Raw genomic sequence first — 1,153,433 nt, forward strand, 5'->3', positions numbered from 1 at the left:
CTGTTAGTTATAGAAGTAGCTTAGACGTAGAATTTGTGCATGAGTAGCAATTACTGTGTATAATAAATGTGCTTTGATTTGAATCTTACTAATCGGTGTATTGGGTTATTGATCATTACTCGGACTCGAACCTCGTGGCGGTATCATAAAGATACCTGGCGACTCGAGAGCAAAGGTAATAAAACAGAGCAATTGAACCAAAGGGAAAGTTAGCAACATTATTTGGTGACATCTGACGGGACCCGATCTAGAAGTGGCATAACCACTCCGGAAGAACCCAAGAATTTGAATTAGAGATCCAATTGGGAACAGAAAACCACAAGCGTTCAAGCAGTTCTGATCAGTACTCATAATTCGGAAGTGTGTGTATGCATGCGTAACCAACAGGGCGATAAGGTAAAACTGATAGATTTTTTGTTGCGAAAACTGTCGGGGGTTTGTATATCGGAAAGTAGCGAAAGCCGTACCCGTATTTACAGCACCGCCTTAATACCCCTGTCCCAAATTTGAAGAGCAGCATTCGGATAGGAAAGATGGCAATGCAGGCAATGCAACGCCTCATGAACCCAGAGGAATTTGCGGTCGCAGCGACCAGCAGCAGTAGAGTGGGCCAATGTCCCATTTGGGAGGAAGAGATCAGGAAATATCTCAAAGGGAAAGGTTGGCCCTTTTGGAATGAATTCTGTGACAACGAGGAATCAGGCCCCGTGAGTATAGGACATACTTGGTGGGAGAACCTGAGCGAGATCCACAAAAAGAGCTTAGGGAAAGCTCGCAAGCCGATGGCAATCGTGTCCTGCTTGGCACAATTGCGAGGCACAGAGGAGGTCGTTAGGATGCTCCGGAAAGAAGTAGAGGGCATACATCGAATGAGTAAGGTCGATGTAAGCGAGGTAGAAAGAGAGAACTTAGAATTGAGAAGGAAGTTGGCAGCAAAAGACGGAGAGGTGGAGGATGCCAAGAGAGCACACCAGTCTTGTCTGGCGCACTTAAGCAGCTTCCAGTCCCAATATGAAAAGGCCTATCAGGACACGCAACGTGCAGTCCTGATATGTGAAGAAACAGAGAAGCAGGTAGAAGCATTGCAGAGACAGTGTGGTGACCTGAAGGCAGCATTAAGAGCACTCCATGCTGCCACCACGGAACAAAGACAAAGCTCGTTAGACCACGCAAAGTGCCAGAAGCAGATTGCAGAGCTGCAATCGCTACTTTCAGTTCAGAAAGGCTTCCAGGAAACCTTTGGAGCAAAACTAGATCAGGAAGATGGCCCTGATTGGGAAGAGTTGAATGAGACAGCGCAGAGATATGTTCAGGGAACATGTGCGCAGGGAAAGCCACAGAAGAGAAAAGCGCCCCAACCCCCCACATAGCAGATAGTTCAGGCTCCAATGAACCCAGTAACCACCTGCTTAGTGGGAACAGAAAACCACAAGCGTTCAAGCAGTTCTGATCAATACTCATAATTCGGAAGTGTGTGTATGCATGCGTAACTAACAGGGCGATAAGGTAAAACTGATAGATTTTTTGTTGCGACAAAACTGTCGGGTGTTTGTATATCAGAAAGTAGCGCAGCCACATCGGATGATGCAGAATTTCTATACTCCACCCCTTTAACAGTGACCCAATTACGGGACGCGTGAGATAAGATCACACTGTTCGTCCCCACCTCAAACCCCCACCATTTCTTTGCCACAGTAAAGCATCAGGCGACCATGTACGGCCTGGATGAGCGAGACCATGTAAAGCTCACAGTTTTAAGTTTAGATCCTTCAGTCACAGCAGCCCTTCCCGACCCACAGAATGTAGGAGGAGGCATCCTTGCAGAAATGCATACCGCGATCCTGGATGTGATCGGGTATAACCGGGGTGACCCCGTAGATGGCCTCAACAAATGCAGGCAAAAGAAATCCGAGCACCCCACAGCGTTTGCTGGACGCCTGTGGATCCACTTTGCAGCAGTCTTTGGAGACTTAGACCGTGCCCATTTGTCCCCAGACAATATGGCCAAATGGACCCACACCCTTACCTCCCATGCCACAGAAACAGGACAGAAAGCTTGTGCGAGTTATGATCCCTCAGAAGAGGCCCATAACGAAAAATGGGTGGTAAAAAGATTGTCCCGCACCTGGGAGCAATCTGTACAAAGCAACCCCGCAGTTAAAATTCCCACAGAAAAGCAGGCCGACACAGATATACAGGCCGATACAGATATTACAGTTACAACACACCAGAACCCCGCATGGGTAAATGAAGGAAAGAACAGCCCACCACCCAAGTCACAGGATGTTACAATTGTGGACAGTTGGGACACTTTGCAAGACAGTGCAATGCCCCTAGAAAGCCACAGAGAGCCCAGCAGACGGGCACTCTGAGTAAGAAGAAGACAGAGCCGATTCATAGTGATAGCGCCCGTTCAGATCAGACGGACCTGACCGGAACTGACTGACGGTGTACGGGCTCCCCCAGTTGGGTCTGCGACACCCTTTGGGATAGGTCCGGAGACTGGTAGTTGCAGCGAAAATTCGGGGACAGCCCATCGAATTTCTCTGGGACACAGGAGGGTCCCGCACCAGAATAAATTCCTCCACCATATTCCAAAAGGACACGTGGCCCACTACAGCCACCATCACCCTCAGCGGCTTTACAGGCCACTCACAGCAGGGACACATCACAGCCCCTGTACCAATTCAAATCGGCAACATCACCAACAAGCACCCCGTTGTTTTAGTTGACCTGCCCCACACAGCAGAACACATTCTGGGAATCGATTTCATGAATTCCCACAATCTTTCATTTGATCCAGTCAACCAGTGTGTCTGGAAAATGGCAAAGTCCGCAAGAGCCCCCGCAACGCTCAACATAGGAGAATACGCCAACAAAATCAGCGCAGTCGGCGAATTTTGGTTCAACCCGACCACGCTTAGCATGGACAAGCAGGTTAGGGCAGTTCTGCAAAAGAACAGGGCAGCATTCGCGACCCACAAGCACGACTGTGGACAGATGACTGGCTCCGTACAGATCACAGGACCTGACCCTAGAACCCAAAAACAGTATGGATTTCCCCAAGAGGCAGAGGGAGAAATCTCCAAGGTAATAGAAAGCTTATTAGAGCAGGGCGTACTTAGATCAGTAGCCTCCACTAATAATGCCCCGATTTGGCCAGTGAGAAAGCCCGATGGATCATGGCGACTGACCATCGATTACCGAGAACTCAACAAAATCACCCCCGCAGCAGCCCCCACAGTAACAACAAGCCCCGAGACCATGCTCAAGCAGGGACTCAATTCCCGATTCTTTATGGTTTTGGATGTCAATAATGGATTCTGGTCCATTCCATTGGCAAAGGCGTGCCAGTACAAATTTGCTTTCACCTTTAAAAACCAACAGTCCACGTGGACATGCCTGCCACAAGGATTCCACAACTCCCCCTCCATTTTCCACCGACAGCTGGCAAATGGTTTCACCAAATTCTCTCGCCCCGAATGTCTGGTCAAGTACGTAGACGACCTACTACTGCAGACAGACACTAAGGAAGAGCACATTGAGCTTCTGTCCGAACTCCTGGAACTCTTACACTCAATTGGTTGTAAAGTTAACCCCAAAAAGGCCCAGATTTTGGTATATTTGGGAACAATTATCACGCACGGTAAACGCGAGATCGAGCATAAAAGGATTGACACAATTGCTAAATTGGCCCTTCCCCAGAACGTTGCAGCCCTCCGGTCGTTGTTAGGACTGGTTGGCTACTGCCGAAACCACATTGACGGTTTTGCCAGCAAGGCAGCACCCCTCTCAGACCTCCTAAAGAAAGGAGCCCCCTGGGAATGGCTTCCGCAGCATACGGATGCTGTGGACTCTTTAAAACAGGCACTCATAGCAGCCCCCGCACTACAAGTTCCAGACCCGCTTTCCCCTTACGCTATAGAGGTAGCGACCACAGATCGCACCCTTTCGGCCGTGCTCCTTCAGGAACGGCACAAACAGTTAAGGCCCGTAGCTTAGGCCTCCAGAATTTTAGAAGCTGTGGAGCAGGGATTTTCAGCCTGTGAGAGGCACCTGCTCGTATTTTGGGCAGTTCAGTATTTTTCGTATATTACCGGACTGAACCCCATCACAATTCTCACCGAACACACCCCCACCCAACTTTTACTGGACGGACGACTCAAGGACGGTACAGTAAGCCAGATTAGAGCAGCTAGATGGACCCTTCTCTTGCAGGGACGGGACATCACTGTGAAACGGATTTTTAGCCGACAACTTACAGTACCCCAGAACCCCCCATGAATGTGAAATTATCTCTCCACACCACAACACAGGCACCTTTATCGCGAAAACACCCTCCAGATAGATAGGTAGTTCAACCCAGAGCCCCCTGCACACAGTCACGTGTGAGCCATAAGGATATATGTGGATGGATCTTCCACAGTATTGGATGGGAAGTGCATAACAGGTTGCGGTATTTATGTTGAGGACACGCAGGGACACGCCCTAGAGGAAATATCATTAAAACTTCCAGGCCACTTAGGCGCGCAGGCAGCAGAGCTTGCGGCCATTGCATATATAGTGGAACACCCAGATTCCTTCCCCAGCCCAGCAGACATATACTCAGACAGCCTCTATCTCTGCAACAGCCTCATGGAATTCCTGCCCCTGTGGAAAGCAAGAGGATTTGTTTCTGCAGACGGAAAACCCCTCCCTTCAGCCCCATTGCTCCATCACATTTTAGAGAGAGCACGGAACAGGACTTTTGGGATAGTCAAAGTTCGAAGTCACCATTGTTCCTCCCCCCCTGGAAATGTAAAAGCCGACACACTGGCTAAAGCAGGTTCCAGGCATGGATACTTTTGGACACCCCCCGAAAGCGCACCAGTGAATGCAGTTCAGGTCTCACAGACTAAGATCGAGGATCTAGTGGAGGCCCAGAAGCAGGACAGCAATCTCAGGGAGATTTTAAAAGGAAAATATCCAGCACCCTACGAGAGATTTAAAAATGCTTTGACCACACATGACGGTGTGGTGTTAAAAGACACCCTTTATGTGGTTCCTGAACAGGACAGGAATCAACTGATTTGTTTGTTCCATGACGGTCATGGACATCAGGGAATCAATCCCACTACAGCCCACCTCAAGCAGCTTTGTTGGTGGCTGAATTTAAAGGACGATGTTAATCACTACATCGAGAATTGTCTTATCTGCGCCCAGAATAATCCGGACAGATATGCCAAAAAGGCTCAACTCAGCCACACCTGACCCGTTAATGGCCCCTGGACTAACCTCCAGATTGATTTTATAGGACCATTGCCCCCTTGCAGGAATGGTTATAAATATGTACTCGTGGTGATAGACACGTTTACAAAATGGGTGGAAGCATTCCCATCCAGGACAAACACGGCAAAGACCACAGCCAAGATTTTGACCCACCACATCTTTACAAGATGGGGACTCCCCCGCAGCATTGAATCCGACCAAGGTTCCCATTTTACGGCACGTGTCATGCAGAACGTCCTCACAATATTTGGCATCACCCAAAAATTCCACAAAGCATACCACCCACAGTCGAGTGGTATCGTGGAGCGCATGAATCGGACCCTAACATCCACCCTCAGAAAAATGGTCCAGCAAAACAACACCACTTGGGACTTAGTCCTCCCTTTTGCGCTGATGTTTTTGCGTAATACAGTTTCCACATCGACAGGTTACACCCCACACACTCTCATGACCGGACGCCCCATGAAAGGCACAGAATTTTTATTAGGTTTAGACCTGACCAGCCCCGAGGTGACGGCCCTCACACACGAGAAAGCAGTAGAGCAATTACTGAATAATGTTAAAACGGCTCAGCTAGCAGCCGCAGTGAAATTGGGCACAAGGAAGAAACAGAGCAAGGCTTGTTTCGACAAGACAGTGCATGCGGCTGAGTACAGTGTAGGACAGCAAGTCATGCTCTCCGTATACAACCCCAGCACATTCCTGTCACCAAAGTACTCGGGTCCGTACTCCATTGCGGACAAAGTAAGCCCTTCCGTATACAAGATAAAGTATCCCAACGGAAAGACTGCGTGGTCCCATATCAACCAGCTGAAGGCATATGGAACACAGTCTAACCACTCACACCACGTCATGCTCAACGCAGCACACCACACCCCGCCCACAGCCAACGTAACCCTACCATCCCCCACCATGTCCAGCCCAGCCACGGACTCAACCTCGACTCCACCCCCGAAATATACACTCCGCTCCGGAATGCCCACCGACTGCAGCAGCAGAGACCGCGACTGTGACTCGGACGATAGCCACAGCATGCCTCCCTACTATCCCCATGCAACAGGACCCACACCCAGCAAATCCGTCTACGATTCGAGTGATCCCTTCATGATCAGTTTCCTAAACAAACCCCACCGACCTACCAAACGACCACCGACCTACCATGACGATCCCGATTCCGTCCCCACACAACTAGACACCACCTATTGGCACAGAGACAACTCATACAGACTCGTCCGAAATTACGAGAGCGACCCCAAATCACACCATGCAGCCCTATCAACCTTAATACATTCAAGAGTTTGGCATCCGGGAGAAGATGACGACCTTGAGTCTGACTCCCAAAATGAGAACCCCTTTGCGACCCTGTTCGCAACCGATAACTGAGGTGTCCAGATGATGTTTTAAAAGGAACCGCTTGGGAGAAACGGTGACCTTTCTGATGCAACCTGCAGCATGTTTTATGTTGTTTGTAGTGTTTTGTTAAATGTTGTATGTCAGACCGGAATTTTTTTTTTCCACCGCCCGAAACCTCTGAGTACTTGCCCACAGAGACTTGTTAAGGTCCCAGACGCCAGTTCAACGGAACTCGTATGTCGACAGATACCACACGCCCGTTCACAACTGCCCTTCTGGTTCGAAGGTAGAAGCAATACGGCAGCCCCCCCCACGATGACTATATTTCTTGCCCGTTCTTGTCGGTTGCTCAGGCAGTGGAGAAATGGCTTGGGACCCGCCCTGCCTGGGAAACCCCCTCTGGTCAACTACGCTCGGGTCGGGGAGGCACGGCATTGGCCGTCGTCCTACCCGGGGACTCCATCCAACTCTTACCCGTCGCGGCCCGTACGCACCTCATTTTGGAAATCTTAGTTCAAAAAGTTTTGTTTTGTTTCAGGTAACCCTTAGGTTGCCAACCACATGCTATTTACATCCTGAAACATTTGGATGGTAAACTGCACAGTCTGCGAGACGGCTCGCACTGGTTCATTATTTGAAAGTGTGTCTTGTCCTAAAATTCGGTTTTTGAAAAAGAAAATGAGGGAGTCACACACAGTGACCAATTATAAAGGGAGTAATTGGCACTAAAGGACAGACAGACTATCGTACGAGATGTTAAACCAAGATAGTTACAGACACTATACTTGTTTCCCCAGAACTCCAGAAGCTCCAGGACCGGAGAAGAGAAGGGAAGAGAAGAGAAGTGAAAGAAGACGCACCATGAGGACATCCTCCGGATTGTGCATCGTGATAATGGACATTTGGTTGCGAGTGAACGCGAACCCATGACCTCAAGCCCCCCAGCCGTTAATGATTCACGTCCCCACCGTACCCAGAGACCAGTCACCAGCGACACTGCACCATCTTGGTGTGCCAGGTTTATAACCTGGTACTCCCTGTCCTATGTAATAGAATCCTTATTGGTATTGGCGATACTCTGCTGCATCGTGCAGACTGCGTCTAAGAAAATAGAGAAGGAGAGACTACCGCGCTCGCACCCCGGTATATAGGATCAGATCCCCTATTTTCTGATACGACCAGACCCCCGACCCCCGCGATCTATAATAAAGAGCATTCATTTGCATTTTTGTTGTAAATAAAGAAATGTTCATGAGCGTACGATCCTGAGCTTGACTGCCAATCCAGGAAACATGTGTATAAACTGCTATGATTTTGTTTGTATGGTTGAGGAAGTTAGAGCGATGAAATGTTTAAGTGAGAGTAGTGTATTAAGGATAGTTAGAGGTTCCCATGTTCTTGTTTTGTAATGCACGTCCCTGTTTGACATAGCGCCCCTTAGAATTGTCAGTTAAACAATTTGTGCATAGTTATGGTCAGTGTAGAGGCCATGAAAGAAGTGCTTCCCACGTCAGGGAATGGAAAGCAACGTAGTTATGTGATCCTTCACGCTTCGCGTTAGGATCACAAGGAGGGTGTGTAGCCACCTAAATTGGCCAACTCCCGATTTAAAATTGCGAACGGCAAAGGCTGATGGGAAAGTCAGCCAACAAGACAGAAACTGGCAGGTGCAGGTTTGCTGTGTATTAAAACCCTGCAAAAGGTCAGGCAACATCGATACCAGCGACCATCACCATAACAATGTAGCAGCCAACTGCATACTGATGAGCAATCCCCGGGAACAATAAGTAACATTTTGGACACACAAAGCAAAGCCAGACTCCCTGGCGCCAGCAGGAGCCAACACAAAGGAGGTGAACGAGCACCTCAAGACCGCCCATCGATCAGGGAACCACTCCAGTATTGGAGAAATCGAACCAAGCGATTGGGACAAAGTCCAATCACTTGGGACCAGGTACAGGGTCCGCCCTGAAAGGCAGGAAGCCCCTGGGGACGATAAGAGTTAAGCCCCAAGTTCAAATCGCTCTCTTCACCTCTTCAGCTCTTTGTCCTGCCCGGGTCACTCAGCAACACCAACCAACATTGACCGTGACCGGTGCAGTGACCACCTAACGAAGTAAGTCTTAATTCAACGCTCGCTACGAGATAGGCGCTCCTAGCTACCAATCCGTACCAACTTCGAATCCCGCAGACTCAGAACCCGAACGAAAGGCCATTTGTTCACCTGACCTGGTGGGCCAGTCCGAAGTTAAGTATAGGCCTGTTAGTTGTAGAAGTAGCTTAGACGTAGAATTTGTGCATGAGTAGCGATTACTGTGTATAATAAATGTGCTTTGATTTGAATCTTACTAATCGGTGTATTGGGTTATTGATCATTACTCGGACTCGAACCTCGTGGCGGTATCATAAAGATACCTGGCGACTCGAGAGTAAAGGTAATAAAACAGAGCAATTGACCAAGGAGAAAGTTAGCAACAATGGTAGATCTGCCACTGTGCATCAGTGGTGGAGGGAGTGAATGATTGTGGAAGGGGTGCCGATAAGTGGGCTGCTTTGTCCTGGATTGTGTGGAGCTTCTTGAGTGTTGTTGGAGCTGCGCTTGTCCAGGCAAATGGAGATATTCCATTACACTCCGAATTGAACCTTGTAGATAGTGGACAGATGTTGGGGAGTCAGGGGGTGAGTTACTCGCTGTAGGATTCCGAACCTCTGACCTGCTCTTGGAGCCACATTATTTATTTAGCTAGTCTAGTTCCTTCAGCTCCAGAAAGGGTAAATGTCCCTGAGAAATCAAAGACAGAATCATTTGATTTGATTTGAGAAACATTCGATGAGCCATTCCTCCAAGTCACACGGCATCTTGACATGGAAATATATTGCCGTTTCTTCACTGCCACTGAGACGAACTCCTGGAACCGCCTCCCTAATATACATAATAATAATCTTTATTAGTGTCACAAGTAGGCTTATATTAACACAGCAGCGAAGTTACTGTCAAAATCTCCTAGTCACCACACTCCGGGGCCTGTTCGGGTACACAGAGGGAGAATTCAGAATGTCCAATACACCTAACATAATAACAATAATAATCAAGCATGTCTTTCGAGGAAACACGGTAGCACAGTGCTTAGCACTGTTGCTTCATAGCGTCAGGGTCCCAGGTTCTATTCCCACTTGGGTCACTGTGCGGAGTCTGCATATTCTCCCCGTGTCTGCGTGGGTTTCCTCCAGGTGCTCCGGTTTCCTCCCACAAGTCCCGAAACACGTGCTGTTAGGTGAATTGGACATTCTGAATTCTCCCTCAGTGTATCAGAACAGGTGCCATAGTGTGGCGACTAGGGGCTTTTCACTGTAACTTCATTTTGATTTGATTTGATTTATTATTGTCACATGTATTGGTATACAGTGAAAAGTATTGTTTCTTGCATGCTGTACAAACAATGCATACTGTACATAGGGAAGAAAGGAGAGACTGCAGAATATAATGTTACAGTTACAGCAAGGTGTAGAGAAAAGATCAACTTAATACGAGGTAAGTCCATTCAAAAGTCTGATGGCTGCAGGGAAGAAGCTGTTCTTGAGTCGGTTGGTACGTGACCTCCAACTTTTGTATCTTTTTCCTGACGGAAGAAGTCCACGGATGTGTGGGGTCCTTAATTATGCGGGCTGCCTTTCCGAGGTAGCGGGAGTTATAGATAGAGTCAATGGATGGGAGGCTGGTTTGTGTGATGGACTGGGCTACATTCACAACCTTTTGTAGTTTCCTGCAGTCTTGGGCATAGCAGGCTCCATACCAAGCTATGATACAACCAGAAAGAATGCTTTCTATGGTACATTGCAGTGATAATGTAAGCCTAATTGTAACACTAATAAAGATTATTATTATACGTAGAAAATAGGAGCGGGGGAGGCCATTCGGCCCTTCGAGTCTGCTCCGCCACTCATTGTGATCATGGCTGATCATCAAGTTCAATACCCTGATCCCGCCTTCCCCCCATATTCCTTGATCCCTTTAGCCCCAAGAGCTATACCTAATTCCTTCTTGAAATTACACAATGTTCTGCCCTCCACTACTTTCTGTGGTAGTGAATTCCACAGATTCACCACTCTCTGGGTCAAGAAATTTCTCCTCACCTCAGTCCTAAAGGATTTACCGCTTATGCTCAAACTATGAACCCTAGTTCCACAATGGGCAACCTCATTGGCCGGCTGCTGGGGCGGAGGATCCCGCTGCCAGCGGGGGGGCGCCGCACCCGAAAACGGGTGCGGCGGGACGGAGAACCATCCCCCACGTCTGCCTTCAGATCTTTTAATAGGCCCATTCAGTCCCCTCACACCCCATGAGGCCATTCTGACCAGAGGGCTCCAAATCCCTCCACCTTCCCACACTGATCAGCCACGCCATAACCCTGATGGGCTACTCCGGGCCCCTACCTCGCTCAGCTGCCGGGCCCACCCAAGCTAGCCGCCGCCTTCCAATAATCTATAAAGAAACATTTGTCGTCTGCAACCCACCCTTCCCACCTAGCCCCTCCCATCCCAAAAAAAGCAAACCCGACCGCCCCAGGCTCATTAGTTCCACCCCCATGAAAACAAAGAAAACAACTCCCCCCTCCAAATATCTAGCCACAGCTCCCCCCCCCTCCCCCCAGCCTCCCCCCCCTCCCTTCCACCCCCCCTCCCCAACCATCACCTCACTTCACTTCCGTTAACCAGCATTTCTGCTGGCAGGGTGATCCCCAGCTGGGGCCAAACACAAACTTTATTTGCAAAAAGACCCACATACTGCCCAACCCACCTTTATTTGAGTACCCCAAGCTCCTTCATGCCCACATCTCCTCCCCCATCTACCCCAGCAATTCCCACCATACCACCTTTTAGGACTGAGGTGAAGAGAAATTTCTTCACCCAGTGAGTGGTGAATCTGTGGAATTCACAATGACAGAAAGTAGTTGAGGCCAAAACGCTGTGTAATTTCAAGAGGGAATTAGATATAGCTCTTGGGGCGAAAGGGATCAAGGGATATGGGGGGAAGGCGGGATCAGGGTATTGAACTTGATGATCAGCCATGATCACAATGAGTGGCGGAGCAGGTACGAAGGGCCGAATGGCCTCCTCTTGTTTCTATTTTCTATATTTCTATGTGACCCAGAGGCGAGCTGGGTACATCATGCCAAATCGCACCTTGCTCCTGAAAAGAGCAGCCTTGGCCCTGTTAAATCCAGCCCTTCTGTTTGCCAGCTCTGTCCCAAGTCCTGGTGGATTTGGACAGTATGGCCTTCCCAGCCACATCCACGGGTTTCTTTTGCCCACCTCCGGAGGACGATACGGTAGCACAGTGGTTAGCACTGTTGCTTCACAGCGCCAGGGACCCGGGTTCGATTCCCGGCTTGGGTCACTGTCTGTGCGGAGCCTGCACGTTCCCCCCCGTGTCTGCGTGGGTTTCTTCGGGGTGCTCTGGTTTCATCCCACAAGTCCCTAAAGACGTGCTTGTTGGGTGAATTGGACATTCTGAATTCTCCCTCCGTGTGCCCGAACAGGCACCGGAATGTGGCAACTGGAGGATTTTCACAGTAACTTCATTGCAGTGTTAATGTAGGCCTACTTGTGACACTGATAACGATTATAATTATTATCTTTTCCTTGTCCAAGTATCGATAGAGCCGTACTATAATCGCCCGTGGTAGCTCCTTAGATCTCGGCTGCTTCCTCACTGACCGATGGGTCCGTTCCACTTCAGGAGGGCAGTCAAAGACCCCCTCCGCTACCAACTGCTCAAGAATCTTGCCCATACACTCCGTGGTTCTCGTATCTTCAATGCCTTCAGGCATCCCTATGATCCTCAATGCTCTGTCTGCAGCAGATCTACATGTCATCGCTCTTGGCCTTCAACTTATTTTTCCCCTCATTGCAAGCACAAGGAACAAATTCAAACCTTGACCCTTTTTGAATTATCCTGGAGCGAAGGGAGCTTGCAATGAACGTCCCTGTGTATGAATCTATATTGCTTCCAGCAAGCGTTAAAGACCATGGGCGTCATTCTCCGACCCCCTGCCGGGTTGGAGAATCGCCGGGGGCTGCCGTGAATCTCGCCCCCGCCGGTTGCCGAAGTCTCTGGTACCGGATATTCAGTGGGGGCGGGAATCGGGCCGCGCCGGTTGGCGGGCCCCCCCGCTGGATTCTCCGGCCCGGATGGGCCGAAGTCCCGCCGATAAATTGCCTGTCCCGCCGGTGTGGATTAAACCACCTTTTGAACGGCGGGACAAGGTGGCGTGGGCGGTCTCCGGGGTCCTGGGGGGGGGCGCGGGGCGATCTGGCCCTGGGGGGTGCCCCCACGGTGGCCTGGCCCGCGATCGGGGCCCACCGATCCGCAGGCGGGCCTGTGCCGTGGGGGCACTCTTTCCCTTCCGCCTCCGCCAAGGTCTCCACCATGGCGGAGGCAGAAGAGACTCCCTCCACTGCGCATGCGTGGGAAACTGTCAGCGGCCGCTGACGCTCCCGCGCATGCGCCGCCCGGGATTGTCATTTCCGCACCAGCTGGCGGGGCAACAAAGGCCGTTTCCGCCAGCTGGCGGGGCGGAAATTCCTCCGCCGTCGGCCTAGCCCCTCAATGTTGGGGCTCGGCCCCAAAATATGCGGAGCTTTCCGCACCTTTGGGGCGGCGCGATGCCCGTCTGATTGGTGCCGTTTTGGGCGCCAGTCGGCGGACATCGCGCCGTTTCGGGAGAATTTCGCCCCATATTACCTGACTAATTCTCTTAACTTGAGTGTTAGTTTAGCTATTAGAGCACTCAGGATTGCTCAGCAAGTGCTGCCCGACCGCGGAATCACATCGAACAGTAGATGTGATGTTTTGGGTTTTCTCAGATATGGGCTGGTTCACTTCCAGTGACAACCATGGAATGAGTGGTCGCACATAAGGTGGAGAATCGAACTCTCCACCTCCAACTACGAGATCTTGTATCGTCCCGGGAAGCTAAACGAGCCTCCTGACGGCCTGTCCCGCGGCACATGTGCCACCGCACAAGTGGACCACCTCCGAGCCCTCCACGAGGACCTCTGCCACCCGGGGGTCACTCGCTTTTTCCATTTTGTCATGACCCACAACCTGCCCTACTCCATCGAGGAGGTCAGGACAGCCACCAGGGACTGCCAAATCTGCGCAGAGTGCAAACCGCACTTCTACCGACCAGAGAAAGTGCACCCTGATAAAGGCTTCCCGTCCCTTTGAACGCCTCAGTATGGACTTCAAAGGCCCCCTCCCCTCCACCGACCGCAACACGTACTTCCCGAACGTGATTGACGAGTACTCCCGGTTCCCATTCGCCATCCCCTGCCCCGACATGACCACAACCACCGTCATCAAGGCCCTCCATAGCATCTTTGCACTGTTCGGGTTCCCCGCTTACATACATAGTGATAGGGGGGTCCTCCTTTATGAGCGACGAACTGCGTCAATTCCTGCTCTGCAAGGGCATCGCCTCGAGCAGAATGACCAGTTACAACACCCGGGGTAATGGACAGGTAGAGAGGGAGAACGGAACAGTCTGGAAGACCGTCCTACTGGCCCTACGGTCCAGGAATCTCCCAGACTCCCGCTGGCAGGAAGTCCTCCCAGATGCCCTCCACTCCATCCGGTCACTGCTTTGTACGACCACCAATCAGACACCCCACAAACGTCTCCTTGTCTTCCCTAGGAAGTCCTCCTCTGGGACCTCGCTCTCGACCTGGCTGGCAGCACCCGGACCAATCCTGCTCCGAAAACACGTGCGGGCGCACAAGTCGGACCCGTTGGTCGAGAGGGTCCATCTGCTCCATGCTAACCCCCAGTATGCCTACGTGGCGTACCCCGACGGCCGACAAGATACGGTCTCCCTATGGGACCTGGTGCCCGCCGGAACCCCACGCACACCCTAGCCACCAGTCCCACCCTCCCTTCCACTGCAGCACCTTACAGGAGGACCGGTCCTTCCGCTGGCCCCGAGCCCGAGCCTCCACCAGAGTCACCACCGAAGCTCCGACGATCACAGAGGACGACCAGGACCCCCAATCGACTGATTGCTTCATTTTAATTGTAAACTGTAAATATAAACCATCAAATGTACATAGCTATCAGAATTGTAAATAGTTACTAAACACTGTACGGAGGTATTACGGTACCTCCATAACTAATTTTACCATGTTGCCATGTTTTGTAGTTTCAGGCCACCCCCCCACCCCGCAGGACTCTTTTTTAACAGGGAGTGAATGTGGTATTATGGTACCTGATAGGCTAAAGCACCATTGGTGGAAACTGGATGCTTTCTATTGGTTAGAATGTATGATAGCAGGGTATAAGAACCTGTGCCGCCCCAGCAGCCTTCATTCTGTACCTGAGCTGCTGGGGGAAACATCTAGCTTATTAAAGCCTTCAGTTGGACTACAACCTCGCTTTAGTGGTCATTGATCGTGCATCACAACTTTCCCACTGCTGGCAGCATGCTATGGTGGCAGGAAGGCATTGGTATTCCCTCTTGGCATCTCCCGCTGCCAGACTGCCAAGATTCCCGCTTCCCAAGCTGGGAAAATTCAACTAGTTAACTCTGTCTCTTCAGAGATGCCTGTTTCAGGCAAATACCAGATCTTCTTAAAGAGGACAGAGCTTGCATCCCTACAATACCTTTCATAGTTTCAGAACTTTCATTACAACAGGCAAAAAGATGATATGAATTTGCGATGCTGATTGAGGGTTAACTAATGGACAGGACACTGTGAATATCTTCTTCAATACAGGTCCGTTGGATATTTTGCACCCACCTGACAGAGAAAATAGGTGGCACGGTGGCTAGCCTTGGGCGGGGGCTGCCAGGCTAGCTCGGCGGGCTAGTTGACGGGAGCGCAGTGGGGGGTGATCAGGTGGTTAGTAGAGGGGGGTGGGCTTGTTGTTTTGTTTAAGGTGGATGTGAACTCACCATCCTGGGCCTGCTGACAAAGGTACTGTTGCTGTGGCGTAGCATTGGGAGGAAGTGGTGATGGTGGACATCTGAGGGTGGGCCTGGAGGGTTACGTAGCATGGGCCGAGAGCTTGACTAAGAAGGGGTATGGTTGATCGGCAGGGGAGTGGGGCGGGGTTCCCTCTGACCAGGTTGGTCACATGGAATGTGAGGGGGCTGAATGGGCCAGTTAAACGGTCGGGTGTTTTTGCACACCTGAGGAGCTTGAAGGCGGAAGTGGCCTTTTTACAAGAAACGCATTTGAAGAGTGGGGATCAGACAAGACTAAGGAAAGGGTGGATAGAGCATGTCTTCCATTCGGGATGAGACAGGGGTAGCACAGTGGCATAGTGGTTAGCAGTCTGGCTTCACAGCGCCAGGGTCCCAGGTTCAATTCCTGGCCGGGTCACTGTCTGTGCGGAGTCTGCACATTCTCCCTGTGTCTGCGTGGGTTTCCTCCGGGTGCTCCGATTCCCTCCCGAAAGACATGGTATTAGGTAATTTGGACATTCTGAATTCTCCCTCAGTGTACATGAACAGGCATCGGAATGTGGTGACTAGGGGCTTTTCACAGTAACTTCATTGCAGTGTTAACGTATACCTGCTTGTGACAATAAAGATTATTTTTAAAAAAATTTAAAACATGAAGATGCGGGGGTGACGCTGCTTTTAAATAAACGGATGGCGTTTGAGGTGCGGAATATAGTAGCAGGTTCGGGAGCAAGGGTCGTGATGGTGAGTGGGAAGCTGGAGGGGGTGCCAGAGGTCCAGGTAAATCTTTATGCCTCAAATGTGAATGACGATGTGGAGTTCATGAGATGAGTGTTGGGGAAGATCCCGGACCTGGACTCGCAATCCAGCGCCAGGGACCTCCCTCAACTGTGTTGCTGCCAACCACTTAAACACCCAAATAATGGCCATATCCAGCTGTGCCAGCATTTTGACCATTGCCCATGATTCATGAATCTATGGATTCATGGAACATTGTCCATGACTCCACAGATTCACCAGCCTCTGGTAATTGGAAGTACATGATAAAATAGGGCTGAATCAGCACTACTTCGTCAAGGGGAGGTCATATCTGACAAATCTGGAGAATTCTTTGACGAGGGAGCAAGACGCGGAACGCTCATCGATTCCAGGACCGGTGAGGGGCTAGCAGCGGCGCCAGGCGAAATTCCCGGCTCCCGCACTGAAAACGGCCGGAGAATGGCCGGGTCCCAGGCCGCTCATGCCCACAGAGCTGAACTGCAGCGGTCGCACCGTACAACATAGCCCGACCCGCCATCCGCGACCCCACAGGCCACCCCCTGGCTAACCCCCCCCCCCCCCCCAGCCACCCCCTGCCAGTCCCCCCAGCCTTCGCGACCAGTGACACGGATCCCTGCCGAGTGTGGCGGCGCTAGACACAGTCCGCAGCCGCCACGCTGGTTTCCCGACCGCTGAGACCATACGTCGACCGCACGGTCGGGAACTCAGCCCATCAGGGGTGGAGCGTCGCAGGAGGGCCAGACGATGAGGTGCCAACGCCGTTGCAACGCCGTGCGACACGAGCACACCACTTCTGAGGGGAAGGAGCATGGCTGACCGGTGTCAAACTGGCATCAATTTGGGCATCGGAATGGATTCTCCGACCGATCGCCGATTACGATATCGGCATCGGGCAACGGAGAATCCCACCCAAAAACTTCACATTTTCATCCATGATATTCCATCTGCCAAGTTTTTTAAAAATAAATTTAGAATACCCAATTATTTTTTTCCAATTAAGGGGCAATTTAGCGTGGCCAAGCCACCTACGCTGCATATATTTGGGTTGTGGGGTGAAAACCACACAGACATGGAGAGAATATGCAAACTCCACACGGACCCAAGGCCAGGATTTGAACCCGATTCCTCTGCATCGTAGGCAGCAATGCTAACCACTGTGCCACCGTGCTGCCCTCCATCTGCTACGTTTTACCCACCAGCATATATTATAGAAAAATCAGCTTCTGAGTATATTATAGAGAATAGCAGCCCCTGTGTATATTACGGAGAACAGCAGTCCCTGTGTATATTATAGAGAATAACAGTCCCTGTGTATATTATAGAAATAACAGTTCCCGTGTATATTATAGAGAATAACATTCCCTGTGTATATTATAGAGAATAAAAGCACCTGTGCATTTTACAGAGAATAACAGTCCCCGTGTATATTACAGAGAAAAACAGCCCCTGTGTCTATTATAGAGAATAGCAGCCCCTGTGTAGATTATAGAGAACAACAGTCCCTGTGTATCATAGAATCATAGAATCATAGAAGTTTACAGCATGGAAACAGGCCCTTTGGCCCAACCAGTCCATGCCGCCCAGTTTTTACCATTAAGCTAGTCCCAGTTGCCCGCACTTGGCCCATAACCCTCTATACCCATCTTACCCATGTAACTATCTAAATGCTTTTTGAAAGACACAATTGTACCCGCCTCTACTACTACCTCTGGCAGCCCATTCCAGACACTCACTACCCTCTGAGTGAAGAAATTGCCCCTCTGGGCCCTTCTGAATCTCTCCCCTCTCACCTTAAACCTATGTCCTCTAGTTTTAGACTCCCCTACCTTTGGGAAAAGATGTTGACTATCTACCTTATCTATGCCCCTCATTATTTTATAGACCTCTATAAGATCACCCCTAAGCCTCCTACGCTCCAGGGAAAAATGTCCCAGTCTATCCAGCCTCTCCTTATAACGCAAACCATCAAGTCCCGGCAACATCCTAGTAAATCTTTTCTGCACTCTTTCTAGTTTAATAATATCCTTTCTATAATAGGGTGACCAGAACTGCACACAGTATTCCAAGTGTGGCCGTACCAATGTCTTGTACAACTTCAACAAGACGTCCCAACTCCTGTATTCAATGTTCTGACCAATGAAACCAAGCATGCCGAATGCCTTCTTCACCACCCTGTCCACCTGCGACTCCACCTTCAAGGAGCTATGAACCTGTACTCCTAGATCTCTTTGTTCTATAACTCTCCCCAACGCCATACCATTAACTGAGTAGGTCCTGGCCTGATTCGATCTGCCAAAATGCATCACCTCACATTTATCTAAATTAAACTCCATCTGCCAATCGTCGGCCCACTGGCCTAATTGATCAAGATCCCGTTGCAATCCTAGATAACCTTCTTCACTATCCACTGTGCCACCAATCTTGGTGTCATCTGCAAACTTACTAACCATGCCTCCTAAATTCTCATCCAAATCATTAATATAAATCACAAATAACAGTGGACCCAGCACCGATCCCTGAGGCACACCACTGGTCACAGGCCTCCAGTTTGAAAAACAACCCTCTCCAACCACCCTCTGCCTTCTGTCGTCCAGCCAATTTTGAATCCAATTGGCAACCTCACCCTGGATCCCGTGAGCTTTAACCTTCTGCAACAACCTACCATGCGGTACCTTGTCAAAGGCTTTGCTAAAGTCCATGTAGACAACGTCTACTGCACTGCCCTCATCTACCTTCTTGGTCACTCCCTCAAAAAACTCAATCAAATTTGTGAGACATGATTTTCCCCGCTCAAAGCCATGCTGACTGCCCCGAATCAGTCCTTGCCTCTCTAAATGCTTGTAGATCCTGTCTCTCAGAATACCTTCTAGCAACTTACCTACTACAGACGTTAGGCTCACCGGTCTGTAGTTCCCAGGCTTTTCCCTGCTGCCCTTCTTAAACAAGGGCACAACATTCGCCACTCTCCAATCTTCAGGCACCTCACCTGTGGCTGCCGATGATTCAAATATCTCGGTTAGGGGACCCGCAATTTCCTCCCTAGCCTCCCACAACATCCTGGGATACATTTCATCAGGTCCCGGGGATTTATCTACCTTGATGCGCTTTAAGACTTCCAGCACCTCCTCCTCTGTAATATGCACACTTCTCAAGACATCACTATTTATTTCCCTTAGTTTCCTAACATCCATGCCTTTCTCCACCGTGAATACCGATGAGAAATATTCATTCAGGATCTCACCCAACTCTTGTGGCTCTGCACATAGATGTCCTTGTTGATCCTTAAGAGGCCCGACTCTGTCCCGAGTTACTCTTTTCCCCTTTATGTATCTGTAGAATCTCTTTGGATTCTCCCTTGCATTATTTGCCAAAGCAATTTCATGTCCCCTTTTTGCCCTCCTGATTTCCCTCTTAACTCTATTTCGACAATCTCTATACTCTTCAAGGGATCTACTTGATCCCAGTTGCTTATGTACGTCATATGCCTCCTTCTTCTTTTTGACCAGAGTCTCAATATCTCGAGTCATCCAGGGTTCCCTACTTCTACCAGCCTTGCCCTTCACTCTAAAGGGAATGTGCTTACCCTGCACCCTGGTTAACACATTTTTAAAAGCCTCCCATTTACCAGCCGTCCCTTTGCCTGCCAATAGTCTCCCCCAATCTACCTCTGCAAGTTCCTGTCTGATACCATCAAAATTGGCCTTGCCCCAATTAAGAATTTTAACTCTTGGGCCAGACCTATCATTCTCCATAGCTATCTTAAAACTAATGGAATTATGGTCACTTGTCCCAAAGCGATCCCTCACTAGCACTTCTGTCACTTGCCCTTCCTTATTTCCCAAGACGAGGTCAAGTTTTGCCCCCTCTCTAGTCGGTCCATCCACATACTGAATGAGAAATTCCTCCTGAATACACTCAACACATTTCCCTCCATCCAAGCCCCTAATGCTATGGCTGTCCCAGTCAATGTTGGGAAAGTTAAAGTCCCCTACTACTACCACCCTATTATTCTTGCAGCTATCTGTAATCTCCTGACATATTTGCTCCTCAATTTCCCGCTGACTATTTGGGGGCCTGTAGTACAGTCCTACCAAGGTGATCTCTCCCTTCTTATTTTTCAGTTCCACCCATATAGACTCAGTGGGCGAACCCTCGGATATATCCCCTCTAAGTACTGCCGTGATGTTCTCCCTAATCAAAAACGCCACTCCCCCTCCTCTCTTACCTCCTGTTCTATCCTTTCTATAGCATCTGTACCCCGGAACATTGAGCTGCCAGTCCTGCCCCTCCCTTAGCCATGTTTCAGTCATAGCTATAATATCCCAGTCCATGTGCCTGTCCATGCCCTGAGTTCATCCGCTTAGCCCGTCAGGCCCCTTGCATTGGAATAAATGCAGTTTAATGTAGACCTTCCTTGCTCTCTGCCCTGCTTTCTTTGGTCATGCTTTACACACTCTCCCTTCCTGCCTTTTGTTTCTGTCCCCACTGACTTCCTACATCGGTTCCCATCCCCCTGGCACATTAGTTTAAACCCTCCCCAACTGCACTAGCAAACACCCCCCCGAGAACATTGGTTCCGGTCCCACCCAGATGCAGACCATCCGATTTGTACAGGTCCCACCTCCCCCAGAATCGGTCCCAATGTCCCAGGAATTTGAAACCCTCCCTCTTGCACCATCTCTCAAGCCACGTATTCATCCTAGCTATCCTGTCATTCCTACTCTGACTATCACGTGGCACTGGTAGCAATCCTGAGATTACTACCTTTGAGGTCCTACTTTTTAGTTTAACTCCTAACTCCCTAAATTCAGCTTGTAGGACCTCATCCCGTTTTTTACCTATATCGTTGGTGCCTATATGCACCACGACAGCTGGCTGTTCACCCTCCCCCTCCAGAATGCCCTGCAGCCGCTCCGAGACATCCTTGACCCTTGCACCAGGGAGGCAACATACCAACCTGGATTCTCGTTTGCGTCCGCAGAAACGCCTGTCTATTGCCCTTTCAATTGAATCCCCTATCACTATAGCTCTGCCACTCTTTTTCCCGCCCTTCTGTGCAGCAGAGCCAGCCACGGTGCCATGAACCTGGCTGCTGCCACCTTCCCCTGGTGAGCCATCTCCCCCAACAGTTTCCAAAACGGTAAATCTGTTTTGGAGGGAGATGACCGCAGGGGATCCCTGCACTGCCTTCCTACTCTTCCTCTGTCTGTTGGTCACCCTTTCCCTATCTGCCTCAGTAATTTTAATCTGCGGTGTGACCAACTCACTGAATGTGCTATCCACAACTTCCTCAGCATCGCGGATGCTCCAAAGTGAGCATCTCAAAGTGAGTATATTATAGAGAATAACAGTCCCCGTGTATATTATAGAGAATAACAGTCCCCGTATATATTATAGCGAATAACAGCCCCTGTGTATATTATAGAGAATAACAGCCCCTGTGCATTTTATTAAGAATAACAGCCACTGTGTATATTATAGAGAATAACAGTCCCTGTGTATATTGGAGAGAATAACAGTCTCTGTGTATATTATAGAGAATAACAGCCCCTGTGTATATTATACAGAATAAAAACCCCTGTGAATATTACAGAGAATAGTAGTCCCTGGGTATATTATAGAGAATAACAGCCACTGTGTATATTATAGAGAATAACAGTCCCTGTGTAAATTATAGAGAAGAGCAGCCTCTGTGTATATTATAGAGAGTAGCAGCCCCTGTGCATTTTATAGAGAATAACAGTCCCCTTGTATATTATACAGAATAACAGCCCCTGTGCATTTTATAGAATAACAGTCCCCGTGTATACTAGATAATAACAGCCCCTGTGTTACCAGCCCCTGTGCATTTTATAGAATAACAGTCCCCGTGTATACTATAGATAATAACAGCCCCTGTATCAATTATACAGAATACCTGCCCCTGTGTATATTATAGAGAATAACAGTCCCTGTGTATATTATAGAGAATAACAGCCCCTGTGCATTTTATAGAGAATAACAGCTCCTGTGTATATTACAGAGCATACCAGTCCCTGTGTGTATTATAGAGAATAACTGCTGCTGTGTATATTATAGGGAATAACAGCTCCTGTGTATATTATGGAGAATAACAGTTCCTGTATATATTATAGAGAATAACAGCCCCTGTGTATATTATAGAGAATAACAGCCACTGTGTATAATATAGAGAATAACAGTCCCTGTTTATAGTATAGGGAATAACAGTCCCTGTGTATATTATAGAGAATAACTGCCCCTGTGTATATTGTAGAGAATAACAGTCCCAGAGTACATTATAGAGAATAGTAGCCCCTGTGTTATTACAGAGAATAACAGTCCCTGTGTATATTATAGAGAAGAACTGCCCCTGTGTATATTATAGAGAATAACAGCCACTGTGTATGTTATAGAGAATATCAGCCTCTGTGTATACTATAGAGAATAACAGTCCCTGTGTATATTATAGAGAATACCAGCTCCTGTGTATATTACAGAGAATAACAGCCTCTGTGTATATTATAGAATATAACAGTCCCTGTGTATATTATAGAGAATAACAGCCCCTGTGTATATTATAGAGACTAGCAGCCCCTGTGTATATTATGGAGAATAACAGTCCCTGTGTATATTATGGAGAATAACAGCCCCTGTGTACATTATAGAGAATAACAGTCCCTGTGTACATTATAGAGAATAACTGTCTCTGTCTATATTATAAAGAATAGTTCTCCCTGTGTATATTATAGAGAATAACAGTCCCTGTGTATATCATAGATAATAACAGTCCCTCTGTATATTATAGAGAATAACAGTCCCTGAGTATATTATTGAGAATAAAAGCCCCTGTGCATTTTACAGAGAATAACAGTCCCCGTGTATATTACAGAGAAAAACAGCCCCTGTGTCTATTATAGAGAATAGCAGCCCCTGTGTAGATTTTCGAGAACAGCAGTCCCTGTGTATATTATAGAGAATAACAGTCCCCGTGTATATTATAGAGAATAACAGTCCCCGTATATATTATAGCGAATAACAGCCCCTGTGTATATTATAGAGAATAACAGCCCCTGTGCATTTTATAGAGAATAACAGCCCCTGTGTATATTATAGAGAATAACAGTCCCTGTGTATATTAGAGAGAATAAAAGCCCCTGTGTAGATTATAGAGAAGAGCAGCCTCTGTGTATATTATGGAGAATAGCAGCCCCTCTGCATTTTATAGAGAATAACAGTCCCTGTGTATATTATACAGAATAACAGTCCCTGTGTATATTATAGAGAATAACAGCCCCTGTATATATTATACAGAATAACAGCCCCTGTGCATTTTATAGAATAACAGTCCCCATATATACTATACATAATAACAGCCCCTGTGTATATTATACAGAATAACAGCCCCTGTGCATTTTATAGAATAACAGGCCCCATGTATACTATTGATAATAACAGCCCCTGTGTCAATTATACAGAATAACTGCCCCTGTCTATATTATAGAGAATAACAGCCCCTGTATATATTATACAGAATAACAGCCCCTGTGCATTTTATAGAATAACAGTCCCCATGTATACTATACATAATAACAGCCCCTGTGTATATTATACAGAATAACAGCCCCTGTGCATTTTATAGAATAACAGGCCCCATGTATACTATTGATAATAACAGCCCCTGTGTCAATTATACAGAATAACTGCCCCTGTGTATATTATAGAGAATAACAGCCCCTGTATATATTATACAGAATAACAGCCCCTGTGCATTTTATAGAATAACAGTCCCCATGTATACTATACATAATAACAGCCCCTGTGTATATTATACAGAATAACAGCCCCTGTGCATTTTATAGAATAACAGTCCCCGTGTATACTATAGATAATAACAGCCCCTGTGTCAATTATACAGAATAACTGCCCCTGTGTATATTATAGAGAATAACAGTCCCTGTGTATGTTATCGAGAATAACAGCCTCTGTGTATATTATAGAGAATAACAGTCCCTGTATATATTATAGAGAATAACAGTCCCTGTGTATATTATAGAGAATAACAGTTCCTGTGTATATTATACAGAAGAACAGCCCCTGTGTAGATGATATAGAATAGCAGCCCCTGTGAATATTATGGAGAATAACAATCCCGGTGTATATTACAGAAAATAACAGTCCCTGTGGATATTATAGAGAACAGCAGCCCCTGTGTATATTATCGAGAATAACAGTCCCTGTGTATGTTATAGAAAATTCAAGCCCCTGTGTATATTATAGAGAATAACAGCCCCTGTGTATATTATAGAGAATAACAGTCCCTGTGTATATTATAGGGAGTAACAGCCCCTGTGTATATTATGGAGAATAACAGCCCCTGTGTCTATTATAGAGAATTCACGCCCCTGTGTATATTGTAGAGAATAATAGCCCCTGGGTGTATTATAGAGAATAACAGCCCCTGTGTATATTAGAGAGAATAACAGCCCCTGTGTATATTATCGAGAATAGCAGCCCTTGTGTATATTATAGAGAATAACAGCCCCTGTGTATATGATAGAGAATAACTGCCCCTGTGTATATTACAGAGAATAAAATCTCCTATGTATATTATAGAGAATAGCAGCCCCTGTGTATATTATAGAGAATTCATGCCCCTGTGTATATTATAGAGAATAGCAGCCCCTGTGTATATTATAGAGAATAGCAGCCCCTGTGCATTTTATAGAATAACTGTCCCCGTGTATACTATAGATAATACCAGCCCATGTGTCAATTATACAGAATAACTGCCCCTGTGTATATTATAGAGAATAACAGCCCCTGTGCATTTTATAGAGAATAGCAGTTCCTGTGTATATTATAGAGAATAACAGCCTCTGTGTATACTATAGAGAATAACAGCCCCTGTGTATATTATAGAGAATAACAGTCCCTGTGTATCTTATACAGAATAACAGCCCCTGGGTATTTTATAGAGAATAACAGCCCCTGTGTGTATTATAGAGAATTCACGCCCCTTTGTATATTGTAGAGAATAACAGCCCCTGGGTATCTTATCGAGAATAACAGCCCCTGTGTATATTATAGAGAATTCACGCCCGTTTGTATATTGTAGAGAATAACAGCCCCTGAGTATTTTATAGAGAATAACAGCCCCTGTGTATATTATAGAGAATAACAGTCCCTGTGAATATTACAGAGAATAACAGCCCCTGTGTATATTACAGAGAATAGCAGCCCCCTGTGTATATTATAGAGAATAACAGCCCCTGTGTATATTATAGAGAATAACAGCTCCTGTATTTATTATAGAGAATAGCAGCCCCTGTGTTTAATAAGGGGAATAACAGTCCCTGTGTATATTATAGAGAATAACAGTCCCTGTGTATATTATAGAGAATAACAGTCCCTGTGTATATTATAGAGAATAACAGCCCCTGTGTATATTATTGAGAATAGCAGTCCCTTTGTATATTATAGTGAATAACAGCCCGTGTGTATATTATAGAGAATAACAGCCTCTGTGCTTATTATAGAGAATAACAGCCCCGTGTATATCATAGAGAATAGCAGTCCCTGTATATATTATAGAGAATAGCAGCCCCTGCGTATATTATAGAGAATAACAGTCCCTGAATATTATAGAGAACAACTGCCCCTGTGTATATTATAGAGAATAACAGCCCCTGTGTATGTTACAGAGAATATCAGCCTCTGTGTATACTATAGAGAATAACAGACCCTGTGTAAATTATAGAGAATAGCAGCTCCTGTGTATATTATAGAGAATACCAGCTCCTGTGTATATCACAGAGAATAACAGCCCCTGTGTATATTATGGAGAATAACAGTCCCTGTGTATATTATAGAGAATAACAGTCCCTGTGTATATTATAGAGAGTAACAGTCTCTGTAAATATTATAGAGAATAGCAGCTCCTGTGTATATTATAGAGAATACCAGCTCCTGTGTATATCACAGTGATTAACAGCCCCTGTGTATATTATAGAGAATAGCAGTCCCTGTGTATATTATAGAGAATAGCAGCCCCTGTGTATATTATAGAGAATAACAGTCCCTGTATATATTATAGAGACTAACTGCCCCTGTGTATATTATAGAGAAAAACAGCCCCTGTGTATGTTACAGAGAATATCAGCCTCTGTGTATACTATAGAAAATAACAGTCCCTGTGTATATTATAGAGAATAGCAGCTCCTGTGTATATTATAGAGAATACCAGCTCCTGTGTATATCACAGAGAATAACAGCCCCTGTGTATATTATGGAGAATAACAGTCCCTGTGTATATTATAGAGAATAACAGTCCCTGTGTATATTATAGAGAATAACAGTCCCTGTAAATATTATAGAGAATAACAGTCCCTGTGTATATTATAGAGAATAGCAGCTCTGTGTATATTATAGAGAATAACTGTCCCTATGTATATTATAGAGAATAGCACTCCGTGTGTATTATAGAGAATAACAACCCCTGTGTATGTATTACAGAGAACAGCAGCCCGGTCTATACTAAAGAGAATATTGGACCCACTGTGTTCTAGAGAATAGCATCCCCTATAAAAATAGAAAACATCAGCTCTTGTGTATTGAATTGTGAGCAGCTGCCCCTGATTATATCAGAGAGATTAGCAGCTTCTGTGTACTGTACAGAGTAGCTGGTGTTGTATTTTTTGTAGGACATCCAGAACAAGAAGGCAAACCACATGTCCATTGGAAACAAAATACCCTGTGCACATGATAGAGAATTGAAGATGCACTTTGAAAGTTGCTTGCTGCAGTGCTGACACTGTGTTACACTCTCTCAGCATACTCTGATTGCCCCGTGTTGCGATACACATCACTCTCATTTTCTGACAATAATGCGATGAAGTCTCAGATTGAAGAATGATTTTTTTTCAATATGCTCAAGTCTAGGTGGAGCTTCAATTTTTAAACGTACAGAAGAGAAGAGTGAGAGAATTGAAGTTAAATTCAGTGCTAACTACTGTGCCACCATTGTTGCAGGAATGCATCGAATGATACAGGACCTAAGGAGGCCATTCAGTCAGTTATGCTACTTGAAAGAGCATTTCAATTGTTTACATTCTTTTAATGGATGTGGGAGTACTCCTAATTGCTCTTGAGAAGGTGTTGGTGAACGGCCTTCTTGAACCGCTGCAGTCCCTGCAGTTTAGGTACAGGGCTATTCGGGAGGGATTTCCAGAATCTTGACCCAGCGACAGTGACCTGGAGGAAACTTCCAGGTGGTGGTTTCATAGAATCGTAGAATTTACAGTGCAGAAGGAAGCCAATCGGCCCATCGTGTCTGCACCGACCCTTGTCCTTCTCGTGTGTTTGGAAAGTGCTGCTGAAAGAGCCTTGGTGAGGTGTTGCAGTGCATCTCTGCTACCTCTGTGCATCGGGTGTGGAGGGAGTGAATGTTTGAGGTAGTGGATGAGATGCTTTGTCCAATTATTTCCATTTGACCTGCCTTCTACTCGTAGTTCTGCAAATGCTGTCTTTTAAAATCTATATTTCATCTACTTGCTGCATTTCACACAAAACAATCTCCTTTGCTTCTGAAGGTGCGCAGTGGGTGTTGGTTTCAAATTCAAAAGAGCAATATAGCAATAGGGCAAAGATCATCCATTGGATAATTAGCTCTGAGAATAGGATCAACAGCAATAATCTGCATTTATATAGCAACTTTTAAATAGTTAAATAGAATCACTACAGGGCAGCAGGAGGCCATTCGACCCACCGAGTATCCACTGACCCTCTGACAGGGCACCCTACTTCGGCCCATGCCCTGACCCTGTCTCCATAACACAGGAACCCCACCTAATCTTCTGGACATGAAGGGGCAATTTATCATGGCCAATCCACCTAACCTGCACATCTTTGGACTGTGGGAGGAAACCGGAGCACCTGGAGGAAACCCACACAGATACAGGGAGAAAGTGCGAACTCCACACAGACTGTGAACGAGGTCAGGTTCGAAACTGGGTCCCTGGTGCTGTGTGGCAGCAGTGCTAACCAATGTACCACGGGGCCACCCCAATATTCCAAGGTGTTTCACATGAGGATGATTGGACAATGAAATGCCAAGTGAAAATTTGAAAAGCCACAGCATCCAGGGCTATAGAACATCTGAAGGAAATGAGATTGGAATAGAGAGGTGTCTGATGGGCATGTTTCCCGGTTGAAGGTGGTTACAAAGATGGAGCAAAGGCCTGACCTCGTGGGTTACGTGCCAGCTGTGGAAGTGCAGAAGGCACACAAGAATAATGCCAACCTCTTTGCCATGCCAGCTGGCAACAAGGCAGGGAGGAAGGGGAAAATGTTGCTGTGATGTGAGCAATTTTCAGCTCAGCTGGGTTAACACATCCTTTCAATTCGTTGTCTTAAGAGTTCTTTAACAAATCGATGGCTTTAAAAAAATATATGTCCAATCTCTCCGTGTGCCCCAGCAGTTTGAGGATTGCAAAGAGTTTGCAGATTTTGTAAGGGGCGGTGGAGAGTTGCAAAGTGGGAGAGTTTTGCACGTTGCTTCATGCAAACAAAAACAGAATTCTAATGCATGGAAAATGCGGCGGGGCATCAAGAGGAGTGTAATTGTAGGTGGATGGAGAGATTGTGTGGAAGATATACCCCAGCTAAAAGATTTCGCGGTGCTGGGGGAGGTAAAGCGTGCAAATTCCTGCTGTCGGTATTATCGCGCCCAGCGTAAACGGTGAAGGCTCTTAGATAACACATCCCGCTTAAAGGAGCGTCGAACGAGCCGAATAACAGAGCTGACTTTCCCCTGCTTCCGTTTTGTATTCAGTGAGCGAAGGGTTGAGTATTTGCTTTCAGAGCAGACGATCCATGGAGGAATGCAGCTGCTTCCAGCGGGAGTGGAAGGATGGGTGGGTTCTGATACACACCATCATAATTGTGTGCATCTTTACACTGATCCTCGCATAATCTAAATATATCTACGTGGAAATATGCAAAAAAAACTACCTGGTTTTATCTTTAAAATATTGTACATGTTGAACATAGTGTGCATTATTGACAGTGATTGCCTGACACAAAGAAGCTGACAGATTGTATATATTTATGGACATTAGTACATAAATACTGCATTGTGACAACCCCCCACCCCCCTCCCCTCACCCTCTCAGATGCCTCTCCCCCTCCCCCACCTCATTCTGGCCTCTTGAGCGTCCCCGTTTTTAACTTGCCGTACCTCTGGTGGTCTTGCCCACCGCTGGCCGGGGCACTGAACTCTGCAATCCCCTCCCTCCACCTCTCTGTCTAACTCGCTTTTCTGCTTCACCGTGCTCCCGACACGCTCCTTCTTTGACTTAAGCGTTTGGTCACTTGTCCCTCATCTCAAAGAGCTGCTGGTGCTGGGGTGGGGTGGTGGGAGGGCGGGGGGATTATTGTTGCTGATGTCCTTGGGAATGGCTTTGGGACCTCACATCGTGCGAAAGGTGCTATTATCACACCGGCTATGTTGTTGGGCACTAGAATTACACTTTGTTATGGATAATAAAAAATATATATGTACCAGTAAGATTCATCGGTTTATATGCTCGCATTGTGTGAATAAGTTTAAAAGCAAACCCTTTTAAAATTATAATTCTATATAATATACATGCACATATATATACACATACACACACATCTATACACATACATACGTACATATAAATACATACATATGCACACAAATGTATATACATACGTATATACCACATATATATACATAATACACACACATAAAATAAACATATACTTTTAATCTATACATACACACTGATGTATATGTTGCATTAAATAGTTTTCTATACAATTTTTTCTACATATGTAACACTGTATGTGTGTAGAGGCTGAGGCACTTTCTAAACACATACAGTGTACTGTCTGGAAATGCTGTGGGAAAATACTCTTTGTATTCTTGCACAGGGAAAGAATGCAGAGTTCCGTGTATGGAGGCTGTGTTTGCGGTAAAAACACGCTCGGGGTATTGGTGTGAATACCCTGGCTTGGGCAGGACATTATGTGAAGGGACATAGCGCCGAGAATGATTTCGTACCCGCTACCCAGGTAAGTGATGGAAAATCCCTTCGCATTTGCGTGTGGGCGAATTACCTGCACGGCTGAGTTTTATTCAGTTTTAACTCAAATACTTGCATCAGAGTGTGGAAACAAACTAAACTTCTCTGATCGATCCAAATACTTAAAACCGCAAACACAAACATACAGGGGGGAAATGCACAAATGTTCTTTTACCCTCCCTGTTGTCACAAACAAGGCAGACGCTGGAGTATATACAGAAAGCTCAGCATGTCTGGCAGCATCTGTGGAGAGAGGAGTTTAACCTTACAGGCCTGTGACTTTTCAGCAAAACACCAACTTAATTCCACCTCTGCTCAGACCGGGGCTCCCGAGTGGGGAAAGGACAGAGACTTTTCAAAGCTCTCCCTCTGTTTTCTAAATGCTCCCCCTGCTCTCTCTCTCTCTCTCTGCGTCGGCAACAAATAACAAGGGATAATCTATAAACACTTGTAAATACAAGTCTCGCCTGCCTGTACTTCCGAAAGTTGTCAGAGTGTAAATAAGCACAGCCCGGATTGTTTATCAGAACCAGGCGATGTGACTTCGATTGAAACACAGCACACATTATTAAATAGATTATTGGAGGGAATGATTCGCTGTTTGGGAGGCTGTTGTCTTACACTTAAAAAGATGAATGCACCGATTTTTGTTACAGCTCATAAAATAAATAGCTTTTCGTCATAATTCGTCCAATTTCACAGAAAATCGATCAAGATACACACTACAGAGTATGCACTATAAATTAGATTATATAAACTATGCATCCCCAATACATGTATCCATACAGATACGAGATAGATTATACAAAACGGTGTGTACAAATAGACCCATTTTATATCATCTAAATTGATCTGTGCAATTCTGCGTTGGAGCGTTTCTGGGACAGATACGAGGATATTTATCTTTGAGTGGATGGGATGTCATTTCTGTTTTGAGGGCCGCTTAGAAACTAAGGCAGGCGTTTTTACTCTCGAGATTTAAAAGGCGTCAAATTTGAGCATTCTGCTGTGCCCATTTGCAGCTCCCAGTCCCGCTCTGCAAGATCAGCTCCACACCTGGGAGCCCCCTGTGCCCTCACCCCAGCCCAGCTGCCTCTCTTGTACAGCAGCCAAGCCCCCCCTCCCCTGTGGTCTCGCCACTCTGCGGCGTGTCCTGACACGCAGCTTTGCGGTGCCAGCATCTTCCTCGGTCCATTAAAGCATGAACATTAAAAATAACGGGGGGGGGGGGGGTGGTAACAATCTGCATCCGTTGCCTTGTTTGCTATTTGATGTGATGCTCCCTCCTCTCTGTCTCTCGTTCACCCCCACACATACCCCATTCTCTCTCTGTGCTGTACCTGGAGCTAACTGCAAATCCCCACACTTTCTGCAATGTCCCTCCCTGGTTCTAGAGGTGTTGGAGACTCGCCTGCCACCTCCCTCTCTCCGATCTCTATGATCCTGAAACAGGCTTCACAGCCACTTCTCTGACCTGAGTAATGGGGAAATTAAACAATGCTTGCCCAACGTGTGTGTGGAATACGCTCGAGTTCCCGGGATAGGTCTTAAGGAATTTTAGCACTCCGCCAACACAGAGGCAATGCTTTAATCACTGGATGGGCATGAACATGATCCAGTTGTGAACCAACAGGTTAAGACGTGCTGGGAAAGCGGTGGGGAAGGCAGGAGGAGGGGTGTGCTCTGGACACTGCTCAGGATTGTGGACGAAGGGGGCTCACACGTTGACGGGTTCAAGGTTCCCCTTTTCTACTCTACAACTGGTTATATGATTTGAAAAGTTTGATATCGGAGTTTTCCCAACCATTTATCTGTATCTATCTCCCTGTAACTATATCTATATAAATTCATCTATATCTCTCCTGAGACTGAATATACTGATCGGATCTCAAATACACATAGAACATACAGTGCAGAAGGAGGCCATTCGACCCATCGAGTCTGCACCGACCCACTTAAGCCCTCACTTCCACCCTATCCCCGTAACTCAATAACCCCTCCTAGCCTTTTTTTGGACACTAAGGCAATTTATCATGGCCAACCCACCTAACCTGCAGGTCTTTGGACTGTGGGAGGAAACCGGAGCACCCGGAGGAAACCCACGCAGGCACGGGGAGAACGTGCAGACTCCGCACAGACAGTGACCCAGCGGGGAATTGAACCTGGGGCCCTGGCGCTGTGAAGCCACAGTGCTAACCACTTGTGCTACCGTGCTGCCCGGTTTAGATCAAACTATGTACCTCCATACCTACCTCTCTCTATAAATCTATGTCTCTATATAAAGCTGCTTCTGCCCATCAATCGATATGGTAAGATAGCTCATGACCACTATGCACTTATTCCCTTCTTTAGATGTTTACATATCCTCCATATATATGAAGAATCATCTCTCCACCTCCTTCCCTTTCTCTCTCTATTGGTTTATCAATTATTTATCCAGCTTCAATCTATTGATGATGATTTCAACTTTGAAATTTGTTTGAGTATAATATTCATAGGCTCCTAACTTTCAAACAAATGCACATCAAAGATACCCAGCGCATGTAGATACTGTGTAACCCTCTGCACTATCCTTTCCTAACACTCCCAGGACAGACTCAGCACAGATTAGATGCAGAGAGAAGCTCCCCCCATATTGCCCTGTCAAACATACCCAGGACGGGTAGTGCACAGGTTAGATACAGAGTGAAGCTCCCGCTCAACTGTTCCATCAAACACTCCCAGGATCAGTACCACACGGGTTAGATAAGAGTGAAATTCCTTCTACATTATCCAATCAGGCATTCCTAGAACAGATAATACATAGGTTAGATACACAACAAAGAGCTCAATACTCTCCAATCAAATATTCCTAGGTCAGATACTACACAGGTTAGATACACAGTAAAGAGCTCCATACTCTGCAATTAAATATTCCTAGGATAGATATTACACAGGTTAGATATATAGTGAGGCTCCCTCTATACTTCCCCATCAAACATTCCGAGAACAGGTACTACAAAAGCTAGAAAATAAATGAAATTCCGCCTACGCTGTAGATTAAATACAATCATGCCAGGGATTGCATGAGTTAAATTCAGTGTAAAGCTCTTCCTACACTGATTTGTCATGTACATTACCCCATCAAGTGTCCCAAGATAAGGTACAGCACAGGTTAGATGGAGAATAATGTTCTCTCCTATTCTGAATCAACATCGTAAATAGTAGACCAATTATATTTCCCATATTACGTATTGTATTTCCCACTCTTTACTGGGACCTCTCTAAATCTGAAAATAGTTCCTTGTCACTTGCATAAACCCACTTTGTGAGCTGTCGTCTCCTCAAGCTGCAAACTTTTCAAAATTCCACCCTTGGCACCTTGTCTTACTGTCCTGATTTCCTTGCTTGGTTCCTTCCTGTCTCTCACTGGAATAAAACTCCAACCATCTCTAAAAATCTCTCATGGACTTGAAAACATTTCCCAGTCAAATAGAGCACCCCCCCCCCCCCGCCCCATATCCTCCAGTATTCTGCTTCACCTTTGTGTGCACTGCTTTGAGCTGAGTTGACCATCTTCTTTGGTATTGGCTCCACAAACCCCTTTGCTTCCATAAGGAAGGAAAGTCAGAAAGACAATCCCAGAACATCCCAAAGGGTCTCACAGCCGATTACATTTTTTTGAAATGTAAGTAAAGTTGCCACAGTCCCAGATGACCATAGGCTGCTTTCCCCTCTGAGTGGCAGAGCTGACTCCTGGTGATTTAACCTGATGTACGGGCAGCACGGTAGCACAGTGGGTAGCACAGTTGCTTTACAGCTCCAGGGTCCCAGGTTTGATTCCTGGCTTGGATCATTGTCTGTGTGGAGTCTGCACATTCTTCCTGTGTCTGCGTGGGTTTCCTCTGGGTGCTCCGATTTCCTCCCACAGTCCAAAGATGTGCAGGTTAGGTGGATTGGCTGCGCTAAATTCCCCTTAGTGTCAAAAGGTTCGGTGGGGTTATTGGGTTACGGGGATAGTGTGGAGGTGTGGGCAGAGGTAGGGTGCTCTTTCCAAGGGCCAGTGCAGACTCGATGGGCTGAATGGCTTCCTTCTGCACTGTAAATTCTATGATCTGAGGATCACCACACCTCAGGCAAGGAGCAAGGTTGAGAAGGCGGGGTCTTCATGAATAACCTCAGCCGGCACTTGCACTGTATTCTGCAAATGATGTCCAATGTAGACCCAGTGTTGTTTAGCTCAGTTGGCTAGATGGCTGGTTCATGATGCGGAATGAAGTCGACAGTGCAGGTTCAATTCCCAGTGCCAGCCTAAGGTCTTTGGGGACCATGGTGCCTTTAATTTCAGACTCATTGTGCATTTGGTAGACAGGGGAGTAGATATTAGCTCTAGTCTCTAACCCTCCTTACAAAGGGCTGTTCCTATCATTCTCTGTGAGTCACCTTGGGGCATTTTACAACTTTCAAGGAGTTCTAATGGATTCGATTAGTTTTTGAATCCTGGGCATAATCCTGCTGTAGGCACTGACCACCAGGAACTGAAACAAAAGCAGAGGTTTCCAGAAAACCCCAGCAAGTCTGGCAGCAGCTGTGGAGAGAGGAACAGAGATAATGTTTCATAGATCATAGAATTTACAGTGCAGAAGGAGGCCATTTGGCCCATCGCATCTGCACCGGCTCTACCCAAGCCCACACCTCTGCCCTATCCCCATAACCCAGCAACCCCACCCAACACTAAGGGCAATTTTGGACACTAAGGGCAATTTAGCATGGCCAATTCACCTAACCTGCACATCTTTGGACTGTGGGAGGAAACCGGAGCACACGGAGGAAACCCACGCACACATGGGTAGAACGTGCAGACTCCGCACAGACAGTGATCCAAGCCGGGAATCAAACCTGGGACCCTGGAGCTGTGAAGCAATTGTGCTAACCACTATGCTACCATGCTGCCCTGTTTCGAGTCTGTAGTACAAGGGTGCACGGTTGCGCAGTGGTTAGCATTGCTGTCTTATGGCGCCGAGGTCCCGGGTTCGATCCCAGCCCTGGGTTACTGTCCATGTGAAGTTTGCGCAGTCTCCCCGTGTCTGCGTGGGTCTCTCCCCCACACCAAAGATGTGCAGGGTAGGTGAATTGGCCACACTAAATTGCTCCTTCATTGGAATTTTTTTAAAAAAGAGTCTGTCAGCAAGATTGTCCGTTCTCCAATGCTGATTTCGTAATTGGGGATCAGGCGGAGGATCCTTTTTGGCACCGAAATCAGGGGCGGTACCTGTTTGCTGTAGGCATCGTATGCTCCGCCCCCTCCAAAACAGCATCATCACGACGCATGCCGTCGGGACGGCCTCAGCGCATCACCTGAAGGCCCTCCCCCGATGCTCCGCCCCCAATGGGCCTGAGTTCACAATGGCGCGGTTCACTTCTGGTCTCAGCTGTGCGGGAACACGACCTGGCGGCTGCGAACTATGTCCAGCGCCGTCACAGTTGCGCGGGAGCCATGCCGCTGGCCGGGTGGGGGGACTTCTGTGAGGGCTGGGTGGACTGGTGGGGAGGGGGAGGGGGCAGGGGGGGGCAGCAGGGGGCCAGGTGGGCACTATCTGGCAGGTCGGGTCCACGCAAGGGCAGCGCCACATTTTACGGCATGACCGCTGCAGGTCGTCACCCTATGCATGCGCGGCCACGGACCCGGACATTCTTTGGCCGTTTATTTTGTGGAGGCCAGGAGTTTTACGTGGCGCGGCTGCTAGCCCCTCACTGGTCACAGCTTCAGTAAGGGGGCGCCGCCAATCTATTTCCATGCAAAACGCCATGGATCCTCCTCACGTAGCCTCAGAATCGGAGAATCTGGCACTGTGTTTTTCTTCAGAGCTGAAGAGAGGCAGGAATGTGGTGGTCTATGTAGCTGGGAAGTGGGGAAGAGGGGGTGCGTGGAGGAGAATAGAAGGTCAGGGATAGGCGGGAGCACAGGAGAGATAGACAAAGATGTCATGAGACATGACAAGGGGAGTGTTAATGGTGGTATTAAAGTTTAGGAACTCAATTGGAAATATGCTCAGACTTAGGATTGGAGCCTTTAATGAGGCAGTCCATTGATCTAATCAGATGGACTCTAACCCTCTACAGCACCCATGCATGTTGCAGTCACCACTCTCTCCATCTCTCAGCCACTGGCTATACTGTCTGATAGTCATTTGATCTGTAACCCATTGTTTTGCCGAACTCTTCCTATCTACCTAATTCCCACTCACACACTCATTATTCTGTACCATGCTCCCACACAGGCAGTCATTGTTATCTCTAAACCTCATTACTCATTCTGTAACCCTCTCTTGGAGTCATTATTCTTTATGTGATCTCACCTTCCCTGGGTGTCCATTGTTCCGACCGTGTTGCGAAAGCCACAATTACCATTGACTTAAGCCAGGCATTGCACAGGAGTGTGAATATGTTATATTGATGTAGGTCAATAAAACAAAGGGAGGTTTTGTGAGATACAGCGTTCTTTCAAATCGAGGACCTACAACCTTCGAGTGTAAGAAATCACTTAACCTCTTAGTGGGTAATGTTCAGATGACAATTTGGGCTTTCAGTGATCTCTTAAAAATATAACATTTGTCATTGTTACTGAGAGATGAATCGAAAGGGAGAGAGAGAGGGGGGATGCTGAGAGGTATCGTGTGGTACACAAGAGACTGGAAGATGCAGAGACATTGAAATGCAGAGTGATAGACAGACGCTGAAGGAGGTTGAAAATAGAGGTTGCACCAAAAGAGGGAGACACTGAGAGGCAAACTGAAGCAGCAGCAGAAAGACAATGAGACAGGCTGAGAGACCAACTGAGATTGAGAGACAGGGACAGAGAGAGAGAGAGTCACTGAGACAGACACTGAAAGAAAACTAGAGGCTGAAAGACAGAGAGAGAGAGATACATAAACTGACAGAAAGCCTCGCGAACAGAGTTTTTAACTGTACAAGTGAATGTTGTGTGAGTTTAAAAACTGGTCCTCCAGAAACAGACAGGGAAAGAGGGCAGAAATAATTGTGAGGCATAGAGTCTAATTGACACTGAGATATTGATGCACAGACAGGCAGTGGGAGATAAAGATTCTGAGACATTGCCCGATGTTGAAATGGAGACATTGACAAAGATACTGAGGCAAAGATACACTGTGATATTGAGAAATAGAGAAAGACAGTGAGAGACATAAAGTGGCGATTTTAATTAACCCTCTCAGTGGAAAACCAATAAGTTAGCCACAGGTTAGACACCACTCCCAATTTTACTTTCCACCATCCTCCGTGACAAATAATATCGGGCAGGGGGTGTAAAACGACAATGAGCGATTGAGAGACAGGAAGAAACTGAGACAAGGCGATCGAGAAGCTGATCGAGGAGGACTGGGGCAGTGAGAAACTGTGTCAAAACTGAGAGAGAGATTGTGACACCAAGGCTTAGGTTTGAAGTGTTTGTTCTGCGCCAAGCTTCTCCCTTATTTCCTCCTGGTCGAAACTGGAGACATCGCTCAAGGTAAAGTCTGACCACAGAACTGCACACTTTAAATGCAACTTCCTGTGACTTTTAACCGGCTGTTATGGTGATGGGCCCCAGTTCTAAATTGGGACACAGTTTGACGAACACCTCGATTTTAACAGATTCGTGTTTGGTTTCAAGTGCCTCAATATCCTCCTCGACCTCTGTAAGCCTGATAAGCGCTGGATTCTCCCGTCACCCAGCTGCGTGTTTCCCAGCAGCGTACCATTCACTGGCGGCGGGATTCTCTCCTCCCGTCACTTCTCAGTGGGATTTCCCATTGTAGTTACCCCACGCTGCCGGGATACCTTTGGGCAGGGGCGCGCTACTGGTGGGAAAATTGGGCGCGATTCACCGATCACGGGACTAAGTGTCCACGCCGTTGTGGATACCGTCAGGTTTCACAACGGCGCGAAATGGGCACGGGCAGTAGCGGGGCCAGCACGGCGCTGGAGCGATTCACGCCGCTCCAGCCTTACATCCTAGCGTGGTCTGGGGGCGGCGCCAACCCGCGCATGCAGTGGCGAAGCGCCAACTGACGCATGCGCGGTAGACTCATGGAACGCTCTGGCCCCGATGCAACATGGCGCGGATGTTCTGGGGCCAGAAATGCAACAAAGTATCCCCGGGGGGGAGAGGCCGGCCCGCCGATCGGTGAGCCCCGATCGCGGGCCAGAGCCCATCGGAGGCCCCTCCCCGGTGAAGGAGCACGTTTCCCCGCCCCACAGGCTGCAGCCCGACCCTGTGTGCAGAGTTCCCGCCGGCTGCGAGCAGGTGTGGACGGCGGCGGCGGGGCACTGCCGTTTCCACGCGGCCCATCAAGGCCGGAGAATTGGTGGCCCGGCCCCGGACAGCGGCCCGCGACCGGCGCCATGCCAAACGCGCCAGCTCATATGGCGCCGATTCTCTGCTCCTCGGAGAATCGCCTGCCGGCATCAGAAAAATACACGAACGGCGATTCTCCCATACCTCGCGGCGTGGGAAAATCGCGACCAGTGAATCACAACGGCTGGAGAATACTGGCCAAGGTTTCTAAATTGCTTGGCTCCTGGAAGTAACAAGGATTAGAACATCAACAACATGTTGTATTTATGTAGCACCCTTTAATGTAGTGGCTCATTCCAAGATGCTTCACAGGAGATTCATCAAACAGACATTGAAACCAAGCCACATGAATGGAGAGCATCCGCAGTCATGTGATTTTAGTTCGATTACCAAGATGGGTTTCACCAGGTAGAGAGGGGAGAGATTTAGGGAGGGGATTCCAGAGTTTAGGGCCCAGGCATTGCTGCTATGGTGGAGCAATTCAAATCGGGAATACAAAAAGGCCAAAATTAACATAACCCCCATCAAACACAGTGTGGAACAACTTCAATACCAGATCCTTTTTTTTATTTTTATAAATTTAGAGTATCCAATTCATTTTGTTTCTAATTAAGGGGCAATTTAGCGTGGCCAATTCACCTACCCTGCACATCTTTTTAGATTGTGGGGGTGAGACCCATGCTGACACGGGAAGAATGTGCAAACTCCACACGGACTGTGACTCGGGGCTGGGGTCGAACCTTGGTCCTCAGTGAGGCTGCACTGCTAACCACTGCGCCACCATGCCGCCTCACTTTAATACCAATTCCGATAGGTTATATATAAATCTATCTCTGTCTCTGTCTTCCTCCCGTACACTATTCTGTCTGAGCTCGTTCACACGTTACACCTTTTGTAATTCTCTCCGATATTGTTCTGTATGTAACTTTCTTCCATTCTGTCAGCATGTTCCTCTCAGACACTGTCCCACATTTAATGATCCCCTACATTATTTGATCAATAAGTCTCTGATATATTAATATTTCTGTCACTTTCTCATAAATTATTCTGCCTATTATTCTCAGAAGAAAGATTTTCACCCACAGGATGTCCCATAGCGCATTAGTGATAATTAAATACTTTTGATGTGTGATCATTGCTGCTGTGTAAGAAAAACAAGTCAATTGATGCACAGGACGGTCCTGCAAATAACAGTAAGATAAATTACCCAATAAACATTTTTTTTAGGCGGCATTATTGGCCAGGACACAAGTGGAACTTCCCTGGGATCTTTTGCATCCACTTGAGAGGGCAGGCGGACCCTCAGTTTAAGCTCTCAGCCATAATGTGACATAACCTGCCAGCTGTGCTCCCTCAGTACTGTACTGAAGTGTGGGCCTAGATTATATGATCAGCTTCCAGGAACAGGATTCAAACCATCCAACTCGGAGATAGGAGTGCTGCCATCGAGCCAAGGCTACCATAGGATCAGATGATAGCAAACAAACAGTGGTCAAGAAAGGTGCCTGATACAAGGAACCTATCATGATGTGTGAGATCCTTGAGCGTATCTGTTAAGAAATGCATACATGTAGTATTTGTCCAAAATGGGATGCGTACCATTTCCTTATAGGCCCATGTCCAACTTAACTAATGTGAAGGAGCCAAGGTTTAGAAACAATGAGGGTGCTGAGGGTATTTCAAGAAGTTAACCAATTAAAACAGTTCAACCCACCATGTTACAGCGCTGTTTAATTCCCTCCTCCTTGTCCAATCTGCACCAATCTGTGTATTATGCCATTGTTTCTCTTGGGAAAGAAGATGTAAAATGGAAGTATTGGAAAGAGCAACATCCAAAATATTTCACAGGTTATTCTGTGTGAAATTCCTCACTTCTCTCCTCCTTTAAGACACTCCATAAAAACTACCGCTATGAACAGAAGCTTTTGGTCTTCTCCTTATGGCGACTGGTGTCTCTTTTGGAGGATCCGTGCAGACTTGATGGGTCAAATGGCCTCCTTCTGCAGATGCTATGATTCGATGAGTTGCTGCAGGAGTGATATCACAGAGATGGTTAGCAATGGTTCTAACATAAGGGGGGGGAAGTTTATCTCAGGGACATTCTGCTTTTGAACAGACTGGCTTAATCTCAAACTGTTGCCTAGAAGAGGGCCAAAAACAAGAGCTTAGTTTTCCCATTACTTAATTGGATGAAATTGCTACTCATCCAGTACCAGAAGTCTGATAGGTTAGCAATAGTGGAGGTGTTGGAAGCAATGGCAAGGTAGAGCTAGGAGCCATCAGTGTACATTGAAAACTAGCACTGTGCCTTTGGAGGATGTCAGCAAGGGGCAGCATGTAGATGAGAAATAGGAGGGGGTCAACGATCGATCCTTGGAGGGACATCAGAAGAAGTAGTGCAGAAGCAGAATGTGGAGCCATTAAAAGTGATTCTCTGGCAACAATTAGTTAGATGAGAATGAAACCCGATGGGACCAGTCCCGCTCAGATGGACAATAGTAGGGAGGCATGTGAGGAAGACGATACGGCCAACCAAGTCAAAGAAGGCAGACAGGGTGAGAAGGACGAGACGTGAAGGTTTACTTCCCTCTTTAAGACACTCCTCAAAATCTACGTCTTTGACCAAGGTCTCGGTCATGCCCTTATGGGGGTTGGCATCAAATTTTGTTTGACAATGCTCCAGTGAACTTATATTCATGGAAGGCAGACTGTAATTATTTGCTTTAACCAGTCAGAAATCACTTGAAGTATTCTACTGGGAAAGTAAACAGTTGTGCATCTCAATTAAAATTTTACTTCATTAATAAGCAATATTTAAACACCTCCTCACAATCTAAATGGCAAACAATCGTGATCATGGAATTGTATAATCTCCTCGCATTTAATATTATTGTACCAATTAAGAACCTTCCTGGTATGTGTTAACACTTTACTTGTCCAAACCAGGTCAATAGATTAGTAAACTAACATGCATTGCTAAAAACATCATTACTCACAGAAGTGTTGCTGGTTGAGCAGTTTGCAGTGGTGAAAACTAGTTTCAGCTTGTGTAATTTCTGTTCTCTTTCACTCTTTCCAATACTAAAAACCCTTCTGATAATTAATATAATCAGCTCCACTCTCTGATATTGAAATGATGCCCTTGCCAATGATTAATAATTCACAAGTATTATTACATGTTGCTGTTAATGATCCACTTTTTTCATTAATTAACCACAACTGGTGCTGTCAGATTTGTAAGTAATATTAGCATATCAAAACTATACATTATTAATGATAAAAAAATCTTTATTAATACTAATTATAATCATGTGCCACGGATTTTCAGTTTCCGCAGGCAGAAAGGTTGGAATTGTGGAATGCAATCCTCCAAAGATCAGTAAAATTCCCCGGCACGTAAAATGGAGTTCAATTTATCTAGTCACAGTTAAACCAGCAGCCCTGACTACCAATGGCTGGAATTGCAGAATGCAATCCCCAAAACATCAATAAAAATCTCAAGCAAAAATGGAAAACATTAAAATGACTTATCTGATGCAAACTAAGATCTTAGAATGTGCTTTGTGGCTTGACCATGGCTGTAGCCGTCACGTTTAGCAAGAGTTGTTGAGAGATGTATCCCTGGGTATATCAGATAAACAAGGAAAGTGAAGAAATAAACGGGCACATACATGTATACAGACCGTACTGGAAACACATAGCAGGCCAGGCAGTATCCGTGGGGAGAGAAGCAGAGTTAACACTTCAGGACGGCGATCCCATGTTCGGAAATTGTTCTGACAGCAGGGCACTGTCTCAGTACTGCACCAAACTATCAGTCCACGCTTGGTGTTCAGGTCACTAAATGGGACAATTGAACCACACCCTCCTGCCTCAGAGGCAGGCATCGAGGCTGACATCTTTGACAAGAGGCCAATCAGCCTTTTTCAATTCACCTGTCTAGTAAATGTTGATATCGTGGCTTCACAACCTTAACAACCTTAGCTTGAATAGGTTGATTTAATATTTTTCCCCTGATACAACTGCATTTAGTCATGAAATTTGTAAAAAAAAAAGCACTTTCCAAAACATTTTCAATTGAATATTACAGGAAATGCAATAAAATTCAACTTTTCCTCCATGCAGCCTGTTTCGCTCTGAAATGTCTCAATGCAATTTCAGTACTCTTGATGTTTACAATCTACATTCCTTATCATACATGTATCCTGTGGGGTCCTATACAGTTTCCAACCCCTTGCTGTATCATGGCAGAGATGCGTTTAGACAGCAAATTCTCTCCACCGCCCTTCTGCAGTGGCTGCCTCAATCTTTCAGTGCGATATTCAGCACTTAGTCGAGGACCTTGGTGTGTGCCACTCTACAATACTCGACCGTGGACAACCTTTTACATTGGAGGATCAGCAGGTTTCAGATGGATCATCTGAATAGGTCAGTTATTTTTTTCTCTTCCCAAAGATATGTTTTAGTCGTAAAATATCGGAAAGAACATTACAAACAGTTCAAAATGGCTATCACACAAAGTGCAATAATATTTAATGTTTATCTCAGTATGTATCCTGGGAACAGCCCTTAGAGCATGCAGCTGCTCAGGATGAGCTTCAAAAAAACCACCTCACCTCTCTCCCGACCTTCCACAAGGAGGTGGACAGCAGACTCCTCCCCATCAGAGTCAACTAGAGGGTAAAGTGCAGATGGTGTGTGACTCTGGGCATGTGGGAAGGATTTGACAGGGGAAGGCCTTTCTTAGTTGAGTTTGATCAGAGAAAGCCAGGTTGGCACAGTGGGCAGTGTAATGCAGAACAAGGCCACCAGCTTGGGTTCAATTCCCGTACCAGCCTCCCTGGACAGGCGCCGGAATGTGGCGACTAGGGGCTTTTCACAGTAACTTAATTGAAGCCTACTTGTGACTATAAGAGATTATTATTAAACAACGAGACTTACATTTATGGAGCATTCATCACGATCTCAGGATATGCTCAAGCACTTTACAGTCAATGTGGTACTTTTGAAGTGTAGCCACTCTTTAAATCTCAGAGGTTCTGCAGCCAACTTGCTCATCACAAGGTCTTATACTGAAGTGTCAACCTAGGTTGACCTCAAAGCCACTCGAGTGGGACTTGAGCCCGCCATCTCTTGACACAGAGGTAAGAGTCAAGGCTGTCAACTTTGAAAAGAAGCTGCACAACATCAGAAAACTGCCCCATCACTATGTTAACTCTGCCATCATTTGGAGCGTTGTCGGTCTTTTCTGTGAGACAAAGTATGCATGCGTACAAATTGAACTTCTTCATTTCTGTTCTTCTCCCACTGCACTGCTGGCCACCCTGCATTTCTGCAGCTCTATCCTCATGCTAATGGAGATCTTTATGACTCCTGTCGTAGTTTGAGACCAAGCAAGGAGAGCCCCGAGGAAACTCCCCCCCCTCCCTCCCCCACGCCACACACAAACTCCACCAATCTTCCTCATATTCATTTCAAATTTGCTCGACACTCATTTCCACTGATGACCATGACTCCTATTAAATTGCTTGACTTTGGTGTATTTTTTAAAATTCATTTTATGGGATGTGGGCGTTGCTGGCTAGGTCAGCATTTATGTATAATATATAATGCAACTAATAATGCAAGGGCTTGCACGATGAAAAGTAGGATGCTAAGAAGTACAGAGGATCAGAGGAACCTTGGGGTGCATGTCCATAGATCCCTGAAGACAACAGGACAGGTAGATAATGTGGTTAAAAACACAGGCAGCAGGGTAGCATTGTGGATAGCACAATTGCTTCACAGCTCCAGGGTCCCAGGTTAGATTCCGGCTTGGGTCACTGTCTGTGCGGAGTCTGCACATCCTCCCCGTGTGTGCGTGGGTTTCCTCCGGGTGCTCCGGTTTCCTCCCACAGTCCAAAGATGTGCAGGTTAGGTGGATTGGCCATGATAAATTGCCCTTCGTGTCCAAAAATTGCCTTTAGTGTTGGGTGGGGTTATTGGGTTATGGGGATGGGGTGGAGGTGTTGACCTTGGGTAGGGTGCTCTTTCCAAGAGCCGGTGCAGACTCGATGGGCCAAAAGGCCTCCTTCTGCACTGTAAATTCTATGATATGAGATACTTGCCTTTATTAACCGAGGCATAGAATATATGCACAGTGAGGTTATGATGCAGCTGTACAAGACACACATTAGGACACAGCTAGAGCACTGTGTGCAGTTCTGGTCGCCACACTATGGAAAGGATGTGATTGCAACAGAGAGGGTGCAGAGGACATTCACCAGGAAGTTGCCTAGGTTGGAACGTTTAAGCTACGAAGAGAGGCTGGTTAGGCTGGGGTTGTTTTCCTTGGAGCAGAGAAGGCTGAGGGAGGGGGGGGGGGGCGGATTGAGGTGTACAAAATTATGAAGGACAAAGATAGGGTAGATGGGAAAAAACATTTCCCTTTAGTTGGGGGGGGGGTCAATAATGATGGACAGAAGGGCCTCTTTCTGTGCTGTAAAACCATGACTCTATGCCTAAGTTGGTATGGGTGCAGTGGTTATATTGACAAACTCATAAAGCAGAGGTAATAAAAACAGAAAATGCTGCAAGATCTCAGCAGGTCTGGCAGCATCTGTGGAGAGAGAGGCACAGAGTTAACGTTTTGAGTCCGCTATGCTTCTTCTTCAGAGGACTGGATTCATAATCCACAGAATGTGAAATTTAGAAATATCGGGCAATTTTCACTGACCGTTTCAGGCGCTATAGAAGTAAAGAGATGGCCAGGAATCTTAAGCTGAAATGTTGGTTTTGCCAGCATTTAGTACACAATGATCTTGATGAAGGGATTGCAGCCTGCACCAGACCAGCTTGTTAAAGAATTGATTTCCAGTTCAAATTCCTGCCAGCGCTCATTAAAGAGGCTGCATGGCAGCTCGGTGGTAAAACTTCAGCCAATGCCCTCTGCTAATAGTGACCAGCTGTTTAGGACTAAACAGGAGTTTGCATTCCTTAAAGGGGTACTCACCATTTCAAGGCCATTGCTGCTGAATCTGTGAAGAGGAGCAGAGAAACAGTTGGGAGGCTTTCTGGGACAATTTATCACAGCATCATTGATAGACTATCTACATTTATTGTAGAAATTCTCTGAGAATTTCACCTAAAATGAGCAAGTGCTTGTAGTCATCACCAGGAAAAATAGAGATTTCACTCATGGACATCTTGCTACAGGGTCCCTCTTGATCGAGATGAGGAATAGGAGGCCAGGAAATGCAGGGCAGTGCCAGATGCTGCAGGAGAGAGAGAGAGAGTTGAAGGAGGGTGAGGAGGAACGGATGGCATCCTTCCCTTCGATGGGGACTTGGCATCTCTCCTGCTCAGCACAATCTCCCACCAGGACCTCCAGGTCCCATCTGAGAAGTTGTGCACCTTTAACTCAGTCCCTGAGCTGTCCTGAAACATATCGTCATGTGCTAGTCAACGCACTCCACACCTTCATTGAAAGCAAGTGTAATAATCCACTTCAAATCTGGAAATAAAAGATTGGTGTCCGTTAAAGTGATCATGAAATTACCGATTGTCGCCAAAGATTCACAAAGGGCGGCATGGTATCACAGTACCAGGTAGCACTGTTGCTTCACAGTGCCAGGGACCCGGGCTCAATTCCTGGCGTGGGTCACTGTTTGTGTGGAGTCTACACGTACTCCCCGTGTCTGTGTGGGTTTCCTCCGGGTGCTCCGGTTTCCTCCCACAAGTCCCGTGAATTGGACATTCTGAATTCTCTCTCAGTGTACTTAAACAGGCGCCAGAGTGTGGCGAGTAGCGGATTTTCACAGGGACTTCATTGCAGTGTTAATGTAGGTCTACTTGTGACACTAATAAAGATTATCATTATTATTATTATTGTTGTGACGTCCTTTTTTGACAAGAGAATCTGCTGTCCGTACTCAGGCTGGGCCCATTTGTGTATCAAGATGCATCTTGAATTATAGCGTCTAATATTTCGCGTACTCTGTCTTAAAAAAACTTCATGGTCACTTGGCAGTAGAGAACATGAGTTGCTGAGACCTGTTGTTGAAGTTTTTTTTTCTTTTGCACTGATTGGGACAGGTGGAAGAATGCCAAATTTCAAAGGGGACAACAATTTGTATTGCATGAGACAAGGGGGCTGGCAAGTCAGCTCTGATTGGTCGAGACATTCGCAGGGTGAATGTGCCAGGAAGCTATTCATAGAATCATACAGTACAAAAGAGGCCCTTCAGCCCATCAAGCCTGCAACTACAAAGAACTACTCTAATCCACACTAATCCCACTTCCCAGCACTTGGCTCAAAGCCTTGAATGTTATGACATTTCCAGTGCTCATCCAAATACTTTTTAAAGATTGTGAGGGTTCCTGCCTCAACTACGCTCCCAGGCAATGTGCATTCCAGATTGCCCATTTCCCCACATTCCCTCTTGCCCCCAAACCTTTATTTATTTCAATAAAAAGGTGCAAATGATTAGGTAGCATTTGCTAAACAATCCTCAGTGTGCTACGAATTATACTACGACCAATTCAAGATTATAATAGACCATAAGATATAGGAGCAGAATTAGGCCCTCCGGCCCATCGAATCTTCTCTGCGATTCAATCATGACTGATATGTTTCTCACCCCATTCTCCTGCCTTCCCTCCATAACCCCTGATTAATCAAGAACCTATCTATCTCTATCTTAAAGATACTCAGTGACTTGGCCTCCACAGCCTTCTGCGGCAATGAGTTCAGTCGGGCTGGCAAATGTAGCTCACTTATGCTTGCCGTAAGCCACATATATTCTCATGGAGGAACCTGTCCTTGGCAGGCAAAAGGAATATGTCCAGAAATTGCACATCTTTGAATAAACAAAAGCTTGGGGGAACAATAGCCATGGCAATGTCTCGACTAATTAGAGCTGACTTACCAGCCAATCAGCAACCCTTCTCTCGTGCAGTATAAATTGTTTCTCCCTTTGAAATTTGGCATTCTTGCATCTGTCCTGATGAGTGTAAGATGAAAAGCTTCTACAGCATGTAACTTTTTTCAGCTACGCAAAAATACTTCACCACGATTACTCGGATGTTGATGTGGATCGGATATGCTGGTTTGAAGGGTTAGGTGAAGTAGGGTGGGAGGAGGCAGCTTGTTTCAATGCAGTAACTCTGTTGAAGTTTTTTTTATTCGTTCATGGGACATGGCTGTCCATGTTGGCTGTGTCAGCATTAATTGCCCATCCCTAATTGCCCTTGAGGGGGCAGTTAAGAGTCAACCACATTGCTCTGGGTCTGGAGTCACAGGTAGGTCACATGTAAGGATAGCATATTTCCTTCTCTAAAGGGCATCAGTGAACCAGATGGGTTTTTACGACAATCGACAATGGTTTCATAGTCATCATTAGACTTTTAATTCCAGGTTCTTTTTTTATTGAATTCAAATTTCACCATCGGGATTTGAACCTGGGTCCCCAGAGCATTACTCTGGGTCTCTGGTTTAGTCCAGTGACAATGCCACTATGCCACCACCTCCCCTTGAAGACAATGAAACATGGAAAATGCATTTCACCTGGCATTAGTGACAATATCTGCTGTAGCACAGCTGGCTAACCCTTTTGCCTCCATGTTAGAAGGTTGTTGGCTAAACTCCTGCTCCCTGACATGACCACCAAAATGTAGGTTGACACTCCTGTGCTGCATTGTTGGATGTGCTGTCCTCTGGATGAGATGTCCAAAGCACCACTTGCCACCTCAGGTGTCTTTGAACAATACTTAGAGCATTATCTTGAGAAATAGCAAGGGGAACTGTCCCCAGTATCCCAGCCAATATTTACCCTTCAATCAACATCATTAAGCAACAGATTATTTGCCATTATCACACTTTTGTTTGCGGGATCTTGCTGTGTACAAATTGACCTCTACGGGTTCCCCAACCACAGCATGAACAATATTTCAAAAGTATCTCATTGTGAAATCCCACAATCAGAGGGCACAGTTTCAGAATGAGGTATCTCCAATTTAAGACATAGACAAAGATCAGGAGGAATTTCTTCTCTCAGAGGGTCCCCAGGGAGCAGTGCTGGGGCACTGAATATCTTCAAGGTTGAGGTTGACAGATTTTTTTTTTATCCACGAGGGATTCAAGGCTTATGGAGAACCGGCAGGTCAGTAGAGCTGAGACCATCAGCAGATCAGCCATGATCTTATCAAATGGCAGACCAGGATCTAGGGGCTGTCCTGATGAGTCTGAGACTTCTGAGGCTGTACAAGGCTCTGGTCAGACCCCATTTGGAGTATTGTGAGCAGTTTTGGGCCCCGTATCTAAGGAAGGATGTGCTGGCCTTGGAAAGGGTCCAGAGGAGGTTCACAAGAATGATGCCTGGAACTTGTGTGAGAAACGGTTGAGGATTCTGGGTCTGTACTCGCTGGAATTTAGAAGGATGAGAGGGGATCTTATTGAAACTTACAAGATACTGCGAGGCCTGGATAGAGTGGACATGGAGAGGATGTTTCCACTGGAGGAAAAACTAGAGCCAGAGGACACCATCTCAGACTAAACAGAGATGAAGAGGAATTTCTTCAGCCAGAGGATGGTGAATCTGTGGAACTCTTTGCCGTAGAAGGCTGTGGAGGCCAAATCACTGAGTGTCTTTAAGACAGAAGTAAATAGGTTCTTGATTAATAAGGGATTGGGGTTATGGGGAGAAAGCAGAAGAATGGGGATGAGAAAATATCAGCCATGATTGAATGGCGGGGCAGACTCAATGGGCCGAGTGGCCTAATTCTGCTCCTCTGTCTTCTGGCTCAATGGCCTACTTCTAGAATTCCAGACTCATCACCCTCTAAGAACAATAATTTCTAATCTCAACCTTAAAAGGGAGACCTCTTATTTTTAAATGTGCTCTAGTTCTAGCCCCCCCCCCCCCCCTACACACAAGTGGAAACATCCGCCTATTATCCACCCTATCAAGTCCCCTCGTACATACCTCTCCTATTTCTTCTGCGAACCGGTACGTGGGAGCATCCGTGTGATTGTGGCAGACATGTTAGAAATACAGTCTTTCGTCCAGAAAGCTCCCCAAACAGCTTACGTTAAATAACTTTTCAGAAAGTACAGATTGCTCTTGCTGTCCGAGCTTGCAGTTAGGAGGGCGGCAAACCATTTTCTGGAGCTTCGGTACCAACTCGAGCAGATGTCCATTTTCTCCTCGCCAAGATATGCGCCTTATTGATAAAGGATTGTCAACTGCTGGAACTCGCTGCAGTGAGCTCATTGTGAAGGGGGCTGCTCCACGAAGGAGCATGTTTAGACACAGGTTTAGACACATTAGAAACACATTTCAAATTGTGATAACGGTGAAGTACAACGAAATTCACGTTTTCTGCAGATGTGATTCATGATGCACTCGAATGAACTTCAATTCAGGAATGGGAACATTTCACACATTCCAACATTTTCCTTCCAGGGAGTGCAATTCTGTTCAATCTGTGCACATGGATCATGTTGCACTTTGCCACGCACAGTGACACATACTTGGGGATTTAGCACAAGGTCCCAGGGGGTTTAACGCGGGTAGCAGCCCCTCGGAGAACAGTGGTTGTTAAAGACCTTCCACAGTGATTTAGCCGGTTGTCAAAGAGTTAAAGCGACATTATTACCTGGGATTTCACACTTTTAAAAAAATCTGGAACTGGCGGTGGTGGAGGAAAGGGGGGGGGGGGGGGGGGGGCGTGATGACGATTGTGGAAAGCGATGTCATCATCCCAAACCCGCCCCAACCTCTAAGCCAATCCTGGATGGAGTCAGCCAGAGAGATTTAAATGAAGATGTCCAAATTTGGAGTGCACAGGTCCCACCTCCCGGCTGTCAATCACAGGCAGCTAGTGTGTGTCTCTCTTTCTGCCTCTTCTCTCTCTCTCTCTCTCTCCCCCGGGGTGGGAGGGAGGGAGGGAGAGTTGGCAAGCCCGGGAGAAGGTAACATTCCTCTGGGATAGCAGAGACACAAAGACTCGGGGAGGAGGAGGAGGGAGGGAGGGAGGGGAGGGGAGGGGGCTGGGGTGGGGGGGTGGGGGTGGAGGGAGAGGGAGAAAGGGGATAGGAGGCAATTGCAGATCTCCAAAACCAGGCTCGTCTCCCCCTGGGGAGGGAGGAGGAGGGGGAGGAGGGGGGGGGGGGGGGTGGAGAGGCAAGCAAACAGAAAAAACCCTCCTCAGCTTCTGGGCTCGTATATGGATATCACTATTCGCAACGCTGCGACCACCAGGAGCTGTCGATTCCTTTTTCACATGCTACCCCTCTCCTCTCTCTCTCTCTCTTTAAATGCACAAATATCACATTCTGCTGCTCTCGCCGCTTTCAACTTTATTCAGCTGAATTGGAAGATCTATCTTCAAGAGGAGAAAGGCAACATGCGGATCTCTCAGTGAGAGCAATTCTCCCAAGTGCCAGCAACAAATCTCCGATCAAGGGGAGGGTGGGGGGAGTGAAGACAGATCAATTGACTGCTCCGGGGAGAATCTGTTATGCCCAGCGGAGAGACAGCGAAATCCTGCGAAGCTTTTCAGTGAAATTGATCCGCCAGACACACAACACACACACACACACACAACACATACAAACAAGGGGAAATCTCCCGGAATTAACTATTGTGTCTATCTTGGAAGCACAACGCATAACACAAGACAGCAAACAAACAAACAAACAAGGCAGACAGACAAACAACCAAGGCTGCTTTGATGTTTGCCATTCAAGAAACCATTCCGAGAGCCGGGATAACCATGAAAGAAGAGCCCTTGGTTGCTGGGATGAACTCTGTCCGTTCCTGGATGCAGTCGGGCGGGATATTGGACGCAAACACTGCGGCTCAGAGGTTAGTGTGCGGAGCCTCAATACCTTCTTGGGGAGGGGAGGGTGCGCTTTACAATTGCTTCGATTTTTCTTCTATGTCCCAGTTACCGAGTTGTCCCCCTCCAATTCACGTGCCCCAGCCCACTTACCAGCAGCTCCTAACTCTGGCACTTTGCACCGCGTTCGCCCCCTTTGCTCTGTCCTCTGAACAAGAATCTATTAGTCCGGTGAAAAATACACGTTCAGTCCGGGATTTCACCGTTATTTTTCCACGCGTTGTCTTTTTCTCTCTCTATCTACTCTCTCCTTCGCCCCTTTTCTCTTTCCCCCTTGCCCCAGTCCCCCCTCTTTTCTGCTGTTGTTTCTTCTTCGTTTGTTTCCGTCTTTTCCTGATTTTTTTTTCTCCCTTCTCTCTCTTTCCTTTCCATCCCTTTGCCTCCTCTAATTGTCCGCGTCTTATCTTTCTTCCCTCTGTTTCTCTCTCCCTCCCTCTCTCCCCTCCCGTTTCTCATTCCACCCCTTTCTCTCTTTGCTCTCCATCTTTTGGCCAGATTATTAAAAGCTGTCACTTTTGAATAGACCTGGGCCACTTCCCTCGGAACATGTTTTAGAAAACTTTCAGTCTCTCTCTCTCTCCCCGATTTCCCCCCCCCCCCCCCCATCTCTCTCACAACTGGGTGAAAACAAAAATCCCAACATTTAACAATAACATTGCGGCTGCTCTCGTTCTGATTTCTACAAATTTCATTGGGATTTTCTGGTTTAATTTTCCTTCCTCCCTTCCTCATCCTTCCCGTCTTCACTTCTCCTGACTCTGGATAATTTAAAATCCCGAACATAACGTTTCACATGGAGGGTTCTATTTTCCCCCCTTTTAGTTTATCTCTTCCTCAATTTCTCCTTTAACTCTCTCCCATCTTTTGCATTGCAACCAGCTTTTGCTACAGCAAAAATGTATCCGCACTTGCAAAACGACACGCGCAAAGTTTTTTTAAAAACACGTTTTGCGTTCTTCCCCTTTATCTTCTTCAAACTTCTTCCTTTTAATTTACAAGCAACCCCTCTGCGCCCCGGCCCAGTGTGCAGGAATGGGTGCCACAACCATAAGTGCCGGCTGCAGCTACCAACAAGCCCGTCCTTGTCCCCCGGCAAAGGTGCTGATAACCTCCCTGAACTTTTAATCCCATTTTCCAAACTCGTCTGCACCGAGGGTTGGGTTAAAGTTGTGCCTCCCACAAGTTGTCACTCATTCAGGTGTTCCCCTCTATTTCTCTCTCGCTGTTTCTTCCGATTGTTTTAAGATGCGGGTTTACACACCGAACAAAATGTTGTCCCATTTAACCGGAGCTTTGTGTGTTGTGGTTTCTCTCCCCACCTACCCTCCCCTTCTCCTCCTCCTGCCGCAGTGGGGTCGGTTTAGCCCGGTCACACTTTGAGAAACAGCCGCCCTCCAACCTCCGCAAATCCAACTTCTTCCACTTCGTGTTGGCTCTATATGACCGGCAGGGTCAACCTGTAGAGATCGAGAGGACGGCGTTCGTGGACTTTGTAGAGAAGGACAAAGTAAGTGTCACCCTCTCTTCACAATTTTATTGGAAAAAAACTCATTCATTCTACCTCCCCTTTGCTTTCCTTTACAAACCCCTTTAATCTTCCTCTTCCCCCACCCATGTCACCCCGACTCTTTTTTCTTTCGGCCAGGTGTTGTGGCCACTTCTTGCTGTTTTTTTTTGATGTTTCCTTCGCCCCCTCGAGTTGGTTTTATTTTCTATTCTGAAGATGAAATTCAGAAACCCTTCCCATTTGGCAATCCCTTCATCGTGTTCTCTCACCCCCACCTTTCCCATTTGCCTACTTTCAAACGTACTTATTTTAAATTTCCTCCCATGTTTTTTAAAATCTTTCCCCCACTGATTTTCACCCTGTCCCTCTATCTCTCTTTCTTCATCTCTGTCTATTTTTTAACCTCCCTACGTTGACTCCACGTCCAAACATACTTGGAGTCGAGCAGACAGGGAGAGACTGAGAGAGAGGGACTGCTGATTTCTCCTCGTCCTATGTATTTAGTACATATATATATAAAATATACAGAAAATGCTGTAAACACCCAGGGTGGCCTGGCATTCCCGCCACGTTCAGCAGTCATGTTCTGAACTTTCGTTTCACCTGTTCCTTCTTTTTTCGCGGGATAACATTTGGAGAAATGCAAAGTTGCATTTAATGTGGCATGCATTCGATCTGAATTGACGCTTGATACTGTCCTCGCTTCTCCTCAGGAGCACAACGGGGAAAAAACCAACAACGGCGTTCACTACAAGTTACAGCTCCTGTACAGCAACGGTAAGACCCACGGGCAGACTCACCAGATCGAACAGACACCAAAACAAACTTCCCAAATCACACCTATGCTTTGCCATCCCTTAGACCCAGGCTGCCTTGTTTAATTGCGTGGAGGGGGGGGGGGGGGATACTGGCTGCTCGTTCAGAGGCCAGAGCCTTGGCTGCATGGACTAGTCACCATTAAACGCAGGCAGAGGCAATTCCAAAATAAAAAAAATGACAATCGCGCGTTTTTGGAAATGACAAGGGTGGAAATGAACAAAAATTCACCCTTGTCAAAACTCCTAAAATAAATGCAAACGCCCAGCCAACCAGAGATAGCGAACTCCGAATTGGAACACGCGCTGTTGGTGTTGATAGTTTCTGAATACATTTGTTGGGTTAGATCTTGTAAACTGTTTACCAATTCTGCGGGAAACATACACATCACACACCAGGTCGAAAGGCGCGATGGATAGATGTGGGGATGAAGTGGATTCCCAGAACCTCTGCACAGGAACTTTTACATGAAGTCAATGATTTTTTTTAAATGCGTCTGTATAAATATAGCTTTTCTGACGCTTAGGGAAAAATAATTTAATAAATGTGTTGAAGCGGTTTCATTTTATTTGAAGTAAAATGCCTGGTAAATGGGCGTTGAAATCTCAGTTCCTCTTTGGCGAAGGAATCGTTTACTTAACAGACTGAACTCTCAAAATTAGCTCCACATTGATGTAAGATAACATTTTAATCGCGTTTAAAATTACCAGTGATATAAAAGTTGACGATATTTCTAACGAGCAGTTAACACGAGTTGTGAAGTGCTAAATATATTTATGCGACGCTTGCCTGTGTGTGTCTGTGTGTGTGTGGATGTGGGAGATTCGCTTTGCCTTTTTAACTGGCCCGTGTTAAATGAACTTTCACCGTTAATATGTCCCATTCACACACATACATATACACACACACAGGCACACACACATACATACACACACGTACATACATACATTACACATCCACACATACATCCACACATTCAATGATCAACCCGGATCTGTTGACGGGCTTTGTTGAATTAACAAGCGAGTTACAGTTCATTCTAAAATAAAACCCCGCACCGTCCCTCGCCTGAGTCCCACACCCGATGAGAAAGATACAAACAGCGGTAGGGTGGGGTGGGGGGGATAGATCAGATTTTCTTTACAAAATAAAACATGGAAACATGAAAACTCGCGGGTGAAATACAGCGTGGGCACTCTGAGGATAGGGATGGAGAGGGGTGAGGGGGGGGGGGGGGGGGGGGTGGTGGAGATCTGCAGGGGAGAACGACTTGAGAGGGAAGTTGGAGGAATTGGGCAAGGGGCGACACGAGATAGAAGGAGAGGGGGGAAAGGGCCAATCTGGGGAAAAAAAAGAGATGCTGGAAATGCCCAGCCCAGCTGGCAGCATCTGTAACCAGACAAGTTTTAATGTTGGACCTCCTGTGACGGTTCCATTTTCACCTCCTCTCAGTGAATGGTTGTTTTGGAATCTGTGGTCCTCTGCCTTCGCCGCTGAGGAACATGTTCCTACAAAATTCTTTCTCCCAAAACACTAAAATAACCCCCCCCCTTTAAAAAAGAGAGAACAATACTGTCACATTCTAGCAGGGGATGGACTGAATTTTTGTTTTAAATTGCAGAAGGAAAATTTCACTGAATTTATTCCATGCTTTTTCACCTTCCCATACAGGAATTCGAACAGAACAGGATTTATTTGTACGGCTCATAGACTCAATGACTAAACAGGTAGGGGTTTTCCATTGTCAGATGTACAGTAACAAATCTATCTGATTAATGAGTCAGAATTTACTGATGCCTTTCAAATTTGAGCACCTTTCCCAAATAAACTGTGCCTCTCAATTTGATATATTAATCTGGCTAAAACGAAACTGGTGAATCCTCAAAATCAAATGCTTGGACATTTTTTTTAAAAGAAAAGAATGTAGGTTTTTTGTTGTTGCAGCGATCTGTTTTTTGTCGCCCACTATTGCATGATTTTCAAATGAAATTATGTTTCAAAATGAGCTTGGGTAACGTAAACACCGTGGACCCATGTTAACGATGTGGTGGGTCTGTCTCTGTTTGTTATTAATAGCAACAGGGCGAGACTTTGAAGTATTGAATTGTTGTGTGTTGTGTTTTCCTCTGCTGGTAATCAATAGCTGCAAGATGTGTTCTTCAGCATCGCCGCTGTAATTCATTTTGACTTGGGCAGGATTCTCCTGCCTCTGCCCCCTTTGCCAAAAAAAATCACCACCTCTTCTTCCACATGCAACCCCCCTCCACCACCCCCCCCCCCCTCCCCCCGGGTGCAGCGTATGCTCAGGCACAGCTTTGCCGCAATGCTGCAGAGGTGCTAAACTGCTTGCTCCGCATTTTGCGCTCGCGTGATACGGAAATGAGAGTCGATCGATCGCACCGGCTAAACGGCGGCCACGGTTGCAGTTTGGAAAATGTTCAGGCAACATTTGGTCTGGTTGCCCGCTTTCCGGTCAAGTAATTTATTTGGCAGGCAGTCGAATGCAAGTGAATGGAGATTTATTTTGCCTTTGTTTCCTTGTACGTCAGAGATATGCAAAACAACAAGTGACATTAATATTGGCGCTTTCAATATTATTTCAATTATTTTCTTGAAGGGCAGGTTTAAAATAGTGCATTTCAAATTCAGCCAACTATGAAGGAGAAGCACGACACTACTTTACTCAACATACCATTGAAACAATTCCAGATTTTTGCTAATAATAGCAAATCCTCAATAAGGATTTATTGAGGATTAAATCACCCCTTTCCCCAATTTACCAGATGTTTCCCCTTTTGTTTTCATTTTTTGTTCTTCAAACTGATGGATGTTAATCATGAGGAAGGATACTGATAGTGTTCGCACCAAACATTCCCAGGGCATATACAGCATGGGTTAGATACAGAGTGAAACTCCCTCTACACTGTCTCCATTAAACACTCCCAGGATAGGTACAGCACGGGGTTAGATACAGAGTAAAGCTTCCTCTACCCAGTCCATCAGCAAACACTCCCAGGACAGGTACAGCACTGGTTAGATACACAGTAAACCTCTTTCTATATTGTCCCCGTCAAACTATCCCAGGTCAGATACAGCATAGGACGAGATACAGAGTATAGCGCTCTCTGCACTGTCCCATCAAACACTCCCAGGGCAGATACACCATGTGTTAGATAGAGAGTAACGGTCTCTCAACGCTGTCCCCATCAAACACTCCCAGGACAGGTACAGGATGGGGTTAGATACAGAATAAAGCTCCTTTTACGTGGTCCCATCGAACACTCCCAGGACAGGTACAGCATAGGGTTAGATTCAGATCAAAACTCTCTCTATGCTGCCACCATCAAACTCTCCCAGGGCACATAGACCACGGGTTTGATACCGCCCAGTACTCCCTCTACATTGCCCCATCCAATATTCCCAGGGAAGGTACAGCACAGTTTAGATACAGAGTAAATTTTCCACTATCCACTATCATTGAACATTCCTGGAGGGGGTACAGAGAAAGTTAAATTCATCTGTAATGCCCAAAGAATGTGACAGCACCCCAGCATCAGAACACCACTAGCCCCCCCCCACACACACACACACACACTCACCCCACTTCCTGTGTGCATTTCCAAGGCTAGCATTCTCTCTGAATCAGTTTAGAAAGTTAATGACAGTTGAGGCTAATTGTGCGCCGCTGGTTTGTGCCCACTGGGAACTCATTTTGCAACCAACAGACAGAGGGGCATATCTAATATCAGCCAGGCTGAATTTGTATTCGGCCATTGAGGTGGAAGTGCAACACTGAACAGAATTTCAGGATGGGACAGTTCGGCCTTTCCTTGAACACCCAAGAGCAGTTGGTCCATCGAACCTGCCTCTCATGCCATGGTGGGCCAGAGCACTTCCCTCATCCTCACATAATCTCCTGAGGAAACCCAGAGAAGGGCCAGCAAGGAGGAATTCTACTAATTCATTCATTGACTCTCTCAGATGACCCAATACAGTCCAGGAAGTCAAATGGACCAAGAGGATGACAGCACAAAAGGAGACCATTCGGCCCATTCTGCAAATGCTTTTGAAAGAGCTGTTTAATTGATTTCACTCCCCTGCACTTACCCCACAGCGGTACAAATCTCCGTCCTTGATGGTTTTATCCAAATCTCTTTTGAATATCACAATGGAATCTGCTTCCACCAGCCTATCAGGTCACAAACAATCTACATAAAATAAAAGTCACATCCGGTTCTTTTGCAATAACGTTAAATATGTTCCCAACACTCCTGTCACATGAATCATTTTCTCCTTACTTTATCTCAATCAAGAGTGTTGCCTCTAATGCTACTTAGCTCCTTAAAACCCAGAATTGGAATTTACACACCTCCTGCCACATGTACAAATGACTTTTATGAAGATAAAGGAATACAGTATAAATTTATGCACATCTGGAGTATTGTTTCCAGTTTTGGTCTCCTTATTTGAGGAAGGATGTGGTGGCATTGGAAGCAGTTCAGAGGAGATTCACCAGCTTGATTCCGGGGATGAAAGATTTGACGTATGAGGAGAGAGTAAACAGTTTGGGCTTAAGCGGCGACACGGTAGCACCGTGGTTAGCACTGATGCTTACCAGCACCAGGGACCGGGTTCAATTCACAGCTTGGGTCATTGTCTGTGTGGAGTCTGCATGTTCTCCCCATGTCTGCGTGGGTTTCCTCCAGGTGCTCCGGGTTCCTCCCACAAGTCCCGCAAGACAAGCTTGTTGGGTGAATTGGGCATTCTGAATTCTTCCTTAGCGTACCAGAACAAGCGCCATAGTGTGGCCACTAGGCGATTTTCACAGTAACTTCATTGCAGTGTTAAGTTAGCCTACTTGTGACACTAATAAAGATTATTATTATATTCGCTGGAGTTTAGAAGGATGAGAAAGGATCTGATCGAGGTATATAAAATACTAAAAGGGATTGATAAAATAAATGTAGACCAAATGTTCTCCCTTGTAGGGAAATCTAGAACGAGAGGTCACAGATATAGGTTGAGAGGCGGTAGATTTAGAACTGAGATGAGAAGGAACTACTTCTCGCAGAGGGTGGTAAATTTGTGGAACTCGCTGCCCCAAAGTGCGGTGAATCTGAGTCATTAAATGGTTTCAAGAAGGAGTTAGATAAATTTCTAATTAAAAAAAATGGATTAAAGGGATATGGGGAACAGGTGGGGATGTGGATTTGAGACCAGGAAGAGATCAGCCATGATCTGATTGAATGGTGGAGCAGGCTCAAAGGACTGAATTGCCCACTTCTGCTCCTAATTCCTATGTTCCTAATTAACTAATTAAGGTTTTTATAAGACAGTTCAAGGTGTTCATAGGGTAAACAGAGGGAAAGTATTTGCTCTGTCTGGTGGAGCAGTCCAGAACATAAAAGCATACCCTCGATAGTAGAGCCAGTCCATTTAGAGGTGATGTGAGGAAGCACTTCTTCATACAAGGGGCAGTGGAAATTTGTGTATTCTGAGGTAAATTAAAAATGACAAAGCTGAGGTTGATAGAATTTTGTTAGGCAAGTATAGTTTGGGTTTCAGAAATAAGACAAGTATATGGAATTTGAGATACCGATCATCCACAATCCAATTGCATCATGGAATAATGACTGTATTAAGCGGTGGATTACCGAGAGGAGAGATTTCTTCACTCCGAGGGTGGTAAACCTGTGGAATTCTCTATCACAGGAGACTGTGGAGGCCAATTCGCTTAATATAGTTAAGAAGGAAATGGATAGATTTCTAGACTCTAGAGGTGTCTAGGTGTATGAGGAGAGGGCTGGAGTATGGTGCTGAGATAGAGGATCAGCCATGATCATATTGAATGGTGGATGGAACAGGCTCATAGGGCCAAATGGCCTGCTCCTGCTCCTATTTTTAATGTTGTTCCTTCTTCTATTTTGTAGTCAAAGAAGGCAGATGTTCACAATGTCAAAATAAATGCAGAGGGTTTCCCCCTGATTCCCATTGACTCCAGTTTTGCTACGGTTCCTTGATGCCATACTCGATCAAATTGTCGGTCTCACCTCACCTCTGGCATTCAGCTCTTTTGTCCACTTTTGAACCAAGGCTGTAATGAACTCAGGAGTTGAGTGACCCTGGCGGAACCCAAGCTGAGCATCCGTGAGCAGGTTATTGCTGAGTAGGTGCCGCTTGATAGCACTGTTGATGACCCCTTCCACCATTTCCCTGATGATCAAGTGTAGACTGATGAGGCGGTCATTGGCTGGGGTGGATTTTTCCTGTTCCTTGTGTACAGGACATACCTGGGCAATTTTCCACATTGCCGGGTAGATGCCAACGTTTTAGACAGTAAAACGAAAGAAGAAGAAATGGGGCAGCACAATGGTTAGCCTTGCTGCCTCACGGCGCCGAGGACCCAGATTTGGTCCCGGCCCTGGGTCACTCTCTGTGTGGAGTTTGCACATTCTCCACCTGTCTGCCTGGGCCTCACCCCCACAACCCAAAGATGTGCAGGGTAGGTGGATTGGCCACGCTAAATTGCCCCTTAATTGGAAAAATTAAAAAATAATTGAAACAAAAACGAGTGAAGAAAAATGCGGTTCTTAAATGGTAACTTTTCCCCCCCTTTCCTGTTGGTAGGTTAAGCAAATTGCAGAATTAATTCTTAAATAGGCTGCAACGAAATGGTTACAGGTTTGCTTGTCTATTATTGGTAATTGCCATTAGAACCCTCATCCAGAGTGAAAACACTTGCTTTAGCTTGTAATGTGTTAATGAGGAGGAGATTGAAACATGTTCAGAGCGCAGACTGCTGAATAGGTCGAAGAATGCCCAGAATTTGCGTCTCACGTCTGCCTCAGGAGAACATAAGAAATTTTAGTAGTGCCATTACCGTAGGACCATATATTGATCCAGAAGAGAGTAGGCTATTCGGCTGATCGTGTCTGTGCTAGCTCTTTTGTAGAGCTATCCCTATTCTATTCTATTCTATTCTATTTATTCTGTTCTATTGTATTGTATTCCATTCTATTCTATTCTATTTTCTCCCAAGATTATGCTGCCTAAAGGAAAGTTCTTGGCTCATTGTCTGCTGGCATCTCATCCACAGACATATATATTTGTTAAGAGAGGCTGGTCAAGTCGTGATTGTTCTCCTTAGAGTAGAGAACGCTGAGAGGGGACCTGATTGAGGTATACAAAATTATGAGGGACATAGATACGGTAGACAGGAAGGAACTTTTTTCCCTTAGTAGAGCGGTCCAACATCCAGAGGGCATAGATTTAAGGTAAGCGGCAGGAGAGTTAGAGGAGATTGGAGTTAAAGCTTTTTCACCCAAAGGGTGGTGTGAATCTGGAACTCACTCCCTGAAACGGTGGTAGAGGCGGGAACCCTCACAACATTTAAGAAGGTTTTAGATGGGCACTAGAAATGCCATAGCATACAAGGTTATGGACCAAGTGCTGGAAAATGGGATTAGAATAGGTAAGTGCTTCATGGATGGCGCAGACTCGATGGGCTGAAGGGTCCCTTTTTGTGCTGTATGACTCTAATGGCCTGCCATTGATTCCCTAGCTCTGTCATTTTCTTCCTCTTCAGATATTTGTGAATGCACCTACACCACATGGACCGCAGTGCTTCGTAAAGGTTCCTCATGAAATGAATGAAAATCACTTATTATCACAAGTAGGCTTCAAATGAAGTTACTGTGAAAAGCCACCACCACCTTCTCAAGGGCAATTAGGGTTGGGCAACAAATGCTGATCTAGCCGGTGGCACTCACATCCCATGACAGAATTAAAAAATATAATAACTACAGAAATTGGTATTAAGATTACCAAGCGCTGTATTTGATTGAAAAACAATTAGCTTCAAATTTAAATACCATTCACTTTTTAAAAAAAATTTAGAGTACTCAATTCATTTTTTCCAATTGAGGGGCAATTTTAGTGTGGCCAATCCACTACCCGGCACATCTTTTGGGTTGTGGGGGTGAAACCCACGCAAACACGGGGAGAATGTGCAAAGTCCACATGGACAGTGACCCAGAGCCGGGATCGAACCTGGGACCTCGGCGCCGTGAGGCAGCTGCGCTAAGCACTGCGCCACCATTCTGCCCTTAAATACCATTCACAACCATGGAATCCCTGTAATCCCACCTAACCTTTGGACATTATGGGGCAATTTAGCATGGTCAATCCACCAAACCTGCACATTTTTGGACTGTGGGACGAAACCGGAGCACCTGGAGAAAACCCATGCAGACACAGGGAGAACGTGTAAACTCTACACAGTTACCCAAGCCTGGAATTGAACCCGGGTCCCTAGTGCTGTGAGTCAGCAGTACTTACCACTGTATCACTTTGCCGCCTCTTGTGTCTATAGAAGTAACCAAATTTCCAAAGTACTTAAATTGACTCGACCAATCAGAGAGTCAGCACCCTGCAGCATATATTGTTGCTCCCTTTGAAATTTGCCATTCTTGTGCCTAACCTGATGAGTGCTAAGACAACAAGGTTCAACGACATGTCTATGTTTTTGGAAATACTCTACTTAATTGGCTGCAGAACACTTTGGGATGTCCGGGGAGGTGAAAGGTGCTGTATTAATGCAAGTTCTTTGTTTTTCACCTTCTTGCACGATTCTTTTACCAGAGAGATATTTAGATCCTGCATTGTCGTGCATTTGTGAGTTACACCCCCAACAAAACACTTAAGCATTGTTGCAATTATCTCAACATATAAAATTGCAGGTCATCAAAAAACTTGGTCAAAGTGGTGGGTTTTAAGGAGTTTAAAGGAGCAGAGACAGACAAAGAATTTGAGGGAGGAAATTCCAGTTTTATATCCTGGGCAGCTGAAAACACACCTGCCACTGGTGTGGTGGAAAAAACCAAAGGTGTTCTAGAGGCCATAACAACAGAGTTGAAGGTTCAAGTAATAAGGGTAGACTGAGGTTATTAAGCAGTGTATGGGTGTTGTTGTTTCAGAAGCAAGATTTCAGGTTATGTTGCTTCTCTGTATTTTTTGCCATAGTAAACATGAATGATGGTAGGGGATGGGGTGGGTGGGTGGATGGGACTTGCCTTTTGCTAGAATTCAACCGTGCCAATGTACATTGATTTGTCAAATACTTAGGCCTTCTCTCAAAAATAATGGCTTGGGTGTGTTTAGTGTCCTCAATACTTCAAGGTGCTGTGGAGTATTTGGCCCCAAAGCACCTTTTGGTGATAGAAAATGGCGGCCACAAGCTTGGTCAAAAAGGTAGATTTTAAAAGCGTCTTAAATGACGAAAGGGGGGTAAAGAGTTTTGGGAAGGGATTCCAGCGCTTAGGGGCAGAATAGCTGATGGAAAAGCCACCAATGGTTGTGGTGGTGGGGCGGAGGGGAGCAGGGGGTGGGGGGGTAAAGGAAGTAGGTGATGTTGAAAGGGCCAGAATTGAGGAATGTGGAAATTGGGGAGGCCTGTAGGGCTGGGTGGTGTTACGGAGATAAGGAGGAGGAGGCCCTGAATTTTCAGAACGCAGAGTTGAGAATTTTACAATAAGGCCATTGCCTGACCAGGACTGGACCCTCTGCCTTTCTGTTAGTCTCCCCTTCTCAATGAAGCAAAGGCAATATGCATTGGCCACGCAGCGATAGTGGAATTCCAGATGTAAAGTCTTCGTGCAGACACATTAAAAACAAACCACCGTCCCTGCAAGTGGGAGTAGGTTTCCTCCCATCTTCATGCATATTTTTCATACTTCCTGTAAATTATTTTAGTACGCTAGCTAATCCCTTATGGCTTTAGACTGGGCAGCAGGTGCGTGCCTCACATATGATGGAGGAAAGTGTTAAGTTCACCGTTCGCAGATCTGTGGAGCGGTGCATTTACCCATCGTCCAACTAAGCGAGAGTGGGCGAGGATGCAGGGAGAAAAGGCACTTTGGTTTCTGGCTCCTGTTTGTAAACCAGAGACATTGAATAACTTGGTCTCTCACAATCTCTCTCTTAACACCAGCAACATTATAGGGCCACTTGAACATCGGAGATGTGTGGAACACATTGATATTGGGGATAAAGGTAGACAACTCTCCTGGCCCTGATTGAATGCACCCCAGGCACTAAAAGAGATGGCTAGGGAAATTGCAAATGCACTCGTGATAATTTACCAAAATTCACTAGACTCTGGGGTGGTCCCGGCGGATTGGAAAATAGCAAACGTGACACCACTGTTTAAAAAAAGAGGTAGGCAGAAAGTGGGTAATTATAGGCCAGTTAGCTTAACTTCGGTAGTAGGGAAGATTCTGGAAAGTATCATCAAGGAAGAAATAGCGAGGCATCTGGATGGAAATTGTCCCATTGGGCAGACGCAGCATGGGTTCATAAAGGGCAGCTAATTTAGTGGAATATTTTGAGGACATTACCAGTGCGGTAGATAACGGGGAGCCAATGGATGTGGTATATCTGGATTTCCAGGAAGGTTTTGACAAGGTGTCACACAAGAGGTTGCTGCATAAAATAAAGATGCATGGTGTTAAGGGTAAAGTAGTAGCATGGATAGAGGATTGGTTAATTAATAGAAAGCAAAGAGTGGGAATTAATGGGTGTTTCTCTGGTTGGCAATCAGTAGCTAGTGGTGTCCCTCAGGGATCAGTGTTGGGCTCACAATTGTTCACAATTTACAGAGATGATTTGGAGTTGGGGACCGAGGGCAATGTGTCCAAGTTTGCAGACGACACTAAGATGAGTGGTAAAGCAAAAGTGCAGAGGATACTGGAAGTCTGCAGAGGGATTTGGATAGGCTAAGTGAATGGGCTAGGGTCTGGCAGATGGAATACAATGTTCACAAATGTGAGGTTATCCATTTTGGTAGAAATACCAACAAAAGGGATTATTATGTAAATGATAAAATATTAAAACATGCTGCTGTGCAGAGGGACCTGGGTGTGCTAGTGCATGAGTCACAAAAAGTTGGTTTACAGGTGCAACAGGTGATTAAGAAGGCAAATGGAGTTTTGTCCTTCATTGTTAGAGGGATGGAGTTTAAGACTAGGGAGGTTATGCTGCAATTGTATAAGGTGTTAGTGAGGCCACACCTGAAGTATTGTGTTCAGTTTTGGTCTCCTTACTTGAGAAAGGATGTACTGGCGCTCGAGGGTGTGCAGAGGAGATTCACTAGGTTAATCCCAGAGTTGAGGGGGATGGATTACGAGGAGAGGTTGTGTAGACTGGGACTGTACTCATTGGAATTTAGAAGGATGAGGGGGGATCTTACACAAACATGTAAAAGTATGAAAGGACTAGATAGGATTGATGCGGGGAGGTTGTTTCCACTGGCGGGTGAAAGCAGAACCCGGGAGCATAGCCTCAAAATAAGGGGAAGTAGATTTAGGACTGAGCTCAGGAGGAACTTCTTCACACAAAGGGTTGTGAATCTATGAAATTTCCTACCCAGTGAAGCAGTTGAGGCTCCTTCATTGAATGTTTTCAAGATAAAGATAGATAGTTTTTTGAAGAATAAAGAAATAAAGGGTTATGGTGTTCGGGTAGGAAAGTGGAACTGAGTCCACGAAAGATCAGCCATGATCTTTATGAATGGCGGAGCAGGCTCGAGGGGCCAGATGGCCTACTCCTGCTCCTCGTTCTTCTGTTCTTATATTCTTCAGAATGCCCCAAAGTACTTTATAGGAATTCAAAAAAAAAGTGCTAATTTTTTATGAAATGTGGGCATTGCTGGCTTGGCCAGCATTTGTTGCCCATCCCTAGTTGGTGGTGGTGAGATGCCTTCTTGAACCACTGCAGTCCATTTGTTGTAGGTCCATCCACTGTGTTGTTAGGGAGAGAGTTCCAGGTTTTTGATCCAGAGACAGTAAAGGAACAGCAACATATTTCCACGTCAGGATGGTGAGTGACTTCCTAGAATCATAGAATTTACAATGCAGAAGGAGGCCATTTGGCCCATTGAGTCTGCACCGGCCCTTGGAAAGAGCACCCTACTCAAGCCCACACCTCCAACCTATCCCCGTAACCCAGTAACCCCACTTAACCTTTTTGGACACTAAGGGCAATTTAGCATGGCTAATCCACCTAACCGCACATCTTTGGACTGTAGAAGGAAACCGGAGCACCTGGAGGAATTCCACGTAGACACGGGGAGATCGTGCAGACTCCACACAGACAGTGACCCAAGCCGGGAATCGAACCTGGGACCCTGGAGCTGTGAAGCAACTGTGCTAATCACTGTGCTACCGTGGGGAACTTCCAGTTGGTGGGGTTCCCAGGTATCTGCTGCTCATGTCCTTCTAGATGGTAGTGGTCGTGGGTTTGGAAGGTGCTGCCCAAGGAATCTTGATGAGTTCCTGCAGTGCAGGATCTTGTAGATGGTATACATGGTTGCCACTGTGCTTCGGTGGTGGAGGGATTGAATGTTTAGTGGAAGGGGTGCTAATTAAGCGGGCTGCTTTGTCCTCGATGGTGTTGAGCTTCTTGAGTGTTGTTGGAGCTGCACTCATCCAGGTAAGTGGGGAGTATACCATCACACTCCTGACTTGTGCCTTGTTGGTCGTGGACAGGCTTTGGGGAGTCAAGAGGTGAGTTACTTGCTGCAGGATTCCTAGCCTGTGATGTGCTCTTGTAGCCACAGTATTTATATGGCTAGACCAGTTCAGTTTATGGTCAATGATAACCCCTAGGATGTTGATAATGGAGGATTCAGTGATGGTAATGTCATTGAATGTCAAGGGGTGATGGTTTGATTCTCTCTTGGAGATGGTCTTTGCCTGTCACTTCTGTGGCACGAATGTTACTTTAGTCAGATTATTCACTGTTATAATGCAGGAAACATGCAGCCAATTTGGATGCAGCAAGCTCCAACAAACAACGATGAGTTAATCATAGAATCATAGAATCCTTACAGTGCAGAAGGAGACCATTCGGCCAAAAGAGACTGCACCGGCCCTTGGAAAGAGCATCCTGCCTCCACCCTCGCCCCATAACCCAGTAATCCTGCCTAACCTTTTAGACACTAAGGGCAATTTTGCACGGCCAATCCACCTAACCTGCACATCTTTGGACTGTGGGAGGAAACCCATGCAGACACGGGGAGAACGTGCAAATTCCACACAGACAGTCACCCGAGGCCGGAATTGAACCCGGGTCCCTGGAGCTGTGAGGCTTCAGTGCTAACCACTGTGCCACCGTGCTGCCCCTTAAGCAGATAAATGGTCTTGGTGTTGTTAAGGACAAGTGCTGAACAGGTCACCAGGAGAACTCTGTCTCGCATTGTTGAAATAGTGCCATGGGATTTTTCGTATTCCCCTGTGCTGGCAGACAGGAACTCCGTTTATAATCTGAACTGAAAGATGAAGGCTCGGACAGTGCAGCACTCAGAGGCGGACTTACACATTTGGGGGCTCCGGACTTTTCTTCTTTTCCGGGCCCCTACGACACACCCCTGGTGGGTTGATTCTCCCCTGCATCTGCTCCCCTCGACGACCTAAGCTCGCAGGTGTTCTAGTGGTGGCTCGTGGGCTGCCTGGCTGCTGCTGGCCTGGCCTCTGCTCTCTCACCCCCACCGGGTGTCCGGTTGCCGCCCAACCCGCTCTCCCTCAGCCCTGGTCTCTGGCTGTGGTCACGTCATCCCGCTAGCTGCTCCTCCCCGTAAACCACAACGCCGACACTTCCCCTGCCATAGAATTTACAGTGCAGAAGGAGGCCATTCGGCCCATCGGGTCTGCACCAGCTCTTGGAAAGAGCACCCTACCCAAGCCCACACCACCTATCCCCATAACCCAGTAACCCCATTCAACCAACACTAAGGGCAATTTTGGACACTAAGGGCAATTTAGCTTGGCCAAACCACCTAACCTGCACATCTTTGGACTGTGGGAGGAAACCGGAGCACCCGGAGGAAACCCACGCACACACGGGGAGAACGTGCAGACTCCACACAGACAGTGACCCAGCTGGGAATCGAACCTGGGACCCTGGAGCTGTAAAGCATTTGTGCTGACCACTATGCTACCGTGCTGCTGAGGCTGGGCTACTGGACTCTTAAAATCAGGGACTGAAGGGTCGATGGTACTGGAAGATGAGCTTAAGGGCTGAGCGGCTTTTCTTGATGGACAGCGGAAGTACAGTACATGACAAGGCCATTTGGCCCATCATGCCTGTGCCGATGCTATCTCTTCAGCTGGAGCTTCCTACGCCAGTCATGTAGCAAATTTTATCACCGGTCAGTGCTGGATAAGACTATCAGCTGGGGTGAAATTCTGTGGTCCCTGAGTTCGTCCTCAGTTCCATGTGTCAGGCGATAGGAAGAAGAAAATTAAAAAGAAGAGCCCGGGCCTTCCACTTGCAGCTGTTACCTGAAAAACCCTTGCTGGAAAGTACACACTTTCAGCTGCCCAGGACAGGACATGATGCCTTCCTTGGTAAAATAGCTTGCACTGCATCAATTGAATGATGAAGGATGGTCACCGGGGAGGGGTGGGGGAATCCCAGGGTCCAGGAAGAGTTGACTGGAAGGCAGGGGTGCAGCTTGGGTGAAAAGATTCAGATGAAGGGTTGGGGTGGTCATGCCTTTCTCCCGGTCTGCACATCTGTCGATACGCGGCATCGGAATGGGATAGAGAGATGCACAGGGATCGGGTACCAACGACCTTTCACTGACAGTTTTATGTAGATAGATACTGTGTATTGCTACTGCACACAATGCTAGATTCCAGCAATGAAGAAACCATTTTTCTTCATAAACTGGGTGTCATTGCCTGCGTTCAGCCCTAATAGCTTCAATCCAGCGCGAAGGAATACATTATAAACTCGCGGATTTGTGTAGCTGCAGTGTTCTGTATTCGTTGCTCATTATGTGTCCCTTCACTGATTCTTACTCCCTCTTTACTGCTCCACCCCTTTCTTCGGCCTTTCTCCCCTCCTTCACTTCCCTTCCTTTCCTTTCCGCACATTTAGGACCGACACCCAAGTTCGATCTCGTGCTGGGGTTTGCATTGTTGCATTGCGTCACATGATGATTGCTTTCCTTCTTGATTTGCCAAAAATATATATTATGGGATGTAGGCATCGCTGGCAAGGTCATAATTTGTTGCCCGCCCTTAATTGCCCTTGAACTGAGTGGCTTTGCCAGGCCATTTCAGAGGGCAGTTGTGACTCAACCACATTGCTGTGGATCTGGAGTCACATGTAGGCCAGACCGGGTAAGGACGGCAGATTTCCTCCCCACAAGGCCATTAGTGAACTACTTGTGTTATCACAACAATCAATCTTAGTTTCGTGGTCACCATTCCCGAGAACACCTTTCAATTTCAGATTTGTTGATTTGGTTATCCGAAGGTGGGAGTTGGACCCTTGTGCCCAGGGCATTAACCTGGCCTCCTGGATTGCCAGTCGAGGGTCATTACACCTAATGCCTTGTCTGAGAAACAGCACTGTTGCTTCACAGCGGCAGGGACCCGGATTCGATTCCTGGCTTGGGTCACTGTCTGTGCGGAGTCTGCATGTTCTCCCCGTGTCTGCGTGGGTTTCCTCCGGGTGCTCCGGTTTCCTCCCACAAGTCGTGAAAGACGTGCTTGTTAAGTGAATTGGACATTCTGAATTCTCCCTCTGTGTACCCGAACAGGCGCCGGAATGTGGCGATGAGGGGATTTTCACAGTAACTTCATTGCAGTGTTAATGTAAGCCTACTTGTGACACTAATAAAGATTAATATTATTCCACCATGTATTTATACAGCATCTTTCAGAGAATCATAGAATGGAAGGGCATCAAGGAGGCAATTTGGCCCAATGTGCCCCTGCCAGCTCTTTGGAAAGCTGCTCAGTTATAATAATAATAATTGCTTATTGTCACAAGTAGGCTTCAATGAAGTTACTGTGAAAAGCCCCTAGTTGCCACATTCCGGCGCCTGTTCGGGGAGGCTGGTACGGGAATTGAACCGGCGCTGCTGGCATTGTTCTGCATTACAGGCCAGCTTTTTAGCCCACGGTGCTAAACCAGCCCATAGACCTGCCATTTCCTTCCTCCCTCAAGTGTTTATCTAATTCTCTACTGAGTAATGCGGCTGAATGTGCTTCTACTTGCCCTTTCAGGCTTCACGTCTCCATGCACCCCACAGCAATAACCGTCAATTAAATTTTGACAGTGAGCCCCACAAGGAGACATTGGGACAAGTGACCTAAAGTTTAGTCAAAGGTTTTCAGGAGTGTGTGAAAGGAGGAGGAAAAGGGAGAGTGGTCGTGGGATTTAGGGAGGGAATATTGGCAGAGTTCAGGGCATTGGCAGCTGAAGGCACGACTGTCAGTGGTGGAGTGATTAAAATAAGGAATGTGAAAGTGGCCAAAATTGGTGGTGTGGAGGTTTAGGAGTGTTCTCAGGCTGGAGGAGGTTACAGATAGGGGTGGGCAAGGCTGCGGAAGGGATTTGCTAACAGACATAGCGAGAGAGAGCACAAAAAAGCATGTGCACCGTCATAACATATCAAAAGTATTTCGATGTGCACTTGCGATGCTAACGCACACAAGGTTATGGGCCAAGTGCTGAAAATGGGATTAGAAGATTTAGGTGGTTGTTTTTGACCGGCTCAGATGTGATTGGCCTTTTTTGTGCTGTATCATGGAACCCTACAGTGCAGAACGAAGCCATTCAGCCCATCGAGTCTGTACCGATTCACCCCACTCTATACCCGCTATCTAATTTTCACAGGACACTAAGTGGCAATTTATCATGGCTAACCTAACCTGCACATCTTTGGACTGTGGGAGGAAACCGGAGCACCCGGAGGAAACACACGCAGACACGGGAAGAATGTACAAATTCCACACAGACAGTCACCCCAAGGCCGGAATTGAACTCGGGTCCCTGCCGTTGAGAGGCAGCAGTGTGGGCAGCACAGTAGCACAGTGATTAGCACTGTTGCTTCATAGCCCCAGGATCCCAGGTTTGATTCCCGGCTTGGGTCACTGTGCAGAATCTGCATGTTCTCCCCATGTCTGTGGGGGTTTCCTCCGGGTGCTCCGGTTTCCTCCAACAAGTCCCGAAAGACGTGCTGTTAGGTAATTTGGACATTCTGAATTCTCCCTTCGTGTACCCGAAAGTGTGGGGACTAGGGGATTTTCACAGTAACTTCATTACAGTGTTAATGTAAGCCTACTTGTGACAATAAAGATAATTATTTGCATTATGCTAACCACTATGCCACTGTAGACCTAACAGCACGTCTATGACTATTAACGTGAGAAAATATAACCTGAAATAATTTTTAAGGATGTAGGAGATCTCTGGGTCCTCCGACACAAACATTTGAAGGTTGCAGGTCAAGTTGACAAAGCTGATTAAACCGAATATGCGATCTTTGCTTTTATAAACAGAGGTCGAGAGAACACAAACAAGCAAGTTACCCGAAACCTTTATTAGGGCAAGGCCTGAACTGGAATATTGTGTCCAACTCCTGGCATCACAATTTATGAAGGATGTCAAGGATTGGAGAAGGTTCAGATTAAATTTACTCGAGAGGGATGAGGGACTTCAGTTAGGTAGAGAATCGAGGGAAGGTGAGATTGTGTTCCCCGGAGAAGGTTGAGAGACTTTTACAAAGGGAGATGTTCAAAATTATGACGAGCTTTGCTTAAAATAATTAAGGAAAAAGTGGTTCCACTTCCACCCGTGCTAGTATCCAGAAAATTGACAAAATATGGATGCGCAAATGAGGAAAGATTTTTGATTGCGTCGAGCTGGTCCGATCTGGAATACACATTCAGCAAATGTGGAGGAAGTTGATGCAATATTAACTTTGAAAAGGGATTTGTACCTGGAAAGGAAAATTATTTTTGCAGGGCTGTGGAAAAGCAACAGGGAAATGTACCTGAAACATTATTGTCAATGTTCTTTCAAAGGGCTGGCACAGACATGGTAGACCAAATGGCCTCCTACTGCGGTGGCCAATTCTATAAGCTACATGGAGACAGCTACACATAGACAGAAAGCCTATCTGCTGTATCTAGAAAGGGATAGCAGAGTGGGTAGCACTGTTGCTTCACAGTTCCAGGGTCCATGTCTGTGTGGAGTCTGCACGTTCTCCCCGTGTCTGCGTGGGTTTCCTCCGGGTGCCCCGGTTTCCTCCAAGTCCCGAAAGATGTGCTGTTAGAGTGACTTTGGACATTCTGAATTCTCCCTCCTTGTATCCGAACAGGCGCCGGAATGTGGCGACTAGGGGCTTTACACAGTAACTTCATTGCAGTGTTAATGTACGCCTACTTGTGACAATAAAGATTATTTTTATTATTATAGTTTCATGTCAGTATTTTTGAATGTTTTCCAGCCACAGAATGGAAATGACTTTCATAGAATTTACAGTGCAGAAGGAGGCCATTCGGCCCATCGAGTCTGCACCGGCTCTTGGAAAGAGCACCCTACCCAAGGTCAACACCTCCACCCTATCCCCATAACCCAGTAACCCCACCGAACACTAAGGGCAATTTTGGTCACTAAGGGCAATTTATCATGGCCAATCCACCTAACCTGCACATCTTTGGACTGTGGGAGGAAACCGGAGCACCCGGAGGAAACCCACGCACACACGGGGAGGACGTGCAGACTCCGCACAGACAGTGACCCAAGCCGGAATCGAACCTGGGACCCTGGAGCTGTGAAGCAATTGTGCTAACCACTGTGCTACCGTGCTGCCCATTGTGCAATTGCGATGCAATTGTCTAGTTCCTGTTATAATCCTCTGTTTCCATATTAAAGCAATCATCACCCATGTAAAACAACTTGGTCTCATGTCATTTAGGGAAGGATACTTGGTGTCCTTCTCCAAGCTGGGCTGTAGGTGACTCCACAGTGTACCATCCATTAGATGTAGTGTAGCAGCTCGCCAAGGCTCCTTCAGTAATGCTTGTCAAACCCATGACCGCAATCATCTAGAAGGACAAGAGCAGCAGATACCTGGGAACCCCGCCCTCTGGAGGTTCCTCTCCAAGTCACTCAACATCCCGACTTGGAAATATATTGCCGTTCCTTCACTGTTGTTGGATCAAAACCTTGGAACTCCCTCCCTATAACAGCACAATGGGTGTACCTACACCACACAATCTGAAGCGGTTCAAGCAGGCAGCTCACCACCACTTAGGGCACTTAGAGAGGGACAGTAAATGCTGGCCTTACCAGCAAAGCCTATATTCCATGAAAGAATTTTAAAAAAACACCAACGGTACTGTTAGGCTCCTGAACGGGCCGAGCAAGCCATTCCGTTTTATCAGACTGCCTACAAGCATTGTAGTTGTTCAAAGAGAAGGTCCAACACCACTTTCTTAGGGCAGCTAGCGATGGGCAATAAAGACCAGGCTTTTCTAGCGATGCCCACATCTCAAAAATGGGAGAAAGTTAATAACTGTGTTACTGCAGCAGACAGAGGAGCACCATGCAACTGTATTAAGCGTCTGTAGGCTTTCCAGAGTAAACAGTCCTTTCTGGACTTGCATGCACAGCTAGTTTGAACGAGTGAGTTTGGATAGTGTTAATTCAACTCAAAGTGGGCATGGACCCACATCGCAAAATTGTCCCACATTCAGTACGAATTTGTAAATCTCACGCAGAGGCCACTGTTGTGGGAAATGCTAAAGAACTACCACAATGCTACACTAGGGGGAGCTCTTTGAAAGTTGAGGCAGAGTAGAGCGAGCTGGACTGTTATTTGATTGGCATGCATTTCATTCCCCAGCCACTGACAGCTTTAAAAAGCACAAAAATAGCTCATCACTTCAGGATGAGAGATTCATTCCTCAACCAGCAATCCTTGACTATTCCCTTCCCATCTTCTCCGGCTTTTCTTTCCCACCTCAACCTCTCCCCTTTTTAGTTAACAAGGTGGCCAGGCGAGTGCAAACATTTGGCCCACTCTATCCCCTCTGTTGAGAAAGCCCCTCTATTACCAGAATTTTGGCATCCAACTGCCGCCTCTCCAAAGATCCCAGGTTTATTTTTACATTTCTTCTCTCGTACATAGAAATCTTATCCCTGCTGGTTTAGCACACTGGGCTAAAGAGCTGGCTTGTAATACAGAACAAGGCAGCAGCATGGGTTCAATTCCCGTACCAGTCGCTGGAATGTGGCGACTAGGGGTTTTTCACAGTAACCTCATTGAAGCCTACTTATGACAATAAGTGATTATTATTAATTTCATAGAATTCCTGCAGTGCAAAAGGAGGCTGTTCAGCCCGTCGAGGCTGCACCGACCCTCTGAAAGAGCACTCTACCCAAGCCACATCCCCTACCCTATCCCCGTAACCCCATCGAACCTGCACATCTTTAGAAACTAAAGGGCAATTTTAGCACCGCCAATCCACCTAACCTGCACTTCTTTGGACTGTGGGAGGAAACCGGAGCACCCAGAGGAGACCCACCCAGACACGGGGAGAACGTGCAGACGACTCCACACAAACCCAAGGTCGGAATTGAACCCGGGTCCCTGGTGCTCTGAGGCAGCAGTGCTAACCACTGTGCCACCGTGACGCCCCAGGTGTGATTGAGAAAAGGCTCTGGGCCTCTGTCCAAACGTCTCTTTTCGCCATTTCCAGCCTGTGCCCCCTTTGTCACACCATCATGATATAGAAATGCAAGTTGTTGCCAAGATGTGGAGTTGGGGCATCAGGTTACTCCTTTCTCTACTGCTTACAAGCTCATGTGCTCCTATGGGACATTAAAAGTCCTCGGTCCATTTAGTCAATCAACAGGGTTTCTGTTAAACCGCAGATTGACATGCTCTCCCCCCTCATCCACCAATTTACCTTGTTTATGTCTCTCTTGAACGTGGATATCAGTTCGCGCCCTTCTGATGTACCACATTGCGGAGGAAACGGAGCTATATATTTGATGTAGTCCCTGCACGCAATTCAAAACATGTCAGACATAAAGTATTCTCTTTCTCCTTTTAATTGTGAATCTCTTCATGGAACCGTAGAAGGAAGTGATTCGGCCTGCCATGACTGGGCTGGTTATTTGAGAGAGCTATACAATGATCCCTCCCCACCTCGCCCCACCACCGGCTCTTTCCCCATGCCCCTGTAATTCAAGTATCTCCAGTCATATCAAACCTGAAGGCAATCAGTACAGTTCACAACGTCACACCTAAAGTTTGCCTCTTTTAGCCAGAAATATAAGGTGGAGGAATACGTGTCGAGAACTCGATATACAGAGAATTAGGTATAATTAGGCAGGGACAGGGATAGATTTATCTCGATAGATAGGCTTTGATATATTTAGGTGGGGTGATAGATATGGAGAGATGAATGGAGGTATAAATAAACATTTATAAATCGACTGATAACTGCATGGATAGATACAGTTAGATAAATATCTAGTGATGCAACGGATAACAGAGGGATGGAGAGATAAGTAGAAACATAGATAGAGAAGGTAAATAGGTAGATAGATAGATAAATTGATAGATGGATAGATAGATAGGTAGATAGGTAGATGGACAGGCAGCTAACTAGTCAAACCAGAGAGATAGGTAAAATAAATGTGCTAAGATATAAATGGAGGGTTAGCTGAACAGATAGGAACACATTGATAAATGAATGAAAGACAGGAACATGCTTAGATTAATGAATGATGGGAATACAGATAGATGGATCAATAGCACATGCAGAGAGAAGTGGTGTATAAAGGATCGATAAGATGTAAAATCTCCATCCTGTGACAGATATCGTTTAGCCGCTGTGTGCTTTCAGTGATCCAGGTCCTGGAGGCAAGAAGCCATATTTCTTCATAAGCCAAGTGCCATTGCATGTGTATAATCCTAATAGTTTTCAATTTGCTCTTAACTCCACCAATTCATTCCTTCATTTCAATCCATCTGTTTTAATACAGCCGAGGGCACCTGACAGGCTCAGTCTTGTACCACAAAGCTCTGCAGTTTAGACATGACTCAGGGGCTAATGAGAAACGCAAGCGTCCGCACGAGTGTGCAAACATGCCAGATCCTCTGAGGTGCTGAGTCTTATCGGCCCTGCTCCAGGTTTCACAGAACCCGCTCATCTCAACGAGAGAACGGTGCTGTGGACACTGTGGTCCGACTCAGGACCCTGAGTGTCGGGGTGCGGAGTTCAGCCAGAGTTCCTCCTCTCAATCACTGGATTTAGGAATTCCAGCTGACCTCCCACGACCGCCCCCCCCCCCCCCCCCCCCCCCCCCCCCCCCCCCCCCCCGCCTCCCCCCAGCCCAGCAATGTTGAATGGAGTCCACACTGGTTAAGATTACTCCACTCGGCCCAAAAGGGAAATCTTCTGGATCGGCATGGCTCAGCACCACAATGCACTAACTAGCAAGAAAAAAGCTTGTATTTATATCGCGCCTTTCTCAATGTCAGGATACCCCAAAGCATAGTTAAGTACGTTTGAAGTGAAGTCACTGTTGTAATGTAGGAAATGCGGTTGCCAATTTGTGGTCAGCACGATCCAACCGACAGTAAAAGGGATAATGACCAGATTATCATAGATTATCATAGAATCTACAGTGCAGAAGGAGGCCATTCGGCCCATCGAGTCTGCATCGGCTCTTGGAAAGAGAACCCTACCCAAGGTCCACGCCTCCACCTAATCCCCATAACCCCACCCAACACTAAGGGCAATTTTGGACACTAAGAGCAATTTATCATGGCCAATCCACCTAACCTGCACATCTTTGGACTGTGGGAGGAAACCGGAGCACCCGGAGGAAACCCACACACGCAAGGGGAGGATGTGCAGACTCCGCACAGACAGTGATCCAAGCCGGAATCGAACCTGGGACCCTGGAGCTGTGAAGCAATTGTGCTATCCACAATGCTACCGTGCTGCTGTTCGCTTTTGTGATATACTTTGAAGGATACATTTTGGTTCAGACAATGGAGAGGGGGGGGGGTGGAGTTTGGGGAGGTAACCTCCTCCGCTCTCCTTCGGAATAGTGCCATGAGGTCTTATACGTCCGCTTGTAATGAAAAATGAAAATTGCTTATTGTCACAGGTAGGCTTCAAATTAAGTTACTGTGAAAAGTCCCTGGTTGCCACATTCCAGCACCTGTTCGGGGAGGCTGGAATGGGAATTGAACCATGCTGCTGGCCTACCTTGGTCTGCTTTAAAAGCCAGCTATTTAGCTCTATGCTAAACCAGTCCCTTAGAAAGTAGGTGAGGCCCCAGTTGATGTCTTATCTGCAGGGTGGCACATCAGAAAGTGCTGCGCTCCCCCAGTACTCCACTGGGAGCTTCAAAGAACAAATAACAAAGAGCAAAGAACAATACAGCACAGGAACAGGCCCTTCGGCCCTCCAAGCCTGTACTGGTCATGATACCAACCTTGGCCGAACCCTCAGCACTTCCTAGTGCCCTATCCCTCTATACCCATCCTGTCCATGTATTTGTCGAGATGCCTTTTGAATGCCGCTAATATATCTGCTTCCACAATCCCCCTGACAACGCGTTCCAGGCACTCACGACCCTCTGCTTAAAAAAATTGTCTCGCACATCTCCTCTGAACTTTGCCTCACGGACCTTAAACCCATGCCTCCTGGTGACTGACCCCTCCACCCTGGTAAAGAGTACCTGCCCATCTACTCTATCCGTGCCCCTCATAATCTTGTAAACCTCTATCAGGTAACCCCTCAATCTCCGTCTAATGAAAGCATTCCGAGTCCATTCAGCCTCTCCGCATAGCTAACACCCTCCAGACCAGGCAACATCCTGGTAAACCTCCTCTGCACCCTCTCCAAAGCTTCCACATCCTTCTGGTCGTGTGGCAACCAGAATTGTGTGCAATATTCCAAGTGCGGCCTTACCAAGGTTCTATACAACTGTAGCATGACTTGCCAGTTTTTATACTCGATGCCCCGTCCAATGAAGGCAAGCATTCCGTATGCTTTCTTGACTATTTTGTCCACTTGTGTTGCCACCTTCAAAGATCTCTCTGACTTTCTATATTCTAAAGAATTATGCCATTTACAGTATATTTTCCCTCTATATTAGACCGACCAAAATGCATTACCTCACATTTGTCACCCCTGGCAGATGGATCAAAAGTTGTTTTAACCAGTTATTTTTCTCTCGCATTTCAGGCAATCATTTACGAAGGGCAGGATAAGAACCCAGAAATGTGCCGGGTGCTCCTCACTCACGAAATCATGTGCAGGTGCGTGAACTAAGTACTGTTTTTGCCTTGGAACCAGTGAAGAGCCACAGAAGGAAGTCAGGTGCATGCCTATCACCTTGGAGGCTAAGAGACTCGCGGGTGGCTATTGCCGTGACAGGTGACTTTGGGGCACCTGGAGAGGGCGACGGTGAGGAAGTGGAGAGGCAGAGCTGAGGCCTGGGCACAGAGGGATGGGCCATTTTGGTGGAAATGGACAAACAGCAATGTGAGAGGGTTGTGAGAATTGTCTGATTTAAATGCATAGCTGTCAACAAACTCTTCCTCGTCGCCACTCTTTCGTAAAAGAAAGTCAAATAATGTCAAGGGTTACTGCCGGGATTTACATACCACAGATCAAAACAAATTTGATAGTTTGACCAATTTATTAGAGCTCTTTGCAGATGTAACAGGCAGGGCCTATAAAATGGAACCAGTATTTGTAGAATATGTAGATTTTCAAAAGACATTCAATGAGGGGAAACATAAAAGTTTACAGCACGAGATAAAATATCACGGTGTTGGTGTTAACACGGATAGAGGATTGGCTGGCAGGAAACAGTGAGTCAAGGTAAATAGATCATTCTCAGGTTGGTAAAGTGGAGAGACACAGGGATCGTTTTTTAAAAATTCATTCACGGGATGTGGGTATCGCTGGCTGGGCCAGCATTTGGTGCCCATCCTGAACTGGAGTGGCTCGCTGGGCTGTTTCAGAGGACCTTTAAGAGTCAACCACATTGCTTGTGGGTCTGGAGTCACCTGTAGGCCAGACCAGGTAAGGACGGCAGATTTCCTTCCCGAAAGGACATAAGTGAACCAGGTGGGCTTTGGTGACAATCGACAATGGTTTCATGGTCATCATTTAAAAAAACATTTTTTTTTAGAGTACCCAATTATTTTTTTCCAATTAATTTAACGTGGCCAATCCATCTACCCTGCACATCTTTGGGTTGTGGGGGTGAAACCCACGCAGACACGGGGAGAATGTGCAAACTCCACACAGACAGTGACCCGGGGCCGGGATCGAACCCGGGTCCTCGGCGCCGTGAGGCACTGTGCCGCCCTATCATTAGACTTTTAATTCTAGATTATTTTTTCATGAATTCAGACTGCAACATCTGCAGTACCTGGGTCTCTGCATCACTGGTGTTTGTTATGACACCCTGGGCAAGTAGACTGCCAATTGCAGCCCCACATGTCCCTGAGACACAACACAAATGAATTAACCATTCTTATAAAAATACTCGAAGTCTTTGACTGTTGGATGCCCAGTAATTACAGTCACCACGTTTGTAAGTTTAAACACAATTAGTGTTTATTTATAACAAGAACTATAATGGACTATGCAGCAAATACAACTGGTTAACTATTAACTAATTCCTAACTCCCCACTTTAACTTGCTCACCATCCTCTACACACACACAAGACAGACAAGCACAGAGGGGTGGAAAGGGGTAAAAATAATAAGCAAGAGGAAAAAGAGTCTTTGTTTGAGATGATGGTTTTTAGCACAGCTTCCTTCCAAGTAACCTTGCAAGTTAAAGTCTTTGGGTGCGATTTAACAAAAAAAAAGAGTTCCATTTTTGGCGTAAATAGCGGGATGTTTCTCGGAGACTGCAGCACCGAGACCCCACTATCAAACGGAACCTTGTTTTGTTTTGGGGACCCAGCGGAGAACGTCCCGCCAAGGCCGTTACATTAATTTCCTGCACTGATGGCCTGGACATTTCACCCCCCTCTCTTGACCCCTCACTGCAGCCTCTGGACCCTCAATGCCCCTACATACCAATTAGGGAATCCTCGAGCCCCCGTCTCACCCCACTTCATAAGGGCAGGCACCTCCGGGCTCAACCCCAGCATGGGCAACCTGGCACCCAGTATGCCAGGGTGGCACTGCCATGGTTCCTGGTTGGTAGTGCTAAGTTTCTTGGTGGCATCGGGGGTACCACCCTGCCCCAAACCTGACCACCTGGGGGCCTTTGATTGCCTGAGTGCCATTATGCATGGCCCACGTGTGCTATAAAACAGTGCTAAACGGTGCTACGGTGAGGTCGCCCAGGCACGGGCAGTCGAACCCGGGCTTTGGGATACTCCGGCGCAGACACCTTTAAGTGAAGCTAACTGCCCACTTAAATATGCAAATCTGGATCCCGCCCAGTTAGACCTTGCGAGGTGTCCCGACATCGTAAACCCCGTGAGAAGCCTGGCGAGAGATTAAACATCACCGAGTCAGGCACGACAATGCCGTACGATTGAGTCCCTTGTCCGCAGACTGTAAAGGGTCTTCTCTGTAGATTCATTCATTCAGGTTCTCGGCAACATCAGAGATAGTCACAGCCTTTCTGGAGAGAGAGTAACACGTTCTGGCCTTTGTTTGCAGCCTGTACTGGTTCTCCTGTGGACAGAATCATTCAAGCCCTCTGCAGGTTCAGAAATTCGGCACCCACAGGCTTTCTGGAGAGAAGCATGGAGAAAAGAGAGTAGGATCTTCTCTCTAATTTGCCGCAGGTTAAACTGAAACTCCTTGAGACTCCGTTGGGATAGGATCCAATCACCACCCATTACCAGGCAGAGTACGGCCTTTTGCACCCGTTCAATAAATCAAACCAAGTGCCCACCCACCTCTCTCTCTGGTGCTGACAAATCTGGAGCCTCCTGTTCAAACCACTAGGAACTCGTATTCTCTCTGGTAACTTCTGAATTCTGTTGCTTGACTTAAAAATACATATCCATTAATCATCCATGGATCAAAAACCATAACGGCAAAATAAAAGAAAGGGGAAACAAGGGCATAAGCAGGAAGGACCATACACTAGGCCACAGCGTCCCCCAATTTTTACTGGTGCCTTAACTATTTATGATCTATGTTAGCGACTTGGGTGAAGGGACAGAGTGTATCGTATCCAAATTTGCTGATGATTGTTGGCAAGATTCTAGAATCCATTGTTAAGGATGAGATTTCTAAATTCTTGGAAGTGCAGGGTCAGATTAGGACAAGTCAGCATGGATTTAGTAAGGGGAGGTTGTGCCTGACAAACCTGTTAGAGTTCTTTGAAGAGATAACAAATAGGTTAGACCAAGGAGAGCCAATGGATGTTATCTATCTTGACTTCCAAAAGGCCTTTGATAAGGTGCCTCACGGGAGACTGCTGAGTAAAATAAGGGCCCATGGTATTCGAGGCAAGGTACTAACATGGATTTACGATTGGCTGTCAGGCAGAAGGCAGAGAGTTGGGATAAAAGGTTCTTTTTCGGAATGGCAACCGGTGTCGAGTGGTGTCCCGCAGGGTTCAGTGTTGGGGCCACAGCTGTTCTCTTTATATATTAACGATCTAGATGACGGGACCGGGGGCATTCTGGCTAAGTTTGCCGATGATACAAAGATAGGTGGAGGGGCAGGTAGTATGGAGGAGGTGGGGAGGCTGCAGAAAGATTTAGACAGTTTAGGAGAGTGGTCCAAGAAATGGCTGATGAAATTCAATGTGGGCAAGTGCGAGGTCTTGCACTTTGGAAAAAAGAATAGAGGCATGGACTATTTTCTAAACGGTGACAAAATTCATAATGCTGAAGTGCAAAGGGACTTGGGAGTCCTAGTCCAGGATTCTCTAAAGGTAAACTTGCAGGTTGAGTCCGTAATTAAGAAAGCAAATGCAATGTTGTCATTCATCTCAAAAGGCTTGGAATATAAAAGCAGGGATGTACTTCTGAAGCTTTATAAAGCATTAGTTAGGCCCCATTTAGAATACTGTGAGCAATTTTGGGCCCCACACCTCAGGAAGGACATACTGGCACTGGAGCGGGTCCAGCGGAGATTCACACAGATGATCCCAGGAATGGTAGGCCTAACATACGATGAACGTCTGAGGATCCTGGGATTATATTCATTGAAGTTTAGGAGGTTGAGGGGAGATCTAATAGAAACTTACAAGATAATGAATGGCTTAGATAGGGTGGATGTAGGGAAGTTGTTTCCATTAGCAGGGGAGACTAGGACCCGGGGGCACAGCCTTAGAATAAAAGGGAGTCACTTTAGAACAGAGATGAGGAGAAATTCTGCGTTGTCGCGCGTCCTGAAGGCCGCCTTGGAGAACGCTCACCCGGAGATCAGAGGCTGAATGCCCTGGACTGCTGAAGTGTTCCCCATCTGGAAGGGAACATTCCTGCCTGGTGATTGTCGCGTGATGTCCATTCATTCATTGTCGCAGCATCTGCATGGTCTCGCCAATGTACCACCCAGACCAATGCCGGCATCTCCACATCAGGACTCAAAACGTTAGCTCTTTTCTCTCCCTACAGATGCTGCCAGACCTGCTGAGATTTTCCAGCATTTTCTCTTTCATTCCAGGACTAGGTACATTGGTAGAATTACGCTGTTTCTCACCATCTTCACTGTGAATAATTCTCTTCACACAGGGATGTTACATCTGTGGAGCATATACTGAATGTTTATTTTCAGCGCCGATTTAGGGTGGTTGAGGAAAAAGAGCTGAGGCGACACGAGGAGACGTTTCTTGACGCAGTGAATCGTTGTGACTTGAAAGTAGGGCCTAGGGAAGTTGTTTCCATTAGCAGGGGAGACTAGGACCCGGGGGCACAGCCTTAGAATAAAAGGGAGTCACTTTAGAACAGAGATGAGGAAAAATTTCTTCAGCCAGAGAGTGGTGTGTCTGTGGAATTCATTGCCACAGAGGGCGGTGGAGGCCGGGACGTTGAGTGTCTTTAAGACAGAAGTTGATAAATTCTTGACTTCTCGAGGAATTAAGGGCTATGGAGAGAGCGGGTAAATGGAGTTGAAATCAGCCATGATTGAATGGCGGAGTGGACTCGATGGGCCGAATGGCCTTACGTCCGCTCCTATGTCTTATGGTCTTATGGTCTTATGATACAAAAATAGGTAAAAAAGCAAGTTGTGGGGTGGGACGTAAAGAGTCTGCAAAGGAATATAGACAAACTAATTGATTGGGTAAACAATTTACAGATGGAGTATAAAATGGGAAAATGTGAGGTTGTCCAGTCTGAAAGGAAGAACAGAAAAGCAGAATGTTATTTAATTTTTAGAATATTAATAATAATCTTTATTGTCACAAGTAGGCTTACATTAACACTGCAATGAAGTGACTGTGAAAAGCCTCTAGTCGCCACATTCCGCCGCCTGTTCGGGTACACAGGGAGAATTCAGAATGTCCTGGAGAGAGACTTCAGAATGCTGCGGTACTGAGGGATCTGGGTGTCACTAAATGTTAATATGCAGGTTCAGAAAGTAATTAGGAAGACAAATGGACTGTTGGCCTTTATTGAAATGGGGGGAAATAGGAAAGTCTTTCCACTATTGTAGAAGCCATTGGTGAGGTCACACTTTGAGTACTGTGTACAGTGCCGGTCACCTTATTTAAGGTGGGACATTGGAGGCAGTTCAAAGAAGGTTCATTACATTGACTCCTCGGATGAAAGAGCTGTATGTTGGGCCTATTCTCATTTGGAGTTTCGAAGAGAGAGAGGTGATCTTCTTGAAAAATATAAGATTCTAAGGGGGCTTGACAGGGTAGATGCTGAGAGAATGCTTCCCCTGGTGGAGGAATCTAGAACCGGGGGCATAGTTTCAGAATAAGGGTTCTCCCATTGAAGATGGAACAGAGGAGGAATTGTTTCTCTCAGAGAGAGGGTTGTTAATCTTTCGAGTTTTCTCCTGCAGCGAGCAATGGAGGCTGGGTCATTGCATCTATTCAAGGCTGAGTTCGACAGGTTTTTGATTCACAAGGGAGTCAAAGGTTATGGGAAGTTAGCAGGAAAGTGGAGTAAAGGCCGCAATCAGATCGGCCACAATTGTATTCATTGGGTGGAAGAGGCTTGAGGAGTTACCCCTGCTGCTTACGTTGATTACAAAAGTAGGGATATTATGGTTTGGTTTGGTTGTACAGGGCATTGTTGGGACCACATATGGAGCATTGTGTACAGTTTTAGAATCTTTATTTAAGGAAGGATATAAATGTGTTAGAAGCAGTTCAGACAAGGTTTGCCAGACTACACCTGGAATGTGCAGGTTGTCCTATGGGGAAAGGTTGGAGAGATTAGGTTTGCAGTCACTAGAGTTCAGAGGAGTAAGAGATGACTTGATCGAAACCTTTCAGGTTCTGAAGGATCTTGACAGGGTGGGTGGACGGCAGACCTTTCTTCTTGTCAGAGAATCTACAACCAGGGGTCACTGGTTAAAAATCAGGGGTTGCTCATTTAAGGCAGAGACGAGGAGAAGTTTTCTTTCACTCAGAGTATCGTGAGGTCTCTGGAACTCTCTTCCTCAAAAGGCAGTGGAAGCAAAGTCTTTGAATATTTTTAAGGCAGAGCCAGATAGATTCTTGATTAACAAGGGGATGAAAGGTTATCGGGGGGAGGCAGGAATGTGGAGTTGAAGTTACAATCAGATTAGTCATTATCTTATTGAATAGTGGGGCAGGCTCGAGGGGCCGAGTGGCCTACTGCTGCTCCTAATTCGCCTGTTCTTATTAAACAGGACTGATTGAGATCTACAGGGTGGGAGGCTGTGATTTCCAGGATGAAAGGTCATTGTCTCAAGGGTGAGAGGTCATGTTCTCCAGGTTGAGAGGTCATGTCGTTTTCTTTTGGTGGGAGATCACCGCACCGCCTCTACATAATGCTGCTGTTGAAGGTTTGCCAGTTGGCAGGCCAGCTGAAAGTGCGGGTTTCTCACAATGTGACCTTCAGCAAAGCTTCCAGGAAGCTGAGAGTTTAGCCTAACTTGGAAAACATCCCAAACCTGTTAAAAGCCAGCATTAGTTTACAATGATTTTAGGCAGTGTTACAGTGTTTGTTGCAAGCCCACACCAAACCCAAGTAGGTTCAAGGTTAATCTTTTTTGTTCTTCAGTGGTGGGGGGGGGGGGGGGGGGCAGGGGGGGGGGGGGGCAGGGTGAGGGGGGCAGGGGAGGGGGGGTGGTGAAGAGTATTTCTTCCCAGCTGAGCAAGCGAAGTGCGTCATCGGTTAGTTCACTGTAATTTCACCTGTGAGTTTGCGCACAGATTATCGACAAGATGAGTCTCAACGTCACGACAATTAGCATTTACCGAGAATCAGAACATCCTGAAAATACCCAGCCGGTGAGGCAGCATCTGTGGAGAGAAACAGTTAGTTTGGCTTCGGATGACCCTTCATTTCTCCGCGGCTGCGGCCTGATTTGCTGAGCATTTTCAGCTCTTTCGGTTTTTATTTCAGATTTGCAGCCTCTGCAGTATTTTGCGTTTTCATTACTGTAGCGCCTTTTACAAAGGATTGGAATAGAGTAGAGAGGGCGAAACTGTCCCATTGGGGGAAGAATGGCAAAAGAACCAATGGTGACGCGCAGTTAAAATTGTTAGGCTTTGGAATAGACCCTGGAATAGGGTGGGGCAGCACGGTAGCACAGTGGTTAGCACAGTTGCTTCCCAGCTCCAGGATTCCAGGTTCAATTCCCGGCTTGGGTCACTGTCTGTGCGGAGTCTGCACATTCTCCCCGTGTCTGCGTGGGTTTCCTCCGGGTTCTCCGGTTTCCTCCCAAAGATGTACGGGTTAGGTGAATTGGCCAGGCTAAGTTGCCCTTAGTGTCCAAAAAGGTTAAGTGGGGTTGCTGGGTTGCAGTGTTAGGGTGGGGGTGTGGGCTTGAGTTGGGTTCTCTTTCCAAGGGTCGGTGCAGACTCGATAGCCTCCTTCTGCACTGTAAATTCTGTGAATACATTGGCTGAGAGTGTGACGGAGGCCGACTCAATCATGGATTCCAAAGGAGAATCAGATAATTATCCAGGAAGAACAAAACTAAATTGCAGGGTGACAGGAAATAGGCGTGGGAGTGAAGTCCACTTGAAGCAAACCGGAACAGATATGAAGGGCCGAATGGCCTCCTTCTGCGTTGTAACCGCTCGATGATTCAGACAACCAAAATTACACCAAGCCAAAAAAGAAGTTAGGAAAGGTGAACAAATGTTTGGCCAAAGAGATAAGCTCCAAAGGAGGGGGGGGGGTGCGAGGTTTGGGAAAGGTAATCCAGAACTGGGGCCCAGTCAGGTGTGGGCGTGGCCGCCACTGTTGGAGCAATGAGAATGGGGAATGTGCAAGAGTCCAGAGTTGGGAGGAGTGCAGAGATCTTGAAGGAGCCCACAGAGCTAGGGGAGGGGGCCAGGCAATGGAGGTATTTGAGAACAAGGATGGGGATTCAAAATTAAAGTCTTTCCATCTCCCGGTTGCAAAGAGCCAGACATGAGCGAAAATGAGTTCGGAATAGTCTGACACCAGTCCCTTTTGAGCACTAGTGCACAGCATGAAAGCTGCCCATGATTCACACTAATTGACAATCTGTTGCTTGCAGAGCAGTTGATCTGGGAAATCAGATGAACCGCATTGGTGCAATAATGGTTGCTAGTCTGAGGGCCCAGGGTTATGGCACACTGTTGGAATGGTGCACAGGGAGCTAACTATTCCTGCTGTATCTGACCTGTGCCTGGAACGGACGCTGGCCACCTGAACAGGGTTAAAGATCAGCTCATAGTCTGAAGTAAATTTGTTTGGTTACGCAAGGCTTGTTCAGCGCAGGGAGGCTGGTGAAGGAGCAGTTTGTCACACCAGTGCAACATCACATTGCGATTATACAGAGCATCACTGACGTCGTAAAACATCCCAAGATGCTTCACGGAAACGTGAAGAAACCAAAATTGCCACTCAGCCATTCAAGAAGATATTAGGGCGGGTGGTTTGATCCAAGAAGTAAGTTTGAAGGAGCCTCTTCAAGAGGGGAAGAGAGGGAGAAATTTAGGGATGGAATTCCCAAGCTTAGGATCTTGTCAGCTGAAAGCACAACCATCAATGATTGAGAGAAGAAAATTAGCAATGGACGAGAGACTGAAATTGGAGGGGCGCAGAGATCTCGGGGAGTTGTCAGGCTGGTGGTGGCTGGAGGTGGTTACAGAGATATAGAGGGGTGGTGGTGGGGGTGGGGGGGGGTGGTGCAGGGGGGATTTGAGAACAAGGATGAGCATTTTAAATTTAAATTTAAGATTTAAGATCAGAACCATTGCAGGGTCAGCGAATGCGGTGGGGTGATAGACGAAGAGGACTCTGCGAGTTAGGATAATGGGAGTGGGGCAGTGTTATTCTGAGCGTGCGCTCATTTCTTTCTAAAGTTAACCGGTCATCCATTTAATCGCGTTTCGGAGTGAGGGACGTAGGCACAGGAAAGAAAATGCATTTGCGCTTTTGTAACAACTCCAGCCTCAGGCAAGGTCGACAATGTTGTGAGGGATGTTCTTGCATGCCACAAGGGCAGACAAAGGAAAGACGAGCTGTCTTACAGATACGTCTTTAAACCGAGGCTCTGCCTGACTCTCAGAATAATGAAGCGATCCCGTGGCACTGTTTTGAAGAAGAGCAGAAGGATTATCTCCAGTTTCCTGATGCATATTTATCCCTCAACCAAGATCATTAACCGGATCGCTCTTACGTTGCTATTTCTGGGATTTTGCTATGCCCAGCTGGCCGCCCCATTTTGGCTGTGGCAGCAGTGAGTGCACTCCATTGCCTGTGAAGAACCTTGAATACCCTCTGATTGTTAAAGGCTCTCCATACCCGTGGGCGCGGTAGCACAGTGGTTAGCACAGTTGCTTCACAGCTCCAGGGTCCCAGGTTCGATTCCCGGCTTGGGTCACTGTCTGTGCGGAGTCTGCACGTTCTCCCCGTGTGTGCGTGGGTTTCCTCCGGGTGCTCCGGTTTCCTCCCACAGTCCAAAGACGTGCAGATTAGGTGGATTGGCCGTGCTAAATTGCCCTTAGTGCCCAAAAAGGTTGTGGGGTTACTGGGTTACGAGGATAGGGTGGAGGTGTGGGCTTGGGTAGGGTGCTGTTTCCAAGGGCCGGTGCAGACTCGATGAGCCGAATGGCCTCTTTCTGCACTGTAAATTCTGTGATACAAAGGAATTGCATGCAAATATACACTAGTGTTGCAATCGTGGTATTTAGGCTTTAGCTTCTAGTATTACCTATCTTTTGGTGAACTGTAGGCTCTCCGATCCACAGGTGTCAATCTGACAGGAACTACTGGGAACTGCAGTATAATATTCTTTTAAATCTGGGGGGAATTCAGTGGCCTCTTTCTCGTCTCAGGCACAGACCTATATTTAACAATCCGTACCGCAATGTGCAAAGGAGGACAGCGCGAGTTCGAAAATGAAGCCCCAATTCAGCAAAGGGCTTAGACAGAACAAAATTAATTTTTAAAAATCTGGCTCTCAACAGCAAGTGAAAACGGGCCGTCCAATGAAGCCGTCCGACCGTAAATCCCTTTGAGCAGGTCCCGTCACGCACGACACCAAGGCCAAGTGAACACACTCTCCCCTCCCCCCCCATCTTTATCATCCTCGCAACCCCCTAACCTCTTAACATACATCAGCATGCCCTGAATCGTGTTACATTTCCTGATTAAATATGCACCAGTCAGATCATAGTCAAGATGTTTAATCATTTGCTGAATATATTACTGGAGTATGGGTATAATTTGCATCATAATTGATAGATTGTTTTAACTGAACTGATTTGATATCGTCTGCACTTGCAGATGGGCTGTGTGTGTGTTTAGACTGCTGTGTGGTATATGTGTGTCTGCTTGCATAGCCTCACATATGCTTATGTGTGTGTGACCATGGATGCAACAACATGTAGGTGCCTGCGTAGTATATGTGTGTCTGTGCGCGTGAGACACTGTCAATGTATGTATATATGTGTCTGCACCTATGTACCCGTGTCTGTTAGCATTATGTGTATTTGGATGTGTATTGTGCTGTTTATTTGTCAGTATTGACACAGACGGGGAATATCCAGACCATGAACATGTTACCTGTGAAGCCTCGGTCATTCTCTTCCTTTTGTTCTTTGATCCCACACTGTGCTCTCTGAATTTAGCATTGGGTAGCACTATGCTTAGTGCTCTCATCTCATTGGTGGATCTATCCTCAATCAGAATCTGTTTGTGTCTGTAGTTTGGGATGACCAATAGATGACCACATTGATTAAGCTGTTAACCCCTGGGGATCCACAATAGATTGGCAAATGGGTCACAGCATCAAAGACCAAGAATATCCTGGAGTGGCTCTCAATTTGGTGCTCAGAAGTATTCGGGATACAAGGCCTGTCCCATTTTTCATGTGTGAGTCTACGTAGAACCAGAGAACCCCTAGAATTCCTACAGCACAGAAGGAGGCCATTCAGCCCATCGAGTCTGCCCCGCCCCTCTGAAAGTGGGCCCATTCCCCCACTCTACCTCCGTAACCCACTTCCTTGGGACACTAAGAGGCAATTTATCATGGCCAATCCACCTAAATTACACATCTTTGGACCATGGGAGGAAACCAGAGCACCCCGAGGAAACCCACACAGATATGGGCAGAAAGTGCAAACTCCACACAGACAGTGACCCGAGGCTGGATTTGAACTGGGGTCACTTGGTGCTGTGAGGCCGCAGTGCTAACCACTGTGCCACCTTCATTCATCCCCCACCCCCAGCTCAAAGGGCTGTTGCGCTTCTGTTATTCCACTAGTAACGTAGCATCATAGAATGAGTACAGCACAGACCATTCGGCCTGCTGCGTCCATGTTGACTCACCGCAAGAGTAACTCACCTATGGGATCCCACTACCCACCTGTTCTCCATAGCCAGGCTGACCACCTGCCCTGGATTTTACAGATCCCATAATTGAGGTGATTGTTCACTGCCACACGTTGGAGTTTGCTGGGATGCTGTTCTTCCCGTATTTCAGGTCTTTTGATTTCTGCGCATGTGCATGTTTTCACTGCTCCTGGCTGCACAGTTTCCCCCGGAGGATTCACCAGCAACCCCCTGTTCAACCCGGACCCCCGTGTCAAATTGGCCACTTTGTTTCCCGGGAGTTGGTCATTTTGCTCATGCACCGATTTCCTCACCAATCAGAGGCAGACTCCATGAACGTGTCCAACACCTTGGCACTGTGGTGAGCCAAAGACTTCTTCCCTCACACCGTTCATATTGGGACAGCGTAGAGAATGTCTCACTGTACTCAAACACAATCTGTACCTGCCCTGGAAATATTTGGTGTGATGATGCAAAGGGAGCTTTACATTGTACCCAACCCACCTGTACCAGACCTGAGAGTGTTTGATGGAATCACATAGAGCGCATTGAACTCTCTGCCTGAACCGAGAGCATTCATAAAACAGCCATTGCTTAGGACTGTGGTGTCCCGGGTTTCTGGAGGATCAGAGTAGGGTGAGCTCTGTCTATACCTAACCCAGCCGATTCTACTTATTGTTGATACCATGGGGGGGGCAGCATGGCAGCACAGTGATTAGCACAGTTGCCAAGTGCCAGGGATCAGTGCACTGTTGACAATGGCAAGGGGAGGGGAATGAGTGGTGGTGTCTGAAGGGGGGTGGCTGAAGGGAGTTACGAAAGGGTGAGCTGGGGGGGGGCTGGGGCGTCAGGTGGCCCTCATGCATGCGTGGTGTGGTGATGGGGGTTACTCATTATTCCCATGGTGGTGGGGAAGGATGTCCCTCCTTGATGAGAGGTTGGGGATGCTTCCCTTACCGGGCGGGTAGGGGGGTATTAACCTTAACGTTGCGGGGGAAGTCTGCACATTCTCCCTGTGTCTGCGTGGGTTTCCTCCGGGTGCTCCGGTTTCTTCCCACAAGAAAGACGTGCTGTTCGGTGAATTGGACATTCTGAATTCTCCCTCCGTGTACAGGTGCTGGAATGTGGCAACTAGCAGCTTTTCACAGTAACTTCATTGCAATGTTAATGTAAGCCTACTTGTGACAATAAAGATTATTATTATTGTTATTACCAGGTACCCAGATTGGTCCATTCCTCAGCACTGGGAATTCTGCTAATTTTCACCCCAAATCCTGGATTAGCCGATAGATTCTTTGTTGAAAGTAATTGGTCCGAGTGAATTGGGTGTGAAGATGGCTTGATCCTGGGAACCTCTTCCGGGATTGGGGGTCTTGTGTCTGGTCTGCCCCTTCCAGCTCTAGGCAACCTGAAGATCACCCTTGGCAAGGTGATCTCAGGGAGACCTCTGCTCAAATGCATCGTCATGATCCGACATTTCAAACTCTGAAGTGGATTCCTCACCCTGAACTGCTCTGCCTGACAGCTGATGAACAGTCCAGCCAGTTCAGTAAAGAATTAATGCAGGAACATTTTTCCCTTCTCTCAGCCTTATGCTTTTGAAACTGCAGCTTTGAAGTGCCGATTCTTCCTGTAAAGCCCTGAACATTTGAATTGGCTTCAAATCGCCTGAGAATCTTTGAAATTCTAAAAATCCATTCAATTTCACAGAGTTGTACTTTTCAATAGCCTGTGATTGACAGCTTAATGGTTCAGACACAGCTGTTAGGGCGTTTGTCTATTTATCTTTCCCTTCATGCTTGAATGCATCCCAGATATTCTTCATCCATCCTAGCCACTTTGCTAATACACATTCTTGTTATGATTGTTAGCTTCTGACCACTTCTAAGCAGCAAAGTGGCTTCACTTCCTCTTTTGTAACAGTAGAAAGCATTTAGCATTGATTCTTCACTGAACTACCATGACTGCTCATTAACTGTCAGGCCCAGCAGTTCAGGTTGAGGAAGCCACTTCAGAGTTTAAAACGTCAAATCACGAGGATGCTGTTGAGCAGAGGGCTGACTGAGATCACAATGGTTGATCTTCAGGTTGCCCAGGATTGGAAGCGGCAGTTCAGACACGGGACCCTTATCTTGTGGGAGGGTCCCGGAGTCAAGCCCTCATCCATAGCTCTCACCCACCCAACTCCCAGGACCCTTGGGAAATCACCCTCTGCAGCCCGGCGGCAGCAGGTGTGCACAATAGCAATGGGATGACCGGGCTGACCTTCCTGGGGTCCACTGCGTCAGGGTTGCGCTTGGCCATACTTACACCAAAGTCCACCCATGGATTTCCCGCTTGTGGGCGTCTGAGCAACACATGGGGGTGGTGGTAAGGGGGAGGGGGGGGGGGAGGAGGGGTGTGGAGGGGGCGGGAGGGGGAGGGGGGAGTGAAAATTTGTCTTCAAGCCAGTCAATTGAATGCTGATGCGTGCAAATCAGCACCAATGCGGGGGCGGATAATCCGGTACTGGCGGGGGTGTTGGACCGGAACCTGGGAACGGGTTTGTCACCTGGCGCCGATCCCGTTTTTTGGCCGATGCTCCATTCACCACCCAAACAGGATTCCCGATTGCAGTGGCTGGGAACAGATAATCCCAGTTTATGTTCGGCAATCATATGGTCCACCCCTGTTCCTACCTCTTCTGATCTTGGAACAGATACCGCCCTGGTGTTGGAGGAGAGTGCTTTCTGTGATTGAGGCACAATTGTAGGTGGGTGAGGGCTTTACTGTCCCTACCAATATCCATATGATACAGAGTGAGGTTTCAGCTGTGGTTCAGTGGGTAGCACTCTTTGTATCTGAGGGAAACAGTTGTGGGCTCACGGCCTACGCCATGAACTGGAGGTACAAAATCCAGGTCAACTTTCAACAAAACTGAGGGAGTGCTGCACTGTCAAAGATAACGTCTTCCAGTTGAGATGTTAAAGCAAGGCCCTGTCTAGTTGCCCTTGCAGGTTAATATAAAAATTTCCGTGGCACTAGTTCAAAAACTAGCAGCAATGCGGCCTGGCCAACAAGCATGCCTCAACCCAACATCAGTTTTTTAAAAAAAAACAGCTTTGCTGATCATTTTCCGTACTGATCGTGGGGACTGTGTGTGAATTGGCTGACAAGTCTATATTGCGACATAAACATCAACTTAAACTATGCTGACTCACACCAAATCCCCCTGTACCTGTTATCACTGTACTCACTCACCTACATTAACTTCCAGCTGAACAATGCTTTGATTTTAATATTCTCAGCCTTGCTTTCAAATCCCTCAAATATCTTGTCCTCCCCCTTCCCTGTTACTGGCATTTTAATGATATTGTTCGGATACGCAGGTGAAAGGCATCATTTAATTAAGTACCTTGAGCACGTATAAATAGGAGATAGTTTGGACACTGAAGGGAGCAGAGAGTCATGGGACTGAATAAAGTCAAGGAACTCTTTCAGTTAAGAAAATCTCTGTGTTTTGGTTTCTGCTTCACCAATCGGTTTGGATCCTGTTAATACGTCTATCTCTGTGATCTCCCCCAGTCTCACCATTCTGCAAGACATCTGGATTCCAGGGTGGGGGAGGAAAAAAAATTGATATCTGCACTCCTCTCATTCTGGTCTTGTTCACACCCTCAATTTTAAACTTTCCACCATCGGTCGCCGTTCATCCTCAAAACCTGCCTCACTGACCAAGATTTGGTGACCTTGTGTCAAATTTTGTTTGGTTACGTTTCTGTGAAGCGCTATGAGATATGTTACAGGATCTATATATAAATGCAAATTGCTGTTCTTACAACAGTAACTACAAAAAAATACTTAATTATCGATGAAGCTAGAGCATGTTGAGGTCAAGAAAGGGGCTGTGGAAGAACCCACCTGGAGTAGTCTGTGTGGTTTTGGTCTCCTTACCTTCGGAAGGATATTATTGCCATCGAGGGAGTGCAATGAAGGTTCACCAGACTTGTTCCGGGGATAACGAGACTATCCTATGAGAAGAGATTGGGACAACTGGGCCTATATTCTCTAGAATATCAAAGAATGACAGGTGATCTCATTAAAACCTAAAAAATGCTGAAATGATTGTCAAGGTAGGCGCAGGTACAATGTTTCAACTGGTTGGGGAGTCTAGAACCAAGTGACACAATTTCAAAGTAAGAGAGATGCCACTTAGGGCCGAGATTAGGAGATTTCGGTGTTACTCAATGGTAAATGGTTGGGGTCCTCCACCACAGAGGGTGTGGAAGCTCAGGACTGAATGTGCTTAAAGCAGTGATTGATAGATTTCTGAATACCAATGACATAAAGGGTTATAATAATCTCATAATAATCTTTATTATTGTCACAAGTGGGCTTACATTAACACTGCAATGAAGTTACTGTGAAAATCCCCTTGACGCCACACTCCGGCGCCTGTTCGGGTACACGGAGGGTGAATTCAGAATGTCCAAATCACCTGACAAGCACGTCATTCGGGACTTGTGGGAGGAAACCCACGCAGACACGGGGAGAACGTGCAGACTCCGGTTATGGGGAAAGCGAAGTGGAAAAAAGGCATAGAAGTGGATGATTAGCCATGATCATGGTGCAGCACGCACGATGGGCTGAATGGCCTGCTCATTTCTTGTCATATATTCCATATTTTAAGACGGGGCTTTTCTTGCTTGCTGACCTCAAGAAATCCAGTCTAACTTTTTTTTTAAGAAAATATTTTATTGAGGCATTTATAATTTTAACATTTTTAAAATTTTAAACAGAGATCCAACACATGCAAGAACCCCGCAATAACACACCCAACTCCCCATCCCTAAACCTTAATTACCCATACATTAATTCCATGCCTCCCCTTGCCTCCCGCCGCCTTCCCACCCCACCCCCACACCGTCCCCTGCTGACGGTCAATTTTCCTTGAAGAAGTCGATGAATGGCTGCCACCTCCGAGCGAACCCCTGTAACGAATCCCTGAAGGCGATGTTCTCTATCTTAAGAAACCCTGCCATGTCACTGATTCAAACCCCTGACTTTGGAGGCTCTGAGTCCCTCCACCCCAGCAAAATCCGTCTCCGGGCCACCAGGGTGGCAAAGGCCAAAACGTCGGCCTCTCTCCTCCCTGGCTCCCGGATCTTCCAACACTCCAAATATTGCCACCTCTGGACTCGGAGTCACCCTCCCTTCCAGGACCTCTGACGTGACATCTGAAAATCCCTGCCAGAATCACCTCAGCCTTGGACACACCCAGAACATATGCACATGGTTCGCAGGACACTCCCACACCGCCCACGCCTGTCCTCCACCTCCTGAAAAAAAAACCTATTCATCCGGGCCACAGTCTTATGAGCTCTATGGACCACCTTGAACTGGATCAGGCTACGCCTGGCACACGACGAGGATGCACTGATTTTCCTCAGGGCCTTCTCCCAGAACCCGACTTCCAACTCCCCTCCCAACTCTTCCTCCCAATTCCTCTTCACCTCCCCGATTGGGACCCCTTCCCACTCCATCAGTTCCTTGTATATTTCCGAGACCCTCCCCTCCCCAACCCCTGTTTTAGACAATACCTTATCCTCTAGCCCCCTTAGTGGGAGGCGAGGAAAGCTCGGGACTTGCCTCCTGCAGGTACCGATAACTCAAATTCCTCCTCGAGGCTCGGGAAACTCTTCTCAATGAAGAGGTCCCCAAATCTCTCAATCGCTGCCCGTTGCCACCTCCTGAAGTCCACCCCCCCCTCCCCCCCGGGAACGAACCAGTGGTTATCGCAGATTGGTGACCACACCGACGTCCCCTCCAGTCTCATGTGTTGCCTCCATTGCCCCCACACTCACAGGGCTGCCACTACCACTGGGCGTTTCGAGTACTGAGCTGGCGAGAATGGCAGAACCAAGCCTTCAGACTCCTGCCCTTGCAAGATGCCGCCTGCACTCACTCAGTCTTACTTTTAAGTGTCCATTTACACCAGCTAAATGGAATGTTAATATTACTCTCACTAATGCTACCCAAAAAACCTTTGAAGCTTTGTAATCAGTGCTGTGCTCTTTAAACTTTATTGTTCTCCTTTAGAAGATTAAATAATTCCCTTATTAAACTCTCATATAAATTACATGGTAGAATTATTGTGCAGTGATAAGATCGCAATTGCTTCAGTCATCAATCAGTATCATTGAAAGGATGCTCAACTTGTCACCACTATTGTCTTCATTAGAGTCACATAGCAGTCTCTGGGATTGAAATTAAAATTGCAGGTTCTCGTCAATCCAAGCTTCAAATGTCATAATGCATGGTTAAATGTGAAATTATCTGGGTTAGTCTGAATGGGATATCAGGAACTCTATGTGTTACTGATGGGACAGGGGGAACTCTCTGGGTCAGTACCTGTCAGTGATGGGACAGGGGGGACTCTCTGGGTCAGTACGTGTCAGTGATGGGACAGGGGGAACTCTCTGGGTCAGTATCTGTCAGTGAGGGGACAGGGGGAACTCTCTGGGTCAGTATCTGTCAGTGAGAGGACAGGGGGAACTCTCTGGGTCAGTACCTGTCAGTAATGGGACAGAAGGAACTCTCTGGGTCAGTACCTGTCAGTGATGGGACAGGGGGAACTCTCTGAGTCAGTTCCTGTCAGTGATGGGACAGGGGGAACTCTCTGGGTCAGTGATGGGGCAGGGGGAACTCTCTGAGTCAGTTCCTGTCAGTGATGGGACAGGGGGAACTCTCTGGGTCAGTACCTGTCAGTGATGGGACAGGGGGAACTCTCTGGGTCAGTACCTGTCAGTGATGGGACAGGGGGAACTCTCTGGGTCAGTACCTGTCAGTGATGGGACAGGGGGAACTCTCTGGGTCAGTACCTGTCAGTGATGGGACAGGGGGAACTCTCTGGGTCAGTGTCTGTCAGTGATGGGACAGGGGGAACTCTCTGGGTCAGTACCTGTCAGCGATGGGACAGGGGGAACTCTCTGGGTCAGTATCTGTCAGTGAGAGGACAGGGGGAACTCTCTGGGTCAGCATCTGTCAGTGAGGGGACAGGGGGAACTCTCTGGGTCAGTATGTGTCTGTGATGGGACAGGGGGAACACTCTGTATCAGCACCTGTCAGTGATGGGACAGGGGGAACTCTCTAGGTCAGTAACTGTCAGTGATGGGACAGGGGGAACTCTCTGGGTCCGGACGTGTCAGTGATGGGACAGAGGGAACTCTCTAGGTCACTCCCTGTCAATGATGGGAAGGGGTACTCTCTGGGTCAGTACCTGTCAGTGAGGGGACAGAGGGAACTCTCTGGGTCACTCCCTGTCAGTGATGGGACCGGGGGAACTCTCTGGGTCAGAGTCTGTCAGTAATGGAACAGGGGGAACCCTCTGGGTCAGTCTCTGGGTCAGTGTCTGCCAGTGATAGGACAGTGGGAACTCTCTGGGTCAGTACCTGTCAGTGATGGGACAGTGGGAACTCGCTGGGTCCGTACCTGTCAGTGATGGAAAAGGGGGAACTCACTGGGTCAGTACCTGTCAGTGATGGGAACGGGGGAACTCTCTCGGTCAGTACCTGTCAGTGATGGGACAGGGGGGAACTCTTTGGGTCAGTAACTGTCAGTGATGGAACAGGGGGAACTCTGTGGGTCCGTACCTGTCAGTGATGGAAAAGGGGGAACTCACTGGGTCAGTACCTGTCAGTGATGGGAACGGGGGAACTCTCTCGGTCAGTACCTGTCAGTGATGGGACAGGGAGGAACTCTTTGGGTCAGTAACTGTCAGTCATGGAACAGAGGGAACTCTGTGGGTCAGAACCTGTCAGTGATGGGACGGGGGGAACTCTCTGGGTCAGAACCTGTCTGTTAAGGAACAGGGGGAACTCTCTCGGTCAGTACCTGTCAGTGATGGGACAGGGGGAACTCTCTAGGTCAGTATCTGTCTGTGATGGGACAGGGGGAACTCTCTAGGTCAGTACCTGTCAGTGATGGGACAGAGTGAACTCTCAGTGTCAGTGTCTGTCAGTGATGGGAATGGGTGGACTCTCTGGGTCAGTACCTGGCAGTGATGGGAAAGAGTGAACTCTCAGGGTCAGGGTCTGTCAGTGATGGGAATGGGGGGACTCTATGGGTCAGTACCTGGCAGTGATGGGACAGAGTGAACTCTCTGGGTCAGTATCTGTCTGTGATGGGACAGGGGGAACACTCTGTGTCAGTACCTGTCAGTGATGGGAGAGGGGGAACTCTCTGGGTCAGTAACTGTCAGTGATGGGACAGGGGGAACTCTCTGGGTCAGTACCTGTCAGTGATGGGACAGGGGGAACTCTCTGGATCAGGACCTGTCAGTGATGGGACAGGGGGAACTCTCTGGGTCAGTACCTGTCAGTGATGGGACAGGGGGAACTTACTGGGTCAGTATCTGTCTGTGATGGGACAGGGGGAACTCTCTGGGTCAGTGTCTGTCAGTGATGGGACAGGGGGAACTCTCTGGGTCAGTCTCTGGGTCAGTGTCTGTCAGTGATGGGACAGGGGGAACTCTCTGGGTCAGTACATGTCAGTAATGGGACAGGGGGAACAGGGGGTACTCTCTGGATCATTATCTGTCAGTGATGGAACAGAGGGAACTCTCTGGGTCAGTGCCTGTCAGTGATGGGACAGGGGGGACTCTCTGGGTCAGTACCTGTCAGTGATGGGACAGGGGGAACTCGCTGGGTCCGTACCTGTAAGTGATGGGACAGGGGGAACACTCTGGGAGTGTACCTGTCAGTAATGGGACAGGGGGAACTCTCTGGGTCAGTTTCTGTCTGTGATGGGACAGGGGGAACTCTCTGGGTCAGTACCTGTCAGTGATGGGACAGTGGGAACTCTCTGGGTCAGTACCTGTCAGTGATGGGACGGGGGAACTCGCTGGGTCCGTACCTGTAAGTGATGGGAAAGGGGGAACACTCTGGGACTGTACCTGTCAGTAATGGGACAGGGGGAACTCTCTGGGTCTGTTTCTGTCTGTGATGGGACAGGGGGAACTCACTGGGTCAGTAACTGTCTGTGATGGGACAGGGGGAACTCTCTGGGTCAGTGTCTGTCAATGATGGGACAGGGGGATCTCGCTGCGTCCGTACCTGTCAGTGATGGGACAGGGGGAATTCTCGGGGTCAGTACCTGTCAGTGATGGGACAGGGGGAACTCTCTGGGTCAGTCCCTGTCAGTGATAGGACAGGGGGAAGTCTCTGGGTCAGTACCTGCCAGTGATGGGACACAGGGACCTCCCTGGGTCAGTACCTGTCAGTAATGGGACAGAGCGAACTCTGTGGGTCAGCCTCTGTCAGTGATGGGACAGGGGGAACTCTCTGGGTCAGTACCTGTCAGTGATGGGACAGAGGGAACTCTCTGGGTCAGTACCTGTCAGTGATGGGACAGGGGCAATCTTCTGGGTCAGTAGCTGTCAGTGATGGGACAGGGGGAACTCTCTGGGTCAGTACCTGTCAGTGATGGGACAGGGGGATCTCACTGTGCCAGTACCTGTAAGTGATGGGACAGGGGGAAATCTCTGTGTCAGTACCTGTCAGCGATGGGACAGAGGGAACTCTCTGGGTCACTCCCTGTCAGTGATGGGACAGGGGGTACTCTCTGGGTCAGTACCTGGCAGTGATGGGACAGGGGGAACTCACTGGGCCCGTACATGTCAGTGATGGGACAGGGGGAACTCTCTGGGTCAGTGTCTGTCAATGATGGGACAGGGGGATCTCTCTGGGTCAGTACCTGTCAGTGATGGGACGGGGGAACTCTCTGGGTCAGTAACTTCCAATGATGGGACAGAGGGAATTCTCTGGGTCAGTGTCTGTCAGTAATGGGACAGGGGGAACTCTCTGGGTCAGTGTCTGCCTGTGATGGGAATGGGGGAACTCTCTGGGTCAGTACCTGTCAGTAAGTGGACAGGGGGAACTCTCGGGGTCAGTAAGTGTCAGTGATGGGACAGGGAGAACTCTCTGGGTCATTGTCTGTCAGTAATGGGACAGGGGGATCTCGCTGGGTCCGTACCTGTCAGTGATGGGACAGGTAAAACTCACTGGGTCAGTATCTGTCTGTGATGGGACAGGGGGAACTCTCTGGGTCAGTGTCTGTCAATGATGGGACAGGGGGATCTCGCTGGGTCCGTACCTGTCAGTGATGGGACAGGGGGAATTCTCTGGGTCAGTACCTGTCAGTGATGGGACAGGTGGAACTCTCTGGGTCAGTACCTGCCAGTGATGGGATGGGGGGATCTCTCTGGGACAGTACCTGTCAGTGATGGGACAAGGGGAACTCTCTGGGTCAGTACCTGTCAGTGATGGGACAGAGGGAGCTCTCTGGGTCAGTGTCTGTCAGTGATGGGACAGATGGGTACTCTCTGGGTCAGTACCTGTCAGTGATGGGACAGGGGGAACTCACTGGGTCAGTATCTGTCTGTGATGGGGCAGGGGGAACTCTGTGGGTCAGTATCTGTCCATGATGGGACAGGGGGAACATTCTGTGTCAGTACCTGTCAGTGATGGGACAGGGGGAACTCTCTGGGTCAGTGCCTGTCAGTGATGGGACAGGGGGAACTCTCTGGGTCAGTGTCTGTCAGTGATGGGACAGGGGGATCTCTCTGGGTCAGCGTCTGTCAGTGATGGGACAGAGGGAACTCTCTGGGTCAGTACCTGTCAGTGATGGGACAGGGGGACCTCTCTGGGTCAGTACCTGTCAGTGATGGGACAGGGGAATCTCACTGTGTCAGTACCTGTAAGTGATGGGACAGGGGGAACTCACTGTGTCAGTACCTGTCAGTGATGGGACAGGGGGGAACTCTCTGGGTCAGTACCTGTCAGTGATGGGACAGGGGGAATTCTCTGGGACAGTACCTGTCAGTGATGGGACAGGGGGAACTCTCTGGGTCAGTACCTGTCAGTGATGGGACAGATGGAACTCTCTGGGTCAGTCCCTGTCAGTGATGGGACGGGGGGAACTCGCTGGGTCAGTACCTGTCAGTTAAGGGACAGGGAGAACTCTGTGGGTCAGTACCTGTCAGTGATGGGACAGGGGGAACTCTCTGGATCAGTGTCTGTCAAACTCTCTGGGTTAGTGTCTGTCAGTGATGGGACAGGAGGAACTCTCTAGGTCAGTATCTGTCTGTGATGGGACAGGGGGAATTCTATAGGTCAGTACCTGTCAGTGATGGGACAGGGGGAACTCTCTGGGTCAGTATCTGTCTATGATGGGACAGAGGGAACATTCTGTGTCAGTACCTGTCAGTGATGTGACAGGGGGAACTCACTGGGCCAGTACCTGTCAGTGATGGGACAGAGGAAACTCTCTGGGCCACTCTCTGTCAGTGATGGGGTGGCGGGTATTCTCTGGGTCAGTACCTGTCAGTGATGGGACAGGGGGAACTCTCTGGGTCAGTACGTGTCAGTGATGGGACAGGGGGAACTTTCTGGGTCAGTGTCTGTCAGTGATGGGACAGGGGGATCACGCTGTGTCCGTCTGTACCTGTCAGTGATGGGACAGGTAAAACTCACTTGGTCTGCGTCTGTCAGTGATGGGACAGGGGGAACTCTCTGGGTCAGTACCTGTCAGTGATGGGACAGAGGGAACTCTCTGGGTCAGTACCTGTCAGTGATGGGACAGGGGCAACCTTCTGGGTCAGTACCTGTCAGTGATGGGACAGGGGGAACTCTCTGGGTCCGTACCTGTCAGTGATGGGACAGGTAAAACTCACTGGGTCAGCGTCTGTCAGTGATGGGACAGGGGGAACTCTCTGGGTCAGTACTTGTCAATGATGGGACAGAGGGAACTCTCTGGGTCAGTACCTGTCAGTGATGGGACAGGGGGAACTCTCTGGGTCACTCCCTGTCAGTGATGGGACAGGGGGAACTCACTGTGTCAGTACCTGTAAGTGGTGGGACAGGGGGAAATCTCTGGGTCAGTACCTGCCAGGGATGGGACAGAGGGAACTCTCTGGGTCAGTCCCTGTCAGTGATGGGACGGGGGGAACTCGCTGGGTCAGTACCTGTCAGTTAAGGGACAGGGAGAACTCTGTGGGTCAGTACCTGTCAGTGATGGGACAGGGGGAACTCTCTGGATCAGTGTCTGTCAAACTCTCTGGGTTAGTGTCTGTCAGTGATGGGACAGGAGGAACTCTCTAGGTCAGTATCTGTCTGTGATGGAACAGGGGGAACTCTATTGGTCAGTACCTGTCAGTGATGGGACAGGGGGAACTCTCTGGGTCAGTATCTGTCTATGATGGGACAGTGGGAACATTCTGTGTCAGTACCTGTCAGTGATGTGACAGGGGGAACTCACTGGGCCAGTACCTGTCAGTGATGGGACAGAGGAAACTCTCTGGGCCACTCTCTGTCAGTGATGGGGTGGTGGGTATTCTCTGGGTCAGTACATGTCAGTGATGGGACAGGTAAAACTCACTGGGTCAGTGTCTGACAGTGATGGGACAGGGGGAACTCTCTGGGTCAGTACGTGTCAGTGATGGGACAGTGGGAACTCTCTGGGTCAGTGTCTGTCTGTGATGGGACAGGGGGATCACGCTGGGTCCGTACCTGTCAGTGATGGGACAGGTAAAACTCACTGGGTCAGCGTCTGTCAGTGATGGGACACGGGGAACTCTCTGGGTCAGTGTCTGTCAGTGATGGGACAGAGGGAACTCTCTGGGTCAGTACCTGTCAGTGATGGGACAGGGGCTATCTTCTGGGTCAGTACCTGTCAGTGATGGGACAGGGGGAACTCTCGGGGTCAGTACCTGTCAGTGATGGGACAGGGGGAACTCACTGTGTCAGTACCTGTAAGTGATGGGACAGGGGGAAATCTCTGGGTCAGTACCTGTCAGCGATGGGACCGAGGGAACTCTCTGGGTCACTCCCTGTCAGTGATGGGACAGATGGGTACTCTCTGGGTCAGTACCTGTCAGTGATGGGACAGGGGGAACTCACTGGGTCAGTATCTGTCTGTAATTGGGCAGGGGGAACTCTGTGGGTCAGTATCTGTCTATGATGGGACAGGGGGAACATCCTGTGTCAGTACCTGTCAATGATGGGACAGGGGGAACTCACTGGGTCCGTACATGTCAGTGATGGGACAGGGGGAACTCTCTGGGCCAGTACCTGTCAGCAATGGGACAGGGGGAACTCTCTGGGTCAGTTCCTGTCAGTGATGGGACAGGGGGAACACTCTGGGTCAGTGTCTGTCTGTGATGGGACAGGGGGAACACTCTGTGTCAGTACCTGTCAGTGATGGGACAGGGGAAACTCTCTGGGTCAGTACCTGTCAGTGATGGGACAGGGAGGAATCTCTGGGTCTGTACCTGTCAGTGATGGGCCAGAGGAAACTCTCTGGGTCACTCCCTGTCAGTGATGGGACAGGGAGAACTCACTGGGTCAGTATCTGACTGTGATGGGACAGGGGGAGCTCTCTGGGTCAGTGTCTGTCAATGATGGGACAGGGGGAACTCTCTGGGTTAGTCTCTGGATCAGTGTCTGTCAGTGATGGGACGGGGGAACTCTCTGGGTCAGTAACTTTCAATGATGGGACAGAGGGAACTCTCTGGGTCAGTGTCTGTCAGTAATGGGACAGGTGGAACTCTCTGGGTCAGTGTCTGCCTGTGATGGGACGGGGGAACACTCTGCGTCAGTAACTTTCAATGATGGTACAGAGGGAACTCTCTGGGTCAATGTCTGTCAGTAATGGGTCAGGGGGAACTCTCTGGGTCAGTGTCTGCCTGTGATAGGACGGGGGAACACTCTGGGTCAGTAACTTTCAATGATGGTACAGAGGGAACTCTCTGGGTCAATGTCTGTCAGTAATGGGTCAGGGGGAACTCTCTGGGTCAGTGTCTGCCTGTGATGGGATTGGGGGAACTCTCTGGGTCAGTACCTGTCAGTAATGGGACAGGGGGAACTCTCTGGGTCAGTGTCTGTCAGTGATGGGACAGGTGGAACTCTCTGGGACAGTATCTGTCAGTGAGGGGACAGGGGGAAATCTCTGGGTCAGTACCTGTCAGTGATGGGACAGGGGGAACTCTCTGGGTCAGTACCTGCCAGCGATGGGACGGGGGGGATCTCTCTGGGTCAGTACCTCTCAGTGATGAGACAAGGGGAACTCTCTGGGTCAGTATCTGTCAGTGATGGGACAGGGGGAACTCTCTGGGTCAGTGTCTGTCAGTGTTGGGACACGGGGAACTCTCTGGGTCATTAACTGTCAGTGATGGGACAGGGGGGAACTCTCTGGGTCAGTACCTGTCAGTGATGGGACAGTGGGAATTCTCTGGGACAGTACCTGTCAGTGATGGGTCAGGGGGAACTCTCTGGGTCAGTACCTGTCAGTGATGGGACAGAGGGAGCTCTCTGGGTCAGTCCCTGTCAGTGATGGGACGGGGGGAACTCGCTGGGTCAGTACCTGTCAGTTAAGGGACAGGGAGAACTCTGTGGGACAGTACCTGTCAGTGATGGGACAGGGGGAACTCTCTGGATCAGTGTCTGTCAAACTCTATAGGTTAGTGTCTGTCTGTGATGGGACAGGAGGAACTCTCTAGGTCAGTGTCTGTCTGTGATGGGACAGGGGGAACTCTCTAGGTCAGTACCTGTCAGTGATGGGACAGGGGGAACTCTCTGGGTCAATGTCTGTCAGTGATGGGAATGGGGGGACTCTCTGGGTCAGTATCTGTCTGTGATGGACAGGGGGAACACTCTGTGTCAGCACCTGTCAGTGATGGGACAGGGGGAACTCTCTGGGTCAGTAACTGTCAGTGATGGGACATGGGGAACTCTCTGGGTCCGTACCTGTCAGTGATGGGACAGTGGGAACTCTCTGGGTCAGTACCTGTCAGTGATGGGACAGGGGGAACTCTCTGGGTCAGTACCTGTCAGTGATGGGACAGAGGGAACTCTCTGGGTCACTCCCTGTCAGTGATGGGAAGGGGAGTACTCTCTGGGTCAGTACCTGTCAGTGATGGGACAGGGGGAACTCTCTGGGTCACTCCCTCTCAGTGATGGGACAGGGGGAACTCACTGGGTCAGTATCTGTCCGTGATGGGACAGGGGGAACTCTCTGGGTCAGTACCTGTCAGTGATGGGACAGGGGGGACTCTCTGGGTCAGTGCCTGTCAGTGATGGGACAGGAGGAACTCTCTGGGTCAGTGTCTGTCAGTGATGGGACAGGGGGTACTCTCTGGGTCAGTCTCTGGGTCAGTGTCTGTCAGTGATAGGACAGGGGGAACTCTCTGGGTCAGTGTCTGTCAGTGATGGGACAGGGGGAACTCTTTGGGTCAGTACCTGTCAGTGATGGGACAGTGGGAACTCTCTGGGTCAGTACCTGACAGTGATGGGACAGGGGGAACTCTCTGGGTCCGTCCCTGTCAGTGATGGGAAAGGGGGAACTCTCTGGGTCAGTGTCTGTCAGTGATGGGACAGGGGGAACTCTCTGGGTCAGTCTCTGGGTCAGTGTCTGTCAGTGATGGGACAGGGGGAACACTCTTGTTCAGTACATGTCAGTAATGGGACAGGGGGAACAGGGGGTACTCTCTGGGTAATTATCTGTCAGTGATGGAACAGAGGGAACTCTCTGGGTCAGTGTCTGTCAGTGATGGGACAGGGGGCACTCTCTGGGTAATTATCTGTCAGTGATGGAACAGAGGGAACTCTCTGGGTCAGTGTCTGTCAGTGATGGGACAGGGGGAACTCTCTGGGTCAGTACCTGTCAGTGATGGGACAGGGGGAATTCTGGGTCAGTACCTGTCAGTGATGGGACAGAGGGAACTCACTGGGTCAGTGCCTGTCACTGATGGGACAGGGGGAATTCTCTGGGTCTGTACCTGTCAGGGATGGGACAGGGGGAACACTCTGGGTCAGTACCTGTCAGTGATGGGACAGGGGGGAACTCTTTGGGTCAGTACCTGTCAGAGATGGGACAGAGGAAACTCTCTGGGTCAGGCTCTGTCAGTGATGGGACGGGGGGAACTCTCTGGGTCAGAACCTGTCAGTTAAGGGACAGGGGGAACTCTTTGGGTCAGTACCTGTCATTGATGGGACAGGGGGAACTCTCTAGGTCAGTATCTGTCTGTGATGGGACAGGGGGAACTCTCTGGGTCAGTGCCCGTCAGTGATGGGACAGGGGGAACTCTCTGGGTCAGTGTCTGTCAGTGATGGGAATGGGGGGACTCTCTGGGTCAGTACCTGGCAGTGATGGGACAGAGTGAACTCTCTGGGTCCGTACCTGTAAGTGATGGGACAGGGGAAAACTCTGGGACTGTACCTGTCAGTAATGGGACAGGTGGAACTCTCTGGGTCAGTGTCTGACTGTGATGGCAAAGGGGGAACTCTTTGGGTCAGTACCTGTCAGTGATTGGACAGAGGGAACTCTCTTGGTCGGTGTCTGTCAGTGATGGGACAGGGGGAACTCTATGGGTCAGTATCTGTCTATGATGGGACAGGTGGAACATTCTGTGTCAGTACCTGTCAGTGATGTGACAGGGGGAACTCACTGGGTCAGTACCTGTCAGTGATGGGACAGAGGAAACTCTCTGGGTCAGTACCTGTCAGTGATCGGACAGTGGGGACTCTCTGGGTCAGTCCCTGTCAGTGATGGGACAGGGCGAACTCTCTGGGTCAGTATCTGCCAGCGATGGGACAGAGTGAACTCCCTGGGTCAGCACCTGTCAGTTATGGGACAGAGCGACCTCTCTGGGTCAGTGCCTGTCAGTGATGGGACAGGGGCAACCTTCTGCGTCAGTACCTGTCAGTGATGGGACAGGGGGAACTCTCTGGGTCAGTACCTGTCAGTGATGAGACAGGGGGAACTCTCTGGGTCAGTGTCTGTCAGTGATGGGACAGGGGGATCACGCTGGGTCCGTCCGTACCTGTCAGTGATGGGACAGGTAAAACTCACTGGGTCAGCGTCTGTCAGTGATGGGACAGGGGGAACTCTCTGGGTCAGTACCTGTCAGTGATGGGACAGAGGGAACTCTCTGGGTCAGTACCTGTCAGTGATGGGACAGGGGCAACCTTCTGGGTCAGTACCTGTCAGTGATGGGACAGGGGGAACTCTCTGGATCAGTACCTGTCAGTGATGGGACAGATGGGTACTCTCTGGGTCAGTACCTGTCAGTAATGGGACAGGGGGAACTCACTGGGTCAGTATATGTCTGTGATGGGGCAGGGGGAACTCTGTGGGTCAGTATCTGTCTATGATAGGACAGGGGGAACATTCTGTGTCAGTACCTGTCAGTGATGGGACAGGGGGAACTCTCTGGGTCAGTACCTGTCAGTGATGGGACAGGGGGATCTCACTGTGTCAGTACCTGTAAGTGATGGGACAGGGGGAAATCGCATGTGTCAGTACCTGTCAGCGATGGGACAGAGGGAACTCTCTGGGTCACTCCCTGTCAGTGATGGGACAGGGGGAACTCACTGTGTCAGTACCTGTAAGTGATGGGACAGGGGGAAATCTCTGGGTCAGTACCTGTCAGCGATGGGTCAGAGGGAACTCTCTGGGTCAGTCCCTGTCAGTGATGGGACGGGGGGAACTCGCTGGGTCAGTACCTGTCTGTTAAGGGACAGGGAGAACTCTGTGGGTCAGTACCTGTCAGTGATGGGACAGGGGGAACTCTCTGGATCAGTGTCTGTCAAACTCTCTGGGTTAGTGTCTGTCAGTGATGGGACAGGAGGAACTCTCTAGGTCAGTATCTGTCTGTGATGGGACAGGGGGAACTCTATAGGTCAGTACCTGTCAGTGATGGGACAGGGGGAACTTTCTGGGTCAGTATCTGTCTATGATGGGACAGTGGGAACATTCTGTGTCAGTACCTGTCAGTGATGTGGCAGGGGGAACTCACTGGGCCAGTACCTGTCAGTGATGGGACAGAGGAAACTCTCTGGGCCACTCTCTGTCAGTGATGGGGTGGCGGGTATTCTCTGGGTCAGTACCTGTCAGTGATGGGACAGGTAAAACTCACAGGGTCAGTGTCTGACAGTGATGGGACAGGGGGAACTCTCTGGGTCAGTACGTGTCAGTGATGGGACAGGGGGAACTCTCTGGGTCAGTGTCTGTCAGTGATGGGACAGGGGGATCACGCTGGGTCCGTACCTGTCAGTGATGGGACAGGTAAAACTCACTGGGTCAGCGTCTGTCAGTGATGGGACACGGGGAACTCTCTGGGTCAGTGTCTGTCAGTGATGGGACAGAGGGAACTCTCTGGGTCAGTACCTGTCAGTGATGGGACAGGGGCTACCTTCTGGGTCAGTACCTGTCAGTGATGGGACAGGGGGAACTCTCTGGGTCAGTACGTGTCAGTGATGGGACAGGGGGAACTCACTGTGTCAGTACCTGTAAGTGATGGCACAGGGGGAAATCTCTGGGTCAGTACCTGTCAGCGATGGGACAGAGGGAACTCTCTGGGTCACTCCCTGTCAGTGATGGGACAGATGGGTACTCTCTGGGTCAGTACCTGTCAGTGATGGGGCAGGGGGAACTCTGTGGGTCAGTATCTGTCTATGATGGGACAGGGGGAACATTCTGTCTCAGTACCTGTCAATGATGGGACAGGGGGAAATCACTGGGTCCGTACATGTCAGTGATGGGACAGGGGGAACTCTCTGGGCCAGTACCTGTCAGCAATGGGACAGGGGGAACTCTCTGGGTCAGTTCCTGTCAGTGATGGGACAGGGGGAACACTCTGGGTCAGTGTCTGTCTGTGATGGGACAGGGGGAACACTCTGTGTCAGTACCTGTCAGTGATGGGACAGGGGAAACTCTCTGGGTCAGTACCTGTCAGTGATGGGACAGAGGAAACTCTCTGGGTCAGTACCTGTCAGTGATCGGACAGTGGGGACTCTCTGGGTCAGTCCCTGTCAGTGATGGGACAGGGCGAACTCTCTGGGTCAGTATCTGCCAGCGATGGGACAGAGTGAACTCCCTGGGTCAGCACCTGTCAGTTATGGGACAGAGCGAACTCTCTGGGTCAGTGCCTGTCAGTGATGGGACAGGGGGAACTCTCTGGGTCAGTACCTGTCTGTGATGGGACAGGGGGAACACTCTGTGTCAGTACCTGTCAGTGATGGGACAGGGGAAACTCTCTGGGTCAGTACCTGTCAGTGATGGGACAGGGAGGAATCTCTGGGTCTGTACCTGTCAGTGATGGGCCAGAGGAAACTCTCTGGGTCACTCCCTGTCAGTGATGGGACAGGGAGAACTCACTGGGTCAGTATCTGACTGTGATGGGACAGGGGGAACTCTCTGGGTCAGTAACTTTCAATGATGGTACAGAGGGAACTCTCTGGGTCAATGTCTGTCAGTAATGGGTCAGGGGGAACTCTCTGGGTCAGTGTCTGCCTGTGATGGGATTGGGGGAACTCTCTGGGTCAGTACCTGTCAGTAATGGGACAGGGGGAACTCTCTGGGTCAGTGTCTGTCAGTGATGGGACAGGTGGAACTCTCTGGGACAGTATCTGTCAGTGAGGGGACAGGGGGAACTCTCTGGGTCAGTACCTGTCAGTGATGGGACAGGGGGAACTCTCTGGGTCAGTACCTGCCAGCGATGGGACGGGGGGGATCTCTCTGGGTCAGTACCTCTCAGTGATGAGACAAGGGGAACTCTCTGGGTCAGTACCTGTCAGTGATGGGACAGGGGGAACTCTCTGGGTCAGTGTCTGTCAGTGTTGGGACACGGGGAACTCTCTGGGTCATTACCTGTCAGTGATGGGACAGGGGGGAACTCTCTGGGTCAGTACCTGTCAGTGATGGGACAGTGGGAATTCTCTGGGACAGTACCTGTCAGTGATGGGTCAGGGGGAACTCTCTGGGTCAATACCTGTCAGTGATGGGACAGAGGGAGCTCTCTGGGTCAGTCCCTGTCAGTGATGGGACGGGGGGAACTCTCTGGGTCAGTACCTGTCAGTTAAGGGACAGGGAGAACTCTGTGGGACAGTACCTGTCAGTGATGGGACAGGGGGAACTCTCTGGATCAGTGTCTGTCAAACTCTATAGGTTAGTGTCTGTCTGTGATGGGACAGGAGGAACTCTCTAGGTCAGTGTCTGTCTGTGATGGGACAGGGGGAACTCTCTAGGTCAGTACCTGTCAGTGATGGGACAGGGGGAACTCTCTGGGTCAATGTCTGTCAGTGATGGGAATGGGGGGACTCTCTGGGTCAGTATCTGTCTGTGATGGACAGGGGGAACACTCTGTGTCAGCACCTGTCAGTGATGGGACAGGGGGAACTCTCTGGGTCAGTAACTGTCAGTGATGGGACAGGGGGAACTCTCTGGGTCCGTACCTGTCAGTGATGGGACAGTGGGAACTCTCTGGGTCAGTACCTGTCAGTGATGGGACAGGGGGAACTCTCTGGGTCAGTACCTGTCAGTGATGGGACAGAGGGAACTCTCTGGGTCACTCCCTGTCAGTGATGGGAAGGGGAGTACTCTCTGGGTCAGTACCTGTCAGTGATGGGACAGGGGGAACTCTCTGGGTCACTCCCTCTCAGTGATGGGACAGGGGGAACTCACTGGGTCAGTATCTGTCCGTGATGGGACAGGGGGAACTCTCTGGGTCAGTACCTGTCAGTGATGGGACGGGGGGGACTCTCTGGGTCAGTGCCTGTCAGTGATGGGACAGGAGGAACTCTCTGGGTAAGTGTCTGTCAGTGATGGGACAGGGAGTACTCTCTGGGTCAGTCTCTGGGTCAGTGTCTGTCAGTGATAGGACAGGGGGAACTCTCTGGGTCAGTGTCTGTCAGTGATGGGACAGGGGGAACTCTTTGGGTCAGTACCTGTCAGTGATGGGACAGTGGGAACTCTCTGGGTCAGTACCTGACAGTGATGGGACAGGGGGAACTCTCTGGGTCCGTCCCTGTCAGTGATGGGAAAGGGGGAACTCTCTGGGTCAGTGTCTGTCAGTGATGGGACAGGGGGAACTCTCTGGGTCAGTCTCTGGGTCAGTGTCTGTCAGTGATGGGACAGGGGGAACACTCTGGGTCAGTACATGTCAGTAATGGGACAGGGGGAACAGGGGGTACTCTCTGGGTAATTATCTGTCAGTGATGGAACAGAGGGAACTCTCTGGGTCAGTGTCTGTCAGTGATGGGACAGGGGGCACTCTCTGGGTAATTATCTGTCAGTGATGGAACAGAGGGAACTCTCTGGGTCAGTGTCTGTCAGTGATGGGACAGGGGGAACTCTCTGGGTCAGTACCTGTCAGTGATGGGACAGGGGGAATTCTGGGTCAGTACCTGTCAGTGATGGGACAGAGGGAACTCACTGGGTCAGTGCCTGTCACTGATGGGACAGGGGGAATTCTCTGGGTCAGTACGTGTCAGGGATGGGACAGGGGGAACACTCTGGGTCAGTACCTGTCAGTGATGGGACAGGGGGGAACTCTTTGGGTCAGTACCTGTCAGAGATGGGACAGAGGAAACTCTCTGGGTCAGGCTCTGTCAGTGATGGGACGGGGGGAACTCTCTGGGTCAGAACCTGTCAGTTAAGGGACAGGGGGAACTCTTTGGGTCAGTACCTGTCAGTGATGGGACAGGGGGAACTCTCTAGGTCAGTATCTGTCTGTGATGGGACAGGGGGAACTCTCTGGGTCAGTGCCCGTCAGTGATGGGACAGGGGGAACTCTCTGGGTCAGTGTCTGTCAGTGATGGGAATGGGGGGACTCTCTGGGTCAGTACCTGGCAGTGATGGGACAGAGTGAACTCTCTGGGTCCGTACCTGTAAGTGATGGGACAGGGGAAAACTCTGGGACTGTACCTGTCAGTAATGGGACAGGTGGAACTCTCTGGGTCAGTGTCTGACTGTGATGGCAAAGGGGGAACTCTTTGGGTCAGTACCTGTCAGTGATTGGACAGAGGGAACTCTCTTGGTCGGTGTCTGTCAGTGATGGGACAGGGGGAACTCTATGGGTCAGTATCTGTCTATGATGGGACAGGTGGAACATTCTGTGTCAGTACCTGTCAGTGATGTGACAGGGGGAACTCACTGGGTCAGTACCTGTCAGTGATGGGACAGAGGAAACTCTCTGGGTCAGTACCTGTCAGTGATCGGACAGTGGGGACTCTCTGGGTCAGTCCCTGTCAGTGATGGGACAGGGCGAACTCTCTGGGTCAGTATCTGCCAGCGATGGGACAGAGTGAACTCCCTGGGTCAGCACCTGTCAGTTATGGGACAGAGCGAACTCTCTGGGTCAGTGCCTGTCAGTGATGGGACAGGGGGAACTCTCTGGGTCAGTACCTGTCTGTGATGGGACAGGGGGAACACTCTGTGTCAGTACCTGTCAGTGATGGGACAGGGGAAACTCTCTGGGTCAGTACCTGTCAGTGATGGGACAGGGAGGAATCTCTGGGTCTGTACCTGTCAGTGATGGGCCAGAGGAAACTCTCTGGGTCACTCCCTGTCAGTGATGGGACAGGGAGAACTCACTGGGTCAGTATCTGACTGTGATGGGACAGGGGGAACTCTCTGGGTCAGTAACTTTCAATGATGGTACAGAGGGAACTCTCTGGGTCAATGTCTGTCAGTAATGGGTCAGGGGGAACTCTCTGGGTCAGTGTCTGCCTGTGATGGGATTGGGGGAACTCTCTGGGTCAGTACCTGTCAGTAATGGGACAGGGGGAACTCTCTGGGTCAGTGTCTGTCAGTGATGGGACAGGTGGAACTCTCTGGGACAGTATCTGTCAGTGAGGGGACAGGGGGAACTCTCTGGGTCAGTACCTGTCAGTGATGGGACAGGGGGAACTCTCTGGGTCAGTACCTGCCAGCGATGGGACGGGGGGGATCTCTCTGGGTCAGTACCTCTCAGTGATGAGACAAGGGGAACTCTCTGGGTCAATACCTGTCAGTGATGGGACAGGGGGAACTCTCTGGGTCAGTGTCTGTCAGTGTTGGGACACGGGGAACTCTCTGGGTCATTACCTGTCAGTGATGGGACAGGGGGGAACTCTCTGGGTCAGTACCTGTCAGTGATGGGACAGTGGGAATTCTCTGGGACAGTACCTGTCAGTGATGGGTCAGGGGGAACTCTCTGGGTCAGTACCTGTCAGTGATGGGACAGAGGGAGCTCTCTGGGTCAGTCCCTGTCAGTGATGGGACGGGGGGAACTCGCTGGGTCAGTACCTGTCAGTTAAGGGACAGGGAGAACTCTGTGGGACAGTACCTGTCAGTGATGGGACAGGGGGAACTCTCTGGATCAGTGTCTGTCAAACTCTATAGGTTAGTGTCTGTCTGTGATGGGACAGGAGGAACTCTCTAGGTCAGTGTCTGTCTGTGATGGGACAGGGGGAACTCTCTAGGTCAGTACCTGTCAGTGATGGGACAGGGGGAACTCTCTGGGTCAATGTCTGTCAGTGATGGGAATGGGGGGACTCTCTGGGTCAGTATCTGTCTGTGATGGACAGGGGGAACACTCTGTGTCAGCACCTCAGTGATGGGACAGGGGGAACTCTCTGGGTCAGTAACTGTCAGTGATGGGACAGGGGGAACGCTTTGGGTCCGTACCTGTCAGTGATGGGACAGTGGGAACTCTCTGGGTCAGTACCTGTCAGTGATGGGACAGGGGGAACTCTCTGGGTCAGTACCTGTCAGTGATGGGACAGAGGGAACTCTCTGGGTCACTCCCTGTCAGTGATGGGAAGGGGAGTACTCTCTGGGTCAGTACCTGTCAGTGATGGGACAGGGGGAACTCTCTGGGTCACTCCCTCTCAGTGATGGGACAGGGGGAACTCACTGGGTCAGTATCTGTCCGTGATGGGACAGGGGGAACTCTCTGGGTCAGTACCTGTCAGTGATGGGACAGGGGGGACTCTCTGGGTCAGTGCCTGTCAGTGATGGGACAGGAGGAACTCTCTGGGTCAGTGTCTGTCAGTGATGGGACAGGGGGTACTCTCTGGGTCAGTCTCTGGGTCAGTGTCTGTCAGTGATAGGACAGGGGGAACTCTCTGGGTCAGTGTCTGTCAGTGATGGGACAGGGGGAACTCTTTGGGTCAGTACCTGTCAGTGATGGGACAGTGGGAACTCTCTGGGTCAGTACCTGACAGTGATGGGACAGGGGGAACTCTCTGGGTCCGTCCCTGTCAGTGATGGGAAAGGGGGAACTCTCTGGGTCAGTGTCTGTCAGTGATGGGACAGGGGGAACTCTCTGGGTCAGTCTCTGGGTCAGTGTCTGTCAGTGATGGGACAGGGGGAACACTCTGGGTCAGTACATGTCAGTAATGGGACAGGGGGAACAGGGGGTACTCTCTGGGTAATTATCTGTCAGTGATGGAACAGAGGGAACTCTCTGGGTCAGTGTCTGTCAGTGATGGGACAGGGGGCACTCTCTGGGTAATTATCTGTCAGTGATGGAACAGAGGGAACTCTCTGGGTCAGTGTCTGTCAGTGATGGGACAGGGTGAACTCTCTGGGTCAGTACCTGTCAGTGATGGGACAGGGGGAATTCTGGGTCAGTACCTGTCAGTGATGGGACAGAGGGAACTCACTGGGTCAGTGCCTGTCACTGATGGGACAGGGGGAATTCTCTGGGTCAGTACCTGTCAGGGATGGGACAGGGGGAACACTCTGGGTCAGTACCTGTCAGTGATGGGACAGGGGGGAACTCTTTGGGTCAGTACCTGTCAGAGATGGGACAGAGGAAACTCTCTGGGTCAGGCTCTGTCAGTGATGGGACGGGGGGAACTCTCTGGGTCAGAACCTGTCACTTAAGGGACAGGGGGAACTCTTTGGGTCAGTACCTGTCAGTGATGGGACAGGGGGAACTCTCTAGGTCAGTATCTGTCTGTGATGGGACAGGGGGAACTCTCTGGGTCAGTGCCCGTCAGTGATGGGACAGGGGGAACTCTCTGGGTCAGTGTCTGTCAGTGATGGGAATGGGGGGACTCTCTGGGTCAGTACCTGGCAGTGATGGGACAGAGTGAACTCTCTGGGTCCGTACCTGTAAGTGATGGGACAGGGGAAAACTCTGGGACTGTACCTGTCAGTAATGGGACAGGTGGAACTCTCTGGGTCAGTGTCTGACTGTGATGGCAAAGGGGGAACTCTTTGGGTCAGTACCTGTCAGTGATTGGACAGAGGGAACTCTCTTGGTCGGTGTCTGTCAGTGATGGGACAGGGGGAACTCTATGGGTCAGTATCTGTCTATGATGGGACAGGTGGAACATTCTGTGTCAGTACCTGTCAGTGATGTGACAGGGGGAACTCACTGGGTCAGTACCTGTCAGTGATGGGACAGAGGAAACTCTCTGGGTCAGTACCTGTCAGTGATCGGACAGTGGGGACTCTCTGGGTCAGTCCCTGTCAGTGATGGGACAGGGCGAACTCTCTGGGTCAGTATCTGCCAGCGATGGGACAGAGTGAACTCCCTGGGTCAGCACCTGTCAGTTATGGGACATGGGGAACTCTATAGGTCAGTACCTGTCAGTGATGGGACAGGGGGAACTCTCTGGGTCAGTATCTGTCTATGATGGGACAGTGGGAACATTCTGTGTCAGTACCTGTCAGTGATGTGACAGGGGGAACTCACTGGGCCAGTACCTGTCAGTGATGGGACAGAGGAAACTCTCTGGGCCACTCTCTGTCAGTGATGGGGTGGCGGGTATTCTCTGGGTCAGTACCTGTCAGCGATGGGACAGGTAAAACTCACTGGGTCAGTGTCTGACAGTGATGGGACAGATGGGTACTCTCTGGGTCAGTACCTGTCAGTAATGGGACAGGGGGAACTCACTGGGTCAGTATCTGTCAGTGATGGGACAGGGGGAACTCTCTGGGTCAGTGTCTGTCAGTGTTGGGACACGGGGAACTCTCTGGGTCATTACCTGTCAGTGATGGGACAGGGGGGATCTCTCTGGGTCAGTACCTGTCAGTGATGGGACAGTGGGAATTCTCTGGGACAGTACCTGTCAGTGATGGGTCAGGGGGAACTCTCGGGGTCAGTACCTGTCAGTGATGGGACAGAGGTAGCTCTCTGGGTCAGTCCCTGTCAGTGATGGGACGGGGGGAACTCGCTGGGTCAGTACCTGTCAGTTAAGGGACAGGGAGAACTCTGTGGGACAGTACCTGTCAGTGATGGGACAGGGGGAACTCTCTGGATCAGTGTCTGTCAAACTCTATAGGTTAGTGTCTGTCATGATGGGACAGGAGGGAACTCTCTAGGTCAGTATCTGTCTGTGATGGGACAGGGGGAACTCTCTAGGTCAGTACCTGTCAGTGATGGGACAGGGGGAACTCTCTGGGTCAATGTCTGTCAGTGATGGGAATGGGAGGACTCTCTGGGTCAGTATCTGTCTGTGATGGACAGGGGGAACACTCTGTGTCAGCACCTGTCAGTGATGGGACAGGGGGAACTCTCTGGGTCAGTAACTGTCAGTGATAGGACAGGGGGAACTCTCTGGGTCCGTACCTGTCAGTGAGGGGACAGGGGGAAATCTCTGGGTCAGTACCTGTCAGGGATGGGACAGAGGGAACTCTCTGCGTCAGTCCCTGTCAGTGATGGGACGGGGGGAACTCGCTGGGTCAGTACCTGTCAGTTAAGGGACAGGGAGAACTCTGTGGGTCAGTACCTGTCAGTGATGGGACAGGGGGAACTCTCTGGATCAGTGTCTGTCAAACTCTCTGGGTTAGTGTCTGTCAGTGATGGGACAGGAGGAACTCTCTAGGTCAGTATCTGTCTGTGATGGGACATGGGGAACTCTATAGGTCAGTACCTGTCAGTGATGGGACAGGGGGAACTCTCTGGGTCAGTATCTGTCTATGATGGGACAGTGGGAACATTCTGTGTCAGTACCTGTCAGTGATGTGACAGGGGGAACTCACTGGGCCAGTACCTGTCAGTGATGGGACAGAGGAAACTCTCTGGGCCACTCTCTGTCAGTGATGGGGTGGCGGGTATTCTCTGGGTCAGTACCTGTCAGCGATGGGACAGGTAAAACTCACTGGGTCAGTGTCTGACAGTGATGGGACAGGGGGAACTCTCTGGGTCAGTACGTGTCAGTGATGGGACAGGGAGAACTCTCTGGGTCAGTGTCTGTCAGTGATGGGACAGGGGGATCACGCTGGGTCCGTACCTTTCAGTGATGGGACAGGTAAAACTCACTGGGTCAGCGTCTGTCAGTGATGGGACACGGGGAACTCTCTGGGTCAGTGTCTGTTAGTGATGGGACAGAGGGAACTCTCTGGGTCAGTACCTGTCAGTGATGGGACAGGGGCTACCTTCTGGGTCAGTACCTGTCAGTGATGGGACAGGGGGAACTCTCTGGGTCAGTACCTGTCAGTGATGGGACAGGGGGAACTCACTGTGTCAGTACCTGTAAGTGATGGGACAGGGGGAACACTCTGGGTCAGTACCTGTCAGCGATGGGACAGAGGGAACTCTCTGGGTCACTCCCTGTCAGTGATGGGACAGATGGGTACTCTCTGGGTCAGTACCTGTCAGTGATGGGACAGGGGGAGCTCACTGGGTCAGTATCTGTCTGTGATCGGCTGGGGGAACTCTGTGGGTCAGTATCTGTCTATGATGGGACAGGGGGAACATTCTGTGTCAGTACCTGTCAATGATGGGACAGGGGGAACTCACTGGGTCCGTACATGTCAGTGATGGGACAGGGGGAACTCTCTGGGTCAGTACCTGCCAGCGATGGGACGGGGGGGATCTCTCTGGGTCAGTACCTGTCAGTGATGAGACAAGGGGAACTCTCTGGGTCATTACCTGTCAGTGATGGGACAGGGGGAACTCTCTGGGTCAGTGTCTGTCAGTGTTGGGACACGGGGAACTCTCTGGGTCATTACCTGTCAGTGATGGGACAGGGGGGATCTCTCTGGGTCAGTACCTGTCAGTGATGGGACAGTGGGAATTCTCTGGGACAGTACCTGTCAGTGATGGGTCAGGGGGAACTCTCGGGGTCAGTACCTGTCAGTGATGGGACAGAGGGAGCTCTCTGGGTCAGTCCCTGTCAGTGATGGGACGGGGGGAACTCGCTGGGTCAGTACCTGTCAGTTAAGGGACAGGGAGAACTCTGTGGGACAGTACCTGTCAGTGATGGGACAGGGGGAACTCTCTGGATCAGTGTCTGTCAAACTCTATAGGTTAGTGTCTGTCATGATGGGACAGGAGGGAACTCTCTAGGTCAGTATCTGTCTGTGATGGGACAGGGGGAACTCTCTAGGTCAGTACCTGTCAGTGATGGGACGGGGGAACTCTCTGGGTCAATGTCTGTCAGTGATGGGAATGGGAGGACTCTCTGGGTCAGTATCTGTCTGTGATGGACAGGGGGAACACTCTGTGTCAGCACCTGTCAGTGATGGGACAGGGGGAACTCTCTGGGTCAGTAACTGTCAGTGATAGGACAGGGGGAACTCTCTGGGTCCGTACCTGTCAGTGATGGGACAGGGGGAAATCTCTGGGTCAGTACCTGTCAGTGATGGGACAGTGGGAACTCTCTGGGTCAGTACCTGTCAGTGATGGGACAGAGGGAACTCTCTGGGTCACTCCCTGTCAGTGATGGGAAGGGGGGTACTCTCTGGGTCAGTACCTGTCAGTGATGGGACAGGGGAACTCTCTGGGTCACTCCCTCTCAGTGATGGGACAGGGGGAACTCACTGGCTCAGTATCTGTCTGTGATGGGACAGGGGGAACTCTCTGGGTCAGTACCAGTCAGTGATGGGACAGGGGGGACTCTCTGTGTCAGTGCCTGTCAGTGATGGGACAGGGGGAACTCTCTGGGTCAGTGTCTGTCAGTGATGGGACAGGGGGTACTCTCTGGGTCAGGCTCTGGGTCAGTGTCTGTCAGTGATAGGACAGGGGGAACTCTCTGGGTCAGTGTCTGTCAGTGATGGGACAGGGGGAACTCTTTGGGTCAGTACCTGTCAGTGATGGGACAGTGGGAACTCTCTGGGTCAGTACCTGACAGTGATGGGACAGGGGGAACTCTCTGGGTCAGTACCTGTCAGTGATGGGACAGGGGGAACTCTCTGGGTCATTGCCTGTCAGTGATGGGACAGGGGGATCTCTCTGGGTCAGTACCTGTCAGTGATGGGACGGGGGGAACTCGCTGGGTCCGTCCCTGTCAGTGAAGGGAAAGGGGGAACTCTCTGGGTCAGTGTCTGTCAGTGATGGGACAGGGGGAACTCTCTGGATCAGTGCCTGTCAGTGATGGGAATGGGGGGACTCTCTGGGTCAGTACCTGTCAGTGATGGGACAGAGGGAACTCACTGGGTCAGTGCCTGTCAGTGATGGGACAGGGGGAACTCTCTGAGTCAGTACCTGTCAGTGATGGGACAGCGGGAACTCACTGGGTCAGTGCCTGTCAGTGATGGGACAGGGGGAATTCTCTGGTTCAGTACCTGTCAGGGATGGGACAGGGGGAACACTCTGGGTCAGTACCTGTCAGTAATGGGACAGGGGGGAACTCTTTGGGTCAGTACCTGTCAGAGATGGGACAGCGGAAACTCTCTGGGTCAGGCTCTGTCACTGATGGGACGGGGGGAACTCTCTGGGTCAGAACCTGTCAGTTAAGGGACAGGGGGGACTCTTTGGGTCAGTACCTGTCAGTGATAGGACAGGGGGAACTCTCTAGGTCAGTATCTGTCTGTGATGGGACAGGGGGAACTCTCTGGGTCCGTGCCCGTCAGTGATGGGACAGGGGAACTCTCTGGGTCAGTGTCTGTCAGTGATGGGAATGGGGGGACTCTCTGTGTCACTCCCTGTCAGTGATGGGACGGGGGGTACTCACTGGGTCAGTACCTGTCAGTGATGGGATAGGGGGAACTCACTGGGTCTGTATCTGTCTGTGATGGGACAGGGGGAACTCTCAAGGTCAGTGTCTGTCATTGATGGGACAGGGGGAACTCTCTGGGTCATTCTCTGGGTCGGTGTCTGTCAGTGATGGGACAGGGGGAACACTCTGGGTCAGTACATGTCAGTAATGGGACAGGGGGAACAGGGGGTACCACCTGGGTAATTATCTGTCAGTGATGGAACAGAGGGGACTCTCTGGGTCAGTGTCTGTCAGTGATGGGACAGGGGGTACTCTCTGGGTAATTATCTGTCAGTGATGGAACAGAGGGAACTCTCTGGGTCAGTGTCTGTCAGTGATGGGATAGGGGGAACTCTCTGGGTCAGTACCTGTCAGTGATGGGACAGGGGGAATTCTCTGGGTTAGTCTCTGGGTCAGTGTCTGTCAGTGATGGGACAGGGGAATCTCGCTGGGTCCGTACCTGTCAGTGATTGGGCAGGGGGAATTCTCTGGGTCAGTCCCTTTCAGTGATGGGACAGGGGGAACTCTCTGGGTCAGTATCTGCCAGTGATGGGACAGAGGGAACTCCCTGGGTCAGTACCTGTCAGAAATGGGACAGATCGACCTTTCTGGTCAGCGTCTGTCAGTGATGGGACAGGGGGAACTCTCTGGGACAGTACCTGTCAGTGATGGGACAGAGGGAACTCTCTGGGTCACTCCCTGTCAGTGATGGGACAGGGGGAACTCACAGGGTCAGTATCTGTCTGTGATGGGACAGGGGGTACTCTCAGGGTCAGCGTCTGTCAGTGATGGGACAGGGGGAACTCTCTGGGTCAGTCTCTGGGTCAGTGTCTGTCCGTGATAGGACAGGGGGAACTCTCTGGGTCAGTACATGTCAGTGATGGAAAGGGGGAAGTTTCTGGGTCATTATCTGTCAGTCATGGGACAGAGGGAACTCTCTGGGTCAGTGTCTGTCAGTGATGGGACAAGGGAAACTGTTTGGGTCAGTACCTGTCAGTGATGGGACAGTGGGAACTCTCTGAGTCAGTACCTGTCAGGGATGGGACAGGGGGATCTCACTGGGTCAGTACCTGTCAGTGATGGGACAGGGGGAACTCTCTCGGTCAGTACCTGTCAGTGATGGGACAGGGGGGAACTCTTTGGGTCAGTACCTGTCAGTGATGGGACAGGGGGAACTCTCTAGGTCAGTACCTGTCAGTAATGGTACAGAGGTAACTCTCTGGGTCAGTACCTGTCAGTGATGGGACAGGGGGAACTCTCTGGGTCAGTACCTGTCAGTGATGGGACAGAGTGAACTCTCTGGGTCAGTGTCTGTCAGTGATGGGAATGGGGCGACTCCCTGGGTCAGTACCTGGCAGTGATGGGACAGAGTGAACTCTCTGGTTCGGTGTCTGTCAGTGATGGGACAGGGGGAACTCTCTGGGTCAGTATCTGTCTTTGATGGGAGAGGGGGAACTCTCTGGGTCAGTGACTGTCAGTGATGGGACAGGGGGAACTCTCTGGGTCCGTACCTGTCAGTGATGGGACAGGGGGAACTCTCTGGGTCAGTACCTGTCAGTGATGGGACAGATGGACCTCTCTGGGTCAGTACCTGTCAGTGATGGGACAGGGGGAACTCTCTGCATCACTCCCTGTCAGTGGTGGGACAGTGCCTGTCAGTGATAGGACAGGTGGAACTCTCTGGGTCAGTACCTGTCAGTGATGTGACAGGGGGAACTCTCTGGGTCAGTACCTGTCAGTGATGGGATAGGGGGAACTCACTGGGTCAGTATCTGTCTGTGATGGGATAGGGGGAACTCTCTGCGTTAGTGTCTGTCACTGATGGGACAGGGGGAACAGGGGGTACTCTCTGGGTAATTATCTGTCAGTGATGGAACAGAGGGAACTCTCTGGGTCAGTGTCTGTCAGTGATGGGACAGGGGGAATTCTGGGTCAGTACCTGTCAGTGATGGGACAGTGGGAACTCTCTGGGTCAGTACCTGTTAGTGATGGGACAGGCGGAACTCGCTGGGTCCGTACCTGTAAGTGATGGGACAGGGGGAACACTCTGGGACTGTACCTGTCAGTGATGGGACAGAGGGTACTCTCTGGGTCAGTACCTGTCAGTGATGGGAAAGGGGGAACTCTCTGGGTCAGTACCTGTCAGTGATTGGACAGATGGAACTCTCTTGGTCGGTGTCTGTCGGTGATGGGACAGGAGGAACTCTCTGGGTCAGTATCTGTCTGTGATGGGACAGGGGGAACTCTATGGGTCAGTATCTGTCTATGATGGGACAGGGTGAACATTCTGTGTCAGTACCTGTCAGTGATGTGACAGGGGGAACTCTCTGGGTCACTCCCTGTCAGTGATGGGGCGGCGGGTATTCTCTGGGTCAGTACCTGTCAGTGATGGCTCAGTTAAAACTCACCGGGTCAGTGTCTGTCAGTGATGGCACAGGGGGATCTCGCTGGGTACGTACCTGTCAGTGATGGGACAGGTAAAACTCACTGGGTCAGTATCTGTCTGTGATGGGACAGGGGGAACTCTCTGGGTCAGTGTCTGTCAATGATGGGACAGGGGGATCTAGCTGGGTCCGTACCTGTCAGTGATGGGACAGGGAGAATTCTCTGGGTCAGTACCTGTCAGTGATGGGACAGTGGGGACTCTCTGGGTCAGTCCTTGTCAGTGATGGGACAGGGCGAACTCTCTGGGTCAGTATCTGCCACTAATGGGGCAGAGTGAACTCCCTGGGTCAGTAGCTGTCAGTAATGGGACAGAGCGAACTCTCTGGGTCAGCGTCTGTCAGTGATGGGACAGGGGGAACTCTCTGGGTCAGTACCTGTCAGTGATGGGACAGAGGGAACTCTCTGGGTCAGTACCTGTCAGTGATGGGACAGTGGCAACCTTCTGGGTCAGTACCTGTCAGTGATGGGACAGGGGGAACTCTCTGGGTCAGTACCTGTCAGTGATGGGACAGGGGGAACTCACTGTGTCAGTACCTGTAAGTGATGGGACAGGGGGAATTGTCTGGGTCAGTACCTGTCAGCGATGGGACAGAGGGAACTCTCTGGGTCATTCCCTCTCAGTGATGGAACGGGGGGTACTCTCTGGGTCAGTACCTGTCAGTGATGGGACAGGGAGAACTCACTGGGTCAGGATCTGTCTGTGATGGGGCAGGGGGAAGTCTCTGGGTCAGTATCTGTCTATGATGGGACAGGGGGAACATTCTGTGTCAGTACCTGTCAGTGATTGGACAGTGGGAACTCACTGGGGCCGTACATGTCAGTGATGGGACAGGGGGAACTCTCTTGGTCAGTACCTGTCAGTAATGAGACAGGGGGAACTCTCTGGGTCAGTGTCTGTCAGTGATGGGACAGAGGGAACTCTCTGGGTCAGTACCTGTCAGTGATGGGACAGGGGGAACACTCTGGGTCAGTGTCTGTCTGTGTTGGGACTGAGGGAACACTCTGTGTCAGTACCTGTCAGTGATGGGACAGGGGGAACTCTCTGGGTCAGTACCTGTCAGTGGTGGGACAGGGAGGAATCTCTGGGTCAGTACCTGTCAGTGATGGGATAGAGGAAACTCTCTGGGTCACTCCCTGTCAGTGATGGGACAGGGAGAACTCACTGGGTCAGTATCTGTCTGTGATGGGACAGGGGGAACTCTCTGGGTCAGTGGCTGTCAATGATGGGACAGGGGGAACTCTCTGGGTTAGTCTCTGGATCAGTGTCTGTAAGTGATGGGACGGGGGAACTCTCTGGGTCAGTAACTTTCAATGATGGGACAGAGGGAACTCTCTGGGTCAGTGTCTGTCAGTAATGGGACAGGGGGAACTCTTTGGGTCAGTGTCTGCCTGTGATGGGACGGGGGAATACTCTGGTTCAGTAACTTTCAATGATGGGACAGAGGGACCTCTCTGGGTCAGTGTCTGTCTGTAATGGGACAGGGGGAACTCTCTGGGTCAGTGTCTGCCTGTAATCGGAATGGGGGAACTCTCTGGGTCAGTACCTGTCCGTAATGGGACAGGGGGAACTCTCTGGGTCAGTGTCTGTCAGTGATGGGACAGGTGGAACTCTCTGGGACAGGACCTGTCAGTGATGGGACAGAGGGAACTCTCTGGGTCAGTATCTGTCAGTGATGGGACTGGGCGAACTCACTGGGTCAGTATCTGTCTGTGATGGGACAGGGGGAACTCTCTGGGTCAGTGTCTGTCAGTGATGGGACAGGGGGAACTCTCTGGGTCAGTATCTGTCTGTGATGGGACAGGGGGAACTCTCTGGGTCAGTACCTGTCAGTGATGGGACAGGGGGAACTCTCTGGGTCAGTATCTGTCAGTGATGGGACAGGGCGAACTCACTGGGTCAGTGTCTGTCTGTGATGGGACATGGGGAACTCTCTGGGTTAGTACCTGTCAGTGATGGGACAGAGGGAACTCTCTTGGTCAGTACCTGCAGTGATGGGACAGGAGGAACTCTCTGGGTCAGTACCTGTCAGTTGTGAGACAGGAGGAACTCTCTGGGTCACTCCCTGTCAGTGATGGGATGGCGGGTGCTCTCTGAGTCCGTACCTGTCAGTGATGGGACAGGGGGAATTCTCTGGGTCAGTGTCTGTCAGTGATGGGACAGGGGGAACTCTCTGGGTCAGTATCTGCCAGTGATGGGACAGAGGGAACTCCCTGGGTCAGTACCTGTCAGAAATGGGACAGAGGGACCTCTCTGGTCAGCGTCTGTCAGTGATGGGACAGGGGGAACGCTCTGGGTCAGTACCTGTCAGTGATTGAACAGGGGGATCTCTCTGGGTCGATGTCTGTCAGTTTTGGTACAGGGGCAACCCTCTGGGTCAGTACCTGTCAGTGATGGGACAGGTGGAACGTACTGGGACAGTGTCTGTCTGTGATGGGACAGGGGGAACTTTCTGGGTCAGTGTCTGTCAGTGATTGGACAGGGGGAACTCTCTGGGTCAGTAACTGTCAGTGATGGGACGGGGGGAACTCTCTGGGTCAGTGTCTGTCAGTGATAGGACAGACGGAACTCTCTGGGTCAGTACCTGTCAGTGATGGGACAGGGGGAACTCTATGGGACAGTGTCTGTCAGTGATGGGACAGGTGGAACGTACTGGGACAGTGTCTGTCTGTGATGGGACAGGGGGAACTTTCTGGGTCAGTGTCTGTCAGTGATGGGACAGGGGGAACTCTCTGGGTCAGTACCTGTCAGTGATGGGACGGGGGGAACTCTCAGGGTCAGTACCTGTCAGTGATAGGACAGGGGGAACACTCTTGGTCAATACCTGTCAGTGATGGGACAGGGGGGATTCTCTGGGTCAGTACCTGTCAGTGATAGGACAGACGGAACTCTCTGGGTCAGTACCTGTCAGTGATGGGACAGGGTGAACTCTCTGGGTCAGTGTCTGTCAGTGATGGGACAGGTGGAACGTACTGGGACAGTGTCTGTCTGTGAGGGGACAGGGGGAACTTTCTGGGTCAGTGTCTGTCAGTGATGGGACAGGGGGAACTCTCTGGGTCAGTGTCTGTCAGTGATGGGACAGGTGGAACGTACTGGGACAGTGTCTGTCAGTGATGTGGCAGGGGGAACTCTCTGGGTCAGTTCCTGTCAGTGATGGGACAGGGAGAACGCTCTGGGTCAGTACCTGTCAGTGATGTGGCAGGGGGAACTCTCTGGGTCAGTACCTGTCAGTGATGGGACGGGGGGAACTCTCAGGGTCAGTACCTGTCAGTGATGGGACAGGGGAACTTTCTGGGTCAGTGTCTGTCAGTGATAGGACAGACGGAACTCTCTGGGTCAGTACCTGTCAGTGATGGGACAGGGGGGACTCTCTGGGTCAGTACCTGTCAGTGATGGGACAGGAGGAACTCTCTGCGTCAGTGTCTGTCAGTGATGGGACAGGGGGAACTCTATGGGTCAGTATCTGTCTATGATGGGACAGGGGGAATATTCTGTGTCAGTAGCTGTCAGTGATGTGACAGGGGGAACTCACTGGGTCAGTACCTGTCAGTGATGGGACAGAGGAAACTCTCTGGGTCACTCCCTGTCAGTGACGGGGAGGCGGGTATTCTCTGGGTCAGTACCTGTCAATGATGGGACAGGTAAAACTCACTGGGTCAGTGTCTGTCAGTGATGGGACTGGGGGAACTCTCTGGGTCAGTACGTGTCAGTGATGGGACTGGGGAACTCTCTCGGTCAGTGTCTGTCAGTGATGGTACAGGGGGATCTCGCTGGGTCAGTATCTGTCTGTGATGGGACAGGGGGAACTCTCTGGGTCAGTGTCTGTCAATGATGGGACAGGGGGATCTCGCTAGGTCCGTACCTGTCAGTGATGGGACAGGGGGAATTCTCTGGGTTAGTACCTGTCAGTAATGGGACAAGGGTGACTCTCTGGGTCAGTCCCTGTCAGTGATGGGACAAGGGGGACTCTCTGGGTCAGTCCCTGTCAGTGATGGGACAGGGCGAACTCTCTGGGTCAGTGTCTGCCAGTGATGGGACAGAGGGAACTCTCTGTGTCAGCATCTGTCAGTGATGGGACAGGGTGAACTCTCTGTGTCAGTACCTGTCAGTGATGGGACAGGGGGAACTCTCTGGGTCAGTACCTTTCAGTGATGGGACAGGGGGAACTCTCTGGGTCAGTATCTGCCAGTGATGGGACAGAGGGAACTCCCTGGGTCAGTACCTGTAAGAAATGGGACAGAGGGACCTCTCTGGTCAGCGTCTGTCAGTGATGGGACAGGGGGAACTCTCTGGGTCAGTACCTGTCAGTGATGGGACAGGGGGAACTCTCTGGGACAGTGTCTGTCAGTGATGGGACAGGTGGAACGTACTGGGACAGTGTCTGTCTGTGATGGGACAGGGGGAACCTTCTGGGTCAGTGTCTGTCAGTGATGGGACAGGGGGAACTCTCTGGGTCAGTACCTGTCAGTGATGGGACGGGGGGAACTCTCAGGGTCAGTACCTGTCAGTAATGGGACAGGGGAACTTTCTGGGTCAGTGTCTGTCAGTGATGGGACAGGGGGAACTCTCTGGGTCAGTACCTGTCAGTGATGGGACAGGGTGAACTCTCTGGGTCAGTGTCTGTCAGTGATGGGACAGGTGGAACGTACTGGGACAGTGTCTGTCTGTGATGGGACAGGGGGAACTTTCTGGGTCAGTGTCTGTCAGTGATGGGACAGGGGGAACTCTCTGGGTCAGTACCTGTCAGTGATGGGACAGGGGAACTTTCTGGGTCAGTACCTGTCAGTGATGGGACAGGGAGAACTTTCTGGGTCAGTGTCTGTCAGTGATGGGACAGACGGAACTCTCTGGGTCAGTACCTGTCAGTGATGGGACAGGGGGAACTCTCTGGGTCAGTACCTGTCAGTGATGGGACAGGGAGAACTCTCAGGGTCAGTGTCTGTCAGTGATGGGACAGGGGGACTCTGGGTCAGTACCTGTCAGTGATGGGACAGGGGAACTTTCTGGGTCAGTACCTGTCAGTGATGGGACAGGGGGAATTCTCTCGGTCAGTACCTGTCAGTGATGTGACAGGGGGAACTCACTGCGTCAGGACCTGTCAGTGATGGGACAGAGGAAACTCTCTGGGTCACTCCCTGTCAGTGACGGGGAGGCGGGTATTCTCTGGGTCAGTAATTGTCAGTGATGGGACAGGTAAAACTCACTGGGTCAGTGTCTGTCAGTGATGGGACTGGGGGAACTCTCTGGGTCAGTACGTGTCAGTGATGGGACTGGGGAACTCTCTGGGTCAGTGTCTGTCAGTGATGGGACAGGTAAAACTCACTGGGTCAGTATCTTTCTGTGATGGGACAGGGGGAACTCTCTGGGTCAGTGTCTGTCAATGATGGGACAGGGGGATCTCGCTAGGTCCGTACCTGTCAGTGATGGGACAGGGGGAATTCTCTGGGTTAGTACCTGTCAGTAATGGGACAAGGGGGACTCTCTGGGTCAGTCCCTGTCAGTGATGGGACAAGGGGGACTCTCTGGGTCCGTCCCTGTCAGTGATGGGACAGGGGGAACTCTCTGGGTCAGTATCTGCCAGTGATGGGACAGAGGGAACTCTCTGTGTCAGCATCTGTCAGTGATGGGACAGGGCGAACTCTCTGGGTCAGTACCTGTCAGTGATGGGACAGGGGGAACTCTCTGGGTCAGTACCTGTCAGTGATGGGACAGGGGGAACTCACTGTGTCAGTACCTGTAAGTGATGGGACAGGGGGAATTCTCTGGGTCAGTATCTGTCAGCGATGTGACAGAGGGAACTCTCTGGGTCACTCCCTGTCACTGATGGGACGGGGGGTACTCTCTGGGTCAGTACCTGTCAGTGATGGGACAGAAAGAACTCACTGGGTCAGTATCTGTCTGTGATGGGGCAGAGGGAACTCTATGGGTCAGTACCTGTCAGTGATGGGACAGGGGGAATACTCTGGGTCAGTGTCTGTCTGTGTTGGGACAGGGGGAACACTCTGTGTCAGTACCTGTCCGTGATGGGACAGGGGGAACTCTCTGGGTCAGTACCTGTCAGTGATGGGACAGGGAGGAATCTCTGGGTCCGTACCTGTCTATGATGGGACAGGGGGAACATTCTGTGTCAGTACCTGTCAGTGATGGGACAGGGGGAACTCACTGGGTCCGTACCTGTCAGTAATGGGACAGGGGGAACTCTCTGGGTCAGTGTCTGTCAGTGATGGGACAGAGGGAACTGTCTGGGTCAGTACCTGTCAGTGATGGGACAGGGGGAATACTCTGGGTCAGTGTCTGTCTGTGTTGGGACAGGGGGAACACACTGTGTCAGTACCTGTCAGTGATGGGACAGGGGGAACTCTCTGGGTCAGTACCTGTCAGTGATGGGACAGGGAGGAATCTCTGGGTCCGTACCTGTCAGTGATGGGACAGGGAGAACTCACTGGGTCAGTATCTGTCTGTGATGGGACAGGGGGAACTCTCTGAGTCAGTGTCTGTCAATGATTGGACAGGGGGAACTCTCTGGGTTAGTCTCTGGATCAGTGTCTGTCAGTGATGGGACGGGGGAATTCTCTGGGTCAGTAACTTTCAATGATGGGACCGAGGGAACTCTCTGGGTCAGTGTCTGTCAGTAATGGGACAGGGGGAACTCTCTGGGTCAGTGTCTGCCTGTGATGGGACGGGGGAACACTCTGGGTCAGTAACTTTCAATGATGGGACAGAGGGAACTCTCTGGGTCAGTGTCTGTCTGTAATGGGACAGTGGGAACTCTCTAGGTCAGTGTCTGCCTGTGATGGGAATGGGGGAACTCTCTGGGTCAGTACCTGTCCGTAATGGGACAGGGGGAACTCTCTGGGTCAGTGTCTGTCAGTGATGGGACAGGGGGATCTCTCTGGGTCAGTACCTGTCAGTGATGGGACAGGGCGAACTCACTGGGTCAGTATCTGTCTGTGATGGGACAGGGGGAACTCTCTGGGTCAGTGTCTGTCGGTGATGGGACAGGGGGAACTCTCTGGGTCAGTCCCTGGGTCAGTGTCTGTCAGTGATGGGACAGGGGGAACTCGCTGGGTCCGTACCTGTCAGTGATGGGACACGTGGAACGTACTGGGAGAGTGTCTGTCTGTGATGGGACAGGGGGAACTTTCTGGGTCAGTGTCTGTCAGTGATGGGACAGGGGAACGCTCTGGGTCAGTACCTGTCAGTGATGGGACAGGGAGAAATCTCTTGGTCAGTACCTGTCAGTGATGTGGCAGGGGGAACTCTCTGGGTCAGTACCTGTCAGTGATGGGACGGGGGGAACTCTCAGGGTCAGTACCTGTCAGTGATGGGACAGGGGAACTCTCTGGGTCAGTGTCTGTCAGTGATAGGACAGACGGAACTCTCTGGGTCAGTACCTGTCAGTGATGGGACAGGGGGGACTCTGTTGGTCAGTACCTTCTCAGTGGTGGGACAGGGGGTACTCTCTGGGTCAGTACCTGTCAGTGATGGGACAGGAGGAACTCTCTGGGTCAGTGTCTGTCAGTGATGGGACAGGGGGAACTCTATGGGTCTGTATCTGTCTATGATGGGACAGGGGGAATATTCTGTGTCAGTAGCTGTCAGTGATGTGACAGAGGGAACTCACTGGGTCAGTACCTGTCAGTGATGGGACAGAGGAATCTCTCTGGGTCAGTGTCTGTCGGTGATGGGGAGGCGGGAATTCTCTGGGTCTGTACCTGTCAGTGATGGGACAGGTAAAACTCACTAGGTCAATGTCTGTCAGTGATGGGACAGGGGGAATTCTCTGGGTCAGTACGTGTCAGTGGTGGGACAGGGGGAACTCTCTGGGTCAGTGTCTGTCAATGATGGGACAGGGGGATCTCGCTGGGCCCGTTCCTGTCAGTGATGGGACAGGGGGAATTCTCTGGGTCACTACCTGTCAGTGATGGGACAGTGGGGACTCTCTGGGTCAGTCCCTGTCAGTGATGGGACAGGGCGAACTCTCTGGGTCAGTATCTGCCAGTGATGAGACAGAGGGAACTCCCTGGGTCAGTACCTGTCAGTAATGGGACAGAGCAAACTCTCTGTGTCAGCGTCTGTCAGTGATGGGACAGGGCAAACTCTCTGGGTCAGTACCTGTCAGTGATGGGACAGGGGGAACTCACTGGGTCAGTATCTGTCTGTGATGGGACAGGGGGAACTCTCTGGGTCAGTGTCTGTCGGTGATGGGACAGGGGGAACTCTCTGGGTCAGTCCCTGGGTCAGTGTCTGTCAGTGATGGGACAGGGGGAACTCACTGGGTCCGTACCTGTCAGTGATGGGACAGGGGGAATTCTCTGGGTAAGTACCTGTCAGTGATGGAACAGGGGGAACTTTCTGGGTCAGTGTCTGTCAGTGATAGGACAGACGGAAATCTCTGGGTCAGTACCTGTCAGTGATGGGACAGGGTGAACTCTCTGGGACAGTGTCTGTCAGTGATGGGACAGGGTGAACTCTCTGGGACAGTGTCTGTCAGTGATGGGACAGGTGGAACGTACTGGGACAGTGTCTGTCTGTGATGGGACAGGGGGAACTTTCTGGGTCAGTGTCTGTCAGTGATGGGACAGGGGGGACTCTGTGGGTCAGTACCTTCTCAGTGATGGGACAGGGGGAACTCTCTGGGTCAGTGTCTGTCAGTGATGGGACAGGGGGAACTCTCTGGGTCAGTGTCTGTCAGTGATGTGACAGTGGGAACTCAATGGGTCAGTACCTGTCAGTGATGGGGAGGCGGGTATTCTCTTGGTCTGTACCTGTCAGTGATGGGACAGGGGGGACTCTCTGGGTCAGTGTCTGTCAGTGATGGGACAGGGGGAATTCTCTGGGTCAGTTCGTGTCAGTGATGGGACAGGGGGAACTCTCTGGGTCAGTGTCTGTCAATGATGGGACAGGGGGATCTCGCTGGGTCCGTACCTGTCAGTGATGGGACAGGGGGAATTCTCTGGGACAGTACCTGTCAGTGATGGGACAGTGGGGACTCTCTGGGTCAGTCCCTGTCAGTGATGGGACAGGGCGAACTCTCTGGGTCAGTATCTGCCAGTGATGGGACAGAGGGAACTCCCTGGGTCAGTACCTGTCAGTAATGGGACAGAGCTAACACTCTGTGTCAGCGTCTGTCAGTGATGGGACAGGGCAAACTCTCTGGGTCAGTACCTGTCAGTGATGGGGCAGGGGGAACTCTATGGGTCAGTATCTGTCTATGATGGGACAGGGGAACATTCTGTGTCAGGACCTGTCAGTGATGGGACAGGGGGAACTCACTGGGTCCGTACATGTCAGTGATGGGACAGGGGGAACTCTCTGGGTCAGTACCTGTCAGTAATGGGACAGGGGGAACTCTCTGGGTCAGTGTCTGTCAGTGATGGGACAGAGGGAACTGTCTGGGTCAGTACCTGTCAGTGATGGGACAGGGGGAACACCCTGGGTCAGAGTCTGTCTGTGTTGGGACAGGGGGAACACTCTGTGTCAGTACCTGTCAGTGATGGGACAGGGGGAATTCTCTGGGTCAGTACCTGTCAGTGATGAGACAGGGAGGAATCTCTGGGTCAGTACCTGTCAGTGATGGGACAGAGGAAACTCTCTGGGTGACTCCCTGTCAATGATGTGACAGGGAGAACTCACTGGGTCAGTATCTGTCTGTGATGGGACAGGGGGAACTCACTGGGTCAGTGTCTGTCAATGATGGGACAGTGGGAACTCTCTGGGTTAGTCTCTGGATCAGTGTCTGTCAGTGATGGGACGGGGGAACTCTCTGGGTCAGTAACTTTCAGTGATGGGACAGAGGGAACTCTCTGGGTCAGTGTCTGCCAGTAATGGGACAGGGGGAACTCTCTGTGTCAGTGTCTGCCTGTGATGGGACGGGGGAACACTCTGGATCAGTAACTTTCAATGATGGGACAGAGGGAACTCTCTGGGTCAGTGTCTGTCTGTAATGGGACAGGGGGAACTCTCTAGGTCAGTGTCTGCCAGTGATGGGAATGGGGGAACTCTCTGGGGCAGTACCTGTCCGTAATGGGACAGGGGGAACTCTCTGGGTCAGCGTCTGTCAGTGATGGGACATGGGGAACTCTCTGGGTCAGCACCTGTCAGTGATGGGACAGGGGGAACTCTCTGGGTCATAATCTGTCTGTGATGGGACAGGGGGAACTCTTTGTGTCAGTACCTGTCAGTGATGGGACAGGGGGGACTCTCTGGGTCAGTGTCTGTCAGTGATGGGACAGGGGGAACTCTCTGGGTCAGTATCTGTCAGTGATGGGACAGAGGGAACTCTCTCGGTCAGTACCTGCAGTGATGGGACATGGGGATCTCTCTGCGTCAGTACCTGTCAGTGATGGGACAGAGGGAACTCTCTGGGTCAGTACCTGCAGTGATGGGACAGGAGGAACTCTCTGGGTCAGTACCTGTCAGTGATGGGACAGAGGGAACTCTCTTGGTCAGTACCTGCAGTGATGGGACAGGAGGAACTCTCTGGGTCAGTACCTGCAGTGATGGGACAGGAGGAACTCTCTGGGTCAGTACCTGTCAGTTGTGAGACAGGAGGAACTCTCTGGGCCACTCCCTGTCAGTGATGGGATGGCGGGTGCTCTCTGGGTCAGTACCTGTCAGTGATGGGACAGGTAAAACTCACTGGGTCAGTATCTGTCAGTGATGGGACAAGGGGAACTCTCTGGGTCAGTGTCTGTCAATGATGGGACAGGGGGAACTCTCTGGGTTAGTCTCTGGGTCAGTGTCTGTCAGTGATGGGACAGGGGGATCTCGCTGAGTCCGTACCTGTCAGTGATGGGGCAGGGGGAATTCTCTGGGTCAGTCCCTTTCAGTGATGGGACAGGGGGAACTCTCTGGGTCAGTATCTGTCAGAAATGGGACAGAGGGAACTCTCTGGTCAGCGTCTGTCAGTGATGGGACAGGGGGAATTCTCTGTGTCAGTACCTGTCAGTGATTGGACAGGGGGAACTCTCTGGGTCGGTGTCTGTCAGTGATGGGACAGGGGCAACCCTCTGGGTCAGTACCTGTCAGTGATGGGACAGTGGGAACTCTCTGCGACAGTACCTGTCAGTGATTGGACAGGGGGAACTCTCTGGGTCAGTACCTGTCAGTGATTGGACAGGGGGAACTCTCTGGGTCAGTTCCTGTCAGTGATGGAACAGGGGGAACTCACTGTGTCAGTCCCTGTAAGTGATGGGACAGGGGGAACTCTCTGGGTCAGCGTCTGTCAGTGATGGGACAGGGGGAACTCTCTGGGTCAGTACCTGTCAGTGATTGTACAGGGGGAACTCTCTGGGTCTGTACCTGTCAGTGATGGGACAGGGGGAACTCACTGTGTCAGTACCTGTAAGTGATGGGACAGGGGGAATTCTCTGGGTCAGTACCTGTCAGTGATGGAACAGGGGGAACTCGCTGGGTCCGTACCTGTCAGTGATCGGACAGGGGGAACTCTCTGGGTCAGTACCTGTCAGTGATGGGACAGAGGGAACTCTCTGGGTCATTCCCTCTCAGTGATGGGTAGGCGGGTATTCTCTGGGTCTGTACCTGTCAGTGATGGGACAGGTAAAACTCACTGGGTCAGTGTCTGTCAGTGATGGGACAGGGGGAATTCTCTGGGTCAGTACTTGTCAGTGATGGGACAGGGGGAACTCTCTGGGTCAGTGTCTGTCAATGATGGGACAGGGGGATCTCGCTGGGTCCGTACCTGTCAGTGATGGGACAGGGGGAATTCTCTGGGACAGTACCTGTCAGTGATGGGACAGTGGGGACTCTCTGGGTCAGTCCCTGTCAGTGATGGGACAGGGCGAACTCTCTGGGTCAGTATCTGCCAGTGATGGGACAGAGGGAACTCCCTGGGTCAGTACCTGTCAGTAATGGGACAGAGCGAACACTCTGTGTCAGCGTCTGTCAGTGATGGGACAGGGCAAACTCTCTGGGTCAGTACCTGTCAGTGATGGGGCAGGGGGAACTCTATGGGTCAGTATCTGTCTATGATGGGACAGGGGAACATTCTGTGTCAGTACCTGTCAGTGATGGGACAGGGGGAACTCACTGGGTCCGTACATGTCAGTGATGGGACAGGGGGAACTCTCTGGGTCAGTACCTGTCAGTAATGGGACAGGGGGAACTCTCTGGGTCAGTGTCTGCCTGTGATGGGAATGGGGGAACTCTCTGGGGCAGTACCTGTCCGTAATGGGACAGGGGGAACTCTCTGGGTCAGTGTCTGTCAGTGATGGGACATGGGGAACTCTCTGGGTCAGCACCTGTCAGTGATGGGACAGGGGGAACTCTCTGTGTCAGAATCTGTCTGTGATGGGACAGGGGGAACTCTTTGTGTCAGTACCTGTCAGTGATGGGACAGGGGGGACTCTCTGGGTCAGTGTCTGTCAGTGATGGGACAGGGGGAACTCTCTGGGTCAGTATCTGTCAGTGATGGGACAGAGGGAACTCTCTCGGTCAGTACCTGCAGTGATGGGACATGGGGAACTCTCTGGGTCAGTATCTGTCAGTGATGGGACAGGGGGAACTCTCTGGGTCAGTACCTGCAGTGATGGGACAGGAGGAATTCTCTGGGTCAGTACCTGTCAGTTGTGAGACAGGAGGAACTCTCTGGGCCACTCCCTGTCAGTGATGGGATGGCTGGTGCTCTCTGGGTCAGTACCTGTCAGTGATGGGACAGGTAAAACTCACTGGGTCAGTATCTGTCAGTGATGGGACAAGGGGAACTCTCTGGGTCAGTGTCTGTCAATGATGGGACAGGGGGAACTCTCTGGGTTAGTCTCTGGGTCAGTGTCTGTCAGTGATGGGACAGGGGGATCTCGCTGAGTCCGTACCTGTCAGTGATGGGGCAGGGGGAATTCTCTGGGTCAGTCCCTTTCAGTGATGGGACAGGGGGAACTCTCTGGGTCAGTATCTGTCAGAAATGGGACAGAGGGAACTCTCTGGTCAGCGTCTGTCAGTGATGGGACAGGGGGAACTCTCTGTGTCAGTACCTGTCAGTGATTGGACAGGGGGAACTCTCTGGGTCGGTGTCTGTCAGTGATGGGACAGGGGCAACCCTCTGGGTCAGTACCTGTCAGTGATGGGACAGTGGGAACTCTCTGCGACAGTACCTGTCAGTGATTGGACAGGGGGAACTCTCTGGGTCAGTACCTGTCAGTGATTGGACAGGGGGAACTCTCTGGGTCAGTTCCTGTCAGTGATGGAACAGGGGGAACTCAATGTGTCAGTCCCTGTAAGTGATGGGACAGGGGGAACTCTCTGGGTCAGCGTCTGTCAGTGATGGGACAGGGGGAACTCTCTGGGTCAGTACCTGTCAGTGATTGGACAGGGGGAACTCTCTGGGTCTGTACCTGTCAGTGATGGGACAGGGGGAACTCACTGTGTCAGTACCTGTAAGTGATGGGACAGGGGGAATTCTCTGGGTCAGTACCTGACAGTGATGGAACAGGGGGAACTCGCTGGGTCCGTACCTGTCAGTGATCGGACAGGGGGAACTCTCTGGGTCAGTACCTGTCAGTGATGGGACAGAGGGAACTCTCTGGATCAGTGCCTGCAGTGATGGGACAGGAGGAACTCTCTGGGTCAGTACCTGTCAGTTGTGAGACAGGAGGAACTCTCTGGGTCACTGCCTGTCAGTGATGGGACAGGGGGGTTCTCTGGGTCAGTACGTGTCAGCGATGGGACAGGGGGAACTCTCTGCGTCATTACATGTCAGTGATGGGACAGGGGGGACTCTCTGTGTCAGTACCTGTCAGTGATAGGACAGGGGGGACTCTCTGTGTCAGTACCTGTCAGTGATAGGACAGGGGGAACTCTCTGGGTCTGTACCTGTCAGTGATAGGACAGGGGGAACTCTCTGGGTCAGTGTCTGTCAGTGATGGGACAGGGGGAACTCTTTTGGTCAGTACCTGTTAGCGATGGGACAGGGGGAACTCACTGGGTCAGCGCCTGTCAGTGATGGGATAGAGGGAACTCTCTGGGTCAGAACCTGTCAGTGATGGGACAGGGGGTACTCTCTGGGTCAGTACCTGTCAGTGATGGGTCAGAGGGAACTCTCAGGGTCATTACCTGTCAGTGATGGGACAGGGGGGACTCTGGGTCAGTAGCTGTCAGTGATGGGACAGGGGGAACTTTCTGGGTCAGTGTCTGTCAGTGATAGGACAGACGGAACTCTCTGGCTCAGTACCTGTCAGTGATGGGACAGGGGGAACTCTCTGCGACAGTGTCTGTCAGTGATGGGACAGGGGGAATGTTCTGGGACAGTGTCTGTCTGTGATGGGACAGGGGGAACTTTCTGGGTCAGTGTCTGTCAGTGATGGGACAGGGGGAACGCTTTGGGTCAGTACCTGTCAGTGATGGGACAGGGGGGTTCTCTGGGTCAGTACCTGTCAGCGATGGGACAGGGGGAACTCTCTGCGTCATTACATGTCAGTGATGGGACAGGGGGGACTCTCTGTGTCAGTACCTGTCAGTGATAGGACAGGGGGGACTCTCTGTGTCAGTACCTGTCAGTGATAGGACAGGGGGAACTCTCTGGGTCTGTACCTGTCAGTGATAGGACAGGGGGAACTCTCTGGGTCAGTGTCTGTCAGTGATGGGACAGGGGGAACTCTTTTGGTCAGTACCTGTTAGCGATGGGACAGGGGGAACTCACTGGGTCAGCGCCTGTCAGTGATGGGACAGAGGGAACTCTCTGGGTCAGAACCTGTCAGTGATGGGACAGGGGGTACTCTCTGGGTCAGTACCTGTCAGTGATGGGTCAGAGGGAACTCTCAGGGTCAGTACCTGTCAGTGATGGGACAGGGGGGACTCTGGGTCAGTACCTGTCAGTGATGGGACAGGGGGAACTTTCTGGGTCAGTGTCTGTCAGTGATAGGACAGACGGAACTCTCTGGGTCAGTACCTGTCAGTGATGGGACAGGGGGAACTCTCTGGGACAGTGTCTGTCAGTGATGGGACAGGGGGAACTTTCTGGGTCAGTGTCTGTCAGTGATGGGACAGAGAGAATGCCCTGGGTCAGTACCTGTCAGTGATGGGACAGGGAGAACTCTCTGGGTCAGTGTCTGTCAGTTGTGGGAAAGGGGTAACTCTCTGGCTCACTGCCTGTCAGTGATGGGACAGGGGGGTTCTCTGGGTGAGTACCTGTCAGCGATGGGACAGGGGGAACTCTCTGCGTCATTACATGTCAGTGATGGGACAGGGGTGACTCTCTGTGTCAGTACCTGTCAGTGATGGGATAGGGGGAACTCTCTGGTCAGTACCTGTCAGCGATGGGACAGGGGGAACTCTCTGCGTCATTACATGTCAGTGATGGGACAGGGGGGACTCTCTGGGTCAGTACCTGTCAGTGATGGGACAGGGGGAACTCTCTGGGTCAGTGCCTGTCAGTGATGGGACAGAGGGAACTCTCTGGGTCAGTGCCTGTCAGTGATGGGACAGGGTGAACACTCTGGGTCAGTGCCTGTCAGTGATGGGACAGAGGGAACTCCCTAGTCAATACCTGTCAGTGAAGGGACAGGGGAACTCTCTGGGTCAGTACCTGTCAGTGATGGGACAGGGGGAACTCTGGGTCAGTACCTGTCAGTGATGGGACTGGGGGAACTCACTGTGTCAGTACCTGTAAGTGATGGGGCAAGGGGAACTCTATGGGTCAGTATCTGTCTCTGATGGGACAGGGGGAACATTCTGTGTCAGTATCTGTCAGTGATGGGACAGGGGGAACTCACTGGGTCCGTACATGTCAGTGATGGGACAGGGGGAACTCTCTGGGTCAGTACCTGTCAGTAATGGGACAGGGGGTACTCTCTGGGTCAGTGTCTGTCAGTGATTGGACAGAGGGAACTTTCTGTGTCAGTACCTGTCAGTGATGGGACAGGGGGAACACTCTGGGTCAGTGTCTGTCTGTGTTGGGACAGGGGGAACACTCTGTGTCAGTACCTGTCAGTGATGGGACAGGGGGAACTCTCTGGGACAGTACCTGTCAGTGATGGGACAGGGAGGAATCTCTGGGTCAGTACCTGTCAGTGATGGGACAGAGGAAACTCTCTGGGTCACTCCCTGTCAGTGATGGGACAGGGAGAACTCACTGGGTCAGTATCTGTCTGTGATGGGACAGGGGGAACTCTCTGGGTCAGTGTCTGTCAATGTTGGGACATGGGGAACTCTCTGGGTTAGTCTCTGGATCAGTGTCTGTCAGTGATGGGATGGGGGAACTCTCTGGGTCAGTAACTTTCAATGATTAGACATAGGGAACTCTCTGGGTCAGTGTCTGTCAGTAATGGGACAGGGGGAACTCTCTGGGTCAGTGTCTGCCTGTGATGGGACGGGGGAACACTCTGGGTCGGTGTCTGTCAGTGATGGGACAGGGGGAACTCTCTGGGTCAGTACCTGTTAGCGATGGGACAGGGGGAACTCACTGGGTCAGCGCCTGTCAGTGATGGGATAGAGGGAACTCTCTGGGTCAGAACCTGTCAGTGATGGGACAGGGGGTACTCTCTGGGTCAGTACCTGTCAGTGATGGGTCAGAGGGAACTCTCAGGGTCATTACCTGTCAGTGATGGGACAGGGGGGACTCTGGGTCAGTAGCTGTCAGTGATGGGACAGGGGGAACTTTCTGGGTCAGTGTCTGTCAGTGATAGGACAGACGGAACTCTCTGGCTCAGTACCTGTCAGTGATGGGACAGGGGGAACTCTCTGCGACAGTGTCTGTCAGTGATGGGACAGGGGGAATGTTCTGGGACAGTGTCTGTCTGTGATGGGACAGGGGGAACTTTCTGGGTCAGTGTCTGTCAGTGATGGGACAGGGGGAACGCTCTGGGTCAGTACCTGTCAGTGATGGGACAGGGGGGTTCTCTGGGTCAGTACCTGTCAGCGATGGGACAGGGGGAACTCTCTGCGTCATTACATGTCAGTGATGGGACAGGGGGGACTCTCTGTGTCAGTACCTGTCAGTGATAGGACAGAGGGAACTCTCTGGGTCAGTACCTGTCAGTGATGGGACAGAGGGAACTCTCTGGGTCAGTACCTGCAGTGATGGGACAGGAGGAACTCTCTGGGTCAGTACCTGTCAGTTGTGAGACAGGAGGAACTCTCTGGGTCACTCCCTGTCAGTGATGGGATGGCGGGTGCTCTCTGGGTCAGTACCTGTCAGTGATGGGACAGGTAAAACTCACTGGGTCAGTATCTGTCTGTGATGGGACAAGGGGAACTCTCTGGGTCAGTGTCTGTCAATGATGGGACAGGGGGAACTCTCTGGGTTAGTCTCTGGGTCAGTGTCTGTCAGTGATGGGACAGGGTGATCTCGCTGGGTCCATACCTGTCAGTGATGGGGCAGGGGGAATTCTCTGGGTCAGTCCCTTTCAGTGATGGGACAGGGGGAACTCTCTGGGTCAGTATCTGCCAGTGATGGGACAGAAGGAACTCCCTGGGTCAGTACCTGTGAGAAATGGGTCAGAGGGAACTCTCTGGTCAGCGTCTGTCAGTGATGGGACAGGCGGAACTCTCTGGGTCAGTACCTGTCAGTGATTGGACAGGGGCAACCCTCTGGGTCAGTACCTGTCAGTGATGGAACAGGGGGAACTCTCTGGGACAGTACCTGTCAGTGATTGGACAGGGGGAACTCTCTGGGTCAGTACCTGTCAGTGATGGGACAGGGGGAACTCTCTGGGTCAGTACCTGTCAGTGATGGGACAGAGGGAACTCTCTGGAGCAGTGCCTGCAGTGATGAGACAGGACGAACTCTCTGGGTCAGTACCTTTCAGTTGTGAGACAGGAGGAACTCTCTGGGTCACTGCCTGTTAGTGATGGGACAGGGGGGTTCTCTGGGTCAGTACCTGTCAGCGATGGGAAGGGGGAACTCTCTGCATCATTACATGTCAGTGATGGGACAGGGGGGACTCTCTGTGTGAGTACCTGTCAGTGATAGGACAGGGGGAACTCTCTGGGTCAGGACCTTCCAGTGATGGGACAGGGGGAACTCTTTGGATCAGTACCTGTCAGTGATGGGACAGGGGGAACTCACTGGGTCAGCGCCTGTCAGTGATGGGACAGAGGGAACTCTCTGGGTCAGAACCTGTCAGTGATGGGACAGGGGGTACTCCCTGGATCAGTACCTGTCAGTGATGGGACAGGGGAGACTCTGGGTCAGCACCTGTCAGTGATGGGACAGGGGGAACTTTCTGGGTCAGTGTCTGTCAGTGATAGGACAGACGGAACTCTCTGGGTCAGTTCCTGTCAGTGATGGGACAGGGGGAACTCTCTGGGACAGTGTTTGTCAGTGATGGGACAGGGGGAACGTTCTGGGACAGTGTCTGTCTGTGATGGGACAGGGGGAACTTTCTGGGTCAGTGTCTGTCAGTGATGGGACAGTGGGAACGCTCTGGGTCAGTACCTGTCAGTGATGGGACAGGGAGAACTCTCCGGGTCAGTACCGGCCAGTGATGGGACAGGGGGAACTCTCTGGGTCAGTGTCTGTCAGTGGTGGGACAGGGGTAACTCTCTGGGTCAGTATCTGTCGGTGATGGGACAGGTGGAATTCTTTGGGGCACTGCCTGTCAGTGATGGGACAGGGGAACTTTCTGGGTCAGTGTCTGTCAGTGATAGGACAGACGGAACTCTCTGGGTCAGTACCTGTCAGTGATAGGACAGGGGGGACTCTCTGGGTCAGTACCTTCTCAGTCATGGGACAGGGGGATCTCTCTGCGTCAGTACCTGTCAGTGACGGGACAGGGGGAACTCTCTGGGCCATTACCTGTCAGTGATGGGATAGGGGGAACTCTCTGTGTCAGTCCCTGTCAGTGATGGGACAGGGGGAACTTTCTGGGCCAGTACCTGTCAGTGATGGGACAGGGGGGAATCTCTGGGTCGGTGTCTGTCAGTGATGGGACAGGGGGAACTCTCTGGGTCAGTACCTGTCAGTGATGGGACAGGGGGGACTCTCTGCGTCAGTACATGTCAGTAATGGGACAGGGGGAACTCTCTGGGTCAGTACCTGTCAGTTGTGAGACAGGAGGAACTCTCTGGGTCACTGCCTGTCAGCGATGGGACAGGGGTAACTCTCTACGTCATTTCATGTCAGTGATGGGACAGGGGTGACTCTCGGTGTCAGTACCTGTCAGTGATGGGATAGGGGGAACTCTCTGGGTCAGTACCTGTCAGCGATGGGACAGGGGGAACTCTCTGCGTCATTACATGTCAGTGATGGGACAGGGGGGACTCTCTGGGTCAGTACCTGTCAGTGATGGGACAGGGGGAACTTTCTGTGTCAGTGTCTGTCAGTGATAGGACAGGGGGTACTCTCTGGGTCAGTACCTGTCAGTGATGGGACAGGGGTTAGTCTCTGGGACAGTGTCTTTCAGTGATGGCACAGGGGGTACGTTCTGGGACAGTGTCTGTCAGTGATGGGACAGGGGGAACGCTCTGGGTCAGTACCTGTCAGTGATGGGACAGGGGGAACACTCTGGGTCAGTACCTGTCAGAGATGGGACAGGGGGAACTCTCTGGGTCAGTACCTGTCAGTGATGGGACAGGGGGAACTCCCTGGGTCAGTACCTGTCAGTGATGGGACAGGGGGAACTCTCTGGGTCAGTACCTGTCAGTGATGGGACAGGGGGAACTCTCTGGGTCAGTACCTGTCAGTGATGGGACAGAGGGAACTCTCTGGATCAGTGCCTGCAATGATGGGACAGGAGGAACTCTCTGGGTCAGTACCTTTCAGTTGTGAGACAGGAGGAACTCTCTGGGTCACTGCCTGTTAGTGATGGGACAGGGGGGTTCTCTGGGTCAGTACCTGTCAGCGATGGGACAGGGGGAACTCTCTGCATCATTACATGTCAGTGATGGGACAGGGGGGACTCTCTGTGTGAGTACCTGTCAGTGATAGGACAGGGGGAACTCTCTGCGTCAGTACCTTCCAGTGATGGGACAGGGGGAACTCTCTGGGTCAGTACCTGTCAGTGATGGGACAGGGGGAACTCTTTTGGTCAGTACCTGTTAGCGATGGGACAGGGGGAACTCACTGGGTCAGCGCCTGTCAGTGATGGTACAGAGGGAACTCTCTGGGTCAGAACCTGTCAGTGATGGGACAGGGGGTACTCTCTGGGTCAGTACCTGTCAGTGATGGGACAGGGGAGACTCTGGGTCAGTACCTGTCAGTGATGGGACAGGGGGAACTTTCTGGGTCAGTGTCTGTCAGTGATAGGACAGACGGAACTCTCTGGGTCAGTTCCTGTCAGTGATGGGACAGGGGGAACACTCTGGGACAGTGTTTGTCAGTGATGGGACAGAGGGGAACGTTCTGGGACAGTGTCTGTCTGTGATGGGACAGGGGGAACTTTCTGGGTCAGTGTCTGTCAGTGATGGGACAGGGGGAACGCTCTGGGTCAGTAGCTGTTAGTGATGGGACAGGGAGAACTCTCCGGGTCAGTACCGGCCAGTGATGGGACAGGGGTAACTCTCTGGGTCAGTGTCTGTCGGAGATGGGACAGGGGGAATTCTTTGGGGCACTGCCTGTCAGTGATGGGACAGCGGAACTTTCTGGGTCAGTGTCTGTCAGTGATAGGACAGACGGAACTCTCTGGGTCAGTACCTGTCAGTGATGGGACAGGGGGGACTCTCTGGGTCAGTACCTTCTCAGTCATGGGACAGGGGGATCTCTCTGCGTCAGTACCTGTCAGTGACGGGACAGGGGGAACTCTCTGGGCCATTACCTGTCAGTGATGGGATAGGGGGAACTCTCCGTGTCAGTCCCTGTCAGTGATGGGACAGGGGGAACTTTCTGGGCCAGTACCTGTCAGTGATGGGACAGGGGGGACTCTCTGGGTCGGTGTCTGTCAGTGCTGGGACAGGGGGAACTCTCTGGGTCAGTATCTGTCTGTGATGGGACAGGGGGAACTCTTTGGGTCAGTACCTGTCAGTGATGGGACAGGGGGGACTCTCTACGTCAGTACATGTCAGTAATGGGACAGGGGGAACTCTCTGGGTCAGTACCTGTCAGTTGAGAGACAGGAGGAACTCTCTGGGTCACTGCCTGTCAGTGATGGGACAGGGGGGTTCTCTGGGACAGTACCTGTCAGCGATGGGACAGGGGTAACTCTCTGCGTCATTTCATGTCAGTGATGGGACAGGGGTGACTCTCGGTGTCAGTACCTGTCAGTGATGGGATAGGGGGAACTCTCTGGGTCAGTACCTGTCAGCGATGGGACAGGGGGAACTCTCTGCGTCATTACATGTCAGTGATGGGACAGGGGGGACTCTCTGGGTCAGTACCTGTCAGTGATGGGACAGGGGGAACTTTCTGTGTCAGTGTCTGTCAGTGATAGGACAGGGGGTACTCTCTGGGTCAGTACCTGTCAGTGATGGGACAGGGGTTAGTCTCTGGGACAGTGTCTTTCAGTGATGGCACAGGGGGAACGTTCTGGGACAGTGTCTGTCTGTGATGGGACAGGGGGAACGCTCTGGGTCAGTACCTGTCAGTGATGGGACAGGGGGAACACTCTGGGTCAGTACCTGTCAGAGATGAGACAGGGGGAACTCTCTGGGTCAGTACCTGTCAGTGATGGGACAGGGGGAACTCCCTGGGTCAGTACCTGTCAGTGATGGGACAGGGGGAACTCTCTGGGTCAGTACCTGTCAGTGATGGGACAGGGGGAACTCCCTGGGTCAATACCTGTCAGTGAAGGGACAGGGGAACTCGCTGGGTCAGTACCTGTCAGTGATGGGACAGGGGGAACTCTGGGTCAGTGTCTGTCAATGATGGGACAGGGGGTACTCTCTGGGTCAGTACCTGTCAGTGATGGGACAGGGGGAACTCTCTGGGACAGTACCTGTCAGTGATTGGACAGGGGGAACTCTCTGGGTCAGTACCTGTCAGTGATGGGACAGGGGAAACTCTCTGGGTCAGTACCTGTCAGTGATGGGACAGGGGGAACTCTCTGGGTCAGTACCTGTCAGTGATGGGACAGAGGGAACTCTCTGGATCAGTGCCTGCAGTGATGGGATAGGAGGAACTCTCTGGGTCAGTACCTGTCAGTGATGGGACAGAGGGAACTCTCTGGATCAGTGCCTGTCAGTGATGGGACAGAGGGAACTCTCTGGATCAGTGCCTGCAGTGATGGGACAGGAGCAACTCTCTGGGTCAGTACCTTTCAGTTGTGAGACAGGAGGAACTCTCTGGGTCACTGCCTGTTAGTGATGGGACAGGGGGGTTCTCTGGGTCAGTACCTGTCAGCGATGGGACAGGGGGAACTCTCTGCATCATTACATGTCAGTGATGGGACAGGGGGGACTCTCTGTGTGAGGACCTGTCAGTGATGGGACAGGGGGAATACTCTGGGTCAGTACCTTCCAGTGATGGGACAGGGGGAACTCTCTGGGTCAGTACCTGTCAGTGATGGGACAGGGGGAACTCTTTTGGTCAGTACCTGTTAGCGTTGGGACAGGGGGAACTCACTGGGTCAGCGCCTGTCAGTGATGGAACAGAGGGAACTCTCTGGGTCAGAACCTGTCAATGATGGGACAGGGGGTACTCTCTGGGTCAGTACCTGTCAGTGATGGGACAGTGGAAACTCTGGGTCAGTACCTGTCAGTGATGGGACAGGGGGAACTTTCTGGGTCAGTGTCTATCAGTGATAGGACAGACGGAACTCTCTGGGTCAGTTCCTGTCAGTATGGGACAGGGGGAACTCTCTGGGACAGTGTTTGTCAGTGATGGGACAGGGGGAACGTTCTGGGACAGTGTCTGTCTGTGATGGGACAGGGGGAACTTTCTGGGTCAGTGTCTGTCAGTGATGGGGCAGGGGGAACGCTCTGGGTCAGTACCTGTCAGTGATGGGACAGGGAGAACTCTCCGGGTCAGTACCGGCCAGTGTTGGGGCAGGGGGAACTCTCTGGGTCAGTGTCTGTCAGTGGTGGGGCAGGGGTAACTCTCTGGGTCAGTATCTGTCGGTGATGGGACAGGTGGAATTCTTTAGGGCACTGCCTGTCAGTGATGGGACAGGGGGAACTTTCTGGGTCAGTGTCTGTCAGTGATAGGACAGACGGAACTCTCTGGGTCAGTACCTGTCAATGATGGGACAGGGGGGACTCTCTGGGTCAGTGTCTGTCTGTGAGGGGACAGGGGGAACTCTCTGGGTCATTTCCTGTCAGTGATGGGATAGGGGGAACTCTCTGGGCCATTACCTGTCAGTGATGGGATAGGGGGAACTCTCTGTGTCAGTCCCTGTCAGTGATGGGACAGGGGTAACTCTCTGGGTCAGTATCTGTCGGTGATGGGACAGGGGGAATTCTTTGGGGCACTGCCTGTCAGTGATGGGACAGGGGAACTTTCTGGGTCAGTGTCTGTCAGTGATAGGACAGACGGAACTCTCTGGGTCAGTACCTGTCAGTGATGGGACAGGGGGGACTCTCTGGGTCAGTACCTTCTCAGTCATGGGACAGGGGGATCTCTCTGCGTCAGTACCTGTCAGTGATGGGACAGGAGGAACTCTCTGGGTCAGTGTCTGTCAGTAACGGGACAGAAGGAACTCCCTGGGTCAGTACCTGTGAGAAATGGGTCAGAGGGAACTCTCTGGTCAGCGTCTGTCAGTGATGGGACAGGCGGAACTCTCTGGGTCAGTACCTGTCAGTGATTGGACAGGGGCAACCCTCTGGGTCAGTACCTGTCAGTGATGGAACAGGGGGAACTCTCTGGGACAGTACCTGTCAGTGATTGGACAGGGGGAACTCTCTGGGTCAGTACCTGTCAGTGATGGGACAGGGGGAACTCTCTGGGTCAGTACCTGTCAGTGATGGGACAGAGGGAACTCTCTGGATCAGTGCCTGCAGTGATGGGACAGGACGAACTCTCTGGGTCAGTACCTTTCAGTTGTGAGACAGGAGGAACTCTCTGGGTCACTGCCTGTTAGTGATGGGACAGGGGGGTTCTCTGGGTCAGTACCTGTCAGCGATGGGAAGGGGGAACTCTCTGCATCATTACATGTCAGTGATGGGACAGGGGGGACTCTCTGTGTGAGTACCTGTCAGTGATAGGACAGGGGGAACTCTCTGGGTCAGTACCTTCCAGTGATGGGACAGGGGGAACTCTTTGGATCAGTACCTGTCAGTGATGGGACAGGGGGAACTCACTGGGTCAGCGCCTGTCAGTGATGGGACAGAGGGAACTCTCTGGGTCTGAACCTGTCAGTGATGGGACAGGGGGTACTCCCTGGGTCAGTACCTGTCAGTGATGGGACAGGGGAGACTCTGGGTCAGCACCTGTCAGTGATGGGACAGGGGGAACTTTCTGGGTCAGTGTCTGTCAGTGATAGGACAGACGGAACTCTCTGGGTCAGTTCCTGTCAGTGATGGGACAGGGGGAACTCTCTGGGACAGTGTTTGTCAGTGATGGGACAGGGGGAACGTTCTGGGACAGTGTCTGTCTGTGATGGGACAGGGGGAACTTTCTGGGTCAGTGTCTGTCAGTAATGGGACAGTGGGAACGCTCTGGGTCAGTACCTGTCAGTGATGGGACAGGGAGAACTCTCCGGGTCAGTACCGGCCAGTGATGGGACAGGGGGAACTCTCTGGGTCAGTGTCTGTCAGTGGTGGGACAGGGGTAACTCTCTGGGTCAGTATCTGTCGGTGATGGGACAGGTGGAATTCTTTGGGGCACTGCCTGTCAGTGATGGGACAGGGGAACTTTCTGGGTCAGTGTCTGTCAGTGATAGGACAGACGGAACTCTCTGGGTCAGTACCTGTCAGTGATGGGACAGGGGGGACTCTCTGGGTCAGTACCTTCTCAGTCATGGGACAGGGGGATCTCTCTGCGTCAGTACCTGTCAGTGACGGGACAGGGGGAACTCTCTGGGCCATTACCTGTCAGTGATGGGATAGGGGGAACTCTCTGTGTCAGTCCCTGTCAGTGATGGGACAGGGGGAACTTTCTGGGCCAGTACCTGTCAGTGATGGGACAGGGGGGACTCTCTGGGTCGGTGTCTGTCAGTGATGGGACAGGGGGAACTCTCTGGGTCAGTACCTGTCAGTGATGGGACAGGGGGGACTCTCTGCGTCAGTACATGTCAGTAATGGGACAGGGGGAACTCTCTGGGTCAGTACCTGTCAGTTGTGAGACAGGAGGAACTCTCTGGGTCACTGCCTGTCAGCGATGGGACAGGGGTAACTCTCTACGTCATTTCATGTCAGTGATGGGACAGGGGTGACTCTCGGTGTCAGTACCTGTCAGTGATGGGATAGGGGGAACTCTCTGGGTCAGTACCTGTCAGCGATGGGACAGGGGGAACTCTCTGCGTCATTACATGTCAGTGATGGGACAGGGGGGACTCTCTGGGTCAGTACCTGTCAGTGATGGGACAGGGGGAACTTTCTGTGTCAGTGTCTGTCAGTGATAGGACAGAGGGTACTCTCTGGGTCAGTACCTGTCAGTGATGGGAAAGGGGTTAGTCTCTGGGACAGTGTCTTTCAGTGATGGCACAGGGGGTACGTTCTGGGACAGTGTCTGTCAGTGATGGGACAGGGGGAACGCTCTGGGTCAGTACCTGTCAGTGATGGGACAGGGGGAACACTCTGGGTCAGTACCTGTCAGAGATGGGACAGGGGGAACTCTCTGGGTCAGTACCTGTCAGTGATGGGACAGGGGGAACTCCCTGGGTCAGTACCTGTCAGTGATGGGACAGGGGGAACTCTCTGGGTCAGTACCTGTCAGTGATGGGACAGGGGGAACTCTCTGGGTCAGTACCTGTCAGTGATGGGACAGAGGGAACTCTCTGGATCAGTGCCTGCAGTGATGGGACAGGAGGAACTCTCTGGGTCAGTACCTTTCAGTTGTGAGACAGGAGGAACTCTCTGGGTCACTGCCTGTTAGTGATGGGACAGGGGGGTTCTCTGGGTCAGTACCTGTCAGCGATGGGACAGGGGGAACTCTCTGCATCATTACATGTCAGTGATGGGACAGGGGGGACTCTCTGTGTGAGTACCTGTCAGTGATAGGACAGGGGGAACTCTCTGCGTCAGTACCTTCCAGTGATGGGACAGGGGGAACTCTCTGGGTCAGTACCTGTCAGTGATGGGACAGGGGGAACTCTTTTGGTCAGTACCTGTTAGCGATGGGACAGGGGGAACTCACTGGGTCAGCGTCTGTCAGTGATGGGACAGAGGGAACTCTCTGGGTCAGAACCTGTCAGTGATGGGACAGGGGGTACTCTCTGGGTCAGTACCTGTCAGTGATGGGACAGGGGAGACTCTGGGTCAGTACCTGTCAGTGATGGGACAGGGGGAACTTTCTGGGTCAGTGTCTGTCAGTGATAGGACAGACGGAACTCTCTGGGTCAGTTCCTGTCAGTGATGGGACAGGGGGAACACTCTGGGACAGTGTTTGTCAGTGATGGGACAGGGGGAACGTACTGGGACAGTGTCTGTCTGTGATGGGACAGGGGGAACTTTCTGGGTCAGTGTCTGTCAGTGATGGGACAGGGGGAACGCTCTGGGTCAGTAGCTGTTAGTGATGGGACAGGGAGAACTCTCCGGGTCAGTACCGGCCAGTGATGGGACAGGGGTAACTCTCTGGGTCAGTATCTGTCGGAGATGGGACAGGGGGAATTCTTTGGGGCACTGCCTGTCAGTGATGGGACAGCGGAACTTTCTGGGTCAGTGTCTGTCAGTGATAGGACAGACGGAACTCTCTGGGTCAGTACCTGTCAGTGATGGGACAGGGGGGACTCTCTGGGTCAGTACCTTCTCAGTCATGGGACAGGGGGATCGCTCTGCGTCAGTACCTGTCAGTGACGGGACAGGGGGAACTTTCTGGGCCAGTACCTGTCAGTGATGGGACAGGGGGGACTCTCTGGGTCGGTGTCTGTCAGTGCTGGGACAGGGGGAACTCTCTGGGTCAGTATCTGTCTGTGATGGGACAGGGGGAACTCTTTGGGTCAGTACCTGTCAGTGATGGGACAGGGGGGACTCTCTACGTCAGTACATGTCAGTAATGGGACAGGGGGAACTCTCTGGGTCAGTACCTGTCAGTTGTGAGACAGGAGGAACTCTCTGGGTCACTGCCTGTCAGTGATGGGACAGGGGGGTTCTCTGGGACAGTACCTGTCAGCGATGGGACAGGGGTAACTCTCTGCGTCATTTCATGTCAGTGATGGGACAGGGGTGACTCTCGGTGTCAGTACCTGTCAGTGATGGGATAGGGGGAACTCTCTGGGTCAGTACCTGTCAGCGATGGGACAGGGGGAACTCTCTGCGTCATTACATGTCAGTGATGGGACAGGGGGGACCCTTTGGGTCAGTACCTGTCAGTGATGGGACAGGTGGAACTTTCTGTGTCAGTGTCTGTCAGTGATAGGACAGGGGGTACTCTCTGGGTCAGTACCTGTCAGTGATGGGACAGGGGTTAGTCTCTGGGACAGTGTCTTTCAGTGATGGCACAGGGGGAACGTTCTGGGACAGTGTCTGTCTGTGATGGGACAGGGGGAACGCTCTGGGTCAGTACCTGTCAGTGATGGGACAGGGGGAACACTCTGGGTCAGTACCTGTCAGAGATGAGACAGGGGGAACTCTCTGGGTCAGTACCTGTCAGTGATGGGACAGGGGGAACTCCCTGGGTCAGTACCTGTCAGTGATGGGACAGGGGGAACTCTCTGGGTCAGTACCTGTCAGTGATGGGACAGGGGGAACTCCCTGGGTCAATACCTGTCAGTGAAGGGACAGGGGAACTCGCTGGGTCAGTACCTGTCAGTGATGGGACAGGGGGAACTCTGGGTCAGTGTCTGTCAATGATGGGACAGGGGGTACTCTCTGGGTCAGTACCTGTCAGTGATGGGACAGGGGGAACTCTCTGGGACAGTACCTGTCAGTGATTGGACAGGGGGAACTCTCTGGGTCAGTACCTGTCAGTGATGGGACAGGGGAAACTCTCTGGGTCAGTACCTGTCAGTGATGGGACAGGGGGAACTCTCTGGGTCAGTACCTGTCAGTGATGGGACAGAGGGAACTCTCTGGATCAGTGCCTGCAGTGATGGGACAGGAGGAACTCTCTGGGTCAGTACCTGTCAGTGATGGGACAGAGGGAACTCTCTGGATCAGTGCCTGTCAGTGATGGGACAGAGGGAACTCTCTGGATCAGTGCCTGCAGTGATGGGACAGGAGGAACTCTCTGGGTCAGTACCTTTCAGTTGTGAGACAGGAGGAACTCTCTGGGTCACTGCCTGTTAGTGATGGGACAGGGGGGTTCTCTGGGTCAGTACCTGTCAGCGATGGGACAGGGGGAACTCTCTGCATCATTACATGTCAGTGATGGGACAGGGGGGACTCTCTGTGTGAGTACCTGTCAGTGATGGGACAGGGGGAATACTCTGGGTCAGTACCTCCCAGTGATGGGACAGGGGGAACTCTCTGGGTCAGTACCTGTCAGTGATGGGACAGCGGGAACTCTTTTGGTCAGTACCTGTTAGCGTTGGGACAGGGGGAACTCACTGGGTCAGCGCCTGTCAGTGATGGAACAGAGGGAACTCTCTGGGTCAGAACCTGTCAATGATGGGACAGGGGGTACTCTCTGGGTCAGTACCTGTCAGTGATGGGACAGTGGAAACTCTGGGTCAGTACCTGTCAGTGATGGGACAGGGGGAACTTTCTGGGTCAGTGTCTATCAGTGATAGGACAGACGGAACTCTCTGGGTCAGTTCCTGTCAGTATGGGACAGGGGGAACTCTCTGGGACAGTGTTTGTCAGTGATGGGATAGGGGGAACGTACTGGGACAGTGTCTGTCTGTGATGGGACAGGGGGAACTTTCTGGGTCAGTGTCTGTCAGTGATGGGACAGGGGGAGCGCTCTGGGTCAGTAGCTGTTAGTGATGGGACAGGGAGAACTCTCCGGGTCAGTACCGGCCAGTGATGGGACAGGGGTAACTCTCTGGGTCAGTATCTGTCGGAGATGGGACAGGGGGAATTCTTTGGGGCACTGCCTGTCAGTGATGGGACAGCGGAACTTTCTGGGTCAGTGTCTGTCAGTGATAGGACAGACGGAACTCTCTGGGTCAGTACCTGTCAGTGATGGGACAGGGGGGACTCTCTGGGTCAGTACCTTCTCAGTCATGGGACAGGGGGATCGCTCTGCGTCAGTACCTGTCAGTGACGGGACAGGGGGAACTCTCTGGGCCATTACCTGTCAGTGATGGGATAGGGGGAACTCTCCGTGTCAGTCCCTGTCAGTGATGGGACAGGGGGAACTTTCTGGGCCAGTACCTGTCAGTGATGGGACAGGGGGGACTCTCTGGGTCGGTGTCTGTCAGTGCTGGGACAGGGGGAACTCTCTGGGTCAGTATCTGTCTGTGATGGGACAGGGGGAACTCTTTGGGTCAGTACCTGTCAGTGATGGGACAGGGGGGACTCTCTACGTCAGTACATGTCAGTAATGGGACAGGGGGAACTCTCTGGGTCAGTACCTGTCAGTTGTGAGACAGGAGGAACTCTCTGGGTCACTGCCTGTCAGTGATGGGACAGGGGGGTTCTCTGGGACAGTACCTGTCAGCGATGGGACAGGGGTAACTCTCTGCGTCATTTCATGTCAGTGATGGGACAGGGGTGACTCTCGGTGTCAGTACCTGTCAGTGATGGGATAGGGGGAACTCTCTGGGTCAGTACCTGTCAGCGATGGGACAGGGGGAACTCTCTGCGTCATTACATGTCAGTGATGGGACAGGGGGGACCCTTTGGGTCAGTACCTGTCAGTGATGGGACAGGTGGAACTTTCTGTGTCAGTGTCTGTCAGTGATAGGACAGGGGGTACTCTCTGGGTCAGTACCTGTCAGTGATGGGACAGGGGTTAGTCTCTGGGACAGTGTCTTTCAGTGATGGCACAGGGGGAACGTTCTGGGACAGTGTCTGTCTGTGATGGGACAGGGGGAACGCTCTGGGTCAGTACCTGTCAGTGATGGGACAGGGGGAACACTCTGGGTCAGTACCTGTCAGAGATGAGACAGGGGGAACTCTCTGGGTCAGTACCTGTCAGTGATGGGACAGGGGGAACTCCCTGGGTCAGTACCTGTCAGTGATGGGACAGGGGGAACTCTCTGGGTCAGTACCTGTCAGTGATGGGACAGGGGGAACTCCCTGGGTCAATACCTGTCAGTGAAGGGACAGGGGAACTCGCTGGGTCAGTACCTGTCAGTGATGGGACAGGGGGAACTCTGGGTCAGTGTCTGTCAATGATGGGACAGGGGGTACTCTCTGGGTCAGTACCTGTCAGTGATGGGACAGGGGGAACTCTCTGGGACAGTACCTGTCAGTGATTGGACAGGGGGAACTCTCTGGGTCAGTACCTGTCAGTGATGGGACAGGGGAAACTCTCTGGGTCAGTACCTGTCAGTGATGGGACAGGGGGAACTCTCTGGGTCAGTACCTGTCAGTGATGGGACAGAGGGAACTCTCTGGATCAGTGCCTGCAGTGATGGGACAGGAGGAACTCTCTGGGTCAGTACCTGTCAGTGATGGGACAGAGGGAACTCTCTGGATCAGTGCCTGTCAGTGATGGGACAGAGGGAACTCTCTGGATCAGTGCCTGCAGTGATGGGACAGGAGGAACTCTCTGGGTCAGTACCTTTCAGTTGTGAGACAGGAGGAACTCTCTGGGTCACTGCCTGTTAGTGATGGGACAGGGGGGTTCTCTGGGTCAGTACCTGTCAGCGATGGGACAGGGGGAACTCTCTGCATCATTACATGTCAGTGATGGGACAGGGGGGACTCTCTGTGTGAGTACCTGTCAGTGATGGGACAGGGGGAATACTCTGGGTCAGTACCTCCCAGTGATGGGACAGGGGGAACTCTCTGGGTCAGTACCTGTCAGTGATGGGACAGCGGGAACTCTTTTGGTCAGTACCTGTTAGCGTTGGGACAGGGGGAACTCACTGGGTCAGCGCCTGTCAGTGATGGAACAGAGGGAACTCTCTGGGTCAGAACCTGTCAATGATGGGACAGGGGGTACTCTCTGGGTCAGTACCTGTCAGTGATGGGACAGTGGAAACTCTGGGTCAGTACCTGTCAGTGATGGGACAGGGGGAACTTTCTGGGTCAGTGTCTATCAGTGATAGGACAGACGGAACTCTCTGGGTCAGTTCCTGTCAGTATGGGACAGGGGGAACTCTCTGGGACAGTGTTTGTCAGTGATGGGATAGGGGGAACGTTCTGGGACAGTGTCTGTCTGTGATGGGACAGGGGGAACTTTCTGGGTCAGTGTCTGTCAGTGATGGGGCAGCGGGAACGCTCTGGGTCAGTACCTGTCAGTGATGGGACAGGGAGAACTCTCCGGGTCAGTACCGGCCAGTGATGGGGCAGGGGGAACTCTCTGGGTCAGTGTCTGTCAGTGGTGGGGCAGGGGTAACTCTCTGGGTCAGTATCTGTCGGTGATGGGACAGGTGGAATTCTTTGGGGCACTGCCTGTCAGTGATGGGACAGGGGGAACTTTCTGGGTCAGTGTCTGTCAGTGATAGGACAGACGGAACTCTCTGGGTCAGTACCTGTCAATGATGGGACAGGGGGGACTCTCTGGGTCAGTGTCTGTCTGTGAGGGGACAGGGGGAACTCTCTGGGTCATTTCCTGTCAGTGATGGGATAGGGGGAACTCTCTGGGCCATTACCTGTCAGTGATGGGATAGGGGGAACTCTCTGTGTCAGTCCCTGTCAGTGATGGGACAGGGGTAACTCTCTGGGTCAGTATCTGTCGGTGATGGGACAGGGGGAATTCTTTGGGGCACTGCCTGTCAGTGATGGGACAGGGGAACTTTCTGGGTCAGTGTCTGTCAGTGATAGGACAGACGGAACTCTCTGGGTCAGTACCTGTCAGTGATGGGACAGGGGGGACTCTCTGGGTCAGTACCTTCTCAGTCATGGGACAGGGGGATCTCTCTGCGTCAGTACCTGTCAGTGATGGGACAGGAGGAACTCTCTGGGTCAGTGTCTGTCAGTAACGGGACAGGGGGAACTCTCTGGGCCATTACCTGTCAGTGATGGGATAGGGGGAACTCTCTGTGTCAGTCCCTGTCAGTGATGGGACAGGGGGAACTTTCTGGGCCAGTACCTGTCAGTGATGGGACAGGGGGGACTCTCTGGGTCGGTGTCTGTCAGTGATGGGACAGGGGGAACTCTCTGGGTCAGGATCTGTCTGTGATGGGACAGGGGGAACTCTTTGGGTCAGTACCTGTCAGTGATGGGACAGGGGGGACTCTCTGCGTCAGTACATGTCAGTAATGGGTCAGGGGGAACTCTCTGGGTCAGTTCCTGTCAGTTGTGAGACAGGAGGAACTCTCTGGGTCACTGCCTGTCAGTGATGGGACACGGGGTTCTCTGGGTCAGTACCTGTCAGCGATGGGACAGGGGTAACTCTCTGCGTCATTTCATGTCAGTGATGGGACAGGGGTGACTCTCGGTGTCAGTACCTGTCAGTGATGGGATAGAGGGAACTCTCTGCGTCATTACATGTCAGTGATGGGACAGGGGGGACTCTCTGGGTCAGTACCTGTCAGTGATGGGACAGGGGGAACTTTCTGTGTCAGTGTCTGTCAGTGATAGGACAGGGGGTACTCTCTGGGTCTGTACCTGTCAGTGATGGGACAGGGGTTAGTCTCTGGGACAGTGTCTTTCAGTGATGGCACAGGGGGAACGCTCTGGGTCAGTACCTGTCAGTGATGGGACAGGGGGAACGCTCTGGGTCAGTACCTGTCAGTGATGGGACAGGGGGACTCTCTGGGTCAGTACCTGTCAGAGATGGGACAGGGGGAACTCTCTGGGTCAGTACCTGTCAGTGATGGGACACGGGGAACTCCCTGGGTCAGTACCTGTCAGTGATGGGACAGGGGGAACTCTCTGGGTCAGTGCCTGTCAGTGATGGGACAGAGGGAACTCTCTGGGTCAGTGCCTGTCAGTGATGTGACAGGGTGAACACTCTGGGTCAGTGCCTGTCAGTGATGGGACAGAGGGAACTCCCTGGTCAATACCTGTCAGTGAAGGGACAGGGGAACTCTCTGGGTCAATACCTGTCAGTGATGGGACAGGGGGAACATTGGTTCAGTGTCTGTCAATGATGGGACAGGGGGTACTCTCTGGGTCAGTACCTGTCAGTGATGGGACAGGGGGAACTCTCAGGGTCTGTGACTGTGAGTGATGGGACAGGGGGAACTCTCTGGGTCAGTGCCTGTCAGTGATGGGACAGGGGGAACTCTCTGGGTCAGTGTCTGTCAGTGATGGGACAGGGGGAACTCTCTCGGTCAGTACCTGTCAGTGATGGGACAGGGGGATCTCTCTGGGTCAGTACCTGTCAGTGATGGGACAGGGGGAACTCTCTGGGTCAGTGCCTGTCAGTGATGGGACAGGGGGAACTCTCTGGGTCAGTGTCTGTCAGTGATGGGACAGGGGGATCTCTCTGGGTCAGTGCCTGTCAGTGATGGGACAGGGGGAACTCTCTGGGTCCGTACCTGTCAGTGATGGGACAGGGGGAACTCTCTGGGTCAGTACCTGTCATTGATGGGACAGGGGGGACTCTCTGCGTCAGTACATGTCAGTAATGGGACAGGGGGAACTCTCTGCGTCAGCACCTGTCAGTGATGGGACAGGGAGGACCCTCTGGGTCAGTGTCTGTCAGTGATGGGACAGGTGTAACTCTCTGGGTCAGTACCTGCAGTGATGGGACATGGGGAACTCTCTGGGTCAGTACCTGTCAGTGATGGGACAGAGGGAACGCTCTGGGTCAGTACCTGCAGTGATTGGACAGGAGGAACTCTCTGGGTCAGTGCCTGTCAATGATGGGACAGAGGAACTCTCTGGGTCACTACCTGTCAGTTCTGAGACAGGAGGAACTCTCTGGGTCACTGCCTGTCAGTGATGGGACAGGGGGGTTCTCTGGGTCAGTACCTGTCAGCGATGGGACAGGGGGAACTCTCTGCGTCATTACATGTCAGTGATGGGACAGGTGTGACTCTCTGTGTCAGTACCTGTCAGTGATGGGATAGGGGGAACTCTCTGGGTCAGTACCAGTCAGCGATGGGACAGGGGGAACTCTCTGCGTCATTACATGTCAGTGATGGGACAGGTGGTACTCTCTGGGTCAGTACCTGTCAGTGATCGGACAGGGGGAACTCTCTGCGTCATTACATGTCAGTGATGGGACAGTTGTGACTCTCTGTGTCAGTACCTGTCAGTGATGGGATAGGGGGAACTCTCTGGGTCAGTACCTGTCAGCGATGGGACAGGGGGAACTCTCTGCGTCATTACATGTCAGTGATAATACAGCGGTTACTCTCTGGGACAGTGTCTGTCAGTGATGGGACAGGGGGAACTCTCTCGGTCAGTACCTGTCAGTTGTGAGACAGGAGGAACTCTCTGGGTCACTGCCTGTCAGTGATGGGACAGGGGGGTTCTCTGGGTCAGTACCTGTCAGCGATGGGACAGGGGTAACTCTCTGCGTCATTTCATGTCAGTGATGGGACAGGGGTGACTCTCGGTGTCAGTACCTGTCAGTGATGGGATAGGGGGAACTCTCTGGGTCAGTACCTGTCAGCGATGGGACAGGGGGAACTCTCTGCGTCATTACATGTCAGTGATGGAACAGGGGGGACTCTCTGGGTCAGTACCTGTCAGTGATGGGACAGGGGGAAATTTCTGTGTCAGTGTCTGTCAGTGATAGGACAGGGGGTACTCTCTGGGTCAGTACCTGTCAGTGATGGGACAGGGGTTAGTCTCTGGGACAGTGTCTTTCAGTGATGGCACAGGGGGAACGTTCTGGGACAGTGTCTGTCAGTGATGGGACAGGGGGAACGCTCTGGGTCAGTACCTGTCAGTGATGGGACAGGGGGAACACTCTGGGTCAGTACCTGTCAGTGATGGGACAGGGGAAACTCTCTGGGTCAGTACCTGTCAGTGATGGGACAGGGGGAACTCTCTGGGTCAGTACCTGTCAGTGATGGGACAGAGGGAACTCTCTGGATCAGTGCCTGCAGTGATGGGACAGGAGGAACTCTCTGGGTCAGTACCTGTCAGTGATGGGACAGAGGGAACTCTCTGGATCAGTGCCTGTCAGTGATGGGACAGAGGGAACTCTCTGGATCAGTGCCTGCAGTGATGGGACAGGAGGAACTCTCTGGGTCAGTACCTGTCAGTGATGGGACAGGGGTTAGTCTCTGGGACAGTGTCTTTCAGTGATGGCACAGGGGGAACGTTCTGGGACAGTGTCTGTCAGTGATGGGACAGGGGGAACTCTCTGGGTCAGTGTCTGTCAATGATGGGACAGGGGGAACACTCTGGGTCAGTACCTGTCAGTGATGGGACAGGGGAAACTCTCTGGGTCAGTACCTGTCAGTGATGGGACAGGGGGAACTCTCTGGGTCAGTACCTGTCAGTGATGGGACAGAGGGAACTCTCTGGATCAGTGCCTGCAGTGATGGGACAGGAGGAACTCTCTGGGTCAGTACCTGTCAGTGATGGGACAGAGGGAACTCTCTGGATCAGTGCCTGTCAGTGATGGGACAGAGGGAACTCTCTGGATCAGTGCCTGCAGTGATGGGACAGGAGGAACTCTCTGGGTCAGTACCTTTCAGTTGTGAGACAGGAGGAACTCTCTGGGTCACTGCCTGTTAGTGATGGGACAGGGGGGTTCTCTGGGTCAGTACCTGTCAGCGATGGGACAGGGGGAACTCTCTGCATCATTACATGTCAGTGATGGGACAGGGGGGACTCTCTCTGTGAGTACCTGTCAGTGATGGGACAGGGGGAATTCTCTGGGTCAGTACCTTCCAGTGATGGGACAGGGGGAACTCTCTGGGTCAGTACCTGTCAGTGATGGGACAGTGGGAACTCATTTGGTCAGTACCTGTTAGCGATGGGACAGGGGGAACTCACTGGGTCAGCGCCTGTCAGTGATGGAACAGAGGGAACTCTCTGGGTCAGAACCTGTCAGTGATGGGACAGGGGGTACTCTCTGGGTCAGTACCTGTCAGTGATGGGACAGTGGAAACTCTGGGGCAGTACCTGTCAGTGATGGGACAGGGGGAACTTTCTGGGTCAGTGTCTGTCAGTGATAGGACAGACGGAACTCTCTGGGTCAGTTCCTGTCAGTGATGGGACAGGGTGAACTCTCTGGGACAGTGTTTGTCAGTGATGGGACAGGGGGAACGTTCTGGGACAGTGTCTGTCTGTGATGGGACAGGGGGAACTTTCTGGGTCAGTGTCTGTCAGTGATGGGGCAGGGGGAACGCTCTGGGTCAGTACCTGTCAGTGATGGGACAGGGAGAACTCTCCGGGTCAGTACCGGCCAGTGATGGGGCAGGGGGAACTCTCTGGGTCAGAGTCTGTCAGTGGTGGTACAGGGGTAACTCTCTGGGTCAGTATCTGTCGGTGATGGGACAGGTGGAATTCTTTGGGGCACTGCCTGTTTGTGATCGGACAGGGGAACTTTCTGGGTCAGTGTCTGTCAGTGATAGGACAGACGGAACTCTCTGGGTCAGTACCTGTCAGTGATGGGACAGGGGGGACTCTTGGGTCAGTACCTTCTCAGTCATGGGACAGGGGGAACTCTCTGGGCCATTACCTGTCAGTGATGGGATAGGGGGAACTCTCTGTGTCAGTCCCTGTCAGTGATGGGACAGGGGGAACTTTCTGGGCCAGTACCTGTCAGTGATGGGACAGGGGGGACTCTCTGGGTCGGTGTCTGTCAGTGATGGGACAGGGGGAACTCTCTGGGTCAGTATCTGTCTGTGATGGGACAGGGGGAACTCTTTGGGTCAGTAACTGTCAGTGATGGGACAGGGGGGACTCTCTGCGTCAGTACATGTCAGTAATGGGTCAGGGGGAACTCTGTGGGTCAGTTCCTGTCAGTTGTGAGACAGGAGGAACTCTCTGGGTCACTGCCTGTCAGTGATGGGACAGGGGGGTTCTCTGGGTCAGTACCTGTCAGCGATGGGACAGGGGTAACTCTCTGCGTCATTTCATGTCAGTGATGGGACAGGGGTGACTCTCGGTGTCAGTACCTGTCAGTGATGGGATAGGGGGAACTCTCTGGGTCAGTACCTGTCAGCGATGGGACAGGGGGAACTCTCTGCGTCATTACATGTCAGTGATGGGACAGGGGGGACTCTCTGGGTCAGTACCTGTCAGTGATGGGACAGGGGGAACTTTCTGTGTCAGTGTCTGTCAGTGATAGGACAGGGGGTACTCTCTGGGTCAGTACCTGTCAGTGATGGGACAGGGGTTAGTCTCTGGGACAGTGTCTTTCAGTGATGGCACAGGGGGAACGCTCTGGGTCAGTACCTGTCAGTGATGGGACAGGGGGACTCTCTGGGTCAGTACCTGTCAGAGATGTGACAGGGGGAACTCTCTGGGTCAGTACCTGTCAGTGATGGGACAGGGGGAACTCTCTGGGTCAGTACCTGTCAGTGATGGGACACGGGGAACTCCCTGGGTCAGTACCTGTCAGTGATGGGACAGGGGGAACTCTCTGGGTCAGTGCCTGTCAGTGATGGGACAGAGGGAACTCTCTGGGTCAGTGCCTGTCAGTGATGTGACAGGGTGAACACTCTGGGTCAGTGCCTGTCAGTGATGGGACAGAGGGAACTCCCTGGTCAATACCTGTCAGTGAAGGGACAGGGGAACTCTCTGGGTCAATACCTGTCAGTGATGGGACAGGGGGAACTCTGGGTCAGTGTCTGTCAATGATGGGACAGGGGGTACTCTCTGGGTCAGTACCTGCCAGTGATGGGACAGGGGGAACTCTCAGGGTCTGTGTCTGTGAGTGATAGGACAGGGGGAACTCTCTGGGTCAGTGCCTGTCAGTGATGGGACAGGGGGAACTCTCTGGGTCAGTGTCTGTCAGTGATGGGACAGGGGGAACTCTCTCGGTCAGTACCTGTCAGTGATGGGACAGGGGGATCTCTCTGGGTCAGTACCTGTCAGTGATGGGACAGTGGGAACTCTCTGGGTCAGTGCCTGTCAGTGATGGGACAGGGGGAACTCTCTGGGTCAGTGTCTGTCAGTGATGGGACAGGGGGATCTCTCTGGGTCAGTGCCTGTCAGTGATGGGACAGGGGGAACTCTCTGGGTCCGTACGTGTCAGTGATGGGACAGGGGGAACTCTCTGGGTCAGTACCTGTCATTGATGGGACAGGGGGGACTCTCTGCGTCAGTACATGTCAGTAATGGGACAGGGGGAACTCTCTGCATCAGCACCTGTCAGTGATGGGACAGGGAGGACCCTCTGGGTCAGTTTCTGTCAGTGATGGGACAGGTGTAACTCTCTGGGTCAGTACCTGCAGTGATGGGACATGGGGAACTCTCTGGGTCAGTACCTGTCAGTGATGGGACAGAGGGAACGCTCTGTGTCAGTACCTGCAGTGATTGGACAGGAGGAACTCTCTGGGTCAGTGCCTGTCAATGATGGGACAGGGGAACTCTCTGGGTCACTACCTGTCAGTTCTGAGACAGGAGGAACTCTCTGGGTCACTGCCTGTCAGTGATGGGACAGGGGGGTTCTCTGGGTCAGTACCTGTCAGCGATGGGACAGGGGGAACTCTCTGCGTCATTACATGTCAGTGATGGGACAGGTGTGACTCTCTGTGTCAGTACCTGTCAGTGATGGGATAGGGGGAACTCTCTGGGTCAGTACCAGTCAGCGATGGGACAGGGGGAACTCTCTGCGTCATTACATGTCAGTGATGGGACAGGGGGTACTCTCTGGGTCAGTACCTGTCAGTGATCGGACAGGGGGAACTCTCTGCGTCATTACATGTCAGTGATGGGACAGTTGTGACTCTCTGTGTCAGTACCTGTCAGTGATGGGATAGGGGGAACTCTCTGGGTCAGTACCTGTCAGCGGTGGGACAGGGGGAACTCTCTGCGTCATTACATGTCAGTGATAATACAGCGGTTACTCTCTGGGACAGTGTCTGTCAGTGATGGGACAGGGGGAACTCTCTCGGTCAGTACCTGTCAGTTGTGAGACAGGAGGAACTCTCTGGGTCACTGCCTGTCAGTGATGGGACAGGGGGGTTCTCTGGGTCAGTACCTGTCAGCGATGGGACAGGGGTAACTCTCTGCGTCATTTCATGTCAGTGATGGGACAGGGGTGACTCTCGGTGTCAGTACCTGTCAGTGATGGGATAGGGGGAACTCTCTGGGTCAGTACCTGTCAGCGATGGGACAGGGGGAACTCTCTGCGTCATTACATGTCAGTGATGGAACAGGGGGGACTCTCTGGGTCAGTACCTGTCAGTGATGGGACAGGGGGAACTTTCTGTGTCAGTGTCTGTCAGTGATAGGACAGGGGGTACTCTCTGGGTCAGTACCTGTCAGTGATGGGACAGGGGTTAGTCTCTGGGACAGTGTCTTTCAGTGATGGCACAGGGGGAACGTTCTGGGACAGTGTCTGTCAGTGATGGGACAGGGGGAACGCTCTGGGTCAGTACCTGTCAGTGATGGGACAGGGGGAACACTCTGGGTCAGTACCTGTCAGAGATGAGACAGGGGGAACTCTCTGGGTCAGTACCTGTCAGTGATGGGACAGGGGGAACTCCCTGGGTCAGTACCTGTCAGTAATGGGACAGGGGGAACTCTCTGGGTCAGTACCTGTCAGTGATGGGACAGGGGGAAATCCCTGGGTCAATACATGTCAGTGAAGGGACAGGGGAACTCTTGGGTCAGTACCTGTCAGTGATGGGACAGGGGGATCTCTTGGTCAGTGTCTGTCAATGATGGGACAGGGGGTACTCTCTGGGTCAGTACCTGTCAGTGATGGGACAGGGGGAACTCTCTGGGACAGTACCTGTCAGTGATTGGACAGGGGGAACTCTCTGGGTCAGTACCTGTCAGTGATGGGACAGGGGAAACTCTCTGGGTCAGTACCTGTCAGTGATGGGACAGGGGGAACTCTCTGGGTCAGTACCTGTCAGTGATGGGACAGAGGGAACTCTCTGGATCAGTGCCTGCAGTGATGGGACAGGAGGAACTCTCTGGGTCAGTACCTGTCAGTGATGGGACAGAGGGAACTCTCTGGATCAGTGCCTGTCAGTGATGGGACAGAGGGAACTCTCTGGATCAGTGCCTGCAGTGATGGGACAGGAGGAACTCTCTGGGTCAGTACCTTTCAGTTGTGAGACTGGAGGAACTCTCTGGGTCACTGCCTGTTAGTGATGGGACAGGGGGGTTCTCTGGGTCAGTACCTGTCAGCGATGGGACAGGGGGAACTCTCTGCATCATTACATGTCAGTGATGGGACAGGGGGGACTCTCTCTGTGAGTACCTGTCAGTGATGGGACAGGGGGAATTCTCTGGGTCAGTACCTTCCAGTGATGGGACAGGGGGAACTCTCTGGGTCAGTACCTGTTAGCGATGCGACAGGGGGAACTCACTGGGTCAGCGCCTGTCAGTGATGGAACAGAGGGAACTCTCTGGGTCAGAACCTGTCAGTGATGGGACAGGGGGTACTCTCTGGGTCAGTACCTGTCAGTGATGGGACAGTGGAAACCCTGGGTCAGTACCTGTCAGTGATGGGACAGGGGGAACTTTCTGGGTCAGTGTCTGTCAGTGATAGGACAGACGGAACTCTCTGGGTCAGTTCCTGTCAGTGATGGGACAGGGGGAACTCTCTGGGACAGTGTTTGTCAGTGATGGGACAGGGGGAACGTTCTGGGACAGTGTCTGTCTGTGATGGGACAGGGGGAACTTTCTGGGTCAGTGTCTGTCAGTGATGGGGCAGGGGGAACTCTCCGGGTCAGTACTGGCCAGTGATGGCACAGGGGGAACGCTCTCGGTCAGTACCTGTCAGTGATGGGACAGGGGGAACGCTCTGGGTCAGTACCTGTCAGTGATGGGACAGGGGGACTCTCTGGGTCAGTACCTGTCAGAGATGGGACAGGGGGAACTCTCTGGGTCAGTACCTGTCAGTGATGGGACACGGGGAACTCCCTGGGTCAGTACCTGTCAGTGATGGGACAGGGGGAACTCTCTGGGTCAGTGCCTGTCAGTGATGAGACAGAGGGAACTCTCTGGGTCAGTGCCTGTCAGTGATGTGACAGGGTGAACACTCTGGGTCAGTGCCTGTCAGTGATGGGACAGAGGGAACTCCCTGGTCAATACCTGTCAGTGAAGGGACAGGGGAACTCTCTGGGTCAATACCTGTCAGTGATGGGACAGGGGGAACTCTGGGTCAGTGTCTGTCAATGATGGGACAGGGGGTACTCTCTGGGTCAGTACCTGTCAGTGATGGGACAGGGGGAACTCTCAGGGTCTGTGTCTGTGAGTGATGGGACAGGGGGAACTCTCTGGGTCAGTGCCTGTCAGTGATGGGACAGGGGGAACTCTCTGGGTCAGTGTCTGTCAGTGATGGGACAGGGGGAACTCTCTCGGTCAGTACCTGTCAGTGATGGGACAGCGGGATCTCTCTGGGTCAGTACCTGTCAGTGATGGGACAGGGGGAACTCTCTGGGTCAGTGCCTGTCAGTGATGGGACAGGGGGAACTCTCTGGGTCAGTGTCTGTCAGTGATGGGACAGGGGGATCTCTCTGGGTCAGTGCCTGTCAGTGATGGGACAGGGGGAACTCTCTGGGTCCGTACCTGTCAGTGATGGGACAGGGGGAACTCTCTGGGTCAGTACCTGTCATTGATGGGACAGAGGGAACGCTCTGGGTCAGTACCTGTCAATGATGGGACAGGGGAACTCTCTGGGTCACTACCTGTCAGTTCTGAGACAGGAGGAACTCTCTGGGTCACTGCCTGTCAGTGATGGGACAGGGGGGTTCTCTGGGTCAGTACCTGTCAGCGATGGGACAAGAGGAACTCTCTGCGTCATTACATGTCAGAGATGGGACAGGGGGTACTCTCTGGGTCAGTACCTGTCAGTGATCGGACAGGGGGAACTCTCTGCGTCATTACAGGTCAGTGATGGGACAGTTGTGACTCTCTGTGTCAGTACCTGTCAGTGATGGGATAGGGGGAACTCTCTGGGTCAGTGTCTGTCAGTGATGGGACAGGGGGAACTCTCTGCGTCATTACATGTCAGTGATAATACAGCGGTTACTCTCTGGGACAGTGTCTGTCAGTGATGCGACAGGGGGAACTCTCTCGGTCAGTACCTGTCAGTGATGGGACCAGGGGGAACTCTCTGGGTCAGTGCCTGTCAGTGATGGGACAGAGGGAACACTCTGGGTCAGTACCTGTCAGTGATGGGACAGGAGGAACTCTCTGGGTCAGTGCCTGTCAGTGATGGGACAGCGGGAACTCTCTGGGTCAGTGCCTGTCAGTGATGGGACAGAGGGAACTCCCTGGGTCAGTACCTGTCAGTGATGGGTCAGAGGGAACTCCCTGGTCAGTACCTGTCAGTGAAGGGACAGGGGGAACTCTCTGGGTCAGTACCTGTCAGTGATGGGACAGGAGGAACTCTCAGTGTCTGTGTCTGTCAGTGATTGGACAGGGGGAACTTTCTGGGTCAGTACCTGTCAGTGATGGGACAGAGGGAATTCTCTGGGTCAGTGTCTGTCAGTGATGGGACAGGGGGAACTCTCTGGGTCAGTGCCTGTCAGTGATGGGACAGGGGGAACTCTCTGGGTCCGTACCTGTCAGTGATGGGACAGCGGGAACACTCTGGGTCAGTGTCTATCAGTGATGGGACAGAGGGAACACTCTGGGTCAGTGCCTGTCAGTGATGGGACAGTGGGAACTCTCTGGGTCAGTGTCTATCAGTGATGGGACAGAGGGAACTCTCTGGGTCAGTGTCTGTCAGTGATGGGACAGGGGGAACTCTCTGGGTCACTGCCTGTCAGTGATGGGACAAGGGGGTTCTCTGGGTCAGTACCTGTCAGCGATGGGACAGGGGGAACTCTCTGCGTCATTACATGTCAGTGATGGGACAGGTGTGACTCTCTGTGTCAGTACCTGTCAGTGATGGGATAGGGGGAACTCTCTGGGTCAGTACCAGTCAGCGATGGGACAGGGGGAACTCTCTGCGTCATTACATGTCAGTGATGGGACAGGGGGTACTCTCTGGGTCAGTACCTGTCAGTGATCGGACAGGGGGAACTCTCTGCGTCATTACATGTCAGTGATGGGACAGTTGTGACTCTCTGGGTCAGTACCTGTCAGTGATGGGATAGGGGGAACTCTCTGGGTCAGTACCTGTCAGCGATGGGACAGGGGGAACTCTCTGCGTCATTACATGTCAGTGATAATACAGCGGTTACTCTCTGGGACAGTGTCTGTCAGTGATGGGACAGGGGGAACTCTCTCGGTCAGTACCTGTCAGTGATGGGACCAGGGGGAACTCTCTGGGTCAGTGCCTGTCACTGATGGGACAGAGGGAACACTCTGGGTAAGTACCTGTCAGTGATGGGACAGGAGGAACTCTCTGGGTCAGTGCCTGTCAATGATGGGACAGGGGGTACTCTCTGGGTCAGTGTCTGTCAGTGATGGGACAGAGGGAACTCCCTGGGGCAGTACCTGTCAGTGATGGGTCAGAGGGAACTCCCTGGTCAGTACCTGTCAGTGAAGTGACAGGGGAACTCTCTAGGTCAGTACCTGTCAGTGATGGGACAGCGGGATCTCTCTGGGTCAGTACCTGTCAGTGATGGGACAGGGGGAACTCTCTGGGTCAGTACCTGTCAGTGATCGGACAGGGGGAACTCTCTGCGTCATTACATGTCAGTGATGGGACAGTTGTGACTCTCTGGGTCAGTACCTGTCAATGATGGGATAGGGGGAACTCTCTGGGTCAGTACCTGTCAGCGATGGGACAGGGGGAACTCTCTGCGTCATTACATGTCAGTGATAATACAGCGGTTACTCTCTGGGACAGTGTCTGTCAGTGATGGGACAGGGGGAACTCTCTCGGTCAGTACCTGTCAGTGATGGGACCAGGGGGAACTCTCTGGGTCAGTGCCTGTCACTGATGGGACAGAGGGAACACTCTGGGTCAGTACCTGTCAGTGATGGGACAGGAGGAACTCTCTGGGTCAGTGCCTGTCAGTGATGGGACAGGGGGAACTCTCTGGGTCAGTGTCTGTCAGTGATTGGACAGAGGGAACTCCCTGGGTCAGTACCTGTCAGTGATGGGTCAGAGGGAACTCCCTGGTCAGTACCTGTCAGTGAAGGGACAGGGGAACTCTCTAGGTCAGTACCTGTCAGTGATGGGACAGGAGGAACTCTCAGGGTCTGTGTCTGTCAGTGATGGGACAGGGGGAACTCTCTGGGTCAGTACCTGTCAGTGATGGGACAGAGGGAACTCTCTGGGTCAGTGCCTCTCAGTGATGGGACAGGGGGAACTCTCTGGGTCAGTGCCTGTCAGTGATGGGACAGGGGGAACTCTCTGGGTCCGTACCTGTCAGTGATGGGACAGCGGGAACTCTCTGGGTCAGTATCTATCAGTGATGGGACAGAGGGAACACTCTGGGTCAGTGCCTGTCAGTGATGGGACAGCGGGAACTCTCTGGGTCAGTGTCTATCAGTGATGTGACAGAGGGAACTCTCTGGGTCAGTGTCTGTCAGTGATGGGACAGGGGGAACTCTCTGGGTCAGTGCCTGTCAGTGATGGGACAGGGGGAACTCTCTGGGTCCGTACCTGTCAGTGATGGGACAGGGGGAACTCGCTGGGTCAGTACCTGTCAATGATGGGACAGCAGGAACACTCTGGGTCAGTGCCTGTCAGTGATGGGACAGGGGGGACTCTCTGGGTCAGTACCTGTCAGTGATGGGACAGGGGGAACACTCTGGGTCAGTGCCTGTCAGTGATGGGACAGGGGGAACTCTCTGGGTCAGTGTCTGTCAGTGATGGGACAGGGGGAACTCTCTGGGGCAGTGCCTGTCAGTGATGGGACAGGGGGAACCCTTTGGGTCAGTACCTGTCAGTGATGGGTCAGGGGAAACTCTCTGGGTCAGTACCTGTCAGTGATGGGACAGGGGGAACTCTCTGGGTCAGTACCTGTCAGTGATGCGTCAGAGGGAACTCTCTGGGTGAGTTCCTGTCAGTAATGGGACAGGGGGATCTCTCTGGGTCAGTACCTGTCAGTGATGGGACAGGGGGAACTCTCTGGGTCAGTACCTGTCAGTGATGGGACAGGGGGAACGCTCTGGGTCAGTACCTGTCAGTAAAGGGACAGGGGGGATTCTCTGGGTCAGTACCTGTCAGTGATGGGACATGGGGGACTCTCTGGGTCAGTACCTGTCAGTGATGGGACAGGGGGAACTCTCTAGGTCAGTACCTGTCAGTGATGGGACAGAGGGAACTCTCTGGGTCAGTGCCTGTCAGTGATGGGACGGGTGGAACACTCTGGGTCAGTACCTGTCAGTAATGGGACAGGTGGAACTCTCTTGGTCAGTACCTGTCAGTGTTTGGACAGAGGGAACTCTCTGGGTCAGTGCCTGTCAGTGATGGGACAGGGGGACTCTCTGGGTCAGTGTCTGTCAGTGATGGGACAGAGGGAACTCTCTGGGTCAGTGTTTTTCAGTGATGGGACAGGGGAATCTCTGTGCGTCAGTACCTGTCAGTGATGGGACAGGGGGAACTTTCTGGGTCAGTACCTGTCAGTGATGGGACAGAGGGAACTCTCTGGGTCAGTGTCTGTCAGTGATGGGACAGGGGGAACTCTCTGGGTCAGTGCCTGTCAGTGATGGGACAGGGGGAACTCTCTGGGTCCGTACCTGTCAGTGATGGGACAGCGGGAACTCTCTGGGTCAGTGTCTATCAGTGATGGGACAGAGGGAACACTCTGGGTCAGTGCCTGTCAGTGATGGGACAGCGGGAACTCACTGGGTCAGAGTCTCTCAGTGATGGGACAGAGGGAACTCTCTGGGTCAGTGTCTGTCAGTGATGGGACACGGGGAACGCTCTGGGTCACTGCCTGTCAGTGATGGGACAAGGGGGTTCTCTGGGTCAGTACCTGTCAGCGATGGGACAGGGGGAACTCTCTGCGTCATTACATGTCAGTGATGGGACAGGTGTGACTCTCTGTGTCAGTACCTGTCAGTGATGGGATAGGGGGAACTCTCTGGGTCAGTACCAGTCAGCGATGGGACAGGGGGAACTCTCTGCGTCATTACATGTCAGTGATGGGACAGGGGGTACTCTCTGGGTCAGTACCTGTCAGTGATCGGACAGGGGGAACTCTCTGCGTCATTACATGTCAGTGATGGGACAGTTGTAACTCTCTGGGTCAGTACCTGTCAGTGATGGGATAGGGGGAACTCTCTGGGTCAGTACCTGTCAGCGATGGGACAGGGGGAACTCTCTGCGTCATTACATGTCAGTGATAATACAGCGGTTACTCTCTGGGACAGTGTCTGTCAGTGATGGGACAGGGGGAACTCTCTCGGTCAGTACCTGTCAGTGATGGGACCAGGGGGAACTCTCTGGGTCAGTGCCTGTCAGTGATGGGACAGAGGGAACACTCTGAGTCAGTACCTGTCAGTGATGGGACAGGAGGAACTCTCTGGGTCAGTGCCTGTCAGTGATGGGACAGGGGGAACTCTCTGGGTCAGTGTCTGTCAGTGATGGGACAGAGGGAACTCCCTGGGTCAGTACCTGTCAGTGATGGGTCAGAGGGAACTCCCTGGTCAGTACCTGTCAGTGAAGGGACAGGGGGAACTCTCTGGGTCAGTACCTGTCAGTGATGGGACAGGAGGAACTCTCAGGGTCTGTGTCTGTCAGTGATGGGACAGGGGGAACTCTCTGGGTCAGTACCTGTCAGTGATGGGACAGAGGGAACTCTCTGGGTCAGTGTCTGTCAGTGATGGGACAAGGGGAACTCTCTGGGTCAGTGCCTGTCAGTGATGGGACAGGGGAACTCTCTGGGTCCGTACCTGTCAGTGATGGGACAGCGGGAACTCTCTGGGTCAGTATCTATCAGTGATGGGACAGAGGGAACACTCTGGGTCAGTGCCTGTCAGTGATGGGACAGCGGGAACTCTCTGGGTCAGTGTCTATCAGTGATGGGACAGAGGGAACTCTCTGGGTCAGTGTCTGTCAGTGATGGGACAGGGGGAACTCTCTGGGTCAGTGCCTGTCAGTGATGGGACAGGGGGAACTCTCTGGGTCCGTACCTGTCAGTGATGGGACAGGGGGAACTCGCTGGGTCAGTACCTGTCAATGATGGGACAGCAGGAACACTCTGGGTCAGTGCCTGTCAGTGATGGGACAGGGGGGACTCTCTGGGTCAGTACCTGTCAGTGATGGGACAGGGGGAACACTCTGGGTCAGTGCCTGTCAGTGATGGGACAGGGGGAACTCTCTGGGTCAGTGTCTGTCAGTGATGGGACAGGGGGAACTCTCTGGGTCCGTACCTGTCAGTGATGGGTCAGGGGGAACTCTCTGGGTCAGTACCTGTCAGTGATGGGACTCGGGGGACTCTCTGGGTCAGTACCTGTCAGTGATGGGACAGGGGGAACTCTCTGGGTCAGTGTCTGTCTGTGATGGGACAGGGGGAATTCTCTGGGTCAGTACCTGTCAGTGAAGGGACAGGGGGGACTCTCTAGGTCAGTACCTATCAGTGATGGGACAGAGGGAACTCTCTGGGTCAGTGTCTGTCAGTGATGGGACTGGTGGAACACTCTGAGTCAGTACCTGTCAGTAATGGGACAGGTGGAACTCTCTGGGTCAGTACCTGTCAGTGATGGGACAGGGGGGACTCTCTGGGTCAGTACCTGTCAGTGATGGGACAGGGGGAACTTGGGTCAGTGTCTGTCTGTGATGGGACAGGAAATACTCTCTGGGACAGTACCTGTTAGTGATGGGACTGGGGGAACTCTCTGGGTCAGTACCTGTCAGTGATGGGACAGGGGGAACTCTCTGGGTCAGTGCCTGTCAGTGATGGGACAGGGGGAACTCTCTGGGTCCGTACCTGTCAGTGATGGGACGGGGAGAACTCTCTGGGTCCGTACCTGTCAGTGATGGGTCAGGGGGAACTCTCTGGGTCAGTACCTGTCAGTGATGGGACAAGGGGGACTCTCTGGGTCAGTACCTGTCAGTGATGGGACAGGGAGAACTCTCTCGGTCAGTACCTGTCAGTGATGGGACAGGGGGAGCTCTCTGGGTCAGTGTCTGTCTGTGATGGGACAGGGGGAATTCTCTGGGTCAGTACCTGTCAGTGAAGGGACAGGGGGGACTCTCTAGGTCAGTACCAGTCAGTGATGGGACAGAGGGAACTCTCTGGGTCAGTGTCTGTCAGTGATGGGACGGGTGGAACACTCTGGGTCAGTACCTGTCAGTAATGGGACAGGTGGAACTCTCTGGGTCAGTACCTGTCAGTGATGGGACAGGGGGGACTCTCTGGGTCAGTACCTGTCAGTGATGGGACAGGGGGAACTCTCTGTGTCAGTACCTGTCAGTGATGGGTCTGTGGGAACTCTCAGGGTCAGTACCTGTTAGTGATGGGACAAGGGGAACTCTCTGGGTCAAAACCTGTCAGTCATGGGACAGTGGGGATTCTCTGGGTCATTACCTGTCAGTGATGGGTCAGAGGGAACTCTCTGGTTCAGTACCTGTCAGTGATGGGACAGGGGGGGATTCACTGGGTCAGTACCTGTCAGTGATGGGACAAGGGGGACTCTCTTGGCCAGTATCTGTCAGTGATGGGACAGGGGGAACTCTCTGAGTCAGTACCTGTCAGTGATGGGACAGGGGGAACTCTCTGGGTCAGTATCTGTCAGTGATGGGACAGCGGGAACTCTCTGGGTCAGTGTCTGTCAGTGATGGGACAGGGGGAACTCTCTGGGTCAGTACCTGTCAGTGATGGGACAGGGGGAACTCTCTCGGTCAGTACCTGTCAGTGATGGGTCAGAGGGAACTCTCTGGGTCAGTACCTGTCAGTGATGGGTCTGAGGGAACTCTCTGGGTCGGTACCTGTCAGTGATGGGTCAGAGGGAACTCTCTGGGTCAGTACCTGTCAGTGAACGGACAGGGGGAACTCTCTGGGTCAGTACCAGTCAGTGATGGGACAGGGGGAACTCTCTGGGTCGGTACCTGTCAGTGATGGGACAAGTCGAACTCTCTGGGTCAGTACCTGTCAGTGATGGGACAGGGGGAACTCTCTGGGTCAGTACCTGTCAGATATGGGACAGGAGGAACTCTCTGGGTCAGTACCTGTCAGTGATGGGTCAGAGGGAACTCTCTGGGTCAGTACCTGTCAGTGATGGGACAGGGGGGATTCTCTGCGTCAGTTCCTGTCAGTGATGGGAAAAGGGGGACTCTCTGGGTCAGCACCTGTCAGTGAAGGAACAGGGGGGACTCTCTAGGTCAGTAGCTATCAGTGATGGGACAGAGGGAACTCTCTGGGTCAGTCTGTCAGTGATGGGACATGCGGGACTCTCTGGGTCAGTGCCTGTCAGTGATGGGACTGGTGGAACATTCTCGGTCAGTACCTGTCAGTACTGGGACAGGTGGAACTCTCTGGGTCAGTACCTGTCAGTGTTTGGACAGGGGGAACTCTCTGGGTCAGTACCTGTCAGTGATGGGACAGGTGGAACTCTCTGGGTCAGTAACTGTCAGTGATGGGACAGGGGGATCTCTCTGGGTCAGTACCTGTCAGTGATGGGACAGGGGGAACTCTCTGGGTCAGTACCTGTCAGTGATGGGACAGGTGGAACTCTCTGCGTCAGTACCTGTCAGTGATGGGACAGAGGGAACTCTCTGGGTCAGTAACTGTCAGTGATGGGACAGGGGGAACTCTCAGGGTCGGTACCTGTCAGTGATGGGACAGGGGGAACTCTCTGGGTAAGTGTCTGTCAGGAATGGGACAGGGGGAACACTCTGAGTCAGTACCTGTCAGTGATGGGACAGGGGAAACTCACTGGGTCAGTACCTGTCAGTGATGGGAGAGGGGGAACTCTCTGGGTCAGCGTCTGTCAGTGATGGGACAGGGGGAACTCTCTGGGTCAGTGCCTGTCAGTGATGGGACAGAGGGAACTCTCTGGGTCAGCGTCTGTCAGTGATGGGACAGGGGGAACTCTCTGGGTCAGTACCTGTCAGTGATGGGACAGAGGGAACTCTCTGGGTCAGTTCCTGTCAGTGATGGGACAGGGGGAAGTCTCTCGGTCAGTATCTTTCAGTGATGGGGCACGGGAAACTCTCTGGGTCGGTACCTGTCAGTGATGGGACAGGGGGAACTCTCTGGGTCAGTGCCTGTCAGTGATGGGACAGGGGGAACTCTCTGGGTCAGTACCTGTCAGTGATGGGACAGGGGGAACTCTCTGGGTCAGTGAGTGTCAGTGATGGGATTGGGGGAACCCTCTGGTTTAGTACCTGTCAGTGATTGGACAGGGGGAACTCTCTGGATCAGTGACTGTCAGTGATGGGACAGGTGGAACTCTCTGGGTCCGTACCTGTCAATGATGGGACAGGGTGTACACTGTTGGTTAGTACATGTCAGTGATGGGACGTGGGAACCCTCTGGGCCAGTGCCTGTCAGTGATGGGACAGGTGGAACACTCTGGGTCAGTGACTGTCAGTGATGGGACAGGGGGAACTCTCTGGGTGAGTGCCTGTCAGTGATGGGACAGGGGGAACTCTCTGGGTCGGTGTCTGTCAGTGATGGGACACGGGGAACTCTCTGGGTCACTGCCTATCAGTTATGGGACAGGGGGAACTCTCTGGGTCAGTACCTGTCAGTGATGGGACAAGGGGGACTCTCTGGGTCAGTACCTGTCAGTGATGGGACAGGGGGGATTCTCTGGGTCAGTACCTGTCAGTGATGGGACAAGGGGGACTCTCTGGGTCAGTAACTGTCAGTGATGGGACAGGGGGAACTCTCTGGGTCAGTACCTGTCAGTGATGGGACAAGGGGGGACTCTCTAGGTCAGTACCTATCAGTGATGGGACAGAGGGAACTCTCTGGGTCAGTGTCTGTCAGTGATGGGACGGGTGGAACCCTCTGGTTTAGTACCTGTCAGTGATTGGACAGGGGGAACTCTCTGGATCAGTGACTGTCAGTGATGGGACAGGTGGAACTCTCTGGGTCCGTACCTGTCAGTGATGGGACAGGGGGTACACTGTTGGTTAGTACATGTCAGTGATGGGACGTGGAAACCCTCTGGGCCAGTGCCTGTCAGTGATGGGACAGGTGGAACACTCTGGGTCAGTGACTGTCAGTGATGGGACAGGGGGAACTCTCTGGGTGAGTGCCTGTCAGTGATGGGACACGGGGAACTCTCTGGGTCAGTGCCTGTCAGTTATGGGACAGGGGGAACTCTCTGGGTCAGTACCTGTCAGTGATGGGACAAGGGGGACTCTCTGGGTCAGTACCTGTCAGTGATGGGACAGGGGGGATTCTCTGGGTCAGTACCTGTCAGTGATGGAACAAGGGAGACTCTCTGGGTCAGTAACTGTCAGTGATGGGACAGGGGGAACTCTCTGGGTCAGTACCTGTCAGTGATGGGACAGGCGGACTCTCTGGGTCAGTGTCTGTCAGTGATGGGACAGGGGGAACTCTCTGGGTCAGTGCCTGTCAGTGATGGGACAGGGGGGATTTTCTGCGTCAGTTCCTGTCAGTGATGGGACAAGTGGGACTCTCTGGGTCAGCACCTGTCAGTGAAGGAACAGGGGGGACTCTCTAGGTCAGTAGCTATCAGTGATGGGACAGAGGGAACTCTCTGGGTCAGTCTGTCAGTGATGGGACAGGCGGGACTCTCTGGGTCAGTACCTGTCAGTGATGGGACTGGTGGAACATTCTCGGTCAGTACCTGTCAGTACTGGGACAGGTGGAACTCTCTGGGTCAGTACCTGTCAGTGTTTGGACAGGGGGAACTCTCTGGGTCAGTACCTGTCAGTGATGGGACAGGTGGAACTCTCTGGGTCAGTAACTGTCAATGATGGGACAGGGGGAACTCTCTGGGTCAGTACCTGTCAGTGATGGGACAGGGGGAACTCTCTGGGTCAGTACCTGTCAGTGATGGGACAGGTGGAACTCTCTGCGTCAGTACCTGTCAGTGATGGGACAGAGGGAACTCTCTGGGTCAGTAACTGTCAGTGATGGGACAGGGGGAACTCTCAGGGTCGGTACCTGTCAGTGATGGGACAGGGGGAACTCTCTGGGTAAGTATCTGTCAGGGATGGGACAGGGGGAACACTCTGAGTCAGTACCTGTCAGTGATGGGACAGGGGAAACTCACTGGGTCAGTACCTGTCAGTGATGGGAGAGGGGGAACTCTCTGGGTCAGCGTCTGTCAGTGATGGGACAGGGGGAACTCTCTGGGTCAGTGCCTGTCAGTGATGGGACAGAGGGAACTCTCTGGGTCAGCGTCTGTCAGTGATGGGACAGGGGGAACTCTCTGGGTCAGTACCTGTCAGTGATGGGACAGAGGGAACTCTCTGGGTCAGTTCCTGTCAGTGATGGGACAGGGGGAAGTCTCTCGGTCAGTATCTTTCAGTGATGGGGCAGGGGAAACTCTCTGGGTCGGTACCTGTCAGTGATGGGACAGGGGGAACTCTATGGGTCAGTGCATGTCAGTGATGGGACAGGGGGAACTCTCTGGGTCAGTACCTGTCAGTGATGGGGCAGGGGGAACTCTCTGGTCAGTACCTGTCAGTGATGGGACAGGGGGAACTCTCTGGGTCAGTAACTGTCAGTGATGGGACAGGGGGAACTCTCTGGGTCTGTACCTGTCAGTGATGGGGCAGGGGGAACTCTCTGGCTCAGTACCTGTCAGTGATGGGACAGGGGGAACTCTCTGGGTCAGTGACTGTCAGTGATGGGACAGGGGGAACCCTCTGGTTTAGTACCTGTCAGTGATTGGACAGGGGGAACTCTCTGGGTCAGTGACTGTCAGTGATGGGACAGGTGGAACTCTCTGGGTCCGTACCTGTCAGTGATGGGACAGGGGGTACACTGTTGGTTAGTACATGTCAGTGATGGGACGTGGGAACCCTCTGGGCCAGTGCCTGTCAGTGATGGGACAGGTGGAACACTCTGGGTCAGTGACTGTCAGTGATGGGACAGGGGGAACTCTCTGGGTGAGTGCCTGTCAGTGATGGGACAGGGGGAACTCTCTGGGTCGGTGTCTGTCAGTGATGGGACACGGGGAACTCTCTGGGTCAGTGCCTGTCAGTGATGGGACAGGGGGAACTCTCTGGGTCAGTACCTGTCAGTGATGGGACAAGGGGGACTCTCTGGGTCAGTACCTGTCAGTGATGGGACAGGGGGGATTCTCTGGGTCAGTACCTGTCAGTGATGGGACAAGGGGGACTCTCTGGGTCAGTAACTGTCAGTGATGGGACAGGGGGAACTCTCTGGGTCAGTACCTGTCAGTGATGGGACAAGGGGGACTCTCTGGGTCAGTACCTGTCAGTGATGGGACAGGGGGGACTCTCTAGGTCAGTACCTATCAGTGATGGGACAGAGGGAGCTCTCTGGGTCAGTGTCTGTCAGTGATGGGACGGGTGGAACACTCTGGGTCAGTACCTGTCAGTAATGGGACAGGTGGAACTCTCTGGGTCAGTACCTGTCAGTGATGGGACAGGCGGACTCTCTGGGTCAGTGTCTGTCAGTGATGGGACAGGTGGAACACTCTGGGTCAGTACCTGTCAGTGATGGGACAGGGGGAACTCTCTGGGTCAGTGCCTGTCAGTGATGGGACAGGTGGAACTCTCTGGGTCAGTGTCTGCCAGTGATGGGACAGGTGGAACACTCTGGGTCAGTACCTGTCAGTGATGGGACAGGGGGAACTCTCTGGGTCAGTGCCTGTCAGTGATGGGACAGAGGGAACTCTCTGGGTCAGTTCCTGTCAGTGATGGGACAGGGGGAAGTCTCTCGGTCAGTACCTGTCAGTGAAGGGACAGGGGACACTCTCTGGGTCAGTTCCTGTCAGTGATGGGACAGGGGGAAGTCTCTCGGTCAGTACCTGTCAGTGATGGGACAGGGGAAACTCTCTGGGTCAGTACCTGTCAGTGATGGGACTTGGGAACACTCTGGGCCAGTGCCTGTTATTGATGGGACAGGGTGAACACTCTGGGTCAATGCCGGTCAGTGATGGGACAGGGGGAACTCTCTGGGTCAGTACCTGTCAGTGAAGGGACAGGTGGGACTCTCTGGGTCAGTACCTGTCAGTAATGGGACGGGTGGAACTCTCTGGGTCAGTACCTGTCAGTGTTTGGATAGGGGGAACTCTCTGGGTCAGTACCTGTCAGTGATGGGACAGGGGGAACTCTCTGGGTCAGCGTCTGTCAGTAATTGGACAGGTGGAAATCTCTGGGTCCGTTCCTGTCAGTGATGGGACAGGGGGAACTCTCTGGGTCAGTACCTGTCAGTGATGGAACAAAGGGAACTCCCTGGGTCAGTACCTGCCAGTGATGGGACAGGGGGACTCTCTGTGTCAGTGCCTGTCAGTGATGGGACAGTGGGAACTCTCTGGGTCAGTGTTTGTCAGTGATGGGACAGGGGAAAGTCTGTGGGTCAGTACCTGTCAGTGATGGGACAGGGGGAACTCTCTGGGTCAGTACCTGTCAGTGATGGGACAGGGGGAACTCTGGGTCAGTGTCTGTCAATGATGGGACAGGGGGTACTCTCTGGGTCAGTGTCTGTCAATGATGGGACAGGGGGAACTCTCTGTGTCAGTACCTGTCAGTGATGGGACAGGGGGAACTCTCTGGGTCAGTACCTGTCAGTGATGGGACAGGGGGAACTCTGGGTCAGTGTCTGTCGATGATGGGACAGGGGGTACTCTCTGGGTCAGTGTCTGTCAATGATGGGACAGGGGGAACTCTCTGGGTCAGTACCTGTCAGTGATGGGACAGGGGGAACTCTGGGTCAGTGTCTGTCAATGATGGGACAGGGAGTACTCTCTGGGTCAGTGTCTGTCAATGATGGGACAGGGGGAACTCTCTGGGTCAGTACCTGTCAGTGATGGGACAGGGGGAACTCTCTGGGTCAGTACCTGTCAGTGATGGGACAGGGGGAACTCTGGGTCAGTGTCTGACAGTGATGGGACAGGGGGAACTCTCTGGGTCCGTACCTGTCAGTGATGGGTCAGGGGGAACTCTCTGGGTCAGTACCTGTCAGTGATGGGACTAGGGGGACTCTCTGGGTCAGTACCTGTCAGTGATGGGACAGGGGGAACTCTCTGGGTCAGTGTCTGTCTGTGATGGGACAGGGGGAATTCTCTGGGTCAGTGTCTGTCAATGATGGGACAGGGGGAACTCTCTGGGTCAGTACCTGTCAGTGATGGGACAGGGGGAACTCTCTGGGTCAGTACCTGTCAGTGATGGGACAGGGGGAACTCTGGGTCAGTTTCTGTCAATGATGGGACAGGGGGTACTCTCTGGGTCAGTGTCTGTCAATGATGGGACAGGGGGAACTCTCTGGGTCAGTACCTGTCAGTGATGGGACAGGGGGAACTCTGGGTCAGTGTCTGTCAATGATGGGACAGGGAGTATTCTCTGGTTCAGTGTCTGTCAAATATGGGACAGTGGGAACTCTCTGGGTCAGTACCTGTCAGTGATGGGACAGGGGGAACTCTCTGGGTCAGTACCTGTCAGTGATGGGACAGGGGGAACTCTGGGTCAGTGTCTGTCAGTGATGGGACAGGGGGAACTCTCTGGGTCCGGACCTGTCAGTGATGGGTCAGGGGGAACTCTCTGGGTCAGTACCTGTCAGTGATGGGACTAGGGGGACTCTCTGGGTCAGTACCTGTCAGTGATGGGACAGGGGGAACTCTCTGGGTCAGTGTCTGTCTGTGATGGGACAGGGGGAATTCTCTGGGTCAGTACCTGTCAGTGATGGGACTAGGGGGACTCTCTGGGTCAGTATCTGTCAGTGATGGGACAGGTGGAACACTCTGGGTCAGTACCAGTCAGTGATGGGACAGGGGGAACTCTCTGGGTCAGTGCCTGTCAGTGATGGGACAGGTGGAACTCTCTGGGTCAGTGTCTGTCAGTGATGGGACAGGTGGAACACTCTGGGTCAGTACCTGTCAGTGATGGGACAGGGGGAACTCTCTGGGTCAGTGCCTGTCAGTGATGGGACAGAGGGAACTCTCTGGGTCAGTTCCTGTCAGTGATGGGACAGGGGGAAGTCTCTCGGTCAGTACCTGTCAGTGATGGGACAGGGGAAACTCTCTGGGTCAGTACCTGTCAGTGATGGGACGTGGGAACCCTCTGGGCCAGTGCCTGTCATTGATGGGACAGGGTGAACACTCTGGGTCAATGCCGGTCAGTGATGGGACAGGGGGAACTCTCTGGGTCAGTACCTGTCAATGAAGGGACAGGTGGGACTCTCTGGGTCAGTACCTGTCAGTAATGGGACGGATGGAACTCTCTGGGTCAGTACCTGTCAGTGTTTGGACAGGGGGAACTCTCTGGCGCAGTACCTGTCAGTGATGGAACAAAGGGAACTCCCTGGGTCAGTACCTGCCAGTGATGGGACATGGGGACTCTCTGTGTCAGTGCCTGTCAGTGATGGGACAGAGGGAACTCTCTGGGTCAGTGTTTGTCAGTGATGGGACAGGGGAAAGTCTGTGGGTCAGTACCTGTCAGTGATGGGACAGGGGGAACTCTCTGGGTCAGTACCTGTCAGTGATGGGACAGGGGGAACTCTGGGTCAGTGTCTGTCAATGATGGGACAGGGGGTACTCTCTGGGTCAGTGTCTGTCAATGATGGGACAGGGGGAACTCTCTGGGTCAGTACCTGTCAGTGATGGGACAGGGGGAACTCTCTGGGTCAGTACCTGTCAGTGATGGGACAGGGGGAACTCTGGGTCAGTGTCTGTCAATGATGGGACAGGGGGTACTCTCTGGGTCAGTGTCTGTCAATGACGGGACAGGGGGAACTCTCTGGGTCAGTACCTGTCAGTGATGGGACAGGGGGAACTCTGGGTCTGTGTCTGTCAATGATGGGACAGGGAGTACTCTCTTGGTCAGTGTCTGTCAATGATGGGACAGGGGGAACTCTCTGGGTCAGTACCTGTCAGTGATGGGACAGGGGGAACTCTCAAGGTCAGTACCTGTCAGTGATGGGACAGGGGGAACTCTGGGTCAGTGTCTGTCAGTGATGGGACAGGGGGAACTCTCTGGGTCCGTACCTGTCAGTGATGGGTCAGGGGGAACTCTCTGGGTCAGTACATGTCAGTGATGGGACTAGGGGGACTCTCTGGGTCAGTACCTGTCAGTGATGGGACATGGGGAACTCTCTGGGTCAGTGTGTGTCTGTGATGGGACAGGGGGAATTCTCTGGGTCAGTACCTGTCAGTGAAGGGACCGGGGGGGAATCTCTAGGTCAGTACCTATCAGTGATGGGACAGAGGGAACTCTCTGGGTCAGTACCTGCCAGTGATGGGACATGGGGACTCTCTGTGTCAGTGCCTGTCAGTGATGGGACAGAGGGAACTCTCTGGGTCAGTGTTTGTCAGTGATGGGACAGGGGAAAGTCTGTGGTCAGTACCTGTCAGTGATGGGACAGGGGGAACTCTCTGGGTCAGTACCTGTCAGTGATGGGACAGGGGGAACTCTGGGTCAGTGTCTGTCAATGATGGGACAGGGGGTACTCTCTGGGTCAGTGTCTGTCAATGATGGGACAGGGGGAACTCTCTGGGTCAGTACCTGTCAGTGATGGGACAGGGGGAACTCTCTGGGTCAGTACCTGTCAGTGATGGGACAGGGGGAACTCTGGGTCAGTGTCTGTCAATGATGGGACAGGGGGTACTCTCTGGGTCAGTGTCTGTCAATGATGGGACAGGGGGAACTCTCTGGGTCAGTACCTGTCAGTGATGGGACAGGGGGAACTCTGGGTCTGTGTCTGTCAATGATGGGACAGGGAGTACTCTCTGGGTCAGTGTCTGTCAATGATGGGACAGGGGGAACTCTCTGGGTCAGTGCCTGTCAGTGATGGGACAGGGGGAACTCTCAAGGTCAGTACCTGTCAGTGATGGGACAGGGGGAACTCTGGGTCAGTGTCTGTCAGTGATGGGACAGGGGGAACTCTCTGGGTCCGTACCTGTCAGTGATGGGTCAGGGGGAACTCTCTGGGTCAGTACCTGTCAGTGATGGGACTAGGGGGACTCTCTGGGTCAGTACCTGTCAGTGATGGGACAGGGGGAACTCTCTGGGTCAGTGTGTGTCTGTGATGGGACAGGGGGAATTCTCTGGGTCAGTACCTGTCAGTGAAGGGACCGGGGGGGAATCTCTAGGTCAGTACCTATCAGTGATGGGACAGAGGGAACTCTCTGGGTCAGTGTCTGTCAGTGATGGGACGGGTGGAACACTCTGGGTCAGTACCTGTCAGTAATGGGACATATGGAACTCTCTGGGTCAGTACCTGTCAGTGATGGGACAGGGCGGACTCTCTGGGTCAGTACCTGTCAGTGATGGGACAGGGGGAACTTGGGTCAGTGTCTGTCTGTGATGGGACAGGAGATACTCTCTGGGACAGTACCTGTTAGTAATGGGACTGGGGGAACTCTCTGGGTCAGTACCTGTCAGTGATGGGACAGGGGGTACTCTCTGGGTCAGTGTCTGTCAATGATGGGACAGGGGGAACTCTCTGGGTCAGTACCTGTCAGTGATGGGACAGGGGGAACTCTCTGGGTCAGTACCTGTCAGTGATGGGACAGGGGGAACTCTGGGTCAGTTTCTGTCAATGATGTGACAGGGGGTACTCTCTGGGTCAGTGTCTGTCAATGATGGGACAGGGGGAACTCTCTGGGTCAGTACCTGTCAGTGATGGGACAGGGGGAACTCTGGGTCAGTGTCTGTCAATGATGGGACAGGGAGTACTCTCTGGGTCAGTGTCTGGCAATGATGGGACAGTGGGAACTCTCTGGGTCAGTACCTGTCAGTGATGGGACAGGGGGAACTCTCTGGGTCAGTACCTGTCAGTGATGGGACAGGGGGAACTCTGGGTCAGTGTCTGTCAGTGATGGGACAGGGGGAACTCTCTGGGTCCGTACCTGTCAGTGATGGGTCAGGGGGAACTCTCTGGGTCAGTACCTGTCAGTGATGGGACTAGGGGGACTCTCTGGGTCAGTACCTGTCAGTGATGGGACAGGGGGAACTCTCTGGGTCAGTGTCTGTCTGTGATGGGACAGGGGGAATTCTCTGGGTCAGTACCTGTCAGTGAAGGGACAGGGGGGACTCTCTAGGTCAGTACCTATCAGTGATGGGACAGAGGGAACTCTCTGGGTCAGTGTCTGTCAGTGATGGGACGGGTGGAACACTCTGGGTCAGTACCTGTCAGTAATGGGACAGGTGGAACTCTCTGGGTCAGTACCTGTCAGTGATGGGACAGGGGGGACTCTCTGGGTCAGTACCTGTCAGTGATGGGACAGGGGGAACTTGGGTCAGTGTCTGTCTGTGATGGGACAGGAGATACTCTCTGGGACAGTACCTGTTAGTGATGGGACTGGGGGAACTCTCTGGGTCAGTACCTGTCAGTGATGGGACAGGGGGAACTCTCTGGGTCAGTGCCTGTCAGTGATGGGACAGGGGGAACTCTCTGGGTCCGTACCTGTCAGTGATGGGACAGGGAGAACTCTCTGGGTCCGTACCTGTCAGTGATGGGTCAGGTGGAACCCTCTGGGTCAGTACCTGTCAGTGATGGGACAAGGGGGACTCTCTGGGTCAGTACCTGTCAGTGATGGGACAGGGAGAACTCTCTAGGTCAGTACCTGTCAGTGATGGGACAGGGGGAACTCTCTGGGTCAGTGTCTGTCTGTGATGGGACAGGGGGAATTCTCCGGGTCAGTACCTGTCAGTGAAGGGACAGGGGGGACTCTCTAGGTCAGTACCAGTCAGTGATGGGACAGAGGGAACTCTCTGGGTCAGTGTCTGTCAGTGATGGGACGGGTGGAACACTCTGGGTCAGTACCTGTCAGTAATGGGACAGGTGGAACTCTCTGGGTCAGTACCTGTCAGTGATGGGACAGGGGGGACTCTCTGGGTCAGTACCTGTCAGTGATGGGACAGGGGGAACTCTCTGTGTCAGTAGCTGTCAGTGATGGGTCTGTGGGAACTCTCAGGGTCAGTACCTGTTAGTGATGGGACAAGGGGGACTCTCTGGGTCAGAACCTGTCAGTCATGGGACAGTTTGGATTCTCTGCGTCATTACCTGTCAGTGATGGGTCAGAGGGAACTCTCTGGTTCAGTACCTGTCAGTGATGGGACAGGGGGGGATTCACTGGGTCAGTACCTGTCAGTGATGGGACAAGGGGGACTCTCTGGGTCAGTATCTGTCAGTGATGGGACAGGGGGAAGTCTCTGGGTCAGTGTCTGTCAGTGATGGGACAAGGGGAACTCTCTGAGTCAGTACCTGTCAGTGATGGGACAGGGGGAACTCTCTGGGTCAGTATCTGTCAGTGATTGGACAGCGGGAACTCTCTGGGTCAGTGTCTGTCAGTGATGGGACAGGGGGAACACTGTGAGTCAGTACCTGTCAGTGATGGGACAGGGGGAACTCTCTGGGTCAGTACCTGTCAGTGATGGGACAGGGGGAACTCTCTGGGTCAGTACCTGTCAGTGATGCGTCAGAGGGAACTCTCTGGTGAGTTCCTGTCAGTGATGGGACAGGGGGAACTCTCTCGGTCAGTACCTGTCAGTGATGGGTCAGAGGGAACTCTCTGGGTCAGTACCTGTCAGTGATGGGTCTGAGGGAACTCTCTGGGTCGATACCTGTCAGTGATGGGTCAGAGGGAACTCTCTGGGTCAGTACCTGTCAGTGAACGGACAGGGGGAACTCTCTGGGTCAGTACCTGTCAGTGATGGGACAGGGGGAACTCTCTGGGTCGGTACCTGTCAGTGATGGGACAGGTCGAACTGTCTGGGTCAGTACCTGTCAGTGATGGGACAGGGGGAACTCTCTGGGTCAGTACCTGTCAGTGATGGGACAGGGGGAACTCTCTGGGTCAGTACCTGTCAATGATGGGTCAGAGGGAACTCTCTGGGTCAGTACCTGTCAGTGATGGGACAGGGGGGATTCTCTGCGTCAGTTCCTGTCAGTGATGGGACAAGGGGGACTCTCTGGGTCAGCACCTGTCAGTGAAGGAACAGGGGGGACTCTCTAAGTCAGTACCTATCAGTGATGGGACAGAGGGAACTCTCTGGGTCAGTCTGTCAGTGATGGGACAGGCGGGACTCTCTGGGTCAGTACCTGTCAGTGATGGGACTGGTGGAACACTCTCGGTCAGTACCTGTCTGTACTGGGACAGGTGGAACTCTCTGGGTCAGCACCTGTCAGTGTTTGGACAGGGGGAACTCTCTGGGCCAGTACCTGTCAGTGATGGGACAGGTGGAACTCTCTGGGTCAGTACCTGTCAGTGATGGGACAGGGGGAACTCTCTGGGTCAGTACCTGTCAGTGATGGGACAGGGGGAACTCTCTGTGTCAGTACCTGTCAGTGATGGGACAGGTGGAATTCTCTGCGTCCGTACCTGTCAGTGATGGGACAGAGGGAACTCTCTGGGTCGGTAACTGTCAGTGATGGGACAGGGGGAACTCTCAGGGTCGGTACCTGTCAGTGATGGGACAGGGGGAACTCTCTGGGTAAGTGCCTGTCAGGGATGGGACAGGGGGAACACTCTGAGTCAGTACCTGTCAGTGATGGGACAGGGGAAACTCACTGGGTCAGTACCTGTCAGTGATGGGAGAGGGGGAACACTGTGGGTCAGCGTCTGTCAGTGATGGGACAGGGGGGATTCTCTGGGTCAGTACCTGTCAGTGATGGGACAAGGGGGACTCTCTGGGTCAGTAACTGTCAGTAATGGGACAGGTGGAACTCTCTGGGTCAGTACCTGTCAGTGATGGGACAGGCGGACTCTCTGGGTCAGTGCCTGTCAGTGATGGGACAGGGGGAACTCTCTGGGTCAGTGCCTGTCAGTGATGGGACAGGGGGAACTCTCTGGGTCAGTACCTGTCAGTCATGGGACAGAGGGAACTCTCTGAGTCAGTATCTGTCAGTGATGGGTCAGAGGGAACTCTCTGGGTCAGTACCTGTCAGTGATGGGACAGGGGGAACTCTCTCGGTCAGTACCTGTCAGTGATGGGTCAGTGGGAACTCTCAGGGTCAGTACCTGTCAGTGATGGGACAGGGGGAACTCTCTGGGTCAGTACCTGTCAGTCATGGGTCAGAGGGAACTCTCTGGGTCAGTATCTGTCAGTGATGGGTCAGAGGGAACTCTCTGGGTCAGTATTTGTCTGTGATGGGACAGGGGAACTCTCTGGGTCAGTATCTGTCATTGATGGGTCAGAGGGAACTCTCTGGTTCAGTACCTGTCAGTGATGGGACAGGGGGGGATTCTCTGGGTCAGTACCTGTCAGTGATGGGACAGGGGGAACTCTCTGAGACAGTACCTGTCAGTGATGGGGCAGGGAATACTCCCTGGGTCAGTACCTGTCAGTGATGGGACAGGGGGATCTCTCTGGGTCAGTACCTGTCAGTGATGGGACAGGGGGTACTCTCTGGGTCAGAACCTGTCAGTGATGGGACAGGGGGAACTCTCTGGGTCAGTACCTGTCAGTGATGGGTCAGAGGGAACTCTCTGGGTCAGTACCTGTCAGTGATGGGTCAGAGGGAACTCTCTGGGTCAGTACCTGTCAGTGATGGGGCAGGGGATACTCTCTGGGTCAGTACATGTCAGTGATGGGACAGGGGGAACTCTCTGGGTCGTACCTGTCAGTGATGGGAATGGGGGAACTCTCTGGGTCAGTACCTGTCAGTGATGGGATAGGGGGGATTCTCTGGGTCAGTGCCTGTCAGTGATGGGACAGGGGGAACTCTCTGAGTCAGTACCTGTCAGTGACGGGACAGGAGGGATTCTCTGGGTCAATACCTGTCAGTGATGGGATAGAGGGAACTCTCTGGGTCAGTACCTGTCAGTACTGGGACAGGTGGAACTCTCTGGGTCAGTACCTGTCAGGGTTTGGACAGGGGGAACTCTGTGGGTCAGTACCTGTCAGTGATGGGACAGGTGGAACTCTCTGGGTCAGTACCTGTCAGTGTTTGGACAGGGGGAACTCTGAGGGTCAGTGTCTGTCAGTGATGGGACAGAGGGAACACTCTGGGTCAGTACCTGTCAGTGATGGGACAAGGGAGACTCTCTGGGTCAGTACCTGTCAGTGATGGGACAGAGGGAACTCTCTGGGTCAGTACCTGTCAGTGACGGGACAGGAGGGATTCTCTGGGTCAGTACCTGTCAGTGATGGGACAAGGGAGACTCTCTGGGTCAGTACCTGTCAGTGATGGGACAGAGGGAACTCTCTGGGTCAGTACCTGTCAGTGACGGGACAGGAGGGATTCTCTGGGTCAATATCTGTCAGTGATGGGACAGAGGGAACTCTCTGGGTCAGTATCTGTCAGTACTGGGACAGGTGGAACTCTCTGGGTCAGTACCTGTCAGTGTTTGGACAGGGGGAAATCTGTGGGTCAGTACCTGTCAGTGATGGGACAGGTGGAACTCACTGGGTCAGTACCTGTCAGTGTTTGGACAGGGTGGACTCTCTAGGTCAGTACCTATCAGTGATGGGACAGAGGGAACTCTCTGGGTCAGTCTGTCAGTGATGGGACTGGTGGAACACTCTGGGTCAGTACCTGTCCGTACTGGGACAGGTGGAACTCTCTGGGTAAGTACCTGTCAGTGTTTGGACAAGGGGAACTCTGTGGGTCAGTACCTGTCAGTGATGGGACAGGTGGAACTCTCTGGATCAGTACCTGTCATTGATGGGACAGGGGGAACTCTCTGGGTCAGTACCTGTCAGCGATGGGACAGGGGGAACTCTCTGGGTCCGTACCTGTCAGTGATGGGACAGGGGGAACTCTCTGGGTCAGTACCTGTCAGTGATGGGACAGGTGGAACTCTCTGGGTCAGTACCTGTCAGTGATGGAACAGGTGGAACTCTCTGGGAGAGTGTCTGTCAGTGATGGGACAGGGGGAACTCTCTGGGTCCGTACCTGTCAGTGATGGGACAGGTGGAACTCTCTGGGTCAGTACCTGTCAGTGATGGGACAGGTGGAACTCTCTGGGACAGTGTCTGTCAGTGATGGGAAAGGGGGAACTCTCTGGGTCCGTACCTGTCAGTGATGGGTCAGAGGGAACTCTCTGGGTCAGAACCTGTCAGTGATGGGACAGGGGGACTCTCTGGGTCAGTCTGTCAGTGATGGGACTGGTGGAACACTCTGGGTCAGTACCTGTCCGTACTGGGACAGGTGGAACTCTCTGGGTCAGTACCTGTCAGTGTTTGGACAAGGGGAACTCTGTGGGTCAGTACCTGTCAGTGATGGGACAGGTGGAACTCTCTGGATCAGTACCTGTCATTGATGGGACAGGGGGAACTCTCTGGGTCAGTACCTGTCAGCGATGGGACAGGGGGAACTCTCTGGGTCCGTACCTGTCAGTGATGGGACAGGGGGAACTCTCTGGGTCAGTACCTGTCAGTGATGGGACAGGTGGAACTCTCTGGGTCAGTACCTGTCAGTGATGGAACAGGTGGAACTCTCTGGGACAGTGTCTGTCAGTGATGGGACAGGGGGAACTCTCTGGGTCCGTACCTGTCAGTGATGGAACAGGTGGAACTCTCTGGGTCAGTACCTGTCAGTGATGGGACAGGTGGAACTCTCTGGGACAGTGTCTGTCAGTGATGGGACAGGGGGAACTCTCTGGGTCCGTACCTGTCAGTGATGGGTCAGAGGGAACTCTCTGGGTCAGAACCTGTCAGTGATGGGACAGGGGGACTCTCTGGGTCAGTGTCTGTCAGTGATGGGACAGGGGGAACTCTCTGGGTCAGTGCCTGTCAGTGATGGGTCAGAGGGAACTCCCTGGGTCAGAACCTGTCAGTGATGGGACAGGGGGACTCTCTGGGTCAGTGTCTGTCAGTGATGGGACAGGGGGAACTCTCTGGGTCAGTACCTGTCAGTGATGGGACAGGGGGGACTCTCTGGGTCAGTACCTGTCAGTGATGGGACAGGGGGAACTCTCTGTGTCAGTACCTGTCAGTGATGGGTCTGTGGGAACTCTCAGGGTCAGTACCTGTTAGTGATGGGACAAGGGGAACTCTCTGGGTCAGAACCTGTCAGTGATGGGACAGGGGGAACACTGGGTCAGTACCTGTCAGTGATGGGACAGGGGGGATTCTCTGGGTCAGTGCATGTCAGTGATGGGACAGGGGGAACTCTCTGGGTCAGAACCTGTCAGTGATGGGACAGGTGGAACTCTCTGGGTCAGTACCTGTCAGTGATGGGACAGGGGGAACTCTCTGGGTCAGTACCTGTCAGTGATGGTAAAGGGGGAACTCTCTGGGTCAGTACCTGTCAGTGATGGGACAGGTGGAACTCTCTGGGTCAGTACCTGTCAGTGATGGGACAGGGGGAACTCTCTGGGTCAGTATCTGTCAGTGATGGGACAGGGGGAACTCTCTGGGTCAGTGACTGTCAGTGATGGGACAGGTGGAACTCTCTGGGTCCGTACCTGTCAGTGATGGGACAGGGGGTACACTGTTGGTTAGTACCTGTCAGTGATGGGACGTGGGAACCCTCTGGGCCAGTGGCTGTCAGTGATGGGACAGGTGGAACACTCTGGGTCAGTGACTGTCAGTGATGGGACAGGGGGAACTCTCTGGGTGAGTGCCTGTCAGTGATGGGACAGGGGGAACTCTCTGGGTCAGTGTCTGTCAGTGATGGGACACGGGGAACTCTCTGGGTCAGTGCCTGTCAGTGATGGGACAGGGGGAACTCTCTGGGTCAGTACATGTCAGTGATGGGACAAGGGGGACTCTCTGGGTCAGTACCTGTCAGTGATGGGACAGGCGGGATTCTCTGGGTCAGTACCTGTCAGTGATGGGACAAGGGGGACTCTCTGGGTCAGTAACTGTCAGTGATGGGACAGGGGGAACTCTCTGGGTCAGTACCTGTCAGTGATGGGACAAGGGGGACTCTCTGGGTCAGTTCCTGTCAGTGATGGGACAGGGGGGACTCTCTAGGTCAGTACCTATCAGTGATGGGACAGAGGGAACTCTCTGGGTCAGTGTCTGTCAGTGATGGGAAGGGTGGAACACTCTGGGTCAGTACCTGTCAGTAATGGGACAGGTGGAACTCTTTGGGTCAGTACCTGTCAGTGATGGGACAGGCGGACTCTCTGGGTCAGTGCCTGTCAGTGATGGGACAGGGGGAACTCTCTGGGTCAGTGCCTGTCAGTGATGGGACAGGGGGAACTCTCTGAGTCAGTACCTGTCAGTGATGGGACAGGGGGAACTCTCTGGGTCAGTATCTGTCAGTGATGGGACAGCGGGAACTCTCTGGGTCAGTGTCTGTCAGTGATGGGACAGGGGGAACACTCTGAGTCAGTACCTGTCAGTGATGGGACAGGGGGAACTCTCTGGTTCAGTACCTGTCAGTGATGGGACAGGGGGGGATTCTCTGGGTCAGTACCTGTCATTGATGGGACAGGGGGAACTCTCTGAGACAGTACCTGTCAGTGATGGGACAGAGGGAACTCTCTGGGTCAGTGTCTGTCAATGATGGGACAGGGGGAACTCTCTGGGTCAGTACCTGTCAGTGATGGGAAGGGTGGAACACTCTGGGTCAGTACCTGTCAGTAATGGGACAGGTGGAACTCTTTGGGTCAGTGTCTGTCAGTGATGGGACAGGGGGGACTCTCTAGGTCAGTACCTATCAGTGATGGGACAGAGGGAACTCTCTGGGTCAGTGTCTGTCAGTGATGGGAAGGGTGGAACACTCTGGGTCAGTACCTGTCTGTAATGGGACAGGTGGAACTCTTTGGGTCAGTACCTGTCAGTGATGGGACAGGCGGACTCTCTGGGTCAGTGCCTGTCAGTGATGGGACAGGGGGAACTCTCTGGGTCAGTGCCTGTCAGTGATGGGACAGGGGGAACTCTCTGAGTCAGTACCTGTCAGTGATGGGACAGGGGGAACTCTCTGGGTCAGTATCTGTCAGTGATGGGACAGCGGGAACTCTCTGGGTCAGTGTCTGTCAGTGATGGGACAGGGGGAACACTCTGAGTCAGTACCTGTCAGTGATGGGACAGGGGGAACTCTCTGGTTCAGTACCTGTCAGTGATGGGACAGGGGGGGATTCTCTGGGTCAGTACCTGTCATTGATGGGACAGGGGGAACTCTCTGAGACAGTACCTGTCAGTGATGGGGCAGTGGATACTCCCTGAGTCAGTACCTGTCAGTGATGGGACAGGGGGATCTCTCTGGGTCAGTACCTCTCAGTGATGGGACAGGGGGTACTCGCTGGGTCAGAACCTGTCAGTGATGGGACAGGGGGAACTCTCTGGGTCAGTACCTGTCAGTGATGGGTCAGAGGGAACTCTCTGGGCCAGTACCTGTCAGTGATGGGTCAGAGGGAACTCTCTGGGTCAGTACCTGTCAATGATGGGGCAGGGGATACTCTCTGGGTCAGTACCTGTCAGTGAAGGGACAGGGGGAACTCTCTGGGTCGTTCCTGTCAGTGATGGGAATGGGGGAACTCTCTGGGTCAGTACCTGTCAGTGATGGGATAGGGGGGATTCTCTGGGTCAGTGCCTGTCAGTGATGGGACAGGGGGAACTCTCTGAGTCAGTACCTGTCAGTGACGGGACAGGAGGGATTCTCTGGGTCGATACCTGTCAGTGATGGGACAGAGGGAACTCTCTGGGTCAGTACCTGTCAGTACTGGGACAGGTGGAACTCTCTGGGTCAGTACCTGTCAGTGTTTGGACAGGGGGAACTCTGTGGGTCAGTACCTGTCAGTGATGGGACAGGTGGAACTCTCTGAGTCAGTACCTGTCAGTGACGGGACAGGAGGGATTCTCTGGGTCGAGACCTGTCAGTGATGGGTCAGAGGGAACACTCTGGGTCAGAACCTGTCAGTGATGGGACAGGGGGACTCTCTGGGTCAGTGAGTGTCAGTGATGGGACAGGGGGAACTCTCTGGGTCAGTGCCTGTCAGTGATGGGTCAGAGGGAACTCCCTGGGTCAGAACCTGTCAGTGATGGGACAGGGGGACTCTCTGGGTCAGTGTCTGTCAGTGATGGGACAGGGGGAACTCTCTGGGTCAGTACCTGTCAGTGATGCGTCAGAGGGAACTCTCTGGTGAGTTCCTGTCAGTGATGGGACAGGGGGAACTCTCTGGGTCAGTACCTGTCAGTGATGGGACAGGGGGGACTCTCTGGGTCAGTGTCTGTCAGTGATGGGACAGGGGGAACACTGGGTCAGTACCTGTCAGTGATGGGACGGGGGGGATTCTCTGGGTCAGTGCCTGTCAGTGATTGGACAGGGTGAACTCTCTGGGTCAGAACCTGTCAGTGATGGGACAGGTGGAACTCTCTGGGTCAGTACCTGTCAGTGATGGGACAGGGGGAACTCTCTGGGTCAGTACCTGTCAGTGATGGGAAAGGGGGAACTCTCTGGGTCAGTCCCTGTCAGTGATGGGACAGGTGGAACTCTCTGGGTCAGTACCTGTCAGTGATGGGACAGGGGGAACTCTCTGGGTCAGTATCTGTCAGTGATGGGACAGGGGGAACTCTCTGGGTCAGTGACTGTCAGTGATGGGACAGGTGGAACTCTCTGGGTCCGTACCTGTCAGTGATGGGACAGGGGGTACACTGTTGGTTAGTACCTGTCAGTGATGGGACGTGGGAACCCTCTGGGCCAGTGCCTGTCAGTGATGGGACAGGTGGAACTCTCTGGGTGAGTGCCTGTCAGTGATGGGACAGGGGGAACTCTCTGGGTCAGTGTCTGTCAGTGATGGGACACGGGGAACTCTCTGGGTCAGTGCCTGTCAGTGATGGGACAGGGGGAACTCTCTGGGTCAGTACATGTCAGTGATGGGACAAGGGGGACTCTCTGGGTCAGTACCTGTCAGTGATGGGACAGGGGGGATTCTCTGGGTCAGTACCTGTCAGTGATGGGACAAGGGGGACTCTCTGGGTCAGTAACTGTCAGTGATGGGACAGGGGGAACTCTCTGGGTCAGTACCTGTCAGTGATGGGACAAGGGGGACTCTCTGGGTCAGTACCTGTCAGTGATGGGACAGGGGGGACTCTCTAGGTCAGTACCTATCAGTGATGGGACAGAGGGAACTCTCTGGGTCAGTGTCTGTCAGTGATGGGACGGGTGGAAACTCTGGGTCAGTACCTGTCAGTAATGGGACAGGTGGAACTCTTTGGGTCAGTACCTGTCAGTGATGGGACAGGCGGACTCTCTGGGTCAGTGCCTGTCAGTGATGGGACAGGGGGAACTCTCTGGGTCAGTGCCTGTCAGTGATGGGACAGGGGGAACTCTCTGAGTCAGTACCTGTCAGTGATGGGACAGGGGGAACTCTCAGGGTCAGTATCTGTCAGTGATGGGACAGCGGGAACTCTCTGGGTCAGTGTCTGTCAGTGATGGTACAGGGGGAACACTCTGAGTCAGTCCCTGTCAGTGATGGGACAGGGGGAACTCTCTGGGTCAGTACCTGTCAGTGATGGGACAGTGGGAACTCTCTGGGTCAGTACCTGTCAGTGATGCGTCAGAGGGAACTCTCTGGTGAGTTCCTGTCAGTGATGGGACAGGGGGAACTCTCTCGGTCAGTACCTGTCAGTGATGGGTCAGAGGGAACTCTCTGGGTCAGTACCTGTCAGTGATGGGTCTGAGGGAACTCTCTGGGTCGGTACCTGTCAGTGATGGGTCAGAGGGAACTCTCTGGGTCAGTACCTGTCAGTGAACGGACAGGGGGAACTCACTGGGTCAGTACCTGTCAGTGATGGGACAGGGGGAACTCTCTGGGTCGGTACCTGTCAGTGATGGGACAGGTCGAACTCTCTGGGTCAGTACCTGTCAGTGATGGGACAGGGGGAACTCTCTGGGTCAGTACCTGTCAGTGATGGGACAGGGGGAACTCTCTGGGTCAGTACCTGTCAGTGATGGGTCAGAGGGAACTCTGTGGGTCAGTTCCTGTCAGTGATGGGACCGGGGGGATTCTCTGCGTCAGTTCCTGTCAGTGATGGGACAAGGGGGACTCTCTGGGTCAGCACCTGTCAGTGAAGGAACAGGGGTGACTCTCTAGGTCAGTACCTATCAGTGATGGGACAGAGGGAACTCTCTGGGTCAGTCTGTCAGTGATGGGACAGGCGGGACTCTCTGGGTCAGTACCTGTCAGTGATGGGACTGGTGGAACACTCTCGGTCAGTACCTGTCTGTACTGGGACAGGTGGAACTCTCTGGGTCAGTACCTGTCAGTGTTTGGACAGGGGGAACTCTCTGGGCCAGTACCTGTCAGTGATGGGACAGGTGGAACTCTCTGGGTCAGTACCTGTCAGTGATGGGACAGGGGGATCTCTCTGGGTCAGTACCTGTCAGTGATGGGACAGGGGGAACTCTCTGGGTCAGTACCTGTCAGTGATGGGACAGGTGGAACTCTCTGCGTCAGTACCTGTCAGTGATGGGACAGAGGGAACTCTCTGGGTCGGTAACTGTCAGTGATGGGACAGGGGGAACTCTCAGGGTCAGTACCTGTCAGTGATGGGACAGGGGGAACTCTCTGGGTAAGTGTCTGTCAGGGATGGGACAGGGGGAACACTCTGAGTCAGTACCTGTCAGTGATGGGACAGGGGAAACTCACTGGGTCAGTACCTGTCAGTGATGGGAGAGGGGGAACTCTGTGGGTCAGCGTCTGTCAGTGATGGGACAGGGGGAACTCTCTGGGTCAGTGCCTGTCAGTGATGGGACAGAGGGAACTCTCTGGGTCAGCGTCTGTCAGTGATGGGACAGGGGGAACTCTCTGGGTCAGTACCTGTCAGTGATGGGACAGAGGGAACTCTCTGGGTCAGTTCCTGTCAGTGATGGGACAGGGGGAAGTCTCTCGGTCAGTATCTTTCAGTGATGGGACAGGGGAAACTCTCTGGGTCGGTACCTGTCAGTGATGGGACAGGGGGAACTCTCTGGGTCAGTGCCTGTCAGTGATGGGACACGGGGAACTCTCTGGGTCTGTACCTGTCAGTGATGGGGCAGGGGGAACTCTCTGGCTCAGTACCTGTCAGTGATGGGACAGGGGGAACTCTCTGGGTCAGTGACTGTCAGTGATGGGACAGGGGGAACCCTCTGGTTTAGTACCTGTCAGTGATTGGACAGGGGGAACTCTCTGGGTCAGTGACTGTCAGTGATGGGACAGGTGGAACTCTCTGGGTCCATACCTGTCAGTGATGGGACAGGGGGTACACTGTTGGTTAGTACATGTCAGTGATGGGACGTGGGAACCCTCTGGGCCAGTGCCTGTCAGTGATGGGACAGGTGGAACACTCTGGGTCAGTGACTGTCAGTGATGGGACAGGGGGAACTCTCTGGGTGAGTGCCTGTCAGTGATGGGACAGGGGGAACTCTGTGGGTCGGTGTCTGTCAGTGATGGGACACGGGGAACTCTCTGGGTCAGTGCCTATCAGTGATGGGACAGGCGGAACTCTCTGGGTCAGTACCTGTCAGTGATGGGACAGGGGGGATTCTCTGGGTCAGTACCTGTCAGTGATGGGACAAGGGGGACTCTCTGGGTCAGTAACTGTCAGTGATGGGACAGGGGGAACTCTCTGGGTCAGTACCTGTCAGTGATGGGACAAGGGGGACTCTCTGGGTCAGTACCTGTCAGTGATGGGACAGGGGGGACTCTCTAGGTCAGTACCTATCAGTGATGGGACAGAGGGAACTCTCTGGGTCAGTGTCTGTCAGTGATGGGACGGGTGGAACACTCTGGGTCAGTACCTGTCAGTAATGGGACAGGTGGAACTCTCTGGGTCAGTACCTGTCAGTGATGGGACAGGCGGACTCTCTGGGTCAGTGCCTTTCAGTGATGGGACAGGGGGAACTCTCTGGGTCAGTGCCTGTCAGTGATGGGACAGGGGGAACTCTCTGGGTCAGTACCTGTCAGTCATGGGACAGAGGGAACAATCTGAGTCAGTATCTGTCAGTGATGGGTCAGAGGGAACTCTCTGGGTCAGTACCTTTCAGTGATGGGACAGGGGGAACTCTCTCGGTCAGTACCTGTCAGTGATGGGTCAGTGGGAACTCTCAGGGTCAGTACCTGTCAGTGATGGGACAGGGGGAACTCTCTGGGTCAGTATCTGTCAGTCATGGGTCAGAGGGAACTCTCTGGGTCAGTATCTGTCAGTGATGGGTCAGAGGGAACTCTCTGGGTCAGTATTTGTCTGTGATGGGACAGGGGAACTCTGTGGGTCAGTATCTGTCATTGATGGGTCAGAGGGAACTCTCTGGTTCAGTACCTGTCAGTGATGGGACAGGGGGGGATTCTCTGGGTCAGTACCTGTCAGTGATGGGACAGGGGGAACTCTCTGAGACAGTACCTGTCAGTGATGGGGCAGGGGATACTCCCTGGGTCAGTACCTGTCAGTGATGGGACAGGGGGATCTCTCTGGGTCAGTACCTCTCAGTGATGGGACAGGGGGTACTCTCTGGGTCAGAACCTGTCAGTGATGGGACAGGGGGAACTCTCTGGGTCAGTACCTGTCAGTGATGGGTCAGAGGGAACTCTCTGGGTCAGTACCTGTCAGTGATGGGTCAGAGGGAACTCTCTGGGTCAGAACCTGTCAGTGATGGGGCAGGGGATACTCTCTGGGTCAGTACCTGTCAGTGATGGGACAGAGGGAACTCTCTGGGTCAGTACCTGTCAGTGACGGGACAGGAGGGATTCTCTGGGTCAGTACCTGTCAGTGATGGGACAAGGGAGACTCTCTGGGTCAGTACCTGTCAGTGATGGGACAGAGGGAACTCTCTGGGTCAGTACCTGTCAGTGACGGGACAGGAGGGATTCTCTGGGTCAATATCTGTCAGTGATGGGACAGAGGGAACTCTCTGGGTCAGTACCTGTCAGTACTGGGACAGGTGGAACTCTCTGGGTCAGTACCTGTCAGTGTTTGGACAGGGGGAACTCTGTGGGTCAGTCCCTGTCAGTGATGGGACAGGTGGAACTCACTGGGTCAGTACCTGTCAGTGTTTGGACAGGGTGGACTCTCTAGGTCAGTACCTATCAGTGATGGGACAGAGGGAACTCTCTGGGTCAGTCTGTCAGTGATGGGACTGGTGGAACACTCTGGGTCAGTACCTGTCCGTACTGGGACAGGTGGAACTCTCTGGGTCAGTACCTGTCAGTGTTTGGACAGGGGGAACTCTGTGGGTCAGTACCTGTCAGTGATGGGACAGGTGGAACTCTCTGGGTCAGTACCTGTCATTGATGGGACAGGGGTTTTCTCTGGGTCAGTACCTGTCAGTGATGGGACAGAGGGAACTCTCTGGGTCAGCGTCTGTCAGTGATGGGACAGGGGGAACTCTCTGGGTCAGTACCTGTCAGTGATGGGACAGAGGGAACTCTCTGGGTCAGTTCCTGTCAGTGATGGGACAGGGGGAAGTCTCTCGGTCAGTATCTTTCAGTGATGGGAGGGGAAACTCTCTGGGTCGGTACCTGTCAGTGATGGGACAGGGAGAACTCTCTGGGTCAGTGCCTGTCAGTGATGGGACAGGGGGAACTCTCTGGGTCTGTACCTGTCAGTGATGGGGCAGGGGGAACTCTCTGGCTCAGTACCTGTCAGTGATGGGACAGGGGGAACTCTCTGGGTCAGTGACTGTCAGTGATGGGACAGGGGGAACCCTCTGGTTTAGTACCTGTCAGTGATTGGACAGGGGGAACTCTCTGGGTCAGTGACTGTCAGTGATGGGACAGGTGGAACTCTCTGGGTCCGTACCTGTCAGTGATGGGACAGGGGGTACACTGTTGGTTAGTACATGTCAGTGATGGGACGTGGGAACCCTCTGGGCCAGTGCCTGTCAGTGATGGGACAGGTGGAACACTCTGGGTCAGTGACTGTCAGTGATGGGACAGGGGGAACTCTCTGGGTGAGTGCCTGTCAGTGATGGGACAGGGGGAACTCTCTGGGTCGGTGTCTGTCAGTGATGGGACACGGGGAACTCTCTGGGTCAGTGCCTGTCAGTGATGGGACAGGGGGAACTCTCTGGGTCAGTACCTGTCAGTGATGGGACAGGGGGGATTCTCTGGGTCAGTACCTGTCAGTGATGGGACAAGGGGGACTCTCTGGGTCAGTAACTGTCAGTGATGGGACAGGGGGAACTCTCTGGGTCTGTACCTGTCAGTGATGGGGCAGGGGGAACTCTCTGGCTCAGTACCTGTCAGTGATGGGACAGGGGGAACTCTCTGGGTCAGTGACTGTCAGTGATGGGACAGGGGGAACCCTCTGGTTTAGTACCTGTCAGTGATTGGACAGGGGGAACTCTCTGGGTCAGTGACTGTCAGTGATGGGACAGGTGGAACTCTCTGGGTCCGTACCTGTCAGTGATGGGACAGGGGGTACACTGTTGGTTAGTACATGTCAGTGATGGGACGTGGGAACCCTCTGGGCCAGTGCCTGTCAGTGATGGGACAGGTGGAACACTCTGGGTCAGTGACTGTCAGTGATGGGACAGGGGGAACTCTCTGGGTGAGTGCCTGTCAGTGATGGGACAGGGGGAACTCTCTGGGTCGGTGTCTGTCAGTGATGGGACACGGGGAATTCTCTGGGTCAGTGCCTGTCAGTGATGGGACAGGGGGAACTCTCTGGGTCAGTACCTGTCAGTGATGGGACAGGGGGGATTCTCTGGGTCAGTACCTGTCAGTGATGGGACAAGGGGGACTCTCTGGGTCAGTAACTGTCAGTGATGGGACAGGGGGAACTCTCTGGGTCAGTACCTGTCAGTGATGGGACAAGGGGGACTCTCTGGGTCAGTACCTGTCAGTGATGGGACAGGGGGGACTCTCTAGGTCAGTACCTATCAGTGATGGGACAGAGGGAACTCTCTGGGTCAGTGTCTGTCAGTGATGGGACGGGTGGAACACTCTGGGTCAGTACCTGTCAGTAATGGGACAGGTGGAACTCTCTGGGTCAGTACCTGTCAGTGATGGGACAGGCGGACTCTCTGGGTCAGTGCCTGTCAGTGATGGGACAGGGGGAACTCTCTGGGTCAGTGCCTGTCAGTGATGGGACAGGGGGAACTCTCTGGGTCAGTACCTGTCAGTCATGGGACAGAGGGAACAATCTGAGTCAGTATCTGTCAGTGATGGGTCAGAGGGAACTCTCTGGGTCAGTACCTTTCAGTGATGGGACAGGGGGAACTCTCTCGGTCAGTACCTGTCAGTGATGGGTCAGTGGGAACTCTCAGGGTCAGTACCTGTCAGTGATGGGACAGGGGGAACTCTCTGGGTCAGTATCTGTCAGTCATGGGTCAGAGGGAACTCTCTGGGTCAGTATCTGTCAGTGATGGGTCAGAGGGAACTCTCTGGGTCAGTATTTGTCTGTGATGGGACAGGGGAACTCTGTGGGTCAGTATCTGTCATTGATGGGTCAGAGGGAACTCTCTGGTTCAGTACCTGTCAGTGATGGGACAGGGGGGGATTCTCTGGGTCAGTACCTGTCAGTGATGGGACAGGGGGAACTCTCTGAGACAGTACCTGTCAGTGATGGGGCAGGGGATACTCCCTGGGTCAGTACCTGTCAGTGATGGGACAGGGGGATCTCTCTGGGTCAGTACCTCTCAGTGATGGGACAGGGGGTACTCTCTGGGTCAGAACCTGTCAGTGATGGGACAGGGGGAACTCTCTGGGTCAGTACCTGTCAGTGATGGCTCAGAGGGAACTCTCTGGGTGAGTACCTGTCAGTGATGGGTCAGAGGGAACTCTCTGGGTCAGTACCTGTCAGTGATGGGGCAGGGGATACTCTCTGGGTCAGTACCTGTCAGTGATGGGACAGGGGGAATTCTCTGGGTCGTACCTGTCAGTGATGGGAATGGGGGAACTCTCTGGGTCAGTACCTGTCAGTGATGGGATAGGGGGGATTCTCTGGGTCAGTGCCTGTCAGTGATGGGACAGGGGGAACTCTCTGAGTCAGTACCTGTCAGTGACGGGACAGGAGGGATTCTCTGGGTCAATACCTGTCAGTGATGGGACAGAGGGAACTCTCTGGGTCAGTACCTGTCAGTACTGGGACAGGTGGAACTCTCTGGGTCAGTACCTGTCAGTGTTTGGACAGGGGGAACTCTGTGGGTCAGTACCTGTCAGTGATGGGACAGGTGGAACTCTCTGCGTCAGTACCTGTCAGTGGTGGACAGGGGGAACTCTGTGGGTCAGTGTCTGTCAGTGATGGGACAGAGGGAACACTCTGGGTCAGTACCTGTCAGTGATGGGACAAGGGAGACTCTCTGGGTCAGTACCTGTCAGTGATGGGACAGAGGGAACTCTCTGGGTCAGTACCTGTCAGTGACGGGACAGGAGGGATTCTCTGGGTCAGTACCTGTCAGTGATGGGACAAGGGAGACTCTCTGGGTCAGTACCTGTCAGTGATGGGACAGAGGGAACTCTCTGGGTCAGTACCTGTCAGTGACGGGACAGGAGGGATTCTCTGGGTCAATATCTGTCAGTGATGGGACAGAGGGAACTCTCTGGGTCAGTACCTGTCAGTACTGGGACAGGTGGAGCTCTCTGGGTCAGTACCTGTCAGTGTTTGGACAGGGGGAACTCTGTGGGTCAGTCCCTGTCAGTGATGGGACAGGTGGAACTCACTGGGTCAGTACCTGTCAGTGTTTGGACAGGGTGGACTCTCTAGGTCAGTACCTATCAGTGATGGGACAGAGGGAACTCTCTGGGTCAGTCTGTCAGTGATGGGACTGGTGGAACACTCTGGGTCAGTACCTGTCCGTACTGGGACAGGTGGAACTCTCTGGGTCAGTACCTGTCAGTGTTTGGACAGGGGGAACTCTGTGGGTCAGTACCTGTCAGTGATGGGACAGGTGGAACTCTCTGGGTCAGTACCTGTCATTGATGGGACAGGGTTTTTCTCTGGGTCAGTACCTGTCAGCGATGGGACAGGGGGAACTCTCTGGGTCCGTACCTGTCAGTGATGGGACAGAGGGAACTCTCTGGGTCAGCGTCTGTCAGTGATGGGACAGGGGGAACTCTCTGGGTCAGTACCTGTCAGTGATGGGACAGAGGGAACTCTCTGGGTCAGTTCCTGTCAGTGATGGGACAGGGGGAAGTCTCTCGGTCAGTATCTTTCAGTGATGGGACAGGGGAAAATCTCTGGGTCGGTACCTGTCAGTGATGGGACAGGGGGAACTCTCTGGGTCAGTGCCTGTCAGTGATGGGACAGGGGGAACTCTCTGGGTCTGTACCTGTCAGTGATGGGGCAGGGGGAACTCTCTGGCTCAGTACCTGTCAGTGATGGGACAGGGGGAACTCTCTGGGTCAGTGACTGTCAGTGATGGGACAGGGGGAACCCTCTGGTTTAGTACGTGTCAGTGAGTGGACAGGGGGAACTCTCTGGGTCAGTGACTGTCAGTGATGGGACAGGTGGAACTCTCTGGGTCCGTACCTGTCAGTGATGGGACAGGGGGTACACTGTTGGTTAGTACATGTCAGTGATGGGACGTGGGAACCCTCTGGGCCAGTGCCTGTCAGTGATGGGACAGGTGGAACACTCTGGGTCAGTGACTGTCAGTGATGGGACAGGGGGAACTCTCTGGGTGAGTGCCTGTCAGTGATGGGACAGGGGGAACTCTCTGGTTCGGTGTCTGTCCGTGATGGGACACGGGGAACTCTCTGGGTCAGTGCCTGTCAGTGATGGGACAGGGGGAACTCTCTGGGTCAGTACCTGTCAGTGATGGGACAGGGGGTATTCTCTGGGTCAGTACCTGTCAGTGATGGGACAGGGGGAACTCTCTGGGTCAGTACCTGTCAGTGATGGGACAAGGGGGACTCTCTGTGTCAGTACCTGTCAGTGATGGGACAGGGGGGACTCTCTAGGTCAGTACCTATCAGTGATGGGACAGAGGGAACTCTCTGGGTCAGTGTCTGTCAGTGATGGGACGGGTGGAACACTCTGGGTCAGTACCTGTCAGAAATGGGACAGGTGGAACTCTCTGGGTCAGTACCTGTCAGTGATGGGACTGGCGGACTCTCTGGGTCAGTGCCTGTCAGTGATGGGACAGGAGGAACTCTCTGGGTCAGTGCCTGTCAGTGATGGGACAGGGGGAACTCTCTGGGTCAGTACCTGTCAGTCATGGGACAGAGGGAACTCTCTGAGTCAGTATCTGTCAGTGATGGGTCAGAGGGAACTCTCTGGGTCAGTACCTGTCAGTGATGGGACAGGGGGAACTCTCTCGGTCAGTACCTGTCAGTGATGGGTCAGTGGGAACTCTCAGGGTCAGTACCTGTCAGTGATGGGACAGGGGGAACTCTCTGGGTCAGTATCTGTCAGTCATGGGTCAGAGGGAACTCTCTGGGTCAGTATCTGTCAGTGATGGGTTAGAGGGAACTCTTTGGGTCAGTATTTGTCTGTGATGGGACAGGGGAACTCTCTGGGTCAGTATCTGTCATTGATGGGTCAGAGGGAACTCTCTGGTTCAGTACCTGTCAGTGATGGGACAGCGGGGGATTCTCTGGGTCAGTACCTGTCAGTGATGGGACAGGGGGAACTCTCTGAGACAGTACCTGTCAGTGATGGGGCAGGGGATACTCCCTGGGTCAGTACCTGTCAGTGACGGGACAGGAGGGATTCTCTGGGTCAATATCTGTCAGTGATGGGACAGAGGGAACTCTCTGGGTCAGTACCTGTCAGTACTGGGACAGGTGGAACTCTCTGGGTCAGTACCTGTCAGTGTTTGGACAGGGGGAACTCTGTGGGTCAGTCCCTGTCAGTGATGGGACAGGTGGAACTCACTGGGTCAGTACCTGTCAGTGTTTGGACAGGGTGGACTCTCTAGGTCAGTACCTATCAGTGATGGGACAGAGGGAACTCTCTGGGTCAGTCTGTCAGTGATGGGACTGGTGGAACACTCTGGGTCAGTACCTGTCCGTACTGGGACAGGTGGAACTCTCTGGGTCAGTACCTGTCAGTGTTTGGACAGGGGAAACTCTGTGGGTCAGTACCTGTCAGTGATGGGACAGGTGGAACTCTCTGGGTCAGTACCTGTCATTGATGGGACAGGGGTTTTCTCTGGGTCAGTACCTGTCAGCGATGGGACAGGGGGAACTCTCTGCGTCCGTACCTGTCAGTGATGGGACAGAGGGAACTCTCTGGGTCAGCGTCTGTCAGTGATGGGACAGGGGGAACTCTCTGGGTCAGTACCTGTCAGTGATGGGACAGAGGGAACTCTCTGGGTCAGTTCCTGTCAGTGATGGGACAGGGGGAAGTCTCTCGGTCAGTATCTTTCAGTGATGGGAGGGGAAACTCTCTGGGTCGGTACCTGTCAGTGATGGGACAGGGAGAACTCTCTGGGTCAGTGCCTGTCAGTGATGGGACAGGGGGAACTCTCTGGGTCTGTACCTGTCAGTGATGGGGCAGGGGGAACTCTCTGGCTCAGTACCTGTCAGTGATGGGACAGGGGGAACTCTCTGGGTCAGTGACTGTCAGTGATGGGACAGGGGGAACCCTCTGGTTTAGTACCTGTCAGTGATTGGACAGGGGGAACTCTCTGGGTCAGTGACTGTCAGTGATGGGACAGGTGGAACTCTCTGGGTCCGTACCTGTCAGTGATGGGACAGGGGGTACACTGTTGGTTAGCACATGTCAGTGATGGGACGTGGGAACCCTCTGGGCCAGTGCCTGTCAGTGATGGGACAGGTGGAACACTCTGGGTCAGTGACTGTCAGTGATGGGACAGGGGGAACTCTCTGGGTGAGTGCCTGTCAGTGATGGGACAGGGGGAACTCTCTGGGTCGGTGTCTGTCAGTGATGGGACACGGGGAACTCTCTGGGTCAGTGCCTGTCAGTGATGGGACAGGGGGAACTCTCTGGGTCAGTACCTGTCAGTGATGGGACAGGGGGGATTCTCTGGGTCAGTACCTGTCAGTGATGGGACAAGGGGGACTCTCTGGGTCAGTAACTGTCAGTGATGGGACAGGGGGAACTCTCTGGGTCTGTACCTGTCAGTGATGGGGCAGGGGGAACTCTCTGGCTCAGTACCTGTCAGTGATGGGACAGGGGGAACTCTCTGGGTCAGTGACTGTCAGTGATGGGACAGGGGGAACCCTCTGGTTTAGTACCTGTCAGTGATTGGACAGGGGGAACTCTCTGGGTCAGTGACTGTCAGTGATGGGACAGGTGGAACTCTCTGGGTCCGTACCTGTCAGTGATGGGACAGGGGGTACACTGTTGGTTAGTACATGTCAGTGATGGGACGTGGGAACCCTCTGGGCCAGTGCCTGTCAGTGATGGGACAGGTGGAACACTCTGGGTCAGTGACTGTCAGTGATGGGACAGGGGGAACTCTCTGGGTGAGTGCCTGTCAGTGATGGGACAGGGAGAACTCTCTGGGTCGGTGTCTGTCAGTGATGGGACACGGGGAACTCTCTGGGTCAGTGCCTGTCAGTGATGGGACAGGGGGAACTCTCTGGGTCAGTACCTGTCAGTGATGGGACAGGGGGGATTCTCTGGGTCAGTACCTGTCAGTGATGGGACAAGGGGGACTCTCTGGGTCAGTAACTGTCAGTGATGGGACAGGGGGAACTCTCTGGGTCAGTACCTGTCAGTGATGGGACAAGGGGGACTCTCTGGGTCAGTACCTGTCAGTGATGGGACAGGGGGGACTCTCTAGGTCAGTACCTATCAGTGATGGGACAGACGGAACTCTCTGGGTCAGTGTCTGTCAGTGATGGGACGGGTGGAACACTCTGGGTCAGTACCTGTCAGTAATGGGACAGGTGGAACTCTCTGGGTCAGTACCTGTCAGTGATGGGACAGGCGGACTCTCTGGGTCAGTGCCTGTCAGTGATGGGACAGGGGGAACTCTCTGGGTCAGTGCCTGTCAGTGATGGGACAGGGGGAACTCTCTGGGTCAGTACCTGTCAGTCATGGGACAGAGGGAACAATCTGAGTCAGTATCTGTCAGTGATGGGTCAGAGGGAACTCTCTGGGTCAGTAACTTTCAGTGATGGGACAGGGGGAACTCTCTCGGTCAGTACCTGTCAGTGATGGGTCAGTGGGAACTCTCAGGGTCAGTACCTGTCAGTGATGGGACAGGGGGAACTCTCTGGGTCAGTATCTGTCAGTCATGGGTCAGAGGGAACTCTCTGGGTCAGTATCTGTCAGTGATGGGTCAGAGGGAACTCTCTGGGTCAGTATTTGTCTGTGATGGGACAGGGGAACTCTGTGGGTCAGTACCTGTCAGTGATGGGACAGGGGGGATTCTCTGGGTCAGTACCTGTCAGTGATGGGACAAGGGGGACTCTCTGGGTCAGTAACTGTCAGTGATGGGACAGGGGGAACTCTCTGGGTCTGTACCTGTCAGTGATGGGGCAGGGGGAACTCTCTGGCTCAGTACCTGTCAGTGATGGGACAGGGGGAACTCTCTGGGTCAGTGACTGTCAGTGATGGGACAGGGGGAACCCTCTGGTTTAGTACCTGTCAGTGATTGGACAGGGGGAACTCTCTGGGTCAGTGACTGTCAGTGATGGGACAGGTGGAACTCTCTGGGTCCGTACCTGTCAGTGATGGGACAGGGGGTACACTGTTGGTTAGTACATGTCAGTGATGGGACGTGGGAACCCTCTGGGCCAGTGCCTGTCAGTGATGGGACAGGTGGAACACTCTGGGTCAGTGACTGTCAGTGATGGGACAGGGGGAACTCTCTGGGTGAGTGCCTGTCAGTGATGGGACAGGGGGAACTCTCTGGGTCGGTGTCTGTCAGTGATGGGACACGGGGAACTCTCTGGGTCAGTGCCTGTCAGTGATGGGACAGGGGGAACTCTCTGGGTCAGTACCTGTCAGTGATGGGACAGGGGGGATTCTCTGGGTCAGTACCTGTCAGTGATGGGACAAGGGGGACTCTCTGGGTCAGTAACTGTCAGTGATGGGACAGGGGGAACTCTCTGGGTCAGTACCTGTCAGTGATGGGACAAGGGGGACTCTCTGGGTCAGTACCTGTCAGTGATGGGACAGGGGGGACTCTCTAGGTCAGTACCTATCAGTGATGGGACAGAGGGAACTCTCTGGGTCAGTGTCTGTCAGTGATGGGACGGGTGGAACACTCTGGGTCAGTACCTGTCAGTAATGGGACAGGTGGAACTCTCTGGGTCAGTACCTGTCAGTGATGGGACAGGCGGACTCTCTGGGTCAGTGCCTGTCAGTGATGGGACAGGGGGAACTCTCTGGGTCAGTGCCTGTCAGTGATGGGACAGGGGGAACTCTCTGGGTCAGTACCTGTCAGTCATGGGACAGAGGGAACAATCTGAGTCAGTATCTGTCAGTGATGGGTCAGAGGGAACTCTCTGGGTCAGTACCTTTCAGTGATGGGACAGGGGGAACTCTCTCGGTCAGTACCTGTCAGTGATGGGTCAGTGGGAACTCTCAGGGTCAGTACCTGTCAGTGATGGGACAGGGGGAACTCTCTGGGTCAGTATCTGTCAGTCATGGGTCAGAGGGAACTCTCTGGGTCAGTATCTGTCAGTGATGGGTCAGAGGGAACTCTCTGGGTCAGTATTTGTCTGTGATGGGACAGGGGAACACTGTGGGTCAGTATCTGTCATTGATGGGTCAGAGGGAACTCTCTGGTTCAGTACCTGTCAGTGATGGGACAGGGGGGGATTCTCTGGGTCAGTACCTGTCAGTGATGGGACAGGGGGAACTCTCTGAGACAGTACCTGTCAGTGATGGGGCAGGGGATACTCCCTGGGTCAGTACCTGTCAGTGATGGGACAGGGGGATCTCTCTGGGTCAGTACCTCTCAGTGATGGGACAGGGGGTACTCTCTGGGTCAGAACCTGTCAGTGATGGGACAGGGGGAACTCTCTGGGTCAGTACCTGTCAGTGATGGCTCAGAGGGAACTCTCTGGGTGAGTTCCTGTCAGTGATGGGTCAGAGGGAACTCTCTGGGTCAGTACCTGTCAGTGATGGGGCAGGGGATACTCTCTGGGTCAGTACCTGTCAGTGATGGGACAGGGGGAATTCTCTGGGTCGTACCTGTCAGTGATGGGAATGGGGGAACTCTCTGGGTCAGTACCTGTCAGTGATGGGATAGGGGGGATTCTCTGGGTCAGTGCCTGTCAGTGATGGGACAGGGGGAACTCTCTGAGTCAGTACCTGTCAGTGACGGGACAGGAGGGATTCTCTGGGTCAATACCTGTCAGTGATGGGACAGAGGGAACTCTCTGGGTCAGTACCTGTCAGTACTGGGACAGGTGGAACTCTCTGGGTCAGTACCTGTCAGTGTTTGGACAGGGGGAACTCTGTGGGTCAGTACCTGTCAGTGATGGGACAGGTGGAACTCTCTGCGTCAGTACCTGTCAGTGGTGGACAGGGGGAACTCTGTGGGTCAGTGTCTGTCAGTGATGGGACAGAGGGAACACTCTGGGTCAGTACCTGTCAGTGATGGGACAAGGGAGACTCTCTGGGTCAGTACCTGTCAGTGATGGGACAGAGGGAACTCTCTGGGTCAGTACCTGTCAGTGACGGGACAGGAGGGATTCTCTGGGTCAGTACCTGTCAGTGATGGGACAAGGGAGACTCTCTGGGTCAGTACCTGTCAGTGATGGGACAGAGGGAACTCTCTGGGTCAGTACCTGTCGGTGACGGGACAGGAGGGATTCTCTGGGTCAATATCTGTCAGTGATGGGACAGAGGGAACTCTCTGGGTCAGTACCTGTCAGTACTGGGACAGGTGGAGCTCTCTGGGTCAGTACCTGTCAGTGTTTGGACAGGGGGAACTCTGTGGGTCAGTCCCTGTCAGTGATGGGACAGGTGGAACTCACTGGGTCAGTACCTGTCAGTGTTTGGACAGGGTGGACTCTCTAGGTCAGTACCTATCAGTGATGGGACAGAGGGAACTCTCTGGGTCAGTCTGTCAGTGATGGGACTGGTGGAACACTCTGGGTCAGTACCTGTCCGTACTGGGACAGGTGGAACTCTCTGGGTCAGTACCTGTCTGTGTTTGGACAGGGGGAACTCTGTGGGTCAGTACCTGTCAGTGATGGGACAGGTGGAACTCTCTGGGTCAGTACCTGTCATTGATGGGACAGGGTTTTTCTCTGGGTCAGTACCTGTCAGCGATGGGACAGGGGGAACTCTCTGGGTCCGTACCTGTCAGTGATGGGACAGAGGGAACTCTCTGGGTCAGCGTCTGTCAGTGATGGGACAGGGGGAACTCTCTGGGTCAGTACCTGTCAGTGATGGGACAGAGGGAACTCTCTGGGTCAGTTCCTGTCAGTGATGGGACAGGGGGAAGTCTCTCGGTCAGTATCTTTCAGTGATGGGACAGGGGAAAATCTCTGGGTCGGTACCTGTCAGTGATGGGACAGGGGGAACTCTCTGGGTCAGTGCCTGTCAGTGATGGGACAGGGGGAACTCTCTGGGTCTGTACCTGTCAGTGATGGGGCAGGGGGAACTCTCTGGCTCAGTACCTGTCAGTGATGGGACAGGGGGAACTCTCTGGGTCAGTGACTGTCAGTGATGGGACAGGGGGAACCCTCTGGTTTAGTACCTGTCAGTGAGTGGACAGGGGGAACTCTCTGGGTCAGTGACTGTCAGTGATGGGACAGGTGGAACTCTCTGGGTCCGTACCTGTCAGTGATGGGACAGGGGGTACACTGTTGGTTAGTACATGTCAGTGATGGGACGTGGGAACCCTCTGGCCCAGTGCCTGTCAGTGATGGGACAGGTGGAACACTCTGGGTCAGTGACTGTCAGTGATGGGACAGGGGGAACTCTCTGGGTGAGTGCCTGTCAGTGATGGGACAGGGGGAACTCTCTGGGTCGGTGTCTGTCCGTGATGGGACACGGGGAACTCTCTGGGTCAGTGCCTGTCAGTGATGGGACAGGGGGAACTCTCTGGGTCAGTACCTGTCAGTGATGGGACAGGGGGGATTCTCTGGGTCAGTACCTGTCAGTGATGGGACAGGGGGAACTCTCTGGGTCAGTACCTGTCAGTGATGGGACAAGGGGGACTCTCTGTGTCAGTACCTGTCAGTGATGGGACAGGGGGGACTCTCTAGGTCAGTACCTATCAGTGATGGGACAGAGGGAACTCTCTGGGTCAGTGTCTGTCAGTGATGGGACGGGTGGAACACTCTGGGTCAGTACCTGTCAGAAATGGGACAGGTGGAACTCTCTGGGTCAGTACCTGTCAGTGATGGGACTGGCGGACTCTCTGGGTCAGTGCCTGTCAGTGATGGGACAGGAGGAACTCTCTGGGTCAGTGCCTGTCAGTGATGGGACAGGGGGAACTCTCTGGGTCAGTACCTGTCAGTCATGGGACAGAGGGAACTCTCTGAGTCAGTATCTGTCAGTGATGGGTCAGAGGGAACTCTCTGGGTCAGTACCTGTCAGTGATGGGACAGGGGGAACTCTCTCGGTCAGTACCTGTCAGTGATGGGTCAGTGGGAACTCTCAGGGTCAGTACCTGTCAGTGATGGGACAGGGGGAACTCTCTGGGTCAGTATCTGTCAGTCATGGGTCAGAGGGAACTCTCTGGGTCAGTATCTGTCAGTGATGGGTTAGAGGGAACTCTTTGGGTCAGTATTTGTCTGTGATGGGACAGGGGAACTCTCTGGGTCAGTATCTGTCATTGATGGGTCAGAGGGAACTCTCTGGTTCAGTACCTGTCAGTGATGGGACAGCGGGGGATTCTCTGGGTCAGTACCTGTCAGTGATGGGACAGGGGGAACTCTCTGAGACAGTACCTGTCAGTGATGGGGCAGGGGATACTCCCTGGGTCAGTACCTGTCAGTGATGGGACAGGGGGATCTCTCTGGGTCAGTACCTCTCAGTGATGGGACAGGGGGTACTCTCTGGGTCAGAACCTGTCAGTGATGGGACAGGGGGAACTCTCTGGGTCAGTACCTGTCAGTGATGGGTCAGAGGGAACTCTCTGGGTGAGTACCTGTCAGTGATGGGTCAGAGGGAACTCTCTGGGTCAGTACCTGTCAGTGATGGGGCAGGGGATACTCTCTGGGTCAGTACCTGTCAGTGATGGGACAGGGGGAACTCTCTGGGTCGTACCTGTCAGTGATGGGAATGGGGGAACTCTCTGGGTCAGTACCTGTCAGTGATGGGATAGGGGGGATTCTCTGGGTCAGTGCCTGTCAGTGATGGGACAGGGGGAACTCTCTGAGTCAGTACCTGTCAGTGACGGGACAGGAGGGATTCTCTGGGTCAATACCTGTCAGTGATGGGACAGAGGGAACTCTCTGGGTCAGTACCTGTCAGTACTGGGACAGGTGGAACTCTCTGGGTCAGTACCTGTCAGTGTTTGGACAGGGGGAACTCTGTGGGTCAGTACCTATCAGTGATGGGACAGGTGGAACTCTCTGCGTCAGTACCTGTCAGTGTTTGGACAGGGGGAACTCTGTGGGTCAGTGTCTGTCAGTGATGGGACAGAGGGAACACTCTGGGTCAGTACCTGTCAGTGATGGGACAAGGGAGACTCTCTGGGTCAGTACCTGTCAGTGATGGGACAGAGGGAACTCTCTGGGTCAGTACCTGTCAGTGACGGGACAGGAGGGATTCTCTGGGTCAGTACCTGTCAGTGATGGGACAAGGGAGACTCTCTGGGTCAGTACCTGTCAGTGATGGGACAGAGGGAACTCTCTGGGTCAGTACCTGTCAGTGACGGGACAGGAGGGATTCTCTGGGTCAATATCTGTCAGTGATGGGACAGAGGGAACTCTCTGGGTCAGTACCTGTCAGTACTGGGACAGGTGGAACTCTCTGGGTCAGTACCTGTCAGTGTTTGGACAGGGGGAACTCTGTGGGTCAGTCCCTTTCAGTGATGGGACAGGTGGAACTCACTGGGTCAGTACCTGTCAGTGTTTGGACAGGGTGGACTCTCTAGGTCAGTACCTATCAGTGATGGGACAGAGGGAACTCTCTGGGTCAGTCTGTCAGTGATGGGACTGGTGGAACACTCTGGGTCAGTACCTGTCCGTACTGGGACAGGTGGAACTCTCTGGGTCAGTACCTGTCAGTGTTTGGACAGGGGGAACTCTGTGGGTCAGTACCTGTCAGTGATGGGACAGGTGGAACTCTCTGGGTCAGTACCTGTCATTGATGGGACAGGGGTTTTCTCTGGGTCAGTACCTGTCAGCGATGGGACAGGGGGAACTCTCTGGGTCCGTACCTGTCAGTGATGGGACAGGGGGAACTCTCTGGGTCAGTACCTGTCAGTGATGGGACAGGTGGAACTCTCTGGGTCAGTACCTGTCAGTGATGGAACAGGGGGAACTCTCTGGGACAGTGTCTGTCAGTGATGGGACAGGGGGAACTCTCTGGGTCCGTACCTGTCAGTGATGGGACAGGTGGAACTCTCTGGGTCAGTACCTGTCAGTGATGGGACAGGTGGAACTCTCTGGGACAGTGTCTGTCAGTGATGGGACAGGGGGAACTCTCTGGGTCCGTACCTGTCAGTGATGGGTCAGAGGGAACACTCTGGGTCAGAACCTGTCAGTGATGGGACAGGGGGACTCTCTGGGTCAGTGTCTGTCAGTGATGGGACAGGGGGAACTCTCTGGGTCAGTGCCTGTCAGTGATGGGTCAGAGGGAACTCCCTGGGTCAGAACCTGTCAGTGATGGGACAGGGGGACTCTCTGGGTCAGTGTCTGTCAGTGATGGGACAGGGGGAACTCTCTGGGTCAGTACCTGTCAGTGATGCGTCAGAGGGAACTCTCTGGTGAGTTCCTGTCAGTGATGGGACCGGTGGGAACTCTCTGGGTCAGTACCTGTCAGTGATGGGCAGGGGGGACTCTCTGGGTCAGTGTCTGTCAGTGATGGGACAGGGGGAACACTGGGTCAGTACCTGTCAGTGATGGGACAGGGGGGATTCTCTGGGTCAGTGCCTGTCAGTGATGGGACAGGGGGAACTCTCTGGGTCAGAACCTGTCAGTGATGGGACAGGTGGAACTCTCTGGGTCAGTACTTGTCAGTGATGGGACAGGTGGAACTCTCTGGGTCAGTACCTGTCAGTGATGGGACAGGTGGAACTCTCTGGGTCAGTACCTGTCAGTGTTTGGACAGGGTGGACTCTCTAGGTCAGTACCTATCAGTGATGGGACAGAGGGAACTCTCTGGGTCAGTCTGTCAGTGATGGGACTGGTGGAACACTCTGGGTCAGTACCTGTCCGTACTGGGACAGGTGGAACTCTCTGGGTCAGTACCTGTCAGTGATGGGTCAGAGGGAACTCTCTGGGTGAGTACCTGTCAGTGATGGGTCAGAGGGAACTCTCTGGGTCAGTACCTGTCAGTGATGGGGCAGGGGATACTCTCTGGGTCAGTACCTGTCAGTGATGGGACAGGGGGAACTCTCTGGGTCGTACCTGTCAGTGATGGGAATGGGGGAACTCTCTGGGTCAGTACCTGTCAGTGATGGGATAGGGGGGATTCTCTGGGTCAGTGCCTGTCAGTGATGGGACAGGGGGAACTCTCTGAGTCAGTACCTGTCAGTGACGGGACAGGAGGGATTCTCTGGGTCAATACCTGTCAGTGATGGGACAGAGGGAACTCTCTGGGTCAGTACCTGTCAGTACTGGGACAGGTGGAACTCTCTGGGTCAGTACCTGTCAGTGTTTGGACAGGGGGAACTCTGTGGGTCAGTACCTGTCAGTGATGGGACAGGTGGAACTCTCTGCGTCAGTACCTGTCAGTGGTGGACAGGGGGAACTCTGTGGGTCAGTGTCTGTCAGTGATGGGACAGAGGGAACACTCTGGGTCAGTACCTGTCAGTGATGGGACAAGGGAGACTCTCTGGGTCAGTACCTGTCAGTGATGGGACAGAGGGAACTCTCTGGGTCAGTACCTGTCAGTGACGGGACAGGAGGGATTCTCTGGGTCAGTACCTGTCAGTGATGGGACAAGGGAGACTCTCTGGGTCAGTACCTGTCAGTGATGGGACAGAGGGAACTCTCTGGGTCAGTACCTGTCAGTGACGGGACAGGAGGGATTCTCTGGGTCAATATCTGTCAGTGATGGGACAGAGGGAACTCTCTGGGTCAGTACCTGTCAGTACTGGGACAGGTGGAGCTCTCTGGGTCAGTACCTGTCAGTGTTTGGACAGGGGGAACTCTGTGGGTCAGTCCCTGTCAGTGATGGGACAGGTGGAACTCACTGGGTCAGTACCTGTCAGTGTTTGGACAGGGTGGACTCTCTAGGTCAGTACCTATCAGTGATGGGACAGAGGGAACTCTCTGGGTCAGTCTGTCAGTGATGGGACTGGTGGAACACTCTGGGTCAGTACCTGTCCGTACTGGGACAGGTGGAACTCTCTGGGTCAGTACCTGTCAGTGTTTGGACAGGGGGAACTCTGTGGGTCAGTACCTGTCAGTGATGGGACAGGTGGAACTCTCTGGGTCAGTACCTGTCATTGATGGGACAGGGGTTTTCTCTGGGTCAGTACCTGTCAGCGATGGGACAGGGGGAACTCTCTGGGTCCGTACCTGTCAGTGATGGGACAGAGGGAACTCTCTGGGTCAGCGTCTGTCAGTGATGGGACAGGGGGAACTCTCTGGGTCAGTACCTGTCAGTGATGGGACAGAGGGAACTCTCTGGGTCAGTTCCTGTCAGTGATGGGACAGGGGGAAGTCTCTCGGTCAGTATCTTTCAGTGATGGGACAGGGGAAACTCTCTGGGTCGGTACCTGTCAGTGATGGGACAGGGGGAACTCTCTGGGTCAGTGCCTGTCAGTGATGGGACAGGGGGAACTCTCTGGGTCTGTACCTGTCAGTGATGGGGCAGGGGGAACTCTCTGGCTCAGTACCTGTCAGTGATGGGACAGGGGGAACTCTCTGGGTCAGTGACTGTCAGTGATGGGACAGGGGGAACCCTCTGGTTTAGTACCTGTCAGTGATTGGACAGGGGGAACTCTCTGGGTCAGTGACTGTCAGTGATGGGACAGGTGGAACTCTCTGGGTCCGTACCTGTCAGTGATGGGACAGGGGGTACACTGTTGGTTAGTACATGTCAGTGATGGGACGTGGGAACCCTCTGGGCCAGTGCCTGTCAGTGATGGGACAGGTGGAACACTCTGGGTCAGTGACTGTCAGTGATGGGACAGGGGGAACTCTCTGGGTGAGTGCCTGTCAGTGATGGGACAGGGGGAACTCTCTGGGTCGGTGTCTGTCAGTGATGGGACACGGGGAACTCTCTGGGTCAGTGCCTGTCAGTGATGGGACAGGGGGAACTCTCTGGGTCAGTACCTGTCAGTGATGGGACAGGGGGGATTCTCTGGGTCAGTTCCTGTCAGTGATGGGACAGGGGGAACTCTCTGGGTCAGTACCTGTCAGTGATGGGACAAGGGGGACTCTCTGTGTCAGTACCTGTCAGTGATGGGACAGGGGGGACTCTCTTGGTCAGTACCTATCAGTGATGGGACAGAGGGAACTCTCTGGGTCAGTGTCTGTCAGTGATGGGACGGGTGGAACACTCTGGGTCAGTACCTGTCAGAAATGGGACAGGTGGAACTCTCTGGGTCAGTACCTGTCAGTGATGGGACTGGCGGACTCTCTGGGTCAGTGCCTGTCAGTGATGGGACAGGGGGAACTCTCTGGGTCAGTGCCTGTCAGTGATGGGACAGGGGGAACTCTCTGGGTCAGTACCTGTCAGTCATGGGACAGAGGGAACTCTCTGAGTCAGTATCTGTCAGTGATGGGTCAGAGGGAACTCTCTGGGTCAGTACCTGTCAGTGATGGGACAGGGGGAACTCTCTCGGTCAGTACCTGTCAGTGATGGGTCAGTGGGAACTCTCAGGGTCAGTACCTGTCAGTGATGGGACAGGGGGAACTCTCTGGGTCAGTATCTGTCAGTCATGGGTCAGAGGGAACTCTCTGGGTCAGTATCTGTCAGTGATGGGTTAGAGGGAACTCTTTGGGTCAGTATTTGTCTGTGATGGGACAGGGGAACTCTCTGGGTCAGTATCTGTCATTGATGGGTCAGAGGGAACTCTCTGGTTCAGTACCTGTCAGTGATGGGACAGCGGGGGATTCTCTGGGTCAGTACCTGTCAGTGATGGGACAGGGGGAACTCTCTGAGACAGTACCTGTCAGTGATGGGGCAGGGGATACTCCCTGGGTCAGTACCTGTCAGTGATGGGACAGGGGGATCTCTCTGGGTCAGTACCTCTCAGTGATGGGACAGGGGGTACTCTCTGGGTCAGAACCTGTCAGTGATGGGACAGGGGGAACTCTCTGGGTCAGTACCTGTCAGTGATGGGTCAGAGGGAACTCTCTGGGTCAGTACCTGTCAGTGATGGGTCAGAGGGAACTCTCTGGGTCAGTACCTGTCAGTGATGGGGCAGGGGATACTCTCTGGGTCAGTACCTGTCAGTGATGGGACAGGCGGAACTCTCTGGGTCGTACCTGTCAGTGATGGGAATGGGGGAACTCTCTGGGTCAGTACCTGTCAGTGATGGGATAGGGGGGATTCTCTGGGTCAGTGCCTGTCAGTGATGGGACAGGGGGAACTCTCTGAGTCAGTACCTGTCAGTGACGGGACAGGAGGGATTCTCTGGGTCAATACCTGTCAGTGATGGGACAGAGGGAACTCTCTGGGTCAGTACCTGTCAGTACTGGGACAGGTGGAACTCTCTGGGTCAGTACCTGTCAGTGTTTGGACAGGGGGAACTCTGTGGGTCAGTACCTGTCAGTGATGGGACAGGTGGAACTCTCTGCGTCAGTACCTGTCAGTGTTTGGTCAGGGGGAACTCTGTGGGTCAGTGTCTGTCAGTGATGGGACAGAGGGAATACTCTGGGTCAGTACCTGTCAGTGATGGGACAAGGGAGACTCTCTGGGTCAGTACCTGTCAGTGATGGGACAGAGGGAACTCTCTGGGTCAGTACCTGTCAGTGACGGGACAGGAAGGATTCTCTGGGTCAGTACCTGTCAGTGATGGGACAAGGGAGACTCTCTGGGTCAGTACCTGTCAGTGATGGGACAGAGGGAACTCTCTGGGTCAGTACCTGTCAGTGACGGGACAGGAGGGATTCTCTGGGTCAATATCTGTCAGTGATGGGACAGAGGGAACTCTCTGGGTCAGTACCTGTCAGTACTGGGACAGGTGGAACTCTCTGGGTCAGTACCTGTCAGTGTTTGGACAGGGGGAACTCTGTGGGTCAGTCCCTGTCAGTGATGGGACAGGTGGAACTCACTGGGTCAGTACCTGTCAGTGTTTGGACAGGGTGGACTCTCTAGGTCAGTACCTATCAGTGATGGGACAGAGGGAACTCTCTGGGTCAGTCTGTCAGTGATGGGACTGGTGGAACACTCTGGGTCAGTACCTGTCCGTACTGGGACAGGTGGAACTCTCTGGGTCAGTACCTGTCAGTGTTTGGACAGGGGGAACTCTGTGGGTCAGTACCTGTCAGTGATGGGACAGGTGGAACTCTCTGGGTCAGTACCTGTCATTGATGGGACAGGGGTTTTCTCTGGGTCAGTACCTGTCAGCGATGGGACAGGGGGAACTCTCTGGGTCCGTACCTGTCAGTGATGGGACAGGGGGAACTCTCTGGGTCAGTACCTGTCAGTGATGGGACAGGTGGAACTCTCTGGGTCAGTACCTGTCAGTGATGGAACAGGTGGAACTCTCTGGGACAGTGTCTGTCAGTGATGGGACAGGGGGAACTCTCTGGGTCCGTACCTGTCAGTGATGGGACAGGTGGAACTCTCTGGGTCAGTACCTGTCAGTGATGGGACAGGTGGAACTCTCTGGGACAGTGTCTGTCAGTGATGGGACAGGGGGAACTCTCTGGGTCCGTACCTGTCAGTGATGGGTCAGAGGGAACACTCTGGGTCAGAACCTGTCAGTGATGGGACAGGGGGACTCTCTGGGTCAGTGTCTGTCAGTGATGGGACAGGGGGAACTCTCTGGGTCAGTGCCTGTCAGTGATGGGTCAGAGGGAACTCCCTGGGTCAGAACCTGTCAGTGATGGGACAGGGGGACTCTCTGGGTCAGTGTCTGTCAGTGATGGGACAGGGGGAACTCTCTGGGTCAGTACCTGTCAGTGATGCGTCAGAGGGAACTCTCTGGTGAGTTCCTGTCAGTGATGTGACCGGTGGGAACTCTCTGGGTCAGTACCTGTCAGTGATGGGACAGGGGGGACTCTCTGGGTCAGTGTCTGTCAGTGATGGGACAGGGGGAACACTGGGTCAGTACCTGTCAGTGATGGGACAGGGGGGATTCTCTGGGTCAGTGCCTGTCAGTGATGGGACAGGGGGAACTCTCTGGGTCAGAACCTGTCAGTGATGGGACAGGTGGAACTCTCTGGGTCAGTACCTGTCAGTGATCGGACAGGGGGAACTCTCTGTGTCAGTACCTGTCAGTGATGGGAAAGGGGGAACTCTCTGGGTCAGTACTTGTCAGTGATGGGACAGGTGGAACTCTCTGGGTCAGTACCTGTCAGTGATGGGACAGGTGGAACTCTCTGGGTCAGTACCTGTCAGTGTTTGGACAGGGTGGACTCTCTAGGTCAGTACCTATCAGTGATGGGACAGAGGGAACTCTCTGGGTCAGTCTGTCAGTGATGGGACTGGTGGAACACTCTGGGTCAGTACCTGTCCGAACTGGGACAGGTGGAACTCTCTGGGTCAGTACCTGTCAGTGTTTGGACAGGGGGAACTCTGTGGGTCAGTACCTGTCAGTGATGGGACAGGTGGAACTCTCTGGGTCAGTACCTGTCATTGATGGGACAGGGGTTTTCTCTGGGTCAGTACCTGTCAGCGATGGGACAGGGGGAACTCTCTGGGTCCGTACCTGTCAGTGATGGGACAGGGGGAACTCTCTGGGTCAGTACCTGTCAGTGATGGGACAGGTGGAACTCTCTGGGTCAGTACCTGCCAGTGATGGAACAGGTGGAACTCTCTGGGACAGTGTCTGTCAGTGATGGGACAGGGGGAACTCTCTGGGTCCGTACCTGTCAGTGATGGGACAGGTGGAACTCTCTGGGTCAGTACCTGTCAGTGATGGGACAGGTGGAACTCTCTGGGACAGTGTCTGTCAGTGATGGGACAGGGGGAACTCTCTGGGTCCGTACCTGTCAGTGATGGGTCAGAGGGAACACTCTGGGTCAGAACCTGTCAGTGATGGGACAGGGGGACTCTCTGGGTCAGTGTCTGTCAGTGATGGGACAGGGGGAACTCTCTGGGTCAGTGCCTGTCAGTGATGGGTCAGAGGGAACTCCCTGGGTCAGAACCTGTCAGTGATGGGACAGGGGGACTCTCTGGGTCAGTGTCTGTCAGTGATGGGACAGGGGGAACTCTCTGGGTCAGTACCTGTCAGTGATGCGTCAGTGGGAACTCTCTGGTGAGTTCCTGTCAGTGATGGGACAGGGGGAACTCTCTGGGTCAGTACCTGTCAGTGATGGGACAGGGGGGACTCTCTGGGTCAGTGTCTGTCAGTGATGGGACAGGGGGAACACTGGGTCAGTACCTGTCAGTGATGGGACAGGGGGGATTCTCTGGGTCAGTGCCTGTCAGTGATGGGACAGGGGGAACTCTCTGGGTCAGAACCTGTCAGTGATGGGACAGGTGGAACTCTCTGGGTCAGTACCTGTCAGTGATGGGACAGGGGGAACTCTCTGTGTCAGTACCTGTCAGTGATGGGAAAGGGGGAACTCTCTGGGTCAGTACTTGTCAGTGATGGGACAGGTGGAACTCTCTGGGTCAGTACCTGTCAGTGATGGGACAGGGGGAACTCTCTGGGTCAGTATCTGTCAGTGATGGGACAGGGGGATCTCTCTGGGTCAGTGACTGTCAGTGATGGGACAGGTGGAACTCTCTGGGTCCGTACCTGTCAGTGATGGGACAGGGGGTACACTGTTGGTTAGTACCTGTCAGTGATGGGACGTGGGAACCCTCTGGGCCAGTGCGTGTCAGTGATGGGACAGGTGGAACACTCTGGGTCAGTGACTGTCAGTGATGGGACAGGGAGAACTCTCTGGGTGAGTGCCTGTCAGTGATGGGACAGGGGGAACTCTCTGGGTCAGTGTCTGTCAGTGATGGGACACGGGGAACTCTCTGGGTCAGTGCCTGTCAGTGATGGGACAGGGGGAACTCTCTGGGTCAGTACATGTCAGTGATGGGACAAGGGGGACTCTCTGGGTCAGTACCTGTCAGTGATGGGACAGGGGGGATTCTCTGGGTCAGTACCTGTCAGTGATGGGACAAGGGGGACTCTCTGGGTCAGTAACTGTCAGTGATGGGACAGGGGGAACTCTCTGGGTCAGTACCTGTCAGTGATGGGACAAGGGGGACTCTCTGGGTCAGTACCTGTCAGTGATGGGACAGGGGGGACTCTCTAGGTCAGTACCTATCAGTGATGGGACAGAGGGAACTCTCTGGGTCAGTGTCTGTCAGTGATGGGACGGGTGGAACACTCTGGGTCAGTACCTGTCAGTAATGGGACAGGTGGAACTCTTTGGGTCAGTACCTGTCAGTGATGGGACAGGCGGACTCTCTGGGTCAGTGCCTGTCAGTGATGGGACAGCGGGAACTCTCTGGGTCGGTGCCAGTCAGTGATGGGAGTGGGGAACTCTCTGGGTCAGTACCTGTCTGTCATGGGACAGAGGGAACTCTCTGAGTCAGTATCTGTCAGTGATGGGACGGGTGGAACACTCTGGGTCAGTACCTGTCAGTGATGGGACAGGCGGACTCTCTGGGTCACTGCCTGTCAGTGATGGGACAGGGGGAACTCTCTGGGTCAGTGCCTGTCAGTGATGGGACAGGGGGAACTCTCTGGGTCAGTACCTGTCAGTCATGGGACAGAGGGAACTCTCTGAGTCAGTATCTGTCAGTGATGGGTCAGAGGGAACTCTCTGGGTCAGTACCTGTCAGTGATGGGACAGGGGGAACTCTCTCGGTCAGTACCTGTCAGTGATGGGTCAGTGGGAACTCTCAGGGTCAGTACCTGTCAGTGATGGGACAGGGGGAACTCTCTGGGTCAGTACCTGTCAGTCATGGGTCAGAGGGAACTCTCTGGGTCAGTATCTGTCAGTGATGGGTCAGAGGGAACTCTCTGGGTCAGTATTTGTCTGTGATGGGACAGGGGAACTCTCTGGGTCAGTATCTGTCATTGATGGGTCAGAGGGAACTCTCTGGTTCAGTACCTGTCAGTGATGGGACAGGGGGGGATTCTCTGGGTCAGTACCTGTCAGTGATGGGACAGGGGGAACTCTCTGAGACAGTACCTGTCAGTGATGGGACAGGGGATACTCCCTGGGTCAGTACCTGTCAGTGATGGGACAGGGGGATCTCCCTGGGTCAGTACCTCTCAGTGATGGGACAGGGGGTACTCTCTGGGTCAGAACCTGTCAGTGATGGGACAGGGGGAACTCTCTGGGTCAGTACCTGTCAGTGATGGGTCAGAAGGAACTCTCTGGGTCAGTACCTGTCAGTGATGGGTCAGAGGGAACTCTCTGGGTCAGTACCTGTCAGTGATGGGGCAGGGGATACTCTCTGGGTCAGTACCTGTCAGTGATGGGACAGGGGGAACTCTCTGGGTCGTACCTGTCAGTGATGGGAATGGGGGAACTCTCTGGGTCAGTACCTGTCAGTGATGGGATAGGGGGGATTCTCTGGGTCAGTGCCTGTCAGTGATGGGACAGGCGGAACTCTCTGAGTCAGTACCTGTCAGTGACGGGACAGGAGGGATTCTCTGGGTCAATACCTGTCAGTGATGGGACAGAGGGAACTCTCTGGGTCAGTACCTGTCAATACTGGGACAGGTGGAACTCTCTGGGTCAGTACCTGTCAGTGTTTGGACAGGGGGAACTCTGTGGGTCAGTACCTGTCAGTGATGGGACAGGTGGAACTCTCTGCGTCAGTACCTGTCAGTGTTTGGACAGGGGGAACTCTGTGGGTCAGTGTCTGTCAGTGATGGGACAGAGGGAACACTCTGGGTCAGTACCTGTCAGTGATGGGACAAGGGAGACTCTCTGGGTCAGTACCTGTCAGTGATGGGACAGAGGGAACTCTCTGGGTCAGTACCTGTCAGTGACGGGACAGGAGGGATTCTCTGGGTCAGTACCTGTCAGTGATGGGACAAGGGAGACTCTCTGGGTCAGTACCTGTCAGTGATGGGACAGAGGGAACTCTCTGGGTCAGTACCTGTCAGTGACGGGACAGGAGGGATTCTCTGGGTCAATATCTGTCAGTGATGGGACAGAGGGAACTCTCTGGGTCAGTACCTGTCAGTACTGGGACAGGTGGAACTCTCTGGGTCAGTACCTGTCAGTGTTTGGACAGGGGGAACTCTGTGTGTCAGTCCCTGTCAGTGATGGGACAGGTGGAACTCACTGGGTCAGTACCTGTCAGTGTTTGGACAGGGTGGACTCTCTAGGTCAGTACCTATCAGTGATGGGACAGAGGGAACTCTCTGGGTCAGTCTGTCAGTGATGGGACTGGTGGAATACTCTGGGTCAGTACCTGTCCGTACTGGGACAGGTGGAACTCTCTGGGTCAGTACCTGTCAGTGTTTGGACAGGGGGAACTCTGTGGGTCAGTACCTGTCAGTGATGGGACAGGTGGAACTCTCTGGGTCAGTACCTGTCATTGATGGGACAGGGGTTTTCTCTGGGTCAGTACCTGTCAGCGATGGGACAGGGGGAACTCTCTGGGTCCGTACCTGTCAGTGATGGGACAGGGGGAACTCTCTGGGTCAGTACCTGTCAGTGATGGGACAGGTGGAACTCTCTGGGTCAGTACCTGTCAGTGATGGAACAGGTGGAACTCTCTGGGACAGTGTCTGTCAGTGATGGGACAGGGGGAACTCTCTGGGTCCGTACCTGTCAGTGATGGGACAGGTGGAACTCTCTGGGTCAGTACCTGTCAGTGATGGGACAGGTGGGACTCTCTGGGACAGTGTCTGTCAGTGATGGGACAGGGGGAACTCTCTGGGTCCGTACCTGTCAGTGATGGGTCAGAGGGAACACTCTGGGTCAGAACCTGTCAGTGATGGGACAGGGGGACTCTCTGGGTCAGTGTCTGTCAGTGATGGGACAGGGGGAACTCTCTGGGTCAATGCCTGTCAGTGATGGGTCAGAGGGAACTCCCTGGGTCAGAACCTGTCAGTGATGGGACAGGGGGACTCTCTGGGTCAGTGTCTGTCAGTGATGGGACAGGGGGAACTCTCTGGGTCAGTACCTGTCAGTGATGCGTCAGAGGGAACTCTCTGGTGAGTTCCTGTCAGTGATGGGGCAGGGGGAACTCTCTGGGTCAGCACCTGTCAGTGATGGGACAGGGGGGACTCTCTGGGTCAGTGTCTGTCAGTGATGGGACAGGGGGAACACTGGGTCAGTACCTGTCAGTGATGGGACAGGGGGGATTCTCTGGGTCAGTGCCTGTCAGTGATGGGACAGGGGGAACTCTCTGGGTCAGAACCTGTCAGTGATGGGACAGGTGGAACTCTCTGGGTCAGTACCTGTCAGTGATGGGACAGGGGGAACTCTCTGGGTCAGTACCTGTCAGTGATGGGAAAGGGGGAACTCTCTGGGTCAGTACTTGTCAGTGATGGGACAGGTGGAACTCTCTGGGTCAGTACCTGTCAGTGATGGGACAGGGGGAACTCTCTGGGTCAGTATCTGTCAGTGATGGGACAGGGGGAACTCTCTGGGTCAGTGACTGTCAGTGATGGGACAGGTGGAACTCTCTGGGTCCGTACCTGTCAGTGATGGGACAGGGGGTACACTGTTGGTTAGTACCTGTCAGTGATGGGACGTGGGAACCCTCTGGGCCAGTGCGTGTCAGTGATGGGACAGGTGGAACACTCTGGGTCAGTGACTGTCAGTGATGGGACAGGGGGAACTCTCTGGGTGAGTGCCTGTCAGTGATGGGACAGGGGGAACTCTCTGTGTCAGTGTCTGTCAGTGATGGGACACGGGGAACTCTCTGGGTCAGTGCCTGTCAGTGATGGGACAGGGGGAACTCTCTGGGTCAGTACATGTCAGTGATGGGACAAGGGGGACTCTCTGGGTCAGTACCTGTCAGTGATGGGACAGGGGGGATTCTCTGGGTCAGTACCTGTCAGTGATGGGACAAGGGGGACTCTCTGGGTCAGTATCTGTCAGTGATGGATCAGAGGGAACTCTCTGGGTCAGAATTTGTCTGTGATGGGACAGGGGAACTCTCTGGGTCAGTATCTGTCAGTGATGGGTCAGAGGGAACTCTCTGGTTCAGTACCTGTCAGTGATGGGACAGGGGGAACTCTCTGAGACAGTACCTGTCAGTGATGGGGCAGGGGATACTCTCTGGGTCAGTACCTGTCAGTGATGGGACAGGGGGATCTCTCTGGGTCAGTGTCTGTCAGTGATGGGACAGGGGTTACTCTCTGGGTCAGAACCTGTCAGTGATGGGACAGGGGGAACTCTCTGGGTCAGTACCTGTCAGTGATGGGTCAGAGGGAACTCTCTGGGTCAGTACCTGTCAGTGATGGGACAGGGGGGATTCTCTGGGTCAGTGCCTGTCAGTGATGGCACAGAGGGAACTCTCTGGGTCAGTACCTGTCAGTACTGGGACAGGTGGAACTCTCTGGGTCAGTACCTGTCAGTGTTTGGACAGGGGGAACTCTGTGGGTCAGTACCTGTCAGTGATGGGACAGGTGGAACTCTCTGGGTCAGTACCTGTCAGTGTTTGGACAGGGGGAACTCTGTGGGTCAGTGTCTGTCAGTGATGGGACAGAGGGAACACTCTGGGTCAGTACCTGTCAGTGATGGGACAGAGGGAACTCTCTGGGTCAGTACCTGTCAGTGACGGGACAGGAGGGATTCTCTGGGTCAGTACCTGTCAGTGATGGGACAAGGGAGACTCTCTGGGTCAGTACCTGTCAGTGATGGGACAGAGGGAACTCTCTGGGTCAGTACCTGTCAGTGACAGGACAGGAGGGATTCTCTGGATCAATATCTGTCAGTGATGGGACAGAGGGAACTCTCTGGGTCAGTACCTGTCAGTACTGGGAGAGGTGGAACTCTCTGGGTCAGTACCTGTCAGTGTTTGGACAGGGGGAACTCTGTGGGTCAGTACCTGTCAGTGATGGGACAGGTGGAACTCATTGGTCAGTACCTGTCAGTGTTTGGACAGGGTGGACTCTCTAGGTCAGTCCCTATCAGTGATGGGACAGAGGGAACTCTCTGGGTTAGACTGTCAGTGATGGGACTGGTGGAACACTCTGGGTCAGTACCTGTCCGTACTGGGACAGGTGGAACTCTCTGGGTCAGTACCTGTCAGTGTTTGGACAGGGGGAACTCTGTGGGTCAGTACCTGTCATTGATGGGACAGGGGTTCTCTCTGGGTCAGTACCTGTCAGCGATGGGACAGGGGGAACTCTCTGGGTCCGTACCTGTCAGTGATGGGACAGGGGGATCTCTCTGGGTCAGTACCTGTCAGTGATGGGACAGGTGGAACTCTCTGGGTCAGTACCTGTCAGTGATGGAACAGGTGGAACTCTCTGGGACAGTGTCTGTCAGTGATGGGACAGGGGGAACTCTCTGGGTCCGTACCTGTCAGTGATGGGACAGGTGGAACTCTCTGGGTCAGTACCTGTCAGTGATGGGACAGGTGGAACTCTCTGGGACAGTGTCTGTCAGTGATGGGACAGGGGGCACTCTCTGGGTCCGTACCTGTCAGTGATGGGTCAGAGGGAACTCTCTGGGTCAGAACCTGTCAGTGATGGGACACGGGGACTCTCTGGGTCAGTGTCTGTCAGTGATGGGACAGGGGGAACTCTCTGGGTCAGTACCTGTCAGTGATGCGTCAGAGGGAACTCTCTGGTGAGTTCCTGTCAGTGATGGGACAGGGGGAACTCTCTGGGTCAGTACCTGTCAGTGATGGGACAGGGGGGACTCTCTGGGTCAGTGTCTGTCAGTGATGGGACAGGGGGAACACTGGGTCAGTACCTGTCAGTGATGGGACAGGGGGGATTCTCTGGGTCAGTGCCTGTCAGTGATGGGACAGGGGGAACTCTCTGGGTCAGAACCTGTCAGTGATGGGACAGGTGGAACTCTCTGGGTCGGTACCTGTCAGTGATGGGACAGGGGAACTCTCTGGGTCAGTACCTGTCAGTGATGGGACAGGGGGAACTCTCTGGGTCAGTACCTGTCAGTGATGGGACAGGTGGAACTCTCTGGGTCAGTACCTGTCAGTGATGGGACAGGGGGAACTCTCTGGGTCAGTGTCTGTCAGTGATGGGACAGGGGGAACTCTCTGGGTCAGTACCTGTCAGTGATGGGACAGGAGGAACTCTCTGGATCAGTACCTGTCAGTGATGGGACAGGGGTAACTCTCTGGGTCAGTATCTGTTAGTGATGGGACAGGGGGAACTCTTTGGGTCATTACCTGTCAGTGATGGGACAGGTGGAACTCTCTGGGTCAGTACCTGTCAGTGATGGGACAGGGGGAACTCTCTGGGTCAGTACCTGTCAGTGATGGGACAGGTGGAACTCTCTGCGTCAGTACCTGTCATTGATGGGGCAGGGGATACTCTCTGGGTCAGTGCCTGATAGTGATGGGACAGGGGGAACTCTCTGTGTCGGTACCAATCAGTGATGGGACAGGGGGAACTCTCTGGGTCAGTGTCTGTCAGTGATGGGACAGGGGGAACACTCTGGGTCAGTACCTGTCAGTGATGGGACAGGGGGAACTCTCTGGGTCAGTACCTGTCAGTGATGGGACAGAGGGAATTCTCTGGGTCAGTACCTGTCAGTGATGGGACAGGGGGAACACTCTGGGTCAGTGCCTGTCAGTGATGGGACAGAGGGAACTCTCTGGGTCAGTGTCTGTCAGTGATGGGACAGGTGGAACTCTCTGGGTCTGTACCTGTCAGTGATGGGACAGGGGAAACTCTCTGGGTCAGTACCTGTCAGTGATGGGACAGAGGGAACTCTCTGGGTCAGTACCTGTCAGTGATGGTACAGGGGGAAAACTCTGGGTAAGTGCCTGTCAGTGATGGGACAGAGGGAACTCTCTGGGTCAGTGTCTGTCAGTGATGGGACAGGTGGAACTCTCTGGGTCAGTACCTGTCAGTGATGGGACAGGGGGAACTCTCTGGGTCAGTACCTGTCAGTGATGGGACAGGAGGAACTCTCTGGGTCAGTACCTGTCAGTGATGGGACAGGGGGAACTCTCTGGGTCGGTACCTGTCAGTGATGGGACAGGGGGAACTCTCTGGCTCAGTGTCTGTCAGTGATGGGACAGGGGGAACTCTCTGGGTCAGTGTCTGTCAGTGAAGGGACAGGGGGAACTCTCTGGGTCAGTACCTGTCAGTGATGGGACAGGGGGAACTCTCTGTGTCAGTACCTGTCAGTGATGGGACAGAGGGAACTCTCTGGGTCAGTACCTGTCAGTGATGGGACAGGGGGAACTCTCTGGGTCAGTACCTGTCAGTGATGGGACAGTGGGAATTCTCTGGGTCAGTACATGTCAGTGATAGGACAGGGGGAACACTCTGGGTCAGTACCTGTATGTCATGGGACAGGGGGAACTCTCTGGGTCAGTACCTGTCAGTGATGGGACAGAGGGAACTATCTGGGTCAGTACCTGTCAGTGATGGGACAGGGGGAACTCACTGGGTCAGTGCCTGTCAGTGATGGGACAGGGGGAACTCTCTGGGTCAGTACATGTCAGTGATGGGACAGGGGGAACTCTCTCGGTCAGTACATGTCAGTGATGGGACAGGGGGAACTCTCTGGGTCAGTACCTGTCAGTGATGGGTCAGGGGGGACTCTCTCGGTCAGTACCTGTCAGTTATGGGACAGGTGGAACTCTCTGGGTCAGTGTCTGTCAGTGATGGGACAGGGGGAAATCTCTGGGTCAGTACCTGTCAGTGATGGGACAGGGGGTACTCTCTCGGTCAGTACATGTCAGTGATGGGACAGGGGGAACTCTCTGGGTCAGTACCTGTCAGTGATGGGACAGAGGGAACTCTCTCGGTCAGTACATGTCAGTGATGGGACAGGGGGAAGTCTCTGGGTCAGTACCTGTCAGTGATGGGACAGGGGGAACTCTCTCGGTCAGTACATGTCAGTGATGGGACAGGGGGAACTCTCTGGGTCAGCGTCTGTCAGTGATGGGGCAGAGGGAACTCTCTGGGTCAGTGCCTTTCAGTGATGGGACAGGGGGAACTCTCTGGGTCGGTACCTGTCAGTGATGGGACAGGGGGAACTCTCTGTGTCAGCGTCTGTCAGTGATGGGGCAGTGGGAACACTCTGGGTCAGTACCTGTCAGTGATGGGGCAGTGGGAACACTCTGGGTCAGTGCCTGTCAGTTATGGGACAGGGGGAACTCTCTGGGTCAGTGTCTGTCAGTGTGGGGACAGGGGGAACACTCTGGGTCAGTCCCTGTCAGTGATGGGACAGGGGGAACTCTCGGGGTCAGTGTCTGTCAGTGATGGGACAGGGGGAACTCTCTGGGTCAGTATCTGTCAGTGAGGGGACAGGGGGAACACTCTGGGTCAGTACCTGTCAGTGATGGGACAGAGGGAACTCTCTGGGTCAGTACCTGTCAGTGATGGGACAGGTGGAACTCTCTGGGTCGGTACCTGTCAGTGATGGGACAGGGGGAACTCTCTGTGTCAGCGTCTGTCAGTGATGGGGCAGGGGGAACACTCTGGGTCAGTACCTGTCAGTGATGGGACAGGGGGAACTCTCTGGGTCAGTGCCTGTCAGTGATGGGACAGACGGAACTCTCTGGGTCAGTGACTGTCAGTGATGGGACAGGGGGAACTCTCTGGGTCCGTACCTGTCAGTGATGGGACAGGGGGTACGCTGTGGGTCGGTACCTGTCAGTGATGGGACGTGGGAACCCTCTGGGCCAATGCCTGTCAGTGATGGGACAGGGTGAACACTCTGGGTCAGTGCCTGTCTGTGATGGGACTGGGTGAACTCTCTGGGTCAGTACCTGTCAGTGATGGGACAGGCGGAACTCTCTGGGTCAGTGCCTGTCAGTGATGGAACAGGGGGAACTCTCTGGGTCAGTGCCTGTCAGTGATGGGACAGGGGGAACTCTGGGTCAGTGTCTGTCAATGATGGGACAGGGGGAACTCCCTGGTCAGTACCTGTCCGTGATGGGACAGTGGGAACTCTCTGGGTCATTGTCTGTCAGTGATGGGACAGGGGGAACTCCCTGGGTCAGTGCCTGTCAGTGATGGGACAGGGGGTACTCTCTGGTTCAGTACCGGTCAGTGTTGGGACAGGGGGGATTCTCTGGGTCAGTACCTGTCAGTGATGGGACAAGGGGGACTCTCTGGGTCAGTACCTGTCAGTGATGGGACAAGGGGGACTCTCTGGGTCAGTATCTGTCAGTGATGGGACAGGGGGACTCTCTGGGTCAGTGTCTGTCAATGATGGGACAGGGGGAACTTTCTGGGTCATTACCTGTCAGTGATGGGACAGGGGGAACTCTCTGGGTCAGTACCTGTCAGTGATCGGACAGGGGGGACTCTCTGGGTCTGTACCTGTCAGTGATGGGACAGAGGGAACTCTCTGGGTCAGTACCTGTCAGTGAAGGGACAGGTGCAACTCTCTGGGTCAGTACCTGTCAGTGATGGGACGGGTGGAACACTCTGGGTCAGTACCTGTCAGTGATGGGACAGGGGGAACTCTCTGGGTCAGTACCTGTCAGTGAAGGGACAGGTGGAACTCTCTGGGTCAGCGTCTGTCTGTGATGGGACAGGGGGAATTCTCTGGGTCAGTGTATGTCAGTGATGGGACGGGTGGAACACTCTGGGTCAGTACCTGACAATAATGGGACAGGTGGAACTCTCTGGGTCAGTACCTGTCAGTGATGGGACAGGTCGAGCTCTCTGGGTCAGTACCTGTTAGTGATGGAACAAAGGGAACTCCCTGGGTCAGTCCCTGCCAGTGATGGGACAGGGGGACTCTCAGGGTCAGTACCTGTCAGTGATGGGACAGGGGGGACTCTCTGGGTCAGTGTCTGTCAGTGATGGGACAGGGGGAACTTTCTGGGTCAGTACCTGTCAGTGGTGCGTCAGAGGGAACTCTCTGGTGAGTTCCTGTCAGTGATGGGACAGGGGGGACTCTCTGGGTCAGTGTCTGTCAGTGATGGGATAGGGGGAACACTGGGTCAGTACCTGTCAGTGATGGGACAGGTGGGATTCTCTGGGTCAGTGTCTGTCAGTGATGGGACAGGGGGAACTCTCTGGGTCAGTACCTGTCAGGGATGGGACAGGGGGAACTCTCTGGGTCAGTACCTGTCAGTGATGGGACAGGTGGAACTCTCTGGGTCAGTACCTGTCAGTGATGGGACAGGTGGAACTCTCTGGGTCAGTACCTGTCAGTGATGGGACAGGGGGAACTCTCTGGGTCAGTATCTGTCAGTGATGGGACAGGGGGAACTCTCTGGGTCAGTGACTGTCAGTGATGGGACAGGTGGAACTCTCTGGGTCCATACCTGTCAGTGATGGGACAGGGGGTACACTGTTGGTTAGTACCTGTCAGTGATGGGACGTGGGAACCCTCTGGGCGAGTGCCTGTCAGTGATGGGACAGGTGGAACACTCTGGGTCAGTGACTGTCAGTGATGGGACAGGGGGAACTCTCTGGGTGAGTGCCTGTCAGTGATGGGACTGGGGGTACTCCCTCGGTCAGTACATGTCAGTGATGGGACAGGGGGAACTCTCTGGGTCAGTCCCTGTCAGTGATGGGACAGGGGGAAATCTCTCGGTCAGTACATGTCAGTGATGGGACAGGGGGAACTCTCTGGGTCAGTACCTGTCAGTGATGGGACAGGGGGAACTCTCTCGGTCAGTACATGTCAGTGATGGGACAGGGGGAACTCTCTGGGTCAGCGTCTGTCAGTGATGGGGCAGAGGGAACTCTCTGGGTCAGTGCCTTTCAGTGATGGGACAGGGGGAACTCTCTGGGTCGGTACCTGTCAGTGATGGGACAGGGGGAACTCTCTGTGTCAGCGTCTGTCAGTGATGGGGCATTGCGAACACTCTTGGTCAGTACCTGTCAGTAATGGGGCAGGGGGAACACTCTGGGTCAGTGCCTGTCAGTGATGGGACAGGGGGAACTCTCTGGGTCAGTGTCTGTCAGTGTGGGGACGGGGGAACACTCTGGGTCAGTGCCTGTCAGTGATGGGACAGGGGGAACTCTCGGGGTCTGTGTCTGTCAGTGATGGGACAGGGGGAACTCTCTGGGTCAGTATCTGTCAGTGAGGGGACAGGGGGAACACTCTGGGTCAGTACCTGTCAGTGATGGGACAGGGGGAACTTTCTGGTTCATTACCTGTCAGTGATGGGACAGGGGGAACTCTCTGGGTCAGTACCTGTCAGTGATGGGACAGGTGGAACTCTCTGGGTCAGTACCTGTCAGTGATGGGACAGGGGGAACTCTCTGGGTCAGTATCTGTCAGTGATGGGACAGGGGGAACTCTCTGGGTCAGTGACTGTCAGTGATGGGACAGGTGGAACTCTCTGGGTCCGTACCTGTCAGTGATGGGACAGGGGGTACACTGTTGGTTAGTACCTGTCAGTGATGGGACGTGGGAACCCTCTGGGCCAGTGCCTGTCAGCGATGGGACAGGTGGAACACTCTGGGTCAGTGACTGTCAGTGATGGGACAGGGGGAACTCTCTGGGTGAGTGCCTGTCAGTGATGGGACAGGGGGTACTCTCTCGGTCAGTACATGTCAGTGATGGGACAGGGGGAACTCTCTAGGTCAGTACCTGTCAGTGATGGGACAGGGGGAATTCTCTCGGTCAGTACATGTCAGTGATGGGACAGGGGAACTCTCTGGGTCAGTACCTGTCAGTGATGGGACAGGGGGAACTCTCTCGGTCAGTACATGTCTGTGATGGGACAGGAGGAACTCTCTGGGTCGGTACCTGTCAGTGATGGGACAGGGGGAACTCTCTGTGTCAGCGTCTGTCAGTGAAGGGGCAGTGGGAACACTCTGGGTCAGTACCTGTCAATGATGGGGCAGGGGGAACACTCTGGGTCAGTGCCTGTCAGTGATGGGACAGGGGGAACTCTCTGGGTCAGCGTCTGTCAGTGATGGGGCAGAGGGAACTCTCTGGGTCAGTGCCTTTCAGTGATGGGACAGGGGGAACTCTCTGGGTCGGTACCTGTCAGTGATGGGACAGGGGGAACTCTCTGTGTCAGCGTCTGTCAGTGATGGGGCATTGGGAACACTCTGGGTCAGTACCTGTCAGTGATGGGGCAGGGGGAACACTCTGGGTCAGTGCCTGTCAGTGATGGGACAGGGGGAACTCTCTGGGTCAGTGTCTGTCAGTGTGGGGACAGGGGGAACACTCTGGGTCAGTGCCTGTCAGTGATGGGACAGGGGGAACTCTCGGGGTCAGTGTCTGTCAGTGATGGGACAGGGGGAACTCTCTGGGTCAGTATCTGTCAGTGAGGGGACAGGGGGAACACTCTGGGTCAGTACCTGTCAGTGATGGGACAGGGGGAACTTTCTGGTTCATTACCTGTCAGTGATGGGACAGGGGGAACTCTCTGGGTCAGTACCTGTCAGTGATGGGACAGGGGGAACTCTGGGTCAGTGTCTGTCAATGATGGGACAGGGGGAACTCCCTGGTCAGTACCTGTCCGTGATGGGACAGTGGGAACTCTCTGGGTCAGTGTCTGTCAGTGATGGGACAGGGGGAACTCCCTGGGTCAGTGCCTGTCAGTGATGGGACAGGGGGTACTCTCTGGTTCAGTACCTGTCAGTGATGGGACAGGGGGAACTCTCTGGGTCAGTACCTGTCAGTGTTGGGACAGGGGGGATTCTGTGGGTCAGTACCTGTCAGTGATGGGACAAGGGGGACTCTCTGGGTCAGTACCTGTCAGTGATGGGACAAGGGGGACTCTCTGGGTCAGTACCTGTCAGTGATGGGACAGGGGGACTCTCTGGGTCAGTGTCTGTCAGTGATGGGACAGGGGGAACTCTCTGGGTCATTACCTGTCAGTGATGGGACAGGGGGAACTCTCTGGGTCAGTACCTGTCAGTGATGGGACAGGGGGGACTCTCTGGGTCAGTACCTGTCAGTGATGGGACAGAGGGAACTCTCTGGGTCAGTACCTGTCAGTGAAGGGACAGGTGGAACTCTCTGGGTCAGTACCTGTCAGTGATGGGACAGGGGGAACTCTCTGGGTCAGTACCTGTCAGTGATGGGACAGGGGGAACTTTCTGGGTCATTACCTATCAGTGATGGGACAGGGGGAACTCTCTGGGTCAGTACCTGTCAGTGATGGGACAGGGGGGACTCTCTGGGTCAGTACCTGTCAGTGATGGGACAGGGGGAACTCTCTGTGTCAGTACCTGTCAGTGAAGGGACAGGTGGAACTCTCTGGGTCAGTACCTGTCAGTGATGGGACGGGTGGAACACTCTGGGTCAGTACCTGTCAGTGATGGGACAGGGGGAACTCTCTGTGTCAGCGTCTGTCAGTGAAGGGGCAGTGGGAACACTCTGGGTCAGTACCTGTCAATGATGGGGCAGGGGGAACACTCTGGGTCAGTGCCTGTCAGTGATGGGACAGGGGGAACTCTCTGGGTCAGCGTCTGTCAGTGATGGGGCAGAGGGAACTCTCTGGGTCAGTGCCTTTCAGTGATGGGACAGGGGGAACTCTCTGGGTCGGTACCTGTCAGTGATGGGACAGGGGGAACTCTCTGTGTCAGCGTCTGTCAGTGATGGGGCATTGGGAACACTCTGGGTCAGTACCTGTCAGTGATGGGGCAGGGGGAACACTCTGGGTCAGTGCCTGTCAGTGATGGGACAGGGGGAACTCTCTGGGTCAGTGTCTGTCAGTGTGGGGACAGGGGGAACACTCTGGGTCAGTGCCTGTCAGTGATGGGACAGGGGGAACTCTCGGGGTCAGTGTCTGTCAGTGATGGGACAGGGGGAACTCTCTGGGTCAGTATCTGTCAGTGAGGGGACAGGGGGAACACTCTGGGTCAGTACCTGTCAGTGATGGGACAGGGGGAACTTTCTGGTTCATTACCTGTCAGTGATGGGACAGGGGGAACTCTCTGGGTCAGTACCTGTCAGTGATGGGACAGGGGGAACTCTGGGTCAGTGTCTGTCAATGATGGGACAGGGGGAACTCCCTGGTCAGTACCTGTCCGTGATGGGACAGTGGGAACTCTCTGGGTCAGTGTCTGTCAGTGATGGGACAGGGGGAACTCCCTGGGTCAGTGCCTGTCAGTGATGGGACAGGGGGTACTCTCTGGTTCAGTACCTGTCAGTGATGGGACAGGGGGAACTCTCTGGGTCAGTACCTGTCAGTGTTGGGACAGGGGGGATTCTCTGGGTCAGTACCTGTCAGTGATGGGACAAGGGGGACTCTCTGGGTCAGTACCTGTCAGTGATGGGACAAGGGGGACTCTCTGGGTCAGTACCTGTCAGTGATGGGACAGGGGGACTCTCTGGGTCAGTGTCTGTCAGTGATGGGACAGGGGGAACTCTCTGGGTCATTACCTGTCAGTGATGGGACAGGGGGAACTCTCTGGGTCAGTACCTGTCAGTGATGGGACAGGGGGGACTCTCTGGGTCAGTACCTGTCAGTGATGGGACAGAGGGAACTCTCTGGGTCAGTACCTGTCAGTGAAGGGACAGGTGGAACTCTCTGGGTCAGTACCTGTCAGTGATGGGACAGGGGGAACTCTCTGGGTCAGTACCTGTCAGTGATGGGACAGGGGGAACTTTCTGGGTCATTACCTATCAGTGATGGGACAGGGGGAACTCTCTGGGTCAGTACCTGTCAGTGATGGGACAGGGGGGACTCTCTGGGTCAGTACCTGTCAGTGATGGGACAGGGGGAACTCTCTGTGTCAGTACCTGTCAGTGAAGGGACAGGTGGAACTCTCTGGGTCAGTACCTGTCAGTGATGGGACGGGTGGAACACTCTGGGTCAGTACCTGTCAGTGATGGGACAGGGGGAACTCTCTGGGTCAGTACCTGTCAGTGAAGGGACAGGTGGAACTCTCTGGGTCAGTGTATGTCAGTGATGGGACGGGTGGAACACTCTGGGTCAGTACCTGTCAGTGATGGGACAGGGGGAACACTCTGGGTCAGTACCTGACAATAATGGGACAGGTGGAACTCTCTGGGGCAGTACCTGTCAGTGATGGGACAGGTCGAACTCTCTGGGTCAGTACCTGTTAGTGATGGAACAAAGGGAACTCCCTGGTTCAGTCCCTGCCAGTGATGGGACAGGGGGACTCTCAGGGTCAGTACCTGTCAGTGATGGGACAATGGTGACTCTCTGGGTCAGTGTCTGTCAGTGATGGGACAGGGGGAACTCTCTGGGTCAGTACCTGTCAGTGATGCGTCAGAGGGAACTCTCTGGTGAGTTCCTGTCAGTGATGGGACAGGGGGAACTCTCTGGGCCAGTACCTGTCAGTGATGGGACAGGGGGGACTCTCTGGGTCAGTGTCTGTCAGTGATGGGACAGGGGGAAAACTGGGTCAGTACCTGTCAGTGATGGGACAGGGGGGATTCTCTGGGTCAGTGCCTGTCAGTGATGGGACAGGGGGAACTCTCTGGGTCAGAACCTGTCAGTGATGGGACAGGTGGAACTCTCTGGGTCAGTACCTGTCATGGATGGGACAGGGGGAACTCTCTGGGTCAGTACCTGTCAGTGATGGGACAGGGGGAACTCTCTGGGTCAGTACCTGTCAGTGATGGGACAGGTGGAACTCTCTGGGTCAGTACCTGTCAGTGATGGGACAGGGGGAACTCTCTGGGTCAGTATCTGTCAGTGATGGGACAGGGGGAACTCTCTGGGTCAGTGACTGTCAGTGATGGGACAGGTGGAACTCTCTGGGTCCGTACCTGTCAGTGATGGGACAGGGGGTACACTGTTGGTTAGTACCTGTCAGTGATGGGACGTGGGAACCCTCTGGGCCAGTGCCTGTCAGTGATGGGACAGGTGGAACACTCTGGGTCAGTGACTGTCAGTGATGGGACAGGGGGAACTCTCTGGGTGAGTGCCTGTCAGTGATGGGACAGGGGGTACTCTCTCGGTCAGTACATGTCAGTGATGGGACAGGGGGAACTCTCTGGGTCAGTACCTGTCAGTGATGGGACAGGGGGAATTCTCTCGGTCAGTACATGTCAGTAATGGGACAGGGGGAACTCTCTGGGTCAGTACCTGTCAGTGATGGGACAGGGGGAACTCTCTCGGTCAGTACATGTCAGTGATGGGACAGGAGGAACTCTCTGGGTCAGCGTCTGTCAGTGATGGGGCAGAGGGAACTCTCTGGGTCAGTGCCTTTCAGTGATGGGACAGGGGGAACTCTCTGGGTCGGTACCTGTCAGTGATGGGACAGGGGGAACTCTCTGTGTCAGCGTCTGTCAGTGAAGGGGCAGTGGGAACACTCTGGGTCAGTACCTGTCAGTGATGGGGCAGGGGGAACACTGGGTCAGTGCCTGTCAGTGATGGGACAGGGGGAACTCTCTGGGTCAGTGTCTGTCAGTGTGGGGACAGGGGGAACACTCTGGGTCAGTGCCTGTCAGTGATGGGACAGGGGGAACTCTCGGGGTCAGTGTCTGTCAGTGATGGGACAGGGGGAACTCTCTGGGTCAGTATCTGTCAGTGAGGGGACAGGGCGAACACTCTGGGTCAGTACCTGTCAGTGATGGGACAGAAGGAACTCTCTGGGTCAGTACCTGTCAGTGATGGGACAGGTGGAACTATCTGGGTCGGTACCTGTCAGTGATGGGACAGGGGGAACTCTATGTGTCAGCGTCTGTCAGTGATGGGGCAGGTGGAACACTCTGAGTCAGTACCTGTCAGTGATGGGACAGGAGGAACACTCTGGGTCAGTGCCTGTCAGTGATGGGACAGAGGGAACTCTCTGGGTCAGTGACTGTCAGTGATGGGACAGGGGGAACTCTCTGGGTCCGTACCTGTCAGTGATGGGACAGGGGGTACTCTGTGGGTCAGTACCTGTCAGTGATGGGACGTGGGAACCCTCTGGGCCAATGCCTGTCAGTGATGGGACAGGGTGAACACTCTGGGTCAGTGCCTGTCAGTGATGGGACAGGGTGAACTCTCTGGGTCAGTACCTGTCAGTGATGGGACAGGGGGAACTCTCTGGGTCAGTGCCTGTCAGTGATGGGACAGGGGGAACTCTCTGGATCAGTGCCTGTCAGTGATGGGACTGGGGGAGCTCTGGGTCAGTGTCTGTCAATGATGGGACAGGGGGAACTCCATGGTCAGTACCTGTCCGTGATGGGACAGTGGGAACTCTCTGGGTCAGTGTCTGTCAGTGATGGGACAGGGGGATCTCCCTGGGTCAGTGCCTGTCAGTGATGGGACAGGGGGTACTCTCTGGTTCAGTACCTGTCAGTGATGGGACAGGGGGAACTCTCTGGGTCAGTACCTGTCAGTGTTGGGACAGGGGGGATTCTCTGGGTCAGTACCTGTCAGTGATGGGACAAGGGGGACTCTCTGGGTCGGTACCTGTCAGTGATGGGACAAGGGGGACTCTCTGGGTCAGTACCTGTCAGTGATGGGACAGGGGGACTCTCTGGGTCAGTGTCTGTCAGTGATGGGACAGGGGGAACTCTCTGGGTCATTACCTGTCAGTGATGGGACAGGGGGAACTCTCTGGGTCAGTACCTGTCAGTGATGGGACAGGTGGAACTCTCTGGGTCAGTACCTGTCAGTGATGGGACAGGGGGAACTCTCTGGGTCAGTACCTGTCAGTGATGGGACACGGGGAACTTTCTGGGTCATTACCTGTCAGTGAGGGGACAGGGGGAACTCTCTGGGTCAGTACCTGTCAGTGATGGGACAGGGGGGACTCTCTGGGTCAGTACCTGTCAGTGATGGGACAGGGGGAACTCTCTGTGTCAGTACCTGTCAGTGAAGGGACAGGTGGAACTCTCTGGGTCAGTACCTGTCAGTGATGGGACGGGTGGAACTCTCTGTGTCAGTACCTGTTAGTGATGGAACAAAGGGAACTCCCTGGGTCAGTCCCTGCCAGTGATGGGACAGGGGGACTCTCAGGGTCAGTACCGGTCAGTGATGGGGCAGGGGGGACTCTCTGGGTCAGTGTCTGTCAGGGATGGGACAGGGGGAACTCCCTGGGTCAGTACCTGTCTGTGATGCGTCAGAGGGAACTCTCTGGTGAGTTCCTGTCAGTGATGGGACAGGGGGAACTCTCTGGGTCAGTACCTGTCAGTGATGGGACAGGGGGGACTCTCTGGGTCAGTGTCTGTCAGTGATGGGACAGGGGGAACACTGGGTCAGTACCTGTCAGTGATGGGACAGGGGGGATTCTCTGCGTCAGTGCCTGTCAGTGATGGGACAGGGGGAACTCTCTGGGTCAGAACCTGTCAGTGATGGGACAGGTGGAACTCTCTGGGTCAGTACCTGTCAGTGATGGGACAGGGGGAACTCTCTGGGTCAGTACCTGTCAGTGATGGGACAGGGGGAACTTTCTGGGTCATTACCTATCAGTGATGGGACAGGGGGAACTCTCTGGGTCAGTACCTGTCAGTGATGGGACAGGGGGGACTCTCTGGGTCAGTACCTGTCAGTGATGGGACAGGGGGAACTCTCTGTGTCAGTACCTGTCAGTGAAGGGACAGGTGGAACTCTCTGGGTCAGTACCTGTCAGTGATGGGACGGGTGGAACACTCTGGGTCAGTACCTGTCAGTGATGGGACAGGGGGAACTCTCTGGGTCAGTACCTGTCAGTGAAGGGACAGGTGGAACTCTCTGGGTCAGCGTCTGTCTGTGATGGGACAGGGGGAATTCTCTGGGTCAGTGTATGTCAGTGATGGGACGGGTGGAACACTCTGGGTCAGTACCTGACAATGATGGGACAGGTGGAACTCTCTGGGTCAGTACCTGTCAGTGATGGGACAGGTCGAACTCTCTGGGTCAGTACCTGTTAGTGATGGAACAAAGGGAACTCCCTGGGTCAGTCCCTGCCAGTGATGGGACAGGGGGACTCTCAGGGTCAGTACCTGTCAGTGATGGGACAATGGTGACTCTCTGGGTCAGTGTCTGTCAGTGATGGGACAGGGGGAACTCTCTGGGTCAGTACCTGTCAGTGATGCGTCAGAGGGAACTCTCTGGTGAGTTCCTGTCAGTGATGGGACAGGGGGAACTCTCTGGGCCAGTACCTGTCAGTGATGGGACAGGGGGGACTCTCTGGGTCAGTGTCTGTCAGTGATGGGACAGGGGGAACACTGGGTCAGGACCTGTCAGTGATGGGACAGGGGGATTCTCTGGGTCAGTGCCTGTCAGTGATGGGACAGGGGGAACTCTCTGGGTCAGAACCTGTTAGTGATGGGACAGGTGGAACTCTCTGGGTCAGTACCTGTCATGGATGGGACAGGGGGAACTCTCTGGGTCAGTACCTGTCAGTGATGGGACAGGGGGAACTCTCTGGGTCAGTACCTGTCAGTGATGGGACAGGTGGAACTCTCTGGGTCAGTACCTGTCAGTGATGGGACAGGGGGAACTCTCTGGGTCAGTATCTGTCAGTGATGGGACAGGGGGAACTCTCTGGGTCAGTGACTGTCAGTGATGGGACAGGTGGAACTCTCTGGGTCCGTACCTGTCAGTGATGGGACAGGGGGTACACTGTTGGTTAGTACCTGTCAGTGATGGGACGTGGGAACCCTCTGGGCCAGTGCCTGTCAGTGATGGGACAGGTGGAACACTCTGGGTCAGTGACTGTCAGTGATGGGACAGGGGGAACTCTCTGGGTGAGTGCCTGTCAGTGATGGGACAGGGGGTACTCTCTCGGTCAGTACATGTCAGTGATGGGACAGGGGGAACTCTCTGGGTCAGTACCTGTCAGTGATGGGACAGGGGGAATTCTCTCGGTCAGTACATGTCAGTGATGGGACAGGGGGAACTCTCTGGGTCAGTACCTGTCAGTGATGGGACAGGGGGAACTCTCTCGGTCAGTACATGTCAGTGATGGGACAGGAGGAACTCTCTGGGTCAGCGTCTGTCAGTGATGGGGCAGAGGGAACTCTCTGGGTCAGTGCCTTTCAGTGATGGGACAGGGGGAACTCTCTGGGTCGGTACCTGTCAGTGATGGGACAGGGGGAACTCTCTGTGTCAGCGTCTGTCAGTGAAGGGGCAGTGGGAACACTCTGGGTTAGTACCTGTCAGTGATGGGGCAGGGGGAACACTGGGTCAGTGCCTGTCAGTGATGGGACAGGGGGAACTCTCTGGGTCAGTGTCTGTCAGTGTGGGGACAGGGGGAACAATCTGGGTAAGTGCCTGTCAGTGATGGGACAGGGGGAACTCTCGGGGTCAGTGTCTGTCAGTGATGGGACAGGGGGAACTCTCTGGGTCAGTATCTGTCAGTGAGGGGACAGGGCGAACACTCTGGGTCAGTACCTGTCAGTGATGGGACAGAGGGAACTCTCTGGGTCAGTACCTGTCAGTGATGGGACAGGTGGAACTATCTGGGTCGGTACCTGTCAGTGATGGGACAGGGGGAACTCTATGTGTCAGCGTCTGTCAGTGATGGGGCAGGTGGAACACTCTGGGTCAGTACCTGTCAGTGATGGGACAGGAGGAACACTCTGGGTCAGTGCCTGTCAGTGATGGGACAGAGGGAACTCTCTGGGTCAGTGACTGTCAGTGATGGGACAGGGGGAACTCTCTGGGTCCGTACCTGTCAGTGATGGGACAGGGGGTACTCTGTGGGTCAGTGCCTGTCAGTGATGGGACGTGGGAACCCTCTGGGCCAATGCCTGTCAGTGATGGGACAGGGTGAACACTCTGGGTCAGTGCCTGTCAGTGATGGGACAGGGTGAACTCTCTGGGTCAGTACCTGTCAGTGATGGGACAGGGGGAACTCTCTGGGTCAGTGCCTGTCAGTGATGGGACAGGGGGAACTCTCTGGGTCAGTGCCTGTCAGTGATGGGACAGGGGGAGCTCTGGGTCAGTGTCTGTCAATGATGGGACAGGGGGAACTCCCTGGTCAGTACCTGTCCGTGATGGGACAGTGGGAACTCTCTGGGTCAGTGTCTGTCAGTGATGGGACAGGGGGAACTCCCTGGGTCAGTGCCTGTCAGTGATGGGACAGGGGGTACTCTCTGGTTCAGTACCTGTCAGTGATGGGACAGGGGGAACTCTCTGGGTCAGTACCTGTCAGTGTTGGGACAGGGGGGATTCTCTGGGTCAGTACCTGTCAGTGATGGGACAAGGGGGACTCTCTGGGTCAGTACCTGTCAGTGATGGGACAAGGGGGACTCTCTGGGTCAGTACCTGTCAGTGATGGGACAGGGGGACTCTCTGGGTCAGTGTCTGTCAGTGATGGGACAGGGGGAACTCTCTGGGTCATTACCTGTCAGTGATGGGACAGGGGGAACTCTCTGGGTCAGTACCTGTCAGTGATGGGACAGGTGGAACTCTCTGGGTCAGTACCTGTCAGTGATGGGACAGCGGGAACTCTCTGGGTCAGTACCTGTCAGTGATGGGACAGGGGGAACTTTCTGGGTCATTACCTGTCAGTGATGGGACAGGGGGAACTCTCTGGGTCAGTACCTGTCAGTGATGGGACAGGGGGGACTCTCTGGGTCAGTACCTGTCAGTGATGGGACAGAGGGAACTCTCTGTGTCAGTACCTGTCAGTGAAGGGACAGGTGGAACTCTCTGGGTCAGTACCTGTCAGTGATGCGTCAGAGGGAACTCTCTGGTGAGTTCCTGTCAGTGATGGGACAGGGGGAACTCTCTGGGCCAGTACCTGTCAGTGATGGGACAGGGGGGACTCTCTGGGTCAGTGTCTGTCAGTGATTGGACAGGGGGAACACTGGGTCAGGACCTGTCAGTGATGGGACAGGGGGGATTCTCTGGGTCAGTGCCTGTCAGTGATGGGACAGGGGGAACTCTCTGGGTCAGAACCTGTTAGTGATGGGACAGGTGGAACTCTCTGGGTCAGTACCTGTCATGGATGGGACAGGGGGAACTCTCTGGGTCAGTACCTGTCAGTGATGGGACAGGGGGAACTCTCTGGGTCAGTACCTGTCAGTGATGGGACAGGTGGAACTCTCTGGGTCAGTACCTGTCAGTGATGGGACAGGGGGAACTCTCTGGGTCAGTATCTGTCAGTGATGGGACAGGGGGAACTCTCTGGGTCAGTGACTGTCAGTGATGGGACAGGTGGAACTCTCTGGGTCCGTACCTGTCAGTGATGGGACAGGGGGTACACTGTTGGTTAGTACCTGTCAGTGATGGGACGTGGGAACCCTCTGGGCCAGTGCCTGTCAGTGATGGGACAGGTGGAACACTCTGGGTCAGTGACTGTCAGTGATGGGACAGGGGGAACTCTCTGGGTGAGTGCCTGTCAGTGATGGGACAGGGGGTACTCTCTCGGTCAGTACATGTCAGTGATGGGACAGGTGGAACTCTCTGGGTCAGTACCTGTCAGTGATGGGACAGGGGGAATTCTCTCGGTCAGTACATGTCAGTGATGGGACAGGGGGAACTCTCTGGGTCAGTACCTGTCAGTGATGGGACAGGGGGAACTCTCTCGGTCAGTACATGTCAGTGATGGGACAGGAGGAACTCTCTGGGTCAGCGTCTGTCAGTGATGGGGCAGAGGGAACTCTCTGGGTCAGTGCCTTTCCGTGATGGGACAGGGGGAACTCTCTGGGTCGGTACCTGTCAGTGATGGGACAGGGGGAACTCTCTGTGTCAGCGTCTGTCAGTGAAGGGGCAGTGGGAACACTCTGGGTCAGTACCTGTCAGTGATGGGGCAGGGGGAACACTGGGTCAGTGCCTGTCAGTGATGGGACAGGGGGAACTCTCTGGGTCAGTGTCTGTCAGTGTGGGGACAGGGGGAACACTCTGGGTCAGTGCCTGTCAGTGATGGGACAGGGGGAACTCTCGGGGTCAGTGTCTGTCAGTGATGGGACAGGGGGAACTCTCTGGGTCAGTATCTGTCAGTGAGGGGACAGGGCGAACACTCTGGGTCAGTACCTGTCAGTGATGGGACAGAGGGAACTCTCTGGGTCAGTACCTGTCAGTGATGGGACAGGTGGAACTATCTGGGTCGGTACCTGTCAGTGATGGGACAGGGGGAACTCTATGTGTCAGCGTCTGTCAGTGATGGGGCAGGTGGAACACTCTGGGTCAGTACCTGTCAGTGATGGGACAGGAGGAACACTCTGGGTCAGTGCCTGTCAGTGATGGGACAGAGGGAAGTCTCTGGGTCAGTGACTGTCAGTGATGGGACAGGGGGAACTCTCTGGGTCCGTACCTGTCAGTGATGGGACAGGGGGTACTCTGTGGGTCAGTACCTGTCAGTGATGGGACGTGGGAACCCTCTGGGCCAATGCCTGTCAGTGATGGGACAGGGTGAACACTCTGGGTCAGTGCCTGTCAGTGATGGGACAGGGTGAACTCTCTGGGTCAGTACCTGTCAGTGATGGGACAGGGGGAACTCTCTGGGTCAGTGCCTGTCAGTGATGGGACAGGGGGAACTCTCTGGGTCAGTGCCTGTCAGTGATGGGACAGGGGGAGCTCTGGGTCAGTGTCTGTCAATGATGGGACAGGGGGAACTCCCTGGTCAGTACCTGTCCGTGATGGGACAGTGGGAACTCTCTGGGTCAGTGTCTGTCAGTGATGGGACAGGGGGAACTCCCTGGGTCAGTGCCTGTCAGTGATGGGACAGGGGGTACTCTCTGGTTCAGTACCTGTCAGTGATGGGACAGGGGGAACTCTCTGGGTCAGTACCTGTCAGTGTTGGGACAGGGGGGATTCTCTGGGTCAGTACCTGTCAGTGATGGGACAAGGGGGACTCTCTGGGTCAGTACCTGTCAGTGATGGGACAAGGGGGACTCTCTGGGTCAGTACCTGTCAGTGATGGGACAGGGGGACTCTCTGGGTCAGTGTCTGTCAGTGATGGGACAGGGGGAACTCTCTGGGTCATTACCTGTCAGTGATGGGACAGGGGGAACTCTCTGGGTCAGTACCTGTCAGTGATGGGACAGGTGGAACTCTCTGGGTCAGTACCTGTCAGTGATGGGACAGGGGGAACTCTCTGGGTCAGTACCTGTCAGTGATGGGACAGAGGGAACTTTCTGGGTCATTACCTGTCAGTGATGGGACAGGGGGAACTCTCTGGGTCAGTACCTGTCAGTGATGGGACAGGGGGGACTCTCTGGGTCAGTACCTGTCAGTGATGGGACAGAGGGAACTCTCTGTGTCAGTACCTGTCAGTGAAGGGACAGGTGGAACTCTCTGGGTCAGTACCTGTCAGTGATGGGACGGGTGGAACTCTCTGTGTCAGTACCTGTCAGTGAAGGGACAGGTGGAACTCTCTGGGTCAGTACCTGTCAGTGATGGGACGGGTGGAACACTCTGGGTCAGTACCTGTCAGTGATGGGACAGGGGGAACTCTCTGGGTCAGTACCTGTCAGTGAAGGGACAGGTGGAACTCTCTGGGTCAGCGTCTGTCTGTGATGGGACTGGGGGAATTCTCTGGGTCAGTGTATGTCAGTGATGGGACGGGTGGAACACTCTGGGTCAGTACCTGACAATAATGGGACAGGTGGAACTCTCTGGGTCAGTACCTGTCAGTGATGGGACAGGTCGAACTCTCTGGGTCAGTACCTGTTAGTGATGGAACAAAGGGAACTCCCTGGGTCATTCCCTGCCAGTGATGGGACAGGGGGACTCTCAGGGTCAGTACCTGTCAGTGATGGGACAGGGGGGACTCTCTGGGTCAGTGTCTGTCAGTGATGGGACAGGGGGAACTCCCTGGGTCAGTACCTGTCTGTGATGCGTCAGAGGGAACTCTCTGGTGAGTTCCTGTCAGTGATGGGACAGGGGGTACTCTCTGGGTCAGTACCTGTCAGTGATGGGACAGGGGGGACTCTCTGGGTCAGTGTCTGTCAGTGATGGGACAGGGGGAACACTGGGTCAGTACCTGTCAGTGATGGGACAGGGGGGATTCTCTGGGTCAGTGCCTGTCAGTGATGGGACAGGGGGAACTCTCTGGGTCAGAACCTGTCAGTGATGGGACAGGTGGAACTCTCTGGGTCAGTACCTGTCAGTGATGGGACAGGGGGAACTCTCTGGGTCAGTACCTGTCAGTGATGGGACAGGGGGAACTCTCTGGGTCAGTACCTGTCAGTGATGGGACAGGTGGAACTCTCTGGGTCAGTACCTGTCAGTGATGGGACAGGTGGAACTCTCTGGGTCGGTACCTGTCAGTGATGGGACAGGGGGAACTCTCTGTGTCAGCGTCTATCAGTGATGGGGCAGGGGGAACACTCTGGGTCAGTACCTGTCAGTAATGGGACAGGGGGAACACTCTGGGTCAGTGCCTATCAGTGATGGGACAGAGGGAACTCTCTGGGTCAGTGACTATCAGTGATGGGACAGGGGGAACTCTCTGGGTCCGTACCTGTCAGTGATGGGACAGGGGGTACTCTGTGGGTCAGTACCTGTCAGTGATGGGACGTGGGAACCCTCTGGGCCAATGCCTGTCAGTGATGGGACAGGGTGAACACTCTGGGTCAGTGCCTGTCAGTGATGGGACAGGGTGAACTCTCTGGGTCAGTACCTGTCAGTGATGGGACAGGGGGAACTCTCTGGGTCAGTGCCTGTCAGTGATGGGACAGGGGGAACTCTCTGGGTCAGTGCCTGTCAGTGATGGGACAGGGGGAACTCTGGGTCAGTGTCTGTCAATGATGGGACAGGGGGAACTCCCTGGTCAGTACCTGTCCGTGATGGGACAGTAGGAACTCTCTGGGTCAGTGTCTGTCAGTGATGGGACAGGTGGAACACTCTGGGTCAGTGACTGTCAGTGATGGGACAGGGGGAACTCTCTGGGTGAGTGCCTGTCAGTGATGGGACAGGGGGAACTCTCTGGGTCAGTGTCTGTCAGTGATGGGACACGGGGAACTCTCTGGGTCAGTGCCTGTCAGTGATGGGACAGGGGGAACTCTCTGGGTCAGTACATGTCAGTGATGGGACAAGGGGGACTCTCTGGGTCAGTACCTGTCAGTGATGGGACAGGGGGGATTCTCTGGGTCAGTACCTGTCAGTGATGGGACAAGGGGGACTCTCTGGGTCAGTAACTGTCAGTGATGGGACAGGGGGAACTCTCTGGGTCAGTACCTGTCAGTGATGGGACCAGGGGGACTCTCTGGGTCAGTACCTGTCAGTGATGGGACAGGGGGGACTCTCTAGGTCAGTACCTATCAGTGATGGGACAGAGGGAACTCTCTGGGTCAGTGTCTGTCAGTGATGGGACGGGTGGAACACTCTGGGTCAGTACCTGTCAGTCATGGGACAGGTGGAACTCTCTGGGTCAGTACCTGTCAGTGATGGGACAGGCTGACTCTCTGGGTCAGTGCCTGTCAGTGATGGGACAGGGGGAACTCTCTGGGTCAGTGCCTGTCAGTGATGGGAGAGGGGGAACTCTCTGGGTCAGTACCTGTCTGTCATGGGACAGAGGGAACTCTCTGAGTCAGTATCTGTCAGTGATGGGTCAGAGGGAACTCTCTGGGTCAGTACCTGTCAGTGATGGGACAGGGGGAACTCTCTCGGTCAGTACCTGTCAGTGATGAATCAGTGGGAACTCTCAGGGTTAGTACCTGTCAGTGATGGGACAGGGGGAACTCTCTGGGTCAGTACCTGTCAGTCATGGGACAGAGGGAACTCTCTGGGTCAGTATCTGTCAGTGATGGGTCAGAGGGAACTCTCTGGGTCAGTATTTGTCTGTGATGGGACAGGGGAACTCTCTGGGTCAGTATCTGTCAGTGATGGGTCAGAGGGAACTCTCTGGTTCAGTACCTGTCAGTGATGGGACAGGGGGAACACTCTGAGACAGTACCTGTCAGTGATGGGGCAGGGGATACTCTCTGGGTCAGTACCTGTCAGTGATGGGACAGGGGGATCTCTCTGGGTCAGTGTCTGTCAGTGATGGGACAGGGGGTACTCTCTGGGTCAGAACCTGTCAGTGATGGGACAGGGGGAACTCTCTGGGTCAGTACCTGTCAGTGATGGGTCAGAGGGAACTCTCTGGGTCAGTACCTGTCAGTGATGGGTCAGAGGGAACTCTCTGGGTCAGTACCTGTCAGTAATGGGGCAGGGGATACTCTCTGGGTCAGTACCTGTCAGTGATGGGACAGGGGGAACTCTTTGGGTCAGTACCTGTCAGTGATGGGAATGGGGGAACTCTCTGGGTCAGTACCTGTCAGTGATGGGACAGGGGGGATTCTCTGGGTCAGTGCCTGTCAGTGATGGGACAGGGGGAACTCTCTGTGTCAGTACCTGTCAGTGACGGGACAGGAGGGATTCTCTGGGTCAATACCTGTCAGTGATGGCACAGAGGGAACTCTCTGGGTCAGTACCTGTCAGTACTGGGACAGGTGGAACTCTCTGGGTCAGTACCTGTCAGTGTTTGGACAGGGGGAACTCTGTGGGTCAGTACCTGTCAGTGATGGGACAGGTGGAACTCTCTGGGTCAGTACCTGTCAGTGTTTGGACAGGGGGAACTCTGTGGGTCAGTGTCTGTCAATGATGGGACAGAGGGAACACTCTGGGTCAGTACTTGTCAGTGATGGGACAAGGGAGACTCTCTGGGTCAGTACCTGTCAGTGATGGGACAGAGGGAACTCTCTGGGTCAGTACCTGTCAGTGACGGGACAGGAGGGATTCTCTGGGTCAGTACCTGTCAGTGATGGGACAAGGGAGACTCTCTGGGTCAGTACCTGTCAGTGATGGGACAGAGGGAACTCTCTGGGTCAGTACCTGTCAGTGACGGGACAGGAGGGATTCTCTGGATCAATATCTGTCAGCGATGGGACAGAGGGAACTCTCTGGGTCAGTACCTGTCAGTACTGGGACAGGTGGAACTCTCTGGGTCGGTACCTGTCATTGATGGGACAGGGGGAACTCTCTGTGTCAGCGTCTGTCAGTGATGGGGCAGGGGGAACACTCTGGGTCAGTACCTGTCAGTGATGGGACAGGGGGAACTCTCTGGGTCAGTGCCTGTCAGTGATGGGACAGAGGGAACTCTCTGGGTCAGTGACAGTCAGTGATGGGACAGGGGGAACTCTCTGGGTCCGTACCTGTCAGTGATGGGACAGGGGGTACCCTGTGGGTCAGTACCTGTCAGTGATGGGACGTGGGAACCCTCTGGGCCAATGCCTGTCAGTGATGGGATAGGGTGAACACTCTGGGTCAGTGCCTGTCAGTGATGGGACAGGGTGAACTCTCTGGGTCAGTACCTGTCAGTGATGGGACAGGGGGAACTCTCTGGGTCAGTGCCTGTCAGTGATGGGACAGGGGGAACTCTCTGGGTCAGTGCCTGTCAGTGATGGGACAGGGGGAACTCTGGGTCAGTGTCTGTCAATGATGGGACAGGGGGAACTCCCTGGTCAGTACCTGTCCGTGATGGGACTGTGGGAACTCTCTGGGTCAGTGTCTGTCAGTGCTGGGACAGGGGGAACTCCCTGGGTCAGTGCCTGTCAGTGATGGGACAGGGGGTACTCTCTGGTTCAGTACCTGTCAGTGATGGGACAGGGGGAACTCTCTGGGTCAGTACCTGTCAGTGTTGGGACAGGGGGGATTCTCTGGGTCAGTACCTATCAGTGATGGGACAAGGGGGACTCTCTGGGTCAGTACCTGTCAGTGATGGGACAAGGGGGACTCTCTGGGTCAGTACCTGTCAGTGATGGGACTGGGGGACTCTCTGGGTCAGTGTCTGTCAGTGATGGGACAGGGGGAACTCTCTGGGTCATTACCTGTCAGTGATGGGACAGGGGGAACTCTCTGGGTCAGTACCTGTCAGTGATGGGACAGAGGGGACTCTCTGGGTCAGTACCTGTCAGTGATGGGACAGAGGGAACTCTCTGGGTCAGTACCTGTCAGTGAAGGGACACGTGGAACGCTCTGGGTCAGTACCTGTCAGTGATGGGACAGGGGGAACTCTCTGGGTCAGTACCTGTCAGTGATGGGACAGGGGGAACTTTCTGGGTCATTACCTGTCAGTGAAGGGACAGGTCGAACTCTCTGGGTCAGTACCTGTTAGTGATGGAACAAAGGGAACTCCCTGGGTCAGTCCCTGCCAGTGATGGGACAGGGGGACTCTCAGGGTCAGTACCTGTCAGTGATGGGACAGGGGGGAATCTCTGGGTCAGTGTCTGTCAGTGATGGGACAGGGGGAACTCCCTGGATCAGTACCTGTCTGTGATGCGTCAGAGGGAACTCTCTGGTGAGTTCCTGTCAGTGATGGGACAGGGGGAACTCTCTGGGTCAGTACCTGTCAGTGATGGGACAGGGGGGACTCTCTGGGTCAGTGTCTGTCAGTGATGGGACAGGGGGAACACTGGGTCAGTACCTGTCAGTGATGGGACAGGGGGGACTCTCTGGGTCAGTGCCTGTCAGTGATGGGACAGGGGGAACTCTCTGGGTCAGAACCTGTCAGTGATGGGACAGGTGGAACTCTCTGGGTCCGTACCTGTCAGTGATGGGACAGGGGGAACTCTCTGGGTCAGTACCTGTCAGTGATGGGACAGGGGGAACTCTCTGGGTCAGTACCTGTTAGTGATGGGACAGGTGGAACTCTCTGGGTCAGTACCTGTCAGTGATGGGACAGGGGGAACTCTCTGGGTCAGTATCTGTCAGTGATGGCACAGGGGGAACTCTCTGGGTCAGTGACTGTCAGTGATGGGACAGGTGGAACTCTCTGGGTCCGTTCCTGTCAGTGATGGGACAGGGGGTACACTGTTGGTTAGTACCTGTCAGTGATGGGACGTGGGAACCCTCTGGGCCAGTGCCTGTCAGTGATGGGACAGGTGGAACACTCTGGGTCAGTGACTGTCAGTGATGGGACAGGGGGAACTCTCTGGGTGAGTGCCTGTCAGTGATGGGACAGGGGGAACTCTCTGGGTCAGTGTCTGTCAGTGATGGGACACGGGGAACTCTCTGGGTCAGTGCCTGTCCGTGATGGGACAGGGGGAACTCTCTGGGTCAGTACATGTCAGTGATGGGACAAGGGGGACTCTCTGGGTCAGTACCTGACAGTGATGGGACAGGGGGGAATTCTCTGGGTCAGTACCTGTCAGTGATGGGACAAGGGGGACTCTCTGGGTCAGTAACTGTCAGTGATGGGACAGGGGGAACTCTCTGGGTCAGTACCTGTCAGTGATGGGACAAGGGGGACTCTCTGGGTCAGTACCTGTCAGTGATGGGACAGGGTGGACTCTCTAGGTCAGTACCTATCAGTGATGGGACAGAGGGAACTCTCTGGGTCAGTGTCTGTCAGTGATGGGACGGGTGGAACACTCTGGGTCAGTACCTGTCAGTAATGGGACAGGTGGAACTCTCTGGGTCAGTACCTGTCAGTGATGGGACAGGCGGACTCTCTGGGTCAGTGCCTGTCAGTGATGGGACAGGGGGAACTCTCTGGGTCAGTGGCTGTCAGTGATGGGACAGGGGGAACTCTCTGGGTCAGTACCTGTCTGTCATGGGACAGAGGGAACTCTCTGGGTCAGTGACAGTCAGTGATGGGACAGGGGGAACTCTCTGGGTCCGTACCTGTCAGTGATGGGACAGGGGGTACCCTGTGGGTCAGTACCTGTCAGTGATGGGACGTGGGAACCCTCTGGGCCAATGCCTGTCAGTGATGGGATAGGGTGAATACTCTGGGTCAGTGCCTGTCAGTGATGGGACAGGGTGAACTCTCTGGGTCAGTACCTGTCAGTGATGGGACAGGGGGAACTCTCTGGGTCAGTGCCTGTCAGTGATGGGACAGGGGGAACTCTCTGGGTCAGTGCCTGTCAGTGATGGGACAGGGGGAACTCTGGGTCAGTGTCTGTCAATGATGGGACAGGGGGAACTCCCTGGTCAGTACCTGTCCGTGATGGGACAGTGGGAACTCTCTGGGTCAGTGTCTGTCAGTGCTGGGACAGGGGGAACTCCCTGGGTCAGTGCCTGTCAGTGATGGGACAGGGGGTACTCTCTGGTTCAGTACCTGTCAGTGATGGGACAGGGGGAACTCTCTGGGTCAGTACCTGTCAGTGTTGGGACAGGGGGGATTCTCTGGGTCAGTACCTATCAGTGATGGGACAAGGGGGACTCTCTGGGTCAGTACCTGTCAGTGATGGGACAAGGGGGACTCTATGGGTCAGTACCTGTCAGTGATGGGACTGGGGGACTCTCTGGGTCAGTGTCTGTCAGTGATGGGACAGGGGGAACTCTCTGGGTCATTACCTGTCAGTGATGGGACAGGGGGAACTCTCTGGGTCAGTACCTGTCCGTGATGGGACAGGGGGGACTCTCTGGGTCAGTACCTGTCAGTGATGGGACAGAGGGAACTCTCTGGGTCAGTACCTGTCAGTGAAGGGACACGTGGAACTCTCTGGGTCAGTACCTGTCAGTGATGGGACAGGGGGAACTCTCTGGGTCAGTACCTGTCAGTGATGGGACAGGGGGAACTTTCTGGGTCATTACCTGTCAGTGATGGGACAGGGGGAACTCTCTGGGTCAGTACCTGTCAGTGATGGGACAGGGGGGACTCTCTGGGTCAGTACCTGTAAGTGATGGGACAGGGGGAACTCTCTGTGTCAGTACCTGTCAGTGAAGGGACAGGTGGAACTCTCTGGGTCAGTACCTGTCAGTGATGGGACGGGTGGAACACTCTGGGTCAGTACCTGTCAGTGATGGGACAGGGGGAACTCTCTGGGTCAGTACCTGTCAGTGAAGGGACAGGTCGAACTCTCTGGGTCAGTACCTGTTAGTGATGGAACAAAGGGAACTCCCTGGGTCAGTCCCTGCCAGTGATGGGACAGGGGGACTCTCAGGGTCAGTACCTGTCAGTGATGGGACAGGGGGGAATCTCTGGGTCAGTGTCTGTCAGTGATGGGACAGGGGGAACTCCCTGGGTCAGTACCTGTCTGTGATGCGACAGAGGGAACTCTCTGGTGAGTTCCTGTCAGTGATGGGACAGGGGGAACTCTCTGGGTCAGTACCTGTCAGTGATGGGACAGGGGGGACTCTCTGGGTCAGTGTCTGTCAGTGATGGGACAGGGGGAACACTGGGTCAGTACCTGTCAGTGATGGGACAGGGAGGATTCTCTGGGTCAGTGCCTGTCAGTGATGGGACAGGGGGAACTCTCTGGGTCAGAACCTGTCAGTGATGGGACAGGTGGAACTCTCTGGGTCAGTACCTGTCAGTGATGGGACAGGGGGAACTCTCTGGGTCAGTACCTGTCAGTGATGGGACAGGGGGAACTCTCTGGGTCAGTACCTGTTAGTGATGGGACAGGTGGAACTCTCTGGGTCAGTACCTGTCAGTGATGGGACAGGGGGAACTCTCTGGGTCAGTATCTGTCAGTGATGGGACAGGGGGAACTCTCTGGGTCAGTGACTGTCAGTGATGGGACAGGTGGAACTCTCTGGGTCCGTACCTGTCAGTGATGGGACAGGGGGTACACTGTTGGTTAGTACCTGTCAGTGATGGGACGTGGGAATCCTCTGGGCCAGTGCCTGTCAGTGATGGGACAGGTGGAACACTCTGGGTCAGTGACTGTCAGTGATGGGACAGGGGGAACTCTCTGGGTGAGTGCCTGTCAGTGATGGGACAGGGCGAACTCTCTGGGTCAGTGTCTGTCAGTGATGGGACACGGGGAACTCTCTGGGTCAGTGCCTGTCCGTGATGGGACAGGGGGAACTCTCTGGGTCAGTACATGTCAGTGATGGGACAAGGGGGACTCTCTGGGTCAGTACCTGACAGTGATGGGACAGGGGGGAATTCTCTGGGTCAGTACCTGTCAGTGATGGGACAAGGGGGACTCTCTGGGTCAGTAACTGTCAGTGATGGGACAGGGGGAACTCTCTGGGTCAGTACTTGTCAGTGATGGGACAAGGGGGACTCTCTGGGTCAGTACCTGTCAGTGATGGGACAGGGTGGACTCTCTAGGTCAGTACCTATCAGTGATGGGACAGAGGGAACTCTCTTGGTCAGTGTCTGTCAGTGATGGGACGGGTGGAACACTCTGGGTCAGTACCTGTCAGTAATGGGACAGGTGGAACTCTCTGGGTCAGTACCTGTCAGTGATGGGACAGGCGGACTCTCTGGGTCAGTGCCTGTCAGTGATGGGACAGGGGGAACTCTCTGGGTCAGTGGCTGTCAGTGATGGGACAGGGGGAACTCTCTGGGTCAGTACCTGTCTGTCATGGGACAGAGGGAACTCTCTGAGTCAGTATCTGTCAGTGATGGGTCAGAGGGAACTCTCTGGGTCAGTACCTGTCAGTGATGGGACAGGGGGAACTCTCTCGGTCAGTACCTGTCAGTGATGAATCAGTGGGAACTCTCAGGGTCAGTACCTGTCAGTGATGGGACAGGGGGAACTCTCTGGGTCAGTACCTGTCAGTCATGGGACAGAGGGAACTCTCTGGGTCAGTATCTGTCAGTGATGGGTCAGAGGGAACTCTCTGGGTCAGTATTTGTCTGTGATGGGACAGGGGAACTCTCTGGGTCAGTATCTGTCAGTGATGGGTCAGAGGGAACTCTCTGGTTCAGTACCTGTCAGTGATGGGACAGGGGGAACTCTCTGAGACAGTACCTGTCAGTGATGGGGCAGGGGATACTCTCTGGGTCAGTACCTGTCAGTGATGGGACAGGGGGATCTCTCTGGGTCAGTGTCTGTCAGTGATGGGACAGGGGGTACTCTCTGGGTCAGAACCTGTCAGTGATGGGACAGGGGGAACTCTCTGGGTCAGTACCTGTCAGTGATGGGTCAGAGGGAACTCTCTGGGTCAGTACCTGTCAGTGATGGGGCAGGGGATACTCTCTGGGTCAGTACCTGTCAGTGATGGGACAGGGGGAACGCTCTGGGTCAGTACCTGTCAGTGATGGGAATGGGGGAACTCTCTGGGTCAGTACCTGTCAGTGATGGGACAGGGGGGATTCTCTGGGTCAGTGCCTGTCAGTGATGGGACAGGGGGAACTCTCTGTGTCAGTACCTGTCAGTGACGGGACAGGAGGGATTCTCTGGGTCAATACCTGTCAGTGATGGCACAGAGGGAACTCTCTGTGTCAGTACCTGTCAGTACTGGGACAGGTGGAACTCTCTGGGTCAGTACCTGTCAGTGTTTGGACAGGGGGAACTCTGTGGGTCAGTACCTGTCAGTGATGGGACAGGTGGAACTCTCTGGGTCAGTACCTGTCAGTGTTTGGACAGGGGGAACTCTGTGGGTCAGTGTCTGTCAATGATGGGACAGAGGGAACACTCTGGGTCAGTACCTGTCAGTGATGGGACAAGGGAGACTCTCTGGGTCAGTACCTGTCAGTGATGGGACAGAGGGAACTCTCTGGGTCAGTACCTGTCAGTGACGGGACAGGAGGGATTCTCTGGGTCAGTACCTGTCAGTGATGGGACAAGGGAGACTCTCTGGGTCAGTACCTGTCAGTGATGGGACAGAGGGAACTCTCTGGGTCAGTACCTGTCAGTGACGGGACAGGAGGGATTCTCTGGATCAATATCTGTCAGTGATGGGACAGAGGGAACTCTCTGGGTCAGTACCTGTCAGTACTGGGACAGGTGGAACTCTCTGGGTCAGTACCTGTCAGTGTTTGGACAGGGGGAACTCTGTGGGTCAGTACCTGTCAGTGATGGGACAGGTGGAACTCACTGGGTCAGTACCTGTCAATGTTTGGACAGGGTGGACTCTCTAGGTCAGTACCTATCAGTGATGGGACAGAGGGAACTCTCTGGGTCAGTCTGTCAGTGATGGGACTGGTGGAACGCTCTGGGTCAGTACCTGTCCGTACTGGGACAGGTGGAACTCTCTGGGTCAGTACCTGTCAGTGTTTGGACAGGGGGAACTCTGTGGGTCAGTACCTGTCAGTGATGGGACAGGTGGAACTCTCTGGGTCAGTACCTGTCATTGATGGGACAGGGGTTCACTCTGGGTCAGTACCTGTCAGCGATGGGACAGGGGGAACTCTCTGGGTCCGTACCTGTCAGTGATGGGACAGGGGGAACTCTCTGGGTCAGTACCTGTCAGTGATGGGACAGGTGGAACTCTCTGGGTCAGTACCTGTCAGTGATGGAACAGGTGGAACTCTCTGGGACAGTGTCTGTCAGTGATGGGACAGGGGGAACTCTCTGGGTCCGTACCTGTCAGTGATGGGACAGGTGGAACTCTCTGGGTCAGTACCTGTCAGTGATGGGACAGGTGGAACTCTCTGGGACAGTGTCTGTCCGTGATGGGACAGGGGGCACTCTCTGGGTCCGTACCTGTCAGTGATGGGTCAGAGGGAACTCTCTGGGTCAGAACCTGTCAGTGATGGGACAGGGGGACTCTCTGGGTCAGTGTCTGTCAGTGATGGGACAGGGCGAACTCTCTGGGACCGTACCTGTCATTGATGGGACAGAGGGAACTCTCTTGGTCAGGACCTGTCAGTGATGGGTCAGAGGGAACTCTCTGGGTCAGTACCTGTCAGTGATGGGAATGGTGGAACTCTCTTGGTCAGTACTTGTCAGTGATGGGACAGGGGGAACTCTCTGGGTCCGTACCTGTCAGTAATGGGACAGGGGGAATTCTCTGGGTCAGTACCTGTCAGTGATGGGACAGGGAGAACTCTCTGGGTCAGTACTTGTCAGTGATGGGACAGGCGGAACTCTCTGGGTCAGCACCTGTCAGTGATGGGACAGGCGGAACTCTCTGGGTCATTACCTGTCTGTGATGGGACAGGGGGACTCTCTGGGTCAGTACCTGTCAGTGGTGGGACAGGGGGAACTCTCTGGGTCAGTGCCTGTCAGTGATGGGACAGGGGGAACCCTCTGGGCCAGTGTCAGTCAGTGATGGGAAAGGGGGACCTCTTTTGGTCAGTACCTGTCAATGATCGGACAGGGGGAACTCTCTCGGTCAGTACCAGTCAGTGATGGGACAGGGGAAACTCTCTGGGTCAGTACCTGTCAGTGATGGGACAGGGGGAACTCTCTGGGTCAGCGTCTGTCAGTGATGGGACAGGGGGAATTCTCTGGGTCAGTGTCTGTCAGTGATGGGACAGGGGGAACACTCTGGGTCAGTACCTGTCAGTGATGGGACAGGGGGAACACTCTGGGTCAGTGCCTGTCAGTGATGAGACAGAGGGAACTCCCTGGGTCAATACCTGTCAGTGATGGTACAGGGGGAACTCTCTGGGTCAGTACCTGTCAGTGATGGGTCAGGGGGAACTCTCTGGGTCCGTACCTGTCAGTGATGGGACAGGGGGAACTCTCTGGGTCAGTGTCTGTCAGTGATGGGACAGGGGATACTCTCTAGGTCAGTACCTGTCAGTGATGGGACAGGGGGAACGCTCTGGGTTAGTACCTGTCAGTGATGGGACAGGGGGAACTCTCTGGGTCAGTACCTGTCAGTGATGGGACAGGTGGAACTCTCTGGGTCAGTGACTGTCAGTGATGGGACAGGGGGAACACTGGGTCAGTGCCTGTCAGTGATGGGACAGAAGGAACTCCCTGGGTCAGTACCTGTCAGTGATGGGATAAGGGGGACTCTCTGGGTCAGTACCTGTCAGTGATGGGACTGGGGGAACTCTGTGGGTCAGTACCTGTCAGTGATGGGACAGGGGGAACTCTCTGCGTCAGTACCTGTCAGTGATGGGACAGGGGGGACTCTCTGGGTCAGTACCTGTCAGTGATGGGACAGGGGGAACTCTCTGGGTCAGTACCTGTCAGTGATGGGACAGAGGGAACTCTTTCGGTCAGTACCTGTCAGTGATGGGACAGGGGGAACTCTCTGCGTCAGTACCTGTCAGTGATGGGACAGGGGGAACTCTCTGGGTCAGTACCTGTCAGTGATGGGACAGGGAAAACTCACTTGGTCTGTACCTGTCAGTGATGGGAGAGGGGGAACTCTCTGGGTCAGCGTCTGTCAGTGTTGGGACAGCGGGAACTCTCTGCGTCATTGCCTGTCAGTGATGGGACAGAGGGAAATCTCTGGGTCAGTTCCTGTCAGCGATGGGACAGGAGAAACTCTCTCGGTCAGTACCTGTCAGTGGTGGGACAGGGGAAACTCTCTGGGTCGGTACCTGTCAGTGATGTGACAGGGGGAACTCTCGGGGTCAGCGTCTGTCAGTGATGGGACAGTTGGAACTCTCTGGGTCAGTGTCTGTCAGTGATGGGACAGGGGGAACACTCTGGGTCAGTACCTGTTAGTGATGGGACAGGGGGAACTCTCTGGGTCAGTGCCTGTCAGTGATGGGACAGAGGGAACTCTCTGGGTCAGTTCCTGTCAGTGATGGGACAGGGGGAACTCTCTGGGTTAGTACCTGTCAGTGATGGGACAGGGGGAACTCTCTGGGTCAGTGCCTGTCTGTGATGGGACAGAGGGAACTCCCTGGGTCAGTGTCTGTGAGGTACCCTCAATAATGATGCTTAGAGGTTAAACTGTAAAGAAGGCTTTATTGGGCTAATAACTATGCTACAGATTTGGACGAGAGCTGACTGCTATACAGACCATGAGGCAGGCCTTTATGTATGGCTCCCAGATGGGCGGAGCCAGAGGCGGTGTCCCCAGGGTTCCAAGCCTGGTCTGAAAGGGGACATCACCTTCCATGATGATAAGGCAGTAACCGTTCATCACAGTCTGTCAGTGATGGGACAGGGGGAACTCTCTGGGTCAGTGCCTGTCAGTGATGGGACAGGGCGAACTCTCTGGGACCGTACCTGTCATTGATGGGACAGAGGGAACTCTCTTGGTCAGTACCTGTCAGTGATGGGTCAGAGGGAACTCTCTGGGTCAGTACCTGTCAGTGATGGGAATGGTGGAACTCTCTGGGTCAGTCCCTGTCAGTGATGGGACAGGGGGGAACTCTCTGGGTCAGTACCTGTCAGTGATGGGACAGGGGGAATTCTCTGGGTCAGTACCTGTCAGTGATGGGACAGGGAGAACTCTCTGGGTCAGTACTTGTCAGTGATGGGACAGGGGGAACTCTCTGGGTCATTACCTGTCAGTGATGGGACAGGGGGACTCTCTGGGTCAGTACCTGTCAGTGGGGGGACAGGGGGAACTCTCTGGGTCAGTGCCTGTCAGTGATGGGACAGGGGGAACCCTCTGGGCCAGTGTCAGTCAGTGATGGGACAGGGGGACCTCTTTTGGTCAGTACATGTCAATGATGGGACAGGGGAAACTCTCTCGGTCAGTACCAGTCAGTGATGGGACAGGGGAAACTCTCTGGGTCAGTACCTGTCAGTGATGGGAGAGGGGGAACTCTCTGGGTCAGCGTCTGTCAGTGATGGGACAGGGGGAATTCTCTGGGTCAGTGTCTGTCAGTGATGGGACAGGGGGAACACTCTGGGTCAGTACCTGTCAGTGATGGGACAGGGGGGACACTCTGGTTCAGTGCCTGTCAGTGATGAGACAGAGGGAACTCCCTGGGTCAATACCTGTCAGTGATGGTACAGGGGGAACTCTCTGGGTCAGTACCTGTCAGTGATGGGTCAGGGGGAACTCTCTGGGTCCGTACCTGTCAGTGATGGGACATGGGGAACTCTCTGGGTCAGTGTCTGTCAGTGATGGGACAGGGGATACTCTCTGGGTCAGTACCTGTCAGTGATGGGTCAGGGGGAACTCTCTGGGTCCGTACCTGTCAGTGATGGGACAGGTGGAACTCTCTGGGTCAGTGTCTGTCAGTGATGGGACAGGGGGAACTCTCTGGGTCAGTGCCTGTCAGTGATGGGACAGGGGGAACACTCTGGGTCAGTACCTGTCAGTGATGGGACAGGGGGGATTCTCTGGGTCAGTACCTGTCAGTGATGGGACAGGGGGAACTCACTGGGTCAGTGCCTGTCAGTGATGGGACAAGGGGGACGCTCTGGGTCAGTACCCGTCAGTGATGGGACAGGGGGTACTCTCTTGGTCAGTACCTGTCAGTGATGGGACAGGGGGAACTCTCTGGGTCAGTACCTGTCAGTGATGGGACAGGGGGAACTCTCTGGGTCAGTACCTGTCAGTGATGGGACAGGGGGAACTCTCTAGGTCAGTACCTGTCAGTGATGGGACAGAGGGAACTCTCTGGGTCAGTTCCTGTCAGTGATGGGACAGGGGGAACTCTCAGGGTCAGTGCCTGTCAGTGATGGGACAGGGGGAACTCTCTGGGTCAGTACTTGTCGGTGATGGGACAGGGGGGAACTCTCTGGGTCAGTACCTGTCAGTGATGGGACAGGGGAAATCTCTGGGTCAGTACCTGTCAGTGATGGGACAGGGGAATTCTCTGGGTCAGTGTTTGTCAGTGATGGGACAGGGGGAACTCTCTGGGTCTGTACCTGTCTATGATGGGACAGGGGGAACTCTCTGGGTTAGTCCCTGTCAGTGATGGGACAGGGGGAACTCTCTGGGTCAGTACCTGTCAGTGATGGGACAGGGGGGACTCTGTGGGTCAGCGTCTGTCAGTGATGGGACAGGGGGAACTCTCTGGGTCAGTACCTGTCAGTGATGGGACAGGGGGAACGCTCTGGGTCAGTGCCTGTCAGTGATGGGACAGGGGGAACCCTCTGTGCTAGTGTCTGTCAGTGATGGGACAGGGGGACCTCTTTCGGTCAGTACCTGTCAGTGATGGGACAGGGGGAACTCTCTAGGTCAGCGTCTGTCAGTGATGGGACGGGGGAACTCTCTGGGTCAGTGCCTGTCAGTGATGGGACGGGGGGAACACTCTGGGTCAGTATCTGTCAGTGATGGGACAGGGGGAACTCTCTGGGTCAGTACCTGTCAGTGATGGGACAGGGTGAACTTTCTGGGTCAGTACCTGTCAGTGATGGGACAGGGGGAACTCTCTGGGTCAGTACCTGTCAGTGATGGGACAGGGGGAACACTCTGGGTCAGTACCTGTCAGTGATGGGACAGGGGGAACCCTCTGGGTCAGTGTCTGTCAGTGATGGGACAGGGGGAACTCTCTGGGTCAGTACCTGTCAGTGATGGGACAGGAGGAACTCTCTGGCACAGTGTCTGTCAGTGATGGGACAGGGGGAACTCTCTGGGTCAGTGTCTGTCACTGATGGGATACGGGGAACTCTCTGAGTCAGTACTTGTCAGTGATGGGACAGGGGGAACTCTCTGGGTCAGTGCCTGTCAGTGATGGGACACAGGGAACTCTCTGAGTCAGTATCTGTCAGTGATGGGACAGAGGGAACTCTCTGGGTCAGTATCTGTCAGTGATAGGACAGAGGGAACTCTCTGGGTCAGTGTCTCAGTGATGGGACACGGGGAAATCTCTGATTCAGTACTTGTCAGTGATGGGACAGGGGGAACTCTCTGGGTCAGTGCCTGTCAGTGATGGGACAGGGGGAACTCTCTTGGCCAGTACCTGTCAGTGATGGGACAGGGGGAACTCTCTGGATCAGTCCCTGTCAGTGATGGGACAGAGGGAACTCTCTGGGTCAGTTCCTGTCAGTGATGGGACAGGGGGAACTCTCAGGGTCAGTGCCTGTCAGTGAGGGGACAGGGGGAACTCTCTTGGTCAGTGCCTCTCAGTAATGGGACAGGGGGAACTCTCTGGGTCAGTACCTGTCAGTGATGGGACAGGGGGTAACTCTCTGGGTCAGTACCTGTCAGGGATGGGACAGAGGGAACTCTATTGGTCAGTACCTGTCAGTGATGGGACTGGTGGAACTCTCTCGGTCAGTACCTGTCAGTGATGGGACAGGTGGAACTCTTTTTGTCAGCATCTATAAGTGATGGGACAGGGGGAACTCCCTTGGTCAGTACCTGTCAGTGATGGGACAGGGGGGACTCTCTGGGTCATTGTCTGTCACTGATGGGACAGGGGGAACTCTCTGGGTCAGTACCTGTCAGTGATGGGACAGGGGGAACTCTCTGGGTCAGTGCCTGTCAGTGATGGGACAGGGGGAACCCTCTGTGCTAGTGTCTGTCAGTGATGGGACAGGGGGACCTCTTTCGGTCAGTACCTGTCAGTGATGGGACAGGGGGAACTCTCTGGGTCAGCGTCTGTCAGTGATGGGACGGGGGAACTCTCTGGGTCAGTGCCTGTCAGTGATGGGACGGGGGGAACACTCTGGGTCAGTATCTGTCAGTGATGGGACAGGGGGAACTCTCTGGGTCAGTACCTGTCAGTGATGGGACAGGGTGAACTTTCTGGGTCAGTACCTGTCAGTGATGGGACAGAGGGAACTCTCTGGGTCAGTACCTGTCAGTGATGGGACAGGGGGAACACTCTGGGTCAGTACCTGTCAGTGATGGGACAGGGGGAACCCTCTGGGTCAGTGTCTGTCAGTGATGGAACAGGGGGAACTCTCTGGGTCAGTACCTGTCAGTGATGGGACAGGAGGAACTCTCTGGGTCAGTGTCTGTCAGTGATGGGACAGGGGGAACTCTCTGGGTCAGTGTCTGTCACTGATGGGATACGGGGAACTCTCTGAGTCAGTACTTGTCAGTGATGGGACAGGGGGAACTCTCTGGGTCAGTGCCTGTCAGTGATGGGACACGGGGAACTCTCTGAGTCAGTATCTGTCAGTGATGGGACAGAGGGAACTCTCTGGGTCGGTATCTGTCAGTGATAGGACAGAGGGAACTCTCTGGGTCAGTGTCTCAGTGATGGGACACGGGGAAATCTCTGAGTCAGTACTTGTCAGTGATGGGACAGGGGGAACTCTCTGGGTCAGTGCCTGTCAGTGATGGGACAGGGGGAACTCTCTTGGTCAGTACCTGTCAGTGATGGGACAGGGGGAACTCTCTGGATCAGTCCCTGTCAGTGATGGGACAGAGGCAACTCTCTGGGTCAGTACCTGTCAGTGATGGGACAGGGGGTAACTCTCTGGGTCAGTACCTGTCAGGGATGGGACAGAGGGAACTCTCTTGGTCAGTACCTGTCAGTGATGGGACAGGGGGAACTCTCTGGGTCAGTACCTGTCAGGGATGGGACAGAGGGAACTCTCTTGGTCAGTACCTGTCAGTGATGGGACTGGTGGAACTCTCTCGGTCAGTACCTGTCAGTGATGGGACAGGTGGAACTCTTTTTGTCAGTATCTATAAGTGATGGGACAGGGGGAACTCCCTTGGTCAGTACCTGTCAGTGATGGGACAGGGGGAATTCTCTGGGTCAGTACTTGTCGGTGATGGGACAGGGGGGAACTCTCTGGGTCAGTACCTGTCAGTGATGGGACAGGGGGAAATCTCTGGGTCAGTACCTGTCAGTGATGGGACAGGGGGAGTTCTCTGGGTCAGTGTCTGTCAGTGATGGGACAGGGGGAACTCTCTGGGTCTCTACCTGTCTATGATGGGACAGGGGGAACTCTCTGTGTTAGTCCCTGTCAGTGATGGGACAGGGGGAACTCTCAGGGTCAGTACCTGTCAGTGATGGGACAGGGGGGACTCTCTGGGTCAGCGTCTGTCAGTGATGGGACAGGGGGAACACTCTGGGTCAGTACCTGTCAGTGATGGGACAGGGGGAACTCTCTGGGTCAGTGCCTGTCAGTGATGGGACAGGGGGAACCCTCTGCGCTAGTGTCTGTCAGTGATGGGACAGGGGGACCTCTTTCGGTCAGTACCTGTCAATGATGGGACAGGGGGAGCTCTCTCGGTCAGCACCAGTCAGTGGTGGGACAGGGGGAACTCTCTGGGTCAGCGTCTGTCAGTGATGGGACGGGGGAACTCGATGGGTCAGTGTCTGTCAGTGATGGGACGGGGGGAACACTCTGGGTCAGTATCTGTCAGTGATGGGACAGGGGGAACTCTCTGGGTCAGTACCTGTCAGTGATGGGACAGGGGGAACTTTCTGGGTCAGTACCTGTCAGTGATGGGACAGGGGGAACTCTCTGGGTCAGTACCTGTCAGTGATGGGACAGGGGGAACACTCTGGGTCAGTACCTGTCAGTGATGGGACAGGGGGAACCCTCTGGGTCAGTGTCTGTCAGTGATGGGACAGGGGGAACTCTCTGGGTCAGTACCTGTCAGTGATGGGACAGGAGGAACTCTCTGGGTCAGTGTCTGTCAGTGATGGGACAGGGGGAACTCTCTGGGTCAGTGTCTGTCACTGATGGGATACGGGGAACTCTCTGAGTCAGTACTTGTCAGTGATGGGACAGGGGGAACTCTCTGGGTCAGTGCCTGTCAGTGATGGGACACGGGGAACTCTCTGAGTCAGTATCTGTCAGTGATGGGACAGAGGGAACTCTCTGGGTCAGTATCTGTCAGTGATAGGACAGAGGGAACTCTCTGGGTCAGTGTCTCAGTGATGGGACACGGGGAAATCTCTGAGTCAGTACTTGTCAGTGATGGGACAGGGGGAACTCTCTGGGTCAGTGCCTGTCAGTGATGGGACAGGGGGAACTCTCTTGGTCAGTACCTGTCAGTGATGGGACAGGGGGAACTCTCTGGATCAGTCCCTGTCAGTGATGGGACAGGGGGGAACTCTCTGGGTCAGTACCTGTCAGTGATGGGACAGGGGGAACTCTGTAGGTCAGTACCTGTCAGTGATGGGACAGGGGGAACTCTCTGGGTCAGTACCTGTCGGTGATGGGACAGGTGGAACTCTCTGGGTCAGTACCTGTCAGTGATGGGACAGGGGAAATTCTCCAGGTCAGTACCTGTCAGTGATGGGACAGAGGGTACTCTCTGGGTCAGTACCTGTCAGTGATGGGACAGGGGGAACTCTCTGGGTCAGTACCTGCCAGTGATGGGACAGGGGAAATTCTCGAGGTCAGTACCTGTCAGTGATGGGACAGCGGGGATTCTCTGGGTCAGTACCTGTCAGTGATGGAACAGGGGGAACTCTCTGGGTCAGTACCTGTCAGTGATGGGACACGCGGAACTCTCTGGGTCAGTTCCTGTCAGTGATGGGACAGAGGGAACTCTCTGGGTCTGTGTCTGTCAGTGATGGGACAGGGGGAACTCTCTGGGTCAGTGCCTGTCAGTGATGGGACAGGGGGGATCTCTCTGAGTCAGTACATGTCAGTGATGGGACAGGGGGGACTCTCTGGGTCCGTACATGTCAGTGATGGGACAGAGGGAACTCTCTGCGACAGTGTCTGTCAGTGATGGGACAGGGAGAACTCTCTGGGTCAGTACCTGTCAGTGATGGTACAGGGGGAACTCTCTGGGTCAGTGCCTGTCAGTGATGGGACAGGGGGAACTCTCTGGGCTAGTGCCTGTCAGTGATGGGACAGGGGGAACCCTCTGGGCCAGTGCCTGTCAGTGATGGGACAGGGGGAACACTCTGTGTCAGTGCCTGTCAGTGATGGGACAGGGGGAACACTCTGGGTCAGTGCCTGTCAGTGATGGGACAGAGGGAACTCCCTGGGTCAGTACCTGTCAGTGATTGGACAGGGGGGACTCTCTGGGTCAATGCCTGTTCGTGATGGGTCAGAGGGAACTCTCTGGGTCAGTGTTTGGCAGTGATGGGATAGGGGGAACTCTCTGGGTCAGTGTCTGTCAGTGATGGGACAGGGGGAACTCTCTGAGTCAGTACTTGTCAGTGATGGGACAGGGGGAACTCTCTGGGTCAGTGCCTGTCAGTGATGGGACACGGGGAACTCTCTGAGTCAGTATCTGTCAGTGATGGGACAGAGGGAACTCTCTGGGTCAGTATCTGTCAGTGATAGGACAGAGGGAACTCTCTGGGTCAGTGTCTCAGTGATGGGACACGGGGAAATCTCTGAGTCAGTACTTGTCAGTGATGGGACAGGGGGAACTCTCTGGGTCAGTGCCTGTCAGTGATGGGACAGGGGGAACTCTCTTGGTCAGTACCTGTCAGTGATGGGACAGGGGGAACTCTCTGGATCAGTCCCTGTCAGTGATGGGACAGAGGGAACTCTCTGGGTCAGTTCCTGTCAGTGATGGGACAGGGGGAACTCTCAGGGTCAGTGCCTGTCAGTGAGGGGACAGGGGGAACTCTCTTGGTCAGTGCCTCTCAGTGATGGGACAGGGGGAACTCTCTGGGTCAGTACCTGTCAGTGATGGGACAGGTGGAACTCTTTTTGTCAGTATCTATATGTGATGGGACAGGGGGAACTCCCTTGGTCAGTACCTGTCAGTGATGGGACAGGGGGAACTCTCTGGGTCAGTACTTGTCGGTGATGGGACAGGGGGGAACTCTCTGGGTCAGTACCTGTCAGTGATGGGACAGGGGGAAATCTCTGGGTCAGTACCTGTCAGTGATGGGACAGGGGGAGTTCTCTGGGTCAGTGTCTGTCAGTGATGGGACAGGGGGAACACTCTGGGTCTCTACCTGTCTATGATGGGACAGGGGGAACTCTCTGTGTTAGTCCCTGTCAGTGATGGGACAGGGGGAACTCTCTGGGTCAGTACCTGTCAGTGATGGGACAGGGGGGACTCTCTGGGTCAGCGTCTGTCAGTGATGGGACAGGGGGAACTCTCTGGGTCAGTACCTGTCAGTGATGGGACAGGGGGAACTCTCTGGGTCAGTGCCTGTCAGTGATGGGACAGGGGGAACCCTCTGCGCTAGTGTCTGTCTGTGATGGGACAGGGGGACCTCTTTCGGTCATTACCTGTCAATGATGGGACAGGGGGAGCTCTCTCGGTCAGTACCAGTCAGTGGTGGGACAGGGGGAACTCTCTGGGTCAGCGTCTGTCAGTGATGGGACGGGGGAACTCTCTGGGTCAGTGTCTGTCAGTGATGGGACGGGGGGAACACTCTGGGTCAGTATCTGTCAGTGATGGGACAGGGGGAACTCTCTGGGTCAGTACCTGTCAGTGATGGGACAGGGGGATCTTTCTGGGTCAGTACCTGTCAGTGATGGGACAGGGGGAACTCTCTGGGTCAGTACCTGTCAGTGATGGGACAGGGGGAACAGTCTGGGTCAGTACCTGACAGTGATGGGACAGGGGGAACCCTCTGGGTCAGTGTCTGTCAGTGATGGGACAGGGGGAACTCTCTGGGTCAGTACCTGTCAGTGATGGGACAGGAGGAACTCTCTGGGTCAGTGTCTGTCAGTGATGGGACAGGGGGAACTCTCTGGGTCAGTGTCTGTCACTGATGGGATACGGGGAACTCTCTGAGTCAGTACTTGTCAGTGATGGGACAGGGGGAACTCTCTGGGTCAGTGCCTGTCAGTGATGGGACACGGGGAACTCTCTGAGTCAGTATCTGTCAGTGATGGGACAGAGGGAATTCTCTCGGTCAGTATCTGTCAGTGATAGGACAGAGGGAACTCTCTGGGTCAGTGTCTCAGTGATGGGACACGGGGAAATCTCTGAGTCAGTACTTGTCAGTGATGGGACAGGGGGAACTCTCAGGGTCAGTGCCTGTCAGTGATGGGACAGGGGGAACTCTCTTGGTCAGTACCTGTCAGTGATGGGACAGGGGGAACTCTCTGGATCAGTCCCTGTCAGTGATGGGACAGGGGGGAACTCTCTGGGTCAGTACCTGTCAGTGATGGGACAGGGGGAACTCTGTGGGTCAGTACCTGTCAGTGATGGGACAGGGGGAACTCTCGGGGTCAGCACCTGTCGGTGATGGGACAGGTGGAACTCTCTGGGTCAGTACCTGTCAGTGATGGGACAGGGAAAATTCTCTAGGTCAGTACCTGTCAGTGATGGGACAGAGGGTACTCTCTGGGTCAGTACCTGTCAGTGATGGGACAGGGGGAACTCTCTGGGTCAGTACCTGTCAGTGATGGGACAGGGGAAATTCTCGAGGTCAGTACCTGTCAGTGATGGGACAGGGGGGATTCTCTGGGTCAGTACCTGTCAGTGATGGAACAGGGGGAACTCTCTGGGTCAGTACCTGTCAGTGATGGGACACGCGGAACTCTCTGGGTCAGTTCCTCTCAGTGATGGGACAGAGGGAACTCTCTGGGTCTGTGTCTGTCAGTGATGGGACAGGGGGAACTCTCTGGGTCAGTGCCTGTCAGTGATGGGACAGGGGGGATCTCTCTGAGTCAGTACATGTCAGTGATGTGACAGGGGGGACTCTCTGGGTCCGTACATGTCAGTGATGGGACAGAGGGAACTCTCTGCGTCAGTGTCTGTCAGTGATGGGACAGGGAGAACTCTCTGGGTCAGTACCTGTCAGTGATGGGACAGGGGGAACTCTCTGGGTCAGTGCCTGTCAGTGATGGGACAGGGGGAACCCTCTGGGCCAGTGCCTGTCAGTGATGGGACAGGGGGAACCCTCTGGGCCAGTGCCTGTCAGTGATGGGACAGGGGGAACACTCTGTGTCAGTGCCTGTCAGTGATGGGACAGGGGGAACACTCTGGGTCAGTGCCTGTCAGTGAGGGGACAGGGGGAACTCTCTTGGTCAGTGCCTCTCAGTGATGGGACAGGGGGAACTCTCTGGGTCAGTACCTGTCAGTGATGGGACAGGTGGAACTCTTTTTGTCAGTATCTATAAGTGATGGGACAGGGGGAACTCCCTTGGTCAGTACCTGTCAGTGATGGGACAGGGGGAACTCTCTGGGTCAGTACTTGTCGGTGATGGGACAGGGGGGAACTCTCTGGGTCAGTACCTGTCAGTGATGGGACAGGGGGAAATCTCTGGGTCAGTACCTGTCAGTGATGGGACAGGGGGAGTTCTCTGGGTCAGTGTCTGTCAGTGATGGGACAGGGGGAACACTCTGGGTCTCTACCTGTCTATGATGGGACAGGGGGAACTCTCTGTGTTAGTCCCTGTCAGTGATGGGACAGGGGGAACTCTCTGGGTCAGTACCTGTCAGTGATGGGACAGGGGGGACTCTCTGGGTCAGCGTCTGTCAGTGATGGGACAGGGGGAACTCTCTGGGTCAGTACCTGTCAGTGATGGGACAGGGGGAACTCTCTGGGTCAGTGCCTGTCAGTGATGGGACAGGGGGAACCCTCTGCGCTAGTGTCTGTCAGTGATGGGACAGGGGGACCTCTTTCGGTCATTACCTGTCAATGATGGGACAGGGGGAGCTCTCTCGGTCAGTACCAGTCAGTGGTGGGACAGGGGGAACTCTCTGGGTCAGCGTCTGTCAGTGATGGGACGGGGGAACTCTCTGGGTCAGTGTCTGTCAGTGATGGGACGGGGGGAACACTCTGGGTCAGTATCTGTCAGTGATGGGACAGGGGGAACTCTCTGGGTCAGTACCTGTCAGTGATGGGACAGGGGGATCTTTCTGGGTCAGTACCTGTCAGTGATGGGACAGGGGGAACTCTCTGGGTCAGTACCTGTCAGTGATGGGACAGGGGGAACAGTCTGGGTCAGTACCTGACAGTGATGGGACAGGGGGAACCCTCTGGGTCAGTGTCTGTCAGTGATGGGACAGGGGGAACTCTCTGGGTCAGTACCTGTCAGTGATGGGACAGGAGGAACTCTCTGGGTCAGTGTCTGTCAGTGATGGGACAGGGGGAACTCTCTGGGTCAGTGTCTGTCACTGATGGGATACGGGGAACTCTCTGAGTCAGTACTTGTCAGTGATGGGACAGGGGGAACTCTCTGGGTCAGTGCCTGTCAGTGATGGGACACGGGGAACTCTCTGAGTCAGTATCTGTCAGTGATGGGACAGAGGGAACTCTCTCGGTCAGTATCTGTCAGTGATAGGACAGAGGGAACTCTCTGGGTCAGTGTCTCAGTGATGGGACACGGGGAAATCTCTGAGTCAGTACTTGTCAGTGATGGGACAGGGGGAACTCTCTGGGTCAGTGCCTGTCAGTGATGGGACAGGGGGAACTCTCTTGGTCAGTACCTGTCAGTGATGGGACAGGGGGAACTCTCTGGATCAGTCCCTGTCAGTGATGGGACAGGGGGGAACTCTCTGGGTCAGTACCTGTCAGTGATGGGACAGGGGGAACTCTGTGGGTCAGTACCTGTCAGTGATGGGACAGGGGGAACTCTCGGGGTCAGCACCTGTCGGTGATGGGACAGGTGGAACTCTCTGGGTCAGTACCTGTCAGTGATGGGACAGGGGAAATTCTCTAGGTCAGTACCTGTCAGTGATGGGACAGAGGGTACTCTCTGGGTCAGTACCTGTCAGTGATGGGACAGGGGGAACTCTCTGGGTCAGTACCTGTCAGTGATGGGACAGGGGAAATTCTCGAGGTCAGTACCTGTCAGTGATGGGACAGGGGGGATTCTCTGGGTCAGTACCTGTCAGTGATGGAACAGGGGGAACTCTCTGGGTCAGTACCTGTCAGTGATGGGACACGCGGAACTCTCTGGGTCAGTTCCTGTCAGTGATGGGACAGAGGGAACTCTCTGGGTCTGTGTCTGTCAGTGATGGGACAGGGGGAACTCTCTGGGTCAGTGCCTGTCAGTGATGGGACAGGGGGGATCTCTCTGAGTCAGTACATGTCAGTGATGTGACAGGGGGGACTCTCTGGGTCCGTACATGTCAGTGATGGGACAGAGGGAACTCTCTGCGTCAGTGTCTGTCAGTGATGGGACAGGGAGAACTCTCTGGGTCAGTACCTGTCAGTGATGGGACAGGGGGAACTCTCTGCGTCAGTGTCTGTCAGTGATGGGACAGGGAGAACTCTCTGGGTCAGTACTTGTCAGTGATGGGACAGGGGGAACTCTCTGGGTCATTACCTGTCAGTGATGGGACAGGGGGACTCTCTGGGTCAGTACCTGTCAGTGGGGGGACAGGGGGAACTCTCTGGGTCAGTGCCTGTCAGTGATGGGACAGGGGGAACCCTCTGGGCCAGTGTCAGTCAGTGATGGGACAGGGGGACCTCTTTTGGTCAGTACATGTCAATGATGGGACAGGGGAAACTCTCTCGGTCAGTACCAGTCAGTGATGGGACAGGGGAAACTCTCTGGGTCAGTACCTGTCAGTGATGGGAGAGGGGGAACTCTCTGGGTCAGCGTCTGTCAGTGATGGGACAGGGGGAATTCTCTGGGTCAGTGTCTGTCAGTGATGGGACAGGGGGAACACTCTGGGTCAGTACCTGTCAGTGATGGGACAGGGGGGACACTCTGGTTCAGTGCCTGTCAGTGATGAGACAGAGGGAACTCCCTGGGTCAATACCTGTCAGTGATGGTACAGGGGGAACTCTCTGGGTCAGTACCTGTCAGTGATGGGTCAGGGGGAACTCTCTGGGTCCGTACCTGTCAGTGATGGGACATGGGGAACTCTCTGGGTCAGTGTCTGTCAGTGATGGGACAGGGGATACTCTCTGGGTCAGTACCTGTCAGTGATGGGTCAGGGGGAACTCTCTGGGTCCGTACCTGTCAGTGATGGGACAGGTGGAACTCTCTGGGTCAGTGTCTGTCAGTGATGGGACAGGGGGAACTCTCTGGGTCAGTGCCTGTCAGTGATGGGACAGGGGGAACACTCTGGGTCAGTACCTGTCAGTGATGGGACAGGGGGGATTCTCTGGGTCAGTACCTGTCAGTGATGGGACAGGGGGAACTCACTGGGTCAGTGCCTGTCAGTGATGGGACAAGGGGGACGCTCTGGGTCAGTACCCGTCAGTGATGGGACAGGGGGTACTCTCTTGGTCAGTACCTGTCAGTGATGGGACAGGGGGAACTCTCTGGGTCAGTACCTGTCAGTGATGGGACAGGGGGAACTCTCTGGGTCAGTACCTGTCAGTGATGGGACAGGGGGAACTCTCTAGGTCAGTACCTGTCAGTGATGGGACAGAGGGAACTCTCTGGGTCAGTTCCTGTCAGTGATGGGACAGGGGGAACTCTCAGGGTCAGTGCCTGTCAGTGAGGGGACAGGGGGAACTCTCTTGGTCAGTGCCTCTCAGTGATGGGACAGGGGGAACTCTCTGGGTCAGTACCTGTCAGTGATGGGACAGGGGGTAACTCTCTGGGTCAGTACCTGTCAGGGATGGGACAGAGGGAACTCTCTTGGTCAGTACCTGTCAGTGATGGGACAGGGGGAACTCTCTGGGTCAGTACCTGTCAGGGATGGGACAGAGGGAACTCTCTTGGTCAGTACCTGTCAGTGATGGGACTGGTGGAACTCTCTCGGTCAGTACCTGTCAGTGATGGGACAGGTGGAACTCTTTTTGTCAATATCTATAAGTGATGGGACAGGGGGAACTCCCTTGGTCAGTACCTGTCAGTGATGGGACAGGGGGAACTCTCTGGGTCAGTACTTGTCGGTGATGGGACAGGGGGGAACTCTCTGGGTCAGTACCTGTCAGTGATGGGACAGGGGAAATCTCTGGGTCAGTACCTGTCAGTGATGGGACAGGGGAATTCTCTGGGTCAGTGTTTGTCAGTGATGGGACAGGGGGAACTCTCTGGGTCTGTACCTGTCTATGATGGGACAGGGGGAACTCTCTGGGTTAGTCCCTGTCAGTGATGGGACAGGGGGAACTCTCTGGGTCAGTACCTGTCAGTGATGGGACAGGGGGGACTCTGTGGGTCAGCGTCTGTCAGTGATGGGACAGGGGGAACTCTCTGGGTCAGTACCTGTCAGTGATGGGACAGGGGGAACGCTCTGGGTCAGTGCCTGTCAGTGATGGGACAGGGGGAACCCTCTGTGCTAGTGTCTGTCAGTGATGGGACAGGGGGACCTCTTTCGGTCAGTACCTGTCAGTGATGGGACAGGGGGAACTCTCTGGGTCAGCGTCTGTCAGTGATGGGACGGGGGAACTCTCTGGGTCAGTGCCTGTCAGTGATGGGACGGGGGGAACACTCTGGGTCAGTATCTGTCAGTGATGGGACAGGGGGAACTCTCTGGGTCAGTACCTGTCAGTGATGGGACAGGGTGAACTTTCTGGGTCAGTACCTGTCAGTGATGGGACAGGGGGAACTCTCTGGGTCAGTACCTGTCAGTGATGGGACAGGGGGAACACTCTGGGTCAGTACCTGTCAGTGATGGGACAGGGGGAACCCTCTGGGTCAGTGTCTGTCAGTGATGGGACAGGGGGAACTCTCTGGGTCAGTACCTGTCAGTGATGGGACAGGAGGAACTCTCTGGCACAGTGTCTGTCAGTGATGGGACAGGGGGAACTCTCTGGGTCAGTGTCTGTCACTGATGGGATACGGGGAACTCTCTGAGTCAGTACTTGTCAGTGATGGGACAGGGGGAACTCTCTGGGTCAGTGCCTGTCAGTGATGGGACAGAGGGAACTCTCTGGGTCAGTATCTGTCAGTGATAGGACAGAGGGAACTCTCTGGGTCAGTGTCTCAGTGATGGGACACGGGGAAGTCTCTGATTCAGTACTTGTCAGTGATGGGACAGGGGGAACTCTCTGGGTCAGTGCCTGTCAGTGATGGGACAGGGGGAACTCTCTTGGCCAGTACCTGTCAGTGATGGGACAGGGGGAACTCTCTGGATCAGTCCCTGTCAGTGATGGGACAGAGGGAACTCTCTGGGTCAGTTCCTGTCAGTGATGGGACAGGGGGAACTCTCAGGGTCAGTGCCTGTCAGTGAGGGGACAGGGGGAACTCTCTTGGTCAGTGCCTCTCAGTAATGGGACAGGGGGAACTCTCTGGGTCAGTACCTGTCAGTGATGGGACAGGGGGTAACTCTCTGGGTCAGTACCTGTCAGGGATGGGACAGAGGGAACTCTCTTGGTCAGTACCTGTCAGTGATGGGACTGGTGGAACTCTCTCGGTCAGTACCTGTCAGTGATGGGACAGGTGGAACTCTTTTTGTCAGCATCTATAAGTGATGGGACAGGGGGAACTCCCTTGGTCAGTACCTGTCAGTGATGGGACAGGGGGGACTCTCTGGGTCATTGTCTGTCACTGATGGGACAGGGGGAACTCTCTGGGTCAGTACCTGTCAGTGATGGGACAGGGGGAACTCTCTGGGTCAGTGCCTGTCAGTGATGGGACAGGGGGAACCCTCTGTGCTAGTGTCTGTCAGTGATGGGACAGGGGGACCTCTTTCGGTCAGTACCTGTCAGTGATGGGACAGGGGGAACTCTCTGGGTCAGCGTCTGTCAGTGATGGGACGGGGGAACTCTCTGGGTCAGTGCCTGTCAGTGATGGGACGGGGGGAACACTCTGGGTCAGTATCTGTCAGTGATGGGACAGGGGGAACTCTCTGGGTCAGTACCTGTCAGTGATGGGACAGGGTGAACTTTCTGGGTCAGTACCTGTCAGTGATGGGACAGAGGGAACTCTCTGGGTCAGTACCTGTCAGTGATGGGACAGGGGGAACACTCTGGGTCAGTACCTGTCAGTGATGGGACAGGGGGAACCCTCTGGGTCAGTGTCTGTCAGTGATGGAACAGGGGGAACTCTCTGGGTCAGTACCTGTCAGTGATGGGACAGGAGGAACTCTCTGGGTCAGTGTCTGTCAGTGATGGGACAGGGGGAACTCTCTGGGTCAGTGTCTGTCACTGATGGGATACGGGGAACTCTCTGAGTCAGTACTTGTCAGTGATGGGACAGGGGGAACTCTCTGGGTCAGTGCCTGTCAGTGATGGGACACGGGGAACTCTCTGAGTCAGTATCTGTCAGTGATGGGACAGAGGGAACTCTCTGGGTCGGTATCTGTCAGTGATAGGACAGAGGGAACTCTCTGGGTCAGTGTCTCAGTGATGGGACACGGGGAAATCTCTGAGTCAGTACTTGTCAGTGATGGGACAGGGGGAACTCTCTGGGTCAGTGCCTGTCAGTGATGGGACAGGGGGAACTCTCTTGGTCAGTACCTGTCAGTGATGGGACAGGGGGAACTCTCTGGATCAGTCCCTGTCAGTGATGGGACAGAGGCAACTCTCTGGGTCAGTACCTGTCAGTGATGGGACAGGGGGTAACTCTCTGGGTCAGTACCTGTCAGGGATGGGACAGAGGGAACTCTCTTGGTCAGTACCTGTCAGTGATGGGACAGGGGGAACTCTCTGGGTCAGTACCTGTCAGGGATGGGACAGAGGGAACTCTCTTGGTCAGTACCTGTCAGTGATGGGACTGGTGGAACTCTCTCGGTCAGTACCTGTCAGTGATGGGACAGGTGGAACTCTTTTTGTCAGTATCTATAAGTGATGGGACAGGGGGAACTCCCTTGGTCAGTACCTGTCAGTGATGGGACAGGGGGAATTCTCTGGGTCAGTACTTGTCGGTGATGGGACAGGGGGGAACTCTCTGGGTCAGTACCTGTCAGTGATGGGACAGGGGGAAATCTCTGGGTCAGTACCTGTCAGTGATGGGACAGGGGGAGTTCTCTGGGTCAGTGTCTGTCAGTGATGGGACAGGGGGAACTCTCTGGGTCTCTACCTGTCTATGATGGGACAGGGGGAACTCTCTGTGTTAGTCCCTGTCAGTGATGGGACAGGGGGAACTCTCAGGGTCAGTACCTGTCAGTGATGGGACAGGGGGGACTCTCTGGGTCAGCGTCTGTCAGTGATGGGACAGGGGGAACACTCTGGGTCAGTACCTGTCAGTGATGGGACAGGGGGAACTCTCTGGGTCAGTGCCTGTCAGTGATGGGACAGGGGGAACCCTCTGCGCTAGTGTCTGTCAGTGATGGGACAGGGGGACCTCTTTCGGTCAGTACCTGTCAATGATGGGACAGGGGGAGCTCTCTCGGTCAGCACCAGTCAGTGGTGGGACAGGGGGAACTCTCTGGGTCAGCGTCTGTCAGTGATGGGACGGGGGAACTCGATGGGTCAGTGTCTGTCAGTGATGGGACGGGGGGAACACTCTGGGTCAGTACCTGTCAGTGATGGGACAGGGGGAACCCTCTGGGTCAGTGTCTGTCAGTGATGGAACAGGGGGAACTCTCTGGGTCAGTACCTGTCAGTGATGGGACAGGAGGAACTCTCTGGGTCAGTGTCTGTCAGTGATGGGACAGGGGGAACTCTCTGGGTCAGTGTCTGTCACTGATGGGATACGGGGAACTCTCTGAGTCAGTACTTGTCAGTGATGGGACAGGGGGAACTCTCTGGGTCAGTGCCTGTCAGTGATGGGACACGGGGAACTCTCTGAGTCAGTATCTGTCAGTGATGGGACAGAGGGAACTCTCTGGGTCGGTATCTGTCAGTGATAGGACAGAGGGAACTCTCTGGGTCAGTGTCTCAGTGATGGGACACGGGGAAATCTCTGAGTCAGTACTTGTCAGTGATGGGACAGGGGGAACTCTCTGGGTCAGTGCCTGTCAGTGATGGGACAGGGGGAACTCTCTTGGTCAGTACCTGTCAGTGATGGGACAGGGGGAACTCTCTGGATCAGTCCCTGTCAGTGATGGGACAGAGGCAACTCTCTGGGTCAGTACCTGTCAGTGATGGGACAGGGGGTAACTCTCTGGGTCAGTACCTGTCAGGGATGGGACAGAGGGAACTCTCTTGGTCAGTACCTGTCAGTGATGGGACAGGGGGAACTCTCTGGGTCAGTACCTGTCAGGGATGGGACAGAGGGAACTCTCTTGGTCAGTACCTGTCAGTGATGGGACTGGTGGAACTCTCTCGGTCAGTACCTGTCAGTGATGGGACAGGTGGAACTCTTTTTGTCAGTATCTATAAGTGATGGGACAGGGGGAACTCCCTTGGTCAGTACCTGTCAGTGATGGGACAGGGGGAATTCTCTGGGTCAGTACTTGTCGGTGATGGGACAGGGGGGAACTCTCTGGGTCAGTACCTGTCAGTGATGGGACAGGGGGAAATCTCTGGGTCAGTACCTGTCAGTGATGGGACAGGGGGGACTCTCTGGGTCAATGCCTGTTCGTGATGGGTCAGAGGGAACTCTCTGGGTCAGTGTTTGGCAGTGATGGGATAGGGGGAACTCTCTGGGTCAGTGTCTGTCAGTGATGGGACAGGGGGAACTCTCTGAGTCAGTACTTGTCAGTGATGGGACAGGGGGAACTCTCTGGGTCAGTGCCTGTCAGTGATGGGACACGGGGAACTCTCTGAGTCAGTATCTGTCAGTGATGGGACAGAGGGAACTCTCTGGGTCAGTATCTGTCAGTGATAGGACAGAGGGAACTCTCTGGGTCAGTGTCTCAGTGATGGGACACGGGGAAATCTCTGAGTCAGTACTTGTCAGTGATGGGACAGGGGGAACTCTCTGGGTCAGTGCCTGTCAGTGATGGGACAGGGGGAACTCTCTTGGTCAGTACCTGTCAGTGATGGGACAGGGGGAACTCTCTGGATCAGTCCCTGTCAGTGATGGGACAGAGGGAACTCTCTGGGTCAGTTCCTGTCAGTGATGGGACAGGGGGAACTCTCAGGGTCAGTGCCTGTCAGTGAGGGGACAGGGGGAACTCTCTTGGTCAGTGCCTCTCAGTGATGGGACAGGGGGAACTCTCTGGGTCAGTACCTGTCAGTGATGGGACAGGTGGAACTCTTTTTGTCAGTATCTATATGTGATGGGACAGGGGGAACTCCCTTGGTCAGTACCTGTCAGTGATGGGACAGGGGGAACTCTCTGGGTCAGTACTTGTCGGTGATGGGACAGGGGGGAACTCTCTGGGTCAGTACCTGTCAGTGATGGGACAGGGGGAAATCTCTGGGTCAGTACCTGTCAGTGATGGGACAGGGGGAGTTCTCTGGGTCAGTGTCTGTCAGTGATGGGACAGGGGGAACACTCTGGGTCTCTACCTGTCTATGATGGGACAGGGGGAACTCTCTGTGTTAGTCCCTGTCAGTGATGGGACAGGGGGAACTCTCTGGGTCAGTACCTGTCAGTGATGGGACAGGGGGGACTCTCTGGGTCAGCGTCTGTCAGTGATGGGACAGGGGGAACTCTCTGGGTCAGTACCTGTCAGTGATGGGACAGGGGGAACTCTCTGGGTCAGTGCCTGTCAGTGATGGGACAGGGGGAACCCTCTGCGCTAGTGTCTGTCAGTGATGGGACAGGGGGACCTCTTTCGGTCATTACCTGTCAATGATGGGACAGGGGGAGCTCTCTCGGTCAGTACCAGTCAGTGGTGGGACAGGGGGAACTCTCTGGGTCAGCGTCTGTCAGTGATGGGACGGGGGAACTCTCTGGGTCAGTGTCTGTCAGTGATGGGACGGGGGGAACACTCTGGGTCAGTATCTGTCAGTGATGGGACAGGGGGAACTCTCTGGGTCAGTACCTGTCAGTGATGGGACAGGGGGATCTTTCTGGGTCAGTACCTGTCAGTGATGGGACAGGGGGAACTCTCTGGGTCAGTACCTGTCAGTGATGGGACAGGGGGAACAGTCTGGGTCAGTACCTGACAGTGATGGGACAGGGGGAACCCTCTGGGTCAGTGTCTGTCAGTGATGGGACAGGGGGAACTCTCTGGGTCAGTACCTGTCAGTGATGGGACAGGAGGAACTCTCTGGGTCAGTGTCTGTCAGTGATGGGACAGGGGGAACTCTCTGGGTCAGTGTCTGTCACTGATGGGATACGGGGAACTCTCTGAGTCAGTACTTGTCAGTGATGGGACAGGGGGAACTCTCTGGGTCAGTGCCTGTCAGTGATGGGACACGGGGAACTCTCTGAGTCAGTATCTGTCAGTGATGGGACAGAGGGAACTCTCTCGGTCAGTATCTGTCAGTGATAGGACAGAGGGAACTCTCTGGGTCAGTGTCTCAGTGATGGGACACGGGGAAATCTCTGAGTCAGTACTTGTCAGTGATGGGACAGGGGGAACTCTCTGGGTCAGTGCCTGTCAGTGATGGGACAGGGGGAACTCTCTTGGTCAGTACCTGTCAGTGATGGGACAGGGGGAACTCTCTGGATCAGTCCCTGTCAGTGATGGGACAGGGGGGAACTCTCTGGGTCAGTACCTGTCAGTGATGGGACAGGGGGAACTCTGTGGGTCAGTACCTGTCAGTGATGGGACAGGGGGAACTCTCGGGGTCAGCACCTGTCGGTGATGGGACAGGTGGAACTCTCTGGGTCAGTACCTGTCAGTGATGGGACAGGGGAAATTCTCTAGGTCAGTACCTGTCAGTGATGGGACAGAGGGTACTCTCTGGGTCAGTACCTGTCAGTGATGGGACAGGGGGAACTCTCTGGGTCAGTACCTGTCAGTGATGGGACAGGGGAAATTCTCGAGGTCAGTACCTGTCAGTGATGGGACAGGGGGGATTCTCTGGGTCAGTACCTGTCAGTGATGGAACAGGGGGAACTCTCTGGGTCAGTACCTGTCAGTGATGGGACACGCGGAACTCTCTGGGTCAGTTCCTCTCAGTGATGGGACAGAGGGAACTCTCTGGGTCTGTGTCTGTCAGTGATGGGACAGGGGGAACTCTCTGGGTCAGTGCCTGTCAGTGATGGGACAGGGGGGATCTCTCTGAGTCAGTACATGTCAGTGATGTGACAGGGGGGACTCTCTGGGTCCGTACATGTCAGTGATGGGACAGAGGGAACTCTCTGCGTCAGTGTCTGTCAGTGATGGGACAGGGAGAACTCTCTGGGTCAGTACCTGTCAGTGATGGGACAGGGGGAACTCTCTGGGTCAGTGCCTGTCAGTGATGGGACAGGGGGAACCCTCTGGGCCAGTGCCTGTCAGTGATGGGACAGGGGGAACCCTCTGGGCCAGTGCCTGTCAGTGATGGGACAGGGGGAACACTCTGTGTCAGTGCCTGTCAGTGATGGGACAGGGGGAACACACTGGGTCAGTGCCTGTCAGTGAGGGGACAGGTGGAACTCTTTTTGTCAGTATCTATAAGTGATGGGACAGGGGGAACTCCCTTGGTCAGTACCTGTCAGTGATGGGACAGGGGGAACTCTCTGGGTCAGTACTTGTCGGTGATGGGACAGGGGGGAACTCTCTGGGTCAGTACCTGTCAGTGATGGGACAGGGGGAAATCTCTGGGTCAGTACCTGTCAGTGATGGGACAGGGGGAGTTCTCTGGGTCAGTGTCTGTCAGTGATGGGACAGGGGGAACACTCTGGGTCTCTACCTGTCTATGATGGGACAGGGGGAACTCTCTGTGTTAGTCCCTGTCAGTGATGGGACAGGGGGAACTCTCTGGGTCAGTACCTGTCAGTGATGGGACAGGGGGGACTCTCTGGGTCAGCGTCTGTCAGTGATGGGACAGGGGGAACTCTCTGGGTCAGTACCTGTCAGTGATGGGACAGGGGGAACTCTCTGGGTCAGTGCCTGTCAGTGATGGGACAGGGGGAACCCTCTGCGCTAGTGTCTGTCAGTGATGGGACAGGGGGACCTCTTTCGGTCATTACCTGTCAATGATGGGACAGGGGGAGCTCTCTCGGTCAGTACCAGTCAGTGGTGGGACAGGGGGAACTCTCTGGGTCAGCGTCTGTCAGTGATGGGACGGGGGAACTCTCTGGGTCAGTGTCTGTCAGTGATGGGACGGGGGGAACACTCTGGGTCAGTATCTGTCAGTGATGGGACAGGGGGAACTCTCTGGGTCAGTACCTGTCAGTGATGGGACAGGGGGATCTTTCTGGGTCAGTACCTGTCAGTGATGGGACAGGGGGAACTCTCTGGGTCAGTACCTGTCAGTGATGGGACAGGGGGAACAGTCTGGGTCAGTACCTGACAGTGATGGGACAGGGGGAACCCTCTGGGTCAGTGTCTGTCAGTGATGGGACAGGGGGAACTCTCTGGGTCAGTACCTGTCAGTGATGGGACAGGAGGAACTCTCTGGGTCAGTGTCTGTCAGTGATGGGACAGGGGGAACTCTCTGGGTCAGTGTCTGTCACTGATGGGATACGGGGAACTCTCTGAGTCAGTACTTGTCAGTGATGGGACAGGGGGAACTCTCTGGGTCAGTGCCTGTCAGTGATGGGACACGGGGAACTCTCTGAGTCAGTATCTGTCAGTGATGGGACAGAGGGAACTCTCTCGGTCAGTATCTGTCAGTGATAGGACAGAGGGAACTCTCTGGGTCAGTGTCTCAGTGATGGGACACGGGGAAATCTCTGAGTCAGTACTTGTCAGTGATGGGACAGGGGGAACTCTCTGGGTCAGTGCCTGTCAGTGATGGGACAGGGGGAACTCTCTTGGTCAGTACCTGTCAGTGATGGGACAGGGGGAACTCTCTGGATCAGTCCCTGTCAGTGATGGGACAGGGGGGAACTCTCTGGGTCAGTACCTGTCAGTGATGGGACAGGGGGAACTCTGTGGGTCAGTACCTGTCAGTGATGGGACAGGGGGAACTCTCGGGGTCAGCACCTGTCGGTGATGGGACAGGTGGAACTCTCTGGGTCAGTACCTGTCAGTGATGGGACAGGGGAAATTCTCTAGGTCAGTACCTGTCAGTGATGGGACAGAGGGTACTCTCTGGGTCAGTACCTGTCAGTGATGGGACAGGGGGAACTCTCTGGGTCAGTACCTGTCAGTGATGGGACAGGGGAAATTCTCGAGGTCAGTACCTGTCAGTGATGGGACAGGGGGGATTCTCTGGGTCAGTACCTGTCAGTGATGGAACAGGGGGAACTCTCTGGGTCAGTACCTGTCAGTGATGGGACACGCGGAACTCTCTGGGTCAGTTCCTCTCAGTGATGGGACAGAGGGAACTCTCTGGGTCTGTGTCTGTCAGTGATGGGACAGGGGGAACTCTCTGGGTCAGTGCCTGTCAGTGATGGGACAGGGGGGATCTCTCTGAGTCAGTACATGTCAGTGATGTGACAGGGGGGACTCTCTGGGTCCGTACATGTCAGTGATGGGACAGAGGGAACTCTCTGCGTCAGTGTCTGTCAGTGATGGGACAGGGAGAACTCTCTGGGTCAGTACCTGTCAGTGATGGGACAGGGGGAACTCTCTGGGTCAGTGCCTGTCAGTGATGGGACAGGGGGAACCCTCTGGGCCAGTGCCTGTCAGTGATGGGACAGGGGGAACCCTCTGGGCCAGTGCCTGTCAGTGATGGGACAGGGGGAACACTCTGTGTCAGTGCCTGTCAGTGATGGGACAGGGGGAACACACTGGGTCAGTGCCTGTCAGTGATGGGACAGAGGGAACTCCCTGGGTCAGTACCTGTCAGTGATTGGACAGGGGGGACTCTCTGGGTCAATGCCTGTTCGTGATGGGTCAGAGGGAACTCTCTGGGTCAGTGTTTGGCAGTGATGGGATAGGGGGAACTCTCTGGGTCAGTGTCTGTCAGTGATGGGACAGGGGGAACTCTCTGGGTCAGTACCTGTCAGTGATGGGACAGGGGGAACTCTGGGTCAGTGTCTGTCAGTGATGAGACAGTGGATACTCTCTGGGTCAGTACCTGTCAGTGATGGGACAGCGGGTACCCTCTGGGCCAGTGCCTGTCAGTGATGGGGCAAGGGGAACACTCTGGGTCAGTGCCTGTCAGTGATGGGACAGAGGGAACTCCCTGGGTCAGTACCTGTCAGTGATGGTACAGGGGGAACTCTGGGTCAGTACCTGTTAGTGATGGGACAGGGGATACTCTCTGGGTCAGTACCTGTCAGTGATGGGACAATGGGGACGCTCTGGGTCATTACCTGTCAGTGATGGGACAGGGGAAACTCTCTAGGTCAGTACCTGTCAGTGATGGGACAGTGGGTACTCTCTGGGTCAGTACCTGTCAGTGACGGGACAGGGGGGTAACTCTGGGTCAGTACCTGTCAGTGATGGGACAGAGGGAACTCTCTGGGTCAGTGTCTGTCAGTGATGGGACACGGGGAACTCTCTGAGTCAGTACTTGTCAGTGATGGGTCAGAGGGAACTCTCTTGGTCAGTACCTGTCAGTGATGGGACAGGGGGAACTCTCTGGGTCAGTTCCTGTCAGTGATGGGACAGGGGGATCTCTCTGGGTCAGTGTCTGTCAGTGATGGGACAGGGGGAACTCTCTGGGTCAGTACATGTCAGTGATGGGACAGGGGGGACTCTCTGGGTCGGTACCTGTCAGTGACAGGTCGCCCCTCATCCTTCTCCGCTCTAATGAGAAAAGGCCTAGCACCCTCAACCTTTCCTCATAAGGCCTACTCTCCATTCCAGGCAACATCCTGGTAAATCTTCTTTGCCCCTTTTCCAGAGCTTCCACATCCTTCCTAAAATGAGGCGACCAGAACTGTACACAGTACTCCAAATGTGGCCTTACCAAAGTTTTGTACAGCTGCATCATCACCTCACGGCTCTTTAATTCAATCCCTCTGTTAATGAACGCGAGCACACCATAGGCCTTCTTCACAGCTCTATCCACTTGAGTGGCAACTCTCAAAGATGTATGAACATAGACCCCAAGATCTCTCTGCTCCTCCACATTGCCAAGAACTCTACCGTTAACCCTGTATTCCGCATTCATATTTGTCCTTCCAAAATGGACAACCTCACACTTTTCAGGGTTAAACTCCATCTGCCACTTCTCAGCCCAGCTCTGCATCCTATCTATGTCTCTTTGCAGCCGACAACAGCCCTCCTTACTATCCACAACTCCACCAATCTTTGTATCGTCTGCAAATTTACTGACCCACCCTTCAACTCCCTCATCCAAGTCATTAATGAAAATCACAAACAGCAGAGGACCCAGAACTGATCCCTGCGGTACGCCACTGGTAACTGGGATCCAGGCTGAATATTTGCCATCCACCACCACTCTCTGACTTCTATCGGTTAGCCAGTTTGTTATCCAACTGGCCAAATTTCCCACTATCCCATGCCTCCTTACTTTCTGCATAAGCCTACCATGGGGAACTTTATCAAATGCCTTACTAAAATCCATGTACACTACATCCACTGCTTTCCCTTCATCCACATGCTTGGTCACCTCCTCAAAGAATTCAATAAGATTTGTTAGGCAAGACCTACCCCTCACAAATCCGTGCTGACTATCCCTAATCAAGCAGTGTCTTTCCAGATGCTCAGAAATCCTATCCTTCAGTACCCTTTCCATTACTTTGCCTACCACCGAAGTAAGACTAACTGGCCTGTAATTCCCAGAGTTATCCCTAGTTCCTTTTTTGAACCGGGGCACGACATTCGCCACTCTCCAATCCCCTGATGTCCCCGAGGACTGGAGAATAACCAATGTTGTTCCTCTGTTTAAGAAGGGTAACAAGGATAATCCAGGGAACTACAGGCCGGTGAGCCTCACATCAGCGGCAGGGAAATTACTGGAGAGAATTCTCCGAGACAGGATCCACTCACATTTGGAAGCAAGTGGATGTATTAGCGAGAGGCAGCATGGTTTTGTGAAGGGGAGGTCATGTCCCATGAACTTGATAAATTTTTTGAGGAGGTCACAAAGATGATTGATGCAGTTAGGGCAGTGGATGTTGTCTATATGGACTTCAGTAAGGCCTTTGACAAGGTCCATCATGGCAGACTGGTACAAAAGATGAATTCACATGGGATCAGAGGTGAGCTGGCAAGATGGATACAGAACTGGCTAGGTCATAGAAGGCAGAGAGTAGCAATGGAAGGGTGCTTTTCTGATTGGAGGGCTGTGACTAGTGGTGTTCCGCAGGGATCAGTGCTGGGACCTTGGTTCATAGTATATATACATTAGTTGGAGGAAAATGTAACTGGTCTGATTAGTATGTTTGCGGACGACACAAAGATTGGTGGAATTGCGGATAGAGATGAGGGCTGTAAGAGGATACAGCAGGATTTAGATCATTTGGAGACTTGGGCGGAGAGATGGCAGATGGAGTTTAATCCGGACAAATGTGAGGTAATGCATTTTGGAAGGTCTAATACAGGTAGGGAATATACAGTGAATGGTAGAATCCTCAAGAGTATTGGAAGACAGAGAGATCTAGATGTACAGGTCCACAGGCCACTGAAAGGGGCAACACAGGTGGAGAAGGCAGTCAAGAAGGCATTCGGCATGCTTGCCTTCATTGGCCGGGGCATTGAGTATATAAATTGACAAGTCATATTGCAGCTGTATAGAACCTTAGTTAGGCCACACTTGGAGTATAGTGTTCAATTCTAGTCACCACACTACCAGAAGGATGTGGAGGCTTTGGAGAGGGTGCAGGAGAGATTTACCAGGATGTTGCCTGGTATGGAGGGCATTAGCTATGAGGAGCGGTTGAATACACTTGGTTTGTTCTCACTGGAACGACAGAGGTTGAGGGGAGACCTGTTAGAGGTCTACAAAATTATGAGGGGAATAGACAGAGTGTATAGTCAGAGACCTTTTCCCAGGGTAGAGGGGTCAATTACTAGGGGGCATAGGTTTAAGGTGCGAGGGGCAAGGTTTAGAGGTGATGTACGAAGCAAGTTTTTTACACAGAGGGTAGTGGGTGCCTGGAACCCGCTGCCGGAGGAGGTGGTGGAAGCAGGGACGATAGTGACATTTAAGGGGCATCTTGACAAATACATGAAAAGGATGGGAATAGAGGGATACGGATCCCGGAAGTGTAGAAGATTTTAGGTTCGACAGGCAGCACAGTCAGCGCAGCCTTGGAGGGCCGAAGGGCCTGTTCCTGTGCTGTACTTTTCTTTGTTCTTTGGTCACTTTAACTCTCTTTGACTGTGAGCAGCCTCCAGCTGCACAGTTGAAGGCTTTTGCTAATAAGGAATTTGCCATTGTTAGTTTAGTGAGCATTTCACAGTCAGAGCACTTCACAGCTGCAGGTTGCGTTGGCTGCTTGCTCCCAATCATATAATAATAATAATAATCGCTAATTGTCACAAGTAGGCTTCAATTAAGTTACTGTGAAAAAACCCTAGTCGCCACATTCCGGTGCCTGTTCGGGAAGGCTGGTACGGGAATTGAACCCGCGCTGCTGGCATTGTTCTGCATTACAAGTCAGCTTTTTAGCCCACTGTGCTAAACCAGCCTGCTGCTGGTGGCTGCCGATGCCTGGAGGCTGCTGTCGCTGTATCCTTCCTTTTCTGTAGCTGAAATGTTTTCTAAGATATCTGGGTCCAGGAACACTGGGCCCAGGGGACGTATGTCCCCAAAAGGCAATCCGGTATGAAGCAAGAAGGCGCTGCGGGACCTGGTGCATGACATTAATCCAAATGGACCAGCTGATGACCCCGTTGAAGAAATGCTTTCACAAGTTGCTGATGCTTTTGTTGCTGGTGTGGTAAGTGTTGCCTGGAACTGGCACGTCACCGTGGGTTAAATACGCTGGAAGTCGTGGATGTTCATCTGCACCTTGAGCACCAGTGGAATATGTGGATGCCAGGATTTGGTTCCGGTGAGATTGGACCATGTGGGAGGGGCCTGCACAGCTGCAGCTCCTGGAGGGAGAATGACACTGATACGTGGAACAAGTAACACATTGATGGAGAGATCATTTCTGTGACAAAGTTAAAATAATCTTTATTGTCACAAGTAGGCATACATTAACACTGCAATGAAGTTAATGTTAAAAGCCCCTAGACGCCACATTCCGGCACCTGTTCGGGTACACTGAGGGAGAATTCAGAATGTCCAAATTACCTAACAGCACATCTTTCTTGTGGGAGGAAACCGGAGCACCCGGAGGAAACCCACGCAGACACGGGGAGAATGTGCAAACTCCGCACAGACAGTGACCCAAGCCGGGAATCGAGCCTGGGACCCTGGAGCTGTGAAGCAATAGTGCTAACCATTGTGCTGCCGTGTTCTGGACATGATAACACATTCTCCAGCTTATCCTCCGTTTCTGTTGAGGATCCTGTGAGGGGTGATGCCGTGTGTTTTTTTTAAATAAAAATGAGTTGATGACAGCTTTGTATTGGTGCCAATGTGGAACAGTGAAGTTTCCTTGTTGATTAATGGTTTGTGTGATATGTGGAATGTGACGTATTGATTTTCAAATCTTTGATACTGTTGACCATTCAATAAACAAAATATTCTCAACTGCATTCCCATGGGTACTCGTGCCTTATCTCAGACGGGTCTAATTGCCTAGCATTCCAATCAAACCGTGAGGCCTGGACACTTGCCTGAACCCTGAGGGTGTCAGCACCACAGAGACAGCAGCCAACAATTAAACACTCTAGAGCTGGGCTTCAGCACTGGGGATAGCGCAGTGTGAATGTGTGGATCGGTCCCCGCAATGTTCCGGCTGCGGTCTGGGGTCTAGGGGCTCCTGCTGAGGCTGGGGGTGAGTGTGAAGAGCAGGGATCTCCAGCACAACCGTCTCGCTGGATGGCACTCTGAGAGAAGGCCATACATGTAAGGGCAAAGGGGCTTGGAGGATATGAGGGCCCGGGGTGATTGTCGGTCTCGCACCTTCTCCAGTTCCTTACAGATAGCACAGTGGATGGTGCTGTCAACCCTGCAGCGACAGCTCTTGCGGTGCTGGTGGCAAACCCTTCTGACTGAATGGAGCAATATTGCAACCTCACAACCAACATTAATAGAATCTAATTCAACCACAAGCTGTAGTAATCTCATGGCCGGGCAAAGGCCGATCCTTCGCTCTACTGTTACTATCTGGCCAAGGGACCGATGAGGTGTGCAGGAGAGCATGTCAGGAGCAATGCAAAAGGCAAGGTTGAAGCATTCGCAGAGTGGATGATCCATCTCAGCCTCCTCCTGAGTTCCCCAGCATCACAGATTCCTTAGTCCTCAGCCAGTTTGATTCAGCTCACATGATGTCACATCGCATCAGGAAACTGCTGATATAACAAGGGTAATGATGCCTGACAGCATCCTGACTGAAGACTTATGCTCCAAAATGCAGCACCCTTAACCAAGCTATTCCAGTGCAACCAGAACACTGCCATCTACTCAACAATGTGGAAAATTGCCCGGAAATGTCCTGTCGACAAAAAGGGAGGAGAACTATAACCCTGACCAATTACTGCCCCATCAGTCCACTCGCAACCACTAGTGAAATGATGGAAGGTGTTGTTGACTGTGCTATCAAGCAGCGCCTGCCCACTGTGGCTCAGTTTGGGTTCTGCCGGGGCATGCCACCTTCAATATCCACTCCCTCCACCACCAACGAACAGTGACAGCAATGTGTACCATCTCCAAGATGCACTGTGGCAACTCGCCAAGGCTCCTTCGACAGCACCTTCTAACCTGCGACCTGTGTCACCTAGAAGGACAAGGGTAACAGACACATGCAAACACCACCACTTGCAAATCCCCCCGCACCCCCCAAGCCACACGCCATCCTACCTCGGAAACATAGTGACGTTGTTCACTGTCGCTGGGTCAAAATCCTGGGACTCACTAACTGCATTGCGGGTGGGTACCTATACCATATGGACTGCAGCGGTTGAAGAAGCCAGCTTATCATCACCTTCTCAAGGGTAAATAGGGATTGACAATAAATCCAAATCTTGCCACATCCCCTGAACCAGAAAAAAAGACCCTCAATCATACACAATGAATGGGTTAGAGTGTCAGAGTCAACAATGTTGGATCAGATGTTGAGCAACTTGCAATTAGACAGCTATTTTCACGAGCTCCATGATTTCCCATTCTGCTTTGCAATTAGTGAGTTACTCACTGATGTAATGTAGGAAATACAGCAGCCCAGTTGTGCACAGCAAGCTCCCACAAACAGCATTGCACTGAGAAGCAGCTTCTCTGTCTCTTTGCTGGAAGGTTGTTGAGGGTGAAATAGTGGGAGGAACATCACGGACAACTCCCTTGCTCCTCTTCAAGATAGGATCGTTAACATCTCACTGAGCGGAAAGACAGGGCCTCATCTCACCTGAGAAACAGCAACTCCCAGCAGTGCAGCACTCCTTCAGTACTGCACGGCGAGCGTCAGCCGAGATCTCGGCCGGGATTGTCTGCTATCCGACGGGGTGGGACGTACCGGTGCCGAGGAGTGGAGTGAACCAGTCCGGCGTCGGCGCTGGCTGGGTTGGCGCAGCGCCAACTGGCGCTGAAGGGCCTCCGGTGGCCGGCGCGAGTTGGCACATGCGCGGGAGGGCCAGCGTGTTCTGGCGTGATCCCAACGCATGCGCAGGGGAGTTCTTCTCCGCGCCGGTCATGGCGGACCGTTACACTGGCCGGCACGGAGGGAAAGATTGCCCCACAGCACAGGACCTCCCGCAGATCGGTGGAGGCCACCTTGGGGGCACCCCCCGGGGCCAGATCCCCCCGCGCCCCTCCCAAGGACTCCGCAGGCCTCCCGCAGAGCCAGGTCCCGCCGGTAAGAACCTTGTTTGATTTACGCCGGCGGGACTGGCCGAAAACAGGCGGCCACTCGGCCCATCGCGGAGCGGAGAATCGCCGGGGTGGGGGGGGGGGGGGGTGCCCACTGCCAACGGCTCCCGACCAACGCAACGCGATTCCCGCCCCCGTCGATAAACTGCCTCCAGCGATTCTCCAGCCCGGCGGGGGGGTCGGAGAATCCCGCCCCTCATGTTCAAGGACCTGCTGGAGTATGACATGGAACCCGTGACTTTGTGACCAATCGTGCCATGACTGCAAAGTCGGCATATCGATAAGCGAATGAGAAAGTGGAAAGGGGTGTGGAAAAAGGGAAAGGGATGGAAGAAAAATTATCAGAGAAAGAGAACCTGATCCTCGTGTTTAAACTGAGGGAAAAACACCAGCAGAAGGTAGTTGAAGGACAGACATTTGACTCTTGTTTCTGTACTGCTGAATTTACATTGGAAGAGCGGGTCCGCAGTTTCTCAGCGTATCACACCTCTTATTCTGGGATGTGCGAGTCATCTGCAGCACATTTCCCAAAAGATTTAAACAGGTACACAGTAAAAATAGAACATTCCCACAGGAATTGCACCTTTTGGATCACACTTTCCTCAGTACTGGCACGAACTGAGTTTCTGAATCAAGGCACAATAAAAGCACATCCTAAACACCAGCAGCTTCATTAAATCACCACCATTGAAGGATAGCCTGGTAAGAGCTGGGTATATTTAGGAGTGGGGTTAACTGTGAGGGCAACTCAATGATTTCTATCTGGTATAATACCCAGGAGTGAATTACAGGCTGGAATTTAATTGAGGGGTTCAGATGGTGTCTGTAGAATAACTGATTCCCAGGAGTGAGTCATTGGGTTAAATTCACTGCCGCCCATCGTCGGTAGCAGGGTCCCTGATGTGGTGGAGAATTAGGCATCCAGGAAAACTCAGGATTAGCCTATCACGATGCTCCTCCTCCCCACCCGAACCTGCTGGTGGCAGAGAATGTAAATGGATGCAAAGGGTTCCCATTGACCCATTTGCATCCACTTAGCGAGCCGGGGGCCAGATTCTCTGGGCCTGCGTGATTCTCACCATGAACCTGGGTCAGGCATCACGTTGGCGCGGATTACAACAGGCCTCGCCAAACATGAGTCTGACGTGGTGGTTCCCACTGTGGGCCAAATGGGTTACTCCTTAAGGGAGCTGCCCCAAAGCCCATCCGAGGCCCTACCTCCCCCTCACAATGTACCCCTGTCCACCCATCCCCTACCAGAACCCCCCCCCCCCCCCCTTCCACTGCCCTTCACCCCAGAAAACCCCTAAAATGGGAGACTAACCAGGGACTCCCTAACTAGGGAAACCTTCTCCAGGGCCCCCTAACTAAAGGGACCGCCCAAAGGGCCCCCTAACTAAAGAAACCCCCACAGGAACCCCTTAGGTAGAAGGACCCCCCCAGGGACCCCCAGAAAAGAGACCACTGTCTGGAAGCTGGAGAGCAATCTAGACAGGAGCAGGGGAACAAATTACAGCTGTAACATTTACCTGAAAGCACCACATTCCCATTCCTGGAACGCAAACTTATATGAACTGTGTTTAAACCCCTCAGATCCATTATCCACAAGCCATTCATTCATTTCTGGTAGTGGGCTGTGATTCAGAGCTTCCAGAAACCAGCTGTTAGCTTTACTTCATTCATCTTCTTCATTGATGAGTAAGCCTAAGTGCTGAAACTACAATGTTTACAACCATCAACCACATCAAAGAGAGTTAAGTGCATTCCAATCATGCCCCTTCACACTTGAGTGATTTAGAAGTGCTGAGCTGGAAATTGACAGCACTTAACTCTCTTTGAGCATTGTTTGGCAGCAGGCAGGACTTCGGTCTGTGCTTGGAAGGAACACTCACCTTGGAGGCCTGTCGACCAATCAGATTGGCCAACAATTCTTCAGCCCATCCAGACTATGTAGCAGGAAGAGGTGCTGCAGCACAATACCTCAGGCTAAATGCAGGGGGCTGGTGTGAATGTAAGTGGCAGGGGTCCCAGGGAGGGTAAGGTAGGGAGGTTGCTGTGGGGGAAGGGGCATAATTAGGTTATCGGGGGATAGGCTGGCGCATGAGGAGAGAGGCTCTGAGGTATCCAGTCCATGAGGGGAGGGTGGCGTCAGTCAGAAGTGGGCTTCTGATTGAGGCACCCTGCTGCACTCCCCCCCACCCACCACCCCCCATCCCACCTTCCCGCCTGAGATCAAGAATGTTAAGTTTATCCATTTGCCACCTTCAATTATCTGGAGTCCGCCAACCTGAAAATTGAGGCTGGACAGATAAGTCCCTTAAATGGCCATTAAACAGCCACTTAAGGGCCTTAATCGAGGCAAGGGCGGGTTTCCTGCCTGAGACATATGAATGTACAAACTTGGAGCAGGAGTAGGCCACCCGGTCCCTCAGGCCTGCTCAGCCATTCAATAAGATCATGGTTGATCTGATTGTAACTTAAACCCCACATTCCTGCCAAAGCCCGATAACGTTTCACCCCCTTGCTAATCAAGAACCTACCCCGCTCTGTTTTAAAAATATTCAAAGACACTGCTTCCAATGCCTTTTTAGTAAGGGGGTAGTGGGATACTGCAGGCATCAATGCTGGGACTCCAGCTATTCACAATATATATTAATGATTGAGATGAGGGAACAATATGTAATATCTCCAAATTTGCAGATGACACTAAGTTGGGTGGGAGGGTGAGCTGTGAGGAGGATACCGAGATCCTTCAGTGTGATTTGGACACATTTAGTGAGTGGGCAAATGAATGGCAGATGCAGTATAATTTGGAGAAATGTGAGTTATCCACTTTGATAGCAAAAAATGGCAAGGCAGACTATTATCTGAATGACCATAAATTAGGAGAGGGGACCGTGCAACAAGACCTGTGTGTCCTCATACACCAGTCACTGAAGGTAAGCATGCAGGTACAGCAGGCGGTAAAGAAGGCAAAAGGTATGTTGGCCTTCATAGCGAGAGGATTCAAGCACAGGAGCAGGGATGTCTTGCTGCAATTATACAGGGCCAAGGTGAGGCTACACCTGGAATATTGTGCGCAGTTTTGGTCTCCTTACCTGCAGAAGGATGTTCTTGCTCTCGCGGGAGTGCAGCAAAGGTTTACCAGACTGATTCCTGGGATGGGGGGGATTGACGTATGAGGAGAGATTGAATCGGTTAGGATTATATTCACTGGAGTTCAGAAGAATGAGGAGGGATCTCATAGAAACCTATAAAATTCTAACAGGACTGGACAGGGTAGATGCAGGAAAGATATTCCCAATGGTGGGTGTGTCCAGAACCAGGGGGCACAGTCTGAGGATATGCACTGCGCCATTTAAGACAGAGATGAGGAGAAATTTCTTCACTCAGAGAGTGGTGAGCCTGTGGAATTTATTACCACAGGAAGTAGTTGAGGCCAAAACATTGTGGGTGGGATTCTCTGTTTGCCAACGCCAAAATCGCTAAATGCAATTGGGCGGAGAATCAGTTTCGGCGCCAAAATCGCAGCGGGTGCCGACACCTCGACAGCGGCATCAATACGTACCGGAATGCAGGTACAGTAAACACCATTTGCATATCATTAGCAGGCTCGACCTGGTATTCCCCGGGGCCTCCGCCATTCTCCTCGTCCGACGGGCCGAGTTCCCGATGGCGGGGTTCACGTGTGCTTTTAAAAATTATGAAACCAGCATCATAGCTGATGAGGGAGAGAGAGAGGAGGTAGAACACAGAGAGGAGCGACTGTGGTCTATCGGGCCGGACACTGGCCGGACTGGCTGGGGTGAGAGGGGCCGGGGGAAGGTGTTGGCGGGCCAACGGGCCTAGTGGCTTTCTCACCCTGGCCGACCTGAGGAGGTGGTGCAATTTCTTCCGGCACTGCCGGCCAGTCCGACCAGTGTTGCTCACGGCGCTGACCACCTCTGCCCCCTGCACCCAGGCCCGGTGAACGGCAGCGGCTGACAGTTTCCTTACCGGCCCGGGGTACAGGGTCGCTCGCCTCTCCTCCACGCCGTGTAGCAGGATCTGGAGCTCGTTGACCGTGAGGCGGGGTGCCGCTCTGCACGTTACCATCTTGTTGGCTGGGATGGTGTTTGTGGGGTGTTAAGTGTGTACATGCGGCCACAGTTTGTCAGCCTCCTGACTGTCAATCGCGAAACCGGCGAATGGTCGCACTAAATTGCCCCTTAATTTAAAAAAAATGAATTGGGTATAAATTAAAAAAGAGTATTTGATGATCAGCCATGATCATAATGAATGGTGGAGCAGGCTCGAAGGGCCGAATGGCCTCCTCCTGCACTTATTTTCTTTGTTTCTAAGAGAGTTGCAGAAACTCAGGAGCATCTGAGAGAAAAGGGTCTGGATTCTCTGAGACTCCACGCCAAAATCACGGTCGGCGCAGGGGCGGGGAATGGGCGTTCACACGGAAATCGTGACCGGTACTGCTGAAGCGATTCTCTGGTCCCGTAAGAATTGCTCGGGAACGCGCATGCGCGATTTACGCGGTGCGGGTAGGGGGCTATTGGGAGAGGCCACTCCCCCCGTGATTCTCTGCGCGCAACTGGCCGAGTTCCCGCCGGCATTGTTTTAACCACATATCGGCCATCGGAACCTGGGGTGGCGGCTGCGGACTCAGTCCGCGGCCGCCCTGGTGGGGGACGGTGGGATCCTTCACCGGGGTGGGGGCCTCATGGAAGCCGGGGGAGCGCGCATGATCTTGGGGGGGGGCAACATTTTCCATGACGGTCTCCGCGGTGCAAAAGTGCCATGTCACACGGAGCGGCCGCCGCAGGCCACCGCCATGCGCATGCGCAGTCTTCCGACCGGACGTGCGGGGCCCCGTATCCGCAGCCAGAGCTGCGGGAAGCATTCCGGGGTCCTGCCAGCCCTCTGCAGGTAGGAGAATTGCTCAGGACTTTCTCAAGGAAAGTCCAGAGTGAAACGCCAGCATTTTGACGCTGGCCTGGGGACAGGGCCCCATTTTTTGAGAATCCGGCCCCAGATTTCTGCTCATCATCAGTGACCGCTAGTTCTGGAGTCTTTGACAAGAGGAAACTGCCTCTCTACATCTGGGGCGGGATTCTTCCCTACCCGGCGGGGCGGGGGGATCCCGGCGGGATGGAGTGGTGGGAACCACTCCGGCGTCTGGCAGCCCCAAAGGTGAGGATTTCTCCGCACCTTTAGGGGCCTTGAGGGACTAGGCCCGTGGCGGAGTGGTTTCCGCTCCACCGGCTGGCATGGAAGGCCTTTGGCACCACGCCAGCCGAGGCCGAAAGGACTCTGCCGGCCGGCGGGAGTCCGCGCATGCTGATGTCATCCCCGCGCATGCACGGGGGGGGGTGTCTCTTCCACGTCGGCCATGGTGAAGGCTGTGGCCGAGGCGGAGGGAAAAGGGTGCCCCCACGGCACAGGCCCACCTGCCGATCGGTGGGCCCCGATCGCGGGCCAGGCCACCGTGGCGGCACCCCCCGGGGTGTCCCAGCGGGGAATCGAACCTGGGACCCTGACCCTGGTACAGTGCTAGCCACTTGTGCTACCGTGCTGCACACGATATGAGCAACTCTTAAAAGGATGGTCATGAGATTCTGGCATCATGACCTTAGAAAATTCCAAAGTGCTTCCGTTCCTTCATTGTTGTGATGCTGGAACTTCAGATTGGATGCTGAATGTAATTCTATAAACGGCCTATTATTGACTATCTAAATGGTTACCAACTGCATTATTTTCTGTGTGCCCCATCTTAGCTATTACCCTTCATATCTCCCAGACGACTTTAACTTTCCGTCCTCAACTGTCTTTGAGAATGAAGGTGAGGTCCCCAACTTTCCTCTATGGTGGCTGCCGGAGATGCATGAGTTCAAAGAAGAGCAAAGGACTTATCCCCAAAATTCTAGCCCTCAACATCGCAAAAGAAAATGATTATCAGTCCAAAGATCATGGGCGGGATTCTCTGATCCCTCGCCGGGTCGGAGAATCGCCGGGGGGGGCAGCGTGAATCCCGCCCCCGCCGGCTGCTGAATTCTCCGTCGCCGGGATTTTGGCGGGGGCGGGAATCGTGGCGCGCCGGTCGGTGGTTGCTGGCAGCAGTCCTCCCCGGCGATTCTCCAGCCCGTGATGGGCTGAGTGGCCGCCCGTTTTCGGTGGGTCCCGCCGTCGTAAATCACAGCAGGTCCTTACCGGAGGGACCTGGTTCCACGGGCGGCCTGCAGAGTCCTCGGGTGGGGCACCGGGGGTTGCCCCCACGGTGGCCTGGCCCGCGATCGGGGCCCACCGATCCGTGGGCGGGCCTGTTCCGTGGGGGCACTCTTTCCCTCCGCACTGGCCGCTGTCAACCGCCGCCATGGCCGGCGCGGAGAAGAACCCCTCTGCGCATGCGCTGGGGTGATGTCAGCACACGCTGGCGTTCCCTCGCATGCGCCAACTCTCGCCGGCCGGCGGAGGCCCTTTGGCACCGGTTGGCATGGCGCCAAGCCCTTCCGCTCCAGCTGGCATGGTGCCAAACACTCTGGCGCTGGCCTAGCCCCTGAAGGTGTGGATGATTCCGCACCTTCGGGGCGGCTCGACACTGGAGTGGTTCACGCCAGTCCTCGTCGCCGGAGTGGCCCTCCCCGCCGGTTTGCGGAGAATCCCGCCCCATAGAATTTACAATGCAGAAGGAGGCCATTTGCACCGGCCCTTGGAAAGAGCACCGCATTTAAGCCCACACTTCAAATCTATCCCGGTAACCCAATAACCCCTCCTAACCTTTTTGGACACTAAGGGCAATTTATCATGGCCAATCCTACTAACCTGCACATCATTGGACTGTGGGAGGAAACCGGAGCACCCGGAGGAAACCCACGCAGACACGGGGAGAAAGGAAACTCACGCAGACACGGGTAGAAAGGAAACCCACGCAGACACGGGGAGAAAGGAAACTTGAATTGTAAGGCTAATGATGACAATGAAACCATTGCCGATTGCCGTCAAAACCCATCTGGTTCAATGATGTCCTTTAGGGAAGGAAATCCACCTAACCTGTCTGTCTTTGGACTGTGGGAGGAAAGGAAATCTGCATACTGACCTGGTCTGGATAGGCAAGGGAATCTATGTGTGGAGACAGAGGAAATGGGCGAGGTACGAAATGAATACTTTGCATCAGTGTTCACCAAAGAGAAGGAATTGGTAGATGTTGAGTCTGGAGAAGGGTGTGTAGATAGCCTGGGTCACATTGAGATCCAAAAAGACGAGGTGTTGGGCATCTTAAAAAATATTAAGGTAGATAAGTCCCCAGGGCCAAATGGGATCTACCCCAGAATACTGAAGGAAGCTGGAGAGGAAATTGCTGAGGCCTTGACAGAAATCTTTGGATCCTTCAGGTGATGTCCTGGAGGACTAGAGAATAGCCAATGTTGTTCCTCTGTTTAATAAAGGTAGCAAAAGATAATCCAGGGAACTACAGGCCGGTGAGCCTTACTTCAGTGGTAGGGAAATTACTGGAGAGAATTCTTCGAGACAAGATCTACTCCCATTTGGAAGCAAATGGACGTATTAGTGAGAGGCAGCATGGTTTTGTGAAGGGGAGGTCGTGTCTCACTAACTTGATAGAGTTTTTCGGGGAGGTCACAAAGATGATTGATGCAGGTAGGGTAGTGGATGTTGCCTATATGGACTTCAGTAAGGCCTTTGACAAGCTCCCTCATGGTAGACTAGTACAAAAGGTGAAGTCACACGGGATCAGGGGTGAGCTGGCAAGGTGGATACAGAACTGGTAAGGTCAAAGAAGGCAGAGTAGCAATGGAAGGATGCTTTTCTAATTGGAGGGCTGTGACCAGTGGTGTTCCGCAGGGATCAGTGCTGGGACCTTTGCTGTTTGTAGTATATATAAATGATTTGGAGGAAAATGTAACTGGTCTGATTAGTAAGTTTGCAGACGACACAAAGGTTAGTGGAATTGCGGATATCGATGAGGACTGTCAGAGGGTATAGCAGGATTTAGATTGTTTGGAGACTTGGGCGGAGAGATGGCAGATGGAGTTCAATCCGGACAAATGTGAGGTAATGCATTTTGGAAGGTCTAATTCAGGTAGGGAATATACAGTGAATGGTAGAGCCCTCAAGAGTATTGAAAGTCAGAGAGATCTAGGTGTACAGGTCCACAGGTCACTAAAAGGGGCAACACAGGTGGAGAAGGTAGTCAAGAAGGCATACGGCATGCTTGCCTTCATTGGCCGTGGCATTGAGTGTAAGAATTGGCAAGTCATGTTGCAGCTGTATAGAACCTTAGTTAGGCCATACTTGGAGTATAGTATTCAATTCTGGTCGCCACACTTCCAGAAGGATGTGGAGGCTTTAGAGAGGGTGCAGAAGAGATTCACCAAAATGTTGCCTGGTATGGAGGACATTAGCTATGAGGAGCGGTTGAATAAACTCGGTTTGTTCTCACTGGAACGACGGAGGTTGAGGGGCGACCTGATAGAGGTCTACAAAATTACGAGGGGCATAGACAGAGTGGATAGTCAGAGGCTTTTCCCCAGGGTAGAGGGGTTAATTACTAGGGGGGATAGGTTTAAGGTGCGAGGGGCAATGTTTAGAGTAGATGTACGAGGCAAGTTTTTTACACAGAGGGTAGTGGGTGCCTGGAACTCGCTACCGGAGGAGGTGGTGGAAGCAGGGACGATAGTGACATTTAAGGGGCATCTTGACAAATACATGAATAGGATGGGAATAGAGGGATACGGACCCAGGAAGTGTAGAAGATTGTAGTTTAGTCGGGCAGCATGGTCGGCACGGGCTTTGAGGGTCAAAGGGCCTGTTCCTGTGCTGTACATTTCTTTGTTCTTTGTTCTTTGTACATGTGACTCTAGATCCACAGTAATGTGGTTGACTCTTAACTGACCTCTGGAACGGTTGGAGCCATTCAGTTCAAGGGGAATTAGGGATGGGCAATAAATGCTGGCACAGCCTGCAATGGCCACATCCCATGAAAGAAAAAAATAGTTACATACCACCCTGGCTTGGAACTGTCTCCTCATTCATTCACTGTCACTGGGTCAAAATCCTGGTGCTCCCTTCCTAAGAGTATTGGTGGGTGCAAAGGCACCAAAAATAAGTATTTATTGATGTGGTTGGTTGAGTGCCATTCATTACCCCATGTGTATCAACGTTCCCTTTTATAATCCGATGACGCTAACTTACGGCCCATTTCTGTTTCCGTTGTAGCCGATGTTGTGATAAGAAGAGCTGCGGGAACCGGAACGAAACACCTTCTGACCCAGTTATCATCGACAGGTAAGGGATGTGCTTTCCCGCTGGGCTCTTGGCTCCCAGCCTGGTGGATTTTGAAAGTGTGCGACAGGGGGTACGTCCCACCCTGGTAACAGGGTCTCAGAGTAACCTGTTCTCACTTTAGGACTGGTCACTGTTTCTCCGCTGAGTATTAGCGTTACCTGGGGAGGAGTGGCTCGTGTTTGAGGTGAATGGGGCTGGTGGGTTGAAGTGCAGAGCGGGTTTACCCCTCCAAGGCCGTCAACCCCCGATCCATGATCTCAGTCCTGTTATCAGTGGGGGAATGAAGGGATCATAAATGGGGCCTACCTGTCGATAGTTAGAAACATCTCGTTGCTTGGGTGCCTTTTGTTGAAGGACAGTTTATTGTGGGATGCCCATATTGCTTCACAAGGGCTTGTTTTGTTTTTATGTTGCAGGATGACCAGTATCTTTGCTGTAAACTTAATGTATCAATAACAGAACATAAAATCACAATTGCAAGGCCTCTGCAGCCTACACTTACATGTGTTATCTGACCTTCGACCTCCAGGCCAGGGGACCCCGCGATGTACAGAGTATTCTACCCCAGAATACTGAAGGAGGCTGGAGAGGAAATTGCTGAGGCCTTGACAGAAATCTTTGGATCCTCGCTGTCTTCAGGGGATGTCCCGGAGGACTGGAGAATAGCTAATGTTGTTCCTCTGTTTAAGAAGGGTAGCAAGGATAATCCCGGGAACTACAGGCCGGTGAGCCTTACGTCAGTGGTAGGGAAATTACTGGAGAGAATTCTTAGAGACAGGATCTACTCCCATTTGGAAGCAAATGGACGTATTAGTGAGAGGCAGCACGGTTTTGTGAAGGGGAGGTCGTGTCTCACTAACTTGATAGAGTTTTTCGAGGAGGTCACTAAGATGATTGATGCAGGTAGGGCAGTAGATGTTGTCTATATGGACTTCAGTAAGGCCTTTGACAAGGTCCCTCATGGTAGACTAGTACAAAAGGTGAAGTCACACGGGATCAGGGGTGAACTGGCAAGGTGGATACAGAACTGGCTAGGCCATAGAAGGCAGAGGGTAGCAATGGAGGGATGCTTTTCTAATTGGAGGGCTGTGACCAGTGGCATTCCACAGGGATCAGTGCTGGGACCTTTGCTCCTTGTAGTATATATAAATGATTTGGAGGAAAATGTAACTGGTCTGATTAGTAAGTTTGCAGACGACACAAAGGTTGGTGGAATTGCGGATAGCGATGAGGACTGTCAGAGGATACAGCAGGATTTAGATTGTCTGGAGACTTGGGCGGAGAGATGGCAGATGGAGTTTAATCCGGACAAATGTGAGGTAATGCATTTTGGAAGGTCTAATGCAGGTAGGGAATATACAGTGAATGGTAGAACCCTCAAGAGTATTGAAAGTCAAAGAGATCTAGGAGTACAGGTCCACAGGTCATTGAAAGGGGCAACACAGGTGGAGAAGGTAGTCAAGAAGGCATACGGCATGCTTGCCTTCATTGGCCGGGGCATTGAGTGTAAGAATTGGCAAGTCATGTTGCAGCTGTATAGAACCTTAGTTAGGCCACACTTGGAGTATAGTGTTCAATTCTGGTCGCCACACTACCAGAAGGATGTGGAGGCTTTAGAGAGGGTGCAGAAGAGATTTACCAGAATGTTGCCTGGTATGGAGGGCATAAGCTATGAGGAGCGGTTGAATAAACTCGGTTTGTTCTCACTGGAACGAAGGAGGTTGAGGGGCGACCTGATAGAGGTATACAAAATTATGAGGGGCATAGACAGAGCGTATAGTCAGAGGCTTTTCCCCAGGGTAGAGGGGTCAATTACTAGGGGGCATAGGTTTAAGGTGAGAGGGGCAAGGTTTAGAGTAGATGTACGAGGCAAGTTTTTTAGGCAGAGGGTAGTGGGTACCTGGAACTCGCTACTGGAGGAGGTAGTGGAAGCAGGGACGATAGGGACATTTAAGGGGTATCTTGACAAATATATGAATAGGATGGGAATAGAAGGATACGGACCCAGGAAGTGTAGAAGATTGTAGTTTAGTCGGGCAGTATGGTCGGCACGGGCTTGGAGGGCCGAAGGGCCTGTTCCTGTGCTGTACATTTCTTTGTTCTTTGTTCTTTGTACTATGTATCTACTGGAGCCTGCCCCAAAAATCACCCTATTACCATGGCAGCACCCACACGGAGCCCTGCAAATGAAGACTTTGAGACCTTTGATAACTCAGTTGTGTTTATACTTGCTGTCCAGAATGTCTTTTATGAATTTCTTGAAGCCTGTAAGAGGGTGTTTTTAATTGGTTAAGTCTTAAGTCGCTCCTTGGAACAGAGAATGTTAATGAGAGGTTTTGATGAGGTGTTTAAAATCAAGGAGGGTTTAGCCAGAAGGGAAAAAAAGCAATCAGTAAGTCAGTGAGCTGTATTTTGGAATTCACTGTGTGAAGGGAAGGTGGAAGCAGATTCGATAGCAACTTTCCAAAGGGAGTTGGGAAAGGAAGAAAAGTATTTGCAGGCTGTGGTGAAAGAGGAGGTGAGGGGGTGTTTGTGGGACTGATTGGGTCGCTCTTTCCTGGAGCCAGCACAGGACATGATGAGCCGAATGGTGCTGTCAGAATATCTTGGTTAACTAGTGCCAGTAGCTGGTGGTTGTACGCTTGGCAGCAAGAGTGTTGCTTTAAACTTTGAATCTGGCACCCCTGTTATAACCCCATGAGGCTCACGGGGACACCATTATCGATGTCCCCGTGAGGCTCGTGGGGCATGAACTTCCCAGGTAGGGGGCTCGTTAGAACCGAGCATAAAAGGTGGGCCTGAGCAGGGACCAGCATGTTGGTTGTCCCAACGGGGGCTGTGATTGCAGATAGTTACTGCCGTGGGCAGGTTGTTGTTAAAAGTAATAAATCTTTTCCTTCCTACCGCTAGCTTCCTTAGCCACCAAATCCTATTTCCTTGAAAGCACACACCTACATGGCCCTGTGAAGGTCAAAGTTCGAATCTCCCAGGTCTGAGGGTGAAGGGGAATATAAACGGATGGGTGAGCCAATGCAGAGGAGGACTGCGACAGGAAAATATCAATATACTTACAGAAAGAGAACGTAATTGGCAAATGAGATTCAGTATAGGTTAGTGCAAGGTTATATGTGAGAGAAATGAAAAATGAAAATGAAAATCGCTTATTGTCACGAGTAGGCTTCAATGACGTTACTGTGAAAAGCCCCTAGTCGCCACATTCCGGTGCCTGTTCGGGGAGGCTGGTACGGGAATCGAACCGTGCTGCCTGGCCTGCCTTGGTCTGCTTTAAAAGCCAGTGATTTAGCCCAGTGTGCTAAACCAGCCCCTTAAACCAGCCCCTAAACCAGCCACATAATCCTTGGACAATAAGTGCCCCACTGGGATGGGGCAGCATGGTGGCACAGTGGTTAGCACTGCTGCCTCACAGCGCCAGGGACCCAGGCTCAATTCCGGCCTTGGGTGGCAGTCTGTGTGGAGTTTGCACATTCTCCCTGTGTCTGCGTGGGCTTCCTCCAGATTCTCCGGTTTCTTCCCACCGTCCAAAGATGTGCAGGTTAGTTGCACTGGCCGTGCCAAATTGCCCCTGAGTGAGCGTGTTAGGTGGAGATGCAGGAATAGGGTGGGGCAATAGGCCTGGGTGGGGTGCTCTTTCAGAGGGTCGGTGCAAACTCGATGGCCTGAATGGCCTCCTTCTGCACTGTAGAGATTATAATAATAATAATAACAATAATCGCTTATTGTCACAAGTAGGCTTCTGTGAAGTTACTGCGAAAAGCCCCTAATCGCCACATTTCGACGCCTGTTCGGGGAGGCCGGTACGGGAATTCTAAACAAGATCCTAAACAAGGCAGAGGAACAAACTGTGTGTACAGACAGACAAATCCTGAAAAGCAACAATGCAAGTTACAAAGACCATCTGAAAAGCAATTCTTTCCTGGAAGAGTAGAAGTGAGAAGCAGAGATGTTAAACTTGTTTAGAACTTCAGTTAGATGGCACTTGGGGCACTTTGCACAGTTCCAGCCTCCACATTATAAGATGGATATAGAGGCACTGGAGAAGAAGCAAAAAAAAAAGTTACCAGAATGGCACCAGAACTGCAAGGGTATATCTACCTATCAGGAAAGATGGAATAGGCTGTGGCACTTTCTCTCAAAAAGAGGAGACTGAGAGGTGGCCTGCGAAAAGGACTTTAAGTTTATGGGAAGCACATATGGGCCATTAACATAAGATGGCCACTAATAAATCAAATAGGGACACACCTCCTCACCCAGAGAATGTGGAACTCATGGAATAGTTGAGATGAGTGGCATAGATGCATTTAAAGGCAAGTTAGCTAAGGATTTGAGAGAATGTTTTTGGGGGTTACCATGAAGGAAGTTGTGAGGAGAAGCGTATCGAGCATAAACACTGTCATGGAGCAGTTGGGTTGAATGGCTTGTGTCTGTATTATAAATACTTTCGAGCTTTGTATTTGAAGAAAAATGAAAATAATGGCCCACTATTTTGTGGGGAAGGGAATCTTGAGTGAACTTTCCCCCCCCAGCTTTCAAACGGAAACATTTTTTGTTGCAAATCCGAACTGACAACCGGGCATCTGGGACTTTGCTGAATGCTGGAACTAACAGGACATTTGCTTAACCAGTGAGATGTATAGATTGTAACAAACTGAGCTGCGACTGACACCGAGGATTGGGGAGCTGAGTCCAGGCAGCCAGAAAATTCCCAGCTTCAATTCCAGGGCATTTCCCAGGTGGCTCGACAATCAGCTTCAGTCTCCTCCCTTGCCCCGTTCCCTTTCCCTAATCCGAGCAAATTTTTCAAAAAATATTTTTATTCGATTTTGAACCTTTTAAATATACAACACAACAAAGTACAACAACAAAAAACACCAAACATCACCCCCCCTCCACCTCCATCCTTCAACACCCCAGTAACTCAAAACAAACGGCAGCCCCCATTCCCACCTACACCTGCTTCCCGATCCCCCCCCCCCCCCCCCCCCCACCATCTCCCCCCTTAGCAGCTGATGGTAGCCAACTCTTTAAAGTGTAACATAAACAGACTCCACCCCTGTGGAACCCCTCACATGCCCCCGTCAAAATGAACGTAATCTTCTCCAATCGGTAACTCCATCAAGTCCCCCAGCCACACTGAGGCATAGGGCAGAGAGACAGACCCCCATCGCAACAGGACCCACCTGCGAGCAGACAGTGAGGCGAAGGCTAAAACATCTGCCCCTGCTCCCGACTGCAGCTCCGGCAAGTCCGACATCCCAAATATGGCCCCCAGGGTCTGGGCTCCATATCCACAGGCAGGATTGCCGGCATCCTGTTGAAAAACGACCTCCAAAGTTTCTCCAACTCTGGGCAGAACCCGAACATATGTAATGATTGGCCAGACCCCTCCCACACCGTTCGCAAGTGTCCTCCACCCCCTCAAACAAGCGGCTGATCCTCGACTTTGTCAGGTGCACTCTGTGTACCGCCTTTAGCTCTATCAAACCCAGCCTTGCACATGAGGTTGAGGCATTCATCTTCCACGACACTTCACACCACAAGCCCTCCTTCAGCGCCATCCCCAGCTCTTCCTCCCATGTGACCTTAACACCCTTCAACGACACCATATCCTCCTCCACATTCCTCCCATTGATCGCCGAGATGACCCCCCCCCCAGCCCCATCACCGACAACACCCCTCAACAATGAGGAGGGCGGGGCTATGGCACTGAGGACCCGGGTTCGAATCCCAGCCCTGGGTCACTGCCCGTGTGGAGTTTGCACATTCTCCCCGTGTCTGCGTGGGTTTCACCCCCACAACCCAAAGATGTGCAGGATAGGTGGATTAGCCACGCTACATTGCCCCTTAATTGAAAAAAAAATTGGTTACTGTAAGAAATATTTTTTAAAATGAGGAGGGCGGTGCCACAGGAAAAGTTGTGGAAATCTACTGTGGTAAACCACTGTGTTCCTATATTAAGGGTTGTACGGTAGAACCAGCACTACAGGTTCACCTGGGCCCCTACATGCTAGCTCCGCCCAGGGGCCAGGTTATAAATATGCGTGGCCTCCAGCTCGCAGCCATTTTGTCAGCTGCTGTAGGAGGCCACACTTCAGATACTAATAAAGCCTCAGTTTGAATTCAACTTCGGCTCCAGCCAAATTGGTCGTGCCTCACCTACTTCGTGAAATCCCACACCTACATATTCCTAAAGACCTCCCTCCGTGGAATCCCAAACTTCTCCGTCAACTCTTCCAAACACGCAAACTACCCTCCTATAAATAAGTCCTTCATTTTCATCTCCCCTCACTCCTCCCATCCCCAAAATCTGGTATCCAGCCTCACCAGTTCAAATGCCTGATTCCCTCGGATCGGCATCAGCTTCGACCCTGTCCCTAACCTAAAGTGCTGCCGACATTGCCTCCACATCTTCAACATGGCCACCACCACTGGACTACCCGAGTATTTCCTTGTGGTAAATGCGAGCGGTGCCGTTTCCAGGGCCGACTACCCTGACCCCCTCCAACATACATCGCAGAATTTACAGTGCAGAAGGTGGCCATTTGGTCCATCGAGTCTGCACCGGCCCTTGGAAAGAGCACCCTACTTAAGCCCACACTTCCACCCTATCCCCGTAACCCAGTAACTCCACCTACCCTTTTTTGGACACTAAGGGGCAATTTAGCATGGCCAATCCACCTAATCGGCACATCTTTGGACTGTGGGAGGAAACCGGAGCACCCGGAGGAAACGCACGCAGACACGGGGAGAACGTGCAGACTCCGCACAGACAGTGACCCAAGCCGGCAATCGAACCTGGGTCCCTGGAGCTGTGAAGCGACAGTGCTAACCACTGTCCTACCGTGTCGCCTACCTCCATCCTCACCCACATAGCCTCCGGCTCCCTACACCAATCCCCCACCTTCTCAGCAACAGGGAACAAAGTTATTGGCCAAGACTCCCTCTCCTGACCACTAACCCGGTGATCACCTCCAGATAATACATAGGATTTTGGTATTCAGGAATAAAAAGGATCAGGCTGTGACGCACCCACAGTCAAATTGCCTGCCTGTCTGAAAAAGTGAAGCTTTAGATTAGAAATTGTCGCTGATGCTTGTTTATTCTGTACCCCGTGTTCTGAATGACGGGGCATTGAATCTCCTCCTGACTATTTCTGTGCTTTTGAGAGAGAGAGAGAGAGCAGCAGATAAAGAGTTAACTTAAAGGGGGGAAATGCTGCAAGATCATTTCAGTGAGGAAACAAAGACTGATTTAGTTCTGTAAAATAGGGAGGAACTCTTTAGTGTCAATGATTTCTGTTACAGAAGAGGAAACAGCCAGCTGGTTAATATTTTCCCGAAGTTTAGCTAATTGATATTAGGAGTGAGATTTACCGGCTGTAAATGCCGGCGAAAAATTCCGGTCCCATGCCGGCACATGGGGTTTTCCGGCGATGAGGGCTGCAGTCAGCGGGGAATCCTGGCGGGGTGGCTGGGAAAACCCGTCCTCGGTATCTAAAGGCATCCTCCAGCTTTGTGGGTCAGTCTGTTCATTTTTCTTTTGTAATTAAGGCCCAGCCTTTGAAAACTCTGGTTCAGCGTCAACTGGAGTATTGTGTTCATCTCTGGGCATCAAGGATGTCAAGGCCTTGGAGGGTGAGGGGAAGAGAATTACTGGAATGGTGCCCGGGATGACCGATTTCAGCAGCTATGTGGAATTAGCTGGAGTTATTCTCCTGAGAGCAGGGTTAGGTAAGGTTACCTCGGATTGAGGTGTCCGAGGTGTTTTGATAGCGTAAATAAGGACGGGAACCAAACAGTGCAGATTTAAAAGGACCAGACGAGAGATCAGGAAAATGTAGTTTAATGCAGTGAGTTGTTGTCCGTGATACATAAGAACATAAGAACTAGAAGCAGGAGTAGGCCATCTGGCCCCTCGAGCCTGCTCCACCATTCAATGAGATCATGGCTGATCTTTTGTGGACTCAGCTACACTTTCCGGCCCGAACACCATAACCCTTAATCCCTTTATTCTTCAAAAAACTATCTATCTTTATCTTAAAATAATTTAATGAAGGAGCCTCTACTGCTTCACTGGGCAAGGAATTCCATAGATTCACAACCCTTTAGGTGAAGAAGTTCCTCCTAAACTCAGTCCTAAATCTACTTCCTCTTATTTTGAGGCTATGCCCCCTAGTTCTGCTTTCACCCGACAGTGGAAACAACCTGCCCACATCTATCCTATCTAATCCCTTCAAAATTTTATATGTTTCTATAAGATCCCCCCTCATCCTTCTAAATTCCAACGAGTACAGTCCCAGTCTGGTCAACCTCTCCTCGTAATCCAACCCCTTCAGCTCTGGGATTAACCGAGTGAATCTCCTCTGCACACCCTCCAGTGTCAGTACGTCCTTTCTCAAGTAAGGAGACCAAAACTGAACACAATACTCCAGGTGTGGCCTCACTAACACTTTATACAGTTGCAGCATAACCTCCCTAGTCTTAAACTCCATCCCTCTAGCAATGAAGGACTGTAGCACCGTCAATATGACGCGAGGCAGGTTGAGTTAATGTCAATTGAAGGCTTTATGAAGCAGAACTTTATCCCCAGCAGCGTAGTTACAGAATGCAACTGCTGAGGGAAATGGAGGGAAAAACTGGGTTCTTATACCGGCATTTCTGGGTGGAGTCCAGTAGGTGGCAGATCCTATCAGGACCTGGCATCCCTCCACCAATAGCCTGTCGACACGTGGTGTACCGTATTACCCCTAATACATACCACCACAAGGACAAAATTCCATTTGCCTTCTTAATCATCTGTTGCACCTGTAAACCAACTTTTTGCGACTCATGCACTAGCACACCTAGGTCTCTCTGCACAGCAGCATGTTTTAATATTTTATCATTTAAATAATAATCCCTTTTGCTGTTATTCCTACCAAAATGGATAACCTCACATTTGTCAACATTGTATTCTATCTGCCAGACCATAGCCCATTCACTTAGCCAATCCAAATCCCTCTGCAGACTTCCAGTGCCCTCTGCACGTTTTGCTTTACCACTTATCTTAGTGTCGTCTGCAAACTTAGACACATTGCCCTTGGTCCCCAACTCCAAATCATCTATGTAAATTGTGAACAGTTGTGGTACACTGATCCATGAGAGACACCAGTAGCTACTGATTGCCAACCAGAGAAACACCCATTAATCCCCACTCTTTGCTTTCTATTAATTAACCAATCCTCTATCCATGCTACTACTTTCCCCTTAATGCCATGCATCTTTATCTTATGCAGCAACCTTTTGTGTGGCACCTTGTCAAAGGCTTTCTGGAAATCCAGATATACCGCATCCATTGACTCCCCGTTATCTACCGCACTGGTAATGTCCTCAAAAAATTCTACTAAATTAGTTCGGCACGACCTGCCCTTTATGAACCCATGCTGTGTCTGCCCAATGGGACAATTTCCATCCAGATGCCTCGCTATTTCTTCCTTGCTGATAGATTCCAGCATCTTCCCTACTACCGAAGTTAGGCTCACTGGCCTATAATTACCCACTTTCTGCCTACCTCCTTTTTCACACAGTGGTGGCACGTTTGCTAATTTCCAATCCGCCGGGACCACCCCAGAGTCTAGTGAATTTTGGTAAATTATCACTAGTGCATTTGCAATTTCCCTAGCCATCTCTTTTAGCACTCTGGGATGCATTCCATCAAGGCCAGGAGACTTGTCTACCTTTAGCCCCATTAGCTTGCCCATCACTCCCTCCTTGGTGATAACAATCCTCTCAAGGTCCTCACCTGTCATAGCCTCATTTCCATCAGTCACTGGCATGTTATTTGTGTCTTCCACTGTGAAGACCGACCCAAAAAACCTTTTCAGTTCCTCAGCCATTTCCTCATCTCCCATTATTAAATCTCCCTTCTCATCCTCTAAAGGACCAATATTTTCCTTAGCCACTCTTTTTTGTTTTATATTTTGCCTCAAAGGGTGATGGAGGCAGATGGAAAAATATATTTTCAAAAGGGAATTGGATAAATACTTGGAAGGTAAATATTTGCAGGACCATGGGGAGAGAGCAGGGGAATTGAATAGTTCTTTCAAAAAGCTGACAGAGACACAATGGGGTGAAAAGTCTCTTCTGTATTAAATCATTCTACAGCACTGAATTCTCACTGGAAGATATAATAGTTTTAGTTCTGGTCTTTATATGTTGCTGTTCTGACTATGTACATGGAATTTTAAGGCAAATTGTTGAGATGGAGAGCAAGGATGTCTTACTGCAGCTGTTAAGTCCCTAGTGAGACCACACCTGGAGTATTGTGTGCAGTTTTGAAAAATGAAATTGCTTATTGTCACAATTAGGCTTCAAATGAAGTTACTGTGAAAAGCCACATTCCGGCATCTGTTCAGGGAGGCTGGTACGGGAATTGAACTGGCCTGCTTTGGTCTGCTTTCAAAGCCAGCAGTTTAGCCCTGTGCTAAACCAGGTCTCCTTACCTAAGAAGCGATATACTTGCCATAGAGGGGGTTCAGCGAAGGTTCACCGGGCTGATTCCTGGGATGGCAGGATTTTTGTGTGAGGGGAGATTGGGTCGACTGGGCCTTTATTCACTGGAGTTTAGAAGGAGTGAGGATCTCATTGAAATTAATTGAAGGGCCTAGAACAAGGAATCACAGTCTTAGGATAAAAGGTAAGACATTTAGGATGGAGATAAGAAACATCTTCACTCAGAGGGAGGTGAACCTGTGGGATTCCCTACTGCAGGAGGCTGTGGAAGATAAGCCGCTGAATATATTTAAGAAGGAAATTGATGGATTGCTGGGGCGTCATTCTCCGACCCCCCGCCGGGTCGGAGAATGGCCGTTGGCCGCCGTGAATCCCGCCCCCGCCCCCGCCGAAGTCTCCCCTCCCGGAGATTGGGCGGGGGCGGGAATCCGGCCGCGCCGGTTGGCGGGACCCCCCGCTGGATTCTCCGGCCCGCATGGGCCGAAGTCCCGCCCAGGAATTGCCTGTCCCGCCGGCGTAAATCAAACCTGATATTTACCGGCGGGACCAGGCGGCGTGGGTGGGCTCCGGGGTCCTGGGGGGGGCGCGGGGCGATCTGACCCCGGGGGGTGCCCCCATGGTGGCCTGGCCCGCGATCGGGGCCCACCGATCCGCGGGCGGGCCTGTGCCGTGGGGGCACTCTTTCCCTTCCGCCTCCGCCACGGCCTCCAGCATGGCGGAGGCGGAAGAGACTCTCCCCACTGCGCATGCGCGAGAAACTGACAGCGGCCGCTGACGCTCCCGCGCATGCGCTGGGAAACTGACAGCGGCCGCTGACGCTCCCGCGCATGCGCCGCATTTCCGCGCCAGCTGGCGGGGCAACAAACGCCATTTCCGCCAGCTGGCGGGGCGGAAATCCCTCCGGCGTCGGCCTAGCCCCTCAATGTTGGGGCTAGGCCGCCAAAGATGCGGAGACTTCCGCACCTTTGGGCCGGCGCGATGCCCGTCTGATTGGCGCCGGCTTTGGCGCCAGTCGGCGGGCATCCCGCCGTTGGGGGAGAATTTCGCCCCAGGTCTCTAAAGATGTCAAGGTGTATGGGGAGAGCGTGGGAGAATGATGTTGTGATAGAGGATCAGCCATGATCTTGTTGAATGGTGTGAACAGGCTCGAAGGGCTGAATGCCCTACTCCTGCTCCGATTGTCTATGTTTATTTTCTATGAATTTGTCTGAATTTGAAATGGCTGCACGGTGATCAAAAATATATATTTTTAACAGCATTCAGGCCACTGGAAAGTGGAGGCTCCACATGTGACATTATCACCGACAAATGTGTCATTGTCCCATCAGAGTGTCATCCAGTCAGCCAGGAGGTGACCTTTGTGAGAGACACACAGTAACAGCAATGTGTAGGCACAGATAAGATGTTTCCACTTGTGGGGTTTAGTCCAAAGTTAGGGGCCATCAACAGATGTGGCGGGATTGTCTGGTCCGCCAGCCGCGTTTTCCTACGTGGCCCGCCCTGGCCGGCAGCGGGATTCTCTGTTCCTGCAGCCGGCCAATGGAGTTGCCCATTGTGACTACCCCAAGCCATCGGGAAAGTATTTTAGCCACTGCAGTGGGGAGATGAAGAGTTTTAAAGATTGTAGTGAACGAAATGGCCCTGATTAGTGATATATTTTACAACTCTAATTTCTGCATTGCAGCAGTGTAACATGAGCCATGTTCTATTTGTTAGCACTGCCAGTCCTCAGCCTGGCGATTCATTTTAACAGACAGAAAGTTGAGCAGACAATAAAATGACCACCATGCTCAGATTTCCATGCCATGTTCTCAGGAAATCGTTGCCCGAGGAATGCGAAATCACAATATTCACCTCCGGAAAACACTTAGTAACACACTCAGAGATCGGAAATAACCTGCAGTTGAGTCAGAGGAGCAGGAGGAGACCATTCGGCCCCTTGGCACCATTCATTTAAGTCATGGCTGAGCTGTATCTTGATTCCATCTGCCCACTTTGCTTCTATGACCCTCCACAGTTCGTGTGTCATAAAATGACATTCCGCTGTCTTTCACCCTTAAGTCCTTTGGACTGCAAATGGATTACTCAGCCAATCATAGAATTTGATAAAAATTACAGTGCAGAAGGAGGCCATTCGGCCCATCGAGTCTGCACCAGCCCTTGGAAAGAGCACCCTACCTAAGCCCACACCTCTACCCTATCCCCGTAACCCAGTAACCCCCACCCAATCTTTCTGCACATTAAGGGCAATTTATCATGGCCAATCCAACTAACCTGCACATCTTTGGACTGTGGGAGGAAACCGCAGCACCCGGAAGAAACCCACGCACACACGGGCAGAACTTGCAGACTCCACACAAACAGTGACCCAAGCCGGGAATCGAACCGTGCTACAGTGCTGCCCCACTTTTTGATCCACCTTTTCTTGTTCCCCTTCCCTGCAATCTTCCTCTCTCTTGTTTGTACCCTTTTGTGCTTTCCATCCCTCTCTCACCTCCTGTTCTCGTTCCATCTCATTCAATTTCACTTTCTATCTGTCACTCTTGTTTATTCTCTCTCTCTCTCTCTCCCCCCCCCCCCCCCTCCTCCCCCCCTCCTCCCTCTCTCCCTCTATGTACCCCTTTCCCTCTTCTTCACCCTACCCCTTTGCTCAGTCCTTTACGGTCCCTGTTGCATTCTCTCCTTCAATCATTCTCTCTCTCTCGCTGTCTCTCTCTCCTTCCCTCACTCTATCGCTCTGCTCTCTCTCTTTCTCCCCGCTCGTGGCGTTTCTTATTTAAACCAGGAAGAGCTGTCAGTTTACTGCTCTGGGTAGCACAAACGTATGAGTGTTTGTCTTAAGTGAAGGCAGCTGTTTGTTTAGCCAGGAATGTACGAAACAAATTAGGCAGGAATGCGAGGTATCTGGGTATGGGTGACAAGTGGAATCTGTTTGTAATCAAATATCAGCCGCCAGTTGCTGCTGTCGATCCTGGAAACAGGACAGGGGAGGCTAGACGGTAATTTCCATGGTTTTCGGTCGGAGTGGTGGAGTGGACCTTTTAACAGGCAGCTCCTCAAGCACATTTTCTTTACTTTATGAGGATTTTTCTGAGTAGTTGAGAACCAAAAGAAACATGAGTAATTGTAGATTGATTGGCTAATCCCAGTCAGGGTGGTTCTTATTTGGCTCAGGTGGCCATTTTGTTTCTACTCACCCAGAGCCCCAGCGATGCCACCCCCTTGCCGGGGCAGTGGATGCAGGGGCACACAGGAAGATTTGAGTTGTGCTCTTCAACTCCCGACTACCTCCACAGGCCAATGAATGGGGTGACAGGAGTCTAGTAAAGAAAAGAAAATCTCGGGTTCCACTCACTGCTTATCGTTGTCCAGACATGTCCGCCACAAAGAAACCCTGCAAGTGCAGCAGAGTATGAATCTTCTAGGGATAAGCCGGGATATTTCCACGTGTTTGGGGGAGAAATTTCTGCCACTCCTGCTGGCTAAGTGCTGGAGAGCATTGACGTGAGCTAAGGATGGTGCAACTCCAGTATTATATCCCCTGTGGGTCAAGTAATGAGTTCTCCCTTTTGGGCCAATGACACTAATATGTATCCATGAACCTGAGGCAGATGTAGGCCCAGTTACCATCCTGACTGCAAATAGCCAATCAGTCTAGAATTGTCAGCCATAATTCATGCATAGACTTTGAGTTAGAGAGCTGTCACTTCAGGATTAGAACACACAAATTAAGGGGGCCAGTCCAGTGTTGAACAAATACTGTTGGAGGTCTCACAATCCTCGTTAGCACAAGGGCAGCACGGTAGTACAGTGGTTAGCATAGTTGCTTCACAGCTCCAGAGTCCCAGGTTTGATTCCCGGCTTGGGTCACTGTCTGTGCGGAGTCTGCACGTTCTCCCCTTGTGTGCGTGGGTTCCCTCCGGGTGCTCCGGTTTCCTCCCACAGTCCAAAGACGTGCAGGTTAGGTGGATTGGCCATTCTAAATTGCCCTTAGTGTTCAAAAAGGTTAGGTGGGGTTACTGGGTTACGGGGATAAAGGGGATAGGGTGGAGGTGTGGGGCTTAAGTGGGGTGCTCTTTCCCAGGGCCGGTGCAGACTCGATGGGCCGAATGGCCTCCTTCGGCCCTGTGAATTCTATGATTTTATGAATGAACCGAGGCCCTGTCTATGCTTTCAGCTGTACAACAAAGTACTGTTGGATTAAGAGCATTGGTGTTCTCCACAATGTCCTGGCCAATATTCCTCCCTCAATCAATGTCACAAAAACTGATTATTTGGCAATTGTCACATTGCCACTTGTGGGAGCTCGCTCTGCACAAATTGGCCACCATGTTTCCTACATTGCAATAGCGGCTACACTTCAGAAGTACTTAATTGGCTGTAAAGCACTCGTTGGATATCCTGTATTCTTGACAAGTGTTTTTTTTTATGGATGACAGGTGTTTTATCACTGCAAGTAACTTTTTTCTTTTGAAAAATGGACACTTGGTAGAGATACAAGAAGTTACTTAGCAGCTGATTTAAAAGGAAAAGAAAGACGTTACTTATCATAACTTTGAAAGGACAAACCACTAAAACATGGAAATGCAGGATACTAGCAAAACCTGTCCAAACTGCTCTTCTGAACCTTAAAATAGAACTCCAGTATTACTGGTGCCAGTATTACTGATTTTTACTTGGATCATTCAAAATTCATTCATCTGACAGGAACTAGTGGAGGTGAAGTGCCAACAGTAATGTAATTGGCATTGATGCTATTATCAATAGAAGGTCTCACTCAGGATCTATAGTCTACTCATTGCATTTGTTACTCCAGGTGTCAATATGTCCCACCTAACGCAGACAATATCAGGATAGAAATCACTGATATTATTATGTTAAATCTGTACATCTTACATCCTGTCTCAAAGAGCTTGGGCGGAAGTCTCTGATAATGGGGCTATGTCCCCATGCCTGCAAGAAAACTTGCACAAATCACTCTGGACTTTCCTGGAGAAAGTCCAGAGTTATTCTCCATTTTGAAGGGGGCTGGCAGGGTCCCGGAGTAGTCCTCGCAGCTCTGGCTGCCTATACGGGGCCCTGCAATTTTGGCCGTGGATCCAACATGGCGGACCCACACCCCGAGCAGGCCCCGACAATAAATGCCCCGCCCTGAGATCGCGAGCGCCTGCCGATCGGTGGCCCCTGATCGCAAGCCTGGCCATCCTTGAGCCTCCCCCCCCGCCCCCGGTGACAGATCCCCCTCCCCCCCCCCCCCACCAAGGCGGCCGCGGACTGAGTCCGCAGCCGCCACTCCGAGCTCCCGCCGGCGTGGTTCACTCATGGTTCCACCCACTTTCAATGGCCCCCGACCGGCGCCGCGTCGACCGCTCGCGTGTGATTGCCGGTGATTCTCCGATGCCCAGAGAATCTCGGGAGCAGCGTCTGACACGATCGCGGGTCTGACAGCCATTCTCCGCCTCCCCACCGAGCGCGATTGCGGCGCGGAGGTCGGAGAATCCCAGCCCTTATTTCCTGTTGTCTCATTTCATCTTTCCCCTTCTCTCATGTAAACGTGTCACAGTGTATTTATACCCTTCCACCAGTGGTAGCGCTGTTGTACCTCAGTTTGACTGCTCCTGGCTTCTTGGGCCTGTATTCTGATCAACTCTACTTGTCTGCCTCTCAAATAAATTTAGCTATTTAACAGCTAATTAAAACAACGGAACGTATTATCTAAAACTAAAGAAAGAATAGTTTCAAAATTGGGACTGAATTACATCTGAACACCCTGGTCTGATTATTACTTGCCATTTAACCCTCCTTCAGCTGAAGGTTACATTTGGTCATGAAACCCTGGGCGAAATTCTCCGACCCCCCGCCGGGTCGGAGAATCGCCGGGGGCTGGCGTGAATCCCGCCCTTGCCGGTTGCCGAATTCTCCGGCACCGGAGATTCGGCGGGGGCGGGAATCGCGCCACGCCGGTTGGCAGCCCCCCCCCCCCCGCGATTTTCTGTTCTGGATGGGCCGAAGTCCCGCCACTAAAATGCCTGTCCCGCCGGCGTAGATTAAACCACCTCTCTTACCGGCGGGACAAGGCGGCACGGGTGGGCTCCGGGGTCCTGGGGCGATCTGGCCCCGGGGGGTGCTCCCACGGTGGCCTGGCCCGCGATCAGGGCCCACCGATCCGTGGGCGGGCCTGTGCCATGGGGGCACTCTTTCCCTTCCGCCTCCGGCACGGTCTCCACCATGGCGGAGGCGGAAGAGACTCCCTCCACAGCGCATGCGCGGGAATGCCGTCAGCGAGCGCTAACGTTCCCGCGCATGCGCCGCCCGGAGATGTCATTTCCACGCCAGCTGGCGGGGCACCAAAGGCCTTTTCCGCCAGCTGGCGGGGCAGAAATTCGTCCGGCGCCGACCTAGCCCCTTAAGGTTGGGGCTCGGCCCCCAAAGATGCGGAGCATTCCACACCTTTGGGGCGGCGCGATGCCCGACTGATTTGCGCCGTTTTGGGCGCCAGTAGGCGGACATCGCGCCGTTTCCGGAGAATTTCACCCCCTATGTGCAATGTCAAGTGCGGTTAATTGGTATTTTATAAATCAAATGGACTGAAACACGAGGGGGATTTGGGACAGGAGAGTTCAGTGTTCATTGGTAATGCTGTCCACGATCATTTTTACCCAAGAGATTCATTTCAAGATCCAAACTTACAATGGGGTGTGAAACCACCACATCAACATGACAACACTCTCAAAGTACGTTATTGGCTGTAGCGCATTTTGGGACACTGTGAAAGGTGCAAAGAAAATGCAAGGCCTTTCCTTCATTCTATCTGTCTCCTGGAGCAATCTTTTCCATCCATCAGAGTGAGCAGCTGATTTAATGCCTGCTTTGAAAGAAATAGTTATCTCTGATAATGTAGCACTCCCTCAACGCTACGTTTGATCACCCACTCCCAATCTGTGGACACATACACATCGGCCCCTCTGCACCAGCACCCCATTTAGACTTGCACCCCTCATTTTAAGATTGTATTCGCATCTTCTTCCTACCAAAACGATGTGGAGATGCCGGCGTTGGACTGGGGTGAGGACAGTAAGAAGTCTTACAACACCAGGTTAAAGTCCAACAGGTTTGTTTCGATGTCACCAAAACGAATCACCCCACACTTCACTGCATTAAACTTCACCTGCACATTCTACATACTCGTCCATGCCCTTTTGAAGTTCTAAACTATCCTCCTCACAGTTCTCAATGCTGCCAAATTTTGTATAATCTGCAACTTAGTGCACTGCAAGGCCTCGATCATTTATATATATCAGGAAAAGAGGTGCGTGGTGGCACATTGGTTAGTACTGCTGCCTCACAGTGCCAGGGACCCGGGTACAATTCTGGTAAGGGGTTTGCACATTCTCCCCATGTCTGCTTGGGTTCTTTCGGGTGTTCCTGTTTCTTCCCACAGTCCAAAGTTGTGCAGGATAGGTGGTTTGGCCATGCTAAATTGCCCCTTAGTGTCTAAAGGTTAGGTGGGGTTATGGGAATAAGGCAGGAGAGTGGGTTTAGGCCGGCTGCTCTTTCAGAAGGTTGGTGCAGACTCGATGGGCTGAATGGCCTTCTTCTGCACTGTAGAGATTCTATGACTTTATGAAAATCAAGGGGTGAAATTTCCCCCCCCCGACTCCGGGTGTGAGAATCGCCGGTGCGCTTCGCCAGTCCCGCCACGCCGCCCCGGCACCCGTAAGCGATTCTCCCAACCCCCCAAACCGGCGTGGCGAGAATCATGGCTGGTCGCTGGGAGAATCACCGCTTGCCGTTTGTAACGGGCGAGCGGCGATTCTCTGGCCCGGATGGGCCAAGTGGCCTGCCCAACACGACAGGTTCCCTCCGGTGCCGACCACACCTGGTTGCTGCCGGCGGGAACAGTGCGGGAACGCTGGGGGGGGGGCAGCCTGTGGGAGGAGAGGGGGGTTCCTGCACCGAGGGGGGGGGCGGCTCAAAAGGGGTCTGGCCCACGATCGGTGCCCACCGATCGGCGGGCCGGCCTCTCTGAAGGAGGACCTCCTTTCCTCCGCCGCCCCACAAGGTACATCCGCCATCTTCTTGCGGGGTGGCCGCGGGGAGGACGGCAACCGCGCATGCGCGGGTGATGTTATTTATGCGGCACCGGCCGCGTCACCTACGCCGCGCTGTTTTTACACGGCGCCAAGGCCCGGCGCGCGTAAATGATGCGCCGACGCTCCTAGCCCCCCCGGGGGCAGGAGAATAGGAGGCTGGGAGCAGCCTCCGATGCCGGACTGAAACATTCCGGTTTTCACTCCGGCGTCGGGACTCAGTCTCCCGATGGGAGAATTGCGCCCAAGGATCCCAACACTGACCCCACTACAAGCATTCCTCCAGCCTGAAAATCATCCATTTGCCACTACGCCCTAATTTCTGTCACTCAGTCAATTTTATACCCACATTGCAACTGGTCCTTTTATTTCATGAGCTACAACCTGTGGGATACTTTATTAAATTCCTTTTGGAAGTCCATGTACACCACATCAACAGTAATACCCTCATCAACCCTTTCTTTCGTCTTGTCAAAAAACTTCAGCAAGTTAGTCAACCATGATTCACCCTTAAGAAATCCATGCAACTATCCTGAAGTAAACCACATTTGATCATGTGACTATTAAATTTGTCCCAAATTATTGTTCCAGGCATTTCCCTACCATTGTTGTCAAACTGACTGGCCTGTTATTGCTGGGTTCCCCTTGACACTTGTTTTAAACATGGATGTAATGGCTTGCAATTCTCCAGACCTCTGAGACCACCCCAGAATCTAAGGAAGATAATGGCCAGTACGTCTGCAATTTCCATTCTCACTTCCCTCAGTGTCCTTGGGTCTAGTCCTGGTGACTTATTGGGCGGGATTCTCCGAACACCCGCCGGGACGGAGAATCACCGGGGGAGGGGGGGGTGGGGAGTGAATCCCACCCCGCCGACCCGACGGCGGCTGCTGAATTCTTCGGCGCCATTTTTTTGGCGGGGGGGGAATCGCGCCGCGCCAGTCGGGGCCCATTGGCAGCGGCCCCCCCCCCCGCGATTCTCCGCTTCGCGATGGGCTGAGCGGCCGCCCATTTTCGGCCAGTCCCGCCGGCTTAAATTACGCAAGGTTCTTATCGGCGGGCAGCCTGCGGAGTCCTCGGTGAGGGCGCGGGGGGATCTGGCCCTGGGGGGGGGCCCCCACGGTGGCCTGGCCCACGATCGGGGCCCACCGATCTGCGGGCGGGCCTGTGCCATGGGGGCACTCTTTCCCTCTGCGTCGGCGGCTGTAAAGCTCCGCCATGGCCAGGGCAGAGAAGGAACCCCCTGCGCATGCGCAGGAATCACACCAGCGGTTCTGGGAACACGCTGGCGATCCTGCGCATGTGCCAACTCGCACCGGCCGGCGGAGGCCCTTCGCGCCGGTTGGTGCGGCGCCAACCACTCCAGCGCCAGCCTAGCCCCCGAAGGTGCGGAGGATTCTGCACCTTCCGGGCGGCCCGACGCCGGAGTGGTTCACGCCACTCTTTGGCGCCGATACGGCCCGCCCCGCCGGATACCGAAGAATCCCGCCCATTAGTTTTAAGTATAGATAACCCTATCTAATACCTCCATTTCAATTTTAAACCCTTTCAGTGTCTGAATTATGATTGAGGCATAAGATAAGTGAGCAATTAGTTTATTTTTGCTGGGTGTTGGTGGAAGGCTAAATGTGGGTCAGGACATTGGGACAATTCCCTAGTTGTTTGAATAGTTGGCAAATTGGCTGTGCGTTTTCTTGCATTATGACAGTGACTACACCTCAGAAGTACTTCATTGATTGTGAAACGTTTTTGGACGTTGTGAAAGGCATTTATATAAACGTCGACACGTCCTTCCCTTCTTTCTTTTATTAGTCACATTGGTTGTACAGAACTTGAGTATTGCAGAAAAAAGAGACAAGCTGTCAATGTTTTGTGTCTTGCTTGCATCAGGACAGATGCCAGAATACCAAATTTCAAAGGGAACAATTTATAGTGTATGAGTAAAGTGCACTCATTAGTAGTGGAATTGCCACGGAAAATGCACCAGCGAACAGTTGTCTCCCTAGCTTTTGTTTAAATTTAAACCAAGCTTGTCGACTCTGATTGGAAGCGATGTTACAATGGGGAATTCACCAGGGAATAATTGTCCCCGAGCTTTTGTTTCGTTGAGAAAGGTGCTCCCAAATGCATTCCACATGGCAAGGATTTGACAAATCAGGGTCAACTTGCCAACTAATCAGAGACCTTAAGCTCTGGGATTCCAACTCTGAACCTCCGTTTCCTCTTTCACAATGTTCCTTAAAACCTACGCATTTGAAACTTGCTGTCGGTCACCATCTTTAATATTCCCTTGTGTCATTCGGTGTCACATTCTGTTTATCACTCCTACCCCTTGCACATTTCTGATACATTTATAATTTACATAGATGATGTGGAGTTGGGAACCAAGTGCAATGTATCAAACGTTCGCAGATGACACTAAAGTGAGTGGTAGAGTAAAGTGTGCAGAGGACACTGAGAGTCTGCATAGGGATATAGATAGTTTAAGTGAGTGGGCAAGGGTCCGGCAGATGGAGTACAATGTTGGTAAATGTGAGGTCATCCATTTTGGTCAGAATAATAGCAAAATGGACTATTATTTAAATGGTAAAAAATTGCAGCATGCTGCTGTGCAGAGGGACCTGGGTGTCCTTGTGCATGATCACAAAAAGTTGGCTTGCAGGTGCAACAGGTAATTAGGAAGGCAAATGGAATTTTGTCCTTGCTACAGGGATGGAGTTTACAAACAGGGAGGTTATGTTGCAGCTGTATAGGCGCTGGTGAGGCCACACCTGGCGTACTGTGTACAGTTTTGGTCTCCTCACTTGACAAAGGATGTACTGGCACTGGAGGGGATGCAGAGGTGATTCACTAGGTTGATTCCGGAGTTGAGAGGATTGGCTTATGAGGAAAGACTGAGTAGACTGGGGCTATACTAATTGCAATTTAGAAGGATGCGGGGGCATCTTATAGAAACATATAAAATTATGAAGGGAATAGGTAAGATTGAAACAGGGAGATTGTTTCCACTGGGGGGTGAAACTAGAACTAGGGGGCATAGCCTCAAAATAAGGGGGATCAGATTTAGGATTTAGTTGGGAAGGAACTTCTTCACCCAAGGGATTGTGAATCTGTGGAATTCCCTGCCCAGTGAAGCAGTTGAGGCTACCTCGTTGAATGTTTTTAAGACAAAGATAGATAGATTTTTGAACAGGAAAGGCTTATGGTGAGCGGGCGGGTTAGTGGAGCTGAGTCCACAAAAAGATCAGTATTGAATGGCAAAGCAGGGTTGAGGGGCCAAATGGCCTACTCCTGCTCCTAGCTCTTATGGTACATTTGCTAGATTTGAATCCGCATGTAAGAATTTCCTGACACAACTTTAAGGGCTTCTCAGTCAAACTGCCCTTTGAAATGGAGCTCTCTTTCCTTGATGTGCTGGTTGAGAAATCTGCCAGGGGGTTCCCTACTCCTGTTCACCGCAAGTCTATCTTTACAAACCTAGGTTTACAAGAATGTTTTCAGGGCGAGAAAAGTGTAGCTGCGAGGAGAGATTGGATAGGTTGGGGTTATTTTCCTTGAAACAAAAAAGGCTGAGGGGTGACTAAATTGAGGTGGACAAAATTACGAGGGGAAGAGATAGAATGGACAGGGTAAAATTGTTTCCCTTGGTGGAGAATTCAAGAACCAGAGGACATAGATTTAGTGGGAGTCTGGAATTCACTGCCCGAGTTGGTGGTGGAGGCAGGGACCAAACTCCTTTAAAAACTACCTGGATCTGCACCTTAAGTGCTGTAAGCTACAGGGCTATGGGCTGGGTGCAGGAAGGTGGGATTGGAAAGGGCACCTGGGTGTCCTCGGGCTGGCATGGACAAGATGGGCCAAATGGCCTCCTGTGCTGTAACATTTCTGTGATTCTATGATCTCCAGTGGCCAATAAATGCGGTTGGGATTCCTATAGTTCCACAGGCTACAAGATTGGCCATATCGGCAACTCGAAAAGAGACCCCTACATTTAATCTAAAGGTGCGATATAAATGCAAGATGTTGTGTTAATGGTGACTATGGGTGATTCCTGATTCCTTTTTGTCGTTTGTTTATGTTAACATGGGGGCTAACGTTTGGGGGATTGGTGGGAGGATGGGATTGTTGTTATTGATATGGGGATTGACATTGCACTCATTACTGATTATTGTTTATGGTTGGGTGTAAATTTGGGAGAAAATGTGAAAAAGGAGGAGAATAAAAATCTTTTTTTAAAAAGCAAGATGTTGTCATTGCAGTTGATCCCAACTGCAATAGCCGATGAAGAAAAGGCACTTTAATTAGCCTCAGGGTTAGGGCTGGGGGTGGGGTTGGGGAGGGCGGGGGGGGGAGTAAAATCAGCCAGGGGATTCCGTCTGGAGAAAAGTGGAAAGTACCCACGTGTGGAAGGTTGAACCTAACCGACCGCAATCATTATCCTGAACCGTATGATCGAGCAGCCTGCGGTTTGCACAGAATTCAAGCATGGGAATGCTGCAAAGTGCTGCCAGTGCCCAAGGAGTTGGACTCTGGCAGGATCCTGAGCCCGCAGGGAAGGAGGGGGGAATAGGACAGACTGGAAAGGAAAATAAACGCTCAGAGCTTTGGAGCCTGTTTCCTTGAACATGTGGTTTGAGAAATGCTTAAGCCTTGAAATGAGAAGCAGCTGGAACTGTGCTTGGAAACAGCAGGGGCAGAATTAGTTTATTTACAAACCCATTACTTTGAAGATGCTGTAAAATTTTCACCGAGACCGGGGACAGAAGCTTTGCCTCGGTTGCGCGTCAAAAACGCGGTAATGTGCAATAAAGAAATAAAAAAACACCCTCTGCCTTAGGAAGGATGTGCCTCTTCGCCTTCAGCCCAGCCAGGACAAGGGCCAAACAAAAATACCCCACAAAATGTAGTGCCTTTAATGCAGTAAATGTGGTTTAACGAGCATCTTAAAAGAGGTTAGCGAGCTCAAGAGGGCTAGGGAGGGAATTCTAAAGCTCAGGGCCTGGGCAGCTCAAGGGTTATTGCCAATTCTTATAAACTCTGGGAAGGAGAGACATACCAAAACAAACCAGCTAATCACATCGTAAATCTTACCTGCAGTTAGATTCCAATTAAAGGCACATTTCAGTAGTGATTTGGAGGAAACGGTAAAACTAGGCTTGGTTTAATTGTTAATGTCAATCTGATTTATAACATGTTTAGATGGGTCCTCGCCCTCTCCCTATTAATGATCCCTTGGGAGAATGGAGCGGGATAGATGGATACTTGCTACCTATTGAATCATAGACTTGTGAAGCGGAGAAGGGGGCCATTCAGTCCACCATGCCTCTGCCAGCCCTATCCAATTTGCCTCATTTCCCCAGCCCCTTTCCTCATAGACCTGTACATTTTTGAAGTAATTATCCAATTCTGCTTTGAAAGCTAGTACTGATTTTGCTTCTTTCAGGCAGCACATGACGTTCACAAAATAATTATTTTCATCTCACAGTATTGAGAATCCTTCGCTGCCGTGCGTGTGTGTGTGGTGCTGGGGTGGTGGTGGTGGTGGGGCGGGGGGCGGGGTGGGGGGTGTTCCAGCCCTTCCCATCAGCTGGGTCTTCCGGTCCCGCTGAAGGTGGCCCCCTGCGGCAGGTTCCCTGGCCCCGCGGCCGGCGACCAACGCAAATGGCCATTGACTTTGGCAGGAATGGAAGATCCTGCTGGTGGCCATTAGCAATTTCTACTGTGGTTCAGGGAGCTAATTGTCTCCATGAGATGAGTCACAGTGAGCAGGCAAGTGGACTTAATGTAGCGACTTAGATTTTTCAGCAACTTTACAAAGAAGAACAAAGAACAGTACAGCACGGGAACAGGCCCTTCGGCCCTCCAAGCCTGATCTGTTCCTGATGCCTACCTAAACTAAGGCCCGTATCCCTCTGTTCCCATCCTATTTATTTATTGGTCACAATGCCTCTTAAACGTTGCTATAGTATCTGCTTCCACCACCACCCCCGGAAACACGTTCCAAGCACTCACCATCCTCTGTGTAAAAGATTTGCCTCGCACATCTCTAAAATTTCCCCTCACACCTTAAACCTACGCCCCTAGTAATTGACTTCTCCACCCTGGGAAAAATCACCTGACTGTCCACTCTGCACTTGCCACTCATTATTTTGCAACCATCTATCAGGTCGCCCCTCAACCTCCTGTTGTTCCAGTGAAAACAATCCGAGTATATCCAACCTCTCCTCATAGCTAATGCCCTCCAGTCCAGGCAACATCCTGTTAAAACTCTTCTGTGTCCTCTCCGAAGCATCCACATCCTTCTGGTAGTGTGGCGACAAGAATTGTACACAATATTCCAAATGTGGCCAAACTAAGGTTCTATAGAACTGCAGCATGACTTACCAATTTTTATATTCATTGCCTCGACCGATGAAGGCCAGCATGCCGTATGCGTTCTTGACCACCTTATCCACATGCATTGCCACTTTCAGTGACCTGTAGCCCTGTACGCCCAGATCTCTCTGCCTGGTAAAACGTGGTAAAATAAAGGTGCTTCATCAGAGCAGAGACAAAGAAGCGGATGTTAGTTGGCTGGCACTTGATCAGAGAGGTAGATTTTAAGGAGGGTCTTGAAGGTGGAGATGTTTCGGAGAGAGAATTTGAGAGCTCATGGCTGAGGATTGAAGGAACTCAGGGATGGACCTGGAACCCGCTACATAGGTTTCATAGAATTTACAGTGCAGAAGGAGGCCATTCGGCCCATCGAGTCTGCACCGGTTCTTGGAAAGAGCACCCTACCCAAGGTCAACACCTCCACCCTATCCCTATAACCAGTAACCCCACCCAACACTAAGGGCAATTTTGGACACTAAGGGCAATTTATCATGGCCAATCCACCTAACCTGCACATCTTTGGATTGTGGGAGGAAACCGGAGCACCTGGAGGAAACCCACGCAGACACGGGGAGGATGTGCAGACTCCGCACAGACAGTGACCCAAGCCGGAATCGAACCTGGGACCCTGGAGCTGTGAAGCAATTGTGCTAACCACTGTGCTACTGTGCTGCCTATGGGTGTGGTGGAGCGGGAGATGATCAATGATTTCATTAGGAAATTGGATGGGCGCTTGAGGGAAATAATCTTGCCAGGTTTCCTGGGACAGAGCAGGGGAGTGGGACTGACGGGGATTGCTCTACAGAGAACCTGCTTGGACATGATGGGCCAAAAGTCCTCCTTCTGTGCTGTAATGATTCGATGGGACCAGAATTGGAGAAGCAGAGATACCTCAGAGTGTCGTCAAACTCATGGAGGCTACAAAGATTGGAAGGGACGAGATGATGGAGAGGATTAAAAACATGGGTGGGTATTTTAAAATCAAAGCTCTGGTGGGCCAGGAAATGAGGTTGATCCGTGAGCACATGGTCATGGGTGGATGGGACGTAGCGTTGTTGAGATAGGTGAGTGACAAAAGCTTGGCTGTTATAGAAATAAAGACACCATTCACAAACTGAGGACGTCACAGCCGATTAAGTACTTCTGAAGTGTTATAATGTAGAAATTACAGCAGGCAATTTGTGCACAGCAAGATCCAACAAACAGCAGTGTGATAATGAGCAGATAATGTGGTTTATTGGTGTTGGTGGAGGGATAGATATCGGCTGAATACCAGGGAGAAAACCCCTACACTTCTTCGAAGCCTGTCAATGTTCAGAACAGCGCGGTCACCCTCTCGTTCGTGGTATCAGAGTGGTTTTATCTGTCCTCTTATCCCCTTGTCTCTTATTCTCCATCATTTTTTTTTTGTATTTCTCTTTGTTCCTTGCTGCTTACCGATTGCCATGTTTGCTGGTGTGTGTTCTTTTCACCTGGCAGTGAAGAACAGAAGGAACCAGCAGACATCAATGGAGGAAAGGCAGTCCCAGAATCCATAGCAGTAGTGAAACTCCTCTATTAAAACAATTAACCCAGCAGATCAGGCACTCAGGGAAGAATGGCAATGAAATGGCACCTTTCTAAACCATGATGAATTTTCTAGTTTATTAATAGGGACACACAAATAATAGTATTTTGCAGATTATATAATGAACAGTTACTCCTCATGTAGAGAGGTACACAGGAGTGTAACACAGTGTTGAACTCAATACTACAATTCACATCCGATTTGGTAAGTAGGTAATCCTCAAGTGCAGTCCAGCTTGCCACACTGGAGTTGTGATGTATTGTGCTTGAGTGGTTCCTGTGCAAGATTGGAGCGTATGATGTGTCGTGAGCCATGTAAAAACCGGGGTCATCTACGTGCGAAGATAATACTGCGGATGCTGGAAATCAGAAATGAAACCAGAAAATGCTGGGAATTTTGTTCTGGGTCTGGAGTCACATGTAGGCCAGTCCAGGTAAGGGCGGCAGATTTGCTCCCTTAAAGGGCAGAGAACCAGATGGTTTTTTTCCGACAATCGACAATGGTTTCACGGTCATCATTAGACTTTTTCATTTCCAAATTTTTATTGAATTCAAATTTCACCATCTGCAGTGGCTGGGTTTGAACCTGGGACCCCAGAGCATTGCTCTGAGTCTCTAGTTTATTAGTCCTGAAACAATACCACATTGCCATCGCCTCCCCTTTAATTGCAGTGATAGTTTTCCTCCTGGTATCAGTTTACTTCAGTGGAGTTTGGGGATGGGAGGGGGAGGTGAGGGTGAACTTTACAAGAATGACATTTTAAAATAAAAATGTTCAGAAAATTTACAGGCAGCGCAACAGGAGCATGTGGTTTGTGAATCAGCTGCGTCTGGCATGGATAAGGGTTGTGAGAATTGCCTCCTTGCTGGCCACCACTAGTTGAAGTGTGTGCTGTGCAGGGAGTGTGTGTGCAATGTGTTGGGGAAGAGGATCTTCACTGAGTATCCTGTCATAGGCGGCACGGTGGCACAATGCTTACCACTGCTGCCGCACAGCGCCAGGGTCCCAGGTTCAATTCCGGCCTTAGGTGACTATCTGTGTGGAGTTTGCACTTCCTCCCCGTGTCTCCGTGGGTTTCCTCCGGGTGCTCCGCTTTCCTCCCACAGTCCAAAGATGTGTGGGTTAGGTGGATTGGCCACGCTAACTTGCCCCTTAATTAGGTCAGGTTACTGGGTTACGGGCTTAAGTGGGGTCCTCTTTCCAAGGGCCGGTGCAGACTCAATGGGCCAATTGGCCTCCTTCTGCACTGTAAATTCTATGATCGGGAATGTGGATAGCTTGGCTGAACCCAACATGAGTACGTAACATAATAACATTTTTACAAAGCACTTTAAAACCCAGATTTTCATTTTATGTGATGTATTATAGGCTAATCTATAAAACATGAACTTTATATACAGAATGTTGCGTTATTGCTGTTTTGCTTTTGTTGGCGTTTGGGGTCATATTAATTTCCAATTGTTAAAATGGGGTCACATTGGAAATAAGTTTGGGAAACACTGAGGTAGAAAATGGACACTTCATAGAAGGGGTAATTATCATATCTATTCATGAACTTTGTACCTTCTCAACCTTGTACCATTGCCTCAAGTGTGGTGATCCTCAGGTTAAATCACCACCAGTGAGCTCTCCATGTCAGAGAGACAAGCAGCCTATGGTCATCTGGGACTATGGTGACTTTTACCTAATTTTCATAGAATCCCTACAGTGCAGAAGGAGGCCATTCGACCCATCGAGTCAGCACCACTGTAAGAGCACCCTACCCAGGCCCACTCGCCGCCCTATCGCCACCTAACCTTTGGACACTAAGGAGCAATTTATCATGACCAATTCACCTAACCTGCACATTTGGACTGTGGGAGGAAACCGGAGCACCAGGAGGAAACCCACGCAGACACGGGGAGAAAGTGCAAACTCCATTCAGACAGTCACCCAAGGTCAGAATCGAACTCAGGTCCCTGGCACTGTGAGGTAGTAGTGCTAACCATTGTGCCATCATGCCGCCACTTAGTCACATTGGGAGAATAAAATGGAGACACTTTTATACAGCGAGTTTAGATTTAGATTTATGGTCACGTGTACCGAGGTATTGTTCTGCATACAGTCCAAGCAGATCGTTCCACACCTGAAAAACATAGGACATATGGTAAATACACAATGTAAATACATAGACTTAAACATCGGGTGAAGCATACGGAGTATAGTGCGAACAACAGTTGAGAAGATGTGTCGACAGATCGGTTCAGTCCATAAGAGGGTCATTCAGGAGTCTGGTAACAGCGGGGAAGAAGCTGTTTTTGAATCTGTTAGTGTGTGTTCTCAGACTTCTGTATCTCCTGCCCGATCGAAGAGGTTGGAAGAGCGAATAACCCGGATGGGAGGGGCCTTTGATTAAGCTGCCCGCTTTCCTAAGGCAAGGTGAAGTGTGGACAGATTCAATGGATGGGAGATGGTTTTGCATGATGGACTTGGCTGTGTTCACGACTCTGAAGTTTCTTATGGTCTTGGACAGAGCAGTTGCCATACTAGGCTGTGGTGCAGCCAGATAGGATGCTTTCTATGGTGCAGCTGTAATTGTGGGATTCACTATCAAGAGTTAGTGATGAAGCACAGATCATCATGTCAGTATTTAAGGATAGATTATGTAGGTGGCGGAGGAAAGGGGAATGAAAGGACCACGAATGAGTGTTGCCGCATGGGTCTCAATCTTGGGTCCACTGCCTGATTGCAACTTCAGACTTCAAGACCCTACTTCAGGATGCTGAAGACCCTTCATCTGAAATTTGAACTCAATGGTCAAGATCTAAACCATTGCACCACCCCAGTGCTACATTAATCAGTACACAAACTCGCTTTACTCTTTCTATCAATTATTGTATTTTTGTAATTTTACCTATAAAACAACTGATTATGAAACGTACCTCAATTCGGCCCTCGATCACGACAGAAGCTGTTTTTAAATATATGAACCAGTGATGATGATGATGCTGGTTGCCAACCCTCCAGGGCTACCCTGGAGTCCACAGCAATTCAATATCCCACGCCAGGACACTGTTATGAGCTAACCTTGGGGAGACGTTATGGAGGCAATGAGCACACAGATCCTGGGAAAAAAAGAATGATAGAGGTGGTATAAAAAAAAAAATCTTTGTTTCTAATTATAAAAATATTGGACATGGGAAACAAGTTTGTTTGACTAACAGTCCACAGCTGAATAAAAAAGACTCTTTTTCACTTTCCAATTGGTATAAGAAGATGGTAGATCACAAATGTGGACATGTTGAGCAGCCAATGGTGGGAGTGTAGGTGAGGGGCATTCGTAATGCAATGATATCTCCTGGAATATGCCCAGTCGGAGTTGAGAACCTTATCCTTGCTTCCAAAAGGCCTCTCTCAACGTTTGGTCACAAACCGGGAGCTCTCAGTCGCAATGCCTTGTCAATGCCGAGGCCGCCAATAGTTGAGGGAGCCGCGCTTCTACACATAGAACGTTTAATGCTGCTTTGAGGGGAGAAGCAAGTGAAATTTACAACTGTGCTTTCTCACAACCCGAGATCAGCATATAAATCTTCCAAATGGGTGAGGGCTCTCAGCCTCCCTACATATTACAAGCATCACAAGCCTTTTGAGAAGGACTAATGACTGGAATCCATCCTCTCTTTCTCCAGGTTTGTTTCAAATTAGACAAGGTTTGTAAATCAACAGGTTGGCATTTCATAGTCCCCTGATGTCTTTCTGCATCACACCATATATTTTCCCTTTTGTTTCTTTTCCTTGTTTATTTTTCTTGGCTCTCTTTGGTTGAGGCCTGTTGATCAGTGCATCTTGCGATGCGTGTTCATTGGGTACAATACATCAATATAAAAACAGCAGCAAAACAGCGAAAGGGACAGTTATATGGTCCTTTATCTCTAATGAGACAGCAGACTTAATGTCTAAGTAACATCTAAAGGCAGGCTACAAATGATTAAATGTCCTTCGGGTGGAAACAAATTTCCTCCTAGACTTATTTGTTTAATTGTGCATGTTTATCCTTCCAGTGTTGAAATTATCCTCGGTGATAAGCTTGCACGAAAAGGCCAAGGGTGTCAGTGGTGGGAAAGTGGGGATTTCTGTATTGGCTATGGATCAGTGGGTATCACTCAGGCTTCTGAGTTAGAAGTACGTGCTGAGTCCCTCTTCAGTGACTCGGACAGCATTGGCCCACCTTCAGGGTGGAGTATTGAAGGAGTGCTGCATGGCCGCAGCTGCATTTATTAGGTGTTAAACTGAGGTCCTCTATTTGCCCTGGTGGACATAAAAGATTGGAAGGCACTGTTGCATAGAAGGTCAGGAGAGTTTGCCCAGTGTCCCAGTCATGTTTACCCAACACCACTCAAAAAATAGATCATCTCACTGCTGCCTGTGGTATCTGGAAGTGTGCATGTTTGTTTTTGCATTTCTCGACAAAATACAACTGTACCTCTTTGGATCTGAAGTGTTTTGGGATGTCCATTGATCATAAAACATGCTGGATTAGACTGTCATCTGTGCCTCCCTTGGTAGCACTTTGTATCATTAGGCTCTCGGTTCAGGTCCCACTCTAGGGGTTCAAAAACAAAAATCTAACCTGACACTAAAGTAGAACGCTGCATTGTTGGAGGTGCTGTTATTATGAATGGGACTTCAGACCAAGGCCCCATCTGCCCACTCAGGTAGATATCAGAAGATCCCATTTCAGGGAATTATCCTCTGGTGTCCTCTCCACTATTTATGCCTCAAAGGGCATCACTAAAGAACAGATGATCTGGTCACTACCACATTGCTGATTGAGGGAGTTTCCCGCGTGCAAATTGGTTGCCTTAGTCGTACATTACAATAGTGACTGCTCTTCATTGGGATGCTCACTGTTAATCAAAGGTGCTAGCATCTCTTTTTGTCGTCAAGTGTCAGTCCTCAACATCACAAAAGTCATGTTCAACAGAGATGTTCACGCCTATCGGATTTTCACTCACCTTCCTGGCAATTCAATATAACCCTTCTCCATGTCAAATAGTGGGAAGCAGCGGAAGGATTTTCAGGTTGTTTACCAGACCTTGACATAAGAACATAAGAATTAGGAACAGGAGTAGTCCATCTGGCCCTTCGAGCTTGCTCCACCATTCAATGAAATCATGGCTGATCTTTTGTGGACTCTGCTCCACTTTCCCACTCGAACACCATAACCCTTTATTCGGCAAAAAACTATGTATCTTTACCTTGATAACATTTAATGAAGGAGCCTCAACTGCTTCACTAGGCAGGAAATTCCATAGATTCACAACCCTTGATCACTTCTTTGATTTAAGGTGGCACTGTTGATTAAGGAGTGGCCTAATTGAAGTGTTTAAGATGATTAGATGGTTTGATATGGTAGATTTCCTCCGATGGGAAAAAAGAAAATAGGAGCAGGAGTAGGCCATTCGGCCCTTCCATCTGATCATGGAATTGCAACACATTCTCAAGCTCTCCCCTTGCCCCTTCACACCTTTAGAGTCCAGAAATCTATCTATTTCCTTTTTTAATATATTCAGTTGCTTGGCCTCCACAACTTTCTGTGGTAAAGAATTCAACAGGTTGGCCTGAGTGAAGACATTTCTCATCATCTCTATCCTGAATGATCTGACCTGTATCCTGAGACTGTGATCTCTTTTTCTCGAACCCAACAGCCAAAGGAAACAACATCCCTGCATCAAGTCTCCCCAGCCCTGTCAGAATTTTACAGGTTTCAATAAGATCCTCTCTCATTCTTCTGAACTCCAGTGAATACAGGCCTAGTCGACCCAATCTCTCCTCATACGTCAATCCTGCCATCCCAAGAGTCAGTCTGGTGAGAGACCAGAACAGGGTGGTATAACTTCAACATTAGAGGTCGACGATTGAGGTTTGATGTCAGGAAGCACTTCTTCACAAAAAGAGGAGTGGAAAACTGGAACTCTCTGCCCCTAAAAGTTGTCGAAACTGGCGGTCAATTGAAAACTGAGGTTGATGGATTTCTGTTGGGCAAGGATGTGAAGGACTTTGGAACCAAAGCAGGTAAAAGATGTTAAGGTAAATAGAATCGTAGAATTTTACAGCACAGAAGGAGGTCATTCGGCCCAACGTGTCTGCATCGGCTCCCGAAAGAGCTACCAGCGAGAGATCAAGAGTGAGGGACAGTGAGGTTTGGTAAGAGAGAGAGAGATAGAGTGAGTGACGGTAAAAGAATGAGAGACAACGAGACAGAACGCAGATGGAGAGGGACAGTGAGCATTAAAGTGGGAGGTTAGTTAAGATGCTGTGCTAGAGGTAAAGAGAGGTAGAAAGCAAAAAGAAAATGACAGAAAGGGTACAAATGACTGTGCCACAAGTAGCTAACAGAGACACCGAGAAAATGAGAGAGTGTGACAGAGTGAGATGGAGAGATGAATGGGTTTCTCTAATTTCAAGACGGCAGCTTGTGTCGACTGCTTTTTGGATCAAAGGTCATGCAGTCAGCAGGGACGAGCAATGGATTTGTTATCTGGGCAACAGTGCACTCGGAGCGAGATGGGGGAAGGGAGGTTTGGAACAGACGAGACTCGGAATCAACGGCGGAAGCAGAAATTTCAGAGTATGTTATACGATGACTTCTTAAAAACTGTCATTTATCCCCACTTTCCTCGGAGATCCATTTGTCAGTTTCAGGGCTCTCGTAGATCAGGGACTAACAAGTCTATCCTCCTCCGTCAAATTGCACACATGGGCAAAGAGGCAATGGGCAGAGGCAATTTATTATTCACTCAGCCCCACACAGTAACTATGCTACTCAATCACCAATAACATCAAAAGACCAATGGACCAGACACTGCCTCATGTCTCTAAAATAGCAGGATAACATTCAAATCTTCTTTATTTAGTTAATCCGTGTACTCTCTCCTCTTCCATATTCCTGTCTGTTGTGTTGTCCTCTATCACTCTATCCTGGCAAAGCCTCTCCATATCTGTCTCTATCAACTCAGTATTAATCCCTCTCTATTTTCCTCTCTTGTACCTCCATGGGGAAGCAACCTGCATGCTTCCATTTTAATTCAGCCTTGGAATGTGGGCATCCCTGTTCGAGTGGCTTGTTCTGTCCACCTCAGTGTCTGCACCAGCCCACCGAATGGGAAATTCACCAGGCGACATTCTCCCGCCTTATCTCCATACGTTACCGGCTCATTAATGTGAGGACTACACCAACTTACCCTGTTCGATGTACGGGTCAACCTCTGCATGTCTGCAACATCCTTGCGTTTATCTGTACATTGGTCCCAATCCACCAATACCTCCGATTTATCATTGTCCTCCTTGTGTTCTAATCCCTCCTGGGCCTTCGTCCTCCCTATCTCTGTAAAAGTCTTCATTCCCACAACCCCTCACCAACTTGGTGTTGCTTCAGTTCTCATTTTCTAAGTGGTGTGTTCTATTTCCTTCACTCCACCATTGGTGGGCATGCCGTCAACTGCTGAGGATCTAAACTCTGGAATTCCCATCCTAAATCTTTCAGTCTTATGTACCTGCCCTCCCTTAAGACGTTCGTTAAAAACTACGTCTTTGGCCAAACATTTAACCACTTGCCCTAATGTTTCCTTCATTGACTCAGAGCCAGTTCCTGCCTGCGTCTGCTCCCGTGGGGTGCCCAGGAACATTTTACCATGTTTAAAATGACACATAAATGCAAATAATTGTTATTATAAGTGCTGAGCTAGCTCTGGCCTGGATTTTTAGGATGGCAGGTTTTGCATTCCTTCTCACCTGAGGAGTTGGCCAGTACTGCCTGCCCCTGCAACCATTGAACACTCCAACAAATGTTAATTGGCTGAAGATGGGACATGTGTCCATCACTTGGGAGGACGTTCCACCTCAGAGAGGCTGGCAGCTCTCTGGTCCCTGTGTGCCAGAAACTGCAGTGGACAAGACTGGGACTGCAGGCACGTTTTTGGGGTCTCATGGTGAGGGCAGGCGGGCGGGGGGGTGGTGGAATTGCAGTAGCGGGTAGGGGTGTTGGTGGAGAGGTTAGTGCGGATGAAGGGGCCCGATCTTTTGGCAGGGAGGAGGGGGGGGGGGGGGTGGGGGGGGTGGGGGGTGGGGGGGGGGCTCCTCCTATCCCACCCGAGGCCTGAGTAGGATTATTTTTCGGGTTTCCCCCCCGGCCCCTGAACTCCTCCGGTCAGCCTGAAAATTGAGGCTGGGTGGGACACAGCCATTAAGTGATCAATAATTGGCCACAAGGGCCTCAGTTGGGTGGGTCGGCCGAGGCCTCCACTGTCCCTATGTACAATTGCAGAGAGGCCGGGGCGGATGCGGGGGGGGGGGTGTTGGCAACTCTGTGGGAAGGGTATCCAAGAGATTTTGCAGCCCCCCCCCACACCCCGCCTACAAAACCACCAGAAGAGGGATGTAAAATTCTGCCCTCTGTTACCAAAACATCACTGCAAACTGCTAGATTTGTGGCTGAAGGTTTCTAACTATTCACCGCATGAAGCACTTGGCAATGTAGTGAGCGTTGGAAGAGCAATAGGCCATTCAGCCCTTCACTGTTCTGTCACAGAGTCACATCATGGCCGACCTGAGGGAGCGATTCTCCAATATGGAGCCCAAGTGTTCGTGCCGTCCTGCCTCCTTTCGCGGCGCCAAATGGGCACCGCGCCAACCCGCGCATGCGCAGGGGACTTCTTCAGCGTGCCGGCCTCTACGCAATATGGAATCGGTGTTCAGGGGCCGGCCACACCAGAAAGTAGGCCCGGGGGTGGGGAGAGGCCGGCCCGCCGATTGGTGGGCCCCGATCGTGGGCCAGACCCCATCGGAGGCCCCCCCCCGCCCTGGTGAAGGAGCCTCCCTACCCTCTGGCAGGCCGCCCCCCAACCGTTCCCACAGAGTTCCCACCGGCAGCGACCAGGTGTGAACGGCGCCGGCGGGTTCTGTCGTATCGGCGTGGCTGCTCGGCCCATCTGGGCTGGAGAATCGGCGGCCCCGCCGATTCCAGTGGCCTGCGGCCAGCACCGCGCCAAACGCGCCGGCGCAAATGGTGCCGATTCTCCGCGCCTCGGAGAATCGCGCGCCGGCGTCGGGGTGTCGTGGCGCGGCTGCGGCGATTCTCCGGCCCAGCGCCGGGCCCGGAAAATCGCCCCCCTTATCTTTATTCCACCTACATGTCTTAGTTCCATAACCTCTCATACCCTTAACTGCAAAAAAATCTCCTCGGTTTCAGATTCAACATTTCCAATTGACCCCAGCCTCAACAAGTTCTGGCTGAGGGAGAGCGAGTTCCCAATTTCTAATGCCCATTTTGTGAACAAGTGCACTCCCACATCACCTTGAATATCCTGGCTCCAATTGTAAGGTTAAATCCCCCTTGTCCTGGACCTCCCGCAGCAGGGAAAATTGTTTATCTCTATCTGCCTGGTCAACTCCTTTAATTAGCATAACCAGCTCAATTTGATCCCCCCCTCAATCTCCTATACTCAAGGGAATACAAGCCTAGTCTAAGCAGCCGCTCTTTATAAGTTAACCCTTTTAACCTCGAATATCATCCTGGTGGACACACACACACACACAGCACAGTGAAGAGCTTCTCTCACCTTCCAAAGGGTTAAGGTAAAAGTGTTTTCCTTTTTCAGTTACCATGAGCTTGGTGCTGCGTTTGTGATGTCCTCCAACAGAAGACTCATGAGCTTTAAATTACACTCACAAATATCGAAACAAGTGACGAGGGTAAAGAAAACCAGACAGCCTTCATCGCAAGCAATTTAACAAAATATATAAGTCTTTCCATCCAGTGCTGCTACTAATTATCTTTCTTTCTCTCTTTCCAAGAGTATGGTTTGCTTGGGGTGATGTATTGATCCATTGGAAGCATGTTCTAACTGTCATGATGTGGAGAGAAGACAATGTTCAGGGAATACTCATCCTTTTAAAAAAAGAGTTGTGCGAGTTCAGACCTGGCGAGCTTATTAGCCCAAGTCCCTGATGCTTAGTAAACTCATTAGATTTCATCTTGTGTTAATTCATCATTTGGACTGGCGAGATGGCGGGGGAAAGCCTGTGCTTTTCAGTCTACGGCAGCGAGGTGGATCTTTCTCTCAGGCATGAGAGAGAGAGAGAATGGAAAAGAGAGGGAGATTCCAGGACGATGAAGGGAGTTAACGATGGAAGCGAGCAAGAAACAGATGAGGAGAAAATGGAAAGTGAAAGCAGGAGTGAGAAAGAGAGAAAAAAATGAAAGGATCGGAAACAAGCTGATAAAACATGAGAAGAGAGAAAAAGTAGCACGAGACAAAGAAAATGGTGAAATGTAAAGAGGTGAAAGGATGGGCAGCACGGTAGCCTTGTGGATAGCACAATTGCTTCACAGCTCCAGGGTCCCAGGTTCGATTCCGGCTTGGGCCACTGTCTGTGCGGAGTCTGCACATCCTCGCCGTGTGTGTGTGGGTTTCCTCCGGGTGCTCCGGTTTCCTCCCACAGCCCAAAGATGTGCAGGTTAGGTGGATTGGCCGTGATAAATTGCCCTTAGTGTCAAAAATTGCCCTTAGTGTCGGGTGGGGTTACTTGGTTATGAAAGATAGGGTGGAGGCGTTGACCTTGGTTATGGTGCTCTTTCCAAGAGCCGGTGCAGACTCGATGGGCCAAATGGCCTCCTTCTGCACCGTAAATTCTATGATAAATTCTATGATTCTATGAAACAGATAAAGACCGGGACAGAGGTAGAGCCGTGTCTGAGGGGAAATAAAAGATTGAGAAAAACAGCCAATCGGCAGAGGGAGAAAGTTAGAGGGAGTGCTAGCGAATAATAAAATGCATGATAGAAAGAAGATAGAAGAAGGGGGAGAAAAGAACGAAGAGAGCTGAGAGAAATATAACAAAATGGGAAAAGGAATGGTGGAGAGTATAAGCAAGAAGGAATTGTTTTGGATTTGTAACAGACAGAGGGAGTCATCCAGGTTTTGAGTTACATCCTATGCAGCTGTTATGATTTGCAGATAGTGGTGATGAACAATACAGTAAGACTGGCCTCGTATTTGATTTGTGGCACTCAATGGGTTACATTGTGGAAGGCTGGTCACCATCTAGTAGTTTGCCTTCCCCTCCGAACTGCAATGGGAGCCTATTGATCTTGGTGAGTGGATCAGGGGCTGCAGGATTAAATATATAGATTAGCAATAAAAGCAGGACATTATTACACTTGGAGTGTAAAATTGAAAATTATGGGCTGCCTGGAGCCAATCGGCCTATCTGCAGATGACTGGGGTTAATATGGTTGAAGTACAGAGAGGTCATTCACGGTAGACGTTTCCATGGTAACCCACACAATTGTGTGGGGAGGAAAGATAGCTTTTCAAAAATTCATTCAGGGGATGTGGACGTTGCTGGCTGGACCAGCATTTATTACCATCCCTAATTGCCCTTAAACTGAGTGGTTTGCGATGGCATTTAAGAGTCGACCACATTGCTGTGGGTCTGGAGTCACATGTAGGCCAGACCAGGTAAGGATGGCAGATTTCCTTCCCTAAAAGACAGTAATGAACCACATGGTTCATATGATGATCAACAATCTTTAGACTTCTAATTCCATATTTTTTTTTAATTCAAATTTTTCCATCTGGGATTCAAACCTCTGTCTCTGGGTTCCTAGTCCAGTGATAATACCACTGCACCCTGACCCCAAACCTAGTATTGAGGTGTTTAAATAGGTCACAGTATCAAATCACACAATGCCAACCGTGGTGATATATGTAAGATTCCAAATGGACTTGTGACTTCAGGAATATTTGAGCCCTTATTTGAGGTTTGTTTCAAAGGTTTAATTGAGTTTTCCAGGATTCTTAGTTGCAAAGTTACAGACCGATCGAGGGTACTGTTTTATATTTGTGCTTGCTGTTTCTTATTGTCGTTGCTCCTGAGGGTACTGTGTCGCTGGGAGATGACAGTCCTCCAGTACCACTACTGGGCCAAGAGGCCACTTTCATGTGTGAGTCTGGTCAAAGAGTCGTAATGATCAACCAGGGAATAAAGAACTCGCTTGCAATTTATATAACATCTATCACAACCTCAGAATGTCGAGTAGCACCTTGCAGGCAATCAAATACTGAAGTATGGTCACCGTTATTTTGCCATGGGATCATTTACATCCACCCAAGCAGGCAATTAGCTGAACACCTCATGTGACATGGCACCTCTGATTAGTGCAATGCCCGTCAGCACTGCACTGGAGTGTCAGCCTTGATGTTTGCACTGGAGAGAGACCTGGGTGACACGGTGGCACAGTGGTTAGCACAGCACCAGGAACCTGGCCTTGGGTGATTGTGTGGAGTTTGCACGTTCTCCCCATGTCTGCGTGGGTTACCTCCGGGTGCTCCGGTTTCCTCCCACAGTCCAAAGGTGTGCAGGTTAGGTGATAGTGGGCATGCTAAATTGCCCCTTAGTGCCCCAAAGATGCGCAGGTTTGTTGGGGTTATGGGGACAGGATAGGGGATTCACTGGATTAGGCATGTGCACAGGATGGAAGATGGCTACTTACCCAAGGTATGCTTGGGGATGGTGGCCCATACCAAACAGGTCTCCAAAAGCTCTGATTGAAGTATGCTGTCAAAAGAGACACGAAAGCCCTCAACATCAATCAGAATAATTTTAACTGACAAAACTTTAACTGATGATCGACACCAGCTGTGGGCAGGAATTCAGAACCAAAAAGCTGTGTACCTTCAGAAGCTTCAAAGCAAATGCCAGCCCTGAAAACAAGGCATTAGCAGAGAAAGCATTAACAGAGGTCCTCCTGCACCACCGGCAAGGGGTGCTGTGGCAGACATTATTTTTTCAGAATTGGCTTGTTTAATTATCAAAAGTAAATGCAGCCAATGATCTCAACTGACCCCTCCAAAGGTGCAAGGCTGCATTTTCAGCATCTCTCACAGGTAGAAGTATACCCATCAACCAATCAGTAACTGTTATAGTGTAGCGAGACTTGGCAGCAATTTTCCACACAGCAAGATCTCACTAACATCAAAGACATAATAATAATCTTTATAATAATAATCTTTATTGTCACAAGTAGGCTTACATTAACACTGCAATGAAGTTACTGTGAAAAACAGGTGACCTGTTTTCCTGATTTTGGTTGATGGATCAATAGTGGAAAGGATGCTCAAATCTACTTTATAAAATGCCACGGGATGCTGTACATCCATCTGAAAGGAAAGATGGACCACAGTTTAATTTCTGATTAAAAAAAGAAAATGGGCGGGATTCTCAGACCCCCCCCCCCGACGGGTCGGAGAATCGCCGGGGGCTGGCGTGAATCCCGCCCCCTCTGTGTCCCGAAGTCTCCGCCACCAGAGATTCGGCGGGGGCGGGAATTGTGCCGCGCCAGTCGGCGGGCCTACCCCCGCCGATTCTCCGGCCCGCGATGGGCTGAAGTCCCGCTGCTGGCATGCCTGTCCCTCCAGCGTGGATTAAACCACCTTTTGAACGGTGGGACAAGGCGGCGCGGGCGGGCTCCGGGGTCCTGGGAGGGCGTGGGCGATCTGGCCCCGGGGGTTGCCCCCACGGTGGCCTGGCCCGCGATAGGGGCTCACCGATCCGCGGGCAGGCCTGTGCTGTGGGGGCACTCGTTTTCTTCCGCCTTCGCCATGGTCTTCACTATGGCGGAAGCGGAAGAGACCCCCTCCACTGCGCATGCGTGGAGATGACGTCAGCAGCCATTGACGCTCCTGCGCATGCGCGGACCCGCATCGCCTGCGAAGACCTTTCGGCCCTGGCTGCCGTGGCGCCAAAGGCCTTTCCTGTCAGCCGGTGTTGCGGAAACCACTTCGGCGCGGGGCTAGCCCCTCAAGGTGAGGGTTAGGCTCCTAAAGATGCGGGGACTTCCGCACCTTTGGGGTGGCCCGACGCCGGAGTGGTTCCCGCCACTCCATCATGCCGGGACCCCCTGCCCCGCCAGGTAGGGGAGAATCCCGCTCAATATCTTCATCAGAGAAACACTCTTAGGTACTGCACTGAAATTTGTGTTTGAATGACTGGCGCCTGTTTTGGGGGCTGATATTATAGTTACAGACAGGATTAAAGACTATATTCTCTCAATTGGGACTAGAACCCATACACTAAAAACAGAAAATCCTGGAAATACACGGTAAGTGTGGCGGCATCTGTGGAGGCAGAAACAAGCTCAGGTCAGTGAGCTTTTCATTAGAACTCTGATAGCCATCAACAGCAAAGCTTAAATCTTTTCTCGCCAAACTCCATTTCGACATACTCTAACTCCAAGCCATTATAGATTAACTCTAGATTATTGTAGTCAAACTCCAATCCATCATCGTCAAACACCAGACCTTCACAATCAAACTCCAATCCACCATAGTCAAACTCCAGTCCATTATAGTCAAACTCCAATCCATCATCGTCAAACACCAGACCTTCACAATCAAACTCCAATCCACCATTGTCAAACTCCAGTCCATCATAGTCAAACTCCAATCCATCATAGTCAAACTCCAATCAATCATAGTCAAACTTCAATCCATCATAGTCAAATTCCAATCCATCATAGTCAAACTCTAATCTATCATCGTCAAACTCCAATCTATCATAGTCAAACACCAATCCATCATAGTCAAACTCCAATCTATCATAGTCAAACTCCAATCTATCATAGTTAAACTCCAATCCATCATAGTCAAAGTCCAATCCATCATAGTCAAACTCCAATCTATCATAGTCAAACTCCAATCCATCATAGTCAAATTCCAATCATCATAGTCAAACTCCAATTCATCATAGTCAAACCCCAATCCATCATAGTCAAACTCCAATCATCATAGTCAAACTCCAATCATCATAGTCAAACTCCAGTCCATCATAGTCAAACTCCAATCATCATAGTCAAACTCCAATCCATCATAGTCAAACTCCAATCATCATAGTCAAACTCCAGTCCATCATAGTCAAACTCCAATCATCATAGTCAAACTCCAATCCATCATAGTCAAACTCCAATCATCATAGTCAAACTCCAGTCCATCATAGTCAAACTCCAATCATCATAGTCAACCTCCAATTCATCATAGTCAAACTCCAGTCCATCTTAGTTAAACTCTAGCTAATCATAATTAAACTCCAATCCATCATAGTCAGAATCCAGCCAAACCCCAGCCTTCATAGACAAAAGCCCATCCATTATAGCCAAACTCCAGTCCATCTTAGTCAAACCCCAGCCAATCATAGTCAAACTCCAATCCATTAAAGTCAATTCCCTATCCGTCATAGTCAAACTCCAGAACATCATAGTCAAACTCCAATCCATCATAGTCAAACTCCAGTCCATCATACACAAATTCCAGACCATCATAGTCAAACTCCAATCTGTCATAACATAAGAACTAGGAACAGGAGTAGGCCATCTGGCCCCTCGAGCCTGCTCCGCCATTCAATGAAATCATGGCTGATCTTTGTGGACTCAGCTCCACTCTCCGGCCCATACACCATATCCCCGAACCCCTTTATTCTTTAGAAAGGTATCTATCTTTTTCTTAAAAACGTTTAAAGAAGGAGCCTCAACTGCTTCACTGGGCAAGGAATTCCAGAGATTCACAACCCTTTGGGTGAAGAAGTTCCTCCTAAACTCGGTCCTAAATCTACTTCCCCTTATTTTGAGGGTATGCCCCCTCGTTCTGCTTTCCCCGACCAGTGGAAACAACCTGCCCGCATCTATCCTATCTATTCCCTTCATGATTTTATATGTTTCAATAAGATCCCCCCGCATCCTTCTAAACTCCAATGAGTACAGTCCCAGTCTACTCAACATCTCGTCATAATCTAATCCCCTCAACTCTGGAATCAACCTAGTGAATCTCCTCTGCACTCCCTCCAGTGCCAGTATGTCCTTTCTCAGGTAAGGAGACCAAAACTGAACACAATACTCCAGGTGTGGCCTCACCAACACCTTATACAATTGCAGCATAACCTCCCTAGTCTTGAACTCCATCCCTCTAGCAATGAAAGACAAAACTCGATTAGCCTTCTTAATCACCTGTTGCACCTGCACACCAACTTTTTGCGACTCGTGCACCAGCACACCCAGGTCTCTCTGCACACCAGCATGTTTTAACATCTTACCGTTTAAATAATAATCCATTCTGCTGTTATTCCTCCCAAAATGGATAGCCTCACACTTGGCAACATTGAATTCCATCTGCCAGACCCTAGCCCATTCACCTAACCTATCCAAATCCTTCTGCAGACTTCCGGTATCCTCTGCACTTTTTGCTTTACCACTCATCTTAGTGTCGTCTGCAAACTTTGCCAAATTGCACTTGGTCCCAACTCCAAATCATCTATGTAAATTGTGAACAACTGCAGGCCCAACACTGATCCTTGAGGGACACCACTAGTTACAGGTTTCCAACCAGAGAAACACCCATTTATCCCCACTCTCTGCTTTCTGTTAGTTAACCAATCCTCTACCAATGCTACCACTTTACCCTCAATGCCATGCATCTTTAGTTTATGCAGCAACCTTTTGTGTGGCACCATCATAGTCAAATCCCAATCCATCATAGTGAAATCCCTATCGATTCGTCAAACTCCAATCCATCACAGTCAAATCCCAATCCACCATAGTTCAAATCCAGACCAGCATGGTTGAACTCCAATTCATCATGCAAAATATACCATACACCATGGGCGGCATGGTAGCATACTGGTTAGCACCACTGATTCACAGCACCAGGAACCCGGGTTCAATTCTGGCCTTAGGTTACTGTGTGGAATTTGCACATTCACCCCGTGTCTGCGTGGGTTCCCTCTGGGTGCTCCAGTTTCCTCACACAGTCCATGCAGTTTAGGTGGATTTGCCATTCTAAATTGCCCCTTAGTGTTCAACGGTTAGGTGGTGTTACTGGGTTACGGGGAGAGGACGGGGGAGTGGGCCTAGTGTGCTGTAACCTTTCTCTGGTTCTAGAAACAGAAATTGCCTGAATTTCTCTTCAGTTGAGGCACTGCCTGTGGAGAATGGAAGCGGATTGATATTTGGTGTCAGTTACATTTCACCAGTGGTGGGTAAAGCTAGAAATGTAATTGGTTTGAACAAATTAAATGGGGAGGGTGGAAGAGGAGAGCAAAGAAGATGTGTGATAGGCTGTTGGTTAGGAGATACGAAATGAGGAAGGGTTTCACGGAGTGAGCCCAAAGGGAGCGTTAATTGGAGAAATAAGGAATGAGTCGACAAACCGCTGCAAATCTGAAATAAAAACCAAAGATTGTCGCAATACTCAGTAGTTGTGGCAGTATCTGTGAAGCGAGGGGATAAGTTACTGTTTCAGCTTCGTGATATTTTGTCAGAATGTTGATCTCCATTTCCTTCTCGAAAGAAACCAAAGACGTGCCTTGGTATGATGTGATTGGCAGAAACGTGAACAATTGCAGTCCACATGTAGAGTGGAAGGGACCAGTTTAGCTCAGTTGGCTGGAAAGCTGGCTCGTGATGCAGAGCGAGGCCAACAGCACGGGTTCAATTCCCGTACCAGCTGAGGTTATTCGTGCAGGCCCCGCCTTCTCAACCTTGACCCTCACCTGAGCTGTGTTGATCCTCAGGTTAAATCACTGCCAGTCAGCTCTCCCCAACAAAGGGGGAAAGCAGACAATGGTCATCTGGAATTATGGCAACTTTACTTTGAGGAGAGATTAATTGTAAAAAAAGTACAGTGAAGGTAAAGGGATCAGAACAAGCACAGAGTTTATGATCTAAAATTGGCACACGGTGTTGAATCCAGAAAACTGTCAAGTTCCCAGTCAACAGGTGAGGTGAGGTGCTAAATGGGCAATAATGAATCTTTTCAAAATGGCATCTTCTGTCTTCCTAGATGAATTTCATCCCTGTCAGTTTGGTTTTCTCTCCCTCTCTAATCATAGACCCAACTAGTCAGACATAGAGTCCTGGTCCAAGAATCCCTTAAGTGCAGAAGGAGGCCATTTGATCCATCGAGTCTGCCCGACCTTCTGAAAGAGCACTCTACCTAGGCCCTATACCTGTAACCTCACTTAATCATTGGACACTAAGGGGCAATTTAGCATGGTCAATCCACCTAACCTGCCCACTTTTGGACTGTTGGACGAAACTGGAGCACCTGGAGAAAACCCGCACGGACATGTGGAGAAAGTGCAAACTCCACACAGACTGTCACCCAAGGCCAGAATCAAATCCAGATCCCTGACACTGTGAAGCAGCAACTCTAACCACTGTGCCACCATGCCACCCTTACCATAGTCACAATCTGGTCATAGAATTTTACAGCCCAAAAGGAGGCTCTTCGGCCCATTGTGTCAGTGCCAGCCATCAAGCACAATCTATTCTAATCCCATTTCCCAGCACTTGGTCTGTAGCCTTGTACGCTGGCGTTTCAAGTCCTCATCTAAATGCTTCTTAACTGTTGTGAGGGTTTCCGCCTCTACCACCCTTTCAGGCAGTGAGTTCCAGATTCCTACCACCCTCTGTGTTTTTTCTTAAACTCTCTCTAAATCTCCAGCCCCTTACCTTAAATCTATTCCCACTGGTTATTGTCCCCTCTACTGAGGTAAAAAGTTTTTTCCTATTGACCTTATCTATGTTCTTCATAATTTTATCCATCTCAATCAGGTATCCCCTCAGCTTCCTCTGCTCGAAGGGAACCAACCCCAACCTAACCAGCCTCTCTTCATCGCTGACAGACACAAACACAGGCTGGGATTTTCTGGCCACGTTCGTTGCTGGGATATTTTGGTCCCACTGAAAGCCGATGAACGTTTGGCTGGCCCACTGTATGCCATGTGGGAGGGCCCACCACAGTGGCTGGAAGATCCCAGACACACACACAGACACACAGCTATTCACAGGCACACGCATACAGGCACACCAAGACAGGCACAGGTTCACACACAGCCATACACGTACACACACACACACACACAGATGCACATATGAACATACAAACCAGGAGCAGGAGTAGGCGGCTGGGCCCCTCGAGCCTGCATCACTATTCAAAATGATCATGGCTGATCTGATTGTAACTTCAAACCCACATTCCTGCCTCCCCCCGGTAACCTTTTACCCTCTTGTTAATTGAGAATCTATCTCGCTCTGACTTAAAACTACTCAAAGACTCTGCTTCCACTGCCTTTTGAGGAAGAGAGTTCCAAAGACTCACCACCCTTGGAGAGAAAATTGTTCTCCTCGTCTCTGTCTTTAAGGAGCGACTCCTTATTTTTAAACAGTGACCCCTAGTTCTGGATACACACACACACATGCACTGCTGTGAGCTCCCAGTTAAAGTCTGTGATAATGGGATCAATGTAACCCAATACCCAATTCTTCAGGGACATCCGATGGATGCTTTTAGGAATGGAATACTGCAAAGAATCTGAATGTGATACATCAGAGTGCGTGGCACTAAAGGAGGTAATTGTGTCGCTGACAGCATGCAGCCAAGCTGTGGAATAACGGAAAACATTTTCCATTCATAAATAATCTGTAGCTGTTCGCAGCATGTGTCTGTGTGCGTGTGATGTGTGTGTTTGTGTGTGTGTTCTTTGCATTTTGTGTCTGTGTGTGATTTGCGTGTGGTGTGTGTGTGTGTGTGTTGGGGGTTAGTGTGGGAGAGAGGTTAATGGGGATGGAGCTGAAAGGGTTTGTATTTTTCGCTGAAAACTATAATCAGACACTCATGTCGTTTTGATGTTAAGCTATTTCCACCAGTCAAGTTAGAAGAGAAATAAGCACCAGTGTAATTTGCGATTGAGTTTCCAAAGCGATGCAATGAGTTTTCTCTGTGGATTGCCATGGTTAATGGACACATGTCGTTATACCTTCTTCATATGACGTTTACGGTGAAATTGTTAAAACAAAAACTCATCATTCCACACAAAGAGTGTACGGCTGTGTTTATTGGAGGTACACTGCCAGAGGGGACCGGCTGTACAACTGGATGTTTCCAGATGTTGCTGGTCATTCTGGTGCCAGTGCACCTAATGCTATGGTGCTAGTGAGCTGGTCACCTCGCTCTACTGCCAGCGCGCTTGGGAACTATGGGGCAGATCTCTCAGCCTGGGGCCGGGCTGGAGAATCCCCGCGACCGGCGCGAATCGCACCACGCCGCCCCGACGCCGGGACGCGATTCTCCGCAGAGCGGAGAATCAGCGCCATTGGTGCCGGCATGGTTGGCGGGGCACCGGTCGGGGCTGCTCCACGCGCACCCCCCCCCACCGCCGATTCTCGGCCCGAGATGGGCCGAGTGGCCATCGTAAAAAACCCGAGTCCCGCCGGCGCCGTTCACACCTGCTCTCAGTCGGTGGGACCTCGGCGTGGAAGGGGGCGGCCTGTGTTGGGGGGAGAGGGGGGGGTCTGACCCGGGGGGGGCCTCCGATGTGGCCTGACCCCCGATTGTGGCCCACCGATCGACGGGTTGGCCTCTCTGGCTGGGGGCCTCCTTTCTTCCGGGCCAGCCCCTGTAGCCCTGCGCCATGTTGCGTCGGGGCTGGCGCAATGAAGGGAGCCACTGCGCATGCGCTCGTTGGCGCCGGTGCCACTGCACATGCGCGGACCCCGTGGCGCCCAGTTCACGCCAGGATCAGCAGCTGGAGAGGCGTGGATCGCTGAAGTGCCGTGCTGGCGCGTTGAAGGGAGCCACTGCGCATGCGCTCGTTGGCGCCGTTGCCACTGTGCATGCGCGGACCCCGTGGCGCCCAGTTCACGCCAGGATCAGCAGCTGGAGAGGCGTGGATCGCTGAAGTGCCGTGCTGGCCCCTTGTAGCGGCTAGAATTGCTGATCCTGAGGCCATGTTGACGCCGTCGAAAAACGCGACGACGACAGCCTCAGGATCAGAGAATCCCGCTCATGGTGTCAGTAGGTTGGTCGCTTTGGGGCCGGTGAACTGGTCACACTGATGCGAGTGGGATAGCTATTCTTGTGCCATTGCAGGAATGCCGCTAAGACCGCGAAACTGCCCTGTGGAGCGCTAAAGCTTCACCAATGGGTACAAACCAGACAGACACTGCGAATCTACACTGGCCCTGGAATTCGGTTCCGTAGCCCCCTCTCACTGGGGAGGGGGGGGGGGCAGCACGTTACTGCCCGAGTACCAGAGGGTAGCTGGAGAAAGACAGAACCTGCTTTTACACAGGCCTCTGTGCACCATCACAGGAAGGCCCAAAGTGCTTCAAAGCCAAATGAGGTACTTGTGATTTGGAAAACCCAGTTTATGCACAGCAAGATCCCACAGGCAGCCACGTGGCAATGACCAGGTAATTCCAGCACGGAGGGTGAATTCAGAATGTCCAAATTACCCCACAGCACGTCTTGTGGGAGGAGCACCCAGGGGAAACCCACGCAGACAGGGGAGAACGTGCAGACTCCGCACAGACAGTAACCCAAGCCAGGAATCGAACCTGGGACTCTGGCGCTGTGAAGCAACAGTGCGAACCACTGTGCATGGCAACTGGGGACTTTTCACAGTAACCTCATTGCAGTGTTAGTGTAAGCCTGCTTGTGACAATAAAGATTATTATTATTATAATCTGTGCTTTCAGTCTCTTTGATTTAGGGGCAGAAGTTGCCCAGTGCACCGGGAACAATGAACTCGTCTTTGAAATAGTGCCATGGGATCTTTTCCATTCGACTGAGAGGAGTTAAGTTTTAATCATTGGAAGTTGAGGGATCACCTCTGTTTCCTTGGTTCCTGGTTTGTCAATAAATCCACGCACAGAGACTCCATCTACACGCCGGCATCGCTCTATGAGACTATAAGAGACAGGGGCAGAAGTAGACCATTTGGCCCATCGTGTCACCATTCAATGAGGTTATGACTGATCTCATCCTCTTCACTCCTGCCGCGAACACAGTGTCGCTAACACAGTGCCGCTAAGCCAGTGTCAGGGTGGAACAGAAAGGCAGTGTGAGCTGAGCACCCTACTTAGGCCCAATCCCCCGTCCTATACCCGTAACCCTGCCAACAGTCTGTCCTGGTCCACTCACGTTGATGCAACAGTCAAGAAAGCCCAACAACGTCTTTATTTCCGACAGAAGCAAAAGAAATTTGGCATGTCTGCATCGACTCTCACAAACTTCTACAGATGTGCGATAGAGAGCATCCTATCCGGCTGCATCACAGCCTGGTATGGCAACTGCTCGGTCCAAGATCGCAAGAAACTGCAGACTGTGGTGAACTCAGCCCAACGCATCACACAAGCTTGCCACCCCCACATTGATTCTGTATACATCTCCCGCTGCCTCAGGAAGGCAGACACCATTATCAGAGACCCTTCCCACCCAGGCATTGCCTTCTTTCCAGGCCCTTCCATCAGGCAGAAGATACAGAAGTCTGAAGACTCGCACATCCAGACATAGGAACAGCTTCTTCCCCACAGCTACAAGACTCCTCAACGACTCTCCCTCAGACTGATCTGTTCCCTGTAAGAACACTATTCATGACGCCCTATGCTGCTCTTGCTCATGTATTTGATTTGTTTGGCCCCTTGGTAGGGGGCCCTACAGTTCCGTACTGTAACCAATCACTGTTTGCCGATGTACCATTTGTTAATGTTCTCTGTTGATTATTCTTTTGTCTACTATGTACGTACTGTGTATGTTTCCTCAGTAAGAAGTCTTACAACACCAGGTTAAAGTCCAACAGGTTTGTTTCAAACACTAGCTTTCGGAGCACTGCTCCTTCCTCAGGTGAATGAAGAGGTATGTTCAGCTTCATACCTCTTCATTCACCTGAGGAAGGAGCAGTGCTCCGTGTTTGAAACAAACCTGTTGGACTTTAACCTGGTGTTGTAAGACTTCTTACTGTTCTCTCCCCAGTCCAATGCCGGCATCTCCACATTATGTTTCCTCAGCCATAGAAAAATACTTTTCACTGTACTCTGGTACATGTGACAATAAATCAAATCAAATCATTGATCATGGCCAATTAACCTAACCTGCACATCTTTGGACTGTGGGAGGAAACCGGAGCACCCGGAGGAAACCCACACAAACACTGGGAAAATGTGCAAACTCCACACAGACAGTCACCCAAGGCCGGAATCGAACCTGGGACCCTGGTGCTGTGAGGAAGCAGTGCTAACCACTGTGCCACCATGCCATCCCTTTCCAGCCAATTAGGGATTTCTTCCTGAGTCCTACAGACACTACAAACACTCTTTGGAAAGAGAGCGAGAGTGGGAAAGCGAGAGAGGTAAAATGTGAAAAATGGAGGGATAGTGAGAAAAAGAGAGACTGAATGAGAGAGAGAGAGAGAGAGAATGTGAAAAATGGAGGGATAGTGAGAAAAAGAGAGACTGAATGAGAGAGAGAGAGAATGTGAAAAATGGAGGGATAGTGATAAAAAGAGAGACTGAATGAGAGACAGAGAAAGAGAGAGAGGTGAATGCGAAAGATTGAGCATTGTGAGAGAAAAAGAGAGAGAGAGACAGACAGAGGGTTTGAGAGAAAGCGAGACATCACAATTTAATGGTGGTTCAAGGATTACACTAGACTCTCACGGGACTCTAGTGCCTCCAGCAAGCTGCCCAACAAACTTGTTAGGTTTCAACTAGCCTACTGGAGGAGTCCCTCACTCACAGACACTCGGGGGAGCTGGCATCAGGAAGTAGGGGCCCACAGACCTCTCTCCCCCCCCCTCTTCCCGGCCCCCACATCTTCGACGATGCCCCTACCATCCCCACCCTGTCTTACTTAGCCTGTCTCCAGCTGCTCCATCGATAACTTTCCTTCAGTCATAAGGTCTGAAGTGGGGATGTTCAGGGATGAGCGGCCTAAAACTGTGCTGGTGCGCTGCTTGGAAATGCACAGCAGGTACAGGCTGGTCTAAGAAACGAAAGGACAAGAAACAATGAGAGAGAAGGTCTGCTTCTCACTGCCTGAAAAAGTGGAGGAAGCATATTGAGCAGTAACACTCAATACTGAATAGGGAAGAGAATTGTTTGGTTTTGGGGTTTGAGGGAGCTAATTTAATTGTCCTTCCAAAGAGCTGGCATGGGCTTATTGGGCTGAAGTAATGCCTTCTGGACTATACGATTCCAGTAATGCCCTTTACCTGGTAACGCGCAGCCCCCAGATCTCATTGCCAGTTCCCGTGCATGTACAGCACATATTGGGTTAAATTTTAATCAACTCCGCATAGGTCCTGGTGTAAACTCCTGCAGAATCCAACATTTCAGATCAATAATTCAAACGGTTGGCTCATGATTAGGGCAGCACGGTAGCACAAGTGGATAGCACTGTGGCTTCACAGGGCAGGGTCCCAGGTTCGATTCCCCACTGGGTCGCTGTCTGTGTGGAGTGTGCACGTTCTCCCCCCCGTCTGCGTGAGTTTCCTCCGGGAGCTCCGGTTTCCCCCCACAGTCCAAAGACGTGCAGGTTAGGTGGATTGGCCATGATAAATTGCCCTTAGTGACCAAAAAGGTTGGGAAGGGTTGCTGGGTTACGGGGACAGGGTGGAGGTGAGGGCTTAAGTGGGTCGGTGCAGACTCGATGGGCCGAATGGCCTCCTTCTGCACTGTATGTTCTATGTTATATGCTCTATGAGCAAGCGCAGAGCCACTGGCTCCAACGGCTTCCATCTGCTTTCAGTGGTCCTGGGTTGCATGGAAGTCATTGGACAATCACCAGCTTCCTATCGAATGAAAAGTAGTGACACAATCAGGTCTCGACTACGGGGTAAAGTGTGCCTCCCTTAGAGGCCCCTCTATGGAATCCCTCTGAACAGCCCATGGAGTAAATAATGATCTCTACCACCTGCTTACTACATTAAGAGGTGTGGAACACTCGGCATGAAAACGATTATTTTTTTCAACTGAGAAAAATTAAAAGGGCAGGTGCAAGGTGATTCATTAAATTTGCCACAACATCTGGAAACAAAAAGGATTGAGAGTAGGCTATTATCCTTTTATTAATTTGTTCACAGAATGTGGGCTTCGTTGGCTAGGCCAGTATTTATTGCCCATCCCTAATTGCCCCTGAGAAGATAGTACTGAGCTGTCTTTTTGAACGCTGCAACCCATGGGTTGTAGGTACGTCCACAGTGCTATTGGGAGAAGGCAAAGTGGCACATCGCTGGACTAGCAATGCAGAGATTAATCCAGAGAGCCGGGGTAATGCTCTGGGGATCCGGGTTCAAATCCCACCCCGGCAGATGGTGAAATTAGAATTCAATAAAAATTTAAAAATTCTGGTTCATTAATCCGTCATGGAAGGAAATCTATCATCCTTACCTGGTCTGGCCTGCATGTGACTCCAGACCCACAGCAATGTGGTTGACTCTTAAAAACCCTCAGGGATGGGCAATAAATGCTGGCCCAACCAGCGACCCCCACATTCCATGAACAAATAAATAAAGAAAATAAAGGGAGTTCCAGGATTTGGACCCAGCGACAGCGAAGAAACGGTGATATATTTCCAAGTCAGGGTGGTGGGTGGCTTGGAGGGGATGTTGAAGGTGGTAGTGCTCCCATGGGCGCAATTCTCTGCTCCCGCGCCATTTCAGAGAATCGCCTGGGTCGGCAAGTTTTCCCGCGACGCCGGTCCGACGCCCTCCCGCGATTCACGGAAGCGGCACTGATCGGCACAATCGCGTTTTGCGCGGCGCGGTCCAGTGAATCGCCCGAGACAGCCAAAATGGCGATTCACCAGTACCCCCGCGATTCTCAGTGGTGGATGGGCCAAGCGGCCTGCCCAAAACGGCGGGTTACCCCCGGCGCCGTCCACACCTGGTCGCTGCCGGCGGGAACAGCACGGGAACGCTGGGGGGACGGCCTGCAGGGGGGGAAGGGAGGGGGGATCCTGCACCGGTGGGGGGGCCTCAAATGGGGTCTGGCCCACGATCGGTGCCCACCGATCGTCGGGCCGGCCTCTCTGAAGGAGGACCTCCTTTCTTCCGCAGCCCCGCAAGATCTGTCGGACATCTTCTTGTGGGGCGGTCTCGGGGAGGACGGCAACCTCGCATGCGCGGGTGCCGCCAGTTATGCGGTGCCAGCCACGTCATGTATGCGGTGCCGCCTTTACGCGGCGCCAAGGCCTGGCACGCGTAAATGACACGGCGCCGCTCCTAGCCCATTTTCGGGCCCTGAACCGCTCGGGATAGGGGCCGTTTCACACTGTCGTGAACCTCGACGGCGTTCACAACGACGCAAACACTCTGTCTCCATTTCAGAGAATTGCGCCCCATGTGTCTGCTGTATTTCCTTTGTCCTTCTAAGCATAGACATGCTGGAATTTGGAAAGTGGTGTCCAAGGAGCCTTGGTGAGTTGCTGCAATGCATCTGTAGATGGCACGCACGACTGCCACTGTTTATCAGTGGTCGCGACAATTAATGTTTAAAGTAGTTGTTGGGATGTCAATCAAGCGGGCTGCTTTGTCGTGGATGGTGTCAATGTTCTTGAGGGTTGTTGGAGCTGCATTCATCCAGGCAAGTGGACAGTGTGCCTTCTAGAGGGCAGACAGACTTTGCAGAGCAAGGGGATGAATTACCCTGCACAGAACTCTCTGCCTCTGCTCTTGTAGTCACAGATTCAGGTTTAGATTTATTGTCACGTGTACTGAGGTACAGTGAAAAGTATTGTTCTAGGTACAATCCAGGCAGGTCGTTCCATACATGAATAATATAGGACATATGATAAATACACAACATAAATACATAGACAAAGACATCAGGTGAAGCGTACAGAGTGTAGTGCTACTCCAGAGCATTTATATGGCTGGGTGTAATTGAGTTTCTGGTTAATGGTAAGTCCCAGGATGTTTACAATGGTTGATGGTGATGGTAATGTCATTGATGGTCATGGGGAGATGGGGTACATTTGTTGGAGGTGGTCGTTGCCTGGCATTTCAGTCGCACGAATGTGACTTCTCAGCCCAAGCTTAAACGTTCTCCAGGTCGTGCTGCATTTGGACAGGGACTACTTCAGGCTTTGAGGAGTTGTGACTGGTGCTGAATGTTGTGCAGTCATCAGCGAACGTCCCCATTTCTGTATTTATGATGGAAGGTACATAGAGAAGAAGAAAAAAGGAATGGCAGAAATTGAAAAGCAACTGAGAGATACGTTTTCGGCTTGAGAGAGTGAGGGAAACGGGAAGAGATAAAAAAAAACCCAGAAAGACGTGGAAAGAGCAGTGAGGAAAAGGAGAAAGAGTGGGGCGGGAAAGTTATAGATTTGGGGATAAGAGGGGGAGGGAGTGAAAAGGAGAGAGAAAAGTAGAATGATGGAAAGAAGTGAAAGAAATGAGAAAGGAGAAAGAGGGGAGGAAAAAGAGCGTGAAGTGGAGGGGAAAGAGAGAGGTGGGGGGGGGGAAGAGTAAAAGAAAGATGAGGAACAAGAGGACTGAAACAAATGGTCTTAACTTATGCCTGACTGACAGGAAATGGTCGTCTCACACTGCTTGTGATTAAATGTGCGCTTAAACCACACACAAGCCCTTAGCCTGTAGGGTTGAATAAAAACAATTCTGAGAAATGTAAAGTGAGCAAAAGGGCACAGATGCTTTGCATTAGTTTAAGTGCCATATAAAATAATGGGCTTAAGGAGGTGGTTTTCTTTTCACAAGGATTTTGTTGGGTAAGAGATACAATATGGTAAATTGGACTGTTCCCCTTGCTGTGGATGTTATGGGCCTATTAAACTCCACACGACAATGAGAGTGATTACTGGGCCCTGATTCTAAGGCCTTTGATTGCTTCATCTTTGCTCGTATATGTGGAATGATAGGATGACTTTTTTTTATTCTCAATCCAAGAATTAAATTGCCTGTGTCATCAGCATACCTACCTGCACTGGAGAAGGTTCACGAGGATGACCCCCAGTGGGAAGGATTATCTTATGAGCAAAGGTTAAGCAGGTTGGCCTCTACTCATTGGAATTTAGAATAATGAGAGGTGATCTCATTGAAACAGGATTCTTAAGAGGCTTGACAGGGTAAACTGAGAGGATGTTTCCCCTCGTGGGAGAGTCTAAGATCAGAGGACATCATTTCAGAATAAAGGGATGCCAGTTTAAGACTGAGTTGAGGAGGAATTTCTTCCCTCACTGGGTTGTGAGTCTTTGAAACTTCTTACCACAGAGAGCTGTGGGGGCAGAGTCCTAGTTTATGTTTAAGGTTGAGATAGATTCTTGATCAGTAAGGGAATCAAGGGTTACGGGGAAAGGGCAGGCAAATGGACGTAGGAAATGTCGGATCAGCCACGATCCTATTGAATGGCGAAGTAGGCTTAAGGGGCCGATCGACCTGCTCCTATTTCTTATGGTCTGATGATCTGAGATTCACAGCCTAGTGTTATTGAAAGAGCTCAGTTGACATATCTCAAATGTGAAGAGGATATTCTGATATTTTGAAATTAGAGTCCACTTTTTGTGTATCCTGAGTTTGAATGATGCAGTGATGGTTATTGAGGTTTGCATGATCAGCATTAACTTAAATATCAGGCTGATAACCTGATTTAACGGTGCCTCACTCCCTGACTCAACCAATATGTCGTCTAATTTTGTTTTAGAGTGTGCCGTCTCTTTAATTTTTTTCGGGCAGCTCAGAGGGAACATTGGGAGCCAACACCGGACTCCCTCCCATCCCACCTTCAGCCTCCCTCCCATCCCACCTTCAGCCTCCCTCCCATCCCACATAATAAGAACTAGGAGCAGGAGTAGGCCATCTGGCCCCTCGAGCCTGCTCCGCCATTCAATGAGATCATGGCTGATCTTTTGTGGACTCAGCTCCACTTTCCGGCCCGCACTCCATAACCCTTAAACCCTTTATTCTTCACCTCAACTCTGCCTCATTCGCTGCCTGAATCTCTGCTTCACTCGCGGTTCCACCCCTGCCTCACTCGCGGTTCCAAAGGACAAAGAAAGGTACAGCACAGGAACGCCCTTCGGCCCTCCAAGCCTTTGCCGGCCATGCTGCTCGACTAAACTAAAATCTTCTACACTTCCTGGGTCCATCTCCACTATTCCCATCGTATTCATGTATTTGTCAAGATGCCCCTTAAATGTCACTATCGTCCCTACTTCCACCACCTCCTCTGGCAGCGAGTTCCAGGCACCCACTACCCTCCGTGTAAAGAAAAATTGCCTCGTACATCTCCTCTCCCCGCCTCACTCGCGGCTTCACCCCCCCCTCCCGCCTCACTCGCGGCTTCACCCCCCCCCCCCGCCTCACTCGCGGTTTCACCCCCCGCCTCACTCGCGGTTTCACCCCCCGCCTCACTCGCGGTTTCACACCCGCCTCACTCGCGGTTCCACCCCCGCCTCACTCGCGGTTCCACCCCCCGCCTCACTCGCGGTTTCACCCCCCCGCCTCACTCGCGGTTTCACCCCCCCGCCTCACTCGCGGTTTCACCCCCCGCCTCACTCGCGGTTTCACCCCCCGCCTCACTCGCGGTTTCACCCCCTGCCTCACTCGCGGTTTCACCCCCCGCCTCACTCGCGGTTCCACCCCCCGCCTCACTCGCGGTTCCACCCCCCGCCTCACTCGCGGTTCCACCCCCCGCCTCACTCGCGGTTTCACCCCCCGCCTCACTCACGGTTTCACCCCCCCCGCCTCACTCGCGGTTTCACCCCCCCCGCCTCACTCGCGGTTTCACCCCCCCCGCCTCACTCGCGGTTTCACCCCCCCCGCCTCACTCGCGGTTTCACCCCCCCCGCCTCACTCACAGTTTCACCCCCCCGCCTCACTCGCAGTTTCACCCCCCGCCTCACTCGCGGTTTCACCCCTGCCTCATTCACTCCCACAGTGGCACAGTGATTAGCACTGCTGCCTCACAGTTCCAGGGTCCCGGGTTCAATTCTGGCCTTGGGTAACTGTCTGTGTGGAGTTTGCACTTTCTCACCGTGTCTGCGTGGGTTTCCTCCGGGTGCTCCGGTTTCCTCCCACAGTCCAAAGATGTGCAGGTTAGGTGGATTGGACATGCTAAATTGCCCCTTAGTGTTCAAAAGGTTAGGTGGGGATAGGGTGGGGCGTGAGCTTAAGTGAGGTGCTCTTTCCAAGGACCAGTGCAGACCCGATGGGCCAAATGGCCTCCTTCTGCGCTGTAAATTCTATGATTCTCTGTCCTCTCCAGTGCCTCACTGCTTGACGAAGCCCCTCACACCTGTCTCACTCTTTGCGTTACTTGTTGTGTAAGGTTGTGTGTAAAATGTAGGCTCAAGCTCCCCATGCAGCACCGAGGAAGTGCTACACTGTCAAGACGACTTGTTAATTTAAGGGCCTATCAGGTGGATGCAAAAGATCCCTTGGCACGATTTCAAATGAAATCGAGGATTTGTGGTCACTCACCACCTAAAATAAATAAGCTGGTCAGTGTTGTTTGTGGAAGCATGCTGTGCGTAAATTGCTGCAATGATACCTACCTGACACTACTGACTAGACTATAAAGCATACTTCACTGATTTGGGGCATTGTGGATATACTGATGCACGTTTTTGCTAGCTTTGTTTCCTAATAGTTTAGCTTTTTGACCAAGAACCCAGAAAGTCGTAATAGTTTGTGATTTTATTCTGAACAGTGATTTGTGCTGTTAGACAGAAGAATAATTTGCAATATTTTGTACACCCTCAATCCATCTGGGAAATATCCCAGTCGGGAACCTGGCTCCCGGCAACAAGTAATGAATGCAGCTGTTGGGGACAGCAAAAGAGTTGAACAGATGCATTCAATTTGATTCCAGATACCCAAGATTTAAGTTACAATGAGGGGCTTAAAGAAGTAGGGATTGTTTGCTCTGTAACCCAGAAGATTTTTTGAGCTGACCTAATTTGAGATTGCGATGGGAATTGGCAAATTTGTCCAGGAAAATTTACTGCGGCAGAAGACCAGGCCAACATGTTGGGCAGGAGGAATTCAGCAGACACTAGGGAAGTCCATAGGCCCCCCACAGTGAGGGGTGGTTGTCTATGTATATGCCAGCAGAGAGAACCTTGCCCGAGGGCAGTTGGATGTATTCCTGGAGGTTCTGTCGTTCTGTGAGGTGAAACCGCCTTTCCTTTCCCAAACCCAATATTTTTAAATTTAATGTACAAAAGCATTCAAAGAAGGCACAATTCTTTTTAGTGATCAAATGATTTTTCTCCCTCATTGCTGTTCAGGGTATGAATCAGTGATTCCTGGAGTGTTCAGGACAGGTTTAATAAACCTACCTTTCCCACTTTCTGCACTCTTCTATTCATTTCAACAGATCATAGAGGAGAAGGAGGCCATTCGCCCCATCAGCCCTATAACAGCTACTAGGTAGAGCTATCCAATTAACCTCATTCCATTGCTCTTCATGCATGGCCCTGTACATTTTTACTCTTCAAACTATGTATTCAATTTACTGTTGACCAGATACTCATAGAATCATAGAATTTACAGTGCAGAAGGAGGCCATTCAGCCCACCGAGTCTGCACCGGCTCTTGGAAAGAGCACCCTACCCAAGCACACACCACCCTATCCCCATAACCCAGTAACCCCACTCAACCAATACCTGCACTGAACTGGACCAGCATAAATACTGTGATTACAAAAGAGCAGGTCAGAGGTTCGGAGTCTTGCGATGAGTAACTCACCTCCTGTCTCTCCAAAGCTTGCCCACCATCTACAAGGCACATGTCAGGAGTGTGATGGAATACTGCTCACTTGCCTGAATGAGTGCAGCTCCAATAATACTCAAGAAGCTCGACACCATCCAGGACAAAGCAGCCCACTTGATTGATACCCCGGTCACCCAAAATGGCAGAAGTATGCACGATCTACAAGATGCATAGCAGCAATTCAGGGCGGCACCGCTGCACAGTGGTTAGCACTGCTGCCTCACAGCTCCAGGATCCCGGGCTCAATTCTGGTCTTGGGTAACTGTCTTCAGAAAAGAATGGGATAAGTCCCTTGAAGGAAAGCTTTGCGGGGCTGTGGTGAATGGGAATAATGGAACAATTCTTTCAATGAGGCAGGACAGAGACGATGAGTTGAATAGCCTCTAAAATGACTCTTCCAGAAAAGGTTGTGGAAGCAAAGTCTTTGGGTGGGATTTAGATCTGATTTATTGTCACGTGTACCGAGGTATAGTGAAAAGTATTGTTCTGCGTACAGTCCAGACAGATCATTCCACACATGAAAAAAAAAGGACCTACATAAATACACAATGTAAATACATAATCAGGTATGGAGTGCAGTACTACACAGTAGAGAAGATGTGTGAAGAGATCAGATCAGTCATAAGAAGACCATTCGGGAGTCTGGAACAGAGGGGAAGCTGTTTTGAATCTGTTAGTGCGTGTTCTCAGACTTTTGTGTCTCCTGCCCGATAGAAGAAGTTGGAAGAGTGAGTAACCTGGGTGGGAGGGGTCTTTGATTATGCTGCCCCCTTTCCCAAGGCAGCTGGAGGTGTAGACAGAGCCAATGGATGGGAGGCGGGTTTGCGTGATGGACTGGGCTGTGTTCACGACTCTCTGTAGTTTCTTGGGAAGCAAAGGGGTGATATGTTATCGAGGGGGTAGGCGGGATGCAGATTTGAGGTCATTATCAGATCAACCACGATTTTATTAAATTAGACTTGAGGATTGCTCCTTGTTCACATGTTCGTAACTGTGAAGAAGTGAGCGGAGATTTCAGAGAGTCGAGAGGAAGTTGCACACATAGGGAGGGAGAGCTGAGTCCTCAACTGATTTGAAGATGGGAGTGAGAAATTTAAATTCGGAATTGGGATCACTAGTTTTGTTGTTTTTAAAAAAGACAGGTCAAATGGCGCTGAAGTACCGATCAGCCATAACCTAATTGAATAGCAGAGCAGGTGTAATACACCGAATGGCCTACTCCTGTCTCTCTGCCATGGCTGAATAGATAGACATCGGACTGCTGAAAAAACTAACTTCCTCTTCAAGACTACATCTTTTACATCAAATACAGCCTCTGTTCAAACTTCTAACAGCTCAACATTATCTCAGTAGACAAGAATCTAAATTAGATGATTGAGACCCTGGAGTGGGATTTGAATCCACTATCTTCAGATTCAGAGTGTAACCCACTGAGTTACAGCACGAGGCCAGCTAATTGATGGCACCGGTGAAGCTATGGCTTGTACCTAGCTTGTACTGACTGCACACAGATGGGAATGACAAAAGAAGCCCTCGGGTAGATCCTACCTCCTGACAATGAGATAGAACAAGGCTTGACGACAGTGCAAACAGCAGCCATTATGTCGGCGTTAAGTTTCTGAGGCAAACCAACAGTGCAGATCAAAGTCCCCGCGTCCGCACTTCAAAGTTGATCCAGCGAGACACAAGAAAGATGTTTGTTTGTGGAGAACGCAGTGTGGCAAACTGCTGAAGTTGACAGAAGAGGTGGGTGAGATGCACCTTGACTGACCGCTGACTTCAGTGTGGCTTCGCTCCCCTTCCATGTGGAACTCTGGAGAGGCCATTTCAAAGCATTCAATTGCTTTTCTTCTCCCTGCTTTGGTGAAGTGCCTGCCTTGAAACAAATGCAAAAGTCAGTCAGCAATAGATGAAAATACCTCAGTTTCTTTCAGGAGCCTGTATTCTCCAGCTCCTAAAACACAGGAGCAGAAAGTAGTGAGAAAACACAATTCTGATTTCTTTTTTTGTATCCCCGATTGATGAATACTGGAGCGAGGGGACTGGGGGCCCTGGGAGAATTTATGCTCAGACTGACATTGCCCTCACAATGTCTGAGACGGAGTTTGATAAATGTTGTCAATGCACAAAAGCCCAAGGCCTAGTTTGCACAAGTACCATTTACCCATCATCCCAATGCTCACTAGCTGACTTTGCCTCCTGATCCCGGGACTCATCCTTGTTTTTCAAATCTTCCCACAGCCTCATCCCTTCCCTATCTCTCCCACCTTTCGCAATCTCTGCGCTTCTCCATTGCTGACCTCTCAAGCATCCCTGATTTTGATCACTCTGGCATTGATGGCCGGGCCTTCAGCTAATAGGCCCAAAACTCTGGAATTCCGTCCCTAAACCTCACCACGTCCAGAATTTTTAATCCATTTAGTCAGGGCTGTGTCCGGGAGATCCTGTTGAAGATTTGCCAGCTGAAACCTTTCTTTCTGTGACTAAGCTACTGCTCTAATATCTTTTGTAGCTTGGTGTCGGATTTAAAAAAAATTTTAAATATAAATTTAGAGTACCCAATTCATTTTTTCCAATTAAGGGGCAATTTAGCGTATTCAATCCACCTACCCTGCACATATTTGGGTTCGGGGGCGAAACCCACGCAAATACTGGGTGGTGTCGGATTTTGACTGATCCTGTGAAATGACCTGGGACATTTTACAGTGCCAGCAGGCGGCATAGACGCACGTTGGCGATGTTGGTGCAGGGATGCTGTATTGTGGTGCTCTGCCAGTCCTCTTGTATTGTCCTGACCCCAGAACACGGTCCCAGCCAGGTTCCCCCTCGCCACTCGCTTTCTTACACTTTCACCCATCCTGGCTTCATTGATGCCTCAGAATTTCAGTTTGCTTGCTGAAGACGTCCAGAATTTTTAATCCATTTAGTCAGGGCTGTGTCTGGGAGATCCTGTTGAAGATTTGCCAGCTGAAATCAGTAAATCCAAAAGGGGCCCCCTTTAAACATATTATTGAGTAGAATTATATGGAATATACAGCACGAGACATTCTGCCCAATAATTCTTGCTGAACTCAAGCCTCCCCTTTATGTAACTCTCTACTACTCTCTCCCTCATCTGCTTCTTTTGCTTTCCTTGAAATTTTATTCACCTTAACCACTCCCTCTGGTAGTGAGTTCCAACACTCTCTATGTAAAGAAGTCTCTCTTGAATTCCCTATTGCCTTTCTTGTTGAGGGTGGCACAGTCTAAAGACGTGCACGTTAGGTGGATTGACCATGCTAAATTGTCCCTTAGTGTACAAAAGGTTGGGTGGGGTTACGGGGATGGGGAGTGAGCCTGGGGAGGCTGCTCTTTCAGAGGGTCGGTGCAGGTTAGATGGGCTGAATGCCCTCCTTCTGCAATGTAGTGACTCTATGATACATTTCATAGAATTTACAGTGCAGAAGGAGGTCATTCGGCCCATCGAGCCTGCACCAGCTCTTGGAAAGAGCACCCCACCCAAGGTCGACACCACCCTATCCCCATAACCTAGTAACCCCACCCAACACTAAGGGCAATTTTGGACACTAAGGGCAATTTATCATGGCCAATCCACCTAACCTGCACATCTTTGGACTGTGGGAGGAAACCGGAGCACCCGGAGGAAACCCACGCACACACGGGGAGGACATGCAGACTCCGCACAGACAGTGACCCAAGCCGGAATCGAACCTGGGACCCTGGAGCTGTGAAGCAATTGTGCTAACCACAAGGCTACCGTGCTGCCCGTAGCATCTAGTTTTGCATTTTTCCACAAATGGAAGTACTCACTCTGTGCCTACACTCTCAAAAAACATACATAATTTTAAAGACTTTGATTTGTTATCTCAAGAATCAGTCAGTCATTCGGCCTTTGGCCAACTCAATATGTTTACTGAACAACAATGTTGTGCACCTGCCTAAAACATAGTTACACAGAATGTTTCCTATTCAAAAACAGAAATCAGACAGTCAGCCGGCTGATCCGGAGGGAAGAGGCAAGGTTCTGGTGGGAGTCCTTCAACAAAACTGGGAGGTCAAACATTCATTTACACACTCACTCACACTCACACATGTTCTCACAATCTCTCTCTTGCACACCCACACACACTCACATACAACGTGCATTTATTTGGCACCTTTTAATTCGACCTCACAGCCTAAATGTGTGTCAGTAGTTAGACTTTTCTACCTTTCAGCTCAAAACGTTTTTGTGGCGTAAATTGCTGCAAGTGTGAGTTGCTAACCACTTCAAGGGGGCATCTTATTGACTGACTGAATCAACAGGATATCTCCTTAGCCAAAGAGATAAAAGGATTGAGGGAAAAACACAGAGGAACAATGGAACAGTGAATTAGTGAATTAAAGTCGTGTCAGGTAAAGAATGAGAAATTGAGAAATAAATAAAGAAATGTATTATTCTACCACTCAACAATCACTTTACCGATCTTAAAAGAAGTTTGCTTCACTGCTTATGAGCTGATAGTGCTCTCATAGTCCAAGAATAAATGTGTAGGTTCTTGTGTGAAAAGTAAATGCCACAAGAAATGAGGTGGGCTTCTGGAACCCACCTCTTCATTCACCTGAGGAAGGAGCTGCGCTCCGAAAGCTCATGATTCGAAACAAACCCGTTGGTCTTTAACCAAGTGTTGTAAGACTTCCTACTGTACAAGAAATGAGATAAAACACCCTTCTCGAGTATTAAGCCTGTAGTCCAGGCTGACCATTCACTGCAGAACTGAGAGTGCTGCACTGTTGTTTTTAAGATATATACTTTCACGTTATGTGAGTGTCACTGGCTAGATCAGCATTCATTGACCATCCCTAAATGCTTTTGAGAAGATCGTGGGAAGCTATGTTCTTGAACCGCCGTAGCCCATGCAGTGTGCTAGCACTGTGCATCGATGGTGGAAGGAGTGAATGTTTGGGGAAGAGGTGCCAATCAAGAGGGTTACTTTGTTTGAAAACATTCGTAGGGGTGGTATACAGACCACCAAACTGCAGTGGTTATGTTGGGAATAGCATTAGACTGGAAATCAGAGATGCATGTGGTAAAGGAACATCTGTGATTGTGGGTGACTTTAATCTGCATATAGATTGGGTGAGTCAAAATGGTCACAGTACAATAGAGGAGGAAATTCTGGAGTGCATGGAGGATGGTTTTCTGGACCAATATGTTGAGGAACCAACAAGGGAACAGGCCATCTGGAACTGGGTGTTGTGCAATGAGAAAGGATTAGTTGGCAATCTAGTTGTGACAGAATCTTTGGGAATGAGTGACCATAATATTGTAGAATTCTTTATCATGGTAAATAGTGAGGGGATTCTGAGACCAGGGACCTGAACCTCAATAAGGGTAACTATGATGGTATATGACAGGATCTGTCCATCACAGATTGGGAAACATTACTGAAAGGAAGGACAGTGGACAGGCAATGTCAGGCATTCAAAGAACGAATAGGTGAACTCCAAAAGTTGTTTATTCCCATTTGGAGCAAGAGTAGAAATTGAACTGTGGCCAAACCTGGCTTACCAGATAAATTAGAGATAGTATTAGATTCAAAGAAGAGGCATACAAATTGGCAAGAAAAGCAATAGACCTGTGTGGTAAACCACTGTGTTCCTATATTAAGGGTTGTACGGTAGAACCTGCACTACAGGTTCACCTGGGCCCCTGCATGCTAGCTCCGCCCAGGAGCCAGGTTATAAATATGCGTGGCCTTCAGCTAGCAGCCATTTCGTCAGCTGCTGTAGGTGGCCACACTTCAGATAGTAATAAAGCCTCAGTTTGAATTCAACTTCGTCTCCAGCAAAATTGATCGTGCCTCAACCTGAGGATTGGGAACAGTTTAAAACTCAGCAAAGGCGAACCAAGGGATTGATTAAGAAGGGGAAAATACATTAAGAAAGTTAGCTGGCGCATGGCTCCGAGGTCCCAGGTTTGATCCCGGCTCTGGGTCACTGTCCGTGTGGGTTTCACCCCCACAACCCAAAGATGTGCAGGGTAGATGGATTAGCCACACTACATTGCCCCTTAATTGGAAAAAATGAATTGGGTACTCTAAATTTATTTTATAAAAAGAAAGTTAGCTGGCGGGGAACATAAAAACTGACTGTAAAAGTTTCTATAGGTATGTAAAGAGAAAAAGATTGATTAAAAACTAATGTAGGCCCCTTACAGTCAGAAACGGGGGAGTTCATAACGGGGGAACAAAGAAATGGTGGAGGAACTAAATTTGTACTTTGCCTCTGTCTTCACAAAGGAAGACATGAATAATGTACTGGAAGTTCTGAGAAAGACAAGTTTCAGCGAGGAGCTGAATGATATTAATAAAGAAATTGTTTGGGGGAAATTAATGGGATTGAAGGAGGGCAAATCTCCAGGGCCTGATAATCTTCATCCCAGAGTACTTAAGGAAGTGGCTCTAGAAATAGTAGATCCATTGGTGGCCATTTTCCAAAATTCTTTGACTCTGGAATTGTTCCTGCAGATTGGAGGGTAGCTCATATAACCCCACTATTCAAAAAGTGAGGTAGAGAAAAAACAGGGAACTATAGACTCGTGAGCCTATTGTCGGTAGTAGGGAAATTGCTAGAGTCAATTATGTTTTAATTTTTTTAAAATTCCAATTGAGGGACCACGGACAGTGACCCAGAGGCAGGATCGAACCTGGGACTTCGGTGCCGTGAGTCTGACATAGGAGTCCTTGTTGTTGAGATGCTCCTAAGATAGGAACAGGGATGTTTATTTATGAAAGGGAAATCATGCTTGACAAATCTACTGGAATTCTTTCAAAATGTAACTAATAGAGTTGACCAGGGAGAACTGGTGGATGTGGTTTATTTAGACTTCCAGAAGGTTTTCGACAAGGGCTCACATAGCAGATTACTTTATAAAGATAAAGCACATGGGATTGCGGGTAGTGTCTTGAAATGGACAGAAAGCTGGTTAGCAGTCAGGAAGCAAAAGTTGGAACAAATGGGTCTTTTTCCGATTGGTAGTCAGTGACCAGTGGGGTACATCAGGGATCTGTGCTAGGACCCCAACTTCACATTATATATTGATGACTTAAACAAGCGTATTATCTACAAATTTGCAGATGATACAAAGTTGGATGGAAGTGTGAGCTGTGAGGAGGATGCAGTGATGGATTTGGACAGGATGAGTGAACGGGCAGATGCAGTATAACTTGGATAAATGTAAGGTTATCGACTTCAGTCACAAAAATAGATTATTATTTAGGCAGATTATTATTTGAATGGGTATAAATTAAAAGAGGTGGATACTCAGCAAGACCTTGGTGTCCTCATGCAGCCGTCGCTGAAAGTAAGCACGCAGGTACAGCAGGCAGTAAAGAAGGCCAATGGTATGTTGGCCTTCATAGCAAGAGGATTTGTATAGGAATAAGGGTGTTTTACTGCAATTATACAGGGCCTTGGTGAGGCCACACATGGAATATTGGCTGCAGTTTTGGTGTCCTTGGGCGAAATTCTTCCGAAACGGCGCGATGTCCGCCGACTGGCGCCCAAAACGGCGCCAATCAGACAGGCATCGCGCCGCCCCAAAGGTCCGGAATGCTCCGCATCTTTGGGGGCTGAGCCCCAACATTGAGGGGCTAGGCAGACGCCGGAGGAATTTCCGCCCCGCCAGCTGGCGGAAACGGCCTTTGTTGCCCCGCCAGCTGGCGCGGAAATGACATGTCGGGGCGGCGCATGCGCGGGAGCGTCAGCGGCCGCTGAAAGTTTCCCGCGCATGCGCAGTGGAGGGAGTCTCTTCCATGGTCTCCACCATGGCGGAGGCGGAAGGGAAAGAGTGCCCCCACGGCACATGCCCGCCCGCGGATGGGTGGGCCCCGATCGCAGGCCAGGCCACCGTGGGGGCACCCCCCGGGGCCAGATCGCCCCGCGCCCCCCCCCCCAGGACCCCGGAGCCCGCCCACGCCGCCTTGTCCTGCCGTTCAAAAGGTGGTTTAATCCACGCCGGCGGGACAGGCAATTTATCGGCGGGACTTCGGCCCATACAGGTCGGAGAATCCAGCGGGGTGGCCCACCAACCGGCGCGGCCCGATTCCCGCCCCCGCGGAATATCCGGTACCGGAGACTTCGGCAACCGGCGGGGGCGGGATTCACGGCAGCCCCCGGCAATTCTCCAACCCGGCGGGGGGTCGGAGAATGACGCCCCTTATCTGAGGAAGAATGGGTGGAATTCTCCCATCGAGTGGCTAAGTGCCGTCGCCGACGTAAAAACGAGACTGTTTTACTCTGGCGTCGGCGCCCGTTCCGGGACCCCCTTTTGTGGCCCACAGGAGGCTAGCACAGTGCTGGAGTGGCCCACGCTGCCCCAGCTGCCGATCTCAGCCTGAACCCGGTGCCACGGGGTCCGCGCATGCGCAGTGGCCTTCTTCCCCGTGCTGGCCTCGACACCGAATGGCGCAGGGCTACAGGAGCTAGTGCGGAGGAAAGGAGGCCGGGGAACAGAGAGGCCGGCCTGCCGATCGGTGCCAGGTCACTACGGAGCCCCCCGCCCCCCCCCCCCACCCCCCGGGGAAGGAACCCCCCCCCCCCACAGGCCGCCTCCGGACCCTTCAAGGCCGAGGTCTCGCCGGCTCAGAGGATGTTAGAACAGCGCCGGCGGGACTTGGCTTTTTGATGACGGCTGCTCGGCCCATCCGGGTCGGAGAATCGGCGCACAGCTTGTGCTGGCCCGAGCCGGAGAGTCGCCGCATACCCAGGCCGGCACCGCGCCGACCATGCCGGCCCTAATGGCGCCGATTCTCCGCTCTGCAGAGAATCGCGTCCTGGTATCGGGGTGGCGTGGATCCCGCCCGATGTTCTTGCCATGGAGGGAGTGCAGCAGAGATTTACCAGGCTGAATCCTGGGATGGCGGGACTGTGATATGAGGAGAAATTAAGTCGGTTAGGATTATATTGATTAGAGTTTAGAAGAGTGAGAGGGGATTTTGTATAAACTTGCAAAATTCTAACAGAATTGGAAAGGGTAGATCCAGAAAGAATATTCCTGATGGTGTTGGAGTCCAGAACTAGGGGTCATAGTTTGAGGATAAGGGGTAAATCTTTTGGGACCGAGTTGAGGAGAAATTTCTCCACCCAGAGAGTGGTGAATCTGTGGAATTCACTACCACAGAAGGTAGTTGAGGCCAAAATGTTGTGTAATTTCAAGAAGGAATTAGATATAGCTCTTGGGACTAAAGGGATCAAGGGATATGGGGGGAAGGCAGGATCAGGGTATTGAACTTGATGATCAGCCATGATCATAATGAGTGGCGGAGCAGACTCGAAGGGCCGAATGGCCTCCACCCGCTTCTATTTTGTATGTTTCTATGACTTGGCTGGTGTTGAACGCTTGAGTTTTGGAGCCGCACTGATCCGGGTAAGTGGTGAGTATTCAATACACTCCTGAATTGTGCCTTGCAGATGGTGGATAGACTTTCGAGAGTGAGGAGGTGAATTAATCGTCCTGGATTCATAGCGCCTGACCTCCTCTTGCAGCTACAACATTTATATTGTCAGTCCAGTTCAGCTTCTGGTCAATGGTAACCCTCAGCTGTTAAAGTGGTGTATTCAACGATGGCAATGCCATTGAACGTCATGGGGTGATGTTTAGATTATTGGAGATGGTCATTGGCTGAAGTTATGTGGCGCGAATGTTACTTGTCACTTATCAACCTGAATGTTGTGTGGGTCTTGTTGAATGTGACCACGTCACCTCAAGCCTGCTCCACTATTCAATAAGATCATGGTTGATCTCAACTATACTTTCCCGAGGTGGCTGTTTGTCTTGTGTCCAGGGATTTCCACCTGGATAGGTTCACCCACTTCCACCATGCCACTGGGATTCTATGACGTCACTTCCACTGACATGTCGTGGAATGTGCCCGGGTGACGTTGGCAACACTAGCACCTCCTCTTCATCTAACCCTATCAATGTCTCCTATTCATTTCTCCCTCACGTATTATCCAGTTTTCCATTGAATACATCTGTGCAAGTCACCTCCTTTACTCCTTCTGGTCATGAGTTCTTGGGCGGGATTTTCCCAGCCCGGGGCCAGGCCAGAGAATTCCCGCAACCGTGCCACGCCGCCCCGACGCCGGCACGCGATTCTCAGCGGAACGGAGAATTGGCGCCGGCGCGTTTGGCATGGCGCCAGTCGTGGGCCACTGTACGCGGCCGGGCCACCAATTCTCGGCCCGGGATGGGCCGAGCGGCCGCTCATAAAAAGGCAGAGTCCCACCGGCGCCGTCCACACCTGGTCGCAGCTGGGGTGTGGCCTGTGGGGGGTCTCCGCCCCCTGGAGGGGCCTCCGATGGGGCCTGGCCCGCGATCGGGGCCTACCTATCGGCGGGCCGGCCTCTCGCTCCCCGGGCCTATTTTCTTCCGCGCCGGCTCCTGAACTCCCACGCCATGTTGCGTCGGGGCGGCGTGTTGAGGGAGGCCACCGCGCATGCGTGAAATGCTCCAGTGCCGTGCTGGCCCCCTGCAGGGGCCAGACTCGGTACTCCCAGCGGCCCATTCACACCGTCGTGAAACGCAACGGCACTTTGCCGTCGAATGGGAGAATCCCGCCCCTTATACTTTAATTTATATACTGCCTTTCACAACCTCAGGAATGAAATACTTTTGAGGTGTGGCCACTGCTGTGATGAAATTTTAACCCAGCAGCCAATTTGTGCATTCCAAGGTCAGGATAAGGTTAGAACAGAATCATTGGAAATCATAGATTTGAAATCAATAGCAACACTGTAGGTTATTTATATAGACTGGACTTCCCAATGAGAACTTTATGAAAGTCAGAACAGGACGAGGCCATTCAGTCCCTCAAACATATTCTGTCATTTAATTAAATCTGTATCTTAACTCCATCAACCCGCCTGTGTTCCATACCTTCTGATACTTTTGCCTGACAAAAATCTTATCAACCTCGTTTTGAAACTTTCATTAGGAGCAGGAGTAGGCCACCTGGCCCTTCGAGCCTGCTCCGCCATTCAATGAGATCATGGCTGATCTCTTGTGGACTCAGCTACACTTTCCGGCCTGAACACCATAACCCTTAATCCCTTTATTCTTCAAAAAACTATCTATCTTTACCTTAAAAACATTTAATGAAGGAGCCTCAACTGCTTCACTGGGCAAGGAATTCCATAGATTCACAACCCTTTGGGTGAAGAAGTTCCTCCTAAATTCAGTCCTAAATCTACTTCCCCTTATTTTGAGGCTATGCCCCCTAGTTCTGCTTTCACCCGCCAGTGGAAACAACCTGCCCGCATCTATCCTATCTATTCAGTTCATAATTTTATAAGTTTCTATAAGATCCCCCCTCATCCTTCTAAATTCCAACAAGTACAGTTCCAGTCTACTCAACCTCTCCTCGTAATCCAACCCCTTCAGCTCTGGGATTAACCTCGTGAATCTCCTCTGCACACCTTCCAGCGCCAGTATGTCCTTTCTCAAGTAAGGAGACCAAAACTGAACACAATACTCCAGGTGTGGCCTCACTATCACCTTATAAAATTGCAGCATAACCTCCCTAGTCTTAAACTCCATCCCTCTAGCAATGAAGGACAAAATTCCATTTGCCTTCTTAATCACCTGTTGCACCTGAAAACCAACTCTTTGCGACTCATGCACTAGCACACCCAGGTCTCTCTGCACAGCAGCATGTTTTAATATTTCATCATTTAAATAATAATTCCTTTTGCTGTTATTCCTACCAAAATGGATAACCTCACATTTGTCAACATTGTATTCCATCTGCCAGACCCTAGCCCATTCACGTAAACTAGCCAAATCCCTCTGCAGACTTCAAGTATCCTTTGCTCCTTTTGATCTTTAGCTCCGAAAAACTTCTCGAGGGGCAGAGTTTCAGATTTCCACTACCCTTTGTGTAAATAAGTGCTTTCCGGCATCACTCCCGAATAACCCAGCTCCAATTTTAACAACAGGCCCCCTTGTTATGGACTCCCCTGAATGCACAGGAAATCTTTACTCACTGCTCTGACAAGACAATTAGCATTCTTAAATACCCCAATTGTATCACCCCTTAATCAATCCTCGAGAGAATGTAAAAACAGAATTCCATTCATAAGGCATTATTTTTCGAACAATCGGATGACTCAAAGTGCTTTACAGCTCATGAAATACTTTTGAATTGTAGTCATCGTTGTAATGTCGGAAACCTGGCAACCAATTGTCACACAGCAAGCTCTCACTGACAGCAGTGTGATAATTAGCCTCTAATCTGTTTTCCCGATGTTGATTGAGTTCTAAAGATTGGCCACCTCCCATTGTCTTCTTTGAGATAATACAGGGGATCTTTGAAATCCACCCAAGCAGGGCCTTGGTTGAACATTTCCTGTAAAAGGCAGCAGGCGGTATTTTCCCATAATCTGTCAGTGTGTCGGGCCCTGACTGAAAACCTTGCTGTATCTCTCCTGATGCACACCTGGGTTTTCGGACCAGATCTTGAGCCACTCTGACAGAAGAAAATCGGGGGATCTGGTTTACGCCGTCGGTCTAGAGGGGCTGGGCTTGATAGAGCCAAGCATGGCCGGCTCCACAGAGATCAGGGCCTCATCTTTAAAAGGAGCGGATCATCAGAACTGATGTTAAACTCTAACAACGCGCTCCACCCCCGCATCAGAGGCTCTCCCCTCATCATTGCACAATTATCAGGGGCACTCTTTCCCCCCCCCCCTTCTCCCCCTCCACCTCCCCCACCCACCCCCACAATCATGGCGGCAGTATTGCTGCTGGTCTCCCTCCCACCCAATGGCAAGGTTCCATCTCTCCCCCTCAATGCCAGGTTTCCCCCCCCCTCAATGCCCACTCCCGCCTTTAATGTAGGCTCCCCCCTCGCTCCCTGCTCCCCCTGCCACAGCTAAGTCCCCCCTCCCTTGAAAGAACTTGCCACTCTTCCCCCATCAAACATAGCAAGAACCCCCTAATTGGGTTCCTCAGAAGGACCGCCCCCTGGCTCAGCCTCTGGTTCAGGATGGCACTGCCAAGTTGGCACATGTTGGTGCTGGCAGGTTGGCAGTACCAATTTGTGCCAGGAACTAGTGCCCAAACATGTTCTACCCCCCCACCCCCACCCGGGGCAATACTTACATTGGCACCCCAGCCGGGTCCCCGTGACTGCCTCATATTGTTAAACACTGTTGCGAACCTCACTGACGTGATGCTATGTCTGAATATTTGGGAGGAGGGAAACATATGGCAATTAATCCCTTTAATTATATTTACATTTAGTGAAATGTGTTAAAATTAGGTCCCCACCCTTTCTGGGCAGGAACATTATTATGTCACCTGTGAGGGGCGGATAAAAATTGAGAAATAAGATCTCGCCGGCGAGAATCTTGTTTCCCAACTTTGGTGGTATTTTGCGCCCCAGTTGCTGCTCTTGCTGACAGCGAACGTGGGCGCAAAACCTCCCTCAGCACCTCCGACGGTACAGCACTCCCTCAGTCATGCCCTGGCGTGTCCGCCTTGATTTTTGTACTCGACTCCTGGACTGAGACTTGACCTCATCACTCGAGCAAAAGGTGCTCTCTGCTAAACCACAGCCTACACTACAGATTTGGACTATTCAACCTGTCCTCGTCACTTAACCCTTTTCGCTCTGGTTTCATTCAGCACTTCAGCCCTTTCAAAGCATGACGTCTCGAAAGGCCCAGGCCTCTGAACGAGACCCACCTTCAGGTAGCTGGGCACTACCGAGGCTGTGGTAGGAGCTCTCCAGTTAGTTGTCACATCCCCTCCTGTGAGCACGCACACCGCTGTTGCCCACCATCAGGCAAGCACGTGAAGAATGGCCATCAGCTGCGGCAAGGCCCATGGAATAGATATCCCGCGGGAAGGAGAAGTCATCTCCGGCAAGGAAGGAAGAACAATTCATATTCATATAACACCTTCAATACAGAGAAATGTCCCAAGATGCTATGCAGGGACATTGCAAAAAAAAAAAAAGTACGAGCTGAGCGACATAAGGAAACTTTAGGCCAGGTAACCAAAGGCTTGGTCGAGGAGGTAGGGATTAAGGAGTGTCTTTAATGAGGAAAGCAAAGTTAAGGATTGGAGAGGTGGGGGGAGGGAATTGCAGAGCATGGGGCCTGAGCAACGGAACAATGAATAAAAAAGGCATTAATAGATGTCAGACACAAGTGGGCATCTTTAACTCAATGAGATGTTAAATCGAGGGCCCGGCTGCCCCCCCAGGTGGGTGCAACGGATTCCACGATCATTACTTAGATTGAAAGGGCAACTGGATGTTCTCCCCGGTGTCCTGGCCAATATTCATTCCTCACCTCAATATCACTGAAAGCTGGTCAGGGTTGCTGTCTGTGGGATCTTCCTCTGCGCAAATTGGCTGCCACCTCCCAAATAACGGTGTCTACACTTCAAAACGTGTTTCAATGGCCGTAAGGTGCTTTGGGATGATCCGAGGTGGTGAAAAGCGCTATAAAAATGCAAGTTCTTCCTTCAATAATTCACCCGGCCTGAAAAATAAAAGAGTTTGTGAAGAAATTGTGCACAAAACGTTTTGACAAACAAACCAAAAGAAAAGCCGGGAATTTTCTTTCCCTTATTTTCTGAAGTTTTTTTTTGTTCCCTCTCTGCTCAATCACGATGTAAAATTAATGAGGCAGTCTCAATTCCTCACCAAAAATCTGATAGGTTGCTATCTTGAATTATAAATTGCTATTGATTTTTTTTTTGGAGAGCTGTAACAGAGACAGGTGATTGTTAACTGACACAAAATGCACTCTCCTTGCTGCTGTTTGGCTCAAATATCAAATATATATGAGATGGGGGCATCAGTCACAAATCAGGCTCCAAAACAACATGAAAAATTAAAAAAAAATGTTTTTTAAATCCCCAGAAAACAAAAACATCTGCTGCAAATATGCCCTTGGCTTTTTTAAGAAGCGCGAGAGAGAGACCGAGAGAGGCGAGGGATAGAGTTTTATTTCACCTCACCTTGTCTCCTCATCTTGTCTCCGATTAGTGGGATTTGTTTGAGGATCATGTTAGGTCAAAGGGGAAATTCCTTGGCGATGGGAGTTGAGGGGAATGATAGGCTCCTGAAGTCACTTTGGGTGTTTTTTTGTCATTTGAGTTTGTTCCTGGAATGTGAACCTTGCTGGTGGAGCAGGCATTTCTGCAGCACTTTTCATCAACAGCAGACACTCCAGAGCGCTGTACAGTAATGACGTTCTTTTGACATTTCGCCACTGTTGTGATGTAGGCATTTATTTATTCCTGAGATGGTGATGACAGCTTCCCTTCCAGTTTGGTACAGCACTCGCTGTTGTTGTTGGAAATGCAGAAACCAATTTGCGCACAGCTAACTCCCACAGAGAGCAATGTGATAATGACTGGACCTTCGCTCTTTTGCAGTGTTGGTTGTGGGATGAATGCTGTCCAGGACACTGAGGAGAGCCCAAACTGCTCTTCTTCAAAATAGTGTGAGAGGATTGACGGTGCCTTGGTTTAGTGGCTCAACAGAGAGTCGGAATCCAAGATAGGGTTGTGTCCTCGGCCCAGCCATCTTCAGCTGCTTCATCAATGACCTCCCTCCACCCCCCACCCCCCCCCCCCCCCCCACCCCCGTCCACCATCGTAAGATAAGGGTAAGATAAGGTAAGATCAGGATTCTCCGCAATCGGCACGATGTCCGCCGACCGGCGCCAAAATTGGTGCGAATCAGTCCGGCATCGCGCCGCCCCAAAGGTGCGGAATCCTCCGTATCTTGAGGGGCCGAGCCCTAACCTTGAGGGGCTAGGCCTGCGCCGGACTGATTTCCGCCCCGTCAGCTGGCAGGAAAGGCCTTTGGTGCCCCGCCAGCTGGCGCGAAACTGACTTTGCCGTGCGGCGCACGTGCAGGAGCGTCAGCGGCCGCTCACGGCATCCCCGTGCATGCGCAGTGGAGGGGGTCTCTTCCGCCTCTGCCATAGTGGAGACCATGGCGAAGGCGGAAGGAAAAGAGTGTCCCCACGGCACAGGCCCGCTCGCGGATCGGTGGGCCCCGATCGCGGGCCAGGCCACCGTGGGGGCACCCCCTGGGGCCAGATCGTCCTGCGCCCGCCCCAGGACCCCAGAGCCCGCCCGCGCCGCCTTGTCCCGCAGGTAAGAGAGGTGGTTTGATTCTCGCCGACGGGACAGGCATTCCAGCAGCGGGACTACGGCCCATCACGGGCCGGTGAATCGCCGGGGGGGGGGGGGGGGCCCGCCAACCGGTGCGGCACGATTCCCACCCCCGCCGAATATCCGGTGCCGGAGAATTCGGCAACTGGCGGGGGCGGGATTCAGCCAGCCCCCGTCGATTCTCCAACCCGGAGGGGGGTCGGAGAATCCTGCCCCAGAAGTGGGGATGTTTGTTGATGATTGCCCAATGTTCTGCACCATTCGTAACTCCTCACATACAGAAACAATCCATGTCTATATGAATCCATAGAATCAGTGCAGAAGGAGGCCATTTGGCCCATCGAGTCTGCACCAATGCTCAGCAACAGCACCCTACCTAGACTCACTCCCGTACCCTATTCCCGCAACCCCACACATTGACCATGGCAAATCCACCTACTTGCACATCATTGGACACTAAGGGCCAAATTAGCATGGTTAATCCACCTTACCTGTACATGTTTGGACTGTGGGAGGAAACTGGAGCATCCAGAGGAAACCCACGCAAACACGGGAAGAATGTGCAAACTCCACACGGTCACCCAGAATCGGAGTTGAACCCAGGTAGCAATGCTAACCACTGTGCCATTGTGCCAACCTATGTGCAGCTAGACATGAACAATATCCAAACTTAGGCTGACAAATAGCAAGTAATATTCACATCGCGCAAGTGCCAGCCAATGACAATCTCCAAGAAGAGAGAGTCTAACCAATGTCCTGTGACATTCAATGGCATTACCATCGCTGGATCAACATCCTGGGTGTTACCATTGACCAGAAATTGCACTGGACTAACTATATAAATACAAATGCAGGTCAGTAGCTAGGAATTCTGCAGAAAGTAAGTCACCCACTGACTCCTCAAAGCCTGTCAACCATGTACAAGACACAAATCAGAAGTGTGACAGAATATGCTCCACTTGCTTGGATAAATGCAGCTCCAACAAAACTGAAACTCAACATCATCCAGGACAAAGCAGCCCTCTTGATTGGCACCCCATCTACCACCTTCAGCATTCACTCCCTCCCCTACCGACGCACAGTGGCAGGAATGTGTGCCATTTACAAGATGCAGTTCAGCCACTCTCCCGGGCTTCTTCAACAGCATCTTCTAAACCCGCGACATTCCTTCCCAAGGGCAATTAGGGATGGGTAGTAAATGCGGACCGGGCCAGCAATGTCCACATCCTCAGGAAGTGCTTTGTACAGAATTGCCGTTTCCCCTGCGAGCTCACACCATAACTCAGCTCAGTGCCGGCAGGAGGAAATAGCCATGGCAGCGAGCAGCAACATTCATGCGCTATGTCATCACCTTAGCTATGTCTGCGGGGGAGCACTACCTAACCTGCCTTTGAAATGCTGTTGACTCTGTGGCTGTTGAGACAGGAGTTGATTGATTAATGGGGTATCCCATCATTAAAAAATTTCTCGGGCTGATTTAAACATTCACCGGGAGATTGGGGGTGATTTCACGAGTCTCCCAGCCACTCTGTAAGGGTGTGAAACTCTTGCAGGCATACGCTGAGCATAAACACCAGCACACAGCTGTTGGGCTGATGGGCCTGGGCAGTAAATATAGTGCATATCTTTCTTTCCACTCCTGAAGGCTGATCCACATATCCATTAGATTGTTCCCTGGACTGCTTCCTTAATGAAGTCCCTTTGCACAGGGATAGTTCATTAGCCTGACTCGTAATTCCCTACTCAGACAACCAACTGTATGCGACTGGACACGTGTATCCGACTTAATTTCAACATACAATTCAAAAGCCAAAGGACGTGGGGCGTCATTCTCCGCCGGCGGGAGTCTCTGTTTTGCCGGCGCCCGGGGGTTTCCCGACGGCGTGGGGCTGCCCCACAATGGGAAACCCCATTGACCGGCCGGTGTTACGGAGACTCCCGCCGGCCGGTCGACGCAGAAATGTGGCGGGGCGGGTAGGAGAATTTTGCCCGTGATCTTTTCAGTGACGAGGGATGGATTGCAACATTTGGAACGCAGGAACAGGGGGAGGCCATCTTGGGTTCGTTCCACCATTTGAATGAAATCATGGCTGATCTGTCACCTAACTCCATAAAACCCCACTTTCTCCACCTCCATTAATAACATTGCCTCACCAAAATTCTGTTGGTCTCAGATTTCAAATTTTCAGTAGATCTAGCATCAGCTCCAAACTTTTACAACCCGCGTATGTAAAAATATTGTCTAATTTCACAAGTGAAGGTCTATGCCCCCAGTCCCAGATTGTGTAACCAGCGGGAGTAGTTTCTCTCTATCTGTTCCCTTCCATATCATGAAAACTCCAATCAGATGACCTCTGGGGTTGGTTTAGCACAGTGGGCTAAACAGCTGGCTTGCAATGCAGAACAATGCCAGCAGTGCGGGTTCAATTCCCGTGCCAGCCTCCCCGAACAGGCGCCGGAATGTGGCGGCTAGGGGCTTTTCACAGTAACTTCATTGAAGCCTAATTGTGACAATAAGTTATTATTATTATTATTATTATTATTATTATTATTATTATTATTATTATCCTTTTAAATTCCAGGGACTAAAACCAAAGCTTGTGTAATCTCACCTCATAATTTAACCCTTGGCAGTCCAGAAATCATTCAGGTTACAAAATGCACTTCACTCCCTCTGGGGCCAGTCTATCTTTCCTAAGGAGCGGACCAACTTTGGTTTTGCTAGTGTTCACTCCCAGTAAACACAAAAAATCAAATCTCGCTCCACCCTGCTGCTGTAGAGAGGTAGTGATCAGATAGCAGATCCTCCCACACTTATGCGAGATAAGGTCATCAGTGGGACTTTCGTTGAATGTCTCCTAGTGGTCAACTCGGTAGCATGGATAGTCCAGTCAACCCTTTACGTCTGTTCCTCCATTCAGTTGAGATCAGAGCTGATCTCCATATCTTAACTTGACTAACCCACCTTGTCTGCTTCGGGCTCGAAAAAATCTAAATCGCCCTCAGATTATAAATGGTGAAATGATCTAGCACCTAGGCAGTATCTAAGGAGAGAGAAACGTTTCAGATTGGAGACCTCCATGCAAAGATGTGCGGGTTAGGTGGATTGGCCATGCTAAATTGCCCCTTAGTATCCACGGATGTACAGGTTAGGTTACGGAGTTACTGGGATAGGCAGGGTAGACGGGGGGAGTGCTCATTCAAAATGTTAGTGCAGATTCGATGGGCCGTAAGGCCTTCTTCTGCACTGTTAGGGATTCTATAATCTGCATCTATTTTGCTTGAGTCCCAAATGTCAAAAGCAGATAGTTAGATTCTCCCTTGTTGGAGACTCTCTTTGCCTAGTTGACACTTGTGTGGCGGGAATGTCTCTTGCCATTTTTCAGCCAAAGCCTGAAACCTGCCGTATCTTGCTGCATGCAGACGCAGACTGCTTCAGTACCTGAGCGGGTGAGGATGGTATCGAGCACTGTAAATCATCAGCAAACATCCCGGGAGCGATTCTCCGAGCCCCGCGCCGGGCCGGAGCATCGCCGCAACCGCGCCACGACGCCCCGACGCCGGCGCGCGATTCTCCGAGGTGCGGAGAATCGGCGCCATTTGCGCCGGCAAATTCGGATGGGCCGAGTGGCTGCGCCGATACGGCAGAGTCCCGCCGGCGCCGTTCGCCCCTGGTCGCGGCCGGCGGGAACTCTGCGGGAACGGTCGGCGGGCGGCCTGTGGGGGGGGTGGAGGGGGGCTCCTTCACCTTGGGGGGGCCTCTGATGGGGTCTGGCCCGCGATCGGAGCCCACCGATCGGCGGGCCGGCCTCTCCCACCCCCGGGCCTACTTTCTGGCGCGGCCAGCCCCTGAACACCGACTCCATGTTGAGTCGGGGCCGGCGCGCTAAAGAAACCCCCCGCGCATGCGCAGGTTGGTGCGGCGCCCATTTGGCGCCGGGAGAGGAGGCTGGAGCGGCGAGAACCACTCCAGCACCGTGCTGGCCCCTTATGTTCTCACTGGGGACTGCCATTAGCAATCTTTTCCCTTGGTTTCTGTGGCCATTAGCACCCGGTTTCCCTGGGTTTCTGTGGCTATGACTCATACTGCATTCTCACTCCACAGTATAAATATTTCCCACTTTCTCTGTCTGTTAGCTTTGACAAAGAGTCATCGGACTCGAAACAGTACGAATTCTTACAACACCAGGTTAAAGTCCAACAGGTTTGTTTCAAACACTAGCTTTCGGAGCACTGCTCCTTCCTCAGGTGAATGAAGAGGTATGTTCCAGAAACATATATAGACAAATTCAAAGATGCAAGACAATGCTTAGAATGCGAGCATTTGCAGTTAATTAAGTCTTTACAGATCCAGAGATAGGGCTAACCCCATGTTAAAGAGGTGTGAATTGTCTCAAGCCAGGACAGTTGGTAGGATTTTGCAAGCCCAGGCCAGGTAGTGGGGGGTGAATGGAATGCGACATGAATCCCAGGTCCCGGTTGAGGCCACACTCATGTGTGCGGAACTTGGCTGTAAGTTTCTGCTCGGCGATTCTGCGTTGTCGCGGGTCCTGAAGGCCGCCTTGGAGAACGCTCACCCGGAGATCAGAGGCTGAATGCCCTTGACTGCTGAAGTGTTCCCCGTCTGGAAGGGAACATTCCTGCCTGGTGATTGTCGCGTGATGTCCATTCATTCATTGTCGCAGCATCTGCATGGTCTCGCCAATGTACCACCCAGACCAATGCCGGCATCTCCACATCAGGACTCAAAACGTTAGCTCTTTTCTCTCCCTACAGATGCTGCCAGACCTGCTGAGATTTTCCAGCATTTTCTCTTTCGTTCCAGGACTAGGTACATTGGTAGAATTACGCTGTTTCTCACCATCTTCACTGTGAATAATTCTCTTCACACAGGGATGTTACATCTGTGGAGCATATACTGAATGTTTATTTTCAGCGCAGATTTAGGGTGGTTGAGGAAAAAGAGCTGAGGCGACACGAGGAGACGTTTCTTGACGCAGTGAATCGTTGTGACTTGAAAGTAGGGCATAGGGAAGTTGTTTCCATTAGCAGGGGAGACTAGGACCCGGGGGCACAGCCTTAGAATAAAAGGGAGTCACTTTAGAACAGAGATGAGGAGAAATTTCTTCAGCCAGAGAGTGGTGGGTCTGTGGAATTCATTGCCACAGAGGGCGGTGGAGGCCGGGACGTTGAGTGTCTTTAAGACAGAAGTTGATAAATTCTTGATTTCTCGAGGAATTAAGGGCTATGGAGAGAGAGCGGGTAAATGGAGTTGAAATCAGCCATGATTGAATGGTGGAGTGGACTCGATGGGCCGAATGGCCTTACTTCCGCTCTTATGGAAATGCACTGCCTGAGGAGGGTGGCGAAAACAGATTCAATGGTATCTTTCAGAAAGGGATTTTAACACCTGGGGGGGGAAAAAGACAGATGCAGGGCTGTGGGGAAAGTGCGATTAATTAGACAGTGCTAGCAGAACCAGCACAGGCACGGTTGTCCGAAGGGCTTCATCCCGTGCTGTATCATTCAATGACTTTGCAACTTTCATACAAAACCTGGGGAGGGGAAAATAAATCCCTGCTGGAACCGAGTGAGTACAGCTAATGGCCAGGCAGAATGCTGGTGTGATATATTTCCAGACTGACATTCTCGCTGTCTGCTTGTGTAAATCACCTGTGCTGTCAAAATGTCTGCAAGTCACGGAGGCAAGTGATGAAATATTTAAACTGTTTGCATAGTTTACATAGGTCCGTCGTGTCCAGGGGTGCGGACTGGCTACTGGTTGGCTCAAGAGGCTGCTTCTCCCACTTGTGACTGACGGTCTGCAAACGGCCTTCAATCTTTGTCACTCGTCGCCTCCCCCGCCCCCGCTTCATCTAGACCAAGGCCCCTCTTGCAGCATAAGTTGTGCTGCATGGTCAGAGGCGCCGTCTTTCAAATGAGACCTGGAGCTTAGACTTTGGGCCCGGTCTGCCCTTTCAGGTGGAGAGAAAAAGCATCCATGCCACTTTGAAGAAGAACGGTGAAGTTATCTCCAGTGTCCTGCCCATGAGTATTTACCTCACAATCAGCATGGTAAACATTGCAATTTATCTGAACAGTAACACGATTGGTGACTGTGGAAGCTTGCTGTGCGCAAGAAAGTTAGCGGCCCTTCCTCCATTGGTACATTACTTCCAAACGTACTTCATTGGCTGTGAGGTACTTTGGGATCGCCTCAGGGTGAAAAACGTCTGGAAGGTGTTGGGTGTTCCGATACACAAACAAATCAATACGGTTGTAGATGGTACAACTCTCTTTTATTATTCTGTACAATAATAACTATTAACTTCGGGCTGTGGTTCGTACTTCACCAGCCAACCTGTGGACCCAGCCCTAGCACTATCTTAGAGAGGCACTCAGCACATGGTGTATGTCTGAGTGGCACGCTGTGAGCTCTGTGCTCTGAGCTATCTCCTGGTAGAATGAGCGGGAAATGTGGTGTTCCCTGTTTTATAGTGCGTGTGCTCCCACTGGTGATTGGCTGTGATGTTGTGTGTGTGTTGATTGGTCCAACTACCTGTCCATCAGTGTGTGTGTGTGATTGCACCATGATATGTTAATGTGGATATCATGACAGAAGCTTTATCAATTCTCGCCTCAAGTTGTGATGCTAAGTTGTGGCGAAAGGTGATTTTGGCAACCATAGTGGGGTTAATTCTCACTTGAGGAGCTCTCAGGCTGAACTTCAACCTCGACGCATTTCTTTCTGCTTAGGCATTTCTAGATAGCAGCTGTGATTGCTTCTTTCCCCATTTTTGATCAAAATAACCAAATACATTCTTTACCACCCTCCCAGTGTGAAATCAGTTACCGCGCTGCGGAGTTGTAAATGAGAAGCCGGCACTTGCAGTGGGGAGTTGGCTCCATATGCAAGTATCTAGCACAGCTGTGAGATTGCAGGCAAGGACAGTTTGATTGGACTGAAAGCTGAATGAGATGGACACGAATTGGAGGCGATGATGGGAGTTAGTGAGGTGTAGAATGCATACACTCCACCGTGATGACACACTCGTGTCTCCAAACCTTCAGGAAGGGAGAAATTGCATCCAAAAGGAGTGAAAGGTGGATCTGAGTGACAAGCAGGCCCCTATCTCCTCCAGAACTCCAAGGCGGACGTCAATTATTGAGTAGGCTTTGCAGATGACAGCCCGAGCAAAGACAAAGAATGTTAACGTGTGAGATCATTACCTGCGGGATTCCCTTGTTTGTTTTAATGATGGCACCATGACAGGAAGTTAAAATATCTCAGTATGGTCAAAGGTCAGTGTTAGCGGCATCCTTAGCAGTCTACAGTTCATCCATGGCTGCCTAATTGTTTTAGCTCAATCACTCTCCACCATAATGCAGGCTGCAGAATGATATACTGTACTGACACAGGTAAGTCACTCTCCGCCCATTGCTGAGTAAAACCTGAAACCGGCTCCAAGTGTCAATGGAGGTTATGAGGCATGGCCCATTATATTCGTGACATGACTAGTTTCACTTTAACTTCGATAGCCCTGCTTCCCTCACTCCATGGACCCTGGTGCCACTTTCTGCTTCAATATCATGCAAGGTTTGCACTTGAATCTGTCCCACAACGCTGACTTGGTAACAACAAGATCATCTGTTTCTTTGGTCATACTGACCCAGGAACATGGAACATAGAACATACAGTGCAGAAGGAGGCCATTCGACCCATCGAGTCTGCACCGACCCACTTAAACCCGCACTTCCACCCTCTCCCCATAATCCAATAACCCCTCCCACCCTTTTTGGACACTAAGGGCAATTTAGCATGGCCAATCCACCTAACCTGGACATCTTTGGACTGTGGGAGGAAAACGGAGCACCCGGAGGAAATCCACACAGACACAGGGAGAAGGTGCAGACTCTGCACGGACTGTGACCCAGCGGGGAATCGAACCTGGGTTCCTGGTGCTGTGAAGCCACAGTGCAATCCACTTGTGCTACCGTGCTGCGCTTTTGTTTTTGTGACACGTGGGCATAACTCTCCTGCATTCCTTTGAAATATTGGGCAGGATTCTGTCAGCCCGGCGCCAGGCTGGAGAATCCCCGCGACCGGTGCGAATCGCAACACACCACCCCAAAGCCGGCACGTGATTTGCCACAGAGCAGAGAATCGGCGTGGTTGGCGCGCTGCCGGTCGGGGGACGCTCTACGCAGCTGGCCCGCTGATTCTCGGCCCAGGATGGTCGTAAAAATGCCGAGTTCCGCTGGCGCTGTCCACACCTGCTCTCAAGCCAGCGAGAACTCAGCGTGGAAGGGTCGGGGCCTATGTGGGGGGGTAGGGGGGATCCGATCCCGGGGGGGCCTCCGATCGGCTGGCTGGCCTATGTGGCTGGCGGCCTCCTTTCTTCCGTACCGGCCCCTGTAGTCCTGCGCCATGTTGCGTCGGGGCCGGTGCGTTGAAGGGAGCCACTGCGCATGCGCGTGTTGGCGCCGGTGCCACTGAGAATGTGCGCGTTGGCTCCAGTGCCACTGCGCATGTGCGGATCCCGCGGTGTTCATTTCACGCCGGGATCAGCAGCTGGAGCAGCGTGAACCGCTCCAGTGCCGCGCTGACCCCCTGTAGGGGCCAGAATTGCTGATCCTGAGGCCGTGTTGACGCCGTCAAGAAACGCGACGGCGTTTCCAATGGCGTCAACACTAAGCCTCGGGATCACAGAATCCCGCCCAGTGTCCCAGGATCATTTACATTCACTGAGACATCCCGGCAAACATCTATCCCTCAACCATCCCTAAAACAGATATGCGGAGGCATTGGCGTAGTGGTATTGTCACTGGACTTGTTAACCAGAGATCCAGAATAATACTCTGGGAACCCAGGTTCAAATCTCACCACTGCAGATGGTGAAATTTGAATTCAACAAAATATCATGACCATGAAACTATTGTCGATTGTTGGAAAACCCATCTGGTTCACTCATTTCCTTTAGGGAAGGAAAACTGCTGCCCTTCCCTGTTCTGGCCTACATGTGACTCCCGACCCACAGCAATGTGGTTGACTCTTAACTGCCCCTAAAGGGGAATTAGGCACACAAGGCCAGAATCGAACTCGGGACCTTGGCACTGACAGGCAGTAGTGCTAACCACTGTTCAGTCCTCCCTCTACCACCTCCCTCCCTCCTGTTCAATAAAATCACAGCTGATCTATCTAAACTGCACTTTGTGCCCAAACACCAACCCCCCGACGGGCCAGAGAATCGCCGGGGGTCGGCGTGAATCCCAACCCGCCGCCCCGACGCCGGCTGCCGGAATCTCCGGCGCCGGTTTTTCTGCGGAGTTGTGAATCGCGTCACATCGGTCGGGGGCCATTGGCAGTGCCCCCCCCCCCCCACCCCCTGGCGATCATCCGCTCCGCATGAGCCGAGTGGCATAAATCAAACAAGGTCCTTACCGGCGTGACCCGGCTCTGCGGGCGGCCTGCGGAGTCCTTGGGAGGGCCGTGGGGGGGGGGGGGGGGGGGGGGGGGGGGATCTGGCCCCGGGGAGTCACGAATATTATCAATAACCTGAGTGTTCCCAGCCCTCTGAGGCAGAGAATTCCCAAGAATCACAATCCTCCAAGTCAGTGATGGGTAACCTGCTGCCCGACGGCCCATGTGGCGTCTGAGGTGGTGGTGTGGTGCGGCCCACGAGGCATTTCCTTGACCGTTGCCCGCGCGCAGGGCTGCCATATTCTGCTGATTTCCCCCTGTGTAGTTTTTTTTTTCCTGCCGGTATGACTGAGGTGAGACACACGCAAAGCAAGGGCAGCCTCTCAGCATCTTCGCTGCCAAATCCTCGAAGAATGTCACGTCTCAACGAGGTGTCCCCTTGTTCTAAACTCCAGGTTCCCGAGCGCACTTTATTCGCGGAGCTGCGCCAAGAGGTGTGACACGGGGTTCTGACCGGGGCTCCAATCAGTGGCTGAGATGCCAGACCTCAGCATTAAGCTGCAACCCCTCACCCCACCCTTGAAACAAGCCTTGACGGTCGTTTAGTGATTCGACCAGTTCCTGCCTCGTGTGTGTGAACCCACAATGCCTCTAACATTGTCAGTTCCACTTTGCCAATCTACTGGGCTATGAGGAATGAAAGTGTCGCCACAGTTAAGGAAGAAAATAAGTTGCATTTATCTCGCAACTTTTCCAATCACAGGATGTCTAAAAGCACTTGCAAGTCATGGAGTGCTTCTGTAGCCTTTGTTGTAAGGTAGGAAACACAGCAGGCTATTATGTAAATCAAGTTCCTGAATTTCATATTGGATTTAATGGTGATTAGCACGGTAGCACAGTGGTTAGCACTGTTGCTTCACAGCTTCCCAGTGCCAGGGTCCCAGATTTGATTCCCGGCTTGGGTCAATGCCTGTGCGGAGGTCTGCACGTTCTCCCTGTGTCTGCGTGGGTTTCCTCCAGATGTTCCGGTTTCCTCCCACAAGTCACGGAAGACGTGCTTGTTAGGTGATTTGGACATTCTGAATTCTCCCTCAGTGTATCCGAACAGGTGCCGGAATGTGGCGACTAGGGGCTTTTCACAGTAACTTCATTGCAGTGTTAATGTAAGCCTACTTGTGACAAAAAAGATCATTATTATATATTTATGGGCCCTCAATCTCCCCCACAAGTGGAATCATCTCCTCCCCTTTCTACCCAATAAAAATGCTTCATAATTCTAAAGACCTTCATTGGTCGCACCTCAGCCACCTCCTTGAGGAATATTATCTTGTTACCCTGTTTTTTTTCTGAGTGAGGGGGTGTGTATATTCTATGTGGTGGCTTCCTCTGTCACTTGGAACTCACGTGGTGGTTCAATCCAGAATGTATCAAAATATTAATAACCATCATTGCGCGCAGTGCAGTGTGACACTGGAGAGTGCTCAGTGTAGAATGCTCAGGGATGTATGATGTCAGTAGCTATTATGCACTGGGCCATTTCCTGGGCCACATTCGAAACCAAAGAATGTACAACTTGTGGATCGCTGTAACTCGGCAGGTGGGGTTTTGATTTCTCTTTGGCTGTATACTCTCTCAGGATTAAATACAAAGACTGGGCCTAAAGCTTGTGCACCTGACTGATGATTTCACCAATGTTCTTGTGACTCATCTCTGAAAGGGACACTGCCCAGACAAATGTACAATACGTAACCGCAGCGACCTGTTCCGAAGGTTTATTTTCCCAACATTGGGCTGGCTCTGTTGCTGCTGAACTGCAATGATGCACTTTCACAGATTTCATTTGTGAATACAGAAAGGATTTATTAATGAGAAAACATGAGCTTCATGGCTGCACCTGGCTCCCTATGTTTCTCCTGCCCAAGAGAGGACTCCACCCCGTGGGTGATTCACTACTCTGCATCCTAATCACTCCTCCAAGCCTGATGACCATTTTCTGCTGTGTTGCCCTTACAGGGACAATCACCACAAATCACCACATCCCTTTCACTGCTTTATACAATCTTCCAATAACTAAGTTACTCAGTTCTAAATTCTAGCTTATTCTCCTGTACATGAGTTGGACAATTATAAATCGGGGTGCGGTTTAACGGGGAAAAACAAAGTTCAGTTCTGGGCTCATTTAGAGAGGTTTTTCTTGGCACCTGCAGCGCTGAGATCGACCCCATTACCAAACGGGATTCTGTTTTTTTGTTTGGCCTTGGCAAGCAACGTCCTACCAAGGCCGTTTACTGATTTACTGCGCTAACGAATGCTGCCCCGATCTCTTGATCTACCCACCGCAAACTCCGGAGCCCCCCAACGCCCCAACTTACCTGTTAGGGTCCCAGAGCCCTCACTCACTCTACCTCATAAGGACAGGGCACCCCAGGCCCCACCCTCGGCATGGGCAATCAGGCACATGGGCACTGCCAGTGCCCAGGTGACACTTCCAGGCTGACAGGGGCACTGCCAGGGCACCAGGCTGACAGGATACCTGGATGGCACTGCCAGGGTGTCCGTGTAGAAGTGCCAAGGAACCTGGGTGGCAGCTGGAGTGCTAGGGTACCACCCTGCCCAGAGCATGGCCACCCGGAGACCTCTACTGGCCTGGGAGAATCATCCAGCTGCTGTTACACCTAGTCCATGTTTGTATGGACCAGTGTTAAACGGTACCATGGCCAGGTCTCCCAAGTTCGTTCCCAGACCTTGGGAGAATCTGGTGCCAATATTGAGCCTAACTGCTCATTTAAATTTGGACATCTTGATCCCGTCCTCTCTGGGCAAGATCCAGATCGCGGCATCTTGCGCGATCTTGTTAGATCTTGCGATGCATTCCGAGCATCGCAAATCTCACATGAGGCCTCTCATGAGATTTAACGGCCTTGTTGCATGACCGAGTGGGGTGTTACAATGCTGTTCAATCGCCCCCCCCAGTTCTTTGAGGGATTCTTTCAGGAGAGCGGCGTAATTCTGTCGTCTGAGATGCTTTCACAGGATTGACATTGACAGGAGCTGCAATAACGGGTACCTCTTCTGACACAGTCAATCAAGGTGGATCATGTATTTCGGAGCTTACGGGTTCAGAAACATTTCTTGATGGCAACCCTGACTGCTGGAGCGACTCCCTACTCCTCAAGTGGTTCACGTGTTTCCGAATGATCTGTCCCTTAATGCCTTCTGGGTACGGCAGGGGTCTGGTGTCAGAGACAATAATTCGGGGATCCAACCTGGCCCACTACCAAAGTTTCATATTGTGACACCATGTCATATTATGTACTTATTATGTTTTTTTTTATATTGTTGTAGTGTGATGGCTCATTTATGATATCTTGAGGCTTGTGTGTTTAAATATAAACACTTTTGTTGGTAGACTTTAACTATGTACAGTTCTAAATATAGTCTTGCATGGAGCTGTTCCATGCAGGCCTTTGGCTTACCTAGACTTTTCTCTGACCATGTGACTACATACATCGCTCTGTGGGTGGTGCCACTCTCCAGTCCCACGTTAACCCTTGCTTTGTCAAGCATCTTACATGATAATGCATGCAGGCACATATCATCACAACACAACAAAGTCTTATGCCTTGACAGTTCGTTATAATCTTGCTCTGTCACGTGTGATGGAATGGTCATGGTCCTCTGTTTCTGGTACTTAGGTCATGAGATAAAATTTATTTTCTTCTCAGCATTCCATTGCCCTCCTTCTGGGCTCTTTCATTGCCCTCCTTTCTGAGGTCTTCCGTTGCCTCATTGCTTCATTGCTTATGGAGCTTTTTTGAGAGTTGGGGTCTTCGCGTATTTTCCTGTTTTTTTCCTTCTTGTGGTTGCTACTTTAAATTGCCACTTTAAATGTATTACCTCTTGAAGTGTATTAAGTGCGTTAAGACTATGTAGTAATCTTTTTTCCCCACACAGGCTGTAGTTTGCTTGGATATTTTACAACAAAATGTATCAATGCAGGTACAGGATGTCTCTGGCTGTTTCTTTTCTTTTACTCTTAAAGCTGCAGCACTGCTTTGCAGTGCTAGCTGTTGTTCTTTAAGTATTTGAACCTCTTTAACTGCAGCAATTCTTTACCTTTTATCCAAATCCCTTCTTTTTTAATTTAAAGCCACAGCTCTTCTAGCTGTCAGCTCCGAGATTTTCCACCTTATGTTGATTTTTAACTATGTACATTTTATTTTTTAAACCTTTGCCTCTGCTGGCCAATTTTACAGGTTTGTTTTTCTTTGACTGTCTTTCACTTTCTTTAATGCATCTTGTATCTGTCCATCTTTTCTGATTCTAGCATACTCATGATCTGGCAATATTTCAATATCTCAAGTGGGTTTATTCGCCTAAAGAGAGGCATTCTGATGAGTACTTTGCTCAGACTTCGATTAAAACAGGATACTCATAGGTGTCGGGCTAGAGGCAGTGTCAGGATAATTTCATCCTCGTCGCCAAATGTAACAATGCACTTTCACAGATTTCATTTGTGAACACAAAAATGATTTATTAATAAGAAAACTAAAGCCTCATGTCTGCAGTTAGCTCCCTACATGTTTCTGATTTAATCACCCTCTGGGGTGATTCACAACTATGCATCCCAATTGGTCCCCCAAGTCAGGTGACCCTTACTCTGCTGTGTTGCCCTTAAAGGGAGTCACCACAAATCACCACTTCAATACACTGCAGCATCCTTAAAATCCTCTATTCATTTAAAATGTGGTGGATTTCACATTCAGAGGAACAGTTTATGTTTAAAAAGGGCCTCAATCCAAGCCCTGAGGACATTATGGGCGAAATTCTCCAGAAACGGCGCGATGCCCGCCGACTGGCGCCCAAAACGGCGCAAATCAGACGGGCATCGCGCCGCCCCAAAGGTGTGGAATGCTCCGCATCTTTGGGGGCCGAGCCCCAACATTGAGGGGCTAGGCCGACGCCGGAGGAATTTCCGCCCCGCCAGCTGGCGGAAACGGCCTTTGTTGCCCCGCCAGCTGGAGCGGAAATGACATCTCCGGGCGGCGCATGTGCGGGAACGTCAGCGGCCGCTGACAGTTTCTCACGCATGCGCAGTGGAGGGAGTCTCTTCCACCTCCGCCACGGTGGAGACCGTGGCGGAGGCGGAAGGGAAAGAGTGCCCCCATGGCACCGGCTCGCCCGCGGATTGGTAGGCCCCGATCGCGGGCCAGGCCACCGTGGGGGCACCCCCCGGGGTCAGATTGCCCCGCTCCCCCCCCCCAGGACCCCGGAGCCCGCCCACGCTGCCTTGTCCCGCCGGTAAGGTAGGTGATTTAATTTACGCTGGCGGGACAGGCAATTTATCAGCGGGACTTCGGCCTATCCGGACCGGAGAATCGAGCGGGGGGGCCTGCCAACCGGCGCGGCGCGATTCCCGCCCCCGCCAAATATCCGGTGCCGGAGACTTCGGCAACCGGCGGGGGCGGGATTTCCGCCAGCCCCCGGCGATTCTCCGACCCGTCGGGGGGTCGGAGAATGTCGCCCTATATTTCCGTTCATGAAGTTTTACAGGTGCTGGGGCAACAGAGTAGATAACAAAACATAACAGCTTTGACGAAGAGTCATTGGACTCAAAACGTTAGCTCTTTTCTCTCCCTACAGATGCTGCCAGATCTGCTGAGATTTTCCAGCATTTTCTCCTTTGTTTCAGATTCCAGCATCCGCATTAATTTGCTTTTATCCCGAGTTGATAACATAGTGATTTTAAGTTGAGCACAGCAATGATGAGAGGGGCAGAAAGGTGTTTCAGTGGTTCAACATTGGCCAGCGTTCCAATCCAACACACTCTTCCGCACATAGTGCCAAGTGGGATCTTTAACGTCCAACTGAGCAGGCAGCAGGAACTCATCCGGAAGATGCCACCTTTAGTGCAGCACGCCTTCGGGAAATCCACGGGCGTGAGTGCCTTTCCGACGAAACAGAGGATCCCACCAATGGAGAATCCAACCCAAGGTCTCACATTCATACAGCTCCTTTTGCTGTCACAGGATGTCCCAAAGCACTTTACCGCCAATGATGTACCTTTGCAGCCACTGCTGTAATACAAGGATTGCTGCATCGAGGCAATGGCACAGTGGTATTATCACTGCACTGGTATTCCTGAGACCCAGGGTAATGTTCTGGGGATCTGTGTTTGAATCCTGCCATGGCAGACGGTGATATTTGAATTCAATATGCTTTTTTTTATAATTATAGGTCTAATGATGATCATTGTCAATTGTCGTAAAAACCCTCTGGTTCACTCATGTCCTTTCAGGAAGGAAATCTGCTGTCCTTACCTGGTCTGGCCTATATCTGGGACTCCAGACCCATAGCAATGTGGTTGATGCTAAAATGACTTCTGATCTGGCCGAGTGAGCTATTTAGTTAAAGGAAAATTAGGGAAGGGCAATAAATGCTGGCCCAGCCAGCGATACCACATCCCTTGAATAAATAAAAAAACAAGTTAAGCCAATGTGCAGGAACATAAGAATAGAAGGAACAAGAGCAGGAGTAGGCCTTGAGCCTGCTCCTCCAGGCAATAAAACCGTGGCTTAGCAGGTATGGCCTCAACACCACATTTCTGCCTGTCCGGCATAACCCTCGACCCCTTGTCAACCTAAAATCTAACTCAGCCTTGAATATATTAAATGGCCCAGCCTCCACTGCCTGCTAGGGAGAGACCTGCAAACACTAGCGGCTCTCTGAGGGAAGAAAGTCTTCCTCATCTCAATCTTAAATGGGAGACCCCTTATTTTTAAACCATGACCCCTGGTTCTAGACTGCCCCTGAAAGAAATTCCTTCAACGTCCACCCTGTCCAGGCCCCTCAGAATCTTACATTAGGACAATAAGAAAACCCTAAAAAGGAAATAATACTTCTTCTAAACTCCAACCGAGGACCAACCTGTTCAACCTTTTCCTGAAAGCCAAACCCTTCCTAGACGATATGCTTCTAAAAATTGAACAGATCCAAGCTTCAGATTTTGCCTTAGGGATATCGCCATCTTGAAGTGGGTGAACTCCACTTGAATGACCTCCTCCCAACCCCCCATCCTCAAAGGGAACGGGACTGCCTACTATATAGGTTTATAGGTTGCCCAGGGAGACTTTCCGCTGCACACAAATTGTACGGCCCCGTTGGCACGGAATGAGTTAACAGCATAATTACTGAATTCCGGCATCTTGGAATCTGGACCTTTCAAGGTGACTAACACATTAGAAGGCTGACAATTAATTTCCCCTCTGTCTGATTGCATTGCGGGGAGAGATAGGGACAAAGCTGTCAGCTTTGAGAAATGAGAGGGATTGAGGGTCCAGTTCGGTGTGCCAGATGCAAGGGGGCCCAGCACAGCACATCAACTCATTATCAATGCAAATACCTCTGCTGCAGATCGCTCTGAATAAATCTGGCCACATTATCAAGGGTCGTTTACTGGATCTGCTGGAACTCCAGGCACTTTCCCCGCTCAAAGAATTCGGATGTAATTAGGACGAGCGGCAAAAAACAAATCTTGAGCTTTTTTTGGTAGACACCAGGTTTACTTTGAAAAGAAAGGCTGGACTTTTCTCAACGATTCTGAGCCAGGTATTGAGCAAATCATTCTGACCTCTCACCCCCTTACCTAATCAGATCGTTGGTAGTTGGATGATTTCTTGTGCGTGGAATCGTATGAAATTGAGTTCCTCACTTTCTGGTTCAATCGGGACTTGTTAAAAGCCTTCTTTGGTGTTCTAAACAATGTTTGTCCCTCAACCAACACCCCACGACGAAGACAGATTATCTGGTCATTATCACATTGCAGTTAGTGTGAGCTTTCCATGTGCAAATTGGCCGCCAGATTTTCTACATTCCAACAGTGACTGCACTTCAAAACTATTTCATTTGCCGTAAAATGTTTTGGGATGTCCTGAGGTCATGAAAGGCGCCATATAAATGCAAGTATTTCTTTGCACCTTACCTGGGTAAATTCAGTGGGAAATTCTAGCTTTGTCAGATATTAGGGGTAGGATTTTGGCCGAGGAGGTGAGATTTTGGAGGGGAGGCGGTCGTTTTCAGGCCGCGAACCCACGCCTGACAGGAGCCAGACAAAGCTTCCGATTCCGATGGAGACGAGTGGTTAACTGGTGGCGGTCAGTTAGTGGCTGGGCAGTAGGGGTAGAAATGGAGGCGGCCCACATCTGGCTCAACTGAGCAGGCATTGCTGGCCGCCACACGCTAGGAAGGATGTGAACGTATTGGAGAGAACGCAGGAGGTTCACAAGAATGGTTCCAGGGTTGAGAAACTTCAGTTATGAGGATAGATTGGAAAGGTTGGGACTGTTCTCCTTGGAGAGAAGAAGGCCATGAGGAGGTTTGATAGAGATGTTCAAATTCGTGAGAGGGCTGGACAGAATAGTTAGGGAAATGCAGTTCCTGCTCGCCCAAGGATTAAAGTGATTTCCAAAAGAAGCAAATGTGATGTGAGAAAATACTTTTTCACACAGCGAGGGGTTTGGCTCCGGAATGCACTGCCTGGAAGCATGCTGGAGGCAGGTTCAATCGAGGCCTTTGAGAAGGCAGTAGATGATTATTTGAGCAGAAACAATGGGGAATGGGGGTCAGGCAGAGGAATGGCCCTAAGTTTGGGGAAAACATAATGAGACAAATGGCCTCCTTCGGTACCGTAACAATTCTGTGATTCCGCTGTGGCTGCCATCTCTGCATGGTCCTAAAAAAATAAAAAGCATTTGAGTTTTCAAATTGGCCAGGATATGATGGAGAGCTGGAACCTGTGGCAGGGTCGGGAAATGTTGATGTTATTAAAAATTCCATTGCTGGAAGAGAGTGTTTCCAAATCCTGCATTTTTTTTCAATCAAGAGAAACTGTTTTCTTTTTGCTTTTATTTTCAAACTCTTTCCATGCTGTTCCAAACATATTGGAGCTGTTCAGCTTTACACAGCTGCTAATGGCCGCCCATCCCTGCAAACATTTCGACAGCCTTGAAGGCAGGCTCGTAAGGAGGTGCGTCATTCCCTAAATTATAGAATCATACAGTACAGAATGATTTGGCCCTTCAAATTTGGCCTGACAAAAAAAACTACTCTCAATCTACACTGATCCCACTTCCCAGCACTTGCTCTATTATGTGCCGAATTAACAAGGCAGGCGACAAAGCGATCCCGCCTCTCCCTGCCTCCACCCTGCCCCCCCCACCCCCCCCACCCCCCCCACCCTCACCCACCCCTCCTCCGGCCCCACTCAACTCTCCTCAGGGTCAGGAACAGAGGCAGAAGGGTGCATGACCCACAAAGCCATTTTCGCTTTTTGGTTATCTGCCGTTCCAAATCGGCGCATGGAAATCCGGCCCTCCGAGCTATCGGAACTCTCAGAGGGATGAGAGTTAAGCTGAGGGATGGAGAAGCGTTCAGCATGAAAGAAATAATCCAAGTCTCTTGGAACCAGGACAACGATGGCGAATTAATACCAAGCACACACGCAATTGCGGATAAAGTGTGCCAACATTAATCCGAGGTCACCCTGACCTATTGGGTGTCTAGGTCCGGTTAAATGACAAACTCAATCCCAGTTTTAAAACTGAGTTTACTGCAAAACAAGTCTTTCCAATTCACATGGGAGAGGTTGGAGAAATACAAATAATTATATTTAGTTACACTTTTCTATGACATAATGGTCCAACTGCTGATCTTCAACTTGAAGCTGAATAAATTATGTGGTTGAAAGATATAAAGAAGCATTTAATATGAGATCCTCTCATTAGGCACAGGGAATATGCCAAGCTGGTTCTTAAGTTAATGCAAGGATGTTTTTTTTTGACAAAAGATGTTTACAATTAGGTCACATTTTGATGGATCCCAATCTGTCTTCTCTCTGTATCACTTAATCACTTCTCTGTACCGGACCACTACTGCTTGCTCTTGGTGGGAAGTGCCTGTGCAGACATGCCAAGTGAGGCCTGGAACATGTCCCAACCTTCTGCCAACCTGCCGATGGTCAAATAGATCGCCAACACTCATTGTCCCCCAAAGAGCTGCGGAGGCTCGGGAGCCAGATTTTATAGAGGTGTTCAAAATCATGAGGGGCTGGAAAGAGGAGATTGGGAGAAACTGTTCCCGTTCGTAAATGGATCAAGAATAATAGGGCACCGATTTAAAGTGACTTGAAAAAGAAGCAAATGTGATGTGAGAAAAAAACCTTATCACAGAGTGAGTGGTTTGAGGCTGGAATGCTCTGCCTGGAGGTGGGATGGAGGCAGGGGGAACGGTGAAAAGGCAGGAGAATGGCACTAAATCATAATGCTCATTTGGTGAGCTGGAGGATACCCGATAGGCCAAATAGCCTCCTTCTGCGCCATAACAATTCTGTGATTTTGTTGAAGTTTCCAGTACTGGGAATAAATAACCTTTGCTAAGCCACGATAGCAAACGCACATTTCTGACTGTCACAATGGTCGCATGAATCAAAGTTCCAAGCCGGAGTGAGGTTGCATTATTAACGTTAACTGTAAAAAGAACCAAGCGATAGCAATGACAGAGACTCCAAATATCATTGGTAGACAGCAGGGTTTGTGCCCATGGCTTAATATAAGGTTTCTGAAGAAACTGTTGAAGTTCAGCCACCAGAGGTTGCATAGCTAACTTTCCCCAAACCTCAGATCTTCTGGTTTGCAGATGCAGTTTAGAGCGCCTCTTTCTGTTATAGTAAATCCGCATTTTAAATTGGAGAAGAATAGAAGTCTAAGAGAATGGAAATCCATGAATCAGGGAGCACGGAGGGATTATAACCGGCAACCTGGAATTGACATGAACATCAGTGGTCATCACGTATTGGCTGATATGTTACGGCCTGTTGTATGTGAGGGTGATTTTTTAAGTGGGCTAGTGGGGGGGAGATGGAGATATTGAAGAATGGAGCTGTGGAGACGGAATCAAGGTGGAGAGAGTCCAGAGGAGATTAGCCTGGATGGGATCAGGTCTGAGGGACTTCAGTTACATGAACAGACTGGAGAAGTTGGGGTTGTCCTTGTGAAAGCTGAGGTTAAGAGGAGATTTGATAGACTTGTTCAAAAATCACAATGGGTGCGGACAGAGTACATAAAGAGAAACTGGGCTGGATTCTCTGTCCCACCGTGCCCATTTTCTGGTGTGGCGTGCCCCCCGCCGGCAGCGGGATTCTCTGTCCTGGCAGCCGGCCAATGGGGCTTCCCATTATGGACACCCCCAGCCTTCGGAAAATCCCGGGGGTGAGCGCGCTGTCGCGTAAACGGAGGATCCGCCGACGGAGATTCCAGCCCCCTGTTTTCGGTAGCTGAAGGATTGGCAACAGGAGTTCACAGATGTAATGTGACTGGCAACAAGTGGAAAGAATTTTTTTAAACTCATGGTTTCTGTCACCTGGAATGTGCGGCCTGAAAGGGCGCGGAAGCAGGTTCGGTATCAACTTTCAAAAAGGGAATCGGGCAAAAACCCGAAGGAGCAAAACGTTACGGGACTACTTACAAAATTCAGAAGACCAATTTGTAGCTCTACCAAAGAACTGGCAGAGGCACAGTGGGCCGAACGGCCTCCTTCTGCACTGTGCCATGCAATTATTGTAAGCTGCAAATCGCATGGCAGGGCAGGCTCAAGAGGCTAAATGTCCGACTCACGTTCCTGCGTCCAGGTTCAAGTTTGCGGCAGCATAGGGCGAGGTACCAGAGAGCGTCGAACCCCCATGGAACTGCACATCCCAGCTCGGGTCAGCACCTTGGAGGAGGGGTGGACAGGGATGAGGTTGTCAGAAATTGGAACTGATTACTGGCAGTCTAAAACACAATCATTCCTGCTTGCAGTCCGACCAGATTCTCCTGGGGGTTATGTAGATTTTTCAAGAAAGAAAAGGGTTAAGGTTCCAGAGGTTAAAAGAAAGTCTTTATTTTCATTGATTCCTAAATATAAAACAGAATAAAGAAAGAGCAGGAGAAAGGGAGAAGAAAGGAAGGCCCAATGCAGAAGAATAGAGATGATCATAGGAGACTGATAGTGGGAAAATATTCAAACGCTGACATTTCGAAGCATTTGTCTACCTCGATAGTCATCTGGCGCTCCTGACTACCATCCAGCAGGATATGAATGTCGGCTGTCACTCAGCCACAAAGGGAAAAAGACAATTGAAGACAGGCATTGAAGGGACAGAAGAATCTTAAGTTCAGAACATGAAAGTCACTTTTGGAGAGTCGGTGCAGACAATATTTCCTCAGCATTTATTGCAGCTCTGTTACTGGACTCAAAGCAAAAATACTGGAAAGTCACTGTGATAAATCATCGAGGGTCGAATTTGTCGAATCCCGGCCTGTTTGCCAAGTGGCTGGAGACTGCCTCCCAAGGCTCTGCCAAAACAGGCCAGCTGTAGGGTGTAGTCTCAACTTCTCTGGAACCTTTAAAAGAAAATGAATTACTTTTTTCCCCTTGTTTATTCATTCATGGGTTGCGGGGAGAGCAAGGCCCAGCATTTGTTGCCCACCTTTGAATTGAGAGACTTGCGAGGCCATTTCAGAGTGCAGTTAAGAGTCAACCCCATCACTCTGGGTCTGGGGTTACATGTAGGCTAGACCAGGTAAGGACGGCAGATTTCCTTCCCGAAAGGGGGCAAGGGAAGCAGATGGGTTTTTTCAACAACAATGCTCAACCCCTTATGACCCAGATTTATTAATTGAGTTTAAACTCCTCCAGTTTGGGCGGCATAGGCTGCACAGTGAATGGCGTTGCTGCCTCACAATGCCAGGGACCCGAGTTCAATTCCGGCCTCGGGTGACTGTCTGTGTGGAGTTTGCACTTTCTTCCCGTGTCTGGTGCTCTGGTTTCCTCCCTTCGTCCAAAACTGTGCAGGTTAGGTGGATTGGCCATGATAAAATTGCCCCTTAGTATTCACAGATGTTAGGTGGGATTACGGGAATAGGGCAGGGGAGTGGGCCTAGGTAGGGTGCTCTTTCAGAGGGTTGGTGCAGACAGGATGGGCCGAATGGCCTCTTTCTGCACTGTAGGAATTCTATGCTAGTTGCTGTGGTGGGATTTGAACTGCCGTCTAGTGAACTCAGACCACTAGCTTCTGGATTACTAGTCCAGTGACATTACCACTACACTACCTTCACAAACTCGGGATGAACCTACGCATTTTACAGCCAACTAATAAGCTTTTGGAGTGTATTCATTGTAGGAAATATGGCAGCCGTTTTGCTCACAACAAACAGCAATGGGATAAATGACCAGATAATCTTTTATGAGAGGGAACAAAGCTCACGTTTTGAGTCTGGATGACTCTTTGTCAGAGCTTTGACATGGAGTCATCCAGACTCGAAAAGTTAGCTCCACAGATGCTGTCAAATCTGCTGAGATTGTTTGCTGTTTTTGTTTCAGATTCCAGTATTGGCAGTGATTTGCTTTTAATCTCTTTATCATGTTGCTTGAGGAATAAATATTGGCCAGGACTCCGGGGTGGAGTATATAGGGGGAGAACTCCTTAACCTCCTGCAATACAGCATCCTGGGGCCTTTTACATTCAGGGCAGATGGAGGGCTTGATTTAACTACGTTTTTCCTGAAAGGCAGCACATCAGACAGTTCAGCACATCCTAAATACTGTACCAGATGTATTGGCTCTGATGAAGTGCTGAAATCTCTAACCCACAACCTAGAGTTGAGAATGCAACTGAACCAGAGCTGATTCCATTTAAATTTCCCCCTCTTCCACATGGCCGCAGGACCGAGTTCAGGAAATCAAGTGCGGAATTGCCACAGTCTTGATTATGGAATGGGAACGTTGCCAGTGGAACAGCTGAAAGACTTTTAAAGTTTACCTTCTCCCTCGTCTTGAGCCTTCACCCTGGATTCCCAATGACAAACAAATCCATGGGGGTGAATTTGTTTGGGGTTTTCTCTGGCTCCATTGCTGTAAGGTGGTCACCTTCAGCAGGAAGGAAAATCCCGTCAGCAGGAAGGGCCGGAAAATCCGTCCCTAGGTCCAAAAACCAAAGAACCCATCATGGGCTCAATCCGAGGTACTGCTTGGTGTCACCCAATCAGCATTTATATTACCCTCCGTTCCGCTATTATTCTTTGCTCAGATGTCTATGTGTATTTGTATCTCTGTGTTCTCTCGTGCTGTTCTACCTATTTAAATATTGCAGAAAGAAGAGAGATGTTGGTGAAGCTTTACATTTTGTCATCTGAAACACAAGGGCCTGGATCTGCGGGCAGGCTTGTTCCGTGGGGGACTTCTTTCCTCCACGCCGAACCCATGTAGGGTTCCGCCGTATTGCCCGGGGGCCGGCGCGGAGAAGCGAACCCCCGCCCATGCGTGGAAATACGCCGGCCGGTCCGCGCATGCGCGAGATCATGCTGGCCGTTCCCCGCATGCGTGACGACCTGGTAGAGGTCTACAAAGTTATGAGGGGCATAGACATGGAGTGGATACTCAGAGGCTTTTTCCCAGGGTAGAGGGGTCAATTACTAGGGGGCATAGGTTTCAGGTGCGAGGGGCAAGGTTTAGAGGAGATGTACGAGGCAGGTTTTGTACACAGACGGTAGTGGGTGCCTGGAACTCGCTACCGGAGGAGGTGGTGGAAGCAGGAACGATAGTGACATTTAAGGGGCATCTTGACAAATACAGGAATAGGATGGGAATAGAGGGATACGGACCCAGGAAGTGTAGAAGATTTTAGTTTAGACGGGCAGCATGGTCGGCGCAGGCTTGGAGGGCCGAAAGGCCTGTTCCTGTGCTGTACATTTCTTTGTTCTTTGTTCTCTGCTGCTCCCATGGTCTGGCCCATAGAGAAGCCTGTCCACGTTCTGGGTAGGGGGGGCGGGCTACATTCGGGGCTGAGCGATGTGTGTGGGCGGTCCGGGGGGGCGCGAGCGGCCGATGCGGGTACTATTTTGCCAGTCCTGGTCCGCGGGTTGAGTACACCATGAAGCACGGCGGGGCTGCTGGAGACCACCGCCCTGCGCCTGCGCGGCCTCTGACCCGGAAATGCAGGGGCCGTATCGGCAGCTGGAGCTGCGAGCTCTGCGATTGCTAGCCCCCAGCAAAACGGGTATATGTGGCCTCTTGGCGCCAGGGGCGGGATTCTCCTCTACCCGGCGGGGCGGGCCGTACCGGCGCCGAGGAGTGGATTGAACCACTCCAGTGTCGGGCCGCCCGGAAGGTGCGGAATCCTCCGGGGCTTGGCCGGCGCTGGCGGGGTTGCCTCCGGCCGGCGTGGAAGGGCTTGGCGCTGAAGGGCCTCCGCTGGCCGGCGCGATTTGGCGCATGCATGGGAGCGCCAGCGTGTGCTGGCGTCATCCCAGCGCATGCAGTGGGGGGTTCTCCGCGCCGGCCTTGGCGGAGGTTGACAGCAGCCGGCGCGGAGGGTAAGAGTGCCCCCATGGCACAGGCCCGCCAGCGGATTGGTGGGACCCGATTGCGGGCCAGGCCACCGGGGGGGAAACCCCCCGGGGCCAGATCCCCCCGCGCCCACCCGAGGATTCTGCATGCCGCCCATAGAGCCAGGTCCCGCCGGTACAGACCTGGTTTGATTTACACCGGCGGGACCGGCCTCAAACGGGCGGCCGCTCAGCCCATCGCGGGGTGGAGAATCGCGGAGGGGGGGGGGGCCGCTGCCCCCTGCCAAAACCCTGGCGCAGGAGAATTATTTGCATAAAATACCACGGGTGGGATTCTCTGACCCCCCCACCGGGCCGGAGAATCACCGGGGGGAGGTGGGGGGGGGCCAGGTTGGCTTGGCCTGCCATGTTGGCCTGGCCCGCCAAGTTGGCCTGGCCCGCGATGAGGGCCCACCGATCTGCGGCGGGCCTGTGCTGTGGGGGCATCTTTCCCTCCGCGCTGGCCTCTGTAGGGCTCCACCATGGCCGGCGCGGAGAAGAAACCACCTGCGTGTGCGCAGGAAACACGCCGGCGGTTCTGCGCATGCGCCAGAACATGGCGCCGGTTCTGCGCATGCGGCAATTCGCGCCGGCCCACGGTGGTCGTTCGCCAACCCTTCCGCCGCCTGCCTAGTCCCCGGACGTGCGGCGGATTCCCCAATTCCAGGCAGCCCGGCGCCACAGTGGTTCGCGCCTCTCTTGGCGCCGGCGTCCGGCCACCCGGCCAGTTGCGGGAGAATCCCGCCCCACATCTTTCCCAACGGCATGGGGACTTCGTCCCAAAAACGGAGAATCCAGTCCATGGTGTTAAATAAACAATAGAAAACATTAAAAGGGTAATTTATTGTATACATTCATTGAAGGGATAAAACCCCCACGAGAGAAGTGGCCAACCATGGCTAACAAGAGAAGTTAAAGTTGTTGGGCAGATACTTATACTGTTGCCAAGAAGAACAGAAAGACAGAGGATTAGGAGGGACCCCCGTGCAATGGTCATTAGCACTCTTGAGGCTTGGAACCATCCCTTGTTAGAATCCCCTACTCTGCTCATACAGTCTGGTATCTCATAGGACCACACACAGGGACCTTACAGTGCCCACCATGCTGACCCTGTGGATTCACCTACTCCAACCCACTTTCCAGCTGCCACTCTAGACGGGTAATCCCTCAGCGGAGACATTGCCACGAGGGCTGCCTGCAAATCAGCTGTCGGACCACTTGAAACCTACTTGAAACGTCATGAGGGGCAGCACGGTAGCATTGTGGATAGCACAATTGCTTCACAGCTCCAGGGTCCCAGGTTCGATTCCGGCTTGGGTCACTGTCTGTGCGGAGTCTGCACATTCTCCCCGTGTGTGTGTGGGTTTCCTCCGGGTGCTCCGGTTTCCTCCCACAGTCCAAAGATGTGCGGGTTAGGTGGATTGGCAATGCTAAATTGCCCATAGTGTCCAAAATTGCCCTTACTGTTGGGTGGGGTTGCTGGGTTATGGGGATTAGGTGGGGTTACTGGGTTATGGGGATAGGGTGGAGGTGTGGACCTTGGGTAGGGTGCTCTTTCCAAGAGCCGGTGCAGACTCGATGGGCCGAATGGCCTCCTTCTGCACTGTAAATTCTATGTCTATGAAGGGCCGCTAATGCTTGCAAACGACTCCCTGCCCCTGAGCCACCGCGATGAGGTGGAAGATCAGCCATGATTCAACTAAATGGTAAAGCAGATTCAATGGCCTACTCCTGCTCTTATCTAGTATGTTTTTTCTGAAAACCTTATACAAAGTGGAAGGAAGGATGGGCTGTGTTTCACTGGTGCTGGTCATGCCACCATAGTTGTGTGAGCCTTTACAGAGACAATGTCATTTGGTCAATATTAATGAGCCGTAACACCTAAGGTGGCTGATCAGCTTGCTAAGTTACTTTGGTCAGTTGCAATGACAAATCCTGTAAATTGAACATGAATATGTCACTGCTTCAACATTACATTGGCAGCATTTCCCAGCCCTTCCCACTGCTGGGATCTTCCTGACCAACCAAAGCCGACGCCTCTCTGGCAAATTCCCGGTGGTGGGACGGGAGAGCCAGGCAAAACACCATAGACATTGGTGGAACTGGAAGATCCTGCCACCAGCCAATAGCGAGCCGTCTCTGCCACCAGAAAAGACACTGTGGGGGTTGGGAAGTGGGAAATCCCATGCTGGATGTGCAGGTGGTAATATAGATTAAGCGTGCAGTGGTATGTTTGGATATAAAGAATAAGAAAGCCACATTTGCCTTTAAAAACTAATGTTTAATTGGGGTAGCGGAGTAGAACCATCTGGTGGGGCACAGGTACACAAACCATTACAAGTGGTGATGACAGGGTCCCTGGTTCGATTCCAGCCTTGAGTTACTGTCAGTGTGATGCCGGCATGTTCTCCCCGTGTGTGCGTGGGTTTCTCCCAGGTGCTCCGGTTTCCTTCCACAGTACAAAGATGTGCGTGTTAAGTGGATTGGCCATGACAAATTGCCCCTTAGTGTCCAGGGATGTGCAGGTTAGGTTACGGGGTTGCAGGGATAGGGGGGAGTGGGCATGGGTAGCGTGATCATTCAAATGGTCACTGCAGTTTCGATGGGCCAAATGGCCTCCTTCTGCACTGTAGGGATTCTATGAAGTGATGAAGCAGGTTAATAAGGCCATTCAAATCAATCTAGCGAAGGGTGGCATTCTTCCGCAGTGGTTAACACTGCTGCTTTACAGCGCCGAGGACCCGGGTTCGATCCCGGCCCAGGTCGCTGTCCGTGTGTGGAATTAGAACATTTTCCCCGTGTCTGCGTGGGTCTCCCTCCCACAACCCAAAGGTGTGTAGGATAGGTGGATTGGCCACGCTAAATTGCCCCGTAATTGGGAAATTAAAAAAAAAGAAATCTAACAAGACAAATTGAAAATCGGAGAAGTTGCATTGAACTTGTATCGAACTTTAGTTGGTTTATTGTGAACAGTTCTGGTTTCCATAGTTTCATAAGGATATAGAGCTGCTGGTGAAGGTGCAAAAGGTTTTACAAGAATGATACTCAGAACTATATACCCACCAGGAAAGATTGAACAGGCTGGGAATCTTTGCTCTAGAAAAGTGAAGACTGAGAGGTGACCTGTTTGTTAAGACTCTGACAGGGTTGAAAGGGGAGATGTGGGTAGAATGTCTCCACTTATGACTAGGGCCATAAGTCTATGATAGTCACTAATAAATCCAGGAGGGCATTCAGGAGAAACTGCTTAACACAGAGAGTGCTTAGAACATGGAACTCGCTACTACGATGAATGGTTAAGGCAGCTAGCATAGGTGTATTTAGAGGGTAAGCTTAACACATGAGGGAAAAACAAATAGAAAGAGCGTAAACAGTGGCATACATCTGTTGGACGAAGTGGCCTGTTTCCTTGCTGTAAATACCATGGCCAGAACTTTCAGGATGGCAGGAGCTTGTCCTTGAAGAGGTGGAAGGGTGAATGTATCTCTGCCTATTCTGGCAGACCCAAAGCCATTGCATGATCCAATGAGCATTGTTTGGCAGAAGATGGGACTTCCACCCATCATGGGTGGGCAGGGAAGGCCAAGGGGGTAGCCGGGGACTGATGGGGGTTTCGGAGGAAAAGTTGTTGGGATTGGGGTGTGGGTGGGAAGTGGGTCCAGAGGTCACCGGGCTCTGGGAACAGTTAATGACAGCAACACATCCTTTTGCGGACAGGCAATGTAGCAAATGAAAATGGCATGTCCTTCTGGACAAAGCGTGGTGCAATGGGTTAGAACTGTGTCTCTCACCCCTTGCAGTTGGCATCAAGGTCTCTCTCTCCCTCCCTCTCTCTCTCTCTCTAACAGATGTAAGAATCATCCATGATGTGAGTTTAGTGCATTCCCAACATCTTTCCAAGTGGGACTGAGACTGCAGTAGCAATCTGTTCTCAGATGAATGCAAATTGGCACTAACACTCACTTTCCAAGTTTCGTACTCCACTGGGCTGCTCATAGTTGCATTTTTCTAATATAAAAGCTCTCGCTTCAGGACATATTCTAATTAGAAAAGTAAGATTCATAAATTTCATAATCACTTTTAATTAGTGTGAGCCTGTATTTGTCCTAATTTTGCTAATTAGGAAAGGCAGTGTTCACGGGTCTGCCCCATGTGTATGGTTCTTCTGTATTAATGGTTGCTATTGCGGGCACAGATATTCTCTTTATCTTTCTAGGTCACTTTTAAGAAAAGAGTGGCAGACTTGCATAAATATAATGCCTTGCTGCACATCTCAGGAATGTTGAAAAGCACTTTGGATACTGTGAAGGGCAGAAACTATCATGACAACAAATCCAGCCAACAATGGGCAGCATGGTAGCATGGTGGATAGCACAATTGCTTCACAGCTCCAGGGTCCCAGGTTCGATTCCCGGCTTGGTTCACTGTCTGTGCGGAGTCGGCACGTTCGCCCCGCATGGTGCGTGGGTTTCCTCCGGGTGCTCTGGTTTCCTCCCACAGTCCAAAAGTGTGAAGGTTAGGTGGATTGGGCATGCTAAATTGCCCATAGTGTCCAAAATTGCCCTTAGTGTCGGGAAGGGTAACTGGGTTATGGGAATAGGGTGGAGGTGTGGGCTTGGGTGGGGTGCTCTTTCAAAGAGCTGGTGCGGACTCGATGGGCCGAATGGCCTCCTTCTGCACTGTAAATTCTATGACTATGACAATTGCAGCACGGTATGATCCAACAGCTATGACTGGAGTGACCAGTAGTTAGCGTTGCTGCCTCACAGCACCAGGGACCTGGGTCCCATTCCACCCTTGGGTGACTGGGTGGAGTTTGCACTTTCTCTCCATGTCTGCGTGGGTTTCCCCCCACAGTCCAAGGCTGTGCAGGTTATGTGGGTTTCTATATTTGATTGCCCCTTCGTGTCTAACGATATGTAGATTAGGTTGCAATGATGGGGTGGGGGAGCGGGCCCAGGAAGGGTGCTCTTTCAGAGGGTCAGTGCAGACGCGATGGGCCGAATGGCCTTGGCTGCACTGTAAGGATTCTATATGCAAGACTCAAAATAGCATTGTTCAGGACACGGCGGGCTTCTTGCTTTTCAAATTGTTTAATGGGATTGTTTATTCCCAAATGATTGGGAAGACAAGACTTTGGTTTACAGTCACATCTATAACCTTCTGAGTCTTCCCCAACCACTTCTGGGTCTTAGGCATCATTGTTATCACAGAATCAAAGTGAGAGTTGGAAATAGGATGAGTTAAATTTCAGAAGTTTCAACCGGTTTTGGGAACTAATGGCCCCTAGTTTTTTTAATTCTTTCATGTCTTAAGATGTCTTACAACCATCTGAGAAAGGGCATTGGTTTAATGTATAATATGAGGTACCTCTGGCAATGCCCCCCCCCCTCCCCCTGCCCGGCCCTGCCTCCCCCCTCAGTACTGCACTGCTTGGTTAAGCTGCCACACACTATTTTATTTTGGGCATTGGGCAGGGGTATCAGTGTATGCTTTCACAAAAGGACAACAAGGAAAAAACCTATCACAGAACAGGGGAAAAAAAGCTAAATTCTCTATCCCGTGTCCTCAAAAACACCGAGAACAGTGAGTGGAATATTTTCTTGTGCTTGTTTCTCTGGGTATGAAGCAGCCCCTGAGGTGCTCATTACTGTCCTGTTCTGTGAGTACCTGAGCACTGGTAATGACTTTAATTCCCTCCTGACTGCTGCCTGTTTCTATATTTGATTGCACTGCAGTGTGTGGATAATGTGTAGCCCAGTCACTAAACAAACAAGGGATCTTCCAAATGGTTAACACGGTGCAAGTCGCAGCATTCACTAGTCCTTCAGGGTTAAGCGATGTTCCCTCAGCGGGGTCACTTGAACCGGAAGTACGATAGTTTGTCTTCATCTCTCGCTGTCTCTCTTGTTTCCCCTCCCCTTCTGAAGGTGCTGGAGCCTTGGCACGATGGATACCAAGCCATTGGAAGAAGAGCGTTTGGAGTTCTCCCCGGTGTCCTGACCGATATTTACCCCTCAACCAAAACATCATCCAAAAATCAGATTATGTAGTCATTTATATCATAGCTCTTTGTGGGATCTTGCTGTGCACAGGTTGATTGTTGTGCTTCCCTGACATTTACAACAGTAACTACCCATCAAAATGAGGACACATAAGCCAGCACAGATATGATGGGCCGACTGGTCTCCCTCAGTGCCTGTAAAGTTGGCAGTAAAACCTTATCCTCCCCCTTTTGAACACAAGTCATGCTGAAGCTGATTGTAATGTAGCCCTCCCAGCTCCCTGGCCGCCTTCCATTGGCTCTCAACAAAGCGGAGCATGAACCCGGAACTTTCCATCCTGTGGGAGTTCTGTTGCAAGTTCACTTCTACTGACTGAGCTTTGGCTGGAGGATTGAACATTCTAGCCACTGCCTGAAAACACCCCAGTCCGTACCTGTTGAGAACACAAGAAAGTTCCGAAGGGTTCTGCTGTGTACGGCCCTTTTTCTAATTCGTTCATGGGATGTGGGCTTCGTTGGCTAGGCCAAGGTTTAATGCCCATCGCTAATTGCTCTTGAGAAAGTGGTGCTGCCTCCTTAAACCGCTGTAGTCCATATGTTGTGGGAGCATCCACAGTAGCGGATTGATACAACTGAATTTGCGAAAGCATTTAAAAATGAACAAATTTTAGTGGAGTCACGTGTAGGCCAGGCCAGGTAAGGACGGCAAATTCCCTTCCCGAAAGAACATCAGTGTACCAGATGGGTTTTTACGACAATTGACAATGGTTTCATGGCCGTCATTAGACTTTTGATTCCAGATTTATTAATTAAATTTAAATTCCACCAGTTGCCGGGATGGGATTTGAACCAGGGTCCCCAGAGCATTCAACTGGGCTTCTGGATTGCTGGTTGAGTGACAGCAAATCACTGCGCCACTCCCTCCCTCCTAGCCTAGCCAACAACCCCTAGTGGAGAATGTGTAGACCGGGACAGCAGGTGTGGACAGTGCGGGGCTCCACTGCGATGTGCCGATCCAGGCCAATCATCTGCTGAGATTTACCACCCAATCTTACAGCTGTAAAATGGCAATTCGTCAAAGGGCCAAGAGGTTGGAGGTTGCTGCCTGGGGAATCATGAGGTGACCTTCAGAACAGTGGTTTCTGGAGGTCATGTATGGGAGATTGAAAAGTGTTCAAAATCATGAAGGATTTTGATAAATAAAATAGGGAAAATCTACTGCAGGAAGGTCGATAACCAGAGGACACTGATTTAAGTACTAGAGGAGAGATAAAGGGCATTTTTACATTCCGCTGAGTTGCTAACGAATGCGCTGCATGAAAATGCGTTGAGAGCAAATTGAACAGAAACTGTCACAAGGGGAATTTGATAAGTTCTCAAAAAGGAGAAAAGACTTGAAGGACGATGGAGAAAGAACGGGACTTGGGGGGGGGCGGGGGGGGGGGGGGGTGGAGCGATTTAGTGGAACTAATTGGTAGCTCTTTCAAAGCATCAGCACAGGAAAGTTGGGTTGAATGTTTTCCTTCTGTGATTGTATTCGGCTAACAATAAATATGGCTGTTGTTAGCAGACTAACTTAATTAACCTCCTCCTTGGGACACAGTTCCTGAAATTGTTTGTTGATCCCTGGGAGGGGGCGATCTCACACATAGTTACACAGACCCGCAAGATATCCCATTATTCCATTGACAAATAAAAACTCAATTGGAAACTGATCCACCAGTGACTAACTAAAGCGGTTGAGGGTCGTGTTAAACTAAACAATAAGGCTGAACATGTTGTCACGAAGATGAGTGCACGTGAGGACTAGAAGAGCTTTAGAAATCAGTAAAGCCTGCCATGAAGTTGATATTGATGGAGAAAGTAGAGCATGAGCACATTATAGCAGAGATGTGATAACACTGGAATGGACGCAGAGGAGATTTACCAAGAGTTTTAGTTATGAAGAGAGATTGGATACACTGGGATTGTTTTCCTTGGGGCAGACGTGACTGGGGTGGGACATGATTGAGATGTATAAAATTATGATGGACATAAATAGAGTAGACAGGAAGAGACCTTTCCCCCTTGATGGAGGGATCAAAGATCAGGGGGCATAGATTTAAGGTAAGGATGTTTAGAGGGGATGTGAGAAAAAACTTTTTCACCGCGAGGGTGGTGGGACCCGCTGCCCGAAAGTGTGGTGGAGGCAGAGACCCTCATAACATTTAAGAAATATTTAGGTGTGCTATTGCGAAGCCAAGGCGTACAAGGTTATGGGCCATGTGCTGGAAAATGGGTGGTTGTTTTTGACCAGTGCTGACGCGATGTGTCAAAGGGCCTTTTCTGTGACATGTAAATATTTCTGAAAGATTGTGACACTTCTACAAGTATGTAATATGAAAAAGATTAGTGATAGTAATGTGGGTTCCTTGGACAATCTGTTACAGGCTCCCTTTGCGGCTGAGAGAGGAGAAATGATTAATGGCGAATAAGGAAGTGGCAGAGATGCTAAACAGGAATTTTTGAGTTTGCCTTCACAATAGAAAGCACAAATAAAAGTATACCGGACATATTGGGGCTAACCCAGCGTCGAATGAGAATGAGGAATTTGAAGTAATTAACTTTTGTAAAGAGACTAAACGTTGACTATTCCCAGGACCTGCTGGCCTATATCCTAGAGTTCGAACAGAGGTGGCTGCAGAGGTGGATGTCCGGTGTGTGACGTGTTAATCACCCTGGGGTAACACGGACTGCAACTGGATGCAATTGTACCTGAAAGTAGGCTCCAAACTTTGATGTTGGTTCAATACGCTTTATTGAACTTGTTAAGCAGTGCACACAGTTCGCTGTTGACACTCTACTAATCTAAGTGTGCTAACTGTAACTAACTAGACCAGACAAGCTCTGAGCCACGTGTAGAAGGTGCTGACTGATATATACACCCTGACTGTCACTACAGTTGTCACCAGTGGAAAAGAGGCAGAATGTTGATGCCTCGTGTGTTTTATAGTGCAAGACCACCTTCTAGTGTTCTGCCTGGTGATTGGTTGTGTTCTGTCCTGTGTGTTGATTGGCTGTACTGGGTGTCTGTCACTGCCTGTCTGTATCTCATTACGTGCATGAGTGAATATCATGACAGTGTGATCTTCCAAATGTCCCTAGATTTTGGAATGGCCCCAGTGGGACATAGTCGATAATAACACTGCTAAGAGCTAAGAGAAAAGAGAGAGAGAGAAAATGGGGTAAAAGTAAACTTGCAAGAAATGTAAAAATATATTGTTATAAAAGGCAGAGATCAGTGAATGTTAACATGGGTCTCTAAGATTATCTGTTACAGTTTACAGTCAGCTGGCCTGACATCCAATGTCAAACTGCTGAATCCATTCCAAAGGAAGTGGTAATCGGGCACTTAGAAAGTCATATGAGTACATGGAGTCAGTATGGTTTTATGAAAGGTAAAACACATCTGACAAATCAATTAGTGCTTTCTGCAGATGTAACTACCAGGGTGGATAAAGGGGAATCAGGGATGGAATATATTTGGATTTTCAAGCTATCTCTAAAAAGGCCAGACAAAAGCTTGCCTCATAAGATAAGAGCTCACGGTGTTATTGGTAATATACAGACACAGACAGAGGATTGATTAAAGGACAGCAAACAGAGAGTAGGAATAAATGGGCCACTTAGATTTGGATTTGTTTTACTGTCAAGTGTACCAAGGTACAGTGCAAAGTATTGCGTACAGTCCAGACAGTTCATTCCATACATGAAAAAAAAACAAAGGGCAAACATAAAATACACAATGTAAATACATAGACACAGGCATCGGGTGAAGCATACAGAAGTGTTGTACTACTCAGTAGAGAAGATGTGTGAAGAGATCAGATCAGTCCATAAGAGGGTCATTTAGGAGTCTGGGAACAGCGGGGACGAAGCTGTTTTTGAATCTGTTAGTGCGTGTTCTCAGACTTTTGTAGCTCCTGCCCGATGGAAGAAGTTGGAAGAGAGAATAACCTGGGTGGGAGGGGTCTTTGATAATGCTGCCCATTTTCCCCAGGCAGCGGGAGCTGTAGACAGAGTCAATGGATGGGAGGCAGGTTTGTGTGATGGACTGGGCTGTGTTCACGACTCTCTGAAGTTTCTTGCGGTCTTGGCGCGTCATCTGCAGGCCCAACCATGATGTTCCGCCCATGATGGACTGCGTTTGCGACTGTGCGGGACATGCGTGGTCTCAGCGGTCAGGAACCCGGCGTGGCAGCTGCGGACTGTGCCCAACGCCACCACGCTCAGCCGGGATCGGGTGCCAATGGCTGGGAGGATAATCGCGAGGGCTGGGGGGACTGGTGGATGGTGCCCAGGGGGTGGCCTGTGGGGTCGCGGATGGCGGGTCGGGTCCAGGCACGACCGACATCTTGTTGTACAGTGCGACCGCTGCAGGCCATCGCCGTGCGCACGCGTGGCCATGGAGCCGGCCATTCTCCGGCCGTTTCGGAGCCGGAGGTTTCACCTGGCGCCACTGCTAGCCCCTCACACGGAATCGGTGAGGGGTCGGCGCCGATTCTTTTTTGTGGAAAACGCCCGTGATTTCTCCGTTTGAGCCGGCACTTAGCCGCTGAAACGGAGAATCTAGCTCCTGGTGTTTGGGAGGGTTGGGAGCCATGGTGGCGAGGAACCTCTCCATTGGTTTTCTCTTTCCTTTCACAGTCTACTTGCCTCTGCTCAGATTAGGTGCCTGATGCAGCAGCGAAGGAGAGAAAAGGGTATTCCTGAAGACACCTGTCCTGGAGCCTCTTTAGGTTCTGTTTAACAATCACTTCCCTGATGCACCTTGGGGAATTTTGCTACATTAAAGGCAAGATATGAATGCAAATTATTGTTGTTGTTGTCAATGTACCATTTGTGGTGTACGGAGCTATTTTGGAAGAGGATAAGGCACCACTGGAAGGGATCAAAGCAAAGTGGGAGGAAGAGCTGGGAGAGGTTGTAGAGGAGGGGGTTTGGTATGAGGTGCTCCGGAGAGTGAATGCCTCCACTTCATGTGCGAGGTTGGGGCTGATACAGCTGAAGGTGGTATATAGAGCGCACCTCACGAGGGTGAGGATGAGCCGATTTTTTGAAGGAGTAGAGGATGTGTGTGAGCGTTGCTGGTGGGTGGGGTAGGGGGCGGGGGGGGGGGGGGGGGTGGTGGGGGCGCTAATCACGTTCATATTTTTTGGTCCTGTCCAAAGCTAGGGGAGTACTGGAAGGAGGTGTTTAGGGTAATTTCCAAGATGATGCGCGTGAAACTGGACCCGGGTCCCCGGGAGGCCATATTCGGGGTGTCGGACTAGCCAGGGTTGGAAACGGGTGCGGAGGCAGATATCATAGCCTTCGCCTCGTTGATCGCCCGAAGGCGGATCCTGCTGGGATGGAGAGCAGCCTCTCCACCCTGTGCCCTGGCATGGCGGGGGGACCTGTTGGAATTCTTGACCCTTGAGAAGGTTAAGTTCGAACTGAAGGGAAGCTCGGAGGGGTTCTACAAGTCATGGGCACTATTTATTATGCACTTTCAATAACTGGATAACATTGAATATTAGTTGAGGGGGGTGGGTGGGAGGGTCGGAGGGGGGCTGTGTATATTAAGGGTGACTATGGGTAATCCCTGATTCCTTTTTGTCATTTGTTTCTGTAAACATGCGGGCTGATGTTTGGTGGTTGGTGGGAGAATGGGAGCGTTGTTACTGTTATGGGGATTGACATATCTGTTGCTGGTTATTGTTTATTGTTGGTGGGTGTAGATTCGGGAGAAAATGTGAAAAAGGAAGAGAATAAAAATATTTTTTTTTAAATAAAAAAATGTGCGATTTGTGAATTTACTAAACCCAGTGCAATGTGACGGTGTCCAGCGGAACCCATTCTCTCACTGATAGCGTCAAGGGTACAAACTCTGGGACTTACAGAGCAGAGTCATCTCGGGAGTGAGTTGAAAGAATTATCATGGGCCTGGAAGGGAAGAAAGGGATTGCTGTGTCCGATTGCAATCCAGGGAGCCACTATCCTTTGCTAGAAAATATGTGCGCATATATGGGAGAGTGGGAGATCGATACAATATGCAGGGGTACGGGGAAAAGGCAGGGGAATGGCATTAAGTCATAACGCTCGCTTGGAGAACCGGTGCAGACACGATGGGCCAAATGGCCTCCTTCTGCCCCCTAACAATTCTGTGATTTTTGTGAGCTGGAAAGGGAGAAGCAGTCGGACCTTCCGCAAAGCAAAAAAAAGCAGGTTCAGACATCTTTCATGGGTAAGGGTAACGTACAGAACTGAACAACGGATGGTCTTGGAGTGAACGTCGCTGAGGGTGGGATAGGAGGAAGAGGTGGGGAGGGGAAAGCGGGGAGAGAAAAAAAAGAGAGGAGCGCAATTAGCGGAGGTTCCAAAGCGGAATTTCACACACAAGCCACCTCGTTGCGGCTGGTGAATATCAACAGAGAAATAAAATGAAGATTGGCACAGGACTTACAGCACTTGACAGGCCCCAGTCTTGTGTTTGTCAGAAAAATTAAACACGTTCAGACTTTTTCACCTACTTAAGCGGCAGCCGCACATATGGCCTGCAAGTTAAAAATAAAGAAAGTGTGCATACATTATCATACATAATACACTAGCATCCCCATTTAATATGCAAATTTGGTGAAATATTACTGAATACCTTCTGTTCTAAATGAATAAATTTGAATTTGCAATTAGAATAATCTTGTATAATTAATGAAAGCTGTCAATTTCTCTTCATAAGTAATTTGATTAACATGTTGATGGGGCACTTATTGCGATCTACCAAACTGCCAGGGTTGGCTGCATGGGAAAGAATTTAAAAAAAGGCGGAGGAAGAGGTGGATGGGGAGAGAGAGAGGCAGGGAGCGCAATCCCACACGGAACGCCACACCATTAGGAAGGAACTGGTAGAATCCTGAAGTATGCAGCTCCCGATTAGGGAGGGATACTGTTGACCTGCCCAGAACAATGCTGCGTGAATTAGCGACTCGCAGCACACTTGAAAAAGCACAAAGAGACATTGGTTATATGGCTCGCATTTATGATCTTTCCCTTTACCATTTCTGACCATAAGGTGGTTGTTTATTTTGTGGCCTCCTGGGGGCTAGGGGCTGCGGGGATAGCAGAGAGCTAGCGGTTCGCTTATCCAGGTAAATACATTTCTTGCTGCATTAGTTCACAGCCTACAAACGCCTTGGGTTTAAAATTGTCATTCTTAATTTCAAGCCCCTCCCCTCTCCCTATCTCTGTGAGGAGATATCTCCTTCCCTTCAGAAGGACAAGGGCAGCAGATACACGGGAACCCCACTACCTGGACATTCCCCTCCATGTCACTCACCATCCTGACTGGGAAATCTATCGCCGTTCCTTCATTGTCACTGGGTCAAAATCCTGGAACTACATCCCAACATCACTTTTTTAAAAATTCCATTTCACGGGATGTGGGCTTCGCTGGTTCGGCCAACATTTTATTGCCCATCCCTAGTTGCCCTTGACAAGATGGCGGTGAGTCGCCTTCTTGAATCGCTGCAGTCCCTGAGGTGCAGGTACACCCACAGTGTTAGGGAAGGAATTCCAGGATTTTGATCCAGCCACAATTAAGGAACGGCAGTGCATCTTGTAGATGGTACACACGGCTGCCACTGTCTGTCGATGGTGGCAGGATAGATCGTTTGTGGAATGAGGAGCAATCAAGTAGGCTGTTTTGCCCTGGATGATGTTGAGCTTCTTGGGTTTTGCTGGAGCTACACTCATCCGTACTCATCCCTTGTGGGGGGCTTAGCTCAGTGGGCTAGACAGCTGGTTTGTGATGCCGAGCGAGGTCAACAGCACGGGTTGAATTCCCATAAAGGTTGAGGTTATTCATGATAACCTTCTCAACCTTACCCCTCGCCTGAGGTGTGGTGATCCTCAGGTTATATCACCACCCTTCAGCTCATCCCCCCCCCTCCCCCCAAATGAGAATGCAGCCAATGGTCATCTGGGACTAAGGCGGCTTTACCTTATCCCCTAATCCAGGCAAGTGGAGAACATTCCATCACACTCCTGACCTGTGCCTTGTAGATGGTGGACAGGCTTTGGGGAGTCAGGAGATGAGTTACTCGCCGTACGATTCCGAGCCTTTGACCTGCTCTTGTAGCCACATTATTTATATGGCTAGTCCAATTCAGTTTCTGATCAATGGTAACCCCCCAGGATGTTGATATTGGGAGATTGAGCATTGGTAATGCCATTGAATGTCAAGGTGCAATGGTGAGATTCTCACTTTTGGGAGATGGTTATTGCCTGGCACTGTGGGTGTACCGACATCACATGGATTTCAGTGGTTCAAGAAGGTGGCTCAACACCTCCTTCTCAAGGGCATTTAAGGATGGGCAATAAAGGCTGGCCTAGCCAGTGACACACACAGCCCATGGATGAATAAGAAACTTCTCCTCCAGCCCCACAACCCTCTGATCTCTGTGCTCCTCCGGTACTGGCCTCTTGAGCTTCTCCAAATTTTAATCACTTCACCATTGGCTGCCGTGTGTAAGCTGCCTGAGCCCTAAGCTCTGGAATTCCCTTGCTAAGCCTCTCTGCCTCTCTACCTTTGTGTTGGTCCTTAAAGCTCAAGTGTTTGGGCGTGGGTTTTGGCCACTTGGCTCTTTATTTGAATTGGAGTCAAGTGCTGTCTGATAATGCTGCTGTGAAGTGACTACCATAGAATGTACAGTGCAGAAGGAGGCCATTCGGCCCATCGAGTCTGCACTGGCTCTTGGAAAGAGCACCCTACCCAAGCCCACAGCTCCACCCTTTCCCCGTAACCCCACCTAACCTAAGGGCAATTTAGCATGGTCAATTTAGCATGACTAGGGGCATTTTACATTGTTAAAGGAAGAAGCCGGGTAGGCAAGGTGAGGATGCACCAGAAAGAGGTGAACCCACTGGTCTAATGGCCTTTTCTGCAGCTGGGAATACAGGAATTGCTGCCTTAAAAAAAACTTCACTGATTTCCCTTCCCGTTGCTCTCAATTTCCCCAGCTGACCCACAGGCCTTAATGCTTCTCATTGCCATTTAGTGACTCCTCCGCACTGGTGAATATATTGATGTGTGCGGTCGGGTGAGACCAGGCTCAATCTTGGACCTCACAGAATCAGGATTTGCAATGCAGAAGGAGGCCATTCGGCCCATCAAGTCTGCACGGGCCCTTGGAAAGAGCACCCTACGTAAGCCCACACCTCCACCCTATCCCCGTAACCCAGTAACGCCACCTGAACCTTTTGGACACTAAGGGCAATTTAGCGTGGTCAATCCACCGAACCTGCACATCTTTGGACTGCGGGCGGAAACCGGAGCACCCGGAGGAAACCCACGCACACATGGGGAGAACGTGCAGACTCCGCACAGACAGTGACCCAACCCGAGAATCAAACCTGGGGCCCTAGAGCTATGAAGCAACAGTGCTAATCACTGTGCTACCATGCCACCCCATGTACCAGCTCACAGAACACTGTCTGCAGAAATCGCTAGTCCTAAAGCCTGACAGTCTTATGCCCTCAGGGGATCAGGGGTTATGGGGAAAAGGCAGGAGAATGGGGATGAGAAACATATCAACCATGATTGAATGGTGGAGCAGACTCGATGGGCTGAATGGCCTATTTATGCTCCTACGTCTCATGGTCTAATGGACATTGCACATCGTTCTGTCAGCTGAGGAAGATAGACAGTCTTCCAGCTTTCACCAGTGGAGTTTTACCCATTACATTGGAGCCAATCTCAATATTAGTTTGCAAGTTTTGTCCATCCCTCTCCCCCATCTCCCATTTATACTCTACTCCCTTTGCTCTCTCCCCCATTATATTTAGAATTCCCCTGCTCTCTTCCCTCCTATTTAGATTTCTCCCTATCTCCTCTCCCCTCACATTTCGAATTACCCCTCTCTCACTCCCCTCACATTTAGAAGTCTCCCTATCCCCCTCACCTCACATTTAGAATTCCCTCCACAATCTACATTTACAATTGCCCCCACTCTCCCCTCACATTTACAATTGCCCGCACTCCCTCTCTCCGCTCACATTTACAGTTGTGCGCACTCTCTCTCCCCTCATATTTAGAAATCCCCCCCACACTTTCTCCCTTCACATTTAATATTTCCCCGTGCTCTGTCTGGTTTCTCTTTTGCCTTCTCTCCCCTAATATTTTGCTGGCGTTCACCTCCATTCCCATTGCCCTCCTTTCTCTGTTTACTTTTTTGCTCTGCTGCATTCGCCTGCTTGCTTCAGTCAGGGTGATTGCATCTGAGCAAGGTGCGTGCGAACTGGGGTCAGTGTTTGGAAATGGAGGGATAAGGAGAGTTTGTAGCTTGACTTGGTGACGATCGGACTGAGCTGCTTCACATTGAAAGGAAAGGGACATGAATGTGGATTGACCCGTTCAGAACATCAGGACATCCAGAAGGTGCTTCACCAACCAATGAAATACTTCTGCAGTCCCGCTTTTATAATGTAGGGAAGGCACTGGAAATATTTCACAGTGTGTGACCCCACAAGCAACAGTGCAATAATAATCAGCCAACCTGTTTTTGTGATGTTGGCTGAGGCTAAGGTATTGGCCGGCACACTCGCCTGCACTTCTTTGAAGTCATGCCATGGGATCTTTTACATCCGCCTGACAGTTCAGATGGGACACAATTAGATGTCTCATCCAAAAGGCAAAATAACTCCCTCAGTACTGCATTGAAGTGTCAGCCTATATTCTAGACACATGTTTCCAGAGTGGAACTGGGCCCAATGACCCAAGGGCCCGAGTGGAGATTGCTCTATCATTAAGCTCACGGCTCATATTCGGCTATGTTATCTTTACAGTCGCTTGGTATGATAGAAGTTGAGCATTTTGCTGAGACAAAGAGACATGCTGTCAAAATGTTTTGTCTTGCACTCGTCAGGATAGATCCAAGAGCATCAAATTTCAAAGGGAACAACAATTTATACTGCTTCAGAAAAGGTTGCTAATTGTTTGGCAAGTCTACTTTGATGGGGCGAGGCGTTGCCGTGGAGATCGCACTATGCTTTGTTCAATTCAAACAAATCGTAATGCCAGGACATGTTCCCTTTGTGTGCCGAGGACAAGCCACTGGATATGAACATTTGTAGCTTCAGCAATGCTAATGCCATTGGACTTCAAAGGAAGATGGTTAGAATCGCTCATTTTGGTGATGCTGATTGTTCGGCACTTACGCTTGATAGCGGCACTCGTACAGTACTTCCACAGGATGGATGGTGGTGTAGCGCTAATGTCACTAGACTCATAATCCAGAGGCCCAGGCTGATGCTCTGGGGGCATGTGTTCAAATGCCACCATAGCAGTTGGTGGAGTTTAAATTCAATTCATAAATCTGGAATTGGAAATTAGTCTCATTGAGGTGGCCATAAAACCATCATTGATTGTCATAAAAACCCATCTGTTCACTAATGTCCTTCATGGAAAACAAACTTCTTTCTTTACGTGGTTGGATTGGATTGGATTGGATTTGTTTATTGTCACGTGCACTGAGGTACAGTGACAAGTATTGTTCTGCGTCCAGTTCAGACAGATCAGTCCATACATGAAAAGAAAATACATAATAGGGCAAATATAAAATACACAATGTAAATACATAGACACGGGCATCGGGTGAAACATACAGGAGTATAATACTACTCAGTGGAGAAGATGTGTGAGGGGATCAGTCCAGTTCATAAGTGGGCCGTTTAGGAGTGTGGTAACAGCAGGGAAGAAGCTGTTTTTGAATCTGTTCGTGCGTGTTCCCAGACTTTTTATCTCCAGCCCAATGGAAGAAGTTGGAAGAGTGAGTGAGCCAGGTGGGAGGGGTCTTTGATTATGCTGTCTGCTTTCCCAAGGCAGCCGTAGGTGTAGACAGAGTCAATGGATGGGAGGCGGGTTTGTGTGATGGACTGGGCTGTGTTCACGACTCTCTGTAGTTTCTTGCGGCCTTGGGCCAAGCAGTTGCCATACCAGACTGGGATGCAGTCAGATAGAATGCTGCATAGGTAAAAATTGGTAAAAGTCATTGTGTACATGCCGAATTTCTTTAGTTTCCTGAGGAAGTATAGGCGCTGTTGTGTTTTCTTGGTCGTAGCATCGACTTGGGTGGACCAAGACAGATTGTTGGTGATATGCGCACCTAGGAATTTGAAGCTGTTAACTATCTTCACCTCGGCTCCGTTGATGCAGACAGGGGTGTGTACGACACTTTGCTTCCTGAAGTCAATGACAAGTTCCTTAATTTTGCTGACGTTGAGGGACAGATTGTTGTCGTTGCACCACTCCTCTAGATTCTCTATCTCCCTCCTGTATTCTGACTCATCGTTGTTTGAGATTCGACCCACTATGGTCGTGTCGTCAGCAAACTTGTAGATGGAGTCCAGATCCACATCAATGTGGTTGATTCTCAACTTATGTCTGTAATGGCCTAACGGGGTAGTTTGGAATGGGCCACAAATGCTAGCCTTGTCAGTGATGTCCACAACCTGTGAACAAATGGAAAAAAAACTATCAAAACTCATTCCATTTCTTGCTGATGATTGAGAGGAGACTGATGGGGCGGCAATAGGCTGAGCTAAATTTGTCCTGCTTTTTATGGACAGGACATAGCTGCACAATTGTCCACGTCGCCGGGTAGATGTCAGTAGCAGTTCCAGAACAGCTGACTAAAGGCACAAGTCTGCTGCCAGGCTATCGTCAAGGCCCATGATTTTCACTGTACCCAGTGCCTTCAGCCATTCCCTGAGATCCCTGGCATGAATCAAACTTGTCTGCAAACTGGCATCTGTGAAATGCTTGTGACCACAAGAGGCAGCAGGGATGGATCATCCACTTGGCACTTCTGGCTGAAGCCTTTTCTTTTGCACTCGCAGGCTTGGCTCCGCATTCATTGAGGGTTTGGGATGCTTGTGGAGCCTCCTCCTCCCATTGTTAGTTCAATTGTCTTCCGTCATTCATATGTTCCTGCTCTTGTCTTTGTCGGTGGAAGTGCCATGGTCAGGGAGCACTGGATTACATTGCCCTGCCTGAGGTGTAAGTGAATCGCACAGATGATTTTAAAACTCCCATTTTTCTGTTCAAACCTACTTATGCTAAGATAACCTGAGTTGACCGTATGAAATCTATCCCTTAATCTCACTCTCCCACTCTTTCCCCATCGCCTACCCCTTCAGCTATGTATCAGATTCCATTTTGAAAGTTACAAGTGAATCAGCTTCCACTACCCTTTCAAGCAGTACATTTCATATTGTAGCAACTCACCACGCAATAAAAAAACCTCCACTTCCTCCCTCTGAATCATTTGCCAACTATGTTCTCCAGTTAACAATTTTCCTGCCCGAGGAAGCAGCTTCTCTTTATTTGTTCAATCAAAATGCTTCATCATATTGAACAACAAATCTTCACTTTGCCTTTTCTGCTCTCAGGATGACAAGTCTTGCGTTGCACCGAGTGAGGTTGACTGTTCAGCTCCAGGCAGCCTTTTTGAACGAACTATATTTGCCCCTCCCCAACAGGGAGGGCAGCAGAGATTCACACAGAATCATAGGATTGTTACACTGCAGAAGGAGGCCATTCGGCCCATCGTGTCTGCATCAGCTCACCAAATGAGTCCAAGGACATCGTGCCATTCCCCTGCCTCTTCCCCGTACCCCTGCACATGTTTCTGTTCAAATAACTATAGGGCGCACGGCAGCATGGTGGTTAGCATTGTTGCTTCACAGCTCCAGGGATCCGGGTTCGATTCCCGGCCTGGGTCACTGCCTGCACGTTCTCCCCGTGTCTGCGTGGGTTTCCTCCGGGTGCTCCGGTTTCTTTCCACAAAGTCCCTAAAGACGTGCTGTTAGGTGAATTGGTCATTCTGAATTCTCCCTCAGTGTGCCCAAACAGGCGCCAGAGTGTGGTGAATCGGGTATTTTCACAGTAACTTCATTGCAGTGTTAATATAAAGCCTACTTGTGACACTAATAAAGATTATTATATTATCGAATGTCTTGATTGAACCTGCCTCAGCCTCAGTTCCAGGCACTGCATTCCAGAGACAACTACTCCTATAGTTTCTCCTCACACCACATTTGCTTCTCTTGCAAATCACTTTAAATCTGTATCTTCTTGTTCTTGATCCTTCTACGAGCAGGAACAGTTTCTCCCTGTCTACTCTGCCCAGCCCCCTCATGACTTTGAATACCTTTATCAAATCTCCTCTTAGCTGCCTTACCTCCAAGGGGAACAGTCCCGACCTCTCCAATCTATCCTCATAACTGAAGTTTCTCATCCCTGGAACAATTCTTGTGAACCTCTTCTGCACTCTCTCAAATGCTTCCTATAGTGTGGCAGCCACACTGCACACAATATTCTAACTGAGGTCTAACTCTTGTCTTGTATAAATTCAGCATAATCTCCTTGCTCGAGTGCACTATGTCCCCATTAATAAAGCCCAGGGTATTATATGCTTTATTAACTGCTCTCCCTACCTGTCCTGCCACCTTCAATGATCTGTGCACATATACACATAGGTCTCTCTGCTCCTGCTCCCCTTTAGAATTTTACCCCTTATTTTATATTATCTCTCCATGATCTTCCCACCAAAACGCATACCTCACCCTTCTCCACATTGAACTTCATCTGCCACCTATCTGCCCACTCCACCAACTTGTCTATGTCCTTTTGAAGTTCTACACTGTCCTCTTCATAGTTCACAGTACTTACAATTTTGTATGATCCGCAACCTTTACAATTGTCCCCTGCACAGCAAAATCTAGATCATTAATCGTATATCAGGAAAAGCAAGGGTCCCAGTTGGCGTGGCTCCAAAGGCCTTTCCCACCGGCCGGCGGAGCGCAAACCACTCCGGCGCGGGCCTAGCCCCTCAAGGTGAGGGCTTGGCCCCTAAAGGTGCGGAAGTCCGCACCTTTAGGGCGGCCCGACGCCAGAGTGGTTCCCGCCACTCCATTACGCCGGAACCCCCCGCCCCGCCGGGTAGGGGAGAATCCCGCCCCAGATTGTTCCTGTCCCTTTTATTCCATGAACTATAACTTTTCTAACCAGTCTGTTGTGTACACCACACCCTTATTGACCCTTTCTGTTACCTCCTCAAAAACCTCCCGCAAGTTACTTAAACAGGACTTCCTCTTTAGAAATCCATGCTCGCTCTTCCCAATCAACACACATTTTCTATATGACTATTAATTTTTAAAAATACCTTTTTATAGGATGTGGACGTTGCTGGTTAGTCCAGCATTTATTGTCCGTCCTTCGTTGCCCTTCAGAAGGTGGTGGTGAGTTTCCTTCTTAAACCGCGGCAGTCCCTGAGGTGTAGGTACACCCACTGTGCTGTTAGGGAGGGGAGTTCCAGGATTTTTACCCAATGACAGTGAAGGAACGGTGACCTATTTCCAAGTCGGGATGGTGAGTGACTTAGGGGGGAACCTCCAGGTGGTGGGGTTCCCAAGTATCTGCTGTCCTTGTCCTCCTGGATGGTAGTGGTCGTGGGTTTGGAAGGTGCTGCCTAAGGAATTTTACCCTCAATGATTGTTTCTAGAATCTTGCCCACCACTGATGCTAGACTGACTGGCCTTGTAATTATCCTTACAACCTTTTCTGAACAAGGGCGTATCATTTGCCATTCGCCAGTCATCTGGCACCTCCCCTGAGTCTGAAGAAAGCTGGAAGATTATGGCCAGCACCCCTACAGGTTACATTCTCCTTTTCTTCAATATCCTTGGACGCATCTCATCTGGTCCTGGTGCCTTGTCAACTTGAAGGATTGGCAGTCTATTCAAAGCTTCTTCCTTATTAATTTTGGCACCTTCTAGGGTCAGAGTTGCCTCATCTGTTGCCATGATCTTGCTAAAGACCTGATGAAAAGTATTCATTGAATGCCCCAGTCATGTCCTTGACATCAAAGTGTAAATTCCCTTTTTCTTTTAAATTCAGAGTACCCAATAATTTGTTTTTTCTAAGTAAGGGGCAATTTAGCATGGCCAATTCACCTAACCTGCACATCTTTGGGTTGTGGGGGTGAAACCCACGCAGACAAGGGGAGAATGTGCAAACTCCACACGGACAGTGACCCGGGGCCGGGATTGGAACCCGGGTCCTCAGCGCCGTAGTCCCAGTGCTAACCATTGTGTCTCATGCTGCCTGTAAATTCACTCTTACTTCCCTGATCGGCCCTACTCCTTATTTTACCGCCCTTTTAATCTTAATACGCTCAGCTCTTGCAATATATCACACTCCCTCCCCAATTTACTAAAAGTTTATACATTAAAATATAAAATGGTACATGTACATGCTTTCCTAGAATACAGTATGACTAACCCAACATCAACAAGGGCTGAAATTTTACCAGGTTGGGTTGGATACTTGTTTTAGTAATTACAACCAAAACAAAATGACTGATATTTCCATGTAAAAAAAATGTTTTTCCCTAACACCAGTCTGTGTTTAACAAAAATATCATCATTTGACAAGAAAAAAGGAAAAGAACAACTTATTTTTTATTCCTTCCTACATGTTTCAATTAACCTTTCTGGCTTCTTTCTCTTTTTGTCTGGGTATTGCTTTCCATTTCTATTAGCTTGTCGCTGCTCTCTCAACATTACTGACTGTGTCAAATCTGAACCTTGACTATGACTACCAACTCCACTTAATGGTTGGGACTGTGGCATTGATTGATTTGCCTTAATGAAGGACCCTGACCCTGCTGTGCTGGTGGATTCTATAATATCTGCAAACTTTCTTTTTGACTTTCTCTTCTTTTCGAACTTTCACCTCGGGCAGTAGGAAGCTGTTGGACTATGGGAGGTTTATCATACTCTCCTTTTATCGGATTTCCTCTTGAAATGAAATGAAATGAAAATCGCTTATTGTCACAAGTCGGCTTCAATGAAGTTACTGTGAAAAGCCCCTAGTCACCACATTCCGGCGCCTGTTCGGGGAGGCTGGTACGGGAATTGAACCGTGCTGCTGGCCTGCCTTGGTCTGCTTTCAAAGTCAGCGATTTAGCCCAGTGTGCTAAACCAGCCCTTTTCAAGCCAATGATCTGCATAGCACTGACCGATCAATCTCTCCCTCTTCAATCTTCAGTAGATATGTGAATGCCACTTGTGGCTTTCCAACAACCCCAATCACATACTTCTCCTGATCAACTGGTGGTTTTTCGTCATGATTTTCTGACCAGTGCTGAACTCTCTCAGGTTTCATGCCTGGTGTATAATGACTCAACTTCCCTTTGTCTTGTTTTTCTCTTACTTTGCTTTTGATGTCAGGCTTAAACAAACCAAACCTTGTCCGAGGTGTGTGTTTAAACATAACCTCTTAGGGTGAGCGACTTTGGAGGCTATTCTGTCAGAGAATCCCCGTTTGCGACTGAATTGGGGTCAGTGCCGTTTTTCAGATGCCCCGCCCCCTCCAAATTGCCGTCTTCGCGGAGTGCGCCGCACGCCGTTGAGGCACTCCCCCGATGCGCCACCCCCGATGGGCAGAGTTCACGACCACGCAGGTCGCGTGTGGTCTGAGTTTTCGTAAATCCAGCATGGCGGCTGCAGACTGTGTCCAGGGGCGCCACAGTCGGGGGTGAAGCTGTGCTGCTAGCAGGGGAGCTGGTGGGGGGTGGTCCGGTGGGACACTATTTGGCCGGCTGTGTCCGAGCACAGCCGGCGCCATGTTGTTTGGCGCGACCACTGCAGGTCGGCGTCTTGCGCATGCGCGGCCACGGAATCAGCAATTCTCCGGCCATTTATATCGGGAACACCGGGAGTTTTAACCTGCCCCGCTGCTAGCCCCCCAGCGGGCGCCAACTTTTTCATTGTAATACTAGACATTTCCTCCAGACATAGCCTCAAAATCGGTGAATCCAGCTCTATGTTCCTCCGCCGTAGTTAAATTGCACCTGACTTGCGCTCCCGCAGTGCAATTCAGCCCACCACCCCATGATTTTCAGGGTCCCCCCTCGTCCCAGAATGGGGATGACCCACCCCCACCCCCAGTGCCCCCATAAATAAGAGCCCGTCCAAGACCCCCTAAATAAGACACCCTCAGAGGTTCCTTAAATAAGAGGCTGCCCCAGAGACCCCCTAAATAAAGAGACCCCCACCTAGACCCCCCCCCCCCCAGAAAAGTGACTCCTGTCAGGAAGCCCCCCTCGAAAAGAGATTCTGTGTGGAAGCTAGAGAGCAGACCAGACAGACGCAGTGACAAATATTACTGCTTTTTAACACTCGCTGTGAAGCAACAATGCTACCCACTGTGCTAGCCTGCTGTCCTGCAGAACCTCACCAAGCCTGGTACTGGGTCACATTCCCCCAGTGAGGCAGACATACTGCCGAGACCCTCAGCCATGGCTGCCACTGACTGAGCCACGCCTTGGACACCCTCACTAACAATGCCGACGTCATGCACCAGGCTCTCCACTGCCACCCGAGCAGTGTTGGCCTCGGTGCCAGATGGGCGGCACGGTAGCACAGTGGTTAGCACTGTTGCTTCACAGCGCCAGGGACCAGGTTCGATTCCTCGCTGGGTCACTGTCTGTAGGAGTCTGCACGTTCTCCCCGTGTCTGCGAGGGTTTCCTCCCACAAGACCCGAAATACGTGCAGTTAGGTGAATTGGACATTCTGCATTCTCCCTCAGTGTGCCCGAACAGGCGACTCGGGGCTTTTCACAGTAACTTCATTGCAGTGTTAATGTAAGTCTACTTGTGACAATAAAGATTATTATTATGCATTTCCGGCGACGTCCCCTGCGCCCGTAGCCTCTGGGACTCCTCAATCGACTATGGATCTGCTGGAGTGTCACTGACATCGCCCTCTGAATATCACGGCCGCACTCTATCGACTGCATCAGCTCTGGGATTACCTCTTCCACAGGCTCAGCGTCAAGCTGGGAGCCAGCTGGGCCCTGGGATCCAGCAGACCTCCGACTGCTGTCCCGCTTGGGGGTTCCTACCTCCTCCAGATGTGCATCAGCAGCTGTGTGGTGCTTGCCAGATTGTGCCCCAGAAGCCTCACCACTAATGTTTCCCACTGAGGTGTATGTATCTGCGCTGGTGGAGGGTGCAGATAAGACCATAAGACACAGGAGCACAATTAGGCTACTCGGACCATCGAGTCTGATCCACCATTCAATCATGGCTGATATTTTTCTCATCCCCATTCTCCGACTTCTCCCCATAACCCCGGTCCGCTTATTAATCAAGGGATGATAGATGTGATGTCTTGATCGTGTCTTCCTTGAGGAGTTCCCCTGGGAGTCTGGGAGCAATTCGCCCAAGATGGGCTGGCACCGTCGGCTGGAGGACCTGCAGGAGAATGGACATGTGGTCAGTGGGAGCGATGGGTCAGTCAGTAAGGCAATAACGACTCACGTCTGACAGGTCCTCCGGGTGGCCCACTGGTTCCTCACCTCTGCGGCTTCTGGCAACCTCCGCATGGGTAACCTAGACCACCCCAGTCACCTCCAGGGCCCGTTCCTTGGTCACACTCCCGGAGCTTATAGCTGCTGTCACCTCGTCCCAGGCAGCACTGGGGCCAGTCTTCTCCTTGCCATTGTTGAGAGTTGACTGGGTTTGGGTGAGCAACTGGTGTTCGCCCTTGTTAGCGGAGGTGTGGGAGGCGGGGGGGGTGAGTGAGCGCAGTCCCGGCGAGCCTTCATGTGTGGCGAGAAGCCCGTGGGGCCTTGTTAAGTGGATCAATCAGAGTTGAATAGTATTGCCGGTCGAGCTGGGCCATGTGCCGGGAAGCTCGTGGCAGCTCCCGCTCGCTACCACACTTACAATTCTTTCCAGAGAATCGCGCCCTTCGTCATTTTTTGGGTGAATTTGTATAGAAGGGGAGTAAAGATAACCCCGGTAACTATAGACCAGTGAGCCTTACTTCTGTTGTGGGAAAAATCTTGGAAAGGTTTATAAGAGATAGGATGTATAATCATCTGGAAAGGAATAATTTGATTAGAGATAGTCAACACGGTTTTGTGAAGGGGATGTCGTGCCTCACAAACTTTATTGAGTTCTTTGAGAAGGTGACCAAACAGGTGGATAAGGGTAAAGCAGTTGATGTGGTGTATATGGATTTCAGCAAAGCGTTTGATAAGGTTCCCCATGGTAGGCTGCTACAGAAAATACAGAGGCATGGGATTCAGGTTGATTTAGCAGTTTGGATCAGAAATTGGCTAGCTGGAAGAAGACAAAGGGTGGTGGTTGATGGGAAATGTTCAGACTGGAGTCCAGTTACTAGTGGTGTACCACAAGGATCTGTTTTGGGGCCACTACTGTTTGCATAGAAGGATGGGTGAGTAAATTTGCAGATGACACTAAAGTTGGTGGAGTTGTGGACAGTGCGGAAGGAGGTTACAAATTACAGAGGGACATAGATAAGCTGCAGCGCTGGGCTGAGAGGTGGCAAATGGAGTTTAATGCAGAAAAGTGTGAGGTGATTCATTTTGGAAGGAATAACAGGAAGACTGAGTACTGGGCTAATGGTAAGATTCTTGGCAGTGTGGATGAGCAGAGACATCTTGGTGTCCATGTACATAGATCCCTGAAAGTTGCCACCCAGGTTTAGAGGGTTGTTAAGAAGGCGTACAGTGTGTTAGCTTTTATTGGTAGAGGGATTGAGTTTAGGAGCCATGAGGTCATGTTGCAGCTATACAACACTCTAGTGCGGCCGCATTTGGAGTATTGCGTGCAATTCTGGTCGCCACATTATAGGAAGGATGTGGAAGCATTGGAAAGGGTGCAGAGGAGATTTACCAGAATGTTGCCTGGTATGGAGGGAAGATCTTATGAGGAAAGGCTGAGGGACTTGAGGCTGTTTTCGTTAGAGAGAAGAAGGTTAAGAGGTGACTTAATTGAGGCATACAAGATGATCAGAGGATTGGATAGAGTGGACAGTGAGAGCCTTTTTCCTCGGATGGTGATGTCTAGCACGAGGGGCCATAGCTTTAAATTGAGGGGAGATAGATATAAGACAGATGTCAGAGGCAGGTTCTTTACTCAGAGAGTAGTAAGGGCGTGGAATGCCCTGCCTGCAACAGTCGTGGACACGCCAACACTAAGGACATTCAAATGGTCATTGGATAGACATATGGACGATAAGGGAATAGTGTAAATGGGCTTTAGAGTGGTTTCACAGGTCGGCGCAACATCGAGGGCCGAAGGGCCTGTACTGCGCTGTTATGTTCTATGTTCTATGTATACGATTGAACATTTTTTCGAACTCAAGCCTCCTTAAGAACAAGCTCAGCCATTCCAACATTGTGTCACAATGTTCGTCAGTGCCTAATTCCGCAACGGCAAAGTAAAATATTCCAGCCTTGTCACCATCTTTCTGTTGTGCGCAATACTGACTAACACATGCTTAGCTGCAGGCAGCCATTTTTTATTTACACTTCTCCAACAAAGGGGGCAGCAGAGAGTGCGATATAACTAAATACTCAGATCTTGCAAGCTGCTACAATTCTTAACTGTTCCAATCTCTCCACATCACTGAAGTCTTTCATCCCTGGAACATTTTAGTGAGTCTCCTCTGCAACCTTCCTATAGGGAGGTGCCGCGAATTGGAATCAATACTCCATTTGAGGCTGAAGCAGAGATTTCCAAAGGTTTAACATCTGGCAACAGATCTCAGCAATTGTCAATAGTGATGTTAACGGATGAACGATGGACAGGAATGTGGGATGTTTCGCACGTGTGGACAATTCTGGTCTCCATAGTGTAAAAGAGATAATCTGGAGAAGGTGTGAAAACCATTGATTAGAATTAAACCAGAACTGAGAGATTATGCCCATTCGGAAAGTAGTGTAATTTATCTGCTGGGCTCAATGACCTGTTTCTGTGTTCTGAAAATATTTAATGACTCTTCCCTGCTCTTTTGATGGAGCTGCCCACTAGTGAGTGCGCGGGGTTGCAGGTATAGGGCGAGGAGTGGGCCAAGGTAGAGTCCTCTTTTGGAAGGTCAATGCAGATTCGATAGACTGAATGGCCTCCTTCTGCAGTATAGTGATTCTATGGAAGGGAAGTCTATAGATAGGGGAGTCAGTGGCATCGTGCTATTGTTGCTGGACTAATAATCCAGAGACCCAGAGTCATTCTCTGGAGACCTGGGTTCGAATCCCGCCACGGCAGATGGTGAAATTTGAATTCAATAAAAAATCTGGAATTAAAAGTCTGATACTGACCATGGAACCATTGTCGATTGCCGTTAAAACCCATCTGGTTCACTAATGCCCTTTAGGGAAGGAAATCTGCCGTTCTTACTTGGTCTGGCTTACGTGTGACTCCAGATCCATATTAAGAGTGGATCACTCTTAAAATACCCTCAGGGATGGGCAATAAATGCTGGCCCAGCCAACGAAGCCTGCATCCCTTGACTGGGTAAAGGAAAAAAGTAGGCTTGCCAACTCTAGTCAGGCATATCCCTGGGGTTTTCATTACATGTCCTCCCATTACCAAGATTTTCCCATCTCCAACTTTTCTTTCTGTAATAAAATGGAAAAAAGTACATCATTTTCTCAATCCTCCTTGATTTTTTTTCCTATGAATGTGTTGCTCAGAGCAGTGTGCAGCAGCATATTAATCTTTAATTACTGGAGAGTTTGGGACAATCCTGGAGGGCCTGTTGTGGTCAAGCCCCTTGGGGTACGTTACTGACTGGCTCACCTCATGCTGTGTCTTTGTTTGAGTTTTCAATGTAAGGTTGTAGGAAGCTGTAAACTATTGAGGCAAACAGCTGTAGGTTTCCAATTGTGACTGCCCACCCCATCCCCCCAAGCAAACGTCAAGGGCACAGTCGGAGCATATGAAAAGGAATTCAAACGTGCACAGCCACGGTGCGGAGAAAATACTGAGTTGCAGGCTTTGCTCGGCCGGGTGGGCCATTTCTCATCGTAATCTCTGGGCCACTGGATCCCAACAAGGGCTGGCATGTTTGACCCGAGTGCCCTGCAGTATGACAAGCTGTGCCAACCACAACTCGCCTGCAAAGAGAAGAAACTACTGGGCAGCTATCTGAGACATGGGACAGAGCAGACCCTGCCTTCACTGAGTGAGGGATGAGAACGGGGAACTTGCTACCGCCGCATGCATAAATAACATGCGCCTGCGTCCAGCGCAAGTACAAATGACGACGTGGAGGCAAAATCTCGCAAGACTCAGAAAACGAGAATCCCACCGCTGAGGTCTTGTTTTCCAACTCTCCCTGCCCGCTGCCGGTGCTTGGCGGAGGGTTTTGTTTGTTCCATATTGGAGATCTGGGCTCACGGATCTCAGGATTCCCGGCTGCTGGCTTTTTCCGGCCCCGCCCCAGCAGCGTGATGCCGTGGGCCACAGCTGCAGATTGTTTCTCTCTTCATCCCGCACTCTGTGCAGAGAATGGAAAATTCTGCCCAGTGTTTTTTTTCCCTTTATACTTTCATGGGATGTGGCCATCACTGGCAAGGCCAGCATTTGTTGTCCGTCCCTAATTACCATTGAACTGACTAGGTTGATAGGTAATTTCAGAGTCAGCCACATTGCTGTGGATCTGGAGTCACATGTAGGCCAGACCTGACGGACCAGGCACATTTCCTGAGTGAACAAGGTGGGGTTTTATGACAATCGATGATAGTCATGATCGCCATTGCTGAGACTATGGGGGCGATTCTCCGAACCCCGCGCCAGGCCGGAGAATCGCCGCAACCACGCCACGACGCTCCGAGGTGTGGAGAATCGGCGCCATTTGCGCCGGCCGCGGGCCACAGGAATCGGTGGGGCCGCCGAATCTCCGGCCCGGATGGGCCGAGCGGCCGCTCCGACACGATAGAGTCCCACAGGTGCCGTTCACCCCTGGTCGCTGCTTTCGGGAACTCTGTGGGAATGCTCAGGAGGCGGCCTGTGGGGGGGAAGGGGGGCTCACTGGGGGGGGGGGGGGCTCCGATGGGGTCTGGCCCGCGATCGGGGCCCACCAATCGGCGGGCCGGCCTCTCCTGTGGGGGCCAGAATTGGTCGTCCCCGTGCCCGTTTCGCGCCATCGTGAAACGCGACAGCGTTTACGACAGCGCGAACACTTCTTCTCCATTTTGGAGAATCGCCCCCGATATATCTCATATTTATTCATTGACTTTAATTTCCACTCGCTGTGAGTGATGAGATTTGAACCCGTGTCTGCAGTATTTGACTGGGCCTCTGGATTAGCAAGGTTACCACCATGCTACCGTCTCCCTGTAAGTTTAAAAGAAAAATCATTTGTGGATTATGGGTGTCGTTGGCTGGGCCAGGACTTATTGCCCATCATTAATTATCCATGGGAAGATAATGGCTTCTTGAACAGCTGCAGCCCCTGTTGTGTAGGTACACCCACAGTGCTGCTAGGGAGGGGGTTCCAGGTTTTAGACCCGGCAACAGTAAAGGAACGGCGATATCTTTACAAGTCAGGATGGTGAGTGACTTGGAGGGGAACCTCCAGCTGATGGTGCTCCCAATCGCTGCAGACTCGATGGGCCGAATGGCCTCCTTCTGCACTGTAAGGATTCTATGATTCTATGTGTCTGTCGAAGGAGCCTTGGGGAGTTGCTGCAGTGCATCTTGTAGATGGTACAGATTACTGCCACTGTGTGTCAATGATGGACAGAGTGAATGTTTATGGAAGGGATTGGAAGGGATGCTGGTAAGTACCTGTGGGAGAAAGGTATAGAAGGTTCCGCTGATAGGTGAGATGAAGAGGATGGCACAAGGTTCATGTTGAGCATGATCATCTGCATGAAACTGTTGGGTCCAATCTTCTGTTTCTGTGCTGCACATGCTCTGCATACCTGCGTGTGTTTGATCTGCAGAGAGAGTCTCCAGGGCAGTTGAAACCTTCTCTGTGAGAAAGGGGAAGGAAATAAAAATGAAATGAAATGAAAATCGCTTATTGCCACAAGTAGGCTTCAATGAAGTTACTGTGAAAAGCCCCTAGTCGCCACATTCCGGCGCCTGTTCGGGGAGGCTGGTACGGGAATTGAACCGTGCTGCTGGCCTGCTTTGGTCTACTTTAAAAGCCACCGATTAAGCCCAGTGTGCTTGGGAGATTGGAAATGAAAGGAATTTGAATAGTAGCAACTGGTAGATGGAAAGGAATGAGAGGGAAAAGGTCTAGGAAGAGTTGAGGGAGGGCAAAAGAGAAAGAGAATAATAGTGAAGGACGAGGGGGTGGTAAGTTAGAAGAAAGGACTGAGCCACAGGAAATGGAGAAATGAACAAAGTGTTAAATAAAGATAACGAGTAAAAACGTGAAGCAGAATTGGTCCTGGTCAGCAGGTTTGTAGGCAGGCAAAGGTTGGATAATTCACCATGTGGGCCTTTTTGCTCCACGCCTGCCCAATTTCACAGAGGGCGGGTGAGGTTCAGGGAGACATGTTTGCCCTCACCCCAATTAAGGCCCTTACATGGAGAATTATTGGCCACATCATAGCCCAACCCTGGCCACCTCTGCTGCTTGGGACTATTGGGACTCCAGAGGTGCCAGCCAATCAGGTTTCTGAGGCGGGACCTAGGTTGAAATCCAACCTGCAGCTAACTAATGCCCTGAGGAGTGTCAACTTGCTGCTGGGCTGCCAGTCGATGCGGAAGCGTTCCCCACCAACTCTTTGGGTAGCAGAGCACGAAACGCCACCATCCTAAATGTCCTGCCCAGGAGGAATGAAAATGAAAATCACTCATTGTCACAAGTAGGCTTCAAATGAAGTTACTGTGAAAAGATTGTCTAGTCGCCACATTCCGGTGCCTGTTCGGGGAGGCTGATACGGGAATTGAACCGTGCTGCTGGCCTGCCTTGGTCTGCTTTCAAAGCCAGCGATTTAGCCCTGTGCTAACAAAGAACAAAGAACAAACAAAGAAATGTACAGCACAGGAACAGGCCCTTCGGCCCTCCAAGCCCGTGCCGACCATACTGCCCGACTAAACTACAATCTTCTACACTTCCTGGGTCCGTATCCTTCTATTCCCATCCTATTCATATATTTGTCAAGATGCCCCTTAAATGTCCCTATCGTCCCTGCCTCCACTACCTCCTCCGGTAGTGAGTTCCAGGCACCCACTACCCTCTGCGTAAAAAACTTGCCTCGTACATCTACTCTAAACTTTGCCCCTCTCACCTTAAACCTATGCCCCCTAGTAATTGACCCCTCTACCCTGGGGAAAAGCCTCTGACTATCCACTCTGTCTATGCCCCTCATAATTTTGTATACCTCTATCAGGTCGCCCCTCAACCTCCTTCGTTCCAGTGAGAACAAACCGAGTTTATTCAATCGCTCCTCATAGCTTATGCCCTCCATACCAGGCAACATTCTGGTAAATCTCTTCTGCACCCTCTCTAAAGCCTCCACATCCTTCTGGTAGTGTGGCGACCAGAATTGAACACTATACTCCAAGTGTGGCCTAACTAAGGTTCTATACAGCTGCAACATGACTTGCCAATTCTTATACTCAATGCCCCGACCAATGAAGGCAAGCATGCCGTATGCCTTCTTGACTACCTTCTCCACCTGTGTAGCCCCTTTCAGTGATCTGTGGACCTGTACTCCTAGATCTCTTTGACTTTCAATACTCTTGAGGGTTCTACCATTCACTGTATATTCCCTACCTGCATTAGCCCTTCCAAAATGCATTACCTCACATTTGTCCAGGTTAAACTCCATCTGCCATCTCTCCGCCCAAGTCTCCAGACAATCTAAATCCTGCTGTATCCTCAGACAGTCCTCATCGCTATCCGCAATTCCACCAACCTTTGTGTCGTCTGCAAACTTACTAATCAGACCAGTTACATTTTCCTCCAAATCATTTATATATACTACAAAGAGCAAAGGTCCCAGCACTGATCCCTGTGGAACACCACTGGTCACAGCCCTCCAATTAGAAAAGCATCCCTCCATTGCTACCCTCTGCCTTCTATGGCCTAGCCAGTTCTGTATCCACCTTGCCAGCTCACCCCTGATCCCGTGTGACTTCACCTTTTGTACTAGTCTACCATGAGGGACCTTGTCAAAGGCCTTACTGAAGTCCATATAGACAACATCTACTGCCCTACCTGCATCAATCATCTTAGTGACCTCCTCGAAAAACTCTATCAAGTTAGTGAGACACGACCTCCCCTTCACAAAACCGTGCTGCCTCTCACTAATACGTCCATTTGCTTCCAAATGGGAGTAGATCCTGTCTCGAAGAATTCTCTCCAGTAATTTCCCTACCACTGAAGTAAGGCTCACCGGCCTGTAGTTCCCGGGATTATCCCTGCCACCCTTCTTAAACAGAGGAACAACATTGGCTATTCTCCAGTCCTCCGGGACATCCCCTGAAGACAGCGAGGATCCAAAGATTTCTGTCAAGGCCTCAGCAATTTCCTCTCCAGCCTCCTTCAGTATTCTGGGGTAGATCCCATCCGGCCCTGGGGACTTATCTACCTTAATATTTTTTAAGACACCCAACACCTAAACCAGCCCCTAGAAGTTGGGGAAATAATAAAAGAGCCAGAAAGGTTAAAGTGTGGAAGAAAAGGAAAGGGATAAATAAAGGCAGAGTATGAGACAAAGGGAAGATTGTCTGAAGTACCATTTGGCGGTATAATGCAGTATTACATTGTCCTGTGCAGTAGCTTATTCCACTGAATGGTGCAATGGATTATTACACTGTATCAAGTAGTAGTTTATTACACTGGATGGCACAGTGGATTAGTTGTGGATGGTGCAGTGGATTATTGCAGTGGATTACTACACTGGATCGAGTAGTATCTTATTTAAGTATATGGTGCAGTGGACTATTACAATGGATGGTGCAGTGAATTATTACACCTACGACTTGGCTCCCCAGTCTGCAACTGGATTCTCGATTTTCTGACCAACAGACTACAATCAGTAAGAATGAAAAACACCTCCTCCACAATAGTCCTCAACACCGGGGCCCCGCAAGGCTGCGTACTTAGCCCCCTACTCTACTCCCTGTACACACACGACTGCGTGGCAAAACTCGGTTCCAACTCCGTCTACAGGTTTGCTGACGACACGACCATAGTGGGCCAGATCTCGAATAACGACGAGTCAGAATACAGGAGGGAGATAGAGAACCTAGTGAGTGATGTAGCGACAACAATCTCGCCCTCAATGCCAGCAAAATTAAGAGCTGGTCATTGACTTCAGGAAGCAAAGTACTGTACACACCCCTGTCAGCATCAACGGGGCCGAGGTGGAGATGGTTAGCAATTTCAAATTCCTAGGGGTGCACATCTCCAAAAATCTGACCATCGGTCCACCCGCGTTGACGCTACCACCAAGAAAGCACAACGGCTCCTATACTTCCTCAGGAAACTAAGGAAATTCGGCATGTCCACATTAACCCTTACCAACTTTTCCAGATGCACCATAGAAAGCATCCTATCGGGCTGCATCACAGCCTGGTATGGCAACTGCTTGGCCCAGGACCACAAGAAACTTCAGAGAGTCGTGAACACAGCCCAGTCCATTGCACAAACCTGCCTCCCATCCATTGACTCCGTCTACACCTCCCGCTGCCTGGGGAAACCAGGCAGCATAATCAAAGACCCCTCTCACCCGGCTTCCTCACTCTTCCAACTTCTTCCATCGGGCAAGAGATACAGAAGTCTGAGAACACGCACAAACAGACTCAAAAACAGCCTCTTCCCCACTGTCACCAGACTCCTAAATGACCCTCTTATGGACTGACTTCATTAATACGACACCCTGTATGCTTCATCCGATGCCAGTGCTTATGTAGTTACATTGTATACCTTGTGTTGCTCTATTATGTATTTTCTTTTATTCCCTTTTCTTCCCATGTACTTAATGATCTGTTGAGCTGCTCGCAGAAAAATAGTTTTCACTGTACCTCGGTACACGTGCCAATAAACAAATCCAATCCAATCCAATCCAATTACAGTGGGTGATGCAGTGGATTATTACAGTGGATGATGCAGTGGATTATTACAATGGATGGTGTAGTGGATTATTACACTGGATGGTGGAGTGGGTTATTGCACTGGATCTTGTAAATTATTACAGTGGGTGGTGCAGTGCATTGTTACAGTGGATTATTACAGTGGATGATGCAGTGGATTATTACAGTGGATGGTGTAGTGGATTATTACACTGGATAGTGGAGTGGTTTATTGCACTGGATCTTGTAAATTATTACAGTGGGTGGTGCAGTGCATTGTTACAGTGGATTATTACAGTGGATGGTGCAGTGGATTGCTACACTAGATGGTACAGTGGATTAATATACTGAATAGTGCAGGGCATTATTACACTGGATGGTGCAGTGGATTATTACACTGGATGGCACAGTGAATTATTACAGTGGATGGTGTATTGGATTATTACACTCAATGGTGCAGTGGATTACTGCATTGGATCATGTAGTAGGTTATTACATTGGATGGTGTAGCGGATTATTGCACTGGATGGTGCAGTGGATTATGACAGTGGATGGTGCAGTGAATTTTTGCACTGGTGATGCAGTGTTTTATTGCAATGAATTGTGTAGTGATTATTACACTGGATGGTGCAGTTAATTATTATACTGGATTATGCAGTGGATTATTGCACTGGTTGGTGCAGTGTGTTATTGTGCTGCATTGTGCAGTATTTCATTACACTGGATGGTGCAGCAAATTATTCCACTGGATTGTGAAGTGGAATTTTGCACTGGTTGGTGCAGTGGATTATTACAGTGGATGGTGCAGTGCATTATTTGACTGGATGGTTCAGTGGATTATAAAAAAGACCACCAATTGCTTTAGAGCCAATTATATACCTTTCAAAGTGTAATCAACTTTTGAAATGTAATATATGATTGATTAGTTTGTCACCCTGGACAACGCCGCAGATTGCTACACTGCATGGTGCACCTAGTTGTTCTATCAAATGGTGCATAATTACACCTTATTCAATGATGCATAAGGTTATTACACTGGATAATGCAGTAGATTATAACACTGGATGGTGCAGTAGGTTATAACAATGGATGGGTCATTTGATGACAACAATGGATGGCACAGTATGTGATACTGGATGGCACAGTGGATTGTTACCCTGGATACTGAAGTAGGTCATCACACGGGATAATGCAGGCGGACATGGTACTGGATAATGCAGTAGGTTATAATACTGGGTAAAGCAGTTGGGTAAAACACTAGACAATGCAGCAGGGTATAATACTGGATGGTCCAGTAATTTATAACACTGGATGGAAACCTAGTAATGTACAAAATAGGAGTGGGATTGGCCATCCAACCATTCGAGCCTGCTCCGTCATTTATTATGACCATGGTTGATCATCCAACTCACTAACCTGTTCCCTCGTTCCCTCCATATCCTTTGATCGCTTTCGCCCCAAGAGGTATATCTAACTCCTTCTTAAAAACGTACAATTATTTGGTCCAAACTGCTTTCTGTGGTCACAAATTCCACAGGCTCACAACTCTCTCGCTGAAGAGAGTGAATAAGAGGAAGTGACACCACTTAAATCCTTTTGATGTAGCGAAAAATTGTCAAGAGTGCATCAAAGCAGGGTACTGGAGATGCATTCAAGCCTGAAGGTAAAGATAGATGAGTAATAGCCTGGATCAATAAAACCGTCAATCACTGGCTAGTGAAATGAATTGTGTGTGAATTTGAATGAAAGAGTTGCATTTCAAAGGCTGTCAGGAGACATGAAGCCTTTTCAAGTGTACATGGCTTTGAAGAAAGCCTCTGACACTTGTAACAGCTGCTGCTTTAAACACTTTGGTCTGAGGCAGCAGATGCTCAGGAAGGGTAAGTGAAAATGCAGTAATCTTTCACTCTACTGCCTGGACTGCTCTTCAGCTTTCACGCACAGGTTCCTGATGTGGATCTCAATTGGGGTCTCTGATGGGGGTCTCTGATGGGTGTCTCTAATAGGGGGTCTCTCATGGGGGCCTCTGATGGGGAGTCTTGGATGTAGGTCTCTGATGGGGGCTTCAAATGGGTGTCTATGTTAGGTATCTCAGATGAGGCGTCCGATGGGTACTCTGGGGGGCCAGTGGGGGAGCGGGTCAAGTTATCCTCATGAGTGCGGCTGTTGTGGGAGGAGGTGACCCGTTATTCCTGTGCATGGGGGTGGGTGCCTCTACTTGTCAGCGGGGGAGGGTGGGGAAGGATTTGCACTATGGAGAGGAGGGCGGGCCTTCTGATGGATTTTTGGGGCACCTCCGTTGTGCACTAAGCCCCATGAACACCTCGTGGTCCATCGTGTCAGGACCACGCTTGGTCAAACTTACATTAAAACCCACTCGGGGTTTTTCCAGCTGTGGGGGTCAGTGCATACTGAGGAGGAGGGGGAAGAGGGGTGGTGAATTGGGCTCTTCCAGCCTGTTAATTATACTGAAATGGATGCAAAACACCGATTTTCATCCTCCCACTCACACGGAGCAGGTCGTGCACTGAGGCCGCTGGCAGGGTGTCAGGGGGTCGCAAAGGGCGCCAAACTACAGTTACCTCAAGGGCAGCGTGTAGATGGGGTGAGACTCCGGGCATGTAGGAAGGATCTGTCATGGAGGTCCTTTCTCACCACTAGCCAATCTATGTCTTGGTGCTCGTTGAAGGTTCTGGCGATGAGATATTCTGCCAAATGACCTGAACAGTCTGCTCAGGGAACCATTTGACAGAATCCACCATCTCTTTTTCATGAAGGGACTCCAGGACATTACGATGGACTTGTGGTCGAATGTGTTTCTCTGAATAAATTTATTCCACGAGGGGCAGGTAGTTCGGCACAGTCATGGGATCATAGACTCCCTGCAATTCATAGGGAGGCCATTTGGCCCATCAAGTCTACAATGACCCTCTAAAAGAGCACCCTAGCTAGGTTCACTTCTCCGCCGTATCTCAGCAACCCCATAACCCCAGCTGGCAATTTATCATGGCCAATCCAGCTAACCTGCACATCTTTGGACTGTGTGAGGAAACCAGAGCACCCAAAGGAAACCCACGCAGACACGGGGAGAATGTGCAGACTCCACAAGATATTCACCCGAGGTCAGAATTAAACCCAGGTCCCTGGCACTGTGAGGTAGCAGTGGCCAGGCACTGTGCCACCGTGCCACCCGCAGTCCAGCTACATGGAGCATTCTGCGGCGGTGTGGCCTAACCCATTCTTTGCAACACTGGGCACTGGGGACAGGTAGAACCTCAGCACATAGTGACACTTGGTCCCTTCGCATTCCCCTCTATCAATGTGTAGCCGTTAAAATAATAATCTGCCTTCCTGTTCCTACTCCCAAAGCCTCACTTCCATCCACATGCTACTGCATCTACCATGCATTTGCCCACTTACTTGACTTGTCCAAATCACACTGAAGCATTCTGTATCCTCCTCACAGCTCACCCTCCTACCCAGCTGTATGTCATCTGTAAATTTGGATCTTTAGACTTATATTCCCTCAGCTAAATCATTAATATATGTTGTGAAATTAAGGGGTCCTAGCACTGACCCCTGTGGTACCCCACTAGTCACTGCCTGCCATTTGGAAAAAGACCCATTCATTCCTACTCTTTGTATCCTGTCTGCCAACCGGTTTTCTATCCATCTCAATGCACTAAACCCAATCGCAATCTCTTTAATTTTACACACAAATCTCTTATGTGGAACTCTGTCGAAAGCCTTCTGAAAGTCCAAATAAACCACATCCACTGGCTCTCCCTTAAGAATTCTACTAGTTACATCCTTCGAAGAATTCTAGTAAATTTGTCCAGCACGATTTCCCATTCATAAATCCATGCAGACTCTGTCCAAACAAAATGATCAGGGGGTTGGATAGGGTGGACAGTGAGAGCCTTCTCCCGCGGATGGAAATGGCTGGCACGAGGGGACATAACTTTAAACTGAGGGGTAATAGATATAGGACAGAGGTCAGAGGTAGGTTCTTTACGCAAAGAGTAGTGAGGCCGTGGAATGCCCTACCTGCTACAGTAGTGAACTCGCCAACATTGAGGGCATTTAAAAGTTTATTGGATAAACATATGGATGATAATGGCATAGTGTAGGTTAGATGGCTTTTGTTTCGGTGCAACATCGTGGGCCGAAGGGCCTGTACTGCGCTGTATTGTTCTATGTTCTATGTTCTATGTAATCCTGCCTCTGTTCTCCAAGTGCGCTGCTATTAAATCTTTTCTGATGAACTCTAGCAATATCCCCACCAACGGCGTCAGGCTTACAGGTCTCTAATTCCTTTTTTTCTCTCTACCTTCTTTTTAAAATAGTGACGTTGCATTAGGTACCCTCCAATCTGTAGAAATCTGTAGGGGTGTATAGAACCTTTGAAGATGAACATCTAATATTTCTGGGGCCACTTCCTTAAGTAATCTGTGATGTAGATCAGTGGTTTTCAAACTTTTTTTATCGGGGCCCACTTTTGCCAACTGGGCGACATTTGGGACCCACGCCAGCCGACCTTTGCGACCCACGTTAGCCGGCCTTCATGATCCACATCACGTTTGCTTCCCTTTATTGCGAGAGGTGAGCCTGCTTCATCCTCACGATCTCAGTCCACTCAGGTTTGCAGGAGGAGGGGGCGATGCACATATCAGGTGCAGGGTTCAGCCACTTCCTTCGTGCCATCTTCATCTTTGTGACCACCCTTGCATATGTAGGTCGTCATGAAGAGCGATAGCACCAAAATGCTTATTTTACTCAGCACTGGATACTCTTGGGAGATACTCCTCCAAAATGCTGACAGCCTCATGGGTTTTTGGCGTGTGTTTAATGTAGTATTAGAGGTCAGGTACAGCAGTGTAGTCTTTTCATTTAGAGTCAGCTGCAAGTTAATAACTGACTCTGAGGTCTCAATCTCAAAAGGAATTTTTCACCCGCCACTCCTCTTTCTAATTCTGAAACTTCTCCTCTCATTTGCCAGTCCTTTCCAGCATATAGTTCACATGGGGCTGGATTGTCCCAAAATGGGGCTATGTCCCCACGCCGGCGTAAAAAGCTGGCGTTGCACTCCCGAGTTTCCTCAAAAAAATAACAGTTGATTCACTCACCTTCAGGGGGCTGCCAGGGACCTGGAGTAATTCACGTAGCTTTAGCTGCAGATATGGGCCCCCGCACTTCCGGTTTTGAGTCCTTGGATGCGGAAGGCGGCGACCACCAGCGGCCGCGCCGAGCGCCATGGCGGACTCGGACCGCGGAGGCAGCTCCAAAAGCTAGGCACCCCCGATCGGCCGGGCGTCCTTGCATCAGACCGGCCTGATCTGTCCCCATAAGGCCCCACTGGTGCCCGATTCCCCCGCCCCCCACCGCGAGGTTCCCGAACGGCAGTAGGTGGTTAGAACCATGTCGTCGGGAACTCAGCCGGCTGGGAGCGGAGGATCGCTGGGCGGGCCTCTGGCAATGGCCCTCCAGTCGCGCGCAGTAATTCGCGGAAACGGCGATTCTTGGGTCCCGGAGAGTCGCCGGACCAGTGGCGGGCCCGATTTTGGCGCGAAAATGGATTCCCCGCCCCCGCGCAAAATGCGATTTTGGCTCGGGGCTGCGGAGAATACAACCCATGGGCTTTGCATTGGCACAATTGACAAAATCAAAACTCTAGAAATCTTCTTTATACTGTTTTGATCCTGTGATAAGTATCTATTCCATACGCTGTTATCCAGAGGCCCTGGAGCTCTGTACAGAGCTAATACTAGCTCTGCACTGTTCTGCCTTGGACTCATCTGAGCACCTCTCTCCAGCAGATTCCAGCTGTATAGAAGGTATAAGGGCAGCACGGTAGCATTGTGGATAGCACAATTGCTTCACAGCTCCAGGGTCCCAGGTTCGATTCCGGCTTGGGTCACTGTCTGTGCGGAGTCTGCACATCCTCCCCGTGTGTGCGTGGGTTTCCTCCGGGTGATCCGGTTTCCTCCCACAGTCCAAAGATGTGCAGGTTAGGTGGATTGGCCATGATAAATTGCCCTTAATGTCCAAAATTGCCCTTAGTGTTGGGTGGGGTTCAGGGTAATGAGGATAGGGTGGAGGTGTTGATCTTGGGTAGGATGCTCTTTCCAAGAGCTGGTGCAGACTCGATGGGCCGAATGGCCTCCTTCTGCACTGTAAATTCTATGAAAACTTAGTTACGCCACACTTGGAGTATAGTGTTCAATTCTGGTCGCCACACTACCAGAAGGATGTGCAGGCTTTAGAGAGGGTGCAGAAGAGATTTAACAGGATGTTGCCTGGTATGGAGGACAATAACTATGAGGAGAGGTTGAATAAACTCTGTTTGTTCTCACTGGAACGACAGAGGTTGAGGGGCGACCTGATAGAGGTCTACAAAATTATGAGGGGCATAGACAGAGTGGATAGTCAGAGATTTTTTCCCAGGGTAGAGGGGTCAATTACTAGGGGGCATAGGTTTAAGGTGCGAGGGGCAAGGTTTAGAGGAGATGTACGAGGCAAATTTTTTACACAGAGGGTAGTGGATGCCTGGAACTCGCTGCCAGAGGAGGTGGTGGAAGCAGGGACGATAGTGACGTTTAAGGGCATCTTGACAAATACATGAATAGGATGGGAATAGAGGGATACGGACTCCGGAAGTGTCGAAGATTTTAGTTTAGTCGGGCAGCATGGTCGGCGCAGGCTTGGAGGGCCGAAGGGCCTGTTCCTGTGCTGTACTTTTCTTTGTTCTTTGTTCTAAGATTCAGTTGTGAAATCCTGGCCAGTAGGTACACTGCCTATCTGTGTCTCAGAAACTCCTGTCTATTCCCCTTGCGATTAAATCCCCTCAAACTATTTCATTCCCATACTCTTTGCTACTCCCCTGTGCAGCAGGACCAACCAGGGTGCAACATATTTGGCTGTTGTTGCTTTCCGCTGAGAGGCCATTCCCACAACAGTATCCAAAGCGGTATACCTGTTTAGCAGAGGAATGACCACAGGGAATTCTTCCCCTGCCTGCCTAGTCCTTTTGCTCTGCCTGGTGGTCACCAATTCCTGTCCTGCCTGTGGAGTCCTAGCCTGCGGTTGTGGTGTTGGGTGTTCTGACACACAGATGAGCCAACACAGTTGCATATGGTACAACACTTCTTTATTTAAACTCACTATTTACAACTTGGTCTTTGCACTCTGCACGTGGGGGGCTCCCTGCTTGTGGTGTTTCATCAGCTCTTTCTGTTCCCTTCTCCCCAGACCTCCTGACCTCCAGGTGTCGTGCTCGTGCTTTTTATGTGGTTGGTGTTCTTGTCTGTGATTGGTTGTGGTGTTGTGTACTCTGATTTGCCTGTTAGTGTGTCCATCATGATGTGTGTGTTTGAATATCATGACATCCCCCCTTTTTACAAAGATATGTGCCTACGTGGTAATAAATATGATCGTGACGTGAGTGCATCTAAGAGTGTGTGTGTGTCGTGTGCAGCATGTGTCTATGACGGAACTATGTACATGGGGCGATGTCGAGTGCGTCACATGAATCCAGTTGTACCATAACATAACAGAAATGCGAACGAGAGAAGAAGAAAAAAAATTTGATCAGTTGTCCAGTCAGACGACATCTGGAACGATAAACAACAACAGGTTATCATGTAAAATTGTCCAACTTATTAAACATATGAACTGTATTATAAGTCCATTCTAATGGGTTTGCGACGAATTCGGGTTGACCGCCTTAAGGGTGGATCAAGAACCACCGGCTGCTGTGCAGGCATGGCCATGGGTGGCGATGGAAAGGGCGTGATGTGCGGCAGCTCCACAAAGTCATCCTCGGAAGCCTGTTGAGGATCTGGCGTGTTGTGTGGCTGTGAGCGTGGAAGTCGGCGAAGGGCGCGCCGATTGCGGCGACGCACGGAACCATCCGGCATGCGAACCAGGAACGAGCGGGGAGCCACTTGTCGGAGGACTTCGGCCGGTGCTGACCAGCCACCATACGGTTGATGGACGCGTACTTTGTCTCCGGAGGACAGGGGGGGCAGGTCCGTCGCTCGTGTGTCGTACCGACCTTTCTGGCGATCACGCTGCAGTTGCATGTTCCGAAGAACCGCCTCATGGTCTGTTGTCGGTGCCAGGACGGAAGGTACCGTCGTCCTGAGGGAGCGACCCATTAGTAGCTGCGCTGGCGAGAGGCCCGTGGATAACGGGGCCGATCGATAGGCCAGCAAGGCAAGGTTAAAGTCCGATCCGGCATCAGCCGCCTTGCACAGGAGCCGCTTTGCGATGTGGACACCCTTTTCAGCCTTCCCGTTCGATTGTGGATGCAGAGGGCTGGATGTCACATGAGTGAAACCATATGCTGCGGCAAAGGACGACCATTCACGGCTGGCAAAACAAGGTCCATTGTCTGACATGACAGTCCTTGGAATGCCATGGCGAGCAAACGTTTCCTTGCAGGCCCCAATGACTGCGGACGACGTCAGATCATGGAGAGGCATGACTTCCGGGTAGTTTGAGAAGTAGTCTATAATAACAATGTAATCTCTGCCGAGCGCGTGAAATAGGTCAACACCCACCTTCGCCCAGGGGGACGTCACCATCTCGTGTGGTAGAAGTGTTTCCGGAGGTTGCGCTGGCTGAAACCTCTGACAGGTTGTGCAGTTGAGCACCATGTTGGCTATGTCTTCATTAATACCCGGCCAATATACCGCCTCCCGGGCCCTTCGTCTGCATTTTTCGACGCCCAAGTGGCCTTCGTGTAGTTGACGAAGAATCATCTGGCGCACACTGTGTGGAATGACGATCCTATGCGATTTCATAAGGACCCCGTCTATATTGGTGAGATCATCTCGCACATTATAAAACTGGGGGCACTGCCCTTTTAGCCACCCTTCCGTCATGTGGCGCATCACTCGCTGCAGCAGAGGGTCAGTCGCCGTCTCTGCGCGTATGTGGGCCAGACTAGGATCATCAGCTGGCATATTTGCTGCTGTCAGAGTCACGTGTGCCTCAATTTGACGCACGAACCCCTCTGCATCTGGTGGTGTGCTCACTGCTCGGGAAAGAGTGTCCGCCACGATGAGTTCCTTCCCCGGAGTGTAGATCAGTTCAAAATTGTACCTCCTGAGTTTGAGTAAGATGCGCTGGAGGCGAGGAGTCATGTCGTTCAGGTCTTTGTTAATGATGTTGACCAGGGGGCGGTGGTCAGTTTCGACCGTGAATCGTGGCAGGCCATACACATAGTCGTGGAACTTGTCCAGTCCAGTTAACAAGCCCAGGCATTCTTTTTCGATTTGCGCGTAGCGCTGTTCGGTAGGGGTCATGGCTCGTGAGGCATACGCAACCGGGGCCCATGATGACGTGCTGTCTTTTTGGAGGAGTACCGCTCCAATACCAGATTGGCTGGCGTCTGTTGAGATCTTTGTAGGGCGAGTCGTGTCAAAGAAGGCCAGCACTGGTGCCGTGACCAGTTTGTGCTTGAGCTCCTCCCATTCCCGCTGATGCGACTGGTGCCAGTTGAATTCCGTCGATTTTTTTACGAGATGGCGCATGTTTGTTGTATGAGAAGCCAGGTTGGGAATGAACTTCCCAAGGAAGTTGACCATGCCGAGGAATCTTAAGACAGCCTTCTTGTCAGCCGGTCGTGGCATGGCTGTGATGGCGCTAACCTTGTCTGCATCGGGACGGACCCCGGACCTTGAGATGTGGTCCCCGAGGAATTTCAGCTCCGTCTGGCCGAAAGCACACTTCGCACGGTTGAGACGCAGGCCATTTTGCCGTATGCGGGTGAAGACACGTCGAAGACGATGCATGTGTTCCTGCGGAGTGGTGGACCAAATGATGATATCGTCCACATATACACGTACCCCTTCGATGCCTTCCATCATCTGTTCCATAATGCGGTGGAATACTTCAGATGCCGAAATGATGCCGAATGGCATCCGGTTGTAGCAGAATCTGCCAAAAGGGGTGTTGAATGTGCATAGTCTTCGGCTGGCCGGGTCCAGTTTGATCTGCCAGAATCCTTTGGACGCATCCAATTTAGTGAATATGTTGGCTCGCGCCATCTCGCTGGTGAGGTCTTCTCGTTTCGGGATGGGATAGTGTTCCCGCATGATGTTGTTGTTCAGATCTTTTGGATCTATACATATACGGAGCTCGCCAGAGGGCTTCTTTACACAGACCATGGAGCTGACCCATGGCGTGGGCTCCGTGACCTTGGATAGGACCCCTTGGTCCTGAAGAATCTGCAGTTGTGCCTTGAGGCGGTCTTTGAGAGGCGCAGGAACCCTGCGAGGTGCGTGAACGACAGGGATGGCGTCCGGTCTGAGTCGAATCTTGTACGTGTGTGGCAATGTCCCCATGCCTTCAAAAACCTCCTGGTTGTGAGCGAGGAGGGAATGGAGATTCGCGTGGAACTCAGCATCCGGGAAGTCGGATATCTCATCTGGAGAGAGAGACATGATGCGCTGTACCAGGTGAAGGACCTTACACGCTTGTGCGCCCAGTAACGAGTCCTTTGATGAGCCCACAACTTCGAAGGGGAGTGTGGCCGTGTACCTCTTGTGAGTCACCTGTAGCTGGCAAGATCCTATGGACGGGATAACGTTCCCGTTATAGTCAACCATCTTAAGCCGGGATGGTGTGATGGGTGGTTTGACCTTCATGGCCTGGACTGCAGAGTAAGCAATCAGGTTGGCGGATGCGCCGGTGTCCAGACGGAAGGCGACGCGCGATCGGTTGACCGTCAGGGTGGCACACCACTCATCGTCTGGATTGATGGCATTGACCTTGTTGACATCAATGACGGCAACTCGGAAGTCATCCTGGTCATCTGCATCACTTAATTGGAAGTCTTGATGCGTGGGCTGGACGGTCCTGACTCGTGTGCGAGGTTGTCGAGGATGCGCCGGATCCATGGGTTGAGCCGCACGACAGCGGGCTGCGTAGTGGCCTATCATGGCACATCTGTTGCACTGTCGGTATTTTGCAGGACATTGCCCTTTTAAGTGTAGACCTCCACAATTTCTGCACGTCATGACGTCACGGCGTTCGTTGCGCCACTGCGCATGCGCAGTGCGATCTTGCGGTGGGCGCGCCTGCGCAGTGCGTCCCTCGTTGTGGCCGTTATTTTTGGCGCGCACCTGCGCGGGAGACCGCGAAAAGCGCGGGAAGCGGCCGCTGTCGTCCGGGCCGTGGGGCGGGAAGAAATCGACGGCCTGGATGCGTTCAACGTCGTGGGCGGCCTGGCTTGCCGATTCGACGGCTGGGGACCCCCTCCGTGCCAACTCGGACGCCTGAAATCGGGCAAAACGGCAGGTAGCATTTTCATGGAGGACACAGGCTTCCACAGCAGACGCTAAGGTGAGGCTCTTTATTTTAAGAAGCTGCTGGCGTAGGCCACTAGAGGCAACGCCAAAAACAATCTGGTCCCTGATCATGGACTCTGTAGTGGTGCCGTAACCGCAGGACTGCGCTAGAATCCGGAGGTGCGTCAAAAAGGGTTGAAAAAGCTCCTCCTTACCTTGCAGGCGTTGCTGAAAGATGTATCTTTCAAAAGTTTCGTTTACTTCAGTTTGAAAGTGCTGGTCCAGTTTGAGGATGACCGTGTCATATTTGGCCTGGTTTTCGCCTTCTTCGAACACCAGTGAATTAAAGACATCGTTTGGGTGGGGGCCTGCGTAGAAGAGGAGCATTGCAATCTTCGAATCATCCGAGGCATTCTGTTTTTCGGTGGCACGGATGTACAGGTCAAATCGCTGCCTGTAGAGCTTCCAGTTGGTGCCTAGGTTCCCCGTGACTTGCATCGGCTGCGGTTTGCCGGTGTGGTCCATGTCCAGAATGGCAGGTTAGTAGGCAGGTATCGATCCACTCCTGTACCATGTGGTGTTGGGTGTTCTGACACACAGATGAGCCAACACAGTTGCATATGGTACAACACTTCTTTATTTAAACTCACTATTTACAACTTGGTCTTTGCACTCTGCACGTGGGGGGCTCCCTGCTTGTGGTGTTTCATCAGCTCTTTCTGTTCCCTTCTCCCCAGACCTCCTGACCTCCAGGTGTCGTGCTCGTGCTTTTTATGTGGTTGGTGTTCTTGTCTGTGATTGGTTGTGGTGTTGTGTACTCTGATTTGCCTGTTAGTGTGTCCATCATGATGTGTGTGTTTGAATATCATGACAGCGGTGTGACCACCTCTCCACATATGCTATCCGCCATACTCTCTGCCTCGCAGATACTCCACAGTGTCCCCAGTCACCTGTCCAGCTCAGAAACCCGGGATTCCAGCTGAAGACACTTCCTGCACAGTTGCTGGCAACGGGTATGGAAATATTCTGTGTTATACTGGATGGTGCAGTTCTTATACTCAACGGTACAGTGTGTTATAATACTGGACAGTGCAGTGTGTTATCATGCTGGATGGTGGAATGTGTTATTATACTGGATGGTGCAGTATATTATAGTGGATGGTGGAGTGTGTTATACTGGTTAGTGCAGTATATTACATTGGATGGTGGAGTGTGTTATACTGGATGGTGCAGTATGTTCTTATACTCAACGGTACAGTGTGTTATAATACTGGACAGTACAGTGTGTTATTATACTGGATCGTGCATTGTTTTATTATACTGGATGGTGGAGTGTGTTATACTGGATCGTGCAATGTGTTATGCTGGATGGTGCAGTGTGTTATACTGGACGGTGCAGTGTAGAATAATGATGGGTGCAGTATATTATACTGGATGTTGCAGTGTGTTATTTAATTGTGTGGTGCAGAGTGTTATTATGCTGGACAGTGCAGTAAGTTATTATACTGGATCGTGCAGTGTGTTATTATACTGGATGGGGCAGTGTGTTATTACACTGAATGGGACAGTGTAGTATAATGGAGGGTGCAGTGTGTTATCCTGGCTGCTGCAGTGTGTTATAATACTGGACGGTGCAGTGTAGTATGATGGAGTGTGCTGTGTGTTATACTGGCAGTTGCAGTGTGTTATAATACTGGACGGTGCAGTGTAGTATGATGGAGGGTGCAATGTGTTATACTGGCTGCTGCAGTGTGTTATAATACTGGATGGTGAGTGCAGTATACTGGATGGGGTAGTGTGTTATGAAATGAAAATGAAAATCGCTTATTGCCACAAGTAGGCTTCAAATGAAGTTACTGTGAAAAGCCCCTAGTCACCACATTCCGGCGCCTGTTCGTGGAGGCTGTTACGGGAATTGAACCGTGCTGCTGGCCTGCCTTGGCCTGCTTTCAAAGCCAGCGATTTAGTTGTTATACTGGATGGTGCAGTGTGTTATTATACTGAATGGTGCAGTGTGTTATTATACTGGATGGTGCAGTGTGTTATTATACTGGATGGTACAGTGTGTTATACTGGATGGTACAGTGTATTATACTGGATGGTGCAGTGTGTTATTATACTGGATGGTGCAGTGTGTTATTATACTGGATGGTGCAGTACGTTATTGTACTGGATGGTACAGTGTGTTATACTGGATGGTACAGTGTATTATACTGGATGGTGCAGTGTGTTATTATACTGGATGGTGCAGTGTGTTATTATACTGGATGGTGCAGTACGTTATTGTACTGGATGGTACAGTGTATTATTATGAAGGATTTTGCAGTGCATATAATGCAGTGTGTTATTATCCTGGATGTTGCAATGTGTTACTTAACTGGGTGATGCAGTGCGTTATTATACTGGACGGTGCAGTGTAGTATCATGGAGGGTGCAATGTATGATACTGATGTATTATTTTACTGGACAGTGCAGTATATTTTTATAGTGGATGGTGCAGCGTGTTATTATAGTGGATGGTGCAGCGTGTTATTATAGTGGATGGTGCACTGTGTTATTATACTGGATGGCAGAGTGTATTATTACACTGGATGGTGCAGTGTGTTATGCTGGGCGATGCAGTGTGTTATACTGGACGGTGCAATGTGTTATTCTGGATGGTGCAATGTGTTATTTACCTGTGCGGTGCAGTGTGTTATACTGGATGGCGCAGTGTAGAATAATGATGGGTGCAGTAAATTATACTGGATGTTGCAGTGTGTTATTTAATTGTGTTGTGCAGTGTGTTATTATACTGGACAGTGCAGTGTATTACACTGGATGATGCAGTGTGTTATTATACTGGATGGTGCAGTGTGTTATTATAATGGATGGTGTAGTGTGTTATTACACAGGATGGTGCTGTGTCGTATAATGAAGGGTATAGTGTGTATTTCTGAATGGTGCAGTGTGTTATAATACTGGATGGTGAGTGCAGTATACTGGATGGGGCAGTGTGTTATACTGGATGGTGCAGTATGTTGTTGTACTGGATGGTGCAGTGTACTATTATACTGGATATTGCAGTGTACATAATGCAGTGTATTATTATACTAGATATTGTAGTGTGTATAATGCAGTCTGTTATTATGCTGGATGGTGCAGTGTAGTATAATGGTGGGTGCAGTGTGTTATACTAGATGGTGCAGTGTGTTATTATACTGGATGGTGCAGTGTGTTATACTAGATGGTGCAGTGTGTTATTATACTGGATGGTGCAGTGTTTCAAACTGGATGGTGCAATGTGCTATTTAACTGTGTGGTGCAGTGTAGAATAATGATGGGTGCAGTATATAATACTGTATGTTGCAGTGTGTTATTTAATGTGTGGTGCAGTGTGTTATACTGGACAGTGCAGTGCATTACACTGGATGATGCAGTGTGTTATACTGGGTGGTGCAGTGTGTCATTAGACTGGACGGTGCAGTGTGTTATTACACAGGATGGTGCAGTTTAGTATAATGAGGGGTGCAGAGTGTATTACTGAATGGTGCAGTGTGTTATACTGGATGGTGCAGTGTGTTATACTGGATGGTGCAGTGTGTTATTACACTGAATGGGGCAGTGTAGTACGATGGAGGGTGCAGTGTGTTTTATTGGCTGCTGCAGTGTGTTATAATACTGGAGGTGCAGTGTGTTACACTGGATGGTGCAGTGTGTTTTTATACTGGACGTTGCAGTGCGTTATTGTACTGTGTGATGCAATGTGTTATTATACTGGACAGTGCAGTGTATTATACTGAATGGTGCAGTACGTTATTACACTGGACTGTGCAGTGTAGTATAATGAAGGATGCCGTGTGTATCACTGAATGGTGCAGTGTGTTATAATACTGGACGGTGCAGTGTAGTATGATTTAGGGTGCAGTGTGTTATACTGGCTGCTGCAGTGTGTTATAATACTGGACGGTGCAGTGTGTTATTATACTGATGGTACAGCGTGTTATTATACTGGATGGTGCAGTGTGTTATAATACTGGCTGCTGCAGTGTATTATTTACTGGATAATACAGTGTGTTATTATATTGGATGCTGCAATGTGTTATTTAACTGGATGCTGCAGTGTGTTATAATACTGGACGGTGCAGTGTAGTATGATTTAGGGTGCAGTGTGTTATACTGGCTGCTGCAGTGTGTTATAATACTGGATGGTGAGTGCAGTATACTGGATGGGGCAGTGTATTATACTGGATGGTGCAGTACGTTATTGTACTGGATGGTGCAGTGTGTTATACTGGACAGTGCAGTATAGTATAATGGAGGGTGCAATGTATGATACTGATGTATTATTTTACTGGACAGTGCACTATATTATTATACTGGATGGTGCAGCGTGTTATTATACTGGATGGTGCAGCGTGTTATTATACTGGATGGTGCAGTGTTCTATTATATTGGGTGGTGCAGTGTTCTATTATATTGGGTGGTGCAGTGTGTTATTATACTCAATGTTGCAGTGTGATATTATACTTGATTGTGCATGTGTTATTATAGTGGACGGTGCACTGTAGAATACTGAATGGTGCAGTGTAGCATTCTGGATTGTGCAGTATGTTATTAAACTGATTGGTGCAGTGTGTTATTACACTAAGTAGTGCAGTGTGTTATACTGAATGGTGCAGTGCTTTGTTGTACTGATTGATGCAGTGTATTATTTTACTGGACAGCACAGTGTTATTATACTGGTTGGTGCAGTATGGTATTATATTGGACGATGGAATGTTTTAGAATACTGAAGGTTGCAGTGTGTTATTATTCTGGAATGTGCAGTATATTGTTGTACCGGACGGTGTTATTATATTCGACGGTGCAGTGTGCTCTTACACTGGATGTTGCAGTGTGTTATTATACTGAATGGTGCAGTGTGTTATTATACTGGATGTTGCAGTGTGTTATTATACTGAATGGTGCAGTGTGTTATTGTACTGGATGGTGCAGTGTGTTATTATACTGAATGGTGCAGTGTGTTCTACTGGACGGTGTGTTCAGATCGTGGATGGTGCAGTGTGTTATTGTACTGGAAGGTGCAATGTGTTATTATTCTGGAAGGGGCAGTATATTATTATACCGAACGGTGTGTTATTATATTGGACAGTGCCATGTGTTATTATACTGGAAGGCACAGTGTGTTATTATACTGGAAGTTGCATTGGGATGGTTTAGCACAGTGGGCTATACAGCTGGCTTGTAATGCAGAGCAAGGCAGCAGTGTGGGTTCAATTCCCGTACCAGTCTCCCCGAACAGGCCCCGGAATGTGGTGACTAGGGGCTGTTCACAGTAACTTTGTTGAAGCCTACTTGTGACAGAAGCAATTATTATTATTAGTGTGTTATCATACTGGATGCAGTGTGATATTATACTGGAAGGTGCAATCTGTTATTATACGGGAGGATGCAGTCTGTTATTGTATATCTTGAAGGCCACCTTGAAGAATGATTACCCGGAGATCAGAGGCTGAATGCCCTTGACTGCTGAAATGTTCCCCGACTGGAAGGGAACATTCCTGCCTGGCAATTGTCGCGCGATGTCTGTTCATCCGTTGTCGCAGCTTCTGCATGGTCTCACCAATGTACCACGCTTCGGGACAAGTTGGCCTTCAGACGCGCGACAACGCAGAATCGCCGAGCAGAAACTTATAGCCAAGTTCCGCACACATGAGTGCGGCCTCAACCGGGACCTGGGATTCATGTCTCATTACATTCATCCCCCACCATCTGGCCTGGGCTTGCGAAATCCTTCCAACTGTTCTGGCTTAAGACAATTCACACCTCTTTAACCTGTGATTACCCCTCTCTCCAGTTGCTCCATTTGGACCTGTAAAGACTTAATTACCTGCAAAGACTCGCATTAAAGTATCATCTTGCATCTTTGGCTTTGTCTATATAAATGTTTCTGGAACCTGCCTCTTCATTCACCTGAGAAAGGAGCAATGCTCCGAAAGCTAGTGATTCGAAAGAAACCTGTTGGACTTTAACCTGGTGTTGAAAGACTTTTTATTATACTGGACCACGCAGTGTGTTATTATACTGGAGGGTGCAGTGTACTATTATACAGGAAGGCGCAATGTAATATTAAATTGGACGGTGGAGTGAGTTATTATACTGGATGGGGCAGTGTGTTATTATACAGGATGCTGCAGTGTGTTATTATGCTGGAAGATGCAGTTTGTTATTATACTGGAAGATGCAGTGTTGTATTATACTCGAAGGAGCAGCCTGTTATTATACTGGAAGGTGCAGTTTGTTATACTGGAAGGTGCAGTGTTGTATTATACTCGAAGGAGCAGTATGTTATTATACTGGAAAGTGCAGTGTGTTATTATACTTAAAGGTGCAGTGTGTTATTATACTGGATGGTGCAGTGTGTTATTATACTGGATGGTACAGTGTGTTATACCGAATGCACATTTTGTTATTATACTGGACAGTACAGAGTATTATTACACTGGACAGTGCAGTTTGATATTATTTTGAATGGTGCACTGTGTTCTTATACTGGATGATGCTGTATGTTATTATACTGGAGGGAGCAGTGCGTTCTTATACTGGACGGTGCAGTGTGTTATTATACTGGATGATGCAGTGTGTTATTGTACAGGATGGTACAGTGTGTTATTATAATGGACGATGCAGTGTGTTATACTGGACTATGCAGTATGTTATTATACTGGACAGTGCAGTGTGTTAATATACTGGAAGGTGCAGTGTATTATTGTACTGGAAGATGCAGTGTTCTATTATACTGGACAGTGCAGTGTGTTAATATACTGGAGGGTGCAGTGTGTTATTGTACTGGAAGATACAGTGTAGTATTGTACTGGAAGATGCAGTGTTCTATTATACTGGACAGTGCAGTGTGTTAATACACTGGAGGGTGCAGTGTGTTATTATACTGGGCGGAGCAGTGTGTTATAATGGATGCTGCAGTGTGTTATACAGGACGGTGCAGTATGTTATTATACTGGACGGTGCAGTTTGTTATTATACTGGAAGGTGCAGTGTTGTATTGTACTGGAAAGTGGAGTGTGTTAATTTACTGGATGGTGCAGTGTATTACTATACTGGATGGTGCAGTGTGTTATTATACTGGATGGTACAGTGTGTTATACCAATGGCACAATGTGGTATTATACTGGACAGTACAGTGTATTATTACATGGATGATGCAGTGTGTTATTATACTGGAAGGTGCAGTGTGTTCTTATACTGGATGATGCAGTGTGTTCGTATACTGGATGGTACAGTGTGTTATGATACTGGATCATGCAGTGTGTTATTATACTGGACAGTGCAATGTGTTATTATATTGGATAATGCAGTGTGTTATTATGCTGGATCATGCAGTGTGTTATTATATCAGTGATGCAGTGAGTTATTATACTGGATGGTGCAGTGTGTTATGATACTGGATCATGCAGTGTGTTATTATACTGGACAGTGCAATGTGTTATTATACTGGATAATGCAGTGTGTTATTATGCTGGACGGTACAGTGTGTTATTGTATCAGTGATGCAGTGAGTTATTATACTGGATGGTGCAGTGTGTTATTATACAGGACGGCACAGTGTTATTATACTGGATGGTACAGTATGTTATTATACTGGATGGTACAGTGCGTTATTATACTGATGGTACAGTGTGTTATTATACTGGACGGTACAGTGTGTTATACTGACAGTACAGTGTGTTATTATACTGGTTGGTACAGTGTGTTATACTGATGGTACAGTGTGTTATTATACTGGGATCAGGAGTGAGCTGGCAAGGTGGATACAGAACTGGCTAGGCCATAGAAGGCAGAGAGTAGCAATAGAGGGATGCTTTTCTAATTGGAGGGCTGTGACCAGTGGTGTTCCACAGGGATCAGTGCCGGGACCTTTGCTCTTTGTAGTATATATAAATGATTTGGAGGAAAATGTAACTGGTCTGATTAGTAAGTTTGCAGACGACACAAAGGTTGGTGGAATTGCGGATAGCGATGAGGACTGTCGGAGGATACAGCAGGATTTAGATTGTCTGGAGACTTGGGCGGAGAGATGGCAGATGGAGTTTAATCCGGACAAATGTGAGGTAATGCATTTTGGAAGGTCTAATGCAGGTAGGGAATATACAGTGAATGGTAGAACCCTCAAGAGTATTGAAAGTCAAAGAGATCTAGGAGTACAGGTCCACAGGTCATTGAAAGGGTCAACACAGGTGGAGAAGGTAGTCAAGAAGGCATACGGCATGCTTGCCTTCATTGGCCGGGGCATTGAGTATAAGAATTGGCAAGTCATGTTGCAGCTGTATAGAACCTTAGTTAGGCCACACTTGGAGTATAGTGTTCAATTCTGGTCGCCACACTACCAGAAGGATGTGGAGGCTTTAGAGAGGGTGCAGAAGAGATTTACCAGAATGTTGCCTGGTATGGAGGGCATTAGCTATGAGGAGCGGTTGAATAAACTCGGTTTGTTCTCACTGGAACGAAGGAGGTTGAGGGGAGACCTGATAGAGGTATACAAAATTATGAGGGGCATAGACAGAGTGGATAGTCAGAGGCTTTTCCCCAGGGTAGAGGGGTCAATTACTAGGGGGCACAGGTTTAAGGTGAGAGGGGCAAGGTTTAGAGTAGATGTACGAGGCAAGTTTTTTACGCAGAGGGTAGTGGGTGCCTGGAACTCGCTACCGGAGGAGGTAGTGGAAGCAGGGACGATAGGGACATTTAAGGGGCATCTTGACAAATATATGAATAGGATGGGAATAGAAGGATACGGACCCAGGAAGTGTAGAAGATTGTAGTTTAGTCGGGCAGCATGGTCGGCACGGGCTTGGAGGGCCGAAGGGCCTGTTCCTGTGCTGTACATTTCTTTGTTCTTTTGTTCTTTGGTTGGTACAGTGTGTTATACTGGAAGGTGCAGAGTGTTATACTGACGGTACAGTGTGTTATTATACTGGTTGGTACAGTGTGTTATACTGGAAGGTGCAGTGTGTTATTATACTGGATGGTACAGTGTGTTATACTGATGGTACAGTGTGTTATTATACTGGACGGTACAGTGTGTTATACTGACGGTACAGTGTGTTATACTGACGATACAGTGTGTTATACTGACGATACAGTGTGTTATACTGACGGTACAGTGTGTTACTATACTGGTTGGTACAGTGTGTTATATTGATGGTACAGTGTGTTATTATACTGGATGGTACAGTGTGTTATATTGATGGTACAGTGTGTTATTATACTGGATGGTACAGTGTGTTATACTGATGGTACAGTGTGTTATTATACTGGATGGTGCAGTGTGATTATACTGGATGGTACAGTGTGTTATACTGGACAGTGCAGTGTGTTATACTAGACAGTGCAGTGTGTTATTATGCTGGATGGTGCATTGTGTTATACTGGATGGTGCAGTGTGTTATTATACTGGATGGTACAGTGTGTTATACTGATGGTACAGTGTGTTATCATACTGGTTGGTGCTGTGTGTTATCATACTGGACGGTGCAGTTTGTTATTATGCTGGATGGTGCAGTGTGTTATTATGCTGGATGGTGCAGTGTGTTATTATACTGGATGGTACAGTGTGTTATCATACTGGTTGGTGCAGTGTGTTATCATACCGGACGGTACAGTGTGTTATTATACTGGATGGTACAGTGTGTTATACTGATGGTACAGTGTGTTATCATACTGGTTGGTGCTGTGTGTTATTATACTGGACGGTGCAGTGTGTGAGACAGGACGGTGCAGTATGTTATTATGCTGGACAGTGCAGTGTATGTTCGTACTGGATGGTGCAGTGTATTATACTGGATGGTGCAGTGTGTTATTATGCTGGATGCTGCAGTGTATTATACTGGATGGTGCAGTGTGTTATTATACTGATGGTACAGTGTGTTATACTGATGTACAGTGTGTTATCATACTGGACGGTACAGTTTGTTATTATACTAGACGGTGCAGTGTGTTATTATACTGGATGGTGCAGTGTGTTATTATGCTGGATGGTGCAGTGTGTTATACTGGATGGTACAGTGTGTTATTATGCTGGATGGTACAGTGTGTTATACTGGATGGTACAGTGTGTTATTATGCTGGATGGTACAGTGTGTTATACTGGATAGTGCAGTGTGTTATACTGGATGGTACAGTGTGTTATACTGATGGTACAGTGTGTTATCATACTGGACGGTACAGTTTGTTATTATACTAGACGGTGCAGTGTGTTATTTTACAGGACGGTGCAGCGTGTTCTTATGCTGGACAGTGCAGTGTGTTTTCGTACTTGACGTGCAATGTATTATACTGGATGGTGCAGTGTGTTCTTATACTGGACTGTGCAGTTTGGGCTTTTGCTGTTTTTTGCTTTAGTCTGTATCGCGATTCTACTCCAATATTGCCTGGTTTTGCTCAGTGGGCTAAACAGCTGCTTTGTGATTCAGAATAAGGCCAGCATGGGCAGCATGGGCATCATGGTAGCATTGTGGTTAGCACAATTGCTTCAGGCTCCAGGGTCCCAGGTTCGATTCCGACTTGGGTCACTGTCTTTGCAGAGTCTGCACATCCTCCTCGTGTGTGCGTGGGGTTCCTCCGGGTGCTCCGGTTTCCTCCCACAGTCCAAAGATGTGCAGGTTAGGTGGATTGGCCATGATAATTTGCCGTTAGTGTCCAAACTTGCCCTTAGTGTTGGGTGGGGTTACTGGGTTATGGGGATAGGGTGGAGGTGTTGATCTTGGGTAGGGTGCTCTTTCCAAGAGCCGGTGCAGACTCGATGGGCTGAATGGCCTCCTTCTGCACTGTAAATTCTATGATCTATGACGGGTTCAATTTCCGTACCAGCTTACCCAAACAGGTGCCGGAATGTGGCGACTAGGGGCTTTTCACAGTAACTTCATACTTGTGACAATAAAAGGTTATTAATATTATGTTGTGGCAAACCCGCAAATTTAATCTATCTATGAACAAAGATAGAGAATGATAGATTATATTACCCTATGAATGGCAGTATATATCCATGTAAAGATTTGGTGTGAACTGGGAGTTCATACTTGGAGCTGACGTTAAGGAGATTTTACTTTGGTTCGTGCGTACGTATTAGCCACCTCAGCGAGATAGCAGAGTGGTCCAGCTCACCACCATGTCATAAAGCAGAGCCAGCAGCAGGGGAATAAAATTTGCAACTCTCTCTCATCCTTTCAAACTTCTCCCTCCAAGTCCAGTTCTTCTTATCACGTAATCTTACAGCACATTCGGGCCACACACCCATCATGCATTTGCTACTCTTTGAAAGAGGATCCAGAGTCACATCCAGTAGCCCATTCCCCATAGTCCTTGAAATGTCTCCTTCTCAAGCATTTAACCAGTTGATTTTTGAAAGGTCACCATAACTCCCTGTTCAAAAGGTTTTCTTCTTGACTTCGCCCACGGTTCTTATGCTAATGATTTTACTGGTGGAAACAGTGTCTCAATATTTACCCTGTCGAAGGCTTCTTGATTGTGCATGGCTCTGTCAAATCTCCTCTTAACCTTCTCTGAATGAAGGGGAACATAGAACATAGAAAACATAGAAAATACAGCACAGAACAGGCCGTTCGGCCCATGATGTTGTGCCGAACCTTTGTCCTTGATTAATCATAGATTATCATTGAATTTACAGTGCAGAAGGAGGCCATTCGGCCCTTTGAGTCTGCACCGGCTCTTGGAAAGAGCACCCTACCCAAACTCAACACCTCCACCCAACACTAAGGGCAATTTTGGACACTAAGGGGCAATTTATCATGGCCAATCCACCGAACCTGCACATCTTTGGACTGTGGGAGGAAACCGGAGCACCCGGAGGAAACCCACGCAGACACGGGGAGGATGTGCAGACTCCGCACAGACAGTGAACAAGCCCAGCTCTTTCCCCTCGCTCCACACCTCTTACAGCCTTCATCCTGAAGAGTGATCTTTAATGAGTGGGATGCTCATCGGTCTCCGCACCTCACCATGGGAAAAAAACATTACACCTCAGACTCTTTTACGAGATCACCGTGCATTGGCAAGAGAAATTAAAATTACAGATCCATGCCAGAAAATTCAGCCTGTCCCCAATTAATGGAAAAGTATGCACATAGAATCATGAAAGTTTTATAGCATCTCGTAAAGGCAGATGTAATTCAGGTCATTAAAGTTATTGCTCCGCTTTCATGAAAAAGAACCCGCGCTAATGTCACATTTCTGTTGTAATTTTTATGGCATATCACAAAATGATTATAAAAATGAATACTATACAGGAGTGCTTTGCTTTGCTCGGGAAAAATGTCTGGCAATTTTGATTTCTTTGACTTAGCTTCATGACTGAAACATTGCCGGCTGGCTGCAGGAGAGGGTTTTCCTTCAGATCGGAGAGTGTTTAGGTCCTGTTGCTCGGCAAAAGGAAGGGGTGTCTATTCCTCCAGTACCTCTCACCTCCTCCATGTGAACACACAAGCACGGAACACCCACACATACAGACACATGCACAGCATGCGGACGCAGTGAATTCAATGAGAAATTGATCTGTTTTCTTGGTGGTTGCAGGATAAGTGTTGACTGGGACACTAGGATAACCTATTTCCCCTTCCAATAGTGTGTTGCGGCCCTTGTTGTCTAACTTCCTCAATCTGCCACTACAGTGCAGAGTCGTGCAACTGGGGGTGAACCTACTTGTTGTAGTGCAAGAGAATACGACAAGGCAGAGTTAATAACAACAGTGATTCGTCCAGAAAGAAGCAAAGTATATTTGTACATATAAGCAACACTAACACAGGCCTAGACCCACTGATACCTGGGCTTAGATTGATGGTTCCACCATATCTGGATCTGTGCCCTGGCACCCGATAGGCCCAGGTTCGTGCGCTCCATCCATAGGCCTGGGTGGGTCAAATGGCCCGGGAAGGATCGCCCCCTTAAAGGGGCCATGCTCTCACATTCCTACCCCCTTAAGTTCCCTTAAAATTACACAGAAAAGAAAACACTTATATACAACAATGTACAGTTAAATAGAATTCTCAGTAAGGGAGCCAATGAACAAAGTTCATAATGTCAGTGTATCAGGTGGCTTTTTAAAAATAAATTTAGAGTACCCAATTATTTTTTCCAATTAAGGGGAAATTTAGCGTGGCCAATCCACCTAACCTGCACATCTTTGGGTTGTGGGGGTGAAACCCACGCAGACACTGGGAGAATGTGCAAACTCCACACGGACAGTGACCCAGGCCGAGATTCGAACCCGGGTCCTCAGCGCCGTGAGGCAGCAATGCTAACCAGTGTACCACCGTGCTGCCCTATCAGGTGGCTTTTGGACCTTTTTGGAGTGCCACAACTCTGTTACTGGTTTCGCCATGCTTGAGGTATCAGAGTCCATATCTGCATCACACGTCACATATGGGTTTTTCTCGGTCTAAGTGGGCAAGTAGGGCCTGTTTCACTTGGTTAAAAGATTTTCTCTGGGAATCTTCCCTGTCCATTGTTGCTGCTTCTTCAACAGTCGGTGCAAAGGTGCCAAAATTGTCGATCGGATGGGTAAAAAAGCAGCCAGCATCGCTCAGAAGGACTTCAACTCAGTCATGTTCCTTGCTGTCGGCACCCATTTCATCGCTTTTCCCTTGTCCTCGGGTAGCTGTGAACCTTTTGCATCGACTTTGAAACCTAAAGCTCATGGTGTTGGGGGTAATGTATTGCCGTGGATAGAGAACTGGTTGGCAGACAGGAGGCAGAGAGTGGGAATGAACAGCTTCTTTTCAGAGTGGCAGGCAGTGACTAGCGGGGTACCGCTGGGATCCCAGTTGTTCACAACATACATGAATGAGTTAGACTCAGGAATTGTGCACAATCTCTCCAAATTTGCAAACAACGCTAAGCTAGGTGACAGTGTGTGTTGTGAGAAGGATGCAAAGAGGCCGTAGGGTGACTTGGACAGGCTGGCTGAGTGGGCAAATTCTTGGCAAATGCAATATAATGTGGGTAAATATGAAGAAGGACCGGATCAAATGGGCTTGTACTCACTGGAGTTTGGAAGAATGAGAGGGGATCTCATAGAAACATATACAATCCTGTTGGGACTGGACAGGCTAGATGCGGGAAAACTGTTCCCGATGTTGGGGACGTCGAGAACTAGGAGTCACAGCCTAAGAATAAGGGGTAAGCCATTCAGGACTGAGATGCGGAAGAACTTCTCAGAGAGTTGTGGAGTTGTGGAATTCTCTACCACAGAAAGCTGTTGTGGCCAGTTTGTTGGATATATTCAAGAGCAGGCAGGAGTGGGATACTGAATTTGCAGGATCAACCATGATCATATTGAATGATGGTGCAGGCTCGAAGGGCCGAATGGCCTACTGCTGCACCTATTTTCTATGTTTCTATGTTTAACTATGTGACCTCATCGCCTTGAAATGTGTACTTTTCACATTTTAGGCATATACCAGCTTCTTTGAATCTCCTGAGGACTTCTTCCAAATTGCCACTGTGCTCTTTGGGTGATACCCTCGTTATTAGGATATCGTCTGACACACAACAAATTTTGGGATCGCTTGTAAAAAGCTGTCGTTGTTAGCACTGCTGCTTCACCAAAGACCCGGGTTCAATCCAAGCCCCAGGTCGTGTCCGTGTGGAGTTTGCACATTCTCCAAGTGTACATGTGGCTCTCACCCCCACAACCCAAAGATGTGCAGGATAGGTGGATTGGCCACTTTAAATTGCCCCTCAATTGGAAAAAAAAGTAAAAGGCTCTTCACCATGCGCTGAAATATAGCGCAGGCAGGTGAAATACCGAAAGTATTGGAACAAGCCCCTGTGTATGTTTGCGATGATCAATTTTCTCGATTCTTCCTCCAACTCAAGCTGCTGGTATATTCGACTTAGACCCAATTTCGTGTACTTGAAGCCTCCTGCCAATTTTGCGCAGAGGTCCTCTACTGAGGAAAAGGATACCTATTTATTTTAGCATCCCGCTTCACGGTCCTCTTGTAATGGCCGCTGATCCTTATTGTGCAGTCTGGCTTTAACACTGGCACTGCTGGTGTTGCCCACTCCGAAGACGGTACCGGTGTAATTATCGCCAGGACTTCCAGATAATTCAGCTCCACTTCAACTTTATGATTTGGGCATAGGACACCAGCCAGACTCGAAAGAACTTTGGTGTTGAATCAGAATCTAGGTAAAGTTTAGCCTTCACTCCTTTTATGCACCCCGGCTCTCTCTGAATGACTTCCTGGGACTTACACAGAAGTCCCTAGAAAACTCCATCCACGAGGCTTAATATATCCAGCCAATTTAGCGTGATTTTGTTTCAGCCAATCTCACCCCATGAGGTTTGGTCCCTGTCCTTTTACCACAATCAAGGGAAACTGGGCAGACTGGTGCTGATATGACACTGGTGCTGACGTCATGCCCATTATCTTCAGGGCCTCCCCAGTATAGGTAGCTAAAGTGGCCGTTGTCCTGCTGAGCCTCAGTGTTGCAGTCCTCCCCTGCAACTTATAGGTCTGGGGCACAATTCTCCACTCCTGCGCCGGTTGGGAGAATCGCCTGGGCCGCCAAAATTTCCCACGACGCCGGTCCGATGCCCTCCCGCAATTCTCCCAAGCGGCGGGAACGGCCCCGTCGAGTTCCATGGGCCCCATGAGAATCGCCTGAGACACCCAAAATGGCGATTCTCCGGCACCCCTGCTATTCTCAGGCCCGGATGGGCCGAGTGGCCAGCCCAAAACGGCGGGTTCCCCTGGCGCCGTCCACACCTGGTCGCTTCCGTCGGGAACAGCGCGGGAATGCTGGGGGGCGGGGGGGGGGGGGCGGCCTGCGGGGGGGGGAGGGGGGATCCTGCACCGGGGGTACCTCAAATGTGGGGTGGACCACGATCGGTGCCCACCGATCGTCGGGCCGTCCTCTCTGAAGGAGGACCTCCTTTCTTCCGCAGCCCCGCAAGATCCGTCTGCCGTCTTCTTGCGGGGCGGACTCGGAGAGGACGGCATGCGCGGGTGATGCCAGTTATGCGGCGCCGGCCGCGTCATGTAGGCGGCGCCGCCTTTACACGGCGACAAAGCCTGGCGCGTGTAAATGACGCGGCCCCGCTCCTAGCCCATTATCGGGCCCTAAATCGGTCGGGATAGAGCAGTCTGGGATGTGCTGTGGTCATGAAAGACACAAGGCCTTTTTCTCTCTTGAGAATGTGATAATGGTGCTAGTTAAGTAAAACGTTCTTCTTTTTTACTCTTACCAGAATGCCGAAGAACAGTACATGTTGTCAGGTAATCGGGAGGGAAAACCAGAGGTTAGAAACTGGTTAGTTACAGGCACCGCCATCAATGGTCGAGTGAGGAACATTGGCATGCCCAAGAGCCCAGAATTGGAGCAGTGCAGATAACTCAGAGGTTTGTAGGGATGGAGAAGGTGATAGAGTTAGGGAAAGGAGAGACCATGGAGAAATTTGAACACAAGGATAAAATAAATCCTGGTGATTTATTTTATATTCATTCATGGGACAAAGACATTGCAAATTGCCCCTGAGAAGGTGGTGAGGCACTTTCTTGAGCTGCTGTAGTCTATGTGATGTCCAAAGAACAAAGAACAATTCAGCACAGGAACAGGCCCTTCGGCCCTCCGAGCCTGTACCGGTCATGATACCAACCTATGCCAAAACCCTCAGCACTTCCTTCTGCCGTACCCCTCTATACCCATCCTATCCTTGTGTTTTTCAAGATGCCTTTTGAACGCCATTAATGTATCTGCTTCCACAACCTCCCCTGGCAACGCGTTTCAGGCACTCACCACCCTCTGTGTAAAAAAACCTGCCTCGCATATCTCCTCTAAACTTTGCCCCACAGACCTTAAACCTATGCCCCCTCATTACTGGCCCACCCTGGGAAAGAGTGCCTGCCCATCCACTCTATCCATGCCCCTCATAATCTTGGAGACCTCTGTCAGGTCACCCCTCAACTTCCGTCTAATGAAAGCATTCCGAGTCCATTCAGCCTCTCCGCACAGCTAACACCCTCCAGACCAGGCAACATCCTGGTAAACCTCCTCTGACCCTCTCCAAAGCCTCCACATCCTTCTGGTCGTGTGGCAATCAGAATTGTGCGCAATATTCCAAGTGCGGCCTTACCAAGGTTCTATACAACTGTAGCATGACTTGCCAGTTTTTATACTCGATGCCCCATCCATTGAAAGGCAAGCATTCCGTATGCTTTCATGACTGCCTTGTCCACTTGTGTTGCCACCTTCAAAGATCTGTGAACATGCATGCCCAGATCTTCTGACAATCCTCAACACTATCTGCCACTCCACCAACCTTGGTGTCATCCGCAAACTTACTAATCAGACAGGCTCCATTTTGGTTCCTTCAGTGCTTTTCGGGAGGGAGTTCGAGGAATTTGATCCAGTGATCCTGCAGGAATGATTAGATATTTCAAAGCCAAGGTGGCATGTGAATTGGAGGGGATCTTTAGTGATTTTCCAATGTGCCTGCTGCCCTTTTCCTTCGAGGTGGTAGAGGTTGTGTAATTGGAAGATGCTGTTGAAGGAGGCTTGGTGAGTTGCTGCAGTGCATTTTGTTGAAGGTACACACGGCAGCTATTGTGCATCAGTAATGGAGGCAGTGAATGTTTAATTGGATTGGATTTGGATTAGATTTGATTTATTGTCACGTGTACCGAGGTACAATGAAAAGTATTGCTCTGTGTACAGTCCAGACAGAACGTTCCATACATGAAAAAAAAATAGGACATACATAAATACACAATGTAAATACAAAGACACAGGCATCGGGTGAAGCACAGGTAGTACTCCTCAGTAGAGAAGATGTGTGAAGCGATCAGTTCTGTCCATAACAGGGTCATTCAGGAGTCTGGTAACAACGGGGAAGAAGTTGTTTTTGAACCTGTTATTTCGTGTTCTCAGACTTTCATATCTCTTGCCCTATGGAAGAGAAAATAACCCGGGTGGGAATATGCTGCCTGCTTTCCCAAGGCAGCGGGATAATAAGATAATGAATGAGGTGCCAAGCAAGTAAATTGGCTTGTCCTGGATGGCGTTGAGCTTCTTAAGTGTAGGTGGAGTACAATCATACAGGGAATTGGGGAATGTTCCATAATGCTCCTGCTTCTGCCTTGTAGATGGTGGATGGGCTTAGAGGAGTCAGAACGTGAGATATCTGTTGCAGAATTGGAGGTCTCTGACCTTTTGTTCTAGGGATGTGAGTGTTGCTGGCAAGCCAGCATTTCTTGTCCATCCCTAATTGCCGTAAAGCAAGGGGGCAGGGTTTGATCTCGGGAGACCATGCCCTAAACTGTAAAGGGTTGCCCCCCCCCCCCCCACCCCCCCACCACCCCAACCCCTCCCCGCTGCCTTCCTTCTCGTCCTTTGAAGAAGGTAGGTGAAAAATCGGGTTGCCCTGTCCTGGGTGACTGACCTCGTTAAACACTGTTTGGTGTGGACAGCATATTATTTGTTTGATAACAAACTTAATTGACCCTGAATTACCTATTAAATATGGTGGGACGGTTGCCAGTTTCAGCACCTACTCACCCCCTGTTTTATGGGGGTGGGTGGAAAGGTGGTGGGGTGGGCACTGGCTCTATTTTAGGTGCCCCTCCACCCTTACCCTAAATCTAGAAATATGCCTGTAAAGTCCAGCCCCAAATCTTTTTGTAAACTCATTATGCCCTTTTTAGAACTTACTGTCCTTAATTTAGCAACCGTACATTCTGTCCCTTCATAAAGCTAAATATTTGAGACTCCAGCACTAAACCCTTTGGCACTTCACTAGTTATAACTTGCCCAACTGTAAATGACCCATTTAGCCCTATACCCTGCTTCTTGTTCGCTAACCAATGGGTCCAACGCCGGCATCTCCACATCAATGGGTTAGATGCTGAGAGGATACTTCCCCTTGTGGCAGTATCTAAAACTGGGGAACACGGATTCCAAGTAAGGGGTCTCCTATTTAAGATAGAGTTGAGGAGGAATTTCTTCTCTCGTAGGCTCAATAGCCCTTGGAATCCTCTTCCGCAGAGAGGTGTTGAGGCTGGAATACATTCAAGGCTGGACTAGACATATTTATTCAACAGAGGACTCAAGGGTTATGCGGGTAGGCTGGAAAATGGATTTAAACCCACAATCAGATCAACTTTGATTTTAATGAGTGGCAAAGTAGATTTGTGGGGTTAAATGGCCAATTTCCGTGTCGTATGTTTTGATGAATTGAGTCTAAATGTCTCCACTGGCCATGGTGAGATTTGACCACATTCCTGGAATAGTCGTCCATGCCCCAAGAGTTCTATTTCAGTAACATTGCCATTGTGCTTCTGTTTCTTTGCAGATGGTTACATTCTCTCCTCTTGGAGTAGGTCATTACCCTGGCGCTTGTGTGGTCCAAATGTTACTTGCTACTTATCAACCCAAGCCTGAATGTTCTCCAGGTCGTGCTACATCCAAACACAGACTGCTTGAGTATCTGAGGGGTTGTGAATGGTACTGAGCATTGTGTAATCTTCAGGAAACATCCCCACTTCTGGCCTTCTGAAGGAAGGAAGATCTTTGTTGCAACAGTTGAAGGTGGTTGTACCTAGGACAGTACCCTGAGGAACTGTTGCAGCGACATCCTGGAGCTAAGATGATTGGTGTCTGATAACCACAGCCATCTTTCTTTGTGCCAGGTATGACTCCAACCAGTGGAAATATTTCCTCCTGATTTCCATTGACTTCAATTTTGCTGAGGCTCATTGAAGCCACACTCTGTGAAATTCTGCCTTGATGCCAACAGCATTCATTCTTCCCTCACATCAGCAATTTAGTAATTTTGCCCATATTTCGACCAAGGCAGTAATGAGGGGCGTCATTCTCCGACCCCCCCCGCCGGAGAATCGCCGGGGGCTGCCGTAAATCCATCCCCCGCCGGTTGCTGAAGTCTCCGGCACCGGAGATTCGGCGGGGGCGGGAATCGCGCCGCGCCAGTTGGCGGGCCCCCCCGCTCGATTCTCTGACCCGGATGGGCCGAAGTCCCGCCGATAAATTGCCTGTCCCGCCGGCGTGGATTAAACCACCATTTGAACAGCGGGACAAGGCGGCGTGGGCGGGCTCCGGGGTCCTGGGGGGGGCGAGGGGCGATCTGGCCCCGAGGGGTGCCCCCACGGTGGCTTGGCCCGCGATCGGGGCCCACCGATCCGCGGGCGGGCCTGTGCCGTGGGGGCACTCTTTCCCTTCCGCCTCCGCCACGGTCTCCACCATGGTGGAGGCGGAAGAGACTCCCTCCACTGCGCATGCGTGGGAAACTGTCAGCGGCCGCTGACGCTCCCACGCATGCGCCGCCCGGGGATGTCATTTCCGTGCCAGCTGGCGGGGCAACAAAGGCCGTTTCCGCCAGCTGGCGGGGCGGAAATTCCTCCGGCGTCGGCCTAGCCCCTCAATGTTGGGGCTCGGCCCCCAAAGATGCGGAGGATTCCGCACCTTTGGGGTGGCGAGATGCCCGTCTGATTGGTGCCGTTTTGGGCGCCAGTCGGCGGACATCGTGCCGTTTCGGGAGAATTTCGCCCGAGGTTTGGAACAAAGTGGTCCTCACAGAACCCACACTGAATGTCAGTGAGTAGGTTATTGTGGTGTCAGTGCTGCTCGATATTACTGTCAATTACACCTTCGATCATTTCACTGATGTTTGAAAAGAAGCTGACAGGATGGTACTTGACTGGATTTGGTTTGTCCTGTTGTTTATGGACCGGACAAAGCTGGGCTACTTTCCCCAGGATTGGGTAGCTGCCAGTGTTGCAGCTACAGTGAAAAAGCTTGGCTGGGGTGTGGCATGTTCTGGCACTCAGTCTGAGCACAACATCCCGGATATTGTCAAGGTCCACAGCTTCGCTGCGACCAAAGGCAATTCTGAGCTGGATGTCCAAGTGCTTTGTCAAATAGTTAGGTTAAAGAAGCCTCTTAATGAAGGAAGGTGCTGAGGAGTGGAGTTGGTTTAGGGAGGACATTTTTGAGTCTTATCATAATTCGAAAAGGGCAATAAAGGTAAAAAAAACAAGCTGGAAGGCTCTGTGTCTCAAGGCGAGGAGCATTTGCAATAAGGTTGATGAATTAACTGCACTGACAATCATTACTGGATATGATGTAATTGGGATCACGGAGACCTGGCTCCAGGTTGACCAAGGATGGAAACTCAACATCCAGGGGTATGCAGTGTTCAGGAACGATAGAAGGAAAGGATTGGGAGATGGGGTAGTGTTGCTGGTTAAAGAGGAGATTAACGCAATAGTAAGAAAGGACATTAGCCTGGACGATGTGAAATCTGTATGTCTGGAGCTGAGGAACACCAAAGGCAAAAATTTTAGTGGGAGTTATGTACAGACCACCAAACAGTGGTTGTGAGGTTGGGGATGGCATCAAACAGGAAATTAGGGATGAGTGCAGTAAGGGTACAGCAGTTATTGGGTGGGATTCTCCCAATGGGAATCTAAGTGCTGATGCCGGAGTAAAAACCGGAGTGTTTTACTCCGGCGTCGGCACCCATTCCCAGACCCCTGTTCTCCCCCCTCCATGGGGCCAGCAGAGGCGTTGCGTGATTTATGGGGCCGGGCCTCGGCGTGGCGTCAGAGACCCGGCACCGCATAAAAGCCACGGCGCCTTGGGTCCCGCGCATGCGCAGTAGGGCCAGCGCCAACTAATGCATGCGCGGCGGCGTTCCTTCCCCAGGCCTCCCAGCACAAACATGGTGGATGGATCCAAGCTCATCGGCGGAAGAAAGAAGGCCCGCCGATCAGTTGGTCCCAATCGCGTACCAGGCCTCTCCGGAGCCCCCGGAACGGAGCCGCCCTCCCCCACCCCCCTACCCCACAGGCCGCCCCCCAAGCCTTCGTGACGAGTACCCGCCGGCAGCGACCAGGTGTGGATGGCGCCGGCATGACTAGGCCATTTGTGCGCGGCCGCTCGGCCCATCCGGGCCGGAGAATCGCCGCTCGCCGTTTGCGGCGATTCTCCGAGTGGCCCGGCGCGATTTGCGCGGCGCTGGTTTCGGGGGGGGGTGGGAGAATCGCGTGCCGGGGTCCGGGCGGCGTGGCGCGATTCGCACGCCGCCCTGGTCATTCTCCCACCTGGCGGGGGGGGGGGGGAGAATACCGCCCATCATGGGTGACGTCAATCTGCATATTGATTGGGCTAATCAAACTGGTCGCTGTGCGATGGAGGAGGATTTCCTGGAATGTATAAGGGATGTTTTTCTTGACCAAAGTTGCTGTCTGTCTTGCGACATCACTGAAGATTATAATACTAAATTAAAGTACAAAGAAAATGTAAGAACATTTATTGTACAACCTATTGGTCTGGTTTGGTCATAAGCATTTCTGCAATAATAGTCTTATTGCCTGAAAGGTCTTAAATGGTCTTAAAGGTGAGAGAATCTGTTTTATTATTTATGTAATAATAATCTTTATTAGTGTCACAATAGGCTCACATTAACAGTGCGATAGAGTTACTGTGAAAATCCCCTAGTAGCCACTGTTCGGCCTGTTCGGGTACACTGAGAGAGAATTCAGAAAGTCCAATTCACCTAACAGCACGTCTTTCAGGACTAGTGGGAGGAAACCGGAGCATCCGGAGGACATCCATGCAGACACAGGGAGAACATGCAGACTCTGCACAGAGAGTGACCCAAGTGGGAATTGAACTTGGGACCCTGGCCCTGTGAAGCAACAGTGCTAACTACTGTGCTACTGTGCATCATTACTCTTCAATTTATTTCTTTATTTTTTTTATGATCCAAGAGGGGCCTAATTCTGGTTCGAGCTCTTGTACGAACTCTAATCCCAATTCTAACCTGAGCACTCACCGGACCAATCTCTTACCTGAACTCTGAGGTAAACATTGGGCGCGTTTTGGCAGGTGTTTTTTGGCTGCAGTGCCGAGATTGACATGACTATTCACCGACACTTTGCCAGTTTTTTTGGGTTTCGGGGAGTTTATTCCCGCCGATTTTAGTCGATTTCCTGACCAGCTCCTCGCAGATTGAGGCAATATTTTGACCGATTGCCTCGATCTCTACACCCCCTCCTTCAGGCCCCCTCCCAATTTCTGGACCCCTCTTCCCCCCCTTCACACCCCATAATGTTCCGTGGCCCCTGGACCCACCTCTCATGGGCCGAAACAGCACACACACCCGGGCCCGAACCAACCGGCCACTACTGTGTCAGGCTGGCAGTGCCACTGTGCCTGGGGGAGTGCCAGGGCTCTACCTTGCACTGTGCCCGACCACCTGGGGGGGCTCTAATGGCCTACAAGACCCTCCGAGGTGCCCTCACTCCTCCACGTTTGTGGAAACCAGTGTTGAACGCCGCCCGGTTGAGGTCTCGCAGGGACGGCATTGACTCCTGGGCTTTGGGTTAATACACCATCCCGAGCATTTAAATGAACCCAATGGCTCATTTAAATACGCTTATCTGGATCACGCCCAGTGAGGGCACGATCTAGATCGGGCTGGGCGGAGTGAGTCAGCTGACTCGCTATCGGCCTGGGGCCCGGCGCAGTGCCTAATTTGGGGCTTTCCCTGGATTCACTCATTGTGTCCGGCTCCACGTTGGGCGCAACATGGTGGCTGAATCACCCCCCTAACCCTAAATCTAACTTTAGCCCAGACCCAAACCCTGTTGCTAACCCTAACCATAACTCTAATCACATTTCTATCCCTAAGCACAAGAACAACCCCAAGCAGAACCCAAACCGAGTTATATGAATGAATGTCAAAATTAGTGAAACAGTGTTGATCAAGAAGTGTTACGAGGGAAGGCGGGGTCTATTGCTACTGTTTCTACTGGAAAGGCATTAATTTTGGAACAGGGATTTTGCTATCATGGCTTTGTTCTGCAACAATATCATTCTGCATCATCGATGGACTACTTGAGTTATTCCATCGTGGACAAAATAGCACATGTCCATTTATTGCATGTTGAAGGCCCAAATTCTGCAGGCAGGGAAGTGGCCAATCAGATCACAGCATTGTGACCCCCAGATAGCCATGGTTTAGTGAGTAGCGCTCTGGTCTTTGAGTCAAAAGACTGTGAGCACAAGTCCCATTCGAAAGATTTGAGCGCAACACTTAGGCTGACAGTAAGTGTGGGTACAACACCTTGGGCGGGATTCTCCAACCCCGGACCCGGTCGGAGAATCACTAGGGGGAGGGGGGGGCGCGATTCACGTGATGCCACTCCGACACTGGTCCGCCGACTCTCCGATCACCGGAGAATTCGGCGGTGCGGCTCAGGTCAGGTGCCGCTCTACGCGGCCCCCCTGGCGGTTCTCCGTGGGCGTTGGGCCGAGTGGCCGCGGAGAAAGACAGTGTTCCACCGGCACCGTTCACGTGTGGTTCTACCCGGCGCGACCTCGCTGTTCATCCTGCGGGGGGCGGCTTGGTGGGAGGGAGGGGGGGGATCCGACCCCGGGGGGGGGGCCTCCCCCGTGGCCTGGCCCGCGATCGGGACCTACCAATCGGCAGGCCGGCTTCTCCTGGCGGGGGCCTATTTTACTCCACGGCGGGCCCCTGTAGCTCTCCGCCATGTTGCGTCGGGGTCTGCGCGGAGAAGGCAACAAACAAGCATGCGCGAATTCGCGCCAGTCGCAACGCGTATGCGTGAGTTCGCGCCGGCCGCAGCGGGCATGCACAAACCCACGGCGCCCGTTTGACGCCGGTATCGGCAGCTGGAGCTGCGTGAGTCGCTCCAGTGCCGTGCTGGCCTCCTGTGAGGCGCAGGAGCGCTGATCCTGGGGGCCTGTTGATGCCGTTGTAAAATGCGACGGCGTTTACGATGGTGCAAACACTTTGCCGCAGAATCAGAGAATTCCGCCCCTTGTATTTGTATAGCACCTTTAACTTCCCAAGTGTGAAATTTGGCACAATTTTGCCACAAAAGGAAATGTTTGAGAAGATGGCCATAGAGGAATGTTTTAAGGAGTGTCCTAATGGAGGAAAATCAGGCAGAGAAGTTCAAGGAGGGAATTTCTGAGTTTAGAATTTCATCACGGTTCAGTTCCCGTACCTACCTCCCCAAACAGGCGCAGGAGTGTGGCAACTAGGGGCTTTTCACAGTAACTTCATTGAAGCCTACTTGTGACAATAAGCGATTTTCATTGCATTTCATTTCATCAGCTGAAGGTACAATGAAGAATGAAGGAAATCACAATGCACAGGAGGCTGGAGCCTTTTTTCACATTCTTTTATGCTATGTGGGTGTCACTGGCAAGGCCAGTATTTATTGCCCAAACCGAATTTCCCTTCAGCTGAGCGGCTTGGTGGGCCATGTCAGACGGCAGCTAAAGAGTCAACCACATTGCAGTGGGCCTGGAGTCACATGTAGGCCAGACCAGGTAAGGATGGTAGATTTCCTTCCCTAAAGGGCATTACCGACCCAGATGTTTTTTTTTTGACAACAATCAGTGATTGATTCATGGCCACCATTACTGAGGCCAGCTTCATTGAATTTATAATTCGATCAGCTGTTTAGGAGGAATTTGAATCCATGGCCCCCAGAGCATTAGTCTGGATTTACGAGATCACTACTCCACCATCATTCCTCAATTGAAGGAGAGCAGAGGTCTTGGATGGTTGTCAGGCTGGAGAAAGTTACAGAAGGTGGGGGTGGCGGGATGGAGGTGGGGGGTGGGGGGGCGGGGGTGGGGGGATGGTCTGCGGTGCGGACAGAGCTGAGGGCTCAGAGAGATTTGAACACCTGGCTGAGGGTTTTTTAATTTCCGGACCGGAAACTGATGTAGGTCAAGTGTGCATGGCGGGTGAATGGGATTCGGGTTGAGTTAAAGCTGCTGCAGAAATGCAAGTTTTGCTTCAATTCGGCATGTGTTCCTCACTGCCGCTCCTGCTCCCTCACAGCCCATCGATCCCTGAACATATAATATTGACTTTCATTCAGAATTTTGCCTCTGCAGGAATAAACACAGCATAAATCTAAATTAGCATGCAGTGCAGAGTGCAAACAATAAATATCCCTTGGTGAGCGTGGGTGAGAAATGGATTCAGTGCCTCTCATTTGTAGCAGAACAAAACCCCTGGCCTTGTCGGTTAACAAATTGAATGTATAATCTTCTGACATTCATATCTGGGCCAAGGGCTAATGTGTGTTGGTGTCTAATAATAAACTTCACATTCCTTTGATAGATTGAGTGTTGATGCAGTTCTATTCAGGGTCTCGGTCGAGAGCACGTCATGCCTTTTGTAGCCTGACATCTTTATTCCACATAGACATTCAAATAGGCCTGTCATGTTATTAAAAGAGGAACTTGCTCTTAACCCTTTACTGGCTCGCTCTGACTGTACAGGATAAGGTAGCCTTCCACTCCCCCAGCTTCACCCCTTGACCACAGACTTCCACTTCAATACGGCGGCCCATGGATATACCTCGAATTGTCCCGGGAGCTCCAGGAATTAAAGGTTCATCCCCTAGCCTTGAGAAATCAGGAGAAAAATCACAGGGCTCGTTTAAAACAAAAAGGAATTTGTGTTGAGAAAAATAAATGCTATATTCCGTTAATTTGTTTCAAAAGATATTGGAGATGCTGGAGGCAGGAGAGAAAGGGGATATTTTGACAAAGCAGGGTAATGAATGGCCCTATGGAAACTCTAGTTGGCAACACTAGTTATATCACCCAGGTAACCATAGGCCCGGGCAAGGTAGCGAGGAGACTATTACTCCATGAGATGAGAGCATTAATGTGGGCACCGAAGCACTTTCCAGTGAGGGATTTTTTTTTGGGGGGGGGGGGGGGTTGAAGAGAATGGGGGGAGATTTGGAGAGAGAGAAAAATACCACAGATGCTGGAAATCTGAAAGAAAAGGACAAATAAGGGCTGGAGAAAAAACTCAGCAGGTCAGGCACAATCTGGGGTGAGAAACAGCGTTAATGTTTCAGGTCGATGACCTTTCGTCAGAACCAGAATCATCAGAATTTGAAGTGAATTCAGATCAACTGCCCGTCGAGATCAGTGAACTCCGAGGAGCACAGAAGAGGAGATTTTGTGGACATGTCCAAAATCACAATGGGTTTTGAGGAGATAAATGAGGTGAAACCGTTTCCAGCAGCGATAGAATTGGTAACCAGGGGGGAGATGAGGGAACGTTTCTATTTTCAACACAGTGAGTTATTGTGATCTGGTATGCGCTTCTGAAAGGGTGATGGAAGCAGATTCAATAGTAATTTTCAAAAGGGAATGGGATCACCATTTAAATATCTGGGCAGACTGAGCTAGTGGTAATGTCACTAATGTCACCCTATCTATCAGAGGATTAGATAGGGTGGACAGTGAGAGCCTTTTTCCTCGGATGGTGATGGCTAGCACGAGGGGACATAGCTTTAAATTGAGGGGAGATAGACATAGGACGGATGTCAGAGGTAGGATCTTTACTCGGAGAGTAGTAGTAGGGGCATGGAATGCCCTGCCTGCAACAGTAGTGGACTCGCCAACATTAAGGGCATTTAACTGGTCATTGGATAAACATACGGATGATAATGGAATAGTGCAGATGGGCTTTAGATTGGTTTCACAGGTCGGCGCAACATCGAGTGCCGAAGGGCCTGAACTGCGCTGTAATGTTCTATAATACAGAGGCTCAGGCTTAAGCCTCTGGGGATGTGAATTCAAATCCCACCAAGCCAGTTGGTGGAATTTTGAGTTCTATTAATAAATCAGGAATTATAAAGAAATCTCAGTAATGATGACCATAGTAATTGTCATCAATTGGTCAGAAAATAAACCCTCTGGTTCATGAAAGTCCTTTAGGGAAGGAAATCTGCCAACCTTACCTGGCCGACATTTGAACCCTGGCTCACAGTGTTGACTCTTGCCACTCAGTCAAGAGCAATTAGGGATGCTGACAGGGCAGCATTGCTGCCTCACGGCGCTGAAGTCCCAGGTTCGATCCCGGCTCTGGGTCACTGTCCGTGTGGAGTTTGCACATTCTCCCCGTGTTTGCGTGGGTTTCGCCCCCACAACCCAAAAATGTGAAGAGTAGGTGGATTGGCCACGCTAAATTGCCCCTTAATTGAAAAAAATAATTGAGTAATCTAAATTTATTTTTAAAAAGGGGATGCTGACACCCATGAAAGAATATTTAAAAATTGGAATGTAAACAATTTATAGGAGTGGGACAAATGGATTGGTCTACTAAAAGCCAGCACAGGCATGATGAGAAAAATAGCCAACTTCTTTGCTCTGAGTGTATGTTTTAAAAAAAATGTTTTTCTCAATGTTTTAACATTTCATACAACATTACAAAAAATACAAACAATAACCCTTAACTAAATGCAAAAAACCAGATGCTCTGACTGTGTGTTGAAGAAGGAATTCTTTTCAGCATTAGATAGGCCTGAGATAGGAGGCTGTACATACAGCACCCTAGTTGGAGGGTTGCAATAAGCCCTAAATTGAGGCCTTGCCGGCTTCATTTAGATGGAGAGGTGCCAACAGCTCACCAATTTTACCAAGGAGGGAGCCAATTATCCATCGCTGCTGACCCCTCCTCACACTGCAGCCACCACTGAGGAATCCTGGGCAACTCCTCAAGTCTTCTCCGCCATTCAATAAAATCATGGCGTAACCTGATTGTGGCCTTCACCTTTGATACAAACTGCCCAATTTCATTCTCATTGAAGCCAACCAGTCTCCTCTCCCAACCACCCTGCTCATCTCTACTGGAGTCAAATTGTGCCCTCAATGATCGAATTGAAAAAAAAAAAATCTTTCATGGGGGTTAGCCAGTGGCAGGGCCAACATTTGTTGCTCATCCCGAGTAACCCCTTGAACTGAATAGATTGCTAGCCCATTTAGCAAGTCAGTTAAGAGTTAACCACAGTACTATGGGTCTGGAAGCACACTTAGGCCAGACCAAGTTAACACAGCAGATTTCTTTCTCCAAAAGGAGCAGCTGTAAGCCGTGATTATTTACAATAATCAAGGATTGTTTCATGGTCACCATTTTGAATTCCAGCATTTATTAATTGAATTTAAATAATAATCTTTATTGTCAAAAGTAGGCTTACATTAACACTGCAATGAAGTTACTGTGAAAAGCCCCGAGTCGACACATTCCGGTGCCTGTTTGGGTATACTGAGGGACAATTCAGAAAGTCCAATTCACCTAACAAGCACGTCTTTCACGTCTCCGGAGGTCCCGGAGGGAACCCACCCAGACACGGGGAGAACGAGCAGATTCCGCACAGACAGTGACCCAAGCCGGGAATCGAACCTGGGACCCTGGCACTGTGAAGCAACATTGCTAACCACTGTGCTACCTTGCCGCCCACAAATTTCACCAGCCGCCATGATGGGATGAGTACCCATGTCCCCACAGTGTTAGCCTGGGCCTTTGAATTGATAACCAATTGCTGATACCATTACACCACTGTCTCATCCTAGAAAACTATAGGAATATTAAAATAAATTTGGAGGGCGGCGAGTAGAATCATGTGGTGCAATAGACAGGAACAAGGGCTGGCTGGCCTGATACTGTTCTGCGGACATTATTCTGTGTAAAACAAGCGAGAATGAGTTTGTAAGCGAACAAGAGAGAACATAAATTCAATTGTGGGAATGTCAATCAGCTGATTGATTAGTTGACTCATTGAATTATTGAGCCAAAATAGTGTTTCAATTCTCTCCATTCCAGGAGTTGACCGACCCCTGCGACCCATGTGTGCATTGGATTTGATTTTAACTTCATGTGTGCCGTGTATGTGCAGGCACTGAGATACCTGAAATTTGCAAGAACAGGTTGAGAGTAAATGACCAGAATCGTAGAATCATAAAACACGGCACAATGCCATTCAGCCCATCTTCCCTGTGCCCACTTTGGAAGAACTGTCCAATTAGCCCACTAAAATAACACAAAATGTTGCGAAAGCTGGAGACTTTTCTAGCCTTTTGGACTTAGCATTGAGTTCAACAACTTCAGACCATGAACTCTGTCCTCCATTTTGATTTTTTTCCCACTTCCCCTCCCTGCCACAGCCCCGCCTCTCCCCCTTCTCCCAGTCAAATGCCAGTCTAGTTCTTGCTTTCATGTTTTGCTTTTAGACAGTGTTGCTGTTTATGCCGCTGCTGTCGCCTGCTTTAGTCTTTCATCCGATCATTGCCTCTCCTTTTGTCTTGTGTCCATTACATCTTTGCTATTGTCCTGATCTCCAACCTATCCCGGACCTTTTATTCTGCTCAACTTTGTTTCCTCAACCGTACAAAACCCATCACATTCCTACCTCTCTTCAGCTCTGCAGAGAGCCATGAGGACTGGATACAATTGGCACGATCCAATGGCCACACTGTGCCTGAAAAGCAGCTCGCTGCGGTGCAGTGTGGCTGTTGGAAGCTGGGAGACTCCGCTCCCAGGATCGACCCACTTCGCAACAACTCGCGAGATTCAATGCAATCTCGTGAGACGTTGCGATGTGAGTCCCGCCCACAATGGGCACAATTACTTTTCAGCAAATCTGCATATTAGAACGAGGCAGTTAGCCTCACTCTAATGTGCAGATTCCCGAGGTACCTGTGGCTTTGGGATTCACCCCCTTCACCTTGGAGACCTCGATGAGAAATGTTCAGCACTGGTCCCCACAAACGGGCATGTAATGGCACTTGTGGGGTCTCCCATGGGATCGTCAGCCCCCACCTATATGCCCTTTGGGCAGGGTGATGCCCTGTCACTGCTGGTGCCACCTGGCATTGCCAATCAGGCACACTGGCAGTGCCACCTGGTGCCCGCTGGCTGGTGGGGACCCTCCTGTTTTGTGTTCGGGCTGAGGTGGAGATTGTGGGTTGTTTCATGGGTCTCAGAGATTGGGACGGCATTTTTAAATGGTGTCCTGATCTCTCGCTACAATGGGGATTTCTGGCGAGTGGAGTTCCCCACTGTAAAAAACGGGGCTATGTGCAGCCTCGGCCGCATGTTCCCCATTCAGGCTCCTTCTCTGTTGTAAAGGGAACAATTCCAGCTTCTCCAGTCTATCCACATAACTGGAGTCTCTCATCGATGTTACCATTCTAGTAAATCTCTTTTGCAGCCTCTCTTGATTCCTTACCGTCCTTCCCAAAGTGGGAATTGAGCAGACCCTGGCTGGGTGTAACCTAAGGTTGGGAGGAGGCTGAAATCACCTCTGCCCCCACATCCACGGCTCAAGTTTAAAATAACGAGACTGGACTCCGAAATAAGAGGTAGAAGGCTGATCTGCTTATTGAAAGAAGGTGCGGTCAGATTGCGATCAGGTAATGGAGGGTGTATGTGTCTATTACAGAGGATTTAAGGCTTGGAGATATGGCAAGCACAATTCAGCTTCTGTCAGCTCAAGGTGAATTACCAGCTTTTATCGCACAAAATTAGAAGAAATCGGATGCGCACTGTTCAGTATTTGATACTGAGGCAACACAAACTGAGCAGCAGCACACAGTAGCGAAAACGCAGCGTGTACGCAGTATGCACTATAAATTGTCTCACCCTAAACAAATAGCACATCACCTCATACTCTCGTTCTGGAAATAGTTTGCACTCAACTATGTCACACATTCCCACACTCACTCACATTTACTCACACTCATATAAACATGCACGCACACTCACGCATGCACCTGCATGCACTCACACTCATAAACACATACTGACATGCACACACACTCATACATACATTCATATACACACACACACTGACACACACACTCACACATACACACTCACACACACACAATCACATGCACTGACACACTCTCATATACACATGCACTGATACACACTCACACGTACACACTCACACAAACACATACACTGACACACACACTCTCACATGCACACACACTGGCATACTTCCTCACACAAGCACACGCACTGACACACACTCTCATATACACGCACACTGACACACACACAGACACACGCACTGACACGCACTCACACATACACACTCACACATACACAAACACGTACACTGACACACACACACGCTGTCCTGGCCGCAAGGTTTGCTAGTGTCACACGGGAGGGTTTAAACTAGTATGGCAGGGGGGTGGGCACGGGAGCAATAGGTCAGAAGGTGAGAGCATTGAGGGAGAACTAGGGAATAGGGACAGTGTGGCTCTGAGGCAGAGCAGACAGGGAGAAGTTGCTGAACACAGCGGGCCTGGTGGCCTGAAGTGCATATGTTTTAATGCAAGAAGTATTACGGGTAAGGCAGATGAACTTAGAGCTTGGATTAGTACTTGGAACTATGATGTTGTTGCCATTACAGAGACCTGGTTGAGGGAAGGGCAGGATTGGCAGCTAAACGTTCCAGGATTTAGATGTTTCAGGCGGGATAGAGGGGGATGTAAAAGGGGAGGCGGAGTTGCGCTACTGGTTCGGGAGAATATCGCAGCTGTACTGCGGGAGGACACCTCAGAGGGCAGTGAGGCTATATGGGTAGAGATCAGGAATAAGAAGGGTGCAGTCACAATGTTGGGGGTTTACTACAGGCCTCCCAACAGCCAGCGGGAGATAGAGGAGCAGATAGGTAGACAGATTTTGGAAAAGAGTAAAAACAACAGGGTTGTGGTGATGGGAGACTTCAACTTCCCAATATTGACTGGGACTCACTGAGTGCCAGGGGCTTAGACGGGGTGGAGTTTGTAAGGAGCATCCAGGAGGGCTTCTTAAAACAATATGTAGACAGTCCAATTAGGGAAGGGGCTGTACTGGACCTGGTATTGGGGAATGAGCCCGGCCAGGTGGTAGATGTTTCAGTAGGGGAGCATTTCGGTAACAGTGACCACAATTCAGTAAGTTTTAAAGTACTGGTGGACAAGGATAAGAGTGGTCCTAGGATGAATGTGCTAAATTGGGGGAAGGCTAATTATAACAATATTAGGCGGGAACTGAAGAACATAGATTGGGGGCGGATGTTTGAGGGCAAATCAACATCTGACATGTGGGAGGCTTTCAAGTGTCAGTTGAAAGGAATTCAGGACCGGCATGTTCCTGTGAGGAAGAAGGATAAATACGGCAATTTTCGGGAACCTTGGATAACGAGAGATATTGTAGGCCTCGTCAAAAAGAAAAAGGAGGCATTTGTCAGGGCTAAAAGGCTGGGAACAGACGAAGCCTGCGTGGAATACAAGGAAAGTGGGAAGGAACTTAAGCAAGGAGTCAGGAGGGCTAGAAGGGGGTCACGAAAAGTCATTGGCAAATAGGGTTAAGGAAAATCCCAAGGCTTTTTACACGTACATAAAAAGCAAGAGGGTAGCCAGGGAAAGGGTTGGCCCACTGAAGGATAGCCAAGGGAATCTATGTGTGGAGCCAGAGGAAATGGGCGAGATACTAAATGAATACTTTGCATCAGTATTCACCAAAGAGAAGGAATTGGTAGATGTTGAGTCTGGAGAAGGGTGTGTAGATAGCCTGGGTCACATTGAGATCCAAAAAGACGAGGTGTTGGGTGTCTTAAAAAATATTAAGGTAGATAAGTCCCCAGGGCCTGATGGGATCTACCCCAGAATACTGAAGGAGGCTAGAGAGGAAATTGCTGAGGCCTTGACAGAAATCTTTGGATCCTCACTGTCTTCAGGGGATGTCCCGGAGGACTGGAGAATAGCCAATGTTGTTCCTCTGTTTAAGAAGGGTAGCAAGGATAATCCAGGGAACTACAGGCCGGTGAGCCTTACTTCAGTGGTAGGGAAATTACTGTAGAGAATTCTTCGAGACAGGATCTACTCCCATTTGGAAGCAAATGGACATATTAGTGAGAGGCAGCATGGTTTTGTGAAGGGGAGGTCGTGTCTCACTAACTTGATAGAGTTTTTCGAGGAGGTCACTAAGATGATTGATGCAGGTAGGGCAGTGGATGTTGTCTATATGGACTTCAGTAAGGCCTTTGACAAGCTCCCTCATGGTAGACTAGTACAAAAGGTGAAGTCACACGGGATCAGGGGTGAGCTGGCAAGGTGGATACAGAACTGGCTAGGTCATAGAAGGCAGAGAGTAGCAATGGAAGGATGCTTTTCTAATTGGAGGGCTGTGACCAGTGGTGTTCCACAGGGATCAGTGCTGGGACCTTTGCTGTTTGTAGTATATATAAATGATTTGGAGGAAAATGTAACTGGTCTGATTAGTAAGTTTGCAGACGACACAAAGGTTGGTGGAATTGCGGATTGCGATGAGGACTGTCAGAGGATACAGCAGGATTTAGATTGTTTGGAGACTTGGGCGGAGAGATGGCAGATGGAGTTTAATCCGGACTAATGTGAGGTAATGCATTTTGGAAGGTCTAATGCAGGTAGGGAATATACAGTGAATGGTAGAACCCTCAAGAGTATTGAAAGTCAAAGAGATCTAGGAGTACAGGTCCACAGGTCATTGAAAGGGGCAACACAGGTGGAGAAGGTAGTCAAGAAGGCATACGGCATGCTTGCCTTCATTGGCCGGGGCATTGAGTATAAGAATTGGCAAGTCATGTTGCAGCTGTATAGAACCTTAGTTAGGCCACACTTGGAGTATAGTGTTCAATTCTGGTCGCCACACTACCAGAAGGATGTGGAGGCTCTAGAGAGGGTGCAGAAGAGATTTACCAGAATGTTGCCTGGTATGGAGGGCATTAGCTATGAGGAGCGGTTGAATAAACTTGGTTTGTTCTCACTGGAACGAAGGAGGTTGAGGGGCGACCTGATAGAGGTCTACAAAATTATGAGGGGCATAGACAGAGTGGATAGTCAGAGGCTTTTCCCCAGGGTAGAGGGGTCAATTACTAGGGGGCATAGGTTTAAGGTGAGAGGGGCAAGGTTTAGAGTAGATGTACGAGGCAAGTTTTTTACGCAGAGGGTAGTGGGTGCCTGGAACTCGCTACCGGAGGAGGTGGTGGAAGCAGGGACGATAGTGACATTTAAGGGGCATCTTGACAAATACATGAATAGGATGGGAATAGAGGGATACGGACCCAGGAAGTGTAGAAGATTGTAGTTTAGTCGGGCAGCATGGTCGGCACGGGCTTGGAGGGCCGAAGGGCCTGTTCCTGTGCTGTACATTTCTTTGTTCTTTGTTGTTCTTTGTGACATACATACTCACACAAGCATTCGCACAAACACACGTACAATCATATACACAGTACGAAGTCTTACAACACCAGGTTAAAGTCCAACAGGTTTGTTTCGATGTCACTAGCTTTCGGAGCGCTGCTCCTTCCTCAGGTGAATGAAGAGGTCTGTTCCCTCAATCATATACACATGCACTGACATGCACAATCTCACATACACACACAGTCAGAAAGTCAGAGAGATCGAGGTGTACAGGTCCACAGGTCACTGAAAGGGTCAACACAGGTGGAGAAGGTAGGCAAGAAGGCATACGGCATGCTTGCCTTCATTGGCCGGGGCATTGAGTATAAGAATTGGCAAGTCATGTTGCAGCTGTATAGAACCTTAGTTAGGCCACACTTGGAGTATAGTGTTCAATTCTGGTCGCCACAGCACCAGAAGGATGTGGAGGCTTTTGAGAGGGTGCAGAAGAGATTTACCAGGATGTTGCCTGGTATGGAGGGCATTAGCTATGAGGAGCGGTTGAATAAACTCGGTTTGTTCTCACTGGAACGACGGAGGTTGAGGGGTGACCTGAGGGAGGTCTACAAAATTATGAGGGGCATAGACAGAGTGGATACTCAGAGGCTTTTCCCCAGAGTAGAGGGGTCAATTACTAAGGGGCATAGGTTTAAGGTGCGAGGGGCAAGGTTTAGAGGAGATGTACGAGGCAAGTTTTTTACACAGAGGGTAGTGGGTGCCTGGAACTCGCTGCCGGAGGAAGTGGTGGAAGCAGGGATGATAGTGACATTTAAGGGGCATCTTGACAAATACATGAATAGGATGGGAATAGAGGGATACGGACCCCGGAAGTGCAGAAGATTTTAGTTTAGACAGGCAGCATGGTCGGCACGGGCTTGGAGGGCTGAAGGGCCTGTTCCTGTGCTGTACTTTTCTTTGTTGTTTGTTCTTTGTTTGTTCACACTGACATACTTCCTCACACAAGCATACGCATGGACACAAACACTCTCATATACACACACTGACACACACAATCACACTCACTGACACACACACTCATACATACACATGTACTGACATACTCACAGATAAATACACACTGACACACACTCATACATACACAGTCACTCATACACAAACACATGCACTGACACACATGTTCTCATATACGCACGTACTGATACACACACACACATGTACACACTCACACAAACACATACAACTCACACTCTCATATACACATGCACTGACACACACAATCACACATATACACGCACTGACATACTTCCTCACACAAACATATGCACTTACACACACTCACACATATATATGCACTGACATACCCACAGATAAACATGCACTACGCACACTTACTCACATATGTGCACTGATACACACACTCAGACACACACACTGTGACTGGACTGTGACAGACCGACACACATATTCACGCAGAGGTGCATTCACACACCCTCATAAACATGCACTGACACACATACAAACACATGCACCCACACGCACACTCATAAACACAGACTGAAACACAGGCACACACTTCCATATATACACACACCCAAACATAAAACACAGATTGAAACCACACATACCCACTGATAGGCACAGACATTCATATGCACTTATACACAAACGCACATGCACACATGTTTAGATACACTTCAACCCACACACTCACATATTCATACACACTCATTCACACATAGATATGCCCATAATCTCTCACACCTACTCTCATAAACTCGGATACACACAGGGTAGAATTTAAAGCCCCTCCAATGGTGTGTTTCATGACGATGGGCATTTAACCAGGTGGAAGGGTTGCAGGTGGGCAGCCCACCACTGTCCCCCCTCCACCCCAGTTAAGTCCATAGATGGCCTTCCCGCCCATAACCAAGCGAGGTCCTTTAAGTGACCATTAATTGCCTATTCGCACCAGGCTGCTATTGGTCCAGTGGTGAGCAGGAGGCCCACTATTCAAGGACCATGACAAGCAAACCCATGTGGGGGCTATCTGTCGGGAGGTCCCTTGTTGAAAGGCATTGGCTGATTGAGGGAGCTGGCATCAGGAAGTGTGGCATGGGCATGTTGAGAGCCATGCCATCTCCAGCTGCTGAGCCCCAAACTGACACACACTTGTGCACACTCACCAAATACGGACTCACACTCATAGGTTTCAGCAGTTTTCACTGGACATGACCTGGAGCTGGACTGTGACTGACCTTTTTACCCTACTAATTGGTGATTTGTTGGATTGCTGTAGATATAGAGCTGAGCTTTGGGCAGCACGGTAGCATAGTGGTTAGCACAGTTGTAGGGTGCTCTTTCCAAGGGCTGGTGCAGACTCGATAGGCCAAATGGCCTCCTTCTGCACTTTAAATTCTATGATTCTATATCTAACGAGTTCACGAATGTACTACAGGTAATGGTTCTTGTTGTCCTTACTCGGCCTTCAAAGAGGAAGCTTGTCATGTCCATGAAAAGCGATAGAAGTTTGCAGCTTTGAGGGGTTGTGTTAGACAAGGGCTGTAAAGGTGCGGAAGGAAGATGAGATCAGAAGGAGATGTTTGTTAGCTGGCCTTTGAAGGGCAGTCACTGTCCGCTCATCATAACATCATTCGCTCATTTATTGACAATGCAAAGCCATGTGGGAAATGGGGTCAGAGGTCAAGCCAGGGTAAGATAGGCCTCACCCTCCAGCAACTGATATTTACTGCAAGATGGTGGAGGAGGCCTCGATGGACAGTGCCAGGTGGGAGATGAGGAGGGGGGCTTGAGCTGCCTACCTTCAATGAAGAGAGGAAGTGAGAGAGGGAGCGCGTGCGAGAGAGAGAGACTCATCCCAGAAGCTGTTTTAGTGCCTCATAAAATATTTATTTTGATTGTGCATGGTTCTGTAATTGCCATCTCTCTCCTTGAATTATTAATGCTGTAGTAGTAAGCTTCAGATCAGGCAGATTCAGCACTGGGCTGGCGAAGCTGGATTCTTGCTCAAGATGGACAAGTAATTGGGAGGCTGCAGGGCCAATTAAGGCCCTTCTTTGAGAAAGAATTATTTGGATTATTTCAGAAAGCAATGCAATACACGCACTACCAGTTTTTGCTGTCAATCCCTTCCTGATGGTTTACAGATGATTCCCCTTTGATTAATTTTAATGGTCGTGCTGTGATTGCCGATGTTTTAAGGAAATTCTGTCTAAGATCTGATGAAAACTATCTTCCCTTTGCTCTTTCCACACATTTAAAAGGGGGTAAACAGGCATAATTAGAAAACCAAACCAAATTCACAATTCAGTGAATTGAGTGATGTGCATGAGTTTGCTTTGATGACTGCCGACAAGATGTTTGCTTATCTCGGCCTAGCTGTGGGACTTAAATTTGGCCATCCTTGACGATGAGGTACCATTAAAAGTTGCCCGGTGCGCCAGTAAACCTGCTGATTAATGATGAGACACCCTAATCTCCTCCAGCTCTCCGACCACTTCAAAATATTTGTGCTCCCCCAATTCCAGCCTCTTCTTCGGTTCTCTGCCCGAAGGCAGGTCCGACCCACAGCATCACAACCTCCACCATGGTTAGGGCAAGGAGGCAAGTCCTGAATCCACCCCAGCTGAAGCCGGGATCGGGCCTCGTGCTGCAGGCACTAGTCCAATCCACACCGGCCATCGAAAAGACTGGGCCAACCAGCGTGCCCTGGAGGAATGTGAGCTGCTGCACTTTCACAGGAACGTTGTCATCTGGAGCTACGGACAGTGATGGGAGAGACTTCAATTATCTTTCCATTACATGGCTGACCAGGAAATCTCTCCTGCTCTCACCAACCACCATTGTCAAGTGTTGGAAGGATCAATAAGTTGATACTCAAACCTGTTTGGCCACAATATGAACACACCGGGCTGGATTCTCCGCAGCCCCACGCCGAAATGGCGTTTGGCGCGGGGGCGGAGAAACAAGCGATCCTTCGCTCCCAACCTGCCGAGTTCCGACGGCGTGGTTCTAATCACCTATCGCCGTTCGGGAAGCTCGCGTGGCGGCTGCGGACTCAGTCCGCGGCTGCCCTGGCGAGGGGCGAGGGGATCGGGCTTCGGGAGGGGCCTTATGGGTGTCCGGGGGACAGATTGGGCTGGTCAGATCCTCGGGCGTGCATCCGAATTGGGGGGGGGGGGGGGGCCCTACATTTCGAAACTGCCTCCGTGGTTGAGTCTGCCATGGTGCTCGGCGCGGCCGCTGGAGGCCGCCTCTGTGCGCATGCGCGGACTCCAGACCGGAAGTGCGGGGGCCCGTGACCTCAGCAAAAGCTGCGCGAATCACTCCGGGTCCCTGCTCGCCCCCTGCAGGTGAGTGAATTAACTTATTTTTTTGTTGAGGAAACTCGGGAGTATAACGCCGGCGTGCGGACATAGGCCCATTTTGGGAGAATCCACACACCATCTTTGGCTATCACGTCCTGGAGTGGGACTTGAACCTGGAGCTTTAGGCTCAGAGGCAGTGACATTACCCACTGCGCCAAAGACTTCCTTCTAGCCTCTTACACATCTTCCATTTTACTTGTTCCACCATTGGTTGCCGTGCCTCCAGCTGCCAAGCCTCTAGGCTCTGGGAGCTCCTAATGACCTAAACATTTCTGCTCCACTATCATCTCTTCCTCCTTCAAGATGACCCTTAAAACCTACCTCCTTTTACGAAATTCTTGGACATGTTTTGAAATATCTCCTCACGCAGCTTGGTGTGTGACTTTGCTTGATGACACTCCTCCACACAACGCAAGGTGTTTTATTACCTTCAAGACACCATAAATACAAGTCACACAGAAACATGGAATGATTCATGGCAGAGGATTTAAGGAGGTGATTTGACCATTGTGTTCATATTGGTGAAAAAAGAGCTATCCAGTCCAATCACACCTCCCAGCTTTTAATCTGTAATCCTGCAGGTTACAGCACTTCAACCTCATCTCTGGGACATTGACATCTCAACTATTTCAGATGTGGGACCCGATCTAACCAAATGGGAACAGAGTCCTATACTGAGCACGTTTGGCCCCGTGTTTCCCGGCGTTCGCAGCACTGAGAACTGAGAAGCACAATGCTAGCAAACGTGACTCGGGTTTGATACGGAGCTGCTACGTAGGCAAGCCGTTTCCTGCACTGAGGAGCTCCGCTCGCCAGAATTCCTCAATGCAGGGAGAGAGCAGGATGAATGGCTTCCCGATCTCTTGACCCCCCCGACGTAACTCACAAAACCCCAACTCACCTATCAGGGGGGTCCATAGGCCCCCCCGTACCCCACCTCATATGCTCATGGCACCCCCAGGCCCGATCCCGATCAGTAACAAAATGGCAGCTTGACACCTTGGCAGTGCCCCTGTCAGTAGGTATTGCCCTCTGGGCATCTTAGCAGTTCCAGGCTGGCACCCAGGTGGCAGTGCCAGGCTGGCAGTGCCAGGGTGCAAGGCTAGCAATGTCAGGGTGCAAGCCTGGCACCAGCAGTTTCTAGGGCGCCACCCTGCCTTGAGGGAAAGCACAAAATGGCCACCAATTCCCTGTGAGAGCCCCACACGTGCCTATCCGCCAGGTCCCGATTTGTGGGGACCACTACTGAGCAGTGCTTGCCCAAGGTCCCCATGGCGAAGAGTATAGATACCAACGCCTCAGTTACCTCAGAAGCTGCATATTAGAGTGAGACTAGCTATTTCGCTCTAATATGCAGATTTGCCAAAAGGTTGTGGGCAGGATTCACATCGCAACATCTCAGATCGCAGGGGCTGTTTAGCACAGGGCTAAATCGCTGGCTTTGAAAGCAGACCAAGGAAGGCCAGCAGCACGGTTCGATTCCTGTAACAGCCTCCCCGAACAGGCGCCGGAATGTGGCGACTAGGGGCTTTTCACAGTAACTTCATTTGAAGCCTACTTGTGACAATAAGCAATTTTCATTTCATTAGATCTCGCGAGGTGTAGTGAGCCGTGTAGATCCCGGGTACAGGGTCTCCTGGCATCTATTAGCCAGGTTGTGCTGTGGCGCACTGACTTTCAGATGAAATGTGGCCGGGCGGAACGGTAGCAACAATCCACTGTTGCTTCACAGCGCCAGGGACGGGTTTGATTCCTAGCTTGGTTCACTGTCTGTGCAGAGTCTGCACATTATCCCCGTGTCTGCATGGATTTCCTTTGTGTGCTCCAGTTTCCTTCCACAAGTCCCAAAAGACGTGCTTGTTAGATGAATTGGACATTCTGAATTCTCCCTCTGTGTACCCGAACAAGCGCCGGAATGTGGCGACTCGGGGCTTTTTTCAGTAACTTCATTACAGTCTTAATGTAAGCCTACTTGTGCCACTAATAAAGATTATTATTATTAGATCGCCTCTGTAGCCTTCCTATCCATTCAATCCAGGCCTTTCATAATTTTATACATCCCAAATAAATCTCCCGTCAGCCTGCTTGAGTCCAAAGAAAACAACCCCAGCTTATCCAGTCTTGCCTCGTAGCTAAAATTATCCATTTCTGGCAACATCCTCAAAAATCTCTTCTGTACCCTCTCACATGTGATCACACCCTTTTTGTAATGTTGTGACCAGAACTGTATGCAGTACTCTAGTTGTGATGCAATTATTGGTCTGCATAGTTCGAGTTTAATCTCCCTGCTCTTCTGCTCGAGGGGTTTTCCACACCCCTGCAACGTGTTTTGTGATGGTGGAGGGAGCTGGGATCTTCCGGTTCCATCGCTGTCAGGGTGTCTTGTTGTTCATACCCACCGCTGCAGGGAATCCCACGGCGGTGGGGTCGCCATTGGCAGGAGCGGTAGATCCCGCCGGGGGGAACGGAAGGAAAATCGTACCCTGGGTCAATAAAATAAGGTATCCCATGTGTCTGCTTGACCATCTTCTCAAACTGTGTTGCTACCTTCAGTGACCTGCAGGCATATGCTCAAAGATGCCTTGGTTCCTCTCCGCTCCTCAGCACCATTGTGTATTCCCTTATATTGTTTGTTCTCCCTAAATGCATTCCTTCACACTTGTCTGGGTTGAATTCCATTTGCCATTTCTCTGCCGACCTGACCAGCCCATTTTATTTGGATTGGATTGGATTGGATTTGTTTATTGTCACGTGTACCGAGGTACAGTGAAAAGTAGTTTTCTGTGAGCAGCTCAACAGATCATTAAGTACATGAGAAGAAAAGGGAATAAAAGAAAATACATAATAGGGCAACACAACATATACAATGTAACTACATAAGCACTGGCATCGGATGAAGCATACAGGGTGTAGTGTTAATGAAGTCAGTCCATAAGAGGGTCATTTAGGAGTCTGGTGACAGTGGGGAAGAAGCTGTTTTTGAGTCTGTTCGTGAATGTTCTCAGACTTCTGTATCTCCTGCCCGATGGAAGAAGTTGGAAGAGTGAGTAAGCAGGGTGGGAGGGATCTTTGCTCTATGCTGCCCGCTTTCCCCAGGCAGCGGGAGGTGTAGATGGAGTCAATGGATGGGAGGCAGGTTTGCGTGATGGACTGGGCTGTGTTCACCGCTCTCTGTAGTTTCTTACGGTCTTGGGACGAGCAGTTGCCATACCAGGCTGTGATGCAGCCCGAAAGGATGCTTTCTATGGTGCATCTGTAAAAGTTGGTAAGAGTCAATGTGGACATGCTGAATTTCCTTAGTTTCCTGAGGAAGTATAGGCGCTGTTGTGCTTTCTTGGTGGTAGCGTCGACGTGGGTGGACCAGGACAGATTTTTGGAGATGTGCACCCCGAGGAATTTGAAACTGCTAACCATCTCCACCTCGGCCCCATTGATGCTGACAGGGGTGTGTACAGTACTTTGCTTCCTGAAGTCAATTACCAGCTCTTTAGTTTTGCTGGCATTGAGGGAGAGATTGTTGTCGCTACACCACTCCACTAGGTTCTCTATCTCCCTCCTGTGTTCGGACTCATCGTTATTCGAGATCCGGCCCACTATGGTCGTATCGTCAGCAAACCTGTAGATGGAATTGGAACCAAGTTTTGCCACGCAGTCGTGTGTGTACAGGGAGTAGAGTAGGGGGCTAAGTACGCAGCCTTGCGGGGCCCCGGTGTTGAGGACTATTGTGGAGGAGGTGTTGTTGTTCATTCTTACTGATTGTGGTCTGTTGGTCAGAAAATCGAGGATCCAGTTGCAGAGTGGGGAGCCAAGTCCTAGGTTTTGGAGCTTTGATATGAGCTTGGCTGGGATTATGGTGTTGAAGGCAGAGCTGTAGTCAATAAATAAGAGTCTAATGTAGGAGTCCTTGTTTTCGAGATGCTCTAGGGATGAGTGTAGGGCCAGGGAAATGGTGTCTGATGTGGAATGGTTGCAGCGGTCTGCGAATTGCTTTTCCTGCCTATTTTATTTTCTTTCTCCCTTTGTCACATGGACAATGTTTACATCGCCTGCAAACTTCCTATTTATTGCCCTTACATTTAAGTCTGAATCATTGATACCTGTAGCACAGACAGCAAAGGACCGCTGAGGAACACCATTGAAAACAACCTTCCAGTCACAAAACTACCTAGTGACCATAATTCCTGGCACAGACAATTTTGAATTCAACTTGCCACTTTCCATTGGATCCCAGGAGCTTTTAATTTACAGATCAGTCTGCCATATTCTGCCATTGGGACCTTGCCTTATTCACATCCATGTGGATGACATCAAACCCACTATCCTCATGGACCCTCCTTGTTACTTCCTTGGATATTTCAGCCCTGACCTTTCCTTGACAAGCCCATGCTTCTGAACGGGATTAATCCATGGCTTTCTATGTCATAGAATCCCTACAAGTACAGAGGGAGGCCATTTGGCCCATCGAGTCTATACCGACCCTCTGAAAGAGCACCCTACCTGGTCCCACTCCCCCACTGTATCGCTGTAACCCCACTGAACCTTTTGACACTAAGGGGCATGGCCCATTCACCTCAGCTCCACACCTTTGGACGGTTGGAGGAAACCGGAGCACCCGGAGGAAACCCATGGTCACAGGGAGAACATGCAAACTCCACACATACAGTCACCCAAGGCTGGAATCGTACTTGGGTCCCTGGTGCTGTAAGGCAGCAGTGCCACCCAAAAATGATAAAATATACCCATTGTTCCAAACTTTTTCCAATAGCTTTGCCCACCACCAAGGTACGGCTGACTGGCCTGCAGTTACTCAGGCTATCCCAACCACCGTTTTTAAACAAGGCCACAACTTTAGCGGTCTTCCAGTCCTCCACCACATTGTAACCAAAGATGATTGGAAAACGGTAGTCAGGGCCTCTGTTATTTCTGCCTTTGTTTCCCTTAGCAGCTGTGGGCAGATACATGGGAACACCATCACCTGGAAGTTCCCCTCCAAGTCACTCACCTTCCTGACTTGGAAATACGCCACCGTTCCCTCACTGTTGCTTGTTCAAAATCCTCGAACTCCCTCGCTACCAGCACTGTGGCTGTCCCTCCACCTCAGCGGCTGCAATGGTTCAAGAAGGCAGCTTATCACCACCTTTTCAAGGGCAATTAGGGATGGTCAATAAATGCAGGCCTAGCCAACAATGCCCCCATCCTGTTGTTATGATCCCCCGGGCTAGTGCACGGTCAATTCCAGCCCCACTTGATCTGGAGTCGCAACACAATTGAATTAACCAAAAATTCTCAGAAAAATACCCCAAATCTTTGGCCCTTGACCAGGTTTGTAAATTTAAACACAATTACTTTTTCTTTATAACAAGAAATATAATGAAATATGCAGCAAATACAACTATCTAATTCCGAATCCTCCCACTTAAATACGTCCCACTCTCTAAACACGCACACACACACAAGTCAGACAAACACAGAGGGGGGAGCGGGGTGGATAAAATTATAATGGAAGTTGTTTCCAGCACATCTTGCTTCAATCCAGGCTTTCAGTTCTAGGTTTTCAGTGTAGATTCATTCAGATTTCTGCAGTCTCAGAAGTACAGCATCTTACAGCCTTTCTGGAGCGACAGAGGGAGATATCAAGAGCAGGCACTCACAGCTCCATCTTCTTCAGCATCCAGGACCCAACACTCCTTGGGTCTCTGAAAATCATTCCACTGGGGTAGGATCCAATCACCACCTGTTACTAGGCAGAACACGGCCTTTTTCATTGGCTGCCAGCCAACCAATCGAACTGAGTCCCACCCCAACTCTAGGATGCCACATGGTCTGGGTTCTGTTGCTCGAAAGTGTGTTCACTTTTGTAACTTTTGAATTCCTTTTTACCTCTGCTCAACTTAAAGGTATAGGTCCTTTTAAGCATCCATCGATCAAAATGATAACGGGGAAAAAATATGTAGAAAGGAAAAATAAGGGAATTATTGGGAAGGATTCTTACACCATAAATGAATTTAAAAAAACACTTCATCTAAGTCTGGTGATTTATCCAATTTCAAAGATGCTAAACAGCTTGCTGTTTCCTCCCTTTTTTAAATCATCAATATTTCACACTGCTCCCTAATCACAATGTCTGTTTATTCCTACCCTTCTATTAAATAGATGCAAAGTATTCATTAAAAACCATGCCTAACTCTTCTGTCTGCACACAAAAGTTACCTTTTTGGTCACTAATTGATCCTACCTTTTCCTCAACCGAGTAATCAAGTTAGACTCACTGACCAGTTCTATCCCTGTAGCCCCACAAGTTCGTTTCCTTTCAGTTTCCATAAGACTATAAGACATAGGAGCAGAATTAGGCCACTCGGTCCATCGAGTAAACTCCGCCATTCAATCATGGCTGATATTTTCTCATCCACATTTTCCTGCCTTCTCCCCATAATCCCTGATCCCCTTATTAATCAAGTTTCCTTTTGGAATCATCTCACTTCCGCCAACCTTGTGTGCAGCGGGTTCCAGGTCATTATAACTCATTGCATGAAACATTTGCCCTCACATTCCACCCCGCTACCCCTTCTACCTCCTGCCCAGAATCTTAAGTCAGTGTCCCTTGGTCCTTGCACCATGAGCTGTTGGGAACAGCTTTTCTTTGTCGCGCTTATCCTGATCAGTCACAATCTTGTCCTCCCCTATCAAATCTCTGCTCAACCTTCTTTACTGCAAGGGAAACAACCCAGCTTCTCCAATCTAACTTTAGTGGCCACAGAGGAGTCCAAAACGAGAAGCGTAAAGAAACTTATCTAATTACAAAGTAAACTATATCCACAGTACACTTCAGGTCCCAGCCGGGACTTCTCATGCTCGGCCTTCATCTGGGCCGGCTTTTATACACAGAGTCCATCTACTCAGCTGATAGGCCTCCTCCCCTCAGCGGGGAAGCTCTCATTCTACGAGGCTCATGGGCAGGCTAATTGGTCCAACCCTTAGATCTCGTGCAAGTTATAGCATCCCATCCTCATCGCCAATTTAGTTGCCACAGAAGAGTCCAAAATGAGAGGCATAAAGGAACTTATCTTATTGCAAAATAAACTATATACATAGCACACTCCAGGTCCCAGCCGGGACGACTCATGCTCAGATCCCTCAAACCATTCTGGTAAGTCTCCTCTGCAGCCGCTCAAGGACCCTGACATCCTTCCTGAAGTGTGGGACCAGAACTGGACTCTTGGTATGCAAGGCTGCTTCCTCTCAGTTGTTCACACAGTTCCTTTCAGTTAAATTGTCGAAAACCAAATCCACAGCGCTCACCTCAGTTTGTATATGTTGAGACATAAGAGTGTACGTCCAAGGCCCCATAATTGTGGAGGGCAGCTGTGGCAGGTGCAGGTGTTGTGGGAGGGTCTTTGGCCCATGTACCAGTATCCCAAATGGCAGGGAAACGTGGGCCAACAAATGCATTGTTGGGATTAAAGTGGTAAGCAGGATCTTCATGCTGCAGAGTGACACCTTCAGAAAATGATTTAGTGGGTGGCACAGAACTTGGGCTTAAAATCCCATTCGCATTGGCTCTGCTGTCGACTCCCAAGAATCAAGCTCGAGTCTTAGTCACACTTGGAATTTGTGCTTAGAGAATGATCCTATTTCAGGTTGTGCTTCATTGAATCCAAAGCAAAAAAAAGATTGTAGATTCCGCTCACTGAGCAACCATAGAAAGGCATTGAGGCGGACATCAGATCGTACGATGGAGAAGGACTCTACTTGAATTCATATCATTATTGAGACCTTCGGTGCAAACCAAAGATTTAAAAAGCAGAAAACCCTTGAAACCCTCAGCAGCATCTGCGAAGAGAGGAGCAGAGTTAACGTTTCAGCTCAGTGGATTTTCATCCGAATTGGAAAAAGTTAGAGGTGTGAGAGGTTTTCAGCAATTATTGAGGCAAGGAAATGGAGATACGGTGAAAGAGCAAAAGAGAAGGTTTGTGATAGGGAGTTAGGCAGGAGACAAAAGAGATGATAGTGAAAGTGAAAGCGGGGGTGGCGGGGGGACAAGAAATGTAACCAAATATGGAACTAAAGATTTGTAAAGCTATATATTTGATGGCTCAGTAAGTTATAAGGATCAAAGTTCAAGGTTCAAACTTGCCTCCCCAATTTCTGTTAGCTTAACCATGGCTTTGACAAGCTCTGAGCAACATGAACCTCAGAACCCTAGGATTGTTCTCGTTGAACATTTTTCCTTGACTCTCCGCCAGGGTTGACTGTGAAGGCTTGTGCAGTTAACAGTATCAATCACAGGCGAATGAGAACTTTCAGTTGAACAGCTGGAGAATGATTGGCACTTGCATTCCAGCAAGGCGTAAGACACCTTCAGGAGAGGAGCTGGAGAATAATAAGTTCTGCATTTGTTTGCATGGGAGACGGTCTCTATTGAAATGAACGAACATAAGAAATAGGGGCAGTTGAAGACCACCTAACCCATCGAACCGGCTGTGAATACTGCCCTTGCGTGGCCTCTCTAGCTCTCTGTCTTTTTTAGTGTTCAGTCCCTATACTGTGGGTCTGAGGCACTTGTTGATAGCTGAACGTCAGCCAGAGGAATAGATTGGGGTGGGAACAGAGGGTGTTGAAAGTGAAGAAGTGACCAGTCCCAGTCGAGAAACACCTTGAATTTAAACTTCTCATCCTTGTGTTCAAATCCCTCTGTGGCTTTGCCTCGCTTCATCTTTGTAAGCTCTCCCATTCCTGCTTTCCGCGGAAACCTCAGTGTTCCTCCAATCTGGCTTCTTGCGATCTCCAAATTATAGTCATACAGCTTTACAGCACAGAAACAGGCCCTTCAGCCCGCCGTGTCTATGCCGACCATCAAACACCTGTTTGTTCTAATTACATTGTCCAACACTTGTTGCTATGGCGTTAAAGTGCTCATCTGCATGCTTCTTTAATGTTGTGAGGGTTGCCACCTTTCCCACCCTTTCAGGCAGTGAATTCCAGATTCCCACCACCCTCTGGGAGAAAAGGTTTCCCCTAAAGTTCTCGCTAAATCTCCTTCGCCTTATCTTAAATCCATGCCCCCTGGTTATTGACCCCTCTACTAAGGGAAAAGGTTTCTTCCAATCCATCCTACCGATGTCCCTCATAATTTTGTACATCTCAATCAGGTTCCCCCTCAGGCTTCTCTGCTCCCAGGAAAACAACCCCAGCCTAACCAGCCTCTCTCTTTCTGCTGCTTTACAATTGCCTTCAGCTGCTGACGTCCTATGTCCAGGAATTCTCTTCCTAAACCTCCCCACAACCCTCTCCCTCCTTTCGGTTCCTTCTTAAAATCTAACCTCTTCGACCAAACCTTGGGTGTCACCTGTCCTGTTGTAGCCTGGTGTCGCAATTTGCAGCATTAGAGGTGCTACATTGTTTTTGTCATTGATCCCATGTCAGGCAGGAGCAGTTAATGAAGATGCTTGTTAACAATGGGCTGAAGCGCGCGGAACATAAATGTCCGGGCACGGATTGATTTATGCCACATCAGTAAGGGCAGAGCAAACTGTGACCGTCTCCGCCAGGGTAATGGATCACAGGGCTGTCTTGTTACTCTCTCGCCCTCTCTCTCTGCTGTTCTTTTGACAAAACGACAATGAAGCAGGAGCATTTGTAGCGAAGGGAGAGAATTAGTGCCCTCCTCTCTCATTAGCCAGTCCCATTTGCTCTAAAACCAATAATTGCTGATAAGCTCTGTGCAGGCATTCATTATTTATTCTATTTTAATAAGTTTTTTTTAATGTGATGATGGGGGTGGGGAGAGAGGGGGGGTTGTTAAGGAAGGAAAGATCAGTGTACTTTTTATATATTTCTTTGAAAAAATGCTGCTCAGAATAAATAAAATAATTCTCTCGTTGCTGTCAGCCACTAAGTAACTGGCCTTCATGTACCTTGTCGAGTTTTGAAGCGATATGATGAGAAGGATTCGCCGCCGCAGCCATCGCCAGCGGTATTCCCAATGTGGCGGAGTATCTTGGGCTGGATTCTCCGCAGGCCTCGCTGAAATCGCGTTTGGTGCAGGGGGCAGAGAATCCATTTTTGCGCTGAAATCAGGCCCGGCACCACTCTGTCGATTCTCCGAGATCCGAGAATCGGCTATTCCGCGAATCACTCCGCGTAGCATTGCCAGAGGCCCGCCCAAGAATACTCCGCTCCCAGCCGGCCGAGTTCCCCACGGCGTGGTTCTAACCACCTATTGCCGTTCGGGAGTCCGCAGCCACCCTGGTGGGGGGGGGGGGGGCGGGGGGATTCGGACACTGGGAGGAGGAGGGGGTGGCCTTATGGGCGGCCAGGGGATAGATCGGGCCAGTCCGATTTTTGGGTGCGCGGTCTTCACCTACATCTGCCAGATGCCTCCACCATCTGAATCAGCCATGGCGTTGGGCTCAGCTGCTGGAGGCCGCCACCGGGCGCATGCACGGACTCGAAACCGGAATTGCGGGGCCCGTATCCGCAGCTAAAGCTGCGTGAATCACTCCGGGTCGCTGCTAGCCACCTGAAGGTAAATGAATTGGGGTGTATTTTTTTGAGGAAACTTGGAGCGCAACACCAACGTTTTTACGCCGGCGTGGGGCCATACCCCCATTTTGGGGGAATCCAGCCCCACGTGTCAGGCAAAAAATGGGATCTGTATCGGGTACCAATCCCGTTCCGATGCTCCGATCTCCTGTTAGCAGCAGCATCGAGGTTCGCGCCCCAAGCCAGCGGGAGGATGCAAATGGGTCATTTGAACGCATTTGCCTCCTATTAACGGGCTGGACACTGAATTCTCCTCCAAGCCTACGTGACGCTCGGGATTCACGCGAGTGTGAATCGGTGAAAGTATTTGCCAGCGTGACCATGGCGCAGTGGACCTCGTGTTGGCCAAGGGGGTAGGTATTTGGTGTAGGTGCCCCCAAAGTCCATCGGAGGGCCCCCTCTCCTTCACAACGTAAATCCTGTCCACTCCATCCGAGCCATCCCCAATCAGACACCTCCATCAGACCCCTTCATCACAGACCCCCATCAGACCCTTTCACCAGAAAACCCACCAGAGACCCCTATCAGACTCCACCCATTGGTTCACCCCACCAGGGATGCCACCATAGACCCTCGCGGACATGTAAACACAACGCCGAATGCAGAAGAGGTAAGCAGTGCACAAAGGATTCAATCTGATTGGTACTCACCCGTATTACTCTACACTTTCTGATACTAGTGGCTTATATTTCTATGTAGCTTGATCATCATTACTGAATTCTGAGAGCAATAAAAGGCATTAGCTGAACTCAAGACAGGGTCAGAGCAGCGAATGGTCAATAAGAGTCCGAGGTAGGAACTTGAATGATGGAAGATGGTAACTAACCCCTCCAAGAGATCCATCTTTAAAATCCTCATATGCAAGGAGAAAGTTTGTCTGTTTTTCATTTTTATCAATGACCTAGAGGAAGGCGCAGAAGGGTGGGTGAGTAAATTTGCAGACGATACTAAAGTCGGTGGTGTTGTCGATAGTGAGGAAGGAAGTAGCAGGTTACAGAGGGATATAGATAAGCTGCAGTGCTGGGCTGAGAGGTGGCAAATGGAGTTTAATGTAGAGAAGTGTGAGGTGATTCACTTTGGAAGGAAAAACAGGAATGTGGAATATGTGGCTAATGGAAAAGTTCTTGAAAGTGTGGATGAGCAGAGGGATCTAGGTGTCCATGTACATAGATCCCTGAAAGTTGCCACCCAGGTTGATAGGGTGGTGAAGAAGGCCTATGGAGTGTTGGCCTTTATTGGTAGAGGGATTGAGTTCCGGAGTCAGGAGGTCATGTTGCAGCTGTACAGAACTCTGGTACGGCCGCATTTGGAGTATTGCGTACAGTTCTGGTCACCGCATTATAGGAAGGACGTGGAGGCTTTGGAACGGGTGCAGAGGAGATTTACCAGGATGTTGCCTGGAATGGAGGGAAAATCTTATGAGGAAAGGCTGATGGACTTGAGGTTGTTTTCGTTAGAGAGAAGAAGGTTAAGAGGAGACTTGATAGAGGCATACAAAATGATCAGAGGGTTAGATAGGGTGGACAGTGAGAGCCTTCTCCCGCGGATGGAAATGGCTAGCACGAGGGGACATAGCCTTAAACTGAGGGGTAATAGATATAGGACAGAGGTCAGGGGTAGGTTCTTTACGCAAAGAGTAGTGAGGCCGTGGAATGCCCTACCTGCTACAGTAGTGAACTCGCCAACATTAAGGGCATTTAAAAGTTTATTGGATAAACATATGGATGATAATGGTATAGTGTAGGTTAGATGGCTTTTGTTTCGGTGCAACATCGTGGGCCGAAGGGCCTGTACTGCGCTGTATTGTTCTATGTTCTATGTTCTATGTTCTAAAGTGCAAGAAGCGGGAAGGGAGGGTGTGGAGGGGGAAAACATGAAGTAACAATGGGTGTGATTTAGTCTCGTTGCATCACTGGGTTGGGCGCGAGGAGGCCAGTGGATCACGCCCAATGTTGGTGTAGAGGGAATTGGCGAGAGCCAATCTCAGTCTGTTTATAATCAGATGCAATTGGAGGTGAGATTTTCTCTCGACGTACTCCCAACTCTTTCTTTTTTAAATATGTCCAGCCGTATATCTTCATACAGTTGCTAACAATGGGAAATGCCTGTTCATTTTACTGGCAGGTGAAATGGCCAACACTGCCAATCAGGGCCCGAGCACTGTTCAATCTAATTGACGCATGAGGATGTTTCAGCTGTGGCACAATTTGTGACGCTATAGCCAGTGGGTAGCGCAAACTTAAAATGCAGTGGCCAAGAGGGACATAAGACAGAAATTGGGGCATTGTGAGTTCAGAATTAAGAATTAAGGGCCGGGGTCGGGTGGTGATCCTGGGACTCCAGGAGTGTTATTCCAGCACCTAACCCTAACCCTAACCCTAACTCTAACCCTAACCCTAACCCTAACTCTCTTCTTGGTGCTGCCAAGTGCATGAGCTGCCAGCCTCTTATTGGCATCCAGTATACAGTGTGTTGTATCACATATATGGACAGGATACCCCCATATGGAACTACACCAGTATGTAATCCCCAGCATGTTTGCCCTCTTAAGTCAGCGGCCACTCCACTGGCTGGACCATGCAAATTGAAAGGATGGTGGCTACATCCCCAGAGACATGGGGCTGGATTCTCCGTCGGTGGGATCCTCCGTTTTGCCGGCAGCCCCCAAAGGGACAGAGAATCCCTCTGCCTGTGTGGGCGCGCTGCACCAGAAAACGGGTGGGGCGGGGCGGAGAATCCCGCCCACGTTTCACGGCGAGCTTGCAATCAACACGAGATCAACAGATCACCTCTGTCTCCGATGTCTGTAGGCAAGGCCTTAAGTTGACCAGGATCAAAGCCGGTGCTCAGAGAATTCCTCACTGCTGACCAGAATGCCTGCAGAAAAGCAGCCTGGAAACGGCAGAGGACAAAAGAGATGACCAGATCGCGGAAACAAGAGCCTGCTGGAAGAAAACACTGTCAGTTGACCTCAGGCCAGCGCCATTCGTCTGTGCCAGCTGCAGAAGGGCCTGTCAATCACAAACCAGCCTCGACAGTCACACCAGGCACTGTCCAATCCACAATAAACATCCACCCATGGCGCATTCCATCATCTGAGATGTGCAGATGCAAATAAAAAACGATTATACAATATGCAACATGATATACACAGGTTATACATAGTAACATTGCATATCATATTATATATACAGGAGTGATACAGACTCATAGAATCATTAAAGCACAGATGAAGGCCATTCAGCACATTGAGTCCATGCCATCGCTTTGTAGAGGAATCCAATGAGTTCACAGGAGTATAGAAAATAGGAGTATGAGGAGGCCATTCGGCCCTTCAAGCCTGCTCCATCATTCATTATGATTATGGCTGATCATCCAACCCAATAGCCTGATTCCACCTAGCCCCCACATCCTTTGATCCCTTTCGCCCCATAGAGTCATAGAATTTACAATGCAGAAGGAGGCCATTCGGCCCACTGAGTCTGCACCGGTCCTTGGAAAGAGCACCCTACTTAAGCCCACGCCTAAACCCTAGCCCCATAACCCAGTAACCCCACCGAATCTTTTGGACACTAAGGGCAATTTATCATGGCCAATTCACTTCACAGCGCCAGGGTCCCAGGTTCGATTCCCCGCTGGGTCACTGTCTGTGCGGAATCTGCACGTTCTCCCCATGTCTGTTTGGGTTTCCTCCGGGTGCTCCGGTTTCCTCCCAAAGTCCAAAGACGTGCAGTTTAGGTGGATTGGCCATGATAAATTGCCATTAGTGTCCTAAAAAAGGTTAGATGGGGTTATTGGGATAGGGTGGAAGTGAGGGCTTAAGTGGGTCACTGCAGACTCAATGGGCCGAATGGCCTCCTTCTGCACTGTATGTTCTATGTACCCTGCGCATCTTTGGACTGTGGGAGGAAACTGGAGTACCTGGATGAAACCCACACGCACGGGGAGAACATGCAGACTCCATACAGATAGTGACCACGTGGGGAATCGAACCTGGGACCCTGGAGCTGTGAAGCAATAGAGCTAGCCACTGTACTACCATGCTGCTCCAAGTGCTATATCTAACTGCTTCTTGAAAACATACAATGTTTTGACCTCAACTGCTTTCTGTGGAGTGAATTCGACAGGCCGACCACTCTCTGGGTGAAGAAATTCCTCCTCATCCCTGTCGTAAATTCTCTACCGCGTATCCTTAGACTGTGACCCCTGATTCTGGACACCCCCACTATCGGGAGCTTCCTTCTTGGATCTACCCTGCTTGGTCCTGTTAGAATTTTATAGGTTTCTATGAGATCCCCCCTCATTCTTCTGGGACGGGATTCTCCGGGAATCGACGGGGCGGGCAGAAACGGCGCAGTGGAGTGGCGGGAACCACTCCTGCGTTGGGCCGCCCCAATGGTGCGGACTCTTCCGCACCTTCAGGGGCTAGGCCGGCGCCGCAGTGGCCGGCGTGGAAGGCCTTTGGCGCCGCTCCAGCCGGGGCCGAAGGGACTCTGCCAGATGGCGCGGGTCCGCACATGCGCGGGAGCGTCAGCAGCTGCTGACATCATCCTCGCGCATATGCGGGGGGGTTCACCTTCGCACCGGCCATCGTGGAAGCTTACACGGCCGGCGGTAGGAATAAAGTGCCCCCACGGTGCAGGCCTGTCCACGGATCGGTGGGCCCCGATCGCGGGCCAGGCCACCGTGGGGGCACCCCCCCGGGGTCAGATTTTCCTGCGCCCCCCCCCCCTCCCCGAGGACCCCAGAACCCGCCCACACTGCCAGGTCCCGCTGGTAAGGGACCAACTCCAATTTACGCCGGTGGGACCTGCATAGAACGGGCGGGACTTCGGCCCATCGCGGGCCGGAGAATCGCCGGGGGGGGGGACCTGCCGACCGGCGCGGCGCGATTCCCGCCCCCGCCAAATCTCCGGCGCTGGAGAATTCGGCAGCTGGCGGAGGCGGGATTCACGCCGCCCCCCGGCGATTCTCTGACCCGGCCGGGAGGGGGGGGGTGTCGGAGAATCCCACCCCTGATCTCCAGCGAGAGCAATCCTAACCGACTCAATCTCTCCTCATACGTCCGTCCCGTCATCCCAGGAATCAGCCTAGTAAACCTTCTCTGCACTCCCTCTACGGCAAATTCCATTCCCTGTTCTAGCCCCGTAGTCATATTATTCTATATGCTTTGCTACTTACTCTCTCATTATAGGTGCCATGGTAGCACAGTGGTTCGCAATGATGCTTCACAGTGCCATGGTCCCAGGTTCGATTCCCGGCTTGAGTCACTGAGCGGAGTCTGTACCATTAAGTCTATATTGTCTCCAGCCTATCTGTGTCCTGTTGCAGTTGACTGGGGGCTTTTCACAGTAAATTTGTTGCAGTGTTAATATAAGCCTACTTATGACAATAAAGATTAAAAAATATGCCCTGCCTCCTTCAAACATGAACCCCCAGGCACCCCTGTTTCTGCTCCTTCGTTAGAACTGTACCATTAAGTCTATATTGTCTCCGTCTGTCACATGGCTGCCCATTCTGCCAGCCTATCTGTGTCCTGTTGCAGTTGAATAGCATCATCCTCACTGTTTGCTACACCTTCCAAGTTGGGAATCATTGGGCAATATTTACTCTGTATTCCAGATTATTTATGTACACTGTCCTGCACACTCCCTTTAAAAGGAGGAATTGCTGAATTTATTTTTATATCATTGGCTTAATACAAAGGCTCACATTCTAACCCTGATATTGGAAATGGATTTATTCTATTAAAGATTTATACAATGAGAGTGAATTGGAAAGGGTCCAATTGAAATTCTGTACAGTGGGAGTGAATGGCTTTGGTACATTGGAATTCTATACAATTGGAGGAAATGGGAATCAGTTGGGATTCTGTACAATGAGATCTATATAATAGGAGGGAATGCCTTTAATCTGGGGATTCTATGTGTAGGAGTGAATGGACTTGGTAAATTGGAAATCCATACATTGAGTGTGAAAGGGAGAAGTGGTTAATATGATCCAATGAGACTGAGTGGAGAAAGATCTGGTTCATTCTGAAAAATAGGACTAACTGAGAATGAATTTGGATCATAGACTAGCTACAGCACAGAGTGAGGTTATTCAGTCTGCATCTGTGCTGGCCTTCTGAAGGAGCAACTCACCTTGTGTTACTCCACTGCCTCCGCCCTGGAGCCCTGCACATTTTTCCTTTTCAGGTCACGGCCCGATTCCTTTAGAGTGGTTTCACAGGTCGGTGCAACATCGAGGGCCGAAGGGCCTGTACTGCGCTGTAATGTTCTATGATCTATGTTCTATGTCCTTTTTTTAACTGCCTCGGTTGACCCTGCCTCCAACACACTCCCAGACAGCACATTCCAGACCCTAACCATTCATTGTCTAGATTGAGCTTTCCTCATGTCTCCTTTGTTTCTTTTGCCAGTCACCTTAAATCTTTACCAGGATGTTGCCCAGGATGGAACATTTAAGTTATGAAGTAAGGTTGGATAAGCTTGGATTGTTTTCGTTGGAACAGAGAACACTGAGGGGTGACATGATCGAGGTGTATAAGATTATGCGGGACATGGACAGGATGGATAGGGAGCAGCTGTTCCCCTTTGTTGAAGGGTCAGTCACAGGGGCGGGGGGGAACAGTTCAAGGCGAGGGACAGGAGGTTTAGGGTGGATTTGAGGAAAAACATTTTTACCAAGAGAGTTGTGACTGGCTGGAACGCACTGCCTGGCAGGGTGGTAGCGGCAGGTTACCTCACGTCCTTTAAAAAGTACTTGGATGAGCACTTGGCGCATCATAACATTCAAGGCAATGGGCCAAGTGTTGGAAAATGGGATCAGGTAGGTAGGTCAGGTGTTTTTCATGTGTCGGTGCAGACTTGATGGGCTGAAGGGCCTCTTCTGCACTGTATTATTCTGTGATCTGGCTCTTGGTTCTCAAGCCTTCCACCACTGGCAAATGTTTCTCCCTATCTGCTCTCTCCAGACACCTTGTGGTTTCAGACAGCTCTAAACAATACCCTCTCAATCACCCCAACAGTCCCAATGTTTACAGTTTCCTGTGTAAACTGAAGTTCTTCATCCATGCAACCATTCTTGTGAATCCTTGCTAAACCCGCTCTCATGCTTTTCACATTACAATGCTACATCGAGTTACATTCGGTGAAATTTAATTCCCGCTTGGCAGCGGATAGGACTCGCCAGGGGTGGTGTGGCTGATAGGGTGGATTTTCCGTTGCCTTCCCAACTTCCCCCAATTCAGTCAGGTGTGGGGGATGGTCGTGGATGGTCTTCCTGCCAGGAGACAAACTGAGGCCGATAAGTGCCCAAGTAATGGCCAATTAAGACGCTCATTAAGACCATTCGTGTTGTATCAGAAGCAGGGGTGTTAATTCGCCACACTGCTCAGTAAGAGGTGGCAACCTCCCTGAGGCCTCATTGTAGGGTGGGGGGAGGGGGGGGAGAGTTGGGGGGGGGGAGAGAGAGAATGTTGGGGGGGGTGGTGGTGCCCTCTTGATAGGAGTGCTCACAGTGGCAAGGAATAACCCTGGTGACAGCACCCATGTGCCCACTCGCGTGACACCCATCCCCCACGTTCCTGCATTCCGCGGCCTCCTCCATGTTGGCGTGTCCTGGGTTGCTGTAGTACCAACAGTGACCACTGCTTTCCACTGGCACTACTGGGACTGAAGAGCCTCCGGATCTCTGATTGGCAAGACCTCCACACTCCAAGGGCCGGAGGCCTCGACAGCCGGCAGTTAATTGCTTGTTTGACACTTCAATTCCGTTGGGGCTTCCAAAAATGGCTGTGGCAGTGTCGCCATGGGACGGTGGACGGGGCCACAGCCCTGAGTCAGCCCATCAAGCATACTGCCCAGAAACAGGTCATCCAGTCCAATTGGTGGGGGTGAATGGAAGAGGCGTGAGATCGTGCAAATGGCAGGGGGTTTGGCTGACCTGTATACAGTTGTGCTTCACTCAGTGAAAGCTAAACTTGAACAAAGATTCGGTGAGGTGTTCTGACCAAGTTTTCCTTTTCTTCCTGCAGATTCTTCTTAAAATTCTTCCTCAAGTGCAATCAGAATTGTTTGAAAAATGCTGGGAATCCGAGAGACATGCGCCGATTCCAGGTAGAACCTGATTGTTAATTCATTTTTAAATTTCAGTTGCCTTTATTGAGGGTTAAGAGCTGAATGGAAAGACATGGAGAAGAAGAAAAAAACGGTGTCTTTCACAGCACTAGGGCATGACCCGAAGCACTTTGTGTTCAATGGAGTATTCTCTGCGTGTGGCATGCAATCACTGATGTAAGTTGGGAAACACAGCAATCCGTTTGCACACAGTAAGCTTACCCACAAACAGGAAGGTGATAATGGCCAAATAATCTGTTCCTTCTGTGATGTTGATTGAGGGACAAATGGTGGCCTGACACGAGGGAAAACTCCTCTGCTCCTCTTCAAAATGGTGACTTTGGATCTTTTATGTTCATCATAGAGGTTGGGCAGGGGGATGGTTCATCCCAAAGACAACAGCTTAAGCAGTTGGGATCCCCTGAGGACTGCACTGTGGTGTCGCCCTGGGTTTTGAGCTCAAGACTCTGGAGTTGGACTTGAACCCATGATTTTCCGACTTAGAGGCAAGAATACTACTGCTATGGGCCAGAGTTTAGAGAACCCCAAAGTGTATTATGGAGTTCACCTGACCCACAGCTTTTAATGGATTGTGGTATGGGGAGCACACGGCCCACTCTACAGGTGTGGTACAGCAGAAATGGAAAAGTATTTTTTAAAGCAAAACAATGTTTATTCTATGAACTCAAGTTAACCTTTTTAAAACATACAGTGAACATCTTAGCCACCATTAATTCAAAAACAACCCCCAAAGAATACAACACTAAGTAATCCTTTCAGCTTTCCTTTTAACATCCATAAGACTTAAAACACCTTTTACCAGAAGCACATCAGGTTAAAGTCACTACTGTTATTAATTTTAAATCACCAGGATCAATTTACAGTCTTTAGGTTACAGAGAGAGATTCTAATACCCCTTCTGGCTGTGACTGCAACTATCCAGCTCTGAAAATGAAACTAAAACACACCCTGCAGCAAACAGTCTAAAACGAAAGTAAAAAGCTGACAGACAGCCCAGCTCCACCCACTCTCTGAAATCACTGATAAACACCCATTTCTTAAAGGTACACTTCTTAAATACCCATTTCTTAAAGGTACTCTCACATGGCACTTAAAACTGAGGCCTGTCTACCACTTGGATTTGTGGATACTCCTGCAGAGGATGAAGGAGTTGACATGACTCAGGACCGCCATGATAGATCACATGTCAAGAGCTCAGCAGGTTCTTATGTGATGTCCCTGCCTTGACCCCTTTCCACAGACTAAGGTACATTCACCAGTCCAACAATGCTACCCAGAACCAACAGATATCGTACGTAGAAACATAGAAACTAGGAGCAGGAGCAGACCATTCGGCCCTTCAACCTTCCCCACCTTTCAGTATGATCATCTGTCTCAAAGCCATGTTCCTCTTGATATCCATTACAATCGAAAAAGTTAGCAAATTCTTTATTGAACACATTCAGAGACTTGACCTCCACAGCCTTCTACGGTAGAGAATACCACAGGTTCACTACCCTTTGAGTGAAGACATTATTCCTCATCTCAGTTCTAAATGGTCTATCCCATATCCTGAAACTGTGTCCCCTGGTTATAGATTCCCCAACCAGAGGAAAACATCCTCCCTGCACCTAGTCTGTCCAGCCCTGTTAGAATTTTATACGTTTCAATCAGATCTCCTCTCACCCTTCTGAACTCTGGTGATTATAGGCCCAGTCGAACCAATCCCTCCTCATAGGTCAGTCCCACCAACCCCTGTATCAGCCCAGTGAACCTTCGCTGCACTCATTCTATGACAAGTAGATCTTTTCTTAATAATTATTATTATAATAATCACTTATTGTCACAAGTAGGCTTCAATGAAGTTACTGTAAAAAGCCCTTAGTCGCCACATTCCCACGCCTGTTCGGGGAGACCGGTGCGAGCTACTTTCTTCGGTAGGGAGCCCAAAAGTGCACGCAATACTCCAGGTGTGGTCTCACCAAGGCCCTGTATAATTGCAGCAAGCTCTTTCTGAGCTCAAGTTCTCTTGCAGTGAAGGCCAACATACCATTTGCCTTCCTAATTTCTTGCTGCACCCACCTCTTCACTCTCAGCGCCTAGTGTACAAGGACACCCAAATCCCTTTGTACATACACATTTCCCAATATATCACCGTTTAAATAATACTCTTCCTTTCTGTTTCTCACAGCCAAGCCATATTCTCGTACCAGCCTCCCCGAACAGGCGCCGGAATGTGGCGACTAGGGGCTTTTCACAGTAACTTCATTTGAAGCCTACTTGTGACAATAAGCGATTTTCATTTTCATTTCAAAGCCGTATAACTTCACATTTAGCCGCATTGTACTGGGCGCTATGACATTGATCTTCCTGCCAGTGCTAATTTTCAATGTGGTTCTTCCTCAAAGCAATTGATTTCTGAATTTAGCCTGGAGTGGGGAACCTACTGAAGTGGGGAATTTGTTTATTTTGCACTAAAGTGGCGGATTTACACTTTATTATAAGACAGGCACAGGGGATTAACCCCTGAACTGTTTGAAGGACTGACCATTTTTCATGGACCTTTGAATTGGCACCACAAGAAACTAATTTGGTGAGAACATATTCCACGTATTCTGACAAGGTTTGTATCGAAGTCGCAATCGCTCGTTACCCCAAATGAAGCTTTCACCAATCACAGGGTCGAAACCCGAAAATCTGACAAATCATTGGAAGAAAAGAAAATACAGCTAAAGAAGAGCGGTCATTACTGTGGTCAACTTATTTATCTATGTTAGTAACGTAAATGTTAAAAAACCCAGGGGAAATATCTGCTGAGAATTAGCTTGCTTGACTGCACTATTGTGGACAATTCCTGTGAGGTTGAGGAAGGGAAGTTGAAGTTGGCGCACTCTCTGGAGAATCCAGTGATGATTTTGTCAGCGAATCTATAAGAGAGCTGTTTGATGGGAGCAGCATTTATCAAAGGCGGTAACAGGGCCTGAGGCAGTGGCTTAAACAGGGTACCAATGTCGCTGACTCTGCCCAGATTTTCTCAGCAGCTAAGGCTAGCTGGCAGTCATCACTAAATTCATTCTGATTGGCAACAAGGAATTAAACATCGCAACCCTTGAGCCAGGAGGCAACTCCTCTTGCACAAAGGTATGCCTTGCTAGGATGGCGCTGTGACAGGTGGGGAGCTTGAAGTGAGGAAGCCTGTGACGGATTCGGAACCTTTCACAATAGTGTTCGCAATACTCTTGGAGAGGAACTTGCAGCGAGTAACTCACCTCCCCAGAGCCTGTCCACCACCTACAAGACGCGTCAGGAATGTTGATGGGATACTGTCCATTTTCTTGCTGAGTGCAGCTAACACACTATGTACCTTCCTAATTGCTTGCTATACCTGATTGCAGACTTTCTCTGATTCATGCACGTGGATTCCCAAATCGCCCCTCATATCAACAGGATTCTCCGGTCCGCCAGCCGCGTTTTCCTGGGCAGCACACCCTCACCGGAAGCGGAATTCTCCGTTCCCACAACCTGCCAATGGGCCACGCCACCCCGCTGGGTAACCAACGGGTGTGGGTACGCTGCCCGCGCAACGGAGAATCCCGCCGGTGTAGAATCCAGCCTCTGGTCTCTCACTTTTAAAAATATATTCTACTTCTTAACACTTCCTACAAAGATGAATAAATGCACAATACCCACATTATATGCCATCTCTGCATATGTAAACTTACTTAACCTCGAGGTCCTTTTCCAGCCACTTGTCAGGTTTCTTACAGTTTACTTTCTCACCTAGTTTTGTATCATCAGTAGACATAGTTAATAATCTTTATTATTTTCTCAAGTTTGCTCAAACACTGCAATGAAGTTACTGTGGAAGGTTAGAACATAGAACAGTACAGCACAGAACAGGCCCTTCCGCCCTCGATGTTGTGCCGAGCTTTGTCCGAATCCAAGATATAGAACATAGAACAGTACAGCACAGAACAGGCCATTCGGCCCTCGATGTTGAAATTATACGTCACATTATGTTCCTTCCACTAAGTCAAATGTATATTAATTGTAAACAGCTGAGGCCCAAGCCCTGGTCCTTACAAAGAGTCCATTAGTAACAGACTACCAACCCGAACATGACTCTTTTATTCCTATTCTGTTTCTGTCTGATAGCCAACCCTCTGTCCATTCTAATTTTTATAACCCCAATCCCACTTAGCCATAATCCTACATTGCACCTTATTAAATGCTTTTATATTGTTACGACCTCGGTAGAGACCAGGAGCATTTTAAAAGAAATTCACACTCCCAGTAATTAACTGAAAATGATGCAAGATTTCAGGATTGAAACAAAACGTTTTACTGCGCAAAAGTTAGCCATTATGGTTTTGGAAAAGAAACCATTAAAATTGGGTCAACTGGAAACACCTGGGGATGATGGGCTGTATTTAGAACAGAAGATAACTGATTATTTACAAAAATGGATCACAGACTCTTTGTGACAGTAAATCACTCTCGCTTTTTAAAGTAGATCACTGACTCTTTACAAAACCAGATCACCGCCTATTTCTAAAAGTGAATTGAACTGTCTCTTTACAATGAATCACTCTCTAAAAATGGCTTTGCAAAAGTGGACCACCTTTGAAGCGAAGTGAAACCACTGACTTTTTCTAAAGTCTACATGACTCTCTACAAATGAGGGTCTCTGACTCTTTATTGACTATAGAAATGGATCGCTGATTCTTTATTGAGGCGGATCGCTATGCCTTTACAAATAAAACGGGATAATAATAATCGCTTCTTGTCACAAGTAGGCTTCAATTAAGTTATTGTGAAAAAACCCTCGTCGCCACATTCTGGTGCCTGTTCGGGGAGGCCGGTACAGGAATTGAACCCGCGCAGTTTAGCTGCGCAGCTGTTTAGCCCACTGTGCTAAACTAGCCCCGATAATAACCTTTTATTGTCACAAGTATGAAGTTACTGTGAAAAGCCCCTAGTTGCCACATTCTGGTGCCTGTTCGGGTGAGCTGGTGCGGGAATTGAACCCGTTCTGCTGGCCTTGTTCTGCATCACAAACCAGGGGCGAGATTCTCCGACCCCCCCGTGAGTCACTTTTCCCCGCTGGCCCCCAGGCAACATGGCGGAGCCCTACAGGGGAACATAGCCCCGCCCCCTCCCCCCCGGGATAAGCCCACCCGCCGATTGGTAGGACCCGATCGTGGGCCAGGCCATCGTAGAGGCCCCCCCACCGGAGTCGGATCCCCCCTCCCCCACACCAGGATGGCCCCCACAGCATGAACACTGAGGTCCCGCCGGGTAGGACCACACATGAACGGTGACGACGGAACTCGGCCGAACTCGGCGGGCATTCGACCCGTCGAGCATAGAGAAACACCGAGTTTGCGCGTTGAGCAGCCCCCGACCGGCACCGACCGATTGCCGGAGAATCGGCGGAGCGGCATCGGAGCAGCGTCGCATGATTCGCGCCCCCCCCTGGCGATTCTCTGACCCGGCACGGGGTCGGAGAATCCTGCCCCTCATCTTTGTAATCAATCCAGTGAACCTCCTCTGAACTGCCTCTCATGCAACTACATCCCTCATCAAATAAGGGGACCAAAACTGTGCACAATACTCCAGGTGCGATCTCACCAGTGCCTTGTATAGTTGTAGCAACACTTCCCTACTTTTAAACTCCATTCCTTTAGCTATAAAGGCCAAAATTCCATTTGCCTTCCTTATTACCTGCTGTACCCGCATACTAGCTTTCTGTGACTCATCATTAAAAGTTACAAGAAAGTTTATCTGTTCAATGCCCATCAGGCATAGTCAGAATTTGCTGGATTTTTGTCATTCCATAGAAGATTATATCATGGATTTTTCAAGAACAGATTATATGAAAGATTGACAAACCACAGAATTGTTACAGTGGAGGCTTTTCAGCCCATCATGTCGGAGTACTGTCTCTCTGAATCAGCAGCTCACCTCATTCTGCGGGAACGCAAAAAGTAGAAGGCTTACTGATTACCAGAGCTCAAGGTAGTCCAGATACCAGACACAGGAGTCACTGCAACAGAAATATTTAAGTTAGGCAAAATAAGAATGAGGGTGCCTTTAGTAGAGCTGGCTGTTACAGTAGAAGACACAATTGAAACAATAATGGGCGAATGAATCTCAGAGGTGACCTAGGAATAGATAATAGATGCTTCAGGTGTAACCTTATATATTTTAATGAAGTGAACTGCCCAAAACAAAGAGATATTCTCCGGTCCCCCACCAGCGTGTTTCTCCATTGCGCACCGTTCACTGACCGCAGGAATCTATCTTCCCGCCGATTGTCAGTGGAATTTCTCAATGCAACCACAGCATTCCAGTGTGAAACCCGTTGGAAGGGTTCCGCTACCGGTGGGAAAAGTGAATCACGACAATCGGAAAATTCCGGCCAAGATCTTCAAATCATGCATGGAGAAGAGCATTCTGAGGAAGACCATGGAAATGATAATGAATCTGAACATGCTTTTGTGCTCCCAAACAGTTTTAGCTCTTTGATGTATTTGCTGGCCATGGACTCCTTTAACTGTGCAGCACTAGATAGATCTTGTGCTTCAACAGCCTATGGGACAGATTGGTTAAATTGTTGATTTGATTCAATGGGAATTGATGTAAGGTTAAGGAAGATAAAAGTACTACTTGCATTAGATTTGATGATGCCAACACATTGAGATCACCTGAATTGTACTTTCACGTCGAATAGCTGGAGTAAACTTTATTTATTTAAATTTTTTTCCAAATCAGAGGAATTTAGCATAGCCAATCCACTTACCCTGCACATCTTTGGATTGTGGGGGTAAGACCCATGCAGACACGGGGAGCATGTGCAAACTCCACATGGGCAGTGATCCGGGGCCAGGATCAAACCTGGGTCCTTGGCGCCGGGAGGCAGCAGTGCTAGCCACTGTGCCGCCGTGCCGCCCCTGGAGTAAACTACTTAAAAGTGATGATGTGGTGATGCCGGCGTTGGACTGGGGTGAGCACAGTAAGAAGCCACACAACACCAGGTTAAAGTCCAACAGGTTTGTTTCGAATCACTAGCTTTCAGAGCGCTGCTCCTTCCATTCACCTGAGGAAGGAGCAGCGCTCTGAAAGCTAGTGATTCGAAACAAACCTGTTGGACTTTAACCTGGTGTTGTAAGACATGTTATTGTACATAAAAGAGATATAATCTCTCGTGAGATATTTATGCCATTGAGCAAAACTCTGAGCAAAAGGCAGGACTAAAATTTGCTATGGAGCACAATAAGGTAATTATTTTTGGAAAGTCAGTTGATCTCTATCCAATCAGAATATTTTTGTGTTTCCGTCAACACTCTCATCATAGTGTTAGACATGTGTCAACGGCATCAGGCAATCAGAATCAGAGAGAAGAAAAACAAATCGTCTTAAAGTTGCAAGCATAATTTTCTCACCCTGTTGTCAAAGGTTAGAAATCCAACTAAAAATGCAAGTGTAGTTTATGACGAGTATATGAGGCGGCTAGAAGAGATTAGTGAGAAGTGTGAAATCCGTAAAAAGAAAGTATTTAAGGGCACTGCAAGGGCTGCGCGGTAGCAAAGGGCGGCACGATAGCACAGTGGTTAGCACTGTTGCATCACAGCGCAAGGTCCCAGGTTCGATTCCCGGCTTGGGTCATTGTGCAGAGTCTGCACGTTCTCCCCGTGTCTGCGTGAGTTTCCTCCGGGTGCTCCGGTTTCCTCCCACAAGTCCCGGAAGACGTGCTGTTAGGTAATTTGGACATTCTGAATTCTCCCTCTGTGTACCCAAACAGGCGCCGGAATGTGGCGACTAGGGGCTTTTCACAGTAACTTCATTACAGTGTTAATGTAAGCCTACTTGTGACAATAAAGATTATTATTATATCCTCTTGTAAAGCTTCCATTGGCAGGTGACTTTAACAAGATGGCTAACATGTATCTAAATGTATGAAGATTATTCATGTAAGGGGCTTATTGTAAGGGGCTGGTTTAGCACAGTGGGCTAAACAGCTGTCTCGTAATGCAGAACGATGCCAGCAGCGCGGGTTCAATTCCCGTATCGGCCTCCCCGAACAGGTGCCGGAAAGTGGCGACTAGGGCTTTTCACAGTAACTTCATTGAAGCCAACTTGTGACAATAAGTGATTATTATTATTATGAAGGCCCGGCCTTCTCAACCTTGCCCCTCACCTGAGGTGTAGTGATCCTCTGGTTCAGTCGCCACCAGTCAGCTCTCCTGCTCAAAGGGGAAAGCAGCCTCCGGTCACTTGGGACTATGGTGATTTTACCAACCATTAAATGTGTGGGACAAAGCCAAAAACACAATCATCCTATATTTCATATTCCTGGAAACCAGATTAAGGCTTTTAAGAACCCCATCGGGGTCGGAGATCCCCCCTCCCGCCGCCGCCCCCCCCCCCACCCCCCCGACCCTTGCATGCAGAGTTCCCGCCGGCTGCAAGCAGGTGCGGATGGCGCTGGCGGGATTCAGCGTTTTAACTGTGGCCGCTCAGCCCATCCCGGGCTGAGAATCGGCGGCCGACCACGTAGAGCAGCCTGCGACCAGCGCTGTGCCACACATGACGGTGCCAATGGTGCCGATGCTCCACCCTGCGGAGAATCGCGTGCCGGCGTCAGGGCGGCGTGGCCCGGTCGCGGGGATTCTCCTGCCCGGCGTCGGGCTGAGAGAATCCCGCCCCAGATATCAGGACCATTGGGATCTCTTCCGGGATAGGTGGGACCGGAAAAGAAGGACGGGTTGCATCTAAATTGGAGTGGCACCAATAGCCTGGCTGGTAGGTTTACTAATGTCACACGGGAGGGTTTAAACTAGTGTGACAGGAGGGTGGGAACCGGAGCAATAGGTCCGAAGGTGAAATAACTGAGGGGGAACTAGAGAATAGGGCCATTAAGACTCAGAGGAAGAGCAGGCAGGTAAATATTGCTGAACACAGCGGGATTGCTGGTCTGAAGTGCATTTGTTTCAATGCGAGAAGTATAACAGGTAAGGCTGATGAATTGAGAGCTTGGATTAGTACTTGGAACTATCATGTTGTTGCCATTTCAGAGGCTTAGTTGAGGGAAGGACAGGATTGGCAGTGAAATGTGCCAGGATTTAGATGTTTCGGGCGGGATAGAGGGGATGTAAAAGGGGTGGGGAAGTTGCCCTACTGGTTAGGGAGAATATCACAGCTGTACTGTGGGAGGACACCTCAGAGGGCTCATACAGTGAGACAATATGGGTAGAGCTCAGGAATAGGAAAGGTGCAGTCACAATGTTGGAGGTTTACTACAGGCCTCCCAACAGGCAGTGGGAGATACGAGCAGATATGTAGGCAGATTCTGGAAAGGTGTAAAAGCAACAGGACTGATTTCAACTTCCCCTATACCAAATGGCACTGACTTAGTGCTAGGAGCTTGGATGGGCCAGAGTTTGTAAGGAGCATCCAGGAGGGCTTCTTGAAACAATATGTAGATGGTCCAACCAGGGAAGGGGCTGTACTGAACCTGGTATTGGGGGATGAGCCTGGCCAGGTGGTTGAAGTTACAGTCGGGGAGCATTTCTGGAACAGTGACCATAATTCAGTAAGTTTTAAGGTACTGTTGTACAAAGATAAGAATTGTCCTCGGGTGAAGGTGCTAAATTGGGGAAGGCTAATTATAACAATATTAGGTAGGAACTGAATAATTTAGATTGCGAGGGGCCTTTTGAGGGTAAAGCAACATCTGGCATGTGGAATGCTTTCATTCCATTAAAAGGAATTCAGGACTGGCATGTTCCTGTGAGGAAGAAGGATAAATATGGCAAATTTCGTGAACCTTGGATAACGAGGGATATTGTAGGCCGAATCCAAAAGAAAAAGGAAGCATTTGCAAGGGCTAGAAGGCCGGCAAGATGAAGCCCATGAGGAATATAAGGAAAGTAGGACGGAACTTAAGCAAGGAATCAGGAGGGCTAAAAGGGTCACGAAAAGTAATTGCCAAACAGGATGAAGGAAAATCCCAATTTTTATATGTATATAAAGAGCAAGAGGGTAGCCAGGAAAAGGGTTGGCCCAGTCAGGGACAGGGGAGGGGACCTATGTGGGGAGCCAGATAATGGGCAAGGTACTGAATGAGTACTTTGCGTCAGTATTCACCAAAGAGAAGGAATTGTGGATGATAAGTCTTGGGAAGGGTATGTAGATAGTCTGGGTCACATTGAGATCAAAAAGGTGGAGGTGTTTGTCGTCTAGAAAAACATTAACGTAGATAAGTCCCCAGGGCCTGATGGGATCCATCACAGAATACAGGGAGGAGAGAGAGGAAATTGCTGAGGCCTTGACAGATGTCTTTGTATCCTTACTGGCCACAGGTGAGGTCCCAGAGGACTGGAGAATAGACAATGTTATTCCTTTGTTTAAGAAGGGTAGCAAGGATGTTACAGGCCGGTGAGCCTGACATCAGTGATGGGGAAAGTATTGGAGAGGATTCTTCGAGAGAGGATTTCCTCCCCCCCCCCCCCACATTTGGAAGCAAGTGGACATTATAGCGAGAAACAGCATGGTTTTGTGAAGGGGCGGTTGTGCCTCACTAACTTGATCGAGTTTTTAGAGGAAGTAATGAAGATAATTGACGAAGGTAGGGCAGTGGATGTTGTCTACATGGATCTCAGTAAGACATTTGATAAGGTCCCTCATGGCAGACTGGTAGTGAAGGTGAAGTTGCACGAAATCAGAGGTGAGCTGGCAAGATGGATACAGAACTGACTCGGTCACAGAAGACAGAGGGTAGCAGTGGAAGGGTGCTTTTCTGAATGGAGGGCTGTGACTACTGGTGTTCCACAGGGATCAGTGCTGGGACCTTTGCTGTTTGTAATATATATAATTGATAGTAGGAAACTGTAACTGGTGTTTCATAGAATTTACAGTGCAGAAGGAGGCCATTCGGCCCATCGAGTCTGCACCGGCTCTTGGAAAGAGCACCCTACCCAAGGTCAACACCGCCACCCTATCCCCATAACCCAATACCCCCACCCAACACTAAGGGCAATTTTGGACACTAAGGGCTATTTACCATGGCCAATCCACCTAACCTGCACATCTTTGGACTGTGGGAGGAAACCGGAGCACCCGGAGGAAACCCACGCACACACAGGGAGGATGTGCAGACTCCGCACAGACAGTGACCCAAGCTGGAATCGAACCTGGAACCCTGGAGCTGTGAAGCAATTGTGCTATCCACAAGGCTACCGTGCTGATTAGTAAGTTTGCGGACGACACAAAGGTTAGTGGAATTGCGGATAGCAATGAGGCCCATCAGAGGATACAGCAGGATATAGATCGGTAGGCCATTAGGATCAGTGACACGGGTGAGGTTTCGGAGGGGGGAGTTTGGGAGGCATTGAAGGTGGTTATTAGGGGGGAATTCATCTCAAATTTGGCCCATAAGGAGAAGGCTGAGCGGACTGAGTTGGACAGATTGGTAGGTGAAATTTTACAGGTGGACAGGAGGAGGTGCGCAAGAAGGATGTTCCCGATGGCAGGGGACTCCAGAACCCGGGGTCACAGTCTAAGGATACGAGATAAACAGTTTAGGACTCAAACAAGGAGAAATTGCTTAATGCAGAGAGTGATGAGACAAGAATTCACTACCACACAAATCAGTTGAGGCCAAAACATGGTAGGCACGATTCTCGTTCGGCAGGATCATTCGGCAGTACACCCACACCCGCGGGTTTCCTGACGGCATGAGGCCACAATGGGAAACCCATTGCCCAACTGCGGGAATGGAGAATCCCGCTGCAGGCCAGGTCAAAAAACGTGGCTGGCGGACTGGAGAATCTCGCCCTGTATGTTTTCAAGAAGGAGTTAGATATAGCTTTTGGGGCTAAAGGGATCAAAGGATATGGGGTGGTAAGCAAAACAGGTAACTGAGTTGGATGATCAGCCATGATCATAACGAATGGTGGAGCAGATTCAAAGGGCCGAATGGCCTACTCCTGCTCCTATTTTTTCAAGTTTCTATATCACTACTCTTCCACTCGGGCAAAAAAGCGGGAAAGACAACTTATTATCTCAATGGAGAGAAACTTCAGAGTGCGTCAGTGCAGAGGAATCTGCGTGTCCTTGGACATGCATCGCAGAAAACTAGTATGCAGGTACAAGCACTGTTGCTTCACAGCGCCAGGCACCTGGGTCACTGTCTGTGCGGAGTCTGCATGTTCTCCCCGTGTCTGCGTGGTTTCCTCCAGGTGCTCTGGTTTCCTCCCTCAAGTCCCGAAAGACCTGCACGTTGGGTGAATTGGGCATTCTGAATTCTCCCTCAGTGTACCTGAACAGGCGCCGGAGTGTGTCGACTAGGGGATTTTCACAGTAACTTGATTGCAGTGTTGCCGACTTGTGACAATAATAAAGATTATCATTATTGAGGAAGGCAAATGGAATCTTGATATTTATACCTAAAGGAATAGATTAAAAAAGTAGGGCAGTGTTGTTGCAACTGTACAAGCACTGGTGAGTCCGCACATGGAGTACTGTGCACAGTTTTGGTCACCTTATTTGAGGGTGGATATAGTTGCATTAGAGACAGTTCAAAGGAGATTCAGTAGATTGATTCCAGAGATGATGGGTTTGTCTATGAAGAGCGATTGAGCAGTTTAGGCCTATACTCTCTCAATTTTACAAGAATGACAGGAGATCTATTTGAGGTATATGAGGTGATAAAAGGTATTGACAAAGTAGACGTGGAATGGATGTTTCCTCTTGCGGGGAATCTCGATTGAGCGGTCATAGTTTTAGGCTCAGGGGTAGCAGATTTAAAACAGAGAGTTGAGGAGAAATTACTTCTCTCAAAGGATCGTGAATCTGTGGAATTCACTACCCCAGAGTGTGGTGGATGATTGAGTAAATTTGAGGAGGAGATAGGCAAATATTTAATTGTGAATGAAGGAATACGGAGAATGGGCAGGAAAGTGGAGTTGAAGCCGAGATGAGATAAGCCACGATCGTGTTGAATGGCTGAGCCAGGCCCAAGGAGCTGAATTACCTACTCCTGCTCCTAGTTCCGATGTTCTTATTTCTTTCTTAATAGCACCGAGGGTACACCCACATCGCGGACTGCAGCAGTTCAAGGTGGCAGCCCACCACCACCACCTTCTCAAGGGAAATTTGGTATGGGCAACAAATGCTGGTCCCACCAGCAATGCCCAGGTCCCTTGAAAGACGTTTAAAAAATCAGCTCCCAGGGCCTTCTCAATCCTATATCTTGAGGCCCTCCTGCTCACCTGCAGATACAATGCACAACATCTCGCCTCTTTTCCACCAAGACTTCCCGTCCATCACTTTGGTTTGCTCAGTCTCCAGCGATCATCATTATTCTTTTGGCAATATTGAGCTACGCAACAATGATATTCACACCTCCAGCAGCCACAAGGGAGCTTCCCTTTCAGAGGTGCAGGCTAGCTTCAATACTTTCTTGGAATTAATCACATAGTTACCCTACTGATTCATGCAACAGATGTACAGCAGTTAGCACTGGGCACACACAGAAATAATTGGAATGAACAGGCAGCATAAATTTGGCACAGAGTAATTGTAAATCATAATCCACATTTTTACAATGATACATTTTGTCCAGTACAAAAAAGTTCAAGCACTCTTGGGCTTTCCAACTTAGCCAGCATTGACTGTTTATAAAGTATGATCACTGACTTGTGAATGTTATTAAATAAAATGTGTGTTGCAGACACTGGCCAGACAGCTCAATCAGTCCAAACCTTAATTGATGCTTCACTCAAGCCTCCTTGCATTCTTTTCAGCCAACATTATGAGCGCAACTCTCTATCCCCTTCTCCCTCACATGCTAGCCAGCCTCCCCTTAAATGTATTGATACTAATTGCCTCAAACACTTGTGTGGGAGCAAGCTCGACATTCTCACCACTTTCTGGGCACAGATGTTTGTCATGAGTTCCCGGTTTGACTTCTTGCTGTCGCTCTTATCTTCATGGCCTTTAGATTTGCTCTTCCCCACAAGTGGGAATATAACCTGTGTGCCCATGCATAAAATGCATAATTCTAAAGACCTCTATAATGTCACATTTGCAGGGAATATTTCACATCCTCTTGACAGGGCAGACAGGGCCTCGCTTTGGTGACTGATCTGAAAGACGGTGTAGCATTCCCTCAGTACCGCACAGGAGTGCTAACCTTGATTTCTTTTGCTTGATTATTTGAAAAAAAACAATGTCCAAGGTAATGGGGAGAAGGCTAGGAGAATGGCTCATTCAGAGAGCTGGTGCAGACACAATGGGCTGAATGGACTCCCTTCTGCTGCTGTAACAATTTAGTGATTCTGACTGCAGTCGGAACATGGCGTCATGGGACAAAGGACTCCACAGAGAGGCCTGACGTAGGAAGCCAATCGTTTTAGAAGACTGAAATCCCAAATGTTTCAACCCAGAGCGTGAGAGTATTGTCAACTAAGTTACAGCTGAGCTTGTTTTCTGGAGTTGCAAATTTGGTAATAATTGGGCGGGAGTCTCCATGCAGCCCACCGTGTGTTTTGCCTGCCATTGGCCGGTGGAGGGATATTCTAGTCCTGCCCAACATCAACGGGTTCCCGTTGAATGTACCTCTCGCTGCCACGAAATGGGAGGCGGGGGTGCGGCGTCAGCAGGGCCGGAAGATCCCGCCAGTGGGGACAGTCCGAAAATTCCAGCCTATGTGTTAAGACCATAAGACATAGGAGCAGAATTAGGCCTCTTGGCCCATCAAGACTGCTCCACCATCCAATCATGGCTGATATTTTTTTCATCCTCATTCTCCTGCCTTCTCCCCATAACTCCTGATCCCCTTATTAATCAAGAACCTATCTATCTCTGTCTTAAAGACACTCAGTGATTTGGCCTCCACAGCCTTCTGTGGCAAAGTGTTCCACAGATTCACCACCCTCTGCCTGAAGAAATTCTCTGTTTTAAAGGATCGTCCCTTCAACCTGAAGCTGTGTTCTCTGGTTCTAGTTTTTCCTACAAGTGGATATACCCTCTCCACACCCACTCTATCCAGGCCTCGCAGTATCCTGTGAGTTTCAATAAGATCCTCCCTCATCCTTCTAAACTCCAACGAGTACAGACCCAGAGTCCTCAACTGCTCTACATACGACAAGCTCTTCATTCCAGGGATCATTCTGGTGAACCTCCTCTGGACCCTTTCCAAGGCCAGCACATCCTTCCTTAGATACAGGGCCCAAAACTGCTCACAATACTCCAAATGGAATTTGACCAGAGCCTTATATAGCCTCAGAAGCACATCCCTACTCTTATATTCTAGCCCTCTCAACATGAATGCTAACATTGCATTTGCCCTCCTAACTGCCGACTGGACCTGCATGTTAACCTTAAGAGAATCTTGAACTAGGACTCCTAAGTCCTTTTGTGCTTCTGATTTCCTCAGCATTTCCCAATTTAGAAATTAGCCTATGTCTCCATTCTTCCTACCAAAGTGCATAATCTCACAGTTTTCCACCTTGTATTCCACCTGTCACTTCATTGCCCACTCTCCTAGCCTGTCCAACTCCTTCTCAAGCCCCCCCTGCTTCCTCAATACTACTTGTCCCTCTGCATATCTTTGTATCATCTGTAAACTTAGCAACAGTGCCCTCAGTTCCTTCCTCCAGATCATTAATGTATATTGTCATGGGAGTGTACCTTTAAGAAATGGGTGTTTATCAAATAGCTGCAGTGATGTCATTGCGTGGGTGGAGCTACAATGTGATTCTGTCTTTTACTTATGTTTTGAGCTGGGAGCTGCAGTGTGTCTTAGTTTTGTTTTCAGTTGGAGAGCTGCATTCAAACCAAGCAAATGTGTGTATTGATCTCTCTCTCTGCAATCTAAAGAATGTCTCCATATCACTTGATGATTTCCAAACAATACCTGTTTCTGTAGAGAATTCAAACCTACTGTCTTTGTTAAAAAGCGTTTTGGCTTATGGATGTTGTTAGGGAAGTTACTAAGGTTACCTATAGAGTACTGTATCTTTTTGGGGGGTTATCGGGGTTGGTAGTTGATAAGATGTTTACTGTGTGTTTATAAAATGTTAACTGGGTTCATTGAATAAACATTGTTTTGTTTTAAACATACTTTAGCTCTCTGTTGCATCACACCTGTAAAGTGGGTCCTTGTGTTCCCAATAACCAAAACCTATTTAAAGTTGTGGGTCAGATGAATTCCATGGTATGCTTTGGTATTCTCTAAACCCTGGCCCATAACAATATTGTGAAAAGTTGTGGTCCCAGCACGGACCCCTGAGGCACACCACTAGTCACTGGCTGCCATCTGGAAAAAGACCTCTTTAGCCCCACTCTCTGCCTTGTGACAGTCAGCCAATCCTCTATCCATGCCAGAATCTTACCCTTTGCACCATGGGCTCTTGATTTATTTAACAGTCTCTGATACGGCACCTTATCAAAGGCCTTCTGGAAATCTAAATAAATCATGTCCACTCGTTCTCATTTGCCTAACTTCCTTGTTACCTCCTCAAAGAGTTCTATCAGATTTGTCAGACATGATCTCCCTTTGACGAAACCATACTGACTCAGTCTTATTTTCCCATGCACTTCCAAGTACTTTGCGATCTTATCTTTAATAATGGACTCTAAAATGTTACCAATGACCAAAGTCAGGCTAACCGGCCTATAATTTCTTGTCTTCTCACTCCCTCCCTTCTTAAACAGGGATGATACATTAGCCATTTTCCAGTCCTCTGGGGCCCTTCGTGCCTCCAGTGATTCCTGAAAGATCACCCCCAATGGCTCAACAATCTCTTCAGCTATCTCCTTTAGAACTCTGGGGTGTAGTCCATCCGGTCCAGGTGATTTATCCAGATTCAGAAGTTGGAGTGGTGTTATTTCACCAGTATTTCACTGGAGTGGTATATATATTGGATTGTTGAAGTTAGCATGTATTGTGCTGGATCGGTGAATCTTGCATTCTATTGGTGTGAAATGTTGAATGCACATTTCCCTGTCGTGGTGAATCATCCCTGTATTGCACTGCAGAACATTTCAATGAGATCACCTGTCATTCTTTCAAGTTCCTGGGACTATAATCCCTCTCTCCTCAATCTCTCCTCATGGGACAGCCATCTCAGGAATCAATCCAGTGAATTTATGTTGAATGGTCTCCGAGGCTGGAGCATTCTTCCTTCAAGAAGGAGAACAGTACTGTTCACCATACTGCGGCTGTGAGCTCAGCCCCTTTATAACTGCGGCAGGATTCCCTTGCTTCCATGCTGTTATGTTCAAGCTCCCTTGAAATGATATATGGAAAAATACTTGGGAAAAATGTTAATTGGAAATATTTGGAAAAATACCATTTGCCTTCCCAATTACTTGCTGCACCTACAGTCCTGGAGTGATGAATTTATTTTCTATTGTACTGGAATGGTTATTATACTAATGCTGTTCTGTGGTAGTCAATTTGAATGGATTAAGAACAAGAACAAAGATCAAAGAACAAAGAACAAAGAAACGTACAGCACAGGAACAGGCCCTTCGGCCCTCCAAGCCTGTGCCAACCATGCTGCCCGTCTAAACTAAAATCTTCTACACTTCCTGGGTCCATATCCCTGTATTCCCATCCTATTCATGTATTTGTCAAGATGCCCCGTAAACGTCACTATCGTCCCTGCTTCCACCACCTTCTCGGGCAGCGAGTTCCAGGCACCCACTACCCTCTGTGTAAAAAACCTACCTCGTACATCTCCTCTAAATCTTATCCCTCGCACCTTAAACCTATGCCCCCTAGTAATTGACCCCTCTACCCTGGGAAAAAACCTCTGACTATCCATTCTGTATGCCCCTTATAATTTTGTAGACCTCTATCAGGTCGCCCCTCAACCTCCGTTGTCCCAGTGAGAACAAACCGAGTTTATTCAACCGCTCCTCATAGCTAATGCCCTCCATACCAGGCACCATCCTGGTAAATCTGTGCTGGAGGCCTTAATTTCATGATATTTTATTGTTCTTGGGTGTTGTATTTCTTCAATTATTTGAGTTTGCCGTGGATTGTGCTGGAGTAGGCAATTTGTTCTGTTAACTGGAATTGTTCACTTGCCTGTTCCACTGGGTGATGAATTTAGATTTATTGCACTGGATTACTGAATTTATTTGTACTGTTCTGGAGTGATAAATTTACCCCTTTGCACTGGAGACAGAGGAAGGCCCCAAGGAACATAAATGCAGTGCTGGTGCAAAGGTAGCGAAGGAGAGCATTGCAGGAGACCCCAGGAACATTAATACAGCCTTGGCACAGAGGGATCGAAGGAAAGTATTGCAAAATACACAGGCGGGATTTTCCCACCAACCCGCCCCATGTTTTTCGGCAGCGGAGGCGGCCCGCCAGCAGGATCTACCGGTCCCGCCGTTGTCAGCGGGATTTCCCGTTGACAGCACTACCTCGCCGTCGGGAAAACCCTGCGCCGGCGTGGGACCGGAATTTCCTGCCGGCGTAAACAGCCGGTAAATCCGCCCACAAAGGGAGAAAGGCTGAGGATATGATGTGACAACCGGCATAAAAGGTGTAGATTGGGGAATTACAGGTAAGTACTTAGGATTAATATTTAGGTTAAGTGTCTAAGGGGATAATTCAATTAGGCGGAGAACTCTAAGCCTAAAGGTACCCAAAATTGAATTAAGAGAACTTGAACTGCAAGAGCTCATGGGAAGAAATCGAAAGCGGGAATTCAAGAAGTACTAAAGTAAGATATATAATTATTACAAGTTATTATAAGCCCACACTAAATGGAACCATGAGCCAGCTCACGGGACTGTCAGCAATTCCTCTGGCATGTATGTGAATTCCAGGACACTACATCTGTCCGAGACCATCATGTGTGCAGGAAATGCTTGAACCTGAGCTCCAGGTTCCTTGAGGTCAAAGGTTGCTTCAGGGAAAACAGGAGTCTTGAGAGTTTCCTGGAGGCAGCCTTCCCTCAGCCACAGATAGCTCAGGCAGGAAGTGGTTGGGATCCGGCAGGGCAAGTGATAGGCCAGGCAGGAGCATATCTATCACTAACCAGTTCCCAGTACTGAATACCACTGAGGTGATGACACCTCGAAGGAGATTTAGGGTAATTGGTAAAAGAAGCAAATTCGATATGAGGAAAATAAATTATTTGCGCAGCAAGTGGTTAGGGTCTGGAATGCATTGCCTGAATGTGGGGGAAGCCGGTTCTATCGAGGCCTTCCAGCGGGGATCAGGTGATTATGTGAAGAGAAACAATGTGCAGGGTTATGGCGAGAAGGCAGGAAAATGGCACTAGATTGTCACTGGCTCATTCAGAGAGCCAGTGCAGACACCATGGGCTGAATGATGCTGTAACAATTCTGTGATTCTGACAGCAATGCGCGCCAGGGCGCTATGGGGCAAAGGACACAACAGAGAGGCATGACGTAGGAAGCCAATCATTATAGAGGGGTCGATATTCAAGAGGCCCGACAAATATTTTGCAAAGCATGAGTGGAATGTTGATATTCTCAAGGAAAACTAGGGATGGGCAATTAATGCTGGTCGAGCCAGCAACACCCACATACCATGAATGAATAAAAGAATATGGGGCTGGATTTCCCCTCGGCGGGATCCTAAGTTTCGCCGGCAGTGCACTCACGCCTCGGATTTCCGGACAGTGTGGGGCTGCCCGCAATGGGAAACCTCATTGGTTAGCTGCCAGGATGGAGAATCCCGCTGCCAGAGGGGGTGTGCCACACCAGAAAACTTTGCAGTGGGAAACATGACGGCCAGGCCCACCTAATTGGGTTTCCTGTCACACTTTGGTTACCACTACCCTATGCTTTGTCCTTTCTGTATAACGTTCAAAATCTCCCCTAATATGAATCATCCCCACCTCCACCCCCACCCCCCTTTTAATTCAAAGTGCTCTACAGCCTTGGTGATATGAATCAACAGGGCATGGGTCCCAATGTGGTTCAGGTGAAGAGTGTCCCAATGATGCACCTTCCTCTTCCCCCACTACTGCCCCATTCTCCCACAACAATCTTTGAGCCATGCATTCACCTCCCTGGTCTTATTTACCTGATGCCAGTTTGCTCGTAGCTCAGCTAGTGATCCAGAGGTTGTTATCTGTGTGGCGCTGCTTTGTAATATATTCCTTATTTTTGCAACATTATCCCTGGTGGTTAGCACTGCTTCCTCACAGCGCCAGGGACCCGGGTTCATTTCTGATGATTGTTTGTGTGGTGTTTGCCCATTCTCCCCGTGTCTGCGTGGGTTTCCTCGCATGCTCCGGTTTCCTTCCACAGTTCAAAGATGAGCAGATTAGGTGGATTGGCCATTCTAAATTGCCCCTGAGGGTGGGATTGCAGGAATAGGGAGTAAGATTGGGCCAAGGGAGGGTGGTCTTTCGACGGGTCAGTACAGATTCGATGGGCTAAATGGCCTGCTTCTCCACTGTAGGGATTCTATGATTCTTTAATTGGAATAATTGAATTCCTTTTTTTATTTCCCTGCCCATCTGACCAGTACAGCTTTCTCCCTCTCTATCAATCACATGACCAATTTTCGTACAATCTACAAACTTCTTTTGTTTTTAAATTTAGAGTAGTCAATTATTTTTTTTTCCAATTAAGGGACAATTTAGCGTGGCCTAACCTACACATCTTTGGGTTGTGCGAGTAAATCCCACGCAGACACGGGGAGAATGTGCAAACTCCACACGGACAGTAATCCAAGGCCGGGCTTCGAACCTGGGTCCTCAGTGCCGTAGGGTGCAGTGCTAACCACTGTGCCATGTGCCACCCTATCTACAAACTTCTCAATCAGGCCCTCTACATTTTTGATATATACTGTCATGATATGCAGGCGCACACGCACACATAATGATATACAGACATGCAGCTAATGGATACAGAGAACAGGACATGACCAACAAGCAGACAGGACACTCAGGGGTGGGATCTGACTATTAAAGACACGAGGCACTCACACTCCGCCTCTTTCCACTGTTGAACATCTAGAGAGTCAGTCAAGGGTGTTCTTACAATCTCACACCCCCACCACGTGGCTACGAGCTCATCTGGTTCAGTCAGACAGAGTAACCACACTTAAGTTAGCAGAGTTGAACTCACAGAGAACTGTGTTCACTGTGCTATTAGTTCAATAAACCTGATTGAACTAACTTCAAGGTCTGGAGTATCTTTCTGATCTAAGCTGCATCCTGTTGCAGCCAGTGTTAGACCAGTGTACCTAACATGACATATACCCCAAACAGCAAAGGATATGATTCTGAGCCCTCTAAAACCACACTGGAAACAGTCCTCCAGTTACAAAAACATACATAACTCTTTCCAGCCATTTAGCCAATTTTAGATTCAATTTGCCATTTGCCCTTGGGTCCCAGAAGCTTTTAATTTTCTGACTAGTCTGCCATGCGGAATCTTGTCAACCCTGAAAAGTGTGAGGTGATTCACTTTAGCGGGATTAATTTGACAAGGAAGAATTCAATGAATGGCCTGACACTAGGAAGTTCTGAGGAACAAAGTTTGTTTGAGGCCTGTTTGTCCATAGGTCTCTGAAGGCGGAAGGGCAGGTTAATAGGGTGGTGAAAAAGGCACATGGGATACTTGCCTTCATCAACCGGCGCATAGATTACAAAAGCAGGGAGGTCATGTTGGAGTTGTATAGAACTTGGTGAGGCCACCACTGGAGTGATGTGTGCAATTCTGGTTGCCACAGTACAGGAAGTATGTGATTGCACTGGAGAGTGTGCAGAGGGGATTCACCAGGATGTTGCCTGGGATGGAAGTTATGAAGAGAGGTTGGATAGGCTTGGATCGTTTTTGTTAGAGCGGGGAAGACTGAGGGGTAACCTGATTGAGGTGAACAAGATCATGAAGGCCATGGAGAGGGTGGTTAGGAAACAGCTGTTCCCGCGTTGAAGGATCAGTCATGAGGGGACACAAGTTCAAGATGGTTTACGAGGGATGTGAGGAAATTTTTTTTACCCAGAGGGTGGTGTCAGTCTGGAATGCACTGCCTGGTAGGGTGGTAGAGGCAGGTTGCCTCATATCCTTGAAAAAGTACCTGGCACGTCACAACAGCCCGGTAGCACAGTGGTCAGCACAGTTGCTTCACAGCTCCAGGGTCCCAGGTTCGATTCCCGGCTTGGGTCACTGTCTGTGTGGAGTCTGCACGTTCTTCCTGTGCCTGCGTGCGTTTCCTCCGGGTGCTCCGGTTTCCTCCCACAGTCCAAAGATGTGCAGGTTAGGTGGATTGGCCGTACTAAATTTCCCTCAGTGTTCAAAAAAGTTGGGTGTTCAAATCCATGTAGGCGACGACATCAAAGATGGTACCTCCTTGTTACTGCCTCAAAAACTTTCCACCTTGTTTATCCTAATACAGGTTGTGACAGGAGTGTAAAGGGTAAAAATGGCAAAGAATTCCTGAAATCATTCTTGATTTTCCAGCTTAACTTGAAAAGAATCGATGCAGAATCTAGTGCTGGAGAAAGAAATGCGACAAGTGGAGAATGATTCAGTGAGAGAGCATTTGGGGATCAGTGATCACAATATGATTAGGTTTTGAATAGAATCATAGAGTCAAAGAGTTTTGCAGCACAAAAGAAGGCCCTTCGGCCCATCGTGTCATCACCGGCCATCAAGAACCTGTCTCTTCTAATCACGGGCGTGATAGTCCCAGCCCCACGTCGGGCCAGAGATTCGCCGCAACCGCGCCACGCCGCCCTGACGCCGGCGCGCGATTCTCCGAGGTGCGGAGAATCGGCGCAATTTGCGCCGGCGAGTTTGGCGCGGCGCCGGACACGGGCCGCTGTATGAGGCCAGGCCGCCGATTCTCCGGCCCGGATGGGCTGCCTGGCCACGCAGAAAAAGCAGAGTCCCGCCGGCGCCGCCCACACCTGGTCGCTGCCGGTGGTATCTCTGCGCGAAGGGTCGGGGGGGCGGCCTGTGGGGGGGGGAGGGGGCTCCGTCCCCAGGGGGGCCTCCGATGGGGTCTGGACCACGATCGGGGCCCACCGATCAGCGGGCCAGCCTCTCCCCCTCTGGGCCTACATGTGCGGGTTGGCGCTGCCCCCAGTGCGTGCCAGGAAGTGAGGCTGGAGCGGCGTGAACCGCTCCAGCACCGTGCTGGCCCTCTGTGGGGGCAAGAATTGCTAGTGCCCATGCCCGTTTCGCGATGTCATAAAACGCAACGGCGTTCACGACGGCGCGGACAGTCTGTCCCGCGATCAGAGAATCGCGTCCCACATTTTCCAGCATTGGTCCGTAGCCTTATATGCTACGGCGTTTCAAGTGCTCATCTAAATGCTTCTTAATAGTTACAACCATTACTGGAGAGATAGTTACAAGAAACCAAGAAGAACTATCATGTGAAATGTCTCAGCTGAAGGAAGGCTGATTTCAGTGACTTGAACAAGAATCTGGCTCAGTTGGACTTGAATGAAAAATTGGTCAGTAAAACATTGTTCAGCATTGGGAGGCCTTCAAAGAAGAGATGTTGCAGGTACAGAGTAGATAGTTTCCCAAGAGGGGGAAAAGGGGGACCAAAGAAATGGGACGCTCTTGAGAAATGTTCAGTTCATAATAAAGCTGAATACAGAAAGGCAAAATCCAGAAAAGGAAACCAGAGGGGCAAAGAGAGAATCAGAATAAATTGGCGGCTAACATAAAAGAGAAGACAACAGTCTTTTATAAACATATAAATAGTAAAGTTGATTCTGTTCTTTGAAGTAATAGTGACGGATGATGTATATGTGGCCTTTCAAAAGGTGTTTGATAAAGTACCACATAATAAGCTTGTCAGCAAAATTAATGCCCGTGGGATTAAAGAGACGGCAGCAGAATGGATACAAAACTGGCTAACCACAGAAAGCAGAGTGAGAGAGTTAGTGAACAATAGTTTTTCAGAGGATATCGTGAGATTATCCAGGGCTTAGTATCGCAGCACGTTTTAATGATTTGGACTCGGGTAGAGAGAGCACAACTTCAGAGTTTGCAGGCTTGCACAGTGGCACAGTGGTTAGCACTGCTGCCTCACCGTGCCAGAGACCCAGGTTCGATTCTGGCCTTGGGTGACTGTGTGGAGTTTACACGTTCGCCCTGTGACTATGTGGATTTCCTCCGGGTGCTCCGGTTTCCTCCCACAGTCCAATGATGTGCAGGTTAGGTGGGTTGGCCATACTCAATTGCCCCTTAGTGTCCAAAGATATGCAGGTTAGGTGGGGTTACGGGGACAGGGTGGGGGAGTGGGTCTAGGTAGGGTGCTCTTTTGGAGGGTCGGTGCAGACTTGATGGGTTGAATGGCCTCCTTGTGCATCATAGGGATTCTATTGGATTCTGTGACACTAAAACTTGGGAATGTCCTGATCATAGGGCAGAGTAACAGATTTCAGGCGACATAAACAGGCTGCTGAAATGGGCAAGCACTTGGGGGATGAAATTTAATGCAGGAAGTTTTTGTCAGGAAAAAGCTGAAGGTAATATAAACAAACAGGGGAGGTGGTGGTGCAGTGGTATTATCGCTTGACAGTTGACTAGATGGCGCCAAAAGCGTGGGTTCAATTCCCATACTGGCTGGGGTTATTCATGAAGGCCCCGGATTCTCAACCTTGCCCCTGAGGCGTGGTGATGCTCAAGGTTAAATCACCACCAGTCAGCTCTCAAAGGGGAGAGCTTCCTCTGGGGCTGTGGTGATATTTACATTTGACCCAGAGACCCAGGGTAATGCTCTGGGGACCAGGGTTCGAATCCCACCACAGCAGATTGTGGAATTTACACTCAATGAAACATCTGAAAATAAAAGTCTAATGGTGACCATGAAACCATTGTTGCTTGTCGTAAAAACCCAACTGGTTCCTAATGCCCTTTATGGAAGGAAGCATGCCACCGTTGGACTGGCTTACAAGCGACTCCAGGCGCGGAGCAATGTGGTTGACTCTTAAATGGCCTAGCAAGCCTCTCAATTGTGTCAAACTGCTAAAAAGGAAATAACCTGGATGGACCACCCAGCAATTGAGACAACAACAACAAACCCAGCCTTGTCGACCCTGCAAAGTCCTCCTCATTATCACCTGGGGGCTTGTGTCAAAGTTGGGAGAGCTGTCTCACAGACTAGTTAAACAACAGCCTGACATAGTCAAACTCACAGAATTATACCTTACAGACAGTATCCCAGACACCACTATCACCATTCCTGGGTATTTCCTGTCCCACCGGCAGGACAGACCCAGCAGAGGTGGCGGCACAGTGGTATGAAGTCAGGAGCGAGTTGCCCTGGGAGTTCTCAACATCAACTCTGAACCCCATCAAGTCTCATGGCTTCAGGTCAAAGATGGGCAACCTTCTGCTGATTACCACATGCTGATTACCACAGAGCATTCCTTCTCAAATGATGAATCTGTACTCCTCCATGTTGAAAATGAAAATCGCTTATTGTCACAAGTAGGCTTCAAATGAAGTTACTGTGAAAAGCCCCTAGTCGCCACATTCCGGCGCCTGTTTGGGGAGGATGGTACGGGACTTGAACCGTGCTGCTGGCCTGCCTTGGTCTGCTTTCAAAGCCAGCGATTTAGCCCTGTGCTAAACAGCCCCTGCGATCTGAGATGTTGCGATGTGAATCCTGCCCATCACCTTTTGGCAAATCTGCATATTAGAGCGAAATAGCTAGTCTCACTCTAATATGCAGCTTCTGAGGTAACTGAGGCGTTGGTATCTATACTCTTCGCCATGGAGACCTTGGGCAAGCACTGCTCAGTAGTGGTCCCCACAAATCATGACCTGGCGGATAGGCACGTGTGGGGCTCTCACAGGGAATTGGTGGCCATTTTGTGCTTTCCCTCATGGCAGGGTGGCGCCCTAGAAACTGCTGGTGCCAGCCTTGCACCCTGACATTGCTAGCCTTGCACCCTGGCACTGCCAGCCTGGCACTGCCACCTGGGTGCCAGCCTGGAACTGCTAAGATGCCCAGAGGGCAATGCCTACTGACAGGGGCACTGCCAAGGTGCCAAGCTGCCATTTTGTTACTGATCGGGATCGGGCCTGGGGGTGCCATGAGCATATGAGGTGGGGTACGGGGCGGCCCATGGACCCCCCTGATAGGTGAGTTGGGGTTTTGTGGGTTACATCGGGGGGGGTCAAGAGATCGGGAAGCCATTCATCCTGCTCTCTCCCTGCATTGAGGAATTCTGGCGAGCGGAGCTCCTCAGTGCAGGAAACGGCTTGCCTACGTAGCAGCTCCATATCAAACCCGAGTCACGTTTGCTAGCATTGTGCTTCTCAGTTCTCAGTGCTGTAAACGCCAGGAAGCACGGGGCCAAACGTGCTCAGTATAGGACTCTGTTCCCATTTGGTTAGATCGGGTCCCACATCTGAAATAGTTGAAATGTCAATGTCCCAGAGATGAGGTTGAAGTGCTGTAACCTGCAGGATTACAGATTAAAAGCTGGGAGGTGTGATTGGACTGGATAGCTCTTTTTTCACCAATATGAACACAATGGTCAAATCACCTCCTTAAATCCTCTGCCATGAATCATTCCATGTTTCTGTGTGACTTGAACCGTGCTGCTGGCCTGCCTTGGTCTGCTTTCAAAGCCAGCGAATTAACCCTGTGCTAATCATGTTGAACACCACTTGAAGAAAGCACTGAGGCTTGCAAGGGCACAGGACATACTCTCGATAGAACCACCATAGAATGAGCTGGCTGTGCCCTAAAGGGCATACCTGCTGGACCAGGTCTCTGACAGGTGGTAAGGGAACCAACAAGAGGGAAAAAACTTACTAGACCTCATCCTTACCAATCTGCCTGCCGCAGATGCATCTGTCCATGACAGTATCGGTATGAATGACCAACCCACAGTTCTTGTGGAGACAAAGTCTCATCTTCACATTGAGGATATCCACTATTGTGTTATGTAGCCCTACCATCGTGTTAAAAGAGATAGATTTCGAACAGAATTGGCAACTCAAAAGTGGGCATCCATGACGTGCTGTGGGCCGTCAGCAGCAGCAGAATTATATTCAACCTCATGACCCGGCATATCCCCCTCTGTACCATTACCACCAAGCCAGGGGATCAACCCTGGTTCAATGAAGAGTGCAGGAGTGCATGTCAGAAGCAAGACCAGGCATACCGAGAAATGAGGTGTCAGCCTGCTGAAGCTACAACACAGGACTGCCTGTGTGCCAAACAGCATAAAATGTAAGTAATAGACAGAGATAAGCAATCCCACAACCAAAGGATCAGATCTAAGCTCTGCAATCCTGCCGCACACAGCTGTGAATGGGAATGGTGGTGGACAATTAAACAACTCACTGGAGAAGGAGGCTCCACAAATATCCCCACCTTGATGATGGAGGAGCCCAGCACATCAGCGTAAAAGGCAAGGCTGAAGCATTGGCAACAATCTTCAGCCAGAAATGCTGAGTGGATAATCCACCTCTGTCTCCTCCGGAGGTCCCCAGCATCACAGATGTCAGTCTTCAGCCAATTCGATTCACTCCACGTGATATCAAGAAACTGCTGAAGGCACTGGATACTGCAACAGCTATGGGCCCTGACAATATCATGGCAATAGTACTGAAGACTTGTGCTCCAGCACGTGCCGCATCCCTAGCTAAGCTGTTCCAGCACAGCTACAACACTGGCATCTACCCAGCAATGTGGATAATTGCCCAGCTATGTCCTGCGCACAAGAAGCAGGATAGATACAACTCAACTAATTACCACCCCATCAGTTTACTCTCGATCAGCATTAAAGTGATGCAAGGGGTCATCAACAGAATGCCTTGACATCAAGGCAGAATTTGACTGAGTGTGGCATCAAGGAGCCCTAGCAAAACTGGAACCAATAGGAATCGGGGGGGAAACTCTGCTGGTTGGAGTCATACTGGCACAAAGGAAGGTGGTGAGGTCGTTGGACGTCAATCATCTCAGCTCCAGGACATCACTGCAGGAGTTCCTTAAGGTAGTGTCCAGGGCCCAACCATCTTCAGCTGATTCATCAATGACCTTCCTTCCATCATAAGGTCAGAAGTGGGGGTGTTTGCGGATGACTACACAATGATCAGCCCCATTCATGACTCCTCAGATAATGAAGCAGCCCATGTCCAAATGCAGGAAAATATCCAGGTTTGGGCTGACGAACGGCAAGCAACATTCATGCTACACAAGTGCCAGGCAATGAACATCTCCAATAAGAGAGGATTAAACCATCGCCCCCTGACATTCAATGGCATTACCATCGCTGAATCCCCCATCCTGGGGGTTACCATTCACCATTGCAGCTTGAGGAGGGATGTTGTTATACTTTCCTGACGATTCCGATTCTGCTTTGTAGCTGCAGTAGTTCTGGGAGGACAATGCTCAGGGGTCATTGGCCGAGGACTCAGCAGAGTCCTGGGCTCCAACATCCCTCTGAGTGTTGTATCCCTGGGATTTTCCTTCCTCCGTCTTCTGTGAGTCATCAGGCTTGAGGTGCTCACCAGACTCCGGGGAGGGGCCTCCACGTTGGCCAGGCCTGCGATCGGGGGCAACCGATCGGCAGGCGGGCTCTTTCCGGGGGGGCGTCTATGTTCCTCCGTGCCGGGGGCCGGCGCGGTGACAACTGTGGCGCGCATGCGTGGACCCTCGCCGGCTGTGGCAGGCCGGCTTTCGGCACCAGAGTGCTGTGCGCTGTTCTAGCCCCCTAGGAAGTGGTGAATGCCTGAGCGTGGAGGCCCGTTGACTCCAGCTACGCTCACGCCGGTTTTGACGCCGGTGTCAACACTTGATCCTACGCTGGTAGGATCAAGGATAACCCTAAAGCTTTCTATAGATATGTCAGGAATAAAAGAATGACTAGGGTAAGAGTAGGGCCAGTCAAGGACAGTAGTGGGAAGTTGTGCGTGCAGTCCAAGGAGATAGGAGAGGTGCTAAATGAATATTTTTCGTCAGTATTCACACAGGAAAAAGACAATGTTGTCGAGGAGAATACTGAGATTCAGGCTACTAGACTAGAAGGGCTTGAGGTGCATAAGGAGGAGGTGTTAGCAATTCTGGAAAGTGTGAAAATAGATAAGTCCCCTGGGCCGGATGGGATTTATCCTAGGATTCTCTGGGAAGCTAGGGAGGAGATTGCTGAGCCTTTGGCCTTGATCTTTAAGTCATCTTTGTCTACAGGAGTAGTGCCAGAAGACTGGAGGATAGCAAATGTTGTCCCCTTGTTCAAGAAGGGGAGTAGAGACAACCCCGGTAACTATAGACCAGTGAGCCTTACTTCTGTTGTGGGCAAAATCTTGGAAAGGTTTATAAGAGATAGGATGTATAATCATCTGGAAAGGAATAATTTGATTAGAGATAGTAAACACGGTTTTGTGAAGGGGATGTCGTGCCTCACAAACCTTATTGAGTTCTTTGAGAAGGTGACCAAACAGGTGGATGAGGGTAAAGCAGTTGATGAGGTGGAAACGGATTTCAGTAAAGCGTTTGATAAGGTTCCCCACGGTAGGCTACTGCAGAAAATACAGAGGTATGGGATTCAGGGTGATTTAATGAAAATGAAATGAAATGAAATGAAAATCGCTTATTGTCACAAGTAGGCTTCAAATGAAGTTACTGTGAAAAGCCCCTAGTCGCCATATTCCGGCGACTGTTTGGGGAGGCTGGTACGGGAATCGAACTGTGCTGCTGGCCTGCCTTGGTCTGCTTTAAAAGCCAGCGATTTAGCCCAGTGAGCTAAACATCAGAAATTGGCGAGCTGGACGAATACAAAGGGTGGTGGTTGATGGGAAATGTTCAGACTGGAGTCCAGTTACTAGTGGTGTACCACAAGGATCTGTTTTGGGGCCACTGCTGTTTGTCATTTTTATAAATGACCTGGAGGAAGGCGTAGAAGGATGGGTGAGTAAATTTTCAGATGACACTAAAGTCGGTGGAGTTGTGGACAGTGCGGAAGTTACAAGTTACAGAGGGACATAGATAAGCTGCAGCGCTGAGCTGAGAGGTGGCAAATGGAGTTTAATGCAGAAAAGTGTGAGGTGATTCATTTTGGAAGGAATAACAGGAAGACAGAATACTGGGCTAATGGTAAGATTCTTGGCAGTGTGGATGAACAGAGATCTCGGTGTCCATGTACATAGATCCCTGAAAGTTGCCACCCAGGTTGTGAGGGTTGTTAAGAGGGCGTACGGTGAAATGAAATGAAATGAAATGAAATGAATGAATGAAAATGAAATGAAATGAAAATCGCTTATTGTCACAAGTAGGCTTCAAATGAAGTTACTGTGAAAAGCCCCTAGTCGTCACATTCCGGCGCCTGTTCAGGGAGGCTGTTACGGTGTGTTAGCTTTTATTAGTAGAGGGATTGAGTTTCGGAGCCATGAGGTCATGTTGCAGTTGTACAAAACTCTGATGCGGCCGCATTTGGAGTATTGCGTGCAATTTTGGTCGCCGCATTATAGGAAGGATGTGGAATCATTGGAAAGGGTGCAGAGGAGATTTACTAGAATGTTGCCTGGTATGGAGGGAAGATCTTATGAGGAAAGGCTGAGGGACTTGAGGTTGTTTTCATTAGAGAGAAGAAGGTTAAGAGGTGACTTAATTGAAGCACAGAAGATGATCAGAGGATTAGATAGGGTGGACAGTGAGAGCCTTTTTCCTCGGATGGTGATGTCTAGCACGAGGGGACATAACTTTAAATTGAGGGGAGATAGATATAGACAGATGTCAGAGGTAGGTTCTTTACTCAGAGAGTAGTAAGCGCGTGGAATGCCCTGCCTGCAACAGTAGTGGACTCGCCAACACTAAGTGCATTCAAATGGTTATTGGATAGACATATGGACGATAAGGGAATAGTGTAGATGGGCTTTAGAGTGGTTTCACAGGTCGGCGCAACATCGAGGGATGAAGGGCCTGTACTGCGTTGTAATGTTCTATGTTCTATCTCTGGCTGTATTTCTTCAGAAACTACTTCTCAGTTTGCCTTCCACCCACAGACTATAACTGAACCTCAACAACTGACTGCTTCAGCTCTTGGCTACCCCCATTCACTACCTCACCTCACTAAACTGAACACAATGTCTCTAATTAACTACGCTGCAGGGGACCCTCTTAATTGAACTGAAAGTCTATTGGCCCAAGCTTTTACGATGTTTCAATTGCACTTCTGGCTCCCTAAGGTCCAGCTGTCTTGCAGACCAGGATTTTTAAAAACGGAACTGCAGTCGTCACACACACACCCTTACTGCACCAAATACCTGTTATATAGTGGGCGGGTTTCTCTCAGCCCACGCCGGGTCGGAGAATCGCCGAGCCGGGTGCGAATCATGCGACACCGGTCTGCCGATTCTCCGGTGAGCAGAGAATCGGCGCCGGTGCAGTCGGCGCGGTGCCGGAGAGCGCCCCCCCGGCAATCTCCGCCCGAGATGGGCTGACCGGCTGTACAAAAAATCCGAGTCCCGTCGGCGCCGTTCACATCTGGTCTTGTCCGGCGGGACCTTGCCATGCATCCATCCGTGGGCGGCCAGGTGGGGGGAGGAGGGGGGTTCGACCCCGGGGGGGCCCTCCGCTGTGGCCTGGCCCACGATCGGGGCCTACCGATCGGCGGGCCGGCCTCTCGGGCTGGGGCCTCTTTTGCTCCGTGCAGGCCCCTGTAGCCGGATGCCATGTTGCGTCAGGGCTGGCGGGGAGAAGGAAGCCACCGCGCATGCGCGCCGGTCGCAGCGTTCATGCGCAGACCCGCGGCGCTCATTTGAGGCCGGTATCGGCAGCTGTAGCGGCGTGGGTCACCCCAGTGCGTGCCGGCCTCCTGTAGGGCTCAGAATCGCTGAGAATCGCTCCTGGGGGCCTGTTGACGCCGTCGTAAAACGCCACGCTGTTTACGAAGGCGCCAACACTTAGCCTCAGGATCAGAGAATCCAGCCCAGTATATCTGAGATTCCAACATTCTTTACAGGCTGGATGTGTGGAGGGTTCTCACTTCACCTTCCGGTCCCGCTGATGGGAAAAACCCCTCCTCGCGTTTCCAGGCAGCGGGGTTGCATTCAACCCTGTTCACAATGGCGGGACTAGAAGATTGCATCGACCGTCAATGGCAGGCTGCCTTCGACGCTGTGGAACTCTCCACTCGATGCACAGAAATCCCCGCCCGTCATCGATTCATTTTACACTTGCAACTGCGAGGTGGGCACCACTGGCAGGAAAGCACCTGTTGCCCCTGGTTACCTTGTGGGCTATGAAGCGTCAACCGCCTAGTGAAGGATTAACATAACTGAGTTGAGTGAAGAAGCTTCACTCTCTGGAATACATAAACAAAAAGGTTGGTGTTGTGTTATCCGACACCTGTCATGGCCATTTTCTGGTGTTCGTACACAAGTTCGGGTGGATGTCTTACCATGATGGGGGTGAACTCATGGAATGTTCATTGCCAGACCAGTGCCATGCCTTCCAGGAGGCCCTATGACTGAATCATTTGCTTTTGTTGCGAGGTGCATGGGGATGGTTCACTTCATTCAAGGTGAAGAAGTCGCAATCCTACTTTGGTGGCAATTGGGTAATTGGGGGCAGCACGGTGGCACAGTGGTTAGCACTATGGCTTCACCATGCCAGGGTCCGTGGTTCGAGTCCCCGCTGGGTCACTGTCTGTGCGGAGTCGGCACGTTCTCCCCGTGTCTGCGTGGGTTTCCTCCGGGTGCTCCGGTTTCCTCCCACAAGTCCCGAACGACGTGCTATTAGGTAATTTGGACATCCTGAATTCTCCCTCCGTGAACCCGAACAGGCGCCGGAATGTGGCGACTAGGGGCTTTTCACAGTAACTTCATTGCAGTGTTAATGTAAGCCTACTTGTGACAATAAAGATGATAATAGATTATTAATTGTGCCCGGAATGTGCTTGAATCTGTGCAGTCAGGCTAGAGTTAATTCTCGTCTCAATGAACTTGCTTGATCACATATCTTTGATCACCCATATTAGGGGTGGCATGGTAGCACAGTGGTTAGCACTGTTGCTTCACAGTGCCAGGGACCCGTTCGATTTCTGGCTTGGGTCACTGTCTGTGCGGAGTCTGCACATTCTCCCCGTGTCTGCGTGGGTTTCCTCCGGGTGCTCCCGTTTCCTCCCACAAGTCCCGAAAGACGTGCTGTGAGGTAATTTGGGTATTCTGAATTCTCCCTCTGTGTACCCGAATGTGCCGGAATGTGGCGACTAGGGGCTTTTCACAGTAACTTCATGTAGCATTAATGTAAGCCTACCTGTGACATTAATAAAGATTAAATTATTAGAACAAAATCCTTTTTTACTCCCCATTTTAAAGGTATTTCATGATATATTTAAGAACAGTAACCTTATGGTAGTTTCATTCTTACAACTGAAAATGGATTTGTCAGCAAAATAAATGTTTCCAATAAGGATGCCCAATCCTTCCTTAGTGTGTGGTGTCATGGGAGTGTACCTTTAAGAAATGTGTGGGTATCAAATAGCTGCAGTGATGTCATTGTGTGGGTGGAGCTGGGTTGAGTCTCTTGCTTTTACTTTTGTTTTGAGCAGAAAGCTGTTTGTGACTTTGTGTTTCACTTTCATTTTAGGCAGTTGAAAGCTGAATTCAGACAAGCAAGGTTCATTTTGTCTCTCTCTCTCTGTATGTTAAAAGGTGTCCAGATCACTTGATAATTTAAAAGTGATAACTGTCTTGTGTAAGAATTTATACCTACTGCTTTGTTAAAAAGGGGATTTGGCTGATGGATGTTGTTAGGAAAGTTATTAAGGATTATATATCGAGTACTGTATCTGTGGTGGGGTAGTTGTATTAGTAGTTAATAAAATGTTTACTGTGTATTTATAAAATGTTAACTGTATTCATAGAATAAACATTGTTTTTTTTTTAAATACTTAAGGTCTCTGTTGCATAACACCTGGAAAGTAGACCCTTGTGCTCCTCATAACCAAAATCTATTAAAAGTTGTAGATCAGGTAAACTCCATGATATACTTCGGAGTTTTCTTAACCCTGGCCCATAACAGTGATTTAATATGAATTCACTGACAACAATTATAAAATGCTCCAGTATGGATTGCTTTTTTTTTAGGTTTCATTGATGTACAGTAGTCAGTTTCAACATCTTTTGATATGGAAAGTTATTTAAAAGCGTGATCTTTGATAGTGCTCATAGATATTTTCCCTCTGGGTTGCTGGCAATAGGCAATGAGCACGATTTAAAGAGTGTGTTCACAACAACCATTGACGGAATCCTGCAATATTGACCTGATGTCATGATCATCGACCACAACCTGGAGGTCATGATTTGAAGTGGCTAGTTCCCCTGGCAGAGCCTGACCCGGTGACTTTAATCAATGGGGAGACGGTGAAAATCAGCACGGTGGAGTGGACCTGGGACTATTCCGGATCTTTTGTGGTGGTTCAGCCAATCCCGTCCAGATCACAATACCATAGCAAGCAGAAACCTGGAGAAACATGACCCCATTGTACGGAAAAGACGTTCCAGCAGAATAATTTTACTTTAATACAGTTAGAAAAATTTGAGGTGATCTATGGTTATTTTTTTATATTACAGGATGTGGCATTGCCGGCTCGGCCAGCATTTATTGCCCATCCCTAGTTGCTCTTCAGAAGGTGGTGGTGAGTTGCCTTCTTGAATTGCTGCAGTCCTTGAGATGTAGGTACATCCACAGTGCTGTTAGGGAGGGAGTTCCAGGATGTTGCCCCAGCGACAGTGAAGGAACGGCGATATTTCCAAGTCAGGGTGGTGAGTGACTTGGAGGGGAATCTCCAGGTGGTGGGGTTCCCAGGTATCTGTTGCTCTTGTCCTAAATGGAGTGGTCGTGGGTTTGGAAGGTGCTTGGTGAGTTACTGCAGAGCATCTTGTCGATGCTGCACACGGCTGACACTGTTCGTCGGTGATGGGGGGGGGGATTTGAATGTTTGTAAAAGGGGTAACAATCAAGCGGGCTGCTTTGTCCTGGATGGTTTCGAGCTTGTTGAATGATTGTTATTGAAAAAAGCAATCGCTTTATTAATGCTCCTTTAGGGAAGATAATCTGCCATCCTTTGGTGTGGTCATGTTGACTCCCAACTGCCCTCTGAAATGGCCAAGCTCGCCATTGGGTTCAAGGACAACATGGGAATGGACAACCAATGCCAGCCTTGCCAGTGATGTCCCGTGAAATAACATGCATCTATATCGAACTTTTCACCACCTCTAGATATCCCAAAGCATTTCACAACCAATGAAACACTTTTTGCAGTGCCGTGCATATAATATTGCAACCAAAGATGGGGCCTTGTATTAACATCTCAATAAGAAGTATTCAGAGTTTCGACATGGCAAGGGAGCTTCAGCATGGCAGAGGAAACGCTTCAAGGACACCCTCAAAGTCTCCTTGAAAAAGTACAGCATCCCCAGCGATACTAGTGAAACCCTGAACCAACATCGCTCGAAGTGAAGGAAAAGCATCTGGGAAGGAGCTGAACAGAGAGCTCCGCCCCAACTGTGATGGGGGGTGTAGGTCGCGCATTGGATTCCTCGGTCACCTGAGAACTAATTTTTAATGTGGAAGCAAGTCACCCTGGACTCCGAAGGACTATCTCAGAAGAAGTTGGTGTCTCAGCATTGGAGCATCAGTCTAAATTAACTTTGTAAGAAGTCTTCCAACACCAGGTTAAAGTCCAACAGGTTTGTTTCGAATCACTAGCTTTCGGAGCACTGCTCCTTCCTCATTCACCTGGGGAAGGAGCAGTGCTCCAAAAGCTAGTGATTTGAAACAAACCTGTTGGACTTTAACCTGGTGTTGTAAGACTTCTTACTGTGCTCACCCCAGTCCAACGCCGGCATCTCCACATCATAAATTAACTTCAGAGTGGTGTTTGAACCCATGACCTTTCAACTCTGGGGTAATAGTGCCACCCACTGAGTGCTACCCACTGAGCCACCACTGGATCTGTTCCACCCTGCGGCAAGCAGCTTTTGGAAGAGTTGATCCTGTGCAGACACTGAACAGGTTAATCCCTGCTTGCAAGTGATGGAGTCAGTGAATCGCATCAAACAGAAAAAAGTGGTAGCAATACAATATGTATTCCGATTCTGATCTGGTGTCTGATGGAGACTTTGCTCTCAGGAGAGCAAGAGAGTGAAGGATTAAAAGGCTTAATCTGCTATTAGCATAGAGAAATCCTATAACTGGTTTGCCTGCCATATCGATGATGTGTGAGATGTCTGTTATGTACCATCGGGAATGAGCAGTGAAACATCACGGGGGGGGGGGGGGGGGGGGGTTGGCAGAGTCAAAGATTCGCCACAGGTTCAATGCCACACGTCAGTAAGGGTTCTTCACGTTGAGAATCGTGAGCGAGTGAGCCGTTTTCTGCATCCGTGCATTGCTGGAAAGTGGCCGTCAGTGAACGAGAAGGATCGCTAACTAGACTTGCTACGGTGCTGCTTGTTCTGTGAAAAGCAATTGGTCACCTCGAAAATATGACCTTTGCCCTCTCCCCCGCCACTATTTTCCTTGTGGGCAAATGTTAGGTTGTCTGTGCCATAGTATTTGCAGGTAGTCCGACAGCACCCGTCGGAGACTGGGGGTGGGGTGGGGGGTTGAGGCTCTTCTTCCTGCTGCTGGGCATTTTCCTGTGTCTCTTCCCTCACGGTACACTGGTGGTCATCTCGAGGTTTGGTTGGCCTGACCAAAGAGGGCCTTCTGCTGCCTGAAACAAAATTGGATGAACCGGCACTGCAAAGAGTAAAGTCAATATGGAGCTGAAGACTCAGTCGAGTCTCTTTACTCGTGGGCCTCTTGGGATCATATTGTTCCATGCAGTTGATGAAAGAGGTTGTCTTGACATCTTCTACCATTTTAAAAATGCTCAGGGCAGCACATGCTGCTCAAGAGAGATAGATCGGTGTGGGATGACGTACATGACTTGAGTATCTGCTTGTCACCAAACCACGTTCATTCTAGAATCACGCCAATGACTAAAAATCGGATTCCTCCAAACAAAGTGGTGAGCCCTTTGCTCGTAGCCAGGGGTCTCTGAGCCGCAGTTCTCTGAGAGGACCGTAATATTGGGTGCCAATTTGAAGTTGGGGACCTGACCGTTTACTGAGACATCTGCATTCCAAAGAGAGAATCCAGGATCCTTGATCTCACTCAAGCATGGTTGTGGTACTCTTCCTGGTGTGGTATCTCAATCTCATGGACTGTCTTGGGATCCTTCACCCGCCTAGGCGTTTTAGCTTTGCATAGCTTTCCAAAGTGTCCCAGGTGGTTGCAGTTGTAACATTGCACATAGATTGCTCTTGCCCGTGAGGTCAATTGGCTCCACAAAGCTGACATGGTCCCCCACTCTCGCGTGGTCGGCTTGGGTATTGCTTTCCTTGACCTGGAGTCCCATCTGACCCTTTATTCCTTGACTCTCTGGAGAGTTGGGATTGCTCTGCACTGTGCTTTGCTTATGCCACATAAAACAAATTGGCGGATTTTGGCGGATTTCACACGGTCTATTTGGGTGGCCTTTTCGAGAGTCAGATCTTCCTTGGCCTGGAGTAAATCTGAAAGGGCACCATCAGCCACTAAGACAACAATTCTGTTCCTTATGAGCTCTGACTTAGATCACCATCACCACAGCCTTCAGCCAATCTACATACTCTGTTTATAAGAGAGTCAACTGGTTCTCCAGACTTGAATTTCACTGTCTCCCAAACTGAGTTGCTTTTTAAATTAAGCTCCGTATTGAATGATTTTAGAGCTGCATCAAATTTATCGGAGGATTTGTTTACTCTTTTCTTCACAATAATGTCATCAGCTATCAGCCCTGCTGAAAAAAGTAGTGTATTCACCTGTTCAGCATCCATCTTTTTATCAAATCCCAAAGCTATCATGTGCTTTGAGAATCTTTTATGCCATAGGCCCCAGTGTTGTATTTGGCCTGGCCTTTGGATCAGTTCACATTGGTCTGGTAATGTTGATTTGTTGTCCATGGTTGGTTTAAAGTTCAGGTGAGTACAGCTTTAAATTCTGTGTGGGCTTTAAAGATGGCATCGCAGTAACCGTTTTTCACGGTCTTCCTGCGCTTGTTTAATTTTGGCAGGCTCCCGGCGATAGCAGTTCCGACCTTTTTGTCTTTAGTTTTGTGCAGTAATTTACTCAATCAACTACACTGGCTGTTTGTAGTGGATTCCTGGCTTTGGTGGAGGAAATGGTTTCATTTTTCTTTACATCGAGCATGACCGCCACATGGTAGGGCGCCAATTCTGAATGCTGCCTTCACACAAACAGATAAATTAGGAGCAGGTGGAGGCCAATCGGCCCCTCAGGCCTGCACCGCCATTCAATAAGATCATGGCTGATCCGTTTGGAACCTCGGCCCAACATTCCTGCCTACCCCTCCGGATAAACTTTCACTTCCTTAAAATATTCAAAGACTCTACTTCCACTGCTGTGCTGTACCTGCCCTAGGTGTGTTTGATGGGACAGTGCAGATGGACTTTACTCTTTTCCTAACCCATGCTATACCTGTCCTGGGAGTGTTTGATGTGGACAGTGTAGAGGGAGCTTTACTCTGTATCTAACCCCGTGCTGTACCTGTCCTGGGAGTGTTTGATGGGGACAGTGCAGATGGACTCTGTATCTAACCCCGTGCTGTCCCTGTCCTGGGAGTGTTTGATGGGGACAGTGTAGAGGGAGTTTTACTCTATATCTAACCCGTGCTATACCTGTCCTGGGAGTGTTTGATGTGGACAGTGTAGAGGGAGCTTTACTCTGTATCTAACCCCATGCTGTACCTGTCCTGGGAGTGTTTGATGGGGACAGTGTAGAGGGAGTTTTACTCTATATCTAACCCGTGCTATACCTGTCCTGGGAGTGTTTGATGTGGACAGTGTGGAGGGAGCTTTACTGTGTATTTAACCCCGTGCTGTACCTGTCCTGGGAGTGTTTGATGGGGACAGTGTAGAGGGAGATTTACTCTGTATCTAACCCCGTGCTGTACCTGTCCTGAGAGTGTTTGATGGGGACAGTGTAGAGGGAGTTTTACTCTGTATCTAACCCCGCGCTGTACCTGTCCTGGGAGTGTTTGATGCGGACAGGTAGAGGGAGCTTTACTCTGTATCTAACCCCGTGCTGTACCTGTCCTAGGAGTGTTTGATGGGGACAGTGTAGAGGGAGCTTTACTCTGTATCTAACCCCGTGCTCTATCTGTCCTGGGAGTGTTTGATCTTTCTTTTGGATGCGATCTTAAAACTGAGGCCCCATTGTCCTTTCAGAAGAACATATAGCACTATTTCAAAGAGGTGTGGGAGAGTTTCCCCCTGATGTCCTGGCCAATATTTATTGCTTAAGTGGATTCTGCCCCCGCCAACGGGGTCAATGGAAAGTAAGGGCAGAGAATTCGGGAGGACCAAAATTCGGTTGCGTGAAGTTACAGCAGGATCCTCCAATTCTGCCTGTCGGAAATCCTCTTGGAGACCCGTGTGAGACCGATTTGCATCCTGCTAAGGGGATATAGTCGTCGGCCCAACCAGAATCTCACCTGGGAAAGACCAAAATCGAGATTAGCGGCAGGCGTGAACCAATTTGCAATTCACCCGGCACGCTCCCGATGGCGAGTTCCGGATTACGCCCCAAAATGGCGAGCATATCTTTAACCCACATTCAATCTCATTCATGAGGTCCTGGGATGGCTAATAGATTGTCGGTCTCTCGCCCTCTTCAGTTCCTTCCAGGTTAATAAATGTTTACTGGTGTGGATCCCGCAGAGACTGCCCTCGTGTTGCTGGTGGCAGATGCCGGAGAAGGCGGCATCAACGACAACACAGGCTGGAGGCGGCACCCCATGAGGGGCGCACCCTAAAATCCAGCCGCCCATCAGGCCGAGGAGGAACCCCGAGGGGGAGGCCAGCGGCGGCCCAAGGTGTACAGGTGTCACTGGTCTTTCTTAAGAGCATAGGAACTAGGAGCAGGAGTAGGCCATCTGGCCCCTCGAGCCTGCTCCGCCATTCAATGAGATCATGGCTGATCTTTTGTGGACTCAGCTCCACTTTCACGCCTGAACCTTCGTTCGATGAGATGACGGACAGCATGTGCCGCAGGAGACTCTGTCTCAGCAAAGAGACAGTGCAACCACTGTGCCACGTCTTCACGGACATGGCACCCTGTGGAGGAGGTGGGCACCCGCTCTTGGTGGCCTCACAGGTCGCCGCTGCCCTGAATCTTTATGCAACCGGCTCATTCCAGGACGTGGGAGGGTACTTGTGTGATATTTCACAAGCTACAGCCCACAGGTGTATCCTGCAGCCTGGGCATCCAACTAAATCACCTTCAACCTGGACCAAGCCCACCAAGATGCCCAGGCTGCAGAATTTTCTGCCATTACCGAGATGCCCGAGGTCCAGGGGTAATTGATGGCACTTACCCGCACCGGGGCATCAGGGATTGCCCTTCATTAACAGGAAGGGGTTCTACTCCCTGAATGTTCAGATTGTGTGTGCGACCACCACCTCCAGTTCATGCACGTTTCCCAGGGAGCTATGTCTTGGGACACTCTGAGATCCCTGGTGTCTTCCACCCCAGAATGACGGGTTGGCTATTGGGGGACAAGGGGGTACCCGCTGAGTTCATAGCAGATGACGCCAATGCGGAGGCCTGAGACTGAAGTGGCGACTCATAGGATCATAGAATCCCTACTGCAGAAGGAGACCATTCGGCCCATTGAGTCTGCACTGACCCTCTTAAAGAGCACCATAACCAGACTCCTGCAACCTCGTAAACACATCACCTAATCTAACCTTTTGGACACTAAGGAGCAATTTATCATGGCCAATCCACCTAACCTGCACATCTTTGGTCTGTGGGGCGAAACTGGAGCATTCGGAGGAAACCCACGCAGACACGGGGAGAAAGTGCAAACTCCACACAGACAGTGACCCAGGACCGAAATTGAACCCGGTTCCCTGGCCCTGTAAGGTAGCAGTGCTAATCACTGTGCCACCATGCCGACCTTGGCCTTTTCCAGCTTATTATGGGTTATCTTTTCCTGTGGAGACAAAGAGAGGGCTTTGTGAGCTGCACACTTGATGGGTCTGGGGGAGGAGGTTTCTGGGAGGTGGCATTTGTGAGCATCGCACCGAGGCATGAAGGGGTTGTGCTGATTGGTGCCAGGAGGGTTCTGAGGCAGCATGAAGATGTTGGGATGGTACGAGGCGTTAGCCAGTGATCTGTGGGGAGGATGGCAGACGGAAATGATGCCGGGCGAGAGGTGGTAACTTACCCTCGCAGCTCGGTGGAGGTCATTGGTCTTCGTCCAACATTGGACGGCGGACCTCCTGGTCACGCTGCCCGCACTGACACCCGCTGTCACAGTCTCCCAGGTGGCATTGCTGACCCTGCTGCTGGGCCTCCATTCCCCTCGGGGGAACAGGATGTCTCGCCTCGCATCGACAGCGTCGAGAAGCCTGGCCAGGTCCGTATCGCCAAAGCGAGGAGCAGCTCTGTGCACTGCCAATCTGGTGTGTTGACTGGGAGTGAGTGATGAGGGAGCATTTAAAAGCAGCTCCCCCTTGTTCGCGCCGCACGCTGAAGATCAGGCGACGAGACAGTCAGTAATGGAGAGACTCACATGGGGGCTAATCTTCGGTACTACATGCTGTTGAATACGATCCGCGGTCTCACCCAACACGGCTGTCGTGAAACACGCCTAAACGCCCAAAATGACACTTAGAAATGTTTCTGTTAAATTGCACCCACTATGTTCATTGGCACATTGTTGGTTGTGCGATCTTGTGTACAAATCGACTGTTGTGTTTCCTACATTACGACAGTGACTATATTTTACAAATACTTAATTGGCTGGAGAGCATTTTGGGACAACCTGAATCTTGAACAGTGCTATAAAAATGCAAGTATTTCTATTTTTCTTTATTAATTAGACAGTGTGGCTGTTCCTGCTGCATTGATGCAAAATCTCATACCTGTCCTTCGGGAGGAGGAATCTTGCACCCTAGCTTGGTCTGGCCAACGTGTGGCTCTCGCCACCTCAGGGCCTTCAATGGCGAGATAAGGATGGGTGGTAAAATGATACCTGGACTACGGGGGGTTAAATTACGAGGAGAGATTACACGGATTAGGCCTGTTTTTTGCTCGGGGTGATTTGATCAGATATCAACATGAAAAGACAGAGGGCTGGATTCGCTGTCCCGCCGCGCCATATTTCTGCCCCGACCTGCCGGCGGGATTCTCCGTTACACCGGCCGGTCAATGGGGTTTCCCACTGTGGAGCAGCCCCACGCCGTCGGGAAACCCCCAGGCTGCGACAAAATGGAGAATCACACGGCGGAGAATTCCACCCATTGTAGATAAAGATTAGGGGCGGGATTCTCCACGAACCGGCAGAGCGGGCCACTCCGGCACCGAGGAGTGGCGTGAACCACTTTGGCGTCGGGCCGCCCCGAAGGTGCGGAATCCTCCCAGGCTGGTGCCGGAGTGTTTGGCGCTGTGCCAGCCGGCGCTGAAGGGCTTGGCGCCACGCCAACCGGCACCGAAGGGCCTCCGCCGGCCGGCGTGAGTTGGCGCATGCGCCAGAGCACCAGTATGTGCTGGCGTCATCCCAGCGCATGCTCAGGGGGGTTCTCCTCCGCACCGGCCATCGCGGAGGTTGACAGCGGCCGGTGCAGTGGGAAAGAGTGCCCCCATGGCACAGGCCCGCCCACGGATCGGTGGGCTCCGATCGCGGGCCAGGCCACTGTGGGGGCACCCCCCGGGGTCAGATCCCCCCCCACCCCCCGAGGACTCTGCAGGCTGTCCGTAGAGCCAGGTCCCACTGGTTCTGAGATTTACGCCGACAGGACCCGCCGAAAATGGGCGGCCACTCGTCCCATCGCGGGCCAGAGAATCGGCGGGGGGGGTCACTGCCAGCGGCCGTCGACTGGCGCGGCACGATTCCCGCCCCTGCCAAAATCCCGGAGAATTCGGCAGCCTGCGGGGGTGGGATTCACGCCGCCCACCCCCAGCAATTCTCCGACCCGGCGGGGGGGGGTCAAAGAATCCCGCCCAAGCTATTTCCACTGGTTGGAGATTCTAAAACTAAGGGGCGCAGTCTACAAATTTGGGCTCGACCATTCCAGAGACGTCTTTCGGTAAAAGGTGGTAGAGGGTTGGAACTCTCTCCCACAAACAGCAATTGATCAGTTGTTAATTTTAAATCTGAGATAGATAGATCTTTATTGAGCAAAGATGTTCAGGAACATGGACCAAAGATAGGTGTATGGCGTTAAGTCACAGATTAACCATGATCTCATTGAAAGGCAGGACAGCTTAGAGGGGCTGAATGGCCTACTTCTGTTACTATGTTCCTAATAAATGCTGATTTGTGCACACCCCAAGAGCAAATTCTTAAAAAGCACTCGTGTGTTAAAGATTTCAGTGCGGGCCTAATCTGTCCAAGAAGAGAAAATGTCATTAATTAATTAGATGGATGACCGTGATGTATTGTGCAACTTATTCTAAATCGGTTTTAAGTGACAAACTGAGACCACCCAGAGGGCTAGATTGAGCTTCACTTAACAGTAATTGGCAGTAAATCAGAGACCACACCCCCTCCCCCCACCCCTCCCACCAGAGCCCCTGGAATGTAAACAGTGCAAGTGGCATGCCCAGTGACTGGGTGTAGTCCGTGCCAAACAAATTAGGATCACTTCTATTCTTGCACTTGCAGAATGCTCAGCGTTTATGAGTGGTCGGCTGGCAGCTCGAGGTCACCTATGGAGGAGTTCTTCAGAGAAAGTGAAGTAAATAGGCCTCATTTGCCCAATGTAAGCTTCAGCCAAGCTCTGTCGCATTGTTGTGTCAGGGATCAAGCCTCGGCGGCCTAAAGGTCAGGCTTCTACCTCAATGGGATTCTTATGCAGCATTGAAAGCCGAGACAATGCGTTGATTAACTGGAGAAGAACGTGGTTGATCAAGAGGAGGAGAGCTGGGGCAGTTCAGTCATTGCTTCACAGGGTGTTACAGCGCATTAAGAGGCCATTCACCCCATTCTATCTGTGGCAACTCTGAAAGCTGTCTGGACAGTCCTACCTCTTTACAGTCCAGCAAATCGTTATTTATTCAAGCATTTGTTTTGGAAATTATGAATGAGTCTGCTTCCACATCCCTTTCAGGCAGTGAATTCCAGTTCCTAACATTTTGCATTAAGTGTTCCATTACCACGGTAGCATAGTGGTTAGCACAGTTACTTCACAGCTCCAGGGTCCCAGGTTTGATTCCCGGCTTGGCTCACTGTTTGTGTGGAGTCTGCACGTTCTCCCCGTGTGTGCGTGGGTTTCCTCCGGGTGCTCCGGTTTCCTTCCACAGTCCATCTTTATGGACTGGGCATCTTTATGTGCAGGTTAGGTGGATTGGCCATTCTAAATTGCCCTTAGTGTCGAAAATGGTTCGGTGGGGTTTTGGGGATAGGTTGGAAGTGTGGGCTTAAATGGGGTGCTCTTTCCAAGGGCCGGTGCGGACTGAATGGGCCGAATGGCCTCCTCCTGCACTGTAAATTCTATGATTCTATGATTATACAGGAGTGATTATTTTTGCACCTGCCACAATCACAAGAACAATAGAAGAGTTTCCCTTGTGTCGCAGTTTTACAAATGGGACAGATCCAAATGTCATTAATTAATTAAAGGAGGTTTTTTAAAAAACATATTAATTTGAAGGATGTGGGCTTCGCTTATTCTGCCAGCATTTATTGTCCACTCCTAGTTGCCCACTTTCGTAGCAAAAATAGGAAGGCAGATTATCATTTGAATGGGTGTAAATTGAGAGAGCTGGATACTCAGCGAGACCTTGGTGTCCTCGTGCATCAGTCACTGAAAGTAAGCGCGCAGGTACAGCAGGCAGTAAAGAAGGCAAAATGGTACGTTGACCTCCATAGCAAGAGGATTTGAGTATAGGAATAGGGATGTTTTACTGCAATTTTATAGGGTATTGGTGAGGCCACACCTGGAGTATTTTGTGCCGTTTTGGTGTCCTTCTCTGAGGAAGGATGTCCTTGCCATGGAGGGAGTGCAGCAAAGGTTTAACTGGCTGATTCCTGGGATGGCTGGACTGTCATATGGGTTACTAAAAGTTGGTTTGGATTATATTCATTGGAGTTTAGAAGAGTGAGACGGGATCTCATAGAAACTTATAAAATTCTAACAGGATTAGACAGGGTAGATTCAGAAAGAATGTTCCCGATGGCGGGGGGGGGGGGGGGGGGGTGTCATAGTTTGAGGATAAGGGGTAAACCTTTTAGGACTGAGGTGAGGAGAAATTTCTTCACCCAGAGAGTGGCGACTCTGTAGAATTCACTATCACAGAAAGTAGCTGAGGCCAAAACATTGTGTAATTTCTTATTTTTAATATAAATTTAGAGTACCCAATTATTTTTTTTCCCAATTAAGGGGCAATTTAGCGTGACCAATCCACCTAACCTGCATATCTTTGGGTTCTGGGGGTGAAACCCACGCAGACACGGGGAGAATGTACAAACTCCTCACAGACAGTGACCCGGGGCCGGGATCGAACCCGGGTCATCAGCGCCATAGGCAGCAGTGCTAACCACTGTGCCACATGCCGCCCCACATTGTGTCATTTCAAGAAGGAATTAGATTTAGCTCTTGGGGCTAAAGGGATCAAGGGATATGGGGGCAGGCGAGATCAGTGTATTGAACTTGCTGATCAGCCATCATCATAATGAATGGTGGAGCAGGCCCGAAGGGCCGAATGGCCTCCTCCTGCTTCTATTTCAATGTATGTTTCTATGTAGCTGTTCTGCACTCTCCCTGATATCTTTCCTAAAATGCGGTGCCTAGAGTTGTGACATTCAACATTCGGATGGTAAAGGTTGTTCTTCTGGGAAAGAGCTTCCAACATAATAACAGATAACTTACTTTTAGCTTGTAGAAGCACAAGGCCTCGGTGGCGCAGTGGTAATGATGCTGGACTAGTAACCGATCGGTCTGGACGAATACTCCAGAGACACCCGGCAGGAGCTTCCGATTCCGCCCATGACTCGAATTGTTGTGGACGGGACAGAAAATATTACGGACCGGTCAAAGGTCTGTTGCCTTTGGGCCGAAAATCCCCATCCCACAGCAGGGCTGCGGGAACCAGAAATCTCCGGCCACCAAGTTCAAATCCCACCATGGCAGTTGATGGAATTTAACTTCAATTTATTGATTGATTGATATTTATTGTCACATGTACCGAACTACAGTGAAAAGTATTTTTCTGCGGCCAAGGGAACGTACACAGTACGTACATAGTAGACAAAATGAATAAATACATCTGGAACAGTAAGTTAGTGCCAGTTATGTTGATAGTGAAACTACCAGATAGTCGTTAAAAAACAAGGAATGTGCTTTCGGGAAGGAAATCTGCTGTCCTTATCCAGTGTTGCTTCTGACCACTGACCCACAGCAATGTAGTTGGCTCTTGACTGCCATCTGAAATAGCTGAGTAAGCCACTCAGTTGGGTCAAAAGCTTGGAACTCCCTTCCTCACTATGGTGTTCAGTCGATGTGTGTCTGTTGATGGCTCACTGTGCATTAGTCGTTAACCTTGGGCATGGCGACTGAGAGGGAGGAACTAAACTGCAGGTTTTTTTACACAGGGTGGTAAACATTTGGAACGCGTTGCCTGGGGAGGTGGCGGGAGCAGATACGATAGCAGCACTTAAGGGGCATCTAGACAAAACTCTGTAAGTGCAGACGGTTTTAGTTTAGGCAGGTACCATGGTCGGTACAGGCTTGGAGGGCCGAAGGGCTTGTTCCTGTGCTGTATTGTTCTTTGTAGGCGGGCAGTTTGAAGCAAGGGAGCAGACATTTTAAAGCATTGCATCAAACTCCTTTGTGCATATAACCCGAAGTGCATCGTCTCTGCATATTTACGAGGCATAAGCCATAGCACGAACACTAACAGCACCGTGGACCGCGATGGTTCAAGTAAGTGCTCACCGCCTCCCCCCCAAGGGCAACTAAGCAGCAAAATGCTGGTGGTATCAGTGAGGCTCACAACTGATGAAAGAACAAAAGAAAAGGACGGTGAGAAGACTGAGGGAGGGAAGGAATTCCACAATTCGGAGACCCTGGGTTAGAGTGAGCTGTGAACGGAGATGATGCAATGGACTGGTTTTAAATTTCTCATATATAAAAATCATAAAATTTCACAGTTGTCAACATCTGCCGTATATTATTCCAGTTAAATAAAAACTTGGAATGTGTGAGGGGAAGCAACAAAACTACCCTCAGCTCCACTAAGAGGGAAGCAAATTTAAGTGTTGCCCGATTAAGTGAGATTGACTGTACAAGGAGTAATTAAAAAGAAAACACAGGAGCCTCCAACTGGCCCCGGGCGCTGGAGAACAAATAAAACGGAAGAACATCCACAAGCATTTGACAAACTCCTTTATTATGAGAGCAATTCCATTAGGGGCTGAAGTTTCTTTTTGTACGTATTGCATTTCTCAAGTGAGGCAAACTTAATTAAATAATGCCACTGGTTAATCTGTCAAAAGATCAATCAAAACAAAGAAGGGACTAACCAGAGCCACTTGGTAAGGCACTGTTAGTGACTGATAATGAAATTACGGCAAGAAAAGCTCCATTACTTACACGGATTAACTGCCTGGTTACTGCTCGCACCGTGCAAGAGTTTGCCAAAAGCAGAGAGAAAAGATTTTCTGCGCCGTTTCATTAACTGCTTAAACGGCAGTGCCACTTTAGGCTACAAGGTGGACCTCAGTTTTGGGATCTTTTCATGGACGAGCTGTTTCTACTCATCCAGGAGATTAAAACCACAGGAGCAGGCCTGAATTTGAAGGAGGCCCAAACGCAAACCTTATCTGTGGGAATAACAGGCAGGGTTTTCCTTCGGGCCAAATCCCGCCCGAAGTCAATGGACCTTTTTCCGGCCCGTCAAATTTTCTGTCCTGCCGGCGATGATTCCCAGGGCAGGGGGGACTGGGATGTCCCGCTCAATATTTCAGTGAGTGAGTGGACAGTCACAGGCGACTACTTAGTGTTGATTTATTCAAATGCAATCTCCCTCCCCGTTGTGATCTCTGCACTCCTCCAGTTCTCACCTTTTACACATCCCTGACCTTCATCATTCACCCCCCCCCCCCCGCCGCCCCCCCCCCATACCGCAACACTGATGACTGTATCTTCAGTTGCCTGGTCCCTTAGTTCTGGAACTCCCTCTCTAAACCTCCTTGCCTCCCCACCTCCCTTTCCTCCATTAAAGATGCTCCTCAAAACCTACCTCTTTGACCAAACTCTTGGTCATCTGTCCTCCTGACTCCTTATGTGGCCTTGCTGACAGATTTTGTTGGTTTACAATCCCGTGAACAAACTTGGAGAGGGCAGCACGGTGGCGCAGTGGTTGGCACTGCTGCCTCACGGCGGCGAGGTCCCAGGTTCGATCCCGGCTCTGGGTCGCTGTCCGTGTGGAGTTTGCACATTCTCCCCGTGTTTGCGTGGGTTTCGCCCCACAGCACAAAGATGTGCGGGGTAGGTGGATTGGCCACGCTAAGTTGCCCCTTAATTGGAAAAAATGAATTGGGTACTCTAAATTTTTAAAAAAACTTTGAGAAATTTTCTATATTAAAAAGGAATAAGTGTGAGTTGTTGTTGTCATATAAATGTCTCCCAGAAAATAGGAATTTTGGATCTAGTGTCTGAGTTACTCGAATCCATGACATGTAGTAAGTGTTTGGAAGGAATGACTGACTTTGGATCTATGGTTCCAAGTCTCTCCACCTTTTGGGGGGGTTTTCCTCACCTCATATAATAATAATCTTTATTATTGTCACACGTAGGTTTTAATTAACACAGCAATGAAGTTACTGTGAAAAGCTCCTAGTCTCCACATTCCGGCGCCTGTTCGGTTACACAGAGGGAGAATTCGGTATGTCCAATGCACCTAACAAGCACGTCTTTCGGGACGTGTGGGAGGAAACCGGAGCACCCGGAGGAAACACACGCAGATGCGGGGAGAACGTGCAAACTCCGCATAGACGGGAATCGAACCTGGGTCCCTGGCGCTGTAAAGCCACAGTGCTAACCACTGTGCTACATTCTGTTGGCAATGGATTAGTGAGGGAATGATTGCTATGATTAGCCAAACAAGTCAATTATCATTGCAATAAATGCATAATACAATGGATATTTGAAAACGGAAATAAAAACAGATAATGCTGGATAAACTCAGCAGATCGGTCAGCGTTTGTGCAGAGAGAAACAATGTTAACATTTCAGATCTAAATAGCTCTGAAAGGGTGGCACAGTGTTTAGCGTTTGCCTCACAGCTCCAGGGATCCGGGTTCAATTCCGGCCTTGGTTGATTGTCTGTGTGAAGTTTGCACTTTCTCCCCGTGTCTCCGTGGGTTTCCTCCGGGTGCTCCGGTTTCTTCCCACAGTCCAAATATGTGCAGGTTAGGTTGATTGGCCATGCTAAATTGTCCCTTAGTGTCCAAAGATATGCCAGATCTGTTGAGATAGGTGGACCAACCAATGTGAGTGTCCTCTCCCAGACCAATATCCCCAGCATTTTCTGTTTTTATTTCAATTATCAATGTAGGGGGCAGGTTCCAGGGCAGGTGGAGGAGAGTTTCTTCCTTGTGTTCCAGGATAATAAGGGTTAGCTCGGTTCAATTGATACACCTTCATTTCTCAGTCAGAAGGTTGCTGTGCTGAGCTGCACTAAAGATTCTGGCATTGAATGTAACCTTCCTTTCCTGATGGAGTGCCATCTTGTTGGAGTTGCTTTTTTTCAAATGACATATTTCATCTGTTCCGTTTGTCTAGAATGTCCCGTGGGTACTGTTTGCAACACAGTGTATTGTCCCCATTATCCTACTCAACGTCTATTTCTCAGACAGTATCACAGAGGACAGATTAATTTATGGCTCGTGGCAACTCAGTGTGGCCAAGTTGGCTGGTGTGCTCATAAGCATCTCTGGCTGCAGAGTAATATCTCGGGAGGCTCCTCTCGGTGCGAGCTGGCATTGATGATGAAATCTAGCATCAACTCCAATGCACCAAAGCAGTCTTCGGATGCCGAAGGAACAGAGTGTTCAAAGACCGATGCGGTAAACCACTGTTGCACCTGTATTAGGTGATGTATGGTAGGACCTTTACTACAGGTCTGCCGGTAGCCCCTGCCTGCTGGCTCCGCCCAGTAGGCGGAGTATAAATATGCGTGTCCTCCATTCAGCAGCCATTTCGCCAGCTGCTGTGGGAGGCCACGCATCTTAGAGCAGTAAACCCTCAGTTGTATCCAACTCTAGTCTTTGTTCAATTGATCGTGCCTCAACCGAGACCTCAAATCTAGCACCAAGCTCATGGTCTACAGAGCAGCCGTAGTCCCCGCCCTCCTCTATGCATCAGAAACATGGACAATGTACAGCAGACACCTCAAATTCTTCGAGAGATATCATCAACGATACCTCTGCAAAATCCTGATATCCTCTGGCAGGATAGGTGTACCAACCAATGTGAGTGTCCTCTCCCAGGCCAATATCCCCAGTATCAAGGCACTGGTCACGCTCCACCAGCTGCGATCGGCGGCCCACATCGTCCGCATGCCCAACACAAGACTCCCGAAACAAGTGCTCTACTCCGAGTTCTGCAATGGCAAGCGATCACCAGAAGGTCCGGAGGAAATGCTACAAGGACACTCTGAAAGCCTCACTAAATTAATGCAACATCCCCATCAACACATGGGAATCGCTTGCTTTAGAATGCACAAAGTGGAGAAAACGCACCCGCGAGGGTGCCAATCACCTCGAGCTTCACAGGGTGGAGCACTCTGAGGCCAAGCGTGAACAGCGGAAAGAGAGCGAGGAATCCAGAGCGTCCCATCCACCCACCCACGACATCAAACACCACCTTCCACACCCGTGGCAGAGTCTGCGGATCCAGGATTGGACTATTCAGCCACCGTAGATCCACCACCCCAGAATGGAAGCAAGTCATCCCTGACCCGGATACTCTTGGATACTCTGAAGATCGGCTAAGGTGCTATTGGGTGAATTTGATAAACTCATGAGGGACAAATAGAAATAAGCATTGATAGGATGGGATGAAGTAAGTGAGGAAGAGGCTCATGTGGGGCATGAATGGCGGTTTGGACATTTCAAGCTAAAAAGCACGTTAATATGCGGTAAATTTGATTCAATTCTGTGTCAAAGAAAATTTTGCCCCAAACTCCTCACCCTCAATTTGTCTTCTCTTTTCAGGTGGTCATATGCACAACGATTAATGTGGACGGTCATGTCCTGGCTGTGTCGGACAACATGTTCATCCACAACAACTCAAAGCACGGGCGGAGGGCTCGGAGACTTGATCCCTGTGAAGGTATGGCAGACCTGGGGCGCAGGAGTACAATTCATTGCTCTCTGCTGCCCTTCAAAGATACTGTTGATGGTACAATAGTCAGGTTTTTGAAGCATATCCGTTGGTGGATGAGGTTGCACAGCGACTGGTCTGTCACTCTTCAGAACTGGGTCCCAATCCAGATTCAATTCTGGATCCTGATGAAAAATCATCGACCTGAAATGTTAATTTTGTTTCTCTCTCCACGGATGTTGCCAGACTTGTATTTCCAGCATGTCTGGTTTTTATTTGAGGGATTTTATTACTATTGGATCATGGGATTTATGCATCCTTGGCTAGGCCAGCCAATGTCCATCCATAATTGCTCATGAGAGTGTGGTGGTGAGCCACCTTCTAGAACCACTTTAGTCTGTAGGGTGTAGGTACACCCGCAGTGCTGTTAGGATGGAATCCCATGATATTGACCCAGTGACAGTGAAGGAACAGTGATATTTTTCGGGGAGGCAGTGTCGTCGTGGTATTGTCGCTGGACTAGTAATCCAGAGACCCAGAGTAATGCTCTGGGGACCCGGGTTCGAGTCCCACCACGGCAGATGGGTAAATTTGAATTCAATTTTTCAAAAATTCTGTAATTAAAAGCCTAATGATGACCGTGAAACCATTGCCGATTGTCGTAGAAACCCATTTGATTTATTAATGTCCTTCAGGGAAGAACCTCTGCCATTGTTTCCCAGTCTGGCCTACATGTGACTCCAGACCCACACAGCAATGTGGTTGACTCTTCCTCGCCCCTCACTAAAATGGCCTAGTAAGCCACTCAACAAATGTTGGCCAAGCCAGTGACGGCCACACCTCAAAGAACAAATAAAAAAGCTAATTACAAGTCAGGACGGTGCGTGGCTTGCGGGGGGGGGGGGGGGGGGGGGTCTTCCAGTTGGTGATGTTCCCATGCATCTGTTTTTCCAGATGTCAGAGGTCATGAGTTTGGAAGGTGCTGTCAAGGGAGCCTTGGTGAGTTGCTGCAGAGCACCTTGTAGACAGTGCACACTGCTGCCACTGTGTGGCGGTAGTGTGGGGGGTGGATGTTTAAGATGATGAATGGGCTGCCATTCAAGAGGGCTTGAGTGTTGTTGGAGCTGCACTCACCCAGGAGAATGTTCCACCAATGTTCCTGACTTGTACCTTGCCGATAGTGGACAGGGTTTGGGGAGTCAGGAGGTAAGTTGTGATGCTGTCAATCAGCTATTTCTCTCAATACTCATGCCAGCAAAAGATTGTTGATCTTGTTTCTAAATTTTCCATTGCCACTTCTATGCAAAAACTGAGGGGGTGCATTTCACTGCCGTTTGTGTGGGGAAATGCATCATCGCTGGCTCTAATTTTAATGCTGTTCTCGACTCTCCCCATTAGAGGAAATATGGGCGGGATTCTCCGTTCCTGAGACTAAGTGTTGACACCGACGCATAATTGGTGGACTTTCACGACAGCATAACTGCCGTTGAATCTGGACCGAGTCAGCAAATGTTGAGGGACTAACACCATGGCTGCCTTGCCGGTTGCGGCAATGGTGTTCAGTGCCCATCCACCCCGACCCCACAGCCCACCTCCTGTCCACCTCTCACTACGCCCCCCGGATCTGGTCGAAGCTCCCCAGCCAGCGGCACAATTGTGAGCAAACTATGGCGATGTTAGACACTTTCCTTACCCCCTCTCTCTCCCTCAGCAGCCATGACGCCTGTTTTATGATTTCTAAAAGCACAAATGAACCATGCCGTTGGGAACTAGCCCCATCGGAGGCGGATAATCGCGAAGGCGACAGAGAATACCGGGTCGGGCCCGCTAATGATATGCAAATGATGTTTACTGTATGTGAGTTCTGGGACACATTGACGTCGCTGTTGAGGTGACGGAGAATTGTGATTTGACATCAAATTGCCGCCCACCGCAATTTTAGCGTTAGAAACTTTTCTCCGCCCAATCGCGTTTCACGATTTCACATCAGCCAATGGAAAATCTCGCCATTTCTCTCTACCTACCAAGTCAAATCTTTTAATCATCTTAAACTCGTCCATTAGATCGTCCCATGATCGTCTACACTCACTGAAATACATGTCTAGGGACAGCACGGTGGTGCAGTGGTTAGCACTGCTGCCTCACGGCACCGAGGACCCAGGTTCGACCCCAGCTCTGGGTCACTGTCCGTGTGGAGTTCGCACATTCTCCCCGTGTTTGCGTGGGTTTCGCCCCCACAACCCAAAGATGCGCAGGCTAGGTGGATTGGCCATGCTAAATTGCCCCTTAATTAGAAAAAATGAATTGGGTACTCTAAATTTTAAGAAAAAGAAACACCAGTCTAATCTATTCCTCATAATGAGTCCTCGGACTTTAACCGTGTTTGCCCCTTTTGATTGAGACACGAGATGCTGAAAATGGAAAGCAGACCACTCTCAAGCATTGATCTCTTTATTCAACACATGGCAGAAGAAAATAATTTGGAGAGCATTCTCCATCAACGGGCGACAGTCATCAATTAAAGATTCAGGAGAAATGGCGGCCATACTTTCTTGGTCAAAGATTTAACTCCCGTGAAAGGTAGCAGACTGTTTACTTAGCAAGAGCTGATTGCTGTGTTTACTTTGGCCTTTGACTGAGGCAGTTTCTTTTCACAAGTTGTGAACACAAAATTCCTCTTTGTCAAAGAATCAGGATGGGCACTGCCTGCCAAAAGAGAAATATCATACTCATATTCAAGGGAATGGAAATAAACATTTCAGAGCAGTGCAGCAGGTTGGAGCGGCGCGACTATTCTGGTGTGCATGAAATCAGCACAAATTTTAAAATGTAGTTTCCTTCACCCACTAGCTCCCATTGCCTTGGATTAGACCATTCAGCCCAATGTTCCACTGCCAGAGGGGAGCTTAGAACACTTCGAATCACCAGGGAAAGGGTATTGAGAGAATTATTAGAATTAAAAGCTGACAAGTCCTGATGGACTTCATCCTAGTGTCTCAAAGAAAGTGCCTGCTGAGATACTGGATGTATTGCTTTTAATTTTAGATTTAGATTTATTGTCACGTGTACAGAGGTGGAGTGAAAAGTATTGTTTCTGTACAGTCCAGGCAGATCGGTCCATACATGAAAACATAGATATACGATAAATACATGAGAATACATAAAGAAAATACATAAACATAGACAGCGGGTGAACTAGAGTGCTGCAACTGCAGAGAAGATGCGTAGAAAGATCAATTTAGTCGATAAGATCAGTTCAGTCCATAAGAGGGCCATTCAGGAGTCTGGTAGCAGTGGGGAAGAAGCTGTTTTTGAATCTATTGGTTCATGTTCTCAGACTTTTGTATCTTCTGCCCGATGGAAGAGGTTGGAAGAGAGAATAGCGCGGATGGGAGGGGTCTTTGATTATGCTGCCCACTTTCCCAAGGCAGCTGGAGCTGTAGACAGAGTCAGTGGATGGGAGGCGGATTTGTGTGATGGACTGGCTGTGTTCACGACTTTATGAAGTTTCTTATGGTCTTGGGCCGAGCAGTTGCCGTACCAGGCTGTGATGCACCCAGATAGTGTGACTTCTATAGAATTTGGTAAGAGTTGTTGTGGACATGCCGGATTTCCTTGATTTCCTGAGGAAGTATAGGCCTGGTTGTGCTTTCTTGGTCGTTGCGTCGATGTAGGTGGACCAGGACAGATTGCTGGTAATGTTTACATCTAGGAATTTGAAGCTGTCAATCATCGCCACCTCGGCACCATTGACGCAGAAAGGGGTGTGTACGATACTTTGCTTCCTGAAGTTGATGTCCAGCTCCTTAGTTTTGTTCACATTGAGGGAAAGATTGTTGTCAATGCACATGCCATTAAATTATCTATCTCCCCAAATTTTCCAAATTCCGTAGATTCTCAAAAAGTCCCATCGGATTGGAAAATCGTCTAGTCAAGAAAGGAGAGAGACAGAAAACAGGAAACTACAGGCCAGTTAGCTTAATATCTGTTAGAGGGAAATTGCTAATACGTATCATTAACACTGCAATGAAGTTACTGTGAAAAGCCCCTAGTCGCCACATACCGGCATCTGTTCGGGTATACAGAGGGAGAATTCAAAATATCCAAATTACCTAACAGCATGTGTTTCGGGACTTGTGGTAGGAAACTGGAGCACCCGGAGGAAACCCACACAGACACAGGGAGAAGATGCAGACTCCACACGGACAGTAACCCAAGCCGGGAATCGAACCTGGGACTCTGGAGCTGTGAAGCAACAGTACTACCCACTGTGCTACCGTGCTGCCCATTTATTAAGGAGGTTGTAGTGGGACACTTAGAAAATCTCAATGCAATAAGACAGATTCAAACTGGTTTTGTGAAAGGGAAATCATGTTTGATTAATTTATTGGAGCTCTTTGAGGGAGTAACAAGCAACTTGGATAAAGGAGAACCTGTGGATGTGCTGTATTTAGATTTCCAGAAAGCATTTGACAAGATGCCACAGCAACGGTTACGATGCAAAATAAGAACTCATGGTGTAGGGGGTACTATATTTGCATCGATAGTGAATTGCACAATGAACAGGATGCAGAGTAGAGATAGATCATTTTCAGGTTGGCAAGGAGTGATGAGTGGTGTGTCAAGGAGATCAGTGTTGGAGCCTCAACTATTTACAATTTATATGAATGGCTTAGATGAAGGGACTGAAGCTATGGTTTCTAAATTTGCTGAGGACACAAAGATAAGTAGGGAAGAAAGGTGTGAAGCGGACATAAGGGGTTGGATTCTCTGTTTGGGAGACTTATGTTCTCCTGCCGGAGCTGAATTGTACCAGTTTTACGATCCCCTCAGGATGTAAATTTATGCATGGCCTGGAATACGAGGGGGATTCCCAGGGAATCTTGCTTTCGGGCCGCCATCTTGAGCGGGCGGCCCGATAGTGAGGTCCTGCAGCCGGTCACCCCCCGCACGCCCAACAGCACATGGGCCCTGACCCCCCCCAACCATAATCTTCCCCAAACCCCCACCCCCCTCCTCACTGTCCCCTACCTTCTGATTGCCTAGGTGTACCATCAGCCAAAGTACCCCCCCAACTCCCAGGGACCCTTATAACCCCCACAGAGACCCCTGCAGTAGGGAGCCCCCCACAAGGACCACCATAAGAGGGGGAATATCCCACATGGACACGCTTCCTAAAGGAACCGCCTCCGCTGACCACCCCACCCCACATATACACACAGACCACCCTCCCCCCCCCCCTGCACTCAGGGAATTTCCCTATCACAGGGGTGCCTATGAGGGGTCTCCCTATCACAAGTGTCCCTGTGGGGGGAGTCCCCTATGACGGGGGCCTGTGGGAGGGGTTCCCTATCACAGGGATGCCTGTGGGGGGGTTTCCCTGTTACAGGGGTGCCTGTGGGGGGGGGTCTCCCTATCACAGGGGTGCCTGTGGGGGGGTTTCCCTATCACAGGGGTGCCTGTGGGGAGGGGGGTTTCCCTATCACAAGGGTGCCTGTGGGGGGTGTCTCCCTACAACAGGGGTGCCTGTGGGGGGGTCTCCCTATCACATGTCCCTGTGGGGGGGGGGGGTTCCCCTATGACAGGGGTGCCTGTGGGGAGGTCTCCCTGTTACAGGGGTGCCAGTGGGGAGTCTCCCAATCACAGGGGTGCCTGTGGGGAGGTTTCCCTGTTACAGGGGTGCCAGTGGGGAGTCTCCCTATCACAGGGGTGCCTGTGGGGGGGTTTCCATGCTCTTGCTGGTGTGCGGTGTGGACCTCGTTCCCACCATCAGCAGAGGGGGTGGATTGGGGGTAGGGATTCGGAACATTGCATCCAGGCCGGCGCCTGGTGCCGAACCCGATTTTGCCTTAAAGCCCGATTCTCTATCCCATCGGGGAACGCAATCCAGGCGTCCCAGGATGAAGAGTCCCATCCAAGGAATCTGCACAGGGGTATGGACAGGTTATAATAATAATCTTTATTGTCACAAGTAGGCTTACATTACCACCGCAATGAAGTTACTGTGAAAAGCCCGAGTCGTCACACTCCGGCACCTGTTCAGGTACACAGAGGGAGAATTCAGAGGGCTGGATTCTCTGATTTGCAGACTAAGTGCTGATGCTGGCGAGGGGAACAGCTGCAACATTCACCCATCCGGTGGTGGGCTAGCTGCCACGCAGTGTAAAGCCCCCGGCTTTACCTGCAGATAAAGCTGGAGAATTGCCGGATCTGTGGCCACGCCTATGGCGGCCACGCCGTGCAACATGGTGCGGGCCACAGGTGGACACGGCATGCCAAATAATGTCCCCCTGAAAGCCCCCTCGCCACCTTCAACCCCCCCCCCCCCCCACCAGTCCCCACCGAAGCCCCCCCCCCCCACTGCCAGCAGATTGGCCCCTCCCCCCGACTGTGGCAGCAATGGACACAGTCCACAGCCGCCATGCGGGCTCCACGGAATAAAATGTAAGTGTTCCGTGCCGTCGGGAACTCGGCCCATCGGCGGCGGAGCTTTGAGGGAGGGCCTCAGGTGACGTCCTGAGGCCGTCCATACGGTGTACGACGTGCTCCCCGAGTATGCTGTTTTTGAGGAGGCGGAGCATCGCAAAAGCGGCGCCGCCCCCGATTTTGCCGTAAACGAGGATTCTTGTTTCGGTGACCAGAGCATCCTGCCCAGAATGTCCAATTCACCTAACAGCTCGTCTTTCAGGATTTGTGGGAGGAAACCGGAGCACCCGGAGGAAACCCGCACAGACACAGGGGGAACGTGCAGACTCGAGGTATTCAGCTGAGGGCAATTTCCCCTATTAGAACATAGAATGTATAGTGCAGAAGGAGGCCATTCGGCCCATCGAGTCTGCACCGACCCACTTAAGCCCTCACTTCCACCCAATCCCCGTAACCCAATAACCCCTCCTAACCTTTTTGGACACGAAAGGCAATTTAGCATGGCCAATCCACCTACCTGCACATCTTTGGACTGTGGGAGGAAACCGGAGCACCCGGAGGAAACCCACGCAGACACGGGGAGATCGTGCAGACTCTGCACAGACAGTGACCCAAGCCGGGAATCGAACCTGGGACCCTGGAGCTGTGAAGCCACAGTGCTAACCACTGTGCTACCGTGCCGCCCATAAGTAAGTGGACAAAAATTAGGCAGATGGAATATGTGGGAAAGTGTGAACGTGTCCACTTGGCAGGAAGGATAGGAAAGCAGCATTTTATCCAAAATGGAGAGAGATTGCAAACCCCGGGTACAGAGGGAGCTGGGTGTCCGGGTACATAAATCCGGAAAAGATAATAAGCAGCTACAGCAAGTGACGAGGAAGGAAAATGGAATGTTGGTGTATGTGGCAAAAGGTTGGGACGTTTTACTGTTCCCATACAGGGAGTTGGTGAGACCATATCCGGGGTACTGTGTGCAGTATTAGTCTCATTATTTAAGAAAGGTTTTTTTTTCTACTCATTCATGAGATGTGGGAAGCATCTGTTGCCCATCCCTAACTGCCTTTGAGAAGGCGGTGGTGAGCTGGATTCCTGAACCGCTGCAGTCCATGTGGTCGACTTGTGCTCCTAATTCATATTTTTGTATGTAGCCCCAATTCCCTGCTGCTCTCTGTGCTGCTGTCAATATTTTCTTTTCAAATGTATATCCAATTCTCTTTTGAAAGCCACCATTAAATCAGTTTTCACCAGCCTTTCAGGCAGTGCATTCTTGCTCATAAAAACCCGCTGTGTAAAAATTCTCCTCATCCCCTGGCTGCCAAATCTTTAAAATCTGTGTCCTTTGGTTACCGACCTTCATTCCAGTGTCAATGTTTGTCTGAATATCATCCTGTAAAGTGCCTCGAGACATTCAGCAATGTTAAATGTGTTATTTAAATGCAAATTTTAGTTGTTGCTTTGGGGTTAACTCCTTTGTGGACCATTTCTTCTGGGTACAAATTCTCTTCCAATCGCCACTTCCCAAGATTGCCACTTCCCAGGATTGCCACTGAAGCAGAAAAATCACAGGAACGCCATCATCTCCGAGCCCTACTTCAAAACGTCATGCACCATCACCCCTTCAACCAATGCGGACAGTCCTCATGGGTTGCTGGCTCAAGATTCCATAAGTCCCGAACACTGAGGAGGTGGAGAGGTGGAGGTGGGCGGTGGCGGAGGGGGGAGAGAACCGGATAATTTACCCCCATGTGTGGGAGATGAAATGAAATGAAATGAAAATCGCTTATTGTCACAAGTAGGCTTCAAATGAAGTTAATGTGAAAAGCCGCTAGTCGCCACATTCCGGCGCCTGTTCGGCGAGGCTGTTACGGGAATTGAACCGTGCTGCTGGCCTGCCTTGGTCTGCTTTCAAAGCCAGCGATTTAGCCCTGTGCAATAAATGTTGTTGGTTAGGAGGTTCCAGGATTTTGACCCAGCGACCATGAAGGAAGGACGGCCATATGCGTCCAAGTCAGGATGGTGTGGGGCTTGGAGGGGAATTTACACATGGTTGGTATTCCCATCCATCTGCTATCCCTGTCCTTCCGCGTGGTAGGGGTCACAAGTCTGGCAGGCACTATCGAAAGAGGCTATAATAATAATCTTTATTGTCACAAGTAGGCTTACATTAACACTGCAATGAAGTTACTGTGAAAAGCCCCTAGTCGCTACATTCCACCGCCTGTTCGGGTACACAGAGGGAGAATTCAGAATGTCCAATTCATCCAACAAGCACGTCTTTTGGGACTTGTGGGAGGAAACCGGAGCACCCGGAGGAAACCCACGCAGACACGAGGGAGAACGTGCAGACTCCGCACAGCCAGTGACCCAAACCAGGAATTGATCCGGGGACCCTGGCACTGTGAAACAACAGTGCTAACCACTGTGCTCCCGCACTGCCCAACCCGAGTTGCTGCGCAGTGCTTCTTGTAGGAAGTGCACATTCCACCCACGGAGATGAAGGGAGTGGATGTTCAGGATTGTGGGCAGAGAAGATTAATTATTGAGGAAACCTTGGAACCTTGGGAATGAATATCAGGTAATTACAAAGAAGAGACAGTGGAAGAATTTGTGTAGCCATGGAAGACAGACAGATTCCTCAAAACCAAGAAATAATACCGATATATATACATCACTGGGTGGGGGAATGTACGTTTTACTGGAGTTACACAGCAAATACGGTTCGTAAATGAAGGAACAGATGGCTGAGAAAGAGGGGAACTTTATATCCTATTAGTGGATTGAACAGCTGCCATCTGGGCAGCCTAATTGGAAACAGTTTGTATAGGGTCTAAAAGTCGTTACTGCGAAATCAAAGATAACTTTAGGCATGAAGATCAGTCTGTATTAAAGCACAAAATTAGCTCTCCTCACGCAGAGCTAGAATAAGGCATTTCCATTACCAAACTAAGCACATTCTGATTGTTGGGCAGTGAGACTGTGGTAAAGCAGACACTTGCAGGTTCTTCTCTTCCATGTACTGTGCTCAGTTCTGTTCTCCCTAACGCAAAACAAAAGCACTGGAGAAAGTGCCGAAAAGATTTGCAGGGGTGTCCAAGAAGATGTACCTGGCACTTTTCTCCAGGAAAGTGATGACTGTGAGGTGACACGATAGAGGTAGTTTTATTTAAAAATTTGTTCATGGGATATGAGCATCTCTGGAAAGGCCAGCGTTTATTACCTAACCCTAATTTCCCTTGAGAAGATGGCGGTGGGCCACATTTTTTAACCCCCGCTGGGTCACTTGTCTTAATATTGCCTTTTTTGACTTGTTACCAATTTTGGGATCTTTTACGACATTTAAAAAAAAAATTCTGAATGTAATTGTCGTGTTTGACCCTTTGGCGCACTACTGAGGGAGCTCTGCACTGTCAGAGGTGTCAGTTTAATGAGACATTAAAACTAAGCTCTGTTATCCCTCTTGGGTGAGCGTCAAATATCCTGTGACATTATTTCAAAGAAACTCAGGGGTGTTCTCTCTGATATTCTGCCAATCTTTCATCCTTCGATCAACACCAGTAAAAGTAAATTAACTGATGGTTTACCTCGTGACTGTTTGGGGGAGCTTGCTGAGTGCAAATTGACTGCCTTTTTTTCCCGCATCATACTCATGACTTCCCTTCAAAGTGCTTCATTGGTTATAAGGCTGTTGGACATGGTGAGGTTGTGGGAGTTAGCGTATAAATGCAAGCTCTTAGTTTTTAACCTGATGAATGATGTCCAGTTAGCTCGAAGACAGAGTTGGGAACAGAGCCAGAGACGGGCAAGGAAGGAAAGCACCAGAACCGGTGGGGGAGTGAGTAAATTGAGACCCAGGCTTGGGAGCCTTGACTTACCTGGAAGACAAAGTCGGAAACAGAGCCAGAGGCAGACAGTGTCTGCAACTGTCTGGGGAACGTAGGATTGTAAACAGATATCAAAATGTGACATCACAGGAAAGTTACAGGTTGACTGGCTGGTGTGATTGAGTCTAAATAACTGGGAGCATGAAATCATTTACAATATGAAGTATTAATAGCAAGTAACAAATAAGTAGCTGGTGAGAATGAGCTTATGCTTTAAGTAAAATTTATTGCAACTAGCCAAGGTTAACTGATAAATACAGGAATGGCAGGGCTGCTCCAACCTCCAGAATGCACATCCTGTGAGATGTGGGAACTCCAGGATGTTTCCTGTGTCCTGGACAGCCATCTGAGCATGAAGCACCATCAGCTGCAGCAGCACAACTGAAGATGGCATCACTATGTTGTATCCGCAAGTATGGGAGCTTTTCAGATAGCCTGTTTAGAGACGTGGTCACGCCACAGCATAGAGCCTGCAGGCAGAGAAGGAATGGGTGACCACAAGGCAGCCAAGAAGAAACAGGCAATTCATGCAGTCATCTCCTGAGTGCATTTAACTCTCCAGCAAACATTCAGTTCTGACCACTGATGTGAGCGTTGGTTCATTTGGGGAATACATCCAGGGCCACATCCGTGGCACACGACTGGCATGGATGTACAGGCGGTGTTGGTCCAAGGAAGACTGGAAGATAGGTAACTAGATAGTTTGAGGAATAGAAAGAGAAGTGAATCCAGGAAGGTGTGTTGCCTGTCTGGTGCCATGGTCAAGGATGTCACTGAACAGCAGTGAAAGGGAGAGAGAGCAGCCAGCATTCCTGGTCCACAATGGGACAAATAACATAGGCTGAAAGAGGGATGTGGTCCTGCAGTCAGACTTTAGGAAGCTTAGTCGGAAGTCTGCAAGCAGGAGGTCAAAAGTAATGCTCATTGAATTATTCCCTCCGCCATGTGCGACTGAGTATAGATATAATCTACAGATCACCAACTAGTGGGAAGGGTGTAGAAGAACAAGTTTGCAAGGAAAAACTTATAATGGGGGACTTCAATTATCTGAGTACAGACTGGGATAGTAGCAACGTGAAGAGCAGAGAGAGGCCTAAGTTCCTAAAGTGCGTTCAGGAGAATTTTCCACACCAAAATGCTTCCAGTCCAACAAGAAAGGAGACATTTCTGGACCCGGTTTTTGGGAATGAGGTGAGACAAGTAAATCAATTGTTAGTTGGAGAACATTTGGGGAACCATGATCGTTACATCATAAGGATGAGGACAAAGAATAATCTCGAGTAAAAATAATTAATTGTGGGAAAGCCAACTTCAATCGGGTAAGAACAAACCTGGACCGAATAAATTGGGGTCAAAGGTTGGCAGGAAAAATGGTAACTGAACAATGGGCTACCTTCAAAGGAGGGATGGTTCAGGTATACTCCCTTGAGATGGAAAGGCAAACCAATCAAGAGCATCCTGGATGTCAAAAGCGATAGTAATTATGCTAAGGAAGAAAAAAATGTGCTCATGACAGGTAAATAAAAATGCAATTGAGAACCAGGCTGAATATAGGAGCTTCAGAAGAAAGGTGAAGAATGAACGCAGAGAAGGGAAGAGGGAGTATGAAAAGAGACTGGCAGCTAACATAAAATATAAATCCCAAAGTCTTCTTTGGCATATACCTAGTAAAAGAGATATAAAAGGAGTAGGCCTCTTAGAGATCGAAAAGGGGATTTACACTCAAGGTATAGGGCACTACTGAGGTATTGAATGAATATTTTGCATCTGTTCTTACCAAGGAACAAGATGTCACCCAGGCCCTGGTGAAAGAGAAGGTCATTCAGGTCCAAAAAGGGTTTAAAATTGATAAGGACGAGTCACTGTATAGGCTGTCTTTCCTTAAGGTTGAGAAGGCACCAGGGCTGGATGAGATGCATCCAAAAATACCGACGGAAGTGAGAGTGGAAATTATGGAGGCATTGGCCATAAACTTTCAATTTTCCCTAGACTCAGGGGTGGTCCCAGAGGACTGGAGGATAACAAATGTTACACTCTTGTTCAAACAAAGGGTGTGAAGATAAGACCAGCAGCTTTAGACCAGTCAGTTTAATATTGCTGCCGGGGAAATTCTCGTTAAAGTAATCCGGGACAAAATTAATCGTCACATGGATAAATGCGGGTTAATTAAGGAAAGCCAGCTTAGATTTCTTAGAGGAAAAATTGTGTTTCGCTAACTTGCAGGAGTTTTTGAGAGTGTTGATGAGGACAATGCTGTTAATATGGCGAACATGGACTTCAGGGAGGCATTTGACACAGGGCCACACGAATGACTCGTGAGCAGTTATAGCTCAGGGGATGAAAGAGAACATAGCAGCACGGATACAGAATTGGCTGCGGAACAGAAATGAGAGAGTCGTGGTTCATGGATGTTTCTCGGGCTGGGGGAAGATTTGTAGTTGAGTTCCCCAGGGTTGGTGATCAGCCATGATCATAATGAATGGCGGAGCAGGCTCAAAGGGTTGAATGGTCTCCTTCTGAAAATGAAATGAAAATCGCTTATTGTCACAAGTAGGCTTCAAATGAAGTTACTGTGAAAAGCCCCTAGTCACCATATTCTGGCGCCTGTTCGGGGAGGCTGGTGCGGGAATTGAACCGTGCTGCTGGCCTGCCTTGGTCTGCTTTAAAAGCCAGCTCTTTAGCCCTGTGCTAAACCAGCCCCTGTCTGTTCCTATTTTCTATGTTTCTGTGGTTCCTGGAACTTGGTGTGCTGCGCACAATTTCAAATTTGCGGATAATGCAAAACTTGGTGGCATTGTGAACTGTGAGGACGGCAGTGTAGAATTTTGCCCAGCGTACCAAGTGAATTGCTCATTCAGAGAGCCAGCGCAGTTGGTCAAATGGCTCCTTTCTGCATTGTTATGAAATCGTAAGTGACAAAGTAGGCCTTAGCTTTACTGGCGCTTTCTCATATTCCTCAGAAAGCCCGCAAAGATCTTTGTGAGTAATAAATTGCACGTGACGAGCTGACAAAGACAGCAGCCAATTTGTAAATAGCAAGAGCCACAAACACAGAAGCGACCACTTAATCTGGGTTTATTTTCTGGAGTTGGTTGAGGGGAACATAATAGCTGAGCCAAACCTTTGATCTTCATCAGCATTGAGCTGGGATTATTAACTTTCACCTCACCTTTTGAAACTGGCAGATGTGGCCTCATTTTAACAGAGAGAATGCGATGGAGCTTTACCAGAATGGTATCAGGAATGTGCAAAGACAAGAGACAGTAGGAGATATTCAAAACTATGATTGGCTGCTTCCATTGGTCAAAGGATTGATAAGCAGACCACAGAGTCATCCAGACAAATACTCATCCCTTCTCTCTTCACAGATGCTGTCAGACCTGCTGAGATTGTCTGGTATTTTCTGTTTTTGTTTCAGATTCCAACATGCACAGTAATTTGCTTTTATCACAGAGGGCGGGATTCTCCACGGTGGCCCGACGCCGGTGTACAAAAATGGCGCGAACCATTCCGGTGTCGGGCTGACCAGAAGTTGCGGAATCTTCCGCACTTCCAGGGGCTAGGCCGGCGCCGGAGGGGTTGGTGCTGCGCCAGCCAGCAGCGAAGGGCTGGTGCGAGTTAGCGCATGCGCAGAACTGCCGGCGTGGTTCCGCGCATGCGCAGACTGGCCAGCGTATTCTAGCGCGTGCGCAGGGGCGTGTCCTCTCTGTGCCGGCCATGGCGGAGCCCTACAGAGGCCGGCGCAGCAGGAAGAAGTGCCCCTAGGCACAGGCCCGCCCACAGATCAGTGGGCCCCGATCGTGGGCCAGGCCACCGTGGGGCGCCCTTCCCTCCCGGGGTCGGATCTCCCTGCGACCCCCGAGGGCCGGACCAGCTGGCCTACCAGCCAGGTCCCGCCATGTGGGACCATGTCCAATTCACGCCGGCGGGACTGGCCAGAAACCGACGGCCGCTCGGCCCATCGGGGCGCGGAGAAATGCCGGGGGGGGGGGAGGGGGGGCGCTGCCAATGACCCCCGACCGGCGTGGCGTGAACCCTGCCCCCGGCCGAAAACCGGCGCCGGAGAATATGGCAGCAGCTGGCGTCAGAGCGGCGGGGCGGGATCCACGCCGTCTCCCGGGGATTCTCCGAACCGGCGGGGGACCGGAGAAACCCGCCCGAGATGATTGGTAAAAGAAGCAGATGTGCCATTCCTCACATAATGGTTATAACCAGGAAGCCTGGGAGGGCACTGGAAGGAGATTCAATCGCAACTTTTCAAAGGAAAGGGGTAAATACTTGAAAATAAAAATATTAAGGACTGAGGAAAAAGAGCAGTGGAGTGGGGCTAATTTTATATCTCTTTGAAAGAGAATTCTCTAATCCTGGGATTGCATCAGAGCCATGGCATGCCCAACAGTGCAGCTTTCCCTCAGGACTGTGCCATCTTACATCACACAGTGAAGTCTCTAGACTGGGACATGAACTCATGACCTTCTGATGGAGGCAATGAGCCACAGTCTGCAGGTCGACATATTTACAGTTTCACTGTACACACTCCCCCAAGCCATTCTTCTCTTTCTCCCATGCCAACTCACATTGGGAGACTGCTTAGAATCAAGTCTCAAGTGTATTCCACCTCCGCTGTGGCAGCGCCAAGAGGGAACTCAACATCTCCTTGAATGGCAAGAGATTGAATCATGGACAACATCCCATTTATCTTGGTGTTACCCTTGACTGAATACCGAAAGCCAAAAGCCATCTGAGCAAGACAGCAACAAAGAACAACCTCCTCAGCAAACCTTCTGGCGCCACATGCGGTATAGATACACAAACCTTAAGCTCAGCTCTTACCATCGCCTACTCAACTGCAGCGCACTGTGCATCCCACACCAGTCTTGTAGATACCCGGCTCAACACAATATCATCTCGGGTAACCTCCGGTCAACTTAACTACCCTGGCTCCCAGTCCTGACCAATAGCCCAGCCCCTCACATAAGTAGGGCGTTTGCAACAAGAAAACTCCTGGAGAAGGTTTACATCAACCCAAGTCCACCGCTACACAAGGATCTTACCAATCCACCGGTTGCTTGCCTCCCATCATGCTCGTCTATATGGCTAAGACTACCGTGCCAAGGAATAACAGCAGGGGCCCTGTGGCAGCAGGATTAGAACCAAACCGGCACAAGTAAAATTCGGCTTCAACATGTCACGCCAACATTGGGCGCTCCTCAACCATTTCCACACTGGCCAAGGCCTTTGTGCAGCAAATTAGCATGAATGGGGCCTTGCAGGGGACTGGGACTGCAGCTGCAGTGCACCCCAATCAATGACTTCCATCACTGAAGATTGCCCCCTGGACAATATTCAACGTTGGGCTCAGGCAGCTCCACTGGGGGGGCTATTGCCTGGCTTGGTTATTGCTGCGCATGCTAAACAAAGAAAAAGGACAATGTAGAATCTGGTGGCGCCTCCTACTTGGGCTGTGATGACAGAGCAAGGAAACGTGACAGTGCAGTTAACAAGCCTGAATTAAAACTTTTTGCTAATGCAGTTAATGTTGTGCTAATTAACACCTTTCAGAAAAAGCTAAATGAGCATCTAGTTAGGAAGAGGATTAAGAGATAGGAGGAATCAACTATGTTCTCCAGAGCTCCTGAGAGTATTGCGTATATCAGCTGCCAAAGGACACCAGTCAAGGATGTAATATGTTGGATTTGCCTTATCTATATTTTACCGATGTTAATCCAGATCACTTGCACTGCCACTCAGTAATTTATCTCCTAGCTCCCTGTGTTCCTGGCTATGTTAAACCAGCACCCTGACACTCTCAGCAATCCATTCCCTGCCCCAGCATCATGTATTACTGATTGTATCTCTGCTGAGAATCTGCTCTCAATTCACTTACAGCTGTCAACATTTTTCCAGGTTTTTACGCATTGGATTCATTTCTCTCGGTCTTACACAGGTTGACCAGACCTGGGTGAAGAAACAGAATCCGCAATGCATTGCATACAGTGACTGACTTACCAGGGAACAATGCAGGACGATCTTGTTTGCCTTATGTGACCATGTTCCCGAATCACTAAAGGAGTGGTGACCATGGTGGATGAAATGCCCAGAAACTTAATCGGACCAGTCACGTACATATTGTGTTCACTTGACCAGGTCAGAGGCGCGGGACCCACTTGCCCGGATGAATGCAGCTCGAACGGCACTCATGTCACTTCACATAATCCAGGGCAGATCAGCTCAGCTAATCAGCCCACCATTCACCACTTTAACCGTTCACTTGACTCAACACTGGTGCACAACGACAGCAGCGTGTGCCATCTTCAAGATGCAACAACCCGCCAAAACCCCTTCAACAGAGAATCCTGAAATGGTAACGGCACAGGAAAAGGCCATTCAGGTGGAGTCTGTGCTTGCTCTCTGAAGTGGTAATTCACCTCGAGGCAAGGCCTGGGAGAGAGGGCTGCACAAGGTGCAACACACCATGGACCATGACTTAGGGGGCCCTGGACTCCATTTGCAGCCTTTGCATTTGCCTTTAGTGGCAGCATCGTCGCTCGCCATATCTGGTGACCACCTTGTGGCTTAATGTGCTTTCACTCAAGTGTGCATTGTGTGTTCCACTCCAGGACAAAGTGCCAGGGCTTGAGATCTGATTATCCAGGGGCGAGAGGCTGAGACCCATGAGGGCATTTGTTTTGTCAGCCACAGTGCATTTTGGTTAATGTAGTCAGGCCTTGACCGTAGTTTACTCTCCTATTCAGACGCTGGCCCACTAGAACAATCATTTTCAAACTCAAACTGGCTTTTAAAAATGCCCGCTGCGACCGTCCTTCAAGAGTACCGGCTGTCCCGCGCATGCGTGCCTCCTCAGCCGGATCTAGCAGGGCACAGGCCCGGAGCCCAGTGGACCCCAGGAACAGATATGTTTAAAAAATCGATGGAGTCTTCCTGCCAGAAGTGGCGGCAGAGAGCAGGTCACCCACCCTGTTCACTGGGTCACGTGCTCAGCACGCAAATTCACAGAGGAGAGATTCCTCCATTTTGTAGCTGCCAGCAAGCAAGCAACGGGACTGTGAAGAACTGAAGATGGATCAGTTTGTAATAAGGACGAGAGGTCCAGAGACACAAACAGGCCAGGATCTCACAACTGAATCTGATGGAGAGAGCTTCTAAGGAGAGTCCATGGCAGGACAAAGCAGTGCTGGTGTGAGCGCCATGGCATCTGATGAACAACCCATTAAGAAGAAGCTGAAATCGGAACAAAGCAGTATTGAGGTGATCTCTTGAGGTTTGGATTTGTTAATTCTGCAAATCAGGATGCAAAGCCCATGTGTGTTACGTACAGGAAGTAATGACAAATGAAAGTTTGAAACCCTCAAAACTTCAACGGCATTTGAAGACTGAGCATGGCAAGTTCCAGGATAGACATCTTGATTTTTTTTGAAAGGATGCAGCAAGAACTTAGATCATCAGCTGAAGCCCTTAGCAGTTATGTAACATTGAATGACAAAGCAAGTGAGATCGTGAGGACCAAGCAGGCTCACCTGTTTCATTCAAGGGAAGAAACAATGGTGCGTCGTGAAGGTCGGCCAGCGTGGGTCCCGTAGATCAACCAGTTGGTAAAAGTAGGTCCCGGGAAAGAAAGTTTGAAAAACACTGCACTAGAAGACCACATCAAGATAACAGAGGGGGGGGGAAGGCCAGGAGCCAATCTTCCCCTCCTCCTCCTCGTGCTTCCTCCCCAAAAAACAATCCACACAACAGGCCAGAAGAGGAGGAAAACCCAGGCTGAAACGTAGCCCACTTCTGACCCCACTTTGATGTGAATTCTACGGAGGAGTATGAACCTCCAGTGGTGAATGCAAGGCTGCTATTAGTTAAACCCAGAAGATTTGAACCTCCCAAGTGCCACAAACAACAATCCAATGTACAAATGAAAACATCTTGAACCAACAGTGACATATTCAATTGGTGCAAGGCCACTGGTTTCACTCCTAATTTAAAAAATACCAAAGCCTTCCAATAAATTAGCGCGAGTCAACTCGCCTGCTTTAGAGAGGGTGCAGAGGAGATTCACGAGGGTGTTGTCAGGACTGGAATATTACAGCTTTGAGGAAAGGTTGGCTAGGCTGGGGTTGTTTTCCTTGGAGCAGAGAAGGCTGAGCGGAAACTTGTTGAGGTGTATTGTGATGACTTGGATAGAATCGGTCATAGATTTAAGGCGATTGGTAGAAATAATAGAAGGAAGATTAGGAAAAATGTTTTCACTCAGAGGATTGAGGGGTCTGGAACTCACTGCCTGAAAGGATAGTTAAGGCAGAAATGCTCAACTCATTTAAAAGGTGTCTGGATATGCAACTCAAGTGTCATAAGCTACAAGCCTCCTCTCTTGTTGGAATGGAAACACACTGCTGCAGAACATTTTCTTTATTAGACTCTAGGAACTCTTGTCCCTCGCTGCCCTTTACACTACTACTCATATCCCAGTCTCTCTCTATTCAGGTACATGCCCATGCCCTACTCCACCATAGGGCTGAACCACCCGTGCTGTCACAGACATGGGGCGCGATTCTCCGACCCCCCATCAGGTCGGAGAATCGCCAGGGGCCGGCGTGAATCCCACCCCCGCCGTGTCACGAATTCTCCGCCACCGGATATTCGGCAGGGGCGGGAATCGCGCCGCGCCGGTCGGCAGGAATCCCCCGGCGATTCTCCGGTCCGCGATGGGCCGAAGTCCCGCCGCTGTCAACCCACGCCAGCCGGAGAGTGAGATGCACTCGGGAACTCCTACACTTCCTGCATTGTTTTTTCTTGACTGCCTAGTGTTTATACTGTTGCTGACTTCTTTCTTTATTACTATTAACCACAACATGCGAGTGCGTTCCGTGTATTGGACAAATGACCACACAACCAGTTTTAGTACAATTATAGTTTATTATCAAACATAGGGTTGGTTCTATGCTTAACAACTTGCACACTACTACACATTAGACTATATCTAGCAGTTTAAATGACCTTTACTTAACTTCCAAGTGACCGGTTCTGTGCAGGTTAGATAAGGCCTTCATCTGGTTCCCCACGTTGGCGGCTGGAGGTCGTCTGGTACTCAAGCTCAGTGTCGTCTTTCAGGTGGAGATCGAGAGTCCTTGAGCTTGACTAGTTGGGTGACAGAGGCCGGTCCCCCAAAAGAGACAGTATGTTGGTCGCGCAGTTCTTCTTATCCTCCGATCTTTCGCGCTCTTTTAGGTGGTCCCAGGTAGAGATACAATGGATCGATAGGGTTTCAATCACCCTAATCGATTCTCGCCAATTAGGGGCGGGTACCTCGATAGCTGTGCGGGTCCTAGTTGTTATTGTCCAAGGCACGTATGCACTTCCAAATAAGGTGAATAGGTGCCCCTGAGTCTGCTACTAATGTTAAGTTTCAATCTGAAGCTCATTGTCCTGGGGAGACCTGTGAGTGGCCTCTAGCAGGTGCGAGCTTCTGTATAGGTCTGGGTTGTTGTTTGCAAATACACACAAGCTACGTCTTGTCTGTGTCCCAACTTGACCACAATTCCCAACATTTGCGGGCGGCCATTTTAGATGGCCACAACATATTCCCTCTCTCCCTTCATATACTTCAAGACCACGTCTTTAAACGTGCTATCTATCCATGAAACCTTCAACCTCGCAGATGCATCACAGAGACGCCACCTGCTGCTCCAGGTTTCAAAACTCGGAGCTCAGACTGCTGCAGCTTACGACACTTCCTGCAGATACGATTACCCAGTACACAGGAAGCATGCTGGAGTTCCCACATGAAACAGGATGTGCATTTAAGAGGGCAGAGCTGCCCTGCCAGCCCTCTATTTATTAAATGATAAAACCTCCTATAATAATAATCTTTATTATTGTCACAAAGTCGGCTTACATTAACACTGCAATGAAGGTACTGTGAAAATCCCCTAGTCGCCACATTCCGGCACCTGATCAGGTCCAATGAGGGAGAATTCTGAATGTCCAATTCACCTAATAGCATGTCTTTCGGGACTTTTGGGAGGAAACCGGAGCACCGGGAGGAAACCCACGCAGACATAGGGGGAACGTGCAGACTCCGCACAGACAATGAGCCAAGCCGAAAATCGAACCTGAGACCCAGGCGCTGTGAAGCTACAGTGCTAACCACTCCTTAAAGACTCCCCAGCTACTCACTTCCCTTCAGCTGCCAACAGTTAAATATAAAGAAGGTCACTTAAATGTTTCACTCAACCTTCATTATCAAAACAAAATTGAAATTTTTAATTTTGTTGCTCCTTCGACCACCATCTAGAAGGACAAGGGCAGATACATGGGACCATCACCATCTGAAAGCTCCCCTCCAAGACACAAACCATCTTGACTTGGAAATATGTCACCGTTCCTTCACTGTCTCTGGGTCAACATTCTGGAACCCTTTCCCAAACAGCACTGTGGGTGTGGCTACACATGGACTGCAGCTGTTCAAGAAGGTGACTCACCACCACATTTTCCAGGGCAATTAGGGCTGGATAATAACTGCTGGCCTAGCTCACGCCACCCATGTCCAATGAATTAATTAAAAATAAAGTTGCCCTTTGTCTCAAGAGGTACAAAGTATAAAATTAATGTCTCAGTTGAACAGATGCCATCAGAATACATCTGGATTACTGCATTCAGCACTGGGCACAACAGCCTGGGAAGGATATACCAGCAGAAAATGTCAGAAATTCCCAGTATGTTAGGGAGAAGCCTAGGAGAACTAAACTTCAGGTTGTGACACCTCATCAGAATTTAAAGGTGTTACAGGTGCCCACCTTTCCAAGCGGGCACAGTAGTGCAGTGTTCTTTGTTTTTTAGGATTTTGGCCAAGGGTGGTATCTTGACCGGTACAGGTTTAGAGGGCCGAAGGGCTTGTTCCTGTGCTGTATTGTTCTTTGTTGTCACTCGATTTGTAATCCTGAGGTCCAGATACTCTGGCCCCTAATACTCTGGGGCCATGGGCTCAAATCTTGGGTGAATTTTAAATTCAATTCAATTTTTTTAAAAGAAAACCCAGAATTGAAAGCTCTTCTCAGCAATGGTGACCATGGCCGGGATTCTCCGATCCCGCGGCGAAGTTCTGGCGCCGGGGTCAAAAGTGGCGCGAGCGAGTCTGGCACCAACGGGCCTCCAGGCCTAGGCATTCACCCCTTCCTAGGGGATTAATACGGCGCCGGAGTGCTGTCCGCTGCTCGAAAGCTGGCGCGCCATGGCCAGCGCGGGTCCGCGCATGTGCACCACGGCTGGCGCGAGTCCGCGCATGCAAGTGGGTTGCCGTCTCCACGTTGGCCCCCGGGCAATATGGCGGAGTCCTACAGGGGCCCGGCGCGGAGGAACATAAGACCCCCCCCCTGGAATTAGCCCGCCTGCCGATCGATAGGCCCCGATTGTGGGCCTGGCCACCGTGGAGGCCCCTCCCCCCCCCAGAGTCAGATCCCCCGCCCCCCCCCACCAGGACGGTCCCCGCAGCCAGAACTCCAAGGTCCCGCCGGGTAGGACCATACGTAACCCATGCCGGCGGGACTCGGCTGAACTCGGCGGGCACTCGTCTGTCGGGGTGCGGAGAATCGCCGGGGGGCCGCTTTCAAAGGGCGGCAACCCCGCGGGCGCGGTCTCCCGGTGCGGGGTCGGAGAATTCCGGCCCCTGAAACTTTCGTCAACTGTTGTAAAACAAAAACCTATCTGGTTCACGAATGTCCTTCAGGGAAGGAAATCTGCCATCCTTACCTGTTCTGGACTACATGTGACTCCAGACCCACAGCAATGTGATTGAATCTTAACTCCTCTGAAGGGCAATTAGTGAAGGACAACCCATGCTGACCTTGCGATGCCCGCCTCCCCTGAAAGATTAGGGAAAAGGGGGATGATGTGAAAGAGAAAGGACACAGTGTCACAACCGTGTGGGAAAGGCCGGATGGAGCAGTGCGGTTTTCCTTGCCTGGCGTTTGTCACCCCTGATGGTGGGGGTTGATAGTATTGGCCTCGATGGAGGCTTTTAAAATTATGAAGGGGATGGGGGGGATTGATAGTGTTGGACTTATGAAAATGTATTCAATTACAAGGAACACAAAGCCACTGGTTATAAATACAGGGTAGAGGAGTTGGGAGAGGAGATCGAAGAGGGGACGTGGGCAGATGCCCTGAGGAGGGTGAACTCTTCCTCTTCATGCGCGAGGCTCAGCTTCACACAGTTTAAGGTGCTGCACAGGGCACACATGACTGGGACAAGGATGAGCCGGTTCTTTGGGGGTGAGGACAGGTGTGTTAGGTGCTCAGGGAGCCCAGCAAATCACACCCATATGTTCTGGGCATGCCCAGCGCTGGAGGAATTTTGGAAGGGCGTAGCGAGGACGGTATCGAGGGTGGTAGGATCCAGGGTCAGACCGGGCTGGGGGCTCGCAATATTTGGGGTGGCAGAGGAGCCGGGAGTGCAGGAGGCGAAAGAGGCCGGAATTCTGGCCTTTGTGTCCCTGGTAGCCCGGCGAAGGATTCTCCTTCAGTGGAAAGATGCGAGGCCCCCAAGCGTGGAATCCTGGATCAGCGATACGGCGGGGTTCATTAAATTGGAGAGGGTGAAATTCGCCTTGAGAGGGTCGGTACAAGGGTTCTTTAGGCGGTGGCAACCGTTCTTAGACTTTCTGGCAGAACGATAGACATTGGTCAATGGCAGCAGCAGCTCGGGGCGGGGAGGGGGTTAACTTTTTTTTTGTTTATGTTATTTACACTGGAAGGGTCTGAGGGGGTGTATACACAGGGGGCGTCATTCTCTGACCCCCCGCCGGGTCGGAGAATAAACGTTGGCCGCCGTGAATCCCGCCCCCGCCCCCGGCGAAGTCTCCGGTACCGGAGATTGGGCGGGGGCGGGAATCGGGCCGCGCCGGTTGGCGGGACCCCCCGCTCAATTCTCCGGCCCGGATGGGCCGAAGTCCCGCCGAGAAATTGCCTGTCCCGCCGGCGTAAATCAAAGCTGGCATTTACCGGCGGGACCAGGTGGCGTGGGCGGGCTCCGGGGTCCTGGGGGGGGCGCCGGGCGATCTGGCCCCGGGGGGTGCCCCCACGGTGGCCTGGCCCACGATCGGGGCCCACTGATCCGCGGGCGGGCCTGTGCCGTGGGGGCACTCTTTCCCTTCCGCCTCCGCCACGGCCTCCACCATGGCAGAGGAGGAAGTGACTCTCCCCACTGCGCATGCGCGGGGAACTGTCGGTGGCCGCTGACACTCCCGCGCATGCGCCGCATTTCCGCGCCAGCTGGCGGGGCAACAAACGCCATTTCCGCCAGCTGGCGGGGCGGAAATCCCTCCGGCGCAGGCCTAGCCCCTCAATGTTGGGGCTCGGCCCCCAAAGATGCGGAGCATTCCGCACCTTTGGGCCGGCGCAATACCCGTCTGATTGGCGGCGTTTTTGGCGCCAGTCGGCGGACATCGCGCCGTTGGGGGAGAATTTTGCCCCTGTTGTCTGAAGTCGGGGTGTTAATGTTAATTTATTATTTATGTATAGGGGGGAGGGGTTTGGGGGTTTGCTTTTTTAGATTGTGTTTTGTACTTAATCCTGTTGGGTTTTTTTTTTCTTTCTCATTTTGTTATTTATATTTTATGAAAACCTTTAATAAAAATTATTTAATAAATAAATAAATAAAGACAGGGTAGTGGTTGTATTTTACTTTCCACTCAGGGAGCTGGAGCTGCTTTGGCAACGCCTACATGTATTGTAGGCCATAGCTACGGATAGTGATTGGAGAGTATCCAATTTCCTTTCCATTGCCTGGCTGACCAGGGATTTCTCCCCACTCTTACCACCTGCCACATGGTGGAAAGATTTGCAGGTTGATACTCAACCAGCTTGGCCGAACTATGAACGAGCGTTCATAGAATCATGGAATCATAGGACGGGATTCTAATCGGCGGGGCGGGCAACTCCGGCGGGACGGAGTGGCGTGAACCACTCCAGCGTCGGGCCGCCCCAAAGGTGTGGAATCCTCCGCACCTTCAGGGGCTCGGCCCACCCCGGAGTGGTTTGCGCCCCGCCGGCTGGCGGGAAAGGGGCTTGGCGCCTTGCCAACCGGTGCCGAAGGGCCTCCGCCGGCCGGCGCGAGTTGGCGCATGCACGGGAGCGCCAGCGAGTGCTGGCGTCATCCCTGCGCATGCACAGAGGGCTTCGTTTCCGCACTGGCAATGGCGGACTGCTACAGCCGCCGGTGCCGAACAATAGAATGCCCACACGGCACAGGACCGCCCGCGGATTGGTGGGCCAGATCCCCCCGCGCTCCCCCAAGGACCCTGGAGGCCACCCGCGCCGCCAGATCCCGCCGGTAAGGGACCTACTCCAATTTACGCTGGCGGGACTGGCAAAAAACGGACGGGACTTCGGCCCATCGCGGGCCGGAAAATTCCGGCAGCCCCGGGGCCCATTGAGTCGTGCCGGTCCCTGCCATTTTCCAAGGCAGGTGGCGCGATTCACGTCGGGCCGATTTTTGGGGGGGCCGGAGAATTTGGAGGACGTCGGGGTGGGATTCACACCGACCCCCGGCGATTCTCTGACCCGGCGGGGGGGGTTGGAGAATCCCGCCCAGAGAATCCCTACAGTGCACAAGGAGGCCATTTGGCCCATGAAGTCTGCACCACCCTCCGAAAGAGTCCCCTACCAAGATCCAATATCCCTGTAACCTCACCTAAGCTTTGGACACTAAGGAGAAAGTTAGCGTGACCAATTCACCTAACTCACACATCTTTGGACTGCGGGAGGAAACTGGAGCACCCGGAGGAAACCCACGCAGACACGGGAAGAATGTGCAAACTCCACACAAATAAGTTACCTGAGGTCGGAATCGAACCTGGGTCCTTGGTGCTGTGAGGCAGCCGTGCTAACCACTGTGCCACCATGCCTCCCCTTGTTGACCAACAAGTCCTGGGCTGGGTTTTGAATGCAAAGTTTCTGCCTCAGAGGCAGGAACACTCTCCAATGCGCCAGAAGACCTTTCTAATCGATTAATAATAATAATCGCTTATTGTCACAAGTAGGTTTCAAATGAAGTTACTGTGAAAAGCCCCTAGTCGCCACATTCCGGCACCTGTTTGGGGAGGCTGGAACGGGAACTGAACCGCGCTGCTGGTCTTGTTCTGCATTACAAGACAGCTGTCTTAGCCCACTGTGCTAAACCAGCCCCAGATTAGTAGTCAAGTCGCTAGTAACTCCACTCAAGAATCCAGAAAACCGGCTTTACCCACCGAGTGCTAAGAAAGCGAAACTTGGTACTTGGAGTAGTTGAGGCGAATGGCTTAGATGTATTCAGGAGGAAGTTTACTCAGTACGTGAGGGAGAATGGAATAATAGACTAGATGAAGAAGGGTAAGCGGAGGCTCGTGTGGAATATAAACACCAGCATCGACCTGTTGGGCTCAAATGGTCAGTTCCTGTGCTGTAGATTCATACTACCCAACAATCAGAATGTACAATGAAAGTTTATCTGCAGAACATTAAGAAGCAAGAATTTCTTTGCTGAACCCAGGGAGATTGGATCCTGTTAGTCGCATGTGGGGAAGTGCTTACGATCTAATTAACAAAAGCAAATGTCACAGTGAAATGCAAAATCTGCACCCGGTAAATTAACCAGATACCCACTGCCATGTGAGAGTACCTTAAAGAAATAGGTGTTAATAAATGGGTGTGTATATAAATATCTATAGTGAGATTACCTTTAAGACATGGGTGTTTACTACTGCAGTGATGTCAGAGAGTGGGTGGAGCTGGGCTGTCTGTCAGCTTTTTACTTTTGATTTCGGCTGTTTTCCGCAGGGTGTGTTTTAGTTTTGTTTTCAGAGCTGGATAGCTGCAGTCACAGCCAGAAGGTGTATGAATCTCTCTGTAATCTAAAGACTGTAAATCGATCCTGGTGATTTAAAACTAATAACAGTAGTGACTTTAACCTGATGTGCTTCTGGTAAAAGGTGTTTTAAGTCTTATGGATGTTAAAAGGAAAGCTTAAAGGATTACTTAATGTTGTAGTCTTTGGAGGTTGTATTTGAATTGATGGTTGCTAAGATGTTCACTGTATGTTTTAAAAAGGTTAACTTGAGTTCACAGAATAAACATTGTTTTGCTTTAGAAAATACCTTTCCATTTCTGCTGTACCACACCTGTAGAGTGGGCTGTGTGCTCCCCATACCACAATCTATTAAAAGTTGTGGGTTAGGTGAACTCCATGCTACACTTTGGGGTTCTCTAACCCTGGCCCATAACACCACCTACACAGTTAGAATTTAAGAAAAACAATTGAGCTGAGCGTGTAAACATGGGGGACTGTAAAGCAGTGGCATTTTACCGAATTTGTGATGGACTAGTAATGCAGATGATGTGACTCCCCAGGCGATTGAAAATTTGAATTTTGTCTTAAAGAGCTGGAAATACAAAAAGTTGGTGTCAGTAATAGTGACCCTGAAGCTGTCATGCTTGTTGTAGAAACCCAGTTGGTTCACTCATGTCCTTCAGGGTAGGAAATGCGCTGTCCTCTGCCAGCCTTCTTACAGGTGACTCCAGTCCAACACCAATGTGGCTGTTTGTTAGCTGTCCTCTGAATGGCCTAGTGACCCTCAGACTACAGGAGGGAGATAAATCACTTGGTTGCATGGTGTACCGAAAACAACCTCTCTCTAAATGTTGGAAAGACCAAGGAACTGATCATCGACTTCAGGAAGCGCAGCACGACACACACTCCCGTCTGCATCAACGGCTCCGAAGTGGAGATGGTCGATAGCTTTAAGTTCCTGGGGGTCACCATCAACAACAGTCTGTCCTGGTCCACTCATGTTGATGCAACAGTCAGGAAAGCCCAACAAAGTCTCTACTTCATACCGAAGCTAAAGAAATTTGGCATGTCTGCATCGACTCTCACAAACGTCTACAGATGTGCGATAGAGAGCATCCTATCCAACTGCATCACAGCCTGGTATGGTAACTGCTTGGTCCAAGATCGCAAGAAATTGCAGATTGTGGTAAACTCTGCCCCACGAATCACACAAGCTTGCCACCCCCACATTGATTCTGTCTACACCTCCCGCTGTCTCAGGAAGGCAGACAGCATTATCAGAGACCCTTCCCACCCAGGCATTGCCTTCTTCCAGACCCTTCCATCAGGCAGAAGGTACAGAAGTCTGAAGACTCGCACATCCAGACATAGGAACAGTTTCTTCCCCACAGCTACAAGACTCCTCAACGACTCCCCTTTGGACTGATCTGTTCCCTGTAAGAATACTATTCATGACGCCCTATGCTGCTCTTGCTCATGTATTTGCTTTGTTTGCTTTGCTTGGCCCCTTGTTCCGCACTGTAACCAATCACTGTTTGTCAATGTACCATTTGTCAATGTTCTCTGTTGATTATTCTTTTGTCTACTATGTACGTACTGTGTACGTTCCCTCAGCTGCAGAAAAATACATTTCACTGTACTTCAGTACATGTGTCAATAAATCAAATCAAATGCCACTCAAGCATGGGTATCACATTCGAGAATCAATGTTCATAAGGTTGAGAATTTGGCAGGTTAAACCAGTATTTAATATGGACAATATTCTCCATGCTCCTTAAAAACAACAACTTGTACCTTAAGGTAGCACCTTAAACACAGTAAAACATCCCAAGGGCCGTCACAGGAGCATAATGAAACAAAATTTGACACTGAGTCATATAAGGAGATGCTAGGATTGGCGAACAAAGCCATCCTAAAGGAGGGGAGAGAGGTGGACTGGTTAAGACGCGCAGTTTGAGACCTTGGCAAACGAGACATGGCTGCCAATGTTGGAGCAATTGAAAATCAGAGAGCGGCAAAGGAATTGGAGGGTGTGCTGAGATCTGAAAGGCTTGTAGGGCTGGAGGTTACAGAGACAGGTTGGGACAAGGTCACAGTGATTTGAAAACAAGGGTCAGAATTTTAAAATTAATGGCGCTGCTTATCCAGTAGCCAATTTAGGTCAGTGAATTAAAACCACTAAAACCTTTCAACCTTCCCTTGAAGGTGCTACTCCCCCATTTAGGGCACTGTTTCTGGATTACCCATGTATCCATCTATCATCGCCGAGTAGCTCGTCTATTTGCACACAGACTAACTGGATCCTCTCCCCATCTTTTACAAAAAAAACACACACAAGGATATGAGTGCCAGTCTTTATGGCCTGCCTCTCTTGAACGTATTGGTGGGTCATCTCTTTGAATACAAGTGATTAGCTTGCTTGTCAACCACCTTGCTGTGGGCCCAGAGTCACAAAGTCGGCCAGACAGCATAAGGACATCAGATTTCCTTTCTGATAGGACATTCATGAACCAGATGGATTTTTTTTTTCACAACAATCTGAGTTTCATCGTCACCATTACTGAGCCTAGCTTATCCTTCCATTAATTCACCTTTAATAATTAACTCCAGCATTTTCCCCACCACCGATGTCAGGCTAACTGGTCTATAATTCCCCATTTCCTCTCCCTCCTTTTTAAAAAAGTGGGGTTACATTAGCTAACCTCCAATCCAATGGAACTCTTCCAGAGTCTATAGAATGCTGGACAATGATCACCAATCCATCCATTATTTTGAGGGCCACTTCCTTAAGTACTCTGGGATGCAGAGCATCAGGCCTTGGGGACTTATTGGGTTTTATTCCCATCAATTTCCCCAACACAATTTCCTGACTAATAAGGATTTCCTTCAGTTCCCCCTTCATGCTAGACTCTCTGTCCCCTAGTATTTCCGGTAGGTTATTTGTGTCATCCTTAGTGAAGACAGATCCAATGTAATTCTTTAACTGCTCTGCCACCTCTTTGTTGCCCATTATGAATTTGCATGATTCTAACTATAAGGGACTTACATTTGTCTTCACCAGTCTTTTTCTCTTATCATAGAATTTACTGTGCAGAAGGAGGCCATTCGGCCCATCGAGTCTCCCTTGTAAAGAGCACCCTACTTAAGTCCACACCTCCTCCCTATCCCCTTAACCCAGTAACCCCAACCAACCTTCTTTTACCAAAGGGACAATTTAGCATGGCTAATCCACCTAACCTGCACATCTTTGGACTGTGGGAGGAAACCTGAGCACCCAGAGAAAACTCACGCAGACACGGGTAGAAAGTGCAAACTCCACACAGAAAGTCACCCGAGGCTGGAATTGAACCCAGGACCCTGGAGCTGTGAGGCAGCAGTGCTAACCATTGTGCCACCGTGCCACCCCTCACATATCTATAGAATCTTTTTCAATCAGTTTTTATGTTTTCTCCAAGCTTACTCTCGTATTCTATTTTCCCCTTCTGAATTAAACCCTTTGTCCTCCTCTGCTGAATTTTAAATTTCTCCCAGCCCTCAGTTTTCCTGCTTTTTCTGGCCAATTTATCTGCCTCTTCTTTGACTTTAACATCTGATTTCCCTTGTTAGCCATGGTTGAGCCACCTTCCCCGTCCTACTCTTGCGCCAGACAGGATTGTACAATTGTTGAAGTTCATCCATGTGTTCTTTAAATGTCTGCCATTGCCTATCCACAGTCAACCCCTTAAGTATCTTTGCCAGTTTATCCTAGCTAATGCACATCTCATACCTTAAATGTTAGCTTTCTTGAAGTTCTGGACGGACCCTAGTCTCAGACTTACATGTGTCACTCTCCACATTAATGAAGGATTCTACTATATTATGGTCACTCTTCCCTCAAGGATTTCGCACCACAACATTGCTAATTAATCCTCTCTCATTGCACAATACCCAGTCTAGGATGGCCTGCTCTCTAGTTAGTTCCTCGACACATTGGTCGAGAAAAACATCCCTTATACAAGCCAGGAAATCCTCCTCCATCGTATTGCTTCCAGTTTGATGAGCCCAATCAATATGCAGATTGAAGTCACCCATAATAACTGCTATGGTGGGATTTCAACTCACATCTCCAGATTAGTAGCAGAGACCTCTATATTATTAGTTTAGTAACATAACCAAAATAGGCAGTGGGGGCTGTCCCTAGCCCTTGGACAGAAGCTCTGAGTTCAAGTCCCAAGCGAGGATCTGATGGCCATGGAAGATGCGTGAATAACATGGCCAAGCAAGTTAACTATCAGCTTGTAAGTCATAAAATCATAGAATCCCGACAGCGGAGGCCATTCTGCCCATCGTGTCTGCTTGGAAAGAGCATCCTACTTAAGCCCTCGCTTGCCCGGAACCCAGTTACCCCACCTAACCTTTTAGACACTAAGGGGCAATTTAGGAAAATCAATCCAATAAAGCAGATGGCAATATGTTGCTTTCTGCAAGGCATTTAATTCGAAGTCTTTAACTCAAGGTTGTTTTTTTCTGGCCTTTGCCAGGGTTGGGTGAGGAGATCAGGTGGTGAGCTGGGGTTCAGTTGAGAAGAATGGTGTTTTGCAGACCCTTGTGGAGACACCTTTCTTTCCCCTCAATTCCAGCAGAAGGTTGTAAATCCCTCCAATATAACAGATGGCAGTTGACCTTCCTGAGAATGAATTGAAACTAAATCCGTGCCTAACCACAGACAGTTGATGCAGACATCGATAAGGAACAAAGTAGAAAACTCCTGATACTCCTGTTAGTGAAGGCAATAAGTTAGAAAACCATGGAGCTTCCCCAACCATGACATCGTCAGGTGACCAGTGGTACACCTGAGAGAAATAGTGAGAATGGCTGTTCCATTTTCACCATCATTCAGAGATTCCTGATGGAATTTGGGCAGGAAAGTGGGAGAATCGCTGTGGAGTTCCCATAGGTTGGTGACTTGCCATGCCCAATGGGAGAAGGCATGAGAGGTAACCCAAAGTTAGCAAGGATTATCTCACCAGTGAGCAGATCCGCATCATCCCATTTTAGCTCAATTGACTGCACTTCTCCATGTGGATCAGAGTTTGTATGCTCAGTCCTGTACGAGGACCTGACAATCCAGTTAAAGACTTTCACTTTTGTACCAGAGTTAATGGGGGGCATTTCACGACGGTGTGAACCGGGCCCGGGTACGACCGATTCTGGCCCCCACAGAGGGCCAGCACGGCACTGGAGCGATTCACGCCGCTCCAGCCTCCTTTCGCGGTGCCAAATGGGCACTGCGCCGACCCGTGCAAGCGCAGTTGGGCCGCGCCAACCTGCGCATGCACGGGGAGCTTCTTTAGCGCGCCGGCCCCGACCAACATGGTGTCGGTGTTCAGGGGCCAGCGCGTCATAAAGCAGGACTGCGGGGGGGGGAGACCGGCCTGCCGATCAGTGGGCCCCGATCGCGGGCCAGGCCCCATCGGAGCCCCCCCCCCCCTCACAGGCCACCCCCCCGACCATTTGCGCAGAGTTCCTGCCGGCAGCAACCAGGGCTGAACGGCGCCGGCGGGACTCTGTCGTATCGGTGCGGCCGCTCGGCCCATCCAGGCCAGAGAATCAGCTGCCCCTCCAATTCCAACGGACCGTGGCCAGCGGCACGCCAAACGCGCGCTGATTCTCTGCACCCCGGAGAATCGCGTCCCGGCGTCGGGGCATCGTGGCGCAGTTGCGGCGATTCTCTGGCCCGACACGCGGGGCTCTGAGAACCGCCCCCAATGTTTTGAATTCAATATGACTCATTTTCTTAGAAGAATCATTTTTGACTCAAAACTTTAGTTCTCTTTCCTCTCTCCTCAGGTGCTGCCAGACCTGCTGAGCTTTTCCAGCACTTCCTATTTTTACTTCAGTTTTCAAAAACCGCAATATTTTGCTGGTATTTCATTTGTGTAGCACCTTTCGGGTTCATAGAATCAGTGCAGCGCGGAAGGAGCCATTCAGTCCATCGAGTCTGCACCAACCCTCCGAAACAGCATCCCAACTAGGCCCGCGCCCCTGCCCTATCCCAATAACCCCACCCAACCTTTTATTCTTTCATGGGCTCTGGATGTCACTGACAAGGCCAGCATTTGTTATCCATGCCAAATGGTTCTTGAGCTGTTTGGCTTTCTTGGCCATTTTGGAGGACAATTAAGAGTCAACCATATTGCTGTGGGGCCTGGAGTCACATAGAAGGATGACAGATTTCCTTCCCGAAAGGATATTAACGAACCAGTTTAGTGTCACACCATTGAGACTGTAATAATATTTATTAGTGTCACAAGTCGGCTTACATAAACATTGCAATGAACTTACTGTGAAAATGCTTATATTCCATTTTTAAAATTGATTGAATTCAAATTTCACTCTCAGCCACGGTGGGATTTGAACCCAGTATGCCCAGAGCATTAGCCCTCGGGTTTCCTGATCTCGCGAGATTACCAGAGCACCACCATCTCCCCCTTTGCACCCAGTTGTTTGCTTTGTCCATCTTCCAGCTCTTTTCTCCCTTGCAGAATAAAATGGCGCATTGGAAGGACTTAGCAGGCAGGTGGCCCTCCATTGTGGCGCTCAACCATGCTCCCCCACACCCCCACTACCATCCACGCCCCTCCCCCCCCGAAGGCCAACAAGTCTGAGAATGGGCCTTGAATCCTGAGCCTTTTGGCTCCAACAAATGAGTGGTACGAACAGAACCACTCTGGCTCCTTCTGCAGCCTATGTTCTGCCATTTTGAAGTGCACACGTGGCAATCTGGAGCTCTCTCTCTCCTCCAATAATGCTGTTGAGGTCGGGGTGAGGGTTATGGTTCGCAGGAGGGAGTCAACTGAAAATCTCACAACTGAGGTTGATTAATTTTTGGTAGGCAAGGTGTACTTCCCAGTGCAATGGGGGGAGGGGTGGTTAAGGGAGGCGAGATACAATTGATCTTCTGGAATGTTAGAGCAGGTTGGAGAGGCAGAATGGCCCTTGGGTTTTACATCACTACCATTGGGTTAAGGTTTCGCCACGAATGCAACAACCTGCTCAGGGACGCTCAGCTCCTGACCTCATTACAGCATTGGTCCAAACATGGACAAAATAACTGAACCCCTGAGAGTGACTGCACTTGACATCAAAGCAGCATTTGACCAAGTATAACATGAAGAAGCCCTCGGGAAATTGGAGTGAATGGGAATTGGGGGGATGCTGTCTGCTGATTGGAGTCAGGCCTGGCATGAAGGAAGATGGTTGTGGTGGTTGGAGGTCAATGATCTCAGCTCCAGGATATCACTGCAGCAGTTGCTCAGGGTAGTGTCCCAGGACCAACCATCTTCAGCTGCTTCATCAATGACCTTCCCGCCATCGTAAGGTCAGGGGCGAAATTCTCCTACCCCCCCCCCCCCCCCCCGCCACATTTCTGCGTCGACCGGCCGGCGGGAGTCTCCGTAACACCGGCCGGTCAATGGGGTTTCCCATTGTGGGGCAGCCCCACGCCGTCGGGAAACCCCCAGGCGCCGGCAAAACGGAGACTCCCGCCGGCGGAGAATGACGCCCCAGAAGTGGGGATATTCATGGATCATTCTACAGTGTTTTGCACCATTTGTGACTCCTCAGATACACTCTTCCTAATGTCAATGTGGGAGTTCCCACCTCAGATGGACGGCAGTGGTTCAAGAAAGCGGCTTATCACCACCTTCCTAAAGGCAATTAGGGCTAGAGAACAAACGGCAACATTGCCAGCAAGACCCAGATTCTGTGAAAAAGTTTTTTTCAAGAGGAGGCAAGATTTTTTTTTTGAAGTCCTTTGCCACTGTCAAGATTTTCAATGTTAGTGGACTCTTAATTGACAAGAAATCCCAACCAATTTAGGCGAGCAAGCTCTTGATGCTGGGGGGGATGGGGGAGTGGGGGCGGGGGAGGTGGTGACTGACAAGAAGTGACTGTTCAAAAAACTTTAGAAAGAGGAAAGGCAGCCAGGTCACCACTGTGGTGGGGAAGTTGGGCGACAGAGTGGGGAGCCCCTCTACAGGACAGTCTTAGCCCATCCTCCACCCAGGCGATGAAGAGGGCCCGTGGGCCTGACAGGAATGCTGGCACCCCTTAGGCCGGGAAGCCTGCCCATCCCCATCATTTTGTGCCAGGGAGATAATTTGAGGATGCAGTGCGTGAATTGCGTTTGCAATTCGGAAACAGTGAAGGGACACAGGAGTTAAAGTGGAGGGGATTGTGCGCGGGCGGAAATCTCCAGAGGTGCTAAAGAGCTCTGTCTTTTCTCTTGCAAAGCAGCCACTCCATGCATCAAAGCAATTAGCCCGAGTGAAGGATGGACTACAGGTGGAGCCACCGTCATCATTATCGGAGACAACTTCTTTGATGGATTACAGGTTGTTTTTGGAACGATGCTGGTCTGGAGTGAGGTACGTCCTAAATCTTAAAAAACAACCCACTGAGCTGCCAATTAGGATGCAGTCAGGTGTTACCCCTGTGCAAACTGGAGTTCCATTAGCATTTTAAATCAGCATTACCAGCTTTTAAACAAAATAATAATAATGTATTTCTTTCCAGCCATCCCCATTATTTATTCTGCGTCCTCAGTCCCACCCCTTGGGGACTATTCCCTAAGCGGGAGGTGGGGGTTTGGGTGGGTCGATGATCCATTCTTGCTCCATTTCCAATGATTCCCTACAAATCTTAGCTGCCAGAATGTTTTGCTTGACTCCATCTTGTCATTACGTCCTCCCCTCCAGGGAACACACCATGCCTGCTCTTTTTAATTAATGGCCCCGTGAATTCGCTGCACAGTTTTGGCATTCTATTCTGGGGCACAGGAGACCCAGAAGGTCCTGGGTTTGAGCCTCACTCTCCGGTTTCCGCACCCTCCCCTTGCATTGGGCCTCAGCCAGGTCTTTGCGCACCTGGGCTAGGGAGGGAAAAAGATCAGTTATGGCGGGGGTCTCACTCTCTCCCCCTCTCCCTCCCCGGTATCCATTGAGCCTATGCTCCCCTTTCCACAAATCAAGTGTGAATAGGATTGGACTCAGAATAATCAGATAACTTGGCGCGACACACTAACTAATGTGGGAATGCCAATATCCCCTGGTGCAGGATGACACAGGGCAGCAAGGGTCTGTGGTCCATACTGTTTCTGGAGAGGGCAAATTTCAAGGATTAGACAAACCTAGCCTGTAGGTTAAGATAACAGCTCATGCCAAATGTTACTTCAGCATCGTGTATACGGGGGATTTTGGTAGGAAAATGAGAAACTATTTCTTCTTTAAGTTATTCACAAAATCATAGAATCATAGAATTTACAGTGCAGAAGGAGGCCATTCGGCCCATCGAGTCTGCACCGGCTCTTGGAAAGAGCACTGACCTACCCAAGGTCAACACCTCTACCCTATCCCCATAACCCAGTAACCTCACCCAATACTAAGGGCAATTTTGGACACTAAGGGCAATTTATCATGGCCAATCCATCTAACTTGCACATCTTTGGACTGTGGGGGGAAACCGGAGCACCCGGAGGAAACCCACGCACACACGGGGAGGATGTGCAGACTCCGCACAGACAGTGACCCAAGCCGGGAATCGAACCTGGGACCCTGGAGCTGTGAAGCAATTGTGCTAACCACAATGCTACTGTGCTGCCCATAAAATCAAAAGCAGACAAAAACCAACACGAATGTTGTATAAAAGTTTGAAAAACTGAAGTTTGAATCGGTGCAAATTGCTGCAGCTGCTCTCTAGGCAGATCAGGTAATTAAATTGTACGCAGCAAGGTCTACCAAACAGGAAATGAGTGAGTCATTTGGCCTCTTTTATTGGTACTGGAATGAATGTTGGCCAAGCAAAATAGACAAACACTTCTAAAGTTTTCAAAAATGCTGCTAGAAATATGTTCTGCTTATTTACTCTTAACAAAAGCCTTCTTGGTTGTGAACACCTCTGCTAAATCTACTGTTAACCTCTTAAACTGTGGGGAGAACAATCCCAATTTCTATTGTCTCTCCATTAAGCTCAAAGACTGATAGAGGCAGGACAATTGTGCCTCTGACTGTAGAGTCGCTGATTGGATAATCACCACTATCGGGATACAACCTGTTCTGTGTTTTCATGTCATTCAGGATGGCTGAGTTTGCTAAGAGTTGTTTGTAATTGATATTGGTGTTATTTTTATCCCTGTTCCTGGGCCAGTTGATCACGCCTCACGCGATCCGGGTGCAGACCCCACCACGGCACATCCCGGGAGTGGTCGAAGTCACACTGTCGTATAAGTCAAAGCAGTTTTGTAAAGGAGCACCAGGGAGATTTGTCTACACAGGTCAGTGCTATGTTCAATGACTTCACCACCCGGTACACTTGCACTCACAGGCTTCCTGCGCCAGACAGAAGAAGGGTCATTACTACAAAGCACCCACCTCAACACAGGGCCGTAGATCATACCATACAGCGGGAGGTCCACAGCAGTTTAAGAAGACCTCCTCTCATCACCTCCTCTCAAAGGCAATTAGGGGAGGGCAATAAATTCTGGCCTCGCCAGCGATGAACACATCCCGTAAATGAATTTTAAACAAAAAAGGCCATTTTGCCCATCCAGCCTGTGGCAGCTCTTTGATAGAGCTATAAATTAGCCCCATTATAGGAACCTCGGAGAAAAACAGAAAACAATGGACAATCTCAGCAGGTCTGACATCACCTGTGGAGAGAGAAGGGAGCTAACATTTCAAATCTGGATGACTCCTTGTCAAAGCTGCAGAGAACTGGAAATGGGGTCAGATTTATACTGTAGTGGGGGGGGGCGTGGAGCGGTGTGGCTGGATAGCGGGCCAGTGATAGGTGGAGATGGACAAAGATGTCGAGGACAGAAAGACAAAAGGAATGAAAATGGAGGTGATTAAGGCTAAGAAAGTTGCTGATATGACACATAAAGAGATTAAAATGTATGAATGGGAGAACAAAGGCGAGCAGTGTGTTAAAGGGCAACTAGGAATAGTTGGCCCAAGTGGGATGAGGAGAGGGGAACAATGGTGAGGGAAAAACAGAACAATGGAAGAAATGAAACTAAATTGATAGAAATAAAAATGGGGCGAAGGTGGAGGAGAGAGATCACGTCTGAAGTTGCTGAACTCATTGCTAAGTCCGGAAGGCTGTGATGTGGTAATCGGGAGGTGCTGTTCTTCCAGTTTGCGCTGGGCTTCACTGGAACATTGCAGCAGGCCAAGGACAGACATGTGGACATGAGAGAAGGACGTTGAGTTGAAATGGCAGCGACAGGAAGGTCTGGGTCCTGCCTACAGACAGACTGAAGATGTTCTGCAAAGGTGTCATCCAGTCTGCGTTTAGTCTCTCCAATGTAGAGTAGACTGCATCAGTAGCAGGAAATACAACAGACCAGATTGAAGGAGGTGCACCTGAAGCGCTGCCTCATTTGGAAAGAGCGTTTAGACCTTGGGATGGTGAGCAGGGAGGAGGTAGAAGGGCAGGTGTTCCACCTTCTGAGATTGCTGGATAAGTTCGCCGAAGCGGGTTTAAAACCGGTTTTGGTGCGCGCCGAGTGGTCCCGGCCCTTGTGGGCGGGATTTGGACACCACGCCTCGTGGGATTTGGGTGAATCCCACAAGGCGTGAAGACTGTCGGGAAGCCTGCGAGAGGGCCGCGCCGGCACTCACTGGCCGCACCGTGCTCACGGGAGAACTCAAGGCGGCCGGTGGATCGCGCCCCAGATCTCCAGTAATGTGGTTGATTCTTAAATGTCCTCAGGGATGGACAATAACTGTTGGCCCAGCCAGCGATGACCACATCCTGTGAATTAATTTTTAATAAAGTTTACTCTTAGGTTGTCGATTAAAGCTCATTTGTTATTTTGGACACCGCAAATAAATCTCCTTTTAATCTTCTCTGCTGTAAAGTGAACAATCCCAGATTTTCTAATCTCTCCAAGTAGTTGGAGGCTACCCCCTGGAAATGGCATCGCATGTCACTCAGTCGCATCAGTCAGTCGATTTACCTCTAACTTCTCATGGCAATTAGCGATGAGCAATAAAAACCGGCCTTGCCTGTGATGTCCACATGCTGAGAATTAATACAAAATCCACCTCTTTCAGTGACGTATTGGCCAGAATTCTCTGGCCATTTGCTGATGGCAGGATGCTCCGGTCGTGCCAGCAGTGCACCCCAGCCCACGGGTTTCCGAGTGGCACGGGGTGGTTTCAATGGGAAGTCTCATTGACAGTGGCGGGAACAGAAAATCTCGCTGCCAGAGAACGGGGCGCCGCCTCTCACGGCTGGGAGATCGGAGAATCCTGCCCTAGATTTAGGAACAGGGTTGAGGTGAGGAATAAAAGGAGCCTTATCACTGGATGTTTGATGAGAGAGGGATGGAAAATATTTACTCATATTGTGACAAGAATCGTCTCATGTTTGGACCCAAGAAGGATCCCAGAGCCAGAGATCGAGGCTGGCCAGTGGCTTCAGCGCTGACCATAATGGCCACTAATTCCACTCATTGGATCTCTATGTGTGCATGTACACAAGGGGTTAATGCGTCATCAGTAGCACCACATGATCACTAGAGGGCCGGACCAACAGGGGTATAAAAGGCAGCCACATTGGGGCTCTCTCTCTCTCCTGGCTGCACAGTGATCAAAGTAACAGCAGACTAGTTTAGATGGCCAGTGGAGTTACGTACAGTTACCATAGTTAGATCTTGTTAACCTTATCACTAGTATCATAGTTAAAGTAAAGAACTCATGTAAATATTGTTGTAATTACTCAATAAACCTGGACGAGTTCGAATCTTCCTCATAGAGATTCAGAATATCTCATCATTAACCAAGGATTGAGTAGCACATGTTACCTACCACACTGGTAACAAAACACTCATCAGCATTGAAGTGATGACTTTGTTGTAGATTGTCTTTCCCGCAAGGTTATTGTCAGTTTATCTTCTGTCATGTCAGACTGTTTTGATGGTGACCTTTAAGTTGTAATAATAAGCCCTGTGGATCGGGCGCATTGAAAACTCCAATTTCTAACTATTAGATTGATCAGAATGCTACGCTTTTGTCGAGCTGTCCACAGTCTCTCCAATATCACTGGATAACCTGTTCTTAAGGTGCCGAGGAGCCGATAGTTTGAAAAATAGATTTGATTATTAAACGTATTATTCGACAGACTTGGTATTGCAAAAACAAAATCAACCAACACCGCAAGTCGGGTACAAAAGGGGTACACTGAGAAGCTGAGAATTGATAAAAGCAAAGTCAGTAAACCAGGCCACGTTCCTAGGAGGGGAGAGGTATTAACCCCTTCAATCTCTTTGCCCGTCATAATAAAATGGATCGCCCCATTTATTCACCGGGTAAAAGATTTGCCTGCGAGACACTTTGGTTGATTATTTGAGAGGGTTTTTAGTCTATTCTCTGATTTCTAATTTCAGGCATCCACAAGGGACACAAAACAATTGCAGAAAACCTGCCTTTCTATAACATCTTTGATGTAGTAAAATGTCCACGATTACTTCACAGGGTTGTGGGGAGGGGGATCGGTGGGTAGGGGGTGGGGGGCTAGAATCATAGAATCTTAGAACCATAGGATTTACAGTGCAGAAGGAGGCCATTCGGCCCATCGAGTCTGCACCCGCTCCTGGAAAGAGCACCCCACTTAAGCCCACACCTCCACCCTATCCCCATAAACCATCCTAACCTACGAGCAATTTAGCATGGCCAATCCACCTAACCTGTACATCTTTGGACTGTGGGAGGAAACCGGAGCACCCGGAGGAAACCCACACAGACACGGGGAGAACGTGCAGACTCCGACCAGACAGTGACCCAAGCCGGGAATTGAACGGGAGCTGTGAAGCAACTGTGCTAACCACTGTGCTACCCTGTCGCTACCAGAAAAAATAGTTTTGGAACTGATCACATGAGGCGGTATGAGGAGAGGTGACCAACAGCTCGGTCAAGGAGTTAGGTTTTGACGCGTGACACAGAGAAGGAGATAGGTGGAGAGGTTGGGCAGGGAATTCCAGATCTTGGGGCTCAGGCGGCTGAAGGAAAAGCCCCCACTGGTGAGCGATGAAGTGATGCACAAGATAAACAGCAATAGGAGGTTGGGCTGCATTTGCACTGACTCGACATGTTTTAGCCTCCCTCCTCTGGCTGGGGTATTACCCAATGCACCGATTTAACGTTTTCACTGCCCGCGACAGCTTCCACTGTGTCTCCTGCAGGACAAAATTAACTCAGTTTGTTGCGGATCCAGGCCGACCAGAGGGCTGGCGTCAGGTGGGACCCTCAGCAACCAGCTGGGGGAAACCAGTGGGTCACTGTCTGTGCACTGATGTTGTAATCCAGAGGTGTAAGGGCAGCATGCAAACCCACATTGGTCCCCCAAACATTGGGATTTAAAATGTAGGTGGATACGTCAGGGTCAGTTATGGAGCTTGCCGGCTGGCCATTTGCCCGTGTCCAATGGGAAAAAATGGTGGGTGTGATTGTTCAAGGCCCTGTCCACAATTCGGAGATTCTGTGCAGTTTTCAGAACCCTGTTGACGGTTCTCCCCTCCGAAGGGCACATTGTTACTAATTGCTGGGTTTCGGCATCAGGCTGATGACTGGCAAGGGACATTGTTGGAGGATGGTAGGTAACTGCTCAGAAGCAGCAGGGGGCTGTGCACAACACTGAGGTGAGGGCAATGCTGTGCTGGCTGCTTTCCCTGTGGTTTTTGGAGCCAGGAGGATCTCTTGCACTGATTTCCATTTTGCCTCGCCTTAAACTCTCTGATTGGTGAGATGAATTGTTCTGGAAGCCAGTGAGAAGAGTGAGATGTATAGTATGTAGAGGGAGATCAACACAGCAACCAAAACTGTGTTGTATTTTTCAAGATAAATAGTAAATCCACAAAAACTATTTAACTTATTGGTATGGGCAAGGATTCTCCGAGCCCCCACGGCTCAATCGCGCCCGGCGCGGGGGCGGAGAACGGGGCGGCGACTGGAGAATCGGTGCCAGTCGTGCGCGCACGTTCGACATGGCGCCGCACGGGGCCCGTTGAAAGAGGCGATTCTGCACTGGCAACTGGCGGAGCTCCCGCCGGCATGGTTCTAACATGATTCCACCCAACGGGAGCTAGGAGTCGCGGCTGCGGTGGCCGTCCTGGTGGAGGGGGCGGGGGGGGATCCATCACTGGGGGGGCCCCATGGCGGCCAGGCCCACGATCGGGGACCATCGATCGGTGGGCGCGGGTGATCGGGGGGGGGTGCCTACGTCTTCGGCGCAGGCCCGCTGTGTGGGTCTGCCTTGTAGCGCAGGGCCGGTGCCGCAGGCGGCCGCCGTGCGCATGCGCGGACCCACGGCCAGAAGTACAGGGCTCCGCATCGGCAGCCAGAGCTGCGTGGAGCACTCCGGGGCCCTGCAAGCCCCCTTAAAAATGGAGAATCACCCCGGACTTTCTAGAAAAAAGTCCGGAGTGACAGAGTCCCATTATTGGAGTTTCCCGCCCATGGTCTTCAGTTTTGGTGCTTGAGTTAATAATAGTAATCTTTATTGTCACAAGTAGGCTTACATTTAGAGTACCCAATTAAATTTTTCCAATAAAGGAGCAATTTAACGTGGCCAATCCACCCAGCCAGCACATCTTTGGGTTGTGGGGGCGAAACCCCAGCAAACACGGGGAGAAAGTGCAAACTCCACTCGGACAGTGACCCAGAGCCAGGATCGAACCTGGGACCTCAGTACCGTGAGGCAGCAGTGCCAACCACTGCGCCACCCTGCTGCCCTCCAAATAGGCTTACATTAACACTGCAATGAAGTTACTGCGAAAAGCCCCTAGTCAGCACATTCCGGCAACTGTTCGGGTACACGGAGGGAGAATTCAGAATATCCAATTCACTAAACAGCACGTCTTTCGGAATTTGTGGGAGGAAACCGGAGCACCCGGAGAAACCCCGCACTGACACGGGGAGAACGTGCAGACTTCGCACAGAGAGTGATACAAGCCAGGAATCGAACCTGGCACACTGGCGCCGTGAAGCAACAGTGCTACCCACTGTGCTACTGTGCTGCCCCATCACCAACACGAGGTGCCATCACCACTTTGATTGGACTAACTCACATCCCAGTTAGACCCTGCTAATGGGTGCTCCGAATGGTTCACACCAAGCTGAAATGTGCACCAGGCTAAACAAGATTAGATTATGAACTGGAAGGAGGCAATTTGGGCCATCATACTTCTGGGGGCTCTTTGGGAGAGGTGTCCGGTTATTCGCAATCTCCAGCTCTCCTGCCAATTTTCCTTTTCAATTCCTTATCCCGTTGTCTTTTGAAAGTTCCTGCTGAAAATCCTTCCACCACCGTCACAACCAGATCATAACAATTTGTTGAACAAAAATCATTCTCTTCATCTCCCTGTTGATTGTTTTTCCAATTACCTTACATGTGTCCTCTGGACCTCCTGCTATTGGAAACAGTTTCTGTGAATTATCAAAACCCTTCATCATTTTGAATGCCCCTCTCGCCTTCCCAGCGCTAAAGGAGAACAAACCAAGCTCCTCCAATGTCTCAATGCTGCTGAAGCCCCTCTTCCCTGGTACCATTCCCATGAACCTCTTTCGCACGTTCTCCAAGGCATTGGCATCCTTCCTAAACTCTGGTGCCTCAGTTAGACACAATGGCCAATATTTTCTTGCCGTCCTGCCGACAGTGACTCCCCATCCCGCCTCCCCCGCCCCCACCCCGCACAACCCACCGTGGACACCCTGGTGGCACAGGATTCAAACAACGGAAAGCCCCATTGACAGCGATGGGACAGGAAGGTCCCAACTTTGTCAATGGCTGACTGCTACCACTGCTACGAGAGGGGCAGAAAATCCTGCCCAGTACCCCAGCTGAGGCCCAACCAGTGATTGGGCGGGATTCTCCGACCCCCCCCCCGCCGGGTCGGAGAATCTCTGGGAGGCGGCGTGAATCCCACCCCGTCGTCCCGACGCTGGCTGCTGAATTCTCAGGCGCTGGGGTTTTGGCGGGGGCGGGAATCGCGCCGTGCCGGTCGGCGGCTGCTGGCAGCGCCCCCCCCCCCCCCCCCCCTGGCGATTCTCCGGCCCGCGATGGTCTGAGCGGCCGCCCGTTTTCGGCCAGTCCCGCTCGTGTAAATCAAACCATGTCCGTACTGGCGGGACCTGGCTCTATGGGTGGCCTGCAGAGTCCTCAGGGGACACGGTGGTATCTGGCCTCAGGGGGGGCCCCCACGGTGCCTGGCCCACGATCGGGGCCCATTGATCCGCGGGCGGGCCTCTGCCGTGGGGGCACTCTTTTCCTCTGTGCCGCCTGCTGTCAACCTCCACCATGGCCGGCGCGGGGAAGAACCTCCCTGCGGATGCGCTGGGATGACGCCAGCACACGCTGGCGCCCCTGCGCATGCGCCAACACACGCCGGCCGGCGGATGCCCTTTTGTGCCAGTTGGGTGGCACCAAGCCCTTCCGCGCCAGCTGGCGAGGCGCCAACCCCACCAGCGCCGGAGTAGCCCTTGAAGGTGTGGACGATTCCACACCTTCCAGGCGGCCCGATGCCAGAGTTGTTCATGCCACTCCTTGGCGCTGGTACGGCCCGCCCCGCCGGGAAGGGAGAATCTCGCCCAGGTCTTTAGTGTGTATTTCATATTTTTTCATGTTTGAGATCTGTCGCATTTCAGTGGATTTCTTAGTGGTTACCATCATAACAAAGCGTTGTTCATTCTGTGACAATAAATCTGCTCTTGATCCACATGTGACTGGTTTTTACAATTATAAACTTTTTTACAGGGACTGAATTGGTCTTCCATTTATATTGGATGATATGCATTGAATACAACCTGGCTGCCAGGGTCTGCCTCCCCCTGAGAGCACTCTCTGATATCAGAGAATGCAAGAGCTGAACTGAGGAACACCGGGGCCTTTGTGCTCCTGAGAATACCAAGTTTAAATAGACTAGTCCTATTCTTATTCAGCCTTGGCCTGTTTGCACGTTTACCTGATGCCATCATTTATGATCCCTTTTTTCTTGGTGTTAAGAGTGAGGTCATGGATGCCCTGTTTGCCCAGGCAGCAAATTATATAAACTTTGACATAGACCAGGCCCAACAAGATGCCGGGGCAGCAGGATTCTCTGCCATCGCCGGGATACCCCAGGTCCAGGGGCTCATAAATGGCATGTGTGTCGCCTTGTGTGCACCAGGCCATGAGGGAGTGGCCTACATTGACAGGAAGCGGGTCCACTCCCTGAACATCCAGCAAGTATGCGACCACCACATGAAGATCATGCACGTGTGTTCACGCTCCCCGGGGCATGTGCACAACAGCTAGATCTTGCTGCAGTCGGACATCCCCTTCCTCTTCGAGGATGACCCCAGGATGGCCGGTTGGCTCTTGGGGATTAGGGGTACCCGTGGAGGACTTGGTTTATGACGCCAGTATGATGGCCGGTGACTGATGTGGAGTTCCGATACAACAAGGCCCATGCAACCGCCTGGTCTCCCATTGAGTGGTGCATCGGACTCCTCAAGATGCGGTTCCAATGCCTCGACTGCTCTGGTGGTGCCCTGCAGTTCTTTCCCCAGAGGTCTGCCACTTTGTCGTGGTCTGCAGTGCCCTCCACAACCTGATACGTGCTGGAGGAGCAGGGGAGGAATACGTGGCCGAGGAGGAGGAGGACGAGGAGGCGTCGGACCAGGAGGGGCAGGAGGACGAGCCCGGGGAGGACCCACAGGACCAGCCAGAGGATGGAGTACAGGCAGGAGCAGCGAGGGCCCAGCAAGCTTGGGAGGGCCAGGAAGGCCCCATCGTCGGCGTTTCACATAGGACGAGGCCTCATCCAGCATTCCCTCTCTCCCCAACCCCCACACCACTCTCCCGCCTCCCTGCCCCATCCCTCTGCCTTCCCCCTCCCCCATCATTCACTATCCTCCTCCCACATTTCCCACCCTCCCAGGGTGTGCGTGACATCGCTCCAGATGATGGGACTGCGTCGGCAGTGTCAGTGGGCCGTGGTCGAGGGCAGTGGGAGATGATGATACCCTGCTGAGAGTTGAGCACCTGTGCTCCACATTCGATGCCATAGTCTGATCTCTGCCTGTCTGCTGAGTGCTCGCTCACACCCATCACGTGCGCGTGGTGTTTTGGAGGGGAGAGCAAGAGGATTGTAGGACCAGCATGTCTGGGGAGATGGGGAATGGGATTGGTGCTCAGCCTGCAAAGCAGAAGAAAGTGCCAGAGGCATCACATTGGTCGAGGTCAACAGATTTTAATGGTTTACATAACTGTCCCCAACTGCTCCATTCTCCCAACGGTGTCGCCCCACTCTACTCACCCCACATAGACCCCCCCCTTCACACATCCCCAATACAGCTGTCCTCCCTTACCCGTACCCCCCTTATCCTCACCCGCAGTGCTCTCTCAGTGATCCTCGACGTGCTTACGTTCTCTACCATTATGTCGCGGTGTGTCCCAAGCATGCACATCTGAGGTGGAGGCCACAAGCTGCGTACCACGTCCCGTGGCCTTCAGTGCCTGGTGGGCGTCCTATGGGGGCTCTGGGGCGGGAGGGCCCCGGCGCACTTGCCGGCGGCACATGCCCCAGCATACTTCACAGCACTGAATGCTGACTTCGAGATGCACTGTCAGGGGGATGGAACTCGGGGGAGCTGGTGGCCGCTGTCGCCACTCTGCAGGATAGATCCAGGTTGCCACCCAGTGCCCAGCGTCACCTCCTCCTAGTCGATGCCCACAGGGCCCTGGGGTTCCCCTCAGGTTGGAGGGGCAGCTGGATCCAGCCCCGGCTGACCCCGCATCATCGGGCTCTGCTGGCCCTGGCGGCCCCCCAATGTCTGCAGCCCTCAGTGATGCTTCTCATGGACTGGGACATACTCTGGAGCACACCGGCAATGCCCACCCGAGACTGGGACACATCCCCCAGTAATCGAGACATGCTCTGCAGTGCCTCAGCTACACCCAACTGGGACTGGGACATGCTCCGCAGTGCCTCATCAAGGTCCACTTGGTACTGGGTCTCGTTCCCCAGCAACTGGGGCTTGCTGTTGAGGTGCTCAGCCATGCTGCCGATGTCGTGCACCAGGCTCTCCACTGCGGTCGCCATCCCAGCAGTTTTTGCCTCGGTGCCACTCATTACCGATGCCATCTTCTGCCTTCATAGCCTCTGATACTCCTCCAATCGGCTATGGACCTGCTGGAGTGTGACTGACGCGGGAAGCAGGGGAAGTGCTGGTCTGGGGTCCACTGCAAATTCACCCTCCTGGCCCAGTGGAGGCCGTTGACCTTCTTGCAGCACTGGGTACCGGCCCTCCTGCCCACCCTTCCCGAGCTGACTGCCACTGCCACTTCCTCCCAGGCAGCACTGGCTGCCCTGTGACTGACCCGCCTTGACCCCTCGGGGGAACAGGGCATCCCGTCTGGCCTCGAACGCCTTGAGTAGTCTGCCCAGATCGGCATTGCCGAATCGTGGTGTTGGTCCTCGCGACGGCAAGTGCTTCTCTCCCTTGTTGGCAGCGGGCTGGTGAGAGCGGTCCCAGTGAATCAGGCAGTGGGATCATCATTTGCGACAAGAATCCCGCGAGGCCTAGTTGAGTGGAGCAATTAACATTTTATCACGGTGACGGCCTCACTGGGCCAAACGTCAGGAAGCTCACAGCAATTCCCGCTCACTACCACACTTAAAAACCTCTCCGAGTGGGAATTTGGTGATTCGGAGGCATGTGCACGACTACACCATTGGACGAAGGCAGAGTCAGGTCTGGGCAGTGACAGTCTCTGCAGTTGAATAGCCAGCTCACTTGCCATGAGGTGCTGCACATTAAATGCAGTTTGGAATCAGGTGGAGCCAGTCATTGGAAGGAAAATCAGAGGCTGGGTCGGGGCAGGAGCAGGGCGGGGTGGGGGTGGGGGGGTGGGGGGGGCGTGGGGAGCAGGGTGGAATGGTGGGGTGGGGGCTGAAGAAGCAGGGGCGGGATTCTCCGTCCCACGCTGGCTGGACGATGCACAGGGGGGTTGCCGTGCGGTCTGGGGCATAAGCCTGTACATTGCGTGAGGCGACCGTGAGCGAGAGCGCTCAGGGGTGGGAATCACGCCGTGCCGGTCGATGGGCCCCCCCCCGGCGATTCTCCGGCCCGTGATGGGCTGAAGTCCCGCTGCTGTCATGCCAGTCCCGCGTGCGTGAATCAAACCACCCACCTTCCCAGCGGGACTGGCGGCGCAGGCGGGCTCCGGGGTCCTGGGGGGGGGGGGGCGCGGGGCGATCTGGCCCCGGGAGGTGCCCCCACGGTGGCCTTGCCCGCGATCGGGGCCCACCGATCCGCGGGCGGGCCTGTGATGTGGGGGCATTCTTTTCCCTCCGCCTCGGCCACAGCCTCCGCGATGGCCGACGCGTAAGAGACACCCCCCACCTTCGCATGCGCGGGGCTGACGTCAGCAGCCGCTGACGCTCCCGCGCATGCGCGGACGTCCGCCGCCCGGCGAAGTCCTTTCGGCCCCGGCTGGCGTGGTGCCAAAGGCCTTCCACACCAGCCGGTGGAGCGGAAACCACTCCGACGTGGGCCTAGCCCCTCAAGGTGAGGGCTTGGCCCCTAAAGGTGCGGATTCTCCGCATCTTTGGGGCGGCCTGACGCCAGAGCTGTTCCTGCCACTCCATCCCACTGGGACCCCCCCCCCCCCGCCCCACCGGGTAGGGGAGAATCCTGCCCCTGGTCTTTGTCATATCCTTTCCAGAACTGCGACTGAGATTATAAATCTGGAAGCTAATGTGGAATGAAATCCTTATTCCAGCTGTTAGTGAAGACACTCAATAAAGATCATCATTAGATTGACAAAGAACAGCAATAAAATTGATGGTACGAGCTCCGCATTTTGAACTGTGTGAGGAAATGTAATATGTTGAGTAGTGGAGTATTCGGCATCTACGGGTGTGCCCCAGCCTCTCTGGGACAGCACCAAAGCTATCTGATCATCGAGACGTTGTGTGGCCTATCCCAGAAAGTACCCACCCTCGCCCTCTGAGTTCGTCTTTCTGAGAGGCCTCCCTAGCATAAATGTATGGATGAGTTAATGAGAGGAGCTCTTGAGCTATCAACAGGCAGAGCAACACACACACACGAGACAATCTGCTGCATTAATTTAACTGCTATTGATTGCCCTTCCTTGTTGGGAATATTGATCCTGATTTATGCTATCAGATCACACCAACAATCTGTTCACATCCAGCCCTCTTCTCTTCACTGCCTCCGCCTCCCCCCCCCCCCGCCCCCCCCTCCCACCCTGCGATCTCTACCCCCCACCCCCACCCCCCGCGCTCCCGGCCCCTCCCCACACTGCCTCGACCCAGTTTATTTTGTTGTGAGGTAGTTTTGTACATCAAGAATAGGGTCAGGGTGGCAGAGGCAAGTTGAACGCCACCTCTTTGAGCTCCAATAGTCCCTTGAGATCTTGGTTGAGTGTTGAAGAAAGGAAGGGGACTTCCTCTCAGACCTTTGTGTGCAGTCAACGGCTTTGAGCGTGGAAACAGGAGGAGGCCTTTCAGCCCTTCAAAGCTGTTCCCCATTTCACTAGATTGTGGCTGATCGACATCTTAACTCCATCTACCCTACACCTTGCTTTCATAAACATTAACACCCTTAGCCTCACCAAAATCCATCATTCTTAGCTTTGAAATTTTCAATGGACCCCAACTCTCCCCACAAGCAGCTTTGAGGAGAGAATGTTCCAGATTTCCACTACCCTTTTGTGTGAAGAAATTGTCTCTTGGTGGCAACCATGAGTGGCTTAGCCTTAAATTTAATGTCATACCTGCTTGTTCTGAGAAGGAAGACGGGGGGGGGGCACAATGGCACCTCCGACAGTGCAGCACTTCACCCCTTCGTACTGCGCTGGAGTGTCAGCCTTGTATTTATACTCAGCTCCTGGAGATGGACAGGTTCTGCTTCCTGAAGAATCCTGAAGAACGAATTTCTCCATTTCAGCAGTCATCAGGCCACGAACTAACATATTGAAAGCAATGAAAACCTGCTTTAGACATCCGCTAGGGACTTCTTCAGGTCGACCCCTGCTCTTCAGTTGGCATTGAAGGTCATTAAAGTTTGAGATCTTATGTGGTTTTAAGCAAATGCGGAAAAAGAGAAAGGATGGGGGAAGGGGGAGGGGGGAGTGCCTTTGGGCGGTGGTGGGAGGGGAGGAAGGCCTGCGATAGGATGACAGGGAAGCGATTAAATGACAAACGGGATCTTGGTTCATCATTATCGGGAATTGTAATGGGACAAGTAAAGCAGTGTTTCCCAAACATTTTTCTGCTGTGGCCCCATTATAATAGTTCAACTTCATGCAATCCCAGAGGGACAATTGGGGGAAGAGAGTTGTTGGTGTTGGCTGTGCGTTGGGGGTTCAAACAGCAGGACACTGTGGTGATGTACATCACTGTAAATACACAAGGAGTTAATGTAGATACACTAGGACACTATAAATAAACAAGGGGTTAATGTAAAGGCACTTAGACTAAATAAACACTAGCGGGAGCACCAGAGACATCATGACACACAGACATTCAACCAATAGGTCAGTAAGATAGGACACAACCAATGGGCAGTCGAGGCAACACAGGTGACTACCACAAGGGGGCTACCCATATAAAAGGACAGGGCACACATGCTGTTCCTCTTTTCCAGAGGCGACACTCAGCGAGACAGGGGCAGATCAGAAAAGCATCACACCCACCGCATGGATTAGAGCAGACTGGTTAGTTAGATATAGTTACTATAGTTAGATTAGCAAGAGAGTCGAACTCAAGTAGGAGAACTTTTAACAGTTCAATAAATGTGTTAAAGCTATCTCCAAGTCTGAACCTTCCTTTGTAAAAGTGTACATCAAGGAAGCAGCTTATGCTACGTCAAGAAGCACAACACATCAGACACTAGCACAAAAAAACAACTAAAATTGCTTCCATTTTGCAGGCTTTGGTATCAGAGATCAAGCCTCAGAGCTCATTGGCTTAGGCCATGCCCACAGGCAAAATATAATGGTGCAGGTTTAGTGGGTCCTCTCAGCTGATGCCAGGACTATCACATCTCCTTACCACTCCACAGCCACCATTGCTTCCTCGGAGTTCGCAACCCCAATTGCCAAGTATCTTTCTCTCTCTCTGTCTCTCCCTCCACCGCCCACTGGGGCTCAATGCCCACAGTGAAGGAACAAAGGAGAGGTGTAAATGGCAATAGCAGAATACTTACTGGCACCTGCTGCTCAAAAAGAGCGGGGGTAGAGGTTATGATCTTGCATCATTGGGATGTGGCGTCGTGTCCAGAAGGTGCCTAATCAAAAGTTCCTCCTGTTTCCTTGGGGTTTAATTGGAATCCATAAAATCCCTACCGTGCAGAGGAGGCCACTTGGCCCATTGAATCTGCACCGACCTAGGCCCACTCCCCTGTTGTATACCTGTGACCCCACCTTCTCTGCACATCTTTGGTCTTTGGGGGGAAACCGGAGCAGCTGGGGGAAACCCACACAGACAGAGGGAGAACGAGCCACACAGACAGTCACCCAAGGCCAAAATTGAGCCTGGGTCCCTGGCACTATGAGGCAGCAGTCATCATCCAATCATAGAGTTTCTACAGTGCCAAAAGAAGCCATTCAGCCCATCACATTTACACCGACCCACCAAAAGAGCACCCAACCTAGGTTCACACGCCTCCCTCTCCCTGTAATCCCACCAAACCTTTTGGACAATAAGGGGCAATTTAGCATGGCCAATCCACCTAACCTGCACATCTTTGGACTTTGGGAGGAAAGCGGAGCACCCGGAGGAAACTCACGCAGGCCCAAGGAGAATGTGCAAACTCCACACAGTCACCCAAGGTCGGAATTGAACCCGGGTCCCTGCCGCTGTGAGGCAGCAGTGCTAAACACTTTGCTGCTGTGCCACCAGAACAGAGTAGGAGGTCAGGGACAGAGCAAACTGGGAGCCCAGGGTCATTGCTTGCAGACTGAAAATGCGTGGTGATGCAAAGTAATCGCCCAACCTGCAGTTGGTTGTACAAATGTAGAGGAGACCAAAAGAATTGGAGGCAAGCAGAGATCTCGGCAGGTCGGAGGGTTGAGAGTGGGATGGAGAGAAACGACCAAGGCTAGTTGAGGGATTTTAAAACAAGGAGGAGTATTTTTAAATCAAGATGTTTCTGCACCGTGATCTAGTCTGTATCAATGAACACAGGGCGGCCAGGACATGGTGCCAGTTAGTATATGAGGGGTAGAGTTTTGAATGAACTGCCGTTTACAGAGGGTGGAGGAAAACACCATTAAGGGATTCATGACCATCGCCCAGGTTGCTTTTTCAGTCAGGAGGAGCAGTGATGAGCAGATTAACTTCAGAAACCACTCGCCCTCCAGCCTATTGATCATACATCATCCGCAGGTTTAATGAGGCTCCTTTTCGTGGCGCGTTTGCTTTCTCAAAGGGCTAATTTTATGGACCTAATCAAGGTGGGGGTGGGGGGGAGGGGGGGGGATGGTTTAGGGATCCTAAGCCTTTCATTTCACTGATATTCGCCTCCCCACCCCATGGATTACGAACCTTGGCCCCTCGAGGGAAACCGTCTGATTTTAAAGTTCATGAAAATTCTATGAGAATTGATCGCATCCAATTGATTTTTTTTGTTGTTGTTGCTCCCTTTCCCCTTTGCCAATCTTTTAAAATTAAAATTTATTTTACAGAGTGCATCCCTTTATATTTCTTCTTGTCGAGCTGGAGCGAAGGAGAGGCAGGCAGGTCAATTAGTGAGGCGCTGTCAGCAAGTGGGTGGGCATTTGTGTCATGTGAGAGTACCTTTAAGAAATGGGTGTTTATAAATGGGTGTGTATACAAATATCTGTAGTGAGAGGAACTTTAAGAAATGGGTGTTTATTACTGCAGTGATGTCAGAGAGTGGGTGGAGCTGGGCTGTCTGTCAGCTTTTTACTTTCGTTTTTGAGCAGGCCGCAGGGTGTGTTTTAGTTTCGTTTTCAGTGTTGGAGCTGAAGCCAGACCAAGCAGGTGTACTGCTGTTCTCTCTGCCATCAAAAGACTATCTCTTGATCATTTGGTGAATTAAGAATTATAAATGTTTTCAGTAGTGACTTTAACCTGATGTACTTCTGTTAAAGGTTTTGTTTTTAAATCGTATGGATGGTAAAGGAAAGCTTAAATACTTAGTGTTGTATTCGTTGGGTGTTGTATTTGAATTGATGGTTGCTAAGATGTTCACTGTGTGTTTTAAAAAGGTTAACTTGAGTTCATAGAATAAACATTGTTTTGCTTTAAAAAATACTTTTCCATTTCTGCTGTACCACACCTGTAGAGTGGGCCGTGTGCTCCCCTTACCACAATCTATTAAAAGTTGTGGGTCAGTTGAACTCCATGATACACTTTGGGGTTCTCGAAACCCTGGCCCAGGGTTTGTGACGCACTCGCTGCGTGAAGACCCAAAGAAAAAGACATTTCCACGTTGAGGCAGTCTCATCTGTACTTGTGATTACACAATTATCGAGGAGATGAGTGACTCACTCCCCGATTGGTGATCGATTAGCGTGGGAGGGCCTGCTGCCCAGGCAATGAAAAGAATGCCCCACTCGTCTTCAAATGCACTGTAAAGTCTTTCACAACCAACCAAACTGTCGGGTTGAGGGAAAATAAGAGACTGGCATTCCTCACTGGGGGAGTGGGGCATTTATATCGCGTGCCCCCAGCACATTTCACCATTGCCGAAGTGAAGTTTTTGTGATGTCATCGCAGTTGTAATGTCGGAAGTGTGGCAGCCAGTTAGGGCACAGCGAACTTCCACACCGTGTCTCTGTGTGAAGTGACAACCAAACATCGGAACCTCCAGCAGAGTGGCACTCTCTCAGTATTGCACTGGGCAGCCCTCAGTTCGCCAGCGACTTCAGGGTGAGCGCAGCAACTTTCTACGTCGTGCTGTGTTGCGCCTGATACACTGATCACCAATCAGCCGGGGCAGGCCGGTTCCTGCCTCAATTTCTATGGTGAACTGGTCGTCATGGACAACCCCGTCCTGCTGGACCCATGGGTCACCGAGTCAGGTCAGTACTGTGCCTGGGGTCACCTCAAGCCCTTGTGCCACACACCAGTGTCTTTCTGGCCAGGGCTGTGCAGTGGGGCTCATACAGCCACCACTATAAAGGTTCAGGGCGGGATTCTCCATCCCGCAGCACCAATTTTCTGGTGAGCACCCGCCGGCAGCAGGATTCTCTGTCCCGCCAGCCAGCCAATGGGATTTCCAATTGTTGGCAGCTTCACGTCGTCGGGAAATCCCCGGGCGTGAGTGCGTTGCCGGCGTAACGGAGAATCCCGACAGCGGAGAATTCTGCCCTCAGAGTTCAAGCAGGGATGGAGTGCGAGGTGAGGTGCGGGGTGGGGAGTGGGGGGAGTGGGGGATATGGCCTCATGAAGACAAGGGGAGCAATATGGAAGGAGGGCTGTACAAGGGGTGAAGGAAGGCAAGGGCGCACAATGACACGCAGGGGGGCAAGGAGGTTGATGAAGGAGATGAACAATGGATGGCAGAGGGAAGATCGGAGGAAGGAAGTTGGACACCGACAATGCTGCATGGAAAGCTCACAAACGAGGTGGTTAAGGGGATACTTCATTGTTCACTGGGAGGGATCGAATGAAGGCTCCAGATGCAGTTTATAGGGGTCCAAGTTGAGCGTGGGTGCCGGGCCGATGATGCACAAACGCCATCGGATTCCGCCCCCCCCCCCACCCACCGCCAACATCAGCATCAGGGTTCTTATCCCCCCCACACACCACCATCAGCATCGGAGTTCTCATCCTGACCTCTCCCACCCTCCCCACCCCCCAGTATCAGCATCGGAGTTCTCACCTCGGACTCCCACCACACGCATCAGAATCAGGCATAGAAAGTCTGTCTCAGTAATGGTGACCTTTTTTCTTGTCATTAAAAATGTACCAGATTCACTAATCTCCTTTCGGGAAGGAAATCTGCCGTCCTTACCTGGTGTGGGGCCTACATGTGACTCCACAGTTTAGAGTGGTTGACACTTCACTGCCCCTCCTTAAGCAAGGACAGTTAGGGATGTTCAACAAAAAGCAGCCTTAGCTCACATCTCATGAATGGAAAAGAAAAGAAAAACATTCCTGAACCTGAAGGTATCTCGCAGGTCAGCCTCTCTACCTTCTCTTTCAAACCTTTGATCACCTGACCCTCCAATAATTCCTCATGTGACGCAGGGTCAGTTTGTGGCCATTGTTTGTTTCACGGAGCAACAGTGCAAGTCGTTGTTGTCCTGTCGGGAGACGCGGATAGCAGAGAGGAAAATTCACCTCACTGAGCATGGCTTGTGGGGCTGTTATTTAAGGGAGAGATGTTCTCTGCTGCCACAGCCTCATCCCTCATCTTAATGAGCACCAGAGCTAGAGTAAAAAGGGCTTGAACAGGATAATAATGACTTAGGTAACTGTATAAAACTGTTAAGGTAGCATTGTGTGTATTTTTAATACAGCCCTACTTTCTCTCCCACATAACCTGGCATTTCCCATAGATTGATGGTAATTGTCATTTGCTGGCACTTCATCGTTATTAGAGAATTTATTACTGTCACTCCAAAAACACAAACCCTTGCTGACTGTCTTCCTTCCTGAGTTTGGCTCATTAAGGAATGGGGCCGCTGCTAATAAAAGGTTGAGTCTCCTTATCCGCCTTCATGCTTCGCTGTGTGTCACAATGAGGGGCCAGCAGGAGGAATAGGCCTTCGGCCCAAGAAGTCCGTCCTCCTTTTCAGGACCCCAACCCTTGTAAACCCTTTCCACTTCTCCCTGCTTCTCTTTATATACCCCTCAATCTGCTTTTCTGTAGCAAGCGCAAGTCAGGAGTGTGATAGAATAGATTGTCTAGACGAATGCAGCTCCACGAACACTGAAGGAGCTCGCCTTCATCCAGGACAGAGCAGCCCGCACAACTGGCACATGATAGCAATGACTACACTGCAAAAGCATTTCCTTGGCTCTAGAGCTATTCGAGATGTTCAGTGGTTGCCTTTTAGTGAAGGCTTTCTTTTCACCCCACCCATCCCCTCAAACATTCACTCCCTTCACCACTGGCATACGGTAGCAGCCATGTGTGCCATCGACAAGATGCATTGCAGGGACTCACCAAGGCTCCTTCAGCAGCACCTACCAAACTGATGACTTCTGTCACCTCAAGGGAACCGGGGCAGCGGCTGCATGGCAACACCACCACTTGTAAGTTCTTCCCGAAGTTTCCATCCTGACTTGGAAATATGTCACTGTTTCTTCGCCGTCGGAGGAACAACTCTGCTCCGAATGGCATCTAGATCAGATAGACTGCAACAGTCCGAGAAGATGGCGCAACACCAACTTGTCAAATGCAATTGGAGATGGCTAACAAATGCTGAGCTCCCAGCGATGGCCCCATCCCACAAATGACAAAAAAGTCAGTGTTTCATTGAGCTTACATCTGCTGTCCTGTGTTTCTGATGAGATGTTTAACCCTGTTCACCCCCCCCCCCCCCCCCCCCGAGGTGAATATAAAATACCTCATTGCACTCTTTGAAGAAGAGTAGGGGAGTTCTCCCTGATATCCTTACCAATATTTATCCACCATTATTCAACGGAGGCATTCAAGAGGTCAGATGGTGATTATTTGAATAGAAACAATGTGCAGGGATTCGAGAAAAAGGCAGGGGAATGATGCTAAGTCATAAAGCTCGTTTGGAGAGCTGGGGCAGGCATGATGGGACAAATGGCCTTCCTCTGCACCATAATTAATCTATGATTCGACTTACCTAGCTCTATGGATGGCACGGTAGAACAGTGGTTAGCACTGTTACTTCACAGCGCCAGGGTCCCAGGTTCGATTCCCGGCTTGGGTCACTGTCTGTGCGTAGCCTGCATGTTCTCCCTGTGTCTGCGTGGGTTTCCTCCGGGTGCTCCGGTTTCCTCCCACAAGTCCCAAAAGACGTGCTTGTTAGATAATTTGGACGTTCTGCATTCTCCCTCCATGTACCCGAACAGGCGCCGGAATGTGGCGACGAGGGGGATTTTCACAGTAACTTTGCCGTGTTAACGTAAGCCTATTTGTGACAAGAAAGATTATTGATACATCTATCTGGTACTGATATCTGGTGAGTGCAAAATTGCAATGGAAGAAATTGTGTTGGAGCTGCACTCATCCAGGAAAGTGGGGAGTTTCCATCACACTCTTGGCTGGTGCCTTGTAGATTGTGGACAGGCTTTGAGGAATCAGGAGGAGGAGTTACTCACCCCAGAATTCCCAGTCTCTGACCTGCTCAGTAGCTGCACCATTTATGTGGTTGGTCTAGTACAGTTTATTGATCAATTCCTTCAATAATTCTTTCTGTTTATCCCTTATTTTGCCCATTGTGTTGCCTGGGAGACCATACATCAGATTAATGCAAGGAATAGGACTGGACCATTTGACCCTTCGAGGCGGCTCCATCATTCAGCAACATCTTCTACCTCACCTCAACTTTTCCGCACTACCCCTTAATTCCCAAAAATCTCTTGACCTCAGTCTCCAATATGCTGAACAACCGGGTTAAAGAATTCCAAGGATTCACAACCCTCTAGCTGAAGAAATTTCTCCTTTATCTCAGCCAAGCGAATAGGATGTTGCTAAACATTTTTCTTGCACTTTCTCAGCTATTTTGGAAGCTTTGGCTGTACAGTGCATTTCCATTCTGGAACGGCCTAGAGTAGGGTCTCACTGATTTGCATGCCATCGGCCCATGGAGCCCTTCATCTACCCATGATGCATTGCTGTGACGACAAAAAAATAAGAAGCCAACCTTCTGAACAACAAGACTTGCATTTATATAGCACCTTTCATATCTCATGACCTCAGGTCCAAAGCATTTTACAGCCAATGAGGTACTTTGGATATGCAATCAACATTTTAATGAGAGAAACGAGTCAGCCAATTTTCACACAGTAAACTCTCACGAAGAACAGTGAGATAATAGCCAAAGGTTCTGATTTAGCTATGTTGGCTGGCGGAATAACTGTTAGTAAGGACATTAGGGAGAGTTCATGTGTTTCTCGGGAATAGTGCCACAGGATCTTTCACATCCACCTAGGGCCGGATAGGGCCTTGTTTAATGCCTCATCCAAAAGACTGCACCTCGGACACTGCAGCATTCCCTCAGCATTGCACTGGGAGTGTCAGCTTGGAGCGTGCGCTCAGGTTTTGGACGGGGGTGGGATTCAAACCCGCATCTGAGCTACTCTCCTCCTCTAAGCCCTTCTCAAGCACATTTCCTCCCCATACTGCACCTCCTCAGCTCCCTGGGTGGCACATGTCACATCCCCGTCTCAGTAATGAATGGTATTTCTATTGTGCCCTTAACATAGTTAAAGTGGTGACATTATGCTGTATTTACAAAAGCAGGGAAGTTATGTTGAATCTTCCGAACGACCTGGTTGGACCATAATGAGAGCATTGTGCCCAGCTCCGGAATATAAAGCTGGTCTCAGGAATGGTGACCATGACAACTATCCTCAATTGGGGTAAAACTCAACTGGGTCACTAATGTCCTAAAGGGAAGGAAATCTGCCGTCCTTACCCGGTCTGGCCGACAAGTGACTCCAGAACCACATCAGTGTGATTGACTATTAATTGCCCTCTGAAATGGTGCAGCAAACCACTCAGTTCAAGGGTAATCAGGGATAAGAAAAGAATGCTGGCCCAGCCAATGCTAACCAGATCCCGCGAAAGAATAAAGAAAAAGGGATTGGATTCTCCGTTCTGCCGCGCCACATTTCTGTTTCACCCTGCCGGCGGGATGCTCCGTTACGCCGGCTGGCCAATGGGGTTTGCCATTGTGGGGCAACGTCACGCCATCGGTAAACCCCCCCCGGGCTGTCGGCAAAATGGAGGATCCTTGAGAGAATGAAGAGGAGATTTACTGTAATGGCTCCAGGGATGGGGAGCAGTAGGGGTTGTTCTCGTTGGAGCAAAGTAGACTGAGGAGGGACTTGATAGAGGTCTACAAGATTGTGATGTGGAGATGCCGGCGTTGGACTGGGGTCAGCACAGTAAGAAGTCTTATAACACCAGGTTAAAGTCCAACAGGTTTGTTTCGATGTCACTAGCTTTCGGAGCGCTGCTCCTTCCTCAGGTGAATGAAGAGGTATGTTTCAGAAACATATATAGAGGCAGATTCAAAGATGCCAGACAATGCTTGGAATGCGAGCATTAGCAGGTGATTAAATCTTTACAGATCCAGAGGTGGGGTAACCCCAGGTTAAAGAGGTGTGAATTGTGTCAAGCCAGGACAGTTGGTCGGATTTCTCAGGCCAGATGGTGGGGGATGAATGTAATGCGACATGAATCCCAGGTCCCGGTTGAGGCCGCACTCATGTGTGCGGAACTTGGCTATAAGCTTCTGCTCGGTGATTCTGTGTTGTCGCGCATCCTGAAGGCCGCCTTGGAGAACGCTTACCCGGAGATCAGAGGCTAAATGCCCTTGACTGCTGAAGTGTTCCCCGATTGGAAGGGAACATTCCTGCCTGGTGATTGTCGCGCGATGTCCGTTCATTCGTTGTCGCAGCGTCTGCATGGTCTCGCCAATGTACCACACTTCGGGACATCCTTTCCTGCAGCGTATGAGGTAGACGACATTGGCCGTGTCACACGAGTATGTACCGCGTACCTGGTGGGTGGTATTCTCACGTGTAATGGTGGTATCCATGTCGATGATCTGGCACGTCTTGCAGAGATTGCCATGGCAGGGTTGTGTGGTGTCGTGGTCACTGTTCTGAAGGCTGGGTAGTTTGCTGCAAACAATGGTTTGTTTGAGGTTGCGCAGTTGTTTGAAGGCAAGTAGTGGGGGTGTGGGGATGACCTTGGCAAAATGTTCATCTTCATCGATGACGTGTTGAAGGCTGTGAAGAAGATGTCGCAGTTTCTCCGCTCCGGGGAAGTACTGGACGACGAAGGGTATTCTGTCGGTTGTGTCCCATGTTTGTCTTCTGAGGAGGTCGGTGCGGTTTTTTGCTGTGGCGGGTTGGAACTGTCGATCGATGAGTAGAGCGCAATATCCCGTTCGTACAAGGGCATCTTTCAACGTCTGTAGATGTCTGTTACGCTCATCCTCGTCTGAGCCGATCCTGTGTATACGGAGAGCTTGTCCATAGGGGATGGCTTCTTTAATGTGTTTAGGGTGGAAGCTGGAGAAGTGGAGCATCGTGAGGTTATCCGTGGGTTTGCGGTAAAGCGAAGTGCTGAGGTGACCGTCCTTGATGGAGACGAGTGTGTCCAAGAATGCAACTGATTTTGGAGAGTAGTCCATGGTGAGTCTGATGGTTGGATGGAACTTATTAATATCATCGTGTAGTCGTTTCAGTGATTCTTCGTCGTGGGTCCAAAGGAAAAAAATGTCATCGATGTATCTGGTGTATAACGTCGGTTGAAGGTCCTGTGCGGTGAGTAAGTCCTGTTCAAACTTGTGCAAGAAGATGTTGGCATATTGAGGTGCGAATTTGGTCCCCATGGCTGTTCCGTGCATCTGGATGAAGAACTTGTTGTCGAAGGTGAAGAGGTTGTGATCCAGAATGAAGCGGATGAGTTGCAGAATTGCGTCTGGAGATTGGCAGTTGTCGGTGTTGAGTACTGAGGCTGTTGCAGCAATGCCGTCGTCATGGGGGATGCTGGTATAGAGTGCCGAGACGTCCATTGTGACGAGGAATGTTCCTAGTTCACTGGTCCATGGGTGCTGAGTTTCTGTAGGAAGTCCCTCGTGCCGCGACAGAAGCTGGGCGTACCTTGTACGATGGGTTTCAAGATGCCCTCGATGGAGCCAGAGAGGTTCTCACACAGGGTCCCATTGCCTGAAACGATAGGACGAAAGTAGATTGAGGAGGGACTTGATAGAGGTCTACAAGATTGTGACAGAGTTAGATGGGCGGCACGGTAACACAGCGGTTAGCACCGTTGCTTCATAACTCCAGGGTCCCAGGTTCGATTCCTGGCTTGGCTCACTGTCTGTGCGGAGTCTGCACGTTCTCCCCGTGTGTGCGTGGGTTTCCTTCGGGTGCTCCGGTTTCCTCCCACAGTCCAAAGATGTGCAAGTTAGGTGGATTGGCCATGCTAAATTGCCCTTAGTGTCCATAAAAAAAAGGTTAGGTGGCGTTACTGAGTTGCAGGGAAAGGGTGGGCTTGAGTAGGGTGCTCTTCCCAAGGGCTGGTACAGACTCAATAGGCCGAATGGCCTCTTTCTTTTCTGTAAATTCTACGATTCTATGATAAGGTGGGTGAGGAAAACCCTTTGGCTGGGGATATAAGCTCTGGGTGACCCAGATTAGAGGTTTTGGGCAAAATCGCGAGAAATAGGAGCAGGAATAGACCAAACAGCTCATCGAGCCCGCTCCGTCATGCAGTATACAATCATGGCTGATCTTGGACTTCAACACCACTCTCCTGCCCGCTCCTAATACCCTTTAATTTCTCGTGGAACCAAAACTCTGTACATCTCAGCCTTGAATGTATTTAACGGTGGAGCACCCATAACCCTCTGGAGTAGAGAATTCCAAAGATGCACAACCATTTTGAGTGAAATAATTTCTCCTCGTAGAATCATAAAATTCCTATAGTGCATTCAGAGGCCATTCAGCCCATCGGGAATGACCAGAAAACTTTGGCCAGTGTTCCAGATGTGGTCTCAGCAAAAACCCTGTAGATTGCAGTGTGAATTTTTTGTTCATATACTCCAATGTCCTTGCAATAAAGACCAGCATATTATTTGCAAGAAATATTGGGGCGGGTGTGAGGAAGAACATTTTTGCGCAGCGGGTGGCAATGGCTTGGAATTCGTTGTCTGTGAGGGCATTGGCAGCAGAGACGATCAATGATATTAAAAGGAGAGTGGATGGGCATATGAGGTAAAGGAACATGCTGGGCTGTGGGGAGGGGAGGAAGGGGAATAGGACTGACTGGATCTCTTCACGGAGCCGACATGGATCTGATGGACCATATGGCCTCCTTCTGTGCTGTAATGATCCTATCACTGAAGTAAAACCTCCAAAGTTTCTTCAAAGGAGGATTATCAAACATAATCTGACACTGAGGAGATATTGAGCGGAATCCTCCAATTCCCACAGGAGCAGCATCAAAAAGGCAGGGAGTAGGGCATCAGGCCGGAAGCCGCATGTATCCCCCTCCCTCCCAACAATTCTGCGGAAGATGTATGAATGTTAGAGCTGGGCAATCCGAGCCCCCATGTATTGGCTGCACAGATCAAAGCCTCAGAGGAGTTTCCTCTTCACTCCGGTGGTCCTATCTGCTTCGGTGCCTCCCCTTATGTTTGAAATCCATTCGTTCCTTCTGAGGGAGAATTCCTCATGCTCTCCTTTCTGCCTCATCAGTGCCCAGCCCTCCCAGCAGGGGTGTCAGATGCCCACAGTTATGGCATTTCTGATTGGTCTGAACCCTCAGGGAGCCACTCAATTGGATAGCAGAGGCCAATGGAAGATCGTTCCAGATGGTGCACTGTGTGGGGGGGAGCAGGGGGGGGGGGGGGGGGGGAGGGCAGAATGGGAATCAGGAATAGTCCTAACTCATTGGGGAAAAGAACTACTCACCACAAGATAAAGGCCTATCTCTGTCAGATGACCAACAGCTTGATCAAATGTGCAGGACTGAAGGTTAGTCTTAAGGCAGGAGAGAGTTTACTGAAGTGGTATGGCGCAGAAGTAGGCCATTTGGCCCATTGTGTCTTCCAGGGCCTGAGTAGCTGAAGACAGCCGGGAATGGTGGAGTGATTAAAATTATGGATGTACAAGAGGCCAGATTGGGAGAAATGCAGGTATCTCGGAAGTTTGCAAGACTGGAAAAGTTAAAGAGGTGGGAAAGGGTGAGGCCATGGAGAAATTCGAATGCAAGGATTATAATTTTAAAATGGAGGCATTGCTGGTCTGGGGGTGAAGCAAAATAGGGCAGATTGCACTGCCAGACATGGATTATCCTCTTTGAGTCGAGTGTCTACCTTTAAACTGCCAGCAGCATGATAAAGTGCAGTGTCGATTGCCTGGCATTAGCACCTCGCAATGACACAATTGCATCTTCTCTGACCCCTACCCCCATCCTATCCCAGCCCTGATTGGTCGATTCCAGTGCATTGAAACCAATCAATAAACACTTTCCTGTTTCATCGTGAGGTAATTATAAAGGAAGGGGGGGGGGGGGGGGGGGGGAGGTGGGGAAGGAGGGAAGCTTAGCTGACCTTTAACCCAAAGTGCATTACTTAGCTGATATGAAGATGGATTGCTTGATTCTACACAAACATATGCTGCAATTGGAGGAACCAGCGTCATAGCACTCTGAGGTAATTGGTATTGATTTTCTCTGGGCCCTTTCACGAGCCGCTGAGCAGACGATTACACAAAGGAGATAATGCAGTTGAGTTTTGCAATATTCAATTTCAAAGACTATACGGAGAAATAAATTAACAGCAAACCTCTGGGTCCCACCACTATTCCGGAAGGCCCCCGTAGATTTGTGTGTCACTGGATGGCGATGATGTCCATTTCTATCCCTTCCTTTTTGAAACCGTTTACTGAAATTTTTTTTTGTGTCTTTGTGAGAAAGAGAAAATGAACACATGCTTTATATCTTTCTCAGAGAGAGAGAGAGAGAGTTGTTGAGCCAAGCTTTTGACTTCCCACTTAAACGGAGATTGAAGATCCTGTCTCAACCAGCAGATTAAATGGTCAATCATCACATTGGTGTTTGTGGGTGAGGTGTTAGGAATGACCCGTTGCCTACACAATAACAAGTCACTGAACTCCAATCGTTATTAATTGTCTGAAGCAATTTTGCCGTGTTTTGAGTTGGTATGGTGCGATACCGATGTATCACAAAATTACACCATGGCATTTTTCATTCAGAGAGCAGGCGGGGGCATGACTTTAATGCTTCACCCTTCCAAACCCATGAATTCTACCACCTATAAAGATGAAGGCAATAGATATCTGGGGAACACCGGCCCACCAAGTTGCTTACCACCCTGCCTTGAAAATACATCGCCGTTACTTCTCTGTCGCTGGGTCTCCATCCAGCTTTATTAGAAATGAGCAATCAAAACGCTGGCTTAGCCAGCGATGCCCAAACCCTGTGAAAGATTGAAATAGCATCTCTGACAGTACAGCACTTCCTCAGTTCTGTGTACTTATTGATTTGTTTACTGTCACGTGTACCGAGGGACAGTGAAAAGTATTTTTCTACCAGCAGCTCAAACAGATCATTTAGTACAAGAAAAGAAAATATATAATAGAGAAACACAAGGTACACAATGTAACTACATAGACACTGGTATCAGGTGAAGCATACAGGAGTGTAGTATTAATCAGGTCAGCCCATAAGAGTGTCGTTTAGGAGTCTGGTAACAGCGGGGAAGAAGCTGTTTTTGAATCTGTTTGTACGTGTTCTCAGACTTTTATATCTCCTGCCCGATGGAAGAAGTTGGAAGAGTGAGTGAGCCGGGTGGGAGGGGTCTTTGGTTATGCTGTCCGCCTTCCCCAAGCAGCGGGAGTCAATGTATGGGAGGCGGGTTTGTGTGATGGACTGGGCTGTGTTCACGACTCTCTGAAGTTTCTTGCGGTCTTGGGCTGAGCAGTTGCCATACCAGGCTGTGATGCAGCCAGATAGGTTGCTTTCTATGGTGCATCTGTAAAATTTGGTAAGAGTTAATGTGGACATGCCGAATTTCCTTAGTTTCCTGAGGAAGTATAGGCACTGTTGTGCTTTCTTGGTGGTAGCATCGACGGGGGTGTACAAGGACCAATTCTTGGTGATGTGCACACCTAGGAATTTGAAACTGCTCACCATCTCCACCTCGGCCCCATTGATGCTGACAGGGGTGAGTACAGTACTTTGCTTCCTGAAGTCAATGACCAGCTCTTTAGTTTTGCTGGCATTGAGGGAGAGATTGTTGTCGTTACATCACTCTTCTAGGTTCTCTATCTCCCTCCTGTATTCTGACTCGTCGTTGTTTGAGATCCGACCCATTATGGTCGTGTCATCAGCAAACTTGTAGATGGAGTTGGAACCAAATTTTGCCACAAATGTTTGTGCTTATTATTCTGGAGTGGGACTTGAACCTGTAACAACTTCTAGCTCAAAGTGCAAGCCACTGAGCCACGATCAATGTAGATTAATGGGTTTAGCCAGTGTGAATATTGTAGGTTGGCATCATGTGTCCTGAAGGTGTTGGTTTTGATGAGATAGTATTAGTAGTGCTCCTGTCAAACAGCCATGGGTTCATGGCTGACTTCAGGACCCTAGTCCTGACTTCAGGACTTCAGCAAAGTATTAAGGAAGTGCTGTGCTGTGAGCAGCAGTGTTTTTAAAGGTAGAAATCTGATCAAGACTTTTCCTGCTTTTGACACATGTAAATCAGAGAATATTCAACCCTTGACCAACTTCACCAACACAGATTAACATTTTAACATATTTTACTGACAGGGTAAGAGTGACTACCCCTCTAATGTGAATCATTGCCTGTGCGATGTCGTGAGAACCCAGAGATTTGAAGGGTGACACGATTAAAGAGGGACGGTCACGGAAAGAGAAAGAGAAAAGCAAAGACAGATCGATGAGCTACTGTGAGCTCTGGCTGATTTTAAACTTGTGGCTTCAAGGCAGCGACTCGAGGTGGTTCCAGGTGGAAAGCAGCCATCGGGGTGGAAACCATCGGGGATGGATGGATATCAGCTGGCATGAGATTTAGACGCCAACTTCAGGAGAAGGCTAACCATAGTATAAGTCAGAGGGCAGGAGAGAGTGGGTTGGTGGGTGTTGAAAGTTTCACTCTGCTGTGCGGAGGTAGAGGGCGTTGGGCAGGGTGGAAAGGAGGGGGTGGGAGACGATACAGGGAGTGATACTGGGATTTAAAGTGTTAAATTATGATGGCAGGTTATGTAACTTGGGGGAAACGGTGACGTTGTGGTATTGGCGTTGGACTTTAAAATTCAGCATCCTCAGTTGCATCTATTTGTACAATGTTTAGGCCTGATTGTCCCCCGCCCTCCCCAATTGGCGGTTCCCTGCGACGTGCACCTAGTGAACAAAAGCTGCCGGAGGCAGGTGAGTGCTGTCCCCAGTGGGGGAGAGGCCTGGGCAGTACCCTGACACTGCCCAGGCACTGCCCCCCTTGCTGGAGGGGTATCCACTGGAGAGGCACTGGGGGGTCTTCGGTTCGGTGGGGGAGGAGGGGTCTGTGTCCCGGAAGCATGGGGTGGATTCAGTTTCTTGGGCCCTTAAAGTCATAGTGGTCTACAGCATCTGCGCCTCTCAAAAACAACCACTAAAGTATTCTAATCCTATTCACCTGGCCCATAGCCGCGTGTGCCGTGGCATTGCAAGTGCACATCTAAATAATTCTTAAACGTTCTGAGGGTCTCTGCCTTCACCACCTTTTCAGGCAGTGATTTCCAGACTCCCCCCATCCTATGGGGGAAAACGTGTTTCCTCACATTCCCTCTCAACATCTTCCCCTTACCTTAAATCTATGCCCCCTGGTCATTGATCCCGCCACCATGGGGAAAAGTTTCTTCCTGTCTATCTAATGCCCTCATAATTTTATACAACTCAGTCATGTCCCCCCTTAGCCTCCTCCACTCCAAGGAAAACAACCCCAGTCTATCGAATTTCCCTTCATAACTACATCTCTCCATTCCAGGCAACATCCTGGTAAATCTCCTCTGCACACTGTCCAGTGCTATCACATCCCTCCTATAATGTGCATTGCAGAATTGCACGCAACACTCTTGCTGTGCCCTAACCAACATTTTATACAGTTCCAACATAACCTCTCTGCTCTTAAACTCTATACCTCAGCTAATAAAGGCAAGTACACCATGTGGCTTCTTAACCACTGTAGCCACCTGCTCTGGTACCATAAGGGACCAGTGTAATGCACACCAAGGTCCCTCTGATCCTCGTGCTTCCCAGGGTCCTGCCATTTATCATGTGTTCCCCTGCCTTGTTTGTCCTGCCATAGTGCATCACCTCACACTTATCTTCGCACAAGGCTAAAGAGCTGGCTTTTAAAGCAGACCAAGGCAGGCCAGCAGCACGGTTCAATTCCCGTACCAGCCTCCCCGAACAGTTGCCGGAATGTGGCGACTAGGGGCTTTTCACAGTAACTTCATTTGAAGCTTACTTGTGACAATAAGCAATTTTCATTTCATTTCATTTCATTTCATCTGGATTTAATTCCATTTGCCACTGACCAGCTGATCAGACCAGCCCGAGTAAATCCCCCTGTAATCTAAGTTATCCGCCTCACTATTTACCATCCCACCAATTTTGACATCATCCGTGAACTTACTGATCAACCCGCCTACATTCATATCTAAATCATTTATATAAGCCACAAACTGCAAGGGCCCCACTGGCCGTAGGCTTCCAGTCAGAAAAACACCCCTCGATCATGCTTCCTGTCATTCAGCCCATTCTGGATCCAATTTGCCAACTTTTCTTGGATCCCATGGGCTCTTAAATCCGTTATCAGTCTCCCATGTGGTACCTTATCAAAAACCTTGCTGAATTCCAAGTAGACAACGTCAACTGCATTACTACCCTCATCTACACACCTGGTCAGACATGACCTCCCCTTAACAAAACCATGCTGATTTTTCTTGATTAATCCCTGCCTCTCCAAATGCGGATTGATTCTGTTCCTCAGAATTGCTTCCCCACCACTGAGGCTAGACTGACTGGCCTGTAGTTTCCTGGTTTATCCCTTCCTCCCTTCTTGAATAATGGTGCCATATTGGCTATCCTCTGGTCCTCCGACACCTCTCCTGTGGCCAGGGATGAATTGAAAATTATCCCAGCGCCCCTGCTATTTCCTACCTTGCCTAACTCAACAGCCTGGGATACATTTCATCTGCCCCTGGAGATTTGTCTACCTTTAAGCCTGCCAGACCACTCACAACCCCCTCTCTGTCTATGTTAATCTCTTTAACTTTATCACAGTTCTCCCTGATTTCTATGCACAAACCGTCCCTTTTCACGAGTGAACACCGGCACAATGTATTCATTTGGAACCCCACCTATTTTCTCCAGCTCCACACAGTGGTCCTTAATGGGCCCCACTCTTTCCCCAGTTATCCTTTTACCCTTAACGTATTTGTAAAACAGTTTAGGATTTTCCTTTATTTTACCTGCCGTTATCCTTTCATGTCCCCATTTTGTTCTCCTAATTTCCTTTTTAAGTTCCCTTTTACACATTCTTGAGCTTCTGCTGTTTTGAGCCCTTGCTATCTGCCATAAGCCGCCCATTTTCTCCTTTTCCAATGCAATATATCCTTCGATATCCAGGGTTCACTGGAGTTGGTGGTCCCACCCTTTTTCTTGATTGGAACATGTTGGCCCGCTACACTAGCAATGTATGTCTTGAAAGCGTCCCACTGTCCTGTCACAGATTTACCTAAAGCTGTCTTCCCTCAGTCTACTCTAGCCAGATTATATCTGATCTTATTAAAATTGCGTGTCCCCCAGTTTAAAACTTTGATTTCAGGCCCATTATTGTCCTTTTCCATAATAATTTTGAATCTAACGGAGTTATGACCACTGTCTGCAAAATTGATTCTTCAACCACTTGCCAAGTCTTGTTACCTAAAATTAAGTCCAGGATCACACCCTCCCCGAGAGGACCTTCTACATACTGGCTTAAAAATTTATCCGGGTATATTTTAAGAATTCCGCTCCCTCTAAACCTTTTACACCGTGAATACCCCAATTGATGTTGAAATCCCCCACTATCACTACCCTTATCTTTTACACTTCTGCAAAATTGATTCTTCAACCACTTGCCAAGTCTTGTTACCTAAAATTAAGTCCAGGATCACACTCTCCCCAATAGGACCTTCTACATACTGGCTTAAAAATTTCTCCGGGTATATTTTAAGAATTCCGCTCCCTCTAAACCTTTTACACCGTGAATACCCCAATTAATGTTGAAATCCCCCACGATCACTACCCTTAAGTTTTACACTTCTCTGAAGTTTGCCTACATACCTGCTCTTTTATTTCTCTCGGGCTCTTAGAGGCTGATAGAACACTCTCATCAATGTGATTATTACATTTTGGTTGTTAAGCTCTATCCATAAAGCTAAAGTTGAAGAGCCTTCTAATATGTCATCCGCCCTTACTGCTGTAATTGATTCCCTGATCAAAATTGTGACTCCATCTCCTTTTATACCTCTTTCCCTATCTCCCCTGAAGACCCTGTATCCTGGAATATTGGGCTGCCAATCTTGCCCCTCTCTCAACCATGTCGCAGTGACAGCAGTAGTATCATGCCCCCATGTTTTAATTTGTGCCCTCAATTCATCTGCCTTATTCATCAGACCCCTTGCATTTAAATAAATACCATCCAATCTTGCCAAACTCGCTTGTAACTTTACTGGTCTAGTCATTCTGAGCCTTCCTGACTCACTTGATAGTCTCTTCTAATTTTGATTGTGCATCTATCCCTGCTGAACTTTCTGTAAAGATCCCTCCCTGCTGCCATGTTAATTTAAACCCTCCCCAACAACACTAGCAAACCTCCCTTTTCTCTTTTTTACATTGAGGCACCCTTTTTAAACATATGAGAGCTGAAGTTACTGGCGGACGGGTTCATTTGTGGGACTCACTTCCTGTTTTTTTTGATGAAGTGTCAAACAACATGACGGTAAAAGTCGATAGTGCAGCCGATGGGCTACACTCCACTTTTCCTGACTTAGTTGACACAGTTAAAAAATTGGAACATGCCACCCACCATCTATATTCCCTTGTGTATATTCATTCAGGGGTATGGCAGCTCTAAAAGCAGATAGAAAATCATCCAACATGTATCCCAAGCTGCTAAGAGAAGTGGGGAGAAAATAGTGCGGGCTTTGTCTGACAATAAGTGGTGGAGGACACTTATAACATTTACTGTGTTTAAAAATGGAGAAAGGTAGAAACTGATTATTACCGTAAGACCATAAGACACAGGAGAAGAATTAGGCCACTCGGCCCATTGAGTCTGCTCCGCCTTTCAATATTTTTCTCATCCTCATTCTCCTGCCTTCTCCCCATAACCCCTGATCCCCTTATTAATCAAGAACCTATCTAATTCTGTCTTAAGGACACTCAGTGATTTGGCCTCCACAGCCTTCTGCGGTAAAGAGTTCCACAGATTAACCACTCTCTGGCTGAAGAAATTCCTCCTCATCTCTGTTTTAAAGGATCGTCCCTTTAGTCTGAGGCTGTGCCCTCGGGTTCTAGTTTTTCCTACTGGTGGAAACATCCTCTCCACGTCCACTCTATCCAGGCCTCGCAGTATCCTGTACATTTCAATAAGATCCCCCCATCCTTCTAAACTCCAACGAGTACAGACCCAGAGTCCTCAACCGCTCCTCATACGACAAGCTCTTCATTCCGGGGATCATTCTTGTGAACCTCCTCTGGACTCTTTACAAGGCCAGCAAATCCTTCCTTAGCTATGGGGTCTGACCAGAGCGTTATACAGCCTCAGAAGGACATCCCTGCTCTTGTATTCTAGCCCTCTCAGCGTGAATGCTAACATTGCATTTGCCTTACTAACCTCAGATTGAACCTGCATGTTAACCTTAAGAGAACCTTGAACTAGGACCCTCAAGTCCATTTGTGCTCTGATTTCACAAGCATTTCTCCATTTAGAAAACAGTATATGTCTCCGTTCTTCCTTCCAAAGTGCATAACCTCACACTTTTCCACATTGTATTCCATCTGCCACTTCTTTGCCCACTCTTCCCGTCTGTCCAAGTCTTTCTGCAGCCCGCCTGCTTCCTCAATACTACCTGCCCCACTACATATCTTTGTATCATCTGCAAACTTAGTACAGTGTCCTCAGTTCCTTCTTCCAGATCATTAATGTATATTGTGAAAAGTTGTGGTTGCAGCACCGACCTCTGAGGTACACCACTAGTCACCGGCTGCCATCCTGAAAGAGACCCCTTCATCCCCACTCTCTGCCTTCTGCCAGTCAGCCAATCCTCTATCCATGCCAGGATCTTTCTTAACTTATTTATTAACCTTCCATGCGGCACCTTTTAAATAAATAGATAAAAATAAATCAAAGGCCTTCTGGAAATCTAAATAGATCACGTCCACTGGTTCTCCTTTGTTCAACTTCCATGTTACCTCCTCAAAGAATACTAACAGATTTGTCAGACATGACCTCCCTTTGACAAAGTCATGCTGACTCAGTCCTATTTTACCATGCACTTCCAAGTACTCCGCAATCTCATCTTTAAGAATGGACTCTAAAATCTTACCAATGACCGAAGTCAGGCTAACCGGCCTATAATTTCCCATCTTCTGTCTCCCCCCCCCCTTCTTAAACAGGGGTGTTACTTTAGCCATTTTCCAATCCTCTGGGACCTTCCCTGCCCCCAATGATTCCTGAAAGATCACCACCAGTGCCTCCACAATGTCCTCAGCTGTCTCCTTTCGAACCCTGGGGTGGAGTCCATCCGGTCCAGGAGACTTATCCACTTTATGCCCTTTCAGTTTCCCCAGAACCTTCTCCTTAGTGATGGCCACTGCACTCACCTCTGCCCCCTGATTCTCCTGAAGCTCTGGCATCTCACTGGTGTCTTCCACCATGAAGACTGGTGTAAAGTAAGTATTCAGCTCCTCTGCCATTTCTTTGTTTCTTATTATTACTTCTCCAGCCTCATTTTCCAGTGGTCCAATATCTATTGTTGCCTCTCTCTTACCTTTTATGTATTGAGAAAAACTCTTCATATCTTCTTTTATATTACTGGCTCGCTTACACTCGTATTTCATCTTCTTCCACCTTGTTGCTTTTTTGGTTGTCCTTTGTTCACTTTTAAAGACTTCCCAATCCTCTGGCTTCCCACTAGTCCTCGCCACCTTGTATGCTTTTTCTTTTGCTTTCGGCTGTCCTTGACGTCCCTCATCAGCCATGTTTGCCTCGTCCTCCCCTTACCATGTTTCCTCCTCCTTGGGATGAATTTCTGTTGTGCCCCCCCAAAACTCCTGCCATTTCTGTTCTATTGTCTTCCCTGCTAGGCTCCTTTTCCAATCAACTCTGGCCAGGTCTTCCCTCACGTCTTTGTAGTTGCCCTTATTTAATTGTAATACCGTTACATCTGATTGCAGCTTCTCCCTCTCAAACTGCAGGGTAAATTCTATCATGTTGTGGTCACTGCCCGCTATCCTATTCATGTATTTGTCAAGATGCCCCTTAAATGTCACTATCGTCCCTGCTTCCACCACCTCCTCCGGTAGCGAGTTCCAGGCACCCACTACCCTCTGCGTAAAAAACTTGCCTCGTACATCTACTCTAAACCTTGCCCCTCTCACCTTAAACCTATGCCCCCTAGTAATTGACCCCTCTACCCTGGGGAAAAGCCTCTGACTATCCACTCTGTCTATGCCCCTCATAATTTTGTAGACCTCTATCAGGTCTCCCCTCAACCTCCTTCGTTCCAGAGAGAACAAACCGAGTTTATTCAACCGCTCCTCATAGCTAATGCCCTCCATACCAGGCAACATTCTGGTAAATCTCTTCTGCACCCTCTCTAAAGCCTCCACATCCTTCTGGTAGTGTGGCGACCAGAATTGAACACTATACTCCAAGTGTGGCCTAACTAAGGTTCTATACAGCTGCAACATGACTTGCCAATTCTTATACTCAATGCCCCGGCCAATGAAGGCAAGCATGCCGTATGCCGTCTTGACTACCTTCTCCACCTGTGTTGCCCCTTTCAATGACCTGTGGACCTGTACTCCTCGATCTCTTTGACTTTCAATACACTTGAGGGTTCTACCATTCACTGTATATTCCCTACCTGCATTAGACCTTCCAAAATGCATTACTCACATTTGTCCGGATTAAACTCCATCTGCCATCTCTCCGCCCAAGTCTCCAAACAATCTAACTCCTGCTGTATCCTCTGAAAGTCCTCATCGCTATCCGCAATTCCACCAACCTTTGTGTCGTCTGCAAACTTACTAATCAGACCAGTTACATTTTCCTCCAAATCATTTATATATACTACAAAGAGCAAAGGTCCCAGCACTGATCCCTGTGGAACACCACTGGTCACAGCCCTCCAATTAGAAAAGCATCCTTCCATTGCTACTCTCTGCCTTCTATGACCTAGCCAGTTCTGTATCCACCTTGCCAGCTCACCCCTGATCCCGTGTGACTTCACCTTTTGTACTAGTCTACCATGAGGGACCTTGTCAAAGGCCTTACTGAAGTCCATACAGACAACATCCACTGCCCTACCTGCATCAATCATCTTAGTGACCTCCTCGAAAAACTCTATCAAGTTAGTGAGACATGACCTCCCCTTCACAAAACCATGCTGCCTCTCACTAATATGTCCATTTGCTTCCAAATGGGAGTAGATCTTGTCTCGAAGAATTCTCTCCAGTAATTTCCCTACCACTGGAGTAAGGCTCACCGGCCTGTAGTTCCCTGGATTATCCTTGCTACCCTTCTTAAACAGAGGAATAACATTGGCTATTCTCCAGTCCTCCGGGACATCCCCTGAAGACAGTGAGGATCCAAAGATTTCTGTCAAGGCCTCAGCAATTTCCTCTCCAGCCTCCTTCAGTATTCTGGGGTAGATCCCCTCAGGCCCTGGGGACTTATCTACCTTAATATTTTTTAAGACACCCAACACCTCGTGTTTTTGGATCTCAATGTGACCCAGGCTATCTACACACCCTTCTCCAGACTCAACATCTACCAATTTCTTCTCTTTGGTGAATACTGATGCAAAGTATTCATTTAGTACCTCGCCCATTTCCTCTGGCTCCACACATAGATTCCCTGGCCTATCCTTCAGTGGGCCAACCCTTTCCCTGGCTACCCGCTTGCTTTTTATGTACGTGTAAAAAGCCTTGGGATTTTCCTTAACCCTATTTGCCAATGACTTTTCGTGACCCCTTCTAGCCCTCCTGACTCCTTGCTTAAATTCCTTCCTACTTTCCTTATATTCCACGCAGGCTTTGTCTGTTCCCAGCCTTTTAGCCCTGACAAATGCCTCCTTTTTCTTTTTCACGAGGCCTACAATATCTCTCGTTATCCAAGATTCTCGATAATTGCCGTATTTATCCTTCTTCCTCACAGGAACATGCCGGTCCTGAATTCCTTTCAACTGACACTTGAAAGCCTCCCACATGTCAGATGTTGATTTGCCCTCAAACATCCGCCCCCAATCTATGTTCTTCAGTTCCCGTCTAATATTGTTACAATTAGCCTTCCCCCAATTTAGCACATTCATCCTAGGACCACTCTTGTCCTTGTCCACCAGTACTTTAAAACTTACTGAATTGTGGTCACTGTTACCGAAATGCTCCCCTACTGAAACATCTACCACCTGGCCGGGCTCATTCCCCAATACCAGGTCCAGTACCGCCCCTTCCCTAGTTGGACTGTCTACATATTGTTTTAAGAAGCCCTCCTGGATGCTCCTTACAAACTCCACCCCATCTAAGCCCCTGGCACTAAGTGAGTCCCAGTCAATATTGGGGAAGTTGAAGTCTCCCATCACCACAACCCTGTTGTTTTTACTCTGTTCCAAAATCTGTCTACCTATCTGCTCCTCTATCTCCCGCTGGCTGTTGGGAGGCCTGTAGTAAACCCCCAACATTGTGACTGCATCCTTCTTATTCCTGATCTCTACCCATATAGCCTCACTGCCCTCGGAGGTGTCCTCCCGCAGTACAGCTGTGATATTCTCCCGAACCAGTAGCGCAACTCCGCCTCCCCTTTTACATCCCCCTCTATCCCGCCTATACAACTATACAAAATACTAGTTGAACCATTCCTTTTTTTTTCTCTTTATTCTTCTTTGGGATGTGGGTGCCACTGGTAAGGCCAGCATTTGTTACCCATTCCTAATTGCCCTTTAACTAAATGGATTCCCAGGCCATTTTAGAGGGCAGCTCAGAGTCAACCACTTTGCTTGTGCATCTGGAGTCACATGTAGCCAGATGATAGTTGTCATGGCCAAGCATTACTGAGACCAGCTTTAAAAGACAGATTTATTAATTGAATTTAAATTCCACCAGCTGCTATTTGAACCTCCTGCCCCTGGGGCATCAGCCTGGGCCTCTAGATTACTAGTCCAATGACGTTGGCACTATGTCACCATCTTCCCGAGGCTAGGGGTGGCCTACGATTAAGGTTGTGATTGGATTAAAGTAGGAAGTGTGAAGATTTACGTGAATCTTCCCAGGGTTGGAGAATTTTAGCAATGAGGAAAGATTGAATAGATTGGAGTTGTGTTCGTTGGAGCAGAGGAGGCTGAGGGCAAATGTAACTGAGGTGTGAAAAATTATGAGAGGCCAAGAAAGGGTGGAGAGGAGAGAACTATTTCTGTCCGCAGAGAGGATTTATACCATACATTTCTACGACGCGGTGGCACAGTGTTTAGCACTTCGGCCTCACAGCTCCAGGGATCCGAGTTAAATTCCAGCCTCGAGTGATTGTGTGGAGTTTGCACTTTCTCCTCGTGTCTGCGTGGGTTTCCTCCGGGTGCTCCGGTTTCCTCCCACAGTCCAAAGATGTGCAGGTTAGGTGGACTGGTTATGCTAAATTGCCTCTTGGTGTCCAAAACGTCAGAAGTTAGGATAGGTCGGTTTAGTGGGTTAAGGGGAGAGAGTGGGGGGTCTGACCCGAGGTAGTGTACCCTTTCAGAGGGTTGCTGCAGACGCGATGGGCCGAATGGCCCCCTTCTGCACTGTAGTGATTCTATGATTCTACAATTCTATGGTTAAAGGGGTGACCAATTGAGGTGTTTGAGATGATTAAGGGAGTTGATCAGGTAAATTGACAGAAACTATTTTGTGTACAGTTAGGGAATCTTTAAAGAAGGGGAACTCTAACCTTAATGTTAAGGTTAATGTTAATGTTAATGCTAAGGAATGGGCTGCACGGTAGCACAAGTGGTTAGCACTGTAGCTTCACAGTGCCAGGGTCCCCGGTTCGATTCTCCGCTGGGTCACTGTCTGTGCGGAGTCTGCACGTTCTCCCCGTGTCTATGTGGGTTTCCTCCGGGTGCTCCGGTTTTCTCCCACAGTCCAAAGACGTGCAGGTTAGGTGGATTGGCCATGCTAAATTGCCCTTAGTGTCCAAAAAGGTTAGGAGGGGTTATTGGGTTATGGGTATAGGGTGGAAGTGAGGGCTTAAGTGGGTCGGTGCAGACTCGATGGGCAGAATGGCCTCCTTCTGCACTGTATATTCTATGTTCTATGGTAGCATAAGGCCATTCATGGGTGATATAGGAAATACATGTTCACACAGAGCATATAAATCTGAAAGTCTGTCCCCCTAAAAAAATCTCGTGAGGTTGGGAGTCAATTGAAAATTTTTTGTTCTGCAAATATATAAACAGTTGCTAATCAAGGCGGGTAGGTGGAGTTAAGATGCGAGACTGGCCATGATCTCATTGGCAGAACAGGCCTGAGGGGCTGAATGGCCTCCTCTGTTCCTGTGATCGTTCCTCCCCCTACAATTCCTATGATAGCCAAACTTCACTCTTGGGGCCTGTCAGGAGCCGTCGTGCTCCTCTTGCCTCACTTTGGGAAGCTTTATATCTCTCACCTCAGCAGGCTGCTCTGCCCACCCAAGAGGCCCACCTAGCAGCTAGTACCTCTCTGAGGGTCAAGGTAAAATTCCATTGAGGTCTCACATAAGCCAACAGGCCCTGAGTGAGCCTGTTCTGCGGCCTGTTCTGCAGCCTCAACCCCAGCATGGCCTGTCGACCAGCAGGAGTTGGGCCTCTCCTTTCATTGCTGCCCTGTTCTGATCGAATGGGCCAGAGCTGCAAATGCCCCCACAGTGTACAAGCTGGGGAACAAAACAGTGCAGCAAAGACAGAATGGACAGGGGAAGAATGAGGCGTAACTTCTGGTCCCTTGGCCATCCATTCACCAGGAACACCTACTGCCACCATGAAAATATTATCTGGCTCCGCCCCATCTCTTCAGCTATTGAAATTCTCATCTCTGGGCACGATGTACCCGAATGGGGACAGAGACCCGTAGCGCGGGCTTAGAGGGCAAAGAAATACCCAGCTACATGATGCCTATCCGGTTAGAACGGGGTCCCCAGCGTGAAAATACCCAACGAGGCCACTTAACCCTGTTTTTAAATGGCATCCCAATCCCTCGACCCCCAGCGTGACATCTGAACCCCTGCCCAAGCCCCAACTCACTATAAGGGAGTTCCTGCCCCCTCTAACACTCATGGAGTGCACATCCCAGCCCAATCACCTCCATGTAGAAAATGCCTGGCACCCTGGCAGTGCCTTTGTCAGCTGGCAGTGCCACCTGGGCACCTTGGCAGTGCCAGGTTGGCACACAGGTGGCACTGTCAGGGTTCCAGGCTGACTGTGCCAGGGTGCCCAGGTGGCACCAGCAGTGCCAGGGTATCACTCTACCCAGAGGGCACACACCTGGGGCCTCCAATGCCTGGGAGAACCCCGTCTGGTCCCCGTTTGTGGAGACCAGCAGTGAACGGCGCTTGCCTTAAGTCTCCCAAGACGAGGAGGTTAGATTCCACCCTTTGCTTAGATCTCGGGAATGCAGATTTGAGTGAGACTAGCTGTCTCACTGTAATATGCAGATTTGCATCCTTTTTTAGCTGATCCTCCAACCCTAACTCTTTGATCAAGATTCTGGTCAAATGCCTGAAGATCTCCTTATGTGTGTCAGTATAAAATTCTGCCTGATAACGTTCCGGTGTCGCACCTCGGTTTGTTCCTTGGCTATATTGACGGCACTATATAAATGAAAGTTGATGTTGAGGCAGCCAGGAAGAGAATGAGACAGTTAAAGGATACCGAAAGACAGAGCTAGCCCGAGATAAACAGAGGGAAGCTGGACGGTGATGAAAAATGGTCCGAGTCACATAGAGAGTGTAAAGCAAAGAGACAGGGGAGAGAAAAGAATCTGCGTAAATATTTAAATAGGTGAGAGATAAATAAATCAGCCATTTGGATGTAATCAAGCGTATTGCAATAGAACAGCCCAAGTAACAATCCTGAGCTTTAACACCCCTTTGCTCGGTGCAAACAATCTGCCTTAAATCAATTTGATTTATCACAGAGCTCTTGCAAGTAAATCCACTGCAAAGGGTGCTTCAGTGGAAAGCAAATATTGTAATTTGAGTAATAAAGTCTATCTGCAGTTTGCTGACTGAGCTCCAATCTTTGTAAAGGTGTGTGTGCACACGGGGGGAGAACATCTGATTGTTATTCATGAAACGGTGAGTTATTCATATTAGTGCAAACAAGCTATTCGACTTGCTTATATTTGGAGTGTCAATCATTTTAGTGAATACAAGATTTGTACTTGACAAACTGGAGTGAGCAACTTGCTTGACAAATTGTACCCAAAGTCAAATCTGACAGCCGTTTTGTGATTAATGGCCTGATTATGGGAGCATTTTTTTTACACACATATTGAATTTGCATTACATAAAGATGGAAATTGTTTCCATCGTGCAGGCACAGAGGGGGAAATGGATGGCATTTAGTCGGGAGATGTTGTATATTCTTATTCCAGAAATAATAATAATAATCTTTATTGTCACAAGTAGGCTTACATTGCAATGAAGTTACTGTGAAAAGCCCCTAGTCGCCACATTCTGGCACCTGTTCAGGTACACAGAGGGAGAATTCAGAATGTCCAAATTACCTAACAGCACGTCTTTCGGGACTTGTGGGAGGAAATCAGAGCGCCCGGAGGAAACCCACACAGACACAGGGAGAACGTGCAGACTCCACACAAACAGTGTCCTAAGACGGTAATCGAACCTGGGACCCTGGCGCTGTGAAGCCACAATGCTAACCACTGTGCTACGGAGAGGCCTATTGGAGATCTGGGTAGCTTTGGACATGGTGCCTCGCATTTATTGTCGTCACCACACTCGGGCCATCGCTTAGCTCCGAACCTTTAATGGGGCTTTGAGATCAACAAGTCAGCAACATGTTAACATCGGAACACAATTGGGCCACTCAGCCCACCGAACCTATTCCGAGCTCCTTTAAGGTGTCAGCCACGGGTCCTTCAGTGACTCTCTTCACTTTTGAGAAAGGAAGATCGGAGGTTCGATTCCACTTTCTAGACGCGAGCATCAGATCTAGGCCGATGCGGTCAGTGCAGTGCCAGGGAACGGTTGGAGGTAGCGTCTTTCAGAGGAATCATTAATCTAGGTCTTATCTGGCCTCTAAAGCTGAGGTAAAAGATCCCGCAGCATTATTTGGAAGAAGGAGTTTAAGTCAAGATTTACTCCTCATCCAAAATCATTGAAATAGATTCTTTGATCTTTATCGCATTTCTTGTGCATGAATCGATATTTTTGTTTCAATATTACCACAGAAAATGTGAGAAGTTTGTCCTTTGATACAGTGTTGATTACAGAAACACCAAATTTCAGCTACTTCTCAGATTCTATTGCTGGCGTTTGTAAACAGCAAGTCCCGACATTCGTGGTGAATGTTCAGTTTTGTTATTCATCCCTCTTTCAATTGGTGGTGCAGAGCATGACTGTTGCTGAAAAGTGAGACATGTTGCCAAAGCTTTTCATTTCGCACTGATCAGGACAAACACAAGAAAGCCAAATTTCAAACAGTCACAACAGTTCATACTGCGGGAGAATAGGGTACTGATTGGTTGGGAAGTCAACTCTGATTGGTCAAGTTGTTGCCATGGAGAAAGCAACAGAAGAACAATCGGCTCCCCAAGCTCCCGGGTAATTCAAAAAAGGTGCGAGGTTTGAACATATTCCTTTTGTTTTCAGAGAACTGTGGCGAAATTCTCCCCAAACGGCGCGATGTCCGCCGACTGGTGCCCAAAACGGCGCCAATCAGATGGGCATCGCACCGCCCCAAAGGTGCGGAATGCTCCGCATCTTTGGGGGCCGAGCCCCAATATTGAGGGGCTAGGCCGGCGCCGGAGGGATTTCCGCCCCGCCAGCTGGCGGAAACGGCCTTTGTTGCCCCGCCAGCTGGCGCGGAAATGACATGTCGGGGCGGCGCATGCACGGGAGCGTCAGCGGCCGCTGACAGTTTCCCACGCATGCGCAGTGGGGAGAGTCTCTTCCGCCTCCGCCATGGTGGAGACCGTTGCGGAGGCGGAAGGGAAAGAGTGCCCCCACGGCACAGGCCCGCCCGCGGATTGGTGGGCCCCGATCGCGGGCCAGGCCACCGTGGGGGCACCCACCGGGGTCAGATCGCCCCGCGCCCCCCCCAGGACCCCGGACCCCGCCCATGCCGCCTTGTCCCGCCAGTAAATAGGTACTCTAATTTACGCCGGCGGGACAGGCAATTTATCGGTGGGACTTCGGCCCATCCGGGCCGGAGAATGGCGGCCCAATTCACGCCCCCGCCGAATATCCGGTACCGGAGACTTCTGCAACCGGCGGGGCGGGATTCATGGCGGCCAACGGCCATTCTCCGACCCGCAATGACGCCCCCGGTCCCTGCGAATGAAAGTGTGCCGCTTCCAGCAAGTGTAAATAAGACCTTGTATGAGCTCGATAGATCATTTTAAATTGATTGCTGGTGTATCTTTTCTCCTGTGGCACAAATGGTTGTGACCATTTGAAATTTGGTTTTCATGCATGTGTCCTGATGAGTGCAAAACGTAAAGCTTCACAAACGTGTCCCTCTTTCAGCAATAATCCCTCTTTGTTCCTTCCTGCTGAAGCGTGCTTCTTCATTGAGTTCTTTCCAATACTTTCAAGGATTTGAAATTGCTTGGCACACCACTCTTAATGAGTTTGGAAAATCTTTCTAATCACCATTACCAAAGACATTAATTCAGTGTCAATCTAACGGGTTAATGACTTAATTAAAAGAGCAATCAGAGGAATTTTGCCCGAGTCTGTTTGTCAATTTCAAAATAATAAGACATTCATTTCCATTCCATGATGTTTCTGCGAAAAGAGAGTTTCCATTCAGTGTCCCTTCGCTCTTCCAACCATTTGAGGCTGAGAGCAGTGCATGGTGTGAGAAAGAAGGACTTGGATGTCGCTTCTTTCATAACCTCAGGACATCCGAAAGCATTTCACAGGCAATTGAACATTTCTGAACGAATGTTCACTGTTGTGGAAAATGCAGCTGCCAATTCGAGCACACAGCCAGGACGCGCAAGCACCAAAGAGATTATGTTGTTGGTTGAGGGAGAAATCCCCTCTTGGTCTTTGAAGATAATGCCCCGGGATCTTTAAAGTTCGTCTGAGAAGGAGGTTCAGGTCACAGTAAACGTCTCGGATTGAGAAGCTGGCCATTTAGTACTGATTTGAGAAACTCGGGGCAGGGGAGGGGTTGTGAATCTCCTTCCCTTCCCGAGGGTGGTGGGTGCCCGATGATTGAGTATATTCAAGACAGAGAGCTGTTGGTATTTGGATATTAATAATAATCTTTATTAGTGTCACAATCACAAGTTAGGGGCTGGTTTAGCACAGTGGGTCAAATCGCTGGCTTGGAATGCAGAACACAGCCAGCACCGCGGGTTCAATTCCCGTACCAGCTTTTCACAGTAACTTCATTGAAGCCTACTTGTGACAATAAGTGATTATTATTATTATTAATAAGTAGGCTTACATTAACACTGCAATGAAGTTACTGTGAAAATCCCCTAGTTGTCACATTCCGGCCTGTTCACGTACACTGAGGGAGAATACAGAATGTCCAATTCACCTAACAACATGTCTTCTTGGACATGTGGGAGGAAACCAGAGCACCCGGAGAAATCCCACGCAGATACGGGGAGAACGTGCAGATTCCGCACAGACAGTGACCCAAGCCGCAAACCGAACCGGGTCCCTAGATCATAGATCATAGAATTTACAATGCAGAAGGAGGCAATGGAGTCTGCACCGGTCAAATGGAAAGATCACCCGATCTAAGCCCACATCTCCACCCTATCCCCGTAACCCAGTAAACCCATCTAACCTTTGTGGACACTTAAGGGCAATTTAGTATGGCCAATCCACCTCACCTGTACATCTTTGGACTGTCCCTGGTGCTGTGAAGTCACAGTGCTAACCACTGTGCTACCGTGTTGCCCAAGAGACGGTCAAGTGACACAGGGACGGTACAGGAAGATGGAATTGAGGTCAAAGGTCAGTCATGATCTTATTGACTGGGGAGATGGCAGAGTAGTGGAATTGGCACTGGATTTATAACCCAGAGACCTGGGGCGGGATTCTCCCCTACCCGGCGGGGCAGGGGGTCCCGGCGCCAAAGAGTGGCGTGAATCACTCCGGCGTCGGGCTGCCCCAAATGTGTGGAATCCTCCGCACCTTCAGGGGCTAGGCCCGACCCGGAGTGGTTTGCGCCCTGCCGGATGGCGGAAAAGGGGCTTGGCGCCGCACCAACCGGCGCAGAAGGGCCTCCGCCGGCCAGCGCGAGTTGGCGCATGCGCGGGTGTGCCAGCTTAGTTTCCGCACCGGCAATGGCAGACCGCTGCAGCCGCTGGTGCGGAAGAATAGAGTGCCCCCACGGCACAGGCCCGCCCGTGGATCGGTGGGCCACGATTATGGGCCAGGCCAACGTGGGGGCACCCCCATGGGCCAGGTCCCCCTGCACCCCCCAAGAACCCCGGAGGCCGCCCGCGCCGCCAGGTCCCGTCGGTAACGACCTACTCCAATTTACGCCGGGGGGACTGGCAAAAAACGGGCGGGACTTCAGCCCATCGCGGGCCGGAGGATCCGGGTGGCCCATTGAGTCGCGCTTGTCCCCGCCATTCTCTGAGGCGGGCAGCGCGATTCACGCCGGGGCGATTTTTGGGGGGCCGGAGAATTCGGAGGACGGCGGGGGCGGGATTCACGCCGACCCCCGGCAATTCTCCGACCCGGCGGGGGGGGGGGGGGTCGGAGAATCCCGCCCAAAGAGTAATGCTCTGGGGACCCCGGTTTGAATCTTACCACAGCTGATGGTGAAATTTGAATTAAATAAAAATCTAAAATTCAAAAGTCTCATGATGACCATGAAACCATTGATGTGAAAACCAATCTGTTTTTTCCCTGTCGGGAAGAAAATCCTTATCTGGTCTGGCAATGTGGGTCTTGAATGCTCTTTGGAATCCTAGAGAGCCAATCAGATCACGTGCAATTAGGGATAAATGCTGGCCCAATCGTGTTGCCCACATTCTATGAATAAATTAAAAGTAAGCACTCTTCTGGTCCACTCCAGCTACTATTTCTTATGTTCCGATCTGAAAGGCAGCTTCTTTGACAGTAAAGTACTCTCAGACTGTTGGCCGAGTTGCTAATGTCTCTGAAGGATTGAAATAATTAAAAATAAATTATTGTCCCATGGGATGTGCTGGTAAAGGCAGAGTTTGTTGACGTCCCTAATTGCCCTTGAACTGAGTGGTTTGCTGGGCCATTTCAGAGGGCAGTTGAGAGTCAACCACATTGCTGTGGGTCTGGAGTCACGTGCAGGCCAGACCGGGTAAGGACGGCAACTTTCCCCCCCCCAAGTCAGATGGCTTTTTATGACAAGCGATGATAGTCTGGTGGTCACTATTACTGAGAGAGAGAGAGAAAGAACTTGCATCTGTATCCCTTTTCACAATCGGCAGACATATCAAGCGCTAACAGGTGATGAAGTACTTTTGGAAGTGTAGTCGCTGTTGTGATGTGGAAACGCAGCAGTTAATGCAGAGTAAACTGCCTCAAGCCGCAAAGTGATAATGGCCACTTAATCTGTTTACCTTTCTGCTGTTGATTTTGGTATGAATATTGGCCAGCAGCGCCAAGGATAACTCCCCTGCTCCTCTTCAAAATATTGCCACGGGATCTTTTACACCCACCCGAGCAGGCAGGCGGGGCATCACTTAACATCTCACCCACAGTGCAGCACTCCCCTCAGTACCGCATTGGGAGAGTCGGTGCAGATTTTTATAATCAAGTCTTGGACGTGAACCTTGCGACTCAGAGACAGAGTGCTGCCCACCGAAGAACAGCTGGAAGCCACATCAGCTGGCTCTGACCTACTGGCAATAGATAATAATGGTGTCATCGCAGCTGGTTGGATCTCAAACTTCGACAACAGACTAAATGAAAATCTATTAACCGCGATGTTGTAACCTGCCCGGATCCTATTGGCCGTGGACAATTGGTTACCCGATGTAACTTGGGGAATATGAGCTCCCCAAATGAGAGAGGAGGTGGGGCAATCAATAGCATTGGAGTTGTATAAATAGGGCTGGCCAGTGTGGTACCAGCTAGGGAGGGAACCAGTAGTGGGCTACTGCCCCTGTGTACATATTCTTGTCAATAAAGTTACTTCCTGTTTGACTCTCCAAACTCGTGCTGGATTCTTCGTGGCCCTCACAAAATGCGAGACCTCAGTTCGTTACTAGCAGGCAGAGACAGGAGCAAAGCAAACGCAGCCTACAACAAAACTGCAGAACATGCCCAGATGGGAGTGCTCACACATAAATCCAATTATAACAATCCAGCTAGACTTGTATGAAAAAAATAATTAAGTTCTATTTGGCTTCTGAAAGTTCAATGTGTTATTATTGCTAAGAGCCATCGAGGAAATATTATTTCATAAGCGTACAGGAAGAACCATGAAAAATACCCACAAGTGTTCCTCTGCACCAATAAATATCGGCATCATCCAGTATTCTCAAGTGCAGTAAGTCTGTTATTCAGAGAGCTTTCACTGTTTTTTTAACTAAGGGGCAATATAGCATGGCCAATCCACCTATCCTGCACATCTTTGGGTTGTGTGCGTGAGACCCATGCATACACGGGGAGAATGTGCAAACTCCACACGGACAGCAACCCAGTGCTGGGATCGAACCCGTATCCTCAGCGCCATGAGGCAGCAGTGCTAACCACTGCGCCACCATGGCGCCCGAGCCTTCGCTTTGTGTCTGTCTTTTTCTTTCCTTTCTCATTTTCGCTCCTCCTTTCCTGACATTTTCAAATTGTCCTGAGGTACCATTCCAAGGATTTAATTGTCATGCTCCCCCAGCACTTCCTCATACTTCACCCAGATAGCCCATCTGCCAGAGGGAGCAGTGAATGTTGGCAATCTACCAGCCCATCAGAGCCCAGCCCTTTCTTTTCATTCATTCTTGAAATAGGAGCGTCGTAACAATTCCAGCATTTATTTCCCACTCCTCTTTGCCCCTGAGAACGGTGTGGTGAGCTGCCTTCTTGAACTGCTGCAGTCCATGTGGTGTACGTACACCCACAGTGCCGTTAGGGAGGGAGTTCCAGCCAATATATTTCCAAGTCAGGATGGTGAGTGGTTTGGAGGGTTGTGTCCACTGCTCTTGATCTTCTAGGTGATAGTGGTTGAAGGTTTGGAAGGTACTGTCGAAGGGGCCTTAGCGAGTTACTGCAATGCATCTTGTAGATGCCGCACACTGCTGTCACTATTTTTCGTTGGAGGAGGAAGTAAATGTTTAAGGTAATGGATGGGGTACCAATCAAGTAGGCTGCATTATCCTGGATGATATTGAGCATTTGACTTTTCCATCACATTCTTGGCTCCGATTTGAACGTGAATGTGGGGAGTATGATTTGGACGTGAACGTGGGGGGCTTTTCACAGTAACTTCATTGAAGCCTACTTGTGACAATAAACGATTATTATTATTATTATTATTATTATTATTGGGAAATTTGCAGACAACGCAAAGATTGACAAAGTGGTGGATAGTGGAGAGAACAGCTATAATCTTCAAAATGATATAGATGGATTGGTGGAGTGGGTGATAAAAGTGTCAGATGCGATTTAACACAGGTAAGTGTTAGGTCATGCATTTAGGGATGTCAAACAGTTGTAGGGAGTACACAATAATTGGGAATATACAAAGAGGGGTAGTTGAAGTGAGAGATCTTGGCGGACAGATGCACAGGTCCCTGAAGGCAACAGTTCAAGTAGACAAGGTTGTTAAGAAGCATATGGAATGCTCTCCTTCGTTGGCAGAGATATTGAATGTAAAAGTAAGGATATAATGTTAGAGTTGTATAAAACACCGGGGAGGCCACAACTGGAGTATTTTGTGCAGTTCTGGTCACCACATTACAGGAAGAATGTTATTGCTCTGGAGAGAGTGCAGAGGAGGTTTACAAGAATGTTGCCAGGGCTGGAAAAGTGTGGCTATGAGGAGAGATTGGACAGGTTGGGGTTTTCCTTGGAACAAAGGAGGCTGAGGGGTAACTTGATTGAGCTATCCAAAATTATGAGGGGACGAGATGGGGTGGACAGGATGAAATTGTTTCCCTTGGTGGAGAATTTTAGAACCAGGGGACATAGATTCAAGATACGTGGCAGAAGGTGTAGAGGGAACATGAGGGAAAACATTTTTGCGGAGAGGGTAGTGGGAGTCTGGAATTCACTGCCCGAGTCGGTGGAGGCAGAGACCCTAAACTCTTTTTAAAAAGTACCTGGATCTGCACCGTAAGTGCTCTAAACTACAGAGTTATGGACCAGGTGCGGGAAGGTGGGATTAGAAAGGACACCTGGATGTCCTCAGCCTGGCATGGACTAGATGGGCTGAATGGCCTCCTTCTGTGCTGTAACCTTTCAGTGATTCTATGACTTATACCTTATAGATGGGGGACAGGCTTTGGGGAGTCATTACTCTCTGCAGAATTCATAGAATCATCGAATTTACAGTGCAGAATTAGGCCATTTGGCTCATCGTGTCTGCACCAGCCCTTGGAAAGAGCACCCTACCCATGCTCACACATCCACCCTATCCCCGTAACCCAGTAACACCACCCAACCTGTTTTTTGGACATTAACCTTTTTTTTGGACATTAAGGGCAATTTATCATGGCCAATCCACCTAACCTGCTCATTTTGGACTGTGGGAGGAAACCGGAGCACCCGGAGGAAACCCAGGCAGGCACGGGGAAAACTGGCAGACTCCGCCCAGGCAGTGACCCAAGCTGGGAATCGAACCTGGGACCCTGGAACTGTGAAGCTACTGCTTAACCACTGTGCTACCGTGCTGCCAGCCTTTATCCTGCACTTGTGCCACAGTATTTATAAGACTGGCCCAATTCAGTATCTGGCACATCCTCCAACCCGCCCATCCATTTACCAGTTAAATAACATAAGAGATGTTACTTTCTTTTATTATTTTCCCCTCCAAGCTGTTCTGACCAGAACCTTCTGTCAGGCCTGAGGCTTCTTCACACTGGTGAACATGGCTGTCTGAGGTTAGGATGTCAGCTCTAGATGGACATAGTCCTAAAGGTTCCATCACATGACCTGCTGCCCACAACTGCCCCTCCCCCACTGTGCTGTAACCATTGCACATCTATATGTCCACCCTCACAGTGCACACCACCTTCCCACGGCCAATGGACAGTGAGTTGATTTCTGTTACCAAGTTTGGATGATTGATTCTTCTTTGTTTCTTTCTCACTGCCAATATTTTTGTCACTATTGAGCAAAAGCCTTTGAAGAAAATGAAAAAAGCACTTGGGGGGCGATTCTCCAAAATGGAGACAAAGGGCGACATTCTCCGACCCCCCGCTGGGTCGGAGAATCGCCGGGGGCTGGCGTGAATCCCGCCCCCGTCGGTTGCCGAAGTCTCCGGCACCGGATATTCGGCAGGGGCGGGAATCGCGGCGTGCCGGTTGGCGGGCCCCCCCGCTCGATTCTCCGGCCCGGATAGGCCTAAGTCCCGCCGCTAAAATGCCTGTCCCGCCGGCGTAAATTAAATCACCTACCTTACCGGCGGGACAAGGCGGTGCGGGCGGGCTCCGGGGTCCTGGAGGGGGGCGCGGGGTGATCTGGCCCCGGGGGGGTGCCCCCACGGTGGCCTGGCCCGCGATCGGGGCCCACCGATCCGCGGGCGGGCCTGTGCCGGGGGGGCACTCTTTCCCTTCCGCCTCCGCCACGGTCTCCACCATGGCGGAGGCAGAGGAGACTCCCTCCAATGCGCATGCGCGGAAATGCCGTCAGCGGCCGCTGACGCTCCCGCGCATGCGCCGCCCGGAGATGTCATTTCCGCGCCAGCTGGCGGGGCACCAAAGGCCTTTCCCGTCAGCTGGCGGGGTGAAAATTCGTCCGGCGCCGACCTAGCCCCTCAAGGTTGGGGATCGGCCCCCAAAGATGCGGAGGATTCCGCACCTTTGGGGCGGCGCGATGCCCGACTGATTTGCGCCGTTTTGGGCGCCAGTCGGCGGACATCGTGCCGTTTCCGGAGAATTTCGCCCAAAGTGTTTGCGCCGTCGTGAATGCTGTGGCGTTTCACAACGGTGCGAAACTGGCATGGGGATGACCGATTCTGGCCCCCACAGGTTCATGCCGCTCCAGCCTCCCTTCCCGGCGCCAACTGGGCACGGCGCCAACCCGCGCATGCGCAGTTGGGGTGCGCCAACCTCCGCATGCGCGGGGGATTTCTTCAGCGCGCCGGCCCCGACTCAACATGGGGTTCAGGGGCCGGCCGCGCAACAAAGTAGGCCCGGGGGTGGAGAGGCCGGCCCGCCGATCAGTGGGCCCCGATCGTGGGCCAGACCCCACCGGAGGCCCCCCCCGGTGAAGCAGCGCTTTTCCCCGCCCCACAGCACTTTTCCCCGACCCTTCGCGCAGAGTTCCCGCCGGCAGCGACCAGGGGTGAACGGCGCCTGCGGGACTCTGTCGTATCTGCGCGGCTATCCGTGCTGGAGAATCGGCGGCCTCGCCGATTCCAGCGGCCGGCGCCGGCTGCCGATTCTCCGCAACCCGGGGCGTTGTGGCGCGGTTGCGCCGATTCTCCTGCCCGGCGCGGGGCTCGGAGAATTGCCACCTTGGTTTTTCTCCGCCATTATTTTTCTACTGATATTCCTTGCAGCAGTGTCCCGAACATAAATTTTCAATTCTTGGACTTACCAGGGTTTCCTCACGGGATTACCTCCTGTTAAGATACCAGACCTGAATCCAATATTTGTTAGGTTACCGGGCGAGAAACTCAAACAAGTTTTTTAAATTTGTTAAAATGCTGCCTGGATGTTTTTTTAAAATGTCCCAACTTTGATTTTACTAAAGTAAACAATTTGGAATACAAAATATCACATGGCTGCCACCCTCAAGGACAGTAAATGTTAAATTGTTATAACTGCCGGTTCTCCTCTTAGCGATCATCTCCGTATTTTATTGCTTTCAGCCTCAGCTTCTCCTTTTAGTTGATTTTTTTTCGCAAACTGCTTGTTTCTCAGGAACTTGAGATCAATTGCTTTCCGTGGTTCAAATCGATAAAACTTGGGGATTTTGATCCCTGTCCTGTGCCACTCGCTGGACTGATTGTGGTTGGTGTGATTCTTGGACTTGGGGCCATGTCTCTTACCTGACCTTCTGAGACTTGCTCCCCCACCACCAGTGGCTAACTGGAAAAGTGCCTTCATTTACTTTAGACCAGGGTTTTTAGTAACATTACTGCAACAGAATATAACATGTAATATATAACAATTTCTATATTCATCACTTTGATTACTCCCCCTTGAGCATTTTCTGGCTGCTTTGATGGGCGAGTGTTCCTTTAAGACTTTCCATCCTTTCCATCCAGTGCAACCTTTCTTACTTCTCTAATTTCATCAGTACAACTCCGCTCAGTGCTGCACCTCAGGTCTGAAAGCTTTGTCCCCTTTTTAGTTCCCGTAACAGCCTCCCCGAACAGGCGCCGGAATGTGACGACTGGGGGCTTTTCACAGTAACTTCATTTGAAGCCTACTTGTGACAATAAGCGATTTTCATTTCATTTCAGTTCCTGCAAACCTCTCTTCTGTCCCACAAACACACCTCAACAACTTTAGTTTATGCAGCCGCTTCAATGTAAAGAAAATTGGATAAATGCTTGAAGTGCATGAATTATCAGGGCGATGAGGCAAAGAGCAGAAAGGAATGGGTCTAATTGGCTGTCTCTCTCAAAGGGCCAGCACAGGTAGGATGGGCTGAATTACCTTCTGGGCTGTATGATGCTATGGGCAGCATGGTAGCTGGCACAGTTGCTTCAAAGCTCCAGGGTCCCAGGTTTGATTCCCGGCTTGGGTCGCTAACTGTGTGGAGTCTGCACGTTCTCCCTGTGTCTGCGTGGGTTTCCTCCGGGTGGTCCGGTTTCCTCCCACAGTCCAAAGATGTGCAGGTTAGGTGGATTGGCTATGCTAAATTGCCCTTAGTGTCCAAAAAAGGTTAGGTGGGTTACTGAGTTACGGGGGTAGGTTGGAAGTGTGGTCTTAAGTGGGGTGCCCTTTCCAAGGGCTGGTGCAGACTCGATGGGCCAAGTGGCCTCCTTCTGCACTATAAATTCTCTGAGATTCTATGAGGTGATTCGATGATAATCTCTAACTCAGAGAGGAGAGTTCCACCAACTAAACCAAACTGACAATCAGAAGCCCAGGTCTGATGGCTCTCTCCCCAACTTCATTGGGTTATTAGCCTCAGAGTCTAATTGAGTTTTTAACTGTCGCTGAGTGATCCTTTTCTTATGGCCCCATTGGACTTTGCAATCTCCAATGTGGAACTGCTCAGTGCAAACTAGGAATGTCTCATTTACAATGTGTGCTATGCTGACATCTTTTGGGGAGCAGTGATAAGATTACTGCAGTTTGCTTCAGCACCCTGAACTAGGATTTAACTGTCTCTTCCACTCAGCGGAGGTTAGCTATTGCTGAGCCTTACTGTGCAATGTCCTGCCGACATGTCACTGACTGATTCCTCCTTCCTTTAACTCTGCAGCATTGAATGAACCCACCATTGACTATGGATTTCAGCGGCTACAAAAGGTGATCCCACGGCACCCAGGCGACCCTGAGCGATTACCCAAGGTTAGATTTTTATATATGTGATCTTTCATTCACTAAAGAAAGAGCATTTAAATTATTAAGGGGAACAGGGCATTATAATAGTTATAGAACCTTAGAAAGGTCATCAGTCATTGAGACAACACTGAGACTAGAGCAATCATTTGGGGATTGTTCATACATTAGGAGGAATTATGGTACTTTGGGGTGAAAGCTACTTTGGGGTGAAAAGGTATATTGTAGTATATGGTGGTACATTGGGGTGAAGGATTCATTGGGGTGTACAATGGTACATTGGGGCGAAGGATACATTGGGGTGAAGAGGTACATGGGGTGTATGATGATACATTGGGGTGAAAGAGTATATTGGGGTGCAAGATGGTACATTGGGCTGAAAGGGGTACATTGGGGTGTATGATGATATATTGAGGTATGTGATGGTACATTGGGATGGAGGATACATTGGGGTGTATTATGGTTCATTGGGGTGAATGGTACACTGGAGTGATGGGTACATTGGGGTGTAAGATGGTACATTGGGGTGAAGGTGACATTGGGGTGTATGATGGTACATTGAGGTGAAAGGGATACATTGAGGTGAAGTCGACATATTGAGGTGCATGATGATACATTGGGTTGAAAGGGGTTTATTGGGGTATATGATGGTACATTGGGGTGTAGGGTGGTACATTGGAGTGAAAGGGGTTCATTGGGATGTATGATGGTACATTGGGTTGAAAGGGGTCTATTGGGGTCTATGATGGCACATTGGGGTGTAAGATGGTACACTGGGGTGAAAGGGGTACATTGGGGTGTATGATGGTACATTGGGCTGAAAGGGGTACATTGGGGTGAAAGGGGTACATTGGGGTGAAAGGGGTACATTGGGGTGTATGATGGTACATTGGGGTGTATGATGGTACATTGGGGTGTATGATGGTACATTGGGGTGTATGATGGTACATTGGGGTGTATGATGGTACATTGGGGTGTATGATGGTACATTGGGGTGTATGATGGTACATTGGGGTGTATGATGGTACATTGGGGTGTATGATGGTACATTGGGGTGTATGATGGTACATTGGGGTGAAAGGGGTACGTTGGAATGAAAGGGGTACATTGGGGTGAATGGGGTACATTGGGGTGAATGGGGCACATTGGGGTGAATGGGGCACATTGGGGTGAATGGGGCACATTGGGGTGAATGGGGCACATTGGGGTGAATGGGGCACATTGGGATGAATGGGGCACATTGGGATGAATGGGGCACATTGGGGTGAATGGGGTACATTGGGGTGAAAGGGATATATTGGGATGAATGGGGTACATTGGGATGAAAGGGTAATAATTGGATTAAAAAGAGGCCCTGCAGCAATTCCCAGAATTGAAGTATCTGGGCATTGGCTGAATCCACTGCCAAACTGCCACATTCCCACCAGTCCTGCAGTGGGATTGTGCTGGGTTGGCTACACATGCAGATCCTCAATGTGCACACACATCATCTCGAAGTCCCAAAGTTGTGATTCCCGAGATCACGCAACACAAACAACCATGCGGAAGTCCGTGCAGGATGGGAGTACTCTTCAGCTCCACTTTGGAGCAGCCTCTGGATTTTATGGGCTGCTATGCTTGGACTCCTTGGAGAACCTTTGCTCTCCCGGAAAAGCATTTTGACTTCATGAAATCATACAGTTCAGGAGGCTTTTTGGCCCAGTATACCCGTGCCAGCTCTCAGGATGAGCGATCGGATTAACATCATCATTGCCACCCTCCTCCCTCCCAACAACCCCCACCCACCCACCAACCACCACCACCAACAGCACATTCCACTCTTGTCCCACTGCCCAGATCTCCTTTTCAAGTGTATAACCAATTTCCTTTTGAAAGTCACTATTGAATCTGCATCCAGCACCCTCTCAGCCACCGTTCTTCCAATCATCAGAACTCACTGAATAAAAATAAATTCTCTTCAGCTCCCTTTCTGATTCTTTTGATTTCATTCTCTACCGCCTGTTCTCCATTTTCCTACCAGTGAAAACCCCTTCTCTTTATTTTCACAAATCAAACATACTATTAAAATGCCCTTAACCTTTTCTGTTCCAAGGGAGAAAATCCTGGTTCCTCTCTTCACCTCACCACCCAACTGGAGTTTCTCCTCTATCCAGCATTCGGTCGCGGTGCAGGGTCCCCAATTCAGTTCCAGTCTCTGCTAAGCCATGTGCTGTGGAGCCTGTAACCCCTGAAGGAACTCTCCAGGTTCATCGAACCTGGGACCAGGACAGAGAGGTGACTTCCATCACATCAGCCCATCTGTCCACTCGGGCGGATGTTAAAGATCGCACAGCACTATATCGAAGGAGAATAGGGGAGTTCTGCCTGGTGTCCTGGCCAATATTTATCCCTCAACTAACATCACGAAAAGAAGATTATCGGGTCATTCTCGCATTGTCGCCGGTGGGATCTTGCTCTGCGCAAATTGGATGCTGCAATTCCCAACATTAATTTCTTTTTAAATTGGAAATTTAGCGTGGCCAGTCCACCTACCCTGCACATCTTTTTGGGTTGTGGGGGTGAGACGCACGCAGTCACGGGAAGAATGTGCAAACTCCACACAGACAGTGACCCGGGGCCAGAATCGAACCCTGGTCCTCGGCGCTGTGAGGCAGCGGTGCTAACTACTGTGCCAGGGTGCCCCCCTTAATTTCCTACATTAAATCGGGGAGAAAAATTAAGAGTGCGACAGAAAGCTAACTGAAAATGTAAAAACCAATAACAGAGTTTCCTCCAAATGTTTCAAAACGAAATGAGTTAACAAAGTGGGTCTGGAGAATTGATAACGGAAAACAAGGAAATGGCAGATGGATTGAACAGGTATTTTGCATCAGTCTTACAAAGAACAGTACAGCACAGGAACAGGCCCTTCAGCCCACCAAGACTGTGCCGACCATGGTACCTGCCTAAACTAAAACCGTCTACACTTATGGAGTCCGTATCCTCCCATTCCCACCCGATTCATGTATTTGTCTGGATGCCCCTTAAATGCCGCTATCGTACCTGCTTTCAGCACCTCCTCAGGCAGCGCGTTCCATATATTTACCACCCTCTGTGTAAAAAACTTGCCTCGCACATCTGTTCTAAACTTTTCCCCACGCACTTTTCCCCCCTAGTACTTGACTCTCCTACCCGAGGAAAGAGCATCTGACCATCCACTCTGTCCATGCCACTCATAATCTTGTACACCTCTATCAGGTCCCATCTGAACCTCCGTCGTTCCAGTGAGAACAGACCGTGTTTATCTAACCTCTCCTCATAGCTAATGCCCCCCATACCAGGCAACATCCTAGTAAACCGCTTCTGTACCCTCTCCAAAGCATCCACATCCTTCTGGTAGTGTGGCAACCAGAATTGTACATAATATTCCAAATGAGGCCTAACAGAGTAGGGCAGTATGATAGCACAGTGGTTAGCACTGTTGCTTCACTGCTCCAGGATCCCAGGTTCGATTCCCGGCTTGGGTCACTGTCTGTGCGGAGTCTGCACGTTCTCCCTGTATCTGCGTGGGTTTTCTCCGGGTGCTCCAGTTTCCTCCCACAAGTCCCGAAAGACGTGCTGTTAGGTAAATTGGACATTCTGAATTCTCCCTCTGTGTACCCGAACAGGCGCCGGAGTGTGGCGACTAGAGGCTTTTCACAGTAACTTCATTGCAGTGTTAATGTAAGCCGACTTGTGACAATAAAGATTATTATTATACTAAGGATCTGTACAGCTGCAACATGACTTGCCAATTTTTATATTCAGTGCCCCGACCGATGAAGGGCAGCATGCCATATGCCTTCTTGACCACCTTATCCACATGCGTTGCCACTTTCAGTGATCGGTGGACATGCCCGCCCAGATCTCTCTGCCTGTGAAGACTCGCAAGATTTCTACCATTTATTACCTCACACTTTTCGGATTAAACTCCATCTGCTATTTCTCCGCCCAAGAATCCAACCAGTTTATATTTTGCTGTATCCTCTGACAATCCTCTTCACTATACACAACTCCACCAATTTTTGAGTCGTCTGCAAACTTACTAATCAGACCAGCTACATCTTCTTCCAAATCATTTATATACACCATGAACAACAAAGGTCCCAGAACTGATCCCTGTGAAATGCCGCTAATCACAGCCTTCCGTTCAGAAAAGCACCCTTCTACTGCTACCCTCTGTCTTCTGTGCCCAAGCCAGTTCTGTATCCAACTTGCCAGCTCTCCTCTGATCCCATGTGACTTCACCTTTTGTACCAGTCTACCATGAGGTACCTTGTCAAAGACTTTACGGAAGTCCATGTATACAACATCTACTGCCTTCCCCTCATTTATCATCTGTCACTTCCTCGAAAAACTCAATCAAATTAGCGAGGCACGACCTCTCCTTCACAAAACCATGCTGTCCATCACTAATAAATCCATTTGTTTCCAAATATGAGTAAATCCTGGCTCCAAGAATCTTTTCCAATAATTTCCCTACCACTGACGTAAGGCTCACCAGCCTATAATTTCCTGGAATATCTTGGATTATTTCCTGGATAACTTCCTGGATTAAGTAGTAGAAGGGTGCTTCTTAAACAATGGAACAACATTGGCTACTCTCCAGTCCTCTGGACCTGCACCAGAGGATACAAAGATTACTGTCAAGGCCCCAACAATTTCCTCCCTTGCCTCCCTCAGTATTGTGGGGTAGATCCCATCAGGCCCTGGGGATTTTCATTTAGTATTCATTTGGTATCTCTTCCATTTCCTCTGATTCCATACATAGATTCCCTCCAATATCCTTGAATGGACCAACCCGTTCTCTGGTTACCCTCTTGCTCTTTACATATGTATAAAACGCCTTTGGATTTTCTTTTCTGTTTGCCAATGACATTTCATGACCCCTTTTAGCCTTCCTAACTCCTATCTTAAGATCCTTTCTACTTTCTTTATATTCTTCAGGTTTTATCTGTCCTGAGCCTTTTAGACCTTATGAATGATTTTTTCTTTTTGACAAGGTTCATAATACCACTCGTTCTCCAGTGTTCCCTATACTTGCCACCCTTACCTTTTGTCCTCACAGGTACCTGCCGGTCCTGAATTCTAATCAACTGGCATTTGACAGCCTCCCACATGCCAGATGTTGATTTTCCCTCAAACAGCCTCGCCCAGTCAACACTCTCCAGATCTTGGCTAATGCTGTTTTAATTAGCCTTCCCCCAGTCTAACACTTTCACCTGAGGACTCTTGTCCTGATCCATAAGCAGCTTAAAACTTACAGAATTATGATCACTGTTCCTGAAATGATCTCCCACTGAAACTTCGATCACCTGGCCGGGCTCATTCCCCAGCATCAGATCTAATATGGCCCCTTCCTGAGTTGGGTTATTTACATATTGTTTCAAGAAACCCTCCTGGATTCTCCTTACAAATTTTGCTCCATCCATATCTCCAGCAGTAAGTGTGTCCCAGTCAATATGGGGAAAGTTAAAATCACCCACCACAACAACCCTATTGTTTATGCAGCTTTCCAAGATCTGTCTGCATATCTGCTCCTCTATCTCCCGCTGGCTATTAGGAGGTCTGTAGTAAACCCCCAACATTGCGACAGCACCCTTCCTTCTCCTGAGCTCTACCCATATTGCCTCGCTGTCTGAACCCTCCAAGGTGTCCTCCCTCAGCACAGTTGTGATATTCTCCTTAACCAATAATGCAACTCCCCCACTCTTTTTGCATCTCCCTCTATCCTGCCTGAAGCATCGAAATCCTGGAATGTTCAGTTGCTAATCCTGTCTCTCTTTCAACCAAGTTTCTGTAATAGCAACAACATCATAATTCCATGCGCTAATCCAAGTTCTTAAGTTCATCTGTTTTACCTGAAATACTCCTCGCATTGAAACTAATGCACTTCAGCCCACCACTCCCTGCCTGCTCTTCCTCTTAATCTCACTGGCCTTAGTCTGTAGCTCTCCCTCAGTTATTTCTCCTGCTGACCTACTGCTCTGGCTCCCACCCCCCCTGCTCTACTAGGCAGTTCAATCTGTTTTTCTGCCTTCCACATTTCTCCTTATTAGCTTTTGTTTCTATCCCCCCTTTACTACCTTCTGACTTCCTGTAATGGTTCCCATCCCCCTAGCCACATTCGTTTAAACCCTCCCCAACAGCGCTAGCAAACAACCCCCCAGGACATTGGTTCCAGCCTTGCCCAGGTGGAGACTGTCTTCACTATAAAATCCCAGCAGCAACTATAAATCAGGAAATTGGAAGGGGGGGGGAGAAATTCAGGAGCATTACAATCACCAGAGAAGTGCTACTGAGTAAATTGCTGGAGCTACGGGCTGAGCCTGGGTCCTGATGAACTGCATTAGTAAGTTTGGGGGCGACACAAAGGGTGGTGGAATTGTGGATAGCGATGAGGACTGTCAGGGGGTACAGCAGGATTTAGATCGTGTGGAGACTTGGGCAGGAGATGGCAGATGGAGTTTAATCCGGACAAATGTGAGGTAATGCATTTTGGAAGGTCTAATACAGGTAGGGCATATACAGTGAATGGTAGAACCCTCAAGAGTATTGACAGAGAGATCTTGGTGTACAGGTCCACAGGTCACTGAAAGGGGCAACACAGGTGGAGAAGATAGTCAAGAAGGCATACGGCATGCTTGCCTTCATTGGCCGGGGCATTGAGTATAAAAGTTGGCAAGACATGTTGCAGCTGTATAGAACCTTAGTTAGGCCACACTTGGAGTATAGTGTTCAATTCTGGTTGCCACACTACCAGAACGATGTGGAGGCTTTAGAGAGGGTGCAGAAGAGATTTAAGAGGGCAGCACATTATTCAACATAGTGGTTAGCACAATTGCTTCACAGCTCCAGGGTCCCAGTTTCGATTCCTGGCTTGGGTCACTGTCTGTGCGGAGTCTGCACGGTCTCTTCGTGTCTGTGTGGGTTTCCTCCGGGTACTCCAGTTTCCTCCCACAGTCCAAAGGTGTGCAGGTTAGGTGGATTGGTCATGCTAAATTGCCCTTAGTGTCCAAAATTTCCCTTAGTGTTGGGTGAGGTTACTGGGTTGTGGGGATAGGATGGAGGTGTAGGCTTGAGTGGAGTGCTCTTCCCAAGGGCTGGGGCAGACTTGATGGGCCGAGTGGCCTCCTTCTGCACTGTAAATTCTATACCAGGATGTTGCCTGTATGGAGGGCATTCGCTATGAGGAGAGGTTGAATAAACTTGGTTTGTTCTCACCGGAACAAAGGAGGTTGAGGGGCGACCTGATAGAAGTCTAAAAAACTATGAAGGGCATAGACAGAGTGGATAGTCAGCGACTTTTTCCCAGGGTAGCGGGGTCAATTACTCGGGGGCATAGGTTTAAGGTGCGAGGGGCAAGGATTAGAGTAGATGTACGAGGCAAGTATTTTAGACAGAGAGTAGTGGGTGCCTGGAACACGCTGCCGGAGGAGGTGGTAGAAGCAGGGACGATAGTGACATCTAAGGGGCATCTTGACAAATACATGAATAGGATGGGAATAGAGGGATACGGACCCAGGAAGTGTTGAAGATTTTAGTTTAGACGGGCAGCATGGTCGGCGCAGGCTTGGAGGGCCGAAGGGCCTGTTCCTGTGCTGTACTTTTCTTTGTTCTTTGTCCTTTGTTCATCCTAGTGTCTTGAAAGAAGTGGCTAGTGAGATAGTTGATTTATTAGTTTTAATTTTCTGAAACTCCCGAAATTGGAAGGCAGCAAATGTAACTCCATTATTCAAAAAGGGAAGGAGACGGAAAGTGGGAAACTGCAGGCCTGTTAGCTTACCATTTGTTGTCGGGAAAACGATAGAAGTTATTATTAAAGAAGCTGCAGCAGGGCCCTCGGATAAGTTCAAGATAATCAGGCGGAGGCAAAATGGTTTTGCAAAAAGGAAAGCAGGTTTATCCAACTTATTGGAGTTATTTGAGGTGCATGGACAGGGTGGCTCGGGAGCACCCTCAGCTGAAGGGTCAGTTACGAGTGGACACAAGTTCAAAGTGAGGGGTGGGAGTTTAAGGGGGGATTTGAGGAAAAACCTTTTTTTACCCAGAGTGGTGAGGTTCTAGAATGCACTGCCTGGAAGGGTGGGAGAGATGGGATGCCTCACACCCTTTCAAAAGTACCTGGATGCAGATGGAACTGGACGTCCTACTGCTTGACTAAGGTACAGCAAGTAATTAGAAGTAATTATGCACGGCAAGTAATTATGGGTGGCACTGTGGTTAGCATTGCGCAGCACCAGGGATCCGGGTTTGATTCTGGCCTTGGGTGACTGTCTGTGTGGAGTTTGCATGTTGGCATCTTGACCGGTACAGGCTTGGAGGGCTGAAGGGCCTGTTCCTGTGCTGCATTGTTTCTTTGTTTTCCCTGTGTCTGCGTGGGTTTCCTCCAGGTGCTCCGGTTTCCCCCACAGTCCAAAAGATGTGCAAGTTAGGTGGATTGGCCATGCTATAAATTGCCCCTTAGTGATCACAGATGTGCCAATTAACTGAGAATAGGGCGGGGCAGTGGGCCTGGGTGGGGTGCTGTTTCATAAGAACATAAGAGCATAAGAACTAGGAGCAGGAGTAGGCCATCTGGCCCCTCGAGCCTGCTCCGCCATTCAATGAGATCATGGCTGATCTTTTGTGGACTCAGCTCCACTTTCCCGCCCGAACACCATAACCCTTTATTCTTTAAAAAAATATTTATCTTTATCTTGAAAACATTTAATGAAGGAGCCTCAACTGCTTCACCGGGCAAGGAATTCCATAGATTCACAACTCTTTGGGTGAAGACGTTCCTCCTAAACTCAGTCCTAAATCTACTTCCCCTTATTTTGAGGCTATGCCCCCTAGTTCTGCTTTCATCCGCCAGTGGAAACAACCTCCCTGCATCTATCCTATCTACTCCCTTCATAATTATATATGTTTCTATAAGATCCCCCGCATCCTTCTAAATTCCAATGAGTACAGTCCCAGTCTACTCAACCTCTCCTCATAATCCAACCCCCTCAACTCTGGGATTAATCTAGTGAATCTCCTCTGCACACCTTCCAGCGCCAGTACATCCTTTCATCTGTACAGACCAAAACTGAACACAACAGGTGTGGCCTCACTAACACCTTGTACAACTGCAGCATAACCTCCCTAGTCTTAAACTCCATCCCTCTAGCAATGAAGGACAAATCTCCATTCGCCTTCTTAATCACCTGTTGCACCTGTGAACCAACTTTTTGCGACTCATGCACTAGGACACCCAGGTCCCTCTGCACAGCAGCATGTTTTAATATGTTTCAGAGGGTCAGGGCAGACACGGTGGGCCGAATGGCCTCCCTCTGCACAGTAGGGATTCTATGGAAAAGCTAATAGAACATTATCATTTTTTGCAAGGGGAATTGATTACAAAAGTAGGGGTGTTATGCTTCAGCCTACACAGCATTGGTGAGATCACATCTGGAGTACTGCATACAGTATTGGTCACCTTATAGAAGGAAGAATGTAAATGTGTTGGAAGCTGGTCAGGGAAGGTTTACCAGACTAATACCTGGAATGGGCAAGTCTTTGGAATTCTCTTCGTGAAAAGGTAGTGGAAACAGAGCCTTTGAATATTTTTAAGGCAGAGGTGGTTAGATTATTGGTAAGTCAGGAGTGAAAGGTTATTCGGAGTAGGCGGGATGCAAATCTGAGGTTACTGTCAGATCAAGCACAATCTTGTTAAAGCAGGCTCTTGCAGTTGAATGACCTACTCCTGCTCCTTGTTGAACAGTGACCACATTTTAAAAGTACTTCGGGGGGTGCAAAGCACTTTAGGAAGGACAAGGTCCTAAATGGCACTAAAGAAATGCAATCTGTTTCCTTCCTTTTTCCTTATTTCCTGCACTTCCTTCTTTTCATCGCATTAGTCTCAGATGGATTCAGAATTAGACACCAGAGATTAAAATATGGGGCACTAATCTATTGTACTGCCCAGCCTCACAGCATATTATATATGTTATTAAATAATACATCATATTATTGCTATAAAAGATTGAGGATTGTTTAATTATCTGTTGTACACTGCTTTTTTTTTAATAATCTCGTGGTGTTCTGCTTAATATTGAAGTCCTAAAGGGGGTGACATGATTTTTTACAATTTTCCTCTTAATTGTTTTATCTTTGGATTCCCTTTTCCCTCAGGTGATACTTATTTTATTAATATAGAAGGGCGCTTGATATAACATTAGGAGGAATGGAGGTAATGTTAGCCTGTACATGGTAGTGTGTCAGGACTGCTGAACTGTAGATAGCACTTGAAAGCTGCACATATTCTCGGTACACAGGCTGGAGGGCTTTATACGGGCAGGGAAACTTGATGCTTGCCTCTGTGTTCGCAGATAGCAAAGAACGTAAGCATATTGGTGATGTTAGTTGACCAGTCCTGGATTAATAATCCTGAGACGAAAGAGAAAATGCTGGAAATCTCAGCAGGTCCGGCAGCATCTGGAGGGAGAGGAAAGAGCAAGGGCGAAATTCTCCGTAATCGGTGCGATGTCCGACGACCGGCGCCAAAAACGGTGCAAATCAGTCCGGCATCGCGCCGCCCCAAAGGTGCGGAATCCTCCGCATCCTGGGGGGCCAAGCCCTAACCTTGAGGGGCTAGGCCCGCGCCGGATTGATTTCCGCCCCGCCAGCTGGCGGAAAAGGCCTTTGGTGCCCTGCAAGCTGGCGCGGAAATGACATTGCCGGGCGGCGCATGCGTGGGAGCGTTAGTGGCCGCTCACGGCATCCCCGCGCATACGCTGTGGAGGGAGTCTCTTCCGCCTCCGCCATGGTGGAGACCGTGGCGAAGTCGGAAGGAAAAGAGTGCCCCCACGGCGCAGGCCTGTCCGCGGATCGGTGGGCCCCAATCGCGTGCCTGGCCACCGTGGGGGCACTCCCCGGGGCCAGATCGCCCCGCGCCCCCCACAGGACCCCGGAGCCCGCCCACGCCTCCTTGTCCCGCCGGTAAGAGAGGTGGTTTAATCCACGCCGGCGGGACAGGCATTCTAGCAGCGGGACTTCGGCCCATCCGGGCCGGAGAATCATGGGGGGGGGGGCCCGCCAACCGGCACGGCGCGATTCCCACCCCCACCGAATCTCCGATGCCGGAGAACTCGGCAACCGGCGGGGGCGGGATTCACGCCAGACCCCGGCGATTCTCCGATCCGGCGGGGGGTCGGAGAATCGCCGGGGGCTGCCGTGAATCCCGCCCCCGCCGGTTGCCGCGTCGCATCGCGTCATTTACGCGTGCCGGACCTTGGCACCGCATAAATGACGTCACCCGCACATGCGCGGGTTGGCCGGCGCCAACCCGCGCATGCGCGGTCGCCGTCCTCCCCGAGGCCGGCCCGCAAGAAGATGTCGGATGGATCTTGCGGGACAGTGGAGGAAAGGAGCTCCTCCTTCAGAGAGGCCCGCCCGCCAATCGGCCGCCCCCCTCCCGAGCGTTCCCGCGTTGTTCCCGCCGGCAGCAACCATGTGTGGACGGCGCCGGCGGGAACCCGTCGTATTGGGCAGGCCGCTCGGCCAATCCGGGCCGGAGAATCGCCGCTCGCCCGTTGCAAACGGCGAGCGCCGATTCTCCCAGCGGCCAGCCGTGATTCTCGCCGCGCCGGTTAGGGGGCGGGTGGGAGAATCACATGCGGCCGTCGGAGCAGCATGGCGGGACACGCGCGCCACCCGGCGATTCTCCCACCAAGCATGGGGGGGAAGAATTCCGCCCAGAGAGTGGGAAAATATACTGTGGAGTGAGAATGAAAGATGAGTCATAGCCACAGAAACCCAGGAAAACAGGGTGCTAAAGGCCACAGAAACGAAGGGAAAAGAGTGAGAATGGCAGTCCCCAGAGTGAGAGGCCAAACAGCAGAGAAACTAATATAAGTCTGGGGACGGCCATTAGCATTCTTTCCCCTTGGTTTCTGTGCCTATTAGAACCCGGTTTCCCTGAGTTTCTGTGGCTCTGACCCATTTTTCATTCTCACTCCACAGTATAAATATTTCCCACTTTCTCTGTCTGTTAGCTTTGACAAAGAGTCATCGGACTCGAAACGTGAGCTCTTTTCTCTCCCTACAGATGCTGCCAGACCTGCAGAGATTTTCCAGCATTTTCTCTTTCGTTTCCGATTCCAGCATCCGCAGTAATTTGCTTTAAATAATCCTGAGACCTGAGTTCCAACCCCATCAACGAATTTAAATTCGATCAATTAATTCAATCTGGAATGAAAAGCTAGTAACAGTGTTTTTATTTATTCAACCTCGGGACCTGGGTGTTGCTGGCGGGGCAAGCCTTTATTGCCCAACCCTAATTACCCTTGGACAGAATTGCTTGCTGGGCCATTTCAGGGAGCATTTAAAAGTCAACCACATTGCTGTGGTTCTGGAGTCACATGTAGGCCAGACCGGGTAAGGATGGCAGATTTCCTTCCCTGAGGGACATTCGGTACTCAGATGGTTTTTTAACAATGGTTTCATAGCTCTGACGTTGAAGCAACTGGATTTTTGTAAAGACCCACCCTCTTCGCGAATGCTCTTCAGGGAAGGAAATTTGCCAACCTTAACCTGACCGGCCGACATGTGAGTCCAGACCTACAGAATGTGATTTGCGTTTAATGGTTTAGCAAGTTATTCAGTTGTCAAAATCCTGGAAATCCCTAACAAATCTGTGGACGTACCTACACCACATGGACTGCAGCGCTTCAGGAATGCGGGTCACCATCACCTTTTCGGGGCAATTAAAGATGGGCAACAAATGCTGGCCTAGCCAGTAACGCCCACATTCCACGAATGGTTACTTGAAAGATGCACCGTGCTCAAGGACCACATCCGGGAGCACTAGACAGAGGAAGGGTAAGAATGTTGGAAGGATCACTGACAGATGTACTTTGCAGGCGTTTGGAGAGTAGATTCGTCTGGGGATTTTGTGGGAAAGGATGGTTGCACTTTCCATCTCTACGAAATGATCCCAAGAGACGTCATGGGTTGAAACACCTCCTGTGAAAAAACAACCCAAGGCCGTGCTGGAGGAAACCATTTGAACACGCCCAGTAAATTTAAAAGCAAGTGAACAGAGGCTTACCACGTTTATCAGAATTCCTTGGAAGAAATTAATAGAATTGGTGGGTGAGGGTAATGTGGTTGGAAAATGTATCAGGAAACATTTGAAAAGGTTCCTCACCGGAGATTTGTGACTAATTTAAAAGCTGCTAAAGGTGAAGGAAGAATCGTAACCTAGTGATGAATTTGAATCAAACTGAGGTGATCAATAAAAATATAGTTTTTTTTTCAGTCTGGGCAAAACCTATAACCCTTCTTACTTTAAATTAATCAACTGGATGTAATCACCATGTGACAAAAGTTCCTTCTCTCTCCAAAGGGCTATTGAAACTCAGAGGTATTGTCCACTATAACTTAAATCGAATACACTTCAGAAGCATACAGGTTATTCATGAAGGCCCCGCCTTCTCAACCTTGCCCTGCGCCTGAGGTGTGGTGACCCTCGGGTTAAATCACCACCTGTCAGCTCTCCCCCACAAATGGGAAAACAGCCTATGGTCATCTGGGACCATGGTGGCTTAACTTACTTTTATTTGCAGCAGAAAAGGAGGCCATTCAGCCCATCTTGCCTGTGCCAGCTGTTTGAAAAGAGCTAGCCAATTTGCCCTGCTCCTCTTCGCTTTCCTCATAGTTTTTCAAGTTTTTCATTTTTAAGTACTTATTGAGTTTCTTTTGAAAGTTGTTACTGAGTCTGCTTCCAACACTAGTTCTAGTGCAGTTTAGATCACAACCAATTGTTTGTTGGGACGGTAAGGAGGTCAGATGGGATATTTGCATGCAAACGTGAGGCCATCGTTGCCAGGTAACAATACCTGGGTGGTGCAGCACAAGCACCTCCATCACTACAGCACCTACAGATGCACAGCCCAGGGCCCCGAAGGTCAGAAGGCAACTGATTGATTGATATTTAGTGTCACATGTACCGAAGTACTATGAAAAGTATTTTTCTGCGGCCAAGGGAACGTACACAGTACGTACATAGTAGACAAAAGAATAATCGACAGACAACGTTGACAAATGGTACATCAACAAACAGTGATTGGTTAAAGTGCGGATCAAGGGCCAAACAAAGCAAATACATGAGAATGAGCAGCAGAAGGCGTCATGAATAGTGTTCTTACAGGGAACAGATAAGCCTGAGGGAGGGTCGTTGAGGAGTCTAGCAGCTGTAGGGAAGAAGCTGTTCCTATATCTGGATGTGCGGGTCCTCAGACCTTGAGTATCTTTCCTTGAGTATCTTCTGCCTGATGGAAGAGTCTGGAAGAGGGCAAAGCCTGGGTGGGAGGGGTCTCTGAGAATGCTGTAATTTCAGACCTGGGACTGAACATTTCTTTGTTCTTTGTTGTTCTTTGAACCAAGGCCCAATAATGATACCTGGCAGGGGAGGGGGAATTAGCGTGTGGGAGGGGAGGGATGGTTTTTGGGAAAGAATAATCTAGGGACCAGTAACTCCGAGATGGGCATAAGTTGGCATGGCCGACTGCAACTTCCCTCCTAAGTTGCTTGGCCTTGTTTCCCTCACACCATCAATTTGTAGCGGACAGCAAACAGACTGCTGGCAGACATCCCAGTGGGGATGAAGAGGAAAATCAAGGTCAGGGTTGAAAGGTGACAATAGTCTCGCTGTCCAATTTACTGCTGTTTTCATTTAAGTGTCAGAGTGGAAGCATATCCCATTTCCCCAATTTTACATCACTCCTCTCCTCCTTTCTTCCTTTCTATTGCACTCTCATATTCGCTCTTTCTCTCAAAGGCACTAATAGAATATTTCTATTGCCCCATGTTTCCCCTCTTCTTTCCTTGAGTGTTCTCATTACTCCTGTCTGTCACGGTGTTTTTGTGTTTCTCTATCTGGTTTTCTGTCCATCTGTCACGGTGTCTCTTCTCTCTATCTGGTTTTCTGTCTGTCTCGGTGTCTCTCTGTTTCTCTATCTGGTTTTCTGTCTGTCTTGGTGTCTCTCTTCTCTCTATCTGTTTTTCTGTCTGTCTGTCTCGGTGTGTCTGTTTCCCTATCTGTTTTTCTGATCTGTCTATCTAAGTGTTGCGGTGTTTATCTGTTTTTCTGTCTGTCTGTCTCGGTGTCTCTCTGTCTCTCTATCTGTTTTTCTGTCTGCCTGTCTCGGTGTCTCTGTTTCTCTATCTAGTTTTCTGTCTGTCGCGGTGTCTCTGTTTCTCTTTCTGGTTTTCTGTCTGTCTCGGTGTCTCTCTGTTTTTCTATCTGGTTTTCTGTCTGTCTCGGTGTCTCTCTCTGTCTCTCTATCTGTTTTTCTGTCTGTCTGTCTCGGTGTCTCTCTGTCTCTCTATCTAGTTTTCTGTCTGTCTGTCGCGGTGCCTCTCTGTTTCTCTATCTGGTTTTCTGTCTGTCTTGGTGTCTCTCTGTTTCTCTATCTGGTTTTCTGTCTGTCTTGGTGTCTCTCTGTTTCTCTATCTGGTTTTCTATCTGTCTCGGTCTCTCTGTTTCACTATCTGGGTTTCTGTCTGTCTGTCTCGGTGTCTCTCAGTTTCTCTATCTGGTGATCTGTCTGTCTCGCTGTCTCTGTTTCTCTATCTGGTTTTCTGTCTGCCTGTCTCGGTGTCTCTATTTCTCTATCTGGTTTTCTGCCTGTGAGATACCCTCAATTACGACTCAGGAGAGGAGTTCGATAACACAAAGTCTTTAATAACCAGAAAACCAGACAGCTGCCGAGAAGTGTGCTCACTGCACACTGCCTACTGAACGTAACCTTATATACAGCTTCCTGGGTGCGGAGCCGGAGGCGGAGTCCCCCAGGGTTCCAAACCCGGTCTTAAAGGGGCCTAAACATTAAGGGTACACATGGATACAGATATCATTCACCACATTCACCACCTGTTTAAAAAAAACACATAGTCCGTGGGGGGTGAAGTGGAATTACAAGTTCAGTCTTTTGAGTGGTCTGATTGCCGGTGTCGACCCTCTCAGCTCCGGTGGTGGTGCGACGGATACGGTCGTCCTCGGTGGTGCTATATCCGGGAGCACTGTTGTCTGAGCCTTTGCCCGCGTTGGAGCAAGGGGGGTATCCGGGGTGATTAGGGTGATTGGTGCCGGCGCTGGCTGGGGGGGAGGGGGGCGCTATGGAAGGGGTGCTGTCGGAGTCGACTGCCAGTGCGGGGAGGGGAGCGTCGGTGGAAGGGGGGACGTCGGTGGGCGGGCCAGCGGGTGCCAGGTCTCACAGGGAAAGGGTGTCCTGCCTGCCGTCGGGGTGCTCGACGTAGGCGTATTGGGGGTTTGAGTGTAATAGCTGGACCCTCTCGACCAGTGGATCTGTCTTATGGCTCCTCACGTGCCTCCGGAGTCGAACTGGTCCCGGAGTCGTCAGCCAATGTGGAAGCGAGACCCCAGAGGTGGACTTCCTGGGGAAGACAAACAAAGGGTTGTGAGGTGTCCCGTTCGTGGCCGTACAGAGGAGCGACCTAATGGAGTGTAGGGCATCTGGTAGGACCTCCTGCCAACGGGCGTTTGGGAAACTTCTTGACCATAGGGCTAGAAGAACAGCCTTCCAAACTGTTGCGTTCTCCCTCTCCACCTGCCCGTTTCTCCGCGGGTTATAGCTGGTCGTTCTGCTCGAGGCGATGCCCTTGTTGAGCAGATACTGACGCAGCTCATCGTTCATGAACGATGTATCCCGGTCGCTGTGGATATAAGCGGGGAAACCAAACAGGTTGAAGATGCTGTGCAGTGCTTTGATTACGGAGGCCGAGGTCATATCGGGGCTGGGGACAGCGAATGGGAAGCGGGAGAATTCGTCGATGACAGTGAGGAAGTAGGTGTTGCGGTTGGTGGATGGGAGGGGCCCTTTGAAGTCCATGCTTAGTCGCTCAAAGGGCCCAGAGGCCTTTACCAGGCGGGCCTTGTCTGGTCGATTGAAGTGCGTTTTGCACTCCGCACAGATCTGGCAAGCCTTGGTCATGGTCTTTACCTCCTCGGTGGAGTAAGGTAGGTTGCGGGACTTGATGAAATGGGCAAGCCGGGTGACCCCCGGGTGGCAGAGGTCATTGTGGATGGCCCGCAGACGGTCTTTCCGCGCGTTGGTGCACGTGCCGTGGGACAGGGCATCTGGGGTCTCGTTGAGCTTCCCCGGACGATATGTAATATCGTATGTGTAGGTGGAGAGTTCGATCCTCCACCTCAGAATTTTATCATTCTTTATTTTGCCCCTGTAGCGCACAAAGACTCCGTGAGACGAATAGAGTGAAGTCGATGAGGCTTTATTAAGCGTGTCTGTTCCCCCGCAGCTCGATAGTAAACTGGCCTGCGGGGGAAGACTCCGGCTTCTTATACTCCGCCTTCAGGGCGGAGCTAGAGGTCAATGGCCAACCAGGACCCGGGATCTGTCAGCCAATGACATTAGGGCTTCCAGTCCCACATGACCCCCAATACATACTACCACATTCACCCCTTGTCAAAAATGAACCCGGCGGGGTGATGCTTCGTATGGTGGTAAGGGTTTACAGGGCTGGTCCTGGGAGGAAAAAAACATTCACAAGGCAATACAGTATTGTACAATTTTGTCCTGTTGCAACTATTTACAGAGGGTATGGGAAGAAAAGCAAAATATTCTTGTGAAAGTCCATATTTAGTTTTAGATCGACGCCACGAGTCGGTCGGGTGGTCTGGTCGTCCGTGTCGATCGCCTCGGCCCCGGTGGTGGTGGTGCTTGTACCGTTGTCGTCGCCTCCAGGAGCCTTACGGTTTCAGCTTGGGCTCTATTCTTGGTCGGTGCTGAGGGGAGGGGAACCGATCCTCCTGGGAAGGGGGCGGTCGCGGGGTGCGGCGGTGGCAGGAAGGGGGGGGTTGGGTTGATGGTGTCGGGGGGGTGTGTGTGTTGCCGGCGGGCGCCAGATCCTGCAGGGAGACCGTGTCCTGTCGGCCGTCGGGGTACTCCACGTAGGCGTACTGGGGGTTCGCGTGGAGGAGGTGAACCCTTTCGACCAACGGGCCTTATGTGCCCGCACATGCTTTCGGAGCAGGATGGGTCCTCGGGCCGCCAGCCAGGTCGGCAGCGACGTTCCAGAGGAGGACCTCCTCGGGAAAACAAGGAGACGCTCATGAGGCGTTTGATTAGTGCTCGTACATAATAACGACCGGATGGAGTGGAGAGCGTCCGGGAGGACCTCCTGCCACCGTGAAACTGGGAGGTCCCTGGACCGTAGGGCCAGTAGGACGGCCTTCCAGACCGTGCCATTCTCCCTCTCTACTTGCCCGTTCCCCCGGGGGTTGTAGCTGGTCGTCCTGCTTGAGGCTATGCCCTTGCTGAGCAGGAATTGGCGCAGCTCGTCACTCATGAAAGAGGACCCCCTGTCGCTGTGGACGTAAGCGGGGTAACCGAACAGTGTGAAGATGCTGTTCAGGGCTTTAATGACTGTGGCCGCGGTCATGTCAGAACAGGGAATGGCAAAAGGGAAGCGGGAATATTCGTCCACCACATTAAGAAAATATGCGTTGCGGTCGGTGGAGGGGAGGGGCCCTTTGAAATCGCGACTGAGGCGTTCAAAGGGGCGGGAAGCCTTAATCAGGTGCGCTCCATCTGGCCTGAAAAAATGTGGCTTGCATTCCGCGCAGATGTGGCAGTCCCTTGTGACTGTACGGACCTCCTCTAAAGAGTATGGGAGATTGCGGGACTTGATGAAGTGGTAAAACCGAGTGACCCCCGGGTGGCAGAGGTCCTCGTGGAGGGTTTGGAGGCGGTTAATTTGTGCGTTGGCACATGTGCCGCGGGATAGGGCATCGGACGGCTCGTTCAGCTTTCCGGGACGATACAAAATCTCATAGTTGAAGGTGGAGAGCTCGATCCTCCACCTTAAGATCTTGTCGTTTTTGATTTTGCCCCGCTGTGCATTATCGAACATGAAGGCTACCGACCGTTGGTCCGTGAGGAGAGTGAATCTCCTGCCGGCCAGGTAATGCCTCCAATGTCGCACAGCTTCCACTATGGCTAGGGCTTCCTTTTCTACTGAAGAGTGGCGGATTTCTGAGGCGTGGAGGGTCCGGGAGAAAAAGGCCATGGGTCTGCCCGTTTGGTTAAGGGTGGCCGCTAGAGCTACGTCGGAGGCGTCGCTCTCGACCTGGAAGGGGAGGGACTCGTCGATGGCGCGCATCGTGGCCTTTGCGATATCCGCTTTGATGTGGCTGAAGGCCTGGCAAGCCTCTGTCGACAGAGGGAAGGTCGTGGTCTGTATTAGGGGGCGGGCCTTGTCTGCGTACTGGGGGACCCACTGGGCGTAGTATGAAAAGAACCCCAAGCAGCGTTTCAGGGCTTTTGGGCAGTGTGGGAGGGGAAATTCCATGAGTGCGCGCATACGTTCGGGGTCGGGGCCTATTATCCCATTGCGCACTACGTAGCCCAGAATGGCTAGCCGATCGGTGCTAAAAACGCACTTGTCCTCGTTGTACGTGAGGTTCAAGGCTTTGGCGGTCTGGAGGAATTTTTGGAGGTTGGCGTCGTGGTCCTGCTGATCGTGGCCGCAGATGGTTACATTGTCGAGATACGGGAACGTGGCCCGCAACCCATGTTGATCAACCATTCGGTCCATCTCCCGTTGGAAGACCGAGACCCCATTTGTGACGCCAAAAGGGACCCGTAGGAAATGGTATAATCGCCCGTCTGCCTCGAAGGCTGTGTACTTGCGGTCACTTGGGCGGATGGGGAGCTGATGGTAGGCGGACTTGAGGTCCACGGTGGAGAAGACTTTATATTGGGCAATCCGGTTGACCATGTCGGATATGCGGGACTTCGGACCGAATGAAGGTCCGGTCCTGGGCGCTGTACCGTCTGCTCCTAGTGGCGACGGGTTTGCAATCCGGGGTGAGGTTCGCAAACAAGGACGGGGGTTGCACCTTGAGGGTTGCGAGGCCGCAGATAGTGAGTGGGGGTATGGGGCCGCCGAATTTGAACGTAAGGCTCTGTAGATTGCATTGGAAATCTAATCCCAGCAAGGTGGGGGCACAGAGTTGGGGAAGGATGTTTAGTTTGTAGTTTTTGAACTCCCTCCCCTGCACCGTTAGGGTAACTATGCAGAATCCCTGGATCTGTACGGAGTGGGATCCTGCAGCTAGACAAATCTTTTGTGCGCTGGGATAGGTGGTCAAGGAACAGCGTCTTACCGTGTCGGGGTGTATAAAGCTCTCCGTGCTCCCGGAGTCGACTAGGCATGGCGTCTCGTGGCCGTTTATTAGCACCGTTGTCGTCGTCGTCTGGAGTGTCCGGGGCCGAGCTTGATCGAGCGTAATTGAAGCGAGCCGTGGTTGTAGTAGTGGAGTGGGGTCCGTTGTTGCCGTCCAAGATGGCGTCGGGGATGGACAAAATGGCCGCCCCCATACATCGCACCTGGCTGGGGGGTCACAAGATGGCGGCGGGGGTGGACAAAATGGCCGTCCCCACGCGTCGTACAGGTCTGGGGCGGTCCAAGATGGCGGCGCCCCTCCTCCCCTCGTGGTGGCCGGGACCCAAAATGGCGGTGTCTGCATGTCGCACATCGGCGCCCCTCCTCCCCTCGTGGTGGCCGGGACCCAAAATGGCGGCGTCTGCGGGTTGCACATGGTGTGCTGGGGGGGCTGGGGAGCGCTAGGACCGCGAGCGCTAGGACCGCGAGCGCTAGGACCGCGCGGAGCTCCCTCACCGGGGACAGCGGTGGTCGGGGCCCAAGTAGGTGGCGCCGGCGGGTCAGGCGTGGGGCGCGGGGTGGGGGTTAGGATGGTGTTAGGGATGCGCAAAACTCCCTCCTCTCCGTGGAGAGTGTTGGCCGGGACCCAAAGCGGTAGCGCCGACGGCGTGTCATACATGGGCTGCGGGGAGGGGGGTTGGGGAGCGTAAGCGGCGTGCAGAGCTCCCAGTTCTCCCGGGACTGCGGTGGTCGGGACCCAGAGCGGCTGCGCCTGCGGGTCGTACATGGCGTGCTGGGGGGGTTGGGGCGCGTAAACTGCTTGCAGGGCTCCCTGTGCTCCCGGGACAGCGGCGACCTCGCGGGACCGGCACACAACCGCATAATGGCCCTTTTTCCCGCAGCTTTTGCAGATAGCTGCGCGGGCCGGGCAGCGCTGTCGGGGGTGTTTCGCCTGGCCGCAGAAATAACAGCGGGCGCCCCCGGTGCGACTCGGCGTTTGGACCGCGCAAGCCTGTGGGGTGTCCGGGGGGGGGGGGGGTAGGGGGTTTGCCGCGACGGGTACGTACGGGGCCCAATGGGTTGCCGCGCGGTCAGGGCCGTAGGCGCGGGTATTACGTGCGGCCACGTCTAGGGAGGCTGCTAGGGCCCGTGCCTCTGAGAGTCCTAGCGACTCTTTTTCTAGAAGTCTTTGGCGGATTTGGGAGGATTGATACCTGCCACAAAAGCAGCGCGGCGTAGAATTCGTCCATCGATTCTCCGGGAGCTTGCCGTCTCGTCGCGAGCTGTTAGCGAGTGTAGATTTGGTTAACTGGACGGACATAGAGACTTTTCAGTGCTGCGAACGTCGTCTGGAAATCCTCCGAGTCTTCGATGAGGTAGAAAATCTCCGTGCTCACCCTCGAGTGCAGGACCTGCAGTTTTTGTTCGTCTGAGACTCGGCCGGTGGTCGTTCTGAGGTAGGCCTCGAAGCAAGTCTGCCAGTGCTTGAAGGCTGCTGCCGAGTTCACTGCGTGGGGGCTGATCCTCAGGCATTCCGGAATGATCCTGAGCTCCATAGTCCTTTTTAGGCACGCTTAATAAATTGTAGCGCACAAAGATTCCGTGAGACGAATAGAGTGAAGTCGATTAGGCTTTATTAAGCGTGTCTGTTCCCCCGCAGCTCGATAGTAAACTGGCCTGCGGGGGAAGACTCCGGCTTCTTATACTCCGCCTTCAGGGCGGAGCTAGAGGTCAACGGCCAACCAGGACCCGGGATCTGTCAGCCAATGACATTAGGGCTTCCAGTCCCACATGACCCCCAATACATACTACCACAGCCCCGATGTGCGTTATCGAACATAAAGGTGACCAACCGTTGGTCGGTGACGAGGGCGAACCTCCTACCGGCTAGGTAGTGCCTCCAGTGCCGCACAGCCTCCACAATGGCTTGTGCCTCCTTCTCGACTGCAGAGTGTCGAATTTCCGAGGCGGTGAGGGTTCGGGAGAATAACGCTACTGGTCTGCCCGCCTGGTTGAGGGTAGCAGCCAGGGCGACGTCTGATGCGTCGCTTTCTACCTGGGAGGGAATGGTTTCGTCCACCGCGTTCATGGCGGCCTTGATGATATTGGCCTTGATACGACTGAAGGCCAATTGAGCCTCAGCCGTCAGGGGAAAAACCGTGGTCTTAATGAGTGGACGGGCTTTGTCCGCATACCTTGGGACCCACTGGGCATAATAGGAAAAGAGCCGCATGCACCGTTTGTGTGCCTTGAGGCTACGGGGGAGGGGAAGTTCCTTAAGGGGGTGCATGCGGTCAGGGTGTGGCCCTAGGACCCCGTTTTCCATGACGTAGCCGAGGATGGCTAACCGGGTTGTGTGGAACACGCATTTCTCTTTATTGTATGTCAGATTGAGGGCGCGGGAGGTCTGGAGGAACTTCCTCAGGTTTTCGTCATGGTCCTGCTGGTCATGGCCGCAGATGGTGACGTTGTCCAAGTACGGGTGTGTAGCCCGTAAGCCGTACTGGTCCACCATTTGATCCATTGCCCTTTGGAAAACGGAGACTCCGTTTGTGACACCAAAAGGGACCCTGAGGAAGTGGAAGAGCCGACCGGCTGCTTCGAAGGCTGTAACGGGGCGGTCCTCTGGGTGGATTGGGAGTTGATGATAGGCCGATTTTTGGTCGACCATGGAGAATACTCGAAACTGGGCGATTTGGTTCACCATTTCTGCTATGCGGGGAAGTGGGTACGCATCTAGTTGCGTAAAGTGGTTTATGGTCTGGCGAGAGTCCACCATACGTTGTTTTTCCCCGGAGCGGACTACCAGTACTTGTGCCCTCCAAGGGCTGTTGCTAGCCTCTATGACCCCTTTTAGTAGCCTCTGAACCTCTGACTTGATGAAAGTCATGTCTTGGGCACTGTACCGCCGAGTCCTGGTGGCGATGGGCTTACAGTCGGGGGTGAGGTTCGCGAAGAGGGGGGTGGTGCAACTTTGAGTGTCGCCAGGCTACATACCGTGAGCGGGGGCAGGGGTCCGCCGAACTTCAGGGTCAGGCTTCGGTGGCTGCACTGAAAGTCCAGGCCGAACAGCAGGGGGGCGTAGAGGTGAGGGAGGACATAAAGTTTAAAACGGGTGTATTTGGTGCCTTGGATAGTGAGGTTTGCGACACAATGCCCCGCGATTTGGACCGAATGAGACCCAGATGCGAGGGCGATAGTTTGGGAGGCGGGATAGGTGCGCAGGGAGCAGCGTCTTACCGTGTCTGGATGGATAAAACTCTCCGTGCTCCCGGAGTCAAAAAGGCAGGGGGTGTCGCGGCCGTTGATTTGAACCTGCATCATTGAATATCGCAGGTGCTTCGGCCGCGATTGATTGAGCGTGATCGCTCCTAGTTGCGGGCAGTCAGAGTCCTCGGCTGAATTGGACTCGCAAAATGGCCGCCACCGTCGGTCGCACGTTTTGAGTTTTGAAGATGGTCGCTGCCAAGGTGGCCGCCTCCATGACTCGCACGAGGCCGATGACGCATCGGAAGTAGGCGTGTCCAGCCGCCGCACGGCCGCGTTGCGGGGCCTGTGGTCCTGGGAGTTCGATTTCTGGGTCTGATGAGACTTTTGTTTCTGGCCTTTGGGCCCAGCCAGGCAGACCTTCGCGAAGTGCCCCGTCTTTCCGCATTCGCTGAAGATAGCGCTGCGGGCCGGGCAACGCTGGCTTGTGTGCTGGCCTTGCCCACAGAAATAGCATTGGAGGCCCCCGGTGTGAGTGGGTCGCCGTGTGGCGCAGGCCTGAAGTGTGGCCGAGTCTGGAGGGGATCGAGAGGGGTTTGCAAGGTCCGCAGAGTACGCGCGGAGATTATGGTGGGCCGGCTCCAGGGAAGGGGCGAGCGTTACCGTGCCTTGGAGGTCCTTCGCTCCGTCTTCTAGGAGCCGCTGCCGAATGTACGTGGATCGGATACCGGACACGAAAGCATCACAAATATGTAAGATCATGTGGACTTCTGCCATCACCTCTTTATGGTCGCAGTTCCTGGCGACCGAGGTGAGTCTCTCCAAGTATTCATCCAGCGTTTCCCTGGAGCGCTGGCAGCAGGTCAAGAGCAAATGTTTGGTGTGTACCTCGTTTATCGGCTTTACGAAGCGCTTCTGTAGGATTTCGACCGCCGTTTCGTACATCGTAGCTTTCTCGATCACGGAGGATAGTCGGTGGCCCACTCGGGCATGTAGTAAGCTCAGCTTGCGAGGTCCGTCAACTTCAGTCTCTGAGGAATTCAGATAGGCCTCAAAGCACCGGAGTCAGTATTTAAAAATTTCAGTGGCTTCCGGCGCCCGAGTGTCCAAATTGAGCTTCTCCAGCTTTAGACCACTGTCCATCATGATGTAGTCTGGTTATTAAATTGAGATACCCTCAATTACGACTCAGGAGAGGAGTTTGATAATACAAAGGCTTTAATAACCAGAAAACAAGACAGCTGCCGAGAAGTGTGCTCACTGCACGCTGCCGACTGAATGTAAACTTATATACAGCGTCCTGGGGGTGGAGTCCCCCAGGGTTCCAAACCCGGTCTTAAAGGGGCCTACGCATTAAGGGTACATCTGTATACAGATATCATTCACCACAGTCTGTCTGTCTCAGTGTCTCTGTTTCTCTATCTGGTTTTCTGTCAGTCTCGGTGTCTCTGTTTCTCTGTCTGGTTTTCTGTCAGTCTCGGTGTCTCTGTTTCTCTATCTGATTTTCTGTCTGTCTCGGTGTCTCTCTGTTTCTATATCTGGTTTTCTGTCTGTCTGTCTCGGTGTCTCTGTTTCTCTATCTGATTTTCTGTCTGTCTCGGTGTCTCTCTGTTTCTCTATCTGATTTTCTTTCTGCCTGTCTCGGTGTCTCTCTGTTTCTCTATCTGATTTTCTGCCTGTCTCGGTGTCTCTCTGTTTCTCTATCTGGTTTTCTGTCTGTCTCGGTGTCTCTGTTTCTCTATCTGGTTTTCTGTCTGTCTCGGTGTCTCTGTTTCTATATCTGGTTTTCTGTCTGTCTGTCTCGCTGTCTCACTGTTTCTCTATCTGGTTTTCTGTCTGTCTCGATGTCTCTCTGTTTCTATATCTGGTTTTCTGTCTGTCTGTCTCGCTGTCTCTCTGTTTCTCTGTCTGGTTTTCTGTCTGTCTCGATGTCTCTCTGTTTCTCTATCTGGTTTTCTGTCTGTCTCGGTGTCTCTCTGTTTCTCCATGTGGTTTTCTGTCTGTCTGTCTCGGTGTCTCTCTGTTTCTCTATCTGGTTTTCTGTCTGTCTGTCTCGGTGTGTCTCTGTTTCTCTGTCTGGTTTTCTGTCTGTCTCGATGTCTCTCTGTTTCTCTATCTGGTTTTCTGTCTGTCTGTCTCGCTGTCTCTCTGTTTCTCTGTCTGGTTTTCTGTCTGTCTCGATGTCTCTCTGTTTCTCTATCTGGTTTTCTGTCTGTCTCGGTGTCTCTGTTTCTCTCTCTGATTTTCTGTCTGTCTCGGTCTCTCTGTTTCTATTTCTGGTTTTCTGTCTGTCTGTCTCGGTGTCTCTCTGTTACTCCATCTGGTTTTCTGTCTGTCTCGGTGTCTCTCTGTTTCTATATCTAGTTTTCTGTCTGTCTGTCTCGGTGTCTCTGTTTCTCTTTCTGGTTTTCTGTCTGTCTCGGTGTCTCTCTGTTTCTCTCTCTGATTTTCTGTCTGTCTCGGTGTCTCTCTGTTTCTATATCTGGTTTTCTGTCTGTCTGTCTCGGTGTCTCTGTTTCTCGATCTGATTTTCTGTCTGTCTCGGTGTCTCTGTTTCTCTATCTGGTTTTCTGTCAGTCTCGGTGTCTCTGTTTCTCTGTCTGGTTTTCTGTCAGTCTCGGTGTCTCTGTTTCTATATCTGGTTTTCTGTCTGTCTCGGTGTCTCTCTGTTTCTATATCTGGTTTTCTGTCTGTCTGTCTCGGTGTCTCTGTTTCTCTATCTGATTTTCTGTCTGTCTGTCTCGGTGTCTCTGTTTCTCTATCTGGTTTTCTGACGATCTTGCAGTCTCTCTGTTTCTCTATCTGATTTTCTGCCTGTCTCGGTGTCTCTCTGTTTCTCTATCTGGTTTTCTGTCTGTCTGTCTCGATGTCTCTCTGTTTCTCTATCTGGTTTTCTGTCTGTCTCGGTGTCGCTGTTTCTCTATCTGGTTTTCTGTCTGTCTCGGTGTCTCTCTGTTTCTATATCTGGTTTTCTGTCTGTCTGTCTCGGTGTCTCTGTTTCTCTATCTGATTTTCTGTCTGTCTCAGTGTCTCTGTTTCTCTATCTGGTTTTATGTCTGTCTCGGTGTCTCTGTTCCTCTATCTGGTTTTCTGTCTCTCCGTCTCGGTGTCTCTCTGTTTCTGTCTGGTTTTCAGTCCGTCTGTCTCGTTGTCTCTCTGTTCCTCTATCTGGTTTGCTGTCTGTCTGTCTCGGTGTCTCTCTTTCTCTTTCTGGTTTTCTGTCTGTCTGTCTTGGTGTATCTCTGCTTCTCTATCTGATTTTTTATCTGTCTGTCTCGATGTCTCTCTGTTTCTCTATCTGGTTTTCTGTCTGTCTCGGTGTCTCTCTGTTTCTCTATCTGGTTTTCTGTCTGTCTGTCTCAGTGTCTCTCTGCTTCTCTATCTGGTTTTCTGTTTGTCTCGGTGTCTCTCTGTTTCTCGACCTGGTTTTCTATCTGTCTCTCTGTTTCTCTATCTGGTTTTCTGTCTGTCTCAGTGTCTCTGTTTCTCTATCTGGTTTTCTATCTGTCTCGGTGTCTCTCTGTTTCTCTATCTGGTTTTCTGTCTGTCTCGGTGTCTCTCTGTTTCTCAACCTGGTTTTCTGTCTGTCTCGGTGTCTCTCTGTTTCTCTATCTGGTTTTCTGTCTGTCTCGGTGTCTCTCTGTTTCTCTATCTGGTTTTCTGTCTGTCTGTCTCGCTGTCTCTGTTTCTCTATCTGGTTTTCTCTCAGTCTTGGTGTCTCTGTTTCTCTATCTGGTTTTCTGTCTGTCTGTCTCGGTGTCTCTCTGTTTTTCTATCTGGTTTTCTGTCTGTCTCGGTGTCTCTGTTTCTCTATCTGGTTTTCTCTCTGTCTTGGTGTCTCTCTGTGTCTCTTTCTGGTTTTCTGTCTGTCTCGATGTCTCTGTTTCTCTATCTGTTTTTCTGTCTGTCTGTCTCGGTGTCTCTGTTTCTCAATCTAGTTTTCTGCCTCTCTGCCTCGGTGTCTCTCTGTTTCTCTATCTGGTTTTCTTTCTGTCTCTCTCGATGTCTCTCTGTTTCTCTATCTGGTTATATGTCTGTCTGTCTCGGTGTCTCTCTGTTTCTCTATCTGGTTCTCGGTCTGTCTGTCTCAGTGTCTCTGTTTCTCTATCTGATTTTCTATCTGTCTGTCTCGATGTCTCTCTGTTTCTCTATCTGGTTTTCTGTCTGTGTGTCGCGGTGTCTCTGTTGCACTCTCTGGTTTTCTGTCTGTCTGTCTCGGTGTCTCACTGTTTTTCTATCTGGTTTTCTGTCTGTCTGTCTCGGCGTCTCTGTTTCTCAATCTAGTTTTCTGCCTCTCTGCCTCGGTGTCTCTCTGTTTCTCTATCTGGTTTTCTTTCTGTCTCTCTCGATGTCTCTCTGTTTCTCTATCTGGTTATATGTCTGTCTGTCTCGGTGTCTCTCTGTTTCTCTATCTGGTTCTCGGTCTGTCTGTCTCAGTGTCTCTGTTTCTCTATCTGATTTTCTATCTGTCTGTCTCGATGTCTCTCTGTTTCTCTATCTGGTTTTCTGTCTGTGTGTCGCGGTGTCTCTGTTGCACTCTCTGGTTTTCTGTCTGTCTCGGTGTCTCTCTGTTTCTCTATCTGGTTTTCTGTCTGTCTGTCTCGATGTCTCCCTGTTTCTCTATCTGGTTTTCTGTCTGTGTGTCGCGGTGTCTCTGTTGCACTCTCTGGTTTTCTGTCTGTCTGTCTCGGTGTCTCACTGTTTTTCTATCTGGTTTTCTGTCTGTCTGTCTCGGCGTCTCTGTTTCTCAATCTAGTTTTCTGCCTCTCTGCCTCGGCGTCTCTCTGTTTCTCTATCTGGTTTTCTGTCTGTCTCGGTGTCTCTCTGTTTCTCTATCTGGTTTTCTTTCTGTCTCTCTCGATGTCTCTCTGTTTCTCTATCTGGCTATATGTCTGTCTGTCTCGGTGTCTCTCTGTTTCTCTATCTGGTTCTCGGTCTGTCTGTCTCAGTGTCTCTGTTTCTCTATCTGATTTTCTATCTGTCTGTCTCGATGTCTCTCTGTTTCTCTATCTGGTTTTCTGTCTGTGTGTCGCGGTGTCTCTGTTGCACTCTCTGGTTTTCTGTCTGTCTCGGTGTCTCTCTGTTTCTCTGTCTGGTTTTCTGTCTGTCTGTCTCGGTGTCTCTCTGTTTCTCTATCTGATTTTCTGTCTGTCTGTCTTTGTGTCTCTCTGTTTCTCTACCTGGTTTTCTGTCTCTCTGTCTCGGTGTGTCTCTGTTTCTGTATCTGGTTTTCTGTCCGTCTGTCTCGTTGTCTCTCTGTTCCTCTATCTGCTTTGCTGTCTGTCCGTCTCGGTGTCTCTCTTTCTCTTTCTAGTTTTCTGTCTGTCTGTCTTGGTGTCTCCCTGTTTCTCTATCTAGTTTTCTGTCTCTCTCGGTGTCTCTGTTTCTCTATCTGGTTTTCTGTCTGTCTGTCTCGCTGTCTCTGTTTCTCTATCTGGTTTTCTGTCTGTCTGTCTCAGTGTCTCTTTGCTTCTCTACCTGTTTTCTGTTCGTCTCGGTGTCTCTCTGTTTCTCTCTCTGGTTTTCTATCTGTCTCGGTGTCTCTCTATCTGGTTTTCTGTCTGTGTGTCGCGGTGTCTCTGTTGCACTCTCTGGTTTTCTGTCTGTCTTGGTGTCTCTCTGTTTCTTTCTCTGGTTTTCTGTCTGCCTCGGTATCTCTGTTTCCCTTTCTGATTTTCTGTCTGTCTCAGTATCTCTCTGTTTCCAAACCTGGTCTTCTGTCTGTCTGTCTCGGTGTTGCTGTTTTTGTATCTCGTTTTCTGTCTGTCTGTCTTGGTGTCTCTGTTTCTCTGTCTGGTTTTCTGTCTGTCTGTCTCGGTGTCTCTGTTTCTCTATCTGGTTTTCTGTCTGTCTGTCTCTGTGTCTCTCTGTTTCTCTGTCTGATTTTCTGTCTGTCTGTCTCGGTGTCTCTCTTTCACTTTCTGTCTTTCTGTCTGTCTGTCTCGTTGTCTCTCTGTTCCTCTATCTGGTTTTCTGTCTGTCTGTCTTGGTGTCTCTCTTTCTCTTTCTGGTTTTCTGTCTGTCTGTCTCAGTGTCTCTCTGTTTCTCTATCTGGTTTTCTGTCTGTCTGTCTCGGTGTCTCTCTGCTTCTCTATCTGGTTTTCTGTCTGTCTGTCTCGGTGTCTCTCTGCTTCTCTATCTGGTTTTCTGTCTGTCTGTCTCGGTGTCTCTGTTTCTCAATCTAGTTTTCTGTCTGTCTCGATGTCTCTGTTTCTCTATCTGTTTTTCTGTCTGTCTGTCTCGGTGTCTCTCTGTTTTTCTATCTGGTTTTCTGTCTGTCTCGGTGTCTCTCTGTTTCTCTATCTGGTTTTCTGTCTGTCTGTCTCGGTGTCTCTCTGTTTTTCTATCTGGTTTTCTGTCTGTCTGTCTCGGCGTCTCTGTTTCTCAATCTAGTTTTCTGCCTCTCTGCCTCGGCGTCTCTCTGTTTCTCTATCTGGTTTTCGGTCTGTCTCGGTGTCTCTCTGTTTCTCTATCTGGTTTTCTTTCTGTCTGTCTCGGTGTCTCTCTGTTTTTCTATTTGGTTTTCTGTCTGTCTCGATGTCTCTCGGTTTCAAAATCCGGATTCTGTCTGTCTCGGTGTCTCTGTTTCTATCTCTGGTTTTCTGACTGTCTCGGTGTCTCTCTGTTTCTCTATCTGATTTTTTGTCTGTCTTGGTGTTCTCTGTTTCTCTATCTGGTTTTCTGTCTGTCTGTCTCGGTGTCTCTCTGTTTCTCTATCTGATTTTCTGTCTGTCTGTCTTGGTGTCTCTCTGTTTTTCTACCTGGTTTTCTGTCTGTCTGTCTCGTTGTCTCTCTGTTCCTCTCTCTGGTTCTCTGTCTGTCTGTCTCAGTGTCTCTGTTTCTCTATCTGACTTTCTATCTGTCTGTCTCGATGTCTCTTTGTTTCTCTATGTGGTTTTCTGTTTGTCTCGGTGTCTCTCTGTTTCTCTCTGTGGTTTTCTATCTGTCTCGGTGTCTCTATCTGGTTTTCTGTCTGTGAGTCGCGGTGTCTCTGTTGCACTCTCTGGTTTTCTGTCTGTCTCGGTGTCTCTGTTTCTCTATCTGGTTTTCTGTCTGTCTGTGTCGGTGTCTCTGGTTCTCTCTCTGGTTTTCTGACTGTCTCGGTGTCTCTCTGTTTCTATATCTGTTTTCTGTCTGTCTGTCTCGATGTCTCTCTCTTTCCCTAACTGTTTTTCTGTCTGTCTCGTTGTCTCACTGTTTCACAATCCGGCTTTCTGTCTGTCTCGGTGCCTCTCTGTTTCCCGTTCTGAGTTTCGGTCTGTCTGGGTGTCTCTCTGTTTCTTTCTCTGGTTTTCTGTCTGCCTCGGTATCTCTGATTCCCTTTCTGATTTCTGTCTGTCTCAGTGTCTCTCTGTTTCCAAACCTGGTCTTCTGTCTGTCTGTCTCGGTGTTTCTGTTTTTGTATCGCGTTTTCTGTCTGTCTGTCTCGGTGTCTCTGTTTCTCTATCTGATTTTCTGTCTGTCTGTCTCGGTGTCTCTGTTTCTCTATCTGGTTTTCTGACGATCTTGCAGTCTCTCTGTTTCTCTATCTGATTTTCTGCCTGTCTCGGTGTCTCTCTGTTTCTCTATCTGGTTTTCTGTCTGTCTCGGTGTCTCTCTGTTTCTATATCTGGTTTTATGTCTGTCTCGGTGTCTCTGTTCCTCTATCTGGTTTTCTGTCTCTCCGTCTCGGTGTGTCTCTGTTTCTGTCTGGTTTTCTGTCCGTCTGTCTCGTTGTCTCTCTGTTCCTCTATCTGGTTTGCTGTTTGTCTGTCTCGGTGTCTCTCTTTCTCTTTCTGGTTTTCTGTCTGTCTGTCTTGGTGTCTCTCTGCTTCTCTATCTGATTTTTTATCTGTCTGTCTCGATGTCTCTCTGTTTCTCTATCTGGTTTTCTGTCTGTCTCGGTGTCTCTCTGTTTCTCTATCTGGTTTTCTGTCTGCCTGTCTCAGTGTCTCTCTGCTTCTCTATCTGGTTTTCTGTTTGTCTCGGTGTCTCTCTGTTTCTCGACCTGGTTTTCTATCTGTCTCTCTGTTTCTCTATCTGGTTTTCTGTCTGTCTCAGTGTCTCTGTTTCTCTATCTGGTTTTCTGTCTGTTTCGGTGTCTCTGTTTCTTTGTCTGGTGTTCTATCTGTCTCGCTGACTCTGTTTCTCTATCTGGTTTTCTGTCTGTCTCGGTGTCTCTGTTTCTCAACCTGGTTTTCTGTCTGTCTCGGTGTCTCTCTGTTTCTCTATCTGGTTTTCTGTCTGTCTGTCTTGGTGTCTCTCTGTTTCCCTATCTAGGTTTTCTGTCTGTCTGTCTCGCTGTCTCTGTTTCTCTATCTGGTTTTCTCTCAGTCTTGGTGTCTCTGTTTCTCTATCTGGTTTTCTGTCTGTCTGTCTCGGTGTCTCTCTGTTTTTCTATCTGGTTTTCTGTCTGTCTCGGTGTCTCTGTTTCTCTATCTGGTTTTCTCTCTGTCTTGGTGTCTCTCTGTGTCTCTTTCTGGTTTTCTGTCTGTCTCGATGTCTCTGTTTCTCTATCTGTTTTTCTGTCTGTCTCGGTGTCTCACTGTTTTTCTATCTGGTTTTCTGTCTGTCTGTCTCGGCGTCTCTGTTTCTCAATCTAGTTTTCTGCCTCTCTGCCTCGGCGTCTCTCTGTTTCTCTATCTGGTTTTCTGTCTGTCTCTCTCGATGTCTCTCTGTTTCTCTATCTGGTTATATGTCTGTCTGTCTCGGTGTCTCTCTGTTTCTCTATCTGGTTCTCGGTCTGTCTGTCTCAGTGTCTCTGTTTCTCTATCTGATTTTCTATCTGTCTGTCTCGATGTCTCTCTGTTTCACTATCTGGTTTTCTGTCTGTGTGTCGCGGTGTCTCTGTTGCACTCTCTGGTTTTCTGTCTGTCTCGGTGTCTCTCTGTTTCTCTATCTGGTTTTCTGTCTGTCTGTCTCGATGTCTCTCTGTTTCTCTATGTGGTATTCAATCTGTCTCAGTGTCTCTGTTTCTCTATCTGATTTTCTGTCTGTCTGTCTTTGTGTCTCTCTGTTTCTCTACCTGGTTTTCTGTCTCTCTGTCTCGGTGTGTCTCTGTTTCTGTCTGGTTTTCTGTCCGTCTGTCTCGTTGTCTCTCTGTTCCTCTATCTGCTTTGCTGTCTGTCCGTCTCGGTGTCTCTCTTTCTCTTTCTAGTTTTCTGTCTGTCTGTCTTGGTGTCTCTCTGTTTCTCTATCTGGTTTTCTGTCTCTCTGTCTCGGTGTCTCTGTTTCTCTATCTGGTTTTCTGTCTGTCTGTCTCGCTGTCTCTGTTTCTCTATCTGGTTTTCTGTCTGTCTGTCTCAGTGTCTCTTTGCTTCTCTACCTGTTTTCTGTTCGTCTCGGTGTCTCTCTGTTTCTCTCTCTGGTTTTCTATCTGTCTTGGTGTCTCTCTATCTGGTTTTCTGTCTGTGTGTCGCGGTGTCTCTGTTGCACTCTCTGGTTTTCTGTCTGTCTTGGTGTCTCTCTGTTTCTTTCTCTGGTTTTCTGTCTGCCTCGGTATCTCTGTTTCCCTTTCTGATTTTCTGTCTGTCTCAGTATCTCTCTGTTTCCAAACCTGGTCTTCTGTCTGTCTGTCTCGGTGTTGCTGTTTTTGTATCTCATTTTCTGTCTGTCTGTCTTGGTGTTCTCTGTTTCTCTATCTGGTTTTCTGTCTGTCTGTCTCTGTGTCTCTCTGTTTCTCTGTCTGATTTTCTGTCTGTCTGTCTTAGTGTCTCTCTGCTTCTCTATCTGATTTTTTATCTGTCTGCCTCGATGTCTCTCTGTTTCTCTATCTGGTATTCAGTCTGTCTCAGTGTCTCTGTTTCTCTATCTGATTTTCTGTCTGTCTGTCTTTGTGTCTCTCTGTTTCTCTACCTGGTTTTCTGTCTCTCTGTCTCGGTGTCTCTCTGTTCCTCTATCTGGTTTTCTGTCTGTCTGTCTCAGTGTCTCTCTTTCACTTTCTGGCTTTCTGTCTGTCTGTCTCGTTGTCTCTCTGTTCCTCTATCTGGTTTTCTGTCTGTCTGTCTTGGTGTCTCTCTTTCTCTTTCTGGTTTTCTGTCTGTCTGTCTCAGTGTCTCTCTGCTTCTCTATCTGGTTTTCTGTCTGTCTCGATGTCTCTGTTTCTCTATCTGTTTTTCTGTCTGTCTGTCTCGGTGTCTCTCTGTTTTTCTATCTGGTTTTCTGTCTGTCTGTCTCGGCGTCTCTCTGTTTCTCTATCTGGTTTTCTGTCTGTCTCGGTGTCTCTCTGTTTCTCTATCTGGTTTTCTTTCTGTCTGTCTCGGTGTCTCTCTGTTTTTCTATTTGGTTTTCTGTCTGTCTCGATGTCTCTCTGTTTCACAATCCGGCTTTCTGTCTGTCTCGGCGTCTCTGTTTCTCAATCTAGTTTTCTGCCTCTCTGCCTCGGCGTCTCTCTGTTTCTCTATCTGGTTTTCTTTCTGTCTGTCTCGGTGTCTCTCTGTTTCTCTATCTGGTTTTCTGTCTGTCTCGGTGTCTCTGTTTCTCTCTCTGGTTTTCTGACTGTCTCGGTGTCTCTCTGTTTCTCTATCTGATTTTTTGTCTGTCTTGGTGTTCTCTGTTTCTCTATCTGGTTTTCTGTCTGTCTGTCTCGGTGTCTCTCTGTTTCTCTATCTGATTTTCTGTCTGTCTGTCTTGGTGTCTCTCTGTTTCTCTACCTGGTTTTCTGTCTGTCTGTCTCGTTGTCTCTCTGTTCCTCTCTCTGGTTCTCTGTCTGTCTGTCTCAGTGTCTCTGTTTCTCTATCTGACTTTCTATCTGTCTGTCTCGATGTCTCTTTGTTTCTCTATGTGGTTTTCTGTTTGTCTCGGTGTCTCTCTGTTTCTCTCTGTGGTTTTCTATCTGTCTCGGTGTCTCTCTATCTGGTTTTCTGTCTGTGAGTCGCGGTGTCTCTGTTGCACTCTCTGGTTTTCTGTCTGTCTCGGTGTCTCTCTGTTTCTCTATCTGGTTTTCTGTCTGTCTGTCTCGGTGTCTCTGGTTCTCTCTCTGGTTTTCTGACTGTCTCGGTGTCTCTCTGTTTCTATATCTGTTTTCTGTCTGTCTGTCTCGGTGTCTCTGTTTCTCTATCTGGTTTTCTGACGATCTTGCAGTCTCTCTGTTTCTCTATCTGATTTTCTGCCTGTCTCGGTGTCTCTCTGTTTCTCTATCTGGTTTTCTGTCTGTCTGTCTCGATGTCTCTCTGTTTCTCTATCTGGTTTTCTGTCTGTCTCGGTGTCTCTGTTTCTCTATCTGGTTTTCTGTCTGTCTCGGTGTCTCTGTTTCTATATCTGGTTTTCTGTCTGTCTGTCTCGCTGTCTCTCTGTTTCTCTGTCTGGTTTTCTGTCTGTCTCGATGTCTCTCTGTTTCTATATCTGGTTTTCTGTCTGTCTCGGTGTCTCTCTGTTTCTCTCTCTGATTTTCTGTCTGTCTCGGTCTCTCTGTTTCTATTTCTGGTTTTCTGTCTGTCTGTCTCGGTGTCTCTCTGTTACTCCATCTGGTTTTCTGTCTGTCTTGGTGTCTCTCTGTTTCTATATCTAGTTTTCTGTCTGTCTGTCTCGGTGTCTCTGTTTCTCTATCTGATTTTCTGTCTGTCTCAGTGTCTCTGTTTCTCTATCTGGTTTTCTGTCTGTCTCGGTGTCTCTCTGTTTCTATATCTGGTTTTCTGTCTGTCTGTCTCGGTGTCTCTGTTTCTCTATCTGATTTTCTGTCTGTCTCAGTGTCTCTGTTTCTCTATCTGGTTTTCTGTCTGTCTCGGAGTCTCTCTGTTTCTATATCTGGTTTTCTGTCTGTCTGTCTCGGTGTCTCTCTTTCTCTTTCTGGTTTTCTGTCTGTCTGTCTTGGTGTCTCTCTGCTTCTCTATCTGATTTTTTATCTGTCTGTCTCGATGTCTCTCTGTTTCTCTATCTGGTTTTCTGTCTGTCTCGGTGTCTCTGTTTCTCTATGTGGTATTCAGTCTGTCTCAGTGTCTCTGTTTCTCTATCTGGTTTTCTCTCAGTCTTGGTGTCTCTGTTTCTCTATCTGGTTTTCTGTCTGTCTGTCTCGGTGTCTCTCTGTTTTCCTATCTGGTTTTCTGTCTGTCTCGGTGTCTCTGTTTCTCTATCTGGTTTTCTCTCTGCCTTGGTGTCTCTCTGTGTCTCTTTCTGGTTTTCTGTCTGTCTCGATGTCTCTGTTTCTCTATCTGTTTTTCTGTCTGTCTGTCTCGGTGTCTCACTGTTTTTCTATCTGGTTTTCTGTCTCTCTGTCTCGGCGTCTCTGTTTCTCAATCTAGTTTTCTGCCTCTCTGCCTCGGCGTCTCTCTGTTTCTCTATCTGGTTTTCTGTCTGTCTCGGTGTCTCTCTGTTTCTCTATCTGGTTTTCTTTCTGTCTCTCTCGATGTCTCTCTGTTTCTCTATTTGGTTATATGTCTGTCTGTCTCGGTGTCTCTCTGTTTCTCTATCTGGTTCTCGGTCTGTATGTCTCAGTGTCTCTGTTTCTCTATCTGATTTTCTATCTGTCTGTCTCGATGTCTCTCTGTTTCTCTATCTGGTTTTCTGTCTGTGTGTCGCGGTGTCTCTGTTGCACTCTCTGGTTTTCTGTCTGTCTCGGTGTCTCTCTGTTTCTCTATCTGGTTTTCTGTCTGTCTGTCTCGATGTCTCTCTGTTTCTCTATGTGGTATTCAGTCTGTCTCAGTGTCTCTGTTTCTCTCTCTGATTTTCTGTCTGTCTGTCTTTGTGTCTCTCTGTTTCTCTACCAGGTTTTCTGTCTCTCTGTCTCGGTGTGTCTCTGTTTCTGTCTGGTTTTCTGTCCGTCTGTCTCGTTGTCTCTCTGTTCCTCTATCTGCTTTGCTGTCTGTCCGTCTCGGTGTCTCTCTTTCTCTTTCTAGTTTTCTGTCTGTCTGTCTTGGTGTCTCTCTGTTTCTCTATCTGGTTTTCTGTCTGTCTGTCTCGGTGTCTCCCTGTTTCTCTATCTGGTTTTCTGTCTCTCTGTCTCGGTGTCTCTGTTTCTCTATCTGGTTTTCTGTCTGTCTGTCTCGCTGTCTCTGTTTCTCTATCTGGTTTTCTGTCTGTCTGTCTCAGTGTCTCTTTGCTTCTCTACCTGTTTTCTGTTCGTCTCGGTGTCTCTCTGTTTCTCTCTCTGGTTTTCTATCTGTCTCGGTGTCTCTCTATCTGGTTTTCTGTCTGTGTGTCGCGGTGTCTCTGTTGCACTCTCTGGTTTTCTGTCTGTCTTGGTGTCTCTCTGTTTCTTTCTCTGGTTTTCTGTCTGCCTCGGTATCTCTGTTTCCCTTTCTGATTTTCTGTCTGTCTCAGTATCTCTCTGTTTCCAAACCTGGTCTTCTGTCTGTCTGTCTCGGTGTTGCTGTTTTTGTATCTCGTTTTCTGTCTGTCTGTCTCTGTGTCTCTCTGTTTCTCTGTCTGATTTTCTGTCTGTCTGTCTTGGTGTCTCTCTGCTTCTCTATCTGATTTTTTCTCTGTCTGCCTCGATGTCTCTCTGTTTCTCTATCTGGTATTCAGTCTGTCTCAGTGTCTCCGTTTCTCTATCTGTTTTTCTGTCTGTCTGTCTCGGTGTCTCTGTTTCTCTATCTGGTGTTCGGTCTGTCTCGATGTGTCTCTGTTTCTCTATCTGGTTTTCTTTCTGTCTGTCTCGGTGTCTCTCTGTTTCTCTATCTGGTTTTCTTTCTGTCTGTCTCGGTGTCTCTCTGTTTCTCTCTCTGGTTTTCTGACTGTCTCGGTGTCTCTCTGTTTCTCTATCTGATTTTTTGTCTGTCTTGGTGTTCTCTGTTTCTCTATCTGGTTTTCTGTCTGTCTGTCTCGGTGTCTCTCTGTTTCTCTATCTGATTTTCTGTCTGTCTGTCTTGGTGTCTCTCTGTTTCTCTACCTGGTTTTCTGTCTGTCTGTCTCGTTGTCTCTCTGTTCCTCTCTCTGGTTCTCTGTCTGTCTGTCTCAGTGTCTCTGTTTCTCTATCTGACTTTCTATCTGTCTGTCTCGATGTCTCTTTGTTTCTCTATGTGGTTTTCTGTTTGTCTCGGTGTCTCTCTGTTTCTCTCTGTGGTTTTCTATCTGTCTCGGTGTCTCTCTATCTGGTTTTCTGTCTGTGAGTCGCGGTGTCTCTGTTGCACTCTCTGGTTTTCTGTCTGTCTCGGTGTCTCTCTGTTTCTCTATCTGGTTTTCTGTCTGTCTGTCTCGGTGTCTCTGGTTCTCTCTCTGGTTTTCTGACTGTCTCGGTGTCTCTCTGTTTCTATATCTGTTTTCTGTCTGTCTGTCTCGGTGTCTCTGTTTCTCTATCTGGTTTTCTGACGATCTTGCAGTCTCTCTGTTTCTCTATCTGATTTTCTGCCTGTCTCGGTGTCTCTCTGTTTCTCTATCTGGTTTTCTGTCTGTCTGTCTCGATGTCTCTCTGTTTCTCTATCTGGTTTTCTGTCTGTCTCGGTGTCTCTGTTTCTCTATCTGGTTTTCTGTCTGTCTCGGTGTCTCTGTTTCTATATCTGGTTTTCTGTCTGTCTGTCTCGCTGTCTCTCTGTTTCTCTGTCTGGTTTTCTGTCTGTCTCGATGTCTCTCTGTTTCTATATCTGGTTTTCTGTCTGTCTCGGTGTCTCTCTGTTTCTCTCTCTGATTTTCTGTCTGTCTCGGTCTCTCTGTTTCTATTTCTGGTTTTCTGTCTGTCTGTCTCGGTGTCTCTCTGTTACTCCATCTGGTTTTCTGTCTGTCTTGGTGTCTCTCTGTTTCTATATCTAGTTTTCTGTCTGTCTGTCTCGGTGTCTCTGTTTCTCTATCTGATTTTCTGTCTGTCTCAGTGTCTCTGTTTCTCTATCTGGTTTTCTGTCTGTCTCGGTGTCTCTCTGTTTCTATATCTGGTTTTCTGTCTGTCTGTCTCGGTGTCTCTGTTTCTCTATCTGATTTTCTGTCTGTCTCAGTGTCTCTGTTTCTCTATCTGGTTTTCTGTCTGTCTCGGAGTCTCTCTGTTTCTATATCTGGTTTTCTGTCTGTCTGTCTCGGTGTCTCTCTTTCTCTTTCTGGTTTTCTGTCTGTCTGTCTTGGTGTCTCTCTGCTTCTCTATCTGATTTTTTATCTGTCTGTCTCGATGTCTCTCTGTTTCTCTATCTGGTTTTCTGTCTGTCTCGGTGTCTCTGTTTCTCTATGTGGTATTCAGTCTGTCTCAGTGTCTCTGTTTCTCTATCTGGTTTTCTCTCAGTCTTGGTGTCTCTGTTTCTCTATCTGGTTTTCTGTCTGTCTGTCTCGGTGTCTCTCTGTTTTCCTATCTGGTTTTCTGTCTGTCTCGGTGTCTCTGTTTCTCTATCTGGTTTTCTCTCTGCCTTGGTGTCTCTCTGTGTCTCTTTCTGGTTTTCTGTCTGTCTCGATGTCTCTGTTTCTCTATCTGTTTTTCTGTCTGTCTGTCCCGGTGTCTCTCTGTTTCTCTATCTGGTTTTCTGTCTGTCTCGGTGTCTCTGTTTCTCTATCTGGTTTTCTCTCTGCCTTGGTGTCTCTCTGTGTCTCTTTCTGGTTTTCTGTCTGTCTCGATGTCTCTGTTTCTCTATCTGTTTTTCTGTCTGTCTGTCTCGGTGTCTCACTGTTTTTCTATCTGGTTTTCTGTCTCTCTGTCTCGGCGTCTCTGTTTCTCAATCTAGTTTTCTGCCTCTCTGCCTCGGCGTCTCTCTGTTTCTCTATCTGGTTTTCTGTCTGTCTCGGTGTCTCTCTGTTTCTCTATCTGGTTTTCTTTCTGTCTCTCTCGATGTCTCTCTGTTTCTCTATTTGGTTATATGTCTGTCTGTCTCGGTGTCTCTCTGTTTCTCTATCTGGTTCTCGGTCTGTATGTCTCAGTGTCTCTGTTTCTCTATCTGATTTTCTATCTGTCTGTCTCGATGTCTCTCTGTTTCTCTATCTGGTTTTCTGTCTGTGTGTCGCGGTGTCTCTGTTGCACTCTCTGGTTTTCTGTCTGTCTCGGTGTCTCTCTGTTTCTCTATCTGGTTTTCTGTCTGTCTGTCTCGATGTCTCTCTGTTTCTCTATGTGGTATTCAGTCTGTCTCAGTGTCTCTGTTTCTCTCTCTGATTTTCTGTCTGTCTGTCTTTGTGTCTCTCTGTTTCTCTACCAGGTTTTCTGTCTCTCTGTCTCGGTGTGTCTCTGTTTCTGTCTGGTTTTCTGTCCGTCTGTCTCGTTGTCTCTCTGTTCCTCTATCTGCTTTGCTGTCTGTCCGTCTCGGTGTCTCTCTTTCTCTTTCTAGTTTTCTGTCTGTCTGTCTTGGTGTCTCTCTGTTTCTCTATCTGGTTTTCTGTCTGTCTGTCTCGGTGTCTCCCTGTTTCTCTATCTGGTTTTCTGTCTCTCTGTCTCGGTGTCTCTGTTTCTCTATCTGGTTTTCTGTCTGTCTGTCTCGCTGTCTCTGTTTCTCTATCTGGTTTTCTGTCTGTCTGTCTCAGTGTCTCTTTGCTTCTCTACCTGTTTTCTGTTCGTCTCGGTGTCTCTCTGTTTCTCTCTCTGGTTTTCTATCTGTCTCGGTGTCTCTCTATCTGGTTTTCTGTCTGTGTGTCGCGGTGTCTCTGTTGCACTCTCTGGTTTTCTGTCTGTCTTGGTGTCTCTCTGTTTCTTTCTCTGGTTTTCTGTCTGCCTCGGTATCTCTGTTTCCCTTTCTGATTTTCTGTCTGTCTCAGTATCTCTCTGTTTCCAAACCTGGTCTTCTGTCTGTCTGTCTCGGTGTTGCTGTTTTTGTATCTCGTTTTCTGTCTGTCTGTCTCTGTGTCTCTCTGTTTCTCTGTCTGATTTTCTGTCTGTCTGTCTTGGTGTCTCTCTGCTTCTCTATCTGATTTTTTCTCTGTCTGCCTCGATGTCTCTCTGTTTCTCTATCTGGTATTCAGTCTGTCTCAGTGTCTCCGTTTCTCTATCTGTTTTTCTGTCTGTCTGTCTCGGTGTCTCTCTGTTTCTGTATCTGGTTTTCTGTCCGTCTGTCTCGTTGTCTCTCTGTTCCTCTATCTGGTTTTCTGTCTGTCTGTCTCGGTGTCTCTCTTTCACTTTCTGGCTTTCTGTCTGTCTGTCTCGTTGTCTCTCTGTTCCTCTATCTGGTTTTCTGTCTGTCTGTCTTGGTGTCTCTCTTTCGCTTTCTGGTTTTCTGTCTGTCTGTCTCAGTGTCTCTCTGCTTCTCTATCTGGTTTTCTGTCTGTCTGTCTCGACGTCTCTGTTTCTCAATCTAGTTTTCTGTCTGTCTGCCTCGGCGTCTCTCTGTTTCTCTATCTGGTTTTCTGTCTGTCTCGATGTCTCTGTTTCTCTATCTGTTTTTCTGTCTGTCTGTCTCGGTGTCTCTCTGTTTTTCTATCTGGTTTTCTGTCTGTCTGTCTCGGCGTCTCTGTTTCTCAATCTAGTTTTCTGCCTCTCTGCCTCGGCGTCTCTCTGTTTCTCTATCTGGTTTTCTGTCTGTCTCGGTGTCTCTCTGTTTTTCTATTTGGTTTTCTGTCTGTCTCGATGTCTCTCTGTTTCACAATCCGGCTTTCTGTCTGTCTCGGTGTCTCTGTTTCTCTCTCTGGTTTTCTGTCTGTCTCGGTGTCTCTGTTTCTCTATCTGATTTTTTGTCTGTCTTGGTGTTCTCTGTTTCTCTATCTGGTTTTCTGTCTGTCTGTCTCGGTGTCTCTCTGTTTCTCTATCTGATTTTCTGTCTGTCTGTCTTGGTGTCTCTCTGTTTCTCTACCTGGTTTTCTGTCTGTCTGTCTCGTTGTCTCTCTGTTCCTCTCTCTGGTTCTCTGTCTGTCTGTCTCAGTGTCTCTGTTTCTCTATCTGACTTTCTATCTGTCTGTCTCGATGTCTCTTTGTTTCTCTATGTGGTTTTCTGTTTGTCTCGGTGTCTCTCTGTTTCTCTCTGTGGTTTTCTATCTGTCTCGGTGTCTCTCTATCTGGTTTTCTGTCTGTGAGTCGCGGTGTCTCTGTTGCACTCTCTGGTTTTCTGTCTGTCTCGGTGTCTCTCTGTTTCTCTATCTGGTTTTCTGTCTGTCTGTCTCGGTGTCTCTGGTTCTCTCTCTGGTTTTCTGTCTGTCTGTCTCGATGTCTCTCTCTTTCCCTAACTGTTTTTCTGTCTGTCTCGTTGTCTCTCTGTTTCACAATCCGGCTTTCTGTCTGTCTCGGTGCCTCTCTGTTTCCCGTTCTGAGTTTCGGTCTGTCTGGGTGTCTCTCTGTTTCTTTCTCTGGTTTTCTGTCTGCCTCGGTATCTCTGATTCCCTTTCTGATTTCTGTCTGTCTCAGTGTCTCTCTGTTTCCAAACCTGGTCTTCTGTCTGTCTGTCTCGGTGTTTCTGTTTTTGTATCGCGTTTTCTGTCTGTCTGTCTTGGTGTTCTCTGTTTCTCTATCTGGTTTTCTGTCTGTGTGTCTCGGTGTCTCTCTGTTTCTCTGTCTGATTTTCTGTCTGTCTGTCTCGGTGTCTCTCTGTTTCTCTCTCTGATTTTCTGTCTGTCTGTCGCGGTGTCTCAGTTTCTCTATCTGGTTTTCTGTCTGTCTTGGTGTTCTCTGTTTCTCTATCTGGTTTTCTGTCTGTCTGTTTCGGTGTCTCTCTGTTTCTCTCTCTGATTTTCTGTCTGTCTGTCTTGGTGTCTCTCTGTTTCTCTACCTGGTTTTCTGTCTGTCTGTCTCGGTGTCTCTCTGCTTCTCTCTCTGATTTTCTGACTCTCTGTCTCGGTGTGTCTCTGTTTCTCTATCTGGTTTTCTGTCTGTCTGTCTCGGTGTCTCTCTGTTTCTCTATCTGGTTTTCTGTCTGTCTGTCTCAGTGTCTCTCTGTTTCTCTATCTGGATTTCTGTTTGTCTCGGTGTCTCTCTGTTTCTCTCTCTGGTTTTCTATCTGTCTCGGTGTCTCTCTGTTTCCCTATCTGGTTTTCTGTCTGTCTGTCTCGCTGTCTCTGTTTCTCTATCTGGTTTTCTGCCTGTCTCGGTGTCTCTCTGTTTCTCTATCTGGTTTTCTGTCTGTCTGTCTCGGTGTCTCTCTGTTTTTCTATCAGGTTTTCTGTCTGTCTCGGTGTCTCTGTTTCTCTATCTGGTTTTCTCTCTGTCTTGGTGTCTCTCTGTGTCTCTTACTGGTTTTCTGTCTGTCTCGATGTCTCTGTTTCTCTATCTGTTTTTCTGTCTGTCTGTCTCGGTGTCTCACTGTTTTTCTATCTGGTTTTCTGTCTGTCTGTCTCGGCGTCTCTGTTTCTCAATCTAGTTTTCTGCCTCTCTGCCTCGGCGTCTCTCTGTTTCTCTATCTGGTTTTCTGTCTGTCTGTCTTGGTGTCTCTCTGTTTCCCTATCTGGTTTTCTGTCTGTCTGTCTCGACGTCTCTGTTTCTCTATCTGGTTTTCTCTCAGTCTTGGTGTCTCTGTTTCTCTATCTGGTTTTCTTTCTGTCTCTCTCGATGTCTCTCTGTTTCTCTATCTGGTTATATGTCTGTCTGTCTCGGTGTCTCTCTGTTTCTCTATCTGGTTCTCGGTCTGTCTGTCTCAGTGTCTCTGTTTCTCTATCTGATTTTCTATCTGTCTGTCTCGATGTCTCTCTGTTTCTCTATCTGGTTTTCTGTCTGTGTGTCGCGGTGTCTCTGTTGCACTCTCTGGTTTTCTGTCTGTCTCGGTGTCTCTCTGTTTCTCTATCTGGTTTTCTGTCTGTCTGTCTCGATGTCTCTCTGTTTCTCTATGTGGTATTCAGTCTGTCTCAGTGTCTCTGTTTCTCTATCTGATTTTCTGTCTGTCTGTCTTTGTGTCTCTCTGTTTCTCTACCTGGTTTTCTGTCTCTCTGTCTCGGTGTGTCTCTGTTTCTGTCTGGTTTTCTGTCCGTCTGTCTCGTTGTCTCTCTGTTCCTCTATCTGCTTTGCTGTCTGTCCGTCTCGGTGTCTCTCTTTCTCTTTCTAGTTTTCTGTCTGTCTGTCTTGGTGTCTCTCTGTTTCTCTATCTGGTTTTCTGTCTGTCTGTCTCGGTGTCTCTCTGTTTCTCTATCTGGTTTTCTGTCTGTCTGTCTCAGTGTCTCTGTTTCTCTATCTGGTTTTCTGTCTGTCTGTCTCGCTGTCTCTGTTTCTCTATCTGGTTTTCTGTCTGTCTGTCTCAGTGTCTCTTTGCTTCTCTACCTGTTTTCTGTTCGTCTCGGTATCTCTCTGTTTCTCTCTCTGGTTTTCTACCTGTCTCGGTGTCTCTCTATCTGGTTTTCTGTCTGTGTGTCGCGGTGTCTCTGTTGCACTCTCTGGTTTTCTGTCTGTCTTGGTGTCTCTCTGTTTCTTTCTCTGGTTTTCTGTCTGCCTCGGTATCTCTGTTTCCCTTTCTGATTTTCTGTCTGTCTCAGTATCTCTCTGTTTCCAAACCTGGTCTTCTGTCTGTCTGTCTCGGTGTTGCTGTTTTTGTATCTCGTTTTCTGTCTGTCTGTCTTGGTGTTCTCTGTTTCTCTATCTGGTTTTCTGTCTGTCTGTATTGGTGTCTCTCTGCTTCTCTATCTGATTTTTTATCTGTCTGCCTCGATGTCTCTCTGTTTCTCTATCTGGTATTCAGTCTGTCTCAGTGTCTCTGTTTCTCTATCTGATTTTCTGTCTGTCTGTCTTTGTGTCTCTCTGTTTCTCTACCTGGTTTTCTGTCTCTCTGTCTCGGTGTGTCTCTGTTTCTCTATCTGGATTTCTGTTTGTCTCGGTGTCTCTCTGTCTCTCTATCTGGTTTTCTGTCTGTGTGTTGCGGTGTCTCTGTTGCTCTCTCAGGTTTTCTGTCTGTCTCGGTATCTCTCTGTTTCTCTATCTGGTTCTCTGTCTGTCTGTCTCGGTGTCTCTCAGTTTCTATATCTGTTTTCTGTCTGTCTGTCTCGATGTCTCTCTCTTTCCCCAACTGTTTTTCTGTCTGTCTCGTTGTCTCTCTGTTTCACAATCCGGCTTTCTGTCTGTCTCGGTGCCTTTGTTTCTCTATCTGGTTTTCTGTCTGTCTGTCTCGGTGTCTCTGTTTCTCTATCTGGTTTTCTGTCTGTCTGTCTCAGTGTCTCTCTGTTTCTCTATCTGGTTTTCTGTCTGTCTCGGTGTCTCTCTGTTTCGCTATCTGGTTTTCTGTCTGTCTGTCTCGCTGTCTCTGTTTCTCTATCTGGTTTTATCTCTGTCTGTCTCGGTGTCTCTCTGTTTCTCTATCTGGTTTTCTGTCTGTCTCGATGTCTCTCTGTTTCTCTATCTGGTTTTCTGTCTGTCTGTCTCGGTGTCTCTCTGTTTCTCTATCTGGTTTTCTGTCTGTCTCGATGTCTCTGTTTCTCTATCTGGTTTTCTGTCCGTCTGTCTCGGTGTCTCTGTTTCTCTATCTGGTTTTCTGTCTGTCTCGGTGTCTCTCTATCTGGTTTTCTCTCTGTCTGTCTTGGTGTCTCTCTGTTTCTCTATCTGGTTTTCTGTCTGTCTCTGTTTCTCTATCTGGTTTTCTGTCTGTCTGTCTCAGTGTCTCTTTGCTTCTCTATCTGGTTTTCTGATTGTCTCGGTGTCTCTCTGTTTCTCTCTCTGGTTTTCTATCTGTCTCGGTGTCTCTCTATCTGGTTTTCTGTCTGTGTGTCGCGGTGTCTCTGTTGCACTCTCTGGTTTTCTGTCTGTCTCGGTGTCTCTCTGTTTTTCTATTTGCTTTTCTGTCTGTCTCGATGTCTCTCTGTTTCCCTAACTGTTTTTCTGTCTGTCTCGTTGTCTCTCTGTTTCACAATCCGGCTTTCTGTCTGTCTCGGTGACCCTGTTTCTCTATCTGTTTTTCTGTCGGTCTGTCGCTGTGTCTCTGTTTCTCCAACTGGTGTTCTGACTGTCTCAGGGTCTCTCTGTTTCTATATCTGGTGTTCAGTCTGTCTCAGTGTCTCTCTGTTTCTCTATCTGGTGTTCTGTCTGTCTCGGTGTCTGTCTCTTTCTCGATCTGAATTTCGGTCTGTCTGGGTGTCTCTCTGTTTCTTTCTCTGGTTTTCTGTCTGCCTCGGTATCTCTGTTTCCCTGTCTGATTTTCTGTCTGTCTCAGTGTCTCTCTGTTTCCAAACCTGGTCTTCTGTCTGTCTGTCTCGGTGTTTCTGTTTTTGTATCTCGTTTTCTGTCTGTCTGCCTTGGTGTTATCTGTTTCTCTATCTGATTTTCTGTCTGTGTGTCTCGGTGTCTCTCTGTTTTTCTATTTGGTTTTCTGTCTGTCTCGGTGTCTCTCTGTTTCTCTATCTGGTTTTCTGTCTGTCTGTGTCGGTGTCTCTGTTTCTCTCTCTGGTTTTCTGACTGTCTCGGTGTCTCTCTGTTTTTCTATTTGGTTTTCTGTCTGTCTCGATGTCTCTCTGTTTCTATATCTGTTTTCTTTCTGTCTGTCTCGATGTCTCTCTCTTTCCCTAACTGTTTTTCTGTCTGTCTCGTTGTCTCTCTGTTTCACAATCCGGCTTTCTGTCTGTCTCGGTGCTTCTGTTTCTCTATCTGGTTTTCTGTCTGTCTCGGTGTCTCTCTGTTCCTATTTATGATTTTCTGTCTGTCTCGGTGTCTCTCTGTTTTTCTATTTGGTTTTCTGTCTGTCTCGGTGTCTCTCTGTTTCTCTATCTGGTTTTCTGTCTGTCTGTCTCGGTGTCTCTCTGTTTCTCTCTCTGCTTTTCTCTCTGTCTGTCTCGGTGTCTCTCTGTTTTTCTATTTGGTTTTCTGTCTGTCTCGGTGTCTCTCTGTTTCTCTATCTGGTTTTCTGTCTGTCTCGGTGTCTCTGTTTCTCTACCTGGTTTTCTGTCTGTCTGTCTCGGTGTCTCTGTTTCTCTATCTGGTTTTCTGTCTGTCTCGGTGTCTCTCTGTCTCTGTATCTGGTTTTCTGTCTGTCTCGATGTCTGTCTGTTTCTCTATCTGGTTTTCTGTCTGTCTCGGTGTCTCTCTGTTCCTATTTCTGGTTTTCTGTCTGTCTCGATGTCTCTTTGTTTCTCTATCTGGTTTTCTGTCTGTCTCGGTGTCTCTCTGGTTCTATATCTGGTTTTCTGTCTGTCTCGGTGTCTCTCTGTTCCTATATCTGGTTTTCTGTCTGTCCAGGCGTCGCTGTTTCTCAATCTAGTTTTCTTCCTCTCTTCCTCGGTGTCTGTTTTTCTGTCTGTCTCGATGTCTGTCTGTTTCTCTATCTGGTTTTCTGTCTGTCTCGGTGTCTCTCTGTTCCTATTTCTGGTTTTCTGTCTGTCTCAATGTCTCTTTGTTTCTCTATCTGGTTTTCTGTCTGTCTCGGTGTCTCTCTGTTTCTATATCTGGTTTTCTGTCTGGCTCGGTGTCTCTCTGTTCCTATATCTGGTTTTCTGTCTGTCTCGGTGTCCCTGTTTCTCTGTCTGATTTTCTGTCTGCCTCGGTATCTCTGTTTCTCTATCTGGTTATCTGTCTGTCTCGATGTCCCTGTTTCTCTATCTGGTTTTCTGACTGTCTGTCTCGGTGTCTGTTTCTCTGTCATTTTTGGTCTGTCTCGGTGTCTCTGTTTCTCGACCTGGTTCTCTGTCTGTCTCGGTGTCTCTCTGTTCCTATATCTGGTTTTCTGTCTGTCTCGGCGTCTCTGTTTCTCAATCTTGTTTTCTGTCTGTCTCGGTGTCTCTCTGTTTCTCTATCTAGTTTTCTGCCTGTCTCGGTGTCTCTGTTTCGCTATCTGGTTTTCATTCTGTCTGTCTCGATGTCCCTGTTTCTCTGTCTGATTTTCTGCCTGCCTCGGTGTCTCTGTTTCTCTATCTGGTTATCTGTCTGTCTCGATGTCCCTGTTTCTCTATCTGGTTTTCTGACTGTCTGTCTCGGTGTCTGTTTCTCTATCATTTTTTTGTCTGTCTCGGTGTCTCTGTTTTTCAACCTGGTTCTCTGTCTGTCTCGGTGTCTCTGTTTCGCTATCTGATTTTCTGTCTGTCTGTCTCGCTGTCTCTGTTTCTCTATCTGGGGTTCTCTCTGTCTGTCTCGGTGTCTCTGTTTCTCTATCTGGTTTTCTGTCTGTCTCGCTGTCTCTCTGTTTCTCTATCTGGTTTTCTGTCCGTCTGTCTCGTAGTCTCTCTGTTTCTCTATCTAGTTTTCTGTCTGTCTCGGTGTCTATGTTTCTCGTCCTGGTTTTCTGTCTGTCTCTCTCGGTGTCTCTGTCTCTGTATCCGATTTTCTGTCTGTCACGATGTCTGTCTGTTTCTCTATCTGGTTTTCTGTCTGTCTGTCTCGGTGTCTCTGTTTCTCTACCTGGTTTTCTGTCTGTCTGTCTCGGTGTCTCTGTTTCTCTACCTGGTTATCTGTCTGTCTGTCTCGGTGTCTCTGTCTCTGTATCTGATTTTCTGTCTGTCTTGATGTCTCTGTTTCTCTATCTGGTTTTCTGTCTGTCTGTCTCGGTGTCTCTCTGTTTCTCTATCTGGTTTTCTGTCTGTCTCGGTGTCTCTCTGTTTCTCTATCTGGTTGTCTGTCTGTCTGTGTCAGTGTCTGTTTCTCTATCTGGTTTTCTCTCTCTCTGTCTCGGTGTCTCTCTGTTTCTCTATCTGGTTTTCTGTCTGTCTCGGTGTCTCTGTTTCTCTAGCTGGTTTTCTCTCTGTCTGCCTCGGTGTCTCTGTTTCTCTATCTGGTTTTCTGTCTGTCTCGGTGTCTCTGTTTCTCTACCTGGCTTTCTCTCTGTCTGTCTCGGTGTCTCTGTTTCTCTATCTGGTTTTCTGTCTGTCTCGGTGTCTCTCTGTTTCTCTGTCTGGTTTTCTGTCTGTCTCGATGTCTCTCGATCTGGTTTTCTGTCTGTCTCGATGTCTCTCTGTTTCTCTATCTGGTTTTCTGTCTGTCTCGGTGTCTCTCTGTTTCTCTATCTGGTTTTCTGTCTGTCTGTCTGTCTCGGTGTCTCTCTGTTTCTCTGTCTGGTTTTCTGTCTGTCTGTCTCGGTGTCTCTCTGTTTCTCTATCTGGTTTTCTGTCTGTCTGTCTCGCTGTCTCTGTTCCTCTATCTGGTTTTCTGTCTGTCTTTGTGTCTCTCTGTTTCTCTATCTGGTTTTCTGTCTGTCTGTCTCGCTGTCTCTGTTTCTCTATCTGGTTTTCTGTCTGTCTGTCTCGGTGTCTCTCTGTTTCTGTATCTGGTTTTCTGTCCTTCTCGGTGTCTCTCTGTTTCTCTATCTGGTTTTCTTTCTGTCTGTCTCGGTGTCTCTGTTTCTCTATCTGGTTTTCTGTCTGTCTCGGTGTCTCTGTTTCTCTATCTGGTTTTCTGTCTGTCTCGGTGTCTCTGTTTCTCTATCTGGGCATCTGTCTGTCTGTCTCGGTGTCTCTCTGTTTTTCTATCTGTTTTTCTGTCTGTCTGTCTCGGTGTCTCTCTGTTTCGCTATCAGGTTTTCTGTCTCTCTGTCTCGGTGTCTCTGTTTCTCTATCTGGTTTTCTGTCTGTCTCGGTGTCCCTCTGTCTCTGTGTCTGGTTTTCTGTCTGTCTCGATGCCTGTCTGTTTCTCTAACTGGTTTTCTGTCCTTCTCGGTGTCTCTCTGTTTCTCTATCTGGTTTTCTTTCTGTCTGTCTCGGTGTCTCTGTTTCTCTATCTGGTTTTCTGTCTGTCTCGGTGTCTCTGTTTCTCTATCTGGTTTTCTGTCTGTCTCGGTGTCTCTGTTTCTCTATCTGGGCATCTGTCTGTCTGTCTCAGTGTCTCTCTGTTTCTGTATCTGGTTTTCTGTGTGTCTGTCTCGGTGTCTCTCTGTTTCTGTATCTGGTTTTCTGTCCTTCTCGGTGTCTCTCTGTTTCTCTATCTGGTTTCCTGTCTGTCTGTCTCGATGTTTCCCTGTTTCTCTATCTGGTTTTCTGACTGTCTCGTTGTCTCTCTGTTTTACTATCTTGTTTTCTGTCTGTCTGTCTCGGTGTCTGTCTGTTTAACGATCTGGATTTCTGTCTGTCTCTGTGTTTCTCTGTTTCTCTATCTGGTTTTCTGTCTGTCTGTCTCAGTGTCTCTCTGTTTCTCTTTCTGGTTTTCTGTCTGTCTGTCTGTCTGTCTCTGTTTCTCTATCTGGTTTTCTGTCTGTCTGTCTCGGTGTCTCTGTTTCTCTATCTGGTTTTCTGTCCGTCTCGGTGTCTCTCTGTTTCTCCATCTGGTTTTCTGTCTGTCTGTCTCGGTGTGTCTCTCTGTTTCTCTATCTGGTTTTCTGTCTGTCTCGATGTCTCTGTTTCTCTATCTGGTTTTCTGTCTGTCTGTCTCGATGTCTCTCTGTTTCTCTATCTGGTTTTCTGTCCGTCTCGGTGTCTCTCTGTTTCTCCATCTGGTTTTCTGTCTGTCTGTCTCGATGTCTCTCTGTTTCTCTATCTGGTTTTCTGTCCGTCTCAGTGTCTCTCTGTTTCTCCATCTGGTTTTCTGTCTGTCTGTCTCGATGTCTCTCTGTTTCTCTATCTGGTTTTCTGTCCGTCTCGGTGTCTCTCTGTTTCTCTATCTGGTTTTCTGTCTGTCTCGGTGTCTCTGTTTCTCTATCTGGTTTTCTGTCTGTCTGTCTCGATTTCTCTCTGTTTCTCTATCTGGTTTTCTGTCCGTCTCGGTGTCTCCCTGTTTCTCTATCTGGTTTTCTGTCTGTCTGTCTGTCTGTCTCTGTTTCTCTATCTGGTTTTCTGTCTGTCTGTCTCGGTGTCTCTGTTTCTCTATCTGGTTTTCTGTCCGTCTCGGTGTCTCTCTGTTTCTCCATCTGGTTTTCTGTCTGTCTGTCTCGGTGTGTCTCTCTGTTTCTCTATCTGGTTTTCTGTCTGTCTCGATGTCTCTGTTTCTCTATCTGGTTTTCTGTCCGTCTCGGTGTCTCTCTGTTTCTCCATCTGGTTTTCTGTCTGTCTGTCTCGGTGTGTCTCTCTGTTTCTCTATCTGGTTTTCTGTCTGTCTCGATGTCTCTGTTTCTCTATCTGGTTTTCTGTCTGTCTGTCTCGATGTCTCTCTGTTTCTCTATCTGGTTTTCTGTCCGTCTCGGTGTCTCTCTGTTTCTCCATCTGGTTTTCTGTCTGTCTGTCTCGATGTCTCTCTGTTTCTCTATCTGGTTTTCTGTCCGTCTCGGTGTCTCTCTGTTTCTCCATCTGGTTTTCTGTCTGTCCGTCTCGATGTCTCTCTGTTTCTCCATCTGGTTTTCTGTCCGTCTCGGTGTCTCTCTGTTTCTCTATCTGGGGTTCTCTCTGTCTCGATGTCTCTCTTTTTCTCTATCTGGTTTTCTGTCTGTCTTGGTGTCTCTCAGTTTCTCTATCTGGTTTTCTGTCTGTCTTGGTGTCTCTCTGTTTCTCTATCTGGTTTTCTGTCTGTCTCGGTGTCTCTCTGTTTCTCTATCTGGGTTTCTGTCTGTCTGTCTTGGTTTCTCTCTGTTTGTCTATCTGGTTTTCTGTCTGTCTGTCTCGGTGTCTCTCAGTTTCTCTATCTGGTTTTCTGTCTGTCTGTCTCGGTGTCTCTCTGTTTCTCTATCTGGTTTTCTGTCTGTGTGTCTCGGTGTCTCTTTGTTTCTCTGTCTGGTTTTCTGTCTGTCTGTCTCGATGTCTCTCTGTTACTCTGTCTGGTTTTCTATCTCTGTCTGTCTGTTTCGGTGTCTCTCTGTATCTCTATCTGGTTTTCTGTCTGTCTCGATGTCTCTCTGTTTCTCTGTCTGGTTTTCTGTCTGTCTCGATGTCTCTCTGTTTCTCTATCTGGTTTTCTGTCTGTCTGTCTCGGTGTCTCTGTTTCTCTATTTGGTTTTCTGTCTGTCTCGATGTCTCTCTGTTTCTATATCTGTTTTCTTTCTGTCTGTCTCGATGTCTCTCTCTTTCCCTAACTGTTTTTCTGTCTGTCTCGTTGTCTCTCTGTTTCACAATCCGGCTTTCTGTCTGTCTCGGTGCTTCTGTTTCTCTATCTGGTTTTCTGTCTGTCTCGGTGTCTCTCTGTTCCTATTTATGATTTTCTGTCTGTCTCGGTGTCTCTCTGTTTTTCTATTTGGTTTTCTGTCTGTCTCGGTGTCTCTCTGTTTCTCTATCTGGTTTTCTGTCTGTCTGTCTCGGTGTCTCTCTGTTTCTCTCTCTGCTTTTCTCTCTGTCTGTCTCGGTGTCTCTCTGTTTTTCTATTTGGTTTTCTGTCTGTCTCGGTGTCTCTCTGTTTCTCTATCTGGTTTTCTGTCTGTCTCGGTGTCTCTGTTTCTCTACCTGGTTTTCTGTCTGTCTGTCTCGGTGTCTCTGTTTCTCTATCTGGTTTTCTGTCTGTCTCGGTGTCTCTCTGTCTCTGTATCTGGTTTTCTGTCTGTCTCGATGTCTGTCTGTTTCTCTATCTGGTTTTCTGTCTGTCTCGGTGTCTCTCTGTTCCTATTTCTGGTTTTCTGTCTGTCTCGATGTCTCTTTGTTTCTCTATCTGGTTTTCTGTCTGTCTCGGTGTCTCTCTGGTTCTATATCTGGTTTTCTGTCTGTCTCGGTGTCTCTCTGTTCCTATATCTGGTTTTCTGTCTGTCCAGGCGTCGCTGTTTCTCAATCTAGTTTTCTTCCTCTCTTCCTCGGTGTCTGTTTTTCTGTCTGTCTCGATGTCTGTCTGTTTCTCTATCTGGTTTTCTGTCTGTCTCGGTGTCTCTCTGTTCCTATTTCTGGTTTTCTGTCTGTCTCAATGTCTCTTTGTTTCTCTATCTGGTTTTCTGTCTGTCTCGGTGTCTCTCTGTTTCTATATCTGGTTTTCTGTCTGGCTCGGTGTCTCTCTGTTCCTATATCTGGTTTTCTGTCTGTCTCGGTGTCCCTGTTTCTCTGTCTGATTTTCTGTCTGCCTCGGTATCTCTGTTTCTCTATCTGGTTATCTGTCTGTCTCGATGTCCCTGTTTCTCTATCTGGTTTTCTGACTGTCTGTCTCGGTGTCTGTTTCTCTGTCATTTTTGGTCTGTCTCGGTGTCTCTGTTTCTCGACCTGGTTCTCTGTCTGTCTCGGTGTCTCTCTGTTCCTATATCTGGTTTTCTGTCTGTCTCGGCGTCTCTGTTTCTCAATCTTGTTTTCTGTCTGTCTCGGTGTCTCTCTGTTTCTCTATCTAGTTTTCTGCCTGTCTCGGTGTCTCTGTTTCGCTATCTGGTTTTCATTCTGTCTGTCTCGATGTCCCTGTTTCTCTGTCTGATTTTCTGCCTGCCTCGGTGTCTCTGTTTCTCTATCTGGTTTTCTGACTGTCTGTCTCGGTGTCTGTTTCTCTATCATTTTTTTGTCTGTCTCGGTGTCTCTGTTTTTCAACCTGGTTCTCTGTCTGTCTCGGTGTCTCTGTTTCGCTATCTGATTTTCTGTCTGTCTGTCTCGCTGTCTCTGTTTCTCTATCTGGGGTTCTCTCTGTCTGTCTCGGTGTCTCTGTTTCTCTATCTGGTTTTCTGTCTGTCTCGCTGTCTCTCTGTTTCTCTATCTGGTTTTCTGTCCGTCTGTCTCGTAGTCTCTCTGTTTCTCTATCTAGTTTTCTGTCTGTCTCGGTGTCTATGTTTCTCGTCCTGGTTTTCTGTCTGTCTCTCTCGGTGTCTCTGTCTCTGTATCCGATTTTCTGTCTGTCACGATGTCTGTCTGTTTCTCTATCTGGTTTTCTGTCTGTCTGTCTCGGTGTCTCTGTTTCTCTACCTGGTTTTCTGTCTGTCTGTCTCGGTGTCTCTGTTTCTCTACCTGGTTATCTGTCTGTCTGTCTCGGTGTCTCTGTCTCTGTATCTGATTTTCTGTCTGTCTTGATGTCTCTGTTTCTCTATCTGGTTTTCTGTCTGTCTGTCTCGGTGTCTCTCTGTTTCTCTATCTGGTTTTCTGTCTGTCTCGGTGTCTCTCTGTTTCTCTATCTGGTTGTCTGTCTGTCTGTGTCAGTGTCTGTTTCTCTATCTGGTTTTCTCTCTCTCTGTCTCGGTGTCTCTCTGTTTCTCTATCTGGTTTTCTGTCTGTCTCGGTGTCTCTGTTTCTCTAGCTGGTTTTCTCTCTGTCTGCCTCGGTGTCTCTGTTTCTCTATCTGGTTTTCTGTCTGTCTCGGTGTCTCTGTTTCTCTACCTGGCTTTCTCTCTGTCTGTCTCGGTGTCTCTGTTTCTCTATCTGGTTTTCTGTCTGTCTCGGTGTCTCTCTGTTTCTCTGTCTGGTTTTCTGTCTGTCTCGATGTCTCTCGATCTGGTTTTCTGTCTGTCTCGATGTCTCTCTGTTTCTCTATCTGGTTTTCTGTCTGTCTCGGTGTCTCTCTGTTTCTCTATCTGGTTTTCTGTCTGTCTGTCTGTCTCGGTGTCTCTCTGTTTCTCTGTCTGGTTTTCTGTCTGTCTGTCTCGGTGTCTCTCTGTTTCTCTATCTGGTTTTCTGTCTGTCTGTCTCGCTGTCTCTGTTCCTCTATCTGGTTTTCTGTCTGTCTTTGTGTCTCTCTGTTTCTCTATCTGGTTTTCTGTCTGTCTGTCTCGCTGTCTCTGTTTCTCTATCTGGTTTTCTGTCTGTCTGTCTCGGTGTCTCTCTGTTTCTGTATCTGGTTTTCTGTCCTTCTCGGTGTCTCTCTGTTTCTCTATCTGGTTTTCTTTCTGTCTGTCTCGGTGTCTCTGTTTCTCTATCTGGTTTTCTGTCTGTCTCGGTGTCTCTGTTTCTCTATCTGGTTTTCTGTCTGTCTCGGTGTCTCTGTTTCTCTATCTGGGCATCTGTCTGTCTGTCTCGGTGTCTCTCTGTTTTTCTATCTGTTTTTCTGTCTGTCTGTCTCGGTGTCTCTCTGTTTCGCTATCAGGTTTTCTGTCTCTCTGTCTCGGTGTCTCTGTTTCTCTATCTGGTTTTCTGTCTGTCTCGGTGTCCCTCTGTCTCTGTGTCTGGTTTTCTGTCTGTCTCGATGCCTGTCTGTTTCTCTAACTGGTTTTCTGTCCTTCTCGGTGTCTCTCTGTTTCTCTATCTGGTTTTCTTTCTGTCTGTCTCGGTGTCTCTGTTTCTCTATCTGGTTTTCTGTCTGTCTCGGTGTCTCTGTTTCTCTATCTGGTTTTCTGTCTGTCTCGGTGTCTCTGTTTCTCTATCTGGGCATCTGTCTGTCTGTCTCAGTGTCTCTCTGTTTCTGTATCTGGTTTTCTGTGTGTCTGTCTCGGTGTCTCTCTGTTTCTGTATCTGGTTTTCTGTCCTTCTCGGTGTCTCTCTGTTTCTCTATCTGGTTTCCTGTCTGTCTGTCTCGATGTTTCCCTGTTTCTCTATCTGGTTTTCTGACTGTCTCGTTGTCTCTCTGTTTTACTATCTTGTTTTCTGTCTGTCTGTCTCGGTGTCTGTCTGTTTAACGATCTGGATTTCTGTCTGTCTCTGTGTTTCTCTGTTTCTCTATCTGGTTTTCTGTCTGTCTGTCTCAGTGTCTCTCTGTTTCTCTTTCTGGTTTTCTGTCTGTCTGTCTGTCTGTCTCTGTTTCTCTATCTGGTTTTCTGTCTGTCTGTCTCGGTGTCTCTGTTTCTCTATCTGGTTTTCTGTCCGTCTCGGTGTCTCTCTGTTTCTCCATCTGGTTTTCTGTCTGTCTGTCTCGGTGTGTCTCTCTGTTTCTCTATCTGGTTTTCTGTCTGTCTCGATGTCTCTGTTTCTCTATCTGGTTTTCTGTCTGTCTGTCTCGATGTCTCTCTGTTTCTCTATCTGGTTTTCTGTCCGTCTCGGTGTCTCTCTGTTTCTCCATCTGGTTTTCTGTCTGTCTGTCTCGATGTCTCTCTGTTTCTCTATCTGGTTTTCTGTCCGTCTCAGTGTCTCTCTGTTTCTCCATCTGGTTTTCTGTCTGTCTGTCTCGATGTCTCTCTGTTTCTCTATCTGGTTTTCTGTCCGTCTCGGTGTCTCTCTGTTTCTCTATCTGGTTTTCTGTCTGTCTCGGTGTCTCTGTTTCTCTATCTGGTTTTCTGTCTGTCTGTCTCGATTTCTCTCTGTTTCTCTATCTGGTTTTCTGTCCGTCTCGGTGTCTCCCTGTTTCTCTATCTGGTTTTCTGTCTGTCTGTCTGTCTGTCTCTGTTTCTCTATCTGGTTTTCTGTCTGTCTGTCTCGGTGTCTCTGTTTCTCTATCTGGTTTTCTGTCCGTCTCGGTGTCACTCTGTTTCTCCATCTGGTTTTCTGTCTGTCTGTCTCGGTGTGTCTCTCTGTTTCTCTATCTGGTTTTCTGTCTGTCTCGATGTCTCTGTTTCTCTATCTGGTTTTCTGTCCGTCTCGGTGTCTCTCTGTTTCTCCATCTGGTTTTCTGTCTGTCTGTCTCGGTGTGTCTCTCTGTTTCTCTATCTGGTTTTCTGTCTGTCTCGATGTCTCTGTTTCTCTATCTGGTTTTCTGTCTGTCTGTCTCGATGTCTCTCTGTTTCTCTATCTGGTTTTCTGTCCGTCTCGGTGTCTCTCTGTTTCTCCATCTGGTTTTCTGTCTGTCTGTCTCGATGTCTCTCTGTTTCTCTATCTGGTTTTCTGTCCGTCTCGGTGTCTCTCTGTTTCTCCATCTGGTTTTCTGTCTGTCCGTCTCGATGTCTCTCTGTTTCTCCATCTGGTTTTCTGTCCGTCTCGGTGTCTCTCTGTTTCTCTATCTGGGGTTCTCTCTGTCTCGATGTCTCTCTTTTTCTCTATCTGGTTTTCTGTCTGTCTTGGTGTCTCTCAGTTTCTCTATCTGGTTTTCTGTCTGTCTTGGTGTCTCTCTGTTTCTCTATCTGGTTTTCTGTCTGTCTCGGTGTCTCTCTGTTTCTCTATCTGGGTTTCTGTCTGTCTGTCTTGGTTTCTCTCTGTTTGTCTATCTGGTTTTCTGTCTGTCTGTCTCGGTGTCTCTCAGTTTCTCTATCTGGTTTTCTGTCTGTCTGTCTCGGTGTCTCTCTGTTTCTCTATCTGGTTTTCTGTCTGTGTGTCTCGGTGTCTCTTTGTTTCTCTGTCTGGTTTTCTGTCTGTCTGTCTCGATGTCTCTCTGTTACTCTGTCTGGTTTTCTATCTCTGTCTGTCTGTTTCGGTGTCTCTCTGTATCTCTATCTGGTTTTCTGTCTGTCTCGATGTCTCTCTGTTTCTCTGTCTGGTTTTCTGTCTGTCTCGATGTCTCTCTGTTTCTCTATCTGGTTTTCTGTCTGTCTGTCTCGGTGTCTCTGTTTCTCTATCTGGTTTTCTGTCTGTCTGTCTCGGTGTATCTGTTTCTCTATCTGGTTTTCTGTCTATCTGGCTCAATGTCTCTGTTTCTCTACCTGATTTTCTGCCTGTCTTGGTGTCTCTCTGGTTCTCTATCTGGTTTTATGTCTGTCTCGGTGTCTCTCTGGTTCTATATCTGGTTTTCTGTCTGTCTCGGTGTCTCTGTTTCTCTATCTGGTTTTCTGTCTGTCTGTCTGTCTTGGTGTCTCTCTCTTTTTCTCTATCTGGTTTTCTGTCTGTCTGTCTCGGTGTCTCTCTGTTTCTGTTTCTGGTTTTCTGTCTGTCTCGGTGTCTCTCTGTTTCTCTATCTGGTTTTCTGTCTGTCTGTCTCGGTGTCTCTCTGTTTCTATATCTGGTTTTCTGTCTGTCTCGGTGTCTCTCTGTTTCTCTGTCTGGTTTTCTGTCTGTCTGTCTCGGTGTCTCTCTGTTTCTCTATCTGGTTTTCTGTCTGTCTTGGTGTCTCTCTGTTTCTCTATCTGGTTTTCTGTCTGTCTCGGTGTTTCTCTGTTTCTCTATCTGGTTTTCTGTCTGTCTCGGTGTCTCTCTGTTTCTCTATCTGGTTTTCTGTCTGTCTGTCTCGGTGTCTCTCTGGTTCTCTATCTGGTTTTCTGTCTGTCTGTCTCGGTGTCTCTCTGTTTCTCTATCTGGTTTTCTGTCTGTCTGTCTCGGTGTCTCTCTGTTTCTCTATCTGGTTTTCTGTCTGTCTCGATGTCTCTCTGTTTCTCTATCTGGTTTTCTGTCTGTCTCGGTGTCTCTCTGTTTCTCTATCTGGTTTTCTGTCTGTCTGTCTGTCTCGGTGTCTCTCTGTTTCTCTGTCTGGTTTTCTGTCTGTCTGTCTCGGTGTCTCTCTGTTTCTCTATCTGGTTTTCTGTCTGTCTGTCTCGCTGTCTCTGTTCCTCTATCTGGTTTTCTGTCTGTCTTGGTGTCTCTCTGTTTCTCTCTCTGGTTTTCTGTCTGTCTGTCTCGCTGTCTCTGTTTCTCTATCTGGTTTTCTGTCTGTCTGTCTCGGTGTCTCTCTGTTTCTGTATCTGGTTTTCTGTCCTTCTCGGTGTCTCTCTGTTTCTCTATCTGGTTTTCTTTCTGTCTGTCTCGGTGTCTCTGTTTCTCTATCTGGTTTTCTGTCTGTCTCGGTGTCTCTGTTTCTCTATCTGGTTTTCTGTCTGTCTCGGTGTCTCTGTTTCTCGATCTGGTTTTCTGTCTGTCTCAGTGTCTCTCTGTTTCTCTCTCTGGTTTTCTGTCTGTCTGTCTCGCTGTCTCTGTTTCTCTATCTGGTTTTCTGTCTGTCTGTCTCGGTGTCTCTCTGTTTCTGTATCTGGTTTTCTGTCCTTCTCGGTGTCTCTCTGTTTCTCTATCTGGTTTTCTTTCTGTCTGTCTCGGTGTCTCTGTTTCTCTATCTGGTTTTCTGTCTGTCTCGGTGTCTCTGTTTCTCTATCTGGTTTTCTGTCTGTCTCGATGTCTCTCTGTTTCTCTATCTGGTTTTCTGTCTGTCTCAGTGTCTCTCTGTTTCTGTATCTGGTTTTCTGTGTGTCTGTCTCTGTGTTTCTCTGTTTCTCTATCTGGTTTTCTGTCTGTCTGTCTCAGTGTCTCTGTTTCTCTATCTGGTTTTCTGTCTCTCTCAGTGTCTCTCTGTTTCTCTATCTGGTTTTCTGTCTGTCTCGGTGTCTCTCTCTTTTTCTCTATCTGGTTTTCTGTCTGTCTGTCTCGGTGTCTCTCTGTTTCTCTTTCTGGTTTTCTGTCTGTCTGTCTCGGTGTCTCTGTTTCTCTATCTGGTTTTCTGTCCGTCTCGGTGTCTCTCTGTTTCTCCATCTGGTTTTCTGTCTGTCTGTCTCGGTGTCTCTCTGTTTCTCTATCTGGTTTTCTGTCTGTCTCGATGTCTCTGTTTCTCTATCTGGTTTTCTGTCTGTCTGTCTCGATGTCTCTCTGTTTCTCTATCTGGTTTTCTGTCTGTCTCGGTGTCTCTCTGTTTCTCCATCTGGTTTTCTGTCTGTCTGTCTCGATGTCTCTCTGTTTCTCTATCTGGTTTTCTGTCCGGCTCGGTGTCTCTCTGTTTCTCCATCTGGTTTTCTGTCTGTCTGTCTCGATGTCTCTCTGTTTCTCTATCTGGTTTTCTGTCCGTCTCGGTGTCTCTCTGTTTCTCTATCTGGTTTTATGTCTGTCTCGGTGTCTCTCTGGTTCTATATCTGGTTTTCTGTCTGTCTCGGTGTCTCTGTTTCTCTATCTGGTTTTCTGTCTGTCTGTCTGTCTTGGTGTCTCTCTCTTTTTCTCTATCTGGTTTTCTGTCTGTCTGTCTCGGTGTCTCTCTGTTTCTGTTTCTGGTTTTCTGTCTGTCTCGGTGTCTCTCTGTTTCTCTATCTGGTTTTCTGTCTGTCTGTCTCGGTGTCTCTCTGTTTCTATATCTGGTTTTCTGTCTGTCTCGGTGTCTCTCTGTTTCTCTGTCTGGTTTTCTGTCTGTCTGTCTCGGTGTCTCTCTGTTTCTCTATCTGGTTTTCTGTCTGTCTCGGTGTCTCTCTGTTTCTCTATCTGGTTTTCTGTCTGTCTCGGTGTTTCTCTGTTTCTCTATCTGGTTTTCTGTCTGTCTCGGTGTCTCTCTGTTTCTCTATCTGGTTTTCTGTCTGTCTGTCTCGGTGTCTCTCTGGTTCTCTATCTGGTTTTCTGTCTGTCTGTCTCGGTGTCTCTCTGTTTCTCTATCTGGTTTTCTGTCTGTCTGTCTCGGTGTCTCTCTGTTTCTCTATCTGGTTTTCTGTCTGTCTCGATGTCTCTCTGTTTCTCTATCTGGTTTTCTGTCTGTCTCGGTGTCTCTCTGTTTCTCTATCTGGTTTTCTGTCTGTCTGTCTGTCTCGGTGTCTCTCTGTTTCTCTGTCTGGTCTTCTGTCTGTCTGTCTCGGTGTCTCTCTGTTTCTCTATCTGGTTTTCTGTCTGTCTGTCTCGCTGTCTCTGTTCCTCTATCTGGTTTTCTGTCTGTCTTGGTGTCTCTCTCTGGTTTTCTGTCTGTCTGTCTCGCTGTCTCTGTTTCTCTCTCTGGTTTTCTGTCTGTCTGTCTCGGTGTCTCTCTGTTTCTGTATCTGGTTTTCTGTCCTTCTCGGTGTCTCTCTGTTTCTCTATCTGGTTTTCTTTCTGTCTGTCTCGGTGTCTCTGTTTCTCTATCTGGTTTTCTGTCTGTCTCGGTGTCTCTGTTTCTCTATCTGGTTTTCTGTCTGTCTCGGTGTCTCTGTTTCTCGATCTGGTTTTCTGTCTGTCTCAGTGTCTCTCTGTTTCTCTCTCTGGTTTTCTGTCTGTCTGTCTCGCTGTCTCTGTTTCTCTATCTGGTTTTCTGTCTGTCTGTCTCGGTGTCTCTCTGTTTCTGTATCTGGTTTTCTGTCCTTCTCGGTGTCTCTCTGTTTCTCTATCTGGTTTTCTTTCTGTCTGTCTAGGTGTCTCTGTTTCTCTATCTGGTTTTCTGTCTGTCTCGGTGTCTCTGTTTCTCTATCTGGTTTTCTGTCTGTCTCGATGTCTCTCTGTTTCTCTATCTGGTTTTCTGTCTGTCTCAGTGTCTCTCTGTTTCTGTATCTGGTTTTCTGTGTGTCTGTCTCTGTGTTTCTCTGTTTCTCTATCTGGTTTTCTGTCTGTCTGTCTCAGTGTCTCTGTTTCTCTATCTGGTTTTCTGTCTGTCTCAGTGTCTCTCTGTTTCTCTATCTGGTTTTCTGTCTGTCTCGGTGTCTCTCTCTTTTTCTCTATCTGGTTTTCTGTCTGTCTGTCTCGGTGTCTCTCTGTTTCTCTTTCTGGTTTTCTGTCTGTCTGTCTCGGTGTCTCTGTTTCTCTATCTGGTTTTCTGTCCGTCTCGGTGTCTCTCTGTTTCTCCATCTGGTTTTCTGTCTGTCTGTCTCGGTGTCTCTCTGTTTCTCTATCTGGTTTTCTGTCTGTCTCGATGTCTCTGTTTCTCTATCTGGTTTTCTGTCTGTCTGTCTCGATGTCTCTCTGTTTCTCTATCTGGTTTTCTGTCTGTCTCGGTGTCTCTCTGTTTCTCCATCTGGTTTTCTGTCTGTCTGTCTCGATGTCTCTCTGTTTCTCTATCTGGTTTTCTGTCCGTCTCGGTGTCTCTCTGTTTCTCCATCTGGTTTTCTGTCTGTCTGTCTCGATGTCTCTCTGTTTCTCTATCTGGTTTTCTGTCCGTCTCGGTGTCTCTCTGTTTCTCTATCTGGTTTTCTGTCTGTCTCGGTGTCTCTCTGTTTCTCCATCTGGTTTTCTGTCTGTCTGTCTCGATGTCTCTCTGTTTCTCTATCTGGTTTTCTGTCCGTCTCGGTGTCTCTCTGTTTCTCCATCTGGTTTTCTGTCTGTCTGTCTCGATGTCTCTCTGTTTCTCTATCTGGTTTTCTGTCCGTCTCGGTGTCTCCCTGTTTCTCTATCTGGTTTTCTGTCTGTCTGTCTCGATGTCTCTGTTTCTCTATCTGGTTTTCTGTCTGTCTGTCTCGATGTCTCTCTGTTTCTCTATCTGGTTTTCTGTCCGTCTCGGTGTCTCTCTGTTTCTCTGTCTGGTTTTCTGTCTGTCTCGGTGTCTCTGTTTTTCTATCTGGTTTTCTGTCTGTCTGTCTCGGTGTCTCTGTTTCTCTATCTGGATTTCTGTCTGTCTTGGTGTCTCTCTGTTTCTCTATCTGGGTTTCTGTCTGTCTGTCTTGGTGTCTCTCTGTTTCTCTATCTGGTTTTCTGTCTGTCTGTCTCGATGTCTCTCTGTTTCTCCATCTGGTTTTCTGTCCGTCTCGGTGTCTCTCTGTTTCTCTATCTGGGGTTCTCTCTGTCTCGATGTCTCTCTTTTTCTCTATCTGGTTTTCTGTCTGTCTCGGTGTCTCTCTGTTTCTCTATCTGGTTTTCTGTCTGTCTTGGTGTCTCTCTGTTTCTCTATCTGGTTTTCTGTCTGTCTCGGTGTCTCTCTGTTTCTCTATCTGGGTTTCTGTCTGTCTGTCTAGGTTTCTCTCTGTTTCTCTATCTGGTTTTCTGTCTGTCTGTCTCGGTGTCTCTCAGTTTCTCTATCTGGTTTTCTGTCTGTCTGTCTCGGTGTCTCTCTGTTTCTCTATCTGGTTTTCTGTCTGTCTGTCTCGGTGTCTCTTTGTTTCTCTGTCTGGTTTTCTGTCTGTCTGTCTCGATGTCTCTCTGTTACTCTGTCTGGTTTTCTATCTCTGTCTGTCTGTCTCGGTGTCTCTCTGTATCTCTATCTGGTTTTCTGTCTGTCTCGATGTCTCTCTGTTTCTCTGTCTGGTTTTCTGTCTGTCTCGATGTCTCTCTGTTTCTCTATCTGGTTTTCTGTCTGTCTGTCTCGGTGTCTCTGTTTCTCTATCTGGTTTTCTGTCTATCTGGCTCAATGTCTCTGTTTCTCTACCTGATTTTCTGCCTGTCTTGGTGTCTCTCTGGTTCTCTATCTGGTTTTATGTCTGTCTCGGTGTCTCTCTGGTTCTATATCTGGTTTTCTGTCTGTCTCGGTGTCTCTGTTTCTCTATCTGGTTTTCTGTCTGTCTGTCTCGGTGTCTCTCTGTTTCTATATCTGGTTTTCTGTCTGTCTGTCTCGGTGTCTCTCTGTTTCTCTGTCTGGTTTTCTGTCTGTCTGTCTCGGTGTCTCTCTGTTTCTCTATCTAGTTTTCTGTCTGTCTCGGTGTCTCTCTGTTTCTCTATCTGGTTTTCTGTCTGTCTCGGTGTTTCTCTGTTTCTCTATCTGGTTTTCTGTCTGTCTCGGTGTCTCTCTGTTTCTCTATCTGGTTTTCTGTCTGTCTGTCTCGGTTTCTCTCTGGTTCTCTATCTGGTTTTCTGTCTGTCTGTCTCGGTGTCTCTCTGTTTCTCGATCTGGTTTTCTGTCTGTCTCGATGTCTCTCTGTTTCTCTATCTGTTTTTCTGTCTGTCTCGGTGTCTCTCTGTTTCTCTATCTGGTTTTCTGTCTGTCTGTCTGTCTCGGTGTCTCTCTGTTTCTCTGTCTGGTTTTCTGTCTGTCTGTCTCGGTGTCTCTCTGTTTCTCTATCTGGTTTTCTGTCTGTCTGTCTCGCTGTCTCTGTTCCTCTATCTGGTTTTCTGTCTGTCTTGGTGTCTCTCTGTTTCTCTCTCTGGTTTTCTGTCTGTCTGTCTCGCTGTCTCTGTTTCTCTATCTGGTTTTCTGTCTGTCTCGGTGTCCCTCTGTCTCTGTGTCTGGTTTTCGGTCTGTCTCGATGCCTGTCTGTTTCTCTAACTGGTTTTCTGTCTGTCTCGGTGTCTCTCTGTTCCTCTGTCTGGTCTTCTGTCTGTCTGTCTCGGTGTCTCTCTGTTTCTCTATCTGGTTTTCTGTCTGTCTGTCTCGCTGTCTCTGTTCCTCTATCTGGTTTTCTGTCTGTCTTGGTGTCTCTCTCTGGTTTTCTGTCTGTCTGTCTCGCTGTCTCTGTTTCTCTATCTGGTTTTCTGTCTGTCTGTCTCGGTGTCTCTCTGTTTCTGTATCTGGTTTTCTGTCCTTCTCGGTGTCTCTCTGTTTCTCTATCTGGTTTTCTTTCTGTCTTTCTCGGTGTCTCTGTTTCTCTATCTGGTTTTCTGTCTGTCTCGGTGTCTCTGTTTCTCTATCTGGTTTTCTGTCTGTCTCGGTGTCTCTGTTTCTCGATCTGGTTTTCTGTCTGTCTCAGTGTCTCTCTGTTTCTCTCTCTGGTTTTCTGTCTGTCTGTCTCGCTGTCTCTGTTTCTCTATCTGGTTTTCTGTCTGTCTGTCTCGGTGTCTCTCTGTTTCTGTATCTGGTTTTCTGTCCTTCTCGGTGTCTCTCTGTTTCTCTATCTGGTTTTCTTTCTGTCTGTCTCGGTGTCTCTGTTTCTCTATCTGGTTTTCTGTCTGTCTCGGTGTCTCTGTTTCTCTATCTGGTTTTCTGTCTGTCTCGATGTCTCTCTGTTTCTCTATCTGGTTTTCTGTCTGTCTCAGTGTCTCTCTGTTTCTGTATCTGGTTTTCTGTGTGTCTGTCTCTGTGTTTCTCTGTTTCTCTATCTGGTTTTCTGTCTGTCTGTCTCAGTGTCTCTGTTTCTCTATCTGGTTTTCTGTCTGTCTCAGTGTCTCTCTGTTTCTCTATCTGGTTTTCTGTCTGTCTCGGTGTCTCTCTCTTTTTCTCTATCTGGTTTTCTGTCTGTCTGTCTCGGTGTCTCTCTGTTTCTCTTTCTGGTTTTCTGTCTGTCTGTCTCGGTGTCTCTGTTTCTCTATCTGGTTTTCTGTCCGTCTCGGTGTCTCTCTGTTTCTCCATCTGGTTTTCTGTCTGTCTGTCTCGGTGTCTCTCTGTTTCTCTATCTGGTTTTCTGTCTGTCTCGATGTCTCTGTTTCTCTATCTGGTTTTCTGTCTGTCTGTCTCGATGTCTCTCTGTTTCTCTATCTGGTTTTCTGTCTGTCTCGGTGTCTCTCTGTTTCTCCATCTGGTTTTCTGTCTGTCTGTCTCGATGTCTCTCTGTTTCTCTATCTGGTTTTCTGTCCGTCTCGGTGTCTCTCTGTTTCTCCATCTGGTTTTCTGTCTGTCTGTCTCGATGTCTCTCTGTTTCTCTATCTGGTTTTCTGTCCGTCTCGGTGTCTCTCTGTTTCTCTATCTGGTTTTCTGTCTGTCTCGGTGTCTCTCTGTTTCTCCATCTGGTTTTCTGTCTGTCTGTCTCGATGTCTCTCTGTTTCTCTATCTGGTTTTCTGTCCGTCTCGGTGTCTCTCTGTTTCTCCATCTGGTTTTCTGTCTGTCTGTCTCGATGTCTCTCTGTTTCTCTATCTGGTTTTCTGTCCGTCTCGGTGTCTCCCTGTTTCTCTATCTGGTTTTCTGTCTGTCTGTCTCGATGTCTCTGTTTCTCTATCTGGTTTTCTGTCTGTCTGTCTCGATGTCTCTCTGTTTCTCTATCTGGTTTTCTGTCCGTCTCGGTGTCTCTCTGTTTCTCTGTCTGGTTTTCTGTCTGTCTCGGTGTCTCTGTTTTTCTATCTGGTTTTCTGTCTGTCTGTCTCGGTGTCTCTGTTTCTCTATCTGGATTTCTGTCTGTCTTGGTGTCTCTCTGTTTCTCTATCTGGGTTTCTGTCTGTCTGTCTTGGTGTCTCTCTGTTTCTCTATCTGGTTTTCTGTCTGTCTGTCTCGATGTCTCTCTGTTTCTCCATCTGGTTTTCTGTCCGTCTCGGTGTCTCTCTGTTTCTCTATCTGGGGTTCTCTCTGTCTCGATGTCTCTCTTTTTCTCTATCTGGTTTTCTGTCTGTCTCGGTGTCTCTCTGTTTCTCTATCTGGTTTTCTGTCTGTCTTGGTGTCTCTCTGTTTCTCTATCTGGTTTTCTGTCTGTCTCGGTGTCTCTCTGTTTCTCTATCTGGGTTTCTGTCTGTCTGTCTAGGTTTCTCTCTGTTTCTCTATCTGGTTTTCTGTCTGTCTGTCTCGGTGTCTCTCAGTTTCTCTATCTGGTTTTCTGTCTGTCTGTCCCGGTGTCTCTCTGTTTCTCTATCTGGTTTTCTGTCTGTCTGTCTCGGTGTCTCTTTGTTTCTCTGTCTGGTTTTCTGTCTGTCTGTCTCGATGTCTCTCTGTTACTCTGTCTGGTTTTCTATCTCTGTCTGTCTGTCTCGGTGTCTCTCTGTATCTCTATCTGGTTTTCTGTCTGTCTCGATGTCTCTCTGTTTCTCTGTCTGGTTTTCTGTCTGTCTCGATGTCTCTCTGTTTCTCTATCTGGTTTTCTGTCTGTCTGTCTCGGTGTCTCTGTTTCTCTATCTGGTTTTCTGTCTATCTGGCTCAATGTCTCTGTTTCTCTACCTGATTTTCTGCCTGTCTTGGTGTCTCTCTGGTTCTCTATCTGGTTTTATGTCTGTCTCGGTGTCTCTCTGGTTCTATATCTGGTTTTCTGTCTGTCTCGGTGTCTCTGTTTCTCTATCTGGTTTTCTGTCTGTCTGTCTCGGTGTCTCTCTGTTTCTATATCTGGTTTTCTGTCTGTCTGTCTCGGTGTCTCTCTGTTTCTCTGTCTGGTTTTCTGTCTGTCTGTCTCGGTGTCTCTCTGTTTCTCTATCTAGTTTTCTGTCTGTCTCGGTGTCTCTCTGTTTCTCTATCTGGTTTTCTGTCTGTCTCGGTGTTTCTCTGTTTCTCTATCTGGTTTTCTGTCTGTCTCGGTGTCTCTCTGTTTCTCTATCTGGTTTTCTGTCTGTCTGTCTCGGTTTCTCTCTGGTTCTCTATCTGGTTTTCTGTCTGTCTGTCTCGGTGTCTCTCTGTTTCTCGATCTGGTTTTCTGTCTGTCTCGATGTCTCTCTGTTTCTCTATCTGTTTTTCTGTCTGTCTCGGTGTCTCTCTGTTTCTCTATCTGGTTTTCTGTCTGTCTGTCTGTCTCGGTGTCTCTCTGTTTCTCTGTCTGGTTTTCTGTCTGTCTGTCTCGGTGTCTCTCTGTTTCTCTATCTGGTTTTCTGTCTGTCTGTCTCGCTGTCTCTGTTCCTCTATCTGGTTTTCTGTCTGTCTTGGTGTCTCTCTGTTTCTCTCTCTGGTTTTCTGTCTGTCTGTCTCGCTGTCTCTGTTTCTCTATCTGGTTTTCTGTCTGTCTCGGTGTCCCTCTGTCTCTGTGTCTGGTTTTCGGTCTGTCTCGATGCCTGTCTGTTTCTCTAACTGGTTTTCTGTCTGTCTCGGTGTCTCTCTGTTCCTATATCTGGTTTTCTGTCTGTCTCGGTGTCTCTCTGTTCCTATATCTGGTTTTCTGTCTGTCTCGGTGTCTCTGTTTCTCTATCTGGTTTTCTGTCTGTCTCGGTGTCTCTGTTTCTCTATCAGGGTTTCTGTCTGTTTGTCTCGGTGTCTCTCTGTTTTTCTATCTGTTTTTCTGTCTGTCTGTCTCGGTGTCTCTCTGTTTCTCTATCTGGTTTTCTGTCTCTCTGTCTCGGTGTCTCTGTTTCTCTATCTGGTTTTCTGTCTGTCTCGGTGTCCCTCTGTCTCTGTGTCTGGTTTTCGGTCTGTCTCGATGCCTGTCTGTTTCTCTAACTGGTTTTCTGTCTGTCTCGGTGTCTCTCTGTTCCTATATCTGGTTTTCTGTCTGAGTCGATGTCTCTCTGTTTCTCTATCTGGTTTTTGTCTGTCTCGGTGTCTCTACATAGAACATAGAACATAGAAAGAGACAGCGCAGTACAGGCCCTTCGGCCCACGATGTTGCACCGACATGGGAAGTCAAAAAACGAAAGCCATCTCACCTACACTATGCCATTATCATCCACATGCTTATCCAATAAATTTTTAAGTGCCCTCAATGTTGGCGAGTTCACTACTGTTGCAGGTAGGGCATTCCACGGCCTCACCACTCTTTGCATAAAGAACCTACCTCTGACCTCTGCCCTATATCTATTACCCCTCAGTTTAAGGCTATGTCCCCTCATGCTAACCATTTCCATCCGCGGGAGAAGGCTCTCACTGTCCACCCTATCTAACCCCCTGATCATTTTGTAAGCCTCTATTAAGTCTCCTCTTAACCTTCTTCTCTCTAACGAAAACAACCTCAAGTCCATCAGCCTTTCCTCATAAGATTTTCCCTCCATACCAGGCAACATCCTGGTAAATCTCCTCTGCACCCGCTCCAAAGCTTCCACGTCCTTCCTATAATGCGGTGGCCAGAACCATACGCAATATTCCTAATGCGGCCATACCATGGTTTTGTACAGCTGCAACATGACCTCATGACTCCGGAACTCAATCCCTCTACCAATAAAAGCCAACACTCATAGGCCTTCTTCACAACCCTATCAACCTGGGTGGCAACTTTCAGGGATCTATGTACATGGACACCTAGATCCCTCTGCTCATCCACACTTCCAAGCACTTTACCATTAGCCAAATATTCCGCATTCCTGTTATTCCTTCCAAAGTGAATCACCTAACACTTCTCTACATTAAACTTCATTTGCCACCTCTCAGCCCAGCTCTGCAGCTTATCTATGTCCCTCTGTAACCTGCTACATCCTTCCGCACTGTCGACAACACCACAGACTTTAGTGTCGTCTGCAAATTTACTCACCCACCCTTCTGCGCCCTCCTCTAGGTCATTGATAAAAATGACAAACAGCAACGGCCCCAGAACAGATCCTTGTGGTACGCCACTTGTAACTGAACTCCATTCTGAACATTCCCCATCAACCACCACCCTCTGTCTTCTTTCAGCTAGCCAATTTCTGATCCACATCTCTAAATCACCCTCAATCCCCAGCCTCCGTATTTTCTGCAGTAACCTCCCGTGGGGAACCTTATCAAACGCTTTACTGAAATCCATATACACCACATCAACTGCTCTACACTCGTCTACCTGTTCAGTCACCTTCTCAAAGAACTCGATAAGGTTTGTGAGGCATGACCTGCCCATCACAAAGCCATGCTGACTATCCCTAATCATATTCTTCCTGTCTAGATGATTATAAATCTTGTCTCTTATAATCCCCTCCAAGACTTTACCCACAACAGGCATGAGGCTCACCGGTCTATAGTTGCCGGGTTTGTCTCTACTCCCCTTCTTGAACAAAGGGACCACATTTGCTATCCTCCAGTCCTCTGGCACTAGTCCTGTAGCCAATGATGACATAAAAATCAAAGCCAAAGGCCCAGCAATCTTTTCCCTGGCTTCCCAGAGAATCCTAGGATAAATCCCATCAGGCCCTGGGGACTTATCTATTTTCAGCCTGTCCAGAATTGCCAACACCTCTTCCCTACGTACCTCAATGCCATCTATTCTAATAGCCTGGGTCTCAGCATTCTCCTCCACAACATTATCTTTTTCCTGATTGAATACTGACGAAAAATATTCATTTAGTATCTCGCCTATCTCTTCAGACGCCACACACAATTTCCCATCCCTGTCCTTGACTGGCCCTACTCTTACCCTAGTCATTCTTTTATTCCTGACATACTTATAGAAAGCTTTTGGGTTTTCCTTGATCCTACCTGCCAAATACTTATCATGTCCCCTCCTTGCTCGTCTTAACTCTCTCTTTAGATCCTTCCTCGCTACCTTGTGACTATCAAGCGCCCCAACTGAAACTTCACTCCTCATCTTCACATAGGCCTCCTTCTTCCTCTTAACAAGAGATTCCACTTCTTTGGTAAACCACGGTTCCCTCGCTCGATGCCTTCCTCCCTGCCTGACCGTTACGTACTTATCAAGAACACGCAGTAGCTGCTTCTTAAACAAGCTCCACATATCCAGTGTGCCCAACACTTGCAGCCTACTTCTCCAACCTATCCCCCCCAAGTCATGTCTAATGGCATCATAATTGCCCTTCCCCCAGCTATAACTCTTGCCCTGCGGGGTATACTTATCCCTTTCCATCATTAACGTAAACGTCACCGAATTGTGGTCACTGTCTCCAAAGTGCTCACCTACCTCCAAATCTAACACCTGGCCAGGTTCGTTACCCAAAACGAAATCCAGTGTGGCCTCTCCTCTTGTTGGCCTGTCAACATAGTGTCAGGAAACCCTCCTGCACACATTGTACAAAAATCGACCCATCTAATGTACTCGAACTATATCTTTTCCAGTCAATATTTGGAAAGTTAAAGTCTCCCATAATAACTACCCTGTTACTTTTGCTCTTATCCAGAATCATCTTCGCCATCCTTTCCTCTACATCCCTAGAACTATTTGGTGGCCTAAAGAGGCCTCTCTGTGTTCCTATATCTGTTTTTCTGTCTGTCTCAGTGTCTCTCTGTTTCTGTATCTGGTTTTCTGTCCTTCTCGGTGTGTCTCTGTTTCTCTATCTGGTTTCCTGTCTGTATCGGTGTCTCTCTGTTTCTCCACCTGGTTTTCTGTCTGTCTCAGTGTCTCTCTGTTTCTCTATCTGGTTTTCAGTCTGTCTGTCTCGATGTTTCCCTGTTTCTCTATCTGGTTTTCTGACTGTCACGTTGTCTCTCTGTTTCACTATCTTGTTTTCTGTCTGTCTGTCTCGGTGTCTCCCTGTTTCTCTATCTGGTTTTCTGTCTGTCTGTCTCGGTGTCTCTCTGTTTCTCTATCTGGTTTTCTGTCTGTCTGTCTCGGTGTCTCTCTGTTTCTCTATCTGCTTTTCTGTCTGTCTCGGTGTCTCTCTCTTTCTCTTTCTGGTTTTCTGTCTGTCTCGATGTCTCTGTTTCTCTATCTGGTTTTCTGTCTGTCTGTCTCGATGTCTCTCTGTTTCTCTATCTGGTTTTCTGTTTGTCTCGGTATCTCTCTCTTTCTCTATCTGGTTTTCTGTCTGTCTGTCTCGGTGTCTCTCTGTTTCTCTACCTGGTTTTCTGACTGTCTCGGTGTCTCTCTGTTTCTCTATCTGGTTTTCTGTCTGTCTCGGTGTCTCTCTGTTTCTCTATCTGGTTTTCTGTCTGTCTGTCTCGGTGTCTCTCTGTTTCTCTGTCTGGTTTTCTGACTGTCTCGGTGTCTCCCTGTTTCTCTATCTGGTTTTCTGTCTGTCTCGGTGTCTCTCTGTTTCTCCATCTGGTTTTCTGTCTGTCTGTCTCGATGTTTCCCTGTTTCTCTATCTGGTTTTCAGTCTGTCTCGGTGTCTCTGTGTTCCTATATCTGGTTTTCTGTCCATAAGACCATAAGACATAGGAGCGGAAGTAAGGCCATTCGGCCCATCGAGTCCATTCCACCATTCAATCATGGCTGATTTCAACTCCATTTACCCGCTCTCTCTCCATAGCCCTTAATTCCTCGAGAAAGCAAGAATTTATCAACTTCTGTCTTAAAGACACTCAACGTCCCGGCCCCCGACGCCCTCTGTGGCAATGAATTCCACAGACCCACCCCTCTCTGGCTGAAGAAATTTCTCCTCATCTCTGTTCTAAAGTGACTCCCTTTTATTCTAAGGCTGTGCCCCCGGGTCCTAGTCTACCCTGCTAATTGAAACAACTTCCCTACATCCACCCTATCTAAGCCATTCATTATCTTGTAAGTTTCTATTAGATCTCCCCTCAACCTCCTAAACTCCAATGAATATAATCCCAGGATCCTCAGACGTTCATCGTATGTTAGGCCTACCATTCCTGGGATCATCCGTGTGAATCTCCGCTGGACCCGCTCCAGTGCCAGTATGTCTTTCCTGAGGTGTGGGGCCCAAAATTGCTCACAGTATTCTAAATGGGGGCTAACTAATGCTTTATAAAGCTTCAGAAGTACATTCCTGCTTTTATATTCCAAGCCTCTTGAGATGAATGACAACATTGCATTTGCTTTCTTAATTACGGACTCAACCTGCAAGTTTACCTTCAGAGAATCCTGGACTAGGACTCACAAGTCCCTTTGCACTTCAGCATTATGAATTTTGTCACCGTTTAGAAAATAGTCCATGCCTCTATTCTTTTTTCCAAAGTGCAAGACCTCGCACTTGCCCACCTTGAATTTCATCAGCCATTTCTTGGACCACTCTCCTAAACTGTCTAAATCTTTCTGCAGCCTCCCCACCTCCTCCATACTACCTGCCCCTCCACCTATCTTTGTATTATCGGCAAACTTAGCCAGAATACCCCCAGTCCCGTCATCTAGATCGTTAATATATAAAGAGAACAGTTGTGGCCCCAACACTGAACCCTGCGGGACACCACTCGTCACCGGTTCCCATTCCGAAAAATAATCTTTTATCCCAACTCTCTGCCTCCTGCCTGACAGCCAATCGTCAGTCCATGTTAGTACCTTGCCTCGAATACCATGGGCCCTTATTTTACTCAGCAGTCTCCCGTGAGGCACCTCATCAAAGGCCTATTGGAAGTCAAGATAGATAACATCCATTGGCTCTCCTTGGTCTAACCTATTTGTTATCTCTTCAAAGAACTCTAACAGGTTTGTCAGGCACGACCTCCCCTTACTACATCCATGCTGACTTGTCCTAATCTGACCCTGCACTTCCAAGAATTTAGAAATCTCATCCTTAACAATGGATTCTAGAATCTTGCCAACAACCGAGGTTAGGCTAATTGGCCTATAATTTTCCATCTTTTTCCTTGTTCCCTTCTTGAACAGGGGGGTTACAACAGCGATTTTCCAATCCTCTGGGACTTTCCCTGACTCCAGTGACTTTTGAAAGATCATAACTAACGCCTCCGCTATTTCTTCAGCTATCTCCTTTAGAACTCTAGGATGTAGCCCATCTGGGCCCGGAGATTTATCAATTTTTAGACCTCTTAGTTTCTCTAGCACTTTCTCCTTTGTGATGGCTACCATATTCAACTCTGCCCCCTGACTCTCCGGAATTGTTGGGATATTACTCATGTCTTCAACTGTGAAGATTGACGCAAAGTACTTATTTAGTTCCTCAGCTATTTCCTTGTCTCCCATCACAAAATTACCAGCGTCATTTTGGAGCGGCCCAATGTCAACCTTTGCCTCCCGTTTGTTTTTAATGTATTTAAAGAAACTTTTACTATCATTCCTAATGTTACTGGCTAGCCTACCTTCATATTTGATCCTCTCTTTCCTTATTTCTCTCTTTGTTATCCTCTGTTTGTTTTTGTAGCCTTCCCAATCTTCTGACTTCCCACTACTCTTTGCCACATTAGAGGCTTTCTCTTTTGCTTTGATGCATTCCCTAACTTCCTTTGTCAGCCATGGCTGCCTAATCCCCCCTCTGATAACCTTTCTTTTCTTTGGGATGAACCTCTGTACTGTGTCCTCAATTACTCCCAGAAACTCCTGCCATTGCTGTTCTACTGTCTTTCCCACTAGGCTCTGCTCCCAGTCGATTTTCGTCAGTTCCTCCCTCATGCCCCTGTAGTTACCTTTATTTAACTGTAACACCTTTACATCTGATTCAACCTTCTTTCTTTCAAATTGGAGATTGAATTCTACCATATTATGATCACTGCCTCCGAAGTGCTCCCTTACTTTAAGATCTTTAATCAAGTCTGGCTCATTACATAACACTAAGCCCAGAATGGCCTGTTCCCTCGTGGGCTCCATCACAAGCTGTTCCAAAAAGCCCTCCTGTAAACATTCAATGAATTCCCTTTCCTTGGGTCCACTGGCAGCATTATTTACCCAATCCACCTGCATATTGAAGTCCCCCATGATCACTGTGACCTTGCCTTTCTGACATGCACTTTCAATTTCATGGTGCATTTTGTGCCCCCGGTCCTGACCACTGTTAGGAGGCCTGTACATAACTCCCATAATGGTTTTTTTGCCTTTGTGGTTCCTCAACTCTACCCACACAGACTCCACATCATCTGACCCTATGTCATTTAGTGCTATTGATTTAATTTCATTCCTAATTAATTTAGTCTGTCGTCAGTGTCTCTCTGTTCCTATATCTACTTTTCTGTCTGTCTCGGTGTCTCTCTGTTTCTCTGTCTGGTTTTCTGTCTGACTCGATGTCTCTCTGTTTCTCTATCTGGTTTTCTGTCTGTCTCGGTGTCCCTCTTTCTCTGTATCTGTTTTTCTGTCTGTCTCGATGTCTCTCTGTTTCTCTATCTGGTTTTCTGTCTGTCTCGATGTCTCCATGTTTCTCTATCTGGGAGTCTCTCTGTCTGTCTCGGTGTCTCTCTGTTTCTCAATCTGGTTTTCTGTCTGTCTGTCTCGATGTCTCTCTGTTTCTGTATATGGTTTTCTGTCTGTCTGTCTCGATGCCTCTCTGTTTCTCTATCTGGTTTTCTGTCTGTCTCGATGTCTCTCTGTTTCTCTATCTGGTTTTCTGCCTGTCTCGATGTCTCCCTGTTTCTCTATCTGGTTTTCAGTCTGTCTCGGTGTCTCTCTGTCCCTATATCTGGTTTTCTGTCTGTCTCGATGTCTCTCTGTCTCTATATCTGGTTTTCTGTCTGTCTTGATGTCTGTCTGTCTCTCTATCTGGTTTTCTGTCTGTCTCGGTGTCTCTCTGTTCCTATACCTGGTTTTCTGTCTGTCTCGGTGTCTCTCTGTTCCTATACCTGGTTTTCTGTCTGTCTCGATCTCTCTCTGCTTCTCTATCTGGTTTTTTCTCTCTCGGTGTCTCTCTGTTCTTATATCTGGTTTTCTGTCTGTCTCGGTGTCTCTCTGTTTGTCAATCTGGTTTTCTGTCTGTCTCGGTGTCTGTTTCTCTACCTGGTTTTCTGTGTGTCTGTCTCGGTGTCTCTCTGTTTCTGTATCTGGTTTTCTGTCCTTCTCGGTGTTTCTCTGTTTCTCTATCTGGTATTCTGTCTGTCTGTCTCGGTGTCTCTGATTCTCGATCTGGTTTTCTGTCTGTCTGTCTCGATGTCTCTCTGTTTCTCTTTCTGGTTTTCTGTCTGTCTGTCTCGGTGTCTCTCTGTTTCTCTTTCTGGTTTTCTGTCTGTCTGTCTCGGTGTCTCTCTGTTTCTCTGTCTGGTTTTCTGTCTGTCTGTCTCGGTGTCTCTGTTTCTCAATCTGGTTTTCTGTCTGTCTCGATGTCTCTCTGTTTCTGTATATGGTTTTCTGTCTGTCTGTCTCGATGTCTCTCTGTTTCTCTATCTGGTTTTCTGTCTGTCTCGATGTCTCCCTGTTTCTCTATCTGGTTTTCAGTCTGTCTCGGTGTCTCTCTGTCCCTATATCTGGTTTTCTGTCTGTCTCGATGTCTCTCTGTTTCTATATCTGGTTTTCTGTCTGTCTTGATGTCTGTCTGTCTCTCTATCTGGTTTTCTGTCTGTCTCGGTGTCTCTCTGTTCCTATACCTGGTTTTCTGTCTGTCTCGGTGTCTCTCTGTTCCTATACCTGGTTTTCTGTCTGTCTCGATCTCTCTCTGCTTCTCTATCTGGTTTTTTCTCTCTCGGTGTCTCTCTGTTCTTATATCTGGTTTTCTGTCTGTCTCGGTGTCTCTCTGTTTGTCAATCTGGTTTTCTGTCTGTCTCGGTGTCTGTTTCTCTACCTGGTTTTCTGTGTGTCTGTCTCGGTGTCTCTCTGTTCCTATACCTGGTTTTCTGTCTGTCTCGGTGTCTCTCTGTTCCTATACCTGGTTTTCTGTCTGTCTGTCTCGGTGTCTCTGTTTCTCGATCTGGTTTTCTGTCTGTCTGTCTCGATGTCTCTCTGTTTCTCTTTCTGGTTTTCTGTCTGTCTGTCTCGGTGTCTCTCTGTTTCTCTTTCTGGTTTTCTGTCTGTCTGTCTCGGTGTCTCTCTGTTTCTCTGTCTGGTTTTCTGTCTGTCTGTCTCGGTGTGTCTGTTTCTCTATCTGGTTTTCTGTCTGTCTGTCTCGGTGTGCCTGTTTCGCTATCTGGTTTTCTGTCTGTCTCAATGTCTCTCTGTTTCTCTATCTGGTTTTCTGTCTGTCTCGGTGTCTCTCTGTTTCTCTATCTGGTTTTCTGTCTGTCTGTCTCGGTGTCTCTCTGTTTCACCATCTGGTTTTCTGTCTGTCTGTCTCGGTGTCTCTCTGTTTCTCTATCTGGTTTTCTGTCTGTCTGTCTCGGTGTCTCTCTGTTTCACCATCTGGTTTTCTGTCTGTCTGTCTCGGTGTCTCTCTGTTTCACCATCTGGTTTTCTGTCTGTCTGTCTCGGTGTCTCTCTGTTTCTCTATCTGGTTTTCTGTCTGTCTGTCTCGGTGTCTCTCTGTTTCACTATCTGGTTTTCTCTCTGTCTGTCTCGGTGTCTCTCTGTTTCTCTGTCTGGTTTTCTGTCTGTCTGTCTCAATGTCTCTCTGTTTCTCTATCTGGTTTTCTGTCTGTCTGTCTCGGTGTCTCTCTGTTTCTCGATCTAGATTTCTGTCTGTCTCGGTGTCTCTCTGTTTCTCTATCTGGTTTTCTGTCTGTCAGTCTCGGTGTCTCTCTGTTTCTCTATCTGGTTTTCTGTCTGTCTGTCTCGGTGTCTCTCTGTTTCACTATCTGGTTTTCTCTCTGTCTGTCTCGGTGTCTCTCTGTTTCTCTGTCTGGTTTTCTGTCTGTCTGTCTCAATGTCTCTCTGTTTCTCTATCTGGTTTTCTGTCTGTCTGTCTCGGTGTCTCTCTGTTTCTCGATCTAGATTTCTGTCTGTCTCGGTGTCTCTCTGTTTCTCTATCTGGTTTTCTGTCTGTCAGTCTCGGTGTCTCTCTGTTTCTCTATCTGGTTTTCTTTCTGTCTGGCTCGGTGTCTCTGTTTCCCTATCTGGTTATCTGTCTGTCTCGATGTCCCTGTTTCTCTATCTGGTTATCTGTCTGTCTGTCTCGGTGTCTCTGTTTCTCTATTAGGTTTTCTGTCTGTCTCGGTGTCTCTCTGTTTCTCGCTCTGATTTTCTTTCTGTCTGTCTTGGTGTCTCTCTGTTTCTCTATCTGGTTTTCTCTGTCTCGATGTCTGTCTGTTTCTCTATCTGGTTTTCTGTCTGTCTCGGTGTCTCTCTGTTTCTCTATCTGGTTATCTGTCTGTCTCGGTGTCTCTCTGTTTCTCTATCTGGTTTTCTGTCTGTCTTGGTGTCTCTCTGTTTCTCTACCTGGTTTTCTGTCTGTCTGTCTCGGTGTCTCTGTTTCTCTATCTGGTGTTCGGTCTGTCTCGATGTGTCTCTGTTTCTCTATCTGGTTTTCTGTCTGTCTGTCTCGGTGTCTCTCTGTTTCTCTATCTGGTTTTCTGTCTGTCTGTCTCGGTGTCTCTATGTCTCTATCTGGTTATCTGTCTGTCTGTCTCGGTGTCTCTGTGTCTCTATCTGGTTATCTGTCTGTCTGTCTCGGTGTCTCTGTTTCTCTATCTGGTTTTCTGTCTGTCTCGGTGTCTCTCTGTTTCTCGCTCTGATTTTCTTTCTGTCTGTCTCGGTGTCTCTCTGTTTCTCTATCTGGTTATCTGTCTGTCTGTCTCGGTGTCTCTGTTTCTCTATCTGGTTTTCTGTCTGACTCGGTGTCTCTGTTTCATCTATCTGGTTTTCTGTCTGTCTTGGTGTGTCTCTGTTTCTCTATCTGGTTTTCTGGCTGTCTCGGTGTCTCTCTGTTTCTCTATCTGGTTTTCTGTCTGTCTGTCTCGGTGTCTCTCTGTTTCTCTATCTGGTTTTCTGTCTGTCTCGGTGTCTCTGTTTCTCTATCTGCTTTTCTGTCTGTCTCGGTGTCTCTCTGTTTCTCTATCTGGTTTTCTGTCTGTCTCGGTGTCTCTGTTTCTCTATCTGGTTTTCTGTCTGTCTCGGTGTCTCTGTTTCTCTATCTGGTTTTCTGGCTGTCTCAGTGTCTCTCTGTTTCTCTATCTGGTTTTCTGTCTGTCTGTCTCGGTGTCTCTCTGTTTCTCTATCTGGTTTTCTGTCTGTCTGTCTCGGTGTCTCTCTGTTTCTCTGTCTCGTTTTCTGTCTGTCTGTCTCGATGTGTCTCTGTTTCTCTATCTGGTTTTCTGTCTGTCTGTCTCGGTGTCTCTCTGTTTCTCTATCTGGTTTTCTGTCTGTCTCGGTGTCTCTCTGTCTCTCTATCTAGTTTTCTGTCTGTCTGTCTCGGTGTCTCTCGGTTTCTCTATCTGGTTTTCTGTCTGTCTCGGTGTCTCTCTGTTTCTCCATCTGGTTTTCTGTCTGTCTCGGTGTCTCTCTGTTTCTCTATCTGGTTTTCTGTCTGTCTGTCGCGGTGTCTCTCTGTTTTTCTATCTGGTTTTCTGTCTGTCTGTCTCGATGTGTCTCTCTTTCTCTATCTGGTTTTCTGTCTGTCTGTCTCGGTGTCTCTCTGTTTCTCTATCTGGTTTTCTGTCTGTCTCGGTGTCTCTCTGTTTCTCTATCTGGTTTTCTGTCTGTCTGTCTCGGTGTCTCTGTTTCTCTATCTGGTTTTCTCTGTCTCGGTGTCTCTGTTTTTCTATCTGGTTTTCTGTCTGTCTGTCTCGATGTGTCTCTGTTTCTCTATCTGGTTTTCTGTCTGTCTGTCTCGGTGTCTCTCTGTTTCTCTGTCTGGTTTTCTGTCTGTCTCGGTGTCTCTGTTTCTCTATCTGGTTTTCTGTCTGTCTCGGTGTCTCTGTTTCTCTATCTGGTTTTCTGGCTGTCTCGGTGTCTCTCTGTTTCTCTATCTGGTTTTCTGTCTGTCTATCTCGGTGTCTCTCTGTTTCTCTATCTGGTTTTCTGTCTGTCTGTCTCGGTGTCTCTCTGTTTCTCTGTCTGGTTTTCTTTCTGTCTGTCTCGATGTGACTCTGTTTCTCTATCTGGTTTTCTGTCTGTCTGTCTCGGTGTCTCTCTGTTTCTCCATCTGGTTTTCTGTCTGTCTTGGTGTCTCTAGGTTTCTCTATCTGGTTTTCTTTCTATCTGTCTCGATGTGTCTCTGTTTCTCTATCTGGTTTTCTGTCTGTCTCGGTGTCTCTCTCTTTCTCTATCTGGTTTTCTGTCTGTCTGCCTCGGTGTCTCTCTGTTTCTCTATCTGGTTTTCTGTCTGTCTTGGTGTCTCTCGGTTTCTCTATCTGGTTTTCTGTCTGTCTGTCTCGATGTGTCTCTGTTTCTCTATCTGGTTTTCTGTCTGTCTCGGTGTCTCACTGTTTCTCTATCTGGTTTTCTGTCTGTCTCGGTGTCTCTCTGTCTCTCTATCTAGTTTTCTGTCTGTCTGTCTCGGTGTCTCTCGGTTTCTCTATCTGGTTTTCTGTCTGTCTGTCTCGGTGCGTCTGTTTCTCTATCTGGTTTTCTGTCTGTCTCAATGTCTCTCTGTTTCTCTATCTGGTTTTCTGTCTGTCTCGGTGTCTCTCTGTTTGTCAATCTGGTTTTCTGTCTGTCTCGGTGTCTGTTTCTCCACCTGGTTTTCTGTGTGTCTGTCTCGGTGTCTCTCTGTTTCTGTATCTGGTTTTCTGTCCTTCTCGGTGTCTCTCTGTTTCTCTACCTGGTATTCTGTCTGTCTGTCTCGGTGTCTCTGTTTCTCAATCTGGTTTTCTGTCTGCCTGTCTCGATGTCTCTCTGTTTCTCTTTCTGGTTTTCTGTCTGTCTGTCTCGGTGTCTCTCTGTTTCTCTTTCTGGTTTTCTGTCTGTCTGTCTCGGTGTCTCTCTGTTTCTCTGTCTGGTTTTCTGTCTGTCTGTCTCGGTGTGTCTGTTTCTCTATCTGGTTTTCTGTCTGTCTGTCTCGGTGTGTCTGTTTCTCTATCTGGTTTTCTGTCTGTCTCAATGTCTCTCTGTTTCTCTATCTGGTTTTCTGTCTGTCTCGGTGTCTCTCTGTTTCTCTATCTGGTTTTCTGTCTGTCTGTCTCGGTGTCTCTCTGTTTCACCATCTGGTTTTCTGTCTGTCTGTCTCGGTGTCTCTCTGTTTCTCTATCTGGTTTTCTGTCTGTCTGTCTCGGTGTCTCTCTGTTTCACCATCTGGTTTTCTGTCTGTCTGTCTCGGTGTCTCTCTGTTTCACCATCTGGTTTTCTGTCTGTCTGTCTCGGTGTCTCTCTGTTTCTCTATCTGGTTTTCTGTCTGTCTGTCTCGGTGTCTCTCTGTTTCACTATCTGGTTTTCTCTCTGTCTGTCTCGGTGTCGCTCTGTTTCACTATCTGGTTTTCTGCCTGTCTCGGTGTCTCTCTGTTTCTCTGTCTGGTTTTCTGTCTGTCTGTCTCAATGTCTCTCTGTTTCTCTATTTGGTTTTCTGTCTGTCTGTCTCGGTGTCTCTCTGTTTCTCGATCTAGTTTTCTGTCTGTCTCGGTGTCTCTCTGTTTCTCTATCTGGTTTTCTGTCTGTCTGTCTCAATGTCTCTCTGTTTCTCTATCTGGTTTTCTGTCTGTCTGTCTCGGTGTCTCTCTGTTTCTCGATCTAGTTTTCTGTCTGTCTCGGTGTCTCTCTGTTTCTCTATCTGATTTTCTTTCTGTCTGGCTCGGTGTCTCTGTTTCCCTATCTGGTTATCTGTCTGTCTCGATGTCCCTGTTTCTCTATCTGGTTATCTGTCTGTCTGTCTCGGTGTCTCTGTTTCTCTATCTGGTTTTCTGTCTGTCTCGGTTTCTCTCTGTTTCTCGCTCTGATTTTCTTTCTGTCTGTCTTGGTGTCTCTCTGTTTCTCTATCTGGTTTTCTCTGTCTCGATGTCTGTCTGTTTCTCTATCTGGTTTTCTGTCTGTCTGTCTCTGTGTCTCTGTTTCTCTACCTGGTTTTCTGTCTGTCTCGGTGTCTCTCTGTTTCTCTATCTGGTTATCTGGCTGTCTCGGTGTCTCTCTGTTTCTCTACCTGGTTTTCTGTCTGTCTCGGTGTCTCTCTGTTTCTCGCTCTGATTTTCTTTCTGTCTGTCTCGGTGTCTCTCTGTTTCTCTATCTGGTTATCTGTCTGTCTGTCTCGGTGTCTCTGTTTCTCTATCTGGTTTTCTGTCTGACTCGGTGTCTCTGTTTCTCTATCTGGTTTTCTGTCTGTCTGTCTCGGTGTCTCTCTGTTTCTCTATCTGGTTTTCTGTCTGTCTCGGTGTCTCTGTTTCTCTATCTGGTTTTCTGTCTGTCTCGGTGTCTCTCTGTTTCTCTATCTGGTTTTCTGTCTGTCTCTGTATCTGTTTCTCTATCTGGTTTTCTGTCTGTCTCGGTGTCTCTCTGTTTCTCTATCTGGTTTTCTGTCTGTCTCGGTGTCTCTCTGTTTCTCTATCTGGTTTTCTGGCTGTCTCGGTGTCTCTCTGTTTCTCTATCTGGTTTTCTGTCTGTCTGTCTCGGTGTCTCTCTGTTTCTCTATCTGGTTTTCTGTCTGTCTGTCTCGGTGTCTCACTGTTTCTCTGTCTGGTTTTCTGTCTGTCTGTCTCGATGTGTCTCTGTTTCTCTATCTGGTTTTCTGTCTGTCTCGGTGTCTCTATGTCTCTATCTGGTTATCTGTCTGTCTGTCTCGGTGTCTCTCTGTTTCTCGCTCTGATTTTCTGTCTGTCTGTCTCGGTGTCTCTCTGTTTCTCTATCTGGTTATCTGTCTGTCTGTCTCGGTGTCTCTGTTTCTCTATCTGGTTTTCTGTCTGACTCGGTGTCTCTGTTTCTCTATCTGGTTTTCTGTCTGTCTTGGTGTGTCTCTGTTTCTCTATCTGGTTTTCTGGCTGTCTCGGTGTCTCTCTGTTTCTCTATCTGGTTTTCTGTCTGTCTCGGTGTCTCTGTTTCTCTATCTGGTTTTCTGTCTGTCTGTCTCGGTGTCTCTCTGTTTCTCTATCTGGTTTTCTGTCTGTCTGTCTCGGTGTTTCTCTGTTTCTCTATCTGGTTTTCTGTCTGGCTCGGTGTCTCTGTTTCTCTATCTGGTTTTCTGTCTGTCTCGGTGTCTCTCTGTTTCTCTATCTGGTTTTCTGTCTGTCTCGGTGTCTCTGTTTCTCTATCTGGTTTTCTGTCTGTCTCGGTGTCTCTGTTTCTCTATCTGGTTTTCTGGCTGTCTCGGTGTCTCTCTGTTTCTCTATCTGGTTTTCTGTCTGTCTGTCTCGGTGTCTCTCTGTTTCTCTATCTGGTTTTCTGTTTTCTGTCTCGGTGTCTCACTGTTTCTCTGTCTGGTTTTCTGTCTGTCTGTCTCGATGTGTCTCTGTTTCTCTATCTGGTTTTCTGTCTGACTCGGTGTCTCTTTTTCTCTATCTGGTTTTCTGTCTGTCTTGGTGTGTCTCTGTTTCTCTATCTGGTTTTCTGGCTGTCTCGGTGTCTCTCTGTTTCTCTATCTGGTTTTCTGGCTGTCTCGGTGTCTCTCTGTTTCTCTATCTGGTTTTCTGTCTGTCTGTCTCGGTGTCTCTCTGTTTCTCTATCTGGTTTTCTGTCTGTCTGTCTCGGTGTCTCTCTGTTTCTCTGTCTGTTTTTCTGTCTGTCTGTCTCGATGTGTCTCTGTTTCTCTATCTGATTTTCTGTCTGTCTGTCTCGGTGTCTCTCTGTTTCTCTATCTGGTTTTCTGTCTGCCTCGGTGTCTCTCTGTCTCTCTATCTAGTTTTCTATCTGTCTGTCTCGGTGTCTCTCGGTTTCTCTATCTGGTTTTCTGTCTGTCTCGGTGTCTCTCTGTTTCTCTATCTGGTTTTCTGTCTGTCTCGGTGTCTCTCTGTTTCTCTATCTGGTTTTCTGTCTGTCTGTCGCGGTGTCTCTCTGTTTTTCTATCTGGTTTTCTGTCTGTCTGTCTCGATGTGTCTCTCTTCCTCTATCTGGTTTTCTGTCTGTCTGTCTCGGTGTCTCTCTGTTTCTCTATCTGGTTTTCTGTCTGTCTGTCTCGGTGTCTCTCTGTTTCTCTATCTGGTTTTCTGTCTGTCTGTCTCGGTCTCTCTTTTTCTCTATCTGGTTTTCTCTGTCTCGGTGTCTCTGTTTTTCTATCTGGTTTTCTGTCTGTCTGTCTCGATGTGTCTCTGTTTCTCTATCTGGTTTTCTGTCTGTCTGTCTCGGTGTCTCTCTGTTTCTCTATCTGGTTTTCTGTCTGTCTCGGTGTCTCTGTTTCTCTATCTGCTTTTCTGTCTGTATCGGTGTCTCTGTTTCTCTATCTGGCTTTCTGGCTGTCTCGGTGTCTCTCTGTTTCTCTATCTGGTTTTCTGTCTGTCTGTCTCGGTGTCTCTCTGTTTCTCTATCTGGTTTTCTGTCTGTCTGTCTCGGTGTCTCTCTGTTTCTCGCTCTGATTTTCTGTCTGTCTGTCTCGGTGTCTCTCTGTTTCTCTATCTGGTTATCTGTCTGTCTGTCTCGGTGTCTCTGTTTCTCTATCTGGTTTTCTGTCTGACTCGGTGTCTCTGTTTCTCTATCTGGTTTTCTGTCTGTCTTGGTGTGTCTCTGTTTCTCTATCTGGTTTTCTGGCTGTCTCGGTGTCTCTCTGTTTCTCTATCTGGTTTTCTGTCTGTCTCGGTGTCTCTGTTTCTCTATCTGGTTTTCTGTCTGTCTGTCTCGGTGTCTCTCTGTTTCTCTATCTGGTTTTCTGTCTGTCTGTCTCGGTGTTTCTCTGTTTCTCTATCTGGTTTTCTGTCTGGCTCGGTGTCTCTGTTTCTCTATCTGGTTTTCTGTCTGTCTCGGTGTCTCTCTGTTTCTCTATCTGGTTTTCTGTCTGTCTCGGTGTCTCTGTTTCTCTATCTGGTTTTCTGTCTGTCTCGGTGTCTCTGTTTCTCTATCTGGTTTTCTGGCTGTCTCGGTGTCTCTCTGTTTCTCTATCTGGTTTTCTGTCTGTCTGTCTCGGTGTCTCTCTGTTTCTCTATCTGGTTTTCTGTTTTCTGTCTCGGTGTCTCACTGTTTCTCTGTCTGGTTTTCTGTCTGTCTGTCTCGATGTGTCTCTGTTTCTCTATCTGGTTTTCTGTCTGACTCGGTGTCTCTTTTTCTCTATCTGGTTTTCTGTCTGTCTTGGTGTGTCTCTGTTTCTCTATCTGGTTTTCTGGCTGTCTCGGTGTCTCTCTGTTTCTCTATCTGGTTTTCTGGCTGTCTCGGTGTCTCTCTGTTTCTCTATCTGGTTTTCTGTCTGTCTGTCTCGGTGTCTCTCTGTTTCTCTATCTGGTTTTCTGTCTGTCTGTCTCGGTGTCTCTCTGTTTCTCTGTCTGTTTTTCTGTCTGTCTGTCTCGATGTGTCTCTGTTTCTCTATCTGATTTTCTGTCTGTCTGTCTCGGTGTCTCTCTGTTTCTCTATCTGGTTTTCTGTCTGCCTCGGTGTCTCTCTGTCTCTCTATCTAGTTTTCTATCTGTCTGTCTCGGTGTCTCTCGGTTTCTCTATCTGGTTTTCTGTCTGTCTCGGTGTCTCTCTGTTTCTCTATCTGGTTTTCTGTCTGTCTCGGTGTCTCTCTGTTTCTCTATCTGGTTTTCTGTCTGTCTGTCGCGGTGTCTCTCTGTTTTTCTATCTGGTTTTCTGTCTGTCTGTCTCGATGTGTCTCTCTTCCTCTATCTGGTTTTCTGTCTGTCTGTCTCGGTGTCTCTCTGTTTCTCTATCTGGTTTTCTGTCTGTCTGTCTCGGTGTCTCTCTGTTTCTCTATCTGGTTTTCTGTCTGTCTGTCTCGGTCTCTCTTTTTCTCTATCTGGTTTTCTCTGTCTCGGTGTCTCTGTTTTTCTATCTGGTTTTCTGTCTGTCTGTCTCGATGTGTCTCTGTTTCTCTATCTGGTTTTCTGTCTGTCTGTCTCGGTGTCTCTCTGTTTCTCTATCTGGTTTTCTGTCTGTCTCGGTGTCTCTGTTTCTCTATCTGCTTTTCTGTCTGTATCGGTGTCTCTGTTTCTCTATCTGGCTTTCTGGCTGTCTCGGTGTCTCTCTGTTTCTCTATCTGGTTTTCTGTCTGTCTGTCTCGGTGTCTCTCTGTTTCTCTATCTGGTTTTCTGTCTGTCTGTCTCGGTGTCTCTCTGTTTCTCTGTCTGGTTTTCTTTCTGTCTGTCTCGATGTGTCTCTGTTTCTCTATCTGGTTTTCTGTCTGTCTGTCTCGGTGTCTTTCTGTTTCTCTATCTGGTTTTCTGTCTGTCTTGGTGTCTCTCGGTTTCTCTATCTGGTTTTCTGTCTGTCTGTCTCGATGTGTCTCTGTTTCTCTATCTGGTTTTCTGTCTATCTCGGTGTCTCTCTGTTTCTCTATCTGGTTATCTGTCTGTCTGTCTCGGTGTCTCTGTTTCTCTATCTGGTTTTCTGTCTGACTCGGTGTCTCTGTTTCTCTATCTGGTTTTCTGTCTGTCTTGGTGTGTCTCTGTTTCTCTATCTGGTTTTCTGGCTGTCTCGGTGTCTCTCTGTTTCTCTATCTGGTTTTCTGTCTGTCTCGGTGTCTCTGTTTCTCTATCTGGTTTTCTGTCTGTCTGTCTCGGTGTCTCTCTGTTTCTCTATCTGGTTTTCTGTCTGTCTGTCTCGGTGTCTCTCTGTTTCTCTATCTGGTTTTCTGTCTGGCTCGGTGTCTCTGTTTCTCTATCTGGTTTTCTGTCTGTCTCGGTGTCTCTCTGTTTATCTATCTGGTTTTCTGTCTGTCTCGGTGTCTCTGTTTCTCTATCTGGTTTTCTGTCTGTCTCGGTGTCTCTGTTTCTCTATCTGGTTTTCTGGCTGTCTCGGTGTCTCTCTGTTTCTCTATCTGGTTTTCTGTCTGTCTGTCTCGGTGTCTCTCTGTTTCTCTATCTGGTTTTCTGTCTGTCTGTCTCGGTGTCTCACTGTTTCTCTGTCTGTTTTTCTGTCTGTCTGTCTCGATGTGTCTCTGTTTCTCTATCTGGTTTTCTGTCTGTCTGTCTCGGTGTCTCTCTGTTTCTCTATCTGGTTTTCTGTCTGCCTCGGTGTCTCTCTGTCTCTCTATCTAGTTTTCTGTCTGTCTGTCTCGGTGTCTCTCGGTTTCTCTATCTGGTTTTCTGTCTGTCTCGGTGTCTCTCTGTTTCTCTATCTGGTTTTCTGTCTGTCTCGGTGTCTCTCTGTTTCTCTATCTGGTTTTCTGTCTGTCTGTCGCGGTGTCTCTCTGTTTTTCTATCTGGTTTTCTGTCTGTCTGTCTCGATGTGTCTCTCTTTCTCTATCTGGTTTTCTGTCTGTCTGTCTCGGTGTCTCTCTGTTTCTCTATCTGGTTTTCTGTCTGTCTGTCTCGGTATCTCTCTGTTTCTCTATCTGGTTTTCTGTCTGTCTGTCTCGGTCTCTCTTTTTCTCTATCTGGTTTTCTCTGTCTCGGTGTCTCTGTTTTTCTATCTGGTTTTCTGTCTGTCTGTCTCGATGTGTCTCTGTTTCTCTATCTGGTTTTCTGTCTGTCTGTCTCGGTGTCTCTCTGTTTCTCTATCTGGTTTTCTGTCTGTCTCGGTGTCTCTGTTTCTCTATCTGGTTTTCTGTCTGTATCGGTGTCTCTGTTTCTCTATCTGGCTTTCTGGCTGTCTCGGTGTCTCTCTGTTTCTCTATCTGGTTTTCTGTCTGTCTGTCTCGGTGTCTCTCTGTTTCTCTATCTGGTTTTCTGTCTGTCTGTCTCGGTGTCTCTCTGTTTCTCTGTCTGGTTTTCTTTCTGTCTGTCTCGATGTGTCTCTGTTTCTCTATCTGGTTTTCTGTCTGTCTGTCTCGGTGTCTTTCTGTTTCTCTATCTGGTTTTCTGTCTGTCTTGGTGTCTCTCGGTTTCTCTATCTGGATTTCTGTCTGTCTGTCTCGATGTGTCTCTGTTTCTCTATCTGGTTTTCTGTCTATCTCGGTGTCTCTCTGTTTCTCTATCTGGTTTTCTTTCTGTCTGCCTCGGTGTCTCTCTGTTTCTCTATCTGGTTTTCTGTCTGTCTTGGTGTCTCTCGGTTTCTCTATCTGGTTTTCTGTCTGTCTGTCTCGATGTGTCTCTGTTTCTCTATCTGGTTTTCTGTCTGTCTCGGTGTCTCTCTGTTTCTCTATCTGGTTTTCTGTCTGTCTCGGTGTCTCTCTGTCTCTCTATCTAGTTTTCTGTCTGTCTGTCTCGGTGTCTCTCGGTTTCTCTATCTGGTTTTCTGTCTGTCTGTCTCGGTGTGTCTGTTTCTCTATCAGGTTTTCTGTCTGTCTGTCTCGGTGTGTCTGTTTCTCTATCTGGTTTTCTGTCTGTCTCAATGTCTCTCTGTTTCTCTATCTAGTTTTCTGTCTGTCTGTCTCGGTGTGTCTGTTTCTCTATCTGGTTTTCTGTCTGTCTCAATGTCTCTCTGTTTCTCTATCTGGTTTTCTGTCTGTCTCGGTGTCTCTCTGTTTCTCTATCTGGTTTTCTGTCTGTCTGTCTCGGTGTCTCTCTGTTTCACCATCTGGTTTTCTGTCTGTCTGTCTCGGTGTCTCTCTGTTTCTCTATCTGGTTTTCTGTCTGTCTGTCTCGGTGTCTCTCTGTTTCATCATCTGGTTTTCTGTCTGTCTGTCTCGGTGTCTCTCTGTTTCACCATCTGGTTTTCTGTCTGTCTGTCTCGGTGTCTCTCTGTTTCTCTATCTGGTTTTATGTCTGTCTGTCTCGGTGTCTCTCTGTTTCACTATCTGGTTTTCTCTCTGTCTGTCTCGGTGTCGCTCTGTTTCACTATCTGGTTTTCTGTCTGTCTCGGTGTCTCTCTCTTTCTCTGTCTGGTTTTCTGTCTGTCTGTCTCAATGTCTCTCTGTTTCTCTATCTGGTTTTCTGTCTGTCTGTCTCGGTGTCTCTCTGTTTCTCGATCTAGTTTTCTGTCTGTCTCGGTGTCTCTCTGTTTCTCTATCTGGTTTTCTGTCTGTCTGTCTCGGTGTCTCTCTGTTTCCCTATCTGGTTATCTGTCTGTCTCGATGTCCCTGTTTCTCTATCTGGTTATCTGTCTGTCTGTCTCGGTGTCTCTGTTTCTCGCTCTGATTTTCTTTCTGTCTGTCTTGGTGTCTCTCTGTTTCTCTATCTGGTTTTCTGTCTGTCTCGGTGTCTCTCTGTTTCTCTATCTGGTTATCTGGCTGTCTCGGTGTCTCTCTGTTTCTCTACCTGGTTTTCTGTCTGTCTGTCTCGGTGTCTCTGTTTCTCTATCTGGTTTTCTGTCTGTCTGTCTCGGTGTCTCTCTGTTTCTCTATCTGGTTTTCTGTCTGTCTGTCTCGGTGTCTCTGTTTCTCTATCTGGTTATCTGTCTGTCTGTCTCGGTGTCTCTGTTTCTCTATCTGGTTTTCTGTCTGTCTCGGTGTCTCTCTGTTTCTCGCTCTGATTTTCTGTCTGTCTGTCTCGGTGTCTCTCTGTTTCTCTATCTGGTTATCTGTCTGACTGTCTCGGTGTCTCTGTTTCTCTATCTGGTTTTCTGTCTGACTCGGTGTCTCTGTTTCTCTATCTGGTTTTCTGTCTGTCTTGGTGTGTCTCTGTTTCTCTATCTGGTTTTCTGGCTGTCTCGGTGTCTCTCTGTTTCTCTATCTGGTTTTCTGTCTGTCTCGGTGTCTCTGTTTCTCTATCTGGTTTTCTGTCTGTCTGTCTCGGTGTCTCTCTGTTTCTCTATCTGGTTTTCTGTCTGTCTGTCTCGGTGTCTCTCTGTTTCTCTATCTGGTTTTCTGTCTGTCTCGGTGTCTCTGTTTCTCTATCTGGTTATCTGTCTGTCTCGGTGTCTCTCTGTTTCTCTATCTGGTTTTCTGTCTGTCTCGGTGTCTCTGTTTCTCTATCTGGTTTTCTGTCTGTCTCGGTGTCTCTGTTTCTCTATATGGTTTTCTGGCTGTCTCGGTGTCTCTCTGTTTCTCTATCTGGTTTTCTGTCTGTCTGTCTCGGTGTCTCTCTGTTTCTCTATCTGGTTTTCTGTCTGTCTGTCTCGGTGTCTCACTGTTTCTCTGTCTGGTTTTCTGTCTGTCTGTCTCGATGTGTCTCTGTTTCTCTATCTGGTTTTCTGTCTGACTCGGTGTCTCTTTTTCTCTATCTGGTTTTCTGTCTGTCTTGGTGTGTCTCTGTTTCTCTATCTGGTTTTCTGGCTGTCTCGGTGTCTCTCTGTTTCTCTATCTGGTTTTCTGTCTGTCTGTCTCGGTGTCTCTCTGTTTCTCTATCTGGTTTTCTGTCTGTCTCGGTGTCTCTGTTTCTCTATCTTGTTTTCTGTCTGTCTCGGTGTGTCTCTGTTTCTCTATCTGGTTTTCTGGCTGTCTCGGTGTCTCTCTGTTTCTCTATCTGGTTTTCTGTCTGTCTGTCTCGGTGTCTCTCTGTTTCTCTATCTGGTTTTCTGTCTGCCTCGGTGTCTCTCTGTCTCTCTATCTAGTTTTCTGTCTGTCTGTCTCGGTGTCTCTCTGTTTCTCTATCTGGTTTTCTGTCTGTCTCGGTGTCTCTCTGTTTCTCTATCTGGTTTTCTGTCTGTCTCGGTGTCTCTCTGTTTCTCTATCTGGTTTTCTGTCTGTCTCGGTGTCTCTCTGTTTCTCTATCTGGTTTTCTGTCTGTCTGGCGCGGTGTCTCTCTGTTTTTCTATCTGGTTTTCTGTCTGTCTGTCTTGATGTGTCTCTCTTTCTCTATCTGGTTTTCTGTCTGTCTGTCTCGGTGTCTCTCTGTTTCTCTATCTGGTTTTCTGTCTGTCTGTCTCGGTGTCTCTCTGTTTCTCTATCTGGTTTTCTGTCTGTCTGTCTCGGTGTCTCTGTTTCTCTATCTGGTTTTCTCTGTCTCGGTGTGTCTGTTTTTCTATCTGGTTTTCTGTCTGTCTGTCTCGATGTGTCTCTGTTTCTCTATCTGGTTTTCTGTCTGTCTGTCTCGGTGTCTCTCTGTTTCTCTATCTGGTTTTCTGTCTGTCTCGGTGTCTCTGTTTCTCTATCTGGTTTTCTATCTGTCTCGGTGTCTCTGTTTCTCTATCTGGTTTTCTGGCTGTCTCGGTGTCTCTCTGTTTCTCTATCTGGTTTTCTGTCTGTCTGTCTCGGTGTCTCTCTGTTTCTCTATCTGGTTTTCTGTCTGTCTGTCTCGGTGTCTCTCTGTTTCTCTGTCTGGTTTTCTTTCTGTCTGTCTCGATGTGTCTCTGTTTCTCTATCTGGTTTTCTGTCTGTCTGTCTCGGTGTCTCTCTGTTTCTCTATCTGGTTTTCTGTCTGTCTCGGTGTCTCTGTTTCTCTATCTTGTTTTCTGTCTGTCTCGGTGTCTCTCTGTTTCTCTATCTGGTTTTCTGTCTGTCTTGGTGTGTCTCTGTTTCTCTATCTGGTTTTCTGGCTGTCTCGGTGTCTCTCTGTTTCTCTATCTGGTTTTCTGTCTGTCTGTCTCGGTGTCTCTCTGTTTCTCTATCTGGTTTTCTGTGTGTCTGTCTCGGTGTCTCTCTGTTTCTCTGTCTGGTTTTCTGTCTGTCTGTCTCGATGTGTCTCTGTTTCTCTATCTGGTTTTCTGTCTGTCTGTCTCGGTGTCTCTCTGTTTCTCTATCTGGTTTTCTGTCTGCCTCGGTGTCTCTCTGTCTCTCTATCTAGTTTTATGTCTGTCTGTCTCGGTGTCTCTCGGTTTCTCTATCTGGTTTTCTGTCTGTCTCGGTGTCTCTCTGTTTCTCTATCTGGTTTTCTGTCTGTCTCGGTGTCTCTGTGTTTCTCTATCTGGTTTTCTGTCTGTCTGGCGCGGTGTCTCTCTGTTTCTCTATCTGGTTTTCTGTCTGTCTGTCTCGGTGTCTCTCTGTTTCTCTATCTGGTTTTCTGTCTGTCTGTCACGGTGTCTCTGTTTCTCTATCTGGTTTTCTCTCTCTCGGTGTGTCTGTTTTTCTATCTGGTTTTCTGCCTGTCTGTCTCGATGTGTCTCTGTTTCTCTATCTGGTTTTCTGTCTGTCTGTCTCGGTGTCTCTCTGTTTCTCTATCTGGTTTTCTGTCTGTCTCGGTGTCTCTGTTTCTCTATCTGGTTTTCTGTCTGTCTCGGTGTCTCTGTTTCTCTATCTGGTTTTCTGGCTGTCTCGGTGTCTCTCTGTTTCTCTATCTGGTTTTCTGTCTGTCTGTCTCGGTGTCTCTCTGTTTCTCTATCTGGTTTTCTGTCTGTCTGTCTCGGTGTCTCTCTGTTTCTCTGTCTGGTTTTCTTTCTGTCTGTCTCGATGTGTCTCTGTTTCTCTATCTGGTTTTCTGTCTGTCTGTCTCGGTGTCTTTCTGTTTCTCTATCTGGTTTTCTGTCTGTCTTGGTGTCTCTCGGTTTCTCTATCTGGTTTTCTGTCTGTCTGTCTCGATGTGTCTCTGTTTCTCTATCTGGTATTCTGTCTGTCTCGGTGACTCTCTGTTTCTCTATCTGGTTTTCTGTCTGTCTGCCTCGGTGTCTCTCTGTTTCTCTATCTGGTTTTCTGTCTGTCTTGGTGTCTCTCGGTTTCTCTATCTGGTTTTCTGTCTGTCTGTCTCGATGTGTCTCTGTTTCTCTATCTGGTTTTCTGTCTGTCTCGGTGTCTCTCTGTTTCTCTATCTGGTTTTCTGTCTGTCTCGGTGTCTCTCTGTCTCTCTATCTAGTTTTCTGTCTGTCTGTCTCGGTGTCTCTCGGTTTCTCTATCTGGTTTTCTGTCTGTCTGTCTCGGTGTGTCTGTTTCTCTATCTGGTTTTCTGTCTGTCTGTCTCAGTGTGTCTGTTTCTCTATCTGGTTTTCTGTCTGTCTCAATGTCTCTCTGTTTCTCTATCTAGTTTTCTGTCTGTCTCGGTGTCTCTGTTTGTCAATCTGGTTTTCCGTCTGTCTCGGTGTCTGTTTCTCTACCTGGTTTTCTGTCTGTCTGTCTCGATGTGTCTGTTTCTCTATCTGGTTTTCTGTCTGTCTGTCTCGGTGTGTCTGTTTCTCTATCTGGTTTTCTGTCTGTCTCAATGTCTCTCTGTTTCTCTATCTAGTTTTCTGTCTGTCTCGGTGTCTCTCTGTTTGTCAATCTGGTTTTCCGTCTGTCTCGGTGTCTGTTTCTCTACCTGGTTTTCTGTGTGTCTTTCTCGGTGTCTCTCTGTTTCTGTATCTAGTTTTCTGTCCTTCTCGGTGTCTCTCTGTTTCTCTATCTGGTATTCTGTCTGTCTGTCTCGGTGTCTCTATTTCTCGATCTGGTTTTCTGTCTGCCTGTCTCGATGTCTCTCTGTTTCTCTTTCTGGTTTTCTGTCTGTCTGTCTCGGTGTCTCTCTGTTTCTCTTTCTGGTTTTCTGTCTGTCTCGGTGTCTCTGTGTTTCTCTATCTGGTTTTCTGTCTGTCTGGCGCGGTGTCTCTCTGTTTCTCTATCTGGTTTTCTGTCTGTCTGTCTCGGTGTCTCTCTGTTTCTCTATCTGGTTTTCTGTCTGTCTGTCACGGTGTCTCTGTTTCTCTATCTGGTTTTCTCTCTCTCGGTGTGTCTGTTTTTCTATCTGGTTTTCTGCCTGTCTGTCTCGATGTGTCTCTGTTTCTCTATCTGGTTTTCTGTCTGTCTGTCTCGGTGTCTCTCTGTTTCTCTACCTGGTTTTCTGTGTGTCTGTCTCGGTGTCTCTCTGTTTCTGTATCTAGTTTTCTGTCCTTCTCGGTGTCTCTCTGTTTCTCTATCTGGTATTCTGTCTGTCTGTCTCGGTGTCTCTATTTCTCGATCTGGTTTTCTGTCTGCCTGTCTCGATGTCTCTCGGTTTCTCTATCTGGTTTTCTGTCTGTCTCGGTGTCTCTCTGTTTCTCTATCTGGTTTTCTGTCTGTCTCGGTGTCTCTGTGTTTCTCTATCTGGTTTTCTGTCTGTCTGGCGCGGTGTCTCTCTGTTTCTCTATCTGGTTTTCTGTCTGTCTGTCTCGGTGTCTCTCTGTTTCTCTATCTGGTTTTCTGTCTGTCTGTCACGGTGTCTCTGTTTCTCTATCTGGTTTTCTCTCTCTCGGTGTGTCTGTTTTTCTATCTGGTTTTCTGCCTGTCTGTCTCGATGTGTCTCTGTTTCTCTATCTGGTTTTCTGTCTGTCTGTCTCGGTGTCTCTCTGTTTCTCTATCTGGTTTTCTGTCTGTCTCGGTGTCTCTGTTTCTCTATCTGGTTTTCTGTCTGTCTCGGTGTCTCTGTTTCTCTATCTGGTTTTCTGGCTGTCTCGGTGTCTCTCTGTTTCTCTATCTGGTTTTCTGTCTGTCTGTCTCGGTGTCTCTCTGTTTCTCTATCTGGTTTTCTGTCTGTCTGTCTCGGTGTCTCTCTGTTTCTCTGTCTGGTTTTCTTTCTGTCTGTCTCGATGTGTCTCTGTTTCTCTATCTGGTTTTCTGTCTGTCTGTCTCGGTGTCTTTCTGTTTCTCTATCTGGTTTTCTGTCTGTCTTGGTGTCTCTCGGTTTCTCTATCTGGTTTTCTGTCTGTCTGTCTCGATGTGTCTCTGTTTCTCTATCTGGTATTCTGTCTGTCTCGGTGTCTCTCTGTTTCTCTATCTGGTTTTCTGTCTGTCTGCCTCGGTGTCTCTCTGTTTCTCTATCTGGTTTTCTGTCTGTCTTGGTGTCTCTCGGTTTCTCTATCTGGTTTTCTGTCTGTCTGTCTCGATGTGTCTCTGTTTCTCTATCTGGTTTTCTGTCTGTCTCGGTGTCTCTCTGTTTCTCTATCTGGTTTTCTGTCTGTCTCGGTGTCTCTCTGTCTCTCTATCTAGTTTTCTGTCTGTCTGTCTCGGTGTCTCTCGGTTTCTCTATCTGGTTTTCTGTCTGTCTGTCTCGGTGTGTCTGTTTCTCTATCTGGTTTTCTGTCTGTCTGTCTCAGTGTGTCTGTTTCTCTATCTGGTTTTCTGTCTGTCTCAATGTCTCTCTGTTTCTCTATCTAGTTTTCTGTCTGTCTCGGTGTCTCTGTTTGTCAATCTGGTTTTCCGTCTGTCTCGGTGTCTGTTTCTCTACCTGGTTTTCTGTCTGTCTGTCTCGATGTGTCTGTTTCTCTATCTGGTTTTCTGTCTGTCTGTCTCGGTGTGTCTGTTTCTCTATCTGGTTTTCTGTCTGTCTCAATGTCTCTCTGTTTCTCTATCTAGTTTTCTGTCTGTCTCGGTGTCTCTCTGTTTGTCAATCTGGTTTTCCGTCTGTCTCGGTGTCTGTTTCTCTACCTGGTTTTCTGTGTGTCTGTCTCGGTGTCTCTCTGTTTCTGTATCTAGTTTTCTGTCCTTCTCGGTGTCTCTCTGTTTCTCTATCTGGTATTCTGTCTGTCTGTCTCGGTGTCTCTATTTCTCGATCTGGTTTTCTGTCTGCCTGTCTCGATGTCTCTCTGTTTCTCTTTCTGGTTTTCTGTCTGTCTGTCTCGGTGTCTCTCTGTTTCTCTTTCTGGTTTTCTGTCTGTCTGTCTCGGTGTCTCTCTGTTTCTCTGTCTGGTTTTCTGTCTGTCTGTCTCGGTGTGTCTGTTTCTCTATCTGGTTTTCTGTCTGTCTGTCTCGGTGTCTCTGTTTCTCAATCTGGTTTTCTGTCTGTCTGTCTCGGTGTCTCTCTGTTTCTCTATCTGGTTTTCTGTCTGTCTGTCTCGGTGTCTCTCTGTTTCTCTATCTGGTTTTCTGTCTGTCTCGGTGTCTCTCTGTTTCTCTATCTGGTTTTCTGTCTGTCTCTGTTTCTGTTTCTCTATCTGGTTTTCTGTCTGTCTCGGTGTCTCTGTTTCTCTATCTGGTTTTCTGGCTGTCTCGGTGTCTCTCTGTTTCTCTATCTGGTTTTCTGTCTGTCTGTCTCGGTGTCTCTCTGTTTCTCTATCTGGTTTTCTGTCTGTCTGTCTCGGTGTCTCACTGTTTCTCTGTCTGGTTTACTGTCTGTCTGTCTCGGTGTCTCTCTGTTTCTCTATCTGGTTTTCTGTCTGTCTGCCTCGGTGTCTCTCTGTTTCTCTATCTAGTTTTCTGTCTGTCTCGGTTTCTCTATCTGGTTTCTGTCTGTCTGTCTCGATGTGTCTCTGTTTCTCTATCTGGTTTTCTGTCTGTCTCGGTGTCTCTCTGTTTCTCTATCTGGTTTTCTGTCTGTCTCGGTGTCTCTCTGTCTCTCTATCTAGTTTTCTGTCTGTCTGTCTCGGTGTCTCTCGGTTTCTCTATCTGGTTTTCTGTCTGTCTGTCTCGGTGTGTCTGTTTCTCTATCTGGTTTTCTGTCTGTCTGTCTCAGTGTGTCTGTTTCTCTATCTGGTTTTCTGTCTGTCTCAATGTCTCTCTGTTTCTCTATCTAGGTTTCTGTCTGTCCACGTGTCTCTCTGTTTGTCAATCTGGTTTTCCGTCTGTCTCGGTGTCTGTTTCTCTCCCTGGTTTTCTGTCTGTCTGTCTCGATGTGTCTGTTTCTCTATCTGGTTTTCTGTCTGTCTGTCTCGGTGTGTCTGTTTCTCTATCTGGTTTTCTGTCTGTCTCAATGTCTCTCTGTTTCTCTATCTAGTTTTCTGTCTGTCTCGGTGTCTCTCTGTTTGTCAATCTGGTTTTCCGTCTGTCTCGGTGTCTGTTTCTCTACCTGGTTTTCTGTGTGTCTGTCTCGGTGTCTCTCTGTTTCTGTACCTGGTTTTCTGTCCTTCTCGGTGTCTCTCTGTTTCTCTATCTGGTATTCTGTCTGTCTGTCTCGGTGTCTCTATTTCTCGATCTGGTTTTCTGTCTGCCTGTCTCGATGTCTCTCTGTTTCTCTTTCTGGTTTTCTGTCTGTCTGTCTCGGTGTCTCTCTGTTTCTCTTTCTGGTTTTCTGTCTGTCTGTCTCGGTGTCTCTCTGTTTCTCTGTCTGGTTTTCTGTCTGTCTGTCTCGGTGTGTCTGTTTCTCTATCTGGTTTTCTGTCTGTCTGTCTCGGTGTCTCTGTTTCTCTATCTATTTTCTGTCTGTCTGTCTCGGTGTCTCTCTGTTTCTCTATCTGGTTTTCTGTCTGTCTGTCTCGGTGTCTCTCTGTTTCTCTATCTGGTTTTCTGTCTGTCTCGGTGTCTCTCTGTTTCTCTATCTGGTTTTCTGTCTGTCTCTGTTTCTGTTTCTCTATCTGGTTTTCTGTCTGTCTCGGTGTCTCTGTTTCTCTATCTGGTTTTCTGGCTGTCTCGGTGTCTCTCTGTTTCTCTATCTGGTTTTCTGTCTGTCTGTCTCGGTGTCTCTCTGTTTCTCTATCTGGTTTTCTGTCTGTCTGTCTCGGTGTCTCACTGTTTCTCTGTCTGGTTTTCTGTCTGTCTGTCTCGATGTGTCTCTGTTTCTCTATCTGGTTTTCTGTCTGTCTCGGTGTCTCTATGTCTCTATCTGGTTATCTGTCTGTCTGTCTCGGTGTCTCTCTGTTTCTCGCTCTGATTTTCTGTCTGTCTGTCTCGGTGTCTCTCTGTTTCTCTATCTGGTTATCTGTCTGTCTGTCTCGGTGTCTCTGTTTCTCTATCTGGTTTTCTGTCTGACTCGGTGTCTCTGTTTCTCTATCTGGTTTTCTGTCTGTCTTGGTGTGTCTCTGTTTCTCTATCTGGTTTTCTGGCTGTCTCGGTGTCTCTCTGTTTCTCTATCTGGTTTTCTGTCTGTCTCGGTGTCTCTGTTTCTCTGTCTGGTTTTCTGTCTGTCTGTCTCGGTGTCTCTCTGTTTCTCTATCTGGTTTTCTGTCTGTCTGTCTCGGTGTCTCTCTGTTTCTCTATCTGGTTTTCTGTCTGGCTCGGTGTCTCTGTTTCTCTATCTGGTTTTCTGTCTGTCTCGGTGTCTCTCTGTTTCTCTACCTGTTTTTCTGTCTGTCTCGGTGTCTCTGTTTCTCTATCTGGTTTTCTGTCTGTCTCGGTGTCTCTGTTTCTTTATCTGGTTTTCTGGCTGTCTCGGTGTCTCTCTGTTTCTCTATCTGGTTTTCTGTCTGTCTGTCTCGGTGTCTCTCTGTTTCTCTATCTGGTTTTCTGTCTGTCTGTCTCGGTGTCTCACTGTTTCTCTGTCTGGTTTTCTGTCTGTCTGTCTCGATGTGTCTCTGTTTCTCTATCTGGTTTTCTGTCTGACTCGGTGTCTCTTTTTCTCTATCTGGTTTTCTGTCTGTCTGTCTCGGTGTCTCTGTTTCTCTATCTGGTTTTCTGTCTGTCTGTCTCGGTGTCTCTCTGTTTCTCTATCTGGTTTTCTGTCTGTCTGTCTCGGTGTCTCTCTGTTTCTCTATCTGGTTTTCTGTCTGTCTCGGTGTCTCTCTGTTTCTCTATCTGGTTTTGTGTCTGTCTCTGTTTCTGTTTCTCTCTCTGGTTTTCTGTCTGTCTCGGTGTCTCTGTTTCTCTATCTGGTTTTCTGGCTGTCTCGGTGTCTCTCTGTTTCTCTATCTGGTTTTCTGTCTGTCTATCTCGGTGTCTCTCTGTTTCTCTATCTGGTTTTCTGTCTGTCTGTCTCGGTGTCTCACTGTTTCTCTGTCTGGTTTTCTGTCTGTCTGTCTCGATGTGTCTCTGTTTCTCTATCTGGTTTTCTGTCTGTCTCGGTGTCTCTATGTCTCTATCTGGTTATCTGTCTGTCTGTCTCGGTGTCTCTCTGTTTCTCGCTCTGATTTTCTGTCTGTCTGTCTCGGTGTCTCTCTGTTTCTCTATCTGGTTATCTGTCTGTCTGTCTCGGTGTCTCTGTTTCTCTATCTGGTTTTCTGTCTGACTCGGTGTCTCTGTTTTTCTATCTGGTTTTCGGTCTGTCTTGGTGTGTCTCTGTTTCTCTATCTGGTTTTCTGGCTGTCTCGGTGTCTCACTGTTCCTCTATCTGGTTTTCTGTCTGTCTCGGTGTCTCTGTTTCTCTATCTGGTTTTCTGTCTGTCTGTCTCGGTGTCTCTCTGTTTCTCTATCTGGTTTTCTGTCTGTCTGTCTCGGTGTCTCTCTGTTTCTCTATCTGGTTTTCTGTCTGGCTCGGTGTCTCTGTTTCTCTATCTGGTTTTCTGTCTGTCTCGGTGTCTCTCTGTTTCTCTATCTGGTTTTCTGTCTGTCTCGGTGTCTCTGTTTCTCTATCTGGTTTTCTGTCTGTCTCGGTGTCTCTGTTTCTCTATCTGGTTTTCTGGCTGTCTCGGTGTCTCTCTGTTTCTCTATCTGGTTTTCTGTCTGTCTGTCTCGGTGTCTCTCTGTTTCTCTATCTGGTTTTCTGTCTGTCTGTCTCGGTGTCTCACTGTTTCTCTGTCTGGTTTTCTGTCTGTCTGTCTCGATGTGTCTCTGTTTCTCTATCTGGTTTTCTGTCTGACTCGGTGTCTCTTTTTCTCTATCTGGTTTTCTGTCTGTCTTGGTGTGTCTCTGTTTCTCTATCTGATTTTCTGGCTGTCTCGGTGTCTCTCTGTTTCTCTATCTGGTTTTCTGGCTGTCTCGGTGTCTCTCTGTTTCTCTATCTGGTTTTCTGTCTGTCTGTCTCGGTGTCTCTCTGTTTCTCTATCTGGTTTTCTGTCTGTCTGTCTCGGTGTCTCTCTGTTTCTCTGTCTGTTTTTCTGTCTGTCTGTCTCGATGTGTCTCTGTTTCTCTATCTGGTTTTCTGTCTGTCTGTCTCGGTGTCTCTCTGTTTCTCTATCTGGTTTTCTGTCTGCCTCGGTGTCTCTCTGTCTCTCTATCTAGTTTTCTGTCTGTCTGTCTCGGTGTCTCTCGGTTTCTCTATCTGGTTTTCTGTCTGTCTCGGTGTCTCTCTGTTTCTCTATCTGGTTTTCTGTCTGTCTCGGTGTCTCTCTGTTTCTCTATCTGGTTTTCTGTCTGTCTGTCGCGGTGTCTCTCTGTTTTTCTATCTGGTTTTCTGTCTGTCTGTCTCGATGTGTCTCTCTTTCTCTATCTGGTTTTCTGTCTGTCTGTCTCGGTGTCTCTCTGTTTCTCTATCTGGTTTTCTGTCTGTCTGTCTCGGTGTCTCTCTGTTTCTCTATCTGGTTTTCTGTCTGTCTGTCTCGGTCTCTCTTTTTCTCTATCTGGTTTTCTCTGTCTCGGTGTCTCTGTTTTTCTATCTGGTTTTCTGTCTGTCTGTCTCGATGTGTCTCTGTTTCTCTATCTGGTTTTCTGTCTGTCTGACTCGGTGTCTCTCTGTTTCTCTATCTGGTTTTCTGTCTGTCTCGGTGTCTCTGTTTCTCTATCTGGTTTTTTGTCTGTACCGGTGTCTCTGTTTCTCTATCTGGCATTCTGGCTGTCTCGGTGTCTCTCTGTTTCTCTATCTGGTTTTCTGTCTGTCTGTCTCGGTGTCTCTCTGTTTCTCTATCTGGTTTTCTGTCTGTCTGTCTCGGTGTCTCTCTGTTTCTCTGTCTGGTTTTCTTTCTGTCTGTCTCGATGTGTCTCTGTTTCTCTATCTGGTTTTCTGTCTGTCTGTCTCGGTGTCTTTCTGTTTCTCCATCTGGTTTTCTGTCTGTCTTGGTGTCTCTCGGTTTCTCTATCTGGTTTTCTGTCTGTCTGTCTCGATGTGTCTCTGTTTCTCTATCTGGTTTTCTGTCTATCTCGGTGTCTCTCTGTTTCTCTATCTGGTTTTCTGTCTGTCTGCCTCGGTGTCTCTCTGTTTCTCTATCTGGTTTTCTGTCTGTCTTGGTGTCTCTCGGTTTCTCTATCTGGTTTTCTGTCTGTCTGTCTCGATGTGTCTCTGTTTCTCTATCTGGTTTTCTGTCTGTCTCGGTGTCTCTGTTTCTCTATCTGGTTTTCTGTCTGTCTCGGTGTCTCTCTGTCTCTCTATCTAGTTTTCTGTCTGTCTGTCTCGGTGTCTCTCGGTTTCTCTATCTGGTTTTCTGTCTGTCTGTCTCGGTGTGTCTGTTTCTCTATCTGGTTTTCTGTCTGTCTGTCTCGGTGTGTCTGTTTCTCTATCTGGTTTTCTGTCTGTCTCAATGTCTCTCTGTTTCTCTATCTAGTTTTCTGTCTGTCTCGGTGTCTCTCTGTTTGTCAATCTGGTTTTCCGTCTGTCTCGGTGTCTGTTTCTCTACCTGGTTTTCTGTCTGTCTGTCTCGGTGTGTCTGTTTCTCTATCTGGTTTTCTGTCTGTCTGTCTCGGTGTGTCTCTTTCTCTATCTGGTTTTCTGTCTGTCTCAATGTCTCTCTGTTTCTCTATCTAGTTTTCTGTCTGTCTCGGTGTCTCTCTGTTTGTCAATCTGGTTTTCCGTCTGTCTCGGTGTCTGTTTCTCTACCTGGTTTTCTGTGTGTCTGTCTCGGTGTCTCTCTGTTTCTGTATCTGGTTTTCTGTCCTTCTCGGTGTCTCTCTGTTTCTCTATCTGGTATTCTGTTTGTCTGTCTCGGTGTCTCTGTTTCTCAATCTGGTTTTCTGTCTGCCTGTCTCGATGTCTCTCTGTTTCTCTTTCTGGTTTTCTGTCTGTATGTCTCGGTGTCTCTCTGTTTCTCTTTCTGGTTTTCTGTCTGTCTGTCTCGGTGTCTCTCTGTTTCTCTGTCTGGTTTTCTGTCTGTCTGTCTCGGTGTGTCTGTTTCTCTATCTGGTTTTCTGTCTGTCTGTCTCGGTGTCTCTCTGTTTCTCTATCTGGTTTTCTGTCTGTCTGTCTCGGTGTCTCTCTGTTTCACCATCTGGTTTTCTGTCTGTCTGTCTCGGTGTCTCTGTTTCTCTATCTGGTTTTCTGTCTGTCTGTCTCGGTGTCTCTCTGTTTCTCTGTCTGGTTTTCTGTCTGTCTGTCTCGATGTGTCTCTGTTTCTCTATCTGGTTTTCTGTCTGTCTGTCTCGGTGTCTCTCTGTTTCTCTATCTGGTTTTCTGTCTGTCTGTCTCGGTGTCTCTGTTTCTCTATCTGGTTATCTGTCTGTCTGTCTCGGTGTCTCTGTTTCTCTATCTGGTTTTCTGTCTGTCTCGGTGTCTCTGTTTCTCTATATGGTTTTCTGGCTGTCTCGGTGTCTCTCTGTTTCTCTATCTGGTTTTCTGTCTGTCTGTCTCGGTGTCTCTCTGTTTCTCGATCTAGTTTTCTGTCTGTCTCGGTGTCTCTCTGTTTCTCTATCTGGTTTTCTTTCTGTCTGGCTCGGTGTCTCTGTTTCCCTATCTGGTTATCTGTCTGTCTCGATGTCCCTGATTCTCTATCTGGTTATCTGTCTGTCTGTCTCGGTGTCTCTGTTTCTATATCTGGTTTTCTGTCTGTCTGTCTCGGTGTCTCTGTTTCTCGCTCTGATTTTCTTTCTGTCTGTCTTGGTGTCTCTCTGTTTCTCTATCTGGTTTTCTCTGTCTCGATGTCTGTCTGTTTCTCTATCTGGTTTTCTGTCTGTCCGTCTCGGTGTCTCTGTTTCTCTACCTGGTTTTCTGTCTGTCTCGGTGTCTCTCTGTTTCTCTATCTGGTTATCTGGCTGTCTCGGTGTCTCTCTGTTTCTCTACCTGGTTTTCTGTCTGTCTGTCTCGGTGTCTCTGTTTCTCTATCTGGTTTTCTGTCTGTCTGACTCGGTGTCTCTCTGTTTCTCTGTCTGGTTTTCTGTCTGTCTGTCTCGATGTGTCTCTGTTTCTCTATCTGGTTTTCTGTCTGTCTGTCTCGGTGTCTCTCTGTTTCTCTATCTGGTTTTCTGTCTGTCTGTCTCGGTGTCTCTGTTTCTCTATCTGGTTATCTGTCTGTCTGTCTCGGTGTCTCTGTTTCTCTATCTGGTTTTCTGTCTGTCTCGGTGTCTCTCTGTTTCTCGCTCTGATTTTCTGTCTGTCTGTCTCGGTGTCTCTGTTTCTCTATCTGGTTTTCTGTCTGACTCGGTGTCTCTGTTTCTCTATCTGGTTTTCTGTCTGTCTTGGTGTGTCTCTGTTTCTCTATCTGGTTTTCTGGCTGTCTCGGTGTCTCTCTGTTTCTCTATCTGGTTTTCTGTCTGTCTCGGTGTCTCTGTTTCTCTATCTGGTTTTCTGTCTGTCTGTCTCGGTGTCTCTCTGTTTCTCTATCTGGTTTTCTGTCTGTCTGTCTCGGTGTCTCTCTGTTTCTCTATCTGGTTTTCTGTCTGTCTCGGTGTCTCTGTTTCTCTATCTGGTTTTCTGTCTGTCTCGGTGTCTCTCTGTTTCTCTATCTGGTTTTCTGTCTGTCTCGGTGTCTCTGTTTCTCTATATGGTTTTCTGGCTGTCTCGGTGTCTCTCTGTTTCTCTATCTGGTTTTCTGTCTGTCTGTCTCGGTGTCTCTCTGTTTCTCTATCTGGTTTTCTGTCTGTCTGTCTCGGTGTCTCACTGTTTCTCTGTCTGGTTTTCTGTCTGTCTGTCTCGATGTGTCTCTGTTTCTCTATCTGGTTTTCTGTCTGACTCGGTGTCTCTTTTTCTCTATCTGGTTTTCTGTCTGTCTTGGTGTGTCTCTGTTTCTCTATCTGGTTTTCTGGCTGTCTCGGTGTCTCTCTGTTTCTCTATCTGGTTTTCTGTCTGTCTGTCTCGGTGTCTCTCTGTTTCTCTATCTGGTTTTCTGTCTGTCTCGGTGTCTCTGTTTCTCTATCTTGTTTTCTGTCTGTCTCGGTGTCTCTCTGTTTCTCTATCTGGTTTTCTGTCTGTCTTGGTGTGTCTCTGTTTCTCTATCTGGTTTTCTGGCTGTCTCGGTGTCTCTCTGTTTCTCTATCTGGTTTTCTGTCTGTCTGTCTCGGTGTCTCTCTGTTTCTCTATCTGGTTTTCTGTCTGTCTGTCTCGGCGTCTCTCTGTTTCTCTGTCTGGTTTTCTGTCTGTCTGTCTCAATGTGTCTCTGTTTCTCTATCTGGTTTTCTGTCTGTCTGCCTCGGTGTCTCTCTGTCTCTCTATCTAGTTTTCTGTCTGTCTGTCTCGGTGTCTCTCGGTTTCTCTATCTGGTTTTCTGTCTGTCTCGGTGCCTCTCTGTTTCTCTATCTGGTTTTCTGTCTGTCTCGGTGTCTCTCTGTTTCTCTATCTGGTTTTCTGTCTGTCTGGCGCGGTGTCTCTCTGTTTTTCTATCTGGTTTTCTGTCTGTCTGTCTCGATGTGTCTCTCTTTCTCTATCTGGTTTTCTGTCTGTCTGTCTCGGTGTCTCTCTGTTTCTCTATCTGGTTTTCTGTCTGTCTGTCTCGGTGTCTCTCTGTTTCTCTATCTGGTTTTCTGTCTGTCTGTCTCGGTGTCTCTGTTTCTCTATCTGGTTTTCTCTGTCTCGGTGTGTCTGTTTTTCTATCTGGTTTTCTGTCTGTCTGTCTCGATGTGTCTCTGTTTCTCTATCTGGTTTTCTGTCTGTCTGTCTCGGTGTCTCTCTGTTTCTCTATCTGGTTTTCTGTCTGTCTCGGTGTCTCTGTTTCTCTATCTGGTTTTCTGTCTGTCTCGGTGTCTCTGTTTCTCTATCTGGTTTTCTGGCTGTCTCGGTGTCTCTCTGTTTCTCTATCTGGTTTTCTGTCTGTCTGTCTCGGTGTCTCTCTGTTTCTCTATCTGGTTTTCTGTCTGTCTGTCTCGGTGTCTCTCTGTTTCTCTGTCTGGTTTTCTTTCTGTCTGTCTCGATGTGTCTCTGTTTCTCTATCTGGTTTTCTGTCTGTCTGTCTCGGTGTCTCTCTGTTTCTCTATCTGGTTTTCTGTCTGTCTCGGTGTCTCTGTTTCTCTATCTTGTTTTCTGTCTGTCTCGGTGTCTCTCTGTTTCTCTATCTGGTTTTCTGTCTGTCTTGGTGTGTCTCTGTTTCTCTATCTGGTTTTCTGGCTGTCTCGGTGTCTCTCTGTTTCTCTATCTGGTTTTCTGTCTGTCTGTCTCGGTGTCTCTCTGTTTCTCTATCTGGTTTTCTGTCTGTCTGTCTCGGTGTCTCTCTGTTTCTCTGTCTGGTTTTCTGTCTGTCTGTCTCGATGTGTCTCTGTTTCTCTATCTGGTTTTCTGTCTGTCTGTCTCGGTGTCTCTCTGTTTCTCTATCTGGTTTTCTGTCTGCCTCGGTGTCTCTCTGTCTATTTATCTAGTTTTCTGTCTGTCTGTCTCGGTGTCTCTCGGTTTCTCTATCTGGTTTTCTGTCTGTCTCGGTGTCTCTCTGTTTCTCTATCTGGTTTTCTGTCTGTCTCGGTGTCTCTCTGTTTCTCTATCTGGTTTTCTGTCTGTCTGGCGCGGTGTCTCTCTGTGTTTCTATCTGGTTTTTTGTCTGTCTGTCTCGATGTGTCTCTCTTTCTCTATCTGGTTTTCTGTCTGTCTGTCTCGGTGTCTCTCTGTTTCTCTATCTGGTTTTCTGTCTGTCTGTCTCGGTGTCTCTCTGTTTCTCTATCTGGTTTTCTGTCTGTCTGTCTCGGTGTCTCTGTTTCTCTATCTGGTTTTCTCTGTCTCGGTGTGTCTGTTTTTCTATCTGGTTTTCTGTCTGTCTGTCTCGATGTGTCTCTGTTTCTCTATCTGGTTTTCTGTCTGTCTGTCTCGGTGTCTCTCTGTTTCTCTATCTGGTTTTCTGTCTGTCTCGGTGTCTCTGTTTCTCTATCTGGTTTTCTGTCTGTCTCGGTGTCTCTGTTTCTCTATCTGGTTTTCTGGCTGTCTCGGTGTCTCTCTGTTTCTCTATCTGGTTTTCTGTCTGTCTGTCTCGGTGTCTCTCTGTTTCTCTGTCTGGTTTTCTTTCTGTCTGTCTCGATGTGTCTCTGTTTCTCTATCTGGTTTTCTGTCTGTCTGTCTCGGTGTCTTTCTGTTTCTCTATCTGGTTTTCTGTCTGTCTTGGTGTCTCTTGGTTTCTCTATCTGGTTTTCTGTCTGTCTGTCTCGATGTGTCTGTGTTTCTCTATCTGGTTTTCTGTCTGTCTCGGTGTCTCTCTGTTTCTCTATCTGGTTTTCTGTCTGTCTGCCTCGGTGTCTCTCTGTTTCTCTATCTGGTTTTCTGTCTGTCTTGGTGTCTCTCGGTTTCTCTATCTGGTTTTCTGTCTGTCTGTCTCGATGTGTCTCTGTTTCTCTATCTGGTTTTCTGTCTGTCTCGGTGTCTCTCTGTCTCTCTATCTAGTTTTCTGTCTGTCTGTCTCGGTGTCTCTCGGTTTCTCTATCTGGTTTTCTGTCTGTCTGTCTCGGTGTGTCTGTTTCTCTATCTGGTTTTCTGTCTGTCTGTCTCGGTGTGTCTGTTTCTCTATCTGGTTTTCTGTCTGTCTCAATGTCTCTCTGTTTCTCTATCTGGTTTTCTGTCTGTCTCGGTGTCTCTCTGTCTCTCTATCTAGTTTTCTGTCTGTCTGTCTCGGTGTCTCTCGGTTTCTCTATCTGGTTTTCTGTCTGTCTGTCTCGATGTGTCTCTCTTTCTCTATCTGGTTTTCTGTCTGTCTGTCTCGGTGTCTCTCTGTTTCTCTATCTGGTTTTCTGTCTGTCTGTCTCGGTGTCTCTCTGTTTCTCTATCTGGTTTTCTGTCTGTCTGTCTCGGTGTCTCTGTTTCTCTATCTGGTTTTCTCTGTCTCGGTGTGTCTGTTTTTCTATCTGGTTTTCTGTCTGTCTGTCTCGATGTGTCTCTGTTTCTCTATCTGGTTTTCTGTCTGTCTGTCTCGGTGTCTCTCTGTTTCTCTATCTGGTTTTCTGTCTGTCTCGGTGTCTCTGTTTCTCTATCTGGTTTTCTGTCTGTCTCGGTGTCTCTGTTTCTCTATCTGGTTTTCTGGCTGTCTCGGTGTCTCTCTGTTTCTCTATCTGGTTTTCTGTCTGTCTGTCTCGGTGTCTCTCTGTTTCTCTATCTGGTTTTCTGTCTGTCTGTCTCGGTGTCTCTCTGTTTCTCTGTCTGGTTTTCTTTCTGTCTGTCTCGATGTGTCTCTGTTTCTCTATCTGGTTTTCTGTCTGTCTGTCTCGGTGTCTCTCTGTTTCTCTATCTGGTTTTCTGTCTGTCTCGGTGTCTCTGTTTCTCTATCTTGTTTTCTGTCTGTCTCGGTGTCTCTCTGTTTCTCTATCTGGTTTTCTGTCTGTCTTGGTGTGTCTCTGTTTCTCTATCTGGTTTTCTGGCTGTCTCGGTGTCTCTCTGTTTCTCTATCTGGTTTTCTGTCCGTCTGTCTCGGTGTCTCTCTGTTTCTCTATCTGGTTTTCTGTCTGTCTGTCTCGGTGTCTCTCTGTTTCTCTGTCTGGTTTTCTGTCTGTCTGTCTCGATGTGTCTCTGTTTCTCTATCTGGTTTTCTGTCTGTCTGTCTCGGTGTCTCTCTGTTTCTCTATCTGGTTTTCTGTCTGCCTCGGTGTCTCTCTGTCTATTTATCTAGTTTTCTGTCTGTCTGTCTCGGTGTCTCTCGGTTTCTCTATCTGGTTTTCTGTCTGTCTCGGTGTCTCTCTGTTTCTCTATCTGGTTTTCTGTCTGTCTCGGTGTCTCTCTGTTTCTCTATCTGGTTTTCTGTCTGTCTGGCGCGGTGTCTCTCTGTGTTTCTATCTGGTTTTCTGTCTGTCTGTCTCGATGTGTCTCTCTTTCTCTATCTGGTTTTCTGTCTGTCTGTCTCGGTGTCTCTCTGTTTCTCTATCTGGTTTTCTGTCTGTCTGTCTCGGTGTCTCTCTGTTTCTCTATCTGGTTTTCTGTCTGTCTGTCTCGGTGTCTCTGTTTCTCTATCTGGTTTTCTCTGTCTCGGTGTGTCTGTTTTTCTATCTGGTTTTCTGTCTGTCTGTCTCGATGTGTCTCTGTTTCTCTATCTGGTTTTCTGTCTGTCTGTCTCGGTGTCTCTCTGTTTCTCTATCTGGTTTTCTGTCTGTCTCGGTGTCTCTGTTTCTCTATCTGGTTTTCTGTCTGTCTCGGTGTCTCTGTTTCTCTATCTGGTTTTCTGGCTGTCTCGGTGTCTCTCTGTTTCTCTATCTGGTTTTCTGTCTGTCTGTCTCGGTGTCTCTCTGTTTCTCTGTCTGGTTTTCTTTCTGTCTGTCTCGATGTGTCTCTGTTTCTCTATCTGGTTTTCTGTCTGTCTGTCTCGGTGTCTTTCTGTTTCTCTATCTGGTTTTCTGTCTGTCTTGGTGTCTCTTGGTTTCTCTATCTGGTTTTCTGTCTGTCTGTCTCGATGTGTCTGTGTTTCTCTATCTGGTTTTCTGTCTGTCTCGGTGTCTCTCTGTTTCTCTATCTGGTTTTCTGTCTGTCTGCCTCGGTGTCTCTCTGTTTCTCTATCTGGTTTTCTGTCTGTCTTGGTGTCTCTCGGTTTCTCTATCTGGTTTTCTGTCTGTCTGTCTCGATGTGTCTCTGTTTCTCTATCTGGTTTTCTGTCTGTCTCGGTGTCTCTCTGTCTCTCTATCTAGTTTTCTGTCTGTCTGTCTCGGTGTCTCTCGGTTTCTCTATCTGGTTTTCTGTCTGTCTGTCTCGGTGTGTCTGTTTCTCTATCTGGTTTTCTGTCTGTCTGTCTCGGTGTGTCTGTTTCTCGATCTGGTTTTCTGTCTGTCTCAATGTCTCTCTGTTTCTCTATCTAGTTTTCTGTCTGTCTCGGTGTCTCTCTGTTTGTCAATCTGGTTTTCCGTCTGTCTCGGTGTCTGTTTCTCTACCTGGTTTTCTGTCTGTCTGTCTCGATGTGTCTGTTTCTCTATCTGGTTTTCTGTCTGTCTGTCTCGGTGTGTCTGTTTCTCTATCTGGTTTTCTGTCTGTCTCAATGTCTCTCTGTTTCTCTATCTAGTTTTCTGTCTGTCTCGGTGTCTCTCTGTTTGTCAATCTGGTTTTCCGTCTGTCTCGGTGTCTGTTTCTCTACCTGGTTTTCTGTGTGTCTGTCTCGGTGTCTCTCTGTTTCTGTATCTGGTTTTCTGTCCTTCTCGGTGTCTCTCTGTTTCTCTATCTGGTATTCTGTCTGTCTGTCTCGGTGTCTCTATTTCTCGATCTGGTTTTCTGTCTGCCTGTCTCGATGTCTCTCTGTTTCTCTTTCTGGTTTTCTGTCTGTCTGTCTCGGTGTCTCTCTGTTTCTCTTTCTGGTTTTCTGTCTGTCTGTCTCGGTGTCTCTCTGTTTCTCTGTCTGGTTTTCTGTCTGTCTGTCTCGGTGTGTCTGTTTCTCTATCTGGTTTTCTGTCTGTCTGTCTCGGTGTGTCTGTTTCTCTATCTGGTTTTCTGTCTGTCTAAATGTCTCTCTGTTTCTCTATCTGGTTTTCTGTCTGTCTCGGTGTCTCTCTGTTTCTCTATCTGGTTTTCTGTCTGTCTGTCTCGGTGTCTCTCTGTTTCACCATCTGGTTTTCTGTCTGTCTCGGTGTCTCTCTGTTGCTCTATCTGGTTTTCTGTCTGTCTGTCTCGGTGTCTCTCTGTTTCACCATCTGGTTTTCTGTCTGTCTGTCTCGGTGTCTCTCTGTTTCACCATCTGGTTTTCTGTCTGTCTGTCTCGGTGTCTCTCTGTTTCTCTATCTTGTTTTCTGTCTGTCTGTCTCGGTGTCTCTCTGTTTCACTATCTGGTTTTCTCTCTGTCTGTCTCGGTGTCTCTCTGTTTCACTATCTGGTTTTCTGTCTGTCTCGGTGTCTCTCTGTTTCTCTGTCTGGTTTTCTGTCTGTCTGTCTCAATGTCTCTCTGTTTCTCTATCTGGTTTTCTGTCTGTCTGTCTCGGTGTCTCTCTGTTTCTCGATCTAGTTTTCTGTCTGTCTCGGTGTCTCTCTGTTTCTCTATCTGGTTTTCTGTCTGTCTGTCTCGGTGTCTCTCTGTTTCTCTATCTGGTTTTCTTTCTGTCTGGCTCGGTGTCTCTGTTTCCCTATCTGGTTATCTGTCTGTCTCGATGTCCCTGTTTCTCTATCTGGTTATCTGTCTGTCTGTCTCAGTGTCTCTGTTTCTCTATCTGGTTTTCTGTCTGTCTGTCTTGGTGTCTCTCTGTTTCTCTATCTGCTTTTCTGTCTGTCTGTCTCGGTGTCTCTCTCATTCTCTATCTAGTTGTCTGTCTGTCTCGGTGTCTCTGTTTCTCTATCTGGTTTTCTGTCTGTCTGTCTCGGTGTCTCTGTTTCTCTATCTGGTTTTCTGTCTGTCTCGGTGTCTCTCTGTTTCTCGCTCTGATTTTCTGTCTGTCTGTCTCGGTGTCTCTCTGTTTCTCTATCTGGTTATCTGTCTGTCTGTCTCGGTGTCTCTGTTTCTCTATCTGGTTTTCTGTCTGACTCGGTGCCTCTGTTTCTCTATCTGGTTTTCTGTCTGTCTTGGTGTGTCTCTGTTTCTCTATCTGGTTTACTGGCTGTCTCGGTGCCTCTCTGTTTCTCTATCTGGTTTTCTGTCTGTCTGTCTCGGTGTCTCTCTGTTTCTCTATCTGGTTTTCTGTCTGTCTCGGTGTCTCTGTTTCTCGATCTGGTTTTCTGTCTGTCTCGGTGTCTCTCTGTTTCTCTATCTGGTTTTCTGTCTGTCTCGGTGTCTCTGTTTCTCTATCTGGTTTTCTGGCTGTCTCGGTGTCTCTCTGTTTCTCTATCTGGTTTTCTGTCTGTCTGTCTCGGTGTCTCTCTGTTTCTCTATCTGGTTTTCTGTCTGTCTGTCTCGGTGTCTCTCTGTTTCTCTGTCTGGTTTTCTGTCTGTCTGTCTCGATGTGTCTCTGTTTCTCTATCTGGTTTTCTGTCTGTCTGTCTTGGTGTCTCTCTGTTTCTCTATCTGGTTTTCTGTCTGTCTCGGTGTCTCTCTGTCTCTCTATCTAGTTTTCTGTCTGTCTGTCTCGGTGTCTCTCGGTTTCTCTATCTGGTTTTCTGTCTGTCTCGGTGTCTCTCTGTTTCTCTATCTGGTTTTCTGTCTGTCTCGGTGTCTCTCTGTTTCTCTATCTGGTTTTCTGTCTGTCTGTCGCGGTGTCTCTCTGTTTTTCTCTCTGGTTTTCTGTCTGTCTGTCTCGATGTGTCTCTCTTTCTCTATCTGGTTTTCTGTCTGTCTGTCTCGGTGTCTCTCTGTTTCTCTATCTGGTTTTCTGTCTGTCTGTCTCGGTGTCTCTCTGTTTCTCTATCTGGTTTTCTGTCTGTCTGTCTCGGTGTCTCTGTTTCTCTATCTGGTTTTCTCTGTCTCGGTGTCTCTGTTTTTCTATCTGGTTTTCTGTCTGTCTGTCTCGATGTCTCTCTGTTTCTCTATCTGCTTTTCTGTCTGTCTCGGTGTCTCTGTTTCTCTATCTGGTTTTCTGGCTGTCTCGGTGTCTCTCTGTTTCTCTATCTGGTTTTCTGTCTGTCTGTCTCGGTGTCTCTCTGTTTCTCTATCTGGTTTTCTGTCTGTCTGTCTCGGTGTCTCTCTGTTTCTCTGTCTGGTTTTCTTTCTGTCTGTCTCGATGTGTCTCTGTTTCTCTATCTGGTTTTCTGTCTGTCTTGGTGTCTCTCGGTTTCTCTATCTGGTTTTCTGTCTGTCTGTCTCGATGTGTCTCTGTCTCTCTATCTGGTTTTCTGTCTGTATCGGTGTCTCTCTGTTTCTCTATCTGGTTTTCTGTCTGTCTGCCTCGGTGTCTCTCTGTTTCTCTATCTGGTTTTCTGTCTGTCTTGGTGTCTCTCGGTTTCTCTATCTGGTTTTCTGTCTGTCTCTCTCGATGTGTCTCTCTTTCTCTATCTGGTTTTCTGTCTGTCTGTCTCGGTGTCTCTCTGTTTCTCTATCTGGTTTTCTGTCTGTCTGTCTCGGTGTCTCTCTGTTTCTCGATCTGGTTTTCTGTCTGTCTGTCTCGGTGTCTCTGTTTCTCTATCTGGTTTTCTCTGTCTCGGTGTCTCTGTTTTTCTATCTGGTTTTCTGTCTGTCTGTCTCGATGTGTCTCTGTTTCTCTATCTGGTTTTCTGTCTGTCTGTCTCGGTGTCTCTCTGTTTCTCTGCCTGGTTTTCTGTCTGTCTCGGTGTCTCTGTTTCTCTATCTGGTTTTCTGCCTGTCTCGGTGTCTCTCTGTTTCTCTATCTGGTTTTCTGTCTGTCTCGGTGTCTCTGTTTCTCTATCTGGTTTTCTGTCTGTCTGTCTCGGTGTCTCTGTTTCTCTATCTGGTTTTCTCTGTCTCGGTGTCTCTGTTTCTCTATCTGGTTTTCTGCCTGTCTCGGTGTCTCTCTGTTTCTCTATCTGGTTTTCTGTCTGTCTCGGTGTCTCTGTTTCTCTATCTCGTTTTCTGTCTGTCTGTCTCGGTGTCTCTCTGTTTCTCTATCTGGTTTTCTGTCTGTCTCAGTGTCTCTGTTTCTCTATCTGGTTTTCTGTCTGTCTCGGTGTGTCTCTGTCTCTCTATCTGGTTTTCTGTCTGTCTGTCTCGGTGTCTCTGTTTCTCTATCTGGTTATCTGTCTGTCTCGATGTCCCTGTTTCTCTATCTGATTTTCTGTCTGTCTGTCTCGGTGTCTCTGTTTCTATATCTGGTTATCTGTCTGTCTCTCTCGGTGTCTCTCTGTTTCTCGATCTGGTTATCTGTCTGTCTGTCTCGGTGTCTCTGTTTCTCTATCTGATTTTCTGTCTGTCTGTCTCGATGTCTCTCTGTTTCTCTATCTGGTTTTCTCTGTCTCGATGTCTCTCTGTTTCTCTATCTGGTTTTCTGTCTGTCTCGGTGTCTCTCTGTTTCTCTATCTGGTTTTCTGTCTGTCTGTCTCGGTGTCTCTCTGTTTCTCGATCTGGTTTTCTGTCTGTCTGTCTCGGTGTCTCTGTTTCTCTATCTGGTTTTCTCTGTCTCGGTGTCTCTGTTTTTCTATCTGGTTTTCTGTCTGTCTGTCTCGATGTGTCTCTGTTTCTCTATCTGGTTTTCTGTCTGTCTGTCTCGGTGTCTCTCTGTTGCTCTGTCTGGTTTTCTGTCTGTCTCGGTGTCTCTGTTTCTCTGTCTGGTTTTCTGCCTGTCTCGGTGTCTCTCTGTTTCTCTATCTGGTTTTCTGTCTGTCTCGGTGTCTCTGTTTCTCTATCTGGTTTTCTGTCTGTCTGTCTCGGTGTCTCTGTTTCTCTATCTAGTTTTCTCTGTCTCGGTGTCTCTGTTTCTCTATCTGGTTTTCTGCCTGTCTCGGTGTCTCTCTGTTTCTCTATCTGGTTTTCTGTCTGTCTCGGTGTCTCTGTTTCTCTATCTCGTTTTCTGTCTGTCTGTCTCGGTGTCTCTCTGTTTCTCTATCTGGTTTTCTGTCTGTCTCAGTGTCTCTGTTTCTCTATCTGGTTTTCTGTCTGTCTCGGTGTGTCTCTGTCTCTCTATCTGGTTTTCTGTTTGTCTGTCTCGGTGTCTCTGTTTCTCTATCTGGTTTTCTGTCTGCCTCGGTGTCTCTGTTTCTCTATCTGATTTTCTGTCTGTCTGTCTCGGTGTCTCTGTTTCTATATCTGGTTATCTGTCTGTCTCTCTCGGTGTCTCTCTGTTTCTCGATCTGGTTATCTGTCTGTCTGTCTCGGTGTCTCTGTTTCTCTATCTGATTTTCTGTCTGTCTGTCTCGATGTCTCTCTGTTTCTCTATCTGGTTTTCTCTGTCTCGATGTCTCTCTGTTTCTCTATCTGGTTTTCTGTCTGTCTCGGTGTCTCTGTTTCTCTATCTGGTTTTCTGTCTGTCTGTCTCGATGTCTCTCTGTTTCTCTCTCTGGTTTTCTGTCTGTCTGTCTCGGTGTCTCTCTGTTTCTCTATCTGGTTTTCTGTCTTTCTCGGTGTCTCTCTGTTTCTCTCTATCTGGTTTTTCTAACTGTCTGTCTCGGTGTCTCTCTGTTTCTCTATCTGGTTTTCTGTCTGTCTGTCTCGATGTCTCTCTGTTTCTCTATCTGGTTTTCTGTCTGTCTGTCTCGATGTCTCTCTGTTTCTCTATCTGGTTTTCTGTCTGTCTGTCTCGGTGTCTCTATCTGGTTTTCTGTCGGTCTCGGTGTCTCTCTGTTTCTCTATCTGCTTTTCTGTCTGTCTGTCTCGGTGTCTCTCTGTTTCTCTATCTTGTTTTCTGTCTGTCTGTTTCGGTGTCTCTCTGTTTCTCTATCTGGTTTTCTGTCTGTCTTTCTCGGTTTCTGTATCTGGTTTTCTGTCTCTCTGTCCCGTGTCTCTCTCTTTCTATAACTGGTTTTCTGTCTGTCTCTCTCGGTGTCTATGTGTGGTAGTCACCTCTGTTGTATTATATTGTATATATGTGTATTACGGTAAGGCCGCTGTACTACAGGTACGGGGGTAGGTCCCTGCCTACTGGCTCCGCCCAGTAGGCGGAGTATAAATGTGTGTGCTCTCCGAACTGCAGCCATTTCGCAGCAGTTGTAAGAGGCCACACATCTCTGTGAAACAAAGCCTCGATTACTCTCTACTCTCGTCTCGTCGTAATTGATAGTGCATCAATTTATTACACAGAGATTTTACAAACATGGATCTCCGCATCAAGCCTGATCATCTGCAGCTGCATCCTCAGGCAGATAACGCCAAAGAGGACTTCGCACATTGGCTAGCTTGCTCTGAAGCATACATCGGATCTGCGACAGACCCAACCCCAGAAGCACAGAAGCTCCAGATTATGTACACACGGCTGAGCTCCGATGTCTTTCCCCTCATCCAGGACCTGCCTACCTGGATGGCAGAGGCCATGGCGCTACTGATGGAGAACTACACTCAGCAGACTAACAAGATCTACGCCAGGCACCTCCTGTCCACGTGGCACCAACTTCCCGGTGAGTCTGTGGAAGATTTCTGGCGTGCCCTGATCGCACTGGTGAGAGACTGTGATTGCCAGGCCATTTCGGCCGCTGAAAATTCTAACCTGCTAATGAGAGACGCGTTCATTCCGAGCATAGGGTCGGCCTACATCCGCCAGCGCCTCTTAGAAGGGGCTACGCTTGACCTCGCGGCGACCAAGATACTAGCGCTATTGCTCACAGTCGCCTCACGCAACGTATAGGCGTATGCCCCCGACCACACTGCTCACCCCTCTTGGGCATCGTGGACCCCGCCAGCGGCCACCCCATCGTGGACCCCATTAGCGACCGTCCCCAGCCAACCCCACGACTGCGCCGCGCGGCAGCCAACCAAACCCGGGGGACCCAAGTGCTACTTCTGCGGACAGACAAAACACCCCAGGCAGCGCTGTCCGGCGCGGAGTGCGCTCTACAAGGCCTGCGGCAAGAAAGGACATTTCGCTGCAGTGTGCCAAGCCCGCTCAATCGCCGCTATTGTCACTGCACCCCCCCCCATGTGCGGCCAGTGAGCGCCGCCATCCTCCTTGCCTCAGACCACGTGCGGCTCGTGGGTGCCGCCATCTTGCTCCCCTCACAACACATGTGGCCCGTGGGCGCCGCCATCTTGCTTGCCTCACAACCAATGGGAGGAGCCATCTTGTCTGCCCCAGAACATGTGCGGCCCGAGGGTGCCGCCATCTTGCCTGCCTCAGGACACGTGCGGCCCGTGGGCGCCGCCATCTTCCCCGCCTCAGGACCCCTGCCCGTCGGACACCTCATCGGGCCTGCAACCGCCGACGACCAGCCGCGTCTCGCCTCCGTCACGATCGACCAATCCCGACCGCACAACCTCGCGACCGCGTCAACATAGGCGAAGGTCGACGGGCATGAGAAATCCTGCCTTCTGGACTCCAGGTGCACTGAGAGCTTCATCCACCCCGATACGGTCAGGTGCTGCTCCCTCGCGGTATACCCCATTAACCAAAGAATCTCCCTGGCCTCCGGATCCCACTCCGTGGCGATCCGGGGGTACTGCATCGCCACCCTCACCATCCAGGGCATAGAGTTTAGCGGCTTCCGGCTCTACGTCCTCCCCAACCTCTGCACTACCTTGCTACTCGGCCTGGACTTCCAGTGCAACCTCCAGAGCCTAACTCTGAAATTTGGCGGGCCCCTACCACCCCTTACTGTCTGCGGCCTCACGACCCTTAAGGTCGACCCGCCTTCACTGTTCGCAAACCTCATCCCGATTGCAAACCCGTCGCCACCAGGAGCAGACGGTACAGCACCCAGGACAGGGCCTTCATCAGGTCTGAGGTCCAGCGGCTTCTGCGGGAAGGTATCATTGGAGCCAGCAACAGCCCCTGGAGAGCCCAAGTGGTAGTGGTGAAAACGAGGGAGAAAAACAGGATGGTCGTTGACTACAGTCAGACCATCAATCGGTAAACGCAGCTCGACGCGCACCCACTCCCACGCATATCTGATATGGTCAATCAGATTGCACAGTACCGAGTCTTCTCGACAAGGGACCTGAAATCTGCCTACAACTAGCTACCCATTCGCAAGGCGGACCGCCCATACACCGCGTTTGAAGCGGACGGCCGCCTTTACCATTTCCTTAGGGTTCCCATCGGCGTCACTAACTGGGTTTCGGTCTCCCAACGGGAGATGGACCGAATGGTTGACCGGTACAGACTGCGGGCCACTTTCCCGTACCTGGATAACATCACCATCTGCGGCCACGACCAGCAGGACCACGACGCTAACCTTTCCAAATTTTGCCTCACGGCCAAACTCTTCAACCTAACCTACAACAAGGAGAAGTGTGTGTTCAGCACGAACCGATTAGCCATCCTCGGCTATGGTTCAGAACGGAGTTCTAGGGCCCGACCCCGATCTCATGGATCTCCCCCTTCCCCACAGCCCCAAGGCCCTCAAACGATGCCTGGGGTTCTTTTCGTACTACGCCCAGTGGGTCCCTATGATGCGACCATCAATTCACATCAAAGACACGAGGAGAAGTAAATCGTGGTTTTAATCCGCTTAGAACAGTGCCTGCCTGCGACTGGTACAATACTGGGAACTGCCTGCAGGTCAGCTGCTCTTTATACTTCTTCTTAAGGGGAGGAGCCATGGGCAGAGCCCGAACATGCCTCAACATATCCCTCTGTGGGTGAAGCCACACAATGGCCCATAGATGGAGCCCACAGGGTTAACAACATAACCCAACAGCAGAACATGATACAAATGCACTGCTGAATTATTAGCACTATACATTCACCACATTCACCCCCTGTTAAAAAATGAAGTCCGGCGGGGGTGACGGGGCGCATAGTTTCAGCCGGTCCGGCGCACGGATCGTGCACTGCGATCGCCGAAGCACTGGTGTTGCAGCCGGTCCGGGCGGCTGTGGATGTGGGTCCGGTGCGGGCACAGGCGTGGACTCTGGGAGCGGCTCTTCTGGAGCTTAATTCCTGTGGACCGGTGTGGCGGGTGGGAGGGAGCGCGGGAGCCATATAGGGGTGGGGGCGCTGGACATAGTAGGTTGGACGGGATATAGTGTGGGGGCTGCGGTGGTGGTGGTGGTGGAGCCTGCGGATGCCAGGTCCCGGAGGGAGACGGTATCTTGCCGGCCATCGGAGTGTTCGACATAAGCATATTGTGGGTTGGAGTGTAGGAGCTGGACCCTCTCTACCCGGGGTCAGTCTTCTGGCTCCGAACGTGTTTTCAGAGGAGTACTGGTCCCGGTGTCTGCAGCCAGGACGGAAGCGAGGCCCCTGAGGTAGCTCCCCTAGGGAAAACAAGTGGTCATGAGGAGTCTGGTTTGCGCCGTGCAGGGACCTGGTAGAGTGGAGCGCATCGGGGAGGACCTCCTGCCAGTGAGAAACTGGGAGATTCCTAGACCGTAGGGTCAGTATGACGGTCTTCCAGACCGTCGCATTCTCCCTCTCCACCTGCCCTTTTCCCCTGGGGTTATAACTGGTCATCCTGCTCGAGGCGATACCCTTATCGAGCAGGTACTGACGCAGTTCGTCGCTCATGAACGACGAGCCCCGGTCACTGTGGCCTAACTGGGGAAACCAAACAGGGTGAAGACACTATGCAGGGCTTTAATGACAGTGGGAGTGGTCATATCGGGGCAGGGGATGGCAAATGGGAAGCGGGAGAACTCATCTATGATGTTGAGAAAGTATGTATTGCGGTTATTGGAGGGGAGGGGCCCTTTGAAATCGATACTGAGGCGTTCAAAGGGCCGGGATGCCTTTACCAGGTGGGCCTTATCCGGTCGATAGAAGTGCGGTTTACACTCCGCATAGATTTGGCAGTCCCTGGTCATGGCCCTGACCTCCTCAGTGGAGTAGGGTAGGTTGCGGGCCTTGATATAATGGGCGAGCCGGGTGACCCCCGGGTGGCAGAGGTCATCGTGGATAGCCCGTAGTCGGTCATCTTGCGCGCTGGCGCATGTGCTGTGGGACAGGGCATATGGGGGCTCGTTGAGCTTCCCAGGACGATATACAATATTGTAGTTGTAGGTGGAGAGTTCGATCCTCCACCTCAAGATCTTATCGTTCTTGATTTTGCCCCGCTGCGTATTGTCGAACATGAAGGCTACCGATCGTTGGTCGGTGACGAGGTTAAACCTCCTACCAGCAAGGTAGTGCCTCCAATGCAGCACGGCTTCCACGATGGCTTGGGCTTCTTTTTCGACCTTGGAGTGTCGAATTTCAGAGATGGTGAGGGGGCGTGAAAAGAACACTACCGGTCTGCCTGCTTGGTTGAGGGAGGTGGCGAGAGCGACCTCCGATGCGTCGCTCTCCACCTGGAAGGAGACGGACTCGTCCACCGCGTGCATCGCGGCTTTGGTGATGTCCGCCTTGATGCAGCTGAAGGCCTGGCGGGCCTCGGCTGCCAGTGGAAAAATGGTGGCCTTAATTAGTGGGCATAATAAGAGAAGAATCAAGGCACCTCTTCAGGGCCTTGGGGCAGTGGGGGAGGGGGAGTTGCAGGAGGGGGCACATACAATCAGGGTCGGGCCCTAGGACCCCGTTCTCCATGATGTAGCCGAGAATGGCTAATCTGGTTGTGCGGAAAACGCATTTCTCCTTGTAGGTGAGGTTGAGTTTTGGGGTGGTTTGGAGAAATCGGTGGAGGTTGGCGTCGTGGTCCTGCTGATCATGGCCGCAGATGGTGACATTGTCCAAGTACGGAAATGTGGCCCGCAGCCCGTAATGGTTCACCATTTGGTCCATTGCTCGTTGGAACACCAAAACCCCATTCGTGGCGCCAAAGGGGACCCGGCGGAAATGGAAATGGCTGCCGTCTGCCTCAAAAGTCGTGTAGTGGCGGTCCTCCGGGTGGATTGGGAGCTAGTGGTACGCAGACTTCAGATCCACAATGGAGAACACGCGGTCGTGCGCAAATTGATTAACCATGTCTGCAATCCGGGGAAGTGGGCACGCATCGAGTCGCGTATACCGGTTAATGGTCTGGCTGTAATCAACTACCATCCGGATCTTTTCCCCGGTCTTGACGACCACCACCTGAGCTCTCCAGGGGCTATTGCTGGCCTCGATGACTCCCTCCCGCAAGAGACGCTGGACCTCGGACCTAATGAACGTCCTGTCCTGCATACTATACCGCCTGCTTCTGGTGGCTACTGGCTTGCAGTCGGCGGTGAGGTTTGCAAAGAGAGGGGGAGGGTCGACTTTTAGAGTCGCGAGGCTGCATATGGTGAGTGGGGGCAGCGGCCCCCCGAACTTCAGGGTCAGGCTCCTGAGGTTACATTGGAAGTCGAGTCCTAATAGGAGAGGAGCGCAGAGGTCTGGGAGCACATATAATTTAAAGTTAGCGTACTCGGCGTCCTGTATTGCTGGGGTTGCAGTAGTGCACCCTCGGATTTGCACCGAGTGCGACCCAGAGGCGAGGGAGATGGTTTGTTGCACCGGGAAAATTGGGAGCGAGCAGCGTCTTACCATGTCCGGGTGAATGAAGCTCTCTGTGCTCCCGGAGGCTAAAAGGCAAGGCGTCTCGTGCTTGGGTCGCGACTGGTCCAGGGTGACCGCGCTGAGTTGTGGGTAGCCGGCGGCGTCATCGGAGGTGCTGGGGCGACTCCGCGATGACTGTCCGTGTAGATTGTACACGTCGAGCGACGTTGCAGATGGCGGCCAAGATGGTCGAGCGTGAGGAAGGTGACGTCCAAAATGGCAGCCCCCATGGATCGCACGTGGCCGACCACGTGGGGGAGGATGGCCAGGATTGCGGCCCCCGTGAGTCGCACGTGTTGTGAGGAGGCGGAGTCGGCAGACACGCTGCCACATTGCGGGGTCTGCAGGCCTCTGAGTCTGAGGATCGGGTCTGTGAGTTAGAGATCTTAGACCTGGCCAGGCAGACCTTGGCTAAGTGTCCTTTTCGCCCGCAGCTGCTGCAGTTTGCGTTACGGGCCGGGCAGTGCTGCCGGGGGTATTGAGACTGCCCGAAAAAATAGCAGGGCAGCCCCCCATGTTGGGCGGGTGGCCGCGCGGCACAGGCCTGGGGTAGTCTCTGGTCGGGGGCCCACGAGGAGGTCGCGTGGTCAGCCGGGAACGCAGTAAGGCTCTGCAAAGCAACCTCCAGAGAGGTGGCTAACTTTACCGTGTCATCCAGTTCCTGGGCCCCTTTTTCGAGCAGGCGCTGTCTCACATAATTCGAGCGGACTCCCGCCACGTAGACGTCTCGGACGGTGAGCTCCATGTGATGAGTGGCCGTAACGGCCTGGTAATTACAGTTGCGTGCGAGGGCTTTGAGGTCGCGTAGGTAGTCATCTAGCGACTCCCCGGGGCACTGGCGACGAGTGGTGAAGACGTGTCGCGCGTAGACCTCGTTCGCAGGCCGTATGTAGATGTGTTCGAGCAGCACGAGGGCCCTGTATAGGAAGGGGCTTCGTCGAGCTGGACAGAAATGCGATGGCTCACCCATGCGTGGAGGAGGCTCAGCTTCTGTTCATCAGTGACAGATGGCGTGGACGACGTGGCGGGGTAGGCCTTGAAGCATCGAAGCTAGTGCGAAAAAATTTATTTCGCCTCTGCAGCCTGCGGATCGAGTTCCAATCTGTCAGGTTTGAGGGCTGATTCCATAGTTATATTTAAGCTGATTAAATTGATGCAACCATCAATTCACATCAAAGACACGAGGAGAAGCAAATCGTGGTTTTAATTCGCTTAGAACAGTGCCTGCCTGCGACTGGTACAATACTGGGAACTGCCTGCAGGTCAGCTGCTCTTTATACTTCCTTTTAAGGGGAGGAGCCATGGGCGGAGCCCGTACCTGCCCCAACATATCCCCCTGTGGGTGAAGCCACACAATGGCCCATAGGTGGAGCCCACAGGGTTAACAACATAACACAACAGCAGAACATGATACAAATGCACTGGGGAATTATTAGCACTATACATTCACCACACCCTAACTATGCGGACAAGGCCCGTCCACTCATCCACTCCACCGGTTTCCCACTGACGGCCGAGTCTCACCAGGCCTTCAGCCATATCAAGGCCGACATCGCCAAGGCCGCGATGCACGCGGTCGACGAGACGCTCCCTTTCCAAGTCGAGAGCGATGCATCAGACGTAGCTCTGGCCGCCACCCTCAACCAGGCAGGCTGGCCCGTGGCATTCTTTTCCTGCACCCTCCATGCCTCCGGAATTCGGCACTCCTCCGTCGAAAAGAAGGCCCAAGCTATCATTGAACCTGTGCGGCATTGGAGGCATTACCTGGCCGGCAGGAGAGTCACTCTCCTCACTGACCAACGGTCAGTTGCCTTCATGTTTAACAACACACAGCGGGGTAAGATCAAAAATGATAAGAACTTGCGGTGGAGGATCGAGCTTACGAGAAATTACGAGATTTTGTATCGCCTTGTCCCGAGGTACATGTGCCAGCGCACAAGTGGACCGACATCGGACCCTGCACGACGATCTCTGTCACCCAGGGGTCACCCGCTTTTATCACTTCATAAAGGCCCGCAGTCTGCCCTACTCCATCGAAGAAGTCAGGGCTATCACCAGAGACTGCCAGGTCTGCGCGGAGTGTAAACCACACTTCTACCGGCCAGACCGTGCACGCCTGGTGAAGGCCTCCCACCCCTTTGAACGCCTCAGCGTGGACTTCAAAGGGCCCCTCCCCTCCACCAACCACAACACGTATTTTCTCAATGTGGTCGACGAATATTCCAGATTCCACTTCGCCATCCCATGCCCCAATATGACGTCTGCCACCGTCATCAAAGTCCTCAACACCATCTTCTCTCTGTTCGGTTTCCCCGCCTACGTCCACAGCGACCGGGGATCCTCATTTATGAGCGATGATCTGTGCCAGTACCTGCTCAACAAGGGTATCGCCTCGAGCAGGACGACCAGCTATAACCCCGGGGAAACGGGCAGGTGGAGCGGGAGAATGGGGCGGTCTGGTAGGCCGTCCAGCTGGCCCTACGGTCCAGAAATATCCCGACCTCCCGCTGGCAGGAGGTCTTCCCCGAAGCACTTCACTCCATTCGGTCGCTCCTGTGCATGGCGACTAACGAAACCCCCCATGAGCGTCTCTTTGCCTTCCCCAGGAAGTCCACCTCTGGGGTTTCGCTCCCAACGTGGCTGGCAGCTCCACGACCCGTTCTTCTCCACAAGCACGTGCGGCTCCACAAGGCGGACCCGTTGGTTGAGAGGGCACAGCTACTCTACGCAAACCCGCAGTACACCTACGTAGCGTACCCCGATGGACGCCAAGACACAGACTCCCTCAGGGACCTGGCACCAGCTGGGTCCCCACACACCCCCCTTGCCCCGGCGCCACCCTCCCTTCTCCCAGTGCACCCCACCACAGCCCCCACCTCCAGGACAATCCGTCCTCCTCTTGGTCCCACCCGGGGATGAAGAGGATGTCGACACGCTCCCGGAGTCACCGATGACCGAGCCGACGCCTGACTCGCCACCAGCACTGCGGCGCTCTCAACGACGGATCAAGGTGCCCGACCGTCTAAATTTGTAACCTTCTCTGAAATTTTAATGACAACCTGTGTGTAAATAGTTTTCCACCACCCCCGCTGGACTCATTTTTAACAGGGGGTGAATGTGGTAGTCACCACTGTTATATTATTATAGTACCCTCAATAACGACACAAGAGTGTAGAATGGTAAATGAAGGCTTTAATAAGCAGAGAACAAGTGAGTGACCGAGACGTGTGCTTACTGAGTGCCACCTACAGAGCGTCACCTTATATACGGCTCCATGGTGGGCGGAGCCGGAGGCGGAGTCCACCAGGGTTCCAAACCCGGTCTTAAAGGGGCATCACCTACATGGTGTTAAGGGTACAGTAACCATTCATCACTTTCGCCTCCTGTTGAAAAAAAATGCAAAGTCCGTCGGGGGTGAAGTGGAATCACATGTCTAGTCTTTTCAGTGGCTGGGTTGTCCTCGTTGGCCTTCTCAGCTCAGGCGGTGGTGCGGCGGACACGGACGTCTTTGGTGAGGGTACATCCGGGAACACGGTGGTAGGAGCTATGGTCCAGGTCGGGGTAGGGGGTCGGGGGGCACGGGGAATAGCTGGGTGATTAGCTGGATCTGGGGGTAGCGGTGCCGGCGTCGGTGGGGATTGTGGGGAGGTGGCGCTGGGGAGGGGGGGTCCCGGGGGGGGGGCATCAGTGGGGGAACCAGCGGGTGCCACATCCCAGAGGGAAACCGTGCCTTGCCATCGGGGTGCTCGACGTAGGTGTATCAGGGGTTCACATGTAGCAGTCGGACCCTCTCGACCAGGGGGTCCGTTTTCTGGCTCCTCGCGTGACTCCGGAGAAGAACAGGTCCCGGAGCCGTCAGCCAAGGTGGAAGCGAAACCCTGGAGGTGGACTTCCTGGGGAAGAGAAACAACTGGTTGTGAGGGGTCTCACTCGTGGCCATGCAGAGGAGCGACCTAATGGAGTGGAGCGCGTCGGGGAGGACCTCCTGCCAGCGGGTGGTTGGGAGACTTCTCGACCGTAGGGCCAGAAGGACAGCCTTCCAAACTGTCGCGTTCTCCCTCTTCTCCTACCCGTTTCCCCGCGGGTTATAACTGGTCGTTCTGCTCGAGGCGATGCCCTTGCTGAGCAGATACTGACGCAGCTCATCGCTCATGAACGATGTACCCTGGTCGCTGTGGATGTAAGCGGGGAAAACAAACAGGGTGTGCATGCTGTGCAGTGGCCGAGGTCATGTCGGGGCAGGGAACGGCGAATGGGAAGCGGGAAGGTTTGATGATGGTTAGGAAGTAGATATTGCGGTTGGTGGACGGGAGGGGGCCTTTGAAGTCCACGCTTAGTCGCTCAAAGGGCCCCGAGGCCTTTACAAGGCGAGCCTTGTCCGGCCGGTAAAAGTGCGGTTTGCACTCCACACAGATCTGGCAAGCCCTGGTCATGGCCTTGACCTCCTTGGTGGAGTAAGATAGGTTGCGGGAGTTGATAAAGTGTGCGAGCCGGGTAACCCCCGGGTGACAGAGGTCATCGTGGATAGCCCGCAGGCGATCCTCCTGTGCGTTGGCGCACGTGCTGCGGGACAGGGCATCTGGGGGCTCGTTGAGCTCCCGAGGACGATACTTGATATCGTACATGTAGGTGGAGAGTTCGATCCTCCACCTCAAGATTTTATCATTTTTAATTTTGCCCCGTTGTGCGTTATCAAACATGAAGGCTACCGACCGTTGGTCAGTAACGAGGGTGAACCTACTGGCTGGGTAGTGCCTCCAGTACCGCACAGCCTCCACAATGGCTTGTGCCTCCTTTTCGACTGCAGAGTGCCGAATCCTGGAGGCAGTGAGTGTCCGGAAGAAGAATGCTACTGGCCTGCCTGCCTGGTTGAGGGTAGCAGCCAGGGCGATGTCTGACGCATCACTCTCTACCTGGAAAGGAATGGTTTCGTCCATCGCGTGCATAGCGGCCTTGATGATGTCAGCCTTGATGCGACTGAAGGCCGACCGGGCCTCAGCCGTTAGGGGAAATGTCGTGGTCTTTATGAGTGGGCGGGCTTTGTCCGCATATCTGGGGACCCACTGGGCATAATAGGAGAAAAGCCCCAAGCACCGTTTGAGGGCCTTGAGGCTATGGGGAAGGAGAAGTTGAGGCATGCGGTCGGGGTCGGGAACTAGGACCCCATTTCCCACGAAGTAGCCGAGGATGGCTAGCCGGGTTGTGTGGAAAACGCATTTTTCCTCGTTGTAGGTCAGTTTGAGGGCCCGTGCGGTCTGAAGGAACTTTGCAAGGTGTCTCTGTTTCTCTATCTGGTTTTCTGTCTGTCTCGGTGTCTCTCTGTTTCTCTATCTGGTTTTCTGTCTGTCTGTCTCGGTGTCTCTCTGTTTCTCTATCTGGTTTTCCGTCTGTCTGTCCCGGTGTCTCTCTGTTTCTCTATCTGGTTTTCTGTCTGTCTCGGTGTCTCTGTTTCTCTATCTGGTTTTCTGTCTGTCTGTCTCGGTGTCTCTCTGTTTCTCTATCTGGTTTTCTGTCTGTCCCGGTGTCTCTCTGTTTCTCTATCTGGTTTTCTGTCTGTCTCGGTGTCTCTCTGTTTCTCCATCTAGTTGTCTGTCTGTCTGTCTCAGTGTCTCTGTTTCTCTCTCTGGTTTTCTGTCTGTCTCGGTGTCTCTCTGTTTCTCTATCTGGTTTTCTGTCTGTCTCGGTGTCTCTCTGTTTCTCTATCTGGTTTTCTGTCTGTCTCGGTGTCTCTCTGTTTCTCTATCTGGTTTTCTGTCTGTCTCGGTGTCTCTCTGTTTCTCTGTCTGGTTTTCTGTCTGTCTCGGTGTCTCTGTTTCTCTATCTGGGTTTCTGTCTGTCTGTCTCGGTGTCTCTCTGTTTCTCTATCTGGTTGTCTGTCTGTCTCGGTGTCTCTGTTTCTCTATCTGGTTTTCTGACTGTCTGTCTCGGTGTCTCTCTGTTTCTCTCTCTGATTTTCTGTCTGTCTCGGTGTCTCTCTGTTTCTCTCTCTGATTTTCTGTCTGTCTCGGTGTCTCTCTGTTTCTCCATCTGGTTTTCTGACTGTCTGTCTCGGTGTCTCTCTGGTTCTCTCTCTGATTTTCTATCTGTCTCGGTGTCTCTCTGTTTCTCTCTCTGATTTTCTGTCTGTCTCGGTGTCTCTCTGTTTCTCTCTCTGATTTTCTGTCTGTCTCGGTGTCTCTCTGTTTCTCTATCTGGTTTTCTGTCTGTCTGTCTCGGTGTCTCTCTGTTTCTCTATCTGGTTTTCTGTCTGTCTGTCTCGGTGTCTCTGTTTCTGTATCTGGTTTTCTGCCTGTCTCGGTGTCTCTCTGTTTCTCCATCTAGTTGTCTGTCTGTCTGTCTCAGTGTCCCTGTTTCTCTCTCTGGTTTTCTGTCTGTCTCGGTGTCTCTCTGTTTCTCTATCTGGTTTTCTGTCTGTCTCGGTGTCTCTCTGTTTCTCTATCTGGTTTTCTGTCTGTTTGTCTCGGTGTCTCTCTGTTTCTCTATCTGGTTTTCCGTCTGTCTGTCCCGGTGTCTCTCTGTTTCTCTATCTGGTTTTCTGTCTGTCTCGGTGTCTCTGTTTCTCTATCTGGTTTTCTGTCTGTCTGTATCGGTGTCTCTCTGTTTCTCTATCTGGTTTTCTGTCTGTCTCGGTGTCTCTCTGTTTCTCTATCTGGTTTTCTGTCTGTCTCGGTGTCTCTCTGTTTCTCTATCTGGTTTCCTGTCTGTCTCGGTTTCTCTCTGTTTCTCTATCTGGTTTTCTGTCTGTCTCGGTGTCTCTGTTTCTCTATCTGGTTTTCTGTCTGTCTCGGTGTCTCTCTGTTTCTCCATCTACTTTTCTGTCTGTCTCGGTGTCTCTGTTTCTCCATCTAGTTTTCTGTCTGTCTCGGTGTCTCTGTTTCTCTATCTGGTTTTCTCTCTGTCTGTCTCGGTATCTCTCTCTTTCTCTATCTGCTTTTCTGTCTGTCTCGGTGTCTCTCTGTTTCTCCATCTACTTTTCTGTCTGTCTCGGTGTCTCTGTTTCTCCATCTAGTTTTCTGTCTGTCTCGGTGTCTCTGTTTCTCTATCTGGTTTTCTCTCTGTCTGTCTCGGTATCTCTCTCTTTCTCTATCTGCTTTTCTGTCTGTCTCGGTGTCTCTCTGTTTCTCAATCTAGTTTTCTGTCTGTCTGTCTCGGTGTCTCTGTTTCTCTATCTGATTTTCTGTCTGTCTCGGTGTCTCTCTGTTTCTCTATCTGGTTTTCTCTCTGTCTCAGTGTCTCTGTTTCTCTATCTGGTCTTCTGTCTGTCTGTCTCGGTGTCTCTCTGTTTCTCTATCTGGTTTTCTGTCTGTCTCGGTGTCTCTCTGTTTATCGATCTGGTTTTCTGTTTGTCTCGGTGTCTCTCTGTTTCTCTATCTGGTTTTCTATCTGTCTCGGCGTCTCTCTGTTTCTCTCTCTGGTTTTCTATCTGTCTCGGTGTCTCTGTTGCTCTATCTGGTTTTCTGTCTGTCTCGGTGTCTCTCTGTTTCTCTATCTAGTTGTCTGTCTGTCTGTCTCGGTGTCTCTGTTTCTCTATCTGGGTTTCTGTCTGTCTTGGTGTCTCTCTGTTTCTCTATCTGGTTTTCTGTCTGTCTCGGTGTCTCTCTGTTTCTCTATCTGGTTTTCTGACTGTCTGTCTCGGTGTCTCTCTGTTTCTCTCTCTGATTTTCTATCTGTCTCGGTGTCTCTCTGTTTCTCTCTCTGATTTTCTGTCTGTCTCGGTGTCTCTCTGTTTCTCTCTCTGATTTTCTGTCTGTCTCGGTGTCTCTCTGTTTCTCTATCTGGTTTTCTGTCTGTCTGTCTCGGTGTCTCTCTGTTTCTCTATCTGGTTTTCTGTCTGTCTGTCTCGGTGTCTCTCTGTTTCTCTATCTGGTTTTCCGTCTGTCTGTCCCGGTGTCTCTCTGTTTCTCTATCTGGTTTTCTGTCTGTCTCGGTGTCTCTGTTTCTCTATCTGCTTTTCTGTCTGTCTCGGTGTCTCTCTGTTTCTCTCTCTGATTTTCTGTCTGTCTCGGTGTCTCTCTGTTTCTCTATCTGGTTTTCTGTCTGTCTGTCTCGGTGTCTCTCTGTTTCTCTATCTGGTTTTCTGTCTGTCTGTCTCGGTGTCTCTGTTTCTGTATCTGGTTTTCTGCCTGTCTCGGTGTCTCTCTGTTTCTCCATCTAGTTGTCTGTCTGTCTGTCTCAGTGTCTCTGTTTCTCTCTCTGGTTTTCTGTCTGTCTCGGTGTCTCTCTGTTTCTCTATCTGGTATTCTGTCTGTCTCGGTGTCTCTCTGTTTCTCTATCTGGTTTTCTGTCTGTCTGCCTCGGTGTCTCTCTGTTTCTCTATCTGGTTTTCCGTCTGTCTGTCCCGGTGTCTCTCTGTTTCTCTATCTGGTTTTCTGTCTGTCTCGGTGTCTCTGTTTCTCTATCTGGTTTTCTGTCTGTCAGTCTCGGTGTCTCTCTGTTTCTCTATCTGGTTTTCTGTCTGTCTCGGTGTCTCTCTGTTTCTCTATCTGGTTTTCTGTCTGTCTCGGTGTCTCTCTGTTTCTCTATCGGGTTTTCTGTCTGTCTCGGTGTCTCTGTTTCTCTATCTGGTTTTCTGTCTGTCTCGGTGTCTCTCTGTTTCTCCATCTAGTTTTCTGTCTGTCTCGGTGTCTCTGTTTCTCTATCTGGTTTTCTGTCTGTCTCGGTGTCTCTCTGTTTCTCCATCTACTTTTCTGTCTGTCTCGGTGTCTCTCTGTTTCTCTATCTGGTTTTCTGTCTGTCTGTCTCGGTGTCTCTCTGTTTCTCTATCTGGTTTTCTGTCTGTCTCGGTGTCTCTCTGTTTCTCTATCTGGTTTTCTGTCTGTCTCGGTGTCTCTGTTTCTCTATCTGGTTTTCTGTCTGTCTCGGTGTCTCTCTGTTTCTCCATCTAGTTTTCTGTCTGTCTCGGTGTCTCTGTTTCTCTATCTGGTTTTCTGTCTGTCTCGGTGTCTCTCTGTTTCTCCATCTACTTTTCTGTCTGTCTCGGTGTCTCTCTGTTTCTCTATCTGGTTTTCTGTCTGTCTGTCTCGGTGTCTCTCTGTTTCTCTATCTGGTTTTCTGTCTGTCTGTCTCGGTGTCTCTCTGTTTCTCTATCTGGTTTTCCGTCTGTCTGTCCCGGTGTCTCTCTGTTTCTCTATCTGGTTTTCTGTCTGTCTCGGTGTCTCTGTTTCTCTATCTGGTTTTCTGTCTGTCTCGGTGTCTCTCTGTTTCTCTCTCTGATTTTCTGTCTGTCTCGGTGTCTCTCTGTTTCTCTATCTGGTTTTCTGTCTGTCTGTCTCGGTGTCTCTCTGTTTCTCTATCTGGTTTTCTGTCTGTCTGTCTCGGTGTCTCTGTTTCTGTATCTGGTTTTCTGCCTGTCTCGGTGTCTCTCTGTTTCTCCATCTAGTTGTCTGTCTGTCTGTCTCAGTGTCTCTGTTTCTCTCTCTGGTTTTCTGTCTGTCTCGGTGTCTCTCTGTTTCTCTATCTGGTTTTCTGTCTGTCTCGGTGTCTCTCTGTTTCTCTATCTGGTTTTCTGTCTGTTTGTCTCGGTGTCTCTCTGTTTCTCTATCTGGTTTTCCGTCTGTCTGTCCCGGTGTCTCTCTGTTTCTCTATCTGGTTTTCTGTCTGTCTCGGTGTCTCTGTTTCTCTATCTGGTTTTCTGTCTGTCTGTATCGGTGTCTCTCTGTTTCTCTATCTGGTTTTCTGTCTGTCTCGGTGTCTCTCTGTTTCTCTATCTGGTTTTCTGTCTGTCTCGGTGTCTCTCTGTTTCTCTATCTGGTTTTCTGTCTGTCTCGGTGTCTCTCTGTTTCTCTATCTGGTTTTCTGTCTGTCTCGGTGTCTCTGTTTCTCTATCTGGTTTTCTGTCTGTCTCGGTGTCTCTCTGTTTCTCCATCTACTTTTCTGTCTGTCTCGGTGTCTCTGTTTCTCCATCTAGTTTTCTGTCTGTCTCGGTGTCTCTGTTTCTCTATCTGGTTTTCTCTCTGTCTGTCTCGGTATCTCTCTCTTTCTCTATCTGCTTTTCTGTCTGTCTCGGTGTCTCTCTGTTTCTCAATCTAGTTTTCTGTCTGTCTGTCTCGGTGTCTCTGTTTCTCTATCTGATTTTCTGTCTGTCTCGGTGTCTCTCTGTTTCTCTATCTGGTTTTCTCTCTGTCTCAGTGTCTCTGTTTCTCTATCTGGTCTTCTGTCTGTCTGTCTCGGTGTCTCTCTGTTTCTCTATCTGGTTTTCTGTCTGTCTCGGTGTCTCTCTGTTTATCGATCTGGTTTTCTGTTTGTCTCGGTGTCTCTCTGTTTCTCTATCTGGTTTTCTATCTGTCTCGGTGTCTCTCTGTTTCTCTCTCTGGTTTTCTATCTGTCTCGGTGTCTCTGTTGCTCTATCTGGTTTTCTGTCTGTCTCGGTGTCTCTCTGTTTCTCTATCTAGTTGTCTGTCTGTCTGTCTCGGTGTCTCTGTTTCTCTATCTGGGTTTCTGTCTGTCTTGGTGTCTCTCTGTTTCTCTATCTGGTTTTCTGTCTGTCTCGGTGTCTCTCTGTTTGTCTATCTGGTTTTCTGACTGTCTGTCTCGGTGTCTCTCTGTTTCTCTCTCTGATTTTCTATCTGTCTCGGTGTCTCTCTGTTTCTCTCTCTGATTTTCTGTCTGTCTCGGTGTCTCTCTGTTTCTCTATCTGGTTTTCTGTCTGTCTGTCTCGGTGTCTCTCTGTTTCTCTATCTGGTTTTCTGTCTGTCTGTCTCGGTGTCTCTCTGTTTCTCTATCTGGTTTTCCGTCTGTCTGTCCCGGTGTCTCTCTGTTTCTCTATCTGGTTTTCTGTCTGTCTCGGTGTCTCTGTTTCTCTATCTGGTTTTCTGTCTGTCTCGGTGTCTCTCTGTTTCTCTCTCTGATTTTCTGTCTGTCTCGGTGTCTCTCTGTTTCTCTCTCTGATTTTCTGTCTGTCTCGGTGTCTCTCTGTTTCTCCATCTGGTTTTCTGACTGTCTGTCTCGGTGTCTCTCTGGTTCTCTCTCTGATTTTCTATCTGTCTCGGTGTCTCTCTGTTTCTCTCTCTGATTTTCTGTCTGTCTCGGTGTCTCTCTGTTTCTCTCTCTGATTTTCTGTCTGTCTCGGTGTCTCTCTGTTTCTCTATCTGGTTTTCTGTCTGTCTCTCTCGGTGTCTCTCTGTTTCTCTATCTGGTTTTCTGTCTGTCTGTCTCGGTGTCTCTGTTTCTGTATCTGGTTTTCTGCCTGTCTCGGTGTCTCTCTGTTTCTCCATCTAGTTGTCTGTCTGTCTGTCTCAGTGTCTCTGTTTCTCTCTCTGGTTTTCTGTCTGTCTCGGTGTCTCTCTGTTTCTCTATCTGGTTTTCTGTCTGTCTCGGTGTCTCTCTGTTTCTCTATCTGGTTTTCTGTCTGTCTGTCTCGGTGTCTCTCTGTTTCTCTATCTGGTTTTCTGTCTGTCTGTCTCAGTGTCTCTGTTTCTCTCTCTGGTTTTCTGTCTGTCTCGGTGTCTCTCTGTTTCTCTATCTGGTATTCTGTCTGTCTCGGTGTCTCTCTGTTTCTCTATCTGGTTTTCTGTCTGTCTGCCTCGGTGTCTCTCTGTTTCTCTATCTGGTTTTCCGTCTGTCTGTCCCGGTGTCTCTCTGTTTCTCTATCTGGTTTTCTGTCTGTCTCGGTGTCTCTGTTTCTCTATCTGGTTTTCTGTCTGTCAGTCTCGGTGTCTCTCTGTTTCTCTATCTGGTTTTCTGTCTGTCTCGGTGTCTCTCTGTTTCTCTATCTGGTTTTCTGTCTGTCTCGGTGTCTCTCTGTTTCTCTATCGGGTTTTCTGTCTGTCTCGGTGTCTCTGTTTCTCTATCTGGTTTTCTGTCTGTCTCGGTGTCTCTCTGTTTCTCCATCTAGTTTTCTGTCTGTCTCGGTGTCTCTGTTTCTCTATCTGGTTTTCTGTCTGTCTCGGTGTCTCTCTGTTTCTCCATCTACTTTTCTGTCTGTCTCGGTGTCTCTCTGTTTCTCTATCTGGTTTTCTGTCTGTCTGTCTCGGTGTCTCTCTGTTTCTCTATCTGGTTTTCTGTCTGTCTCGGTGTCTCTCTGTTTCTCTATCTGGTTTTCTGTCTGTCTCGGTGTCTCTGTTTCTCTATCTGGTTTTCTGTCTGTCTCGGTGTCTCTCTGTTTCTCCATCTAGTTTTCTGTCTGTCTCGGTGTCTCTGTTTCTCTATCTGGTTTTCTGTCTGTCTCGGTGTCTCTCTGTTTCTCCATCTACTTTTCTGTCTGTCTCGGTGTCTCTCTGTTTCTCTATCTGGTTTTCTGTCTGTCTGTCTCGGTGTCTCTCTGTTTCTCTATCTGGTTTTCTGTCTGTCTGTCTCGGTGTCTCTCTGTTTCTCTATCTGGTTTTCCGTCTGTCTGTCCCGGTGTCTCTCTGTTTCTCTATCTGGTTTTCTGTCTGTCTCGGTGTCTCTGTTTCTCTATCTGGTTTTCTGTCTGTCTCGGTGTCTCTCTGTTTCTCTCTCTGATTTTCTGTCTGTCTCGGTGTCTCTCTGTTTCTCTATCTGGTTTTCTGTCTGTCTGTCTCGGTGTCTCTCTGTTTCTCTATCTGGTTTTCTGTCTGTCTGTCTCGGTGTCTCTGTTTCTGTATCTGGTTTTCTGCCTGTCTCGGTGTCTCTCTGTTTCTCCATCTAGTTGTCTGTCTGTCTGTCTCAGTGTCTCTGTTTCTCTCTCTGGTTTTCTGTCTGTCTCGGTGTCTCTCTGTTTCTCTATCTGGTTTTCTGTCTGTCTCGGTGTCTCTCTGTTTCTCTATCTGGTTTTCTGTCTGTTTGTCTCGGTGTCTCTCTGTTTCTCTATCTGGTTTTCCGTCTGTCTGTCCCGGTGTCTCTCTGTTTCTCTATCTGGTTTTCTGTCTGTCTCGGTGTCTCTGTTTCTCTATCTGGTTTTCTGTCTGTCTGTATCGGTGTCTCTCTGTTTCTCTATCTGGTTTTCTGTCTGTCTCGGTGTCTCTCTGTTTCTCTATCTGGTTTTCTGTCTGTCTCGGTGTCTCTCTGTTTCTCTATCTGGTTTTCTGTCTGTCTCGGTGTCTCTCTGTTTCTCTATCTGGTTTTCTGTCTGTCTCGGTGTCTCTGTTTCTCTATCTGGTTTTCTGTCTGTCTCGGTGTCTCTCTGTTTCTCCATCTACTTTTCTGTCTGTCTCGGTGTCTCTGTTTCTCCATCTAGTTTTCTGTCTGTCTCGGTGTCTCTGTTTCTCTATCTGGTTTTCTCTCTGTCTGTCTCGGTATCTCTCTCTTTCTCTATCTGCTTTTCTGTCTGTCTCGGTGTCTCTCTGTTTCTCAATCTAGTTTTCTGTCTGTCTGTCTCGGTGTCTCTGTTTCTCTATCTGATTTTCTGTCTGTCTCGGTGTCTCTCTGTTTCTCTATCTGGTTTTCTCTCTGTCTCAGTGTCTCTGTTTCTCTATCTGGTCTTCTGTCTGTCTGTCTCGGTGTCTCTCTGTTTCTCTATCTGGTTTTCTGTCTGTCTCGGTGTCTCTCTGTTTATCGATCTGGTTTTCTGTTTGTCTCGGTGTCTCTCTGTTTCTCTATCTGGTTTTCTATCTGTCTCGGTGTCTCTCTGTTTCTCTCTCTGGTTTTCTATCTGTCTCGGTGTCTCTGTTGCTCTATCTGGTTTTCTGTCTGTCTCGGTGTCTCTCTGTTTCTCTATCTAGTTGTCTGTCTGTCTGTCTCGGTGTCTCTGTTTCTCTATCTGGGTTTCTGTCTGTCTTGGTGTCTCTCTGTTTCTCTATCTGGTTTTCTGTCTGTCTCGGTGTCTCTCTGTTTGTCTATCTGGTTTTCTGACTGTCTGTCTCGGTGTCTCTCTGTTTCTCTCTCTGATTTTCTATCTGTCTCGGTGTCTCTCTGTTTCTCTCTCTGATTTTCTGTCTGTCTCGGTGTCTCTCTGTTTCTCTATCTGGTTTTCTGTCTGTCTGTCTCGGTGTCTCTCTGTTTCTCTATCTGGTTTTCTGTCTGTCTGTCTCGGTGTCTCTCTGTTTCTCTATCTGGTTTTCCGTCTGTCTGTCCCGGTGTCTCTCTGTTTCTCTATCTGGTTTTCTGTCTGTCTCGGTGTCTCTGTTTCTCTATCTGGTTTTCTGTCTGTCTCGGTGTCTCTCTGTTTCTCTCTCTGATTTTCTGTCTGTCTCGGTGTCTCTCTGTTTCTCTCTCTGATTTTCTGTCTGTCTCGGTGTCTCTCTGTTTCTCCATCTGGTTTTCTGACTGTCTGTCTCGGTGTCTCTCTGGTTCTCTCTCTGATTTTCTATCTGTCTCGGTGTCTCTCTGTTTCTCTCTCTGATTTTCTGTCTGTCTCGGTGTCTCTCTGTTTCTCTCTCTGATTTTCTGTCTGTCTCGGTGTCTCTCTGTTTCTCTATCTGGTTTTCTGTCTGTCTCTCTCGGTGTCTCTCTGTTTCTCTATCTGGTTTTCTGTCTGTCTGTCTCGGTGTCTCTGTTTCTGTATCTGGTTTTCTGCCTGTCTCGGTGTCTCTCTGTTTCTCCATCTAGTTGTCTGTCTGTCTGTCTCAGTGTCTCTGTTTCTCTCTCTGGTTTTCTGTCTGTCTCGGTGTCTCTCTGTTTCTCTATCTGGTTTTCTGTCTGTCTCGGTGTCTCTCTGTTTCTCTATCTGGTTTTCTGTCTGTTTGTCTCGGTGTCTCTCTGTTTCTCTATCTGGTTTTCCGTCTGTCTGTCCCGGTGTCTCTCTGTTTCTCTATCTGGTTTTCTGTCTGTCTCGGTGTCTCTGTTTCTCTATCTGGTTTTCTGTCTGTCTGTATCGGTGTCTCTCTGTTTCTCTATCTGGTTTTCTGTCTGTCTCGGTGTCTCTCTGTTTCTCTATCTGGTTTTCTGTCTGTCTCGGTGTCTCTCTGTTTCTCTATCTGGTTTCCTGTCTGTCTCGGTGTCTCTCTGTTTCTCTATCTGGTTTTCTGTCTGTCTCGGTGTCTCTGTTTCTCTATCTGGTTTTCTGTCTGTCTCGGTGTCTCTCTGTTTCTCCATCTACTTTTCTGTCTGTCTCGGTGTCTCTGTTTCTCCATCTAGTTTTCTGTCTGTCTCGGTGTCTCTGTTTCTCTATCTGGTTTTCTCTCTGTCTGTCTCGGTATCTCTCTCTTTCTCTATCTGCTTTTCTGTCTGTCTCGGTGTCTCTCTGTTTCTCAATCTAGTTTTCTGTCTGTCTGTCTCGGTGTCTCTGTTTCTTTATCTGATTTTCTGTCTGTCTCGGTGTCTCTCTGTTTCTCTATCTGGTTTTCTCTCTGTCTCAGTGTCTCTGTTTCTCTATCTGGTCTTCTGTCTGTCTGTCTCGGTGTCTCTCTGTTTCCCTATCTGGTTTTCTGTCTGTCTCGGTGTCTCTCTGTTTATCGATCTGGTTTTCTGTTTGTCTCGGTGTCTCTCTGTTTCTCTATCTGGTTTTCTATCTGTCTCGGCGTCTCTCTGTTTCTCTCTCTGGTTTTCTATCTGTCTCGGTGTCTTTGTTGCTCTATCTGGTTTTCTGTCTGTCTCGGTGTCTCTCTGTTTCTCTATCTAGTTGTCTGTCTGTCTGTCTCGGTGTCTCTGTTTCTCTATCTGGGTTTCTGTCTGTCTTGGTGTCTCTCTGTTTCTCTATCTGGTTTTCTGTCTGTCTCGGTGTCTCTCTGTTTCTCTATCTGGTTTTCTGACTGTCTGTCTCGGTGTCTCTCTGTTTCTCTCTCTGATTTTCTATCTGTCTCGGTGTCACTCTGTTTCTCTCTCTGATTTTCTGTCTGTCTCGGTGTCTCTCTGTTTCTCTCTCTGATTTTCTGTCTGTCTCGGTGTCTCTCTGTTTCTCTATCTGGTTTTCTGTCTGTCTGTCTCGGTGTCTCTCTGTTTCTCTATCTGGTTTTCCGTCTGTCTGTCCCGGTGTCTCTCTGTTTCTCTATCTGGTTTTCTGTCTGTCTCGGTGTCTCTGTTTCTCTATCTGCTTTTCTGTCTGTCTCGGTGTCTCTCTGTTTCTCTCTCTGATTTTCTGTCTGTCTCGGTGTCTCTCTGTTTCTCTATCTGGTTTTCTGTCTGTCTGTCTCGGTGTCTCTCTGTTTCTCTATCTGGTTTTCTGTCTGTCTGTCTCGGTGTCTCTGTTTCTCTATCTGGTTTTCTGTCTGTCTCGGTGTCTCTGTTTCTCTATCTGGTTTTCTGTCTGTCTCGGTGTCTCTCTGTTTCTCCATCTACTTTTCTGTCTGTCTCGGTGTCTCTGTTTCTCCATCTAGTTTTCTGTCTGTCTCGGTGTCTCTGTTTCTCTATCTGGTTTTCTCTCTGTCTGTCTCGGTATCTCTCTCTTTCTCTATCTGCTTTTCTGTCTGTCTCGGTGTCTCTCTGTTTCTCAATCTAGTTTTCTGTCTGTCTGTCTCGGTGTCTCTGTTTCTCTATCTGATTTTCTGTCTGTCTCGGTGTCTCTCTGTTTCTCTATCTGGTTTTCTCTCTGTCTCAGTGTCTCTGTTTCTCTATCTGGTCTTCTGTCTGTCTGTCTCGGTGTCTCTCTGTTTCTCTATCTGGTTTTCTGTCTGTCTCGGTGTCTCTCTGTTTATCGATCTGGTTTTCTGTTTGTCTCGGTGTCTCTCTGTTTCTCTATCTGGTTTTCTATCTGTCTCGGCGTCTCTCTGTTTCTCTCTCTGGTTTTCTATCTGTCTCGGTGTCTTTGTTGCTCTATCTGGTTTTCTGTCTGTCTCGGTGTCTCTCTGTTTCTCTATCTAGTTGTCTGTCTGTCTGTCTCGGTGTCTCTGTTTCTCTATCTGGGTTTCTGTCTGTCTTGGTGTCTCTCTGTTTCTCTATCTGGTTTTCTGTCTGTCTCGGTGTCTCTCTGTTTCTCTATCTGGTTTTCTGACTGTCTGTCTCGGTGTCTCTCTGTTTCTCTCTCTGATTTTCTATCTGTCTCGGTGTCACTCTGTTTCTCTCTCTGATTTTCTGTCTGTCTCGGTGTCTCTCTGTTTCTCTCTCTGATTTTCTGTCTGTCTCGGTGTCTCTCTGTTTCTCTATCTGGTTTTCTGTCTGTCTGTCTCGGTGTCTCTCTGTTTCTCTATCTGGTTTTCTGTCTGTCTGTCTCGGTGTCTCTCTGTTTCTCTATCTGGTTTTCCGTCTGTCTGTCCCGGTGTCTCTCTGTTTCTCTATCTGGTTTTCTGTCTGTCTCGGTGTCTCTGTTTCTCTATCTGCTTTTCTGTCTGTCTCGGTGTCTCTCTGTTTCTCTCTCTGATTTTCTGTCTATCTCGGTGTCTCTCTGTTTCTCTATCTGGTTTTCTGTCTGTCTGTCTCGGTGTCTCTCTGTTTCTCTATCTGGTTTTCTGTCTGTCTGTCTCGGTGTCTCTGTTTCTGTATCTGGTTTTCTGCCTGTCTCGGTGTCTCTCTGTTTCTCCATCTAGTTGTCTGTCTGTCTGTCTCAGTGTCTCTGTTTCTCTCTCTGGTTTTCTGTCTGTCTCGGTGTCTCTCTGTTTCTCTATCTGGTATTCTGTCTGTCTCGGTGTCTCTCTGTTTCTCTATCTGGTTTTCTGTCTGTCTGTCTCGGTGTCTCTCTGTTTCTCTATCTGGTTTTCCGTCTGTCTGTCCCGGTGTCTCTCTGTTTCTCTATCTGGTTTTCTGTCTGTCTCGGTGTCTCTGTTTCTCTATCTGGTTTTCTGTCTGTCAGTCTCGGTGTCTCTCTGTTTCTCTATCTGGTTTTCTGTCTGTCTCGGTGTCTCTTTGTTTCTCTATCTGGTTTTCTGTCTGTCTCGCTGTCTCTCTGTTTCTCTATCTGGTTTTCTGTCTGTCTCGGTGTCTCTGTTTCTCTATCTGGTTTTCTGTCTGTCTCGGTGTCTCTCTGTTTCTCCATCTAGTTTTCTGTCTGTCTCGGTGTCTCTGTTTCTCTATCTGGTTTTCTGTCTGTCTCGGTGTCTCTCTGTTTCTCCATCTACTTTTCTGTCTGTCTCGGTGTCTCTCTGTTTCTCTATCTGGTTTTCTGTCTGTCTGTCTCGGTGTCTCTCTGTTTCTCTATCTGGTTTTCTGTCTGTCTCGGTGTCTCTCTGTTTCTCTATCTGGTTTTCTGTCTGTCTCGGTGTCTCTGTTTCTCTATCTGGTTTTCTGTCTGTCTCGGTGTCTCTCTGTTTCTCCATCTAGTTTTCTGTCTGTCTCGGTGTCTCTGTTTCTCTATCTGGTTTTCTGTCTGTCAGTCTCGGTGTCTCTCTGTTTCTCTATCTGGTTTTCTGTCTGTCTCGGTGTCTCTCTGTTTCTCTCTCTGATTTTCTGTCTGTCTCGGTGTCTCTCTGTTTCTCTATCTGGTTTTCTGTCTGTCTGTCTCGGTGTCTCTCTGTTTCTCTATCTGGTTTTCCGTCTGTCTGTCCCGGTGTCTCTCTGTTTCTCTATCTGGTTTTCTGTCTGTCTCGGTGTCTCTGTTTCTCTATCTGCTTTTCTGTCTGTCTCGGTGTCTCTCTGTTTCTCTCTCTGATTTTCTGTCTGTCTCGGTGTCTCTCTGTTTCTCTATCTGGTTTTCTGTCTGTCTGTCTCGGTGTCTCTCTGTTTCTCTATCTGGTTTTCTGTCTGTCTGTCTCGGTGTCTCTGTTTCTCTATCTGGTTTTCTGTCTGTCTCGGTGTCTCTGTTTCTCTATCTGGTTTTCTGTCTGTCTCGGTGTCTCTCTGTTTCTCCATCTACTTTTCTGTCTGTCTCGGTGTCTCTGTTTCTCCATCTAGTTTTCTGTCTGTCTCGGTGTCTCTCTGTTTCTCTCTCTGATTTTCTGTCTGTCTCGGTGTCTCTCTGTTTCTCTATCTGGTTTTCTGTCTGTCTGTCTCGGTGTCTCTCTGTTTCTCTATCTGGTTTTCTGTCTGTCTGTCTCGGTGTCTCTCTGTTTCTCTATCTGGTTTTCCGTCTGTCTGTCCCGGTGTCTCTCTGTTTCTCTATCTGGTTTTCTGTCTGTCTCGGTGTCTCTGTTTCTCTATCTGCTTTTCTGTCTGTCTCGGTGTCTCTCTGTTTCTCTCTCTGATTTTCTGTCTATCTCGGTGTCTCTCTGTTTCTCTATCTGGTTTTCTGTCTGTCTGTCTCGGTGTCTCTCTGTTTCTCTATCTGGTTTTCTGTCTGTCTGTCTCGGTGTCTCTGTTTCTGTATCTGGTTTTCTGCCTGTCTCGGTGTCTCTCTGTTTCTCCATCTAGTTGTCTGTCTGTCTGTCTCAGTGTCTCTGTTTCTCTCTCTGGTTTTCTGTCTGTCTCGGTGTCTCTCTGTTTCTCTATCTGGTATTCTGTCTGTCTCGGTGTCTCTCTGTTTCTCTATCTGGTTTTCTGTCTGTCTGTCTCGGTGTCTCTCTGTTTCTCTATCTGGTTTTCCGTCTGTCTGTCCCGGTGTCTCTCTGTTTCTCTATCTGGTTTTCTGTCTGTCTCGGTGTCTCTGTTTCTCTATCTGGTTTTCTGTCTGTCAGTCTCGGTGTCTCTCTGTTTCTCTATCTGGTTTTCTGTCTGTCTCGGTGTCTCTTTGTTTCTCTATCTGGTTTTCTGTCTGTCTCGCTGTCTCTCTGTTTCTCTATCTGGTTTTCTGTCTGTCTCGGTGTCTCTGTTTCTCTATCTGGTTTTCTGTCTGTCTCGGTGTCTCTCTGTTTCTCCATCTAGTTTTCTGTCTGTCTCGGTGTCTCTGTTTCTCTATCTGGTTTTCTGTCTGTCTCGGTGTCTCTCTGTTTCTCCATCTACTTTTCTGTCTGTCTCGGTGTCTCTCTGTTTCTCTATCTGGTTTTCTGTCTGTCTGTCTCGGTGTCTCTCTGTTTCTCTATCTGGTTTTCTGTCTGTCTCGGTGTCTCTCTGTTTCTCTATCTGGTTTTCTGTCTGTCTCGGTGTCTCTGTTTCTCTATCTGGTTTTCTGTCTGTCTCGGTGTCTCTCTGTTTCTCCATCTAGTTTTCTGTCTGTCTCGGTGTCTCTGTTTCTCTATCTGGTTTTCTGTCTGTCAGTCTCGGTGTCTCTCTGTTTCTCTATCTGGTTTTCTGTCTGTCTCGGTGTCTCTCTGTTTCTCTCTCTGATTTTCTGTCTGTCTCGGTGTCTCTCTGTTTCTCTATCTGGTTTTCTGTCTGTCTGTCTCGGTGTCTCTCTGTTTCTCTATCTGGTTTTCCGTCTGTCTGTCCCGGTGTCTCTCTGTTTCTCTATCTGGTTTTCTGTCTGTCTCGGTGTCTCTGTTTCTCTATCTGCTTTTCTGTCTGTCTCGGTGTCTCTCTGTTTCTCTCTCTGATTTTCTGTCTGTCTCGGTGTCTCTCTGTTTCTCTATCTGGTTTTCTGTCTGTCTGTCTCGGTGTCTCTCTGTTTCTCTATCTGGTTTTCTGTCTGTCTGTCTCGGTGTCTCTGTTTCTCTATCTGGTTTTCTGTCTGTCTCGGTGTCTCTGTTTCTCTATCTGGTTTTCTGTCTGTCTCGGTGTCTCTCTGTTTCTCCATCTACTTTTCTGTCTGTCTCGGTGTCTCTGTTTCTCCATCTAGTTTTCTGTCTGTCTCGGTGTCTCTGTTTCTCTATCTGGTTTTCTCTCTGTCTGTCTCGGTATCTCTCTCTTTCTCTATCTGCTTTTCTGTCTGTCTCGGTGTCTCTCTGTTTCTCAATCTAGTTTTCTGTCTGTCTGTCTCGGTGTCTCTGTTTCTCTATCTGATTTTCTGTCTGTCTCGGTGTCTCTCTGTTTCTCTATCTGGTTTTCTCTCTGTCTCAGTGTCTCTGTTTCTCTATCTGGTCTTCTGTCTGTCTGTCTCGGTGTCTCTCTGTTTCTCTATCTGGTTTTCTGTCTGTCTCGGTGTCTCTCTGTTTATCGATCTGGTTTTCTGTTTGTCTCGGTGTCTCTCTGTTTCTCTATCTGGTTTTCTATCTGTCTCGGCGTCTCTCTGTTTCTCTCTCTGGTTTTCTATCTGTCTCGGTGTCTTTGTTGCTCTATCTGGTTTTCTGTCTGTCTCGGTGTCTCTCTGTTTCTCTATCTAGTTGTCTGTCTGTCTGTCTCGGTGTCTCTGTTTCTCTATCTGGGTTTCTGTCTGTCTTGGTGTCTCTCTGTTTCTCTATCTGGTTTTCTGTCTGTCTCGGTGTCTCTCTGTTTCTCTATCTGGTTTTCTGACTGTCTGTCTCGGTGTCTCTCTGTTTCTCTCTCTGATTTTCTATCTGTCTCGGTGTCACTCTGTTTCTCTCTCTGATTTTCTGTCTGTCTCGGTGTCTCTCTGTTTCTCTCTCTGATTTTCTGTCTGTCTCGGTGTCTCTCTGTTTCTCTATCTGGTTTTCTGTCTGTCTGTCTCGGTGTCTCTCTGTTTCTCTATCTGGTTTTCTGTCTGTCTGTCTCGGTGTCTCTCTGTTTCTCTATCTGGTTTTCCGTCTGTCTGTCCCGGTGTCTCTCTGTTTCTCTATCTGGTTTTCTGTCTGTCTCGGTGTCTCTGTTTCTCTATCTGCTTTTCTGTCTGTCTCGGTGTCTCTCTGTTTCTCTCTCTGATTTTCTGTCTATCTCGGTGTCTCTCTGTTTCTCTATCTGGTTTTCTGTCTGTCTGTCTCGGTGTCTCTCTGTTTCTCTATCTGGTTTTCTGTCTGTCTGTCTCGGTGTCTCTGTTTCTGTATCTGGTTTTCTGCCTGTCTCGGTGTCTCTCTGTTTCTCCATCTAGTTGTCTGTCTGTCTGTCTCAGTGTCTCTGTTTCTCTCTCTGGTTTTCTGTCTGTCTCGGTGTCTCTCTGTTTCTCTATCTGGTATTCTGTCTGTCTCGGTGTCTCTCTGTTTCTCTATCTGGTTTTCTGTCTGTCTGTCTCGGTGTCTCTCTGTTTCTCTATCTGGTTTTCCGTCTGTCTGTCCCGGTGTCTCTCTGTTTCTCTATCTGGTTTTCTGTCTGTCTCGGTGTCTCTGTTTCTCTATCTGGTTTTCTGTCTGTCAGTCTCGGTGTCTCTCTGTTTCTCTATCTGGTTTTCTGTCTGTCTCGGTGTCTCTTTGTTTCTCTATCTGGTTTTCTGTCTGTCTCGCTGTCTCTCTGTTTCTCTATCTGGTTTTCTGTCTGTCTCGGTGTCTCTGTTTCTCTATCTGGTTTTCTGTCTGTCTCGGTGTCTCTCTGTTTCTCCATCTAGTTTTCTGTCTGTCTCGGTGTCTCTGTTTCTCTATCTGGTTTTCTGTCTGTCTCGGTGTCTCTCTGTTTCTCCATCTACTTTTCTGTCTGTCTCGGTGTCTCTCTGTTTCTCTATCTGGTTTTCTGTCTGTCTGTCTCGGTGTCTCTCTGTTTCTCTATCTGGTTTTCTGTCTGTCTCGGTGTCTCTCTGTTTCTCTATCTGGTTTTCTGTCTGTCTCGGTGTCTCTGTTTCTCTATCTGGTTTTCTGTCTGTCTCGGTGTCTCTCTGTTTCTCCATCTAGTTTTCTGTCTGTCTCGGTGTCTCTGTTTCTCTATCTGGTTTTCTGTCTGTCTCGGTGTCTCTCTGTTTCTCCATCTACTTTTCTGTCTGTCTCGGTGTCTCTCTGTTTCTCTATCTGGTTTTCTGTCTGTCTGTCTCGGTGTCTCTCTGTTTCTCTATCTGGTTTTCTGTCTGTCTGTCTCGGTGTCTCTCTGTTTCTCTATCTGGTTTTCCGTCTGTCTGTCCCGGTGTCTCTCTGTTTCTCTATCTGGTTTTCTGTCTGTCTCGGTGTCTCTGTTTCTCTATCTGGTTTTCTGTCTGTCTCGGTGTCTCTCTGTTTCTCTCTCTGATTTTCTGTCTGTCTCGGTGTCTCTCTGTTTCTCTATCTGGTTTTCTGTCTGTCTGTCTCGGTGTCTCTCTGTTTCTCTATCTGGTTTTCTGTCTGTCTGTCTCGGTGTCTCTGTTTCTGTATCTGGTTTTCTGCCTGTCTCGGTGTCTCTCTGTTTCTCCATCTAGTTGTCTGTCTGTCTGTCTCAGTGTCTCTGTTTCTCTCTCTGGTTTTCTGTCTGTCTCGGTGTCTCTCTGTTTCTCTATCTGGTTTTCTGTCTGTCTCGGTGTCTCTCTGTTTCTCTATCTGGTTTTCTGTCTGTTTGTCTCGGTGTCTCTCTGTTTCTCTAAATGGTTTTCCGTCTGTCTGTCCCGGTGTCTCTCTGTTTCTCTATCTGGTTTTCTGTCTGTCTCGGTGTCTCTGTTTCTCTATCTGGTTTTCTGTCTGTCTGTATCGGTGTCTCTCTGTTTCTCTATCTGGTTTTCTGTCTGTCTCGGTGTCTCTCTGTTTCTCTATCTGGTTTTCTGTCTGTCTCGGTGTCTCTCTGTTTCTCTATCTGGTTTTCTGTCTGTCTCGGTGTCTCTCTGTTTCTCTATCTGGTTTTCTGTCTGTCTCGGTGTCTCTGTTTCTCTATCTGGTTTTCTGTCTGTCTCGGTGTCTCTCTGTTTCTCCATCTACTTTTCTGTCTGTCTCGGTGTCTCTGTTTCTCCATCTAGTTTTCTGTCTGTCTCGGTGTCTCTGTTTCTCTATCTGGTTTTCTCTCTGTCTGTCTCGGTATCTCTCTCTTTCTCTATCTGCTTTTCTGTCTGTCTCGGTGTCTCTCTGTTTCTCAATCTAGTTTTCTGTCTGTCTGTCTCGGTGTCTCTGTTTCTCTATCTGATTTTCTGTCTGTCTCGGTGTCTCTCTGTTTCTCTATCTGGTTTTCTCTCTGTCTCAGTGTCTCTGTTTCTCTATCTGGTCTTCTGTCTGTCTGTCTCGGTGTCTCTCTGTTTCTCTATCTGGTTTTCTGTCTGTCTCGGTGTCTCTCTGTTTATCGATCTGGTTTTCTGTTTGTCTCGGTGTCTCTCTGTTTCTCTATCTGGTTTTCTATCTGTCTCGGTGTCTCTCTGTTTCTCTCTCTGGTTTTCTATCTGTCTCGGTGTCTCTGTTGCTCTATCTGGTTTTCTGTCTGTCTCGGTGTCTCTCTGTTTCTCTATCTAGTTGTCTGTCTGTCTGTCTCGGTGTCTCTGTTTCTCTATCTGGGTTTCTGTCTGTCTTGGTGTCTCTCTATTTCTCTATCTGGTTTTCTGTCGGTCTCGGTGTCTCTCTGTTTCTCTATCTGGTTTTCTGACTGTCTGTCTCGGTGTCTCTCTGTTTCTCTCTCTGATTTTCTATCTGTCTCGGTGTCTCTCTGTTTCTCTCTCTGATTTTCTGTCTGTCTCGGTGTCTCTCTGTTTCTCTCTCTGATTTTCTGTCTGTCTCGGTGTCTCTCTGTTTCTCTATCTGGTTTTCTGTCTGTCTGTCTCGGTGTCTCTCTGTTTCTCTATCTGGTTTTCTGTCTGTCTGTCTCGGTGTCTCTCTGTTTCTCTATCTGGTTTTCCGTCTGTCTGTCCCGGTGTCTCTCTGTTTCTCTATCTGGTTTTCTGTCTGTCTCGGTGTCTCTGTTTCTCTATCTGGTTTTCTGTCTGTCTCGGTGTCTCTCTGTTTCTCTCTCTGATTTTCTGTCTGTCTCGGTGTCTCTCTGTTTCTCTATCTGGTTTTCTGTCTGTCTGTCTCGGTGTCTCTCTGTTTCCCTATCTGGTTTTCTGTCTGTCTGTCTCGGTGTCTCTGTTTCTGTATCTGGTTTTCTGCCTGTCTCGGTGTCTCTCTGTTTCTCCATCTAGTTGTCTGTCTGTCTGTCTCAGTGTCTCTGTTTCTCTCTCTGGTTTTCTGTCTGTCTCGGTGTCTCTCTGTTTCTCTATCTGGTATTCTGTCTGTCTCGGTGTCTCTCTGTTTCTCTATCTGGTTTTCTGTCTGTCTGTCTCGGTGTCTCTCTGTTTCTCTATCTGGTTTTCTGTCTGTCTCGGTGTCTCTCTGTTTCTCTATCTGGTTTTCTGTCTGTCTCGGTGTCTCTCTGTTTCTCTATCTGGTTTTCTGTCTGTCTCGGTGTCTCTGTTTCTCTATCTGGTTTTCTGTCTGTCTCGGTGTCTCTCTGTTTCTCCATCTAGTTTTCTGTCTGTCTCGGTGTCTCTGTTTCTCTATCTGGTTTTCTGTCTGTCTCGGTGTCTCTCTGTTTCTCCATCTACTTTTCTGTCTGTCTCGGTGTCTCTGTTTCTCCATCTAGTTTTCTGTCTGTCTCGGTGTCTCTGTTTCTCTATCTGGTTTTCTCTCTGTCTGTCTCGGTATCTCTCTCTTTCTCTATCTGCTTTTCTGTCTGTCTCGGTGTCTCTCTGTTTCTCAATCTAGTTTTCTGTCTGTCTGTCTCGGTGTCTCTGTTTCTCTATCTGATTTTCTGTCTGTCTCAGTGTCTCTGTTTCTCTATCTGATTTTCTGTCTGTCTCGGTGTCTCTCTGTTTCTCTATCTGGTTTTCTCTCTGTCTCAGTGTCTCTGTTTCTCTATCTGGTCTTCTGTCTGTCTGTCTCGGTGTCTCTCTGTTTCTCTATCTGGTTTTCTGTCTGTCTCGGTGTCTCTCTGTTTATCGATCTGGTTTTCTGTTTGTCTCGGTGTCTCTCTGTTTCTCTCTCTGGTTTTCTATCTGTCTCGGTGTCTCTCTGTTTCTCTATCTGGTTTTCTGACTGTCTGTCTCGGTGTCTCTCTGTTTCTCTATCTGGTTTTCTGTCTGTCTCGGTGTCTCTCTGTTTCTCTATCTGGTTTTCTGTCTGTCTCGGTGTCTCTCTGTTTCTCTATCTGGTTTTCTGTCTGTCTCGGTGTCTCTGTTTCTCTATCTGGTTTTCTCTCTGTCTCGGTGTCTCTCTGTTTCTCCATCTAGTTTTCTGTCTGTCTCGGTGTCTCTGTTTCTCTATCTGGTTTTCTGTCTGTCTCGGTGTCTCTCTGTTTCTCCATCTAGTTTTCTGTCTGTCTCGTTGTCTCTGTTTCTCCATCTAGTTTTCTGTCTGTCTCGGTGTCTCTGTTTCTCTATCTGGTTTTCTCTCTGTCTGTCTCGGTATCTCTCTCTTTCTCTATCTGCTTTTCTGTCTGTCTCGGTGTCTCTCTGTTTCTCAATCTAGTTTTCTGTCTGTCTGTCTCGGTGTCTCTATTTCTCTATCTGATTTTCTGTCTGTCTCAGTGTCTCTGTTTCTCTATCTGATTTTCTGTCTGTCGGTGTCTCTCTGTTTCTCTATCTGGTTTTCTCTCTGTCTCAGTGTCTCTGTTTCTCTCTCTGGTCTTCTGTCTGTCTGTCTCGGTGTCTCTCTGTTTCTCTATCTGGTTTTCTGTCTGTCTCGGTGTCTCTCTGTTTATCAATCTGGTTTTCTGTTTGTCTCGGTGTCTCTCTGTTTCTCTCTCTGGTTTTCTATCTGTCTCGGTGTCTCTCTGTTTCTCTCTCTGGTTTTCTATCTGTCTCGGTGTCTCTGTTGCTCTATCTGGTTTTCTGTCTGTCTCGGTGTCTCTCTGTTTCTCTATCTAGTTGTCTGTCTGTCTGTCTCGGTGTCTTTGTTTCTCTATCTGGGTTTCTGTCTGTCTTGGTGTCTCTCTGTTTCTCTATCTGGTTTTCTGTCTGTCTCGGTGTCTCTCTGTTTCTCTATCTGGTTTTCTGCCTGTCTCGGTGTCTCTCTGTTTCTCTATCTGGTTTTCTGTCTGTCTCGGTGTCTCTCTGTATCTCTATCTGGTTTTCTGTCTCTCTCGGTGTCTCTCTGTTTCTCTATCTGCTTTTCTGTCTGTCTTGGTGTCTCTCTGTTTCTCTATCTGCTTTTCTGTCTGTCTCGGTGTCTCTCTGTATCTCTATCTGGTTTTCTGCCTGTCTCGGTGTCTCTCTGTTTCTCTATCTGCTTTTCTGTCTGTCTCGGTGTTTCTCTGTTTCTCTATCTGGTTTTCTGACTGTCTGTCTCGGTGTCTCTCTGGTTCTCTATCTGGTTTTCTGGCTGTCTGCCTCGGTGTCTCTGTTTCTCTATCTGCTTTTCTGTCTGTCTTGGTGTCTCTCTGTTTCTCTATCTGCTTTTCTGTCTGTCTCGGTGTCTCTCTGTTTCTCTATCTGTTTTTCTGTTTGTCTCGGTGTCTCTCTGTTTCTCCATCTGGTTTTCTGTCTGTCGCGGTGTCTCTCTGTTTTTCTGTCTGGTTTTCTGACTGTCTGTCTCAGTGTCTCTCTGTTTCTCTATCTGGTTTTCTCTCTGTCTCAGTGTCTCTGTTTCTCTATCTGGTTTTCTGTCTGTCTGTCTCAGTGTCTCTGTTTCTCTATCTGGTTTTCTGTCTGTCTCGGTGTCTCTCTGTTTCTCTATCTAGTTGTCTGCCTGTCTGTCTCAGTGTCTCTGTTTCTCTATCTGGTTTTCTGCCTGTCTCGGTGTCTCTCTGTTTATCGATCTGGTTTTCTGTTTGTCTCGGTGTCTCTCTGTTTCTCTCTCTGGTTTTCTATCTGTCTTGGTGTCTCTCTGTTTCTCTATCTGCTTTTCTGTCTGTCTCGGTGTCTCTCTGTATCTCTATCTGGTTTTCTGTTTGTCTCGGTGTCTCTCTGTTTCTCCATCTGGTTTTCTGTCTGTCGCGGTGTCTCTCTGTTTTTCTGTCTGGTTTTCTGACTGTCTGTCTCAGTGTCTCTCTGTTTCTCTATCTGGTTTTCTCTCTGTCTCAGTGTCTCTGTTTCTCTATCTGGTTTTCTGTCTGTCTGTCTCAGTGTCTCTGTTTCTCTATCTGGTTTTCTGTCTGTCTCGGTGTCTCTCTGTTTCTCTATCTAGTTGTCTGCCTGTCTGTCTCAGTGTCTCTGTTTCTCTATCTGGTTTTCTGCCTGTCTCGGTGTCCCTCTGTTTATCGATCTGGTTTTCTGTTTGTCTCGGTGTCTCTCTGTTTCTCTCTCTGGTTTTCTATCTGTCTCGGTGTCTCTCTGTTTCTCTCTGTGGTTTTCTATCTGTCTCGGTGTCTCTGTTGCTCTATCTGGTTTTCACTCTGTCTCGGTGTCTCTCTGTTTCTCTATCTAGTTGTCTGTCTGTCTGTCTCAGTGTCTCTGTTTCTCTATCTGGTTTTCTGCCTGTCTCGGTGTCTCTCTGTTTCTCCGTCTGGTTGTCTGTCTGTCTCGGTGTCTCTCTGTTTCTATCTCTGGTTGTCTGTCTGTCTGTCTCAGTGTCTCTGTTTCTCTATCTGGTTTTCTGTCTGTCTTGGTGTCTCTGTTTCTCTACCTGGTTTTCTGTCTGTCTGTCTCGGTGTCTCTGTTTCTCTACCTGGTTTTCTGTCTGTCTGTCTCAGTGTCTCTGTTTCTCTGTCTGGTTTTCTGTCTGTCTCGGTGTCTCTCTGTTTCTATCTCTGGTTGTCTGTCTGTCTGTCTCAGTGTCTCTGTTTCTCCATCTGGTTTTCTGTCTGTCTCGGTGTCTCTCTGTTTCTCTATCTGGTTGTCTGTCTGTCTGTCTCAGTGTCTCTGTTTCTCTATCTGGTTTTCTGCCTGTCTCGGTGTCTCTCTGTTTCTCTATCTGGTTTTCTGTCTGTCTCGGTGTCTCTCTGTTTCTCTATCTGGTTTTCGGCCTGTCTCGGTGTCTCTCTGTTTCTCTATCTAGTTGTCTGTCTGTCTGTCTCAGTGTCTCTGTTTCTCTATCTGGTTTTCTGCCTGTCTCGGTGTCTCTCTGTTTCTCTATCTGGTTTTCTGTCTGTCTCGGTGTCTCTCTGTTTCTCTATCTGGTTTTCGGCCTGTCTCGGTGTCTCTCTGTTTCTCTATCTGGTTTTCTGTCTGTCTCGGTGTCTCTGTTTCTATATTGGTTTTTCTGTCTGTCTATCTTGGTGTCCCTTCTTCTGGTGGGATTTTGCAATCCCGCTGAAGTCAATGGACCTCTGAATGGCTTGTCGTATTTTCCGAGCTTGCCCCCGCCATACCAGAGCTGTAAATTTCCACCGTACATTTCTCTATCTCTCAGCTCTTCCTTCTGGGCCTCAACCTGTCATTGTGTTTTCTCTGCCTCTCCATCTCTCTGCCTGTTCGCCTGTTTCTGTTTCTCTTTAACGTGTTTTCCTATCTGCCTCTTCTGCTGGTTTACGCTCTCTGTTTCCTTTCTGTCTCTTTTAACGGCTCTATCGCATTTTCGCTCCATTTCCCTAGAAATCCCTCACCGTTCCTCCATCTCTGTGATGTCTCCCTCATTCCTTCACTCTCTAATTATTTCTGCATCTCTAATCCTCAATCTCTGAGCCTGTCATCTCTCTCTCTCCACACATATCAAAATAGTTAACCCATGCTAACATGTATTCAAATGAACGAGCCTCTTTATATTTCCGCAAAAACGTTGCTTAAAACTTCTAGTAAGGAATGAATGGGAGGAGAACACAAAGCTATATAAACCCATAAGCACCATTCCTAATTCCTTCAGGGACCACACCAGCATATTTGGAGTGTGCCTTTGCATCAACGAGTCAGTAGCAGAAAATTCAATACAGGACAGGTAGAGCTATCAGATTTACTTCTGTCCGTTTTGGCCTGATAGGCGTGGAGAAGGGCTCCAGACCTTGAAGTGTTTGTTGAACGCTATCTGTACTACTAGAGGCTGGGGAATCCACATATTGTGTCATGGTTTCCAGCCCCCCACCCTGTCGCCCCCACTTCTCCCCCCAACCCCACCAGAGGACAAATCGCGTAGCGAGTTTAAATCTAACCTCTCTTGTCCGATCGACGCTCATTGGAAAAGACACGACCCAATTTGATACGTTGAAGTAAGGCTGCTGAGTTCCTAATACATTATCTGAAATATATTTTGATGCTTTTTTTGTTCCCCGCCAGAAGATTCTTCACGCTGGCAATTTAGTTGGAGTTGAGGGAGCGAGGGTAGAGTGGGGAGGGGGGGGGGGGGGGGTGGGGGGCGCGGGGGGGTGTATGTGCACGCAAAGAACTAGTGATTTATCATTGTTAAAGGAACTGTCCAAGGTTGGTTTGCCCAGAGAGGATTGAGTCAGACTCCAGGATTTTCCACCTCAGGGTCCCTTCTCACCAGCATTCTCGTTGAGTACACGGAAACAAGCACATACGGCAAAAGCAACCCTTTTTATTCAGCAAAACGGCAACTTCGAGAGACAGAATGATATTTCCTCTCTCTCTCTCTCGCTTATCTTTGAAACGTAGAATGGTTCCACATAGAAAATTCCTGTGCCAACTCTTCGAAAGGATAGCACGGTAGCATAGTGGTTAGCACAATTGCTTCACAGCTCCAGGATCCCAGATTCGATTCCCAGCTTGCGTCACTCTCTGTGTGGAGTCTGCACGTTCTCCCCGTGTGTGCGTGGGTTTCCTCCGGGTGCTCCGGTTTCCTCCCACAGTCCAAAGATGTGCAGCTTAGGTGGATTGGCCATGCTAAATTGCCCTTAGTGTCCAAAATTGCCCTTAGTGTTGGGTGGGGTTACTGGGTTATGGGGAAAGGGTGGGGTGTGGGCTTGGGTAGGGTGCTCTTTCCAAGAGCCGGTGCAGACTTGATGGGCTGAATGGCCTCCTTCTGCACTGTAAATTCTATGAAAGAGTTACCCAATTGAACCCACCCCTCCCAGCTCTTTTGTTTCTCGTTTCAATAAGAATTTGAATTTATGCAGCATTTTTTACATAGGAATAGATTCTGCGGTCCTTCATAGGAACGATTCCCAAACTGAATTTGATATCAAATCACATAAGTGAGGCAGAACCCCACCCCTCCCCCACATGACCAGCTGTACCTTGCTGACCAGTTGCTCCCATTAACACATTCTGCTATCTCACCTTTTGCCACTGTTCGCATTCTTCATTCCTTAATGGCATCATTAACACGCCCCCTTTGTCTTATGTCCGTGACAAATTTGCCAAACTCTTCTTTGCCCCGACCTATCCCTGTTCTACTATTCTGCTCCACCTCCTCCGCCCTCTTTATATTTCAGTAAGAAGTCTTACAACACTAGGTTAAAGTCCAACAGATTTGTTTCAAATCACTCGCCTTCGGAGCACAGCTCCTTCCTCAGGTGAATGAAGACGTGGGTTCCAGAAACATGCCTCTTCATTCACATGAGGAAGGAGCTGTGCTCTGAAAGCTAGTGATTCGAAACAAACCTGTTGGACTTTAACCTGGTGTTGTAAGACTTCTCAACTGTGTTCACCCCAGTCCAACACCGGCATCTCCACATCTTGGCTCTTTATAATTCTTCACATTTCTACCTCTCTTCAGCTCTGTAAAAAGATCATTTAGATCCAAAATATTGGGCACGATCTAACCGAAAGGGAGCAGAGTCCCGTTCGCATGGCACTCAGAAACACCACGCTATCTGCCGGACACTAATTCTATTCGGGGCGTCAGCAGGGAACGCGCTGCCGAGACCGCACTTAGTCCTGTTTCCTGCACAGGAGGAGATTGAGATGCCATTTTAAAATGGCGCACCGATCTCTCGATCCCCCCCCCCCAAAGCGATGGGGTTCGATCCCAGAGCATTGGGTATATCATGGGAGAGCACATTAGAGTGAGACCAGTTGCAAAGTTTTGCACTAATTTTGCAAAATATTGATCCCACCCACAAGGGGCAATTTTAACATGGCCAATCCACCTAACTTGCTCATTTTTGGACTGTGGGAGGAAACCGGAGCACCAGGAGGAAACACACCAGACACGGGGAGAACGTGCAGATTGCACAGACAGTCACCCAAGGCCGGAATTGAACCTGGGGCCCTGGAGCTGTGAGGCAGCAGTGCTAACCACTGTGCCACCTTTTGAATGAATTCAAGCTTACAGAGGTGGTAGATTGGCCAAGAAAGCATTGTAATAGGTCGGCACCACAGCACGGTGGTTAGCACTGATGCTTCGCAGCGCCAGGGTCCCAGGTTCGATTCCCGGCTTGGGTCACCGTCTGTGCAGAGCCCACACGTTCTCCCCGTGTCTGCGTGGGTTTCCTCCGGGTGCTCCAGTTTCCTCCCACAAGCCCTGAAAGACGTGCTGTTAGGTGAATTGGACATTCTGAATTCTCCCTCAGTGTGCCCGACCAGGTGCCAGAGTGCGGCGACTAGGGGACTTTCACAGTAACTTCTTTGCAGTGTTAATGTAAGCCTACTTGTGACACTAATAAAGATTATTATTATTAATAGTCAAATCTGGAGTTAATAGGTTAGATAGAGTTTCTGCAACAGGCAGTTTAAGTAGCTCATACGCACAGCTCACAGGTGTCTGCGACAGCAACCAGCCCCCCCACCTGAACAAGTGAATTTGTGGGGCTGTGTTAAAGTGAGTACATTAGCATAGTTCCAGCGAACAATAAAGTGGGAGGTAGGAGGGAGTTAACAATCTAGTTTAATCATTCTCAGTAGCCTTGTGTAATATCCTGTTAACCCTCTTAAGAGTTTCGAGTCAGAACATTTGGACGTGGCGAATTGTGCTGTCCATGGTTTATCGCGACAGGAGAACATGGCACAATGTGATGATAAATAACAACGTGCATGCAGCTTTTCCCTGGAGCTTTCAAAATTCAGCTGAGAGCAGTCTCTGTACTAATTCGCTAACGAACGTCGTTTTGTGTAATCATTTCAGACTTCTAAACCTTTTGCTCAGCACGTCCAGTTGATACTGAGTCAGCGAGCCATCAGCTGCGGCCTCCGTTATTTGCGCCGGCAAACCCGTGTCATTGTGCATGGGATTAAGAATCTTTTTATTAAAATCCGTTTTGTAGGACGATGCTGACAAATTGCCCCATGTCCTCAATCAGCTGTCGGGCCTCAGGGGGCAAGTGAAGAACAAGCAGTGAAATTACTTCAGTGCCCTGAAATGGAACTCGAATAACCTGTGCTGGAGGCTACATGGCTTCCCTGTTATTCTTGGTCATGTCTCACACTCAGTTCCTCCCCCCCTTCCCACCTCCCCCACCCCGACCACGCACACATCTGAGACAGGCCACTTACATAGTTACCTCAGTATTGAGAACATAGAATTTGGTCGTTCAGCCCAATAGCCACATGCCGGTGGCCCTGCGTCACATAGATCAGCTCCTACCTGTATTTAATGTCAAACAAATATTCCACGACTTTGAGCGCAAACGCCAATGTGGGCACAAAATCTGATGAGACTCGGGAGATGTGAATCTCACCGGCGAAATCTCCTGCCCCGGTAGGTCGGGAACCTCATTTCAATAAGTTCTAATATAATTAGATGGCTTTCCCTCCATGTCACCTGCCCTCCCTGCCAGCGGCCCTGATGTCACGTCGGCGGGATTTACAACCGCCGTTGCAAAACATGACCCAGCGAAGGGAACCCGCCGGGCGCACAGTTGAGTATATCCCCCAGAGGAGAGGGACAATCCTGGGCTGTACCCTGGAACTACCCCCTGGCTCAGTGCCGGGGGCAGTGCCAGGGAGTCCCTCTGGGGGGGGGGGTTCCACGGTGTTGGTGGGGGTTTCCCTTGTACATGGCCGGTGTGTTGCCCTTGTGCTTGCTGGGGGGGGGGGGGGGGGGCGTTCCCCTTATCCGTTGTGGGGGGGGGGGTGTTCCCTGCTGCATGTTGGCAGGTGAGGTTCCCCTTATCCGTGGGTGAGGTGGGTGATGGGGGGCATGTATTTAGTTAAATCGCAGATCGGAGCTGGCATTGCTTACTGTATTAGCCCCAGCCCCGCCAGCGTGACGGCGTACGCCATGCCAGGAGCTTCCTTCTGCACAGACTGCTGCAAAGCGTGCCAGCTCACAGCCGGCCAGCTGCACGTCGATTTTGCCGCCTCAGCCGGCACTCTGCGCAAGGAAGGGAAAATTCCGCCCAGAGAAGCGCAGCATGGTTACAGCACAGAAGGAGCGCATTCAGCCAGTCAGTTCTGTCCCAGGCAGAGCAACTCAGCTAGCCCCACTCCCCTGCCTTCTTCCCACAGCCCTGAGTTCTTATTTTCTCTTCAGGCACTTATCCCGTTTCCCTTTGAACGCCCTGATTGAATCTGTCTTCACCCAACCCACAGGCAGAGCATTCCAGATCCTAACCATTCGCTGTTTGAATAAAAGATATTCCTCATGTTGCCTTTGGTTCTTTTCCCATATCTTTCTGTTATTTTTGCCCTCATGCACTTATTTAGCTTCAGCGTAAAGGAAACTGTGTTGTTGGACTCAGCTATTCCGTGTGTAGGGCGTTCCACGTTCTCACCTCTCTGGGTACACAGGTTTCTCCAGAGTGGATTGATTTGGTGATTATGTTTTATTTTGGCCTCTAACTTTCCTCCACAAGTGGGACCATCTTCTCTAAGGTGGCAAAAGAAGCACAAGGAGTGTTTAAGGGATCTAGAATGTACTGCCTGAGGGCGAGCTGGGGGCAGGGTTCAATCGAGGCATTTTAGAAGGAATTATCTGTGAAAGGGAGAATGTGCAGGGCTATGGAGAAGTGACGGGGGGAGTGGCACTAGGTGAATTGCTCTTTCGGAGGGCCAGCACAGGCGTGACGGGCCGAACGGCCTCCTCCTGGGCTGTAACCATTCTGTGATTCTGTGGTGTCTTTTTCAACGAACCTCGAGGAAAATGCGGGTTGAGATTCTGGCCTCTGAAAGCTGCATCAGAATGAGCTCGGGGCACTATGAGTTTGAGCTGTGATATTTTACCCAGCAGCTCACCTCAGCAATGAAGCTCATGGTGTTTTGATTGCAGGCTTGGAGCTGGCCTGACCCGGGGTTAAGTAGATCACGTCAAGGATGTGAAACAGCTAACTCCTGCCTGCTCGCAGCTGAAAACTCGCAGTGATGGTTGTTCAGGATGTTATTCATGCGCCCAGTCAATTTAAACAAATAAAAAAATTAGGAATAATAACCCACTTTCAGCTGCAGTGATGCATAGAGTTTCTCACAAGCCTGTAATTTCTGAATTGATATAATGATGGCTTAGGGCTCCTCCAACTGCTCGGATACTGTTGGAGCTGTCATCGCACTGTGTATATATCAGAGAATCAATGAATAAGGCAGTACAGAAGCAGGCCATTTGGCACATTCTGACAGTGCTGGCCCTTTGAGTCCACCTGCATTTTTCTTTCACATAATCATCGACATTTTTTACTTCAATCCCTATTCTCCTTTGAAAGTTTCTGTTGGATCTGATTCCACCACCCTTTCAAGCCGTACATTCCAGGTCGTTAAAGCTCGCTACATTTATTTTCCCTCGTATCACCTCTGGTTCTTCGCCTTTAATCTGTGTTCTCTGTTTACTGGACCTTTTTAAAAAATATATTTATTGGGCGTGGGCTTTGCCGACTGGGCCAGCGTTTATTGACAACCCGAAATGCCCCTGAAAGGTTGTGGTGAGCCACCATCATGAACCGCTGCAGTCCCGGTGGTGTAGGTACATCCATGATGATGTTAAGCAGGGTGTTCCAGGATGTTGTCGTGGCAACAGTGAAGGGCCGACGATATAGTTCCAAGTCGGTGGATCAGCTGGTTCAGTTGACTGGACGGCTGGTTCGTGATGCAGAGTGGCACCAAAAGCACGGGTTCAACTCCCGTACCGGCTGAGGTTATCCTTCTCAACCTTGCCCCTCGCCTGAGATGTGGTGACCCTCAGATTCAATCACCACCGGTCAGCTGCCTTCCAAAAGGGGTGAGCAGCTCATGCCCGTGGAGTCCATAGTGACCTTCACTTTCAGTTCCAAGTCAGGATGCTGTGTGGCTGGCGGGAGAACAGGCAGGTGGCGGTAGAGGTTCGGGGGGGGGGGGGTTAGAAGGTGCTGTTGAAGGAGGCTTGACATGTTGCATCTTGTAGGTGGTGCACATTGCTGCCACCATGTGTCAGTAGACAGGGGGGGGCAGGGGGGGGGGGGGGGGGGGTGAATGTTTAAAGTTGCGGAGAGGGTGCCAATCAAGCGGGTCGCTTTGTCGTGGTTGGTATTGAGCTTCTTGAGTGTTGTTGGAGTTGCTCTCACCCAGGCAAGTAGAGTTATACAGGTCAACTGCACAGAGAAGGCCCTTCGGCCCATCGTGTTTCTGCTGGTCAAAAACAACCACCTAAGTATTCTTGTGTACAAGAGTAGAAGAGTGGGCCAGTGGTGCAATGGATAACGTGCCTGACTACGGATCAGGAGATTCCAGGTTCGACTCCTGGCTGGCTCGCAGTAAACAAAAGGAGAAGAGAGTATTTCATCACTCTCCTGACTTGTGCCTTGTAGATGGTGGACTGGCTTTGGGTAGTCAAGAGGTGAGTTACCGCAGCCTCTCACCTGCTTGTATAGCTACAGTATTTAAATGGCTAGTCCAATTACGGTTTTGGACAAGTTAACCCCTCCCATTGCTTCTCCACCCCCTGCACAGGCGCTGACAGTGCCATTGGAAGTATTTCCATCTTGGTTTCTCAGTCAAAACCCATGGAATCTCGATCAAAATTCTCACTGGCATTTAACACGCAGTTGAAAGTCAGTAATGAGAATTTGCAACCTTTAATGCTCATAACACGTGTATCTGCTAGAAATTCCTCTCCCCCATCTTTCAAAGAAATACACCTGCATTAATAAAGCAATCTTCATGGTCCTGGGTTTCCCAAAGTGCTTCACACCAAGTAGGGACTTTTGAAGTAGTCACTATTATAAGAAATGCAGTATTTACTTTGTGCACAGCAAGTTGCCACAATGAGCAAGGAGTGTGCTATAGGCTGGGTCGAGAAGTGGTTTGTGTGAGTGATGGAATGGGCTTCGTCTGTGCAAAATCCCAATTATGTTCTGCATACCACGCATGCAGGCAAACCTCCTGTCAAAACAAATCTTCGAGTGCAAACTTGCGGGCCTGCAGTTACACGGTTAAAAACCTTGATGATGTTAACGGATTGTTGCCATGGCGACAATCTTGGGGGAATTTGAATGAATGACACTTGTGGTGCATGGGACCTTTTTCTTTTGGTTCGAATGAGTATCGATATCAATAATATTTTGCCCCATGGTCATATAGACATCCTGATTGTAATCATTATAACCTTCCCAAGGCCCTGGTGAATTGGGAAAGTCAAGCTGGGGTTGGTTTATTATTAATATTTATTTTCAAAATATTGCAAAGGAAAAATAAAACATTAAAAATGAATGAACGTGGTCCTGTAATGTACAGTTTAATCCAGCACCATTAAACAGGCTGTCTTTATAAATCATTCAAAACTTCCGAGTTTAATCAACTCTTTTGCAGTAGAAGGTGGTACTATGCTGAATTCTGGCAGGGGGCCACACAAACCCCACGATAAATCCCAACCGGTCAGTTTTTCCCCAGTTTGCCACTGTTGAACTCAACCGTGAGTCAGTAGGTCATGCGTTCAAGTCCCTTTCCTGTTCTCCGCACATATGATCCCTTGATCTTCAGTGACTACAGAGAGGGGATTGTTGCACTATCAGCGGTACATCATCCTTGCTTATAGCAAAAATGTGCATTGGCTGTTTAGCTCCTTGAGCCTATTCTGCTTTCAGTTAGATCGTAGCTGACTGAATGAGGATTTCAGCTGAGGGCAATTTCCCCTGTTCATAGAATTTACAATGCAGAAGGAGGCCATTCAGCCCACTGAGTATGCACTGGCCCTTGGAAAGAGCACCCTAGTCAAGCCCACGCCTCAACCCTATCCCCGTAACCCAGTAACCCCACTTAACTTTTTTGGACACTAAGGGCAATTTATCATGGCCAATCCACCTAAACCTGCGCATCTTTGGACTGTGGGAGGAAATCGGAGCACCCGGAGGAAACCCACGCAGACACTGGGAGAACGCGCAGACTCCGCACAGACAGTGACCCAGCAGGGTGTTGAACCTGAGACCCTGGTGCTGTGAAGCCACAGTGCTAGCCACTTGTGCTACCGTGCTGCTCTTTCAAAAGCCCTATCGGAAGAAAGTCGGTGGATAATCAGTTGGGAGTTATGACTTCATAGAGTGTATTTGGGACAATTTCTTAGAGCAGTAAGTTCTGGCACCAACCAGGAAGCTGGCTATTCTGACTTAGTAATGAGGCAACATTAATTAATAGCAGTAATGTGGCTGTCTCTTAACTGCCCTCTGAAATGGCCGAGGAAGCCACTCAGTTCACGGGCAATCACTGGCGAGAACAAATGCTGGCCTTGCCAGTGACGGTGACATCCCTTGAAGGAATAAAGGAAAAAAGCTCAGAGTAAATGAGCCTCTAGGCAACAGTGATCATAACATGAGTGAATTTCAAGTTCAGTTTGAAGGCTGCCTTCAGTGCAGAAGGCTTAGGATACAGCCCAGAGGTACATGAAAATCAGGAGGTGAAAAGGAGGGAGGAATGTCAAACAATTGCTATCACCAGAGAAAAGTTGCCAGGAAATGATTAGACCCCCAATACAACCCCCAAGATCTGTTGGTCTGCATTGCAGAATCTTAAAAGAAGTGGCTACAGGGCTAATAGAGGCATCTTCCAAAATTCCTTAGATTCTGGAAGGGTCCCACTCCAATGGAAAATAGCAAAAATAACTACTTTGTACATGAAAGGAGGGAATAAAAAAGCAGGAAGCTATTGGCCAATTGGCCTAACATCTGCCATAGGTAAATTGCTGGAATCCATTATTAAGCAGAATATTTAAAAAATCATAACGGGGTCAGGCAGCGTCAACTTGTTTTTGTGGAAGGGAAATTGTGATGAACAGATTTATCAGTGTTCTTTGAGGAAATAACAAGTAACGTGGATAAAGGGGTGCCCGTGGATGTGCTGAACTTGCATTTCCAAAACGCATTTGATAAGGTGCCACATCCACGGTCACTGCACAAAATAATTGGTCATGGTGTAGTGGGTATCCATTAGAATGGATAGAGGATTGCTTAGTTAACAGGAAGCAGAGAGTAAGCATTAAATGGATCATTTTCGGGTTGGCAGGCACAAGTGGGGTGCCACAGTTATCAGTGCTGAGGCCTCAAGTATTTACAATCGATAGCGATGATTATATCAATGACTTGGATGAACAGACCAAATGTACGCTTGCTAACTCACTGTGCCGCCAAGGTAGGCAGCAGAGTAGGCTGTCAAGAGAAAGTAAAGACTCTACAAAGTGATAGTGATTGGTTAAGTGCAGGTTAAGTGAGTGGGCAAAAGAAAGTGGCAGATTTGGGAATATTGTGGGAAAATGTGGTCTGTCCGGAAGAATGGAGAAGCAGCAGCATACTGTTTCAATGGAGAGAGAACCTGGTGGTACAGACCGACCTGGCCGTCCTGGCACATCCATCGCTAAGCGTTAGTATGCAGGTACAGCAAGGGTGGGTGGGAGAGGGGGCTGAACCATTCCTCCCCCCGCCCTGCCCCACTCCCCATTCTTCACCCCTTGGGGTAGAGTGGTAAAAGAAAATGGCAGGTGGAGTATAAAGTGAGAAAATGTGAACTTGTGCACTTTGGCAGGAAGAAAAGAAAAACAGCATTTTATTTGAATGGAGGGAGGTGCCCGAAGTGGAGGCGCTGGTACGCCAATCATACAAGGTTAGTCTGCAGGCACAGCAAATGGTCAGGAAGGCAAAAGGTGTCTATTGCAAGAAGAGCGGAATATAAAAGTGGGGGAGGTTTACTGCAGCTATGCAGGGGTTTGGTGAGACCATGGGTGGGATTCTGCGCCCGTTCACGGCAGCGGGATTCTGCGTCCATTCACGGCTGCGGGATTCTCCAGTCCCACTGCAGTGAATGGGAGATTTGGCTGAGCGCCAAATTGTCAGTCCTCATTAGCAGCGGTAGAGGGGCGGACTCACAATGGAGATGTCGGGCCCACATCTGGAGCGCTTGTGATCTCTTCATTTGAAAAAGGATATAACGGCAACAGAAGCAGTTCAGCGAAGGTTAACTGTACTCATTCCTGGGAAGAAGGGCTTATCTGACGAAGAAAGGTTGAACAGATGGACCCTGTAGCCATTGGTGTTTAGCAGAATGAGAGGTGATCTTCTTGAAACAAAAGATCCTGAGATGATTTGAGAGGACGGACACCCGGAGGATGTTTCCTCGTGTCTGGGAGACTAAGGGTCAAGGTTTAAGAATAAGAGATCTTCCTTTTAAGACGGAGCGAAGGATAATTTTGTTTCTCTCAAGAAGGTCATTAGTTCATGAAATCATCTTACTTAGAAAGCAATGAAGGCTGAGCCATTGGATTTATTTAAGGCTGAGTTAGACAGATTTTTGATTGACAGGGGAGTCAAGGGTTAAGGGGGCAAAGAGTAAAATGGGCCGGGATTCTACGGTATCCAGCGGGGCGGGTCGTACCGGCGCCAAAGAGTGGCGTGAACCACTCCGGCGTCGGGCTGCCCGAAAGGTGCGGAATGCTCTGCACCTTTGGGGGCTAGGCCAGCGCTGGAGTGGTCGGCTCCGCACCAACTGGCGCCAAAGGGCCTCCGCCGGCTGCCGCGAGTTGCCACATGCGCAGGAGCACCAGCGTGTTCCCAGAAATGCTGGCGTGATTTCTGCGCATGCGCAGGGGGTTTCTCCTCCGCGCCTGCCATGGCGGAGCTTTACACAGGCCGGCACGGAGGGAAAGAGTGCCCCCACGGCACAGGCCCGCCCGCAGATTGGTGGGCCCCGATCGTGGGCCAGGCCACCGTGCCCCTGCCCCCCCCCCCCCCCCCACCGGGGCCGGATCCCCCGCGAGCCCCCCCGAGGGCTCCGCAGGCCGCCCTCAGAGTCAGGTCCCGCCGGTACGGACCTGGTCTAATCCTCGCCGGCGGGACTGGCCGAAAACGGGCAGCCGCTTGGCCCATTGGGGACTGGAGAATCTCCGGGGGGGGGGGCACTGCCAATGGCCCCCAACCGACGCGGCGTGATCCCCGCCCCCGGCAAAAATCCAGTGCCGGAGAATTTGGCAGGCGGCGGCGGAGCAAGGTTCACGCCACCCCCCGGCGATTCTCCGACCCGGCGGGGGGTCGGAGAATCCCGCCCACGGAGCTGAGGCCTCTTATTAATTGTGGAGCAGGCTCAAAGGGCCTACTCCTGGTGAGGACAATGTTTTTTGCCCTAACCGAATTGCACTTGAGAAGGTGGTGATGAGCCTTCTTGAATGTAACTGAGTTGGCTTGCTGGACCGGTCCAGGTGACAGGTGAGAGTAAACTATGCTGGTGTGGGTCTGGAGTCACATGTAGGCCAGACCAGAGTGGCAGTTTTATTTCCCCTCTAGGACGTTAGTGCACCAGTCTAGTTTTTATAATTGGTCGTTTTATGATCACCATTACTGATTTCTGTTCTAGATTTATTAATTAATTGAATTTAAATTCCCAAGCAGTGGGTTTTGAACGTCACACCGAATCATTAGTCAAAGCTTATCCAATACCAGTCCGGTAGCATAACCACCTGTGGATGTGATCGGACTGCGTGCAAATGGCTGCCCTCATGGTGGTTACTGTATTACATTGTAGGTGAAGTGCTTCAAGATGTCTCTCTTAACTGCGATGAGTAGGAAAAAATTATGAACATAATTCTTGACATGTTACACTCTTTTCGGCGCCTTAGGACTCCCGACAGTGAGGGGTCACTAGGTGCGGTTAAAGACTTGCAAAGAACTCATTTCAAACTGAGAACGGAACAATCTAGAAACATGCAGCTGACAGCTGAAGACAAAATGACAAATTGATATTTTTGTCACTTGGGATTAGCTAATCTTTGCTTTTCAGAAACTGCCTTTTTATCTTTGTCGTGTGATTGCCTTTGTTCAGTTAGATCAAACGTTAGTGAGTGTTGAACGCTATGAGGGGCTTTGATAGAGTAAATCAAGAGAAACTGCTTCTATTGGACAGGAGGGTTAGTGATCAGAGGTGACGGTGGTGTCGCGGTCATGTAATTGCATTAGTAATCCAGAGACCGCGGGCAATTCTCGAGGGACATGGGTTCAAATCCAGCTGGTGGAATTGAAATTAAATTAATAAAATCTGGAATTGAAAGCCAGACTCTGTAATTGTGACCAGGCAATCAACAGTCATCATTGCGAAAAAAGCATCTGGTTCACTAATGTCCTTTAAGAGGGCGGCACGGTGGGGCAGTGATTAGCATTGCTGCCTCACGGCGCTGAGGAGTCGGGTTCGATCCCGGCCCTTGGTCACTGTCCGTGTGGAATTTGCACATTCTCCCCGTGTTTGCGTGGGACTCACACCCACAACCCAAAGATGTGCAGGGTAGGCGGATTGGCCACGCTAAATTGCCCCTTAATTGGAAAAAAAAAAGAATTGGGTACTTTAAAATTATTTTAAAACACTAATGTCCTTTAGGGAAGGAAATCTGCCGTCCTTACCTGGCCTGGCCTACGTGTGACTCCAGATCCACAGCAATTTGAATCTTAAAATGGCGAGCGAGCCACTCAGTTCGACGTGCAATTAGGATGGGCAACAAATGCTGGCTTAGCCAGTGAACCCCATATTCCATGACTAAAATTGGCAAACGAACCAGAAGGGGAAATGAGAAAACTTTTTAAATTAAAAATAATATTAAGGGTGGTGGTAGCCGATTCATCAAATCGCCTCTAGTGAATTGCATACAGACTTGAAAAGGAGAGGAAAATTCAGGGCTTTGGGGAAAGAGCAGAAGGCTGAGATGAATTCAATAGCATTTACAAAAGGCCAACACAGGCATAATGGGTCGAATGGTCACCTTCTGTAAAATAAGTTGACACCTTTGCAACCACTTGACAAAAGGATTCCACATAACTTTTATTGATTTGCAAGATCGGGATAGTTATCATTGAATACTTTACTCATCCCCTTTCAAGGGCATTAGGACTGTCCCCACAGAAAAGCCCCAAGGCACGCACGGTGGCACAGTGATTAGCACTGCTGCCTCACAGCACCAGGGTCCCAGGTTCGATTCCGGGCTTGGGTCACTATCTGTGCGGAGTCTGCACGTTCTCCCCGTGTCTGCGTGGGCTTCCTCCGGGTGCTCCGGTTTCTTCCCACAGTCTAAAGATGTGCGGGTTAGGTGGATTGGCCGTGCTAAATTGCCCCAGGTTTAGTAAAGAAACAAAGGATGGGGATCGAGGATGTGTAAATGGACATGGCAATAGCATCCACCAGCAACTGCTGCTGAGACAGTAGGGGTAGAGGTTATGATCTGAGGTGGTTGAACTCAGTGTTGAGTTCAGGAATTGCAAAGAGCCTAATTGAAAGATGAGATGCCGTTTCTCCAGCTCGCACTGGCCTTCATTGGAACTGTGCAGGATGCAGAGTGATCAGACTCGGAGAGAACGAATATACGAATTAGGAGTAGGCCATTTGTGCCCTCGGGCCTGCTCTGCTTATTAAGGACAAGGGGAGTCCCCACCAAGTAAAATAAAGAACTTTGATTTATTTATAAATATAATATAAACACTTCCCACTGGATCCCTCTCTTTGGATGGTACCTTACTGGTCGATCCATTAGACAATGCTAAAAGGAGCTTCCCCGCCCCTCGCTGAGGGAGCTCGTACACCGCGAGAACCAGGCGAAGATCATCATTTCCACCCGCTAAATCCTGTGCAGGATATTACCCTCCGCCATTTAATAAGATCATGACTGATCTGATTGCGGCTTCAACTCCGCATTCCACCTCCCCCGATTACCTTTGACCCCCTTGTTAGTCAAGAACCTATGCACCTCTGCCTTAAAAATGTTCAATGGCCCCGGGCGTGATAGTCTGCTGAATGACGCATTTAGCAACGTGTACCTCGATACCTGCAGCGCCTGGAACACTCTGTTATTCAACGGCACTTTACTGTTTCTTTAGGCCTCGAGGAGATGCTCAGTCCACAACTACCCAGGGGCCTTCTGTCTCTACTACTTTTTGGTGAAGACAGTCCCACGGACTCTGATGAGAGAAAATAAATTCTCCTCATCTCCATCTTAAATGCGAGCCTGTTTATTTAATTTAACTGTGTACCCCAGCTCTACTCCCTCCCCCATGTGGAAACACCCTTTAAACATCTGCTCTGTCAAGCCCGCTCCTGATCTTAGGCCTATATCCACTTGGTGTTTCGAGGAATGAGTGGTGATCTTGATAGGGTGGATTAAGCGAGGACACTGTGGGAGAGAGTAGAACCACTGGACACAGTTTTAGAATAGGGGGCAAGATTCCTGATCATGAGGCTAAGTGTTGACGCCGTCGTAAACGACATTGCGTTTCACGATGGTGTCAACATGCCCTCAGGAACAGCGATTTTGACCCCTACAGGGGGCCAGCACGGCACTGGAGTGACCCACGCTGCTCCAGCTGCTGATACCGGCGTGATATGGGCGCCACGGGTCTGCGCATGCGCAGTGTGACCGGTACGATTGCCGTGCATGTACAGTGGCTCCTTTCTCCGCGCCGGCCCCGACGCAACATGGCGTAAGGCTACAAGGGCCGGCACAGAGCAAAAGAGGCCCCCAGTCCAAGAGGCCGGCCCGCCGATAGGTAGGCCCCAATCGCGGGCCAGGCTACAGCGGAGGGGCCCCCCCCCGGGATCAGACACCCCTCCTCCTCCCCCACCAGGCCGCCCCCAGATGGATGCACGCCGAGGTCCCGCCGGGTAAGACCACTCGTGGAAGGCGCCGGCGGAACTCAGATTTTTTATGCGGCCATCCCAGGCGGAGAATCGCCATTAGGGTGCCACGTAGAGCGTCCCCCGACCGGCGCCGTGCCAATGGCGCCAAGTCTCCGCTCTCCGGGGAATCGGCGGACCAGCGTCGGGGCGGCGGCACGCGAATCGCGCCCGGCCCGGCGATTCTCTGGCCCCACATGGGCTGAGAGCATCCCGCCCAAGAGGTCTCCCTCTTAAGACAGATATGAGGATAATATTTTCCCTCTCAGGAGGGTCGTTGGTGTGTGGAATTCTCTTCAGCAGAAAGCAGTGGAGGTTGGGTCATCACATTTATTCATGGCTGAGTTAGACTGGTTTCTGATTGACGAGGGAGCACAGGGTTCTGGGGAACAGGCAGGAAAGTAGAGTTGAGGCCACAATCAGAACAACCATGATCTTATCAAATGACAGAGCAGAATGGATGGGCTGAATGGCCTATTCCTGCTCCTATGTTTCTATGCTCTCTGCATACAGATATATATTCATGTGTGTATGGTCGCTGAACAAATATCTCTCACCATTTTACATCCTTGGTTAAAGCACTCAGTTATCAATAAATACTGGCATCCTTTCGTTGGTATATCTTCCGAATATATGAAGTACAGATACATCCTGGTACAGTAGCAGTTATACAGCTGGACCAGTAATCCAGAGCACTTCCCACTGGCAGGATCTTCCAGTTCCAGCAAAGGTAATGCCCTGTGGCAGCTTCCCTGGCAATGGGACAAGCGAGCCACGCAAAATGCCATCGGTGTCGGCAGCATCTTCCGTTCCCGCCGACGGCCAACGGCTGCTTCCAGTACCGGAGGTCAGGCCACGGGGCAGAAAACCCTGCCCTACATTGATGACGGTGGTTGGTGGGGACAGTCATTCAGTACTCCCTGTTTCACAACCACACCTTTTAAAGCCAATCTGCATTTATATAGTGCCTTTAACATGATAAGATGCCCCAAGATACGTCACAAGAGCGTTAACCTAAATTTGACAGCGAACCACAAATGAGATATGAGGACAGGTGATCAAAAGCTCGTTCACAGAACATACAGTGCAGAAGGAGACCATTTGGCCCATCGAGTCTGCACCGACCCACTTAAGCCCTCACTTCCACCCTATCCCCCTAATCCAGGAACCCCAACTAACCTTTTTGGACATTAAGGGCAATTTAGCAAGGCCAATCCACCTAACCTGCACGTCTTTGGACTGTGGGAGGAAACCGGAGCACCCAGAGGAAACCCACGTAGACACGGAGAGAACGTGCAATCTCTGCACAGACAGCCACCCAAGCAGGAATCGAACCTGGGACCTTAGAGCTGTGAAGCCACAGTGCTATCCACTATGCTAAGTTCAGAGAGCTGGAAATTTAGGAGCTCTCCCTGACATGTTTATAACTTCCAGTTTACTTTGCCACCACTAACTTAGTTAGCCACCATTACACCTCTCGTGAGGTTCAGATGAATAAATAAGTAAAGTAGCCTCACCACACACAAATGATCTGACTGACCTTAAACCCGTATTCAGGAAGGCAACCCTGGAGAAAGGTGTTGAGCTGAAGACTGTTCCTTTGAAGAGCGATGAGCTCCACATCCCCTTTTGTGCAAACTTTAATACGCGTTCAGTCAGCAGACCGCTGCATCAGCGGATCGCACTCGCCACTTCGCAATCCCTCAGCCCCCAATTAATTTCAAATCGCTTCGAAAGGAAATGAAAATGAAAATAAGTGAACAGCAGGACTAAGATGTCTGTGGTTCAGGCTGCAAATCAGCGGAAGAACAGAAGCATGTCTGTGTGTGTCCTTGTCTGTCTGCACTTAAACAGGGGCAGATGTACATGGAAGCTGTTTGTTTATGTACGTGCACCCTTTGTCTGAGGTCATTTGAGTTCATTCAAATCTCTGCTGCCTGTGTTTTCCAGAGTAAAGACATCAAAGGATATGGGGTTAATGCTGGGGGAATGACATTCAGGAAGAAGATCAGCCATGATAATATTAATATTATTAATTATTATTTAACATTGATATTATTATTAATATTAATTAGGGTCTCAGAACAAAATGGCCGCCTCCTGCTCCTATTTCCTATCTTCCTGTATTTCTGTTAACTCGCACAGTTCACCCCTGTCCCTGCTGACCTACGTTGACTCCTGCTCCAGCAACGCATTGGGCGCGATTCTCCCAGTCCCGACGCCAGCGCGCGATTCTCCGAGGTGCGGAGAATCAGCACCATTTGCGGCGGCGCATTTGGCGCGGCGCCGGTTGCAGGCCGCTGTACGAGGCAGGGCCGCCGATTCTCCGGCTGCCGAGCAGCTGTGCGGTAAAAGCAGAGTCCCGCTGGCGCCGTCCACACCTGGTCACTGCCGGCGGTAACTCTGTGCGAAGGGTCGGGGGCGGCCTGTTGAGGGGGGGAAGGGGGTGGCTGGGGTCTGGCCCGCGATCGGGGCCCACCGATCGGCGGGCCGGCCTCTTCCCCACCCCGGGCCTACTTTGTTGTGCGTCCGGCCCCAGAACCCCTGTGCCATGTTGCGTCGGGGCCGGCGCGTTCCGTAAATCCATCGCGCATGCGCGGGTTGGCGAGTCGCCACTGCGCATGCGCGGGTGGGCGCCACCCCCAGTGCGCACCAGGAAGTGAGGCTGGAGCGGCGTGAACCACTCCAGCGCCATGCTATGCCCCCTGTGGGGGCCAGAATTGCTAGTGCCCGCGCCCATTTCGCACCCCCGTGAAACACGACGGCGTTCACGACGGCGCGGGAACTCTGTCCCGCGATTGGAGAATCGCGCCCATTGTTTTTCAAATTTCCATCCGTATTCTCGAATCCCTATCTCTGTAACCTCCTCCAACCAGACAGCTCTCGGAGATGTCTGCACCCCTCCGATTCTGGCCTCTTGAGCATCCCAGATTTTAATGACCCCCACCTCACCTCTGCAGTGGGGTAGTGTGAATCGTGCCGGGGAACTCGGAAACCTCGAGCGTCATTCTCCGACCCCCCGCCGGGTCGGAGAATGGCCGTTGGCCGCCGTGAATCCCGCCCCCGCCCCGCCGTAGTCTCCGCTCCCGGAGATTGGGCGGGGGCGGGAATCCGGCCGCGCCGATTGGCGGGACCCCGCGCTAGATTCTCCGGCCCAGATGGGCCGAAGTCCCGCCCAGAAATTGCCTGTCCCGCCGGCGTAAATCAAACCTGGTATTTACCGGCGGGACCAGGCGGCGTGGGCGGGCTCCGGGGTCCTGGGGGGGGGGCGCGGGGCAATCTGACCCCGGGGGATGCCCCCACGGTGGCCTGGCCCGCGATCGGGGCCCACCGATCCGCGGGCGGGCCTGTGCCGTGGGGGCACTCTTTTCCTTCCGCCTCCGCCACGGCCTCCACCATGGCAGAGGCGGAAGAGACTCTCCCCACTGCGCATGCGCGGGAAACTGACAGCGGCCGCTGACGCTCCCGCACATGTGCCGGGAAACTGACAGCGGCCGCTGACGCTCCCGCGCATTTCCGCGCCAGCTGGCGGGGAAACAAACGCCACTTCCGCCAGCTGGCGGGGCGGAAATCCTTCCGGCGTCGGCCTAGCCCCGCAATGTTGGGGCTAGGCCGCCAAAGATGTGGAGCATTCCGCACCTTTGGGCCGGCGCGATGCCCGTCTGATTGGCGCCGGCTTTGGCGCCAGTCGGCGGACATCCCGCCGTTGGGGGAGAATTTTGCCCCCCATTTTAAAGCATTTGCATGTTGGCATGTCATTAGCGAGCACTCTCTCCAGACCTTACCCGCCTCACAGAAAATTTGGTGGCATCATTCACCAGGTGAAAGGCAGTCAGGGGATCCCTCTGGGAGTGCAGAGGTAGGTATAGACCCCCCACCGGGGGGAGGGGAGGTTAGAGGGACATGCCTAGGAGTGCCTTAACACTGTCCCCTGACAGTGCCCACCTGGAAGTGACGACCTGTGCCAGGGAGATGCATATATGTGTGTTGGATGAGGGGGGGGGAGAGCGGACATTGAGGGGTGTTGCTGGTGATGAACGTTGGCGGGGTGAGGGGAATGCCAGCAATGAATGTTGGGTGAGGGGGGGCCGGTGTTTGCTAACTCTGAATGTCTGGGGAGGGGGGGTGGTTGTTTGCCAACTCTGAATGTCTCAGGTTGTTGGGGGGGTGGGGTGCGGCGATGGTAGAGAATCCCTGAGACCTTTGTGATGTGGGCTGTGGACCGTAAAACTGCAGCGCTGGTCAGGGCACCCGTTAAAGACGGTGCCCCGATCTGTTTGAAGCTGGTTCCCAGCTCAAAGAGGCCGCGTCCTGCCTGAACGATGCTGTAAGCAGCATCCACTCACTTTATTTTGGCAAAGTGTCTCAAAATCCCATGAGAAATCCCGGCAACGTCAGCGGCGAGATTCGCTCTGTTTTGCTTACCAGAACTGACACTTTGCAATTGTTTAGTAAGATTCCGCCCCGTGCTTTACAGTGTATTCTGTGAAGTAGCTTGGGACATTTTGGCCGAAATTCTCCGGTTGTTCAAATTCACTTATCCTGCTGGCAGCACAGCCCAGCGGATTGCCTGGCGGTGTTACAATGGGAATAACCCATTGACAAGCGGCAGGAAGATAGATCCTGCAGAAACACAAAGCGGTGGGATCGGAGCATCCCACCCTTTGTTACCAAAAAGGCCCTGTCTAAAAATAAGCTGTTGTTGTTGCCTGTCTGTATATATATCTCTGTATCTTTGTCTGTCTCTCTACTTCTGTATATTTATCTCGTTCTATGACTACCCACCCCTCTTATCTTCATCTATCTCTCTATCTATCTCCTTATCCAGCTGCCCATCTACATACAGAGCCAAGAGCACTAATCGAGGGAACACATTTTTAAGCCTGATTGTTTCTTTTGCAGGAGGTTCTGCTGAAACGAGCTGCTGACTTGGTGGAAGCCTTGTACGGAATGCCTCACAACAACCAGGTGGGTGACAGGGGGAGGAGGCGTTTCCAATGGCGGCAACCCTCGGAACAATATTGGAGAGGCCACTGAGACCGAGCGAGTCTGCACCCCTCTCTTTCAAGGGACAACCCCGTTAACCCTACTCCACACATTCTTCCCTAATATTCCTGCAATTTTTTCATGCTCCTGCAGTTATTTGTCCAATTTGGCTGCTTTTAAATTAGCACCCAGCACCTTATCATTCCAAATCCTCACTAATCCTAAAACCAGGAGAAACACGTGTGTTATTTTAACAGCCTTTACAATGCTTTTTGCGATGTTTATGGATGAAGACTTCAGTGCGTTTGCATTCTCTGAAGGGGCTTGGTAGGGTAGGCGTTCCGAAGATGTTCCCACTTGTGGGTCTGGGTTGGTGGGCAGCACGGTAGCACAAGTGATTAGCACTGTGGCTTCACAGCGCCAGGGTCCCAGGTTCGATTCCCTGCTGGGTCACTCCGCACAGTCTGCACATTCTCCCCGTGTCTGCATGGGTTTCCTCCGGGTGCTCCGATTTCCTCTCACAGTCCAAAGATGTGCAGGTAGGTGGATTGGCCATGCTAAATTGCCCTTAGTGACCAAAAAGGTTAGGAGGAGTTATTGGGTTACGGGGATAGGGTGGAAGTGAGGGTTTAAGTTGGTCGGTGCAGACTCGATGGGCCGAATGGCCTCCTTCTGCACCGTATGTTCTATGATCTAAACCACAGGTCATAAATGCAAAGTCGGCACTAATATATCTAATAAGGAATTCAGGAGAAACCTGCATTTGCATTCTTTGTTTCCAATATATTCATCCATTTATGTTCAATAGTTTCTTTCGTCTCTAAATAGCAGACAGAGAAACATTATACCAGCCTGTGGTGTATACCAGCCCCCATAACCATGCCTGGATTTCCATCTTTTTGCATCCTTCTGTACTCACATGGTGAGCCCATCCTTGACAATACATCCAACCAACCCTGGATCTGAATTGACACAAGTTCAGACTGAAGAGAAACCAATGACAATCATGAACTCCTCCATCACTTACCCCATTAATATCTTGTATTCACTCCTGGCACTAAGTCAAGTATTGTCACTTGACCTAACTCCCAGGTGCTTTCTGTTTCGGTGAAACCAGTAAAATGGGCTCACTTTGCAAGTCCCAATATCGAGCTAGAATAGATCTTTCTCTTTCTGACACTCACTGGGTGATTGGGCATTTCTAGAAATGTTCCACCTTTGTTAATCCTGGTACCATTTGTTTGTTTCCCCCTCCCCCCACCCCCCCCCCCCCCCCCCCAAGGAGATTATCCTGAAGCGAGCGGCGGATATTGCGGAAGCTCTGTACAGTGTCCCACGGAGCCACAACCAGCTTCCGTCCCTCGGCAACACTTCGGGCCACTCGGGGATGATGGGGGTGAACTCCTTCAGCAGCCAGCTGGCGGTCAATGTCTCGGAGACATCGCAAGGCAACGATCAAGGTTTGTACCTCTGATTCGTTCTTTTCTTTTCAGGCGAGGAGGCGAAGGGCCAAAGTTCACAGCACAGTCAGAGTTGAAAACTGAGCAGAGGGAATGAGGAAAGTCAAAAACGAACACTGAGGCCGACCAATCTGGGCTTGTAAATGAAGGAACAGGGGCGGAGGACGCAACATCCCCACCATGTTGCCTCCACACAAAGGTGCCCTCAGTTGTAACCCACGCTTCAACCAATGAGAGAAAAGCTTACCATTCTGCTCCCAGAATGCCTGGATTTGTTGGATGGGAGCGCGGCGCAAATCTCTGACCCGAAGAAGTCTTACAACACCAGGTTACAGTCCAACAGGTTTGTTTGGAATCACCAGCTTTCAGAGCGTAGTTCCTTCAGCAGGCGACTCAACTGATGAAGGAGCTGCGCTCCGAAAGCTCGTGATTCCAAACAAACCTGTTGGACTGTAACCTGGTGTTGTAAGACTTCTTACTGTGCTCACCCCAACGCCGGCATCTCCACATTTCTGACCCTAAGACACAGCTGCCTCTGGGAGAATCTGGAACTGACAGCTACCACGATTGCTGTCTTGCTCAACTCAGTGAGCCACTTGATTGAAAGTAAGTACCATTTTCCAAACTCCAATTTGCAGCCCCCCCCCCCCCCCCCCCCCCCTCCCCTTGCAGGGGTTGATCATTGCCCAGGGCTTAGGACTCCACAAACACCGTCCCCATCTGTCCTGTCTTTCGAGATGAGGCTGGTCTCAGGGGGTGTCAGTGGCCTATTTCGGGTACAGGTGGAAGGTGATTCCTGGTGCTGTTTTCACCCATCGGCCAACCAGCTGGTACATTCTAGAATCTGTTAGTTTTGAAGCAGGAAATCCTGACTGGATGTGCATTTTGATATGAGGCTTTTTATCGCCTCATAATTTCCCGTCATGCTTTCCAGCCAGTAAGTGCACCTTTGAAGTGTGGTCGCTTTGGTAATGTAGGAAATGGACCAGTCAATATTTGCACAGCAAGTGTGATCATGGGCAAGTAAATCATTTTTTGGTTGTGGGGAATAAATATTGGCCAGGCCATCAGGGGAGGGGGGTGGGGGTGTGTTGTTTCCTCTGGTACTTCTCCAAAATGTCATGGAATCTTTTAGGGTGGGTATGACCAAGGCTGACTGCTGGTCCCTGGAATGAGAGGACTGTCTGATAAGGAGAGATTGAGTCAACACTTCCTGTACTCCCAGGAGTGTGGAAGAATGAGAGGTGATCTCATCGAAACTTCTAACGTTCTGAGAATGTTTTGACAGGAGCACTGAGACTGTTTGCCTTGGGGTGAGAGTCACAATATCAGAATAATGGCTCGATCATGTAGGACTGAGTGGAGGAAACATTTCTCCATTTAGAGGGATGTAGATCTTTGGCGTTTTCTCCCCCTGAGGGTACCTAGGTTGATGAGTATGTTCAAGGCTGAGATCAATAGATTTTTGGACATCGAGGGAATGAAGGAATATGAGAATTGAAAGTAAGAAAGTGGAATTAAAATTGAGCTTGGGCCAAGGCAGCACAGTGGTTAGCACTGCTGCCTCACAGAACCAGTGACCTTGGTTCGATTCCAGCCTTGGATGACTGTGCGGTGTTTGCACGTTCTCCCCGTGTCTGTATGGGTTTACTCCGGGTGCTCTGGTTTCCTCCCACAGCCCAAAGAAGTGCAGGTTTGCTTGGTTGGCCCTTAGATTGCCCCTTAGATAGGGGGGGTGCGGTGTGTGTGGGAGTGGACCTGGGTAGGATCCAAAGATGTGCAGGTTAGTTGGATTGGCCATGCTAAATTGTCCTCGGTGTCCAAAACGGTTAGGTAGGGTTACTGCTTTGCGGGGATAGGGTGGAGGTGTGGGCTTAAGTGGGGTGCTCTTTCCAAGGTCCGGTGCAGACCCGATGGGCCGAATGGCCTCCTTCTGCACTGTAAATGCTATGAATCTTGCAGAGGGCAGGTGCAGACTCGATGGGCCAAACGGCCTCCTTCTGCACTGCAAGAATTCTATGGATGATATTAAATAGCGGAGCAGGATCAAAGGGTCATGTGATATTCTCCTGCCGGGGCCTCTGTTTGACATCTCATCTGAGAGGCGACATCTCAGAGTGCAGCACTCCCTCAGTACTGCCCTGGAGTGTCAGATTAGATTTCCTGCCTGCATCTTTGATAGGGTTGCTAAACATATCCTCGGGTCTTCAGGAATTAAAGATGAACCGCCCAGACATTGCTGTGAGCAACTCCAGGAGGAATATCGGAGGGTTACTGGACAAAACTGCGGGTTGCGCTCCTTTCCTATGAGCACTTTCGCTCATCAGTGATTGGAAAACACCAGGCTGGGATTTTTCTGGCGCCCTCCGGAGATTCCCGCCCAAATGCGTCGGGCGCTTGGCTGACTCTTGAGTTTTCCCATCTCACCCGGGACGGGTCCTGGCCAGAATTTATGGCCAAGATAGCAGTCATCGTCTGATGAGACCTTGAGGAATAAATCCATAATTGATATCCCAGAACCTCTACAGTGGGGTGTGAACCGACAGCCCGTCTGCTCAGAGGTGAGGGGAATAGCCGCTGAGCCACTGCTGCAATGGGTCAGGGTAAATGATAGAGAGTGAAGTGTGGCCTGCGGTTTGATCCTGAGGGTTTTGTTTTAACAGATCACTTCAATAGCTAGAATGTGCTTCATATGATCAGCACATCTCTGACTAACACCAGCCTTCCATTCACATCTCTGTCACTGCCTGGACCGAAGGAAAATGTCATGGTAAAATAAACAGTGATTATTCTGGCCCGAGACCTCCAATCATTATTGCCCAGGCTTTGTGCCTGACCCCTCTCAAAGGGGAAAGAGATAAATCTGTCTTTCAGCTGAGGTAACAGAAATAAATTGGAAAAATTTGTGTCATCACCAATTGGGCAAAATGGCATTTTGATGTATAGTAGAGAAACGTGCCATTGCTATGGTCTCCTCTTATTGCTCGGTCACTTGAGCCTCTCTAGCCTTAATGTGCTGTGCCTCTGGTGCTGCTGGAGTTCAGGGGCTGCAGGCACAGAGCCCAGACAGTTTCAGACAGCAGAGTGCCTCTTGAAAGATCCCCTGCGCTTCTCAGCAGCCATCCTGATGATTGCAGGGTGCATGCTCTCGTAGCTGTGGCCAATTAAAGGACCCCAGGAGGTCTGAGCTGGATCAAACGAGGCCTAATCGAGAGGCTGTGTCCTCACAGACACCATGTGCAATCAGGGAGATTGGGGTGTGTGGGGGGGGAGGGAGAGGGGGGGGGGGGAGAGATTGAGAGAAAGCTCTCCTGTCTCAATTCGTGGGCTGAGGAAGATCTAAGACTGACGGTTAAGAATTCCTGACCCCCCAGGCACAGCTGTGGCTCAGAGTTTGCAATTGGCCCTCTCCCACTTTGGACCGTGGCTGCTTTGTTCTTTGTTTGGGAAAGAATTGCCATTTTCCATTTAACCGCCGTGTTGAGTTTGTCATCCGTCCCCGCAGCCTCCCCTTATCGCCCTCGTCCCTGAAGGACGTTTATGCTGGGGAAGTTTATGGCTGCACAAGTAGTGTCCCTAGATGGGTCTTGGGCCTAGACACAGTTCACATCAGTGACTGGTTAGTTTGACGGGGACATTTGACAACCAGGATGAGTTAAAGAATATTACAGCATAGAATCAGGCCATTCAGCCCAACAGCTCGATACTGGTGTTTATGCTCCACACGAGCCTCCTCTCCGACTTCATCTCACCCTATTAGCATAGCCTTCTTTCACCCTCCTATACTGATTCAGCTTCCAGCTAAATGCATCTATGATAATCTCAACTATTGCATGGAGTAGCGAATTCCACGTTCTCACCACAGTGTCAAAGTTTTCCCTGAATTGCCTATTTATGACCTGTAGGTTTTGCACTCCCCCTACCACCCCCAACACTCCCACAAGTGGTAACATCTCTAGTACGTCTACCCAGTCAAACCCTTCAGCATGTTTAAGGGGCTGGATTCTCCGTTTTGCAAAGCGGGATTTGCGATCAGGCGGAGAATCCAGCTTCGGAGGCACCAATCCCATTCCGATGATCCAGTCCCCCGCTGGCTGCGGCATCGTGGCTCATGCCCTGCATCCTATTAACGAGCCGGGCCCGCATGATTCTCCAGTCCTCTGGGCCAGGATTCACCTGGGCGAGAATTAGTGCAAGTATTTCCCAGGGTGGCCCCGATGTGGTGGACCTCGCGGGGTAACTCTTTAAGGGAGTTGCCCCCAAAGTCCATTGGAGGGAACTTTCTCTCCATAATGCAAATCCTGCCCACCCCCACCTGCAGCAGACCCCTCCACCGCCTTACCCCTATCAAATACCCCCTCAATTACAGAGGCCCCCAATTACAGAAACCTGTAAATACCTGGAAAGCAAAAACCAGTTGGTTGAATTCAAACCCCCTCAGATCTTTGATCTGCAAGCCTTTCATTAATATATATGTGAAATTGCATTAACTCGGCTGTGATTGACAGTTTCCACAAGCACATCCAGCTGTCTGCATTGTTTCATTCATCTCCCTTCAGGTTTGAATGGTTTTTCAGCTGTGAAACTAACCCGATAATTGCTTTAAGTGCTCTCATTTTGTCTTTTTCTCTGCAGAAAGCGCTTAAATGTCTTTGATGTGGTCCAGGAGCTGTCAATCATAGCTAGTTGTTTATAAACATTATGGTCAGTTTCAAGCTGGGTGGGGGTGAGGCAGAGAATCCCACCCATTTATTGTAAAGCAATCCAGGCGTTGTGAAAGACATGACATAAATACTATTTTTTCCTCTTACTTTTATATATAGATGTGTGCCCTCATCAATGTAACTCCCGTGCTGTGCATCTTCATGTATCTGTACATGCTGCACTTGCACTGTGTACAATGTGCATGGTATTGGAATGAGATCCACATCCTTAATTTCCTTTATTAGCTGAAGCCTTGAGGATAAGACCTGGGAGGTTATTCTAGGACTGTGTAAAACACGAGTTAGATCACAGCTAGAGCATTGTGTGATTCTGGCACCACATTATAAGAGGGAGTCGATTATGTGAGAGCGGTCACAGAGAAGCTTTACAAGAATGGTATCAAGAATGGGAGAATTCCGACGATGGTGAAAAATTGAATGGGCGGAGGTTATTTGCTTTGGAGCAGATGAAGCTGAGGAAAAGGTTAATTGAGGTGAAGAGAATAATGACAGGCCTAATGAATAGCCAGGACCTATTTCTGTGAGCATTCACCAGGGGACATAGATTTAAAGTTATTGGTCGAAGAATTGAGGAGGAGTTGAGGGAGAATATTTTCACCCAAAAGGTGATGCGGGTTTGGACCTCACTGTCTGAAAGGGGAGTAATAGCAGGAATCCTCATTGCGTGGACAACATAATTAGACAAGCATTGGAAATGTCGTTACCTACAGGGCTAAGCGTGCAATTAGGCTGGATGGATCATTTTCGACCTGCACAGACATTACGGGCAGAATGGCCTCCATCTTGCCTCTAGAATCTATGTTTCTATGTTTATTTTTCATGCAGGTTACTCCCGTAACACCAACAGTGTCTCCCCCAGGGGCTACGTGACCAGCTCAAACCCCCAGCAGTCCAGCTACAACACTGGCAGCATGAATGGATACGGGAATGCCGGGATGACTAATCTGGGAATACCGGGCTCTCCGAGCTTCCTGAATGGTTCGACTGCCAACTCTCCTTATGCCAGTAAGTTGTACAAAGCTCCGCCACTGACGTTCGAGGACCAAAGGCCGAATTAGCATTATTTTCTGACTTAAGAAGGGACTGGGAGATGAGGACAGGGAGGTTAATCTTTGACCAGGGAGTGGATGATGTGAGATGGGTGATACTGAGTGGGATGCCAATTAAACACGTCTCTCTCCCAATCAGTAGAACCAGGTGTGAAGCATCTGACACGCACTTGATCCAATTCGCACTCTCGTCCGATGTCAAAATCACCCTGATTCCCAATATCTTATTGACTATGTGACTATTCATGGTCTGTGCCAATGCATAGCAACCATTCTAATCCATGCTGAGCTGTTGCCATTATGGTTTCTATTATTCATGATTTCACCATTGCTCATGCCATCTCTTTCCTTACACTTTGCCCCTTCACTCCAATCCTCGCACTCCTTCTTTGAGATGTCAGAGGCATATGGATCTTTGAGTGTAGAACTGAACTGGATCTCACAAACCATGGGAGTTGGGCCTTGTGCATTTTTGACCATAGTTTGCTTGCGCTTCTTTCCTGAATTCACTGGCTCATTACCGGGGGGTTGGAAACCATTCGACCCGACGGACCTCAGGGACCTGGGGTCCAGTCGGTGGCCAGTTCACCCTCGTACTGGAGTTTTTCCCATCGTCGTTGCAGTGACCTATTTGAAAGAGCGCCAATCAGGAATAATGTGTGCTGGTCTGGGAGGAAGACACAGCCAAAGCTAAACCAGGGTGGAGCGTGGACACGCAATTGAACTGTGAGAGCATCTCAGCCCACCCCCCCCGTCCTATCCTCCTCACACCCGGACCTATACTTATACTAGCCAGTGCCAGTCACCCTATAACAGTCATGAGGTGAGAGGGATGTGACTTTCCACTCTTCAGTTAGCCCAGGGCCTGCAGGACATTGTAGCTACGTCATGACGATGCTGAACCTGGTTAAGGTCAGCTAACTCAGGAGAAAGTGAGGATCTAGCCTCGGGCTGTCCTGATCTGCGTGACTTGATACAACACAGGGCTGCACTAATACCAAACATTGTGGAAGTTTTACCTGACCCACTGGATCTGCTGTTTGAATGATCTGTCTCCCCTGGCCAGGGGAAACCATGCAAAAGTGATAAATCTTACTAAACTTAGTTAAGGGTGCATTTTGCCAAAATATCTGCAAGTTAGCGGTGCAGAGGTCATGACAGGACAAATCAATAAGACTCTCACCATACGTATACAGGAACTTTGGCTTCATCAGTCAAACAACTCAAAAGCAAGGGAGTTATATTAACCCCTGATTGATCATTGGTTGGCCCTCAGCTGGACTAGTGTGGTGAATTCTGAGCATGGCACTTTGCAATGATGTCAAGACCTTGGAGAGGGTGTGGGTGAGGCTGACTATTCTGGTTCTGGGGATGAGGAACTTGGGTTGTGCCAAGAAGCTGAGGTTGTTCTGCTTAGAGCGGAGATTTAGATAAGAATTTGAAGAAGAAAAGAAATGCTAAGCGAACGGTAAAGAGCAAGGAGAGTAAATAGTCTCTTTCTTTCAATGATAATGTCCACAAATGAGAGCATTGAGAAACTAAGTTTGCTTTAGAAAGTAAAGCTGATTCCCAACTAAATAAATCTGTGTTAGATCAATGGACTGCAATAAAAATGGAAAGTTCTGGAAAAGCTCAGCAGGCCTGGCAGCATCTGTGGAGAAGAGTTAACGTTTCGACTCCATGTGTCTCTTCTTCAGAACTCCAAAGTTAGGTCATATTGGACTCGACACGTTCCTCTCGACGCAGATGCTTCCAGACCTGCCGAGTTTATCCATAAGTTCTGTTTTTATTTCAGATCTCCAGCATCCTCCGAATTTCCGAATTGCGGTTGGAGGGGGTTGGATGGGAGCAAAAGCATTTTCTCATTCCACATTGCAATATGTCTCGAAACCTAAACTTTACAGCCAATGATATACGTAGAACAGTAAGTCACTGTTGAAATGAGAGAACCTCGCGTAAATATATGACCTTGTCAGCAAAATTAAGAGGCAGTAGGCGGGATTTTCTGGACCATCCCGCAGCGTTTTTTCCGGAGGGAGAGGCAGCTCGCCATTGGTCACCGGCGGAGTCTTCTGGTCCCACCGATGTCTGCGGTGTTTTGCGCGGCCCGCCCGTCCCTTCACCACAGGTCGGGGGGGGGGCGGCGGTTACCTTCGGCGGGAAGGATTGGAAAGTCCCGCCAGAGGAACGAAAGGGAAAGTGAAGAGACAGGTAAGAAATGGACTGAAGACCGCAAGGGAGGTTTTCCAGCCGTTCTTCCAAGTGGGATCTTCTAGTTCTGCCGACGGTGAACCACCGCCACGGGTTTCCCGGTGGCAAGGGGCAGGGCCTGGATTTAATGGGAAATCCCATTGACAGCAGTGGAACCAAAAGATCACGCCACCAGCCAATGGCGGTCTGCCTCTCACCACCGAGAAGCATGGCGTGGGGGAGGGGGCATGGAAAATCCCTCCCTCCCCTCATGAAACACAGGAACAGCAATAGGTCATTCAGCCCCTCACTCCAGTTCCATCATACTGTTAGATCATAACTGCCATACCTCATCTCCATTTATGACCCTTTGGTCCACATTGAACACTATTTGCCAGAATTTTATCCACTCAATTCCTCCGACTATGTCTGACAACCTCCCATTCCTTCCACACAAGTTACTGCATCTTTTGAACTTGATGTCAACTACACCTGGGGAAAATGTTGGAAGTCATTCAGAGATCGGTGGATGGCTGTTTGTGAAAGGCACCACAGGGTGTGGCACTGAATCATAGGGATAGAGAAGGACCAGAGGTCCCCGCTCTGTTTGCAAATGGACTATGGCTGGCGTGGCCTTTCAAAAGTCACCAGAGGTGCAACTGGTCTGCCTGGTACCACCTTCAGTGCACCCCACCACCCCTCACCACCCACCCTGCCAACTCTAAACCGTGAAAGATTGCACTTTGGATGAGTACGGAATTGGTTTCAGCATTGACGCCTGCCGCAGTTGAATTGCCGCTGACTCTAAGTTCACACGCAAGGCGGTGATGCACTGTGTGGAACATTAAGCATAGGGAGAGGACATACAGCCCCTCATGCCTGCGCCCTAACCAGAACCTTAACCTTAACCCTAACCGTTGGTTCCGCATTCCTGTATATCATTGCCTAACAAAAGTCTATCAATCTCAGTCTTCAAAGCTCCAATACACCCCCAGCATCCACAGTGTTTTGGGAGGAGGTTCAAACTTCCAGTGCCCTTCATGTATATAAATACTGCTTGATTTCTCTCCGAAGTGGCTGAACTCTCATTTAGAAATGATGTTCTTTCGTGGTTTCTCTCCATCTCCCCAAATGAGCACCTTGAACATTTTAAAACAACACGATTGGATCACCTTTCAATCTTACAAAGTCATGAGAATGTAAACCGAGTTTATGCAACCTGTCCGAATGATTAAACTCCAATGTCATTCTGGTGGATCTGCACTGCGGCTCCCTCTCCAAGATCAACTTACCCACTTCCTGATGAGAAAAGGCCCTAGACCTGATCGTAGTACTCCAGCTGGAGGTAATTGGAGGGTTGGATGAGAAGAGAAGGGAATGTGGGGCAGGGAGAAGAGTAACTTTACTCAGAGTCACCTGAGGCAATCTGCAGCTTAACTCCCTTAACAGCTATGAATGCTAACGTGTATTCCCTTCATATCTGTCTTCTGTTTCAGTCATGCCGTCCAGCCCTCCTTTGACGGCATCCTCCATCACCCTCTCTTCCAATGGTAACACTGCCCCAGGCATTTTCTCATTCTCTCCTGTCAATATGATCTCTGCAGTGAAACAGAAGAGCGCCTTTGCCCCTGTCGTTAGGCCTCAGGCCTCTCCGCCCCCTACCTGCACCGGCTCCAATGGGAACAACCTGCAAGGTGAGCTAAAGCTGCCACGTTCAAATGTATTTCTTCTTTATTTTAAGTTTACCCTTAAAGGGCCTTTTACCTTTTTTTGTCTGCAGTTATTTCAGGCAAATAAAACCACAAGGTTGGGGATGGTGGAGGAGTGTTGGCGGGGGGGGCGGGGGGGACACAATGCTAGGCGTGAAAGGTCAGAGGTAAGCTTATGGATTAGTAGGCCACACTTGAGTTCTGTGACGGAGACGTTCCCATTAGGATTGTGGGCAAGAAAGGCTCAACTTGCTCCATGTAGGTGAATCACTTGGAGAGTGACTGTACATTACACGGGAGGAGTTACGACCGTGTAGGATTTTTGCGAGATTGTAGTAAAGCAGTCTCAGGAAAGATGTGATCTAGGTCACATCCTTGAATCTGTTGGAAGTTGTTGAACAGCAAAGGACTTTTTTTAATTTCACGCTGGCACAATAGTTGGCACTGCTGCCTCACAGGGACCCGGGACCCGGGTTCAATTCTGGCCTTTCAGTGACTTTCCTTTTATTCGTTCTTGAGATGTGACTTTCCTTTTATTCGTTCTTGAGATGGTGGCGTCGCTGGGCTGGGCCAGCATTTGTTGCCCATCCCTAATTGCCCTTGAACTGAGTGGCTTGCTGGGCCATTTCAAATGTGTGGGCCCGGAGTCACATGTAAGCCAGACCGGGTGAGGACGGCAGATTTCCTTCCCTGAAGAGCATTAGTGAACCAGATGGCTTTTTACGGCAATTGGCAATGGTTTCATTAATCCTTCTAATTCCAGATTTTTATTGAATTCAAATTTCACCACCTGCCATGGTGGGATTTGAACCTGGGACACCAGAGCATTCCGGTGGATCTCTAGATTACGAGTTTAATGACAATACCACTGCCCCACTGTTTTTGTGGAATTTCCCCGTACACCCTGTGTCTGCGTGGGTTTCCTCCGTGTGCTCCAGTTTTCATCCACAGTCCAAAGATGTGTAGGTTAGGTGAAGTTACGGGGATAGGGCGGGTGAGTGGGCCCAGGTTGGGAGCTCTTTCGGAGGTCAGTACAGTCTCAATGGGCTGAATGGCCTCCTTCTGCACTGTAGGGATCCTACGATTCTACGATCCTGCCTAAAGGGAGTCTGCCTCCCTCAATCCCCACCCCACCATATTCCATGATTACTCTTGGTTTTGCTTTATTCCTCTCTGCCCCTGAATGTGCTGTGTTTTGCTCGATTCCTCAAGTGACATCAATTCTTCACTACCTCACCCAAGACCTCATGTATATATCTGAAGAGGGAGCGTCAACAGGCCATTGAGGTCCTTCCAAAGACAGAATTACATGGACAGTCGCTTCACAGAATCTGAAAATATTGCTGACAAGAGAGATATGCTGCTGAATCCTTTCATCCGAGACTCATCGGGACAAAGGCAAGAATGACAAGTTTCAAATAATCACAACAATTTATACATTGTCCATGGCAATCCCTCAGCCAATAGGAGTCAGCTTGCCTACCAATCAAACCCTTTTCTCTTGCAGTATAAATTATTGTGATCCTTTGAAATTTGGCATTCTTGCGTTTGTCCGGGGGAGTGTATGATGAAAAGTTTGGGAACATGCCTGTTGAGACTGTACACCACAGAAGCAGGCCTTTTGACCCAATTAATCCATGTGGCATTTTTCACAACCTTCTGCGCACAATGTTGGCAACATTGCCAAGGCCACAATTGCTGTCTATCGCTCCTTGCCCTGAGAAGATAGTGGGGATCTTCTATTAGTAATTACAACTGGATGGCTTTCCTGCAGAGTTCATTAAGATTCAGTCTAATAATACAGGACTGGAGTCACATGGAGGCTCCATCCAGCTTGGCAGATGTCCTTCCTTATTAAGCAATGGATTCAAGATAACAAATGGCTGTTTTAAAAAAAACAATTGTCCACATCTCCCCTCTTTTGGCAATTGTCTTAAATCTGTTTTCTCTGGTCACCGACCCTCCTGCCAATGAAAACAGTTTCTCCCCATCCAATTTACTGAACCCATTCATCATTTTGAACACCTCCATTCTTAACCCTCTTTGATCCAGCAAGAGCAATCACAACTTTGCCAGTGTCTCCACATAACTCGAGACCCTCATCCCCCGATACTATTCTGGTAAATCTCCCCTCCAATATCTTCCTAAAGTATGGTGCCCGGAATTGAACACAAAACACTCTGGCTGAGGCCTAACCAGTGATTGAGGAAGGCTTCTTAACATCCTTGCTTTTATACTTCCTCCCTCTGTTAATACAAACAAGGATAACATATGTTTTTATTTTCGCAGCCTTCTTCACTTGTTCCACCACCTTCGACAATTTGTGCACACACCGCCCCGGGTCTCTGTCTTCCTGCACCCTCTTTAAGATTTCATGTGTTAGTCGTTTTCTTTCCTCTCCTCATTCTTCATACCAAAATGTATCACTTCACATCTCTGGCTCTGAAAGGTTGTTCAATTTTAAGGCAGTCATTGTTTTGCATTAAGATAGTGGTGTATTGCGTGAACCAGCAAGAGCATAAAGTGGAGCTAATGAAGGGGCAAAGGGGTCGTGAGGAACCCTGGGTTTGGCACAACAATGTAATATACCAGTAGCATACCAGTAGTATACCAGTAGTATACCAGTAGTATACCAGTAGCATACCAGTAGTATACCAGTAGCATACCAGTAGTATATCAGTGGCATACCAGTAGTATACCATTCCGCAATGGGAGCTCCTTGTCAGTTCTTTGGGGGAAGTGTGTGATATGAAGAGAAAGCAGGGCGTTCCCAGGTTAATTCCTGGGATGTCGAAATTATTTATTTATTTATTATTATTATTTTTTTCTTCATAAATTTAGAATACCCAATTCATTTTTTTCCAATTAAGGGGCAATTTAGCATGGCCAATCCACCTACCCTACACATCTTTTGGGTTGTGGGGGCAAAACCCACGCAAACATGGGGAGAATGTGCAAACTCCACATGGACAGTGTCCCAGAGCCGGGATCGAATCTGGGACCTTGGTGCTGTGAGGCAGCAGTGCTAACCACTGCGCCGCCATGCTGCCCGGATGTCGAAATTATTAACGACAAATGGGTACTTGGTCTGCTTTGCCATTGTTGTGCTGCCAAAAAAATAAACCCACCAGGGTTTCTGCCCCAGATCGTGAGTCAGCGACACTGCCCATCGACCATTCTCTCCCCTCAGCCCCATACTCTGTCTGAAGGTGCAAATACGTGGAGAGTGTGGGAGTGCAGGATCGGACCCTCCTTACGATGCACCTCTCACGACTGTTGAGTTGCCTGCCAACTTTCCCCTCCGGACCGACCAATTGTGAAAAGTGGAGAGTTAGCAACTTTAGCTCAGGCTTTGGGTTCAAATCCACACACGGGGAGATCCAGTGCCAGGGACCAGGGTTCAATTCCAACCTCGGGCGACTGTCGCAGTGAGATCATCAGAAAGGTGATTATTGCCCTCAGCACAGTGCCATATAACCAGCACTCACAAGAGACAAAAACATTGGAGTGGAAACAAAAAAGAAGTGTAACAGTGAATGATCCCCAACCCCCACATATATTTAGTGCACATTTTCAACAAAAAGGCAGCTGATTACAGATTCTCGCCCATCACAGGTCAATTTGCCTCTTGTTCTTGTCTATCTTTCTTTCGTCTGATATCTATTAATACATTTTTTCAACTTTCTTGTGCCTCGTCCCAGTCCCCATGAAATTGATATTCAAGTACTCTCTTATCCCTAATCATTGTCTGTCACCTCACGAAGGCCTCCCATCCTTCAGATACATCTGGTTGTTCTTTATTAAGCCATGTCACCATGTCACTTTCGCCTAGGCTCTTCGTGCCAGAGGTGAAAATGAAATTGAAATTAAAATCGCTTCAAATGAAGTTACTGTGAAAAGCCCCTTTTCCTTTATTACAATTTTTACTCAACTTTTAACATGTTAGTTAATCAGGCTTTCCTGTTTTAAAGCTGCCTTTTTCAATATTATTTCATGGTTACGTGCATGTCGTTGGCAATCCACTATATTTGATGGGATCAGCCCTGCGATTCATTACCATAGTAATCAGGGCTCTGTGCAAAGGTTATCGCCAAATCAATCAGCTTTAAGTAATTTGATTGCTGTTTAATGCCATGAGAACACCTCCATCAGCTGTGGTTATGCGTGTCTACTATTACCAGGGCCAATTGGCCCGATTTAACGGGATCATCCTGTGATTGGGGTGGTTGCTCAGTGTGCCTGGCTGTTTGAGGCCTGGCTGGTATGGTTCCTGAATTTGCGATATTCGGGCTCTCTGCACTCTGCTCTCCTCCTTGCTTTGCTCTCTGGTCTGAAACCCCCCCCCCCCCCACCCCGCCAAACCACAACTTCTCATTTCAAGCTCAGGGCAAGCCAAAGTGTCCTACAAATTTTTCGGCGGGAGTTAGTGATCCTGACTATCGGAGGGGAAGGGAGATCGGGAGGAAATGAAATGCGGCACGGTGGCACTGTGGTTAGCACCACTGCCTCACAGCGGGTTCAATTCCGATCTCAGGCGACTGTATTGTGTGGAGTTTGTACATTCTCCCCGCGTCTGCGTGGGTTTTCTCCGGGTGTCCGGTTTCCTCCCACAGTCCAAAGATGTGCCAGTTAGGTGGATTGGATCTGCTAAACTGTCCCTCGGTGGGGTTACAGAGAATGGAAGGGGGATTGGGCCTTGATTGGGGTGCCTTTTCAGAGGGTCGGTGCAGACCCACTGGGCCGAATGGCTTCCTTCTGCACTGTAAGGATTCTATCATTTCAGTGCATTAACTATTGACCTTGCAACTTAGGTGATATTTGCCAACTCCTTCCACAAGGTGCTTCGCCACACATACCCATTCTCTCCAGGACTTGATGCTAAGGCTGGTGCCTGCATAACACGTCCAAACAGGCTGAGTATCAACCACTGCCAATGGCAGGCAGTTTAAGAGCAGGATAAATTCCTGGTCAGCCATGTGATTGGGTGATCCAGTATCCCACATGATCACATGCAGGTGTTTGAGTCTCCATCATCACTCTCCATTGCTCCAAACTACAACATGTATATAAAAGTAGATGTTGCCACAGCAACCCAGACTTCATTAGTGAACCCCAACACCACTTGGAGGAAAAATGATTATTTTTTTTCTTTCTTGGGATGTGGGTGTCGCTGGCCAGGCTAGCATTTGTTGCCCTTGAACTGATTGGCTTGCTAGGTCATTTCAGGGGGCGGTTAGGAGTCAACCACATTGCAGTCAGCCTGGTGTCACATATAGGCCAGACCTAGTAAGAATGGCAGATTTCCTTCCCTAAAGGACGTTGGTGAACCAGATGGGGTTTTATGAAAATCGTGTTGCAGACTAGCTTTTATTCCAGATTTTAATGAAATTCGACAGATTGCCATGTTGAGATATGATCTCATGCCCCCAAAGCAATAGCCTAGGCCTTTAGTCCGATTACATTACCACTGCATCACCATCTCTTCTTCACTTAGTAACAAACAAGGTGTACATGAAGGGGGAGAGGACCAAATAAGGTGACAGACCATGACTAAGGATGGTGGGTCCTTGAATATTGATCTCATGAGGATTGGAGGGGATACAAGAAAATTGAGAAAATATCAATAGATATCAGATGAAAGATAGATGGGCTAGATTAAGCAGTAAATAGACATGTGTCATTTTAGAGAGTAAGTGATCGAAAATGAGCTGACTTTTCGTGAAGGCGTCAAAGGATATCTATTTAATTCAAAGCCCCTTTGATTTTGTTTTTGCTTGTTGATGCACAATCAATACTCTCGAGACAAAGAGGAGTCATATCTAATCGGCTTTAATCAGCTGAAACTGTACCCAGCAGCGGTGATACAGAAAGTGAAGGCTGCTGGGATGGCATTGGTTCTTATACCCCGCCTCTCAGGGCGGAGCCATGTACATTATCCAATGGTAGACCCCTCGGTCTAGCCAATGGTCATTCACCTCTCAGGTACTGCAATACCTGGTATTACCACACTTGTATCAGTGTCCTGCTTGTATCTTGCCCATCTTTAATTCCTGGAACATCCAGGGCAATCATGAGGGATTGGGAACTTTAGCTCAGGCTTTGTGTTTAAGGCTAGGCCCAGACAAAACGGAACATCCAAGGTTAAAAGTTTTATTGGCTGAAACTGAGATAAAACTGGGGTGACCCTTGGACTGAATGCCAGCGAATGTCAGTGGTGGACAGGAAGGCCAATCTAAAATGTGTTTTGTTTTCTCCTTTTTTTCCTTTCTCAAGCCATGTCCGGCCTGATAGTTCCCCCGATGTAGAAGAGGAAACGCATGCATGACGAAGGCAACTGCTCCGAACGTCAACGGATGGGCCAAGCTGGAGACAAGGCCGACGTCATCCTTTTTTTTTTGTCTGCCCCCCCTCCCCCAAATTTGAGATGTTTCGTGTAGCGACGATATTTTATCCGTGGACTCTTGGGCTTTTTATTTTGAGGCGAGTGGAAATACTCTGCAGCGGCTGTCCACGAGTTCGACGACGCGAGGCATTGTGCAGGAGGCAGACAGTGTGTTTTTCCTCCCATATTCATCGCCCACCTTTTGCCCATCATCCCTCCCCCTCCCCTCCTCCCCCCTCCCTCCCCGCCCCGCAGACAACAACCTTCCACACACACCCTTCCCCCATCCCCCTGTCTGCCTTCACTCAAGTCGGGCCAATGACGGTGGGCTAATGACATTTTTAAAAACCCAAACGAAGGAGGGTATATCCTCTCCTCAAAGTTTTCTTTCTTCCTGGAGCGAAAGAGAGAAACGTCACGATGAAACTCTTGGAGGAGAAGGAAGACATTCTTAAAATAGACAGCAATGCCAACAGTGTAAAGAGAAAACTGAGAAATATTTTAGAATCAAATCGGTCCCAGTCAATGCCAAGACTGGTCATGACGCGAAGTCGAGAGACTGTGCTCAACGGGGAACAAAGAGAGGATCATGTTGATTCCATCATCAGTGAAAGACTGATCGCTTCAGGCCCCTTGACCCCACGTAGATGTGGTGATATTTGTTATCGACTAGAGTATACTAATCAGCGCACTGTTTCCGGGCATTCTGTTACCACAGAAGTTGTGGTGACTGATTATTCAAAGGTTATTAGAAGCGCCCTAATTATGTTATATGAACTCCCCCCCCAGCATCCCCCCCCCTCTCTCTATCTCTCTCTCTCTCTCCCTCCCTCCCTCTCTCTCTTTCCTCCTCTTCTTCCCTTGTCTCCTTGTCCAGAAATCATCTTCCACACCCAACCCTTCAGCGAAGTATGAAGGTCTGCAACCTTCTGAGGGCCTCGATCTGACTGGTCAGGTCTATATACCATGGCTTGTTGGAAAATTCTGGATGATGCGCCCAGCGCCACACGGGATTGTCCCAGGGCTTCAAAAGATTCCGTCCAGTGTGATTTATTCACAGTTGAGGTCCCAGCTTCCCTGAGTACTTAATGTTTAACAGGCGGCACCATTCAGCTCCATGACTCTCTGTCAAAAAATAGGGGGAGTTGAGTAACAAACAAAATTGGCCATCCATTTACAATTCACTATGGAACAATGTATGGCAGGACACAGTGGAGGTGAGTTGCCGTTCTGATAAATGACAACAGTGGCTCGGTGGGTATCACCTCAGAGTCAGAAAGTTATGGATTTAAGTTCCACTCCAGAGACATGAGTACATGCTCCAGGCTAACTCTAATATGCAGTACTGAGGGAGTGCTGCACTGTTAGAGGTGCTGTCTTTCAGATAAGACTCTAAATGGAGGCTCGGGCGACAAAGATTCCATTGTACAATTTTGAAAAAGAGGAAAGTTCCCTCTGATGTCTTGGAATAACATGTAGCCATCCACCCAACATCACCTCAACAAATGATCTAGTCATTTTCACATTGCTGTTGGTGGGAGCTTACTGTGCAAACTGACCGCCGCATGACCTATGTTACAATGTTGACTTTAGAAGTACTCCATTGGCTGTAAAACACTTTGGAACGTCCTGGGGTTGTGACAGGCGCTATATAAATGCAGGTTATTCACTAGCAGGCCAATTTGCAATCTGCCCCCATCGTTCTGTCCAGCTGGCCACATGCACATTGGCTGCTGTTGGTGTCAGATACAACTGTTCAGAGCTCTAATTGGAGAGGCAGGAGGAGTCATAAGAGTGTGAGAAATGGGAACAGGAGTCGGCCACTCGGCCCCTGGAGTCCATTCAGTTGACTTGTTCGCTCTGTGTGCAAGTGTGCAAACACTTCATCTCATCGCACTTTGTGCAACGTCCCATACTCGCGGCAAATTCTGATCTTATCAGGGATAAACAGGGACCAAATGTAATGAAACAAGATGTTGTACAAAATGGTGTTTGCCGTATTGTAAACTTAACACTGCAAAATCTGATCTTGTCGGACTATGGACAGGAACTTAACAGGCAATTTCCCTGATTCCTCAAGGGGCCATGTTCAGTATGGTTCAGTGATCTGGTACATGTTGCCGGAAGGAGGTTTGCTGATGCTGTGGTTTTAAGAGTTGAAGTAATCTGGTTAATAATAATAATCGCTTATTGGCATAGAATTTACAGTGCAGAAGGAGGACATTCGGCCCATCGAGTCTGCACCAGCTCTTGGAAAGAATACCCTACCCAAGGTCTACCAAGTAGACTTCAATGAAGTTACTGTGAAAAGCCCCGAGTCGGCACATTCCGGCAGCGTCTGTTCAGGGAGGCTGGTACGGGAATTGAACCCGCGCTGCTGGCATGTTCTGCATTGCAAGTCAGCTATTTAGCCCACTGTGCTAAACCAGCCCATTGTGGAATGATGTGGCAGGTGAAAATGTTTAAGCTGATAGACATTCTTCTTCCATTCTGCCTCATTTTACAAACTAACTCTTGTCCCATTTTGTTATTTGTTACTGATCTGTCACAGATGCCGCCTTTGGGGTGATATGGTAAACCACGGCTTTATCTGCCAGTTCAGTTTAGCATTAAAGATTCATTCCCACTATTTGCACACCAGAGAGAGAGGTCCCCTGCTGTCCAGACCAACATTCTTTCCTCAGCCAATGAAACAAAAAGCTGGAACTCCTAGCTGTTCATTCTATGCTAGATTTTGGAATCGAGCTGTGCGGAATATGGCCTCTGTATTTGCGACTTAGCCACAGTAACTGAACTTCAACCTACTTCACCTTCCATTACTTAATCATCCTAAGGAAATCAAGGTGTTTGAGAATGAGGCAGGAAAGTGGAATTTGTTTTGTTTGTTCTTGGGACGTTTGTTGCCCATCCCTAATTGCCTTTGAGAAGTTGGTGATCAGCGGTCTTCTTCAACTACTACAGTCCACGTGCTGTAGGTACACCCAAAGTTCTTCCTTTTCTGTTGTGGTTTGCCACAGCTGAATAGCTTGCTAGGTAGTTAAGAGTCAAATGCAGTCCCTTGGACGACAGGGTTACGCAGTGGTTAGCACTGCTGCCTCACAGCACCAGGGACCCGGGTTCAATTCTAGCCTTGGGTCACTGTCTGCACGTTCTACCCGTGACTGCGTGGATTTCCTCTGGGTGCTCTGGCTTCCTCCCACAGTCCAAAGATGTGCAGGGTTAGGTAGATTAGCCACGCTAAATTGTCCCTTAGTGTCCAGGGTTGTGCGGGTTAGTTGGGGTTAGGGGGATACAGGAATGGGGCTGGATTAGGGTGGTCTTTCAGACCGTCGGTGCAGACTTGATGCGCCGAATGACCTCCTTCTGCACTGTAGGGATTTTATGATTCTACGAACCTAATAGCGTGGGGTTGGAGGCATATGCAGACCAGACCAGGTAAGGACAGCAGATTTCCTTCCCTGGAGATCATTAGTGAACCAGATGGGCTTTTTATCGAAATCCACAATTAATGTTCATGATATTCTGAGTTTTTTTGTATAAATTTCTGATTTTTATTCATTAATCAAATTTAAACTCCCTTCAGCTGCTATGGTGGGATTTGAATTCATATCTTCAGAGCTTTAGTCCAGGCCACCCACCAAGTAACATCCCCACGTTCTACCAGCGCCCCCCTGGAATTGATGTCGGAGATTTTTTTTCAATCCCACCCTTAAAGTTACGAAGCCAGTGCGCAGAGTGGACAGGGAAAACCCTTAATCCATCTCATTGCTTGTTTCAAAAACAAATTCAAATTCAAATTGAACCCAATTCATGGTCTCAAGAGAGACTTTCGAGATCCAAGCTGACAAGAAACGGCATCGCACCTCATCTCAGGCTTGACCTGATGCTGGACTGGATCTTAGCCAGAAGGCCGAGAAGCGATAAAGTAGGAGATTCGCCAAGATCTTCTTGAATGGCGGAGCAGGCGAAGAGGCCCAGACCTGCAGCTGTTTCTTATGTTCTTGTGTCCAACTAGAGATACTCCTGAGAAATGAATAAGGTGCAAATCAAGGAAGGCTAATCCAGATTTTTTTCCCAACAAAAACCCATGAACTGATCCATATGAAGTTTGTGTCCTCTGTATTATTGAAAGGCATGACTTGAAGCAGATTACTTATGTTAGCTAATAATGGAATTTTTGATTGAGATTGCAGTGTGTTTCCAACACAAAATGTGCTAATTCACAGCTGCAGTGTTTACTGACAACAGGATGCACAGCAGCATCTTGCCAAGGCTCGAGAGCTCCTCCCAAACCCATGACCTCTCCCATTTGGAAGACCAGGGGCAACAGACGCATGGCACGTAGGGGCAGCACGGTAGCATAGTGGTTAGCACTGTTGCTTCCAGCACCCGGGTCCCAGGTTTGATTCCCGGCTTGGGTCACTGCGAGGAGTTTGCACGTTCTCCCTGTGTCTACGTGGGTTACCTCCAGGCGCTCCGGTTTCCTCCCACAAGTCCCGAAGGACGTGCTTGTTAGGAGAATGGACATTTTAAATCCTCCCTCTGTGTACCCGAACAGGTGCCGGAATGTGGCGACTAGGGGCTTTTCACAGTAACTTCATTGCAGTGTTAATGTAAGCCTACTTGTGACAATAAAGATTATTAGAATTATGCAAACACCCCACCCAAGCCACACAGCATCCTGATTTGGAACTATATCGACTGTTCCTTCATTCCCACTGGGTCAAAATACAGACACTCTTTCCCGATCAGCAAAACCACCTGGACTGCAGCAGTTCAGGAAGGTGGCTCCCCACTGCTTCTCAAGGGCAATTAGGGATGGGCAATAAATGATGGCCTTATTAACGCCGCTCATATTCCTACAATTCCTATTTGAAAAAGCTAATATAATCGAAGTAAACCTCATTGCAACAAGATCAGGTTTTGCAGTATTAAGTAGGGCCTAAGAGCATGTGTTAGATTCTCTGGCACAGTTCTTGGGGCGAGGTTTCCACTGTTTAAAAAGGAAAAAAAAATTAGTTTCATAAGCAACTTGTATCTCAGTGCAAATAATTTCTAAAGAATTCTATGCGTCTTGTCGAATGGGGCCCAGAGATGAAGTTCTTTTTTTCTGTAACATTAGTAGATCTAGATTCTTGTTGAAATGCGATATTTGCTTTCTCTTTTTTTGTAAGCCAAAAGTTTACTTGTTAAGTAATAAAACAGTAACAAAGGGACACACAGGACAAATCTGTTGAATATGGAGCAAAATATGTGTCGAAAGGTGATGTAAAAGTGGGGACTATGTGACAGCGAGAAGAACATCAAAGTGCATTGATATAGCACCTATATAGAGACGTAGAACGGTTGGCAGCACAGAAGGAGACCATTCGGCTCATGATATCCGAACTAGCTCTCTGAAGGAGCAATTCACCCATTCCCACTTCCTTGCCTCTTCCCCGTAGCTCTGCATTCTTTTCCTTTCAGGTAATGATCCAATTCCCTCTCAGAAGTCTGGATTGAACCTGCCTCTTCCACACATTCAGCCAGCACGGACCAGGTCCTAACCGCTCACAGTAAAAAGGTTTCCCCTCGTCTTGTTATTGCTTCATTTAACAATTACCTCAAACCTGTTGCCCTCTCATTCTCGATCCTTCAACCAATGGGAACAACTCCTTCCTGTCCGCTCTTTCCAGACCCTTCGTGATTTTGAACCCCTCTACCAAATCTCCTCTCAACTCTCCCTTCTCCAAGGAGAGCTTTGCCACTCTTCCGATGTAACTGAAGTTCCTCATTCCCTTAACCATTCTCATGAATGTTTTCTGCACTCTCCCTAATAAATTCACATCATTCCTAAATTGTGGTTCACCCAGAGCTGGATGCAATGTTGAGGCCAAATCAGTGTTTTTTTTACAGGTTTAACATAATTTCCTTGCCCTTGTGCTCTCTGCCCCTATTGATAAAGCCTCTGATGCTGGATGCAGTATTAATCACTTTCTCAATCTGTCCTGCCATATTTATGCACAGATACACCCAGATCTCTCTGCTTCCCACTTTGAAATTGGACCCTTTGTTTTATATTGGCCGGATTTCTCCGGCCTTTGCTGCTCACTTTTCCCGTTGGCAGCACACCCCTGCCTATGGACTTCCCAGCAACGTGGGGTGGCTTCAATGGTAAATCTCATTGACAAGCAGCAGGAGTAGACAATCCTGCCACCAGGAAACGGTGTGGCACTGAGAACACACGGCTGAGGGACAGGAGAATCTAGCCCATTGCCTCGCTGCATTTCCCCGACCAAAATGAATCACTTCACTCTTCTCGGCATAACATTTCATCTGTCATTTGTATGCCCTTTTCACCAACCTGCTATATCCTTCTGAAGTTCTACACTATCTACACTAGCCTCTTCACAGTCCTTCACAGTTCACAACATTTCCAAGTTGCGTGCCATCCGCAAAATCTGAAATTGTGCCCTGGACATCAAGATACAGGTCATTAATATAGATCAGGAAGAGCAAGGGTCCTAACACCAATTCCTGGGAAAACCACTATAATTCTTTTCCCAGTCTGGAAAACAGCCGTTTGCCAGTACTCCTTGTTTCATACCAATTTCACATCCATGTTCCTCCTCTCCCATTTATTCCATGAGTTCTAACTTTGCTCTCAAGCCTGTTGTCACAGATTCACAGAATTGGTGTGGCGCCGAAGGAGGCCATTTGGCCCATCGTCTCCGCACCGGTTCTCCAAACTTTCATTCTGACTTAGTGCCGTTCCCCTGCCTTTTCTCTCCTAACCCTGCACATTGTTTCTATTCAAGTAACCATCTCACGGCCTCTTGAGAGCCTCGATTGAACCAGCCTCCACCACACCTCAAGGCAGCGTTCTCCAGACTCGAACCACTCGGTGTGTTTTTTCTCACATCACATTTGCTTTTTTCACCTTAAATCTGTGCAGTCTCATCCTTGATCCTTGCATGAGGGGAACAGTTTCTCGCTATCTACTTTGTCCAGCCCCCTCATGGTTTTGAACATTCCTGTCAAATCTCCGCTTAGCCTTCTTCTCTCCAAAGAGAATAGTCCCAGCCTCTCCAATCTATCCCGAGATTTCTTATCCCTGGAATCATTCTTGTAAACCTATTCTGCACTCTCTCCAATGCGTTCACATCCTCCTGATAATGTGAATAACTATACGTTCAGCATAGCCTCCTTGCTCTTTTGTTTTAAATTCATTTACGGGATTTGATCCTTGATGGCTGGGCCAACACCAATTGCCCGTCCCTAACTGCGCTCCATTTGTGAGTCAGCCATATTGCCGTGGAGTCACATGTGGGTCAGGCCAGGTCAGGTTGGCAGATTTCCTTCCCTAAAGGGGCGGCACAGTGGTTAGCACTGCTGCCACACAACGCCAGAGACCCAGGTTCAATTCCGACCTTGGGTGGCTGTGGAGATTGCACTTCTCCTCATGGGTTTCCTCCGGGTCCTCCGGTTTCCTTCCACAGTCCACAAATGTACAGGTTGGTGAATTGGTCGTGCTAAATTGCCCCTCAGTGTCCAATGGTTAGGTGAGGTTAGGGAAATGAGTGGGGCATTGGGCTTAGGTAAGGTATTCTTTCAGAGGGTCAATACAAACTCGATCGACCGAGCGGCCTTGGGCGGGATCTCCCGAATCCCCGCGATGGCCCGACGCCGGCGTAAAAAGCGGCGCGAACCACTCCGGCGTCGGGCCAACCGGAAGTTGCGGAATCTTCTGCATTTCCGGGGGCTAGGCCGGCACCAGAGGGGTTGGCACCATGCCAACCGGCGGCGAAGGGCCGGCACGAGTTAGCGCATGCGCAGAAGCGCCGGCGTGGTTCCGCGCATGTGCAGACCAGCCGGCTTATTCTAGCGCATGCGCAGGGGGGTATCTTCTCCGCGCCGGCCATGGCGGAGCGATGCAGGGGCCGGCGCGGAAGGAATGTAGAGTCACCACGGCACAGGCCTGTCTGCAGATCGGTGGGCCTCGTGGGGGCTCCCCCTGGGGCCGGATTCCCCCCCCCCCCGAGGACCGCACCAGCCGGCCTACCAGCCAGGTCCCGCCATGTGGGACCATGTCTAACCCATGCTGGCGGGACTGGCCAGAAACCAATGGCCGCTTGACCCATCGGGGCTGGAGAATGGCTGGGGGGGGCTGCCAACGGCCCCCGACTGGTGTTGCGTGATCACCGCCGACCCAGCGGAGGGTCAGAAAATCCTGTTATTTTGCGATTCTCAAGGTCACTGCAGACTCGATGGCTTCCTTCTGCACTGCAGGGATTTTATGAATAAAGAACCAGATGGGCTTGTTTTGTCAATCGACAATGGTTTCATAGTCATCAGTAGACTTTTAATTCCAGATTTTAATTGAATTCAATTTTGATCACCTGCCGTGGTGGGATTCGAACACAGGTCCTCAGATCTTGCCCTGGGTCTTTAGATTACTAGTCCACTGACAAAACCACTAGCCACCACCTTTCTACTCCATGCCTTTGTTAATAAATCCCTACTGTACGCTTTATTAACTGCTCTCCCCATCTGTCCTGCCACCTTCAATGACCCATGCACATCTACACTCAGGTCTCTCTGCTCTTACACCCCTTTTTAGAATTTTACCCCTTATTTTATATTGTTTCTCCCATGTTCTTCCTACCAAAATGCACCACCTCACACACCGCATCATCTCCACATTGAACTTCATCTGCTACCTGTCTGCCCACTCCACCAACTTGTTATTGTCCTTTTTTTTATTCATTCAGAGGATGTAGGTGTTGCTGATTGGGCCAGCATTTTGTACCCATTCCTAATTGCCCTTGAACTGAGTGGCTTGCTTGGCCTTTTAAGAGTTAAACACATTGCTGTGGCTCTGGAGTCACATGTAGGCCAGACCAGGTAAGGACATTAGTGAACGAGAAAGGTATTTACAAAAATCAACAATGGTTTCATGAACCTCATTGGACTTTTATTGAATTCAAATTGCACCAACCTGCAGAGGTTGGATTCAAACCCAGGTCCCCAGATCATTGCCCTGTGGATTACTAATCCAGTGAAAATAGCACTACATCATCATCTCCCCTTTTGAAGTTCTACACTTCTCCTCTTCATAGTTTACAATATTTCCCAAGTTTTGTGTCATCCGCAAACTTTGAAATTGCCCCTGCACAACAAGATCTAGATCATTAATATATATCAGGAAAAGCAAGGGTCCCAATACCGACCTTTGGGGAAGGCCACTATAAAGCTTCCTCCATCCCAAAAGATATCCATTGACCATTACTCTCTGCTTCCTATTATTCAGCCTATTTTGTGTCCACATTGCTACTGTCCTTTTTATTCTACTTTATTAATTGTCTTTTGGAAGTCTATGTACACCACATCAACAGTTTTACCCTTGTCGACCCTCTCTTTGACCTCTTCAGAAAAACTGCTACAGGTTAGTTCAACACGATTTTCCCTGAACAAGCCAGTGCTGGTTTTCATTAAGTAGCCAGCATTTGCCCAACTGACTATTTAATTTTGCGCTGCATTATTGTTTCTGAAAGCTTCCCCACCACAGGCATTAAACTGATTGGCCTACAATTGCTGGGTTTATCTTTCCACCCTTTTTGAACATGGGTGAAACTTTAACTTCCAGGAATACATCCCTAAGGCATTTCATAGCAAAGATGTCAGGCAGGTGTCGACACATCAGGAGACAATAGGGTGGGTTATGGGCCAGGGTTTAGAGAATCCCAGAGTGTATCATGAAGTTCCCTGACCCACAACTTTTAATAGATTGTGGTATGGGGAGCACACAGCCCACTCTACAGGTATGGTATAGCAGAAAATGGACCAGTGTTTTTTTTAAACAAAACAATGTTTATTCTATGAACTCAAGTTAACCTTTTTAAAACAAACATTGAATGTCTTAGCAACCAGTAAATCAAATACACCCCCCAAAGAATACAACACTAAATAACCTGTCTGCTGTCCTTTTTACCATCCAAAAGACTCAACAAACCTTCAAACAGGAGTACATTAGATTTATATTCAATACTGAGACCTTTTTACAATTCTGAGTTCTCCAAATGATCCATTTATAATCTTTGGATGGCGTAGATCAACAGCAGTGCACCTCACAGACACACTCAAGCTCTTTCTCAAGCTGAAACTAAAAAAGCAGAAGTAGAGCTCAGCTCCGCCCACACTCTGACATCACTCCAGTAACATAAGCAGCTCCATTTCTTAAAGGTACATTTCTTAAACACCCATTTCTTAAAGGGTACTCTCACATGACAGGTGGGTGACCAAAAGTTAGTTCAAACAGTACAAGAACCTGCAGTATTTGCGGGTTTAGACAACATTTCTTCTCTTTCAGTGCTCTATTGGTCAATACAATTACGCAAAAATTTACTGCCTCAGTTTTATGCCACCTTTCAACATGATTGGTAGGATGGGGGTGGATGAGGATAGTTATGTTGTACATATTTATATATATTGGGCATGGGAGGGAAGGAGAGTGCATGGATGTCATTGCTCAGCAACTTCAGCACCAAATCCAAAGGCACACGATAGGAAGTTTGGATTGCGGAGGGTAGGGTGGTAACAGACCATTTTAGAAATTTTTGAACCGCTCCACCTAAAATGAAGGTTTTGCTTTAATGGGTGCAGTGATGGGCAAGCTGCCTTTTCATGCTGAGGGAATGTGTGATGGGGCAGCGCGGCGAATTGGAGGTGTTCGATGGGTACGGTGCAGAGGAAGATATATTTTTCATGTGACCTGTACTGTATACCTGCCCTTGGGAGTGTAGAGAGACCTTTACTTTGAGTCTATGATGTTCCTGCCCTGGGAGTGTTTGTGGCTGACACTGGGTAAAGACAGTAAAACATTCACCACTCCTACAAGCACTAAAAACAAAATCAGCTAAATAAATTAGAGGATGGTGTTGCAATCTTGAAATGCTACAGCGAGCTTTTACAATACAGAACACACACACAGGTTATTGCTTTGACTGTTTGCAGGCAAGTTTCAGAACAGTGAATAGTCCAGAAAACTCTGTGCTGGTAATGGTAACCATAGCGACAGTGTAATCAATCTGAGCATCCCATGGGCTGAGGAGCGGGAGGTACATCAGCCGAGGTTCCTGCTCCTAATCCCTGCTGTCCCACTACTGTCTGACTGATGGTATGAGTGTGTATGTATTTGGCCACATAGGCTTGATGCGAATACCCAGCTATTCAATGATGCCCCTGCAGCCGAGGTCAGAGGATGTCAGGGAAAACTGTCGACTGGAGTGACTGCCTCGCTCACTCCGATGTCAACTCATGGAGGACTGGCAAGTTTCTCAAACGGCTCGTTTTATTTTCCAATGTTCTCCTCTGACTGTAATGAAGCGCTGAGTTTTTGTTACCGATTTTCTTACCCAAGCGATTAGGAATTAAATCTCCACCCTCCAGCCCGACCTTGGCAAATATCCCTCCTCCACCCTCTGCACCCGCACCCTCAACCCACGTCACTTCTTGTCTTTCTCCCCCTGCATGAACTCCCCACTACCAAGCGAAGAAGGCACAGGCCAATTGCAACAACCTAACTGCTTGAGATCCACCAACTTGGTACAGACTGGGAAATCGACCTTGACAACTTCTGTTCTTTAAAGCTCAGTGTCTATAATGTGAACAGGGAAACTGGGCAATGTTACCCATAGCACAAGGGGTGGTACTTCCACAGGTGCTGCAAAAGTGTGTGTGCATTGTACAGGCTGTGTATATATTGATATCAAAGGGTTGAACATTCTCTGGGCTAGATGGGGTTTTTCCAAGTACTGTACAGTACATTATGTTTAAATGCTTGCTGTTCTTGTGATATGAAACTGGTACCAATCTGTTGCTTAATGATCCTTTCTCCGTTGTGTTTTTTTGTACGTAGTTTTAAAAAGAAAAACTGTTACTACTTTGTGATTTTTAAATTTTTTTTTAAACTCCCGCTGAAGTTGTACTTAAAAGCTGTGTATAATATCAGTGTGTTCATGATGACTTTTACAATTCCTAATAAATTAATTCAAACATCTTTAGTTTGCAATCTCTCCTTTTGTGCTCTGGATCTGTCGCCCAAGTCTCTTTTCCGGGTGTGAAAGATAATTAGGGTGCTTCTTTTCAGAGTCGGGAATCTGGGATTGTTCTCTTTAGAGTAGGGAAGGTTAAAGGGAGATTTAAAAAATATATATTTTTATTGAGAAAAGTTTTTCAGATAGAACGCCATCACAACCTTCTTTTAAATTAATTTACGGGATGTGGACATCACTGGTTAGGCCAGCATTTATTGCCCAGCCCCAATTGCCCTTCAGAAGGTTGCTTTCTTGAACCCCTGCAGTCCCTGAGATGTAGGTACACCCACAGTCCCAGTCCAATAGCTATGTCCTTTAGGCCAGCTCAGTCTGTGGTGGCACTACCGAGCCACTCTTGGTGATGGACATTGAAATTCCTCACCCAGTGTAAATTCTGCACCCTTGTCACCCTCAGTGCTTCCTCCAAGTGGTGTTCAACATGGAGGAGTACTGATTCATCAGCTGATGGTACATGGTAATCAGCAGGAGGTTTCCTTGCCCATGTTTAACCTGAAGCCGTGAGACTTCATGGGGTCCAGAGTCAATGTTGAGGACTCCCAACTGTATGCCACTGTGCCGCCACCTCTGCTGGGTCTGCCCTGCCGGTCAGACAGGACGTACCCAGGAATGGTGATAGTGATGGTAGTCTGGGACATTGTCTGTAAGGCATGATTCTGTGGGTATGACCATGCCAGGCTGTTGCTTGACTAGTCTGTGAGACAGCTCTCCCAAGTTTGGCACAAGCCACCAGATGTTAGTAAGGAGAACATTAAAGGGTCGACAGGGTCCATTTTCATTCCTTTTTTGTGTTTTTGTAGCAGTTAAGTAAACTGGTTGGCTTGCTAGGTCAGTTAAAAGTCTACCACATTGCTGTAGGTCTGGAGTCACATGTATGCCACACCAGGTAAGGATGTCCTAAAGGACATGAGTGATCCAGATGGGTTTTTAACAACAATCGACAATGGTTTCATGGTCATCATTGGACTTCTAATTCCAGATATTTTTTTGAGTTTGAACTCCACCACCTGCTATGGTGGGGATTCGAACCTGGGTCCCAGATCATTACCCTGGGTCTATGGATCACTAGTCCAGTGACAATACCAGTTAAGAATTCAACCCGGTCACTTAACCAGTCCGCGGCACTGAGTGGGACCGAAGACTTCCATCCAAACAACAGACGCCTTCGGGCTATTAGCGAGACGAAGACCAGAGCATCTGCCATCGTCCCGTCTACAGCTCTGGTAAATCTGAAACTCCCAATGACAGCCACCAAAGACCAAGGATCCAACTCAACCCCAATAATTCCTGACATGGTGCTGAAGAAGGAGATCCAAATAAGCTTAGAACAAGGCCAGAACAGGTGCATATGATGTGACGGACTCCTAGAACACCGCTCACGCCGATCATCTACTTCTGAGAAGAACACAGTCAGCCATGCCCTGGTCAAATGTGCCCTATGAACCACTTTAAACTGAATCAGCCTGAGCCTAGTAGACAAGGCCAACGAACAATACAGCACAGGAAGGCTTCGGCCCTCCAAGCCTGCGGCGATCATGATAACTGTCCAAACTAAAACATCTGCACTTCCGGGGTCCGTATGCCTCTATTCCCATCCTATTCATGTATTTGTCAAGATGCCTCTTAATGCCATTATCGTATCTGCTTCCATCACCTCCCCAGGCAGTGCATTCCAGGCACTCACCACCCTCTGTAGAAAAAACTTGCCTGGCACATCTCCTCTAAACTTTCCCCATTGCACGGTAAACTTATGCCCCCTAGTAATTAACTTTTCCATCCTGGGAAAAAGTGTCTGACTGTCCACTTGTCCATGCCACTCAGGGTTTTGTAAATCTCTATCAGGTCGCCCCTCAACCTCCGTTGTTCCAGTGAAAACAATCCGAGTATATCCAACCTCTCCTTATAGCTAATATCCTCCAGAGCTAATATCCTCCAGACCAGGCACATCCTATTAAAACTATTCTGTACCCCTTTCCAAAACCTCCACATTCTTCTGGTAGTGTGGTGACCAGAATTGTGCGCCCTATTCCAGATGTGGCCTAACCAGGGTTCTGTACAGCTGCAGCATGATTGCCCAATCCTTATACTCAATGTCCCGACCGAAGCATGCCGAATGCCTTCTTGATTACCTGCTCCACCTGCGTTGCCACTTTCAGTGATCTGCGATTTGCTCAGATCTCTCTGCCTGTCAATATTCCGAAGGGTTTGCCATTTCCTGTATAATTACCACCTGTTTTAGACCTTCCAAAATGCATTACCTCACATCTGTCAGGATTAAACTCCATCTGCCATTTCTCTGCCCAAGTCTCCAACCGATCTATATCCTGCAGTATCCTCTGACAGTCCTCTTCACTATCAGCAACTCCACCAATCATTTTGCTGTCCACAAACTTAATAATCAGACCAGCTACAGTTTCCTCCACAAAATACTCCAAACAGCAAAGGTCCCAGCACTGATCCCAGTGGAAGACCACTAGGTACAGCCACAGCCTTCCATACAGAAAAGCTCCCTTCCACTGCTACCCTCTCTGTCTTCTATGACCGAGCCAGTTCTGCACCTATCTCGCCAGGTCATCTCTGATCCCTTGTGACTTCACCTTTTGTACACGCCTACCATGAGGTACCTTGTCAAAGGCTTTACTGAAGTCCATGGAGACAACATCCACTGCTCTACCTTCATCAATTATCTTCGTCATTTCCTCAAAAAACCCGATCAAGTTAATGAGACATCTCCTCACCTTCACAAAACCATGCAGCCTCTCGCTAATACATCCACTTGCTTCCAAGTGGGAGTAAATCCTGTTCCTAAGAATCTTTTCCTCTGCGATCTTACCTGTAGTCAATGAGGATACAAAGATTTATGCCATGGCCTCAGCAATGTCCTCCCTTGCCTCCCTCAGCATACTGTGATAGATCCCACCAGGCTCTGGGGACATATCCACCTTTAATGCTTTACAAAACGCCCAACACCTCCTCCTTTTTGATATCTACATGACTCAAAATATCGACACACCCTTCCCTGACTCATCATCAGGTCCTACTCTTGGGTGAATATTGATGCAAATATTTTTAATACCTCACCCATTTCCTCTAGCACCCCGCATAAATTCCCTCTCCCGTCCTTGAGTGGACCAGCCCTTTCCCTGGCTACCCTCTTGCTCTTTATATAGTTATAAAATGCCGTGGGATCCTCCTTCATCCTGTTTGCCAAGGACTTTTCTTTTCTTTTGAAAAATATTTTATTGAGGGATTTATATATGAACACAATGGACCGAAACACAACCCCAAACCAGCCAACATGGCTGTACATAACCAGCACAACAGAAGTACCCCACCGACTTGCCCCCACCTTGCCCAACTCTCCCTGCCTCCCCCTTTCGAAGCCCCCACCCACCCCCACCCACTGCTGACAGCTTAATTTTTCCCAAAGAAGTCGATAAACGGCTCCCACCTCTGGGCAAACCCTTCCACAGAGCCCCTCAAGGCAAAACTTATTTTCCCTAGCCTGAGAAACCCTGCCAGGTCACTCACCCACACCCCTGATTTCAGGGGTACGAGTCCCTCCATTCGAACAAGATCTGTCTCCGGGCTGCCAGGGAGGTAAAAGCCAAGACATCGGTCTCTGTTGCCCCCTGGACTCCCGGGTCTTCTGAAACACCAAAAACCGCCACTTCTGGACTCGGGACCACCTCCACCTTCAAGACCTCCGACATAATGGCGGCCAACCTCTGCCAGAATCCCCCAAGCTTTGGACACGCTCATAACATGTGGACATGGTTCGCGGGACTACCCGCACAATATCCACACCTATCTTCCACCACTTCAAAGAACCTGCTCATCCTGGCCACCATCCTATGTGCCCTGTGGACCACCTTAAACTGGATAAGGCTAAGCCTAGCGCATGACGAGGATGCATTAACTCTCCTCAGGGCCTCCTCCCACAGCTCAGCCTCCAACTCCCTACCCAACTCGTCCTCCCATTTACGCTTCACTTCCCCTAACGGGGCTCCCTCCCAGTCCATCAGTTCCTAATAAATTTCTGACACATTCCCCTCCCCTGCCCCCGTTCTTGACACCACCTTATCTTGTAGCCCCTGAGGTGGCAGATGCAGAAAGGCCGATATAACGGAACCCATTTCCACCGGGCAGCTCAAAGTCCTCCTACATTTCTTTCAAGCACGGAAAGCCACCGTCGATGAACAAATCCCCAAACCGCTCGATCCCCGCCCGCTGCTACCCCCAAAACCACCTATCCAGCCCCCCAGGAACAAACCGGTGATTGTCACATATCGGTGCCCGAATCGACGTCCCCTCCAACCCTATATGCTTCAGCAACTGTCCCCACACCCTCAGGGCCCGCCATCACTGCTCCGGATCCTCGTTCCTTTTTAAAATCAAGGAGATCGAGGCCTGAAATAACGTTGGGGGAGCACCCCCTGCTCCCTCGCCTCGTTAAACACCCTCACCAGCAGAGGCCCCAGGACCCCCGAAAACGTTTTGTAAAATTCCACTGGGAACCATTCCGGATCCGGGACCTTGCCCGCCTGCATTGCCTCAAGTCCCTCCACCACCTCTCCCAGCCCAATGGGGTCCCCCAGGCCCTCCACCAGGTCCGGCTCCACCCTTGAAAACTCCAACCCCTCCAGAAATCGCCGCATTCCCTCCACCCCGCCCGGAGGTTCCGACTCAGACAGCTTCTCGTAGAAATCGCCAAACACACCATTCACCCCCACCAGGTCCAAGACCGTGTTCCACTCCCTGTCCTTCACTTTCCCGATCTCCCTCGCTGCCCCCTGTTTCCTCAATTGATGTGCCAGCAACCTGCTCGCCTTCTCCCCATATTCGTAGACCACGGGGTGGGGGCGACGGCGGGGGGGGGGGGGGAGGCGCTGTGCAGAGCCCGACCCTACCACCAGACCTACAAAATACGGAGCATGATCAAATACTGCCGAATACCCTGCCCCCGCCACTCCCGGCAGCAGGGACCTATACCTGCAAATAAAGCGACCTTATATATACTGATGCACCTGGGAGAAGAAGGAAAAATACTGGGTGTAAAAATCTCCACGGGTCTGCTCCCCCCATGAAGACCAGAAGTACCTTTGCCACCCCTGAAGGCCTCACAGCCTTAGGCCTCGACTTATCCAATGGGGGGGTTCAAGCAGTGTCCTCAGCTCGTCAATGCAGGAAGACTGCTTGCGGATCAGGGCACTATTTTTAAAGGCAGCCCTGATTCCCCCCCTTATCCCCACCGCGGCTTCCGGACCCCCGCACTGCACCCAACTTACTTTTTCCGGGGTTCTCGAGCCCCCTCCTCACTCCAGTTCTTGTGGGCAAGGCCCTATTGGGAATGGGCAATGTGACACCTGGGCAGCATGACACTTCCAGCCTGGCAGCCTGGCAGTGACCCTGCCAGTCTGGCAGTGCCAGAGTGGAACCTCCAGGGTGCCCATGTGGCAGTGCCAAGAAGTCAGGCTGGCAGTGTCAAAGTGCCCGCGTGCCGGGGAAAAGCCAGGGTACCACCCTGCCCTGTCCCTGACCTCAACTCTCCAGCAAGACCCCCTCCAGGTGCCATCACAACTGGTTCGCGACTTTGTGAACCAGAACCGGATAAGGCGTCAATGGCAAGGCCGGCGTATACCAGGTCCCAGGTGAATTTGCCGTGCTCATATTTAAATGAGCTGAATCGTGATCATAGAGTTCAAAATCAAGGGCCCTATGATGAAACTTTATAAAACACAGGTTCTGCCTCAATTGGAATATTATTTTCGATCCTGGACATACCTTTGGTATCTATGATCTCTATGATCTATGATCTAATCATAGATCATAGAGATCATAGAATTTACAGTGCAGAAGGAGGCCATTCGGCCCATCGAGTCTGCCCTGGCTCTTGGAAAGAGCACCCTACCCAAGGTCAACACCTCCACCCTATCCCCGTAACCCAGTAACCCCACTCAACCGAAGGGCAATTTAGCATGGCCAATCCACCTAACCCTGCACATCTTTGGACTGTGGGAGGAAACCGGAGCACCCGGAGGAAACCCACGCACACACGGGGAGAACATGCAGACAGTGACCCAAGCCGGGAATCGAACCTGGGACCCTGCAGCTGTGAGGCAACTGTGCTAACCACTATGTTACCGTGCCGTGCAGCCCAAATGTGAAGGCATTAGAGTCACGATAAAACTGTTGTAAACCAGCCTCAGGTGGGGTATCACATCCTGTTCTGGGCACCACTCTTCAGGAGGGATGAAGGTATTCGGGGGGGGGTGCAGAAAAGATTCAAGGGAATAGTTCAAGGGATGAGAAACTTCAGTTATGAAGATAGATTGGAGAAACGGAGGCAGTTCTCCTGAGAGACATGGGGCTGGATTCTCCGCCCCATTTCTGTCTCACCCCGCCGGCGGGATCTCCGTTACGCCGGCTGGTCAATGGGGCTTCCCATTGTGGGGCAGCCCCACGCCGTCGGTAAACCCCCGGCCTGCTGGCAAAACGGAGAATCCCGCCGGTAGAGAATCCAACCCATGAAGGTTGAGAGGCAATGTGACAGAGGAGTCTGAATGTAGTAAGTGAACAGAAACTGTTCCTATTGTTTGAAGGATCGTGACTCAGGGGGGTGGGGGGGATTGGTAAAAACAGCAATGGCAACACGAGGTAGGTGTTTGTTTCACACAGCGTGGTAAAATGCACAGCAGCCTGAATTTTGGGCCTGATATAATATTGGACACTCGAAATTAAGGATTGAACATCTTAAATTAAAACCGCCTTTGGCTCCAGACCGGCATGATGGGAATTCAAACTTGGCCAAGTTTGAATACACTGAGCACAGACAGACTGCCAGGACATGGCTGGACCTGGCCTGTCAATCGCCCACCAGGAGCTAATCGGTCTTATTCACATGGTTCAATTGTTTTGGGTTGCCCAGATAGAGCTAGACATTCTGGCACCGAGTTTCCCCACCGTTACCACACATGTAGAGAGGTCACATGCAAACAACACACCTGGGAATGGATACCTGGGATTGGGTTCCTGGTTTCCTGCAGAGTTGCAATCGACAACATCAATGGTTGTCACGACCCCCACACTGAGATCTCATTGGCTGAGTGCCAACGAATTGTAAGGCAAGGCACGGAGAGGGGTATAAAGATCGACAACCAAGTCCCTCCCCAGCAAAGGTTCGGCGCAGAGGTAATTGAGAAGATGGGATGACCAGAGATGGAAGCAAGCAGCATGCGAGACCCATGTTAGCGGATTAAGTCCCTGAGGAAATCGAGACTGAGAATTAGACCCGCAGCTTAACTGACTCCATCGGATCGGGTAGTATTAAGAACCGTGGGGTAATTTAAGAGGGGTAACTATTTTTACAATTTGATAAATAAATTTGGTTGGATCATACACTTGTGTTGTCCTTTATTCACCTGACCAACAAAGACACTTATAGTTGTAGAAGAATAGGATCCCTACAGTGCAGAAGGAGGCCTTTCGGCCCATCAAGTCTGCACTGACACTCTGAAAAAGCACTCTACTTAGGTCCATTACCCCACAAATCCACCTGCCTTTTGGACACTAAGGGGCAATTTGGCATGGCCAATCCACCTAACCTGCACATCTTTGGAACTGTGGGAGGAAAGCGGAGCACCTGGAAAACGGGGGGAGAACGTGCAGACTCCGCACAATCACCCGAGACCGAAATCGGACCCGGGACCCTGGCGCTGCGAGGCAGCAGTGCTGACCACTGTGCCACCGTGCTGCCTGGGTAAAATATTTGAGCAATAAACTGGTCAAAGTGTCTGAGGTTTTACAGACAACAACAGTGAATACTTAGGATCTGGAGTGCACTGCTTGAGAATGTGGTAGATGTAAATGATGATTTTTAAAAGGAAATTGGATAAGTACCTGAAAAGAAAGTCATTGAAAATCGTTTATTGTCACAAGTAGGCTTCAAATGAAGTTACTGTGGTGAATGTATAATTACTGATAATTCACCAGTGCACTGTGTTATGTTATTAACCCTGTGGGCTCTACCTATGGGCCATTATGTGGCTTCACCCACAGGGGATACGTTGGGGCAGGTACGGGCTCCGCCCATGGCTCCACCCCCTTTACAGGAAGTAAAAGAGCTGTTGACCTGCGGGGCCGCCTTCAGTGTTGTACCGGTCACAGGCAGGCTCAGTTCTAAGCTGATTAAAACCACGGTTTACTTCTCCACGTGTTTTCGAGTGAACTGATGGTCGCATCAGTTACTGCAAAAAGCCCCTAGTCGCCACAATCCGGTGCCTGTTCGGGGAGGCTGGTACGGGAGGCTGACTGGCCCAGTTGCAGGGCTGCACTGGGAAAGCATGAGGGAGTGGGACTAACTGAGATGCTCCTGCATGGACGGGATTCAGATCGAGTGGCCTCCTTCCTTCCTGTGACCATTTTATGATTCCATGGCTGCCTGCCTCAGATGCTAAAGGCATGTCACCATCATCCTTTCCAGAAATTTCCAGAGCACCCAATTCTACTCAATAATGATCTCATCAGTTGCCAAGTAACTTAACCCGAGAGGGGACAGACAGGAGTCTGAAGATGCAGGGCGGAATTTTTCGGCCATTCCTGCTGGGGAGAACGTCCAGTCCCACCGGTGCTAACCTCGCCCCCGTGGGTTCTTCAGCGGAGGAGAGTGAAAAACAATGGGAACCCCTGTTGACAGCAGGAGGACCAGAAGATCCCAAATACCGGTCAATGACGGGTAGCCTCTGCTGCTGCAAACTATGCCATGGGGCTCTTGGAATACAAGAATGGGGATGTAATTCTGAGGCTGTATAAGGCTCTCTTCAGATCCCATTTGGAGTATTGTGAACAGTTTTGGGCCCCATATCGAAGGAACGATGCGCTGGCCTTGGAAAGGGTCCAGAGGAGGTTCACAAGAATGATCCCTGGAATGAAGAGCTTGTCGAATGAGGAAAGGTTCTGGACTCTGGGTCTGTACTCGTTGGAGTTTAGAAGGATGAGGGAGGATCTTATTGAAACTTACAGGATACTATGAGGCCTGGATAGAGTGGACATGTAGAGGATGTTTCCACTTGTAGGAAAAACAAGAACCAGAGGGCACAATCTCAGACTAAAGGGACGATTCTTCAAAACAGAGATGAGGACGAGTTTCTTCAGCCAGAGGGTGGTGCACCTGTGGAACTTTTTACCGCAGAAGGCTGTGGAAGCCAAGTTACTGAGTGTCTTTAAGACAGAGATAGATAGGTTTTTGATCAATAAGGGGATCAGTGGTTATGGGGAGAAGGTAGGAGAATGGGGATGAGAAAAATATCAGCCATGGGCAGCACGGTAGCATTGTGGATAGCACAATTGCTTCACAGCTCCAGGGTCCCAGGTTCGATTCCGGCTTGGGTCACTGTCTGTGCGGAGTCTGCACATCCTCCCCGTGTGTGCGTGGGTTTCCTCCGGGTGCTCCGGTTTCCTCCCACAGTCCAAAGATGCGCAGGTTAGGTGGATTGGCCATGATAAATTGCCCTTAGTGTCCAAAATTGCCCTTAGTGTTGGGTGGGGTTACTGGGTTATGGGGCTAGGCTGGACGTGTTGACCTTGGGTAGGGTGCTCTTTCCAAGAGCCGGGACAGACTCGATGGGCCGAATGGCTTCCTTCTGCACTGTACATTCTATGATAAATTCTATGATAATCTATGTAAATTCTATGATAATGATTGAATGGTGGAGCAGACTCGATGGGCCGAGTGGCATTCTGCTCCCATGCCTTATGGTCTTATAGTTTATATCATTGTATTATACACATGCTGTCCCTCTCTCCACATTTCCCAGTACCTACTGAGTTGTGAATTTTGAAGAATGCACCTCTGTGCAATTTTGCTCTCCGCAAATATCTTTACCCTCTCCCCATTCCATCTCTCTCAAAAATGTGCTGACTGGATTGGGAGCGCTGGCTCCTGACTGGTGGTGCAGAGCTGCACAGGGCTGCATAGTGGTTTGGTTTCCCACAGTTTAAACAGCGTTTGCCTCTTGCAGGGCAGTTTTTTTTTAAAGGGCGGTGCCGCAGTTCGCACATGTCATGATGCTCAGTGCGTCGTTGCGCATGCGTGGTGCGATTCTCGGATGTCTGCACCTGTGCAGTCCGGTTTTCGGCCGCTTCGTGTTGCCGATCGCATTGCGCATGCCCCAGAAAGAGCGTGCAAAATGGCCGCTTTTATCAATGTGGAGGCGCTGCATCCGGGAGATGGCCTGAACACTCTCCACCTCGTGGCAGGCTTGTTTTTCACTTTCTGCCGTTTTGTATTGTGAATAGGGATTTTTAGAGTGCTCATGCACAGGACATGTTTCAATCACGACTGGCAGAGTCATGTGCTTGATTTTCAACAATTGCTCTCGCAGAGGATCAGAGTGGACTCCAAAAACGATTTGATCTCTGAGCTTGAAGTCAGTGATTTCACCGAAGTTGCAGGATTGCGCTAGCCGTCTAAGGTTAGTTGGATAGGAGTTGAAGGATTCGTCTTTACCTTGCATCCTCTGCTTGAAGATGCAGCGCTCGAAGATTTTGTTGGTGTCCACCTCGCAGTGGCTGTTGAATTTGTCCAGGATGGTTTGCTACTTCATTTTGTCCTGCCCTTCGGAAAAGTGAAAGGAGTTGAAGATCTCTATCGCATGGTCACCCGCAGTGATGAGTAGAAGACTCACCGTAACAGCCTCCCCGAACAGGCGCCAGAATGTGGCGACTAGGGGCTTTTCACAGTAACTTCTTTTGAAGCCTACTTGTGACAATAAGCGATTTTCATTTTTATTTTCATTTCATTTCATTTCATTTCAAGAGCTATCTTCCGAGCATCGGTCACGCCATTGAGGTCAGATGCTTCCACGTATAATTGCAATTTCTGCTTGAATGGTCGCCTGTTGGCACTAAGATTGCCAGTGGCCCTGAGCTGATGAGGAGCCTGAATCTTGTCCATTGTGCCTGTATTCAGTAGCTGGTTGTCACGGATTTTGCGGGTATCATGTTGTGTTATGTCAGGTATCACTCCTGGTATCATGTTGTGTTATGCTGCTTCGGATAACACAGGCTGCTACTTGGTGCAGTCTTAACTAAAGGATGCTCCAGACTCTGAAATGAGTTCAACGTGTTTATTGAACTATTAACACAGTTCTCAAATGAGTTCGACTCTCTGCTAATCTAACTGTAGTAACTCAGTCTAACTGTACCAGCTTGCTCTAAGCCATGTGCTGGGGTGTGATGCTGCTGATCAACCCTGTCTAACTCTCTAGATGTCTGTGGAAAGGGGCAGGGTGTGAGTGCCTCATCCCTTTTATAGTGTTTATGCCATGCCCCCTTGTGGTGCTGCCACCTCTGAGTGTCCTGACTGCCCATTGGTTGTGTCCTATTCTGAGTGTTCATTGGTTGCATGTTTGCATATCGTGACAATCAGGATTGGGAATCTTCATTTAAGTCCGCTGCCACGTCCATCCTACCTCCCCTTCATCCCACCTCCCAATCAGTTCCCAACCCGGATTACAAGGATGCCTCCAATTCCATATCCTTTAACTGTCCTTGAAGCAATCCCTTGTGTGGAACCACACCAAGAGGTCTTCTGGCAGTCCATGTGAACAACAGCAATACACATTCCCTTCCCTCATAGTTAGTAACTTGAGTAAAAACAATTCAACGAGAATAGCCTGAGAGGAATCCATGTTCAATGAATCCATGTTTGTGGTAACTTTGAAAGGGTAGGCTTGCACACCACAAAGGAACAAGCAAGCAAGAGCTTTATTGCAAAAATGTCTTCTCTACAGACTGCTCGACTACACTGACTGTGAGCCCGCCCAAACCGCTGATGTCATCAGTACATCACATGATCAAACTCTTAAAGTGACCACTTGAAACAAGCATGAATACACAACACGGCTGTGATTCTCCGTTGGTGAGTCCGCCCCGCTACCGTTGCCAGGGAGGATGGAGAACTTGGTGTGTTGCTCGCTTCATGGCAGGTTTCTCTACTCCCACCACTTGTCACTGTGATTTTCAATTGAAGCCTCCCCACTCTGCTGCGAAACCCATGGGTGGGGGTGTGCTGGAGCCGGAACCAGAGAATCGCACTGCCAGCGAGTGGTCGGAGAATTCCGGCCATTGCTGACTCTCTCTGACCGGGAATCCATGTTGTCCAAATGCTTGCTCTCCCTGTCCCTCAGGACTAATACTCCCAGTTAAACTAACTGGGTATCAGGGTCCAGGGCCCAGTGACGATTATCAGGTTATTTAAACAAGGGGTCATTGTTGGCAAGCAACCAAATCTAATCCTGCCCCCACAAGTGTAAGTATCAAAAACCAAAAATGCTGAAAAACGCTCAGCAGGTCAGGCAGCATCTGTGGAGGATGGTAAACAAAGTTAAGGCTGAGGAGCTTTTAGGCAAACGTAAGAAGCAAAGGAAACAGGGCTAGGCGATGAGAAAAAAAGCGTGTGACAGAGTGCAGTGCAGAGGTTTACTCTGAGGTGATAGCACCAAATGGGCTATACACAATCAACAGAGCAACACTGAGAGAGTGGAGCACTGTCGGAGGAGTCACCTATGGAATGAGATGTAAAATCGAGTCCCTGCCAGGCCTCTCTGCTGGAAGTAAAATTTCTAACGCGACTATTTAAAAGACGAGCAGGTGGGTTTGCTGCACTACTAACTCCCCCTCAACTCTCACCCCCACCCCACCCCACCCCCACTCTCCCCAACAATCCCTTGTCCTAATTTATTTCTTCAGCATCATTCAATATGATTATCTGGTCATTATCTTATTGTTGATTGCGGGATCCTTGCTTGCAAACTGGGTTCCGCATGTACAGATATTACCCCAGTGACCAGATTTCACAAAGCACTTGGGACATCCTGCAGGTGAGAAAGATGCGGTTGAAATGCAAGCTCTTCCTTTCTTTCGATTCCGACCCGAGGTGCAGAGCAGAGGGAAAACATTCAGGATGATGCTGTTGAAAATAAAGAAACTCAGAATCAGTGAGAACTTCAGAGGACCATTTGAACAGTCACAGACACTTTTCAACCTATTTAATCTCTTGATGGTGTGAGTAACAATAGGGAAAACAGCCCAACATCTCCCTGACTCCCAAAGGTAATCGAGTGAAAGTGCAGAATATCAATCTCACATTATCATCTAGATTATTCAACCGTGACTGGATGCATTAGACAGAGCGTATTCCCAGGGCCCTTGGAATGGTGCCTTCGAGCTCTGCAGAGTATTAATTCATCAGTATCTATACTTATCGCTGTTAACTTTCAATCCTGCACCTCACCTGTCATTCTTGCATCAAATTCAGTTCCTTTTACTCATTCCATTTTGATTGAGACTCCTGTACATGTATTGCAAGCAAACTGAACAAGTGTGCCCATTACCAATTCCGTTCTTACAAGTCTACACCATGGAACTTTTGTGGATGAGTCAGTGATAGTTGAGAAGATTCCTGTACTGTTATACAGTCACTTTCCTTGCTGTTGTAAGGCTCAAGGATATCAACTTGCATTTGCTGAGAGAACACTGCGGACTCCAACTTCAGAAGCACTATGTTGACTGCCATGTTGATTGGAATGTGTGGAAGATGTAAAAGATGCTATCCAAATGTAGCTTATCTCCAGGTGCATTTACCGCCAGCAGCTTATGCTATGTGATGATTACAGCTGCGGATCAGTGAATAGCTGCCTCTGAGTCAGGGCATTGTGGATTTAAGTAACAACCCAGGGACTGTGGGCGGGATTTCTGCCCCCCTCTTCCCCCCCCCCATCCCAACGTCGGGTTTTCTGGCGGCAGAGGTGGTTCGCCATTGACCGCCAGTGGGATCTCCCGGTCCCGCTGATGTCCACGCCGTTCTGTGTGGATTGCCCGTCCTGCCGCGAGGGAACCCGCCCCGGCAGGTGGAAAGAGGGTGACCATCGGCGGGACCGGAATATCCCGTCGTCAGGAAGGGCTGGGAAATCACCTCCTGTGCATTGCAAGCCGCCCTGTCAATAGAACACTCAGGCTGCACTGTCTGATGTGAGGGGGTGAGGTGTTAAGCTCCTTGCAAAAAGTTTTGAAGATGCCAGGGTCGATGTGGTATCCAATATTAATTCTTCACTCCACAAAAATCACTGTTGACATGCATGTGCAGTACAGAGAGACTGCTGCAATGTTGGAGGCGGTGTCTTTTGGATGCAATGTTAAGCAAGGCCCAGACTACCCTCTAACCTGGATGTAAAAGATCCGGGGACACTATTTTAAAGAAGAACACGGGAGCTCTCGCCGGTACCCCGGTTATTTCACTCAGTCAATATCACAAAAATAGATGCGCTGGTCAGTATGTCTGGCCTGTTTGTACACAAAGCGGCTGTCATATTTCCTACATTACAACAATCAATACACTTCAAAAAGTACTTCGCTGGCTATAAAGCACTTTGCGACATCCAGTGGTCATGAAGGATGCTATATAAAAGAAAATGGTTCTTTTTTTTCCCATTTTCACCCTGCATCAGTGAAACACATTAACTGGTCAGTATCACACTGCCCTTTGTGGGACCTTGCTATGACGTGCAGCATGGTAGCTCAAGTGCATAGCACTGTGGCTTCAAAGCTCCAGGGTCCCAGGTTCGATTCCCCGCTGGGTCACTGTCTGTGCGGAGTCTGCACGTTCTCCCTGTGTCTGCATGGGTTTCCTCCCACAATCAAAAGATGTGCAGGTTAGATGGATTGGCCATGCTAAATTGCCCTCAGTGTACAAAAAAAAGGTTAAGAGGGGCTACTGGGTTACGGGGATAGGGTGGAGGCATGAGCTTAAGTAGGGTGCTCTTTCCAAGGGCCGGTGCAAACTCGATGGGCTGAATGGCCTCCTTCTGCACTGTAAATTCTATGATTCTATGTACAAATGGGCTGCTGTGTTGCAACAGTGAGTATACTTTGGGACATCGTAAGGTTATGAAAATGCACATGATTTACTCAGCATCCTCCAGCTTTCACGTGATAAACCTAAACTGTCCATTCTCTTTCCTGAATTTGAGTCCATGGTCCTCTGAGGCTAAAAATGTCAGCTGTTATTGCGATACACTTTAACTAAGAAGAAAGCTTCAATGGGATCTCCCTGACAATCCCAAATTGCAGCCTATGGATTCCCAATTTTGATGAACTCATCCTATACCTTTTACTTCAGTCACTACCCATAAAACAGTCAGATGCACATTTGATTGAAAAGTCCAAGCTCCGGGTTCAAGTCCCACCCGAGGACTGGATAACCAAGGACGGTGCAGCCAAACAGGTTATGTATCAACTTGCAAATCCTTCCTACACATGCCAGTGGCAGGCAGCAAGAATGGGAGGGATTCCTGCTCATCCAGGTGATGGGAAAAGGTTGGAGCCTCTACCATCACTACTCATAGCTGGAGACTACAGCATGCATGTAAAAGTGCATGTTGTCACAGCGATTTGGACTCCACGCGTGAACTGTAACATACCATCCCTGCACGTTCTCTGAAAGGCTTCCTCCCATTAGTTCAAATGGCCTTGTCAGTTCGACCAACAGGCTGAGATTTAATGAAGCCTCCTGCAGCTTTCAGGAATGAGAGGGAAGCTGAAATAGTCCCTAGTAGCACAGAGAGTGTAAAGGGGAGGTTGAATAGAGGTGTTCAAAATCCTGTGGGGGTTTTGCTGGAGATATGGAAGTGGATTACCCCAGCCGCGTGTGTGGTAGTCACCATTTATTGCATAATAATTGTAACGATGATTATTAGAGGTAATACGGCGACGGCTCCTGTACTACTGCTGGCTCCGCCCAGTAGGCGGAGTATAACTGTGGTAGCGTAGCTGCAGGAGGCCTCACATATCTGCTTGCGCTGTAATGTTCTATGTTCTAATAAAGCCTCGATTACTCTCTACTCTCATCTCGCTGTAATTGATCGTGCATCAGTGTGTTTCTCGGCAGTGTGCCATCTGCTGGCGGCGGGATTCGCTGGCGGCAGTATTCTCTCTTCCCGCCGCTTGTCATTGGGATTTCCCATTGAAGACACTCCACACTGCCGGAAAACCTGCGGGTGGGGGTGCGCTGCCAGTGGGAACAGAGAATCCTAACATCCGGAGAATTCATAGAATCATAGAATCCATACAGTATAGAAAAAGTCCATTTAGCCCATCTAGTCTGCAGCGCCCCTTTGAAAGACCACCCTCCCCAGGCCCTATCCCCCCGCCCTGTAACCTCACACTAAGGGGCAATTTAGAATGTCCAATCCACCAAGCCTACACATCTTTGGACTGTGGGAGGAAACCGGAGCACCCGGGAGGAATCCCACGCGGACACGGGGAGAACGTGCAGACTCTGCACAGACAGTCACCCAAGATCAGAATCAAACCTTCGTCCCTGGCGCTGTGGGGCAGCAGTGTTAACCACGGTGCCATCGTGCCGCCATTCCGGTCATTCCAGTCATCGTTCCCATTGGCTGAAGGATCAAGAACAAAAGGACAGGGATTTAAAATAATAGAGATTGAGATGGGGATTTTTAAGCGGAGACTTGTTATGAACTGGGATATGTTGCTTGAAGGTGTTGCGGGTGGTGGGGGGTGAACAGATTAATTAGAAAACTCCAGAAAGGATTTGGAAACGGGCTTGAAAAAGCAAAGAATTGCAGTGCTTTAGGGAGAAGAAAAGGGGTAGGGATTGGAACAAACTGACCAGCTCTTTGAAAAGGCCAGCAGAGGCAGGATGGCCCGGACAGTATCTTGCTGTTCTGTAATATGAACTTATATTTTCAGAAGACACTCCCTCACTGAGTTCAACTTCCATTTTGTTTACATCGGTTTCCCTTCAGAGTGACATTCAATGTAACAAGTACCCACGATTCAGCCCGACACATCACTGTCGGTGCGCGTCCCGAGACGGTGTTGAAGTAAGCCTTGAGGCAGCTGCTCTCGTTCTGTTCCAACTTTACCTTGAGGCTCTATTTTCAATGATGCACTGGGGCTCCCTTTGGCAATTACAACAGTAGGCGACACTGAGATTAACAATTAAATGTCAATCAACACAAAACTATACCTCTCATAAAAACCTCAAAGCCAGCCCACGCTCAACAGCAACGCCCCACAGAAGCAGCTGACTGGCCTGTTTCAATGCCTTCATCCAGAGCTTCCATTAAGCATTGAAAAACAGAATCAGGCAATGAAGCCATGTTATAAAAAAGGTTAACTGAGAAACAATAGCAGGGCAGGGGATGGACTCACTTTTAACAGAACGGGAAGTGCCTCTGCGAAAACCAGGCACAGAAAAGGCTATGAACATTGTAATGGGCCAGGGTTTAGAGAACCCCAAAGTGTATCATGGAATTCACATAACCCACAACTTTTACTAGATTGTGGTATGGGGAGCACATGGCCCACTCTACAGGTGTGGTACAGCAGAAATGGAAAAGTATTTTTTAAAGCAAAACAATGTTTATTCTATGAACTCAAGTTAACCTTTTTAAAACATACAGTGAACATCTTAGCAACCATTAATTCAAATACAACCCCCAAAGTATACAACACTAAGTAATCCTTTAAGCTTTCCTTTTAACATCCATAAGACTTAAAAAAAGAACTTTTAACAGAAGCACATCAGGTTAAAGTCACTACTGAGAGCAGTTATTAGTTTTAAATCACCAAAGGATCGATTTACAGTTTTTAGATTACAGAGAGCGAGACTAATACCCCTTCTGGCTGTGGCTGTAGCTATCCAGCTCTGAAAACAAAACTAAATCATACCCTGCAGCAAACAGCCTAAAACGAAAGTAGAAAGCTGCCAGACAGCCCAGCTCCACCCACACTCTGACATCACTGATAAACACCCACTTCTTAAAGGTACATTTCTTAAACACTAATTTCTTAAAGGTACTCTCACATGACAACATAAGCTAAGGCTGAGAGACTTGCATATTGGAGTTGAACCCTCACTACCAACTTTCTTAATAGGGCCTTAAGTAATTACCAAGGAACCTACCCAACAAGTTGACAGCTCTCCTCCAAGAGCTGTGGACAAATATATGATAATGGACAGGGAAGAGCTCTCAGGTTCATCCAGTTTAAGAGATCACTCTGCCCCTGATTATTCTATGGACTATTAACCTTTGTACAAGGTGATGTTCTGACCAGCCAAGAAACAGATCCAGTTCTTGTCCATCGGAATTCAGGGAATCCTCACCCACCACACAAGACTACAGCCTGTTCCAGGTTTTCACTATTCTCTGGGAAGGGAACGACCTCCTGAAGCCTAATCTATTTCTGGTCTTCCACAACTTAAAATTGTGACCGGATTCTGAAGAAGGGTCATACGGACTCAAGAACAAAGAACAAAGAAAAGTACAGCACAGGAACAGGCCCTTCGGCCCTCCAAGCTTGTGCCGATCATGATGCCCTAACTAAAAACCAAACCTTCTGCCCGTACTCAGTGTGTATCCCTCTATTTCCCCCCTATTCATGTACCCGTCCAGATGCCTCTTAAATGTTGCTAATGTGCCTGCTTCCACCACATCCTCTGGCAGCTCTTTCCAGGCACCCACTACTGTCTGCATGCAAAACCTACCCCGCACATCTCCCTTAAACATTCCCCCTCTCACCTTGAACCTGTGCCCCCCTTGTAATTGACAATTCCACCCTTGGAAGGCCTCTGACTATCCACTCTGTCCATGCCTCTCATAATTTTGTAGACCTCTATCAGGTCTCCCCTCAATCTCTGGGCTGGATTCTTTACTATTGGGACTATGTCCTCACGCCAGCGTCAAAACCGTGGAGTTTTACTCCTGAAAATCCTGGATTAAAGGGACACGAATTCCCAGCCTTGCAGGGGGCTGGCAGAGACCCGGAGAAAGTCTCGCAGCTTTTGTTGCAGATACAGGCCAACGCACTTCCGGGTCAGAGGCCGCGCATGCGCCTGGTGCCGGCCTCCAGCGGCCGCGCCGTGCTCCATGGCAGACTCGGACCGCGGAGCTGGACCCGAAAAAGAGACTCTCACCAAAGCTTCCACATCCTTCTAATTTAAAAAAATTAATAAATTTAGAGTACCCAATTATGCTTTTTCCAATTAAGGGGCAATTTAGCATGGCCAATGCACCTACCCTGAGCATCTTTGGGTTGTGGGGGCGAATTGCAGGCAAACACGGGGTGAATGTGACCCAGAGCCAGGATCAAAACTGGGACCTCGGTGCCGTGAGGCTTCAGTGCTAACCACTGCACCACCATGCTGCCTTCACGTCCTTCTGATAATGTGGTGACCAGAACTGCACGCAATACTCCAAATGTGGCCTAACCAAGATTTTATACAGCTGCAACATGATTTCCCAACTCCTATACTCCATGCCCCGGCTGATGAAGGCAAGCATGCCATATGCCTTCTTAATTACCTTGGCCACCTGTGTTGCCACTTTTAGGGAGCTGCCGACCTGCATGCCCAGATTCCTCTGCATGATAATGTTCCTCAGGGTTCTGCCATTTACAGTATAATTCATACTTAGATTTGATCCTCCAAAATGCTTCACCTCACATTTGTCCGGATTAAACTCCATCTGCCATTTCTGTACCCAAGTCTCCAATCTGTATCCTGTTTTATCCTCTGACAATCCTCAGCTCTATCAGCAACTCCGCCAATCTTCGTGTCATCCGCAAACTTACTGATCAGACCACCCACATTTTCCTCCAGATCATTTATATATACTACAAACAACAAAGGTCGGAGCACTGATCCCTGCAGAACACCACTAGCTACAGGTCTCCATTCTATTATGGGCCAGGGTTTAGAGAACACCAAAGTATATCATGGAGTTCACCTGACCCACAACTTTTAATAGATTTTGGTTATGGGGAGCACAAGGGCCCACTTCACAGGTGTGATGCAACAGAGAACTAAAAATATTTTAAAACAAAAACAATGTTTATGCTATGAATCCAGTTAACATTTTATAAACACACAGTAAACAATTTATTAACTACCAACCCTGACTACCCCCAAAAGATACAGTACTTTATAGATAACCCTTAATAACTTCCCAAACAACATCCATAAGTTAAATCCTTTTTAAATAAAGACTGCAGGTTTAAATTCTCTACAGAAACAGGTATTACTTTGAAATCATCAAGTAATTTGGAGACATTCTTTAGATTGCAGAGAGAGATCATAACATCTTCTTGCTGTGAATGCAGCTCTCCAACTCTGAAAACGAAACTAAGACACACTGCAGCTGCCAGCTCAAAACGAAAGTAAAAGCCAGACAGACAGCCCACCTCCACTCACACACTGACATCACTGCAGCTATTTGATAAACACCCATTTCTTAAAGGTATATCCACCTGACAATTCTGAAAAACACCCTTCACTGCTGCTCTGTGTCTTCTATAACCAAGCCATGTCAACTCTTGACAGGGTTTTCCAGCCCTTCCCGGTGGGATCTTCCAGCCCTGCCAAAAGTGACCCCCCTCCGCAACAGGTTTCCCGGCAGCAGGACGGGTGAGCCACACAAACGGTCATGAGGGCAGCATGGTGGTGCAGTGGTTAGCACTACTGCCTCACATCGCCGGGGTCCCAGGCTGTAAACAGGCGGCCAATGGCAAGTCTCCTCCACCACTGGTGGGGAGTGGAGGGTGTGGAGGTGGGGGGTGGGGGGGGGGGGGGGGGTGGGGTGGGGGGAGAGATTGAGAGAAAGCTCTCCTGTCTCAATTCGCGGGCTGAGGAAGGCCTAAGACTAGCGGTTAAGAATTCCTGACCCCCCCAGGCACAGCTGTGGCTCAGAGTTTGCAATTGGCCCTCTCCCACTTTGGACCGTGGCTGCTTTGTTCTTTGTTTGGGAAAGAATGGTGGTGCAGTGGTTAGCACTACTGCCTCACATCGCCGGGGTCCCAGGCTGTAAACAGGCGGCCAATGGCAAGTCTCCTCCACCACTGGTGGAGAGTGGAGGGTGTGGAGGTGGGGGGGGGGGGGGGGCGGGGGGGGAGGAATGGGGGAGCGAAGGTTCAGCCCTCGGTTTCACTCTCCGCAGATGCTGCCAGGCCCTGCTGAGCTTTTCCAGCATTTTTTGTTTTATTTCATATATCCAGCGTGAGCAATATTTTGCTTTTAGTTCAATTGTGACCCCCCTTGTTGGCCCCATTCTCTTACCAAGAAGACTATGTAGCAAGACTACTGGAGCACTATCGTCTCCCATTTTTCTTCATGGTCAATGGATCATCCCAGCGAACATATCTCACCATCACTCCCTCATCATCCCTGGCTCAATTTTACCCACTCGCTTAAGCTATTGTTATCTTTGTAATAGAGCACGTCCGTCCACTCTCTTTACAATGTTGCCTACGGCAAAAGAACTTGGCTTGTGGGCCCTCTATCCCATTGTCTAAGTAATTCTATCTACTTTGCTTCTTCCTTGTATAATTATGGACACCTCTCAAACTCCAAAATCCTCTCTGTCCTGATGAAAACGGTTGTAACTTTTACATCAATTTTCTGCACTTCCATTTCCTCACATCAGACAACCTCCCGCAGAGCCTACGCCTGGCATTCCTTGATTTCGTCTTTCGGACTAAAACTGTGCACATTGCTCTATAGCAGTGGTCTTACTGAGCTTTGAGATAAATTCACTTACAGCTGAATGTAGATTCGAAACCTTTTACCGCTCTGCTGCATTGCAGGAGCATCATTAAAATCTTTGGGGAAAGATAATGCTCATGATCTATTCCTTCCCACATGTCCCACCGCTTCGCTCCACCTGCCAGCATCATTATGATCTCTGCATTGAACAGGCAACATGCCAAGATGAGTATGACTAACTTATAAGCACACTTAAAACTGCGGCTTATGGTTTTGTCATGTTTTTCTTGTTCCTTTTTTTAAAAGTTGCTGCTTTCTTTTTGCATTTATTTAGTTTTTTTTTACATTTGTCACCTGCCATTTAAGAGAATTTGCAGTGGTTTCGATTGGGATGATTATTGACCAGAATCTGAATTGCACCAGGTATATAAACACTGTGCCTACAAGAGCAGGTCAGAGGCTGGCAATTCTGCAGTAACTCATCTCCTGACTCCCTGAATCTGCCTACCATCAACAAGGCACAAGTCAGAGGAGTGTGATGGAATATTCTCCACTTGGCTGGAGGAGTGCAGCTCCAACAACACTCAAGAAGCTGGACATCATCCAGGACATAGCAGCCAGCTTGATCATCACTTTTAAACATTCATTCCCTCCACTACCAACGCACAGTGGTGCCAAACTGTAGCACTTACAAATGCATTGCAACAATCAGCAAGGTGAATTCAACAGCATCTGCAGAATCCGTGACGACTATTACCTAAAAGGACAAGGGCAGCAGGTACTTCTGGAAACACTCCCTGCACATTCCCCTCCGCCGCTCACCAGCCAGACTTAGAGCTATGTTGTTCTTCCTTCACAGTTGTTGGGTCAGTTCCGCGTTGGCATAGTGGTTAGAATCCCTGCCTGTCACGCGGGAGACCCGGGTTCAATTCCCCGGCGGGGAGCTTTGTAGCTGTCCAGAAGTTCCCCTGGCATCTTTTCGTGTGGCACGGTAGCACAGTCGGTCGGCACACTAGCACAGAGGTTAGCACTATTACTTCACAACGCCAGGGTCACAGGTTTGATTCCCGGCTTGGGTCACTGGCTATGCGGAGTCTGCACGTTCTCCCTGTGTCTGCGGGTGCTCCCATTTCCTCCCACAAGTCCTGAAAGTCATGCTTGTTGGGTAATTTGGACATTCCGAATCCTCCCTCTGTGTACCCAAACAGGCGCCAGAATGTGGTGACTAGCGGCTTGTCACAGTAACTTCATTGCAGTGTTAATGTAGCCTACTTGTGACAATAAAAATTATTATTAAAATACCGGAATACCCTTCCTAACAGCACAGTGGGTGTACCTACATCACATGGACTGCACCAGTTCAAGAAGGTGGTTGACCACCTCATTCCCTGGGGTATTCATGATGAGTAACAAATTTTGTTCTTGCCAGCAATACCCACATCCCATGGCATCCTAAAAAAAAAATCCTTTTGGAATTCCTCTTATTTTTGTAAAACCAGAGAACAAGAAGCAGAATGACTACCTCTACCTGAGAGAATTGCATTGAGCTGCAATTAGCAGAGAATTAGACAGCACAAAAGGATGCTGTAGTGTTCAATGGTTTGACTGATCTCTGTTTGATTATACAGCAACCCAGAAAAAACATAGCGGGCCATTTGGCTCTTTGGAAAAGCTATAAAATTAGTTTCAATCTGTGCAGATATTCCCCCATAGCCCTTTAAATTATTCATTTTCAACTAGATATCCAATATCCTTTTGAAAATACCATTGTCTTTTTTTAAATGCATTCTTTTGCATGATGTGGACGTCACTGACTAGCCCAGCATTTATTGGCCATCTCTATTTTCGCTTCATGAACTACTGCAATCCAAGTGGTGTAGGTACACCCACAATGTTGGTTATGGAGGGAGTTCTAGGATTTTCACCCAGTAACAGTGAAGGAATGATGATAAAGTTCTAAGTTAGGGTGGTGAGTGACATGGAGGGGATTTATGGCAGCTGGTGGAATTTTAATTCAACTAATAAATCTGGAGTTAGTCTCAGTGATGGTGACCATGAAACTATCATTAATTAGCATAAAATACCCCATCAGGTTCAATGTGCTCCAGGGAAGGAATCCTCACTTGGTGTGGCCTATATAGGGCGGCATTGTAGCACAGCGGTTAGCACTGTTTCTTCACAGCGCCAGGGTCCCGGGTTCGATTCCCGGCTTGGGTCACTGTTTGGAGTCTGCACGTTCTCCCCGTGTCTGCGTGGGTTTCCTCCGGGTGCTCCGGTTTCCTCCGACAAGTCCCGAAAGATGTGCAGGTTAGGCGAATTGAATATTCTGAATTCTCCCTGAGTGTACCCGAACAGGCTCCGTAGAATGGTGACAAGGGGCTTTTCACAGTAACTTCATTGTAGTGTTAACGTAAGCCTACTGTGACACTCATAAAGATTATTATTATCATTATTAAATGTGATTCTAGATTCAAAGCAATGTGATCGACTCTTAAATACCCCTGAATAGCTTTGCAAGCCATTCAGTTCAAGGGCAATTAGGAAAGGGCAAAAAATGCTGGCCTTGCCAGGAATGCACACATCCCATCAAAAAAGGGCAGGATTCCCCAATCATGCGGCAGAATATCCACACCGATGTAAAACGCCGTCGCGTTTTACAACGGCATGAGCGGGCCGCTCCCACGACTAATTCTGGCCCGTACAGGGGGCCAGCATGGCGCTGGAGCGGTTTGCGCCGCTCCAGCTGCAGATCCTGGCACGAACTGGGCGCCGCGGGATCCACGCATGCGCAGTTGTGCCGGTGCCAACGAGGACATGTGCACTGGCGCCGGCACCAACGCGCGCATGCGTAGTGGCCTCCTTCAATGTGCCGGCACCGACGCAACATGGCGCAGGACTACAGGGGCTGGCACGTAGGAATGGAGGCCCCCAGCCACAGAGGCTGACCCGCCGATCGGTGGGCCCCGATCGCGGGCCAGGCCACATCGGAGCCCCCGTCCCCCCCGGGGTCAGACTCACCCTCCCGCCCCAAAGGCTGCCACAAGACCCGTACACGCCAAGGTCGTGCCGGCCCAGAGCAGGTTAGAACGGCACCGGCGGGACTCGGCTCTTTTCTTATGGCCGCTCGGCCCATTTGGGCCGGAGAATCAGCGGGTCGGTCACGTAGAGCGGCCCGCGACCAGCGCCGCGCCAACCACGCCGGCGTCAATGGCGCTGATTCTCCGCTCCGCAGAGAATCGCGTGCTGGCGTCGGGGCAGCGTGGCCCGTTCGCTGGGATTCTCCGGCCCAGCCTAGGGTTGGGAGAATCCGGCCCTAAAAATCTCACCAGCTCTTCAGCTCTGATCAAATAGCCAAATTACTGACATCTTCTTTTCATAGAATTTACAGTGCAGAAGGAGGCCATTCGGCCCATCGAGTCTGCACCATCTCTTGGAAAGAGCTCCCTACCCAAGGTCAACATCTCTACCCTATCCCCATAACCCAGCAACCCCACCCAACACTAAGGGCAATTTTGGGTACTCAGGGCAATTTATCATGGCCAATCCACCTTTCTAGGATGTCACTTTGTAGAGTTATTTTCACTCTTCCTATTTCATTTACCTCTTCATTTTTCTTGTCGTCTTTAAATGGAATTTTAAACATACGTCTTTTAGCCTCTGCTTTGTTCCTCAAATCTTTATTGTCCAGTTTTCTGAGGGATAGGGAAAGTGGATTGAATGTGGCATCTTGTGAGTTTTTATCCTTCACAAAATATCTTCTGGCTATCTTTATCCTTCTTCAAAGTCCTGCATCACACCTGCCAGGCTCTCTTATCATTTATCCTAAGTTGACAAACCTGTCTACTTGTTCCACTGTGACACCATGCACTTCAATCTTCACTCTAAAATCCTCCAATACATTCCTTCTACCATTGTTTTTGTCTTTTTGCTGTTTAAGTTCAATCCACATTGTAAACTTCTACATTTTACTTGATGTCCAATATTTTGTCAGACCTCTTCTGGTCCGGCAAGAACCATGGAATTATAGAATTTACAGTGCAGAAGGAGCCCATCGAGTGTGCACCGACCCTTGGAAAGAGCACCCCACTGAAACCCACGCCTCCACCCTATCCCCGTAACCCGGTAACCCCAATTAACCTTTTTGGACACTAAGGGCAATTTAGCATGCCCAATCCACCTAACCTGCACATCTTTGGACTGTGGGAGGAAACCGGAGCACCCGGAGGAAACCCACACAGACACGGGGAGAACGTGCAGACTCCGCACAGACAGTGACCCAAGCTGGGAATCGAACTTGGGACCCTAGAGCTGTGAAGCAACTGTGCTAACCACCGTGTTACCGTTCTGCCCAAAAGAAGCTTTGTGCTGTCAGCATACCGCATGTTTTCTATATTCTTGATTCCAATTTGTACCCCCTGGAAGTTAGTTTATCCTTAGAATATTTATTCTGTGTACAGATTGAATAATTTTGGGGCCTTGTCGTAATCCTCTCTTCATTTGAAACCCATCTGATGGCTCCTCTTCTAGCCTGATATTCGCTATTTGGTTCCAAGATAGGTTCTGCCGAGATAAATCTCACAGCCTTACTATCAATGTCACATTTCAATAACACATCTATGAACATTTAAAGAACATAGGGAATAGTAGCATGAATCGGACATATGGCACCTTGAGACAGTTTTGCCATTTAATATGTTCATGGTTATGGCCCTTGAACTCAACTCTACATTCCCACCAAATCCAAATCCTTTTAATTCCCTTAGAGTCCAACAATACTGATTGGGATTTGATGAAAAGGGGAATGTATGGGTTTTGAAATATAATCAGTCTGATTGACTCCCCTGGCTTTCTGTAGTCATGTGACGATGTCCTGAGACTGCCTCTGGAGGCAGTCGTCTTGGGGAGAGGGGGGGAGGTCTCACTGAGACAACAAGACACCAATGAAGACTGATGTCTTTGTAAATTAAACATGATGTATAGGAGTGGATAAAAATGGATTTTTGAACCCTGCAAAAGGAGCAGATAAGAAAATGAGAACTCAGGAAGGCAAAAAGGTTCAAAATCTGCAACAACAAAAAAACCTGAGGAGTCGAACAAAGTGAAACAAACAAAGGATGGAGAGCTGCAAGGGAGTCAGTTCAGAAAGGTGCACAAAAGCATGCAAATCAACAAAAAAAGCTGCTGAAAAAGGACAAAGGAAATTAACACATATACTGCAAGAAAAATTACTGGCTGTCGAGAAAAGGTACAAAGATAACACAGACAGGCTGTAAGTAAAATACTGAGTGAGTAAAAATGGCTGCAGTAAATTTTACAATCCCATATTCAGTCCAATTGAAATATGATGCATGGCAAAACTGGTAGTTTTCCACTTCCGTTGGTAAAACTATGAAATTGCAACAAACCTAGTAAACAAACCTGAACTGATAACAGTAACCATACTGTTAAAAATGTTAGGGAGGGATTGCTACAAAGTTTATATGATCCTAAATATAACAGACAAAATATAACAGAGATTTTGAAAGCCTTGAATGCACATTTTGAACTCTGAGTGAATGTTACATATGAACATTGTGTATTCAACACCAGTGTTCAGAGTGACACCAAGACCATAGAACGGTATGCAATAACTCAGCTAACAGAATCATGTGAATTTGGACAGCTATAAGATGATATGATTAAAGATAGATTATTCTTGGGCATGAGAGACCCCTCAGTGACAGCAAATCTATTGAAAGATAAGGGGCGTCATTCACCGACCCCCCGCCGGGTCGGAGAATGGCCGTTGGCCGCCGTGAATCCCGCCCCCGCCCCCGCCGAAGTCTCCGAAGGGAGAAAAGTCGGCGAGGCGTTAATGGCGCCGCTGCCGCGGAGAATGTCACGGGTCTGCGCAAGGCAGCCGATTTTCGGCCTGCCGATATTCTCCCTTCCGGATGGGCCGAAGTCCCGTCGACGTGATGACCGTTCACGTCGACGTGAATCAAACCTCCTTTTCATCGGCGTGACCCGGTGCTCCAGTCTCACGCCGACCAGCGAGGAGGTGAGTGACGGCCTGGGGGGTTGGCTCTGGGCAGGAAATGGCGTAGCCGCAGACTGATTGCGTGAGGAGAGGTTTATCTCGGCTTGTATATGTGTGTGTGTGTACGGCGGGGGGGGGGGGGGGGGGTGGTTAGAGTAGGCTGGGCTCCGGGGGAGTGCCGGGAGGGGGTCCGTGCTGGGGTGGAGGTTGGGGGTTGGGGGGGGTCCGTGCTGGGGTGGAGGTTGGGGGTTGGGGAGGGGGTCCGTGCCGGGGTGGAGGTTGGGGGGGGTCCGTGCTGGGGTGGAGGTTGGGGGGGGGTCCGTGCTGGGGTGGAGGTTGGGGGTTGGGGAGGGGGTCCGTGCTGGGGTGGAGGTTGGGGGTTGGGGGGGGTCCGTGCTGGGGTGGAGGTTGGGGGTTGGGGGGGTCCGTGCTGGGGTGGAGATTGGGGGTTGGGGGGGGTCCGTGCTGGGGTGGAGGTTGGGGGTTGGGGAGATGGTCCGTGCCGGGGTGGAGGTTGGGGGGGGGGGGTCTGTGCTGGGGTGGAGGTTGGGGGTTGGGGGGGGTCCGTGCTGGGGTGGAGGTTGGGGGGGGGTCCGTGCTGGGGTGGAGGTTGGGGGTTGGGGAGGGGGTCCGTGCTGGGGTGGAGGTTGGGGGTTGGGGGGGGGGGGTCCGTGCTGGGGTGGAGGTTGGAGGTTGGGGGGGGGTCCGTGCTGGGGTGCAGGTTGGGGGTTGGGGAGGGGGTCCGTGCCGGGGTGGAGGTTGGGGGGGGGTCCGTGCTGGGGTGGAGGTTGGGGTTTGGGGGGGTCCGTGCTGGGGTGGAGGTTGGGTGTTGGAGGGGGTCCGTGCTGGGTTGGAGGTTGGGGGTTGGGGAGGGGGTCCGTGCTGGGGTGGGGGTTGGGGGTTGGGGGGGTCCGTGCTGGGGTGGAGGTTGGGGGTTGGGGAGGGGGTCCGTGCCGGGTGGAGGTTGGGGGTTGGGGAGGGGGTCCGTGCCGGGGTGGAGGTTGGGGGGGGTCTGTGCTGGGGTGGAGTTTGGGGGTTGGGGGGGGGGTCCGTGCTGGGGTGGAGGTTGGGGAGGGGGTCCTTGCCGGGGTGGGTGATGGGAGGGCAAATGAGTTGGTCCACCTGGCCAGGTGCCAGCGTCCAACAGTTGGACCCATGCGGTCCATGCCACCTGGCTGGGGGGAGGAGGGGATATGGGCAATGATGACATGTCGTCGTTCCCCTCCCCCCCCACCAGGCCGTCATGTTTTCAGACCATCCAGCGATGTTGGCCGCCGTGGTGGCAGCCGCTCATGTCTATGTTGCCCTGGATGAGGAGGAGGAGGAGGAAGAGGAGGAGGAGGAGCGTGCCAGAGAGGCGGCGCAGGCTGTCGCAGAGGGGCAGGCGGCAGCCGCCCAGGCTGGAGGGACACCTGACCGACAGGACGAGGAGGGGGAGGAGGACGTCGCGGCCCCACGGCAACGGAGGCACCCGAGGGCGCCCCGTGTGTACCGGCCCCGGCAGTCATACCAGGACCTCACGGACCAGGAATGCAGGAGGAGACTCCGGCACACATCTGCCACCTGCTGGCACACCTGTCACCGCGTGGCACTGGCGGGGGACACCCTCTCCCCGTGTCCGTTAAGGTTACAGTGGCCCTGAACTTTTATGCAACGGGGTCATTCCAGGCACCGAGTGGGGACCTGTCCGGCATATCGCAGACATCGGTGCATCGGTGCATCCGGGCAGTGACAGATGCCCTTTATGCCATGGCGCACCGCTACATCCGCTTCCCCGTGGACCAGGCTAGCCAAGATGCCCGGGCCGTGGGCTTCTCTGCTGTTGCCGGGTTCCCCATGGTCCAGGGCGCGATCGATGGGATGCACGTCGCCATGCGGCCACCTGCAGAGAACAGGGCCGTGTTCACTAATAGGAAGGGGACCTATTCGATGAACGTACAGGTCGTCTGACGACCACCGCATGATGATCCTGCACGTCTGCGCCCGTCACCCAGGCAGTGTACACGACTCATTCGTGTTGTCGCGCTCATCCATCCCCGGCATGTACGAGGGACGCCATCCCCGGCTGAGGGGCTGGTTGCTGGGCGACAGGGGCTACCCATTGCGATCGTGGCTGATGACACCTATACGGAGGCCACGCAATGAGGCGGAGAACCGCTACAATGATGCCCATGTAGCGACAAGGGGAGTGATCGAGAGGTGCTTTGGCGTGCTGAAGATGCGTTTCAGGTGCCTGGACCTCTCTGGGGGCGCCCTCCAGTATCGGTCAGATAGGGTCGGCCGCATCATTGTGGTGTGCTGCGTCCTGCACAACATAGCCCAGCAGAGGGGCGATGTGCCGCAGGCAGAGGAGGGCGGAGTGGAGGAGCAGCAGGAAGAGGCGCAGTCCTCCCCAGATGAGGGGGATGGGGGCAATGGTCAGGGCAGACGGGGTAGACACAGGCGGGTGGCTGTCCACCGTTACCGGCTGGCCCAGCGGGCACGGGACAGACTGATAGACGCCCGCTTCACTGACTAGATGGGCGTGGGAATCGGGTAGTATGGCCACAGACCGCACACCATGGCAACAGCCGACCACCCACACCCCCCACCCATCCACCCACCCAGCACCCTCACCCCCCTCCCCAACCCCACACACCCCACCCGCATGCACACCCCCCCCCCCAATTGCCGATCCACCGGCGGCACAACGGGCCGGGCTCACCCAGTTGCGGGTGGACGCGTGTCTATCGCAGGCCATGGAGGATGATGACAACCCGCCCTGCGATGAGCTCCTGGCTCTACATCGTTGGACTATGTCTGACCCATGGCCACAGTACCACCATCCACCCGGACCATCCCTGCATGCGGCTGTGACACTGCAGCGCACGGTCCCGTCCTCTGCCCGGGGGATATTGATGGTGGCCCAGGGGGAAGGGGGCAGACTCACCTGGGGCTGAGGTAAGACCACCCGTCACACACACACTTGCGCTCAACGTACATGACACGCCCGCACACTTTGGACAGAGCACAAAGGCAGCTTCGGTAGGTGTAACATTGACTTTAATAACCAAAGGAGTTCATGCACGTGCCCTAGCCCCTAAAACTCATCTGTGCCCTGCACCCGTGCCAACTTACTCAGTGTCTAATTGTTTGGCCTTACGGGCCCTTTGACTACGTCTACGTGGTTCCCCAGACGGTACAGCAGAACTGGAGGTGGACTCCTGTGATTCCTGCCCTCTGACACTGGATCCCTTTGGCGGCCGTTTCCTGGGGCGTCCTGGCCTAGATGGGCCAGGCTGCGGCCCGGGCGACTGGGATGGCGAGCTGCCAGCCTGTCCTGCCCGTTGCCCACCCGATGCACCTGGGATGGAAGGGGGGGTGTCCGAGGTGTCGCGGTGTACCGGGACCTCCCCTACAGAGGGAGCCGGGACGGACCACACCACCTCCTCCTCCCTCGGGGTGCCCGATGGCCCCCAGGCCTCTACATGGGTGGGGGATGCGAACGGACTGGCCATACGACGCGCCCCCGACATCTGGCGCTGCCAGTCCTGGAGGCCCGTGCTGGTATTGACAGGGGTCTGCAGGTTTGCAGCCATGGAGCCCAGGGGGTTGTCAAACCCTGTCTGTGACAGTGCGACGCCGGCTCGCACATGGCCACTGGCGCCGATGCCCTCAGCGATGGCCTGCTGAGACTGGGCCATGGCCTGCAGAGACTGGGCTATGGCCTGCTGAGACTGGACCATGGCCTGCTGAGACTGGGCTATGGCGTTGAGCGCATCTGCCATCTGGCGCTGGCACTGGCTCATGGCCTCCTGTGAGAGGGCAGCCATTTCCTGGGCCACAGACGCCGCCTGCACGGAAGGCCCCAGGCCTCGCAAACCGTTCCCCGTGTCTGACACCGTCGCACCCATTGCCTCCACCGCGGACGCCACCCGTGCGGTGTCAGCCTGGGTGGCACGCATGACCGGGACCACTCCCAGCTCCTGGACGCGGGTGGACTCCTCCACCTGCAACCGCAGCCGCCGCAAGCCACCCGTCACCCTATTCGCTCGTCTCCGTGTCGGTGGTTGCATCGGATCTATGTGTGGGTGTGGTAACTGCAGGAACCCGGGATCCATCTGGGCGGCAGATGTTCGCTTGGCCTGGGCTGCCCTCCAACCGCCCGGTCCCTCTGCTGCTCCTACCTCCACCTGCTGTACCGGGACGGCTGTGTTGTGCGCACCAGTGAGTGTACCAGACGCCTCATCACTAAAGTGCCCAACCGTGGTGAGTGTTTCTGCGATGGTGGAGGGTGTTGGTGACAGCAGTGGCGTTGTGTCGTGCTCTTCATCCCACTCTGACTCCATGGCACTTTGGGGTGGGGGTTCGTCTCCACCCATCCACTCTGAGTCACTGTCCGGTATTTCGTCTTCCCGGGTAGGGGTGTCCCGGGTAGTGCTGTCCTGGGTAGTGCTGTCCCGGGTAGTGCTGTCCCGGGTAGTGCTGTCCCGGGTAGTGCTGTCCCGGGTAGTGCTGTCCCGGGTAGTGCTGTCCCGGGTAGTGCTGTCCCGGGTAGTGCTGTCCCGGGTAGTGCTGTCCCGGGTAGTGCTGTCCCGGGTAGTGCTGTCCCGGGTAGTGCTGTCCCGGGTAGTGCTGTCCCGGGTAGTGCTGTCCCGGGTAGTGCTGTCCCGGGTAGTGCTGTCCCGGGTAGTGCTGTCCCGGGTAGGGGTGTCCCGGGTAGGGGTGTCCTGGGTAGTGGTGTCCTGGGTAGTGGTGTCCTAGCTCGGATGTGACGGGGGCCTGTGGCTGCCCCCCTCATCGCTGCGTGGTCGCTCCCGCACGTGACGGGGGTGTCGTCTCCCTGTTGCTCCAGGTCTCTCCGTGTCCCGTGGTGTGCGAGGGGCATCCTGCGGGCGTCGCATGCTGGAGGGTCCGGGTCTCTCCGTCTCCCGTGGTCTCCGAGGGGCATCCTGCGGGCGTCGCATGCTGGAGGGTCCGGGTCTCTCCGTCTCCCGTGGTCTCCGAGGGGCATCCTGCGGGCGTCGCATGCTGGAGGGTCCGGGTCTCTCCGTCTCCCGTGGTCTCCGAGGGGCATCCTGCGGGCGTCGCATGCTGGAGGGTGCGGGTCTCTCCGTCTCCTGTGGTCTCCGAGGGGCATCCTGCGGGCGGTGTGCATCTGCGGGGATGGGTGCCTGGACGTTTGGTCCTGCGATACACAATGAAGCATGCATGGTTAGACATCAGGCAGTGATCAGGTGATACGGGGGATGGGGATATAGGGGAGGGGGGATATGGGGACGGGCTGTTGGTGGCTCACTTGCTCGTGGGCCCCCGACCTCTGCATCAGCAACCTCCCGGTCCTCAGGTCCGCCAGCCAGTTCCAGGGCCCTTTCCTCGTGTACGGTCAGTGGCCTCTCATCAGCGGGCCCTCCTCCAGTCCTCACATGCTCCCTATTGTTGTGTGCGCGCTTCTCCTGTGGGGGGGTGGGGGCGGTGGTGGCAGGGGTAAAAGGCAACAGTGTTAGGCAGGTATATGAATGCACGCCATCGGTTGCGCGTGCATTGCAGAGGTTAATGTTAGGGCTGGATTCACTTGGGGATATGGGGGATATGGGGGAGGGGGGATATGGGGGAGGGGGGGATATGGGGGAGGGGGGATATGGGGGAGGGGGGATATGGGGGAGGGGGGGATATGGGGGAGGGGGGATATGGGGGAGGGGGGATATGGGGAGGGGGATATGGGGGATATGGGGGAGGGGGGATATGGGGGAGGGGGGATATGGGGGAGGGGGGATATGGGGGAGGGGGGATATGGGGAGGGGGGGATATGGGGATATGGGGGAGGGGGGGATATGGGGGAGTGGAGATATGGGGAGGCTCACCCTGCCTGCTCTGACGAGGTCATTCACTTGTGGCACTGGGTGCCTGTCCGTGGTGTCAGGACCGCAGCGGTGACGGCCTCTGCCACTTCCCTCCACAGACGCCGGCTGTGGCGTGGGGCAACTCTGCGGCCGTGCCCGGGATACGGGGCGTCCCTCCTCTGCTCCACCGCGTCCAGGAGCGCCTCCACATCGCGTGACTCGAACCTTGTGGCTGAGCGACGGCCAGCCATCCAGTCGGGTGTTGCGGTCGGGTGTTCCGGTCGGGTGGGGGGGAGCTGCGCGGCCTTATGAGCCGTCACGCTGTGCAGCGCGTATGACGCTGCACGGCGTGAACCACTGCGCAAGCGCGGATCCCGTCACGTCGCTGCTAGCCCATTTCGGGCCGGAGACTATCGGCCCATTTTTATGACGTGACGCAAGTGGGATTTGCGCCGTTTTTTGCGCCGATCGGTGGACTTTCCGCCGATAACGGAGAATTTCGCCCAAGAACTGATGATAAAGAAAGCAATAGACGTGCATTGGAATGCAGATGGTGTGAAATAACAGCGAAAGCAGATGTACGACAGTGCAGACCAGGCGATACATTATGCTGACAGACAGTCCAAGCCAAAAGAGCAGAGCACTTGCTGACAAAGGGGAGTATGCAAACACTGTGCAGGAAAGCAAGGGAAAGATGAACCGTCATGGGGAAAGCAGTGTTTTAACTGCCAGAAGCTGAATCATTTTGCACATAAGTGCTTGGCAAAACAAGCCGATACAGATGGCCATTGGAGAGATAACAGCAAATGAGTCTGATGAAGAACTTTACATGATACAACAGGTTGGGTTCAGTTAGGTTTGTGACTGTTACATAGATACATAGAAGATAGTGTCATGTGAGAGTACCTTTGAGAAATGGATGTTTAAGCAATGTATCTTTAAGAAATGGAGCTGATCATATTACTGAAGTGATGTCAGAGGGTGGGGGGAGCTGAGCTCACTTCTGCTTTTTTGAGTTTCAGTTGGAGAAGGCAGCTGGGAGTGTCTGTGTGTTTTGCTGAGAGGTGCAGGAAGAATCACAGAGCTGGTCTGTTGATGTCTGCAATCCAAAGGCTATAAATATATTGAATGGAACCTCATGTCTGTTTTTGAAGGTTTGAAGTCTTTTGAATGTTTAAAGGAACAGTTTGAAGGATTATTTAGTGTTGTAGTCTTTTGGGGTTATCTTTGAAGTAATGGGTGTTAAGATATTCAATGTTTGTTTTTAAAAGGTTAACTTGAGTTCATAGAATAAACATTGTTTTGTTTTAAAAACCATGGGCAAGATTGAATCGCCGGGGGCTGGCGTGAATACCGTTCACTAAAATGCCTGTCCCGCCGGCGTAAATTAAACCACCTACCTTACCGGCGGGACAAGGCAGCACGGGCGGGCTCCGGGGTCCTGGGGGGGGCGCGGGGCGATCTGGCCCTGCGGGGTGCCTCCGCAGTGGCCTGGCCCGCGATCGGGGCTCACCGATCTGCGGGCGGGCCTGTGCCGTGGGGGCACTCTTTCCCTTCCACCTCCGCCACGGTCTCCACCATGGCGGAGGCAGAAGAGACTCCCTCCACTGCGCATGCGTGGGAAGCTGTCAGCGGCCGCTGATGCTCCCGCGCATGCGCCGCCCGGAGATGTCATTTCCGCGCCAGCTTGCGGGGCACCAAAGGCCTTTTCCGCCAGCTGGCGGGGCGGAAATTCGTCCGCCGCCGACCTAGCCCCTCAAGGTTGGAGCTCGGCCCCCAAAGATGCGGAGCATTCCGCACCTTTGGGGCGGCGCGATGCCCGTCTGATTTGCGCCGTTTTGGGCGCCAGTCGGTGGACATCGCGCTGTTTCCGGAGAATTTTGCCCCATTTGTCCATTTCTGCTGTATCACACCTGGCGAGCACGCCGTGTGCTTCCCACACCACAATCTATTAAAAGTTGTGGGTTGGTTGAACTCCATGAAACACTTTGGGGTTCTGTAAACCCGGACCCATAATAATAGTAGCATGAGGAGGCCTTTTGGCCCTTCAAGCCTGCTCCGCCATTCATCAAGATCATGGCTGATCCTGCTTTCTCCCCATAGCCTTTGACCCCATTCTCCCCAAGTGATATATCCAGCTGCCTCTTGAATATATTCAATGTTTTAGCATCAACTACTTCCTGTGGTAATGAATTCCACAGTCTCACCACACTTTGCGTGAAGAAATGTCTCCTCATCGCTGTCCGAAATGGTTTACCTTGAATTCTCAGGCTGTGACCCCTGATTCTGGACACACCCACCATCGGTAACATCTTCCCTGCATCTACCCTGTCTAGTCCCATTAGAATTTTATAAGTCTTATAAATTTTATAACCCTAGAAGAAATATCAAGAAAAATAGAAAAGCCAAATAGGCACTGGTGTGGCATGCAACATACCGACCTTCAAAGATATGTCTGAAGTGGCTCAATATGCAAATCCAAAATTGAAGCCCTCTAAAGTAGGCTATATGATGGCACAAGACCCTTACCAAGAGGATAAATTAATCTAGCAGCCTAACGCAATGGCAAGAAGGAAGATCGCATGTTCCAGATCATAGTTGGGATCAAATGGTCCCACATCTCAGCTGGAGCAAGTCTAAAGCTTGGGCTGGTAACCCTGAATGTGCCAACAGAGAAAGGGCAGAAAAGGACCTCCGAGAACAGAAGACAATGAACCACAAGTTGGTTACCGATCATGCCAGTGCAATGAAATACACGAGCTGAAGGTAAATGTTCTGCAGGAGAATGTTCACATCAGAGCTGAACTGGACAACTTGAAGGGCAAGAATCCAGCTGAGTCTATATCTTTGAAGGCACACATTAAACTGGTGGCTCAATGAAGCAAACTGTGCTAGATTAAAAGTTGTGGGTTGGTTGAACTCCATGAAACACTTTGGGGTTCTGTAAACCCGGACCCATAATAATAGTAGCATGAGGAGGCCTTTTGGCCCTTCAAGCCTGCTCCGCCATTCATCAAGATCATGGCTGATCCTGCTTTCTCCCCTGTCAATTTCAGGGACAGCGCAAAGGTTCCAGGTGGAAAGAATGACCCTCAATTCCATAGTTGGCAACTCAAAGCGGGAGTTGAAACTCATCAATCAGATATACAGATGAAACTGCAGGCTACCCACTCAACGAGTAACATTGCTCCTTCACACCAAATGGGCAGCCGTGGAGAAGGGATCTGTCCAGCTGCACTGAGCACAGAACTATCACCAATCCCAGAGGTCCACAAGCCTCCCAACAACTACAATGAGACCATAACAGTCACCATGGCAACGGGACCCACAGAAACGACACTCTCCGGACAAGGAACATTCACTCAGACAATTAGCCAATGTTAACTCGCATGCGCCCCATTGAGACCTGCACGGTTTAAAGTCTATGGGGGCGACAGTCCGCCCATGTTGCGGCATGTGAAAATCCCGTTATGTGGTGCGAATTCTGGGAGGGGCCTGAAAGGGTATTTGCATTGGGCGTTAAACAGTTTCCGATGCTCCCGGCCCACTCTAGCTAACACGATCAAGGTGAGAACCTGATCAGAGTTCATTTGCATTCATTTGAGTCTCTTTAGTACGAGTAAAGCTGAAGGCAATGGTCTCCCGGTATGCCCTCCCTCACCACGACTCCGAGTGTGAAGTCACTCAGGTTCAAATCACTGTAGGTCTTTAGAAGTGGAGACCAGGCATCATAAATTCTAAGGAGGTGAGATCCACTTACCTTCAGGGTGCCCATGGACAAAGCAGCCATCACCAAGGTGCAGAGGAGGTTCCTTCCAGGGAGATGGCATGGGAGGGTGCAGGGGGGCTTGGTCTGGGCTGGAGAGGTTCAGTTTGGGGGTCTCTCCCAGGATAGTGGCTGCATGGCCAATCTCTTTCTGTTGCTGTGAATAACTTTGAACTCTCTCCCAGCATGTCTATTTCAATGAGCTGTCGGGTTGAAGATGAGAGATATTTCTCTGATGCCTTGAAAGCTTTGAAGTGCTTTGTTTACATTCCATTCCATGCTCCATTAACATATACATGCCTTTGGGCTTGCTAAGATGCCGAAAAGCATTGAAATGCATTCTTTACATTCCATTTCACACCCCTTTGATCTTTAAAAATCTCTGCGGTTTCACTGCTGCAACATGCCTGCTTTTATCCCTTTGAACTTGCTTGCTTACATTTCACTTCTCATCCCATTTACAAGCCCTCTGATTGACAGCTGAAGGCTCTTTCAAAGGAGAGATTTGCTTTGTTTGTTTATATGGCACTCAGTCCTAACATTTAATGGTAGGGGGAGGGGGGAGGTTGCTGCTCTGTGGTCAAAGGTTGGGGGTGTTCCCCTTGTCTGCTGGGGTTATGATATCCATGACGGTGGAGGGAGGGGGGGGGGGAAGGGGCGGGGGGGGGGGGGGGGGGGATGCTGTCAATTTACATTGAGATCTGGACAGCCTTTAAAAATGGCATTCTGATCTCTGAGGAGTCGGACCTGCCTCATTCACTGCGCAAATCATCCCAACCTCCAAACAAATGTCTAGGTATGGGTGGACTGTGATCTGGATCCTGCCAATCCAGCCTCTGGGAATCACACCTTGTGTTCTGCCAGAGACCAAACTCAGAAATGTTTTGGGTGAATTGTGTTCTATGTGTGCGATGCATGTGCAATTATTGATTAGTAGAATGAACAGTGTTAATGCATAACAGTGGGGATATAGTGGAAAATGTGGGTAATTCACAGCTGCATAATAATAATCTTTTACTGTCACAAGTATGAAGTTACTGTGAAAAGCCCCTAGTCGCCACATTCCGGCGCCTGTTCGGGTAAGCTGGTACGGGAATTGAACCCGCGCTACTGCCCTTGTTTTGCATTACAAACCAGCTGTCTCGCCCACTGAGCTAAACACTTGTGCATATATGTGTGTCCTTTGTTCATTAGATAAAGAAGAGTGTTTGTATCTTTTGCCTGAGATTAAAAGGGGGATGTTCAGATTTTGAAATGTAACCAGTCTGATTGACACTATGGGCTTTCTGTTGTCATGTGATCATGCATTTGACAAAGTCCCGCACAAGAGGTTATTGTGCAAAATCAAAGCGCATGGGATTGGGGGAAATGCTTGAATCCATTATCATGGACTTTATAGCGGGACATTTAGAAAGCAGTGGCAGGATCAGTCAGAGTCAGCATGGATTTATGAAGGGAAAATCATGCTTAACAAATCTGTTGGAATTCTTTGAAGAGGTAACCAGTAAAGTCAACAAGGGGGAGCCAGTCGATGTGGTATATTTGGACTTTCAGAAGGCGTTTGACAAAGTCCCGCATAAGAGATTATTGTGCAAAATTAAGGCGCATAGGATTGGGGGAAATGTATTGAGGTGGATAGAAAACTGGTTGGCAGAGAGAAAACAAAGAGTAGGGATTAATGTGTCGTTTTCAAATTGGCAGGCAGTAACGAGTGGGGTGCCACAGGGATCGGGGCTGTGACCCAGCTATTCACAATATATATTAATGATTTGGATGAGGGAACAAAAAGTAACATCTCAAATTTTGCAGATGATACTAAGTTAGGTGGGAGAGTGAATTGTGACGAGGGTGTACTGATCCTACAGCATGATCTGGACAGGTTGGACGAGTGGTCAAATCAATGGCAGATGCAGTATAATTTGGATAAATGTGAGGTTATTCACTCTGGAAGTAAAAACAGGAAGGCAGATTACTACCTGAATGGTTGTAAATTGGGAGAGGGGAGTGTGCAGCGGGACCTGGGTGTCCTTGTGCACCAGTCGCTGAAGGTAAGCATGCAGGTGCAGCAGGCGGTAAAGAAGGCTGATGGTATGTTGGCCTTCATTGCGAGAGATTTTGAGTATAGAAGCAGGGATGTGTTGCTGCAATTATACAGGGCCTTGGTGAGGCCACACCTGGAGTAGTGTGTGCAGTTTTAGTCTCCTTCTCTGAGGAAGGATGTTCTTGCTCTCGAGGGAGTGCAGCGAAGGTTTACCAGACTGATTCCAGGGATGGCGGGACTGTCATACGAGGAGAGATTGACTAGGTTGGGATTATACTCGCTGGAGTTCAGAAGAATGAGGAGGGATCTCATACAGATTTATAAAATTTTAACGGGACTAAACAGGGTAGATGCAGGGACGATGTTACCAATGGTCGGTGTGTCCAGGCCAGGGGTCAACCATTTTGGACAGACATAAGGAGACATTTCTTCACACAAAGAGTGGTGAGCCTGTGGAATTCATTACCACAGGAAGAAGTTGATGCTAAAACTTTGAATATATTCAAGAGGTGGCTAGATATAGTACTTGGGGGGAATGGGATCAAAGGCTATGGGGAGAAAGCAGGATTAGGCTATTGAGTTTGTTGATCAGCCATGATTGTGATAAATGGAGGAGCAGGCTCGAAGGGCCAAAAGGCCTCCTCCTGCTCCTGTATTCTAGGCATCTATGTATGCCATGCAGCTGCCTCTGGAGGCAGGCATCTTAGGGCAGTTGAATAAAGACTTCCATTGAGGAAAGCCATGACGTAGACTGTTGTTATACATGAAACAAATATAAACCACAGAGCATGCAGCTCCCTCAGTAGTGAATTGCAAAGATTCGCAATCCTCTGGGTGAAGAAATCTTTCCTCACGTCCGCCCAAAATGGCCAACCCCTTATTCTGAGATTCTGTCTCCTAGTTCCAAACTCTCCGTCCAGGGGAAAAGGCTCTTCAGCATCAACCCTATCAAGCTCTCACAGAATTTTAGACAATTCAATCAAGTCAACTCTGGTTCTTTTAAATTCAAGAGGGTTTAGTCCTATTCTACACAATTACGCTGCTTTGTCAGACAGTGCATTCCAGGTCACAACCACTCTCTGAAGAACGTCTCCTCATCAGAGGATGCTAGATGGGGACTCTTCTTCCGAGGTAGTATGGGCTGAGGTTAGAAACAGGAAAGGGGAAGTCACCCTGTTGGGAGTTTTCTATAGGCCTCCAAATAGTTCTAGGGATGTAGAGGAAAGGATAGCGAAGATGATTCAGGATAAGAGCGAAAGTAACAGGGTAGTTATTATGGGAGACTTTAACTTTCCAAATATTGACTAGAAAAGATATAGTTCGAGTACAATAGATGGGTCGTTTTTTTGTACAATGTGTGCAGGAGGGCTTCCTGATACAATATGTTGACAGGCCAACAAGAGGAGAGGCCACATTGGATTTGGTTTTGGGTAATGAACCAGGCCAGGTGTTAGATTTGGAGGTAGGTGAGCACTTTGGGGACAGTGACCACAATTCGGTGACGTTTACATTAGTGATGGAAAGGGATAAGTATACCCCGCAGGGCAAGAGTTATAGCTGGGGGAAGGGCAATTATGATGCCATTAGACATGACTTGGGGGGGATAGGTTGGAGAAGTAGGCTGCAAGTGTTGGGCACACTGGATATGTGGAGCTTGTTCAAGGAACAGCTACTGTGTGTTCTTGATAAGTACGTACCGGTCAGGCAGGGAGGAAGGTGTCGAGCGAGGGAACCGCGGTTTACCAAAGAAGTGGAATCTCTTGTTAAGAGGAAGAAGTAGGCCTATGTGAAGATGAGGTGTGAAGTTTCAGTTGGGGCGCTTGATAGTCACAAGGTAGCGAGGAAGGATCTAAAGAGAGAGCTAAGACGAACAAGGAGGGGACATGAGAAGTATTTGGCAGGTAGGATCAAGGAAAACCCAAAAGCTTTCTATAAGTATGTCAGGAATAAAAGAATGACTCGGGTAAGAGTAGGGCCAGTCAAGGACAGGGATGGGAAGTTGTGTGTGGAGTCTGAAGAGATAGACGAGATACTAAATGAATATTTTTCATCAGTATTCACTCAGGAAAAAGATAATGTTGTGGAGGAGAATGCTGAGACCCAGGCTATTAGAATAGATGGCATTGAGGTACGTATGGAAGAGGTGTTGGCAATTCTGGACAGGCTGAAAATAGCTAAGTCCCCGGGGCCTGATGGGATTTGTCCTAGGATTCTCTGGGAAGCCAGGGAAGAGATTGCTGGGCCTTTGGCTTTGATTTTTATGTCATCATTGGCTACAGGAATAGTGCCAGAGGACTGGAGGATAGCAAATGTGGTCCCTTTGTTCAAGAAGGGGAGTAGAGACCGGTGAGCCTCATGCCTGTTGTGAGTAAAGTCTTGGAGGGGATTATAAGAGACAAGATTTATAATCATCTAGATAGGAAGAATATGATTAGGGATAGTCAGCATGGCTTTGTGAAGGGTGGGTCATGCCTCACAACCTTATCGAGTTCTTTGAGAAGGTGACTGAACAGGTAGACGAGGGTAGAGCAGTTGATGTGGTGTATATGGATTTCAGTAAAGTGTTTGATAAGGTTCCCCATGGTAGGCTATTACAGAAAATACGGAGGCTGGGGATTGAGGGTGATTTAGAGATGTGGATCAGAAATTGGCTAGCTGAAAGAAGACAGAAGGTGGTGGTTGATGGGAAATGTTCAGAATGGAGTTCAGTTACAAGTGGAGTACCACAAGGATCTGTTCTGGGGCCGTTGCTGTTTGTCATTTTTATCAATGACCTAGAGGAGGGCGCAGAAGGGTGGGTGAGTAAATTTGCAGACGACACTAAAGTCGGTGGTGTTGTCGACAGTGCGGAAGGATGTAGCAGGTTACAGAGGGATATAGATAAGCTGCAGAGCTGGGCTGAGAGGTGGCAAATGGAGTTTAATGTAGAGAAGTGTGAGGTGATTCACTTTGGAAGGAATAACAGGAATGCGGAATATTTGGCTAATGGTAAAGTTCTTGGAAGTGTGGATGAGCAGAGGGATCTAGGTGTCCATGTACATAGATCCCTGAAAGTTGCCACTCAGGTTGATAGGGTTGTGAAGAAGGCCGATGGAGTGTTGGCCTTTATTGGTAGAGGGATTGAGTTCCGGAGTCATGAGGTCATGTTGCAGCTGTACAAAACTCTGGTACGGCCGCATTTGGAGCATTGCGTACAGTTCTGGTCACCGCATTATAGGAAGGACGTGGAAGCTTTGGAGCGGGTGCAGAGGAGATTTACCAGGATGTTGCCTGGTATGGAAGGAATATCTTATGAGGAAAGACTGATGGACTTGAGGTTGTTTTCGTTAGAGAGAAGAAGGTTAAGAGGAGACTTAATAGAGGTATACAAAATGATCAGGGGGTTAGATAGGGTGGACAGTGAGAGCCTTCTCCCGTGGATGGAAATGGCTAGCACGAGGGGACATAGCCTTAAACTGAGGGGTAATAGATATAGGACAGAGGTCAGAGGTAGGTTCTTTACGCAAAGAGTTGTGAGGCTGTGGAATGCCCGACCTGCAACAGTAGTGAACTCGCCAACACTGAGGGCATTTAAAAGTTTATTGGATAAACATATGGATGATAATGGCATAGTGTAGGTTAGATGGCTTTTGTTTTTTGACTTCCCATGTCGGTGCAACATCGTGGGCCGAAGGGCCTGTACTGCACTGTAACGTTCTATGTTCTATGTTCTATGTTCTATAATCTCCTGCTAACTGCCCCACCGTGCCGCCCAATCGAAAAGAAAACTACTGTGAACATTGTGCTCTCAGTGCATCTCCCTCAGCTGGACTCACTCACTGTGTCTCCTTCACCATGATCTGTGCAGAGGTGGGAAAGTTTCCCAAAGAGGGAGCAGGAAATCAGGGCTTGGATTTTCAAAGCCGGATGGGACCAAAGGCCAGAGGTTGAGCCAGACGTGCAAGTGCTCAATGCAATGTTTAATTGTTCTGAGTTTGATATGGGAGTCTGTTTACTATTGATGCTTACTGTGCTTGATGGGTTAAGTCTGGGCATAGACCCAGAGAAAAGTACACAAAGCAGTAGAAAGACCTGGACGCCTGAGCTATTAGCTTCAGTGCAACTATTTTGTTGGGTCTTGACCCCAAACGCAGGTCGAGCTCCCTGACAGTCAAGTGCCATTCCGGTCTTTGAAGGCCCAAGGCTCAATTCCCGGTGAATCGGATGCTGCCTCCTCAGAGTGGAGGCAGCATGGCAAGGTGCGACGTTTACCTTCAGCGCTCCAGTCCCACAATTTGTGGTTGACTCTTAATCGCCCTTCGGGTAACTAGGGACGATGGGTAGTAAAATAGCACCTTGACAGTGCACCCCGTATCCTAAGGACAAACTAAATAAAATGGCCAAAGTGGGCGGTGATGTCCACCATTGAATGAATACGCTACTGGCATTCAATGCACGAGGCGCTGGCACATTCATTATGGAGTCGTTTTTTTGCCCAGTGGAATTGAATGGAAAGGAAGAAATCGGCTAACACAAAAAAATAATTTGAAAGTTTATTAAATAACCCCAGCAGGCTTCAAGTGAGAGTGAAAAGCTCAGCACCTCAACCCCAGTTAAACACTGATAGCACAGCTTGTCAAAGTCTTTAGTTCTCATTCAATGATGTCTTCAGTGTTATAATCTTCCTTTCTCCTTGGTTATTCTTCCATCACAGCAACTGCACGCCAAAACTAACAATGGCTAGAAAGTACTTCAGAACTGTCTGAGATCATGTTAGGCGCTATATAGATGCAAGCCTTTCTATCCCTCTTTCTGTGTTTCTCTCTATCTTTCCTTATCCTCTCAGTTTTTAGAACAGATGTTGGGAGACCTATAAGTCCAGAGGGGAGAATTAAATCTCTTTTTATCTCTTAGCTAAATCCTGAAATTTTTTTCATTTGATTTTAAACACATGCAATGCAGGTAAAGTGACAAATTCTCAGGTAGAGGCAGTCATACTTCCCCGGCACAACCTGGTGTCTTGAAGAGTTCAGAGGTCGTTGGGTGAGCATCTTATTCAGACGAAAGGCTAAATCAAATCTCCATCTGCCTACCGTGATGGTGAAATGATGGATGTGAATGATCGCACAGTGCTATTCAAAGCTGAACAGATTTCTCTCGGCTGTCCCGGCCAACATTCCTTTCTCAATCAGCATCAATAAAAGCGGATAGAATGATAAAAGGATTTGGATTCATATGACATCATTCGTGACCTCTGCCGTCCCAAAGTGAGTTCTAGCCAGTGAAGTACTCAGTGATTCGTAGTCAGTGTTGCAATGCAGTGGCCAATTGACACACAGTAAGCTCCCACAAACAGCAACGGGCAAGAGATCAAGAGATGCCAGTAATGGCAAGATGCAGAATGAATTTTTGTTAACTAATGTTAAGGTGCAGGGCAGCTCGATGGCGCAATGGTTAGCATGGTTGCCTTACGACACCGAGGACCCTGGTTCGATCCCGGCCCCGGGTCACTGCCTGTGTGGAGTTTGCACATTCTCCCTATGTCTGCGTGGGTCTCACCCCCAAAACCCAAAAAATGTTGCAGGTGGATTGGACACGCTAAGTTGCCCCTTAATTGGAAAAAAAGAATTTGATATTTAAACATTTTTTTTTTTTAAGTTTAAAAAAAACAAATGTTAAAGTGTGAAATTTTAGTTGTATAGTACAATGGGGTGTCCTGCACTAATGCAAGATGCGGTAAATATGCCAGTCTAAAGGGATAAAGGGTGCATTTCAGTGGTCCATTGCGCACAGCGCGGATCCGGGCAGGTCGGGTGAACCCCGCGGTAGCCCCAGATCGGGCTCCATGCTGGGTGCCAGACCGATCGCGAGTCACCCAATTCGCTCCACCCAATGAGATATGGATCTCCCCCTCATTGGACACTATCAAGGTGTCCGGGTGGAACTGTCAGGGTGCCCAAGTGCAAGGTTGGCACTTCCAGGAGTCCGGCCTGGGGGTGGGCCTTGCCCGTTGGAGGAGGGATGAGGGGGGTTCCACGAACCTTGGCAAGGTTGGGGGACTGAAGGGAGGGTCAATATAGGCAGAGTGGGGGGGGGGGGGAAATATCAGGGTGCCGGTCAAAATGGTGCCCCAATCTATGAGGAAATCGACTAATGTGTGGCTTTGGTGGGAAGAAATACCCCATGGCCAAAAAAACGAAAAAGTGGCGGTGAATAGTGGGGTGATTCTTGTCGCTGCAGCCATCTGAGAAATACCCTGCCAAATGTGCCGAGAAATGGACTTTAGCTTTTGGCCGCTGAATCGAACCCAGAGAGGTGACTATCCAAGTTTGCAGATAGCACAAAATTACAAGTGAGATTAAATAGTAAAATTATATACGAATGTACTACAAATCAGGAGCAAGCGTAGACCACTCTTCCCCTCGAGCCTGCTCCACCATTAAGATAAGATCATGGCTGATTCTTGTTCTTCAAGAATCTATCTATCTCTGCCTTAAAAATATTCAAAGACTTTGCTTCCACTGCCTTTTGAGGGAGACAGTTCCAGACATTCAAGACCCTCTAAGATAAAAAGATTCTCCTCATCTCTGTCTTAAATGGGTGTCCCCTTATTTTTAGACAGTGACCCCCAGTTCTAGATTCTCCGACTATAGGAAACATCCTCTCCACATCCATCCTGTCAATACCGTTCAGGATCTTAAAGGTTTCAATCAAGTCACCTCTTAGTTTTCTCTAAACTCTGATGGATACAAACCTAAGCTGTCCAACCTTTCTTCATAAGACAACCCACTCATTTTGGAGCAGTAAATTAGCAACAGACATGAACAATATGTGGGAAAATGTCAGTCCATCCACTTTGGGCCTAAAAGGGGCAAATCAGGATGTTATATGCATGCAGAGAAACCCAGGCTGGGAATCTCCGGTATCCGGCGGGGTGGGCCGTACATGCGCCGAGGAGTGGCATGAAACACTGCGGCTTCGGGCCGCCCGGAAGGTGTGGAATCCTTCGCACCTTCAGGGGCTAAACCGACACCAGCGGGGTTGACGCCATGCCAACCGGCGCCGAAGGGCCTCCGCTGGCCGGCGCGACAGCGTGTTCTGGTGTGATCCCAGCGCATGCGCAGAGGGGGGTTCTTCTCCGCGCCGGCCATGGCGGACGTTTACAGTGGCCGGCGCAGAGGGAAAGAGTGCCCCCACGGCACAGGCCCGCCCGCGGTTCGGTGGGCCCCGATTGCGGGCCAGGCCACCGTGGGCACCCCCCCCCCCACCCCCTCGGGGCCAGATCTTTCGCGTCCCTCCGAGGACTCTGAAGACTGCCCGCAGAGCCAGGTCCCGCTGGTAGGAACCTTGTTTGATTTACGCAAGCGGGACTGGCCGAAAATGGCCCACCACTCGGCCCATCGTGGAGCGGCAGATCGCCGGAGGGGGGCCAGTGCCAACGGCCCCCGACCGGCGCGATGCGATTCCCGCCCCCGCCAGAAAACCGGCGCTGAAGAATCCCGCCCCTAGAGTTCTGGAGTTGATTTGGGCCCAAGAACACAAATCACAAAAACTAGTGCACATTTACCAAATGTAATCAAAAGATGCTGATGAAATGTTGGCCTTTATCCAAAGGTGACTGAAATATAAGTTATGCTTCAGTTGTATGGAGTCTTGGTCTGACCACATTTGAGTATCATGTACGGTTTTGGCCCACAGACCTGCGGAAGTATATTGTGGCCTGGAAGTAGAAGCTTAGAATTTACAGTGCAGAAGGAGGCCATTCGGCCCATCGAGTCTGCACCAACCCTTGGAAAGAGCACCCTATCTCCGTAACTCAGTAACCCCACCTAACCCTTTTTGGACACTAAGGGCAATTTATCATGACCAATCCACCCTAACCTGCACATCTTTGGACTGTGGGAGGAAACCGGAGCACCCGGAGGAAACCCACGCAGGCACGGGGAGAACGTGCAGATTCCACACAGACAGTGACCCAAGCCGGGAACCGAACCTGCTGCTGTGAAGCAACAGTGCTAACCATTGTGCTGCCGTGCAGCACAGATTCTCACAACGAAACAGAGCAGATTAAATTATTAGAGCAGGTGACAGAGACTAGTCTCGAATCCCTGGAGCTTAGAAAATTAAGGAGTGATATGATTAAGTTTGAAATGTTAAAAGGAATCAATTGGAGGAGACGCAGAGGAATGATTGCCTCTGATAGGAGCGGGAACGAGAGGCGATAATCGTAGAATTAGTGGCAGGCCAATTAGAAGCAAATTGGAGAGTTACTTTTTCACACAGGGGAAATCTTATCCTTTAAAAAAGGCTGTTGCTGCGGAAGGTTAATTGGAGCTTTCAAAACTGGGATTGGTTGATTTTGTTTGGTGTTTGTATCAAGGAATAACAGCAAACCTGGGTAAATGGAGTTGCAATAATCAGCCGTGATCTAACTGAATGACAGGGCTAAACCCAAGGTGAAAGATGTTTCTTTCTGTTAAATGTGTTCTATACTCAGGCCAACTAAGGGTGGGAAATAAATATGGGGCAGCACGGTAGCACATTGGTTAGCACTGCTGCCTCACAGCACCAGGGACCTGGGTTTAATTCCGGCCTTGGGTGACAGTGTTGAGTCTGCATCTTCTCCCTGTGTCTGCGTGGGTTTCCTCCGGGTGCTCCGGTTTCCTCCCACACTCCAATGATGTGCAGGTTAGGTGGATTGGCCATGATAAATTGCCCTTAGTATCCAAAAAGGTTGGGTGGGGTTGCTGGGTTACGGGGATAGGGTGGAGATGTGGGCTTAAGTGGGGTGCTCTTTTTGGGGGCCGGTGCCAGGAATTTAACAAAATGAAACATCTTTCACCTTGGGTTTCGCCATTCAGTTACAGCAAGGCCAATTATTGCAGCTCGATGGGCCGACTGGCCTCCTTCTGCACTGTCGGTTCTATAATTCGATGAAATACCAGTTTCATGCTGAGAACCACATTGCAGGGCATTTCAAAATGAAGATCAGGCAAAGGAGGAAAATAAGTTCATTTGTGTAAAATGAAGTAGTGGTTTGAAAACACAACGGACAGGAGTCTCCGAACCCCCGCCGGGTCGGAGAATCCCCAGGTGGCGGCGCAAACCCTGCCCCGCCGCCCCAACGCCGGCTGCCGTATTCTCCGGTGCCATTTTTGGGGCGGGAGCGGGACCCACGCCATGCCGGTCGGGGGCCGTTGGCAGCAGCCCCCCCCCCCGGCGAGTCTCCAGGCCCCGATGGGCCGAGTGACCGTCCGTTTTTGGCCAGTCCTGCTGGTGTGGGTTACGCATGGTCCCACACAGCGGGTCCTGGCAGGTAAGTCGGTGTGGGCAGTCCTCATGGGGGGGCGCAGGGGGATCCGACTCCGGGGGAGGTAGGGGGGGGGCACCCACGGTGGCCTGGCCCGCGATCGGGGCCCACCGATCTGCGGGCGTGCCTGTTCCGTGGGGGCACTTCTTCCTTCCGCGCCGGCACCTGTCGGGCTCTGTCAAGGCCGGCATGGAGAAGAGAACCCCCTGCGCATGCGGCAAAATACCCCGGCCGGTCTGTGCATGCTGGTGGTTGCGCGCATGCACGAGATCACAACGGCCGTTCTGTGCATGCGCGAACCCGCGCAGTCCCTTTGCCACCTGTTGGACCGGCGCCAAACCCTCTGGCGTCGACCTAGCCTCGAGACAGGTGAGAGTTCCTTACCTTGAGGGCCCATTTACGTCGTAGTCGTTGGTGCCTTTTTCCCGCCGGCGTCGAGACTTAGTCCCCAAAAGGGAGAATCCCGGCCATCTCCACCTATATCCTGGTCTCTTGCACATTCCCAACTTTAATTGTCATGCCTTCAGCTCCGTACACCCAAAATTCCAGAATTCTCTCCCTAAATCTTCCCATCTCCGGCCTTCTCCTCCTTTAAGACTCTCCATAAAACATACTTCTTTGACCAAGATCGTGGTCATCTGTCCTGATACTCTTTTTGTGGCCTGGAGTCAAATTTTGTCTGATTTGCTTTGGCGATGTTTAGAAAAATTCCATTACAGGGAGTGGGCTTTGCTGGCTAGGCCAGCATTAATTGCACATCCCTAGTTGCCCTTGAGAAGGTGATTATAATAATTGAAGTCTACTTGTGACAATAAGCTATTATTATTATAATATTATTATTATTGTCACAAGTAGGCTTAAATTAATACTGCAATGAAGTTGCTGTGCAAATCCCCTAGTCGCCACACTCTGCCGCCTGTTCGGGGATGGTGAGTTGCCTTCTTGAACCACCGCAGTCCCTGTGGTGTAGCTACACCCACAGTGCTGTTAGGAAGGGAGCTGCAGGCTTTAAACGCAGCAACAGTGAAGGAGCGGCGGTCTGGTGGAAGTTGCTTTAAAGATGTCATTCATTGTTCACTGGGGAGCATTCTTGCCACTGAGTTCATAGAATTTACAGTGCAGAAGGAGGCCATTCAGCCCATCAAGTCTGTACCGGTTCTTGGAAAGAGCACCCTACCCAAGGTCCACACCTCCACCCTATCCCCATAGCCCAGTAACCCCACCCAACACAAAGGGCAATTTTGGACACCATGGGCAATTTTCGCATGGCCAATCCACCTAACCCGCACATTTTTGGATTGTGGGAGGAAACTGGCGTACCCGGAGGAAACCCACGCACACACGGGGAGGATGTGCAGACTCCGCACAGACAGTGACCCAAGCCGGGAATCGAACCTGGGACCCTGGAGCTGTGAAGCAATTGTGCTATCCATAATGCTACCGTGCTGCCCCTAGTTGGATGATTGCGGAATCAAATTGGAGTCGGGAGATGCACAAAATCCAGACTGACACTCCAGTGCAGTACGGAGGTGCCGTCTTTTGGATTAGATATTAAACTGTCTAGTCTCTCCTCTCAGGCAGAAAATCACTTGTGGCACTTTGTGAAGGAGAGAAGGGACATTCTCTCTGATGTCCTGGGCAATATTTACCCCTCAGCCAATAAATAGGTCACCCTGCCGGTACATTGTTGTTTCTGGGAACGTGCTGCGTGCAAACGGACTGTTGTGTTTTCTACATTGCAATCAGTGACAAAACCTCAAAGTTTATTTGTTGGCTCAAGAGCGTGGTGCGTCATTGTGAAAGGTGCGACACAAAGGCAATACTTCCACAAATACAAGTGGTATGCTTTTTCTTCCCCTTTAAGATTTGGCGACATGGGTGGGAGAGGGGTGAAGCAGGTGAGGTTGTTGAAGGGGGAAGAGGGGATACATTAATTCCGTACTTTATCTCCAATCTATTTGTTATCCCGCTGTGAGGCTTTGTGAGGCTTGCTCTGACCAAAGTTCTCTTTATTATTGAACTTATATGTGTACAGTATATATATAGATATATTTAATATATCTGTGAAAAAGATGGGACATCACACACCAATTCAAAACCATGGAAACGTCCAGAGATAAAGATGGAACAAATTACTACTTCGGTTTCCTGACTTATATCTCCAGCTCCCTGAACCGATATGAAAAAAAAGAGTTCAGAACGCGCTTTGCAAACACAGGATTGCATGGGACTGGGTGATTATCTAGTCAGCAGGGGGCCTGTAGTGCGAGTGTCTCTGCTGGAGTGAGACAAATAAAGTCAACTGATGGGAAAAGGCAGAAAGAATGAAAACGTGATATGCTTTCCCCACCACCTCCCCCTGCACGCCACCACCACCCCCAGCCCCCAGCCTCCAGCCCCTCCCCCCCACCCCCCCCACCTCAGCACTCACAAGAAAGGTAATCTTGTACCTTTGTCCCCTTGCTTGGACCTGGCTGGGAACACCGCAGGTGGTGGATGGCACCACATTGAAGGGAATCTTTAATATAGTGGAATATGGCAACAAATGCAAGAAATTCACAGAATTAGGCACGCGATTGAGCAAAGGATTTGTGTGAGACGATGAATTTTGGTGGGAGGAATAAGGAGAGTACATACCTGGAGGAAATGAGAGTCCAAAATGTAGAAGAGGAACAAAGGAATGGATCATTACAGAGGCTCAAATTAAAAAGCAATAACGCTGGAAAAATGCATGCAAATTATGTATCCCTTCCAGAGGATAGAATAATAAAGCAATTTTAGAAATTTAGAGTGCCCAAATCATTTCTTTTTCCCCAATTAAGGGGCAATTTAGCATGGCCAATCCACCGAGCCTGCACATCTTTGGGTTGTGGGGGCGAAACCCACGCAAACACGGGGAGAATGTGCACACTCCACACGGACAGTGACCCAGAGCCGGGAACGAACCTGTGACCTTGGCGCCGTGAGGCAACAGGGCTAACCCACTGTGCCACCGTGCTGCCCAAGCAACACAGTTTTGCTTAACCTGTGTAGAAACCTTTGTTAAACCACACGGTCCCCATATTATTATAAATATTTTTTCTTATTCGTTCCTGGGATGTGGGCACAGGCAGAATTTATTACCCATCCCTAATTGCACTTGAGAACATACGAACATGCGAATTAGGAGGAGAAGTAGGCCATTTGGCCCCTCGAGCCTTCTCCACCATTTAATAAGATCAAGGCTGATCTGCATGTGTTTCATAAGACCATAGACCATAAGACATGGGAGCGGGATTAGGTCACTCGGCCCATCGAGTCTGCTCCCTCATTCAATCATGGCTGATATTTTCTCATCCTCATCCTCCTGCCTTCTCCCCATAACCCCAGATCCACTATTAACCCATTCCATTCTCATCTACCCCTGATAACCTTTAATCCCCTTGCCTAACAGAATCGATCTACCTCCACCTTAAAACATATTCAATTATCTCATTTCCACAGCCTTCTGAGACAGAGTTCCAAAGTCGCACAGCCCTCTGAGAGAAAACATTCCTCTTCATATCTGTCCTATATGGACGACCCCTAATTTGAAAGGCCGCCTCTCGTTCTGGACTCCATCACAAGAGGACACATCCTTTCCACGTCCATGCTGTCAAACTGTCCAGGATCTCAGATGCTTCAATCAAGTCACCCCTTACCCTTCTAAACTCCAGGAGAAACAAGTCCCGTCTGAGCAAACATACCTCATAAGACAATCTGCTCACTCAAGATATCAATCTCGTAAAGCTCTTCTGATCGACCTCCAAAGCTCTTGAACTGCTGCAGTCCATGAGGTGTAGGTACACCCACAGTGCTGTTGGGGAGGGAGTTCCAGGGTTTTAACCCAGTGACAGTGTAGGAACAGCGATATATTTCCAAGTCAGGATGGTGAGTGACTTCGAGGGGAACTTCCATAGATCATAGAATTTACAGTGCAGAAGGAGGCCATTCAGCCCATCGAGTCTGCACCGGTCCTTGGAAAGAACACTCGACTTAAGCCCCACACCTCCACCCTATCCTCTTTATCCCCGTAACCCAACCTAACCTTTTTGGACACTAAGGGTAATTTAGCATGGCCAATCCATCTAACCTGCACAACTTTGGGATGTGGGAGGAAACCGGAGCACCCGAACGCGCACACGGGGAGAACGTGCAGACTCCACACGGACAGTGACCAAGCTGGGAATCGCACCTGGGACCCTGGAGCACTGAAGCAACTGTACTAACCACTATTCTACCGCGCTGCCCGTTCTCCCAGTGTCTGTGTAGCGGCTTTCCCAGGTGACATTGAGGTACTGGAGTAGTTGCAAAGAAATATTGCAAAGAAAGCTAAAGGAGTGGTGCGGGAAAGAGGGATTCCATTTCATGGGGCATTGGCATCAGTACTGGGGCAGGAGGGACCTGTACCGTTGGGACGGTCTTCACCTGAACCATTCTGGGACCAGTGTTCTAGCGAACAGGATAAATAGGTTGGTCACAAGGACTTTAAACTAGCAAGTTGGGGGGAAGGGAAGGGTAAAGCTATGGACAGTATAATGGTTAATGGAGATCAAGGCAGCAGGTTACGTGACAGGTTATTATGTAGAGATATGGGTTAAAAGACAAGGAAAATTAGGAGAAAGGGTAAGAGGAAAAATAAATTGCGAAAAGTTACTGATCAAGGTGTTAGGATTCATAACAAAGACATAAAATACAGCATAAGTGTACTTTACCTGAATGCTCGTAGTATACGAAATAAGGTGAATGAGTTGATGGCGCAAATCATCGTGAATGACTATGATTTAGTGGCCATTACTGAAACATGGTTAAAAGATGGTCACGACTGGGAGTTAAATATCCAAGGGTATCAGACTATACGAAAGGATAGAATGAACGGTAAGGGCGGTGGTGTAGCTTTGTTGTTTAAGGATGGCATCTGGGCAATAGTAAGGGATGATATTGGTGCTATGGAGGACAAGGTTGAATCAATTTGGGTGGAAATCAGGAATAGTAAGGCGAAAAGGTCACTGATAGGAGTAGTCTATAGGCCACCAAATAGTAACAGGATGGTAGGGCAGGCAATAAGCAAAGAAATAACGGATGCATGTAGAAATGGTACAGCGGTTATCATGGGAGATTTTAATCTGCATATCGATTGGTTTAACCAGGTTGGTAAAGGCAGCCTTGAGGAGGAGTTGATAGAATGTGCCCGGTATAATTTCCTGGAACAGTATGTAATGGAACCTACAAGGGAACAAGCGGTCCTAGATCTGGTCCTGTGTAATGAGGCAGGATTGATTAATGATCCTCTTGGAAGGAGCGACCACAATCTGGTGGAATTAAAATACAGTTGGAGGATGACAAGGTAAAATCAAACACTAGTGTTTTGTGCTTAAACAAAGGCGATTACAATGGGATGAGAGAAGAACTAGCTAAGGTCGACTGGGAGCAAAGGCTTCATGGTGAAGCAGTTGAGGAACAGTGGAGAACCTTCCGAGCGATCTTTCACAGTGTTCAGGAAAGGTTCATACCGACAAAAAAGAAAGACGGTAGAAAGGGGAAAAATCGACCGTGGAATCTAAGGAGGTGAGGGAGAGTATCAAATTGAAGGAAAAAACATACAAAGTGGCAAAATTAGTGGGAGACTAGAGGACTGGAAGGTCTTTAGGTGACAACAGAATGCTACTAAAACAGCTATAAAGAAGAGTAAGGTAGACTATGAAAGTAAACTGGCTCAGAACATAAAAGCAGATAGTAAAAGCTTCTACAAATATATAAGACAAAAAAGAGTGGCTCAGGTAAATATTGGTCCTTTGGAAGATGAGAAGGGAGATTTAATAATAGGAGACGGGGAAATGGCTGAGGAGCTGAACAGGTTTTTTGGGTCAGTCTTCACAGTGGAGGACACAAATAACATGCCAGTGACTGATGGAAATAAAGATATTATAGGTGAGGACCTTGAGATGATTGTAATCACTAAGGAGGCAGTATTGGGCAAGCTAATGGGGCTAAAGGTAGACAAGTCTCCTGGCCCTGATGGGATGCATCCCAGAGTGTTAAAAGAGATGGCTAGGGAAATTGTAAACGCACTAGTGATAATTTATCAAAATTCACTAGACTCTGGGGTGGTCCCAGAGGATTGGAAAGTAGCAAACGTGACACCACTGTTTAAAAAAGGTCGGCAGAAAGCGGGTAATTATAGGCCGGTAAGCTTAACTTCGGTTACATAGAACATAGAACATAGAACAATACAGCGCAGTACAGGCCCTTCGGCCCACGATGTTGCACCGAAACAAAAGCCATCTAACCTACACTACGCCATTATCATCCATATGTTTATCCAATAAACTTTTAAATGCCCTCAATGTTGGCGAGTTCACTACTGTAGCAGGTAGGGCATTCCACGGCCTCACTACTCTTTGCGTAAAGAACCTACCTCTGACCTCTGTCCTATATCTATTACCCCTCAGTTTAAAGTTATGTCCCCTCGTGCCAGCCATTTCCATCCGCGGGAGAAGGCTCTCACTGTCCACCCTATCCAACCCCCTGATCATTTTGTATGCCTCTATTAAATCTCCTCTTAACCTTCTTCTCTCCAACGAAAACAACCTCAAGTCCATCAGCCTTTCCTCATAAGATTTTCCCCCCATGCCACTATGGTAAATTACCACAACATCCTGGTAAATCTCCTCTGCACCCGCTCCAAAGCCTCCACGTCCTTCCTATAATGCGGTGACCAGAACTGTACGCAATACTCCAAATGCGGCCGTACCAGAGTTCTGTACAGCTGCAACATGACCTCCCGACTCCGGAACTCAATCCCTCTACCAATAAAGGCCAACACTCCATAGGCCTTCTTCACAACCCTATCAACCTGGGTGGCAACTTTCAGGGATCTATGTACATGAACACCTAGATCCCTCTGCTCATCCACACTTTCAAGAACTTTACCATTAGCCAAATATTCCGCATTCCTGTTATTCCTTCCAAAGTGAATCACCTCACACTTCTCTACATTAAATAGGTTGTAGGAAAAGTACTGGAATCTATCATTAAGGAGGAAATAGCGGGGCACCTGGAGGGAAATTGTCGCATTGGGCAGACGCAGCATGGGTTCATAAAGGGTAGGTCGTGTCTGACTAATTTGGTAGAATTCTTTGAGGACGTTACCAGTGCAGTAGATAACGGGGAGCCAATGGATGTGGTATATCTGGATTTCCAGAAAGCTTTTGACAAGGTGCCACACAAAAGGTTGCTGCATAAACTAAAGATGCATGGCATTGAGGGTAAAGTGGTAGCATGGGTAGAGGATTGGTTAACTAACAGAAAGCAGAGAGTGGGGATAAATGGGTGTTTCTCTGGTTGGCAACCTGTAACTAGTGGGGTCCCTCAAGGATCAGTGTTGGGCCCGCAGTTGTTCACAATTTACATAGATGATTTGGAGTTTGGGATCAAGTGCAATGTGGCAAAGTTTGCAGACGACACTAAGATGAGTGGTAAAGCAAAAAGTGCAGAGGATACCGGAAGTTTGCAGAAGGATTTGGATAGGTTAGGTGAATGGGCTAGGGTCTGGCAGATGGAATTCAATGTTGCCAAGTGTGAGGCTATCCATTTTGGGAGGAATAACAGCAGAATGGATTATTATTTAAACGGTAAGATGTTAAAACATGCTGCTGTGCAGAGGGACATGGGTGTGCTGGTGCACGAGTTGCAAAAAGTTGGTGTGCAGGTGCAACAGGTGATTAAGAAGGCTAATCAAGTTTTGTCTTTCGTTGCTAGAGGGATGGAGTTCAAGACTAGGGAGGTTATGCTGCAATTGTATAAGGTGTTGGTGAGGTCGCATCTGGAGTATTGTGTTCAGTTTTTGTCTCCTTACCTGAGAAAGGACATATTGGCACTGGAGGGAGTGCAGAGGGGATTCACTAGGTTGATCCCAGAGTTGAGGGGATTAGATTATGACGAGAGGTTGAGTAGACTGGGACTGTACTCATTGGAGTTTAGAAGGATGCGGGGGGATCTTATTGAAACATATAAAATTATGAAGGGAATAGATAGGATAGATGCAGGCAGGTTGTTTCCACTGGTCGGGGAAAGCAGAACTAGGGGGCATAGCCTCAAAATAAGGGGAAGTAGATTTAGGACGGAGTGCAGGAGGAACTTCTTCACCCAAAGGGTTGTGAATCTCTGGAATTCCTTGCCCAGTGAAGCAGTTGAGGCTCCTTCTTTAAAGCTTTTTAAGAAAAAGATAGATACCTTTCTAAAGAATAAAGGGATTCGGGGATATGGTGTTCGGGCCGGAGAGTGGAGCTGAGTCCACAAAGATCAGCCATGATCTCATTAAATGGCGGAGCAGGCTCGAAGGGCCAGATGGCCTACTCCTGTTCCTAGTTCTTATGTTCTTATGTGGTCGAGAGCAAAACTGTGAGCTTATGCTTTCATCAGTAAAGGTTGACCTATTTTTGTCTATAAAGGAGGCATGTGAGTGTCGACCTGATTGAGATTTTTAAAATTATGAGGGAATTCAATAAGGTTGACATTGGGAAGATATTTCCACTTGCAGTCAAAACTAGAACTAGGGGGCTGTAAATGTAAGGCAGCCACCAATTAATCCAGAAAGAAATTCAAGCTAAACGCATTTACCCGGAAAGTAGTGAGAATGTGGAACTCAGAGTAGTTGAGGCGAACAGTATAGATTTCCTACCATGCAGAAGAGGCCATTCAGCCCAGGTTGCCTGCACGACCCTCTGAATGAGTACGCTACCGAGGCCACTCCACTGCTCCATTCACATAATCCCACCTAACCTGCACATCTTTGGACCCCACTTAACCTGCACATCTTTGGACACTAAGGGGCAATTTTAGTGTAGACAGTCCGCCTAACCTACACATCTTTGGACTGTGGGAGGAAACCGGAGCACCCGGAGAAGACCCACACAGACACTGGGAGCATGGGCAAACTCCACACAGGCAGTCACCCAAGGCTCTAATTGAACCCGGGGCCCTGGCGCTGTGAGGCTGCAGTGCTAACCACTGTGCCACTGTGCTGCAGTATAGACGCATTCAAAGAGAAAAACGCAAAGGAGAATGGAATAAAAGGATCTGCTGATAGGATTAAATGAAAGTCGAGTGGGAGGAGGTTCACGTGTAGCATAAAGACGAGCCTGGATCAGTTGGGTTGAATGGTCTTTTTACAGTCTGAATTCTATGTAATTCTTTTCTTTGGATCAACCTGTGGTTGCGACAAGCCGTTAAAGAAATGCAAGGCCCTTCTTTCATCTTTCCAACCACTGACTGACTTGCTGCGCACTTCCCGAAATTCTGTTTGGCAGCTTGCAAAATGTTGTGAATCGTTCTCTCCTCCTTTCGTCACCACGGGCCTGTGCCTTTAAGTAAGAGATCTCAGGAGTTGGGGCAGTGACTGTCCCTCGCATGAGTGCTCGGTGTTTTGTTACTTTCTCGTGTCGCTCGAAGAATGAAACAAGAAAATACAAATCAATACAGGACAAAGGAATTGGCAGAAATCAATTTGTAATTCCATTAGAACTTTCAGCTTAATTGCTTCGGTTCAGATTTAATTAGTTTTTTAATGTCAAAAAGGGAGGAAAACTAGAAGCAGAAATGATCAAAGAGTAGTGAATAATTGTCGGGAGGTCTCTGCTGACACTGTCCCATTATAAGTGGTGAAATATAAAATTACATACAATTTATTGTAGTTTAGGCCACTGGGCCCAAGTGGTCCATGTCAGGGTTTATGTTTTACACAATTTTCCTCCCACCTTGCCTCATCTCACCTCATCAGCATATCCTTCTCCCTCATGGGTGAATCACGCATTTCCTTAAATCAATGCATTTACCTCAATTGCTCTCTGTGGTGGCAAGTTCCATATTCTCCAGATAAAGATAAAGACGTTTCGCCTGAATCCAGGTTGGGTTTATCAGTGAGTATTTTAGATTTATCGTCCCTAGTTTTAGTTCCAACCCACAAGCGGAAAGATCTAACCGCTATCTTCCCAAAAAAGCCCCTTCATCATCCAGCAGGTGGCCCCTGATCTATTTGAGAGTTTGGTAGACTTGTTGGCAGATCTGTCGGCCTATGGACTCCAAGACCCTGATACACTTCGTGGCAATATATTGCGATTCATTAGGCTCAGTTCTCTTTCAAATATTGTGAACTTGAGCTCATTCTTCTATGTATCTGTAGCACTTGGGGAGAATGAGATCAAAGGCTATGGGGAGAAAGCAGGATTAGGCTATTGAGTTGGATGATCAGCCATGATAGTGATAAATGGCGGAGCAGGGTCGAAGGGCCAAAAGGCCTCCTCCTGCTCCTATCTTCTATGTCTCTATGCAGCTATGTATTCGAAACTTTCTGGCTGTTCCCTAACCCACGCCAAACCCTATTCGCCCATCGCTGCTGAGCTCGCTGACCTACATTTACAGCACCTCAATTTTAATACATTAAGCCTTGTGTTCAAATCCTTTCATGGTTTTGCTCCTTCCCATCTCTGTTAATTCCTCCAAACTTGCAACCCGCCAGGGTCTTAACTTCTTGAGCATCCTCAATTTCAATTGCTCTACCTAGGCCTAATGACCCTCCCTTCTGCTCTTCATTTCTCTTTCCTAGTTTCAGACCATCCCCAAATTCTAGTTCAACGACCGTGCTTTTAGTGAACAGTCCTGATGCCTCCCTATGTTGAATTGCTTTTTTATTCATTCGAGGGATGTGGGCATTGCTGCCATTTGTTGCCCATCTCTAGTTGCCCTTGAACTGACTGGTGTGGTGATATGCATCCCTGTAAATACAAAAGGGGTTAATGTAGATACACTAGAACTAAATAAACACTAGAGGGAGCACCAGAGACATCATGACACACAGACATTCAACCAATAGGCCAATAAGATAGGACACGACCAATGGGCAGTCAAGACACACCCAGAGATGACACTACCACAAGGGGGCTACCCATATAAAAGGACAGGGCACTCATGCTCTTTCTCTTTCCATAGGTGACACTCAGAGAGACAGGGGCAGATCAGGGAAGCATCACACCCACCGCATGGATTAGAGCAGACTGGTTAGTTAGATCAAATTATTATAGTAAGATCAGCAGGAGAGGCGAACTCAATAGGAGAATTGTTAATTGTTCAATAAATGTGTTAAATCTATCTCCAAGTCTGAACCTTCCTTTGTCAGAGTAAACATCAAGGAAGCAGCTTATGCTACATGAAGAAGCATAACACAAGTGGTTTATGAGGTTGTTTCACATGGAGGCCGGCAGATTTCTCTCCCTAAAGGGCATTAGCGAATCAAATTCAGGTGGGTTGTCACAACAATGGTTTTGTGGAGTTGATTCTGAATTTTTCTTGAATTCAAGTTTCGCCATTTGGTGAGATTCGAACCCAGGCACCCAGAGAATTACCCTGGTTTCCTAGTCCAGTGACAATACCACTAAACCTGTCATTTCAAAGTCGGGGTCGCGGCCAGCGGGCAGGTGTCGGGAGGGTCGCGGAACCATCCATCGTGGCTTTCCCGATCGCTGGAATTAACGCGCAACAGCCGGCTTTTAAAAATGCCGCCTGCGTGCGGCTGTAAAAATGCGGGCACGCTGCGCGTACGTGCCCGATTATCAGTGCACATGCCCAGAGTCCAGCGAGAAGCACCGCCTCCTCCTGACGTCAGCGCCATGACTCCGGAGAAGATTTGTTTTTCAATTCAAGGAGTCTTCATGCCTGAAGAGATGCAGAGAGCAGGTCGCGCGCCTTGAACACCGATGTCATGTGCTTTGGCCGCGATTGTGAATCCTCCATTTTCGCAGCAGCAAACAGGCAACAGGACTGAAAATTTGAAAACGATCATTTTGTAATAAGAAAAACAGAGGGCCAGAGACACAAACAGGCCAGGATCTAACAACTAAACCTGCTGGAGAGAGTGGCACAGGAGAGTCCACTGCAGGACAAAGTAGTGGTGGTGTGAGCTGTTCAGGAGAGTCCACAACAGGACAAAGCAGTGGTGGAGTGAGCTCCAGGAGAATCCACAACAGGACAAAGCAGTGGTGGTGTGAGCTCCAGGAGAATCCACAACAGGACAAAGCAGTGCTGGTGTGAGCTGTTCAGGAGAGTCCACAACAGGACAAAGCAGTGGTGGTGTGAGCTGTTCAGGAGAGTCCAGAACAGGACAAAGCAGTGGTGGTGTGAGCTCCGGGAGAATCCACAACAGGACAAAGCAGTGCTGGTGTGAGCTGGTCAGGAAAATCCACAACAGGACAAAGCAGTGCTGGTGTGAGCTGTTCAGGAGAGTCCACAACAGGACAAAGCAGTGGTGGTGTGAGCTGTTCAGGGGAGTCCACAACAGGACAAAGCAGTGGTGGTGTGAGCTGTTCAGGAGAGTCCACAACAGGACAAAGCAGTGGTGGTGTGAGCTGTTCAGGGGAGTCCACAACAGGACAAAGCAGTGGTGGTGTGAGCTGTTCAGGGGAGTCCACAACAGGACAAAGCAGTGGTGGTGTGAGCTCCGGGAGAATCCACAACAGGACAAAGCAGTGCTGGTGTGAGCTGTTCAGGAGAATCCACAACAGGACAAAGCAATGGTGGTGTGAGATGTTCAGGAGAATCCACAACAGGACAAAGCAGTGGTGGTGTGAGATGTTCAGGAAAAACCAAAACAGGACAAAGCAGTGGTGGTGTGAGCTTTTCAGGAGAGTCCACAACAGGACAAAGCAGTGGTGGTGTGAGCTTTTCAGGAGAGTCCACAACAGGACAAAGCAGTGGTGGTGTGAGCTGTTCAGGAGAGTCCACAACAGGACAAAGCAGTGGTGGTGTGAGCTGTTCAGGAGGGTCCACAACAGGACAAAGCAGTGGTGGTGTGAACTCCAGGAGAATCCACAACACGACAAAGCAGTGGTGGTGTGAGCTGCTCAGGAGAATCCACAACAGGACAAAGCAGTGCTGGTGTGAGTTGTTCTGGAGAATCCACAACAGGACAAAGCAGTGGTGGTGTGAGCTGTTCAGGAGAGTCCACAACAGGACAAATAAGTGGTAGTGTGAGCTGTTCAGGAAAGTCCACAACAGGACAAAGCAGTGGTGGTGTGAGCTGTTCAGGTGAGTACACAACAGGACAAATCAGTGGTAGTGTGAGCTCCGGGAGAATCCACAACAGGACAAAACAGTGGTGGTGTGAGCTCCGGGAGAATCGACAACAGGACAAAGCAGTGGTGGTGTGAACTCCAGGAGAGTCCACAACAGGACAAAGCAGTGGTGGTGTGAGCTCCGGGAGAATCCACAACAGGACAAAGCAGTGGTGGTGTGAGCTGTTCAGGAGGGTCCACAACAGGACAAAGCAGTGGTGGTGTGAACTCCAGGAGAGTCCACAACAGGACAAATCAGTGGTGGTGGGAGCTCCAGGAGAGTCCACAACAGGACAAAGCAGTGGTGGTGTGAGCTGTTCAGGAGAATCCACAACAGGACAAAGCAGTGGTGATGTGAGCTGTTCAGGAGAATCCACAACAGGACAAAGCAGTGGTGGTGTGAGCTGTTCAGGAGAATCCACAACAGGACAAAGCAGTGGTGGTGTGAGCTGTTCAGGTGAGTTCACAACAGGACAAAGCAGTGGTGGTGTGAGCTGTTCAGAAGAATCCACAACAGGACAAAGCAGTGGTGGTGTGAGCTGCTCAGGAAAGTCCACAACAGGACAAAGCAGTGGTGGTGTGAGCTCCGGGAGAATCAACAACAGGACAAAGCAGTGGTGGTGTGAGATGTTCAGGAGGGTGCACAACAGGACAAAGCAGTGGTGGTGTGAGCTGTTCAGGAGGGTCCACAACAGGACAAAGCAGTGGTGGTGGGAGCTCCAGGAGAGTCCACAACAGGACAAAGCAGTGGTGGTGTGAGATGTTCAGGAGGGTGCACAACAGGACAAAGCAGTGGTGGTGTGAGGTCCAGGAGAATCACAACAGGACAAAGCAGTGCTGGCGTGAGCTGTACAGGAGAGTCTATAACAGGACAAAGCAGTGGTGGTGTGAGCTGTTCAGGAGAGTCCACAACAGGACAAAGCAGTGGTGGTGTGAGCTGTTCAGGAGAATCCACAACAGGACAAAGCAGTGGTGGTGTGAGCTGCTCAGGAGAATCCAAAACAGGACAAAGCAGTGGTGGTGTGAGCTGTTCAGGAGAATCCACAACAGGACAAAGCAGTGGTGGTGTGAGCTGCTCAGGAGAATCCAAAACAGGACAATGCAGTGGTGGTGTGAGCTGCTCAGGAAAGTCCACAACAGGACAAAGCAGTGGTGGTGTGAGCTCCGGGAGAATCCGCAACAGGACAAAGCAGTGGTGGTGTGAGCTGTTCTGGAGAATCCACAACTGGACAAAGCAGTGGTGGTGTGAGCTCCAGGAGAATCCACAACAGGACAAAGCAGTGGTGGTGTGAGCTGTAAAGGAGAATCCACAAAAGGACAAAGCAGTGGCGGTGTGAGCTGCTCAGGAAAGTCCACAACAGGACAAAGCAGAGGTGGTGTGAGCTCCGGGAGAATCAGCAACAGGACAAAGCAGTGGTGGTGTGAGTTGTTCAGGCGGGTCCACAACAGGACAAAGCAGTGGTGGTGTGAGATGTTCAGGAGGGTGCACAACAGGACAAAGCAGTGGTGGTGTGAGATGTTCAGGAGAATCCACAGCAGGACAAAGCAGTGCTGGTGTGAGTTGTTCAGGCGTGTCCACAACAGGACAAAGCAGTGGTGGTGTGAGATGTTCAGGAGAATCAACAACAGGACAAAGCAGTGGTGGTGTGAGTTGTTCAGGAGAGTCCACAACAGGACAAAGCAGTGGTGGTGTGAGCTCCAGGAGAGTCCACAACAGGACAAAGCAGTGGTGGTGTGAGCTGTTCAGGAGGGTCCACAACAGGACAAAGCAGTGGTGGTCTGAGCTCCAGGAGAGTCCACAACAGGGCAAAGCAGTGGTGGTGCGAGCTGTACAGGAGAATCCACAACAGGACAAAGCAGTGGTGGTGTGAGCTGTTCAGGAGAATCCACAACAGGACAAAGCAGTGGTGGTGTGAGCAGTTCAGGAGAGTCCACAACAGGACAAAGCAGTGGTGGTGTGAGCTGTTCAGGCGAGTCCACAACAGGACAAAGCAGTGGTGGTGTGAGCTCCAGGAGAATCCACAACAGGACAAAGCAGTGGTGGTGTGAGCTCCAGGAGAGTCCACAACAGGACAAAGCAGTGGTGGTGTGAGCTGTTCAGGCGAGTCCACAACAGTACAAAGCAGTGGTGGTGTGAGCTCCAGGAAAATCCACAACAGGACAAAGCAGTGCTGGTGTGAGCTGTTCAGGAGAGTCCACAACAGGACAAAGCAATGGTGGTGTGAGCTCTGGGAGAACCCACAACAGGACAAAGCAGTGGTGGTGTGAGCAGTTCAGGATAGTCCACAACAGGACTAAGCAGTGGTGATGTGAGCTGTTAAGGAGAGTCCACAACAGGACAAAGCAGTGGTGGTGTGAGTTGTTCAGGAGAGTCCACAACTGGAAAAAGCAGTGGTGGTGTGAGCTTTTCAGGAGAGTCCACAACAGGACAAAGCACTGGTGGTGTGAGCTGTTCAGGAGAGTCCACAACAGGACAAAGCAGTGGTGTTGTGAGCTGTACAGGAGGGTCCACAACAGGACAAAGCAGTGGTGGTGTGAGCTGTTCAGGAGAATCCACAACAGGACAAAGCAGTGGTGGTGTGAGCTGTTCAGGAGGGTCCACAACAGGACAAAGCAGTTGTGGTGTGAGCTGCTCAGGAAAGTCCACAACAGGGCAAAGCAGTGGTGGTGTGTGCTCCGGGAGAATCAACAACAGGACAAAGCAGTGGTCGTGTGAGCTGTTCAGTAGAATCGACAACAGGACAAAGCAGTGGTGGAGTGAGCTCCGGGAGAATCCACAACAGGACAAAGCAGTGGTGGTGTGAGCTCCGGGAGAATCCACAACAGGACAAAGCAGTGGTGGTGTGAGCTGTTCAGGAGAGTCCACAACAGGACAAAGCAGTGGTGGTGTGAGCTGATCAGGTGAGTCCACAACAGGACAAAGCAGTGGTGTTATGAGCTGTTCAGGAGAGTCCACAACAGGACAAAGCAGTGGTGCTGTGAGCTCCAGGAGAATCCACAACAGGACAAAGCAGTGGTTGTGTGAGCTCCGGGAGAACCCACAACAGGACAAAGCAGTGGTGGTGTGAACTGTACAGGAGGGTCCACAACAGAACAAAGCAGTGGTGGTGTGAGCTGTTCAGGAGAATCCACAACAGGACAAAGCAGTGGTGGTGTGAGCTGTTCAGGAAAGTCCACAACAGGACAAAGCAGTGGTGGTGTGAGCTCCGGGAGAATCCACAACAGGACAAAGCAGTGGTGGTGTGAGCTGTTTAGGATGGTCCACAACAGGACAAAGCAGTGCTGGTGTGAGCTCCAGGAGAGTCCACAACAGGACAAAGCAGTGGTGGTGTGAGCTGCTCAGGAGAATCCACAACAGGACAAAGCAGTGGTGGTGTGAGCTGTTCAGGCGAGTCCACAACAGGACAAAGCAGTGGTGGTGTGAGCTCTAGGAGAATCCACAACAGGACAAAGCAGTGGTGGTGTGAGCTGTTCAGGAGAATCCACAATAGGACAAAGCAGTGGTGCTGTGAGCTCCCGGAGAATCCACAACAGGACGAAGCAGTGGTTGTGTGAGCTGTTCAGGAGAGTCCACAACAGGACAAAGCAGTGGTGGTGTGAGCTGCACAGGAGAGTCCACAACAGGACAAAGCAGTGGTTTTATGAGCTGTTCAGGAGAGTCCACAACAGGACAAAGCAGTGCTGTTGTGAGCTGTTCAGGAGAGTCCACAACAGGACAAAGCCATGGTGGTGTGAGCTGTAAAGGAGAGTCCACAACAGGACAAAGCAGTGGTGGTGTGAGCTCCAGGAGAATCCACAACAGGACAAAGCAGTGCTGGTGTGAGCAGTTCAGGAGAATCCACAACAGGACAAAGCAGTGGTGGTGTGAGCTCCAGGAGAATCCACAACAGGACAAAGCAGTGGTGGTGTGAGCTCCAGGAGAATCCACAACAGGACAAAGCAGTGCTGGTGTGAGCTGTTCAGGAGAGTCCACAACAGGACAAAGCAGTGGTGGTGTGAGCTGTTCAGGAGAGTCCACAACAGGACAAAGCAGTGCAAGTGTGAGCTGTTCAGGAGAGTCCACAACAGGACAAAGCAGTGGTGGTGTGAGCTCTAGGAGAATCCACAACAGGACAAAGCAGTGGTGGTGTGAGCTGTTTAGGAGAGTCCACAACAGGACAAAGCAGTGGTGGTGTGATCTGGTCAGGTGAATCCACAACAGGATAAAGCAGGGGTGGTGTGAGCTGTTCAGGAGGGTCCAGAACAGGACAAAGCAGTGCTGGTGTGAGCTGGTCAGGAGAATCCATAACAGGAAAAAGCAGTGGTGGTGTGAGCTCCGGGAGAATCCACAACAGGACAAAGCAGAGCTGGTGTGAGCTGTTCAGGAGGGTCCACAACAGGACAAAGCAGTGGTGGTGTGAGCTGTTCAGGAGAGTCCACAACAGGACAAAGCAGTGGAAGTGTGAGCTGTTCAGGAGAGTCCACAACAGGACAAAGCAGTGGTGGTGTGAGCTGCTCAGGAGAATCCAAAACAGGACAATGCAGTGGTGGTGTGAGCTGCTCAGGAAAGTCCACAACAGGACAAAGCAGTGCTGGTGTGAGCTGTTCAGTAGAATCGACAACAGGACAAAGCAGTGGTGGTGTGAGCTCCGGGAGAATCCGCAACAGGACAAAGCAGTGGTGGTGTGAGCTCCGGGAGAGTCCACAACAGGACAAAGCAGTGGTTTTATGAGCTGTTCAGGAGAGTCCACAACAGGACAAAGCAGTGGCTTTATGAGCTTTTCAGGAGAGTCCACAACAGGACAAAGCAGTGGTGGTGTGAGCTGTTCTGGAGAATCCACAACTGGACAAAGCAGTGGTGGTGTGAGCTCCAGGAGAATCCACAACAGGACAAAGCAGTGCTAGTGTGAGCTGTAAAGGAGAATCCACAAAAGGACAAAGCAGTGGCGGTGTGAGCTGCTCAGGAAAGTCCACAACAGGACAAAGCAGTGGTGGTGTGAGCTCCGGGAGAATCAGCAACAGGACAAAGTAGTGGTGGTGTGAGTTGTTCAGGCGGGTCCACAACAGGACAAAGCAGTGGTGGTGTGAGATGTTCAGGAGGGTGCACAACAGGACAAAGCAGTGGTGGTGTGAGATGTTCAGGAGGGTGCACAACAGGACAAAGCAGTGGTGGTGTGAGCTGTTCAGGAGAATCCACAACAGGACAAAGCAGTGGTGGTGTGAGTTGTTCAGGAGAGTCCACAACAGGACAAAGCAGTGGTGGTGTGAGCTCCAGGAGAGTCCACAACAGGACAAAGCAGTGGTGGTGTGAGCTGTTCAGGAGGGTCCACAACAGGACAAAGCAGTGGTGGTGTGAGCTGCAGGAGAGTCCACAACAGGGCAAAGCAGTGGTGGTGTGAGCTGTTCAGGAGAATCCACAACAGGACAAAGCAGTGGTGGTGTGAGCTCCGGGAGAATCCACAACAGGACAAAGCAGTGGTGGTGTGAGCTGTTCAGGAGAGTCCACAACAGGACAAAGCAGTGGTGGTGTGAGCTGTTCAGGAGAATCCACAACAGGACAAAGCAGTGGTGGTGTGAGTTGCCCAGGAGAGTCCACAACAGGACAAAGCAGTGGTGGTGTGAGCTGTTCAGGCGAGTCCACAACAGGACAAAGCAGTGGTGGTGTGAGCTCCAGGAGAATCCACAACAGGACAAAGCAGTGGTGGTGTGAGCTCCAGGAGAGTCCACAACAGGACAAAGCAGTGGTGGTGTGAGCTGTTCAGGCGAGTCCACAACAGGACAAAGCAGTGGTGGTGTGAGCTCCAGGAAAATCCACAACAGGACAAAGCAGTGCTGGTGTGAGCTGTTCAGGAGAGTCCACAACAGGACAAAGCAATGGCGTTTTGAGCTCTGGGAGAACCCACAACAGGACAAAGCAGTGGTGGTGTGAGCAGTTCAGGAGAGTCCACAACAGGACAAAGCAGTGGTGATGTGAGCTGTTCAGGAGAGTCCACAACAGGACAAAGCAGTGGTGGTGTGAGTTGTTCAGGAGAGTCCACAACTGGAAAAAGCAGTGGTGGTGTGAGCTTTTCAGGAGAGTCCACAACAGGACAAAGCAGTGGTGGTGTGAGCTGTTCAGGAGAGTCCACAACAGGACAAAGCAGTGGTGTTGTGAGCTGTACAGGAGGGTCCACAACAGGACAAAGCAGTGGTGGTGTGAGCTGTTCAGGAGAATCCACAACAGGACAAAGCAGTGGTGGTGTGAGTTGTTCAGGAGAGTCCACAACAGGACAAAGCAGTGGTGGTGTGAGCTGTTCAGGAAGATCAACAACAGGATAAAGCAGTGGTGGTGTGAGCTGTTCAGGAGGGTCCACAACAGGACAAAGCAGTTGTGGTGTGAGCTGTTCAGGAGAGTCCACAACAGGACAAAGCAGTGGTGGTGTGAGCTGTTCAGGAGGGTCCACAACAGGACAAAGCAGTTGTGGTGTGAGCTGCTCAGGAAAGTCCACAACAGGACAAAGCAGTGGTGGTGTTTGCTCCGGGAGAATCAACAACAGGACAAAGCAGTGGTGGTGTGAGCTGTTCAGTAGAATCGACAACAGGACAAAGCAGTGGTGGTGTGAGCTCCGGGAGAATCCACAACAGGACAAAGCAGAGCTGGTGTGAGCTGTTCAGGAGCGTCCACAACAGGACAAAGCAGTGGTGGTGTGAGCTGTTCAGGAGAGTCCACAACAGGACAAAGCAGTGGTGGTGTGAGCTGCTCAGGAGAATCCAAAACAGGACAATGCAGTGGTGGTGTGAGCTGCTCAGGAAAGTCCACAACAGGACAAAGCAGTGCTGGTGTGAGCTGTTCAGTAGAATCGACAACAGGACAAAGCAGTGGTGGTGTGAGCTCCGGGAGAATCCGCAACAGGACAAAGCAGTGGTGGTGTGAGCTGCATAGGAGAGTCCACAACAGGACAAAGCAGTGGTTTTATGAGCTGTTCAGGAGAGTCCACAACAGGACAAAGCAGTGGCTTTATGAGCTTTTCAGGAGAGTCCACAACAGGACAAAGCAGTGGTGGTGTGAGCTGTTCTGGAGAATCCACAACTGGACAAAGCAGTGGTGGTGTGAGCTCCAGGAGAATCCACAACAGGACAAAACAGTGCTAGTGTGAGCTGTAAAGGAGAATCCACAAAAGGACAAAGCAGTGGCGGTGTGAGCTGCTCAGGAAAGTCCACAACAGGACAAAGCAGTGGTGGTGTGAGCTGTTCAGGAGAATCCACAACAGGACAAAGCAGTTGTGGTGTGAGCTGCTCAGGAAAGTCCACAACAGGGCAAAGCAGTGGTGGTGTGAGCTCCGGGAGAATCAGCAACAGGACAAAGCAGTGGTGGTGTGAGTTGTTCAGGCGGGTCCACAACAGGACAAAGCAGTGGTGGTGTGAAATGTTCAGGAGGGTGCACAACAGGACAAAGCAGTGGTGGTGTGAGATGTTCAGGAGGGTGCACAACAGGACAAAGCAGTGGTGGTGTGAGCTGTTCAGGAGAATCCACAACAGGACAAAGCAGTGGTGGTGTGAGCTGTTCAGGAGGGTCCACAACAGGACAAAGCAGTGGTGGTGTGAGCTGCAGGAGAGTCCACAACAGGGCAAAGCAGTGGTGGTGTGAGCTGTTCAGGAGAATCCACATCAGGACAAAGCAGTGGTGGTGTGAGCTGTTCAGGAGAATCCACAACAGGACAAAGCAGTGGTGGTGTGAGTTGCCCAGGAGAGTCCACAACAGGACAAAGCAGTGGTGGTGTGAGCTCCAGGAGAGTCCACAACAGGACAAAGCAGTGGTGGAGTGAGCTGTTCAGGAGGGTCCACAACAGGACAAAGCAGTGGTGGTGTGAGCTGCAGGAGAGTCCACAACAGGGCAAAGCAGTGGTGGTGTGAGCTGTTCAGGAGAATCCACATCAGGACAAAGCAGTGGTGGTGTGAGCTGTTCAGGAGAGTCCACAACAGGACAAAGCAGTGGTGGTGTGAGCTGTTCAGCAGAATCCACAACAGGACAAAGCAGTGGTGGTGTGAGTTGCCCAGGAGAGTCCACAACAGGACAAAGCAGTGGTGGTGTGAGCTGTTCAGGCGAGTCCACAACAGGACAAAGCAGTGGTGGTGTGAGCTCCAGGAGAATCCACAACAGGACAAAGCAGTGGTGGTGTGAGCTCCAGGAGAGTCCACAACAGGACAAAGCAGTGGTGGTGTGAGCTGTTCAGGCGAGTCCACAACAGGACAAAGCAGTGGTGGTGTGAGCTCCAGGAAAATCCACAACAGGACAAAGCAGTGCTGGTGTGAGCTGTTCAGGAGAGTCCACAACAGGACAAAGCAGTGGTGGTGTGAGCAGTTCAGGAGAGTCCACAACAGGACAAAGCAGTGGTGATGTGAGCTGTTCAGGAGAGTCCACAACAGGACAAAGCAGTGGTGGTGTGAGTTGTTCAGGAGAGTCCACAACTGGAAAAAGCAGTGGTGGTGTGAGCTTTTCAGGAGAGTCCACAACAGGACAAAGCAGTGGTGGTGTGAGCTGTTCAGGAGAGTCCACAACAGGACAAAGCAGTGGTGTTGTGAGCTGTACAGGAGGGTCCACAACAGGACAAAGCAGTGGTGGTGTGAGCTGTTCAGGAGAATCCACAACAGGACAAAGCAGTGGTGGTGTGAGCTGTTCAGGAAGATCAACAACAGGATAAAGCAGTGGTGGTGTGAGCTGTTCAGGAGTGTCCACAACAGGACAAAGCAGTTGTGGTGTGAGCTGCTCAGGAAAGTCCACAACAGGACAAAGCAGTGGTGGTGTGTGCTCCGGGAGAATCAACAACAGGACAAAGCAGTGGTGGTGTGAGCTGTTCAGTAGAATCGACAACAGGACAAAGCAGTGGTGGAGTGAGCTACGGGAGAATCCACAACAGGACAAAGCAGTGGTGGTGTGAGCTCCGGGAGAATCCACAACAGGACAAAGCAGTGGTGGTGTGAGCTGCATAGGAGAGTCCACAACAGGACAAAGCAGTGGTGGTGTGAGCTGATCAGGTGAGTCCACAACAGGACAAAGCAGTGGTGTTATGAGCTGTTTAGGAGAGTCCACAACAGGACAAAGCAGTGGTGGTGTGAGCTGTTCAGGAGAGTCCACAACAGGACAAAGCAGTGGTGGTGTGAGTTGTTCAGGAGAATCCACAACAGGACAAAGCAGTGCTGGTGTGAGCAGTTCAGGAGAATCCACAACAGGACAAAGCAGTGGTGGTGTGAGCTCCAGGAGAATCCACAACAGGACAAAGCAGTGGTTGTGTGAGCTCCGGGAGAACCCACAACAGGACAAAGCAGTGGTGGTGTGAGCTGTTCAGGAGGGTCCACAACAGGACAAAGCAGTTGTGGTGTGAGCTGCTCAGGAAAGTCCACAACAGGACAAAGCAGTGGTGGTGTTTGCTCCGGGAGAATCAACAACAGGACAAAGCAGTGGTGGTGTGAGCTGTTCAGTAGAATCGACAACAGGACAAAGCAGTGGTGGTGTGAGCTCCGGGAGAATCCACAACAGGACAAAGCAGAGCTGGTGTGAGCTGTTCAGGAGGGTCCACAACAGGACAAAGCAGTGGTGGTGTGAGCTGTTCAGGAGAGTCCACAACAGGACAAAGCAGTGGAAGTGTGAGCTGTTCAGGAGAGTCCACAACAGGACAAAGCAGTGGTGGTGTGAGCTGCTCAGGAGAATCCAAAACAGGACAATGCAGTGGTGGTGTGAGCTGCTCAGGAAAGTCCACAACAGGACAAAGCAGTGCTGGTGTGAGCTGTTCAGTAGAATCGACAACAGGACAAAGCAGTGGTGGTGTGAGCTCCGGGAGAATCCGCAACAGGACAAAGCAGTGGTGGTGTGAGCTGCATAGGAGAGTCCACAACAGGACAAAGCAGTGGTTTTATGAGCTGTTCAGGAGAGTCCACAACAGGACAAAGCAGTGGCTTTATGAGCTTTTCAGGAGAGTCCACAACAGGACAAAGCAGTGGTGGTGTGAGCTGTTCTGGAGAATCCACAACTGGACAAAGCAGTGGTGGTGTGAGCTCCAGGAGAATCCACAACAGGACAAAACAGTGCTAGTGTGAGCTGTAAAGGAGAATCCACAAAAGGACAAAGCAGTGGCGGTGTGAGCTGCTCAGGAAAGTCCACAACAGGACAAAGCAGTGGTGGTGTGAGCTGTTCAGGAGAATCCACAACAGGACAAAGCAGTTGTGGTGTGAGCTGCTCAGGAAAGTCCACAAAAGGGCAAAGCAGTGGTGGTGTGAGCTCCGGGAGAATCAGCAACAGGACAAAGCAGTGGTGGTGTGAGTTGTTCAGGCGGGTCCACAACAGGACAAAGCAGTGGTGGTGTGAAATGTTCAGGAGGGTGCACAACAGGACAAAGCAGTGGTGGTGTGAGATGTTCAGGAGGGTGCACAACAGGACAAAGCAGTGGTGGTGTGAGCTGTTCAGGAGAATCCACAACAGGACAAAGCAGTGGTGGTGTGAGCTGTTCAGGAGGGTCCACAACAGGACAAAGCAGTGGTGGTGTGAGCTGTTCAGGAGGGTCCACAACAGGACAAAGCAGTGGTGGTGTGAGCTGCAGGAGAGTCCACAACAGGGCAAAGCAGTGGTGGTGTGAGCTGTTCAGGAGAATCCACATCAGGACAAAGCAGTGGTGGTGTGAGCTGTTCAGGAGAGTCCACAACAGGACAAAGCAGTGGTGGTGTGAGCTGTTCAGCAGAATCCACAACAGGACAAAGCAGTGGTGGTGTGAGTTGCCCAGGAGAGTCCACAACAGGACAAAGCAGTGGTGGTGTGAGCTCCAGGAGAGTCCACAACAGGACAAAGCAGTGGTGGAGTGAGCTGTTCAGGAGGGTCCACAACAGGACAAAGCAGTGGTGGTGTGAGCTGCAGGAGAGTCCACAACAGGGCAAAGCAGTGGTGGTGTGAGCTGTTCAGGAGAATCCACATCAGGACAAAGCAGTGGTGGTGTGAGCTGTTCAGGAGAGTCCACAACAGGACAAAGCAGTGGTGGTGTGAGCTGTTCAGCAGAATCCACAACAGGACAAAGCAGTGGTGGTGTGAGTTGCCCAGGAGAGTCCACAACAGGACAAAGCAGTGGTGGTGTGAGCTGTTCAGGCGAGTCCACAACAGGACAAAGCAGTGGTGGTGTGAGCTCCAGGAGAATCCACAACAGGACAAAGCAGTGGTGGTGTGAGCTCCAGGAGAGTCCACAACAGGACAAAGCAGTGGTGGTGTGAGCTGTTCAGGCGAGTCCACAACAGGACAAAGCAGTGGTGGTGTGAGCTCCAGGAAAATCCACAACAGGACAAAGCAGTGCTGGTGTGAGCTGTTCAGGAGAGTCCACAACAGGACAAAGCAATGGTGGTGTGAGCTCTGGGAGAACCCACAACAGGACAAAGCAGTGGTGGTGTGAGCTCCGGGAGAATCCACAACAGCACAAAGCAGTGGTGGTGTGAGCTGTTCAGGAGAGTCCACAACAGGACAAAGCAGTGGTGGTGTGAGTTGTTCAGGAGAGTCCACAACTGGAAAAAGCAGTGGTGGTGTGAGCTTTTCAGGAGAGTCCACAACAGGACAAAGCAGTGGTGGTGTGAGCTGTTCAGGAGAGTCCACAACAGGACAAAGCAGTGGTGTTGTGAGCTGTACAGGAGGGTCCACAACAGGACAAAGCAGTGGTGGTGTGAGCTGTTCAGGAGAATCCACAACAGGACAAAGCAGTGGTGGTGTGAGCTGTTCAGGAAGATCAACAACAGGATAAAGCAGTGGTGGTGTGAGCTGCTCAGGAAAGTCCACAACAGGACAAAGCAGTGGTGGTGTGTGCTCCGGGAGAATCAACAACAGGACAAAGCAGTGGTGGTGTGAGCTGTTCAGTAGAATCGACAACAGGACAAAGCAGTGGTGGAGTGAGCTGTTCAGGAGAGTCCACAACAGGACAAAGCAGTGGTGGTGTGAGCTCCGGGAGAATCCACAACAGGACAAAGCAGTGGTGGTGTGAGCTGCATAGGAGAGTCCACAACAGGACAAAGCAGTGGTGGTGTGAGCTGATCAGGTGAGTCCACAACAGGACAAAGCAGTGGTGTTATGAGCTGTTTAGGAGAGTCCACAACAGGACAAAGCAGTGGTGGTGTGAGCTGTTCAGGAGAGTCCACAACAGGACAAAGCAGTGGTGGTGTGAGTTGTTCAGGAGAATCCACAACAGGACAAAGCAGTGCTGGTGTGAGCAGTTCAGGAGAATCCACAACAGGACAAAGCAGTGGTGGTGTGAGCTCCAGGAGAATCCACAACAGGACAAAGCAGTGGTTGTGTGAGCTCCGGGAGAACCCACAACAGGACAAAGCAGTGGTGGTGTGAACTGTACAGGAGGGTCCACAACAGAACAAATCAGTGGTGGTGTGAGCTGTTCAGGAGAATCCACAACAGGACAAAGCAGTGGTGGTGTGAGCTGTTCAGGAAAGTCCACAACAGGACAAAGCAGTGGTGGTGTGAGCTCCGGGAGAATCCACAACAGGACAAAGCAGTGTTGGTGTGAGCTGTTCAGGAGAGTCCACAACAGGACAAAGCAGTGGTGGTGAGAGCTCCAGGAGAGTCCACAACAGGACAAAGCAGTGGTGGTGTGAGCTGCTCAGGAGAATCCACAACAGGACAAAGCACTGGTGGTGTGAGCTGTTCAGGCGAGTCCACAACAGGACAAAGCAGTGGTGGTGTGAGCTCTAGGAGAATCCACAACAGGACAAAGCAGTGGTGGTGTGAGCTGTTCAGGAGAATCCACAACAGGACAAAACAGTGGTGGTGTGAGCTCCCGGAGAATCCACAACAGGACGAAGCAGTGGTTGTGTGAGCTGCACAGGAGAGTCCACAACAGGACAAAGCAGTGGTTTTATGAGCTGTTCAGGAGAGTCCACAACAGGACAAAGCAGTGCTGTTGTGAGCTGTTCAGGAGAGTCCACAACAGGACAAAGCCATGGTGGTGTGAGCTGTAAAGGAGAGTCCACAACAGGACAAAGCAGTGGTGGTGTGAGCTCCAGGAGAATCCACAACAGGACAAAGCAGTGCTGGTGTGAGCTGTTCAGGAGAATCCACAACAGGACAAAGCAGTGGTGGTGTGAGCTCCAGGAGAATCCACAACAGGACAAAGCAGTGGTGGTGTGAGCTCCAGGAGAATCCACAACAGGACAAAGCAGTGCTGGTGTGAGCTGTTCAGGAGAGTCCACAACAGGACAAAGCAGTGGTGGTGTGAGCTGTTCAGGAGAGTCCACAACAGGACAAAGCAGTGCTGGTGTGAGCTGTTCAGGAGAGTCCACAACAGGACAAAGCAGTGGTGGTGTGAGCTCTAGGAGAATCCACAACAGGACAAAGCAGTGGTGGTGTGAGCTCCAGGAGAATCCACAACAGGACAAAGCAGTGGTGGTGTGAGCTCCAGGAGAATCCACAACAGGACAAAGCAGTGCTGGTGTGAGCTGTTCAGGAGAGTCCACAACAGGACAAAGCAGTGGTGGTGTGAGCTCCAGGAGAATCCACAACAGGACAAAGCAGTGGTGGTGTGAGCTGTTCAGGAGAGTCCACAACAGGACAAAGCAGTGCTGGTGTGAGCTGTTCAGGAGAGTCCACAACAGGACAAAGCAGTGGTGGTATGAGCTCTGGGAGAACCCACAACAGGACAAAGCAGTGGTGGTGTGAGTTGTTCTGGAAAGTCCACAACAGGACAAAGCAGTGGTGGTGTGATCTGGTCAGGAGAATCCACAACAGGATAAAGCAGGGGTGGTGTGAGCTGTTCAGGAGGGTCCAGAACAGGACAAAGCAGTGCTGGTGTGAGCTGGTCAGGAGAATCCATAACAGAAAAAAGCAGTGGTGGTGTGAGCTCCGGGAGAATCCACAACAGGACAAAGCAGAGCTGGTGTGAGCTGTTCAGGAGGGTCCACAACAGGACAAAGCAGTGGTGGTGTGAGCTGTTCAGGAGAGTCCACAACAGGACAAAGCAGTGGTGGTGTGAGCTGTTCAGGAGAACCCACAACAGGACAAAGCAGTGGTGGTGTGAGCTGTTCAGGAGAGTCCACAACAGGACCAAGCAGTGGCGGTGTGAGCTCCAGGAGAGTCCACAACAGGACAAAGCAGTGGTGGTGTGAGCTGTTCAGGAGAGTCCACAACAGGACAAAGCAGTGGTGGTGTGAGCTCCGGGAGAATCCACAACAGGACAAAGCAGTGGCGGTGTGAGCCGTTCATGAGAATCCACAACGGGACAAAGCAGTACTGGTGTGAGCTGTTCAGGAGAGTCCACAATGGGACAAAGCAGTGCTGGTGTGAGCTGTGCAGGAGAGTCCACAACAGGACAAAGCAGAGCTGGTGTGAGCTGTTCAGGAGGGTCCACAACGGGACAAAGAAGTGGTGGTGTGAGCTTCAGGATACTCCACAACAGGGCAAAGCAGTGGTGATGTGAGCTGTTCAGGAGGGTCCACAATGGGACAAAGCGGTGGTGGTGTGAGCTCCAGGAGACACCACAACAGGACAAAGCAGTGGTGATGTGAGCTGTTCAGGAGGGTCGACAATGGGACAAAGCGGTGCTGGTGTGAGCTCCAGGAGAGTCCACAACAGGACAAAGCAGTGGTTGTGTGAGCTGTTCAGGAGAGTCCACAACAGGACAAAGCAGTGGTGATGTGAGCTGTTCAGGAGAGTCCACAACAGGACAAAGCAGTGGTGGTGTGAGCTGTTCAGGAGAATCCACAACAGGACAAAGCAGTGGTGGTGTGAGCTGTTCAGGAGAGTCCACAACAGGACAAAGCAGTGGTGGTGTGAGCTGTTCAGGAGAATCCACAACAGGACAAAGCAGTGGTGATGTGAGCTGTTCAGGAGAGTCCACAACAGGACAAAGCAGTGGTGGTGTGAGTTGTCCAGGAGAGTCCACAACTGGAAAAAGCAGTGGTGGTGTGAGCTTTTCAGGAGAGTCCACAACAGGACAAAGCAGTGGTGGTGTGAGCTGTTCAGAAGAGTCCACAACAGGACAAAGCAGTGGTGTTGTGAGCTGTACAGGAGGGTCCACAACAGGACAAAGCAGTGGTGGTGTGAGCTGTTCAGGAGAATCCACAACAGGACAAAGCAGTGGTGGTGTGAGCTGTTCAGGAAGATCAACAACAGGATAAAGCAGTAGTGGTGTGAGCTGTTCAGGAGGGTCCACAACAGGACAAAGCAGTTGTGGTGTGAGCTGCTCAGGAAAGTCCACAACAGGACAAAGCAGTGGTGGTGTGAGCTGTTCAGGAGGGTCCACAACAGGACAAAGCAGTGGTGGAGTGAGCTCCGGGAGAATCCACAACAGGACAAAGCAGTGGTGGTGTGAGCTCCGGGAGAATCCACAACAGGACAAAGCAGTGGTGGTGTGAGCTGCATAGGAGAGTCCACAACAGGACAAAGCAGTGGTGGTGTGAGCTGTTCAGGAGAGTCCACAACAGGACAAAGCAGTGGTGGTGTGAGCAGTTCAGGAGAATCCACAACAGGACAAAGCAGTGGTGGTGTGAGTTGTTCAGGAGAGTCCACAACAGGACAAAGCAGTGGTGGTGTGAGCTGTTCAGGAGAATCCACAACAGGACAAAGCAGTGGTGGTGTGAGCTCCGGGAGAACCCACAACAGGACAAAGCAGTGGTGGTGTGAGCTGTTCAGGATGGTCCACAACAGGACAAAGCAGTGCTGGTCTGAGCTCCAGGAGAGTCCACAACAGGACAAAGCAGTGGTGGTGTGAGCTGCTCAGGAGAATCCACAACAGGACAAAGCAGTGGTGGTGTGAGCTGTTCAGGAAAGTCCACAACAGGACAAAGCAGTGGTGGTGTGAGCTCCAGGAGAGTCCACAACAGGACAAAGCAGTGGTGGTGTGAGCTCTAGGAGAATCCACAACAGGACAAAGCAGTGGTGGTGTGAGCTGGTCAGGAGAATCGACAACAGGACAAAGCAGTGGTGGTGTGAGCTCCCGGAGAATCCACAACAGGACGAAGCAGTGGTTGTGTGAGCTGCACAGGAGAGTCCACAACAGGACAAAGCAGTGGTTTTATGAGCTGTTCAGGAGAGTCCACAACAGGACAAAGCAGTGCTGTTGTGAGCTGTTAAGGAGAGTCCACAACAGGACAAAGCCATGGTGGTGTGAGCTGTAAAGGAGAGTCCACAACAGGACAAAGCAGTGGTGGTGTGAGCTCCAGGAGAATCCACAACAGGACAAAGCAGTGGTGGTGTGAGCAGTTCAGGAGAATCCACAACAGGACAAAGCAGTGGTGGTTTGAGCTCCAGGAGAATCCACAACAGGACAAAGCAGTGGTGGTGTGAGCTCCAGGAGAATCCACAACAGGACAAAGCAGTGCTGGTGTGAGCTGTTCAGGAGAGTCCACAACAGGACAAAGCAGTGGTGGTGTGAGCTGTTCAGGAGAGTCCACAACAGGACAAAGCAGTGGTGGTGTGAGCTCTGGGAGAACCCACAACAGGACAAAGCAATGGTGGTGTGAGTTGTTCTGGAAAGTCCACAACAGGACAAAGCAGTGGTGGTGTGATCTGGTCAGGAGAATCCACAACAGGATAAAGCAGGGGTGTTGTGTGCTGGTCAGGAGAATCCAGAACAGGACAAAGCAGAGCTGGTGTGAGCTGTTCAGGAGAATCCATAACAGGAAAAAGCAGTGGTGGTGTGAGCTGGTCAGGAGAATCCATAACAGGAAAAAGCAGTGGTGGTGTGAGCTCCGGGAGAATCCACAACAGGACAAAGCAGAGCTGGTGTGAGCTGTTCAGGAGGGTCCACAACAGGACAAAGCAGTGGTGGTGTGAGCTGTTCAGGAGAGTCCACAACAGGACAAAGCAGTGGAAGTGTGAGCTGTTCAGGAGAGTCCACAACAGGACAAAGCAGTGGCGGTGTGAGCTCCAGGAGAGTCCACAACAGGACAAAGCTGTGGTGGTGTGAGCTGTTCAGGAGAGTCCACAACAGGACAAAGCAGTGGTGGTGTGAGCTCCGGGAGAATCCACAACAGGACAAAGCAGTGGTGGTGTGAGCCGTTCATGAGAGTCCACAACAGGACAAAGCAGTACTGGTGTGAGCAGTTCAGGAGAGTCCACAATGGGACAAAGCAGTGCTGGTGTGAGCTGTGCAGGAGAGTCCACAACAGGACAAAGCAGAGCTGGTGTGAGCTGTTCAGGAGGGTCCACAACGGGACAAAGAAGTGGTGGTGTGAGCTTCAGGATACTCCACAACAGGACAAAGCAGTGGTGGTGTGAGATGTTCAGGAGAGTCCACAACAGGACAAAGCAATGGTGGTGTGAGCTCTGGGAGAACCCACAACAGGACAAAGCAGTGGTGGTGTGAGCAGTTCAGGAGAGTCCACAACAGGACAAAGCAGTGGTGGTGTGAGCTGTTCAGGAGAGTCCACAACAGGACAAAGCAGTGGTAGTGTGAGTTGTTCAGGAGAGTCCACAACTGGAAAAAGCAGTGGTGGTGTGAGCTTTTCAGGAGAGTCCACAACAGGACAAAGCAGTGGTGGTGTGAGCAGTTCAGGAGATTCCACAACAGGACAAAGCAGTGGTGGTGTGAGCTCCAGGAGAATCCACAACAGGACAAAGCAATGGTGGTGTGAGCTCCAGGAGAATCCACAACAGGACAAAGCAGTGCTGGTGTGAGCTGTTCAGGAGAGTCCACAACAGGACAAAGCAGTGCTGGTGTGAGCTGTTCAGGCGAGTCCACAACAGGACAAAGCAGTGGTGGTGTGAGCTGTTCAGGCGAGTCCACAACAGGACAAAGCAGTGGTGGTGTGAGCTCTAGGAGAATCCACAACAGGACAAAGCAGTGGTGGTGTGAGCTGTTCTGGAGAATCCACAACAGGACAAAGCAGTGCTGGTGTGAGCTGTTCAGGCGAGTCCACCACAGGACAAAGCAGTGGTGGTGTGAGCTGTTCAGGCGAGTCCACAACAGGACAAAGCAGTGGTGGTGTGAGCTCTAGGAGAATCCACAACAGGACAAAGCAGTGGTGGTGTGAGCTGTTTAGGAGAGTCCACAACAGGACAAAGCAGTGGTGGTATGAGCTCTGGAAGAACCCACAACAGGACAAAGCAATGGTGGTGTGAGTTGTTCTGGAAAGTCCACAACAGGACAAAGCAGTGGTGGTGTGAGCTGGTCAGGAGAATCCACAACAGGATAAAGCAGGGGTGTTGTGTGCTGGTCAGGAGAATCCAGAACAGGACAAAGCAGAGCTGGTGTGAGCTGTTCAGGAGGGTCCAGAACAGGACAAAGCAGTGGTGGTGTGAGCTGTTCAGGAGGGTCCAGAACAGGACAAAGCAGTGGTGGTGTGAGCTGTTCAGGAGAGTCCACAACAGGACAAAGCAGTGGAAGTGTGAGCTGTTCAGGAGAGTCCACAACAGGACAAAGCAGTGGCGGTGTGAGCTCCGGGAGAATCCACAACAGGACAAAGCAGTGGCGGTGTGAGCCGTTCATGAGAGTCCACAACAGGACAAAGCAGTGGTGGTGTGAGCTCCGGGAGAATCCACAACAGGACAAAGCAGTGGTGGTGTGAGCTCCAGGAGAATCCACAACAGGAAAAAGCAGTGGTGGTGTGAGCTCCAGAAGAATCCACAACAGGACAAAGCAGTGCTGGTGTGAGCTGTTCAGGAGAGTCCACAACAGGACAAAGCAGTGGTGGTGTGAGCTCCAGGAGAATCCACAACAGGAAAAAGCAGTGGTGGTGTGAGCTCCAGGAGAATCCACAACAGGACAAAGCAGTGCTGGTGTGAGCTGTTCAGGAGAGTCCACAACAGGACAAAGCAGTGGTGGTGTGAGATGTTCAGGAGAGTCCACAACAGGACAAAGCAATGGTGGTGTGAGCTCTGGGAGAACCCACAACAGGACAAAGCAGTGGTGGTGTGAGCAGTTCAGGAGAGTCCACAACAGGACAAAGCAGTGGTGGTGTGAGCTGTTCAGGAGAGTCCACAACAGGACAAAGCAGTGGTGGTGTGAGTTGTTCAGGAGAGTCCACAACTGGAAAAAGCAGTGGTGGTGTGAGCTTTTCAGGAGAGTCCACAACAGGACAAAGCAGTGGTGGTGTGAGTTGTTCAGGAGAATCCACAACTGGACAAAGCAGTGTTGGTGTGAGCTGTACAGGAGGGTCCACAACAGGACAAAGCAGTGGTGGTGTGAGCTCCAGGAGAATCCACAACAGGACAAAGCAGTGCTGGTGTGAGCTGTTCAGGAGAGTCCACAACAGGACAAAGCAGTGGTGGTGTGAGATGTTCAGGAGAGTCCACAACAGGACAAAGCAATGGTGGTGTGAGCTCTGGGAGAACCCACAACAGGACAAAGCAGTGGTGGTGTGAGCAGTTCAGGAGAGTCCACAACAGGACAAAGCAGTGGTGGTGTGAGCTGTTCAGGAGAGTCCACAACAGGACAAAGCAGTGGTGGTGTGAGTTGTTCAGGAGAGTCCACAACTGGAAAAAGCAGTGGTGGTGTGAGCTTTTCAGGAGAGTCCACAACAGGACAAAGCAGTGGTGGTGTGAGTTGTTCAGGAGAATCCACAACTGGACAAAGCAGTGTTGGTGTGAGCTGTACAGGAGGGTCCACAACAGGACAAAGCAGTGGTGGTGTGAGCTGTTCAGGAGAATCCACAACAGGACAAAGCAGTGGTGGTGTGAGCTGTTCAGGAAGATCAACAACAGGATAAAGCAGTGGTGGTGTGAGCTGTTCAGGAGAGTCCACAACAGGACAAAGCAGTTGTGGTGTGAGCTGCTCAGGAAAGTCCACAACAGGACAAAGCAGTGGTGGTGTGAGCTGTACAGGAGGGTGCACAACAGGACAAAGCAGTTGTGGTGTGAGCTGCTCAGGAATGTCCACAACAGGACAAAGCAGTGGTGGTGTGAGCTCCAGGAGAATCAACAACAGGACAAAGCAGTGGTGGTGTGAGCTCCGGGAGAATCAACAACAGGACAAAGCAGTGGTGGTGTGAGCTGTTCAGGAAAGTCCACAACAGGACAAAGCAGTGGTGGTGTGAGCTGTTCAGCAGAATCGACAACAGGACAAAGCAGTGGTGGAGTGAGCTCCGGGAGAATCCACATCAGGACAAAGCAGTGGTGGTGTGAGCTGCTCAGGAAAGTCCACAACAGGACAAAGCAGTGGTGGTGTGAGCTGTTCAGGAGAGTCCACAACAGGACAAAGCAGTGGTGGTGTGAGCTGTTCAGGAGAATCCACAACAGGACAAAGCAGTGGTGGTGTGAGCTGTTCAGGAGGGTCCACAACAGGACAAAGCAGTGGTGGAGTGAGCTCCGGGAGAATCCACATCAGGACAAAGCAGTGGTGGTGTGAGCTCCGGGAGAATCCACAACAGGACAAAGCAGTGGTGGTGTGAGCTGCATAGGAGAGTCCACAACAGGACAAAGCAGTGGTGGTGTGAGCTGTTCAGGAGAGTCCACAACAGGACAAAGCAGTGGTGGAGTGAGCTCCGGGAGAATCCACATCAGGACAAAGCAGTGGTGGTGTGAGCTCCGGGAGAATCCACAACAGGAAAAAGCAGTGGTGGTGTGAGCTGTTCAGGTGAGTCCACAACAGGACAAAGCAGTGGTGGTGTGAGCTCCGGGAGAATCCACAACAGGAAAAAGCAGTGGTGGTGTGAGCTGTTCAGGTGAGTCCACAACAGGACAAAGCAGTGGTGGTGTGAGCTCCGGGAGAATCTACAACAGGACAAAGCAGTGGTGGTGTGAGCTGCTCAGGAAAGTCCACAACAGGACAAAGCAGTGGTGGTGTGAGCTGTTCAGGAGAGTCCACAACAGGACAAAGCAGTGGTGGAGTGAGCTCCGGGAGAATCCACATCAGGACAAAGCAGTGGTGGTGTGAGCTCCGGGAGAATCCACAACAGGAAAAAGCAGTGGTGGTGTGAGCTGTTCAGGAGAGTCCACAACAGGACAAAGCAGTGGTGTTGTGAGCTGTTCAGGTGAGTCCACAACAGGACAAAGCAGTGGTGGTGTGAGCTGCTGAGGAAAGTCCACAACAGGACAAAGCAGTGGTGGTGTGAGCTGTTCAGTAGAATCGACAACAGGACAAAGCAGTGGTGGTGTGAGCTGTTCAGGAGAATCGACAACAGGACAAAGCAGTGGTGGAGTGAGCTCCGGGAGAATCCACATCAGGACAAAGCAGTGGTGGTGTGAGCTCCGGGAGAATCCACAACAGGACAAAGCAGTGGTGGTGTGAGCTGCATAGGAGAGTCCACAACAGGACAAAGCAGTGGTGGTGTGAGCTGTTCAGGTGAGTCCACAACAGGACAAAGCAGTGGTGTTATGAGCTGTTCAGGAGAGTCCACAACAGGACAAAGCAGTGCTGGTGTGAGCTGTTCAGGAGAATCCACAACAGGACAAAGCAGTGGTGTTGTGAGCTGTTCAGGAGAGTCCACAACAGGACAAAGCAGTGGTGGTGTGAGCTGTTCAGGAGAATCCACAACAGGACAAAGCAGTGGTGGTGTGAGCTCCAGGAGAATCCACAACAGGACAAAGCAGTGGTTGTGTGAGCTCCGGGAGAACCCACAACAGGACAAAGCAGTGGTGGTGTGAACTGTACAGGAGGGTCCACAACAGGACAAAGCAGTGGTGGTGTGAGTTGTTCAGGAAAGTCCACAACAGGACAAAGCAGTTGTGGTGTGAGCTGTTCAGGAAAGTCCACAACAGGACAAAGCAGTGCTGGTGTGAGCTGTTCAGGAGAGTCCACAACAGGACAAAGCAGTGGTGGTGTGAGCTGTTCTGGAGAATCCACAACAGGACAAAGCAGTGGTGATGTGAGTTGTTCAGGAGAATCCACAACTGGACAAAGCAGTGCTGGTGTGAGCAGTTCAGGAGAATCCACAACAGGACAAAGCAGTGCTGGTGTGAGCTCCAGGAGAACCCACAACAGGACAAAGCAGTGGTGGTGTGAGCAGTTCAGGAGAGTCCACAACAGGACAAAGCAGTGGTGGTGTGAGCTGTTCAGGAGAGTCCACAACAGGACAAAGCAGTGGTGGTGTGAGTTGTTCAGGAGAGTCCACAACAGGACAAAGCAGTGGTGGTGTGAGCTGTTCAGGAGAGTCCACAAAAGGACAAAGCAGTGGTGTTGTGAGCTGTACAGGAGGGTCCACAACAGGTCAAAGCAGTGGTGGTGTGAGCTGTTCAGGAGAATCCACAACAGGACAAAGCAGTGGTGGTGTGAGCTGTTCAGGAAGATCAACAACAGGACAAATCAGTGGTGGTGTGAGCTGTTCAGGAGGGTCCACAACAGGACAAAGCAGAGGTGGTGTGAGCTGTTCAGGTGAGTTCACAACAGGACAAAGCAGTGGTGGTGTGAGCTGTTCAGGAAGATCAACAACAGGACAAATCAGTGGTGGTGTGAGCTGTTCAGGAGGGTCCACAACAGGACAAAGCAGTGGTGGTGTGAGCTGTTCAGGTGAGTTCACAACAGGACAAAGCAGTGGTGGTGTGAGCTGCTCAGGAAAGTCCACAACAGGACAAAGCAGTGGTGGTGTGAGCTGCTCAGGAAAGTCCACAACAGGACAAATCAGTGGTGGTGTGAGCTGTTCAGGAGGGTCCACAACAGGACAAAGCAGTGGTGGTGTGAGCTGTTCAGGTGAGTTCACAACAGGACAAAGCAGTGGTGGTGTGAGCTGTTCAGGAAGATCAACAACAGGACAAATCAGTGGTGGTGTGAGCTGTTCAGGAGGGTCCACAACAGGACAAAGCAGTGGTGGTGTGAGCTGTTCAGGTGAGTTCACAACAGGACAAAGCAGTGGTGGTGTGAGCTGCTCAGGAAAGTCCACAACAGGACAAAGCAGTGGTGGTGTGAGCTGCTCAGGAAAGTCCACAACAGGACAAAGCAGTGGTGGTGTGAGCTGTTCAGTAGAATCGACAACAGGACAAAGCAGTGGTGGTGTGAGCTGTTCAGTAGAATCGACAACAGCACAAAGCAGTGGTGGAGTGAGCTCCGGGAGAATCCACAACAGGACAAAGCAGTGGTGGTGTGAGCTGCATAGGAGAGTCCACAACAGGACAAAGCAGTGGTGTTATGAGCTGTTCAGGAGAGTCCACAACAGGACAAAGCAGTGGTGGTGTGAGCTGTTCAGGAGAGTCCACAACAGGACAAAGCAGTGGTGGTGTGAGTTGTTCAGGAGAATCCACAACAGGACAAAGCAGTGCTGGTGTGAGCTCCAGGAGAATACACAACAGGACAAAGCAGTGGTTGTGTGAGCTCCGGGAGAACCCACAACAGGACAAAGCACTGGTGGTGTGAGCTGTACAGGAGGGTCCACAACAGGAGAAAGCAGGGGTGTTGTCTGCTGTTCAGGAGAGTCCACAACAGGACAAAGCAGTGGTGGTGTGAACTGTACAGGAGGGTCCACAACAGAACAAAGCAGTGGTGGTGTGAGCTGTTCAGGAGAACCCACAACAGGACAAAGCAGTGGTGGTGTGAGCTGTTCAGGATGGTCCACAACAGGACAAAGCAGTGCTCGTGTGAGCTCCAGGAGAGTCCACAACAGGACAAAGCAGTGGTGGTGTGAGCTGGTCAGGAGAATCGACAACAGGACAAAGCAGTGGTGGTGTGAGCTCCGGGAGAATCGACAACAGGACAAAGCAGTGGTGGTGTGAGCTCCCGGAGAATCCACAACAGGACAAAGCAGTGGTTTTATGAGCTGTTCAAGAGAGTCCACAACAGGACAAAGCAGTGCTGTTGTGAGCTGTTCAGGAGAGTCCACAACAGGACAAAGCAGTGGTGGTGTGAGCTGTAAAGGAGAGTCCACAACAGGACAAAGCAGTGGTGGTGTGAGCAGTTCAGGAGAATCCACAACAGGACAAAGCAGTGGTGGTGTGAGCTCCAGGAGAATCCACAACAGGACAAAGCAGTGGTGGTGTGAGCTCCAGGAGAATCCACAACAGGACAAAGCAGTGCTGGTGTGAGCAGTTCAGGAGAATCCACAACAGGACAAAGCAGTGGTGGTGTGAGCTCCAGGAGAATCCACAACAGGACAAAGCAGTGGTGGTGTGAGCTCCAGGAGAATCCACAACAGGACAAAGCAGTGCTGGTGTGAGCTGTTCAGGAGAGTCCACAACAGGACAAAGCAGTGGTGGTGTGAGCTGTTCAGGAGAGTCCACAACAGGACAAAGCAGTGGTGGTGTGAGCTCCAGGAGAGTCCACAACAGGACAAAGCAGTGGTGGTGTGAGCTGTTCAGGAGAATCCACAACAGGACAAAGCAGTGGTGGTGTGAGCAGTTCAGGAGAGTCCACAACAGGACAAAGCAGTGGTGGTGTGAGCTCCAGGAGAGTCCACAACAGGACAAAGCAGTGGTGGTGTGAGCTGTTCAGGAGAGTCCACAACAGGTCAAAGCAGTGCTGGTGTGAGCAGTTCAGGAGAATCCACAACAGGACAAAGCAGTGGTGGTGTGAGCTCCAGGAGAGTCCACAACAGGACAAAGCAGTGGTGGTGTGAGCTGTTCAGGAGAGTCCACAACAGGACAAAGCAGTGCTGTTGTGAGCTGTTCAGGAGAGTCCACAATGGGACAAAGCTGTGCTGGTGTGAGCTGTGCAGGAGAGTCCACAACAGGACAAAGCAGTGCTGGTGTGAGCTGTTCAGGAGAATCCACAACAGGACAAAGCAGTGCTGGTGTGAGCTCCAGGAGAACCCACAACAGGACAAAGCAGTGGTGGTGTGAGCAGTTCAGGAGAGTCCACAACAGGACAAAGCAGTGGTGGTGTGAGCTTTTCAGGAGAGTCCACAACAGGACAAATCTGTGGTGGTGTGAGCTGTTCAGGAGAGTCCACAACAGGACAAAGCAGTGGTGTTGTGAGCTGTACAGGAGGGTCCACAACAGGTCAAAGCAGTGGTGGTGTGAGCTGTTCAGGAGAATCCACAACAGGACAAAGCAGTGGTGGTGTGAGCTGTTCAGGAAGATCAACAACAGGACAAATCAGTGGTGGTGTGAGCTGTTCAGGAGGGTCCACAACAGGTCAAAGCAGTGGTGGTGTGAGCTGTTCAGGTGAGTTCACAACAGGACAAAGCAGTGGTGGTGTGAGCTGCTCAGGAAAGTCCACAACAGGACAAAGCAGTGGTGGTGTGAGCTGTACAGGAGAGTCCACAACAGGACAAAGCAGTGGTGGTGTGAGCTGTACAGGAGTGTCAACAACAGGACAAAGCAGTTGTGGTGTGAGCTGCTCAGGAAAGTCCACAACAGGACAAAGCAGTGCTGGTGTGAGCTGCTCAGGAAAGTCCACAACAGGACAAAGCAGTGGTGGTGTGAGCTGTTCAGTAGAATCGACAACAGGACAAAGCAGTGGTGGTGTGAGCTGTACAGGAGTGTCAACAACAGGACAAAGCAGTTGTGGTGTGAGCTGCTCAGGAAAGTCCACAACAGGACAAAGCAGTGCTGGTGTGAGCTGCTCAGGAAAGTCCACAACAGGACAAAGCAGTGGTGGTGTGAGCTGTTCAGTAGAATCGACAACAGGACAAAGCAGTGGTGGAGTGAGCTCCGGGAGAATCCACAACAGGACAAAGCAGTGGTGGTGTGAGCTGCTCAGGTGAGTCCACAACAGGACAAAGCAGTGGTGGTGTGAGCTGTTCAGGTGAGTCCACAACAGGACAAAGCAGTGGTGTTATGAGCTGTTCAGGAGAGTCCACAACAGGACAAAGCAGTGGTGGTGTGAGCTGTTCAGGAGAGTCCACAACAGGACAAAGCAGTGGTGGTGTGAGTTGTTCAGGAGAATCCACAACAGGACAAAGCAGTGCTGGTGTGAGCTCCAGGAGAATACACAACAGGACAAAGCAGTGGTTGTGTGAGCTCCGGGAGAACCCACAACAGGACAAAGCAGTGGTGGTGTGAACTGGACAGGAGGGTCCACAACAGAACAAAGCAGTGGTGGTGTGAGCTGTTCAGGAGAATCCACAACAGGACAAAGCAGTGGTGGTGTGAGCTGTTCAGGATGGTCCACAACAGGACAAAGCAGTGCTCGTGTGAGCTCCAGGAGAGTCCACAACAGGACAAAGCAGTGGTGGTGTGAGCTGGTCAGGAGAATCGACAACAGGACAAAGCAGTGGTGGTGTGAGCTCCCGGAGAATCCACAACAGGACAAAGCAGTGGTTTTATGAGCTGTTCAAGAGAGTCCACAACAGGACAAAGCAGTGCTGTTGTGAGCTGTTCAGGAGAGTCCACAACAGGACAAAGCAGTGGTGGTGTGAGCTGTAAAGGAGAGTCCACAACAGGACAAAGCAGTGGTGGTGTGAGCAGTTCAGGAGAATCCACAACAGGACAAAGCAGTGGTGGTGTGAGCTCTAGGAGAGTCCACAACAGGACAAAGCAGTGGTGGTATGAGCTCCGGGAGAATCCACAACAGGACAAAGCAGTGGTGGTGTGAGCTGTTCAGGAGAGTCCACAACAGGACAAAGCAGTGGTGGTGTGAGCTGTTCTGGAGAATCCACAACAGGACAAAGCAGTGGTGGTGTGAGCTCTAGGAGAGTCCACAACAGGACAAAGCAGTGGTGGTATGAGCTCCGGGAGAATCCACAACAGGACAAAGCAGTGGTGGTGTGAGCTGTTCAGGCGAGTCCACAACAGGACAAAGCAGTGGTGGTGTGAGCTCTAGGAGAGTCCACAACAGGACAAAGCAGTGGTGGTATGAGCTCCGGGAGAATCCACAACAGGACAAAGCAGTGGTGGTGTGAGCTGTTCAGGAGAGTCCACAACAGGACAAAGCAGTGGTGGTGTGAGCTGTTCAGGAGAATCCACAACAGGACAAAGCAGTGGTGGTGTGAGCAGTTCAGGAGAGTCCACAACAGGACAAAGCAGTGGTGGTGTGAGCTCCAGGAGAGTCCACAACAGGACAAAGCAGTGGTGGTGTGAGCTGTTCAGGAGAGTCCACAACAGGTCAAAGCAGTGCTGGTGTGAGCAGTTCAGGAGAATCCACAACAGGACAAAGCAGTGGTGGTGTGAGCTCCAGGAGAGTCCACAACAGGACAAAGCAGTGGTGGTGTGAGCTGTTCAGGAGAGTCCACAACAGGACAAAGCAGTGCTGTTGTGAGCTGTTCAGGAGAGTCCACAATGGGACAAAGCAGTGCTGGTGTGAGCTGTGCAGGAGAGTCCACAACAGGACAAAGCAGAGCTGGTGTGAGCTGTTCAGGAGGGTCCACAACGGGACAAAGCAGTGGTGGTGTGAGCTCCAGGAGAGTCCACAACAGGACAAAGCAGTGCTAGTGTGAGCTCCAAGACATTCCACAACAGGACAAAGCAGTGCTGGTGTGAACTGCACAGGAGTGTCCACAACAGAACAAATTAGTGGTGGTGTGAGCTCCAGGAGAGTCCACAACTTACAAAGCAGTGCTAGTGTGAGCTCCAAGAGATTCCACAACAGGACAAAGCAGTGCTGGTGTGAACTGCACAGGAGAGTCCACAACAGGACAAAGCTGTGGTGGTGTGAGCTCCAGGAGAATCCACAACAGGACAAATCAGTGCTAGTGTGAGCTGCACAGGAGAGTCCACAACAGGACAAAGCAGTGCCTGTGTGAGCTGCACAGGAGAGTCCACAACAGGACAAAGCAGAGCTAGTGTGAGCTGTTCAGGAGGGTCCACAACGGGACAAAGCAGTGGTGGTGTGAGCTCCAGGAGAATCCACAACAGGACAAAAGCAGTGGTGGTGTGAGCTGGTCAGGAGAATCCACAACGGGACAAAGCAGTGCTGGTGTGAGCTCCAGCAGAGTCCGCAACAGGCCAAAAGCAGTGGTGGTGTGAGCTGGTCAGGAGAATCCACAACAGGACAAAGCCGGGGTGTTGTGTGCTGGTCAGGAGAATCCAGAACAGGACAAAGCAGAGCTGGTGTGAGCTGTTCAGGAGGGTCCAGAACAGGACAAAGCAGTGCTGGTGTGAGCTGGTCAGGAGAATCCACAACAGGAAAAAGCAGAGCTGGTGTGAGCTCTTCAGGAGGGTCCACAACAGGACAAAGCAGTGGAAGTGTGAGCTGTTCAGGAGAGTCCACAACAGGACAAAGCAGTGGTGGTGTGAGCTGTTCAGGAGAGTCCACAACGGGACAAAGCAGTGCTGGTGATAGCTGTGCAGGAGAGTCCACAACAGGACAAAGCAGTACTGGTGTGAGCTGTTCAGGAGAGTCCACAATGGGACAAAGCAGTGGTGGTGTGAGCTCCGGGAGAATCCACAACAGGACAAAGCAGAGCTTGTGTGAGCTCTTCAGGAGGGTCCACAACAGGACAAAGCAGTGGTGGTGTGAGCTGTTCAGGAGAGTCCACAACAGGACAAAGCAGTGGAAGTGTGAGCTGTTCAGGAGAGTCCACAACAGGACAAAGCAGTGGCGGTGTGAGCCGTTCATGAGAGTCCACAACGGGACAAAGCAGTGCTGGTGATAGCTGTGCAGGAGAGTCCACAACAGGACAAAGCAGTACTGGTGTGAGCTGTTCAGGAGAGTCCACAATGGGACAAAGCAGTGCTGGTGTGAGCTGTGCAGGAGAGTCCACAACAGGACAAAGCAGAGCTGGTGTGAGCTGTTCAGGAGGGTCCACAACGGGACAAAGCAGTGGTGGTGTGAGCTTCAGGATACTCCACAACAGGGCAAAGCAGTGCTGGTGTGAGCTGTTCAGGAGGGTCGACAATGGGAAAAAGCGGTGCTGGTGTGAGCTCCAGGAGAGTCCACAACAGGACAAAGCAGTGGTTGTGTGAGCCGTTCATGAGAGTCCACAACAGGACAAAGCAGTGCTGGTGTGAGCTGTTCAGGAGGGTCCACAACAGAACAAAGCAGTGGCGGTGTGAGCTCCGGGAGAATCCACAACAGGACAAAGCAGTGGTGGTGTGAGCTGTTCAGGAGGGTCCACAACAGGACAAAGCAGTGGTGGTGTGAGCTGGTCAGGAGAATCCACAACAGGATAAAGCAGTGGTGGTGTGAGCTGTTCAGGAGAGTCCACAACAGGACAAAGCAGTGGTGGTGTGAGCTCCAGGAGAATCCACAACAGGACAAAGCAGTGGTGGTGTGAGCTGTTCAGGAGGGTCCACAACAGGACAAAGCAGTGCTGGTGCGAGCTGGTCAGGAGAATCCACAACAGGAAAAAGCAGTGGTGGTGTGAGCTGTTCAGGAGAGTCCACAACAGGACAAAGCAGTGGTGGTGTGAGCTCCAGGAGAATCCACAACAGGACAAAGCAGTGTTGGTGTGAGCTGTTCAGGAGAGTCCACAACAGGACAAAGCAGTGGTGGTGTGAGATGTTCAGGAGAGTCCACAACAGGACAAAGCAGTGGAAGTGTGAGCTGTTCAGCAGAGTGCACAACAGAACAAAGCAGTGGCGGTGTGAGCTCCGGGAGAATCGACAACAGGACAAAGCAGTGCTGGTGTGAGCTGTTCAGGAGAGTCCACAACAGGACAAAGCAGTGGTGGTGTGAGCTGTTCAGGAAAATCTACAACAGGACAAAGCAGTGGTGGTGTGAGCTGTTCAGGGGAGTCCACAACAGGACAAAGCAGTGGTGGTGTGAGCTGTTCAGGAGAGTCTACAACAGGACAAGTCAGTGGTGGCGTGAGCTACGGGAGAATCCACAACAGGACAAAGCAGTGGTGGTGTGAGCTCCGGGAGAATCCACAACAGGACAAAGCAGTGCTGGTGTGAGCTGTTCAGTAGAGACCACAACAGGACAAAGCAGTGGTGGTATGAGCTGTTCAGGCAGGTTCACAACAGGACAAAGCAGTGGTGGTGTGAGCTGTTCAGGAGAGTCCACAACAGGACAAAGCAGTGGTGGTGTGAGCTCCGGGAGAATCCACAACAGGACAAAGCAGTGGTGGTGTGAGCTGTTCAGGAAAATACACAACAGGACAAAGCAGTGGTGGTGTAAGCTGTTCAGGAGAGTCCACAACAGGACAAAGCAGTGGTGTTGTGAGCTGTTCAGGAGAGTCCACAACAGGACAAAGCAGTGGTGGTGTGAGCTGTTCAGGAGCGTCCACAACAGGACAAAGCAGTGGTGTTGTGAGCTGTTCAGGAGGGTCCACAACAGGACAAAGCAGTGGTGTTGTGAGCTGTTCAGGAGGGTCCACAACAGGACAAAGCAGTGGTGGTGTGAGCTGCTCAGGAGGGTCCTCAACAGGACAAAGCTGTGGTGGTGTGAGCTTTTCAGGAGGGTCCACAACAGGACAAAGCTGTGGTGGTGTGAGCTGTTCAGGAGAGTCCACAACAGGACAAGGCAGTGGTGGTGTGAGCTGTTCAGGAAAGTCCACAACAGGACAAAGCAATGGTGGTGTGGGCTGTTCAGGAGAGTCCACAACAGGACAAAGCAGTGGTGGTGTGAGCTCCGGGAGAATCCACGACCGGACAAAGCAGTGGTGGTGTGAGCTGTTCAGGAGAATCCACAACAGGACAAAGCAGTGGTGGTGTGAGCTCCAGGAGAATCCACAACAGGACAATGCAGTGGTGGTGTGAGCTCCGGGAGAATCCACAACAGGACAAAGCAGTGGTGGTGTGAGCTGTTCAGGAGAATCCACAATGGGACAAAGCAGTGGTGGTGTGAGCTGTTCAGGGGAGTCCACAACAGGACAAAGCAGTGGTGGTGTGGGCTGTTCAGGAGAATCCACAACAGGACAAAGCAGTGCTGGTGTGAGCTGTTCAGTAGAGTCCACAACAGGACAAAGCAGTGGTGGAGTGAGCTGTTCAGGAAAATCCACAACAGGACAAAGCAGTGGTGGTGTGAGCTGTTCAGGGGAGTTCACAACAGGACAAAGCAGTGGTGGTGTGAGCTCTAGGAGAATCCACAACAGGACAAAGCAGTGGTGGTGTGAGCTGTTCAGGAGAGTCCACAACAGGACAAAGCAGTGGTGGTGTGAGCTGTTCAGGAGAGTCCACTACAGGACAAAGCAGTGGTGGTGTGAGCTGTTCAGGAGAGTCCACAACAGGACAAAGCAGTGGTGGTGTGAGCTGTTCAGGATAGTTAAAACAGTACAAAGTAGTGGTGGTGTGAGCTGTTCAGGAGAGTCCACAACAGGACAAAGCAGTGGTGGTGTGAGTTGTTCAGGAGAGTCCACAACAGGACAAAGCAGTGGTGGTGTGAGCTGTTCAGGAGGGTCCACAACAGGACAAAGCAGTGGTGTTGTGAGCTCCAGGAGAGTCCACAACAGGACAAAGCAGTGGTGGTGTGAGCTGTTCAGGAGAGTCCACAACAGGACAAAGCAGTGGTGGTGTGAGCTGTTCAGGAAAGTCCACAACAGGACAAAGCAGTGGTGGTGTGAGCTGTTCAGGAGGGTCCACAACAGGACAAAGCAGTGGTGTTGTGAGCTCCAGGAGAGTCCACAACAGGACAAAGCAGTGGTGGTGTGAGCTGTTCAGGAGAGTCCACAACAGGACAAAGCAGTGGTGGTGTGGGCTGCTCAGGAGAATCCACAATGGGACAAAGCAGTGGTGGTGTGAGCTGTTCAGGAAAGTCCACAGCAGGACAAAGCAATAGTGGTGTGGGCTGTTCAGGAGAGTCCACAACAGGACAAAGCAGTGGTAGTGTGAGCTCCGGGAGAATCCACAACAGGACAAACTAGTGGTGGTGTGAGCTCCGGGAGAATCCACAACAGGACAAAGCAGTGGTGGTGTGAGCTGTTCGGGTGAATCCACAACAGGACAAAGCAGTGGTGATGTAAGCTGTTTAGGGGAGTCCACAACAGGACAAAGCAGTGGTGGTGTGAGCTCCAGGAGAATCCACAACAGGACAAAGCAGTGGTGGTGTGAGCTGTTCAGGAAAATCCACAACAGGACAAAGCAGTGGTGGTGTGAGCTGTTCAGGGGAGTCCACAACAGGACAAAGCAGTGGTGGAGTGAGCTGTTCAGGAGAGTCCACAACAGGACAAGGCAGTGGTGGTGTGAGCTGTTCAGGAGGGTCCACAACAGGACAAAGCAATGGTGGTGTGAGCTCCGGGAGAATCCACAACAGGACAACGCAGTGCTGGTGTGAACTGTTCAGGAGAGTCCACAACAGGACAAAGCAGTGGTGGTGTGAGCTGTTCAGGAAAATACACAACAGGACAAAGCAGTGGTGGTGTAAGCTGTTCAGGAGAGTCCACAACAGGACAAAGCAGTGGTGTTGTGAGCTGTTCAGGAGAGTCCACAACAGGACAAAGCAGTGGTGGTGTGAGCTGTTCAGGAGCGTCCACAACAGGACAAAGCAGTGGTGTTGTGAGCTGTTCAGGAGGGTCCACAACAGGACAAAGCAGTGGTGTTGTGAGCTGTTCAGGAGGGTCCACAACAGGACAAAGCAGTGGTGGTGTGAGCTGCTCAGGAGGGTCCTCAACAGGACAAAGCTGTGGTGGTGTGAGCTTTTCAGGAGGGTCCACAACAGGACAAAGCTGTGGTGGTGTGAGCTGTTCAGGAGAGTCCACAACAGGACAAGGCAGTGGTGGTGTGAGCTGTTCAGGAAAGTCCACAACAGGACAAAGCAATGGTGGTGTGGGCTGTTCAGGAGAGTCCACAACAGGACAAAGCAGTGGTGGTGTGAGCTCCGGGAGAATCCACGACCGGACAAAGCAGTGGTGGTGTGAGCTGTTCAGGAGAATCCACAACAGGACAAAGCAGTGGTGGTGTGAGCTCCAGGAGAATCCACAACAGGACAATGCAGTGGTGGTGTGAGCTCCGGGAGAATCCACAAGAGGACAAAGCAGTGTTGGTGTGAGCTGTTCAGGAGAGTCCACAACAGGACAAAGCAGTGGTGGTGTGCGCTCCAGGAGGATCCACAACAGGACAAAGCAGTGGTGGTGTGAGCTGCACAGGAGAATCCACAACAGTACAAAGCAGTGGTGGTGTGAGCTGTTCGGGTGAATCCACAACAGGACAAAGCAATGGTTGTGTGAGCTGTTCAGGAGAGTCCACAACAGGACAAAGCAGTGGTGGTGTGAGCTCCAGGAGAATCCACAACAGGACAAAGCAGTGGTGGTGTGAGCTCCAGGAGAATCCACAACAGGACAAAGCAGTGGTGGTGTGAGCGCCAGGAGAATCCACAACAGGACAAAGCAGTGGTGGTGTGAGCTCCAGGAGAATCCACAACAGGACAAAGCAGTGGTGGTGTGAGCTCCAGGAGAATCCACAACAGGACAAAGCAGTGGTGGTGTGAGCTCCAGGAGAATCCACAACAGGACAAAGCAGTGGTGGTGTGAGCGCCAGGAGAATCCACAACAGGACAAAGCAGTGGTTGTGTGAGCTGTACAGGAGGGTCCACAACAGGACAAAGCAGTGGTGGTGTGAGCTGTTCAGGACCCCTGATAAATAACCCACACAGAAATTTAACATTGAATGACGAATTCAGTAAGTTGTAAATTACTGGTGGACAAGGATAAGAGTGGTCCGAGGATGAATGTGCTAAATTGGGGGAAGGCTAATTATAACAATATTGGGCGGGAACTGAAGAACATAGATTGGGGCAGATGTTTGAGGGCAAATCAACATCTGACATGTGGGAGGCTTTCAAGTGTCAGTTGAAAGTAATTCAAGACCGGCATGTTCCTGTGAGGAAGAAAGATAAATACGGCAATTTTCGGGAACCTTGGATAACGAGAGATATTGCAGGCCTCGTCAAAAAGAAAAAGGAGGCATTTGTCAGGGCTAAAAGGCTGGGAACAGACGAAGCCTGCGTGGAATATAAGGAAAGTAGGAAGGAACTTAAGCAAGGAGTCAGGAGGGCTAGAAGGAGTCACGAAAAGTCATTGGCAAATAGGGTTAAGGAAAATCCCAAGGCTTTTTACACGTCCATAAAAAGCAAGAGGGTAGCCAGGGAAAGGATTGGCCCACTGAAGGATAGGCAAGGGAATCTATGTGTGGAGCCAGAGGAAATGGGCGAGGTACTAAATGAATACTTTGCATCAGTATTCACCAAAATGAAGAAATTGGTAGATGTTGAGTCTGGAGAAGGGTGTGTAGATATCCTGGGTCACATTGAGATCCAAAAAGACGAGGTGTTGGGTGTCTTAAAAAATATTAAGGTAGATAAGTCCCCAGGGCCTGATGGGATCTACCCCAGAATACTGAAGGAGGCTGGAGAGGAAATTGCTGAGGCCTTGACAGAAATCTTTGGATCCTCACTGTCTTCAGGGGATGTTCCGGAGGACTGAAGAATAGCCAATGTTGTTCCTCTGTTTAAGAAGGGTAGCAAGGATAATCCAGGGAACTACAGGCTGGTGAGCCTTACTTCAGTGGTAGGGAAATTACTGGAGAGAATTCTTCGAGACAGGATCTACTCCCATTTGAAAGCAAATAGACGTATTAGTGAGAGGCAGCATGGTTTTGTGAAGGGGAGGTCGTGTCTCACTAACTTGATAGAGTTTTTCGAGGAGGTCACTAAGATGATTGATGCAGGTAGGGCAGTGGATGTTGTCTATATGGACTTCAGTGAGGCCTTTGACAAGGTCCCTCATGGTAGACTAGTAGAAAAGGTGAAGTCACACGGGATCAGGGGTGAGCTGGCAAGATGGATACAAAACTGGCTAGGTCATAGAAAGCAGAGAGTAGCAATGGAAGGATGCTTTTCTAATTGGAGGGCTGTGACCAGTGGTGTTCCACAGGGATCAGTGCTGGGACCTTTGCTGTTTGTAGTGTATATAAATGATTTGGAGGAAAATGTAACTGGTCTGATTAGTAAGTTTGCAGACGACACAAAGGTTGGTGGAATTGTGGATAGCGATGAGGACTGTCAGAGGATACAGCAGGATTTAGATTGTTTGGAGACTTGGGCGGAGAGATGGCAGATGGAGTTTCATCCGGACAAATGTGAGGTAATGCATTTTGGAAGGTCCAATTCAGGTAGGGAATATACAGTGAATGGTAGAACCCTCAAAAGTATTGAAAGTCAAAGAGATCTAGGAGTACAGGTCCACAGGTCACTGAAAGGGGCAACACAGGTGGAGAAGGTAGTCAAGAAGGCATACGGCATGCTTGCCTTCATTGGCCGGGGCATTGAGTATAAGAATTGGCAAGTCATGTTGCAGCTGTATAGAACCTTAGTTAGGCCACACTTGGAGTATAGTGTTCAATTCTGGTCGTCACACTACCAGAAGGATGTGGAGGCTTTAGAGAGGGTGCAGAAGAGATTTACCAGAATGTTGCCTGGTATGGAGGGCATTAGCTATGAGGAGCGGTTGAATAAACTCGCTTTGTTCTCACTGGAACGAAGGAGGTTGAGGGGCGACCTGATAAAGGTCTACAAATTATGAGGGGCATAGACAGAGTGGATGGTCAGAGGCTTTTCCCCGGGGTAGAGGGGTCAAGTACTAGGGGGCATAGGTTTAAGGTGAGAGCGGCAAGGTTTAGAGGAGATGTACGAGGCAAGTTTTTTACACAGAGGGTAGTGGGTGCCTGGAACTCGCTACCGGAGGAGGTGGTGGAAGCAGGGACGATATTGACATTTAAGGGGCATCTTGACAAATGCATGAATAGGATGGGAATAGAGGGATACGGACCCAGGAAGTGTAGAAGATTGTAGTTTAGTCGGGCAGCATGGTCGGCACGGGCTTGGAGGGCCGAAGGGCCTGTTCCTGTGCTGTCCATTTCTTTGTTCATTGTTTGTTCTTTGAAGCAAGTGAGATTGTGAGAACCAGGCTCATTAAAGGTAAGGGAAAATGGTGGGTCACGAAGTTTGCAAAAGTCGACCTGCATGGGAACATCGATTGGCTGGCGTGGGTCCCGAAGGTTGGCTGGTTGGTAAAAATGGGGCCTCGGAAAAAAAGTTTGAAAAAACACTCCACCATACCAGTCTGTCACTCTGGTCACCACAGTACCAGAGGGATGTGGAGGCTTTAGAGAGGGTGCAGAAGAGATTTACCAGGATGTTGCCTGGTATGGAGGGCATTAGCTATGAGGAGCAGTTGAATTAACTCGGTTTGTTCTCACTGGAATGACGGAGGTTGAAGGGCGACCTGATAGAGGTCTACAAAATTATGAGGGACATAGACAGAGTGGATAGTCAGAAGCTTTTCCCCAGGGTAGAGGGGTCAATTACTAGGGGGCATAGGTTTAAGGTGCAAGGGGCAAGGTTTAGAGTAGATGTACGAGGCAAGTTTTTTACACAGAGGGTAGTGGGTGCCTGGAACTCGCTACCGGAGGAGATGGTGAAAGCAGCAACGGTAGTGACGTTTAAGGGGCATCTTGACAAATACATGAATAGGATGGGAATAGAGGGATATGGACCCAGGAAGTGTAGAAGATTGTAGTTTAGACGGGCAGGTCGGCACAGGTTTGGAGGGCCGAAGGGCCTGTTTCTGTGCTGTACTTTTCTTTGTTCTTTCTTTGTTCTTTGTTGAATAACGCTCCTGTGAAAAGCCTCGGAAGGATCTTCAAGGTGCTACATAAATGCAAGTTGTGTAGCTCTTTATTTTTATGTGGATATGGCCCGTTTAGCGGTGTGACTCCTCCCTCCCCAACATACACGCACACATACACGCACACACACACGCACAGACACACACAAACAGGCACACACACACACACACACACACACACATTTGTGTGGCACCCACACAGCCTCTTGCTCTGTACAGCAGGTTCTCTTCTTGCTCTACTCCAGGGCCAGTTGTCCTGCAATGATTGATTGATGATGATTCAGGGAAGAGATCCATCAGTACACAGAGTGCCCGCTGTGATGGATGGGACCGTGGCACTGTCAGAAGGGGGGAAAATGGAGGGACTAATTTGGGAATGACATAAATGGGGTGGACCAGCAGGAATGATCGAGTCATCAAACGGGTCGTGGAACGCAAGTCAAAAGCCATTCCTTATTTCTTTATTGTTAAAGGGGCACTCTTTTGCTGGAGGGAGTGTTCCGCAGCATTGCATGTTCTATGGAGCATCACAGGGCGGGATTCTCTCAGCCTGGGGCCGGGCCGGAGAATCCCCGTGACAGGGCCACAACCCCCCGACGCCGGCACTCGATTCTCCGCAGAGTGGAGAATTGGCGCCATTGGCGCCGGCGTGTTTGGTGCGGCAGCCAGCCCACCGATTCTCAGCCCGGGACGGGCCGAGCGGCCGCAGTTAAAACGCTGAGTCCCACCGTCGCCGTCCACACCTGCTTTCAGCCAGCGGTAACTTTGAGTACAAGGGTCGGGTGGCGGCCTGTGGGGGGGAGAGGGGCTCCGACCCTGGGAGGGGGGCCTCCGACGCAGCCTGGCCCGCGATCGGGGCCCACCGATCGGCGGGCCGGCCTCTCTGTCGCCCGGCCTCTTTTCCTACACGGCAGTCCCTGTACTCCTGCGCCATGTTGCGGCGGGGTGGGCGTGTTGAAGGAGGCGACTGCGCATGCGCTGATCCCGCGTCGCCCAGTTCGTGCCGGGATCGGCAGCAGGAGCGGCGTGAATCGTTCCAGCGCCGTGCTGGCCCCCTGTAGGGCCAGCAATTACGCGACGGCGTTTACGACGGCGTGGGCACTCTGCCGTGGGATGAAGAATCCCGCCCTTAGTACCTGGGTGCTTCTGATGGGATTGCCTATATCATATCCATTTGTGAGCAGGCGCTGGACTCATTTCTTTTGTTGTTTTGAAGTGGTGCTTTGCTTTGAGGTGGCACCGATTTAAAAACCTCGGTAGTAAACTTCCTGTTTCCTCCCCTAATCTCCTGTCTCGTGGAGATGGCAATGTTCGAACACCCCTTTTTTCCCCCAGTCTCGCTCATGTGGGTCTCCATCCTCCAGACGAGGGGTGGTCCTAATCTCCTGTCCTCTCTCTGTTGCCATTTTCTTTTACTTCACCTTCTTTTTCCACCACCCAGCGAACTCAAACTCTGATCTCTTGCACATTAAAAAGACAGAGCCCGAGGACCAGGCGACCAAGGTGTCGGAGAAGTCACAGAACGGAATTCGGAGGCGTGTTTGACAGGGTGATGCCTCTGCTCACTGAGAGATAGGAGAGAAGGAAAAATAGCAATTAAATCAAAAGCAGAATACCACGGTTACTGGAAATCTGAAATAAAAACACGAAATGATGGATAGATTTAACAGGAGTTGCAATATATGTGGAAAGAGAAACAATAATAGTTCAGAGTTTCGTTACTTTATTTTATTTTTAAAAGTATTTTTATTAATTTTTTTGACATTTTTAACATTTAAAACACACAACAGTACAAACAAAGAACAAAGAAAAGTACAGCACAGGAACAGGCCCTTCGGCCCTCCAAGCCCGTGCCGACCATGCTGCCCGACTAAACTAAAATCTTCTACACTTCGGGGTCCGTATCCCTCTATTCCCACCCTATTCATGTATTTGTCAAGATACCCCTTAAATGTCACTATCGCCCCTGCTTCCACCACCTCCTCCGGCAGCGATTTCCACTACCCTCTGTGTAAAAAACTTGCCTCGTACATCGCCTCTAAACCTTGCCCCTCGCACCTTAAACCTATGCCCCCTAGTAATTGACCCCTCTACCCTGGGGAAAAGCCTCTGACTATCCACTCTTTCTATGCCCCTCATAATTTTGTAGACCTCTTTCAGGTCGCCCCTCAACCTCCTTCGTTCCAGTGAGAACAAACCGAGTTTATTCAACCGCTCCTCATATCTAATGCCCTCCATACCAGGCAACATTCTGGTAAATATCTTCTGCACCCTCTCTAAAGCCTCCACATCCTTCTGGTAGTGTGGCGACCAGAATTGAACACTATACTCCAGGATACCCCAGATATGGCCCCCAAGGGACTGGGCTCCTAATCCACGAGCAAGATCGCCGAAATGGTGCTGAAAAACGACATCCAAAATTTCTCCAACTTTGGGCAGGACCAGAACATATGTACATATGTACGTTGCTGGGATCATCCCACACTGCTCACATATATCCTCCACCCCTCTTACAACCGGCTCATCCTCGGCTTTGTGCGCCCTGTGCGCGACCTTTAGCTGCAAAAACCCCAGCCTCGCGCACAAGGTTGAGGCATTCACCCTCCGCAACAGCTCACACCACAGCACCTCCTCCAGCTCCATCCCCAACTCCAGGCTTGCCTGAACATTGCAATGTAGTTGTGGTGAAAATCCCCTAGTCGCCACACTTCGGTGCCTGTTTGGGTACACTGCAGAACAATGAGGAATGCGGTGCTATCGGGAAAGTTGGAAAAATGTTTTCTGGCGTGATCACGTTTGCTGGCGTGATCGCAGCGAATGCGCAGGGGGGCTCCTCTCCGCGCTGGCCATGGCGGACCGTTACACCGGCCGGCGCAGAGGGAAAGAGTGCCCCCACGGCACAGGACCGCCCGTGGATCAGTGGGCCCCGATCGCGGGCCACACCACCGTGGTGGCCCCTCCGGGACCAGATCCCCCCGCCCCGAGGACTCCGCAGGCCGTCCGCAGAGCAAGCCGGTACGGACCTGCTGTAATATATGCCGGCGGGACCCGCCAAAAACGGGAGGCCACTTGGCCCACCGCGGGCTGGAGAATCGCTGGGAGGGGCGCTGCCAACGGCCCCCAAACGGCGCGGCACAATTCCCACCGCCGCTGAAAAACCAGCGCCGGAGAATCCGCGCCGGCCATGGCGGAGCCTTACAGAGGCCGGCGCGGAGGGAAAGAGTGCCCCATGGCACAGGTCCACCCGCAGATCTGTGGGCCCCGATCGCGGGCCAGGACACTGTGGGGGCCCCCCACCCGGGTCCGGATCCCCCCGCGCCCCTCCGAAGACTCCGCAGGCCGCCCTCAGAGCCAGGCCCCGACGGTACGGACCTGGTCTAAACCACGCCAGCGGGACTGGCCAAAAACGGGCGGCTGCTCGGCCCATTGGGGACCGGAGAATCGCTGGGGGGCCACAGCCAACGGCCCCCAACCGGCACGGCACAATCCCCACCCCCGGCAAAAAACCGCCGCCGCCCCCCCTCGGCGATTCTCCACCCGGCGGGGGGGGTCGGAGAATCCCGCCCTATTATATTATTACAAGCACCTTTGGCAACAGCTTGGCATCAACATTCAGCAGCGATATCGGACGGTATGACCCACACTGCTCCGATTTCTTCTCCTTCTTTAAAATCAGGTGAAGTTTGAGGGCAAAAACCTATCGTTTTCAATTAAGTAAATAAATGTTATTTTAGTTAATGAGGAGTCCTGGAAAGGTGAGTCAAAAGTAGTTTATTCCCCACTCGCAGCGAGGAAATACAGCAACTAAGCAACAGTCCAAGTCCTAGCCGGGACCATCCTGAGATGCTGGCTCCTTCCGTGGGCCGGCCTCGATCTGGCGGAATGAATGCGCCCCATGGTGGCCCTCCACTTTTCAGTGGGGTATATCTTACTCCATGAGCCCTACGGGGAGATCGGTCGAGTTATCCCCGTGGGTCCCGTGGGAGCTACAACAGGTATATTAGTAAAGCATCGGAAGTAACTCATTTGAAACAAAAATCACAGTATCCAATTCATGTTTTCCAATTAAGGGGCAATTTTTAGTTTGTCAATCCACCTACCCTGCACATCTTTGGGTTGTGGGGGCAAAACCCACGCAAACACGAGGAGAATGTGCAAACTCCACACGGACAGTGACCCAGAGCCGGCACTGAATATGGGACCTCGGCGCCGTGAGGCAGCAGTGCTAACCCCTGCATCACCATGCTGCCCGGTAAGTAAATAATTAAATCTATCCGATGATCATAAGTTGGTATTAAACGTCAATCAGCAACGGCGTTAAATGGATAACTTCTCCGCAGTAAACAAATAATTATGGGCCAGAATTTTAGATAGAAAGTGAGGCGTGTGCCCGACTGGAAGCGAGTACAATTATGCGAGAAGATTTTGGATGCAAGGCCCAAAGTCATTGCGGACGTTCGCTGGCGATTCGGAAGAGCGCTCGCTGACAATCTAAAAGCCAATTCAATTCAATTAAACAGGGGCTGGTTTAGCACAGTGGGCTAAACAGCTGACTTGTAATGCAGAACAAGGCCAGCAGCGCGGGTTCAATTCCTGTACCGGCCTCCCCGAACAGGCACCGGAAGGTGGCGACTAGGGGCTTTCACAATAACTTCATTGAAGCTTACTTGTGACAAGAAGTGATTATTATTATTATTATTGACTGGGATTTTATGTTACCCATCTGCCTTCAAGGTTGGTGGGCCGGCTGATTGGTCAGCCGGCCTTTACGTTTTAGCTGCAACATCAGTCCAGGGAGTGATGGAAGGTCAGAGCTGAAATAAAATGAACAAATGTGTCTAGGGACTGAGGACTGTGCTTGAATGTGTTGCCCAGACACTTGTGACATTGTGGCCGGGATTCTCCAGTAACCGACGGGCGGCCGTACCGGCGCTGAGGAGTAGCGTGAACCACTTCGGCATCGGGCCGCCCAGAAGGTGTGGAATCCTCCGCACCTTCGGGAGCTAGGCCGGTGCCGGGGGGCTGGACGCCGAGCCAAACAGTGCCGACGCGAGTCAGTGCATGCACGGGAGCGCCAGTGTGTTCTGGCGCATGCGCAGAACCGCTGACGTGATCCCAGCGCATGCGCAGGGGGTTTCTTCTCCGCGGCCTCCATGGCCGAGCTTTACAGCTTTACAGCGACAGGCACAGAGGGAAAGAGTGGTGGGCCCCGATCGCAGGTCAGGCCACTGCGGAGGCCTGCCCCAGGGCCAGATCCCCCCGCGCCCTCCCGAGGACTCCGCAGGCCGCCCGCAGAGCCAGGACCCGCCGGTAAGAACCTCGTGTAATTTACGCCGGCGGGACTGGCCGAAAACGGGCAGCCGCTCGGCCCATCGCAGAGCGGAGAATCGCTGGGGGGGGGGGGGCCGCTGCCCCTGCCAAAAAAACGGCGCCAGAGAATTCGGCAGCCGGCGTTGAGGCGGCGGGGCGGGATTCCTGCCGCCATCCCCGGCGATTCTCTGGCCCGGCGGGGGATCGGAGAATCCCGACCTTAATTTTTTTATTTCACTTACAGCATGTGGGCATCTGAGAGTCAACCACATTGCTGTGGATCTGGAGTCACATGTAGGCCAGACCAGGTAAGGACGCCAGATTTCCTTCCCTAAAGGACATTAGTGAACCAGATGTGTCTTTGCGACAATCGACAATGATTTCAGGGTCACCATTAGAAATTTGATTCCAAATTTGTTTTATTGAAATCAAATTTCCCCATCTGATGTGATGGGATTGGAACCCATGTCCCAGATCGTGTCCTGGATCTCTGGATTACCAGTCCAGTGACAATACCACTACGCCACCACCGCCCAATAGCTTTGACATTTATCTTCACGGTCAGCGGCTCGCTAACGCAATTCCACACGGGCTGGCCCCCTGAGGAAGTACATTGAAAATGCCAGCCCTTTTCTTAGCATCCGTCCTCTTCCCACCCTACCCTGCTGCGCTCAGCTTTTCAAAGAGTGCGTTAGAAGCTGGATGGCCGTTGATTGACCATCCAGCTTGAAATTGCGCTCCGGGGCTGACTGCCGCTGGTAACGCGCTTCACCTCCGCTTCCGGGCTCTCCCAGTGGGCTCACAGTAGACAATGGCAGCGCACAAAATTGAACAGAGAGGTTGTCCCAGAATGCCATGGGCTGGATTCTCGGCTCCCCAACGCCAAAATTGTGTTCGGCGACGGGGCAATTGGCATACTCGAGGAGTACGCCGCGCCGAGTATCCACCGCCTGAGCCCCGCCCCGCGATGCTCTGATGCCGACCGGCTGAAATCCCGACGCCGTGGCTTACGTGTGCTCACACCGTCCGGGATCCTCGCAAGGCGGCTGCGGACTCAGTCCCGGGCCGCCACAGTCGGGTGATGGCTGATCGACGGGCAGGGGTGGCTTCATTCGGGGCTGAGGGCAATGTGGGCGGGCAGTCCGGGGCCCATGCGGGGCACTACTTTAATGGTCAAGGTCCACAGGCAGAGTCCACCATGGAGCATGGCACGGACGCCACAGCCACCACCCTGCGCATGCGCGGCCTCCGAATCGGAAGTGCGGGGGCTCGTATTGGCAGCTCGAGCTGCGAGCTCAATGCCGGCTCCCTGCTAGCCACCAGCAAAACGGGGAATCGGTGGCCTTTTGATGCTAGTTTACCTGGCGCAAAAGACCAGGGGCGGGATTCTCCGGGAATCGGCGCGATGGCCCGACACCGGCACCAGAATCGGGGCGAAACACTCCGGCGTTGGGCCCCCTGGAACGTCGCGAATTCTCCAGTCGGGAATGGGCTAGCAGCGGCATCACCCGTCACGCGCGCGGCGTTGCAGCTATCCCCCTTACCCCATATCATCCTACCCCCATATCTCCCATTCCCCCATATACCGCCTTTCCCATATCCCCATATTCCCCCATGTCCCCCTTGCCCCATATTCCCCCTTCCCCCATATACCCTTTTCCCCGTAACCCCTCTTCCCCATATCCCCCTTCCCCCACATCCCCCTTGCCCCATATCCCCTCTTCCTCCATCCCCCACTTCCCCCATATTCCCATCCCACATTTCCCCCATTCCCCCACATCCACCCTTCCCCCATATCCTCCCCCATATCCTCCCTTCCCCATATGCCCCCTTCCCCATATCCTCCCTTCCCCATATCCCCTTTCCCCATATCACCCTTTCCCCTTATCCCCGTTCCCCAATATCCTCCCTTTCCCAAATCCCCTTCCCCCATATCCCCCTTCCCCCATATCCCCCTTCCCCATATCCCCTTCCCCCATAACCCCCTTCCCCTATATCCCCCTTCCCCATATCCCCCTTCCCCCATATCCCCCTTCCCCTATATTCCCCTTCCCCCATATCCCCCTTTCCCATATTGCCCCTCCCCCATAGCCACCCTTCCCCCATAACCCCTTCCCCCATATCCCCCTTCCCCATATCCCCCCTTCCCCCATATCCCCCTTCACCCATCCCAGTCTGCGTGTCTAACCATGCATGCTGTATTGTGTGTTGCAGGACCAAACGTCGACCCTTCTGCCCCCGCGGATGCCGACCGCCCCCATGACGATCCTGGGCGGCCACGATCCTGGGACATGCCACGAGCCTGAGACAGAATGCCATGGGCTGGATTCTTGTCTCGCCAATGCCAAAATCGTGTTCGGCGACGGGGCGGAAAATTTGTTTTGGTGCCGAAATCTGGAGCGGCGGCGCTTTTTCATTTCTCCGCCCCCTGGAAATTGGCATTCCCGAGGAGTACGCCACGCCGAGTGTCCACCGCCTCAGGCCCGCCCCGCGATACTCTGATGCCGACCGGCTGAATTCCCGACGGCGTGGCTTACGTGTGCTCACACCATCCGGGCTCATCACAAGGCGGCTGTGGGCTTAGTCCCGGGCCGCTATAGTCGGGGAGGGCTGATCGACGGGCAGGGGTGGCTTCATTCGGGGCTGAAGTCAATGTGGGTGGGCAGTCCGGGGCCCATGCGGGGCACTACTTTAATGGTTAAGGTCCACAGGCTGAGTCCACCATGGAGCAGAGCGCGGACACCGCAGCCACCACCGTGCGCATGAGCGGCCTCCGAATCGGAAGTGTGGGGGTTCGAATTGGCATCTCGAGCTGCGAGCTCAATGCCGGCTCCCTGCTAGCCACCAGCAAAACGGGGAATCGGTGGCCTTTTGATGGCAGTTTACCTGGCGCAAAAGACCAGGGGCGGGATTCTCCGGGAATCGGCGCGATGGCCCGACACCGGCACCAGAAACGGGGCAAAACACTCCGGCGTTGGGCCCCCTGGAACGTCGCGAATTCTCCGGTTGGGAATGGGCTAGCAGCGGCATCTCCCGTCACGCGCGCGGCGTTGCAGCTATCCCCCTTACCCCTTTTCATCCTACCCCCATATCTCCCATTCCCCCATTTCCCCCCTTTCCCATATCCCCCATTCCCCCATATACCCCCTTTCCCATATCTCCCATTCCCTCATATCCCCCTTCCCCATATCCCCCTGTCCTCATATCCCCATCACCCCATATCCCCCCTTCCCCCATATCTCACTTTCCCTCATATCCCCCTTCCCATATATCCCCCCTTCCCCCATATTCTCCCAATCCCCCTTTCCCCATCACCCCTCTTCCCCCAAAACCCCCTTCCCCCATATACCCCTTGCCCATATCCTCCTTCTCTCATATACCCCCTTTCCCCATATCCCTCTTCCCCCATATTCCCCTCCCCCTCCCCCCATATCCCCCTTCCCCATATCCCCCCTTCCCCCATATCCCCCTTCCCCCATATCCCCCTTCCCCCATATTCCCTCTTGCCCCATCCCAGTCTGCGTGTCTAACCATGCATGCTGTATTGTGTGTTGCAGGACCAAACATCGACCCTCCCGTGCCTGTGGATGCCGACTGCCACCAGGACGATCCTGGGCGGCCACGATCCAGGGACAGGCCACGAGCCAGAGACAGAATGCCATGGGCTGGATTCTTGTCTCGCCAATGCCAAAATCGTGTTCGGCGACGGGGCGGAAAATTTGTTTTGGTGCCGAAATCTGGAGCGGCGGCGCTTTTTCATTTCTCCGCCCCCTGGAAATTGGCATTCCCGAGGAGTACGCCACGCCGAGTATCCACCGCCTCAGGCCCACCCCGCGATACTCTGATGCCGACCGGCTAAATTCCTGATGGCGTGGCTTACGTGTGCTCACACTGTCCGGGCTCATCACAAGGCGGCTGCGGACTCAGTCCCGGGCCGCTATAGTCGGGTGATGGCTGATCGGCGGGCAGGGGTGGCTTCATTCGGGGCAGAGGGCAATGTGGGCGGGCAGTCCGGGGCATGCGAGTGGCACATGCGGGGCACTACTTTAATGGTCAAGGTCACGTGTGGCGTTGCCACCATGGAGCACGGCGCGGCAGCCACCACCCTGCGCATGCGCGGCCTCTGAATCGGAATGCACGGGCTCGTATTGGCATCTAGAGCTGCGAGCTCAATGCCGGCTCCCTGCTAGCCACCAGCAAAACGGGGAATCGGTGGCCTTTTGAAGCCAGTTTACCTGGCGCAAAAGACCAGGGGCGGGATTCTCCGGGAATCGGCGCGATGGCCCGACACCGGCACCAAAAACGGGGCAAAACACTCCGGCGTTGGGCCCCCTGGAATGTCGCGAATTCTCCGGCCGGGAATGAGCTAGAAGCGGCATCAACCGTCAAGGTCACGTGTGGCGTTGCAGCTATCCTCCTTACCCCGATGTCATCCTTCCCCCATATCTCGCATTCCCCCATATACCCCCTTTCCCATATCCCCCATATCCCCCTTCCTCATATCCCCCTTTCCCCATATCCCCCATGACCCCATGTACCCCTTTTTCCCATATCCCCCTTCAACCATATCCCCCTTTCCCTCATATCCCCATTCCCATAATTCTCCCTTCCCCCATATATCCCCTTCCCCCATATCCCCCTTTCCCCATCACCCCTCTTCCCCCATAACCCCCTTCCCCCATATACCCCTTGCCCATATCCTCCTTCTCCCATATCCCCCGTCCCCCATATCCCCCCTTCTGACTTATCCCCTTTCCCCCATATCCCCCTTTCCCCCATATCCCTCTTCCCCATATTCCCCCTTCCCGCTTATCCCCCTTCACCCATGTCCCCTCTTCCCCCATATCACCCCTTCCCCCATATCCCCCTTCCCCCGTATCACTCTTCCCCCATTCCCCCATATCCAGCCTTCCCCATAACCCCCTTCCCCATATCTCCCCTTCCACCAAATCCCCCTTCCACCATATCCCCCTTTCCCCATATCCCCCTTTCCCCATATCCCCCTTCCCCCATATCCCACTTCTCACATATCCCCCCTTCCCCCACATCCCCCTTCCCCCATATCTCCCTTCCCCCATATCCCCCCTTCCTCCATACCCCCATTCCCCCATTTTCCCTCTTCCTCATATCCCCTTCCCCCATATCCCCCTTCCCCATATCCCCTCTTCCCCCATATCGCCCTTCCCCCATATCACCCTTCTCCCATATCCCCCTTCTCCCATATCCTCCTTCCCCCATATCTCCCTTCCCCCAAATCCCCCCTTCCTCCATACCCCCATTCCCCCATTTTCCCTCTTCCTCATATCCCCTTCCCCCATATCCCCCTTCCCCCATATCCCCTCTTCCCCCATATCGCCCTTCCCCCATATCACCCTTCGCCCATATCCCCCTTCTCCCATATCCTCCTTTACCCATATTCCCCTTCCCCCATATCCCCTCTTCCCCCATATTCCCCCTTGCCCCATATCCCCCTTCCCCCATCCCAGTCTAAGTGTCTAACCATGCATGCTGTATTGTGTATTGCAGGACCAAACATCGACCCTCCCGTCCCCACGGATGCCGATCGCCAACAGGACGATCCTGGGCGCCACGAACCCGGGACATGCCACGAGCCAGAGACATGGGCTGGATTCTTGGCTCGCCAATGCCGAAATCGTGTTCGGCGACGGGGCAGAGAATCCGTTTTGTTGCCGAAATCTGGAGCGGCGGCGCTTTTTCAATTCTCCGCCCCCTGGAAATTGGCATTCCCGAGCAGTACACCGCGCCGAGTATCCACCGCCTCAGGCCCGCCCCGCGATACTCTGATGCCGACCGGCTGAAATCCTGATGGCGTGGCTTACGTGTGCTCACACTGTCCGGGCTCCTCGCAAGGCGGCTGCGGACTAAGTCCCGGGCCGCTATAGTCAGGGAGGGCTGATCGGCAGGCAGGGGTGGCTTCATTCGGGGCTGAAGTCAATGTGGGCGGGCAGTCCGGGGCCCATGCGGGGCACTACTTTAATGGTCAAGGTCCACAGGCTGAGTCCACCATGGAGCACGGCGCGGACGCCACAGCCACCACCCTGCGCATGCGCGGCCTCCGAATCGGAATGCACGGGCTCGTATTGGCATCTAGAGCTGCAAACTCAATGCCGGCTCCCTGCTAGCCACCAGCAAAACGGGGAATCGGTGGCCTTTTGATGCCAGTTTAACTGGCGCAAAAGACCAGGGGCGGGATTCTCCGGGAATCGGCGCGATGGCCCGACACCAGCACCAAAAACGGGGCAAAACACTCTGGCGTTGGGCCCCCTGGAACGTCGCGAATTCTCCGGTCGGGAATGGGCTAGCAGCGGCGTCGCGGTCGCGCGTGGCGTTGCAGCTATCCCCCTTACCCCAATATATTCCTTCCCCCATATCTCCCATTCCCCCATATACCACCTTTCCCATATCACCCATATCCCCTTCCCCATATCCCCCTTTCCCAATATCCCCCTGGCCCCTTATCCCCCTTTCCCCATATCCCCTTTCCCCCACATCCTTCCTGACCCCATCTCCCCCCTTTTCTCATATCCCCTACCCCCATATCTCCATTTCCCTCATATACCCCCTTCCCACATATCCCCCCTTACCCCATATTCCCCCTTCCCCATTTCCCCATAACCTCTCTTCCCCCATTTCCCCCTTCCCCCAAATTCCCTTTCCCCTATATCCCACCTTCCCCAATGTCCCCCCTCCCTTTCCATATCCGCCTTCCCCCATATCCCCCCTTTCCCCATATTCCCCTTCCCCCATATCCCCCCTTTCCCATACCCCCTTCCCCATATCCCCCTTCCCTACATTCCCCTTTCCCATATCACCCTTCCCCCATATTGCCCCTTCCCTATATCCCCTTTCCTCCATATCCCCCCATATCCCCCCTTCCCCCATATCCCCCCTTCCCCCATATCCCCCCTTCCCCCATATCCACCCTTCCCCCATATCCCGCTTTCCCCAAATCTCCCTTACCCAATATCATCCCTTCCCCATATCCCCCTTCACCCATATCTCCCTTTCCCCATATCCCCCTCTCCCCATGAGCCCCTTTCCCCATATCCCCCCTTCCCCATATCCCTTTTCCCCATATCCCCCTTTCCCCATATCCCTGTTCCCCATTTCTACCTTCCCCTATATCCCCCTTCCCCATATCATCCTTCCCCCATATCACCCTTCCCCCATATCACCCTTCCCCCAAATTCCCCTTCCCCGTATCCCCCTTCCCCCACATCCCCTTCCCCAATATCATCCCTTTCCCATACCCCACTTCACCCATATCCCCTTCCCCATATCCCCTTCCCCCATATCCCCCCTTCCCCCATATCCCTGTTCCCCCATATCCCCCTTCCCCATAACCCCCTTCCCCCATATCCCCCTTCCCCATGTCACCACGTCATCATACCCCCCTCAACCATATCCCCTTCCCCATATCCCCTTCCCCAATATCCCCCTTTGCCCATATCCCCCTTCTCCCATATCCCTCTTCCCCATATCCCTTCCCCCATATCCCCCTTCCCCCATATCCCCTTCCCCATATCCCCTTCCCCATATCCCCCTTCCCCCATATCCCCCCTTCACCCATATCTCCCCTTCACCCATATCTCCCTTTCCCCATATCCCCCTCGCCCCATGAGCCCCTTTCCCCATATCCCCCTTCCCCCATATCCCCCTTCCCCCATATCCCCTTCCCCCATATCCCCCATTCACCATATCTCTCCTTCCCCATATCCCCTTTCCCCCATATCCCCTTTCACCCATATCTCCCTTTCCCCATATCCCCCTCTCCCCATGAGCCCCTTTCCCCATATCCCCCTTCCCCCAAATCCCCTTCCCCCATATCCCCCCTTCCCCATATCCCCTTTCCACATATCCGCCTTTCCCCATATCCCTCTTTCCCCATTTCTCCCTTCCCCTATATCCCCCTTCCCCATATCCCCCTTCCCCATATCACCCTTCCCCCATATCCCCCTTCCCCCATATCCCCTTCCCCCACATTCCCCTTTGCCATATCCCCCTACCCCATATTGCCCCTTCCCCCATATCCCCTTTCCCCCATATCCCCCCTCCCCCATATCCCCTTCCCCCATATCCCCTTCCCCCATATCCCCTTCCCCATATCCCCTTTCCCCATATCCCCCTTTCCCCATATCCCTCTTCCCCATTTCTCAATTCCCCTAAATCCCCCTTCCCCATATCCCCCTTCCCCATATCACCCTTCCCCATATCCCCTTCCCCCACATTCCCCTTTGCCATATCCCCCTACCCCATATTGCCCCTTCCCCCATATCCCCTTTCCCCCATATCCCCCCTCCCCCATATCCCCTTCCCCCATATCCCCTTCCCCATATCCCCCTTCCCCATATCCCCTTTCCCCATATCCCCCTTTCCCCATATCCCTCTTCCCCATTTCTCAATTCCCCTAAATCCCCCTTCCCCATATCCCCCTTCCCCATATCACCCTTCCCCATATCCCCTTCCCCCACATTCCCCTTTCCCATATCCCCTTTCCCCATATCCCCCTTCCCCAATATCATCCCTTTCCCATACCCCCTTCCCCCATACACCCCTTCACCCATATCCCCATCCCCATATCCCCTTCCCCATATTCCCCCCTCCCCCATATTCCCCCTTCTCCCATATCCCTCTTCCCCCATATCCCCCCTTCCCCCATATCCCCCTTCCCCCATATCCCCCTTCCCCCATATCCCCCTTCCCCATATCTCCCCTTCCCCATATGTCCCCTTCCCCATATCCCCCTTCCCCCATATCTCCCCTTCACCCATATCTCCCTTTCCCCATATCCCCCACTCCCCATGAGCCCCTTTCCCCATATCCCCCCTTCTCCTATATCCCCCTTCCCCATTTCCCCTTTCCCCATATCCCCCTTTCCCCATATCCCTCTTCCCCATTTCTCCCTTCACCTATATCCCCCCTTCCCCATATCCCCCTTCCCCCATATCCCCCTTCCCCATATCCTCTTCCCCCATATTCCCCTTTCCCATATCCCCCTTCCCCCATATTGTCCCTTCCCCATATCCCCTTTCCCCTATTTCCCCCCTTCCCCATATCCCCTTCCCAAATATCATCCCTTTCCCATATCCCCCCTTCCCCCATATCCCCCCTTCACCCATATCCCCTTCCCCATATCCCCCCTTCCCCCATATCTCTCCTTCACCCATATCCCCTTCCCCATATCCCCCCTTCCCCCATATCCCCCCTTCACCCATATCTCCTTCCCCATATCCCCCTTCCCCCATATCCCCCCTTCCCCTATATCCCTCTTCCCCACAGTAACAGGTCCCCGTTGCAGCCGACCCAGGACACAGACGCACGGGACACAAGCACCCAGGAGACCCACATACAGGACACACCCACCCAGAACATACCCACCCAGGATACACCCACCCAGGACACTGACGCCCAGTACACCGACACCCAGGATGCTGACGCCCAGGACACTGACGCTCAGGACACTGACGCTCAGGACACTGACACACAGAACACACCTACCCAGGACACTGACGCCCAGGACACTGAACCCAGGACATTGATGCCCAGGACACTGACGCACACGACACCCACACACAGGGGACGGATGGACAGGAATCACCACTCCAGTGGACCCCGGACTTCGGGTCGGAAGAGGAGCACGACACTACGCCACTGCTATCTCCTACACCCTCCACCATCGCAGAGACACTCACCTCGATTGGGTACTTGGGCGATGAGGCATCTGGGACACTAACTGGTGTGTAAAGCACAGCCGTCCCGGTACAGCAGGTGGAGGCAGGAGCAGCCGAGGGGTCGGGCGGTCGGAGGGCAGCCCGGTGCAAGCAACCATCTGCCGCCCAGACGGGTCCCGGGTTCCTGGAGTTACCACCCCCACCCATAGACCCGATGCAGTCACGGACCAAGGGACGATCGAAGGAGGTGACGGCCGGCTTGCAGCAGCTGCAGACGCAGGTGGAGGAGTCCACCCGGGTGCAGGAGCAGGTAGTGGTGCCGGTCATGCGTGCCACTTAGGCCGACACCGCACGGGTGGCTTACATGGTGGAGGCAATGGGTCGCAGTATGCAAGGCGTGGGGCTTTCCGTGCAGGCGGCATCCGTGGCCCAGGACATGGCTGTCCTCTCAAAGGCAGCCATGAGCAGGGCCAGCAGCAGATCGCAGAGGTGCTCAACGTCGTGGCCCAGTCTCAGCAGGCAATGGCCCAGTCCCAGCAGGCCATGGCCCAGTCTCAGCAGGCCATGGCCCAGTCTCAGCAGGCCACCGCTGAGGGCATCGGCGCCATTGCCCAGGTGCTGGCCGGCGTCGCCCAGACACAGACAGGGATGGCCAACTCCCTGAGCTCCATGGCTGCAAACGTGCAGACCCTTGTTGGTACCAGGGGGACCTGCAGGATTGGCAGCGCCAGGTGTCAGGTGGCTGTCGGATGCTCGGTATGTTCGCATCCCCGACCCATGTAGAAGCCCAGGGGCCATTGGGCACCCCGAGGGAGAAGGAGATGCTGGGGCCCGTTCCGTGTCCCGCTATAGGGAAGGTCCCGGAACACCGCAACACCTCGGACTCCCCCCCCCCCCCCCCCCACCCCCTTCCCAGGTGCATCTGGTCGGCAACAGGCAGGACAGGCTGGCAGCTCGCCTTCCCAGTTGCCTGAGCTGCGGCCTGGCCCATCTAGGCCGGGCCGCCTCAGGAAATGGCCGCCAAAGGGGTCCCTAGTCACAGGGCAGGAATCACAGGAGTCCAACTCCAATTCTGCTGTACCGTCTGGGGAACCACCTAGATGTAGTCATAGGACCCGTAAGGCCAGTAAAGTAGACACCGAGTAAGTTGGCATGGGTGCAGGGCACAGATTAGTTATAGGGGCTACGGCAGTGTCCTCCAAACTCGGGGGCGCAACCCGTGGGTGGGTCGCGAGAGGGTGTCGGGAGGGTCGCAGAGCCGTCCTTCACGGAGCTCCCGATCGCGCAAATCACCGCTCAGCAGCCGGCTTTTAATAACGCCGGCTGCAAGCGGCCTTTAAAATGGCCGCGAACATGTAAAAAACATTCGGCCACATTGCGCATGCGCACCGATGATCGGGCGCGCATGCGCAGTACTGCCGCTATATTTTTAAACGGTCACAGCCTTTTCTTTTACAAGTTCAGGGGGTTTTTATTCATTTATTTTATTCATTTAATTTTTATTTTTTTCATTTATTTTATTCATTTTTTGTTTCACAAGTTCGGGAGGGTTTTATTCATTAATTTTATTCATTTAATTTTTAGCTTTTTTCATTTATTTTATTCGTTTTTTTTACAAGTTCGGGTGGGTTTTATTTGATAAACTTTTACAGGAAAAAAAATGCAGAACTCTGGAACAGATGGAGACTCCATACTTTCTGACACCGGAAGGCTTCATCCAACAGGTTCCATTGGAGGAGCGTGTTGTCGTGTTGGATGCTCTGCTACACAGACGAACCAACACGGTTGCGGAAGGTACAACTCAGTGTTATTACTAACAATATTAACATTTGTAAACTGGTTGCTGTGGTTCGTTCATTACCCTCTCACCTGTGGACCCAGCCCTAACACTATCTTGGAGAGGCTCTCAGCACATGGTGAATGGCTGAGTGGCTTGCTGTGAGCTCTGTGCCCTGAGCTGTCTACTGCTGGAATGAATCAGAAGTGTTGTGTTCCCCGTTTTATAGTGTATCTGCTCTTGCTTGTGATTGGCTGTGATGTTGCGTGTGTATTGATTGGTCCGTTGATCTGTCCATCAGTGTGTATGTGTGTTTGCACCATGATGTTTATCTGAATATCATGACATCCCCCCTTTTTTTACAAGAATATGTACCTCTGTGGTAATAAATATAGATGTGTACTGAGTGCAACTGAATGTGTGTGTGTGCAATATCTACAACATGTACATGAGGCTAAACTATATACATAGGAAGGTGTCAGGTGCAACATAGCAACGAGGTTGTACCATCAACAAAACAAGTGCAAACATTCAGCATCAAAACAAACTCCTGTAATGAAAAAAGAGAAACTTATTAACATAGTGGCATAAAACCTTTAGTGAGTCCAATGTTCAAACAGGCTCATAAGTCCAGCCTAGTAGGTGGGCGACGAATTTGGGTTGACCGCCTCAAGGGTGGGTCAGGAACCACCGGCTGAGGAATGGGCCTGGCCACAGGCAGCAGAGGAATGGGCATGGTGACAGGAAGCTCCACAAATTCGACATCAGGAACAGCACCCGTATGATCACGTAGCGAGCGCGGAAGCAGGCGAAGAGCTCCGTGATTGCGCCGGCGAATGGAGCCATCAGGCATGCGAACCAGGAACGAGTGGGGAGCCACACATCGCAGAACTTCGGCAGTTGCCGACCAGCCACCCTCTGGTAGGTGGATGCGGACGTTGTCTCCAGGCGCCAAGGCAGGAAGATCTGTTGCCTGATTGTCGTGTGCCACCTTCTGCTGAGCACGCTGCTGTCGCACCCTTTGCAGTACTGGAATATGGTCGAGTGTAGGGACAAGAATGGATGGCACAGTGGTCCTGAGGGCCAGACCCATCAACAGTTGGGCTGGTGAGAGGCCAGTGGCTAGTGGGGCCGAGCGATAGGCCAGCAGGGCTAAGCAGAAATCCGATCCAGCATCAGCAGCCTTGCAGAGGAGCCGCTTGACGATATGAAAGCCCTTTTCCGCCTTGCCATTTGACTGGGAATGCAGAGGGCTGGACGTCACGTGTGTGAAGCCATACGAAGCAGCAAAAGAAGACCATTCTTGGCTTGCAAAACAGGGCCCATTGTCCGACATGACAGTAAGCGGAATGCCATGGCGAGCGAAGGTGTCTTTTTGCATGCCCTTATGACAGCGGACGATGTTAAATCGTGCAGGCATATGACCTCTGGATAATTTGAAAAGTAATCTATGATGATTACGTAGTCCATGCCAAGCGCATGAAAGAGGTCCACACCCACCTTCGCCCAGGGGGACGTCACCAACTCATGGGGCTGAAGCATCTCGGGGTGTTGCGCCGGCTGAAATCTTTGGCAGGTGGGACAGTTGAGCACCATGTTGGCAATCTCGTCTGATGCCCGGCCAGTACACAGCTTCTCGGGCCCTCCGTCTGCACTTCTCAACCCCCAGATTGCCTTTGTGTAGTTGGCCGAGGACTAGCTTGTGCATGCTGTGTGGAATCACAATCCGGTCCAGCTTTAGGAGGACACCGTCAATGACGGCCAAGTCGTCCCGGACATTGTAGAATTGTGGGCACTGTCCTTTGAGCCACCCTCCCATCATATGGCGCATCACACGTTGAAGAAGGGGGTCAGCCGCAGTCTCCCGGCGAATACGGGCCAGACTTGAATCATCAGCTGGCAGATTGGCCGATGTGAAGGCCACATGCGCTTCGACCTGACAGACGAACCCCTCCGAATCGGGCGGTGTGCTTACTGCTCTGGATAGGGCAGCCGCAATGATGAGGTCCTTACCCGGGGTGTAGATCAGTTGGAAGTCGTACCTCTGGAGCTTGAGCAGGATGCGCTGGAGGCGAAGGGTCATCTCGATCAGGTCTTTATGTATGATGCTGACCAGGGGACGATGGTCGGTTTCCACGGTAAACTGGGGGAGACCATACACGTAATCGTGGAACTTATCTATTCCGGTCAACAAACTCAGGCACTCCTTCTCGATCTGCGCATAGCGCTGTTCTGTGGGGTCATGGCCCGCGAGGCATAGGCGACCGGGGCCCATGACGCAGTGTCGTCCCGTTGCAGGAGTACCGCCCCAATGCCGGACTGGCTGGCATCAGTCGAGATCTTCGTATCTCGAGAGGTGTTGAAGAACGTCAATACCGGGGCTGTGGTGAGCTTGATCTTGAGCTCCTCCCATTCCTTCTGGAGTGCGGGCAGCCACTGGAACTCCATGGTCTTCTTCACTAGGTGGCGAAGAGCCGTTGTGTGGGAGGCAAGGTTGGGAATGAACTTCCCCAGGAAGTTGACCATGCCTAGGAAGCGTAGCACTGCTTTCTTGTCTGCCGGCTGCGGCATGGCTGTAATGGCGCTCACTTTGTCTGCATCCGGACACGCTCCCGACCGGGATATATGATCCCCCAGAAACGTTAGCTCAGTTTGGCCAAAGGAGCACTTTGCTCGGTTGAGGCACAGGCTGTGTTCCCGTATCCGCGCGAAGACACGCTGGAGACGACTGATGTGCTCCTGTGGTGTGGTGGACCAGATGATAACGTCGTCAACATATACGCGCACCCCTTCGATGCCCTCCATCATCTGCTCCATGATTCTGTGGAATACCTCGGATGCCGAGATGATGCCAAACGGCATTCTGTTGTAGCAGAACCTGCCGAAAGGAGTGTTGAAGGTGCACAGCTTCCTGCTGGACTGATCCAGTTGGATCTGCCAAAAACCCTTCGAAGCATCAAGCTTTGTGAAAATTTTATCGGGTCATTTAGCTCGTGATCTCCTCTCGGTTGGGTATGGGGTAGTGTTCCCTCATGATGTTGTTGTTCAGGTCTTTCGGGTCGATGTAGATCCGGAGTTCGCCAGAGGGCTTTTTAACGCACACCATGGAGCTGACCCATGGCGCAGGCTCCGTGACCCGGGAAAGCACTCCTTGGCCCTGGAGATTCTGCAGCTGCTGCTTGAGGCGGTCTTTGAGTGGTGCTGGGACTCTACGAGGTGCGTGAGTGACCAGGGTGGCATCCAGTTTGAGCCGTATTCTGTAGGTATAGGGCAGTGTGCCCATGCCTTCGAATGCCTCCTGCGAGTGGAGCAGTGCCCTAAATTCAGCATCCGGGAAGTCTGATGTGCCTTCTGGAGACAGAGCGTGTACCCACTGAACGAGGTGAAGAACCTTGCACGCCTGTGCGCCTAGCAGGGAATCCTTTGATGATCTGACTATTTCGAAGGACAGTGTGGCCGTGTACGCATTGTGCGTCACCTGGAGCTGGCAGGATCCCATGGCCGGTATAACGTTTCCATTGTAGTCGACCATCTTACAACAGGATGGCCGAATTGGTGGTCTGACCTTCAAGGCGTAGAAGGCTGACCATGCTATCAGGTTGGCGGAGGCACCAGTGTCCAAACGGAATGTGATTGGTGATCGGGTGACCGTTAGGGTGGCACACCATTCATCACCCGGATTGACAGTGTTCACTGGCATCGGCTGGTGGGTCCTGCTTGGAGACATCCCGTTCCTGTCGATGACCGCAACGCGGAAGGCTTCCCGGTCGTCTGTATCGCCGGTCTGTATATGACTCGGTGTATGGAGGCTGAATGGTCCGCACGTCCCTGCGAGGCTGTCGGAATTGGGGAACGTTGGCAGGTTGAGCTGCTCGGCAGTAGGCAGCGTAGTGGCCCATCTTGCCACAGTGGAGGCATTGCCGATTCTTTGCTGGACATTGCCGCTTTAAATGTGCGGATCCACAGTTGCCGCACGTCGTGACGTCATGGCGTTCGTTGCGCCATCGTGCATGCGCAGTTTGATGCTGCGTAGAGTGCGCCTGCGCGTCACGTCCCTCTGCGTCGACGTCTCTTTTGGCGGGTAGAAGCGCGGGAGGCCGCGAAAAGCATGCAAAATGGCCACCCTTGTCCGGGCCGCGGGCCGGGAGGAACTCGATGGAATGGACCCGTTTGGCCTCGTAGGACCCCTGCCTTGCCGATTCGGCCGCGTAGGACCCCTGCCGTGCCGATTCGGCCGCTTGGAATTGTGAGTAGCGGCTGGTCGCATTTTCATGGCGGACGCAGGCTTCGATGGCGGTGGCTAGGGTGAGGCTTTTTATCTTGAGGAGCTGCTGGCGTAGGGTGCCCGAGGTGACCCCAAAAACTATCTGGTCCCGAATCATGGAGTCGGAGGTAGCCTCGTAACCGCAGGAATGCGCGAGGATACGGAGGTGTGTTAGGAAAGATTGAAAAGGCTCATCCTTACCCTGCAGGCGCTGCTGGAAGAGGTACCTCTCGAAACTCTCATTTACCTCGACGCTGAAGTGTTGCTCGAGTTTAGGGAGGACCGTCTTGTACTTCGTCTTGTCCTCACCTTCCGCGAACACCAGGGAGTTGTAGATGTGGATGGCGTGTTGCCCTGCCGTGGAGAGGAGGAGGGCGATTTGCCTGGTGTCTGAAGCATTCTCCCTTTCTGTGGCTTCTAGGAAGAACTGGAAGCGCTGTTTGAACGACTTCCAGTTAACGCCGAGGTTTCCAGCGATTTGGAGCAGCTGCGGCGGGCTGATGGTGTCCATGGCGCAGGATTCCTGAGGATGCGTAGGTAGGTCTCACAGGTACTGGGTTCCAATCCTGGTACTATGTCGTGTTGGGTGCTCTGCTACACAGACAAACCAACACGGTTGCGGAAGGTAAAACTCAGTTTTATTCCTAACAATATTAACATTTGTAAACTGGTTACTGTGGTTCGTTCATTACCCTCTAACCTGTGGACCCAGCCCTAACACTATCTTGGAGAGGCACTCAGCATATGGTGAATGTCTGAGTGGCTTGCTGTGAGCTCTGTGCCCTGAGCTGTCTCCTGCTGGAATGAATCGGAAGTGTCGTGTTTCCCGTTTTATAGTGTGTCTGCTCTTGCTTGTGATTGGCTGTGATGTTGCGTGTGTATTGATTGGTCCGTTGATCTGTCCATCAGTGTGTATGTGTGTTTGCACCATGATGTTTATCTGAATATCATGACACGTGTACGAGGGCCAAAGGGACCGAAAACCAATTCCTCCATTTTTATCAGCAGCAAACAAGGTAAGAGAAAATGGTGGGTTGCTCAGGTCGCCTGCCATGGGTCGTGAAGGTCGGCCGACGTGGGTCACGAAGGTCGGCCGGGTAGGGTCCCGAAGGTCGGCCATGTTGGGTTCCGAAAGTTGGCCGGTTGGTAAAAATGGGTCCCCGGAAAAAAGATTTGAAGAACACTGGGCTAGGGTACGTGTATGAACTGTTTGTTATTAAAATCACTTTCACACCAGAAGCTGCCTTTGTGCTCTGTCCGATGTGTGCGGGGTGGGGTGTGAGGTGAGAGCCAGTGTGTGTGAGGGTGATAGAACATCAGCCTCAGGTGAGTGTGCCCCCCTACCCTCCCCTCCCCGGGTTGCCCTCGCTATTCCCCCCGGGCAGACGACGGGGCCGTGCGCTGCAGTGCCACGGCCGCAGGCAGGGGTGGTCCGGGTGGAGGGTGGTACTGTGGCCATGGGTCAGACATCGTCCAATGATGTGGAGCCCAGAGCTCATCGCAGAGCGGGTTATCATCATCCTCCATGGCCTGCAATAGACCCGCTTCCACTGGCGAACGTGTGAGCCCGGCCTGTTGTGCCACAGGTGGATGTGCAATGGAGGGGTGGTATGTATGCGGGTGGGGTGAGGCTGGTTGGTGTTGGGTGGGTGGGGTGAGGATGGTAGGCTGGTGCCGTAGTGTGCAGTCTGTGCCCATACTCGGCGATTCCCACGCCCTCCTAGTCCGTGAACTGGGCGGCTATCAGCCTGTCCCGTGCCCGCTGGCCCAGCCAGTAATGGTGGGCAGCTTCCCGTCCATGTCCACCCCGTCAGTCCTGAACATTGCCCCCATCCTCCTCATCTGGGGACGTCTGCTCAGGGTCAGGCACATGGCCGTATCTTTAAAAAACACATCGGTCACATCAGGTCCAGGAGACCAGTCCTACGAATCCTGGCCAACGAATCGTGCCCCAGCATCAAAATTTAGACTCAGGATCGGAGAATCCAGCCGATAGTTTTTGTTTACCAACTTGGTTTGGACTCGTTTGTGGCCTACAAAATCCACATTGGAAGAGGTAATGATAAATGATTTCAAAAAGAAATTAGATGGATTCGAGAGAAAAGTAACCTTGCGGGGCTAATGGGAATCAGACTCATTCGGAAAGCAGACTTAGACTTGATGGGCTGAATGGCCTCCTTCTCTAAGTGGAGATAAGGAACACTCAGACACATAAGGGACAGGAAGAATACATAGATCCATAGATACATAGAAGATAGGAGCAGGAGGAGGCCTTTTGGCCCTTCGAGCCTGCTCCACCATTCATCACGATCATGGCTGATCATCCAACTCAATGGCCTAATCCTGATTTCTCCCCATAGCCTTTGATCCCATTCTCCCCAAGTGCTATATCCAGCCGCCTCTTGAATATATTCAAAGTTTTAGAATCAACTACTTCCTGTGGTAATGAATTCCACAGGCTCACCACTCTTTGTGTGAAGAAATGCCTCCTTATATCTGTCCGAAATGGTTTACCCTGAATCCTCAGGCTGTGACCCCTGGTTCTGGACACACCCATCATTGGTAACATCTTCCCTGCATCTATCCTGTCTAGTCCTTTTCGAATTGTATAAGTCTCTATGAGAACCCCCCTCATTCTTCTGAACTCCAGCGAGAACAATCCCAGCCTAGTCAATCTCTCCTCATATGACAGTCCCGCCATCCCTGGAATCAGTCTGGTAAACCTTCGCTGCACTCCCTCGAGAGCAAGTACATCTTTCCTCAGAGAAGGAGACCAAAACTGCACACAAGTCTCCAAGTGTGGCCTCACCAAGGCCTTATACAATTGCAGCAACAGATCCCTGCTTCTATACTTGAAACCTCTTGCTATGAAGGCCAACATACCATTAGCCTTCTTTACCGCCTGCTGCACCTGCATGCTTACCTTCAGCGAATGGTGCACAAGGACACCCAGGTCCCGCTGCACACTCCCCTCTCCCAATTTACAACCATTCAGGTAGTAATCTGCCTTCCTGTTTTTGCTTCCAAAATGAATAACCTCACACTTATCCAAATTATACTGCATCTGCCATTGGTTTGCCCACTCGCCCAACCTGTCCAGATCATGCTGTAGGATCCCTGCATCCTCATCACTATTCACCCTCCCACCTAACTTGGTGTCATCTGTAAACTTAGAGATGTTACATTTCGTTCCCTCACCCAAATCATTAATATATATTGTGAATAGCTGGGGTTCCAGCACAGATCCCTGTGGTACCCCACTCGTTACTGCCTGCCAATTTGAAAAGGACCAATTAATTCCTACTCTTTATTTCCTCTCTGCCAACCAGTTTTCTATCCACCTCAATACATTTCCCCCAATCCTATGCGCCTTAATTTTGCACAATAATCTCTTATGCGGGACTTTGTCAAACGCCTTCTGAAAGTCCAAATATACCACATCGACTGGCTCCCCCTTGTTGACTTTACTGGTTACCTCTTCAAAGAATTCCAACAGATTTGTTAAGCATGATTTTCCCTTCATAAATCCATGCTGACTCTGACTGATCCTGCCACTGCTTTCTAAATGTCCCGCTATAAAGTCTTTGATAATGGATTCAAGCATTTTCCCCACTACCGACGTTAGGCTTACTGGTCTATAATTCCCTGCTTTCTCTCTACCTTCCTTTTTAAATATTGGAGTGATGTGAGCTACCTTCCAATCTGCAGGGACAGTTCCAGAGTCGATAGAATCCCGGAAGATGACCACCAATACATCCACTATTTCCAGAGTCACCTCCTTAAGCTCTCTGGGATGCAGATTCTCAGGCTCTGGGGATTTATCCGCCTTCAATCCCATCAGTTTCCCCAGCACCATTTCTCTACTAACGTTGATCTCCCTCAGTTCTTCCCTCTCACTAAACCTGTGATTCTCCAACATTTCTGGTATCTGCTTTGTGTCCTCTTTTGTGAAGACAGAACCAAAGTATGTATTCAATTGCTCAGCCATTTCTTTGTCCCTTATTATGCATTCCCCTGTTTCTGTCTGTGGAGGACCTACATTGGTCTTTACCGATCTCTTTCTCTTCACATATCTGTAGAAACTCTTAGTGTCAGTCTTTATATTCCCTGCAAGCTTCCTTTCGTACTGTACTTTCCCCTTCTTAAGCAATCCCTTCGTCCTTCTTTACTGATTTCTAAACTGCTCCCAATCCTCAGACCTATTATTTTTCTTGGCCAATCTGTATACTTCTTCCTTGGATCGGATACGATTTCTAATTTCCTTTGTAAGCCATGGATTGGCCCTCTTACCCCCTTTGCTTTTGTGTCAGACAGGAATGAACAGTTGCTGTAGTTCCTCCATGCGTTCCTTGAATGTTTGCCATTGTCTATCCACTGTCATCCCTTTAAGTAATTCTCCCCAATCTATCAAGGCCAACTCACACCTCATATCCTCATAGTTCCCTTTATTAAGATTCAGCACCCTAGTCTCTGAATCAACTACTTCACTCTCCACCTTCATAAAAATTCTGACATGTTATGGTCGCTCATCCCCAAGGGGCCTCGTACAGCCAGATTGGCAATGCTTCCCTTCTCATTTCACAGTACCCAGTCTAAGATGGCCTGCTCTCTAGTTGCTTCCTCCACATATTGTATACACTCCAGGAATTCCTCCTCTACGGCATTGTGGCTAATTTAATTTGCCCAATCTATATGAAGATTAAAATCACCCATGATCACTGATATTCCCTTATTACATGCATCTCTAATTTCTTGTTTAATGCCATTCCCAACCTCACCAGTGCAGTTCGGAAGTCTGTATATGACACCAACTAATGTTTTTTGTCCCTTGGTATTTCTCAACTCTACCCATACAGATTCCACATTGTCAAAGCTAATATTCTTTCTCACTATTGTGTTAATTTCCTCTTTAACCATCAGTGCCATTTTCTTTTATGTCTGTCCTTCGTAAATGCTGAGAACCCTGGGACATTCAGTTCCCATCCCTGTTCACCCTGCAGCCATGTCTCCGTAATCCCAATTATATCATACCCATTCATATCTATCTGCGCGATTAGTTCATCCACTTTATTGCAAATGCTCTGTGCATTTAAGGCACAGAGCCTTTAAGTTTGCCTTGTTCACAGTGCTTGTCTTGCTCCCAATATTTTTCACAACTGCCCTGTTTGAATTATGTCCTTGGTTTCTACACCTATCATTTTTCTTATTCTCTTTTCTACCTTTTGTTTTTGTCCCTGCTCCCTCTTTCTCTGACTCCTTGCGTAGGTTCCCATCCCCCTGGCATATTAATTTAACCCCTCCCCAACCGCTCTAGCAAATAATCCCCTAGGACATCAGTTCCAGTCCTGCCCAGGTGTAACCCGTCCAGTTTGTACAGGTCGCACCTCCCCCAAAACCGGTGCCAATGTCCCAGGAATCTGAAACCCTCCCCCTGACACCATCTCTTCAGCCACATATTCATCCTATTTATCCTGTCATTTCTACTCTGACTAGCATGTGGCATCGGTAGTAATCCTGAGATCACTACCTTTGAGGTCCGATTTCTTAACTTCCTTCCTAGCTCCCTGTATTCTGCTTTCAGGGCCTCATCCCTTTTTTTACCTATGTCGTTTGTACCGATGTGTACCACGACCACTGGCTGTTCACCCTCCCCCTCCAGAATGTCCTGTACCCGCTCCGAGACATCCTTGACCCTAGCACCAGGGAGGCAACATACCATCCTGGAGTCTCATTTGCGGCCACAAAAACGCCTGTCTATTCCTCTTACAATTGAATCCCCTATAACTATTGCACTGTCACGCTTATTACTCCTCCCCTCTGCAGCAGAACTAACCATTGCGTCACGTGTTTGGCTGCTGCTGTTTTCCCCTGAGAGGCCATTCCCCTCAACTGTAGCCAAAATGGTATATCTGTTCTGCAGGTGAGTGGCCACAGAAGATTCCTGCACTACCTGCCTCGCTCTCTTGCTCTGTCTGGTGGTCACCCATTCCCTTCCTGCCTGCGGAGTGTGAGCCTGTGGTGTGACCACCTCTCTATACCTGCTATCCACGATATTCTCCGACTCGCAGATGCCCCACAGTGTCTCCAGCCGCCACTCCAGCTCTGAAACTCGAGCTTCCAGGAGCTGTAACTGGAGACACTTCCTGCATACATGCTGACCCTGGGGACTGGAAGTGTCCCCAGCCTGCCACATGGAGCAAGAGGAGCCGACCACACCTTGGAGCTGTCCTGCCATGATTTATTCCTTTAAATTAAACTTTTGAAATTAAACTTTAAAAAGATGTTTTTCCAACCCCCGTACACAATTTAATTAGATAAACGGAGTATTTATCCCTCTTGATCTGGCAACAAATTAAAAATAGTTATTTCATTGAAATTAAAATAGTTATTTCAATCAACTTAAAAATAGTAATTTGAATCAACCCAAAATAGTTATTGAAGTCAAATTAAAAAATAGTAATTCAAATCAACTTATATAGGCTCATTTAAATATACCAACTCCGCATTCACCCGACGTCCAGGAATTACCGGCAGCGCCAGTGAGGCCTCAACCGGGCGCCGGTTAGCACTCGTCAATGAAAGAAAGCATTCCAGTTGCCTTCTTTACAACATCTGGAATTGGGAATCTAATGATGACCTCAAAACCATGGCCAATTTCCATAAAAGCCTATCTGGTTTACTAATGTCATTTCGGAAAGGAAATCTACTGTCCTTACCTGGCTTGGCTTACATGTGAAATGAAATGAAAATCGCTTATTGTCGCAAGTAGGCTTCAAATGAAGTTACTGTGAAAAGCCCCTAGTCGCCACATTCCGGTGCCTGTTTGGGGAGGCTGGTACGGGAATTGAACCGTGCTGCTGGCCTGCCTTGGTCTGCTTTAAAAGCCAGCGATTTAGCCCAGTGTGCCAAATCAGCCCCTATTAATAAACATGGAAGTCCATATCCATAGTAATGTGATTGACTCTCCAACATCCTCTGAAATGGAGGGCAGTTAGGGATGGACAATAAATGCTGGCTCAGTCAGCGAGATCCACATCCTGTAAATGAATTTTTTAAAAAAGGAATGCATTAGGGACACTCTGGCTCAGTTATTCCAATCATTCAGGGAATGAAAATGGAAATAAAGCAAGAAAATGCATTCATATAACAGCAAGGGGAGGCGGTGGGGTAGTGGTATTGTCACTGGACAAGTAAACCAGAGACCCAGAGTATTGCTGGGGCAGCACGGTAGCACTGTGGATAGCACAATTGCTTCACAGCTCCAGGGTCCCAGGTTCGATTCCGGCTTGGGTCACTGTCTGTGCGGAGTCTGCACATCCTCCCCGTGTGTGCGTGGGTTTCCTCCGGGTGCTCCGGTTTCCTCCCACAGTCCATAGATGTGCAGGTTAGGTGGATTGGCCATGATAAATTGCCCTTAGTGTCCAAAATTGCCCTTAGTGTTGGGTGGGGTTACTGGGTTATGGGGATAGGGTGGAGGTATTGACCTTGGGTAGGGTGCTCTGTCCAAGAGCCGGTGCAGACACGATGGGCTGAATGGCCTCCTCCTGCACTGTAAATTCTATGATAATCTATGATGATAAGAACATAAGAACTAGGAACAGGAGTAGGCCACCTGGCCCCTCGAGCCTGCTCCGCCATTCAATGAGATCATGGCTGATCTTTGTGGACTCAGCTCCACTCTCCGGCCCGTATACAAGGGGCGTGATTCTCCGACCCCCCCAGCGCGTCGGAGAATGGCCGTTGGCCGCTGTGAATCCCGCCCCCCGCCGGTTGCCGAAGTCTCCGGTACCGGGGGCGGGAATCGGGCCGTGCCGGTTGGCGGGCCCCCCCCCCGCTCGATTCTCCGGCCCGGATGGGCAGAAGTCCCGCCGACAAATTGCCTGCCCCACCGGCGTAAATTAGAGTACCAAGGTGGCGTGGGCGGGCTCCGGAGTCCTGTGGGGGGCGCGGGGCGATTTGACCCCGGGGGGTGCCCCCACGGTGGCCTGGCCCGCGATGGGGGCACTCTTTCCCTTCTGCCTCCACAACGGTCTCCACCATGGCGGAGGCGGAAGAGACTCTCCCCACTGCGCATGCGCGGGAAATTGACAGCGGCCGCTGACGCTTCCGTGCATGCGCCGCCCCGACATGTCATTTCCGCGCCAGCTGGCGGGGCAACAAAGGCCGTTTCCGCCAGCTGGCGGGGCAGAAATCCCTCCGGCGCCTGCCTAGCCCCTCAATGTTGGGGCTTGGCCCCCAAACCTTTGGGGCGGCGCGATGCCCGTCTGATTGGCACCGTTTTGGGCGCCAGTCGGCGGACATCGTGCCGTTTGGGGAGAATTTTGCCCCATATCCCCGAATCCCTTTATTCTTCAGAAAGGTATCTATCTTTTTCTTCAAAACGTTTAAAGAAGGAGCCTCAACTGCTTCACTGGGCAAGGAATTCCAGAGATTCACAACCCTTTGGGTGAAGACGTTCCTCCTAAACTCGGTCCTAAATCTACTTCCCCTTATTTTGAGGCTATGCCCCCTAGTTCTGCTCTACCTACCAGTAGAAACAACCTGCCCGCATCTATCCTATCTATTCCCTTCATAATTTTATATGTTTCAATAAGATCCCCCCCGCATCCTTCTAAACTCCAATGAGTATAGTCCCAGTCTACTCAACCTCTCGTCATAATCTAATCCCCTCAACTCTGGGATCAACCTAGTGAATCTCCTGTGCACTCCCTCCAGTGCCAATATGTCCTTTCTCAGGTAAGGAGACCAAAACTGAACACAATACTCCAGATGCGGCCTCACCAACACCTTATACAATTACAGCATAACCTCCCTAGTCTTGAACTCCATCCCTCTAGCAATGAAAGACAAAACTCGTTTAGCCTTCTTAATTACCTGTTGCACCTGCACACCAACTTTTTGCGACTCGTGCACCAGCACACCCAGGTCCCTCTGCACAGCAGCATGTTTTAACATCTTACCGTTTAAATCATAATCCATTCTGCTGTTATTCCTCCCAAAATGGATAGCCTCACACTTGACAACATTGAATTCCATCTGCCAGACCCTAGCCCATTCACCTAACCTATCCAAATCCTTCAGCAGACTTCCGGTATCCTCTGCACTTTTTGCTTTACCACTCATCTTAGTGTCGTCTGCAAACTTTGACACGTTGCACTTGGTCCCCAACTCCAAACCGTCTATGTAAATTGTGAACAACTGCGGGCCCAACACTGATCCTTGAGGGACCCCACTAGTTACAGGTTGCCAACCAGAGAAACATCCATTTATCCCCACTCTCTGCTTTCTGTTAGTTAACCAATCCTCTACCCATGCTACCACTTTACCCTCAATGCCATGCATCTTTAGTTTATGAAGCAACCTTTTGTGTGGCACCTTGTCAAAAGCTTTCTGGAAATCCAGATATACCACATCCATTGGCTCCCCGTTATCTAATGCACTGGTAACGTCCTCAAAAAATTCTACCAAATTAGTCAGACACGACCTACCCTTTATGAACCCATGCTGCATCTGCCCAATGGGACAATTTCCCTCCAGTTGCCCCACTATTTCCTCCTTAATGATAGATTCCAGCATTTTCCCTACAACCAGAGTTAAGCTTACCGGCCTATAATTACCCGCTTTCTGCCGACCTCCTTTTTTAAACAGTGGTGTCACGTTTGCTACTTTCCAATCCTCTGGGACCACCCCAGAGTCTAGTGAATTTTGATAAATTATCACTAGTGCGTTTACAATTTCCCTAGCCATCTCTTTTAACACTCTGGGATGCATCCCATCAGGGCCAGGAGACTTGTCTACCTTTAGCCCCATTGGCTTGCCCAATACGGCCTCCTTAGTGATTACAATCATCTCAAGGTCCTCACCTATCATATCTTTATTTCCATCAGTCACTGGCATGTTATTTGTGTCTTCCACTGTGAAGACTAACCCAAAAAACCTGTTCAGCTCCTCAGCCATTTCACCGTCTCCTATTATTACATCTCACTTCTCATCTTCCAAAGGACCAATATTTACCTTAGCCACTCTTTTTTGTCTTATATATTTGTAGAAGCTTTTACTATCTGCTTTTATGTTCTGAGCCGGTTTACTTTCATAGTCTACCTTACTCTTCTTTATAGCTTTTTTAGTAGCTTTCTGTTGTCCCCTAAAGACTTCCCAGTCCTCTAGTCTCCCACTAATTTTTGCCACTTTGTATGTTTTTTCCTTCAATTTGATACTCTCCCTCACCTCCTTAGATATCCACGGTCGATTTTTCCCCTTTCTACCGTCTTTCTTTTTTGTCGGTATGAACCTTTCCTGAACACTGTGAAAGATCGCTCGGAAGGTTCTCCACTGTTCCTCAACTGCTTCACCATGAAGTCTTTGCTCCCAGTCTACCTTAGCTAATTCTTCTCTCATCCCATTGTAATCGCCTTTGTTTCAGCACAAAACACTCGTGTTTGATTTTAACTTGTCATCCTCCAACTGTATTTTAAATTCCACCAGATTGTGGTCGCTCCTTCCAAGAGGATCCCGAACTATGAGATCATTAATCAATCCTGCCTCATTACACAGGACCAGATCTAGTACCGCTTGTTCCCTTGTAGGTTCCATTACATACTGTTCCAGGAAATTTTCCCGGACACATTCTATAAACTCCTCCTCAAGGCTGCCTTTACCAACCTGGTTAAACCAATCGACATGCAGATTAAAATCTCCCATGATAACCGCTGTACCATTTCTACATGCATCCATTATTTCTTTGCTTATTGCCTGCCCTACCATCCTGTTACTATTTGGTGGCCTATAGACTACTCCTATCAGTGACCTTTTCGCCTTACTATTCCTGATTTCCACCCAAATTGATTCAACCTTGTCCTCCATAGCACCAATATCATCCCTTACTATTGCCCGGATGTCATCCTTAAACAACAAAGCTACACCACCGCCCTTACCGTCCATTCTATCCTTTCGTATAGTCTGATACCCTTGGATATTTAACTCCCAGTCGTGACCATCTTTTAACCATGTTTCAGTACTGGCCACTAAATCATAGTCATTCACGATGATTTGCGCCATCAACTCATTCACCTTATTTTGTATACTACGAGCATTCAGGTAGAGTACACTTATGCTGTTTTTTATGTCTTTGTTATGAATCCTAACACCTTGATCAGTAACTTTTCGCAAATTATTTTTCCTCTTACCCTTTCTCCTAATTTTCCTTGTCTTTGAACCCATATCTCTACATAAAAACCTGTCACGTAACCTGATGCCTTGCTCTCCATTAACCATTATACTGTTCATCGCTTTACCATTCCCTTCCCCCCAACTTGCTAGTTTAAAGTCCTTGTGACCAACCTATTTATCCTATTCGCTAGAAGACTGGTCCCAGAATGGTTCAGGTGAAGACCGTCCCAACGGTACAGGTCCCTCCTGCCCCAGTACTGATGCCAATACCCCATGAAATGGAATCCCTCTTTCCCGCACCACTCCTTTAGCCACGTGTTAACTTCCCTAATTTTCTCAACCCTATGCCAATTGGCACGTGGCTCGGGTAGTAATCCAGAGATTATAACCCTGGAGGACCTGTTCTTTAATTTAGTCCCTAGTGTTTGATAATCCCCAAACAGGTCCTCTTTACTAGTCTTACCTATGTTGTTCGTGATAATCCTGGTTCAAATCCTGCCACTGCAGATGGTGAAATTTGAATTCAACAATGATCTGGAATTAAAGGTCTAATGATGACCGTGAAACCATTGTCGATTATCGCAAAACCCCATCTGGTTCACTAATGTTCGGGAAGGAAATCTGCCATCCTTACCTGGTCTGGCCGACGTGTGACTCCAGACCCACAACAATGTTGTTGACTCTTAAATGCCCCCTCAAGGGTAATTAGGGATGGGCAATAAATCCTGGCATAGCTAGCGATGCCCACGTCCCATGAACGAATAAAGAAAGGCATGACCCCAGGATGTTTCATAATTTTTTACAGCTTAATAAATACTGTTGTAATGGAGGAATTAAGGAATTAGGAGCAGAAGTGGGCAATTCAGCCCTCGGAGCCTGCTCCACCATTCAATCAGATCATGGCTGATCTCTTCCTGGTCTCAAATCCACCTCCCTACCTGTTCCCCATATTCCTTTAAGGAAAAGTAGTTGCTTTATGCAAACCCCCACAAATTGCAATTTGATAATGGCCTCCTAATTTGTTCTGGTGATCTTGATTTCAGTAAGGACACTGGGGAGAGCGCCATAGATCCTCTTCAATATAGAGTCCTGGAATCCGTTCACATCCAATTGCGAGGGCCATGGTTTAATGTCGCCACCCCCCCCCCCCCCAAATGGCTTTTTACCTCTCTTTTGGGACCCTCCACCCGCCACCCCCTCCCCCCGACTCCCTCACCCCCAATCCTCCTTTCCATGTGGAAGGACAAATGTATGAGTGCGAGGTGAGAGCAGGGCCAAGCTTTCTCTGTCCACCTTATCGAAACCTGCAACGTGCCTGGATCGCAAGATGGGTAATGACCACTTGGGCTCGGTGCAAGGGTACTGAGCGACAGAAGATGTTCACCGAGCTGTATGCTACTGAGGCAGTAACTGTGTGAAAGGAAGACAGAGAAACTGGGACATTGATCCTCAGTGAGTGAATGGCTGTCTCTGAAGTAACAGGAACTAATTTTATGCCAACATGCTCAGCAGCTCATTCTCAGTGATATTTGAGGGGATCAGTGCAATTCAGCCAGTGCCTAATGATTATCCGTTTTCTGTGATCACTGACGTCCTGCTGATCTCTATGGTGGTCACCAGTGCCCCCTGTTGTCCGAGCCAGGGGCAGCATTTATATATTCCCGGTTGACACCGTGATACCTGTAAAAACACAGACACACAACATTGTCTGCAGCACCAATCTCTGTGAATAAACGCATTAGCAATCCAGAGAATGTGTTCGCTGACCTACATCAGCTCTCAGGCTGACAGCATATCGTTTTTATAATTCTCATCCTTGTTTTTCTTCTTTCTCAACTTCTTCTGCGACTCCATTCCTTCCTCACTCTGCAGCCAAATGTAGTCACACAAATCTCCAAGACCAACCCTAACCTCTTGACCATCTCTGATTTAATTGCCCACCGTTGGAGGCCCTGCCTTCAGCCCTCTACATCCTACAGTCTAGAATATCCAACTCCTGTTGTTCCTCCTTTAAGACACTCTTTGACCAAGGTCAAAGTTATTCAATATCACTTTATCAGGCTCAGTGACAATATTCTTGTGAAGTGCCTTGGGACATTGTACTACCTATAAAAGTGTAACTACAAGCTGTAATGAAGTTAGGGGATTGGATTCCCCACCTGCTCACAGCAGCGGGATTCTCCGTCCATTCGTGGCAGCAGGATTCTTCTGTCCCGCTGCAGTGAATGGGAGCATCGGCTGAGCGTCACATCCTCCATCCTCGCTAGCAGCGGTAGCGGAACGGGGTCACAGCGGAGAATACAGGCCATATTCTGAGGTTACCCATGAAGGCCCCGCTTTCTCAACCTTGCCCCCTTGCCTGTGGAGTGGTTGACACTCAGGTGAAATCACCACTAGTCAACTCTCTCTCAAAAAGGGAAGTGCAGCCTACGGTCCTCGGGGATTTTGGCAACTTTTCATTTCCATACGCTGTATTGTGCGATCCCTCAAGCACGCCATACACCCCATCCCTCTCAATTCCTTCATTGCTAATTGGTCACATTCCTGGAATTCCCTCCCTAATAGCACCGTGGGCCGACCTATACGGCACGGACTGCAGCCGTTCAAGAAGGTAGCTCACCACCACCTTCTCAAGGGCAATCAGGGACGGGCAATAATTATTGGCCTCAACGGTAAAGCCCACATCCCATGAACAAATCTTTTAAAAATTCAGGAACTGGGCTAGTCCATCTTATTTGATAATCTTTTGTGAAAATTGCGTGAGATAGAGCTTTAAATGAAACAGTATGCGTCAGATTTCTCGACATTGTGTTAAGGACAAAACTTTCTGTTCGATGACCATCTTTCAAGGTGACAGGACAAATTGAGAGAGTAGTTAGCAAAGCATACACGCTCTTCGGCTTCGCCATAGGAGGCATTGAGTACAAAAGTGAGGAAATTATATTGCTTTTTTATATAATGCTTTTTTTTATAATTCAACGTGCCCAATTCATTTTTTTTCCAATTAAGAGGCAATTTAGCTTTGCCAATCCACCTACCCTGCCCTTCTTTGGATTGTGGGGGTGAGACCCACGCAGACACGGGGAGAATGTGCAAACTTCGCATGGACAGTGACCAAGGGCCAGGACCGAGCCCAGGTCCTCAGCAGCAGCACTAATCAGAGTGGCCTGACCCCCACACAACCCCCCATCCCTGCCATCAAACCCCCATCAGAGACCCCAACAGAGACCCCCATCACAACCTTCATCAGAGACCCCATCAGAGACACCCATCAGACACCCTTATTAGAGATACCCCCAGAGACCTCCCCTCAGAACCTCCATCAGAGACTCCCATCAGAGAACCTCCAGAGACCCCCATGAGAGACACCCAATAGAGACCCCCATCAGAGACACCCCCAGAGATGCCTATCAGAGAGCCTCCATCAAAACCTCCATCAGAGACCCCAGGCAGGATTCTCCGGTATCCGGCAGGTGGGCCGTACCGGCGCCAAAGAGTGGTGTGAACCACTCCGGCGTCGGGCCGCCCAGAAGGTACGGAATCCTCTGCACCTTCGGGGGCTAGGCCGGCCCTGGGGTGGTTGGCGCCGCGCCAACCGGCGCCGAAGGGCCTCCGCCGGCCGGCGCCAGTTGGCACATGCGCAGGAGCACCAGCGTGTTCCCAGAACCACTGCCTTGATTCCTGCGCATGTGCAGGGGGTTTCTCCTCCGCGTCGGCCATGGCGGAGCTTTACAGCAGCTGGCGCGGAGGGAAAGAGTGCCCCCACGGCACAGGCCCGCCCGCAGATTGGTGGGCCCCGATCGCGGGCCAGGCCATCGTGGCCCCCCCCCCCCACCCCGGGGCCAGACCCCCCCGCACCCCCCCAAGGACACCGCAGGCCGCCCGCAGAGCCAGGTCCCGCCGGTAAGAACCTTGTGTAATTTACGCCGGCAGGACTGGCCGAAAATGGGCGGCCGCTCGGCCCATTGCGGAGCAGAGAATCGTTGGGGGGGGGGGGGGGCCACTGCCAACGGCCCCTGACCGGCGCGGCGCGATTCCCGCCCCGCCAAAAAACCGGCGCCGGAGAATTCGGCAGCCGGCATCGGGGCGGGATTCACGCCGCCCCCAGCGATTCTCCGGCCTGGCGGGGGGTTGGAGAATCCCGTCTCCCCATTCCGAAAGCCCCATCAGAGACCACCCCCATTCGAACAGTTATAAGAGACACCCCAAAGATACCCATCAGTCTCCCCTATTTGAAAGCTGAAGAATAGTCCAGGCAGTACAGTGAAAAATCATTGCATTTTTACCTAACCTTTCCTAACAGCTGCTGCCTCAAGCAAAAGTGTTTAAAGCAGCAGCTGTTACAAGTGTCAGAGGCTTCCTCGAAAACCAAATAGACTTCACGGGGCTTCATTACCCTTGACAACCTTTGAAATGCAAATCTTCCGCTGAATTTCACAAAACAATACATTGTATTAGCCAGCGATTTACAGTTTTATTACTCGAGAGACAATGTATTTGGTGGATTTTTTATCTATCTTTCCCTTCACACTTGAATACATTGTAAGTATCCTGCTTATAAACTTGAAATAATTGACAGTTCCTCACCACATAAAAAGCAGCTAAGTGCTTTCTGCTGTGAAATAGAAGAAATGAAAGCACTTAGCTTTTTCATTGCACTTCCTGGACTGCTTTTCAGCTTTTTGCCACTGATGAATAATGGGGGTCTCTGATGGGGAGGGGGAGGGGGGGGTTGGAGAGTTCAGAGTTTCAGAATAAGATGGAGCAAATTTAAAACAGATGAGGAGAAACAACTTCTACCAAAGGGTCGTAATTGTGGAATTCGCTATCCCAGAGTATGGTGAATGTTGGGACAGTGAGTAAATTTAAGGAGGAGTTAGACAGATTTTAAATTAGCAATAGGTTGAATGGTTACAGAGAATGGGCAGGACGGTGGAGTTGAGGGCAAGAGGAGATCGGTCATGGTTGTATTGACCAAGGTGGAGCAGGCTCGAGAGGTTAAATTGCCTCCTCCTGCTCCTAGTTCTTATGTTCTAAGAAAGAACTATTCTGTCTAATTACACCTTTCAGCTCTTGTCAGTAGCCCTGTAGATAACAGCACCTCAAGCACAAATCTGGTGTTCTTGATTAATGAAGGGATTTCTTTATTAATAAGGGGATCTGGGATAACACGGAGAAGGCAAGAGAATGGGGATCAGGAACATATCAGTCATAATCAAATGGTAGAGCAAACTCGATGGGCAGAATGGCCTAATTCTGCTTCTATATCTTATGGTCTTATGGTGTCTGATGGGATCTCTGTTGGGAGTCTGTTGAGGGGTATGATAGGGGCTCTCTGAGGGGGGTCGCTGATGGGTATCTCTGATGGGGGTTTCTGATGGGGTGGTTTGATGGGGGTCCCTGATGGGAGGTCTGATGGGGGTCTCTGATAGGGGTCTCTGATGGGGATCTGTGGGGAGTCTCTGATAGGGGGTCTGTGGAAGGTCGGGTCACCCTCATGCTTGCTGTGGGGGGTGGGCAAGGTTGGCTTGTCATTCTTGTGGTTGATAAAGCATACAGGTCCTATGTACAACCCCAACTATTGATAACTAGAACGCCTAAGCCTAGCAAAACATGTGGAATGTGTGAATTTCCAACTTCTCATCAATACTGCAAAACAGTGCACTAGAGGAAAGGCTGGTGCAGCTAAAAAGAGCCGTGGCCAGATCCAAACAGACTTTACACGCCAGTAGCACGATACTCTGCCGGCGAGATTCTCTGTTACCAGGCCGCCCCCGAAAGGGTGCATGCCGATGTCCCGCCGGGTAAGACAACACGTGGATGTCGCCGGCGGGACTCGGATTTTTTTGGCGCCCACTCGCCCCATCCCGGGCGGAGAATCGGCGGGAGGGGGCCTGTAGAGCGGCCCCCGACCGGCGCCTCGCCGACCACACTGGTGCCAATGCCGCCGATTCTCCGCTCGCCGGAGAATCGGCGGAACCGGCGTCGGGGCGGCGTTGCGCGATTCACGCCCGGCCCGGCGATTCTCCGACCGGCGTGGACTGGCAAAATCCCGCCCAGAGAATCCCACTGTAGGCAAGGGCATGTCACCCAGGAAAATGTAGGTGGCGGACGAAGATTCCCATCCCAGGTACTTTCAAGCAATAAAAATGATACCAGAAAAATATACATGAGGTGATTAACAAACCAGAAAATGATATTGCTCGCCTATTGATACAGCGAAAAATTCCACTGCACAAAAGGTGTGGAAAGCCAGCATTAAAGTGTGACCTGATTCAGTACAGCATGTCCAAGAAGACGTGAGACCGTTTTGGCCTTATCGGCACAAGCTAGGCATTTCCCGGGGAATCAATTTTAAAGGCAGGCAGGTCATCATACTGAACTCTTTGCGACACGTGTCAGAATTCTCCGGCCCTTTCCCGTCGACAGTGCAGCCCCTCCCATTGGTTTGCCAGTGATGTGGGGTGGCTTCAACAGGAAATCCCATTGATTCTCTTCTCCCTTTGCCAGTGAATGGCGTGTCGCCGAGAATCAAGTATTAACAATTGTCAAAGCTCACTCAGGTAATTTTCAGAAATTATTAACAAAACGGCTTAAATTATAAGAATATCCAATAGAACATAGAACACTACAGCACAGTACAGGCCTTCGGCCCACAATGTTGTGCCGACCATTTATCCTAATCTAAGATCAACCTAACCTACACACTTCAATTTACTGCTGTCCATGTGCCTGTCCAAGAGTCGCTTAAATGTCCCTAATGACTCTGACTCCACCACCTCCGCTGGCAGTGCATTCCACACACCCACCACTCTCTGTGTAAAGACATCTCCCCTATACCTTCCTCCAATCACCTTAAAATTATGTCCCCTTGTGACAGCCATCTCCGCCCTGGGTAAAAGTCTCTGGCTATCCACTCAATCCATGCCTTTCATCACCTTATACACCTCTATCATGTCACCTCTCTTCCTTCTTCGCTCCAGTGAGAAAAACCCTCACTCCCTCAACCTTTCTTCATAAGACATGCCCTCCAGTCCAGGCAGCATCCTGGTAAATCTCCTCTGCACCCTCTCCAAAGCATCCACATCTTTCCTATAATGAGGCGACCAGAACTGGACACAATATTCCAAGTGTGATCTAACCAGGGTTTTACAAAGCTCCAGCAAAACCTTGCAGCTCTTAAACTCACTCTCCCTGTTAATGAAAGCCAACAGACCATATGCATTCTTAACAACCCTATCAACCTGGGTGGCAACTTTGAGGGATCTATGTACATGGACCCAAGATCCCTCTGTTCCTCCACACTTCCAAGAACTCTGCCTTTAACCCTGTATTCAGCAATCACAAACAAATGTAAAAGAAAACTGCACACAATTTCCCCATAAAAAGAAATTAAACTTTGCAGAGTATTAGGTGTCAAAACTTGGCCCAGTAAGAATGATAAAGTAAGAAAAACTATTTGCGGATTGTCGGAATGCTTCCTCACAGCGAGAGAACCACTTTCCACAGTGACTGCTGGTTCCTTGGTTCCTCACTGAAGCAATCACTTTGCAATCATGGTAGCTTGATGCTCTTTTCTCTTGAAGAAGTGATGTTGACTTGGAATTCTCCCTTATGATGATCATCATAGAATTTACAGTGCAGAAGGAGGCCATTCGGCCCATCGACTCTGCACCGGCTCTTGGACAGAGCACCCTACCCAAGGTCAACATCTCCACCCTATCCCCATAACCCAGTAACCCCACCCAACACTAAGGACAATTTTGGACACTAAGGGTAATTTATCATGGCCAATCCACCTCACCTGCACATCTTTGGACTGTGGAAGGAAACCAGAGCACCCGGAGGAAACCCACGCACATACAGGGAGGATGTGCAGACTCCGCACCGACAGTGACCCAAGCCGGAATTGAACCTGGGACCCTGGAGCTGTGAAGCAATTGTGCTATCCATAATGCTACCGTGCCGCCCATGAACTCCCAGTTTGAAGCAATGAGTCCTTCTGATGGGTTTTCAAACCATAACAGGGCTCAGATTTGTTGAGAAGTTTCAGAGAGAAAGGGAGGGGGCGTATGGCTGTTTTCCCTACTGTCTCTCTGACAGTCTCTGTCTGTTCAAATTCAGTAACCCAAGAGCTAGGTTAGGTGACCTCCCTCAGGTTCCAATCTGGGGTTGACCTCAGCCAGTGTCTCCGAGAACTTCTTGGACAGGATTTTCTGGCCCTTCCTGCTGGTGGAATCTACCAGTACCGCCGATGGCAACACTCCATGGCGGGATGGGTGATCCATGCAAAACATCGTAGACATCGGCGGAGTCAGTAGATCCCACTTGTGGCCAAAGGCGAGCCGAGCCGCCTCATCTGCCAGAAATGAGGCCATGGGGGTGCGGGCGAAAATCCCACCCTCTTTGTCTCCATAAAATGCCTTGTCGCCAACGTAAATGCAACTTAGCAGCTGCTTCAGACTAGTGTCTTTTCAAAATATTCTATGTATGTATGCAGGAGATGACATGACAAGTTAGTATTCAATATAATACTCTTAACAGCAGCATAAAACCTTTCATATTTCCACTTCTCTCCAGCTCCAATAAATTGCCACACTGGGCTCAATGCCTGTTTCCTTCTCTCGCGATCCCACCAGACTTGCTGAGTTTTCCAGCACTTTGTGGGCGGGATTCTCCGGTCTCCGACGCCGAAATCGCATTTGGCAATCGGCCGGAGAATCCCCGTTTGCGCCGAAATTGCGGGCGACGCCGCTTTCACGATGCTCCGCCCCCTCCAAAACGGCGTCACCTGGGGCCCTCCCTCTGATGCGACGCCCCCGACCAGCCGGGTTCCCGACGGCGTGGATATCTCAAGCTACTTGTTTGCCAGGAACACGGCGTAGCGGCTGCGGACTGAGTCCAGCACCACCACGACCAGTGGAGATTCGATCTGACGGCAGGGGGACTTTGGCAGGGACTTTGGGCACTGTTGGAGGGTAGTCCGGGGGTCGCGTGCCCGGCCAAAGGGGGGCACTATTTGGCAGGCCAGGTTCGCGCGCGGCCGGTGCCATGTTGCATGGCAATTCTCTGGCCATATCAGCAGCTAGAGCTGTGTGCTGCCTGCCTGCTAGCCCCCCCTCCGGAGGATCGGTGGCCGTTTTGCACTGATTTTTCAGTCGCAAAACGCCACTGTTCCCATGACGGCGTCAGGACATAGCCTGAAAATCAGAGAATCCAGCACTCTGTTTTTATTTCAGATCTCCAGCCTCTGCGGCATTTTGCTTGTATTCATTTTATATCTCCTGGCTGTGTGTGGGAATTTGTCTGTGTGTAAATTGGCTACTGTGTTTCCTATTACAGCCGCGAGAACACTGCACCTATCCTTCACTGGCTGCACAGTGCTTTGAGGTTGTGAAAAATGCTTTATAAACCTTACAACACCAGGTTAAAGTACAACTGTTTTGTTTCATATCACTAGCTTTCAGAGCGCAGCTCCTTCCTCAGGTGAATTCCGCTGATGAAGGAGCTATGCTCCAAAAGCTAGTGATTTGAAACAAACCTGCTGGACTTTAACCTGATGTTGTAAGACTTCGCATTGTGCCCACCCTAGTCCAACGCCGGCACCGCCACAAGATGTGCTTTATAAATGCAAGTCCTTTCTCTGCATTTCCTCCCTTTGTTCAGAGGCGAAGCCCCTTCCATCTTTCTTTAACAGTACAAGCTTCTTCTCGAAAGGAGCCAGTGAGAGAGTTAAAATCCCAACCATAACATAAGCTGCCAAAAAGGAAATCTCAAAAGGGAGAACAAATGTAACATTTAGACATCAATCAATACGTTGTGAAATAACAGGGCCCCTCAGCCTTAACGTAATCACAGTCAGTTGATGCTGACAGGTATGACAGCCGTGGGACAGATAGAGCTGACAAGCCGCCCGGCCAGAGATCCGATGAAGGATCATGAAGCCGTCAGCCTTCTTTTCTTTTGGAAAGGCTGCTGACATTGGCTGACCCAAGTGTTGCGATGTTCAAGGCATTCGCTTGACCTCGGGATTGACACATCGGTCCAGACCACTTTGAGGGAGGGAAGAAAGTTGCACTGATGTCACGCCTTCCATGACCTCAGGACATCCCAGAGCACAATGCAGCCAACCAGGTGCATGTTTTTGGTGGTGTAGCCGTTATTGTAATCGTACAAATCACACAGCACGGCAGCAGACCATTCATCCTTCGTATCGGTGTCAGCTCTCTGAAAGAACTATCCAATATGTCCCACTCCTTTGCCCTATACCTATGGCCCTGCAAATACTTTTCCTTCAAGTATTTAATCAACTCACTTTTGAAAGTTTGTATTGAATCTGCTTCCTTTCAGTTAGAGCATCCCTGATCGATTAAAGAGAGGGCTAAGACGAGCAAGGAGGGGGCATGAGAAGTATTTGGCAGGAAGGATCAAGGAAAACCCAAAAGCTTTCTATAGGTATGTCAGGAATAAGCGAATGACTAGGGAAAGAGTAGGACCAGTCAAGGACAGGGATGGGAAATTGTGTGTGGCGTCTGAAGAGATAGGCGAGATACTAAATGAATATTTTTCGTCAGTATTCACTCAGGAAAAAGATAATGTTGTGGAGGAGAATGCTGAGCCCCAGGCTAATAGAATAGATGGCATTGAGGTACGTAGGGAAGAGGTGTTGGCAATTCTGGACAGGCTTAAAATAGATAAGTCCCCGGGACCTGATGGGATTTATCCTAGGATTCTCTGGGAGGCCAGGGAAGAGATTGCTGGACCTTTGGCTTTGATTTTTATGTCATCATTGGCTACAGGAATAGTGCCAGAGGACTGGAGGACAGCAAATGTGGTCCCTTTGTTCAAAAAGGGGAGCAGAGACAACCCCGGCAACTATAGACCGGTGAGCCTCACGTCTGTAGTGGGTAAAGTCTTGGAGGGGATTAAAGGAGACAAGATTTATAATCATCTAGATAGGAATAATATGATCAGGGATAGTCAGCATGGCTTTGTGAAGGGTAGGTCATGCCTCACAAACCTTATTGAGTTCTTTGAGAAGGTGACTGAACAGGTAGATGAGGGTAGAGCAGTTGATGTGGTGTATATGGATTTCAGCAAAGCGTTTGATAAGGTTCCCCACAGTAGGCTATTGCAGAAAATACGGAGGCTGGGGATTGAGGGTGATTTAGAGATGTGGATCAGAAATTGGCTAGCTGAAAGAAGACAGAGGGTGGTGGTTGATGGGAAATGTTCAGAATGGAGTACAGTCACAAGTGGAGTACCACAAGGATCTGTTCTGGGGCCGTTGCTGTTTGTCATTTTTATCAATGACCTAGAGGAAGGCGCAGAAGGGTGGGTGAGTAAATTTGCAGACGATACTAAAGTCGGTGGTGTTGTCGATAGTGTGGAAGGATGTAGCAGGTTACAGAGGGATATAGATAAACTGCAGAGCTGGGCTGAGAGGTGGCAAATGGAGTTTAATGTAGAGAAGTGTGAGGTGATTCACTTTGGGAGGAATAACAGGAATGCGGAATATTTGGCTAATGGTAAAGTTCTTGAAAGTGTGGATGAGCAGAGGGATCTAGGTGTCCATGTACATAGATCCCTGAAAGTTGCCACCCAGGTTGATAGGGTTGTGAAGAAGGCCTATGGAGTGTTGGCCTTTATTGGTAGAGGGATTGAGTTCCGGAGTCAGGAGGTCATGTTGCAGCTGTACAGAACTCTGGTACGGCCGCATTTGGAGTATTGCGTACAGTTCTGGTCACCGCATTATAGGAAGGACGTGGAGGCTTTGGAGCGGGTGCAGAGGAGATTTCCCAGGATGTTGCCTGGTATGGAGGGAAAATCTTATGAGGAAAGGCTGATGGACGTGAGGTTGTTTTCGTTGGAGAGAAGAAGGTTAAGAGGAGATTTAATAGAGGCATACAAAATGACCAGGGGGTTGGATAGGGTGGACAGTGAGAGCCTTCTCCCGCGGATGGAAATGGCTGGCACGAGGGGACATAACTTTAAACTGAGGGGTAATAGATATAGGAGAGAGGTCAGAGGTAGGTTCTTTACGCAAAGAGTAGTGAGGCCGTGGAATGCCCTACCTGCTACAGTCGTGAACTCGCCAACATTGAGGGCATTTAAAAGTTTATTGGATAAACATATGGATGATAATGGCATAGTGTAGGTTAGATGGCTTTTGTTTCAGTGCAACATCGTGGGCCGAAGGGCCTGTACTGCGCTGTATTGTTCTATGTTCTATGTTCTGTGTAACAACTCACTGCATAACAAAACTAAAACAGGCAAGAGAGCCAGATTCCAAACTGTGCAGATATTGATCCCACTGTTGAATTCATGGGGCCTATTTTTTAGCATCCCAGGTAGACATCGGAAACTGCTCTTCGCCCCCTTGAGCATGTTGATGAGGGGCCTAGTGACAGGTGAAGGATCCTTGGCTGCCATTTGTCAGCAGAAGCCCTACTTGAACAGGAGGTGGAAGCAGATTGACATTAGCCTTCAGCAGAGAATTTGAAGGACTAATGTTTACAGGATGGTGGAGAAAATGCATGGACAGTGGGAATAATTGGACTGTACTTTCAAAGCGCTCGCACAGGCATGAAGGACTGAATGGCCAATTCATCTTTACTATACAAATCTATATGATTTTAAATGTGGCAGATCTCACCGATCAGCATTAATGGCTACGTTGCCTGGTTGTCCACAGAAAATAAGTTGAAAAAATAATGTTTTAAAACTGTTCCTGTGGAGCCAGAGTGTGGTAAACCACGTTATTGCATTATATGTATTGTATTGTGCATGCCTAGGCTTGTCCAGGCTGGCTCCACCTGTGGCTCCTCCCCTCGGACTTATGTATAAAGCTGGCAAGTCTCCGCCGCCGACTCAGTTCGGGTCCAGAGGCAGGAGGCTTGCTGTTTAGTGTATTAAAGCCTCAGTTACGTCCATCACTCGTCGTGTGTTATTGATGGTGTATCGATTTAATACACTAAACTCCTAAAGATGAACTCATTGCTCAAGCCTGATCGCTTGGAGCTGGACCCACAAGCAACCGACGATACAGAGACGTTTGAACACTGGCTAAGCTCCTTCGAGGCGTACCTTGCATCCTTCAACGAAGACCTCACAGACCTCCAGAAGAAGCAAGTCCTCCACGCACGGGTGAGCCCAAGAGTCTTTCCCCTCATCAGGGATGCATCCTCGTACGCGGAAGCAGTAACGCTGTTAAAAGGACAAAACGTGAAATCCGTTAACCAGGTATATGCTAGGCACCTCCTCACGACGAGACGGCAACGCCCTGGGGAATCACTCGCAGAATTCCTGCGTGCCTTGCGCATCCTCTGCCGGAGATGTGACTGCCGGCAGATATCAGCTACCCAGCACGCGGAGATGCTGATCAGGGACGCTTATGTTGCAGGCATGAACTCTAACTATATCCGCCAGCGATTACTAGAAGGGGCGACACTCGGCCTCTCAGAGACAGTACAACTCGCCAACTCACTGGAGGTGGCCTCCCAGAACATGGGGGCCTACGCCTCCGACCGTGCGGCACCCTCGTGCGACACAAGCCTGCGCCGCACAGTGGCCCACCAACGCCGGAGGCCAGAGGTGCTACTTTTACGGCCAGTGTAATCACCCCAGACAACGCTGCCCGGCACAGAACGCAACTTGTAATGGCTGTGGGAAGAAGGGCCACTTTGCAAAAGCCTGCCAGGCCCGATCCCCCCTAAATCTTCTAAGCCCAGCAGCGCTGCCTGCTGCCTGTCGGGGCCGCCACCAGTTGCTGTGCCACCCACCATGTGCGACCCACGGGGGCCGCCATCTTGGACGCCATCGCCGCTGACACCCGCCACGTGCGACCCATGGGGGCCGCCATCTTGGACGCCATCGCAGATGCCACCTGCCACGCGCGACTCATGGGGTCACCACCTTGGGAACACTCCGCAGCCGCCGGGCGCCCAGCTCACGCGACCGTACACTGCGGCCGCTACCTCAGACCGGCCTACCGACCGCCTTCCGAAACTCGCCTCCGTCACACTCGACCAGTCCCAGCCGCACCACCTCGCGAAGTCCACGATGACCGTCCGGATCAACGGGCACGCCTTTTCGACTCCGGGAGCACAGACAGCTTCATACATCCAGATACGGTAAGGCGCTGCTCCCTCCCCATCCTACCCGCGACCCAGAAAATCTCCCTGGCTTCCGGATCCCACGCAGTAGAAATCCGGGGGTTCTGTATCATGACCCTTACTGTACAAGGCGTAGAGTACACTAACTTTAGGCTCTACATCCTCCCCCATCTCTGCGTTGCTCTATTACTGGGACTCGACTTCCAGTGCCATCTCCAGAGCCTTACCTTCAAGTTCGACGGACCCCTGCCCCCCCCTCACCGTCTTTTGGCTCGCGATCCTTAAGGTCGCCCCACCCTCCCACTTCGCAAACCTCACCCCGGACTGTAAGCTCCCAGAAGCAGACGCTACAGTGCCCAGGACAGGGCCTTTAACAGGTCAGAGGTCCAGCGACTCCTGCCAGAGGGGATCATTGAGGCTAGTAACAACCCCTGGAGGGCCCAAGTGGTGATCGTCAAGACTGGGGAGAAGCACCAGATGGTCATCAGCCAGACCATTAACCGGTACACGCAGCTCGATGCATACCTCCTCCCCCCCGCATATCTGACATGGTCAATCAGATTGCGCAGTATCGAGTCTTCTCTACAGTCGACTTAAAGTCCGCGTACCACCATCTCCCTATCCGCCCGGAGGACCGCCAATACACTGCCTTCGAGGCAGATGGCCGCCTCTACCACTTCCTCAGGGTGCCCTTTGCGTCACCAATGGGGTCTCGGTCTTCTAAAGGGAAATGCGGGCCACATGTCCATACCTAGACAACGTCACCATCTGCGGCCATCACCAGCAGGACCATGACGAGAACCTCCGGCGTTTCCTCCACACCGCTAAATCCCTGAACCTAACCTATAATAGAGAGAACTGCGTCTTCCGCACAACTCACCTAGCCATCCTCGGCTATGTCGTGGAACACGGAGTCTTAGGACCCGACCCCGACCGCATGCGCCCCCTCCTGGAACTTCCCCTCCCCCACTGCCCCAAGGCCCTGAAGAGATGCCTGGGGTTCTTCTCGTACTATGCCCAGTGGGTCCCAACTATGCGAACAAGGCCCGTCCACTGATCAAATTCACCATTTTTCCCCTGACAGCTGAGGCCCGCCTGGTCTTCAATCGCATCAAGGCAGATATTGCCAAAGCCGCGATGCACGCTGTGGACGAGTCCATCCTATTCCAAGTGGAGAGCGATGCATCGGACTTTGCTCTGGCCGCTACACTCAACCAGGCGGGCAGGTCCATGGCTTTCTTCTCCCGTACCCTCTATGCCTCCGAAATCCGACACTCCTCTGTCGAAAAGAAAGCCCAAGCCATCGTAGAAGCGGTGAGACATTGGAGGTATTATCTGGCCGGCAGATGATTCACTCTCCTCACTGACCAACGGTCGGTTGCCTTCATGTTCAATAACACACAGCGGGGCAAGATCAAGAATGACAAGATTCATGGTTTTGTGAAGGGGGGGGGGTCGTGCCTCTCTAACTGGATAGAGTTTTCCGAAGAGGTCACAGTATTAGCGAGAGGCAGCATGGTTTTGTGAAGGGAAGGTCGTGTCTCACTAACTTGATAGAGTTTTTCGAAGAGGTCATAAAGATGATTGATGCAGGTAGGGCAGTGGATGTTGTCTATATGGACTTCAGTAAGGCCTTTGACAAGGTCCCTCATGGTAGACTAGTACAAAAGGTGAAGTCACACGGGATCAGGGGTGAGCTGGCAAGGTGGATACAGAACTGGCTAGGTCATAGAAGGCAGAGAGTAGCAATGGAAGGATGCTTTTCTAATTGGCGGGCTGTGACCAGTGGTGTTCCACAGGGATCAGAGCTGGGACCTTTGCTGTTTATAGTATATATAAATGATTTGGAGGAAAATGTAACTGGTCTGATTAGTAAGTTTGCAGACGACACAAAGGTTGGTGGAATTGCGGATAGCGACGAGGACTGTCAGAGGATACAGCAGGATTTAGATTGTTTGGAGACTTGGGCGGAGAGATGGCAGATGGAGTTTAATCCGGACAAATGTGACGTAATGCATTTTGGAAGGTCTAATGCAGGTAGGGAATATACAGTGAATGGTAGAACCCTCAAGTGTATTGAAAGTCAGAGAGATCTAGGTGTACAGGTCATTGAAAGGGGCAACACAGGTGGAGAAGGTAGTCAAAAAGGTATACGGCATGCTTGCCATCATTGGCCGGGGCATTGAGTATCAGAATTGGCAAGTCATGTTGCAGCTGTATAGGACCTTAGTTAGGCCACACTTGGAGTATAGTGTTCAATTCTGGTCGCCACATTGCCAGAAAGACGTGGGGGCTTTAGAGAGGGTGCAGAAGAGATTTACCAGAATGTTGCCTGGTATGGAGGGCATTAGCTATGAGGAGCGGTTGAATAAACTCGGTTTGTTCTCACTGGAACGACGGAGGTTGAGGGGCAACCTGATAGAGGTCTACAAAATTATGAGGGGCATAGACAGATTGGATAGTCAGAGGCTTTTTCCCAGGGTAGAGGGGTCAATTACTAGGGGGCATAGGTTTAAGGTGCGAGGGGCAAGATTTAGAGGAGATGTACGAGGCAGGTTTTTTACACAGAGGGTAGTGGGTTCCTGGAACATGCTGCCAGAGGAGGTGGTGGAAGCAGGGATGATAGTGACATTTAAGGGGCATCTTGACAAATACATGAATAGGATGGGAATAGAGGGATACGGACCCCGGAAGTGTAGAGGATTTTAGTTTAGACGGGCAGCATGGTCGGCGCAGGTTTGGAGGGCCGAAGGGCCTATTCCTGTGCTGTATTTTTCTTTGTTCGTTGAGATGGAGGATCCAGCTCTCTACCTACAGCTATGATATCTTGTATCGACCCGGGAAGCTCAATGAGCCCCCAGATGCCCCATGTGCCAGCACACAGGTAGACCGACTCCGGGCCCTCCACAACGACCTCTGTCACCCGGGGGTCACCCGTTTTTTTCCACTTCATCTAGGCTCCTAACCTGCCTTACTCCATCGAGGAGGTCAGATCCGTGACCAGGGACTGCCAGGTCTGCGCGGAGTGCAAACCGAACTTCTATCGGCCAGACAGAGCACATCTGGTAAAAGCCTCCCCCCCCTTTGAGCGCCTCAGCATGGACTTTAAAGGTCCCCTCCCCTCCACTGACAGTAACGTGTACTTCCTCAACATCGTTGACGAGTACTCAAGATTCCCCTTTGCCATCCCCTGCTCTGACATGACCTCTGCCTCCGTTATCAAGACCCTGGACAGCCTTTTCACCCTGTTCGGGTTCCCCGCCTACATCCACAGTGATCGGGGCTCCTCCTTTATGAGCGACGAGTTGCGTCAGTTCCTGCTCAGCAAAGGCATCGCCTCCAGCAGGACGACCGGCTATAACCCCCGGGGAAACGGACAGGTGGAGAGGGAGAACGTGACCATCTGGAAGGCCGTCCTTCTGGTTCTATGATCTAGAAGTCTCCAAGTCTCCTGCTGGCAGGAGTTCCTCCCCGATGCGCTCCACTCCATCCTATCATTCCTATGTATGGCCACTATCGAGACTCCTCATGAACGCGTGTTTGTCTTCCCCAGGAGATCCATCTCCGGGTCTTGCTTCCGCCTTGGCTGATAGTCCCGGGGCCCGTCCTTCTCCGGAAGCATGCGAGGAGCCATAAAACCGACCCCCTCGTTGAGAAGATCCTGCTCCTCCATGCAAACCCCCAATATGCCTATGTGGCACACCAGGACGGGCAGCAGGACACGGTCTCCCTTCGGGATTTGGCACCTGCAGGTTCCCCGGCGACCATCACCACCAGCCCCCCCCCCCCCCCCACCCTACACCGTCTTCCCTCACCCCTGCCCACCTCCTTCACGAGCTGACACCCGCAGGCCCACCAGCGACAAGCACCGCCACCTCCACCCATACACCGCCCCCCCCCCTTCGCCGACTCAACATCTGGGTGAAGAAGAAGAAGACAACACGCTCCCGGACGCGCAGATCTCGACGCCGGCACCCACACCACAGCCGGAACTGAGGCGATCACGGCGGAAGGTCAACACCCCCGACAGACCTGACCTTTAAGACCACTTCACCCCCGCCGGACCTTTTTTTAAACAGGGTGTGAATGTGGTAAACCACATAATTGCATTATATGTATTGTATTGTATTGTGCATGCCTGGGCTTGTCCAGGCTGGCTCCACCTGTGGCTCCTCCCCTCGGACTTATGTATAAAGGTGGCAAGTCTCCGCCTCCGACCCAGTTCAGGTCCAGAGGCAGGAGGCTTGCTGTTTAGTGTATTAAAGCCTCAGTTATGTTCATCACTCGACGTGTGTTATTGATGGTGTATCACAGAGGGAGAATTGCAATTAACCATCATCCATGGTTCCCTCCCCTCCACACACCCCATAGCCCCTGTAACTTGAGATGAAATCTGAGTAATAAACTCCTTGCAGAGGTGCGGCAAGTGCCAAAAGCATCCCTGAGTGTATTGATGAGGCCAGAGGATCCATTTGCATTGCTTCTTGGGCCCAGTTCAGGCTTTAGCCTGGGACCAAAAATGTGGCCTCGTCTAATTTCAAACACGATAATTCTTAAAGATCCGACCACTTGTTCACACTTCAGTATACTGAAGGCATGCTTCTATGTTCCGTGTCGAGCTGAGGTTGATGAATAATCTTAGGGGAGGAGCCTGTCACTTCTATGATGGTTCCCAATGCAACCCTGCATTATTTTGCACTGAACTTGTCCTGACAATGTATGACCTCCCAATTCTGATTTGGTCACTAACTGCGCTCAGTGACAGAAAGTCCCTGTTCTCTAGGATTTCAGCTACAGCACAGCACCACACTGTGGCATATACCAGCTTCCTACACCTGCTATCAGTGCAAGTCTTGAGAAGATCTGGTTTAAACAGCTGAGAGTTTGAGAGATGCCAAGGGGATCAGACACACCAAACTTTGTCTCTCAGTCTGGTCTGACCTGTATTAGCACAGGATTTAGAATCTCTGGAAGCTTGTCCACACAAGAGATGACGTTGGCAGCACGGTAGCACAGTGGATAGCACTGTGGCTTCACAGCGCCAGGGTCCCAGGTTCGATTCCCTGCTAGGTCACTGTCTGTGCGGAGTCTACACGTTCTCCCCGTGTCTGCTTGGGTTTCCTCTGGGTGCTCCGGTTTCCTCCCACAGTCCAAGGACGTGCAGGTTAGGTGGATTGGCCACGCTAACTTGCCCTTAGTGACCAAAAAGGTTAGGAGGGTTATTGGGTTAAGCGAATGGGGTGAAAGCGAGGGCTTAAGTGGGTCGGTGCAGACTCGATGGGCTGAATGGCCTCCTTCTGCACTGTATGTTCTATATCCTATGATACCCAGATTGGTCTCCGTGGGCAGGAGATACCGGGAAGGAGAGGAGGACGGGTCCTGCACAGTGAATTGTTGAGGGGTGGCAGTTTCCTTCAGGGAGGGAGAGCTATGCAACTTGGACCTACCGATTAATTAAATTCAACTGGATGAGGCTAAGGGACTGTAGCAGTTGTGACTCAGTCGGTAGCATTCTCATCTCCTGAGTCCAAAGGTTGTGGGTTCAAATCCCACTCTTGAGACCTGAATGCCAGAAGCTAGGCTTAATAAGGACACGGACAGTCCACACCGAGCCAAACAGGAACAAAGTTTTATTTACACAAACTATATATATATATATATATATATATATATACACTTCCCAGTAGATCCCTACCAGATTCCTCTCTGATCCATGACTTACTGCCCGAGTTCGATGGAATGGTTAATTGAGATACCCGCCCCCCTACACACACACACAATCAGGGGAGCTCGTGCTCCGCAAGGAGTACAGGAAAAACAAGCATTCCCATCCCGGAGGTCCGGTGCAGGATATTGCACTAGATTCCTATTCCGGTGCCTGTGCTGGGGAAGTGCTGCACTGTGGGTGACGCTACCTTTCAGAGGCGAGGTGAAGCTACGGCCCTGTCTACCAGTGCCGAGATCCCACTATGGGACATTCTGAAATTAAATTCCATAAATCTGATCATTTGTGGGCAGCACGGTAGCATTGTGGGTTGCTTCACAGCTCCAGGGTCCCAGGTTCGATTCCGGCTTGGGTCACTGTCTGTGCGGAGTCTGCACATCCTCCCCGTGTGTGCGTGGGTTTCCTCCGGGTGCTCCGGTTTCCTCCCACAGTCCAAAGATGTGCAGGTTAGGTGGATTGGCCATGATAAAGTGCCCTTAGTGTCCAAAATTGCCTTTAGTGTTGGGTGGGGTTACTGGGTTATGGGGATAGGGTGGAGGTGTTCACCTTGGGTAGGGTGCTCTTTCCAAGAGCCGGTGCAGACTCGATGGGCCGAATGGCCTCCTTCTGCACTGTAAATTCTATGAAAATTCTATGAAAGCCCCGGGAAAGACAGCAATCAAAACTAGCAGTTTAAAAAGAAATTGTTCTTGGAATATGGCTGAGACAGCATTTGTTGTCCTTACTTAATTGAGAAAGGGGATGTGAGCTGCCTTCTACAACCCGCTGCATTCCATGCGGTGTAGGTACATCCACAGTGCTGTTCGGGATGGCGCTCCAGGTTTTTGACCCAGTGATGATCAAACCAGGATGCTGAGTGACTTGGAGGAAAATGTGCTGGTGGTGGCGTTGCCAGGAGTCTGCTGCCTTGTCCTTCCGGGTGGCAAAGGTCACAGGTTTGGAAGAAGCTGATGACAAAGCCTTGGTGAGTTCCTCAGCATATCTTGTGGATGGCGCCACTGCTGCCACTGTACACATCACAGGTAGAAGGAGAGAACGTTTAAGATGATGGATAGGATGCCAATTATGTGGGTTTCTTTATCCTGGATGGATGTCGAACTTCTTGAGTGTTATTGGAGCTGCACTCATCCAGGCAAGTGGAGAGTAGTCCATTAAACTCCTGACTTGTGTCTTGCAGATGGTGAACAGGCTTTGGGGGTCAGGATTCCTAGCCTTTGACCTGCCCTGGTAGCCACAGTATTAATATGGCTAGACAAGTTCAGTTTCTGGTCAATGCTAACCCCCAGGATGCTGATAGTGGGGGATAAAAGCAAATTAATGTGGATGCTGGAATCTGATTGGACTGAAAATGCTGGAAAACTCCAGCAGGTCTGACAGTATCTGTGTGGAGAGAGGAGACGTTTCGAGTCTGGATGACTCTTCATCAGAACTAGAGAAAACTGGAGGTAGGATGAGATTTATTCTGTAGTGTGGGGCGGTGGAACAGGGTGTGAAAAGTGAGAACAATGGGACCCTATCTTGGTCCTGGGATGGAGGGGAATGAGTGAGGGAAGAGGTGCGGGAGATGGGTCGGACACGGTTGAGAGCCCTGTCGACCACAGCGGATGGGAAAACACAATTAAGGAAGAAGGAAGACATGTCAGCAGCACCGTTTTGGAAAGTGGCATCATCGGAACAGATCTGTCGGAGGCGAAGCAACTGAGAGAATGGGAGTCCTTACAGGATGTGCGGTGTGAAGAGCTGTTGTCGATGTAGCTGTGGGAGCTGGTGGGCTTGTAATGTGTATTCATGGCTAGTCTGTCCCCAGAAATGGAGTTAGAGAGGTCAAGGAAGAGAAGGGAAGTGAAGGTGATAGAGGGGTGGAAATTGGAAGCAAAATTGATGAATTTTTCCAGGTCCAGACGAGAACATGAAGCGGCACCAAAATAGCCATCAATATACCGATACAAATCATAGTAGGATGGGATGGTGGGGAATTCACTTTGTAATGCCGATACATGGGGCAGCACGGTAGCATTGTGGATAGCACAATTGCTTCACAGCTCCGGGATCCCAGGTTCGATTCCGGCTTAGGTCACTGTCTGTGTGGAGTCTGCACATCCTCCCCGTGTGTGCGTGGGTTTCCTCCGGGTGCTCCGGTTTCCTCCCACAGTCCAAAGATGTGCAGTTTAGGTGGATTGGCCATGATAAATTGCCCTTAGTGTCCAAAATTGCCCTTAGTGTTGGGTGGGGTTACTGGGTTATGGGGATAGGGTGGCGGTGTTGACCTTGGGTAGGGTGCTCTTTCCAAGAGCCGGTGCAGACTCGATGGGCTGAATGGCCTCCTTCTGCACTGTAAATTCTATGATGTCAAGGGGCAATGGCTAGATTCTTTCTTATCAGAGATTATCAGAGATTATCATAGAATTTACTGTGCAGAAGGAGGCCATTCGGTCCATCTAGTCTGCACCGGCTCTTGGAAAGAGCACCCTACCCAAGGTCAACACCTCCACCCTATCCCCATAACCCAGTAACCCCACCCAACACTAAGGGCAATTTTGGATACTAAGGGCAATTTATCATGGCCAATCCACCTAACTGTCTGGCACTTAAGCTGCGCATATGTAACTTGCCACTTATCAGCCCAAGCATGAATGCAGACTTCACTGCAGAGGACACTGAAAAATATATATCTTCTCTCCTGGGATGTAGCCATCGCTGGCAAGGCTAGCACTTGCTGCCAACCGCCAATTGTCATTGAACTGTATAGGTGGTTGGGCCATTTCAGAATCAACCACATTGCAGTGGATCTACAGTTACACGTTGGCCAGACCTGGTAAGAATGGGAGATTTCCTTCCTTGAAGGACATTAATGTGTCAGGTTGGTTTCCAAAGCAATCAATGGTCATTTTCATGATCGCTATGACTGAGACTAGCTTTATATTCCAGGTTTACTAATTGAATTCATATAGGAGATTTGAACTCATGCCCCAAAGAGGATTAGCCTCAGCCTCTGGATTATTAGTCCACTGACATCACCACTGCACCATCAACGTCCACTTGGGGCAGCTTCAGGTGTTGATGATCAGAGGGGTTGCAGGTGGAACTGAGAAAGGAGGTGTGAATGATGCTATATCTGTACAATTCTTTTCTTCCCACAGTACTTCAGAAGATTTTTAAGTCGTAAAGGTAACACTGAGCAAGACTTTACCTCGGGGAGCAGGCGACCGAGGCAGAAACTGAAAACAGAAGGTCGCAGACAGTTACAAAGAGTAAAATCAGAGTAAGCCATAGAATTCCTACAGTGTAGAAGGAGGCCATTTGGCCCATTGCATTTGCACCGACCCTCTGAAAGAGCACCTTACTTAGGCCCACGCCCCCAGAGGTAGAAGGTTGGAGTGTGTGAAGGTCAATGGGAGGTTATAGCTTGAAGGAGGGGTGAGGCTATGCGGGTGAGTAGTGAAGGGGATAGGGTTATGGAGTGCTCGTGAGAATGGGAATGCCAGGGCAGCTGGGCTTTTTGCAGGAAAGGCTGTGGAGTTTGGAGTGCTGAGTGTGCCGGGGCTTGCACAGGATATACCTTGGGCTGCCAATGCTCGAGTTTTCTTTTGCATGTTGGGTAGGGTGCTCTTTCTGAGGATTGGTGTAGATTTGATGGACCGAATGGCCTCCTTCTGCACTGTAGGGACTTTATAATTTTATGAAACCCGCCCATGGCGGGTGGAGTCACTTTTTAGCAAATCTGCATATTAGAGTGAGACAGCTAGTCTCACTCTGATATGCATTCCCACAATCTGCCCAAGGAGTGGGATTTAACTCCCTTTCCTTGGGCGAGCATCATTCAGTGCAGGTCTCCACAAATAGGGACCAGACAGAACGACACTTGTGGGGGTCTCCCAAGGGATCGGAAGCCCCAGATGCTTTTCCTCCGGGCAGGGTGGCACCATGACATTGGTGGTGCTGACTAGGCACCCTGGTACTGGCAGTGCCACCTGGGTGATAGCCTGGCATTGCCCAGGTGGTTTGGGCCCAGGGGTACTGTGCAGGGGGTTGTGAGGACCCCCTTATAGCTGAGGTAGTGTTTGGGGGGGTTGACAGGTTGGGACCCTATTTAAAAATGGAGTCCTGATCTCATCCTGCACTGAGGAGTTCTGGGAGTGGAGCTCCTCAAAGGTGAAAACAGGACTCAGTGCAGCCTCGGTCTCACATTCCCTGCTGAGGCCCCCAATCTATCCGAATGACTGTTCAATAGCATAAGCGTGGTGTTTCTCGACGCTCCGAGCGCCATGAAATACCCGTCTAATGCGCTTGTTATGGGACATTATTCCCATTCGGATAGATCGTGCCCTGAATGCCAGACTTTTATTGAATTCCAATTTCACCATCTGCTGTGGTGAGATTTGAATCCGGGTCTCCAGAATATTACTCTGGATCTCTGGTGGGGTGGCTCGAGGCAATATTGTGGAGGCTTCTTATATTCTTGTATAACCAAAAGGGGTTTATTGAGAATCAGAAAAAAGTTAACTATATACAGAAGGCCTCTGAAACAGATCTTTGTTCCACGACTCCCGGGTCCACACTATCTTAGGCCTTGTGCTTTTTTCCATTTGGTCCGGGTTCGCACACTCCCGCATGAGAGGCCCCGAGTCAGAGGGATTGCACCTTAACGGGGCCACGCTACCACACCTGGATTATTCGTCCAGTAACAATACCACTACACTACCATCTCCTAGTAGCATGATCATTGTTGGTCTCTGTGTTCTCCAGTGTATTACCTTGCACAGTTTGACATATCCACCTGCCTAACACCATCATAAGTAGCTGTGAGTAGCTGATCAGTAACGCTGTAACAGTCTTATTATTCAGTAATCGAATTAGCTGTGAAATCGCTGCACAACACAATAACAGGCCTATCGAGACCCCGCTTGTTAAAGGAATTTTGTTCGCACTTGACATTATTTGCTGCGACCTGCTGGAGCATACTATTGTAATGCATTTATTACTGAGCATCTCTGAATTTAAAGAGGCAAGTCTAGCAAATGCCTCGGATAGACCACTGACTGAACAATCATCAGTGGCTTGTGCTCACTGACCTACTCTCTACCCTGGTCCAGCAACCTCCCAAATTTTCATCATGCTGAAATCCCTCCTTGGCCTCACCCTATCTCCGTGACCTTCTCCAGCCCAGCAAGTCGTCCGAGAACTCTGCATTGCTCCATTTCGTGTTTCCTGTCTATTCCCCACTCGCTTCACCATACAATTGGCAACCGAGCCTTCAGCCACCTAGGCCGTACCCTCTGGAATTCCCACCTTAAGCCCCTCTCCTCTCCACCTCTCTCCTACTTTAAGGCCATCCGTAAAGTTACCTCTTTGACCATGATTTTGGCCACCTGTCCAAATGTCTCCAATTGTGCTGAAGGCGCTATATAAATGCAACTTGTTGTTGCCGTTCATTTTAGTGACTGCTCAGAATTCATCCTCAAGATTGCACACAGTTCTCACTTTTTTTTTAAAAGTAAAGTTTACAGTGTGGAACAATTTGCAATGCCCAGCAAAATCCAATTGTTTTTCGAACGTTTTCTGTCAGACTTTGGACAGACGGCCTCTGTGGCACAAGGCTGAAAATAAATGTCTCAGGGCTAAGGGCTTTGTCAGACAGCACACAGAGGCACCCACCATCCATCTTACTATTGTCACTGGTGTAGAACTGCTCCAATAAGGTTAGCTTTATAAATAAGGTCTATCTGTCTTTTGCCAGAGTTTTTATTTTATTTTTCCCCACTGCCTCTTTTCCTGAACGCAGAACCACGGTCTTGAATCACGCCACCAAGGAGCCAATTCCAGGTTGCTTGCTCTTGATTTAAAAGGTAAAGAAAGTCTAGCGGGAGCCCTTCCTGCTCAAAGAATTCCTTTCAATTAGAGTTACCATCTTGAGTTCAGGGATTTGCTTTTGATGTGACGAGTACAGTGTAGAATTGCCAGAACGATGTCTGGACTCTAAGGACAAAATTACAAGGAGAGATTGCACAAATCTGCCACAGTATTCCCTGGAATTTAAAAAGGGATGATCTGATCGAAGGTTTCAAGGTATTCAGGGGGACTGATAGGGTAGAGAGAGAGACAGAGAGCAAGAGAGAAACTGGTTGGGGAATCCATGAGGGGAGGACATAGTTTAAAAATTAATTCCAGACCTTTCAGGAGTGGTTGGAAAACACTTCTACATGCAAAGGGTGTTAGAATTCTCTTCGACATATGGCCATTAATGCAGGCTCGTTCATGAATTTTAAATCTGAAATTGAATGATTTCCCTCAGCTGGTGTAGTGAGGGACATGGGGCAAAGCTGGGTACGTGGAGTTAGGTCACCTCTACCATGAGGTCAATAAAGGCTGGGAACAGGCTCAAGGGGCTGAATGACCATCTCCTAGTCTCTTGTTGTGAAGGAGGAGTTCTCGAGGCTTACAGACACGTGCAACAATATCTTCGCATCACAAATTGGCGGTATTACAAAGTTACATGACATTTACAGAACAGAAGTAGGCCATTCGGCCCAATGGGTCCATACCAGTGTTTCCTACGTGGACCTCCTGCAACCTTCCTTCACCTAATTCCATCAACATACATTTCCATTCTTTCTCCCTCACGTGTTTATCTAGCTTGGCTTTAAAACGCATCTGAGCTTTTCATCTCCATTACGCCCTGTGGCTTCAAGTTCCACATTCGAAACAATGTCTGGATAAAGAAGCTGCTCCTAAATTCCTATTGGATTTATTAGCGACTGTAATGTTCAGTGGCCCTGTTTTTGATTGTGTGAGTCTGCTGACTATTGATGCTCACTGTGGTTGATCAGTTAGTCGAGTATGGACTCAAAGAAAGGTAACCAAGGCCATAGAAAGAGCTGGAAGCTAGAGCTGAAGCATGGAGCAGACATCTTAAAGCATTGTGAATTAAACTTGTTTCCACCCAGAAACTAATGTCATCTTTGCACAGTTAAGAGATACAAAATATATACAACAGCGGCTATGTTATATATATGGCCCCTATGAATGGTCTTGTCTGCAGTTAGAAATATCTTCTCTATTCCTTCAGTTGATAATCTTATTCCCATTCCTCAGTTTTCTCTTTAATAAGGAAAATAGCCACAGTTTCCATCAGACCATAAGATCATAAGCAGCAGAATTAGGCCATTCGGCCCAGCGGGTATGCTCTGCCATTCAATCATGGCTGATATGTGGCGTGGTAGCACAGTGGTTGGCACTGTTGCTTCACAGCGCTAGGGTCCCAGGTTCGATGCCCGGCTTGGGTCACTGTCTGTGCGGAGTTTGCACGTTCTCCCTGTGTCTGTTTGGGTTTCATCCGGGTGCTCCGGTTTCCTCTCATAAGTCCAGAAAGATGAGCTGTTAGCTAATTTGGACATTCTGAATTCTCCCTCTGTGTACCCGAACAGGCGCCGGAATGTGGCGACCAGGGGCTTTTCACAGTAACCTCATTGCAGTGTTGATGTAAACCTACTTGTGACAATAGATATTATTATTATTATTATTACATGTTTCTCATCCCCATAACTCCTGATCCCCTTATTACTCAAGAACTTATTTATCTCTGTCTTAAAGACACTCAATGATTTGGCCTCCACAGCCTTCTGCGGCAATGCGTTCCAAAGATTCACCACCCTCTGGCCATTTTTTTTCACCTTTCCTGATCGGTATAATCACTTGTTTTTGCACCTTCTACAGTCCGTTATATTCCCTTTGTAAAGTGGTGACCAGAATTATTGACAGCACTCCAAGGGTCTATACAAGGTTAGCACGACTTATTTTTTTCAATTGCATCCTTCGAGACATAAATACCAATGCTTTGTTAGGCTTCTCAACTCTCCCTGTATAACTGAAGCCCCTCTTCCCCAAAACTATTCGAACAAATCTTGCCTGTTCTCAGCCTAAGGTCCTGACATTCTTCCAAAAGGATGATGCCCACAATTGAACACAGTACTCCAGTTGAAGTCTAACCAGTGCTTTATAAAGTGCTTTAGTACAATTTCCTCTCTTTTGTATTCCATGTTACAGTTGTATAAGACTTTGGTTTGGCCACATTTGGAATACTGCGTGCAGTTCTGGTCGCCACATTACCAAAAGGATGTGGAGGCTTTGGAGAAGGTGCAGAGGAGGTTCACCAGGATGTTGCCTGGTATGGAGGGCGCTAGCTATGAAGAGAGGTTGAGTAGATTAGGATTATTTTCATTAGAAAGGCGGAGGTTGAGGGGGGACCTCATTGAGGTCTACAATATCATGAGAGGTATAGACAGGGTGGATAGCAAGAAGCTTTTTCCCAGAGCGGGGGACTCAAATACTCGTGGTCACGAGTTCAAGGTGAGAGGGGAAAAGCTTAAGGGAGATGTGCGTGGAAAGTTTTTTACGCAGAGGGTGGTGGGTGCCTGGAACGCATTGCCGGCGGAGGTGGTAGAGGCAGGCACGATAGCATCATTTAAGATGTATCTAGATGAATGGGCAGGGACCAGAGGGATACAGATCCTTAGTAAATGAGCGACAGTTTTAGATAGAGGATCTGGATCGGCGCAGGCTTGGAGGGCCAAAGGGCCTATTCCTGTGCTGTAATTTTTCTTTGTTCTTTGTCTCGATTTTCTTCAAGAACGAATGATCCCATGATGTTTTTCTTGCAACCAGTGTTTTCAATCTCTCTGATGGGATTAAGTTTGTTTTAAAATGTTCCTTACCACCTGGAGCCTGGACTCAAATTCAGGTTCGACACAGTTAAGCCATGTGTTTGTGACTCCAATGGGTTGAACTGGGCGCGACAGAATAACTGAGCTCACTCCCATTCACGCCTGGGACATGGGTTGAAATCTAGGCCAAGCAGATGCATTGATCATCTCCATTCCCTGGTGCAGATGGGTGGGATGGGGGTGGGAGCATTGGGTTTGATCAAGGGTTCAATACTGCAATCAATATTTTCAATCATCTCACTGATAGCTCTATCCTTTCACTGTCCTTTCATCTCGGAAACCTGGCTTGTAATCCAGCCCAGCCAGATGAACTATAGCCACTGAAAGCTTTCTCTCTTCCACAGAATGCTCTCAACCTCAATATGTCTCACAGCAAGAGTCCGCTGATAAGAAAGAAAGCATTGCATTGAAATAATGTGAGTCAGCCATGGGTTAGCAGCCTGGCACTTGATTCAGAGGGCTCTAGGTTCAAGCTCCAAATCAAAGACTTAAGCAAAACAATCGAGGCTGAGACATTTATTTTCAGCCTCGTGCCACAGAGGGAGTCTGTCCAAAATCTGCTGGAAAACGTTGCAATAACAATTGGATATTGTTGGGCATTGCAAATTGTACTCGTCGTAAACTTAACATTTTGGAACAAATGTGAGAATTCTCTACAATCTGGAGGATGAATTCTGAGGCTCAAATACATGATGCAGTCACTGAAATGAACACCAACAACAGCCTGCACTGTAGCATAGTGGTTAGCACAACTGCTTCACAGCTCCAGGGTCTCAGGTTCGATTCCCGGCTTGGGTCACTGTCTGTGTGGAGTCTGCACAGTCTCCCCGTATGTGTGTGGGATTCCTCCGGGTGTTCCAGTTTCCTCCCACAGTCCAAAGATGTGCAGGTTAGGTGAATTGGCCCTGTTAAATTGCCCCTAATGTACAAAATTGCCTTTTGTGTTGGGTGGGGTTACTGGGTTAGGGGGATAGGGGTGGAGGGGTGGGCTTGGGTAGAGTGCCCTTTCCAAGAGCCGGTGCAGACTCAATTGGCCGATTGGCCTCTTTCTGCACTGTAAATTCTATGAAATTCTATGAAATTAACATGGTAAAACATTTTCAGGAGCTTCAGGGGAGTGTAGTGTCATGCGAAAGTGCCTTTAAGAATTGGATGTTTAAGCAATGTACCTTTAAGAAAACAGTGATGCCATAGAGTGGGTGGAGCTCAGCTCAGTTCAGCCATTTTGCAGGTTTTTAGTTTCAGTTTGAAAAGTGCCTGGCTGTTTTTGCTGAGAGCAGTTTGAAAAGTGCCTGGCTGTTTTGCTGGAGCTGAAATCAACCAAGCTAATATATCTCTGCCATTCTGCAGAAAATATATATATCCTTTAACCTGATGTGATACTGTTTAAAGGGGTGAAGTCTCTTGGATGTTTGAAGAAACATTTTAAGGAAGTATTTACTGTTGCAAAATGTTCTGAGTTATCTTTGAAGTAAGGGGTGTTAAGAGATCCAATGTTTATTTAAGATGTTAAGTTGAGTTCATGGAATAAACGGTGTTTTGTGTTTAAAAACCCACATGTCCATAATTGAACTACCACACCTAGGGAACAAGACATGTGCTCGGAAAAGCAACAAATCCATTAAAGGGAGAGGTTGGTTGAACTCCATGATACATTTTGGGGTTCTGAAAACGCCTCCCCCATAACAATTGGGGGCTCGTCCGGGATAAAAGTCTATCTATTGGATTGGCTTTTGTGAACGTAAAGACAGTGAAGGATTGTTGCTTTTCCGGTGTGGTATTTTAGTTTAAGTGGGGAGAGTGTTGTGAAAAATGGCTCTTTCAGAGGCTCAGAAGTTTTTGGGGGTGGAGAATGTCACACGTAGTACTTTTCGGACAGAAATGAAACGCAGACTGTTAGATTTGGCAAGAACATTGCAGTTAACATTACCTGACAAAATGCGAAAAGATGAGGTAATTAGGGCGGTGATTAAGCATTTAAAGTTGCCTGAGATAGAGTTTGACTCATTGGAAATGGCAAAAATTCAGTTGCAAATTAAACAAATGGAACAGGAGAAAGAATTAAAGCGGCTGGCATATGAGAGTGAGAGACAGGAAAGAGAAAGAGAGAGGGAGGAAAAAGAAAGAGAAAGAGAGAGAGGAAAAAGAAAAGAAGAAAGAAGAAAGGAGAAAAGAAAGAATAGCCCTAGCAGAACAAAAAGAAAAAGAAAGGGAGATACAGATCAGGTAAAAAGATAAAGAGAGGGAGTTTGAACTTCAGAAAATGGTCATGAAACATGACAATCAGTTAAAATTGGCAGACGTAAAGGGAAACATACAGATGGATGAGGATAATGAGACAGAGCATCATAGTCGAAGACGTGGTGAGGATCTATTTAAATATGTCCAAGCATTGCCAAGGTTTGGCAAGAAGGAAGTGGAAGCCTTTTTCATTTCATTTGAGAAGGTAGCTAAATAAATGAAATGGCCACAGGACATGTGGGTGTTACTGATTCAAACAAAGCTGGTAGGTAGAGCTAGTGAAGTGTTTGCATCACTACGGGAGGAGGTATCTGGAACGTATAAGGAGGTGAAGAAATCCATCTTAAGTGCATATGAGCTAGTGCCTGAAGCCTACAGACAAAGGTTTAGAAATGTAAGGAAAGAATTTGGTCAAACATACATGGAGTTTGAAAGGCTCAAACAGAGTAATTTTGGTAGGTGGATAAGGGCTTTGAAAATAGACCAAACGTATGAAGCTCTCAGAGAAATTATACTTTTGGAGGAGTTTAAAAATTCAATTCCTGATGTAGTGAGAACTCATGCAGAAGAACAGAGGGTTAAAACTGCGACATTAGCAGCGGAAATGGCAGATGATTATGAATTAGTTCATAAATCAAAGATTGGTTTCCGACATCAGTTTCAGCCGGTGAGGGATAGAAACTGGGGACATGAGAAGTACTCAAGTGGTAAAGGTAAAGGTGATCTGATGGGAGACAATAAAGAGTGTGTACCTCAGATTAAAAAAGAAACCCAGGAGGGTGGAAAAGAAATGAAAAGTTTCAGGCGTATTCATTGTAATAAACTAGGCCATGTAAAGTCACAGTGTTGATGGTTGAAGAAAATCACTGGGAAGGCTGATTTGGTAAAACAGGATAAGACAGTGGGATTTGTTAGAGTGGTAAAGGAAAGCCCAAGGGAAGTGAAGGAGGTGCAAACGATTGTACAGCCTGTTCAAGAAGTAATTGTGAAGAAGGTGCCAGATGTATTTAAAGAATTTACTTGTGTGGGTAAAGTTTACTCATGTGTATCAGGAAGAGCAGGTAAAGAAGTCACAATTTTAAGAGATACAGGGGCTAATCAATCTTTAATGGTAAGAGATGAGGAATTATGTAGTTTGGGAAGAATGTTGCCAGAAAAGGTGGTGATATATGGAATTCAGGGTGAGAGGAGTAGCATTCCATTATATAAGGTAAGGTTGGAAAGTCCAGTGAAGAGTGGTGAAGTGGTAGTAGGAATAATAGATAAACTATCTTGTCCAGGAATACAGTTTATCTTGGGTAATGATATAGCTGGATCGCAGGTGGGAGTGATGCCTACTGTGGTTGATAAGCCAGTGGAAAATAAGTCAACTGAAGTGTTGAAGGACGAATATCCTGGGATTTTTCCGGATTGTGCAGTAACAAGGTCGCAAAGTCACAGGTTAAGACAAGAGGAGAAATCAAAGAGTGAAGATGAAGTTGAAGTGCAATTATAAGAAATTATTTTTGATCAGATGGTTGAAAAAGAACAAGAACAGGTGGAGGATGAGGCGGATATCTTTAGTTCAGGAAAATTGACGGAGTTACAATAGAAAGATGTAGAAATAAAATAGATATATCAGAAAGCATATACGGGAGAGGAATTTGAGAGTATACCAGAGTGTTATTACCATAAAAATGATGTCTTGATGAGAAAATGGAGACCTGTACATATGCAGGCGGATGAAAAGTAGGCAGAAGTTCATCAAGTAGTATTGCCGGTAGGGTATAGAAAGGAGGTGTTGCGAGTTGCACATGAGGTACCAGTGGGAGGTCATTTGGGAAGAAGGAAAACTCAAGCTAAAATCCAGAAACATTTTTATTGGCCTGGACTACATAAAACTGTAGTTAAATTTTGTCAATCATGTCACACATGTCAAGTGATAGGGAAATCTCAAGCAGTGATAAAACCAGCGCCCTTAATACCCATTCCAGCATTTGAGGAACCTTTTACAAGGGTCCTAATCGATGTGTAGGACCGCTTCCTAAAACAAAAAGTGGGAATCAATATCTTTTGACTGTAATGGATGTGTCTACTAGGTTTCCAGAGGCCATTCCAGTACGTAATATTACAGCTAAAAGGATTGTGGAGGAGTTACTTAAATTCTTTACTAGATATAGACTACCCACAGAAATTCAGTCGGATCAAGGAACAAATTTTACTTCAAAGTTTTTCAAAGAAGTTATGGATAGCTTAGGGATAAAACAATTCAAATCAACTGCGTACCATCCAGAATCACAGGAAGTGTTAGAAAGGTGGCTTCAGACATTAAAGACAATGTTGAGGGCGTATTGTCAAGATTATCCAGAGGATTGGGATAAAGGAATCCCAGTCGTATTGTTTGCAATTAGGGATGCACCTAATGAGTCTACCAAATTAAGTCCTTTTGAACTAATTTTTGGTCATGAGGTAAGAGGACCACTTAAATTGATTAAGGAAAAATTGGTGGGTGAGAAATCGGAAATTACACTATTGGATTACGTGTCAAATTTTAGGGAACAATTAAATAGAGCAGGTGAATTGGCTAGACAACATTTGAAAGTTGCACAAAATATGATGAAATGGGTTTCGGACAAGAAATCCAAAGTTCTTAGTTTTGCCAGTGGGGATAAAGTTTTAGTGTTGTTACCAGTTGTAGGGGAGCCTTTAAAAGCTAGGTTTTGTGGACTGTATCAGATTGAAAGGAAATTAAGTGAGGTGAATTATGTGGTTAAAAACACCAGGTAGAAGGGAGACTCACCGAGAGTGTCATGTGAATATGCTTAAAAGGTACTTTGAAAGGGAAGGAGAGAAAAAGGAGGTTTCAATGATTCTAATTCAAAGTGACAAACCAAATCCAAATGATTGTGAATTTGACATACCTCAAATTTAATTGGAAAATGAGGATGTTCTTAAAAATTGGGATGAATTGTTAAGTTACCTTCCAGAGGAAAAATGAACTGACCTGAAAGAATTATTGCTATCACGTGGGCAAGTTTGTAGAGATAAATTGGGAAGTACTAAAATGGCTGTACATACATAGAACATACAGTGCAGAAGGAGGCCATTCGGCCCACTGAGTCTGCACCGACCCATTTAAGCCCTCACTTCCTCCCTGTCCCCTTCTAACCTTTTTTGGTCACTAAGGGCAATTTATCATGGCCAATCCACCTAACCTGAATGTCTTTGGACATGATGTAGATGTGGGAAATGCTGTTCCGATCAAACAACATCCATATAGACTTAACCCTTTAAAATTGGCACAGGTTAACAAAGAGATTGAGAGTATGCTGAAAAATGGCATAATTGAAGTGGGTTGCAGCCAATGGAGCTCACCCATAGTGATGGTACCTAAACCAGACGGTACCCAACGGTTGTGTGTGGACTATCGAAAGATGAATGCAGTTACAAGAACGGACTCTTATCCTGTCCCACCATTGAAGGGTTGCATTGAGAAAGTGGGACAATCTGAAATGAAATGAAAATTGCTTATTGTCACAAGTAGGTTTCAATGAAGTTACTGTGAAAAGCCCCTAGTTGCCACGTTCCAGCACCTGTTCGGGGAGGCTGTTACAGGAATTGAACCATGCTGCTGGCCTGCCTTGGTCTGCTTTCAAAGCTAGTGATTTAGTCCTGTGCTAAACAGCCCCTGCTTTTAGTTCCGACTTCCAGACATGGAAAGAATATTTAAAACATTGCATGGAGTTCTTCGATCGACTTCAGGAGGTGGGTTTTGTGATGACCCTAGCCGAAAGTGAATTTGGAGAAGCCCGAATCACTTTCCTTGCGGATTTTCCGATACCCTCAAGCCGAAGGGAAATAATGCGATTTCTTAGCATGAGTGGATTTGATCGAACAGCTGTGCTACAGAGCGCTACAGTAAAGTCTATTCAAATGGTGTCCTACAGTACACAGAGTCTATTCAAACAGTGCCCAACAGTGAACAGAGTCTATTTAAACAGTGATTACTCCACTGATGGAATTGCTGAAGAAACGTAAAAAAATTCAATGGACAGCGGACTTTCAACAGGCATTTGACTGCCTGAAAGCTGTGATCACCAATGCTCCTGTATTGGAGAATTGCAAGGGACTCTGTGGTCAGATTGAACTAAAGTATCTGATTCTAAAGAGAAATGCCGCGAAGTAGAGGAATGGATGGATCGTGCAGAGACTTTGTTCAAAGAGACTGTCAATCGGGAAGGATTTCGGTGGAGGAAGAAGAACAAAGAAAAATGGACTATATTATTATACCTGTTTGCATGTGTTGTTTTTTTTTAAAAACGAAAAAGTATATTTACTGTGTATATTTCTTTGTCGATAGTGCAAAAGTGAAAAATGAAACCATCTTGAAGTTGATGGGGATTTTTTTTTTCTTGGGGGGAGGTATCATGCGAGAGTGCCTTTAAGAAATGGATGTTTAAGCAATGTACCTTTAAGAAAACAGTGATGTCATAGAGTGGGTGGAGCTCAGCTCAGTTCAGCCATTTTGCAGGTTCTTAGTTTCAGTTTGAAAAGTGGCTGGCTGTTTTTGCTGAGAGCAGTTTGAAAAGTGCCTGGCTGTTTTGCTGGAGCTGAAATCAACCAAGCTAATATATCTCTGCCATTCTACAGAAAATATATATATCCTTTAACCTGATGTGATACTGTTTAAAGGTGTTAAGTCTCTTGGAAATTTGAAGGAACATTTTAAGGAAGTATTTACTGTTGCAATATTTTCTGAGTTATCTTTGAAGTAAGGGGTGTTAAGAGATCCAATGTTTATTTAAGATGTTAAGTTGAGTTCATGGAATAAACAGTGTTTTGTGTTTAAAAACCCACATGTCCATAATTGAAATACCACACCCTAGGGAACAAGCCGTGTGCTCGGAAAAGCAACAAATCCATTAAAGGGAGAGGTTGGTTGAACGCCATGATACATTTTGGGGGTTCTGAAAACGCCTCCCCATAACAGTAGTCAAACAAAATTTGGTACTCTGCTGCAATTGGGGATAGTGGCCGAATGCTTGATCAAAGAGCTGATTTGAGGATGATCTTGAAGGAGGATAAAGATGGAGAGGATACAATGCCAGAGAGCAAGGCCCAGATGGCTGAACAGATGATGAAGCGAGTAAGACGGTCGGAATGGAGCAGTGCAGAGTTCTCGGACAGTTGGTGGTCTGGAGGTGGTCAGAGAGATATGGAGGGATTTGAGAAGGTGGTTGTCCCCCCATGTGTAGATTCTGAGAAGTCGCTTCTCCTTGTGGGGGAGTCTAGGACCAGAGGGCATAATATCAGAGGAAGGGATCGCCTATTTAAGACAAAGGTGAGGAGGAATTTCTTCTCTCAGAGGGTAGTGAATCTGTGGACTTCTTTACCCCAGAGAGCTGTAGAGGCCGGGTCATTAAGTATGTTCAAGGCTGAGATGCACCGATTTCTAAACAGTAAGGCAATCAAGGGTTATGGGGATAAGGTGGGAAAGTGGAGTTGAGGATTATCACATCAGATCAGTCATGATCTCATTGAATGCCACAGCAGACTCGATGGGCTGAAGGGTCGATTTCTGCTCCTATGTTTTATGGTCTTATGAGAATTTTACATTTGGGAGATTGTGGGATCAGGAACAAAAGTAAGTCGGTGAGTGTTCTATCTATTGAAGTACATTCCTGCTGCACAGTCACAGATGCCATCTTTCATTAAACTGGGATGTTGTCTGTAGTCTTGGCTGGTTAGAAATGATTCCATAGCACGCACTAGACGCATTTATCCCTCCACCAGCACCTCGAACAGCTTTATTTCATTCTGACGTTCATCCACCTGACCTCTGCTTCTTTCACCACAGACGTTCCCGGGCCTGCTGTTGATTTCCAGCGTTTGCCGTTTTTATTTCTGCAGTTTTTGTTTTATATCGTCGCTGTTTTGTCGGAACCTACTGTCTGCACATTGGCTACAGCGGTGTCTAGATTGCAACTGTGCTTCATTGGCATCAAGTGTTTAGAAATGACCTGAGGCTATTAAAGACACAATAGAATGTAAACTGCTCGGGGGCTGGTTTAGCACAGTGGGCAGTAATGCAGAACGATGCCAGCAGCGCGGGTTCAATTCCCGTACCGGCCTCCCCGAACAGGCGCCGGAATGTGGCGACTAGGGACTAGGGGCTGTTTAGCACAGGGCTAAATCGCTGGCTTTGAAAGCAGACCAAGGCAGGCCAGCAGCACGGTTCAATTCCCGTAACAGCCTCCCCGAACAGGCGCTGGAATGTGGCGACTAGGGGCTTTTCACAGTAACTTCATTTGAAGCTAACTTGTGGCAATAAGCGATTTTCATTTCCATTTCACAGTAACTTCATTGAAGCCTACTTGTGACAATAAGCGATCATTATTATAACAGACATGTATAGCAGTCGAATGCTCTGAAGTGCAGTGACTATGTTATGTTGTTGAATGCAGCAGCCATTTTACAAACAGTAAGATTCCATCTGCAGCAGTGTGAAGCACACAACCTCCTGCTGCCACATGCCCAGACTGTGCACTTTCAAATGTGTAACTGCTTTGCTGTTTGGCTCTCCATTCACCATGTGCCACCATTCACCATTCTGTTGCCGATTATTTGCTCAACCACTCTCACAGCCCTCCCTCGAATGCCATGAACTGAGCCAAACCTAAATGGCCTCACATTCGTCTCCTGCCACTTCAGGGGCGTCATTCTCCGACCCCCCGCCGGGTCGGAGAATGGCCGTTGGCCGCCGTGAATCCCGCCCCCGCCCCCGCCGAAGTCTCCGGTACCAGAGATTGGGCGGGGGCGGGAATCGGGCCACGCCGGTTGGCAGGACCCCCCGCTCAATTCTCCGGCCCGGATGGGCCGAAGTCCCGCCCAGGAATTGCCTGTCCCGCCGGCGCAAATCAAAGCTGGTATTTACCGGCGGGACCAGGCGGCGTGGGCGGGCTCCGGGGTCCTGTGGGGGGTGCGGGACGATCTGACCCCGGGGGGTGCCCCCACGGTGGCCTGGCCCGCGATCGGAGCCCACCGATCCACGGGTGGGCCTGTGCCGTGGGGGCACTCTTTCCCTTCCGCCTCCGCCACGGCCTCCACCATGGCAGAGGCGGAAGAGACTTTCCCCACTGCGCATGCGCGGGAAACTGTCGGCGGCCGCTGACGTTCCCGCGCATGCGCCGCATTTCCGCGCCAGCTGGCGGGGCACCAAACGCCATTTCCGCCAGCTGGCGGGGCAACAAACACCATTTCCGCCAGCTGGCGGGGCGGAAATCCCTCCGGCGTCGGCCTAGCCCCTCAATGTTGGGGCTCGGCCCCCAAAGATGCGGAGCATTCTGCGCCTTTGGGCCGGCGCGATGCCCGTCTGATTGGCGCCGTTTTTGGCGCCAGTTGGCGGACATCGCGCCGTTGGGGGAGAATTTTGCCCTAGATCTTTCCACCTTTTGGAGCAGAGGGGACATTGACAGATCCCACAAAGAGAGATGCGATGATGGTCACGTTATCTGTTTTCAATGCCGGTGACTGATGGATAGATCTTTGGCCAGGAAGAACTGCCCCTGCTCTTCTTTGAATAGGGCTTGGAAAACTTTTGAATCCATCTGAGGGACTCGGTTTAGCATCTCACCCTAAGGATGGCACCTCTGACAGCTCAACGCTCGCTCAAAACTGCAGTTGGAGTATGTTATAACCCGCAGGAGAACTATGGGGTTGGAGTAATCAACCTCCCCGTAAACCTCACCGAATACGAGCTCCCCGCTAAAGAGGGGGGAACCCTAAATAATCCATAGTTAATCAACCTTCAACTGCTGTAAAGTCCAGTGAAGTGCAGCACAAACTGGAGGAACAGCTCCTCATCTTCCGATTAGGCACGTTACAGCTTTCCGGACTTAACATTGGGTTTTAGAATCATAGAATTTACAGGAGGACATTCGGCCCATCGAGCCTGCACCGGCCCTTGGAAAGAGCACGCAACACCTCCACCCCTTCCCCGAAACTCAATAGCCCCACCTCACCTTTTTGGACACTAAGGGCAATTTAGCATGGCCAATCCACCTAAACCTGCACATCTTTGGGCTGTGGGAGGAAACCGGAGCCCCCGGAGAAAACCCACGCAAACACGGGGAGAACGTGCAGACTCCGCACAGTCAGTGATCCAAGCCGGGAATCGAACCTGGGACTCTGGCGCTGTGAAGCAACAATGCTAACCACTGTGCTATCGTACCGACTAGCGACCTTTTCCAGGACTAGGTATGGAAACAGACAAAAGTCTGCCTTAGCGCACCACCTGTTGGGGGAAGAGAATTGCATTGACTATTTTGATTGAATGTTTGGAAGAGGCTAGAGGGGCTGAATGGTCTCCTGATCCTTTGAAAATCAATGCAAAGCATTTTGATCATCGATTAATTGGTGACCCTCGCCTCTCAGAGTCCTACCTACATTTAATAATTATCTTTATTCTCTTTAAAAAGCGATGGTTCCCTTTGATGTTTGTGAAATTTTGTTCTCTCACATTCCATATTTATTTACCTTATCCTGTTCTGAATCTTTTTTTCCTTATATTGTCATATTATCATTCATTATTATTCTTATCCACACCATACCTTTTCTTTGGTTTTAATTGGTTTCTAAGCTCCTAATTTATCCATGACATGCTACCAGGAGTAGTTTTGTTTTTTAATGGAGTACCTTGTTACGCATCTTTATTTAAAAACATCTCAATGTTGCTGTCTTTGGCCCATTTTCTCTCTGCACCTCCCCTCTGCTGACCTGCTCCTCACCTCTCTCGAACCTGTCCAAACTGGCTCTCCAGTGGCTGAAATGAGCCTTTATCAGGAGCATGGAACTAGGTTTGTGCTTTTCACTGAAGGTTGTTCACAGGACGGTTGTTCAAACTCATCCCAGAGATTCACTTTCCCGTCTCCCTGTTGCTTTTACTTGGTTTGAAATTAAAAACCTTGGCAAACTTTTACAAGTCAGTAGAAAAGAAGTACTGGAATAATGGTAAGATTCTTGGTAGTGTGGATGAGCAGAGAGATCTCGGTGTCCATGTACATAAATCCTTGAAAGTTGCCACCCAGGTTGAGAGGGTTGTTAAGAAGGCGGATGGTGTGTTCGCTTTTATTGGTAGAGGGATTGAGTTTCGGAGCCATGATGTCATGTTGCAGCTATACAACACTCTGGTGCGGCCGCATTTGGAGTATTGCGTGCAGTTCTGGTCACCGCATTATAGGAAGGATGTGGAAGCATTGGAAAGGGTGCAGAGGAGATTTACCAGGATGGAGGGAAGATCTTATGAGGAAACTTGAGGCTGTTTTCATTAGCGAGGAGAAGGTTAAGAGGTGACTTAATAGAGGTATACAAGATGATCAGAGGATTAGATAGAGTGGACAGTGAGAGCCTTTTTCCTCGGATGGTGATGGCTAGCACGAGGGGACATACCTTTAAATTGAGGGGAGATAGATATAGGACAGATGTCAGAGGTAGGTTCTTTACTCAGAGAGTAGTAAGGGCGTGGAATGCCCTGCCTGCAACAGTAGTGGACTCGTCAACATTAAGGGTATTTAAATGGTCATTGGATAAACATATGGGTGATAAGGGAATAGTGTAGATGGGCTTGAGATTGGTTTCACAGGTCGGCATGACATCGAGGGCCGAAGGGCCTGCACTGCGCTGTAATGTTCTATTCTATTAAAAAAAAACAGGCGCTGTTGGGGAGTCATTGGCAGTGTCGCAGGACAACTAATCCAGAAGACCCAGGGTAATGCTTTGAGGACCCTGATTCAAATCGGCAGATGGTGAAATTTGCATTCAATAAAAATCTGGAACTAAAATGTCTAATAATGACCACGAAACCATTGTCGAGCTCGCATTGTCTACCTCTCTTTTGTCATTTTAATTTTGCCTTGGTTGCTTTTGTTTGATATTATGTGCGAGTTATGACGAACTGAAATGTGTAACATAAAAATGTGAAATCCAATAAAAACATTTGATGAAAAATTAATGAATTCGTTCACGAATTCGGAAGGAAATTTGCCATCCTTATCTGGCCAGGCCTCTATGTGACTCAAGATGCACAGCAATGTGGCTGACTCTTAACTGCAGTCCTCAGGGAAGGGTAATTAATACTGACCCAGCCAGCAACACCAACATCCTGTAAACGAATACCGCCACCCCCCCAACAGCCCCCCCCCCCCCCCCCCCCCGCCCCCAGGCAGCAGATCACAATGCAAATTCTTTGCGTTGTTAGGCTGGGTCAAATTCAAGGCTCCAGTTCTCGGACTGCCTTCTCCCACTCAAATTGGATTTTCCCAGATTGTGCCCACTCCACCCAAGCTCATGTACCTAACAACTTCATTACCCACAACCAGATCTCATGACATTCTCTGATCTTACAGACCTGCTCGCATGGCGGCCCGATGGCACAGTGGTTAGCACTGCTGCCTCACAATGTCAGGGGCTCGGGTTCAATTCCGGCCTTGGATGACTGTCTCTGTGGAGTTTGCATGTTCTCCCTGTGTCAGTGTGGTTTCCTCCCACAGTCCAAAGATGTACAGGTTGGGTGGATTGGCAATGCTAAAAATTGCCCCTTAGTGGCCAAGGATGTGCAGGTTAGAACATAGAACGTAGAACATACAGTGCAGAAGGAGGCTATTCGGCCCATTGAGTCTGCACCGACCCACTTAAGCTCTCACTTCTACCCTATCCCCGTAACCCAATAACCCAATAATAAGTGGGGTTGCGACGATAGGGCGGGGGAGTGGGCCTAGGTAGCGTGCTCTTTCAGAGGGTCGGTGCAGACTCGATGGGCTGAATGGCCTCCTTCTGCACTGTGGGGATTCTATGATTCTATTCCTGCATTACAACAATGACCACGCTTCATTGGCTGTGAAACATTTTGGGAGGTCCTGAGGTTGTGAAAGATACAGATACAAGTGCAAGTTAATCTTCTTAATCGAGGAGGCAATCTCTCGGAAATTGAGGGATTTCATTGATAATTGAGGAATTAATCATTTTGATATTCCTACACATCTCTGTCATAAGTCAGAAAATGTCTTTTTGTATTTCCTAACCCAGAATTCTGAGATTGGAATGCACCCCTTCTTAATGTAACTATTGTTGTATCCCTGAACCATATTGAAACTGTCTGTACAAATCACCAATTTACACATAGCAAGCTTTTATGAAGAGTAATATGGCTATAAGAGCAAATCAGAGACTCTGAATTCTCAGTAACTTGATTATTAAGGGGATCAGGGGTTATGAGGAGAAGGCAGAAGAATGGGGATGAGAAAAATATCAGCCATGATTGAATGGCGGAGCAGACTCGATGGGCCGAGTGGCCTAATTCTGCTCCTATGTCTTATGGTAACTCACTTCCTGACCCCCGTAAAGCCCGTCCATCACTTCCTGACCCCCGTAAAGCCCGTCCATCATCTGCAAGACACAAGTCAGGAGTGTAATGGAATACTCTTCACTTGCTTGGGTGAGTGCAGCTCCAACAGCACTCAAGAAGCTCAACCCCTTTCAGGACAAAGCAGCCCACTTGATTAGCACCCCATCCATAAACATTCGCTCCCTCCATCACCTTTGCACAATGGCAGCAGTGTGTACCATCTACAAGATGCACGCTGCAACTCACCAAAGCGCCTTTGACAGCATCTTCCAAACCTGCGACCACCACCATCTAGAAGTCCAAATATGTGCAGGTTGATTGGATTGGCCACACCCAAATTGCCCCTAAGTGTCCAAGGATGTGCAAGTTAGGTGGGGTTATGGGGATAGAGGAGTGGGCCTGTGAAGTGTGCAGAATCGATGGGCCAAATGGCCTCCTTCTTCACTGTAGTGATTCTAAGGTCAAGGGCAACAGATGAAATGAAAATCGCTTATTGTCACAAGTAGGCTTCAATGAAGTTACTGTGAAAAGCCCCTAGTCGCCGCATTCCTGCACCTGTTCAGGGAGGCTGGTACAGGGATTGAACCGTGCTGCTGGCCTGCTTGGTCTCCTTTAAAAGCCAGCGATTTAGCCCAGTGTGCTAAACCAGCCCCTGATGCATGGCAACTTGCAAGTTCCCCTCGAATTCACACACTATCCTAACTTAGAACTGTATCACCATTCCTTCACTGTTGCTGGCTTCTGGAACTCCCTCCCTCACAGATACGACCATAGTGGGCCGGATCTCGAATAACAATGAGTCAGAATACAGGAGGGAGATTGAGAACCTGGTGGAGTGGTGCAGCGACAACAATCTCTCCCTCAATGCCAACAAAACTAAAGAGCTGGTCATTGACTTCGGGAACAAAGTACTGTACACGCCCCTGTCAGCATCAACGGGGCCGAGGTGATGAAAATGAAAAAATGAAATGAAAATCACTTATTGTCACAAGTAGGCTTCAATTAAGTTACTGTGAAAAGCCCCTAGTCACCACATTCCAGCACCTGTTCGGGGAGGCTGGTACAGGAATTGAACCATGCTGCTGGCCTGCCTTGGTCTACTTTAAAAGCCAATGATTTAGCCCAGTGTGCTAAACCAGCCCCTATGGTTAGCAGTTTCAAATTTCTAGGGATGCACATCTCCAAAAATCTGTCCTGGTCCACCCACGTCGACGCTACCACCAAGAAAGCACAACAGCGCCTATATTTCCTCAGGACTCTAAGGAAATTTGGCATGTTCATATTAACCCTTACCAACTTTTGCAGATGCACCATAGGGCGAGGGTAGGTCCGATCAAGGACTGTAGCGGGAGATTGTGTATTGAGTCTGAAGAGATAGGAGAGGTCTAGAATGAGTACTTTTCTTCAGTATTTACGAATGAGAGGGGCCATATTGTTGGAGAGGACAGTGTGAAACAGACTGGTAAGCTCGAGAAGATACTTGTTAGGAAGAAAGATGTGTTGGGCATTTTGAAAAACCTGAAGATAGACAAGTCCCCCGGGCCTGACGGGATATATCCAAGGGTTCTATGGGAAACAAGAGGTGAAATTGCAAAGCCGTTGGCAATGATCTTTTCGTCCTCACTGTTAACAGGGGTGGTACCAGGGGATTGGAGAGTGGCGAATGTCGTGCCCCTGTTCAAAAAAGGGAATAGGGATAACCCTGGGATTACAGGCCAGTTAGTCTTACTTCGGTGGTAGGCAAAGTAATGGAAAGGGTACTGAGGGATAGGATTTCTGGAAAGACACTGCTTGATTAGGGATAGTCAGCATGGATTTGTGAGGGGTAGGTCTTGCCTCACAAGTCTTATTGAATTCTTTGAGGAGGTGACCAAGCAGGTGGATGAAGGTAAAACAGTGGATGTAGTGTACATGGATTTTAGTGAAGCATTTGATAAGGTTCCCCATGGTAGGCTTATGCAGAAAGTAAGGAGGCATGGGATAGTGGGAAAGTTGGCCAGTTGGATAACGAACTGGCTAACTGATAGAAGTCAGAGAGTGGTGGTGGATGGCAAATATTAAGCCTGGAGCCCAGTTACCAGTGGCGTACCGTAGGGATCAGTTCTGGGCTCCTCTGCCGTTTGTGATTTTCGTTAATGACTTGGCTGAGGGAGTTGAAGGGTGAGTCAGTAAATTTGCAGACGATATGAAAATTGGTGGAGTTGTCGGCTGCAAAGGGACATAGATAGGATGCAGAGCTGGGCTGAGAAGTGGCAGATGGAGTTTAACCCTGAAAAATGTGAGGTTGTCCATTTTGGAAGGACAAATATGAATGCGGAATACAGAGTTAACGGTAGGGTTCTTGGCAATGTGGAGGAGCAGAGAGATCTTGGGGTCTATGTTCAAAGATCTTTGAAAGTTGCCACTCAAGTGGACAGAGCTGTGAAGAAGGCCTATGGTGTGCTAGCATTCATTAGCCGAGGGATTGAATTTAAGAGCCGTGAGGTGATGATGCAGCTGTACATAACCTTGGTAAGGGCACATTTGGAGTACTGTGTGCAGTTCTGGTCGCCTAATTTTAGGCAGGATGTGGAAGCTTTGGAAAAGGTGCAAAGGAGATTTACCAGGATGTTGTCTGGAATGGAGAGTAGGTCTTACGAGGAAAGGTTGAGGGTGCTAGGCCTTTTCTCAGTAGAACGGAGAAGGATGAGGGGCGACTTGATAGAGGTTTTTAAGATGATCAGGGGAAGAGATAGAGTAGACAGTCAGAGACTTTTTCCCCAGGTGGAACAAACCATTACAAGGGGACATAAATTTAAGGTGAATGGTGGAAGAGACAGGGGGATGTCAGAGGTAGGTTCTTTACCCAGAGAGTAGTGCCTGTGGAAGTAGTTGAGTCGGAAACATTAGGGACCTTCAAATTTGATAGGTATTTAATAGGATTATGGTAGAATGATGGGGTGTAGATTAATTTGTTCTTAATCTGGGTCAAAAGTTTGGCACAACATCGTGGGCCGAAGGGCCTGTTCTGTGCTTTATTTTTCTATGTTCTATGTTCTAAAGCATCCTCTCTGGCTGCATCACAGCCTGGTATGGCAACTGCTCGGCCCAGGACCGCAAGAAACTTCAGAGAGTCGTGAACACCGCCCAGTCCATCACACAAACCTGCCTCCCATCCATTGACTCCATCTACACCTCCCGCTGCCTGGGGAAAGCGGGCAGCATAATCAAAGACCCCTCTCACCCGGCTTACTCACTCTTCCAACTTCTTCCATCGGGCAGGAGATACAGAAGTCTGAGAACACGCACAAACAGACTCAAAAACAGCTTCTTCCCCACTGTCACCAGACTCCTAAATGACCCTCTTAAGGACTGACCTCATTAACACTACACCCTGTATGCTTCATCCGATGCCGGTGCCTTTGTAGTTACATTGTATACCTTGTGTTGCCCTATTCCCTTTTCTTCTCATGTACTTAATGATCTGTTGAGCTGCTCGCAGAAAAATACTTTTCACTGTACCTCGGTACACGTGACAATAAACAAATCCAATCTGATACACTGGGGGTGTATCAAGAAGACGGCTCAACATCACCTTCTCAAGGACAATAAGAGAAGGGTGGCAAACGCCAGTGCTGCCCACATCCCACATTCCACGAAAGAATAAACTAAGTGTTGATTGAGAGAGAAATAGTGGGTCAGGACACCAGGGAAAACACTCCGAATCTTCTTCAAAATAGTGGCATGGAATCTTTTACATCCACTTGAGAGGGCAGCTCGTGCCTCAGCTTAACCTCTCCTCTGAGAGACAGCGCTTCCCACAGTGAGACACTCCCTCAGTACAGCACAGTGGCATCAACCAACAACAAGGCGCGCCAGGATAATGCCTTTACCGTTGTAAAAGATTTCCAAGGTGCTTCACTGGGGTGCGAATGAGCAGAAACAACTGAGGGCCAGGCAAAACAGGAGGAATTAGGACAGGGGAGTAAGGACTTATCAAAGGGTTACATTTGAAGAAACACCTTAATGGAGATGTGAAAAGGCAGAGATTGTGAGTTTCTGCACAGCAATAAACTGTAACACTAACCAGCAACACTAATACAGTTAGCTCAGTAGATAAGATATGAGATCACACTGTGCCCTTGTTTCAGTATCCACAAGCAAGCTCCAAGTACCCCGAGAGAGGACATATATGGAGCATCTCAATTTTACAGTGTTCATTAAATTAACAGTACGACTTCAGCATCAGTTTCCCCGTGTATATTAAAGGAATAATTACCTTAATTATGGGCCATGCTGAAATTATATTGCTTTCAGCTGGTATCAAGGCTTTTTCTTTCATTAATTTTGACAAGAATTATTATTTATGGTAAGCAGTGTAAAGAGTCTCTTATTAAAAGGACAAAGCATTTTATTAGGATGGCCAATTTAACTCTCTCCCACCTTGTGGTTATCGACAATATGGCTTCCATATTTAAAGAAGGCATCAGTCCATTTCATCCCCGTATTTCTTTTGTCGAATTTAATCTTGGGGTGTGGGCATTGTTGGTATTTAGTGCCCAATTCCTGTTGCCTCTGAGGTGATGAACAGGTTACAGATGGTGGATGGAAAAAACTGAGTGGCTTTCTTCAGAGAGCAGTGTCTAGTCAACCATCGATGGGGCAACGGAGTCACACCGATCTTCTTCATGAGGCAGTCCCTCAGAGACGAGGATGATTTGCTTCCACGTGAAAAATGGATTCTCAGGTGACTGAGGAGTCCGATGTGGGTCCTGCAGTCTCTGTCACAGGTGGGACAGGTGGTGGTTGGAGGAGCAGGTGGGTGGGGTGCCCGTCTTGCCACATATAAAGAGATTGTGGGTGGGATTCTCCATCCCTCCAGACACCTTTTCCGGTTCGGTGCGCCCCCGCCAGCAGCGGGATCCTCCATCATGGAAACTAGCCAATGGGGTTTGCTAATGTGGCTACCCCCACGCCGTCAGGAAATCCACGGGTGCGAGTGTGCTGACGGCGAAGCAGAGGATCCCGCCGCCGGAGAATCCCGCCCTGTGACTTTGGCAGCCTCGTCCGCTTCAAAACCTCTTTCCGACTTCCACTACCCTTCCCGAGACGAGGCTCTTCCTGACATCACCTTGAATGGCTTAGCTCTAATGTCAAGATGATGACCCATGTTCTGAACTACCCCCACCACATCCCCCCTTCCCAGCCCACCTGCCGCCCCCACCCCTCCCCTCCTCTCCCCTCTCAAAAAAACACATCACCACCACCGGAGGAGATAATTTCTTGTCAGATAAATGCTTCATTAACATAAGAACATAAGAACTAGGAACAGGAGTAGGCCATCTGGCCCCTCGAGCCTGCTCCGCCATTTAATGAGATCATGGCTGATCTTTGTGGACTCAGCTCCACTCCCTGGCCCGTACACCATATCCCCGAATCCCTTTATTCTTTAGAAAGGTATCTATCTTTTTCTTAAAAACGTCTAAAGAAGGAGCCTCAACTGCTTCACTGGGCAAGGAATTTCAGAGATTCACAACCCTTTGGGTGAAGAAGTTCCTCCTACACTCCGTCCTAAATCTACATCACCTTATTTTGAGGCTACGCCCTCTAGTTCTGCTTTCCCTGACCAGTGGAAACAACCTGCCCGCATCTAGCCTATCTATTCCCTTCTTAATTTTATATGTTTCAATAAGATCCCCCCGCATCCTTCTAAACTCCAATGAGTACAGTCCCAGCCTACTCAACCTCTAGTCATAATCTAATCCCCTCAACTCTGGGATCAACCTAGTGAATCACCTCTGCACTCCCTCCAGTGCCAGTATGTCCTTTCTCAGGTAAGGAGACCAAAACTGAACACAATACTCCAGATGCGGCCTCACCAACACCTTATACAATTGCAGCATAACCTCCTTAGTCTTGAACTCCATCCCTCTAGCAACGAAAGACAAAACTCGATTAGCCTTCTTAATCACCTGTTGCAGCTGCACACCAACTTTTTGCGACTCGTGCACCAGAACACCCAGGTCCCTCTGCACAGCAGCATGTTTTAACATCTTACCGTTTAAATAATAATTCATTCTGCTGTTATCCCTCCCAAAATGGATAGCCTCACACTTGGCAACATTGAATTCCATCTGCCAGACCCTAGCCCATTCACCTAACCTATCCAAATCCTTCTGCAGACTTCCGGTATCCTCTGCACTTTTTGCTTTACCACTCATCTTAGTGTCGTCTGCAAACTTTGCCACATTGCACTTGGTCCCCAACTCCAAATCGTCTATGTAAATTGTGAACAACTGCGGGCCCAACACTGATCCTTGAGGGACCCCACTAGTTACAGGTTGCCAACCAGAGAAACACCCATTTATCCCCACTCTCTGCTTTCTGTTAGTTAACCAATCCTCTACCCATGCTACCACTTTACCCTCAATGCCATGCATCTTTAGTTTATGAAGCAACCTTTTGTGTGGCACCTTGTCAAAAGCTTTCTGGAAATCCAGATATACCACATCCATTGGCTCCCCGTTATCTACTGCACTGGTAACGTCCTAAAAAAATTCTACCAAATTAGTCAGACACGACCTACCCTTTGTGAACCCATGCTGCGTCTGCCCAATGGGACAATTTCCCTCCAGTTGCCCCACTATTTCCTCCTTAATGATAGATTCCAGCATTTTCCCTACAACGAAAGTTAAGCTTACCGACCTATAATTACCCGCTTTCTGCCGACCTCCTTTTTTAAACAGTGGTGTCACGTTTGCTACTTTCCAATCCTCTGGGACCACCCCAGAGTCGAGTGAATTTTGATAAATTATCACTAGTGCGTTTACAATTTCCCTAGTCATCTCTTTTAACACTCTGGGATGCATCCCATCAGGGCCAGGAGACTTGTCTACCTTTAGCCCCATTAGCTTGCCCAATACTGCCTCCTTAGTGATTACAATCATCTCAAGGTCCTCACCTATAATATCTTTATTTCCATCAGTCACTGGCATGTTATTTGCGTCCTCCACTGTGAAGACTGACCCAAAAAACCTGTTCAGCTCCTCAGCCATTTCCCCGTCTCCTATTATTAAATCTCCCTTCTCATCTTCCAAAGGACCAATATTTACCTTAGCCACTCTTTTTTGTCTTATATATTTGTAGAAGCTTTTACTATCTGCTTCTATGTTCTGAGCCAGTTTACTTTCATAGTCTACCTTACTCTTCTTTATAGCTTTTTTAGTAGCTTTCTGTTGTCCCCTAAAGACTTCCCAGTCCTCTAGTCTCCCACTAATTTTTGCCACTTTGTATGTTTTTTCCTACAATTTGATATTCTCCCTCACCTCCTTAGATATCCACGGTCGATTTTTCCCCTTTCTACCGTCTTTCTTTTTTGTCAGTATGAACCTTTTCTGAACACTGTGAAAGATCGCTTGGAAGGTTCTCCGCTGTTCCTCAACTGCTTCACCATTAAGTCTTTGCTCCCAGTCTACCTTAGCTAGTTCTTCTCTCATCCCATTGTAATCGCCTTTGTTTAAGCACAAAACACTAGTGTTTGATTTTACCTTGTCATCCTCCAACTGTATTTTAAATTCCACCATATTGTGGTCGCTCCTTCCAAGAGGATCCCGAACTTGATCATTAATCAATCCTGCCTCATTACACAGGACCAGATCTAGGACCGCTTGATCCCTTGTAGGTTCCATTACATACTGTTCCAAGAAATTATCCCGGGCACATTCTATAAACTCCTCCTCAAGGCTGCCTTTACCAACCTGGTTAAACCAATTGATATGCAGATTAAAATCTCCCATGATAACCGCTGTACCATTTCTACATGTATCCGTTATTTCTTTGTTTATTGCCTGCCCTACCATCCTGTTACTATTTGGTGGCCTATAGACTACTCCTATCAGTGACCTTTTCGCCTTACTATTCCTGATTTCCACCCAAATTGATTCAACCTTGTCCTCCATAGCACCAATATCATCCCTTACTATTGCCCGGATGCCATCATTAAACAACAAAGCTACACCACCGCCCTTACCGTCCATTCTATCCTTTCGTATAGTCTGATACCCTTGGATATTAAACTCCCAGTCGTGACCATCTTTTTACCATGTTTCAGTAATGGCCACTAAATCATAGTCATTCACGATGATTTGCGCCATCAACTCATTTACCTTATTTCGTATACTACGAGCATTCAGGTAAAGTACAGTTATGCTGTTTTTTATGTCTTTGTTATGAATCCTAACACCTTGATCAGGAACTTTTCGCAAATTATTTTTCCTCTTACCCTTTCTCCTAATTTTCCTTGTCTTTGAACCCATATCTCTACATAACAACCTGTCACGTAACCTGCTGCCTTGATCTCCATTAACCACATCTGCAGCTTAACACTTCCCTTCCCCCCAACTTGCTAGTTTAAAGTCCTTGTGACCAACCTATTTATCCTATTCGCTAGAAGACTGGTCCCAGAATGGTTCAGGTGAAGCCCGTCCCAACGGTACAGGTCCCTCCTGCCCCAGTACTGATGCCAATGCCCCATGAAATGGAATCCCTCTTTCCCGCACCACTCCTTTAGCCACGTGTTAACTTCCCTAATTTTCTCAACCCTATGCCAATTGGCATGTGGCTCGGGTAGTAATCCAGAGATTATAACCCTGGAGGACCTGTTCTTTAATTTAGTCCCTAGTGTTTGATAATCCCCAAACAGGTGTTCTTTCCTAGTCTTACCTATGTTGTTAGTCCCAACGTGGACCACAACAACTGAATCCTCCCCCTCCCTCTCCAAAATCCTTTCAAGCCGATCAGAGATGTCCCTCACCCTGTCACCGGGCAGGCAACATACCATGCCGGACTCTCGATCTGGTTTACAAAGGATGCCATCAACCCCCCTAATTATCTAATCCCCTACAACTACCACTTGTCTTTTTGCTCCCCCCTCTTGAATGGCTTCCTGTACCACGGTGCAGTGGTCAGTCAACGCATCCTCCCTACAGCCCTCTTCCTCATCCACACAGGGAGCAAGTACCTCATACCTGTTGGACAAGGTCAAGGGCTGAGACTCCTCAACTCCTAAACACAGGATCCCTCCACCTGCCTCCCTTGCAGTCACACCACTCTGTCCCTGACCACTGTCAGAATTAACAGTACTTATTCTACCGTGTGTGACTGCCTCCTGAAACAAAGCGTCCAGGTAATTTCCCGCTCCCTGATGTGCCGCAGTGTGTGCAACTCGGTCTCCAGCTCATCAATTCTGAGCCGAAGTTCCTCGAGCAGCCAACACTTGCTGCAGATGTGGTCACTGACGGTCTCAATGGGATCCACCAGTTCCATCATCATACAGCAACAGCACATCACCTGTCCAGCCATATTCAATTAGTTAATTAATTTAAATAATATTAAAAACAATTTTTTTTAATATAACCTCAAGGATAAACCCGAACACCAACAAAAACACAACCCTCTCTCGCCACTCACCCGAACTCAGTCACTCACCTAAACTCAGATACACTCTGTTCCAATCAGCACTCAGTCACTCACCTAAGCTCAGATGCACTCTGTTCCAATCAGCACTCCGTGTCTAAAGGCACTCCTGCCACACCTTTTGTGCACTCACCTCTACCAGCACTGTCCCGGCTCTCTCCTCCCGTGCTTTTTAAATCTCCCGGCTCTCTCCTCCCGCGCTGTTTTCGCTGCCCCGGCTCTCTCTCTCTTCTCGCGCTGTTTTCGCTGTCCCTGCGAGGGGAATCGGGCCAGCCAAATTGTTTTTGAATGGTGGAGCAGGTTTGAGGGGCTGAATGGCCTCCTCCTGCTTCTACTTCTTATGATCTTCTTGTTATGAGGGGCTGGTTTAGCACACTGGGCTAAATCGCAGGCTTTTAAAGCAGACCAAGGCAGGCCAGCAGCACGGTTCAATTCCCGTACCAGCCTCCCCGAACAGGTGTCGGAATGTGGCGACTAGGGGCTTTTCACAGTAACTTCATTTGAAGCCTACTTGTGACAATAAGCGATTTTCATTTCATTTCATGATCTATCCATTCCTTTCATAATCTGGAATACCTTGATTAGTCACACTCTTGATCCATAGATTCTCTACAGTGAGAAGGAGGCCATTCAGCCAGTCGAGTCTATACCGACCCTCTGAAAGCGTACCCTACCTCGGACTACTCCCCCGAAACCCGTAACTCCTCTTAACCTGCAAATCTTTGGACACAAAGGGTCAATTTTAGCATGGCCAACCCACCTGACCTGCACATCTTTGGACTGCGGGAGGAAACTGGAGCACCTGAAAGAAGAGCCCACGGGAAGAACATGCAAACTCCACACAGACAGCTACCCAAGGCCGGAATCGAACCCGGGTTTCTGGTGTTGTGAGGCAGCAATGCAAACCACTCATCTTCTATACTTGAGGATAAGACACCAGGGAAAATGTCTTTGCTCTTTCAAATAATGCTATAGAATGTCTTACGTCCACCAGAGAGACAGACAGGAACTCTACCTAATGTCTGATTGACGGCTCCTGTGACATTGCAGGACTCCCTCATTACCAGCGTCATCCTGGTGAACCTGGGCTGTCCTGACTCTAAAGCCAATCTCTCCTTCCTGAGGTGTGATACCTGGAACTGAACACACTAATACAAATGGGAGGAGGCTGACTAGTGATTTTTGAAGTGTCGCTTGTACCCTTGGATAGCTTCCAAGCAGTCAATAGGAAACAGTTTGACATTTTTTTTCTGTAAAAGGGTGTTTGGTGGTGGCTCAGTTCTGAAATCTGTGCTTAATGTTGACAAAATGAAATGACTCCATCATTAGCTGAGACAGAAAAAACAATAAAAGTTTGAATGTAAAATTTATTAAACTGCTCTAAGCCGCCTGCAGGCACTTGAGGGAATTGTGTGAAAACCAATTATGTTCGTTATGAGAGAGTTTCAGGCCAGAATTTATTATAATTTTATATCGTTACACGGAGGTACTAACATTAGCCGTGCTGCTCGATCACACGTCAGGGAGTTGGGAGTTAGGCAAGTGGCTAGGTATAGCGTGCTACGAAGTACTTTTCTGGGGAAAGAAAATTACTCTCGCATTTCTGCCCTCCTGTACCTATTGTGGAGGTGACAGCTGCGGTTCAGTGGGTGGCGTTGTTACCCACTGGAGTTTGAAACCTGCGCATTCAAGTGCCAACCTCGTGGCTTCTTTAAAAACTCCTTCATGGCATGCGGGCTGGGCCAGCATTTGTTGCCCGCTCCCAATCGCCCTTGAGAAGACGCTGGGGAGTTGGTGGAGTCTTGATGAAATGCTGATGGGTAGCGATCGTACCTCAGAGTACATCTTTCCCTTGGTTCTCCACATTAGGAGGGATAGGCTATCAGTCTTCTTTTAACATACTTTGCAGTGTTATGTGCCTGGCTGTGCACGCTGTGGCACTGGAATAGATTGAGTCAATGCAATTGTGAGCAGGAATCTCGTTCATTCTGGCGAAGAGTTTGAATGCCTCTGGACACAAGGTTAAGGAGTGTGTCAGTGATCCCCTTCAGCTGAAGAAGGTGCAGGTTTATAATGCCTCTCACTGCCTCAGGCCGCCTCAAAGCGTTGCATGACTTGCAGGGGAATCCGTGACAGCCCATGGGCAGGGTTCCCCATTGTCCGACCCCGAAATCGGGATCGCCGATCGGGCGGAGAATAGCTCCCGACCCCGAAATCGCAGCAGACGGCGGTTTGACGCCGAATCGTGATGCTCCGCCCCCTCTAAAACCGTGTCACTGTCATGCACGGCGCGCATAGTTGCAACCGTGTTCGCATCTTCATTAGCGGGCCCACGCGCGATGCTCCGCCTCCAATGGGCCGAGTTCCCGATGTGTGCTCTCAACGGTCATGAACCTGGCATGGTGGCTACAGAGAGAGAGAGAGGGGGGTGTACGGACAATGCCCGACACCACCGTACTTCGCCGACATTTGTGCCGCTGGCCAGGGGGCTTCTGCCAGGGCTGGGGAGAGTAGTGGGGGTGGCCAGGACGTGGGCTGTGGGGTTGGGGTGGACGGGGACATGGTCCGGCAGAATCAGGGCCATCATTTGCGGATGCGAGCGATATGTATTTGGGGGTATATAGTCTACGCGCGGCTGCAGCTTGTCAGCCACTTTCCCCGTGTTCTGTGGGTATTCCACGCGGCACCGGTGCTAGTCCCTCACTGGTAGCGGAATCGGTGCGGGTGGGAGCCAATATTTACAACGTGGAACTCCACGGATCCTCCGTTGGCGTCAGCACCTAGGCCCAGGAATGAAAACCCAGCCCCCTGTCCATGCAGACTTGATGTGGAGATGCCGGCGTCGGCCTGGGGTGAGCACAGTAAGAAGTCTTACAACATGTGTGGTCATCCCCACTCCCCCACTACTTGCCTTCAAACAACCGCGCAACCTCAAACAAACCATTGTTTGCAGCAAACTACCCAGCCTTCTGAACAGCGACCACGACACCACACAACCCTGTCATGGCAATCTCTGCAAGACGTGCCAGATCATCGACATGGATACCACTATTACACGTGAGAACACCACCCACCAGGTACGACTCATGCGACTCGGCCAACGTTGTCTACCTCATACGCTGCAGGAAAGGATGTCCCGAAGCGTGGTACATTGGCGAGACCATGCAGACGCTGCGACGACGAATGAACAGACATCGCGCGACAATCACCAGGCAGGAATGTTCCCTTCCAGTCGGGGAACACTTCAGCAGTCAAGGGCATTCAGCCTCTGATCTCCGGGTAAGCGTTCTCCAAGGCGGCCTTCAGGACCCGCGACAACGCAGAATCGCCGAGCAGAAGCTTATAGCCAAGTTCCGCACACATGAGTGCGGCCTCAACCGGGACCTGGGATTCATGTCTCATTACATTCATCCCCCACCACCTGGCCTGCGAAATCCTACCAACTGTCCTGGCTTGATACAATTCACACCTCTTTAACCTGGGGTCACCCCATCTCTGGACCTGTAAAGATTTAATCACCTGCTAATGTTCGCATTCCAAGCATTGTTTGGCATCTTTGAATCTGTCCATATATATGTTTCTGGAACATACCTCTACATTCACCTGAGGAAGGAGCAGCGCTCTGAAAGCTAGTGACATCGAAACAAACCTGTTGGACTTTAACCTGGTGTTGTAAGACTTCTTACTATGCAGACTTGAGCACAGAATCGTAATTGAGTCAATGGTGCTCGGTTGGGAAGACTCCTCTTGTCTGCCCTGTGTCCTGACTCATTGGGCAGGATTTTCCAGCCACAGAAGTGGCTCGCCATTGGACGCCAGCGGGATCTTCGCCAAAGTCGTCTGCGTTTCGCATGGCTCGCCCGTCCCGCCTCAAAGAACAAAGAACAAAGAAAAGTACAGCACAGGAACAGGCCCTTCGGCCCTCCAAGCCTGTGCCGACCATGCTGCCCGACTAAACTACAATCTTCTACACTTCCAGGATCCGTATCCCTCCATTCCCATCCTATTCATTTATTTATCAAGATGCCCCTTAAACGTCACTATCGTCCCTGCTTCCACCTCCTCCTCCAGCAGCGAGTTCCAGGCACCACTACCCTCTGTGTAAAAAACTTGCCTCGTACATCTCCTCTAAACCGTGCCCCTCGCACCTTAAACCTATGCCACCAGGGAACCCGCTTGGCCAATCGGCCAACAGTATCAAAAACAAACGATCAACCCTCTGTGTAATTGTGAGACCTCGCTGTGAGCAGATTGGCAACACTATACTCAAATCAGAGCGCTTCAAAACTCCGCCAGCACTTTGAGACACCCTGAGATGGTGGAAGGCATTGTAAGAACGTAAGTCCTTTCTGTTTAGTTATACCACAACACCGCAGCACGCTCCAGAAACACATGTATTTGTCTCCCGAAACCACTTGCTCTCCCCTTCAGCAACGATAACATGTTCCGCAATCTGATGATGCCTTTGGGTGACGGGGTTACTGACAGGCCCCCGACTTCCTCATTTTTAATCTTGTGTCCACAGTCGAACCCTTCTCCAGAACGGACTTGCTTCCTGCTCACACTTGCGCTGCCTCAATCCATTCCTTCTGCCTGCAATGCAGGATGCACAACGAGGCATAAAACACTGCAATGCATTAAAAACAAACATGTATTTTTGCCCTCCGAACGTGGAGAGTCAGGGGAAAGATTTGCCGCAAGGTTCTCTTGCTTACCCACCAGCATTTTATCAAGACAAAGGCAAGCAAAAAGAATGGGGAGAAATCCATACATACAAACAATTGAAAACCCATGCACAGAGAATCCTGGGGAATACTTGCATCCTCTAAAGAAGGAATTGATATTTATCATTTCTCCTTCCAGACCTCAGGATGTCCCAGTTTGCTTTGCAGCCAACAAGGTACTTTTTGCAGTGTAACGCCAGTTAAAATGTTGGAAACTCAGCTGCCAATTTTCATATGAGAAGCCTTCATGAACAGTAATGCAATAAACTGACCAATTAATCTGTTTTAACAATATTGGTTTAAGGATCACTCGTATACATGTAGGCCCAGCCCAGCCACCATGGAGAACTCCCCTATTTTGTATCAAAAAAGCAGCATGGGATCTTTAATACCTACCTGAGAGGGCAGGGAGGACAGCAGTTTTGTGCCTCCTTTCGAGGACAGCACGTCTGACGGTGCGGCACTCCTGCTCAAAATTCAGCCTGAATGATATACTCCAGTGTCTGGAATGAGATTTGAACCAACGACTTTCTACCTCAGAGATAAGAGTGCCCATCGTACAGTGGTTGAGATCTAATTTTGTGATACTGTCAGGTACGTAACAGGAGCCTAACAGATAAAACATAGAACATACAGTGCAGAAGGAGGCCATTCAGCCCATCGAGTCTGCACCGATCCACTTAAGCCCTCACTTCCACCCTATCCCGGTAACCCAATAACGCCTCCTAACATTTTTTGGCCACTAAGGGCAATTTATCATGGCCAAGCCACCTAACCTGCACGTCTTTGGACTGTGGGAGGAAACCGGAGCACCCAGAGGAAATCCGCGCAGACAAGGGGAGAACGTGCAGACTCCGCACAGACAGTGACCCAGCGGGGAATCAAACCTGGGACCCAGTCGCTGTGAAGCCACAGTGCTAACCACTTGTGCTACTGTGCTGCAACAAGATGTACTTGATATATACAAGATGTTCAAGGTATTCAATAGCATTACCATCACTGAGCCCCCACCATCAACATGCTGGGGGTTAACATTGATTAGAAACTGAACTGGACTAGACATATAAATACTGTGGCTACAAGAGCAGATCAGAGGCTAGGAATCCTGCAGCAAGTAACTTATCTCCTGATTCCAGAAAATCTATCCGCCATCTACTAGGCACAAGTCAGGAGCGTGATGGAATACTCTACACTTGCCTGGACAAGTGCAACTCCAACAACACTCTCAAGAAGCTTGACACCATCCAGGATACATCAGCCTCACATGACTGGCACCCCATCCACAAATATTCACCCCCTTCACCACTGACAGAAGTTCACCAAAGCTCCTTAGACAGCACCTTCCAAACTCACAACTGCCACCATCTAGAAGGACAAGGGCAGCAGATACACTGGAACACCACCACTTGGAAGCTCTCCTCCAAAATATCAGCATCCTGAGATGGAAATTAATAAGGGGAATCAGGGGCTTCAGGGAGAAGGCAGGAGAATGGAGATGAGAAACATATCAGCCATGATTGAATGGCGGAGCAGCCTCGATGGGCTGAATGGCCTAATTCTGCTCCTATGTCTTATGGTCGTGTGGTCTAAATATATCGCTGTACCTTCATTGTCACTGGGCAAAATCCTGGAAGTCCCTCCCTAACAGCACTGTGGATGTACCTACACCTTGGCAGCTGCAGTGGGCCAAGAAGGCAGCTCATCACCACCTTCTCAGGGGCATTTAGGGATGGCCTCGTCTGTGATGCCAACATCCATAAATTAATTAAAACAACTAAAGCATTTGCTTCTCTGAGCTAAAGCTATTTCATACATTTTGCAATTTTTCAGCTGACTGCTCCAAAATCCTGAAAACCCTTGACTTGTTGCCAGGTAACGATTCTACCCTTTTGCTCCTCATCCCAATGACCAATCTTCTTACACTGGCCGGCAGCAGAAGGCTACATGATCAGGCCAGGCAAGCTGACCCTGAACCAGCTCTCAATATGACATTTGTACATAGACCTTCCAACAGTCAGTTAATAGAGATGAAGAACTGGAACCAGGTCTCTGTGCTCACTTTGGGATATTAAGACCAATTGCAACGCACAGCCTCAGCACAGAATGCCATCGAGCTCGACACTATCCAGTCCCCGTTCCCCGTTCCCCGTTCCAAAAACCTGCCGAGTTTGTTGAAGTATGCTTTAGCTTTACCTTGTCGCCTTGTGGTTTCTTCTGCATTCCTTTGGGAATTCTCATTGGATAGTGGAGACAGCTTAAGAATGGTCAGCAGCGGAGGTCCCGTGACGTGAGCGCAGCAGCCTTTGCGTTTTTGTAGCTCCAGCTCTGCTCGTCTTTTGATCCGTCATTTCCTCGGGATGCATGGGCTGCATGACTTGTGACATGTCCCAGGAAGTTCTTCATTGGTCCTTTTGTGAGAAAGAGTCGAGGTTAAATGCTAAAATCCTCTTTTGGTCGTGGCACTTGGACTGGGCTGGGGTGGTGCCCAGCTGGGAGTGGCACAGTTGCTGCTGAGTGGGCTTTCGCCTTGGCGGCTCAGTGTGCATGAGATAATGGCCCGCTACGAAAATGTTGCCTTGATGGAGAATTTCGGCATTCAGGTGCAGGTCGTCGGAGCTCACCTCAAGGGATTGCGAGGTACCTTGAAAAGAGCGGTGGAAGAGCATGAGAGGGTTATCATGCACTCAAAAGAGCACTGTCCCTGGTCAGGGGCCGCCTTACTGTCATCGAAATCCGACTGAATGGTGTGACGGGCATCCTGATGGGTTCGGGAGATGAGGGCCGGGCGGGGTGCCCCCTGATCCCGGTTTCTGGCGAGAGATGGGAGATGAATTCACGATTGAGTTTGAGAATTGACTACCATGCTTTGGCAATCTTGATTTGGAGGTTGGGAGCATTAGATTCAATGTAGCACAACCTATCCTGTCTGCGGGGCCAGAGGTCGGGAGGGCCCACCGATCACTGGTCCTGTTTCACCTTCTGGATTTGGGCCACATCAGCCAGTGACTGCGCCATCCCCCATCTCCTTCTGGGACTGCACCGCCTCCCTCTGCATTTGTGCCACATCGGCCAGGGCCTGGGAAATGTCGCCGATGCTCTTAGCCGTGGCCTGCTGTGACCGGGCCACGCTGAGGAGCGCCGCTACAATGTCCAGGTGGCTCTGGAACATGGCTGCCTCTGAGAGGGCAGACCTGTCCTGGGCCTCGGCTCCCCGCCTGCACAGATTTTCCCAGGCCTTGGAAATGCTGATCCATAGCCAAAATCCTCACCCCAAGGCCTCCACCGGGGACGCCACCCGTGCGGTGTTGGCCTGGGTGGCACGCATGCTCCTGCGTGAGGTTGGACTCCTCCACCTGTGCCTATAGGCGATGGATGCTCGCCGACAACTCCTCATGTGGTCCCCGGCTCTGAGACTGCATTTCCACGATCAATGGGACTGTGCATTCCAGAAGTCCGAGACCCTTCGGGTCAGCCCACCCTCCAGCCCACCCTTGGGAGTTCGTATCTCCACCTGCTGTACTAGAGCATCTGTGTGGTGAGCACAGATAATGTCCCAGGAGCCTCTTCACTAAAGTGACCAAGCGAGGTGACTGTCGCTGGGAAGGTGGAGGATGTTGGAGACAGCTGTGACAGGACATCAGTGTCATCATTGGCTGCCGCATTTCCTCCACGACAGTGACTATACCTCAAAAGTGAAGTGCTTTCGGACGTCCTAAGGTCGTCTGGTGGGAGCTTTGGTGATGAAGTTCTGATCTCGCTTTCTGCCCGTCTCTCCCTCGCATGAGTATTCAAAGTCAGCAAGAACGTATTCATTTTTCTGCTTCTGTAATCCCATCTCCACATTCCCAGGATGCCGCTTGCCTGAAACATCTTGACGTTGCTGCTGCTCTCAACTCTGAACAAAGAAAAAGGCTTAACCTCAGAAGAATTCCTAATGATTCGAGCCGACTGCATCATGAAGGTGAGGAGAAACAATATATTCCCACGTTTAAATAACTCACCGATTATCTGACTTCATGTAGCTCCCCACGTCCTGAGGGGAAGGAGCAGTGCATGATATTCTCCCTGTAATACAGATTGCGCATTGAGCTATTGCCTCCAGCTATCCATCGAACAAAGCCTGTGGTAGGTTTACAGTTATAATTAGCACTCCTGTGTTAAAGTATTCCTGATTCCACTTAGATCTGCACAAGTGTGTATTCATACATTTGAGGCCAAATCAATCAGCTTGTCAGTATGAAAAATTCCTTCCCTTCTCCTGGTAACCTGCTCAAACCCCTGCGCACGAGCTATTTTTGGCTCTTCTCCCCACACTCAAGGCTGAGGTAATATGTGCCAGCTTTAAGATGGCCGGTCGATTTAATACCTAGTTTAAGATCGTGTTACGATGCAGGGAGTTTTACTTTCTTTTTCATTCCTCGTTACTTCTCGGCAGCACTCTCGCCTGTGGGTCAGGTGGTTACCAGGGGCTTTGATCCTCCATGAAGGTTAGGCCTCAGTGGCAGTAAACCAGGGAGGAGGGGGGGGGGGGGGGAATGCTCCAGCCTCAGGGCAAAGGGGTAATTTAATGAGAATCCCTATCACATTGCTGGCAGAGTGCCGCGTGGTCAGAGGTAGCACACTTTGGTTGAGGCTTGTTGAGTTGTTTAAGTGCAAGTACATTCTGAGCCAGAAGATCGGGACTCCCTCCTCTTCCCTGGCAGTTTGAAGGCCGAATGCCGACTGGAACTATAGTGCGGTAGTGGGGGATTGATGCATGGAACGAGATGTTGCCATTAGACGAAACACTGAATGAAGGCCCCACCTGGCCATTCAGGTGGATGGTTCCACAGAACTACTGTAGGGAGTTCTCCAGAGGGTGTCTAGGACAGCATTTGTCTCTCAAACAATATACCATTGGTGTGTGCTGTCGCTCACTTGCTCCTCTGAGTTAGACGCTTTGTGGACTCAAGCCCCACTTGAGAGACTTCACCACTGTGGTGAATATATTCACCTAATGCATGTATGATACTGTAACCTATGACCTATGACCTATGAAGTGGTGATACGAGCTGCTTCCAGGTACTGTACTGTGACCCCGGTGGGCTCCGCCCTCACCGGGGCCATATATAGACCTGCCGCCTGTGAGCGGCATTAATCTGTACAACCGACTCTGGCTAGGCAAGTTCATGATTAATAAATCCTAATGTTCACTCGCTCTCTCTGCCTCTCGGTGAATTGAAGATTCACATCTTCCAGGCTGACGTGTCCAGTGCAGCGCTGAGAGAGTGCTGCATTGCTGGAGGTGCCACCTCATGGATAAGGCATTATACTGAGTGATGCACGATCAATTGCACAAAGACTTGAGTTGGATACAACTGAGGCTTTATTGCTCTAAGATGTGTGGCCTCCCACAGCAGCTGGCGAAATGGATGCAGCATGGAGGACACCCACATTTATACTCCGCCTACTGGGCGGAGCCAGCAGGCAGGGACTACAAACGCACCTGTAGTACAGGCCCTACCATACATCACCTAATAGAGGTGCAACAGTGGTTTACCACATTCACCCCCTGTTAAAATTGAGTCCGGCGGGGGTGGTGGAGAACTATATAAACAAATGGATTTTACATTTACAATATTTGAGAGAACAAAAATGTCTTTTGAAGTCCCGTGGACCAGGCGTAGTGGTGGCGGCGATGCCGATGCTGGTCTGATGTCTGGTGACTCCGGGAGCATGCCAAAATCCTCTTCATCCTTGGGCGTGGGCATTGGAGGACGGATGGTCCTGGGGGAGTTGCTGCTGGGAGTGCCGGGGGAGGGGAGGGTGGCGCCGGGCAGGAGGGGTGTGTGTGTATATGTGGAACCTGCTGGTGTCAGGTCCCTGAGGGAGACAGTATCCTGGCGGCCATCGTAGGCATACTGGGGGTTTCCATGGAGCAATTGCACCCTCTCCACCAAAGGGTCCGCCTTGTGGAGTCGGACATGCCTACGGAGCAGGACGGGGCCTGGAGTTGTGAGCTAAGTCAGGAGCGACACCCCGGATGTGGACTTCCTGGGGAAGGCAAAAAGGCGTTCATGGGGTGTGTTGGTAGTGGCGGTGCACAGTAGTGACCGAATGGAGTGTAGACCGTCAGGGAGGACCTCTTGCCAGCGAGAGGCCGGGAGATTCCTGGACCGTAGGGCCAGTTGGACGGCCCTCCATACCGTCCTGTTTTCCCTCTCTACCTCTCTACCGTTTCCCCGGGGGTTATAGCTTGTCGTCCTGCTGGAGGCGATACCCCTGCTGAGCAGGAACTGACATAGCTCATCACTCATGAATGAGGATCCCCTGTCACTGTGGATGTAGGCGGGGAAGCCGAACAGAGCGAAGATTGTGTTGAGGGCTTTGATGACGTTAGCAGATGTTATGTCGGGGCATGGGATGGCGAAGGGGAATCTGGAGTACTCATCGACCACAGAGAAAATACGTGTTACGGTCGGTGGAGGGGTGGGGCACTTTGAAATACATGCTGAGGCGCTCAAAGGGGCGGGAATCCTTCACCGGGCGTGCACGGTCCGGCCGGTAGAAGTGCGGCTTGCACTCCGCACATACCTGGCAGTCCCTGGTGACTGTCCGTACTACCTCGACAGAGTAGGGCAGATTGCGGGCCTTTATAAAATGGTACAACCGTGTGACTCCCGGGTGACAAAGGCTGTCGTGCAGGGCCCGGAGTCGGTCTACTTGTGCGCTGGCACATGTACCCCGGGATAGGGCGTCTGGGGGCTCGTTGAACATGCTGGGGCGATACAAAATCTCGTAATTGTAGGTGGAGAGCTCGATCCTCCACCTTAAGATCTTATCATTCTTGATCTTGCCCCGCTATGTGTTATTGAACGTGAAGGCTACCGACCTCTAATGCAGGTAGGGAATATACAGTGAATGGTAGAACCCTCAAGAGTATTGAAAGTCAAAGAGATCGAGGAGTACAGGTCCACAGGTCACTGAAAGGGGCAACACAGGTGGAGAAGGTAGTCAAGAAGTGCATACGGCATGCTTGCCTTCATTGGCTGGGGCATTGAGTATAAGAATTGGCAAGTCATGTTGCAGCTGTATAGAACCTTAGTTAGGCCACACTTGGAGTATAGTGTTCAATTCTGGTCGCCACACTACCAGAAGGATGTGGAGGCTTTAGAGAGGGTGCAGAAGAGATTTACCAGAATGTTGCCTGGTATGGAGGGCATTAGCTATGAGGAGCGGTTGAATAAACTCGGTTTGTTCTCACTGGAACAAAGGAGGTTGAGGGGCGACCTGATAGAGGTCTACAAAATTATGAGGGGCATAGACAGAGTGGATAGTCAGAGGCTTTCCCCTGGGGTAGAGGGGTCAATTACTAGGGGGCATAGGTTTAAGGTGAGAGGGCCAAGGTTTAGAGTAGATGTACGAGGCAAGTTTTTTACGCAGAGGGTAGTGGGTGCCTGGAACTCGCTACCGGAGGAGGTGGTGGAAGCAGGGACGATAGTGATATTTAAGGGGCATCTTGACAAATACATGAATAGGATGGGAATAGAGGGATACGGACCCAGGAAGTGTAGAAGATTGTAGTTTAGATGGGCAGCATGGTCGGCACGGGCTTGGAGGGCCGATGGACCTGTTCCTGTGCTGTACATTTCTTTGTTCTTTGTTCTTTTGACCGTTGGTCAGTGAGGAGAGTGAATCTCCTGCCGGCCAGGTAATGCCTCCAATGCCGCACAGCTTCAACGATAGCTTGGGCCTCTTTTTCAACGGATGAGTGCCGAATTTCTGAGGCATGAAGGGTGCGGGAAAAAATGCCACGGGTCTGCTTGCCTGATTGAGGATGGCAGCTAGGGCGACGTCCGATGCGTCACTCTCTACTTGGAAGGGCAGTGTCTCGTCTACTGCGTGCATCCCGGCCTTGGTGATATCGGCTCTGATACAGGCAAAGGCCTGTTGTGCCTCGGCTGTGAGGGGGAACTGGGTGGATTGAATGAGTGGGCGGGCCTTGTCCGCATAGTTTGGGCCCCACTGGGCGTAGTGTGAAAAGAACCCCAGACAGCGTTTGAGGGCCTTGGGGCAGTGGGGGAAGGGGGAGCTCCATGAGGGGCCGCATGCGTTCGGGATCGGGCCCCAGAACTCCGTTCTGGACCACATAGCCGAGGATGGCTAAGCGGTTCGTGCTGAACACGCACTTCTCCTTGTTGTAGGTGAGGTTTAGGAGAGTGGCGGTGTGGAAAAATTTGGCAAGGTTGGCATCGTGGTCCTGCTGATCATGGCCGCAGATAGTGACGTTGTCTTGGTACGGAAAGGTGGCCCGCAAACCGTACTGGTCGACCATTCGATCCAGCTCCCTTTGGAAGACCGAGACACCGTTGGTGACCCCGAAAGGAACCCTGAGGAAGTGATAGAGGCGACCATCTGCCTCGAAGGCAGTGTATGGACGGTCCGATTTATGAATGGGGAGATGGTGGTTGGCGGATTTGAGGTCTACCGTTGAGAAGACCCGGTACTGTGCAATCTGATTGACCATATCAGATATGCGTGGGAGGGGGTTCGCATCGAGCTGCGTGTACCCATTGATGGTCTGGCTGTTGTCCACGACCATTCTGTGTTTCTCCCCAGTTTTAACCACTACCACTTGGGCTCTCCAGGGGCTGTTGCTGGCCTCGATGATGTCTTCCCGAAGCAGCCGCTGGACCTCGGACCTGATGAAGGTCTTGTCCTGGGTGCTGTACCGTCTGCTCCTGGTGGCGACGGGTTTGCAATCCGAGGTTAGATTTGCAAAGAGGGAAGGCGGATCGACCTTTAGGATCGCGAGGCCGCACACAGTAAGGGGTGGTAGGGGCCCGCCGAATTTCAGGGTTAGGCTTTGGAGGTTGCAGTGGAAGTCCAGGCTGAGTAGTAGGGCAGAGCAGAGGTTATGGAGGACGTAGAGGCGGAAACCGCTGAATTCTACGCCCTGGACCGCGAGTGTGACAGTACAGTACTCCCGGATCGCCACGGAATGGGGTCCAGAGGCCAGGGAGATTCTTTGGTTGGCGGGGTGTACCGCGAGGGAGCAGCGCCTTACCGTATCCGGGTGGATAAAGCTTTTGGTGCTCCCGGAGTCCAGCAGGCAAGAGGTCACGTGTCCGTTGATTTTAACACTGGTCGATGCTGTGGGCAGGTTGTGCTGACGAGACTGGTCGATGGTCACTGAGGCGAGTCGTGGTCGGTCGTCGCTGGTGTTGGGTGATGGGGAGCCCGGGGGGGCACAGGTCCTGGAACGCTGGTGGTGCCCATGTGCCGTGGGGGAGACAAGATGGCGGCGCCTGAAGATCTTGAGGAGGACAAAATTGCGGCACCCATGGGCCGCACGTGGCGGGGGTTGAACAAAATGGCGGTGCCCATGGGCCGCACGTGTTGCGTGGAGGGGAAGATGGCTCCGCCCGCTGTCCGCGCTTGGTCTGAGGGGGAGAAGATGGCGGCGCCCACTGGCCGCGCGTGGTCTGAGGGGGAGAAGATGGCGGCGCCCGCTGGCCGTGCATGGTCCGGGGAGGTGAAGATGGTGGTGCCCATTGTCCGTAAACAAGAGGGGTGGGGGCAATCGCGGTGACTGCACGGGCCTGGCACACCGCGGCGAAGTGCCCCTTCTTACCGCAAGCCTTACAAAGGGCAGCGCGGGCCAGGCAGCGTTGGGGGTGGGGTGTTTCTGCTGGCCGCAAAAGTAACATCGGGGACCCCCGGGGTTCGCTGTCTGGCGCGTGTCGCAGGCGTATTGGCTGGGTAAGGCCCCCGCTGTGGCGGCCGTTTGTGGGGTCCACGGTGAGTAGGAGGGGTGGGCCGCGTGGCTGGGGATATAGGCCTGAATGTTGCGCAAAGCGACCGTCATTGAGAGCGCGATCTTCTTTGTCTCTGCTAGGTTGAGCGTGGCCCCTTCTAACAGTCGCTGGCGTATGAGGTCCGACCCAATCCCCGTAACAAACGCGTCCCGCATAAGAAAGTTTGAATGCTCCGTGGCCGTAACGGCCTGACAGTCACAGTCCCGGACGAGTGGGATTAGGGCCCGCCAGAAGTCTTCTATGGACTCACCAGGGAGTTGAGAGCGAGTGGCGAGTACGTGCCAGGCGAAGAGCGTGTTCGCCTTCTGACCTTAATTTTCTTTGAGAAGCGTCATGGCTTCGGCGTAGTTTGGCGCGTCCTGGATCAGCGGAAAGACGTTGGAGCTCAACCTCGAGTTCAGGATCTGTAACTTCTGAGCCTCCGAGACTGGGCTGGGCGCCAAGTTGATGTACGCCTCGAAACAAGCTAGCCAGTGTTGAAAGTCCTTTTTGGCGTCGCTTGAATGCGGATCCAGCTGTAGGTGATCCGGCTTGATACAGAGGTCCATCTTTTGAAAATCTCAGAGCAATAAATTGAGGCACGATCAAATGAACAAAGACTTGAGTTGGATACAACGGAGGCTTTATTGCTCTAAGATGTGTGGCCTCCCACAGCAGCTGGCAAAATGGCTGCAGCATGGAGGACACACACATTTATACTCCGCCTACTGGGCGGAGCCAAAAGGCAGGGACTACCAACATACCTGTAGTACAGGTCCTACCATACATCACCTAATCGAGGTGCAACAGTGGTTTACCACACTGAGGCTCCTTCTACTCCTAACCCTAACCCTGTCATGTGGATGTAAACGATCCCATCCCACAAAGGGTAGGGCGGTTTTCCCCGGCCAGTATTTACCCCTCAATCATCAACAAAACAGATTGTCTGGCCAATATTGTATTGCTGTTTGTGGGAGCTTACTGTGCACAATTTTGCCTGCTGTTTTTTTAATATTCATTCATGAGATGTGGCTGTTACTGGCCTGATCAGCATTGATTGCCTATGCCTAATATCCCTTTGAGAGGCTAGTGGCGCCAACTGCTGCAATCCATGTGGTACAGGTAAACCAGCATTGCCTTTAGGAGCGAATTCCAGGAGTTTGACCCAGTTACCAGGCATCTGCTGCCCTTGTCTTTCTAGACGGTAGAGGTTGTGGGTTTGGAAGGTGCAGTCAAAGGAGCCTTGTGTGTTCCTGCAGTGATGGTACACATGGCTGTTGCTGCACACCAGTGGTGCAGGGAGTGAATATTGAAGGTGGTGCATGGGGTGCCAATTAATCAGGCTGCTTTGTCCTAGATGGTGTTGAGCTTCTTGAGCAAGTGCAGAGTATTTCATCACACTCCTGACTTGTGCCTTGAAGATGGTAGACAGGCTTTGTACAACATCAGTGCCGCTAACAGTGATTTTGGAGGCTAAGTCACAGTTCAGAAAGTAACACCATCCCAGCGGGAACAGCTGATTGATAAGTGAGACCTGCAAAGTACAATATATTAGCTTAAATAAAGCTAGGGATTTGCGATTATAATAGAAGTGTTTGAAATGAAGGAATGTCCCTCACTTAATCTAGAGAGAGGTCATGGCAGGAGACCTCAGACCTATGGTGTGCTCATCTTACGCAATGTGGGAAATAAGGGACACTGACGACCATGTGTGCAGGAAGAAGGTCCAGCTGTGGCTACTGGTTAACTGCATTTTGCAGCTGGAGCTGCGGGTGGTCTCACTGCGGAGACCTGCGATACTGAGAACGGCGTGGGCAGCACATTCAGTGAGGTGCTCACACCGTAGTGAGGATTGCACAGGCAGAACGGGAATGGGTGACCATCAGACAAAGTAAAAGGCTCAAGAAGGAAGGCTATCCTCCTGTCAAACAGATATACTGCTTTGGATACTGTAGGGGGAAGGGCTCTCAGGAGAAACAGCAACAGCGAATTTCATGGCATCACGGGAGGAAACTGAGATAGGTCATCAATTTGCCCCTTCTGGCTGAAGATTGTTGCAAATGCCTTGGGCGCGATTCTCCACTCCCACGCTGAAGTGGCCGCGCCGTCGTGAACGCCGTTGAGGTTCACGACGGCGCGGAACGGCCCCGGTCCCGACCGATTCAGGCCCTGACAATGGGCCAGTGTCGGGGCCATGTCATCTACCCGCGCCAGGCCTTGACGCCCGCGTAAAAGCGGCGCCGCATAGATGACATGGCCGGCGCCGCATAACGGACATCATCCGCGCATGCGTGGTTGCCGTCCTGTCCAAATCCGCCCCGCAAGAAGATGGGGGACGGATCTTGCGGGGCCGCGGAAGAAAGGAGATCCTCCTTCAGAGATGACGGCCCGACGATCGGTGGGCACCGATCGCGGGCCACCCCACATTGCAGGTGAAGCCCGGTGCAGGATCCCCCCTCGCCCCCCCACAGGCCGCCCCCCCAGCGTTCACGCACCGCCCACGACTGCAGCGACCAGGGGCGTCATTCTCCGACCCCCCGCCGGGTTGGAGAATCGCCGGGGGCTGCCGTGAATCCCGCTCCCGCCAGTTGCCGAAGTCTCCGGCACCGGATATTCGACGGGGGCGGGAATTGGGCCGCGCCGGTTGGCGGGCCCCCCCGCTGGATTCTCCGGACCGGATGGGCCGAAGTCCCACCGATAAATTGCCTGTCCCCACCGTCGTGGATTAAACCACCTTTTGAACGGCGGGACAAAACAAAGAACAAAGAACAAAGAAATGTACAGCACAGGAACAGGCCCTTCGGCCCTCCAAGCCCGTGCCGACCATACTGCCCGACTAAACTACAATCTTCTACACTTCCTGGGTCCGTATCCTTCTATTCCCATCCTATTCATATATTTGTCAAGATGCCCCTTAAATGTCCCTATCGTCCCTGCCTCCACTACCTCCTCCGGTAGTGAGTTCCAGGCACCCACTACCCTCTGCGTAAAAAACTTGCCTCGTACATCTACTCTAAACTTTGCCCCTCTCACCTTAAACCTATGCCCCCTAGTAATTGACCCCTCTACCCTGGGGAAAAGCCTCTGACTATCCACTCTGTCTATGCCCCTCATAATTTTGTATACCTCTATCAGGTCGCCCCTCAACCTCCTTCGTTCCAGTGAGAACAAACCGAGTTTATTCAATCGCTCCTCATAGCTTATGCCCTCCATACCAGGCAACATTCTGGTAAATCTCTTCTGCACCCTCTCTAAAGCCTCCACATCCTTCTGGTAGTGTGGCGACCAGAATTGAACACTATACTCCAAGTGTGGCCTAACTAAGGTTCTATACAGCTGCAACATGACTTGCCAATTCTTATACTCAATGCCCCGGCCAATGAAGGCAAGCATGCCGTATGCCTTCTTGACTACCTTCTCCACCTGTGTAGCCCCTTTCAGTGATCTGTGGACCTGTACTCCTAGATCTCTTTGACTTTCAATACTCTTGAGGGTTCTACCATTCACTGTATATTCCCTACCTGCATTAGCCCTTCCAAAATGCATTACCTCACATTTGTCCAGGTTAAACTCCATCTGCCATCTCTCCGCCCAAGTCTCCAGACAATCTAAATCCTGCTGTATCCTCAGACAGTCCTCATCGCTATCCGCAATTCCACCAACCTTTGTGTCGTCTGCAAACTTACTAATCAGACCAGTTACATTTTCCTCCAAATCATTTATATATACTACAAAGAGCAAAGGTCCCAGCACTGATCCCTGTGGAACACCACTGGTCACAGCCCTCCAATTAGAAAAGCATCCCTCCATTGCTACCCTCTGCCTTCTATGGCCTAGCCAGTTCTGTATCCACCTTGCCAGTTCACCCCTGATCCCGTGTGACTTCACCTTTTGTACTAGTCTACCATGAGGGACCTTGTCAAAGGCCTTACTGAAGTCCATATAGACAACATCTACTGCCCTACCTGCATCAATCATCTTAGTGACCTCCTCGAAAAACTCTATCAAGTTAGTGAGACACGACCTCCCCTTCACAAAACCGTGCTGCCTCTCACTAATACAAGGCGGCGTGGGCGGGCTCCGGGATCCTGGGCGTGCCCCCACGGTGGCCTGGCCCGCGATCAGGGCCCACCGATCCGCGGGCGGGCCTGTGCCGTGGGGGCACTCTTTCCCTTCCGCCTCCGCCACGGTCTCCACCATGGCAGAGGCGGAAGAGACTCCCTCCACTGCGCATGCGTGGGAAACTGTCAGCGGCCGCTGACGCTCCCGCGCATGCGCCGCCCGGGGATGTCATTTCCGCGCCAGCTGGCGGGGCAACAAAGGCCGTTTCCGCTAGCTGGCGGGGCGGAAATTCCTCCGGCGTCGGCCTAGCCCCTCAATGTTGGGGCTCGGCCCCCAAAGATGCGGAACATTCCGCACCTTTGGTGTGGCGCGATGCCCGTCTGATTGGCGCCGTTTTGGGCGCCAGTCGGCGGACACCGCGCCGTTTCGGGAGAATATCGCCCCAGGTGTGGACGGCGCCGGGGGGAACCTGTCGTTTTGGCCTGGCCGCTCGGCCCATCCGGGCCTCAGAATCGCGGGGGTGCCGGAGAATCACCATGTTGGGTGTCTCTGGCGATTCTCCGGCCTGCGGCCCGCGAAACTCGACCAGGCCGTTCCCGCCACTTGGGAGAATCGCGTGAGTGCATCGGACCAGCGTCCCCGGAAATTTTGGTGGGCCAGGCGATTCTCCCAACCGGCGTGGGAGTGGAGAATCGCGCCCCTTATCTTTTATAGAACATAGAACATAGAACAATACAGCGCAGTACAGGCCCTTCGGCCCACGATGTTGCACCGAAACAAAAGCCATCTAACCTACACTATGCCATTATCATCCATATGTTTATCCAATAAACTTTTAAATGCCCTCAATGTTGGCGAGTTCACTACTGTAGCAGGTAGGGCATTCCACGGCCTCACTACTCTTTGCGTAAAGAACCTACCTCTGACCTCTGTCCTATATCTATTACCCCTCAGTTTAAAGTTATGTCCCCTCGTGCCAGCCATATGCATCCGCGGGAGAAGGCTCTCACTGTCCACCCTATCCAACCCCCTGATCATTTTGTATGCCTCTATTAAGTCTCCTCTTAACCTTCTTCTCTCCAACGAAAACAACCTCAAGTCCATCAGCCTTTCCTCATAAGATTTTCCCTCCATACCAGGCAACATCCTGGTAAATCTCCTCTGCACCCGCTCCAAAGCCTCCACGTCCTTCCTATAATGCGGTGACCAGAACTGTACGCAATACTCCAAATGCGGCCGGACCAGAGTTCTGTACAGCTGCAACATGACCTCCCGACTCCGGAACTCAATCCCTCTACCAATAAAGGCCAACACTCCATAGGCCTTCTTCACAACCCTATCAACCTGGGTGGCAACTTTCAGGGATCTTTTGCACAGATGTGTTGGTTCATCCAGCATTGACGATGGGGATGTTTGTGGAACCTCCTCCTTCAGTTAATTGTTTAATTGTCCACCACCATTCATGGCTGGATGTGGCAGGACTGCAGAGATTAGATCTGATACGTTCCTTTTGGAATCGCTTAGCTCTGTCTATTACTTGCTGCTTCTGCTGCTGGACACAGAAGAAGTCCTGTGTTGTAGCTTCACCTTAGGTTGACACCTTATTTTTAAGTATGCCTGGTGTATCGCCTGGCATGTCCTCCTGTACTGCTCAATGAACCAGGGTGGAGTCCCCGGCTCGAGAGCAACGGCAGTGTGGGATATGCCGGGCCATGACGTTACAGATTGTGGTCGATTGCAATTCTGCTGCTGCTGATGGTCCACGCCACCTCATTGATGCCCAGTTGTGAGTTGTTGAATCTTTTCAAAATTGGATCAATTTGGCACGCAGCACGGTGCAGGGTATCTTCAGGATTATTACAGGTTTAGATAAGGTAGGCAAAGAGAGGATGTTCCCATAAGCTGGTGCGACAGTAAGTAGGGGATGATTTGTTATGTTGTATGTGTAACATAAGCGGCTTCCTTGTGGTGCACTTGACAAAGGAAGGTTCAGATGTGGAGATAACTTCAACACGTTTATTAAACTATTTACACTTCTATTACTTGGGTTCGACACTACTGCTAATCCTACTATAGCTACCCAGACTGACTAGCCAGTTGCTGCAATCCACGTGGTGGGTGTAATATTGAATCAACCCTGTGTCTGTACTCACTGACTGTCTCCACTGGAAAGAGTCAGATCATGTGTGTGGTGTCCTTTATATATGGGTTGGTGTAATGCCCCCTGTGGTCGTGTCACCTCCGTGTGTATCATGAATGTCCATTGGTCGTCTCCTATCTAACTGATCTATTGGTTGAGTGTGTGTGTGATGTTTCTGGTGCTCCCTCTCGTGTCTAGCTAGCCTACATGCAATTACATCCCCCCTTTTTTATATGTTCATATTTTCTGTACACTTGAAGAAAATTGAACAAAGAACAGGTAGCTAAGGGCAGCACGGTAACCTTGTGGATAGCACAATCGCTTCACAGCTCCAGGGTCCCAGGTTCGATTCCGGCTTGGGTCACTGTCTGTGCGGAGTCTGCACGTCCTCCCCGTGTGTGCGTGGGTTTCCTCCGGGTGCTCCGGTTTCCTCCCACAGTCCAAAGATGTGCAGGTTAGGTGGATTGGCTGAGATAAATTGCCCTTAGTGTCCAAAATTGCCCTTGGTGTTGAGTGGGGTTGCTGGGGTTGTGGGGAGAGGGTGGAGGTGTTGACCTTGGGTGGGGTGCTCTTTCCAAGAGCCGGCGCAGACTCGATGGGCCGAATGGCCCCCTTCTGCACTGTAAATTCTATGATAATCTATGATATACAAGTCATGGGAACAGTGATTAAACAATAAGTCCAAATCATTCATGTGAGTCCATAAACCATCAATCATCATGGTCAAATGTCTCTCTTGGTTATGAACGCCATCAACGTCCCTGTGCCACAGGAACCAAGAATTGGTCAAATCACTTCACTGTCTGATTTGGAGTCCCTTTCTTTTTCGATGTTTGTGATGGTGCTGTTGGATGGCATCACGTAGCTGATAAGGTGTTGACGTTGAAGAGGTACCATCAACAGTATCATTCAAGGTCATGGATGTGCCATATGTTGAAGTTGGATAAGACTGTACATACTGGTTCTGGTCACATGCTGTGCTGTAAGGGTGATCCTGCTGAGAACCGTTGAAGCTTGTCGAATTGGAAACAGAATTGCTGCTCGCATAAATACCTGGTGATGGTGTGAAACTAGAACCTTGCATCTGATAGGAATATGCCGTCTGGCCAGGCTGGGGTGCAGCAAATCCTGGGCTGCAACTAAGGCATCCAGTCTGTAGTGCAGATTGCGCTTGCGGTAGTCCTCCTTCGGTCTTGATTCCATTAGTGGGCAATCCGCAGTGCTGGCCTGTTTGAGAAAATGCTGTATAGACTGCTGGCTGCTGCATGCCTGAATACTGGATTTGTCCAGCATGAGCTGTCATTGCTGGTGTGGACAAAATGTGTGGCTATAGCTGTGGTGAAAATTGGTGTAGTCCTCTTGGACTGTAGCCGCTGCTTGTTATTACTGACCCAGTGTAATTGTTAAGTGATCCATCTCCTGTCGTTGTGGCATCTGCTGTCACCCTGAGCGTGCCATCACTGAGGTTGCAGCACTCCCTGTCTGGAGTAAAGTCCGGCTTACATGAATCAGAGTCGGCATTTGGTTGCTCCCCATCTGGAGTCTGGTCTGTTTTAACTGAGTCAGTGTTGGTTTGTTGGTGCTCCCCGTCCGGAGTCTTAGCAGGTTCACTGGAGTCAGCTGAGATTTCTTGAAGTTGCACGTCTGGAGTCGGAACATGCAGGAATGCATTGACTTGTGGAGAGGTTCGAGCGAATGAGGGTGGAAGTATCATGGTGTCACCAGAGTCACCAGTGGTCTCGCAGTGATCGTTGAGTGCCTCTGTACACAAGCTGAGGTCTGTCACTTTGCACATCTTGCATGGGAAGTGGGATGCTGTCGTCACTCGTCTCACATGCCGTGGGTAGATCCTCAGTAGCTGCTTGTTGTTCACTTGGGTTGGGTAAATTGTCAGAGTCTTCATCTGATGGTGCAAACAATGTGGGTGGACTGTCATTGTCTTGCAGTTGTCCTTCATTTGGGCTTGGACTGTCATCGTCGCTTTGTTCTTCACTGTAGCATGATAGACCGTCATGGTTGTCCTGCTATTTACTTGAGCATGACAGAATTGCATCGTCTGCCGCTAGTTGGTCAGAGGAGATTGCTAGACCCTCATGGTCTTGTTCCTGCAAGGACTGCACGTTGGAGTCTTGCGTTGCTTCTATCGTGGAGGCTGTCCACGAGCTCGCTGCGGAGGCTTGTGACTCTGGAGTCACTTCTTGTTCATGCAAGGACTATGGTGTGGAGTCTTGCATGTCTTCTTTCGTAGAGTCAGGAACCCTGAGCGGGGTGTGGACCACGCTCTGTGTGGCAGCAGGCCGCTCTCTGGTCGCTGATCAAAATTGTTTCTGCTTCGGGATCTCGGCCTCGTGGTGAGTACTGGCGCTTCTCTTACCTTTTCTTGCTGGTTGGAGTGTGTTTTCCTCACAGTATTTGCTGAATTTGTCCAGGACTGCCTGGAAGTCGCTCTTGTTTTGCCCCTTGGAAAACTTGCATTTTTTAAAGATTTCTTCTGCTCTGGCACTGGCGATGGTGAGGAGAAGCTCTGTTTATTCAGGATCGGCCACTTCTTCTAGTTCGGCTGCCACCAGGAAGATTTCAAACTTTTGCCGGAATGCCCGCCAGTTTTCGCGGAGGTCGCCGTGGCACTGGAGCTGCTGTGGAACTCGGATCTCAAACATCTTGCCTGTATATTGCTGGTTGTCACTGTACGCTGAGGTATTGCTATGTGGATTGAAACAGTTCATTTCTGGTACCATGATTTGTTACGTTGTATGTGTAACATAAGCGGCTTCCCTGTGGTGCACTTGACAAAGGAAGGTTCAGACGTGGAGGTAACTTCAACACGTTTATTAAACTATTTACACTTCTATTACTCGGGTTCAACACTACTGCTAATCCTACTATAGCTACCCAGACTGACTAACCAGTTGCTGCAATCCACATGGTGGGTGGCCCAGCCAACCACACCCACATGTTCTGGTCTTGCCCCAGACTTGTTGGGTACTGGACTGCCTTCTTTGAGGTAATGTCCAAAGTGGTGGGGATGAGGGTGGGAGCCATGCCCGAAAGTGGCGGTCTTTGGGGTTTTAGACCAGCCAGATCTATTCTTGGGGAGGAGGGCAGACGCCCTTGCCTTTGCCTCCCTGATCGCCCGCCGTAGAATCCTTTCGGCTGGTGGTCAGCAGCACCACCCGAAGCTGCAGACTGGCTGTACGACCTCTCAGAATCTCTCCAAATGGAAAAAATTAAATTCGCCATCCGAGGGTCAGACGACGGCTGCCACAGAACGTGGGAGCCATTCACCCAATTGTTCCGGGACCTGTTTGTGGCCGACGAACAAGCAGAAGAATAGCCAAGTAGCGAAGAATCAGTGGAAAGCACCCAAGGCGTGAAAGGGAGGGAAAGACCTGGGTGGAGGGGGGAAACAGCTTAACCAAAGAGAAAAGAACAGCGAACCACAGGAGGAGGGGAGGGGGAAGGGGGAAGGGGGGCAGAAGGGCGGAGGGAGGAGGGAGGGGGGGAAGAGAGAAGAGGGAGGAGACAGGGAACAATAGAGGGGAACCAGGGAGGGGGGGGGGGGGGAGGCGCGGGAATGATAGCCGGAAGGAGAGCACGGGAAACAACAAAAACTCAGCAAATACAGTATCAGGGAGCAAGGAAAATATGGGCGAAAGACGGGACGAACGGCCGAAGTGGAGGTGAACGCGCAACAACAACGGCAGTGAAAACCGTCCAGGAGAAGCAAGTAACAACACCAACACCAGATCCATTCTCGTATTGCCCTCTCTCTATTGGACATAACTACTGTCATTGTTTCTCCGGCACCCAAATGAATATGTATCTCCCCTGTTTACCCCCCCCCCCCCCACACCTTACTCCTGACAACCCCCCACTTCACTCCTGTTAACGAGCCCGCCCAGCTAGCATGGTGACCCCTGCCCAAGACCTCTGACTTCCCCTCACCGTCACAATCCCCCCCCCTCCCCTTCAACCCTCCCAACTACCACCAAAGAAAAACAAAAGGCTCACTCATCATCACTGCTCCCACATCGAAACCTGCCCCAATCTACCCACCCAATGTGCCCCACACCGAACTATTACTCTCCAAAATTCAATGTCCTCACACTCCTCCCAGTCCATGGTCTCTCATAAAGTTCATCACCTCCTCCGGCGAGTCAAAATAAAACCACTGCTTTTGATGCATCACCCACAAGTGGGTAGGGTACTACACCTCGAACTTGCCCTCTTCTTGTAGATGGTTTATCCGATTATACCCGGCCTTCTGCTTGGTCAGCTCCACACCCAGGTCTTGGTAAATCCTCAGTTTACTCCCCTTCCAGGTGCACCTCTTGGTCTGACTCGCCCACCACAGGATCTTCTCTTTATCCAAGAACCGATGCAGCCTCACCACCATTGACTTGGCGGCTCCCCCACCTGTGGCTTCATTATCCCCATCTCCGCCTCCAGCAAGGTAGGCCGAACCTCATGCTCCACCACTGACTCCCCCACCTTCTGTTTCACCAGGTCCTATGCCTACTGCATCAGCTGCACCCACTCGATAGCCACCTTAAGCAGCTCAACCGCCTTAGCCAAATCCTCTGAGGCCTCCTTCCTCTGCTGCTAAAATTTTCCATTTAGGAACTCCACCAGCTGTTCCATCAACCATTTCCAGCGCTGCCCCCTTTCCCTCCGCCATCTTCACTTTTGGTGCACCATAAAAAATCTCCTGCTCCAACTGCTCTCTCTTCCTCGTGGTGCTCCTTGTCCGAGGAGCCATACACCATCCCCACCCGAGGAGTATTGCATTCCCTGGACACTCATGTGCCTTTTGCCCTCAAAACACCACACAATTGGGGTGGGGAAGGACTGACAAAATCCACCTCTGGTGGGAACCACCACTCACTCCATGGCTGCCACAGGAAGTCCCTAAAGTGTTCCCTTTGTCTTCTTCTTGTTCTGGAGCCTTCCTTCAGTTAGTGAAGAAGATTTGCTTTGGCAGTCGGGACTCTGACATACTAAGCACATGGCCGGCCCAGTGAGCTCGTTTCGAATGATCATGGCCTCTATATTGGAGCTCTTATCTCCTTCAAGGACTCCGATGTTAGTGCGCTTGTCCTCCCAGCTGATGCGGAATTAAAGTACATTGGATCTTGCAATGTATTTTAAGGTCTGTTGTTCAAAAGCCTCCCTGATGTAATGATGATCTTTACAAGTCTCAGGGTTTACTTCAAATAATTTAACAATATTTAATGCATTAGTTGACATTTGCAAGCCTCCTGTAAGCTAATGTGAACTATCTCTCTGACAGGTATTGCAGAATCCAGTACAGATTCCAAATCTGGAGTCAGGCTACATGTCCGCCTGGTGAGGACATCAATTACCGACCCCTGAGAGTGTACAGGCAAAGGACATTATCTGAAACGATATTAGAGAAGATGTGTGCCAGGATACTGGGCTTCAGCAAGGAAGCAATGGGACGCTTTTGTGAAATAATGAAGGAAGACCTGAAGCCGAACTCTAACTGCTGCACTGCCTTAACGGTGAAGATAGTTTTGTGTGTTGTGCATTGCACAACTTTTCCCTTCAGTATGGAAGCATTCACCCAGAAGATGACTTGCCACCAGAAATGGAGGAGCTGGAGGAGGGTGATATGGAGCCTGATGCACACATACCACCTGGTGCAGGTGAGGACGTCCAGGCTCCAGGTGACACAAGGGCAGTTCCATGTCACCTGGCAGTTGCTGAGTTTGGACATTGAACCCTCCCTCCCGCCCCTTCATCCTTCTCCTCCTCCGCCTCCCTCCCCTGCCCTCCCCTCTCTCTACCTCCCCCTACCTCCCTCCTTCCTCCCTGCCCAAATCACAAAAAGGCAAGCACCGTTGTGTCAAAGTGAAGAAACATATTTTATTGATTGCTGTGTTAAAGTGAAAAAATATGTTTTATTTCAAATAGTTGAGGTAGTTATTAAACAAAATGTCTTATTGCAGCTGAAATGTTAACATGATATCAACGTATATTTTTATTTGTTAATAAATGTTTTCCATTAAACGTTGCAAATGTCTGCAAATATCTTATTCAAACATAAAAACACAACATTTGAATATTAGATAATTATAACTGAATAACCTATTTGAAGTAAACAAGGCAAAAAAATATTAATGATAATCGCCAATCAGAAAAAAAATGTCAACACACATTTTACTTCAAGATGGTGGCCAGCTGCACAGAACAATTAATAAAGGACCATGCATAAGAAATAGAGGTGATACCACAGCCCCCCTCCAGTCAGTGAACACTTCTGGGCATTATAAGCTTTTGCCTGCAGAAAGAAATGGAAATGTCAAGCATAGAGACTGCTGAAGACATGCCCTAGGGGACATGAAATGAAATAAAAATCGCTTATTGTCACAAGTAGGCTTCAAATGAAGTTACTGTGAAAAGCCCCTAGTCGCCACATTCCGGCGCCTGTTTGGGGAGGCTGATACATGTCCCATTATGACACTTATGACCAGGGCTGAACCTCTCCATCGTCTTTTATGGCACCTCAGAAAGTTAGCAAGGAGACAGTCTTATAGATTGGATGAATTGGTTTATTGTCATGTGTATCGAGGTACAGTGAAAAGTATTTTTCTGCGAGCAGCTCAACAGATCATTAAGTACATGAAAATAAAATAAAATAAAAAGAAAATACATAAGAGGCAACACAAAGTACACAATGTAACTACATAAGCACTGGCATCGGATGAAGCATACAGGGGTGTAGTGTTAATGAGGTCAGTCAATAAGAGGATTGTTTAGGAGTCTGGTAACAGCGGGGAAGAAGCTGTTTTTGAGTCTGTTTGTGCGTGTTCTCAGACTTTTGTATCTCCTGCCCGAATCAAGGAGTTGGAAGAGTGAGTAAGCCGGGTGGGAGCCGGGTTATTTACACTGGATGGACCATTTTCAGCGTAAGCTATGTTACTGCATTTTGACACCCTCAGAAAGTTAGCTAACAGACATCAAACAGACATCATTGTGTGTTATCAAGATGTATTTGAACATCAAAAACTGAGTAGACTGAATAACCAATACTCCCTTTCTTAACCTGTTACAATCAGATTCTAGGATATTAAGTTTTGGAAATTACTTTATCTATTAAAGTATATACACACCGTGTAACCAATTCATGGTCCGTGAAGGTCTGACTTCTCTTCTTCAAAACTACATTTTGAGTTGCCATATTCTAAATTAAAACATACTTTTAAGCATGCCACACGTAAAGTGAGATAATAATATCTTGCTGATTTATACAGCAGTATCATAGATTTAAAATAAATAACAAAACCTATGTTCACTTATAAATATTGAACAATGATCATGTTAAATCACAAAAGAATTAAAAATTGTATTTTAAATGAGCCAATGACAATAAAAGAAATAACAAAAAATAAATGATAAAAAAGCTTCACCATACCTTAAGAATAGTAGGGAATCCTTGCACTGTCTGTGTCTTCAATTTAAAACTGTTCTTTCACAGCATGGCCTCAAAGAGTGTTCCCACCTGGCCCCATCACAGCAGGGTGTGGCTACACTCCCCCTGCGCTACGCTGAAGTCTGCACAATCTGCCACAATTAGTGATAGTTTCATGGTCAGAGCAACAGATTAAACTGATTAACTGAATTCAAATCCCACCAGCGACCATGTTGGGATTTGAACCTGGGTCCCCAGAGCGGGGTCTCTGATTACTAGTCCAGTGATATTGGCACTGCACCACTGTCTCGCTTCGTAAGCTCAGTTTCTTGCAGTGAAACCTCAACCCATGACTTTCTGACTCAGATGCAGGTGTGATATCCACGGCTGTTCAGGTTGCGGTGACAGACAAAACTCAGTCATTTTTTTAAAGTATTTTTATTCCAAATTTTCAACGTTCTACATTTTACAACAAAATAAATAAGCCCAGCACATTAAAACCCCCACCCAACAAAATCCCCCCACCCACCCCATCAACAGTCAACGGTAACAAACTCTCCAAAATGCGAAATGAACAAACCCCAGCTTTTGTGGAAGCCTTTGCTCATCCCCCTGAGGGCAGATTTCGCCTTCTCCAGGGTTAAGAATGCCAGCAGGTCCCCTTGCCACCCTGAGGCACAAGGTGGAGAAGCTGACCTCCGCCCCAACGAGACCCGCCTGCGAGCGATCTGCGAGCCGAAGACTGTGTCTTCTTCCTCGCACCCGCCTGCAACTCCGGCCAGTCAGACACCCCGAATATGGCCGCAAGGGGACCAGGTCCTCATCCACATGCAAACCCTCGAAATGGTGTTAAAACACCATACGCAAAACACAGGGCTGGTTTAGCTCAGTGGGCTAGACAGCTGGTTTGTGATGCAGAACAAAGCCAGAAGCACGGGTTCAATTCCCATACCAGCAGAGAATTCTGAATTCTCCCTCTGTGTACCTGAACAGGTGCCGGAAGGTGGCGACTTGGGGCTATTCACAGTAACTTCATTGCAGTGTTAGTGTAAGCTGTAGTTTTGACAGTAAAGGTTATTTATTTATTTAAAACCTGCCCTCCAAAATCTTTCCAACTTTGGGCAGGACCAGAACATATGCACATGATTAGCCAGACCCCTCCTGCACCACTAATAGATGTCCTCTACGCCCTCAAACAGCCGGCTCGTCCTTGACTTCATCAGATGCATTCTGGACACAGCTGTATAAATCCTAGCCTTGAACGAGAGGTCGAGGTGTTTACCCTCCGCAGCACCTTCGCACCACAACCCCTCACCAATGCCACCCCCAACTCCATCTCCCACTTAACCTTGATCCCCTCCATAGGCACTATTATATTACGTTATAGTAACATCTCGTTACTCTTTTGCTTACTTCCAGAATGGTCTGATGGTTGATGTTCGGTAAAACTATCAGTCTTCAAATTAAGCAAATACTGTTTATTGAATAACAATTATAAATATCTATGAGGTTGTTCACTCTTCTAGAACATAGAACATAGAACATTACAGCGCAGTACAGCCCTTCATCCCTCGATGTTGCGCCGGCCTGTGAAACCACTCTAAAGCCCATCTACACTATTCCCTTATCGTCCATGTCTATCCAATGACCATTTGAATGCCCTTAGTGTTGGCGAGTCCACTACTGTTGCAGGCAGGGCATTCCACACCCTTACTACTCTCTGAGTAAAGAACCTACCTCTGACATCTGTCCTATATCTATCTCCCCTCAATTTAAAGCTATGTCCCCTCGTGCTAGCCATCACCATTCGAGGAAAAAGGCTCTCACTGTCCACCCTATCTAATCCTCTGATCATCTTGTATGCCTCAATTAAGTCACCTCTTAACCTCCTTCTCTCTAACGAAAACAGCCTCAAGTCCCTCAGCTGTCCCTCTTAAGATCTTCCCTCCATTCCAGGAAACATTCTGGTAAATCTCCTCTGCACCCTTTCCAATGCTTCCACATCCTTCCTATATTGCGGCGACCAGAATTGCGCGCAATATTCCAAATGCGGCCGCACCAGACTTTTGCATAGCTGCAACATGCCATCATGGCTCCGAAACTCAGTCCCTCTACCAATAAAAGCTAACACACCGTACGCCTTCTTAAAAACCCTCTCAGCCTGGGTGGCAACTTTCAGGGATCTATGAACATGGACACCGAGATCTCTCTGCTCATCCACACTACCAAGAATCTTACCATTAGCCCAGTACTCTGTCTTCCTGTTATTCCTTCCAAAATGAATCACCTCACAATTTTCTGCATTAAATTCCATTTGCCACCTCTCAGCCCAGCGCTGCAGCTTATCTATGTCTCTCTGTAACTTGTAACATCCTTCCGCACTGTTCACAACTCCACCGACTTTCGTGTCATCTTTGCTCACCCATCCTTCTACGCCCTCCTCCAGGTCATTTATAAAAACGACAAACAGCAGTGGCCCCAAAACAGAACCTTGTGGTACACCACTAGTAACTGGACTCCAGTCTGAACATTTCCCATCAACCACCACCCTTTTTCTTCTTCCAGCTAGCCAATTTCTGATCCAAACTGCTAAATCACCCTGAATCCCATGCCTCCGTATTTTCTGCAGTAGCCTACCGTGGGAGCCTTATCAAACGCTTTACTGAAATCCATATACACCACATCAACTGCTTTACCCTCATCCACCTGTTTGGTCACCTTCTCAAAGAACTCAATAAGGTTTGTGAGGCACGACCTACCCTTCACAAAACCGTGTTGACTATCTCTAATCAAATTATTCCTTTCCAGGTGATTAGACATCCTATCTCTTATAAACCTTTCCAAGACTTTGCCCACAACAGAAGTAAGGCTCACTGATCTATAGTTACCGGGGTTGTCTCTACTCCCCTTCTTGAACAAGGGGACAACATTTGCTATCCTCCAGTCTTCTGGCACTATTCCTGTAGACAAAGATGACTTAAAGATCAAAGCCAACGGTTCAGCAATCTCCTCCCTAGCTTCCCGGAGAATCCTAGGATAAATCCCATCCGGCCCAGGGGACCTATCTATTTTCACACTTTCCAGAATTGCTAACACCTCCTCCTTATGAACCTCAAGCCCTTCTAGTCTAGTAGCCTGAATCTCAGTATTCTCCTCGACAACATTGTCTTTTTCCTGTGTGAATACTGATGAAAAATATTCATTTAGCACCTCTCCTATCTCCTCGGACTCCACGCACAACTTCCCACTACTGTCCTTGACTGGCCCTACTCTTCCCTAGTCATTCTTTCATTCCTGACATATCTATAGAAAGCTTTAGGGTTATCCTTGATACTACCTGCCAAAGACGTCTCATGTCCCATCCTGGCTATTCTTAGCTTTCTCTTTAGGTTTTCCTAGCTAACTTGTAACTCTCGGGCGCCCTAACTAAACCTTCATGTCTCACCTTTACATAAGCCTCCTTCTTCCGCTTGACAATTGTTTCGACTGCTTTAGTAAACCACGGTTCCCTCGCTCGACCACTTCCTCCCTGCCTGACAGGTACATACTTATCAAGGACAGGCAGTAGCTGTTCCTTGACTATAACTGAAGATTAGATAACTAAGAATAATTATATATTGTTCAACTACACTTGCCAGCTATGCTATATCTCTAACACTTTGCTCACTCGTCACTCCTGATACAAAGAGGAGGGAATCTCCTCTGAGTGTAACTTATGTACATAGATGTGGTGCTGCCATCTAGTGGTTGCCTAGCACTATCTTACAGATGTGAACCCCTTACATACCAGCGGATATACAGATCACTACAGGCACCTTATCCTCCTCTAAAATCCTCCCATAAATCACAGCTCCTCCAGCAACGAGGAGGCAGGCACCAACGGAAAGTTTGGGAAGTTCTTCCTCGAAAATACACCAGCATGTACTGGAAACTCTCGTCCCTGTGACAGTATGTGTAATGTCTGGCACATTAAGAGTTAATGCGATATTGTATTCTACCACCAGATGGAACTGGGGAGCAAACCTATAAAAGGGAATGCCTTTGGAGTCTTGGGCGGAGCAATGGCAGATGGAGTTTAATCCGGACAAGTGTGAGGTAATGCACTTTGCAAGGTCCAATGCATGTCGGAATTACACAATAAATGGTAGAACTCTTGCGAGTACTGACAGGCAGAGAGATCTGGGTGTGCATGTCCACCGATCACTGAAAGTGACAACACATGTGGATAAGGTGGTCAAGGCGGCATACGGCATGCTGGCTTTCATCGGTTGGGGCGTTGAATATAAAAATTGGCAAGTCATGTTGCAAGTGTACAGGACCTTAGTTAGGCCTCATTTGGAATCTTGTGTACAATTCTGGTCGCCATACTAGCAGAACGATGTGGATGCTTTGGAGAAGGTACAGAAGCGGTTTACTAGGATGTTGCCTGGTATGGAGGGCATTAGCTATGAGGAGAGGTCTGTTCTCACTGGAACGACGGAGGTTGAGAGGCGACCTGATAGAGGTCTACAAGATTATGAGTGGCATGGACAGAGTGGATAGTCAGATGCTCTTTCCTAGGTTTGGAGAGTCAAGTACTAGGGGACATAGATTTAAAGAGTGCAGGGAAAAGTTTAGAACAGATGTGCGAGGCAAGTTTATTACACAGAGGATGGTAAATATATGGAAAGCACTGCCTGGGGAGGTGGTGGGAGAAGGTACGATAGTGGCATTTAAGGGGCATCGAGACAATTATAAGAATAGGGTGGGAATGGGAGGATACAGGCTCACAGACTCCGTAAGTGCAGACGGTTTTAGTTTAGGCAGGGAACATGGTCAGTGCAGGCTTGGAGGGCCGAAAGGCCGGTTTCTGTGCTGTGTTGTTCTTTGTTCTTTTGTTCTTAGCTTTGTCTAATAACACAGCTTGATTTCCTTTGGCTACACTACAAGTTTAATTCATCCTGAGAAACTCAACAAAGAACATCACGCTCCCGTACCAGCCCAAATCTCTGATTCAACGCCTCCAAGCTCGCAAACCGCCCGTCCAGAAACAAAACCTTCACCTCCCTGATCCCCCTCTCCTCCCACCCCCGGAACCTCACATCCATCCCTCCCAGCTCAAAACCTTGATTTCCCCTAATCGGCAACACCCTCGACCCTGCTCCCAACCTAGAGCGCTGCTGGAACTACCTCCAAATCTTCAACGTGGCCACCATCACCGGACTCCCTGAATGTTTCCTTGTAGTCAACGGGAGCGATGCCGATGCTAACCCCCGACCCCGTACATTAAGCCAACTCCATCCTTACCCACAAATCCCCGCCTCCCTGTTCCATCCTGGTACCATGCCTGCATTCGCCGCCCAAATACTACATCAAATTCAGGAGGCATAACCCCACCCCCGACTGCCCTCCCCTCTGCAGTACAACCTTCCTTATCCTGGCATCCTTCCCTGTCCAGACAATGAATAAATCAGCCTATCCATCCCACTTGAAAAACACCTTGGGCAAAAAGGCCAGTAGGCACTGAATCAAAAACCGCGGCAGAATGTCCACCTTCACCACCTGCACCCGGCCCGCCAACACAGAGAAAGATTGTCCCACTTCAACAAATCTGCCTTCACCCTCCCCACCAAGGGCCTTATCGCTAATGCAAGCAGAAGGGGGAGGGCATGGGACACCTCTGCCTCATTCCCCGATGCAACAAAAAATACTCTGAATTCATATCATCCTTGCGCACGCTCGCCTTGGCACCTTTTACAGCTACATCACCCATGTCACAAACTTAGGCCCAATCGCAAACTTCGCCAACACTGCAATCAGCTTTGGCAAAGGGTCACCTGGACTCGAAATGATTGGTCTTTTCCCTCCTTACAGATCCTCAAATTTTGTCTCCTCAACCTGTTCTCCAGGCCTTTCACGTTGACTCTTATCCCTTTTTTAACCTCCACCACTCTCTGCAGTTCCTCATCCATCGCTATGTTGCGACAAAGCCTCCTCCACCCCCTTCATCTTCTCCCCTTGCTCCCGCACCTCGACTGACGTCTTTGGCAATGCTGTCTTTATCAGAGCAAGCGCCACCTCCACCCACTCTTTGAGCGAGGCCGTCATCGCCCTCGCAAGCACCTTGAAATGTTTGGCGAACAGCCTTTTAAATTCCCTCGACACCACCTCGGTCGGAGTATCAACCGTGATGGGAGCGGCCCCACTCAATGAACCAACAGCCGCCATCTTTCCTCCTGTTGGACTCACAACAGCATTCGCCGGTGGACTTTCGCTCGTCCCCTTCCTTCCCTGACCTTTCTTCTGAAACTTAGATATTCCACCGATTCCTTACAACTTCCTACACCAGGGCATCCAAAACGTACGCCTGAGACCGGGCAGAAACTTCCCAAAAAACAAAGGCTCCAACAGGAGCCACATAACGTGCGACCTCCACCTACATGTCACCACCGGAAGCTCCAGACAAAATTCAATCACGATGATGGATGATTCTTGACTGCCAGTTAAACAACCTTCACCCCAACACCAACCCCTGCTCCCCATCTGATGCTCGTTTCATTAATAATTGAAACTGCTCTAAGAAAATGGGAAAAAGAGTAATTTTTGATTTAAAATGCCCCGATGATTTTTCCCCTGGCTATTCCTTGCAGCAGGTTCCGGGAGATTAATCTTTAAGTTCTGGAGATTCCAATGCAATCCTGAAGGGTTTGCAGGCCTAAGTCCACTTGAATGGTGATTGTGGTACATTGAGTAAAATAACAAAATATGATGGTTGGATGAAGCTTTTCATAAATTGCTGATTACCCCTTTGAGAATTGCATCACAGCAGAAAGAAAAATAAATGGTCATGTTCACATTTATTTGAAGGACGCAGTAAATTACAAACTGCTCCTTCGTTCCGAAGGTGCATTTGGAAATTCTGCTGAGTTGGACAATGTTTTTTACAGATGTTTGCTTGAAAGTTAGGCGATGTCTTCCTTTGTAAGCTGAAACAAAAAGCCCCCTCGCTCCTCACTGTTTTCTAATTTATTTTATGAAAGGGAGGTAAAATTCCACTGTATTGCCACTCCTAACTCACGGGCATGAACTTCCTTTGTGGTTTTGACAGATGCCCAAGTGTTTGGAGTTTGTGTACCCATGTCGCCTGGTACATCTCCATCCCCCTCAGTTACCTTGTACTGACCAAGGTCGCAGTGGTGCTCGACGACTGGACTTCTCTCATTTCAGGCAGTCAGTGTGAGTATCAGGTGTTTCCAGGACTGGTACAGCATAGATTAGAAAGGTTTGTTATTCATGTTCAGCACCATTCCTCAGGGATTGAAGCAGTCCATGTCCAAATGCAACAAGACCTGGACAAATCAAGTCTTGGGCTGACAAGTGACAAGTAACATTTATACCACCCAAGTGCCAAGCAATGAATATCTCCAACAAGAGAGAATCAAAGTATCGCCCCATGATATTATCATCGCTGAATCGCCCACTATCAACATCCTGGGGATTACCAGTGACCAAAAACTGAACTGGACTAGCCATATTAATACGGTGGCTACCTGAGCAGATCAGAGGCTAGGAGTCCTGAATAACTCACTCCTGACTCCCCAAACTTGTCCACCATCTACAAGTCAGGAGTGTCATGGAATACTATCCACTTGCCTGGATGAATGCAGGTCCAACAACACTCAGGAAACTCAATACCATCCAGGACAAAGCAGCCCACTTGTTTGGCACCCCATCCCACAAGCATTCACTCCCTCTACCACCAACACGCAATAACACCCATGTGTACCATCTACAAGATGCACTGTAGGAACCTACCAAAGCTTCATAGGCAGCACCTTCCAAACCCACGGTCACTACCATCTAAGGTAAGGTAAGGCCCCATGGATGACCACAGGCTGCTTTCCCCTTTGAGGGGGGAGCTGACTGGTGCCGATTTAACCTGAGAATCACCACAGCTCAGGAGAGGGGCAAGGTTGCTATGCCTCGGCGAGATTCTTCCATGCCGCGCCGGCTGGGAGAATCGCCGTTCGCGCCGATTTTCCACGCGACGCCCGTCCGACACCGTTCCGCCATTCTCCCAACCGCCGAGAACGGCGTCATCGAGGTCGGCATCGCGCCTGCCGGAGAATTGCCCGAGCTGCTAAGTACGCCGATTCTCCGGCCCCCCCCGCTATTCAGCGGCCCGAATGGGCCGAAGTTCCGTCAGCGTCACCCCAGGTCACGCCGTCGTCGTTCACCCCTGCTAAATAAATTTGTCAGCCAGTCGCGCTGGCTGACGATGAGGAGTAAGGTGGTGAGCGGCCAGCGTTCACGGAGTTTTGGCGTCCACGGCCGGTGCTGTCGGGGGGAGGGTTTTTGGGGAAGGATACCGCCATGCTCGGGCGGGGGGCAGGATGCCGCCATGCCCGTGGGGGGGAGGGTGGGAGAGGGAGGAGGGGGAGGGGAAGGATGCAGTCAGGCCCGTGGAGAGAGGAGAGGGGCGGGCGGGGGAGGGGGGGGGGAAGGATGCAGTCATGCCCGTGGTGGGGGTTGGGGAGGGTTATCCGTGGGAGCGACATGCCAGCCGGCCTGCCATGGCAGGGTGATGGCAAAGACACGCTCGCAAGTTGAGGTCATGCTGATGGGCAAAGGCCACTGGCGCAGCAATGAGGAGGGATGGGGTGAACTGGCCGGTGGACAGAGACTGTGGGCAGGGGTCAGGGTGCCTGCGTGTCTGCAGCGAGACGAGGCAACGGGAACACACATGTATCCCATGGCACCTGGCTGTCGAGGTGTCCAAGCGCCATGGGTAACCATGTTGTTTCTCCTCCCCCACCCCCCTCCTCTTGCAGATCGTCATGTTTGCCACCGTGGCAGGAGCCACTGCCCTGCAGGTGGGCACCTGGCAGCGTCGATGCAGGCGGCTCAGAGCAGCTGCGGCAGCGGTGGCTGCAGCAGAGGGAGTGGCTGCAGAGGGCCCCGTGCCAGCCGCTGAGGCTGCAGGCCCGCACTCCTGACATGTGCAGGAGGAGGCGGAGGGGGACAATGACCACCACATCGTCGGGAATGCACAGAATGAGGATTCTGATCTCGATGGGGCGCAGGGAGAGGAGGAGGAGCAGGTGGTAGTGCCAAGGCACCGAGGCACCCCATGAGGCCTCCAGTCTACCGTGACCACATGTCGTTCGAGGACCTGCCGGACAGGGCATGCAGGAGGAGTAGGGCGTCCGTGGTACATATATGCCACCTCATGGCGCACCTGGCACCACGTGGAACAGGGGGAGGACATGCTATCCTGGGGACCGTCAAGGTGACGGTAGCCCTCAATTTCTTCGCGACGGGTTAGTTCCAGGCGCGGAGCAGGGATCTATCCGGGATCTCACAGGTATCGGTGCACCGGTGCATCCGAGCCGTCACCGACGCCCTGTATGCCAGCGCCGACAGGTACATACAGTTTCCAGAGGACCGCGCACACCAGGATGCCTGGGCAGCGGGATTCGCCACTGTGGCCGGGATATCGATGGTCCAGGGTGCGATTGCAGGGGTGCACGTCGCCATGCACCCATCCTTTTGCATCTATGTGAGAGGGAAGTCAGGGCTTCAGTTTTAATGTTTCACCTGGAAGGCAGGACTTTCTCGGTGCTACACTGGCCGTGTCAGCCTGGACTTTTGTACGCCGGTCTTCGGAGTGGCAATTGAACCCACGACCTGCTGGTTTGGAGGCGGGAGTGTTGGCCGCTGAGCCGCAGCGAACACAAAATTGTGCAGATGCTTAAAGTCTCCAGTAAATGTTCCCCAGCAGTGAACTATACTTCAGAACTCCACCTGCAATGCGATATTTTTGCCCTAGCTCCATTCCTCCCTTTGAGTTGGCAGGAGGCACGACCTGAAGCTAATGTGACATCATGATTGGATGTGGTTGGCTGGCTAACTGGATGGCTGCCACTGCTAGAGAACCTCATGATGTCATTCCTTGGAGAGTTCGGACAAGATGTCAACTCCAAAACTAACTTGTAATTTTTAAAAGTGTTAAAGCACGGTAACCAGGAATGTCTTCGAGACACAGATGGGCTCACTTGGAGCGTATTTGACAACTTAGTCGAGTTTTCCCTTCCAAATTATAATTATGATTGATGATAGTCCCCTGAAAGAAATAATACAGATGCCCATTCGAAAATAAACTTATTTGCAACTAAGGACATTTTGAACCACTCAGAATATTTTGAATAGTAAGTTTGTGGATTGTCTGGTTTGTTGATTTGAAAAGTGGTTTTCTCATGGGAAGCACAAACGGTTGACAAAGGACCGGTGTTCTAATTGGAAAATGATGAGTTGGAAGGGACATTACTGGATCATTTGCGTTGTCCATATTTTGACCAGAGACGGGTAGGTCTTGTTACCCCGTCAAACTGATAACAAGGCAGAGACTGGCATTGTCAATGAGCAGTGGCTCAACTACAGGAAGATTGGACAAGGAGGAGGTCATTCAGCCCCTCCAAACTATCCTGCTATTTAATTAATTCATAAATAATATATATCTTAATGCCATTTATCTACCTTGGTTTCGTACTCTTGTCTACCTTGGCCGGCACGGTAGTGCTGTTAGGTGAATTGGACATTCTGAATTCTCCCTCTGTTTACCCGAAACAGCGGCCGGATTGTGGCGACTTGGGGCTTTTCACAGCAACTTCATTGCAGTGTTAATGCCTACTTGTGACAATAAAGATTATTATCATCAATAAAAATCAAACAAGCTGAGTTGTTAAATCTTCAATTGACCTCCAGCCTCATCAGTTTTCCTGAGAGACCATTCCTGATTTCCAATATCCTTTGTAAGGAAGAATGTTTTCTGATGTCACCCATGAATAACCTAGTTCTAAATTTGAAATTGTGGCCTCTAGTTTTGCACTCCTCCAGCAGAGAGGAAAGAAGAAAGAGCAAAGAAAAGTACAGCACAGGAACAGGCCCTTCGGCCCTCCACGCCTGCGCTGACCATGCTGCCCATCTAACCTAAAACCTTCCACACTTCCGGGGTCCCCATCCCCCTATTCCCATCCTATTCATGTATTTGTCAAGACCTCCTTTAAAAGTCAGAAGGAATAGTTCCTTCAGGAGACATGCAGACATCGTACGTCGGTCCTACCATTTCGAGGCCGTATAGTCAGAGTTTGGTTGGTTTGATAGAGCTAATTGAGAGGTTGGGGGGGGGGGGAGCTCATTAGTGGTGCTCAGTTCGATTACACTGACTGATCTCCGAGTTAGACCAGATATTAACCAGCGTAACATTTCCCGCAAATCTAGCCCAAGTTTCCGGCACTGCGATCAGTGTAAGAGACATTAGCGGGGAGCAGGGTAAATCAGCACATCATTGTTTTGTTTTTATAATGGTATAAAGGCACCAATAACTAGTAAGAGATTGGGCAAACACATTGGATGTTCATTTATTGAGAATAGACACATGGGTCATTTATATGGAGGTATGAAGCTTGAAGACATTAGAGCTGCAGAACCCTCTCCTCTGCCTGTGCTTTGCTGAAAGCAACTCTGAAATTAAAACTGGAACGTGTGACGCACTTCCTTTCCAGTGATGCCATGCTGCAATGGGTGGCATGGTTGTACAGTGGTTAGCACTGCTGCCTCACAGCACCAGGGACCCGGGTTAGATTCCGACCTTGGATGACTGTCTGAGTGGAGTATGAATGTTCTCTTTGTGTGGATTGGCCATACTAAACTGCACCTTAGTGACCAAAGGTTAGGTGGCGTTTAGTGATAGGGCAGGGGAGTGGGCCTTCGTTAGAGTGCTCTTTCGGAGGGTCAGTGCAGTTTCAATGGGGCTGAATGGCCTCCTTTTGCACTGTAAGCATTCTCTGAATCCCCTAAAGGCAATTCCAACATCTCTCTTTCTTTTAAAAGATACTTTCCCATCTTCTAAAGATTAATGTCTGAGTTAATTTATTGGAGAATTGGCTGTTCCGCTCAGATCTTGTAATAGCAACTTTGTCCGGAGGTTTCTTTTCTTTAAACCATTTTATTTAAGGCATTTTCAATATAAACAGAATCAAGAAATGCACAAGCCAATTGCAGCGACAGGAAACTGAACCCCTCCCTCCCTGCACCACCTCACCTCCAATAAGCACCACCCCCCTCCCCACTCACCCCGCTGACACCCCGGCAACCCTTCCCAAACAAACACCCCCCACTCACCACTGGCACCCTGGCGCCCCCCCCCCCCCCTTCCCAAACAAACACCTCCCACTCACCACTGAAACCCCGGCACCACCCTCCGCACTCCTGCCCCCCCCCCCCCCCCCCCATCCCCAAAACAAACACCCCCCACTCACCACTGACACCCTGGCACCCCTCCTTCCCAAACAAACACCCCCCACTCACCCCGCTGACACCCCGGCACCTCCCCTCCCAAACAAACACCCCCCACTCATCCCACAGAGACCTCGGCACCCCCCTACAAACAAACCCCCCCCACTCATCGCTGACACCCCGGTAACCCCGCCCACTCCCAAACAAACACCCCCACTCACCACTGACACCCCAGCACCCCCCTCTGCCCCCCTCCCCACCCCCAAACAAATAACCCCCACTCATCCCACTGACCCCCCTCCGCCCCCCCCAAACAAACATCCCCCACTCATTCCACTGAGACCCCGGCACCCCCCCCAAACAAACCCCCACCCCAAACAAACACCCGCCCCAAACAAACACCCCCCACTCACCGCTGACATCCCAGCACCCCCCCCCCACCGCCCCCCCTACCCCCCCCCCCCCCCCCCGCAACAAACTCCCCCCACTCAGCCCACTGAGAACCCGGCACCGCCCCCCCAAAACAAACACCCCCCACTCACCGCTGACACCCGGCACCCCCCTCCGTCCCCCCATCCCAAAACAAACGCCCCCGACTCACCGCTGACACCCCGGACCCCCCCACACAGCAAACACCCCCCACTCATCCCACTGAGACCCCGGCACCCACCCATCTTTACCAGTTTTTCACCCCACCACCCTCCCACCCAAACAAATAAGAAAATGAAACCCGCACCCCCGTCCCCTCCCCCCCCCCCCCCCGCGCCCCAATTGACGACTCAATACTCCTTAAAGAAGTCGATGAACAGCTTCCACCTCGAGGTGAACCCTCCCGACTAACCTCAAATGGTGAACTTGTACTTTTCCAAATGCAGGAATCTCTAACCCACACCCCTGCCCTCGGTGGCTCTGAGTCCCGCCAGCACAACAAAATCCGTCTCCGTACTATCAGGAAGGCAATGCCCAACACGCCGGCCTCTCTCCCCACCTGCACTCCCCGATCCTCTGACACTCCAAACATCACCACCTCCGGACTCAACGCTATCGCTACCCTCAAAATCTTTCACATTACGTCCAAAAAACCCTTCTCCCCTCAACCTCGGGCACGCCCAATATATATGCACATGATTCGTTGGCCGCCCTACACATCGGCCACACCTATCCTACACCCCTTGAAAAAAGCAGCTCATCATGGATACTGTCATGTGGGGCCTGTGCACCACCCCGAGTCTTGCAAATGACAAGGACGTATTCACCCTCCACAGAGCTTCACTCCATGCACCAGTCCCCTTGCCCCACCCAACTCCTCCTCCCACTTCCTTGGGAGCACTCTCCCTCTTCATCAACTCCCCATAAATGTCCGTAACCTTGTCCGTCCCTATTCCATCCTCAAACAGAAGCTTAACCTGCAACACTGTGGGTGGCAGAATTGGAAGTGACATCGCCTCCTTATAAAGTCCCTAACCCGCAGATACCTAAACACATTACCCTTCGGTACCTGGTACATCCCCTCCAGCTCCTCTTGGCCTGCCAACCTCCACCCAACGAACAAATCCCTAAAATATTCTAACCCAACCTGCCTCTACCCCCGGAAAATCGCAACCCAACCCCGCAGGGGCAAACCTATGGTTATTGCGAATCAGCATCCACAGAGAAATGCCTCCCGATCCAAAGTGCTGCCGACACAGGCTCCAAACCCTCAATGCTGATACCACCACCCGGCCCGGGACGTACCTGACCGGCGTGAACGGAAGGGGCACCAACATCAGAGCCCTTAGGATGGGCCCCTTACACGAGGCCGTCTCCTACGCCCCCCCAAAACCGATCGCCCCTCCACCGCCCATTTCCAAACCATTGCAATATTCGCTACCCACTTACGCAGCTGGGCCTAACTCTGTGCCACCTGTATCCCAAGCTGTCGAAAATCGTCCCCACCACCCAAAGCAGCAATTCCCCCCAATCTCCTCTCTGTCTGGAATGAAGGAGGTTGAGGGGCGACCTGATAGAGGTCTACAAAATTATGAGGGGCATGGACAGAGTGGATAGAGGGGTCCCCAGGGTAGAGGGGTCAATTACTCGGGGGCATAGGTTTAAGGTGCGAGGGGCAAGGTTTAGAGGAGATGTACGAGGCGGGTTTTGTACACAGAGGGTAGTGGGTGCCTGGAACTCGCTGCCGGAGGAGGTGGTGGAAGCAGGGGCGATAGTGATGTTTAAGGGGCATCTTGACAAACACATGAATAGGATGGGAATAGAGGGATACGGACCCAGGAAGTGTAGAAGATTTTAGTTGAGACGGGCAGCATGGTCGGCGCAGACTTGGAGGGCCAAAAGGCCTGTTCCTGTACTTTTCTTTGTTCTTTGTTCTTTGTCCCTGTGCATTAATTGGGAATACCTCACTTTTCCCCATATTAATCTTGCACCCGAATAGTGGCCAAGATCCCCATGATCTTATCAAAGCTCCCGACCGGATCCGAAATATACAACTGGAGATTAGCCACATACAATCAAAGTCAGTGCTCCATCCAAACCTTCCCTCTCAATACCCCTTCACCCCCTTTAAACTTCTATATGCCATTGCCAGCAGCTCAATCACCAGTGCAAGACGCAGTGGAGAGAGCGGACACCCCTGCCTTTTCCCCCAGTGTAACCCAGAATAATCCGAACTTGTTTGTCCAAACACTCGCCTTAGGCACCTTATAAAACACCCGCAGCCAATCTATTAATCCACTTGATCCAGTTGTGCGCCTTCTCCGCATCCATTGCCACAACCGCTCCCACTTTCTAGCCTTCTAAGGGCATCACAATAGCATTAAGCAACCTCCATACACATCCGCTGACAATTGCCGCCCATTCACAAGCCTCGTCTGGTCTTCCTATCATCCCCGGCACACAATCCTCTGTCCGCCTCACCAGCACCTTCACCGACAAATTTGCATCTGCATTCATCAGAGATTGCGGTATGACAGAGAGATCGCGGTATGATCCATATTGCTCTGTGTCCTTGTACTTCTTTTGCCAGGTCCTCCTGCCTCTGCTGCTGGAATCTCACATTCAAAAATTCCACCAGTTGCTCAGTAGACCACTGGGCAGGTAACACCACCCCAACACTCTCCGCCATCTTATCCTCTATCGCAGTGTTCTTCAAACTTTTTTTCCGGGGACCCATTTTTACCAACCCGCCAACCTACGGGACCCACGCCAGCCGACCTGAGTGACCCACCATTTTCTCTTACCTTGTTTGCTGCTGATAAAAATGGAGGAAACGGTTTTGGGTCCCTTTGTCCCTTTGGCCCTCGTACACGCTCCTCCAATGGAACCTGTTGGATGAAGGTGAAGCCTTCCGGTGTCGGAAAGTATGGAGTCTCCATCTGAACAAAGTTCTGCATTTTATTTCTGTAAAATTTTATCAAATAAAACCCCACTGAACTTGTAAAAAAAATAAAAATAAAATGAATAAAATAAATGAAAAAAATAAATGAATAAACCCCCCCGAACTTGTAAAACAAAAAGCTGCAACCGTTTTTAAAAAAGCAGCCACACTGCGCATGGGTGCCCGATCATAGGCGCGCATGCGCATAATTTTGCGCATGTGCGCCGATGATCGGGCACGCATGCGCAGTGCGGCCACATTTCATTTCCATGTTCACGGCCATTTTGAAGGCCGCTTGCAGCCGGCGTTATTAACATCCGGCTGTTGCGTGCAGATTTGCGCAATCGGAAGCGCCGTGACCCTCCCGACACCCACCCGCGGGTCGCGCCCCTTTGTTTGACAATGACACCCTGAATAATCCCTCAGCCAGGCTGCTGCCTCTTACTCATCACACACCTTATCTGATAAGCATAAACCAGCCCCACCGACGGAGTATGACAATTTCTTAGTGTTCATGCACCTCACACCGGCAAAAAACCCTTAAATCGGGTGTTTCTTTGTATTGTTCTTCAGGATGGTGAAGGTTGTAGTGTTGACAAAGAACAGCAAACAATGTTTAACAAACAAAGCTAATTTATTACACTACACTTAATTAGATTCTAACATTTCCTCAGGAATTAGATAAGTAAAGAATACACTGTACTTCTACAATACTGAACAATGCTATCAGCTAAACTATCTCACATCTACTCAGTCTGGCTCCCATGGACCAAATAATTCTACCTTGAGCGGTCGTCACCAAATGTGTGACCACTCACTCCATGGCCACCACCGGAAGTCCTGCCTGGAGGTTTCTTTAATTATCGCAACGGTCTGTGGGATTGTCATTCTTGGATGCTGTTCCTAGTTGTGTTTGGCATCTTGCCCTGGATGCAACAGGGCTATGCAATAATAATAATAATAATATTTATTAGTGTCTCAAGTAGGCTTACATTAACACTGCAATGGAGTTACTATGAAAAGCTCCTAGTCGCCACACTCCGGTGCCTGTTCGGGTACACTGAGGGAGAATTCAGAATGTCCAATTCACCTAACATCCCGTTTTTCGAGACTCGTGGGAGGAAACTGGAGCACCCGGAGGAAACACACGCAGATACGGGGAGGACGTGCAGACTCCGCACAGACAGCGACCCAAGTGGGAATCGAACCTGGGACCCTGGCGCTGTGAAGCCACAATGCTAACCACTGTCTTACCGTGCCGCAACAGTGGTTGAGGAACTGGATTGGATCTGCTTGGTCCTCCGTTACGCCATTAGACCTTCTTGTGTAATAGGATCTGAGTTCTGCATTAAGCCTTGCAATCTTGTCTGGTTGCCACATTTTGGCTGTGGGATCCTGGGTCCGAACCTATTGTCGTAACTGTAAACTTGGCAATTTTGTACGTACGTTTCTATTGTGCACGTTGATCATCTTCTCTTGTGGTTTTCAAAGTTCCTCTCTATTTTCTGAGAGAATGGGTAAGAGTGGATAAATCAGTACACACTGGTCTGCCAAACGTGAGCTCTGTCAGTGATGGAATAATTGCATTTAAAGGTGACGCTCCCAGATGTAACCTTGGAATGTGTAGATCTGGCTTGGTGTGTCTACATTTGAGAATTAGGGATTTCATTGTGAAAATCATTTGGTCAACTCAGCCATTGGACCTAGGGTAATGATGAGAAGAGTAATGTGATCAATATTACACTTCTCACATTTGTCCTATATTTAACAATATATTGCAGACCGCTATCCATGAAGATTTCTCTAAGCATATCAAATAAACTGAAAAACACATTTACAGTGTCTGCAACAGTTATACAGATGTACTGTCAATTGTCAAATAATGGGGTAATTGTAAAGGCGTCAATGACAACCCTAAAGTCAGAGCCGTGGACTTGAAAAAGGATGGATGCAATTTTGGACCAAGGATGGGAAGAAATATATGAACAATGAAGTTTTTTAAAATTCCTTCATGGGTTGTGGGTGTCGCAGGCTGTGTCAGCATTTATTGCCCATCCCTAATTGCCCTTGAGTTCAGAGTCACCACATTGCTGTGGGCCTGGAGTCACATGTGGGCCATGACAATCGACAATGGTTTAATGGTCATCATTAGACTTTTAATTCCGGGTTTTTACTGAATTCAAATGTCACCATCTGCAGTGGTGGGATTTGAACCTGGGCCTCCAGAACATTATTCTGGGTCTCTGGTTTACTAGTCCAGTGACACCCCCACTACACCATTGCCTCCCCTATAATTGAACAACATCAGATTCCAAAGCTTGCAGTATGATGACCTACTTGCCTTTAAAAATGACTCCCCAGAACATCCCTAATTCATTCTGATAAGGCCAGAATGGCCTTATATGTCTGTGGTCATGCTGAATTGAATCACAGGCCATCCTTCAATTCTAATTTTCCACCACAGTTTTTGTGGTGTGGAACGTTTTGCGATTTCTCCTTGAAACTTCTGGCAACCGGGCAGCACGGTAGCATTGTGGATAGCACAATTGCTTCACAGCTCCAGGGTCGCAGGTTCGAACAAAGAACAAAGAACAAAGAAATGTACAGCACAGGAACAGGCCCTTCGGCCTGATTCGGCCTGATTCCGGCTTGGGTCACTGTCTGTGCGGAGTCTGCACGTCCTCCCCGTGTGTGCGTGGGTTTCCTCCGGGTGCTCCGGTTTCCTCCCACAGTCCAAAGATGTGCAGGTTAGGTGGATTGGCCATGATAAATTACCCTTAGTGTCCAAAATTGCCCGTAGTGTTGGGTGGGGGTACTGGGTTATGGGGATAGGGTGGAGGTGTTGACCTTGGGTAGGGTGCTCTTTCCAAGAGCCGGTGCAGACTCGATGGGCTGAATGGCCTCCTTCTGCACTGTAAATTCTATGATTTGCGTTGCGTAAAATGTACGAAATTTATTTAGAGAACACCAGTCTTTCATTATGTGCTGCCTTCATCAATCAGGTGCAGATTATGGTCATCTTCTTGCCTTGTTCTCCCCACGATGGCAATGTCATTGGCGATACAGATGTATTCTAATACAGCGCATGTAACACAGTCCATGTAAGCTTGAAAGAGAGCCTGGCCATAATATAGCCAGAAAGGAAATAGTTGGAAACAGTCTCATCTGAACGGGATGCAAAACATAGTAAACCCTTGGGACTATTCTGTGAGGTGTAGTGACCAGTAGCCATGCTTGGCATTCAACTTTCAGAAACAAATTGCACCTGCAAATCTCGGATTTAACTCTTTATAATGTGGGTATTTTGTAAAGACATTGCTTCAATACTGCATTTAAAATTCATGAGTGGAGGCATACTCCCAATGATCAGTCCTTATTTGTGACACTTGCGTTGGAGCTGTAAATAATCTGTGTTCACTCTTGTACTCTTTTCATGAACCTGTCTTTCTCCATTTTCAACCTTCAATTTGCCTTGTAAGTGGATGCTGCACTCATATGATGGATCAATGAACAGACTTGCATTCCCCTGCAAGTGTAATATCGCAGCTGCCTTGAAACTACCAATGTTGTCGAAATATTCTGGATGTTAGGTCATTAATTGAAGTGATAGGAATAGTTTCTGAGGTTTTCTTCTGCGTTTATGAGGTCTGACTCATTCTATGGATTGTCACTATTGTGAGGTCACGGGATGTCAGTAGACCTGTGATTGCTGGGCCTTTAGTTTTCATTATGTAGAACACCTGAGGCACCCAGGAAGATGAATTGTACTTGCATTCCATAGATATTGAACCTGCACATGGATGTGTGAACCTTTGTATGCTGGAAATTTCATATCAGTAGGTTTCACCACAGCCTTCCATGTCTGTGGATCTTTTAGACTATGTAGAGGTTGTGGGTTGGCACTTGCCTTTGTGTCAATCTTGGCTATTAATGAGTAGCTGTTGACTTTCTTAGGGTAGATAATTTGAATCTTGGCAAACACTTTGAAGGTTGCGATGTCATCTATGTTTCCCACAAGATTGACAGTTTGAAAGATGTGTCATCTCACCATGCACATCATCATCATTTTCTGCTTTATCAATCACTTGGTGCATATATTTTTGACAGGAGACTAAATGGCTGTACTTATTGTCTGAATTTGGGTACAGTCTGTTTGCACCTGTATCAGTCTTTGCTCTACTTCACTGCCGCTGACAATCACCCTTTCTGTCACATGCTTTGCAGAATTGTTGAAAAGTTGAGCATTTGAGCATTTCCTTGGTGCAAAAGTCCACACCTTCCATATGTCTTGCGAGGTTTGGGTGTTCGAGTGAGTGCATCGACAATTGGGGTTGTACTTAGGACCTGTAAGCTTTGGTGACCTGCGAGGATCACTTTGCACTTACGCCAATCGTTGAGTAACTCTTCAATGTTATACGTTTTGAGCTTTCCTAGCAGATCGTTCTGGAATGTTTCCATGGGAGTGAATGCAATTCGATCTGTGCAACTGAAAGTATCACAGCATGTACTTTTTCCTTTGATGAAGTGGCCGATGGATTCTATAAACTGCTGTCGAAATGACCTGAATTTAGTTGATTAATATGAAGGTTAACCTGATTCTTTTTGTTTTATAAATGTATCGTACCCAATTCCTTAAGGGGCAATGTAGCGTGGCCAATCCAGCTACCCTGCACATCTTTGGGTTGTGGGGGTGAAACCCACGCAAACACGAGAAGAACATGCAAACGCCACACAGACAGTGACCCAGAGCCGGAATCGAACCTGGGACCTCGGCGCCAAGAGGCAGCAGGGCTAACCCACTGCGCCACCGTGCTGCCCAGGTTAACCTGATTCTGAACAATTCTTTCAATGTAGCCCATTGAGGATCATTTAGTTCTTCGTCTAACAATGCTGATGTGTTTCAGCCTATTGGACGTTCACTCTCAATTGCTCGGCAAACTTTCGTGGCTTGTTATTCTGACTCAGACACATCTGAATCAAGAAACCATGGGCGGAATTCTTTGATAATGGGGCTATGTCCCCACGCCAGCGAGAAAACGGACGCAAATCACTCTGGACTTTTCTGGTTAAAGTCCGGAGTGATTCTCCATTTTGCAGGGGGCTAGCAGGGCCCTGGAGTGCCCCTCACAGCTCCGGCTGCCAATATGGGGTCCTGCACATCCAGCCGCGTGTCCGCGCAACATGACGGACCAAGACGGTGGGCCGGCCCCGACAATATAGGCCGCCCCGAGATCGTGCGCGCCCGCCGATCGGTGGGCCCTGATCGCGAGCCTGGCCGTCCTGGAGGCCCCCCCGGTGACGGATCCTCCGGGCTCCCGCCGAGTGGAACCATGAGTGAACCACGCCGGTGGGAACTCGGCCAGTTGTCAGGGAGAATCGGCGTGGGTTCTCTTTCCATGGCCCCCGACCGGCGTCGTGTCGGCCATGCGCGCGATATGTGCCGATTCTCCGGTCCCCGGGTTGCCCCCGATCGCGGTCTAGGCCACCATGGGGCCCCCTCCCCGGGTCGGATTCCCCTGCGCTCCTTCAAGGACCGCCCCCACCGATGTACCACCCAGATCCCGCCATGTGGGACCATGTCTAACCCATGCCGGCGGGACTGGTCAAAAACGGAAGGCCGCTCGGCCCATTGGGGCCCGGATGATCGCCGGGGGGGGCCCCGACTGGCGTGGCGTTTACCCCACCCCCGCTCGAAAACTGGCACTGGAGAATACGGGAGCCGGCATCGGGGTGGCGGGGCAGGATTCGCGCCGCCCCTCGGGGATTCTCCGACCCGGCGGGGGGTTGGAGAATCCCGCTGTTTGAATTTGGAGAGTAGGTCAGTGTAGCACCATTGATCACGCACGAGGCGAGATGTAAAGAACTTCAATCGAGGCTTTATTGAGCAGACTTGTTCAGACACGTTCCCCAACAGCTCAGTCACAGAATGCAGCTGCGGGGATTAAACCCAGGTTCTTATACCCCTCCTATCTGGGTGGAGCCCAGTAGGTGGAGGATCCAATCGGGATCCAGCATCTGTCCTCCAATAGCTCCTCGGCATTCCTGGTGTACCGTATTACCCCTAATACATACCACCACATTCGCCCCTTGTTAAAAACGAACCGGGCGGCGTGGTGGGTGGTAGGGGTTTACAGGGTCGGTACCTTAACCATTGAACTATATACAATCATGCCGCTTTTACTGGGCCACCGAATTATTCACATTTTACCCGATTTGCAGCGTTAACTATTTACAACAATGCCGCTTTACTGGGCCACTGAATTATATAGATCTTAAGTCGATTCGATGAGTCGAGATGGTGCTCTGGTCGCCCTTTCCGATCGTCTCAGCCCGGGTGGTGGTGGTGGTGCTGGCTCGGGTCCGGTCGACTCTGGGAGCATCGCGCTGTCCCCTTCTGTTTCCGTACTCCTGGACGGGCCTGGGAGGAGGACCGATCCCCCCGGGAAGGGGGTGGCTGTGGGGTGCACCGGCGGGAGTGAGGGGGAGGTGATTTGTGTTGGGGGGGGGGAGGGGGGTGGGGAGCTCCGGCGGGCGCCAGGTCCCGCAGAGAGACCGTGTCCTGTCGGCCGTCTGGGTACGCCACGTAGGCGTACTGCGGGTTTGAGTGGAGTAGATGTACCTTTTCCACCAGTGGGTCTGATTTGTGCGCCCGCACATGCTTTCGGAACAGGATGGGTCCCGGGGCCGCCAGCCAGGTCGGAAGTGACGTTCCAGACGCGGACCTCCTAGAGAAGACAAGGAGGCCCTCGTGAGGCGTTTGGTTAGTGGTGGTACACAGCAGGGACCGGATAGAATGAAGGGCATCCGGGAGGACTTCCTGCCAGCGGGAAGTTGGGAGACTCCTAGACCGTAGGGCCAGTAGGACGGTCTTCCAGACCGTTCCGTTCTCCCTCTCTACCTGCCCGTTCCCCCGGGGGTTGTAGCTGGTCGTCCTGCTCGAGGCTATGCCCTTGCTGAGCAGGAATTGACGCAGCTCATCACTCATGAAGGAGGACCCCCTGTCGCTATGGATGTAGGCGGGGAAACCGAACAGGGTAAAGATGGTGCCGAGGGCTTTAATGACTGTGGCCGCGGTCATGTCGGGGCAGGGGATGGCGAAGGGGAAGTGGGAGTATTCGTCAACGACGTTAAGAAAGTACGTGTTGCGATCGGTGGAGGGGAGGGGGCCTTTGAAATTCAAACTGAGGCGTTCAAAGGGACGGGAAGCCTTTATCAGGTGCGCTCTATCTGGCCTGAACAAATGCGGTTTCCATTCTGCGCAGATTTGGCAGTTCCTGGTGACTGTTCGGACGTCCTCGACGGAGAAAGGGAGGTTGCGAGCCTTTATGAAGTGGTAGAAACGAGTGACCCCCGGGTGGCAGAGGTCCTCGTGGAGGGCTTGGAGACGGTCCACTTGTGCGTTGGCACAAGTGCCGCGAGATAAGGCATCGGACGGCTCGTTCAGCTTTCCGGGACGGTACAAGATCTCGTAGTTGTAGGTGGAGAGTTCGATCCTCCACCGCAGGATCTTGTCGTTTTTTATCTTGCCCCGCTGTGCATTATCGAACATGAAGGCTACTGACCGTTGGTCAGTGAGGAGAGTGAATCTCCTACCAGCTAGGTAATGCCTCCAATGTCGCACAGCTTCCATTATGGCTTGGGCCTCCTTTTCTACTGAGGAGTGGCGAATTTCCGAAGCATGTAGGGTCCGGGAGAAAAAGGCCACGGGTCTGCCTGCTTGGTTGAGCGTGGCCGCCAGAGCTACGTCGGACGCGTCGCTCTCGACTTGGAAGGGGAGGGACTCGTCGATGGCGCGCATCGTGGCCTTTGCGATATCCGTTTTGATGCGGCTGAAGGCCTGGTGGGCCTCTGTCGACAGGGGAAAAGTAGTGGACTGGATTAGTGGGCGGGCCTTGTCTGCGTACTGGGGGACCCACTGGGCGTAATAAGAAAAGAAGCCCAGGCAGCGTTTCAGGGCTTTGGTACAGTGGGGGAGAGGGAACTCCATGAGGGGGCGCATGCGTTCGGGGTCGGGGCCTATCACTCCATTACGCACTACGTAGCCAAGGATGGCTAGACGGTCGTTGCTAAACACGCATTTTTCCTCGTTGTAGGTGAGGTTGAGGGCGTTAGCGGTCTGGAGGAATTTGCGGAGGTTGGCGTCGTGGTCCTGCTGGTCGTGGCCGCAGATGGTGACGTTGTCGAGGTACGGGAACGTGGCCCGTAAACCGTGCTGGTCGACCATTCGGTCCATCTCTCGTTGGAAGACCGAGACTCCGTTCGTGACGCCGAATAGAACCCTTAAGAAGTGGTATAGCCGCCCGTCTGCTTCGAAGGCAGTGTACTTGCGGTCACCGGGGTGAATGGGGAGCTGGTGGTAGGTGGACTTAAGGTCCACGGTGGAGAAGACCTTGTACTGTGCAATCCGATTGACCATGTCGGATATGCGGGGGAGAGGGTACGCATCTAGCTGCGTGTACCTGTTGATGGTCTGACTGTAGTCTTCGACCATCCTTTGCTTCTCCCCTGTCTTCACTACTACCACCTGGGCTCTCCAGGGACTATTGCTGGCCTGGATTATGCCTTCCTTCAGCAGCCGCTGGACTTTGGACCTGATAAACGTCCGGTCCAGGGTGCTGTACCGTCTGCTCCTAGTGGCGACAAGTTTGCAATCCGGGTGAGGTTCGCAAACAGGGAGGGCGGTTCGACCTTGAGTGTCGCGAGGCCGCAGATAGTCAGTGGGGGTATAGGGCCGCCAAATTTGAATGTTAAGCTCTGGAGGTTGCATTGGAAGTCCAACCCCAGGAGGGTGGGAGCGCAGAGGTGGGGAAGGACGTACAGCCGGTAATTTTTGAACTCTCTCCCCTGCACCGTGAGGTTTGCGATGCAGAACCCTTTGATTTCAACGGAGTGGGACCCCGCCGCCAGGAAATATTTTTGGGTGCTTGGCCGAATTACAAGGGGACAGTGTCTTACCGTGTCTGGGTGAATAAAACTCTCCGTGCTCCCCGAGTCGATCAAACACGGCGTCTCGTGGCCGTTCACCAGCACCTTTGTCGTTGTCGCCTGGAGTGTCCGGGGCCTGGACTGGTCGAGGGTCACCGATGCCAAACGTGGTTGGTGTATCAGATCGGTGTCTTCAGGCAGTGTGGAGCCATCCACGCCGGGGTCCTTGCCTGTCAGCCAAGATGGCGGCGTCCATGGATCGCACGCGGTCGGGGGTGGACAAAATGGCTGCTCCCATGAGTCGCACGCGGCCGGGGGTGGACAAAATGGCCGCTTCCGTGGATCGCACGCGGTCTGTGGGTAGGAAGATGGCGGCGCCCGTCCCCCCTCGTGGTGTCCGGGATCCAAAATGGTGGCGCCCGTTGGCCGCCCGTGGGTCACTGGGGGGGTTGAGCCCGTGGTCCCATTTGTTCCCCGGAGATAGCGGCGACCCCACGGGACTGGCACACTGCTGCGTAGTGCCCCTTTTTACCGCAGCTTTTGCAGGTAGCCGAGCGGGCCGGGCAGCACTGGCAGGGGTGTTTTGACTGCCCGCAAAAGTAGCAGCGGGGGCCCCCCGGGTGGTCTGGGATTCTGGCTGCGCACGCTTGCGGAGGGGTTGGGGTTTCATAGATTTCATAGAATTCGCAGTGCAGAAGGAGGCCATTCGGCCCATCGAGTCTGTACCGGCTCTTGGAAAGAGCACCCTACCCAAGGTCCGCACCTCCACCCTATCCCCAAAACCCAGTAACCCCATCCAACACTAAGGGCAATTTTGGACACTGAGGGCAATTTATCATGGCCAATCCACCTAACCTGCACGTCTTTGGACTGTGGGAGGAAACCGGAGCACCCGGAGGAAACCCACGCACACACAGGGAGGATGTGCAGGCTCCACACAGACAGTGACCCAGCGGGGAATCGAACCTGGGACCCTGGAGCTGTGAAGCAATTGTGCTATCCGCAATGCTACCGTGCTGCCCCCCCGGGTTGCCGGGGGGTCGGTCGCGGCGGGGGTCCATGGAGCCCAAGGGGCTGCAGCGCGGTCGGGGGCATAGGCGTGGGCGTTTTGGGAGGCCACGTCGAGGGAGGCTGCAAGGGCCCGTACCTCTGTGAGTCCGAGAGAGTCTTTCTCTAAAAGTCTCTGGCGAATTTGCGACGATGCCAAACCTGCTACGTAAGCGTCTCTGATCAGGAGGTCCGTATGTTCGTTCGCCGTAACCGCTGGGCAGTTGCAGTTTCGTCCCAGGATCGTTAGAGCGTTGAAGAAATCGTCTGGCGATTCCCCGGGGATTTGTCGTCTCGTCGCAAGCTGGTAGCGTGCGCAGACCTGGTTGACGGGCTTAATGTAGATCTCCTTCAGCAAGTTGATCGCCTCTGGGAATTCTTCCGCGCCCTCGATGAGTGAGTAGATTTCGGGACTCACCCTGGAATGCAGGACCTGCATCTTCTGGTCTTCTGTTGGTCTGCCGGGGGCTGTTCGGAGGTATCCCTCAAAGCACACCAACCAGTGTTTAAACGCGGATGTTGCGTTTGCTGCTTGGGGGCTGATTCGCAGGCACTCCGGGGTGATCCGGAGCTCCATATTCCTTTTTAATACAGCTCAATAAATTGTAGCACCATCGATCACACACGAGGCGAGACGTAAAGAACTTCAATCGAGGCTTTATTGAGCAGACTTGTTCAGACACGTTCCCCAGCAGCTCAGTCACAGAATGCAGCTGCGGGGATTAAACCCAGGTTCTTATACCCCTCCTATCTGGGTGGAGCCCAGTAGGTGGAGGATCCAATTGGGATCCAGCATCTGTCCTCCAATAGCTCCTCGGCATTCCTGGTGTACCGTATTACCCCTAATACATACCACCACATTCAGCTGCGTCCCATTTCAGACCGGCGAATTTTGTGGACATTTTGACACTATCCCTTTGACCTTCCTGCCCCTGTGGAACCTGGGATATATGTCATGTGGTCACTTGCACACACTTTTACGAAGCTCTGCCCGTTATATTCGCAACCTTTTCTGGCTTGGTTTGTCTGGCTTTTCTTTTGTTTGTTTGAATCTCCTTCGCTGGCTATCGATGCGGCCCACACCCTGGCCACTCACCTTCCCTGGCTGAGCTAACCTGGTGCTGATCCTCCCGATGTGCTGTCTCACTCACTGAACTGACGGCTTCTGCAACCTAATCGTGAGGGGCTGGTCTGCCTGCCTGCTCTTCACTTGAGCACTACCTCTGCGCTCTGTCTTCGACGTGTTTCTGTGCAGTCGCTGCGCAGCAGTTTCAACCCTCTCTGACGATGAAGCTTAGTTGCGAGTCTGACTAAAACGTTGAGTGTCCTTTCACGCCATGTAGACTGACCTAACACTTCAGCACGTCATCCTATTATCTGAATTCAAACTGCCTATACGGCGTACAGAGCTGAATCTTGCTCCCAGGCAGCAGAATGGCACTAGTTTGAATGCTGGTTCAGACACGATGGGCAGAATGGCCTTCTTCTGAGTAGTGTAGCAACAATCTTGTGATTCTGAGGTTCAGTCGCTCTTGGTACAAGGTCAAGGGGACAAAGATTAAAGGTTCTGGGCAAGAGATGCAGGGGGAATATGAAGAAGAATTTATTCCTGCAATGGGTGGTGGTAGCAGCGGTAACGAATGATATCAAAACAAAATTGGGTGGGTAGGGGAAGATAGTGGCTCAGTGGTATTGTCAATGGACGTTGAAATCCAGAGGCCCATGCTATTGGTCTGGAGATATGGGTTCAAATCTCACCATGGCAGCTATGGAATTTAAATTCAATTAATAATATATGGAATAGAAAGTTTGTCCCAATATTAGTGCCTGTGAAATTGTCATAAAATCCAAACTGGTTCATTTATCCCCTTTAGGGGAGGAAATCTGCCATCCTTACCTGGCCTGACCTACATGTGACTCCAGACTGATAGCAACATGGCTGCCCTGTGAAATGGCCCAGAGAGCCTCTCAGTTCAAGGGCAATTAGTGATGAGGGATAACCTAGTTAGCAATGTCCATATCCCATGAAAGATGGGAATTGCGTTTCCAGAGCTCCATGTGTAGATTTGGGGGAATATCAGGCCGCGCTACAGAGACTGGACATGGATTTGATGGGCTGAATGGCTTTTTTGTAATCATAGAGGCTGCACGATTCTCGGGATGCTGAAAGCCAGTTTGCCGCACTGTCGTCGTCACAGCAAAATCCGGACCTTGGTGTTTTCTCAAAAGAAAAACTCCAAAGGGTTAAACTTTTCTGGATTTCAAATCAGTCAATTTAACGTACATTTTTCTATAGCAACTTAAAAACCAAAATGTAGTTATTAGCTTTGGCCATGCACTTTGGAAATTGCACATTGTCGCACAGTGAGTCAAAATATGAAATGGGTTCCTCGCCCATGTTTGGTTTTCATTACTTTAAAGGGAAAAGTAACAATAGGACACTGGGATGAAGTAATCCAGCAGGCCACAGGCTGCAGCCCAAGTAAAACAATCAGCATCCCTCAGACAATAATGATGAATGAGGAGGGAAACAGGTGTAAACAGGCCTGCACTGGGGGAAATATAACCAGCAGTCTTACCGTCAGTTCCCTCTCTTCAACAACTGGCTGAAAACTAGCTCAGAGTAAATCTTCATTGCTGGCAAAGGAAATCACGAGGCCCAGGAGGCCATTTCAGACTTTCTCTCGCTAAGAAAATAAATTAAAAATTGATCTGGATATGTTTGAGCAAAATATTGGAAAGGATTCTGAGAGATAGGATTTATGATTATTTAGAAAAACATAATTTGATTCAAGATAGTCAGCATCGCTTTGTGAGGGGCAGGTCATGCCTCACAAGCCTCATTGAATTCTTTGAGGATGTGACGAGACACATTGATGAAGGTCGGGCAGTGGATGTGGTGTATATGGATTTCAGTAAGGCATTTGATAAGGTTCCCCATGGTAGGCTCATTCAGAAAGTTAGGGGGCATGGGATACAAGGAAATTGGGCTGTCTGGATACAGAATTGGCTGGCCGAAAGAAGACAGCGAGTGGTAGTGGATGGAAAGTATTCCGCCTGGAGGTCGGTGACCAGTGGTGTCCCGCAAGGATCTGTTCTGGGACCTCTGCTCTTTGTGGTTTTTATAACTGACTTGGATGAGGAAGTGGAAGGGTGGGTTAGTAAGTTTGCCGATGACATGACGGTTGGTGGAGTTGCAGATAGAGTTGAGGGTTGTTGCAGGTTATAGCAGGACATTGACAGGATGCAGAGCTGGGCTGAGAAGTGGCAGATGGAGTTCAGCCTAGATAAATGTGAAGTGATTCATTTTGGAAGGTCGAATTTGAATGCTGAATACAGGGTTAAAGGCAGGATTCTTGGAAGTGTGACGTAACAGAGGGATCCTGGGGTCCACGTACATAGATCCCTCAAAGTTGCCACCCAGGTTGATAGGGTTGTTAAGAAGGCGTATGGTGTGTTGGCTTTCATTAACAGGGGGATTGAGTTTAAGAGCCATGAGGTTTTGCTGCAGCTTTACAAAACTCTAGTTAGACCACACTTGGAATATTGTGTCCAGTTCTGGTTGCCTCATTATCGGAAGAATGTGGATGCTTTGAGAGGGTACAGAGGAGATTTACCAGGATGCTGGCTGGACTGGAGGGTATGTCTTATGAAGAAAGGTTGAGGGAGCTAGGGCTTTTCTCACTGGAGCGAAGAAGGCAGAGAGGTGACTTGATAGAGGTGTACAAGGTGATGAGAGGTATGGATAGAGTGGATAGCCAGAGACTTTTCCCCAGGGTGGAAATGCGAGGGGGACATAATTTTAAAGTGATTGGAGGAAGGTATAGGGGAGATGTCAGAGGTCGGTTCTTATCACAGAGAGTGGTGGGTGTGTGGAATGCACTGCCAGCAGAGGTGGTCGAGTCAGAGTCATTAGGGACATTTAAGCGACTCTTAGACAGACACATGGATAGCAGTAAATTGAAGGGGTGTAGGTTAGGGTGATCTTAGATTAAGATCAATGGTCGGCACAACATCGTGGGCTGAAGGGCCTGTACTGTGCTGTACTGTTCTATGTTCTATGTTCTCTATGTTCTATGTTTGGCATTGAGGGGTGTATGGGGTAGTAGGGAGAGGGAAACGTCTTTAGAAGGCAAAACCTGGATTTCCATTGGGCCACTGAACCAGACAGGGAAGAACTAGGCCACTCAGTCCATCGTGGACCTGTGTTAGCTATTTGAAAAAGCTATCCAATCAATCCACTCTCCCCTGCTCTCTCCCCATAACCCTGCATTTTTTCCCCCATTCCAAGTGTGGCATTCTAAATCATATCGCTATGTTTTCGGGGGAAAAAAACCTTCTCATTTTCACCTGCATTTCTGAGTTTGTGCAATTGGCCAATTGCAGTGCCCCTCTTTCATCATCGCAATAGCTCCCTGCTCACTAATGGGGAAGGCACAGATTGAAAGGGGGCTATCTGTCTTGGGCTGGAGGAGCCTGGTATCCCCTATCGCAGGTTGCAGGGGCTGATGGGAGTGAAGGCAGGAAGTGATCCTCAACTCACTGATCACTTGAAGCTGATGGGAGTGAAGTGCAGTGCCCCCATCATTCATGGGACCCAAATCGCCTGATGGCAGCTCACCACATCGACCCTCATGCAGTGCCACCCGGACCAGTGCCAGAATGGCAGTGTGTAGGTTCAGTAGGCAGTTAGGAAGGCAAATGCAATGTTTGCATTCATGTCGAGAGGGCTAGAATACAAGACCAGAAATGTACTTCTGAGGCTGTATAAGGCTTTGGTCAGACCCCGTTTGAAGTATTGTGAGCAGTTTTGGGCCCCGTATCTAAGGAAGGATGTGCTGGCCTTGGAAAGGGTCCAGAGGAGGTTCACAAGAATGATCCCTGGAATGAAGAACTTGTTGTATGAGGAACGGTTGAGAACTCTGGGCCTGTACTTGTTGGAGTTTAGAAGGATGATGGGGGGATCTTATTGAAATTTACAGGATACTGCGAGGACTGGATAGAGTGGGCGTGGAGAGGATGTTTCCACTTGTAGGAAAAACTAGAACCAGGGGAAACCATCTCAGACTAAAGGGACGATCCTTTAAAACAGAGATGAGGAGGAATTTCTTCAGCCAGAGGGTGGTGAATCTGTGGAACTCTTTGCTTCAGAAGGCTGTGGAGGCCAAATCACTGAGTGTCTTTAAGGCAGAGATATACAGGTTCTTGATTAATCAGGGGATCAGAGGTTATGGGGAGAAGGCAGGAGAATGGGGATGGGAAAATATCAGGCATGATTGAATGGCGGAGCAGACTCGATGGGCCGAGTGGCCTAATTCTGCTCCTATGTCTTATGGCCTTATGGCTGCTGGGGATTAAGGTTGGAGCTGCCGGTGCCGTTAGAAGAGATGGCAAAGGAAGATGCTGTCCGAATTTGGATGAAGATTTGGCCACGTAAATCTCAGTGACAGTAACATCTAAACCACAGAAACAGGCCAATCAACCCAACTGGTCCATGTCGGTGTTTATGTTTCACATGAGCCTCCTTCACCAGGCCTTTAAATTTAAAAAAAGGCAGTTGAGGACATTATAAATCTAAGTGTGCGCATTCACTAGCAAAATCATCTCCCAGTTGCCAGATTAAGTTAATACCACATATTCAACTGAGAGACTTTAACATGCTCAAAGTGCTGACTAACTTTACGCTTTACAAAGAGGTCGTGCTACAGAAGCACTGCTTGTGGATTTTTGTTTATTTCTTGCCTACGCAAAGCCCCGGACCTTAATTGACACATAAAGTGCTGACTTTAATACCAGCAAGGCAGCTCCGCCAGTAATTCTCCCCTACCCTAATTGCAAAGAGAGATTTAGGTTGTTGAATCAGACAAGAGTGGTGTTGGTGACCCCTGAGACTAATATCTCAGTAAAAGGTGGATAACACCATTCTTCACTTCATGCTCTGCCCTGCTGCTACCGACCTGATGACAAATCTATCTGCAAATGCAGGCAGTCCCAACCACTCAACTCTGAGGCTCTTCACTGAGGATCTGAGTTAGAGGACACCTTGCAGCGTGGGACTGAAGATGAAGGGGAGATAGGTCAAGGAGTCGCATTGCTGTGATGTGGCACTTGGGGTTTGGAAAGTCAGTAGGTCAGGGCTGTCCTCAGGGTCTATTCAGGTCTATTCAGGGCCATTTCAGGTCAACTCAGGTCTATTGAAAGCCTATTCAGGGTCTATTCAGGATGTATACAGGGTCAGTTCAGGGTCTATTCAGGGTTTATTCAAGCCTATTAATTATCTGGCCACGGTCGATTCAGGTCTAAACAGGGCCTATTTAGGGCCTATTGAGCTGTATTCAGGGGGCTTTTCATTGTCTATTCAGGTCTATTCAAGCATGTTTGAGGTTTAATCAGGGCCTATTCAGTGTCTAATCAGGAACTATCCAGGGTCAGTTTATGATCTATTCAGGGCCCATTTGGATCAATGTTGCTCACAAAGTCCTGCAACGTCTTCTTGTTTCAAACCGGATTGCCTTTTGGACTCATACGTCCTCCGAGCCCAGTGGTCCAGGACCCAGGTGCCTTAGAAAAAGATCTGAATAGACCCTAAATATGCCATGAATAGACCTTGAACAGACCCTGAGTAGACCCTGAATAAGCCATGTTAGACCCTGAATAGACCCTGAATAGGCCATGTTAGACCCTGAATAGACCCTGAATAGGCCATGAATAGGCCGTGAATAGACCCTAAATATACCTGAATCTGTCCTAAATAGGACATGAATAGACCTGAATAGACTGAATAGACCCAAATAGGCCCCGCGTAGACATGAATAGATCCTGAATAGGCACTGCAGAGATCCTGAACTGACCCTCAATAGACCCTGAAGAGACACTGAATAGATTCTGAACAGACTTGAATAGAGTATGAACAGACCCTTAACAGACTCTTAATAGACCCTTCACATAATCTGAACAGACCCTTGATAGACCCTGAATAGATCCTGAACAGACGTGAATAGACCCAAAGACCCGGAACAGGGCCGGAATAGACCTGAATAGATCCAAATAGGCCCTGAGTAGACCTGAATAGATCCTGAATAGAGCCAGATAGACCTGAATAGTCCTGAAATAAACCCTTAATAGACCCCAGTTAGAACCTGGACAGACCCTGAATAGACTGAATAGACTGAAATATAGCCTGAATAGACCCTAAAGAAGACCTGAATAGACCCTGAATGGACCCTTATTAGACCCTGAATAAACCTGTAGACCAGAATAGGACCTGGGAAGGCCCTGATTGGACCCTGAACTGTCTCTGAATAGTTCCTGAATAGACCCTGAATAGACTTGAACAGACCCTGAACAGATCCTTCATAGACCCCTATTAGACCCTGAATAGACCCTGACCAGAACCTGACCAGAACCTGAATCGACCCAAATAGGCCCTGTGTAGACCTGATTAGGCCCTGAATACACCTTGAATCGACCCCAATTAGGCCCTGGACAGGCTCTGAATAGTTCCTGAATAGACCCTGAATGGATCTAAACGGATCTTGAACAGATCCTTCATAGACCCTGAATAGACCCTGAATAGGCCCTGAATGGACCCTGAATAGGCCCTGAATAGACCCTGAACAGAACCTAAATCGACCCAAATAGGCCCTGTGTAGACCTGAATAGGCCCTGAATAGACCTTGAATCGACCCCAATTAGGCCCTGGACAGGCTCTGAATAGTTCCTGAATAGACCCTGAATGGACCTAAACAGACCCTGAACAGATCCTTCATAGACCCTTATCAGACCCTGAATAGACCCTGAATAGGCCCTGAATAGGCCCTGAATAGACCCTGAACAGAACCTGAACCAGCCCAAATAGGCCCTGAGTAAACCTGAAGAGATCCTGACTAGGCCCTGAATAAACCTAAATACTTCTTGAATAGGTCCTGAATAGATCCTGAACTGACCCTCAATAGACCATGTCCAAACCCTTAATAGACCCCGAATAGATCCTGAACAGATCGTTAATAGGCCCTTAATAGACCCGGAATAGACCTTGAATAGACCCAAATAGGCCCTGAATAGATCCTGAATAGACCCTGAATAGACCCAAATAGGCCCTGTGTAGACCTGAATAGGCCCTGAATAGACCTTGAATCGACCCCAATTAGACCCTGGACAGGCTCTGAATAGACTTAAGTAGAGCCTGAATAAAAGCTGTATAAGGAGGCCTGTACAACAGAGGTTGGACAGAGATTGCTACGTAAAATAACCAAATAGCAAGGATCCTCCATTCTGTTGAGGACCTGAGAGGGATGATATTGTCTGTTTGGCAACTTTGTACATATGAACTGTTGTATCTTTGCATTTGCACTGATCTTCTGTAGCGAAAAGGTGCTTGTGTGTGTATAGCATGTTGCCTTTTTCTTGTTGGTTAATGGTTTGTGTGATATGTGGACTGTTAAGTAATTGGTTTTCATCTTTTTGTATAAAGGTGCTATTGACCATTTAATAAACAAAGTATTCTCAAGTGCATTCCCACAGTACACATCCATGGCACAGACAATGATTATTGCCTCGCATTGCCCTAAAACCTTGAAGCCTGAACACTTTGCCTGACCTCTAGAAGCATCAGCACCACAGAGGCAGCAGCCAACATTCAAACACTCAGGAGCTGGGCTTCAGCACTGGGGAAATCCTCGCGACCAGAGGGTGAGTGTGTGGATCCAGGGAGGGCACCTGAGCACTAATGTTCCCGGCAGGGGAGACATTAGGTCTCCCTAATGTTCCCGGCAGGGGTGTGGGGTCTAGGGGCTCCTGATGTAGCCGGGGGTGAGTGTGCAGAGCAAGGTTCTCCGGCACAACTGACTCACTAGAAGCCACTCTGAGAGAAGGCAGGACACGTAAGGGTGGGGGATGCTTGGGGGAATTGAGTCAGGCGGCCAGATGCAGAGAAGGCAGCAGTGTCGATGCAGACTGTAGGTGGCACGCCATGTGCAGGGGGCTGCCGCACACTGAAGATGCGGACACCCATCAGGTTGTGGAGGGACCCAAAGGGGACGCCAGCAATGACCCAAGGCGTACAGGTGACTGTGGTCTTTTAAAGCAAAGAACAAAGAAATGTACAGCACAGGAAAAGGCCCTTCGGCCCGCCAAGCCTGTGCCGACCATGCTGCCCGTCGAAATTAAAATCTTCTGCACTGGGTCCGTATCCCTCTATTCCCATCCTATTCATGTATTTGTCAAGATGCCCCTTAAATGTCACTATTGTCCCTGCTTCCACCACCTCCTCCGGCAGCGAGTTCCAGGCACCCACTACCCTCTGCGTAAAAAACTTGCCTCGTACATCTACTCTAAACCTTGTCCCTCGCACCTTAAACCTATGCCCCCTAGTAATTGACCCCTCTGCCCTGGGGAAAAGCCTCTGACTATCCACTCTGTCTATGCACCTCATAATTTAAGGAGATGACGGACCCCAGGATAATGCGACTCAACAAAGAGACAGTGCGGCACCTGTGCCATATCCTTGCAGACTTTGCACCCCGTGGAGGAGGAGGATATTCCCTCCCAGTGGCCGGGAAGGTCACCGCAGCCCTGATCTTTTGTGCCACCGGTCCCTTCCAGGGATCGAGCGAGGAGTCGTGCAACATTTCACAAGCTACAGCCCACATGGGATGGAGAGGCAGCTGGAGTGAGCTCCAGAGGCCTCTGCATTATCTGACTCTGCCAGTCTTGGCACCCTCCCATTGACCATGGTGTCGACGCCCTCGGCGATGTTCCTCTCACTCGGACATGCTCTGCAGTGCCTCAGTAATGGTCATCTGTGTCTGGGACAGGTCCCTCATCGACTGAGAAATGATGTTGAGGCCCTCAGTCATGGTTCTCGCAGACTGCGCCATGCCGTGGATACCAGCACTCACGACTCTGGCCTCGTGCTGCAGGCTTTCCACTGCGATCGCTACCCTCGCAGTATTGACGTAGGTGCCACGCATTACCTGCATCAGCTCCTCTGCCCACAACCTTTGAGACTCCTCCATTCGGCTATGCACCCACTGGAGTGTCATTGACCTCCTCTCCTGAATCTCAAGGCCATGTCCTCGCATCTGTATCAGCTCTGGGATAACTACGCTCGGCATCTGACTGGGACTCAGCTGAGTCCTGGGATCCAGCAGACCTCAAACTACTGACTCTCTTGGATGTTCCTGTCTCCACCTGATGTGCATCAGCAACTGTATTGTGCTCACCAGATCGTGCCCCAGGAACCTGTCCACTAATGTCGCCCACTGAGGAGTGTGCCTCTGTGCTGGCGGAAGGTGGGGGCGATAGCATTGTTGACCCTGCTGCTAGGCTCCCTTGGGGGGGAAAGAATGCCCCGTCTCGCATCCACTGCTTCCAGGTGCCTGGCCAAGCTTGTGCGTTGACTGGGAGTGAGTGGTGAGGGAGCGTTTAAAAGCAGCTCCCCCTTGTTAGTAGCGAGACGCGGGTCTGGCGAATCAGACGGCGAGGCAGCCAATAATGGTGAGAGGTTCGTGAGGGCTCATTTATGGCACTAAGTGGTGTTAAATACGGGCCGCGATCTCACCAGCGCAGCTGTCGGGAAACACCCCGCCAATCGCACTCAAAATGACACTTCAAACTTTTTGGGTTAAATCGCGCCCTCTATTTACACTCTGATTGTTACATACTGGGTATGAATAGCATTGAGGGGGATGATCAGCCGCGATCTGTTTGAGTGGTGGACAGGCTCGATGGGCCGAATGGCCTACTCCTGCTTCTATATTCCTGCGATCAACATACAATGCTCCTCATCCGTATCAATCATCCTAGCAATTGGACAGCTGCTTCGCAAACTGACCATCAGAGGTGACTACAGCTGTTTCCTTCTTTGACACTTAAAAAAAAAAGGTATTTCCTTCTCCCCCAACACCCACCCAGTTTTATTTCACTTCTGCTTCTTCCTCCTTCATTCCTTGACAGGTTAAATGTGCACCAACGTCAAAATACTCCACTGTGGGTCATGCTGACATTTGACCTTGGCCAGTGCCAATAGGACATTTTCATTCTCCGCTGTCTTGTTTCCCTGGCCTCTGACTGGGTGATTAATGCGCTCGTGCCATTCGTTGTAATTTGAGTGCAGTTTCCTTATATTCCTGAGGGAGTGGATGGATTTGCCAACATCCATCTATAGGATGCTGAGCAGCCAGCAACAAGGACATTCTTGTTTAACTACTTGTGCGTGTTAACCCTTCCCTCGCCAAATGTTTCCAGCTCCTTTCTTTAATTTGATCGAACTTTGAGCAGCATGTGCAGGTTAACAGGTCAGTCCGAAGTCATTTTGTTCAGTGGTTCCTGTGGCTGGCAGACAAGAGGCTTCAAATAACACTTTCCGTCTACCTTAACTAGGCCCCAAACCTTTTTAGATTCAGGGGCAGTTGCAGCACACAAGCAGGCCATTCCACCCGTCGTGTCCACGTCGGCCAACAAAGATCTCACGGCACGAATCCCATTTTCCGGCGCTTGGCCCACAGCCCTGGAGGTTATGGAATATCTAAATGCTCCTTAAATGTTACGTGATTTTCTCACTCAACCACCCTTTCTGGCAGTGAGTTCCAGATTTCCACCACTCTCCAGGTTCTAATCCCACCAAGGTGGAATTGAAATTCAATAAAACATCTGGAAACCTTTTGTAAGGGCCCCGAAGAATCCAGCACGAGTTTTAAGGATACAAAATAATAACGTTTATTTACTATAACAATATATACATAACAGCAGCAGTAACTTCCCTTGCTACCTTCTCCTTCCTCCTGGTTCCTGGACTGGCCAGCTTATTTATAGTAGGAGTTTCTCCGCCCCCCTCATTGGGGAAGTTCATACTCCCATAGGATTGTGGGATAGTCATTAGTCCCCAGCCAATCGTCAGTAGGCAGGTTATAACATCCCTCCCCCCCAAAGTCCAAGGAATCCACCGTAGGCCCTGGCGAAGGAAGGCGTCAAACTCGTTTGGCCGCAGGCCGGACGCCATTTGCACGCGGCGCTGGATCAGGCGGCGTATAACGAGACAGAGACCAGCGCTTCCGTGATGAACGGCGCGGTTGTACATCCACGGCCTGTGGACCCGAGGATTCCCCCTCTGATTCATCCTGTGTCTCCATCTCGGAGTCAGAGTCTGCTGCCTCCGTCATGTCAGCGTCTCTATCCCCATTCGGTCCCGTCACGACCTGCGCAGGCTTCGAGTGAGGCACCAGTGGAAGATTTGGAGGACTACCTTCCCTTGTTTCTGGTCTTTGCCGCTGTTGAACTGAGCTCCGGGGGCGGGGAATCTTTTGCGGGGATGATCTTCTGGACCGGACGTGGTCTACATGTTTTCGCTGGAGACGACCCTGGGCTTGCACTTGGTACGATATAGGGCCCGTTTGGCGAAAGATTACACCAGGAACCCATTGGGCACCACCAGCAAAATTCCGCACGAATACTGGGTCACCGGGCGCAAACTGCCGAATCGGACGATGCCGAGACAATCCCGGTCCCTGCCGTTCTTGTGTGCAGCGTACTTTTGCGCCAATGTCCGGGAAGACCATACTAAGGCGGGTGCGAAGTCTCCGGCCCATTAGGAGTTCTGCGGGAGCTACCCCAGTCACTGTATGGGGGGTGGTCCTGTACGTAAACAAAAACCGAGCCAGTCTCGTGTCCATTGATCCGGAAGACTGCTTCTTTAGGCCTCTTTTGAATGTTTGCACTGCACGCTCTGCCAACCCATTTGAAGCCGGGTGGTAAGGGGCAGTGCGGATATGGCGGATGCCGTTCGTCTTTGTAAACCTAGCAAACTCCTCACTCGTGAATGGAGTGCCGTTATCCGTGACCAGCACCTCGGGGAGGACATGCGCGCTAAATGATAAACGCATTTTTTCAATTGTTGCGCAGGACGTTGTCCCCTGCATCTTATGCACCTCCAGCCATTTGGACTGGGCGCCAATTAGTAGAAGGAACATGGATCCCTGAAAAGGGCCTGCGAAATCTGCATGTAAGCGTGCCCAAGGCCGCCCTGGCCATTCCCAGTGATGGAGGAGCGCGGCCGGCGGAAGCTTCTGATGCTCCTGGCAAATGGAGCAGTTTTGGGCCACCTTCTCAATGTCGGTGTCGAGGCCTGGCCACCAGACATAACTCTGGGCCAACATTTTCATCTTGGTCACGCCCGGATGCCCATTGTGCAAGTCTGATAATATCAGATCCTGGCCTTTTTCCGGGACAATCACACGCGTCCCCCACAAGAGGATGCCGTCTTCCACGCTGAACTCTGACAGCTTGGAGGAAAATGCCCGCAACTCGCCTGGGAGCTGTCTATGCTGCCCACCATACAGGACTATGTGCCGAACCTTTGACAAGACTGGCTCCGTCTGGGTCCACTCACGGATCTGTGATGCCGTGACAGGCAAGGTGTCCATAAAATTTAGGGTTGCGACCACCTCACCGGTCGTGGGGGTCGACATGGGGCCGGTTGATAAAGGCAATCGGCTCAGTGCGTCGGCATTTGCTATCTGAAAAATTGCGCAGGCAGAGGATACTCCAAAGGGCAACCGTGTATATTCATACAGGCCCCGGTGTGTGTTAATTGTTACATATGGTCGGGAGGCAGGGTCCAGCTCCAACTGCAGGTAGGCGTGACTCATATCTAATTTTGTGAATGAGAGTCCGCCTGCAAGTTTCGCGTAGAGATCCTCTATGCGAGGCATTGGGTATCGGTCGAGTCGGGAAACTGTATTCACTGTAAGTTTATAGTCGCCACACAAGCGAACTGTGGCATCTGGCTTCATTACTGGTACAATTGGTGCTGCCCAGTCAGCAAAACGGACGGGCCTGATAATACACAAACTCTCCAAACGAGTGAGCTCCCCTTCTACCTTCTCGAGCAAAGCGTAAGGCACTGGGCGCGCCCGGAAATAGCGCGGCGTGGCTCCTGGTTCAACTTGGATACGGGCTACGGCCCCTTTTATTTTCCCCAAACCAGGCTGGAATACCTCTGGGTATCGTCCTAGCACCTCAGTCAACCCTCCAGAAACTGTTTGGAGGATGTGCTGCCATTGCAATCGTAAATGGCGCAACCAGTCCCGACCCAACAGGCTGGGCCCATGGCCACGCACTACGATAAGTGGGAAACGCCTCTCCTGGCATCCATAGACAACAGGGGTCATTGTAGTTCCTGCAATGTCCAGTGGTTCCCCCGTGTAGGTGGCCAACCTGGCCTGTGAGTCAGTTAATGTAAGGGTCTGTATACCCTGCTTGATGCGGTCGAATGTCCTCTGGGCGATCACGGAGACCGCTGCGCCAGTATCCAACTCCATCTCCAGTGGGTGGCCATTGACCCGTACTGTCACCTTAATGGGGGCCACACGGGGAGCTGCCACACAATGCAGCTGCAGGCAGTCGTCCTCCGTCTCCACGTCCTCAGGAGTGGTCGCCGCAGGTTCATCCACATGGAAGGTACGGCCTCTGGGCTGGTCCCAGTTACGGCCCCTGGGCTGGTCCCAGTTTCGGTCGGAACGACGGCACCTCTGGCGTCCCCAGGACCGCCGTCCACGACGGGGTCGGCGCCTACAAGTCTGACACGGACATGGCTCCTCATCCATTGGCTCTGGAGAAGGCTCCCTTCGGGGAGGAATGTCCGATGGCCACTGGCGTCGGTCTGGTCGTTGCCTCGCCCAAGGTACCGCAGGAGTGCGGGGGGACGTTTTTGGGCGGAAAGGGTTGCGCCCCAAGGCATGCACTTCCATTCCCTGTAGCTCCTGTACTCCTCGCTCTGCGCTCTCTCGGGACAAGACTATTTGTATTGCCTGTTGAAAAGTCAATGTTGGCTCCGCTAACAACTTTCTCTGGGTGGCCGCATTGTTAATACCGCAAACCAAACGGTCGCGTAACATTTCTGACAAGGTCTCCCCATAGTCACAGTATTCCGCAATCCCGCGTAGCCTGGATAAAAAATCGGCAAGGGATTCTCCAGGGGTCCTCTCAGCGGTATTAAACCAGTAACGCTGGACTATCGTGGACGGGGTTGGGTTAAAGTGTTGCCCCACTATATTCACAAGTTCGTCAAACGTTTTGGTGTCCGGCGCAGCTGGGTACGTAAGGCTCCTAATCACCCCAAACGTATGCGGCCCGCAGGCGGTGAGCAATATGACCACCTGGCGCTCGTTTTCAGTGATATTGTTTGCCCGGAAATAGTAACGCATCCGTTGTGTGTACTGGTTCCAGCTTTCCAGCGCAGCATCAAAAACATCCAAACGTCCGTACAGAGGCATGGTATAATAGAAAACAACTTCCAACCTGTATCCAACAAAAATCCAGGGAGGTGGCTTCAGCAGTGTAGACAGCTATTCACTTTTACCTTTGTCGCCACTTTTGTAAGGGCCCCGAAGAATCCAGCACGAGTTTTAATGATACAAAATAATAACGTTTATTTACTATAACAATATATACATAACAGTAGCAATAACTTCCCTTGCTACCTTCTCCTTCCTCCTGGTTCCTGGACTGGCCAGCTTATTTATAGTAGGAGTTTCTCCGCCCCCCTCATTGGGGAAGTTCATACTCCCATAGGATTGTGGGATAGTCATTAGTCCTCAGCCAATCGTCAGTAGGCAGGTTATAACAAAACCATTGTCGATTGTCGTAATATCCCAACTAGTTCATTAATGCGGCACGGTAGCACGGTGGTTAGCACTGTTGCTCCACAGCTCCAGGGTCCCAGGTTCGATTCCCAGCTTGGGTCACTGTCTGTGCGGAATCTGCACGTTCTCCCCGTGTCTGCGTGCGTTTCCTCCGGGTGCTCCGGTTTCCTCCCACAGTCCAAAGATGTGCGGGTTAGGTGGATTGGCCATGATAAATTGCCCTTAGTGTCGAAAAAGGTTAGGTGGGGTTGCTGGGTTACGGGGATAGGGTGGAGGTGTGAGCTTCGTTGTGTGCTCTTTCCAAGGGCTGGTGCAGACTCGATGGGCCGAATGGCCTCCTTCTGCACTGTAAATTCTATGATTCTATGCTCCTACAATGTCCTTTGGGGAAGGAAATCTGCCATCTTTACCTGGTCTGGCTGACATGTGACTCCAGATCCACAGCAATGTGGTTGATTCTTAAATGCCCTCTGAAATGGTCTAGCAAACCACTCATTCAACCGCTACAAAGGAAACATAAAGTATTGAAGCCGGACAGGCCACCCGACAATGACCCAGACATCACCTATTCCAAGATGGCGCCGGAACGAGGCGGCTTCTTGCAAGCTGTGCCCAGTACCCTCTAATTCTATCTTTTACTCTCGTTCTATGCTTCTAAAACTTCATTCTAACTCTTTTACCTCATATTAAGTTGATCTTTTCTCACACTCTAACTATGACTGTAACATTATATTCTGCAGTCTCTCCTTCCATCCCTATGTACGGTATGCATTGTCTGTATAGCATGCAAGAAACAATGCTTTTCTCTGTATACTAATACATGTTTTACGAATGATGGGTGTATCCAGAATCAGGGGTTACAGTGTGAGGATTCAGGGTCAATATTTCGGAGAGATACAAGGAGACATTTCTTCACACAAAGAGTGGTGAGTCATGATCAGCCATGATCGTGATGAATGGCGGAGCAGACTCGAAGGTTCAAACCGCCTCCTCCTGCTCCTATCTTCTATGTACCTATGTATCTCTGTATGTGACAATAATAAATCAAATCAAATCAAAAATCAAAGAACCGACAATGGCAAACACCGCCCTGTCAATCCTGAAAATTTCTCCTTACAAAAATCTGGGGGCTTGCTCCAAAGTTGGGAGAGCTGTCGCACAGACGAGTCAAGCAACAGCCTGACATAGTCATACTCACGGGATCATACCTTACAGATAACGTCCCAGATACCACTGTCACCATCCCTGGTATGTCCTGTCCCACCGGCAGGACAGACCCAGCAGAGGTCGTGGCACGGTGGTCTATAGTCATAATAATAATCGCTTATTGTCACAAGTAGGCTTCAATGAAGTTACTGTGAAAGGCCCCTAGTCGCCACATTCCGGCGCCTGTTCGGGGAGGCCAGCACGGGAATTGAACCTGCGCTGCTGCCTTCTTCTGCATTACAAGCCAGCTATTTAGCCCACTGTGCTAAACCAGCTCTAGAAGGGCACCAGAAGTCTCATGGCACCAGATCAAACATGGGCAAAGAAACCTTCTGCTGACTATCACATACCGTCCACCATCAGCCGATGAATCAGTGTTCCTCCATGTTGTACACCACTTGGAGGAAGCACTGAGGGTGACAAGGATGCAGAAAATGAGTTGGATGGGGTCTTCAATGTCCATCACCAAGAGTGGCTCGGTAGTAACACCACAGACCAAGCTGGCCGGGTCCTGAAGGACATAGCTGCTAGACTGGGACTGCAGCAGGTGGTGAGGGAAACAACAAGGGGGAAAAACATACTTGACCTCATCCCAACCACCCTGCCGCAGATGCATCTGCCCATGACAGTATTGGTAGAAGTGACCACTGCACAGTCCTTCACATTGAAGTTGTGTGGCACTACCACTGTGCTAAATGGCGTGGACTTCTAACAGATCTAGCACAACAAGACTGGGCATCCATGAGGCGCTGTGGGCCATCAGCAGCAGCAGAATTGTATTCAACCACAATCTGCTATCTCCTGGCCTGGAATTTCCCCCAAGTACCACCAAGCCAGGAGATCAATCCCGGATCAATGAAAAGTGCAGGAGGGCATGCCAGAGGCAACAGCAGATAAAGCTAAGAATGAGGTGTCAACCTGGTGATGCAATAACACAGGACTACTTGTGTGCCAAACAGCATAAGCAGCAACTGGTAGAAAGAGCTAAGCGATCCCACAACCAAAGGATCAAATCTAAGCTCTGCAGTCCTCCCACATCCAGCCGTGAAAGGTGGTGGACAATTAAACAACTCAGTGGAGGGGGAGACTCCACAAATATCCCCATCACAGTGATGGAGGAGCCCTTTACATCTTTGTATTGGATAAGGTTTAAGCATTCGCAACAATCTTCAGCCAGAAGTGCAGAGTGGATGATTCACCTCGGCCTTCTCCAGAGGTCCCCACCATTACAGATGTCAGTCTTCCGCCAATTTAATTCACTCCAATTGCTATCAAGAAACGGCTGAACCACAGAATCCCCACGCTGCAGAAGGAGGCTATTCGGCTCATCGAGTCTGCACTGACCCTCTGAAAGAGGACTCTACCAGGGCCCATTCCCCTGCCCTATCCCCATAACCCCACCTAATACATCTTTGGACTGTGGGAGGAAACCTGAGCACCCGGATGAAAGTCATACAGACACGGGGAGAAGGTGTAAACTCCACACAGTCACCCAAGGCCAGAATGGAGTCCTTGGCGCTGTGAGGCAGCAGCGCGAACCACTATGCCACCATGCCAAGTGGATACTGAAGAGGCGATGGGCCCTGACAATATTCCGACAATCTTGCGCTCCAGAACTTGCCACACCCCTAGCCAAGCTGTTCCAGTACAGCTACAAAACTGGCAGCTACCCGGGAATGTGGAAAATTGCCCAGGTATGTCCTGTAAACATGAAACAGGATAAATCCAACGCAGCCAATTACTGCCCCATTAGTTGACCCTTGACCATCAGCAAAATTCTGGAAGTGATCAACAGTGCTATCAAGCAGCACTTGCTTGTCAATAACCTGCTCACGGACGCCCAGTTTGGGTTCCACCAGGGGCACTCAGCTTCTGACCTCATTACAGCTTTGGTTCAAACATGGAGAAAAGAGCTGAATGCCAGAGGCGAGGTGAGAGTGACTGCCCTTGACACCAAAGCAGCATTTGACCGAGTGTGGCATCAAAGAGCCCTAGCTAAACTGGAGTCAGTGGGAATCGGGGGGAAACTCTCCACTGGTTGGAGTCATATCTAAACTGGAGTCAACGGAAGATGGTTGTGGTGGTTGGAGGTCAATCACCTCAGCTCCAGGACATCACTGCAGGAGTTCCTCAGGGTGGTGTCCTAGGCCCAACCAACGTCTGCTGCTTCACCAATGACCTTTCTTCCATCATAAGGTCAGAAGGTGGGTGTTCGCCGATGACTGCACACTTTTCAGCACCATTGGCGACTCCTCAGATACTGAAGCTGTTATCTCCCTAACCTGTTGGAGGGTTTTTTTGAGGATGTTACTTTTGGCACAGGAGCAACCAGGACCCTAGGCCCAGTCCACCCCTACCAAGCTCTTACTGCATAAAGTTCTGTACAGAGCGCATTCAAGAAATGTTCACGACAACTGTACAGTTAGATCACTTCAATCATTTGGATCTATCAATCGTCAATTTTTTTTAAAAATCGTCAGTTAAAAAAAAGGGCTCCTTGTTCTAATCAACTGAAGGATCCCATATCAGAGAGTGAATGCACAGAATGCTAATTTAATGAATAATTCTAATGTCTGAAGGAGGTGATTATCGCAAAATATGCTAATTAAGCTCCGAGCCTCACTTTTTTGATGGAGTAGATTGGGAGAAATTATTTCCACTGACAGGCGGGTCGACAACCAGAAGCCGCAGATTTAAGACAATTGACAAACGAGCCAAGTGAGATCGGAGGAGAAATGTTTTTTGCACAGTTGTGATCTGGAAGGGATTTCCCCCAAGGGTGGTGGAACCGCGTTCGATCACAACGTTCGAAAGGGAATCAGAACTATAGGCAAAAAGGGAAAATCACTGGCAGAGCTACAGAGAGGGCAGAGTGGGACGAATTTGACAGCTCTTTCAAAGAGTCAGCATGGGGACAATGGGCCGAATAGCCTCCTCCTCTGCTGTAAGAAACTCGGCTCGTATAAGGTGCCAGTTGGGAGCTGACGAGGTCCAGTGACTGTAAATTCTATGATTCTATGATGATTCTACGAAGCTATGATTCTACATGCTCTGAATCGATTCACCTGAGGTACAGCCTTTTGAGCTGATCATTTTGTTATTTTCATAGTTTGAATTCTTCCTTCCCCGCACTGTTACAGCGTTGGCTCCACATTTAATTGCTTAAATTAATCTTTGTACAGCTTATTTAACTAGACATTGGAGAGGGTGCAGAGGAGATTTGCAGCCATGCTGCCAGAAGTGAAGGGTTGTACCTCTCGGGAAAGATTGAATAGACTGAGGCTGAGAGGTCACTTGATAGAGATTTTTATGATTGGGAAGGAATTGGAGATGTTAGGCATTTGCAATGGTGGTTAGCTCAATTGACTAAATGGCTAGCATTTGGATCAGATTAACACCAACAGCACAGAGTTTGATCCCTGTCCAGCCGAGGTAGACCTCATTAGCCCATCTTAGACTTTTCACCCTACTATCATGAAATATCTGTGCATTTCAATGCGATTTGGCAAATAATTATCAAGGACTGGCCTTTAGCAGAGAGAGGCCATAAGACCATAAGACATAGGAGCAGAATTAGGCCACTCGGCCCATTGAGTCTGCTCCGCCATTCAATCATGGCTGATATTGTTTCTCATCACCATTCTCCTGCCTTCTCCCCATAACCCCTGATCTCCTTATGAATCAAGAATCTATCTATCTCTGTCTTAAAGACACACTGTGATTTAGCCTCCACAGCCTTCTGCAGCAAAGTGTTCCACAGATTTACCACCCTCTGGCTGAAGAAATTTCTCATCTCTGTTTTAAAGGATCGTCCCTTTAGTCTGAGATGGTGTCCTCTGATTCTAGTTTTTCCTACAAGTGGAAACATCCTCTCCACGTCCACTCTATCCAGGCCTCGCAGTATCCTGTAAGTTTCAATAAGATTCCCCCTCATCCTTCTAAACTCCAACGTGTACAGACCCAGAGTCCTCAACCTTTCCTCATACGACAAGCTCTTCATTCCAGGGATCATTCTTGTGAGCCTCCTCTGGGCCCTTTCCAAGGTCAACACATCCTTCCTTAAATACGGGGCCCAAAACTGCTCACAATACTCCAAATAGGGCCTTATACAGCCTCAGAAGTCCATCCCTGTTCTTGTATTCTATCCCTCTTGACATGAATGCTAACATTGCATTTGCCTTCCTAACTGCCGACTGAACCTACAGGTTAACCTTAAGAGAATCATGAACAAGGACTCCCAAGTCCCTTTGTGCTTCTGATTTCCTAGGCATCGTCCCATTTAGAAAATAGTCTATGCCTCCATTTCTACTTCCAAAGTGCATAACCTCACACTTTTCGACATTGTATTCCATCTGCCATTTTTTGCCCACTCTCCGAGCCTGTCCAAGTCCTTCTGCAGCCCGCCTGCTTCCTCAATACCACCTGTCCCTCTACAGATCTTTGTATCATCTGCAAACTTAGCAACAGTGCCTTCAGTTCCTTCTTCCAGATCATTAATGTATATTGTGAAAAGTTGTGGTCCCAGCACAGACCCCTGAGGCACACCACTAGTCACCGGCTACCATCCTGAAAGAGACCCCTTCATCCCCACTCTCTGCCTTCTGCCAGTCAGCCAATTCTCCATCCATGCCAGGATCTTACCCTTAACACCATGGGCTCTTAACTTATTTAACAATTTTCTATGCGTCACCTTGTCAAAGGCCTTCTGGAAATCTAAATAAATCATGTCCACTGGTTCTCCTTTGTCTACCTTCCTTGTTACTTCCTCAAAGAATTCTAACAGATTTGTCAGACATGACCTCCCTTTGACAAAGCTGTGCTGACTCAGTCCTATTTTACCATGCGTCTCTAAGTACTCCGCGATCTCATCTTTAATAACAGACTCTAAAATCTTACCGATGACCGAAGTCAGGCAAGTCGAATGTGCTTCCATTTGTGTAACAATGGATAGACAATACTCATGAATAAGCCCAGTGAGGAATACTAAGAATAGTAGAGCTCATTTTTATTAATTTACGGGATGTGGACGTTGCTGACTAGTCCAGCATCTGTTGCCCATCCCTAATTGCCCTTCAGAAGGTGGTGAGCTGCCTTCTTGAACCGCTGCGCCCCTGAGGTGTAGGTACATCCACAGTGCTGTTGGGAGGGAATTCCAGGATTTTGACCCAGTGACAGTGAAGTAACGGCGATATATTTCCATGTCAGGACGGTGAGTGGCTTGGAGGGGAACCTCCAGGGGGTGGCGTTCCAGGTATCTGCTCCTCTTGTCCTTCTAGTTGGTAGTGGCCTTGGGTCTGGAAGGTCCTGCCTAAGGAACCATGGCAAGTTACTGCAGTGCATCGTGTAGATGGAACACACGGCTGCTGCTGTTCGTCGATGGTGGAAGGATTGAATGTTTGTGGAAGGGGTCACAATCAAGCGGGCTGCTTTGTCCTGGATGGTGTTGAACTTCTTGAGTGTTGTTGGAGCTGCACTCATCCAGACAAGTGGAGAGAAATCCATCATATTCCTAACTTGTGCCTTGTAGATGGTGGACAGGCTTTGGGAGTCAGGAGGGGAGTTACTCTCTGCAAGATCCTAAACCTCTGACCTGCTCTTGTAGCCACAGTACTAATATGGCGAGTCCAGTTCAGTTTCTGGTCAATGGTAACCCCCAGGATGTTGACAGTGGGGGATTCAGTAATGGTAAAGCCATTTAAAGTCAAGAGGGCTTGTTAGATTCTCTCTTTCTGGCGACGGTCATTGCCTGGCGCTTGTGTGGCGCAAATGTAACTTGCCAATTGCTAGTTGAGAGCCCAAGCCTGAATGTTGTCCAGGGTTTGCTTCATGCACTGCGTCAGCTGCAGATTTGCGACTGTCGCTAAATATTGTGCAATCATCACTTGTAACCTGATGGTGGAGGGAAGGTTCTGGTGATGGTTGGGGCTAGAACACGACCCTAAGGAACTCCTGCAGCCATATCAGAGAACTGAGATGTTTGACCTCAATCCAGCACAACCGCCTTCCTTTGTGCTACCTTTCACTCCAACCAGAGGAGGGCTCCCCTCGCGATTCCCATTGACTCCAGCAATGCGAGGGCTCCTTGAAGCACCCTCAGACAAATGCTGCCTTCATGTCAAAGGGCAGTCACTCTCGCCCACCGTCTTGAGTTCAGTTCTTCCGTCCACCTTTGGGCCAAGGCTGCAATGAGCTGCGTGGCCCCGGCAGAACCCACACTGAGCATCGGTGAGCCGGGGAGGGGGAATTCAAGAAAACGAGGATGAAGAAAACAAAGCCTGGTTGGGGGAGGAGGAAAGGGCGGCAGGAGAAGTGAAAAGAGGCTTGAAGCCCCTTTCAAGAATTTTAATCTTGCACTGTTGCTTCTCTCCCCCCCCACCCCTTTCAGAAAGGAAAGTAATAATAACTTAAGATAATGAATGTGTAAATTTACAGCAATGACAAATGTAACCGCATTACCTGAAAATTAGTAAATTCAATTACGGAAAAGAAAACAGGAAAACTGTAATTTGCGGTTCTTGCCATGTATAACTCCATTATTAAAATTGTAATATAAGCATGCATCCAGAATGAAATGGCGTGACGGCGGGCTGGAGGATTAGTATGGCTGATTGAACATCGTGTTAAATCACTTTGGGAAACTTAATTATCCCTACGCACCATATATTATGAACCATCTTTATTGATTTCTGCTTGCTTTTTTTCTCGCATGAGAGTATGGAAATGAGGCCCCGTTAATAGGTGGAGCAGCTCATTTGTATCATCCTCGCCCGGAGTGGCTTTTACCTATTAAAAGAGACAGTGGAGCTGTTGAATTGGTCTGCAAATATTTGAGAGGGCATGGGGGGGTGGGAGTGGGGGAGGGGAGGGGGGGGGGTGCCACAAGTAATAAGAGTAATATTAAAAATTAATATTTAGTGTAACCATATTTAGTGGGCCTTTGAAGGTTATTGCTGTGCTTAGTTGTTGAAAGAGGGAGCGGGGTGGGAGCGGGGTGCGGGTGATAGGAAGTGGAGCATCTAGAATTGCAAACGTATACTGTTGCATCCAAGATGCAGGTCCCTGAAGTGATGCTGCGAGGTAGCCAGTTTTTCCATGGAGTTACATAGAGTCTGCAGCCACTTCGGGTCCAACTGGTCTATGACGAACCTCCTCTATCTCCTCTCCATCTCATCCCATCAACATGTCCTTCTATTGCTTTCCCATACATCCAGCATCGCCAATAACACACCTAGGTTATTTTCTATTACTAACCCATGCGGTAGTAAATTCCGCATTTCCAGCTCTCTCTGGATGAAGCAGTTCTGCTGAATTCCCTGTTGGAGTTATTGCTGAGAATTTCATATTCATGGCCCCTTATTTCTGTCTCTCGGACTTCTTCATAATATTAAAAAGCCTTGTTTGGGCCACTCGGGGACCGATAGTGGTCTAGTGGGCAGCACGGTAGCATGGTGGTTAGCACAATTGCTTCACAGCTCCAGGGTCCCAGATTCGATTCCCGGCTTGGGTCACTGTCTGTGCAGAGTCTGCACGTTCTCCCCGTGTGTGCGTGGGTTTCCTCCGGGTGCTCCGGTTTCCTCCCACAGTCCAAAGATGTGCAGGTTAGGTGGATTGGCCAATGTAAATTGCCCTTAATGTCCAAAATTGCCCTTAGTGTTGGGTGGGGTGAGTGGGTTATGGGGATAGGGTGGAGGTGTGGGCTTGGGTAGGGTGCTTTTTCAAACAGCTGGTGCAGACTTGATGGGTCGAATGGCCTCCTTCTGCATTGTAAATTCTGTGATTCTATGATGATAGTGTCCATGTCACTGGATGAGTAATCCAGAGATTCTGGGGACTGGTGGAATTTGAATTCAATTAATTTAAAATAAGACTGGAATTATAAAGCTAGCCTCATGAATGGTGAGCATGAAACAATCATCGGTTGCTGTTAAAAATCCATCTGGTTCACTCATGTTCTTCTTCGGAGGGCAACTAGGGATGGGCATTAAATGCTGGCCCAGTCAGCTGTTGCCCAAGACCCTATTCGATCTGCTTCGACGGACACGATAAAGACACCTGAATTTAGTACAACTCTGCTTCATTCAGAAAGGCCTGCTTAATCGGGATTTCTGAGATTATAGTACAGAGACGATTCAAACTCACTACTGAGATCTAGGTATTACCCACACTAGTGACGGAGGCTGGCCAGCCTATGATCACTCGTTGTGGATATCTTCTTCTCTGAGTTCCGAGCTCAGGCCTCCTCTCCTACGATGGTTGCTCCCGGGGGTTCCCAGGTTGTCGCTAACCCTTCCGATATACCTTCCTTTATTCAAGTTTTTTTGGCACTGAATCAGGATACACACACATACCAGGCCTGAGTTCTAAAAATAAGAAAGGGAAAGAATAGGAACAACATGCCAGCAAATGGGAGCTCCAGAGGCCATAGAGGTGGCAGGAGCGGAGGAAAAGGCCAAGAGTAGTGGGTGGACGGGTTGACGGACCCATGAGGCGTGGGGTCCCCGGCCACCTCGGAGAGAGGGAGACCGACAACCCGAATAAAGGACCCCCCCCCACCTCGTGCCTGGAGATGGATGGAAGACATTCCTGACCGAGGAACTGTTGGCGATCGCCGGAATGGGGAAGAAGCTGGAAGCTCAAGGGAAGACGATCCAGGAGCTTGAGAAGTCATCAACGGACCAGAGCGACAGGATTGTCACCCTGGAGGCCGAAATTGAAAGATTGGTGACAACCCAGGGGAGCCTAAAGGGGAAGGTCGAGGACCAAGAGAACCGGCCACGGTGCTAAATATACGGATCGTGGGCCTGCCAGAGGGGATTGAGGGCAGGGACCCGACAGACTATGTGGCCCAGATGCTGGGCAACCTGGTTGTGAGGGACAGCTTCCCCAAACCGCCGGAGATCGACAGGGCCCACAGATCGCTCTGACCGAAGCCCAAAGCGGGGGAACAGCCAAGGGCAATATTTGGCAAATTACATCGGTATCAGGATCGGGAGAGGATCGTGCGGTGGGCAAGACAGATGAAGGTCAGCAGCTGGGAAGGAAATAGAATTTGAGTGTTGCCAGGACATCGGGGCAGGCCTGGCAAACCGCAGGGCCGAGTTCAACCAGGTGAAATCGGCCCTGTACAAAAGCGGAGTGAAGTTTGGAATGCTCTTCCCAGCCAGGCTCTGGGTTACATTCCAAAACAAGGAACACTATTTCAACACCCCGGCAGAGGCGGACGTGTTTGTACGGACGAACAGCCAGGACAAAGCGCAAGCAAAGCAGCACTGAAGATGAAGCAGAGGAGGAAAAAAAGGGGGAAAAAAGGAACTATGATGGACTGATTGTGGTATTATCAGGTATTACGGTTCCTGAGAGGCTGAAGTACCATTGGTTAAACCTAGGGGTTTACCATAGTATAGTAGCTCTGCCCTGATAGGCGGGGTATAAGAACCCGTGCCGTCCCAGCAACCCTCATTCTGTACCTGAGCTGCTGGGGAACGGTTCTAGCTTATTAAAGCCTTTAGCTGTGCTACAACCTCGTTTTAGTAGTTGTTAATCGTGCACCAATTTAATAAGCTAGAACTAAGTTGAAAGGATGGACCTCTGAATCAAGCCAGAGCGTCTGCAACTCAGTCCCCACGCGACGAACTCAGCGGCGATTTTTAAGCACTGGCTGGCGTGTTTTAAAGGCTACCTTGAGATGGCTGGAGGCACACCCTTGGGGGAGCAGAAACTGCACGTCCTGCACTCAAGAGTAAGCCCAGAGATCTACACCCTCATCGAGGAGGCGGAAGATTTTGATGCAGCAGTCGATCTTTTAAAAGGACACTATATTCGCCCAGTAAATCAGGTCTATGCTCGTCACCTGCTTGCAACAAGACGACAAAACCCCGGGGAATCGGAGGAATTCTACCACGCGCTATTGGTGCTGGGCAGAAGCTGTGGCTGCCCGCAAGTTTCGGCAAGCGAGCACACGGAACTCCTAGTCCGGGACGCATTTGTAGCAGGTATGAGCTCTTCTGAAATCCGCCAGCGTCTTTTAGAGAAAGACACCCTGGGACTTAGGGAGGCCCTTGCAGGGTCCATGGACGTTGCCTCCAAGAACGCCCGATCCTACGTGCCCGACCGTGCGGCGGCCCCCTGGGCAGCGTGGAATCCCGCAGTGGCCGCCCCAGAGACCTTCCCTGCAGGCCTACGCTGTAAGGCGGCCCGCCAAGCCCGATGGACCCCGCTGCTTGTTTTGCGGGCAGGAAAAACACCCCCGCCAGAGCTGCCCGGCCCGCACATCCATCTGCAGGGGTTGCGGCAAAAAGGGCCATTTCGTGGGGGTCTGCCAGGCATGAGCGGTGGCCGCGGTCTCCAGCGGCGACTCCGGACTGCCACAGCGAACTTCTCCAGGGGCCCCAGGCGGGCCAGCGGTCGCCCCCACACCATATCCCAGGCCCACGTGCGGACCCCGGGCACCGCCATCTTGTCCCTCGGACACCACGCTGGACGGATCGGCGCCGCCATTTTGTCCACCCCCGACCACCATGTCCGACCAATGGGAGACGCCACCTTGGATGCCCCAGGACCCCAGCTCGGCCGACCACGCACTGCCTGAACAAAATCCATAACTACTGCGTCTGGCTTCGGTGACCCTGGACCAAACTCGACCTCGAACACTCTCAACAGCAACGACGACCGTCTTCATCAACAGCCACGAGACGTCCTGCCTGATCGACTCTGGGAGCACGGAGAGCTTTATACACCCCGACACGGTAAGGCGCTGTTCCCTCTTTATCCACCCTGTTAATCAAAGAATCTCCCTAGCCTCCGGTTCTCACTCTGTAGAGATAAAGGGGTTCTGTTTAGCAAACCTCACAGTCCAGGGAAGGGAATACAAAAATGTCCACCTTTATGTTCTTCCCCACCTCTGCGCGGCTACACTCCTGGGTTTAGACTTCCAATGTAACCTGCAAAGTCTGACCATCCAATTTGGCGGTCCTATACACCCCCCTTACTGTCTGCGGCCTCGCGACCCTTAAGGTCGACCCGCCTTCCCTGTTTGCGAACCTCACCCCGGATTGCAAACCCGTCGCCACCAGGAGCAAACGGTACAGTGCCCAGGATCGGATCTTTATTAGGTCAGAGGTCCAAAGGTTACTGAGGGAAGGGGTCATTGAAGCCAGCAACAGTCCCTGGAGAGCTCAAGTAGTGGTGGTAAAGACCGGGGAGAAGCATAGGGATGGTCATCGACTACAGTCAGACCATCAACAGGTTTACGCAGCTGGACGCGTACCCTCTCCCCCGCATATCCGACCTTGTAAACAGGATCGTGCATTATAAGGTCTTCTCCATGGTGGACCTCAAGTCCGCCTACCACCAGCTACCCCTCCGTACTAGTGACCGCAAATACACTGCCTTCGAGGCAGACGGGCGGCTCTATTACTTCTTAAGGGTTCCCTTTGGTGTCACTAACGGGGTCTCGGTCTTCCAGGGCGAGATGGACCGAATGGTTGACCGGTACGGTTTACGGGCAACGTTCCCGTATCTCGATAATGTCACCATCTGCGGCCACGACCAGCAGGACCACGACACCAACCTCTGAAAATTTCTCCCGACCGCTAAAATCCTTAACCTAACATGCAATAAGGATAAATGCGTGTTTAGCACCAACCGTCTAGCCATTCTCGGCTACGTAGTGCGAAATGGAGTTATAGGCCCCGACCCTGAACGCATGCGCCCCCTTATGGAGTTCCCCCTCCCCCACTGTCCCAAGGCCCTGAAGGGCTGCTTAGGGTTTTTCAGTTACTACGCCCAGTGGGTCCCCAACTACGCAGACAAAGCCCATCCCCTGATCCAGTCCACAACATTCCCCCTGTCGATAGAGGCCCGCCAGGCCTTCTGCCGCATCAAAGCAGACATTGCAAAGGACACGATGCACGCCATCGACGAGTCCCTCCCCTTCCAGGTCGAGAGCGATGCGTCCGACGTAGCTCTGGCGGCCACACTCAACCAGGCAGGCAGACCCGTGGCCTTCTTCTCCCGTGCACTCCATGCTTCCGAAATCCGCCAGTCCTCAGTCGAGAAGGAGGCCCAGGCCATAGTAGAAGCGGTACGACATTGGAGGCATTACCTGGCCGGCAGGAGATTCACTCTCCTCACTGACCACTGGTCGTTTGCCTTCATGTTCGATAATGCGCAGGGCAAGATATAAACGACAAGATTTTGCGGTGCAGGATCGAACTCTTCACCTACAACTACGAGATCTTTTATCGTCCCGGGAAGCTGAACGAGCCTCCTGACGCCCTGTTCTGCGACACATGTGCCAACGCACAAGTGGACCGCCTCCGAGCCCTCCACGAGGACCTCTGCCACCCCGGGGTCACTCGCTTTTTCAATTTTCTTAAAACCCTCAACCTGCCCTACTCCATCGAGGAGGTCAGAACAGCCACCAGGGTCTGCCAAATCTGCGCGGAGTGCAAACCGCACTTCTACCGACCAGAGAGGGCGCTCCTGATTAAGGCTTCCCGTCCCTTTGCACGCCTCAGCATGGACTTCAAAGACCCCCTCCCCTCCACCCACCGTAACACGTACTTCCTGAACGTGATTGACGAGTACTCCCGGTTCCCATTCGCCATCCCCTGTCCCGACATGACCGCAACCACCGTCATCAAGGCCCTACATAGTATCTTTGCACTGTTCGGTTTCCCCGTGTACATACGCAGTGATAGGGGGTCCTCCTTTATGAGCGACAAACTGCGTCAATTCCTGCTCAGCAACGGCATCGCCTCGAGCAGGACGACCAGTTACAACCCCCGGGGAAACGGACAGGTAGAGAGGGAGATCGGAACGGTCTGGAAGACCGTTCTACTGGCCCTATGGTCCAGGAATCTCCCAGTCTCCCGCTGGCAGGAAGTCCTCCCGGAGGCCCTCCACGCCATCCGGTCGCTGCTCTGTACAACTACCAATCAGACACCTCACGAACGTCTCCGTGTCTTCCCCAGGAAGTCTTCCTCCAGGACCTCGCTCCCGACGTGGCTGGCAGCACCCGGACCCATCCTGCTCCGAAAACACGTGCGGGTGCACAAGTCGGACCCGTTGGTCGAGAGAGTCCATCTGCTGCATGCTAACCCCCAGTACGTCTACATGGCGTTCCCTGACGGCCGACAAGATACGGTCTCCCTACGGGATCTGGCGCCCGCCGGAATCCCACATACATCCCAGCCACCAGTCCCACCCTCCCCTTCACCGCAGCACCTTACAGGAGGATCAGTCCTCCCGCTGCCCCTGCCTAGGCCCCTCCACCCACCGACGCCCCCTACAGGCGCCCCCTTCCCAGGTCAGCCGTTTTTCCCACCAGCGTCGTCTAGGGGTGACGAAGCTGCCATGGAGGCCGAAACCACGCTCCCGGAGTCGCAGATGCCCGGGCCCCCACCGGAATCACCACCGAGGCTCTGACGATCCCAGAGGACGACCAGGGCACCCGACCGACTGATTGCTTAATTTTAATGAATGTATATACCCGTCATGCTTGTCATATTCGCTGTAAGGAGGTAACATGGTACCTCCATATCGGATCATACCATGTTGTTACATTTTGTTGTTACTGGCCACGACCCCCGCCGGACTCTTTTTAACAGGGGGTGAATGTGGTATTATCAGGTATTACGATTCCTGAGAGGCCGAAGTACCATTGGTTAAACCTAGGGGTTTACCATTGGCTGTAGAGTATGGTAGCCCCGCCCCGATAGGCGGGGTATAAGAACCCGTGCCGTCCCAGCAGCCCTCATTCTGTACCTGAGCTGCTGGGGAACAGTTCTAGCTTATTAAAGCCTTCAGTTGTACTACAACCTCGTTTTAGTAGTTATTGATCGTGCATCACTGATACTGCATTTGCGCAGGACAGTAATGCCTTGCTTTGAACAGAATTGTTAAATCACAGGAAAGAGCGAGGGCAACAGAGCACAGGAGAGGGTGAAGAGGGAACAGCAACCTAGTGGGCACAGGAAAGGGGTATGATCAGCCTCGGGAGGGTGGCCACCACACTAGCGAGGAAAGCTAGAGCAAGAAGTATGAGAACAAGGGGGGGCCGTGCCGCACCTCCCAGCAGGGATGGAGCATCTGGCAGGGGGGGGGGCGGGAATCACAGGGGTAGGAATGGGGAATGTAAGGAGGAATTAGGGAGGGAGGGACACAGTGGTGGTGGGGGGGAGGGGAGCGCAGGCGTGACAGCGGGACCAAAGGTGACCACAAGGGAATTACAAGGATTAGAAAGGGATGGTTTTCTGCTTGGCTTCAGCAGGTAAAGTGTAGGTTGAGGGAACAAGATGGTGCCACAAACAACCACTTTGGAGGGTCTCTGGACAGTGAGAAACCCCGGAGTGCAGGGGCGTGCCCACCAGGTAAGTATAGTTGGTCCCGCAGGAAATGGGGGACAAAAACCCCCCATCAGGACTTTCATCTGGAACGTCAGGGGAGTTAACGGCCCAGTGAAAAGATCCAGAGTCTTCGCCCAGTTAAGAACTTTGAAAGCCGATATATTCTTCCTCCAAGAGACACACCTGAGGGAGAAGGGCCGACTGGGTGGGACAGACATATCATTCATGTTATGGGACCAGGGCTAGGCGGGTAGCTATTCTGATTAGTAAGAGGACTATGTTTACGGTGACAAGGATGGTCATGGATCCAGGGGGACGGCACAACATGGTCAGTGGTGTCCTGGACGCGGCATCGGTAGTCCTGGTAAACGTGGATGCTCCAAACTGGGACGACATGAATTTCATAAAGAAGACCATGGCGGAAATCCCTTACATTGACACACACCGATCATGGGGGGCATGGGGGGGGGGGGGGGGACTTTAACTGTGTACAGGACCCATCGACGGACCGATCAAACCCCAAAAAGGGGAAAAAGACAGGCATTGTGAGGGAACTGGGAGCATTCATGGAACAGATGGGGGCAGTGGACCCATGGCAATTACTACAACCTGGTGAGAAGGAATTCTCGTTCTTTTCACGGTACACAAGGTATACACCCGGATCGTCTTCTTTGCAGTGGGGAAATTAGTGCTTCCAGAGATAGTCAGAGAGGAATACTCTGACGGTTCCTCGATGGACTGAACATGCCAGTGGTGGGGGCAATAGACGGAGGGAGCTGGATGCACCAGTAGGACTGGGAAAGATCATGGAGAACATCGGCTCCATGCAAGCGGGGAAGGCGCTGAGACCCGATGGGCTCCTTGCGAATTCTATAAAACATTCGCACCAGCTCTGCCTCCACACTTGCGGGTGATATTCGCAGACTCGCTGGCGACGGACACCCTCCCTCCTAGGCTAACACAGGCTACTATATCGCTGACACCCAAGAAAGACAAAGACCCAATGGAATGCGGATCATATAGACCCATTTCGCTCCGTAACGTAATTGCAAAGAAACTCGCAAAAGTCCTGGCCAAGAGGGTGGAAGACTGTGAACCAGAAGTGATCGCAGAAGAGCAGACGGGCTTTGTGAAAGGTAGGCAGCGAACTGTGAACATCAGACGGCTGCTGAATTATGATACTGACCCCATCCAGGGAGAGATAACCAGAGGTGATTATCTCCCTGGACGCAGAAAGACCTTCGACAGAGTCGAATGAACGTACCTTATAGAGGTACTGGAGCGGTCTTGGCTAGGGGCGGTGTACAACATCTTCAAGGCGAGCGTTCGGACCAACACCACCAGCTCTGAATACTTCCAGCTGCACAGAGGCACAAGGCAGGGATTCCCACTGTCCCCACTCCTGTTCGCCCTGGCAATCGAAACCCTGCAGATCGCTCTGCGAGACGTGAAAAGCTGGAAGGGCATCGAAAGAGGAGGCAGAGAGCACAGAGTCTCACTCTATGCGGATGACCTGCTCCTCTACCCCTCGGACCCACAGAATGTCTTGTAGGTAATCATGAAGCTTCTGGAAGAGTTTGAGGCCTTCTCGGGCTACAAGCTCAACCTGGGCAAGAGCGAGGTGTTCCCTGTGAACCCAAACAAGGGAGGAAGAGAACTGGAAGGCCAGCCATTCAAACTAGGCCAAAACAAATTCCGCTACCTGGGAATCCAGATAGTCCATGACTGGACACGGATCCACAAGTGGAATCTTCTTTTTTTCCTTTTCAAAAATAAATTTAGAGTACCCAATTATTATTTTTTTCCAATTAAGGGGCAACTTAGCAAGGCCAATCCACCTACCCTGCACATTTTTGGGTTATGTGGGCGAAACCCACGCAAACACGGGGAGAATGTGCAAACCCCACACCGACAGTGACCCAGAGCCGTGATTCAAACCCAGGTCCACAGCACCATAGTCCCAGTGTTAACCACTGCGCCACTGTGCTGCCCTCACAAGTGGAATCTGACCTCTCTGGCGGAAGGAGTCAAAAAGGACCTATAGAGATAGGATGCATTCCCTGGCAGGGAGGGTGCAGATGATCAAGGTCAGCGTACTGCACATGGGCAGCCTGGCCCTTCTGAACTTGCAATACTACCACTGGGCAGCCACAGCCAAGAGGGTGAGAGGATGGCTACAGGAGTAAGGAATGGGCGAGGCTGGGGGAGTCCTGTACAGGAACGACCCTCCGAGCCCTTGCCATGGCAGCGTTCTCAACTCCCGGCACAATACATGTCCAACCCAGTGGTGGTAGCCACATTGAAAACATGGACCAGATGAGACAACACTTTGACTTAACTGAGGTCTCCCCCATGGCCCCATCTGCGGTAACCACGAATTCCCTCCAACCATGCTAGATGTCACTTTAAAGAAGTGGAGATGGGACAGGCGGATGCTAGCGAGTAGGGCCATTTAATTTGGGGACCGACTCGCAACCCTGGACGAGCTAACGAAGAGACTGGATCTATCGAACGGACAGGAGCTCCAACATTTACAAATCAAAGACTTCCTCCGCAAGACGATGAGGTATCCCAGGGCCCTGAGAGGCACATTGCTGGAGGAACTGCTGGACGTGGAGAGTATGGAGAGGTGGCACTGTGCTGACATTTATGGATGATTTTTAGAAAGGGGGAGAACATCACGAGATGGAGCAAGACAGAAATGGGAGGATGAACTGGGGATGGAACTAGGGTGAGGACTCTGGAGCGAAGAACTACGTCGGGCCACATCCACCACCTCCTGCGCAAGGCTAAACCTCATGCAGTTCGAAGTGGTGCACAGAGCCCACCTAACCAGAGCCTGAATGAACAGGTTCTTCCCGGAGGTGGAGGACAAGTGTGAATGGTACCAGGGAGGCCCGGCCAATCACGGCCACATGTTCTGGGCCTGTCCCAGACTTGTCGGTTTCGGGACACGGGTTCTTCGAGGTGATGTCCAAGGTTTTGGGGGTGAGTGTGGTGCCATGCCTGAGAGTGGCAGTCTTCGGGGTGTCGGACCAACCAGAACGCCATCTGGGAAAGAGGGCCGATGTCCTTCCTTTTACTTCTTTAATCGATTGCCAGAGAATCCTGCTTGCTGGCGATCAGCAGCACCACCCACAGGTGAGGACTGGGTGGCAGACCTGTCGGAATCTCTCCATCTGGAGAACATCAAATGCACCATCCGAGGGTTGGACGAGGGCTTCCGCAATGCATGGGGGCTATTCATCAGCCAGTTCCGAGACCTGCTTGAGCCAATAGTGGATAGGAAGGGAGGGGGCGGGGGGGACAATGAGAGCAGACAGGACCACACAGAACAGATAGGAACAAGGGGAGGGAGGGAGGCAGCAAGAAAGGAACCCAGGGAAATATCAAGAAGGGACACGGGAAAAGAGCAAGGAGGGAGCGAGGGAGCCCCTTCCCCCAATAAAGCCATGGGGCAACAGCAACAAACGTAAAATGAAAGAGAGACAACAACATCTATGACCGAAGAAAGGGCACAAGATGTAGCCTGAATAACAGGGGAGGAGGAGGTGAGGGGAGGGGGGGAGAGGAAGCAGTGTCGAGGGCGAGAGCCGATGAAGGTGGGACATGTAAATTGTACATAAGAACTGTATTTACTCACCTACTGTATAGTGTACAGATGCAAAATTCAATAAAAATATTTTTTAAAAAGGAATAAACAGGGCACTCCTATTCAACCAGAGTGATTTAATCAAGATCTGTGTCCTCTTAAACACTCTTGTCTGACCAGCTGTTAGCCCATTGTGGATTTTGATGGCCTCTTTGTTTATCGTTCTCCCTGTTGCAAAGTTTATCTCTACTGTCTCGAAGTTAGTGGCATATTAATTGCATGGCCTTTGTTTCCTTTTGTGTTAATGTGGTAAGTGCTGTAATTGGGTGATCATAATGTTCGGTTTAGCGATAATGAGTTTCTGTGCTGACTTGAATGGTCTGGCAGGCAGCCAATGTCGAGCCTGGCCAGGGCTTTACTTGGTAGTTCCTGTTTTCAGCACCCCACAGCGATGCCCACATCCCGTCAATCATTTTTTGAAAATCTGTCACCCTTTCCCAGTCTGGCCTGTATGTGATTCCACATCTACAGCAACATGGCTGACTCTGAAAAGCCCTCTGAATTGGCCTAGAATGCCACTCAATTCAAAGATGTGGAGATGCCGGCGTTGGACTGGGGTGAGCACAGTACGAAGTCTTACAACACCAGGTTAAAGTCCAACAGGTTTGTTTCGATGTCACTAGCTTTCGGAGCGCTGCTCCTTCCTCAGGTGAATGAAGAGGTCTGTTCCAGAAACACATATATAGACAAATTCAAAGATGCCAAACAATGCTAGGAATGCGAGCATTAGCAGGTGATTAAAGATCTCTGTAAAGATTTAATCACCTGCTAATGCTCGCATTCCTAGCATTGTTTGGCATCTTTGAATTTGTCTATATATGTGTTTCTGGAACAGACCTCTGCATTCACCTGAGGAAGGAGCAGCGCTCCGAAAGCTAGTGACATCGAAACAAACCTGTTGGACTTTAACCTGGTGTTGTAAGACTTCGTACTGTACTCAATTCAAAGGCAGCTAGGGATAGGCACATAATAATAATTATAATCGCTTATTGTCACAAGTGGGCTTCAATGAAGTTACTGTGAATGAACGTTACATCCCATGAATGTGTAAAGGAAAAAAACATTGACCCCCCCCCCTTTAGCCTTCTCTTCTCTCGCCTGTTCAGGCCTCAGTGAGTAGTGTACCTCTCAATATCATATTAACAACAATTACCTCAGATATACTGTTGTAAATAAAATGCCATAAAGGGTTTTGCTGTTAACATTTCACAAATATATTTATATTCTCAATTCATCTTCCCAGCCATTTACTGATCAACTTAAAAAAACACACAGGAAAGCAGGTATAAAGCCAATTAATTGAAGGCTTGTAAAAGAACTGTAATAGCCTCAGGAAAATAATCTGAATTTATTTTGCATCTCAGGATTCCCCGAAGCCTTTAAATGACAGACATATAGAACTTGCATTTATACGGCAATGGCTGAAGACTTCAGGGATGTCCCAGTGCGCTTTACAGCCAGTGGTGTGCAATTGAAAGTGCAATCATTGTCATATTGTACAGCAGCCATTTTGCGCACAGCAAACCCCTACAAATAGCAATGCGATAATGATCAGGTAATCTTTCTTTTTACAATATTGTGTGATGGATATTGACCAGCGCTCCAAAAAGAGCTCCATTGTACTTCTCTGAAATAGTGTCGTGTAACCCCAGAGGGCACACCCCAGTGACATGGATAGAGCCTTGGTGAGACCGTATCTGGAGTATCGAGTCCAGTTTGGGTCTCCTTACCAAAGTAATGATTTACTTGCCATGGAGAGAGTGCAATGAAGGTTCACCAGACTAACTCAAGATGGCGGGGATTGTCCTATGAGGAGAGACTGAGGAGACTGGGCCTAAAGTTTAGAAGAGTGAGTGGTGATCTCATTGAAGCATAAAAAAATTCTTATATTGTGCAATGCAGTGGATACAGGAAGGATGTTTCACCTGGCTGAGTTGGTGGAGAACCAGGGGACACAGTCTCAGAATAATGAGGTAGGCCATTTATAACTGAGGTGAGGAGGAACGTCGTCACTCAGAGGGTGGTGAATCTTTGGAATTCTCTACCCCAGAGGGATGTAGAAGCTCAGTCATTGAGCATGATCAAGACTGAGATCTATACATATCTCGATATTAAATATATCAAGGGATATGGGGATAGTGCGGGAAAATTACTTTGATAGAAGATCAGTCACGATCTAGTTGAATGGAGGAGCAGATACAAGGGGCCGAATGGCCTAATCCAGCTCCTATTTCCTACATTTCCTATATTTCCTGTGTCTCATAAAAGACACCTGTGACAGTGCAGCGATGGTCAAAAGAGGATGTACTGCAGAAGCTGATTAGTTGGCTCGTGGATACAGTGTCCCGACCAATGGAGCTGATTTCAAATGCTCATGTTTGCAATGCTTCAGAATGCTTTGGCTTCTGAAGTAGATCCGCTTTTCATAACTTAAATGTTATTCGTGTGGGTTATTGTAGCTGTGTGCAACTTCTGTTTAAGAGCCAAGTTATTGTTTATTCCTCACTGGGTCACTGTCTGTGCGGAGTCTGCACGTTCTCCCCGTGTGTGCGTGGGTTTCCTCCGGGTGCTCCGGTTTCCTACCACAGTCCAAAGACGTGCAGGTCAGGTGGATTGGCTGTGCTAAATTGCCCTTAGTGTCCAAAAAGGTTAGGGGTTATTGGGTTACAGGGATAGGGTGGACGTGAGGGCTTAAGTGGGTCGGTGCCGACTCGATGACCGAATGGCCTCCTTCTGCACTGTAAGTTCTATGTTCTAAGTCATGTGACGTGTGTGACATCATCGGCTACTTCGCTGGCTTTTGCCCTTGGTCCGGTCCCAGCCTTTGTGCAGCGAAGACCTACTAAATAAACCACTGTTAATGTTGCTTTGAACCCACGTGCATCAGCAATCTATTTTTTTTGTACTGTTAGTACAAAGATAGAAGATTAAGGAAGGTACCTGTTCTCAAAGAGGACAGAGAAAAGGTTTTCAGAATACTCATTGGAGGGGGACAAACTGACATCGAGGTGTGGGAGGATGTTGCTGTAAACCGGGTCACAAGGTGGTGCCTTATCCAACAAGCCCCATTCGAGTCTGAAACTGACCCCATGAACTCTGCTGCGAAGAAGCGATGGAAATGGAAGGAGAGAGAGTAGCCTCTCTTGCTCGTGAACTCCCCTTTCCTCAGGACAACTCTTCCCCTCTCTGTCTAAAGAGCCGTGGCTCCAGGATTTAAAATGCTGGATGACCTGACGACACACAAATCCGGGCGGAGGCCATCCTCCTCTTGAGGGATTAATGATGATGAAGATGATGATGATGATGATGATGGCTCACTCAGTACTGGCACTGGGAGTGTCAGCCTAGATTTTGTGCTTCATCCTCATGAGTGGCAATTATTGCTGAGATGGTGGCATAGTGCAAATATCTAGTAATCCAGAAGCACAGGCTAATGCCTTGGGGATGTGGGTTCAAATCCCAACACGGCAGCTGATAGAATTTAAATTCAATTAATAAAAATCTGGACTATAAAGCTAGTGTCAGTAATGGTGACCATGGAAACTATCATCTAAATGTTGTAAAAATCTGTCAGGTTCGCTGATGTCCTTTCTGGAAGGAAATCTACATCTTATCTGGTCTGTAATACATGTGACTTCAGACCCACAGAAATTTACTCTTAACTGCCCTCTGTACGCCTCTCAGTTCAAAGGTGCAATTAGGGATGGGTGACACATGCCGCCCTTAACAGCGATGCCCACATCCCACAAAAGAATAAAGAGTTGCACCCCCAGCCTTCTGCTCATAGTGCTCCTCACTGAACCATAAGCAACCCTGCGATCGGGGAATGTCGACGCCTCTGCCCTGTGTTCGACCACAGATTACTTTGATTTCTCTGTCAGAGTTAATGTCGCAAAGGAAACCCGTGAGAAAACAAGAGACGTTACCAGACGTGGAATGAGATCAGTGCCCAGAGAAGCACTGGAACTGAAGATAAGCTGAGGGTGATGATAAGAGTGAAGCCTTCGCTCACTTGGAGCCAAGAATGGAAGCAGGTTTCGCTGTTTCCACTTGTGCGCTGATTGGGAGCTCAGCCTGATCAAACAGGATCTCTGGTTTCCTTGTGTTGCTGCAAGCGCATGTTCTCGGCTTTCAATGTTTGAAGTCGCTTCACATTTCCCCTTCCCATGAGGACTGTAGTTGTAATCTTCCTCTGAAGGAGCTAAGCACCAAATAAGGTGACGACCTTTTCTTTTGTCAGACAGCCTGCTTTAGTTTTCGATTAGATGGCTCTGTAGCGTTTGTATTTATTTCTCTAATATAAGTCAAACAGGAAACCTCTGGTGCTCTGAGATTTGTTTTGGGTCCGTATTTCATCCAGCTTGAGCTTTGCTGCTCTCCAACCTTCTGTCGTGTAATTCACTCTGAAACTGGTTTGATTCAGGCTGTCTAGTGGTTTCAGGGTTCCCGGCCCTGGTTGCGGGGAGACTCTGGGCTGGATTCTGCAAAAATGGGGCTATGTCCCCCACGCCGGCCTAAAAACGCCGGTGTTTCACTCCCCAGTTTCCTGCAAAAAATAAAGGGCAATTCATTTCCCTGCAAAGGGCTGGCAGGGACCCGTCGAGAAGCTCGCAGCTTTGGCTGTGGATGCGGGTCCCACACTTCTGGGTCCGAGTCCGCCATGGCGCTCGGCGCGACCGCTGGAGGAGGCCGCCGCGCGCATGGCGGACTCCGAACCGGGGGCGAAATTCTCCCCCAACGGCGGGATGCCCGCCGACTGGCGCCAAAGCCGGCGCAAATCAGACGGGCATCGCGCCGGCAAAAAGGTGCGGAAGTCTCCGCATCTTTGGCGGCCTAGCCCCAACAACAAAGAACAAACAAAGAAATGTACAGCACAGGAACAGGCCCTTCGGCCCTCCAAGCCCGTGCCGACCATACTGCCCGACTAAACTACAATCTTCTACACTTCCTGGGTCATTGAGGGGCTAGGCCGACGCCGGAGGGATTTCCGCCCCGGCAGCTGGCGGAAATGGCGTTTGTTGCCCCGCCAGCTGGCGCGGAAATGCGGCGCATGCGCGGGAGCGTCAGCGGCCGCTGTCAGTTTCCCAGCGCATGCGCGGGAGCGTCAGCAGCCGCTGAAAGCTTCCCGCGCATGCGCAGTGCAGGAAGTCTCTTCCGCCTCCGCCATGGTGGAGACCGTGGCAGAGGCGGAAGGGAAAGAGTGCCCCCACGGCACAGGCCCGCCCGCGGATCGGTGGACCCCGATCGCGGGCCAGGCCACCGTGGGGGCACCCCCCGGGGTCAGATCGCCCCACGCCCCCCCCAGGACCCCGGAGCCCCCCCACGCCGCCTGGTCCCGCCGGTAAATACCAGGTTTGATTTACGCCGGCTGGACAGGCAATTCCTGGGCGGGACTTCGGCCCATCCGGGCCGGAGAATCCAGCGGGGGGGTCCCGCCAACCGGCGCGGCCGGATTCCCGCCCCCGCCCAATCTCCGGGAGCGGAGACTTCGGCGGGGGCGGGATTCACGGCGGCCAACGGCCATTCTCCGACCCGGCGGGGGGTCGGGGAATGACGCCCCTGCTCTCTGTCGCAGGCGGCTTAGCATTAAACTGTCAGCTGAGCCTATATGAACTGTACCTTCACCTCACAATCGTGGATCCAGTTCCCATTCTACAGACAGAGTTATAGAATCATTAATGGCACAACAGAAGGCCATTCAGCCCCTCGAGTCCATGCCGGCCCTTTGTCGATCAATTCAATCAGCCCCAGTCATCTGCTCTATTCCTGTAGCCCTGTAAGCATATTTCCCTCAGGTTTTCAACCAGTTTCATTTTGAAATTATTCATCGTCTCAGAATAAAGGGTTGTCCATTTACGGCGGAGATGTGGAGGAATATTTCTTCTTAGAGGTTGGTGAATTCTTCACCGGGGGGCGCTGTAGGGGTTGGGTCATTAGGCTGTTCAAGACTGAGATAGACAGATTTTTAATCAGTAAAGGAATCAAGGGTTATGGGGATAAGGCAAGAAAGTGGCGATGAGGATTATATCAGATCAGCCATGACTCATTGAATGGGGGAGCAGACACGATGGGCCTATGGTCTACTTTTACTCCTATGTCTGATGCTCTTATGACCTCCACCTCCCCCAGTCTTGTCGTTAGTGAATTCTGGATCTTTATCAGCAAACGTGACACCACTGTTTAAAAAGGGAGGTAGGCAGAAAGTGGGTAATTATAGGCCAGTTAGCTTAACTTCGGTAGTAGGGATGATGCTGGAATCTATCATCAAGGAAGAAATAGGAAGGCATCTGGATGGAAATTGTCCCATTGGGCAGACGCAGCATGGGTTCATAAAGGGCAGCTCGTGCCTAACTAATTTAGTGGAATTTTTTTAAGACATTGCCAGTCCGGTAGATAACGGGGAGCCAATGGATGTGGTATATCTGGATTTCCAGAAAGCTTTTGACAAGGTGCCACACAAAAGGTTGCTGCATAAGATAAAGATGCATGGCATTAAGGGTAAAGTAGTAGCATGGATAGAGGATTGGTTAATTAATAGAAAGCAAAGAGTGGGGCTTAATGGGTGTTTCTCTGGTTGGCAATCAGTAGCTGGTGGTGTCCCTCAGGGATCAGTGTTGTGCCCACAGTTGTTCACAATTTACATAGATGATTTGGAGTTGGGGACCAAGTGCAATGTGTTCAAGTTTGCAGACAACTCTAAGATGAGTGGTAAAGCAAAATGTGCAGAGGATACCGGAAGTCTGCAGAGGGATTTGGATAGATTAAGTGAATGGGCTAGGGTCTGGCAGATGGAATACAATGTTGACAAATGTGAGGTTATCCATTTTGGTAGGAATAACAGCAAAAGGTATTATTAATTAAATGATAAAATATTAAAACATGCTGCTGTGCAGAGAGACCTGGGTGTGCTAGTGCATGAATCGCAAAACGTTGGTTTACAGGTGCAACAGGTGATTAAGAAGGCAAATGGAATTTTGTCCTTCATTAGCACAGGGCTAAGTCGCTGGCTTTGAAAGCAGACTAAGGCAGGCCAGCAGCACGGTTCAATTCCCGTACCAGCCTCCCCGAACAGGCGCTGGAATGTGGCGACTAGGGACTTTTCACAGTAACTTCATTTGAAGCCTACTTATGACAATAAGCGATTTTGATTTCATTTCATTCATTGCGAGTGGGATGAAGATTAAGACTAGGGAGGTTATGCTGAAATTGTATAAGGTGTTAGTGAGGCCACACCTGGAGTATTGTGTTCAGTTTTGGTCTCCTTACCTGAGAAAGGACGTACAGGCACTGGAGGGTGTGCAGAGGAGATTCACTAGGTTAATCCCAGAGCTGAAGGGGTTGGAGTATGAGGAGAGGTTGAGTAGACTGGGACTGTATTCGTTGGAATTTAGAAGGTTGCGGGGGGATCTTATAGAAACATATACAATTATGAAGGGAATAGATCGGATAGATGCGGGCAGGTTGTTTCCACTGGCGGGTGAAAGCAGAACTAGGGGGCATAGCCTCAAAATAAGGGGAAGTAGATTTAGGACTGAGTTTAGGAGGAACTTCTTCACCCAAAGGGTTGTGAATCTATGGAATTCCTTGCCCAGTGAAGCAGTAGAGGCTCCTTCATTAAATGTTTTTAAGATAAAGATAGATAGTTTTTGGAAGAATAAAGGGAATAAAGGGTTATGGTGTTCGGGCTGGAAAGTGGAGCTGAGTCCACAAAAGATCAGCCATGATCTCATTGAATGGCGGAGCAGGCTCGAGGGGCCAGATGGCCTACTCCTGCTCCTAGTTCTTATGTTCTTATGTTACTTATCACCCAGAATGACAGATTTGTTTACAGAGCAGGAGGCCACTCGCCCGGCGTGTCTGTACTAACTTTCTGAGTGAATAATTCATTTAGTGTCATTCTCCTGCCTTCCCTCCATATCCCTGCACATTCTTCCTTTTCAAGTAACATTTGGCCAGCTGTGCCTGCCTGCGCCCAATCTCTGCAAAGAACAGTTCGCCGAGTCCCAATCTCCCAGACTTTCCATGGGAACTCTGGAAATATTTCCTTTTCAGCTAATGATCCAGTATCCTTTTGAATGCCTCGGTTCAACCTCCCCCCGCCATGTACTCAAACAGCGTATTCCAGACCTGAACCACTCACTGGGTGAAAAAGCTTTATCTCATATCATAACATTTCTTTTACAAATCCCTTAATTTTGTGCCCTCTCCTTCTCAATCCTTCCACCAATGGAAACCGTTTCTCCCAATGTGCTCTGCACGGACCCCGCAAGAGTTTTTATACCTTTATCAAATCTCTTCTCAACCCTTTTTTCTACAAGACCCGGCCTCTCCAATCTATCCTCAAACCTTAAATTTCTCACCCTGGGATCACTCGCTGCATAAAGAGTTCTCTCGCACAAAATATTAATTCTGTGTTTGTACCACCGACCAATGGAAACAGCTTTTCTTTGTCTCCCTTAACTAAATCTGTCATAGTAAGAAGCCTTACAACACCAGGTTAAAGTCCAACAGGTTTGTTTCAAATCAGTAGCTTTCGGAGCACTGCTCCTTCCTCAGGTGAATGAAGAGGTATGTTCCAGAAACATATATAGAGACAAAGTCAAAGATGCCAGACAATGCTTTGAATGCGAGCATTTGCAGGTAATTAAGTCTTTACAGATCCAGAGATGGGGTAACCCCAGGTTAAAGAGGTGTGAATTGTCTCAAGCCAGGACAGTTGGTAGGATTTCTCAAGCCCAGGCCAGATGGTGGGGGATGAATATAATGCAACATTAATCCAAGGTCCCGGTTGAGACCGTACTCATGTGTGCGGATTTTGGCTATAAGTTTCTGATGGTCAATTTTGCGTTGTCGCGTGTCCTGAAGGCCACCTTGGAGAACGCTTACCCAGAGATCAGAGGCTGAATTCCGTTGACCGCTGAAGTGTTTCCTGACTGGAAGGGAACATTTCTGCCTGGCGATTGTCGCGCGATGTCCGTTCATCCATAGTTGCAGCGTCTGCATGGTCTCGACCATGCTTCGGGACATCCTTTCCTGCAACATATGAGGTAGACAACATTGGCCGAGCCGCACGAGTATGTACCGCGTACCTAATGGGTGGTGTTCTCGCGTGTAATGGTGGTACCCATGTCGATGATCTGGCACGTCTTGCAGAGATTGCCATGGCAGGGTTGTGTGGTGTTGTGGTCGCTGTTCTCAAGGTTGCGTAGTTTGCTGCAAACAATGGCCTGTTTGAGGTTGGCGATTGTTTGAAGGCAAGTAGTGGGGGTGTGGGGATGATCTTGGCAAGATGTCATGACCTTAGACATCTCTATCAATTCCACCTCAATCAACGTTGCTCCAGGAATGGCATCCCCAGCTTCTCCAACCCAACATTGTAGCTCGAATCCCTTGTCTGGGGACCCATTCGGGTAAAACCCCCCTTCACCCTCGCACGGACCCTCACATCCACCCTGGGGTATAGTGACCAGTTCCAAGCACAAAACCCAGGCTATCACCTTCGTGCAGTACTTGATGGAGCTGCACCCGGGAGGTCTTTGGATTTGGATGCAACAATGTTGGCCCTTATTTATCCCTTAACCGACTTCAGTAAAACAGATTGTCTGCTCATCATTGCTGTGTGTGGGAGCTTACTCGGTGCAATTTGGTCACCACAATCCCTTGTCTTGCAGCAGTGACGACACCTCAATGGTACTTTTTCGGCTGTAAAGTGGTTTGATAATCACTATGGAAAGGCAATTCTTTCCTTTTCACTGTGAATAAAAGAATGAAAGCAAGAAAAACCCATCGATAACATCATTAATGTGGTAAACCATCCCAAGGAACTTCACAGGAGCCTTGTCATGCACCGTTTGACACTGAGCCACATAAGGAGTTCAGAAGGTGAGTGACCAAGAGGTAGGTCAAAGTGGGTAGGTTTCAAGAAGCTTCTTGAAAGAGATAGGGGTGGTGATAGTATGCTCCCCATCGTTCAAGTAGGTCTAAGCTGGAAATTACTTCACCATCTTCCCTGGGAACGTGCATGACTGAAGAGACTGATGTGGGATTGGCATGGACATTCACAGAACTGACAGCTCATATCGTCACTGCTGATGCTTGGGGAGGTACCTACATCACCTCTGCTCTTCCTCTGGGAACTTTGTGAGTTTGGCATACGTTGTCCTCGAAAAAGTGCTGAAGCAAACTCAGTACGTGCCTTCATGTAGGCCGGGTTTTTCCGAGGAGCGGTAGTCTGCAATGTACATGTTTCTGAAGTTCTTTCTTAGGGTGTCCGTTTATCAGTTGACATTGTTTGCCCAGAGACGGTTCCCCATATAAGATCGTTGACCATTGCATTGGGAGAGCCAAGCTTCGGAGATAGACCTCCAGAGCTATCTCCACCTAACACATGGAATCAACTAACATTTACACAGATGCGATTACGTAGGCAAGAATATTGTTTACATTGGATCATATCTGTTTTAAATTTTACATTAAACAAGTTATGTATGTGCACTCAGGCAGTGTGTGTTATCTACCCTTCATTTTTCTATGGATCCCCCTTCCCAAAATCTCCATACTTGTTGCCAGACCCGATAGATGTGTCTGGTCCTTAGGTCGAGTTGGTAAAACATGTTTGTTCACCTTTATGCTGACTGCTGTAGATGGTGCCTTGTCAGCACACATTTATGAAAATTGCTTAATATACTGGAATACACTATATAGATTCCAAATCCCTAAGAAGAAGTGCTAATTTCCCTAATAGATTGTTGTTAATAAATCATTTTCTTCCCACAACAGTGTGTAGGTACATCCACTGTGCATTTAGGGAGGGAGGCATCGGTGTTTCAGAGCTGCAACCAGGAACACTCACAGAAGAAAAGGGGATTTTGTGCAGCATAATTTGTCTCCTCCTGCATGTAGCAGCAGTGGAGGCAGTAGAGTGGTGGTATTGTCACTGGACTAGTAAATCAGAAACCCAGGGAAATGTGCTGGGGACCGGGTTCGAATCCCACCACTGCAAATGGCGAACTTTGAATTCAATAAATCTGGAATTAAAATGCTAATGATGACCGTCGAACCACTACCGATTGTCGTAAAAACCCATCTGGTTCCTGAATGTCCTTCAGGGAAGGAAATCTGTTGTCCTTACCCACCTGGCCTACATGTGACTCCAGATCCACAGCAATGTGGTTGACTCATAACTGCTCCCTCAAGGGCAATTAGGGAGGGCAATAAACGCTGGCCCAGCCAGCGATGCCCACGCCCCATGAATGAATAAAAGTGTTGAGTAACATTGGGAAAGTGACTGGAACCTGTGAAACATGGATGTAAAATTTGAATTCAAAAGCTTGGCTGCTCTACAGAAACTTCTCCTTTGTTCTTCCTGTGTCCTCCCCCCTTACACTGAATTAAAAACTCTCACGTTTTCATTTTTCTTCAGTTGCGATAATTTGTTATGAGTTCAAAGACTTTCTAGTGTGGTGTCTTTATTGAACTGAATGTAACTTGACATTCCCTCATGACAGAGGTCAGGTAATTGTGGCAAGCCAAATAGGATACTTTGCAATGATTGAGTTTCAAAACCCAAACATCCACCTTTCGATAACAAACAACAGACAACTTTTCATGCACGATCACGTGTGACTGTAAGTTGCCCAAGTTACCCACTATACCACAACTATTCTTATGCATTAACAAACTGTTTATTATTCTTATTAGTCTCTGTACATACATTGCACATTGCACATGGTCATTAAATTGTGCAGGTCTCTTAATGTTACACGTGAGCATTGTCATTGGCTGGATGATGTTTCTTATCTGAGGAGTGTCATTCCTGTGGCTCTTGCTATTGCAGTGGTAACTGTTGTTGTTCCATTTCCATTGCTGGGTACTGGTGGATGTCTGGGAGTGATGGTTATTTTGTACTTTGTTCAGTTTGTGAGATCGCAGCTTTCTGAGTCAGAGAACAGTTTCTCGAGTTGTTTGTATGCGTGTGGTTGCGCTGGTATATTTGGTTGTTCACTTCCACAGCTTACTATTGAGGTGGCAATTGCTTTACGTATGTCCCATTTGGGCTGATCCCTGTTGCGAACGTTGAAAGTTTGTACTCTTTGTTTCTAAAATTTAGAGCACCCAATTAATTTTTTTCCAATTAAGGGGCAATTTAGCGTGGCCAATCCACCTAGCCTGCACATATTTTTGGGTTGTGCGGGCGAAACCCACGCAAACACGGGGAAAATATGCAAACTCCACACGGACAGTGATCCAGAGCCGGGATCGAACCTGGGAACTTGGCGCCATGAGGAAGCAGGGCTAACCCACTGTGCCACCATGCTGCCACAAGGTTTGTACTCTGACGGGTTCATCAATGCTCGTCTCTGACAGTAGTTTAGCAGTTTGGTCAAAATGAAAGTTGGCTTTCTGCGCTTTCACCTTGATTTTATCACTCATGCCTATCACTGCTTCTGGTTTGAGTAGCTGTTTTGCTGTGGGAAGAGCAGTTTGTCTGCGTGGACTGGATTACTTTCCATGCCTTCTGTTGGTGTGCTTCTCCACTTGAGGATTGCCTTGCGTATGTCTGTGCTAGATTTTCTCAATTTCTTGACGATTTATTTGATGATTTTCACTGCCACCTCAGCCTTTCCATTCGACTGGGGAAAGTGTTGAATTTCCCAATACTTTATGAAGTAGCTGAATTCTTCACTCATGAACTGAGGACCATGTTCACTCATCACAAAATCTGGAATCCGTAACAACTGAAGTGTGCTTTCAGGCATTCTATTAACTCCCCTATCATTGTTTCAGTCATCTGGTCTAATATCCAGAGGTAAGAATAGCAGTCTATTCTCTTCTAATTCTCTGCCCACAACTAGTAGTGCATTAAGGCAGACTTTCATCTGTTTCCATAGCTAGTAATTCCCTGAACAGTCACTAGTCTGCTACCAAGGATTTATAGCTTGAGGATTTATACACTACTCCACATCAAGCATGGCTGACCATGAGTGTCTCCCGCTCTTATTGCCAGCCATTGGCGTGTTTGGAGGGATTTTCACGTTGATACACTCAACTTCTTTGACCGAGTTATGAACGCACCTTCCTTGGCCATCAAGTTCTGGGGTGGGACTTGAAAGCGGAGCTGTTGGCTCAGAGGCAGGGATGTTACCCACTGCACCACAAGACCTCCATACAAGATTATAGAACATAGAACATTACAGCGCAGTACAGGCTCTTCGGCCCTCGATGTTGCGCCGACCTGTGAAACCACTCTAAAGCCCATCTACACTATTCCCTTATCGTCCATATGTCTATCCAGTGACCATTTGAATGCCCTTAGTGTTGGCGAGTCCACTACTGTTGCAGGCAGGGCATTCCACGCCCTTACTACTCTCTGAGTAAAGAACCTACCTCTGACATCTGTCTTATATCTATCTCCCCTCAATTTAAAGGTATGTCCCCTCGTGCTAGACATCACAATCCGAGGAAAAAGGCTCTCACTGTCCACCCTATCCAATCCTCTGATCATCTTGTATGCCTCAATTAAGTCACCTCTTAACCTTCTTCTCTCTTAACGAAAACAGCCTCAAATCCCTCAGCCTTTCCTCATAAGATCTTCCCTCCACACCAGGCAACATTCTGGTAAATCTCCTCTGCACCCTTTCCAATGCTTCCACATCCTTCCTATAAGGCGGCGACCAGAATTGCACGCAATACTCCAAATGCGGCCGCACCAGAGTTTGTACAGCTGCAACATGACCTCATGGCTCCGAAACTCAATCCCTCTACCAATAAAAGCTAACACACCGTACACCTTCTTAACAACCCTCTCAACCTGGGTGGCAACTTTCAGGGATCTGTGTACATGGACACCGAGATCTCTCTGCTCATCCACACTGCCAAGAATCTTACCATTTGCCCAGTACTCTGTCTTCCTGTATTCCTTCCAAAATGAATCACCTCACACTTTTCTGCATTAAACTCCATTTACCACCTCTCAGCCCAGCTCTGCAGCTTATCTATGTCTCTCTGTAAATTTGTAACATCCTTCAGCACTGTCCACAACTCCACCGACTTTAGTGTCATCTGCAAATTTACTCACCCATCCTTCTACGCCCTCCTCCAGGTCATTTATAAAAATGACAAACAGCAGTGGCCCCAAAACAAATCCTTGTGGTACACCACTAGTAACTGGACTCCAGTCTGAACATTTACCATCAACCACCACCCTTTGTCTTCTTCCAGCTAGCCAATTTCTGATCCAAACTGCTAAATGACCCTGAATCCCATGCCTCTGTATTTTCTGCAATAGCCTACCGTGGGGAACCTTATCAAATGCTTTACTGAAATCCATGTACACCACATCAACTGCTTTACCCTCATCCACCTGTTTGGTCACCTTCTCAAAGAACTCAATAATGTTTGTGAGGCACGGCCTACCCTTCACAAAACCGTGTTGTCTATCTCTAATCAAATTATTCCTTTCCAGATGATTATGCATCCTATCTCTTATAAACCTTTCCAAGATTTTGCCCACAACAGAAGTAAAGCTCACTGGTCTATAGTTACCGGGGTTGTCTCTACTCCCCTTCTTGAACAAGGGGACAACATTTGCTATCCTCCAGTCTTCTGGCACTACTCCTGTAGACAAAGATGACTTAAAGATCAAAGCCAAAGGCTCAGCAATTTCCTCCCTAGCTTCCCAGAGAATCCTAGGATAAATCCCACCCGGTCCAGGGGACATATCTATTTTGACAGTTTCCAGAATTGCTAACACCTCCTCGTTATGAACCTCAAGCCCTTCTAGTCTAGTAGCCTGAATCTCAGTATTCTCCTCGACATCATTGTCTTTTTCCTGTGTGAAAACTGACAAAAAATATTCATTTAGCACCTCTCCTATCTCCTCGGACTCCAAGCACAACTTCCCTCTACTGTCCTTGACTGGCCCTACTCTTACCCTAGTCATTCTTTTATTCCTGACATATCTATAGAAAGCTTTAGGATTATCCTTGATCCTACCTGCCAAAGACTTCTCATGTCCCCTCCTGGCTCTTCTTAGCTCTCTCTTTAGGTCCTTCCTAGCTAACTTGTAACTCTCGAGCACTCTAACTGAACCTACATGTCTCATCTTTACATAAGCCTCCTTCTTCCTCTTGGCAAGTGTTTTGACTGCTTTAGTAAACCACGGTTCCCTTGCTCGACCACTTCCTCCCTGCCTGACAGGTACATACTTATCAAGGACATCCAGTAGCCGTTCCTTGAACAAGCTCCACATTTCCATTGTGCCCATCCCCTGCAGTTTTCCTCTCCATCCGATGCACCCTAAGTCTTGCCTCATCGCATCATAATTACCTTTCCCCCAGATATAGCTCTTGCCCTGCGGTATTTACCTATCGCTTTCCATCACAAAAGTAAACGCAACAGAATTGTGGTCACTAATACCAAAGTCCTCACGTACCTCCAAATCTAACACCTGTCCTGGTTCATTACCCAGTACTAAATCCAATATGGCCTCGCCTCTCGTTGGCCTATCTACATACTGTGTCAGGAAACCCTCCTGCACACATTGGACAAAAACAAACCCATCTAAAGTACTCGAACTATAGCCTTTCCAGTCAATATTTGGAAAGTTAAAGTCCCCCATAACAACTACCCTGCTGCTTTCGCTCCTATCCATAGGACGAGGCTTTGTCTGTCAGTTCACCCCTTTCCCTCCCCAACCCCCTACTCTTCTCCTTCCCACCGAACCACCCTCCCCCCATTCCTCTCCTTCTCCCCAAACCCCACTCTCCCCAATCCCTCATTCCCACCCAATCCCCCCTCCTCCCATTCCACAACCTTTCCCCCATTTCCTTCATTCCCCCCACTTCCCCCTGTATCAGCACCGACAGCAGGTCAATAAACAAGGCAGGAGAGTGGTGATAACTTGCTCTGAGATTAGCTCTGGTGCCTCTCAGTCTATGCCAAAGTCTGACTCCTGTCTTTCTGCTGACAGCACACTCCCACTCATCCTCTGAACGGAGTCTGCATTGGGGCCATTTGATCTTGGACCATTGTGCCCGGGGTGGGGGGCAGAGATGGAGGCAGGCCCACTGTGAAGATTATCGTGACAAAGGGTTTGCATGCATCAAGTGTAATATATTTTAATAATGAACTATTGACAGCTACAGAAAGTGAATACGCCACCCTCCACCAGTGATCCTCTCTCTTCTTAATATTTTGTGGTTGACTGCTACACCTAAGTGTGTCCCCAGAATGCACATCAGATATGTTCCTACTATAATGAAGAGGCCTAATCCCAGCTTCATCCCTGATCTGTCCGGGATGTCATGCATCATCAACGGCTCGCTAGCTTGCTTAGCTTGGTACTCTTTACAACCACCACATTAGCCAATGTGGTCTTTAATATTATTGCTCATGTTTGGCCAGTAGAGCACTTCTCTTGCCTTCCTCAGACTCGATCCAATTCCGCGATGGTTTGCATGGATGCACTGCAGTTCCTCTCCTCTCGCCTCCTCTCCTCAGGGGCAATCATTCTATTTCCTTCATACAAGATGCCATCTTGTGCTGTTGATTCATCTTGGTATTCCGAATCTGACCCCAGGTGTCCTTGATGCTCTCAGGCCGTCTTTCCATCACTGCTTCTTGTAACCCTTGGGAAGTTGCATCTTGTTGGGTAGTTTGTTTGATCTGAACAAGGAACTTGTCTGTCAGATTCACTGTCCCTGCTGGATTGATGACTTCCAGATCATGTTAAGCTGCTGCTTCACGTTGTATCTGGAAGCTTTCACATTCTGTTGTAGCATCCCCAACTTTCTTCATGGGAACGCATCCCTCAACGTCATGTTTGTGATGTATATTATGGACCAGAGTTTAAAAACCCCAAAGTATAGCATGGAGTTCACCTGACCCACAACTTTTAATAGCTTTTGGTTATGGGGAGCACAAGGGCCCACTTTACAGATGTGATGCAACAGAGATCTAAAGTATTTTTAAACAAAAACAATGCTTATTCTATGAATCCAGTTAACATTTTATAAACACACAATAAACAGTTTATCAACTACCAACCCTGACCCACCCCCAAAAGATACAGTACTCTATAGATATCCCTTAATAACTTCCCAAACAACATCCAAAATTAAACCCTTTTTAAATAAAGATTTAAATTCTCAACAGAAACAGGTATTACTTTGAAATCATCAATGAGCTGAAGACATTCTTTAGCTTGTAAAGAGATATACAGCTTTCCAACTCTGAAAACGAAACTAAACACACTGCAGCTGCCAGCTCAGAATGAAAGTAAATGCAGAGCCAGAGTTCAGCTCCACCCACACAATGACATTACTGCAGCCATTTGATAAAGCACCCATTTCTTAAAGGTACATCCACCTGACATGTATATGTTTCCCTTGCTTGTATGAATGAAATAACATTCTTCGCAGGCGCTTTAAAACAGATAGTAGCAGTTTGAGGAAGATGTTTTGAAGTCGCTTGTGGCTGGACTCCGCTGTTATTTTGTCTCCATCGTTGTTGAATGATAGCCAGGCATTCTTTCTTGATTTGAGCGTAGCATCTTTCATTTTGTATTAATGCACTTGATGCAAATGACACTGGTTGTCTTTGCTGCATTGAGTTGCTCCAATACCTGTCTCATTGCCATCACATCACAAGGTGACTTTATCATTGCGACCATAGTGGTTTGATATGAGTGAACGCTGTTTCTTGTTCTGTACCCCAATACCGTAACACATTCTTGGCAGTGAACCTGCATCATAGTTCACACTCCAATGGCAAGTAAGGCAAAGGTTCTCCTTAATAGTTCACACATCCAACAAATTGTTGCATTGCTTTCACATCTGTTGCTCGCTGCATTGCTGCGACAGCACTCACCTTGTCAGATCCAGCCAAAGAGGAATTGCTGTCAGCAGATGACCTATGTGGTTGATTTCAGGTATCAATAGCAAGTTTTTCTTCTCTAGCTTTAGGTTCATGTGGTGAGCTTTCTCTAGCAGTTGGATTAAATTTGCATCCTGGTTTGCTATGGCCTCTCCCATGTGTCTGCGCATCCATAGGCCAATATAGCTTCCACTCCAGATGATCTCATTCTGTCCTCATTGATACTCTTCGGGAGCCGTGGAAATGCCGAACGGCGCGCCAATCATCTGTATCTCCTGAACTGGGCAGCACGGTGGCACAGTGGTTCACACGATGGTTAGCACTGCTGCCTCACAGCTCCAGGGACCTGGGTTCAAATCCGTCCTCGGGTAACTGTCTGTGTGGAGTTTGCACTTGCTGCCCGTGTCTGCGTGGGTTTCCTCCGGTCCAAAGATGTGCAGGTTAGGTGGATTGGCCATCATCCTGGCACACTCGACTGTTCCTGGCATTTATTTACATGCACCTGATGCTGTTTGGTTGGACCTTGTTCCCACCACCTGCGGGGAATGGTGGTCAGATGGCAATCTGATCAGCGCCTGGCGTTGATTCCAATTTTGCCCCAATGTCCTGTTCTCCGTCCCAACAGGGAACACGATCTGGGTGTCCCGGGATGGAGAGTCCCGCTCACGCTATGGGGGTTACATATTAGCATGGATAGAAGGAGGTGGAGAGTAGTCATAAGTGGGTCGTTTTCTGGTTGGCAGGATGTAACGAATAGTGTGCCACAGGGATCAGTGCTGGGAACTCAACTGTTTGCAATTATATAAATAATTTGGGTTAAGGTATGGTTGCCAAATTTGCAGATGACACAAAGATAGGAAGTCAAGTAAATTGTGAAGAAGACATAAGGAGGCTACAACAAAACATAGGTAGGTTAGGTGAGTGGGTAAATATCTGGGAAATGGAGTACAATATGGTAAAAGGTAAAATTGTCCATGTAGGTAGGAAGAGCAAAGGAGAAGCTTATTATCTAACTGGGGAGAGATTGCAGATCTTTGAGATGCAAAAGGATTTGGGTGTCTTCATGCATGAATCACAAAAGGCTCATATGCAGATCTAGCAAACAATTAGGAAAGCAAATAGAATGTTATCATTTATTGCAAGAGGAAGTTGGGAGGTTATGCCTCAGTTGGACAGAACACTAGTGAGACCACATCTCGGATGGAATTTTGCACTTCCCCCAGGTGGGTTCTGAGCAGGGGGAGGGGACGTAAAATTGAATGGAGGGGATTCGCCCCGGGAACCCAAGCGCCCAAACGCAATTTTACACAATCAATGCTCAAGTGACTGTTCAATGGCAGAGGGAGTTCGAAAGTCAGCGGTTGTACGTTACGTGTCGACGCTTGGGATGGCAAGCGCCAATCACTCGCCGTCCTTAAAAATCTACCCCTGCAATACTGTGTACGGTAGTTGTCACCCTATTTAAGGAAGGATGTAAATGCATTGGAAGAGGTTCAGAGAAATGAAAATGAAATGCGCTTATTGTCACAAGTAGGCTTCAAATGAAGTTACTGTGAAAAGCCCCCAGTCGCCACATTCCGGCGCCTGTTCGGGGAGGCTGGTACGGGAATTGAACCACGCTGCTGGCCTGCCTTGGTCTGCTTTCAAAGCCAGCGATTTAGCCCTGTGCTAAACCAGCCCCTGTCTCAGCCCCTGCCCCAGAACCAGGAATGGGCGGGTTGTCTTATGGGGAAGAGTTGGACAGGCGAGGCTTGTATCCACTGGAGTTTAGAAGAGAAAGAGGCGACTTGATTGAAACATACAAGATCCTGAGGGGTATTGACAGGGTGGATGTGGAAAGGATGTTTCTTCTTGTGGGAGTATCTAGAACTAGGGGTCGCTGTTTAAAAATAAGCAGAGTCTTTGATTTTAAGGCAGAGATAAATAGATTCTTGGTAAGCAAGGGGGTGATCGGGGTAAATGGAAATACAGAGTTGAGGTTACTATCAGCTCAGTCATGATCTTATTAAACAGTGGAATATGTCCAAGTTGTTGAATAGCCTACTCCTGCTCCCTGATGGACTGGCTGCATATTACAAGGGTGACTGCACTGAGACCTGGAACATGATGGCTGCCATGCAGTTTGGGGATGTTGGAGATGACAAACATCGTATTACTACATGTTCTTTTTCAGCTACTGATTGAAGTTCGAAGTCTGTCAGATTTTAATGAAGAATTATAGATTGTTGTTTTAATAAGCCATTTTCTTTCTCTTGCCAAATAAAGTATCCCTCAACATGAACTGTACTGGGCTGGGAGTAGTGTGCACCAGTATTTTATTGAATCACAGCTGGCCCAGGTAACGGGAAGAAATTATCCATCAATAGTTAATCAGGTTTGGGAATTATTCAGAAGACAACATTATGCATTATTTTTAGGTTCAATCATGTTCCCAGATGTTGGTTCTTTGCTGATCCCTGCCAGTTGGGCATCAGTCATGTGTGGCATCCATTCTGCTCTGTGAAGTGTGCCAACATTCCACAGTTAGCCTGAAGTCACTTGCACCTGTTTTCTGCTTTCCTCCGCCACTTGATAAAATGATAACTGTTAAATTGTGTGCAGCCAGGAAACAACCTTTTAACTTGAGGGTGCTGGGGATGTGTGTGTGTGTGTGTGTGGGGGGGGGGGGGGGGGGGGGGGGGGCAGCAGCGTCAACTGAGAGGGGCAACCACAACTGTAGACAAGCAAAGTGATGACATGTGTATTGACTTTGTCTCAAAAAGTGTTTGCTTCTCAAATCTTAGTTCCATTGACACCCCATCTCACGTGCACCTTGTCAGTTTTTGGAACTAAGTCCTTCTTTTATTTTAAGGATATATTTGCATAACTGATTTAACTGATCAATTGCAGTGACTTAGTTGGGGGTTGAGTGAGCTGAGTTGTTTGGTGAGATGCGCCAACCTGATTTGGCTATAGCCGAGGACAATTTGTAGATATTGGGTTAGAACCTGTTCTTTGGCACTTCAAAGGTGCCGTCATATTGGTGAAGGTGGTTTTGCAGGTGTCCGGGCTAGCCTCACTAAATAGGAGTTAGCCCCTAACTTAGAGGGCCTGAGGCCTGTTGCAGAACCTCTTTGCCCTCTCAGAAATTGGTTTGAGAGGCAGCAGGAATTCCATTCAAGATTCTTCAGCACTCCAAGGGGGGGGGAAATGATTAACTGGATCCAGAGGAAGGAGTAGTGCTTCCTCCAATTCGACAGTACTTGTGGCAACCCGTCCAACCTTCCAGTCACCCCCAACACCTCCCTTCTGTGGGAAAGTGGGTAACACACTTGCCTCTGGGTTAGAGGTTGTGAGTTCCATTGCCAATCCAGGAACTTGAGCACAAAATCCATGTTGACACTCCGGTGCAGTGCAGTACAGTGGAAGTGCTGCACTGTTGGAGGTGCTACCTCTCTTAATGAGGTGTAAAACTGAGGCCCCATCTGCTCCCTCAGCTGGATGTAAAATATCCTATGGCACTACTTCAAAAGAAAATAAAAACTTGCATTTATAAAACACTTTTCATGCCCACTGGATATCTCAAAGCACTTCACAGCCAATGAAGTACTGGTTACTGTTGTTAATGTAGGCAAGGAAAGAGCAATGAAGAGCAAAGCATGTCTCCCTGCTGCCTTGGTCAATATTTGTCCCTCAACCAACGTCACTAAAGCAGATTACCTGGTTATTATCGCATTGCTGTTTTTGAGGACGGGAATACTTGAGTATTGCTGAAAGGAAGACATGCTTCACTTTGCATTCATCAAGACAGAATCGCAACCATATCCCTTTTTAAAGGGAACCGCAAATTAATGCTGCATGAGGAAAGAGATTGGCAAACCAATCAGCACCTTTTTCTCATACAGTGCTTCGAAATTTGGCATTCTTGCATCTGTCCCAATGAATGCAAACTTCAACAATACGGCTGGAGTTCTTCAGCAGTTGGGATTCTCTTTGCCCGCCGGCAGCACACCACCGCCCATGGGTTTCCTGGTGGCGTGGAGTGGCTTCAATGGGAAATTTCATTGACAAGCGGCGGCAAGAGGAAATCCCACTGCCAGCAACAAACGTGCGTCAGGGGCACTGGAGAATGCAGCCCGCTGTCTCTTTTTCTGCTTTGCACACATTGGCTGCTCCATTTCCGACATGGGAAGAAGAACTGCTCTTCAAAAACATTTCATTGGCTGCGAGGCATTTTGGGATGTGAGAGGCACTATGAAACTGCAGCTTCTTTTTTCCTCTCTCCCAGATCGAAGTCCTGGCTGGTGGGAATGGGAGGCAAGACGAGGGCTGAGGGAATAAGTTGGGTGTAACTAACAGTGGCCTTGAGTTCGCCTCTGGAGGTGCACACGCCAGGCTGAACCTCAACGGAATTCAAACAGAAGTTGGGCCCAGGAGCTCAGTGACTTTCAGCCTGGGCTTTCCTCCTATAAGACCTAAGATGTAGGAGCAGAAGTAGGCCATTCAGCCCATCGAGTCTGCCCCTCCATTTAATGAGATCATGACTGATCTGATGTGATAAATCTCAATTCAACTTTCCCGCTTTATCCTCATAATCCTGGATTCCCTCACTGATTAAAAATCTGCCTATCCAAGCCTTGACATACTTAACGACCCAACCTTTATCTCTGGGGTAAAAAATTCCAAAGGTTCACTACCTTCTGAGAGAAGAAATTACTCCTCATCCCTGTCTTAAATGGCCGATTCATTACTCTGAGATCCTGCTCTCTGGTCCCAACACTCTCACACAATAGGAAACGTCCTCTTGACATTTACTTTGTCAAGCCCCCCTGAGAATCCGATATGTCTTAACAAGGTCGGCTCTCATTTTTCTAAATTCCAATGAGTCTAGGCCCAACCTACTCAACCACTCCTCATCGGAAAATCTCCCCATACCCAGGATCAACCTAATGAATCTTCTCTGGACTGCCACCAATGCCAATATATTTTTTCTTAGCTAAGAGAACCAAAACTGTTCACAGTATGCTAGGTGTGGTCTAACTAGTGCCTTGTATAGTTTTAGCAGGACTTCCCTATTTTTATACTCTATTCCTTTTGCAATAAAGGCCGATATTCAATTTAACTTCCCTACTAATTTGGGTGGCATGGTAGCACAAGTGGATAGCACTGTCGCTTCACAGCTCCTGGGTCCCAGGTTCGATTCCCGGCTTGGGTGACTGTCTGTGCGGAGTTTGCACGTTCTCCCCGTGTCTACGTGGGTTTCCTCCAGGTGCTCCGGTTTCCTCCCACAGTCCAAAGATGTGCAGGTGAGGCGGACTGACCATGCTAAACTGCCCTTAGTGTCCAACCAGAAAAGGTCAGGTGGGGTTACTGGGTTACGGGGCAATGCCGCCGCCGGTCCCAGCCATGGCCTGCTGGGAATGGGCCACATTCAGGAACATGCTACAATGTCCAAGGGACTCTAGCACATGGCTGATCTGTCCTGGGCCTTGGTCAGTGCGAGCATGGAATGCCCCAGGCCTTGGGCATGCTGATCCGTATACAAAACCGACGGGCCCCAATGTCTCCGCCCTGGACGCCACCTGTGCGGTGTTGGCCTGGGTGACATGCATTGTCGGCACCACCCCCTGCTCCTGCACGCAGTTGGACTCCTCCAACTGCACCTGCATGTGCTAGATGCTTGGTGACAACCCGTCATGTAGTCCCTGGTTCTGTGACACAATCGATAGGACTGTCCATTCCAGAAGCCCGAAACCCGTCTGGATGGCAGCTAATCCCTGGGGTCGGCCCATCCTCCAACAATTATCCCCCTCTGGTGTTCTTACCTCTACCTGATGTACCGGAGCAGTAGGTGCACATCAGATAGTGTCCTAGGAGCCTCGTCACTAAAGTGCCCAACAGAGGTGAGTGTCTCTGGGATGGTGGAGGCTTTTGGAGACTCTGTGATGGGAAATCTCTGTTATCCCCGGACTCGGGCTCCGGGTCTTGTGTCGAGGGCCGCTGTCCATGCTGCTGTCCTCATCGCTGCTCAGCACATGGGGGGATCCGGCTGTGGCGCTGACTGGAGGGGGGGAAAAAAACAGATGAACGCGCCTCATCACCAGCAGGTCTTGCAAGACACAAGGCAAGACGCGTGATTAGACCGTGGGTTGGGGGGGGAGTGGGGGTGAGGGCAGGAGTGAGGGTGGTGTGGGAGTGAGAGTAGGGATGAGAGTGAGGGTGAGGGTGGGGTGAGGGTGCTGTGGGGGTGAGGATGAGGGTGAGGGTGAGGATGGTGTGAGGGTGGCGTTGAGGGGGGGCGGTTTACACACATGTCATGGGGAGCCACAATTTAGCAGGGTCTCACATCCTCGCTCACGGTCAACCTCCACCCCGGCAACATCCCTTTCCTCTCGGCTGCCGACCACGTCCAGGTCCTGCTACTCAGCTGTAGGTCTGGCGGTCCCCCTCCAGCTTTCTCCCACTCTCAGCGTTTATGGGCAGCCTTCTCCTTGGGGAGGGGGGAATGGAACAGAAAACGACAGTGTTCGACTGTCCGACCATGCATCCCAAGTGGTGGGTAGCTAATGACCCCAGAGGCCAGGGCACCCGGCCTTGGCGACCAGTATTGGTGCCAGCATGTGGAGCAGGGTGGGGGTTTGGCCGCCCTCCAGGTCGGGGGGGGGTCTGGTCATGGGTGTGTGGGATGGGGGTTGGTGCCAGGTGCAGGGAAGCGTGGGCTGCTCCCCTCGCTGCCATCTAGTTGGCTGGGCTGGAGTGTGTGGGGAGTGCAGTGTATCAATGCGGCTAAGCTTGGCAGGATCCTGAGTGTTAATTGCGAAATCGGCGAATCTGACATTGTGTCTCATTGGAACTGATTGTCTTCCATGCGGCTCCATTGTTAGCCCTTTAACAGTCGCTGAATCTTTCCAGGTGCGGTACCAGTTTTACTGTCGCGGAAGTCCATGGATCCTACCTGAGCGTCAACACATGGGCTGGATTCTCCGATTCTGAAGCTATGTACCCATGCCGGCGTGGGAGCGGTGGAAAATCGGTGGCCCTTTTACGCCAGAAATATGGCGTAAAAGGGCCACCGATTCTCCATTTGGCTGGGGGCTAGCATGCCGGCACTAGCTGCCGATACGGCTCGGAGAATTGCCGGATCGGTGGCCGCGCATGCGCACGGCGGCGGCCTTCAGTGGCTGCGCCGTGCTACATGGCGGAGGCCGCTTGCAGAGCCAGCCATGAAATAGTGCGCCCTCTTTGACCGGCTCGCGTGCTCCAGACCAGCCCCCCCCCCCACAGTGGCCCCAGCCCCTGATAATGTTCCCCCCCTGCCCGCGGATCGACCCTCCCCTGACTGCGGCAGCGCTGAACTGCGTCCGCAGCCGCCAAGCCGAGTTCCCGACGGATGAGACCACACGCAACTGACAAACAACAAAGAACAAAGAAATGTACAGCACAGGAACAGGCCCTTCGGCCCTCCAAGCCCGCGCCGACCATACTGCCCGACTAAACTACAATCTTCTACACTTCCTGGGTCCGTATCCTTCTATTCCCATCCTATTCATATATTTGTCAAGATGCCCCTTAAATGTCCCTATCGTCCCTGCTTCCACTACCTCCTCCGGTAGCGAGTTCCAGGCACCCACAACCCTCTGCGTAAAAAACTTGCCTCGTACATCTACTCTAAACCTTGCCCCTCTCACCTTAAACCTATGCCCCCTAGTAATTGACCCCTCTACCCTGGGGAAGAGCCTCTGACTATCCACTCTGTCTATGCCCCTCATAATTTTGTAGACCTCAATCAGGTCGCCCCTCAACCTCCTTCGTTCCAGAGAGAACAAACCGAGTTTATTCAATCGCTCCTCATAGCTTATGCCCTCCATACCAGGCAACATTCTGGTAAATCTCTTCTGCACCCTCTCTAAAGCCTCCACATCCTTCTGGTAGTGTGGCGACCAGAATTGAACACTATACTCCAAGTGTGGCCTAACTAAGGTTCTATACAGCTGCAACATGACTTGCCAATTCTTATACTCAATACCCCGTCCAATGAAGGCAAGCATGCCGTATGCCTTCTTGACTACCTTCTCCACCTGTGTTGCCCCTTTCAATGACCTGTGGACCTGTACTCCTAGATCTCTTTGACTTTCAATACTCTTGAGGGTTCTACCATTCACTGTATCGGGAACTCGGCCGGTCGGGGGCGGAGCATCAGGGGGGCGGGGCTCCGGCAATGTCCTGAGGCCGTCAGCCGGTCGGGGGTGGACCATCGCGAAAGCGGAGCCGCCCCCGATTCGGCCGGGAACTTTGATTCTCCGGCCGATCGGCGAACGTGATTTTGGCGTCAGGAAAGGGGAATCCTGCCGTCTGTCTTTCTATCAGTTAGCCAATCCTCTATCCATGTTACGATACCATCCACAACACCATGGGCCTTATTAGCTGAACTTAGAAAATAACTGCGAGCTGGGACCATTTTTGGGTCCTGTTTCCACTCAAACCGCTGATGACTTGGAAACTATGTTCCCTGAACTGCAACATTGAACAGAAATTTTGCCAAGAATGTGGCTGATCTTTCTACCACCTCCTGTGGTTTGTGCAGGAACCTTCAGTTTATTTTGTTTCTCCAGTCTCAAGATATCTCCTTTCACACTTTCTCCAGTACTTTGCTAATATTACTTACACACATCCACCATCAGCACTTTACAACCTTCGGATATATTATCATAATACAATATAATTTTTTTAAACTTCCACATTGAGAACTAAGCTAAATCGTTATAATAATGTTCAATGACTTGGTAATTTTTCCTTTTCAATTTCTTCTCCTACACTTTTCATTGAAAGCGATTTGCATTTCTTTCATTTCATCCCTCAGTTCAGTGGCAATGGTCGAATGGGGAATATCCTGAGCTAGGAGGTTACAGATTGTGATTGTCTACAATTCTGCTGCTTTCTCATGCGTATCCAGTTTTGAGCAGTTGGATCTGTATTGAATCTATCCCATTCAGCACTGTGGTCGTGTCACACAAAACACTGCTCAGTGTTAAGATAGGACTTAGCTATAAACGTAGAAAATAGAAGCAGGAGGAGACTGTTCGGCCCTTTGAACTTGCTCCCCCCCCATTCATGATGATCATGGCTGATCATCCAACTCAATAGCCTGATCCCGCTTTCCACCCATATCCTTTGATCCCTTTCACTCCAAGTGGTCTATCTAACTGCTTATTGACAACATACAATGTTTTGGCTTCAACTACTTCCTGTGGTAATGAATTCTACAGGCCGACCACTGTCTAGGTGAAGAGATCTCTCCTCATCCCTGTCCTAAATGGTCTGCCCCATATCCTCAGACTGTGACCCCCGGTTCTGGACACCCCCACCATTGGGGGCATACTTCTTACATCTACCTTGCCTAGTCCTGTTGGAATATTATAGGTTTCTATGAGAATCCACCCTCATTCTTCAGAAGTCCAACATATTTATTCCGAACTGACTCAATCTCTCCTTCTCCTTCCATCCCGCCATCCCAGGAATCAGCCTGGTAAACCTTCGCTGCACTCCCGCTATAGCTGGAACATTCTTCCTCAGATAAGGAGATCAAAACTGCACACAATGGGCGGGATTCTCCCCTACCCGGCGGGGCGGGGGGTTCTGGCGTAATGGAGTGGCGGGAACCACTCCGGCGTCGGGCCGCCCCAAAGGTGGGGAATTCTCCGCACCTTTAGGGGCCAAGCCCTTTCCTTGAGCGGCTAGGCCCGCGCCAGAGTGGTTTCCGCTCCGCCGGCTGGCGGGAAAGGCCTTTGGCGCCACGCCAGCCGGCGCCGAAAGGTCTTCTCCGGGCGACGCATGCGCGGGAGCGTCAGCGGCTGCTGATGTCATCCACGCGCATGCGCAGGGGAGAGGGTCTCTTCCGCCTCCGCCATAGTGAAGACCATGGCGAAGGCGGAAGGAAAAGAGTGCCCCCACGGCACAGGCCCGCCCGCGGATCGGTGGGACCCGATCGCGGGCCAGGCCACCGTGTGGGCACCCCCCGGGGCCAGATCGCCCCGTGGCCCCCCCCCCATGATCCCAGAGCCCGCCCGCGCCGTCTTGTCCCGCCGTTCAAAAGGTGGTTTAATCCACGCCGGCGGGAGAGGGTTGACAGCGGCGGGACTTCGGCCCATCGCGGGCTGGAGAATTGCCAGGGGTGGGCCCGTCGACCGGCACGGCACAATTCCCGCCCCTGCCGACCGGCGCGGCATGATTCCCGCCCCCGCCGAATCTCTGCTGGCGGAGAATTCGGGACAGGGCGGGGGCGGGTTTCACGCCAGCCCCCGGCAATTCTCCGACTCGGCGGGGGATCGGTAAATCGGGCCCAATACTCCAGGTGTGGCATCACCAAAGCCCTACATAATTGCAGCAAGACATCCCTACTCCTGTACCGGAATCCTCTCGCAGGGAAGGGCAGCATCCTATTTGCCTCCTTCACCGCTTGCTGCATCTACATGTTTACCTGGTGTACGAGGACACCCAGGTCTCGTTGCACATTTTCCTCTCCTAATTTATGGCCATTCAGATAATAGTCTGCCTTCTTGTTTTTGCTACCAAAGTGGATAACCTCGCAGTTCTCTAAATTATCCTACCGCTACCATTCATTTTCCCACTCAACTTGTCCAAATCACACTGAAGCACCTCTGCATCCTCCTCACAACTCACCCTCCCACCCAGCTTTGTGTAATCTGCAAATTTGAAGGTATTACATTTTGTTCCCTCATCCAAATCATTAATATATATTGTGACTATCTGGGTTCCCAGCAACTATCCCTGCTCTACCCCATTAGTCACTGCCTGCCATTTGTAAAAAGTCCTCTCAATTGTTACTCTTTGTTTCCTGTCTGCCAACCAATTTTCTATCCATCTTAAGACACTACCCCCAATCCATTGCGCTTTCATTTTACACGCTAATCTCTTATGTGGGACTTTGTCGAAAGCCTTCTGAAAGTCGAAATAAACCACACCCATCGCCTCCACTTATCAACTCTACTAGTTACTCCTCAAAAAATTCCAGTAGATTTGCGAAGCATGGTTTTCCCTTCATAAATCTATGCTAACTCAGCCCAATCCTGCCACTGTTTCCTAAGTGCACTCATACCTTTACTATAATTATCAGATACATCTCTGACAGGCAAATTGGTGAGGGCCAATCTAGTAGTTTCACCCTTCTTGTTGATTCCCTCATCGCTTCCTGCAGGCCCAGTCTCATAGCTATGTCCTTCAGGCTGGTGTAGGCAGGAGTGTTGCTACCAAGACACTCTTGGTGATGGACATTGAAGTTTCCCAATCAGAATACATTCTTAGCCCTCCCCAACCTGAGTCCTTCCGCCACCTGGATTTGGAGGAATGCCGATTGAGCAGTTGGGGGAGGGTGATAGATAGTAACTAGCACATTTCCTTTCCCATGTTTGATTTGATGCCATGAGATTCCATTGTGTCTGGGGTCAAGCAAAATTCCAGCCTGACTGTATCCCACTGTGTCGCCAGCTCTAGTGGGCGGAACAGGACATGCCTGGGGATCGCGATGGTAGTGTGTGTGACGTTTACCGTAAGGCATGATTCTGTGGGCATGACAATGCCAGGCAGTTGCTTGATTAGTCTGTGAGGCAGATCTCCCAATTTTGGCACAGGTCTTCAGATATGAGTAAGAAGGACTTTGCAGTTTTGACAGGGGTGGATGTTGTTTCTGATGACGAAGTTGATGGTAGCTGGTCTGCCCGATCTGATCCTTTTTTACTTCTCCGCTGCTGCTAAATGATATGCTCTGCTATTTGAAAGGTAGTTCAGAGTTAAGCACATTGCTGTGGGTCTGGAGTCACATGTAGGCCAGATCAGGTAAGAACAGCAGGTCTCATTCTGTTATAGATATTAGTAAACCAGATTGATTTTTATGATAATTGACAATGGTTTCATGGCTACCATCACTGAGATTGCTTTATAATTCCAGATATATTAATTAATAATAAATTAATTCTAATTTCCACCAGCTGCCATGGTGGGACTTGAACCCATATCATTATACTGGCCCTCTGAATTACTAGTCCAGTGACATTACTGTCATGATATCCATATTAACATATCATGGTGCAATCACACACACACTGATGGACAGGTAGACGGACCAATCAACACACACACAACATCACAGCCAATCACCAGTGAGAGCACACGCACTATAAAACAGGGAACACCACAGTTCCCACTCATTCTACCAGGAGATAGCTCAGAGCACAGAGCTCACAGCGTGCCACCCAGACATACATCATGTGCTGAGTGCCTCTCCAAGATAGTGCTAGGGCTGGGTCCACAGGTTAACTGGTGAAGTACGAACCACAGCCAGCAGTTAACAGTTGTTATTATACAGAATAATAAAACAGAGTTGTACCATCTACAACCGTGTTGGTTCGTTTGTGTATCGGAACACCCAACACGACATGATACCAGGATTGGAAACTCGCCAGCGACTGAGAGACCTACCTGCACCTCTTCAGAGATCCGCCATCCTGCGCCATGTACACCATCAGCCCGCCGCAGCCGCTCCAAATCACTGGAAATCTCGGCGTCAACTGGAAGCTGTTTAAACAGCGCTTCCAGCTCTTCCTAGAAGCCACAGACAGGGATGCACCGGACACCAGGAAGATCGCCCTCCTCCCCTCCACGGTGGGGCAACACACCATCCACATCTACAGCTCCCTGGCATTCACGGAAGGCGAGGACAAGACGAAGTACAAGATGGTCCTTCTAAAATTTGTGCAACACTTCAGCGTCAAAGTGAATGAGAGCCTCGAGAGGTACCTCTTCCAGCAGCGACTGCAGGGTAAGGATGAGCCTTTTCAATCTTATTTGACACACCTCTGTATCCTCGCGCAGTCCTGTGGCTATAAGGTCACCTCCGATTCCATGATTCGGGATCAGATAATTTTTGATGTCACCTCGGACACCCTACGCCAGCAGCTCCTCAAAATAAAGCGCCTCACCCTAGCCACCGCCATCGAAACCTGTGTCCTCCACGAAAATGCGACCAGCCGGTACTCTGAATTCCAGGCGGCCGAATTGGCACGGCAGGGGTCCTACGAGGCCGAGCGGGTCCCGTCGATCGAGTTCCTCCTGGCCCGCGGCCCAGACGAGGGCGGCCATTTTGTGCACTTTCCGAGGCCACCAGCGCTTGTACGCGCCAAAAGAGGGGACGTCGATGCAGAGGGACGTGATGCGCAGGCGTGCTCTACGCAGGACCGCACCGCGCATGCGCGTTGGTGCAACGAACTCCATGACATCACGACGTGCGGCAACTGTGGATCCGCACACTTAAAGCGGCAATGTCCAGCCAAAACTCGACGATGCCTCCGCTGTGGCAGGATGGGCCACTACGCTGCCTGCTGTCGAGCAGCTGAACCTGCTAACGCTCTGCAATTCCGCCAGCCTCGCAGGGACGTGCGGGCCATTCAGCCCCCATACACCGAGTCATACCGTGTCGACGTACAGACCGGTGACACCGACGACTGGGAACCCTCCCGTGTTGCGGTAATAGACAGAAATCGGATGTCCCCAAGTAGGACCCACCAGCCGATGCCAGCGCACAGCGTTAATCCGGGCAATGAATGGTGTGCCACCCTAACGGTTAACCTGAATTCGTCGCCCACCTACTAGACTGGACTTGTGAGCCTGTTTGCACACTGGACTCACTGAATTATTGAGCAATAATATTAACGTGTTTCTTTCTTGTCGTTCCAGGAGTTCTCTTTCGATATTTGATGATTGCACTTGTTTTGTTTGTGGTACAACCTCGTTGCTCTATTGCACCTGACACCTTCCTATGTATATAGTTTAGCCTCATGTATATGTTGTAAATATTGCACACAGGTACTCAGTACACACCAATATTTATTACCATGTAGGCACATATCCTTGTGAAAGGGGGATGTCATGATATCCAAATTACATACCATGGTGCAATCACACACACACACTGATGGACAGGTAGATGGACCAATCAACACACACACAACATCACAGCCAATCACCAGTGAGAGCACACGCACTATAAAACAGGGAATACCACTGTTCCCGCTCATTCTACCAGGAGATAGCTCAGAGCACAGAGCTCACAGCGTGCCACTCAGACATACACCATGTGCTGAGTGCCTCTCCAAGATAGTGCTAGGGCTGGGTCCACAGGTTAACTGGTGAAGTACGAACCACAGCCAGAAGTTAATAAGAACATAAGAACATAAGAACGAAGAGCAGGAGTAGGCCATCTGGCCCATCGATCCTGCTCCACCATTCAATGAGATCATGGCTGATCTTTTGTGGACTCAGCTCCACTTTCCGGCCTGAACACCATAACCCTTAATCCCTTTATTCTTCAAAAAACTATCTATCTTTATCTTAAAAACATTTAATGAAGGAGCCTCTACTGCTTCACTGGGCAAGGAATTCCATAGATTCACAACCCTTTGGGTGAAGAAGTTCCTCCTAAACTCAGTCCTAAATCTACTTCCCCTTATTTTGAAGCTATGCCCCCTAGTTCTGCTTTCACCCGCCAGTGGAAACAACCTGCCCGCATCTATCCTATCTAGTCTCTTCATAATCTTATATGTTTCTATAAGATCCCCCCTCATCCTTCTAAATTCCAACGAGTACAGTTCCAGTCTACTCAACCTCTCCTCGTAATCCAACCCCTTCAGCTCTGGGATTAACCTAGTGAATCTCCTCTGCACACCCTCCAGTGCCAGTACGTCCTTTCTCAAGTAAGGAGACCAAAACTGAGCACAATACTCCAGGTGTGGCCTCACTAACACCTTATATAATTGCAGCAGAACCTCCCTAGTCTTAAACTCCATCCCTCTAGCAATGAAGGACAAAATTCCATTTGCCTTCTTAATCACCTGCTGCACCTGAAAACCAACTTTTTGCGACTCAAGCACTAGCACACCCAGGTCTCTCTGCACAGCAGCATGTTTTAATATTTTATCATTTAAATAATAATCCCTTTTGCTGTTATTCCTACCAAAATGGATAACCTCACATTTGTCAACATTATATTCCATCTGCCAGACCCTAGCCCATTCACTTAGCCTATCCAAATCCCTCTGCAGACTTCCAGTATCCTCTGCACTTTTTGCTTTACCACTTATCTTATTGTCGTCTGCAAACTTGGACACATTGCCCTTGGTCCCCAACTCCAAATCATCTATGTAAATTGTTGTGGGCCCAACACTGATCCCTGAGGGACATTAACAGTTGTTATTGTACAGAATAATAAAACAGAGTTGTACCTTCTACAACCGTGTTAGTTTGTTTGTGTATCGGAACACCCAACACGACAATTACCATTATGCCACCTCCCCATAAATCATCGTCATCGTTCCAGAGCGGGAAACATTGTGGAAAGTTTGAGGCACTGAATCTATGATCACCTGTGCTCTCTGGCGGCACTCAACATGGTGGCCATTTTCTGCCATGTTCTCCTGGTAACTTGGGAGTCTGCTTCGTCCCTGCCAGGTAAAGTCAATTCTTTCTGAAGTTGGCCTCCTGGTCCAGTGGTTCCGGGTCCTGGTCACTGGATCTGGGAGCATTTCCTTCTGACTAACCGTCGAGTTTCTTCTCTATGGTATTCCAGCATGGGATTAAACAAAGCACATGGATCACCAGGTGTTCTCACTTCATGTGGTGCAAGACGTTAATTGGGCCTGTTTGCATGCTGGGTACGGACAATCAAATTGACCTTGCTGACATAGCGTGAAGGATAGGCGGGCGTCCTTGCCTTTGCTGTTGGCACACCAGTATGGCATAGCCTGATCTCGAGTGCTCATGCCCCTGCTGACCCTGCTGACCTGCTCCCTCTGAGTTGCACCTACCTGCCTGTGGTGACAATGTGGACCTGTGCGTTGGATGGGTTGGGCAGGTTTGAGTGCGTGAGATGGGAGGAATAAGGGTTTAGGCAAAAGGCAAAGGCCTGAAGCGGTGCTAGATATCAAACCGTAAGGTGGGCTGCTGATTTTATTTAATGCAGGGTGTTGGCACCAACTACCAGAATGCAGCCTTTTGCTTGGCACAGTCTGGTGAATCTGTGCCAAGAGTGACTTCATGCAGTGCGTGATGCCTCCTAATAAGAAGTTCATGGAACCAGCGGAGGAATGAGTGTTTTCGTATGGAATGTTCAGGCTAGGTCACCTTTTCCAGCTTCTCAAACCTGTTGGTCAGAAATCACAGTTATCACTCACATGATCAGTGCCAGAAGTCTGCTCTGAAGAAGGGCTAGGTACAAATGCACTTCCGCACTTGCGGGAGCAACAATGGCATCTGACGCTGTCCTTTATAACAGACTAAGGGTGCGATTCGCATGCATCTTTATCTGGGGCTGACTCCTACCTCTGATCAGTTTTCAGTGTCGATGACATCCACCCCCATTACGGTGGAACAAAGATACGGTGGACGTGGGCTTCCTTAATGGTGATGGGTTTACGAACATAGAACGTAGAACATACAGTGCAGAAGGAGGCCATTCAGCCAACGGGTCTGCACCGACCCACTAAAGCCTTCACTTCCACCCGAACCCAATAACCCCTCCTAACCTTTTTGGACACTAAGGGCAATTTATCATGGCCAATCCACCTAACCTGCACGTCTTTGGACTGTGGGAGGAAGCTGGAGCACCCGGAGGAAACCCACGCACACACGGGAGAACGTGCAGACTCCGCACAGACAGTGACCCAGCGGGGAATCGAACCTGGGAGCCTGGTGCTGTGAAGAATGGGGAACGTTCCCCACTTCCGCTCCCCATCTCCTTCACGAAAACTCAACCCTTTGTGTCCTCCTCACAACTTGCATTCCCAACTATTTTTGTGTTGTCAGTATACTCGCCGACCATACACTCAATCCCTACATCCAAGTCATTCCAACAGTTCGTAAACAGTTAATGTTCCAGTGCTGACCCCTGTGGAACTTGGCTTCACTGCGGCTTCACAGTGCCACGGTCCCAGGTTCGATTCCCAGCTTGGGTCACTGTCTGTGTGGAGTCTGCACATTCTCCCCGTGTCTGCGTGGGTTTCCTCCCGGTGCTCCGGTTTCCTCCCGCAGTCCAAAGATGTGCAGGTTAGGTGGATTGGCCGTGATAAATTGCCCTTAGTGTTCAAAATTGCCCTTAGTGTTGGGTGGGGTTACTGGGTTATGGGGATCGGGTGGAGGTGTTGACCTTGGGTAGGGTGCTCTTTCCAAGAGCCGGTGCAGTCTCGATGGGCCGAATGGCCTCCTTCTGCACTGTAAATTCTATGTTAATCTATACTATGAGCTCTTGCTCACTAACCTTTTAGTGGCACCTTGTTGAATGCAAGTAGTCTCACAAACTTGACAAATAGTTTGAAAAATTCAGAACTTACAAAGGATTCAAAAAGAGAGGCTGTCTTTCCCAATGGCTGGGCTTTAGGCTTGTTCAGCACACTAAAACAGGCAGACGTCACTGAATGATCTGATGAACGACCATATTAAATGGTCATTTATTCAGCATTTGACAATTTAGCAAACTGTTTGTCCCTGCCTATGTGGACACAAACAAATGAAAATAGCAGACTAGGCTCAACTTCATGTTATAGACAATGGTCGAGATTCATTCATGAGGGAGGTAGGAATAGAAGGGTATGCTGACAGGCTTAGGTGAAGAGAAATGGAAAGAGGTTCAAGCTGAATGGCCTCTGCTGTAAATTCTGTGCAATTATTGTGATCAGAATGTGTGGAAAGTAAATATTACAATAATGTAGGCGAAAGATTCCTGGAGTGTAAATGAGATGGTTTTCTCGACCAATACGTTGAGGAATCAACTAGAGAACAGGCCACCCTAGATTGGGTACTGTGTCATCATTGGCAATCTAGTTGTCCGAGACCCCCTGGGGATGAGCGATCCTAAGATGCTGGAATTTTTCATCAAGGTGGAGAGTGAAGTAGCTGATTCTGAGATTAGGGTCCTGAATCTGGGGCGTCATTCTCCGACCACCCAGCGGGTCGGAGAATGGCTGTTGGCCGCCGTGAATCTCGCCCCCGCCGGTTGCCGAAGTCTCTGGTACCGGATATTCGGCAGGGGCGGGAATCGGGCCGCGCCGGTTGGCGGGCCCCCCCGCTTGATTCTCCGGCCCGGATGGGCCGAAGTCCCGCCGATAAATTGCCTGTCCCGCCGGCGTAAATTAAAGTACCTATTTACCGGCGGGACAAGGCGGCGTGGGCGGGCTCCGGGGTCCTGGGGGGGGGGGGGCGCGGGGCGATCTGACCCCGGGGGGTGCCCCCACGGTGGCCTGGCCCGTGATCGGGGCCCACCGATCCACGGGCGGGCCTGTGCCATGGGGGCACTCATTCCCTTCCGCCTCCGCCACGGTCTGCACCATGGCGGAGGCGGAAGAGACTCTCCCCACTGCGCATGCGCGGGAACCTCAGCGGCCGCTGACGCTCCCGCGCATGCGCCGCCCCGACATGTCATTTCCGCGCCAGCTAGCGGGGCACCAAAGGTCTTTTCCGCCAGCTGGCGGGGCGGAAATCCCTCCGGCGCCGGCCTAGCCCCTCAATGTTGGGGCTCGGCCCCCAAAGATGCGGAGCATTCCGCACCTTTGGGGCGGCGCGATGCCCATCTGATTGGCGCCGTTTTGGGCGCCAGTCGGCGGACATCGCGCCGTTTGGGGAGAATTTCGCCCCTGAACTCTGATGTTATGAGGCATGAGTTGGCTTTGATCAATTGGGGAATGTTACTTAAAGGGATGACAGCGGATAGGCAATGTCAAACATTCAAGGAACGCATGGGGGAACTGCGTCAATTGTTAATTCCTGTCTGGCTCAAAAGTAAAATGGGGAAAATGGCCTATTCCATGACTTGCTAGGAAACTTAAAGATTTTATTCGATCCAAGGAAGAAGCATACAAATTGGGTTTCCTAGAACCATGGAATAGAACCATAGGATTCCTACAGCGCAGAAGGAGGCCATTCAGCCCATCTGTAAGAGTAACCCTACCTGGGTCCACTCCCCCGTCCTATCCCTGAAACCTAACTTGTACATCCCTGGACATTAAGGGGAAACTTAGCATGGCAAATCCACCTAACCTGCACATCTTTGGGCTGTGGGAGGAAACTGGATCACTCGGAGGAAGGCCAAGCAGACATGGGAAGAACATACAAAGTCCACACAGACAGTCACCCAAGGCCGGAATTGAACCCGGAACCCTGGCACTGTGAGGCAGCAGTGCTAACCGCCGTTGTTTCCTCCAGGTGTTTTGACTTCCTCCCACGATGTTCAGCAATGTGCAGGTTAGGTGGATTGGCCATGCTAAATTGCCCCTGAATGTCCAAAATCGACAATGGCTTCATGTCATCATGAGACATTTAATTCCAGATTTTTATCAAATTCAAAATTCACCATTTGGTGATTCGAAAACGAGTCCCCAGAGCATTACCCTGGGTTTCTGATTTCCTGGACCATTGACAATACCGCTTTTCCAACTACCTCCCCAAATGAGTGGGCAAATGAATGGATGGCGGATGCAGTATAATTTGGAGAAATGCCAAGTAGCACTTTCATAGCAAAAACAAGAAGGCAAACTGTTATCTGAAAGGCCATAAATTAGGGCAGGGGAATGTGCAACAAGACCTGGGTGTCCTCGTACACCAGTCACTGAAGAAAAGAATGCAAATCTAGCAGGCACTAAAGAAAGCAAATAGTATGTTGGCATTCATAGCGAGAGGATTTGAGTACTGGAGCAGGGATATTTTGCTGCAGTTATACAGGGCCTTGATGAGGCCACACCTGGACTATTGTGAGTGGCTTTGGTCTCCTTATCTGAGGAAGGATACTCTTGCTCTAAATGGAGTACAGCTAAGGTTTACCAGACTGATTACTGGGATGGCGGGACTGATGTTTGAGGAAAGATTGAATCTGTTAGGACTGTATTCGCTGGAGTTCAGAAGAATGAGGGGGCATTTCATAGAAACCAATAAAATTCTAACAGGACTGGACCAAGTAGATGCTGGAAGGATGTTCTCGATGGTGGGGGTGCCCAGAACCAGGGGTTACAGTCTGAGGATACGGGGTAGACCATTTAGGACAGAGATGTGGAGAAATTTCTTCACCCAGAGAGTGGCTGGCCTGTGGAATTCATTACCACAGGAAGTAGTTGAAGCCAAAACATTGATGTTTTCGAGAAGCAGTTAGATATAGCACTTGGGGAGAATGGGATCAAAGAATATGGGGGGGAAGCGGGATTAGGCTATTGAGTTGGACGATCAGCCATGATCATAATGAAATTCGGAGCAGGCTCGAAGGGCTGAATGGCCAAATGGGCTCCTCCTGCTCCTATTTTCTACGTTTTCTATGTTACTGAAACCTCTGTCAATGTTTTGCTACTGTTTAATTTTGTTTTGCTTTTGGCCTGATTCACAGATTAGAAACTAGGCCACACGGTGATTAATATTTTTATTTGATGGGATGTATTGTTGACAAAGCCAGCCGTTTTTGTTTATTTGTTCATGGGGTGTGGGCGTCGCGGGCTGGGCCAGCATTTATTGCGCATCCCTGAGGGTATTTAAGAGTCAGCCACGTTGGTGTGGGTCTGGCGTCACATGTAGGCCAGACCAGGTAAGGGTGGCAGATTGCCTTCCTTAAAGCACATTAGTGAACCAGATGGGTTTTTAGGACAATCAACAATGGTTTCATAGCTACCACCATCAATGAGATTGTTTTATAATTCCATATTTATTAATTAGTTCCAGATTTTTGTCAAATTTAAATTTTGCCATCTGCCATGGCCGGAATCGAACCCAGGTCCCCAGAGCATGACTTTGGGTCTCTGGATCACTTGTCCAGTGATAATACCACTATGCCACCATCTCCCCTGCCCATTTCTAATTATGAGGGCCCGGGTGCTTCGGTTTCCTCCCACAGTCTAAAGATGTGCAGGATAGGTGAATTAGCCATGCTAAATTTCCCCTCAGTGACCAGGGGCGGGATTGTCCGATATCGGCGTGATGTCCGCCGACCGGCGCCAAAAGCGGCGCGAATCAGTCCGGTATCGCGCCGCCCCAAAGGTGCGGAAGTCTCCGCACCATGAGCAGCCAAGCCCTCACCTTGAGGGTCCAGGTCTGCGCCGGACTGATTTCCGCCCCGCCAGCTGGTGGAAAAGGCCTTTGGTGCCCCGCCAGCTGGTGCGAAACTGACTTTGCCGGGCGGCGCATGCGCAGGAGCATCAGTGGCTGCCCACAGCATCCCCGCACATGCGCAGTGGAGGGGGTCTCTTCCGCCTCAGCCATAGTGGAGACCATTGTGAAGGCAGAAGGAAAAGAGTGCCCCCACGGCACAGGCCCGCCCGCGGATCGGTGGGCCCCGATCACGGGCCAGGCCACCGTGGGGGCACCCCCCGGGGCCAGATCGCCCCGCGCCCCCCCCAGGACCCCGGAGCCTGCCCACGCCGCCTTGTCCCGCCGGTAAGAGAGGTGGTTTGATTCTCTCCGGTGGGCCAGGCATTCCAGCAGCGGGACTTCGGCCCATTGCAGGCCGGAGAATTGCCGGGGGGGGGCCCGCCAACCGGCGCGGCGCGATTCCCGCCCCCGCCGAATATCCGGTGCCGGAGAATTCGGCAACCGGCGGGGGCGGAATTCACGCCAGCCACCGGCGATTCTCCGACCCGGCGGGGGGTCGGAGAATCTCGCCCCTCATGTGTAGCCAAAGAGAATACAAAGATTTCTGTCAAGGCCCTCGCAATTTCTTCCCTTGCCTCCCTCAGTATTCTGTGGTAGATCCCATTAGGCCCTGGGGACTTATCTACTTAATGCTTTTTAAGATGCGCAACACCTCCTCCTTTTTGATACCAACATCTCCTCCTTTTTGATGTCAACACGACCCAGACTATCTACACAAGCTTCCCCAGACTCATCATCAACCAAGTCCTTCTCTTTGGTGAATACTGATGGAAAGTACTCAATTAGTACACGCATAGATTCCCTCACTATCCTTGAGTGGGACAATCCTCTCCCTGGTTACCCTCTTTGCTCTTTATATAAGTACAAAAGTTCTTCGGATTCTCCTTCATCTTGGGTAGAACTCCCGCATTCCCAATGTGCAATCCTTTTGGTAGTCACGTCATCACTTGACTAATCAGTCTACATTCATGGTGAAAGAAAATAAAAGCATCCTAAGAATAGTGGAAAATCAAGAGGAAAAGGGAGGAAGGAACTTGAAATGACATTTGCTTGAATTATAGAAGAACCATAGAATTCCTACAGTGCAGAAGGAGGCCATTCGGCCCATAGAGTCTACACGGACACTGAAAGAGCACTCTATCTAGACCCACTCCCCTATCCTATCCCAATAACCTCACCTAACCAGCGCACCCCTGGGCCGAAGTCCCGCCGCTAAAATGCCTGTCCCGCCGGCGTAGATTAAACCACCTACCTTACCGGCGGGACAAGGCGGCGCGGGCGGGCTCCGGGGTCCTGGGGGGGCGCAGGGCGATCTGGCCCCAGGGGGTGCCCGCACGGTGGCCTGGCCCACGATCGGGGCCCACCGATCCGCGGGCGGGCCTGTGCCGTGGGGGCACTCATTCCCTTCCGCCTTCGCCACGGTCTCCACCATGGCGGAGGTGGAAGAGACTCCCTCCACTGCGCATGCGCGGGAATGCCATCAGCGGCCGCTGACGCTCCCGCGCATGCGCCGCCCGGCGATGTCATTTCCGCGCCAGCTGGCGGGGCACCAAAGGCCTTTTCCGCCAGCTGGCGGGGCGGAAATTCGTCCGGCGCCGGCCTAGCCCCTTAAGGTTGGGGCTCGGCCCCCAAAGATGCGGAGCATTCCGCATCTTTGGGGCGGCGCGATGCCCGACTGATTTGCGCCGTTTGGGGCGCCAGTCGGCGGACATCGCGCCGTTTCCAGAGAATTTCACCCGAGGTCCCAGTGAACTGGAGAATAGCTAATGTTGGTCCTGAGTTTAAGAAGGGTAGCAGGGATAATCCAGGAAATTATAGGCCAGTGAGCCTTACATCAGTGGTAGGGAAATTATTGTAGAGGATCTTAGGGGCAGGATTTACTCACATTTGGAAACAAATTAACTTAATAGCGATAGGCGGCATGGATTTGTGCAGGGAAGGTCATGTCTCACTAACTTGATCGAGTTTTTTGAGGAAGTGACAAAGATGATTAATGAGAAAAGGGCAGTGGATGTTGTCTACATGGACTTCAGTAAGACCTTTGACAAGGTCCCTCAGGGCAGACTGGTACAAAAGGTGAAGTCACACGGGATCAGAGGTGAGTTGGCAAGATACATACAGAACTGGCTTGGGCACAGAAGATGGAGGGTAGCAGTGGGAGGGTGCTTTTCTGAATGGAATGCTGTGACTAGTGGTGTTGCACAGGGATCTGTGCTGGGACCTTTGTTGTTCGTAGTATATATAAATGATTTGGAGGAAAATGTAGCTGGTCTGATTATTACGTTTGCAAATGACACAGAGGTTTGTGAAGTTGCCGATAGTGATGAGGATTGTCAGAGGATACAGTAGGATATAGATCCGTTAGAGACTTGGGCAGAGAAATGGCAGAAGGAGTTTAATCCGGTCAAATGTGAGGTAATACATTTTAGAAGGTCTAATACAGGTGGGGAATATACAATCAATGGCAGAATCCTTAAGAGTATTGACAGGCAGAGAGATCTGGGTGTACAGGTTCACAGATCGCTGAAAGTGGCAACGCAGGTGGATAAGGTAGTCAAGAAGTCATACGGCATGCTTGCCTTCATCGGTCGGGCCATTGAGTATAAAAATTGGTAATTCATGCTGCAGCTGCAACTATGAGAGATTAGATAAACCAACATCTCTTCCATTTTGATATCAACACTCACTGGAATGATGGAGGTTGAGGGGCAACCTGATAGAGGTTTGCAAAATTATGAGTGGTATGGACAGAGTGGATAGTCAGATGTTTTTTCCCAGGGTGGGAATGCCAATTACATGGGGATTTAGGTTTAAGATGCGAGGGGTAAAGTTTAGAGGAGACATGTGAGGCAGGTTTTTTTTACACAGAGGGTGGTGGGTGTCTGGAACTCGCTGCGGGGGGGAGGGGGGGGGGGGGGGAGGTGGTGGAAGCAGATATTATCGTGACATTTAAGAGGCATCTTGACAAATACATGAATACATAGATAATAGGAGCAGGAGAAGGCCTTTTGGTCCATCGAGCCTGCTCCGCCATTTATCAGGATCATGGCTGATCATCCATCTCAATAGCCCAATCTTACTTTTTCCCCTTAACCTTTGATCCCATTCATCCAAGTGCTATATCTAGCCGCCTCTTGAATATATTCAATAAAAATTGAATTGAAATCCTACTATCTGCCCTGGTGGGATTTGATCACAGGTCGCCAGGGCATTACCCTGGGTCAATGGATTACTAGTCCAGTGACAATACCATTACCACCTCCCCTTCCAAAGGATCTTTGTTAACAAGATAGGTTTTTATGACAATTGACAATGGTTTTAGTAGACGTTTATGTCCACATTTTTATTGGATTCAAATTTCACCATCTGCAGTGGTGGGATTTGAACCCTAGTCCTCAGAGCATCATTGACCTGGCCCCTGGATCACTAGTCCAATGGCAATACCACTACACCACCACTCCCATAATAGGATGGGAATAGAGGGAGTCGGACCCTGGAAATGCAGAAGGTTTTCGTTTAGACGTGCATCAGGAGTGATGCAGGCTTGGAGGGCCGAAGGACCTGTTCCTGTGCTGTACTATTCTTTATTTTTTGTAATGTCGAAAATGAGGCACAGCAAGCTGCCACAAATAGTAATGTATTAATGATCAGGCTTTATCATTCAGTGAGGTATAAATATTGGCTAAGGCACCAGGGAGAGCTTCCGTACGCTTCTTCAGTGTTGGGATCTTCTCCACCATTTGAAAGGGTAGGCGAGGCCTCAAGTGGAAAGGCATTTGAAAGGCAGCAAATCCAACAATTCATCACTCCCGTACGTCAGCCTGAATTATATCTCTAGCCTCGGGGGTGGAGAGAAGTGAAGCCCCCAGAGATTCCTGCCCATTCTTTCTAAGCCGAGGAGAGTGAGCAAGAAAGGCTGAGGTGTGAAGTTTAACAATGTAAATAATTGTTCCTTACGATCAGGAAAGCGCTCAAAGCCTCTCAGGGCAAGGATATCCCTATTCTCCTCCGCGAACCCAAGGGCCCAGTATCAGAAATGAAATCTGACACTGATTAGCCCGAGTGACAACTGACAAAGGTGTCTGAATGAAAGTGTGCGATTAAGTGTGCCTAAAGTGTTCGTGCCAGACACCAACCCAGCTCACTTCCAATTGAAAGTAAAATGAGAATCGATACAGCCCCGAGTCCAATATTTCAAACTGTAAGACGCCCGTCTTGATGTGCTGCCAATCTTCAGCTGCACAATACATTGGTGAGGTGACATAATTTCTGGGGAGACTGTAGCCCTTTTCCTTTGGAGAAGTAAAAAATATGAACAAAAAAAGAGAACAATGTTTCCTTTCATGCAAGGCCCTTCGATCCCGAGCTCAAAATCTGCCTTCGAACATCTCAAAAGGAATGTTTTCACAGCTGTGCTGAACATTCCCAGCTTCGCTGTAAAACTCCGACTGGTGGAACACTGAAACTGGTGAATAAGCTCATTCTTGGCAGCTCGTGGGGTCCAATCGCCTCTGGAGAGGTGGGGAGTTTGATTGCGGGGTGGGGAGGGGAAGGGCGGCGGTGAGGTCGGGGGTCGTTGTGAGAGCAGAAGTGAGGTTGGGGAGTGGAGAGGGAGGGGGGGGGGGGGGGTGACGGTGGGGCAGGTGATATCTGTGAACCGTCCGCGTTGGTAAAACATTAAATTAACAGTTAAAATGTGTATCGTTTTTATTTGCAGGCAAATGGTAAATCACTCATGTTCTGAGCTGACAGAGTACCACATGCATTCACCACAATTCTGATGAGAAAGTTAGCGACCTGCCATGAGACTTTACAAAGGGTGCTTGTGCAGTTAAGCTTTCAGTCCTTTTCCTCAACTCCTCCCCGACTGACCCCTCCCCCCCACCCCATCCAAAGCCAGTCGCTTTTGCATGGATGTGGGTTTTGAGGGCACTAGCCCCCCCCCTCTCCCTCCCCCACACCCGTCACCCACAAGTGGTGGATCATCACGGACAGCACAGTGGTTAGCACTGTGGCTTCACAGCGCCAGGGTCTCGGGTTCGATTCCCGACTTGGGTCACTGTCTGTGCGGAGTCTGCACGTTCTCCCCTCGGGTTTCCTCCGGGTGCTCCGGTTTCCTCCCACAAGTCCCGAAATACGTGCTTGTTAGGTGAATTGGACATTCTGAATTCTCCCTCTGTGTACCCAAACAGGCGCCGGAATGTAGCGACTGGGGGATTTTCACAGTAACTTCATGGCAATGTTAATGTAAGCCTACTTGTGACAATAATAAAGATTATTATTGTTAGAATAGAATAGGGGATGGACTGACTGACCTGTGGTAGGCTATATTAGGGGTATCGCAGTACCTATGTGGGATGTACCTTTTACTGTAGTATGAGTGGTGGAACCTGTCTGCTGGTTCCGCCCAGCAGGCGGAGCATAAGAGTTTGTGTTTCACCCACAGCAGTCATTCTGTACGGGAATGGCTGGGGTAACTACTTGTTCATTAGCCTTCAATAGGACTACAATCTCGCTTCAGTAGCGATTGATTGTGCATCAAGACCCTTCTCAGGAATCACAGTCAGCCCGTCCCTTAACCCCAGCTTGAGTGCTTTCCACTGACATCAAAACTGGTGTAGGCCACTCAGCTCCTCGAAACTGTTCTGGGACCGTTCAGCTCGACCATGTCAGTGGTGGTGGCGTAGTGGTACTGTCACCAAGCTCGTAAACCAGCGACCCAGGATAATGCTGTGGGGGACCCAGGTTCGAATCCCAGCACGGCAGATGGTGCAGCTTGAATTCAATAAAAATCTCTTGAAGACCATGAAACCATTGTCATTAAAAACCCGACTTGAAGGAAGGGAGGAATCTGCCATCACCTACTCCAGACCCACGGCAATGGGGTGGTTGACTCTGAAATGCCCTGGGCCAAGCAAGCCTCTCAGTTCAATAAAAGCTGGCCCCAGCCAACCACGCCCACATCACATAAATGAATAAAAAATACATGTATAGGCACAGACTGGGTTTGGGCCTTCCCAAAACACAAGACCATGGAGCAGAAGTAGACCACCTGGCCCATCAAGCCTGCTGTAGCATTCGATACAATCATGGCTGCTCCCCTTCAAAGATCATTAGTGGCATTAGTGAACAATGACAATCCAACAGCTCTGTGGTCACTTTTACTGAGACAGGTTTTGCATTTCCAGACGCTTTAAACTTAATTAAAATTCCCAAACCGCCGTGTGGTGCGATTCAGTTTTCCAGGATTACTATTCCAGCAACCTAATCACTATACTGCGCAGCGTCATTCTGAATGTACGCGATTGAGGGATAAATATTGGACAGAATAACTGCGAGAGGTCCGCTGCTCTATTTCAAAATAGAACCATGTGATCTTTTACACTGACCTGCGAGGGCTGGAAGGGCCTAGATGAGGTTCTGACAGTGCAGCACTCTCTCAGTACTGTAAGTGCAAGTGTCAGACTAGATTATGTACTTAGGTCCCTGGAGCAGAGTGTGAATACATGACCTTTTTTATTACTTTTTTCATGCAGTCTGGATGGCAGTGGTAGCACAAGTGGCTAGCACTGTGGCTTCACAACGCTAGGGTCCCAGGTTCGATTCCCCGCTGGGTCACTGTCTGCATGTTCGCCCCATGTCTGCGTGGGTTTCTTCCGGGTGCTCCGGTTTCCTCCCACAGTCCAAAGACGTGCAGGTTAGGTGGATTGGCCATGATAAATTGCCCTTAGTCACCAAAAAGGTTAGGAGGGGTTATTGGGTTCCGGGGCTAGGGTGGAAGTGAGGGCTTAAGTGGGTCGGTGCAGGCTCAATGGGCCGAATGGCCTCCTTCTGCACTGTATGTTCTATGTTCTATGTCACTGGCTAGGTCAGCATTTGCTGCCTGTCCCGAATTTCCCTTGAACTGAGTCGCTTTCTAGGACACTTCCGAGGGCAGTTAAGGGTCATCCCCTTGCTATAGGTCTGGAGTCACATGTAGGCCGGACAAAGATGACAGATTTCTTTCCTTAAAGGGCGATAGTGAACCAGCTGTTTTTTGTTTACAATAATCAATAAAATGGGCCTGAACTTACCCAGAAGTTACAAGAGGTATTAATTCTTCCACCTGTTTCTGGGTAACAATTGGTGTGCGTGTTATGAACTCCAACTAACAATAACGATTAGGAGATTGTGTAACTCAATATGATACATTTAGAATGAACCGATGGGGAATGATCCAATTCACCGACTTATCCATCGGAATTTCTGCATTTTTCGCAGCTGTCGATAAATCTTGTGCCAAAGTTGCACGGCTGACTAAACGTTCACGAAAGTTGATCCCCACATTATTCAGCGGCAAGGTATGAGAAGAATCAGCTGCTTCTGTTTAGAGCTTCATCACCATTAGACAACCTATTCCTCTATCTTAAGTCGGGCACATCGCAGGAAAGAAAGCCACTGCATTTGCACCACCAACAGCAATAATCGGTTACTCAGATTATGGGCGCGATTCTCCGAGGTGCGGAGAATCGGCGCCATTTGCGCTGCCGCGTTTGACGCAGCACCGGCCGCGGGCAGCTGGAATCGGCGGGGCCGCCGATTCTCCAGCCCGGATGGGTTGAGCGGCCACGCGAAAACGGCAGAGTCCCACCGGCGCCGTTCACCTCTGGTCGCTGCCGGCGGGAACTCTGCGCGAAGGGTCGGGGGGCGGCCTGTGGGGCGGGGAAAAGCGCTCCTTCACCGGGGGGGTGGGGGGGAGGTGGGGAGCCTCCGATGGGGTCCGGCCCACGATCGGGGCCCACCGATCGGCGGGCCGGCCTCTCCCCCCTCGGCCTACTTTGTTGCGCCGCGGCCCCTGAACCCCCATGCCATGTTGCGTAGGGGCCGGCGTGTTGAAGAAGTCCCCCACGCATGTGCAGATTGGCGCGGCCCAACTGCGCATGCGCGGGTTGGCGTGGCACCCATTTAGCGCCGTGAAGGGAGGCTGGAACGCTCCAGCGCCATGCTGGCCCCCTGTGGGGGACAGAATCAGTCGTCCCCATGCCCATTTCGCACCATCGTGAAACACGACGGAGTTCACGACGGCGCAAACACTTTGTCTCCATTTTGGAGAATCGCCCCTCCATGTTTTGTTGGTGCCTGTGTTACTGGGACGCCAAACCCCCCCATCCCCCACCCCGCCACCAACCCCGCACCCACCCCCCCCCCCCCCGATCCCACCATCCAAGCCCTCCCAACCCCTCCAGACCTTTCCCGAGCTGCTGGTTTAGGCTGAAGCAGTTGTATGTAACTTTGACCCAGTTTGACCCAGAGCTCCAGTTTAATATTGTCCATGCCGTTGGTTTTAAATGTATCCTCGGAATTTTTTCTGCGATTCTTCGTAATCGTTTGACACAACACCGTGATTTGCTGGGTCACTTCAGAGAGCACTCAAGTGTCATTTGCTCATGGGACTCAAGCAACATATAGGCCAGGCCATGGGCAGGATGGAATATTTCCTTTTATAAGGGATTTTAATGAACCAGTTGAGTTTTTATTAGCAATATGATAAATTTTAGTGCCACTATGACAGATGCTGAAGCTTTCTGCTTCCAGGATCTTTAAAAAATAAATAGAATTCTGAAACTGCCATTGTGGGATTTCGATCCACAGAAATGTAGAAAATAGGAGCAGCAGTAGTCCATTCAATGACATTACCATCACTGAATCCCCGACTATCAATATCCTGGGGTTACTATTGACCACAAGCTGAACTGGACTAGCCAGATAAATGCTCTGGCTACAAGAGCATGGGCGAAATTCTCCGGAAACGGCGTGCTGTCCGGCGACTGGCGCCCAAAACGGTGCAAATCAGTCGGGCATCGTGCCGCCCCAAAGGTGCGGAATGCTCCGCATCTTTGGGGGCCGATCCCCAACCTTAAGGGGCTAGGTTGGCGCCGGACGAATTTCCGCCCCGCCAGCTGGCAGAAAAGGCCTTTGGTGCCCCGACAACTGACGCGGAAATGACATCTCCGGGCGGCGCATGCGCGGGAGCGTTAGCGTCCGCTGACGGCATTCCCGCACATGCGCAGTGGAGGGAGTCTCTTCCGCCTCCGCCATGGTGGAGACCGTGGCGGAGGCGGAAGGGAAAGAGTGCCCCCACGGCGCAGGCCCGCCCGTGGATCGGTGGGCCCCGATCGCGGGCCAGGCCACCGTGGGGGCACCCCCCGGGGCCAGATCGCCCCACGCCCCGCCCAGGACCCCGGAGTCCGCCCACGCCGCCTTGTCCCGCCGGTAAGGTAGGTGGTTTAATCTACGCCGGCGGGACAGACTGTCCACCATCTGCAAGGCACAACTCAGGAGTGTAATGCAGTACTGCCCAAATGCCTGGATGAGTGTGGTTCCAACAACACTAAAGAAGTTCAGCATCAGGTAGGACCATTGATTGGCACTCCTTCCACAAACATTCAATTCCTTCACCATCGACGTACATGGCAACTGTGTGTACCATCTACAAGTTGCGCTGTCAGAAACGAGACAGGTGTTGAAGAGCGTCTTAAACGAGGAGAGAGAAGTACGGAGCTGGAGAGGTTTAGGAATGGAGGCAGGAATTTTCCGGCCATTTGCTGGAGGCGGGATGCTTTGGAAAGAGAGTTTAAGAGATAAAGATGAGGAACAAAACTACAGGTAAAAGCAGCCCATGGGTTTGATTGAACCCAGGGGCCTCCTGTTGACTATTCCTTCTGACAATTATCCAGTGAAGCCTCTCTTTTGTCACTCCCTCCCCCCCAGGTCCAATCCTGCTCTCCTTACCTCCACCTGCTTCCCCTTCCAGGATTGCCACCATCAGAATCAGGGCCAAGAATTTCCTTGGAGCAATTCCACTGCGCAGTCATTTCTACCATTCCCTCGGTGACGTACCAGACCAGGAACCATACCTCCTTGACCAGGGCTCTAACCAACTAAACTCTTCCACGATGCTATTATTAAACATTGGGAAAATACCCAATGTTTGTTATTGTTCATGCTGAAAATGTTCAGTTATAAGTGCAAGGTCTGGTTGTATTTGCATCTAATAGATGAAGGTGTGGGTTGAATTTAGATGTTTATGATGATTAGAGGATATGAATGGATAGATGGAGAGTATTGCTTCTTATGGGGGAGTCCTCAATGTCTAATCTCTGATTGTTAGTGCATGGATAAATGAATGGGTCAGTGGGCAGGTGCGTGAGGTGGGTAGAGGATAGGTACGGAGGGATTGAGTGGGTACATGGGTCAGTGGGTAACTGGGTGGTGGGTAGATATTTAGGGTGTGCAATCAGATCGGGTGGAGGGGGACAGAGGGAATTATAGTAGTCAAGGAGTCGGGAGGTGGTTTGGTGGTCAGGGGAGCAGTTTGGTGGTCAGGGGAGTAGTTTGGTGGTCATAGGGTGTTCGACTGGTGGCGGGCGGGGGTGGGCAGTGGTAAAGGGCTGTGGGGCTAGTCAGTGATCGGGAGGATAATCGGATGGTTCGGAGGGGTAGCTGGGTTGAGACGGCGATTTATTGGAGCGGAGTTGGGTTTAGTCAGATCATGCTGGTGGGTGGTTGGGGGGGGGGATAATCAGGTTATGTCCAACTGGCTGGTAGTC

The 1,153,433-nt window shown here is 49.9% G+C and overlaps 1 protein-coding gene, 2 long non-coding RNA genes and 1 other non-coding gene across 8 annotated transcripts; 2 read left to right on the forward strand and 2 right to left on the reverse strand.

Annotated features, from left to right (window-relative positions):
* Positions 1 to 39,065: 39,065 nt before the first annotated feature.
* On the reverse strand, positions 39,066 to 50,462 carry LOC140409303 (uncharacterized). Its single transcript, XR_011940316.1, has 3 exons — positions 49,769 to 50,462; positions 45,799 to 45,823; positions 39,066 to 42,428 (listed from the first exon to the last, which is right to left on the reverse strand). It is a non-coding gene; the product is annotated as an uncharacterized lncRNA (long non-coding RNA).
* Positions 50,463 to 50,958: 496 nt separating this feature from the next.
* On the forward strand, positions 50,959 to 833,449 carry LOC140409304 (transcription factor COE3-like). Of its 5 annotated transcripts, none has more exons than XM_072497690.1 (16): positions 50,959 to 51,652; positions 53,037 to 53,193; positions 53,907 to 53,970; positions 55,681 to 55,736; positions 78,081 to 78,154; positions 293,798 to 293,866; positions 497,288 to 497,369; positions 548,636 to 548,753; positions 583,161 to 583,294; positions 585,072 to 585,198; positions 638,664 to 638,752; positions 803,815 to 803,880; positions 805,181 to 805,358; positions 810,908 to 811,087; positions 814,818 to 815,015; positions 821,304 to 833,449. In XM_072497690.1, exons 1-16 carry the CDS (start codon positions 51,519 to 51,521, stop codon positions 821,333 to 821,335), a joined length of 1,758 nt encoding a protein of 585 aa, XP_072353791.1. In that variant the 5' UTR covers positions 50,959 to 51,518; the 3' UTR covers positions 821,336 to 833,449. The 5 variants fall into 5 exon arrangements, with proteins under 5 accessions (XP_072353791.1, XP_072353794.1, XP_072353792.1 ...); XM_072497693.1 differs by having other exon boundaries at positions 814,926 to 815,015; XM_072497691.1 differs by having other exon boundaries at positions 583,164 to 583,294.
* LOC140409639 (uncharacterized) lies at positions 321,551 to 325,521 on the reverse strand. Its single transcript, XR_011940450.1, has 3 exons — positions 325,401 to 325,521; positions 323,328 to 323,510; positions 321,551 to 322,531 (listed from the first exon to the last, which is right to left on the reverse strand). It is a non-coding gene; the product is annotated as an uncharacterized lncRNA (long non-coding RNA).
* trnar-acg (transfer RNA arginine (anticodon ACG)) lies at positions 790,467 to 790,539 on the forward strand. The gene has a single exon. It is a non-coding gene; the product is annotated as a tRNA-Arg (tRNA).
* Positions 833,450 to 1,153,433: the final 319,984 nt, after the last annotated feature.

Source organism: Scyliorhinus torazame, chromosome 3 (assembly GCF_047496885.1).
Source record: "Scyliorhinus torazame isolate Kashiwa2021f chromosome 3, sScyTor2.1, whole genome shotgun sequence".
Taxonomy (NCBI): domain Eukaryota; kingdom Metazoa; phylum Chordata; class Chondrichthyes; order Carcharhiniformes; family Scyliorhinidae; genus Scyliorhinus; species Scyliorhinus torazame.

What these genes read in the sequence shown, in the direction of transcription:
- LOC140409304 (XM_072497690.1), top strand. Translation starts at nt 51,519, where the DNA reads ATGTTTGCCATTCAAGAAACCATTCCGAGAGCCGGGATAACCATGAAA. An exon ending in CGATGCTGGTCTGGAGTGAG is followed by an intron (nt 583,295 to 585,071) that starts GTACGTCCTAAA and finishes TTCCTGGGCCAG; the next exon opens with TTGATCACGCCTCACGCGAT. An exon ending in TGCCAACTCTCCTTATGCCA is followed by an intron (nt 811,088 to 814,817) that starts GTAAGTTGTACA and finishes CTTCTGTTTCAG; the next exon opens with TCATGCCGTCCAGCCCTCCT.